At 49.7% G+C, this 978545-nt stretch overlaps 336 protein-coding genes and 16 non-coding genes across 352 annotated transcripts in view; 174 read left to right on the top strand and 178 right to left on the bottom strand.

Annotated features, from left to right (window-relative positions):
* Positions 1-4513: 4513 nt before the first annotated feature.
* AFUA_8G07400 (putative telomere-associated RecQ helicase) lies at positions 4514-6092 on the top strand (the record flags this gene model as incomplete). Its single annotated transcript, XM_742448.1, has 6 exons — positions 4514-4687; positions 4877-5343; positions 5434-5670; positions 5710-5824; positions 5940-5964; positions 6028-6092. 6 exons carry the CDS (start codon positions 4514-4516, stop codon positions 6090-6092), a joined length of 1083 nt encoding a protein of 360 aa, XP_747541.1.
* Positions 6093-14483: 8391 nt separating this feature from the next.
* Positions 14484-14636, bottom strand: AFUA_8G07390 (uncharacterized protein; the record flags this gene model as incomplete). The annotated part of the gene is made up of 1 exon (XM_742447.1): positions 14484-14636. The coding sequence occupies one exon, from the start codon at positions 14634-14636 to the stop codon at positions 14484-14486; it is 153 nt and encodes a 50-aa protein (XP_747540.1).
* Positions 14637-17443: 2807 nt separating this feature from the next.
* Positions 17444-19115, bottom strand: AFUA_8G07380 (uncharacterized protein). Its single transcript, XM_742446.2, has 3 exons — positions 18749-19115; positions 18378-18667; positions 17444-18251 (listed from the first exon to the last, which is right to left on the bottom strand). The coding sequence occupies exons 1-3, from the start codon at positions 18861-18863 to the stop codon at positions 17646-17648; spliced, it is 1011 nt and encodes a 336-aa protein (XP_747539.1). The 5' UTR covers positions 18864-19115; the 3' UTR covers positions 17444-17645.
* Positions 19116-21916: 2801 nt separating this feature from the next.
* On the bottom strand, positions 21917-23652 carry AFUA_8G07370 (putative MFS transporter; the record flags this gene model as incomplete). The annotated part of the gene is made up of 5 exons (XM_742445.2): positions 21917-22502; positions 22562-23027; positions 23173-23425; positions 23483-23557; positions 23626-23652. The coding sequence occupies 5 exons, from the start codon at positions 23650-23652 to the stop codon at positions 21917-21919; spliced, it is 1407 nt and encodes a 468-aa protein (XP_747538.2).
* Positions 23653-25091: 1439 nt separating this feature from the next.
* Positions 25092-27886, bottom strand: AFUA_8G07360 (Zn(II)2Cys6 transcription factor). Its single transcript, XM_742444.3, has 10 exons — positions 27622-27886; positions 27503-27566; positions 26640-27444; positions 26553-26586; positions 26387-26501; positions 26310-26330; positions 25925-26259; positions 25700-25874; positions 25332-25620; positions 25092-25267 (listed from the first exon to the last, which is right to left on the bottom strand). The coding sequence occupies exons 1-10, from the start codon at positions 27860-27862 to the stop codon at positions 25172-25174; spliced, it is 2175 nt and encodes a 724-aa protein (XP_747537.2). The 5' UTR covers positions 27863-27886; the 3' UTR covers positions 25092-25171.
* Positions 27887-28091: 205 nt separating this feature from the next.
* AFUA_8G07350 (cupin domain-containing protein) lies at positions 28092-29335 on the bottom strand (the record flags this gene model as incomplete). The annotated part of the gene is made up of 2 exons (XM_742443.2): positions 28891-29335; positions 28092-28832 (listed from the first exon to the last, which is right to left on the bottom strand). The coding sequence occupies exons 1-2, from the start codon at positions 29191-29193 to the stop codon at positions 28092-28094; spliced, it is 1044 nt and encodes a 347-aa protein (XP_747536.1). The 5' UTR covers positions 29194-29335.
* A 157-nt stretch (positions 29336-29492) lies between these two features.
* On the bottom strand, positions 29493-32713 carry AFUA_8G07340 (HET domain protein). Its single transcript, XM_742442.2, has 3 exons — positions 32371-32713; positions 29792-32198; positions 29493-29711 (listed from the first exon to the last, which is right to left on the bottom strand). Exon 2 carries the CDS (start codon positions 32184-32186, stop codon positions 29916-29918), a length of 2271 nt encoding a protein of 756 aa, XP_747535.1. The 5' UTR covers positions 32187-32198; positions 32371-32713; the 3' UTR covers positions 29493-29711; positions 29792-29915.
* Positions 32714-34954: 2241 nt separating this feature from the next.
* Positions 34955-36066, bottom strand: AFUA_8G07330 (aromatic alcohol reductase). Its single transcript, XM_742441.2, has 2 exons — positions 35943-36066; positions 34955-35889 (listed from the first exon to the last, which is right to left on the bottom strand). Exons 1-2 carry the CDS (start codon positions 36009-36011, stop codon positions 35026-35028), a joined length of 933 nt encoding a protein of 310 aa, XP_747534.1. The 5' UTR covers positions 36012-36066; the 3' UTR covers positions 34955-35025.
* A 290-nt stretch (positions 36067-36356) lies between these two features.
* On the top strand, positions 36357-37319 carry AFUA_8G07320 (putative nucleoside-diphosphate-sugar epimerase). The gene is made up of 2 exons (XM_742440.2): positions 36357-36881; positions 36937-37319. The coding sequence occupies exons 1-2, from the start codon at positions 36423-36425 to the stop codon at positions 37189-37191; spliced, it is 714 nt and encodes a 237-aa protein (XP_747533.1). The 5' UTR covers positions 36357-36422; the 3' UTR covers positions 37192-37319.
* A 1609-nt stretch (positions 37320-38928) lies between these two features.
* Positions 38929-39850, top strand: AFUA_8G07310 (uncharacterized protein; the record flags this gene model as incomplete). The annotated part of the gene is made up of 4 exons (XM_742439.1): positions 38929-38936; positions 38999-39591; positions 39617-39721; positions 39837-39850. The coding sequence occupies 4 exons, from the start codon at positions 38929-38931 to the stop codon at positions 39848-39850; spliced, it is 720 nt and encodes a 239-aa protein (XP_747532.1).
* Positions 39851-40359: 509 nt separating this feature from the next.
* AFUA_8G07300 (putative alpha/beta hydrolase) lies at positions 40360-41784 on the top strand. The gene is made up of 6 exons (XM_742438.2): positions 40360-40643; positions 40706-40745; positions 40800-40924; positions 40982-41177; positions 41238-41538; positions 41603-41784. The coding sequence occupies exons 1-6, from the start codon at positions 40435-40437 to the stop codon at positions 41632-41634; spliced, it is 903 nt and encodes a 300-aa protein (XP_747531.1). The 5' UTR covers positions 40360-40434; the 3' UTR covers positions 41635-41784.
* A 238-nt stretch (positions 41785-42022) lies between these two features.
* On the bottom strand, positions 42023-42390 carry AFUA_8G07290 (uncharacterized protein; the record flags this gene model as incomplete). The annotated part of the gene is given in 4 exon segments (XM_742437.1): positions 42023-42142; positions 42201-42266; positions 42282-42312; positions 42344-42390. 4 exon segments carry the CDS (start codon positions 42388-42390, stop codon positions 42023-42025), a joined length of 264 nt encoding a protein of 87 aa, XP_747530.1.
* A 331-nt stretch (positions 42391-42721) lies between these two features.
* Positions 42722-45091, top strand: AFUA_8G07280 (putative C6 transcription factor; the record flags this gene model as incomplete). The annotated part of the gene is made up of 5 exons (XM_742436.2): positions 42722-42910; positions 42980-43102; positions 43157-43717; positions 43784-44379; positions 44467-45091. 5 exons carry the CDS (start codon positions 42722-42724, stop codon positions 44798-44800), a joined length of 1803 nt encoding a protein of 600 aa, XP_747529.1. The 3' UTR covers positions 44801-45091.
* A 53-nt stretch (positions 45092-45144) lies between these two features.
* Positions 45145-47253, bottom strand: AFUA_8G07270 (uncharacterized protein; the record flags this gene model as incomplete). Its single annotated transcript, XM_742435.1, has 1 exon — positions 45145-47253. The coding sequence occupies one exon, from the start codon at positions 47251-47253 to the stop codon at positions 45145-45147; it is 2109 nt and encodes a 702-aa protein (XP_747528.1).
* A 340-nt stretch (positions 47254-47593) lies between these two features.
* Positions 47594-48693, top strand: AFUA_8G07265 (uncharacterized protein; the record flags this gene model as incomplete). The annotated part of the gene is made up of 7 exons (XM_077805348.1): positions 47594-47741; positions 47847-47911; positions 47954-48001; positions 48059-48175; positions 48349-48399; positions 48446-48550; positions 48607-48693. 7 exons carry the CDS (start codon positions 47594-47596, stop codon positions 48691-48693), a joined length of 621 nt encoding a protein of 206 aa, XP_077661474.1.
* A 906-nt stretch (positions 48694-49599) lies between these two features.
* Positions 49600-51587, top strand: AFUA_8G07260 (glycosyltransferase family 31 protein). Its single transcript, XM_742433.2, has 2 exons — positions 49600-50903; positions 50964-51587. Exons 1-2 carry the CDS (start codon positions 49740-49742, stop codon positions 51321-51323), a joined length of 1524 nt encoding a protein of 507 aa, XP_747526.2. The 5' UTR covers positions 49600-49739; the 3' UTR covers positions 51324-51587.
* A 475-nt stretch (positions 51588-52062) lies between these two features.
* AFUA_8G07250 (pectin methylesterase family protein) lies at positions 52063-53336 on the top strand (the record flags this gene model as incomplete). The annotated part of the gene is made up of 2 exons (XM_742432.1): positions 52063-52716; positions 52764-53336. The coding sequence occupies 2 exons, from the start codon at positions 52063-52065 to the stop codon at positions 53334-53336; spliced, it is 1227 nt and encodes a 408-aa protein (XP_747525.1).
* Positions 53337-53390: 54 nt separating this feature from the next.
* AFUA_8G07240 (putative MFS maltose permease) lies at positions 53391-55517 on the top strand. The gene has a single exon (XM_742431.2). It carries the CDS (start codon positions 53908-53910, stop codon positions 55504-55506), a length of 1599 nt encoding a protein of 532 aa, XP_747524.1. The 5' UTR covers positions 53391-53907; the 3' UTR covers positions 55507-55517.
* A 160-nt stretch (positions 55518-55677) lies between these two features.
* Positions 55678-56274, top strand: AFUA_8G07235 (putative integral membrane protein; the record flags this gene model as incomplete). Its single annotated transcript, XM_742430.1, has 1 exon — positions 55678-56274. The coding sequence occupies one exon, from the start codon at positions 55678-55680 to the stop codon at positions 56272-56274; it is 597 nt and encodes a 198-aa protein (XP_747523.1).
* A 189-nt stretch (positions 56275-56463) lies between these two features.
* AFUA_8G07230 (Zn(II)2Cys6 transcription factor) lies at positions 56464-58304 on the top strand (the record flags this gene model as incomplete). Its single annotated transcript, XM_742429.1, has 3 exons — positions 56464-57341; positions 57390-57840; positions 57891-58304. 3 exons carry the CDS (start codon positions 56464-56466, stop codon positions 58302-58304), a joined length of 1743 nt encoding a protein of 580 aa, XP_747522.1.
* A 1011-nt stretch (positions 58305-59315) lies between these two features.
* On the top strand, positions 59316-60328 carry AFUA_8G07225 (uncharacterized protein). The gene is made up of 2 exons (XM_742428.2): positions 59316-59840; positions 59892-60328. The coding sequence occupies exons 1-2, from the start codon at positions 59445-59447 to the stop codon at positions 59958-59960; spliced, it is 465 nt and encodes a 154-aa protein (XP_747521.2). The 5' UTR covers positions 59316-59444; the 3' UTR covers positions 59961-60328.
* A 771-nt stretch (positions 60329-61099) lies between these two features.
* Positions 61100-62604, bottom strand: AFUA_8G07220 (uncharacterized protein; the record flags this gene model as incomplete). Its single annotated transcript, XM_742427.1, has 3 exons — positions 61100-61672; positions 61727-61836; positions 61911-62604. The coding sequence occupies 3 exons, from the start codon at positions 62602-62604 to the stop codon at positions 61100-61102; spliced, it is 1377 nt and encodes a 458-aa protein (XP_747520.1).
* A 489-nt stretch (positions 62605-63093) lies between these two features.
* Positions 63094-65969, top strand: erg13A (putative hydroxymethylglutaryl-CoA synthase). Its single transcript, XM_742426.3, has 4 exons — positions 63094-64041; positions 64103-64205; positions 64258-65321; positions 65374-65969. Exons 1-4 carry the CDS (start codon positions 63982-63984, stop codon positions 65548-65550), a joined length of 1404 nt encoding a protein of 467 aa, XP_747519.2. The 5' UTR covers positions 63094-63981; the 3' UTR covers positions 65551-65969.
* Positions 65970-66088: 119 nt separating this feature from the next.
* AFUA_8G07200 (putative amino acid transporter) lies at positions 66089-68373 on the bottom strand. Its single transcript, XM_742425.3, has 3 exons — positions 68355-68373; positions 66572-68301; positions 66089-66517 (listed from the first exon to the last, which is right to left on the bottom strand). Exons 2-3 carry the CDS (start codon positions 67934-67936, stop codon positions 66461-66463), a joined length of 1422 nt encoding a protein of 473 aa, XP_747518.2. The 5' UTR covers positions 67937-68301; positions 68355-68373; the 3' UTR covers positions 66089-66460.
* A 2266-nt stretch (positions 68374-70639) lies between these two features.
* On the top strand, positions 70640-72598 carry AFUA_8G07190 (uncharacterized protein; the record flags this gene model as incomplete). Its single annotated transcript, XM_077805347.1, has 3 exons — positions 70640-72217; positions 72274-72378; positions 72438-72598. Exons 1-3 carry the CDS (start codon positions 71941-71943, stop codon positions 72596-72598), a joined length of 543 nt encoding a protein of 180 aa, XP_077661473.1. The 5' UTR covers positions 70640-71940.
* Positions 72599-73215: 617 nt separating this feature from the next.
* On the bottom strand, positions 73216-74931 carry AFUA_8G07180 (putative C6 transcription factor; the record flags this gene model as incomplete). Its single annotated transcript, XM_742423.2, has 1 exon — positions 73216-74931. The coding sequence occupies one exon, from the start codon at positions 74929-74931 to the stop codon at positions 73216-73218; it is 1716 nt and encodes a 571-aa protein (XP_747516.2).
* Positions 74932-76546: 1615 nt separating this feature from the next.
* tM(CAU)8 lies at positions 76547-76659 on the bottom strand. Its single transcript has 2 exons — positions 76622-76659; positions 76547-76582 (listed from the first exon to the last, which is right to left on the bottom strand). It is a non-coding gene (tRNA).
* A 262-nt stretch (positions 76660-76921) lies between these two features.
* AFUA_8G07170 (uncharacterized protein) lies at positions 76922-78672 on the bottom strand. Its single transcript, XM_742422.2, has 2 exons — positions 78228-78672; positions 76922-78173 (listed from the first exon to the last, which is right to left on the bottom strand). The coding sequence occupies exon 2, from the start codon at positions 77843-77845 to the stop codon at positions 77027-77029; it is 819 nt and encodes a 272-aa protein (XP_747515.1). The 5' UTR covers positions 77846-78173; positions 78228-78672; the 3' UTR covers positions 76922-77026.
* Positions 78673-79158: 486 nt separating this feature from the next.
* On the top strand, positions 79159-80256 carry AFUA_8G07160 (uncharacterized protein). The gene is made up of 2 exons (XM_742421.2): positions 79159-79498; positions 79575-80256. The coding sequence occupies exons 1-2, from the start codon at positions 79276-79278 to the stop codon at positions 79919-79921; spliced, it is 570 nt and encodes a 189-aa protein (XP_747514.1). The 5' UTR covers positions 79159-79275; the 3' UTR covers positions 79922-80256.
* Positions 80257-80261: 5 nt separating this feature from the next.
* Positions 80262-81432, bottom strand: arsH (uncharacterized protein; the record flags this gene model as incomplete). Its single annotated transcript, XM_077805346.1, has 3 exons — positions 80262-80844; positions 80898-81096; positions 81158-81432. 3 exons carry the CDS (start codon positions 81430-81432, stop codon positions 80437-80439), a joined length of 882 nt encoding a protein of 293 aa, XP_077661472.1. The 3' UTR covers positions 80262-80436.
* Positions 81433-81921: 489 nt separating this feature from the next.
* On the bottom strand, positions 81922-84994 carry acoC (uncharacterized protein; the record flags this gene model as incomplete). The annotated part of the gene is made up of 8 exons (XM_077805345.1): positions 84617-84994; positions 84149-84558; positions 83915-84097; positions 83506-83865; positions 82919-83459; positions 82557-82858; positions 82317-82494; positions 81922-82271 (listed from the first exon to the last, which is right to left on the bottom strand). Exons 1-8 carry the CDS (start codon positions 84699-84701, stop codon positions 81922-81924), a joined length of 2409 nt encoding a protein of 802 aa, XP_077661471.1. The 5' UTR covers positions 84702-84994.
* Positions 84995-85111: 117 nt separating this feature from the next.
* AFUA_8G07130 (peroxiredoxin) lies at positions 85112-86294 on the bottom strand. The gene is made up of 3 exons (XM_742418.2): positions 85924-86294; positions 85679-85860; positions 85112-85625 (listed from the first exon to the last, which is right to left on the bottom strand). The coding sequence occupies exons 1-3, from the start codon at positions 86105-86107 to the stop codon at positions 85188-85190; spliced, it is 804 nt and encodes a 267-aa protein (XP_747511.1). The 5' UTR covers positions 86108-86294; the 3' UTR covers positions 85112-85187.
* A 332-nt stretch (positions 86295-86626) lies between these two features.
* Positions 86627-88886, top strand: neg1 (glycoside hydrolase family 30 protein). The gene is made up of 2 exons (XM_742417.2): positions 86627-88132; positions 88187-88886. Exons 1-2 carry the CDS (start codon positions 87271-87273, stop codon positions 88789-88791), a joined length of 1467 nt encoding a protein of 488 aa, XP_747510.1. The 5' UTR covers positions 86627-87270; the 3' UTR covers positions 88792-88886.
* A 1088-nt stretch (positions 88887-89974) lies between these two features.
* On the top strand, positions 89975-91671 carry AFUA_8G07110 (putative alanine--tRNA ligase). The gene is made up of 2 exons (XM_742416.2): positions 89975-90163; positions 90232-91671. The coding sequence occupies exon 2, from the start codon at positions 90820-90822 to the stop codon at positions 91639-91641; it is 822 nt and encodes a 273-aa protein (XP_747509.1). The 5' UTR covers positions 89975-90163; positions 90232-90819; the 3' UTR covers positions 91642-91671.
* Positions 91672-91709: 38 nt separating this feature from the next.
* On the bottom strand, positions 91710-92610 carry AFUA_8G07100 (SH3 domain-containing protein; the record flags this gene model as incomplete). The annotated part of the gene is made up of 2 exons (XM_742415.2): positions 91710-92120; positions 92179-92610. 2 exons carry the CDS (start codon positions 92608-92610, stop codon positions 91812-91814), a joined length of 741 nt encoding a protein of 246 aa, XP_747508.1. The 3' UTR covers positions 91710-91811.
* A 974-nt stretch (positions 92611-93584) lies between these two features.
* On the bottom strand, positions 93585-94879 carry AFUA_8G07090 (GPI anchored serine-threonine rich family protein). The gene has a single exon (XM_742414.2). It carries the CDS (start codon positions 94578-94580, stop codon positions 93834-93836), a length of 747 nt encoding a protein of 248 aa, XP_747507.1. The 5' UTR covers positions 94581-94879; the 3' UTR covers positions 93585-93833.
* A 206-nt stretch (positions 94880-95085) lies between these two features.
* Positions 95086-97931, bottom strand: mep (extracellular metalloproteinase). The gene is made up of 5 exons (XM_742413.2): positions 97091-97931; positions 96646-97040; positions 96044-96594; positions 95577-95991; positions 95086-95523 (listed from the first exon to the last, which is right to left on the bottom strand). The coding sequence occupies exons 1-5, from the start codon at positions 97445-97447 to the stop codon at positions 95337-95339; spliced, it is 1905 nt and encodes a 634-aa protein (XP_747506.1). The 5' UTR covers positions 97448-97931; the 3' UTR covers positions 95086-95336.
* A 3257-nt stretch (positions 97932-101188) lies between these two features.
* AFUA_8G07070 (glycoside hydrolase family 13 protein) lies at positions 101189-103115 on the top strand. The gene is made up of 2 exons (XM_742412.2): positions 101189-101333; positions 101387-103115. The coding sequence occupies exons 1-2, from the start codon at positions 101262-101264 to the stop codon at positions 103064-103066; spliced, it is 1752 nt and encodes a 583-aa protein (XP_747505.1). The 5' UTR covers positions 101189-101261; the 3' UTR covers positions 103067-103115.
* A 53-nt stretch (positions 103116-103168) lies between these two features.
* On the bottom strand, positions 103169-103737 carry rodC (hydrophobin family protein; the record flags this gene model as incomplete). The annotated part of the gene is made up of 3 exons (XM_742411.1): positions 103169-103225; positions 103275-103363; positions 103416-103737. The coding sequence occupies 3 exons, from the start codon at positions 103735-103737 to the stop codon at positions 103169-103171; spliced, it is 468 nt and encodes a 155-aa protein (XP_747504.1).
* A 1303-nt stretch (positions 103738-105040) lies between these two features.
* Positions 105041-106261, bottom strand: AFUA_8G07050 (uncharacterized protein). The gene has a single exon (XM_742410.2). It carries the CDS (start codon positions 105985-105987, stop codon positions 105196-105198), a length of 792 nt encoding a protein of 263 aa, XP_747503.1. The 5' UTR covers positions 105988-106261; the 3' UTR covers positions 105041-105195.
* Positions 106262-106739: 478 nt separating this feature from the next.
* On the bottom strand, positions 106740-107129 carry AFUA_8G07040 (putative FAD-binding monooxygenase; the record flags this gene model as incomplete). Its single annotated transcript, XM_742409.1, has 2 exons — positions 106740-106803; positions 106864-107129. The coding sequence occupies 2 exons, from the start codon at positions 107127-107129 to the stop codon at positions 106740-106742; spliced, it is 330 nt and encodes a 109-aa protein (XP_747502.1).
* Positions 107130-107592: 463 nt separating this feature from the next.
* On the top strand, positions 107593-110115 carry manF (putative endo-1,4-beta-mannosidase). Its single transcript, XM_742408.2, has 4 exons — positions 107593-108529; positions 108586-109317; positions 109379-109507; positions 109564-110115. Exons 1-4 carry the CDS (start codon positions 108280-108282, stop codon positions 109851-109853), a joined length of 1401 nt encoding a protein of 466 aa, XP_747501.1. The 5' UTR covers positions 107593-108279; the 3' UTR covers positions 109854-110115.
* A 1557-nt stretch (positions 110116-111672) lies between these two features.
* AFUA_8G07020 (FAD-dependent oxidoreductase) lies at positions 111673-113000 on the top strand (the record flags this gene model as incomplete). The annotated part of the gene is made up of 2 exons (XM_742407.1): positions 111673-112159; positions 112216-113000. The coding sequence occupies 2 exons, from the start codon at positions 111673-111675 to the stop codon at positions 112998-113000; spliced, it is 1272 nt and encodes a 423-aa protein (XP_747500.1).
* Positions 113001-113113: 113 nt separating this feature from the next.
* Positions 113114-113390, bottom strand: AFUA_8G07010 (uncharacterized protein; the record flags this gene model as incomplete). The annotated part of the gene is made up of 2 exons (XM_742406.2): positions 113267-113390; positions 113114-113201 (listed from the first exon to the last, which is right to left on the bottom strand). Exons 1-2 carry the CDS (start codon positions 113353-113355, stop codon positions 113114-113116), a joined length of 177 nt encoding a protein of 58 aa, XP_747499.1. The 5' UTR covers positions 113356-113390.
* Positions 113391-113602: 212 nt separating this feature from the next.
* AFUA_8G07000 (putative C6 transcription factor) lies at positions 113603-116082 on the top strand. Its single transcript, XM_742405.2, has 2 exons — positions 113603-114140; positions 114199-116082. Exons 1-2 carry the CDS (start codon positions 113664-113666, stop codon positions 115987-115989), a joined length of 2268 nt encoding a protein of 755 aa, XP_747498.1. The 5' UTR covers positions 113603-113663; the 3' UTR covers positions 115990-116082.
* A 2622-nt stretch (positions 116083-118704) lies between these two features.
* On the bottom strand, positions 118705-120911 carry AFUA_8G06990 (ankyrin repeat domain-containing protein; the record flags this gene model as incomplete). The annotated part of the gene is made up of 3 exons (XM_742404.1): positions 118705-119151; positions 119212-120671; positions 120755-120911. 3 exons carry the CDS (start codon positions 120909-120911, stop codon positions 118705-118707), a joined length of 2064 nt encoding a protein of 687 aa, XP_747497.1.
* Positions 120912-123199: 2288 nt separating this feature from the next.
* Positions 123200-124783, top strand: gh25 (lysozyme). Its single transcript, XM_001481365.2, has 2 exons — positions 123200-123829; positions 123881-124783. The coding sequence occupies exons 1-2, from the start codon at positions 123659-123661 to the stop codon at positions 124415-124417; spliced, it is 708 nt and encodes a 235-aa protein (XP_001481415.1). The 5' UTR covers positions 123200-123658; the 3' UTR covers positions 124418-124783.
* A 116-nt stretch (positions 124784-124899) lies between these two features.
* AFUA_8G06974 (uncharacterized protein) lies at positions 124900-125136 on the top strand (the record flags this gene model as incomplete). Its single annotated transcript, XM_001481364.1, has 1 exon — positions 124900-125136. One exon carries the CDS (start codon positions 124900-124902, stop codon positions 125134-125136), a length of 237 nt encoding a protein of 78 aa, XP_001481414.1.
* A 1783-nt stretch (positions 125137-126919) lies between these two features.
* AFUA_8G06970 (glycoside hydrolase family 1 protein) lies at positions 126920-128671 on the top strand (the record flags this gene model as incomplete). The annotated part of the gene is made up of 1 exon (XM_742402.1): positions 126920-128671. One exon carries the CDS (start codon positions 126920-126922, stop codon positions 128669-128671), a length of 1752 nt encoding a protein of 583 aa, XP_747495.1.
* Positions 128672-129373: 702 nt separating this feature from the next.
* On the top strand, positions 129374-131418 carry AFUA_8G06960 (uncharacterized protein; the record flags this gene model as incomplete). The annotated part of the gene is made up of 2 exons (XM_742401.1): positions 129374-130548; positions 130593-131418. 2 exons carry the CDS (start codon positions 129374-129376, stop codon positions 131416-131418), a joined length of 2001 nt encoding a protein of 666 aa, XP_747494.1.
* Positions 131419-132460: 1042 nt separating this feature from the next.
* Positions 132461-135062, top strand: AFUA_8G06930 (uncharacterized protein; the record flags this gene model as incomplete). Its single annotated transcript, XM_077805344.1, has 6 exons — positions 132461-132850; positions 132900-133011; positions 133103-133621; positions 133665-133747; positions 133800-134500; positions 134740-135062. Exons 1-6 carry the CDS (start codon positions 132546-132548, stop codon positions 135060-135062), a joined length of 2043 nt encoding a protein of 680 aa, XP_077661470.1. The 5' UTR covers positions 132461-132545.
* A 491-nt stretch (positions 135063-135553) lies between these two features.
* Positions 135554-139042, top strand: AFUA_8G06920 (Kha1p). The gene is made up of 4 exons (XM_742398.2): positions 135554-135825; positions 135881-136297; positions 136348-137010; positions 137061-139042. Exons 1-4 carry the CDS (start codon positions 135703-135705, stop codon positions 138552-138554), a joined length of 2697 nt encoding a protein of 898 aa, XP_747491.1. The 5' UTR covers positions 135554-135702; the 3' UTR covers positions 138555-139042.
* A 1-nt stretch (position 139043) lies between these two features.
* Positions 139044-139679, bottom strand: AFUA_8G06910 (uncharacterized protein; the record flags this gene model as incomplete). Its single annotated transcript, XM_077805343.1, has 1 exon — positions 139044-139679. The coding sequence occupies one exon, from the start codon at positions 139677-139679 to the stop codon at positions 139044-139046; it is 636 nt and encodes a 211-aa protein (XP_077661469.1).
* Positions 139680-140595: 916 nt separating this feature from the next.
* On the bottom strand, positions 140596-142163 carry AFUA_8G06890 (putative extracellular exo-polygalacturonase; the record flags this gene model as incomplete). Its single annotated transcript, XM_742395.2, has 2 exons — positions 140596-141692; positions 141742-142163. 2 exons carry the CDS (start codon positions 142161-142163, stop codon positions 140885-140887), a joined length of 1230 nt encoding a protein of 409 aa, XP_747488.1. The 3' UTR covers positions 140596-140884.
* A 908-nt stretch (positions 142164-143071) lies between these two features.
* On the top strand, positions 143072-145625 carry pmeA (putative pectin methylesterase). The gene is made up of 3 exons (XM_742394.2): positions 143072-143607; positions 143660-143772; positions 143833-145625. Exons 1-3 carry the CDS (start codon positions 143174-143176, stop codon positions 144258-144260), a joined length of 975 nt encoding a protein of 324 aa, XP_747487.1. The 5' UTR covers positions 143072-143173; the 3' UTR covers positions 144261-145625.
* Positions 145626-146615: 990 nt separating this feature from the next.
* On the top strand, positions 146616-149073 carry AFUA_8G06870 (sugar porter family MFS transporter). Its single transcript, XM_077805342.1, has 4 exons — positions 146616-147205; positions 147268-148082; positions 148141-148678; positions 148734-149073. Exons 1-4 carry the CDS (start codon positions 146818-146820, stop codon positions 148898-148900), a joined length of 1908 nt encoding a protein of 635 aa, XP_077661468.1. The 5' UTR covers positions 146616-146817; the 3' UTR covers positions 148901-149073.
* A 4068-nt stretch (positions 149074-153141) lies between these two features.
* On the top strand, positions 153142-153996 carry AFUA_8G06860 (uncharacterized protein; the record flags this gene model as incomplete). Its single annotated transcript, XM_742392.1, has 3 exons — positions 153142-153321; positions 153383-153794; positions 153842-153996. 3 exons carry the CDS (start codon positions 153142-153144, stop codon positions 153994-153996), a joined length of 747 nt encoding a protein of 248 aa, XP_747485.1.
* Positions 153997-154361: 365 nt separating this feature from the next.
* On the bottom strand, positions 154362-155867 carry AFUA_8G06850 (URC4/urg3 family protein). Its single transcript, XM_742391.2, has 4 exons — positions 155677-155867; positions 155305-155632; positions 155078-155254; positions 154362-155025 (listed from the first exon to the last, which is right to left on the bottom strand). The coding sequence occupies exons 1-4, from the start codon at positions 155830-155832 to the stop codon at positions 154385-154387; spliced, it is 1302 nt and encodes a 433-aa protein (XP_747484.1). The 5' UTR covers positions 155833-155867; the 3' UTR covers positions 154362-154384.
* A 150-nt stretch (positions 155868-156017) lies between these two features.
* AFUA_8G06840 (oxidoreductase, short chain dehydrogenase/reductase family) lies at positions 156018-157733 on the bottom strand. Its single transcript, XM_742390.2, has 2 exons — positions 157189-157733; positions 156018-157072 (listed from the first exon to the last, which is right to left on the bottom strand). Exons 1-2 carry the CDS (start codon positions 157521-157523, stop codon positions 156310-156312), a joined length of 1098 nt encoding a protein of 365 aa, XP_747483.1. The 5' UTR covers positions 157524-157733; the 3' UTR covers positions 156018-156309.
* A 394-nt stretch (positions 157734-158127) lies between these two features.
* On the bottom strand, positions 158128-158199 carry tM(CAU)7. The gene has a single exon. It is a non-coding gene (tRNA).
* Positions 158200-159460: 1261 nt separating this feature from the next.
* Positions 159461-160895, top strand: eglD (putative endoglucanase). Its single transcript, XM_742389.2, has one exon. It carries the CDS (start codon positions 159636-159638, stop codon positions 160683-160685), a length of 1050 nt encoding a protein of 349 aa, XP_747482.1. The 5' UTR covers positions 159461-159635; the 3' UTR covers positions 160686-160895.
* Positions 160896-162367: 1472 nt separating this feature from the next.
* Positions 162368-163315, top strand: AFUA_8G06820 (dihydrofolate reductase family protein). Its single transcript, XM_742388.2, has one exon. The coding sequence runs from the start codon at positions 162530-162532 to the stop codon at positions 163112-163114; it is 585 nt and encodes a 194-aa protein (XP_747481.1). The 5' UTR covers positions 162368-162529; the 3' UTR covers positions 163115-163315.
* A 3616-nt stretch (positions 163316-166931) lies between these two features.
* Positions 166932-169504, bottom strand: AFUA_8G06810 (uncharacterized protein). Its single transcript, XM_742387.2, has 4 exons — positions 168719-169504; positions 168325-168642; positions 167739-168273; positions 166932-167680 (listed from the first exon to the last, which is right to left on the bottom strand). The coding sequence occupies exons 1-4, from the start codon at positions 169114-169116 to the stop codon at positions 167060-167062; spliced, it is 1872 nt and encodes a 623-aa protein (XP_747480.1). The 5' UTR covers positions 169117-169504; the 3' UTR covers positions 166932-167059.
* A 1650-nt stretch (positions 169505-171154) lies between these two features.
* On the top strand, positions 171155-172042 carry AFUA_8G06800 (uncharacterized protein; the record flags this gene model as incomplete). Its single annotated transcript, XM_742386.1, has 1 exon — positions 171155-172042. One exon carries the CDS (start codon positions 171155-171157, stop codon positions 172040-172042), a length of 888 nt encoding a protein of 295 aa, XP_747479.1.
* A 4803-nt stretch (positions 172043-176845) lies between these two features.
* Positions 176846-178011, bottom strand: AFUA_8G06790 (uncharacterized protein). The gene is made up of 3 exons (XM_742385.2): positions 177663-178011; positions 177107-177548; positions 176846-177082 (listed from the first exon to the last, which is right to left on the bottom strand). Exons 1-3 carry the CDS (start codon positions 177794-177796, stop codon positions 176888-176890), a joined length of 771 nt encoding a protein of 256 aa, XP_747478.1. The 5' UTR covers positions 177797-178011; the 3' UTR covers positions 176846-176887.
* Positions 178012-179168: 1157 nt separating this feature from the next.
* Positions 179169-180171, top strand: AFUA_8G06785 (uncharacterized protein; the record flags this gene model as incomplete). The annotated part of the gene is made up of 3 exons (XM_742384.2): positions 179169-179402; positions 179478-179805; positions 179866-180171. The coding sequence occupies 3 exons, from the start codon at positions 179169-179171 to the stop codon at positions 180045-180047; spliced, it is 744 nt and encodes a 247-aa protein (XP_747477.2). The 3' UTR covers positions 180048-180171.
* A 215-nt stretch (positions 180172-180386) lies between these two features.
* aclF (extracellular proline rich protein) lies at positions 180387-181677 on the top strand (the record flags this gene model as incomplete). Its single annotated transcript, XM_742383.2, has 1 exon — positions 180387-181677. The coding sequence occupies exon 1, from the start codon at positions 180598-180600 to the stop codon at positions 181675-181677; it is 1080 nt and encodes a 359-aa protein (XP_747476.1). The 5' UTR covers positions 180387-180597.
* Positions 181678-183379: 1702 nt separating this feature from the next.
* On the top strand, positions 183380-184721 carry AFUA_8G06770 (uncharacterized protein). Its single transcript, XM_742382.2, has 2 exons — positions 183380-183646; positions 183694-184721. Exons 1-2 carry the CDS (start codon positions 183485-183487, stop codon positions 184510-184512), a joined length of 981 nt encoding a protein of 326 aa, XP_747475.1. The 5' UTR covers positions 183380-183484; the 3' UTR covers positions 184513-184721.
* Positions 184722-185063: 342 nt separating this feature from the next.
* AFUA_8G06760 (putative MFS transporter) lies at positions 185064-187389 on the top strand. The gene is made up of 3 exons (XM_742381.2): positions 185064-185921; positions 185968-186201; positions 186252-187389. Exons 1-3 carry the CDS (start codon positions 185155-185157, stop codon positions 186790-186792), a joined length of 1542 nt encoding a protein of 513 aa, XP_747474.1. The 5' UTR covers positions 185064-185154; the 3' UTR covers positions 186793-187389.
* Positions 187390-188892: 1503 nt separating this feature from the next.
* AFUA_8G06750 (putative UDP-glucose,sterol transferase) lies at positions 188893-192210 on the top strand. Its single transcript, XM_742380.3, has 5 exons — positions 188893-189180; positions 189233-190100; positions 190148-191702; positions 191764-191902; positions 191952-192210. Exons 1-5 carry the CDS (start codon positions 189045-189047, stop codon positions 192185-192187), a joined length of 2934 nt encoding a protein of 977 aa, XP_747473.2. The 5' UTR covers positions 188893-189044; the 3' UTR covers positions 192188-192210.
* A 2112-nt stretch (positions 192211-194322) lies between these two features.
* AFUA_8G06710 (uncharacterized protein) lies at positions 194323-194955 on the bottom strand (the record flags this gene model as incomplete). The annotated part of the gene is made up of 1 exon (XM_742378.1): positions 194323-194955. One exon carries the CDS (start codon positions 194953-194955, stop codon positions 194323-194325), a length of 633 nt encoding a protein of 210 aa, XP_747471.1.
* Positions 194956-196111: 1156 nt separating this feature from the next.
* Positions 196112-198022, top strand: anxc3.1 (annexin). Its single transcript, XM_742377.2, has one exon. It carries the CDS (start codon positions 196282-196284, stop codon positions 197674-197676), a length of 1395 nt encoding a protein of 464 aa, XP_747470.1. The 5' UTR covers positions 196112-196281; the 3' UTR covers positions 197677-198022.
* A 4274-nt stretch (positions 198023-202296) lies between these two features.
* On the bottom strand, positions 202297-204130 carry AFUA_8G06690 (cytochrome P450; the record flags this gene model as incomplete). The annotated part of the gene is made up of 2 exons (XM_742376.2): positions 202297-203257; positions 203325-204130. The coding sequence occupies 2 exons, from the start codon at positions 204128-204130 to the stop codon at positions 202321-202323; spliced, it is 1743 nt and encodes a 580-aa protein (XP_747469.1). The 3' UTR covers positions 202297-202320.
* A 925-nt stretch (positions 204131-205055) lies between these two features.
* On the bottom strand, positions 205056-206406 carry AFUA_8G06680 (acyl-CoA thioesterase). The gene is made up of 4 exons (XM_742375.3): positions 206320-206406; positions 205800-206238; positions 205368-205720; positions 205056-205280 (listed from the first exon to the last, which is right to left on the bottom strand). The coding sequence occupies exons 1-4, from the start codon at positions 206380-206382 to the stop codon at positions 205236-205238; spliced, it is 900 nt and encodes a 299-aa protein (XP_747468.2). The 5' UTR covers positions 206383-206406; the 3' UTR covers positions 205056-205235.
* Positions 206407-206619: 213 nt separating this feature from the next.
* AFUA_8G06670 (putative short-chain dehydrogenase/reductase family protein) lies at positions 206620-207675 on the top strand (the record flags this gene model as incomplete). Its single annotated transcript, XM_742374.2, has 3 exons — positions 206620-206629; positions 206707-207577; positions 207657-207675. 3 exons carry the CDS (start codon positions 206620-206622, stop codon positions 207673-207675), a joined length of 900 nt encoding a protein of 299 aa, XP_747467.2.
* A 6609-nt stretch (positions 207676-214284) lies between these two features.
* tH(GUG)4 lies at positions 214285-214355 on the top strand. Its single transcript has one exon. It is a non-coding gene (tRNA).
* A 6156-nt stretch (positions 214356-220511) lies between these two features.
* On the bottom strand, positions 220512-221882 carry AFUA_8G06640 (putative ubiE/COQ5 methyltransferase; the record flags this gene model as incomplete). The annotated part of the gene is made up of 4 exons (XM_742372.1): positions 220512-220838; positions 220929-221465; positions 221518-221622; positions 221685-221882. 4 exons carry the CDS (start codon positions 221880-221882, stop codon positions 220512-220514), a joined length of 1167 nt encoding a protein of 388 aa, XP_747465.1.
* Positions 221883-222323: 441 nt separating this feature from the next.
* On the bottom strand, positions 222324-223538 carry AFUA_8G06630 (bZIP transcription factor). Its single transcript, XM_077805341.1, has 3 exons — positions 223303-223538; positions 222896-223240; positions 222324-222814 (listed from the first exon to the last, which is right to left on the bottom strand). Exons 1-3 carry the CDS (start codon positions 223507-223509, stop codon positions 222377-222379), a joined length of 990 nt encoding a protein of 329 aa, XP_077661467.1. The 5' UTR covers positions 223510-223538; the 3' UTR covers positions 222324-222376.
* Positions 223539-227563: 4025 nt separating this feature from the next.
* On the bottom strand, positions 227564-228822 carry AFUA_8G06620 (MBL fold metallo-hydrolase). Its single transcript, XM_742370.2, has one exon. The coding sequence runs from the start codon at positions 228654-228656 to the stop codon at positions 227811-227813; it is 846 nt and encodes a 281-aa protein (XP_747463.1). The 5' UTR covers positions 228657-228822; the 3' UTR covers positions 227564-227810.
* Positions 228823-228911: 89 nt separating this feature from the next.
* Positions 228912-230734, top strand: AFUA_8G06610 (uncharacterized protein). The gene is made up of 4 exons (XM_077805340.1): positions 228912-229224; positions 229278-230156; positions 230211-230304; positions 230355-230734. Exons 1-4 carry the CDS (start codon positions 229138-229140, stop codon positions 230606-230608), a joined length of 1314 nt encoding a protein of 437 aa, XP_077661466.1. The 5' UTR covers positions 228912-229137; the 3' UTR covers positions 230609-230734.
* A 1094-nt stretch (positions 230735-231828) lies between these two features.
* Positions 231829-232746, top strand: AFUA_8G06600 (SDR family oxidoreductase; the record flags this gene model as incomplete). Its single annotated transcript, XM_742368.1, has 1 exon — positions 231829-232746. The coding sequence occupies one exon, from the start codon at positions 231829-231831 to the stop codon at positions 232744-232746; it is 918 nt and encodes a 305-aa protein (XP_747461.1).
* A 1792-nt stretch (positions 232747-234538) lies between these two features.
* Positions 234539-235932, bottom strand: AFUA_8G06590 (uncharacterized protein; the record flags this gene model as incomplete). The annotated part of the gene is made up of 5 exons (XM_742367.1): positions 234539-234851; positions 235110-235252; positions 235308-235529; positions 235585-235689; positions 235753-235932. The coding sequence occupies 5 exons, from the start codon at positions 235930-235932 to the stop codon at positions 234539-234541; spliced, it is 963 nt and encodes a 320-aa protein (XP_747460.1).
* Positions 235933-236818: 886 nt separating this feature from the next.
* On the top strand, positions 236819-238642 carry AFUA_8G06580 (putative amino acid permease; the record flags this gene model as incomplete). The annotated part of the gene is given in 5 exon segments (XM_742366.1): positions 236819-236989; positions 237041-237144; positions 237164-237360; positions 237409-237786; positions 237831-238642. The coding sequence occupies 5 exon segments, from the start codon at positions 236819-236821 to the stop codon at positions 238640-238642; spliced, it is 1662 nt and encodes a 553-aa protein (XP_747459.1).
* Positions 238643-238689: 47 nt separating this feature from the next.
* On the bottom strand, positions 238690-240184 carry axeA (putative acetyl xylan esterase; the record flags this gene model as incomplete). Its single annotated transcript, XM_742365.2, has 3 exons — positions 239706-240184; positions 239396-239652; positions 238690-239340 (listed from the first exon to the last, which is right to left on the bottom strand). Exons 1-3 carry the CDS (start codon positions 239911-239913, stop codon positions 238690-238692), a joined length of 1116 nt encoding a protein of 371 aa, XP_747458.1. The 5' UTR covers positions 239914-240184.
* Positions 240185-243153: 2969 nt separating this feature from the next.
* On the top strand, positions 243154-244824 carry AFUA_8G06560 (DUF895 domain membrane protein; the record flags this gene model as incomplete). Its single annotated transcript, XM_742364.1, has 4 exons — positions 243154-243393; positions 243447-243761; positions 243832-244463; positions 244530-244824. 4 exons carry the CDS (start codon positions 243154-243156, stop codon positions 244822-244824), a joined length of 1482 nt encoding a protein of 493 aa, XP_747457.1.
* Positions 244825-247839: 3015 nt separating this feature from the next.
* AFUA_8G06554 (putative carbonate dehydratase) lies at positions 247840-248670 on the top strand (the record flags this gene model as incomplete). The annotated part of the gene is made up of 3 exons (XM_001481363.2): positions 247840-248274; positions 248319-248404; positions 248451-248670. Exons 1-3 carry the CDS (start codon positions 247945-247947, stop codon positions 248668-248670), a joined length of 636 nt encoding a protein of 211 aa, XP_001481413.2. The 5' UTR covers positions 247840-247944.
* A 288-nt stretch (positions 248671-248958) lies between these two features.
* On the top strand, positions 248959-249692 carry cafB (carbonic anhydrase; the record flags this gene model as incomplete). Its single annotated transcript, XM_001481362.1, has 2 exons — positions 248959-249116; positions 249164-249692. 2 exons carry the CDS (start codon positions 248959-248961, stop codon positions 249690-249692), a joined length of 687 nt encoding a protein of 228 aa, XP_001481412.1.
* A 509-nt stretch (positions 249693-250201) lies between these two features.
* AFUA_8G06540 (type III PLP-dependent enzyme) lies at positions 250202-251902 on the bottom strand (the record flags this gene model as incomplete). Its single annotated transcript, XM_742362.2, has 4 exons — positions 250202-250553; positions 250615-251166; positions 251220-251615; positions 251689-251902. 4 exons carry the CDS (start codon positions 251900-251902, stop codon positions 250414-250416), a joined length of 1302 nt encoding a protein of 433 aa, XP_747455.1. The 3' UTR covers positions 250202-250413.
* A 1517-nt stretch (positions 251903-253419) lies between these two features.
* Positions 253420-254781, top strand: AFUA_8G06530 (MFS transporter; the record flags this gene model as incomplete). Its single annotated transcript, XM_742361.1, has 3 exons — positions 253420-254064; positions 254121-254223; positions 254288-254781. The coding sequence occupies 3 exons, from the start codon at positions 253420-253422 to the stop codon at positions 254779-254781; spliced, it is 1242 nt and encodes a 413-aa protein (XP_747454.1).
* A 485-nt stretch (positions 254782-255266) lies between these two features.
* AFUA_8G06520 (agmatine deiminase family protein) lies at positions 255267-256737 on the top strand. The gene has a single exon (XM_742360.2). It carries the CDS (start codon positions 255446-255448, stop codon positions 256580-256582), a length of 1137 nt encoding a protein of 378 aa, XP_747453.1. The 5' UTR covers positions 255267-255445; the 3' UTR covers positions 256583-256737.
* Positions 256738-258322: 1585 nt separating this feature from the next.
* AFUA_8G06510 (sulfotransferase family protein) lies at positions 258323-260553 on the top strand. The gene is made up of 4 exons (XM_077805339.1): positions 258323-259240; positions 259298-259493; positions 259542-259843; positions 259896-260553. Exons 1-4 carry the CDS (start codon positions 259164-259166, stop codon positions 260170-260172), a joined length of 852 nt encoding a protein of 283 aa, XP_077661465.1. The 5' UTR covers positions 258323-259163; the 3' UTR covers positions 260173-260553.
* Positions 260554-260694: 141 nt separating this feature from the next.
* On the top strand, positions 260695-261177 carry AFUA_8G06500 (uncharacterized protein; the record flags this gene model as incomplete). The annotated part of the gene is made up of 1 exon (XM_742358.1): positions 260695-261177. One exon carries the CDS (start codon positions 260695-260697, stop codon positions 261175-261177), a length of 483 nt encoding a protein of 160 aa, XP_747451.1.
* A 2095-nt stretch (positions 261178-263272) lies between these two features.
* AFUA_8G06490 (DUF3405 domain-containing protein) lies at positions 263273-265344 on the bottom strand (the record flags this gene model as incomplete). The annotated part of the gene is made up of 4 exons (XM_742357.1): positions 263273-264149; positions 264202-264757; positions 264811-265042; positions 265243-265344. 4 exons carry the CDS (start codon positions 265342-265344, stop codon positions 263273-263275), a joined length of 1767 nt encoding a protein of 588 aa, XP_747450.1.
* Positions 265345-268725: 3381 nt separating this feature from the next.
* Positions 268726-269866, bottom strand: AFUA_8G06480 (rhamnogalacturonan acetylesterase superfamily protein; the record flags this gene model as incomplete). The annotated part of the gene is made up of 5 exons (XM_742356.1): positions 268726-268972; positions 269053-269122; positions 269171-269312; positions 269368-269788; positions 269835-269866. The coding sequence occupies 5 exons, from the start codon at positions 269864-269866 to the stop codon at positions 268726-268728; spliced, it is 912 nt and encodes a 303-aa protein (XP_747449.1).
* A 789-nt stretch (positions 269867-270655) lies between these two features.
* Positions 270656-273199, bottom strand: AFUA_8G06470 (GcvT family protein; the record flags this gene model as incomplete). Its single annotated transcript, XM_742355.1, has 1 exon — positions 270656-273199. One exon carries the CDS (start codon positions 273197-273199, stop codon positions 270656-270658), a length of 2544 nt encoding a protein of 847 aa, XP_747448.1.
* Positions 273200-273881: 682 nt separating this feature from the next.
* On the bottom strand, positions 273882-276545 carry AFUA_8G06460 (putative C6 transcription factor; the record flags this gene model as incomplete). The annotated part of the gene is made up of 5 exons (XM_742354.1): positions 273882-274065; positions 274248-275679; positions 275730-276222; positions 276319-276433; positions 276484-276545. 5 exons carry the CDS (start codon positions 276543-276545, stop codon positions 273882-273884), a joined length of 2286 nt encoding a protein of 761 aa, XP_747447.1.
* Positions 276546-277438: 893 nt separating this feature from the next.
* On the bottom strand, positions 277439-279201 carry AFUA_8G06450 (aromatic ring-hydroxylating oxygenase subunit alpha). Its single transcript, XM_742353.2, has 2 exons — positions 278116-279201; positions 277439-278061 (listed from the first exon to the last, which is right to left on the bottom strand). The coding sequence occupies exons 1-2, from the start codon at positions 278928-278930 to the stop codon at positions 277632-277634; spliced, it is 1245 nt and encodes a 414-aa protein (XP_747446.1). The 5' UTR covers positions 278931-279201; the 3' UTR covers positions 277439-277631.
* Positions 279202-280043: 842 nt separating this feature from the next.
* On the top strand, positions 280044-281602 carry AFUA_8G06440 (NAD(P)/FAD-dependent oxidoreductase). The gene is made up of 2 exons (XM_742352.2): positions 280044-281250; positions 281299-281602. Exons 1-2 carry the CDS (start codon positions 280145-280147, stop codon positions 281558-281560), a joined length of 1368 nt encoding a protein of 455 aa, XP_747445.1. The 5' UTR covers positions 280044-280144; the 3' UTR covers positions 281561-281602.
* A 170-nt stretch (positions 281603-281772) lies between these two features.
* Positions 281773-282226, bottom strand: AFUA_8G06430 (uncharacterized protein; the record flags this gene model as incomplete). Its single annotated transcript, XM_742351.2, has 1 exon — positions 281773-282226. The coding sequence occupies one exon, from the start codon at positions 282224-282226 to the stop codon at positions 281966-281968; it is 261 nt and encodes an 86-aa protein (XP_747444.1). The 3' UTR covers positions 281773-281965.
* A 924-nt stretch (positions 282227-283150) lies between these two features.
* On the top strand, positions 283151-284217 carry AFUA_8G06420 (oxidase ustYa family protein; the record flags this gene model as incomplete). Its single annotated transcript, XM_742350.2, has 3 exons — positions 283151-283418; positions 283468-283736; positions 283789-284217. 3 exons carry the CDS (start codon positions 283151-283153, stop codon positions 284215-284217), a joined length of 966 nt encoding a protein of 321 aa, XP_747443.2.
* A 343-nt stretch (positions 284218-284560) lies between these two features.
* On the top strand, positions 284561-286194 carry AFUA_8G06410 (MFS transporter; the record flags this gene model as incomplete). The annotated part of the gene is made up of 2 exons (XM_742349.1): positions 284561-284966; positions 285023-286194. 2 exons carry the CDS (start codon positions 284561-284563, stop codon positions 286192-286194), a joined length of 1578 nt encoding a protein of 525 aa, XP_747442.1.
* An 84-nt stretch (positions 286195-286278) lies between these two features.
* AFUA_8G06405 (isoflavone reductase family protein) lies at positions 286279-287224 on the bottom strand (the record flags this gene model as incomplete). The annotated part of the gene is made up of 4 exons (XM_001481361.1): positions 286279-286726; positions 286777-286844; positions 287109-287196; positions 287223-287224. Coding segments are annotated over 4 exons (606 nt in total).
* A 2704-nt stretch (positions 287225-289928) lies between these two features.
* On the bottom strand, positions 289929-293566 carry AFUA_8G06400 (Pfs, NB-ARC and Ankyrin domain protein; the record flags this gene model as incomplete). Its single annotated transcript, XM_742348.2, has 3 exons — positions 289929-289950; positions 290015-292999; positions 293129-293566. The coding sequence occupies 2 exons, from the start codon at positions 293564-293566 to the stop codon at positions 290252-290254; spliced, it is 3186 nt and encodes a 1061-aa protein (XP_747441.1). The 3' UTR covers positions 289929-289950; positions 290015-290251.
* A 3350-nt stretch (positions 293567-296916) lies between these two features.
* AFUA_8G06390 (uncharacterized protein) lies at positions 296917-297843 on the bottom strand (the record flags this gene model as incomplete). The annotated part of the gene is made up of 2 exons (XM_742347.1): positions 296917-297524; positions 297573-297843. 2 exons carry the CDS (start codon positions 297841-297843, stop codon positions 296917-296919), a joined length of 879 nt encoding a protein of 292 aa, XP_747440.1.
* Positions 297844-298522: 679 nt separating this feature from the next.
* AFUA_8G06380 (ankyrin repeat domain-containing protein) lies at positions 298523-299291 on the bottom strand (the record flags this gene model as incomplete). The annotated part of the gene is made up of 2 exons (XM_742346.1): positions 298523-298965; positions 299102-299291. 2 exons carry the CDS (start codon positions 299289-299291, stop codon positions 298523-298525), a joined length of 633 nt encoding a protein of 210 aa, XP_747439.1.
* Positions 299292-299497: 206 nt separating this feature from the next.
* On the bottom strand, positions 299498-301183 carry AFUA_8G06370 (FAD-dependent oxidoreductase). Its single transcript, XM_742345.2, has 3 exons — positions 300854-301183; positions 300169-300800; positions 299498-300115 (listed from the first exon to the last, which is right to left on the bottom strand). The coding sequence occupies exons 1-3, from the start codon at positions 301141-301143 to the stop codon at positions 299997-299999; spliced, it is 1041 nt and encodes a 346-aa protein (XP_747438.2). The 5' UTR covers positions 301144-301183; the 3' UTR covers positions 299498-299996.
* Positions 301184-306049: 4866 nt separating this feature from the next.
* Positions 306050-308263, top strand: AFUA_8G06360 (putative alpha-1,3-glucanase; the record flags this gene model as incomplete). Its single annotated transcript, XM_742344.1, has 1 exon — positions 306050-308263. The coding sequence occupies one exon, from the start codon at positions 306050-306052 to the stop codon at positions 308261-308263; it is 2214 nt and encodes a 737-aa protein (XP_747437.1).
* A 406-nt stretch (positions 308264-308669) lies between these two features.
* AFUA_8G06350 (SGNH/GDSL hydrolase family protein) lies at positions 308670-309857 on the top strand (the record flags this gene model as incomplete). The annotated part of the gene is made up of 1 exon (XM_742343.1): positions 308670-309857. The coding sequence occupies one exon, from the start codon at positions 308670-308672 to the stop codon at positions 309855-309857; it is 1188 nt and encodes a 395-aa protein (XP_747436.1).
* A 570-nt stretch (positions 309858-310427) lies between these two features.
* On the top strand, positions 310428-313738 carry AFUA_8G06340 (uncharacterized protein). Its single transcript, XM_077805338.1, has 2 exons — positions 310428-310515; positions 310571-313738. The coding sequence occupies exons 1-2, from the start codon at positions 310466-310468 to the stop codon at positions 311742-311744; spliced, it is 1224 nt and encodes a 407-aa protein (XP_077661464.1). The 5' UTR covers positions 310428-310465; the 3' UTR covers positions 311745-313738.
* Positions 313739-316043: 2305 nt separating this feature from the next.
* Positions 316044-318194, top strand: AFUA_8G06335 (uncharacterized protein). Its single transcript, XM_077805337.1, has 4 exons — positions 316044-316842; positions 316897-317325; positions 317376-317429; positions 317478-318194. Exons 1-4 carry the CDS (start codon positions 316551-316553, stop codon positions 317630-317632), a joined length of 930 nt encoding a protein of 309 aa, XP_077661463.1. The 5' UTR covers positions 316044-316550; the 3' UTR covers positions 317633-318194.
* A 724-nt stretch (positions 318195-318918) lies between these two features.
* On the bottom strand, positions 318919-319220 carry AFUA_8G06320 (uncharacterized protein; the record flags this gene model as incomplete). The annotated part of the gene is made up of 2 exons (XM_742340.1): positions 318919-318940; positions 318991-319220. 2 exons carry the CDS (start codon positions 319218-319220, stop codon positions 318919-318921), a joined length of 252 nt encoding a protein of 83 aa, XP_747433.1.
* Positions 319221-319699: 479 nt separating this feature from the next.
* AFUA_8G06310 (patatin-like phospholipase family protein) lies at positions 319700-321963 on the bottom strand (the record flags this gene model as incomplete). The annotated part of the gene is made up of 4 exons (XM_742339.1): positions 319700-320594; positions 320647-320673; positions 320739-320972; positions 321071-321963. 4 exons carry the CDS (start codon positions 321961-321963, stop codon positions 319700-319702), a joined length of 2049 nt encoding a protein of 682 aa, XP_747432.1.
* A 3253-nt stretch (positions 321964-325216) lies between these two features.
* AFUA_8G06300 (uncharacterized protein) lies at positions 325217-327569 on the bottom strand (the record flags this gene model as incomplete). The annotated part of the gene is made up of 2 exons (XM_742338.2): positions 325952-327569; positions 325217-325681 (listed from the first exon to the last, which is right to left on the bottom strand). Exons 1-2 carry the CDS (start codon positions 326201-326203, stop codon positions 325217-325219), a joined length of 717 nt encoding a protein of 238 aa, XP_747431.1. The 5' UTR covers positions 326204-327569.
* Positions 327570-328148: 579 nt separating this feature from the next.
* AFUA_8G06290 (uncharacterized protein) lies at positions 328149-333460 on the top strand (the record flags this gene model as incomplete). The annotated part of the gene is made up of 2 exons (XM_077805336.1): positions 328149-329618; positions 329645-333460. 2 exons carry the CDS (start codon positions 328149-328151, stop codon positions 333458-333460), a joined length of 5286 nt encoding a protein of 1761 aa, XP_077661462.1.
* Positions 333461-338179: 4719 nt separating this feature from the next.
* AFUA_8G06280 (casein kinase family protein) lies at positions 338180-339504 on the bottom strand (the record flags this gene model as incomplete). Its single annotated transcript, XM_742336.1, has 2 exons — positions 338180-339297; positions 339363-339504. The coding sequence occupies 2 exons, from the start codon at positions 339502-339504 to the stop codon at positions 338180-338182; spliced, it is 1260 nt and encodes a 419-aa protein (XP_747429.1).
* Positions 339505-339822: 318 nt separating this feature from the next.
* AFUA_8G06270 (uncharacterized protein) lies at positions 339823-340800 on the bottom strand. The gene is made up of 2 exons (XM_742335.2): positions 340271-340800; positions 339823-340216 (listed from the first exon to the last, which is right to left on the bottom strand). Exons 1-2 carry the CDS (start codon positions 340607-340609, stop codon positions 340016-340018), a joined length of 540 nt encoding a protein of 179 aa, XP_747428.2. The 5' UTR covers positions 340610-340800; the 3' UTR covers positions 339823-340015.
* Positions 340801-340992: 192 nt separating this feature from the next.
* Positions 340993-342459, bottom strand: AFUA_8G06260 (uncharacterized protein; the record flags this gene model as incomplete). Its single annotated transcript, XM_742334.1, is given in 5 exon segments — positions 340993-341437; positions 341456-341492; positions 341543-341641; positions 341741-342235; positions 342351-342459. 5 exon segments carry the CDS (start codon positions 342457-342459, stop codon positions 340993-340995), a joined length of 1185 nt encoding a protein of 394 aa, XP_747427.1.
* A 356-nt stretch (positions 342460-342815) lies between these two features.
* AFUA_8G06250 (putative glutamine rich protein) lies at positions 342816-343661 on the bottom strand (the record flags this gene model as incomplete). The annotated part of the gene is made up of 1 exon (XM_742333.1): positions 342816-343661. One exon carries the CDS (start codon positions 343659-343661, stop codon positions 342816-342818), a length of 846 nt encoding a protein of 281 aa, XP_747426.1.
* A 17-nt stretch (positions 343662-343678) lies between these two features.
* Positions 343679-344093, bottom strand: AFUA_8G06240 (uncharacterized protein; the record flags this gene model as incomplete). Its single annotated transcript, XM_742332.1, is given in 2 exon segments — positions 343679-343880; positions 343897-344093. 2 exon segments carry the CDS (start codon positions 344091-344093, stop codon positions 343679-343681), a joined length of 399 nt encoding a protein of 132 aa, XP_747425.1.
* Positions 344094-344179: 86 nt separating this feature from the next.
* On the bottom strand, positions 344180-345199 carry AFUA_8G06230 (uncharacterized protein; the record flags this gene model as incomplete). Its single annotated transcript, XM_742331.1, has 1 exon — positions 344180-345199. The coding sequence occupies one exon, from the start codon at positions 345197-345199 to the stop codon at positions 344180-344182; it is 1020 nt and encodes a 339-aa protein (XP_747424.1).
* A 668-nt stretch (positions 345200-345867) lies between these two features.
* On the bottom strand, positions 345868-349110 carry AFUA_8G06220 (uncharacterized protein; the record flags this gene model as incomplete). The annotated part of the gene is made up of 4 exons (XM_742330.1): positions 345868-346587; positions 346789-348291; positions 348346-348535; positions 348716-349110. 4 exons carry the CDS (start codon positions 349108-349110, stop codon positions 345868-345870), a joined length of 2808 nt encoding a protein of 935 aa, XP_747423.1.
* Positions 349111-350827: 1717 nt separating this feature from the next.
* Positions 350828-352861, bottom strand: AFUA_8G06210 (ferric reductase family protein). Its single transcript, XM_742329.3, has 5 exons — positions 352264-352861; positions 351456-352218; positions 351332-351408; positions 351091-351283; positions 350828-351043 (listed from the first exon to the last, which is right to left on the bottom strand). The coding sequence occupies exons 1-5, from the start codon at positions 352750-352752 to the stop codon at positions 350943-350945; spliced, it is 1623 nt and encodes a 540-aa protein (XP_747422.2). The 5' UTR covers positions 352753-352861; the 3' UTR covers positions 350828-350942.
* Positions 352862-353232: 371 nt separating this feature from the next.
* AFUA_8G06200 (uncharacterized protein) lies at positions 353233-353970 on the bottom strand (the record flags this gene model as incomplete). Its single annotated transcript, XM_742328.3, has 1 exon — positions 353233-353970. The coding sequence occupies one exon, from the start codon at positions 353968-353970 to the stop codon at positions 353467-353469; it is 504 nt and encodes a 167-aa protein (XP_747421.2). The 3' UTR covers positions 353233-353466.
* Positions 353971-354072: 102 nt separating this feature from the next.
* On the bottom strand, positions 354073-355019 carry AFUA_8G06190 (uncharacterized protein; the record flags this gene model as incomplete). The annotated part of the gene is given in 5 exon segments (XM_077805335.1): positions 354073-354191; positions 354351-354468; positions 354486-354523; positions 354579-354732; positions 354915-355019. The coding sequence occupies 5 exon segments, from the start codon at positions 355017-355019 to the stop codon at positions 354073-354075; spliced, it is 534 nt and encodes a 177-aa protein (XP_077661461.1).
* A 104-nt stretch (positions 355020-355123) lies between these two features.
* On the bottom strand, positions 355124-358604 carry AFUA_8G06180 (type II toxin-antitoxin system death-on-curing family toxin). The gene is made up of 2 exons (XM_077805334.1): positions 358366-358604; positions 355124-358302 (listed from the first exon to the last, which is right to left on the bottom strand). The coding sequence occupies exon 2, from the start codon at positions 357914-357916 to the stop codon at positions 357458-357460; it is 459 nt and encodes a 152-aa protein (XP_077659889.1). The 5' UTR covers positions 357917-358302; positions 358366-358604; the 3' UTR covers positions 355124-357457.
* A 292-nt stretch (positions 358605-358896) lies between these two features.
* AFUA_8G06170 (uncharacterized protein) lies at positions 358897-360107 on the bottom strand. Its single transcript, XM_742325.2, has 2 exons — positions 359509-360107; positions 358897-359457 (listed from the first exon to the last, which is right to left on the bottom strand). The coding sequence occupies exons 1-2, from the start codon at positions 360101-360103 to the stop codon at positions 359240-359242; spliced, it is 813 nt and encodes a 270-aa protein (XP_747418.2). The 5' UTR covers positions 360104-360107; the 3' UTR covers positions 358897-359239.
* A 2616-nt stretch (positions 360108-362723) lies between these two features.
* AFUA_8G06165 (uncharacterized protein) lies at positions 362724-364159 on the top strand. Its single transcript, XM_077805333.1, has 2 exons — positions 362724-363077; positions 363127-364159. Exons 1-2 carry the CDS (start codon positions 362981-362983, stop codon positions 363699-363701), a joined length of 672 nt encoding a protein of 223 aa, XP_077661460.1. The 5' UTR covers positions 362724-362980; the 3' UTR covers positions 363702-364159.
* An 850-nt stretch (positions 364160-365009) lies between these two features.
* AFUA_8G06160 (heat shock factor family protein) lies at positions 365010-367520 on the bottom strand. Its single transcript, XM_742324.2, has 3 exons — positions 366902-367520; positions 366495-366849; positions 365010-366433 (listed from the first exon to the last, which is right to left on the bottom strand). The coding sequence occupies exons 1-3, from the start codon at positions 367428-367430 to the stop codon at positions 366103-366105; spliced, it is 1215 nt and encodes a 404-aa protein (XP_747417.2). The 5' UTR covers positions 367431-367520; the 3' UTR covers positions 365010-366102.
* A 125-nt stretch (positions 367521-367645) lies between these two features.
* On the top strand, positions 367646-369570 carry AFUA_8G06150 (cupredoxin domain-containing protein). The gene is made up of 2 exons (XM_742323.3): positions 367646-367938; positions 367988-369570. The coding sequence occupies exons 1-2, from the start codon at positions 367877-367879 to the stop codon at positions 369033-369035; spliced, it is 1110 nt and encodes a 369-aa protein (XP_747416.3). The 5' UTR covers positions 367646-367876; the 3' UTR covers positions 369036-369570.
* A 124-nt stretch (positions 369571-369694) lies between these two features.
* Positions 369695-374346, top strand: AFUA_8G06140 (putative sensor histidine kinase/response regulator). The gene is made up of 8 exons (XM_742322.3): positions 369695-370209; positions 370279-370499; positions 370631-371686; positions 371735-371786; positions 371853-372282; positions 372384-373590; positions 373638-374037; positions 374086-374346. The coding sequence occupies exons 1-7, from the start codon at positions 369836-369838 to the stop codon at positions 373901-373903; spliced, it is 3606 nt and encodes a 1201-aa protein (XP_747415.2). The 5' UTR covers positions 369695-369835; the 3' UTR covers positions 373904-374037; positions 374086-374346.
* Positions 374347-374705: 359 nt separating this feature from the next.
* Positions 374706-377120, bottom strand: AFUA_8G06132 (DUF3435 domain-containing protein). The gene is made up of 5 exons (XM_077805332.1): positions 376989-377120; positions 376726-376936; positions 376323-376681; positions 375908-376275; positions 374706-375855 (listed from the first exon to the last, which is right to left on the bottom strand). The coding sequence occupies exons 2-5, from the start codon at positions 376768-376770 to the stop codon at positions 374927-374929; spliced, it is 1701 nt and encodes a 566-aa protein (XP_077661459.1). The 5' UTR covers positions 376771-376936; positions 376989-377120; the 3' UTR covers positions 374706-374926.
* A 628-nt stretch (positions 377121-377748) lies between these two features.
* AFUA_8G06100 (uncharacterized protein) lies at positions 377749-379106 on the bottom strand (the record flags this gene model as incomplete). Its single annotated transcript, XM_742319.1, has 5 exons — positions 377749-378031; positions 378285-378427; positions 378482-378703; positions 378768-378872; positions 378921-379106. 5 exons carry the CDS (start codon positions 379104-379106, stop codon positions 377749-377751), a joined length of 939 nt encoding a protein of 312 aa, XP_747412.1.
* Positions 379107-379831: 725 nt separating this feature from the next.
* AFUA_8G06090 (putative amino acid permease) lies at positions 379832-381671 on the top strand (the record flags this gene model as incomplete). Its single annotated transcript, XM_742318.1, has 6 exons — positions 379832-379995; positions 380042-380121; positions 380167-380177; positions 380224-380593; positions 380646-381426; positions 381533-381671. The coding sequence occupies 6 exons, from the start codon at positions 379832-379834 to the stop codon at positions 381669-381671; spliced, it is 1545 nt and encodes a 514-aa protein (XP_747411.1).
* Positions 381672-383730: 2059 nt separating this feature from the next.
* Positions 383731-385372, top strand: AFUA_8G06080 (NO-inducible flavohemoprotein). The gene has a single exon (XM_742317.2). The coding sequence runs from the start codon at positions 383779-383781 to the stop codon at positions 385078-385080; it is 1302 nt and encodes a 433-aa protein (XP_747410.1). The 5' UTR covers positions 383731-383778; the 3' UTR covers positions 385081-385372.
* Positions 385373-387412: 2040 nt separating this feature from the next.
* AFUA_8G06075 lies at positions 387413-387528 on the bottom strand. The gene has a single exon (XR_013344539.1). It is a non-coding gene; the product is annotated as a ribosomal RNA (ribosomal RNA).
* Positions 387529-387813: 285 nt separating this feature from the next.
* On the bottom strand, positions 387814-389411 carry AFUA_8G06070 (uncharacterized protein; the record flags this gene model as incomplete). The annotated part of the gene is made up of 3 exons (XM_742316.1): positions 387814-388119; positions 388736-389016; positions 389048-389411. 3 exons carry the CDS (start codon positions 389409-389411, stop codon positions 387814-387816), a joined length of 951 nt encoding a protein of 316 aa, XP_747409.1.
* Positions 389412-393984: 4573 nt separating this feature from the next.
* AFUA_8G06060 (uncharacterized protein) lies at positions 393985-394938 on the top strand (the record flags this gene model as incomplete). The annotated part of the gene is made up of 1 exon (XM_742315.1): positions 393985-394938. One exon carries the CDS (start codon positions 393985-393987, stop codon positions 394936-394938), a length of 954 nt encoding a protein of 317 aa, XP_747408.1.
* A 515-nt stretch (positions 394939-395453) lies between these two features.
* Positions 395454-397383, bottom strand: AFUA_8G06050 (FAD-dependent oxidoreductase; the record flags this gene model as incomplete). Its single annotated transcript, XM_077805331.1, has 2 exons — positions 396764-397383; positions 395454-396698 (listed from the first exon to the last, which is right to left on the bottom strand). The coding sequence occupies exons 1-2, from the start codon at positions 396779-396781 to the stop codon at positions 395454-395456; spliced, it is 1263 nt and encodes a 420-aa protein (XP_077661458.1). The 5' UTR covers positions 396782-397383.
* Positions 397384-398348: 965 nt separating this feature from the next.
* tI(AAU)6 lies at positions 398349-398422 on the top strand. Its single transcript has one exon. It is a non-coding gene (tRNA).
* Positions 398423-398802: 380 nt separating this feature from the next.
* Positions 398803-399306, bottom strand: AFUA_8G06040 (uncharacterized protein; the record flags this gene model as incomplete). The annotated part of the gene is made up of 1 exon (XM_742313.1): positions 398803-399306. One exon carries the CDS (start codon positions 399304-399306, stop codon positions 398803-398805), a length of 504 nt encoding a protein of 167 aa, XP_747406.1.
* Positions 399307-400039: 733 nt separating this feature from the next.
* On the bottom strand, positions 400040-401510 carry AFUA_8G06030 (glycoside hydrolase family 71 protein; the record flags this gene model as incomplete). Its single annotated transcript, XM_742312.1, has 2 exons — positions 400040-401386; positions 401433-401510. 2 exons carry the CDS (start codon positions 401508-401510, stop codon positions 400040-400042), a joined length of 1425 nt encoding a protein of 474 aa, XP_747405.1.
* Positions 401511-402240: 730 nt separating this feature from the next.
* On the bottom strand, positions 402241-404804 carry AFUA_8G06020 (glutamate decarboxylase). The gene is made up of 5 exons (XM_742311.2): positions 404114-404804; positions 404043-404070; positions 403350-403982; positions 402767-403305; positions 402241-402715 (listed from the first exon to the last, which is right to left on the bottom strand). The coding sequence occupies exons 1-5, from the start codon at positions 404311-404313 to the stop codon at positions 402610-402612; spliced, it is 1506 nt and encodes a 501-aa protein (XP_747404.1). The 5' UTR covers positions 404314-404804; the 3' UTR covers positions 402241-402609.
* Positions 404757-404828, bottom strand: tQ(CUG)1. Its single transcript has one exon. It is a non-coding gene (tRNA).
* Positions 404829-404952: 124 nt separating this feature from the next.
* Positions 404953-407533, top strand: AFUA_8G06010 (putative C6 transcription factor). The gene is made up of 4 exons (XM_742310.3): positions 404953-406224; positions 406280-406697; positions 406751-407030; positions 407078-407533. Exons 1-4 carry the CDS (start codon positions 405315-405317, stop codon positions 407435-407437), a joined length of 1968 nt encoding a protein of 655 aa, XP_747403.2. The 5' UTR covers positions 404953-405314; the 3' UTR covers positions 407438-407533.
* Positions 407534-407575: 42 nt separating this feature from the next.
* AFUA_8G06000 (putative FMN dependent dehydrogenase) lies at positions 407576-408783 on the bottom strand (the record flags this gene model as incomplete). The annotated part of the gene is made up of 2 exons (XM_742309.1): positions 407576-407769; positions 407805-408783. The coding sequence occupies 2 exons, from the start codon at positions 408781-408783 to the stop codon at positions 407576-407578; spliced, it is 1173 nt and encodes a 390-aa protein (XP_747402.1).
* A 350-nt stretch (positions 408784-409133) lies between these two features.
* AFUA_8G05985 (uncharacterized protein) lies at positions 409134-411541 on the bottom strand. Its single transcript, XM_742308.3, has 4 exons — positions 411153-411541; positions 411032-411102; positions 410896-410982; positions 409134-410843 (listed from the first exon to the last, which is right to left on the bottom strand). Exons 1-4 carry the CDS (start codon positions 411228-411230, stop codon positions 410750-410752), a joined length of 330 nt encoding a protein of 109 aa, XP_747401.3. The 5' UTR covers positions 411231-411541; the 3' UTR covers positions 409134-410749.
* On the bottom strand, positions 410172-410256 carry tA(CGC)2. Its single transcript is given in 2 exon segments — positions 410172-410207; positions 410221-410256. It is a non-coding gene (tRNA).
* A 992-nt stretch (positions 411542-412533) lies between the features above and the next one.
* AFUA_8G05980 (putative protein kinase) lies at positions 412534-414186 on the bottom strand (the record flags this gene model as incomplete). The annotated part of the gene is made up of 5 exons (XM_742307.2): positions 412534-412941; positions 412996-413297; positions 413358-413692; positions 413753-413887; positions 413948-414186. The coding sequence occupies 5 exons, from the start codon at positions 414184-414186 to the stop codon at positions 412534-412536; spliced, it is 1419 nt and encodes a 472-aa protein (XP_747400.2).
* Positions 414187-415187: 1001 nt separating this feature from the next.
* Positions 415188-417500, top strand: AFUA_8G05975 (phosphotransferase enzyme family protein; the record flags this gene model as incomplete). The annotated part of the gene is made up of 3 exons (XM_001481359.2): positions 415188-415266; positions 415502-415978; positions 416038-417500. The coding sequence occupies 3 exons, from the start codon at positions 415188-415190 to the stop codon at positions 416820-416822; spliced, it is 1341 nt and encodes a 446-aa protein (XP_001481409.1). The 3' UTR covers positions 416823-417500.
* A 373-nt stretch (positions 417501-417873) lies between these two features.
* Positions 417874-419534, top strand: AFUA_8G05970 (wax synthase family protein). The gene is made up of 3 exons (XM_742306.2): positions 417874-418810; positions 418863-419250; positions 419358-419534. Exons 1-3 carry the CDS (start codon positions 418020-418022, stop codon positions 419406-419408), a joined length of 1230 nt encoding a protein of 409 aa, XP_747399.1. The 5' UTR covers positions 417874-418019; the 3' UTR covers positions 419409-419534.
* Positions 419535-420000: 466 nt separating this feature from the next.
* Positions 420001-421242, top strand: AFUA_8G05960 (MARVEL domain-containing protein; the record flags this gene model as incomplete). Its single annotated transcript, XM_077805330.1, has 2 exons — positions 420001-421019; positions 421107-421242. The coding sequence occupies exons 1-2, from the start codon at positions 420577-420579 to the stop codon at positions 421240-421242; spliced, it is 579 nt and encodes a 192-aa protein (XP_077661457.1). The 5' UTR covers positions 420001-420576.
* Positions 421243-421983: 741 nt separating this feature from the next.
* Positions 421984-423571, bottom strand: AFUA_8G05950 (DUF202 domain-containing protein). Its single transcript, XM_742304.2, has 3 exons — positions 423159-423571; positions 422526-423055; positions 421984-422398 (listed from the first exon to the last, which is right to left on the bottom strand). Exons 2-3 carry the CDS (start codon positions 422881-422883, stop codon positions 422088-422090), a joined length of 669 nt encoding a protein of 222 aa, XP_747397.1. The 5' UTR covers positions 422884-423055; positions 423159-423571; the 3' UTR covers positions 421984-422087.
* tD(GUC)9 lies at positions 423567-423654 on the bottom strand. The gene is given in 2 exon segments: positions 423567-423601; positions 423618-423654. It is a non-coding gene (tRNA).
* A 1162-nt stretch (positions 423655-424816) lies between these two features.
* Positions 424817-426362, bottom strand: AFUA_8G05940 (uncharacterized protein). Its single transcript, XM_742303.2, has one exon. It carries the CDS (start codon positions 426125-426127, stop codon positions 425057-425059), a length of 1071 nt encoding a protein of 356 aa, XP_747396.1. The 5' UTR covers positions 426128-426362; the 3' UTR covers positions 424817-425056.
* Positions 426363-427069: 707 nt separating this feature from the next.
* On the bottom strand, positions 427070-428229 carry AFUA_8G05930 (uncharacterized protein). Its single transcript, XM_742302.2, has one exon. It carries the CDS (start codon positions 428143-428145, stop codon positions 427483-427485), a length of 663 nt encoding a protein of 220 aa, XP_747395.1. The 5' UTR covers positions 428146-428229; the 3' UTR covers positions 427070-427482.
* Positions 428230-429031: 802 nt separating this feature from the next.
* On the bottom strand, positions 429032-429948 carry AFUA_8G05920 (uncharacterized protein; the record flags this gene model as incomplete). The annotated part of the gene is made up of 2 exons (XM_742301.2): positions 429516-429948; positions 429032-429236 (listed from the first exon to the last, which is right to left on the bottom strand). The coding sequence occupies exons 1-2, from the start codon at positions 429623-429625 to the stop codon at positions 429032-429034; spliced, it is 315 nt and encodes a 104-aa protein (XP_747394.1). The 5' UTR covers positions 429626-429948.
* A 2650-nt stretch (positions 429949-432598) lies between these two features.
* plyE (pectate lyase) lies at positions 432599-433586 on the top strand. The gene is made up of 2 exons (XM_742300.2): positions 432599-432968; positions 433035-433586. The coding sequence occupies exons 1-2, from the start codon at positions 432608-432610 to the stop codon at positions 433436-433438; spliced, it is 765 nt and encodes a 254-aa protein (XP_747393.1). The 5' UTR covers positions 432599-432607; the 3' UTR covers positions 433439-433586.
* Positions 433587-433684: 98 nt separating this feature from the next.
* AFUA_8G05900 (uncharacterized protein) lies at positions 433685-434700 on the bottom strand (the record flags this gene model as incomplete). Its single annotated transcript, XM_742299.1, has 2 exons — positions 433685-433811; positions 434621-434700. The coding sequence occupies 2 exons, from the start codon at positions 434698-434700 to the stop codon at positions 433685-433687; spliced, it is 207 nt and encodes a 68-aa protein (XP_747392.1).
* A 294-nt stretch (positions 434701-434994) lies between these two features.
* Positions 434995-435767, top strand: rodE (hydrophobin family protein; the record flags this gene model as incomplete). The annotated part of the gene is made up of 2 exons (XM_742298.2): positions 434995-435390; positions 435442-435767. 2 exons carry the CDS (start codon positions 434995-434997, stop codon positions 435481-435483), a joined length of 438 nt encoding a protein of 145 aa, XP_747391.1. The 3' UTR covers positions 435484-435767.
* A 5-nt stretch (positions 435768-435772) lies between these two features.
* Positions 435773-436512, top strand: AFUA_8G05880 (putative chaperonin (GroES/Cpn10); the record flags this gene model as incomplete). The annotated part of the gene is made up of 3 exons (XM_742297.2): positions 435773-436006; positions 436116-436432; positions 436491-436512. Exons 1-3 carry the CDS (start codon positions 435980-435982, stop codon positions 436510-436512), a joined length of 366 nt encoding a protein of 121 aa, XP_747390.2. The 5' UTR covers positions 435773-435979.
* Positions 436513-436708: 196 nt separating this feature from the next.
* On the bottom strand, positions 436709-437584 carry AFUA_8G05870 (putative 2-haloalkanoic acid dehalogenase; the record flags this gene model as incomplete). Its single annotated transcript, XM_742296.2, has 1 exon — positions 436709-437584. Exon 1 carries the CDS (start codon positions 437435-437437, stop codon positions 436709-436711), a length of 729 nt encoding a protein of 242 aa, XP_747389.1. The 5' UTR covers positions 437438-437584.
* Positions 437585-437742: 158 nt separating this feature from the next.
* On the bottom strand, positions 437743-439832 carry AFUA_8G05860 (aromatic amino acid and leucine permease). The gene has a single exon (XM_742295.2). The coding sequence runs from the start codon at positions 439137-439139 to the stop codon at positions 437793-437795; it is 1347 nt and encodes a 448-aa protein (XP_747388.1). The 5' UTR covers positions 439140-439832; the 3' UTR covers positions 437743-437792.
* Positions 439833-440008: 176 nt separating this feature from the next.
* On the top strand, positions 440009-441441 carry AFUA_8G05850 (NAD(P)/FAD-dependent oxidoreductase; the record flags this gene model as incomplete). The annotated part of the gene is made up of 2 exons (XM_742294.1): positions 440009-440530; positions 440590-441441. The coding sequence occupies 2 exons, from the start codon at positions 440009-440011 to the stop codon at positions 441439-441441; spliced, it is 1374 nt and encodes a 457-aa protein (XP_747387.1).
* Positions 441442-441696: 255 nt separating this feature from the next.
* AFUA_8G05840 (transcription factor domain-containing protein) lies at positions 441697-444229 on the top strand (the record flags this gene model as incomplete). Its single annotated transcript, XM_742293.1, has 5 exons — positions 441697-441815; positions 441919-442250; positions 442301-442398; positions 442442-443052; positions 443305-444229. 5 exons carry the CDS (start codon positions 441697-441699, stop codon positions 444227-444229), a joined length of 2085 nt encoding a protein of 694 aa, XP_747386.1.
* Positions 444230-444270: 41 nt separating this feature from the next.
* Positions 444271-445864, bottom strand: pfa4 (putative palmitoyltransferase with autoacylation activity Pfa4; the record flags this gene model as incomplete). Its single annotated transcript, XM_742292.3, has 5 exons — positions 445429-445864; positions 445211-445382; positions 444861-445160; positions 444734-444812; positions 444271-444671 (listed from the first exon to the last, which is right to left on the bottom strand). The coding sequence occupies exons 1-5, from the start codon at positions 445761-445763 to the stop codon at positions 444271-444273; spliced, it is 1287 nt and encodes a 428-aa protein (XP_747385.2). The 5' UTR covers positions 445764-445864.
* A 126-nt stretch (positions 445865-445990) lies between these two features.
* On the top strand, positions 445991-449011 carry AFUA_8G05820 (putative DNA mismatch repair protein). The gene is made up of 3 exons (XM_742291.2): positions 445991-446524; positions 446575-446963; positions 447010-449011. The coding sequence occupies exons 1-3, from the start codon at positions 446118-446120 to the stop codon at positions 448860-448862; spliced, it is 2649 nt and encodes an 882-aa protein (XP_747384.1). The 5' UTR covers positions 445991-446117; the 3' UTR covers positions 448863-449011.
* Positions 449012-449108: 97 nt separating this feature from the next.
* On the top strand, positions 449109-450419 carry AFUA_8G05810 (DUF1295 domain protein). The gene is made up of 2 exons (XM_742290.3): positions 449109-449899; positions 449972-450419. The coding sequence occupies exons 1-2, from the start codon at positions 449205-449207 to the stop codon at positions 450297-450299; spliced, it is 1023 nt and encodes a 340-aa protein (XP_747383.2). The 5' UTR covers positions 449109-449204; the 3' UTR covers positions 450300-450419.
* A 396-nt stretch (positions 450420-450815) lies between these two features.
* Positions 450816-452091, bottom strand: AFUA_8G05805 (cytochrome and DOMON domain-containing protein; the record flags this gene model as incomplete). Its single annotated transcript, XM_742289.1, has 2 exons — positions 450816-452026; positions 452058-452091. The coding sequence occupies 2 exons, from the start codon at positions 452089-452091 to the stop codon at positions 450816-450818; spliced, it is 1245 nt and encodes a 414-aa protein (XP_747382.1).
* A 1143-nt stretch (positions 452092-453234) lies between these two features.
* Positions 453235-454780, bottom strand: finA (Zn(II)2Cys6 transcription factor domain-containing protein; the record flags this gene model as incomplete). Its single annotated transcript, XM_077805329.1, has 2 exons — positions 453235-453832; positions 454368-454780. 2 exons carry the CDS (start codon positions 454778-454780, stop codon positions 453235-453237), a joined length of 1011 nt encoding a protein of 336 aa, XP_077661456.1.
* Positions 454781-454843: 63 nt separating this feature from the next.
* AFUA_8G05790 (uncharacterized protein) lies at positions 454844-455584 on the bottom strand (the record flags this gene model as incomplete). The annotated part of the gene is made up of 1 exon (XM_742287.1): positions 454844-455584. One exon carries the CDS (start codon positions 455582-455584, stop codon positions 454844-454846), a length of 741 nt encoding a protein of 246 aa, XP_747380.1.
* A 1404-nt stretch (positions 455585-456988) lies between these two features.
* On the bottom strand, positions 456989-459920 carry AFUA_8G05780 (ankyrin repeat domain-containing protein; the record flags this gene model as incomplete). The annotated part of the gene is made up of 4 exons (XM_742286.2): positions 459525-459920; positions 458007-459450; positions 457196-457886; positions 456989-457078 (listed from the first exon to the last, which is right to left on the bottom strand). Exons 1-4 carry the CDS (start codon positions 459646-459648, stop codon positions 456989-456991), a joined length of 2349 nt encoding a protein of 782 aa, XP_747379.1. The 5' UTR covers positions 459649-459920.
* Positions 459921-459995: 75 nt separating this feature from the next.
* AFUA_8G05770 (uncharacterized protein) lies at positions 459996-461124 on the top strand (the record flags this gene model as incomplete). The annotated part of the gene is made up of 2 exons (XM_742285.2): positions 459996-460569; positions 460635-461124. Exons 1-2 carry the CDS (start codon positions 460148-460150, stop codon positions 461122-461124), a joined length of 912 nt encoding a protein of 303 aa, XP_747378.1. The 5' UTR covers positions 459996-460147.
* Positions 461125-461858: 734 nt separating this feature from the next.
* On the bottom strand, positions 461859-463300 carry AFUA_8G05760 (D-isomer specific 2-hydroxyacid dehydrogenase family protein; the record flags this gene model as incomplete). Its single annotated transcript, XM_742284.2, has 5 exons — positions 461859-462442; positions 462490-462773; positions 462838-462904; positions 462954-463134; positions 463217-463300. The coding sequence occupies 5 exons, from the start codon at positions 463298-463300 to the stop codon at positions 461859-461861; spliced, it is 1200 nt and encodes a 399-aa protein (XP_747377.2).
* A 117-nt stretch (positions 463301-463417) lies between these two features.
* AFUA_8G05750 (Zn(II)2Cys6 transcription factor domain-containing protein) lies at positions 463418-465505 on the bottom strand. The gene is made up of 2 exons (XM_077805328.1): positions 465348-465505; positions 463418-465286 (listed from the first exon to the last, which is right to left on the bottom strand). The coding sequence occupies exons 1-2, from the start codon at positions 465417-465419 to the stop codon at positions 464153-464155; spliced, it is 1206 nt and encodes a 401-aa protein (XP_077661455.1). The 5' UTR covers positions 465420-465505; the 3' UTR covers positions 463418-464152.
* Positions 465506-465604: 99 nt separating this feature from the next.
* On the bottom strand, positions 465605-467018 carry AFUA_8G05740 (RTA1 domain-containing protein). The gene is made up of 2 exons (XM_077805327.1): positions 466453-467018; positions 465605-466373 (listed from the first exon to the last, which is right to left on the bottom strand). The coding sequence occupies exons 1-2, from the start codon at positions 466748-466750 to the stop codon at positions 465724-465726; spliced, it is 948 nt and encodes a 315-aa protein (XP_077661454.1). The 5' UTR covers positions 466751-467018; the 3' UTR covers positions 465605-465723.
* A 93-nt stretch (positions 467019-467111) lies between these two features.
* AFUA_8G05730 (putative beta-glucosidase) lies at positions 467112-468013 on the bottom strand. Its single transcript, XM_742281.2, has one exon. It carries the CDS (start codon positions 467926-467928, stop codon positions 467560-467562), a length of 369 nt encoding a protein of 122 aa, XP_747374.1. The 5' UTR covers positions 467929-468013; the 3' UTR covers positions 467112-467559.
* A 937-nt stretch (positions 468014-468950) lies between these two features.
* AFUA_8G05720 (LURP-one-related/scramblase family protein) lies at positions 468951-470686 on the bottom strand. The gene is made up of 2 exons (XM_742280.2): positions 470246-470686; positions 468951-470193 (listed from the first exon to the last, which is right to left on the bottom strand). Exons 1-2 carry the CDS (start codon positions 470565-470567, stop codon positions 469922-469924), a joined length of 594 nt encoding a protein of 197 aa, XP_747373.1. The 5' UTR covers positions 470568-470686; the 3' UTR covers positions 468951-469921.
* Positions 470687-474629: 3943 nt separating this feature from the next.
* On the top strand, positions 474630-476677 carry mfsA (glucose-inactivated glycerol proton symporter STL1). The gene has a single exon (XM_742279.2). It carries the CDS (start codon positions 474717-474719, stop codon positions 476343-476345), a length of 1629 nt encoding a protein of 542 aa, XP_747372.1. The 5' UTR covers positions 474630-474716; the 3' UTR covers positions 476346-476677.
* Positions 476678-478121: 1444 nt separating this feature from the next.
* On the top strand, positions 478122-479103 carry AFUA_8G05700 (uncharacterized protein; the record flags this gene model as incomplete). Its single annotated transcript, XM_742278.2, has 1 exon — positions 478122-479103. The coding sequence occupies one exon, from the start codon at positions 478122-478124 to the stop codon at positions 478986-478988; it is 867 nt and encodes a 288-aa protein (XP_747371.1). The 3' UTR covers positions 478989-479103.
* AFUA_8G05690 (GNAT family N-acetyltransferase) lies at positions 479103-480207 on the top strand (the record flags this gene model as incomplete). The annotated part of the gene is made up of 2 exons (XM_742277.2): positions 479103-479700; positions 479768-480207. 2 exons carry the CDS (start codon positions 479103-479105, stop codon positions 479998-480000), a joined length of 831 nt encoding a protein of 276 aa, XP_747370.1. The 3' UTR covers positions 480001-480207.
* A 997-nt stretch (positions 480208-481204) lies between these two features.
* Positions 481205-486128, bottom strand: AFUA_8G05680 (CDC5/polo family serine/threonine-protein kinase). Its single transcript, XM_742276.2, has 5 exons — positions 485926-486128; positions 485324-485827; positions 484809-485251; positions 482698-484750; positions 481205-482642 (listed from the first exon to the last, which is right to left on the bottom strand). The coding sequence occupies exons 2-5, from the start codon at positions 485630-485632 to the stop codon at positions 482088-482090; spliced, it is 3360 nt and encodes a 1119-aa protein (XP_747369.1). The 5' UTR covers positions 485633-485827; positions 485926-486128; the 3' UTR covers positions 481205-482087.
* A 104-nt stretch (positions 486129-486232) lies between these two features.
* Positions 486233-488893, top strand: AFUA_8G05670 (OPA3 family protein). Its single transcript, XM_077805326.1, has 4 exons — positions 486233-486413; positions 486475-487711; positions 487768-488011; positions 488094-488893. The coding sequence occupies exons 1-2, from the start codon at positions 486354-486356 to the stop codon at positions 487270-487272; spliced, it is 858 nt and encodes a 285-aa protein (XP_077661453.1). The 5' UTR covers positions 486233-486353; the 3' UTR covers positions 487273-487711; positions 487768-488011; positions 488094-488893.
* A 505-nt stretch (positions 488894-489398) lies between these two features.
* AFUA_8G05660 (class I myosin myoA) lies at positions 489399-493633 on the top strand (the record flags this gene model as incomplete). Its single annotated transcript, XM_742274.1, has 9 exons — positions 489399-489455; positions 489485-489724; positions 489811-489856; positions 489920-490402; positions 490455-492152; positions 492205-492296; positions 492346-492596; positions 492647-493167; positions 493218-493633. 9 exons carry the CDS (start codon positions 489399-489401, stop codon positions 493631-493633), a joined length of 3804 nt encoding a protein of 1267 aa, XP_747367.1.
* Positions 493634-494039: 406 nt separating this feature from the next.
* On the bottom strand, positions 494040-494686 carry AFUA_8G05650 (uncharacterized protein; the record flags this gene model as incomplete). The annotated part of the gene is made up of 2 exons (XM_742273.1): positions 494040-494174; positions 494252-494686. 2 exons carry the CDS (start codon positions 494684-494686, stop codon positions 494040-494042), a joined length of 570 nt encoding a protein of 189 aa, XP_747366.1.
* A 471-nt stretch (positions 494687-495157) lies between these two features.
* On the bottom strand, positions 495158-497694 carry AFUA_8G05640 (WD40 repeat domain-containing protein; the record flags this gene model as incomplete). Its single annotated transcript, XM_742272.1, has 2 exons — positions 495158-496596; positions 496659-497694. The coding sequence occupies 2 exons, from the start codon at positions 497692-497694 to the stop codon at positions 495158-495160; spliced, it is 2475 nt and encodes an 824-aa protein (XP_747365.1).
* A 1126-nt stretch (positions 497695-498820) lies between these two features.
* Positions 498821-503629, bottom strand: chsF (chitin synthase CHS3). The gene is made up of 4 exons (XM_742271.2): positions 503009-503629; positions 500253-502944; positions 499366-500171; positions 498821-499311 (listed from the first exon to the last, which is right to left on the bottom strand). Exons 2-4 carry the CDS (start codon positions 502904-502906, stop codon positions 499223-499225), a joined length of 3549 nt encoding a protein of 1182 aa, XP_747364.1. The 5' UTR covers positions 502907-502944; positions 503009-503629; the 3' UTR covers positions 498821-499222.
* Positions 503630-507741: 4112 nt separating this feature from the next.
* On the top strand, positions 507742-509957 carry chs3 (putative chitin synthase activator (Chs3); the record flags this gene model as incomplete). The annotated part of the gene is made up of 2 exons (XM_742270.1): positions 507742-509599; positions 509650-509957. The coding sequence occupies 2 exons, from the start codon at positions 507742-507744 to the stop codon at positions 509955-509957; spliced, it is 2166 nt and encodes a 721-aa protein (XP_747363.1).
* A 2053-nt stretch (positions 509958-512010) lies between these two features.
* On the bottom strand, positions 512011-515009 carry btgE (putative cell wall glucanase (Scw11)). Its single transcript, XM_742269.2, has 3 exons — positions 514965-515009; positions 514534-514851; positions 512011-514413 (listed from the first exon to the last, which is right to left on the bottom strand). The coding sequence occupies exons 1-3, from the start codon at positions 514975-514977 to the stop codon at positions 512894-512896; spliced, it is 1851 nt and encodes a 616-aa protein (XP_747362.1). The 5' UTR covers positions 514978-515009; the 3' UTR covers positions 512011-512893.
* Positions 515010-517789: 2780 nt separating this feature from the next.
* On the top strand, positions 517790-517863 carry tV(AAC)7. The gene has a single exon. It is a non-coding gene (tRNA).
* Positions 517864-520635: 2772 nt separating this feature from the next.
* On the top strand, positions 520636-520999 carry AFUA_8G05600 (uncharacterized protein; the record flags this gene model as incomplete). Its single annotated transcript, XM_742268.1, has 3 exons — positions 520636-520722; positions 520783-520907; positions 520960-520999. The coding sequence occupies 3 exons, from the start codon at positions 520636-520638 to the stop codon at positions 520997-520999; spliced, it is 252 nt and encodes an 83-aa protein (XP_747361.1).
* Positions 521000-521173: 174 nt separating this feature from the next.
* Positions 521174-522037, bottom strand: AFUA_8G05590 (oxidoreductase, short chain dehydrogenase/reductase family; the record flags this gene model as incomplete). Its single annotated transcript, XM_742267.1, has 1 exon — positions 521174-522037. The coding sequence occupies one exon, from the start codon at positions 522035-522037 to the stop codon at positions 521174-521176; it is 864 nt and encodes a 287-aa protein (XP_747360.1).
* A 478-nt stretch (positions 522038-522515) lies between these two features.
* Positions 522516-524251, bottom strand: coaT (acetyl-CoA hydrolase ACH1; the record flags this gene model as incomplete). The annotated part of the gene is made up of 4 exons (XM_742266.1): positions 522516-522743; positions 522791-523756; positions 523806-524046; positions 524109-524251. The coding sequence occupies 4 exons, from the start codon at positions 524249-524251 to the stop codon at positions 522516-522518; spliced, it is 1578 nt and encodes a 525-aa protein (XP_747359.1).
* A 1428-nt stretch (positions 524252-525679) lies between these two features.
* AFUA_8G05570 (transcriptional regulator SIN3) lies at positions 525680-530824 on the bottom strand (the record flags this gene model as incomplete). The annotated part of the gene is made up of 7 exons (XM_742265.1): positions 525680-526309; positions 526368-527606; positions 527663-528523; positions 528724-529209; positions 529277-529976; positions 530023-530099; positions 530324-530824. The coding sequence occupies 7 exons, from the start codon at positions 530822-530824 to the stop codon at positions 525680-525682; spliced, it is 4494 nt and encodes a 1497-aa protein (XP_747358.1).
* Positions 530825-532348: 1524 nt separating this feature from the next.
* On the bottom strand, positions 532349-535364 carry AFUA_8G05560 (protein phosphatase 2A regulatory subunit CDC55). The gene is made up of 6 exons (XM_077805325.1): positions 534589-535364; positions 534343-534383; positions 534139-534236; positions 533431-534079; positions 532808-533367; positions 532349-532729 (listed from the first exon to the last, which is right to left on the bottom strand). Exons 1-6 carry the CDS (start codon positions 534630-534632, stop codon positions 532706-532708), a joined length of 1416 nt encoding a protein of 471 aa, XP_077661452.1. The 5' UTR covers positions 534633-535364; the 3' UTR covers positions 532349-532705.
* A 689-nt stretch (positions 535365-536053) lies between these two features.
* Positions 536054-537157, top strand: AFUA_8G05540 (uncharacterized protein; the record flags this gene model as incomplete). The annotated part of the gene is made up of 1 exon (XM_742263.1): positions 536054-537157. The coding sequence occupies one exon, from the start codon at positions 536054-536056 to the stop codon at positions 537155-537157; it is 1104 nt and encodes a 367-aa protein (XP_747356.1).
* A 406-nt stretch (positions 537158-537563) lies between these two features.
* osm1 (putative fumarate reductase Osm1) lies at positions 537564-539820 on the bottom strand (the record flags this gene model as incomplete). The annotated part of the gene is made up of 5 exons (XM_742262.2): positions 539670-539820; positions 539529-539597; positions 539224-539461; positions 537714-539161; positions 537564-537661 (listed from the first exon to the last, which is right to left on the bottom strand). The coding sequence occupies exons 1-5, from the start codon at positions 539707-539709 to the stop codon at positions 537564-537566; spliced, it is 1893 nt and encodes a 630-aa protein (XP_747355.1). The 5' UTR covers positions 539710-539820.
* A 1646-nt stretch (positions 539821-541466) lies between these two features.
* On the bottom strand, positions 541467-543383 carry AFUA_8G05520 (aldehyde dehydrogenase). The gene is made up of 4 exons (XM_742261.2): positions 542748-543383; positions 542269-542662; positions 541765-542210; positions 541467-541712 (listed from the first exon to the last, which is right to left on the bottom strand). The coding sequence occupies exons 1-4, from the start codon at positions 543224-543226 to the stop codon at positions 541568-541570; spliced, it is 1464 nt and encodes a 487-aa protein (XP_747354.1). The 5' UTR covers positions 543227-543383; the 3' UTR covers positions 541467-541567.
* A 1985-nt stretch (positions 543384-545368) lies between these two features.
* On the top strand, positions 545369-547117 carry AFUA_8G05510 (uncharacterized protein). Its single transcript, XM_742260.2, has 3 exons — positions 545369-546022; positions 546076-546146; positions 546209-547117. The coding sequence occupies exons 1-3, from the start codon at positions 545836-545838 to the stop codon at positions 546995-546997; spliced, it is 1047 nt and encodes a 348-aa protein (XP_747353.1). The 5' UTR covers positions 545369-545835; the 3' UTR covers positions 546998-547117.
* A 302-nt stretch (positions 547118-547419) lies between these two features.
* csnD (PCI domain-containing protein) lies at positions 547420-549068 on the bottom strand. The gene is made up of 2 exons (XM_742259.2): positions 547725-549068; positions 547420-547675 (listed from the first exon to the last, which is right to left on the bottom strand). The coding sequence occupies exons 1-2, from the start codon at positions 548952-548954 to the stop codon at positions 547646-547648; spliced, it is 1260 nt and encodes a 419-aa protein (XP_747352.2). The 5' UTR covers positions 548955-549068; the 3' UTR covers positions 547420-547645.
* A 1000-nt stretch (positions 549069-550068) lies between these two features.
* AFUA_8G05490 (transcription factor IIF subunit TFG2) lies at positions 550069-551750 on the top strand. The gene is made up of 4 exons (XM_742258.2): positions 550069-550513; positions 550592-550859; positions 550910-551106; positions 551165-551750. The coding sequence occupies exons 1-4, from the start codon at positions 550250-550252 to the stop codon at positions 551558-551560; spliced, it is 1125 nt and encodes a 374-aa protein (XP_747351.1). The 5' UTR covers positions 550069-550249; the 3' UTR covers positions 551561-551750.
* Positions 551751-551865: 115 nt separating this feature from the next.
* On the top strand, positions 551866-553991 carry AFUA_8G05480 (CCCH zinc finger protein). Its single transcript, XM_742257.3, has 5 exons — positions 551866-552031; positions 552088-552663; positions 552718-552829; positions 552883-552938; positions 553080-553991. Exons 1-5 carry the CDS (start codon positions 551986-551988, stop codon positions 553646-553648), a joined length of 1359 nt encoding a protein of 452 aa, XP_747350.2. The 5' UTR covers positions 551866-551985; the 3' UTR covers positions 553649-553991.
* Positions 553992-559548: 5557 nt separating this feature from the next.
* AFUA_8G05470 (uncharacterized protein) lies at positions 559549-559866 on the top strand (the record flags this gene model as incomplete). Its single annotated transcript, XM_742256.1, has 2 exons — positions 559549-559558; positions 559667-559866. The coding sequence occupies 2 exons, from the start codon at positions 559549-559551 to the stop codon at positions 559864-559866; spliced, it is 210 nt and encodes a 69-aa protein (XP_747349.1).
* A 330-nt stretch (positions 559867-560196) lies between these two features.
* On the top strand, positions 560197-563575 carry AFUA_8G05460 (putative bZIP transcription factor; the record flags this gene model as incomplete). Its single annotated transcript, XM_742255.1, has 3 exons — positions 560197-561002; positions 561087-562207; positions 563391-563575. 3 exons carry the CDS (start codon positions 560197-560199, stop codon positions 563573-563575), a joined length of 2112 nt encoding a protein of 703 aa, XP_747348.1.
* A 109-nt stretch (positions 563576-563684) lies between these two features.
* AFUA_8G05450 (tetratricopeptide repeat protein) lies at positions 563685-566195 on the bottom strand. Its single transcript, XM_077805324.1, has 6 exons — positions 565349-566195; positions 565245-565284; positions 565095-565188; positions 564658-564964; positions 564406-564470; positions 563685-564045 (listed from the first exon to the last, which is right to left on the bottom strand). Exons 1-6 carry the CDS (start codon positions 565949-565951, stop codon positions 564015-564017), a joined length of 1140 nt encoding a protein of 379 aa, XP_077661451.1. The 5' UTR covers positions 565952-566195; the 3' UTR covers positions 563685-564014.
* Positions 566196-566362: 167 nt separating this feature from the next.
* On the bottom strand, positions 566363-567859 carry atp4 (F1F0 ATP synthase subunit 4). The gene is made up of 4 exons (XM_742253.2): positions 567714-567859; positions 567203-567648; positions 566918-567140; positions 566363-566860 (listed from the first exon to the last, which is right to left on the bottom strand). The coding sequence occupies exons 1-4, from the start codon at positions 567841-567843 to the stop codon at positions 566835-566837; spliced, it is 825 nt and encodes a 274-aa protein (XP_747346.1). The 5' UTR covers positions 567844-567859; the 3' UTR covers positions 566363-566834.
* Positions 567860-567978: 119 nt separating this feature from the next.
* noc4 (ribosome biosynthesis protein NOC4) lies at positions 567979-569746 on the top strand (the record flags this gene model as incomplete). Its single annotated transcript, XM_077805323.1, has 3 exons — positions 567979-568386; positions 568441-568652; positions 568711-569746. 3 exons carry the CDS (start codon positions 567979-567981, stop codon positions 569744-569746), a joined length of 1656 nt encoding a protein of 551 aa, XP_077661450.1.
* Positions 569747-570009: 263 nt separating this feature from the next.
* AFUA_8G05420 (uncharacterized protein) lies at positions 570010-570501 on the bottom strand (the record flags this gene model as incomplete). Its single annotated transcript, XM_742251.1, has 1 exon — positions 570010-570501. One exon carries the CDS (start codon positions 570499-570501, stop codon positions 570010-570012), a length of 492 nt encoding a protein of 163 aa, XP_747344.1.
* A 2416-nt stretch (positions 570502-572917) lies between these two features.
* AFUA_8G05410 (GPI anchored serine-threonine rich family protein) lies at positions 572918-573652 on the top strand (the record flags this gene model as incomplete). The annotated part of the gene is made up of 2 exons (XM_742250.1): positions 572918-573061; positions 573131-573652. 2 exons carry the CDS (start codon positions 572918-572920, stop codon positions 573650-573652), a joined length of 666 nt encoding a protein of 221 aa, XP_747343.1.
* A 434-nt stretch (positions 573653-574086) lies between these two features.
* Positions 574087-576411, top strand: AFUA_8G05400 (uncharacterized protein). Its single transcript, XM_742249.3, has 3 exons — positions 574087-574259; positions 574379-574900; positions 574996-576411. Exons 2-3 carry the CDS (start codon positions 574681-574683, stop codon positions 575820-575822), a joined length of 1047 nt encoding a protein of 348 aa, XP_747342.2. The 5' UTR covers positions 574087-574259; positions 574379-574680; the 3' UTR covers positions 575823-576411.
* Positions 576412-577242: 831 nt separating this feature from the next.
* Positions 577243-581498, top strand: AFUA_8G05380 (uncharacterized protein; the record flags this gene model as incomplete). Its single annotated transcript, XM_742247.3, has 4 exons — positions 577243-577299; positions 577544-577642; positions 577726-578073; positions 578133-581498. 4 exons carry the CDS (start codon positions 577243-577245, stop codon positions 581286-581288), a joined length of 3660 nt encoding a protein of 1219 aa, XP_747340.2. The 3' UTR covers positions 581289-581498.
* Positions 581499-581509: 11 nt separating this feature from the next.
* On the bottom strand, positions 581510-585293 carry AFUA_8G05370 (MET18/MMS19 family protein). Its single transcript, XM_742246.2, has 6 exons — positions 585145-585293; positions 584813-585086; positions 584615-584712; positions 584420-584559; positions 584181-584369; positions 581510-584120 (listed from the first exon to the last, which is right to left on the bottom strand). Exons 1-6 carry the CDS (start codon positions 585224-585226, stop codon positions 581712-581714), a joined length of 3192 nt encoding a protein of 1063 aa, XP_747339.1. The 5' UTR covers positions 585227-585293; the 3' UTR covers positions 581510-581711.
* Positions 585294-585505: 212 nt separating this feature from the next.
* On the top strand, positions 585506-586265 carry AFUA_8G05360 (uncharacterized protein; the record flags this gene model as incomplete). Its single annotated transcript, XM_742245.1, has 2 exons — positions 585506-586117; positions 586173-586265. The coding sequence occupies 2 exons, from the start codon at positions 585506-585508 to the stop codon at positions 586263-586265; spliced, it is 705 nt and encodes a 234-aa protein (XP_747338.1).
* Positions 586266-586608: 343 nt separating this feature from the next.
* AFUA_8G05350 (ER membrane complex subunit EMC3) lies at positions 586609-587685 on the bottom strand (the record flags this gene model as incomplete). Its single annotated transcript, XM_742244.1, has 5 exons — positions 586609-586802; positions 586895-587056; positions 587117-587483; positions 587544-587577; positions 587636-587685. The coding sequence occupies 5 exons, from the start codon at positions 587683-587685 to the stop codon at positions 586609-586611; spliced, it is 807 nt and encodes a 268-aa protein (XP_747337.1).
* Positions 587686-588001: 316 nt separating this feature from the next.
* Positions 588002-588781, top strand: AFUA_8G05340 (signal peptidase complex subunit 2; the record flags this gene model as incomplete). The annotated part of the gene is made up of 3 exons (XM_742243.1): positions 588002-588044; positions 588151-588449; positions 588509-588781. The coding sequence occupies 3 exons, from the start codon at positions 588002-588004 to the stop codon at positions 588779-588781; spliced, it is 615 nt and encodes a 204-aa protein (XP_747336.1).
* Positions 588782-589341: 560 nt separating this feature from the next.
* On the bottom strand, positions 589342-590483 carry AFUA_8G05330 (methylenetetrahydrofolate dehydrogenase (NAD(+)); the record flags this gene model as incomplete). Its single annotated transcript, XM_742242.1, has 3 exons — positions 589342-589446; positions 589508-590138; positions 590323-590483. The coding sequence occupies 3 exons, from the start codon at positions 590481-590483 to the stop codon at positions 589342-589344; spliced, it is 897 nt and encodes a 298-aa protein (XP_747335.1).
* Positions 590484-590979: 496 nt separating this feature from the next.
* Positions 590980-593692, bottom strand: AFUA_8G05320 (F1F0 ATP synthase subunit alpha). The gene is made up of 6 exons (XM_742241.2): positions 593409-593692; positions 593061-593230; positions 592875-592931; positions 592697-592817; positions 591384-592634; positions 590980-591317 (listed from the first exon to the last, which is right to left on the bottom strand). Exons 1-5 carry the CDS (start codon positions 593478-593480, stop codon positions 591384-591386), a joined length of 1671 nt encoding a protein of 556 aa, XP_747334.1. The 5' UTR covers positions 593481-593692; the 3' UTR covers positions 590980-591317.
* Positions 593693-593952: 260 nt separating this feature from the next.
* Positions 593953-595248, bottom strand: AFUA_8G05310 (2-hydroxy-palmitic acid dioxygenase MPO1). Its single transcript, XM_742240.2, has 4 exons — positions 595037-595248; positions 594958-594981; positions 594840-594899; positions 593953-594783 (listed from the first exon to the last, which is right to left on the bottom strand). The coding sequence occupies exons 1-4, from the start codon at positions 595067-595069 to the stop codon at positions 594331-594333; spliced, it is 570 nt and encodes a 189-aa protein (XP_747333.1). The 5' UTR covers positions 595070-595248; the 3' UTR covers positions 593953-594330.
* A 206-nt stretch (positions 595249-595454) lies between these two features.
* AFUA_8G05300 (DNA-directed RNA polymerase II subunit RPB7) lies at positions 595455-597279 on the top strand. The gene is made up of 4 exons (XM_077805322.1): positions 595455-596183; positions 596241-596321; positions 596378-596547; positions 596617-597279. Exons 1-4 carry the CDS (start codon positions 595935-595937, stop codon positions 596624-596626), a joined length of 510 nt encoding a protein of 169 aa, XP_077661449.1. The 5' UTR covers positions 595455-595934; the 3' UTR covers positions 596627-597279.
* A 103-nt stretch (positions 597280-597382) lies between these two features.
* Positions 597383-599681, top strand: AFUA_8G05290 (uncharacterized protein; the record flags this gene model as incomplete). Its single annotated transcript, XM_077805321.1, has 3 exons — positions 597383-597845; positions 597927-598407; positions 598476-599681. The coding sequence occupies exons 2-3, from the start codon at positions 598099-598101 to the stop codon at positions 599679-599681; spliced, it is 1515 nt and encodes a 504-aa protein (XP_077661448.1). The 5' UTR covers positions 597383-597845; positions 597927-598098.
* A 538-nt stretch (positions 599682-600219) lies between these two features.
* Positions 600220-603710, bottom strand: AFUA_8G05280 (putative RNA interference and gene silencing protein (Qde2); the record flags this gene model as incomplete). Its single annotated transcript, XM_742237.2, has 4 exons — positions 603256-603710; positions 602062-603188; positions 601756-602000; positions 600220-601701 (listed from the first exon to the last, which is right to left on the bottom strand). Exons 1-4 carry the CDS (start codon positions 603543-603545, stop codon positions 600220-600222), a joined length of 3144 nt encoding a protein of 1047 aa, XP_747330.1. The 5' UTR covers positions 603546-603710.
* Positions 603711-604766: 1056 nt separating this feature from the next.
* On the top strand, positions 604767-608909 carry AFUA_8G05270 (uncharacterized protein). Its single transcript, XM_077805320.1, has 8 exons — positions 604767-605068; positions 605209-605827; positions 605893-606307; positions 606363-606585; positions 606647-606678; positions 606732-607505; positions 607561-608265; positions 608328-608909. Exons 2-8 carry the CDS (start codon positions 605706-605708, stop codon positions 608643-608645), a joined length of 2589 nt encoding a protein of 862 aa, XP_077661447.1. The 5' UTR covers positions 604767-605068; positions 605209-605705; the 3' UTR covers positions 608646-608909.
* A 76-nt stretch (positions 608910-608985) lies between these two features.
* AFUA_8G05260 (nucleic acid-binding protein) lies at positions 608986-610319 on the top strand (the record flags this gene model as incomplete). Its single annotated transcript, XM_742235.2, has 3 exons — positions 608986-609113; positions 609203-609628; positions 609700-610319. 3 exons carry the CDS (start codon positions 608986-608988, stop codon positions 610118-610120), a joined length of 975 nt encoding a protein of 324 aa, XP_747328.1. The 3' UTR covers positions 610121-610319.
* Positions 610320-610589: 270 nt separating this feature from the next.
* On the top strand, positions 610590-612641 carry pex5 (tetratricopeptide repeat protein; the record flags this gene model as incomplete). Its single annotated transcript, XM_742234.1, has 5 exons — positions 610590-610760; positions 610833-611160; positions 611194-611471; positions 611610-612416; positions 612516-612641. The coding sequence occupies 5 exons, from the start codon at positions 610590-610592 to the stop codon at positions 612639-612641; spliced, it is 1710 nt and encodes a 569-aa protein (XP_747327.1).
* A 229-nt stretch (positions 612642-612870) lies between these two features.
* Positions 612871-615021, top strand: AFUA_8G05230 (indolepyruvate decarboxylase family protein; the record flags this gene model as incomplete). The annotated part of the gene is made up of 3 exons (XM_742233.1): positions 612871-613019; positions 613133-613391; positions 613462-615021. 3 exons carry the CDS (start codon positions 612871-612873, stop codon positions 615019-615021), a joined length of 1968 nt encoding a protein of 655 aa, XP_747326.1.
* Positions 615022-615134: 113 nt separating this feature from the next.
* AFUA_8G05220 (uncharacterized protein) lies at positions 615135-617090 on the bottom strand (the record flags this gene model as incomplete). The annotated part of the gene is made up of 8 exons (XM_077805319.1): positions 615135-615250; positions 615303-615407; positions 615489-615585; positions 615689-615819; positions 615871-616145; positions 616204-616427; positions 616474-616586; positions 616643-617090. The coding sequence occupies 8 exons, from the start codon at positions 617088-617090 to the stop codon at positions 615135-615137; spliced, it is 1509 nt and encodes a 502-aa protein (XP_077661446.1).
* Positions 617091-617559: 469 nt separating this feature from the next.
* Positions 617560-619020, bottom strand: AFUA_8G05210 (class I SAM-dependent methyltransferase; the record flags this gene model as incomplete). Its single annotated transcript, XM_742231.1, has 3 exons — positions 617560-617769; positions 617824-618794; positions 618879-619020. 3 exons carry the CDS (start codon positions 619018-619020, stop codon positions 617560-617562), a joined length of 1323 nt encoding a protein of 440 aa, XP_747324.1.
* A 439-nt stretch (positions 619021-619459) lies between these two features.
* AFUA_8G05200 (putative cysteine synthase) lies at positions 619460-620939 on the top strand (the record flags this gene model as incomplete). The annotated part of the gene is made up of 5 exons (XM_742230.1): positions 619460-619744; positions 619804-619929; positions 619978-620035; positions 620147-620710; positions 620767-620939. 5 exons carry the CDS (start codon positions 619460-619462, stop codon positions 620937-620939), a joined length of 1206 nt encoding a protein of 401 aa, XP_747323.1.
* A 211-nt stretch (positions 620940-621150) lies between these two features.
* On the bottom strand, positions 621151-622776 carry AFUA_8G05190 (Myb-like DNA-binding domain protein; the record flags this gene model as incomplete). The annotated part of the gene is made up of 1 exon (XM_742229.1): positions 621151-622776. The coding sequence occupies one exon, from the start codon at positions 622774-622776 to the stop codon at positions 621151-621153; it is 1626 nt and encodes a 541-aa protein (XP_747322.1).
* A 966-nt stretch (positions 622777-623742) lies between these two features.
* On the top strand, positions 623743-625083 carry AFUA_8G05170 (beclin 1; the record flags this gene model as incomplete). The annotated part of the gene is made up of 1 exon (XM_742228.1): positions 623743-625083. One exon carries the CDS (start codon positions 623743-623745, stop codon positions 625081-625083), a length of 1341 nt encoding a protein of 446 aa, XP_747321.1.
* A 4074-nt stretch (positions 625084-629157) lies between these two features.
* AFUA_8G05165 (Clr5 domain-containing protein) lies at positions 629158-632237 on the top strand. Its single transcript, XM_077805318.1, has 4 exons — positions 629158-630108; positions 630400-630635; positions 630693-630782; positions 630904-632237. Exons 1-4 carry the CDS (start codon positions 629912-629914, stop codon positions 631134-631136), a joined length of 756 nt encoding a protein of 251 aa, XP_077661445.1. The 5' UTR covers positions 629158-629911; the 3' UTR covers positions 631137-632237.
* Positions 632238-633775: 1538 nt separating this feature from the next.
* Positions 633776-635274, bottom strand: pex13 (peroxin PEX13; the record flags this gene model as incomplete). The annotated part of the gene is made up of 3 exons (XM_742227.1): positions 633776-634539; positions 634615-635130; positions 635220-635274. The coding sequence occupies 3 exons, from the start codon at positions 635272-635274 to the stop codon at positions 633776-633778; spliced, it is 1335 nt and encodes a 444-aa protein (XP_747320.1).
* A 675-nt stretch (positions 635275-635949) lies between these two features.
* Positions 635950-637806, bottom strand: AFUA_8G05140 (ER oxidoreductin; the record flags this gene model as incomplete). Its single annotated transcript, XM_742226.1, has 2 exons — positions 635950-636076; positions 636137-637806. The coding sequence occupies 2 exons, from the start codon at positions 637804-637806 to the stop codon at positions 635950-635952; spliced, it is 1797 nt and encodes a 598-aa protein (XP_747319.1).
* A 949-nt stretch (positions 637807-638755) lies between these two features.
* AFUA_8G05130 (uncharacterized protein) lies at positions 638756-639390 on the bottom strand (the record flags this gene model as incomplete). Its single annotated transcript, XM_742225.1, has 2 exons — positions 638756-639072; positions 639153-639390. The coding sequence occupies 2 exons, from the start codon at positions 639388-639390 to the stop codon at positions 638756-638758; spliced, it is 555 nt and encodes a 184-aa protein (XP_747318.1).
* A 405-nt stretch (positions 639391-639795) lies between these two features.
* On the bottom strand, positions 639796-641558 carry AFUA_8G05120 (uncharacterized protein). Its single transcript, XM_742224.2, has 2 exons — positions 640515-641558; positions 639796-640457 (listed from the first exon to the last, which is right to left on the bottom strand). The coding sequence occupies exons 1-2, from the start codon at positions 641181-641183 to the stop codon at positions 640332-640334; spliced, it is 795 nt and encodes a 264-aa protein (XP_747317.1). The 5' UTR covers positions 641184-641558; the 3' UTR covers positions 639796-640331.
* Positions 641559-642233: 675 nt separating this feature from the next.
* AFUA_8G05110 (HVSL domain-containing protein) lies at positions 642234-644330 on the top strand. The gene is made up of 3 exons (XM_742223.2): positions 642234-642991; positions 643039-643264; positions 643319-644330. Exons 1-3 carry the CDS (start codon positions 642655-642657, stop codon positions 643746-643748), a joined length of 993 nt encoding a protein of 330 aa, XP_747316.2. The 5' UTR covers positions 642234-642654; the 3' UTR covers positions 643749-644330.
* Positions 644331-644482: 152 nt separating this feature from the next.
* AFUA_8G05100 (DUF3807 domain-containing protein) lies at positions 644483-646441 on the top strand. Its single transcript, XM_742222.2, has 3 exons — positions 644483-644845; positions 644906-645562; positions 645764-646441. The coding sequence occupies exons 1-2, from the start codon at positions 644813-644815 to the stop codon at positions 645428-645430; spliced, it is 558 nt and encodes a 185-aa protein (XP_747315.1). The 5' UTR covers positions 644483-644812; the 3' UTR covers positions 645431-645562; positions 645764-646441.
* A 329-nt stretch (positions 646442-646770) lies between these two features.
* Positions 646771-648284, bottom strand: AFUA_8G05090 (uncharacterized protein; the record flags this gene model as incomplete). The annotated part of the gene is made up of 4 exons (XM_077805317.1): positions 646771-647102; positions 647168-647404; positions 647464-648075; positions 648134-648284. The coding sequence occupies 4 exons, from the start codon at positions 648282-648284 to the stop codon at positions 646771-646773; spliced, it is 1332 nt and encodes a 443-aa protein (XP_077661444.1).
* A 1369-nt stretch (positions 648285-649653) lies between these two features.
* AFUA_8G05080 (uncharacterized protein) lies at positions 649654-651141 on the bottom strand (the record flags this gene model as incomplete). Its single annotated transcript, XM_742220.1, has 2 exons — positions 649654-649748; positions 650952-651141. 2 exons carry the CDS (start codon positions 651139-651141, stop codon positions 649654-649656), a joined length of 285 nt encoding a protein of 94 aa, XP_747313.1.
* Positions 651142-651523: 382 nt separating this feature from the next.
* On the top strand, positions 651524-653257 carry AFUA_8G05070 (neutral amino acid permease; the record flags this gene model as incomplete). The annotated part of the gene is made up of 7 exons (XM_742219.1): positions 651524-651708; positions 651779-651865; positions 651926-652257; positions 652310-652450; positions 652506-652720; positions 652773-652973; positions 653030-653257. 7 exons carry the CDS (start codon positions 651524-651526, stop codon positions 653255-653257), a joined length of 1389 nt encoding a protein of 462 aa, XP_747312.1.
* A 435-nt stretch (positions 653258-653692) lies between these two features.
* AFUA_8G05060 (acetyltransferase SAS4-like domain-containing protein) lies at positions 653693-655639 on the bottom strand (the record flags this gene model as incomplete). Its single annotated transcript, XM_742218.1, has 1 exon — positions 653693-655639. The coding sequence occupies one exon, from the start codon at positions 655637-655639 to the stop codon at positions 653693-653695; it is 1947 nt and encodes a 648-aa protein (XP_747311.1).
* Positions 655640-656430: 791 nt separating this feature from the next.
* Positions 656431-657131, bottom strand: AFUA_8G05050 (uncharacterized protein; the record flags this gene model as incomplete). The annotated part of the gene is made up of 3 exons (XM_742217.1): positions 656431-656567; positions 656655-656739; positions 656832-657131. 3 exons carry the CDS (start codon positions 657129-657131, stop codon positions 656431-656433), a joined length of 522 nt encoding a protein of 173 aa, XP_747310.1.
* A 178-nt stretch (positions 657132-657309) lies between these two features.
* AFUA_8G05040 (dihydrodipicolinate synthase family protein) lies at positions 657310-658473 on the top strand. Its single transcript, XM_742216.2, has one exon. The coding sequence runs from the start codon at positions 657339-657341 to the stop codon at positions 658287-658289; it is 951 nt and encodes a 316-aa protein (XP_747309.1). The 5' UTR covers positions 657310-657338; the 3' UTR covers positions 658290-658473.
* A 235-nt stretch (positions 658474-658708) lies between these two features.
* On the top strand, positions 658709-659392 carry AFUA_8G05030 (DUF4396 domain-containing protein; the record flags this gene model as incomplete). The annotated part of the gene is made up of 2 exons (XM_742215.1): positions 658709-659042; positions 659100-659392. The coding sequence occupies 2 exons, from the start codon at positions 658709-658711 to the stop codon at positions 659390-659392; spliced, it is 627 nt and encodes a 208-aa protein (XP_747308.1).
* A 1303-nt stretch (positions 659393-660695) lies between these two features.
* AFUA_8G05020 (beta-N-acetylhexosaminidase) lies at positions 660696-662498 on the top strand (the record flags this gene model as incomplete). The annotated part of the gene is made up of 1 exon (XM_742214.1): positions 660696-662498. The coding sequence occupies one exon, from the start codon at positions 660696-660698 to the stop codon at positions 662496-662498; it is 1803 nt and encodes a 600-aa protein (XP_747307.1).
* Positions 662499-673589: 11091 nt separating this feature from the next.
* On the top strand, positions 673590-676735 carry zfpA (uncharacterized protein). Its single transcript, XM_077805316.1, has 3 exons — positions 673590-674100; positions 674206-674865; positions 674974-676735. Exons 2-3 carry the CDS (start codon positions 674301-674303, stop codon positions 676410-676412), a joined length of 2004 nt encoding a protein of 667 aa, XP_077661443.1. The 5' UTR covers positions 673590-674100; positions 674206-674300; the 3' UTR covers positions 676413-676735.
* Positions 676736-676838: 103 nt separating this feature from the next.
* Positions 676839-678238, top strand: AFUA_8G05000 (uncharacterized protein; the record flags this gene model as incomplete). Its single annotated transcript, XM_077805315.1, has 2 exons — positions 676839-677238; positions 677321-678238. Exons 1-2 carry the CDS (start codon positions 676900-676902, stop codon positions 678236-678238), a joined length of 1257 nt encoding a protein of 418 aa, XP_077661442.1. The 5' UTR covers positions 676839-676899.
* Positions 678239-678751: 513 nt separating this feature from the next.
* AFUA_8G04990 (uncharacterized protein) lies at positions 678752-680380 on the bottom strand (the record flags this gene model as incomplete). The annotated part of the gene is made up of 1 exon (XM_742211.1): positions 678752-680380. One exon carries the CDS (start codon positions 680378-680380, stop codon positions 678752-678754), a length of 1629 nt encoding a protein of 542 aa, XP_747304.1.
* Positions 680381-682432: 2052 nt separating this feature from the next.
* On the bottom strand, positions 682433-684514 carry AFUA_8G04980 (uncharacterized protein). Its single transcript, XM_077805314.1, has 3 exons — positions 684343-684514; positions 683995-684276; positions 682433-683936 (listed from the first exon to the last, which is right to left on the bottom strand). The coding sequence occupies exons 1-3, from the start codon at positions 684412-684414 to the stop codon at positions 683118-683120; spliced, it is 1173 nt and encodes a 390-aa protein (XP_077661441.1). The 5' UTR covers positions 684415-684514; the 3' UTR covers positions 682433-683117.
* A 702-nt stretch (positions 684515-685216) lies between these two features.
* Positions 685217-686377, bottom strand: AFUA_8G04970 (uncharacterized protein; the record flags this gene model as incomplete). The annotated part of the gene is made up of 1 exon (XM_742209.1): positions 685217-686377. One exon carries the CDS (start codon positions 686375-686377, stop codon positions 685217-685219), a length of 1161 nt encoding a protein of 386 aa, XP_747302.1.
* A 284-nt stretch (positions 686378-686661) lies between these two features.
* Positions 686662-687207, top strand: AFUA_8G04960 (putative small nuclear ribonucleoprotein SmG; the record flags this gene model as incomplete). The annotated part of the gene is made up of 4 exons (XM_742208.2): positions 686662-686767; positions 686838-686909; positions 687017-687091; positions 687148-687207. Exons 1-4 carry the CDS (start codon positions 686738-686740, stop codon positions 687205-687207), a joined length of 237 nt encoding a protein of 78 aa, XP_747301.1. The 5' UTR covers positions 686662-686737.
* Positions 687208-687505: 298 nt separating this feature from the next.
* AFUA_8G04950 (transcription initiation factor TFIID subunit TAF2) lies at positions 687506-691967 on the bottom strand (the record flags this gene model as incomplete). The annotated part of the gene is made up of 3 exons (XM_742207.2): positions 689381-691967; positions 688948-689316; positions 687506-688897 (listed from the first exon to the last, which is right to left on the bottom strand). Exons 1-3 carry the CDS (start codon positions 691694-691696, stop codon positions 687506-687508), a joined length of 4077 nt encoding a protein of 1358 aa, XP_747300.1. The 5' UTR covers positions 691697-691967.
* A 52-nt stretch (positions 691968-692019) lies between these two features.
* Positions 692020-694420, top strand: AFUA_8G04940 (uncharacterized protein). Its single transcript, XM_077805313.1, has 6 exons — positions 692020-692421; positions 692492-692595; positions 692663-692788; positions 692847-692890; positions 692944-693021; positions 693073-694420. The coding sequence occupies exons 1-6, from the start codon at positions 692394-692396 to the stop codon at positions 693980-693982; spliced, it is 1290 nt and encodes a 429-aa protein (XP_077661440.1). The 5' UTR covers positions 692020-692393; the 3' UTR covers positions 693983-694420.
* A 116-nt stretch (positions 694421-694536) lies between these two features.
* On the bottom strand, positions 694537-698306 carry AFUA_8G04920 (LEA domain protein; the record flags this gene model as incomplete). Its single annotated transcript, XM_742205.1, has 2 exons — positions 694537-695067; positions 695127-698306. 2 exons carry the CDS (start codon positions 698304-698306, stop codon positions 694537-694539), a joined length of 3711 nt encoding a protein of 1236 aa, XP_747298.1.
* Positions 698307-701046: 2740 nt separating this feature from the next.
* Positions 701047-703339, top strand: AFUA_8G04910 (uncharacterized protein; the record flags this gene model as incomplete). Its single annotated transcript, XM_077805312.1, has 10 exons — positions 701047-701152; positions 701203-701625; positions 701676-701864; positions 701921-702108; positions 702158-702181; positions 702237-702531; positions 702605-702662; positions 702724-702855; positions 702927-703111; positions 703173-703339. Exons 2-10 carry the CDS (start codon positions 701541-701543, stop codon positions 703337-703339), a joined length of 1323 nt encoding a protein of 440 aa, XP_077661439.1. The 5' UTR covers positions 701047-701152; positions 701203-701540.
* A 253-nt stretch (positions 703340-703592) lies between these two features.
* AFUA_8G04900 (PX domain-containing protein YPT35) lies at positions 703593-704977 on the bottom strand (the record flags this gene model as incomplete). Its single annotated transcript, XM_077805311.1, has 6 exons — positions 704678-704977; positions 704076-704597; positions 703999-704024; positions 703832-703926; positions 703722-703779; positions 703593-703665 (listed from the first exon to the last, which is right to left on the bottom strand). The coding sequence occupies exons 2-6, from the start codon at positions 704499-704501 to the stop codon at positions 703593-703595; spliced, it is 678 nt and encodes a 225-aa protein (XP_077661438.1). The 5' UTR covers positions 704502-704597; positions 704678-704977.
* A 1448-nt stretch (positions 704978-706425) lies between these two features.
* AFUA_8G04890 (uncharacterized protein) lies at positions 706426-707109 on the top strand (the record flags this gene model as incomplete). Its single annotated transcript, XM_742202.1, has 3 exons — positions 706426-706495; positions 706559-706650; positions 706741-707109. 3 exons carry the CDS (start codon positions 706426-706428, stop codon positions 707107-707109), a joined length of 531 nt encoding a protein of 176 aa, XP_747295.1.
* A 2515-nt stretch (positions 707110-709624) lies between these two features.
* Positions 709625-711298, top strand: AFUA_8G04880 (COP9 signalosome complex subunit 1; the record flags this gene model as incomplete). The annotated part of the gene is made up of 4 exons (XM_742201.1): positions 709625-709763; positions 709836-709880; positions 709981-710228; positions 710282-711298. 4 exons carry the CDS (start codon positions 709625-709627, stop codon positions 711296-711298), a joined length of 1449 nt encoding a protein of 482 aa, XP_747294.1.
* A 388-nt stretch (positions 711299-711686) lies between these two features.
* On the top strand, positions 711687-713059 carry AFUA_8G04870 (Gfo/Idh/MocA family protein; the record flags this gene model as incomplete). The annotated part of the gene is made up of 4 exons (XM_742200.1): positions 711687-711819; positions 711876-712189; positions 712250-712397; positions 712440-713059. 4 exons carry the CDS (start codon positions 711687-711689, stop codon positions 713057-713059), a joined length of 1215 nt encoding a protein of 404 aa, XP_747293.1.
* A 95-nt stretch (positions 713060-713154) lies between these two features.
* Positions 713155-713937, bottom strand: AFUA_8G04860 (putative GPI anchored glycoprotein; the record flags this gene model as incomplete). The annotated part of the gene is given in 3 exon segments (XM_742199.1): positions 713155-713554; positions 713611-713792; positions 713806-713937. The coding sequence occupies 3 exon segments, from the start codon at positions 713935-713937 to the stop codon at positions 713155-713157; spliced, it is 714 nt and encodes a 237-aa protein (XP_747292.1).
* A 615-nt stretch (positions 713938-714552) lies between these two features.
* On the bottom strand, positions 714553-717087 carry AFUA_8G04850 (putative MFS transporter). Its single transcript, XM_742198.2, has 2 exons — positions 716310-717087; positions 714553-716240 (listed from the first exon to the last, which is right to left on the bottom strand). The coding sequence occupies exons 1-2, from the start codon at positions 716562-716564 to the stop codon at positions 714852-714854; spliced, it is 1644 nt and encodes a 547-aa protein (XP_747291.1). The 5' UTR covers positions 716565-717087; the 3' UTR covers positions 714553-714851.
* A 113-nt stretch (positions 717088-717200) lies between these two features.
* hrdA (E3 ubiquitin-protein ligase HRD1) lies at positions 717201-720472 on the top strand. Its single transcript, XM_742197.2, has 3 exons — positions 717201-717387; positions 717454-717558; positions 717627-720472. Exons 1-3 carry the CDS (start codon positions 717364-717366, stop codon positions 719811-719813), a joined length of 2316 nt encoding a protein of 771 aa, XP_747290.1. The 5' UTR covers positions 717201-717363; the 3' UTR covers positions 719814-720472.
* Positions 720473-721246: 774 nt separating this feature from the next.
* Positions 721247-722488, top strand: AFUA_8G04830 (DUF3431 domain-containing protein; the record flags this gene model as incomplete). Its single annotated transcript, XM_001481358.1, has 1 exon — positions 721247-722488. The coding sequence occupies one exon, from the start codon at positions 721247-721249 to the stop codon at positions 722486-722488; it is 1242 nt and encodes a 413-aa protein (XP_001481408.1).
* An 888-nt stretch (positions 722489-723376) lies between these two features.
* Positions 723377-725945, top strand: AFUA_8G04826 (uncharacterized protein; the record flags this gene model as incomplete). Its single annotated transcript, XM_001481357.2, has 2 exons — positions 723377-724917; positions 724982-725945. The coding sequence occupies 2 exons, from the start codon at positions 723377-723379 to the stop codon at positions 725505-725507; spliced, it is 2067 nt and encodes a 688-aa protein (XP_001481407.1). The 3' UTR covers positions 725508-725945.
* A 286-nt stretch (positions 725946-726231) lies between these two features.
* tQ(UUG)2 lies at positions 726232-726317 on the top strand. The gene is given in 2 exon segments: positions 726232-726268; positions 726283-726317. It is a non-coding gene (tRNA).
* A 148-nt stretch (positions 726318-726465) lies between these two features.
* On the bottom strand, positions 726466-728527 carry pop2 (ribonuclease P subunit p30 family protein). The gene is made up of 2 exons (XM_742195.2): positions 728323-728527; positions 726466-728237 (listed from the first exon to the last, which is right to left on the bottom strand). The coding sequence occupies exons 1-2, from the start codon at positions 728396-728398 to the stop codon at positions 727357-727359; spliced, it is 957 nt and encodes a 318-aa protein (XP_747288.1). The 5' UTR covers positions 728399-728527; the 3' UTR covers positions 726466-727356.
* A 349-nt stretch (positions 728528-728876) lies between these two features.
* On the top strand, positions 728877-730110 carry AFUA_8G04810 (casein kinase II subunit alpha/alpha'; the record flags this gene model as incomplete). The annotated part of the gene is made up of 4 exons (XM_742194.1): positions 728877-728991; positions 729101-729474; positions 729530-729949; positions 730009-730110. 4 exons carry the CDS (start codon positions 728877-728879, stop codon positions 730108-730110), a joined length of 1011 nt encoding a protein of 336 aa, XP_747287.1.
* Positions 730111-731243: 1133 nt separating this feature from the next.
* AFUA_8G04800 (valine--tRNA ligase) lies at positions 731244-734700 on the top strand (the record flags this gene model as incomplete). Its single annotated transcript, XM_742193.1, has 5 exons — positions 731244-731274; positions 731364-731489; positions 731569-733268; positions 733321-733630; positions 733694-734700. 5 exons carry the CDS (start codon positions 731244-731246, stop codon positions 734698-734700), a joined length of 3174 nt encoding a protein of 1057 aa, XP_747286.1.
* Positions 734701-734914: 214 nt separating this feature from the next.
* AFUA_8G04790 (rRNA-binding ribosome biosynthesis protein RPF2) lies at positions 734915-736393 on the top strand. The gene is made up of 2 exons (XM_742192.2): positions 734915-735050; positions 735125-736393. The coding sequence occupies exons 1-2, from the start codon at positions 735037-735039 to the stop codon at positions 736101-736103; spliced, it is 993 nt and encodes a 330-aa protein (XP_747285.1). The 5' UTR covers positions 734915-735036; the 3' UTR covers positions 736104-736393.
* Positions 736394-736563: 170 nt separating this feature from the next.
* Positions 736564-738157, top strand: AFUA_8G04780 (Tim17/Tim22/Tim23/Pmp24 family protein). The gene is made up of 6 exons (XM_077805310.1): positions 736564-736816; positions 736885-737000; positions 737081-737107; positions 737165-737378; positions 737435-737658; positions 737710-738157. The coding sequence occupies exons 1-6, from the start codon at positions 736802-736804 to the stop codon at positions 737765-737767; spliced, it is 654 nt and encodes a 217-aa protein (XP_077661437.1). The 5' UTR covers positions 736564-736801; the 3' UTR covers positions 737768-738157.
* Positions 738158-739609: 1452 nt separating this feature from the next.
* AFUA_8G04770 (acetoacetyl-CoA synthase) lies at positions 739610-743065 on the bottom strand. The gene is made up of 4 exons (XM_742190.2): positions 742418-743065; positions 740871-742359; positions 740467-740807; positions 739610-740410 (listed from the first exon to the last, which is right to left on the bottom strand). The coding sequence occupies exons 1-4, from the start codon at positions 742529-742531 to the stop codon at positions 740252-740254; spliced, it is 2103 nt and encodes a 700-aa protein (XP_747283.1). The 5' UTR covers positions 742532-743065; the 3' UTR covers positions 739610-740251.
* A 227-nt stretch (positions 743066-743292) lies between these two features.
* On the top strand, positions 743293-744042 carry AFUA_8G04760 (ureidoglycolate hydrolase; the record flags this gene model as incomplete). The annotated part of the gene is made up of 1 exon (XM_742189.1): positions 743293-744042. The coding sequence occupies one exon, from the start codon at positions 743293-743295 to the stop codon at positions 744040-744042; it is 750 nt and encodes a 249-aa protein (XP_747282.1).
* Positions 744043-744222: 180 nt separating this feature from the next.
* On the bottom strand, positions 744223-747553 carry AFUA_8G04750 (mismatch repair ATPase MSH1; the record flags this gene model as incomplete). The annotated part of the gene is made up of 3 exons (XM_742188.2): positions 747056-747553; positions 746045-746966; positions 744223-745982 (listed from the first exon to the last, which is right to left on the bottom strand). Exons 1-3 carry the CDS (start codon positions 747428-747430, stop codon positions 744223-744225), a joined length of 3057 nt encoding a protein of 1018 aa, XP_747281.1. The 5' UTR covers positions 747431-747553.
* Positions 747554-747757: 204 nt separating this feature from the next.
* Positions 747758-754601, top strand: AFUA_8G04740 (ATP-dependent RNA helicase BRR2). The gene has a single exon (XM_742187.2). The coding sequence runs from the start codon at positions 747862-747864 to the stop codon at positions 754489-754491; it is 6630 nt and encodes a 2209-aa protein (XP_747280.1). The 5' UTR covers positions 747758-747861; the 3' UTR covers positions 754492-754601.
* Positions 754602-754910: 309 nt separating this feature from the next.
* AFUA_8G04730 (oligopeptidase family protein) lies at positions 754911-757191 on the top strand (the record flags this gene model as incomplete). The annotated part of the gene is made up of 2 exons (XM_742186.2): positions 754911-754942; positions 755037-757191. The coding sequence occupies 2 exons, from the start codon at positions 754911-754913 to the stop codon at positions 757189-757191; spliced, it is 2187 nt and encodes a 728-aa protein (XP_747279.2).
* Positions 757192-757707: 516 nt separating this feature from the next.
* On the top strand, positions 757708-758346 carry AFUA_8G04720 (uncharacterized protein; the record flags this gene model as incomplete). The annotated part of the gene is made up of 1 exon (XM_742185.1): positions 757708-758346. The coding sequence occupies one exon, from the start codon at positions 757708-757710 to the stop codon at positions 758344-758346; it is 639 nt and encodes a 212-aa protein (XP_747278.1).
* Positions 758347-758798: 452 nt separating this feature from the next.
* Positions 758799-759782, top strand: AFUA_8G04710 (glycoside hydrolase family 43 protein; the record flags this gene model as incomplete). Its single annotated transcript, XM_742184.1, has 1 exon — positions 758799-759782. One exon carries the CDS (start codon positions 758799-758801, stop codon positions 759780-759782), a length of 984 nt encoding a protein of 327 aa, XP_747277.1.
* Positions 759783-759909: 127 nt separating this feature from the next.
* On the bottom strand, positions 759910-761999 carry AFUA_8G04702 (putative MFS transporter; the record flags this gene model as incomplete). The annotated part of the gene is made up of 9 exons (XM_001481356.1): positions 759910-760093; positions 760151-760480; positions 760541-760594; positions 760645-760731; positions 760787-761235; positions 761284-761386; positions 761446-761462; positions 761526-761733; positions 761806-761999. 9 exons carry the CDS (start codon positions 761997-761999, stop codon positions 759910-759912), a joined length of 1626 nt encoding a protein of 541 aa, XP_001481406.1.
* Positions 762000-763065: 1066 nt separating this feature from the next.
* AFUA_8G04680 (putative oxidoreductase, short-chain dehydrogenase/reductase family) lies at positions 763066-764345 on the bottom strand (the record flags this gene model as incomplete). Its single annotated transcript, XM_742181.2, has 6 exons — positions 763066-763181; positions 763277-763391; positions 763471-763511; positions 763567-763693; positions 763762-764194; positions 764278-764345. The coding sequence occupies 6 exons, from the start codon at positions 764343-764345 to the stop codon at positions 763066-763068; spliced, it is 900 nt and encodes a 299-aa protein (XP_747274.2).
* Positions 764346-764899: 554 nt separating this feature from the next.
* Positions 764900-766304, bottom strand: AFUA_8G04670 (putative serine/threonine protein kinase ENV7; the record flags this gene model as incomplete). Its single annotated transcript, XM_742180.1, has 3 exons — positions 764900-765444; positions 765496-766111; positions 766185-766304. 3 exons carry the CDS (start codon positions 766302-766304, stop codon positions 764900-764902), a joined length of 1281 nt encoding a protein of 426 aa, XP_747273.1.
* A 1162-nt stretch (positions 766305-767466) lies between these two features.
* On the top strand, positions 767467-769506 carry AFUA_8G04660 (CAP-Gly domain containing linker protein BIK1; the record flags this gene model as incomplete). Its single annotated transcript, XM_742179.1, has 1 exon — positions 767467-769506. The coding sequence occupies one exon, from the start codon at positions 767467-767469 to the stop codon at positions 769504-769506; it is 2040 nt and encodes a 679-aa protein (XP_747272.1).
* Positions 769507-770218: 712 nt separating this feature from the next.
* Positions 770219-770949, bottom strand: bna1 (3-hydroxyanthranilate 3,4-dioxygenase; the record flags this gene model as incomplete). The annotated part of the gene is made up of 2 exons (XM_742178.2): positions 770882-770949; positions 770219-770765 (listed from the first exon to the last, which is right to left on the bottom strand). The coding sequence occupies exons 1-2, from the start codon at positions 770911-770913 to the stop codon at positions 770219-770221; spliced, it is 579 nt and encodes a 192-aa protein (XP_747271.1). The 5' UTR covers positions 770914-770949.
* A 269-nt stretch (positions 770950-771218) lies between these two features.
* AFUA_8G04640 (RNA 3'-terminal phosphate cyclase-like protein) lies at positions 771219-772430 on the top strand (the record flags this gene model as incomplete). Its single annotated transcript, XM_742177.1, has 1 exon — positions 771219-772430. One exon carries the CDS (start codon positions 771219-771221, stop codon positions 772428-772430), a length of 1212 nt encoding a protein of 403 aa, XP_747270.1.
* A 1772-nt stretch (positions 772431-774202) lies between these two features.
* Positions 774203-777971, bottom strand: AFUA_8G04630 (tellurite-resistance/dicarboxylate transporter family protein). The gene is made up of 2 exons (XM_077805309.1): positions 777469-777971; positions 774203-777408 (listed from the first exon to the last, which is right to left on the bottom strand). Exon 2 carries the CDS (start codon positions 775854-775856, stop codon positions 774675-774677), a length of 1182 nt encoding a protein of 393 aa, XP_077659888.1. The 5' UTR covers positions 775857-777408; positions 777469-777971; the 3' UTR covers positions 774203-774674.
* Positions 777972-778727: 756 nt separating this feature from the next.
* Positions 778728-781529, bottom strand: AFUA_8G04620 (uncharacterized protein). The gene is made up of 2 exons (XM_742175.2): positions 780906-781529; positions 778728-780721 (listed from the first exon to the last, which is right to left on the bottom strand). Exons 1-2 carry the CDS (start codon positions 780929-780931, stop codon positions 779035-779037), a joined length of 1713 nt encoding a protein of 570 aa, XP_747268.2. The 5' UTR covers positions 780932-781529; the 3' UTR covers positions 778728-779034.
* A 625-nt stretch (positions 781530-782154) lies between these two features.
* AFUA_8G04610 (J-type chaperone JAC1) lies at positions 782155-782967 on the bottom strand (the record flags this gene model as incomplete). Its single annotated transcript, XM_742174.1, has 1 exon — positions 782155-782967. The coding sequence occupies one exon, from the start codon at positions 782965-782967 to the stop codon at positions 782155-782157; it is 813 nt and encodes a 270-aa protein (XP_747267.1).
* A 537-nt stretch (positions 782968-783504) lies between these two features.
* AFUA_8G04590 (putative pre-mRNA splicing factor) lies at positions 783505-785335 on the bottom strand (the record flags this gene model as incomplete). Its single annotated transcript, XM_742173.2, has 3 exons — positions 783505-785042; positions 785120-785153; positions 785297-785335. 3 exons carry the CDS (start codon positions 785333-785335, stop codon positions 783505-783507), a joined length of 1611 nt encoding a protein of 536 aa, XP_747266.2.
* Positions 785336-785486: 151 nt separating this feature from the next.
* On the top strand, positions 785487-787897 carry ppmA (type 2C protein phosphatase PTC7). The gene has a single exon (XM_742172.2). It carries the CDS (start codon positions 786317-786319, stop codon positions 787676-787678), a length of 1362 nt encoding a protein of 453 aa, XP_747265.1. The 5' UTR covers positions 785487-786316; the 3' UTR covers positions 787679-787897.
* Positions 787898-788465: 568 nt separating this feature from the next.
* Positions 788466-791750, bottom strand: AFUA_8G04570 (uncharacterized protein; the record flags this gene model as incomplete). Its single annotated transcript, XM_077805308.1, has 5 exons — positions 790482-791750; positions 789867-790335; positions 789435-789807; positions 789124-789358; positions 788466-789067 (listed from the first exon to the last, which is right to left on the bottom strand). The coding sequence occupies exons 1-5, from the start codon at positions 790642-790644 to the stop codon at positions 788466-788468; spliced, it is 1842 nt and encodes a 613-aa protein (XP_077661436.1). The 5' UTR covers positions 790645-791750.
* A 265-nt stretch (positions 791751-792015) lies between these two features.
* On the bottom strand, positions 792016-794429 carry AFUA_8G04560 (phosphatase PAP2 family protein). The gene is made up of 3 exons (XM_742170.2): positions 793524-794429; positions 792904-793438; positions 792016-792831 (listed from the first exon to the last, which is right to left on the bottom strand). Exons 1-3 carry the CDS (start codon positions 793908-793910, stop codon positions 792416-792418), a joined length of 1338 nt encoding a protein of 445 aa, XP_747263.1. The 5' UTR covers positions 793911-794429; the 3' UTR covers positions 792016-792415.
* Positions 794430-796677: 2248 nt separating this feature from the next.
* Positions 796678-798753, top strand: AFUA_8G04550 (phosphosulfolactate synthase). Its single transcript, XM_742169.2, has 6 exons — positions 796678-797328; positions 797416-797453; positions 797513-797550; positions 797604-797683; positions 797746-797828; positions 797898-798753. The coding sequence occupies exons 1-6, from the start codon at positions 797083-797085 to the stop codon at positions 798391-798393; spliced, it is 981 nt and encodes a 326-aa protein (XP_747262.2). The 5' UTR covers positions 796678-797082; the 3' UTR covers positions 798394-798753.
* Positions 798754-799047: 294 nt separating this feature from the next.
* On the top strand, positions 799048-801843 carry AFUA_8G04540 (putative C6 transcription factor; the record flags this gene model as incomplete). Its single annotated transcript, XM_742168.1, is given in 4 exon segments — positions 799048-801195; positions 801292-801383; positions 801401-801723; positions 801779-801843. The coding sequence occupies 4 exon segments, from the start codon at positions 799048-799050 to the stop codon at positions 801841-801843; spliced, it is 2628 nt and encodes an 875-aa protein (XP_747261.1).
* A 270-nt stretch (positions 801844-802113) lies between these two features.
* On the top strand, positions 802114-803760 carry yos9 (PRKCSH domain-containing protein; the record flags this gene model as incomplete). Its single annotated transcript, XM_742167.1, has 2 exons — positions 802114-802230; positions 802315-803760. 2 exons carry the CDS (start codon positions 802114-802116, stop codon positions 803758-803760), a joined length of 1563 nt encoding a protein of 520 aa, XP_747260.1.
* Positions 803761-804136: 376 nt separating this feature from the next.
* Positions 804137-809465, top strand: AFUA_8G04520 (cytoskeletal protein-binding protein SLA1). The gene is made up of 5 exons (XM_077805307.1): positions 804137-805023; positions 805201-806520; positions 806596-806632; positions 806701-808527; positions 808603-809465. The coding sequence occupies exons 1-5, from the start codon at positions 804826-804828 to the stop codon at positions 808626-808628; spliced, it is 3408 nt and encodes a 1135-aa protein (XP_077661435.1). The 5' UTR covers positions 804137-804825; the 3' UTR covers positions 808629-809465.
* On the bottom strand, positions 809379-809467 carry tD(GUC)8. Its single transcript is given in 2 exon segments — positions 809379-809413; positions 809431-809467. It is a non-coding gene (tRNA).
* A 727-nt stretch (positions 809468-810194) lies between these two features.
* On the top strand, positions 810195-811103 carry AFUA_8G04510 (pirin family protein; the record flags this gene model as incomplete). The annotated part of the gene is made up of 1 exon (XM_742165.1): positions 810195-811103. One exon carries the CDS (start codon positions 810195-810197, stop codon positions 811101-811103), a length of 909 nt encoding a protein of 302 aa, XP_747258.1.
* Positions 811104-811582: 479 nt separating this feature from the next.
* On the bottom strand, positions 811583-814360 carry pmt4 (dolichyl-phosphate-mannose-protein mannosyltransferase; the record flags this gene model as incomplete). The annotated part of the gene is made up of 4 exons (XM_742164.2): positions 814206-814360; positions 813804-814116; positions 812094-813738; positions 811583-812034 (listed from the first exon to the last, which is right to left on the bottom strand). The coding sequence occupies exons 2-4, from the start codon at positions 814047-814049 to the stop codon at positions 811583-811585; spliced, it is 2343 nt and encodes a 780-aa protein (XP_747257.1). The 5' UTR covers positions 814050-814116; positions 814206-814360.
* A 94-nt stretch (positions 814361-814454) lies between these two features.
* On the bottom strand, positions 814455-816411 carry AFUA_8G04490 (uncharacterized protein). The gene is made up of 2 exons (XM_742163.2): positions 816163-816411; positions 814455-815912 (listed from the first exon to the last, which is right to left on the bottom strand). Exons 1-2 carry the CDS (start codon positions 816181-816183, stop codon positions 814734-814736), a joined length of 1200 nt encoding a protein of 399 aa, XP_747256.2. The 5' UTR covers positions 816184-816411; the 3' UTR covers positions 814455-814733.
* Positions 816412-816612: 201 nt separating this feature from the next.
* On the bottom strand, positions 816613-816686 carry tV(AAC)6. Its single transcript has one exon. It is a non-coding gene (tRNA).
* Positions 816687-816704: 18 nt separating this feature from the next.
* AFUA_8G04480 (sugar porter family MFS transporter) lies at positions 816705-821243 on the bottom strand. The gene is made up of 6 exons (XM_077805306.1): positions 819153-821243; positions 818895-819100; positions 818678-818844; positions 817840-818628; positions 817316-817791; positions 816705-817241 (listed from the first exon to the last, which is right to left on the bottom strand). Exons 1-5 carry the CDS (start codon positions 819267-819269, stop codon positions 817544-817546), a joined length of 1527 nt encoding a protein of 508 aa, XP_077661434.1. The 5' UTR covers positions 819270-821243; the 3' UTR covers positions 816705-817241; positions 817316-817543.
* Positions 821244-821316: 73 nt separating this feature from the next.
* Positions 821317-821390, bottom strand: tV(AAC)5. Its single transcript has one exon. It is a non-coding gene (tRNA).
* Positions 821391-822886: 1496 nt separating this feature from the next.
* Positions 822887-822960, bottom strand: tV(AAC)4. The gene has a single exon. It is a non-coding gene (tRNA).
* Positions 822961-823245: 285 nt separating this feature from the next.
* tV(AAC)3 lies at positions 823246-823319 on the bottom strand. The gene has a single exon. It is a non-coding gene (tRNA).
* Positions 823320-824321: 1002 nt separating this feature from the next.
* AFUA_8G04470 (putative MFS transporter) lies at positions 824322-826260 on the top strand (the record flags this gene model as incomplete). The annotated part of the gene is made up of 4 exons (XM_742161.2): positions 824322-825599; positions 825653-826017; positions 826082-826181; positions 826237-826260. The coding sequence occupies exons 1-4, from the start codon at positions 824592-824594 to the stop codon at positions 826258-826260; spliced, it is 1497 nt and encodes a 498-aa protein (XP_747254.2). The 5' UTR covers positions 824322-824591.
* A 320-nt stretch (positions 826261-826580) lies between these two features.
* On the bottom strand, positions 826581-829269 carry AFUA_8G04460 (uncharacterized protein; the record flags this gene model as incomplete). Its single annotated transcript, XM_077805305.1, has 3 exons — positions 828637-829269; positions 827764-828573; positions 826581-827708 (listed from the first exon to the last, which is right to left on the bottom strand). Exons 1-3 carry the CDS (start codon positions 828769-828771, stop codon positions 826581-826583), a joined length of 2073 nt encoding a protein of 690 aa, XP_077661433.1. The 5' UTR covers positions 828772-829269.
* A 574-nt stretch (positions 829270-829843) lies between these two features.
* Positions 829844-829996, top strand: AFUA_8G04450 (uncharacterized protein; the record flags this gene model as incomplete). Its single annotated transcript, XM_742159.1, has 1 exon — positions 829844-829996. One exon carries the CDS (start codon positions 829844-829846, stop codon positions 829994-829996), a length of 153 nt encoding a protein of 50 aa, XP_747252.1.
* Positions 829997-830078: 82 nt separating this feature from the next.
* AFUA_8G04440 (CSN8/PSMD8/EIF3K family protein) lies at positions 830079-830850 on the bottom strand (the record flags this gene model as incomplete). The annotated part of the gene is made up of 3 exons (XM_742158.1): positions 830079-830350; positions 830410-830591; positions 830654-830850. The coding sequence occupies 3 exons, from the start codon at positions 830848-830850 to the stop codon at positions 830079-830081; spliced, it is 651 nt and encodes a 216-aa protein (XP_747251.1).
* A 262-nt stretch (positions 830851-831112) lies between these two features.
* AFUA_8G04430 (dolichyl-diphosphooligosaccharide--protein glycosyltransferase subunit STT3) lies at positions 831113-834497 on the top strand. Its single transcript, XM_742157.2, has 6 exons — positions 831113-831389; positions 831467-831490; positions 831578-831658; positions 831747-832340; positions 832396-833527; positions 833592-834497. Exons 1-6 carry the CDS (start codon positions 831260-831262, stop codon positions 833860-833862), a joined length of 2232 nt encoding a protein of 743 aa, XP_747250.1. The 5' UTR covers positions 831113-831259; the 3' UTR covers positions 833863-834497.
* A 435-nt stretch (positions 834498-834932) lies between these two features.
* Positions 834933-838694, top strand: AFUA_8G04420 (RNA-processing protein PTA1). Its single transcript, XM_077805304.1, has 8 exons — positions 834933-835971; positions 836111-836276; positions 836339-836469; positions 836534-836737; positions 836793-837141; positions 837200-838029; positions 838086-838156; positions 838217-838694. The coding sequence occupies exons 1-8, from the start codon at positions 835631-835633 to the stop codon at positions 838444-838446; spliced, it is 2322 nt and encodes a 773-aa protein (XP_077661432.1). The 5' UTR covers positions 834933-835630; the 3' UTR covers positions 838447-838694.
* A 510-nt stretch (positions 838695-839204) lies between these two features.
* On the bottom strand, positions 839205-842591 carry AFUA_8G04410 (uncharacterized protein; the record flags this gene model as incomplete). The annotated part of the gene is made up of 5 exons (XM_077805303.1): positions 842000-842591; positions 840658-841690; positions 840518-840587; positions 839970-840456; positions 839205-839909 (listed from the first exon to the last, which is right to left on the bottom strand). Exons 2-5 carry the CDS (start codon positions 841529-841531, stop codon positions 839205-839207), a joined length of 2136 nt encoding a protein of 711 aa, XP_077661431.1. The 5' UTR covers positions 841532-841690; positions 842000-842591.
* Positions 842592-843269: 678 nt separating this feature from the next.
* Positions 843270-844943, top strand: nop12 (rRNA-processing protein NOP12; the record flags this gene model as incomplete). Its single annotated transcript, XM_742154.1, has 2 exons — positions 843270-843395; positions 843453-844943. The coding sequence occupies 2 exons, from the start codon at positions 843270-843272 to the stop codon at positions 844941-844943; spliced, it is 1617 nt and encodes a 538-aa protein (XP_747247.1).
* A 769-nt stretch (positions 844944-845712) lies between these two features.
* Positions 845713-846694, top strand: AFUA_8G04390 (uncharacterized protein; the record flags this gene model as incomplete). The annotated part of the gene is made up of 2 exons (XM_742153.1): positions 845713-846042; positions 846149-846694. 2 exons carry the CDS (start codon positions 845713-845715, stop codon positions 846692-846694), a joined length of 876 nt encoding a protein of 291 aa, XP_747246.1.
* Positions 846695-846765: 71 nt separating this feature from the next.
* On the top strand, positions 846766-849539 carry AFUA_8G04380 (uncharacterized protein). The gene is made up of 3 exons (XM_077805302.1): positions 846766-848132; positions 848228-848465; positions 848562-849539. Exons 1-3 carry the CDS (start codon positions 847969-847971, stop codon positions 849336-849338), a joined length of 1179 nt encoding a protein of 392 aa, XP_077661430.1. The 5' UTR covers positions 846766-847968; the 3' UTR covers positions 849339-849539.
* A 586-nt stretch (positions 849540-850125) lies between these two features.
* AFUA_8G04370 (GPI anchored serine-threonine rich family protein) lies at positions 850126-852675 on the bottom strand. The gene is made up of 2 exons (XM_742151.2): positions 851368-852675; positions 850126-851308 (listed from the first exon to the last, which is right to left on the bottom strand). Exons 1-2 carry the CDS (start codon positions 851579-851581, stop codon positions 850857-850859), a joined length of 666 nt encoding a protein of 221 aa, XP_747244.1. The 5' UTR covers positions 851582-852675; the 3' UTR covers positions 850126-850856.
* A 96-nt stretch (positions 852676-852771) lies between these two features.
* On the bottom strand, positions 852772-855342 carry AFUA_8G04360 (CCCH zinc finger protein). Its single transcript, XM_742150.2, has 2 exons — positions 853302-855342; positions 852772-853223 (listed from the first exon to the last, which is right to left on the bottom strand). Exons 1-2 carry the CDS (start codon positions 855186-855188, stop codon positions 853038-853040), a joined length of 2073 nt encoding a protein of 690 aa, XP_747243.1. The 5' UTR covers positions 855189-855342; the 3' UTR covers positions 852772-853037.
* An 84-nt stretch (positions 855343-855426) lies between these two features.
* On the top strand, positions 855427-856860 carry AFUA_8G04350 (DNA-directed RNA polymerase III subunit RPC25). Its single transcript, XM_077805301.1, has 6 exons — positions 855427-855703; positions 855778-855876; positions 855940-856036; positions 856092-856178; positions 856233-856296; positions 856355-856860. The coding sequence occupies exons 1-6, from the start codon at positions 855692-855694 to the stop codon at positions 856569-856571; spliced, it is 576 nt and encodes a 191-aa protein (XP_077661429.1). The 5' UTR covers positions 855427-855691; the 3' UTR covers positions 856572-856860.
* Positions 856861-857278: 418 nt separating this feature from the next.
* On the top strand, positions 857279-859269 carry AFUA_8G04340 (cystathionine gamma-lyase CYS3). The gene is made up of 4 exons (XM_742148.2): positions 857279-857742; positions 857814-857899; positions 857966-858413; positions 858466-859269. Exons 1-4 carry the CDS (start codon positions 857620-857622, stop codon positions 859045-859047), a joined length of 1239 nt encoding a protein of 412 aa, XP_747241.1. The 5' UTR covers positions 857279-857619; the 3' UTR covers positions 859048-859269.
* A 129-nt stretch (positions 859270-859398) lies between these two features.
* AFUA_8G04330 (protein-histidine N-methyltransferase) lies at positions 859399-860953 on the top strand (the record flags this gene model as incomplete). The annotated part of the gene is made up of 3 exons (XM_742147.2): positions 859399-859784; positions 859934-860230; positions 860303-860953. The coding sequence occupies exons 1-3, from the start codon at positions 859623-859625 to the stop codon at positions 860951-860953; spliced, it is 1110 nt and encodes a 369-aa protein (XP_747240.1). The 5' UTR covers positions 859399-859622.
* Positions 860954-861185: 232 nt separating this feature from the next.
* On the bottom strand, positions 861186-861935 carry AFUA_8G04320 (putative NADH-ubiquinone oxidoreductase 178 kDa subunit; the record flags this gene model as incomplete). Its single annotated transcript, XM_742146.1, has 3 exons — positions 861186-861342; positions 861413-861657; positions 861723-861935. 3 exons carry the CDS (start codon positions 861933-861935, stop codon positions 861186-861188), a joined length of 615 nt encoding a protein of 204 aa, XP_747239.1.
* A 631-nt stretch (positions 861936-862566) lies between these two features.
* tI(AAU)7 lies at positions 862567-862640 on the top strand. Its single transcript has one exon. It is a non-coding gene (tRNA).
* A 264-nt stretch (positions 862641-862904) lies between these two features.
* On the top strand, positions 862905-868684 carry AFUA_8G04310 (uncharacterized protein). Its single transcript, XM_077805300.1, has 2 exons — positions 862905-867072; positions 867385-868684. Exons 1-2 carry the CDS (start codon positions 864542-864544, stop codon positions 868265-868267), a joined length of 3414 nt encoding a protein of 1137 aa, XP_077661428.1. The 5' UTR covers positions 862905-864541; the 3' UTR covers positions 868268-868684.
* A 1861-nt stretch (positions 868685-870545) lies between these two features.
* AFUA_8G04300 (putative C2H2 finger domain protein) lies at positions 870546-875525 on the top strand. Its single transcript, XM_742144.2, has 2 exons — positions 870546-871023; positions 871096-875525. Exon 2 carries the CDS (start codon positions 871196-871198, stop codon positions 874757-874759), a length of 3564 nt encoding a protein of 1187 aa, XP_747237.1. The 5' UTR covers positions 870546-871023; positions 871096-871195; the 3' UTR covers positions 874760-875525.
* Positions 875526-876321: 796 nt separating this feature from the next.
* On the top strand, positions 876322-879833 carry AFUA_8G04290 (putative C2H2 finger domain protein). The gene is made up of 6 exons (XM_742143.2): positions 876322-876575; positions 876668-877016; positions 877135-877892; positions 877948-878211; positions 878274-878969; positions 879022-879833. The coding sequence occupies exons 2-6, from the start codon at positions 877011-877013 to the stop codon at positions 879815-879817; spliced, it is 2520 nt and encodes an 839-aa protein (XP_747236.2). The 5' UTR covers positions 876322-876575; positions 876668-877010; the 3' UTR covers positions 879818-879833.
* A 292-nt stretch (positions 879834-880125) lies between these two features.
* Positions 880126-881590, bottom strand: AFUA_8G04280 (uncharacterized protein; the record flags this gene model as incomplete). The annotated part of the gene is made up of 3 exons (XM_742142.1): positions 880126-880181; positions 880239-880365; positions 881504-881590. 3 exons carry the CDS (start codon positions 881588-881590, stop codon positions 880126-880128), a joined length of 270 nt encoding a protein of 89 aa, XP_747235.1.
* Positions 881591-881884: 294 nt separating this feature from the next.
* On the top strand, positions 881885-887335 carry AFUA_8G04270 (chromatin segregase YTA7). The gene is made up of 2 exons (XM_742141.2): positions 881885-883974; positions 884032-887335. The coding sequence occupies exons 1-2, from the start codon at positions 881916-881918 to the stop codon at positions 886935-886937; spliced, it is 4965 nt and encodes a 1654-aa protein (XP_747234.1). The 5' UTR covers positions 881885-881915; the 3' UTR covers positions 886938-887335.
* A 33-nt stretch (positions 887336-887368) lies between these two features.
* AFUA_8G04260 (Sec63 complex subunit SEC66) lies at positions 887369-888680 on the top strand (the record flags this gene model as incomplete). The annotated part of the gene is made up of 3 exons (XM_742140.2): positions 887369-887839; positions 887901-888214; positions 888294-888680. The coding sequence occupies exons 1-3, from the start codon at positions 887740-887742 to the stop codon at positions 888678-888680; spliced, it is 801 nt and encodes a 266-aa protein (XP_747233.1). The 5' UTR covers positions 887369-887739.
* A 478-nt stretch (positions 888681-889158) lies between these two features.
* On the bottom strand, positions 889159-891747 carry AFUA_8G04250 (pentatricopeptide repeat protein; the record flags this gene model as incomplete). Its single annotated transcript, XM_742139.1, has 1 exon — positions 889159-891747. The coding sequence occupies one exon, from the start codon at positions 891745-891747 to the stop codon at positions 889159-889161; it is 2589 nt and encodes an 862-aa protein (XP_747232.1).
* A 208-nt stretch (positions 891748-891955) lies between these two features.
* On the top strand, positions 891956-894459 carry AFUA_8G04240 (uncharacterized protein; the record flags this gene model as incomplete). Its single annotated transcript, XM_077805299.1, has 8 exons — positions 891956-892040; positions 892096-892305; positions 892361-892434; positions 892489-892723; positions 892782-892921; positions 892975-893248; positions 893308-893429; positions 893481-894459. Exons 1-8 carry the CDS (start codon positions 891978-891980, stop codon positions 894457-894459), a joined length of 2097 nt encoding a protein of 698 aa, XP_077661427.1. The 5' UTR covers positions 891956-891977.
* Positions 894460-894528: 69 nt separating this feature from the next.
* On the bottom strand, positions 894529-895899 carry AFUA_8G04230 (uncharacterized protein; the record flags this gene model as incomplete). Its single annotated transcript, XM_742137.2, has 5 exons — positions 894529-895278; positions 895341-895477; positions 895535-895595; positions 895650-895769; positions 895824-895899. The coding sequence occupies 5 exons, from the start codon at positions 895897-895899 to the stop codon at positions 894650-894652; spliced, it is 1023 nt and encodes a 340-aa protein (XP_747230.1). The 3' UTR covers positions 894529-894649.
* Positions 895900-896041: 142 nt separating this feature from the next.
* Positions 896042-898881, top strand: AFUA_8G04220 (snoRNA-binding rRNA-processing protein NOP14; the record flags this gene model as incomplete). Its single annotated transcript, XM_742136.2, has 2 exons — positions 896042-896360; positions 896428-898881. Exons 1-2 carry the CDS (start codon positions 896073-896075, stop codon positions 898879-898881), a joined length of 2742 nt encoding a protein of 913 aa, XP_747229.1. The 5' UTR covers positions 896042-896072.
* A 216-nt stretch (positions 898882-899097) lies between these two features.
* Positions 899098-900820, bottom strand: AFUA_8G04210 (uncharacterized protein; the record flags this gene model as incomplete). Its single annotated transcript, XM_077805298.1, has 3 exons — positions 899098-900135; positions 900192-900530; positions 900596-900820. 3 exons carry the CDS (start codon positions 900818-900820, stop codon positions 899098-899100), a joined length of 1602 nt encoding a protein of 533 aa, XP_077661426.1.
* Positions 900821-901750: 930 nt separating this feature from the next.
* On the top strand, positions 901751-902951 carry AFUA_8G04200 (putative G-patch domain protein; the record flags this gene model as incomplete). The annotated part of the gene is made up of 2 exons (XM_742134.1): positions 901751-901864; positions 901941-902951. The coding sequence occupies 2 exons, from the start codon at positions 901751-901753 to the stop codon at positions 902949-902951; spliced, it is 1125 nt and encodes a 374-aa protein (XP_747227.1).
* Positions 902952-903262: 311 nt separating this feature from the next.
* Positions 903263-904075, bottom strand: AFUA_8G04190 (uncharacterized protein; the record flags this gene model as incomplete). Its single annotated transcript, XM_742133.1, has 1 exon — positions 903263-904075. One exon carries the CDS (start codon positions 904073-904075, stop codon positions 903263-903265), a length of 813 nt encoding a protein of 270 aa, XP_747226.1.
* Positions 904076-905505: 1430 nt separating this feature from the next.
* sip5 (Sip5p) lies at positions 905506-908980 on the bottom strand. Its single transcript, XM_742132.2, has 2 exons — positions 908030-908980; positions 905506-907975 (listed from the first exon to the last, which is right to left on the bottom strand). Exons 1-2 carry the CDS (start codon positions 908414-908416, stop codon positions 905924-905926), a joined length of 2439 nt encoding a protein of 812 aa, XP_747225.1. The 5' UTR covers positions 908417-908980; the 3' UTR covers positions 905506-905923.
* Positions 908981-909591: 611 nt separating this feature from the next.
* On the top strand, positions 909592-912241 carry AFUA_8G04170 (uncharacterized protein). The gene is made up of 3 exons (XM_742131.2): positions 909592-911722; positions 911792-912043; positions 912135-912241. The coding sequence occupies exon 1, from the start codon at positions 909750-909752 to the stop codon at positions 911355-911357; it is 1608 nt and encodes a 535-aa protein (XP_747224.1). The 5' UTR covers positions 909592-909749; the 3' UTR covers positions 911358-911722; positions 911792-912043; positions 912135-912241.
* Positions 912242-913042: 801 nt separating this feature from the next.
* AFUA_8G04160 (uncharacterized protein) lies at positions 913043-917661 on the bottom strand. The gene is made up of 3 exons (XM_077805297.1): positions 914394-917661; positions 914180-914344; positions 913043-914129 (listed from the first exon to the last, which is right to left on the bottom strand). The coding sequence occupies exons 1-3, from the start codon at positions 914409-914411 to the stop codon at positions 913227-913229; spliced, it is 1086 nt and encodes a 361-aa protein (XP_077661425.1). The 5' UTR covers positions 914412-917661; the 3' UTR covers positions 913043-913226.
* A 56-nt stretch (positions 917662-917717) lies between these two features.
* AFUA_8G04150 (MFS transporter) lies at positions 917718-920706 on the top strand. Its single transcript, XM_742129.2, has 3 exons — positions 917718-918814; positions 918871-919236; positions 919304-920706. The coding sequence occupies exons 1-3, from the start codon at positions 918742-918744 to the stop codon at positions 920530-920532; spliced, it is 1668 nt and encodes a 555-aa protein (XP_747222.1). The 5' UTR covers positions 917718-918741; the 3' UTR covers positions 920533-920706.
* Positions 920707-920863: 157 nt separating this feature from the next.
* On the top strand, positions 920864-923826 carry AFUA_8G04140 (uncharacterized protein). Its single transcript, XM_742128.2, has one exon. It carries the CDS (start codon positions 921039-921041, stop codon positions 923355-923357), a length of 2319 nt encoding a protein of 772 aa, XP_747221.1. The 5' UTR covers positions 920864-921038; the 3' UTR covers positions 923358-923826.
* Positions 923827-928834: 5008 nt separating this feature from the next.
* Positions 928835-931625, top strand: farB1 (putative C6 transcription factor (Ctf1B); the record flags this gene model as incomplete). Its single annotated transcript, XM_742127.2, has 3 exons — positions 928835-929085; positions 929150-929340; positions 929410-931625. 3 exons carry the CDS (start codon positions 928835-928837, stop codon positions 931623-931625), a joined length of 2658 nt encoding a protein of 885 aa, XP_747220.2.
* Positions 931626-933048: 1423 nt separating this feature from the next.
* On the top strand, positions 933049-935301 carry s1 (S10 family peptidase; the record flags this gene model as incomplete). Its single annotated transcript, XM_742126.2, has 10 exons — positions 933049-933397; positions 933456-933554; positions 933626-933742; positions 933812-933935; positions 934004-934019; positions 934067-934183; positions 934240-934290; positions 934353-934506; positions 934573-934631; positions 934732-935301. The coding sequence occupies 10 exons, from the start codon at positions 933049-933051 to the stop codon at positions 935299-935301; spliced, it is 1656 nt and encodes a 551-aa protein (XP_747219.2).
* Positions 935302-935481: 180 nt separating this feature from the next.
* AFUA_8G04110 (unc-93 family MFS transporter) lies at positions 935482-939617 on the bottom strand. The gene is made up of 7 exons (XM_742125.2): positions 939298-939617; positions 939043-939247; positions 938619-938976; positions 937023-938448; positions 936355-936962; positions 936182-936277; positions 935482-936116 (listed from the first exon to the last, which is right to left on the bottom strand). The coding sequence occupies exons 4-7, from the start codon at positions 937611-937613 to the stop codon at positions 935879-935881; spliced, it is 1533 nt and encodes a 510-aa protein (XP_747218.1). The 5' UTR covers positions 937614-938448; positions 938619-938976; positions 939043-939247; positions 939298-939617; the 3' UTR covers positions 935482-935878.
* A 471-nt stretch (positions 939618-940088) lies between these two features.
* AFUA_8G04100 (N-acetylglucosamine-6-phosphate deacetylase) lies at positions 940089-942309 on the top strand. Its single transcript, XM_742124.2, has 2 exons — positions 940089-941012; positions 941070-942309. The coding sequence occupies exons 1-2, from the start codon at positions 940641-940643 to the stop codon at positions 941988-941990; spliced, it is 1293 nt and encodes a 430-aa protein (XP_747217.1). The 5' UTR covers positions 940089-940640; the 3' UTR covers positions 941991-942309.
* On the bottom strand, positions 942310-944707 carry codA (GMC family oxidoreductase). The gene is made up of 2 exons (XM_742123.2): positions 944248-944707; positions 942310-944153 (listed from the first exon to the last, which is right to left on the bottom strand). The coding sequence occupies exons 1-2, from the start codon at positions 944492-944494 to the stop codon at positions 942772-942774; spliced, it is 1629 nt and encodes a 542-aa protein (XP_747216.1). The 5' UTR covers positions 944495-944707; the 3' UTR covers positions 942310-942771.
* Positions 944708-944846: 139 nt separating this feature from the next.
* badA (betaine aldehyde dehydrogenase) lies at positions 944847-947871 on the top strand. The gene is made up of 3 exons (XM_742122.2): positions 944847-945373; positions 945453-946629; positions 946735-947871. Exons 2-3 carry the CDS (start codon positions 946145-946147, stop codon positions 947747-947749), a joined length of 1500 nt encoding a protein of 499 aa, XP_747215.1. The 5' UTR covers positions 944847-945373; positions 945453-946144; the 3' UTR covers positions 947750-947871.
* A 95-nt stretch (positions 947872-947966) lies between these two features.
* On the bottom strand, positions 947967-950622 carry AFUA_8G04070 (uncharacterized protein). Its single transcript, XM_077805296.1, has 5 exons — positions 949946-950622; positions 949636-949888; positions 949453-949514; positions 949230-949378; positions 947967-949166 (listed from the first exon to the last, which is right to left on the bottom strand). Coding segments are annotated over exons 2-5 (1077 nt in total). The 5' UTR covers positions 949638-949888; positions 949946-950622; the 3' UTR covers positions 947967-948302.
* Positions 950623-950738: 116 nt separating this feature from the next.
* On the top strand, positions 950739-957075 carry AFUA_8G04060 (putative beta-N-acetylglucosaminidase). The gene is made up of 6 exons (XM_742120.3): positions 950739-950948; positions 951046-951470; positions 951666-951784; positions 951891-954403; positions 954514-956441; positions 956498-957075. The coding sequence occupies exons 2-5, from the start codon at positions 951421-951423 to the stop codon at positions 954625-954627; spliced, it is 2796 nt and encodes a 931-aa protein (XP_747213.2). The 5' UTR covers positions 950739-950948; positions 951046-951420; the 3' UTR covers positions 954628-956441; positions 956498-957075.
* Positions 957076-959840: 2765 nt separating this feature from the next.
* Positions 959841-962972, top strand: AFUA_8G04050 (NDT80/PhoG-like DNA-binding family protein). Its single transcript, XM_742119.3, has 2 exons — positions 959841-960701; positions 960763-962972. Exons 1-2 carry the CDS (start codon positions 960556-960558, stop codon positions 962366-962368), a joined length of 1752 nt encoding a protein of 583 aa, XP_747212.2. The 5' UTR covers positions 959841-960555; the 3' UTR covers positions 962369-962972.
* A 320-nt stretch (positions 962973-963292) lies between these two features.
* AFUA_8G04040 (cleavage/polyadenylation factor CFT1) lies at positions 963293-968257 on the bottom strand. Its single transcript, XM_077805295.1, has 9 exons — positions 966067-968257; positions 965699-966012; positions 965465-965632; positions 965024-965386; positions 964774-964972; positions 964653-964728; positions 964127-964580; positions 963921-964068; positions 963293-963863 (listed from the first exon to the last, which is right to left on the bottom strand). The coding sequence occupies exons 1-9, from the start codon at positions 968060-968062 to the stop codon at positions 963382-963384; spliced, it is 4200 nt and encodes a 1399-aa protein (XP_077661423.1). The 5' UTR covers positions 968063-968257; the 3' UTR covers positions 963293-963381.
* An 84-nt stretch (positions 968258-968341) lies between these two features.
* AFUA_8G04030 (uncharacterized protein) lies at positions 968342-971419 on the top strand. The gene is made up of 3 exons (XM_077805294.1): positions 968342-969114; positions 969176-970180; positions 970256-971419. The coding sequence occupies exons 1-3, from the start codon at positions 968565-968567 to the stop codon at positions 970390-970392; spliced, it is 1692 nt and encodes a 563-aa protein (XP_077661422.1). The 5' UTR covers positions 968342-968564; the 3' UTR covers positions 970393-971419.
* Positions 971420-971556: 137 nt separating this feature from the next.
* AFUA_8G04020 (Atg14 domain-containing protein) lies at positions 971557-973433 on the top strand. The gene has a single exon (XM_742116.2). The coding sequence runs from the start codon at positions 971728-971730 to the stop codon at positions 973357-973359; it is 1632 nt and encodes a 543-aa protein (XP_747209.1). The 5' UTR covers positions 971557-971727; the 3' UTR covers positions 973360-973433.
* A 228-nt stretch (positions 973434-973661) lies between these two features.
* On the top strand, positions 973662-975500 carry AFUA_8G04010 (putative ZIP family zinc transporter; the record flags this gene model as incomplete). Its single annotated transcript, XM_742115.3, has 4 exons — positions 973662-973707; positions 973787-973966; positions 974101-974289; positions 974347-975500. The coding sequence occupies exons 2-4, from the start codon at positions 973921-973923 to the stop codon at positions 975498-975500; spliced, it is 1389 nt and encodes a 462-aa protein (XP_747208.3). The 5' UTR covers positions 973662-973707; positions 973787-973920.
* A 568-nt stretch (positions 975501-976068) lies between these two features.
* erg10B (acetyl-CoA C-acetyltransferase) lies at positions 976069-977862 on the bottom strand (the record flags this gene model as incomplete). The annotated part of the gene is made up of 5 exons (XM_742114.2): positions 977463-977862; positions 977346-977395; positions 977195-977270; positions 976642-977131; positions 976069-976584 (listed from the first exon to the last, which is right to left on the bottom strand). Exons 1-5 carry the CDS (start codon positions 977534-977536, stop codon positions 976069-976071), a joined length of 1206 nt encoding a protein of 401 aa, XP_747207.2. The 5' UTR covers positions 977537-977862.
* Positions 977863-977866: 4 nt separating this feature from the next.
* The window catches only part of AFUA_8G03990 (U5 snRNP component Snu114, putative), a gene marked incomplete at its 3' end in the record, with an annotated part of 3317 nt that continues 2638 nt past the window's right edge, over positions 977867-978545 (top strand). Inside the window, exons 1-3 of the mRNA XM_742113.3 lie at positions 977867-977968; positions 978024-978169; positions 978227-978545. The exon at positions 978227-978545 is cut by the window's right edge and continues 1910 nt beyond it. Of these exons, the coding sequence (XP_747206.2) occupies positions 977949-977968; positions 978024-978169; positions 978227-978545 (485 nt within the window). The 5' untranslated portion in view covers positions 977867-977948. The remainder of the gene's footprint in view (positions 977969-978023; positions 978170-978226) is intronic.

Below are 978545 nucleotides of genomic sequence, written 5' to 3'. Positions count from 1 at the left end.
CCTAACCCTAACCCTAACCCTAACCCTAACCCTAACCCTAACCCTAACCCTAACCCTAACCCTAACCCTAACCCTAACCCTAACCCTAACCCTAACCCTACATATCCGACACCCGAGAGCGGTTGCGCTTCGCGCCCTGTCTCCCTCCCGCCCTCGATCCTATATACCTATTGGCGGTCATGCTTTGCCCCGACTCTCCTTCTCTCCTCCCCCCTATCGATTATTCTACCTCTCTCCTACCCCTCCCCCTGCCGGGACATATCTCCCATAGAGGTTAGGGCGTTTACCTTCTCCTACCCCCCTCTCCTAGCCTATGGATACCTGGTTTCTCAGATCTCTACCTACTAATAGTATCTAAAACCCTGCTTAGCACCGAGAATACTAGGTAAAAAGGGAACAAGATATTCACGTAAGGGAACAAGATATTCATGTAAGGGAACAAGATATTCACTTACCAGTGCCGAGGCAATAGCCTACCACCATCCCCCACTACTAGCCACTAGCTCAGCCCTAGCCTAGATCTGATATCGAGCACTACCCCGGCTCCAACCGAGTCTACCCCTACAGTATCATCTATTAGTAGAATGACGCATTTCATACCGAAAACCTTAGTATCAAGCCACCCTGTCAGCTAGATCACCTAGTCCAATATTACTAATATAAATAGAATACAAGAATAAGATATTCACTTACTAGTTCTAGGCCTTAATAGCCCTAAAACCTGACCCTCTTGACCTGACCTAGAATGTCACCTCAACACCAGGAAAACATCCTGAGGAGTGATGCCTATCGAGATGCCTTACTACCAAGCTATCTAATTAGAATAGAGAGTTAGTAAGTCAATCTAGACCTGAATGAATAAAGAATCACTATAATACTCACCAAGATCTAATCAACTAGATCTAATAGACTAGATCCACTAGTTTAGAGAGATAGGTGAATGAATAAAGAAGAAGAAGAATATATATATATTAGGGAGAGGTAGATAACATGGAAAGTGAATATATATAAGTCAATATATATATATAAAGAGACAAAAGAGATGATGACAGGTGAATATATATATATATATATTTAATGTGAGAGTAAAAGATAAGATGAAAGTGAATATTTTCGTAGATATACAGAAGGGAACTAGAAGGGATATATATTATTAGATTTAGGTCACCATTTAGTTCTGCCTCGGGCCTAATTCTAGATCTAATCTATCGACCTGCCTCATCTGCCTGATCTGGATGCCTTACCTGCCTCCCATCTTCTCTCTAGCCAATCAAATCACTACATCTAGGTAGGTGAATGATTGATTTGGAATCAGAATCATTAAATGCCTCATATCAATATGATTAGGCATGTGATTAGGCATGTGAATCATTGATTTGAATCCAAAATCATTAAAATGCCTCAAGTGGTGTTACCCTGCCACCCTGCCACCTAGCTGGCATGCTTCCCAGCCACCTAGCTACCTAACCACCTATTTCTGCCTTACCCCTCACCTTTAGCCAATCAGATCACTAGATCGAGCCTGGTGATTGCCTGATTGTGAATTAATCTAATCTTATGACTCACGACCATGGTATTAGGCTGCCCAAACCTAATCTATAGCCAATTAGGGTAGTAATATTCATTATGATGTTATCTAGCTACTAATCTAGACATGTGAATGATCTATTTTGAATTCTAGACCATTCTATTAGATATCACTGCTGGCTGCTGAGGTAACTTAGTGAAGATATAGATATCTCTATCATTCCCTCTCTTTCATCTCATCTCTACTACTCAACAACCCTTCTTCTCTATTAAATCATATCCATTGAATCATCGTATCTATTAAATCTATCTATTGAATCATATCAATTAAATCATCTTATCTATTTTTGCTGCCTACCGGCCTGAATATTCCTTGATTCTCTACTATATCTAGTCATTCTGCCTAAATATATATATTTCATATCTACTATTCACTATGGCTGCCCTCCTACCTCCATTCTTCACCTATTATAGTGAATATTTCTTACTTACCTGTTCGGCCTGCCTGACTGCCATTCACCCGACTAAAATATCTGACCACCTGAATGCTGAGCACCCTGGAACTCATGTGACCCAGCAGGCCCTAGATTCTATTAGGGTTGCTGCCCTGACTACTAGTCATAATCAGATTATGACTGAGCTGCCTATTCACCCGATTCCAACCCTGGCTAGCCCTAGGGAGGGGTTTCAATGCAAACTATGCAAACTAGTTCGGCTTAGTCACTGAACCATGCGCAATCATATCCATGATATTCACCAGATTAATGGATATGGCCCTCAGGATGCTGAGATGGCATCATGCCTCATCCAGGCCCTAGAAGGGACTAGCTATCTCTTTAGGGTAAACCCTCCAGCCACGATGCCTAATCAGGCATCCACTAGCACCCTAGCTAGCTGAAAACGAACTAGGGAACCCTCCCTGATTGGTTCAACCCCTGGACCTTCTATCCAGCGGTCTAGGGTCCATTCACCAGATCAGCCTGGGACATCAACCATTCACCAATCATACCTGGCCTCGTTCCAGGCTCACCGCCAGAATCTTAAGGCATCTAGGGTTATCCAGGTGCTAGATGCCGCCCATGAGGCTAGCAGCTTTTTTAGCGAAAGTGGCTACCCCACCTTCCTTAGTGGGAAAGATGCCGGTGATCTGGAGAGATTATTCACTCTAGAAGATCTAGACCAGGCAGCCGATCTATTTGCCATCATTCACCGCCTACTATCTCTGGGTCAGAATCAGATGAAACACACCACTACCCAATCACTAGCAGCTATCAACTCATTTAGTCAAGATCCAACTAATCAGATGTCACTACGGCCTCTTAGGGCTCTCCAGAACCCTACTAGTATAAGGGGTTATGCCCTAATCTTTCAGGCTTACCTAGCCTTTCTCCTCAATTCTTTCAGGCATCTAGCTGGGGGTGGCCCTAGCAGTTACCTAGGGCTCTATACCCTAAATGATCAGGAGAGGTATGATCTAGAAGCCTTAGAAGCCTTCCTTCTTCGGGCTTCTAAGCCTGAGGCATCTATTTCATCTGATTCTGACTCCCCTGATTCAGATGATTCTGCTCATGCTAGCCCTTCTCAGCAGATGCCTGAGGCTGATCCAGATGATGATCTAGATTATGATCTAGATTCAGATGAGGAAGATGAGGCCCTGCCACAGGCCCCCCAGCTGCCCAATGAATCCCTAGATGAACAGCTAGTCCAGAAAGGGGTTAGTCTAATCATGAATCTCACCCTCCAATTGGCTAGGCGCCAGGTCATTCACCAGAGAGAGGTCCCACTATATGCCTTTTTAGCCTGCTTTAGCCGAAATTATTCACATGACTGTTTCAAAACCCTGTCTTTGATTGGTTATTCATATTCAGCTATTATCAAATCACACCAATTCATTCTGCTTCATTGGCTGCACACTGAACCATTCACCATACCAGAGAGGCAGCCAGAATCTATGGCTGTTTTCATCCGAAATTGGATGACCAATCACTTCACTGGCCAATCAGAATCACCTCTACGTCATGTGTTAGTTCTGCGAATGCTAGCACTATACCTGATTCGGACTAGTGCCTCACTAGGCAGAATTCACCCTGTGGCCCCACACACATTGAAATATGGTCAGGTGACTATCTCTCAGGGCCACCTGAGGCACTTCCTAGCCCAGAGGGTCCAGCAGCTAGCCCTAGCCCTATCTAATGATCTATTTTTGGAATTCAGCTATTTTCGTGAGATTCAGCACACACTAGATCTTGATAGGGCTGCCCAGCATGAAGATATTAGTCAGCAGGCTAATAGCTGGTCATTTCTGCAGGCCTACCTAGATCAGGGAGCACATGACTATCTACTCCAGAAGGTTCTCCCTGATTCTGATTGGTTCATTCAGGTGGACGGCCCTAGTGGACCCACTCTGACGCTAGTTAGGGCTAGGGCTAAGGCCTTTCTAGATTCTTCTAGTGCCTGGCTGAAGCAGCTACTAGCTCTCTGTCATATGACTAGTGGTGCACCTGCTAGGGGTACTGAGATCAATCAGGTGATCTGGCAGAATACCCCTATCAACCCTAGGAATCTGTTTCTGGATCCAGTGAGCAAGCTATTCCTAATTAGGCTAGCTGATTCTAAAACATTCAGGCATACTGGCCAAGAGAAAGAGGCAGTGAGGGCTTTGCCCCAGTCCCTTTCCTATTTAGTACTAGCCTATCTTGCCTATATCCGACCATTTGAAGAGGCCCTGCTTATTAAGCTGAATCAGAAGCTACCGGAGGCCCATTTTCTTCTATTCTATGATCACCGGACCTGCAAACCCCTATCTTCTAAGGTTCTATCTAGAACCCTGAAGAATATGACATCAGAGAGCCTAGCTCAACCAATCAGCTTATCTCCCTGGCGCCATCTCATGCAGGGTTCCATTCGCCATGGTCTAGGCCTTCATGATCCACTAGCCGAATTAGGAAATGATGACCTAGATGATGAGGCCCTAGGGGCTGACCAGATGCACCATTCTAGGGAGACTGGCCTGAGAATCTATGGCAGAGTGATTGCGAGCTTCCAGGGGGTTAGGGCTGACATCCAGATAGCCCTAGTTACCTTTAGTCAGCGATGGCATGCCTATCTAGGCCTAGCTCCTGACCAGTTAATCATTCACTCTCTATTCTATAATAGGGAGGTCTGGCAGCCTCCGGCAGATTATTCACCTAATTCACCTCAGCCTCAGCCTACTAGGGGTATGGAATTTCCTCTAGATCAGCCAATCATTCAATTCTATTACCCTCAGAAGCCTAAGGCATCACCTCCAGCTAGAAAGGTTTCTATTGGCCAGTTCAATGAATTTATCAGCCTTTATGGATTGCCTCAGGCTAGTGATCAAGCCCTCAGGCAGCAAGATCTATATCTAGATCTAGATCGAGATCAGGGTCAGCTAGCTAGGCAGCTAGATCCATCAAGATCAAATCTAGCATCTCACCAGCAGCTAGATGAGGGTCTGCTAGATCACATGCTCAAAGAGTTTATGCAAGATGATCAGGTGACCTTTAGAAGCCCTAAGCAGCGCCAGGCTTTTCATCTTATTATAAAACAGGTGCCCTATCTATTTTTAGTGCTTCCTACTGCTGCTGGCAAAACCACACTATTCCTTTTTAGGGCTAGTCTAGCCACTAGTCAGGTTACTATAGTAATAGTGCCATTGATTTCCCTAAAGCTAGACCTCTCTAGGAAAGCTGCTGCCTTAGGCCTTCAGCCTACTATCTGGGAACCTGGTCAGGTCATGCCACTAGCCAGTTCTAGGGTGATCTTAGTGCAAATTGAACATCTAGATCACCCTAGGTTCAATGAGCTAGCAGATGAGCTGATTACCCAAAAGAGACTAGCATGAATTATTTGGGATGAATGTCACCTGATTCCACTAGCTAAAAGCTATCGGCCAATTATGTTGCGTGCCTGGCATGCCCTAGCCCTACCTGTGCCTATGGTATTCAGCTCAGCTACCTTGCCTCACCACCTCCAGGCTGAGCTAGTTGATATGATGAAGCTAGGGTCCCTGCCTGAGGTTCCAATAGTTAGGGCTGACCTAACCCTACTAAATATGGCATATATGGTTGAGAAGGTCCCTGACCGCCTGCCTGAATCAGAATATGCCTCCTATCTCCGGCAGTTCATCAAGACCTTTGAGATGAAACATGGCCTATTTAGGTCTAGTACTACTGCTCAGGCTAGTGCTCAGGCTAGTGCTCAGGCTAGTGCTCAGGCTAGTGCTAGTGCTAGGACTAGGGCTAATGTGATCATCTTCTGCCGAACAAAGCGGCTAGTGGATGCCTTATCTGATTAAATGGATCCTGAGGCAGCCAAATTCCATTCTAATCTATCTGACCAGGCTAAGCTAGATTAGCTAGATCGATTTTAATCTAGCAGATATATCTTAGTGGCTACTAGGGCCATTGGGGCAGGGTTTGATTTCCATGATATTGACTTAGTCATCCATTTTCTGCCTGGTGAATATGAGATAACTAGTTTTATGCAAGAATCTGGTCGCGCAGGCAGGTCACCTGACCAGCCTGGATAGTTATATTGCCTAGTAAGGGCATACCAGCTGCAGGCTAGGCCTAATCAGAAAGGGAAAGCCCTAGAGGTCTCCACCTTCCTAGATTATCTAGGTGAGCAGGTCTGCCGGCGGCGTACTATATCTAGGGTATTTAATTCTAGGGCTATTGAGTTATGTGACCCTGGCTGGGCCCTCTGTAATCTATATAATCATAGGCAATCTAGGCTAGGCCTAGTTAAGCAGGCGGTTAGGCAGGAATAAGGGCAGAATCTCATTCAGATGAATATCTTTGCCTAGGCAGTGAGGTTTTGGCATAAGAGATACTGCCTAATCTGCTTTATCTCAGGTAAGCTATCTATCTTATCTATTAAATCTATTAATCTATTAATCTATTAAATCTATTGATCTATTGATTCTATTAATCTATTGATTCTATACTAACTAATGATCTAGAAGATGAACACCTCACTGATAAGGCAGCAAGAATGAGGTCATGTGCCCATGGCACTAGTGAATGCTCGCAGAGGGAAGAATATCAGGATCAGGCAGGCAGGCTACGGCATCGATATGGGCAGCCTCAGGCAGATACCTGCTGCTGGAGGTGTCTTCTCCCTACTAGGGTTTGCAAGGGAGCCCTAGCTCAGGCAGATATCACTAGGTGTTTTGACCCTAGTCTGATTATTGTGTTCTGGCTAGTAGTTAGGGACTATAGGGGGGACCTTATGGATGACCTGGATGCCTGCCTAGACCCTGCTTTACTGCCTCGGGCAGAGAAAGAAGAGAATATTCTCTTAAAGAGATGGGAGCTAGATACAGAGATGGTGCTAGGGGCCCTATTATTCTATAGATTTGCTATTTCTCATTCTGCTAGATATAGTTATAAAGCCTAGATAGATCTAGAAGGTTCTAGACTAACTAGGCTAGTATAAGTTGAATATATTTTATCATGATTCTATATATATATTTTTAAATATAGAAGGCTACCCCTAAATCTAGATCATATCAATATATATATTCACTAGGCCTAGACATACTAGATTAACTAGCCTAGTCAGCCTATATCACTGAGCCTAGACCCCCTGCGCAGGCATGTCTCACAGCCAAACCACCTAGTGTAGTCTAGCCAAATCACCAAGACTAGACCCCCTGCGCAGGCACCTCTGGCAGCTAAATCACCAAGCCTAGCCATATCAAATCACCCAACCTAGCTATATCAAATCACCTAGCCTAGCCATGCTGAATCAGCTAGCCTAGTCAGGGACCTCTTACAGCTGAATCACTAAGCCTCGTCAGCCTGCTTGGGGACCTCTCTCAGCTGAATTACCTAGCCTAGCCATATTGAATCAACTAGTCTAGGCAGGCTGAATGACCTAGCCTAGACAGCCTGCTCTGCCTACTAGATCACTATGCCTAGGCCTACTCTATAGATTTCTTTTACCTCTCTCTGACTTTCTAAATATATATATTTCTCTTATACCTTACCTCTACCTAGTAGACTAATATATATATATATCTACTATCCCTACTAGGTCTATTATAGTAACTAGATCTAATTACTATCTACCTAACTAATCCCTCTAGTCTGACCCCTCCCTACTATATATCTCTATGAAATCCACGAAACATTTACTTCTATGAATTTTTAAAAATTCTAGGCTGAATATTACTACGCATGCTATATATCATTAGACTAGTAGAAATTAGGTCTATTTACTAAAAATAATTATAATTAGTCAGCAGGTAATAAATTTCAAGGTGTCTTCTAAGAATTTTTAAAAAATCAGGAATCATGCTTACCTAATCAGACTATTATCATTCTATAGCTAAAGGTATCTACTATTCACTAAAATAATTAGAATCAGTTATCTAGTACTAGGCCCCTGGTGAATACTAAGAATTAATTTTTCTTATAGTTTCTGCCTGAATTCTAAGGCCCTAGTAGTCTATAGGATGCCTTAGGCACTAATCTATACTGGATGGTGGCCTAAAAGGGTATAGGCTTCCCGCAGATAGTGGTCTTGGCAGACCCCAACAAAAAATTTCAACCTTTCCCCTACCCCCCTAGTTCAACCACCTTCCTAGTAATTAATCTAGAATTTAATATTAGAATCTAATAGGGTAGCTAGTTAGAATCATAAATCATTTTAAATCATCAAAAAATATGAAGAATTGATAAAGATAAGGGGGGGTGATGGCTTACCCTGATCACCCCCCCCCCCGGCCAACCCTAGGATTTGTATGATCACCCCCCCCCTGATGGGCCATTATAGTGTTAGGCATCCATGGGGTCTTCCTCTAGGGCCACCACGCAGGCCAGCAGGTCATGGGCCTGGATGCCCTGCAGATAGTTAGCCTACTAAGTCATGCACAGCCAGGGGTTCACATCAGTTAACTAGCTAGCCTAGATGGCCTAGTCAGCCTAGGCCTAGGCCTGGGCCTGCTCCCAGGCCTGCACTACCTCATCCACCACAGCCTACACACCCTGGGTTAATAGGGGTGGCTGCCCATCTGGATAGCAAATATAGATATAGTAGGACCCTTTTCAGGAGGGGAACACCTGCTGCTAGGAGATATATCTAAATAACTAAGATAGCTCTGCCTCCCCCTTAGCCTTTTCTTTCTAGCTTACCCACCCATGATAGGTCTGCTGCGACCACTGATGGGTAGATCACCAGTGATTTCACATAGATTCTAGCAAGGCTGCTAGATACTGACAGTAGGATAGATCTCACTAGCAGAGCAAGCCATTTAATTAACATAGTATTATAGGTAATAGCTTATCTAGGGTATGTAGTAGGGAGATAGCACTGTCCCAGGTGATATCCTCCCATTAAGAAATAGCCTGGGCCACCTGGGTAGCAATGCCATGCTTTATGCCATGCTTTTTCTTAAGGTGCTGTTTAACTTTAATAAGTCGCACCCCATACTTGCAGTGACAGCAAATAAGAATGCCTAAGGTAGATACCTTATAAAATAAATCATATTCCATAATGCAAATCTTCTGGATGATAGAAATAATAGTTATGCCATGATGATTACTGAAAATAAAGAGGTGGGATTATAATATTACCCCTGAATTATTAACATACAGGAATAGAAGGGTACTAATTTAGATACCCTACTAAATATGATAGTGTTATACTAGTAGATTTTATATTCACACCACACCACTATAATAGGGAATTGGAAGGGTTCCTTAGGAAATATAATAGATAAGTAGTGTCTCTATAATCTACTAAATTTTTAGCCCATCAAGGCCATGGGATCTAATACCATTAGACCCTTGAATTTAATCCTATTAGACCCCGACCATCGTCCAAACCAACTAATTAGTATTTAACCCTAGCTACACCCTAGGCCCATCAGAATAGTGATAGTCCATGGCTTGTGGGATAGAAAGCCCACTACCTATACCTCCTACAGTGGATCCTAGATGCAACCCAGTATCTATCCCCACATCCATCCCTGCCTAGTTTAATATTAATAGTATAGGAGGCTTTGCCTTAAGTATTACAGTAGCTTAAGATAGTTTTTATTAAAAAGCTGTCTAATTACTCACTAGTAACCTGCAGAGCTCCCTTCACCTAGATCTACTCCCCATCCACTGGGATAATCCTAAGATAAGGAAGGTATATACAGGCCATTAGCTAGTTTATTAGATTCCCTATCTTCTATTTAGGCAGCTGACTGGCTTCCCAGAGATAGAGGTCTATCTTTTCTTTCCTTATCTCTTTAGCCCTACCCACAGGCATTAGGTTATAATAGCTAAGGAATACACTCTCTAGACAGACTAAATCCTACTGCCTACTATGTAGTGAGTCTTCCTAGCTACTATCCTTCACTACCTACCATCTAGCACAGCATATATCTAGCTGAATGTAACTATAGCCTAGGTAAAGGGGGTGCATTAAACCTAGTATAAGTAACTATATCTCTAAGAGTTCTACTTTCCCCTCTAGGTAGGCTATCTCTATAGCCTTTAAGGTAAAGTACTGTACTATATTAAGTAAAATAATCTTTATTAGTTCTAAGGCCTCTAACTACTTCTTACTATAAAAAACCTAAAGCTCATTACTTAGCACCCTACCTAATTAGAAATATAGGATGCCTTCTTTAAGTAATAGAACTAGGTAATAGATGCTACCTATTTATAGTAGGATTTCTATAATATAGCTAAAGAGGTTATTACACTATTATATCTAGAGTTCCCTAACTTACTAATATTCCTCTAGTAATACTACTATCTAACTTTATTCTACTAGTAGCTTTAAAGCTATAATAATATAGCTAGCTACCCTAGAGGCCTAGAGCTTAAAAAGCAGCTATTAAGCTTATCTTTAAATATAGAGTCTTTACTACCCAGACAGCTGCTATCTACTAAATCTAGCTATTAGAAAACTACTTACTATCCTCTTTTAGTTAAAGATAAATTAGGAGCTAACACCAGCTCTAAAAGCAGTTATTAGGAGGAAGATAAAAGTAAGAGTAATAGTAAAAGTAAAAGTAAGAATAGGACTAAGAGTAGGACTAAGGCTACTATAGAGAGAGCTTCTATAGCTAGCCCTAACTTAATATCTGCTTCCTACCCTCCTTAGTACTAAGAATTCTACCTAGTCTCCTTCCTTTAGGATGCTATTACTATTACTATAGAGCTATATTATTAGTCTGCACTATAGAAGTAGGGCCTCTAGTATACTTAGCTATATAATATATATAAAGATATCCTCATTACTAGGAAGTAAGGCCTATTTTAGAATAAGAATCTAGATATACTAGTACTAGACCCTAGGCTACTCTAGACCTAGTAGTATATTAGTTCTACTATTAGCCACTCCCTACTTATACTTCTCTAAGTATATTTCTATATAAAATAGTAATACTATATCACCCTAGATACTAGTAGCTAGCAGGCCTATAGGGTTTAGGAAGAGTATTAAGTTATAGGTGCACTGCTTATTATACTTAACTAAATAATATATAAGTATAGGTAGGCTATAGCACTGCTAGAGATCCTATTAACTACTCTATTCTTCTTCTACTACTAGATTAATTACTTCCTAGGTTAGCTATAGTAGAATATTAATAAAATATATATAGGGTTTAAAATAATATATAGCCTATAGCTATAGTAGATTATCTACTAGAAGTATACTTAAGTAATAATAATATTCCTATAGTATCTATATTAAGGGTATAGTAGATAAGGAAACCACCTATAATAAAGTAATAGACTTTAGCTAGACTAGTAGGTTAGGTAGCTACTAGATAGCTTAGATATAGTATAGATCTAAGAAGGAGTAGGTATAAGTATAGTACTAGAGCAGTATAGCTATACCTAGATTAAAGATAGAAAGATTAATTAAGATTTAATAACATTTCATCCACAGTACTAGGCTTATATTATCTTTAATACTCTTAGGCTATAGTCTATATACATCTCCTAGTACTAGGCTATTATTTATACTAAAATAGACTTCCTATAGTTCTATAATATTTTTAGCTAGATAAAGGACCTCTACTAAGACCTTTTATACTTATTATAGCTCCTGCAGCTCCTTATCTACCTTTACCTAGAGGTATTCTATAAGAATATCTTTTAAACTCTAGCTAACCTATATCTCTAGTAGCCTCTATATCTAGGCAGCCTAGCAGCTAGCTGCTAGGGTAAGATACTATTAACCCTCCTAGGTTTTACCTAGGTATTCTATAATAGCTTTCTAAAATCTAATCTATACTTTATAACTAGAATAAGGATAAAGGTTACCAGCCTTAACATGCTTTTTACCTAGCTTTAGGGCTAGGATAGTAATAGTAATAATAATAACTAGCCCTAGAAGCACTAGGAGTTTAAGATATACTAGATACTCTATTAGTAATATTTTACTATTATTATATAGGTCTATAGACTCTACTAAGTATATATATAGCAGATAATTCTTAGGCAGGCCTTCCTCTGCACCTATTTCATCCTATTATACCTAAGTATCTATATATTCTAGTTATATAGTGTGGGTAATAAGCTCTAAACCTAGGCCAGCATATACCTAGATCTTATAGAGTACTACTATAGATAGCTGCTATAGGATAGATAGGTTATCTAGATAACTAAGGTTAAGCAGCTCCCCCTTTAGGGCTAAGAGTAGGTAATATATCCTTATAGCCTAGATATTAAGCTCCTACCTATTCCTCTAGACCTAGATACCTAGCTAGCAGAGATAGTAGAGCTATCTATTCCCTATAGCCTAGATCTCCCCTTACTAGTTATTAGGGTGTGTCCTAGCCCTATTTAGAAGTATCTATTAGTAGTAGAACTACATTACTATTATCTCTAATTATTCTTATGTATATAGAATTTATTACTTTTCTAGGTTTATACTAATCTAAAATAGCTAGTAGAATATCTTACTCTTTATATATAGACACTTATAGTAGCTTAGTAGTAGTATATCTAATAGTTAAATATCCTATAGTCTATATAGTTATAGCAGTCATATTCCTAGCCTAAGATCTTTAATATACTAGTAATATTAAATATAGGCCTATCCACTATAGACTTTAAGGCTAACTTAGATCTAGATAATATCTAGGTTAAGTAAGAGTAGCTTACATAGTAACTAAGGTAGATATAATAATAAGTATAAGTTATATAATATAAGACTACACAGCTCCTCTAATATAAGTAATTTATATACTAGTTCTACTAGCATGCTTAACAGGCCCAGCTATAAATAATAATATTTACTAAATAGGAAGCTAGGATAATATATTTCTATAAGATATAATAGCAGTAGTAAAAAGCATAGTAATAACTAGAGTATATCTCTTAGTAAATAATATAGGATATTAGTTAGCTCTAATAAGAATTAGGTCTAGTAGAATAAGTTAAATAAGTTAAATATATTAAATAAGTTAAATAAGTTAAATATATTAAGCAAGCTAAATATGTTAATCTAGTTTATCTAGTCTACTTATAAAGCTTCATAGTTTGTCTAGTTTGTCTAGTTTATCTAGTTTATCCCATTCATCTAGTTCATCTAGTTCATCCAGTTTGTCCCATTCATCCTATTCATCCTGTTTATCTAGTTTATCTAGTTTATCCAGCTGCAATACTTTATTAAGTTTATTCTACTTATTTAGTCTATTTTTAACTTTTAAGATGATATATTAGTTAGGGATATAAAGACTTTAAGGTTAGATATCTCTCTAGTCTATAGTAAGAATTATATATAAAGGAGCTATTCTATAGCAAAGTAACTAGGGAAATAAAATAATATAATTAGTTACCTAATATATAGGCCTATAGCTATAGTAGCTATAATCTTTATCTACTATAGCAGAGTTAAATATAACCTATTAAAATACACCCACCCTAATACTGCCTATATATATATAATATAGTTATTTAAAGGATCTGGCACCTCTCTAGTAGATTTTTAATAGTTTTATAGATCAGGTTCCTGTTAAGGGGACCTAGTTTAAAGCTTAACCTAATAATATATATTAAGATTAAGAATTACTTTATTATAGCAGGTAGTGTACTTCCTAGTTTATAAACTATTCCTTAACCAAGACAGCCTACTATAGATTACTCTACTACCTCTAATCTAAATAGGATAAGAGATATACCATTCTAATTAGTAGATTTTTCTTAATTTTTAGATATATTAATTATCCTTAGATTATAATGCAATGATGCTTAAATAGGATTATAATAGAAATTTAAAAGTAATTAGCGCGCTTTAGGATGCTAACTACTTTTGAATTTCTATTATATATCTTTGCCTATAAATATCTCCACCACTCCTAGATATTTTTTAATAATAATACTATTATTTAATTCCTCTCTTTAAGCTCTATTAAATGGTGTATGTTTTATTAAGATTAGTTATGGTTGTGTTGTTGACCCAAACCCAGAACTCCCTATATAGAATATCATAGTCAATTTTGAACCTCTTGGTCGATTACTACCTTTTTAATAATTATAGGCTGTTCTATTATAAACACTCCTTAAGGGAACAGCCAGGTCCAAGCATCCAAAGGGCAAGGCGTCCACTAATTCGACTAATTAGCTGGGCAAAGCCAACTTTCACCACTCATGGTACATTGACAAAGCATGCCTGGCTCTTGCTAGCCTCTAACAACTCCTGTCAATGACCATAGCAGCTTACATAAACCCATTCCGTCATATCATTATCCTCTGTACTGAACCTATATCCGCCCCGCACCTACATGGCTTCTTGCCTGGTCAGAAAATTGCATATTCGACAGAAGACATGAGGTACTTTGCCAGGCTATGTCCCATGAAGAGGTTCTAGGCAGCTACTATCTACAATGCCAAAAGGTCACAGGGTTGAATCCCTTTGGAATCATCGGCCCAGAACCTGCTTATATACCACTTAACCCCTAGGCCGCATATCATGATAGGCTACATGCCAGGATACACATACTGCATTAAAATAAACTTCGAGATAAATATGGAGTACGATGCTACATGAAGAGAAGTTGCCATCATGGCACTGCTTCTGTAATATCCTCGTCGAGAAGTCGATCCATCTCGGAGCCACGTTGGGGGTGCCATGTGGGATCAATCCAGCGTCTCTGTATCTCAAACTCAAAAGGACCCCTTTAGTGTCAGGTGACGCATACTCGCTGTTAAAATATGGTAGATGGGCTGATTAGATGATAAACTCTCTTGTGGAAGAACTGCGGTTCAGGTTGAGATTGGCTGGTTACACTCCACTTTTTCGGTTCCTCTTAGCCTGATGGTCTAGCCACAACAGTGAGTCCTTGACAATTAAATGTAGACGTCATTATGACATATTGAAATTCCATGAACAGGTGATTACACAGCAGATGTGGGGTCTGCCAACGGTATATATTAGGAAAAAAAACTTATGAGTAACTATGGTTGCAAGGTTTAGAGTTGCTTTGATCTTCACAGTTGCTTCTAAGCTGCTCTATATCCCTTCTGATAAGCTTTATTGATCTAAAGTCCGCTTCTATTATCCATCAGACGAATGTCAATTCTACAAAATCAATATCTTCTCCCACTCCAGAACCATAAAACAGCTACCCACCTGCGATAAGAGCTACAAAACACCAAAGAGTGACAAGAAGAACCTATTGTTCCTTATTTCGCCGTCTCTTCCGCAAACCTACATCGCCTAAGCAACTAGTCATACCAATCTAAGAAGGGAAAAATGGAAAATAAACTGTGTTCTCAATTAGCCGGCCGGGAATCTCCAGCCCCTGAAAGCCAGTCCGCTGAACAGCAGATCCCTTTTTGCTGGGGTAGAATACCTCGCAGCTCGCAGCAACAGACGGAGATTCAAATCCAGCAAACTTCCGACAATATCAAGCCTTTCCAGTTGGAAAGTAACCCTATTCATCCTCTTGAGGGCCCTGAGATGGCCAAATATGCAGGTGACAAAGTTAGGCGTCTGTCTTATTGATATTGTTAGTATAGCTGCTTTTTTAGTGCAAGTCATCATCTTTGCAGAAGTAGGCTCCCTGATGGCAATTTCTCATCATTCTACAGTAAGGTGGTGTTCCGCAGGAATAGGAAGGATTGAAAATCATTCTAAACCTTTTATTTTCCCTCCTTAAATAATCATGAGATTCCACCATTCCTTCCATAGTGGGATTCATCAGCTCAAACAGAAGACACTGCTGACTGAGAGCTGTGGTTATGAAGTGCATGTAAGAGTAAAAGACATCTGGGAAAGGGGTACTATTCCTCTAAGGCTAACAGGATATTCAGCTCATCATCTCAAACCAGACCAAAACCCCCAACCCCGCCCCCAGCAGAACGGAAAAGTAAAGGACTTTGTGATTCTACATATTCAATCCAGATTGAAATGTATCTGCCAGGTATATATTCTCTTACCATGAAGTTTTTTGAAACCACCAAAGTGCAAAAGTGATTGTGGTACTCTCATCTGCATTAGAGCCATTAAAGGAGTATCACAATGTTTTACACTATTACCAGTGCCTCAGCTTTGCTTCATTCCGTATTCAGGGGCCAATAGAGACAGCTGCTCTAGGATTATTTATGGAAAAAATGGCAGCAAAGATGAGAACCATGTGTTGACTATAGTTAGGTACAACATGAGTGAGTCAACAGAAGGGCCAAATGCTGAGACTCTTTGATTCCTAAAGTCTTTGTATACTTCAGAGTGTTAGGTGTAAATTCTGATGATCTGGCCCAGGCATAACACAAAGATGCTCCTATTCATTTCTAATAAGTAGCAGGCTCCTTCTCAGCAGGAACCAGTGGGTAAGCCCCTCCTAGTCCTGTGCATTACTAATGTTAATGACCTGACTAGCCTACTAGCTGTAGGATATCCAAAGCTTAAGCAAATTTGACTAAAAAGGTGTCCAGACGTTAGTCCTATCAGTCATTCAGTCTAGGGTCATATTTTTTAACAGCAGACAACCTGGAACCTGTTCACTGCCAAATATGATACTACGCTCCCCCACACACAGGGTTTCAGAGTGCTAGGGGATAGAAAGGGTAAGCATTAGGGATATTTGCAGACTGGAGAAGAATTAGAGGAGACAAAGACAGCTGGGAAAATGTCTGGTCAATGGAGAAGGCGATACCTGTCACACCCTGGGATCCGTCTCTGCTGTTCTCTGCTAGTCACTACTTTAGGAACAGGGTGATATGGTCCCTGGACTATACCCTATACTTAGTTCTTACCTAAAGACGTACCACCTAGTAGCCTTAATGATAGATCTAGGTATAAGACAATATAATAGTATAATAATCTAATCTAGGATTAAGGTTAGCCTATAGATAATATAAGCATAATAATAGTAGAGATAGAAGCAAGGCCCATTAAGTATATATACTTAATAGTAGAAAATTATTTAACTAATAAATTAGACTAGTGAACTTATACTTAAGATTATAGTATTGATTATAAGGAACTAAAGTCAAGTCCTAGATGCATAGTAATAATTATCGTACATAGTATAATAGTATGGTGGTAGATTATGATATTGATACCTTCCTATCATTAATCCTATAACAGTATAACCCCTCTATCACATTATATCATTTATATGATCATACTCTGGTAGGGACTAGGGAATATGTCTAGTGGTTTTGCAAATAAAGCATAGGCACACTAGAGCCAGAGGAGGTTCCTAACATACTATCATCTATTTTTGAGATGTTCCACATTCACTTTCTTAATTAAATGCCTGGCATGGAGATACAAAAATAGCCTTTATGGGCCTTGTGCAATAAGTGGCACTAAGTAAAGGGAGAATACACCCCCACCACCATAGGGTGTCAGCATTTCCGGAGTTTTGGACTCGGATAGGCTGTGTGTTCACAGTCCCCAAGGATGATTAGCTTTAAGAAAAGTTCATGATAGGTTTCAACGCCCACTTCTGTAGTATTATTAATATCAAGAATAGACAGTTGACTTGATAACGTGAATAAAGATAGTGAGGTGGTTCAATGGGAAGATGAGAGGATGGGAAGAGAAGGAGAAAACACAAGGACTCTGTGTGATTGTCCCGGTCGAAAATGGAAGGACCTGGATATGGGATAACACTCCCTCAGTACATATGTAAATTATTCATTCCCCATGTATTTCGGCCCCTTCCCGATAATCGCCTCGATGAAATCAAACCCTTCCCTCTGCAACCACCAAGTCTGTGAGCCAACCTTCATCGTCGCCGCAAATGTATGTTCCTCCCCAGGAACCTCGGTCATCCCACACTTCACACCTGCCTCTTTCAGCCTCTTAAGATAATTGCGGCTCAAATCAATAGGCACCAATGTATCTGCTGTGCCGTGCACAATATATGTTGGTGGATAATTAGCCGAAACATTCTGTGCCGGGTCAACCAGCTTGTACTCCGGATCAATGCTTTGACCCTCTGGGTAGATTGCGGAAAGTACAGTTCCGGCCGCGATATGAGAAAATGCGAATGCATCGCGTGGTTGCGAGAAACTGGGACCCTTGGATGCGCCGGACTCGATCTGACCCTCTAGCGAAACGGAGCTATCTGTCGGGACGGGTCTTTCAGCGTAGACTTTATTGATGAAATCAGTTGACAGGTTGGGGGGCAACTTGGCTCCGACGTGGGGGAGTGGTTTGGACCAGAGCGGATCATTAAAATTGACTGCGCCATAGAGAGAGAGGAGTGCTTTTGGTGGTTTTGGGGTGTTAAAGCCCTGTTTAGGTTAGCCTGTTTCCCTTCTTTCTGATCCAATAGACCTTTAGAATCCGATGAACCCATCGATGCACAGAATATCCAGGAACAGATACTTTGTGTATCACGGAAAGTAAAAGGAACATACCAAGCTCAACGCCAGATGTCCTCCAGACGATGTCCCAAACGCAGCAACGTTCTCTAAGTCCGAACGGTACGGCCCATACTGTGCCAAAACGGTGTCTAGGTGCCCGGCATGTATCCACGCCAGCAAATCCCGGATATCCTGCATTGGACCCTCCAACAGGTTTACACCCGGACACAATCGATGATTCGGAACGACCACAATCCAGCCCCGGCCGAGGCAGTCGTTGACCTGGGGGGTGGAGACCATACGTGAATGGCCGAGCATGAAGGCGCCCCCATGAATGTTGATTACTTTATCAATCAGCATTTCTTCCAGTATAGTTTACGACTGTTGTATGACCCTATACTCAATTGGTGCTGAATGGTACTCACCGACAGGATATTTCTGTGGGGTTGCCGAACCTGATGGGGGAAGGAAGATGTCCGTTGTGATCTTGCTGCCTTGGACATCTTTGTATAATGTCGTTAAAGGTTTATGGATAGCCATGGTGGATGCTGTATGCTTCGACTCATGACCTATAGGTATCGCGAACAGGGCCAACGGATAACAATTGAGGAGGGCAGTTTTATAGCTGTCAACAAGCTCCACACTGGGGAATTCGGGAATTCCGGGTGGGGCAGTCGGAGATGGGAGGATTGCGGGAGGGCTAGAGAAATTGGGAACAAAGTTCTCAAAGAGTAGGAGGAGGGGCACAGATTAGGTTTAACATCTGCTTTGATGTACATCATAGTGCCAGAAACCACTTAAGTAGGTTGTTCCAGAGGTTGGTTACCATTCAGGAGCAAGTTTGGTAACTAATATAATGATAAATAGTTATTAACAAAGTAAATATAGATGTCTTAAAGGGCTAGACCACAAGAGAGGTGATTCTGTTCTTAGATGGTGCTTTGAGGAGTACACATACTGTCCTTAAGCTTAAAGTGCATTGTAGCTTTAAAGTTTTTTTTTTTCCCCTTCTTGCACTTATTGAAATTCATCCTTTGAAAGTCTACTTCATCAAGGCCATAAGTTATCTTTATCCGGAACGCAATAATCCATACTTGCTGTAGTGGTTTAGACTAATATTTAATACACGTTGCATCCTTTTAGCTTTCTCAGTTGTCTTTGCGGCCAAATCAGCATCTTAACTCTGAGACTTGGTTCATGAAGTCTGTACACCAGATCTTGCCTCAGAGTTGGAGCTGGAGGTCCTGTCAGTACAGCGATTTATTCATGCCATTTCTTGTACTTGTCCTATGCTTAGGCGTCACACATATGAGTGATACTGTCCAGGTTGCTAGTATCTCTCCGCAAGTTTCAGCAAGCCTGTGCCCATTGGTGTGTCATTCGACTAAATCATGTTCTGTGCTTCTAATACCTCAAATGTAGATGAGGTATACTAAAGGTTATTACTGATTAATATTAATTAAGAATCTAGTTATCTTTAAAAACACTCACAGCAGTTCTCACTCTCACTTTAAGAAAGTCTGGAGTCGATTGTCCCAGACTGGCGGCATGGTAGTGATCTGCATCATTAAAAATTCTATGTACTTGGAGATTTGCTGAAGCAGGCCATTCATCCAGTTACTATGCTGCTTGACTTGACTATTAGAATTCTTTAAGGCTCATATGTATCAACTATTTCAGAGTATCAGTCATGCATCTCGTGTACTTGAGGGGGGCGCGTCACAGAAGAATAGCAATGTCAGCAAGTTTGTAGTCGAATACAAAATATATCCAGTAAAGTAACGGTCAGCTCTCGCAAGCCAAGTATGCTGGTCATAATATAACCCAGTGGTTTCAAATACTTTCTGCTGTTGGGCATCAAACAGTATGTCTTCTTTGGCTGCTCTAGCGGTCATTCGCTGCGTCAATATCAATGTCCATCAAGGTGCCAAGTATCGAACGCGATGATTGGTTGTCATCCAAACGGATGTTCCTAGATTAGATTTGAGGATATAGAAAGATTGTTGATCTGAGATGTTGAGGTAAAATACATCGCATAAGTTGTTTATATAAGGCGATGAGGTACATAGGTGAATATTGTCCCTAGATTCCCTCCAATGGCTCCTCAGTTCTATTCATGCACTAGGATATTTATAAAGCTTTAGCACTCTCCCTCTATACTAATATGATTTAAACATAAGACATACGCAGCGCATCAGGAGTTGAGAATGGGTCAGGGGGTAGGGAGTAACTATTAATAGGTGAATAAAACCTGCAACAGTGACTCCTAGTACTAGTCCTCACCTACAAATGGCATAGCAAATTACTTTAAATTTATGAAGGAGTATAGAGGAATAGCAAAATTCACAATTAAGTGACTCTCTCCTTTTTTTGAGCCCGGAACATACCATAGAACCAGGATCAGACGAAGGATGCCCAGTAAATCGAATACAGTGTTAATTGAGAACGCGCTCCCTTCTGTCGTATTGTCATTGTAACCCAACTTATGTGGCTCATTAAACATAAGAGACGATGTCATGGCGGCAATATTCTAGGATCTTCTCGCCTTTGCAAAGAATTTGCGTTGAATGCCCAACCAAAGTGCTCTGATATACATTACCAAGGGGGCAGCAGGAGTCGAGGTTTAGTAATTTATATAGTGGTAAATAGGGAAGTTTTAAAATGCGCTCCGATCTTCATGAAAGCCTCCCTACCTCGTCCTCCGCCCAAATCTCCACCCATGGCTCCAGGGGATGAGCTTGAGTTGGGCATATTCCCTCCAGCTAAGGAATTATTGGCCTATTGAATCACCTTTTCTAGTATGCAACTGAAGCTTTACAGGCCGGATTTCAGTAACAAAAAATAATAATTGTGTTATACTTATGAATTACAATTAGAGAGAGCATTTTGCACTGCCCTTGTGAAGTTTCCTGGTTCTATCATGAATGGTAAAAGCTGAGTATTGCTGACAGATGTAGTCATCCGCTGTTGGAACTACATTGCCAGCCAAGGAACATGCGGACGCCGAATGGGGCCAAGTACAAGCACACCTCACAGGCCATTGATTTCCACCGCGGACGCGATTAATGGCGAGGAGATTGGACGGGAGAAATCAGCGTTGTAATTCTTTTTCTGGGATGACTGTGTTATACTCCTTATTGTTCTTGTCTACAGTAGAATAGCCTACGCGTGTTCAGCGCCATGTTAGGGTTTAATAGTTGCAATAAAAATACATGTATATTCTAAGGAGCAGAGCAAGTTGATTACTTGATGGAAATCATGTCAAGCAAGATTTCTAGTGAATATTATACTGGTTTGCAACTCAAACATTTACAGTTGTAATTTCTCTGTCCACATAGCCCGACCCGAGATCCTCCACATGGACCCAGAAAGTGACTGAATCCTCGAGAAACTTGTTCCGCTAGAATTCTGGGATGCCATATTCCCTCCACTTTCAGTGGTACTTCACTATGTGGAGACGCGGCAGAGTTCTCTCAGCATAACTTTAGTATTGTAGGACGATTCTATCAACCGGGGAACGTAGGTTAAAGTATGAACTTCCTCACACTGTGCAAAAGATGACATATCGGAGATATACCTTCACAGCTAACCTATTACACAAAGTTCGTTGTTTTGGCCCGAATCCAAGGACCGGCATAGTACAAGGGAAGCGCCAATGCAATCACTGCCCACTGGATACCCGCAAACTCGTAAAACATCTTGTCAACACCCACGAGCGCCATCCACGAGTACGATCCCTTGGCCAGCCCAAAGGCAACCACGTTTTTGGACGCGTTGACCAGAACCAGCGCCTCTCCGCTCGTGCGCGGGTACGAGTCCACGACATATGAGAGCATGACCGAGGGGACGAGAGTGAGAGACGCGGCGGACAGAGCTGCACCTGCGGCGGGGCCGATATAGTGTCGCTGGTGGGCGAAGGAGTAGCCGAATATGATTAGGCCGGGGGGGCAGAGGAGAAAGGGGACGAGGAGGGCTGGGAAGCGGTGCTCCGGTTTGTGGATGTTATTGTTGCGGCGACGTAGCCATTGCGAGACGTAGTCGGTGAGAGGGCCAGCGATGGGGAAGGCAATGATGATGCCGATAAAGCTGCTAAGGGTGAATAGACCGAGGTCGGCCGATGTGAAGAGGTAGGGAGGTGGCGAGAGAAGCGATGGGCAGAGAGTGGAGATGGAGACAACCCTAAAATAGTCGGTACAAGATGCTTCCAAACTTCTTGGTATGGAAACTGAATGGCTTACCCTCCGAGAACGACACCATACATGACTGAGGCGAGCAAGACTCCAGGTATCACGATCAGCGGTAGCGGCAGGGCAAAGGTGTAGCCCAAGAATTTCAAGACTCCCTCTTCGCGGGCCGCCTGTGAGATACCAACCTTAAAAAGCCCCTTCCAGTAGGCCGCATAACCAAATGAATCACTGGTCGACCGCGAAGGTACTGTTGCAATGTGTCGTTGAGAGACCTTCTCCAAATCCCCCTGAGGTTCGTCCTCAGTCGCAGTCTCGGCCTCATAAAGGGTTTCTGGCAACAGGAAAAAGGTTGTCACGAAGTTGACTGCAGCAAAGATCAAGCACAAATAGAAGAACCATCTCCAGCCGTTTGATGCAACCAGGTAGCCGGCAATGACGGGTCCGATCTGCGACCCGCCCGAGAGAAATAAAGCGTAGGTAGCCATCGCACTGGCATAGTTGCGTTCGTAGAATAGATCTGTTAGGGCATGTTAGATGATGCTTGATCTAGAATCATACTTAGGCAAACGTGCCTGCGAGAATACTGGGCCCCAAGGACTCGATCGAACCATATCCTGATACAATCAGCGGATGCGTGATTATCAAGACCCGAAAAGACATACCGAAACTGGCAAAAACACGAGCTCCCATGAGGCTATTGTAGTTTTTGGCGACACAAGTCCAGATAATTCCGGTCACGAACATCGCCATAGAGATGAGGACAACGGGACGCTTGCCAAAACACAGCGCCAGAGGCATCCAGAAAATGTTTGCCAAGCCCATAGCCAGCACAGAGTAGCTAATCAAGTCCGACAGTTTTTCAAAGGGAAGTTGAAGGTCCTCTGCCAAGCTCCCGAAGCCAGTAGCTATCCCAGACTGTATAAATATTGTTAGTCCTTGATTGTCGGGAAGACTCGAGTCGTCTGTACGTACTGAGTACATATTGCCCATAAATACAAACACGTTGACAGTGAGCAGGGCGGAATATCTCACCCACCGAGGGAAGATCTGTTGAATTAAGTCATCATCAGGGCCCTCAAAGGATAGGCAAATGGCGGCTAGAAGTGATCGCATACCCTGGGATCAATCTTTGATTCTGCCATGGTGTTGTTTACTGGGCAGCCGGAAATCTTACAAGGATGTATGTTGTGAAGTTAGTGAGAAGACGTAGTCCTGCAGCAGCCAGGACATCATAGACTGAAAATGTGGCCCAAGGGAGAGAACAAACATATATAACGTCCTCTCGGCAACAGCCTGTTTCTTGGCTATACTGTTCCTAATCACGTCAGGTTTCAATAACGCTCCCAACATGTCTCTGGCAATATGTTCCCCCGTGGGGTATTGGTCATCCGGGGATGACGCAGTGGAGCTAGATGCGCTACCTCACCTTCCACCTCGAAAAGGGCATCTCTTAACAAGCCATTCATATCCGTTGCTTGCTGAAAGAACCGGATATGCCGTGGGCGCAAGAGTTTGTCGGGACCATTTCGGGTCCACATTCGGGCTTTGGGATTCGTTGACTTGATAAGTGGTGCCTTTCGGGTCCACATTCGGATTTTTTTGATTCGTTGACTCGATAAATGTTCCTGTTTTCAAACCATGACAGGCACCCAGCCAAAACCCGATGTAGACCTGGGATAGAAGACTTGGCGCAGTTGTAGTTGTTGTAAGCGATTGGCTTGAGTGATGTTTTGTCGAGCACAAGAATCCCACTTGATTGACGCGTTTAGACTCTTGAACCGCACAACTAATTTACAATTTCCAGAAGTCCTTACCCTGCAGTTCTACCGATGTCCAGATGACAAATTCTCGGTATTTCCGAGCAGCACGCACCGCTGTGTGATCATCTACTGCCATACAGAATTCTCAGCAACCAGTTGATGGGCTGCTGAAGATCGTTAGTGGGCTGTTTGATGGAACTGTACCTCATTTAAGTAATACGAGGCCTGCTTCTTTCTTAGGTCACTTCCCCTCGGTAGTTGTTTTCTCTCTTTCACCACTTCAGCAATATCTTTTGAACTCAGGCAAATGGTTAGGCTCTTTTAGGAAGGTTATCTCTGCTGTATCATTCCCATACTAGCCTCAGTGATCTTTACCTACATCAGAGCATGCAGAAATCCCACAGGAAAGCAATTATTAAGGATTCTTCTAAGCAGCTTAGTCTCTAAACTTATTTCTACCACTATAACAGCATTGCTATTCCTTTTAGAGACGTAGATCCACGAGCCAGATGGCAAAGAGCTGGAAAAGAGGGTGATATTTTGTCTTAACCTAGAAGATCAATCATACCGTTCCTAGTAGATTGTAAGTATATAACTTTCTTTTACTACGTCTGGCGGGACTACCAGCTGCCTACACCTACAAAATATTCCCATAGGTCCAGTCCTGATTTTATGGCTACGATGTAATCAAAGACATGGAATGCAGTTAAGCAGCAACCGAAACTGTTCTCCAAGACGTCTGCAAATATGTAGTCCCTGTTATTTCTGGCAGAGCTAGATATTTATATGAGTGACTCGCATTAGACTATGATTTTCATGAAGTCCCTTGCCAGTGCATATATGCATTATGAACAACAGTTAATTATATCCAAGCATCCTCGTCCAGCAACCGCGCACAGTATCAGCTATCCAACATTGGAAGCCCACCCAAATCATCAAACAACCTTGTAATCCCTTCAAACGAGTAGTCCGGTAATCCAAAACCGTAGGCCCACTCCTAAGTGACAATTAGTATTTAACAAAAAACAAGCCTATCAAGTTTCTCCCGGGTCCCAACATACCGGAATATCAAAGCCAGGTGGCTGCTCCTGTTGATGCATTGCATGAGCGTGCATACTGACATCGCCATCGTAACTGGGCCGAGGTTCTGAGCTGCGCAAGTCCTTCAGATAGTGCTTGATGATCTCGACGGACTTTTTTGCGACGACAGACTCGTCCATAGCTTCTAAAATCTCGACCGCCATGTCGACAGAACGTAATAGCGGGACTGTCTCAGGGCGCATTCCCAGTTCGGACATGGGAAGGAGAAGGGTCAATGTCGCGTACATGACGTATGTTGTGTTGTACCACCTGTTACAATTTGCTCGTTAGATCTCCCTATTTTGCCGGGGTGGGTTCTGGTGCGGGGTGGTGGAGGGATGGAGGGTACCAGCAGCGGAAGAACGTGTGGACGCGGAAGATATTGTATATGACCTCGATTGTCTTCATGGCTGCGTCCAGGCACTTTGCGATAGTTTCGTCTGGCTCCGTGGGTGTGTGTCGCATTTTGCGAGTGAAGTAGCTCAGAAACGGGCGAAACAACAACATTTTCACGTTATAGTATCCTTTGCAAACTCAGTGTCTCTATCGGTTGACTATAGATCTTGGCACTTACGAATCTGCAAAACCAAACGCTGTCTGCGCGCCCATTTGGGGTCTTTCAGTGCACCGCTCGATGGCTGGTGCCCCAGGACATCTGGTCTGATTCGGTCCGGCAGTCGGGCCATCCATTTGTCAAGATCTGCCTCGATATCGAAAGCAGCCTGCAGCTTTTCCTGCAGAGTGATGCGCGAGTGGTAGATTTGCACAGATACGCGCCTAATGATCTGAGCGAAGTCCACCATCCAGGGTATAATGGCGTATTCGGAATCATCGCGTTCTGGGAGGCCGCGATTATGGTATTCGTCCATACCTAGGGTGTCGGGACGTCCGATAGAGAAACTGACTTCACTGCAGTATCATCAACAATTGGTCTGGTCTAAGACCTATAGTAGACTTACATTTCGAGAGAGAAGATGCCCCTACGACAAAAAGCGACTAAGTACCACTATTGTGAAGTATGCTTGCTTGTACTCACCACCAAGTCTTCGAAATCCAGCCAGACCGTTCTTCGTCCTTGGGATTGCGTACATGTCGGTTAAAACCAACGGCCAAGCAAGTACGTACAGCGAGGCCCAAGTACATGTAAGCCACTCGTGATTTTAATCAGTAGTTATTCACCTTACACGCTGGATGGCACTTACAGTTAGGATTTAGTTCGTTTTGGCATATTTTTGCCTTGGAATAAGTTAGCCCGGGGTATATCCTTGTCGTTTGCAGGCTGCACTTACCATTAAGTATAAACACTGGACTGTGTCCAGGTTATTAGAAAAGTGCAGGTGATTCAGATACATCCGCGCTTCACTGAACAACTTTCGACTCCATTCAAACCGCGTTAGCCCCCCCAGCTTCTCCTCATCCCAAACACGGACCAAAGATCCAAATGAGAGTACACTGAGGTATAGAGCCACGAAACTCGGCTCTGGCTGCCGGGTCTTATTGAACCATAGATCACGCGCCCGGGCATAGAAGTCCTCCTTATCAATCAACGGATGAATGAAATGGATATTCTCAAAGTACCCATTAATGAACGCGTGCGCATGCTCAAAGTAATAGTTATGATCCTGTAGTGGCGCCAGCTGCGCAGAACCAACTGTGCACGAAGGTGAGAAACTGGAGTTATGCAACGTCGAGATCAGCGAAAACCCCGCCTCTGGGGCGCGAGAATCCAATCGTTCTCCCGCGCGGTCTTTCTCTCTAGTCGTCTGAAGGTGCCCTATCAGTGCTGCTGATGAGGAACTGCCGTGAAACTCAATCCCGTTAGTGTGATGATTCAGCTCGCTGATTTCATGTTCGACAGTGTCGTATGCTTCCTCTTGCGCGTCATAGGGCGACGGTAGGGTCTCCCTTGGAGTAGTTCCGTTCGGCGGCATAGACAATGGTGTAGCATGGATGCTAGCCTGGGGAGCTGATCCGGGTCTCGAGCGCGTCACAACTTTGGGGGTTGGATGAGCATGGTTGGAGATGAGCTTCGACTCGGCCAGGCGCAACTTTGCGGTTAGATCTTCGACTTTCGCCTCTAATTCGATTACATAGCTAATACAGTCAACAGAGCCATTATCTAACTGGAACGAGCAGACTACTGGGAAAATACCTGGCTGACCGGTCGCTTTCGCGCTGCCGGTAATTCCTCTGATAGATGCATTCGAGCTTGTTTTCTGCCCATGATCAATCCTCTTATCATATTGAAACCAGTATATGTGACAAACTTACTCCTGCAGTGAGTGCAAGGATACAATTCGTCGCATTTGTATTTCTTCAGGCGACACCTGTCGCATGCCTGCGTAGCACGTTGTCGCTTTGGACGCTGTGGGGGGGTCGGAGAGGATGGCTGAAGCTGGTGCTGCATCATCCACGCATATTTGTATCGCTCGTTGAGATTGATATATTTCGAACTCCCTGTCAAGCGTGGCTGTAGATGACTGACGTTCATGGACGTTCGATGAGAGGCCATGATCTCTCCGCTCGGCAAGAAAATGTCCCGGATATTCCGAGGACAGCTACAGAGCCGGGATGAATTGCCGTGGGAATTCCCCGATTCCCCGCTTCTCCACCTTTTTAGCAGTTACGTTTGGAGCAAATGAGGGGCCCCAGTTATTTCCTGATGGATCCAGTCGACAGGACTATACTTGCGGGGGTTTGTTTGCCGTCTGTATAGTCCTGCCTATTTACATAATTATGATTCACAGTTCAATTTCCACATTGAGCTCTGTAGCAACAGGTTGTACTTGAGTGTGCTCCCATTCGGGCTCCTTATCAGGCAGCACGGATCCCTCGAACGGCTTTCCAAGCCGGCGCACCAGCGACTCAATGCCATCACCATCAGTGAATGAATACACCCGCACATACTTGCTCTCAAATCGCAGAGCAAATGCCTGACCAGCGGGAACCACCACCGTCTCTCCCTCACGGAAAACGGTGTCAGTAGAACCCTTGAGACGTACGGTCAATGTACCTTCCAGCACACAGAAACAGTGATCGACAGACTTGAAGGTCATGTACTTAGATAGCAGACCCTCACTGTACACCTTGGACGACTCGATGCTCGAGATCGCGCAGACGCCATTGCTTTGTTTCGTGGTGATGAAGGGTCTGGACATCACACCACCCAGCATCCATTTCGGGCCTGTGTTAGAGCGCAGATAGTATGGTTCGTGGCCATCTGGAATTTTCTCGTCATCCTTAGTGAATTCACCCACCTCGGGAGGTTGGTAGTTGGGTTGGAAGACCACGTCAAATTTCTCTTTTGCGGCCATGACTTTGGGGATGAGGATGGACTTTAGGTCACGGCTGTCGTCCTCGGGAACCAGGATCCCCTTGTATGGTTCCGAGACATAGCGGAAGAAATCTACCCAGTCACCAGGAGTGATCAGACCGTAGATCTCGGTATGAGGCCCAAGCATCTCGGGATTATGAATGACTTTCTGTAAAGAGGGTTGTCAGTAAAGCACTAGCAAAACGGAAAACATGATTTCTACTCACAGGAGGCACATATGCGAAATCGCCCGGTCCCATAATCCGACACTTATCCCCGTTCCACAGTTTCAAATATCCCTTCGTTACAAGAAAGACGTCGTGCGCCTGGTTATGAAAGTGGAATCCGGGGGCATCAGATAACACAGCACCACTTTGGAAAACTGCCATCAATCCATTTGTCTGCTTAGACGATGCAAGAATGCGAAAGGTTCCCTTGCTACCGGGGATAGTAATGCGTTCACCTTCCAATTGAGGGATGGCGTAGGGGACCCTCTCCTCGGGCGGTTGATTCGTGAAGGCGAGAGACATTGTGGGAGATGAGTCGAACACGATATTCCTCCGTAATTGCGTGCAGGAAAGATGAAGATAAATTGGTGTAAATACATATGCTAACCGGATGGAAAAGAGCTTTTATCCTGAAGCTCAAAGCAATGATCACTTTAGCGGACCCGATGTGGAGACAGGACAAGCTTCGCGGGGGTTATAGAACATTTCGGTGGTTGTTCTGCCGACCCCAGATAACCCGCATCTGGAGAGTCCGGAATATCCGAAATGGTGGGGACGAAAAACCAACACAAGTCACTAATTTCATGCCAAGTAGGGCCATCGGCCATGTAACCCGGCAGTAGGCTTTCAGAGCATCTAGCTACCAGAGTTGCATTCAGTCTGAACTCAGGTAAGTCACTAATTAGGACCTTGTAGGTGCTATTCCCTGTTGTCCTTATATATCACCTGCACTATGACAGGTTTCCCCTCCCTCATTATCAGTCCTTGTCTTCTTCACTGTCTGTTTAAATCAAATTCTAGCTACTACTACATTACGCATCCTAGCAGAGTAGTCAGTGAACTCTGAAAATAAACACCAGAAAGACTGCGAATTGCATCTAGATCTGGGAGATAGGCATACTGGTGAAAAATCATGCGTTTTTGTCTCCTCTTCCATCTAAGCCAGAGAAGTATAGGCTCTCCTCTCAGAATCATAAAGAAATACTCTTCTGGTGCAGAATATCTGCTTCCTTACATTCTTAGCATCATCCAACCTCTACTGGCTGGCTGTCCTGCAGCCACTCTTCTCCTGACCTTCTAAGCCAGACTATATATCCTTTCTTCCTGTGAAACGACCCGTCCGCTAGCTTTTTACCAGAAACCAGGACGGTCTGTGTGCACCCAGGCATTGGCTGCACTAAAAGGAAATCAGACTTGATCAGGTCTTTCGGTGTCCAAGTTTTCTGCCGCGTGGAGAGAGCGAATTGAATCCAAGGTCGGTCGCTCCCTTCAGACTGTTGGATCGGATCCTGAGTCTTCACGAGTGCGATGCGTAGCCAAACGGACACGTCAGCAAAGCCAAAAATCTTCCCCTTCACAGACACCTTGCCCCCTCGCCAAACCAGTTGCTGCTGTTTCTCACTCGCACTTGCCACCCGCAAAGGATGCTGCGGTCCTGATCCTGTTAGATCCGGCATCCAGCACCTATCTGCCACCGTCGAGGGATCATTGCCGGCTAGCAGATCAGCAGTGACAATACCCGCTTCCACACAGTCCTGGATGACAGCCAGCAGAGACCGTCCGCGCTCGACTGTTACTCGGTCTCCGCCCTCGATAGAAGACAGCAGAGCGTATACTCTGTCTTCTTCATTCACTGTGTTTCTTCCCTGTGAGGCTTCCCAGGCCTGGACAAGCGTGAGCCGCGGCGGTTCGTATACGCGTCGTCCACTTTGTAATATCCACCGGTCTATCGATCCTACCACAGTCTGACGGTTGCTGAGTACTCCCTCCCAGACGACTGTGTTAGGGTTTGCAACCACCGGGTTTGCTATTGACTTGCTGGTGATGCACATCACTCTGGGTCTGTTGACAGCTTCGTACTTGAGCAAGCCAAGTAAGGCATCCATCACCGTGCCGTCAAGCATCTGCTCTTTGGTACACAGCACGCATTGTCTAGCCACCCATGCTTCTTGAAAGGTCCAGACTCTCTTCAGCCACTCGCAAGATACGAACTGCTTCAATACATCCCTAGACGCGTTGATGGCTGCATCCACATGTATCAGCTGGTCGGTTGATGCCACATCAAATCTTGCCAAGCTCGTCACGTCAGGGACAAGCACCAGAACCTGTGCCGCGTTCTTGTAGTAATCTCTCATGCGCTTGATCTCCTTGTTCTTCTCCTGCTTGTTCTTCTGATCAATGCAATATTGGTCGATCCATATGTACTCGTACCCCAGCTGCATCGCTCGTGACGTTGCCCATTCCAGCAACTCCTCTTTACTGAACTGGCTCCAGGTGTACGAAATGACCGCGTAGCGTTTTGTCTCGATTCCCTCTGTTTTCAGTACATCCCGTGTCTGGACGTGTACCAGCCTCAGGGGGTTGCTTGCGTCGCTGTCTGATTTCCCTGCTTGGGCGAATCTCTTGACAGAAGTGTGGACCGGAGGAGCCTCCGTCCAGACCAGGACTTTGGCCCTATTTCTAGACTCCCTAAGGTTCTTGTGGTTTCGCCACAGGTCCTGAAAGCCGCCCCAATTTGCTGGTTTGGACTCTTTCCGTTGTGGCACCTCTTCGGTGACTTCCTCTGTCCACCACATTATATTATCTGACAGAAGGAGCTTCCTGTTTTCGCCCGAAGCTACACATGTGTCTGCGATCCGTACGGTCTCGCTTTCAGCAAGGGTGATCATAAGATCCGTCAGGGCTGCCTGGTTCAGTGGTGCCCGGTCAACCCATAGATGCTGATTATCTGTGTAGCTAATAACGGCCGGACATGTTTCCTTCTGGCATTCCAGATCTCTCCCCAACTGGCTGCTAGCCATGCTGTCATGGGTGTAAATAAGGCCACCAACTTCGCAGAAGGGAGCTGCACAGGTTTGACAACCAATCCCGTCAGCGTTCAGCTGCAGGTTGGCAGGTATTGTCAACTCGCTATTACAGGATTTACCCACTGCGATGAAGAGTTCAGCCAGTTGAGTCTGTTGCGCTGGAACGATCAAGCGCTCGCCTACTACTGCCATCCTTGTGCTCCATTCAGAGCCGTCTTCGGAACATAAGACAATGGTGAGTATGTTGTTTGCCAGTCCGAATTTTACACTGGCAATTGCTATGTAGGCTGCTCCCTGCTTAGTGTGCTTCACAGCTCTCAGTGGACCCGACGAATGCAAGTGATGAGACGTGGGATTGCGAGTCCCCTGGGCACCGCCATTCTCATTGGAAAACACGATCTCGAATTGCGTGCATGCTCCATTTCCCACACCAGGCAGCACACTCCAGCCTATTACTCTGGCACTCTTTTTGTTTGTTTCTCGCTTCATAGTCGTTCTGAACTATTACCTGTCAGCTGCCAGAAGCCCAAAATGCCGTCAAGTACTTCCGTCAGGCCGCTGTAGAACCCGCCTCGTTCATGCATGCGCCGCTGACACTGCAGCGGCGTGAATGGCTACGGCAACTTGACTGGCTCGGAAGTTCATTCATATATGAGGAAAAGTTGCAACCCACCAGATCTGCCAAATGTTGAATGTCCGAAGTCTCACCAACGGACTTGGGTGGTGGCTCCCCAGTCTCAGGGTTAAGTAGCGTGTGTGAGCGTTATAGAACTTTTCTGTTCTGGTCCAATATCAGTCTGCTGCCCCGATTGAGACTTCCAAAGACAAGTCATATGAAGAAGAGGGTGAAAGGGTGGTCTGTCTGACGGCGCTTATCAAAGGCGGGGCTGGCGGGGAAAGAGTGATCAATCTCACTGCCAAGAATATTAGGCATAGTAATCCATTGGGGCAAGACTGAAATAATTATATGTAGATTGCTAGTAATTCCGCTATGTAAGATTCTGTTCATCTCTCCCTATAGATCTCCTTTATTGTCTTAGTAATCCTTTTAAGTGCAACTAGAGTTACATAACAGAACTGTGAAAATCATCTCAGTTATGGTCATGGATTAGTATAAAAGTAGTGGTACTCCGTACCTATTTATAGATAGATAAATCGATTCATCTTCGATAATCACTATATGGTAGGAATAATTTTAATCACCATCCTTGAACCCTATATGTACCATATCAATATGCTAGATACAAATATGCTATTAACCACCTCAGCCCCTGCGCCTATGTTAAGCGAAAGTAGCAAACAAAGAAGACTGATGGGCTCCAGTTTTGAATGTAGTCTATGTAGAGTGGCTGACCCAACCCATAAACCCAATCCCAACCCACCCAACCCGGAATGTGGGTGGGTTTGGATTGGCCCTGACCCAACCCTCATAGGGATGGGTTGATAGCATCAAATCCACATAGGTATGGTAACCCCAACGGGTGGCAGAACTGCTATACCGCCTACAAAAATAATACAGACCATACTTATGTACATAAAATATGCATGTTAATGTAATATACGTAAAGTAGGCACCCATTACCCAACCCACATGGGTTTTAGGGCAGGTTTCCCCTGCCGTGGGTTGACCCAAAACCCATTAGGTTGGATTGGAACCTTGTGTGGGTTAACGCAAGCCCAACCCATAACTACTCTAATTGAATGTAGGGAAGTAATTTGAACAAGTCAAAGTTTCTTATGCAGTGGCATGGTCCATTAAGTATATAGTTAAATCTTGTCGCGCAGTACTCTATAGGAAAGGTAAAGGTGAAGTTAATAAAGTTAACCTAGCTGTTTGTCTTCCTGGTGGCTGTGACGCGCGAAATTCTCCTGTAATATGTATATATGTACATGCACAGAAAGAGATAATACTAATATCTGCAATTACCACTGGTTATCTGATAGATGACATAGGATGAATAGCTATGTAATTGACCTTGGCAGCTATATACTTTGAGCCTTCATTGCAGGAGTAGAAGGACTTAGCGCAGGAAGCTATTAAATCAATACTTTATATATCTTTGTATTACTTGCCAATGCAGGCAATGCACAGCTCTTACTTAGCATGTTAAAATAGTATTAAGTTATTAGCACATGCATTGCACTAGGAATACATCTCCCTGGATCTATGTATCACTGCTAGGGTGGGTGCCCATAGACCCTGAGTAGTGTATCCATGCATAGGCAATAATAATAAAACTGCATATCCTCATGCCCAGAATATTGGTAGTGAAGCCATGATGCTGGGGTAGTGAAATTATCTGCTATGGACAGATAATAATTGACAGTCATATTAGATGCCTGAGTACACCAGTTTATGTCTAAGTGTAGGGTATCATGTGTGGTGGGAAGGTCGCTGATAAGGGACACCCATCTATCCCAATGATCTTCAGACTGGCATATGCAGGGCTTATAGATGTTCTAAACTTAGGAAAGATACTGCTCAGGGTAGATGAACACAACCCCCCTCCCTTCCAAGTGTATGCGCATATTTCCTGGTGACGATTATGTATAAAACCCTCCCCCCGCGCTCTGTCAGGAGAAGTATTGATTCATTTGATAGTACCTCGCCCTTCCCCTGCCATTGCCTATTCATTCTCCCATAACCGTGAAAAATGCGGTCTGCTGTAGCCGCTTTACTCCTCGCAGCTGCTACAGTCTTTGCTTGCAGAACAGAGCAAGCCTCGAACTTCCCAGTCTCTCAGGAAGTTGCCGCTCAATACGGTTGCGGAAAGACCTGTCAAGAATCCTTGAATCAAACAAACCCCGAGGACCTAGAAGACTTTGATACGCCTTTTGACTTTCTATGCAACAGCCAATAATCTCCAACTCCAAGACTGGAGACCTTCTGAGACTCCATCCAGTTGAACCCGATCTCCTGGACCTCCTCGGAGGTATCTCTACATACAAGATCGAGTACACGTCGGTCGACCCGGACGACTCTACCGTCCCTGCCACCGCATTTGTTGCCTTTCCATTCGTCCAGCGAGGTAGCCCATTCAATATTGTCGCTTTTGCACATGGAACGTCCAGCATATTTCGAAGTTGCGCTCCATCAACCTCCTCGAGCCTCCATGATTATGATACCGTGATTCCTTTGCTATCTTCAGGATATGTTGTTGTCGGGACTGATTACGCTTGCCTTGGAAACAACTACACGAGCCTAGAATATACATCCGCTAGGGCTAATGGTATTAAGTGTAAAATCTGTAGATGTTGTTTCTATGACGCCATACGCTCAGGACGGCGCTGAAGTTCCTGGACCATATCGATGCCAACTTGGGTAGACTCATCCAGGCTCTCCTCCGGCAAACCAAGGCTTGGCTGAGAACTCGCCCCGATCATCCGGGTAAAACGCCCTGGCGTATAGCAGGTTACTAAAACCTGCCATGTTACCACGCTTGACTAACGCCAGGCCATCTTCATATCGCTTCTTGGTGTCCTCATGAGTTATCGTCCAGTCAGCGTCACTGGTGCCAGTGACGCGCTTAACGCTCTCAAACATGTCAATTTGGCTGACGACAAAGCTCTCAAGGTACAGGCCCTTGTTGAGAAATGTCAACAGAGTAAGACTCTTGTTATTTTCGTCCTCAGGCAGCTCGTTCAGGCTCAGCACCTTTGCCAGAGCGCGCCCAACCTGCGATAACGTTGAAGTAGAGATCTTGGTGTTGCCATCGTCGTAAATTGTCAGGGAACGCTTGCCAAAGTTGAACCCGAAGCGCGACTCTCCGCCCGCCAAGCTGTAATCGTACCAAAACCCACAGCACACCGTGATCCACTGCATGCCGAGCCCCTCAATCTCATCCCGATTAGCCTTGGCCACGGGCCCCAGCAGCGTGTCCTCGCCAAGTTTGATGTGGTCAATGTCGCCAGCGTACCCATTGGGCATGATATAGGGAACACCAGCCTTAGCAGCTGCCTGGACGAGCTTGCTGTGGGTGTCCCGGGGCGCAGTATGGGCTATGGTTATGATGAGAAATTGCTGGCCCTTGAGCGCGTCAACAATGGTGGCCTCGTGATCATAATCAACTCGGGCGACTAAGACGCCCTCAGGGAGTCTGTTGCTGCTGTTTTTGCGGGTGAGGGCTGTGACCGTGTGCTTCCCTGTTTTAAGGAGAGCGGCGACGATGTGGGATCCAACAGTTCCTCCAGCCTAAGGGCGCTGTCAGCTGTTGTGTCTCTGATACTGAGGAGGGATATACTTACACCGACAATGGCGACTCTCTCAATGGCGTTTTTGAAGCCGGCCGGTTGGTTCTTGGCGTACTCGGGCATTTTGGATTCTCTAAAAGGATGTGGAATTGATGAGTAATGTATACTAGCGTTGTAGTCGTGTTTGTATAGCTCTTGTTGCCGTTTGAGCCTGTGGGTATCTGGATATTACCGTCAATTTATATCTTTTAGATGCCAGTGATCCACTCTTCCATGCCATTCTCGCATCGCTAGTGACACCCGTATTTGGATGTCAGCACTAAAGCTGCATGGATCTTCCCCACTTACAGCTAAATATCCAATGATATCTAGCAGGTAATAAAGGAGGAGGCACAGTCAAGACAAAGTCTTTATTAGCCATCGCCTACACAGTCACACTATTTGAGCACTGCCTTCCCCATCCAATGAGTACATGTTGCCCAATGCTGTACGCTTTTCCTGTCTCTTAATGTCCACGAGGGTCATCCAAAAAGCATGACGAAGGTCATTATTGCTGGCGTGACTGGGTTTGTGGGACAGGAGGTCCTTTCACAGTGCCTGGCCCATCCCTCTATCACTTCTATTGTTGCCCTATGCCGCCGTGAACTGCCCACCACACATCCCAAACTCCATGTCCACGGCACTCAAGAAGGAGATTTCCTCTCGTATTCAGATCCCCAACTCACTGCCTCTCTCCGAGGAGCAGGCTCTTGTATTTGGACACTAGGCATTACTCCCTCGCGTGCTTCTGATGAACAGACCCTCCGCCGGGTGACGCTGGAGTATACCAGCCAAGCTGCCAAGGCCTTCAACAATGCCTTTACTGCTTCAAATGAGGCAAAGCAAGGAGGCTCTGCCGGTTCGAAATTTCGTTTTGTGTATGTTAGCGGTGGTTTGGCTGAGCGAGACCAGTCAAAACCTCTGTGGTTCTCTGCGGGCTTTCGTCGTGTGAGGGTATGAACCCACTCCCACATCCTTATCTTCTATAGGTAGAGACTGATTGCCCTAGGGCCAAGCTGAGAATATCCTATTGGAGCACGAAGCTGCTCACTCCACCACATTTGAGTCATACATTCTGCGCCCGGGCCTTGTGCTGACTCGCCAGGGGACATTTACCGACCGCATCCGTGGTCTGGTACCCTCAGTGCGGGTGGATGTGTTGGCGCGGAGGGCGATTGATATCGTTGTTGAGGGACATTCGAAGAGAATCTGGGAGAACGCCCAAATTAATGAGTGGAAGGGTGTTCATGGTCGACATACTTGATTGTATACTGGATCGATCACTGGCTAAGACTAGAGAGATACATATGTCATATCCAATGTCCTGCTTTATAAGTATTCGGCATCCTTAGTACTTAATAATTCAATATCGAATACTCTACTATCCATATCCCTAGACTCCCTACCTGGTGATAATTTTGTATTGGTACTAGAGAATGAATATCGATACGTCAGTAGTCAATATCCTTAGATATGAGTGTCCTGCTCTTTGCGGAGGTAGTGGCAATTAGTACGGAGCAATTTTGCATCAGACTGAAGATAATCCGATGATTCCACATCGTAGCTCCAGCCCTCGTACTAGTGACAGGCAGCCAGCCAGAGCATTTATGGTCCAAAAATCAAATGCGAGAAACTTGAGATATCATTACCATACACAAGCGCACAGCCGCGTGGCCTACTAGAGGTGTTCTTTATCGGATTGCGCCTTGAGTTAAAGGGATTGAGTATTTACTTCTGTTGCAGCAAGAAGCCTCAAGCCTTCAGAAAATCTAATAGGTCTAGAGGCTGGAAGCCTCGAGTCTCTGAAATCATTCAAAAGGGGCACTGCGCATTGTCCCTGAAGGGCTGTCAAAATGCGAGAAGACTCTGGGTACATTCGCAACTCAAGGCTGGCTAATGGCTGAGACTTTCCAGTTAGAAAGCTGTACCAATTCAGCAACTTTCTTCTGCATCACAGAGTGAGATGGCCTGATGACATACTGGCCATAGATACAAGCGCCATTTTTCACGTGCACAGCAGGTACATTCCTAAGCCCAGATCAGGTGAGCTGCACTTATCTAGTAGTTGTCAAACTTATGCTGTGTAGTAAACAGCTACTTCTACCACAGCTACAGGCATAACCTCCAACATCAAGGCAGATGAATCTATAGAGGGCTGCCATGGGTAAACTCTAGTGAACCAACCTACACTTCTTATATTAGGCATGTTGATCAGTATTCCCTCTTGATCATAAGCTTAGAAGAAACTACTCAGAACTGATTGATAGTAGCCATTGCCTGGCGTAAGGGAATGCTCTATACCCCAGTATTGCAGGGTGTGATTGAAGTGTACAGCCCATCTGCGGGTTACGGCGCAGCCTACACGCACCGTCCCTTCGACGCTTCGCCTCAAAGGACTTGGCATAGAAGCCTTTTACACTGGCGTACATATTTCCATTGATGTAATTGGTGATATCTACATGGTGGTTGTGACACCTTGCTGCCTAAGCGCAAGGCTGTGAGGTGTAGCCATGGGAATTGGCTAAATCCAGCATCTCGCATTAAGAGGTAGTTGTGGCAGGTGCGGGTGTGAGGAGAGCAAAAAATGCTTTCCAATCAAAGAAGCCCTATGGGTTTTCGGGTCAGACTGTGATATGAGGCTATGAATTCTATGCAGCATGTGTACTATTAGTTCTACATTAATTGGAGCCTTTAAGGTGACCTATAGTAACGCCTCCACTTTTACATATATACAATCACTAATAGGCCTAAATCTACATCTGTGACACCTTCCAGCATTGTGCAGGCACAAATAATAGTGTAAGCTAAGGTATCACAATGTTAAGCTTGTGGTGAGGGGGAGGCTGAAATAGAGAAGGCTGGACTCCTGGCACCTTGAGCATAAGTAGGAGCTGGTGTTCCTTGCTTCGGATGAGATATTAGGCAACTCACACTTTCTCTTCAAAACTCCTTGTGCACCCTACTAAGTTTGGTGATTGTAATCCTCGCTGCAAATATCACCATGGAGGCGTAAGCATTCCGCCCTTTCCGTTGCTCTCCCATCCCCGACTCAGTACTTACATCCCAGGTAGACAAACGTACGATCCAGATGCATATGATTCCCTCCCCACACTCTCTGTCGGCGCACAGAGCTTCCAGGACAAGGGTGCAAGGAACGTCCTTCGCAGTGACATCCGAGACCTCTTCCTCCGTCGAGGGGTTCACAAACGCTACGGAATTGCTCTCTTGCACCGGCATTTCCCCATCGCGACTACCCAGCGCCTGGTCGACTACCGAAACGTCTCAGCGCCCTGGGAGGCAGACGGAAATGCTGATCGCATTGTACCGAAATACCAGGGCGCAATAGTGCCGCGCTCCTATCGTCTCTTCCGAGACAGCTTCATGCCATACGAGTTCGACTTTGCCGAGGTTGAGGAATCCTCACACCCGGCCCTTCAGGGCACTAGGGACGCAGAATTTCTGACGGAACTCTCGGCCTTGCTGGAGCAGCATGGGTTGGAGGATGTTCTCGGGCTTAGAATCCTTGACGGTCGCGATTCCGAGCTCTCCGTAGAGGTCACTGAGGGTAGGGCAAACATCATGCTGCCACGCAGGGCATTCGAGCCTGAAAGTCTCATCGAAGCATTGTGGGTGTTTGGCCCCGAACTTGTTGATGCTTGCCATTGTAAGTCATACTGTGTGGTTGGCAGGTGGTCGCATACGGGTGATTCGGGGCATGGCTGCAGTTAAATTGAAGTACCAGGGTGTCTACCCCATTGCAGAAAGGTGTATGAGAGGCATCTTGGCTCAGCAACGTTAGTACATACTGCGGCTTTACTGCCTATTCGAGAATGATGAATGCGACGCTTCGCGGCTTTGGAAAAGCAATGAAATATTGCGATTGGGACACTACATGTGAACCTTGTCCAGTAATGTTTTCCTAGTCGATTCTCTCTCTTACTGGAAGATGGCCGTCATCCAACGCCGGTTCGCTCGAATATTCCTTGTTTGAACTCTTTCCTTTAGGCTAGCTCGACCAGATACTATCAGCCTAGCTTCTTATGGGCGATAATAATGGCTCCCTAATCTACAGAGTAGAAGGCTGGAGGCGATGATGATGATTTCGTTTACCCTGACCTTGGTGAGTTAAGACCCTGGGCTGACATGTAGGTCTTATATTTGTAAACTCTGTTAAACAAATGACCCTAGAGTGCTGGAACAGGGCATATCACCAGAGCAGGGGTTGAGTAATAAGACTGTTGTATTAATTCAGATTTAGTGAGGTTCAGGTAAACAGTGTGAAGAGGAAGGTGAGATCAAGCAGCAACAGGGCGGAACCTAATAAATTATAAAATAAGGGCCAGAATTCACTCACTAGCTACTAGTTGACTAGTGTGGTTTAGAGCAGCTCAAAAGGCTAGATGAGTCATGTCAGCTGTTCTCCGCTAGGGATGGATATGATCCCAAAGTCACCACCAAGGGACACAATATACGGAGTTCCAGTGTTAAAACCTGATTGTTCATTCCCATGTCTGCTACCCTAAAGACTTTGGGTCAAAGCCTCACGCGCATAAAATCACTTACTTCGCCACCTGCAACTTCAAGGGTCGCTCTTGCTTATGAGCTCCATAGCCACACGCCTGCAGGTTGCGAGAATTTGAGGGCCAAAAAACATGTCCCGTTGATTTTCCTGCATGGATTTCTTGGGTCGAAGCGAGAAAACCGACGGATAAGCAAGTAAGCTACCTACTATGAGGTCCTGTCACACCGTTACTTTCCGAGCTCATTCTTTGCTTGAGGTTATTGGCTAGAGATCTATCGAGACCGGTCTTCGCTGTAGTAAGCATCGCATCAAAATCAAAACGTGGTGACTTTCAAGCTGACAGAACAAAGGATCTTCGTAATCATGGGGAGTCGGGCCATTGCTTGAAACATGATTACATGGAAATGGCGCTGGATGTTGCATCTTTCATGCAGAGCCACGGCATGCAGGAAGCAACTCTTATCGGTCATTCGATGTGAAACCCCCTTTGGCGGGTACCTTGGATTTTTCGTCATTGCTAATCTACTGCCAGGGGTGCCAAGACTGCTTTCACACTCGCTCTTCAGCGACCAGAGCTTGTCTCCGATGTTGTAGCCATTGACAACTGCCCAATCCATTTACCACTGATGGATGACTTTCCAAGGTACCTAGAAGGAATGGCAAAAGTTGGGGAGGCCAAGGTGAAAACCCATTACGAGGCGGAGAAGATCCTGAGAGAATATGAAGATGTACATGCCACTATTCTATATCCACCCTCATAAGATGGACGCTGACAGTGATTGAGCCAGTCGTTACCCATACGGGTATTTTTGCTGAGTAATTTTGTCAAAGATAGCGACTCGCCGTACCTGAAATGCCGCGTTCCATTGGATATACTCAAGACAGCATTGACTCCCTTGGGCGATTTCCCGCACAAGAACGAGGCGGTCCAATTTCACAATCCTACCCTTTTCATTCGGGCACTGCGAAGTCATTACATCCCGGAGGCTTCGATTCCACTCATTTCTTCCTTCTTTCCTCAGTCGCGGATCGTCAATATAGACTGTGGACACTGGGTGGTTCAGGAGCGGCCTGAGGAGCTGAGATCAGGTGATGTGTCCATTGCTTATTTCTTGATCCTCAAGTATGTCTGCTAACAGACGTCTTGTTATAGCAGTGGTAGATTTCCTGGAGACTAAGGCTTAGAGGTCTTTGACAGCTCTATGCCTGGGGAAACCTTTCTAAGGGCGCTAGTCTAATGCACCATGGTGTCGAGGGTTTATATTAATGTTAGAACATGAGTAAATACCATTATAGGGGCAAAATATAAAAAACATAATATAATGCGCATCCACCTCCATATGGCATTCGTACTGTGCATCATTAGCAGCATTAATAGCCTGAAGAAGTAGCTATGCTGCATAACATCTCACTCTCTATGCAGACTTCCGTGTCTCATGCATTAGCTTCCTCCAAGCACCACCAGCACCGACAATAAGCCTGCACCCAGTCACTAAGCTGCCGTTGGTAAGGTCATTAGTGTAGCCATTATCCTTGCTTCCAGATCGGTTGCTCTCCTTTCTCGCAGCAGAGCTCACTTCATAGTTCCATCAGATCTTGCATCCATCGAGTCAAGTGGCAGTTGACGCAGCTGCAGGCGATCAATCTCGGGTACGTCGCGCTCCTCGCCAAAGTGTGCAACAGCTCCTAGAAACTGGTTGACTTAGAGTTGATTGTATCAAATAGTCCCGCTTTTTTGAGTGTCGCTTGACTCGATAGTCCATGGAGGTCGAGAGAGCCACCCTGCTGCCATGGCCTGGAGCAGGCATGCGTCGTGCCTTTCAATTACTTACTACTGGTCCCCGTCTTGTCTGAGGATGATGACTATGAGGAAAAGTTCCGACACAATACACACCTGGCACTCAGAGACACCAGCCTTTTTTTGTGCCGCCAGTAACTCATATGCCTGCTCTGGCATTGCTAGCGATTTGGTGAGGACTTTGCTACACCAAATATCTCTTGGACGCTATTGGGCCATGTCCAGAATACGTGAAAGTTGACTTCTACTGACTGCACTGGCCAGGTATTACTAAAAACCATGAATTCTCCACTCTAAATGGCATTTCTGTTGCAGTATATCTCCCTGATGGAGCACTTCGGAGTCGCATAAGTTATCCGAGGCCGAACCGCCGAACGGCTGACTCTCCGACTCTACCTCCACTTCCCTTCCCTTATTATGATTAAACCAGTAGTGGCACATCGGTTGCTCCTTAGCATATATGTATCTGCCAGCATGAATGAAGCATTCACCCTGAGACGCTATTCCCGGCGCCGCAGCTGCCTGCTCTGTCGCGCACGGAAGGTCAAATGTGATCGACAACAACCATGGGGAGGTTGCTTTCGAGCTGCCACAACCTGCATTTATCCCACGGGGACGGGGCGCGCCCCTAAGCGGCCACTGCAACCCACAAACAATTCGGCGGTGCTGGATAGACTTGAGCGGCTGGAGAGTATCATTAGGCAGCTGGAAAGCCAACAACTCTAGCAACAGCCCCTAGACCCATCCACAGCCTCTCTGCCACCCCAAGGGAACCAGCGGACTGGTCGTCTTGCCATTGACAGCACCTCCAGTGTCTATGTGAGCAACGTGCTCTGGGCTAGTCTAGACGACGAGGTCTTTCTCTACCCCCAAGTTTCAATTTCGATAAGACCTGTCCAGGAGCTATAGATTGAATACCTGCGAGATTTGCTGCACGAATTCTCATCGAACAACAATGACGATGACGAGGAAGGGGTTTGGCACGAAGAAACAGATGAGAAAGAGGGACCGGTCAGCGCAATCGGGCTGAATGCCGCCATTATGGGCTTCAGGTCGCTCGCTCACTCCCTGCGAGACTACCATCCGTCCATCTCTCAATCAGTCGCCCTGTTTGAGATCTTCCAGACCAATGTCGCTCCCGTGGTGAAGATCTTCCATATGCCAACCCTGACGACGCTTTTTTGGAACGCAGTCGCCTCGCTTGACACCCTCGATTGCAACACCGAGGCCCTCCTGTTTGCCATATACTACGCTGCGATCACCAGTACTATCGACCAGACCCAGTGTCCTCTCGGTCTAACGCGACCGCAGGCCCTTTGTACCTGTCGTTCTGCCGTCGAGCAGGCCCTCGCCTGTGCTGATCTGCTGAATACCCAGAACATGGTTTTGCTGCAGGCAGCTGCTTTGTTTCTCTGTGCCTTGCGCAATGAAGACGACTCCCGAACTCTCTGCTCACTGACAGCCTTGATTGTACATATTGCACAGGCGATGGGTCTCTATCGTGACGGCGTGGCCTTTGGCTTATGACCCCTCGAGATTGAACTGCGACGGCGACTGTGGTGGTTTATCGTCGGACTCAACCAGCGCTCGTCCGAATACCACGGACACGAACCCATTATATCCAAGGCGCCATTTGACACCCGGTTACCGTTGAATGTCAATGATTCCGACCTGACCGCGGACATGGTCCAGCCGCCAGCGGAGCGAGACGGCGCCACCGAGATGACACTGAGCCTGATCGGGTTCGAATCGATTTCCATTGTTCGCAAGGTCAGCTTCATTCCCCCTCGTCACCGTCAGGTTAGGACAACCAGCAGTGCATCTGTCACCGAGCTGTCGTTGCCCAAACGAGAGGCACTAGCTGAGCAGCTCCAGAGCCGCCTTGAGACCCGCTACCTGGCGTATTGCGATCCTGCCGACCCCTTCCTCTTTGTCTCAGCTACCGTGGCGCGGCTGATCATCGCCCGCGTATGGCTGATGGTCCACTATCCCTGTAAGCGGGCGGATAGTAAAGGCGTATCAGCAGCATTGCTGCAGGCGAGTCTACAGGATAAGATCTTTCACCTCGCCATTGAGATCTTGGAGCGGTCCTGCTCCGTCCTGTGCAATCTGAGTATCGCTCATTGGGCCTGGTGATCTGATACCTACCCCCAGTGGCACGCAGTTGCCCTCGTTCTGTCTGAGATCTGTACGCGGCCCCCTTGTCAGGATTGCGACAGGGCGTGGGCTGTAGTAGAGATTCTCTATGACCGCTGGCGCATGAAGGAGCATGCGCGCAAGGGTACGTTGTGGAAGCCGATCGAGCGGTTAATGGCCAAAGCGCGTTATGTCCGTGAGATGCAGTCCGTGGCAGCCGCTGTCGGGGGTTCATCGTCGGTGGTGGAAGCGAGCCCACACCTCCCCCAAGTTGCCCGTCACAACAACGTCACGGCGACGTTGGATCCCCTGGATGATATCTTCTCTCTGGCACCCTTTATGGAGGTGCGTTCTGATTTAGATGACCTCTTTCTTGTGGACGATAACTTTGTCCAGGTAGACATGCGCCCAGGTTGATTTGGTGCATTGTTTCTACGTCGGTTTCTAGCAGGTCTATGGATACAATCTCAGTCTTGTGTTAATGTTACATTCTAGTGCAATATCTTCTCGTCGACGATATCCACTAGGTACACCCTTCCAGGTCAAAAAGCTTGCTGGTCATTGTTGCAGAGCAGTTGAGTGGTCTTGCAGAGCCAAGGCGCGGGATCTCTGGATGCCGGTCTACACTGTGTTAGCTCTTCAATTCATTCGGCTGATATCAATTATTTCCTGCATTAACATATAGAATCCGCGAACTTCATATTCGTGGACTCTAGCCCACAACATAGCTAACGTGACTGTTCTTCTAAGTATTTGTCTCATCAAAGACCCGGAGTAAAACCCTCTGTCTTTGCATTCCAATCAGAGGGGAAATGCGGACCCTCGTCACCATCCCATCCCCCTGCCATCATTGCAACTGCAAGAAGCAAGGAAGATGAGGCGGGGAAGTATGGAGTAGGCACGCGCGTACCGCCAACGGGATTACCAACATCGTCAAATTGAAAGACAGGGTCGAGTAGATAGTTCACGGCCTGCTGCGAGTCCCCCAGACGGGTAGCCGTCAGAGCCAGCATGGGAAAATCCCAGCCGTATGAGTTAGTCAGGTTCCAAACCTGATTGATCTTCATCATCGTCGCGTTGACGACCCCGACGTCCACACCTGCAGTGGGAGGGAGAAGGCCGTAGACGGCAATCTGGCTGGGATGGTCGGAAATGTACTCGTAGGTGGTCCACATATCTGGAAGATCCGCGCAAATGGCGTACGCTCCGTCTGTGATGGGCAAAGGAGCCAGATTCTCTTGAACACGCACCCATCCAGATGGAACAGGTTGGCCTTGTCGACGCTTCCACGCCGAGGCAATTTGCAAACCGAAGCGCCAGTACGCCAATTCAAAGGTGGGATTGTATGTGGAATTCGGGTTCGTGTTCTCCGACGATGGGTACATTGGCGGACCTAGATCGTACACCTGCGTCGAGCTATTCCACCATGCATAGGAGGCCATGAACTCGGCGAGCTCCGTCAAAACGGTGTCCCATTTTTCGAGCGTCCGAGGCGTGGGAAACGCGCGATACTCCAGCTCGGCGAAATACATTGCGTGCGGTTGCTGCCAGATCAACAGGGCGTTGATCTCGCCCGGGGCCGATCGACCGGATGGATCGCTCATCTTACCCAGTCGAGCGCCTCTGTAGCCTTGTTTCTGGGCGCGCTCGAGGGACGAGGGAAGAAAGCGAGTGTACACTCCGAGACTGCGGTCGAGGAGCTCCCACTTCCCCCATCGGGCCCAGTGACCCAGATGCCAAAAGACCATCTCCAGATGGAACTTTCCGTACCATCCGTTGTTTTGCAGGCCTGCTTCTTGGGGAGGGTCTCTCCCCGCGCAATTGACCGCAAGGAGATACTGCGAGAGAATGATGCGCCGCTGCAGTTCTTCGGCGTCCGAGCTTCGGGTGGCCGTGAGGTCGACGAACGATCCTGATTCCCAGTACTTGGCCCACCAGGTCGCTGATTCTGCTTTTACTTTGTCAAAAGCTCTGACCTTGGCGTTGTTCTCCGGGGTATAGGCGGAAGTGAAGGAAAACGTGGTCTTTCCAGATGGGTTGAGGTCATATCGATGGGTTCTGTTGATCGGGCCGCTGATGTTCCCTTTGGGTAGCCACGAAATGCTGTTGTAGTAAGTTGTTCCTCCCAGAGTATGCTGAATTACAGCTTTCTGGTGGCCGTTGACGAACAGCTCCGTCGTATGGTTCGACACAGCATTCCAATCACCGACAAATGGCGCTTGGAATGATGCCGCGCCGGTCGTCAGGGGATAGTCGAAAAAGACACTCAGCGAGCCATTCTGTAGCAGTTGCGAATCTATGCGCACCGCAACCTCGTCCGAGCTCGGGCTTCCAGCAGTCTGCACAACCACCTGCTTCCCTCCGAGAACGAATTCTGACGTCAAAAGTCCGGTATAGAGATCCAGGGTCTGCGACATGTTGGACAAGTCCGCCAGCGAGATATTCTTGCCATTATACAGAAGACCAATCCTTCCTAGGTTGACACGATGCGGGTTCGCCCTGAGCCAAGTTGAGATGGCTGCTTCGGCCGTGTTGGGCATATCGTAGTTTACCAATCTGCCATGAGTCCACCAGTCCAGTCCGGTGAAGTCGGAGGGATCATCCTGGCCTGGCTCGGTAGGCAGGGAGTCATTGGCCCAACACCAGGAGGACAGAATGTTGTACGGCAGAATGGTCTGCAGCCCGGTAATATCAGCTCCAAAGGCGAAGTTGCCATTTCCCACTTGAATGGGAGTCGTCGAGGACAAGTTGGTACGCACGGGATTGAAGCGACGGACGACCTGCCGCCGGTTTATCCTCGAGCCATTTCCACCCACCGCGAGGGTCAGGAATATGAGTATGATAGTCATCAATAGGCTGGATAACACCATGATGGCTCGCTGGTCTTGGCGCCTTGACAATGGATGGTCTACATAGAAGCGGACAGTCTATCGCTTCTACGATCTGGAACCCCCAGATGCAATGTTAGAAGTAGCCATTATTAGTATTCCGGGGTGAAGTCGCAGAGGATCTGCACCTTCCCTCACTTCCGAGGATATCTCGGTCTAATGTAGACCGACCAGTAACGGTCAGACCTGCAGATCTCCTTCTACATCATTTCATTGGTGTAAAAACCAATCCTCCTAGAGGCATAACAAGTTATCCAATTCGGGCCTTGTGGGATGCTGAATGGACAACAAGACCATCTAGCGTCCTATCCTGGTCCCGTACATGGACCTCTATGGCGGGTCTGTGTCCAACATCACCCTCCACAACTCGCCAAACTGGTTGCAATTGGTGTATAACTCAAGCAATATCGCCTTTGACAGCATGTATCTCAATGCTCCATCAAGCAATAGCAGTCCTACAGCTAATTCAGGTGAGTGGGTTACCTCTTCCGTTACACTTCAGAGCTAACTTTGCTAAAAGATGGGATATTTGAGTTTGCATGAACCAGTCTGAATTGGCCTTTATCAACACAGGGATACATGGCATACCTATCGGTCTGATAACATCGTGTTTCAAAACTCTCGCATTCCCATTCCGATGGTTGGTCGCTGGATCCTCCAACGATGAAGATCTACTGACAAGATTGGACTGTTATCATTCTTGCTTAACAGTGCGAATATCCTCGTGCAGGTATGTATTATCTCACAAGCGTACGTTACCAACTAGGACCGACTCAACCCTGGCAAGAATCTGTACTGCAATGATTCTCATGGCATCTCCGTCGGTTCTCTAGGCCAGCACATCGGCCAGGTTGACATCGTGGAGAATATTTTAGTCTGTAACACTTCCCTGAAGCTTCGGTACGTGATCTGTCACCACGTTCCCCGAACGGGCGGAAGAAGCTGGCTTGTCAGGCTTGAATCAAAATCTGGCCTGGAGCAATTAGCAACTCCACCAGCACGGGCGGTAGCAGTGGTTGGGACAGGAACGTAACCTATGAAGGCATGCACAACTATAACAACGACTGGGCGATTAAGATGACCCAGTTCTACGTTGCGCCTAATCAGACGGCTTGCAATGAGCATCCGGTATGGTTCGCTAGCTGGACATACAGACTCGGCTGGTCGGTTCTAGGCTTCGTTCATTGTCGAGTATATTATGTTCATGAATTTTGACGGCACTACCAGTAAGACGAGGGCGCCGTATATTGCTTCACTTTCTACTCCAACCCAGATGTATGTTCCCTCTGAAGGTTCCTCATAGTCCTCTTTGCTTGACAAAAACAGGTACGCAAGAAGATCCGTGCGGAGAATATCAACGTCGTCAGTCCTTCTGGCACCGACGAGGCCATTGGCACTAATGTAGGTCTTCATGTTACCTGATGTGGACTTACTGACAACCTGACAGATGGATTGATCCCTTCTCGACCTCTACTGTACCAAGGGTTGAGCATTAGTATGCAATCCCAGGTGCATCAGTCATTCCTGTCCTAGCCACTATCACGCAATGCAATTAGTTATCAGGAGTCATGGCAGACAATGATCCGATAGGGCGTCCAGCTCCAGGCTCCAGCGCATCATCCCCAGTCAGCAGACGAATAAAGAATTGCAAACACGGACCCAGAGGCCCATTGAGGCTGGGGCTTATGTCGGTCAGACTCGGACTGAACCCCACATGCGCCGTTTGTTTCCCAACACCAGTTTCCCACTGTCGAAGACTGAGCCAATGGCTTTTTTACCTCTATCACCGCAACCAGCCAGTACCAGGGTTTTCGCCACGTATTCCTACTGCTTCCTTTAAGTTGATCCATATTGTCGAACTGCTGTGCGCGCTGTTGTCTCCGTGTCAGCCTGTCACAATGTAACGTAGGGCATGAATTATCCGCACTAACTTTGGTTGACCCACCACCTGTCAGGCCGCACAGCATCCATTCGAGATGCACGATGACAGCTCGCTGCTAGTATGTGCTAGTTTAACCTGAGAACTGGGATTCGTAAGTCGGTGGACAGGCGATTTTATCGAGGTCCTACGCTGTTAGACAGACTGATCATCTGAGGACAGATCTGTCCCAGGCCAAAGGGAACACAACAAAACCTTCAGAATTGACAGAAATTTCATCTAATGACATATCAGCCACGTCATTTTGACATGATCAATTCCACCTGTATCTCTACACAGTAGGATCAGCGCCCAGTCACCGGCCTAGTAGTGTTGGTTCTTTTCTACACTACCTAGACTTTTTCCTTTATACCTTTTCTCATTCCAAACCCATCGTTATTATCACAGACCTGGGCACACTTGCCTGCTAAGCAACCAACTCGAAGGGCACTAATGCAGGACCGAGAGATCTAACACGCGTCTTATATAGAAGGGACTGGTCCCTGACGTCTGTCGGTGTAGATCCGACACTTTCCTGTTTCCCTTCTGAATGAGTGTGCCTTTTACATGTCCTCCCATGTACCTCAATAATGCAGCCCGCGTCCTGACTGCGGCTTTTCGCGGGGCAACCTCGTTTGTGGATCGCATCGCTGAGCACTGGAAATCATGGCCCAAGAAGAGACAAAAGCATACTTCTGTGGTCATCCTGACAGTGTTTATCTTTTGCCTCGGTCTAAAGCTAGGATCGGGCCTGTTCTATGCCCATTACTGGGGCCGGGCGACGATATCCAGCTTCCCGGTTACGCCCTACGTTGATTACTGGGAGTGGGAGACAACGTCACGCTTCTCGAATGCGCACAGCGCCAACGAGACCCAAGAGAACAGTGATGGCGATGACTTTTGTGACTCCTTCCCTTCCTACCACCTCTCGCATGTTCAAGTCGTTCTTAAAATCGGCAGTACAGAGCCTCGTAGTCGTGTTGATACTCATCTGGCCACTGTTACCCGCTGCATAACTAATCCCATCATTGTTTCTGACCATGAGTCAGAAATCAACGGTCACCATGTTCACAACATTCTGGCAACCCTGCCAGGGAGCTTCTGGGGGGATAGCCGCGACTTTCAGGCGTATAGTGCGCTCCAGCGCGGCGAACTTGAAACTGTCGCTGGTTCCCAGGGCTGGACGCTTGACAAATACAAGTTCCTGCCCATGGTCGAACGCGCGTATGAGATGAATCCGACTGCTCAGTGGTTTGTTTTCATCGAGTCTGATACATACATGGTGTGGGACAATATGTTTCGTCTTCTCGACCAGTTCGATCCCTCCGTTCCTTTATACTTTGGCTCCCCGACTCCGGGAAAGAGGCCCTCGTTCTTTGCCTATGGGGGTGCTGGGTTTGTGTTGTCTACTGCCGCGGTCCATAGGCTGGTGACTCATAAGGCTGGGGCCAACGGCGTGTACAGCCAGCCTTCATTGAGTCATCGTTATAAGGAGCTGGTCCATCAGGATTGTTGCGGGGATTCAATACTTGGATGGGCACTCTACGAAAGTGGGGTGAAGCTGTCTGGAATATGGCCAATGTTCAATCCGCATCCTGTACATGGGGTTCCATTTAATGAAGGGCATTGGTGTCAGCCAGTGATTAGCATGCATAAATTATCGCTGGAAGATATGGCGGGGCTGGCAAGGTGGGAGAATCAACGGGGCCGAAAGGTTAGTCGTTCCTCATGGCCCTCGCTGGTATGCCACCAACACCTAACACTGACATTCCAGCTTCCATTGTTATATGCCGACCTATTCGAGTACACAAGACTAAGCACCCTCGACTATAAAACAGACTGGGACAATGGTGACTGGGGTGGATGGCAAGAACCGGCCCAATCGCCCGGCCATAGGTCTGTTGAAGCCTGTGCGACAGCATGCCATGAGCATCCTCACTGTTTCTCGTATACCTATGTCCATTCTGGTCACTGTGTTTTCGTTCCATCCATGCGCCTAGGCGCGCAAAAACCTGCTACAGAAGACACGACTCTATCCGCTGGATGGGACATGGAGAAAATCAGGCAGTTCCAGAATAGCCACAAATGTCAGCGGCCTCAATGGGTGAAGCCAAGTACGGAACGCATCTTTTGACGAGTATATGACTACCTTTTCCCATGTCGACTGTCTCATCATATTTCCCTAGCAGTGGAAACCTTGAACTATACATGCGGTGTCGGCTTTGATAACAGCGTTATCTGGCAATGCTCACGATCGTTATGTATATTAGAACGAGCTGATGTATTCCATGACACAGTGCTTGCTTAAATCTAGCTCTGAATGTGCAAAAAAGTTATAAATAGAGTATCGCAGCCGACACCGCACACATTGATCCCAGTATCCCTTGCTGATTGCCCATCTCGCCTATATAAATGTTTGTGAATGTCCGAGTTGTTGGCGTGCCTTGGATGCCTTGATCTCGATGATTGCAGATCATCTTCCTTCCAGTAGTTCATAACTTACAGACTAGTTACATCGTGATCTATCTGAGTACTCACGTTGCCTGAGATCATTTGTGACTATCATCAATCAACAGAACGTACCACAGTAGAGGCTTTGTCTCTTTAGACAACCGGCTGTTTGTGCGGGGACTCCACTGTGCATACAAGCTCATTGGAGGAATAATCCCAAGACCCTTCGCAGTAAATTATCCGCGGATGAAGCCTTAGAAAGCTTGAGGGACCCTAGGAGGATCTGTAGGTTGTCCTTCGGCTCCACAACGGATAAAGCTTCATTTCGACTTTATCCGCACTTTTCCTGGACTCTTTATGAAGGGGCAGTTTCCCACCGAGATGACTGGGCAATTGTTTCATTGTCGAAGATAATAGACAAAATGAGGCCATCTTCCGCGCTTCTTGCGCTGGGCCTCCTCCCTGAAGCGCTCTGCAAGAGTGTCCATCCCGCAGAAACATACAAATCCTGCCAAAGGATCACCCCTGATCCTCTTCAAGGCTGTCCCCATGGCACTCTATTTGTCAGCCAGACCGACCATCGGGCTCATTTCAAGTCCATCCAGGCGGCCATCCACTCGCTGCCCAATGATACCTCGTCTCATGTCATCCTTATCGGCGCTGGAACTTATGTGGAGCAGCTCAACGTGACACGCTCCGGCCCGTTGACGCTCCTGGGCCAGTCGAATCGCCCCTGGCAGCGGGAGAGCTATGGCGATATCAACCCCAACACTACCGTCCAGAACGATGTGCAAATCTACTGGAATGCAGCTAACCACAATGCCGCATTCCCGGACAATGTCTACACCGGCGTTCTGACTGTCGGTCCCACTTATAACGCGACCATCACCGGCGCAGGCCCAACCGGATATCCAGTGCCTGCCGACACCCCTTTTGGATGCTCCGACTTCCGCGCGTACAACATTGACTTTCGCAACGAGTATGTTCCATATTCAGATGGACCCGCCCACGCCGTTGGCTTGGGTTATGCGAACGCGGGGTTCTACTCTTGCGGCCTCTACAGTTACCAGGATACTGTATGTAGTGAAAGAAACCTTGAGAGACCGCCCGCTGACGAATCCAGCTGTACGTTGGCAAACTTGCCAATGCTTATTTCTACGACACCGTGATTGCGGGCGAGACCGACTTTCTCTATGGCTTTGGCACGGCATTCATCGAAAAGACGACTCTCTCCCTTCGCGGCTGCGGTGGCGGCATTACAGCCTGGAAGGGCACCAACACGACTTTCGAGAACAAGTACGGTGTGTACATTGCCGATTCCCAGGTCCTCGCAGCCAATGCATCCATTGAAAATGACATCAAGGAACGGTGCTCGCTGGGACGCCCCTGGAATAACCTCCACAGATCGATCTTCATTGATACATACTTTGATTCCAGCATTCTCCCTGCGGGATACACAGTGTGGAAGGGAGCCCCCAACAACAACTTCAACAATGAGACCTTGATGGCTGTTTATGGTGTCTACGGGCCTGGATACAATCCGGCCGCGGAGAAGAATGGCAATGTCACCCGGATATTGCACAGAAAGGAAGTGATGCCGTATGCTCGTCCCGTGGATGTGTTCATGACGCCGGACGGCCATCAGCCCAACATTGCCTGGTTGGATCCGATCGCGGCGAGCTCTGGGCGGCCTTAGAGCCGTGCTGGACGGTACAATGGTAATCAACAACATATCATGTCATTCATATTCCGTAGAACAGTTTTCTAGGCTGGATTAAGTAGATTAACTGAAGCGCAAAGTTCGCTTTGCCATGCGTCCATAGCTCACTGTCTCTCAAAGTACGTTATTCTTACGGGTTGAGCAAATCTATAGTTCGATGTGATCATATATGAGTCGAACAATTGTCCGTTTCGCCCTTGATGACTCCCGCCGCTCCGACTTGCATCCGCCTTGTCTCCGAGTAGAGGCCGACTTGCATAACCATAGCCAATGAGGCAGAAGGAAAGCTCGTTTCCCCCCACATGGAAATGTGTGGGGTACAACTGTAAAACAAAATTCCCCGGATCATGCTGCAAGGGTCCGGGCTAGTCTGGACTCTGGCGCATCTCGACCAAGAAGCGACCTGATGATATGCAGATACACTGAATATAAATAGAGCCATATGTCCAGGATTTCATGCGTGCCTTCCCATCTACAGCCCGGCTTGTTCTAGCACTCGGGTGCTTTGCTGGCAGTCTTTGCTAAGAATCTAGTCGCTACCTGAACCATGGCCAACAATCCAGACACTATGGATGGAGAAAAGCCCCGGCCGCTCGCGAAGGGCAAGAAGGCCGCCCGCAAAGAGCAGTCCATGACTCTCTGGCAAGCGGTTCGCTTGTATCCCAAGGCCGTGGGCTGGTCTGTCCTCCTCTCGTCGACACTGATCATGGAAGGATACGATTTGGCCCTGCTCGGCTCCATGTACGCGTCTCCGGCGTTCAATCAGAAGTACGGGGTGCAGTCTGCGTCCGGCAAATGGACGGTCCCGGCGTCGTGGCAATCGGCACTCTCCAACGGGGCCCGAGTGGGCGAAGTCATCGGCTTGCTCATCAATGGTCTTATTTCGGAACGGCTGGGTTACCGCTGGACCATGGTCTCCGCGCTGGCGGCAATGAACGCCGTGATCTTTCTCTTCTTCTTCGCGGTTGACATCAAAATGCTGCTCGCGGCGGAGATCCTGGCCGGGATTCCCTGGGGCATCTTCCAGACTCTGCCCGCCGCATATGCCTCGGAAGTGTGCCCCGTCGTTCTTCGCCCGTACTTGACGACGTTTATCAACATGTGTTGGGTCATCGGGCAATTCGTCGCGGTAGGTGTGAATCGCGGATCCATCCAACGCCCCGACCAGTGGGCGTACCGGATCCCCTTCGCAGTCCAGTGGGCATGGCCACTCCCGATCCTCATTGGCATCCTCTTCGCGCCCGAATCCCCCTGGTGGCATGTCCGACGCGGTAATCTCCAGGGCGCCAAACGGGCCCTGCAGCGGCTGACTTCGTCCAAGGATCCGAACTTCGACCCGGATGAGACCATCGCCATGATCCAGCATACGAACGAGCTGGAAAAGGCGCTTGCGAGCGGCACCAAATACCGCGATTGTTTCAAGGGGACGAACCTGCGCCGAACCGAGGTGGTCTGTGTAGTTTGGCTGGTCCAGACCTTGTGCGGGCAGAACCTCATGGGCTACTTTGCGTACTTTTGCGTCCAGGCGGGTCTGCCGACGGTGCATTCCTTCGATCTCTCGCTGGCGCAGTATGCCCTCGGCTTCATTGGGACGGCGGGATCGTGGTTCCTGATGACTTACACCGGTCGCCGCACACTGCACGTCTGCGGTCTGGCATGCCTCTTCACCCTGCTCGTCATCACAGGCAGTCTCTCCTTCGCGCCGGGGGACAATAGCGCAGCCAAGTGGGCGATCGGTGCGATGTTGATCATCTTCACCTTCTGCTACGACTTTACGATCGGCCCCGTGACGTACTCGCTGGTGTCGGAACTGTCGTCCACGCGACTCAAGGCCAAGACGATCGTGCTGGCGCGAGTAGGATACAACGTCAGTAACATTGTGGTCAATGTGCTCACCAACTATCAGCTCAACTCGACGGCTTGGAACTGGGGCGCCCGCAGCGCATATTTCTGGGCGGGATCATGCCTTGTCTGCTTGGTCTGGTCATACTTCCGCCTGCCGGAGCCCAAGGGAAGGACGTATGAGGAACTTGACCTGCTGTTCGAGCAAGGAGTGTCGGCGCGCAAGTTCAGAGAGACGGTGGTTGATCCATACGCGGGCGAGGAGGAACACGTGGAGGTGCGAGAGGAGCATCACAAGGACTAATCAGATTTTACCAAAGATGTCATAGTCTATTTAACTAGTTATCTTTTAAGTCAAAGTAATCAATGCCGTCGAACACTTTTGTGTGGCGTGAGGGATTCCTGCATCGCGTTGCATTAGGTCTTATGCTGGCCCCACGGGTCCCTCCTGGCCGTGTTTATTTTAAATCAATCGATGCCGCTCATCGTCAAATTTCCCAAATTCCATCCTCTTTCTATCTACACACTGATCATCATCATCATCATCATCATCGTCATCATCACCATCATCATCATCATGGCCTCCGGACTCATCTTCGATCCCCTCCAGCTCCTCCGCGTCGCGCCATTAGCCACCAGCACCGGCAGTCTCGTGCATGCCCTGGTCGAGCTGTTCTCCAACTCGGCCTTTCTCCAACCGTCAATCCGAAAACCCTCCGACGCGGTCCTGCCGAAATGGTACTCATACGTCTTCAATCGCCAGATTGTCTCTGTCCTTGCGCTTAACCTAACCACCATCTCCACCGGTATATCGAACATTCTACTGAGTCGGTCGCGCAGTGCCCTGCCCCTGTCGCGCACAACGTTCTACTGGGCCGGCGTCGCGGGTGCGGTGGCGCATCTCTTCTTCGTGCCGTTTGTCGCGCCTCGGATCCAACGTATAGTGGAGGACAGCAATGCGAATGGGCCAACAGTGGACATGGAGGATTGGCTGGGATTTCATCGCATTCGGATGTTAGTGGCAGATCTACCCGCGTGGCTGGCATTTGCAGGAGCGGTCATGGTGGTATAATCATCTATCCAATGGAATCTGTACAGTTGTTTTCATCCCCAGATGTTGGTCAAGGCCTCCTAGTCCGGCAGGATATCCACCGGGCCCAGCAGTAACTTGATGGCAAGTCCAATCAGGTAAATCTCACACCAACGTTAGGAACTTCGGCCCCCGCTTCATTGCCTCGATACGGGTTATTCTTGGCGTGGGATGACGCGGAAAACCTCCACATTTTCTCCGTTTTTCGATCCTCCCCACAATTTCTCTCAAATCATTGCAACTAGCAATCAGACTTGCAAGATGCCCCGCGACACGCAGATGGTGAAGCAGGCCTGCGATGCCTGTCGACGTCGTAAAGTCAAATGTAATGCTCAAAGACCCTGCAGCCAGTGTCGATCGGCCGGGCTAAGCTGCCGAACCTCGCTGGTCCGACAGAAGAAAGGGCGACAGGGCCGGTCCGCCAACGTTCTCTCTGAATTGCGTACACAGAATGCTCAAGGGAATGAGCCACCTGACCCGACGATAGCAAGTCTAACAGTGGCGGCTTCGATTGTGAGTCCCCCTGGCGGACGATGTCGATTTGCGCGCAAGGAAAATGTCCTTCCTCGGGAGCTGATCCGGGATTGCTCCGAGTACTTCTTCGCGCGCATGCAAGGTACGGTTCCTATTCTACAGGCGGAAACTTTCCAGAGACATGTAGAGCAGATGGATCATTGCATTCATGCATATTGCTTGGTGGTTGCCTTTTGTGCTTTTGTCATGATGCAGACGGGGTATTCGTCCGCCCAAGCGGCAGGCTCAAGATGGACCCGGAGTATGGACGCCGGGCGCGAATTGCTCGAGGAAGCGACAGAAGCGCGAAAGCATCTGGATCCGCTCACTGTCCCTGTCCGGCAGAGCATCACCATCGCGTTTCTTCTGTACGGCTGTCATATCGCGCTAGGGAATCAGCGCCACGCGTACTATTTCCTCCGGGAAGCGACCACCTTGTACACGGCGGGCATGTTGGATACTCAATCAGACGCAGAAGAGGGCGAAGAGAAGCTCTCTTCTGGCAAGCTCTTTTGGCTGCTTCTGATTTCGGAACGGTATTTTGACTGGATGGCTCAGGTAGAAATCGTTCTAATTCGAAACAGAGCCCATGCCATTCGAAGACATCGGCCCGTCACCCTACAGGTTACCGCCAACAGTCCGACTCTGGAAGATCCTTCCCCTGACGACACATCCTGTATTGGATTCCGCTGTCTGGCCGATCTCTACCGCCCGTTCGACGAGTCGTTCCTCGGGCTGTGGAACGGTACGCATGCCACATGCTCCCGCGAGTCGCTCATTCTGCTCGACAAACATATCTGTGATGCAGTTCCCCCCGACCTCGAGCTTCCCGACATCCCGATGGCGGATCTCCGTGTCTCACAACAGTGGCTACGGACCATGATCTGGCAATTGTCCACCACCGCGGGCTTTCTGTCCAGCAAAGCCAGCCATCCGTGCATGGAATTCCGGTATCCGCTGCAGATTGCCCGAGACCTATCCCTGGCGACATGGAAGCTGTCAACACAGAGTATGGAAACGCATGGGATTGGACTGGTTGGTGAACCTTCCCCTCTGTACACCAAAATGCTGATCAACTGTGACAGATTGAGAAAATCTTCGAGGTAGCCTGCACGCTCACCGATGTCATGGCTTGTCTATCGACGGCGGGACTGCGCTCGTCCGGGTTCAACCTGGGCCCGCAGGATTACTTGAAGCATTTCTTCTCGCTTGTAAACACTCTCCCAGGTGGTCGACAACGGTTTCTACCATTGCTATTGACAAAGGTGGGACAGACCTTGCCGTCCATGCTGCAACCCGTAACACAGCACTTGAATCTCCCAGCAGCGACCGTGGAAACTCTTGTGCCCCCCGAAAAGGCCGAGCCGGAGGCCTTTGGCGACACGTGGCCGGATGACCAATCGTACAGCGACTTCAACTACGCCGAGATGAGTCGGATTGGTGACAAAACGCCGGAAATCGATGAAGCGTTTATGCAGTATCTGCAATCGAGTCCTTGATATTCTATACGGATATCTCTCGTAAATCAAGCAGCCAAGTTCCAAGCAAGCTATAGAGAAGCTAACACCGGAAAGACAACCACGCCGGCAAAAAAAGCAACTTCACACCCATCTGGACGTTGATTGCTGTACTGCCATGGTTACCCCCTCGCTCCGTCGTCAACGGCACTGCAGTCGGCATTTCACCGCCGTTGGAGCTGGCGACGGCATCGGAGTCGCATCAGGCACCGCATCTTTGCCTGTCCCGATTTCGAGTGAGCGCTTTGGGTAGATGGGTCACGCTTGCTCCTGAGTCGATGGTGACAAGGTGGGGAAACTCGGTATCTAGATATTTGGTTGTATTTGACCCGCGCTGTTGCACAGCTAGCCCGGTCACTATGACACGGAAGAATGTGTACACGCCGCCCGTGGGCTGGAGGGTTATTGTCTGGAGCTGTCCCAGATACTTTGCCGGTCCACGCCTTCGAAGAGAATTGTCTCCCTGTGGAAGGTTACATCCTCCATCCAGAGGCTATATGTAACCGACTTGACATGGCTAGCTGCACCAGGGCTTGACCAGCGAACACCTTTCCAAGGAAGCGAAGAGATCGTGGTGATTTACGTCTGCCTTTCACATGCAGTACCCTTACCAGGCTTGTACAATATGGTACATATTTCCTATAAACATGATGACCTGGTGGTTTTGTTGCTTCCCCTTAAGAGTAGTCATGCAGAGGTCGTATATCCACATCTGTGTGCCGAAAGCTCTTCCACGGCTACCAACCATCCCTGCCGATCAGAGGGGTCTCTCTACGCTGTCTATATCAGATTACTTCATAGCACATCTTAGACAGCCACGCAGCGCGATGGGGTTGATGGCCACCAGCCACAATGACGTCATTCCAGCCCTATCTATATCGAGGCACCATGAACAAAAGGCGTCCACTGAGCCATTGATCCTTGCATACCTAGAAATTTAGAATCCTATTTAAGTCCTGATAGACTAGTGTAGCTGCGGGACCGACGTAGTGATGATCCCGCATGACGTGCGGGCGTTGGTTCAAGGGTTATCAAGGGCTGTCATATTACCTGCTCGAAGATGTAGATCCCTTGGCATTCGTTGTGTGTCACCCACCATGATGTCTCAAAAGAGGATGGAAGATGTTATATAAACTACATCAACCTAGGGATAAAGATTACCATTGGTATCATCCATCTAAAACTGTGCCATCTGATCCAAATACTTGCACAACCATTCTATCGAAGATCTACCAGACGCACCAATCAGCCACTATCACAATGTTCCGTCGTCATCGTCCCACCACGACCACCACTCGTACCTCCAAGCCCAGTCTGTTGACTCGCCTTCGTGGTCCTAATGCCCGTACTCGGACAGTCAAGACAAAAACGCCCACGACGCGCCATAACGGAGCGTACGGTCGTACCAGGGCCACTGCTCCCGTACATCACCACCGTCGAAAGGTCACACTGGGAGACAAGGTGTCCGGAGCGATGCTTAGACTAAAAGGCGCTTTAACACATCGACCAGCGGTAAAGGTATGATTTTGCTGCCAATTGTGTAAAAGGAAAAGCTGACGGGTGTTATAGGCTGCTGGCACTCGCCGCATGCATGGCACTGATGGACGTGGAACCCGTCACCGTCGTGCTTATTATTAAGGACTTTGCATATGACTTATGATGAATGAGATACCTGATTATGATGTCTGTCTGTACTATAGTGTCTTTGTATCAATATATGTTGTTCAGTTACGATTTCAGGACATTTCGGTAGATGCACTTCCTCCCACTGTATGTCAACACTGAGCTGAACGACTTTGGAGATGCGAACATGACACTGGCGGATAGGGAGGATTTTATGGGGAACACGATGTTGGTAATGCAGGCTGGAGAAGAGGAGAGAAATTGTATACAAACCTCGGAAATTTAGCAAGGGATAAGAGCAGAGAGTTTAGTATCAAGGGTTAGCTGAGAAAGGGAGGGAGGAATGTCTAGGCAGAGACACCTATATATGAGCGAACCCCGTCTTAAGCATTCGGTCAGATCATTTAAAAAATACTCTCTATCAAGTCAGCTATCATCATTAAACTATCAAATATCAGTGTCTACTCCGTCCGTAGCCTGAGGGATTATCGCGTTGTTTAACCCGATTTGGAAATTCTGGCACTGGATATCAAACTCCACCCTAGCGGAAATTACAGCCTGGCCACATTATAAGAACACAACGTCAATTCCAGCAAGGTTCTGAGTCAGTCGACATTCAATCGCATCAAAGACCGAAATGTCATGTAACGACTGTCATTCCTGCGAGAAACCCTCACAGTCCGACCCCGCGAACCAGGGTGACGCTACCCATGCCCTTCAATGGATGTCGGCGCTTGTCCCTGAAGGATCAGCGCTGCTGTCCTGTTCGTGCTGCTGGTTACCAGTTTGTGCCAATCAACTAATCTTTCATGTGCACTACTAACTGCTATACAGACAGTTCTAGACTTTGTCTTTGCGGGCTCAGTGACCGCAGCAGGCATTCAGAAATTTCGTCCTCTGTTCCTGGCTGTCTCCTTCTTGACCCTGGCGTGGAGCATCAGTCGTCAAGGCCTCAGCAAGAGCAACCTACGACGAGCAATTATTTGTGCTTGTCTACTAGCTTGGTCGCAGTACAACCAACGGGTACAATCTACAACGGGACATCACGGCTGTCATTGATTTCAGGAGCACCAACAATCTGCTTAACACATCACTTGTGACTTCAGAATACAAAGTTCAGAATCCATTGGCAACGCCTGTAGTAATCAATGCAGCTACTGCAACAATCTCCTCCGGGTCTCTGGTGATTTCTCCCCGTGAATCCATCTTATTTCTTCCGCATTTTCCCCGTCCCACCATCCACGCGCCCCATGCTCGTACATCTTTCGCCGTTTTTCGATCAACGGCCACATAGCCATCCAGCGTCTGCCTGCCCGAGCATCGTCTTCTTGCTGTGGTACCTGGAAAGGACCTCCCAGATCTCTCCACTGTTCGAGTCGCTGGCTGTCCCACATGACATACCCAAAGCGTCGGAGCTCACGATGCTCCTTGTCGCAGATATATTGATAGCACCGAGCGTCGTTGCGGGCCCATTGCCATGCCTGTCGAGGACCACAGTCGCTGTCATGTGCAAATGGCTTTCTCACGACCTCGTCAACTTGCTCCGCTGTGAGGTCTCTGTAGAACATACCCCCAAGGGGCCCCACAGCGAATCTCTGCAAGAATTCCAGTTCGTTCACAAGGAGCCAGTTTGAGCAGCGGGAGTTCCGAACTGAAACAAGCTCGATGCGGCTCTGGTGGTTGGCTCTTATGACAAATTGATGGAGAGTCGTCAATCCTCTCAGCAGCTGGGTCCAAAAAGTTAGCAATATGTCAGAATATGGGATTGAGGGCTTACTTACAAAGCCCCTCTTGTGCTGGCTCCCCATGAAAGCTTCCCATGTCTCCCTGTCGGAGAAGTAGACGGTATGGTAACCCAACTCGACGTCGTGTGCCGCGATGGTGTTAAAGGCTAGATGTCACGCTGAGAGTCAGCCTGGAGATGGTCCTAAACAAACACAGAAATGTAGCAGGGGATAGACATACCTGGTGAGATTCTCCAGTACAAGTACTCATTAACCGCACCGACTTGCTCCATCTCCCAGGGCGCGTGCTTGCCGAAGAATATATCAAACTTCTCCCGATGATGGAATTCGGACGGGCATGGACGTGCATATCTGATGCCGCCAGTGATCCAGCGCTCTCCTCCGTTTCGAAAGCAGAAGAAATGGCCGATCGTCTCCTGTAGGTAGAATGCCCGGGCGACCCGGCACCATTCAGTCTCGGAGGGTGCGTGGATTGGAAAGTTCAAGGGTGCCACGAGGCCCAGTGCGTTGTCGATGTAGTCATTTGCGAAAAAGGTCACGCTTTCGTGGAATTTCACCAGATCCAGAGCTGCTCGAATAGTCCATTGGAATGACTCAACCAGGCGGCGGTTGAAGTACAGGTCCAGTATATCTAGAACCTTTGTCCTCGTCCATGGTTCGATGTTGCGTGCATGGGAACACAGGACAGCATATGCGAGTAGGTCTGCAGGAATCTGACGTTGAATGACTTGCAATATGATCGGCGACTGGTAATTATAAAAGGCCGCGTACAACGCAGAATGGCTTAGTATGGCGGATTTGAGCGATTGAATGTCTGGAAGGTCGCATAGAATCTGTTGTCGGCACTCTAATGGAAGCGCATGGAATGAGGATGGAGATGAGATCATGGCAGCCGCGCCTGTCCAGGAAGACATTTTGCTGTATGTCTCAGTAAGATAGAGGGAAGAGAAGAGAAGGAAGCAGGTCGATGAAGATGATTATATAGTTCTATACTCATGTCACGTGGATGTACAGCAGCAAGTGAATTGATTCTTTTGTGTGAGGATTATATGGGACTTACCGAAATAAAAGGTAATAAGCATGAACTATGAGATCTCCGGTTCTCAACGATGAGCAGTAGAGTGATTGGCATTCTCCGATATAAAATAAGACCATGGACAACAACAATCGTCAATATGCCTAAGACATTCAGACATTCACAGTCAACAGGGACAACCCGAAGAGTGCTGACATTGAGCTCCCCTCGAGTCAGCTTGGCCGACCTGCCTCCACACGAGATACGACGGACAGAACCAGACTGTCAACGATGCAGGTATGCTGCCAGTTTTGGAAAAGCAATCTACAGCCCATCCCAAAAGGTACCATTACTTGAGCCGGCCGTTTCGCCTGCCAAGGACGACGTTCGGGGGGTCATGGTGCCCTGCGATTCAATTCTGATATGACGGGCGTCGACATATCATTGGATTCAGTCTGATTTCTACAGGGCCCTGAAGTTTATCATGAAGGCGGACCGGTCATATAGCGCAAATCCTTTCAACTCTGCCTGTTTGTGAGTAACCCGATCCTTTCCAGTGTGGCCAGACACTGGCAAAGAAGGCAGACATGAATCTACTGTTATTACTCCAGCGAATGGAATACACCTTTTTAGAGCAAGATATCTAGAGTCCCTTAGATTCATATGGTCATCATGTCATGGGAACCTGAAGAAGAAAACTGCAACGATGTTTCCTGGACGATCCACGTCACTATCTTTCAGCCGCGACAAGTATTCCACGGGTGGATATCTAGGGAAATCTGCATCCAAATAACAATTACAGTTGCATTTGGTGAGATAGCTATCATTGTGAGTCCTCTCTTTTGTCTGGAGGGAAGTATAATTTCGATGTGGTCGGGCGGTTGGTACAGGACAACGACAGCATTCTGCATCCAACAGGCGTGAGATGCCATCACCACAACAGGCCCCGACCCCAGATCGAACTGTCATCCAATGTCCAATAAAATTAACTTATCCATTGACTTGTAACGCAACATTTCAGCCCAAGAGGTAAGGGGAGGCCTAGCCTCGGTTGAAAGGAATAGCAGCAGGTGCAGATGATGCTCCAATGTACACTGTAGGAACCATCACAGCTGCCTGCAGTTGACCCCTCAGCTCCCTCGTTCCAGATGTCATGAAATGTCATAAATAAGCAGTCTGCGACCTCAAGCTGCTGTCCGTTACCTGATAATCGAGTTCCTGCGCCAACTTTCATCAGTCAAATATTGAGTCCAGAGTGGCATTCTTTCGACCAACCATGCCCTCCTCTGCTCAGAACGTGGGCATCAAAGCCCTGGAGATCTATTTCCCTAGTCGAGTAGGTTCGCCAGTGCTTCTCCTGTGGCAGTGACCAAGAACCTTGGCTAAGAGAACTGCAGTATGTCCCACAGACCGAGCTCGAGACATTTCTTGGAGCCAGTGCCGGAAAATACACCATTGGCCTCGGTCAACAGAACATGAGCTTTTGCGATGACCGTGAAGGTGAGCAACCCATCCATCCGATGGAAGAAGGATCCAACAACTGACAGCCTAGACCTCTACTCTCTTGCTCTGACCGCTGTATCCTCCCTTCTGCGCAAGTACGCAATCGACCCCAACACCATCGGCCGTCTCGAAGTCGGAACCGAGACTCTGCTGGACAAAGCCAAGTCCTGCAAGACGGTGCTGATGCAGCTCTTCGGCGACAACACTGACATCGAGGGTGTCGACACATATAACGCCTGTTACGGCGGGACCAACGCGCTGTTCAACGCAGTCAACTGGATCGAGTCGTCATCGTGGGACGGACGCGACGCCATCGTCGTAGCGGGTGATATTGCCCTGTATGAAACGCCAGCGGCGCGTCCCACCGGTGGTGCAGGATGCGTGGCCATGCTCATCGGTCCGGATGCCCCGCTGGTGCTGGAGCCGGTCCGGGGTTCTTGCATGAAGCACGTCTATGACTTCTACAAGGCGTATTTCAAATCCGAGTACCCGCTGGTCGACGGGCAGTTTTCCAACACCTGCTACCTGGGGGCCCTGGATGCATGCTACCAGCGCTACCAGGCCAAGCAGCGCGCGCGGCAAGCGGCCAAGACGAATGGGACGGCCATCAGCAATGGTCACCAGGGGAGTTTCCTGGACACGTTTGACTATTTCGCTTTCCATGCGCCCAACTGCAAGCTGGTGGCCAAGGGGTATGGCCGGTTGCTGTTCAACGACTTCAAATTAGAGTCCGGATCGTTTGACGAGGTGCCGGCACAAGTCCGCGAGGCCGACTTCGCCGCGTCGCTGACGGACAAAGCCCTGGAGAAGCTGTGTGTCAGCCTCACCAAGGAGAGATTCGTCCAGCGCGTCGAGCCGTCCTTGACCGCCCCGACGAACTGCGGCAACATGTACACCGCCAGCGTGTATGCGGGCCTCATCAGCCTGATCAGCAATGTCCCCAGCGACCGACTGCAGGACAAGCGCATCGGGATGTTCAGCTACGGCAGCGGTCTGGCTAGCACATTGTTCAGCTTCCGGGTCAAGGGCGACACGACCGAAATGGCTCGGAAGATTGGCTTGCAGGATCGGCTGAGTGCTCGAACGGCAGTGTCGCCTGAATTCTATGATCAGGTGAGTCGTTTGATATGGATGTTCTGATCCCGGCTGACTTGGGTATGGGTAGATGTGTAAGCTCCGCGAAAAGGCATATCAGCAGAGGAACTACACTCCCGAGGGAAGTGTCGAGAGCCTTGCCCCAGGGACCTATTTCCTGGTGCATGTGGATGATGCATATCGACGCAAGTATGACATGAAGCCATACCTCTCTATGTGTGAGGATCGGCATGAACAGGCGGTTTGAGCGGGAGTAGGGCAATGCGATCATTTTACTTGGAGAATACTGTCATCCAACATGACTGGCCAATCAGGCACTTCACGGCGAAAGACAAGAATGGGAATATTAAGGGACGACTAGAGGACCACTGTGCAGGGCAAGTGGAACAGTGGATCCTTCCATAAACCTTGATCATCAGCAAAGACGGCAGATATTCAATGCGAAGTCACTGTGCGACATATCGTAAGATTTGGAGCAGGATTGATCAACAACACTGCAATCCAGAATGTACGTCCTTACTGCTTGTAATCATCTGAAGTGAACGATAATAGTAGACCAAGAATATGAGAACACCCTGAATTGGACTCCGGTGAAGCAATACTGAGCAGATCCTCAGCAGGGAGACAAGACATTCGCCCGGGAATTCCCGAGAGTCTCAGGCCGATTGCCCGCTGACAAATTTGAAGCCATTTCAGCGGTTCGGACTTGGGCAGTTTGATCCATGAGCTAAAAGTACTTGGCACCATTCAGCGATGGTGTGTAAAGTTTTTCTGGAATATTCAGGACCGAAGCTTAACCGTGGTTCCTTGCAACGTATTTTTTTTTTTAAGGTTGGTGACAAAAATCAGGAAGAAGATTGGTCTAGGCGCTGCCGAAATTTTATACCACTTGCCAGACATTGGATTGCCTATCGGTTATAGACACTCATGTGGGAGATACTGAAAGGTCAGAGGAGAATAAATTCATAATTCGCTTGCTCAGATATCGAAATAAACACAGTATGTATATGCACATCATCTATGCTGAGCCAGCCGGTGGCTCGTCTAATCATAAACTGGAAGAGAATTGTGGTATATCGGCAGCAACAAGTCTTGAGCCATTCATGTATGATACAACCAGCACAGGTTCAGCCCCGTAGCTGCTGGTGATTCAAGGGTTAGACCATGTGGCAGGTGAAAACACCTCTCACCTTGCCCTCCCTGTAGTTGATGATCTAGTGTCGATGTTAGTAAGTGCTGGAGAATGGCAGATGGGGAAGGAGGCCTACAATGTCATCGATACTGGAGTAGGTACCGCCGACCAGGGTGACGAGACCAATAATCAAGACGAGGGCGTTCAAGGCACCGAGGGCCAAGTTTTTCGGCTCACTCCACTTACCCTCGCGGATGAGGAGGAACCACATCAGCGCAGGGAAGTAGAAGGTGAAGCCTGAGATGAAGAGGGCCGAGGAGATGGAGAGCAGGTCGGAGAAGAATGGAATCACCTCAGCGATGATGAATGCGACGACGGTGATGGTGGTGATCAGACCGAGCCAGGTGGCCCAGCCAGCGGGGGTGTTGATGAAGCGGATGTGGGAGTTCCGGAAGATGCGCCCGTGGATCAGACGGCCGCAGACGACGGTGTTGATGGAGCCGCTGATGAAGATGACAGGCAGGGCGATACCGAAAGCCACCCGGCTGAGAGTGTGCCCGGCAGACAGCAGCGCCGGGCTCTGCACGTCCATGCCAACAAAAGCATAGATCAGCGCACCAGTGAGCGTGTAGATGAAGATTTCCACCAGACCCAGCGCCCAGATCGACTTGACAAAGTCCTTGGGGGTGTGCATCTCGTCCATGAACGAGAACTGGCACATGGCGAAACTGTAGGCGAAGACGATGTTGGTGATGGCGATGAAAGCATCGGTGAAGGTGATGCCTTCCTTGGGCCAGGCGGACCACTCCACTCCGGACAGACCCCCCGGTGCATTGCCGCTCTTGATGCCAGTGCCAATGATGGTGATGCCGATGGCGGCAATAATCGACGCGAAGTCGACGTAGCCCAGAATCGCCATTTCGGCGAAGCTCGGAGGGACGGCGACCAGCAGCAGGATGATGGCAGACACAACACCAAACACGACGGAGCAGATGGAACTCTCGGTGATGTTGGTGAACGCAATCGTGCCGGTCAGACAGTGCGAGCCGGTCAGGAAGGTGAGTTGGAGGATGAGCATGACATTGATCAGTTCATAGCCGAAGCGGCCGAACATGAGCCGTCCTGCATCGGGATAGTGGGAGACTTGAGGGAACTTGAGCTTGACCTGACCGACGACGTAACTGGTATAGATGGCGACAAATCCCAGACCAACACAGCAGATGACACCAGCCACCATACCCAGGGTCGCGAAGGAGGAGGGGATCGACAGACTACCAAGCGCAATGGCCTCCACGATGAGCACAACGGTCAAACGCTTCCATCCGAGACGGCTGAATTTCTTTATACCGTGCTCATAGATGTGTCTCTCGGCCTCGCTCATCTCCCCAATCATGTCTCCATCGTACTGGGGAGGAGCAGAGAATTTCTCGCCCTTCTCATTGCCAGCTCCCACGGCTTTGCCGGTATCAGAGTAGTCGGAAATGTCGGCTGAGGACCCCATGTTGAAGGTGAGAGGTGAGGTAGCAGACGAGTGGGAGAGAAAGAGTGGAAAAGATGGACTGGGCCCCAAGATCGAACCGTCCTCCTCAAGTAGTGAGAGCGAAGAGCAGGCGGGAGCAAAAAGTGAACAAAGCCAGCTGTGTGCTTTATAAGCTGGCCAAAGGGGCGGGAATGGGTGTGGAGCGGAAAAGTGAGGCAGAGACGAGAGGGAGGGGGTGGGAGAAGGAGGGAAAAGAGGCCGATTAGAATAAATACAGTGGCATGATTGAGACTACTCTGGGATTCCAGAGAGCGCACTGCGTACGGGCTGCATAAGCCAGACCTGGAGACCAGTTGCTCCAGAGCACGAGTGATAGCAAGGAATTTCTTTTAATAATTAGATTCTGTGGCGCTGGTGTGCGACGATCCACTATGCGTACCTGGTTACTGCATTTGGCATCATCCATCAAATGACCGGCAGACGACGGGTGGACACCTTGCCACAAACAGGTTAGACCACTGGCAATCGATGACACTCTGTGAAACGACACGGCTGCGTGGACCCATTGCGACGTGGAGTCGAGATAGCACCAAAGTGATTGCATTTGGTAATAGATATCACCAAAGGGAAATAGTCCTGTCGATGAGCCCATATCCCCCGCGAAAAGTCCCCGGAAATCGTCAACGGCCATTGCGGGGGGGCCCTTGGAACAGTTCTGGAGAAGCGACACGTGTAGGATGAACGCAAGGGACACAGATGATGATAGACGAAGCCTTTGATACCTTGACTGGCATGGATAAAACTCTGCGGACGATCGACGGTGGCGCCGCCCAGAATCCGATCTTAAGGGCATCTAGCACCCCGGCAAGCAACAGGACACCAGCAATTGGCAGGAATTTCCGCCACCTTCAGCGCAGCCAGGGCCGAATTGGGTCTAGTGTGGTCAGCTGAGATAAGATAAGCACTGGAAAAGGCGAACGGGGCGACCGGGCTGCGTCGGATTTCGGCGAATCGGACATGTTGGACATGTTCGACAGGTTCGACGACTTCAGGAACCGGAAAAAAGTCAATTCCGCCAAGAGTCTAGACGATTTCGGGTTAGTGTCGGGTTGCCGTGTCCCCTGGCTGCCGAAATCATTCCGGAGTACGGAGATTCCGTATTTCCTCCCTTCTCAGGCCTACCTAGGACGTACTCCATACATAGGTACTGTGTACCACTGTCAGCGAGGTATCTACGGAGGATAGGAGTTCATCTGGACACGCCTGCATCTGACATAGACTCATTCTTCTCTGAGACATCATCTGTATCCTCTCCTTGATGCGTATGGGAGTCGTTGGCTGAGGTTTTGGCGGACTGCAGAAAATGCTTGCGTCATGAAAATGTCTCAGACTAGTCCCGATCCGGCAACCGCAGGGCCAGGATTGGTTTCCCACGATCATGTTGAGGATCTCGCGGCTGCATCTCATCTCGAACAAGGGGATCCTACACGAGTTGCCTCTTTTTTTTGGGATTCCATTAATAATACAGTTCATTCTGTGGGTATCGCGCTCTCTTTTCTGCTCCGTATTGTTGGGGAAGCCCCAGAGATCTCCATGCGGAGAGGTGGACATTAGACCCCGCGTTGACGACTTCCGTTATGAGCCATTTTAGAAACAATATCGGGTCGAAAGGTGAAGTCGCGATGCGCCAGAGACGACCTTGGAGACGTGAGCGCAAAGGCATATTCATTGCGCGAGTTGTCCTGGGACAGTTGTGCTGATCGCTCTGAACGGAAGTTATCCGAAGCTACCTAGAGGTGGCTGCTCGGCATCCAGAACAAGCTTAGTTGGGGATTGTGCTGAAGTAGACACCTGGGGTCAACTGCTGTCTCACTGCCGTCTGGTCCTTAGAGCAACCTTGGCTATCGCTCCGATATTGCTAGATTGCAGAATTGCTAAGCAAATGGTTAACTACCTCCGTTGGGGATTTCGGCTGAGCAACTGGCTGTATTCCATGGCGCTGAAACAAGAAAAAAATCCCGCATCATGCTTAGCAGAGGTGCATATAGTCCACAGACCACTCTGGAAGCAGCAAAGACCGATTCTCGGAAAGAGGCGGGTTCAACTCTGCTGCTCTGAATGCACTTCCACTGGTTCAGCAACAATGATGAACTGCCAGCCTCCGATGATAGCCATTTGACCAGGTCCGACAGTGGTCAGACATACCTATGTAAAGTATGAGAACCACTCACTACAGGACTATTCACGGCGCATAAACTTCGTCGATGAAGCAAGACCCCAGGCCAGTTGCGGCAAACGCACAACAGATTGTTCCGAGAGCCTTGAAGATGCGTGTACCAGTTGTTTCAGCGTAGGTATAGGAACCCTATCCAGAGAGAGCCATGTAAACTTTTCTAGAAATCCCACAAAAATCTCACATACGTCCACGTGTCCTTCCCTTGCGAAACTCATGGAAGTTTTTTCTCTTTATGCTCCTTGCTTTTTGGAAGACTGTCGAACGTGACCCTTACCTTGAGCTGTAGTCAACCCGTACGCCTGTTGTGGACGGTCTTGCTGAGGAAACAGCTGGCATGCAGTTCATCCTGCCTTCTGCGACCTTCCATGCCAATCGCCAGGGAGTCAGCCTCGACCCCTGAAACTTCGGGTCACCCTTGACCTCGACAAATTGCCGCTGCATGTCGAACCAGTCACACACGAAGGCGAGGGGATGGCGTGATGGCAACTGATCTTGTCTACTAACTTGTCATCAGGCCACGAGGTATGTCGAAGCTCAACCCTTGCTGTACACTGCCAGACGTGCTCCGGTAAAGCTTAAGAATCTCATGGTCTGTCTGCCGATCTATCACGCCTGATTAGATCACAACTAGATGCCACGATCTGCTGGTGCCCAGTTCGCCAGGCGCTCTAACCGCCATGGGAACCTGTCAAATCGAACACACGATTCTGCAAGGGATATCACGATTGCCACCGACCAGCTCGTCTGTCAGATTTCAGCGCTCAAGAGTGGAAGAGCTGACATGAGGTGATTGAGATCTGCCCACCATCCCTTGCATATTACGAGAAAGCGGTCTGTTCGATACAACAGGATTTCACCAAGATTTGTGGCGGTGGCATATCTGAAACAAGTGTCAGTCTATGGTTGAATTGATATACATAGATGCATATCATGACGCTGATGATGAGGAGACTGGAATGTTTGTCGGGATTCTCAAGAACGCTGGATGACGGGTTCAGGTCAGTTTCCAGGACCAGCATGCTCTCAAGATACATTTCTCCAGCTACTCCGTCTCGGGATGCCCACCCTCAGACAGCAGTAAAGACGTCTTTGCGACGCAGTGAGCCTTAGCAGTGCTGCAAACGCTCATTAGATATTTCTGCAAGCCCTGACCGCATCTGATCTCAGTATAAGGGCCGTGATCCCCTGCCCATTCAGCTTACCTTGTCGCCGATGCCTTATAGTACCAGAATCACTTCCTTGCTGGCTGCACCGCAGTGATGTCTCCATCTTCGTGTCAGCGGTAGGCTACAAGTCGAGTCATCATGGCGAGCATACTCTACCACATTGGGCAGTGTCCACAATCGACGACACCAGGGTTATCGGACAATTCTATAGAAGAGTTTACCTCTTGCATTGCAATCGTCAAGAGCTTTGGAGGATGCGGTGACAAGTACTCATTACTATCATACGCTGAAACGAAATGCTACATATATTGTTGCTATCTACCCTCACTCCTAGCACGAAACTTCAAGCTCTATAATCCATGCTTGAGACCATTACCTCCTGCTGGTAGATCATTGGTCAAACTATATAATGATTATTTCAAGACTATTAACCACTAAAGACTGGGGCACAATGTTAAAATGATGATGCTATAATTCGCATTCTCCGCTGACGTCATTACTCGCAACCAGCTTCAATTGTCAAGTCCCATAAACCTTGATATTTAATCAACCTGCATCTCTCGGGCAGCTTCTCCTATCAGATATTACCATCAACACCATTCTACTACTCTCGGTCCATCACCATGCCTGAATCCTCCTTCTCCATCCGCAGTCGTCGCGGCAACGAGCTCACGCAACTGGCGGAGCACCACATGCAACATGACCTGCAACCCGAAGATCGCGACGTGCTGAGAAGCGCCGCCTCCAGAGTGTCTCGCTGGACGACCCTCGGCTCGGCAGTTGGGATTGGCCTGGGCCTCTACGTTGCGTTCCGATTGCGAAGCACGCGCAAGGCGTTTTTCGAGGCATTCCGCGCAGCGGAGAAACCCACCCAGGTGGTGTTTGCGGATGGTCGAACTGGTGCGACAGGCCTCGTTCGACGCAATCTAGAGATTTCATTACTGACAGCGAAATAGAGGCAATCCCTGATATTACCCCGTTATTGAAGCCGACAACATGGGGAGACTTTGCGACATATTTCTTTGCTTCTGCGGGTGGTCTCTTCTTGGGCGGGGAGCTGGGTATGCCTGGTGCAAAACTTGAACGATGCAATGGTCGCTAACCTTTTTTTTCTCTACAGGGTTCTTTGCCGGAGCAGCCAGTGGAAGTCGCAGTATCACAAAGGACCCTGAGCGAAGAAAACGCATCGAAAACGCATTCCGGAAGTTCAGAGCAGATGTGCTGCGCAAGGAAGCGGACGCATTGGACCATGATCAGGATGTCTTTGACAAAATGTTTTAGGAAATGTTTCTCGGATTTGATGAGCTGTACGATAGTCTGCCATACGTTCGATAATTGACATGGAGTGCATGCTCAACACAGCTTCCCATCTAGGGGCAATAGCCCCCCAATACTGTAATCCCTGAGGCATCATCAGGCAGCTCCATTTATTAGCGACGGTATATGTGCTCCGAAGCGAGCTTCTAGTTCAGTAATTTTGATACTCATCGGCCTTTGCGTAGTATGTCATATGAATATACCAACAGCATATGTGGCAGTGAGCCCCTCTCCTTAACTTGCTGAAGTGCATCTACGCATACTGGCCAATCTGCGTGGATTGGCGGATATCGTCCCCTCCGATAGAGATCGATCAACCACGCAAGTATCGGCAAGCGCACTATTAGCGCTAGACATTTTAGAACTTCTGGCGCCGGCCTTCTCGCGTCAGAAGATGCAGGGAGAACGTAGGGCCTGGATTCCGGTGGCTGCGGCTTTCGCAGCTCTGTAGGAACCGTCGTTCTATCGACGTCCAACGGACCAGCAGAGGATTCTCCGCGTCATTCTCATCGTGAAACAGTATGTCTACGGCGGCTGAATCAACTGCAGAGTCAAATGGTAGCCTTTGAAGACGGCATGTCTCAGAGCAGCAAGTCCATACCAAGAAGAAAGTCCATATCAATCGACGGCGTTTGTGCAAAGGAATCCAGCAATGAATCTGAAGGGAGCCACTGTCCTCCCAAGCGATCAGGGTCAGTCGGTGCAGAAATTCCCGACACCCGCTCGAGGATCGAGATGCCCTTTCGCTTCTTGTCCAATGATGCGTTGATGAGATAACGGGCTGTGTGAAGCGCTTCATTTGCCAAATGTGTGTTCAATCGTTGTGCGATCATTTCCAGGGTCTCCACGGCTTCCGGGATCTTTTCGAGACTCTCGGTTGTATCGATGGCGACAAGAATGCAGATGAACTGAAAGACAGTACAAACGACATTCCACCACGGATGATTCTGTGCCACCAGTCGCCGGGCAGAAGGCAATGTGGAAAAACCGATCTCAATAACCCGGTCAAGCTGTGCTGGGGGGGTTACAGACTCTAACAGTCGAAGTCGGCGGTAGATACAAAAAGCCAGGTCGGCCTTGACTAATATCAGGAAGTCATGCTCAACCGATACCTTGGCCAGATTTTCGAGGCCCATGGCCAACTCATCCCGCCTGGCAGCCGGATCAGCATTGTTGTCGAGGGGGACAGCCCCGACTAGACTGAACAACTGAGGTGTCAGGTCGTTAGATGGCGCATCGCTCTTCGAGTCTCTCTTCCACGTCAATCCAAGGTCTATCACGGACCGCCCATAGTCGTAGGCTATGATTATATTCAAACACTGAGCAACCTGGGCAATGCGGTCCCGTGTCTCGGTGATATCCTCCAACGCCTTTCTGCCACTACTTCCGGTTGTCAGAATGACCGCGTCTAATGGCTGGTGGAGGCCCGCAGCTTCAACAAGATGCATCAGGGTGCAGCTACACATCCAAGCCGAGTGTGGCCGACTGGTCGCTCGCACATAGATGGTACGCAAGATCCACCCGGCGATCTTGTCAATGGAGGGTTTCCGGCTAACTGAGGCATCTTCCAGGATCTCCTTCGCATGCAGCATGACTCTCGTCTCTTCTTCTTCGCTGAGAAACCCGGAGAAGAGAGAGCTGAGAGCAATGACTCCGCTGATGAGCGCCTCCAGGCCCAGGCCTTGTGCTTTCCCGTGCCAATGCTCCTCGCATCGGTGGTACAGCCGCTCCATGTCCAGCAGTCCAAACACGGGATGGACGGTGGAGGAGTACACATCCATCAAACTTCGGACTTTGTCCCAGGAGATAAAGGCAGTCAAGTTAAAAGAGACGCCACAGCTGGGCTCGGTGCGAACTCCAGGGTTATACGCAAAAGAGTGCAGGCGCGGGGGTTTTGCAGCCTGCAACTCGAGGCCGACCGTCATGGGAAACGCAACCGATGCGTGTCGACCCATATACCTGAGCTTTGAAGGATCAAGGATGCCATGAGAGGAAGAAGAAATTACGGAGCTGCCTCCCAGGCTTTTTGCTGTCACCTCTGACAAACGAGCAGCCTTCGTCGAGGGCAATGGCAACGACGAGACTGCGTCTGCGTTTCTTTTGACAGACTTCACAGAGTCGTCCAGAAACTGGCAGTCATATCCATAGCCTGTACAGGCCGAGCACGGGAATTTCCCATCGCACTTTCTTTTGCGTTGGCGGCATGGCGCGCATGCCTGTCGCGACCGCTGGCGCATGTTTCCCGAGGGCAGTGCACTCGACACGGGCGCATTTACAGCTTGCGCCTGGTGCGTCATGGCAAAATGGGATATGTCTTCTCTAAGTCATAGTTGGAATGTATATACTTGTGGTCTGACTTTTGTACGCTTTCGGACTGTGATGGCCTTGGCTGCCTGAGGCGATTGGTTGAGGGGAAACACATGACTCATTTATCACGTGATAATATTTGTTGCCTGAAATTTCAGGTTCAAGATCCCCTGTTGCCTTAAAGTATCATTTGTCAGTTTAAGACTATCCGAAGCCTCATATCATGCTTTGTACTCCATAGGAACTGTTCGATACTCCAGTCTCCTTGGGGTCCCTTGTTGTCAAACAGTGCTCTAATTGGAAGGGTTCTGTTTCCATCATAACTAATACCTCGTATGCCAACATCCGCCTCGATAATCGCCTTTGCCCGGTTATTCCTTGCCTTTGCAGCTCATTTTGGTTGTGTATATCCTAGGGAAGTAATGGATAGTTTTCTGCCAGCAGCATAGTAGGGGGTAAGGCAGAGGTGATCGAAAACTTTCTGCACCCCACTGTACTGAGTATTCTACCTGAGCTTCATCATTCCATGATCAATAGACCTGAAGTCGCTCTTTCGCACGAAAAGGAAGGCGATGCAATATTTGCGTGAGCTTTGTGGACCGCGCGACGCACAAGTACCAGCACGTAACGCTAGTGGAACCAAGCGCTGCCGATAACTTCAAGTGGGTCCGATCCATGCGGGTGGCATTGCTTTGCCCTGTACGTGGTCGATACCGACCATGGCCTACGGGTGTTCGACATGGACAACATATGGAAGGTCGAGAGTGGCGATGAATCGGTAAGACGGCTGGAGGCGGCTACTCGGCAGCCGATTACACCTATGTTCTTCCTCAGACGAGGTGAGTTTCTACATTGTGTATACTCCCCATGTGGATGATGCTAATAACGGCGATAAGGTCTACAATTGGACTGAGCTCCGGCCAGACTCCAAGATCCGGCATACCTGGATCGCTTTTGATTGCCTTGACTCGCCCAACACTCTGCTGATCGGCGAGTTCCAGGAGGGTGACGCTTCAACTCTCATCCTCCTGGTCAAATATCCCCTGGACTATACACACGCCGGCTGCGCAAGACCGGCTTGATAGTAGCAACCGCATCCTGGGCATACTACGTCGATATTCTTCGCATGCAGGGCGGATTCTCCCGGAATGACACTTTCTTCCTGAGGAGAAGCAATGGTGAAGACAATGGAAGTGATCTATTCAGATGGACCCCTGGAGAGGCAGCCACCAGATCAAGAGGAAATGTGTTACAACGAGGCGAGGAACGAGTGGCACACAGTGACAGAATGGCCGAGTCTGAGATTCATCTTGGCCTGTAAGAAAAAGTTTCATGATCAGCTTGCGCTTGTGACCTGTGACAGATCAAGTAGTGTCTGTGAAGAGTGGAATAGAGACCAACTGTCTGGTCATGATTTCAGCCCGGGTTGGTTGTTTGTCTGCGTGAGTTGTTGATGTCACTAGCATCTAATACTGTCTACAGACAGTCACTAATTCATGCCGATATTTTTATATATACATGTTGTTAAAATACTGAGAAAAACTGATGAAGATGACTGCACAGCGAGGAGGCGGGCGATGAGAGCAAAAAAAAAAAAAGAAGAACTGCCTCCATCCAGGATCGAACTGGAGACCTCAGGATTTCAGGAACATCCCCTCTGTTGACAGAAGAGTCATGTGATATGAGACCTGCGTGATAACCAACTACACCATAGAGGCAATTGTTATGATAAGCCTATTTGTTGAAATTTATGTACCGGGCTCTCATCGAGGTATGGTTGCTAGCTCTCAAATAAACCGGTACAAATGCAGAGTGAGCTGTAAAAACATAACATATTGATTTATTCGATCAAGCAGTAGATTACACGACCATGTTTGCATCAGCGAAATTAAAGATACAGAGTTTCATCAGCATTAAAAAAGTATCGCCCACTCGAACAGTTAAACCGTCGATATATATTTCTAACCGCCGAACTGTGTATGTGACAAAATTCAACTTATGATTTTGATGTATTCGAAGGTAGACCCTAGTAATGATGCACCTTGAAAATTTCTCTTATATACATGATTAAAGACAAAATGCAACCTATGGCTTTATCCAAAGACCAGCATAGCGATCCTCCTTTCCAGAGTTGTACCCACTGAAAGCGCGAAGAACATAACCCTCCTCCTTATATTTGTCAAATGCCGCCTGGAAGCTTGGTGAATCCAATCCATGTCTGGCAACCCAGGCACCAGAAGCCAACTTGTCCCAGATGGCCGCATAGTAAACATGGTCGTTTACCTGATATCCATCGACATCGATCAGGCGATATCCATCCTTGACATATTTGTCAAAGCGCGACTGGTATTCGGCAGAGGTCATGTTCGCATAGGAGAGCCAGGCGACCTTATCGTTCTGCTTCTCCCAGATGGCAGCAAAGCGCTCCTCGCCCCTGAGCTCGTAGCCACTGATATGAGTGAGCTTGTAGCCCTGTTTCAGGTACTCGTCGAAGTATTTCTGCATCGACTCGACCGTCATTCCATGACGGGTGACCCAGCCGGCCGAGGGGGACTTGTCCCAAATCGCAGCGTAGTACACTTTGTCGCCGACCGTGTAGCCATTGACCTGGACGACACGGTATCCCTGGCTGAGATATTCGTCGAATTTCTTCTGGTAAGCGGCAGAAGTCATGCCATGGTGAGATCTCCAGGCCGTAGAAGGCCGCTTCTCGAAAATAACGGCGAAGTTAGGCTGGCCGTTGCGTTCGTAACCGCTGACGGAGTTCAAGCGGTAGCCTTGGCCCACAAGGTCGTTGAACTTGGCTTGATATGCATCGGAGGTGAGCCGGTAGTAGGCGTGCCATTCATTTGCCTGAACGCACACAGCCGAGAGAATGGCAACAGCCCAAGGAAGGAATCTCATTATGAGTAAGGTCTGAATGAAACAAGTGGTAGGGAAGATGAGAGGAGTGATGTTCTGCTCCTTTCATGATGGGTTTCGGAGGAAGCTTATATACAACGATCATTGCTCTCCCAATACGGAGTAAAGAACATTGGAAGTATCGAAGCTTTGGGCATCACGATAGAGCCGCAGAATGTAGCTTAAAGAGGAAATAACACTGTCTTGGCAGACATATCCGTAATCTCCGCCGTTCGTATTCCGGGGTATTTATATCTCGAGATGATGCATCTCGCAAAGCGATTGGTGTAAAGGCAGCACGATCTATCAGCCTCGTAAAAGCGGAGCAGCCCTGTATAATTTAGCAAAGAGTGGTCAATGAGAGGCTGAGCTAGAGGCACCATACACGAGGCTCATAAAATAGACTCAGTACTCCTGGCAAGGCTGAATTAGCGAGGCTTTCCATATCCATCCCCAGTTGATACTCTCTGAAGCTGGTCAGATCCTAAGCCTGTCCTTTCTGGAATAGTCCGTTTAGAAAAGCTAGAAATTTTCTGAAATAGCCTCATTGTGTAGCAGATGTCCAGTCAGTAAGTTCCCCCACCCTAGCGCGCACAGGCTAAATGCTGGCTCGTTTAAAGGGTCATAATCATTACCAAGATAGCAAGGGCTGTAACGTAATATAAATCTTCCTTGCCGGCGCGCTTCATTCATGCCAATGAGAACGCTGCTGGAAGAAATGCTCTGGGAAGAGACCCAGGGACCTTCCTGATAGTATGCAAACGGTTTCTTGAGACAGGTCTGATGGAGAAAGCAATCAAATCAAGTCACCTATTGATCGGTCTTGGAGTCTGTGATTTTGATTAACGAAAGGAAGTCCTGGTCAACATACAAGTGAACTTTACCAACAGCCCAAAGGGCTAGCCATCTGACCCTTGCGCTTGCATCTACATTATTCGACTCCAATAATGCTACAACACTGCCAAGCACGACTTGACATCAATATAAAACATTGTAATATAAACCGATCTAATTTCAATGCAAATCAGCCCTGGTGTATATGGATATCGTGCCATCGAATATTGTCATTTCAAGAGATTCACCAGACACAGCGCAAATGACGTCAGGGGCGGCGTGGACTATCACGTCGAATGGCCATCCAGAAGGGAGTCAACTCTAGAAATCCAACAAGATGTCATCCTTGATGCTAAGTAATAGCTTTGACTTTGCTAGTACGCATCCAGCAAGGATCGAGTAATGATTGATCTAAAGAAATTCACACACGTCATGGTGCTGGCCCACCATGTGGCGGACAGCCATACCCAAACCAGCATTATATAGAAGGCTATCGCGACCTTAGTCTCATGAGAATATCTGTTTAATAGCAAACTTCCTCTTAGCGTCAAGCTTATCACTAACACAAAAGTCATATTTCCGTCGAATACAGCAACAACATGGTCAATCCCAACCAAAAGACCGGTGCTGAAACTCATACGGATGAGCAAAAGCGACACTTTTATGACAGCCTCACTGAAGACCAGAAGAAGAAGCAGACCTTTGGCGAATGGGTGAAAGAGGCATACAATGACCAATATGAAAAGTGGATGCCGTGGCTCGAGGAGCAGTATCTGAAATGGTTCGGCAAGGGCGATAATAAGGCTTCATATGTCGCCAAAGGTAAGAAATCTCCCTTTCTCATCTATATAAGATAAATGACCTTGAGCATCTCATAGACTAACATGAGCCCGGCTAGATACCCTCTCCAAGTCCAAAGTCACCGGCATTAAACAGATTGACCAGGTGCAAGACGATGTCAACAATCTGGCCGGCAACCAGCTCGGCGAAAACGGATTCCTTGCCCCTGTCGGCAACATGATCTCCAAAGAAGGAATCAATCGCGCCGAGAGAAACGGTAAAGACGAGGATGGCTCATATAACGGTCCGCTCGGCGGCGTCACAGACCCTGTGGCGGACTGGGCCAAGGGTGCTGGTCAGAGTGTCAGTTCTGGGGCACAGACTGTGGGAAATTCCATTTCCGGAGGATTTCAGAGTGCGGGAAACTGGTTTACAGGCTCGTCCAGCAAAGAACAGCGGTCGTGATGCAGGAATATGGGAGCGATGTTTGACGACTGATGATGTTGATTTGCCTATGCATGGTTTGCAAGAGATACCAGCACTTCTGTACCAGCACTTTTGATCTCATTAATTGATCATGTATCAATTTAACCTGTATATCCATGTTCTGTTGTTTCCATAGGGCAGTGTCCAACGAGTATAAGGTCCGAGGTACAGGATGAAGGCGACGGTGCCTGCGGTGGCATTGTAAACAGACGTCTCCATCCTGATGGTCTTGCTCTCTGTGACGCTCTCCTTGCTCATGGTCTCATAACCTTCCTGATTACGGAGTATGCTATGGCAGCCATCTTGATGAATAATTGTGGAGAGCCTTTGCGACAGACAGCGTGTTGCTACTTTCGTTGTCGGGGCTGCTGGCTTGGATTTCCTTAGACTACCTTCGTTTGGCTGCCGCTCGGGTATAACACTGCGTACTGAGGACATTGGTCCAAGATCTATGTCTATATACATGTTCAGCGCGGCCGTAGCTTTATCTTCTTCTAAACGTCCGGTCCGGCTTTAGCCGCCAGCGCGGCTTGTTTCAGTCGCCTTTCTTCGCGTTCACTATACCGGTCCGCAAAGAGATCAAGGTGAGGCCGCATCAAGATTGTGTACTTTACAAACTCTTCCATGCAATCAACCAAGCGATCCCGGTTACCGCTTGGCATGAGATGATAGTCTCCCGGTTGACCGGCATCCGGGAAGTGCGTGTATGCCTTTGGTATTGAGCTTTGATTCGGGATCACAAACATGCGCATCCACCGCCCCAGGATCCGGAGCGAGTTGACGGCATTGAACGATTGGGATCCTCCACATACTTGAGCGATGGCTAGGGTACGACCTTGAGTGGGTCGAATGCTGCCGGTCGACAGGGGAATCCAGTCGATCTGGTTTTTAAAGACAGCAGTCTGGGGAGGATCAGTAGTGCTCTCTGGAAGACTTTGGATGGCGAAGAACTGACCAGGTTGCCGTGTTGCTCGGGGGTCACCCACAGATGACCGTCGCTCCATGTGCTCAATTCGCGCAGCTCTTGGACCTTGGGGTGCGTATGTTGGACGTCGTCCTTGACCGGTAGACCCTCTGGATTAAAAACTCGGACATCACAACCGAGTCGGAAGAGGATTCGACTGGCCTCAAACGCTACGAGCTTCGAGTACGATCTATCAACAATGTTAGCCTCGGATGCATGGCAGGAATACTGCGTGTTGAAGGGGTCCACACCTCTTCCGCAACGAACCATACAAAACTAAAACCTTGATACGTTTCTGAGTCGTCCTGAGATCCTTTTCCGCCATGTCCAGCACGGCGTCGAGTTCCAAGCGATTGGCCCAGTCCTCAGCTGCTTGCTGTGGATTCAGGAGGAAGGGGCGATATTTCTCGCGGATTTTCGGGTCATCTTCATTTTTGGGAATGGCTAGCGTCCTGAAAGAGGGTTGCGGTGTCTGTATATGTTCATGTTTGACCTCATGTAGGGTCACTGTGGCGGAATGTGTCATTCTGCTGCTAATGAAAGAGAATGGGACAAGGGTCGGAGTGGATATTCTGATGACTCTCGGGGTCAAGCAATTCATTGAGCGCATATGGATTAAGTCTGATACGAGGAAAAAGATCTTGACAACTGCAACTTGACCCGAACCAGGAACTTCTGTCAATTAATGCCAACGTTATGTCCGGCAAATCCTTATCAGATGCATTTGTCTATTGAGCATGTCATCGCCGACTGCTGATTGGCTGACCGATTCAATACCCGAGAGCAACTCAGAAACATCTCACTTTGGATGGTCCACAAAAGTGTGGAGGACAATACTGAAACCTAGCAAGAGAGGCCCATGTCCAGTGCATTGACTGGCTCCTTTAAAGCTATCTGCCGATAATAGAAGAGGAAAGGAATGCATCATTCCAGGTGCCAATGCCACTATCTTTAGCTGCCTTAGGGCATGGATTTGTCGAATGAATGAGATATTTCATGACCATGGATGTTATCATTACCATTGTAGCGCGCTAGGTGCATGACACTTCTCTTCCATGTGACTTGTCCCTATATTCTTCGCCGCTGTGAGCTCCTCGAAGAGTCTGTTCCCGAATTTTCGAAAGGCAGAAGTAATGCCACCGTGGCGGTACAGTCCTTGTTCCATTTGACTTAATTGGAATACAAACCTGAGCCCCTCAATGTGGATGACTTGCGCAAGGAGGTCAATTGATACCTCCGAGCCATCCTTCGCGGCGGCGTAGAACGACTCGTTAGGCATGGTAATGCCCAACAGGCCGAGATTGGGCATGTTCCGTTGAAAGATGAAGGCGAAGGATTTCGCGATCACACATTTGATCCCGCAGCCTGGAGATGCTGTTAGCAAGGACGCGTGAGAGTGGCATCACGTACCAAGCAATGCCATGACGGCCTGTTCACGCGACGATCCACAACCAAAGGCTTGACCAGCCACAACGATGTTGAAACCTTCTAGGGTCCGTTGACGGAATAACGGATGGGTGTGCTGTAGGCAATGCAGACCACTTTGCTCATTAGTTTTCATGTCCATCAAGAATTCAGCTGGTGCTAGCTGTGCATATTATCAGCAGGATGAAGCCTTGCAGAAGAATATGTGTAGGTAATTGAGCATACTGCATCTGTGTCGATGAAATCACCTAGAAGCTGTATCTTGCCACGCAGAGGTCCAGAAAACGGAGGTTCTTGCGTGGATCTGGAGAAGATACTTGATTCAGGTCTCTCCTGGGAAAAAGCTGGAGAGTTGTTTGGCTCAACATAGGTCAGATGAGATGCCGCGCTCATTCTCGCTGTCAGTCCAAAAGGCCCGCGCAACGACATCCATCGTGCCCAGTCGATCCCACAAAGCAAGTCATTAGGATCGGTCAATTTCATCTCGAATGAGGATGCAGCGACAGTTGCGCTAGAGACTAGATGGCCTATTGACCCTGCGGTGCATCTTCAGCTAAACAATCTGGATAGGCGGCACGCATGCAAACCTTTACCCATGCGATTCTCAAAATTCCGGTTCTGGGATGACAGCCAGACTTCTCCTGAAACTGCCTGATCTGCCGACATGCCAACACAATAGCTGCAGCCTGGGACCCCAATCTCAAAACCCGCCGCTTCGAAGACGCCGGTGAGGCATAATTCGCGTAGTCTATGCAGGATTGGCAATGATCCGGGTACCATCTTCCTCTTCCCATGGTTAACTGGCCGATAGCCTTTCTTCAGTCCTTGCTCTAGCACAAGAGCTGCAAGGATGAGGTCCTCCTCGGTTGTGGTGCAAGCTCCAATGAAGCAACCATCCAACTGCATTCCTGCGTAATCCGAGACAGGAACCACATCATCTGGTCTCGGGTATCGAGCAAAAAAGGATTGCACATTTGCAAGATCAATGTCGAGTTCTGCGGCGTACTGCGCATCGTTATCGGGTCGGAAGTACGTGATGAGATTCTTGTGTCGTTGTAAGCGCCTGTTGGCCACGAAGGCTCGCGTGATTTGATCAGGCACAAATATCCCGGTGATGCCACAGAGTTCCTTCATCAATCAGCAATGCATAAAGGCTTCAACTGCATCGACGTACCGCTGTCATGTTGCAAATAGCAAATCGAGCATCAGCCGACAAATACTGCACGCCGGCACCAGAGAACTCGACGATCCTATCGGAAGCGACAGTATTCCTCTTCAACTGCTGCAAGATGTATAGGATAACGTCTTTTCCACCGATCCCAGGCTTAGGTACACCCACAAGTCGGATGCTGATGGACTCGGGAACCTTGACCCACGTCTCCCCTGTCACCAAGGGCAAAGTCACATCTGCTGCCCCGAGCCCAATTGCCAGACATCCCAAGGCGCCAGAGGAGCACGTATGTGAGTCGGAGCCAATGATCAACATGCCAGGTTGCGCTCGTTCCCGGTAGAACTCGGTGTGGAGGATCGTATACTCAATCGTGTCAGCATCTCCTTGGAGGTCAGAGTGATCATTGACCAACGTTCATTCCCTGGTATTCGGTCAATTTGAATACTCGCTTTGCCCTCTCGCTTGCATCGATCAGCGCGCGAACTTTGGGAATTTGTCTGATCCGAGGATCTACGACATGATCACCGGCGAGCCAGAAGCGATCATTCCGATGGATCCCAGGCTTTCCTAGGTCGCTGTACGTCGTCTCCATGCCCTATTGAATTGGCTTAGTGGCGGAGAAGAAATCATTGAGGTGAATCCTCACGGCCCATGATGCCTCGGAGGCAATCACCCAATCGACATCGACCCGAATCAAATCTCCTGGCGCCACCCAGCCTCTATAAGCAACTTCGTGCCACGCAAAGATTTTCTCGCTTAGAGTCATCCCCCGCCGACCTGGGGGTCTTGATGCTACTGGAGCAGGCATTGACCTGGCCCTGTCCTCCGAATTAAGCGCTTCCAGCCAGGCAGATACCAGGAACAAAACCTCTGATTCTTGCTGCGCTGCCAAGTCGCTCGCATCGTCCAGACCCAGCCCTCCAAGGTCGTGCGGTTGGATGCACACGCGAAGCACATCGGCTAGAGCAGAGGATTCGCGGACGTGGCGCAGGTTTTGCAAAATCTCGGTCAGGTCTCTGAGGTGAGAAAGTAGTCCGATGGCAGACGCAATCTTTGCTTTGGAATACTTAGCTTTGCTCTCACCTACGGGGGATAGAAGCTAGAGTCGTCTTACTTGATGTATCGTCGAGTCGTATGTGCCTGGTTTGCTCAAGAATCCGGTATATCTGGACCGAACTGTTGTTATACGTTCCAGACATCTTGAATCCTCACATAAAGCTACTACTGAGAGCGCGTAGGCCGCTGCTGAGAGTTGTCGCTTGCAACGGAATCAGCCCCATAACCTAACCTTTTATTTCCTTGCGCTGACAACTGCTGTGCGACTGTCAGCCCGCTTGCGGCCCGGAAACGGGTCGTCCGAAACTCTGCAAGGGTAGAATTTGGGGATGACATGGCCAGCCATTAGCGATTAGTGACACAAGCATACTAATTGTGGAACGCCAATGGTGCGAGGAATTGGTAACATCGGTCGAATCTACAGTTTTGAGCTGTTGCTACTCGATGGAGCCGAAAAGGGACCTATCGTCAGTACCAGTAAACCGAGCACATTGCTGTGCCAGTATGGCAGAGCTGAGGCAGTGCCAATGCAAGGCTACTTTGACATATCAGCTGCATATAACGGAAATCTTATTGTTGTTACAGATATACTGGATCCCATGTATCGACCGGCATCGGTCGGAGCCCATCTAGAACTTGGTGTAGCGCAGGTAGGGCTTGACCTCTCGCACATTGCCAAACTTCTTCTTAGCGTCCTCGGTCGAGACGGAGGGCGGAACAATGACATCCTCGCCAACGGTCCAGTCGATGGGGGTAGCAATGCCCTTCTTGTCTGCTGCCTGCAGAGCGTCAATCACACGCAGGACCTCGGCGGAGTTACGACCAGTGGAAGCAGGGTAGAGCATTGTCAGACGGATCTTCTTCGCGGGATCGATGATGAAAACCGCACGGATGGTGAAAGGAATGCCCTTCTCGGCGATGTTGTCCAGGTCGCGTTGATCGATCATGTCGTAGAGGAAGGCGACCTTGCGCTCGGGATCGGCAATGATGGGGAACTGAACGGTGGTCGATGCGACCTCGTTGATATCCTTGACCCAGTCGCCGTGAGAGCTGAGATCGTCCGCGCTCTATACATCATCAATGAGTATGGTACCATGATTCAACTGAGAGGACTACCCACCAGACCGATCATCTTCACACCCCTCTTGTCAAATTCACCCTTCAGCTTGGCAAAGGCACCGAGTTCGGTCGTGCATACTGGGGTGAAGTCGGCGGGATGAGAGAAGAGAATGGTCCAGCTGTCTCCGATGAACTCGTGGAAATCAATCTCGCCGTGGGTGGTCTGAGCCTTGAAGTTCGGAGCTACAATACGTACGATATGTTAGCAGAATGTTTACAACCAAAGGAAAGAAGAGAATAAGATACCGGTTGAACCAAGACGCAGGCGAGGCTGTTCCTGGGGAACGGTCGCAAGAAATCTGCGACCGAAGGGCTGCACGAGGGGCTGGGCGCGCGGAAGCTGGCGAGAGAAAGCCACTCTTGAGACAGGGCCGGCTCTGGGGAGCGCAGAAAGAGCTCTCAAGCCGGTACGGGGTAGAATGGATGCCATTGTGCAGATCGACGAGAAACACTGGCTTCTGGGCAGTCAATTGAGGGCGGAAACGAGAGTGTACCTTCGATGGCTTTTGTCGGTGCTCGACTGACGCAACAACATCGGAGGGGCACGGCAGTACCAGGTGCTAACCATATTGGGAAACCCACTCGGAATGCCGTGCATGCCTGAGGCAGAACATTTCTTCCATCTACCTATGTCCTTGGTTGACCATGGATGTATGTATGTATGTATGTATGTATGTATGTATGGAAGCAAGGTGCTAAATCATCGTCGAAATTCACATTACGAATTGGATGGGTTGGATGGAGTGACTCTGCATTGCCCTTTCTGGAAAATGGTCTCTCTGCTGAGAAACACACGGTGAAGATGCGGGGGCCTGGGGCGCTAGCTCTATGGTGCAGAAAGAAATGGTAAGAGGCTTATGACTGGCTTCAACGGTCAACTTCAACGTTCGAGGCAGTCATGAGAGTTATGATGCTCTCTCTCATAGAGCAATGATGTACAGAGCCTGTTCCGGGCAAATCCAAGTCCATACTCCATACTGAACGGCCTCGTCAAGCATGCCCATGGTCGCACTGCATGATCCTTCATTCTTACATAAGACAATTACAGTAAAGAAAAGTGGGTTTGGGGGATATGATGCTCCGCTTTGATGTAGATTGACTACCGACGGGAGAGGTAAAATGCTTGTTTTCAGGGGCAGGCGTTGCCTTGTTGGTCGAGAGTCCGTCTGAGGTATCAGAGCTAAACTCCCGCCATGGTGAAGTTCGGCATCTGAAGACGTCGGCATCGATTTAGTGGCGACGATCAATACCACGTTGATCACCGAGCTGATTTCTAGGAGGTTTGAGGCTTGCATTAGTCCATGATACTGTGGTATCCTCATGTGCGTAGTATTCTTTCCGCTCCGTACTCCGCCGCGGTAATGCTTGTGGTGGTTCTAAAGATGCACCTTGACTGTTCGGGCCAATAATGCACTTGAAGAGGAGTCATGGCTTAATCCTTGCCATATCAAGTCCCGAGTTGGTATCAGCCTATGGGCTGACTGTGGGTATAAAGTCTTGAATACGCCCGTCTGTTCGAGACCTCTCATTCAGTGCCTCTGGCGACACCAGAAAGCAACCAAGAGCACGACACGGACTTATTTCTCTTTGACAATGCGTATATCTGTCGGTGCTCTGCTTGGCTTGACAGCCCTGAGTCATGCCACAACAGAGAAACGAGCCGCCTCTGCTTCGGCTTACTGTTCCAACTCGGCCGGCAACTACAAGCTGTCCTCCATCGCAGCTCCGGTTCAAGGGGCCGGAAACCCCGGCTCGGAATCGACCTGGCAATTGACCGTTGACGACACTTCGTCCGGTCACAAACAGACGATAGTTGGGTTCGGTGCTGCTGTCACTGATGCCACGGTCACCTCGTTCAACACTTTGTCCGCCTCCGTGCTGCAAGACTTGCTCAATAAACTGATGACACCTGCCGGGGCGAACTTTGCTTTGATGCGACATACTATTGGGGCTTCGGATCTGTCCGGTGACCCAGCCTACACGTACGATGACAATGGTGGGAAAGCGGATCCGTCACTGTCGGGATTCAACCTGGGGGACCGCGGAACGGCTATGGCCAAGATGTTGGCAACAATGAAGTCTCTGCAGCCCAACCTCAAGATCCTCGGCTCTCCCTGGAGTGCACCAGGATGGATGAAGCTGAACGGGGTCCTTGATGGCAATACGAACAACAACAACTTGAACGATGGATACCTAACCAGTGGGGGAACCGGTAGTACGGGGTATGCCAGTCAATTCGCGCAGTACTTTGTCAAGTACATTCAGGCCTATAAGAATCTCGGTGCTCACGTCGACGCGATTACCATCCAGAACGAGCCGCTGTTCAGCTCAGCGGGCTATCCCACCATGTATGTCTACGATTATGAGTCGGCACAGCTGATCCAGAACTACATCGGCCCCGCTCTTGCCAGCGCGGGGCTAGATACGGAAATCTGGGCTTATGACCACAACACAGGTCTGTGGTTATCGTTGAATTGATCTTCTAACAAAAGAAGCTGACAAGTTACAGATGTCCCGTCGTACCCCCAGACTGTCCTTAACCAGGCCGGTCAGTACGTCAAGTCGGTGGCCTGGCACTGCTACGCTCCCAACGTCGACTGGACCGTGCTCAGCCAGTTCCACAACACAAACCCTGGAGTGAAGCAATATATGACCGAGTGCTGGACTCCAGCATCTGGCGCATGGCATCAGGCGGCGGACTTCACCATGGGTCCCCTGCAGAACTGGGCCTCGGGAGTGGCAGCATGGACTCTGGGAACCAACGCTCAGGATGGTCCGCATCTGTCCACTGGCGGCTGCGCGACATGTCAAGGCTTGGTGACCATCAACAACGGAGGATACACGCTCAACACCGCATACTACATGATGGCGCAATTCAGCAAGTTCATGCCGCCTGGTGCGATTGTGCTCAATGGCAGTGGCAGCTACACGTACTCTGGCGGAGGCGGTATCCAGTCCGTGGCTTCCTTGAATCCCGATGGAACCCGCACTGTGGTTATTGAAAACACTTTTGGCAATGATGTCTATGTGACTGTCACTATGAAGAGCGGGCAGAAGTGGAGTGGGAACGCCCCTAGCCAATCCGTGACTACCTGGGTTCTTCCATCTGCTTGAAAAGAGTGTAGTTTCAGATGGTTAGATATGTATTGAAGAGTAGCGCTTGGAGACATCAATAGCCTTTTTCTAATTACATGTCGTGCAGCTTCCAATGCCTGCAGCTTCCAGTTGCGAGACAGCTTCTAATAATCTAGGAAGCCATTCATAGGGATAATAAAGGGGCCGATTCACGACTGTGAGGATATAGGGTTTTTGTTCTGGAGGTTGAAGACTTTGGAAACTCCCGCAGCAATCATTACCTCCTCTGACAATTCCGCCATGTTGATATGCGGGAATGAAGTGAATCCGTAACACGAGGGAAAGATAACCCTTGAAGGGTCTTCGCGCGTCGTGTATCTCCATGTTCTGGCCAGCCTTGCAAAAGGACGGCTGCTGAGTCCTTCAGCTTCTCGTAGCGTCAGGTGGCATAACGAGGTTCTGGGAGATCTTCCAAACGCAGCTCAGTCACAGTGTCATCCAGAAGCGGCAACGAGGAACAATCCACGGCCTTGACGAAATTTTGGAACTCTCTGCGACGCTCGCGTTAGGGGTTCTTTGCTCCAGTCCTTGGCAGATCTTACCCTTGGACGTTACTTTCACCCACCACGGGGAGTTGCCTCAATGGTAAATCAACATTTGGGAGAATATGTTAAGTTCAGGCTTTCCTTCTGTGAGATAGGCATCATTTTCACTATACGACTCGAGCTCGATTGATGATGGCGTCTGGTCCAGAGAAGATAACGCGTGTTCGAAGGAACGATGGCGGAAATGGCGGAGGATGGCCATATTCTATGTATGTACGGAGAATAATATACTACCCCTTGCATTCTGACTCTGGACGGCCATTTGATATCATCCTACAAGCCACCTTGGTTGGTCGCCATCCCATCACTGTCGCTCACAAGTGATGAACAGGATAGTGCTCTACCATCATACTGCTCGTCTGTATACCTGAATGCCCTAGCTTAACCCTATCGAAGCCAACCGCATAGACCAATGAAGATCGTAAAAACAATTGGATAGTCGACGGACCAGTGACCATTGATTTCTGACAGCATGCGTACCCTGGTAGGATGGTGGGTTCATTCCTGTTCTCGAATCCGGGGAAAGTCATGATGAATTCGCCACTCAACGAATGCGGGTCTGATGACAGCTTGATCATTCAGTCGCCCCCCGCAATTCTTTATTATCGAGACGTTGGCCTCCATCTCGCTGCTTTTGATGCTTGTAATGTCATAATGTCCACTGATTGACGAACTATATCCGTTCCCCGTCACAAAGCTATCAATTCATCTCCATCACCGGTTCAAGTCTACAGACATGTACCAAGCAATTGTCGGTCGTTCGAGGCCTCTCTTCAGTACTCTAAAGCAGAGGCTTCAAACTCCAGGTGCGCAACCTCTTGATGGCGAACCTCAACAAGAACCGAGTTAACCACAGGACGCCACCCTGTCTCAGACTCGAATCAAAGACGCAAGCACGTCGTTCGCTCGGATACCTACAAACAGCCAGGCCCTATTAGCGTCTCCTCCTTGCGTCTGCAGGGCCCTGCCTGGGTCTCAGCCGGCGGAGGCATCTATGCCACCTTGTTTGGGGTGTACCGGATGCTGCGCTCTATGCGACAACTAAGATATATCTAGCTTTGCTATCGCTTGACGCACGTTCGTCTCTTTTTAATTTGAAGTCTTTCGCTCTTTCACCACTTGCTCGACATGGCGTGTTGTTGATGGTCGGCATTGATCCGGGTATTTGTGGCTATATCCTGGAATTTCTGTGAAAGGCGTCGCTTACTTTACTGCTGGATTAAGTGTATAATAATACACATCGACCTCAAATGTCTTGACCGTCCTAATAATCATTGTGTGGCATGGAAAATACTCTATACTCCGTATATGTTGACGCTATTCCCCGTTGGGCGATTATGTTACTAATGAGAAAGATAAAGCAACTTGTCTCTTCCGATTGAACAGTGTTTACTCCCAGAGTAACTCCCATTCCATCAGGTTAGATCCACCTGCTTAGATCCATCTGCCAATCCTCAAGATCATGCCGCCGAGCGATCGCACATTTCTCGCCTTCCAACACAATGCCAAGCTCCACAATCTCCAAACCATCGTGAGGGGAATCTACCCTTTCGCAACCCTGGAAGAATCCAACCGCCAGCTCTTCAAGCAAGGCACCGATGAAGACTATGCGATCATCACAGAGCAGACCATTTTCCATCCCCAGGGAGGCGGACAGCCGTCCGACGAGGGCACCATGACCAGTGCCTCGGGTGGAGCGTTCACGGTCGCAGCCGTGCGCATGGACGCCGTCCGCGAGGGCCAAGTCCTCCACTTCGGTCGGTTTAATCAATCCTCCGTCGTCTTCTCCGAGGGAGACACGGTCGAACAGACGATAGACGCCGAGAAGCGTCTGCTGTACTCGCGGCTGCACACGGCTGGCCACGTCCTCGGCGCGGCGGTGCGGCATCTCCTGGAAAAGGAGGTGGAAGGGTTCGACGAGCTCAAGGCGTCGCATTTCCCTGACGCGGCGGCGTGTGAGTTCCAGGGCGCGATCGATGGGAAATGGAAAGATCCGATCCAGGCGAAAGTGAACGAGTTTATCGAGGCCAAGTTGCCCGTCGAGGTGGACTGGTGGGATGAGGAGGAGTTTCGCAGACGGGGCCTGGAGCGATTGCTGCCGGACCGCGGTGCAGTCGCTGTTGCTCCCGGCGAGAAGTTTCGCGTTGTCAACATCGTCGGAGCTGAGGTGTATCCCTGTGGAGGTACGCATGTCGAGACGACGGACCTGTGTGGATCAACTACGGTGAGGAAGATTACGAGGAAGGCTGGCAGGTCCAAGGTCAGCTATACCGTAGCCGATTGAATCAATCAATTGCGGTCATAAAGTAAAAAAAAAAAAAAGATAGAATACAGAAGAGTCAATATATATGATCTAACAAAAGGTGCAATCCAGAATGGTAAAAAGAGAAGACTCGAGCGTCTAATGACCTCTATGCGCGGTTGCTCACACAGAGGGACGAACGGAGAAAGCAGTTACAGTCCGCCAGCAGCGCAGATCTTCTTCGCCTCGGGCACACGCTTAGCATAGCGATCGGGATAAGCCGAGACTTGCACCTTCTGGCAAAGCTTGCCGACGTCCATCGTCTTCCAGCCGCTGATCTTCTTCATCTTGGCGAAGAACTGAGCGGCGGAGCGGGCAGGGTCCATGTCAGCGGCGATGTTGGGGTAGTAGATAGCACGTTGCTGGAAGATGCCGACGCTGTCGTAGTCGTGGCCGACGGCGTCATGGGGGTACTTCAGGGACTCGGGGACCTTGCTGTTGGCATAGATCAAGAGGTTGGACTGTCATCTCTTCTTAGTACGAGTATCAACAACACGGAGTCAGAGGATTGAAACTCACCTCGACCAAGCCGGTCGCAATAGCAGCCAGGCAACCCTGCCGACCAAGGCCTTCCTTCTTGGCCTCCCCGATGATCTTGCGGGCGTGAGAGGACTGTTTCGCAGAGAGACCGGGAAGGTTGCCGCTGCCACCATCGCTGCCGCCATCGCTGCCGCCATCGCAGTGCTTGGTGACATAGCCGGTGGTGCCGGTCTTCACGTAGTAATCGGCGACATAGCAGCCGTCGGAGGTCTTGTCCCAGAGCTTGTCGCCCTTGATGTCGGTGCCGGGCGCTTGGCAGACAATGGAGACCTCATGGCCCTTGGGGTAAGACTTGACCACGGGGTAGTTGGTGCCAGGGCCCGAGCGGCAGTTGACTCCATTGCCAGTGATGGGGTATGCGCTCACCAGGGTGGTGGCAAAGGAAAGGGCAACGAGAGGAAGGTACAACATGATGTCGGTTGATGTCAAGAGAGTCCTTGATGAGATTGTGCGAGACTACCGATGTTGATGCTGATGCTGATGAGAAGAACCAACTTCGAGGGTGTCAATGGTCCTTTATATAGCTGATCTGGACCATCATGTTCCTATTCATGATCCTTTCGGGATGTAAACCGCGAGTCGCAAGAGCCAGTAATGTCTCATACCCGAGCAGGGACATGGGGATTATCCATATCCTCGTATAGAGCAAGGGGAAGGGCAAATGAGAGTTGCCCTGGCCTGCCTGGGAAAGTACTTCAAACAGCCGTGTCCGTATACTACAAGGAATGCTCGCAGGATAAGGGCCCTGGGGAAAATTTTGGCCCCACCTGTAGGACTGATCAGGGTCCATCTCGTATGCATCTCGTGAAATATATCAACAACAATCCTAGCTTGGCCTGTTTTGGGTGGTCAGGATGGGCTGACTGATCTCGGATGCAACCATAATACGAAGCTTAGCGGTTCGTGTTCCTGCACAGGGACTGTCAGGGCACACTTTCGTATCCCAATTGCCAAAAATAGAGTCGTCTCGTGTCGATCAGTAGACATAGCCATTTTTAGACGCAGCACCTGCGACAATGATGGCTGGTCTGCACTCCGCAGAAATATGAGTGAGTGAGTATCTTGGCTGAGCCTTGATTTGCCTTGTTCCCTTGATATTCACAAGTTTTTACCAAGAGTCTCCGTCGGTGTAGAGAATGTCCAAGAATGTTTGGTGACTGCCCCCAGTCATTTCTCCGATTTCTAGCAAGCATGGCAACCTTGCTGTTTTTAAGAAGCAATCTATATTACCTCGTGAAACAAGAATGCAAGCCTCTAATCCCCTCACAATATATGGCGGAAATTAAACGGATCTGATATCACGGCAGATTCTCGACCTTTATGACTCGTGCTAAGCCTATCCACTGACTGGCACTGAACGACATCTCGAGTCAAGGAGTGGGCTAAATCAATCCAAACGCTTCCTGACTGTCTTCCACAAGGCTTAAGTGTAAGAGATTGGACCAAAACGAACAGCCGAAGCATACGATGCTACGCAGATTAGAACTGACGAGAGTGGGCGTAGCCTCCACTATTGTTACATCATAGTCGGACAATATTTACTAATAAATGTACCTAATACTTGACAAAGATATTGTGGCATGAAGAAATTCAATCTGAACGGCACCATTCAACGGATCTCACCAGAGACTTCCTCACATCGCATCGATCGGACAAGCCTCGACACTCACTGTCGTAGTGATGGTCTTGACACGAGGACCACGACCACCGCTGCCCTCACCAGGGGCGGGGGTCATAATCGGGGCCGGAGTCGGGGTGGGAACCTTGTCCAAGGTCACAGGGTGGGCGTAGTCTGAACACCAACCAATAGTCTTAGGCACGATTCCGGGCTTCACATATTTGGAGGTTGCAGAGGAGGTGGTGGTGGTGGTGGTGCTGGGCAAAGGAGAAGAGGAGACGTGGGAGGAAGATGGATGGAAAAGACGGGAGCTGGAACCGGTAGGGCTCACCGTGACATAAACGGTAGACGCCGCAGCGCTGGGGCAGGTGGACGGCGTGGGCACCGGGGCAGGGTCGACGCAGGGCTCGACAGGCTCGGAGACGGTGAACTTGTCGCCCTGCGCGAAGATGATGTAGACGTTGGTGCCGTTGATGCCGCTGATCTGGTAGCCCCATTCGGGGTTGGTGTCGCAGGGGATCTGAACGGAGTAGGACAGATCGGCCGTGGGGATGTCCAGGGCCAGCGGCACATAAGTCGGAGGCCAGGAGACAAAGTTCCAAAGGTAGAGGCTGAAGTTGGTGGGATCGGTGTCGACGCTGGTCCACCGGACGGTCACAGTGGACCCCGCTGCGTAGGTGATGTTGGCTGCAGGACTGGTGATGTTGATGGCCGCAGCCAGCGAGCCAAGCGAAACAACCAGGGGGATCACGGAGCGCATCATGTTGATCCTCGTGTTCTTATTGGTTTGATCTTGGTGGGTATGGGTTTCAGGATCTACTGGGGGAAGAAATGGTCGATAGAACAAAAAACACGTCTAAAAACGAATGGACTTGAAAAGGAGTGACTGTTATGCAAAGCAAAGAATGACTAGTAGTTGGAATCGACTGAGGCTTTGACAGTTGGAAGAGGGGGAAAGGGGACTACGAGGGTTAAGTATGGAGTACGGAGGACGGGACTGCTCTAAGCTTCTACTATCATCCCCGGAAATGAACCACAGTCGTGGCAGCGCCGACAAACCCATGATCACAAAGAGAGAGCGACACTGGATCGACTGTCATCTCAAGGCCCTGGAACTGTGTCCTCCCGTAACCTCTTTGGGACAGTCCATTTCTCCTAGTATGGACAGTGATTGGCCGTGTTCGAGACTGTTCCTGGGCCTGAACTCGGCTAATTTCTTGGCTAGCAATTCAGGGGGCGCAATTGGTTCAGAATCTCGTGCTCATTTCCAGAAAGGAATTGGATTACTATTAGTAGAAATTAAGGTGGGATCGTCTACAAATCACCCTCACACTTACGGAGTAGATAGGTTCCAGAAGTCCAGGATTGGTTACTTGTGGCTCTCAGGAGCGCTGTGGAATTCACCCTATTTCTCCCCCGCTTATTACAAGATCTTTGCGGGAGACAAGGTAACCGTGCCGAGGATTGTCATTATTCTCATTCCACTCCCGGTCCTGCTGGTTGCTCGGTCATGGTGCACTCAACAGACACCACTGGGGACCTCAGTACTTCCCACCCGGTTCCTTGAGCTATACTTCGCCCCAGCACCCAATCCCCGCTTGGCAAATGCCGTCCAAATCTCACACTGGTTCTCGCCACCAGTCAGAGCAGTATCAGCATCGAGGATGGCGTCACGGGCCTGGACAAAGTTGGGGTTGCATGGTTGCCTGTTTGTCATTAGCGGTGTCAACATAACCGGTGAAGGATTCTCCGCACGTACAATGCCATCCCATCCATGACTAGTTTCATGGCAAGGTACTTGCCGTCCGTCGGCACCCCATCGCGCAGGGTAGGCTTCGGCGCATCATTCTTGCCGTGCTTATCGATCAAATTCCACAACACCTCGTACAGCATGGATGCCCAGACCGTGCCAATGGCGTGCACCGCGTTCAGCGAGTTGACGCTGGTGTACGTTAGAGGGTTGGTGCTCAGCGAGGTCGAGTACGGGTACTGGCGGATTCCGCCTGCCCGGTTGGAAGCCCATTCGCCCATGGTGTAGTCGGTCGAGCGCTTGTCGCCGGGCTTCAGACGGATGGCCGTCGCCATGAAATCACTCCAGCCTTCGCCCATGCCGCCTGACTCGAGGGCGTTCAGGCAGTTGGAGTTGGCAGGGCCGCCAGTGAGTCGGTTGGAAACTGAAAAAAGGGGTGAGTCGTGTGTCAATAAAACCAGCAAGGTAATACGTACGACCGTGAGTATACTCGTGGATCACGATTCCAGCCTCAAAGGAGCCGTCGCGGTACGGCGTCGACTCGGTCCAGACGTACATGCGCATGCGGCCGGGCTGGCCATCAGGAGGAGTGGCAAAGTTGGCGTTGTTGGTGCCAGAGCCGTCCTGGGCGTTCAGGATGACATAGTCATTTCCCAGGCCGCCTTGCCCGTTAGTGTTGTACTCGAAGTTACCGGCCTTTTCGGTGAAGCCCAGGGTGTAAAGCAGATCATGGTAGATATTGGCCGTGTAGAAGAGCTGGATGATCGATGCGTCGATGTAGGATGATGGCGGCGACGAGCTCACACTATAGGGATACTTGAATGACAGGCTCGAGCTGCTAGGGCGGTAGTTGTTCAGGTAGCTCGACCCACCGCTGGGATTGGATTGCGCGATGCCGTTGTTGCCGCGCGAAGTGGTATAATTTGTGCTGCCATCACTGATCCAGGTGAATTCCGACGCGACCGAGTCCCAAGGATCCTTGATCACCGTCCGCTCGCCCTCTGTTGGGTCATTAATGCCCCATGCGCTGCACCATGTCAGTCAGGCTCTTCTGCTGGAGGGTTGGTCCCATACTCACTATACTTGGTAGTCGGCTTCAGCAACATAGTCCACCACACCGTGGATCTCCTCGCCGCTCTTGGCATCGATGTAGGTCAACAGCCAGTTGCTATCAATGTCGGTCTCAACTCTCCATGCCAAGGCGAGGGTTCCATCGTCTTTGACAAAGTATACCAGTTTGGCTTTGGGATCAGAGACAGTGCCAGAGACCCCTTTGAAAACATACGACTCCTTCTCCTCTGTGCTCTCGGACGACGCGCTATCCACAGTGATGGGCAGCTGTAGTGTATTTGTAGTTCCCTTGAGAGCAGTCACAGGGTCGGAGAAGTCACGCTTGGTCAATGCAGCCGAGCTGGGGATCTGTCCGGTATAGAAAGAGTTGCCATACGAAAAGACCTTTCCATCTTTTCCGACCTTGCACCCCTGTCAGCAAGAGAGATACACGGCACTGAATCATAACGTACGTTGACATTGAAGTCAGCATTGTCGATATCGAGACCGTTGGCCGTCTGGCGGAAATGGACATGGGCAACGCCGTTGTCACCAACATAGTGATCGTCGACCACGCGGAAAGTCGCATCAGGGGCAATCATCTTGACATGTTGCGTCGCCACCTCCACATAGCTTTGCGGCTTGAAAGGGGCAAAGGAGGACGGGGCCTCAATGACGGTCTCTGTGGCATTGACGTACTTGGCCAGGGACTTCAAGCGGAAAGCATTCAGATCAACAGTACGACGATTGAGTCCGTAAGACTGGTGAGCGGGATGGGCAAAGACAGAAGCAGGTAGGGCAAGAGCCCCAGCCAGAAGAAGGCCGCGCATGTTGAGGATGTGATCTGGCGAAGAACGATGCCGGATTCAAAAGCGGATGCTTCTAGCGACTCTCTGAGCTTCAGCCGAGTATTTGTACTCGAGCATCTGGCGTTTTTGGTTCTGCATCCCCTATCTACTCCATGCCATTCTCATTGTGATCCAGCGTAGAACCGTCCGTTCTTGGCCCGACCCAGTCCGGAGCTATTCACATCATGGGATATTGCAAGTCGATATCTTCCGGTTCCCCGCCTCGCACTCCGAGACAGTTGCATTAGCAGAGACACTGCATAGTGTTCACCTATAAGCATTGCGGACTGTATGCACAATCGAGTGCACGCCGCGTGAGAATTGGTGGAGATAACGATCTGCATGGTTGATTGGAAGTGGGCGAGGGACGCAATCTTCATGAAGATTTCAGGGACCTGTCCGTCGGATGTCCGCGCTGCTTTGCTGCTGAATTCACTGCACCAAGACTTTTATATTGCAGCCGGTACATGCCGGTGTTGGAGCGTACAATAGGGGAAGTAAACGCCGCGACTTGGCTCGCTGCGTCCAATTGGAACGCATGCATTCTCCGTCGGTCTGACTGGAGAAAATGCTTGGCAATTTCTTGGGTTACATAGATGATTCTTAGCAGCGCTATGCTGCTGCAGGTCATAATATAGTGAGGGCGTTTCGCCGGGACCTCGTGATAGGAATTTCACCTGATGCGAGGAACGAGAGCTGCAGTCATGCGAGCTGAAGAGTCCCTTAGGTGTTTATTCTCTTGGCAGCTTGATTCTTGGCTCATGGAAATCCGACCGGAAACCGGAAGCCCTGACTCAAATAGTCATTGAAACAATATCTTACTTATTAAATGATCGTGCATATGAGCCCTTGAAGACGGCATTCTGACCCCGGGTAAGGCAATTCATCTTACCCCACCGTGGTATATGTCTACAGCCACCGACAACGCACTTCTGTGTTCCTATGAGGTTGCAAAATAGCATGTGCGATTGTGCTCCTAATGGCCATGATTACTGTTCTTTTTGACTTGATAACAATAAAGAATCCATACCGCCTGTGGAGTCTGTGGAGTAGGCTATGTTGAACATGGGACTGCCACATAGAGTGTGCGCCCGTTATCGACGAGCAGTTCTTCGACCTCAGCTCCTGTGATCCCATCCCAGGTCGCTACTGAAATGTCTGGAACAGCAAGCAACTCTGATTTGCTCTCGAGTATGCCTATCTTGGTGACTCTATTGAAAATGGCTGTCTAGCCTGAATCACTCTGGGAGTCGACGTTTCGGTCAACCACGACTCGGTGGTTTTGTATGCTGTTACCCTTACATCTGATGGTGGTATTGCAAACGACAATCGCGATTGGGGTGACCAGGTTGCTCCTGCACTGCCGATGTATGCGTCAGATGGCAGTGGCGAGCTTATGTTTAATGATCCTGGTTTTGAGGCAGGTCCTTGCAGCTCATGGAAATGGAAATATAAATGAAGCTCCTGCAGCCTACTCCTGGATCAGTCCTTGTAAACAGCTGGAGATGGCCTTATTGTGCCGTTCCCTGTTTTCCAAATATCTCAATTATTGTATACTGTAACTCTCAGAGGCTTTCCTCCAATACACTTACTGATTCCTCCCTGTTCCTTCCGTATTCCAGTGCAACATTCCAGGGACAATCCCATTTTACCTTTCTTCAGACTGTCTATCAATAACTAGCCCATGAGCGGGGCCTAAGGGTGGCGCCACGCTGTTCCGTACACAGCCTGCCTGGCCATCGGATATATCACGCCGAATCAAATCGCCCCTCACCCAAAAGGGTCTAATTTCGCCCTTAGGAGTAAGAATATGGACTAGTTAGTAGGATACGATGACCACTTTACCTAATACCTACAAATAGTAAGGGATTACTTACTACACTTACCAAGATAGCATGGTAAGCTTTACGACAAGCATAAGCTCTGTTAAGCACACTTATCCAGGGCTTATTGGGCGTTGTAGATAAAGTTTCGCTTGGCCCAGTCCATACAAGAGGTAGACCTATGAGCATGAGGATGAGCAATTGCAAGCCCCAATGCATTGATATCTAAATGTAATTATACGCGCACAACCTTTGTGCATAAGGAGTTGATATTAATAGGACCATGTCAGCTATATCTCACTACATGCTATCGAATCCGGCATTTATCGGAAAATTAATATCTAACCAAATTCTGGCTGGGCCATGCATTGGACCCATCAATCAAAGAAATTTTACAGAGTTTTCGCTTCGTCGGTTATAGATAGTTGGATATCGAGGTTGCCAGGAATCAGACCTTCTTTCATGCTGAATTATACTGTATAGTAGCGATTACCATAGATTCGCTATTAGCAGGGGTTGATCAACTGTTATCACATATGGCACCTCTCAAGCAAAAAAACGCACACCCTCCTAAGGTCAAGATACCATTTTGGAAAAGGGCGGGCCATTCGCAAGGGGTATCTCAGAGCCCGAGCGAGCCGATATGTCTTACTATTGGGACACCACCGAGCGCATGTTCACTCCGAGGGTCCCAGTCGTTCCGGATCTGCCAGACGATTGGTGGGACTGGATCGCATGCATCCAAATGCTCGCAAAGCTGACGGGGGTCTGGAGATACATTGATCCAGACGAGTCAATATCTAGTATTAAAGTAAATATGTACACCATGACACCTGCAGACGGTGCAAGGACGGGATGATACCCTAGAGGATTCTTGGGTTCTGGAGCAGACATCTGGTTTGCGAGTCGGCAGTTTCGCAGTTGCTGAATCGCTCATGGAGAGGATAACGGCAACATTGATCATTACAGGCATGAGACTGCTGGATAGTCGTGACGCAGCTCTCGTGGGCCATGGGAGACTTCTGATATAGAATACGAGGCATGATTCACCATCTGAAGCAGAGTCAATCATCACTAACATCGAGAGCACGGCATCATGGCACTCTTCAATCGTGGCCAACAGGCAACCTTGAGATTACGAACAATAGCGTCGATGTGATGCCTCAGAGCATGCAATTGACGGCTTCCGGGCCGAACACCGATGCCAAAGGATTACAAGGCCAACATACTTTAAGTTAGTTCCGTACTATGCTCTGTTAGTAAACAATTGAAGGTGCTCTAACAATCCAAGTATTAGCGGCCCGCATCGGGAGACTTGGCTTGGTTCGGTGGCGTATATTTTGATATTTCACCAATTCAACGTCTCCTAAACTACTCCCTTCAAATTATGACATTCAATGCATGACTATCTTCTTGTACCGGAGGCGCCCCCTAGAAGCCTCCTGAGCAGTTCACGAATTTGTAGCAGTAGGCAAACATGAACCGATTCTACACGTAGGCATGAGTGCTGACCTCCTCACATTTACACCCCATTGTGAACGGTCTGAGAATGAAGGACAGTGTATATCCATACAAGTGGCCAAGCCGAGCTGAATTTGGAGAAACCAAGATAGGGTGAGGATGAACTTGTCAATGATTCATAGGATTGATTCGAGTGCCATTGTTGTCGCCAGAAAGAAACAAACTTTCGCGGATGTTGTCCGTGCGATTCGAACAATCGTATATCAAATGAGCTGCTGAAATGCTAAAGGATGAAAATCTCAGCTGTCTCGTTATCATTCGTAGGTTGTTTCGTGAAATATCGTTATCATCCCCCACGTCCTGAATTGCGGGGCGGGCTCTATTCGGAGTTGATGCGGATGCAAGTCGGAAGGACCAAGAAACCCATTCAATCCCCGCACATAAATATCCAAATGAACGCCACATAATCGAGAAAGAGCAATGAGTTTCTCGCGTCTTAGTTGGAGTCAAGTATGTCACCGCATGCGATAACAACCGTTCCCACAGGGGCCAACAACTGGTGGAAAGAGGCCACTGTCTACCAGGTACTCGGCCTTGACAACTATCCCACGCTGCCACGCACAGCTGACATGCCCAGGTATACCCCGCATCATTCAAAGATTCCAACGGCGACGGATGGGGCGATATCCCCGGTCTGATCTCCAAGGTCCCATACCTTCATTCGCTGGGCGTCGACGTAGTATGGCTCTCACCGCACTACGACTCGCCAATGCACGACATGGGCTACGACATTTCCGACTATGAAAAAGTGCTTCCGGCATACGGGACTGTCGCGGACGTCAAGAAGCTAATTGACGAGTGCCATGCGCGCGGTATGAAGCTTATCCTTGATTTAGTTGTGAACCACACCAGTGACGAGCACGCCTGGTTCAAGGAAAGCCGCAGCAGCAGAGACAACGAAAAACGCGACTGGTATTTCTGGCGGCCGGCACGGTACGACGAGCACGGCAATCGGCTTCCACCGACAAATTACCGGGGCTATTTTGCAGGGAGTACGTGGACGTGGGACGAGCAGACGCAAGAGTATTACCTACATCTGTACGCGAAGGAGCAGCCTGACTTGAACTGGGATAACCGAGCCACGCGGGAAGCCATCTATAACAGCGCGATTCGGTTCTGGCTTGATAGAGGGGTGGATGGCTTCCGCGTTGACACCGTCAACAAATATAGCAAGCGGACGGATTTCCCTGATGCGCCTGTCACCGACCCCAAGAGCTATATTCAGCCCGCGGTGGAGATGTGGTGCAATGGTCCGCGCATCCATGAGTTCCTGCGCGAAATGTACGACGAAGCGTTGGCGCCGTACGGAGACGTAATGACCGTTGGTGAGTTGGCGAATACGCCCGACCCGAACGATGTGCTCAAGTATGTTGGTGCGTCTGCGAAGCAGTTGAGCATGGTCTTCCACTTGGATATTGGTCATATCGGCATGGGCAGCAGCTTGGAAGACAAGTACATCTTCCAGCCATGGAAGCTCACTGAGCTGAAGGCCATCGTGGGCAAGTGGCAGTCTTTTGTCGAGGGGACGGACGGGTGGACGACGGCATTCTGTGAGAACCACGACAACGGCCGGTCGGTGTCACGATTTGGATCCGATGACCCTGAGTTTCGAGAGCGCTCCGCGAAGATGCTGGCGTTGATGATGGTGGCCATGACCGGAACATTGTTCTTATATCAGGGGCAGGAAATCGGAATGATCAATGCGCCGCGGGATTGGTCAATTGGGGAGTACAAGGACATTGAAGGGCTGGGATACTATCGAGAGGCCGAGCGTCAGGCTGCGAACGGGACTGATCCAAGCAGACCTGAACGTATCATGGAAGGACTGCGAATTCTGGCGCGAGATCATGCCCGACTGCCGATGCAGTGGGATGATTCTCCCAACGCCGGATTTACAACAGGAACACCATGGATGCGCACTCACGACCTGTACAGAGACATCAACGTGAAGAAGCAGGAGTCAGATCCTCAAAGTATACTTTCGTTCTGGAAGAAGGTACTGCGGCTGCGCAAGGAATACCGCGAGTTATTCATCCATGGTGCGTTTGAGGTGGTGGACTTTGAGAATCTCGAGACCTTTTGCTTTGTGAAGTCCAGGGAGGAGAAGCGGGCATTGGTTGCCTTGAACTTCACCTCTTCACCTCAGCCACTTACACAGGCTAGTATGGCAGGGGAGATGAAGCTCTTGGTCAGCAACTATCCTTCCTCGAAACTGGGTACATTACAGCCGTACGAGGGGAGGATCTACATATCGTGAATTTCAGTCCTGGCTGCATAAATACCACAAGTTTGAATGTAATAAAATGAGAGATGATTATAGATAGATGACAACCAGCTTCGTTCATATGCCATCATAACCTTACGCAACGGATCCCAAAGCAATGCACGGCAGACTGACACCGACACCAGATGAAGACTAAATCCGTCAGCACGAGTCAGGGCCTCCAATCATGTCAGATACATACCGCATCGCCGGGGTTCTTCTGACAACAAGCCACGTTTTGCTTGCAGTGCTGGTTCAGCAGATCCTGGATAGGTAAAAGGACCACAGGGACTGCGACTGTTAGTCATTTCACGAGCGGAAGAGATGAGATTAGGATGCTCACCTTGCGCATCCAACCTGGAGCATTGATCAAAAGCCAGAATGCTGCTTATTCCGGAACCACCCCCAGCGAGGTTGCTCAGAAGTCCAGCGCCGATCCCCTCGTCGACTGAGGTATAATCCCCAGCTTTGACGACCCGATTACAGCACGAAAGCTGCGCTTTATCCCCACATTTGCGCGCAGCTTCCTTGATGGTCATTGACGGATCGAGCAGCGGCAACTGTGGCTCGCCTCGCGGAATGACCTGGAGGGAGGGAAGGCCAGTCGCGTAGGTGACGAGAGTGAAGACTGCGATACTCCGGGATAGCCTCATGGTGACCAGCATGTGTTAGGTCTGCGTAGGAAGAAAAGAGTGATAGGATTGCCGGGTAGTGCGAATATGACCAGTAATTATATTCTATGCCAGTCAGTGTCGACAAGGTTTGTTAAAAGACAGGGATCACAACATTTCAAGCGATGATGGAATGCTACATACCTGTGTCGCCAAGGTTCTTACATTCCTGACGTTCCCCACTGGATTCCCGAAGACATTCGGAACATGTGCCTTATACCGACTTCAATGGGTAAAACCTCAAGTGCATGAACGTGTTACTCCCTTAGACGTTGTAGAGATTCTCTAGACTCCCTATTACAAAAAGAAGTCTATTACTACGTACGATCTGGCTGGATCACTCCTACATAGTGATATGGCAGAAGGTCCACGACATGCAGGAGACAGAGAGCCCCTTGTAACTGTTGGAATGCACTACTCGACTTAAATTGAAGTTATGTGGAATGAGGGTAAGTATTATACTCTTAATCCCTTCAGGAGCCTTATAGGAAACCCTAAGCTGCTTTTATACAGGGCCATATTAGTGCTTGTTCTACGGAGTAGATTTCTGTACTTGAAATACATACTTCACACACGGCGGCCCTCGGAATGACGAAAAAGTGAAGAAGAGGTTGTGCAAGGGTCAGTGAGTCAAAGATTGAAGTAGTTGTGAGTAGTAATAGTAATAAAATAAATATAACAGGCGAACTGATAAAATAACCAGAAGTAAAACATTAAAGGTCAATTCACCATACTAATATTATCTGTAATTTAGCAAAATTAGAACCTTCTGAATCCTCCCACCTAACGTTTGAGATGCAATGCTTCTTTTATTTTGTTAAGTAAGCATTCTTTATCCTGCCACAGTGGGGTCTCATATGAATCTGTTGGACTAGTATCTGGATAGCTGGTTTGGTTCAGCGAGGGTGCTGTCCAACTAGCATTAGAATGTGGTGCATTGTTACTTTCATGCATCTATAGACTGGCTCACAGTCAGAGTGTGGCTTTTCCTCTCTTCCTCTAGTTCAGCTTGGTGAATGAGGTCATGGCCTTCTATGGCTGCCTCGTCAGTTATTCCGCTCAGGCTGTGGCATTGAGGTCCTAGGTTAATAGAGCGAAGCAGAGGGCAGATTGCAAAGAGTAGATACATCCTTACAGTCCAGAGAATAGTAGCCTAGTTGTTTCTGCCACTGTGATTATTTAGTAGGCAAGCATACTAATCTAATAGGTCAGATGAGCTGCCTCCTGGGACCTGAAATGTAATTTCATCCTGGCTCCGTGATGAGGTACGCCGTACACCGTCCTATTTCATGTCATGAGGCACGCTCTGAGATGTCCCTTCTATATTCCTAGTTCTCATCAGGAGATCATACATTCCTAACTAATTAGAGTTCGTAAAATAACATGCGGAACAAACGGAGTATCACCAAGAGCACAGTTCAAAGTTCAAAACAAGAGCATAAAGAATCCTCATTAATAAGTCAAAGTCACAATCTTTCCCACCCAGTCCACCTTGGACTTGGTGACAACTTCCTCGAAAATCCATTGGCCGACACGAGCACGATGCACTGTATACCCAATAGGCGGATTCTCCTCTGTTCCCACCCGCAGCTTCTTTGCGCCAATGCTGGCGATTTGGTGGTCTCCGACCAGCAACGACGGACGAACAATTACTGCTCCACCAAACACCCTCGACGATGCGTCCTTCAGCTCATCGGACTTGACCAGCTCCTCCAGTTTTTTCTTATCTTCATGTGGCACTGCAAGCAGAACGGAATACAGTGACTTGAAACCAAACGGCACATCATCCGGACCGTCCACGCCCGTTGTTGAGATGACGGTGATGACAGGTTTGCACAGTCGCTCGTCGGGATATTCGGCATATATCTCCCCTAGTGCTTTGATGATGGTTGTGATGGCTTGCTCGCAGATATGCGGATTATCCATTTTGACGGGAGTAGTCACGGAAAGCTGGAACGACGGCCGCGCACCAACGCCAGAGACAATCTTATCCACGAGTTTTCTTTCGTCTCCGGACATCAAGGTCTTCTTGACGGCTGCGACGTCGGTGATATCGCCTTGGATGATAATCAGGTTTGCGCTGATGGTTTCCTCACTGATTCCTTGGGACAGCAGCATATCGTGCAACTTCTTGGGCGTCCGCGCCAGTGCGACGGCTTTGAGGCCTTGTCGGAGAGACAAGGCCAGACATGCGTTTGTGCATCCGCCTGTGGCGCCAAAATATGCAATTCTCTGGGAGTTCATTTTAAGAGGCACAGAAAGTAGTTTAGATGATGATGGTGTCCATAATCAGAAACTTGGAAGGAGGAGTCCATGATTAATATAGTCATGAGTCTTATGACTGGAGTCCTGTCCATTCTCCAGCTAATGGTAAGGCTGAATATGTACCGCCGTAGGGCTCGGAGCAACAAGTGGGTGGTTCATGGGCGCGGGAACTAACATTTAGCTCATAATAACGGAGGATCTGTCTGCCCGGTCCATTCACACATTCACCTTATGTAAACGATGCTAGTCTCGGTCGGGCTAATTCAGAACCCCCAATAATGTATTCTTCCGACTCCGATACTTACTTACTCTGTAGATCACCACATGTTGTGCCTCTTCAGTAGATGATGGAAGACGGTATCTTTCTGTGCATTCATATATCCGTCATTACATTCTAGCCCATGGTAGAATATTGGTATGATGTCGATTATGGATAACAGCTGGCAACAAGTTGTTGTTAACCGTGGAGGTCGGGATTAGTACTGAATATATATTTCCACGCCAGTTATATCCCTCCACCTACCTCATCGAATCCTATCAACTCAGGAATCACTGAACATTTGACATCAATATGAATATACGTATGTACTTTCCATTGTTTTACGATCAACATAAACAAAGGCCCAATTACATATGTCATAGTTACAACATATCGTGGTTCGGGAGTGCCCATCCCTGTCCATTCTTGTGGAGGACAAATGTGGACAGGACATCCAAACTGACGAATTACGCTATAGCGAAGGCAAAATGGAGAACAGCAACACCAAAGATGTCGATGGAAGTCGGTCCGAGAAACTATAACCATCCAATAAGCCCCTTTGGACCTGGTCAAGGAAAGGCCGAAAGATTCCGTACGCTTTGAATGCGCGAGACAGAGCATCCTTTGTCGTACTTCCATCGATATCACCCCCAAAACTTCTCTTGCATTGTTTACCTATCTCGCCAACCAAAATATAAACACCGACAAGGATTCTGGTAGTGCCCATGCCAGTGGTTGCCGACGGGCAGAACGCTGCATCTCCCAGCACCCTGCCGCGGGACCAACAGTCCATCTTGACTACCCCCAGTCGCTCGCAATAAAAGTCATCAGCAGACTCGAGGGCTTCCAGGATATCGTCCATTTGCCACCCTGCGCCGCTTAATATCTCCGCAAAACCATGCTTTTCTTCCACGATGTCACCCTTGCAAGCATTGCTCAGTCGGTCCGAAATGGGCTTGCAGGCGAGGTACACCTGAGAATCTCACTTGGATCATGCGATCATGCTGGCGCACGGCCACAAACCGCTTTCGAGGAGCGGTGTACACAGAAGCAAGGTATTCATCCCATCTAACGGGCCGAGGAACCGTGGGAATACGCTATATCGACTCTGAGGGCATAGAAAGGGTCCGCATCTTCAGCGTCGAGGGCCTACCTTCGAGTGTGTGGTGTGATCCCTGGCCGTTTGCACCCACGATGACATCAATTTTTTTTTTTTCTGCTACCTGAAAAGACTGCTTCACAGATCATGGCTACTACTTCCTGGCCAGGCTCTACCTCCCCGCTTTCGTGTCAGAATGTCTTTGAAGCCCACCTTTTTTTTTTTTTTTTTTTTTTTCTCTCCCGAGAGTATCATGTCTTAGCATGGATGCTACGCCGACCTGCAAACGTCCATAAACCCATGGGATTATCTACATGGGAAACGGCCCGTGTCGAGAGGCGGAATGATGCCGCTTATTCGCAGATACAGAGTAGTGACAATATAGGTATTGAGCCAATGTTATCACGTGCGCACGAGAGGGATATTCCGCCTTTCCTCAAAAATTAAGGATGATGTTCCCGGAACGGTACCAGGGAACCCTCAAATCCTATCAAATTATCATGTATCAGGGGCTGGAGAAACGCAAGGGAGAATCGTGGGTCACCATGTCACAGGGAGACAAGCTGCTGTGGAGGTAGACCCTAGATATGCAATGTACGAGATTTAGGGGACCAATGTTGGTCAAGGCTGTTTTGAAATGTTCAAGGGGATCGCTCTATAGAGATAGTCTCAGAGTGAAACCGCCTTTGCCCAATCCGCCACGGAGGTACAAGGTGGAGACGGGGGGTTCACGCCAGTGGATTCAATGAGGCAGCAAAGACCCTAGCCATTGCCAGCCCATCGGCGTGCGCTAGTGAGGGTCCACACCACCGACATGCAGAGCGACAGCCGATTCCGTCGGCTCTTCCAGGTTGATTTCATGGGATATTCCGGCAGGAGATGATATCACAAAGAAGTATAAATAGAGGTTCTTATGCCATCGAAGAAACCGTTATCCAACTCAACAGCCTTCAGTCTTTCAAAAAATTCCCAGATCACTTTCTCTGTCCTTGGAATTATGCACCCATTGCCGTCTGTCGCCCTCCTATCCGCGATAGGAGCTGTCGCGGCGCAGGTTGGTCCTTGGGGCCAGTGTGGTGGTCGCTCGTATACGGGTGAAACTTCCTGTGTATCTGGCTGGTCGTGCGTGTTATTCAATGAATGGTACAGCCAGTGCCAGCCTGGTGAGCAATACACTGCTTCTCTGTGCGGCCGAGATGATAGTCCTAACATATTCAAGCTACCACGACGTCGACATCATCAGTCTCCGCGACTGCTGCTCCTAGTAGCACGTCTTCCTCGAAGGAATCTGTGCCATCCGCCACTACATCAAAGAAGCCTGTCCCAACTGGCAGCAGCTCCTTTGTTAAGGCAGATGGGCTCAAATTCAACATTGACGGCGAGACCAAATACTTTGCCGGCACGAATGCCTACTGGTTGCCGTTCCTCACCAACGATGCAGATGTTGACTCTGTCATGGATAACCTGCAGAAAGCCGGCTTGAAGATCCTGCGAACTTGGGGTTTTAATGATGTGAATTCCAAACCGAGCTCTGGCACCGTCTATTTCCAGCTTCATGATCCATCAACTGGCACCACGACCATCAACACTGGCGCAGACGGTCTCCAACGGCTTGACTACGTGGTATCTGCGGCGGAGAAGCGCGGAATCAAGTTACTTATTCCATTGGTCAATAACTGGGACGACTACGGCGGCATGAATGCGTACGTCAAGGCGTATGGCGGCAGCAAGACAGAATGGTATACCAACTCCAAGATCCAGAGCGTGTATCAGGCATATATTAAGGCGGTAGTTTCGCGCTACCGGGACTCTCCTGCTATCATGGCTTGGGAGTTGTCAAATGAAGCTCGTTGCCAAGGGTGCAGTACTGATGTTATTTACAACTGGACCGCCAAAACCAGCGCATACATCAAGTCTCTTGATCCAAATCACATGGTTGCCACAGGCGATGGTACGCTAAGCACTCCCCTCTCACATACCTGATGTCACGCAGGTGACTAACTCCAGTATAGAGGGCATGGGGGTGACCGTCGACTCGGATGGTTCCTACCCCTACTCCACCTACGAGGGTAGCGACTTTGCCAAGAACCTTGCCGCTCCTGACATCGATTTCGGAGTATTCCACCTGTATACCGAGGACTGTGAGTATTGTTCCACCCTCGTCGTCACTGGACTGTCAATTGACGCATCGTACCAGGGGGCATCAAAGACAACAGCTGGGGCAACGGCTGGGTGACATCCCACGCTAAGGTTTGTAAGGCTGCCGGAAAGCCATGCCTGTTCGAGGAGTATGGCCTTAAGGATGACCATTGCTCGGCCTCGCTCACCTGGCAAAAGACCTCTGTGTCTTCTGGAATGGCTGCCGATTTGTTCTGGCAGTACGGACAGACGCTGTCGACCGGCCCATCACCCAATGATCACTTCACCATTTACTACGGCACCAGTGACTGGCAATGTGGTGTAGCTGATCATCTCAGCACACTTTAGCTGACAGAAGCTCAGAGGACGCGTTCAATCTCGTCCTGTCACCAAAGCTGTGCGGAAAGACGGGGCCGGCCCCATCTGGTTCTCATCTCGCCTTGAACTGTTGCTTCCCTTCTTTCTAGGTATACAAGTCTTTCATGAGCCTGGCTCCACCGGGCTTATGTAGATAAAGTAGATAGTTTTCTCTTCTACCACCCTTTTTAGAAGGATTTCAATATTGATACTTTGGATAACTTGCATATTGTATTCCTCGCCAATTACAACTCCATATACCATACCAGAGCTTCTGGTCCTTAGCTCTGATTTCTGCTGCACTCTTTGCAGCTCTTTCAGCTCAAATCATCGTATCGTAACCTTCCTTGACAGCGTGTGTGGGCATTGGGTGTTCATAATATTGATCAGCTCCGCAGGTAGACTAGGGTCCCCGCGTTGCGGGAGTTCTCAAGCACACTAGACATGTGATAGTTGGGAGCCTTATATATGCACTATCAGGCTTAATCGTTACAAGTACGGCAGGGACTTCTCCTTAATAGTACTACTGGGACATAAGATGAGGGAGTGTACTGTGGAAGGCAGTATAAGCTATTAGCCTGCCAGGCTTTCCGGAACAACATATACCTACCTCAATGGATCAGGCTTTTCCAAGCTGACACTGGCATTTTTCACTTTATCAGTATGTATTGAAGCTGTTGCTGTAAGATTTAAAGCTAATATATTGCGTACTACATGTAAGGAACCTGTATTTATGCAGGAATCCTAGATACTCTCAGCGTTTCATTCACAGCCAGAAAGAAAAAGCTCTGTCACCCCTTGTTAACCACAGACAAGATCTACTCCCGTGCTACCCATTAACTAGTGGGTATATTGCGTACAACACCCCTTAGTGAAATGGAGCAGGAGGCATCCTGTCAATGGCCAGAGAGATTCGTACTCTTTCTGAGCGAGTGGAAAATCGCTTGAAGCAACCGTAAACTGGATACACATATGTAATCTGCTCATGAAACACTAATAAGTTCCTAATTCAGGACTGTAATATAATATACAGAATCGCCTTATAGCAGCTTCTCACCGGAGATACAACATAATTGCTCTCATTCATCCACAGCGAAATCCAAAAGCGGTTGTCCTATTCTCAATTTTTGCCCCGCAAGATCTCAGAGGGCTAAATCAATGCTCAATGCCTCGTTGTCGATCGATTCCGAGACCAAGTGTTCCCAATATGCCGAAGGCTTCATGATACGCAGTGGAATCAGCTCAGGGCGGGCTCGCGAACCCAGAACATGTATAGGTCTACCGGCTATTCATTGAGGACTTGGCTAATTGCTACAGCCCCATTGATGCAGTCATCTTAGAAAAGTAAAGATGGGTCTGATATTCACAGTCTGCACCGTATCCAATCTCATCTTCCTGTCAAGGTTTGGTAGAAATACAACGCAGCTCCGATATCACCGAGCAGAGCCCCGAGGTTTCGGATAGAACGCATCAACGAAAGGCTCCACTTTTCAAGGAAGGCTGACCTCACTGAGACATAGTAGTGCTCACTGGTGATACGCGAACTGTTGTTTTCCTACGTTCCACGACAGCGGCAGGGTTATCCTAACGTCGAAAATCCCGAGTCGGCATTTTCGGGAATACTGTGAGAAGCTGATGGACGGAAGAAGCTTACCACAACGTTCTCTCTACTCGCACGGCTGATGTCGACTACAAGAAGGCCTTGCAACTTCCTCAAGACAGGTGAATCGAACTTCGGAACGCATATCTCGCTCACCATTTAGTCGCTATTTACTACCACCATCGACAAAAGAGGCAACCACTCGGGAACATGACTGCCGAAAAACTTCGCATTATCATCGTTGGATCTGGCCTGGCAGGTCTAGCTGCGGCCAGGATCCTTCGTGAGCATCACGATGTTACTGTCTACGAGCGCGGTGGTCCGGATACGGCCACCGGTGGACAGGGTATCTGTCTGTTCTCTAACGGAGTCAAGATCCTTCAAACCATGGGATTTGATCGGTATCGTGCCGGTGGCGTTCCATGTTACGGTTACCGGCTGTTTGACAAAGACGGCAATCAATTGCAGGACTTCCCAGTTGACTTCAAGAAGCGGTATGGAACCGATACCCTCAGTATGAAGCGGTCTGATTTCCGTGACGAGCTCCTTCGACTCGCTACTGCTCCATCGGATGAACTCGGTATTCAAGGCAGTCCGGCGCAGATGGTGTTCAATATCAGTGTGATTGACATCGACCCCGAGAAGGCTACTGTGACGTTGGCAGACGGATCGGTTGTGGAAGCAGATGTAGTCATTGGTTAGTGTTGTCTAGCGGTCATCACGGGCGCGGAAGTGTCTGACACTGAAATATAGTTGCTGATGGCGTGCATTCACGTCTCCGTCGCCGGATTGTTGGCACTGACAGTTGCCAGGCCAAGAAGAATGGATTGACTTGCTACCGAATTGCCGCTTCTGCTGAGGCGGTTAAAGAAGCTCTCGGCTATCTCCCAGTGTGGTGGGAGCCGAGTACCGCCGAAGGGCGTATCTCTTGCCTACAGACAGGGGATGGGAGTAATCGCATGATTGCAGCATACGCCATCCGGAATAATGAGTATATGAACATCTCGTGCCTCTTTCCGACACGGGAGCAGAAAGGAGGTGTCTTGGAGTCCTGGTTTGCAGATGGTGACCGACGGGAAATGATCGAGATATTCAGCGATTACTACGAACCGATACGCAAGATTCTCAGGTACACACCTTGTGTCTTTTACGGGCTTTCGAAACTGACGATTTTCAGTATCGCCACGGAGGTGAAGGTGTGGGAGCTCCAAGATATGGACCCCCTTCCCAACTGGAATCGAGGACGCGCAATCGTTATCGGGGATGCGGCCCATGCGATGACCCCATTGCAAGGTCAAGGGGCGAACATGGCAGTCGAAGATGCTGACAGTCTCCGCTTGTTGCGTCCAGGTCTTTCCCATGCGGAAATCGAAGCGGTGCTTAAGCAAGTGGACAATGTTCGCCGGCCACGTGCTTCAAAGGTCCTGGAGGACACCCGTGTCATGGCAAAAGATATTAGCATGGAGCAACGACTGGCCAACTTAGACTTTAACTGTGGTTACAATGGAGTATTCGAAGCTCTAAAGGAGATTCAGTGAACGTTGGGCAATACCGAGGGAATTTAGGTCACTGTTGCTCAATCCTAAGTGCTTTTCCGTTGAGGTGCGTACGAGATGTTACCGACAGTCTGTTTGACTTCCTTCTTCCTTAGCTATAGGGATAGAAAAGCGAAGTAGAGGATTAGATGTGGTTTGATACCGTAGATTTCACTCTTCGTGCCACTCAAGGAGGCCTTCAAGCTAGAAATAGTACACGTTCTTCAGCATATATCCCACCTTAGTTATACCAAGTCTGGCTTACTGACCTTTCTAGGCTAAAGTCCTGTTTGCTGTTGGCTTCCTTGATTCTACTTCTTATACCGCCAGAAGCCGGAACTTCTTTGAGGAAATCCATTAATGTTAACCGTAGAATCGTCTACCTAGATTTCATAAACGCCGACCTGGAAATTGTAAATGACAGGTCAGCTTGCAGAATATAATGAGAAATCCCGGACTTGAGTCACGACAGGGGGTTGTCACTGAGTGCCAGTTTCGGAGATATCGGCATCTTACGACGACCGATACTCTTCCGGAGATAACATTTAACCCTCCTTCGCCCATGAACGACGGAGCAGAGTCAGCCTTTGGCTACCTTGTCCGAGCTAATCTATCCCCGACCTGACGAAACGAACGGATCTCTGCCTTTGCTCGGCAACCGCATCAATGGCTGGGCCGACTGAACCCATCAGAAAACGCCGACGCCCAGCCTTGTCCTGTGTAGAGTGTCGGCGACGCAAGGTCAAATGCGATCGAAACAGCCCTTGTGGGCAATGCAGGGCGCATAAGTCGACCGCTTGCACATATGCGGTGGCCTGGGCCACAGGTCCCGTTAGACATGAATCACAACGGACCCAGGAACCGTTGCTGCCCGAACCGGCCGACCAAGGCGCAAGCGAACCGCAACAGCCTGCCTCCAGTTCACCCAATCCAACAATTGGCGAGAGCACTGGGCCAGGAATATCTCTTGTACTAGGGGGGCCTGTGCGATGCACCCCCCCAGACCTGGACAGCACCCACACTCTTCCGCAGAAAGTGAGCGTCAGCTCGTCCACCATCCAAGCTCCTCCTGGCCCATTCCACGGCATCTTGTCCAAAACGAGGGTCTTTGGCCATGGCCATTGGATGAGCTCTGTACCTCTGGTACGCCGCCCAGCTACGTAGAAGATTTTAGCTCCTGATCGATACTAACATCACCAAGGTGGGCAGCCTACCATTCAGCAAAGACACGCCTGCTGAGCGCTCTGCCGAACAGATCTCAGAGGCCATTGCCGTATGCAAACAATTGGCTCGTGATATCAAGAAACAATTGCCCAGTCGCAGCCCACTTCCTACCAATATCCAACATCTTCTTCCCAGACGTCCGGTACTCGACGGGCTTGTGCAACTGTATCTCGACACTTTTGAAACATGCTACCGGATTCTCCACACTACAATGTTCAGAGCGGAGTATGAGAGATACTGGAGTAAGCCACAGACAGCAGCCACCCCATTCAAGGTGAAGCTTCTCCTGGTCATGGCCATCGCAGCACCGTTGTACGGCGATGTCCAAACATATAACGATCTAGCTGCCAAAGCTAGAGCATCAGTCCATGTCGCTCAGGAATGGCTCTCTGCGCCTTTTGAGAAGGATCGCTTGACGCTGGATGGCATTCAGATTCATTGCTTGCTTCTACTTGCGCGTCAGGTCAACCGGGTAGGAGCAGATCTGGCTTGGGTTTCCGCCGGTTCGTTTATCCGGATGGCCATGCAGATGGGCTTCCATCAGGATCCCAGCAACCTAGGCGAGACGAGTGCGCTTCAAAGGGAGTTACGAAGACGACTGTGGTATACAATCTTGGAGCTGAATGTCCAGGCTGCGTTGGATTCGGGCATGGCTCCTATGATTACTGCTGCGGAGTATAATACCCAGCCGCCATCCAACCTAGACGATGACGATTTGCTCGAGGCATATGGGGAGACCCTTCCGGCCAAAGCAAGTTCGATACCGACCCAAACTTCCGTCCTGCGTCTGCTGGCCGATTCTCTACCGTTGAGACTGGAAGCTACGAGAATTATCAACAACTTGCAGGACAAGCCGCCCTATGACCAAGTTCTTCGTCTTGGGAGTGAGCTGGCGTCAGTTTGCCGCAGTGCAAGAACCTTTGTGGATCAGCTCAAACCCACCGAGCACGATCTGTCGACGCATGAAGCACGTCAGTTCAGATATATTTTCTGCGAGCATTTTCTGTCTCGCTTCCTCCTAAGTCTTCACTATCCTTACGCAATCCAAAGCAAACGCAGTCCATTGTACATCTACTCCCAGAAAGTGTCTCTCGAGTCTGCGCTTGACTTGGTTTCACTCCTCGAGGACAAACTGTACCATCGCTTGCTACTCTCCGGGGGTGGCATGTTTCGAGATATTGTCACTCGTGGCGCAGTGGTGATATTCCTGGAACTTATAACACAATTGGAAGCAAACACCTCCATATTTTCAGCGCAGCGAAACCGCGTTCGTAGAGAGCCACTGCTGGAAGACGCGCGCAAGGTGGTCCAATATACACACGATCGACTGTGGTATGGTGAAACAAATGTGAGAGGCTACCTCTTTGCCCGTATGGCAATGGCCCGCGTAGAAGCACTACTTGATGGGCTGCCTGTCCAAGAAGCCGTAATCCACGCGACCAGCCAGAGCTTGGCAGTATGCCGCCATATTTTGGAATCCCTGGCAGCCAGTTCCCTCGCAACCAGTGCCAGTCCTCCAGATATTGCATCCTGGACACCCGGGGATATGCTGGCTATGCCCACTTTGGCTGATACCGACTTTGATTGTTTCAGCAGCGAGAACATCGATTTCGATCTTTCGGACCCCCGTTTTGTTCAACAATGGACAGACCAGTGTTGGTCCCATCATTTGTTTAACCCGGAAGAGGAAGAGGAACCGAGACAAGAGCCATCACTCGGCGAAGTGAATCCTGGCGTAAGAGCAGAAGATGAATACGCGATCTCATAATAATTGGAAGCCAGCTATCAAGGGTAAATGCATGGCATTAGTTCGTAAAGTAATTGGTAATGAGGACCAATCTCAAGCTCTTTGTTGACATTACTAGTTGATATTGGGATACTGGGGGCGAGCATATGATCAACTCTTACCGCTGTCAGATTCTCGTTTATGTCCGAACGCGGAGAAGAACTTCACTGTGCCGAGCACTGCCAACGCCCTGGCCTGATTTCTAAGACCAACACATGAGACCCGTAACGGAGATAAAGCTGCGCTATGGCTGTGGACATGTTGCGGAGTGCCCGGAGTGCTCGGTGATACTGTCCCACCCGAGGCAGACGGCGTATTCTGCCGAAAAGAGCATGGTAAGCCTGGAGATATTATCCCGTCAAACGGCAATAGATGACCGTAGACAAAGTATATGTCGGCCCTAATAACATCCCCAGTTCCTTGAGGCGAACTTGTAGCATTACACTCTCGGTTCCAGATACATATCTAACTTTCCAGCACCGAGATAGCCATGGCACAGTTGAAGGCCCTCATCAGCGGTGCAGAACTGGGTCATGTCCTGTGTTTGTGCGCTCCTGGCGGTCCCCAGAGATAGACAGAGGCCCAGTGGAACAACGGAGTTTTGCTCAAGTAACATGTCTCACTATGTATGGTCACTACTGGCCATCCTGACCAATTCTGAGAAGCTCTAATATGTACGCCGACGTTGCCTTGCTGGGACTGATAGGACTACTAGGGCTACGACAAGTCGTTTGCAGGGCATCGCAGCGGTGGCTCTGGTCAGGCCAACCGTACCCACTGACATTGAGAGTAAGTGGATATCCTTAGTTGCCCTGCTTGCCTCTCTGCCATCCTTGTTCTTCATTTTCGCTAGCGCGAGAATCTTCCATTGTTTTGTAGGCTACAAATCGGTGGTGCAATGGATCCAGCAACTCATTTTAAACCTGACGATGCCTGACCTAGCCTTGCTCCAGGAACTAGTTTCTGGGATACTTCGCCTCGAAAATGGCGTCTGTAGCTGTTCAAACAACTAGAAATGAGGAATATGGTTAGTTACCCTGACACCCAGACAAATGCCAAAATCATCACACTGCCAATGCGAATAATGTCCATGGACTTTGTGGAACCAACCGCCTTGTTGACATACTACAAGGTATAGACTCTTTGATAGCTACGGGCTGCCCGAGTGATTTTGCTGCTTCAGTCTATTCGTAGGAAACAGCGGGCTATCCTCAGCTCAAGGATCATACCCATAGGAGATCGATGTTTGGACCCTGCTGCCGCGGTATAAACGGTATGCTCGATAATTGGAATCAATCCTGTGGATTTGATCTTCACATGGGTATTACAATTGAACAATTTCGATGCACTGCTATAGATGTATTTTTTATTCATACAATAGCTGCTACCCAGTATCGCTTTCAAACCCTCCCTATCAGCCACAGAACCCTTTCACCCCTGCATACGTGCTGACTGACTGCGGCCAACTTGAGAGCACGACGCACATTCTGATCCGATATTGGACACGAGATGGTGTTGACAAACGTCAGCGTCCTGACGTATTACCTCCGTAATGGGCGTGGTGGCGGAGCTGGTTCCACGGGGTGCGTACAGCTAATGTTTGGTCGCACTGAACCGATGTCTTGGAGTTCAACAGTGGGGTATATTTAGCTCTATGGACTGTGGCTCAAAAATCCTACAACGATACAGCTTTCAACTATAGCTTCAACATGGACGAAGTTCACGATAAACACGGACAGATCATTTCTCCCGGGGACCACGTCTTCACCAAAATTCGTGGAGGCCGGCATGAGGGCGAGGTACCCACCTCCAGCATATCCAAGGCGATACAGCATCCCAGATGCGCTAACGGCATAATAAAAAGGTTGAAAAGATCGTCAGGACAGAGGAGGAAGCTGAACAGGAGGGAGTGAAACACCCTCCCAAGGTTGGTTCTTTTCTCTTTTGTCCAGAATTGGGCTGATAATGGGAAAAGGTCGTGTTCCATGATCGGCGAGGGAGAAATGTTGCGCATAACCCAGGCACCTTGGAAAAGGTCGAGGATTGATATAGACTGGCAACGGCTTTGTTTTCATCAGTGTCTTGATTTGAATAGTGGAGGATTATCTCATTGCGGAATCCTCATGACAGTCTGCGGATCGTAATCGTAACTAAGTTCGGACATTCTCTGTATAAATATCCAAAGCTTTCAGTCAAGTGAGACAACTTCTGCCGAGATTGTGTCAGGTACGGTGCCTAGCTAGGTGGCTACGACTGCTTGTAAGGATGATATAGGTGGCCGAGGAGGATAACTTTTAATCTCTTTAACTACCATTCCCTAGTTCAAGCTTGAGGGACATGGGCAGTAGGCATTCGACAGAAACCAGTCTGGCGCGGCCAACGCTTCACTATCAGCATTATTACAAGTACAAAATGGACGCGGTGTGAACGCCAAGATATTCCATGTCTTCATTCATGCCTTTCCCTGTCGTCTTATCACGGGCTGCTCCTCGAGAGGTTGTACGCGGTTTAAGCCGTGACCAGGCTGGCCCAATAGCATTAAAATCACAATTTTCCAATATGAGCTTGTCTTGGCTCATAGGCATCAATGACGCCTCGGCAATGATCGGCCATGTACATGCAAACCCCGGTTAATGAGCCTTGATTAGTACGCTAATTAAACGGCAATAACCCATACTCTACGTAGAATCCAATGCACTAATTCCCACGCTCCAAATAATCACAGAATAATAATAATATATCACGCACCTCGTTCAAACGCCGCGAATATGTGTCCCTCAGCAACCTTTCTTTGACTGAAATCCCCTCACCCCGGCTCTGCAAAGTCTCCAACCCAAGCTGAAACTTCGCCCTTGCACTACTCGCAGAGCTCAAAGCCTTCCACACTGCATCCCCGGGGACCTGCTGCCTCGAGTCCAGCAAAAATTTCACGATATCAAGGTGTCCTCTTTCAGCCGCAAGCGCCAGCGGGGTCTTATCGTATATGCTGGTGTGCCATGCGTTAGTCCCGGGGCTATCGAGGATTATTCTCACGATATTCCGATGTCCATTCTCAGCGGCGTAGTGCAGTGGCGTCATTCCCCAACCGTCAATGGGGGATACATCTACACCCGGCTGCGCAACAAGGATGTTGACCATCTGCGTCTGGCCAGTGACAGCAGCGTACGCAAGCGGCGTCCGTTGGTGCAAATCTCACGCATTCACGTCGATCTCGGGGTGCGCGACCAGCACAGCTACGATACCTGCATCCAGCGGGTCCTGCTGTGCTGCAATATGGAGTGGCGATAGTTGGGTTCTATCTGGTGCCGTGATGAGGCTCATGTTTAAATCTGGATGTTCAAGAATGGCGTTGACATGGCCGACACTGTTGGAGAGAATGGCGGCGTCGAGGAGTGTCATGCCCGACGTCGCTTCAGAGCTGTCACGGTAGTTTATGTCGACTTCGCCAAAGGAGAGTAGGTATCGGAGAACTTCTTCGGTTCCCAGCTCGGCGGCGAGGAGGAGCGCATTACCATCCAGAAAATGCTTTTTCAGCTCCGTGCCCATCGTCAAGGCGATCATTGCTTTGAGGATATTGACGTTACCGCCTGTGATGACTCGTCTGAAGATTGTAGGCACCCAGATGTGAACTCTAGGATGTGCAAGTAGAGACCTGAAGATATTCTCATGCCCCATCGCAGCAGCCAGAACCAACGGCGTTATTGGGTTGGCATCTCCGTCTCCATCTGCAATATTCACATCCACTCGCTCACAAGATAAAAACGCCTCCACCACATCCTCATACCCCCTCTCGACCGCCCAAATCAGAGGCGCTCTCCCCAGCCGATCCTGAGGATTAGCCCTCACCCCTTCCTCGGCAAGAAGAACCCGCACAACATCCGCATATCCCGCCCCGGCAGCGCGCAGAAGTGGCGTATCCCCCCTGTTATTCACAACGTCCCCATCCACTCCCTTCCTTAACAACCAGTCGACGACCCCGGCATGCCCGCCCAAAGCCGCAAAATGCACCGCATTATCCCCGTCAGCAACAGTCAGTTTGTGCAGATCCGCGCCCTGCGTGACCAGGAATTCAAGCACGTCCACCTGTCCAGCCAACGCCGCCGCCATGACGGGCGGATGGAGCCACCCATCCCCCGGGTCTGGCTTCACGGCTACCCCGAGTGCCAGGATTTTCTTTATATCTTCAATCCGGCCCAAGTACGCAGCTGCCATGAGAGCAGCAACGCGCCACCCTTGTTCCTCATCATGACGGTTGGCATCTGCATCGTTCCCGTTTCCATTCCCGTGGCTGTTTTCTAGAAGCCTAATCACCAAATCTGGGCCGAGAGTCGCAACAACGATGGAGATCATCGCCTCTGTGTGCATCTCCCGTAGGTCTTCCACGCCTACTGTACCAGAACCACCCCCGCCGTTAGACGAATGATCCTCCTTCGAGAGGAAATTCACACTCAACTCAACACCTCGCATAGTTGATCGAACAATCGGGTACGTACTCCCAACTCCATCCCCATTCTTACAAGAACGAATCAAACTCTTGAACAACCTCCCGACAAACTCCCTCATTGACCGAGTCCCTGGCCCGCGCCGAATCGGTAAGTCCTGATCAAACTTCCCGCTACGGATCGCAGCCAAGACATGATTGATCACGCACTCATCAAAGATCCCTGCTGTCTCGTTAGCATACATTGATTGACTGATCATTACTACGCCTCTTTAGAAGAAAGCAAGGATATAAAGACCGACGCACGGCAAACGCCCCTAATCCTCAGAAACCAGCGGACGTCGTTCTCCGCCGTGATCCGTTCACAGTTATTTTTCCACATGGCACGGCGGCGCCAGTGCCAGAGGGGGGTGACATGACTGAGGATATTCGAGACGACCTCGGGGGGAAGAGTAGGGGACATTGTGTGAATTAGGGGGGAATATCTATTTGTGGTTTTAAGCTTGGGGAGTTTGGGACTTTTGAAGGAAGAGGCTCTAGCGAAACAGTGTGCCAAGAGGACCCGTATTCGCTTGGTGGGGGATCAACACCAACCAGTACATTTCTGGCTGAGGCTGGGGCTTGTGGATACTTCCACTGGGTAGGAGTCATAGTACAGAAGAAAGATCCATTAGGAGGTGAGGTAGAAATGGCAGGTTCTGGCCTGGCAGTAATGTCTGTCGCCCAGACGGATGTTCAGAAAATTGATCCTACAGACTGCCGGATTGTAGCCTAGCCTCAATACATGGGCGTTATAAGTTTATCGGAATTTAGAATACAATAGCTGATTACGACGACAGCTGAGATAACCTTGCTTTGCTTCCATCAGCTACATTCCTTTTGTAGTGGTAAATCATACCAATAGGAATTCATAATAAATGATAACGCCCCGAATAGCATATCCCTATCAATGACATCTACTTCGGGAGAGTTGGTTCCTCAGACACTACCCAGCTGCTCTCAAGAACCTCATGGCTACTCCTTACAGTCGCAAGGCGTCGCGTCATCCCTGCCATAAACCAGACTACTCTGCCAGGCGAAGTCAGTCACGGTCAGAGCCTTGCCATCATCATACAGTACTCTCCATTCTTTTCACTACTGTCGTGCCTTCTGATCCCCCTTATGATTCAAGTCGTTTAGTGAAAACCTGATGCCCCACGCTGAAGCGCTACGCCACCGGTGTGGTCTCTTGGCCATCTGCAACATTGAAGATCGCCTCCTGCATCTCACCAGTATGGGGGTCAGCCAAAGTGAAACCTTGTAAAAGAATATGATGTCAAAACATCGCAGGTAAGCGCCTCGTTGGCCTGAGGACCGTCCTATGTGCCAACCAATGACTTTCAAAGCCGAAAACGCAGACTGGTGCTGGTACTCCCCTGCAAATGCAAAATCAAAAACAACCATCGCAAATCTGCCAGAAATGGATGATTGCCGTGACCAATCTGAGCTCATGACATAACCAGAACTTGGGAGCATAGCTCCTCATCATACCTACCCAGTTGTCAAGCTTGACAGGAAAGCAGATTAAATGGATGCTCGGGCTGATAGCACAGTAGCCATATTGCCGTTGCTTTTTCGGTTAAGATAGCCCTTGAATGTCAGGATGGTCGTTTATCCGCCGGTGCTCGCAAGAAGTCACTCTTGCCGTTGGCAGGATCCAATTGAAAAAAGCGTTACAAACTCAGGACACGCCATTTGAAAACATTTGTCAAATGCGTGGAGTAAGGCGGGATCTTAGACACTATAATAATATTCCCAACAATGTGCGTGAACAGGTATATGCAGAAGGTGTCAGCAACTCTCAAAGCTGATAAACCTCCTAACAACCTCACAGCCAGATCCACCATTCTTCCACTAAAAAACATCGATGTCCTTTTATTGACACCAGTCTGGCAGGAGGAGACAGCGAATGGTTCTGCTTAATCAATACTAAGGCACTAGATACTATATTAAGATTTCACCTGCATCGAATTTAGGACAGCTGACTTGAAATATTGAGACTGCATGTTGGGCATGTAGCCTTGATAATTCATAGCCATTAAGCTAACGCAGTGTAATGAGCATGGTGGAAGGTATTTATGAGAGCAGACACCTCCACCTGTGATGATCACTGAATACCACTAACAAATGACTACATCTGTTTCTATAACTACTCTATCTATCAGTATCACAGTAGCCTTTTTAGGGTCGATATCATCACATTAGTATTAAACATGTTGCAGACTACTTATCAAGCAGACTTCATCTAATTATAGCCTATAGACGTGGGTGATGTAGGCATTTAATACAGTTGACCTGACATGCTGCTGCTTTTCAGCCATCCTAGTCAGTATTGAAATGTGTATACTAGAGGGAAATAGATGATTTTTACCATTAGGACACTAGAGGCATGCTGATTATCTACATTTCTGCTTTCAGAAGCCTCTATCCAAATCTCATACCCTAATAATACTCTGCATAAAGTGGAGTGCATTCTCTAAACCATGCTGGTGGTCTTTACATGTAGGTGAAGGGTGCGCTCCTAAAACAGTTGATGACAACATCTTTATTCAACCTCAACCGAGGACAGAGGGTAGTATGAAGGTCAAACATTAAATCTTCCTGTATACAAAACTATTTTTAGCACGTCTCCACATGAACACAACCGACGGGAGTGGCGTGAATTAATGAACCCCGTATTTGACCCCATGCAATGTCCACGACGGAAATGATCATCGCATTTAGCCCCAGAATTGGCCATGCTCGGAAAGAACACGGGCTAGTCAGGGACCTTGAATGATCAGGGCGTTGCCCTTAAGCCTATTAGAGCGATCTCCGGCCTCGCAAAATGATACCTATCTAGCTAGATAGTGTGTTTTAGCGTGTTAGAGATGACGATCCTCTCGTATACTCAGCCCACAGACGGGATGTGACAGCTTTACTCGAGTCCTCACACAAGTTTTCCAAATCTATTCATATGATTGAATATTCTGTGGTCCAAAATCCGACGACGGTCGACTCGGCAGCTCGTATCAGTTTGGGTCTATTTTGAGGTGCGCACATCGCAATCAAAATTCCCCATCGTGTTGGCAAAGAGCCCGTGTGGACCGAGTATATATACCAGCATCATTCTGCTTATGTCGAGAGAGACCACATCAACGCACTAAAAGTACCATCGTCTCCCCCTGCAAGATGAAGTTCTCTATCGTTGCCATTGCCACTATTGCCGGCCTGGCTTCGGCCCTCCCCAGTCAACCCGAAGCCCGCGCAACCACTGTCCAGGGCTTCGACATCTCCAACCACCAGAAGAGCGTCAACTTTGAAGCTGCCAAGAAGGATGGCGCGCAGTTCGTGATGATCAAGGTGGGTCGATACACGGCAATCCATAGTTCACTCAGCTAACATGCTTTACAGGCTACTGAAGGCACGACCTACAAAGACACCGTCTTCAACTCGCACTACACTGGCGCCACCAAGGCCGGCCTTCTCCGTGGCGGATACCATTTTGCCCGCCCTGACAAGTCCACGGGCAGCACGCAAGCCAAATTCTTCCTGAAGAACGGCGGCGGATGGAGCGACGATAACCGCACACTGCCCGGGATGCTGGATATCGAGTACAACCCCTACGGAGCGACATGTTATGGCCTGAGCCATTCCCAGATGGTCGCTTGGATCCACGATTTTGTCAACGAGTACCATCATGCGACGAGTCGGTGGCCCATGATCTACACCACTGCAGACTGGTGGAATCGCTGCACGGGCAATGCTAAGGGCTTCGGCGACAAGTGTCCCCTGGTGCTGGCGGCGTATAGCAGCTCTCCTCCCAAGACGATTCCAGGTGACTGGAAGACATGGACAATCTGGCAGAATTCGGACAAGTATAAGCATGGAGGAGACTCGGACAAATTCAATGGCCCGATGACCCAGTTGAGGAAGTTAGCCAGTGGTTAAGCCAAGGCTAGAATTCTCCATTGTTGTGCTATATCCTGTATTATCTATCGTCCTGGTCTGCTTGGCTTTATAGATATTTCATCGTGCACCTATTGTTGCATTGCACACTCAGATTGTATGGTATTAGCACATGGCCCATCAATCTAGTTCCTCGTGACAAGATTGGATATAACCCTTTCGTTGACATAAGTGTGACAGGAATGTGCCATCTGCAGTACCTTGTCACCGTGACTGATACATTGTGGTGTTTATTGGCATTCCACAGACCCCCTTGGTTGCCACGAGAGATATAAGTTTATGATTTGACACAGCAGGCTGTGTCCCTGGTTACTGAGAATAGCACGTCATGGTAGGATCATTCCGCGGCTCAGCATATAAGAGCAACATTGAAGTAAACCGCCTAGCTAGACTTTGAGACCACTCTCTACAGCACTGGCATATCAGGCGGTAGACTGTACTTATTTCAGACTCTTGTTGACAGAATGCCTTCTAAACCACTCGCCGACCATCCGATCCAACCTAAGAAGGTGCACGGCGTGACCCGCGATGACGCGCCGATTGACGACTATGAGAACGCCATCCGATCGAAGCAGCAAGAAGAAGAGCCCTCAGACAGGGGTGAAGACGCTCCGTCACATTTTGGGACGTCTACGAGGCACAAGGGCGTACGCACTCGATCCCATGGCTCGGAGAATCGATCGACCACAGGGCGAGTCTGAAACCTGGATGATGCAAAATTGAGAATACAATCAGCTATTTGCTTGAATGTGACGGTGTTATCTGAGGGCTCCTGGAAAGTTTTTGCATATTATGTTACGGTCTCGATTACTAGTAGAATACGTAGACCTGTGAAGTTGACACCAAAATGGCGATTACTACTACTCCTACTCTAAAGCCACTGCTTAGCACTTAATTACATGCTACACATCACTCTTCTGCACCTGCTAAGTATGATATAGTCACTATCCTAAGGTCAGAAACTTTAGCAAGTATTCGCACTAATTCCCCTTTTTGCCAAATCTTAAAACATCTTGAGCGGATCAACTTTGATTGGTGAGAATTGTTCTGCTGCTTACCTATTCCAGGTGGTATCAGGTATATTAATCCATAGTTTATTGAGTGCTAAAGATTTGTGGAAACCAGTTGGTTTGCTACTTAAAAGCTTTCCTCCTAGTTAGTTCTACTAGGCCTCACTTTATAGAGGACCAAAAAGGCTTAATTACTTCAAGGCTTTCCATCAGTCCACCTAACTCTGAAATTATTCATCACAACAATGGTATGTTAGCTGCTGTATTAAGAAGAGTGGGTAGTCTGGAACTACTCTTATTATCACTTGCTCATCGAGGAATGCATTCAAGTGCCTCGCAGAGTCGAAATTTTCCAAAGTCATCGCAGAACGGTCAACTTCAATACTGAGACCCACTTACTCGTGAGTTTCTTAGGACACCCAGACCACTTAGTTCAACTTGGCCGCGCCTCGTGCCTGAGGGTGCGTGGCTAGGGTCCACCAAGACTGGTGTTTATGCTACAGACACTGTCGCCGCCAGGGCCCGAAGACTTTGGCACAACTCCAGAATGTGCAAGTGATATCAAGCCAGCTGGAGGGATTACTGACGGCTCATTGTGCTCAACTTCACCATCACCGTTTCACTATTTGAAGCCATCAACCCGCAGATAAACACGGGATGCTCGCCTTACCCCTGGGCTCTATTACTTCCAACAGCAGGCTGGAACCAGACTATGACAGTGACCATGTCAAGCTATGACACCGTACCGTCACCAACGCCCAGTGGGACGACCGCAAATTGCTACGAGGTAAGGGTGAAAACATGGAAATCCTTAGACTCGGACTGACTAACCTGGCTCTAGTGAAGTGGTACAATCGGGCGAAACCTCGAGCCGGGAATGGCATCGGCGCTTTCCCTTGCTCAAAATACTATGACTAACAGCGCGTTTGGACGGCCCATACCTTGTGCCTTTTGAAATAGGAAAAAAAACACCAAGACGGACTAGTCGATGATTAATCTCTGACTCCCGTGGAATATATTTTCCGGCTGTTGCTTCCATTACCCCCACATGAAGTCATCAGCTATGTCGGGAAAACTTCGGGCGTGGGGGGGGGGTTTGGAGAAATCCGGAGATTGCGGTATTGCGGGGTGACAAACCACCTCTGTCCATACAGACGATACAATCCAGTTCTATCCGTCGATCATTGCCAGGTTGTCTGTGTCAAAGCGGGTTCGGACTGAATCGCGACTGGACTATACCTGCCGCTCCTGAAAATGGTATAAAAGGGGTGCCTCTAGCTGTTAGCTATGCGTGACTTCACTTCCTACTACTTGAACAGAATGAAGACTGTATTTACATGGACTGTTATACTGCTCGGCGTTGCTGAGGCGCAGCAGCTGTATATCACGACGACTGGATATCTTGATCGCCCACAATGCACAGAGCCAACTGTCTCCCCGGAGTACTACTTTCACCCGTTCTCCTATACTCTGAATGAGACAGTGCGGTGAGTTGGCAGTAGGCAAGAGTGGATCAGAGGAGACCTATGCTAATGACTACAGCTTTGCCACTTCTGTACCGAGGCCCACGTCCACCCATACGTATGGGCCTCCTTATGCGCATGCCGTGAAACATCTCAGCCCCGTTCCCGCGACGACAACATGGGGCAATTGGCTTCCTTATCAGACCGTCATCACGGCCACTGATACCACTGACCCCTATGGGCAAGCCGCCTGGTCGATGCTGTGGCAGCAGGCCGGCATCGAGAACTACACGACGACCGGTTTGTACTCGACGACTGTCAGTCCGACGGCGGTGCCGAGCAGTTCACTGGTACTGCCGCCCGCTGACTACTTTGGCCCAACGGACTGCTATAGCTTCCCCGCCGACTTCGTCTTCGGAGTGGCAGGTAGTGCGGCACAGGTCGAGGGAGCAGTCGGCTTGGAGGGCCGCAGTCCGACGATCCTGGAGAAACTAGCCAACGCGACTCAGCCAAAGGACTACGTCACGAATGAGAACTACTACTTGTACAAGCAGGACATCCAACGTCTGGCAGCCATTGGAGTCAAGTACTACAGCTTCTCCATTCCGTGGACGCGCATCCTTCCCTTTGTACTACCCGGGACCCCAGTAAACGAGCAGGGCATCAAGCACTATGATGATCTGATTCAGACGGTCCTTGACGCTGGCATGCTGCCCATCGTAACACTTCTCCATTTCGACAGCCCCTGGATGTTCGTGGCCGGCGGCAATTTCACGGCCAAGCCGGATATTGGCTACAACAACGGAGGCTACCACAACGAGACATTCGTGGATGCCTTTGTCAACTACGCCAAAATCGTCCTCACACACTTTGCCGACCGAGTGCCGATCTGGGTCACCTTCAACGAACCCCTTCTCTACTCGTTCAATTTCAAGGGCGCCGACAACGTCGTTCGCGCGCACGCACAGGTGTACCACTTCTACCACGACGTCCTAAACGCGACCGGCAGAATGGGCATCAAGTTCAACGACAATTTTGGCGTGCCTCGCAACCCCCGCAATGCCAGCGACGTCCACGCTGCAAACCGCTTCCAGGAGATGCAGCTGGGGCTGTTCGCGAACCCAATCTTCCTCGGGCAGCAGTACCCGGATTCCATCCTGAACACCCTCCCCGGCGCCGAACCGCTCAGCAAGAAGGACCTGGCGTATATCGCGAACACGTCTGATTTCTTCGGCATCGACCCTTTCACGGCGACAGTGGTCTCTCCGGCCGCAGAGGGGATAGACGCGTGCGCAGCCAACACCTCGAGCGAACTCTTCCCGTACTGCGTGGTCCAGGAAACGAAGAATAGATATGGCTGGAATCTCGGCTACCGCTCGCAGAGCTACGTCTACATTACACCCACCTACCTCCGGGAGTATCTGAACTATCTGTGGAATACATTCCGCAGCCCGGTCTTTGTATCGGAGTTTGGGTTCCCGGTTTTCGGAGAGGCTGAGAAGACAGACCTGTCGGATCAGCTGTTTGATACTCCGCGGAGTATCTACTATCTTTCGTTCATGTCGGAGATCCTGAAGGCGATCCACGAAGACGGGGTGCGCGTCATGGGGGCGTTGGCGTGGTCCTGGGCGGATAATTGGGAGTTTGGGGACTATGAACAGCAGTTTGGGTTGCAGGTGGTCAATCGGACGACGCAGGAGCGGTATTACAGGAAGAGCCTCTTTGATTTGGTGGATTTTGTGTCATCGAGGATGTCCAAGTAGTCTCATCTCTGGGTGCCTGTGAGCAAGCATGTCCCCTTTGCCGTCGACGGCAGGGGCCTGATTGGCATTTGCAGATAGTCAGACTATTTAGTCTCAGTCGATGTATGACCTATATCCGCAGACAAATAGACCTTGATTCTCTCCATTCTGTTTATTACCACTGGCTGGCTAGGCAAGCAGGCAGATCTTGCGCCAGGCAACGGTGGAGACTGGGTAGACTAAGACTAATTCTCTCCATCAACAAGCTAGCCCGACTTTCCCGATCAGGGATTCGTCCACGGCCATCACACCCAGAACCCTACTGGAACTAAGTCGCTTGGAAATCAACCGCACGAGACGCCTGGTGCCTGGACCCTCTGGCCCCTCAAAAAAACTCCATTGCCCCTTTCTGTGGCATCCCCCGTAGGTCGAATCGCAGTTCGCAACAAAGGGACAAAATGGTGAGCGGACCCCGGCCATATTCCCACATGAACATCAACAATGTGTCAATGAACAGTGTGGCCACCAAAGTACACATCGATAATCAAGAGCTGGAGATCGGTAGGTCCCTGTGATCATGATGCCCCCGGATTGCCGGAATGAGCCTCATGCTAAGATCCACCTCCAGTCGATCGCCTCATTGAGCCGCAGGCCATCGTACATTTCTTGGAGTTTGCGGTGGGCGCTCCCCTTCCCAATGGCAAGGAATGCGATCTTGTGCGTATGACACCGGATGAGATCCCGTTGACGCAGACGAGTCCGGATCCGGACGCCGATCCGACAGTCATCATTGACCGGGTCATGAATCGAATCGGGTCCATGCAGGATGCGGACCGGTTGTGCTGTGTCGGGAAGAATCTCCATTCCCTGAAGAACCGGTTGTGGGAGGGGATCGTCCCGCTCTGTGAGCAGCGGTGGAAAGAAAAGGGCCTCAACAAGATGGATAATTTTGACGTGGCGTGTCAGCATCTCTCGGCCGTTTGTGCAGCATTCGAGTACTTGAATCAACCCACAGTGATGCAGTATATGCGCGACACGTTCAACCTGATCTGGGAGCATTGGAGGGAGCTCGAAGTCATGCTGAATCGACGACGCGCGGAGAAGCAGCAGCCACCGGTCAGCGTGACCGGCTTGTGGACGGCATACATGACAGCCCATTTTGAGGTCATGACGGAGCGAGCACACCGCTGGGTGACGGTCAAGGTCCGCGACCTTCGCGGCCCGTTGCTCACTACGCTGCGTTTACATCGTCCGGTGGATCTGGACACGTTGGACCGTGTTCAGTGGCGGACAACCGACGCGCTGCACGAGCTGGCCGAGATCAACTGCGTCGCCGACTATGGCATTCTGATTCCGATGGACGGATACAAGGGCTACACTGCACCAGCCCTCCCGTCGAATATCCCTCGTGCTCTTCGTTCGACAGTCTGGTCGGAGCGTGGAGAAGCATGCGCATGGAGGCTCAAACGGCTCACACGCACAGCAAGACACGAGAGCATGATGCAGGCGCGCGCCAGGGGTGAGACGCACCACCTTGCCGATCCGGGGGCACTGCACCAGGCGTGCCTGGACCAGGTCAATGGTCAGCATCAGCTGCGGCGAGAAGTGCGCGGCAATCCGGTGGAACCGGTACCCCGGGAGCCATGGATCACGAGGCTGTTGTATCGGATTCAGAGCCCGAACGATCGATGTCAGAACTTCGGACTGGCCATTTACCGGTTGACCTATAAGCAAAGCGATGCTGAATGGAATGCGTGCAGACAGAAAATTGAGCAACACATTACAGACTGGGGTCGCGGACAGACCGGCTCGAGTGCGATCAAGCCGCATCTCAAGCTGCACTGGAAGGATGGGAAGGATCTAGGAATTCCAGAAGGGGACGTCGAGGCTGCAAGACAGTAAGTTCTGTCCGAGATTGATTATTGTAGATTCTGACGGACAGACACTTCCATGGTCTCGGTCCCTCGCCACTCGATGCTCCCGACCAGATAAATGATCGAGTCTTCCTCGTAGTCGACGAGCCCAGTGTTGCTTCGTATACGAGTTCAAGCTACTCCTCTGCCCTGCTGACGGCGCGCAACGGAGACTTTGCGGGTTTCGTGCTAGCCGTCGACGCCGAGTGGGATCCAGTCGAAGGCCCCGATCGTCCGGATGAATCTCCGGGGTACCACGGACAGATGCGAATCCTGGGCAGCCTAGTCTGGGGGGATCTGTTCGCCATGTATGCGTCACAATCCGCCTTACTAGAAGATCTATGGCCTCTTGCACTTGACCATCCGAACACAGTCTACGTCGGGCCTGTCGTGCCAGACGAGATCAAAGACTGGCGGCTCCAGAACGGCTTACGCAACGTGTGTCTACAGGCCGTAGCCGATCACGCACACAAGAAGATCGACGGGACGCCGTTTCCCGTTGCTCCCGTGCAGACCAATCCAACACGCGCTGCCCGTTCAGGAACCGGGGATGCAGGCCCGTCCAGCTCGCCAAGTCATGCTCCTCCGGGAACAGCGCAGGGTCAAGAAGACAATCCGTTGCGGTCGTACCTGCTGCGCGCGTTTCATCGGCATCTGCAAAGGAACAATCATTACCGAGAAGCGGCGCTGGTCGGAGAGATGCTGGCTACGCCTGCAAATCAGACGGTGGATATGGAGCGGGTGCGACAACGCATGGAGCAGGGGCGGGCTAATCCTGCGCCGTCTATGAGTCGAGAGGAGGAAGACGAACTAGAGAGGCAGGAGTTTGAGACCGAGTTTTGTCCGCCGCAATAGCTGATTGCTGGTCTAGGGTTCTCGTTTTTGTGCGCATCAGGTGGGATATTATGTGGATGATGTTGTTTGGCGACTATAGCGCTCTTTTTTGTTCCCTATATAAAATTGACTTCTACTCGGTTTAAAGGCAGTGAGGTGACTAATAATGGAAGACTCAGGGTGTATAATACTGGAGTGCATGACTGAATGCGTGCTCCCTATATTGCACACCCGACAGTCTTGGCTGATCTACTGTAGAGCTTGTCCCCTGATAAGATTCATGAACGTGGAGAACTATTCCAGTTATTCTAAATTAAGGTTCCATGTTAGAAGCTCCCGAATGCCTCATTCTATTCCTGACTTGGCATCCACCGGTGATACAGTGCGACTATTCTTGGCCGACTCCCCGTGGCGCTGGATAGATCTACAGAGTAATCCATTGCCATGGAACCAAAATAATTCATTCAAAATAGCGGCAAAACTTTGGCCCTTTTTATGTCAGTCTCACTAATCTTTTCATGCCCTATGAACGGTATGGTCATAAACATTTCACCTAGCGGTATGGATCTAACTAAGCATACTTCTCCCAGTGACTTACTCGTATGCAGATGAACACTGCCTATCCCTTGCGTCATAGTCCTTCGACACAGGGATAAGGCCGGACCCGACTCGGAGCCGTGAGAACGCGGATCTCACAAACACTGACCTGACCTTATTGGCCGCAGGGTGAGTCTTGGGCTGACAGATCAGACAGGTACAGGGACAGCACAGGTTCATCACCTCTATTCATGAGTTCTCCGAATGATGGCGGTTCAAGATCGACAGTCGGTGCATCAAGAGCCGTCACTTTGGCTATGCATAAAGAACCGCCGCGTACATCATGATGACACGGTGTGTTGTGCCAGAGCAAAGCAGCACAAATCAATCAAAGATATGCAGACCCACTCCCTCCTGGAGATGTCTTAGTGTGACCGCAGTTTCATTCCGGCCAATTGCGGCTTTGACGGGTCCAGAATTAGTGCGAGGATGGATGTCCCCAGTGCTGACCTAATATGGCGCCAGCAACAAAACAACTAAACAGTCATCTTTGACAGTCTGACCTCCAGCTCAACAGCATCAGTCTTGAACAATTTGTTGCTGATTATGTTATGGAGTCTGAAAATGTACAAAGGCTCGAGCAGTCGCAATTTTCTGAACAACCGGAGACTGTGCTAAACTCATTGTGCAGCAATGGATCAACAGAAGACCTACAATCCGAGAAAGTGCCCTCGGTGAAAGTTGCGATCCCACGACTCGCTCGTCCGAGGACCACCAGCAACCGGCGCATCAGGACGGCATGTGCGGCGTGCAGAGAACAAAAGGCCAAGTGCAGTGAACATCGACCATGCCTTCGCTGCATCAGTTTCGGCATCACTTGCACGACGCTCGAAAGTAAGCACGAAAGTAGGCAAAGGTGAGTAGGAGATCCGGACAAGCTCGAACATTTGACTGATCTTACATAGGCAAATTGAAGAACTTGAGCAGCAGGTTGCTCTCTACGAAGAGCTACTGCAGCACCTCCGGTTCAGAGTCGATACCCAAGATGCAGAGCTGATTGCGAGGACATTGCATCGAGTAATCATGACCGTCCATTTCCATTCGCCTTCTTGATTTGACAATTTTCAATAGCGGAGCTCGATCACCGGGCCTCCATCCCCGGATCCAGTCAGCGCGACACATCCGACCCCGACTCAGCCTTCGGTGGCCGTGGACTATGTGGAGGAGGACTACCATCGGAATCAGCAACTCCCACGCATTCGGCTATCTAGGGTCGCATTCCGAAACCTCCTGGATACGTGATCTAAGGAAGGAAATAGACAGGGCCACTCCTTTCACGGAGGCGAAGGCAGCTTCACCCGGCAACGGTTCCAAGGCTTTGACCTCGGTCAGCTATTTTCTGGATGATCAGAATCTCTTAGTCGATCAGAGTATTGCCCCCTATGATCGTCCTTCTCGTACCACTGGCGATAGGCTTATCCATCTCTATTTTGACGCGGTTCATCCCTCTTTTCCCATCGTCGGTAGGATTCCATTTATCCAGCAGTATGCATTATATTATTCCCGGCCGCTTATGCGACCGCCAGCCCGATGGCTTGCGATTCTGAACCTAATCTTTGCTCTGGGGGCCAAACTCCGACTTTTGCTTTCGGAGCCGTTGATGGACGGTTACCGATGGGCCCGTGGAGTATTTTTCCCGGGCTCAGATGCTCAACTTTACGACCGGCCAGATCTTTGACCATCCCAACCTGCAGCAGGTGCAAGCCGAGGGCCTGAGCGCATTTTGGCTCATGTCAATGGGTCACGTTAATAGGTAAATCTTCAGTCTCATCACCCCGGAATGGTGCCTCTAACCCAATCGGCAGGGCATGGAGAGCCTGTGGGGTCTCCATGAGGTCCGCCATCGCTCTGGGGATCAATCTCCGCAGCGAGAGCAAGGACACGCCGAATTTCTCTCGAGAGCTCCAATATCGGGTTTGGTGGTCCATATACACGCTGGAGAATACACTCTCCATCATGACTGGCCGTCCCACGAGTGCGGCAGACACATTCTGCACCACACCTCTCCCTATTCCTTACGAAGAGGACCAGTTTCATGGACCGATCGCGTCCCAACTTCTCTCGGACTACAGTGTCCGATATGGCTACATGCAAGCCTTCTCCTCGAGAAGGCACAAACCCCCCGCGTCCCAAGTCTCAACAAAACCTGCCCCGTCGGTCGGACACTACCTGGCTTCCACCATCAACGCGGCCGCGCCGAGTAATTCCCTCTACTTTCTGTATTTTATTGACATCACGATGATCATGCGGCGCGCAATCGACGAGCTGTATGCACCTCGCGGGTCGAGAGAACCTTGGCCGAATGTCGGCGCAGCAATAGTGGACCTGGTAAGAGACACAGACGCGTGGATCAGCAGCCTTCCCGAAGTATTCCAGTTTCGGCCGATGCAGGGGTCGAAGTTATTTGAACGGCAGCGATGGAGCCTTGCCTTTCGCTTCTACAGCAGCAAGATCACTCTTTCTCGCCCTTCGCTTTTGCCGCGCCGATCGGCCGCGCCCCGGCCAGGTCCAGAGTTCCCCGCTGGATCCAACCACGAATGCAAAGATCTGTGTTGACTCCGCCTGCGATATCCTGGACCTATTACCGGACACGCCGGATGTGCTCTGGCTGGTCCAGTTGTCGCCGTGGTGGAGTATCATCCATTATCTGATGCAGTCCGCGACCATCCTCCTCATTGAACTTGATTTTTGCGTCAAGTTCGACATCGACGAGGTCGCCAAAATCACGCTGATGGTGCAAAAAAGCTATGGAGTGGCTTCTTGCAATGGCTGTCGACAACCTAGCGGCTCAACGAGCCTGGGAGGTCTGCCATAGCCTCTACTGCTGTATTTCCCCAACGCCGGTCGACAGCCTGAAGATAACGCCTTCCCTCTCGACTTCCCCGGACGTACCGCGGAGCAATATCCTACGAGCGATGCAAGATGGGCTGCAACTTACACCGTTGAATGTGTCTCTGTCCCAGAATACAGTTGTTCATCCCACGCTGCAGACGACGTATGATCAATTTGTGCCTCGTGAATCTAGTGGAGATACGTCCGATAATCCTGGCAATACCTATTACCAGTAGTCACCAGAAGCGCTGTGTGTATCTGATCATGCGTGTTTTGATATCCATAGACCATAGTATGGAGTATGCTGTGTATAACCACATCAGCCAATAGAAGCATGGATGATGGATAGATAGATGGATGGCTAACGTCACAGGGAGGATTAGGTCACATATGATCGTGTGGGTTCCAAGACATGAGTGAGAGTGTGGCTCAGATCCGATCCCCAAATGACCATGAATTCTACAACGACCCAGAAGATGAAGCAAAAGTCATTGAGTGGGGGAAGAAATCAATATAAACTCATAAATTCTGAGATGCGACCTGTACTCCGTATGCACAGACTACACAATTGGCCTCGAGAGGGTGAATTGGTTCAAATGATGTGTTCCCGCGCCAAGGCCCACAGCTGCCTCAGGTTAACCACGTGGGTCAGCTGCCAAGAGATCGGCGCTTCTAGAGTCCAGGCATCTTCTAGGCATCCCCAGGCATCCCCAGGCATCCCCATCAAGTGACATGAGTATGTTTCTCTCATCTCAACCCCCGTTCCCTTTCATCATTCCTCTCTATTCTGTCGTCCATCCTTATTCCATCAAATTCCAGCCGGTTTGTGAGTAAATTTCTGAAATCCAGGCACTCCCAGTGCCAACTCCCAAGGTCATGGCCACTACTACCTCGTCGGTCGCCAGCTCCCCGACCGTCCCGCCGCAGGGGGGGATCCTCGAAGGTGGAAATCCGTCCCACTATGACCCCAAGAATCCCATTGTAACTTTCATCATTCAGGTCAGTATGTCAGTATTCCATTATGGTAAGCAGAGCTTAAAACTAATTGGACCAGGCTTCGATCATCATTATTCTTTGTCGCCTGATTCACTGGCCGCTTTCCAAGCTCCGACAGCCGCGCGTGATTGCAGAGGTCATTGCCGGTATCGTCTTGGGGCCATCGGTAATGGGGCGGATTCCCGGGTTCACAGAGGCAATCTTCCCTGCTGCATCTATTCCCAACCTGACTCTTGTCGCCAACTTGGGTCTCGTGCTGTTCCTGTTCCTCGTCGGCCTCGAGACCGATCTGCGTTTCCTCATCAGTAACTGGCGCGTGGCGGCGAGTGTCTCAGCGGCGGGGATGATTCTGCCATTCGGACTCGGCTCCGCGATCTCGTATGGTCTGTATCACACGTTCCGAACAGAGCCTGGAATGGCTCATATCGATTTCGGAACGTATCTGCTCTTTATTGGCATTGCCATGGCGATCACGGTGGGTGTTATGACATCCCAACGATTGATGACAACTACTCATTCAGGCAGGCTTTCCCGGTCTTGTGCCGTATCTTGACCGAATTAAAACTCCTTGGAACCAATGTCGGTGTCATTGTACTGTCTGCCGGTGTCGGCAACGACGTTGTTGGCTGGGTCTTACTCGCCCTTTGCGTCGCTCTCGTCAACGCAGGAAGCGGCATCACGGCCCTCTGGGTGCTGCTAGTCGCTGCCGGCTACATCGTCTTCCTGGCTCTCGTATTCCGCCCGTTGTTCATGCGCTTCCTGAACAAGACCGGAAGCTTGCAAAAAGGACCCAGTCAATCGGTTGTGACAATCACCATCCTCATAGCACTGGCCTCGGCATTTTTCACGCAAATCATTGGAATTCACGCTATCTTTGGAGGATTCATCATTGGCTTGTTATGCCCCCACGAAGGTGGTTTCGCGATCAAGTTAACCGAGAAGATTGAAGACCTGGTTGCGGTCCTGTTCCTTCCGTTATATTTCACTCTTTCGGGCCTCTCCACCAATCTCGGTCTGCTCGATTCCGGCACGGTCTGGGGATATGTCGTCGGCGTTATTGCCATTGCCTTCCTCGCCAAGGTGGCGGGCGGTGCTCTAGCCTCGAGACTCTGTGGCCTGCTCTGGCGGGAAAGTCTCTCCATTGGCGTTTTGATGAGCTGCAAGGGCCTGGTTGAGCTGATTGTCTTGGTAAGTACTTTTTTGCCATCGTCCCCCCAATCGACCACTGACCGTGATAGAACATTGGTCTTCAAGCGCGCATCCTTAGCACCCGCACATTCACGATTTTCGTTGTCATGGCGCTTGTGACAACCTTTGCAACCACCCCGTTGACCAGCCTCTTGTATCCGAAATGGTATCAGGTCAAGGTGGAGCGCTGGCGCCGTGGGGAGATCGACTGGAATGGGCATCTGATTCATCCCGATGGACGTCGGGACAGTGTTGCTGCTGCGAAGGAGCAGCTCGAGACTGCCGCCGTCCGCAAGATGCTCGTCTATCTGCGCCTGGACGGGCTCTCTAGCATCTGTACGTTAGCCGCTCTGTTAGGCCCCAACCGACCCGCCACGCCGGAATCCCCAAAGCTGCATCCGACCAAGGTCAAGGAGGCTCTGTCATCTCCAGAACCAGCAGTGGAAGAGTTCGCCGAGACGGAAGTTCAGCCGGAGCCGGCACTGCAAGTCCATGGTGTCAGGCTGATGGAACTCACCGATCGAGACTCTAGTGTCATGAGGGTCTCCGAGATCGACGAGTACACCCTGTGGGATCCAGTCATCAACACCTTCCGGGCTTTCGGCCAATGGCGCGATATTGCGATCGTGGCTGGCGTATCCGTCGTTCCCGAGCATTCCTATGCGGACACTATCGTGGGGATGGCTCGCGAAGAATCCGCAGATCTTCTGCTGATCCCCTGGAGTGAAACGGGTGGCATGAGCGAGGTCCAAACCGGTCTTGGTATTGACGAAGCCAGCCGATTCGTGAACGGGCCCTACACCGACTTTGTTTCGAACGTGCTGTCCAATGCGACGAGAAATGTGGGTGTTCTCGTCGAGAGGAACATATACAGCCGCAGCTCTGGCAAGCAGCGGCCACAACTCACCCGAACAGCCAGCGCACTCAGCGTTCGCAGTTCTACCTGGGGTGGTGCGACGGCCGCCGCGCGATCGCACCATATCGTGCTACCATTCTTTGGCGGCGATGATGACCGCTTTGCTTTGAAATTTCTTCTTCAACTCGCTCAAAACGACCAGGTCACGGCGACGGTGCTCCACATTGATGTTCTTCCCGGCCCTTCAGGGAAACCTGTCGCCAACGCCAATGATTCCCAAGCGGAGAGCTCGACCGGCCCTTCGACAGTCGCAGCAACATCGCCTGAAAGCGACGGCACCTTCTTCGCCTTGATGCGAGACTCACTCCCGGATGAGTTCAAGTCTCGCGTCATCTTCACGTGTCTCACGCCAAAGGCGGATGAGGATGTAATTGAGTTTACCATCAACGCCGTGAAAGAGGAGATGTCGCAAGCAACACCCAAAGCTGGAAACATCGTCGTGGTGGGAAGACGGCATAACGGGCTGGACCAGGCTCTGACGCTAGCAGCCGGTTCATCCCCGGACGAGGTCGGACCCGACGCCCGGCAGGCCCTTGGTGCGGTTGGGCAGGTCCTGGTCCGGACTGAAAATAAAATCGTGGGGAACGTACTTGTTCTTCAGGCAGGGACAAGCAGTGTGCGACGGTAAATAATGATCTTTGGGATATAAGAGCTTTGGATATTACTTTGGTTTGTTGATATACAAAGTTGCCGTCAACTTAGCATGTCGATTGGAAGTACATACGGAGTTATCCATTTGGAATCAATCTACTTTCGACGTTGTCAATCACAATGATCTGGTAAGAAGTTACAAATCAATCGCCTCATGCTTCCGGGGCGGTCATGCCAGCCGCCGCCGCCAACTTTGACCTGGCCCTTAGCGTTGGCCCATACCAGCAAACACCAACGGATTAAACGTCAACAACGTCGCCACAACCGCCAACAACCCCGAATACCGACTGCCCATATTATTGAAAAAAACTGCGATGCAAAGAGCGGGGATAGCGCGCCGAGCGTATTCCGCATGAAGCCCTGGCCCGCAATGGCCGAGCTGGAATTCTCCCTGTAGCAATCCGACGTAAAACTGTAGCAGCTCTCAAGATAAAGAAAATGCCCACGGTACTGAGGACCCAGGCAATCACCGGCGAAATCCAATGTAGCTCCTTGAACTACGTGAAGCTGTAGATAAAACAGTCCGATAGGCTGCCAGATAGAGCCGAGCAGTGCGCCGTAGAGGCGTGCCTCGGGTGTTGGTTCGCGGGCGGAGTCTGTGACGATGAAGCGGTATTTGCTGATCTGGGGGAAGTTGAGCGCGAAGCCGAAGGTTGTGCCTCTGCAGAGGGCGATATAGGGTACTACCGACCGGCAACGCCCTCGCTCCAGGCGTTTTTTTCCTGGAAGGTGATGGGGATGACGGAGAGGAAGAGGAGGTGAGGAACCAGGCGAGACTAAACCACAGACCAAAGCCGAGGAGGGCGGGTTTGGTGGCGAGTATGTGGATTGCCTTGGACGGAGGAATTGTGGAGCATTTCCTCGAGATCCAGCGCCAACCGAGGGTTTCGTCGATGAAGCTGGCGTATATGGGGGCGCCTACGGTGCCGAGGATGGCGATGTAGGAGAAGGTGGCCATGGGGACGGCGCGCTGGTTGGGCGTGTACATGTCGTCGAAGGTGCCGCCGACGAGGATAGTGCCGACGCAGCCGAAGAGGCCGAGCAGGGCGCGGCATACGATGATGGTAACGATGTTCTGGCCGAGTGCGAGGCCACTGAACATGATGGCGAAGAGGAGGTAGGCGCCGACAGAGACGACGCACCGGCCGGTGAGTTCGCCTTCGCAGAAGGGAGCCTGGAAGAGCGGAGCTAGGCACTTCAGTTGAAGGGGTTCTCCTTGTCTCCCTCCGCAAAGTCCAACACGAGGTATTGATTCCCGTTGTGGTATATCGTCTCAGTCAGGGTGAGGGGCATATCAACATCGACCTTTTGAATTGGGCCGTCGCTGGGAGTAAAGGTGTGGTCGTCGTAGAGACCCTGCAGGTACTTTCCACCAGCAACACGACCACACTGGCGCTGCTGGGTTTGAGAGTGCGAATGGGCACTTTCGGCATGGGACGCCTGGCTAGGATGGGAGTTGTCGGTCTTGTCTATGGTGGGAGTATGGGGAGGTGTGGATTGTTTTAGTGACTGTGGTACATCTGGTGCAGCTGGCTTAAATACGGAAGGCAGTGTGCTTCGTCGTCAGCTGCATAATTCATGCGATGAGTTGCTTTCAGAGTGATACAGCTAGTCAACGCATGATCTGTGCTCCATAGTGCAGCATCTTCCAGTGAATGGTACTCCGTACTACAACTGCTGTGGGTCACTGAAGCTTTTTCATCATAGACCTCGGTGAATGACAGAAGCGAGCAGCGATGGAGTGATGCTGAAGAGCAGTCTGAGGAGTCGTGGGTGTAAATCGTTGCTTTTCCCATGACTCTGTTTCTTCTTTTGTAATGTTGCGGAGATGGGAGCATGTACTGAAGACCGAGCGGTTGTAGACCGCCATGAATGCAGATATTATCATGCTGAGAATGCTTTTGAAATCTCGGACTGGGTGCATATTCTCTATTTTGGTCCTATGCTGGGCCAGTATACTGGCTTGGCATGAACGAGTGCCCTTGGCGCGGCAGCAGTAACCTCGTTATACTGACCGAGTCTTTGTTCGGGACAACGCTCATAAAGCTGCACAAAACTTATATTGAAAAACATGGTGCTGGAAAAGACAATTATTGGCCTGGGTAAACTTTATCCCTGAACAGTCATATAGGGAAGGAGGATTAATCGCAGCAGATGGTCTACAAAAGCCAATATATAACACATTCGACAAATATAATGGAGTGATGGGTCAGCCTGCGGCTATTCACGCCAAAGCAGGTCAATCATAGAAGCTCAACAAGCCAGAGTCTCCGTCAAGATGAGTTATAGAACCAACCACCTGCGAAATTAACCCGAAGCACCCGAGGTGCAGGACACACCCAGGCTTGAAGGCGTGTTATCACACAGAACGGTTGCCTTTCCAGATGGCGCCTTGACACTAAAAGCACTCATACTCACGTCGCAAGTGCCACGGGCGCCACAATTCAGGTTTGCAACGACCGGGTCATACTTGCCACTCGTGGTTCCCGAGAACCCCTTGACGACGATACCCTGCAGAATGGCATTGCCCGGGTTGCTCTCGCAGTAGGATTCACTTTCCCCGTAGCAGCTCTCGATCTGGAAGGCGTAGTCGCACCCGCGCACGTTGAAGTCGGAGAAAGTCACGTTCTTCACTGTCGACAAGCCATGGCCGTTCCCGCTAGGATAGGTCTTGATCCCGGCGGCCTTGGTCGACTCGATCATGGTGATGCGATGCGCGAGAATATTTTGCACCACATCGGGGCCGCTTTTGCCCAGCGAGCCGACGGAGATACCATGCGACCCGGTGCAGGTGACGTCCTCGACTGTCACGTAGTTGGAGCCGGGTTTGAAAGCCACACAGTCGTCATCGTTTGTCACACTGACGGACGAGATGGTGACATGCGTGCTGGCGCCGATGTCGAATCCGTCAGTATTCTTCGGAGGATTTTGGGAGTTGGAGGTTGCGTCCATGCGGAGGTTCTTGAAGGTAACGTGCTGCGTGTCGCCTTTGACCGAGTTGAACACGTTGGGGGGGTTTTTCTGGCGGAGGCCGGAGACTTCGATGTTGCTACCGCCAGTGATGTAAAGCAGCGTGGGACGTTTATAGTTCTTATCGGAGGCAAAACGATCGTATCTGTATCGAGTCAGCTCCGGCATCAACCTCACAGATAGATGCACCTTACGCATTCTGTCCATTGCCATCGATGACACCAGACCCCGTCAACGATCGGAGCCTCAAGCCATTGATCATATCGATATTGAGCATAGCGGTCTTGCCACCCCAGTACTCGGTAGAGCCACTGAACTTGAGAACCCCTTCGACTTGAATATCGCAGTTCGAACACCCAGCAAGATCCAGCACACTGTTCAGATAGTAGGTCGACCCAGCGGGGAACACTATCGTGCCTCCATTGCCGCACGAGGCAATGGCCTTCCTGATGGCTGGTACATCGTCGATCGAAGGACTTCCACCAGCCGTGGGCGTGCAGACGGCGCGAGGCTTGAGCACTGCATCGGGAGAGCGCTCAACCTGCGAGGGAGCAGCACTGCTGAGGCTTAAAAGAGAGAAAAGAGCGAGATTGCGAGGATACAGCATCTTGTGCATTCACTTCTGCAATGAGGGATGTTCGACATGATGGCGAGAATGCGCATGCATATATATATATATATATATATACTACTCGGAGTACATTGTACGAGACGGATGAACTGATCAAACCGAGAACTGGAGACAGAGACATTACGGACTGGCTGAATTGCAGACGTCTCGGGATCTACGGAGCAATATGTAACTAAATGGAATCCTCCGGTTTCATTCGGGGAGACAAGCAAGGTCAGACTGTTTCAACGCAGCTCCATCCTAAATCTGCAAAGCTCAAATTATCCCGCCACTGTCGCAGCCTGAACAGGGGAAGTGCCAGCCCGTTAGAAAAAGACGGGGATTGTGGAGAACCCGGTTAAACAGATCAAGGAACCGGTTGTGCTCCTTGGGTGGGGTGGTCTACGGATAAATGCCAAACTTGGCTTCCTTGGAGTATGGACTGTCCTCGGGGGGACTCGGCCAATCCTACGGATCCTCCGGATTCTGGAAGGATTGAGATAGGGCCAATTGGCTACATCCATTCATGGAAAATTCGAAACAGCGAGGATCTGGCGACGGAGAAATTCTCCAGGGATGCGTCATATGATATTCTGGTGAAATCAGACTGTATCAGTTGGCCGACGACTGGTAAAATTTCCAAGGCCAATGGACAATCAATGAGTGTCTCATCCTTCGAAGCGAATGACTATCTCGCTGCTATTGATGCCTTTGATTGAGGGGGTCGGATTTTAGCTCGTTAAATGAGTGAACATTGCTGAGTAGTACTGAATGTTTGCCAAGAGTGGCAGTGCCGAATGAAACCATACCACTGCCAAATCGGGCAAGCCGGGTATATAATTCAATATATTCCAGGTCACCTTATATCAGTTACTGCAACATTTCATTTATAAGACGACTATCCCCCCCCCCCCCCCCCCCCCCTTCCCGGTCTCTTGGAGGATGAACAGTCATTTGTCAGGACATCCAGAAGACCGGAACAGCCACACTGTCGACTCCTGACTTCAGGCACCAGAATGTATCTTCCCTCTCTCGTCCTCGGCCTTCTTGGCTTTGGCCTCACGGCTTCTACAAGCCCCATCGAAGAACGGTCGAATCGCAGTAAAGCCCCAGCCGGATGCCTTACAGTCGGCTCATCGGGTACGTACGCGACCATTGGCGCTGCGTTGAGCGCTCTCGGCAGCTCCACGTCCGACGCCTGCATCTTCATTGGTGCTGGAACGTACCAGGAGCAGATCACCATCGACTACAAGGGCAAACTCACCATGTACGGCGAGACGACCGACACGAGTTCATACAAGCAGAACCTGGTCACTATCACCCATAGCATTTCCTCTCCTGAGGCGGGATCGCTTGACAAGAGCGCCACGGTCAATGTCCGGTCGGACGGGTTCAAGATGTATAACATCAATGTTATCAACGGTTACGGCAAGGGCGCACAGGCTGTTACGTATGTTGTCCTCTGACCCCTCCGTCGGAGGTAGCTGACAGGGATATGTTAGGCTCGTCGCCAATGCCGACAAACTTGGCTTCTACGGATGCAGTTTTGTCGGCTACCAAGACACTCTCTACGCCAAGGCCGGTCGTCAATACTACTCTAACTGCTACATCGAGGGTCGGTTCTTTTCCACCTCCATCCATCCACGCCTCACCCGCATATGCTAATGTCCTCCAGGAGCCGTTGACTACATCTTCGGTGACGCCTCGGCCTGGTTCGGCGAATGCGACCTCGTGTCCGTCGGCCCCGGCTACATTACCGCCATGTCGCGCACGACGGCGGACGAGACCACCTGGTACGCGATCGACCACTGCAACATCTACGGGAAGCCCGGCGTCGATCTTACCAGCGCGGTGTACCTTGGTCGGCCTTGGCGTGTGCTTGCCCGTGTCATCTTCCAAAATTCCCAGTTGTCGAACATCATCAACCCCAAGGGCTGGAGCCCCATGGCAACGGGGGCCACACCGCTCTACTATGAGTACAATAACAAGGGTGCTGGAGCGGATACCTCGAAGAGAGAGTACGAGTCTCCCATCTCTGGTGCTGTTAGCATCGCCACGGTTCTTGGCGGCGGTTGGAACAGCTGGGTTGATACCACGTATTAAGAGTCGTTGGTGGGCGGGACGCTTTGCACATGGTTGTTGAGGAGTACCTATTCACTTCATAGTTCCATTTCTTCCCATCGTTGTTTCAACAGCGGATGCGCCAATTTATTAGTGGTCTCGCTTTCACTTGGCCCCATATGCTCATGAAAGCCGTCATACGCAAGTTCGACTCACCTTTGCCAAGGCCAGCCAGGTTCGGATTCGCACTTGCAGCCAGTGAAAGCCGTACTCCGTACTATAGGATCATTGTAACCTAACACGACGTTCAGAAGTGGCGGGTCTTGAACAACATCAGATCTACCGTGTTTGTTGCCAAGATGTCTTTGACGACCAAATCATGCTGGTTATGGATGCCATCCAAAGGGGCGCCTCTCCGCAGGCACTTTGTGTATGTGGCGGCAACCCTTGACGAAGGGTCGGTACAGCCCGACAGTTGCCCTCAAGGGCGCCAATATACAACTCACAAATTGATGGCGGCTCACTTGTTGGCATTTCAAACCCCCTTCCCGAGAGTGACAGAATCATCCCATCCCCACTTGCCGCAATAGTGGGCAAAAAACTCTGGGTGCGACAAGCGCGCACCGAGTCGAACTTTTCCCCTTGCCAATATCCCTGCCCTGTTTGATGATCAGATCGACCAGAAGTCAGGCAAATCCGTTTTCGCTGCGAGGTGCACTGCCTTCTTGTTGATGAGCGAGACGCCGCGGCAGAGAGTGAGCAAATTTGTTAAGAACCTCATATCATTGCTCCAAATGAGTACTTGGGCAATGTCTTCGGCGACATCGACTCGTATCCAATCAACGAGAGCCTGGTGCAGAGGCTACGTAGATTGCTGCGGCGTGGGTCCTCTCATGTGTGCAGGTGCCTTCAATCCCTGGTAGCAGAGCTGCTGTCATGCCTGATGCACGAAGCCCTCTGCAGTGTAACTGGTATGCAGGATACAGCATGCTCAGATGGAAACAGATGATTGTGCGACAATGTGGGCGGATACGTCTCTTTGCGTGTCACGTGGCTCTACTGTCAGTCAATACTACTTTTCAGAGCCTTCCATGACTTGAATTCTGTTCTCAGTATATGCTCTATTCTCTGTTTTGCTCCATGTGCTTCACACCTCGATGTCCATAATCACTGCCATACAGGGCATGACGACTCAACAGCCGCCGCGGATTCCTGTCCCTCCTTGGGCGTCTTTGTATTAGGAAGAACACAGAGTAAAATACAGCAATCTTTTTCGTGGATCAGAGGAACCTCTATTTCGTTGCAGACAGATATTACCCGTCTATTTCTGTTCTTTCCTACCTGCTGCTCATTGAGTATAAAGGCTAAGAGGGCTACTTGTGATTAAATATCCCGCCCGCTTACACCACCTGCGACCGGGCGGCACCAGCTATGGTCCAAATCAAACAGGTTGTCATATTCAAGAAGATAATAGAGACACCACTACATTTAATTAAAACTCTTGATCAAGCGATTGAGATGTGTGGCAGCCTCACTCGTTGACAGCCTCAATGCAGACCACCAATTCAGCGATGGATATAATGGACGAGGTTAGACATTATTGATGATCCTTGTCCATGCTTCCATGTATGCAGTCAGCACATGTATCACCTTCACCGATGGCATCATCACTTCTTGGCACAGTCATATGGCTTGTGATGGGCAATCAGCGCTGCCAGTCAATCAGCATAATTTCTGACTCAGATCAGTATACCAGAGTGTTCTACATATCAACATGTCATCGACACCTGGTAATGCCAATGCTTGACTCGGGGGTCAAGACTGCATGAGGGAGCTTGGTGACGCTTGGGGCGGATTGGCGCACGGGAGGAGGCGTTGTGGCCGCCATAGGATCCACCAAGTACCTTCACAGTAGTGGCCAGGAGCCACTGAGAGTACGCCCCCAGGGCTAATGACGGGTGGCTTCACCCCGCCGGGGCGCAAAAACCTCCCCACACAACTTGATCAAGTGCAATTATTGGCAGAGTCCGGTGTCAAGTGATAACCTAGCGGATGTCCCTCCAGCCACTGATCTCATCCCATCCCGCGACGATGCCGGCTACTCGGCTATGCTTCATCCGTGGACTTCTGAATCCAGCGCAAACGGTCTCATAGGGCAGAGATCCCGGGACGCTGATGACAGCATACCCCCGGTTTCTGTGGGCCAGGACAGCCCAGTCAGAGACACTGGTCGACTATAATTCCGGGATCATCTAGAGTCTTCGAATGGTGTGCCAATAGGCTGTCAAGTATCGCCGACAGCGTTGGAACTGTTAGTCGAAGATGCCCGCATCAGTGACTGACCATCCAATGGGAGTCCCCGTCAGCGAGTCAATCAGTCGGCATGGAGGTAACCCCCCCCCCCCCCCCATGTTTGAAACAATGCCCCAGAGCATATAAGACTGGAACAATCCCCACAACTGATCCGGAGGAGGCATGGTGCCCGATTACCCCAGGTTATATACCTTGACCGAAGCCGACGCGGAGAAGAGAGAGAAGACCCTGTAGACTTTGTTTATCCCTCGACTAGTTTGTGATTTTGACAACTACCACCACCGCCATGAAAGAAGGTGACTTGCCTTCGCCTGTCGCGGATGAGACGGTTGGGCCCCAAGGAGAAAAGCCCACGGCCTTCCAACATGACGAGAATGCCACTCCGCGAAAGGACCTTTTCGACCTCGAAGGCCGACCGCCCGATAAGCTGAATGCGGTGTTTGAGAATCCTCTCGCCCACGTCCCCCGAGATACACTGCTGGAGAATGTGGAAGACTTCTGCCAGAAATTCGGGTTGATGGACCACATCGACGCATTTCGCAAAGGGGCCCTCATCTCGCAGAACCCCGCTGGTGCTTTGGAATTGCCGGAGCTGCAGGAGGATGAGAAGGCCATCCTTCGCCGGGAGTCGACTCACAAATGGTCCCAGCCATGGCAGCTGTACTTTATGGCTTGTAAGTACTCCCAACGGATGATAACAGGGGCTACTACGCAAGGCAGAGCTGACCTCGCTCAGCCATGTGCTCGCTGGCTGCCGCAGTCCAAGGCATGGATGAAACGGTCAATAATGGCGCCCAAGCCATCTACCTGAAGCAGTTCAACATCACCAACCCCGATCACCCTGAAGACTCGAGATTTTCGCAATCCATGCAGAGATACCTGACCGGCCTCATCGTCGGCGCGCCGTACCTGGCCTGCGCCATTCTGGGGTGCTGGCTCACCGAACCTCTGAACCGCTATTTCGCCCGGCGTGGAACCATCTTCCTGTCGTGCTTCATCGCCGCCGTCGCCTCGGTCTGGGAGGGCGTCGCCAACTCCTGGGTCAACCTCTTCATCGCTCGCTTCGTGCTGGGTCTCGGGATCGGTTCCAAGTCATCGACTGTGCCCGTCTACGCGGCAGAATGCTCACCGGCCCCGATCCGAGGCGCCCTGGTGATGATGTGGCAGATGTGGACGGCGTTCGGGATCATGCTGGGGAACATCATGGGGGTCGCATTCATGGGCTTGTCCGACGACCTCTCCTGGCGTCTCATGCTGGGTTCCACCGTGGTCCTGCCGCTGATTGTCTGCGTCCAAGTCTACTTCTGTCCCGAGTCGCCTCGGTGGCTGATCGAGCACAACAAGATCGACAAGGCGTTTGCCGCGTTCCGGACCCTCCGGCCGAGCGACCTGCAGGCGGCCCGGGACCTGTACTACGCCTATGTCGGAGTGGAGCTGGAGAGGAAGGTGAACAAGGGCAAGAACTTTTTCACCATGTTTCTGGAATTGTTTACGATTCCTCGCAACCGTCGGGCTACTCTGGCTAGTTGGATCGTCATGTTCATGCAACAGGTACGAGTGTTTGATTCCATTTGACTTTGAAACGGCACTGGGCTAAATAATTCGACAGTTCTGCGGCGTCAACGTAATCGCCTACTATTCCACCACCATCTTCGTCGAATCCGGCTACAGCATCCAAGAAGCCCTCCTCGCATCCATGGGCACCGGCATCCTCAACTGGGTCTTCGCTCTCCCCGCCTTCTTCACCATCGACACCTGGGGCCGCCGCAACCTCCTGCTCTTCACCTTCCCCCTCCTGGCCATCTGCCTCTTCTGGTCCGGCTTCTCCTTCTGGATCGAACCCGACGACCCCTTGAGCAAGAAGCGTGTCGCCATGGTCACGACAGGCATGTATCTGTTCGAGGTCTTCTACTCGCCCGGCGAGGGTCCCGTGCCGTTCACGTACTCGGCGGAGGCATTCCCGCTGCACGTGCGGGAAGTGGGGATGTCGTGGGCCACGGCGACCACCTGGTGTTTCAACTTCATTCTCTCGTTTACGTGGCCGATGCTGCTGGACACGTTCAAGCCGCAGGGTGCGTTTGGGTGGTATGCGGCGTGGTGTCTGGTCGGTTGGGTGCTGATCTTGCTTTTTGTCCCGGAGACCAAGGGTGAGTCTGTTTCCCCCTGTCACTCGTCTGGACGCTGATGTGCTTATGATTGCAGCTCTTACGTTGGAGGAACTGGACCGGGTGTTTTCTGTGTCGACGAGGAGGCATGCCGCGTATCAGATTCGGAACGCCGTCTGGCATTTTCGGGTTTGGGTCCTTCGGCAGAAGCTTCAGCCGTTGCCGAAGTTCTATGAGTGGGAAGAGGGTCGGAAGGAGTCGTAAGCCCTCTTCTTTTTGGCCGTGCGAAGAGCCATGTGGGTTTGGTTGCAGGGTGTAGATGGCTGAGTATGTTGCACTCTGTGCAAGTGGATAGTCTCAGACGCTTCGCTCAAGTCGTTGATACCTTACTTGAATTAGTTCCATCATTAATTGATTCCAGCTTTTCTCACCAGTAATTTGGATAACTGTATCCGGTATTGTCCGAATGCAAGCCGAGGCTGTAGACTGCTGCGATCGTCCGTGATACTTTTCTCCCACGACAATCTATAGTCGCAGACTGTCTCGCACCCTCGGCAGGCATCATCAAATCATTCCCGACTCGAGACAGCCAGAAAGTCGGAAAAGTCAAACGACCACCTATAGAATCCGTTGCTGAGATCGACCGGTCGCTGATGGCGATTGAGTCCTCCTGGGCTGGCGTGCTGTTCTCGCCCTCGTGCCATGCCTGTGTTGAGAGGGATATATTCCGGTAGAGCCAAGGGGCGGGGGATATTTCCTGCGGCATTCTGGTGCGAGGGACGCGATTCTTCCCCCTCTTGAGCGGATGACCAGGCTCGAGACTGCCGCGGCAACCTGGTTGTCCCAATCGCTCCGCCCGCGATATTGCTTCCACGAAGACTCCCTAGAGACGGCCCGGCATCCGCTGCACTTCCACTTATTGGGGGTGCATGCTCTTTGATCGGCTCGTTGAAGATGCCAAGTTTATCGAGTAGTTCGTGCACAATCGGTCGGTTATTGCCATCGCGATCGACCTCGGGGAGTCGGGTATTCTGCTGAACGCATTCGTATAACTTCCTCAGCCCAATCATCAGATACGCCTGGTGCTCTTCCAACATATCCACATATCTTCACTTGTCAGATTCATCTCTCACACATTGACACAGACGACTTACCCAGCGGGGTACTTCCGCCGCAGCGGCTTCTTCTCCTGATAGACGCAAGGGATGTGGTCCCCGCAGCGAATGCACGGTTTTCCTCCATCACACTGAGACAGTCAGCGTTGTCGCACGTTATCCACAAGAACGGATGCGTACTCTGGCCTTTTGCGCACGGCACCGGTCGCAGGCCCTGCCGATCCGTCTCCGGGCCCCGTGGGTCGCTTGGTAGGGATCGTCGGCGTCCGAGGGGCGTTTTCGCGCGCTTCCTGACCTCATATTGGGGGAAGAAGCGTATCTTTAGATCAAATCAAGCGATCCACGCGATGGGCTGGGTGAAAGCAAGCACCTGTCCTAATGAATGATTTCCCCTGACCCTCGCTCTGAATCGTCGATTTGGGTATCAACGCAAAATCAAACGATTAGAGGATTATGACGTCCAATACCCACTTACAGCCTTGCAGCCCTGAAATCCTGAAATCCCGAACAATCTGGCCATTCTCGATGCTCTATTAGTGGCCTATCATAGCCCGGCACTAGTCTGGCCCACTGTCGACGGTGGTTGCATTCAGTCAAAGGCACATGTGAGCATGAGTGCCTCTGTCGCTAAGGAGGCTGCTGGCTACAAGGTTCAGAGGGGGAAAGTCAAATTCATCCCTTCTCAGACGAAAAGCTTAGTCGATTCGAAATGTGTAATCGACAGGCGAGAAGCAATGAACCATTGCACAGACTGACTCAGGGAATCACCGTAAATCATTCTATTCGCTAGCCCTAACATCGTGATGCCCACCAATACCTCAATCTAGGGATCTTGCTGACAATCCATGATTCATGAATTGAAATCCTGGAAATCCCCAGAAACCAGATCACCATTACCAAGGGGAATGGGATCTGGGAATGGACGGGGAGTGGAAGTGGGAAGATGCTTCCGTGGGCATCCGCAGTGGAGACTGGAATGGAACATGGCCAACGATTGCTCTCGATGCGCCAATCAATAATACCACCAAATGTCCCGCAAGGTTCGGTGGTTACATTCTTTTATTCATGATGTGCAAGTGTTTGCATCATAGATTGATAAAGCACCAGTACAGTGTCCAAATTTGATATCTCGACGGTGGATACGTCTAGGTTTAAAATTGGCTCGGGATACAGATCATTCACTCCACGTAGCTTTTCTGACTGGATATTTCCTGGGGGTTACGAAGTACTTGTGTTTTCCCTGTGCAGAAGTAGTTGTAAGTAAACAAAGCACACCCTGTCCTCAGCGACTGGGCACTATAATGTAAGGCCTCATCTCAACGCATGAAGATTACAACGAGGCGCCGAGCTAGCACCAACAATGTATACCGTGGGATCTCTCACTACCCTCAAAACCGGAACGCAGCCGCCTCGAGTGGCCTCATCAGCCCCTCTACCTCCCATTCCAACCCATACAGCGGCCGTGGAATAACGACCAGGGTTTCGCGTCCACCCAGCCGTTTCAGCACACCAGAGACTGCTCTCCATTTATCCAAGCGGTCGGCCGGGGTATTCTCACCATACCGCACCGATTCGACATACAGCTCCGGAATGACCTGAGTCGCGCCGGGGTTAAAGACGAGGGGAGTTCCAGCAGGGTGCGCGGAATTTCAAGAGAGTTTGCAGAAAAAGGTACAGAATTCGCGGATTCTGGTGGTTCCCTCGTAGGCGAGGTAGATGGTTATGGAGAAGATGAGAATTTCCCGATAGGTGATGTCGCGGATTTCGCGAGGGAGACGGAGGAATACAGACTCATGTTGATTGCACGTTCGCAGTCCATCCTTGGCATAAATGGAATGCTGTTCTCAAGGGGAAGAATTTGACGTGCGAAAGGATCCAGACCAAAATATACAACGATCTCGTCTTCTGGATGGCGGGTAACATATATAAGCGTGCAGGATGCGGGATCAGGAAAACGAAAGCAGGCCATTTCTGTATGAATCTCATTGCTGGCGTTTTTAGTCATTAACTGGAACTCGTATGGTGCAGACGGTGCCCTGGAGTCTAGGGGATTGAATCTCTCCTGGCTCTCAAGGACGACATCAATGCCATTCAGTACTATGTCAAATCAGGACGGTCGTTAAAAGTACTGTGTGAGATGGCCAATACGTTCTTCATGAAGATGATCAGGATTCTACGGCCACGCCACAAATCATCTCCTTGGTCTGGTAGCTGGCTGTTTTGATCCACCCCGCTGGACAGTGGCAGGCGTACAGGACACGCTGCCATTCTCTCAGAAGCTTAGAGCCATTGATCATTGTGCTCGCGTATTGGTCGTGGAGGATGTCATTTATCGAGGCGACCTAAGTCCAGCCAAGTCCAGCTCAGAAGAAGATCTACAAAGTGCACTGGATCAGGTCTCCATCAGTTGGATCGATCAAGACGCTGAGCGCCCTGCAGTCGACCCTCGCCAGACCTTACTCGATCGTGTCTCGTACAAACTGGAGGCCCTATACCGAATTGGCACCAATCTTTGCAGAATGGTTGACGGGCCAAAGTAAAGGTCCTATGTCAACGGCCATACTGCTCCTTCCCGAAGGTAGCAACCCCTGGCGTTTTAAAAGGTGTACAAAGTCAAGAGGCAGGTTGAAGAGGATTCTTCTCTCGATCCCATGATGGCGATTTGTTGCCCACATGAGGTGGACACGCAGACCAAAATCGAGGAAGCGAACAAGGAGGCTCGGGAGTGCATCTGTAATGAGTTAGGACCGAAGAAAGCATCCCTCAATTGGGAAGTATGTGACAAAAGCCGCATAATCCGCATTCGAGCCGTCTACCGAGATGAGGCTAATGATGCAAGGGTAGTTGTGTGAGTTGAGGAAGCGTACACCCTGGCCGCAGACATGTACATATCCGGGAGGCTAGCAGGGAGCACATTTCTGAAATAGAGTGACCATCCCCATTGATGGTATATTTCGTTTCCCCTGCGAGTCATGTCACTACCAGTCATGTGCCTGTTAGAGCCAGAGGCTGTTTTTAATAGATTGGCGGACGCTTGGCATGTCTGTTCCGCTGTTTGGGGATTGTTTCGTCCATGAATGGTCGAGCGCCATAGGAGTCTGTCCTCCAGGCCCAACGCTTGGCCCTCCCTTTTCACATACAAAGAGAGCATCTCATTGGCGGAGATGACCCTGAAGAATGGCAATGGAGAAAACAATCTCCAGGGAATGTCTTACCGTCCGACCAGAACTACAGACCCCCGATTCTTGGCGTTTTGCTCCACCGTAAGGGGGCATATATAGATCTTCAGGAACCGTGTTGAACGCCCTCACTATCCATTCCATAGCTATTCACTAGCCACTACTCTCTTTAATCAGCATCTACTTATCTTTATTGCAACAATTGTATATAATGAAGACTACTTTCTATCTCGCCGCAATCCATCTGCTGGCCAGCTCCGTTTGCGGTCTCCCGCTGCAGGACAGCCAGATCCCAGGGTACCTCGACGCTCCTGCTGGCAGAGCATGGGTTGAGAAGCGCCAGAGTAGCTCCTGGAATCCCCCAGCTAATCTCGTCAAGCCTCTCAACGAGGTACATATCCCATCTCACCTCTAGCCTAAAATCCCCCAATCTAACATCTGCCCACATCCAGGTCTGGGAGCACCAAATGGCCACCTACAGCGACCCGATGGGATTCAAGAACTACGGCTTCGACCAGGTAATTGCCGGCCGTGGTCAAATAAATTACTGCGTGCGATGGGACTCAAACCAGAAGGTAACCGCCGCACAACGCGAGCAGATCGCCGCTGCGGTGACGCGCTCCTTCAACAAGTGGATCGCTGGGCTCGCCGGGTTCGACGGCTTTCCGTATAACACGGTCGAGGTGAACGTCGTCGGCTACGCCGTGCGCGATAGGTCCCTTCTGGAAGGCGACACCTCGGGACTGGACATCTACACCACCACGGACGAAGGCGGGATTCCCCAGTGCGATCCGCGGTGTGGACGGTTCTTCCACCAGGACGGGGATTACAGTCAGTGTCCGGGCGGTGCGAGCCGTCACTACGGTATTGTGCTCTTCCCTGCGGTAAATTACTGTGACTAACGATCGTAGACGAGAGCTTGTGGCTCACAGATGGTTTCCAGGGCGGCGCAGGCGGCGACTGGGGCCAGCGCATGGGCCAGGAGTATTTTATGCAGAATGTTGACTCGGAGAATATCCATATCTACCTGCATGAGCTTGGACATACCTTTGGCTTGGATGGTTAGTCTGTTCCTTGTTTTCCTTGGATGAGTCTGCGCTGACACTGCATCTAAGATTTCTATGACTGGACTCCCACCGGCCAGACGAACTTCATCATGCTGGCAGGCAGTGCGACACAGATTACCGAGTTTGATATCTGGATGCTCCGTGACTGGTGGCGTCATCTGAAGAGCCGATACAATCTCTAGATCAAGTAAAGGTAGTCCCACCATTCTCAGTGGAAGTGCCTGTTGTCTGTATATATTCTTCTTTTGACATCCATGTGCCGCCACTGTACGATTGCGGTTCACCTTGGATTATCTTGAGCGCTACTGGCAGAATTAGGGGTTTATGTAAGACAATATATGCATTCTAAAATACCCCAACATCCCAGCTGATGTAAAAATCATTCCGTTAAAACAGTGTCCCATCACCCAGTATCAAAATCGGGCTTGATCTAGTCTCCGGCCTCTTCTCAGCCGCCAATTCCCGTCCAGCCTTCCAGCTCCCAGCTTCTAGAACCTGGGCAAGGCGCAGCCTAACCCCGGAAAACACCTCACTGTTCATAATTTGCTCATGCAACTTGTCCAATAGTGCAACCGTCATCGCGCGCCACTCCACAATCTCATCCGACGTCGCCTCAAATGCCGGAAGTGTCGATCCAGAATTGTGTCGACCATGTTCTTCCGCAGCAGGCTTCAGTGTTAGAACACCAAGGTCAACAAACAGGCCTCCATTGCGGTACTCTGGGAGACCAGTGCCGAGATCCATATTCGTCCATTTCACGCCCAGCAGGCGTTCGAAGGGAACCGTCAGGGAGTACGCCAACCACTGTGTGAGTTTATGGAAGGGCTGGATGTGCGCGCATTTGGAGTTTTGGTGTGTTCCCTGAGCATCATCTGCGAGGACTTGGAGGGGCCAGGCGTCGCCGAGGGGGCGGCCGTCGATGTGGGTGCGGGATGAGGGCCACACGGGCAGGAGGACAGTTTGCAGTGTGGTCCAGAGGGTTTCGTAGTTGATTTCTTTTGTGGTTGATGACTGAGAAAGTAGGTAGTCTGCTATTGTTAGACAGTGGGTGTTACAAGATACGAGGAGTATATTACGAACCAACTAGGTTTCCTGGTCGACCGGCCGGGCCGAATATCTCTGGAAGGTTCAGGAGTGACTGGCCCAAGGCCCGTAGTAGTTCCACGCGAGAAGACGCTCCGACGAGGGGATTCGTCTTCTCGTCTATCTGGAAACCGCGTTGCAGAGTTGCAGCGTCAAAGTCCTTGAGGGCTTGCCCTGTTGATATTTAGTCCTGCTCTTGTCACTAGGAAGGGTATGGGACGAACCCATCACAACATCCCTTCTCTCACTATCAACAGTCGAAAAGTCGCCATTTACAAACATATTGTACGAGGCTAATGCGGTCCCCTCGCTACGGCCAACAACGATATCCGTGTCTGGTTCAGTGAACCGCCATCTGTCACCTGCTCCCGCGTCAAGTAGCACCGAGACGAAGAATAAGTCTAACAATCCACGTGTCTGCTCAAGTGGATTCGCGCCGTCACTCTTCCACTGCTTCAGTAGACTCTCAGGGCGACTGACGCCGCCGACTTCAAAGTGTTGCCAGCGGCCATGTGGCGGGATGAGGTGGTACTTGTCTGGGCCAAAGTCGCGCTAAAGCCGTTACTTTGGTCCCATGGCTACTTCGATAAACGCACCTTGATAATATTGATCACGTATTGTACCGCATCCTGGAGGCGATCGGGATGGTACTCAAAGTGATTCAGCCGACCTTCCTCTGCGAGTTGCAGGACTCTATGGGCTCGTTCACGGACAGCTTTTAGCCCAAGGACGTACTGTATTTCTCGATCCATTTCCTGCTGCCGTCAAGAAAAATTCTTTGATGTTGCTGTATATCGGAACTAGGTCAGGAGTAAGTCAAGATAAACCGGAGCGAGGACACTGTGATGCGGGGCTGTTTGTTTTCCTGCAGGTCATTAGGTCAGCACCATCAGGGTTGCATCTATTAACTAATAGAATCATGCACGCTGATGGCATATTTAAGAGGGTTTCCATAGTATGCTCGATGCCCGTCACGTTACCAGATTATCCTATAGGGGCATGCTGGTTCTTATCTCCACTAATAGAGAGTCACTGGCTATTCACATGTTATGTGCCCTATCAAGAAGATACTAATATTCTAGGACCTGAATTGATTAATATTCATGTGAAGAAACATGATACATCGCCCTTTGGTACATTAAACTGGACAACTCCTCTCATTAAGAGGTCATAAATGTGGGAAGAAGTTGTACAACCCTCTATGCATACCACTGCAGGATACTAAACAATCAGACTAACAAAGATCCCGCATTCGTGCTCACACAGCTCCCCGTTGCATTCGTATCCTTCATCAGATAAACATACGCCTCCGCCGCCTCCTCTACACTCCCCACCTTCCCCAGCGTGGTCCTCTTCGCGAACATCTCCGCCAACTCATCCGTAAACAGTCCCGTCTTCACCGGACCAGGACTAACGAAATTCACCCGCAGAGGCTTCATATCCAAAGCTAGACCGCGCACCATCCCGTACAACCCAGCCGCATACCCCGCAACAACAGCCCAATCCGGCTGCGGCCGATCCCCTACCGCGCCACCGGTCAGGATCAGCGATGAGGTATACCCTGGCTTCAGGACCCGCAGGGCAAGTTTCGCAACGAGCAGCGGGACATCGAAGCGGATGTGTCCTGCCTTCTGGATGAACTGCAGATCGAGGTCCTTAAGCGGTCTGACGGCTAGCGCGTCCCCAGCGGTGTAGACGATGTGGTCACAGGAGCCGATTTCCTCGAATAGCTTGACGAGGCCTTGCTCCACGTCCGGAAGGGAGAGGTCGCAAGTGTGGCCGGTTACTTGCCCCTCAGGATACTTCTCCTTCAGAGAAGAGACGGCCTGAGTGATGCGGGTGGGGTTGGAGGAGGAGATGTGCACGACGGCGCCTTCAGAGAGACATTTGTCGGCGACACCGTAGCCGATGCCGGAGCTACCGCCAAAGATGACAATTGTGGAGTTCTTGATGGAGGGCATTTCGTCGTTATTAGTACTAAGAACAAGGTATCTGATTGTTAATGATGTCGCGGTGGGAGTCTGAAGATTTATATACCAGTAGATCATTCAGCCGGATTTAATGCGGAGATAAAAGGGGCGGATATCTAATGACCTTGGTGTACGTACTTTTTTAAAACCGAGTCCGAAGTCCGTAAATCCCCCCAAATACCGTTCAGCCGAGACCAATGACACTGCCAGAGGCAATCAGATATACATGTTTGTCCCCCCGTAGCCTGCTTATATGGTCCTGACTCGGCTTTGCATAACAAAATATCCCAATCAGGCAATAACCGGCCAATCACCCCAGGTCCGAAACTCTCCAGTTTGCCCCACAGCCTGCGACGGACTTTCATGTCCGGTTCCCCAAGGACTATCTCGACGGCAATGGCCCGAACTCGATTGGATTCGAGTACGCCCTCTGTCATGAGAGGACATATGGATTTAGATCCTCCAGTAGACATACCTCGGGTCCCTACTAAATGCAAATGGGCGACTCCTTCACCGTACCAGCTCAGATTTGTTAGGGCAGGATTGTGCGACACATACTCCAAGAAGTTTCCAGTCCGTCGGAAAGCATCTGCTCAGTGAAGTATCGAATGGCCCAGATGTCTGCATCAAATAGAGAGATTGACCTTATACTATAATGCCCTTCTCCAGCGTTATGATTCGGGTGCGTCGTATCAGTCATGGTTTCAATGACCGATGCTTTGTAAAGGATGTATGTAATGGCGTCTGGATGCTGTGCTGTTTGGGCAGCTGACTGCGACCGGCACGATACATGGGACTGATTGACTAGGCCATCGCTATTGTCATCACGAATCAGAACCAGGTTGAATACCTCCCTGAAGAGTTGGTTTCTTCTTTCATTATCTGAGATAAATGCTTCCTCTGTGCCGTCCAAAGTCCTGTCATATTGGGATAGATCCCTCCTGTTTGCAGGACTTGGCACGTTAAGGAACGAATCAATTTGCCAGTAGCCCAGAGACGAGAAAAAAAAATAAATAAATAATAATAACAGTTGTACCGAAATCAACCAAAAACAAAGCTGTGAAAAAAGAAATCAAATAGCATGTCCTGGTTTCGATCCAGGGACCTCCGGGTTATGAGCCCGGCGCTCTTCCCCTGAGCTAACATGCTGTTGTTGTATTAGACATATTCTTTTAGCCCTATCAAGCCGCACAATACAGTTAGTGGTATGCTACAGGCAATCACCATGATTTATCAGGAAAAATGAACTAACAATTATTTGGGAGGGAAGAAAGAAATCGCGAAATATTCTATATTGTAGTAAATTATGAGCAAATCTACTATGTAGAGGTAAGTATATCCAGCTATATAATTGTCCATGACTTATATACTATCTAGAAGGACGATTCCACTACGACTCAGAGAGCACTCGATCCTGACTCGTGCTCCCATGAGGTCGACGCTTGCTCACATTCAGGCAAAATAAATATTAATCTACTATAGCAACTTTGTGACCCATATACAGAGTAGACAGTCAAATGATAAATAGCCGAGGCAAGTTGGGCTATCGATATTAAAGAGACCCATAGGCCATATTCATGGAAAATGAGGATTCAGGAGCCATATTAGGGTTTCTGAAATATGTGCCGCCGAGTGGGCGCATGTTATGCCTATCGGACGGGCTCGCCTGTGCTTTAGTGAACTCGTATAGAGAAGAGAGCTTTACGAATTACTGGAAAGGGCTTTCCGGAAGCTTCTTACGGAGAATTGCTGTCTAGACGCTTATGTAGGGCTTGTTTCATCATTCATTGCGCATTCCTCGTTCCGGTTCTAGGCCACGGGTAGGGGGTTAGGTTAAGCTGCAGTGACGCAGTATCGATCGAATGGAAGAGCCCGAAATTAGTAGAAAAAGGTCCCTTGATTCCTAGAACCAGGGGAACAAGTGAGACAGTGTAGCCAGAAGCTCGCGATTCCGTATTAGCATCGGAGGACATTCCGGAAACGCAAAGTGACGATACCACAGTGAGACAGCAGTATTAAGTTAATATATTTTGATATTACCAGGAGGAGGTGCTGGACTTGTGATTCTGCCCACTCCTCAGGTCGGACAGGGTAATGCTGGGAGAATGGCCGCTTATTGGACGGCAAAGATGGGGCTCGTTCTTTACAGTCGATGAGAGTAGGGCTATCGGTACATGAGTAAGACCCCCAATTGCCCGTTCGGGGTCCATTTAGCCGAAATGACGCCGCGCTGTTCAATGGCAAACAGGATAGTTTGAAAATGCTAGTCAGATAGTGAAACACATAGATGAAACCCCTTCTTGGCACCGTTGGCGACAGGGTAGCCAAGAGGCCCCTAAGCCTTGGCAGGGACCCGTTCATCTCCTGTGGCCCCATCGCTCCAACTGGACTATTGATGCTATCTTCAATACTCCGTACTTCGTCCTCTAACCACCGTTGCTATATAAGCCTTCTTCCCCCGTTCATCATGTTCTCTTCACGCCTGGACTGCTCAGCATTCATTTCTCCATCTGCATTCATTCCTTCTCCTCTCTCTTTTTCTCTTTCATTTCAGTCATTCCTTACAATTCAAACCGTCTTTCAAAATGAAGTCGACCTTCGGATTGCTCGCTCTGGCAGCAGCAGCTAAGCTCGTCAGCGCCCACGCGACTGTCCACGCCGTCTGGATCAACGACGTGGACCAGGGTGCGGGAAACTCCGCTGACGGATACATTCGTTCTCCCCCCAACAACAGCCCCATCACCGATGTCACCTCGACCGACATGACTTGCAACGTCAACGGCAAGAACCCCGTTGCTAAGACCCTCTCCGTCAAGGCCGGCGACAAGGTTACCTTCGAGTGGCACCACGACACTCGCTCTGACTCCGACGACATCATCGCTTCCTCCCACATGGGTCCCGTGATGGTCTACATGGCTCCCACCGAGAAGGGAACAGCTGGCAACGGCTGGGTCAAGATCGCTGAGGAGGGCTACTCGAACGGCAAATGGGCGGTTGCAAACCTGATCGCCAACAGGGGCAAGCACTCGATCACCGTTCCCGATGTCCCTGCCGGCGAGTACCTGCTCCGTCCTGAGATCATCGCCCTGCACGAGGGTAACCGCCAGGGTGGCGCCCAATTCTACATGGAGTGTGTCCAGGTCAAGGTCACCTCTGCCGGCACCAAGACCCTCCCTGCCGGTGTTTCCATTCCCGGTGCCTACAAGGCCACCGACCCAGGTGTTCTCTTCGACATGTACAACTCCTTCACCAGCTACCCCATCCCTGGCCCTGCTGTCTGGGATGGCTCTTCCTCTGGCTCTTCCGGCTCCTCCGGCTCTAGCCCTGCTACTACGACTGCCCCCGCTGTGTCCGTGACCGCGGCTCCCACCAAGGAGGCCCCTGTCGACACATCGGCCACTCCCACCACCTTCGTTACCGCCACCAAGCCCGCCACCACTGCTGCTCCCGCTGCTCCTTCCGCCAGCTCTGGCTCTAACTCCGGCTCTGACTCTTGCAACTCCGGAAGCGCCAGCGGCTCTGTCAAGATTTACGGGCAGTGCGGTGGCCAGAACTACTCTGGTCCTACAAGCTGCGAGGCCGGTCTCATCTGCAAGGAGTGGAACCCTTACTACCACCAGTGCGTCAGTGCTTAAGCATGCCGTGTCAAGTTACGTTGGGCCTGAACGTCTACCATTCATACCTTGTATTTAATAAGCGCCCGACAATTGACAGAGTCATGAGCTATTCTAACTAGGTATGGTGCATCGGCGCTAGTATAAATGCGAGTTATCATTATCTTTTCAAAAGTGTCAGTCGCACAACCTAAAGCCCCTCTAGCAGTCTAGTGTAAAATCTCGTCTGTCCATATTTTCGTGATAACATGTAGTGCAACTGCCCCGTAGCCGCCGCCGGCGTTTCAGAACGGTTTTATCCACCACTACAGCAAGCCATTGGGACATAACCGAAACAACTCAATTGGAATGTTAGAGTATACGAGACCGCCAGTAATTCCGCCTAACTAGAATTACAAGCCTGTATGTACCATTTGACATTTGTGGCAGGAGAAGGTGCAAGTGGGGCAAATGATGATGACTCTTTCGCTTCATGAGTTATGATTTCCTTTTCTGTTTCCGTTCTCCATCTGTATCTGTCATGGGGCTGTGGCCTAGGGTGTAGGTGGTATATAAGCAGGTTCTGGGCTAATGAGTTAAGGGGAATCATCATTGTGACCTCTTTGGCATTGTGAATAGTAGCTGCCTAGAACCCTACCTTCTGACAGTATCTAACAACAACCAATAGAATCATCAAGTTCTACCGTTATATCATAAGGTAATTTCTTCACCGTCTGTCGCAGTATTCTACTATATAGGGATATCAAATAGTTCAAACCATCAAATGGTTTGAATCGCTAAATGGTTTGAACTACCATATATTAAGGATTTGAAATAGTTTCAATTACTATATAGTAGTAAAATTAAACCCTTATAAACTAAGGTCATACATATAGGGATAATATATATTTAGAGAAGTTATAGAGGAACCCATCTACTAGTACCATATATGTAAGATATATACCTAAGAGTAGTAATCTTTGAATTGTCCCTTCTATAAAGTGATTCGAACCTTTCATGATTTAAACCATTTAAAACTCTTAGTATATAGTATTTAAACCCTTTAAAATTCTTCAAATATGGTGATTTACACCTGATGATTCGAACCATTCAAAGATTACTTACGACAATCAAGGCCTCCCTAGGTTTTGGATGGACAATAGTATGTATTTTCTGTGTGAATATACACCTACCCTATTTTTTTGCAGTTATGGACCAGATATTATGTATGAGTTCTCGATATCCCTCTCTATCTAGGGAAAAGCTATTGTGGCTATTGTGGTAAAGTTGGATGTTTTTGATGATAAAGGGCCGTTTCTATTAAGACACATTGAGTTTGCAAACCATCTCTCCTGAAAAAGCCTGACTGTGCAATATAGAGGACCCCTCAATACTACTCGCACCAGATGAGACAAATGGCAAATACTCGGAAAGGTATTATGATCAGAGAACTACAATTTGCGTGCTTCTAACTCAATGTGGATGACATACAAGACGACACAGTTTCTTTACCAGCATGTGAATTTGATGGAACTATATTACAACGCCCTTCTGACTGAGAGATACTGGAGATGGAGTCAAGAGTACCTTGCTAGCTAAGGACGAGACGAGGCATCTTGTATTCATTACAGGTTCTCTGGGCAAGTTGCGTAATTCACAAATATTTCTTCGGGCCCTCCCGCAAACTAACTTGGTAAGGTAAAATGTCATGTAATTTTGGGTCTGGGAAGGTCGACACCAGAGTCCTGTCATATTCTCCTTGGCGGTCAAAGAGCTTCCGTTAAACCCTTTATAACGTGTGGTTTGTTGCTCCTAAACCGCCCTCACCTTTCATCAACCTTACTTTTCAATACCATCACTTTTCACCCTTAACCACGACCCCTAAAATGCCCCCCAGGACATTTAAAACACGCGTCTTCATAGCTACAAGTCTAGACGGCTACATTGCGCGCGAAAACCACGACATCACATGGCTCACATCACCACCCAAAAACACCCATCACCTTCCTCCTACATCACCCAGAAGAGTGGACACAATTGAGCAACACATGTCTCGCGTAGACTGTATGATAATGGGTCGCAGAACTTACGACTTTTGCATTTCTCTGCCTGAGTGGCCATACGCCAAGAAACGAACTTTCGTTCTTAGTAGGAGTATGGCACCGGGAGCTTATAAGGCTAAAGATATTGAAGTGGAGGTTGTAGGGTCGTTGGATGAGGCAAAAGATGTGTTTGAGAGGGAAAGGCTAGGTTGTGTGTATGTTGATGGGGGGGAGGTTGTCACTGAGTTTTTGAGAAGGGGTTGGGTTGATGAGATGGTTGTGACAACTGCGCCTGTGCTTTTAGGCAATGGTATTCGCTTATTTGGGGGATTGGAGGAGGATGTTAGGTTCACACTTGTGGGGGTGGACGTTATTGAGGAGGGGATGGTTTCGGTTCATTATACTGCTGTAAATGCTAAGGATAGATAGGTACAGCTGTGCTTTTGGCGGGTGGGTCGAAGCTGTGAAAAGTTCGTACATTTTTGTAACATTTTGCAAGCGCCTGTCAGTGACATTAAGGATTATTCCTCAGCGAGCCATCCCCCTGAGCCACCATGCATTGATTAAGCCACTCCTAATTATTTGCCTATATACCATTTGAATTTTACATAAACAGCTTCTCAATCCCGGCGTCGAAGAATAAACGCTGTCTCTGGACCTCCAGAGTGACCATATTCCTCAGAAGATAACTAAACCGTCTTTTGCTCTCCTGGAGCCAGATCATAAACTCTGGTTGGCCTTGCTTAGGACGGGTTTTTATCCACATTTTCAAGTTTTAGAGCTAAGTGGAAGCAAACGCCTGCTTTCAAGAAGGACGACTTCTCAGACTCAAATCCTCCGTCTACTTCAAGAACGGGCTCCAAGCGTACATGAAGATTAAGCCATTCACAGATAGTGGTGGTGGTCGACTCAAATTTTATGAGTCTCTCAAAAGCACCCGAGTTATCTTTAGAAGGCAACGACACTGATTCGCACGATACCTTTTTGGTCCAATGTGGCAGCTTAAAAGCAGAAGTCTAGCGATATGCATGTGAATCTTCTACTACGTCAGTCTAATCATGCGAAAAACCGAGTTCTTTAGCAGTGCCCTCATACTGTCTGTTTCTGGAACGGAGGGACATCTGGCAAATGAAGTTCTCATGCGTAGAGTTTCTCGTCAGTGAAGATGGTGTGGTCATGGAAGGAGATGGTATGGTAAAATGTGGAGATTAACAGAACTCTGTAGAGGGAAGTTTCGTGCTATATCATTCCGTAAAGCTGCACTGAGAGCATCGAGGACGCATTTATCCACCCCGACAAGGGCCTTGCGGAAAGAGCTCAGTGTGACATCGCTATAACCTGAGGAATTGGGTACTGTGATGCGCTTTGGATATGAAAAAGCATCGTGGGCTTGGATGAATGAATGGCACAAAAAGCATGCCTCTTCGAAACCCCAATATACCAGGGCCAGGGAGGGGATGAAGAGGTCTCATGGTACACAACCATCTGGACTTCCGCATGCACAAATTTTTGCATTCCGTAATTAGTGGAAAGTGCGTAAGCCTCCAGTGTCTTCAATTGAAGCTTCATAAATGATGTGCGATATTTGCTGCAAGCAAGACGCGAGAAGCTGGAGCAAGTACGCCAGTAGTTTGCAACTTTATTGATCTCACAAATATCCCTTCTGTCAAGCTTTGATGCCGGGAATCCTGCTGCTGCCAACTTGTCCAATAGGAAATATCCATCCACTGTTAATGTGAAAAGGCTCCTGATGATGGATTTGAGAGCACACTCAATTGGTTCCGCAGTTGAGTCTTCAAGTCGGAAGAAATGCCTGTCTAGGGCATAGATTTGACGCCTGAAGCCTTCTTTTCTTTCAGACGACCTTGACGAACATTTTAGCCATGTGATGTGTTGCTTTAGACGCACAGTAAGCAAAGGCCGGCTGGGCCCACGCTCATAAGCTGGGCGTTTGAAAGATGGCTTGCTAAACGCCGATGTATCCTGCTTCTATTGAGGTTAACGGCAACATCAAAAATCTCATCCGCACAAGATTCACAGGACAGACCCGCTAGAAAATATCAAATTGATGGTTTGGCAGTGGATTAGAAGGGTAATAAGAACAAAACTGAGAAACAATATTCTTACTTTTTTTTGCACATCTTCCAAAATTTGTATCACCTGGCTAATTGTGTATTATGAACAAGAGCTTACATATTACTCCTGATGCAGGATGTAAGAATATCATACTGTGCTGAATCTATTTCTGATTGATGGACTGGTGGAAGGGCTTTCCAAGTAGTTAAACCATTTTGGTCCTGAATAAAATGGGCCAATTGAATTGACCTATTTCATGCTTGGCGGGCGACTTAATCGCTCGAGATAGATATAGAAAAGCATATATGATTGTGAGGAGAGTGAACCATACCTTTACTGCCTGTCAGATATCAGCCTAACTATGGGTAAAGGTAATAACTATTTTATACTCTTAACTTGTCACTGATGCGTGCCTATTACTGCTTTACACAAAGGAGCAGCTCCTACTTAGTCTTGAATGCCCACAGAATAGCGCCTATGGTTCCTTGAATGACATGGAGCACCTGCCAGACTAGTTTGTGATGCAAGAAAAGTGTATACTAACAGGAAGCAAGTGACAGGGTGTAGCATCTTCCACTCTCAACCCTTGTATATCATTGTAGACTTAGAGCAAGTTTAGTTATCAATACATGCAACAGCTGTTGAGCGTTTCCCACAGTCACTGAGAAGGGAGTTAGATATTCCTGGGCAAAGTCAACGCGAAGTACCAATCATCGTGGGAAGTATCAACCTGGATATTTTTGCCCTATACTGCGATATGCCTATACTGGGAACTACTCAGTCTTAGAGACGCGCCTTGTTTCGCACAGTAGGTCTCAGACACCACCGAGATTGAAAGACAGATGCTCAAGGTTCTGATGGACCATTTGCAGTTGTGGTGCTGAAGCACATAAGCAGGAGCTGCATGCTCCTGAATACCCTCTTCATCCATATTTGCGTCTATATTCATGCAGCTAAATATGAATAGGAATCCTTGGAGTTGCTTGCCTTCCACAAATTTCAGAACACTCTGGAAACTTCCCCTTGGATTGCCACCTTTTATTGATGAGCTGGCGCTGATGTTTTATTTCTCAACAAGAGCCAGAGGCCGCAAATAGCTTGGCACTGTACATAACGGATTATTTGATGGTTAACATGGGCCCATTGCAGGGAAACTCCAGTTTTTTGGATTTCGCAGATTGGACACAGTTCAAGGGGCGATTTTCTACATCTTAATGAGATCTCTTTTCCTCTGATACTGGTCTATCGATTACGTGTATGAGGGAGGGCTTATTAATAAATGAATACTCTACCACAGTGCAACGTTCGGGTTCAAAACCATCACGCTGCATCTAAGACCCACAATATGGGCGAATTTCTTCTTCGACCAGTCCAGTATCATATCAGGGTTCCCCCCCTTTCCGCACGAGCGGTGGCACCGCTCCAGGTGCTGTCTTTCCATCAGGTAGCTGGTTTCCCCCCGTAGCTGGTGGTTTTCTCGCCCCAAGTGCTTAATAATTACAGTGAATGAATCATAGTCAGTAGAAACTGATGACAACTGAGCCGGCCTCCTTACATTAGCTCATCTATTAGTGACAACCTATATCAGAGTCAAGAACTGCACCCGCCACTCGAGATGGGTGCATGGCCGTGATTGACCACCTGATCTCCTTGCATATTATGTCATAAAGGTCCACAGTCCCACTGCTAAGGCTAGTCTTCATCAGATTTACCTTGGAGTCTGTGACAGACAAAGAATAACAAGCTTCTGGAGCCGGCTGCAACCGAACCGCCTGGAGTTGAATCCTTTGCCAGCCACGTCCTACTGACTTCAGGTGAACATTCAAGCCCCTAATATCCTAAGAAGCCGCAATATGACAAAGGCGCACAATGGCACCCATGAATGAGACATTGAACACATATCTCCGACTATAGATAGCATGTCCGTTGTATCTACCTTCAATTTGTATCCGGAGAACTTGCCAACTCATAAGTAGAATGCTGAGGAGGGAACATATCACAATTTGTAGAAGTACCACTGTATTAGGAAAATCCAGAAAGCGTGACGCATATCTTACAGTCCTTATTTACTGAGCCCTTGGAACAATACTATGCCTTCTAGCACCACTCCTTTACGCCCAGACTGGACCACACCTTGCCATCTTTGCATGGACATCAAACCTGCTACCTCCTCCTGTGTCATTGCTGTAATTAATAAACTACCTATTGGTTAATTTTTATAATATATTCTTACTCAATTCATAAGGATTTGTCCTGCATTGGACTAATATCTATGCATCCATAGTCACATGGCAGACATCACCGCCGTTTCGTGCATGGCCCAGGTTCTCTGCTCCCTGATATCTTTCTTTTTCTTACCTGTAGTGGATCGATATTGTTATCAATTGCTTCTGTTTCGCCGCAAAGACGCTTGAGGTCAGCTATTGCTTCATCGTCTTTCCCATGGATCTCGCGGTAGTGCTCTAGCATCTCTTCCTCGGACAGAATGGGATATCCTGGAGTTCCCGGCGGACCACAGTCTTCGAAAAGGCATCTAATAACACAAGGCCATTGATCACTCAGAGCCGAACGGTCTCTTTGGTAGGCATCGTAGAAGTGGAACGAAACTCTTTCCAGTAACTTGCCCCGAATTTCCTCGGAGAGACGGTTGGCCCAGTCTGGAAGTTGTAGGCAAGCCGCGGGTATGCAAATATACTCTTTACCATCTCGCATGACTTTGGGTGTTCTGACCTTTGAAACCACAAACTCAACATCATTGGCATAAGCTCTCCTGCTGAATTCATGCCATGGTTTCAGATATTGGATGATGGAATTTCGGAAATCGGTTGCTCCCCAGAGGTGTATTTGGTCAACTAGCGATAGGAGTTCCCAGGCTTTCCGTATAGTCACCACACGACCGCTCCAGATTCTCTGGAAAATCTGTGTTTCCAAGGTCAGGCAAAACTCGCCACTAAAGCTGATTCTTGGACAGACTCACATAAACGGACTCACTGAATCCCTCATGTCCGGCATATTCCCTTTCCTGCCGTGGTCGTTTGTAGCCAACCAAGATATGCCAGTGAGCACCAAATGAGGTAAAGACGAAGACTTGGTTGTTGCTGCGGCCCCTTGTCAGTTGATATACTCTATTCTTTTCTCCAACCTTCCCCGGCTGCCGCGCAAGGCTATCTAGCATATCGAGATACACAGCTCCTGCTGAACATCCCTGCCGACGTGCTTCTCGGGCATTGCCACCCCATCCCTTAGCCTCATACACTGCGAAAGGGAATGCAAGATCTGCGTAGCCCCAGCGTGGATCAGAAATAAGGCCGCAATGTCGATGAAGTAGAAGTGCTTCAAGGCGGTCATGGTCCAAATCCCATTCTGCTAAAATGTTTTGGTAGTCTTTCGGTTTGAAGGTTGCAAGCCCGAATGTTGCATCTGGAATTCTCTTGACGAACTTGGGCTCACCCACTAATAAACATGACACGGGGTCTCGCTTCAGCTTAACGGTGTTGTATTCATGCTTATCTCTAGTCTCGTTAGATCAGATGCTGAGGCTGCAGCAATGGGGAGAAACTGACACGGCAAGAACTGGGTCATTCTTCATCTGACCGAAAACATCTGACCAGGCGTCGGCTTCCCATGCATATTCGCTCTTCTTCCATCGTTCATTGTTGAGAACATGCTTGAGGAAAGCTTCTGCTCTCGAGAGGCGACTGGACTCACTGAAATGATTCCAATCGATGCCATCAAGTGACGGTAGCCAGAGCTCGTGATCGGACGTAACCCACCCTGGAGAATAAAAATGGCGGTAGTAAATACCTCGGGCGTTCAATCCCCAATCGGCACCAAACTGCTCAATCATCCTGGGGTCCGCGATATTGTTGGGCGTGAGGTAGCTTTGTGGAGTTAGCGTCGCAATAATACCAAGGTTCGACTACACGATAGCAACGTGGATAGGTGGGAGCTACATACTGCTGAGCACCAGTATAGTATTTTTCTAAGGCCGATTCGATCTCGTCGTCTGTCCAGCCTTCCGTCCTCATCATATCAACTGATCGCCACATTGTAGCGAAAAATATGACTTTCATCTCGCCGAGCCTCTTCTCTGCTTTGAGTTTCTTAAGGTGTCTGAGTGCCGATTCTCGTTCCACTTTGGAAAAAGCTCGGAATTCGTCCATGGTGACCCCTACTACAGGTCTTTTGTCGGATGACTTGACCCTTAACTCATTTTTCAGACCGCTTGGGTCTCGCATCCACGGCCCATCCCTCGGATGGGGCGAGATCCTGGGCGTGTTCAGCTCGGTTGGAGTTTTGTCTCTTAAACGAAGAATAGGAGTAGTCTGTTGTCGGGTGTCGTCTTTGTTTGACATGATCAATCAATCTTAAAAGGGGTGGCACGACAGAGAAGGATTGGGGAGTGGCGCTAATTAGCTCTTGGTGAGCTGGTGTTGTGTGGATGGAATAGGTTTTGACTTTTGAGGAAAACTGCTAAATTATTATATGTAGAGCTTAGGCTACTTATATGGTACAATGGTAGTGGTAGTGAGCAGTGAGCACCTGTGCTACAGCGTTGTAGCCTAGCAGTTTCATCTCTCACCCCTGGTGTTGGTGTATGACCGGCGGAATCAGCCTTGCAAAGTTGAGAGACTAGTAATGCAGCTAGAAGAATATAGCAACCAGATTTACCCAAGTAGAATAGGACTGCCCTCCACGGTTCCACCCTAATGTTAATAGTTGTCGTCAGCACTGTCTAGGGTAGCACTAGATTGTACGGAGTTGGATTTAAGTTTTCTCTTTCAAATGCTCAATGCATTTGATGGCCACTGGCAAGCTATATAAGTTGGCTCCTTTTGTGCATCTGCTTGCTAAGTAGAGGTTTGATTATGGCTCAGATTGCGCGTTGACATTAGTTGCTATTTTTAGAAGACACTAACCCAGCGTTAAGCCTTTAACACTCCCAGCGTTTGTGGCTTGTGCTCTGAAATCCCTTGTGGATCTCCTCTTGTGCTTTAACCGAACGCCATATAGCCAGTCTTCACAGCCACCCATACTAATAGATGTGCATAAGTTCACTTTGTAGGGATAATATTCCAGACAGAGTCTGTACCATATATTCCACTGTAAGGGGTATTTTTATCCTTGAGTAGTAATATAGGCAGAGCTAATGATTGGATACTACTCAGGGTCCAAAGATTTCAGGCCCACTTTAACAGAGTGAAAAACAAGGCGGAAGGCACAGAATCAGTGAAGCAAACTGGAGGAAAGAAAACAAAAAGGATGTAAAACTGCGGTTCACTAGTATGTTATCTTGCAAATGTGAACCTTTCTAACTTCCAAATGGACTAAAGAACATTATACCAAGTAGCCTGAAATCTGTGGTTTTGAGTTGTATGTCGCTTAACATACACTTGTGTTATCGAGAGCATTTGCTCATCTCCAGAGCTGCGGCCCTATTGCTCTTGATAAAACAGGCTTAGAAAAGAGAACCCTCTTACAGACTCTTAGAATATTTCTATACTGGACTGAGATGTGCCACAGTTATATTTTTCTTATATCAACGTACTCGGGCTAAGATGTTGAAGAACTAGGAGAACTCTGTAGAGCGCGTCCTACCGACGATTCTCCTGCAGAAACTGAAAAAACCTGTCCCTATCATTGATTGTTAACTTTGCTCATTTATTGTTAAATCAGAGCTGGAGCTTAGGCAGATTAGTCCTCACTCAACACCAGTATGCTACAAGCAAACAAAGGTCGCTTGATTGGAACAGATGTTGCAGTTGAGAGAGGTGGTGCAACTCAGAGAGGATTTCATACTATGTCCAGCCCCTTTGCTGACGGTATTTTGTTCAATATTTATGGTAAAGCTTGTTCAATGCGGTCGACGCCTTGAGATATCAGCCCAGTACAAGCAAAACACCATGGAGTTGGCTGGAGACTGCTCAATCGACAATCCAATATTTCAATGAGGAAAGTAGGCAAATTCCAGATCTAGCAGGTTTTATTATATACCACTGGGGTTGGGATTTTTTCTGAATCTGGCATTTATAAAAGGCAAAGTATGATCATAATAGGCGAAATATGTCAGCATTTGATTACTGTGACCTTGCGTGAGAGCGTTTCTAACTCACCATTCACTTAATACTGATGAGTGGGCAAATGAGTAAGTATAGATCATAATCTATCGGGATGTTTCAAAAGATGAGCTCACATTCACAACCTTATCTCTGGTATTATCTGATGGCGACCCGTGGTTCTCAACAACTCGCTACCTTTACAAGTATAAAGGTGATGAAGATGCACCTTCTACTTCCTCAAACCATAAACATTCTGTTTATCAAGAATTGACCAGACATTGTTGTTGTCCGTTTCTGAAGCTACTCTTCAAGCCACTGTTCTTGTTGGAGCCATATGGCTACATCAACCATGGCACTCCAAGCCTCGACTCGCGATATACAGATGATCGACTCCATCGGCGCTCTGGAGAAAGTCCTCGACGAGCTCGATTGCCACTCGCATAAACACGCTGCTTTGTTCTTCAATGTCCAAGCCATCAATCCAGGAGAAGACGGCTCAATCTCAATTATCTCCCTCTTTGTTCGACCAATTCAAAAGCTCTTCCTGATCGACGTGCTCACCGTAGGCGTCGATGCATTTACGACGACCAGTCTCGCTGATAACTCGCTCAAGCTCCTGCTTGCAACTTCCGCTGCGTCAAAGATCTTATTCGACGTTGGAAACGCCTCTGCCGCGCTGTTCAAGCATCACGGGATTTGCCTGAATGGAATCAAAGACCTCCAGGTTATGCAACTCGCAACACATTATCCACGCGCCCAGAAAGCTCAGGCTGCAAGTTTGGAGACGTGCGTCGAGAAAGACGCACGCATTCCTCCACGGTCCCTCGCGGTGTGGAAGCAGGTGCACAGTGCTGTGAAACAACTACGTGATCCGGCCAAGGGAGGACGCGACGCTGTATTCAAAGAGCGGCCTCTCAGGAGGTCAATCCTCGATTATCATGTGCAGAACGTTTTGATCCTACAGTGGCTGTGGGTTGCTTACTGCGAAACGCTCTGCAAGCCGAACAATGCCTTCTGGCGGAGCATGGTCTTTCACACAGTCGGGGATAGGATTAGAGAATCGATGAACCCCGCTCGCACCGGTGGAGCGGATGTCAAACATTGGGGTTGGAGTAGGGAGTTCATCGAGACTAGCAAGCGTGGGTGGAACGAGGATATACTTCTTGAGCTCGAGGGAATCCCCATGGTGGGCCGTTGCTGGCTTGATCCCAACTTTTTCTGAATGTCATCGGTAGTTTGATCCTTGGATATTGGGATATTTGCTGTGTTGTCTTGCTTGGTAATATGGATGGCTAAGTGCTAATACCCAGATGAGTCAGTTAGATGTCTAGCAATTTGCCATATTTGGGAAGAAATGAATGAATACTTTCAAACATAATGACTCAGGCCAAGAATAACGAGGAACCCGGCCAAAAGACTCCAGCCTGCAAATCCGGATAGGAAATTATAAGCCCAGTGCATATCATACAATTCCAGAAGCATTTCAACATACGCTTTCTGAACCTTGAGACTGGTCTCGCTACGAACGATTCTAGCTCTATCTGGCGAGACGACCCGTCTCCATGAGGATGAATGTCAAGGGGTCCATCACTTTGGCGTCAGTAGGTTGGAAAGAGAATTATGTGCAGATGAGACGATCTGGCCAGGCTACAATGAATGTATATGTTCTGCAGCCTACTGTCTATGTTTCATACGACATCTAACTATGGAAATATGTCATTGTCCTATCTATTACAGGCATAGTATGCAAGCAAGGCCCTCGGTCAAGATAAAGGCTGTTCTTCATTCCTTGTACTTATATATATTAATCCCCATATCGCATATCATATAAACTGTTAAGATGACTTCAGACTAGAGCTATACTCTATCTTATATTTTATGGCTTCTCTCTATTCACTGTATATAGATGTACCTATTAATACTATATACTATAACACTAATTTATATATAAAGGTCTATGCGCATGCTTTACACTGTATTAGCCTTTTAGGAGACTTAAATCCTACCTTGACTCAAAAAAAGTCACCAGTAATAATAGAGATGTATGACCAGGCAGATCAAGAATCCTTGCTTTACTCTGACTGATGATATAGTGCTCTCTCTATCCTACCTGCTGCTGTCTTGGCTGTTTGTGTGTACCATTGACGTTCCGGCATCGTGCCTTGCGTGAGAATTATGAGATTGAAGAATATACGTGTAATGATTGCTTGGCATCTTGCTTTTGTCGCACAAAAGCATCTCTGTTAATATAAATATTATAGAGATCGTGGCGGAGGACGGTTCCCACTGCTCAAACGTGTTGATGGAACTTTCTCAATCAGAATATCCCTGTAGCCGTGGGGTACCGGTGAGAACATGGATAAGGCCGTCCTTATTGCTCAGTTCAGAACGAATCAGGGAATCGATACGTTTCGGATTATCTGGGGGATCCGTCTCTTTTTTTTACTTGAGCCAAGAGTCAAGCCTAAGCTTGTTCTTTCAATTATTGATTCTCACCAAGTACTGGTGGCTAAGTCCCGAAGCTGATAGGATAGGATAAATGATACTCAAAGTCTTTAAGACTGTGAAATTACATCCTTTTTTCTAGTACAGTAGCCTCAGCCCAGCGTTCTCGGGAATACAGTTTACTTTGTTAAGCTGAATCCATAAAGTTCCATCGTGTCAAATCCAATGTATTAGATGATGGCATAGAAATAAAGCACCCTTCAGCTTCAAGAAACCCTACCTAATATATCAATAGTGACAGTAGAAATGAACCTCAAAGTGTGGGAGAGACTTCGCCTTTGTTTACAGATATTTACAACATTAAGAAACTGTAAGCGTTTGCACCTACTGACTCCAACTATATCATCTGTAACCATAACTAGACAGACAATGGACTTGAAATGAACCCCGAGTGAATTATAAAATTCGGAAGAATCTCGGCAGCATTGAGGCATCTCAGTCCAGAAGCACTTCAACTAGGTAGCTGTGATCTGGGACAGAGGTGGGCTCATAGCCGGATCAAGTTGGTACATCGCTCCGCAGTAAGCTGCTTTATGAGATATTTCTATGCCAACAGAGACTTGTGACCCAGCATGGAGTAGACGCGCGATAGCTGGTGAGAAACTCTCATCTGATGCTCATTACATGTCTCCAGGTAATGATATTTTTCAACAGCATAGTAACTGACAAGCGGCTCGGGAATGCTATCGTGGCCTCGTTCCTGCGACATAATCCAACGCGCTCTGTAGACTGGCTGTGCAAAATATATCCGCCCTTACTGGTTGCCCCCCTCGACTTTACTAATTCTACAAGAGACTCAAATCCTGTTGATGGAGCCTTTGCTTCGCACATTACTACGGTTCTAAACGTGGGAAGCAAAACAAGGACCCCATATAAGAACGTGGCTTCTTCAACTTCTCATATATTCTGTTTTTATCATCATGAAACCGCCCCAATTCGATGGGCAACCCAGTAGTCTGGATCGTAGCCCTTTTTGTCCTGCGCCAGATCGGCCCCGCTTCTGCCCATTCCACATTTCCCTGATAATGAGGCACTGGGTGCGACAACCTCACATGTTGGATCATATGAGCACAGTGAGAGACATTCAAAAATATTCTCCATAGCCCCTGTTGTCCTGTAAGGGTTTTTAAGACCGTTCTTGTACTTCGTGCAAGTGATATTAAACCGCACCCTACCAACTGTTTGGATAGAGTTGCCAATGCCTGGACATTGCCCGTAGTTTGGAGTCTCGTTGATCTTAGCACCGCCAGAGGATCGCCCATCTATTGCAACTGCTATCACCCCAGGTGGCTGGCGTATTGTACGAGTCGTGCCTTGGCAGAGCAAATAAACCGAGACAGAGAACGGAATTGCCAGGCCTGTCCTGCTGTTAACCTCATGTATGTGAACCTGTAAGTATTTATTACGAAACCGAATCTTTGAATTTTCCCCCGTAAGCTCTCCATCATCTCACCACTTGAGGAACCGCAAACGACCATCTTGATATCGTCAACCCAGCTGACCTACGCTGTCAATGTAACCCGGCCTAAGTTTCTTTAGGGAGTTCAGACTGACTGCACAAACGAACTGGCTCATAGAAGAAAGCTTAAATTCTGGCTCGGTTTGAGCCAGAGGTCGAGATAAGCCTGTTCATATGCGGCTGGCCTATGGGCACTATCCTATGTTATCAACCTTACATCCATGACACTGAGATTACCCAATACCAGGGTGTTTCTAATAGTTGCTATTCTTCCATCTTAATGACCCTTTGTGCTTGTATCATACGTAGCGTCATCATCCGCTGAAGCTTTCTAAGGTATCAGACATTTGAACATAACCGAATGATCACCTCGCGCTAAAAACCAGTTCCAAACTACCTACATACTTCCTTTCTGAAACACCATCCTAAACCTTTCCATTTACCCCGCCATGCCCCGACTGTTCTCAATTACTTGTGGCCTTGTGCTCGCTCGCTCTATCTTCTCTTCAGGCTATCCAGGGGGTCCCTCTGGCCGAAAAGCTTTCCGTGGTAGAGCCAGTCCCCCTCTCATCCAACAAGCATGTTATCCCAGATCTCTTCCCTTCTGACCCCGTCGAGTAGAATCCCACCGATGACGTGAATGTAACTGATAACGAGATCGGACTTGAGTACGGAAAATGCTACCGCATACAAAATGTATGCGGGGAAAGACTAGGCTATCAACAACGCGCCTCCTATCAATATGGAAACCCAGATCATCAGGTCTTTCAAGTCTGCCTTACTGCAACCGGGAACTGCCTCCGCGAAGGTAAGGCCGACCAGAAAGTAAAGTCGAGGAACTTGTTTTATCTCTATGACACTCGCGGCTCCTCGTGGTCCAAGGGACCCACGAACATTGGATTCTACGGGTTGTATTTATACCCAAACATATACCCGAATCGGCCCGACCTGATGGCTCGTTTTCAAGCCTGGAAGGATTGTGATGAGGTGGATGAGGGAGAACCGTGTCCTCTTGCAGTCAACTTGAAAGGAGCCTACAATAATTGGAACGGTCTAGCAAATACTCCGGCATATGGCTATGTTATGCAAGTCGCCAATGCGTACGAAACTGTTCACTGGGTTTTCAAGGAGGTCAAAAATTGCAAAGGAGGTAGACACGGAGGTGAAGATGTCACCAGTGTCGATGCCTTTGCTGATGACAAATCTGGTTATGATTTTCTATGAGCTTCTCAGCCAAGAATGTTGTAAAGTAGGAGAATTGATCTTATCCTAAGGGGGAAAACTGCAAGGCCTTATCCTTAGCTCTTCCGGATATAGTTGTCAAAGAATTCATCATCACCACCGTTTATGACAGTCCCGAATAATGAATACCAAAGAGCCTCTGTGTACCAAATGCTGAAAGGAGGTCAGAGTACAAGGATGACTGCCCGTGTGGACCTGGGAGTATGTCCATGCTACTACTATCGCTAGGATCCCGCTTGTTCTCTGCGTGGCAGTATGTCATCGGCTTAGAGCTCGCTTACCTACTGCTTCGATTCCTGTCTGGAACATGGATATGACGTGAGCCCACATGCTACAAGACGATAGGAAGGTCTGCACTACTTTGGCTTGCCGGGATCATCAGGCAAATTCTGTAGTTATTGCTATCCGCCGGTGGCCTGTGTTTGCTCAATCCGGAAGAATTGCCACAGATCGTCGATCCTCCCAATCGGCGAATATAATGTAACGTACATGCCACAACGTCGGACCCCCTTGCCAGGACATACTCACGATTTAAGAAGGGCGGTCAGCATTCCCTGACCGAACAAATACCCAGTCACTGGCCAAACACTTGATCAGCCTATTCCAGCAACATTTTTCAACCGTCCGAGGAGATATCACGCTTCACTGGCGGTGCGCTGGAATGCACACCAGCACCATCGAGCCATCCTCATCTCTCCTTGCGTTTATCCGCCAAAGTGGTCGTCCGAAGGGTCCCTCAAGTGCCATGAAGCTGGTCGAAGTCATCCTCCTGGCGCTCTCGAGCGACATCCACGCACAGTTATTCGCCTGTGGGCTGGAGTACGGGGCTGAATACTGCGGCCAACAGCCATGCGGGCAGCCCTATCCTGGCGTCGGAGTTGGCTTGCCCCCGCCATCCCCCCCCCATGCCTGAGCCAGTACCCCATGCAATGCGTTCCGGTGCCCCAGCAATACGGAGCTCTCAACTGTATCTGCTCGGGCAACAGTGGCATATATCAGGGAGGGGATTATCTCTACCCTCCACCGCTGCCACCACCACCGCCGCCAATTCCCCATCTACGGTGGAGGCGGCATATCGACCACCACCACCGCCGCGCCCCGCGCGACGACCAAAGTGTCGCCTGGAGTGCGTGGACGAAGATTACTACTACTACCCCCCGATGAACTTGGATATCGGTTGGCCCGAATACATCGACTATTACCGCCGGCACGGGCACTGCCGTCCAGTGTGTTATCCACAATCCAGAGACAGAGGTAGGTACCCTTGGCCCTGTTGACCGTGTGCGACGTGGGCAATCGGCTAAGATGAGTTGCTAGATGCATCCCGCCTCCGACACCCGGGATATGGCGACCCCGGGGAGGGACCGTGAGGACGGGGACTACGGGGACGGGCAGTACGCGCAGCCTGGCCATTACCAGGGCGACATGGATGACGACTGGTCCATCCGTCCATGTCACCAACCACGCCCGGGCTGGCGCTCTAGACCTGGAAAGACTAGGCACGGGCCGGGCGGCTCGAGCCCTGGAGAGAGGCGTTCAGACCCGCGGCACAATGGGCACTGCGGGGGCTGCTATTGCACCCGACACGACCATCAGGGCAACTGCCTGACTCGGGGACGACAGCCACCGCTAGGACCAGACTCGGTCGAAGAGGGCAGACACACTCGTCCAGGTGGCCATGACTGGACGAGTCCAGCAGGGTCCGTGGGACGCTGTGGTGAATGGAGAGAGAGAGGTCCCAAAGGCGAGCAAGAAGAGCCCGGCGCCCATGAAAGGAGCTGTGCTGTGGATCCGACGGAGCTAATATCTTAGAGGAACCTGCAGACTGTGGAAATGGCTGAAAGCAGCAAGGATGCAGAGACACCGTCTTATAAGTGAGTTGGAAGGCGATGCAACTGTGCGGCAAGGAACCGCTTACATAGCAAGACGTGACTATTGGCAGGCCGAAATCACAGTTACATATAGAGTTAAGCTTACTGAGGCCCAGACGGGGCTAGCTGCCTACAGGGAGCTTCGAGGAACAGATGTAGAAGGACTGCCAGAAGATGAGCATGTCTGCAGCCGGCGTATGGAAGGTAGCCTAAGCGTGGGATTCGATGAGATAGTCCTTACGACAGGTGGGGTTACTGATGATCCAACAACATTAAGACGGGACCGAGCACATATTATAGACTGCATCGCGCTGTGCGCTGCCGATCCAGGGTGTCAAGTGGGGGTGGGACGAAAGCAGTGGACGGTCATGAACAGTGATGTACGATGCTTACAGGACCAATTGTTGACCTCAAACCATGAGGGTTGATCATAAAATACGAGAACAGAACAGGGTAGCATCTCAAGAAGATATGGATCTTCAATTTGCCAATGAGACAACAGAACTACGTAGGTGTAGACATACGGAACCCAGCGTTATATCGTATCCCTAGCCGGCATACCTGGGTCTCGGTCAATCCAAGTAATTGGCTCTGGTTCAACTGCCTCATAGCCCAGGAGACTACTTGACATGAAAGTTAGCACGCACTTGTTTTGACCAAGGTGCTTGCAGGCCAACTTGGGTGATCAATTCCTGAATGAGGGTACAACATTCCTCCCTTTGCATGGCTGCCTGAGACAGTTATGCAGCAGCTGAGACAGCGCAATCCTGCCCGACACTCGCAGCCACCAGTCAGTCCGTCATTTAAGAATCCCAGCGCTGGGGATGTGGCTCACAACAGGTATGGGGAAGAGATGTCGCGGGCCAATTGGATGGTTGGGCTCTGTGCTTTGCTTTAACCGCATCCAAACATTCGGATTTGGTTTGGATAGTGGCACTTCATTGATGCCATATCCCGTAACTGGACGAGGTGACCTCGATTCCCACGGGTCAAGAGGTCGCTTGAGTCTAGTTTCTCTTGTCGATGCAGTATGCGAGTCACCATGTCCCCCATCCTTTCTTGGCCACCCTCCGTCGTAAGATAATCATGCACCGGCCGTCGTAGTCTATGACGAGATTCCTATGTGCTGCGACAACATCCTCTACTCTCCAGCGATACTAATGCATCCCTCGTCACGGCGTCGTAGAAATCAGTAGCGGAATTTCACCAGCTCCAGGGAAACTAACCCCGATTCTCGGCACAACGGAACTCCCGTATCGAGGTCTCCTATCATGAAATTTGACAGCGCTCTACCAGTCTTAGCCGTATCACTAGCTCCCGTGGCAGCCTTAGGGCAGCTTCCTTACGTGGGTGGTGGTGGCGGCGGTCTCCCGGATGTAGGGGGCGCCGCAGATTTGGCGAAACCCGGCCAGGTGACAGGGCAGTTAAACGGACTCCTGGAAGGCCTAGGGCTGAACGGTCTGGACCTGAGCCAGGTTTTGACAATTGACTGGGACAACGACAAGGTACGGATCCGTCCCGCGGATTTTTTTTCGCCTTCTGCCCCCAACTCCAACTGACATAGCCACCGTTGAGTACAGGAGCTCCTCAATCTCCTCGGCACCGAAGGCCAGGGAAAGATCAACGTGCTGGCGAGCAAGGACAAGAGTCGCAATGCCACTGATGAAGAAAAGGCCAATTACATCCGGGATTCGGACAGTGCGAAGGAGATCAAGCAAGCGCGAGACGACTACAAGAAGGGCAAGCTGAACTTCTTCTACGCTTACGGCATGCAAGCCGTTAAGGATGTTGTTCAGCCCAAGTGGGTGTTGGTGTTTGACAATGCCTTTACCGCCACCGGCTACTTTGGTCTGGTTCAGGACACGTACAAGGACTATTATGACCGAAACCGGAACAAGTGCTCGCCGCGTACGTATTCTTGAGGCCGTAGATTGATAGAGAAGTGACTGACCCTTGACGGCTATACAGGTCCCTCCCCGCAGGTGTTTATATACCCCCATGGAGTTGGACCAGCTGAGCTGGAAGGAACGAAAAAGTTCGACAAATTCACGGGGAAGGTGTTCTTCCAACCGATTGCAAGTGCAGTCCAGCTACCAGTAATTCCTCAGCAGGATGTGTACGGCTATTTGTCTGCTCGGAAGACGTCTTGACCGAGTGAGTTACAGACGGGATGGGTACCTTGTGTCAAGCGCAAAGAGGATGTAGTAACAGGAGCAGTGATTTAATGTAGTTATAACTATATCTTAGTGAGTACATAATCGACTTGGCAAGCAAAATCCCGTTCTAAACGTACAGACTCGATCCGGAAGCAGGTCTGCCTGGCGAATGGTTCTCGCGAGCTGATATGCCGGGGAACTTGAATACCCAGCGGCCCAGCACCACCGAGGGCGCAAGCAGCAAGTCTGAAGATACCTTATCCGGCCACCCTACCGACTTGATGGGTCGAAACCCATAGCCAATGGACAAAGAACCGTAGCATTAGGCCCTATCGAACACGCAGGGTTTCACCCCACTCTGCCCTGCCTGTTTCTAGACCATAGCTCCCATATCTTCCTGGTATCAGGCGCGCTGGGATAAGCTACTGGGATAGACCAAAGCCTTATTCTCAGTTGACTGTGGAAGTCCTACTGCACTCACTTTCTGTGATGAACTGAATTTCTCCCCGATGCTGTTACTGTCTCTCCAATCGACCTTACAGTGATGCTCCTCCTACCACTCCTTGCCCTCGTGGAGTACTGCTTCGGTCAGGGGATGTACTTCTGCACCGGCAGCATCTTTTGTGCTCCTGTTGGTGGCCAAATGCCCTTGCCAGCGCCACCGCCGCAGCCGCCCATTGGATTCCCAAACCCCGTCTTTCAACCGATGCCAATGCCCATGCCCGTGCCGGGGCCCGTACCAGGGTCTGTACCGTATCCTCAGCCACTACAACCCAGCTACTACTACCCGCATAACACGATCCCCTCGGGCTGGGGCGCCAACGGGGGCATGCCTTTCCCCTGGCCACCGAACTATAACACCTACAGTCCCAGCCCACACATGCCCCCTGTCCACCCCGCACCGATGCCAGGAAGCTGCCCATGCAGCTACGGCCAGGCAGCGCTCTGCGGCATCCACCAACCCATCAGTGGCTACCCGGTCCACGGGATGACTGGCAGCATCGGCAACCTGCACTACCAAGGATGTGTAAACTGTCCGCGGGGGCCACAGGGCCCGGTCGGAGCACAAGGCCCAGTGGGACCGCAGGGTACGTCCGGGGCGCAAGGCCCACCTGGACCGCAGGGCTCGCCTGGAGTGGGCGCTGACGGACCCCAGGGGCCGGCCGGCAAGCAAGGCGTTCCTGGCCCGGTGGGCCCCGTGGGTGCGACTGGCCCGGCGGGACCGCAGGGCACTGCTGGGCCTCCAGGTCCGAAGGGTGAATGCGGTTGCAATCATGGGTGCAATAAACCGGGCGACAAACCGGGCGACAAACCAGATGAAAAGAAACCGCCTGAACCGTCAGGCCAGGGTGTGGGTAGGGAAAGCAGTGATGGTCCGAAGTACACCGACGAACCGGCTGTCCCAGCAAACCAAGGAGCTGGAGTGGATAACGTCAGCAAAGGGCCCGTGTATAACGACGAGGTCTCTGCTGCAGGCCAGGGTATCGGAGCGGAGTCTGCGGGAGGGCCATCCTATACTGGTGACCCCCAGACGAGTTCTCATGGGATCGGAAGGGAAACCAGCGGGGGCCCTGCATATATTGAAGCAAAGAATCCCTCGGGGCAGGGGATTGGGGTTGCTTGAGAGAGATGCGCATTCAATTAATGATATTTCATCATACTTGACTGGGGAAAGTCGAGTGTTCTACGAGATCAGTATGTTCATAAAATTTCTATTCCCTGTATTTATATGTATTGATTCTGGGCACTCCATAAATTACACATCATATAAACTGTTAAGATGACTTTAGGCTAGAGCTATTCTCTCTATTCATTTTATATAGATACACCTACTAATATTATATATTATAATACTATTTGTATACACAGGTCTCTGTGTATGCTTTATGCTATATTAGCCTTTTAGGAGACTTGGACATTAAGTCACTAGTAATGATAAAGATATATAACCAGCTAGATCAGGAAATTTTACTTCGCTCAGACTGATGATATAGTGCTGTCTACAAGACCACCGGCTTATTATCCTCAAGACCAAGAGATCGATACCGAGCAGAGAATCATGCGCTCCCAGCAGAAAAAGAACCTCCAGGGCGAGCCCGTAACCCAACATGGTGGCCTCCAACGACTCCACTACAGACAGCGAGGACCTAGTAACCTTCCACTTGACTAAGAAACTTGTCAAATTAAAAAGAAATCAGACAATGAGATGATTTGCACAAGGAAGGGCTCCAGAGAGCTAAGGCAGGGTTAGTCAAACTCCATCAATAGCTGCGTCGTCCGCGGCAGCCATTTAGGTTTGAGCCTGCTTTGTTGGCATTGTTTGCGAGTTTTGCATCAATCTGATAGACCTAAGCAGCTTGCCATAGGTCATCATACATTACTCAGAGAGTTGTGTGCTGATGCAGGTGGTATGGGTTTGCAAGAGCACAGCTTGGCGATCATTAAATGGTACCCACTCCTGCATACTGCTTGTGATGTACTGTCAACCAGAATATGCCTTATCATTTCTCCTATATTAGAAATGGAGGTCTAGACGTCTTTTTAGCTTAGCGGTTTGATGGCTGATATATACTCTCTATGTGGAAACCACTCCGCCGCCGCCTGTCTAATTAGGCTCAGCGCACTATACACATACGTTCATTTCTCTCTGCTCTGGCTGGGAAGTCTTTCTCTCTCTCTTCCTCATAGATCAGGAAGACCAAAAGAATAGATTAGTTCGACTTAATATATTCTATTCTCTCACTTAGAGGTTATGAGCTCTTGTGCTTGGCAGCTTGAAGAGGTCCATTCTCTATATTCCCTATCTCTATTTTTGAATCTAGATTCTAGAGGGATTATCTACCTAAAGAAGATTGGCTATTTTTTCTAAATAAGCTGGCCTAGGGGGCACTCCTCGTAGTTCCTGGTTAATATCTATTCCACTAATGATTCTTCCTGTAGGAGTTAGCCAGTGATTGTTAGACTGGCTAACCCACATGGGTTTTAGGGCGGGCGGGTTTTCTATGCCATGGGTTGACCCAAACCCAACCCAGGACCACTCTAGTGATTATAGCTATATTTCTTGGTTTAATATTAGGATCTATTTAATAACTATGGAGGGTAGATTTTAGCATATTAAATGTCTTTGCAGCGCAATAGATTCTTAGTATTTGCCCTTTCTCTAGCAAATATTGCTAATGAGATCCTTTCCTCTTATTCTACTAGTTTCCATAGGTTTAATGTGATCTTGGTGGCATGGGAGGTGTTTGAATAGTTTTGCATGTTTGCACGCGTCGAAATAGAGTGGGGGTGTTGAAATACATAGAGACCCTAGACTGAGAGGAAGCGTCCGGACTTCCTTTTTAGTCTAGTGGTATTGCGTTACACCTCACATATAACCGAGTGACACTCCCAGATGTCAGAAGGATCATCAGACTCCTCTATCATCCAAAATGGGCTCAATCGGAACTCATGAAAAACTGTCTGGCTTCGACCTGATCCAGACGCACTATAAACAGATCAGGGACCACGCCATCCGTGCCGACTTTATCATCCCCAAGTCTACATTCACTGGCAAGCGCCCGGTAATCGTCCGCTTTCATGGAGGAGGCCTGGTAGGATCTACATCACGTCCATTCATGGACTCGCACTAACCAACCAGATAACCGGCGACTCCCTCCTAATGGAATGGTTCCCGATCTGGCTACTCCAGCTCGCCAAAAAGCACAACGCGGTCATCGTAAGCCCAAACTACCGGCTCCTCCCCGAATCAACCAGCCCAGAGATCTTCTCCGACATTGAAGATTTCTGGGCCTGGCTGCATTCGTCGGCCGTCACGGAGCTGCTGGAAACATGTTCCACGCCTACCCAGCTCGATCTGCGCCGCATCTTAACGGCCGGAGACTCCGCAGGCGGATTACTGAGTATCTGCGTTGGATTGGCACACGCAGACGAGATCCGCGCCACGACAGCTACATATCCCTGCGTCGACATGGCATCGGAGTACTTCCGCACACCTACGAGCTCGGAGCCCTTCCCGGACGTGCCTGCGTCCACGGTGGATGATTACCTAGCTCAGATGGACAGACGTGCAATCCGCTCGTCGGCCCTCCTACCAGATCGGTTCGATCTGATGCTAGCGGCTATCTACTACGGCGGTCTGGGACAGTTCTATGATTATGGGGCGGAAGACTCGCCGCGCGAGGCGCGATATCCGCTCGAGTGGCTTGATCGGCCTGATGTGAAGATCCCCCGGGGAGGTATTGCGATCTTGCATGGGATGCAGGATGCGATTGTGCCGGTGAAGCAGAGTCAGAAGTTTGTTGCCAAGGCGCGGGAGGTCATGAAGGGGAAGCCGGGGGGGGATAAGATTGTTTTGACGCTGCGAGAGGGAGATCATGGGTTTGATGGTGAGGTGCCGCTTGAGGAGGAGTGGTTGTCAAGTCATCTCAAGCAGGCTGTGGAGGCATGGCTAGAATAGGTGGCAAGAGAGGATTGTCAAGTAAACTGGCATATAATTGTACAGCTGCATGTTGAGTCTGGCTTTCGCCGGACACAACAACTCGAACATGGAACACCACCATTGGTAGTGTACAGAGGTGGCCATAAGCAACATACTCTCACCCTTGCATACCTTCTGAATCGAATGTATCAAGTCACTTTTCTCTTGAACGATGAGCCCAGTGATGCAATTTTCTTGGAGGCCATGCCTTTTCTTATTGCTGTCGCCTTTGCAAAGCCCAGTTCACTATGGAACAAGAATTCATGGCTGGTAGTCAGTCCATGGTCCGTTGAGTGGGTCTAGCTCGGCTATCAGAAAGAAGGAGGAAAAAAAATTCGAGCTCGGGATCACGAACGATGATGCCAGAGTGGGTGACATCGGAGGAATACATTTCTATTGCATAATATCTCTATTTTTGACTTTAGCGTGCCCTAGCGTCGCGGGGTAAGTGTCTTTGTCCCACTCTCGCTTCCCCGAGAGTTAGAAAAAATGTACTTCCCAGGGCGTGGTGTAATCCTCTGAGTCATATATGATCTAGGCGCTCTGTATATTAACTAGCGTCCATCTCAATAACATACCGCGAATCTGCTGAACTGCAGCAGTACTTCAGCAGTCGGCAACATGTCTACCACTACGACTGCGACGATCACACCCATCAACTCTCTCGTATTGGAAGCGACAAATCCTCGGTCCGCAGAAAATGCCCGGCCAAGGTCGCCAGAATCGCAATTGCGAAAGGTCGTTGTACTCAGTCAGCTTTTTGCGGTGACTCTAACAGCCAGCGTTATCAATGGGCTCGTCATTGTCGGTCTGCCCACGATCACCAAGGATCTCCAACTTCCCCCTTCTCTATCCTTCTGGCCCTCATCGGTGAATAGCCTCGCGACCGCCTCCACCCTGCTCTTGGCGGGCTCCCTGGCGGACACTGTCGGTCCGCGATGGGTTGAACTCGTCGGCTCCTTTGCCAGTGGCGCATTGATGATCGGGCAAGGCGTGGCCCGGACCGGACAGGAGTTGGTGGTTTTGAGGGCGCTGCAAGGCGTCGGTCTCGCAATGCATTTGGCCTCTTCGGTTTCCATTGTGACACAGCTTCTGCCTCCAGGAAGGAGTCGGAATGTCGCTTTCTCGTGCTTGGGGGTTAGCCAGCCCCTTGGATTTTCTCTAGGCCTGGTCGTCGGGGGTGTCCTGGTTGATACTATTGGTTGGAGATCGGGATGGTTTCTTTCTGGTGGTATCACGCTCGTATTCTCGGTTGGTGGTCTTTGGGCTTTGCCTCGGAGTAAGAGCATGCAGTACTCAGATCTCCTCCACAACGTCAGAACTAAGATTGACTGGGTTGGTGCCGGACTGGCCTCCGCATTCATGGCATTGCTCTGTTATCTCCTGGCGTAGGTCATCCTGCTCTCACATCGGTCGAAGGCTAACCGGTAATAGTATTCTAAGCGCCGACCCCTCACGGATCAAGTCTGCCGATAGCATCGTCATTCTATGCCTGGCTGCCCTTGCTCTTCCGTCGTTTATCGGCTGGGTCCACTACCAAGTCAAAAGGAACAAGCCAGCTCTCATTCCCAATGCACTGTGGAAGAACATAGCCTTTTCCAGCATCTGTGCTACCCTCGCTATCTCAACAACAGTCGTCAATTCAATGGAGCTCTTCGCCAGCTTATTGTAAGCCTTCCCTCCGCTCCGCTGGTGGCCCTCCCATTAACCCTGCCAAGTTTCCAAGAAGTCCAAGGCCTATCGGCGCTGGAGGCATCCATCCGCATCCTCCCCAGTCTCGTCGTCGGCGTCCTTCTGAACCTGGTAATCGGCGTGTTCGTGCACAAAGTCCCCGCATTCTGGATCGCCACGGTCACCTCCCTCCTCTGCGCCGGATCGCCCTTACTCATGGCCGTTATCCAGCCGTCCTGGCCTTACTGGGGCAATGCCTTCGTCGCGCAGCTCTTGCAGGCGGTCAGCTTCAATGCGCTCTACACTATCGGCCTAATCATTATTACGAATAGTTTCCCGGATGACACGCAGGCCCTGGCCGGGGCCGTCTTCAACACAGCTGCGCAGTTCGGGAGTGCCCTGGGACTGGCAATTCTGCAGGTTATCTCGACGGTTGTGACGGAGGAGTCGGCCGCTGATGGGACTGGTGCGCTGATGGCAGGATACCGCGCCAGTTTCTGGACAATGTTTGGGTTTATGATTCTTTGTACCCTTCTCGGGTACTTTGGGCTGCGGAAGGCGGGTAAGGTTGGGTTGAAACGGGATTGAGAGATCTGCCTTGTGAGCCTGGGTGGTCCAGCTCACTGCTGGCTGGCTGTGATGTACCAGGATATACTGCAGTACGTCGCTATCGGAGCTAACGATAATGCCTACATTTGGTTGTGGGGGCCACAGTGATATTGTGAGGAATATGCCGTGGCTGGGCCATGCACGTCTTCCGCTACAAATCAATGTTGGACGTCCTTGAGATAGGACATATAGATGGTGGGTATATAAAACTCCACATAGAATGAGCCATGGATTAGCTATCTCGTTCCAGGGATCAACTAGCTTACTGAGTGTATTACTACGAGTCTTTGATGTGATGTGCTTATCAGCTGTTTTGTGCCTTTTTTTTATGCCGTATGGATCAAGCCTCCCCCTGATATGGACAGGGAAAACTCCGGAGGATCATTTGGGCTTTAGCTTGCTACAGGCGAAGGTACCCTTGATGGTCTGAGCCTGTCGATGCAGGTTCTACCATCATTCAAAGCATCCACAATTCGAGAGAACATCAGCTAATTAGCATTATTGATAGCTATGGGCCATGAGATGCTCAGGTCATCGGCAGCAATAATGGCCACAACGCAGACTTGCACTGTTAAACGCACTGTAACATAACATGAAGAAACCCTCTCATAGCCCCAGCACGAACTCGCGCAGGCTGACAGAAACTCACATGGGATTCTAATGGAGCACGCATTAAGGCAATGGACTAAAGTAGCCCCTGTAAGCAATGGAACGCGACCACTTAGGGACTGCCTGAAGCCATTGTCACCACTCAAGCGGCGACGTGAAGGTGCTCAGCGACCAAACTTGCTAAGGACCGGAATGTAGTGCTAGGGTTTGACAGAAACTGAACGCCGATTTGCACACCAAACTCCTTATACATCCAGGTTTGTAATTCGACACTGATCATGGAGTCCACACCATGTCGTGCAACGGACACGCCATCAAGTCGGGAACTTCTCGGGCTGCATGCCCAGTATTCATGCAGTTCTACCCGCAATGTGTGTTGTGAGGATATCTAAGACTTCAGTCCTGGCCTTTCCTACTAAGGAGGCCGATGGGGTGGCCCACTGGGCACCACCATCGCGACCCCCTTGTGCACTTCGCCCTCTAGCGACACTGTCCGTTTCACTGGCGAGACTGGCCAAGTTAGCGCGCAGAGACTCCAGGCGACTGTCTTGGACCCAGAAGGCATCGGACATGTCTGTTGTCGATGCTTCCATGACTGCCATGATAGCTACTGGCTCAAGTCCGAGTATTAGTCGGGCATCATCTGTCGGCGATAGGTGAGGTGTAATGCTTTTACTGCAGCTTTGCTTCCCCGGATGATGAGAAAGACTTGTACTGTTGCAAGCCCTAAAATAATGATCCCAAAACCCTTCACTATCATTAAAACAAGTTATAGTAATATATCCAGGGCTACTTATCTCTGTCGTTGCAGCGCAACACATCACATTAATCTCATTACTGGTTGCCCTTCAGGGGCGGGGCAAAGGATACATTTCAATATCCCAGGATATCAAAACGGATACTTCGCCCTTATACCTTGGATGGCAAATGCCAGTGAGAGCAACACATAAGCAAGCTGCCAGCAGGCTAAGCTTCGTACTGGATCTTCTAATGTATTATAAATGAAGTTTAGACAAAAGCAAAAGTTTATAGTAATAAAGTGAACCCAAGCATGAACACTTAGATTAGAAAGTCAACGGCGGTAAGTATATAAAGGAGATACTAAAAGAGGACTCTCATGGGGGAAGGAGAGGAATAGTGTAATATCCCCTAATATTAGCGAATAACTATAACTTTAGAAACACCTTAACTAGTCAGAAATCAATATGTAACACATCGAATATCACATGCGGTGAAGCAACTCTCTGAGGAGTACTGATAGACATCGTTGATTGAAATGATCGACACGACGGGATTGGTGACGTCGGCCAAATGTGGGCACACCGAGGCCGAACCGGTTATGGCAGAAGAACAGGATCACCATGGCATAGCTTATCTGGATAATCTAGCGCCTTGAATGATGGTATTCAAACCAATAATGAGGAAGGACACTGAAGAATGTCGCGATGCCGAGGTGTAGTCAAAGTTTAACGGGACATGACATCATCAGGTGAGGCCACCGCGTCGGGAGACCCCAGAAGTGATGTCTCAAGAGTCAAGATACTAGTTGCGCTCTGCTCTCTCATGAAGTTCCCCAGTGTATTAGTCTTTACACCTGGGATCTTGATTCCCCCAAGGACGCGATGCCTCCGCAACAACCTACTGGTGGAATCACGACGGCGGACTGGCCGCAACAGGCCCTGAGCGACCTAGTTGCCGCAGACCGTCATCACAACCCCCTGCTGGACCATGGGATGAACACAGGGGTGCGGATAACAGGTATGATGGCGGTATCAGCAGAAAAGCAGCAAAGCTGATGTGATTGCTCCAGAGGACGGACGGCTCGACATCAAGTTCCGCGGCCAAAAATCAAGCCTCACAACCCTCCTCAAACACCTGGAAAAGCCACAGAAACCAACCGCGGAAGACATACGACAAGGATACGTTCCCCCGACCTCTATTGAGAAACCGGAGCGCTTCCCGCTCCGCCTCAACATCGTCATCCAAGTGGTCGGATCGCGCGGCGACGTACAACCCTTCATCGCACTCGGCATGGCCCTCAAAGAACGGGGCCACCGCGTCCGACTCGCAACACACCTGGCGTTCCGCGACTTCGTCCAGGACCACGGTCTCGAATTCTTCAGTATTGGCGGCGATCCCGCCGAGCTCATGGCGTTCATGGTGAAGAACCCCGGTCTGCTGCCGGGGATGAAAACACTGCGCAGCGGGGCGATCCGGCGCCGGCGGAGGGAAATGGCGGCGATATTCTCCGGCTGTTGGCGATCGTGTTTCGAGACCGGCGATGGGACGGGACTGCACCATGTGCCCGAGGATCTGTGGAGCGAGACGGTGGACTACCGGGAGCAGCCGTTCGTGGCGGACGCGATCATCGCCAACCCGCCGAGTTTTGCACACATCAGCTGCGCGGAGAAATTGGGCGTACCGCTGACGCTCATGTTCACGATGCCTTGGACGCCTACACAGGCCTTTCCGCATCCGCTGGCCAACGTGCGTCCGACGCGTACGAAGCGCTCTGTCGCGAATTTCGCCTCGTATGCGATTGTCGAGATGATGCTTTATGAGGGATTGGGAGATCTGCTGAATAAATTCCGCAAGCGAGAGTTGGGGCTGGATCCATTGGATGCCTTTCGTGGCCCGGGGATTGTTCAGAAACTTCGCATTCCGTTCACTTATCTCTGGTGGGCTATGCCTCCATTACTTGCACTTGGGATACTGACGATACCAGGTCACCAGCTCTACTCCCCAAACCAGTCGACTGGCTAACCAATATCGACGTCTGTGGCTTCAGCATGCTGCCCGCTGCAAGCAGCTATACGCCGCCGGACGACCTGGTCAAGTTCCTGCAAAACGGGCCCCCACCCATCTATGTCGGGTTTGGGTCCATCGTCGTCGATAACCCAACGAAACTCACCAGGATTGTCTTTGAGGCGATTGTCAAAACCGGCCAGCGCGCCCTCGTCAACAAAGGCTGGGGCAACATCGGCGCGGGGGAAGCCGAAATCCCCCAGAACGTGTTTATGGTCGGCAGCTGTCCGCACGACTGGCTGTTCCAGTACGTCTCATGCGTGGTCCATCACGGCGGAGCAGGAACGACAGCAGCTGGGCTCGCGCTAGGCCGACCGACTATCATCATTCCCTTCTTCGGCGACCAGCCCTTCTGGGGCTCGATAGTGTACCGAGCCGGTGCAGGCCCCGCACCCATCCCATATAAACAGCTGAACGCGGAAAAGCTCGCCGACGCGATCGACAAGGCTCTCGGGCCGGAGATGCAAGAGAAGGCAGGCGAGATCGGCGCGAAGATGCGACAGGAGAATGGAGTCAAATGCGCCGTGGCTAGTTTCCACAGCCACCTGGACCTGGAGGCGCTGCGATGCTGGATCTGTCCGCAGCGTCCGGCTGTCTGGTGGGTGCGCCACTCGCACATCAAACTGAGCTCGTTTGCGGCCGCTATACTCGTCGAGGCGGGCTTTCTCAAGCCGCAGAATGTTGTCTTGTACCGCTCGAAAGAATACGATACGAACCGCGACCCCCGGGGTCCGCTCTCTGCGGGTGCAGAGGTCCTCTACGGCATCATGTCGGATTTTGTGACGGCGCTCGCAACGGCACCAGTGGACATCGCCGAGGCGATCTCGCGCCATCACCACCACCATAAGAAACATGGGTGGCGTCACAGTCACGACGAGGAGGTTACCTGCGGCTGTGAGGCACGGATAGGGAGGAGTGTAAAATCAAAGGACGGGATCCCCCCGGAAGACCAGGTGCGGTCACAGCTGGGCGCGGTGGCGAGTATCCGCCGATCGTCGTCCGATTCCCCGACATCGAGTCCATCCGGTTCTGCAGACGAGGAAGAGGACGACGATGAGGGCGAGCAAGTTGGTAGTGAAAGTACGAGCTTTGTCTCTGCTCCCGATCGGATATCCAGGAATAGCGGGCCGGCGCCGAGAAGTCGGATATCAGATCAGTCCACAATGCAATCGGATTCCACAGAAACGCATGTCGAGAGCGACGAGGACAGTGGTGAACTCGACCTGGAGAAGACCATCAGCCGCCGGGCGACAAGGGAGGCGCGGGGAGGCGTACATGTAGTGCTAACCGAGACCGGCTATCATGGCAAACGGTTCGGCAAGCGACTGCTGAACTGGTTGATTACGATTCCTACCGATGTAACGCTGAGTCTGTCCAAGGGTTTCCACAATGCACCAAAGCTGTACCACGACAGGACGGTGGCCGAAACCCCGACAGTGATGGGCGTACGGAGTGGCTTCCGAGCCGCTGGAAAGGTTGGCATTCCCACGCTATTCCCTCTCGTCCCAGATGGGTTGCAACTAACAGTGCATATAGGAATTCACCCAGGAGTTCTACCAAGGCATAACGGGCCTCGTCACGCAGCCCGCACTAGGTCTGGAGAGGTCCGGTCTAATCGGCCTGGTGAAAGGCATCGGCAAAGGTCTCGGGGGAGTCGTCCTCAAGCCGACAGCAGGTTTGACCATCCTTTCCCCTCTGGCACTGCTTCGTACTGACGATACTAGGATTCTGGGGCTTAGCAGGGTATCCCCTCGACGGGCTGCACAAGAGCCTGCGCAACTCTCTGTCAAAAAGCAAAATAAAGGACATTCTGACCTCACGAATACAGCAGGGGATTGATGAGATGTGCGAGTCTTCGGCTGATGAACGCGCTCTGGTGGTGCGGCGGTGGAAAGAGTTGCAGGAGATGCACGGGTTGGGAACGAATGGAAATGAGAATGGGAATGATCATGCTGAGTGATACCCAGTCCCCCTTGTGGGGTTGTATAGTAAGTTCTTCACGATTGATATGATTGATATAAGATATAAGCAAGGCGATTATTTGATTTCCATCAAAGCGTACTTCAAATTGATTCAAATCTAGAGCAACGCAAAAATCACAATCCGAGGCTACCCATAAGCACTGTATCTATACGTTAATTTATTTGTCCCCTACAACAGATATATTGTCCTTGAGCACGCTTTAGGGTACAATGGACTCTATCAGTTCCTTGAATAGGGTCTTCAGCAGTGTTGGCTGTCGAAGTTGGTGCATAAAACTCGGAAAGTCCGGATAATAGCAGAACCTCGGACTCAGGCATGCGAGGCCCTATCAACTGGCGGATACTGATGAAACATCTCCGAAGTTCCAATATTGATGCTATCCCGTAATGAGTTGTGAATACTTTGGCTGGTGGAGTCGGAATTGCCGAGAGCGCCAATAACATGTACGACTCGCGCATCGAGAACCTCAGCATCCAGAACTGGACTGTCCACTGCTTCGACATAGAGCACACCGAGAACATGATCATCTCCGGCATCACACTGGACAACTCCACCGGCGACGCACCTCGCAGCGCCAGTGGCAGCAAACCGGCCGCCCAACCGACGGCTTCGATCTCACCTCTAGCACCAACTTCACCTGTAGAACAGCTGGGTACACAGCCAGGACGACTGCGTCGCGGTCTCAAGCGGCAGCCACGTCGTCGTAGACTACATCTACGGCGGCCATGGGCTAAGCATCGGCTCCATCGGCAGCAAGAGCGACAACACCGTCGACGGGGTGACCTCCAACTCGCAGGCCATCGATAGCTCAAACGGATGAAGGATCAAATTAAACTCCAGAACCACCGGTGAGGTCTCCAACACCCGCTACGAGAACGTCACCGTCTGCGGCATCACCGACTATGGTATGGACACCCAGCAGGATTACCTGAACGGGGGTCCTACCGACAAGCCTACCAATGGCGTAAAGATCGAGAACATCACCTTTGTCGATGTCACTGGTACTATGAGAGATGGTAAGGATTACTACATTCTCTGTGGTGATGGCAGTTGCTCTAGCTTGTCTTTGAAAATGGCAGCATCACCGGTGGTAGTGGCGACAGCTGTAACTATCCTACCGGTACTTGTCTTGAGGCTTGATTGTACCAAATAATTGGTGTTCCTAGATAAATGCCACCATCCGCAGTCTCCTATGTACATATTGGGCCGGAAACACATTGTGAGAGCTTCAGTGGAAACCACTTTGCGACTCGGAGACGTAAGCTGAGATTGAACCTCAAACACAGCCTTTCTCGCCTTATTGCGATTGCAGGACACAGACGCCTGAAGCTTACAGTAGAATGTTTCCAAAATTCAAATTCTAAATGCTTGATCGACATGCATATACCCCCACAATCAAGTGCCCAGCTTCTAAACGATTTATCCTGGCAAGGTGTGGTAAATCAAAATCAGGCAACAAGCGCTGAACTCTCACTTACTGGCTTTCACCCCGCTTCAGAAGGTGTTCCGATTGCGCCGCATATTTTCTACGTATCTTGCAGTTCCTGCGTTTTTGAAGAGCATCTTCATGCTGCCACAGAGGAGTTCTATTATGGGAATGATATGTATCGTACAAGCTATTCCCTCCTGCAAGCCATCAGAATGTCGCAAAGAAATCAACCTAACGGCCTATGGACATAGTATAGTAGCCCCATGCCTCCACAGTATCAGTGTACATATCCAGAATCATTGGCAAGTACGTCGTGGTCCATTCCTCTGTCATCCATGCAGTGTATTGCGCTTTGCGGGCTTCCCAATAAGCAGGAAACCAGCCCGACTGTTCCCAGTCGAAAATAGCCAGAATACGATACGGCCGACAGGACCTGATAACGATATTACTGCGATGGAGGTCACCATGGGTGAACTTGATGGCACAGTCGTCTGGCAACTCATAGCGATACGGCTCAATCCGTACTGAATAAGGATCTGGCATCCATCTTCTGCAGAGAAATGTGAACCAATCATGGAACTCTTTCACTGTCGTGAATGGTCCCTCTGCTGATATGCAGTCCAAACCCAGAGCTCTGTCATAAAATGGAGCTCGTGCGATATTCCCTGTCGGAATGAATCAGGTCAAGCGAAACATACCGTAGGGTGCTGAAGCATACCCACGAACGGATCTGAAGGGTCCTGCTCAAAGCGACGCAGATTGGCCCATATTGTGCGAAGCTCGCGTGAGATCGAAACTTTATCATCAGGTTCCAAGTCATCCCATGCTTGCTCCAGGGTCTGCCCTCTGATGTACTCCATGTAGATGTATTTTAGATCTCCATCTGTACGCCACCCGTACAGCTCGGGAACAGGAACAAGATCGTACAAAACTCGGCGGAGCGCAAATATGGTCTGGGCCTCGGAAATACGCTCCGTGCGTCCCCAGTTAACAAGGAGGCCCATGTCTGCAAAGACCGCGGGTTGTGGTTTTACAAAAGAGGGCACAGCGCTTTGGTAGTCTCTTCTAGGGTTGGGGTTGAATCCCACAAGACGTTGGGCTTCGGCCTGGGCCTGGACATCCTTTGGGGAAGGCAGCTCATCCCACTTGCGAAAGAATGATGAATCTCTGTCGTCGAAATTGAGATACTTAGGGATCATTGACGGCGTCAGCCGGATGCACCCTTTGTTGTTACTCATCCTTGAAAAGTTGGGAAATAGTGCGCGAAGATGTTTGTTTATGTGTACTTGAAAGGGACATGGCTGAGCACCAAACATACAAAAGGCACCTAATCAATTGCTGAGTCATTCCTAAAACGTCCATGTTTTACCTGTCAGCATGGAAACGCATTATCCCTGATCGCGTGGTAGTATTTCTCATCGCGCTTCTCACTGTGGCCTCGTTATTCCGCCTTCCATCCCGACTGCCGAGGAAATTTTCTCCGGTTGGCTGTCTGTGTGGTTAATTCAAATGCTTGAAACAGAGGAAATAATATCCAGTGTTATCTCCGCAGAGTGGCTTCATTTCCTCTGAAGTACATGTGACTGAATCTATTCGATTCACCGTTGCAAGCCGTACGTTTGAATTGTTACACAACATGACTAACCCCCAAGTTACAAATGCTACAGTCGAATGGATAGCACGTGGTGCGGGGAACAAGTTCCTTGTCTTACTCGATGTACGATTCGCGACCAAGGCCCACACGCTGTTAGGGCAACCGGAGGTGGGAATGGACCTAATGCCAGGCGGCGGAGGTGGTCAATATTTGCCTCGCTTGATTGGACGCGGTCGTGCATGGAATAATATTGAGCTCGACAGACATTACTACGGAGGATGCGGAGGAAATGGGTTTGATTAACAGAGCTTTCGATACATCAACTGAGATGTATGCGCATATCGACAACCTGGCATCGTGCCCGGTCTTATTCCCACTTAGATCTCTCGGAGTAGCCAAGCGATCTATCAATCAGGCGACAAGACCCCCTCTGCAGGGTACCGCAACCAGTAACCAGTCTGATAGCTACGGAGAACAGTTTCTTGGGGGACTTGCTTGGAAGAGCCATAACAACTCAGAAAAGTCTCATGGTGGGAATCTCGTCAGTTTGTCAAGTATTACCTAATAATATGTTATACAGGGTCACATAATCCTGTTCCTGGAATACAGAGTAAAAGAGAAAAAAATACCGAGACAACCATTAACAAGGGTTCCCATGTTTCATGCATGTGCCAAAGGGTCGGTGGGCTGATCGGGAAATTTGGCTTGGCATACGGCCGTGCACTGTGGCTTGATAGGTTCCTCATTGGATGAAGCGAGTAAGGACCCTCTTCACTATTGGTCTAAGTCAATTTGTGTGTCTCTAGTGGCTGTGCATTTCGTAATTCAGCTGGAGATGATGCCAATCAGTGGGACAAATATTTAGCCAAATAGAGGGGGTTAAACTCAACCGATTGCGGCTGTGTTGACAAGGGCTAAAATACGAGTTGAGCACAGGCTAGATAACTTTAAAATATTATCTGGTGAGGGTGAGGGGGATATAAGGCTGGCGTGTGCTCCCTTTGTTAAGTCTCGATTGTTGTTACCTTTCCCCTGTCACATTTCTGTCATGTCGCACCCCCAGTATACCTACGGCGGACCCCCGCAACCCCCTTATAACAGCGCTGGGTATGCTCAGCCGGGCGCCCATCAACAGCAGCCGGCCCCGTTTTATCCACCACAACAGCCTGGTGGATATCCGCCCCAAGGGGCTCCCCCGCAGCAATTTCCCCCCTCTGGTCAGTACCAACAGCCATATGGTGCGCCGCCGCCGCAACAACAATGGCCGGGCCAACCACCGCAACAATATCCTCAGGGAGGCCATCCACCACCGCAGCAGTATCCGCCTCAGGGAGCGTATCCTCAGAATCAATACCCTCCACAGGGCCAATATCCTCCCCATGGTCAGTATCCTCCGCAGGGAGGTTACCCGCCGCAAGGCCAACCCGGCTATCCACCCCCTCAGGCGCCTCAACCAATGCCCACTCCGCCATCCCTAGGCTATGACCCCAACCAACGCGCCCCCGGCGACGCAACCCGCGAAGCCGAAGCCCTCCGCAAAGCAATGAAAGGCTTCGGCACAGACGAAAAAGCCCTGATCAATATCCTGACCAAGCCCGACCCCCTGCAAATGGCACTCATCAGACACACCTACACCGATCGCATCGGACGCAATCTCGAAAAAGACCTCAAGTCCGAGCTCTCGGGGGACCTGGAAGACGTCCTCCTTTCTTTAGCCAGAGGCCCACTTGAGCAGGACGTCGCTACCCTGCGCGGTGCCATGTCAGGCCTAGGAACGAACGAAAACCTCCTCACGGATGTGCTGGTCGGCCGGTCGAATGCCGACCTGCGCGCAATCAAGTACGCGTATGTCAGCAAGTACCAGAAGTCGCTGGTGGAGGATATCAAGAGCGATTTGTCCGGCAAGACCGAGCAGTTCTTTGTCATGTTGCTGAACGCTACGCGGCCGGAGCCGGGGACGTATTTCGATGCGCAGTCGGTTGATGCTGATGTTCGCGAGATCCACCAGGCGACGCAGGCGCGCAAGGGGACAGATGAGATTGGTGTCTTTGCCGTACTTTTGGGTGCCTCGGATGCGAAGCTCGTCGCAATCGCGCAGGCTTTTGAGGCAAAGTATCATATTAGCCTCGAGAAGGTGATCAAGGATGAGTTCTCGGGCCACCTGGAAGATGCGCTACTGTCGATGCTGTCTAAGGCGAAGGATCCTGTTGGTCATGATGTGGAGAAGCTCCTAAAGTGTTTGCCTCCTGTTGAGAACGGGAAAGCAGATGTGAAGCGGTTGATCTACTGGGTTGTTCATCTGCATTGGAACCCACCCCATTTTGCAGCGGTCAAGGCGCGGCTGAAGCAGAAGCTGGGCCATGATGTTGGCAACCACTTCAGAGAAGCCATTGCCCCAGGAGACTTCCTTACTGCTATGCGCCAGGTGTGGAATTCGGCCTAGACGATTATTATGAATAGGGTTTGGACAAGTCCGGTATTGCTATTCTTAATGTTTATTCTTCTTCTGCAGACCCTCGAGATTGTGGACGTGGGATTCAGTTTATCGATACTATGGGAGGAATTGTATTTTCAGAAACCAGTTTTGCATTACTGACAGTAGCTTTATACGCGCTACTCCTTGGATGATTTTTAGGACTTGGATTTTGTAGGAAGAAAGTACATTACTGTCTCTATTATTCCATGACAGCGCTTGAATTGATCTTTGACTTAACTCTTATCTGAATCATGGCAGTTATTTTATGAGCTCAGGTCACCTCACCTTTTGTGTAACTACGGGTTCAGTCAACCTTTACTAATGTGGGTCAGCCAATCTTTATAAAAATGGACATATTCTGTAACACCTTTGAGTTTTACAGGCCTTTCACCATCTAAAAGATAGAAAGATAACTGAACTCCTAAAGATAGTGACAGTTATAAACACATTTGAAGTAATTAAAACCCTTTGGCCCTTAGATAGTATTAAAGATCGTAAGGTATCGTATTAGCTTGGCCGACATTATGAAAATTCCATAGCCATGTTAGATTTAGACGCAAAAGGTCGCATGAGCTTTTGAATTTAAACTGTGGGGGTTGGCCTGACCCACTTTGGTTAGCCGAACTCCTTAGTAAAGGTCGACTGACCTATAGTACGTCGTGCGGTAAGTTGTCTGAAGTTTTCCAAAGGGTCGACTGACCTTTTTCTTAACTGACCTTTTGGTAGGGTTCAGGTAATGATAGCTGAGATAAAGTGGGTCCAAGACTACATGGCACAACTGGCATCGCATCCTTATGTCTCGACTCTAATAACACAGACTTACGGAGTACTCCTATCGTCTTCATGAAACACAGCATAATGATGCTACCAACCTCAATTAGCCTAATCAAGGTATTCCTTTCCCCTCAAATTGCGTGTACTCTTGTTCCTGCTACACAGATTATCTTTACCTTTTTGTTAGAATGGCTTTGTGGGTGAACAGCCATTCCGGAACAAGGTAAACGGCTTTAAAATACAGGTTGTATATCGATTAAAGCATTATGTTAATTATACCTACTAAAAAGGATATAGAACAAAGCTATGTACATAGATTATGCATATTAATGTAATACAGGTAGCGTGGGTATCCATAAGCCAACCCGCATGGGTTTTAGGGCGGAGTTTATACCTATGCTATGGGCTGACCTCAAACCAACCCATGACAGTCTAAAAGTGCTAATCGGAGCTCGAATAGAGGAGGACTCTTCAGTCTCTGATGCAGACCCTGCCACATCCGCAAGACCTAAGCGAGGGTTCTTCCATCATCATCATGCCAAAATCAGTCGCTGGATCAGCACCCAAAAGCAATATGACAATTTCGCGCACGTACAGCTTACTTTTGCACACAATGGTGCCTTCTTAGTCTACAACAACGGGCCCATTGGACACTTGCTGTCTTAATGTTGAAATCCTCCATTCTCGTAACGACTAATACACAATCAATGTGGACGACCTGGTGCAGATTGCTAAGGTGCAGCTTGACGACGACCTGGATTGAGATTGCACTTCTACTGTTCCTGGATCCTATAATACTTGTGGATGTTGCGAGATATAGTAAATATCCACTTCACACAACACCCCTTTCCAGAGGCATAATGTTCGTTGATAACTGTATGACAGCTGGAAGTGGGCGGACTTATATAGAATTAAAAGCTTAGTAGCTGGCAGGCGGGGAATGAGGCAGAAAGAGACGAAGCTCCAGGGGTTGTCATGTTAAGCAGTAGATTCAAGGCCCAAGCATTATTACAACCTTGGAGGTTGAGTCTGGATCTGATTGGGAGAGCATAATAAAGGTGTAAAACTGAATCCAACTACAATCCAAACTAACACTACCTTAGAGATGCCAGCATAATTGTCAAGCTCACAAAAATAATATCCAAAACAGACATCTAAACAAGGCAAAGTTAAATTTACTCTCTGAACCTGGGGCCATTTTATGAATTTACACCTGAAGAGATCTTCAGAGGTAGATTCTCGATTTGACTACAGGCCGAGGGTGAGTGTTAGCAACGGCCGTCGCACTATGTTGATTTCCCATTTCTATGCGCTCCCTCTGCAGAGCCTCGGGATCATGGCATCGGACGATCCCGTTCTGGATGAGGGCTTGGAGTATGGTTATCAGCCATACGCGGCAAGTTACCCCAGTGATTGAGGTCTTTGAAATGCAATGGCTCCAGTAGGACCAGGTAGAAAGACGGTAAATGTCTGTCAAAAAAGGAAGAAAAGTGAGCAAACCTGGCAGGACTGCTTCCAGCTCTCAAGAGTGAACAGATCTCCTCCCATTCCACTGCTTACAGTGAGGACATACTCTCAACTTGGACTGATAATCCCCAAGCTCTCTCTAGTTTGCCCGAAGGGACTCTTTCCGCAGCTTATCAGCATAATTCGATGGATCGCCAATCTGCGGACCGCATCTCTTAATCGACTATTATATCACTCACTGGGAGGTATGCCATCTCTACGTCTGTTCGATATTTGGATGAGGTGCAGCTGACTGAGCAACGCCCAGGCTCTTGGCAAGTGTGCTGTGACAAGAATTCATTATTGGAACAGCAGCTCAGCCTGATAACGACACCATATTCGCCCCAGGGTTAAAGCGATTTTGCAAATCGGCGACCTCATGCCAGACATAGTTCAGCTGAACCTGCCTTCGGGTGCCCTTTTAAAAATTCTGCATGTAGTACATAGTACGAATAACATTTTATTCTCTATCACAATACCAATATAAGTCAGTACCTTGCTGGCGACTGCTCCTGAATGAATCCCTAACGCCAAGTATCCTCATTGCCTTATATCTGGGAAGTGACTCGCAACACGGTGTCCCATACGACCGCAAGCCAAGCTGGTCAGAGGCGATCTTGGCCTTAAGAGGGAGCTTCTTGTTTTACACGACGTTCCTGTTTGCTCCACTGCGCGAGTTGTCTACCTCTTTGTCTTCTCTGTTCAACTTAGTGCACCACAGTAGGTTCACAATGCTTTGAAGTGTAAAATATTATTGTATAGCTACATGGCAATGTAGGAATCAACCGTCAGCAAGTTCAAGGCAACGTCAGAAGCTAATTCCTCAAGACATTGGTCTCCTCCCATCCATAAAGCTGCCTGATACCACCAACTCCCTTTTCCAAACCGCATTGCTGTTGTAAATTCCCAGTATTCTGGATACCAACCTGCAGACTCCCAGTCAAGAAACCCAGATAGATGCCCTTCTCCATCGACAAGAATATTATGGAACTTGAAATCTCCGTGGGTAAATGTTATCCGATGGGAATGCTGTTGGATTTTCTTCGCACGTAATAGTGCTTCTTCATATTTTGCAGTTGATTCAAAGCCATGACAAGAGTCTGGGCTGAAGAGAAACTGATAGAAGTCCCTCTCATTTGTAAAAGGACCCATTGAATGGCCAGGAAGCCGTGTGCTTCGTATATGCGTGCCAATTGGCGAGCAGATGGAGTCCTGATAAGGGGAACACCATAGGCGCATAGATTGTAAACGTTTTCAGTTCATGCAGCCATGGCTCCTTATCAACTTCTAGATGGTCAAACGAGTTTCTCAATGGCACACCTGGCAATCTTGTCATCAAGATTGAAAATGTTCGATTAAAGGGGTCATCTGGATGCTCCCCACAGCTTAGGAATTTTGGGACAGGTATTCCAGCAGCTGCAGCTATTTGCATGGCAACAGCTTCCTCAATGCTTGTCCAATCCGTCCATTTCATCACAAGCCCAAACGGTAGTTGCACAATTTGGGCGTCAAATGGGATTTCGAACCATGAGCAGTACTATTGCGAAAAAAATAGTATAATGCATTGTGAAGGATTTGCCGAAAGCTAATCGTACTGTTCTGCCTGGTGGATGAGGCACTGGAGGAGTTGTTTCAGAAATGGCAGGTCGCGGCGTTCGCGGCCAGGTGAAGTCCGGTCGCAAGATACGTGGAGCAAGTGAAATGAACAATTTTCTCATCTGAAAACAAAAGTCTACTGTAATAGACGGATGATCACACTTGAAATTCGAGGAACAGTGGAGTGAAAGCTGATGATATGAGCATGGGCTTGAATTGAGGAAAGTATCTCAGCCATATCTGGCCCCTCGAATCCGGATTCCTCGTTTAGCTAAATTCTGGATGAGCCAATCAGAATGCTCTAATCTACCATGGATTAACATGCTGAATTAAAGAGACTTTACAGAGTTTTTAATTCTTGATTATAAATAGTTAGTTAGCTAGATTACTAGAAAACAGACCTTCTATTAATCCCAAATCATACCCATGACGATCTAACTGAAGTGTCTTCTGTGTGATGAAAAACCGCGTAAGCTGAATGATCTCAGACCTAATTGGCAGATAGTTATTCGGAGTACGCTGCCTGTACTACCTAGGCCCAGCACCGCCATTACACACACCAGCACACACTTATACTTGTGTTAACACTGCTACTAATTCAGCAGTTCTATGCAGATTTCTAGGTACTCCTGGTTATAGCTTGTTAGAAATAACAGTCATAGCTCCTCTTGATTATTCATCTACACCTGTAATGTAGGTGTGAGATGACAGTGATCATGGTGCATTTAGTAAAAATCATGATCTCAACCTGTATAAAATCAACATCACTGCACCAGACGTGGATAAACTCTGGATGAAGACTACATTGACTTCCTGAGCAGGGGTCAGCACAATATTGGCCCGCATCAACCCACCATCCTCTGCTCGCATTCTGCGTTCCAAGCACTTATACTTCTGAAAAATCCTCACTAGGGTGTACCCCATTTCGGCCAAAGCAAACTGCTGACCAAGGCAAATGCGCGGACCGCCGTTGAATGGGATATATGTCCACGGTTTAGGAATCCAAGGTCCCTCGTTTATTTTCTCACTGTCCGCAGTTTTCGATCCAGGGTACATCCAACGGTGGGGATGATACTCCCGGGGATCGGAAAAAGGGGTTCCATCGGCGTAGGCATCCGGATACAGGTCCGAACGGTGCATGTAGAGAGGCGAATAAGCGACTATAGTGTCCTTCTTCACATGGACCGGTTGAGTGCCGGATGGACCCCCGCCACTGGGAAGCGTGGTGTCCGATAGCGCAACCCGCATGTTGAATGGGATGGCGGGGTACAGACGCAGTGTCTCTTTGTGAATTGCCTGAAGGTAGCGCATGTTCTTCAGATCGGCGTACGTCGGGGCGGATGCGGTGCCGACCTGCGCGAGAATTTCCTCGCGTAAGCGTTGGACTACATCCGGGTGCCCGGACAGCTCGTATAGGGTCCGGGCAAGAGTGGCCGCCGTGGTATCCCGAGCAGCTAGAAGGACGGAAATCAACTGGTCTCGAATCACCTTCGGATCTTGCGTGAATGTAGCCAGGCCTTCGAGGAAATTGTATTCTTCCTCGGAGCCTTCCATTTCCTCGAAGCTGCGCCGGCCCAAGGCTAGGGTTCGCGTGATGAATGGATCAACGAAGGAGTTAATCGTTTTGAGACCTTCATAGTATTTGGCCTTGGGCAGGAAGACTTGCAATGGTCTAAAGATTGAGATGGTGAGCAACGATATTTTTTGGGGAGAAGATATGGATCCGGTCTGAAACCTACCCCGCCATGGTAATCCAGCTTTGTATTCGCTGCACGTCGGCAAATGCTGCAGAGAATCTATGAGTCGGGTTTGACAGGCTGTCGACACTCTGTCCGAGCAAGAAGTCCGTGGCAATGTCCATGGTGAGTCGAAGGCAGAGATCCAGAACATTGACTGGCTGCCGCTCATGACGGGGAGATTCCAAAATCCTTAGAAGCTTTTGAACATGTCTCTCAAACGTCGACAGGTTGGAAACTCTGTCAGGAGTAAACATAGGTCGGATCAAAGCCCGACTAGCGTGCCATTTGTCTCCGTCGGTGGTGAAAATGGCATCGCCCAAGAACTCTCTCCACTCGGTATGGAATCTTTCTCCTTTGCCGAAATCCCCGAACTGGGTGGTTAATAATGCCTTGACTACTTGCGGATCCCGGGACACGATGACGGTCTGAGGCCCCAGTCGAACCTCGAGAGTCTGGAAGGGATGGTACTTTCGGAACAGTTCCTCCCAGAACACCAGGCTTTTGTTTTGCGCACTGTAGATGATTCCCCGTGTAATGTAATCAATCCCCAATGGTAGAAAGGTTCTAATTTGGGGCAATTTAGAATCTCTTGGTGTGTGGGAGGAGAAGAGTATGTTCCATATAGGTCTGGCAACGATGGTCAAGAATAAACAGCCGATTATCTTCAGAGCCCACAGTGACGTGAAGCCTTCTTTCAGACTTGATAAATTGCCTAGTATGGTTTTTAAGAGATATGAAGAAAGCGAAAGAAGAAGTAGGTAGTCTAGAATAGTGGTAGTGGTAGTGGTCATTTGATTTCCCTGCATGGGTAGGGGGAGAAAGAAGGCAGGCGGAGCATTGAACTGATGAGTGGGAGAACGATAGGTATTGATGCCAATCCCATCTATCTATAGACTAGTCTGCATACATCCATTCGAGAGAAAATGATAAGTCCATCACTGTTACCTGCTACTCCCTCGCCTCTGCTGTAGTCCCTCCTCCTATAGAGGCACGCTAGCTCAGACGGGGACTGCTCCGTAGTGTTACGGTGACACTGTTCGGGGAAGAAAGTAAGCGAAGATGTGGCATCATATGTTTGCCTCTACTACCTCTGTCTCTAGGTTTGCCTCTTCCATTTGTGGGTCCTGCCCAGCTGCACAGGCATCACATCTATCAGAGCAAGCTAGAACTGGTATAACTGAAGTACTGGTAACGAGTAAGTGCCTCTAGGTACCAGGGTAGGTATTTCCGGTATGTAAAATACAGTCCCGAAGTAACCAGGTAGGTATCTAGGTACATCTGTATTGTAAGTGGGGTAATTTTCACAACCAAATATTACTAGGGCCAACATGGAGGCATAGGTCAATGTTGGCCATCTGAACTGGGCAGTGATAGCAAGAAGTTGGGCAAAAATACCGAACCATGTCCTTTGGGCCCCACAATGCATATGAATAGTCACTGTTGGGGAAGCTGGGCACTATGTTTGTTCTATCGCCATGAGTCAGTCGCTTCAATCCGCTTGGTGGACTAAGTCTACTTCGTGGTTTTCACAGTACTTTTTCTTAGGGATAAGGTAGAAACAGAGAAAGTAATCTTTGTTGCTTGTCACCTTCCACCCCCAGGGCTACATGAATCCATTGTTTTGACCTTCATTACATATCTAAAGGCCATGATGTTTCTAGCAAGAAGCCTTTCCAATTCTGTTCCCATGACTATCAGATAGGATTGCCTTAACTAATTTACTACACTACAATATAACATTTCCATTGTATTCTTCGTCACTGAATCATTCGTCTCACTCCTAGAGGCTATCAAGCAAGGAAGGAAAGGGTGATATAGGTAGCAAAGGCGAGTCATGGTTCTCCGGAAAGACGCAACGACTTCCTTGGGCTAGCATTGAGGATGTCGCCTACCCTCGGTCAGACAAGATCCTCACAGTTTTACCTTTTCGAAGGGCGCCTGAACACGAAGAACTCCCTGCGCACAAAGTAGTCAGTATTCTAAACATATCCAACACACGCAAACACCGGCAGTTGGGAGGGGGTGGATAGAAGTCATAAGTACCTCTTGAACACACGAGGCCACCAAGAGACCTTCAAGGGACCAAATCCGCTGAATCACCAGCGCGCGATCGTTGCCGGCCCACGGGCTCTCTCGCTCGGAGCACATCCACTCATCCGCCCGCACCGCGTCAGGGTGGTGGAAGTAAATTGCATGATTCAAACTAGCTGCCATGGCCATTTTGGTCCCGAACGTCTGACCGGGCACATCATATACCTGTACTGCAGCACCAATGAAATAGGCGTCGGACATGTATGACAGCGCCGCAAGTTGGACCTGAGGATCCGTCTGTTGCATGGGTTCCTTAGCTCGCATCCAGTATCGGATCCGAGTGTGGACCAGGTCGTCGGACCTTTCTGTTTATCCATCTTAGATCTAAGCAAGTCCAAAGAGCGAGCAAGCCCCAAGCACGGCTAGAGCCAGGGAACGACCCACGGTTCAGAACTTCCCCCCAGCGCATCTCAAATGGCCCATCGATCCCCTTCCCATCCATCTCGGCTTCATCGGGTACTGTCAACCCCTCGGGCCTTTTTGGCCCGTGTTCGAGCCTTCCTGCCCTGTCAGTGTCGCTGCTCTTACTGTATGTTCCCGCCCGTACAAAGTTGACGATTGCTGCTGAGATCACCTTGGCCTTCTGGGTGGCGTGGACGGTCCTCGTGAGGAAGCTTTTCCCATCGCGTGTTCGTTCAACACGATACTCAATCCGTTGCTTTGGATTGGCGGGGGGCACGAAGCTACAGTAGAGGGAATGGGCAACATAATCACTGGGGATGGTCTTTTGGGCGGCCACAAGACAGTGGGCGACAGTCGATCCGCCGTAGACTCCATATCCGCCCACAAAGCTCCACAGTGCTTGAGCGTTGGTGAAGGTGTCCTGAGGACGAAGTTCAGTATATTGGATAGGGAATGACCGAGTACCAGAGCAAGGGAAAACAACTGGAGAGAAGAGGCGTACCAGTTGCGAAGACACAGGCGTCAGGTCGACAGCCTTTTCTAGGGGAATGGTGTAGTTTTCCATGGGTGATGATGCGACGAATGTGCGAAAGCGGAGGGTGCCGAGTCAGGCTGCGGGGGATGAACGGGCAGTCTTTATAATAATACCCCGGAACACCGTCAGCAAGCCAGGGTGGACGATTGTGCTTACGCTTCTAGGGAGTCCCGTGATTGGTGGTCGATGGCCCCTTCCCTGGCAAGATATTGGGCTCGAGCGAATTATGAACTATTTAGGTACCTATCAAAGTGGTGGTTGTAATACATGTCGATATGTCAGATACAATAATACAACCCTGAAAAGTACCTAGGCAGGTAGGCAGGCAGTTAAATAGCGCACTTCCCGACTCAGTCTCTCTGGATCCCTCCTTTGGCCATTATCAGTTCATCTCTGAAAGATCCACAAACCTGACAAAATGCGATTCTTCCAACCCCCCCGTGACGCCAACCCCATTGCATTTCAAACTCACCGGTCAGACTGTTATCGTCACCGGACCAACAGCAGGGCTCGGCCTCGAAACATGCCGCCAGCTCATGGGCCTTGGATGCCATACCATTATTCTCGCCTGCCGTGATGTCGCCAAGGGCTTTCGAACCCGGTCAACCCTCCTCTCGGAGTATGTGACCCGGGCAGCCATGCATGGTAGCCCGTCCGTGAAGGTACTGAAGCTTGACCTGGGCAGTTTCGACAGTGTTTTATTATTTGCATCCCAGGTGAAGAGCGAGATCCCAGTTGTGGATATCTTGATATTAAACGCGGGGGTTGGATTTCTGAAGGACTTCCGCTCTACCCCGGACGGCCACGAATTGACTCTGCAGACTAATTATCTCTCCAATGTGCTGCTCCTCCTGGAACTCCTCCCCTATCTGCAGCAGTCCGCACGGGGCCGCCAGCCCGCCAGGGTCACCTGGCTCGGGAGTCGATCTGCGTACGACTCCAACCTCGTTCGCATGGTCGCTCCGCACTCGGACCTTTTCGGGTATCTGGACGATGTTGTCAATTACAGCACCAAAGATCGATACGCAGATACAAAGTTACTTTGTCAGGCATTTCTATATACTTTTACGGCGCATCTAGACCCCCGGGCGCCCTCCTCTGCGGATGGGGTTGACGATAATGATCATGATGCGGCAGCTGCGAGCGGGGACCTGAATGACAGGGCAGCGGTCGCTGGGGACCCAGCCAGTGTAAACCCTAAACCCTCACATGACATGGTATACAGGTATGCGACACAAACCATATACTAGTTGAGAATCTATCTACCAGTATACCAATATACCATCTACCACGACTACTCACAGAGGAACTCTGGATATATAAGGACGCTTATTCACATTGTATCTAGCAATCTTAGTTTTAGTTCCTCACGTTCAATATTAATTATAAACCAGTCACTTGAGTACAAGTTCACTAATCCGATTCGTCAGTTACTCTCCACTATTGAGTATACGTACTCAATAGGCATTGCTTCTATCTCTACTGTTATTATTCTTGTGTTACCATTGATTGTCCTTAATCCAGTTCAGATCATTGTATCTTGCATTGAACATATACCCAGTCGGTATATCATTAGGCTACCTGGTCGGTAGGCCTTAGGCAATTATAGGATATAGTCCAGGGACTATATCACCCCTTCCCAAAGTAGTTGACTAGCAGAGAACAGCAGAGACAGATCCCAGGGTGTGACAGTTACAAGCTAGGTCACTCACCCTGATTCCCCCATAAGGTCGATACTCGATAGTTTGAGAATGGGGAAGCCATGTGGCCCCACTGGTCATTATGGTCAATCTAGGTCACTAATATTCTGCATCTATTGGACAATACAAAATCATGTAGACTCTATAGCAAAGTAAATAGGCAGGGGTTCTATCCCCTATGTAGGCGATTAAACCTTTCTATGACTTGATTGGATGACTGGATATTTTATATGACTTGATTAGATGCACCCCTGCATAGGCGCATGCCAAGATTATAGATTTGCGAAACATTGCTAAACAAAGTAGTTCAAGACTTTTAAGCCCTACCCTGGAGATGCATTTGTCTATGTAATTTATAGGAATTAGAATAAGAATAGCTAATATAAATACCCACTTATAGACTGTCTATCTCTTATTACTAAACTCTAAAGGATAATATTTTCAGCGTCTCCACTTAGAGCCCAGAGCCCCAGTTTATGTCATTATCAGTAACACCAGGGTAGTCACTGTGCTGAAAAGGCCATGCTTGGTATTGTTATGAGACAGTATAACAGGCTGGGCTATACATGTGGCTAGGTACTAGTGCTTACTAACTTAAAGTTGGTTTTCTGCGCAGAAAACCTATTCAGAAAAAGGTTTAGACTAGGATAGTCCTGAACTCTACTAGGTATTAGTGCTTACTGGATTTGAAAGTTGGTTTTCTGTGTAGAAAACCTATTCTAAAAAAGGTTGACAGGTCAGTCCTGAACTTGATTTAACATCCAATTTAGCACGCAACTGATTCAAACTGGAGGGGAGTTAGTAAAGGACATGCTTACTCCGGACCAAGTAAAGAATGCTACAGTAATCACCAGGAAGCGGATTCTGGATAGTGTTCATCAATATAATGAGGAGGCGAAGTTCTGGGCCGTTAATTGATCTCTTATCTAAAAAATGTACAATGAGGAGAGAAAGGAGACAGGCACTCATCCAGAAGCCTCCCCACAACATATTGATGACTGTCACTGCGTATCTCTGGCTATAAAACCAAAGAATCTAGTAATGAATTATCGAAGCTGAATGATTATACCAAGATATAGATATACTATAGATATACCTAAATTAGTTTTGACAGAATACAAGCCTGGCATAGTGATAATGATAGAGCATAGCACAAGTGGCCACTTCTGGCTCATCATGGGTAGAGATGTTATGTCCTCTAGAAGAAACAATGTGAGGTTTATAAAAGTGTTATCAATGGCCATGTCTATCTTATTGTCAGATCATGAAAAATTAAATAAAGTACATGTGCAGTATCAAGGCTCAGATACAGCTGTTTCTCCCCACCCCCTAAAAGCCTTAACCATTGACATCCTCTACATTAAACATATGTTGCCAGCTAGAAATAATGTGTGTAACTGTACAGTTCTTAATACACACCTGAATATTAACCAGTCTTCCAGCCATGCAACTTAACTGGTCAGCATGCTACAAACCTTAGAGGTGATCTCACCCTTACAAAGGATTTGAGTTCTAGCGAGTAGGCCAGCCTAACCCCACAAATATAAATATTGAGTGCAGGGCATAATATAACTTGCACGAAATTGCTAAATTGTACGTAATGAATTTGATCTCATCAAAGCTCCGATTCGAGTTCCAGATAGTAAGAGACTACTGCCCACTGATGGAGCTACTTCTGGGTAGTTGAAGAACAAGGATGGAAACCTGCTTTGGGGTCTTAAGGTGAATTAGGAATTTAATTACTGAAGGACCGAAAATAACCCTCTGCATTAAGTGCAAAGGGAGATCACGGCACTTACAAGTGACGAATAAAATCCTTTAATGGACTAGAATATTGATGCGCGCGGTGGTTGGTTCGGAGGAATTGGATCCTAACTGCATGCGTCCTTCAATCTTGGTTACCTGAAGGATCATCAGTGACCATGCCTAGTCCTTGCAAACACTGTTGACGGGTTTTAATACGTCTCCCCAACGATGGCACAGTAGAGGGGGTCGACCAATGGAAGGCGAAGCCAAATGTTGGTAGCTCAAGGGCATACATGGATATCCCAGCAGAAACCTGGAGTATGAACTCCCGATGATGGGAAACAAGCGGTGAAGGCTGGGAGTTAAATCCTTGTAAGGCATTATCTCTGTAGTATATTTATTCCAATTCTTCATGTGATATTCTTGCCATGGGCAGAGGTGGGCGCTTAACAGAGACTCTCCCTACCCCTTTTTTTTCCCTTCTCCTTTTCTTGCCTTATTTTTTTCGGTACTTTTGTTCACACGAGGACCTTGCGAGCGATCAACATTGCTTTTGATCTGAGTTTCACTCTTAGCCTTAGCAAGGGAGTTAAGCTCATATATAAAATCCCCTCCACTTAATATGATTTGCAGCTATGGAACGAGAACCCGTGTCTGTAAAGTACAAGAACAGCGATAAGAGCCTAGGATAATTTCCGATCAAAGGTACTGCCTCACCGACGCATTGAATTAAGGCGTAAGAAGTCGCCGGGCGTGACGTAGCAGCCTATTAAGCAAAACGACGGTATTTTTGTTCTAGTGTCAGAAGCCAATAGCTCAGAGTCTATTCTTTACTCGACTTAAATCTTCGACTATTTCATTTGCACTCGGTAGATAGAGTCAAGGAAGCCCCAGTATACGGAACAAGACCATGTTCAAGACAATAATGATCCCCCATATCACTCAAGACCAAGCACCAGAAGGAGTACAGCGATCAAACTGAAACTAAGTGGTGTGGATCATAGAAATACCCACAGTAGACATGCTAAAGTAGTAGAGTAGACAGTTTGAAGATACGCCCGAACCTAATGTAAATCATATTTATTTGACCTTTGCCCATTTGTCGATTTGTCCATTTCACCACTTCGCCATTTCACCGCTTCGCCATTTCACCACTTCGCCATTTCACCACTTTACCACTTTCCTAATTCTTCACTTATTCATTTCTTCATTTGATCATTTTCCATGTTTCTATTGGAGACCATTCCTATCAAGTCCCACCAAGGCCCACTAAGTCTCAATCATCTATGGCGATCTGCATTGACTAAACCACCTGCCCGCATCATTCCGAGGCTTTGGTAGGCTCCATTTACAGAATGGTATCTGGGTACGGAGTAGATTACGCGGATATTCGGAAGTCATCTGCTGCGTTCATTGCTAAGATTCGGGGCGACGTCGCCTAGCCGAGCCGAAATGAAAGTCTAAACATCAGCCAATCATAAATTTGTCCAACTGGTTGCAGTCTGGAGAAGGAATCCACATTGCGAAAAGTCTATCTTGACATGGTGGATAAAGTTCATAAAGAGTTTCGTTACTGATTGACTGAAAGTAGCTCTCTGCATTAAACATTACGCTCGAGGAAAACTGCTGCCCTTAATGCACACTAGCACCAAAAGGAGCGTACCATGGAGCAGCAGACTCAGCAAATTCTACTCAGCCTTCACTAGTTCATCCGATCAATGGGAGCTCAGCAGCCATAAAATCCAGTCGAGATTGACGCTATCCAGCAGGGGTCATTATTCCAGAAAAACTGAAGTTAGAGAAATAGGGGAAGCTTGAGATGGAATCCTATAGAAACGAGCAAAATCACTGGTATGCTTCGCAAGGAGCCAAGACTGTCAAGTCGCTGGCTGTTTCCACAACACTAGCCTAAAAAGGAGCGAAAACGGGAGCAACCCAAAGGGCTGTTCCTGATATGGCTATGCTGACACAGAGTCCTTGCTTGGAACCAGCCTCGCAGGAGGTCATTGCACAATTTCGGCTTCCTCGTAGCAGATTCAGTACTCCTCGTTCCTTGCAACCGTCATGGACGTATCAGCAATATTTTGGTGGCTTTATGCTTTGTTGAGCGCCACTATACACCATGTTTCCGCCCAGACAGAAGTGTAACTAGCTCGATTACAACTGCAAATCCCTTAAGCGAATAATGGTGTGGTAAGTATGAAGCCTGCAGCACGTTTAGGTGTAGAACAATAAGATTCTACTGTAAAGAAAGATGCTGTCATGGAAGAGTATGCTGCCTCGTCCAGTGTCTCTACAGCGCCTCGACGTATAAAATGCACCAACTTCTCGCAGGAAAATATTTTCACACCCAGCTGCTATTGACAAAAAAATATCAGACTCATCCCCATCTCCTTAGCCACCATCATGGCAGATCAATCCATCACCGCCACAGTCGCCGTGGGCGTGGTAGCGGGCATCCTGGCTATTCCTCCTTTCCTGATAGGATGCAAAGCTCTATTGCAGCGCTCTAGAAGATGGAGAGGTCGTATGTCTCACCAAGACCTACATTACATAGTAACATCCATCTTTGCCTCTAACATAGTGTTTTTACCTTTTCAGGCACAGCCGATGGACCTATTTTGCCAACATTCTCTCCCAGGGTGGACAATTCCGATGCGCATTACGAAGCACAACAGCTCCACTACAACTATGTGTCTGGTGAGTCTTGGCTTTACGAGCGTCTGTACAAGAATGAGCACAGCTAACATGCGCGTTTTGCCTTAGAATCGATTGTATTAACTACCGTTGCGAATCTTGATCAAGCTATTACAACTCATTGATTTGGTTCTTCGGTCCGGGAAAAGACACTGTGAGGATGAGACGATACTGTGTACAACACTGGAGGGGTTAAGACACTTTCAAAGTTATTACAATGAATGGGATACAAAATTCTCAACTGTACTATATTCATTTTGCTAGTCACTCGAATGCTGGTGACCTGGATAATGGTCTCCTGTTCACGCGATGACGACCGTTCAAGTTTACAAAGCCGGTAGCATCCGGGGCATCATCACCTCTAGGAACAGTATTAGTCCGACCCTAGTTAGCATTACGGGCCTACCCTTTGACGCATCAAGCGGTACTTCTGTAGCAGCCTCCTATATGCAAATAGCAAGATGGCATCAATGCTACCCCAGCAACCGAACCAACCGCAACACCGACGCAGACATGAGCTACTCCTGTGGAAAATTTGTGGTCATTGAGTTGGTAGTAGCTTCTTCGGAAGTGGTTGTTGTAACTGTGAAAGCTCATTGTAACTACATGGATGCAAGACACCTGGTAGGTAAATCTGCTATGTAGAACATGAACATTTTCAACAAAAGCACAGCATGTCTCACTTTGTTTTAATGCCTCCGTCCTTATTTAATGTAAACTCAATCTGGAGTTTGACCCTGCTTCCCTGCTTCACCATCATTAGACACATTACCTACTGGTGACGAATGGCACAGTTTCATAATCTGTATAGACACTACCTAAACCCTGTTGCGTTGCTTACAATATTAGCGCGGGATAATTAACCTGTCGTCAAGGCAAATACTGTCACAATCACTATCCATTTGTGTGCCAAAGCCACTACCCTAAGAGTGGCTTGTAGAGTGGCTGGTGATGAAAGCACTACCTTATGAGGAAGGCAAACAACAGGGCTCGGATCAGATAAGATAAACGATGAGATAAGGTATGATAGTTAGTGGGGCAAGCCGATCTTGACGATCCAATCATCGTCTTCTACGGCCACGATGGCAAGTTACTAGTCCAACACAAGGTATGAACGATTGATTTATCATTTCCCTTTCATTGGGTGAAAACAAAGACTGTTCGGCAATGTGAGGCATGACTGGTGGTCCTGCATTGGGACGATTTTAAAGGTTTGCCGAAACTCGGACCACTTCCAGCATCATCATGGCCTGTGCAAAGCTGGAGAGCCATGGTGGACCTACGGAGGTTCTAAATTATATATTACAGACATCGCAGTCTACTGACCAACCCGTAATCGAGCCTTGCCATCAGTGATACTAGAGAAACATAGTAAACAACACATCTTGTCGTCATTGAAACGACTTTCTCCATTGCGATCAGTGCCGGGACGATCCCAGACCCCGAGTCTGTCCCCTTGCACCGGCTCTAGGAGCAGACAGTCCGGGATATGACGGCCACGCCAAATGTGGTTCGTGACTATACACCGGTATCGTGTCCTTCGCTGAGAAGAATCAATAGAGCGTGCTTCCTTGAGCCCAGACTCAACTCAGATACTACCATTCGAAATCGGCGCGTTGTCGTGTTCTGATAGCTGGCAGAGCTGAATGCCATTGCTGGTGTTCTCGTAGCCGTCATGTTCCGGTAGTCCAATACAAGGAAAACAGTTAAGGTGGTAGCAAATAGATGGTCAGTGCCACTAGCTTAGATTAGCTCCTATAGCGTCAGAATGAGAAGGAGTCAACAATCAGGTGCTGTGGTCTAGTGGTAGGACGTCACGTTGTGGCCGTGCCAGCCCCGGTTCGATTCCGGGCAGCACCACAAATTCCAGGCTCTTTCCTTTTTGTAGTTTGTTCACCACATTAATTATCAAATGTTGGAACTATATGGATACCTCAAGAATCTCTCGCTCTCAATATACGGAGTATGTTTTTACTTATCGGACCTAAAGCAGAGGAATATCCCATACTTCACGTCACCAAACAATGAATGCTCAAGCCAGCGCATAAATAATCGGGCTGGCAACAAGTTCGCTTTTCGCCTTATCTATCTGGTCTCACACGCCCCAAACCAATTCTCGAAGAAAGTTAATGTCATTTGCCAAACTCATCTCCCCTTGGGCCTCCACAGAACGTGACGGGTATCTGATAAGCAATACGGATTCTGACCCGCGTCCGAGCCTTCCAATTGTCATTTCAGCCTCTAACATCCGCTTCGAGTCGTGCATATTAGATACATGTGCTCATCATTGGCTTTACTTACGCCAACGTTAGCCAATCTCCTGTGAAGGTTCAACCGGCATGTAGTCACCAGCACCCTGTCAACTACCTACTAATCTTAGCCAAAAGGCGACCAATCAAAGACAAAACCCCTGTATTTCTTGTCGCATCCCAGTAGCCCACCTTAAAGGTTTGAAAAGTAAACTGCCAGGTTCTTAAGCACTAGGCCAGAAAGTCCCCCTCCACATGTGTTCCGTATTCCAACAGGGACCTATGAGGTGAAGAAAATCTAGGCAGTAATCTGTTCTCTGTGACGCGTTCTTGACCGCTTGTTTCGTACCTTTGAATGTCAGCATCCTTCGAAACAGCCGCACAGATTATTGAGAGAAGCTTCAAATTGCTGGTGTCCATCTTGACAGCAATTACTGACACAGTCGTAATGACTCCAGAGCCAACATATGTTTTATTTGCTGTATCTACAGTCTCTGCCACTATATTTCTGTTGATTCTCCCTGTCAGGCTCTGGGAACTTCATAACTTAAGCATCAGCCGCACTTTAACATGGAAAGGACTCTTCAAGGCTATTAGTATTCCTGCTCTCCAAGATTCGCGTTCTATATCTTATAAAAATATTGACTGTAGGCTCTTGGGGTACTACTATTAGCTATATTAGGATTATATTATATAAAGCTCTTAAGCTTGGATGTGCAGCACAAGACCTCATTTATAGCCTCCCTATTTGCTTCTATACTTGCTGCCTTAGGCCTGAGTGCTCTTTAGCTGCAGGAGCAATAGTAGTTTTATATATCCTCAGATCTCACTATACTATATCTTCTTGCATCTATACTATGCGATGCTGCCCACGTAGCCATACCTTCAGAGATTACTAGATATGTAGATACCTCATATCCAGTACTTCTTCATTGCTGTATATACTTAGCGCTTCTTATACTTGAATATTGCACTAGGGGAGACCTAGTATTTAGTAATGTTAACAAGCACTAGCCTCCTGAAGAACTTTACAGTATTTTAAGCAGGCTGTTATTTATATTTATTAATCTAATTCTTCTTTAAGGCTACAAGAGTATCCTCATCAGCTGGGATTTGCTAACTCTTAGTCAAGGAATAAAACTAGAGTTTACAAGAAAGGCAATACTGCAAGCATGGTCTTAGTAAGGTTAGTAAGGAATATTAAAACACTTATTATCTTACTTCTCATAATACTAGCCAAACCTGAAACCAAGAAGAGTTTGCCTGTCACCTTAATGGAATACTTATAGAGGCTATTCCTTAATGCTGGCTTCTCCTGACTATTCTTGATTATTTATCACTATTCTCAGCCTATCTTAATCAAAGAGTGTATTAGATATGCTGCGGCATACCCTGCTAGTGCAGAAAGTAATTATAGGTTCTGGCTTATTCTGGCAGCTGTATTTATTTATGTTTCCCTTACTGTAAGCTCCAAACTCTGCTCTATCTAGCTTAGTGCTGACATTCAACCTTAGCTGTTAACAGCTATGTATCAACACCGTCTAAATAAATTAAAGCTTATAACTAGGAGCGCCCTTATAGGGCTTATTCATGACAAGATTATGAATTCACCTAGCGGTACTTCTGACAACAGTGAAGCAACAATACTTATGAGTACTAATATCAAGAGTCTTGATAGAATTACCAGAATAATCCACAAAACATGGTCGCAAGTCATCAAGGTGTTGATTAGTATTAAACTCCTAGCTAGCCAAGTTGGCTGGATCTAGCCGCTTCCGCTCTTTCTGATATATTATAAGTATATTCCTCAGCGTTTTAATTTAATGCTAATGTGTGTAGTATATTCATACACTAGCTGATTTATTGCAAAGCATTTTCAACCTTGCTAGAAGATATATAGTAATATAACTCAGAGCTGCGTAGCAGCTACAAGCTCCATGCTAAGCAGAATGAAAACTATCAAAATACTTGGACTGCAACATAATTTTAGCCATTATATTTAAGAGCTTTAAGAGGCTGAGCTCCAGGCAGCATCAAAACTTGGGTGGATAATAGTCTTCTATAATGCTTCTGGTAGGCCAGAGGTTTGAATGAAGTCAACAGTTAGTATTAGCTGATGGAAATATAGCCAACGCCCTTGGAATATTCTCCCCAGCTATCACGCTGGTCACCTATACTGTGATATTAGTTGCTCGCAGTGGCAATATAGATACAGAAACTGCATTCACTACCATAGCAATCTTAGGCATGGTAACTCATCCTGCAAATATGGTCATGACTATTGTGCCGCGCGTGGTCGCAGCATTTTCTGGGTTACGAAGAATCCAATCATTTTTGCTCCACGAATCTTTACAAGCTCATCGCGGAACGTTACTGAAACGTTCTCCTGCTATTCGAATACGACAACTGAGGATTGGCTATAAACCGCTTATCTTGGAGGATATCGACATCGAAGTAGCTGTAGGATCTTTTGTCCTAATATCAGGCCCGACTGGCAGCAGTAAATCAACTCTGTTGCATGCTATTCTTGGAGAAGTAGTCCCTGCTCATGGGTTGATTAGTCTGTTAACACAACAGATAGTATATTATGCTCAGAAGCCGTGGCTGCCCAATGGTACTATTAGAGAGGTTATTCACGGCGCTACAGAGATTTACAGCGCTAGTGACCTGAATAATGAAAGGTGGTACAATGAGGTAATAGCTATGTGTTGTCTTACGCATGATTTCAAATCCCTTCCCCAGGGAGATCTAACGCGGATTGGTAGCGGAGGGCTCAATATGTCTGGAGGACAGAGGTAGTGGGTTGTATGTGTCTTAGATGCGCTACATATGGACTGAGCTAATAATTGCAGGCACTCGCGCGTGCTCTATTTGCTAGATGCGACATACTGCTCTTAGATGACAGCTTTAGTGAACTAGATGGCGAAACAGAGAAAACTATCTTCAAAAATCTATTAGGGGCCACAGGTCTAACCCAGAGATTGAGGACCATGGTAGTCCTTATTTCTAATTTGTGTATACTTGTCCTTGCTCAGTCATAGATTTTACTGACTTACTTTGTGATAGCTCAGTACTTTCATACTATGAATCACATTATGATTCTAGGAGACTATTGAATTATAGAGCAAGGGAACTCACAGGACATCAAGACCAAAGCTCTATCTATAGTGAAATTCTCTTCTAGCCACCACACTAAGGACAACGCCGTCTTGTCAGCCAACTATAATGAACTCTGGGCTAAATATCAAGTAAAAGATGAAACTAAAATAGACCTGGCCCGGCAGGCTAGAGATCCCACTCTCTATAGTAATTTCTCCTCTCATATGTATGGATTCGACTAATATAAGCTTAGGCTACTATTTTAGATCTATTAATATTATGACCATTTTCTTCCTTACCACCAGCACTATGTTATATGCTTTTTTTATTAGTATTCCCTAGTATTAGCTCTAGTTATAGACAGAGTTGGGTAGTAGAAACACCCCATTCTATATTTACAGGTTTCTCTTTCTATCAACCTTGTCGTGGTTCTCAACTAGCGCTCAGATATAGTAAGTTCCTAAGAGATGCTAGTTACACCCTATTATTAAAAGTCTAACAGGTCTATTCTTATCCGACTTGCTCCGCAGTCTGGGTTGTGGTTATACTGCTGTCTATTGCACATTATAATAAGGTTTCTATGCCCTATATAAATCACCCAGACAGGCTAATCTAAGAGATGCTAACCATGCATAGCGCGCCTCTAGCATATTTCTCTAAAACAGACAACAGCTTAATCCTAAACAGGTAAGAGTGTATATTCGCATGGTTGTATCTATATTAATGATTCTAGATTTAGTTAAGACATCTAGCTTATTGATAAGCAGTTGCCATCAGCGCTCCAAACTGTTCTAACTCGTAGGTGAGCCTTCCCTCATTGAATGATTATTAATTAATAAAATTCTAGAGATCTTCAAGCTGCTCATGCAGATCATACTTCTTTGCGTGGCCCAAAAATAGCTTGTATTATCTTTACTAGCCTGCATGCTCTTGGTCTATGTTATTCAAAAGGTTTATTTGCAGACGTCACGACAGCTCCAATTCTTGGAGCTAGAGTCTCATGTAGGCGTATTATTGAGCTTTTTGGAATGCGTAGGTACTTTACTCAATTAAGGTTACCCAGCTGATCTTAGTTCCCAGATCGAGGGTCTCAAAACCATATAGTTATTTAGTTAGTCTACGGCTGTAATACAGGATAATATCCAAAGTATCAACAACTCTCAGCATCCAGAATTTCTCTGTTTGTGTCTTTAGAGATGGCTTAACCTAGTCCTAGATCTATTAGGTGCTGTTATTGCTATAAGTGTTATTGTAATCATAGTAGTATTTTGAGGGCTTATTAGTGGTGGACAAGTTGGAATCACACTTAACGTTATGCTCATAGCAAACTCAACGCTGCTAAAACTTATGGAGAATTAGACTACACTAGAGACGTCCCTTGGTGCCATTTCTTGATTGAAAACACTTGAAGAAACGACTGAGGCTGAGGGTGAAGGAGACTGGAACTTGGAGGGACTGGAAGACTGGCCTTCTAGAGGATATATATAGTTTAAGAATGTTACTGCATCCTACAAGTATGTATCCAGGCAAAAACTATTCTTCTAATAGCTGATAGTTGCACAATGAAGGTCGGGCTCAGTTGCTTTATAAGATCTGAGCCTGAATGTTACTGCAGGTCAGAAGCTCATTGTTTGCAGGTACACTGGCAGGTGAGTCACTGCATGGAGTAAAAACAATCTTTCTGAAGGTTCACTGTGCATTCCAGCGGTAAAAGCATGCAACTCTTTTTGCTCCTACGGCTTCTCGAAGTGCAGTCCAGCCAGATTGAGCTTGATGGCATTGATATCAAGCAAGTAAGGTTGGACTTGCTACAATAATGGTGCTTTATAGTGGTGTCTCAAGACCCTTTGTTGCTGCCTGACGAGACCTTATGCTTTAACCTAGACCCAGATATGTCATTGTCAAATAATGTCCTCCTTACTATATTGAACAAAGCCAGATTATTTTTGCATTTCCTCGAGGGCTATACTTACTCTGGGGGAGAGCCAGATACTATAGCTGACATCTTAGATACTGGTGCACATCCGATCCTTAACTAGAAGGTGTCACTATTGCTGAAGCTCTCCGTAGGATAGTGTTAACTATTTACGCTCTGTCGAGCACTTGCTAAAGCTAGCTTGCTATGATATTCAGGTGTGAAGCCTGTAGTTCTCTTAGATAAAGTCATATCCTCCCTTAACCCTGGTATGGAATCTACTATTTATTATATTATTGACAATGAATTTACTAAACAGGGCTACACTGTCATTATTATGGCCCATAAACTCAGCACTTTGGAGAAGCATATGAAAGCTAGAAGGGATGCCGTGGCAATGATGGCAGATGGTCGATTAGATGAAGTAATTAACTACTTAGGACCAGAGACCTTCCAGTATTCCATGCAGATGGGACATCGGCTCACTGGAACTTCCTAAAGGTCTCAGATGAGCCATACTCTTCGCGATGTATGGTGATGCTTTCTATCAGATTTAACGGATATTTATGGCCTGAAACTTCTTCTCTATCCACAGTAAGTTGAAGCGTTTATTCATCAAGTTTGTGATTAGGTACAGATAGTTGAGTAGCGGGTAGCAATGTTTTGGAGTAGTCCTGCATGACCTTCTTAATATATATGTTTCAGCTATAAGTTAGCGATGACGCAGAGTTTTACGGGAACTAGCAATAACTTTCAGCTGGTTATTGCTGTTGCTATTACAATATTTAGAGCAGACAGCAGCCAGGCTATTGCGTCTACAGTGGGGCCATTAGATGAGATGCCAGTATTGTTGGGGTTTGTCTCTGCTGTGAAAGCTGTGCCAAACCGACTAAGTTGGAAGGGTTCGATTTGCTGATGATAGATATTGCTTGCTCCAGCTAGAAGAATACTCATAATAAGTCTGAGATCCACACGGCAAATGGCAAAATTATTACTCAATAAGCTTGAATTGTTGCACATCGAATGCGCCGTGATCAGTTGCAGACTCCAGCAGTTTGAGACCTGTCCTACACGAGGCTGCTGTCTTTGACAGCATAAATCTGGTATGAGGCTGTATAGATGATTAACATCTCATATAAGCCGTCTTAAATGAGAAGGGAACTTACCAACCCATTCGTTGAAATCCATCTCAGCATATTCAGCTGGTAACGCTTTGCAAGAACCTGCTGGGCCACAACAACTACTTTGACCTAGATAGGAGGACTGTTTATACAGATTGAGGTCTGATTTAGTGTCGACAATCAGAATATCTGCAGTCATATTAGTAACGAAGAGCAATATCTGCGTGGAATTGAAGTACGTACTCTTAAATCCCGCGCGTTTGAGATATTCTTCATACTCTGCGACCTGACTGGCCCCCGCAATGCACCCAACATAGAGAGCCATATCGTTGACGATCTTCGCTGGGAGCTCCTTCCTGGCGAGGATGTCACTGATAGCAACCCTTCCACCCGGCTTCAGCAAGCGAGCGATTTCCTGGAATACAGTCGGTTTATCCTTTGATGGTACCAGATTGATAACGCAGTTGCTGATAATGCAGTCGACACTGGCATCCGGAAGCGGGATAGAGGTGATGGTCGCCTCAATAAAACGAGTATTGGACAGACCAGCCGCTTCGGCGTTTTTCTTCGCGAGATTGATCATGTCCTGGTTGAGTTATTAGTCGATATCTCCTCAAGGGACAGGATCGCTAGCCAACTTTCGTCATGTCAATTCCAATGGCGGTTCCTTCTGGTCCCACCTTGCGAGCGGCTAGAAGGACATCGATGCCGCCTCCACTTCCGAGATCGACAATTGTCTCCCCCTAATGCAATTGTTAAGAGTTAGCCTCTGGGAGTCTACAACCGCATACAATGTACCAGGTACCTCCTTGATATTGGCATGTGCCACAGGATTGCCGCAACTCAATCCTAGATTTGCTTTATCTGGAAGAGCATGTAGGTCCTGCGCACTGTACCCAAAGGCTAATGCAATGTCGTCTTCCTTGTCATGGATGGTGGTGCCTGTGCGTTTAGCGATGTCTCCATAGCGGGACCGCACGTGTTGATAGGTGTTCTCAGCCATTGTAAAAGACTTTAGTACTGACGATTGTTATCTGGCAACTTCAAAGTTCCTAGACGGAGTGGCTTTGATGTAGATTGAGTGAAGACCACGAGAGGAGAGCGCAGGTAGGTTGGAGAGAGTCAGTCTGTATTTATATCCTGAGGCCAGAGTATACGGCTGTTACAGTTGGAAGCCCCATACATCCGAAGCTCAAGTAACACGGGCTCAAGCGGCGAAGTGTTGGGCAGCCGTATAACTGGTATGTCGCCACTATTCCCTACCCATCCTAAAGCGTCAACCAGCAACGATGACAGATATGTCACCGATATCATATCCACTCCTATTATTTCCACAGTATCGTTCAGTTGGTTTAGTATGATTGGCTATTTTCCGTCGATGATACTTGAAGGAAATATGAACGACAGACAAGTCTATTGAGATTAATAATCAAGGTGAGTCACTCAACAGTGGTCATAGTGTCCTGGCAATTTGATCTTGGGTAAAGAAAAAATGACCTATTGTACAATCTCGGCAAGGACAGACAGTAAAACCCAGTTAGTGACCCTACAACCTTCCAGAGGCGACCTAGCATTTCTATACCCATGACGGAGCTTAGCGTCCAGCTCCACCATGCTTAGATTCTTCTTATTACAGTGACGGACAATCTGAATGGCAACAGCGCACAATGTTGTGTCTTGTAGAATAGGATCAACCAATCCTATGGGCATATTAAGACCGATTGTACTTTGGTTAGTTGGAGGCAGGAGCTCAAGCGGACTGGTTCGCGATTCTCCCTCCGGCACCGTCAGTTCATGGAGGCCCGGACCCGGAAAGTCCAGACAAGTGCTAAGATCTGTGGATTGCGAGGGCGTAAAATCTACGCTCGAAGGCGCCACAAGTCCAGTATCCGCAACTTCACGAATCGTAGTCGGGGATCCAAAGCTAGAAGTAACCTGTCATATGTTTGGTCAGTCTCGGCTTCTGCAAGATCACCACACACCTCGTGCCCGCGGTGGATAGTCAGGTAGTCATACGTTCGGCAACTCCAGGGCCAATGAATCAGCGTGCAGTTCAAGGGTGGTCGGCAGAGTATTTGACGTGAAGCTAAGGTTCATTTGAATATCGTCCAAGATGGCTTCCTGCTGCTTCTGCGCGGTATTAAGGTTCGGGACGTTGTGACCAAAGCCACTGGAGGCCAACAAGGTCCGAAGTGCCTCGTTCTCTCTACAAAGATTCTCTTCCACGGCCTGTCGCCTTCTATCAGCCTCGGCTGCAGCCTCCGCATAAGCTGCGATTTTGCTTTCTAGTTCGGCGATGTAGTCACGCTTTCGTTGCCGACATTTGCGCTGGTTTTCACGGACCCGCTTAAGGTCCTCATCCTATGGTGACGGTTAGATTTTAAACCGTGGGGAACGGCCTAAGAGTGTTCTTGGCTTCTTGCCTTCGTCTTTCGTTTTACACGAGGCATAATAGATAATGCAGATTTGATAAAGTAGGATCTGTTTGGAGATTTCGATAAAAATGAATGGCTGACAAGCTCCGGTTGATGCTTGCAATGGTGGTTGTGTGGAAATTTGACGTGTCTGGTCTTATGAGATGAAGATAGCCCCTGGTACCAGACCGAAACGCGGGGATAAAACCACTCCATATTCTTCAGAGAATACTATCCAATAGAAGCAATGTGGTGACATACCAGTTATTGTTTGCTAACCCTTTTTGTACCCCATGACCCATGCCGAGTCTCCTTGTCTCTGAGCAATCGGGTTATCGAGATAAATGGATGAAGGCTTCTTAGTAATTTATCTAGAGACTGAAAGCGTATCAGGAAATAGGGGATACAAGTCAGGTAAAGGATTGCGCCCGACACCGGGTATAACACCCCTAAACTGCGACCGGGAGCTCGGTAGTCGATCCCCGACAGACAGCCGCTGCGGGCTCCCAAGCCAGGAAGTGGACATGGTGTCTGACATGGAGAGTGCATACTACCGATTTTCCATTAAAGAGGAAGTATATTCATGCTCTTCTTACTTCTTTACTCTTTGGTTCATATGGACAAACAAACCAAGACTCTTATACAAGGGGTTCACAGCAACTACTGGTCAGACAAGATGCAGATGCGTCTGATGTAAGTCACCTACATGGATCGCGTACGATTTCCAGATTCGGCATCAGCAGGTGTTGCATGATATCCGTTCTAGCCATCTATGACAGAATTCTCCGCATATATGTGAGAGTACTTGATAAAGAACCATTCCTCCCTGCGTAAACATCCTTCAATACCATACAAAATCTGCTTCATCATGAAAATCTCACTCGCTCTCTCTGCCCTTGCCTTACTTGCTTGCCCTGCCACTGCGGTCGACCTTGACCTAACAAAAGACTGTGGTGCGCCCTTTAGTGCCTGGTGGAACAAGTGCACCCAAGCTGCCTCCAACTGCTGCTACTATGCAGCTGAAAAGGCCAATACAACCTGTCCGATGACTCGTGCAAGACATTATGTCTTGCTAGGACGGTGCAGGTCGCTTTTTGAGGGCAGCGCAAAGCCCTACAAGAAAACCGACTGTATCACCGCTACTCTCTCCGGCATAGCCTTGCTTATGGGGGATCGTGGCCTTAGCTTTCCTGTCAGTTGTACTATTGATGACATCAAGGACATGCCCTAGGGATTCCAGCATTTTCCTGTGGGAGGCTTCGTGGAGAATCGTCCAAGAAAAGTCAAGATGGGTGTATTGGCAATGTTCGTGTACAATTTCAGCGCTCTGAGGGAGGAAAGGTCCAGACAGCAAGTCGGCAGAATCTCCCTTGGAGAGGCTTGACTGGCCAACGGAAACTGTCTGTCAATACCTTAGATTAATACGGGGTCTGACCAAGCCTCTTCTGCACCCTGGATGATAGGATATCAGTAAAGTCATACTCTGATAAGAGAATATGAATATTGATAGGTTACTGAACCTATCCTTAGAGTAGAACCATATATGTATGATATATCGCGTTTACATGATGGCTACATACATCAGACTCTCTGAAGTATAGAGGATTTGTGAGGATAACATCCGTAAAATTCATAAGAGATATGATACATCCTCGCATTGTCGTCGGCAAAATTATATGACCATCGGAAATCTGACGAATAATGATAATCCACGGATTACACTGGACTAGGATTGACTCGCCGACCTGTTGACGTACGTCGTCGGGTGAGAAGCTAAAACAGACGTATCTGAGTTCAATGCCCTCCTTGGACAGCGCTTGAGCTCCTGGCTTCGTCGTGCCACGGATGATACCCTTTGGATTCCTGGGAGAGCTTTGCAACCTGCAAGATTATGCGAATGACAGAACCACCCTGTGTCCCTGTCGCGCCTAAGAATGAGGATTTTGGACATTTCAGTGGATTGATAGATATGAGAGTCAACGAAAGTGAAGTTGTTGGAAATTGCAGATGTCGTTGATGGACATGTTTTCTCCGAGGATAATTTCCTCCTATTATCCTCACTCTTGAAGATATACATACATCAGTCGGGCATGATTAACAGTTGTCACGACTCGGGCTTGGCACTGGGTGGATTATTGAGACCGAGTCCATCAGGACTGTGGTTCTCGTCAGCTCGTCAGCTCGGCGCTCGAATCAACCAACCATCCAGCATTTTATTAATCACAAAAGCTTGGTGTGGCTCTGTGGTACAACAGCTTATTGCTACAATGTGGACTTTGGGTATTTTACAGTGATTATATGCTACCACCCCTGCAGCCCCTAAAAGTTGTATATACTATACTATTCCTCGTATAGTTGTCTTAGAATATTCTCTAAAGTCATCCTATTATTAGAAGCACCCAGTAAGACTTGAAGATATATGTAGGGGAGCTGGGCATGATTGACCATAGGGGTAAATCATAGTAGGTCTTAATCAAGTATTCTATAAGTACTATGGAGCTCCATTACAGCAGTTATTTAGCCTCTTATTTTATTAGACCTCTATTTACCGTGATAGTTTACAGAGGACTGGCGGAGCTCCACTAGCCACCGCTCATACACTGGCTCAAGAAGTGGCATTGCCAGGGCCGTCCCTCATATATCAAACTTATTGGCCCATAGCAGAGGCCTGGGATTGAAGTTGCGAATGTTCAAGTAACTGTCCTGGACAGCTTGGTTATTGTCCCACAGTATTCAAAAGCACCACGAAATGAAAATCAGCATTTCTCCCACCGGATCCACCGGATCCCACCGGCTAGTTAATTAATTAAGCAGTTTTAACCAGTTACGCTGCTGACATACCCACAAAACATGCTTACACACCACCCTCTAGACTTTCTTATTTATTGGTATTTTTCATTATCTGACAAATCCTCCGATATACCTGGTGTTGTGTGGAGCCGGTGGGATGAATCGAATCATAACAACAAGGACCTCCGGCCTGTCACGGCGGGTGGGTGTCGTACTTTGAGGGAAAACCATGACTTCAAGCAGCAATTTAGGGAAGAGCTATACATGCCACTTTCCTGGCTGCAAATTGACTTACCGGCGAAGAGAGCATCTAACCCGGCATGAAGCCCAACATAACGGCGACCTAGCCTGCTCTTGCGTGCTCTGCGGCCGTACGTTTTCCCGAAGGTGAGATGTGTCTGATCTGAAGGCCAGCATGATTCCTAACTCCTTGGCTGTTTGAACATAGCGACTCGCTTCGACGCCATATCCACAACGAACATGATGGCCTTCCTAAACCACACCATGGTCGGGTGTCCCAGGCATGTAGACGCTGCCGTCTCGGCAAGGTACGGTGCCGGGGAGGGTCCCCCTGCATTCAATGTCGCTCCAAGGGTCACCGGTGTATCTTTGATAGTCCCACATCTGCAGAGACCAACTATCAGTTAGTAAGGCTGTGCCCCAGTTTGGAAGCGGACGAAACGGCCCAAGTCAAGCAATACGTCCACCTCTACTTTGCTCGGTTCCATCCACACTGGCCCATTCTTCATCGAGCCACATTTAGCATTCCAAACGAGCCCCCGCTGCTGCTTCAGACGGTCTTGATGATCGGTCTATGGGTTAGCGGCAAGACATCTGCGCGGAATGCCGCCGTGGATCTGCACTCCAAGCTAGGCCTGTCAATCCACGAACAAAGGGTGCGTTACCGACCTTGATCATATTATCTAACCTAGCTGACAGTAGAAGGAAAAATGGGAGAATATATCACGAGAAAGGGTGGAGGAAGAGAACAGTCCAGTCTCGCGATGTCCCGTCGCAACGTATCAGGCTATCCTGATATACATAATCTTCTCGCTAATCGTGCAAGACACCACACCTCGCCGCATGGATTTCAGTGCCGTTCTTTCCCCTTCGGATTTTCAACTTCTATCCGCTCTTGTTGGAACTTGTCTCCGGAATGATATATTCTATTATCCTCGTATGCTGGATCGGTACCATGACATAAGCTCCGTTACCTGTATCTGGGTCGGAGTGGAAGAAATCAAACGGTTGGGACTGGCATTGTACAAAGTTTCTAGACTCTGTAGCAATGGGAATTGCCAGGAATCTAACACAAGAGGTGACAATCGATTGTTGCGTCTGTCTGATTTGCGATTTCCCCTGCCAGCCAGTCGACGGCTCTGGGACGCGGAATCGGATCGTGAATTGTCTCGGTTACTTCAGCTGGAGAGGGATAGAGGCGCTGGATTGGATAGCCGTGACGAGCGGAACTGGATCTCAGCTAGTGGGAGGTTACTGGACAGTAGCTGTGAAATGTGGTGGATGTGATGCTCTGACAAAGGGGCATGGAGATTCTTGCCAATGGCAGTTGTAGTTCTGGGGCAGGGTTTGATCTGATGCGATTAATCTCAAAACATTCTAAACTTTCGTGTTGGACTCAACCAAAGACATTGTCTATTTCTAACTGCTCACTTTCTGTCCATGTCCTACTTTTCTACACCTGCACATGACAAGATGATATCGTTCCATCAAATAACTCTCTTCTCCACACCAGGCACCAGCCAGCAAACATTTTCTGCAATGCCCTCCTTATCGAAAACTTTCTGCAAATCCTCCCGATGCTCGGTAAAGTGCTCCCAGGATTCGAAATGGATCGGCACCATGATATCAGCACCTGTCGCTCGCATAAAGTGTGCCGCCTGCTTGCCGTCAAAGGTAATCTGCAGCATACCCCTGGGATACTCGAAGAGGGCATTGCCCAGATTCAAAACCGCCACAGATACATGCCACTTGTTCTTGATTTCCACCAGCTCATCGATCCACACCGTGTCGCCGGAGAAATAGACGACGTTGGGAAGGCCGGTCTCATCGACGCCGAAGGACTCACATTCCACAATGAAGCCTGTGACCTCGCCGCCGGGGAAGTGCTTGCAGGGCGTACCAGTAATCCGGAAGTCCTTGCCACCGATCTGGGCTGAGACAGTCTGCCAGGGCTTGAGGCCGACGACACCAGGGCGTGGCTGGAGATTGTGCGCACCATCGGGGGTGGTGTAGACACGGCGACCATCGAGGAGCTGGCGACCAAAGGGGTCGAGATTGTCAACATGGTCTTCGTGGCTGAGAAGGATGGCATCGATCGGGGGGATGTCGTGCAGCTGGAGGGCAGGACCATCGAAGCTGCGCAGGACAGAGGTCGGTGGACGGTTTTGGAAGCCCCATTCCTTCCAGTTGGCCTTGGCCCAACCATCGTAGACATATTCCGAGCCAGCAGGACAGAAAACGGGGTCTGTGAGGAACCGCACCCCATCAATGTTGATGATCGCCGTGGCGGTGGTGATGTAAGTCACGGAGACAGAACCTTGGAAGGGAGCCATGACAGCTAATTTTTGAAGAGAGCCCGAGACGCAGAAAGGTTGAGGAGTGATTGAGGAAAGAGATATTCATGTAGCCTTTTGTACGTTCCTTGCCATGCTGTTGTCGGTCCGGCTGGAATCACCACACGGAACTCCAGATTTGTCATGATACGTAGTTCGAATCATCCCACCCGGTGGGAGCTGGTTGAGTAGTAATATCCTCCTATTACTTGACCGGCTCACTCATCCATTTGCAGTATGTTGTTCCTGGTTTCTGGAAGATGCCATCCGTTGGATCTGAATTTGTCAGGCATCAAGAATCAGTCTAACTATTCTAAATCTCATAAAGAGCAGCCATTGTTTGTGGAGAACAAAGGCGCTTTGTCATCATGGGGAGAGCTTTAGGGTAGAAAAGGGCGCTTTTACCTTCATAGACATCGCCTTCTGTTCATTTTTAACTAAGCCTTATGTGAGCCGAATCCCCTGCAACACCACCGTGCAAATGGCCTCGCAAGTGGATGGAAAGTACGCCTGGATCGTTGTCGCAGCTGTCTTCTGGAATAATGCTCACCACTGGGGGATACTTTCTGTCAGTCGCTCCCTGCATACGGCCCCCCATGGTGGGAGGACTAATAGTGGCAGAGTTATGGAGTCTTCCTCGCCTATTTCATCTCGCACTCCACATTTTCCGGCAGCAGAACCCTCGACTATGCCTTCATTGGAGGTCTTTCTGCATCCCAGGCACTGATCATCTCACCCCTGGTCACCATCCTTCATCGCCGGTTTGGCCTCAGGGCCACAATGGCTATTGGCATCCTGCTAGAAACCGCAGCCTTCCTGGGAGCGTCTTGGAGCAACAAGATTTGGCAACTCTATCTGAGCCAAGGCGTCTGCTTCGGCTGGGGTCTGGGGCTACAGTATCTCTCGACCACATATCTGATCCCCCAATGGTTTAGCCGAAAACGCAGTCTAGCGGCTGGTATTGCGACTGGTGGCAGTGGAACTGGGGGGCTGATATACTCCCTGGCCACGCATGCCATGCTGGCGCGGTTCAGCATCGGGTGGTCCTATCGCATTCTCGCTATTTGCCAGCTGGTCGTCAACTCATTCTGCCTACTGGTTATCCGTGACCGAAGTGCTCAGGACCACTCCAGCTCGCGGACATTGAAGATCAACTTCAGCCTGTGCGCCCGATACGAGATGTGGCTGTATATCGGCTGGAGCTTCCTCAGTGTTATGGGATTTATGGTGATCTGGTTCTCCCTGGCAACATATGGGCGAAGTGTGGGTCTTACCTCCACGCAAGGTGCTGTCGTCACCGCCGTTATGAACATTGGGCAGATGTTCGGCAGGCCTGCGGTAGGACTCCTCTCTGACGCTGTCGGACGCATCAACGTCGCTGCATTTGCTACCTTTGTCAGTGGGTTGCTCTGCCTCTTACTTTGGACCTTTGCCCGCACCTATTCTGCTCTTATATGCTTCGCCCTATTCGCGGGTGCTTTCTTTGGGACTTTCTGGACGGTAAGCAGAGTTCATTCCGCCTGAGTTTCGGGTTCCAACAACGAACCATTTTAGGTTGTCGGTCCTCTCGCAGCAGAGGTGGTTGGTCTCGCAGATCTGCAGTCGTGTCTGACGATCATGTGGTTTATTTGCGCTATCCCGGCAACGTGTAGGTCTCCCCACATTCTGGAGTGTGTCTGCTATCTGCTAACGGAGCAGTCGGGGAAACAATCGGCCTTGGACTTCGGTCTTCCGGACCTCATGAGTTCCTCCGAACGCAACTTTTCACTGGATTTATGTATATCGGAGCTTCTTTATGTTTAGTCCTTCTTCGCAGCTGGAGGATCGCCCAATCTGACGATCTGGAGGGTTGTGCCCTGTCTTCGTCAACAGGGACGGGTATGACAGGACAAGCCTCCTCACCTACTCGAGCCCGGAAGCATAGATGCCTAATTGCTATTAAGAAGGTTTAAGGGTGAAAACATATATTTGTATCATAGCACAGGACGGTAATGAACGGCGTTTGTGGTAGGGGCCGGCGAGAAGCAACGGATATCGCTAGTGAAACATACAAGAATAGAATTTGGAATAGCAAGTACATGATTGTATCCTACGTCTGTTGCTATCTAATCTCAAAACAACTCTCAAGGATAGAGTACAGAGTTGCTTGAAAAGAGGACATCTAGACCTAACGTACCATCCTTGCCGACCACACAAGCTTTTTACCAAATGACTGAATCTCCGGGAAATCAAAATGAGCCATGTGAAATCGTTTCTTTGTCAAACAGTCGCAGACAATCCCGCTGCCTTCTTTTCTGTGTCGTCCAATAAAGAGTCCTGGTATTGCGCGTTCCTGGTAACGTCTGAAAACTAGAGTGTCACAACGGCCAATACACACTACTGAAGACATCATGAACCCAGTCTTGAAAATTTGGAGAAGGCGATGTCCTGCATCATATGTTGCCTTCTTTCTTCTGCAGTGTCAGTAGGTACGTGGTTGAAGGACAGCAGGCAAAGAGCAGTGATGAGCTACGCAAAGATCCCTAGACATAATCTGCGGTAATTTAGTCATGAGGAGTGCCTTCCATTGGGCTTTGCTGTATATGCAAACCGGCGGCATGTCCTTGAGTACAGAACTACCCTACTGTCTATTCAGTAGTATAGATTAGAGTCATTGTGTAGCCAAACAATAAGGGTTAGTCTCTTTATCTGCAATGATCGTGCGACTCGGCGGACATTCAGTTTTCGTTGCCTTTACGGCAGCGTTGCGCTTAGAGTCATTCTTCTTCAGCTACGAGACGCAAATTCATAACGTGTCGTCAACGGCCGTCGCACGGTTTTTAGGGCTACACTATCTCCGACCCTTCTCGTCCGGTATCTCCGCCTGTCTATTTTAAGCTAATCTGGACGTCTTGCCTCTGCTCGGAAGTGGGCTCTGATGATTGGCTACCTTAGGATACATTTCTGCCCAGTCAGAGCACCATGGACCAATCAGAGCGGGTCAGCTTATATGCAGTCACAGGTGAATACAGTGATATCCATAACTACTAGAGACTGTGGACAAGCGATAGACATATAAATCGCCAGGAGAATCCCAGGGCCGACGCAAGTACACCTTCTACGACTCGCCGAGATCCCCTCACAATAGAAACCTTCCTGTCACATTCAAATTCCTAGTCTATTTCACTTCATCATGCGCGTCTTTGTCACTGGGTCCACCGGCTTCGTCGGCTCAGCCGTCGTCAAAGAACTCCTCTCTGCGGGACATAAAGTCCTCGGCCTGACTCGCAGTGAGAGTGGAGTCGAACAGCTTGAAAACCAAGGCGCCGAGGCCCTACGCGGTACCATTGAACAGCTGGATATCCTCAAGAAAGCCGCCTCCGAATGCGACGCCGTCATCCACCTCGCCTTCAACCACGACTTCACCGACTACGCCGGCTCCTGCGCCACAGACCGCGCCGCCATTAGCGCCATGGGGTCCTCCCTTGCCGCTGCAGGCGGAGACCGCGCCCTGGTCATCACCTCCGGCACGATGCTGCTCCCACGCGGCAAGCTAGGCGACGAGGACGATGCGCCGGACATGACCCACCCGATGGCTGCGGCCCGCGGCGCCTCGGAAAAAGTGTGTCTTGACTTTGCGAAGCAGGGTGTGCGAGCTAGTGTTGTGCGACTTCCACCTACAACGCACGGCCGTGGGTTCTCAGGATTCACGGGCTCGTTTGTGAGCGTTGCGCTGCAGAAGGGCGTCGCAGCATATCTTGGCGATGGGCAGAACCGCTGGTGTGCCGGCCACCGGGACGACGCGGCGAGGCTGTTCCGACTGGCGGCGGAGAAGGCCACACCTGGGTCGGTTTTCCATGCGGTGGGTGAGGAGAGTGTGCCGACCAAGGAGATTGCGATTGCAGTTGGGAAAAAGCTGGAGATTCCTGTTGTTAGCATTCCGCCGGAGAAGGCAGAAGAGCATTTCGGTTGGTTCTGGTTTGGTGTCGCGGCTGATAACGTTGCCTCGAGCGCGAAGACGAGAGAGCGGTTGGGTTGGACTCCCGAGGGGGCAACGTTGATGGAAGATATCCCGGCTATTGTTGACTTTATAAAGTCTCAAGCAGTGTAATTTGGTGGGCCAAATGTTTGTAGCTCAATACATTTCGATGTTGACTATCAGTTAATCTACAGTCGAAAAAAGGAAACTGTCCCCTGTAGAGACCTTGCCGGCCTACTCTCATTCTTGAAATAATACAGCACATCCCTCTATATGTCTTGTGGACCTCAAAATGGGTATTTTTAGAAATCATACCCGAAATCCCCAGCTAAGGGCTTCAAGCTCTTCGAGTCGACTTTCTTTACTTGATAGCGCATACGGACAAATGCAGATCTATGAAAACCCAACTTTATATCATCAAGATCCAATACATTTGCCTCTATCCTGACCCCCTTTCTCCACTTTAGTCGTCGTCATCAAAGAGAGGAAGTACCCCCAGGTTTATGCATGAGTGCAACCGATTGAATTGTGGCGTCAAAAGAGTAACTAATACAAGCAGGGTTCTAACTATACGAAAGCAGGACTTACCTGCTGATCTCCGTAGCACCTATCATGCTCTCATTTGTACTGACATAATCCTGAGACTCTTCATCAATTGAGGGAGATTCAGTCACTATATAAAAATTGTCAGCCATGGTGACATGACATTGAAAGGTCACCGTAGTAGAACTTACGACGCTTGCTGTCAAGAGTGCTTTAACAGGTTGTCTCTTTACCTGGGTAGGCATGAGATTGCAACACCAGCCTGGGGAGTACAGAGTCAACATATGAAAGGATGCTTTATTTATTCAAAGGGTGCGTTGCACCACTTTCAGACTAGGTTGCAGTGGAGTCTTTCGACCAGAGGCCATTGTTGTCTTTGCTTGTCGTTTCCGCACGATTTGTGATTCTAGACTGTTGATCTCTGTGTCCTCTGGAACATAGTGATCGAGCTTGTCGGACTTGAGCGGACTGAATAGACTCATAAACACGCTGACGACTGATAGGGTTTCTGAGGTTTTGCGAAAGCTACCGCGAAGTCGTTATAGTCAAGGTCATTACCCTCCGCTATATACCGAACGTTAGCAGTAGTGCCATGCAAGCAAGGGACAACCTTATAGAGAACTTACAGGGCTCAAAGCAGCCTGCAGCTCGACAATTATCCCAGCAACACATACGTTTAGGATAGTTGAACTGTCCAGTACAGAGAGCCCTGCCGTCATTATCACACTTCGTATAGACGGGCATGCTAAAGAACAGTAGGTACGTGGAGAGCAAAAGCATGTTGCAGGTTAGGAAGCAAATCGTGATGTAAGCGAGCATTTTCGGCTGGATGAAAACCGAATATGGTATGACTTTATTCTAAAGGAGCAGCAGATTATATAACAGGCTTCCACAACTGCAACAATGGTCTGCGGGATAGTCATCAAGCATCTGCTCTGTAGTAGATAACAAGCAATGTATTTTGAAACATGACTTTGAGGAAGAAAACTCCACTTTTGCCTAATTTGGGTGTAGCCTGCTGTTAGGTCGAATAGATTAGAGGATTTTGCAGATCAGACCTGCATTGAAATGAGCTATATGGCATAACGGGCCCATTAACCTGTATTCGGTGCGATCTGCGAAGTTTATATTAGCCCAGAAGATGGATCCACGGCTAATGTATGCTTGGTATTCCACATTTGTTCACTAACTAGCCGTAAGGGACGTTCGAAAGCCTAGAACACTCCGGAAAATATGTCTTCTACTGGAATCGATGGTCGCATAAGAGAAAGCCCGTGTACCAGCAGAAAGGCTGGCTGGCCACTGCCGCTGCAGGTGCTAATAAGCGTCTCTGATAGAAGCACACTCATCATTATGATATTAGGGTACATAAACCTATGTCTCAATTGACCTCAAAATACACTGTTTTTGTAATCCTATTTGCCCCCGCTGCATCACCAACTAGACCTTCGGTGCTTTCGGTATCACCGTTCTGCGCTTGACGTTGCCCATGGACTGATGAATGAGTTCCCAGTCCCTCATTGATAGTATGGTCACGTACAAAGTGGCCGGAAAGCGACGAAATGGCATATTTGTCACCTGAGAAGCCATGACGCTCCGTGATGGCGAATGCGTTGTGACTTGGTTGGAGTTCGATCATGAGGCGGCCAAGAGATGGGATGGCTGTGGTGATGATGCTGAGGTTCATCATTACTCTGCTCCGGTTAGGTTGCGGTCTCGCCACGGTGTGGAGTTTTGTTACTTACTGGGCCCATATAGTTGCGTTGATGTTCGCCCCTATCCATGATCAATATGTGTCAGGGATAAGGATACAGCGGATGGATATACTCACATGTCCGGTCAGGCGAACTATTCGCAATATTCACGTAGTGCATTTGGATCCCGGTTGCCACACATACACTGGATACTCTCAGCGTCCGCAACTGAGCCGAGTTAGAGACTGTGTTGCGTACACCAACCGAGTGGCAAGCATGGCCATGATCCGTAGCCGTTTCAACCCCCTGATCTGGACTTTGTGGAGAACGACACACGGGAGGAAAACCAGTGCTGCGTCGGAGAGTATATTCATACTCCAGATGTAATTTGCGAGCGCTTCCTGAGTTGGTTCTCAATATCCAGTCGAGCGGTCACGCTGCATGGTTCCTACTCACTCGATTAACGCATCGGCCTGTCATGTCCCACGGATGAGGCAGAGCGCATTGGAATGCCAGAGCCAGGATCGAGGAAGATGTCCATAATCCAATGACCACCATCAAGCCCTGGCTAAGCCGTAGGGCGTTGCCCTGGGCTGTCAAACTGCGAAAAAGTAGCGCCACGGAGCATTTACTGCAGGCGACAGTTGCAAGCAGGAGAATCTGCGCTCCGTACATGTACTGGGGAGCTATCAGTCGGCTTCACGAACAACTCTGCGATTGGATGGATCGCCACCTTATCGAACGATGTCAAGTCGCTGGTAGAAACCATGCGTATCTTCTTGCCGAGACCATGATCAATGGATATCTGAACAAACGCGCTCTGTAGTATTCCTAGTCCCTGTTATACGAGATCAAAAGTTAGACCCTTCAGAAATAGGCCATGGCACGTGGACGATGATACCGTGGCGCCTGTGAGCAAGACATCATCCGAGTAGACATCCCTTGCGATATACCATCTTGTGAAAAGTCGCACAAAAACAGTGGTCACAGTCAAACTTAGCAAAGTATAGACAGTGACAGCGACATACCCGCTGTGGTCCTCATCGGAGATGGGGAACAATGGTGGTAATGTGCCTGCCATGTCGGTTTATGAAGCACATATGCAAGCCGATCATCAGCGGGAGAAATATATGCGAAACCGGACGAACACCACAGGCGCACAGACAGCACCAGAGAAACAGTTAGGAGTCCGTCGCATATTGTCTGACTGGTCAGGGGAGGCTCGATAACAATAGGGAGAGCCCAGAAAGCACGGCCCAATCAGATATGTAGCGTATGTCGGACTTGGCTCCAAACTAGCCCCTTTCTATACGTTTGACGGATTCTTCGCCAATGCTTATCCTTGACGCTTTGATCCACATTTAGTGGCACATTTTGCTGTCTGGGATTGGTCTGGAGTCCGTCGGACCTCGGCCGTAGCCACAAACCAGGCAATGGCACTATGCAGTCGACGTTACATCGTGACTGTGCACATGGCTTGCATTGGACACGAGCCAATCCGACGGTCTGGATACGCTATTTCAAGCGGTATCTGTAAGCGTGCTCACTGCTCACGTCCCCTTGTAGCCCTGCAAATGTGGGCTAAGCATGTTTGAGAGGCTTACGAAAAAGTCAATTAAAATTATAGGGCTTGACAGAGCCACATTTGCCTCTTATTCGTTAGATAGACCAACTGCATATCACACTGGACATTCCAGAGCTCTAGAATCTCAGTACCAAAGCTAGACAGACATGGGTGTCTTTGGAGGGACTCAAGGAGCCTTCAGAAACTAGTTAATGGCGTTCTCCCCCTGAACCAACGAGATAACAGTAGACATCGCTTGAAATTACTTTGGTGTGTTTTGCTGGCCAGATTCACGTGGAGTGCGTTTCCCCTGGGTATCCTCTCATCCTTATCTGCAATGTACATATGCATTGCTCCTGCTTCGCGTTGATTACCTCGAATGTCCGATGAAAGTCCAGTCATCATGCCTGAAGATACAATCGAGCTGTCGTCCTTTAGGACAAAAGTCGCCCCTGAATATGCACTGGAGCTGGGAAACCAACCTGAAACGGGCGACAGGAAGGCCTTCCCCAACAGCGTCAGTGGCGGGGGATACACCTCGTCGAACAATACCAATGGAAAGCAACGGATGGAGGTACGTTGAAGCATCCCACGCTGGAAGTGATCGTTGCTGATATAGTTCTAGAGGAAATTCGGCTCGCTCTCCATCCTGGCCCTGTCCGTCACATTGTTAGCATCATGGGAGTCCATCGCCAGGTACGTTGGCAGTCACCAATGCCTGAGCTGCCGGTAATTTGTCTTTGCCTAGCGGATTTGCTCCCGGTTTGATGAATGGAGGTCCTGCGGCTTTGGTTTGGGGGATGGTGCTATCAATAACAGGGACGATGGCGCTGGCCTTGTCGCTGGGCGAAATGGCCTCCATCTGCCCACTTGCGGGAGCACAGTACCACTGGACCGCGCTGCTGGCGCCGCCACGGATCCGGGCGTTCAGCACTTGGATGCAAGGTACGAGCTACGGAAAAGCAGTCTGATCATCACTGACTTATGATGCAGGCTGGATCACAGTATTTGGATGGCAGGCCGCCGTCACCAGTATCAGCTTCCTCGTGGCCACGCAAATCCAAGGCCTGATCATCCTGAATCGCCCAGAGTATGAACCGCAACGATGGCATGGAACCTTGCTCATGTGGGCGGTGATGCTCTTCTCGTTGAGCATCAATGTCTTTGCCGTTCGAATCTTGCCCTTCCTTCAGCTGTTGGGCGGCCTTATGCACGTCGTATTCTTCATCGTTCTGATCGTTCCTCTGGTGCTATTGTCGCCACGCAGTACGCCTGAATTTGTTTTTACGGAGCTGCTGAACCAGGGCGGATGGAGTAGCGATGGAGTGTCCTGGTGTCTGGGAATGTTGACGGTCACCTATTGCTTTACCGGTAAGACATTCATGACTCATATGAACTTCCACTGACGCAGGCAGGATTCGACGGGGCCATCCACATGAGCGAAGAAGTCCACAACCCGACCACCGTGGTCCCTCGCATCCTCATCCAAACCATTCTTATCAACGGCACTCTGGCATTCGGGTTCATTCTGGTCATGCTGTTCTGCATCGGAGACATTCACTCCATCTTACACTCTCCCACCGGCTTCCCCATCATCGCCATGTTCTACCAGGCCACCGGCTCCGTCCACGCAACAACAGCAATGCAATCGGTCATCACCCTGATCGGCTCCGTCTCCAACATCGCCGTCGTTGCGTCCGTCTCCCGCCTCACATGGGCTTTTGCCCGAGACGGAGGCCTGCCCTATTCCAAGTTCTTTGCTCACGTGGATGGCAAATACCACACCCCCCTCCGCGCCATCTGCCTCGTCTGCTTCACTGTCGTCCTGCTCTCCCTCGTCAACATCGCCTCCACCACCGCCCTCAGCGCTATCCTGGCCCTCACCACCAGCTCGCTTTTCATCTCATACATCATCCCCGTCGTCATGATGGCCCGGAAGCGTATCCGGAAGGAGCCGATTGCGTTCGGCCCATTTGCGCTTGGCCGATGGGGTCTGGCGATCAACATCTATGCTATCGTCTTTGGCGTCTTTATTTGTACTTTCGTGTCATTTCCGACCGAGATTCCTGTGACGGCAACCAATATGAATTACAGCGGGCCGGTGTTTCTCGGAGTGAGCGTCCTGTTGATTTGTGATTGGGCGGTCAGAGGGAGAAGGAGGTTTACAGGGCCGTTGAAGGAGTTGTTAACGCAGGGTGCTCGCGAGATGTATGTTTCCTCGAGCTGACTCGTTCAAGATGGCACAGGCTATCAGGCTTAATATGTAGTAAATGACTACAAACACTGGGAATACCACTCATTTATCACGGTGCAGGTATACCCGCTCGCACACGCCGTCGGCCCCGTCCACCCATTACCGCCACATTGACCCCAGTGCTCTGCAACACCAGTGCTGGTCGACGACCCCCCCGACGATGTCGTCGTGCTCGTCGTCGGAGGCGTTGTAGCAGTAGTCGTCGTCGACGACGAACCCCCGGTAAACCCAAACCACTCCATGTCCTGCTCCCCATGAATAGGAACCGTATGTCCGACGCCCGTTGCAAAGATGCCCTGCAGATTCGGGCCCCAGATGGTAGTCTGGTAGTTCGCCTGCGGGGTGTTGCTCTGGGTCGACTGCGGCGAGTTATAGTTGTACCCGAAGACACCCGCCCACTGCTTGCAGGTTTCGTAGTAATTCTGCGGGTAGAGAGTGGTATCCACGCTGCCGTGGTAGATCTGCATGCGGGGCCGTGGCCCGGTATACCCCGGGTACATTGCTTTGGCGATACCGCCCCAGACCTCTGGGGTGCTGATGACGTTGCCCTGGGCGCAGCTGCTGTTCCAGCCGTTGACTTGGTTGGAGGAGGAGTAGAAACAGCCGGCGGGGACGCCGGAGTAGACTGTCGCGGCGGCGAAAAGTTCGGGGTATGTGGCGGCCATGACGTTCTGTCGTTCGGGTTAGTATGTATGTGGTCTGCTTTGATTCTCGCGTGATGCTCACCGTCATCATAGCTCCGGAGCTGGACCCTGTGACGAACACCTTGCTGGTGTCGGCGTTGTATTGGCTGATGGTCCAGGTAACCATGTTGGCGATGGAATTGCTGTCGCCGCCGCCATTGTGGGTCAGGGCGGATTGGGAGCTGACGTCCCAGCAGGTACCGCTATAGGGACTCTGGGGGTAGATGACGATGAAGCCATACTTCTCGGCCAGCTGTGCATAGGGGGATCCTGTGTAGTATGCTTGTGCGGTTCCGGTGCCTGAGAGTGTCAGCGACTTTCGCACCTGGTTGCATGACTCGTGCTGCACCTACAGTAATGAATAGCAACGACAATTCCAGGCTTAGTGGCTAGGTTGTTAGGGACATATATGTACATGAGCGTGCCCGAGGGGTTAGATCCGAAGTTGGTCACTTGCTGAAGCGATCCGCTGGTGACTCGCTTGGCCACATCTTGCCCTGGAGAGGCGGATGATAGTGCCAGGAAAGAGAAGAGTGCAACGAAAACAGAGAGAGCTCGCATGGCGTCGTTCAGAGGAGCAGGTAATTCCGTTCGAGTAGTGGGAAAGAAACACAGTACATTCAGGCCGATGGGCTGGGTTTTATCCTCGCCGACCTGATTACCCGGGTTTTCAAATTAGCAGGGCAAGCAATTCTGGCTAAATTCTGTCCTCGAGCAATCGGGCAAAAGGAGGCCTGACAGGTGAAACCTCCTCAAACACTGGTATTGCTTAGCACGGGGATAGCCCCTTTCCCCGCATTCCACGCAGCAATCGTTCTGCAGATTGGCCGTGAAGAAGCTTATTTATCCAAACAGCCTGCGTGGGTTCTGCAGCGGAATTCGGTCTTCGGGCCGGAGTTCCTGACTCGTCAGTGCAATAAGGTTAATGTGCGAGAAGGAGCACGCCAGTGGGGAGATGCCTACCTCCTGGGTAATGCACTGTATACCTTGCAGATCCATCCGATTGGGCAAGTCAAGACGCCAAGGAAAACACGCCGTAGAGCTCGTGAAGAACTGCCCTTGCTGATGCATATCCCACTTAGTGCCGGTACTCGGCATACTCATTTCACCTCGTTGGGCATGACTCTATCGCGACTTTACATGGAATACCCTGTGGTTTGCAGGGGGGGGCCAGGATTGGACCTCAGGAATTGCATGGAGGTTGTTCTATGCTTTAGTCTCATGCCAGATGCAGAAATGTTCGCTCCGTTAAGGCTGACGTTCACCCATTCCCTTCTAGTTTGTCCAGGGTTACTCACAACTGCATCATCGTCGCGCAGTCTCCAGTTGTAATCTTCCGAATTAGCCAAGCGGCCTGTTACGATATGTTATTGCATAACCCGAATATGCCACAGCCGTCAAGCTTTCTTGTCACGGGGCGATCGCCATAGCCCAGATAGAAAGTTAATCTTCTTAGGACTGTGAATCTAGATTGGTCTGGCTTACTTACAGCAGGTGGTCCACCCATTCTCCCTCAACATGCAGCTCTACGTTCATACGGCGTCCACGACTAGGGTGGTCGACGCCTTTGATCAATCAACGTTGACTAATACACAATTGACCGTCTGTCTGGTTTTATAGACACAAGATTTTGACTGTAGAAGCATGCAGCGCAAGTCCCAAGACCTGGATTTCGACCGTCGTGAGTTTTTTTCGAGAGGTAGTAACTTTGCCAGGCAGCGTAGACTACAGATACCACAGCGAAACTTTTATCGGACCTATTTGGACAGTTTGGCCCCAACGCTTGTGCCGAGTATCATTCAAGAGCTGGACCTATTGCTGACAACTACGGCATTACGGATTAACGTGGTGTACTAGTCCCTGCAAACAAATAGGACATACCCTGCATTCTAGTGACTATCGTGAGCATCGCCAGCAACAGCAATAGAATCTTGTGATCCGGATCCCGGATCGTCATGTCGCTTGTTAGCTTCTTGGGCTTGTCTTTCTAGATACGATACACGTGTCCTAACGGGGATGTTCTCGTCTCGGTAAGCCGGGTCAGAGTCAAGGCGCTATGCGCGGACGTAAGTCCAAACGGAGCGGCGCAAGGTCTCGACTGAGATTTTGGTTGGATTCTCGATAAAACATATTTTTCTTCCACACCTCAGCGTTGATCGGATATCGAACGGAGAATGGAACGTTTGCGTCAAAGCCAGCGGCATACTGATCGAAGACCACGTCGCGCCAGGGTTTATTGAGATTTCTGGTAGTCAATAGCAAGAACCAGGCTGCAGTCTTGCCCCTAGCTGATTTTTATTATTTTTCCTTTTAGGTCCTCTGTCGAAGAAGGCAAAGGATGGAGACGGGAGACTCGTGTTGCGACCACGTCTAGGGGCTGATGCTTGGCGCGGGGGTCGTATCGAACTGTCAACTTCAGGTAACAGGCCAAGGCTTAAACACTACAGTCTGCTCCTCTACATGACTCTTCGATAAGATGCTGCATGTGTATCGAGATTGACATGATAGTCCGTATCCTGCAGATACCTAGATAGATCTATATTCAAGTGAGGAGAATCGGGACTGGACAGTTTCCTGGGTTATGAATGGGGTATTGCGGAAAATATCCCGTAATTCGCTTTGACCCTTTAACCAGGTTGTGAGCTATTTATATCGCACTGCTTCGTAAGTGACATTATTTGTCCAGTCGAGAGATCTCCACAGTACTCTGAGTCAGCGCCATCCTGTCAAGTCATTGATTGTCTCTGAGATCCAGATGATTATGATCAGTGGCTTACTCTGTAGTGACAGACTGATTGGTTGCTTATACGGAGTAGTACCTAGGAAAGATACAGTCCAATCTACAGGCTGGCCAGCCTCCATCCTTCAACAGCCCTCAAGTGGATCACCATTTCTTATCAGTGCTTGCAACGGTGGCTTCCAGTAGTTTTCTCACTCCCACTTTGATCAATAAAGTCAGGCCAATGGTGCTCTATTACTACTCAGATAACGCTATGGTTCTTCTATGGTTCTTCTATGGTTACATCCCTGTAAACTCCAGTATCCTGTATATCTCGTTGTAGATAATAACGCCGACCAGAATAATCCAACATCAACTTGACGGTGTCTAGATTAGTTCCTCGACTAAGAGCCAAGACAGCGCATGAGCTCTTATCTCCAGCACATGTCGGATTGCTACATGTTCGGTAAGGTTACATTTCGCGAGAGTCGCCGATCTAGTAGTACTTTATCTTGCCTAGCGTCTCTGGCGGTCTGGCCTAGCTGGCTTCCACCAGCCCTTCAGCAAGCCAAGCTCAGCCAACCAATGTTACGGTGTTTTTGTGGTCATCCTTAAGACTTCCCATCCAAGTCACTTGACTTGGCCTGAAGCCATGGATTCGTGACCCTCAGCTCGGAGGTTGCGGGGGTGGAACCAGTGGAGGCCTGGACAATGCTTAGTTAGTCCTTAGTCCTTCCATGCGGGGTCAGGGGTTCAGGGGGGTCGAGGAGCAAGGCTGACGCTGCTATGCTACCCGACTCCCTTCCTATCAGTCACACACGACTCGGAGCCCGTAAATCCGGGCTGCATTATTGGACAGAATCTGGGGACTGTCAGCATCGAGACGCTCGAGTCACGACAGAATACTACCTTGATGGGCTGGAGTGTAGTATCGGTTTCACGTGGCTATACAGGGAAGCTATTCCTTTCTGTGCTTATCAACACGCAGAACAAAAATAAATTAAGATGCTGTCCCGTCGTCGAGAGCCTTCTTTTTGAGAGTTTCCCTTCTCTGCTTCACAACTACCTGTGCCCACGCCACTATGTCTGAGGAACCCACTCCCCATGACCACGGTGAGAGCATTGCCGCTCCTCCAGACCTACCACCAGGATGGAAATACAGACAGCGCCGCATTTTTGGCTTCAACATCCCCTGGTATGCCTCGCCTAGCGTGCAGTTGTTGTTGGTGGCATTTGTCTGTTTCATGTGTCCCGGAATGTTCAACGCCCTGGGCGGCTTGGGCGGTGGTGGGAAGACGGACGCGACTTTGGCAGACAACATGGTGCGCCAGACGGGACTCGATTGTATCAAGAATGACATTGACAATTTGGACAGAATACGGCTCTGTACAGTGCTTTTGCAGTCTTTGGCTTCTTCGGTGGTACTTTTATCAACAAGCTCGGTGTCCGATGGACGCTCGCATTTGGAGGGATTGGATACTGCATCTACGCCATCAGCTTGCTGGTCTCCGTTCACGCCAGCGTTGCCGGCTTCAATATCTTCGCTGGGACATGGCTCGGTATTTGTGCCGGTCTTCTGTGGACCGCTCAAGGGACCATCATGATCTCCTACCCGACTGAGGAACAAAAGGGAAGGTATTTTGCGTGGTTCTGGGGTATCTTCAATATGGGTGCAGTGATTGGCAGCTTGGTACGTCTCCGACTCGATATCTTCCTCTTCGGGCATCCCACTCTCAGTGACGCAGATTAACCTGGATTAGATTCCCCTCGGTGAAAACATCCATGTCAAGGCCAACATTACCGTCTCCGACGGTACGTACATTGGCTTCATCATCTTGATGTTCATCGGTGCCCTGCTTGCTCTCTGCCTCTGCAACGCTAGCGACATTATCCGACCCGACGGCAGCCGCGTCATCTTGATGAAGCATCCTAGCTGGCAATCGGAGCTGCTGGGCCTTTGGGAAACCCTTCGATTTGAGCCATTCGTGGTTCTGCTTTTCCCCATGTTCTTCTCCTCGAACTGGTTCTACGTCTACCAGCAGAACTCCGTTAATGGTGCTCACTTCGGTACCCGCACCAAGGCTCTTAACAGTCTTCTGTACTTCCTCGCTCAGATCCTTGCGGCTGTCATCTGGGGATACCTGCTCGATATCAAGAGGGTTCGCCGTTCCGTCCGAGCGAAGATTACCTGGGTCGTTCTCTTCGTCCTCACCTTTGCCATCTGGGGCGGTGGATACGCCTATGAGAAGACCTACACCCGCGAAAGCGTCAATCCCAAGCTCAACCCAGATTTTGTCCCAACTGACTGGGAGACCCCCGGCTATGTGGGCCCAATGTTTCTGTACCTCTTCTACGGCTTCTACGATGCTGCCTGGCAAGCTAGCGTCTACTGGTATGTTTTGCTCGAGTCACACTTCTCGGGGTCCATGACCGATGACAACTAATCAAAAATGAATAGGTTCATGGGCGCTCTCTCCAACTCTGGCCGTCGCTCTGCCAACTACGTCGGCTTTTACAAGGGCATCCAGTCCTGCGGCGCCGCTATTGTGAACAACCTTGATGCTCGCAAGCTGTCTTACGAGAAGGAATTCATCAGTAACTGGGTGCTCCTCTCTGTCTCCCTCGTTGTGGCTGCCCCCGTCATCTTCTTCAAGATCCGTGATCACATCGATGTTCAGGATGATCTGGCGGGCACCGACGAGACTATAGCGGATGTTCTGCCCGCTAACCACCCCGAGAAGGCCGTGGCCTAGGAATTGCATATTTACTTTGTATAATTGCAAGCTTGGGGGTATCCGTTCTGCTCACTTCAGTAGTCACGGATTTGTGGAATATAGCCTACGATCTCGTATATAATACCAGTGATCAAATTGTGCACGCCCGGAGTTATGTGCTGTACGAACTTATGTTATCATCGCCAAGCACCCACAGTAGCTTCGGATATACATTATGCAAAGGCCATCAGCGGATCCTTGCGCGGCCATGCGTAAATCGACGCCTTTGTGCTACGATTGTTAATTATAAGTGTAGATTGATTGTGGATCGGATATGGTTGGCCCCCTCACATCCATGCGGGTTGACTGCGGATAATGGATGTACGAACCAAAACACCTGTTTCCTTGTCGACTGAATACCTCTATCCCATATACTGATGGGTACTCCCATGCCCCATTCATATCAATGAAGGATGTTTACTGATCGGCCTCGATATACAGTATGCGAAGACAAGCTTGTCTCTTCTAACGCGTCCTAGGTCATCCGCACAGAATGGGTTTATTCATATTCATAAAAATGGGTCGGCCACATTCACCCATTTTGCGGATGCCATCTAGCATGATGCTCGCCGGGATACTGCCATCGCGAATTTCCCGCTTTGGACAACAAATGCCATCACGTTATTTGACGTCGCACATGTCCCCGTTAAGCAAGCAGCCACTGACCCCAGGCACGATGCTCAAAAGTGACTCGCGGCAAATGTATAGGATTGAAGAAGTCCTTGCGGAGCGAAGTAATCCTTTTTGCTGTGTATATCGCGCGACGTACAATGATCAGGAACCGCTTGAAGCCCTGACGCCTCTTGCTAAATCCGTGGTAGTGCCGATGGAAGGCATTTCACACCCAAAAACATGATCCCAGGCGAGTTTGACTATCAGCTGAATCTCCAGAAATCGCTGGCGACTTGCCCGAACGTGCGAGGGGTGGTGGATACCGTCAAAGATCTGGAGATGTTCATCTACCCGTACTTGTCTGGAGATCTGCTTCGTTTAAGTCAGAGAAAATTATCGGAAGATACGAGGAGGTATATTCTCCAATGTGCTTTGCAAGGCCTCGTCGATCTGCATGATAGGGATATTCTCCATAACGGGAAGTATTTACGGTCTGAAAAGCACATGATCATGCGACTGACCGACTGCAGACATCAAGCCCAATAATATTCTGGTAGATTATGTGGAAAGTGCTGAGGGCGAAATCGTCGTCAACAACGTGCAAATCTCAGACCTTGAGGATACAGTCATTGTACCTAGAGGGAAGTGGCTGGCTGGTCCACTCTGCGGCAATGCACTCTGGAGGAGTCCGGAGAGCTGGTGCCGATCACGCCAGAACCAAGCATCAGATGTTTTTTCTTTCGGCATCGTAGTATGGCTCTCATTGCTACCAATCTTGTGGTTATTCATTGCTAACTCCCGTTAGATGATCTATGTGATGGTCATTGAGATGGTCTTTCGTGTCAACGACGACGAACTCAACTCTGCGGACTCGTGGCGTCATATCCTTCGCCGGCATATATCTCACTTTGCGGACGAGGATGGCCTCAATGGGTTTCTCGAACATATCGGAGAAGAAAATCCATTTTTCGACCGTTTGATAGATCTAGCCAGCATCTTTGGGCCCGAGAATCCTAGGCAGCCTTTCGAGCGTTGGGGCTATGTAGAGCCCGACCTTAGAGACCTTATTTGGCAAGACGACGAATTTAGACCCAACGAAGAGGATAACTGCGAGCGAGGCGCTCCAGCACCGCTGGTTTAGTAAAACTGGTTGATAGCTGCGTGTTGCCTTCAGATCAAAGCGGTTTGGCGCTTGGCACTTTTTCTAACCGTGAAGTCCACTTTCTTTAACATTTCTTCTTCCCTATCATAGTCTTCAAGCCGGTCTGCGTAGTCCGACAAAAGGCGCAACAGCGTCTGCAAAGATGGTCGGGTCTACCCATCTCTAGAACGATGCGGGTTACGGATCCTAGAAGAATGTCTACGCAGCTTCTCTTCCGGCTGAATACGATAGGGAAAATCAACCTCGGGTCCTTCCGAATATTTATAGCGGTGTTAGTTTGCCGCTGGCCTGAGGATTACTGCATGCAAGCCCTTTGCGCTGTTGCTTCAATCAAACCTGCCTCTCAGCATCATCTACCATGTCCATCGTGTTGTGCCATGGTTGAGGTTGACACTTTTTGTAAAGAGGCGCATCCCTAGTCATGTCTTTGTTATCAAGGTACAGCCTTAAAGACTGGTGAGCTGTGAACTCTTCATCCGGAGTCTCCTCTTTTGGGAAAATCCAAGCTCAAGAAAGGCAATATTCCATGTTTGCACAGCCACATCGAACCGCCACGATGCTCGGGGGATTGAAAACCAGAGGCACGTGACATTTCAGCCTGCAGGTAACCAGTCATATCAGAGTTGGGAGCTTGTGGAATTTATTGTATCTGCAGAATTTTTAAGGCATAATTACCGAGCATCACAGCCTGGGTGGGATCAGCAGTTGACCGAGTGCGAATAAATACGGCGGTGCAGCCTCGGTCCATATCATCCCACACAGCTCACCACACGGAAGGGAAAATGTTCGGTCGGGACTTTGTTGATCCACACCTGTAGAGTACGGAGTATGGAGGAATTAAGTTTACGTACTGTAAGGAGCTCAGTCGACCTTTATAGTAGACATGTTATGTGATCAGGGGTTCACATCAAAGTAAGTAGTATTGTATTGTATAAATATTTCCTAAGGTGAGATCCACTTTTTAGGTTACCCGAGGTCCTTCAAAGGGTGGTGTCACCTGTAACCTGCATATTCACAGTTTTACCTCAGTTACATGATACATCCACCCGAACTCTTGCAAAAGGTGGTGTCACCTGCAGTCAAAAGGTATTCTGAGCTCTGAAGATCATCCGGGTCACGTGGTGTACTTATCTCGGGCGAGACTATCCAAAACCGAGAGATCGCCGCTTCGGCCGAAAGCAAGTAGGACCCGGAAATCGGCCTAGCCCCTTGTTCAGTTTCTTGACGAAGCCTATATTATGGAAATTTCAGGTCATAAACACATATTAAGTCGAGTCTGCACCAGCAATATGCGGTGCCATTGAGCGCTTCTAGCACACACATCTATGTCTCGTTCCCGAGTCTTCAGTTTCCCCAGTCTTACTCGTGCCAGATTCAACCCAACCTCAAACCGCTTTGCTTCTTCATATTGCAAGATGGGTATACAGCTTCTGGACAAATATCAACTGCAACCATTGAGTTTAGACTCGGTACCGTGGCGTCGACAGCCGGGGCAGCAGGTATTATGGATTGGCTGCTCGGACAGCGGGTGCGACGAACTGGAGAGCTCGGGATTGCCTGCAGATGAGATCTTCGAGTACAGAAGCTTAGGAAACATGATGGTAGATGATCTATCGTGCAAGGCGACCTTGGGTTATGCTTTGGACTCGTTAAAGGTGCGTTCGTGGACCCTAGGCGAGGGCGTGACTAACCCAGCCAGATCCGGAATATCGTGATATGTGGACATTACGGGTGTCACATTGCAAGTGGCGAAGTGAACGCTGGCTTGCAGAAACCTTGGAGCAGGTAATTCGACTGATCGATAGCACTGGGGTTATGCTGACGGATTCAGTGTACTTGACACTCTACGTTCGACTCACCGTCGCACTCTCGACAGTCTGACAGGAACCGAACGCGACCGTGCGTTGGTGGAGTTGAATGTCCTTGAGCAGGTGCACTCGTTACGGCAGTCGGCCGAGGCTGCCGAGGCTTTGCAAAAGCAGCAGCTCAATATCTGGGGCATGGTCTACGACAAAGCGACGAAAAGAGGTTATCAATTAATAGAAGCATGACGGTCATCAGCTAATTGACCGTCTTCTAAAAATTGAAACATAGGAGGCAATCCAGAACGCATAGAGAGTAGATAAGTGTTGAAGAGGGAGCTCGGCTGCCGACGCCCGCGAGTAATGCCATTGGCTGCGAGCTTTTCAGCCAGGAAAAGCAGCTGCATGCCTCAGGCAGACATATCGGGCCCCACGAAAGAATGTCACACAGCCCATTTCTCTCCCGACCCGAAAATACTCGTGGCGGGATTTCTCCAAGATCATCCGGAGAATCATTTCATCTCATCCCCGTCCATAATGGAGCCCTCCGACCAAAAAGTGGACACTGTTCCACAGTATCTCAAACAGTCTCATGAGCGTATCTTTGAGAACAATCGCGCCTGGGTCGCGACGAAAATGAAAGATGACCCCGCTTTTTTCGAAAAGCTCTCTGCGGGGCAGACCCCCGAATATCTGTAAGAAACACAACCGCGCGTCCATCTTCACATGCTCAAAAGACCAGGTACATCGGCTGCAGCGACAGTCGCGTCCCCGCCAACGAGATCATGGGTCTCGAAGCCGGGGAGGTCTTCGTCCACCGGAACATTGCGAACCTGGTCCCCAACACAGACCTCAACGTGATGTCGGTCATTAATTACGCAGTCCGCCACCTGCAGGTCAAGCACATTGTCGTCTGCGGCCACTACCACTGCGGCGGTGTCAAAGCGGCGCTGACCCCTTCGGACCTGGGGCTCCTCAATCCCTGGCTCCGGAATGTGCGCGATGTGTACCGTCTGCATGAGCAGGAGCTGGATGGGATTCAAGATGCAACTGCGAGATATAGACGCCTCGTGGAGCTGAATGTTATCGAGTCTTGCCGAAATGTAATCAAGACGGCGGCGGTGCAGCAGAGCTTTCATGAGCGGCAGTTCCCCGTTGTGCATGGCTGGATATTCGATGTGGAGACCGGTCTGCTTAGGGACCTGGAGATTGATTTTGAGGAGACTCTGCGGGATATCAAGAAGATATACAATCTGGCGCCGGGCTCTTAGCACACTCCCTTTGCAGCGTGCACAAACTACATACTATTTCAGTATGTTCAGACTATGCTAGTAACAGATAGCTGCCTTGTAAAACGCTAGAGACCAAGCGGGCTTAATATAGTTGAAGACTCAAGTTATAGTGCTGACGTCAGATGCTAATTTAGTTACCGTAGCCGATTTATGCAACAAGCTGTACAACATCGCTTCGATCAGTACAGGGGTAGGGTATCGAAGCGCTCTGGTGGTCTACTACTGCTACTGTAACATGAATTAAGGTCTATAGAAGCTTATTCTTTTGCTGCAGAGCCAGAAGCAATCTAATGCTTTGAAAGCCAAGATCCAGGACTGAAACAAGAGTTCCCCTCTCCTTGTGCTCCTACTGCTCTAGGAGATTGAAGAGTATTTTGTGAAGGCCTTCTGAGAACGTTCGGCCCAAGTTGGTTGGGCCCTAATTATCGTTTTGTCAAGAATGTAGCAGAGAAGAATCGTTGTTCGTTACTAGTGTCATCCTTTGGAGCTTGAGGCCTACAACCAGTTTATTCAGTAACGGCACCCAGTATTCTCGTCACAGGGACAGATCCACTATATCCACGTACGAGTAGGAGATAATGACAACATATTATAGGGCTAGGGCAAGGAACAACCTGATGAAGAAGACTCAAAAGAAGCTTTTCCCACACCGACATGATGGCCTAAGCTAGAATGACGAAATCAAAGTGGGATGGCAAAATTACATTAATGATCCAGGTATAGATTTGCTAACGCTTTTCCTATGCGTCACTTGATGGTCCATGGACTCTGTATTAATGTAGATCACGTCATACTGGTTCGAAAACCCATTGAACTGAGTCGCCGTTGCTATAGTGTAGGCTTCTCAGGATAGTCAGAGTCTTCAGTTCTATACCGGACAGTCTGGCATGGAAGTACTCACCACCCATATTCTTGTACTTGAGCCAATCGCCTATGCGGATCTCGGAGGTCATGGGCACATCCTTGGCAACACAATCCATGCTGTCGCAAGTGGGGCCCCAGATCGTGTATCGATGCTCCTCGAGTTTCCGCCGAGTATTATTGCCGCGGCTGTGGAATGGCCAAGTGTACGCGACCAAGGATGGCCGCACTGTTTCTTTCTCAATCAGTACGTTCATGAAATTCCCATATACCCCGTCGTTCTGGTAGAGCATGTCGGGCCTGTCGTGATGATCTGTACCACTGTGACGCCGTCTGGACAGAACCTTGCACGCAAGGGTGTAGGCACTGCGAACATAGTAACGACCCGGCTCCGCAAGCAAGCGGACCCCAGGAAACTCTTCTTTGAGTATAGGTCTCAGAACACATGCAATATCCTCCAAGTTAGAGTCCTGGAATCCTCCACCAATGTCCAGAAGGTTCATGTCAAACCCTAAGCTCTTGCCATATCCGAAGACAATCTTGGCATCCCGGATGGCGGTCACATAGGCAGATGCATTGGAGGCCCCCGTCCCTGATAGGAGCTCGTGAATACGTTGGGAAATAATGGCGCTGGAAGCAACGTACCAACATGGAAACTCACCCCACACACATCTAACCCTAGCTCACGTGCTCGTTGCAACAGAGGCAACGAGGCCTCAACTGTGGCACCGAACTTCTCCCCCAGGTTTATCAGAGCGTCACTGTCGCTGGCATAAAGTCGCAGGACCAGTTCTGCATTGGGCAGAAAGGTTCGGATGTTATCTAGCTCATCAAGGTTGTCAAAGGTTGTTCGCGTCACACCGGTTCGAGCCGCGAAGACCAATGACGAGACAGATTTGCAGGGGTTGGCGAAGATGATGCGACATGGATCGACCCCTAGACTGAGAACTGTGCGTAGCTCCTCTATCGACGCGCAATCAAAGCCAGTGCCCAGATTTGCTAGAAGTCTGAGTAGATTAGGATCGGGGTTGCATTTCACCGCTGCAGCCGCCGACAATTAGCGTCAAGACGAGGGATGCCAGAACCTGGGATGGAGGGGGGATGGGGGCACTACCATAAAAAGGGAGCACATCTGGCAGGTTTACCCTCCATCGGCGATGCTGGCGGATAACCTGACCCAGATCCGCAACAAAAAAGGGCTCATCAGCAATGGCCCAACCGTCACAATTGCTCAAACTAAACAGGCGAGTTTGAATCGCCAAATCAATGAGCCGCTCGGTCGAGTCCATTCCTCCGGAATGAGGTCTGGCGCAAAACTGGTGTACCATGGTGGGTAGCGATGGCCACCTTTCTTATGGCAGTACATTGCTGACCCACCGTTCATGCACAGACCATAATGTTGCTGGTTTCCATTACGACATGTACGAGCGAAATGAGGTACAGAACTGTTCAGCACTTGCAACCCAGGCTGATCGGCTTACGGGGCAACCAGCGTGAACGGACGAAATCACACCTACGAGGGTTCAGCCAGCCACTGTCTCCCAATCGTGTTTTGGCCGATTCACGCAAAAAGGTGGCTTCTCCTTCATCGTTCCCTGATCCCGAGCTGTAGGAGTGGCTAAAATTGCAATCCAAATCACAAAAAGCAAGCACAGCTGAATGAATATTGACGTTGTATCCTTGCAGATCGTCACCGAATCGTCACTTGCACATTAGCCACCTGCGCTTCAACCTTACCAATAGCTGCGTTACGGATCCTCGGGTTCCCCATGCGTTCTCTTGTTGCAGCAAAGGAGGCAAACAAAAACCCACTCAGGGATCTGCAGCATGTCTCCATTGCCTGGCACAACCCTGGAGAGATTGGCTGGACATCTTGCGACCTAGCTGTCATCTGCTGCTCAACCCAAAAAGCAATCTTGCACCGAATTCAGGGGGTCTCACATGTGCCCTGATGAGCAGTTTTAATTGAAGCGTCTGGTCGCACTTGGCTGATGAGTGACGACTAGGGAAATTCTGGCCAAATAGCCGCAGGAACATTCCTGTCAATCACCTCTTGGCAATTCCACATTAGCATCAGGAAGTTGTCCAGGCTCCTCTGTCGTCGAGAGACACCCAGCTGGGAACAGGTTCAATGTTTCCAGTCAAGACCAATCAAACGGCGGGAATCGTACAGTGGCCCCTGAGGCATTTATGCGTGCTGCAGATGTTGCAGTGACGCCGAATTGACAACTATTTGCGGGGAACTCCTATAGCTGTCTCCTGCATGGCTGGTTTTGGGGGTTGTGACACCTCACACAGGCTGGATATATGTGTTTGCTTCGAAGCAAGCTTGTCGCCAAACTGGTCTTCCACTATTTTGCCTGGCTGTGATTTACTAACCGACAGTCACAACTACTCCAACTCCGACCATCAGATCTGCAGCTCAGGTTAACCAGAATATTCTAGCTGAGCATTAAGACCAGGTAGAGACATGTTGTCGAACGCAGACTCGAGGAGGTTGGCGCCATCGTGGCGCTCTTCTCGATGGTTTGTCGTCACCGTCGTGTCAGTCTCTTACATGACGGTATGTCGGGCCATGGACACCCCCGTTTGGCCGGTTCACTACTGACACTCGGACTATAGACGCTCTTTCTCTATGGAATGGTACGCGGTGATTAGGCTTATGCGGTATGCTCCTTTGCTCAACAACTTTCAGATCGTCCCCATCATGCCATCCGTCCTGGTGGCTCGCGGTGGGGTGCTACCGCAGGATAGTATGTCTTCGCCCTGCTTCAAATGGTGTCAATGATTGGGAAGACGAGATTACTGACACTTCCAACGGCAAGAGGTCTACTGGACTAGTATCATGCTCGTTGCGGAAACAGCGGCGGCCTTTTTCACCTGCCCCGTCTTTGGTTACTGCGTTGACCGAACGGGGCGGCGCAAAGCTCCGTTCCTGGGGGGTCTCGTTCTACTCGCTGCGTCGATGTGCCTTTTCACGGTGGCACGATCTGTCGCGATGTACATCATTGCACGACTCTTGCAAGGTGCATCCGCCGCCATGGTTGAGGTCGCCGGTCTTGCCCTTCTGAAGGATGTGGCCGGAAAACAAGGTCTCGGGGAGGCCTTGGGATATATGGGAACAGGAAGCATGGTCGGCCTTATAGCGGGCCCACCCCTGGGGGGTCTTCTAAATAAGGTTGGCGGATACTATGCCGTTTGCGCCCTGGGGTTTGCTATTGTCGCCTTGGACGCGGCTCTACGTTTGGCTGTACTAGAGCCGGGTGAGGTAGAGTGCGGCGATAATCCTGCGCGGTACCGTGCTATTCCGTCAACAGACCCAGAAGACCACGACGTGGCTTCGGAGGGAGATACTACCAATGCACCGTCAGGCTCGAATGTGCAACGCGACGACGCTTTTGCCTCGCTGAAATTGCTGAAGCAGCCGCGAGTCGCAATCACGCTTTGGGCACTCGCGGTTGATGGAATTATTATCGGTGCTTTTGATGCGGTAGGTGCTCACAGTGCCTCAAGCAAACGTGGTAGATTTCTAACCTAGAATATCAGACCGTGCCCAGCTTTGTGGAAAAGCTGTTCGGATGGGACTCGTTTGCAGCCGGTCTGGTCTTTCTCGTCATGGCGGCACCGTCGCTTTTGGAACCACTGTTTGGTGAGTCGACAACTGAGGCCAGTCCTGTTGCCCACCAAAGGACAAAATGCTAATAGCTCTGTAGGCAGGCTGTGCGACCGCTTTGGGGTCCGTCTCATGGCAGTCATTGGGTATTCCTTGCTGACACCTTCATTGGTTTGTCTGCAGTTTGTGAGCCATGACTCCGTCTCCCAGAAGATTCTGTTCGGCGTGTTGGTTGCTTTCTGCGGCATCTCTCCCGATCTGGGCCAGCCGGGATTGTACGTCGAGTCACAGATGGTGATCGAAGAGATGGAACAGCAGTCACCCGGAATTTTCGGTGCGAAAGGGGCGGTTGCTCAGGCCTTTGGTCTGCAAACCATGGCTAACTACGCTGGCCTGGCCATCGGGCCCATCCTGGGTGATGCTCTGTTTGATAACTATGGGTGGAAAGCTGTAGCTTGGGCCTTGGGGGCACTGTCTGCAGCCACGGTTATACCTTCTTTTTGGTTGAGTAGTCGGACCTATAGTCATGAGACTGAGGAGACGGAAGAGGAGGACCTGACAGTAGCAGCAGGGGTTCCCTATGGGACCATTTGAAGTGATCAGCATCGTAGGTATCCACAACAGGACCAGAGTAACTTATGAGCCCCTCATCAACGGCGCAACCATTTCCTCAACATGCTTCGTATCACGATTGGCAAATCATTCTGTCATTGTACCAGGCCTCCGCATGCAGCTGTTGTTTGCTGGGCCAATTTCAGCTCGCCACTGCCGTGGACACCCTACCCCTGTCAGCCCGGTTGATTCTGTGGCTCAATTAGGCTTTTCATTCAGCTCTGTCTCATTGTTTTCAAACTGCAGATCCTGGAAGCATCAGCTCTCGCCCTCAGCTGCAGCTCCTAATTGGCCTCGGACACTCGGGGTTGCGTGTGATCTATCCATATGCCCATGTCTATCCCGCCAATTACAGACTTCTCTCATGGCGAAGACCGCATAAATTCCATTTTATGTGACTTGGAAGCGCCCTGGGGGTTCAGCTGGACCGCATATCATGGAAAGCGTTTAATGTCCTGCTGACTGGAGGCTGATCGTGCGTGTAGTTCCTGCCAGTACCCCGGGTGGGGGGCAGCCGGCATACCTACCGCACACGGTCCTTTCATGTCTATAAGAAGCTCTTTTCTTCATTTCTGTAAATCGTCCCACTGCGGGTTGCACATTAAAGTACATTAAATCTATCCTGCAAAAAGGATATTCCCGCGTCATGTTGCCTCCTCTGGAAACGGGTCGTTTCTTTTTTCCGCCCGAGTGGCATCCCCATATTGCTACCATACTTGGTTTCCCGTCCCAAGCTGCGACATGTGGCGAGCTCTACCTTCAGAACTGCCGTGAAATAGTCGATCTTGCCGCTGCAATCGCAGAGTTTGAACCCGTTCGGCTGTACGCGCGGCCAGAAGACGTACCTGGTGTCCAGCAACTAGTCCACAGAACAGTAGACGACCCCTCCCGAGTGACCGTCATCCCCACGTCCATCAACCACTGCTGGGTACGCGACACCGGCCCGGTGTATGTTCACGACGCATCGGGCGAGTTGGATCCAAAGCAGAGACTCGCGATCAGCTTCGAATTCAACGAATGGGGCAATAAAAACGGGTGGGAGGGTATCGATGGGGATTACCGATATGCCAACCCTTCCATGTCGCCGGAAGCTTTGCAAGAAAACACCGACTTTGCTCGCAATGTCATCGAGAGCGACACCGCCCCATCGCCCGTGCAGGTGGTCAAGTCACGCATCCGCACCGAGGGCGGCGGTCTCGTCGTCGACGGCGAGGGCACCTTGATTGTTGCCGAGAGCTATATGGTCTGCGACCAGCGCAACCCGGGCATGAGTCGGGATGAGATCGAGGCGGAACTGCGCCGGCTCCTGGGCGTGGAGAAAGTCATCTGGGTCCCGGGACGGAAGGGACTCGACATCACCGACTGCCATGTGGATGCGGAGGTGCGATTCATCCGCCCGGGGGTCCTCGTCTGGTCACGCCATCACCCCAGTGTTCCACAGGTGTGGCTGGACATGTCCCAGGAGATCCGGAACATACTGGAAGACGAAACAGACGCGAAGGGTCGGAAGTTCGAACTGCATGCCATTGATGAGCCTGGTCCGGAGGACCTCGGCATTCAAGAGCACGACGAGTTCGTTTCGGGGTACGCCAATTTCTATTTCTGCAACGGAGGAGTGATTGTTCCTGGGTTCGGCGTCGAGGAGTACGACCGCAAGGCGAGGGAAACCCTGCAGGCGCTGATGCCGGAGCGCAAGGTGCGACAGGTGCAACTCAACGCCATTCCCTTGAGTGGTGGAGTGATCCACTGTGTAACTCAGCAGATTCCAATGCCGGCAGCGTAGATATTTGCTGCCTGTCATCGTGTTCCAATGCCTTTGAACTCGATACATATTTCTGATGTGCGCAACCTCGACCGATCAAGCTCTCATGCGAAGGATCCTTTCTGGTTAATATAGCCTAAATAGTTCAAATGATACCTGCTATATCGTGCTATGGATTCTACAGTAGTAGAGGTGCAGCAAAGTGGGATTTATTGATGGGATGCACAGACATACAAGTCGCTCGTCAGATTGAATGAAGAATCATGCTATGCAGTTCCCAGTCCTTGTCTGGTAACATGTCAGGACAGTCAGGACCTCCGTGTGGATCTTTTCTCAATGTGAGCGTGCGCAACCGGTCCATAAGCTCCGCTGATTGAGTGATTCAGGTGCTTAAAAAAGGACATCTCACTGAATGGAGAAAAGAGCAATCTTGAGGGTAGGTTTGTTCAGGGCATCCACAGTATGGGAGAACCAGGTTTACAAATTCTCCTTATTTCAATTTAGAGCCAGTGTGTCAGATGCAGTAAATCCGGTCTAAAAGGGCTATTTCTGTATATTTGCGCTAGAATATAAGCTCTTGGCCTGTACTCCATAGAGACTTGCATCTGCATGGTATGAACTCTCTTTTACTTTATCCCTCTTTATAGGCTATGCAATAACTACGAGATATCTTTCAAAGTCAGGCTTTCTTATGTTTATGCCGTCTGATATCAGACTCTTCGGTCTATAACAGCCAGTCTTCTTGTGTCAATGCAAGGAATTCCCAGCTTATAACTGTAGCAAGTCAGAGGACAGAGCAGGGAATAACTAATCTGGTGAATCCGGGATACTCGAAGATTGAAAGTGGATGAAGCCTTGAGTTTTTCTTTATACTACAGAGTACATCAGAGAGCTCATATTTGGGCAAACTCTTCGGCGGCAAGACGATGAGCTCAACATAGAAAAGTGGAGCTGTCGCTTGAATCGGTTGGGCAAGGCGAGAAATGCTTCTGTAGTATTCCCACGGCCACATGGAATCCTGTTTTATCAGTTCAAAAAGGGATAGAGACAGTAAGCGCCTTGTTGGGCAGCTAAAGGAGATCTTTCTACATGCGTCTGCCTATATTGCTATCAAGCCAATGCCAATCTTCTTAAGCGCTTTGTAAGAAGCAAATCGACCGGATTAGGACCAAAAAGTCAAGCCAATCGGATGCATCACACCCTTGTATTCTTGATATCTCAAGGCCAGTTCAAGCCTTACCTTACCTACTCCGTACTAGATACGACATGCCGGTGACCTGCTGTTAAGCTTCAACAATGGAGGTGGCAAACTTTCTAATCCTGCAGATCTACAAGACAATAGTTCAATGCAAAAGGGATGAACAAAGCAGTTATCATACTATATAATTGTCATACGATAGAGCATGACTGGAGCATCTCATCCCTGATGTCATCCACAAACTCAAACAGTCCGCATGTGCCACCACCCAAACCCATATTACTAGCCAGCGTCCTTTCAATCAAATATGGGTTGAACGCACCTAACTGTACACTAACTAGAAATTGATTTTTTTCTGTGTATCTACCAAAATGACAAAGGACCTGGTGAGCCTCACGACGAAGTGTATTCACCCGAGGCATTGTTCCGTTCTGACTGGCTCCAGACCTTCGATATCCATTTCGACAACGAGCTCGCGCACGATTACTACGGTGACGGCAAGAAGTTGGCCGAGAAGTATGAAACCTAAAAGTCTGCAATGCAGTCGCTAATCGGGACTGCAGTCTTCGCGAGATCTACCACGATCGCAACCTCAAGTTCCCGGACGTTTTTGATTCCACATTGACCACTCCGCCTGTGCATTTCATCTCGTATGATTCCATTCTTATATGAATCGGGAGCAAGACAGGGCTGATAGTTATCTCCTGCAGCGTCGAAGCACCGGATGATGTAAAGATCGAGGAACTGCAGAAGGTGGAAGTGCCGCCTGGACTGCATGTTGATACTATTGACTTTCAGATGGAATAGCTAGTCGTTGGGTTGGACCCGTACAATAAACGTTTCTAGTTGAGCTGCTGGATATATCCGGAGGAATCACCTTCGCTGGCTAAGTATTGTTAGTATATATGAAACTCACTGCCTAAAGGATCCTCTTGGCTGAACCTCCCGTTTCCATTTCAGGGATATTGCTAAATTACTCAATATGTACAAGCGAAGCCACCGCCAGCGTAAAGTCTAAAAACTGACTTGGGAAGGTGAGCTAAGCATGGCTAGCAAATCAATCAGCGAGACAACTGAGCCGTTTTCAATCATCCAGCCTCAACGGCGGAGTCGCAGATTGACCAGCAGTCAGCACTAGTCCGATTGACCTTAGCCCGAAAGCCATGTGGCATTTGATTCGAGGCTCATTCTCTGTTGGATGTTATGTCAGGCTTCCAGGCTGAACCCAACGCGGAGCTGAACTTAGTGCTTACTGCCATTTGTGGTTGCATGTACATGAGACGGCTGGGCCCTGTTTAAAAGGCGAGCAGAGCTCGATAACATGACACATTCTCTATAAAAAGTCGGGGCCTCGTTTTGGTGACTGAAACTCAACCACCGTAGCAGAACAGTAACAACAGCATCATGTCTCGAGCGATTGACAGGCTGGCTGAGCCAGCGGAGAAGAAAAAGAAGAAGGTCATTGTCGCCAGCTCCAGCCGGTAAGCAATGTCTTTACCACTCGAATGCACAATACCACGTGGCTGAGCAACGCGCAGAACTGGGACGCTTGGTCTCTACTTTGCCATGAAGATACTTGGCTACACGCCCTACCACATGTACGAAGTGGCACTAGTGCAGGGCACACCAGGGATGGCAGCCCTTCTGGAGGCCGTAATCGCGGAACACAATCGGCTATCAGGCATCAAACGGTTCGACAAGGGTGATTTGGACAAGTTGACAGCCGACTATGATGTACGTGTCCACGTACCGATTGCGTTCTGGATACTCACCATGCTACAGTGCCTTATTGAGATCCCGAGTTTCCTTGGCCCAGCCCTCCTCGACGAGTACGCACAGGACCCCGAGGTCAAGATTATCCTGACGGAGCGGGACCCCGATCGATGGGCCAAGTCGGTCAACGGCACGGCAGGCTTTGTCGTCAAGGCGGCCGCTTCGTTTCCGTTGAACGTGCTCAAGCATTTCGACGAGGAATTAGGGATCTTTCTGGCCCTCAACACCACTGTGTACGCCGTCGTTGCTGACAGTACAAAGCCGGGCCAGCCGGGTAATGAGGCGGCTCTCAGGAGGAATTACGTTGAGTAGTAAGCGCCCCGAGATACGGGTAGATGGCGGAGTGCTGACATGCAACTGCAGTATCAAGGCAGTGAAAAATACGGTTCCTAAAGACCGTCTTCTAGTGATCAAGCTTGAAGATGGGCTCGGATGGGAGCAGATTTGCCCGTTCTTGGGTGTGCCCATTCCCGAAGAGAAATATCCGCGCGGCAACGACGCCGATAATTTCAAGGGGCTTGTGGAGAATTACTTTAGGGAGAGAACCAGGGCCGCTATGGTCAGGTTGGGGGTGCTACTGGTGCCTGCATTGGGTGTAACCGGTTACCTTGGGTGGAAATATTTCGGAAAATTGGCATAATCCTTGGAAACCTGTTGTTCCTGGTAGCATGAAGCTTTTGGCGCTATTCGGTCCATGATAGTCTTTCCATGGTTCGAGACTGACAGCATGACCCATGTCGGCATCATTTAATCCGTATCAGAGGCCCCATTCTCATTATTCCTTCTCTTAACAGAATTGCTCTCGAGTTCGAGCTGTGCAAAATGGCCACAGGCCATGACTCTTTGATCCTTCGGTATTCCGGCTTGGAATTACCTGACGAACAGTCTTTCTACAAGCACTTAGTGTCGAAGATCTTCGAGGTAAGAGCAACAAAAGATGTCTTCTACGCCGAGCTTGTTTACGACAACATCGCTCCTGCCTGGATGGAGAATGTCCGAGAGACACTTGAGCGGACAAGAGCTGGCTTCTGGTAAGCAAGTATCGTCAATGCAGCAGCATACAAGAATGATAAAGCGAATAACCTCTTCCTTTTCATTGGCAAGAGTTATAACACTCTCACTCTGATCCTTCGAGTTGTAGCAATGGCGTCACTTCTGCACAATGTGGACCAGGTTTGGTGCCACCAATGCGAGATCCAGTGGCTTGTCTCCGGGCAGCTCACTCAAAGTGAGTCCGACATGCTGCATACCACGGCAAATACCAGTAAGCGATGCACCTCTGTTGATTCTGTTTCATGCAGTTCTAACGCCAGAAGTTTATGAATTCCCCGATGGGCAATTTGCTGGCCTCCAGAAGGCACCCAATGTAGCAATCAACGTGCCAAACGCCATCATGCCCATCATTGTCGTTGAAAGTGGGTGGAGCGGATCCCTCGACAGACTACGCGAAGATGCAGACGAATGGCTCGTAGGAGGGAATGGCGCTGTCCAGGCTGCCGTCATTATAAACTGGACCGCCAACCGCACAACCCGTCGTATCCGGGGTGTCGTGGAGCTCTACACATTAGACAAAAGTGGCATGCCACGGCTCCAGCAACGCGAGGTGCGGGATATGGTCTTGTTATCATCATTGTGTTCAAGATAGCTAACGACGAAAGAAGCAAATCTTCCCGGTTCCCCCGGGCATCCAGCCAGGTAATCAGACAATAACCCTGACTCGACGGATGATTTTTGGTCAGTCGGCCAGACCTGGAGCAGATCCAGGGGATATTCTGCCTCTGGGCATTGATAGGCTCCGCACCATAGCACAGATTGGCATGGAGAAGATGGGGTACAGCCCTGCGTGACTGAAAACTAGGCAAACAAGAATAGTATACCTGGAATAGTAGCTGTATACAAAAGCTGGCTGTTAAGGAAAAACAAAGCAGCGAGTCACTCTGGATGCGATGAACAAGGGCTCCTAGCAATTCGCTAGCTTGTTTGATTGCAAAACTAGGTTATCATAGGGGAAGACGGGGCTCAAGCTTGCCGTGGTGGCTCTGATCACAATATATCAAGTGTCAATGACAATTGGGTAGGCCATTTTCATCACTTAACAAGCCAAAGGCAGGCTTTTCGTTTGAATGATCAAATCTGGGTCTTCTGCCGAGAATACAACCTTGTCACATGTATCCCCCTTTGTAAGCTCAACTCTTGTCCGTGCCCTATAATACTGGCCCTGATATGGTGGATCTCGTTAATCTGCCCAGGGAGGTTGCAATGTCCACAACCCAGAATTGCATTGCCCAGTGGTAGGGTCATGATTTCAGTTGAGCAAGCTCTTTTTCTGGATTGTTCGTTTCGAGCCTCCAGTCTCTTGTTAGGAAAGGCATGCAGGAACTGATCCAAGTAAGATCGCAGTTCCCAGCGCCCATGACAGTGCATTATTCTCGGCAGAGAACTATTACACAACCAATTACCGGAGAATTTTTTTTGGTCGCTGTGTTCCTTAGTAGTTCGATCGCAAGTCCAGTCTATGGTCCACGACAGGAAGTTTCGAGAATGTTTTAACTGAGATAGGGTCGTCATTTCATCAAACGCATAGATCCACACATTTTCAGTGCCAAGGAACTTGAAGGACTCCTTTAAGTAAACTTTTGCGATGCATATCAACTGGTGCTGCTGTATTGGAAGTTACATGTTACCTGGAAGAGGGAACAAGGGTTCGGGAGTGTAGCATACTAGGTGCCAGCATCCATATCTTAGCTTCCATTTCTATGCAACACATCTTAGTGCTTACTGACTAGCTCCTTGCTATTTTTTGTTTATGTTGGTTTAAGGCCACCTCGACGTGCAAGGACATGTTTCGACTTAATTCTCCACCTAGCAGCTGAAGTGGAATTCGCTATGCTAGCAAATGAACCCGAGAAGGCTATGTTCTATAGCATTTGGTAATTCACGTAATGCTTAAAGTGACCATGGCATCTTTTTGAATGCCAAAAGGCTGCATGTTTTGTTCAAGATAGTATTGACACTGCCCGACCTTATCTTGACCGCACTGGCCGGCCGCTAAGGATCGTTCCGCTAGTGGTCAAGGCACTATGTGACCAACTACTACTAAAAGCGCTCAGTGATTCTGCACAGGGTGACTTGGCTTAAAAGCATAAGAAACAGCTTAATTGACATACACTTCTACATAGCCTCAGTTGAGTTCGACCTTAATTATTCGTCAACCATGAAGTCTTCATGCTTGGACATCAGTGGCATGACTGTGACTGAGATGGGTCTGGGATTTCTCCAACCAGGTTAGGTGATTAGAGATAGAGAGGCCTATTTACAGTCATTCCACCCCGCCAAAGACTTTTGGTCTAGATCTTGAATTGGCACATTACGCAGCTAAAACGGAATTTGTTATAACTCTACTTGCGCTTGCCATAGCACTCACTATCATGTTCAGCATGCCACTCCATCAGCACTACTGAGACCTAGTAAAAAAGTTTACTTCTCCTGGTCTTCGGCGATAGCCACACCAAACAAAAAAAGAATATGGAAGCGGGGTATATATACAGGAAAACCAAGAACTTGGAAATGAGTTGGAAGCTAGTCAATAGGGACAAATCCCAGTTCAGAGTCGAATTTATAATTCATACTGTCGGCATCTGGGCGAACATCTTTGACTGGGTGAAAAAGGATGGACGGAAGACAGACGCGCCCGTGGCGGTGCTCATACTAAAGAAAGATGCTGATTAGCCTGGTGGGTCTCATGATAGCATTTGGGTACGGTTAATGAACATGCGTACCTCCTTTCCTCCAGTGCCTCCCTTTTCCCATCCAAGGAAATTCCAGTAGAGCCGTCCAGGAAGATTCGCGCGGTAATACCATGACGTATCACGGAATGGAATCTCCCGGCCCCAGGAGAATGGGCTAAATTTCGTGCTTCCCGTTCTGCCATTGACGCCCGAATTGAATATGAAACCGACATCCTGTGGGGGAAAGGGCCGCTCAGAAAAGATTGGATGAGGAGCGCTTACGGCCTTCATGCCATGGTATAGGGCTGTTGTTACTGGGAATAGTTCCGAGCCCATGTGCCGACCTGCAAGGTTCTCTTCATCGAGGGCTGTGAGCAAGCGACGGGAAATCCTCGAGTGTGTGATCAAACAAGCCCGTCGTGGCAGCTCTCGTCCCTGCTCGTAGCCGTACACTTCATTCCGAATCACCCATCGCGTACCAATGGGATGAAATATGGGGAGGAAGCAGATAAAATCAGCGTCTTCGCCAATTCCCCATTCGAAGTTATCGTCTCTCGGGAATAGAGTCGGTGCCGTGGGTCCATAAACTTGGATCTTGAGATCAGGACCAGCCACTGCCGCTGGGCCCCATACTCCTTCGGGTTCACTTCGATTCACGTAGTCTCGGTACTCGGTCTCATAATCACCGTGGATTTGGGGGATGTAGAACCTAGCATTGCGATCCCATAATCCGCGGCGTGGTTGCCTGCGAGCAAAGGCTGCAATCTTGTCCACATACTCGTAGTGGTGACCCGTAAAACGTGTATCGATTTCCCAGTTCCAGAAATGTTCGAATTCAGGATGTTCCCGCATGAACCACTGAACGGGGAGCCACTGTGCATGGTGAACACTGGACAGCGTTAGTATAAGTGAACTGGAAGCTGAGCAAGGCCGCGGCATACTCGATGACAGAAGTGTTAAGATCTTTGTATCGTTCGGCCACCAGAGGGGTGTTCCACAGGACAGTCATATCCCAGAACTCCTGGGGAATATTCTCTTTGAGGATTCTCCGATACACCTCTTCCTGTTTGATATCCAGACTCTCATCTTTCACATGCAGTAGCAAAACAACTTCAAACTCGCCGCCAGTCTGAAGAGCAAGTTCCATGACCATGGAGCGAATAACATGCAAGTCGTTTTCAGAATATTCTTTCCCGAGATATGTGCGAATGAGGACAGCGCTGCGCTCCTCAGCTGGAAGGTCCGGGTGCGGGATCTCGGAGCCTGTGTCAGTAGAAGCTTCTTTCATAAATCTTTTCGCGTTTCGTTCGACACATTGCTTCTGCAGTTGGCCCCATCTGATCTGATTCCAGTTTACCTTGGATGGTTTTGTCCAATATGGCACAGACTCTTCATCCTCTCCGAACCCATAGGCACCGTACCGCGTATATCGGTCGAAGGAAATCTGTCCATCAAGTCCAACAGCATCGTAGGAGCCAAACATGGGGAGTGGAAACCCTGATGAATAAGTTAAATCGTATCAAGATAACTGGAGTGGAAGATGGCTATACCTTGAGGGGTGCCAACGTAGACACCAACCTGGTCATCCAAACTCTCGTTCAGTAGCTTGTTTCTCGGTCCAAGGCAAGCAACAAAGGGCACACGGTGTTTGCTTTGCCATTTCAAGCTATCATAATCCGGATAAGGGCGATATATCTTCGGAGTATTCTTTCCTGTCGATCCTTCAAATCGAGGATCATCGACGACTTTCGGATTCTTGTAATTCTTCGGGGATCGGATCCGCTGCACAGTAGAAACAAAGTTTTCAAATACGCTGGGACCGCCAACGTCATCACAATCAGACCTGCATAGCCTTTCGGATCGATCCGTAGAGTGCCTACCTTGGTTGCTTTTCCATTCGCGCAAGGATGTCTTCCATCTGCGCGGCTCAGTTTAGCGCAACTATTCTCTGATATATTGCGGCATAGGGTCAGGAGACTCACATTCCCCAAGCTATACTCAGGCTTTAAAGAAGACACCGTCATGAACAAAATGAAGAAAAGAGTGAGGAAGGATGTCCTTTCGAGAGCCCGTCGAATAGCCATCCTGATGAGCTGTTTTCCCAATAGAAGCATTCGATCGGAACGAAGGGGCTAAGTGAACACTGAGTCGCTATGTTCAAAATGTAGTATACTTAACAATAACTTTCTGTCGATGCAAGTTTATACCTCGAGAGCGGAAAAGTGCCTTGGCGTAAGGATCGACCAGTGAACCCGCGACCAGCTAAGCTCGCGGGTGAGACCGAGCCAAAAGGATGGAAAAAGCTCATCCGCTGGTCGTTACCAGTAAGCTTAGAGTCTCTGGCCAATCTTTTTCCGTAGCTTGATGATTTAAGATTTGGGCGGTAACAAAGAGAGTCAATAAAATTTCATGATGAAAAGGCAGCCGTGGGGGGAGGTCTGAGGAGAAGTTGGGCGACGTTGGGTCACAAGCAAGAGACGGAACCTCAGACCTGGCGTCGGCGAGGCTAAGTATAGGCCCAGCTTGCCACTTGTGAAGGAATCGCTCGATATTATGGAGCAGACTAGCCAGGGGTTGGATAAGTACATCGGATCTAATTCGAATATATAGGACGGGTCCAAATGCCTCGGCGCTAGTGGACATTCGTAAGTATTGACCAAAGGCCCACAATATCCTGGCTTATTTGCATCATTCATCGACGGCCAGGGTTTTGTGTGAGAATCCAATCTCGGCGTGTCGCCGTCGTCATGTACCAAGGGGAGATAGGCTTTTTTTTATCTTCAAAAACAAGGAGGGCTGCAAACTTCTCTAAGCGCCTGCCTAGTTTAGGTACTGGGAGGGCGGCAATTAAAGTGATATTACTCGACGACCGGGGTCTACAAAACGTGAGCCCTGAAGGTGATAATGCACGTGAGTAAAAATAGGAATACCAACTGCACCGGCAATTCCTTGCGTTTGATTGTCGCTAGACAGGTGCAGCCACCCAATAAGCAGCTAAACTTTTTAGGGTAAGGTTACCTTGGTATTCGACCTATAAGCTACGAAGTTGCAGATCCGTCTCTAAACGATGAGTTCTATTTGCCAACTTCACCTGCCACAATCTTGCTGAAAAAGAAGGGGTCCTGCTAAAAAAAGGGGCGTACGCGCCTCGACTCTGTCACACTCCAATTGATGCAAATAACACCAACGGCTTGAACCAAATCAGAACCCAGCCACTGTTACAAGTACATCATATCTGGCAAACGAAAACACAAAAGTTGTTAGCAATTACTAATTTTCACTCCGCAAATTCTCCGTACATCGACTTCTCAAATCCGAGGTTGCATTGCTAGCATTTAGCCATGTCGTGTCGTTCCTGCACATACTTGGCCAGCTTCCGGTAGGCGCAGCAGGAAAAAAAAAGAAAAAAAAATCAAGCATTGCTACCAACTTAAGTATTTATTATCTAAATTGAGACATTGTAAAACAAGATTCTCTGGATCGCTACAGAGTTATGAATGGAGAATGTTATCAGAGAACACCAGATATCTTGCAATGCGTAACCCACTCTTGATCCACGACAGCTTACACGGCCCGAGGCTCCATAATCCGTAATTTGACCATCTGACCAATTACATTGTTTGGGCTATGAACTATGGTTCAAAACATTGTGATCTATGAATTTATAGCACAGTCAACATACTTCTTTAGTGTATGCATGCCGCCCTCTCTGTCGAGGCGCATGGCTGGGTTTCCATCAACAAGGATTAAAGACAACGGCGGTTTCAGCCAGCTAAATCAGAGATGTTAAATATTCGAGTAATGAAACCATGACCAAACTTGTAATGGTATTGCTGGATTGTCAGAGAGCCCATCTTTGATATCTGCATTTAGGAACCCTTGCCTCTTCTTAATAAGTTCCCGGCACCAGCTCGCTCTTTTTGTTCCTCGCACCTTTCCACTCCTCTATGTATGTTTGAACGTACAACAATTTCAGCACTTTTTCCAATGTCTTGGCAACCTTTTTTGTATATCTTTTTACTCGTGGACCTCTGTCGAGCCCAGAGCTGTTATTTTCCCGATGAAAGCTTTGCCGATGGGTATGTCCCTTGCTTTTCTGGAAGCAGTGGGTCACCATGTTGTAGAAATGACTCTGTCTGTCTGACAAATGGCTACTGTATGGGAGCATCTCAACCATACACGCTTTACCGTGGGGCCTGCACCGACTCTAAATGGTCTCCCTCAGCAGGATGTAAGGATGTCTGTTCTGGAGGTGCGTACAAGGAGAGTCATGTTCAACCAGCACCATAATATGCCTAACATCTCAACTGTATAGTACCAAATACTCGAAACTCTGGATGTTCTATTGTTCTTTACAGTAATGTTGGAGGCAATGTCCTGTACTGCCCAAACTCCATTGTCCCCAATTCATCAAACAGCATTGGCTGCGCGAACAGTCAGGAACCGTTTCAGGTTCCCCTTGGCAGTATAATTCCCAACAAGGCTGTCCTAGCGAATACGTCCTGCTCTGCTGAACCCACCAGGGCGACGAGCATAGACACCGCTTCCAGCAGCACCGCTTCCGGCACTGGCACATCTTCCGCTTCTCCTTCTAGCTGTCCAACAACCAGTGCTAGCGGCGCCCAGACAAACATATCGGATAACGGAAGTGTTGACTCGAAAACGCTCGCCGTTGGTGTAGGCGTCGGTGTTTCCCTGGGAGTTGTATCTCTCATCTCGCTGATATGGGGCACCTATGAGCGGAGAAAGCGACAACAGCTTTTAAATTCAATGCCCTCCACGATGCCGATGAATTCAGAGCCATATCCGCCATTGACAGTGGCAAAGAATCGTTTCAGTGAGCCTCAGGAGCTGGCGCCATAGCTCTCTGAGCATTATCCATGACCGTTGCAAGGAAAAGAGAGTTTTATCTCTAAAATTATATCAATGATGATACGAGATAGACTTGCCATAACACTGCGAGGGGTCTCCTTTTTATTCCGTCCTTTTTGCACTACCTCATATATTATCCGCTTAAATTCGTTTCTTCTCGATTACCTGTCGCCAAAGCTCCATTGGACATCTTGTTGTTACTTTAATCGTTAGCAGATACTGAATGCAGAAGTTTCTGTATGATATGCAGACCATTACTTTACGTTAGGGCTACATGTGTTCTGTGCATGCCTTCGGAAATGCGCCCATTAATTTCTACTTGTCTTAGTTTCCTTCCTATTTACTTGACAGACGCGCTACTCAGTCAGGAGAGGGAAAGAATGGCATATAGATTTCGTATCATTGCATTGGCTTGTTTGACTGCCAGGATGTTTGAATGAATGTACGAACTCCTTTCACAGTTGTGCTTTTCCTGTTACCTACAAAATATTATATTGTTGAAGGATACAATACCCTAAAAAGCCGCTGGTATGAAAGCAGCTAAGACAAGCCCGGGTTTCCAGAAAACAAGAATCTGCTCAGGTAATCTCCTGTCAAATGAGCGCCTCCCATAGTCCTGTGAAGATTTCACGCAGTAGCGATATCCGAAAGGCAAGAGAATGACATACAACGCTGTGGTTGAAGGGCAAAACTCGCTCCAGTAGAAAATCTTCTTGCTTTCTCTCATTTATCGATCTATTTCTAGGAACATTTTGAATTCGTGAGCACACGGGGGAGTATCCAAACCTGCATCGTGGCATGATCGATCGGTCCAAAGAATAGGCTCGTCCTGGAGTGTGCCTGTAGAAGTTTGTCATACCACTTTCACTGGATGTAATCAACAAGGATAGTCAATCCTGCTTGCGTTGCGATTCAGATACGAGGCCAATTGCGACTTCCACCGGTGGAAATTGCCACACTTGACAGCAGTCACAAGAGCTTCCGCATTAACTATCCCAGGGTCAGTGTGTTCCTGTTCGTTTCAATGACACGACTTACATTCAGCTCCCGACCAGCTTGTATGCGTATAGTCATTCAGGGGGTAATACGGCATGGTAGCATTGAGCGACCCGAAAGCCTGCCAGCGGTTCACCGCATATTTCGTATGATCGATATACTCGACCCCTTCTTCCTCGGCCACCTGACTCACTTAGTTATATATTCCCCTGCAAGCTCCCGATATTGGCTTCACATACCTCACGGGCATAATCCGCAAAAGCCCACTCCCGCCGAAGCACATCCTCCGTCCACGACATAACTGGAACCATCCCACTCAGCACCGGAACACCCCCAGCCTGTCTGACGTCCCGGATCATCCTCCGGAGGTAGTGGCCAAACGTGTATACTCTTTCCGTTGTCCCTCCGGTAGCATTACTAGCCACCACGACGCTCTCGGGGCCGATCCCAGGAAGTGTCGCTCGATTCTTCACGTCCGTCTTCGGATCACCGTTATCGTTGTGGCCCATCTCGATGAAGACAAACGTGCCTTCTCCGGGAACGATGCGGTCGAGCAGAGAAGCCCAGAGTCCTTCGTTGATGAAGGAGCGGGTGCTGCGTCCTCCGCGCGCGAGGTTCGTGATGTTCAGGTCGAAGAAGTTGTGCATGTAGTAGCCCCATCTAAAGAGTCAGTCGGGATTGGCGTGGCTATCGGGAGGTGAGATACCCTTGGATCAGACTGGTCGTGCCATATGGCATCGTTGTACTATCTGAACAGAGGAGGATTTGGCGCTGGGGGCGGGTAGTTGGTGCCGCGGTGCTCATGGACGCTAGGCCAGCTACTATAGTCGAGGCGCAGAAGAAGGAGTTGAGGCTCTTCATCTTCATCACTTTTGTCAGATTTAGCTAACAATATATATCGGCAAAAGTGCCCAGGTCGATGTCGGAATCACAGCCAAAGTCGGAGGATATATATCATGTCCTATCTGGGCGATGACCACCCCTCACACGATCTGCGGATTTCCATTGATCCCGCAGGAGTTCCCTTGGCCCGGTGGACTGAATCTATCGCGAAGGTGTCTGCCCGAAGGATTCTTGGTTTCCGTCTACTGGTGTCGCTCAGCGCGGGGTGCCATGCAGCGCCGTAAGGTAGCTCCTACAGCAGAGTCCGGGGGATCTCAATCTGGAATACTCCCCCGCAGGATGATCGCGGCATTATTATTATCGGGCCTCGCTAATGGATCTTCAGGCTATAATGCGGAGAATCCGGGGTTACGCAAATCCCACCAATCTCGAGACGATGGTCGATCTGGGCTCGGTACAAAAGAGACCGAGGAGATCGTTTGGTTCTATAGTTCTATAATGACATTGTCTATGGATGGCAGCTTACGTGAGGTCAATATCATTCGAACGAGGCTAATATGACTGGATGTGGGTAAATTGCGTTGATTGCGCCCTCTTCACCATTCAAGAATTAGCCAGCTTGATAAAACAGATGAATCATAATCTCGTCCAGTAAACTCCAGAGCATATGTAACGGGTATACGCCTATAGACGATGCCTCAACGGCCTCAAATCAGGCCCAGCCACCGTCGCTCCAGTCAGCGCCTGGTCGTCAGGATCATAGACCGGCTCCTTTGTCACCGTAGCCCTGATCTTCCGCCCGAAATATTCCACGTCCACCGTTTCACTGTCTCGGATCGATGAAGGAAGCCAAGCATACGCGATAGGTTTCCGAATCGTATACCCAAACGCTGCAGTGGTAACATACCCTACGGCCTTGTTCTTCCAAAAGACAGGCTCCTTACCCATCACCATCGACCGTCCGTCGTCGATGGTCAAACACCGTAACCGACGCGTAGGCTGCACCCTTGCGAGTCGCTGCACTGCAGCCTTACCCACGTAGTCTTCTTGTTTGTCCAGCTGCACCGCGGAACCCACTCCCGCTTCGAAGGGATCGTGCTCGCTGGTCATATCCACCCCCCAGGTCCTGTATCCCTTCTCCAGTCGTAACGCGTTGAGGGCTGCTCGTCCGGCGGCAATAAGACCGTGCGGCTGGCCCGCGGCCCATATGATATCCCACAGGCGAAGTCCGTACTCGGCGCTCGTCTGGATCTCCCACCCGCTTTCACCGACGTAGGACTTGCGGAGGACTGTGACGGGGAGGCCCCCGAGGGTGGTGCGCTTAGCATGCATATATGGCAGCCCGGTATTGGAGAGGTCGTCAGTCGTTAACGTGCGAACGACGTCGTGGGCGCGAGGGCCCCAAAGGCCAAGACAGCAGGTATGACCCGTCACCTCGCGCACCTGAACCCACTGCCTTGGGGACTTCTGGCCCTGTCGCCGAGCTTCGCAGGAGAGATACGCAAAGTCAGTCGCGGTGTTGGCTCCAATCTGAAACATCTCCGCGCCGAGCCTCGTCACAAAGAGATCGCTGCGGACGCCGCCCCGCTCGTTCAACAGCAGCGTATAAGCGATCTGTCCTACGTCCGGTACACGGCCTGTCATCAACCGACACAGCAGCGCGCTCGCCCCCGGCCCCGACACCTCAAACCGGTGGAAGGAAGTCATATCGTACATCGCGACCGCATTGCGTGTCTTCCACGCCTCAACCGCGACAACAGGCGAGTAGTATCTGCCCGACCAGGCATCCCGCTCCACCGGGCGCCATTCCGCCGGCAGAAAGCGTACGAGCTTCTCGTTCTCGGCATACCAGAACGGCCTCTCCCACCCGCCCAACTCCAGGAAGAACGCGCCGAGGTCTTTCTCCCGCGCGTAGAACGGACTCACGCGCAGCTGCCGGGGCGACTCACGCGGCTGCAACGGATGTAGGATATCGTAGATCTCGATGAAGTTGCGGGAGGAGGTTTCAGCCACGTAGTCCCGGCTGAGCTGCACCTCCTCGAAGCGCGAGAGCTCGCATTCGGCGAGGTCGGTGCGGGACGAGCCCTCGACCAGCAGCTCGGCCAGTGCGCGCGCAACGCCAGCCGAGTGCGTCACCCAGACTGCTTCGGCGACGTAGAAGTTGTCGAGCGTGGGGGCGGGGCCGACCAGCGGGCCGCCGTCGGGCGTGAAGGAGAAGATGCCATTGAAGCCGTCGGCGAGTTGGCATGTTCGCAGCGCGGGGAGGAGTCGCTTTGTTTCGGCCCAGGCGGGGGCGAAGTCGTCGGCGGTGAACCTCAGCCTGGACGGCATGGTCTTCTCGTCGACGTGGCTCGGGGTGCGGCCGAGGGAGGCCGCCTCGACGGGCATCGGGCTGTGGCCATAGTAGCCAATGCCGTAGGCGTCGCCGTGCTCGCGGTAGTAGAGGTCGTGGTCCTGGTGGCGGAGGATGGGGAACGTGGCGTTGAGGCCATTGGGGCGGTGGTTGATCTCGCGGCCCGCCAGCGCTGGGACGGGGGTGGTTTTGGCGTACTGGTGCGCGAGGGGCAGGAGGGGGATGGACACGCCGGCCATGGCGCCTACCTCCACGCCCCAGAACCCGGCGCAGGAGACTACGATATCCGCGCCGATGACGCCGGCGGAGGTGACGACGCCGGTGACGCGATTTGCGGTCTTTTGGATCCCGGTGACCGGCGTCATCTCTAAGTAGCGCACGCCTGCGTGTCGTGTGCGTTCGATGAGCAGCTGCGTGGCTCGGGCTGCGAGCGCCAGCCCGTCGCTGGGGATATGCAACCCCCCGAGCACGATTTCCTCGTTCAGGAGCGGATACATCTTCACGCATTCGGCTGGACTCACGAGCCGCGCCTCGATGCCCCACGCAGACGCATACCCATGCTTCCGCTTCAGCTCCTCAAGTCGCTCCGGCGTGGTGGCGATCTCCAAGCCACCGACCTGGTTGAAGCAGTTCTGCCCGTCTTTCTCGAGAGAACGCAATTTCTCCACGGTGTACTGTGCGAAACGCGTCATTGTCTTGGACGGGTTGGTTTGAAAGACTAAGCCTGGAGCATGCGATGTCGAGCCCCCGGGCATCTGCAGCGGGCCCTGTTCGACGACGGTAATATTGCTCCATCCTCGGGAGACCAGCTCATCGGCGAGGTTGGCGCCGACAATACCAGCGCCGATGATTACGATGTGTGGTGAGGGTGCCATGTTTGCACTGAGGACTAGACTAGCTCTTGACTCGCGCGGTCATGGTTGTATATACATCATGTAGTTAGCATATCCTATATCCATCTTTGACTACCCCGCAACTCGACAGACAACCAACTCGGTGCAGAGTGATGGTCATGCCGGACGAACCGTGGGATGCGGCACCGGCAACCGTACCAACCGACCAGATGATCGGCCATGGAACGGCAGCCGGGGTCCAGGCGAGATGGGTAAAAATAGTGTCTTGCGCGTCCTATCTATTCTGTTCATGTGGGGTTGTGAGGGGAAAAGTTTGCCGCTTCGGGAATGGCATTCCTCTGCGTATATCTTGCGTTTTTACCGGTTCATCTACGTTATTTTTGTCCACCATGCATAGTCGGGCACTGCGGTCCTTCAGGTCCTGTGGAATATGTACGACCGAGTAAATGGCTGGAGTGGTTATACAAACGATGTGTGTTATCTGCCACACGCCTAGCATTATCGCTTTTCAACGTTATGGTGAACAATGCATAATTTGTCATTCTCGAAATGGTGTTGCTTTCGGCTTCGGATTATGAGTCGCAGATCGGGACAATGTGGTGATTTGAGAATGACAACCGGCGATGTACAACGGCACGTGCTTGATCCTATATCGAACCTTAGCTATACAATCTGCGTTGGGGCTCATTGTAACAATGGGGACTCATGAATTGCTTTGGCTGTCAGTACGGGCGGGCAGTCGCTTTGGGATATCGTCCGGTTGCTGCGTTCGTGGTCTTCGCTGGTAGGAGTTGGGGGGTTGCTCTGAGCTGTGATCTTGCTGGAGGGTGATGTCGCACGGGCGGGACTCGCTGGGTTCAGGTGGTGCATTCGTGGCTGATGCCAGGCTGGAAGGCGCGTGTCGGCAGGCTCATTAGTCCTAGTCCTAGAATATAAGCAGTGCACAATCTGTGGAGAATCATGGAGTGATCAATCACAACTTCATAACGCCGGGCGCTTGTATGCAGGCTATAAATTTCCCAGATTCCACCACGCCGAACCTTCAATGTCACCTATCGCCGGAGCGGACGTGCTATAATCCAGATCATCCACGTCTCCAAATGGCGCCGGATCAGCCCATAGCCACGGCGTGTTGAGCATAAGGCTGTCGATCGGAGCTACCACTGCATCTGGCGGAGGCATAGACTGTGGAGCGGTAGCTGGGCTGGTATTGCTGTCCTTGGACGAATTCGGGGCCCGATACAGAGGCATTGGGACGCCCTGGCCGCCGTCTGCGGTGTTGACGGTTACTTCAGGTGAAGTCGTCACGATGATTTCGAGTGTAGAGCTTTCCTCGGCGTCGTTTCGGGTGGCAGACGCGCTGAGCGAGGAATGCAAGAGGCTTCCAGACGGGACAGCCGGATAGGAATCGTCGCTGCAGGTGAACTGGAGGATATTCCACATCAAGGGGATGTTCAGATGGATCTTCGACGGAACCCAGCTGTCGTAATCTACGTTCTCGGTGCCGGCTGCAATTCGCGTCATACGGTCAAGAGATCGGTTCTGATCGGTCAGCGGCGAACTTTGCCAGCCGGGACGGGAGGAACATACCAATGATGCACAGGCCCTGGAAAACGGTACAAACGACCTCAGGAACACCCTGCAGCGGGCTAGATCCGCACGGGACTTGTACTTGAGTCGTGGGTCTCCGGCGCAGCAGTAATACAGCTGTACCGTGGCTGCTATTGCTGCCACGTGCGCGAAGAAGGGGTCTGTAAGTCGTACGTCCTTGTCTGATAGCATATCAATCATACGCACGATCCACGTCGCATGTAGAAGGACCAGTTCCGACGAGCGGCGCCAGAAACTATTCGGAATGGCCAGGTTGGGGTTATGCCGCGAGGCCATGATATACAGGAAGGGATGGTTGAGGACGATGAGGATGGCATGGTACATGAACTGCAGTTTGAGCCAGGGGATCCAGTACGCGCGGTTGACGATCAGTTCGTCCGGCTGTCGATCGTAGAATCGTACATGGTCGTATCGATGGCAGAGTGGTGTTTGGTTCTCGATTTCGGTCAGGTCGGAAAGCACCATCGAATACATTGACTCGTGACGCCAGGGCTCGCGTAGTCGATTGTTTGCGCAGTCGGACACATAAGTGCGTACTTTGCTCCAGACCCAGCCAAAGTGGACTGTCATGCTCCAGATGCCAGTATCGTCCGGTGCAGCGCAGCCGATTGTGTCCCGCGGCAATGGGGGAGGCTTCTCGGCGTCTCTTTGTGGTTCTTTGCTGTTGCCTGAGAAATAGTCCGCGGGACGCCAGGTCTCCAGCGGAATGCTCAGCAGCCCGGTCTGACGGCCATACGACTGTTCCAATAGCTGTAGACTCCAAAATAACCTCTTTTTGCGCTCTGTGTTGGGGTCTCCAGGAGTATAAGCGGACTCTGTATCGAGCAGAGCAGACCGACAGAGCTGAAATGCAAGTCCGAGGTGAAATCGACCAAGGTGCATATCGCCATCTACCTCGATCAGTACCTCGCATGCAGCGGAAGCGCATCTGGACACCTACCAATAAACGACGAATACGCCAGCAGGCACAGAGCCTCGATCGTACTCAATTCCACCGTTCCATTCGCAATCCGCAGCATAATTAAGCTCTTCGCTGTATCCGCATGGTGCTGCCCATGTTCCCCTTCGTGCGAGAACCGCGCCGTCAGCGCAATGATACTACAGAGGAGCTCTTCTGGTATGGATTCCAGATCCCCATGTTCTTCGAAATTAAAGCACCAGACGGGCTGTCGGTGGCAATACTTCATGTACGAATCGACTGCTCGGGCCACGGCCAGCGACGAAGGCTGGGGGCTGGCATCATCAAAAGCGAGATTAGGGGGCGAAGGGTCGCTATAGCTCGAATCGCGACGATCGCGAGGCTGGCTACCTTGTGTGAATCTTGTCTCTGCGAGATCTTTTGCATCTTCGAGGACTGATTCCCTCCCTCGGGTTGGTCTGCACCCTCGTGAGCAATTGGTCGAAGCCAAGTGGGGGGGATGCATACATGTTCCCTTTTAGCAGGAGGTTTACTTTCTCTTCAAGCTCGGCGAGTCGGTCCTTCTGGATCCCATTAGTGCGCGGTTCATGTGAAACCAGAGCATGCGTACAGATTGGCCACCTATTGATCCAGGCTTGGACACGGGTGGGTAGAAACACGACTGGTTAAGCCGTACACAGCACGAGCAAGCAGGCTTCTCTCCAGGGCATCGAGATTTCTTTCTCCTTTTCACACATTCAGCTTTGATCGTAGAGACGATTAGCGAGGTGCGAACCTGCAATTCAGACACGCGTGGTTGGAACGAAGTCTTCGCCGAGTGCCTTCCGGCGGGGTCATTATTTATTAATCAACACGATGATTATACCGAATCAGCTTGAATATGTCAAGACGAGCTCGTAAACTATATGCACCAAAGAGCAATAGAAGAATATGACGATGATGATGACGTTCAAATCTCGCTGAGGAGCGAGATCAACCATCCAAGTAGGGGACGACGATCCCGCGGGGAAGGTGAGCATTGGCCCCTGCAGGACACCCTGATTGATTGGCCTCGTGATATCGCCCTGATTAGACAACTGTCACTAGAGTCATCCTGGAAACTCTTCTCTGCCAGTGCTTTGAAACGGGAAAGTTTGTCCACGTCCGGCTAGAGCTTCCACAAAGCGCCCGAGCAGTGGCAAGATACGACGGAGCAATGGCCTATTGGACGGCGGATCAACCAGAAGAACGCTATCAACGGGACACACCAATCAGGAGGAAACAGAATCACTATCTCTGCAGTTAAGAGAAGCCGGCCCCGCATTCCCCTCTCTTAGCCTGTTTGCTAGTATCCCTGGTGTTACTAATGCCACTATCTCCACAGCTCACTGTCTAACAGCCAGTATGTCACAGTAGGCATGCTCATATAGGATTGACATCAAATACTTACAAGTAGGATAGTGTATAATTTAGATGTGTACATTCAATATGTAGTACCGCTGGTATGGTACCCTCTACGAATAGGTCTTGGTGGCTATCTGATTCCCTACTTATGGCTGTGGCGATATAGGTATATGTACCTGCACGCCGAAAGTATGTATTCCGGTGGAGAACATATTTACCTTTCAACCACCCAGTCTACACGGCTAGAATACGAGTAAAGAGTGCATTAATAAGACAATGACCGGGCATCTGAATAGCCTAAAGTTCCTACCAAATGCTTAGTATCCTGCCCCTGAGCATTGATGACAGCCTTCACTCCGCGACACCTCTCACACTCCAACAAGATCACATTTGAGCGTGGGATATATTAACACCCTCGGATAGTAGAGAAACGATAGATATATTCAAAAGTAAAACTTCATTACTCATACGGTCATATCTAAACAGGCTCAATACCAGAACAAACAGTAACACGCCAAAGGCATGGAAGAAGAAAAGAAATCACCACGCAATAGTCGCAGGCGGCTGCACACACTCCGTTGTCTGGCAGCTCAAACTAGAGCAGAACGAAATATCCTTCTCGCTGACGGTCGCAGTCTTCGGCAGGTTCTGCCTCGCGGGCCAGATCTCCTGCTTGGCCTTTTGCTCGCGTTCGTAGTGCTCCACCACGAGATCCCGGACCGTCTTCTGGAAGTACAGCGGTCCCTTTTCCATCTCCGGGTGCAGCTCGCCGTTGACGAAGACGCCGGCATTCAGATTCTTCTGCGTCAGGTCGCAGAGGTACTTGTCCTCGGACATAATGCGCTTGTAGATCTGGTTGATTTTCTCAAAGTCTTCATCCGAGGACTTCGTGTTGCGGTAGACTTCGTACTTCATAATGGATCGAGTGGGCGAGAGAGGGACGAAGCGCTGCATGAAGAAGAAGTGGGGGCTTTATTGGGGTTAGTTCCGGTATATGCTGGATCCGGGAGTGGATAGGACTTACGAGACGGTCAGGGAGGCATTGGGGAAGAAGAATGTGCTGGCGGGATTCAATCCGGCGGCAACCTGTTCCGGCTTGCTGCGCCCATCGTGGATAATGCCGCCGTCCCTGACTTCGACGGAGTAGGCGCTCAGATCAGCAATGGACGGAATGTCAGGGTGTGTTGTCGGGCAGTGATAGCACTCGTTGTAGTTGTCCGCCAGAATCTTCCAGTTATACTCGCCCTCCTGCTCCCAAGTGTGGTCAAAGGCGAAGTCGTCCCACTTGACGTGTTCATAGCGGGGCAGCCGGTCCATTCCCTTGAAGTCATCCTCCCAGGCGACCTCGGGTTTCTCGCCTGCGTCCAGATTGACCCAGATGAAGCCGTTGGCGTCGATGTGCACGTGGATTGGCAAAAGACCGTTCTTGCTCTTGTCGAAACCATCGAGCTCCTGATAGCCCGGCGCCTTGGCCAGCTTGCCGTTTAGTCCATACGACCATCCGTGGTACTTGCAGGCGAAGATGCGGGAGGTTCCCTTTTCTTCAGTGACAACGGGGAATGCACGGTGGCGGCAGACATTGTGGAAGGCGTTGATGTTTCCGTCGCGGTCCTTGACAAGAACAAATTGAAAGCCGGAGACTTCGTAGCGGAGCCAGTCCCCAGGGTTGGGAAGACGTAGTTTGTGGGTGGTCAGCAGCCACTTGCGGGAGAAGATCGCGCGCCGCTCTAGCTCGTACATCTCCTGGGAGGTGTACCATGAGGACGGCAAAGCGCGTATGGCATTCTTCTCGTCATTGGCGGTGGAGCCAAGGCCAAGATAGTTCCACAAGGAGCCCATTTTTGGTATATGGATCGAGTAGGCGTTTTCTTCTCCTTCGATTGTATGACAAAGACGAGCTTGGTTACTGTGGAGGACTTCTTAATCGAAGATGAACAGACTTATATATAGCAGTCGCACCCACGGAACGCTACCCATGTGCTCCATTATCTCGTCCCCAGACACTCGATAAGCGGGACCGGTTGGAGAACCGCAGGATCGGAAGAGATGACAGCGCCAGGGGACCGAGACGGAGGTTCCAGCCATCTGCCGGAGTCTTGTGATACCATTGTGATGCTGTCACATAGTTGCCACTTGTTCAACCAGCCCGGAAAATTATGGCCGTACGCTTGTCGAGACTGGACGATGTGAACTGGTGGCGCCGGACACGGTTGAGCTCCACCGAAGCCGGTTGACGGCCGGTACAGCAGTTGCTATGCTGATCATTGAGGTAGAAATTCTTGGGGCGTAATCGCTGCCTGATAGTCCGGTCTCGAACGGGCGTAAAGATTGTTGACTGACCTTACCAAGAAAAGGCATGCTATCCTTTATGATGACTGGCCTGACGGCAATAGAACAGCGGACGGCAGTAATCATGCCAACCAGGACGACAATTTTGTAAACACTCTTCACGGACTACCTATTTGCTTCTTTTCCTTCGACTTGGTAATCATGTTGCCCAACTTAATATGTCGTAACCGTGTATCGACCTCTTGTAGGGTTCGAACCATGCCATGTCTGCTCTGCTCCGATACCATAGTAGATAGGAGGTAAACAACTATACTTCTGAATATTATCCCGTTGTCTCAGGGAACATGTTAGACATTCGAGAAGCTTATCGTGCCTATCCTTGTCTCCTGATCCCCCGAGGCCGCGAGTTTCTAGCTAACATCCTGACAAGAAAAGACACTCGGAGGTCCTCTCGAACGAATAGGGTCAAATGATCCAGAAACGGAGTATGCCAACTCACTGCGCAGCGATACCCTACGAGCACCCACACTATCCAGATAAGCATAACCCGAAGCCCCATACAAGGTGTCCAACCCCTCGCGGCTCCAGCTGACCAGGTGTATAGCTAGAGCTCCTGTGGGCCCGGCTCACGAGCCGTGCCAAGCCGGTTCGGCTTTGTGCCCGATCCGGCTCTCGAGCTCCCCACCTCCAATGAGGAGACCACAAGGTCATAATGCTATCATTTTCCCACTCAGAAGTCCGTCCTTGTGATTGACACTCACACCATGGACAAGAATCAACGCGTTGTCATCATCGGCGCAGGCGTCTTCGGCCTCTCCACCGCCCTCAATCTCACCCAGGATGGCTTCACCGCGATCACAGTGCTGGATAGACACATGCCGCCCGTCCCCGACGGGTCCAGCAACGATATTTCCCGCGTGATCAGATTCGACTACGGGGATCCTGTCTACGCACAGCTAGGCAAGGAAGCGTACGAGCTGTGGAACACCAGCCCTGAGTATGCGGATTCGTTCCACCCCACGCCGTGCGTCTGGACGGCGCAGCGGACTGGTCCGGCTGGTCTTGTTCAAGCCGGGGGCTCGGACTTTATCCGGAAGACGAAGGAGATCCTGACAAGGATGGGGGCCGAGTGGCATGGCTTGGCGGATGCGGCGGAGTTGAACGCGCGCTTCCCCGCTGTCAGTGGGACGCCGATTGGGGAGGGATTCGAAGGATTCTATAACAATGCGGCGGGATGGGCGGATGCAGGTGTTGCGATGGCGGGCCTACGCGATCGGTGTATTGCTGCTGGAGTATCGTTTGTGACGGGTCCTCATGGCCAGGTGACGGAGCTGGAGAAGAGCTCGGACGGGAGGATCACAGCAGTCAAGACGGCTGATGGGGGACGGATCACAGCAGACAAGTTTATCCTGGCGACGGGTGCTTGGACGGCTAGCCTGATCCCCTCATGGAATTCAATGGTGGCGACAGCGCAGATTGTGGGCTTTGTGCGGCTTACGCCGCAGGAGGTCAGGGCGCTGAAGGACCTGCCTATCATCTTCAATCTCTCGACGGGATTCTTTAGCTTCCCTCCGCACGAAAAGACGGGATACCTCAAGGTCGCCTGCCACAGTTTTGGGTACACACTGTCGTCAAGCCAGCAAATATCCTCACCACCCAGTCAGGCTATCTCCGCGCGCGCAAACTTCATCCCCGAGGAAGGTAGGCAGAGACTGCTTGCAGGTCTCAAGGAGATCTTGCCGCAGCTGGTAGAAAGAGGGTTCGAGAAGACATGCCTGTGCTGGTATAATGAGACGCCGACGGGCGACTTTATCTTCGATTATCATCCTGACCATCCCAATCTGTTCATCGCTACCGGCGGGACTGGACAGTATGTACCCCACCGAATCCTTACCCTGAGAAACTAACATCCGTGCAGTGCATTCAAGTTCCTCCCTAACATTGGAAAATACATTGCCAAGTCGTTTCAGAGACAACTGTCGCCAGAGTTGACGGAGAAATGGAGGTTCCATACCGAGTACAAAGACAGTCCGCGGGAGGACATCTTCACTGGAGAGAAGAGCCGGAAGGGAGGAGATGGCAGCCGTGGAGGTCCTAACAGACGGGAATTTACCCCTGAGGAACGAGACCGTCTTTTGTCTTTGACGAATGCATTGGCTGTACGGCAGGCCAAGATGTAGATATAGATCAGCTTATCAACCCAGCACGATTTACGATTGCTCAGGTCAGATGTTTGGAGCGTCCAGCTCATCCAGATGAGAGGGAGCGAATTACGCATTGAACACTAGTTTTATGGATAGGACACATGGGAGCGGTCCTGTGGTATGGAAAACCACAGTGGAATCTATTCTTTATAACTGCCTGAAGAATCCATTCATATTGCAATCAATACTATCAAAGCCGATTACAAACAAAAGAAAGCCACAGGTACTGCATTTGTCGTAACCAACCAGCGATCATCATGCCCTTGTTCCATTTAGTGCACAACAGTTGGAGCCTGAGCCAGAGGCATATGTTCCACAAGGGCTCAAATTGCGCTTGACCTCCCGAAGTACTCATAGCTGAGCGCAGTTCACGGTGAGCCCTCACTCATCACGCTTCTCAAGGTCGTAATTAGTGTAGAAGAACCGCTTGTCGAGCTCTTCGTCACGCTTTTCAAGGTCATAATTGGTGTAGAAGAACCGCTTGTCGAGCTCTTCGTCACGCTTTTCAAGGTCGTAATTGGTGTAGAAGAAGCGTTCTTCAAGATCGCCGGAGGTTGACTCGACTTGATTATTGTTTGCGACAGGGGCGGCCCAGGCAATCCTTGAAGCTCCAAGGAGGGCCAGAAGGCAAGAGAGCTGCATATTGGCAATGAGATCAGGCGGTGCTGAGGTTTTGATGAAATTGAAGAGAGAAACTAAGAGAGAAACTGGATGATGGAGAAGGTTTGACGAGTAGACGACAGGTTGTGCTTTATATGGAGTGAGCAGCTGGTATGCCCATCACATTTGCTTGCGCTTGGAGTATCACAGCTTCCGATGGGATAGCATAGCAAAAGGCTGTAGCTGCATTCTGCAGGTGGCAGGCACTCGGTCTCTGAGGGATTCAATCGTCATCATGCTGCGTTCCCATCCATGTGGCAGTGTGCCTTCAGCTGAAGTAGCCTATACTTCAGCTCCACTCGTTGCTCAAAAAGATGCGGCCTATCAGGGTTTGGAAGAAGAGAGGGGATGCGAACAGATCGGCACCATATCAGCCAGCCTCCGAGCTCTCCTCTGAATTGATCGCCATAGATCAACTGTTGTCTAGCGTGTTTCTGTGGGTGCGAAGATGGATGAACTACTGCGGATGGAAGAATAATGTGATCTATCTATCGCAGCCTAGCTTTTGCTTTCTCCACGTAACTCATCCACAGACTCTTGACAGAGTAGATATCGAATAAGCGAGTACTAACTGGGGGGTATGTTGATTTCTCAAATCTAGTCACATCAGTCTAAACTAGTTCAAATCCAAATCCGTGTAATCTGACTGTAGATCAATCTCGATTATGCCGATTCACGAACACGATCTGCGTTGCTGATCATCCGCCATTCGAGGTAGTGATATACGTCGGCAGGGATCGCTCTTCGGCTATTTTGTCTTTCCTGCTTTCTTTGCGGTGCAGAGGCTCCTGTAGTTATAGACGACCATTATGTAGTCCGTAGAAAATCCCCACGTACAAGATTTAAAGTCCGAAGGACAATTACTCTGCTTCTCCTTTTCAATTGAGACTTTTGTGCGTCATCGCCATGATCTTTTCAAAAATCTTAAAATCGTTCGTTGGGAATTACAGATTTCAAAGCCTTAATTCAGAGGCTGACGGTGATACTGACATCGAGTCAGAGAACCTCCTGCGGATCACACATGGCGCAAGAAAAGAAGACATCTCAAAGGCCTGGATCTACTTTACTGTTGCAAATGTAACCATCCTTATCATAACGGCTTCCTTGATCCTCAGTACAGGCACCTTTTGGACAAGTGAGAAAAATGCGGTCCTCAGGCCGATAGCATGGTGGTGTAAGTCTGGCTCTGGTTTATTCACCTGGTCGTGGTTAACCCGTCGAAGCGCCCATCCTCGACGAGATAGAAATCCCCAGATTCGAGACAAAGTTAAACGGCACACTCTTCGCTAAGCCCGAGGTCTCAGTAGCCCGAGAAGAGCCCGGCGCGGAGAATGATGCAGCCTGGGGGCAGTATGAGAAGATCTTGACTCATGTTGTCACCCGCGACCAAATCCTCAAACTGGGGAAAGACCCGGAGACCGTGGCTCGCTTCGACAATGATTACTGGGGAATGGGCGATGATGCCTACATGGTACAGATGGATGTGATGCATGTAAGTATCTGTCTCAGGTTCCAAGGGGATTCGTGATAGTGATCGAGGGCAGCAAATCCACTGCCTTAACCTGCTCCGCAAAGCAGCGTTTGCCGATTACCCCGGCTACGAGCCGGAGTTAGACGAGAAGGACAAAATGTGGTGGATCCACCTCGGTCACTGCACCGACATTCTGCTGCAAAACATCCAATGCAATGCCAATACAGAATTCCTGACTCTGAACTGGGTGGAAGACCGCCAGGCTCCGTGGCCGGACTTTAGTGTGAATCGCAAATGTCGCGATTTCAATGCGCTGCTCGACTGGCAACACAGCAATGCTGTTGATCCGGACAAATTTGACCGAATGCCCGTTCCAAAAGACGCTTTTGTATGGCCTGCGCCGTGGAAAAAGCAAGAGACGGAGTTGGGTGAGAAGCTGGGTCAGCATCATATGCAGGAAGGTCTGGGCGATATGCATGCGCATCACGGCGCAGGGCATTAGTTAGATGTGATGACTATTGCACAGACATTGGCATAGTAGTGTTGCTTGGTCAAGACTAGACTCGCTGCTTTTGAACCTTAAAGCTATCCGTATGCCCCATAAAGTAAGTCAAATGTGGATGTATCACAATTGGCTAAGAAACATGACCTTATCGCCTTCACGCCACCTACGCAGATCCCGAAATGTTGTGAGGCAGCATCAAATTATGTGATACATCATATCCTCCTTTGCCCGCTCGATCTGCGGAACTATTGAAGATACAGATTTGTCGTTCACGGAAGGCTCTATACTTGTATGAAAGACCATCGTGTTCCAAAATATTACAGCTCTTTTTCACACTGTTATGCTATTCAACATGGTAGGCCATGTTGTTCCACCAGACGATGGACACCGGCTCAGTGACGAAGATGCTCCATTCCTCTTAGAAGATTTCAGAAGCCAGCCGGAGCCTGGGGACGAATCTTCCGGCGATTCCAGCCCAGACACTACTCCACCAGAACAAAGCCGTTGTTGGCCGGTGATCGCCCTGGTTGCGATAATGCTCACCTTTGAGATCGGGGGTCAGATGATCCCCGGCCCCATGGTGCGCATTATTGAAATCATCGTGTGTGAGGGCTACTGGCGTGCACACGACCCGAGCCGGCTCCCGGCTTCGGGCCATGTAGCAGACCACCTGTGTAAGATAGAAGAGGTGCAGGCAGAAGTCACAACTATCAAGGGGTATTTGGACTTCCTCGAGGGTCTACTCTGTTCGTGTCAATGATCTTGTCTGTTAACACAATCTCGTTGTCTGACTATGGTGCAGGCGTCCTCTGCGCTATCCCATACGGTTTCTTGGCAGATCGATACGGACGCAGACAAGCCATTCGTCTTACCATTCCTGGATTTCTCCTGGATGCAATCATCACTAATTCTGTACTGTGGTTCTCTGATATCTTCCCTCCCCGGGCTATCTGGCTTGCAGCGCTGAGCTGGACAATTGGGGGAGGACCAATTGTCGCAATGGCACTGCTATGGACAATGTTGGCCGATTATACGACAGATTCAACCCGTCCGATACTATTCTTTCGGATTGGAGTCGTTAGTGAGATTGCTACTTTCCTTGCCGGAGCGATAAGCGCGCAAATAATGGCTTTGAACCCTTGGATCCCGACGCTGATGGGCTGTGGAATTGTTGCTGTCGGCCTCACCTGTGCTTTCTTTCTACCTGAGACTCTGAACCATTGCGCGAAGAAGAAGGCTACAATCCACAGAGATGAGCCAGTCTCCTGCATGGGCGGGCTGATTGTCGGTGAGGAATCGTTCTACTGCAGCCCAAAGGTTCTCTTGAAGTCGTCCAGACATTGTCTTATCTTGGGCAAGATCCGACGCTTCCTCAACCATGATATCTTCATCTTTGACCACCGGCTCATGTTGCTACTCTTCGCTTTTGCCGTCTATGGGCTCGCTCAGGGTTCCTCTGGCTTCCTGGCTCAGTATATGTCCACGCGCTTCAACTGGACCCTAGCCCAGGCCAATCTCCTCAAATCCTTCCACACAGCTGCCACTCTCCCCGTGTTCCTGTTTCTCCTTCCTTATCTATCAACGCACGTCCTGAATTACCTATCGCTGCGCGGAAGGGATCTCTACCTGGCGCGGATGAGTATTACTTGTCTAGCGGTCGGATCCCTTAGCGTTGGTCTTGCGCCAAATATTGTCTTTCTGGTCCCAAGTCTCTGCCTCCATGCGGCTGGGGGAGGATTCCCGCTGGTCGCAAGGTCTCTGGCTACAGCCTTGGTAGAGAGTGACAAAACAGCAAGGCTCAACTCGACAATCGAGGTCTTACATTCGATGGGAAGTGTGTTGGGGAGTCTTTGCTTTACGAAGGTTTTTACATTTGGGTTGAAACTGTGCGGGGTATGGATTGGGCTGGTGTGGATAATGAGCAGTCTACTCTTTGCATTGGTGGGGATCCCACTTACGGTGCTTCGAGTGTAATGCTGTTCAATTTCGAGTCTCCTACAGACATAGAATGATCTGTCCCTTTCGCGACTGCTAGAACAGAATATGACCTTGATAGTCTCATTCATGCCTAGTTAATCCGGCCAGCACCGCATGGAGGCTTTCTGCAGGCAACGACAGCAGCTTGTTCGCACTCTCCTCGCTGTCCATATAGTTCCCCCCATACCCCTTGGCACAGGTTATATATCGCATAAGCGCGGGGATTCCACTATAGTTCCCCTTAGCCAGCTTTTCCAAGGCGAGCCGCTTTTCCTCTTCCGCATCATGGTAGGTTACATCCCACCTTGTTCCGGTCACATCTTCCAACGCAGCGAGAACGTCCCTCTGCGAGACATTGAATGACTCGATAAACAAGTACTGGTTGGACACACTTTCTGGACCCAGCATTGCATTCTTGGCTGCAAGACCAACAGTGCTGCGAGTCGTCGCCGACCAACGATTCGTGCCGTGGTCCAGCATCGTGGCGTGTCTTCTTTCCATGTCGAATCCGAGGAAATTGCCAACGGCTCTACTCGGGTCAGAGTTCTTTCCGTAAGATTAGTGCGGCCGTCGACTTACAGCTCGAAGAACGGTCCAGTCACAAATGCCGTCCAACGAAGCCCGTCCCCCTCCTTGCTCTTCAAGTACTCCCATTATTAGTGGTCTATCGGGGACATGCACTATCTTGTCTTCTAGGCATGGAGGGGTAGTTATGACGATCGATTCGTCACATTGCTCTACCTGCAGTAAACAGCTCTTAGTCTCTCGTGTAGATCAGAAGATGTAGATCTATTAAAGATCGGCCGGGGAACACAGCAGGATCTACGGTAGATCTCGATCTGCAGTGTATGCTGAGTCTCATGTTACACATCACATTCTATCTATATTGTTGATCAAAACCAGTAGCGTACTTTGACGGCTTCATCTCTAATGCAGACCCATGTCCATGTCTTCCTTCGCGAGTACGTGAGACGATAAGCTAGCTCACTGGGGCACCACCTGTAGAAGGACGATTCAGATACGACATAATCGCTCAAAGTGCTTTCTATATATCCATTGTCCTGTTGTATTGAGGCAGAAACAACTCCTATTATAGGACCTCTTCAGCAGATGATTGCTCTTCTACTTAGAATGTCAGTCAGATTCCCCGCATTAAAGCTAGAATAGGAGCCATTTATACCAATGACACCACATAGCCTTCTTGCCCGGTCAATGAACTGAAAATGTCAGCAATCGGCGCTTCCAACCTAGATTCTACAGGGAAGTTACCCAAAAAGGTTCGGCATGCCGCTCCGAATCATAGTGCCCTTGGAAGTTCTTGTTCGTCCCTCACTCTGAGCCACGATACCGCCCAAGCCCATTCATATTCCGCATCTAAGGGGTAATCCCCAATTTAATTTCTCTGGATCCCGAGTAAGGGCATTCTGCGCGGTCAGCACATACATGCTCATTGATTAAGTCAGCTAATATTAGTAGGAAAAGAACGCACTTGGCTACATGACAGTTAAGCCTAGATCATTGTAGTTGGTATACCAACAATGTTAATCAAGTGTTTATATTTCCTGACATCGTCATTGCAGTGAACGTAGACCGGCGTAAACATCCATCTTATTTCCACTATAGCAAGGCTTCTACACATCTTGTAGACTGGACAAGATGGTATGGCAAGAGAAGTGGGAAAACAAACTATACGTCCAGCGAGAGACACCTCTGAGATAGGACGTCTAGGCTGCAAGTCCCAGCAGGGCCTGCATACGACCACTGGGTTTCATGCTACCCGTGAATGATTACAGAGTATATTAGCTGTTTCCACTTGATGAAGATAATTGTTACGACTGAGCTCGGCATTTTCCTTGCTGTTATGTTACGGCACGCCATAGGGGCGGTATTACAGAAATTAAGACCTCTGCGGATGCTCAGAAGCCCAGAGCTAGTAACAACCAGGTCTGCGTGAAACCGGATGGTATCTGCGGAATACGGTGTCCTTTTGCTCAATACCTAATTGGTCTTTGAACAAGCCCCTGTTGTTATTACAGCAGCTGATACGATATGCATGCAACATACTCTTTTCGGCTACCGGGGCATTAGATGGCTTTACAATATGCAGGCGCTAGCCCCCTTAGTTAGGGGTAGGCGGGCCGCGGGCACTAGAGTCTTGTGTTGAAGAATAAATAGAGACCCTGGACTGATAGGAATCGTCCGGACACCTTTTCAGTCTACTCCGTAGTCTGCGGTGACGGCGAATTACTAGAAGCGGTATAGCGTTCCTATTTGGGGAAAGCGCGTGGTTGAGGCTTGGCATCTCGGTGCGTGGTCTATAAGATGGCCTGCTCGTCCGTCTCCAGATGATGGGCAACTCTCGTCGCTGCTTTCCCACCCTTTTGACGCCTTGTTGACTCGAGCCAACTTGAGGCATTTTTGCCATTGGGCCGGCCTCTCCGTGCACTGCACTTCGCCACCCCCTTTTACTGCTGTGAGTCATGATTATTTCTTATCGCTCCATGGACCGTCGTCTAATTGATCTTTTTTTATCTGAACAGGGGAAAGCGACAAAATCAGCGCGATCGCGAAACTTCATGGGGGCCTTACTCTAAAGATTTACACCACAATCGTCCAGAGCGACGTTTACGGCACAATATCAGAAAACGCCGGATGTATGAGGCGGAATACATGGGGCTTGGCTGGTGACACGGGAAGGCTGATAGGCCGAGCGTGTGATATCGCCTTGGTTGTGACATGTCACGTTTGATGGCCAGACCTTGCTTTGTTCACATTGTCGGTTGGGGTCCTCCGAGTTTACGCTTCCTTAACGATAAATGTGGACCCAGGGGCGCCATGACGTATAAAGCGCGATTAGCAGAGCCACGCCACGTTTTCTAGGCGTCCTAAGAGCTGCCAGCGAAGACCCGACGTGTTCATGTACGAGTCATTTACGGTGATTAGAAATCCTCTAGCCGAGCTCCCTGCTGCGCCCGGTCATGGGCCTGCCCATGATGCTCTTCAGGGCCGACTCCATGTCACGCGACAGCCATTGATGTTCGTCGACTCGCCGTCAAGATATCCGCGCCCGTATCCTACAGCCCGACCGCGTCCGTCATCGGGATCATGGACTTTGCGGCTCAGGACGGCTTCCACTGGGCGAACACGTTGGTGGGGCGTGACCCAGAGTCCGCGCAACTTCTTGACTGAGAACAACAAGCGTGCGCAGGCGAATTAGCTGTCGGACACGACACCGATGGACACTTCGCGATCGGAATCACTCTACGAACATGGGTGTCGTTACGAACGTGGACAAGCCGTCCTTGCGGCTGAGTTTGGAGCGCATGGATGGGGACGACGGCTGCATTTGCAGTCAAGAGAATGTTAGCTCGCATAGTGTCCTGCTTTAGTGCAGCTATCTGGATCCATTCCCATCCTATCGCTGGCCAGTTAACATGGTAGGCTGAGAGAAGTATGTGCAGTGTTGGGGCATTGCAGAGATTGAGAGCCAGTCATTTTGCACTGTCTTGCGCCTCCACACGAACTAGGGAATAGACAATTTTAGAATATTCAGGGTGTCTGTGTCTGTCTACTGGCTCCGTTCAAGAACTAAGCGTAATTTTCATCATTCACTTATAGATTCTCGCCAATTTCTGGTGGTAGAACGGGGCCAACACCTGGCTTAGACATAGTAGGACATAAAAAGGCGCGCATACCTGAGTTATGATCTCCAGGATTATATTATCTGCCGACCCGTGCCATCGTGCATATTTCCTTAATGTTGTTACGAGGATGTCAGCGCCAACAACGGAGGAATCTCCTGAGCTTGCGAACGAACCATGGTTGACAACAGACTGACAGGTTGCTTCGCCAAACACCCGGATCATGCTCCTAACAGCAATGACCGTCCCTACCAGCCTAGCCATGAAAAGAATCCTGCGGAATCATGCCATTTTGTGCAGGATCATACAGAAGAAGTGATAACCTCTAATGTCAGAACCAGGTGAAGTTCGTTCAGAGATAGGATCAGAGGGTGTCAGAGAGGGATAGGAAACGTAATTTAACCATAACCATTTCATAAAACCGTAGGAGGTTTTAGCAGCTTGATTATTGCCTCACTTCTCTTTGCTGCATCTTTGTCCTTAGACCCTGGATCAACATGGCAGGTTGGTGGTGATAGCTTAAATACCACCTTATCTCCATGCACTACTGCCCATGACAGCGGTGTCCACCCATCTTTATCCTTCGAGTCTGGATCAACTTGGCCTGTTGCTAGTAATAGCTTGACTATTGTCTCATTTCCCTGTCCTGCTGCCCATGACAGTGGTGTCCGCCCATCTTTGTCCTTGGAGTCTGGATCAACCTGGTTTGTTGCTAGTAGAAGTTTGACTATTGTCTCATTTCCCTTTGCTGCGGCCCATGACAGCGGTGTCCGCCCATCTTTGTCCTTGGAGTCCGGCGTAAATTTCCCTGTTTCAAGGAGAAATTCAAATATTACCTCATCACCAAGCTCTGCTATACATGAAAGGATGGTCCGCCGGTCTGAGAATCTGAAATCACGTCTCAGGCTAGGGTTCCGGCTTCCGTTCTGGCAATACTTGTCGCACAACGCACGCAGTCGACTTTCCGGGGGCATGTTCGCCGCATAAGCTTGCATAAACGTTCGGACCGCTTTCCCGCTCCCAGTAGCAAGGGACGCGAAAAATGGAAACTTGTAGCGCTCTCCTTCCATATCAAGGCAGGATAGGACAGAGGGGTGGACTCTGATGAGGTTCGACAGATTGCCCTCTGCTAAAATATAAAGTAGTCTCACATTTTGTGTATGCCGGCGTACTTCGTGCTTTTCGAATAGATTGTCGAGCTGAACCCAATAGGGAAACTGGAAGTCCTGGATAAAATCTCCTTGAGCAATACCACTACCTTCGGCAGCATTAGTGTGGTACAGCACATTGCGTACAGCATACTCCAGGAATGGAAACATTTTAGCAATGGACTCGCGGAGGTTTGCAGCTTCCGTAGAGGATGCTTTTGCTAGTGGCTCACTGAGATCAACATGTTTAGAGACATCGACGTTCATATAAGTAAGGCAGCACTGCTTAAGTTGGTCATGGCTTTGTCCTTGCAAGTTGCCTCCAAGGTCAGGCCAAATCCTGCAGAGCCCGTTCTCCTTGAGAAGAAAGTCTCTAACTGACTCGTGAATGAACTGGACTGCCGGAGCCTTGGACTGTGTGATTTCAGCAAGTCCTTTAGATGAACTCAGAATGAATCTCCTGATGACATTAATTGTGTCCACGTCGGTGTCCCACTCTGTTAAAGCTCCTGGCTCAATGCCGGAAAGAATGGCAAAGTACAATTCCTCTGATTTCAAAGGCTGTTTTGCAAAGAGTAGCCATTGAATGCACAACAGTAGCTCGTGTCTATTGTGACTGTCTCGTGTTAAAATATCGCGAAACAACTCATGCAGGTCGCCAGGAATACTGCGAAGTAATTGGCGAAGAGCACGGACGCGGCCTCCATCATATGCCTTGTTGAGTATCCCCATAACCAGAACAACCCACATAAAAACTCCAGAGGCTTTCTCTTCAAGTTCACCCCTGATCTGCATGGCGAGGTTGCTGTTCCCAATTTTCAGCTCACTATTCACGTAATTAGTAATGTCTTGGATGTGGCCTTCTTGGCCCTCTAGGACCAACTCCAGTCCTCTCTTTATAGAGATATATGGGTAGTGTCTGCTGGAAAATATGACTCGGAAGTGAATTCCAGCACCCACGGTGAGTTCGCCGACATGTTCAAAAAATGATATCATGTCACGCACTTGATTTTCCGCACATTCATCCAAGGCGTTAATGAAACACACTAGAGAAGAATGTTCAAGACGTAGTATTGCTTGTTTAAATAAATCTTTTAGCAACTCAATACCCCACTGGTGATGCTCACTGCTGTTGCATGTTCTTAACTTAAGGGTGTCGAAGACGCACTGGAGTTCTGGGACTCGTTCAAGGATTTCTGACAATAAGGCTCGATACATCCCAACTGTAGACGTTTCCAAGCCCCCTCCTCGTGCGTTGAAGAAGAAAGAAATAATTATCTTGTCCTTCATTGTCTTCCGCGCATTTATAAGGGCAAATTTCATTATTGTTGACTTGCCAGTCCCAGGCTTCCCCTTCATCCATAAGAAGCCATGATGTTCGCTGAGCTTGGTGTTATCAAGCCAATCAAGGTACTCCGGCTTATACAGAAGCCACTTGCACGTCTTTGTGTGTGCTTTTTTGATGGTCATCTGGCGAGCATCGATCTGGTCGAATTTCAACGAGTCTAGAAGCATTCGTTTTTGCTCTTCACTGAGGGATGGGATTCCACTACTCAGATGCTGGCCTAAGATTGTGCTTCGTTGTGCAGGGGAACCCTTGCGAGGTGTAGATATGTTCGCACTTCCAGGCAGTCCACGGCTAAGGTTGAATCCGCCAGGCAACGGTTGCTGAAGGGTTAATTTTGGCTGGACTTGGCGATCCTCTGGGTTGAGATATGAGAGGAGCTCCTTCGCGCACCCTGCTGCCGCCGCTGCTGCATAGTTCTGCCATATATCACTCTTGTGAGAGTCTGCATAATCAGAGATGCCGTGAATGGCAATGCATGGAAACTCCGTCATGATGCCAGCTGCTTCCATTTCAAAGCAGAGGATATCGCCAATTTCTCGGCCAGTCTTGCTCCGCTTCATAGCGCTCCTTATTACTCTGTCACCGGACGCAATCAATCCATAATAAATCTTAGGATTATCAGATCCACGTGCAGGTCGATCAACAATTTGAGCGCTTTCACATCTCTAACATGTGACCTGATCAGGTACATGAGGGTAATCTGGTTGGAAGAGAACATCCGAGTCTGCTGATGGCTGTTGGTAATCTGCAAGGCCAGGCTATTTTTGCAGAATTTCTGACAGGAAGATGTTAACTTTGTTTGATTTAGTCAGGTGATCAGATCGCATCACCTCCACTGCACTCCTCAAGATGGGAGGGGGTGGCAGGAGGAATCCTTTAAGCGTGAAGCCATCCTCTACATCCTTTCCTAGGTCATATTGAACTACTCCACCAAATGGACCCTCGGGCATACTCACAACAATATCACCGAGGCGGATGTCGTGTGTCCGGCTCGGCACACCACCTCCGATGCCCACCAGAAGTCGCCATTTGATTGATGCGAACGTACGTTGCATATTGTTAGCGACGATTGCGGCGGCCCCTTTCCCTTGGGTACCTGGAAGCCAGGCGATCACGACATTGTGACCACTGAGTTCGCCGAGGATATATAGGTTTGAATTGCCTTGCTTGGTGGGCAAATGAGGATGTTCGTCGTCGAGCATGTAGCGGACAGCGCTCATCTCAAAACCCATGGCGCACACCACACCGACGGTGTAATCATTGTAGGTCCATCAGTCCGCACTGCACTCGTTCATAGACGGGATAGGAGATCCATCGCATCCACGGCGCTTCTTTCGAGTTCTATTTGTCACTGAAAGAAAGCATTCTTCGTTGTACCGGCGTCCCTGAGTTGTCGTTTCCATAGCAATTCTTTCGTGGCCCCTTTTCAGCAAGGATCTTCTTCGCTATACCAAGGCGGTAAACGCAGGTTGCAGGAGGACCGCCTCTGAGAATAGGACTAAAACTGAGGTCTCAGAGTAGCACCATCTCGTCACGAGGTTGTCAAGCAGCATGGCCTCATTATGAGGTATAAGGGAGGAGGGGTTCTCTCCATCGTTCCGCGTGTTGCAGCCTTGTGCGACTTGACAGCGCGTAAATCACGTGCGTACCTCGTAGGTATAACAAGAAAAGACGAGGCTGTTACGGAGACACAGGTAATAACGTAATTCCCAACCAAGCCGCCAACCCAGGCGGCCACCAGCTTCTGTATTTTACAAGGGTTTGATATCTCAACACTCAAGCATCTACAGGGACCAAATTTGGGCATGAGATATAGTATATATATTCTAAATATCTTACTTAGAAAATAGGATATATGACCATGGTTGAGATATGTAAGCCCTGAAGAGTGCCATTATATAAGGAATACAGAAGCTGGCGGCTTGGTTGGGAATTACTGGGCAACTGATTACGTTTACGGTCACACCAACGAGGAAGTAAATGACCGCTCGTTGGAACCAATTGTACGACTTCAGTTGGAGCTCGAGCGGTGAGACTAACCTGTCCCGATACAGTTAGTACCATAATGCCAAGGTGGTACTCTTGCCGGAAAGGCGGGTGGGTACCTAGAACAGCCTGTCAACAACTGCCCGCTTGATGAAGCGTTCCTAAACAACTTGTATGTTACACCTAGTTAATTGACCCTCTCCATGTCTTCAGATGCTTCACCCAGCAAAGAGGAGCTTTTAGCGCTCTTGCAGCAAGAACGGGAACGAGCGCAGCAAGAACGGGAACGAGCAGATTACGAGCGGAAGCGTGCAGAGGACGCAAAGCAACGTGCAGAGCAAGCAGAAGAGCGTAATCAGAACACAACATTTGCAGAATATCTGAGAGCTTGTCATCGCTGCATAACGAAACCCCTTACTATTCAGACTAACCGCTCGCTGACGACAAAAGGCTCTATCACAAGTCCAGTCGGCCGTGTGTGCCCCACGTTCCTTCGTCCTTGGGATTTCCGCGCTGCGCAACAGGCCCTTTTTGACGAGATATACCAGCTTTTCCATCTGAACTCCGAGGAACCTCTGCGAGTATTTCCACCTCTTTTAGTTATCGAGGACCGAGGACAGCAAGCATGCATTCGCCCATTGGCGAGTGAGTCAGACCTAGCGAGACACCAGGAGGCAGAAGTGGAGAATCCGGTCAAAGAAGTGATTGATAGGTTGGCTGGCTTACCTGCGGCACCATGCAGGTTGCCGCTCGGTGAAGGCATAATCTTTGAAAATCATACGAACACCGTTACGGGGGAAGCGGGACAGGTACAACCTGTTGACAAACGGACACTTCGCGCCGACCAGAACTGTGTGTACATGCGCAACGGCAGTGAAAGGAGCCTTCTATACGTTATTGAATACAAAGCGGCCCATAAGCTTCCTGATGCTTATCTCCGAGCGGGCCTTCGGCCAATGAATATGATTCAGGAAGTTGTCTAGCAAATCACCTTACCTACAGATGTCAATGAGAAGCTGCTTTACGACGCGAAATTACTGTCTTGCGCAGCTGTCACACAACCCTTTGAATATATGATCACGAAAGGCCTTCCGTACAGTGTACTGACGAATGGTCATATAAAAGTGATTCTTCATGTCACTGAAGAAGATCTGACAACCTTGTACTATTGCGTCCTTGAGCCTAGCAAGGACGTTGAGGTGAAATTGGATGATGGCTATGGTTTCCGGTACCCATATACAGCCATTGGCTCCCATTTAGTGCTGACAATAATGGCGCTGCAAACATCGCAACGCAGCCAGCTTTGGCGCAATGAGGCTATGAGGCGACTACATAGGTGGGAAGTGGATTTTGAAGAGGCCGTTAGATCTATACCAGAATCAGAAAGGAGAAAGAGTCCACCAGATTCAGATTGGCGAGCACCCCGCTATCCCATCGACCCTCGGTCACCATACCTCCTACGACGACGAAAGGTTCCCGAATTCGATCCCCCCCTAACTGGCAACCGAGACACACCGGAGTCTTCAAGCGAATCCGATACGGCCCTGCCTCGAATTCTATCTTCTCCCGTTCCTGTGCAGAGGAGAAAACGACAACGAACGTTGAATCCTTAAAGCGGTCCCAAGGATTCCGGTCAGAGTCGCCCTCTAAACAAAGACTATTGTACACAAGCATGTCTTCAAGGTCTCGCTCATAAACGTGAATTTGATCCTGAGTGTCCGAATCTGTCCTTCCACCAGAAACATTCGTCGAACGGTCGACATCCACTTTCGCGATCAGACTTGGTCAAGCTTGTAAGCGAACAACTGAACTGTGATCCTGATCACTGTTGCCGTCCTATGGGAAAAGAAGGATTACATGGCTCTCTGTTTACCATTACCCTAGATGCTTATGGCTATACATTTGTTGGCAAAGGAACTGAGTATACCTCCAATTACGAAGCCGGAATTTACCGAGCTCTCGAAGCTCTGCAAGGGTACGCTGTCCCTGTTTATCTCGGAGATATCTACCTATGGCAGAACATATATTATCTGCCGACCCGTGCCATCGTGCATATTTCCTTGATGTCGTGGGGTGGAAAGGCCTTGAAAGAAGCCCAGTGCTCCTTCTTCAAGGACGAGATTGACCGAACAAGATCCGAAATCAGCGGTGCTGGCATTGAACATCTTGACGAGCGCGCACCGAACATGTTGTGGAACGAGGAGGTGCAACGTGTAATGTTCATTGACTTCGGTCGTGCACAGGTCACTCGGAAACGGAAATCCTCGGTACGAAAGCTGCATTCATCAAAGTCTAAGAGGCAGAGGATGGCTGTGCGTTATGAGGTCGTTGTCTAGGTTGCTTGAGTCGCGTCATGTGCGTGAGATGGCTACAGTAGCGATAACGATGATCTCCAGCAGTGCGGATCGTACACTCCCCCACAGGTTTACTTTTCTGCTCAAAACTCAAACTGAGATATAATTGATACGCCTGCAATGTCTACCAATGCTACACTGAAGCCTGGAGCATGTCAACTGTCCATAGCCTTTCCTCGTCCCGTTCTGCCCTACTAAGTATTGAAGGACGTATGCCTGATTAGGGACCGTAGCAATAGTGTTTACAGGCTGATGTGACCGTCAATAGGGCTTTGTGTATGATGCTTCGAAGGATACGAACCTGTTCTGATGAAAGTAATCAACTGAGACTCATCCAAGCGACCAGGCTCCACAGAATCCCAGAATCCCTTCCAGTAGTAGTCATCGTCAAACTTGTAGCACATGAGGTCAGAGATGGGAAGATCTTTCCAACCAATGGGATATTGCTCAAGCATCCGCACAATACTAATATTCGAATCGGTAAAGTTTTTTTGCTCGGTCTTGTTGTGCAGCGAATCAGCACGCCGCAGCTTCCAATAATGATTAAGGGTGATCAGGTCGATGACACCTTCCTCTGGACGCCGGCCCCTCTCAATATTTGTCTGCTCAATAATCTCGTTAATAATGCCGATGTTCGATTTGGCATTTTGGACACGGTCAGGGACTTTGCCGAATATGTCTAAGTCATTCAACACGCATGCTGAGAGAAGCTTTAGCGGCTCGCAAGCAGCTCGATGTGAAGCGTAGTGTACATCTTCCAGGTATTCCTGGATCCTTGGCCCGTCTTTTAGAGATATTGGGAATCTGTTTTCCGGAGGCTGCTGTAAGGCAAGCACCTGAAGCTTAATCACTAAATATGTTAGCTAAAGCAAAGGATTGGGATAGTGAATGTATATACTTGCGACGGAACTTCTCGCTCGTTCCATATCTGGTGTACCAATGAAAGCATTTGGATCCACCAAGCTTAGAACCACCTTGTACACGTGAAATATTTCTGATTTGAGGCAGCCGAAGCACGAAAGTAGGCGTTCCAGAGCATCAGGGGATGAGTCTGAGATGAATTTAAGAATGGATAGACGGTGTGAATGAGAAATCACAATCCAGCTAGATCCTCTTTTATCATCTTCAACTGCATTGCTTATGTTGGTGTTAGCCACTATATCATCCATCACGGTAGCGGGATGAGTCAAAGTCCTCAGGGAGTAACAGAAACAGATTCAGTGCCGATAGGAATAGTGGGTCTATTCAAGTAGTTTGCGGAGGGCAACAGTTCGGCACATGCCACGAAATTCTCCTTTGACGCCACAGTTCCCCATGGCCATGGAAATGAGTATGGTTCGATAACCCGCGGTGCTTGAGCAAGAAGACAAAATTCATAGCCTACGGAATGGCGCAGGATATTCCCAAGCCTCGAGAGATGCAATGCCCAATAACATCTACTCCTTGTATATGGAAGTAATGAGTAGAGTGAAAAATTAAATGGAGACAGGGCCAGTGTGTGTGTAGATGAAGAGAGGCCACTTAGCGGGCCCCAGCTTGACTTTGGAGTCACTGATTTACCTTACGGACGAAACTCTGGACGGTACTTGGTTAAGGAAAAGACAGCTGATTCTGATAAGATCAGATTATGTGGTAGACCTATATGGAAACAAGACGATTGGTTGGCCTGTGGCGCACTTGGAACCGTTTTCCAATCCAGTCCTGCACTCCACGACTGCCAACGGACGCCGATAACCGGAGGTGTAAGGTTCGTCGGACGATCTGAAAATGACTGCGCGCTTGAAATCTGTCCCTGGGAGTCCGTCAAAGCATTCTGATCTTCCGCAGGATCCAACATCGCTTGGCACCTTACTCTTGCGCACCGCTCTGCCTCAGATAGGCTTCCGTGGCGGCCAATTGTGGCGTAGGAACACCCGCGTGTACCAGCCACGACAAAGGCGTTGAAAACATATCGTCCATGGAGTTGATCTCGGCTCCATCTTCCAGGAGGATTTTTACTGATTTTAAGGCACCATGTTCTGCAGCCCAGGAAAGAGGCGTTCGGCTATTCAGGTCACGGTCATCTCTTGCAGCACCAGTTGCTAGGAGGAAGTGAAGAAGCTCAGAGCAATCTCCCATTGCTGCGTAATGGATGAGAGATCTCTTGAACCTGGGTTCTCGAGGGTTCAATGCGCCCTTTGAAGTAAAAGATGAATGCGCATCTTCCAAGAAATCTTGTATATCAGCGTTTAGCTTAACCTCATTGAATTCCTTCAGCCGTAAAAATTCGCCATCGATAATAGCCATGGACTCTGGTGAAATTCTTATTTTGATTGTTGCCGAGTTGAACCTTTTATACGCCCAATGCTCGTTTAAGCTCCCCACTAGTTTTCTGGCTGTCGAATCTTCTGTCAGCATTAGCTGCATACTGACAAATATGTCACTCACTTATATTTGGAAAGCTACTGATTGCCCGAAACAGAGCGTATCTTATACACTCTGCCAAAGACTGCATGTTGAGGAATAAGTAAGTAGCAAGGCCGGCACCCATGATAATAATCCGAATCTTAATCAGGACGAATGTGGTGCTGATGGGATGTGCCTGAGTATTCTGAGAATACTGAGCTATAAGCATCATAACTTCTGAACATGCCACGCTTCTGGACCTGGCTGCATAAACCATGGCTTCTTCTAATAACCACTATCTCCCCTGGCGATCGAGCCAGAATTTACAAAATATAGGGCGGCTAGAGTAATAAGAGAGCTGACTGAAGCAGGGTAGCCGCGGGCTAGTACACGTCTCTTCTATCTGCGAGACATGCTTGCTTCGCCTCACGCTGTGTACCCAATCCAAATGGTAAAAATGTCACATTGTCAATCCTTTTCAATTTCAGCATTCCATTCTGGAATAATCTCTCAAATGGTCCACGATCCAGAGATGTACTTGAACATGATGAATGGCTTCAATATTCAATTTCATTTTCAAAGAATATACAGAGTTGTAAAACAGTGTTGCTATTTGCATACAGGGCTGTATTAAATTGCAGAACGTCGACCTGATACCTTGCGCTTGCCGGAGTCATCTCGACCAAGTGAAAGGTAACTTTGGCCATATCGCGCTGAAAGTGTCTCTTCACATTCCCTGCTAATGTAACAGAAACTCAGTAGATTTGACGGCTTGTTTTTCCAGGTATACCCAGGGATTCATTGCAAGCCACATAGATTCAAAAGCTAAGAAGGATTCCCTCGTCGCAAACTTCTCATTGAATTCTTTCAGCATTGAAAATTCGCCATCGACACTAGCCTTGGACTCGGGTGAGATTTTATTTCGATTGTTCCAGGGTCAAAACTTTCGCTGCTTGTAAGCTTCATACGCCCAATCCTTGTTCATCACGGACTCTACACCCTCTTTCACGTCCCAGCCATAGAGTCGCTCATTTAGGCTGCCCACTAGTTTCCTGGCTGTTGAATCTTCTGTCAGCATCAGCTGCACAGTGACGAATATGATCACTCACTTATATTTGGGAAGCTATTGATTGCCTGAAACAGAGCGTATCTGATATACTCTGCTAAAGGCTGCGTTTTGAGCATGCGTTTGTCAAGAGCGCTACCCACAGCAGCAATTCTCTCAACTCGTCTGTGACGCATATCATAGTATGTTGCCAAAGTTCGCTCAATGGTAGTTGACAATGAATCGCTATTCGCTTCATCAGCATGAAATTTCCGAACCATATTCATTAGAAGCAAGGCGAGGGTTTGCGCGTCTTCCAGACTCTGCGACGCCCCTTGCCCCGTGATAGGTGACATGGCATGGGCTGAGTCCCCAACCAAAACAATTCTGTTTGCCCCCCACATCGGTAGCTTTGGGAGAGTTTTGATGCCAAATACATGTCTTGGCTCCGCTTCAGCGATGATTTTCCCAATCAGGGGATCCTCCCAGTTTCTCTGGCGAGCAAGCTGGGTTTTAGGACTACCGTGGAAGGGTTGCCTTCTGGGGAAAATAGACAACCAAGGCAACAGGTGCCGGCTGCCTGTAGAGTAACAGAAAAGGCTGCCCTTGCCGATCGTGAAGACCATGGCATCCTTCCTTTCGTCTTGTCCTGAAAATGATTCAAGATCCATGCACCCGCCAGCCCATGCGTAGCCGCTGGGCAACGTCAGTCTAGGGGATACCTCCGTCTTCCTTTATGCTATGCTCACCTGTACTGCGGACAGAAATTTTCGATTCCGAGCAGGTGCCTCCTCACGACACTGTTTATGCCATCCGCTCCGATGACGAGGTCCGCCTCGTCTTCGCCAAAGTCACCTAATTGCACAACGGCTTTCCCGGTCTCCAGGTTATGTTTGATGATTGTGACCTCGCGATACGTGATGACATCCCCTGCTTCCGCCATTAAGGCTTTCCATAGAGCATCTCGGCTAATAGAAATGCAGAACTCGTCATCGCGCCGTCCGGTTCGTATTCTTCCTAAGTGGCACTCCATTTGCATTTTGAAATAGGAAATATTTGCATATGGAACCCTCGCGTAGGACTCTGTCCGTCAACTTGGGCCCTAAGTCTCTAAGCACACGCAAGCCGTTCGCAGAGACTCCCAAGACTGCCCCCTGTCCGCTCGATGTCGTATGAGAATGTTCGTAACGGAGTGTTTGAGGCTTCTCATAGACCCGTACTTCGTTTGCAAAATGAAAATATTTCTTCAGAAATAAGTAAGTAGCAAGCCCGGAGATGCCGGCACCCACGATAATGATCTTCATTTCGACCAGTATGAAAATGGCGCTGATGCGCTGTGCCTGAATATCCTGAGGATACTCCATTATAAGCATCATAACTTCTGAAGATGCCACGCTTCTGAACCATGCCGCATAAACCGTGGCTTCGTTCCACCCACTATTATTTTCCCTAGCGATTGAGCCAGAATTTGAGAAAGATAGGGCGGCTGGAGTGGTGATTGAGCTAATTGGTGCAGCGAGAGGAGCTCGTTCGCTCTGTGCACGCAATGGTGCCTTCTTGAAAACTCATGATGCTGCCGCCCGCGGTCTGGTCAATGTATGCCAGTGGCCAGCAGAGGGACCTCAGTCCGCGGAAGATACTCGATATCACCGTCATTATACTGGTTTCGTTGTAATCTTGCAGAATGAATATAATTTCCCGCAACATTCTAGCACCAGTTCTGTTGACATTACTATTCAGAAAAGCCAGTAAATGATGAGGAACGAAGACGCTTGACATAGATGCACGGCAGCTTGCACAATGAAAGCGGAGGAAACTTCATCCGAACACCCTGCACCATGTAACCCCTGGCAAAACAGAGCCTCGGGCAAGACCGAGGCATCCAACAAAAAAGTAAAAGCCGCCGAGTTCAAATCCGTCCTCCCGACTCTCATAACAGCCTCGACCTTTGTGTCGGGGGTCTGTTAACCCCGGTATACATCTTCTTGCTCCCTTCGCTGCATCCGCAGCCCGTGGGAACGCCTGTTATCGAACGGCTGAGGCGGATGGATCTACTGGGCTCGCTCACCCTCATGGGTGCCTTTGCGGTGGGAGTTATCGGCGTCAACTTCGCGGGCGCTATGTATCCATAGGACGCACCAGGCTGTCATTCGAGCCAGAGAAGCACTTACTGCGCAGGACATCCTGAAATGTGAGTGAGTAGAGAAGCGGGCGCTGCTGGTGCTGCGAGAGATCTCGCTCTGAGGAGTATGGAGGTTGTGAAAAGTTTCATAATTTTCATTCATCCGAGATGCGCTGTATGTTGAGTACATGAAGCAACAGTGGCGATGACGATGTTGAAACTATCCAATTCTACCAAACTAGGAAGTGGAAAGCCCTTTTCACTGGTTGTATAGATGTGGTTCGCGCAGCTCACTTGAGGTGGGGCAAAATCTACCAGGTATAGCTCCGTAGGCTACGTCAGGCATCCTGATTGGATAAATGCCCGGATTGTTCGACCCTATCAGGCTTGGGCTGATCTTCGGCGCCAGAGCTATCTTACATGTCTTCTCTGTATAACATAGCCTTGGAGACAGCAGACTCTCCTGGTGTTGATTTGCATGGAGAAGGCTCTCTGGAGAGAACTGTACACTGCTGCCCGATACCCTCAAAGTTGCCATTGTAGTTATTGTCGCTGTGACTCTTCCAGCCTCTGATGTCGTCCTTTCCAAATTTAAGACTGATCTTGACGGCCATTGAACGGACACTCGCCAAAGTTGATTCTCAAACATATCCGAGAACAAGATATCGATGGGCAGGTGGCCATGTCGGACCCAGCGGACCATTATTCCGAGGGAGTTCGAACGTTGCCAGGTCACTACGAGTTAACTACTGCCCTAGTGCACGCACCCCTGGTGATCTATATGGTTAGGGGCGGAGTATTCGGAGGTATTCCACGGTAGCACCAGGTCTAGATTTAATCTAAGATTACACTAATATTGTTACATCTAAGGTATTCTTGCCCCTACACCAGTCATGGTTTGAGTTGCATATCATGACTACGGGAAATGTCTCAAGTCGCTTGCATTCGACCGAGCTCATCTGGAAGTACATCTGGGAGCGCAAGGGAATCTGCCAGCTTGATACAGCCCACAAGTTTCTTCTGCCTGCATGGGACAACTATTCGGCCGAGCATGCCAAGGTCACTCAAGCAAAATCTCCAAGCCACTCACAATGCGATATCATTGGCTAACCCCGACACTACGTACCTACCTAGGTTTCAGTAAGCATTTCTCTTAGGAGGCTTAAATCTGCTCCTTCACATGGCTACTTTTACAAAGACTAGACTGATAGGGCACGAGGCCAATGCACACAAGGCACGCGATACATGGGCCCTGATTTGGGTGCTAAAACAACGTACATAGGATTACAATTTCCTCCGCCACTATTCTCAGCTAAGTCTGAGGACTATTTTCACATACCGAATCGTCTGGTAAAGCGGACAAAAATCGCTATTGCTCTTGATGAAATTGTTCTAAATCCGCTACGAGGGGAACAATCGGAGTAACCGACCCCGTCGACTAACGAAGGGGTCGGTTACCTAGACAAGTTTGATGAGCTAAGGACTACTGGCGTCGGAGGACTAGTGGACCCCTTGACTGTATCCCAAATACTCCCGCCTCGTGCCCAGTCTAGAGGAAAAGGGGGAACTATTGGAGAGTACGCTACCTAAGAGGGCAGCCTTGCATCTGGTTTCTAACCGAGATTGTCCCTTTGCTAATATCATTCGAAGTATTTTATTAGGCGTTCTACTATTTACTATACCAAAATGTCAATACAAAATCGTGCTATTTTCTGCGTGAAATAACTGCTAGACTAATAATGCTTTGTACGCTAAATTCTTAATCTATACCATCGTTTAGTTCTATAAGAGGAAAGAATTCATGATGATGGACAGGTACTAAATTACCTTCTGTCAAAGTGTGGTATAAGACTAACAGATATTAAAAGCACCAAATTCAACAGGCAAGATAATTATTTGTGCTATGACTCAGGTGGAAAAAACTGAATATCCAGGGGAAGCAAGTAGAGAGTAGTGGAAAAGAACAACCAAATAATAAGATAATTGATCAATTATCATTATGTCAAATATATTGTAGACCTCTATAAGCCCTAACCTCATAATCTCACTATGATAATAGGGCCTACAGGGTATCCTAATCCAAGCGGTATTCTCTGCTAATAGAAGAGATTTACTACGATGCGCCCACCGGGGCACATGGCCTATGAAATAATTCCCTCATATAGTAGATGGTGAGTTCTTAGATTAATACTTCAACTAACCTAGGCGTTTCCTACATGGCAAGTTAAATGTTTCCACTCAGGATTCCCGGGTATTTACCGCTAGCCTGACTAGGGTTCTGGATAGCTCCTCGATGACTGAGTGGTAGTCGTAATAGTCCCAAGACTGATACCAGGATGTTTTTATGAATCCTAGAAGGATTCCGTCTAATACTGTGATCCCATCTGCCGTGATAATTCTTTGCAATGCGCTGTGATGTTGTTACCTTCAGGCCAGCGTGAGGACTAAATTTCCATGGAACTAAATATTTGGTGAGGCGACTCTGACTCTGGTGGACTTGGGGGAAGTCTTGGAATTCTGATTTGACCAAGGAGACCGCGAGAAATATGCTTTCTTAGGTAGGTTCCGATTTCGCTTTCCTGTCTATAAATCCTAGTTGGAGTTAATCGATTAGGAGAAACAAACGTTCGTTCCTTGGCATTCCGTGTATATGCATTACCACACAAAGTCTGCTAGCTTGGAATTGGTTGCCACACTGCATAGAAGAGCCATGACAATAATGGATAGATACAGTTTCACTAACGCGATCCCTCAATATCACTAAGATTGTTAGGAAGCTCGTGCCAAGAGTTCACGAGCAGGCCCCACCAATGGTGCTGATCTGCTATGGGACGGATCCTTTTAGTGCCAGTGACACCTGAGTCGTAGCCCTAGCCTCTACCTCTACTGGGTGATAGGGTGATATTTCGCACTTTTTGCTAAGCTTCTGGTCCCGAATCCATGGAGCACAAGTCACCTAGGCACGCTCGTACTTAAATCCATTCGAAGTCATCAGGATCAGTCCATGGTGCGCCAATGGGTCCTGGGGGAAACACCTCAAAGCAGGAGGGATCCTAATAATTTGAATGACTTGCGCCGGTGATGGCTCATTCAGATTACTGCTGCATCAACTTTCCATTCCATGTGGGGTCCGGTGCGCCCCGAGACCCTTGAAAATCCGCGGGAAAAATGCAATTCATTGCTCATTGCGCTATTTCAACAATCTTACACAAGCTAGGGTCTAGGGTGCTTCCGGTTGCTTTCTTGGGTCCGGTGAAAGGACAGTGTTAGGCTCACTGGATCAGAACAGAACGACAGTGGGGAGCACAATCTATCACGAGCTAAACAAACTAACGAGCAACATAGCGAGTTGCCCCCCAGCGAATGTGCTGTTTTAGTTGGAGGACGGGGAGCGCTGGTGGGGGAGAAAGGACTGATATAGTATGTTCGGTCAGTTCTGTATGCACCTCAGCAAGGATGTGACGGACATATTGCACTCTATGGGCTCCCCTTGAAGCTAACGGCCGTACTCTGCTTCCGTCTTTCTTTCTTCCACGGCGGCGCGTAGGATGGGACCTAGCAGCTACCGCGCACATGGGCAGTTTAGGGTTATGAAGCAATTGAGTCCAATATTTAAGGGACATGTTCCCTCCAGATTGTTGTTCGGCCTCTGTACTCTCAGCCAAATCCATCCCTAAGTCCTTAGACAATGAACTTTCCCGCATGGCTCACCCTCGTGGTGGCCAGCCTGGTCCTCCGCCTGGCAGATGCAAAGGCTGTATTTGCACATTTCATGGTATGATCATGCTGACTTTGCTCGAACTTAATGACCAAAGTGCTAAGAATGCATTTACAGGTCACCAACTCCCAGAACTACACGCTCTCTGATTGGGAGTTGGACATGAAATTGGCCAAAGATGCTCATATTGATGCCTTTGCCATGAACATGGCGTGGGAGGACAGCACCAACGACCATTCCCTTGAGATGGCCTTCAATGTCGCGAATTCCGTCGGCTTTAAGCTCTTCTTTTCATTTGACTACGCTGGGAATGGGCCATGGAGCCAGGATACTGTCATCCGCATGATACAGCAGTATGGCTCCAACGGTGCTTATTTCCAGTATAATGGAAAGCCTTTTGTCTCTACCTTTGAAGGTCCTAGCAACGCAGAGGACTGGGTGACTATCAAGGCACAGACAGGCTGCTTCTTCATCCCAGACTGGTCATCTGTTGGTGCTAAGCCAGCCGTAGCTTTAGCTAACGGGGTGGCTGATGGACTATTCAGCTGGTCTGCTTGGCCATGGGGCAACCAGACAATGGATACCTACACTGATGCGTCCTATATTCAATTTTTGGGGGGAAAACCCTATATGATGGCCATTTCTCCTTGGTTCTATACCAATCTTCCTGGCTATAACAAGAACTGGCTTTGGAAGGGTGACAGCTTATGGTTTGATCGATGGCAAGAACTCTTTGGTCTTGATCCCATGCCTGAATTTGTCGAGATCATTTCCTGGAACGACTACGGTGAATCACATTATATCGGACCGATCTATGAGAAATCCATGGCTGCGTTTGACATTGGCAAATCACTCTATAACTACGCGCGGGATTATCCTCATGATGGTTGGCGTGAGGTTCTACCTTTCCTGATTGATCTTTACAAGAATGGCAAGGCCAGTGTTGACCATGATACTGTGGTCTTTTGGTATCGGCCCCACCCAGTATCTTCTTGTTTTACTGGGGGTACAACAGTGAACACAGCCTCCCAGCTGCAGATTGAGTTTGAGCCAGCATTTGCTCTTGAAGATCGTTTATATGTCATGGCACTGTTATCTGATGGCAATCACGCTGTGAGGGTCTACGCGGGGGGCGACCAGGGATATGTTAAATGGAACTCACGGCCAGATGAGGAGATTGTAACGGGGATCTTCTTTGGCAGCGTGCCATTTCACCCGGGTAAGGTCAGTATCGATCTTGATAGAGGTGATGGAGAGGCTGGTTACGCTGTTGGCCTTGAGATATCTGATCAATGTGAACAAGGATTTAACAACTATAATGCTTGGGTAGGGAGTTTCACCGCATCAGCCATCCCTATTACGAAAGGGACTACTAAGGTTGCGCTCAAAGATCAAGCATGTATCAGAGGCAAAGGAGCATATGATTTCAATGATTTGTGCAGCTTTACATGCTCTTACGGCTACTGCCCAGTTGGAGCCTGTACCTGTGAGCAAATGGGAGTCCCACGCACGAAACCTAATGCAACAGGGGTCATTGGATACCCTGCAGAAGGGAAGGATGCAAACTACCTGGGTTTATGCAGCTTTGCCTGCAATTATGGCCACTGTCCATCTAAGACGTGTGACACCCAGGAACATCCCATGCCGATCCCAACAGTGTCAGACTTCCTGCCCCCGGCATGTACCGAAGGCACCGGTAATGGCAACGCCCTTGGTTTGTGCTCCTACGCCTGTGGTTTTGGCTATTGCCCTATCAATATGTGCAAGTGCACCAAAACAGGGGCCCTCGTTGAGCCCCCTCCCCAGACCAAGGGAGCTGGCATGGCAGCCCCCGGCCAGTCAAGTGTGCTGGATAATCTCTGCGACTTCACCTGCAGCCGAGGGTACTGCCCACCGGAGACATGCACGTACAAGGATGAACTGGCAGTGGCGCATATCAATCCGACCTTAAGGTGGGGTGGCGAGGGCGCATCTGCCTGCGACGCGACTAAAAGGTCGATAATTCTGCTGGAATTCAGATTTGCAATTCTGATGGCGCAAACAGCACAAGAAAACTTGCAGTCATGGGGGTACTACGAGACATTTTTCTCGCAAGGCGTGCGAAATCGGAAGGATTTTGCCCAACACGCCTCTCTGGTGTACAAGAGAGTTGTGTCGATGTTGGATGGCTCTGAATTCGACCTCCAGATCACTTGTGACAATACTACACCTCAATGTCAAAAGGAAAATCCTGACATCGCCTACATGAACGCGTTCAGAAGAACAGTGAATATCTGTGATGCTTTTCTTTTCGAATACGAAAATCTCCGCCACACCTGATAAATATGCTCACAATCCGACAAGCATTGTAGATGCACACCATACAAGAGCAGCCGTTCTTGTTCATGAAATGACACATACCAAGTTCGCAATGCTCCCGACGGGAGAATTGCAAGCCAAAGATTACGCGTACGGATGGGAAAGTTGCAAAGCGCTTGCCGAGGGTACTTTCAATCGAGGATGTCAGGAATACGCTGGTCTCAAAGGGTTCCTCTGCGAAGATAAAAACAACCCTGGAAAGGATGGGGTGTGTGATCCTGACTTTTCGGTAGTCAATGCAGATACGTGGGCCGTTGTCGCGGCTGGCATTTTTTTCAGTCAAGAGTTGGGGAAACAAATTCCACTCTACCCGCCTACTGCTGTGTCTTCTGGAGCTGGCTCTGGTTGTGTATAGTACAAAGACATTATGTTTGATCACGGAAGCGGATTTGAGATCAGCGGCTTGGTTTCATTTGGCGATTCTTTTGCCGCGGGCATGGGTACTGCCAAAACGACGACGGACAGATGCCGTGTGGGTGGAAACAATTATGGTGATCTGATTCATCAACACCTTGGAGACGATAGAATCTCCATTGAGAAGAGGGTCTGCTCTGGTGACACGACAACTGGCCTCCGACGTCAGATCGATGAATGGACGGGTGCGTCTCCTGCAAACATGGCCACATTGACTATGGGAGGGAATGATCTTGGCTTCTCTAACATCGTTTGGTACTGCGTTATCACTCCGTTTAGCTCGCCATTTGGGGCAAGCAACCCCGAAAAATGCGCGGCTGCAAAGGACAAAGCCCGCGCTTTGATGAATGATCTGGGAGAAAGTGGCCTGCGCTACAAGCTAAAAACTCTCTACAAGAGTATTCTGGTCAAGGCAAAAGAATATGACTTTTTTCTCTTTGTCACTGGTTACTCTGGTTTCTTCAATCATGACACCACTGATTGTGACAAGAGCACCTTCCATTACCAATGGGCTGCTTACAATCCTCCTAGTGATTGGCCTTTGAATCGGATTGTGTACCTTACCACGTCTCTACGTACAGAACTCAATGGCCTTGTGGGGCAGCTCAACAGCCTAATTGAGTCCGCCGTTCAAGATGCCAATTCCGAGCTAGGATCAACCAAGATTCATTATGTTGACGTCCAACCGAAGTTTGACAGGCACCGCTGGTGTGAGCAAGGGATTCATGAGCCCGATGCCAGCGCTCCAAACACCTATTTCTTTTTGAGCGGCTGGTCCGATCTTCCTCTCGACAACAATGCTGTGACATCGTCCGATGTCGCCGATATTGCCTTTCTTATGCAGACTGGGATCAACCTTCCAGAGGCGTCAACTTGCCAGCAAACAATAAGCTCGGATCCAGATCCGTACGAGGAATTCCTGTGTCTGGCTTCTGTTGCGATCAAGGAAGAGCCGAATGGGCCAGTGGCTTGGTCATACGGGAATGCGACCCAAGCCGTCAGAGATGGGAATGTGAACTCGCAGCATATGAAAGACTGGTATCCTACTCGACAAATCAAGACTTTCCACCCACGGAGCCCTGGAATGGGACTTTACCGCGATGCTATCTTGGAAAAGATCGATGCTATATTAGAATTTTAAGCAAATCAGATCACCATTGTCCAGGCGTACCCCTCTCTCTTCCTTTTCCCATACATATACTTGATTTGCCTGCCTCCTCAACTCGGTAGCTATTCGATTCTTTTGGTTTCCTCCTCTTCTTCTCTCTCTTACATGTTGTCAAATATCCTACACTTCCTCTCTCCAGCTTGACCGGATTTCTCTTGTCCAAATAGTTCGCCCCTCGTGTAATGGTACCTCATGATAGGTGGAAGCATGCAAGCAGGTTTACTTTCTCTTCCACGCTCTAACTAGACTACAACTATCAGTTAACGTAATAAGTATCAGTACCAGCGATCCAATAAGCTTCTCTCCCAAGGTTTGATGTTTTCAATCAACCACACCCCCCTATCTATATTGAGCAATCTCTGACTTCACAGTCAGCTCACCCATGTCCTACTAGATTACTACTAGTTACTGTGCAACCCATGAGGGTGGTTGGGCAGGTGACTACCTATCATGTGACAGGGACTATCTTAGCGCACACCATGATTCGTATAAATACCTGCCTTGAATGCCCCAGTGGCCCAGCCCACCCAACCACCGCCCACCCACGCGCACACCACTTACTTCATTTGACTCCGGCACAAATGGGTCAGCTCTCATCTTTCCTGAGAAGATCTCCTGCCACGGACACGTCGTATGTCGTATGATGCTACCTAACGACCTATGCAGAAAGAAGCTAAGCCAGACAGATTAGGAACTCCCCGTCTTACTCTTAGCTTCAAAGCAAAAGAACATCTGTTTCTTGACCTTGCAGAATCATACTGCATCAACTTCACAATCACGCGGGATGAAGATGACCCCCAAATACAACCATGTATCATCCACTGGGACCCTATAGAGGATGCATTTGGCCAGCCGGGTATAATGCTAGTTCGTTCCAATTTTGACTTCACAGAGGACCTGGAACCTGCTCAAGTCAACTGTGACCAGCTGCAGGCAAAGTCCCTCCACCCAAGGGTAGTATCTATGTCGGACCCATGTTTCAGACAACTGGACCCAGGCTCCAGCATTTCCTACAAGGTGGCCTTACCGTCTGTTTACTTTGATTCCTTCCTACCAGGACAATGTTACAAAATCCTCTGGGTCGGCGGGCAAATCTTTCTGTGGGACTGGGGCACACTAGCAGAGCATTATGGCCGCACTCTCGGCCCTAATTCGACTGCAGTGGTCCTGCCGGGCGGGCCGCGGCATTTCCTGAGCATTGCCCCTGAGGAAAGCGATATAGACGATGTAGGCCCATTGCCGCCTTCGCCCCAGCCCATTTTGGCATCTGCCAGGATGAGTGGCGCCCCGGTCTTCAGCCTCACCATCGCTGGACCTGCTACGCTATCGATGAGAGATCGCAATCCAGCAGGTAGACTACGCTATTCTGTCACAATGACACTCTCATATGATGCAGCACCGAATGGCTTAGACGGAATGCCTGTCACATTCCATACGTTTATATTCAAAGACATCGACCGCCGTCAGGAGGGTTTCAGGCTCTACCTTAGACAAAAGGATGACTGGAGCCCGCATGAGATTGCAGGCTCATTCACACACCACGAATACAGATTTTCTGAGCGTGTCCCAGTAAATGTTGGCCACGACAACCAGGACAAATTTGGGGCTCTGGTGCCTGGTGAGTCGTGGTCATTCAAGCGAGAAGTGACTGATTTCCCAACGAATGTGTCGCCCGGTGATAAACTCCGGTATGGGTTTAAAGGAGCTCAACTTGACTGGTGGGATTGGGGACACTTTCGGGATCATGAAAATACTGTGGTGTGGATTAATGGCAAGGTCCGCGATCCCAAAGACAATGGGGGCCGACCTGGGCTTGTGGTGCCGGCTAGTAACTGGGTCGAGTTTACAGTGATTGAATGAGCTCTTTGCTTAAGGCATCGAAATTGAATGCTATAATGATATCTGGACATTCACATCTCTGCGGGATGTCCCAAAAGCGGCTCTGTCTCGGTTCCCCGTTGTATACTCGCTTTGCTCGAAGATGAGCGATGCAAGGCCAGTAATAGAAGCACTGCCTGGCCGAGGGCGAAGGCGAAGCTGTCAATAATGATGAAACCAACAGCCCCGTACCACACAGTAAAGGTATTCCAGTTGTAATGACCCTCTAATTTCTCATACGGGAATGGAAGACTCGGTATCCATGTCACTGAGACGAGAGTGAAGATGAGAGCTTGCATAGCCAGACCCTGCACACTCAGCGCATTTAAAAGCGGTGTAACCAAGATCTCACGAGCTTGACAGAAGATCCCCAGAACACCCAGCGCCGTGAGAATTGGGTAAATGCAGATGGAGTGCACGCCGTAAAAAATTGCCGACCAAAGACTTTGAGGTCCATGGTCGGGGATGGAATTAATAATCATCAGAGGAACGATCGAGGTAAGGAGGTAGATGGTGTAAGTGGCAACCAAGAGTAACTTCCGGTTGCTATAGATGAGAATTTGTATGAATCTGCGGGGACAAATATGAGCATTACCCAAATTGCTTCTGGACATTAGGGTGAGGTCTCACAATGCCACAAAAAGGATTGTGACCACAGCACAGTGCCACAAACTAAACCTGTCCCCTGCGCTTGTGGGGTAATGTAGAAAGAAAGAAGGGTGGCCATCTTGTTCATTACCAACAAATAGTAAGAATATATAGATTGAGAGATGCTCAGTGGCGATAATCAAGTTCGACAAGATGGTCATCGAAGAGACCCCATTAATGGTTTGTTTCCTCTGGATGAGTAATATCTGAGGAAGAAATGAACCGACGGCGAGGACCAGCAAGATACTAAAGATGTTAGTAAAGAGTTTTTGGACGACAATTTTCTGCAGTATGCGTACACACGCCACCATATAGGTGGCTCTGGAAGTAAGAGACGCCACCAATCGAACTCAGGTGATTCTGGAGGTGGCTTTGGAGGTGACATCTTGTGTAGGGGAGTTGAGAATCTATATATAGAAAGTGGACGCCAATAGCATCAACTGCCAGTCAGCTAATAGGACGTATAAGCTTAGTCAAAGTATTTGTAGAGTGGTTGGCGTCAACTCAGAGTCGGCAGAGCATAGAAGGGAAAATAAAAACGGAACTGAAAACAAGAAAGCGCATAACCCTTATATAAAGCCCAAGGTGCAGCGATGCCAAGATCGGGTGGCCCTAGAATCTGACTTAAAAGAACACCTAGAGGGGTAATAGTCAATACAGACTAAATAAGCTAGCCATAGTACACTCGCTATACAACGACATCGTTAGCGCTGAAAAACTCCGCAGCCCTTGTTGTACCGCCACTCTTTCGCCGACCACCGCCGAGGGCTATGCTACTGCCCCCTGGCCCCTGTGGTCCGACATATCCATGTCACCTATATAGGCCCAACTCCTCTCCTTCAAACGACCACGTACTGTTCGCGCTGCTCAGGGACGCTACGGACTTACGAGACGTCCGAATCACTGGTCATTCTTAATAGGGCACTAGGAGACGCACCGTTCATGTAGTTTGAGGGGTCGAGGTTGCCGCAATCATTATGGGGGTCATCTTGTATAAAAGCTAGCATTCTCACTATGTACCATGTCCGATGTGACACTCAGATAGAGCTCCCGGTGAAGTCCTGACGATCTCGCTTCGGTTCCATAGGCGATATTCTCATTTTGTTAGGCATGCACGCCTGGACATCAGAAATAGTATCTAAACTCCGTCAAACGCTCCCTCTATGTGATCGCAGCGAGTAAATGAAGCTCGTCTGTAGCGATCTTCACGTTCCGTATACAGTAAGTATACCGAACTCCTCAAGATACGCGAAATCTTATATTTCAATCTAGGAAGCACTTGTCTAGAGAGCCCAGAGTACATGTAGAGCATAATAGTTGAATGTAACTAATATAACACGCTTATGGCTGATTGCTCTGGTTTTAGCTAGCTTCCTGCATCATACCGGGTGACAAACATTGGCGCTGTTCGTCTCACTCTTCTAACCCAGCTATTTCTTACCATCGTCCATTTCGAAAAGACTTTGGAGCCCATTTACTTCTAAATGACCATGGATGATACTGCTATACTTCGGAAACACTTACCTCCTTGGCCTGTACCGACGCCGTGGGTCGTAATTAAGAGCCGATGCAAATATTTAAGACGGCGATCGAGAGAAATGCAGGGGCCGATTTGATTTCACTCATCCCTGACTCCTTTTCCCAGGAGTAATCGAATATTACAATTCCAACGACTGAAAACAGATACAGCAAAGCTCAACCGAAGGACCTCGAATAAGCTCCAGTCCTGGGTCAGCGACGATCCGGATATCGACTTAAGTGTCGCTTTTCCCTCCGAAGGAGCACAAAATGGCAAATGGGAGGAGCGCCAAACAAATAGGACAACGTGGAAGCAACATAGGACTGACTCCTCAGATCCCTACATTCCTAGCCTGAGTCATATCAATGACATACTTATGAAAGCGTTCGCTGAAACAAGTAAAGCAGCAACTATGGCCACAACCTAACACTAACTCGACGGTGTCAGGTGTCAATGCCGCAAAGAACGCAGAGGTACGTCTTGATAACTCGACTTTCTGCAGTCTGTTAGCACCTAGTATCCAAGGGATGAGGTTGCTTATTACCGTGCTCCTGAGGGCGTGCACTGCAACGGTGCGATGCGTCCTGAACAACGTCATTGGTTGCGATGCCAGTCTCCGTCATACTTGCTGTTAAGCTATTAATACTTTCACTGTGGTTCGGAAAACTGATCATACCCCGGGTAGTCTTTGAGTGATTTCCTTCAGAGCGCTGCTTCTCTGTCTTACGATCATCGGGACAACAGCCTTGATGGTCATACGCCTCTGCTGGCTGTTCTGGCCACAGGTAAATAACGACCTCGCCGAAGAGATTGATGGTGAAAGACATGGTCAACGATGAAGATCCGCTGGAGTAATTCCATGGAAAGAAGCAAACAAGCTGTCTGAGACAAGGAGAGAAGGATAACCACCGACGGCGTCTCTGCTTATATAGGGGAGTAGGAGGTCATCAAGTCAGAGTCAGACGGGCACATGCGGCAATGGCTCCGTTTGGTACGTGATGCTAATATTTGACCAGAAAATCATCCAGGGGAATGTGAGCCGCCAATGCGTCCCACCAGACGATGATGGCCAGTGGTTGACTATGTCCCCATTCCGTTCGAAGCACAGCTGCCTTGGGAACAGTCATACCACTGTCACAGCCACTGCATGTTGTACAGCGGTCCTACCTCATCACCGGCTTCACCGAGAGCCAACCATTCAAGTTATAAGAGAGGAATTAATATGCTTTCAGTACAGCCTGACCAGGCTGCAAATCTATGAAGCAGTGAGAGCTAACCAACGCTCTTATTCCCCAAGCATGTTAGAGATTGCCCAGTGTCAAGGCTAACCTGGATCTGTCACAGACGATCAGTGTTCCGCTTCAATGCCACTAAAGGGGTAATCCTCTCAAACTTGGGAGACTGGTAAGTGATACCCTAGAGCATGTCTCTGATGTCGCAAGGGCCATCTATCTGAGTCATTTATCTATCTACAACGAGGGGCAACGAGAAATTCCGGCTTGCAATGCGAGATCCAATGGATTCAATAGTACTCCTGCTGTATCCATAACAATCTAGTGAACTCCCACAGCTTATCGTTTATGGTTTTCTGCCTCCTGTCTGACCTTGTGCGGAAGAGAGTCTTAACAGATTCCTCGAAAACATCTAGCTCATCGAAATCATTGATGCGGACCGGTTCGACTCTTCCATGTCGCTCAATAGTATACTCCCGTTCCTTAGGGCATGCATAAACAGGATATCTGCTCCCTTTTCCAAGTGGATCTTCATACCAGTAACCGAATAATACGCCCCGTTCACAAAATAGAGGAGTCCGGGATCGCCTGGGAGTGAGATTCTCTGTACTGTTCTTGCAAGACTGAGTGGTGCTAGGAAACTCATTTGACGATTCGATTGATGGAATAGGGGCGTCAGGATCGTGCGGCATACTGATGACGGCTGGTAGCTTCCCTCGCTTTCTTCTTGGATTTGGCTTTCTCTTTTCACGTCTGGGATCTATTACGTTCGGTTAGCATTACTGACTTAGAGGACTGAGACAACATACCCTTAGCGTTTTTCTGTGGCTTCATTTCAGCTATCTCTCATGGTGGAGTCCCCTGAGGAGAGGGACAGCGTCTACCTTTATGCATCCGACAGCCCGACTAGTCGCTGTGGATATCTTCCAACTTCGCTGCACTCACTGGTTATTCTCAGCAACGCCACAGTTACGATTCGACCTTGATTATCAAGCTGAACCAGTCCTTCTCTTGCTCAGCACTCGCAGGTTGCGTCACATTCACTGATGGCTGGAATGTCTTCTGACCATTGGCTGGTGTGGCGATGGTTGGGGGTCACCGGGAACAAGGCATGCTCTACTTAATGTACCATGAGTGATGAAAGCCGTCTTTGTCCAGCTAGTTCGTCAAATCAATGGGCGCCTTGCCCTTGGATACTTGGAACCTGGCCCGTCTCTGACAAGACAAACAGCAGCGGCATCCTACCATTGCGGCCACTGAGAACCAACCGTTTGAGTTGTCTATGAACCTGAAGTATGATTCAGCCGGGGTATCTGCCTTGGGCATGGGCCGTCTGACGTGCCAGGACCTCTAGAAGCATTGAGGGCCAACCAAGAACTTATCTCGAGCATGCATGCACTTGTTGTTATGTCGCAGTCCCCTGTATGTGCGCTGTTTATACTAATTATAACACGCGACTTCACGGGCATTTTGCTCTCAGGTGTGGACCTGCCACTGCAATTGGTAAGGGGCTCAGCTAGACCGGGCATGAGAGAGCAGTTAAAAGGGCCTCTTGCTCCCCCTCAACCCGTCTATACTCTTCCTTTCATTGCCTACTCTTTTCGCAAACCTCCTAGAACTTCGCCTGCTTACACAAGAATGACAAATCCTTCGCCGTCGGACTTGCCGTATGCCACCCAAGGTAACGCATATTCATGATTCAATATGATTACACCGCCACTAACATTTCTCCTAGGTTTGGAAGTGGGTGACTCGGTGAATAACCCAATCTTAATTGACGACGACGACATAAACACTGTTGAGCAAACTCCCCACGGCTCCCCACTCGACCCCTTTGATGACGGGGCGTTCCAAGAGGCTCTTGACAGATTCGGAGGCAAGCTTGGCGCTGTTGTAGAATCTCTATACGGCGGCCCGTCCCAAGAGGCCCTTGAGAGATACAGAAGCGAGATGGGCGCTATTGTAGAATCTCTATACGGCACACCATCATTGAATCGAATTGTTACTCCCGAGAATGACGTGGACCACTCCAATTCACAAGGGAACCATAGCTTGGTTATAGAGAGTCAGTCTCCGAGTGAGAGCACTGCCAGGACTGGATCCCCCGCATCTCCCTGTCCCGAGGGCATCGCCCATGGCCTGCAAGAACTATCTCCGGTTGATGGTATTGTATAGTACTCTTCCTGCTTGCGGCTCTTTACTAATAGATTAAAGTGGGCGTGCAAACAGCTACCCCTATACGTGATGAGAGACCAACATATGTGGATGGTATGTGTTATATTTAACTTTAGTTGGCGCCTGGCTGATTGATCGTAGCAAGCACACAGACAACTCCCCTCAAGGCTTCGGATGAGAATGAAGTTGGTATACCAGAGGGGCTGAATTCCCGGAAGAGGAAACGTGAACCCTTCGCTCCATCCTCCATGCCCGTACGAAGGTCCTTAAGACTGTGCAAAAGTCGGAAGACATGATATCGACGGCTTCGGTTTTGTATTTCGTATAATCTTCTATTAGTTTCCTATTTGCTTTCTTTTGTACGAAGCTGCTCTTGCTCTTTGGGAAAGAAAAAAACAGGGGTTCTAGAGACCTGGTTGTAACTCGCTCCTAGACGTAGTTAGCAACGGTTCCATTTCTAATCTGTGAGCCATACTAACTCTACCAGCTAGAGGATCTGCTGAACCCAGAGATTCACTGATTCTGTCCAGTGGAGCTTGCTTGTCTGCTAGCCACGACCAAATCAATGATTGAAGTTGGTAATACTGGAAGGAAACCATTAAGCTCCCGATCTCCAAGGCAAAGTCTCGGCTTCTACCAGCCAGAACGCCTTCCTTTAGTGGGGCTCCCATGTCCCCTGCTTCCTCTGGGGCGATTCGCAAACTCGCAAGGCACTGTAGAGAGTGAGATGCATAATGGCGGTCAAAGAGAAGTACTTAGGAAGTTTGCCATTACTTCCTAGAATGTGCGGGGCCTAAACGTGTGCTTGGGATGTGAATGGTGGCCTAGGGATCAGCCAGCTATAAACTTGTGTGTCTGGGATATATGGACGCCTGAGCAGTGCCGAGATACAGCCATACTGATCCGAGCGTTCTCCGGACCTAGGCCCGCGCGCCCACGTCCTGTCAACGCCCGGGGCATGGGCGTCAAACGTCACTAACTGAGCGCTGTCTCCTAACGAATTTGACCTAGTATGGGAGCTTTAGCCGTTACGGCTTGCGTCATCGCACTTAGTATGTAGGCTTGAGGTCCACCACAGCCACATAGCCCAGATTCGTGTGTTTATAGCTGGCTGATCCCCAGGCCACTTTTCGCACCTCAAGAATATTCCAGGATCCGCACATTTCAGGAAGGGATTGCGGCTCTACCCAAAGCTTCCATTTGACTTATTCGACATTACGGATTTGCAAGTGAATCAAATAAAGCCGTGGACAGTTCACCGAAGGAAAATAGTCAGGTTGGCAGAAGCCCAGAGTCTGTCTTGAGGGTGCGTAGAACTTAACTTATACGCAAAACATGAAAGCCTGCTGCTTTCGCTGATTCTAGAACAATAATAAGTCTCCACGAAAGTACAGGATATTAATCAGACATCCTCTGCATTGAACCCATGTTCTGTAGCCGGTTCCGGCGCCTCTCCAAGTCTCTGTCGTAGCACAGTTGTAACTTGCTCCATCCAGGTTTGTACATCCTTCATATGTGATCTCATTCTTTGTAACAAGCTAGCAGTGGTCAGCATTAAAGAACTTTTAACGGTGGTTGTTGCCTACATCAAGACCGACTCATTCCTATAAACAGGTCAGAGGATGGTGGCGCAGGTAAAAGGGGGAATCAGTACTGTTTCTCCAACTGCTCAATTCTCTTCCGCATAGCTTCTCTCTCGCCATCTGCTTTTGGAATATCTGGAGAATAGCCATCATAACAGGGGAAGCTGATAAAGTCCGTCAATGCGGTGGTCTCATAAGAACTAAAGGGATGGATGTCGTCCACGGGCAAGTTATCTGGAGGAATTTTATCAAGGTCCTGAAGCAGCTGCTGAAGTTCCTCGTCTGTCAATTGTGCCTCCATATTTGCAAAAGATAGGGAGCTCTGAAGGTAAAGGGTCAGGGAGGAGGGTGAGAAGCTTTAAATAGTCAGAGGGCGACGATTACCTGGGCACCAAACCGTGGTGGTTTGCAATCGTGGTCCCCACGGCATGAATCACTATCATGGCCCTCAGCGGTACCATCATGACTTTGGCGGGGCTGTCAGCTCCGACTTGGGCGGGCTAAGGATTCTGGGCACTACCTGTTAATTGCTGGTTCCTCTAGATTTTACTGGACATCTCTATCAAACTGAGAATCTCGGAGCATATGACCTTGATAGATTCCTGACGGCAAGACTAAGTAAATGTAGCTTGTAACTTAACTGTCAGAATATCTGACGAACTATAACTGGAGGCACCAAATCTGCCCCTTCAGCAAATGTTGTAAAAGTGCATTCAGAAACTGGACGTATTGCTAAAGGCGGTCTCAGAGTAAGCGAGAATCAATGACAGTCTAAGGTGGTCAAAGCTCTGTGTACTTCCTTTTTCTCCTCTGAGTTCTCGTCGGTGCTCGGCATGTCGGACATTGTACTTGTAATGGAATACTGTGGTTGGGGACCCCAAATGGAGAATCCAGTTTCTGTTCCTCAATGAACTGTTGCATGCTTTTCGGGAACGCACTGAGTCGACGCTTTGTAGCTCCTAGCCGTAGAGACAGAGTGACCTTTTCATCCAGATTTCGGACGTAGAAGTACACAGAGAGCGAGTATCGATGGCAGGCAGCGCAAATATCATTGGCAGATAAGTGGAGGCCAAGATTGAGACCGTCCTTGAAAAATTCCTGGCAACTAGGCTCTAGCTGTGCAAGTTTTCGAATTAACGGCTCAGGCGGAGCACGACATCGAATCATGCCCATGCAGCGGAAGAGACCGCATCGGTACTCAGGCTTTGCGTCTAATTCGAAAAAAAGACTGGAAGTCAACAAGGTCAATGCCGCCTCGCCGCTGTCTTGCCAACTCGACTGAATCCGTGCCTGGTTTGATAGGTAGTCCATGCAGTCTGTGTTGTCCATCGGTGGCAGCCCACCGAAGAGGGAATCAAATCGGAAGTGGTGCTCCTTGGACGTGTCATCCAATCGAGCATACTGGTCTAGCCATGTGACTCGACCGTCAAATGTTCGTTGCATCGCGCGATATACCCTGGGAATCCATCCATCAACGAGCACATTCCGGAAAGCAGAAGGTTTTGCACAGCGAGTTTCCGATCCAGTTCCCAGTGTAATGAATATGTCGGGATCTGGTCCCTCGGGCCACAGATGTTTGGCTTCCAATTCCGCGACATGCGCCGGATTGTTATATCGCGGCAATCCTCCGTCCTGGAAGGAGCCCAGGCCCGGTAAATGAACGGTGGAGAAGAACCTGCAGTAAAATCAGCCACGTGGCTAGGCTAGATGGGAGCAAAGAGCAATACAGAGGGGCAGATGCCGTTGCACGGGCGCTGGGAATACATAGTCAGTGAATCAGCTGAGGATCAGGTGGAACCCCAACTTACGCCTGCCAGACAAATGGCTCATCCTCGATATCTGGGCGAAGTCGTTCATATGCTGCGACATGTCAGCGCTATCCTTACGGCCCATCAGTAGTCCGAACCTGGCTTTGTCCTGCGCGGCGCAGTACCGTTGTAGTTGGTAAAGATGAAAGGATCGCCGTCGAGGGACGTTGTTGTCACCGCTACCTTTCCCGCGGACACGAGAGACGTTGGAGTGCCATAAAGCCGCTGAGTGGGGGTGTAATGCTCTTTTAAGACGTCGTCTAGAACGGTACTGTCATATCTTTCGTCCGATAGCCAAGAACTGAGCCATCTCCGGCGGACAGAAAAGGCCTTCTTCGCCAACAACCGAAAAAGGCTCTTACATTGCGTGATATCCAGACCGCGCATGGTCATACTCAGCACAATGAGGCCCCCCGAACTGCTGCCCACCTTGAGATCAAAGAAATCACTAATTGGCAGATCGGGCCCAATGATCTCCTGTAGGATCTCCAGATTCTCTAAGGGAATCACACCACGAGGGCCTCCTCCATCAATACTCAACACTCGTGGTGCCGCGGTGGGTGGTTTTAATCTCACTGTGAGGCTGCCCTGCACACCGCATACCACACACTGACGGATTATGTACTCATTATCCGCATGCGGGCAGGGCTCGCCGAAGACCTCAGTGCAGGTATCGCAGATCGAGTGCCCGCACACCGGTGTGTGCTCCGGATAACGTCTGAGACATACCAGACACGTTTTGTTCGACAATGCATGGGTCCAGAATTTCCCCTGGCTCTCCAGATTGCGCCGGTGGATCTCCCACGATGGTGTGGAATCCACAACCATCTCCTCAAATAGCCCAATCAAACGATCTTCGATTTTCCTGCATTGTATAGACACGACGACATCAGCACTGTAGCAATGCTGGAGGGCCAGATAACAAGCGTCACGATATAGAGTTCTGAACACTGTTGATGGCTGGAAACGATGCATGCCGGGTGGGTAGGCATCCATCAGGATGGCCGATGCGATATACGCGGCAGTCTCATCGTAGGGGGCCCGCTTACCTACCTCTAGGAAGTGAATCAAGTGGGAGGTAAAAGCCCGATCTAGGGGATTTTGCTGCCTCGTAGCGCGGACAAAGTTAAAGGGTGCGAATGGGTCAGCGGAGATATGCCTCAAAGACAGATCAAACAGGGCGTCCAGGTGCGTCGCGGAGAAGAGAACGCGATGATGCTCCCGGATCTGCCTCATGTTCCGGAGCTGTTGGGAGATCTCACTGCCCAGTCCTAGAAAACGAGACTCGGCGGAGAGCTCTTCTGATGGAAGCCGCGACACTTGCACATCTCCAAAGGCTGCAAAAAAAGGAAGATCGCCCACATGGAGCAGATGATACAGAAAGTCATCCTCTTCCAATAAGTTATGTGTCACGCTCTGTGTCTTGTCGCTGACAATTACGATGACTCTGGGCCTTACCACGTGGGGAAGACTAGAAGCTGACCCAAGCCGTGCCTAAGTGGATAGCCGTTCGCGGACCCCTTCCAGTCCTCCCAAGTCGTCCGCAAAGATGCAGAGCACATCCACAAACAGAAAGAGCAGCCGCGCCAAGACCAGATCGTACAAGGAGTGCTCGGTTGGTGAAATGTCTAGAGGGAACGTCTGATCAGGATGGCACACGTGCAGAACCTCCGGGGCTGGAGGCTGCGACCGCCTTGTGGGGTCACAGTCAGCGAAAAATCGAGGCTGCAGGGAGCGCAACGTCCGGTTATCCGAGCGAAGGTTGACACATCGCTGATGGCGATGTTGATCTCGGTAGTTACCGCCGCATAGCTCCCTTAAAGCCCGGTCTTTCAAGCGGCGTCCCATGAAAAAGACGACTTGGGGCAGCTGGGCCGAAGGGTCTGGTAGCTCAGAAACAAGCCGACTCACCCTGGACCCATATACGAGCTGCGGTGCACCACCCCCCTCTGACAATTCAATCCAAGAAATATGCTCGCACTTCGCCATGTCTAGTCTTGGTATTCTAGGATGTTTATGCTCTTCAACCACATATATATATATACTCAAGACTGGCCACGCTTTTTTGATCGGCCATAGTCCCCATTTCCACGGTGTTGAAAATCGTGGTGTGACCTGGGAGCTCAACTCGACGCCCGTCACGGATTTGTGGCATTATTGCGGAGCTCGCATTAGCCTTTCCTAACGCTTACTTTGAGGAGAAGAAGTTTCACACATGTACTTGAAAGGAGGACCCAAAATCGTAAACGGGATCAAACAGAAAAGACCAAGGAAAATGGAGGGCAAGCTCCTGACCAAAGAGTCACGAAGCAGATCAGCTTTTCCTCGCAAGCTTGCACCTGGTTCAGCGAGCTAACGTTCTTGGGAATGGATGGACCGGAAGAACGTTGCATTAGAGCGCGCCTTGAGTATTTGAGAATTTGGGGGTTCGAATAGTACGGATTACCGCCAGGATCATAACGTCTTTGGATAACAAAGAGCTGTTAGCCTGGAATGATTTGTAATTTTATTGCCAAATAAGACTGGAAGGTATCCCACCGCGGACGGTAACACTACCGAATAGAATATCTCGGCTAGAGAGTAGCCACGTAGGAACCACCCAGAGCTGTAAGGTTGTTCACTGCAATCTTAGACCCAGAAATGGTCAGTCATCGACTTGTTCCTTGTCTCCGTCTCCAACAACCTTGGATGGAAACAGTCATCCTATAATAGGAAACAGGCACTTTTAGGGCTGATACCTGAGCCAATATGGTTCAAGTGAAGTAACATTACAAGCGGACAAGGCTTGGAACAATTGGCGTGATGCTCGGTGGCGCAGGACTCTTTGATGTCCTTGGCTCTAGACCTTGCGGGGTCTGACCAATCGCACATCCGACAAGCCCTACTAGCTGGAGCCGGCGCCACGAGCCAAACCAGGGAAAGGATCACTGATTCCGAAACAGGGGTTAGCGTTGGCATATTGTATCCTCGACAGTACTTGCATTACCTCAATGGCTGCTGGTATGAAGTAACTTTTTCTCTGTATAATGGGAGATGATGAGACTAGAGACCAACATTCCGTGAATAAGCTTGACTACCTTATCCAATCAAGTTGAGAAATAAAGTGCTGCTCAACTCCTGGCGGAAGATTAGAGAAGAACCCAGCAGCTATAGCGGTACGTTCTCAAATAGCGCCCAGGTCCGGGCATCCATGAGCGGCTTGATACTAACTCTTGCCGTTACCTTTACAGAATAAACGCGAGATGATGCTTCCTCTTCAGTATAGTCAGTACACCTAGTCCGGTGAGAGAGAAGCAGACAACGGAACGCAGACAACGATGTTGCTGCCTAACCACTTTCCCTCTCCCCCAAAAAGGGGTCTAGGTGTTACAGATACCCGATGGGCAACGATACGACTCATGGTCAATTCAACGTCACATTCCACTACCTGTGAATAAATCTCGGTTGCCAGGAAGCTTGAGGCCAAGGAAACCCTTGTTAAGGGTATCAGTGACCCTTATAGCCGCCAATTGAGATTGAGAGACGCAAGATCGACCAAAAAGTCCAGCGTAGGAACCAGGCAAATCAAGGTTGAACTCGTCTATGCCTTCATATACAGATGCGAAATACATAAGGTAGGAGAGATAGTAGTTTGTTCGCAACTAAAGTTGACCCTCATAAGGACAGGAATGCTTGGTGCCCACTAGAACCTTCCGCTCCAGCCGACCTTCCCCGATAAACACTCCAATCTATTATGTCCTCCAAAAGCGACTCTACCGGATCATGCTGGGTGTCGACTGCCCCTTCGCAGTTACCCAAGGGCCGGCCCTGCGATTTTCGGTTCGCCATCCGAGCTTTCCACGACAGGTATTCTTCCCAGACATCGATATTCCGATGAACCTGACTGCTTTTAGTGAAAAGTTCAAATACCATGACAGGCAAACATACTCCGCTGATGATTCCTTGATCATCTGGTGTAGGCCGTATCACGACCTCGATTTGGTTTTCCTCCAGCCGCTTCGCAAGCAGTTCATCGACTTTGTTTTTCGTTAACCGTTTTAGCTTGATATTATTGGCTTCCCTTCTCTGAATTTCCGCGATTTTGTTCTGGACAGCGGTGAGGGTGCGGGAGAACTGTCGTTGAGCTAGTAGTCTTGGGATTAACCGGTGCGGCACTCCCAAGGATGCAAAGTATAATGCGAGTGCCTCTTCTTCTTCGGTCCAAGCGTATCCGGTCATCTTGTTCGTAGATGGCATACGAAAAGGAGAACGGAATGAAGCATTAGTCCGACTTGGCTTTGTTATATTTCTATGGAGAAGGTTGGAACAACTCAGGATGCAACTAAACAGTTTCCATGGATCCTGCCGTTCTATAGTGGCTTCTCCTTGATTATCTCGCCACCATTTTCCAGGCCAATCATCCTTTCCTTTCTGGTTTGGGCAACCATCCCGGGCCAAGTAATGTTTCCCATCGGCCGCGCTCGGGTCTCAACTAGTCGTTCGACGCCGGCTAATTCGCATCAAGGAAGAGATAATCGGCTCTCTGGGTCTGCCATGATCGATCAGCTGCAATATTTCGAGTTGCGCTCAACGGACCTACCTGGTTGATCGTCTCAATATCGTCGTCTGTCAAGACCAGCAGCTTGTCAAGCAGGACCTGATCAATCTGGGAGTCGTGAAGGTACCGGGATACCGCTTCCCAATCCCATTTGCCTTCTTGCTCTATCCAGAGCTCTGGTCTCTCGTCGCGTATCCTCCGCAACTTTTTCCCAACTGCGGCCTCAGTCCTTTCATACAGAGGTCCTGCGCCGTGCTGAATACCTCGTACATTGGCGCTTTTAAGGGTCAGCAACCTAGCGATGGTCTTGTAGCTCACTCCCCACATGTTCAGTACCACAGCAATAGCGGCCTCTTCTGTAGTCCAACTTACTGCCGCCATCTTCTCCAGCGCGGGCAATTGTGACTCCAAGTGTAGCTGAGATGCATTGCTTTATATGATATATACCGCTCTACAAGTTCGAAGTTGCGGCGCGGCACCAAGATAAAGGAGCTTTCAGCTCACCTGTCTTTTACGCCGTATATACTCTTGTACGTACAATGATGGGTTAAGGTTCATTAATGATAGTATTCGAGCCTCATGCGTTTAGTACGTAGTCCGAAAGTACCTTATGTTAGCCGCTAGCGCAACATTCTTAGCTGCGCCGCAGATCAATCGGCCACGCCGCTCAATTAAAGTTCAACTTACTCTAAACGGCAACGGCAAGAGCTTGGGACCCACAAGTACCCTACTTTTCCTTTTTGGTCCAGGACTACATTGAATTATATTTAATGGATCTCTTTCAGGCACCCGGTCCTGGCGGTAAGTTCGCCAGTAGAGAAAGCCGGATATATTTGTAACCTCTGACGTGATGACCCAATCAGCAGCATTGGTTATTAGCAGGATGTCTTCCCAATGGCTGTCCGAGCAGGGCCTGCTACTAATAGCTGCGGTGTACATGGAAGGAACTCTCGTAGATGCTCACATCCTCTGTTAATTTCGAGAAGAGCAGTCCAGTTCAGCAGACTACCCTGAGTCACACTCCGTGGGCGTTTGCATCCCTTTTGGTGGAAGGCACCCAGTATAGCTCCCTACGCCGCCCAAGTCGCGAAGATTCAAGTGACACACTTATCGTACGTGTACTCATCGTTCTGACCTCAGTTTTCCCATTTCTTGCTTCGCATTATTGTACTTGAGCATCCACAATGGCCCAAAACATCTCCGGCGTCGATGAAACATCCCAGAACGACCGCTTCGTGTGTGAGGTAAGCTCTCAGTCAGGATCGATCATTCTGCCCTCCCCACTTGATATCTGCTAATTAATCCTGCAAAGACTTTCCAGCAAAGACACGTCGCGTATCTACAACACATCCTTCGACTGTCCGCTTTCAACAACGGACGGGCCTATCCGTGCATCTTGGCCGAAATCGAGCGCCAGAGCACGTTGATAAATGAGCTCTCAAGTGCGATCTCCTCTCACAGTCAAGAACTGCAACGGGAACGGATTGCGCATGCACAAACCAGCCAAGCACTTCAGATTGAGAGGAACTTGCGGGCGAAGGACCTGATGACTATTGACCGCCAAAGCCAGCAGCTCCTCGACTGTCAAGAAGCAAAATCCGCAACCGAGAGAGATTTACACCTTGAGAGAGAACGACTAGAAGATACTGCTGCGGAATTGGATCGTACGCAGAGGAAATTCCAACTAGTGGATAGTCTGGTGGATGCTATGCTTCTGGAGGAGGACAGCTATCTTGAGTTACCAGATCGCGCCAGGCAGATCACAGATGTAATCCTCGATCTGGAAAAGCAGCTGGAAGCGAAGTACCGCGCCATGTTGGATGAAAAAGATGAGCTGATTGCAAAACTAAATCAGCATGTTTCTAAAGCCGATCTAAGGGAGGCAGGGAGAAGAAGGGCCCAGAGTGAAACAACCTTCCTACCATAGTCTCTACCTGTACCTTATTTGCAAGAATCGTCGAGCTTGATATTGATGAGGATCCAAACGCCATCTAGGTTCCGACTAGTGAGTCTTAAAGACCAGATTTGGTACGTAAGAGCAATACGTAGCAGCTTCTCATTCCTTGTTCGACGAAGGATCGAGCGGGCATTGTAGGATTTGCGAAGAATCAGGGCTACGCGGAAAGCAGCGGGTTAACGTTGCTGTGACACAAGTACCGCAGGACCTGGACTTGGGACAAGAGGATAAACTTCGATAGCTGAACAAATTGTTCCGACCATTCGTCGACTATCAAAGTAAGGCCGGAGCGACCGCGGCTGCAGCACGGCTGCATCAAGGCATACGCAAGCACTTCGACCTGGCAACTGTGCCATGGTGCTACCTTAGGTGAGTGAGCCTTTGGTGGCCAGCAATTTCCCTCATCGGTTTTCATGCCCTCATATCCGTGCCGTCTCCTTTCTCCCCTCCCTGAATAGTCTCAAGACTCGCAACTGGTACGGCAATGAGGCCAACAAGAGGCATAGATTTGGTTGCTCACTGACATAGGGCAGCCCTGGCTCGTCCTCATCACTTCCTGACCGTCCACTATTTTTAGGTTGGAGTTCTGAATCCTGAACGCAGTCGGATATAGTGCCCCGTCCTAGACATGAGTGGACTACACTTGAACAAAGACAGAATCAGTGGGTCCGGATGTGGGACCGTCACATTTTAGCGCGTCAACGTGATCATTTCAATATGCGGCACAGTTGAGCGGCTGGATACTATTACCACATTGACTCATGACAACGGACGCACAGCCTTCTCACCCAGGAAGGCCATACTCTATTGAATTCTCAGATCAGGCTCTCAATCCAGGCGCCCTGCCTAGGATAAGGGACAGCTCCCCCTCCGCTCACTGCCTGACACCCGCCCAGCAACCACCACGCGTCTCGACGCGTCAATAACATGGCACGACATAACAACCAACCTGGTGGCCCTCTACAGGCTGCACTACAGGAAACAACCACCTCAGCCACTGCTAGAGCTCTCGAGGGACAGAAAATCTTTAGTCCCATAGCAGCCTTCCTTGATGATCACCGACGCCAGAATGCTGGCCTCACGCCCCGCCAGCTAGGAGCGCTCACGGCCCTTAGCAATGACCTGGCTAATATAGCCCAACAACACTTCAATGCCTACATCAGCGGCGTGCCCTTGACCAATGCCCCCCTCCCCCTCACCCCTGCCCCTGCCCCTGCCCATGGCCCTGCTTCCTTCCCCCCCTCACCTCCCCCTTCTCGTCCCCCCTCCGGTCTTGCCCAGTCCACATACGCGACTGTCACCAGAAGTCCCCCAGCTAGGAACAATGCTGCCACAAAGAAAACATACAGTAATACTAAGACTGATAGGTTAGCTACAAAGCTGCCACCTCCTGACAACCGACTCTTTGTGCGCCTTCCGGAGAACCATCTTGCCAAGAGCATGGATGCATTTGCTATACATACTAGCCTGCGATCCCATCTGGGCACTAATGGAAAGCTTCTCAAGGGCGTCCAATCTATCAAAACTGGACTCGCTCTTCTGCCAGTCTCTACTGAAGCCCTCCCAGCCCTAGAGGCCCAAAAGGAAGCCATAGCCGCCTTCTTTAAAGACTGCCAGATCGAACGGAGTTCCCGCTGGATCTCTTATCGAGTGACCAATGTACCCAGGAAGGTTGGCCGACTTACTGGCAGCCAATACTCCATGATCCCCGTTAACCCTGAAATCTTGTCTTCAGAGATCACTGAAGCTATAGGCCTTAACCCAGTCTCTATTACTGAGACTGCTACAAGTGCCGCTAACCCCAACACTATCTCGTCCAGCTGGTTTATCAACTTCCCGGAGGACAGCAAGGCCAACCTTCCAGTACGACTCTCCTTGTTTGGCATGATCACCAATGCTCAGCTGCTAGTAAGAAAGACAAAGATTGTACAGTGCAACCGCTGCTGGAAGTGGCATAACGCTAGATCCTGCGCTCGCCAGCCCCGGTGTCGACTTTGCGGCTCTACCCAGCATACTGAGGAGGGCCATAGCAATAGATGCAGTACCCAACCTCCCCACACCTGCCCTCCAAGGTGCCTACACTGCCATGGCCCCCACCCGGCTGACTATGAGCAATGCCTCCTGCGACCTAGCAAGGCAGGCACTCGATGCACAAAGGCCCAGCAAGCCGAGATTCGCAAGACTAGCTCCCTAGAGCTTGCCAAGGCACGCCTAGAGAGACAGTGCTGCATGCAAGTCCCAGAGCCTTCCCAGGACCAAATCATGGCTATGAACAGCCGCCCTTCACCCTTCCCCTTCCGCACGGCTACCCCCCCGCCACAGGAGCCTTTAGACTCTCCCCCGGTCACAGCCAGAGCAGTCCGCTTCGTATCTCCTAAGCCACAAAACAGCTTTGAAGTTCTGATGAACGAACAAATATGAAGTACCAAAATCACCCAAGGAAGGAGTCTATCGCTATACTCCAGCTGAACGTTGGCCGTATACCAGAAGCCCATGAAATTGCCCTCTCCCAGGCATACTCCAACCACATCGACATTATCCTTATACAGGAGCCCTACATTTACAGAGACCTGACTCGAAAGATCACAAAAAGGCACCCATCTTACGAGTGCTTCTCCCCAACTGATTCTTGGGAGATAAGTGGCATCCCTCGAGTTCTTACCTACATTCGTCGGAAAAATGGCATCCGAGCCTCCCAACTCCGCCCTGACTCAATAAGCCAAGAGACCCTCTCAGACCTTCTTCTACTCCAGATCTCCTCGTGCTCAGGACAATCTGCCTTGATATTTAATATATATAATGCTCCTGCTGGCGCAAAACGGGCGGGTGAAGCAGCGAGAACTCTTACTTCCTTGCTGGAGTCCTACTTCTCTCTGCCTACCCTGCTTGCTGGTGACTTCAACCTACACCACCACAGATGGCAGCCCTCACTCCAGCACGCACCCACTACCTTCGCAGAATCATTCACAGAATGGCTTGACAGGCTTGGACTACTGCTTACCTCTGAGATTGATATCCCTACACATGACAAAGGCAACGTCCTGGACCTTGCCTTTGTCTCTAGCTCCCCAACCCTCATAGGAGCCAGTACCAGGGTTGCACATCATCTAGACGCCACCTCGGATCATCGCCCACTTCTTACGAACCTGCCGTGGGAACAGGGACCTGTGGAAACTCCGCAAAGACTAAGATTTGACACACTAGACCACACCCGCTTCCTCACACTTCTCGCCTCTAATATAGCCAACGTCAGGAGCTCAGCAGAGAATGAAGATGAACTAGACTATCTTGCAAATGGAATTACTGCAGCCATCCACAGCTCATACACAGCCTCTGCAAACAAGTCAATACCCCAAGGGGGAGGCCAACGATGGTGGAATACCACGTGCAAGGAGGCATTACAAGACTACCGGGCAGGACTCTGCACACAGAAAGACTTCCGGCGGGTAACGCGGCGAGCCCGAGAACAGTATTGGAGAGACAAGATCAGCGCGGTAACCGAGAGCAAGGAGGTGTTTGATATATCAAGATGGCATAAGTCAACAGGCTCCTACCGCAGCCCCCCACTTAAGGACCCTTTGAGACCGGACAGCCCCCCAGCGGTAGCCTTACAAGAGAAGCGGGATATCATATCCCGGAACCTTCTTCAAAATACCGCTGAAGCAGGAGACATCCCGCTGGATACGCCAGCAGTCCCATCTAGCTCACTGCCATTCCCTGATGTAACCATGGCCCAAGTCGAGAAGTCAGTCCTACAAGCAGGGAATACAACCCCTGGGGCTGACGAGCTACCCACTGGTATAATCAAGGTGGCATGGCCCCTGATCAAAGACAGAGTCCTTGCACTCTATCAGGGTTGCCTTCGAACTGGCTATCATCCAAAGTGCTTTCGACACGCAGTTCTAGCAATAATCCAAAAACCAAATAAGTCTAACTGGTCTAGCCCTAGGTCATATAGGCCTATTGCCCTCCTGTCAGTACTGGGCAAAGGCCTCGAGAGACTAATTGCCCGGAACATGGCATGGATTGCTATCCAGTACAGAGTCCTGGCTAGTCAACAGTTTGGGGCCCTGCCTCTCCGCTCAGCAACTGATCTGACTACATCCTTGCTCCATGATGCAGAACAGGCCCTTAACCAAAGGCTAACAGCCTCACTCCTCACCTTTGATGTAAAGGGAGCCTTTGATGGAGTCCTTCCTGGGAGACTTATCCATCGACTGCGCTCACAGGGCTGGCCTGATAACCTAGCTCGCTGGGTAGCCTCCTTTGTCACAGGGCGAGTGGTACAAATCCGCATTGACGGTGAAATAGGACCAGCAACAGAAATACTCTGCGGCCTGCCACAAGGTTCACCAGTATCCCCTATTCTATTTATGCTCTATCTAGCCCCCTTATTCTGGCTTGGAGTTCCAAAGTCCAGGTTTGGATACGCGGACGATGGAGCTATCCTGGCAATCTCACCGTCTATTGAGGCGAACTGCCAAAGCCTATCCAACTCCCTACAAGAAGCCCTTGACTGGGCCGCTACGGAGGGGATCACCTTCGCGCCAGATAAATATGAACTGATCCATTTCTCGCGCCGCAAGGCTGACCAGGATCCAAGCCACACACCAAGCATCGTAGCAGGCCCGGTCACAGTCTCCGAGAATACAACTCGCCCTTACCTGCGTTGGCTGGGGGTCCTCTTTGACAAGAAGCTCAGCTTCAAGTACCATGTCAGGGAGACAACCTCAAAGGCTCTGACAGTTGCAAATGCCCTCCGTGGCCTCGGGAACACAGTCCGGGGAATCAAGCCCTATCTCATGCGACAGGCGGTGATAGCCTGTGTGCTCCGGAAAGCCTACTTTGGCGCAGAAACCTGGTGGCCAGGTCGCTCGCGCCCCTGCCCCCGTGCAGGCTCTATCTCAAACCAGGTCCAGGGGCAACTTGATAAGATAGCTAAGGTTATACAGACAGGTGCTAGAGCAATTCTCCCTATCTACCGCACAACTCCCTTGCCTGCTTTATACCGGGAATCAGGGCTCCTACCAGCAGAAATTGAGCTTGATCATATAGCTACATCGGCCGCGATCCGTGTTCGTCGCCTAGACCCTTACCATCCCCTGCGCAGGAGGGCAGCAAAAATTGCACAGACTGGCTGGGCAACTAGCCGTTTTGCACGCCGAGTACTAGCCCTACCAGAATCAGAGCAGATAAACCCGCTGCAATATCCCCCTTGGCTCCCAAGGGAGGCACGGGCGGATGCTCAACTGCGAATAAAGGCACCTAACGGACTATCCAAGGAGCAGGCAGCTACCAACTTCCAAGACTTTTACTCCTCTCTCCCAAACACTGATATGAAAGTCTTTACAGACGGGTCTAAATTGCCTAACGGAATGGCAGGTGCTGGCTTTGCTCTATACCAGACAGGAAGACTATGTCTCCAATCATCGTTTTCTCTCGGGCTAAATAAAGAGCTTTTTGATGCCGAAGCAGAAGCAGCTCTCGCTGGTATAAAAGCAGCCATGCAGTATCATACTGCACGCTTTGCTACTAACCTCTGGGTCTGCCTAGATAACCTGGAAGTGGCCACTCGCCTGCTCTCGCCCTTTGCAGGCTCATCCCAAGAAATTTTCGAGACCGTCCGAACCCTGGCCTCGACCTGGCTTGAGCGGGAGAGGTTCCCCTACACTGACGGGGGCTCCGTACGTATCTGCTGGGTCCCTGGGCATGCGAAAGTCCCTGGGAATGAAGCAGCTGATCAAGCCGCGAAAGAGGGAGCTGCCTTAGAACCCCCTATCTCCCAAAAACATTCTTTTGCCTCGCTTAAGCGTCAAACAAAGGCTGCCATGATCTCTGGCCTACAGAAGCACTGGCAAGCCGTGGCCCCGCAGCCCTACCAAGATCTTTGCATCACCTCCTCCCCCAGGTGCCCTGATGAGCTACGCCTCCCGCGCCACCTTCTCGGGCGGATCCTAGCAGCTCGTACAGGGCATGGTGATTTTGCAGACTATCATGAGCGGTTCAACCATGAAGACGCCCATCTTCATTGCCGGTGCGGAGCCAGGAAGTCTCCAGTGCACTTCTTCTTCTGCCGAATAGTTAAGAGACGCCTACCCCAACCCCTAGGGCCCCCCTCCGAGATGATTCCCTTCCTTCTGGGAACTGCAAAAGGTGCAGCAAAGCTGGCTGCCTGGCTATCACAGACTCGGTTCTTTGATGATATCTGTCCAAGACGGCCCCTGCCTGAGCACGCCTGAGACAATACAATCCTTCTTTAAAAAAAAAAAAAAAAAAAAAAAAAAAAAAAAAAAAAAGAGGAGGGGGGAAAGCAGAGACGCGGAGAATTGGCGGATCATAGTGCGGAGATGGATCCATGCAGCTGGCATCGCAATTTAACCTACTATAGCAGACCTTCCCCATGACTGAGGCAGCTATGCGAACGCGCCAAAGTCTCTTGTTTGTACATAGAACTAGCAATAGTTAGAGACACCCAGGGCTCACCCCCTGGCGGCCTTTGCCCCGATTGGGGATAGTGGAAAACGTGCAAGTCACGAGCCACGGCCGTAAAATACATACACACACACACACACACACACATTGACTCATGACCCCTGGTTGTGGCGGCGCATGGGTTGCACTCCCTGTCCTCCAAGATAAACCGCATTGTGACAGATAAGGCTGGAAAAGCCTGTCCATTAATCAAACCCACACCACGAGCGCTGAGGATCATATGTCATCGCGATCACCATCCCGCCCAGTACGAAGCATTGATTTAGGTCGCAATCACTTACTCCCTGCTAGCTTGAACTTAGTTTCACTCACTCTCTTTGTTCCTCAACCGAACCAGCATCAAATAATTAGGTCTTGAAAAACAGGTCTCAGCTTTGGTCAAACAAAGAAAACAAAGAAATCTTAGGCATGGCTTGCCCAGTTTGTCATCTAGCTCGTTCTGCCTGCTTTCAACAACGGATAAATGCTCTCACAATCATTTCCTTGTTGGAGGCATGCGCTTCGCATCAGGTTCCATATGCAAAAAGCAGAGGGCATGTTGCTTCGTTGAGATCAAAATCAGAAACCGATTTTTTCCTTCGGTTCTTTTACCCATCCCGTTATTCAAGGTAGTCCAGCTGGTAGCCCATGCTTTCTGGCTTCCAAAGCAGGAGCAGCATACATCATAATCAGAACATCGCGCGTCACCGTGAATCCCGGTCGACTCCTAATATCCATTCTGCATTGGTTTTTCCAGCATCTGAATGCATTTTTTTAGTGCCGTATTGTATTCTGCCAGGATCGATTTGAGTTGCTGATTTTGTTTTCGCAATTCTTCAATCAGAGTTTCGTTCTCTATTTGCTGCTGCCGCAGTTCGCGCAGCTCTGGGAGGAGGCCTGGTAGTTCTTGTCTGTCATCCATTGTATTCCGTGGCTGTAGCTGGCAGTGAAGGCTTCCGTGACCTTGCTGTCTAATTTTTAGAACCTCCCACATTGATGAGGGTTCTCTGATATTTCGTACCTTGAACAAAGTAAACGTCAATGCCCGATGTAACTCTGCGGCAGCCTGGTGGACTTCCGTAGTACAAAGCATAGGCCTTATCAGAATATTTAAAGGAAATACGACTCGATTCGACCCGACTATGAGCGCAGTCTTGTCACATTTCGACTTAGGATGGTAGCGCCCTCATGGCCACGACTTTTGCGGAGGGCCACACTTTTCGTGTGCCACTTCGACCTGACCGAGGGACGAAGCGGAGGTACAGATCCATGCGAAGCCAGAGCGCTCCAATCAACCGCCAATCAACCAATAGCACTCTGCGTCTGATAAGCAATTTGCCCGAAATTCCCCTCTTTCTTATTTTCCAGCGCCCTAAGGTGATTGGAGGGTCTCTGGACTTTCGCACCTGTGGGAGGATCATGTCAAAGGACTGGTCCGGGGAGCGTCAACCAAATGGATCTACGATTGCATGGATGGTAGCTCAGCCCAGTTAAGATATCAGTCCAAGTAAAATTTCCTTACATTGCTACCGCTAGAACGTCACCACAGGTGTTATAGCTCAGTGTTGTAAAACAGGCACAGATTGTGCACCTTGCAAGCTAACCCCATTCTTTCATGTTTCTAACCAACGTCCTGGCAAACGGCCAGTGGACTACTGTCGCGAAGCAAGATGGTCAAAGGTAGCGCCATTCATGAGAATTTATTGGAGGAGGGACGAGTCGGCTCGCTGAATACCAAGTTTTCCTTATCAATGGCGAATAGATCAACTCGTACTTCATACTTCATGCCGCCCACAGTCTGACCATGAGAGAATCACTTGGGATACATCAGTATTAATAATAGGTTTTCAAAATTGCTTTGATAGGTATAAAGTAATGCCTTGATCCGTTTCTACTTTCGCGTGGAAAGCGGGTAGCTGACATGCCTCGTTACCTTCCTGCGCCAACCTTACGATTTCACGGGAGTCAATCTTCACAGAATTGCGTCCCTATAAATGAAGTGAGAGTTTATTCAAATAACCCAAAAAGCTCTTCAGATTATACACACCGTATAGCAGAGATATATATATGCTGCAACATTGGAGCAACCGCCATGTATCTCTTGGATCGAAGGGCCTCTGCCTAGGAACTCGATCGAGGACTCGATATCAAACTTGAGAGCATTGTACCTGTTTAGCTGGCACTGTATATTCGACTTCATGTGATCAGTTTATTGGACTGCATTTGGTGGTTATTATTCCTTACAATGAACAAGTCACCTTGTAGGAAGATTCCAGGGGAATGGAGCATAAGAAAAGCTCCCAGTATTTTCTGTCGCATCATCTTCTCCGTTTGTTTGTTTAGTTATCAATTCCAGGTAGGAGTTACGTGTTTATATAGTCCTTCCGTCCGGCGGGCCACACGTGATAATAGGCCATATTTTCATGCAAGTGCTATAAGTATGGCGTTTCATCGATAAGCCTAGGCGGCCCCATTCTGAATCTTGGAATAAGCACGGTGGTTGCTCGCTCTACGGCCGATTATTGCTCCCTTTTAACTTCCTTGTGCGGCCAGTTTTTGTCGCGGCCAGCTTTTCGCCTACAAGCACTTCTGAAGTCAGTGAGCCTGGTAAAGTTCATGGGTATCTTACATTTTATATTGCTAAGATTACTTCAATGGCGGCGAACGCTCAAGCGGAACCTTGCCCGGTTGTATGGCGGTGGCCTATTTTTGATTCTAAATTCCGCCAACGGTATGATCGTCTCCATATAGCCAATGAGCTGATCGAACCTTAGCTGCGACTCCGCAAAATTTCGATCATTTCCCTGCATCTATCTTGGGCGGGCAGCCATATGGTCACTCTATGGTGTGCTTCCTGTCTGGGCTTGGAGGATGTCCAGGATCTGTCGCATGACGGCTTGATGCTATCCTACTTCATCACCTCTTCATTTCAACTCTCAATTATATACTTCATGCCTCCTGCTGCCCTTCATGCCGTACAATGGATATCAAAAGCCAATGTATGAGAGACTTGCCCTCTCACGCAGATACACATGTGCCAGAGCCCAGGCCGTACAAATCTCAAGGGCCTAAATACAAAGAAGTATTCTCCACGAAATGAAATCTCAGAGTAGGCCCAAGCCAACAAGCGTTCATTGAGCGAAATGCTCGCGGACAGTTCTAGAGGCCTGTTACGGGTCCCGACCACAACAGGCAACAAGAACCATTCACCAGCACGCACATACCTCGGTGGCGGTATTACAAGTTCAACACGAAGATCGTTCAAGAAGTATTTCACTCCCCAGTTCACAGTCTCATACCTGGATTGATGTCAATGTTGTAGCTGGGCAACATCAATAACTGACTCACTGGCACATCATTATCTGAAGTTTGTGTAGGAGAGACCGGCAAGCAGAACATGACACGCTGGGCCGGTAGCCGTAAAGAGCATCACGACGGGAATCTATCGTCCCTTCTCCACGATTCAAAGAAAGACAGAGACAACTGGCTCTATTTGAAGGCCTTTGCATTTTGTCAAAGTAGACTATTATGGCATCGTCCTCCGGGAGGAAAGGGACCCTGTATTTCTTCGTGCCAGGGTGCACATGACATGGCCCGTAGCTTAAACCTAAGAACAGTTCAGCGATGTCCTTATATTTTTGTTGAAATCCGTCGGTATGGTTCTGGAAGGTTGACCAGGCGCCTGTTCGACCTTCCTTAGCGGGCTTGGGTGAAATTAGAGGAAATGGCCCAGTTTGACAAAAAGAGGTTGCAGCAGGGCAATTTGGACCGGCATCTTGAGGGGCGGGATTCAGTAGGAGATTTATGTCCATCCTGAAACAGATATGAGCTGTATGGTCGATGGGATGGACAGAGGGGTAGCTTACCAAGTAGCTGGTGGTATCACACACTTTATATCTCATTTCCCGACCCACACCGACAATGCCCGTAAGTAGTAACCAACCCATAACATCCTTGCGTGGTCCAAAGTACCTCACAGGGAGCTTTTTGCTATTGCACCACGGCCTCGCAAGAGCGGTGCCACAAATTCAATAGTTGGACAGGCTATTATCTACTGTGATAGGCTACAGCCGGCCCCACCGTATCTCTGATCATGGCAATTTGCGTACATAGTCCCTAAACCACTCAAATCCCTGTGTAGGATCTATGCTAGACTCAATTTGAACGATATTGACCAGACATTCAAACTCTTGGTTTTTGAAGGATTTCGGACGCAGATTAACCCAGCTCATACTGCCCATCCTAAACATCACGCTCCGCCGCCATATATAACCGTCTCCTATACTATGTGCTCCTAGGCGACGACCACAGTGATGACATAAACGGCCGACTCGATTAAATTGCTCCCTTTTGGTCTTTCCAGATTGCTCAAGCTGGAAAAGTCTCACATGGCCTTGTTGGAATTTTTAGAAAGGCCTAGTGGATTTATTCCTTCGCCCTGCCGCCCTCCAAGAGAGGCCTTTGAAGTGACATCTGATTCGACATCTTCACCGCAGATTAGGGACGTTACTTTCGGCCTTGAGCATATTGCAGGCTTCTTGCCAGAAGAAGACCGTCTGAGTCCAAGCGGGCCTTCCGCAAGCGGGCTCCAGGTCTTTCCTTGCGCGGGCCAGAAACAGAAGATATTCGGCCCAGTATAACCTATATGATGGGACGACTTCGTACAGTACTGCCAAATAGTGGTAAAGTTTAGCAGTCACTGAAAGTTGGAAAGATCTGGGCAGGTTGGCGGTCACTTTGAGGAACCAACGTAGGTCTCTCCAGAGCCGATTTGGCAAATGATATGCACCCATTGCATGCATTCTCTTCTCTGCTGATGGTCGATCCCTAGTAATTAGGGTCATGTAAATCTGCAGCACCTCCTCAAGGACATCCAGTAATTCTGACCACGCTCGGAAAGGCAAGGCCAATGTAAAGTTTCCACTCAATTGCCCAATATGCGAGAGAGCAGAGTCGAGGCTTTCGAAGAGATCTGTGGTCTCCTTCCCAGCAAGCGCGCCCATTCTCGGCACCTTACTGTCCCCTATAAATCGGGGGCCTCTCAGATTCATTACAATTTCAAGATGCAGGACTATGTCATGATATGCGTCGTAGAAGATATCTCGAAGCATGCCGTAATCAATAGTCTCGCGCGAAGCAACCGCGGCAGAGAACCTCGTCAAGACAGGTGCGGTGGTCTCTAGACCTTGTCGCTGTTGATACTGCTCCCAGGACTCTGCCCCACTATAAAAATATGATAGAATGCGGCTGATTGCCTGAAGATCATTGCGAACCGTGGGAGCTGGAACGACCTCAGTCCCGAGATCAACCAGGATGACCTGCTGCTTCTGCCATTCTGCACGACCGAACGCAAATGATAGGGGGCTGAGATTGCCGTGGATGATATTCCTAGAGTGGATGAACTCCACCCGGGACAACAATTGGTCTGCCAAAATAAGAAGGCTCTGCAGGCTGAAATAACGGCCGGATCGACAGAAAACCTCATCCAGCGTCGGCCCGTACGTGTCTGTAACCATGACATCCTTCCCATCAATGGTTTCAAACCAGTGCAGCAATGGCACACCAATTCCTCCGGCTGCAGCTTGCAGCGTGTGAGCTTCTCTTGCTAATGGAAAGAGCCATTCAGTTTTAAGAAAGGCTTCTTCAAGAGTAACTTGATGTTGCGCTGACCTGTGTCAGTTCTCTTCCTCAATGTCATGGCGTTAAGCTTACCACGGCCCAGTTCCCCTGGCACTTCCGGCCACTTTAACACCCGAAAAGGGCCAATGGACATGCTCCTGAAGCCCATCGTAGTCTGAGGCTTACTCTCCATAATCTTTTGTAAGAATTGGGTCTTATGTTTATCCACGCAAAAGCTCTCTACATTTGCTTAAGTAACACTTGGGCGCCACGAATTTGATCGAGGTATCTGTGGCCCTTCTGAGACATACGCGAGGGAGGCGCCAGTACCTTGAATCGCCCACAGCAGCTCATGGAGGAACCGTGGCCCTGGGTTCGCATGGCCTTTCAGTCCATACTTTCAATAAGGGCACTCAATTCACTGTCTAACACCCACTGCGGTTTCACTCCCGTAGAGACGTTTGACTCAGGCTACTATTGAACTTCAAAACGTCTACCTCGGAGATTATAATTCTCAGAATCCATAACTTCGGTAGTTGTAGTCAAAAGGCTCATGCGAATGGACGGTCAACTTGCATTGTGAATCAACTCAAAAGTAGTTAAAGTCCAAATGTACAGTATCAAACTTTACAGCGTGCACATCGTTTTGCCCTTTAACCCGATACATTCTATTGCACTCTTCTGCTATATTCACCGCAACAAGGTCATTTAGGCAGAACGCTTAGCTGAGAAGAGAAGTAAGCCAGAATGGGCGTCAAAGGGAGTTGCAGTGAAGGCGGCGCCGGAATGGTGAGTTGATGCTGAGCTACTGTGGGCTCTTGGCTGTTCCGGATGTTCTGCCGTTTCCCTTGTTTCTTCTCGAAATCCGTCGGCTTCCACTGATCAGTCTGTGGCCAGTGCTCAGCCTATGTTTTGATGTTAGAATCGGTCTAGTTCTTTAAGCGCGCCATTTGACTCACCACTTCGTCGAACGGCGGAACCCAGTCCTCGTCAGGGTGGGTGTTGTATGTCGTATAATGAGTAGAGCCGTCCCTGCTTTTGGTCTTACTAGAAACCACAACATATATGCGACGTTCTCGACCGACGTCCAGTCCATCTAGGTAGAGGTCGTTTAGTCGCTTAAGACATGCCCACTTGCCGCGGCGGAATCTCTCCCGGTCGGCCTTGGCCTGCTTCTTGGGGTCCAAGAAGCGACCTTGTACCTGACGCTTTTCTCTCCAGGATGTTGAGTGGCGGTGTGGCGACATGTTGCTGGGATAGAGCAGGTAAATGGTCTTTTTCTCCAGAAGGGAATACATTGACCAGGCAAGGGTTCTTATAGAGATTCAGCAATGCTGAAGGCCAGAGGCCACGGTTTCACGGCGCCTCTTTTTATCTTGACGTTCTATTTTTACCATGGCGTAACGATCATGACTTTCGGAAGAGGCGTTTACCACTCCGTTTCAAGTGTCTAGCGCCAGCTCGTGGCCTGTTTCACATATAATCACGTGAAGAGCAGATGAGCGATCGAAGATCATGCTCTTCATTATGGTCATTAGTCATTATCTCTTGGAATCAGTGAGTGAAATAACTTTCACCTCCGCGCTACAAGATACATTGAGGAAGAAATAGGTAGTCTGGCACAGTCCTAAGAAACAATTACAGATGAAATAAAAAAGCAAAATATAGAAGGGCAGTAACATCATGCAGCTCCCATATTGTTTCCTACCAACACAACAGCGGGCATCCATGTCTTACTCACGTCGTAGTATTCTGCGTCCTCATTCCCAAAAGCCAAAACAGCTGGTTGTATGGAAGCAAGAACCATTTTTCCATCAAGTCTGTGGTCATCATCGTCGAGACGATGCAGTCGGTGCGCACTCATCATTGGGCTATCGACATCGAACACCTGTAAATCCTGCTGGCCATAACACCTAATATGCACTCTTTGTGCCCATAGAAGTAGCGCGATCTCCCCGGCCCGATAATATAGATCTCTCAATTTCATGTTTCTCTGTATCAGGTCGGTATCTGTACCCGGCCGAAGAAGAGCCCGGGCAGGACTGGTTATAAAATTGTCCACGAAGCTGTTGCTGAGCTCCTGTAATCTCTGAGAGAAAGAGAATCCAGTACTCGAATTCGTTCCTCTGTGTAGAAATCGTAACGTATCAGATCGCCATATATGCGCTTCTGCCTCGTCAACTAAGTTCTGTTAACCTTGCTTCTTCCAGGATCGACTGTCTAAGGCTTACTCTGCATCAGAGTCTCATATATACTCGCCATGTTAGGACTGCCTGGTCCAGTCATGTTATTGTTCCTTGTGTCAATGAAGAAGAAGGGATCGGTGAAAACTCCCTGAAAGATCGTTTTCGCTAGTGCTGCCTGGACAAGGACACTGGGTAGTTTCGTTTCATGTAGTGGAATTTGCTGAATCAGTGAATACTAATCACTTTGAACATAGTATCCCTCCAGCTGCTTGATGACCATGTTCTTCTCTGCAGCCGGAACCTTCTCTATTTCGGTCTCATCAGCCAGACTGTATTCTCTCGACCATGAGCGCATTGTAGTCTGCAGCTTGGTGAGCTCAAATTGTATCGTGCGGTCTTCTTTTGGGAACCACTTTGGACGTAAAGAGCCAAGGACTCCTTCGCGTTGCTGGAGAACGACGGACTGAAGCCTTTTACACTCACTTTCTAACTTGCTGCAGTGACGTTCCAGTTCGGACTTCTCGCGTTCCATTTGCTTGATGTACTCATGCAGTTGCTTAGTTTTCTCAACGCGTGCAGGTCCCAGAGGCTGCTGCTTGAGGATGGCCTCAGAAGCGTAGAATAATTTTGAGAATGGCCCCAGATTGTTGCCAGACGGTGTTTTAATACCAGACGACTTGCCGAACGTGGTAACGCGCTGGTCGAAAGCAGACGTGCTTTCTGGGTGAATTATTCGCTCTATATCCGTGCAGCTTTTTACTTTCCAATGAGTGGTCTAGCAGCGAGAAGGTACAAACGATCGAGCTGAATCAGTGAACATCAGGTCGGGAGCGAGCATAAAATAGAAGACTACGGCCACGGTTCTGTGACGGCCACTTCAATGGGCACACCACGGTTTTGCAGTTGCTCGCATGGGTCCATTGGATATGCTTCTGTTGTATAGAACTACGATCCTGCACCATTAGATACGTTGAATGAACCATCCAGTGGGAGCCTTCATTGGCAAAAAGTATTTAATGGCACTTACGGTCGAATTTAGCATAACACAACTGCAGTAAATGAGCAGATAAAGAACGAAGATTTGGATTGCTATCTTATCCCTCGGTACAAAAGAAGAAGTCCATGCTCCTCGATATCGGCTGTTACGGTCGAAACGGAAATGTCTAAGCGACTAGGTCCGCCGTGTGAAGGCCGCAATTAGGGTAGCAAAGAGAAGCCAGATGAATCCATACAGGAAAAGACAGGACCAAGAAACGCAAATTCAATAACTGTCAAGGGCGTGATAAAGAACTAGAAAGTACGACTATGAATGAGTGTCTTAAAGCTCCTCGCCATCACTGTTGTACGAGTGAAGATGCGGTTGAACCATGGGTGAGATTCTGAGTGATACTTGAGCTGGGGGGTGCTGCTGGTAATACTGTTGCTGTTGAGGAATCACAGGAGCCTGCTGCGGGAGGGCCTGCTGGCTGATTATATGGGGATGAGGAAAATAAGGTTGCTGCTGGACAGGCAGCAAGTTCGTTGCATGCTGCTGAACATAGGGAACTAGCTGCTGGGGAAAGTAATTCTGCTGCAGATCTGGGGGCGGATTGAATAGCGACTGTGGAAACAAGAGATAAGGCTGCTGCATCTGCCCCACCCCATGAAGGTGCGGAGATTGGCTTTGCCACGGGTCCACAGTAAGCTGACTGCTCAAAGCCTCCCGCAGGGACATGCTCTGGTGGCCCACTATTCCTTCCACAACTAGTCGTTCAGCCTCCCTTGGTGACAGAATTTTGCCCAGATTAGACTTAGAAATGGCATATTCGGCTGCTTGCACGTGCTCGTTTTCGGAATAGTAAAATCCCACGACTATAAAGGGAAGCCGCTTCTGGGTCGGATCCCATTCACCGACTGCCACAAAAGTTAGACCGTAAATGCCGCCGCTTCGTACACGACTGCGGAACGCTAGGATGTCTGTTTCCTTTCTGGTTGTCTCCGGCACTCCTGCTCGCCTTGCACCTTCAATAGCGACAAAACCTCCAGCATCCGAACTTTCAACAAGGCGCCTAGTGTGGTCAGAGGATTCCACCACAAACCGGGCGCGGTTCTCGCCAAGCTTCTGAACGAAACAGATCTTTTCCCCAGTAGATGTTTTACCCGGTTCGATGGCGCGTCTGATCATTCATGGAGCCAATGCTATCACTTTTCGTGCTCCTGTCGCTTTCTGAGGTTGCCCGTTGGCTGTGACAGACTGCGATGGAAAAGACTGCGGTGGAACAGACTGCGATGGAAAAGACTGCGGTGGAACAGACTGTGGTGGAAAAGACTGCGGTGGAACAGACTGTGGTGGAACAGACTGCGGTGGAACGGACTGCGGTGGAACGGACTGCGGTTGAACAGGCTGTGGTGGAACGGACTCCTTATGCTTCGGAGGGAACACCCTCCACGCACGCGGGTAACCGCGAAGATCGCATAAGCTCTTCAGACTTCTCTTGCTGGCTTGTTTTGCTTCTGGACTATTCGCACTGTTTATGGCGTGCCAAAGCGACCCTATCGACGTCAGGTCGATAGTCCCAGTGTGGGTATCAAGCCCGCTTTGCTGGTTTAACTGCATTATTTTTGCATTGATTTCCTTAAGAGCAGCCTCTGCCTGCCTCATTATGTCCCCCCGTTCCGGGTTCTTTATTATAACATGCGCAATCATGTGCAGATATCGAGTTGCTTCCTTATATGCTTCCTTATGGAACGGATGCGGCTTTGGGACTGGGGGTGCTGATACATTTGATCCGCCATGGTGGTGCTCCCAGTTAGGGTTCTTCCCAGCACTAATGGCTTTCTGTATATCTGCTCGGTGTTAGCGCTTGCCTTCCTTATAGGTGAGGAGAGCGTACTGTTTTGTGCTGAAAGTGCTTCTTTCTGATGTTCAGGCCCCCATCTACTTGGCAGCAAGATCTCCTGAAGTTGCTGGAGAGACATCCGTTTGCCCTCTGGCAGTAGGGCTTCCAATTTCGCAACCAACGTATCTGGATCGCTGCATTCTGCTATGCCTTTCAGTAGATTTTTTTGATTTTCCTCAGAAAGTTTCAATTTGTCATCGTCGCCGACTTCCTTCATAATTTGGTCCCCTTCGGGGTCATCGTCAGAGTCAACCCCGGAGTCGTCAGCGTATTCGACTGCACCATTGGGCCGTCGGAATTGGCCCTCATTGTTGAAAGGAATGTCATTTGTGACATAAGCAGTTTGCAGGTTTAGGGGACCGACAGTAGTTGCTCCAGAAGTTGTACCGCCAGGAATACGCGAAGGCGTAGCAACTACAGGAGCCGTGGCAGGGACAGGAGGGCCACCAAAAGGTGTAGCTCCAACAGTCATGCCACCAGGGACACTGGGAGGTACACCAGGCTGTGCGGCTCTAGAGTTATTACTGGCAGAAACACCAGGAGGAACACCAGAAGGTGTAGCTCCAACAGTCATGCCACCAGGGACACTGGGAGGTACACCAGGCTGTGCGGCTCCAGAGTTATTACTGACAGACACTCCTGGTGGGACGCCAGAGGCGGTAGTCCCGGTAGTCACATCACCAGTGAATCCATGGGCGACGACTGGTGGCATGGTTGCCGAAGTGGTTGAGATCGAGACTGCAGGATGGGGGCCAGAAGGCGCAACTCCTGAAGCTGTATCAGCAGGGGCAACTTGTGGCGCGATATTGTCTTTGGAAGCCATTTTTATAAGCTGTGATCTGACAAGTAGAAATTGTTTTCCTGAAACAAATAGTTTGAGGCTAGGGATTAAAGACTGAACCTGCAGTCAAAAGAAACTTGGAACAGAGATGAGCTACCATGAAGGAGGGAAGGCATCTCGGACTCTTAAATGAATGTTTACGCGATGCTGCGAGCTATATTATTATGGCTTGCAGTGGAAAGTCCATGGTTTACGGCAAATATGGCCCCTAACTGTGGCGTCATTGAACCGTGGTCGTTCTTGTCTGCAACCTAAGCGGCGGCGAGAAACTACACTCCAAGCGCCCAGTGCTTCACCCGCGGTAAGACACTAACTCCAAAAATCTATGAGAGCATACTGGGTTCTAAACCTCGGAGGCAGGGTTTGAGCGGAAGAATAAAGTACGCCGAGGTCCAATGTTCATTCATTGCACGGGCATATGAAGCCTGTGTGGTACAGCAAATTTGTTGACGAAAATGGTATGCAAAGTCCGTTGGGCGGGAAACACCTTTAGAGAGAAACTTGCCAGATAGGTTGCGTATTAGAACACGGTGTTACACGTCCAAGTAGCGGCAGGAGATAGGCTCTGGTTCTTAAGCTTCATTATATAAACTTCACACTGCAAGTTTCATTCGATATCATTGAATTATATAATGATGAAAGACAGGTCCTCAAGTCGCCTTCTTTTGACGGGCTTTTTTCTTCTCTGGCCTGTCTGCCTCGGTCTCCACAGCTTCAATGCTTGCTGTTGAAGGACCCTCCCTTCTTTCATTAGGTGTTACCCTGCTCTGTCCTATGTCCGGAGGTAGCTCTTCTGCCTCCGGATTCCGACGAGTAATACCCAGTATTTGCCTTACAGCTGTGTGCTGTTCATTAGCGTTGGACAGATCCTCCATGCTTATGAGAACTGTGTAGTCCTCAGTTGCTGCTGCCAGGCACACGCCTATGGGCATGCTTCTGAAGTCTATGTTATAAAATTGCAATTCCCGAGAGGGGGAGTCTCGAATGTATTTGTTCTTCTGTTGGTATAAAAACCGCTGTAAGTCACCCAGGTCCGACATAGAAAGCTTTATGGTCCTCAGTCTTTTCCAAGAACTCTCTTCAAACAACATCAGCGTGATCGTGACTGGTTTGCCAGGCCCAGGGTCCTTATTGAGTAGAACCGATGATGGTATCAGTCCGTCATATACATAGTCGGAAGCCTTCTCCACGACTACTCGAAGTTGTTTGTTCTCGGTTTCATATTCTGTAACAGCTTGCTGTAGTCGCTTACACTCAGCGGCATGCTGCTCGCGCAATATCTGGATCTCTGCAGACAGTTCCGTGCGTATCATGTCTGCTTCTTGTATTCGTGCATGCTCAGCGGATCTTCCTTCAGCCTCTGACCGGAGCTGTTAGAGTTCAAAGTTCAGTGCCGCGCGACTCTGCTCAGCCTGAACTTTGATTTGCCCATTTTCCAAGGTTTTATTAGCTAGTTCTCTGCCTAGTTGGTCTAGCTTAGCTGCTTGCTCTTGCTAGGAAAGCGCATGAGCAGTCTTTTCGCCCTCCAGTTGATCCTTCAAATTTTTGATTTCTAAATCCCTCTTGCTCACTCCTGCTTTAGCTTGCTGCCACAGATTGTGCTGCTCTGTAGCCCGTATAGTTTCTTCCTGCAGTTGTCTTTCCATTTCCTGTATCCGTTTCTGGCCAGCGGTTGCAGCTGACTGTGAATCCTCCTGCTGTTGTTCCTGTCTCTCTGTAATATCCTTTAGGCGTTCATAAGCGACAGCTTGCTCCTTAAGTTGTGCCTGCAGCTGTTCAATGGTAGCAGCCTGCTTTTTCGACATTGACTCCGCTTCCTCCCGAAGGCGCTCTCTTTCGACAGCCCCCATCCGTGTGGCCTCCTGCGCAAATTCAAGCTCTCGTGCCAGGCGCTGTTGCTCTGTTGCCGTAATTTCTGCATTTTTATGGAGTTGTTCGATCTCAGCTGCGCGGTCAATAGCGTCCCTTTGCAGTTGTCCAAGCTCGGCGGCCTCTGGCCCTTGCTCATCAATGTGGCTGTCTATTGCATTGAACAACGGCGAAGCAGCCTCGGGTATGAATTCCTGGCTCTGGCCAAGCCTGCCAGGGGATGCTCCGAAAAAGGCCAGGTAGACACACCGCCGCACAAAAAGTGATGAGATTTGCTCTCCTCCCCATCCTGCATTTACATCCAATCGATCAAGGAAGAGGAATGGAAGATCCTGTTGGTGGACTCGTCGTTGAGGAAGCCCACACTGGGAGCTGCTCAGCAGCACAGGGTCGGCGATTAGTTCGGGGGCTGGTGCCATTTCGCCGGCAATTGCCTCAGAGAAACATGCGCTGATACGGTCAATAAGGCGCTCCAGGCGTTCCGGGTCATACCGATAGCGCTCCGGTTTGCGTGCCTTTAACAGGGCAGCATGGGCTATCTGGCGATCTGGGGACCGGCTGAGGAGTCCACTAATCTGTGTGGACCGAAAACCGAGCTTTCTGGCCAGTGCGGCCATCTCGTAAATAACGGCCTCGTCGGCCTTCTCGCTAGGAGCTTTTGCCAGCAGGCCATCCCGCCGAGTATCCTTGGCCATCTGAGGATAATGACGCATTGCAAACAGCCACAATACTCGATAGCTGAGATCCAGACGCTCGTCCCAAGTGCCAGTCACTCTTCGGAAACGTGATTCGGACACTTGAACCAAGCATTGATCACCGTCCAAGTCGGTAGACTGAAACATGTGTCCCATGGTGGTATAGACGGTTGGGTGATTTTTGTTAGTCACCAACAGACGCTGAATGCACTCGGCGCAGGCTGTGAAATACTTCAGGTCCTCGAAAAATGTGTAAAGGGAAGGAACCAAGCGGTCGAATGACCGCAGTTTCCCCCAGATCGCCTCTCGTTCCGGAGCACTGAATCCAGAAAATATTTGGCCGCTGAGCACGAGCCCTTGGACAGTTCTAGAGTCCTCTTGCGAGACCCCTGGTGCGTGCAGTTGCAGTTTTTCGACCGTCCGCTGATTGATCCGCATTAGGGCCGCAGGGACGCCGTCCACAATAGAAAACCAGAATTCGCGGATGAAGTTCAGGTAGCTCACGATTTCCTACCAGCATGAGCTGGATGAGCTAGCCAGCCTGAGGGCTGTTGGCAGGCTTACCTCGTCATACTTGGCCGCTATGAGCTTGCCCAGTGACCCAATCCGGAGGCCCCCCCAGAGCCCAGGGACAGCCAGTAACTCGTCAAAAGCGTCCCGAAATTCATCGTGGGCCAGGAGGGCTTTCAGCCGCTTCTCTTTATTTGCCGATAGTCGGGACAACCACCTCTTACGAAAGCGAGCGTTGTGTTCACTGTCATACTGTCAAATCTTCTGGTAGACTTCCCCATCACTGGGAGGCTTCTCGTTGGAATACTCTTCCAAAAGTGAGGTGCGGAGCTCATCACTGATATCTGCGTACGGCAACGGTTAGCGCCAGTCGACAACCACAACTAAAGGCGGCATCTCACCCTCAAGATAGATATCGACTGACCACCAACGATCCCCAGGCGGCAGTAGCTCTCTGCCTATCCTGATACGATGTTGACCGTGGAGGCATTGAAGTTGGCCCACGCCAAAACGAAGGGTCGGAAAAGAGGATGGTGGATTGGTCAGCAATGCGGATGCGCTCACGTGAGCGTCACCAAGTGTCTTGTCAAGATGCGTCTTCGACACCACCGCAGTGGCATGGTTACGGACATCCAAACGGCGACAACCTTCTTTACGGAAGATGCGGCGTAGTCGGTCCAGCTTTGCCTCGTCAACCTTCGTGGTTGAGGTAGGGTGGAAGGTGATTTCATCCAAGCCGACCTTGGCTGTACCTTGGTACTTCAAATGTCTTTCACTGGCTAGTCGGGTCTCGACCTGAGTAAACTGTAGATGCGGCATGACTTGGACTGAGTCGTAGGATTTGCTTTGACGTATTCAGTTGCATACGTCCTCCTTATGGCTCTGAGCGTTTTCCTGGTCTCTTGAGTACAGAGGCCACAATTCCCAGAGGCCACAGTTCTCGCTGCGGTGTTGACCTTATACAGCCAACATTTTCTACCTAGGTTGGTTCCCAGTCCTGTTCTACTATTATTTTGAAAATTTCCCGCGCTTGCTGGGTAAAGCATATCATGTCATCCCAGAGGGATAAACACCTGACCCGCTTTGATTTGGCGTCACAACTGCCAAGTCAGAAAAGCGTCACTCCAGAAATAGCAGCATCACACTCATCGCCAACTGGGAAAGGTGGAGGTCGTCTGCAGAAGTCACAAAATCTTCCAACCTCCCAAGGGCGGGCCCGAAAGATCCTGGAGGGGAAGACCAAAGAACTCGTCCTCCCAAGTGTTGCCAAAGTTGACATTAGAGCCGCTGGATCTCGGGGTGTCTCAAATGAGTCGCCCTGGAACACGTATAAGAAGGTATATAACGATAACCTAGCAGGACCTGCAACTATTGTTGTCGAGTGCAGTCGTCCTTCTGAGCTCCGTGTCATTCGAACACATAAAGCCGAAGAGCAAGAAAAGATGCTGCAAGGCTTTCGGGGGCCGGCTCATAGAAACATTGTTTCCATTGAACGATGCTTCAAACATGATGATACTATATATGTCCTTCATGAGCATCTGCCGCTCTCTCTAGAGAGTCTGGTTGGCTGCCCGGCCTTTCCAAACGAGATCCAGCTCGCTTCTATTCTGGGACAGGTTTACTGCCTTTGACTCCTCTGGCTCGAGACGCATCTGACAATTCTAGATCATTGAGGGCCTATTGCATATCGAATCGAGCGGCTTCCATCTTGATACCTTTGGTTGTTCGGATATTCTACTGGGCATGGGTGGTGAAGTCAAGATTTGTAGGGATAATTTGCTTTTATGTGCCGACCCACTGCTCACAAGTTCTCGCAGGGAAACCTAATTACAACCGTACCGTCGACTTCAATCCCTCTCACCATGTGCGGCCGCTGGGGATCATTGCAATGGAGCTTATGGAGGGAGAAAGCGATGAAGAAAGAGTAGTCGGCATAAAGAATCTCCGCCGTTGGCCGTCAGATTCGGACGCTGTTGACTTTCTCTCTACTACGACTTCCGCAGGGTCTCTCCGTGAACTGCAAAAGGTAAAGGTCTCAGTGCCGATCTTCGAAGATTATGCTTACCCTTCTCAGCATCAGTTGCTTTTAGAGCAGCGCTGGAACCGAGGCGAACTGGTTTGGTTGTTCTTATATACCCTTAAGAAATCCTGGAATAATTGTAGCCTGGGTAACTGAACTGTGGTCATATTCTGCTTTCTTGTGGCTATTCGTGGCTATTTATGTCTTAGTTCTCTACTATGCTTCGAGTACTCTAAATTGAGCAAAAAGTGGCGGCGGCTGGTGAGCCACATTTATAGCCAATAGAGAACACTTGACCATGAAAATACGATTTAACGCACAGGTAACCGGTTGATTTATACCATGTTCTTATATAAAAAGCCCGTCCCGGTGTCCCTGCTCATAGTGTGATGTAGGCGACCAGGTTTCCTCAATCGATAGAACTATACCGCAGTAACTTGGATCGCTAAGAAACGAACGTGCCATTCAGAAACTGTGAAGCAATGGATGCTTGCTTATTGGTTGGTACCCGGACAGGACGAGAAATCTATCTAATTGATAACTAAGCGAGGGACCTAAGTCACATGGGTCACGTTCCAACTTCCAACAGAATGAATCACCACAAGTCACGGCTTAGTTTGCCCATCCTCTTCTATAGCGGCTGGTACTCAAGTTCCGTCAACCTCATTCTGTCTGCCAAGTGATCTCGAACAATGAAACGTATCTCATCACGTAACTTATCCGTGGCAGAAACTAGAGCAGTCAGCATGACAATTCCGCGCATGATCGCAGCAACTCACCCATTACAAGGGATTCGCCCCGCGCTTCTTCACTGTTGGAGAGACTAGTTATGTGCTGTCCTGACGCTTCAGCCTCGATTATTTCGCGATAGTTTGGTTCTTCGCAGTGTATAAAGGCGCGCTTATGATCACCCAGAAATAGCATGTTCTCCGCGGAAGAACCAGACTTCACGAATAGAGAAATGGTAAGGATCTAACTTATTAGCTGTCTTCCTGTTATCTGAGGAGAATGTAAACTAACGGAGCGCTTGTGTAGGGTATCATCCTCATCATGCTCCAGCAGACTATTAAGCAATGACTGCCCTGCGATTGCAATGTCTAAAAATGTTAGCTTTGTGATCATATTCAATGGCCCTCATCCATACCTCGTGTTTGCACCTGCCAAACAAAATGTAACCGACGAGCGCGTGCTACAGATTTATTGCGATTATCGATCAACTTTCTAAAGTATGGAATCACGGCAGCAACGCCAAAGTCAGTGGCGATCGCTAAGACACTTTCATACTGATCGACCGGCTCGCTGATGCCATGAGGGCCAGTGATATATGCTGGAAATGAGACGGGGCCGCCCTCAGCAGCTCGAAGCAGGTCTGCGGAGAATCCACGCCGTGGCTGTATAAATAGCTCCAACGTATCCTGCTCTTGATTGGACCAGGATATAACTGTAAACGGATGGCTCTGTAGCCATGACCAGAATGTTAAGGAGGGTAAGGACAGATAGATATATTGTCCGGCATCCAGCTTCATGGGCCGTGAGAGGTTGACAAGAACGCTCACGGGTCTAGTAGCCTTTTGCTTCTTTGCTTGGTTGGCCTTTTTCTCATCACCTTTTTCTTTCTTATCCTCATTAGAGAGACGAGCGACCAGGGCCCGTGGACGGCCACGTGATGAGAATATACCGTTTCGATAGAGGAGATGAAGCACCTGGAGTACAAGCATCAGCAGAAACACACCAAAAATAATAATAAGAAAGAGGCGGGATGTGGAATGATGAGAAGATAAGTGTCGCCAGGTAGCATAGAGAAGCAAGCCCGCAAGTCCTTGATGACCTCTTAGGAAGACTTCGTATGCATGGCAGCGAAGAAAGGGGAGAGAGCAGAATAGAATCGCTCCTAGAACTCCAGCACCCTAATGACATGTCAGACTGGTCCAGACGGCAGATGAGAAACATACAATGATTGCAAAGATGTTGTCGATCTTCTGGATATTAAAATCTCCCCAACCCATTATCACCATAATAGTAACATGGCAGGCTAACAACATCCCGGACATCCAGGCCGTGGCTCGGTGTATGCGTCGGGAAGCACGCAGGGATACCCCTATTATATCCGCAAGGTACACAAGAGGTGAGCCAGCAAATAGGACAGCCATATTGATCAACGATAATCTTCCAGCCCGGTGGCCTATATTGGCGATCGTGGAAGGTTGGAAACAGAGCACGAAGACGTTTGCGGCAACATAGATCAGATGTCCAATGACACTGACTCGCGTCCAAGGGCCGACTAGCCTATGACGGCCAAGCAAATATGGGTAGATGAGGTGAATTGCAATCCACACAGACACGACACTGGTGTATCTTAACAGAAGGGAAATAAGTCTGACGGACACAAGGACAATGAAGATGCCGCCAGCGGCGATCCCATACACGCTTGTAGCCTCCATGATGCTCGTATGCGACCAGAAAAACTGTCTACTTGGAGGAGTAACGTCTTAAAACAACTTAATACGACAGTGAGGCTACATTTTTAGCAAACTGCTGCCATGGGTTGTCACCACCATTGTGGTGGGCCACAGTATCCAGACCGCCCAAGAAACTGTGGCATCCATCACAGACTGACAAATCACCCGTTCCACAGGAGCTTTTCTATCGTGGGAAAATCTTCTAACAAGAGCTGGTCATCCAGGATCTGCCTTCTGCAGATGCGATTAAGCCTCTGGAGGCTCTGTAGTATTGAATAGAATCATGCAGACTCGTAGAAAACATCGTAATATCCCTCTTGGGACTATTATGACTGCTAGTCTTCGAGAATCCATTGGTATTCCTAATCAGGCTAGTAGTAAATACACTGGATTCAAAGATTTGACTTGCCGCAGCAGTTCATTTCCTATAAGAGAAAGAGGTGAAGTCAAGGAGTATTTGATTTCGTCGATCGCACTGCTGCGAAAAGAATTTGATTCCCATACTAAATAGCTACATAGAAAATAGCTTGAAAACAAACTCAGGAACGTCTGGATTTTCCCCTTTTAATCTTGGAAGCCAAGTACGAAGACAAACAGCAGGAGAGGATCGCAACGTAAAGCCTTCAGAAGACCGGGCAAGTTACGGAAGAGTAAGTCAACAAAAGGTGCGCAGGCACGGCACTGCATTGGATGCTTCTAGGCAGTGAGAGCCCAGTTATTGTTTTCAGCGACCAACATGCCGAGATACCAGAGTCCTAACAGCACGGAAGGTTGTCCGATACTGCCGCTGGTCCATGGAATTGGGTTGGCAACAGCCAGCCGGCCATTGCTGTTGAGTCGCTTGACAGCGACAAACTCGGTGTTTGTCAGGATATATCCATATCGGGCACCGTGTTGCTTCATGTAAAAGTTCACTTGAGACAGAACCTGCTTGTACTTGTTCTGATCTGCCTCGACTCGCGAGAATCGCAGTGAGCTTTTCCATTTCCAGGACACTTTCAAGTCTCCAGGGCCTCGGTTTGTACTATTAGCGTAGTTACCTCCGACCACTACGTACGCCGTATCTGGTTTGAATTGATCGAGGAGGGCTGCCGCGCTTCCCCCGTCAAAGGTGATTTGTGAGAGCTGCCGAGCAGGAAGTTGTGGCGCAAGTTGCTCGAAGCCTGCACGCAGGGCGCGCCTAACACGTGGTAAGACCATTTCCGCAAAGCGAAGGTGGAACTGTGGTTCATCTCTGATTGCTGCAGGTGGAGACGGGAAAGGGTCGGGCCGAATTTGTTTGGCGTTCAATATTGCACCATATTATTGGAGAATATTTGCATAATTGAATTCCTGCCAGGTGACAACTTCGGTGATGTCGTCAGGGCCGTAGCGAGGATTCGTTGTGTTACGCGAAGGCGCAGCTCCTTGGATAGGAATTGCTGGAAGAGCAATGGAAAGATAGTGAAGAAGGGACTGAGTTGCCATTGGGGTAAATATATCTTTACTTTTGAGCAATATATGTCAATTTTAGTTTATGGGAATCTATATTCTAGAATCCTATCCTCCGAGGGCTTTTATATTGTGGCCTCAGATAGCACATCGCAGTCTATGTATTTCATGATCGATATGGGCCCAACCAGGATGAATACTACCAAGTCCATAAACTGGCTGAGAAGTGAGACACGCAGAACGCCTCACCAAAAAAGGACTCAGAATCTATGCAAAACGCGTACAAAAGCGATGCAAAATGCGTACAAAAGCGATGCAAAACCTAAGGAAGCCAAGGAAATAGAGAAAATAGAGGAAATAAAGGAGGGAATCTATACAAAATTCATGCAAAGGCAATGCAAATGCGTACAAAAGCAATGCAAAACCTAAGGAAGCTAAGGAAACAGAGAATCTATACAAATTCATGTAAAGGCGATGCAAAATGCGTACAAAAGCGATGCAAAACCTAAAGAAGCTAAGGAAATAGAGAATCTATACAAATTCATGCAAAGGCGATGCAAAATGCATACAAAAGCAATGCAAAACCTAAGGAAGCCAAGGAAATAGAGAAAATAGAGGAAAGAGGAAATAAACGAGATAGAGGAAATAAAGGAGAGAATCTACGCTAAATGTATACAAAGGTGATGCAAAATATGTACAAAGGCGATGCAAACCTGGAGGAAGCTAAGGAAATAGAGAAAAATAAGAGGAAATAGGAATAGGAGGGGGAAATGCTGGCAGTGGCAGTGCGCTATATGTGTCGGCACTCGCAAATTCATTGGTGAAACCCAGATACCTTGCATCCGCCAGCTTATTGGATGTCAGCTTATTTATTTCTTGGCATTCTGTTTAAATACAGGTCATTTCTGTAACCGCTGCCATTCCAACAATATCATCACGTTCACAATATTGCTACCATGTCCGGAACATTTGCTGACGCTCTCGACCTTGAAAATGTGCCATTGTCCATAGTCAAAGAACTCAAAAGCTCGGAGTCTTCCTCAATATTCGTGGTCGAGCTTCAAGGTAAGCTCTATGTGATGAAACTTGTAAGTGCCCGCAAAGTTTCAATGGAATAATGCTTAACATCACAGTTTCATGACAACGGTGACCCAGGTTTTACAGAAAAGGGCCGTGACTTGAATCGTTTCCGCTGCGAGTTAAATGCTTACAGAAACCTCCATTCATTTGGTGTATGTGAGCGCGGGTTTGTTCCTTACTATTATGGTTATATCGATCGCCTTGACCCAACCAAATTCTGTCCACATCTAACCCATTTTGCGAATGACCTGTACAATCCGAGAGGTATCCTGCTTGAGTACCTGCAAGATCCAGAGGAGCTTAACTGTGTGAACTACTCGGATTCCCGCTTTCAAATCGCCATCGATGGACTCCGGGAAATTCACGGCGCACTGATTCAGCACCGTGATGTCTATCCAAAAAATATCCTCATTGCGAGGGAAAGAGTCGTTTGGATAGACTTCGATGTTGCCGTGACTTTCCCAGATAAAGAATTAATGAACTTGCAGGCGGAGGAATATTGCCAGTACGAAATGAAGTTGTTTAAGAGCTTTGGGGAGCTTTTGGTCTGTATCCCCTATCCCGGCTTACAGCATGGTCTGACGGAACGAACAGCAAGAGGATCAAAGACAGGGTCTTCCTCCAAATACAAAGTATTACTAGCGGCGTGCTGTTATGCACTTGTCCTGGCCAAGTCTCAATTTTGCGCTCCTTATGATGCGCTCCTCGTGATGACCCCTTGTCCAACGTTTGAGACTATTGCCCGTCAGACTCCTCTGAATACCATTGTCTCCGTTACAGTCGTCAACAGCTGATTTCTCGCTCCTCTGTAGGCAATGTCTAGGACAGTGAGAATCTCTTCTGTTCGTTTCCTAAAGTCAGAAATATTTAGATTCTTTAGGTCATGGTAGAGATTGTACTGGCATTCTTTGACGTAGGTGTGATTATAAGTCATGTGAGCCCAGAGATATGTTGGAACGTTGACTCCGTCCCCTGTGGCTTAGCTCCCTCTTAGTCATCATTAGATCGATCCTTGTCCTCGTCCTGGGGTACCATCCAATGGATACTTCCATCCAATAGACAAGTGTCCATTGCTTCACAAGATACAGGACGTGTCACGTGATCTAGACTCGTTTGGTGTCCAAGTTGCACTAGGTTTGGCCAACACCCGCTGAGCTCTTTCCGACACCAGCTGAGCAATGCCCCTCCTTGGCTTTGTCGCGCTCAATAATGCGTTCAGTACTTTATTTCAAGGAACATTCTTCTTATTTAATTATCTTGACTGTTTGATGATAGCAAGTTGGCGACTGTTTCCTACTTAGGACGCCAAGCCAAAGCCAGCTTGCGGTGACTTGCGCTTCACCCCTTTTCAGCAAGGGAGAGTATTATGCTGACTGTCACCGCCCGTGAACGAAGTCATTTAAAGTGAATCCATCTTCCACCCTCTTCAGATCCACACCATACGAGCCTTACCAAATACTTTTATGAAAGATGTACCTAAGAATGCGACCCTTTGCTAATAAATTTACTGGTTTACGGAAACAAATAGGCATAGGAAGCAGTCGGCACTACTACCAGGCCACCGCTGAGTTTATCTGCTGGGGGCCAAATGGGAAGCTTGAGAAGCGCAAAGTTCCAATCAAGATTGGCGACCCGCAAAATACATATGTTATGATTCCTCCTGATATTGGCCATGCTCTTCAGGCTAGCACCCTCCTTGGCCATACCACTCCAGCGCAGGTCAAGGATCGTTCAAAGCTGATTTTCTACCATGAGACTCAACATTTTGCACACGGTAACGACCCTTTCCCACTCACGAGGAGCCAGTAACTAAGTTGCTCTTCTTTAGAAGCGTTACCTGACTCTCCTCGTCTGCATATTCCCATTAATCTTCCTTGCCAGTCAGACGTAAACACCAGCCCGGCGACCCTTTATCTCTATGGAAAGCTACACACAATAGCTCTGGACGGCACAGCGGATGGTATTTTACCAAAAAGTGGCCGGCTATTTCGTATGCTAATATAGGATTCAGCACACTTTGCCGAATTAGCGAGCACTTCTGGTCCAGATCTCAACCACTCCCTCAACCACCTGAAGGACATGTAACCACTTCGATCGCCTGGCTATAATCAAAAATTTGTTGCAGTCGAGTCCCTTGGCAGTCAGTTCTAGGCTTTTTTCGGATGAACACAGACAACTAATACTCAATAGCGGCCTTTCTGAATTCCTCAATATCTGGTGTGAACTGTTCCAATGGCTTCGCCACTGACCGGTAGAAATTTCCCAGCTGGTCGACAGTCCATTGATTGGTAACGACGGCGACATGGGCGTCAGCCAGGTCTTTATTAATCGGATCGTCCGCGGACGGCACTTTCTGAAGTCTATACCCGTTGATTTTAAGGAACATATCAGCGGCCAGAAGTGCAGTCCGCTTGTTGCCATCCTGATAGGCGTGGTTCTTCATGATTTTCTCAGAAAGGTTGGCAGCGAGCTGGAAGACATCGCCTTGGTTCCCATAGTGCTTGAGATTCATCGGAGAGTTGATGGCAGATTCCAACAGAGGGAGCTGCACCGGCTGGGCAGTTGGGCTGATCCAGAGCCCATGTAAACGTTGGACTTGATTCACACTCAGAAAGCGGATGCTCTGCGCGGCCATGGCCTGATCAGAATACAATGACTGGGCGCCGTCAGTGGCTTTTTCTTTGCTTGCATGTGGGCATTTACCTAGTCCTGTTCGCAACCCATTAGTTTAAAGTTGGTGAGAGGGATGGATGATGATGAAGCGAGAAACAGCGGCGGAAGGATAAGCTGGACAAGAATATTGTGTTAGAAATAGGGGTTTGATCTAAAATCCTAGGCGGAGCTTCAGACCTTCAATCATCGATAATGTTTGCTGGAAGAGAGATGATTGTCAACGAAGAGCTCTACTCAACGGCTGTGGACTCGGGCGGAATTATATAGCTTTCTGGATTAACGGAAGGCTGGCCTTATTCCCTCGTATTAAGGTCACCTTCTCATGGCACTGAGGACAGGATCGAGCGTCTACGAGTTACATCCTCAGCCACTCAGGGAGGTTACATATGCAGCTTGGGGCGTCATACATACACTGGAGGTCGAAGGGATGACCCCATAACGAAGCAGAGGGTCCTGCAGCTCCATATCTCGGAAACGGCGCCAGTGAATGGGCTATAGAGCTCCCACAGAGTGAACTGTAAAATAGCCTAGTTCAACATTTTGTTGTATCTTTGCCGTACTATGCCTACCAACAAATTCTCAAGTTCCACTCCGCAATAGCGGTCATGTGACCCAGTGTGGGGTCCACCAACCTTTCATCACTGCCCCTCCTGCTCGTCGCCCAACGCGCGCGGATGCCTTAGCATTTGTTCGGTCTGAAGAGTTATGGCCTCACGAGCTGGAAATAGCGAGCACACTATAGCTCTTGATAAAAAAGGTATACTGCGGGCTTCTGCTTGAATTCTGTTATCGTGTTGTCTACGATAGCAAGCCGGAGGATAGCCGGTGGGATTCTACTTTGTCTTAGGTGATAGCCGGACGCTCATATTGCTATTAGGAAATATTCCGATGGCTGGGAACTTCAATAGAGTACAGGCAATGGCATCTTCGGATGATGAGCTGCTTCAGGAGTGCAAAGAACTGGTATTCCACTCTGATCTAACGAAAAAGGACAAGCTAACATTTGCAAGGCTCAATGTACCAGATGTGACTCGATAACGTGGTCTGAGCCTGGGAAAGGCAACCGTATAGACCCGCCCCCTAACACCATGGCAGTCGTGGTAGACCTCACAAGCGGGAGAGGAGCGATGCGTATATATGATAAGACCGGCCCGTACGTAAACGGGATTGGGATGGAGGATGAGGGGAAGCGCATGATTGTTCCCTGGTATGATGGCTGGTGGTTCTATGTGTCGGGAAATCTCAAAGTAGGACTTGTGTTCGGCGCTCGGGACTGAGTTGCGAGTTACATCACTTTTGGACGTTGTATGATAAATTGAGTTTTGAGCTCATCGGAGATTGGAATGGTTATGAACGAAGCGGTATTGACAGAGTATGGATCTGTCAACCATATTTTCCCTCCAATTTGATCCGAGTTCGCTATCATCCTCGCATCGTCTTTTGTGAGCTCATAGACGTCACCGGTCAGCGTTCCTAAATCCCGAGTTTGTGCGTGTTTGCGCTCTGCGATATGTTAGCAGATGATGAGAAATAATGGACATGCCGTGTGCTCACTCTGCTTAATAGCTTGAACTGCCTTATTCACTGCTTCGCAATGAAGGTTTGCTTGATTTTCCTTCACTTTGAGGGCGAGCTCGACTCGAAGCCGGTACTTCATCCTTCCGATCGCAGTGCGACCAAAAGCAGCTGCACATAAACCGACCATCTCGCTACCACAATCTTTTTCGACGCTCTTCAAAAACTGCCAGTAATTCCCCACCATTGTAGGGGAAGGACGGTTTGACTCTTGAAGTATGCCAAAGCCATCCTTAATGCGACTTTCCTCAGTCGGCGTGAGCCCTCCACGATGCTGGATAAATTGAGGGGCTTCGACGAGTTGCTGCCACGCTTGATCAAGTGTGCGGGGCGACTGAGGCTTCGAGCTTTTTCGCTTTTTTGTTGGCATGAGGAGCGAACGAGTTGGGTGTGGACTGAAAAGGGATACAAAATGGATGCAAAGTGAATACAAAAGCGATGCAAAACGAGTACGAAAACGATGCAAAATGCGTACAAGGGCGATGCAAAATGCATACAAAGGCAATGCAAAATGCGTACAAAGGCGATGCAAAATGTGGGGTGACAGATGATTTAAATAGCTTGAATGAACCATGCCCCACTCACTTTGGGGCTCCGTGCGCCCAATCATCTCAGCTTTGGTCGTCAGCGCCGTATCAGGTGGTGCTTGCTTCCCAGTTTATATTAGCCTTCAAAGTTTGGCCCTGATCAACACAGCTTTTTTGTCCACAGGCTAGGACATGGCCGAACTGGCGAAACGCCAGTTTCGCACCAATTTCGCTCAAACAGTGTGGACCAATCAAGATTAAGTTCCACTTGGCGTTTCTTAGCCAAGTGAAGGTGATCAGAATGTGACTTGTTCAAAGGATCCCACGCATGCTCTGCACTTCAGCTTCACAGCTAAACTCACTAATTCAAAGCTCATCAGCATGGCCTCAACGAGTACAGCTCCGTCTATAAGATGTCAGCCTTGTCTCAAACGCTCACCGCAATTTGGCACAGGCCAATCCATCCTTTCAACGTACTTTCTACTTGAGTACCTTTGCCCGAGCAGACATGTTCTACGCAAGCTGTCTGACTTTCAAAGCCTATGTTTCCCCAACTAAGCTTGTCGAATCGTGCAAAGCGTACCTTCTCTCAACAGGGTTTCTCGACTGGACTGCGTGCCTTTACCAATCAGATCACGATCAAAGCGCCCCGGAAACGGAGACCTACTCAAGAAATGAAGAGAATCTCGTACTGGAATATCGGCCACAGGATGGGATGCACCCTCCAACACCAGATGCCCTTCCCGATCCAGTAGAGTCGATCTATTTTCGGACGGAATTATATGCGCCCTTAGCAACATTGAAAATAATGGCATTTAAAGAATATGGAGGGGTGAACACGGGATTGGGGCACCGTGTGATAGGCATTGCATTTTGGGCAGACTTCGGAAAAAGAGTTGGAATGGGTCGTGTCGTCTTGCCACCAAAATTGTCTACAAAATCCATCCCCCCAGAAGCCTGGTCCCTTGTTCAGCGTCATCTGGATACTGCTCGGTCCCTTATACCTGCTGGCGAGCGGCAGTATTTGAAGAAAAAATACGGCTTTGATGTGGAAAACTCCCTGGTTCTTTCTTTGGATAGGATTTGAATTATTTGATGTATATATCAGCTCTTGCTTGTTGCTTTACTGGGAAGGTGCTCAAATCCTGCCCCACAATTGGTTCGCGCCCCTAATCTTACGCAAGATGATCAGGAGTTACTTCAAGTCAAAGTCGACGCTGCGCTGGCCCCGTATATCACGAGGGGTGTAGGACAATCTCGAGGCTAGAACTTTATCAGAGGCCGGTGGCTTATTGTTTCTGATGCGAGGGAACGTTTTGAGTCTTAGCTGGAGCGTATTCAGAATGCTTTAGGACATGTCTGGTAAAAAGTTATTGGACATGACTAGAAGGGCTATTTCCTTTAGCTAAAAGTTTTGTTCTTCTACTTTCTCGTATTCTGCCTACCAAGAGACTAGCAGTGATAAGTAGAATTCTGGTGTGCAGGCCATCCCCTATGCTACAAACAGTGGAAGTATATATTTAGGCCCACAGTAGCTGGTTATCCAACACAAAGCCAGCTGACAATGTGGTTCGAAATAGTTCTTCGCATCAGCTGTGTTCTCTATCTAGTGTGGTTTCCATTTGTCTTTATTGTTTTATGCTCCTACTACTTTCTAGCACCGGCTAAGAGTTCAAGAAAGGAAGACAAGTCTGAATAGAGGCCCTATCCAAGCTAAAATGGGTAGGCATATGCACTTTCATTTCCGCTCTACGTATTTAAAGCTTAAACATCAATACAGAAAAGCCCACATTGAACCCTCTGTCCGAGACACAGTCGTCGCCCACACAAGTTGACTCACTAGATGTACACCAAACTGTAAGGAAACGGAAAAGCGGCGAAGATATCCATGGCCTCATAATAAAACGTCCTAAACCCACGGAGCAGGATGGGGGCACATTCGATGGCGAAAGCATAATTGAACCAGATTTAGACCCTCAGGATCCAAGCACTGGTGAGGGACAAACAACCAAAAAACTTCTTGAAATCATTCGAAAGCCTCGGAATGGCAAACAAGGGTGGAAAAAATGGAAAACAAGGGGACACTGTTGTAAATGTGACCAACAGTGTGAGTTCTACAACGCGGAGTGTTTTAATTGTGGACATAAATCTTGTGGTACCTGTATGCTAGTTGATGAGCAGGGGTGATTCAAGTAAATAGGTAAGTTGACCAGCAATATTTATTTTATTCTATTAAGCCTACCTTTACGGACGTAGCCTCGTGCCATAGAGCCATAGAGCTAAATTTTTCTTTGGGAAAAGTAATGAGACGATCTCTGTCAGTTTCCAAGGCTGCATACCATGCAGGTTATACATTGAATGAATACCAACCATTGCATCACACTATGGGACCCCGGTAGGATAAAGAACCGTCCTAGTCAATCCAATCAGCTACACTTCTCCACAAAGCTCTTGAAGTAGCTATACCTAGTCAGGACAGTGTTTCCTTGTTCAGAACATGCCTGGACGTAGCGTATGCTTTCTCCTCTGTAACCTTGTCATGAAAGCTAACTGAGGGTGTAGTAGCAACTGAGGGATTTAATTTCGCCTACTAAGCCCCCAGATAGCGTCCTTAGCCTGATGCAGTAATCATGTTGGCAGAAGCGCCACAGCCATCCAGTCATGCATCAAAAAAAGTTTCTACGAGAGGAAGGGCTACCCCAGGTGTCGGCAAAGGAGCGAGGCGAAGCAAAGGGAAGGAAATAGAAACCAGCGACTATCCTTGTAGGGAGTCAAATACACGATGGCGTTTATTTAACTTTGATCAACGCCCACTTCATTTTCCTTAAGGACGAACAGAACGTGAGCAGTGTTTATCCGCAACAACACACAGCTTCTGAAGACAAGGCAGAATAAAACTCCTTCGAGCTTGAACAGTATTCCCAATGGCGACTCCTTCTATTGCGAATGTGGACCGGGATGATATTGAGTCTCAACTTTCTGACGCTGGATTTATTTTCCTTGCGGACCACTACCCAGCCAGTAAGTAAGCAAGACTGTGTACATAGCACACTGGCTGACCAGAGACTAGACGCATTGTTTATCCGCAAGTCTTTTAAAGGAATTGAAGGCTACTGCTTGTCTCCACAACGCCCAGCCGTCCGCTACCAATGCCGTCGTCTTTTTCCAGATTGTTGGGAGAATCTCTCTTACGGTCAATGCTATATTGTGTTGATGAGCATGTCTCGCACAGAGACGTTGGAAGGAGAGCTTGGCAAGGGAATCCGACAAATAATTGAACAACTTCTTGCAGATGAGCAATTTGAGGGGACCCTAGAGGGTCAACTCACACGCATTGCCGTACATTTACAGAAACCCGTGTGTGTCTGGAACTCCGGAAATATCAAGTCGGGAATACTTGAAACTTTCATCCCGCCGATCAATGACAAATTCATCAGGGAAGGGACGATCACAGTGTCTCTACCTGGCTTTCAAGGGTCCTTGACCTTTACAGGTTCAATCGCTGAGCTTTTCGAGAACTTGGCAAAGGCTGGGACTTTCGAACAGTCCCGGGACCCTCTCGAAAAGTTTGACGAACAGTCCCAGGGCTCTCTCGGAGAGTTTGACGAACAGTCCCAGGGCTCTCTCGGAGACGTTGCCGAATAATGATGTCGCTACTCTAAATGCCAAAGCAGACACAGTCCTGTTTCTACCGTACCAACTTAGTTGAGATCATTGCCTTCTTTTCCCTGTAGAGGTTCCCTCCGTCCATATCGATTTATCATAAACACCTCATATTCCCTCGCTTTGACCTTTCTTTGTCATCAATGAGACAACTACACAGAGCAAAAATTGAGCGACAGGAATCAATCTAATAATGAGAACCGAATAAACACACGGGGCCTGAAGGTATAGGAACAGAATCCCAAGTCAGAACTATTCAGTTAGGATGTTCGGCTGGCCGGCAACACCCAGAATTACCAAGACCGTTCACTGTAAGTAACATCTAGAACCGCGCTAGATCTTTTATATATCATGCACTATAATCACATCCCTTCTCGAGAATCCACCCCACAAGAGTAACATGGATTCTGTATGTCCCTTCTGGTCACTCTTACGGCCCCCAGCTACTAATATATTGCATGGAAACTAGGGAGCAGCAAAATTCAGCGGCAGGAAGGGAAGGACTCATTCCAAGAAAGAAGGATAAAGAAGACCACAAGTGGGTAAGGAGTAGCAATCCTCGTTGGCATCCACCAGTTCATGGGTTACAGCAAGAAACTGATGTTCATGCACCCTAAGGCAACGACCCTGCTGCCAAGGGGCGCCATTAATTTCAAGAGAGCCGCCAAAACATGATTTGGACAAGAGTTACTGAGTTTGCGCTTTAGACGGTCCTGCTGTAGCTGCAGGAAGGAATTACCAGTAGGCTTAGTCTACTATATTTATTTCCATGATTCTCATCCTGAGTGCTTATACATGCAAGAGTGAGATTACAGATGGTGATTAGATACACGGGCCTCTATACAAGGGGTTATTACCACTAGAACAATACCTAACCTTAATGGTGGCATTTGCTACTTTGTTATAGCTGAAGGGAGAGGGTAGTTTACCTTTAAGTGCTTCAGAAGGAGCCTCCTCTAACTACTATAGCCGGAGGGAATATACTCTATTCTTAGCTAAGGGCTGCAGGAATTCGCGTTCATGCAAGCATACCATCCATAGCATGCAATCTATGTTGCATTAGATACAGGAAGTAGGATGCACTAGCAGGGCAGAGAGAGATATAATAGCCCAACGGAGCCCGAGCCCCTGCATGACTTCCCTGTCAGTAGCTTGCCGTGGGTGTATCATTCTTGTGCGCCACAAAATCATGGGCAATGGTAGCCCAGCACACTCTTTGCCTCCGACCTGTCCCAAAAAATGTGATTGTACGGCAGCATAGCCGCTCTCTTTCGTCCCAAACAAGGAAATAATATGAGGTGCAGGAAGCGGATCTGCTAAAATTGCACAGGCTACTTGGTTGGGTCAGGTTTTTCTATTTCATTCGATCTTCTGGTAGATGGCATTCGTGGATTAATACTATGGGCTCCAAAATCAAAAGCGAGTGCCTCGTTATCATAAATCATGGGAAGGATCTATTTTCGGATCTCGTGGGCGGCTCTATCACGATTTCCGGGCTCCGTCTCGCAGTCCAAGTACATTTACTGGTGCTGAGTCCGCTAGGAGTAGTATCTCAGAGATTTTTCTGAAGCGCCTACAACGCTAGGATCATTTTCCATTTTTAGGTATTCGTGGGCGTCAGCGTGACAAGTAAGTAACATATAAAGTGAGGTTTCGCTCCCACTGCCCTTCTCTCTTCAGCTCATCTTCGCTTTCTCGTTAGTCTAGAACATTTCACAGGAGTACTCTCCATTATGGAACCTCAAACGTCGATGTCATCTGAAGGTCGGCGACGCCGAACAGTTTTCCGCAAACTTCGCCAACTGTGCCAGGAGTTTAATATGGAAGCGGTGGTGGTCCTGACTGACAGTATGAACCGCCAATGGATTTACAAGTCACATGATTACGTACCTGCTATGAGACAGGCAAGAATCCTCGAGATGACGATGAAAATCACTCGAACTAACGATGAGACAGGCGTTCTCGCATCCGCGGACGAGAACCAACGACGACTTTTTCATTCTGAGGTCGAGCTGCGAGCCCAGATCGTCTCGTCGTCCGCAATCCTCGGTTTAAAAAGAGTGGGGTTCATACTCAGGCACTGCAAGTGTTTTGGAAACAGCCAGTCTATGCTCTTGCATTTCTTGTCTTGACATGTCCATTCTTGAAGAAACGCAAGTACGGGGGGACAATGGACCATTAACCTTGGAACGGTATCTCAAGGCTGGTGACTTCTCATAGCCATCCAAGTATCTTGAACCATTTACGCGAGTCGATTCACTCGATCATTATCCTGGGATTCTTCCAATTGTTAAGTGGCATCATTGAAATTTGAGTCCTTGTTCCTTATAGAATACACAGTTTGAACTAATCTATAGCAAAGGTAAGCTGGCTTCAGAAAAGACTAAACATTAGCCTTCTCTCGCTGTCGACGTCTTCTGATATATTTGACACGTGGCCGACATGCGCTGTTGGCCGAGGGCAGATAATCATGACTCTTCGCCCGGCCGGGGCGTATGGGGCAAGGCTGTCCTCGTATGAAGCGCTCATGATAGTATGATCCCCGGGATTTGTGGAACCCGTAGTAGTACAGTCGTCGGATGAGAGAGGAATAAGAGACGACGGATAGGCGAGAAAGCAAATGATCGGGAAATTCGCTCTCTTCTGCGAGGGAAAATGAACGGCCATCCCTTGACCAATGCATCGCAGCATTACTGCTCGGCTCGTTGAGAATACTGTCCCGATATTGTGAGAAGACGTCGAGGTAGATCTTTTGACAATTGGCAATTGACTTACTCGTGTAGGTTCAAGATGAAGTCTAACTGCGGGCCTCCTGCTTGCACACTCTCCGGTGTCATAGCTGCACCTGGAATACGTGGACTGTCCAGGCCTACGAAGCTTTGGCTTCCGGCCTCACCTGGGCCCGAGATATTGCTTACAGTACCTGTCGAGTTAGCTTGGGGAACTTCATTGACGGTGGTGACCGCGAATGCTTCGTGAGAAGAACAATCAGACGAAGCTTTACTATGGACTGTTGCACTGCCAGCACCAGCTGTGATAGGCGTAGGACGCTGATCTCCTGAACGAAGTTGGTCTATTAGCCGCTGGCGACTCCTCAATCCGTTCTCAAGGGACGCGGTTTTCTCGAGAACTAGACCAAAGCAGCTTAGTATGTAATATCATGTAGAGATTTACGTTCCCACCTTGGCGCATTAGCAGCTTGGTGTCAAGTAGTTCACGTAAAGCTGTTTCAGTTGATCTCAGTTCTGCTTCGCAATCCTCTCTGTCTGGCCAAGGGGACAGGAACCGCCAAGGCCGGCCAGAGCAAATAAGCTCCAGGTCGTCGCCCACTACCTCGACGAGGCTTTCCCCTACTTTGAATTGCGATGCTCCATCGAAGCATGGTCCAGCAGAAAGAACGAGCGCTGTCCAGGTGATCGCTGGACCTTGTATCACCTTCGGTGCTTCTGTCGAGAAAAGACCTGAGAAACTTCTGTCCAAGCGGACGCTAGCCAAGCTTTCCCCGCGGCCAAGGGCAATACTGCCCCCCTGCTGCAGTATAGTTCGATAATTATCCAGTGCAATCAGGATTTCAGGCACAGATATATCAGCACTTTTGAGGGAGCCCAAGCTAAGCTCTGGGCGGCGAGTGATGAAGTCAACACATCTGGCCCGCTCAGAGGTAAGTAGCTCTTGCTGAGCACCTGTGTTGGAAGGAGTCAAGATAGCCATTGGCCAGTGCAACGTAGGTCAGTGCACCAGCTGAGGCGGAGTGAACGAAGTCCTTGCGGCTTTCTACTGTTGCTGTTCCGCTTTGACTCATGCGCAAGTCAGCCAGTCGGCGTGGAGGGTGGTAGGCTGGAAGGCGGTAAACCGTGGCAGACAGGTTAGTCATCAATCTATCTCAACTAAGTTTGGATTACTAATCCAAACGATTCAACTACCACCATACGCCACTGAAAGCGCGAGCCACAGTTTCGACGCGCCATCGCAAATTAAGGACAAGCGTGTTCATCAACTACTTCTGGTGCCTAGGACTAAGCGGCTCTATCGTGGCATGGGGAAAATATGGCCTCTATATTGCTGGTTATAAAACGTGGATCGACAAGACGATTTCAATCCCAGATGTTTGATACTCCCAATTTCGGTATTATAGAAAACAACAGCATCACAGCACAATGCTGGTATACACCTTTGTCTCTGCACTATTTGCCCTACGGGCACTATCAATGAGCGTTGAGTTCGTCTCCCATCGCAAGCCGAGACTCCTTTCTCACATATATGTTTAGCTTTGACAACAAGGTCACGGTCGAGCTTGGCGAAGCAGAAAATCAAGTGGTGCACCATGTTTCAGTCGGATCTAATGATGCACCGATGTTTTTACCGAACAGGCTAAATGCGAACATCGGCGATCAAGTCAAGTTCAGATTCCACAACGTGAATCATACCTTGACCCAGTCGAGCCTCGCGGAGCCATGTTCTTCCATTGGAGAATTTGATACTGGATTCAACCAATTCAATCCTGAGGACAAGAACAACCTTGTCATAACTCTGACAGTCAACTCTCTCAATCCTCAATGGTTCTTTTGCAAACAGAGCCAGCCATCACCTCACTGTCATGCTGGCATGGTCTTTGCGCTCAACCCAGGTGACAGAATGGATGCTTTCCTCCAAAATGCGCGGAGGAGCACCAGTGACCCAATTTCCAGCCCAGTGTCTAGTCTAGTTCCAGGGCGTGTTGCAGGATCCTCGAGCCCATTCCTTGCTGCTTCTAGTTCTCTCAATCCTTCTTCTGGGGCTTTCTTCCCTACTTCTACTACTGCTTCTACATCTGTTACTGCGTCTGCTTCTACAACTGCTTCTACTACTGCTTCTACTACTGCTTCTACTACTGCTTCTACTACTGCTTCTACTACTGCTTCTACTACTGCTTCTACTACTGCTTCTACTACTGCTTCTACTACTGCTTCTACTACTGCTTCTACTACTGCTTCTACTACTGCTTCTACTACTGCTTCTACTGCTGCTTCTACTACTGCTTCTACTACTGCTTCTGCTACTGTCTCGACTTCTTCTGCTGCTTCTGTTTCTTCTTCGGTTCCCCACCCTCGTTCTGAGGATATCTTTGCCTCGAGTTCTACTCACCTTCCTCTAATTGTCAGTCCAGTGAGGGTGATAACTGTAACTGAAACGGTCAGTTGCACTGGGACGGCCGACCCATCGTCTATTAGGCGTTCGATCTCAACGTCCGATTCCACTTCAGAAGGAAATTGGTCAATAACGGCTCCCCTTGGTGCAAGCTTATTCACTGTCTTTGCTATGATGGTGTTATTGTAGATCACTACCAAACTTCCCCGCTCCTTACTCCGTTACTTTCGCTCTTATTATTTCGTTTTGGCAGACCTGTCTGCATAATGGACCTTCGTTTCCTTGGTTAACAATGTTTGTATCTTCTACCGCAACGTACCACAACATTGTTACCTTCTGGGAACGTATTTTTTGACAGATGCGCGGGTCATTTCTTTGTGACTACTACTTTCCTCCATCGTAGAGCCTCGCCATGGACTATTAACAATCTTCATAGAAGTCTCGACAGCTGTGCACGTCTGCTGTGCAGCGGAAAATGTGCAGCGTAGAAGCATCCGACGAAGGGAAGCTTTGCCTTCCTGATAACGAGATCGATCGACTCCACTTAAAACTTCAGTAGTGTTCGTATTCAGACTGCAAGTCTAACTTGCATGCCCGTCTCGGGCCGAAGAAAAAGAGCAGAGGGCGATTCCATGTAGTCCCTGGATTACCAGAAGAAGGCTGGCTCATGCCAAGAAAGAGGGAATCAAGATGGGATGTATTATATAACTCCAGTTACTCCTATAATGATGTTGATGATGAATGATGACGATAATGATTAGTCATAATCCCACCACAGTTCCTCTTTGAGTGATCACCGCCCGGTCCGACAAACTGCACGTGCACGCCTTGGTTGCCACACCCTATTCCGACCCCGACAGACGCCCCTTTCACTCTCTCATTGGGCCAAGAATGGATCTCGATTTCTGAACCGAAGTCTTATCGGCTAATTATTCTTTGTCTCCTCCGTCTCTATCGCGGTCATCGATTGTAACACCACTACCTGAGTTATGACCTTGACGTCTCGAAGTTGCCGAGATGATCATAGCGCTGGTCGCAGAGCCCGCGAGCTCTATCGCTACTTTCAACCTGAACGCCTTCCTCAGCTAGACTCGCTCAGTGTGGATAGTTCTCCGATCGCCGATGATTTTCTCCCACCAGCCACTGCACAAGCCATCGATGCCTCGATTCACACGCCCTCTGCATCCTCACTCTTACCGCCGGGCCCAACGAACTTGTCACCACCATTGGCAAGCACCAGGGAAGCTTCTCTGTTATCACCGGTGGTCCCTGAAACTCTGGTTTTAGGCCAGCACAATGCTATACTAACATCATTTGCTCAACTTGCAGCGCTGCGTCTAAATGTGGAGCGTGTGATCATCAGGTATGGCACTTTCCTACTACCTACAAGGGAAGATCGATTATAGCTGATGAAATTGTCTTTGCCTTACAGTGTATCTGATAGAGTTTCGCAGTTCATTCTCGCCCAAGCGGGTCAGTCACCCGTCGGTTGTGATATCCGTGCTTATGAGGCTGAGGGAGATGGAATTTGGGATGGCTGCTGCACCTTACCGTCCTGTGCTTGGGGGATGTGCGAGGTAGGTTTTTTTTCCCCCCTGCTAAATTATAGTCGCGCGCATCGCGCTGACTGTATCCTGTCTGCTATAGGCTACGGTAGCACTCCCCCCGTCTTCAAGAGATTCTAAAGAATATAGTTTTCTTGTGGTCAACGACCTGCAGGAGAGCGAGGCTTACAAGAACGTCCCATTTGTCACTGGCGGACCTCGCTTTTCGCTTTTACGCAGGAACACCTCTAACGACAGATACAAAGATCAACATTGGGTGTTTCTTTGCGCTGGATACCAAGCCTCGTAATAGCTTTTCTGATCTTGAGAAGGAGGCCTTTGGCTCCTTAGGCACACTTATCATGGACTATTTGCAGGTGAGCCGACAGGCCTCCGAAGGAAGACGTGCAGTTCGATTGTCTCGGGGTCTGAGTTATTTCGTAGAGGGAAGTTCTAGCTTTGTCGACCATCATCCCTCCTATTCAGGCAGTTCTGTCCCTGCGCTTAGCACTCCCGCGTCATCTGGGGTGAGAACCAGCCATCTCTCGGCCGAGTCCTCTCAGAGTTTCGAAACCCCCTCCAAACGGTCTCACAGCATTGATGCGCGCTCTGTCAGCTCGGTATCAGACTCGAAAGCCGACAATAGCGACCAAAACAATTCTTCCGGGCCGGACATGCCGCTCCCGGATTGGTGGGCGGGAAGCAGAAAGAAGGGGCTGACGTTAGATGAATCACATAGCAGCTCTTGGGCGTTTCGAAGAGCGGCCAATCTTCTCCGTGAAAGTCTCGAGTTGGATGCTGACGGCGGAGTCATCTTCTTGGAGGTTAATAACAGCCACATGCTTGACATCAAGACGGGGATTGATTGCGCAGGAGAGACCGGTCCTGCAGCTCCTGTATTGGCCGTCTCCACCAGAGACGAACCGTTTGCCCCAGGGCCGGGCTCGACAATGCTATACCCTGCTGCAAATGTCGACAGCGGGTTCCTGCACCAGCTGCTGCGGCGATACACTAAGGGCAAGCTTTGGTCCTTTCATCGAGATGGCATTCTTTCTAGCTCTGATGACGAAAAGCCAAACGAAAATCGCTTAAAGTGCATAAAAGCCACCGAACCGCCCCGTGGCCATAGCAAGAAGTGGAAACAATCGGAAAATGCCATGTTGAACCAGTTCTTTCCAAACGCAGCGCAGGTCATGTTCGTTCCTCTCTGGGACCCTGCCAAGTCCCAGTGGTTTGCATGTTGCTTTTGCTGGAATACATTGGAGACGCGTGTCTTCAGCCCTTCTGTCGAGCTGAGTTCGGTTCTGGGCTTCGGATCATCCATCATGGTGGAGTGCAACTGAGTGCAGTCCCTGATCTCCGATCGTCAGAAGGGCGATTTTATCGGAAGTATCTCGTAAGTATTAGAGACGGAGAATGCGAACATGGTTCGTCGACCGGCCATTGACATAATCTCGTCCAGGCATGAACTACGCAGTCCTCTCCACGGCATTTTGGCGGCTACAGAGTTTTTGCACAGCACGGACCTCGATGAATTCCAACTATCTCTGCTAGAAACGATCAATGCGTGCGGTCGGACACTGTTGGATACTACGAATCAAGTCCTAGATTTCAGCAAGATCGTTTCTCTCGAGAGGACCTGGCGTCAGCTCAAGAAGAACAAGACTTCGCCTGCGGAATTGACGAGCATGGACAGGACCTCTGCGCATCTGGACACATTTGTCTCGACAAATCTGGCTATTCTGGCTGAGGAAGTGGTGGAGGGCGTGTATTTAGGACATACATACGGAAAGAAGTCGATCGCTTCATCAGACCAAACTGTCCTTTTGCCGAACTCGGCTGCCACGCTCTCGCTTTCGCCGCGAAAAACAAAGCTGGATACTTCGACGGAGGTAGAAGTATTGATAGATATCGCGCAGAATAACTGGGTGTATCGGACTCAGCCGGGTGCGTTGCGGCGCATTATCATGAACGTCTTGGCAATGCCATGAAGTACACCGAGTCTGGCAGGGTCTCGGTGCACTTGGACGTCACTGAGGCGTCCGAGAGCAGCCGATGTTGCCGACATGGTAGGGAGGAACTTGTGACCCTAACCATTTCAGATACGGGCAAAGGCATCTCGGAAGCATTCTTACGGGGACGTTTGTTCACACCGTTTGCTCAAGAGGATACTTTGGCGGTAGGAACTGGGCTGGGGCTATCGATCGTCCGGAGTCTTGTCAAGGCGCTAAATGGGACTATCAATGTCCACAGCCGGCCTGGCAAAGGCACGACGGTCAAGGTATCTCTTCCTTTGACGCGCCCGGCTCCCGAGGACAGTCTCGAGGATAGCCAGACTGCACCGTCGGTTCCTTCGACACAGGATGACACTATGAACGACCCCAGTTCGCTCCGCGACAGCCATGGCGGTAGGCATGTTGCTATTCTGGGTATCGAGCCTGCTGATGTTCTGGAACGTCCCTTCTGGGCTATCATTGTGCGCTACTTGACGGACTGGTACGGCCTGGACTTGGTTTCCTCGGCGTCACAAGAGCCTATCGATGTGCTCTTGGCAGAGGAGGAGCAATTGGTGGGCACCTCAATGGAAACTGTCACTGGCATTCTTCCTTCGCTCTTAATTCTCTGCAATCAGTCGGTTGATTACAACGCTATCCGGGCCAAGTGGTCACCGATTGCCGCTTTTGTGGACATCATCCGTCGCCCATGCGGTCCGCACAGGCTTGCCCATCGCATTAGGAAATGTCTCGATAATGGACAGCGCCGGGGCGTCGCATTGCCGCTCTGCAGTGAACTTCCTGAACGAGCCCAGATGAGTAGTGGCAGCGCTTTGCCATGCCTGGACTTGACTGATCCAGATCCGCTTGCTGCGACCTGTGATCTCACTCCCGCCACTTCTATGAGACCCGGGAGCCTTTCCTCTGAGGACTCGGGCAATGTACAAAATTCGTTCGACATTGCCGACGTACCTCATGGCAGCGATACCTCCATGTCGCCGCTGCCCACACCGTCGGAGACGGCGTACAAGCGCGTAGAGCGCAAAGCACGTGTCCTTGTAGTAGACGATAATTTGATCAATCTAAACTTGATGTTGACCTTTATGAAGAAAAGGGATCTGGAGGTTCTGGATTCTGCTGAAAACGGAAAACTGGCCCTGGACGCGGTGGAAAGGTTGCAGCAGGGTTACGACCTTATTTTCATGGGTAGGCCAATCAACCTAGATTAAACTGCCTTGCTAACGAAAGGAAAGATATGTCTATGCTGGTTATGAACGGCTTCGAAGCCACGCGCGCCATCCGTGCGCTGGAGAAAGAGCGTGATGGGTGTGGACCTGCAACGATCATTGCATTGACGGGACTGAGCAGTTCGAGTGACGAGTCGGAGGCCTTCACGTCCGGGGTGGACTTGTTTTTGACGAAGCCGGTGTCATTCAAGGAAGTCTCCAGACTGTTGGATGAATGGGCGGAACGGGGCCTGCGGGATAAAAAGTACCCTTCTCTGTCTCCCTCTGTGTGACAGCGGTTTATGACATGTACGAGTTTCTCGCGGTCTTTGATTTCGGTTTCCTTTCTATTCTTTCTATTTTCCTCCTCTCAGATGGGAGTATCCCTCTGTATACGGTTAGAGGTCGATAAACGCGATACCCCTCTGTATGTTTGTCATCTTTCATGCAACAGACTATTATATTAATTGAAAAGTATTCGACTCCGTGGCAAATTCTCAGCATATGGCAAGCCAATTGCTCTCTTACGTCCATTAGCTAGGCTGCCTATACCAATTCCACCCAGTCTAGGTAGAGTATATGATGGAAATTCTGATCTTGTGAAGAGGACATAATTAATGCCGCTCTACCAGCCACTTCCTCCGCTCGTAGCGCCCCATAGCAGCCAGGTTCTTGGCCTCGGCCCGCTTGACAATCACGTAGTTGCGTACCAGGAACGCACCGAGCAGTTCCTGAAGTGCATGATCAGAGTCGAGCGCATCCAGACCCTGCGCGAGAGTTTCAGGCAACCGAGTCGCGATAGCAGGTCCCGTCGTTGCGCGTCAGAAGTGTACTGCGTCGCCTTGCTATCGGCAGCATCACATCACGTAAGATGTCAGGTCAATTATGTAGTTGTTTTGTTCCAATTCGTGCGACAGTGTATTCCAGTGTAAAGCTGCGGTCACAGTTAGTTGAAATCCTGGTCGTCGCAACGTGGATGATTTCGTAGAGGTCATTGCTGTCCTTGAGCATATACTGGACCATGCAATGTGCCTGATGAATGATTAAAGACATTCACTTCGCTGCCTGATGCTGCATACTTTGTTCTGTGCTTGACCCAGTTCTAGAACAAACAATTAACACGCCTGTCGTTGCTTTCATGCAGTTACACCTACTCGAGTGGGTGGGTTGTGATTCTAAAGTGCAAGCAAACCATCAAATTCCAGCTGCTGATAGAGAGAATAGAATGGAATTCCTCAAAGAGGTCAAGTCAAAATTCTGCCTGTTGACGAGTGACTATATATCACAAGTTTCTCTGACAGAAGTCCATATACATGTCACAAAATAATATTGTGCGCTTTAGCCTGGTGGAGTTTATACTTGGGAAGACTGTATAAAATCATGTCACAACTAGGATAGTCGCATTTTCGGCCATCCGGAAATTTTTGCCGCAGCTTGTGGGTCGCAAAGTGCCTCTGCAGTGTATCTTTGCGAGCATATGTGTACTTTTTGGCCCTAGGATGGATGTCGGCGCGACCAAGGCATACAGGGCATTCAAGTCCAGTCTCACTCTTTGGCGAAGCAGGAAACTCAGCGATCACGTCAACTGAAGGTCCGTCGAAACGGACCCTTCTCTGCAGTGCTCTTGGTACGTCGAGATTATGGAGAGCCAGGCGCAACTCCAGGGAACGGATCCGGTCCTCCACCAGTTCTGCGTCGTTGATCTTGTCCACATCTCTGTTCTTAAACTCAAGGTCCGCAAGAGCCTTTCTCTCCGGCACAACATGGGAGACGTCTGGCTCAAAACTTATCGGGTTACCCTGGTAATTTTGCTCGATAATGTGATTTCCGACGTTCTCAAAAAACTCTGTGTGCTCCTGGTTCTTGGCGGCCCTGTACAGTTTCTTTCTTTCCGATCTGACTTTGTTGCTAGCTCTTTGAAACTCCCTGTATAGATCTGTGCCGCGACCGTTGCGCAACTGGTGGTGTAGTGCGATCAACTCAGCCCGAAGCATGTCGCGCTTGCCCTTCAGACTGATGAGCGCCGGGTCCTTCTCAAGCTCTTGCTTTCGCTGATCACTGAGATCTTGCGGCGCGGACGCATCGCGAGTCAAACTTGAATGGGTAGCGAGCTTAATTAAAGCATCCCGTGCGGGAGTCTCCATAAAGGCCGATTGGGTGTCATCCTGGACCTGTACGTAGTAGGCGAAGGTACCACTTCTCTTATGACCCATAATGACATTACGGGAGTGTTCGTCGAGATGTCCTGCAGACCTGTCAACTCGTGAAACCAATAGCAGGTAAGGGGCATGCGTTACTCAATTTACTCGCAGCTCCTTTCCGATATTTGTAAAGAGACCCGGGATTCTTGAAACCTGCCGACCTGCTGGTGGCAATCTCATATTCCTGCGCTCGATCGTACTGCAACGCTAGCGTGGGATGAGTGATCCAGTGTCCCTCGGAATCCTTCACAGCACGGCGGAATATCGGAATTTCCTTCACACTCTCTTTGAAGTGGATGGGGGTGCTGAGTCGATGGTCGGGAACATGGGTATAGAGCCAGATATCTCGAGGCCTTTTGATACGCTGACTAGCAAAAGCATCGTCAAGAATAGCATATTCCAGTATGTCCTGGATAACGCAAAGGCCAAGGTTATCATTCCGCTCGGTGTACGTGAAGACAGGTCTTTGAAAGGTTAGCGAGTTTTAAGCAGGATAAGAACTGAAACTTACGCGACACCCTTATTTCTCTTGCCCTTATTTAACCTATGCCTGACTCGCATGAGAAGCATCTGACAATTTGGATCTTCCGGGTGCTTCACCATATAGAGTTCGATATCTTTCCACTTCAGCGCGTCGGGGCTTCTCATGTACCCGGAAGACAAGACGAGCGTTCCAGGACGAGCAGATGTCGAAGTCATCATCTTTCGCAGTGTGCTAAGCTGTTGTCGACATCGTACTGTGGCAAATCGCACTTTGCAGAAAGCCACGAGATGATAAGTACTGTAGAGGAGATCCTCGATGTTCACTGGCGGCTGAGTCTTTGCTCCCAAATCAAGCTCGTACTCATCGGTGAGTGTAGTGCATACAAGCTACCAATATCAGCTCGATCCTTGTCTCTTGAATGTTCACTTACCATGGTCATCTTACGCCTCAACATGTAAGGAAAGAGACTATCCATTTCTTGGCACCAAAAGACTCTCCAATATCGCGCAAAAACCAAAAATCCTGACTGATACTCAACATTGTGATTATCGAGATACCAGCGAAGAAATCCTTCAATCACTCTCAAGGTGATATTCTTCAGCCAGTAAACATAGTCTGGCGGTTGAAGTTTTGATGTAAATCTAGGAATCTAAGTTAGTAAGAGCTATATCTTCATTCGCGGCAATATATTACTTCTGAAAATTTTGCTTCAAAAGATAGATATGGTTCTTAGTAGTTTCGGCGAGATCATCCTCAACCTTTGGCTCGGATTGCTGAACGAAGCTGTTCCAGTCAATATCGGCCTTCTTTGTTTTGCTTCGAGCCATTGGAACTGAATTAGTCTGCGGGCAGTCTGATCAAGATTGAGCAACAAGAAATTGGAGTCTCCGAGCATGTTGAGGAACGACATCTCAAGAATGAAGAGAAAAGCCTCTTATATTTTTTCCCCTTGTCCTTAATGGTCTGCTTCTGCTTGTTGAAATCATGGTGTATGCGCCAGGCTCATCTCACAAGGAATATATGTGAACTGCGCTAGGACAAAATAAGGAATGGTCGACCAGGTCTCATAAAGCGGCGATTCACAGCGTGGAAAGGCCACAGTTTCTGGCGCAAAAGCCACGCACAATCGTGTCCTTTCCGTCGTCACCCAGACTTACTCCGTAGTGGTATTCTATTTCAATATCTTGTTATCAGCCTAGGAGCTAGTGGTGGTAACCAATGTATCAATACAATCTAGCCCCTAGAAGATGAGTGAGATTAAATGTCCTACACAATAGGTAAGTGGAAGGATGACCAGATATTACTAGACTATGATCGGATTGAGCATTAGTAGCTTCGTTCACAAAATGTGCCATCTTCTGTAGTAGCTACATGATATATAGCCAACCAGTTACGTCATTAGTAGTCAGGAAGAAGCTAACGTCCCTCTATGGTTATTTCCTACACCTCAAACCTACCTCACCATCCGTTTAGTGCTTTCAGTGCTCTCATCTCTGCGTGCGGTGCGCGTGGCTGTGCTTATGCTGGATATCAAGCTACTCTCTCGGCCGCGACTCGGCCTGGACGATCTGCAGGATTTGGGCGTTGAATGCGAGTTGCGTTTCGTGGAGTTTGCCGTGGAGCTCAGCTCGGTGCCCTCGGGCATATGGACGGTGTTCATTCCTAGGGCTAGACTGGTGATCACGCGGTAGAGACTCGGGATACAAGCGGTGATGACGCTGATGTTCATCATTGCCCTAGATGTCAGTTGTTAGATTTGATATAGTCCCACCGCACAGGGAAAGGAAACAGACTGGTTGCAAGCAGTCACGCTGACGATCGTCCCTGTATGCACACTGGTAAGCGTCGACGCAAACACTGGAGAGGACCGCCATACAGGTGGAATCGGTTGAATTGAGGTATTGCTTCAAATATGTCATCTGGACAATATTCACGACAATGACCCTTGGCTTGTTAGCAATGTCCCCAAGTAGCCGAGTTTAAACCCACAATGAACGAGACGCAAATGCTGACGAAACCTTGAGGCGCTGGACGAGAGGCATTTGCACATTCCACAGCATTACTATTGGAAGGACGACAAGAGCTGCGTCGAGTGCCATGTTGAGGACCATGATCGGGTATACGACGGCACCCTAGAAATCTGAGCAACGTTCAATGATGCTTTTGGTAGGGGCATACGGGCCAACCTTTCCTATGCAGCGGCTTGGCGAATATTCCCAATATGGAGCACGACATTGAAAGGCAGTCCCGAAGAGCGCGAGCAGCGTCCAGACACCGAGTCCGATCTGTACCATGAAACCCCATCGAAGAATCGATTTGCTGGGGCTGATCGAGCGGATGAGATTGCCGGTTGACACTTTTGACAGTGCGAGTACGAGGAGCAAGAGAAGTTCGGCCGTGTAGTTGAGCTGAAGATATGTTGTCACTGTTAGCATGTGAACTTCCTGGCACCACCGAATGCGATTGATATACCTTGTTATATGCATCCAAGGAGTCACTCGGAACCTCACTGCGATGTTTTCCCATGCCACGATTGACGGCTATCTGGATTAGAATGCTCTGATCAAATGCAACAATCTGCGCGTGTTAGGGTCGTAAGCTGGCTCTCGAGACAGTTCTTCATACCAGGCAGATCCAAATTGGGATGTCTACCGAAGGGACGGAACGCTTCAGATAGAGCATCGACGCGATCTTCGCCAGCACCACAATTAGCGTACAGGATAGAAATATAAAGGTGGACAGTGACACGATCGGGCCATGGTCATTTGGCGTAAGCTGCCCCAGCGGCGGCAAGAGAGTGGGCTCCGCCATGGTAGCCGCAAGATGGGCAATAGCAGCAATAACACAGTCCAAAACTGAGCCACTTCGATGAAGTACAGTAAGAAGACGTTTGGCATCAATAGAAAAGCATTTTGGTCATCTCTTGAGCCGGAGAGGGAGAATCTGAAGCAGTCAGACCACACCCTGGCCCCTGTGCGCTTGCGACTCCATGCATCCCAGTCCGGGCCCAACCTCAAAAGGTCCTTTTTTTCCGATGAATGGAAGGAATTTTCAATCGCAATAACTCTGGCCGATTCGCAATTTCAAACTGACCGGGATAGATATTAGTCTGCATATAGAGACCAGGGTGCGCGCAACGGCGTCCATGCTAAGCCAGCATAAGCAGCCAGGGTTCGTCACACTAACTCATGGGTGTGCTCCCCCCTCCTTTGCCTCCTGGCTGGGATTTTTCCATTTTACCGCCCCTTGCCACCTTTTGAGGCTTTTTCTTTTTCTTCTCCCATCAAACTTCCCTGAGCCGATTGTGTCACGGCTTTTCGCGGACACTCTCCATCAAGCATGGATAAAAACGGGGTTGAATTGGCGTACGGCCATGGAAAGGGGAATGGCTTCAAGTCACCCCAGGACAATATCGTTGAATCAAAATATTCTCACGAGAATGGATACCAGTCAAAACCACGCCTGGAGGTATGCACAGAAGGAAGCCGGTTAGCCTGTGATCTGACCGCAAGCAGAGATATCTTAGTTTCCTGCCCATGTTGGCATTCGCAGCAACCCTCCAAGCGTCCTGGGAGGCTATCGGCGCGAGTATGTTTGCTGGTTTGGAGAACGGGGGGCCGGTTGTTCTCATTTATGGGCTCATCCTAGCGATTGTGGGTTCTCTGGGCATTGCCCTGTCTCTGGCGGAACTCGCATCAATGTGAGTCATCTGTCGGATAACAGATGACTGTCTGCTGATCTAGTAGTACTCCTGTGGCCGGAGCCCAGTACCACTGGACATATGATCTCGCACCGTTTGCGCCTCGGTTTCTGAGCTTTATCCAAGGTGTGTCTCATAGCGAAATACACGAGCCTGGCTGACCAAGTATAGGATGGATTACGGTACGAAAGCGTCCGCACAAAAGGTCAAACGATACTAACAAGGTAGATGTTCTCCTGGTGGGCAAACGTGGCCACCTCCCCCTACCTGATCGGCACCCAGATCCAGGCTCTGGTCATTCAAAACCACCCGGAGTATGTTCCCCAGCCCTGGCACGCGACTCTCATTGTTTGGGCGGTCCTTCTCATTCCTGTGGCTGTGAATATCTATGCCCGTCGCCTTCTGTCGCCGGTTGAGGTAATTGGCGGTATCATCCATATTCTGTTCTTCCCAGCCGTCCTGATTACGCTGGTCGTCTTGGGATCTCGCAATTCGTCGGAATTCGTCTGGACACATTTCGAGAACTCCATGAGCGGCTGGAAGAATGACGGGGTCATCTGGTCTGTGGGTCTTTTGACTGCAGTCTACACTCTGGGCGGTACAGATTTGTCTTCCCACAGCACTCTGTGTTTGCGCTGACATTCAGTTAGGATTTGACGGAGTCGTACACATGGCGGAGGAAGTCCGAGACGCCCCTCGAGCAGTCCCCCGATCAATGGTCTTCAGCGTACTGATCAACGGCTGCGTCGCCCTCGGATTCACCATCGGACTCATGTACACAATGGGCAGCCTGAGCGACGCCCTCGAGACTCCCACCGGCTACCCAATCCTCGAGATCTTCTACGCAGCGACCAAATCCCACGCCGCCGCCTCGGTCCTCATGATGACGCTCGTCCTGCCCGGCTTCATCGCACTCTTCAACGGCCTCGCCTCAGTCACCCGACTCACCTGGGCCTTTGCCCGCGACGAGGGCCTTCCCTTCTCCAGCTTCTTCGCGTACATCTCCCCCCGCTATAAGATCCCGCTGCGCGCGCTGTTCCTCGTCGCTATGATCACCGTCCTCCTGGCGCTGATCAACATCGGCTCCACCACCGCGTTTAACGCGCTCCTGTCCCTCACCACTCTGGGGCAGTACATCTCATACCTGATTCCAGTGATCTTCCTGCTCATCAAGCGTCTGCGTGCCCCGCAGGAGATCCGGTGGGGTTCGTTCCGTCTGGGTCATTGGGGAGTCCCCATTAATGTCTTTGCGATTGTGTATGGAGTGTATATTGCTATATTTCTTCCCTTTCCGCCGAATTACCCTGTTACGGCCCAGAATATGAATTACGCGGCCCCGGTGTTTTTGGCTGCGTTGGTCTTTGCAACTGGGGACTGGATTGTCCGAGGACGGACACGCTGGCAGGGGCCAATGGTTAAGGTGCGAGCGGAGTAGATGATGCTTGTTTAGTGTTTTAGTAATGTAACTTCGTTTCGATTGTCACGCTTTCTGTTATCCAACTGTGTTTATTATGTATAGATGACTTTGCTCCTACAGTCTGTCCACCACTCCACTGGTCCAGAGAAGAGTAGTACGGAGTGCAGAAACTCAAGCTTACATGTTGCCAACCAAATCAGCCACTAATCAATCAAGCCTGCTAAGAGTCCGGTTTCCGTCCCTTGGCCTTGATATGTAGGTAGCTTAGTTCTTGTGATCCCTGCTTAGTATGTGCTGTAGTGTTGGTGATCCTCGACGGCACGGGCTCGTAGCGAGAACCAGTCCACCAATTGAGCTTGCTATCAGCATACGTACGACAGCATTGTTTATCACGAAGTCTACGCTTGCTGCAATTGGCTGTATCAAGGGCTAGGATGTACTCCGTGTTGATAAAGGCCAGTTTGGATTGTCTTGTCGAGTTTCATCGCAATATTGAGGGAAATGCATTTTGTCCAGACCTGGTTTGCTATTACTCTTGATTATCAAAGCTCATGCATCGTCTAGTACTCACACATGCTGTTATACATCCTTGCTCTGAGGAACTTGCATGTCCACAGTACTGCATCATAAAGTCGAGAGCAGACTCAACCTGTAATCAAGCAACTCCCGCTGTTTGTCGATTCACTCAAAGACATACGCCGTATCTCTACATGCTGTTGCCGCTGCAGCATCTCGCAGTAACGGTGCAATGTGGGCTTCGTGCTGCTTCATCCACTCCCATATGTTGACCATCTCATCTAATGAGCGCAACTTTCATAGTCCACTCCTCTGGCGAGTACTTCGGCCTCCAAGCTGGTTGTCCTGGAGACCAAATTCCGAGACACAGTCTTCAATCATCAGTTAACCATGGAGCTCTAGAGGGTATACTTTCCTATTTAACCGAAGTTTGGCTTGCTACTCTTAATGGGATAATCTACCTGCAAGGTCTGTGTACGTCTATTAATGTTATGGACAGCAGCTGTCCCTCTAATAATACAGCTTTTTATAAAAATTACAGATAACCTTGAGGATGACACCTTGTTTCAAGAGGGCTGCATAATATCTATATAAGTGATAAGCTATCACAGCCATCACAAGAAGGGCATCAAAATAGTCCCTAGTCTTATACAGTGAGAGGTTTTCACTACTCCCTACATCAGCGTTTGGGTTACCTGATATCTGCTTTTTATCAATGCGGTGAAATGCATCAAGTCCATAAATACTTCAGTAGACTGACTGACAGCAGGCACCAATGCTAACTGCTCATTATATTTTCCATCTTTATAGCTATAAACACCCAGTACCTTCTAGATTGCAAAGAAAAGAAAAAAAAAAGAATTCATTTCACAAGCGGCTCATCATGGATCAAGATGTGGATGTGGATGTATACTTGCCTAGTAAGCCAGCCATATTATTTAGCCTTGTGTTCTTCAGTACTCTAATAGTAGTATACATCTAGAAGCACTACTAGATAACTATGTTTACACTTATCCCATGGGAGAGGCCATCAGCTTGGGAGGTCGATTTCAGGCTCATATCGACGTACGTATGAATTCTGAATCAATGTCACAACTCCTAATAGTTATAAGCCAGCCAGCTGGATGGCAATCATGAGCCAGATTAGCAATCTCAATATCAGCGCTGTCGTCTTGCCTGCCGCAGACTATATCCTCCTCTGCAATTTGTCAGTGTGGGTTGACGGAAGGCTTCAGAAGAAGGTTCTGACAAGAGAAACATCGAGAAGACTACCCCCACCTCTTCTTAATTCATTCACATTCTTTTGGACGGTTCATCATGCGATATCATCTCCTTGCTATCCAGGCCGTCGGAGGAATCAAGGTATCAAGCGCTCAGAACTACGACCAACTCACCGCGGGGGACGTGATGCGCTTGGGAATCATCTTCCAGTTCAGCAACACCATTGTCCTTGCCCTACTGATCGTAGGAGCAAGACTCCGAGTGCGACAGAAGAAAGGAGTCCTAGATAGAATAGTGTATCCTTAGGATACTTGCGATTCCTAGGTATATCAATAAGTAATATGTCTGCTAGTATTCTGGGGATTTTCAATCTTAATGACCATAAGGGCCTTACGATCATCTGCAGAGAATGATTTACCTAATACCCTAGGAGAGGGATCGTTATTTGTCTCATACTCAGAACATTAATCCCTTCGAGATATGGTAATTCCGCGGAGATGCTATGGAAGAAAGGGCGGATGACCGGGGATGATGTAAGACCCTTTTGCCCGATGTTTACGGAGTGACGAGAATTTTTTCCAGCTCAAATCACTCTCCCACAAATCGATCGAGTTTGCAGCGTCAATAACATGTCCATGAAGGTCTTCTTTCGTCGAGGAGCGCTTTCAACGCTCGCGCGACGCGCCCCTGTAACCCTACGGTCCCTCCCGCGGAGGGGGCTCACTACACAGCAAAAGGAGATCGTCAAGTCAACAATTCCCGCACTACAGGAGCATGGGGTCACTATCACCACCCTCTTCTACAAGCGGCTGCTTGAGGCGCATCCCGAGCTTAAAAACATTTTCAACACCGCCCATCAGGCAACTGGCGAGCAGCCGGCAGCCCTGGCGCATGCTGTGTGGGCGTACGCATCCAACATCGACCAGCCCGAGGCCTTGAGTACGGCGGTTTCTCGCATTGGCCATAAACATGCCAGTTTGGGTGTTCTGCCTGAGCATTATCCGATTGTCGGCCAGCATCTTCTCGTCTCAATCAAGGATGTCCTCGGACCCGCCGCCAACGAGCAAGTACTCAATGCGTGGGCGGCGGCCTACCAGGAGCTGGCCGACATGTTTATCAACTTCGAGGATGAACTCTACAAACAGAATCGCAAGACACCTGGGGGCTGGAACGGATGGCGGAAGTTCTTTGTCTCTCAGAAGACCGCCGAGAGCGAAGAAATCGTTTCCTTCTATCTGACCCCTGTCAATAAGGGCGCTCTGCCCAAATACCATCCCGGCCAGTTTGTGAGCGTACGATGCTATGTTCCCGAGCTAGGCTCCTATCAACCTCGCCAATATAGTTTGTCTGACATTCCGAACGGCGAACACTTCCGGATTTCAGTCAAGCGAGAGAGTGCGAGGGATTCGAGGCCAGCCGGTCGGATCTCGAATGTCCTCCACGAGTCACTGCCTGTTGGCGCGGAGCTGGACGTGAGCATGCCATTCGGTGACTTCGTGCTCGATCTGAACGCCACCACTCCAGCCGTGCTAATCAGCGGCGGCGTGGGCTTGACGCCCATGATGTCGATGTTAAAAAGCATCGTGAGCCAACAAGGCCAATCTCGGCGTGTTGTGTTTATCCATGCAGCCCGAAATGGTCGCGTCCACGCCATGAAAACCGATCTGAACCGGATCGTGGCTGAAAATCCGACCGTTAGCCGCATCGTCTTCTATGAAAATGCCACCGAAGATGATACCCAGGGTGTGGACTACGATTATACGGGGCGTGTGGATTTGACTCAGATCAAAGACAAGGCTGTTCTGCCGGATGCAGACTACTACATCTGCGGGCCGCAGCCTTTCATGAAGGCCCAGAGCCAGAGCTTGGAAGCTCTGGGCGTGGCTCCGGACCGCATCCACATGGAGGTTTTTGGCGCTCCGCGTGATTGAACGACATATAACATGCTCTTGTCTTAGAGATTCAGGTGCCCATGTCATGCCTTCCCACAGTCTTCTGAAATTCGCAAAGAATACTTTTGTCACCGGCAGCAATTGCCTCGGAGATACGAGCCATGTTCCTATTCATCGGACTCTGTTCGGCAAAGTCCCTTTCTGAAGTTTGATTTTCTCCACTCTATTGGTATTGAAGTCATGAAATTCAAAGCTAGTTGTACCGGAGACCTCAATAGAGAAGTTGGGACCCGATATTCTGATTTCACCCTTTTTGCCGTAGATACTCCACTCAAGTCTGGGTGATCCTATGAATGGTGCTCCCGCCCCAAATGGAGGCTGAAAACACAGCTCCGAATCCAGCGTACCTTGGATTATAACATGATCCGGGTTTGTTTTCTCCGTATAATACAGCTTCGACAACGGAACCGTCGGGTTTTACAATGTTGACGACAGGACGTTAGTTCGAAAGGAGTGATTGAAACTTGACAACTCGCCAAGAGCTGCAAAGATCAGTAGATGCCGAGGAGGGGCAAATGCTCAGAGGCTTGAAGGTTACTGAAAACCAACCTTCACAAACAGTATCAATCAAATGTAAGTAGGGAATTGGACGTAACGATCCACCACTATTTCGGTCCAGGAGATACGTTCGAGACTCAAGCTCCGTTTATCTACCCCTTAGCGCCCATTGGCCGATGCAATCGAAGAATGTACTTCTCATAGTTTGTACGAACACAGCAGTCGCCAGTTTTGTCAATGGATCGCTTCTATCGCCAGAGCTGTCGTGGATACAGTCACGCTACCAGAAGAGAGGTGGCTGGACCAATCTATCACCTTTGGCGAGATCTAGCGATCTGTCTCTTCATGCACCTGGGAGCCTTTGACCCGATTCTCGCAGAGGGCAGCATCTCTTATGAAAAGCTTGCTGGTCATCTGAACGCTGATCTGTTGCTTGTTGGTAAGTCGGGCAAACAGGGAAGCCCTGTTCCTTTCCCTTGATTCTCCGCTATACTCTACTTTCATAGTTGTCTTGCTCATGTTGAATTAAGACCACATAGCTTGGGTGTTGGTTGCTACTGGAGTTCTGGATCAAGTCTGCCAGGAGAGCGTTGTGCACACAGGTCGTTCACGGATTGGCCTCAAACATAGCCCCTATGGGTGGTTATTCATGATCATTTGGGAAACAATAGCTTTCAAAGGTTCCATACAAGAGTGCCAGTCGATGCAAAAGCTAACTTCACTTTTGCCAGGGTCGACAATAGCCTCATTCCTTCCGCTACCCTGACGAAGTATTTTGACATATATGGCCGCAAAGAGCCAGTAACAACCAATCATACTCCGCTTTGTTTTGGCATGGGAGATTTGGATACAACAGCTTGGGATTTATTCTCCAAGGACCCCGAGAGATTACGGGTTTTCCTAACAGGTATGAAACTTTTGGCGAACTTCATGCCCGTTACGGATGCGTACGGTTTTACCTGGGTCGTTGAAAGGTCGAGGGAGTGCCATGAAGAACGCATCTTGCTAGTGGATATTGGGGCAGTCAAGCTCACGCTACTGCTGCCATTTGCAATGAAGATCCTGGTGTTCTGAAACACCGCTATATTTTACAGGACTTGCCCGAAGTCCTGGACGAGGTCTGTATCAAGGACCCAGAGGAAATACGTGGCAACCAGCTGATGCCAGTTGACTTCCACCAAAAGCAGCCTGTGAAAGGCTAGTGAATTTAAAGGGTGGATGCAGGCTCCACGGACTGAAAGCTAGGTGCTCCGGTTTACTACATCCGCCACTGTCTTCATGACTTTAGCGACGAAAAATGTGCTAGTATTCTCAAGCGAATTGCCGATGCGGCGCCAGACAGTAGACCGCTCATCGTGGCGAATGTCCTCGACGATCTGCCGAGCTCCGAATCCGTCTAGCTACGATCATTGACCAGATACTCAGGAGTATCCTGGAGCCTGTTCTGACCTAGAAGAAAAGATCTGCAATGTTCTCCACGCAGAGTTCTATGTAGATCAGGATGAGGCTAAGGGGAGGAAATGTTGTAGAAGCGATGATTACACTAGCTCAGATGGACCAGGCTCTATGGCTATCCACAGCCAGTCTGCATCAAGATGTTTTGTTCTCAACAGTAGTATCTCCATTGCAAGACATCTCCAACGAAGAGACTGATGCGGAGACACGATTCAGCTTCTTGAGTTACACTTGGCGAAGTGCTAGCCCATCCACAACCACAACCTCCACAAGGGAGGCATCTTCACATCCAAAAATACAAATTCACCACCATGACAGGACCAGTCAGCTTGATTGAAGCTGGAATAAAACAGAAAAAAACATACAACAGCCGGGATTCGCTGGTGGTCACCCACCCAACTACTAACCGGCCGGCGTGTGGCTTAAGTACGGCTGAGCGGACGGGAAGCCCTGTTTTCCACACCCTATGGTCGTATGTGCTGGTTCTGAAAGAGATCCAGCTTGTGTTTGAGCTTTTCCCAGGCCTGGGAGATGATGCTTCATCTCCTGAACAGATGGTAGATCATTTATTAGTCCCGCAAACATCCACTAAACCCTCGAACATATCCAAGGGGAAGGGCTCTGGGCAGGCTACCAAGGTACTTGGCGGGGCCTTTAAGATTGATGGGGACCAGTAGAAGGACATAATCACTGTTGTGGGAAAATACACAGAAACAAGGGCGAGACAGGCAGATAGAAGTCAACAGAATTGTGCCATCCTCACTCTCTAAATCTCACTGGACGACTTTCCGGTCCTGGATGAGGCAGTTGCTCCAAATCGGTCACATTTCTGCCATCCACACCGTCAAATTTCTTCTTAGTCTTCTGAAAGATCTCTGAGTCCATATATTTTTCATGGAACTCCAGCACCTTTGTAATATCCGCTGGACTTAATTGCTTATAATCTACTACCTGGCCACTCGAGCTAAAACTGCGGTACACTCCGTCGGTAGCAAGGTGGTTGAGGCCTTTGAGCGATGGCGACTGTTTCAAGGATGGGATGGCCTTCGATGCCTCTTCGTCTTTCTATAGCAGCGTCAGCATCGTGGATGCAAGCTGAGAAATATTCTTACTACGCAAGACATGATTTAAGTGGTCTGTTTGTGTGATAGGATGGATTTCTTGTTTGTGCTTTATAATTAGAGAGCGTAGTCGAAAGATGAAGACTTCTCTGAGAGGTGTGGCTCGTCTGAGGGGAACTGATTCTTAGAACTAACATGGTGATGAGACGACTAGTGGTCACATTCCCTAAACAGAGGTAATAAGAGAGCCTTTAATCCACTCGTTGACAAGGTAGTTCCCTGAGTACACACAGGCAAATGTCTCACACGTCTGTACTATACCTCCCCACCAGCTCCATTGGACATCCACGTCTTAAAACACTCATCGTGCCACAAAACCTAACTTACTTTTTGTTTAGAATGATCACCTGCAAATCCATAGCATTCTGATACAATTCTGTCCATCGTTTTTCAGTGAATTACACAGTCATGACACTCGGTCAAGTACAATAAATGGAATTGGTAGGCAAACCAACTAGAAAACAATAGCTGATTAGTTGAAATGCACACTCACTGAGAGTGAGCAAACAATGTCTGCCTCAGGCTCTCAGGTGTGTCAACTCCTGGAACAATCATTGCACATCGAACCTCATTCTGATCCCAACAACAAGATGCCCCGAACCCTTCACGCCCCAGAGATCCAGCGTACACATTCTGATTATCTGTAAGAAGCACCAGATTCGTTTAGAATGGTGGCGAATTGCGAGGGCAACAGAAAGTATGCTTCCACTAAACGCAGACACCCGTTCCCCCTGGAACGATAGCATCCAGCCGCGCACAATGTGAGCAGCCCATAAATCGGCAAGCTGGGTCTCTAGTGCAGGGTTGGCCTCTGCAATACCAGTCGGCCTGTTGGAGAGGGCTGGGATCGCGCTTAGACTGGAGTGGCTCACGAGGCATGGGGTTTCGAAGCTCGGCAGGAGGGTCAAGCAACTGTTTCTCATCCATAACATCCCGTCCATCAACGCCATTGAAAACAGCGTGCAAATGATCCTCTTCCTTCTTCCATGGTTCTGGGAGGTTCCTGAGCAGCTGCTTAAGCTGGTCGTTGGTCAAGGGGATATAGTCGATAACAGATTCGTTCTCGTCGTAAGCTCGTGCCACTCCGTCGTCAGCGATATGGACATATACATGATCTCCTGATTTCAAGTTGCCTATGGCCTCGAAAGCACTGATGCCCTCCCGAGCGGCTTGCCCAGGAGCCGCGAGTGATGATGTGGCCATCAGGCCCAGCACTGCAAGTAGGAATGAACGCATAATTGACAGATAGGATTTTTGTTTGGGTTTGACTTTGTTTATATAAGAAGATTCTCAGATTGAGCTTGTGAATTCAGTGTTTGTTTCTAGCTCTGGAGAGTCAACCACGTCTCCAAGATGTCAAAGTATTTATACCCATGTTGCTCATAAGATACGCCTGGACTCGCGCAGATGACTGAGTCTCTCGGAGCATGAATCCCAGGCACGGAGACTAGAGATCACCTTTTTTGGGAGACATCTGATTCCCATGCTAATTTACTCAAAGTCCAAGCTGTCAAGGCATTGGAGCGGAAGGTCCGGAAGTACAGATGAGGGGTATGACAGTATGATTCTTTGTGCACTGGCGCAATGCAATACAGAGCCAGCCGTCTCTAACTACATAAGAGCTACGCATTAGTCTGTTTAGAGAACCCTGGGCAGGCACCTTTCAACCTCATAGGTAGGAGTCAATCGGACATGGCTCAGAAAATGAGGCGCGTCGAATGCCAAAGCATGTAAGAAACCAACAGCCAACAAACCGACAAAATAAGTCCTGTCTGGATAGGGTTGAATGATGACTAGATTAATCAGAGACATACCAAGATGCAAAGGCCAACTCAGGCATCAGAATGGCCTGACATTTCTTTTCTCAGATCCCTTTCTGCTTTCATGCATTTCATCTGTTATTAACAGGGATTCGTGAGCTTCTTTTCTCCCGGCCCGTCTTCTCTTCTTCTCGGCATATAAGGGAAGAGAAGAGAGTTAGGATTAGTTAATGCTCCCAGATAATTCCTAATATTAGCTGGCAAATTAAAGCCTTAGAATATGTATGCGGTTCGCAAGATATTCGTTAAGTATAGTAAGGGACTTTGTATTCTCAATCAGAATAAGAAACACTATCTCTTGTCCTTGGGTACCTAAGACCAACCAAATGAAACTATTATAATACAGGGAAGATTCTTGCCATTCTGTGTGCTACCACCTATCAGCCAATAATAGATCTTTGCCATTGTTGGTGGTGGCAGTGGAGGGTAATGGTCTCTCATGTTTGGAATAAAGCAGTAAGCGGCGTTTGGCCTTTTGAAAATAAGTAATAGTTCGGCATGATTGACATCAAACTCTCACAATGTTACCTAGTGCGTTGGGGCCAAAAAGCGGAACCTTGAGAAGTGTTGAGCACTATACTAGTCTAGATAATTCTTGCCCAATAATAAACTAGATAGGAGGTACATGCTATTCCCAGGGTCCTAGGACATACGTCAGGGCAGGAGGAGAAGCAATGTTTCTTACCAAAAATAGTATAGTGAGGGCATTGTATGCAATATTAATCATTCTACAGCTTTACTCAGAGTACTTCACTACATACTCCTCCACGATTTTTACCAGGGTTATAGCATGGGTAGTTAGATGAGGCATTTTCATTTCCCTCTTCTTTCTCTCAGTGACTCAGCTATTTTATGGTTGCATTCTATATTAGAGATATTATTCTTTCAACAAATACAATTGTGTCACTCTGTTGTCACTGATGTGAAGATATCTATAGGAGTTCATTAGCTCTGCCACTGAGAAAGTACCTTAAGAACCATGAGTGACGGGTTTTAAGCTTAATTTTGTGTATAAAGTTTCTTAGGTTATGAGTCCCATGTTATAGGCTCTAGATGATAAGATAACCACACCTCGCCTGTCAATCAAAGTATTCATACATATGCTGCCCATACCAACCAGCGCGCAGATAATGCTGATATATTCTCTATAAACGATTGAATTATGTATTAGACTCCGTAGAACCAGCCTACTGTCTTATTCTCTGATTTTTCAATCCTTTGACTGTTGCCTGACAACTTGGCAGGGGTGTAAGCTTCGAATAAGCACTACGGAGAAGTACCATTTGTCTCTTAGCCCAAGATAAGATATCGCGGCCCCATCCCCAAAATGCTTCAAGTCACCTTATCACAGCGTGAGAGGCGGGAAAGAGGGAAGTTGCTGAGAAAGTACCATCTCTTGCGAGTTAGCGGCCCACTCCAAGGAGACTGCTACAGTCCGGAACGCAATAGTCTGCACGAGGGTGCGATAACTAAACAATAGCATGTTGCATAACAGATAATCTTCCGACTCTTACATGTTACATCCGACACTGGGAAGCAGAACCCAGAAGAGTCTCAAGCACTATCCCAACTAGGCGCCTCGTTGCCCCAATCACAACCAGTCTCGGGGTATAATACTGGCCCCATGGCTTCAGAGCGCGAGTCAAAGTGAGTGTAGAAGTGTTGGTGATTCTTGGAATGCGTTACAGAGAATGTAATAGATATGCCTGAAAACCGTACTGTAGTCTGAACTAGTAGATGCTCCTCTACAGCTCGAACTAGGGTTGTAAGATGTTGGTCAGATGAGGCTTTTTTTCCCCTTCTCCTTCTTCTTTCTCCTTCTACTCTGCTTTAGGATAGAGGAGGATCATGGACTAGATTACTAGTTCTGCTGTGTTTAGTGATAATAAAAAAGATGAATAAACGTTGGTTCATATCTATCCTACGGCATAACCACTCTCCTACTGTCAAAGATGAGGCAGACAACATATAAAAAGGCCAAAGAATCCTCGGTTCTAAGTATTATTTCCAAGCTCTTCATCCATCACTCTTGAACATTATTTGAAAGTTCATCAGAAAGCCTCTCCAAGATGCATCTCAGTACCGCCCTCTTTTCTGCTATCGCGCTCATTGCTGCCAGCCAGGTTATTGGAGCGTCTGTCGAGGTTCCGCGCGATGTAGCCGCTATCCAAATTGCTACGTCCCCTTGTTAGTCCCCCATCATGTAGTACAAAGACATAATACTGATGTCTCATGCAGACTACGCTTGCAACTGTCCCAATAACTGCAAGCACAAGAAGGGCTCTAGTTGCAAGTACCATAGCGGTCCTAGCGACAAATCAAAGGTTATCTCTGGCAGTAAGTATCTTGTTCATACCATTTTCACCTTGTAGAAGTTACTCACTGTGATTACACAGAATGCGAGTGGCAGGGCGGCCAGTTGAACTGCATTGCTACTTAGATTGCTTCTGTCACATGGAGATCGTTGCATTTGCTAAGGAAACAGTGTGGTTGAAGAGCTAGTTGATCAAGTTTTGTAGTGGTGCTGCAGCATCCCAACTATTGTCACTCATTGAACAATGTTGAATTTTTAAGCAGTCTTTGAATATGAATACTTGTTCCGGAACATGAGCATTAAAACACCTCACATACCTAATATTTAGGCAAGTGAGGAATAGGCCTGATCTCCAGGGCGGCACGTATTCCTTAGGATATTATTCAACTAGGCTGGTTATTTGACTACCTATACACACGGGAAGTCGAATGCACTACGCTGTAAAATTCCGGATTGGATTGCTTAGCTCTTCGGGCTCTGCTATGAAACACCAACACTTTAGGGCTGTATTGGCTGCTGTGACTACTCCTACTGGAAGTATTCTACCCGAAAGTGTTCTACCCAACGTGGGAAACGCTGGAGCTGCGTCAAATGGATCGAGATGAAAATCTTGGGTTGGATAGAAGATCTCTCTGCCAAGCTATTAGATTCGTTTGATAAATAATAATTGGCCGGCTAATCCTAATTTAATATGCGTCCAGGCAGACTAAGAAGTGAGTCCCAAGTATTATTGGTAGCACTAAGCAGGGGTCAAGATTCAGGGTGATGGTGATTGATCCCAGGCTACAATACATGGATTACTGCGTCAGGAGGAGCGCCTCTTACCCTGTACGAGCCATATTTGCTGCAATCCAGGGAGCTAGGCAGCTGTGTAAGATACCGAATCCACCCTCTTCGGTCCTCGCCAGAGCCAATACGCAAAGTGTCCGATGTTTATGACTAGTTTACTTCGCTGTATAGATCTGATGAATCTACATTTAAGTGACATTTTACAGTCAAAGGCGAGACTAAATGACATGGTATTGCCCAGTATCTATGATTGGCAGGCTATCCTTCAACAGACAGCGTAGCACGCGGTGTTCCAAGGTAGAGGTAGACAGATACAGACAGGAATAGATTCATAGCGCAATAACATAACCTTAAGTTGGAGGGAAGACAGTACTAGTCCCCTAAGATCGAAATATTACGCGAAAATAAGAAGCGCCTGACGAGGAAGCGATGGACCATGCAGTACCTCTACCAGTTATACCGCATTCCCGTGCTAGATCACAGATTGTGCAGGGAATCTACGTAGACAGCTGGTTGTAAACATAAAACCATCAGTATTCCTGCGTATGTAGCCAGCTAAGCAGTAACTCTGAGTAATACAACACTGACCCCTCTGCTCTTCCAGTTTGTATCTAGCCTTGAAGCAGGCGTGAGGATACCCAGTCATTTATGGCACCACCCAGTCGAATAAGAAGAGGGCTACTTTCAGTTGAGTCTCTTTGCTGTCTCTCCCGCGGCCGAGAGCTTGTGCCCACAGGTCGAAGAAGGACAATCTACAGGCATGTGTCTTGCTGCCTTCTCCCGGTCACGCTTTGTGGGGGCTTGGTTGTACTGTATTCATCCACTTCACTTTCCAATATTCCATCTACTGATTTGATCGCTACTTAGTGCATGGTTCCTCCGGGGCATGGTCCTTGTCGACAGGCTCATCCCTCCCGTGCATGCAAATGGGCTGCAGCGGATACGAGACAGCTGGAAGATGCCATCCGATTCCATTACAGCGCTCTTCCCCTGGCCCAAGGACTTTAGCCAGGGCATCACACCTGTTCAGTGCCATTCACACAACGACTACTGGCGCAATGTCCCACTGTTTGATGCGCTCGCCGCTGGTTGTGTGGGTGTAGAGGCAGATGTATGGCTAGATAAAACGTCCAATAACCTACTGGTAGGCCACCGAGCCTCGTCCTTGTCGGCCGACCGCACTCTACAGTCTGCCTACATCGAGCCCCTGACCACAATCCTTACCCAGATAAACCAGGGTGTCAATGCTACCGTCCCCAGATCCGGAGTTTTCGAGACCTTTCCCAATGCCAGCCTGACACTCCTGATTGATGTCAAGACCGACGGACATACTTCCTGGCCCGTGGTGATGAATCAACTAGCCCCGCTGCGTGCCAGTGGCTGGTTATCCCATTGGAATAGCACCGGCGATGGGCTGGCCTGGCGGTCGATCATAGTAGTAGGAACCGGGAAGACTCCATTTGAGCTAATCAACGCCGACGCCGAATACCGGGATGTGTTCTTTGATGCCCCATTGGATCAACTTGCAGATGACGCCAGCTTCACTGCCAACAACTCATACTATGCAAGCGCATCGTTAAAAGAAGTTGTCGGGACCATCTGGCCCTGGGGACCAAGCAGACATCAGAAAGACATCATGAAGAGGATGATCGATACGGCCGCAGCAAGGGGATTGGTGCCGCGATTCTGGAATATACCCGGGTGGCCGGTGCGTCTGCAGATGAAGCTCTGGCGATTCCTGATGGAGAGTGGGATTGGAATACTGAATGTGGATGAGTTGTTTGAGGCGACGCAATGGATTCGGGATTGGTGCACCGGTGAAGGGAAGATGCAATGCTAAGTGATCTGACAAGTTGGGTTGCAGCGCTTGTTGTTTTTCCTTGTATTGCACTCAGCACTGTCTTACTGTATAGTTGGGAATCGAGGCTCTCGAAGGCACACTACAGAGCTCCGTATGACAATCCCCTATATTAGCTATTAGACGTAGATATCATCTAAGGATCTTGAATACTCACTTCTAGTTTCACATACTGTAAGAAATGACTCTTTTCCTCTAGCTAGATACCAGCTCTTGAGCTCAAATCAGATGTTCAAAAACCTTAAGGATGACGATGACCTTCAAAGAAGAGTATGGCTCGAGGCCTTGTCCCGGGGGAAGGGCGAAGTGGTTGGCTAGCATCTTGTGCTCCCTGCTCTAATTCCGCCTTTCTATACTGACCTCTCTCACGTAGGCCAACACTGGGAATCACCGACGCACCGATATAAGCGTACTGTCTACTTAACATCGGAAATTTAACATCAAAATCTTAAACGCCTGGTGAATGTGATAATTGTTAACCTGCTGCAACTTGTTGTCTAGCACATATCTTCCTCAACATCGTAGGCCAATGGCTTCTGGCCTAGTCCTAACCTGCCAAGGCCGAAGAAGCTGTACACCAACAAAATCCCGGAAGTTGCAAGTTCCTTGAGCCACAGCTGCCACGGACCGATCTTCTTCCTGACGCCGCCATTGCGTTCGGCCAACCTGTGCATCTCGTTCACACGAGGCCGCCGCTTCTGCTCATACAATCTGAAGACCTCATCCAAGATATTTGGGCAAGCAACAAGGGCATTCGATAACACGAATATATCTTCCAGCGCCATGGAAACACCCTGGCTGGCATGTGGTTGCATTGCGTGCGCTGCATCCCCAATAAGTAGACACCGCCCTCTCCACCATTTGCCATCCGTGGGGAGGCGGTAGACTGGAAAGAACTGGAGCGTCTCAGTATGCTTAATCATTTCCTTCATGGTGCTGCCCCATGATCCTTCTGTTTCTTTAATCAGATCGAGCACGGTGGATTTGATGCTTTCCACTTGCTCTTTCCCACGTTCCTCCCAACCATCGCGTGTGTCACCACTAGCTGGCATGGCCAGCTCGCGTGAAAAGAACCAGTAGATCAACTCACCGCCTGGGGTGCAAGGCAAGACGGCCAGAAGCCCATCCGTGGTGAGAGTCGCGTTCAGACCACTAATTGACCCAGCCGCGATGGCTAGATCAGAAGTGGGAACCAGGGAATATGCATTTGATATGCCCGAGTATTCAGGCGCCATGCTGGGGTCGACATAGATGCTGCGCACTGTCGAATGAATCCCATCACTCCCTAGGAGAAGGTCTGCGTGGTCACTGGAGCCATCGGAAAAGGCAACGGTAACGGTTTGGTCATCCTCCACAATGTGCGTCAGGCGCTTGCCGAAGTGGATGGGGATGTCTGCTCGACGAGCCGCCTCATACAGGACGTCCATCAGGTCCGTCCTGCGGATCCGTAAATAGCCGAATCCGGTCTTCTGTCGACTCCATGAAGTCATGTCCATCTGGCCGATGACTTGCCCCTTGATTCCATGCAAGGACAGAGTAGAAGTTTCGGCCCCTCGGCCTTGCACGGCATCCCAGAGACCCAGCCGATGCAACAATCTCAGCCCATTTGAAGGAATGCCGATTGCACCTCCAAGGGTACTGGGCTCCGAGCGGATTTCATAGATCGTAGGGGAGATGTGGTTGTGCTCATGTAGGCGTAGCGCAGCCAGAATCCCCGCGGGACCTGCCCCTATAATGATAGCCTGCACGACTTTCGCATCAGATACATCATAAACTCCGCCAAGGGAGTGTACTTTGGGATGGTTACCTTTCGTGGTGGGCTCATCCTTCAAGGTTATGTCCGAAGGTCCTGAGAAGATGGAGATGCGCGAGTGAAACAAACAAAAGAGGAAAGCGAGACACATCTGCGAGTTGCCATGAAAACAGGGTAACCGTAGTCAATTTATGTGAAAAGATACATGCTCCTGATCTGATCAGATCGGTTCAGAAACCCCGAGACCTCGGTATCCGACCCCGAGAATTCGGCCAATTCAGCATGGTTCCCTCGATATCCGAAGTTCCGATACCACTGTGATATGATGATATCCGGGTAATGGCGTGGAAGCTCGATGGTTTGTGTTCTCGTACAATACTATGCGAAATATCTTGTCTGGTAGGCAATGCAATTGACCATTACATCGATCTCTTCGTCAAAAACGCCAATCTGGAAGGATCGAAGGTTCGGGAAATAGTAGTGAATAGGTTGATCGAATCAATGGCATGATTCCAAATACTAGCTCATCGCCAAACAATCCATGGCTAGCGGACTGCCTATGTATTCCACTCACAGGGTCGAAGGGCTTTACCTACGACATGTTCTAGACGCTAGAAGTATCCAACGCAACCCCTAGAGGAGGAAGGTTACGTTTAGCTTGTGGATTGGCTGGTATGGATGATACAATCAAAGATTAGAATCACGGCTGCCGCTCCAGGGAACCAGGCCCAAGGTGGAGTACTTTACAAACTTTCCCTTGTCATGAGCTGCACCTTACGAAGACTTTCCGCGGACATCTGGCTGCGGCTGCGCTGCAGTTTTGGGGGGCATGTGATGGGGTGATGTTCGGCAGGGGGCTTTCGATAGAGATTTGTGGATGTATTGAATTCGTTCTTCCGCCGGGTTAGTCTCCCAGCCCTACGAATGCAATAGATAGAATACTTTGCAAATCACCGTTATTGGCGCGCAATATATGCTGAGCAACCTGTGCAAGATGAAGCTGGGCTCTAGCACTGTAGCGTGTATTCAAATGTACGACAGAGCATTTGCGGTGGTCAGGCAATTAATCCTGAGGACCAAATCTTATATTGTCAGCTAAAGCGCTGTGGTCAACCTCTCTGTCGGTACTCGTCTCTATTGCGAAGACCGAAATGGGTCGTCTTCATTGCCAAGGACAAGCAGAGACCCTAACCGGCCGTTTGGCAACGGGAGCAACGGCCACCAAAGTGAATGCTCAGCTAGTAAATAGCAATGTGGCCTGTCTTAGTATTAGCAAGCTTTCGCTGAGAATGAGCTAGTTAAACCAATCATAATTGAATATCGCAAAGTGATTACATCTTCCGTTCCTGATGTCCCGACAGATCCAAACGGGTGGGAATGGGACACCACCGTAGATATATATCCACGGGTAGACTCCCACGCCAGCATAGGCGACTCATCAGCCGATCAGCATATTTTGGAACATATGGTCTCGCCAAGTGCATAACTATGTTGACATGCTTCAAAATTTTCTCACGACGACGATAACAGCGATGGTGGTATATTCATCTAATGGTACGGAGCACTGTGGCCATTACGTCCTACCGAGAGAATGGATTTCTACTGATAATCTATAAAAGATCACACTTAACCAAGAACTGGTCGCTTAGCTCAGTCGGTTAGAGCGTGGTGCTAATAACGCCAAGGTCGCGAGTTCGACCCTCGTAGTGACCATTTTTTTTGCATTTGTTGTTACTTTTGCCTATCTGCGTTAGTCGACCTGGGATATGAATATATTTCAAACTACTGGCTACAAATGCATTCAAGAACAAATGTGTCTGTACCATTTGTCAAATTGTGCATATGCTCCTGTACAGCAGGTGTATCGCCAATGCAAAGGATCGTACAGCGTGTCTTCGTAAGTCGTCGAAACTGTAAAGCACCATGAGTAAGGAGGGAATTATTGAAAAGGAGAGAGATTATCAGGTAGGCAGGATATGACCAGTACTGGTATAAAGACAGTCCCGTAAATGTTGATGCGCTGGGGTGACAGAATCAAATGATATCAAGCGGTGATGTCATCAACCGGCCAACGTCGGGCATATGTTGTATATCTATCCCGCAGGACGGTGGACTCTGAGACTGGGAGCGCAGTAGCGACGGAAGTTAACCAGCGGTTTCTTTTCGTCGGGTTCCTGAGACGAGGAAGCCGTCCAGAGAAGACCCTCTGACCGTTGTCGACACGTCATAGCTTTCACAGCGGCGTTGATCGTGCTCCGGATGATGGACGATTGGCTTTCGCTGGGGATTTGAGGAATCATGACTGGACCGTCAACCTCGTCATGCTCGAGGGAAAGCGAAGACAGGCGTTTGCGGATATTGTGGTGTGCTTCCTCCATGGACCTCCGGAGGAGACTGTTGTGTGCGGCGCATCGGCGTAGATCGGGGTTTTTGGCCAATGATTCTTTTCTGAGTTTGTTGCGAGAGATGATGGCTATGCGACAGGGGAGTATGGACATATTCTGTCGGGCTATGGGAGGAATCCGAGGGTTTAATGCAGGAGTGGCATTGCGGAGTAGGTTGGTGGCACTTGGCAGAGCCTCGAGGGACCCGGACATGTTGACCGGTTGGCAGTCAGTATAATGCCTCCAAATGTGAATGGCTGATGCTGTTATCCCTTGATCCCAGGAACAAGAGGATACTTTATACTCCAGCCTCAGGGCCCACGGCAGAGTTCGAAGCTATCGAGCCTGCACACGTGTATGCGATGGAGATATTGATCCCTCCGCCTGGATCTTCGGTCGAAGGGGAAAAGGATACCGACGGGTATAGCCTAAAAGGACCCGAGGCCAATGCTTGGTTAGCAAACTCTATCTATATTCTGCAGCATCGGATCTCTTTGGTGGCGTGTAGATGGTGTCATAGACTGGAGATGCGCTTCTCCTTCGGGAAGGCCGTCGGCAGTCCGTTTACTTGGCAATCTCTGCAGCTGATCATTTGCTATTTCTGTCCGGAATTCTGCAATCACCAACGTAGCTGTGTGGGTTGCGCAGTTCTTCACGGATCGCCGATAGACCCACAGTGCAATCGATTGCCGAGAGCTGTCATTTGAAGATGTCACTCGATTCTCGAACAGTCCGATTGTGTATTGCATGGGTCTGTTCGGCCGGTGCCTCAGTCTCCTTCTTCTACCTCAGTGCCTGCCCAGAATGGAGGATCTTGCGGTGCATTTGAAAGAGTCGTGTCGATCTAATATTGTCCAGGTTATTACTATCATTCTAGAATGAGCATAACGGTGACTATGTACTGGTCAGTATCATGCCTTAGATATCGCTGACATCTGGCACATGTTCACGCCACCGCCAACAAGACCAAGCCCAGCAACAATGCCATCACCGGTCTAGACCTCTGCGAGCCATTTTCCTTGTCATTAGATGAAGTCTTTTCAGCTGTCATGGTTTCGCCCATTGCACTCCCCACCCACGCATTCCAGTTGTTATATCCATGATTCTTCCGGCAGTCGGTAGTGATGACCTCGCCCTTCATCTGGGCAATCTGCTGACCAGACCGCGATAGCGTCACCTGGACCTCCCCCGTCATCCCGTCAATGGGTACACTTCCATGATACAGCCCTTTCTGGCCGCTGGGCGTATCCGACCAGCTGCCGGTCTTGCTAGCCCCGCCAATACTGACCGTCACGTCGGCCGCCGACTCCAGCAACGCCGAGTAGAAGATCCTATCCTGCATGATGGTCCTCGGGCTGGTCGTGTTTGTCCCTTGGACACTCAGCTGCCCCGGCGTGGTCTTCCCGCTCAGACACGCAGAGCCCGGATTGAGCCGGAACCACGAGACCACCCCCTCCTGGTCGAAACTCGCATTCCGCCCCCCGCTCTTGTACAAATCAATCACATACGGCAGAAACTCCCGCCAGCCATCATGCGGCATCCCCTCGGCATAGTTGAAGGGCGCATCCCCCACCGCAAAAATCCCCAGGTCGTCCTCGTGCATGGGGCCGATGTAGTGCGACTCGCCGTAGTCGTTCCAGGTGATGATCTCCACATACTCGGGCGCCAGTTCGAGCACCTGCTGCCAGCGGTCGAACCAGAGGTCGTCCCCGCGCCAGGCCCAGTTCTTGTGGAACACCGGCAGGTTCGTGTAGAACCACGGCGAGACGGGCATGATGTACGGCCGCCCGTCCAGCGCAGCGATGTACTCCTCGTCCAGCGTGGTGTTCATGTCGTGTGCGCCGGCGGGCCAAGCATGCCAGCTCATCAGGCCGTCGACGACGGGGCTGCTGGATGCGGCCTCGATCCCGAGCGAGGACCAGTCGGGGATGAAGAAGAAGTCCGACTGCGCATTATGCCTGACGTCCTTCCAGACGTCGGCGTTCTGGCCGCCCTCGAAGGTCGAGACGAGCGGCTTGTCGTCGTGATGCTTGAAGTATGCGCCGCCGGTGGCGTAGTTGTCGATGAGGTGGACGATCTCGTCGACGGGCCATTGGGGGCCCTGGCCCATGTCGAAGGAGAGGAACATCTTGAAGTTGTGCCGGTGGGCGACGGTGAAGGCGTCATTGAGGATGAGGTCGTAGTTGTGCAGGCCGTAGCCGAGGTTCAGGGCGAAGGCGTCGATGTGCGCGGCCTGCGCGGCGGCGATGTCGTTGGCCCATGTTTCTTGCGTGAAGTTGATCGCGTTCGCTACCTAGTCGATATTAGTTCTATCTAGAAAGAACTGACGTTGATGTTACCATGAAATGGGCGAATACGGCTTTCGCCTGCACATGGCGGATGGCCGCCAACAGCCCGAGTAGTGTCCACAGCTCCATGATGTTGACATATGCTTCGCCTCCTGCCTACTGACTACTATACAGGGCAATGGACAATCGGAAGTTTAAGAAGAAAGAAAATGGGCTTGCTGATCATCCTGGTCAAGATATGGGAGGAAATCTCTGTTATGATCTGCACAGATCCTCGATCAATTGATTGCCTAGCGCCAATTGAATGCCAACATGGCATTTCATCTTGATATCATTTATCTCACATAGCGGTCAGACATTCCAGGAAGCTCAAGACTGAAAGTTAAGGTCCTTCCATAGAGGCGCCCCATAACCTACTGCATATATTATTTAGAAGCAGAACAGACGGTCAAGCTTGCCCTACATAAGCTTGGCGTGTTCTGTCCCATTCGTCAAAAGCGAGTCGTCAGCAGCATATTCAGTTTGGTAGTGGCAGATCCGGCAGATACTTGCATAGGTTGGGCCTTGTTGTTGTCGAAGCCATATCCATCTATCATATGCAATATTCTGCCTCCCTTGCGTCTACCATTAGATCCATGCACCACGGCAAGGATAGTAGCTAGAAACGAAGAGTTTGTAAGCAAGCCAATTTCCTTTAGATAATGAATTAAACCTCACTTGCAAAGAAATTCAACAGGTGCAGATACTATGCACTGAATGACATCATGATATACTTTCATTTCGCACCGTCTCCAGTCTCTTAAGCCGAACCACGGCCCGGGAGAACCTGTCAAACGCCCTACCGCAAGTGGAGACAAATCTTTGGTTCATTTTAACCGAAAATTGCTGCCGCTACGTCTATTCAAAGATCTAGACTATATCCTTTGACGAAAGTGGGTCTTGGCTTATATTCTCAACCAACTGTTCTGGACTGCTCTGTACAGATTTGTTGCCGACAGTTCGCCATGGTGGCCAAGACCTCTTGTACTGGAAGCGGTCTTGGGTTTCGGACATACGGCCAGTAGCAAACGCATAGGCTATGGAACCTTACAGGAGAGAGATATTTTAAGTTTGAAGAGTATCACGCAAGGGTTTTGAGTGTTCACATGCAGTGCAAAAAAGATATCGAGCGTAGCCTTCATTTCATTTCACTTGGAGAGTTGCAATGGCCAATAACGCGCGCTGCTAATCAACACACCGCATGAGTCTTTCCGGTCTTCCCTTGAAGCGAATGTGTCTCGCCCGGGTAAACCGGATGATCGGGCTTCCCAGATAGCGACTGGCGAGCAGAGTGTCTAACCGTGTCCGTTAGCTTGCAGAGTCAGTCAGTGAGCAGCAGGCCATACCGAATATACTGCTCGATCATCGCCCGATCCATCTCCTCCAGCGACTTCATTGCCATCTTCATATCCTCAATTAACACATCACACCGATCCATACTAAAGTCCTCCCGGAGCACGATCCGCATCATCTTGAGCCGGTTGCTATGCGGTGCCATCGTGTACGCGGGTATCACCCACCCGCGCTGGCGGAGGACATGCGCCAGCGCATATTCATCCCAGAGTCTATTCTCGTCGGGTGGGAGCCGGTAGGCGACGAGTGGGAGGCCGCTGCCTGCCCCATCGCTCATGATGGTGAAGTTGAGTTTCTGCAGCTCCGTGGCGAGATGGTCTGCGGTGCGGGTGAGGTTCTGCATGATGGAGCGGTAGCCGTGTCGGCCGAGCCGGATGAGCTGGTAGTACTGGCCGATGATGTTGGAGGCGCCCTTGGAGAAGTTGAGCGTAAACGTTGCTTGCTCGGTGCCGAGGTAGTTGACGTTGAAGATGAGTTCTTTAGGGAGGTACTCGGCTGAGCGCCAGAATACCCAGCCGACGCCGGGGTAGACCTAGGTCTGTTAGGGACGTCTGGCGACTCGGGAGTTGTACCTACCAGGCCGTACTTGTGGCCGGATACATTGATCGACACCACTTTGGGCAGCTGAAAATCCCATTTTAGGTCAGGGTTCACGAACGGCGCGACGAACCCGCCGCTCGCGGCGTCTACATGGATCGGACAATCGATCTTCTTGTGGATCAACAGGTCGTTGATGGCTTTGACGTCCTCGTACTGGCCCGTGTACGTGGTCCCCAAGATCGCACAAATGCCAATGGTATTCTCGTCCACCAGGTCGACCGCTTCTTCCGGATCAATCACATACCGCGTCTCCGTGCAGTAGACATATTTCTCCTCGACATCGAAATACCGCGCTGCTTTCTCCCAGCACACCTGCACCGCGCTATTCATCACGATGTTCGGGTGCGTGCTGTCCTTGCCCTCGGCCCTGCGGCGGTTCTGCCACCTCTTCTTCATCGCCAGCATGGCTAACATAATCCCCTCCGAGGATCCGACGGTGGATGTTCCAATGGCGTCTTGGACGCCCGCCCCGTCAGCAGTCGGAGCGTGAAAGAGGTCCGCGATCATGTTGATGCAGCGGTTCTGGATGTTGGCTGTTTGCGGGTATTGTTCGTAATCGATGAAGTTCTTGCTCATCGAATCGGCCATGAGGGTTTGGGCTTCGTCTTCCTATGGGAAGGATGTTGTCAGCAACCCACACCCTTTATTCTGGAGGGTTAAGGTGATTACCATGTAGGTGGTGACGAAGCTCGCTAGACTAGACTGCGTCAGCATGCCCAACCATCGCATGGAGGACCTACTTCAGTAATGGATTCCCGTCAAGACTTAATTCATCCTTGATCAACCGGTACGCAACGGCAGCTGGCATTTCGCGCTCTGCCATTTCATGGTGCGGCAGGTCTTGCGCTGCGAAGTGGGTGCCATAAACATAGTCGGTCACTTCGGCTTTTCTGGCACGGTGACCTTTGGGGCGCTTTTGCACTCGACTGATGTGCACCATTTTGTTCAATTAGTTGGATTTACAACGGAGTAATTGACATGGGTACTACATGGTGCTGGATTCGAGTGCTCGTGAGGTTTGGTGCCTTATGATGTAGATTGGTGCCGGGGGTGCGATGACCTCACCACTATGGTCATCGGTCATACCATAGGTGCTGCTTATGCATTGGTCATTCAATGTATGCAGCTCACAGTATACAGGAGATTCTTGCAAGGGTCTCGAACTCTGCTGCTTCATCTCCAAGTCGAGGAATGGCGGGCGTATTTAACGCCTGATTATTCCATCCACTCCAATCATAATGTATCCACGGTCCCTCCTGGGGTTGACTGATAAAGGTATACTGGATTAAAAAGGTAGTGAATATGATAAAGAGACAGAGCACAAAAAATTCAGGAGGAGAATTAACTGAGATGACACAAGACGTGTGTAAAAAGAAATCGGTGAGGTCGTGCTCGGAATCGAACCAAGATTGCCAGAATCAGAATCTGGAGTGATAACCATTACACTACACAACCCGCTCGTTGGAAAACGAGGCAAATTATTTGCTTTATCTGGCAAAGCGAAATTATCTCCAAAATCCCCACTTTGATCTTCTGGACAGTAACCGGAATTCCAGGCTGGTATTGTGACTCAGTTCCAGTCAAATAGTAGATATCTATCATTTACAGTGATCTGTTCTCATCTCGTTGGTCAATCGAACTGAACCGCTATCCATAAGGATCTTTCTATTTTTATCATGCATTTGTTGTACACGTATCTTCAGTGGCCTGGAAATAGTACTACCTGACGAGCTCAACAACTAGTAACCTGTCAAAGCGGGGTTCAGTTCATCTTGGAGGATACCCTTGTCTCAGGCAATGTGGTTCCCGTTCAACGCTTCATGTGATATTAACATCTAGGCTGCTCCTTGACACGTATAGAGGGCATCATGCAGTCCCGAGTCCACTTAAACACAGCCATCCCACACCTTTCAGCCCACCAACTCAATCGTCACACCAGTCATGTCTTCTCCTCGTCAAAATGGCGTACAGACGTCTTGCGAGCCTTGCCGCAGGTCAAAATTACGCTGTGACTACTCTACTCCGACATGCCAGCGGTGTCTTCGCCGTGGAAAGTCAGACGTCTGTGTTTATCATCCCTCGCCTATGACTCGGAGCTGGTATTCTGATCCAGTCTCCTCGCCACATACGCCTGCAAGTTCAGACAACAATTGGGACAAGAAAATTCAATCGGTCCCACCACCTGGGTCCTCGAGACTGACGAGCTACTCTGGCGTGTCCAGCGAGATCGACGAGCATCTGAACGAGATCTTCGCGCCGCTGGCAACCTTGGAGCACGGTGGGACCGGCTCGAGTCCAAAGCAGGTTCAGCTGGGTGCACGGCTACTGCTGACCCTGTTTGGGAATCTGTCGTTCTACGAGACTATCACGGAAAATCGTTCAGACAATTCACCAGAAGGTTGTGTTGTCGGCCAACAGCTCGTTCGTATGATTTTCAGGGCCTTGAAAGATAACCACAAACTCCTGGCAAATGGCCAGGATGCAGAAGATCGGTACTATGAGAACCTGCTAGGGTGGTCCCAAAAATTATTTGCCGAGACCTCGCAGTCGATTGAAGTCGGTCCGTCGACAACACCGGAGGAATATCTTCGCTGTGTCTCCAATCGATGGGAAGGCATCGCGCTGGTTTTCTCCGTCGCGGGTCAAGGTGCCCTGCTGGAGAGAGAGTGGAAGTCTGTATCTCAGTCAGTAGCGGCTGCACCAGCCGATCAAAGATCACTGGGGGTATTTGCGGCCACTGCCAGCGATGCTTGTCTGCAACTTTGCGATGGCTCAGGTGTAATCCATGATCCGCTGGGTTGGCTGCTGTATCAGCATACCCATTTGCTAACTTTGATCTATGGTAACAATGGTATGATCTGGTGTCTCATCTTGGAAAACTGGTTCGCTATGCTGACAAGGCACAGATTATCGGGCGTGGCGAGCACTGTCCCAATTGTCCACTGTGGTATTCTCTCTCGGGCTCAACCAGGCCAAAGTCAATGCGCGCATGCCCTTCTTTCTGGTGGAGCTCCGTAAACGCCTGATGGCTGGCGCCTATATCATGGATAAGCAGCTGGCTACTTGCCTGGGACGACCACCTCAGATCATCTGGAGGTACTGCGATGTGCAGCTTCCTCTGGATCTGCGTTACGACGAGATCCTTGCGGACCCTGCCACTCGAGATGCCGCCACCAACAGACTGGACGCGACCGGTTGGAACAGCCAAGGCATCATCCAAACGGCCCAGTGGATGCGAGTTTCTCTTCTAGTCAGCTCAATCAGAGAGCAAATCCTCGAATTGTCGCTGAGCCGCTGTGTTGATGACCTTGCCCGGAAGACTAAGTGAGTTCGCGACTCAAATCTACAATCGTCTAGCCCCTATTGACAATGTCTAGGCAAGTGTCTGATAACTCGCGCAAAACTTGGGATGAACTCCCCGGATTCCTTCGCTGGCGTCCTGGCAGTGCCAGCTCCGGCGACAGTGGCAGTCTTCTCATTCCTCTCTATCTGGACTTCCTTTACAATGATTTTCTTCTCGCCCGGCTACTGGTCAAGCGCTTGCAGACCGAAGCGGACTCCTTGATCAATGTCTCACAGGCTATCTTGGGCACGGTTCTTGAGCTCATCGGGAGGGAGCTCGCATCGGGAACGGGCACATGCAGCATAGGATGGAACGTACGTCCACATCTCCAACCATAAACCGCAGCTTCTCACCAACGCAGGCGTCTTCATTTGGCATCCCCGCTGCGGGCGTTCTCGCCATCGAGCTGCTGCGCCAAAGGGACGGGTCATCACGGCCTACTCCATCGACGCTCCGACGGCCTGAAGCCATCCAGAACCTGAGCGTCTTTGCATCCTACCTTCAATTCGTCGTTTTCCCACATGAAGGAAATTACGAAATCTGCCAGCGTGCACGCCGCATCCTTGGCCGCATCCTCAACCAAATCTTATCACCCAATCCGCCCCCGTTTCCCTCTAGGTTACCTGCTGATGCGGTAGTGGCAGATTGGTTGAATGGGGAGTCGATCTTGCTGGACGATGGGACGAATCTCCTGGAGTGGATCGAGAGTCGACTTGAGTAGCCGAATAGCTTTCGCCGTGTGCATTAGAAGCATCTACCTCTACCTTGTCTATAAGAGCCATATAATGAACCCAACTGTACTTGGCACTGACACTTCGTGAGCCCCGTCAAAAGCAACTGCACAGGATCATGGCGATTCCTACCTCACTCGGCGCAGGACTGATCTATTGAGATGTTCAGGAGACACCGACTTGATCCCCCCAAGGTGCAGAGTGAGATCCAGATCCGCAAGGATACTTCGCAGGACATGCGAGACACCCGCCTCGCCCGCAATAGGCAGTCCATACGCATACGGCCGCCCGATCAGCACCATCTTCGCCCCGAGCGCCAGCGCTTTGGCGACATCCGCACCCGCCCCCACCCCGGACCCCCCGAATCAAACAGCACCTCCAACCGGTCTCCCACCGCATCCACAATCTCCGGCAGCACATCAAGCGACCTGATGGCCCCATCCTGCTGCCGGCCCCCATGATTCGACACCACAATCCCCTGAACCCCGACCTCCACCGCCCGCCGCGCATCCGCCACGCTCTGGATCCCCTTCAACACTATCGGCCCGTCCCAATGCGCCTGCAAGAACCCAATCTCCTCCAACGCGTGGCTCCGCCCAGGGAAGATCATCTGCGCCCACTCCGCCGCTGCGACAACCATATCCTCCTCGACCTCCACCCCATGCCTCTCCCGAAACCGCCTTCGGAACACCGGATCCGAAAACCCTAGCTCGACGCCGATCTTGTCTGCCCGCAGAAACGGGTTATATCCGTTATTCAGATCCGACGGCCGCCAGCCCAGGATGTACGTGTCGAGCGTGACGACTAACACTCTATACCCCGCGCACTTGGCCCTCTGAAGCAAACTCACCGTAATCTCATCGTGCTCGCGCGGCGGCCAGTAGAGCTGGTACCAGCGCGCCCCGTCGCCGCTCGCCGCCGCGACATCCTCGATGCTCGTCGACGAGGCCGTGCTCAGAATATACGGGACTCGCTGCGCGCTTGCAGCCTGCGCGGCCGCGACCTCCCCGTCGCGGTGGAAAATGCGCTGGACGCCGATGGGCGCGACGGCGATGGGGTAGTCGTATTCATGGCCGAGCACGGTGGTTTTCAGGGAGGGGAAGTCGGCGCAGACGAGGCGTGACGGGATGAGGGCCCATTTGCGGAAGGCATCGCGGTTGTCGGTGTCGGTTTTGCGGAGGCCGGCGGAGCCCCAGATGTAGTTGTAGCTGTCGGCGGAGAGGAGGTCTCGGGCCTGGGTTTCCCAGTCGGGCGGGTTGAAGCTGATGGCCGGTTTGATGTTCTGGAGGCCGTTGGCGTAGACTTCGTTGCCGTAGGTGTGCGGGACGTTTGCCATGTCTCTATCTTGGTTTTTTGGCTGTAGTATTGTAGGGTTGATGTTTATATATTGTGTTGAGCCACGTCATTGCTCTAGATAAGTTCGCGCGGAATGACTGGGACTGACGATGTCAGCCAGATCCGCACAAGTTTCTTGCTTGAGATAATCAAGAATTGACAGATTGCTTGAGATGACAATTGGCTGATGTCTATAGCTGTATGGATAACAATTGCCTGTTTGTTGCAGCCGACGAAGCCGGACGGATCGGGTTGACCCATGCATGATGCAATGATGAATTCGTCCTTTACCAAGCGCTGACTTGATGGAAATTGATCCCGTGGATATCAGTAGCATGAATCACTCTCATGTTTGTTGTTTAAAAATCGTCTATTCGTTTATTGGAGCTTTCAAACTGTATACTATTATATATACTTATGTCAATAGACACTGCCAGTCCAGCCTATTACATTGAAGTGAGGAATGTAAGGCTACGGACTAGAGATGAGTATCAGCAGGTAGATGCTTTGAAGAATAATTACATTATCCTAGACATGAGACAAGGACGTGCTGCAGCAGTCAGGGCTTCAGCCAGGATACATTCTTATGTGAACGCAAGGTGAGAAAGTCCAGGAATCCTGGTCATCCTGCATCTAGCTGCGCAGACACCAAGTATCCTGTGCACTACCACCATTCCTTCAAGTGAAGTCTTATTTAGGCTGACAAACCTAGCAAGAATCAGCCATGCTCAACTCACAGATGACACTGTACTCACCCCTAGATCCGGGCCGACATATACACACTTAAGCCCAGGGCAGCACACCCCAATCGGGCCGGCAATGGTAGCACAGGTCTCTGCTTCTGGATGGCACGCATACCCATCCAGGGGACTCGGCGCAGCCAGAGCCATAGCAGTGAGGGATGCAAGCAGGGTAAACAACTTCATTCTGCGTGTTGTCAGTATCCACTCAATCATGAAGAGAGCATGACCTACTGGAGAGTGTGGAGAGTATGACTGATAGTGAAGGATACTGATCAGGATCAGAGAGTCGGATGGGAGGGCTGGATTTTATACCCGTTGACTGTAGCTAAGCATGCATCCCAGCGTTACCTCACCTGCTGGGGGCGAGACATATTTGTCCGCAAGACTGCATGTGGTTACGTATTGCATTCCAGAGCAAAGGCAGGAGCCATGAATACGAGGATATTTGTCAGTGCTTGCATGGCCTGACCGTTATTGATGGCATGCATCTATGATCAGTGGTCGGCGGTTGATATCCAGGAATCCAGGCCAAATGCATCATTCTGTCGGCCCATATAATGGGCTAAACCATATTAGGCTGAATGCCTTCCATTCTAGCCTTCGAATTAGTAACTGGTATACAAAAAAATGCAGGTCGAAAAAAAAGTGGACTCGCCGGGAATCGAACCCGGGACCTCTCCAAGACCCATTGCATATGCGAATGGAGCGTTATACCCCTAAACCACAAGCCCGTCTTATTGGTATTTGCTTTACTTCAATAAATTATGTGACATTCTATCTTACAAAAGTACCAGTGTCTGGGAGACGTCTTGGTTCCTCCAACTCGGGATGTTCAGCCATATGAGACTGGAGTGCTACGGCTACTGCTGTCTATTGCTGACACTGTCTCAGGAAGCCCATGGGAATTGGAATCAAGACCTGCAAGATTGGAAGCAAGGAGTTACCTACTGATTACATAGACGCTGTCAACGTAACATTGTTAGATGAAGCGGTCGTCTATGTATATTGAGTATGGCCTGATATACTATTCTTTTACCTAATCAGTGTAACCTGGGTTATTACAACCCTGGTTGTTCGATCATATCGATTCAATGGCTGAGACATGCATATGCCATACACATAAAATTTGAACATGTTGATTTGAATAATTTCCTGATATACATCATATCTCGTAATGACCAAACAAAAACTTCAATTTGGGGTGGTGAGGAAAGAAGAGCACCACTACTGCGGCAGCTCCTCAATCCTCACCATCAATCCAGGCGGAACCTCTACCTCGTATAGTTCCTCGACAGTCATATCGTCGGGTGCTTCAACACTGAACCAACTTAGTATGGTTGTTCTGCCAAAGGGATTTTGGGGAGGCCTACGTCAAGTACTGCACTGGGGGAGAGGTGTCGCTGTGTTCAAAGGTATCGGGAAAGACGAGGTCTTCGCCTTCGTAGATTTCGCGGAGGCTGTGTAACTGTCAGCATGAAGCTAGAAGGTGACGGCAAGCTAACGCACTGCTCTACAAGGGTTTTGCCATCGCCGAAGCTGGCGTGGGCTTGTTCATTGGAGAAGTAGACGTCGAAGCTCTAGAGACGGGTCAGCGAGGGTCCACAATCGACTGCTGGGTCTGACTGACAAGGTCCTTGGTCATTGTGGTGGTTGGTGAATGCAGCAGAAAAAGGAATCGATTGTTCTCGGGCTGATCGAGAGACATGCGACCGTAGGAATCCCTTTTATAACTGTCATTCAACCCCGCAAAAGATGACTGATGACAAACACGCAATGGTTCTTGTGTCTGGAGATGAACCCGATAAATGGTTTGATGGCACGCAATCAGATGGTTGAGCGATATTCAGTATATGGAGTTGATTGGATGTGACCCTTGGTGGTGAGATCATGGATATTACATGATGGCTTGTATTGGTCCATGGACGGTGATTTGCTTGCGGGAAAGACCGAGTTGGTGATGATCCATGGGTGGCCTGACTGACGATTCTGAGTGGTGAGATAATGGGCCGATCTGGGGTATTCAGTTGATATATCAAGATATCTTCATCAATTGACTTTCATCTTATCCGAGAGTGTGGTACATGAGGTTAATAGTACTCCGTAATTGGTTATACATGATCAGCCATATTATGCTAAGCACTCCCCGTGGTATAGTCACACTACGTAAATATGTTGTTAGACTACCTCATCATTGTATGCTGTCTTTTTATCCTACTCTAGCTTAATCATGTTTATTTATGCTATCAGTGGAATAACTACACTACAACCTGCTGTATTTTAGCATGGGATAAGCACTCAGCATGACCATGTCAGTCTGACTCTACCCATTAAGTTTCAATTATTCACATCTTTTCTAAAGACGGCTTGATATGAGGATGCATAAGTTCTTATTGGCTATTATATTCTGTGTCTGACCTGTCTAGTAATACATATATTCCACCTGAGATTATCTTTAATTCTTCTTGTCCTTAGTCCTCATTTTTCCTCTTAGGCTTGATTTTGCAGACTGTGCTTTGACTAGGTTGAACGTAAGGAAGTGCTTTCTTCTGTAAGCTAGATTCTATAGCTTTGGATCTGCAATAGATGTAATAAGCTCCCACACGTCCATATAGCTTGTGATACTTGGCTGGGACTGCATTAGATAGCAGTGGTATGTTCCTCATTATATCAGCCTTGGGTCCAGTCCAACTTATACGTCTCAGAGTCTGTTAGTGATTCACACGCAATCTTATCATGCATTATGCTGATACCTGCAACTTTTTGCGCAATTATCTCAGCAGAGGGATTAATAAATACCTTTTGCCATTATTTGCTGTCTGAACCCTGAAGACGACAACAAGCGTGCTGTATGCTGGGTCATGAAGAGACGTTTTCCATGAAACAGAGCAGTTTAAGCTCCAATTGAGATTCCAGGTGCCTAGGTAGTCGATCACATTGCCCCTTCACTCAATTGTTATGGTAGGTTTGCCAACTATACTATACTGCTTGATGCAGTGAATTCTCAATGCCTACTCTAAAGTCTTACAAATCCACTCATCCTCTTGCAGTTCCCTAGCAGAGCTACGGTTGGCTGGGTCCCACTGTAACATCTTCAGCATTAGGCGCAAAAAATCCGCCTTGTCTTGTCCTTGGAGCGTTGTTTCCCTCTTCTCAAGCGGAATCCGACCTTCTGACAGAACTTTGGCACACAAGTCATCTATAACGTTGGACAGAGTGAGCGGATATTGGAAGGACAGGGGCATTGGCTTACCTTCGTCAGAAAAGAACTTATGGCTTAGCTTCCCTCGGGCAAGAAGACTGGGCGAGGGAGGCCCAAGCAGCTTGATGATCTCAGCGAGATGGGCTCGACTTCGATAAGTGTGAGATTCTGGATCATAGCCAGTAAATAAGGACTCGCCCTCGAAAATGTTCCAAATCTGTGAGGCCATCTTTCAGAAATTTGCAACCAGGGTTATCACTCTTTGCCATACCATGCATCCCACATTCCAAATATCAACGCTATACGTCCATGGGACCTCCAGAATCACCTCTGGGGCTCGATAAATATTAGGCTGAATATCTTCTGTGTGCTCTGTGCCACCAGGGACGGCCGAGCCAAAGTCACATAGGACCGGAGCACCCCAATTCCTGGGCATTCTCAGTTCCCGGGACACGTAGATTGTTCTTCCATCTAACTCTTTCCTTGGGCAAGGAAACTGAAGCTCATTTTCCTCAAATTCACTAAAAACTGAATCATCGGCGATGCCGAACATGATGTTGTCGGCCTTGATGTCTGATGGGACACGCTAGTAAGTAAAGAATGGAGAAAGGAGTACAGTGTCAGAATATATACCGGCATGTATAATCTGGCATTCTGTATGCAAGTAGTCCAGCGCCAGAAACAGGCGCTTAAGCACAAATGCCAGGACCGGAGCAGGTAGCCTCTGCTCCGGGTTGCGGTGCAGAAAGGTCAACACACTGTCCCATAATGGAGGATGCACGAGGCACCGATGTTTGTCCTCGGGCCCGTCGACATCAAAGGAGTCCAGTAACGACCTAACAGCACTGCGACCCGGATGGTTCTTTGAGCCCCTCTCCATGCGTTTATACATCTGGAGCTCATCATCCAATTGCTGTCCCATGGATGCAGACTTGATAAAGATCTTGAGGGTAACATAACAACGGCAGCTGTGATTCTAATATATGGGCAAGTCAATTCAGGATGGTTATTTCCCATGGGATCCTCACTTCATGTCCCTTGCAAGCCACACGGTAGAGCTGGCTCCAAATCCCAGTTTTCCTACAATCTGATAGCGATCTTTGAATATTTCTCCTATTCGAGCCGGATAATACCGGGAAGCAACATAATCTGGCATTGTTTGACTTTATTTTAGTAGTACTATGTGAGGATCTTTTTAAATCTGAGCGCCACATTTTTCATACAATATCGCCTTATTTGGCTCCCAGGGATTATTATGACTATGATCAGTCATTTTTATGGTCTGTACTGGGCCTTGAAATATCTGACAGACAGTGAGTATGAGACAGAGTTTGGCGCTGTTTGATGGAGCGGCTTGCAGACCTATGCTCCTATGAGTCTCTGGGTGTGAGCCCCATTGTAAATGCTGCCTGGGCCTTTTCCTCGCCTCATTATGCTTGTTTACGCAGACCATTTGAGCCATTGGGGCTCTCCTCGACGTCTCCGTCCATCAGGTGTCCCCCGGGCCAAGTGCCTGGCTATTCTTCCAGTTATATGTCCCCTGTTCCAAGTCCTCCAGTCCCCACTCATCGTCTCGTCCTGCTTACTTGGCCAAGGCCAGGTGGTGGTGTTGGAACAGGGTCACCGTCGTTGTTGACAGAAATCTAGCTTACTCCAGTGCTTGGTAGTGCCACCATGTCCAGCCCTCAAGGGAAAGATGATGCGCGGACTCAGTCAGCGCATCGCCTCTCTCACACACTGGGTTTTCCCGCTGCGTGAGTTTGGTGGAGGTGAGCCCTGATCGCTGCATGGCCACTCCTTAAGTGGAAGAAGCGGGAGTCCAGTTGTTTTGGGCATGCGATGCCGCTGGGTCCAGTGTCCAGCCCCGATGTGGTTCGTAGGTTTGCTGTCTGGAGCGGGACCGGCTTATGGGCTGGGTTTGGGTCCTAGAAAATTACAACCTAAACCTGGTGGGTTAGGTGCCAAATATAGGGGAACCCAACCCAACCTATTACGGAGTAATAATAATAACCCTCCATAGAATACCTAGATCTTGGATAGTTAATAGTGAGAAGTTTTAAGGGTAACTAGCTAACTATAGTTAAGCTGAAGATAGCTACAGCTATAACACACCTTAAGGGAGGATTAAGCTAACTCACTAGGTAAGGACAGAGCAGCAAACCATCATTTGATTAAACCACTCTTCAAGAGTATTAATACCTTCCTTCAGAAACATACCTTAGTCTTGGCTGTCAGTTGACCCAGGCCAGTAATGAGATTCAAAATGTTCGGCTGAACATTTCGGAGCAAGGGGCAGTGGCTGGTGCCCGTTTGTAAGCAGCGGTGTGGCTGGGTTAAATTGAGTCTCAGCAATCCATCAGTTGCAGGGAACAATTGAGACAGTCATCACCTAATCAACAATATAACCTCATTATAGATTATTCAAGTTGTTATCATGGCGTTTCTGAAACTCCGAGAAGAGTGATGAGAGCGACACTACCCCGATTTCATCGCATGCTCTTTTCCGCTTCCCCCACAAGAACCTCCAAACCTCCCCATCACGGTAAGTTCGACAAGATAGATTTGCTTAATTTTACTGAATTTGCCTTTCCAAGGTATGGTCAACTCAGATCAACATGCCGACACTCTCATTTCTTATACCTCTGGGCGCTGGCTATGGGACGAGGCAGCCCAGCTTCGTAAACGGTACCAGCCCTTCAATGTCGAGGAACACAAACAGACAGCGGCCAGATCCGTTAATGCAGAATCCTGCGTCAAAATAACGAAATGACCCGAAGGCTCATACAACAAGGCCTTCCTATTGACAATGGATGATGACGTCCGGGTCATCGCGAAAATCCCTAATCCTTACATTCCGCAGAAATTCGTTACCGCCAGTGAAGTTGCCACGCTTGACTTTCTTCGTAACGAGCCAGGTATACCTGTCCCGCGAGTCTTTGCTTGGAGCAGCAAGAAAGACCAGCCTGTGGGAGTCGAGTACATTATCATGGAAAAAGCTGCTGGCAATGAGTTGAGCACAAGTTGGCCCACTATGGATATATCGGATAAGGTGGATATCGTGTCTCGGTTGGCCGATATTCAAGCCAAAATAGCCGCTGTCGACTTTGGTTGTTATGGAAGCTTGTTCTATAGAGGAGATATCGAGGGTGGCTTTAATGTCCCTGGAATAGCCGATCAGTTTTGCATCGGTCCCAGCTGTGATATACGATTTTGGGAAGAGGAGCGGAGATTCATGAACGCTTTTAGGGGCCCTTGTAAGCCAAAACCTAACCATACTTTATGGATCCAACTAATGAAGACCGAGCCAATATAGGGTCGTCGTCTGAGGCGTATGCAACAGATATCGCCAGGCGAGAGAAACAATGGATCACCCGGTTTGCTAAACCTCGTCATCCGGCAGACCCATTGAGACAGTCAGATAGCCAAGGGTCTCCTGATTGTCACATTAAACTCCTCGACAAATATCTGGAAGTTGTGCCTCATTTGATACCACATCCAGGTCAAAATCGGTCTGTGCTTTGGCACTCTGATTTACACCTTGGGAATATATTTGTAAAGAAAAATCAGATTGTCAGCATTATTGATTGGCAGGGCTGCTCAAGTCTTCCCGTTTTTCACGCTTGCAGGTTACCAAAATTCCTGAATATTCATGGGCCCTTGCTTTTCGACCTTCCGTCCGCCACGGGCCTCACGCCACAAGAAAAAGAGGAAAGTTTACAGAGATACCAGCTTACACAACTGCAGAGGCTCTATATTTCCAAATTCTGCCAAATAGACAATGACGTCGTCTCTGCTCTGTCGTTTCCTCAAGCTTTATCGCGACAGCAGCTCATCGATTTTTCAGGGTACACTTGGGAGGACGATGGATTGTTTTTGTTTCGAGAGATGATGATTCGAACATGGCGCGAATGGATGGAATTCACTGGCCAGCCACAGTCCTCTTGTCCTGTGACATTCGGCGCGGATGAGCTTGCGTCTCATGTTGCCGAAGGGACGAGCTGGGAAGATCGCAGGGAGCTCTTCAGTGCCCTTGGAATCCCCATTGGCGGCTGGGTACATCTTGAACATTTCGAGGCAAAAGTGGAAAACAATGCGTAATCTGGTGAGTTCGATCCTAGACGCCACGGATGACACGGATGGCGTCAAAGACGCACTAAGAGCTTGGAAACTGTCGCACTCGGGGCCTGCCAGCCTATCGGGTAATCTGATGGATATCTAGAGGGCGTTTCGCGAAGTGCATCCCTATAGAATATTGTCCTCTTCATGCTATACACCAGCTATGTGAGTTCCCCCGCACAATACCCTGCTTCTATCACGTGATGTAGGCAATCTTCAGTCAGATTTACTATAAAGGTGCCTCCGGTGGCAAGCTAGAACTGTTACAGCCGGGCCATGTTGCTATCTGATTGTCGAACCCCAAACAAGTAGGAGAGTCTCTAAGAAAGTTAAGAAAGCTGAAAGGGTCTACTAGAGCTCTAGCAACCATACCCTAAAGTAAAGATGAAAGACAGGGGCTTGCTGATGGGTAAAAAGAGGGAAAGCAAAATCATTCCTGAAAGCTGCACACCATGGGTTCAGTGGTGAATTGTGTACGGAGTAAGACTGGCAGACTGAGCCCACCCAATAAGCCTGCTGGCCTGTCGGCGACTCGGTCCAGGTCCAGGCCGTGGGAAATAAAAAGGAGGACGCCAGGCAGGGCGCCTTACCCAATGTAGGCAATTGTCGGATGACGTGGCATGTAAGAAAAGGGAAGTAACGGGGCAGTGCGCCAGCTGGAAAACTGAGAAGAGAAAGTGCGTGTCTGGTCGAGGGCGAAGGGTCGGGGTTATATAGATGGTGTTGGGGCAGCGAGCGCATGGGTAAAAGCGGCATGACAGGAGCGAACAGAGAGCTAGGCTGAATGAGGCAAGCGCTATGCCGTTCTGGGTAGTGGAATGGCTGTGAGCGGCAAGCGGTCAGCGGCGGCACGGCGCCGAGCAATGGGGGCCGTTTTCGGCGCCCCGCTTGCCGTCTGTCAGAATATTAGGTACAGAGCACAGTAGGTACGGAGTACTCCTAGACAATCTATCCACTATCTCTGTCTAGCGTCAGCTGAGTTACAATCAAATAGTCAGTGGGTCTTGGTCCAATTGCCGGGCAACAAATTGGCCCCCAAGAATCATCCCGAGAAAAAGCAACGATATGATTAGTAAACATCAAACACTTTAATATGCGGCTGAACAGGCACGACTGTATGTTCAGTTTTGATCATCAGATGTCCCATTGCTCCCTTACTGCATCTCATAAAAGTCATCAATGGACCTCAACTCGCCATCAGCATGGAGCATCCTGCTCACACAATGGCTTCTCGTCCAGCTCCTTACAGGATTAACAATCGCCTTCTCGCAGCCATACTCCAAAGTTAGACCGGCTGTCACTGTACTTGTCATCGCACTCGCCTACTCCTTTCAGACTCAAGTCCACCAGACCCTCGCCGAGACTCGCGCGCGAGGACCCCTAGCCGCCATGTGCTGGGTCAACGTGCTCAACGCGATCGACCTGTTAATGTCGAGCCGGGTCTCGTTCGACGAGCAGATCGCGTGGATGACGAAATGCGGTCAAAGCAAGACTGCAGACAGTAGCTACTGGAGAAGACTCGTCTGGTCCATCGAAATGGCCTTCAACTACCGTCGCATCAACACCCCGTGGCAGATCCGCGCTGTCCCCGCGTTCGACAGGCACGACCCGGGCTTTGTCCCGGACAAGGTGAAGTTCCTGCGTCAGTGTGCGCTCAGAGTATGCGGGTCGCTGTTTGTGGTGCATTTCTGCACCCTCGATCTGAGGGATGCTCACCTGGCGGGAATTCTGTCTGAGATCTCCGACTCCAAGAAGGTGTTACTCCCTACGTGGGGGGAATGGACTGCGCGCCGCGCGATCCTCCAGATGCTATTCACCATTTCTTTTGGGCTCCTCACGCGAGCGGCTATACTGGGAACGTATAGCCTCCTCGCGATGTTCTTCGTCGCGGTGGGCGCGTACGAGCCCGTCGACTGGCCGCCGGTTTTCGGCAACGTGAGCGATATGTACTCGTTGACGCGGGTTTGGGGGTGAGTTTTACTGATTAATTTTCCTTGCTGTGAACGAGACTGACGGAAGTAGAATCGCCTGGCATCAGATCCTACGTAAACTGGTCACATCCAATGCGGATATCTTATTGTACGACTTCCTGAGACTCCCGCACGGGATTGTTGCCAGGAGCCTCCGGCTGATCATGGCGTTTGCCACGTCGGGGTTAGTCCATTTTTTCACAGATCAGGGCTTCGGGCTATCTCTTAACCAGAGCGGAGCGTTGTGGTTCTTCTGTCTGCAGGTCCCGGGCATCGCGTTGGAGAATCTGGTGTGGTGGACTTGCCGTGGGATGATCAATAGGATGGGTTTCCGTTGGAGAAGGGCTATCGGATATGTCTGGGTCAGCCTTTTCTTTCTGTGGGTGACTCCCGTCTGGATGAACCCCATTATCCTGCGATTGTACCAAGACGGTCAGAAGGTACCGTTTTTGATGTTCGGATGTCTATTCTCCTGACGCGTCTGCCTCGACATTGCAAATTGTTGGTTCTATAGACATCGCTTCGGATAGTGTCAATAGCATTATAGATACACGAGGTTCCGCGATCGACAGAACAAGACGGCATCATATACTGCTAGTTGTTCGAGGGACGAAAATGTCTACTCTACTGGTTCAATCAGACGAGGCTCAATAGATTCTAGCTTTGGTTAGAGGGCACAAGTCGACAAGCTCGCCTGACTTAATTTGTGCGCTTTGAACCGGACGGATGTATCCTGAAGTAACCCTTACTCGACTAGTGACCAGCTTCTATGCTATTTAAAGAGGCAGATACAGCAGATGTATGTGTAATTGTCAGGGAGGGCATATAAGCAGGATGCAATCCCACAGGCAGATTGTCGAGCTGGAATATGCACGCGTGCAAGAGCCTCATTGACAGCAACTCCAAGATTGAAGGAGCCAGAGTTCGAACCGAGTGAAAAACTTTAATCGAGATCAGTCTAGAATAGCCCTCAGGGCCGAGTCTGAAAAGGAATGAACTGATGCTGATCAGCTCCACTACTTCGATGGACGCAAGTTTTAGCGCCAGGTTTGTCAACAAGCAAATGCTGTGGGAATTAACCAGTACATTTGTATTCCGTGCGTCAAATGACCGCTCCCAGACCTTACCTTATTGATACCATACTGAAGGTATTAATATCATCACGCGCAGCCTCAGCCTCATGCTCCAGGCGTCAATGGACAGAAACGGCGCAAAGCTGCACAAGGCTCAATGAAGGAACCATAAATTCGGAAATGGATACGACAAGCGAGACACTAATTTAGGATCTGTCCAGAGCTGACAGGAAAATTCTCCCTGAAGAGGAAACCAAGGAAGAAGGTTGAGGCTATTCAGTCACTAGCCCCATTTGTTCCAAAGGGTCATCGACACCCATACGAACTCATCTCCACTCATCTCCATTATCACGATGTTTACCTTTCTACAGCGACTGTAGGGCAGAAATCACACAAATCAGACACCGCTAGGCCCCCATTCCTGTCAGTTCCGATCTGTCGATCTGCGAAATACGAGAAGTCATTTCCCGTGGCGCTTTCTTTGACCAGTCAACAACACCAAGGCACTTTTCTTCCAGCCTGATTGGAAGAGGCTCAGTCAAGAGGAAACATGCCGTGACTCGAATTTTAGCCCAAGTGACAGTCATGAGGCTCATATAAGGCTATTAAATACAGCTGGTGCAGCCACTCTGCGCGCCTCACCTCTCCGTCAACATCTCAAAGAAACAGAGCACCTTGTTGCAAATAACAAAAATGCGCCTCCCGGCCATCATCCCCTCCGCCCTCCTAGGCGTCGCCTTCGTCTTCGCCGTCATCGAGCTCGGCCTCGGCGGCCATATCGCCTCCATCTCTACCGGCTCCCGTAAAATCCCCTTCTACGACCCCTCCAGCTCGTGGGGCTACTCCTACAAGACTATCAAGTACTCCGTCCCAGGTATCGTCGCTTTCCAGATCTTCACCTCTGTGTGGACCATGCTCGTCTCTGTCGCCGCGTTTCTTCTCCCCTGGTTCTTGCGCGTCAAGGCCGCCCCCGGAACACGGCTCAATACGATCATCACAGGTGCGCTAGGCGGCGCGTACTTCGTGACAATGGTGTTCTGGCTCGCGTGCTTTGCGGACATCGCGACCAAGCTGGATGAGTTGGGCGCTACGTCCGATTACTATAATGCGGTAATTGCATTTGCGGTGCTCTCGTGGTTAGTTTATTTTCTTCACACCCATCTAATTTACCCTCCCCCCCCCCCCCGGCCGGCGAGGTCGACGTGGCTAATGCGAGTGAGCAGGCTGCTCTTTGTCGCGCTCTTCGTCATCGTTGTTCTTGCCATACTTGGGATTCTGGAGTGTGACGCCCCTGGGTACGCCGGCATGAGGAAGAGGGCTGCGACGCAGGCAACCCCGATGCAAACAGTCGACGCATAGATATGATGTCGAAGTTTCTAGCGAGCGGCGGTGGATTCAGTTCATGATAATCCAGCTAGCCTGTGACCGGGAGATGAAAGAAAAGTGTACGCGGCGGAGAGGCTGTTGACGGATGATACCACCATATACCCATACTTAATTTAATAATTCTGATATCCAGTCCATTATTTCTCACTCCTGTGCATCTGCACGTTGTCGCATCTCATCCTATGCTTCCGCTCAAAATAATGCTTCTTTGATGTACCACATATTGCGTTTTTCCAACCAGGCACGGATCGGTTCGGTCTCGCGGAAACTGGGGGTAACGAATATCATCCAGTCGAATAATGAGGATAGTGTCGGTCTGTCGTGGAATGCAATGGATTTCCGCCCGTGATGGAAATGCTGGTGGCTCATTAGAACTCGGAAAAGACCTCCGCTGTGGGTATCCCGCCTCCAGGGACGAGATGCGGAATCGGTATCCTTCTCGCAGTAATTCTAGGAGAGTGCGCCTGCTGTGACAAGGAGGATTGCGACCAGTACAAGTCTTTTCTGTTCATTTCCAGGAACACAGCTGATACAGACGATGTTGTACAGCAGGATGTTCCACAATTGAGCCGCCTTCTGGTTTCGGTGTGGTGTATTGATGCGTGCCTCTTGCCCTCGTAAATCGAATTTCTATTGATTAAATGAGGACGCGAGGATCAGTCCTTAGTGTCAACGTATCGGTTATTGTGTTGAACCAGACGCAGTAAATCGTACAAGACGACAAACATAGACCTTATCTCTTGTTGTTCGATATTCCAACCGCAATAACAATCGAGAGTATAAAAATCACCAGATTCAGCTGTATGGTTAGCCAACTCTCACTTGAAAGAAGGAAGCATACCTACCAGACCAATAAAGGCCCCTATCCAGTTTAGCTCCCAGCCCCCTGCATAGACCTTCCCATGTGCGACAGCGCTCTGCTGTCTCCAGAACCGATGCGCTCCCATAAAAGCGACTAGGATGGCAACCACATGACAGGTGACCGCAAGAGGTATCCCAAGTCTATAGTAACCCAGGCGAGCATGGTCAGCGGTCTTGCTCTGCAGACAGAACAGCTGAGCGATGAACACACCCTGCATGGCAACGGCGATCGAGGTACGGATATACGCCAAGAATGTTCGTTCCAGCGCTAGATGCTGTCAGCCTTCAAATTGCTTTTGCTTGATACCATTCTCCGGTGGGACTCCACACACGGAAAATGGACCTTGAAAATAAATTCTATCCAATGCGATCAATCGAAAATAAGCATATCATACCAAAATGGTCACGGTTGCTCTTTTGTGGCACCGTCAAACAGACGTTATTTGCCCAGAACCGTTGAATGTTGCCCACAACCCCCTTGCGTGGCTGCCGACTGGAGCAGCTACTCCGGGATACCGTGCGACGAGTAGTGACTCGGTATTCCGCCGAAGATATCGATCCCGATGACAGATCATCCAGCTGGTCATCCTGAGTCGGAATCTGTTGGAGTTCGAACAAATCTTCCCTCTCTATGCCAGGGCCAAACGGTCGCGATGTCTCACTTTCGGTCGGCGACTGCAATCTGGATTGGTGAGTGTCGGAAAGGGAGAAGGGCTCAGCGGGAGGCGCATGCTCGGCAGAAGGGTTTGCCATTATTGTCAGGGACGATGAAGAGACTTATGCGATGTTGTCATTGCGGGCTTGGATGATGCGATGGGGAAGGAGAATGAGTGGTGGATTGCGTCTGGGGTAGAGAGCGAGCTAAGTACAAGACCCATCTCTGTTTGGGTCGGCGAATCTGGCCGGTTCAGGCAATAAGGCACGGCTGTTAATCGCCGACCCATTTAGTCCCAGTTTCCACAATTTGTGATATCAAGTGTCTCTCTGGTCATATCGGGGTTTGTACAAGATGCGGTGTAGACACCTACCGTCATGTCCACGAGTTTGTTAATTGTAGGAATGTATTCCCGAGTGTTGCGCCGACTTTTGACAGGTCAAGCCACAACCACCCTCCTTGCAGACACACATCGAAGTCCCCTGAAACAGGGAATAGGCCTGCATGAGGTCATGAACAAATTGCTTGAACCTGACCTGATCCGTACTCTTTAACTACTCCAGGAAATGCCATTATTATGGTCATGTTGCAGTGGCGGAATACATTCCGTCTCCGGAAACGGAAAGTTCTTGAGGTTTGCTTGTTGAGTTGCAAGTGTAGATAGAGGAGACAGCAAATGAAAGATAAGCACGACGATGGAATGATAGTGAGACTCGGCGCAAATATAGATCAGAGCAAATATAGATGGGTCAAAAAGAGCGGAGGGGAAGAAAAAGGAAATCTCCCCGACAGGGAGTCGAACCCTGGTCTCCCGCGCTCGTTCTCATTCGAGTGACAAGCGGAAATCATGACCGTTAGACCATCGAGGATTTCTTAGTGGCATTCGGCAGTTCTGGGCTTATAGAGGAAGATTACAAGAACGGGTGGTCCAGAGACAGGGTGACGATTATTTTGAGACCCCTTGGTCACAGAAAGCCAGAACCTTTCTTTAACCCATCTCATAAACATTTTTAGATCTGTGCTATCCAGTCATACCGAAAAGAGCCAAGAATCAATCGTTGGCATGCCTGCCTTGTCCCTAACCACTACTTGACCAACTTCCCATTCCAATATATATTTCCCCTTACAGTGTTCTAGGGTTGGCTTTCCGCCATGGTCGTGAATCGTCAATTATACATGTCTCTGCTCATTAAACGCACCCTGCCAGGTGAAATGTCATCAAACAGCGTCTCCAGAGAATATCTTTCCGGGAAATTTTGTCGTCCAGGTCATAACTGGACTGACTAGTCAGTACATCAGTAAATTGGTTTGCGATGTACATGCCTTCCAGAACTAGACCGGAAGTGCCTGATTACATGATCACCCTGAACTCGAATTACAAAGTTGGTGCTTTCGATAAAAAGATCCAGGCGTCAATTTCTTCCCGAATAGGTAGATGGTATCATATTCCTATTAATTCGTCACAGTCACAGTGGGGACAGCCACCTGGGTCTCTCTGATCCCTGCCTTCCCCAGCAAGAGCATTGATGAATTATGCCATGCAGGGAGTCCTTTGTTTCTAGCGTCATCACTGGCCCCTCCTCCGTCAACATAACCCACCTGCCCGCACACAGACTCACAACAGAATCTGTCGATCCAACACCTATCGCCTCAGCGATACAACCTTCCACAGCTTGGTCTTCTTCCTCCAGAATGAATGGCAATTCTCGCTGGCGGGATACTACAAGCTCGCGCGGTTCACTGCAGAGCCCCCTGGCGTCGATCATCTACGAGGCTTAATATGGGCCCATGAGGATCAGCTCTACGCTCGTTTTGTAACTGGGATGCCTCGTGAGCGCCAGATGAGGACTTTCAGGCTAGGGGGTGTGAAGCTGGGGAGGTGGTATGTGGTGTCTATTCTGATCAAGTTGGGTGTTGATGGGAATGGAAATCTCCAGTTTTGGGTTGATGGGGAGAAGGTGCTGGAGGAGTTGGGAGTAGATACGATTATGGATGATGGGGGGCTGTTTCGGTTTGAGAGTTGTGGGGTGGGGAGGTGTTGGGGGGTGTGGATTACGTTGACAGAGAAGCGTCTGACTATTGGAGGTATATTAATTTCAGTTGAGATGGCAATTCTGGATCATAAATAGTTATTTGTTTCAGGGAATCTTTGATGAGGGTACATACTCTCGTTTTCAGCTAAGCACTGCATTGTGGAAACCATAAAGCTTTTGTTGACATACGACACATATCTAGAAAAAGAAACGGCAGCGAGGCCTAAACCTTACTATCTTAATATTGCGCAAGGCTATTCCTTGCCGTCGCATTGAGAACATAGAATGGTAAGACAGGCTGCGCTGTTTCAGACAATAGCTGCGGATCGACGTTTTCCCTCTGGCATGGCACGGACACGGACACCTGGTTGGGCCCTTCCAACGGAGCAATAATTGCAGTGGACATATTTGGCATTGGAGAAAGATGTGGCGTGCTAGGCCTGAAGAGCGGGCGGATGTTCTTCTCATTATCCTCGATGAGGGGTTTGCGAGTGGTCGGAGTGGGAGTCGGCGAGATGCCTTCCGCCATTTCCCCGTTGGATTCAGGACACCGAATGACGGTGTCGATGGATGGAGTCGATTGGAGGGACTTTTCTCTGCGGCGGGGCTGCAGGAAGAGCGGCTCGGGGTCTTTGCAGGTGCAGTAGTTTGGGAGTGGTGAGCGGAGGATGCTTGTTCTGACACTCATCTCGCTCTGAGGGGATGGTAAGGGGTCGAGGAATGAGGGGACGGGTGATAGGAGGGGATTTCTCCATTGTGGACTTTGTGGTGAGATGAGGTTCGTCGTCGAGAAGACCGACTCAGCCGTGCGGCCGATATTAATGGGTGGATTGGACGCTCGACCGGATTCATTGTTGAGGATATCGGGGAGGACGAACGAGAGGGCACAGAGGAATCCTTGACAGTATGCTGAGATCGTCCATACGACGGCATGGGCTATGTTCAGAGAGAGCCACACGCTGCTGGACGAACTCTTTGGCTTGCTGACGTAGAGGTGTTGCAGCCTCTCACCGGTAATGATGCCGATATTAAGAAAGATGATGAGACAGAAGAGAGCACGAGCTTTGAATTTGCGCAGGATCCATTCCGTCGCTTGAGGTTCGCTCTCAGAGTATAATAGGTAGGACAGAAGACTAACAAGTAGGAAATTGACGGCTGAGAGAGATAATAGGCTGCTGCATTTGGTAGGGTTGGGTCCGTTTGATGCGCTCTCTCGAAGCCTGTAGAAAGTAATGGAGATAGCAAGATCAGTGAGAACGGAAAAGGCTGTGATACTGCCTACGAGGCAGACAAGCATGGTCCTTCCCATGCTGACTGCAAGGTGTACAATAGGATACCGCGATAAGCAATGTAAACAATGGAAGGATGGATAGACATCTAAGGTGAACTCCAGATTAAAATCACTGAAACAGAATGCTGGAATCAATGAGAAGGCGTGGGCATTATCATAAAGCTTTTCAACTCGATATTAATATTAAGGAATCGAGTCAAGTTTGCAAGTTAGCGAGAGAGTCAATGACGACTACATCGCATGAAGATCTAATCGGTGACAGAGAAGGCTGTCTGGATTGCAACTAGAGGTAGTAGTCTATATAGACTACGATGGACAAAACCTCCTCTCTTCGTCTTTTGAGTTGTCCATCTTCATTGGAGCTGCATGCCATGCTGGTCTAGACTCGAGCTCCACTTGAAATCGGACCTGCTGATTTTGACAGAGACCATGCGGTTCGGTTGCAGATTCCCTGATTGAATATCAACGGTGTGGTGGACATCGGCCAGTGAGAATTGGCAACTGGCATCCTCGCTCATGAATCAGGGCAAAAATTGGATCCTTTGAGACCGAGTCCAATCGGGTCTGCTGCCTATTCCTTGGCGTCTCTTTTAGTCTCTCATTAGCTTTGCTTTGTGGAGTCAACAGGACAGAAGCTCGCCAAATGCCCGCTTTTACCGTTGGGCATGCATTGCATTGCATTGTACGAAGTATTAGGCTGTCGCTGGAAGCTTGGGCAGTGAACTTTGAAGTCTTTCAGGAACCGAGCATGTTTTCTTTTTCTCCGCAGATCGATCTAGACTGCCTCATGAGGGCTCTGTCGATGTCGGAGATCAATCATCTTCTCCTAGAACAACTGCTTTCAAAGACTAGTGCGCTCAACATGACCGAAAATGATGTAATAATTATGCGGAAATGCAGCCATAATAAGGTTATCCCCCTCGTCCTTTCAAGTCAGGCCAAATGTGCCTATCTAAGAATCGGCCATCGTATCATGTTGATACACCAATAAGTAACGAACAGATGATGAAGTTTACTCAAATCATCAGCATGGGAGTGGCAATCGTACTTTGCAAGTCCAGGGAAATACAAGCCTTTCAATGCTACTTTTCACTCTCCATGGATCTGGCCTAGCGGATTCACGGCAGGTCGAAATCATTTCCGACTTTTACCTCCAGGGAGGTTGAATCATCTACTCTGCATGTATTAGATACATGCCTCCTAAATCTAATATACATACTCAACACTAATCTACTTCTTCCGCGTATCATCAACATCTATGAAACATGCAAGCAAAATTGGAACAGAAGCATATCGCTAGGTACAAGAAGAGAAGATAAACTAACCGTACAGACAGCGAAAAGGGGGGATTCATCCATAGAATTAGTCTACCGTCAATTCTTCAAATTCATCAAATACTTGACCCCAGAATCTAGCATCCACCACGCCGTCAACTCATGCATCCACTTGCCCACCGCAGTCTCCAAGGGCATCACCCCGTTCTCCCCCTTCGGCTTCCACATCAACGTCTCATTCATGATGACTATCCGGTCGTCCTTCTCCGTGATCGTAGTCACCAAACGACCCCGAACAGCCCCCATCGGCTTCAGTTCAAACTCCACTTTCCCCGGCGTCCGCAGAATCACCCGGTAAGTGCCGCAGACGAGATCCCCCTCCTTGAAATCGAGGCGCTCGATGTTCGCAGCCTTGAAACTGGGCTTTTCGGCCTCTGTGCTCATCGTTCGCAGGATATACGCCTGCGGCAATCTCGTGAAGCTACTCATATTCCGCCGCATCAAGCGGGTGAGCAGTTCCTCAGTCGGCAGAGCGGGGAGTTTTCCGCGTGGCACCGATATAGAGGCCGAGTCGAAGACGGCTACTGTTTGCTCGGTGAAGACCTCATCGGGGGCGGTGGTGATATTGGAGGATATTGAGCGCGGAAGATGGCCGTGTTGCGCGTTTATTGAGATGCGGGATTTGAGGTTCTGGCGGAAGAGGTAGACGCCCACGGCGGTGGTGCCGAGGACGGCGGACGTTATGGGGACGAGAGCTTTCATGTTGGGATGCGACTCGGCTGATGCGGAAAAATGGGATGTTTGCGAAAGTAGACGAGCTCGGATGGGTTAAATAGAAAGGGTTACGGAAATGCTAACGTCACGAGTCCGAATACGAGATCTGGACGCTGGTATGACCCACTCGCCTTCTTGACTTTATTGTTATGCTGCGAATTGATTGGTCATTTTCAGGCCAAGATAAAGTGAGGGACTGATTTATGTCCATAAAATATCATAACTGACACATAACTGTATGAACATGCATATGACAACTTATACTCCTTCCTATAAGAGTGGATGAACAGGTGATGAGACTAAAGAACTTCATGGCAGAAGGGAGAAGATTGATATTGAGGAAATGTCACAAGATACAGATGGACAGTCCATGAACTAGCCTCTTGCCAATAATGAAGAGAACAAAACCGTCTGTACTACTTGAAACCATAATGAGAACATATCTGAAAACCCAGTACCATGCCTGGAGAGCGAGGAATAGCACACATCAAACTCTGAATGGCCTCATTTAGAATTCACACTACAGACATACCCTCTAATCTTCTCTCTGTCTTTCGCTATGATCAAAAAGCCAAGCGAAATTCAAGACGAGCTTATTGAAGGGCTTATGGTGAGTATTTCTTACTTATGTGCCCATGAAGGACAAACAGTGAGATGCCATCCAGCTTGTAGTCTCATCTCATTTCAAGGTGAACATGAGAATTCAAGACATATCCATTCAACTTCTATCATAAACCTTCTCTGATCCTCATCTTTCTTCTCACTTTTCACACTTGTGGTTCTCTGGTCCTCCTTGCTCAATAAAACCGCGACAGAGTTGTAACCTACCCATACATGTGATATGGCCGCCCCCTCTAGAGCACACGCCGCGAAGTTACTCCATCTGCCAGCTGAGGTCATCCAGCTTATTGTGGATCACCTGTGGCCCGAAGAAACGACGTCGCTTCTCATTGCAGTCCCAAAGCTCGCCTATCTTGTGACTGTTGAGCAACTGTGGTATCAGGATGGATGGGGCTATACCATATTGCACTGCGCCGTTGATAAGAACGATGAAGCCATTGCCAATCTCATTGCCAGACCTTGTGCTCAGGACCAGGTGGCTACTTGCCAGGGCTATACGCCTTTATGTCTTACTATTTCTGAAGATGACAACAAAACTGCGAAAATGCTTATCAACGCTAATTTTGACTTGTTGGCCCAGGATCGACTAGGAAGGACTCCACTTCACGCGGCTTGTTCTGAAAGCTGCAGGGACAACAATCCTACCGAAAACGTCCAGCTCAGCTCGCTAAAGGGCTGACCCTTCGGTTGTCGTGGATTTCAAGGAAACACTTCTGCACGCCATTCTTGAGGCTGACCTAAACCCCAATCTCGCAGTAGTCCAGATGGTAATCAACGCTGGGGTAGGCGTCAACGCTTGGACATTGATGGGGTTTCGCCTCTCTGGTGGTCTGTTACCAATGATCATGAAGGTGCCTTGAAGTTCGTCTCACTCATGGAGCGGACCTGCACATACAGGCCTATCTCGGAACAATTGCACACGAGGCGGTCGCATATAAACGAGAGAAGTTGGTGGAACGCGCCGTGGAGCCTGGGGGTGATCTATCTGTGCGGAACGGCGAAGCAAACGAGGCTGCATTGATGCTGGCTACTCGTCGTGGATTGACAACTTATCTAGGTGCTCAGGAATGCAGGCCCTGAGACCTGAATACCGCATTGAACTTTGTTTCATACGCTCTCTTCCCGGGGTAATCCCAGCGAGAGTTGACATGGCTACATCTTCTGCATGTTTTTGCTACCCTTGCGATGACCTCCGGGTGACTGCACATTTATGCGACAGCCACTCATTAAACACAAGAGTCGGGGTGTCCCTGAAATTCATAATCCTGCTAGCTTCAGCTGGCTCAGGCTGACAGTTTTGATAAGTGGTAACGACAGGCCAAATATGAATCCAATTTGCTCGGAATATGATCTATCACGAGTCTACTCCCTGAAACCACGAACCCGATTCATTTTCGATAACTTTAATAAAGTCAAGGCGGATTTCCCAGAGCTAAAATGTAGACCTCTATCTTGGGCAGAGATGTGCGTTTCTGTCATAGCCCTCAGGTGAGATACTCATTCTTCGCATTGACAGCAAATGAGTAGTGATTGTCTTGTTGCCAACCACTCGACGACAGGGGCACTCCAATTCATGGCCCCCTTTACAGAAACAGTGGCAACAAGGCTCGTGGAGGATTGATGGAATATTGCCGAACTGTGTTGCCCCCTGGCCTCACTATTTTGCTTTCAGGGAGTGAGCAACTAAATGATCGATATTCTTACAAACCCAGCGAGTGCCAAGGGAAGACCCAAGCAGAGCCATTTCTTCTAGCACTGGTCATGACTGGGTTAAAATGATATTCGGTCTCTGATTCATGGGAAGTTGAGTATCAGAATGGTGCCCTTCTGCATGTTTTGTATATTTTTCTCCATCGGTCTACTCCAGAAGGAATCCTTGCCACACAGTACCCTTGACTCTAGTTGGATTTGGTTTCATCAGAATGTCTTGGCCAAGACTACATACACCGACTGCTAGCCATGGTTCTCGAGCAGCTGCGTCCAGGTAAGTGCACAGGAGACCTGTCTTCTGTCGATCACTCTTCTCGAGGCAATATCTTCTGTACCTGAGGATGCCGTCACGAGATCAGGTGCAGGTTCGAATCCTGTAGGTCTTATATCCGAGCACTGTAGCCATCAGATATACCAATCAATTCGGCCCGCGTGAGTCACGCTGTAGGTGGTTATATTAAGGCGGCAGTAGGATGCTATCCCGAACTCAGTCGAGTAAGGAGGGAGTCCACCTCACTGGATGGGCTCATCTCATGATGCTGTCTACACCCGCTATGGGTTAATAGCTCCGTGACGAAGGCAAGCAAGACCCCTGCTTAGAAATCACTCGTTCGATGGGTCGATACCTCCAAATGTCGGTGTATTCGTCCCACTGACTACTCATATGAAACGAAAGTACACACAGTACTCCGTACAAGAGTAGATGAATAGATGTATCCACGTCTCCGAATCCAGATACTTTGACTAGCAGAAGGTGTCCAGGATTACCATTTCTAGCTGTAGAAATGGGAGAGTGCAGTATATGCCAAACAATGTGGCAGAGAATTGACAGCCATAACCAATAGGATGCACCCGGCTCTTTTTCTATTTCATGGCTCGGTTGAATCAATACCGAGTGCTCCCTGAGTACTTTATCTGTCAGTTATTCAGCCGATTGATCCTTCCTCGAGTCAAAGAACGGACTTCGCCCGGGCGAGGTGTGCTAGTATCTCTGTTCTGGGGCAAATGAAACACAAGAGTCTCTTGGCTGGCGTTGAAGGGCTTGGCACGGAGACATTGCTCCATTGGTATGCTTCATGACTGATTGAGCGGATCATGTAGGTAATGCCAAGAACCTGCTTGATTGTCTCGTCTGCCGTGTCAGTTGCAATCTAGTAGAACAATCTCTTTGGCACCGGACTGTGCGGCTGGTGTACCAGATAATAAGGACTATAGCTGTGTCGAAGATCCATGGTTTGTAGATCTGCTGCTAATGAGTACTCTGTATCTTAAAGAAACCAAGCTCGATGGGACAATCGCGGTATCATCGTAGTATCACATCCCATTCGGGCAGGGTCTGGTTCTCCACAGCCCCCGCGCTAGAACTGCCTAGAGTTCTCCGTATGGGCCACTGAAACAATGGAGATTATAAGGGCACCAAGCATATTATGCGCCAATGTTGGCGTTCTGGGTTTGACGGAGCGAAATCCCGTTGTTGTCGCTGCTGTCGACTTGGAAATGCCGCTGCTCCTTGCCCTGCATAGGTGCTTCACGTCTCTTGCATACTTCCCCGACTTCCCAAGACTTGGGGAGTGTGCGGCAGTATATTCCTGGAAAAAGTTGCATAGCAGTCTCCAGTGATCGTCTTCAAACCCTGGGCAATGGGAGCAAAATGCTCCGCCAATGAGCGGCTTTCGGGCAATTGAGTCCTCCATCCGGGTGAGACTAATATACATTAACGTTTGGTTATATGGGTCCCTGATTCATTAACCTCAGGCAATATGGGTCCCCGAGTCCCCTGACCCAGGTGACAGTTCCCAACAGCTTTCCGCTGGCAAACGCAATGAGTGCTTGGCGTCATGGATCAGGGCTTCGGAATGCTGGTGTCAATGGCGGAAATGGGGTCTATCACCGCTGTTTCGTGTTTGAATATATGCCTCATTAAGTGTAGAGCACAGGTATCGCAGTGAGACAGACCAAGAAATACCATATTGCATTGCTTTTGGGGATATCCTTATTCCTGACCGTATAAATTCAGCTCGTTCGCCGCCCATTGTCCTCCCCATCACCACGCTCATAATCATACCAACACTCATTTCCAGACAAGCAACTCTTCCGACTCGATCAATCAATCATCACAATGTATCAACCTCTTCTTCTCCTCCCTCTCCTCCTCACCTCGGCCTTTGCCACCCCCCATGATCCCACCACGCACCAGGCTCTCGAGAAGCGCGCCTCCTTCCCCATCCCCTCCTCCAAGGGCAGCGTGACCTACTCCTCCCCCAAGACCATCAGCGGCACCTTCGACGGCGGTCTGAAGACCTACGGCCGTGGCGTCAAGTGCACCGGCCAGAAGGAAGGCGGCGAGAAGGACGCCGTCTTCGTCCTCGAGGACGGCGCCACCCTCAAGAACGCCATTATCGGCGCCGACCAGATCGAGGGTGTCTACTGCAAGGGCTCCTGCACCATCCAGAACGTCTGGTGGACTGACGTCTGCGAGGGTAAAGACCTCCCGCTCCCCTTTCCACTTTCTCCAATGGCAGTCCTCCGGCTAATGTGAATCCTAGATGCCCTCTCCCTCAAAGGCACCGGCAGCGGCACGCACCGCATCATCGGCGGCGGCGCCCGCAACGCCGACGACAAGGTCATCCAGCACAACTCCGGCGGCAAGGTGATCATCCAGGACTTCACCGTGCAGAACTTCGGCAAGCTGTACCGCGCCTGCGGCAACTGCAGCAAGCAGTTCAAGCGCACCGTCGAGATCAGCGGCGTCAAGGCTTCCAGCGGCAAGGCCCTCGTCGGCATCAACTCCAACTACGGCGATACTGCGACTATCTCTGGCTGTGCCAGCAGCGTCAAGGAGATCTGTGTGGAGTATGAGGGTACCGACAACAACAAGAAGGAGCCTGCGAAGAAGAGCTCCGGTCCGAGCAACGCTTGCAAGTACAAGGAGCCTCTCGCTTCGTGCTAAGCGATTGTGTTGAGGGAGGGATGAGTGGAATGAGTTGAAGTGGCATTGCTTGTGTATACTTGTGCAGTAATCAGATAGATAATAGTATCTAGCTTAATTTCGGGGTGTTGACACGAGGGATCTGATAAAGGAATGCATAGCGCTTGAGATGCACCATTTCAGTTGACTGTCTCCATCTTTATGTTTGGGTTGCCACCAGAATCTCCTGACGTATATGCCCTCGAAGATGTTTCGCTCTTGCAAGAGTCAAGACTGCCGATCCGTCTTAGCGTCCGAAGACGAAGTGCCCCATGCTGGGCCCTGTGGCGCAGCTGTGGTCCGCTTGTATCTTCGACCGCTGGGACGGACGCACACTTGATGTTCGGGCAGTTCCCTGGAAATGGGATTCTGATCGGTGCTGATGATCGGTGCTGAGAACAGGAACTGACCGCAGAGCTGAAGATCTTGTTGCATAGGCCGCTCTTAAGGGGTTTTATTGCCCGATTCCAATTTAAGGTTTGCAGGAAATGGAGGGACTTTAGCCCTATGTAGGTGAATGGACAAGAGGCTCAGAGTACCAGAGACCCGAGGATGCCACAATACTCAATGTCGGGCCAAACACTGAGCAGCGACAGTCTGCTGGATAATTTGGGGTCAGATCTCTCTACTGACACAGTGACCTGGACTAAGACATCCGCGTAGCCCTGGTCAGTGACACCTGGGCCTCACGGTGAGACACTGATCTCGCTGACGGCGCTCTGGAGTCAGTTGAGTTGCATATTGCATTCCAGGGGCGCGGAGGATATGTACGTTTGCCACACTTTGAAGCCACATTGATCCATTCCCTGTACACGACAGGCTTGTAGCCAAAGCTTTGCAGTGCTGCGCCTGCAGCTGGATCACTTGACCGCTACACAACTGATAGCATGAGGGATTAGACTGGCTTGAGGTAGTATCTAGTATTTGTCATTTGCCATACCTGAGCCAGTCCTACAGACGTGCATTGGCTTCTTGACATTTCGGGTGATGAGGCTGGTTGCATTGCTGAAGCCGCTCCACGCGACTGGGTCACAACGAGATACTTCGACGATGACAGCAGGAGAACTTACAATGTCATTGGACAATGGAACGTGTCATGGCTGAATAGTATTTCAGATACGAGGATCTGTCAGAGGGTTGAGGTCATAATTATGGTAAGCTTACCCGCCCCCTTGCTGACCCATTCCCCGTTCAATATATCCAATCGCTTGGGCCAGGAGCCGGCGACCATCCCCTTGCTTCATCTCGTGTCCGAAAAGCCATGTCTTAAAGCCTTTTGATGCTTCCTAGGATCGATCGGTGCTACCCCGCATACTTCAACAGCCGATGAATGTGCCACTGCCCCAGGTCTCCGACAATCAGAACACGGGGTGCGTTTATGGCTTCATGGCATTTCTCACCTGAGAATGACACCCTCTTTACTCCCAAGAACAGAGCAAGACGTGGCTTGCATGAGAATGGCGAGACTCGTTTCAAGTCCATCACGAGGATGGGCAGGTGTCCATGATATCACGCTTCGACCCTGGTATAAAGAGAGGATGCATCCACGACCAGAACATCTTTCTCCAACACTCAATCACAATCACAGACTCAAACTCAAGCAACCAGCTACTACCAGCAGAATGCTCGCCCGCACCATCCTCGCCACCCTCGTCAGCGCCGCCTGCTTCGCGACCGTCAACGCGCAGACCTGCAGCGCTACCAACGCGGTATGCTGCCAGCAGCTCCAGGACCCGGATAACCTTAATGCCGATGCCTTGAACCTGCTCCGACTGTTGAACATAAACCCTAATACCTTGACTGGCGCTGTTGGTTTGACCTGTAAACGTCTGACTGAAGCCTGTTTTGCGTGTCTTTTGCTAACGCGCCCAGGCACCAGTCTTGTCAGCGGTAGCTGCAATGCGAATGCTGCGTGCTGCACGGGCAATAACTACGTAAGTAGACACCGCAGACTTTCGTCGAGTGGGATACTTACTCGATATTAGAACGGACTCATTGTTCTGGGCTGCACCCAGATCCAGGTGTAGGCGGCGTCTGCGGGAAGGTCCTGGTATCTGCATTGACGGGGTTTATACTCCCTAGCCTCCGGATCAGTTATAGCTAGCAGTTAGGAGATAAGTAGTAAATCAAGAAAGGGTGCCCAGTTTTCTGGGCCAATGAGAAGGGTCTTTTGTAGGAATTCCGAGAGAATCTATCCAGTGACATATCTACCCACGATCGATTCATCTTTGGGCACCTGTACCCCTGGTCCAAATCTTAAACATAACCAGACCGTAGAACGAATTGGCGTGGCCAGAACCGTCGAGCGGAGTCAGACTGCCAGACTGACAGCTTTCTCTGATTGGGTTCGAGGAGATGCAAGCGTCATAACGAGATATGCCTCCCCGAGGGGACAAAATCAGCTGATGCTCCGGCACCACCTGGGGGCAGACTTCATATTTTCTCCGTATAACCGTTCTGACAAGACCAACAACTAATTCTCACCTATCGTCTTGTGCGTTTTCTATTGTGTAGATTGGCAACATGGGAAAAGCGGACGCAGTTCACTCGGTACGCAGTAACGGTCCTTAGAGTTTCCGGATTCGCCACACCTCACCCTCACCCTCACCATCATCCTCCACACCCAGGGTGACGAACTGACAATTAACGAAGGCCTTAGTACCTCTGTCCACAGGAAAACACCGTGATCATCCAGCCTGAAGATGAGATCACACATGCCGGGACGGCAAGCACGGGGACGAAGACGATGAAGCCGGCCCGGGGGATTGTGCTGGCAGTTGGCACGCCCAAGGCGCTGGGGAAGGGGGGAAGGCATGCGATGGATGTGAAGCTTGGAGATTTGGTTATCTATACCAAGGTGGGTCCACTCTGTGCAGCTTTCCGAAGAGGTTCCAAAGATGATGCTGATGACGTGCAGGGCAAGGGGAAGGAGGTGAAGGTGGATAACGATGAGTACTTGCTTCTGGATCGGGATGAGTGAGTTGTCCTCGTCCTCGGTTGGGTCTGATCTAGTCTGACTCTCTGACGGGAGCAGGATTCTGGCTGTTGCCGACTGATATGATTTGATATGATTTGATATGATTTGATACGATCCGATATGATATGATATGATATGATACGATATGAGTGTATGGTCGATCTCTTGATGCTATGATAGCCTGTACATCAGAGGACACCTTACCTATAGTCCTATACTCTATCCAAAACAGTCATCCGCAGCGCATCGAATGCAAGATAGATTTAGAGAAAGCACTAACCAGACAGTTGAATAACGCCCTCCACCATCTCCACCAACCCCTCTGCAACAACCTCCAAGCTCTCCCTCTCAAACACCTCCCAGCATCCCTCCCCCTCAAGCACACCGCAGTATGCCCCCCGAAACCCCGCCCTCACCGCAGCAGACACATCCCACAGATGCGCCGCCGCAAACCACTTCTCATCCTCCCCCCCAGACCCAATCGTCTCAATCGCAGCCCGATAAGCCCCCGGCGCCGGCTTCGCAACCCGCAACCCATCACAACTCAACACCCTTTCAACCGGCATCTCAACCCCCGCCCTGGTAAAATACCCCCGGACACGCTCCACATCCCCAGTCGTAAGACACCACACCTCAAACCCTGCGCTGCGCAACTTCTCCAACGCAGGGACCAGCTCCGGACGCAGCTGCAGCGACGCATAGCCGGCGAGACAAGCATCCCGCTCCTCCTCTGTAAAGACCCTGCGAGGCTGCGCCACCCCAGCCATGAAAAGACTGCGGTAGAAGAGCGCGCGCATGACGTCTTTGTAGGGCCGGTAGGACTCGGAAATAGACAAGAAGGTGAATTCGAGTTCCGCGGCGGTCATCCAGGTGTAGCCAAAGTGTGTGGGAGTGATCCCATGCGAAGAGAGTTTTGGGCCGATGGTGGCGGCGATGGAGGCGAAGTAGGCGTCGAAGGAGACGCAGGTGCCGACCACGTCGAAGATGATGTGTTTTGTTGGCATTTTCGTGGTAACTGTGCTGTGGACTGTAGATTATTCAATGCAATTTGTTTCAATTGATTTGGGAAAGGGGATGAGTGAGGGGAGGGGAGGGGTTGTTTTATGTGGAGATGTAGAGTGGAGTGACGGGGCCATGGTCTTGGACCGGATCACACCCGGCGGATCATGGATGAGAGATGAACATGGATCTATCTGGCAATCTGGCAATCTGGTTATGATCTGGGTATAGAGTACTGATCAGATGGTCCGATCCACATCGGAGTAGTATCGGAGCTTACTCCCGTATCTCTAGCAAGTCTTATCATGGAGTGCAATCTTGCAGTATCAGTCGTGATAAACATGCATTACATGAATGTAGCTATGACCATAGAATATTCAACCGCCTCCACCATGTCCTCCTCGTTGGCTCTGGCCTAGGCTCGTCCCGGTACACCTGGAGAAACGGCCGGATGGGAATATCCTCCAGTCGCACAATCGCCGTCTTCCCCCACAGTTTATACCCAAAATACAACCCCAGAATGATTGGGATATTCAAATACGACGAGACAAACGTCTCTGTATCCCAGTGGCCCCGCATAAACGTGCTATACCCCCCCGTGAACAACAGCAATGTAAACAATATGAGCGCAAACCACGTCAGGTACGGCTGCAGCGGCGCCGCCCACGGTAGTTCCTTGTGCCGGTCGATTCCCTGCTTGCGGCACCCGTACTGGAACCGCAGGTAAATAATGCAGATACACATCCAGTTCACGAGGGTTGAAATGGAGACGATGTCCTGCAGCCAGGTGAACACGATGCTGGCCGAGTCCGACAGCGTCATGTAGCCCAGCCCCATAAAGACGCCGATCAGGGCGACAGCCACATACGGCGCCCCGAACCGGTTGACCCTAGTGAAAAGTTTAGGGGCGTGTCCGTGCATGGCCAGCCCGAAGAGAATGCGTGAGCCTCCCAGCATGTTGGAATTCCCCGCGGACCAGGCCGACGTCAACACCGCCGCGTTGATAATAGATGGGACGGCCTGAATGCCTGCGCGCCGCGCGGCAATGACAAAAGGCGACTGCGACGCATTGCCGGTAGACCGAAGCAGGGTGGGGTCATTCGAGGGGACCACCATGCCAACCATGAAGATGGACAGGATATAAAACAGAAACACACGGGCAAAGATCCGTCGCGCCGCTTTGGGGATCGACTGCCGCGGATACCGGGTCTCCGCCGCCGCGACAGTGATGTTCTCCATCCCCGAATACGCATACAGCGCGTTATTGAGCGTCGTCCAGAACCCCAGGAACTGGCCCCACGAGCCCGGGACGTCCAGGTACTGCACGAACGGGCCGGGATCCCGCCAGTATCTGAATCCGATGCGCTGCCCGTCCGGCCCGCCTCCGCAGGTGATCACCAGCGCCATGATATTGATGCCGATGACGAGCATGATCTTGATCAATGAGAACCCGAACTCGAGCTCCCCGTACACGCGTACAAACAGCAGTGCGGTCGCCAGCATCAGCACCCCGAACACCGTAATCCAGATCGCATTGTTGACCGTCACCCAGAACTCGACGATGACGGCCGTCGCGGAGAGCTCCGCGGGGATCGAGACTAGGTACGAATAGACCTGGTTCCAGCCGTTTGCAAAGGCCAGCGCCGGGTCGACGAAGAGCATGGCGTAGCGGACCACGCCTCCATTCAGCGGAACCAGAGCCCCCATCTCGCCGACGGCAAACACAACGGTTGAGCCGGCCAGGCCGACGATGGTGTACCCGAGGAGGGCCCCAAGGGGTCCCGAGCGCGCAATGGCACGCCCCGAGCCAAGGAAGAGTCCGGTGCCAAATGGTCCCGGCCAGCGCAATCATCTGGATATGTCGCTGATGGAGACCCTGTTTGACCAGACGGATCTCGCCGAGATGATCGGTGGCGGAGTCATTGTCGGGGAGCTGTTTTTCGGTGTCCTGGAGGGGGTCTTTTCCAGGATCTGACATGATCATTGGGATGGCTCTTTCAGGTGGCAGTCTCAATTCGGAAGTAAGATGAGGACCTTGGGATTGATGTGATCCGGTGGCCAGGCCAGTTGGCGATATTTAACCAACGTCTTATCTCCCTGCTCCAGCTCACCCGGTGATGGTTTAGCTTTGAGATTGGGGAGAGGTAGATAGCTTGCCATATTCTTCCAATGAAGACGATGCATTTGCAATTCCTGTCGCTAGGTTCCATCTTCCCCTCTTTTCGTGTAGCCACTGCAACCAAAGCCCTTGCTTCTGGGGATAGTGACATCAAGACCAACCGGAACTGGACCGGATGATGCACGGTCACATGATGATATGCCGGACTTGACCGGATCATTGCAGATCGCATAGTAAAAGATAAGAAAGGACCAGGGATTATACAGATTATCAGTGGAGAAAGAGAGAAGTGGAGAAGGTACGGTACGGAGTAAACCTGTCGACCATCGGGGCTTGACCGGAGGATCTTTCGCAGTAGTCCACTCCTGGTCAGACCACGTCGCCGCCAGAATAAGTATATAGGAGACCTCTACAGTGTCAAACTGACCGTAGTGATTAAGAACATAGAAAACAAGCAATGTCGACCCTTCCTCCAAACCCACTGGCCTGCTTCTGGCAGAACAATCCCCACAAACTACACGACCATCGCTCCACCGAAGATCTCCCGACGCACAGCGATGTCGTGATCATCGGCGCTGGGTACGCGGGTGTGAGCACGGCCTGGCATTTACTGCACAAGCACCCCAATATCAACTCAATCACGATTCTAGAGGCAAGAGGTGCGTGTTCTGGCGCCACCGGTCGCAATGGAGGCCATCTGCGCCCAGACCTGTACGGACATATCCCCACGTACATTGACCGCGCTGGGCCCGAAGCAGCAGCGGAGATTGCCGAGTTTGAGATTGCGCATATCCAAGCAATCAAGAAACTTGTGGAGAGCGAGCAAATCGACTGTGATTTCAGACTTACACGGACGATCGATGTGTGGTGTAATGAGCAAGCGGCGGAGGGAGCGAAGAAGGTGTACGAGCGGATGAAGGGGCATGGGTTTGCATACATGGACGATGTTGACTTCCACATAGGAAAGAATGTAGAGGGAGTACGTCTGAATCCCCCGGTTGATACCAGAACCATCTTACCCCATACTTACGCGATCAGATCTGCGGCGTCAAAGGCGCCCTGGCCTGTGCCTCCTACACGGCGGCCACCATCTGGCCCTACAAACTCATCATGCACCTCCTCGTCAGCCTCCTAGCTTCAGGAAAGGTCAACCTCCAAACCCACACGCCGGCCACCGCAGTCACACCATCTGCAGATGGTAAATTCACAATCGACACCCCTCGCGGCTCCCTCCACGCCAACAAGGTCATCCACACCTCCAACGCCTACGTCTCCTCCCTCCTCCCGCAGTACAAACACAACATCATCCCCTGCAAAGGCATTTGCTGCCGCATCACCGTCCCAGAAGGGCAAACCGCCCCACTTCTCACCAACTCCTACATCGACCGCACCAAGGACAACGTCCTATCGTATCTTATCCCCCGCGCAGACGGGAGCATCATCGTCGGCGGCGCGTCGGCGCTCTTCAGACCTCATCGCGAACAGTGGTACAATAATACCGACGATAGCGTGCTCATCGACGCGGCCAAGGACTTCTACAACGGGTACATGCAGCGAACGTTCCGCGGGTGGGAGGAGTCTGGGGCGAGGGTGGACCAGATCTGGACGGGGGTCATGGGTTACTCATATGACTCGAACCCGCATGTTGGGGCAGTGCCTGACTGCGAGGGGCAGTTTATCCTGGCGGGGTTGAATGGGCATGGGATGCCGGTGGTGTGGCTGGCGGCGGAGGGATTGGCGAGGATGGTGGGCGAGGGAGTTGGGTTTGAGGAGACGGGGATGCCAAGGCTGTTCAACACGACAAAGGCGAGGATCGAGAGGGCGCAGACGGGAAAAGAAGAGGCGGGAGATATCCTTGGGACGGGGTCGTTTCCTGCTACCAAGCAGTAGATCGTACAGTTAACCAGTTGGCAGTTGGTGCATATCAGATATAATTCCTCTTTCAGCACCCGAGATTAGCGTTAGTGTTTATCAGTGGATCAGTTCCCCATGTTTACGATTTATCCCGCCTCTGTTATCTTTCCCCACCAGAGATAAGCCCGCTTCAAGCTGCAGCCACACGCCGATCCCAAATGACTATCTCCCACGGCGTCCTTTGGAGACACAACTCATAACTATTTCCTTCAATAGATATCAAGACAGAAAATGAGCGCATACCAGTCACCTGTACCTCCCGGCTCCAGACCGCAGTCAAGCACCGAAGCACCCGCACCCCGACTCCAACGCCGCAAAGTAACGGACGAGAGAAAGCGCACAGCCAGAGCGTAGGCCGAACGTCAGAACGAACCACCAAGAAGCACGCTGACCATACAGCTGCGATCAATGCCGCCGATGGAAAGAAAAATGCGAGGGAGGAATCCCATGCAGGAAATGTTCGCATCTGGGCCGTCCGTGTCGCGTGCGCGGTATGCCTGTGTCGCAGGATATCGGGTACGTCGTTAAAGTCACTCATCAGTACTTTGTTCAGGCTGACGCTGCTAGCACTCGTGATGCATTTCTCGAGCTGCAGGAGCGGGGCATGTACATGGAGCGAATCCTGAAACATGCGTTCAAGGGGATCGCGCTGGATACGAAGAGTCTCGGCCAGATGGCGTTGTCGATTGAAGAGACGGAGAAGGGGCCGCAGACAGAGACTGACGAGGCTGAATTGGCTGTGGAGGAGGAGTGCACGATCGATCCGGTCGAGGATACCGTTACTCGTGAGCTTTTTCTATTCCACAGTGTACATGGCGGCGCTGACTGTCGACAGACTTCTCCGGGGAATTCTCCTACTGGAACTTTTCCATGCGCGTCAAGCGCCAGATAGAGGATAGGATGGCCGCTTCCACTTCCGCTCCCCTGAGCCAGGTATGTCTCTGCCAGAGCTCACCGAACTGACTAACTTCTCCAGACCCCTCCAAACCAAATATCAAACTACCCCCGAGCAAAACAGCTCCGATCCAGCTCGCGAACTCTCGCAGCAGCCATCTCCTGCATCCCCCCTCGCCACATCGCCGAGTTTCTCGTCAACATCTTCTTCAAACACGCCGTAACTCACTACTTCTACGTCGATAGATCATGGCTCCGCACCAGACTAGCCGCTCTCTACACCAACCCGGGATCCCTCACCAGCAAAGAGGCCCCAGTCCTCGGCATTATCCTGACTATCTTTGCCATCGGCACGCAATATGCCTACCTCGAAGCAAAGCCCGCTCCTGCCTCGTCCGGCCAAACCCAGGACTTCTCCGAGGACGAGCTGGGAACCATGTTCTACCAGGAAGCAATCCGTCTCCTACCGGAGATTATCGAGCTGTCCTCGTTGGAGAGCGTGCAGGCTTGTTTGCTCTTGGCGGCGTATGCGTTGCCGATTGATGCGGCGGGGTTGGGGTACGTGTATATCAATCTGACGATTCGGCTGGCGATGCAGAACGGCATGCATCGGCGATGCGTGGGGAAAACCTTTAGTGCGGCGATGATGGAGACGAGGAATAGGGTGTGGTGGACGGCGTATGCGATGGAGAGGTATCCTTTCTCTTTCGCATTTTGCGCAGTGTCGCTGACGAAGTAGGAAAATATCTATTTTCCATGGACGACCCCTGGGAATGCTGAGATCCGACGTCGACACGCATCTGCCAGTCGATGCGGGTGATCAGGACTCGACAGCCGTATATATGCTTGCTTCGATTCATCTCACACATCACCTGGAGGATTTCTATAAAGAAATGTGCGTTTCGTCTTACTCTTCCATGAAACCCCAGACAACTAACAGCCCAGATCCCTCCTCCGCACCACCCCCAAACAGGACTTCCCACTCTTGCTCTCACGGCTCGCCGACAGAAAAACCGACCTGGAAAAATGGTGGTCGTCGCTTCAATTAACCATCCCAAAGAACGACGCCCAGACCCCAGTCGATCGATCAACAGCCCACATCAAACTCGAACACTGCCTCCTCCGTATGTTCATCGGCCGCCCGTTTCTCTTCTCGCGAGGCTCGCCCTCAAACCCAACCTCGCCAGCTACTCCCCCCTCAGGCACCGGGCAACAGCTCACGCCCCGCCAGGAACTGGTGACATGCTGCATCACAGCCGCCGCCGACGCAATCTCCATCTGCAGCACCCTCCGCGACAGTGATAGTGGTCCTGGCCTGGCGCGCGCCTCGTATATAGAATATAGCTCGTGCCGGGCGGCGCTGCTAGTGCTAATTGCGTACTCGATCCAGGATCGTTCTGACCACTTTCGCAAGGCGCTGCGGGTCGGGTTAGACATGATTCGGGAGATGGCGGCGACTGGGGAGTCCGCAAGATCGGAGGTGGAGCTGATTGAGGTGTTGGAGAGGGCGCTTGTGAGACTAAGGTCGTTTGATGAGGTGGGCAAGGTAGCCTCGGACTACGAGGAGTTTAAACAGTGGGAGTCTATGTGGAAGCGGCAGAATGATGGGAATTGCAATTCCTTCGAAACGGTTGCGGGATCGATTCACGAGCAAGGTTGGCCGACAGGCGAGATGGATCCCTCCGGTATGGCAGAGAGCAATGAGAATCTGGGCTCTTTGAGGTTATTCGATGGCGCGGCTGAATGGGCTTTGTTCGGTGGGGGAAGTGCATTGCCACGGGAGCTGCAGCATCCGGAAACGCAGATGTTGGGGGATTTTCTGTCTCTCCATGATCCGAGATTCGACGCTGATTTGAGTCAGTCGTTGTGAATTCAAAGACTCTATCATACAGCATATCACCAGCCACCCAGCTATTGTTGTCGACGTCTTTGCATCAATATGCCAAGAGGAATGTCTTCCTCGTCATAGAACTCGGCTTCCTCGTCAACTCCAAAATCACGAAGGCGGTCTCCTTCAGAGTTCTTCCAGCCTTCTTCACCATCCTGTACTTCCTCATCATCGGAAAAGTCACTCTCACTTTCGGAGAGCCTTTCTTTCGCTTTATTTTCATTAAACCGGTCATGGAAGCGTTTCCGACGCTGTATGGGATGTCCTCCTGAATGGCTGGCATCGTTGGAACGCTGGATATTCCGCGCCTGTAAAGCCCTGTGATACGAAGCATCGGCAGCCGCAATGGCGGCGCTCATATCCTCCCGCTTGGCAGGGAGTGGAATGCGATCCGGGTCTGGCGGCGGCCATGATAGGTTGGGGTCTATCCAGCATTAGATGAACAGTTTCTATATACCACCTCCATGTACATTGCAGTGCACTCACCCTCAAAGCCATTGACTTCAAATTCTAGACCGGTCGACCGGTCAGGAGTAGCTGCAAAAGGCCAGAACCAACTCAATACCTGGATATCATCAGCGTTGCATCTCAGAAATCTTCCGGCTGAACTAACGTTCGCGCTGCCGCCCATTCCGGCTCTAATATTCGACCATATGCCAATATCATATGGAAATTCCTGCTTCTTAATCCGAATCTGGATCCCCCCCGGTCCAGACAGATATCCCCCAAAATGCCGAGCTCGTCTTAGTAAAGTCTCATGCCGTTCAATCTCCCACGACTCAATAGTGGTGGTATTAAGAGCTAGGGACCAGATGCTTCGGAGGAGAAGAATAAATAATGCAAGCCATGTCAAACTGTTCACCACCAATAAAATGAAGAGATGGACCAGTTGTCCCAAGCCAGGGCCGAGATACTAAGATGGAATTAGCTTGCACCAGAAACAAGCTAACACTCTGTTCATACACTAGGGAGATGGCGCGATGCCCAGACTATCGAAGCCCTCTCGAAGAGAAGAGTCTCAAGATAACCCATGCCTACTACAGCATAGAACAGAAACCTCATGAAATGAGGATAGGTAAAGTGCGAAACGCAATTCGATGTCCACGGACAGTGGTGGTCCATCTTTGGAATGCACCTGCAAATCGTCAGTCGGGAACCGCTTTCGAGCCACAGAATCTCACCTCTGACAGGTCTTGCAATGGTGCGCTCGCGGTGGCTTGAACGCCTCGCATCGTCGACACCAGCGCTGCCTACCCCCAGCGCAATCCTTTTCCAATTGCTTCAGGTTGGGCGGCGTCCAATCCTTGGGTATCCGGCCAGGATCTACAGTGCATGCGCGGTAATAGCACACCCAAATACACACAGCAAAGATGTTCAGCCGCCAGAACTCTTCCGATCTTAGGGGCGCCTCCTCAAAATAGTAGAAAAATAACTGGGACGTGTACGCAAGAAAACTGATTAACACGGAGACGAACGGAATCGCCAACTGCGAAATGTTGAACGAGCGACAGAGCATTTTGCTGAAGACACATTCATCTATACAGACTTATTCATTATAGGGACTTGATTGGACTTGATTGATGCAAAAGATAACCGACCATGGCTTCAAGATGATTCTTCAGAATCAGAAGGATTGTTGATGCTGACCACGTGTGCGGGTGGCCTTGACTAAGCGTCGAGCACGTGACTCGAATCTTACAAGAAACGTGCGTGGAAATATCGACGGCCATTCATCCCTGCCGTCTTCAAGCATACTTCGCTGAAATATATTCATCGAGTGCATCAGTATTCAAGTGGCTCTTATCAATAAAAATGAAAGGGATCAATACATCTAGAGGATGATCCGAGAATCCCGTCATCGCCGTTGAGGATGCCGATCAAGGCCCTTCCCCAGACCACTGTTCGAGCAATTGGCTCAACTTCAGTCATTTCAGACCCCTGCTCCATTGTCAAGGAGTTGCTGGACAATTCACTTGATGCACACGCCACTGCAATTTCTGTAGAAATCTCCCAGAACACAGTCGATGTGATCCAAGTGAAGGACAATGGACATGGGATTCCAGCCGAAGATCATCCTTTCGTCTGTAGACGTGCCTTTACTAGCAAGATCGCGACTGTCGAGGATCTGAGGAAACTCGGCGGAAAATCGCTAGGCTTTAGAGGTGAAGCGTTAGCAAGTGCTGCCGAAGTTTGCGGAGGAGTGACAGTTACCACCAGAGTTGAAGCGGACCCTGTTGGCTTCTGCATCAAATATGGGCGAAATGGGGAGCTCATCAGGTACGTTACCCGGTGGGAGGCTTCAGAACTCCGTATGCTGACGATTGGAGTACTCAACGTGCCTCGCACCCAGTCGGTACAACGGTGCGAGTTACGGATCTCTTCAAGAGCATACCAGTCCGCAGGCAAACAGTATTGAAAAGCACCGCAAAGACAGTAGCCAAGATTAAAAAGATCGTACAGTCATATGCTATCGCTCAGCCCACTATTAGGCTCTCCCTGAAGGTTCTTAAAGCTGCTAACGAAAAGGCCAACTGGGTCTTCGCCCCTGGAAAAAATGCCTCGCTTACGGACGCAGCACTCAAAGTTGCCGGCACTGAGGTCGCTTCTGCTTGCGTAACCAAGCCGTGGCCGTGCGCAAACGAGTCCGGTGAGGAATCTAGAGTTGTCAATGGCTCTTCTTTTCAGCTGATGGCCCTACTTGCGGATCCTGGATCAGGTATTTACTCTGTCCATTGAACCGAGAACTTGGCTGATGAGCGCAGATTTCTCCAAAGTGAACAATGCAGGACAGTTTTTCAGTGTGGACGGCAGACCTCTCTCAGCATCCCGAGGCATTGGACAGGAGATCTCAAAACTGTACAAGACCTATCTGCGAGCCGCTGCTTCCCGTAGCGGCGGGTTCCCATACATATCAGATCCATTCCTTTGCTTGCAGATCCGCTGCCCAGAAGCCAGCTACGATGTGAATGTTGAACCGGCCAAGGACGATGTTTTATTCGAGAATCAGCAAGACCTTCTCTCGCTTGCAGAAGAACTCTTCAAGGACGTTTACGGTGAAACCCTGGACAGGCACGAGAAGCACAAAAGCTCCTCCAAAGGGAAAGAAAGGATGGTAAATAGTGATGCCTTCGAACTACTTTTAGCTCGTAAAGACAGCACTGAATGTTCTGCCGAGACTGTGAGTGAGGGCAACAAGCCACCAAGCTTCGTCACGGCTAGTTCGCTTTTCCACATGAGGAGCAGTCCGAAGCATGGCCGACACGAACAGCGATTATTCTCCGATGGAAGTCCAGGAGCGTCCGGATACACGCGAACCAGAGATCTAGAGGGTCTCAACCCATGGTCAGTGACGCGACTGTATGCTCCTTCTGGAGCTCTATCTCATAAAACTCCGGCGAGGGTTCTAACAGGCTCCGCACGGCTGCCTCCTGCCGCGCAGGAACAAGAATCCAGGTCTATGACCGAGTCATCTCCGTTGCGCTTAGCAAGTTCCGCTTCGCCGAGTACATCCACGCCTGGTTCGAATCGACTGTCACACTCTCCAGCCGAGTCTCACTCTTCTGCTTCGGTCTCCGACCTGGCACAAACTTCTCCAATCACGCCATTACACGGCCCCTCTGTACGATCAAGAGCCCTAAGGCAACGCGACAGGGAGCGTTACGGTAATGGTGCTCTTGATACATGGTTTATGAAGACCACACAAGCATCATCCCGTCAAGAGCCGGTTGAGCAGTGTCCGGAAAACGAACATGATGAGCCTCCGTTGTCGCAGCTGGCGGAGGACCGATTCGCACAACGTGAACGTCCGCCGGCCACTTCAGACACAGCGACCCCTCGGGGTTCCGCTGTGGCAGCAGGAAGCCTAGAACCATCTGAGGACGAGACGTCAGTCGTCAGCCGGAGTCGTGCCTCAGAGCCTGCATCGAGACGGCTGGACCAATGGTCTGCAAAACTGCACAGACTTGCGAGTGCTGACCATAACCTCGAGTTGGAAAGAGCACTTGACTTTGAGAAGCGCAAGAGAGAAGTGATCACAAGGCTCCGCGAGCAGAGAAAGGATGCGTCCGCTGCAAATTCACCTCATGTGAGCAGATATCTTGCTGCCAAAGCCGCTTTGCAGCCCGATGTCAATAACAACAATGCGGGGCCAGCGCCACCGATCTCTGAAACTGACAACCCAAGTCCTCGTCTAAACCCGCATGATCCGAGGTCTTATCTCATGCGCAATAAACCCTCCCATGACAAAAGGAGGCTTGCCTCAGACCCAGCCAAAATCCGACGAATTCAAACAAACAAGTTGCCTTTCGAGAAGATACCCGACGGGTGCGAATTGCATGATTTATGCCTGGTGCAGTCTGCAGACATCTCCCTGATTTCCGAGACCTTTTGCAATCTCTATGAACATGATCTATATATACGAGAGGGCGATAATTTTGCAGGGTTTACTGACGCGGATCTGCAGTCCCTGAGCTTGTGGGAGAGCCAATTGTCCTCGTTAATCAAGCAACAATTCCGAACTACAGACGGTTCAGACATGCCTACCATTCAGATAAACTTCGATCTACATCAGCATCTGAGTGATTTTGACATGGAGAGCTCATCTGCATCTGCATGAAATCGTTTTGTTCTTGCAACGTAGTATACTTCTGACATGTATAGATATAGATACACCTCAATATTAATCAACACCACAAGCAATGTTTCCTAGATAGAGGCAATGCATTTCCATTGAAGAGCACCTCTCTATAATCCACATAAGTCATGTATATCATATAAGTCATGTATAACAATGATATCATCAAGTAGGGAATACTTGTTTGGCAGGAGTCCGCAGCGAACCGTTACATAATCCTGACATCAATACTGAATTGACCTACAAAACCCCAGGACACCACCATCAACACCAAGATGAAATCTACTCAATCGAAATAGCGGTTTTTTCACCGGTATCTTCACAATGCAGTTCGGAGCAAAGCCGTTGGTCGACGTCGACCGATGGCCATACGAACGCTCCCACCTCGGACTCAACACTAGCGATGTCGGCATCTTCAAATCAACCATCCTCCCCTCATTCGCGCTGCACTCCAGCTTCTCCGTAGCAGCCTACGCCCTCTCCAGAGCAACCGACCGCGGCGAAATCAAAGACTACGTCTGGCCCCTCAGCCAAGTCGCCAACGCCTGGTGGAGCGCCGTCGGCGAACCAATGTACCTCAATAACCTCACCTTCTCCAGCGCCCTCAACGCCATCCCCTGGACCGAAAAGGTTCTGCTATCCTGCGTCACAGCCTGGGGCAGTCGACTCTTCTACCGCATCGTGTCGCGCTCGCTCGCCCGCGGCAGAGACGACCCGCGCTACGAGGAGCTCAAGGCCAAGGACCCCGGATTCTGGAACTCGGCGCTCCTCAAATCGTATCTCCCCGAAGCGGCCTTCCTGACTCTCATCACGCTGCCCTTCACGCTTCCCTTCCGGATGAGCTGGTCGAGCGTGTCGTTCGACGCAGAGACGTCCGGCATGCTTCGCGCCCTCGGTGTCGGGCTCTTCACCGCGGGCTTCGCGATGGAGGCTCTGGCCGATGCGCAGCTGGAGCTGCACCGCAAGGAGCGCGATGATCTCTGCCGCCATGGCGTGTGGAGCATCGTCCGTCATCCAAAGTATGTAACAATCCGTATTCACCTTTCCTCCGCCGACTGGAAAGACGAAAAGAGCTAATGGCCATGTAACAGCTACCTGGGCGACGCTCTCGTGCACCTCTCGTTCGTTGTGCTCAACGCGGCAAACACATTCAATCCGCTTGTCCTGCTTGGTCCGGTTGCGAACTACGTCTTCTTACGGTTTGTAGGCGGCGATGCACAGAATGAGGCGAGCCAGGAGGAGAGGTACAGAATGCAGGACCCCCACAAGTATGCGCAGCTGCTGGCGTGGCGACGAGAGAAGAACAGCTTCTGGCCTGGGTTGTCCGAGCTGGCGAATCCGTGGACGTGGGCTGTTGTTGCTAGTGGGCTCGTGGGCGTTGTTGTTGAGGAGATGGTGCGCTCCTCGTTGGGTCAGTAGTTTTAGATGTGTAATGTGTATATATGAAGGAATTAATATGGTCCGTTGTCTATGTATTCTAGATGGGGTGTCTATTGGGGTTGACATTTTTTCTAACTCTATTGGATAACCATGATGGTCAAGAACACCTCATCTTTGGGATGTAGTATTATGCGACAACGGTGAGAAATGCTGATTACTAGCTCGCTGTTGTGACTCGGTCGCGGAAAGGCGCTGGAAACCGCGTGTTTAATGGAGGCACATTGGTATGCAGGTAGAAACTTTCAATGGCAGCCCTGGGAGACCCGGCGAATTCATTGGCATCAGGTATTTGACTACGTGTATAGCCATGAGGACATTAGTTAGTCCGCAGACCCGCTAATATTACATCAAGTATAGTGCCATTCCATTCAGCTTCAACTCATCTTTAACTCTCCATGTCCAACAGTTGACCTCCATCTAGTACTGGCCAAATGCTTAATCAAACCCCAAGCATCGAGACAGGCATACAGAAATCCATGGATATCTCATACCTCGTCAATCACTGGCACCGTTCCTCTCCTGCATAGCAATTCCCTCACCGGACCCATTCAACGATGTCACCTTCTGCGGCGCAGCACTCTTCTTCGACCTGAACGGAAGCACAATCACAAAAGTAATATACGCCAGGCCAACCACGCCGGCAACAACCGAGTAGGCGATGACCGCGCCCTTGGGGGCAGCGTTGCCCGCATTCTTGGTAAGCAGGAACCCTAACCCGCCGTTGATGATGCCAAGGGCAATCAGGGTCCGGCCTAGCCAGCGGTGCACGTACGCGAAGAGGCTCTTCCCGCCCGTGCGACGGAAATGCATATGCTGGAGGAAGCCCATCAGGGGCTGGAAGAGCAGCAGCATGCCGACAACGACCAGCCCAATGATTGGGTGGTACTTGTCCATTTGGTTTGTATCGACGCCGAGGTAGACTCCCAGTCCGAGGCCAGCGAGGGCCATAGCCAGGGTGAGCAGTTGCAGTGGAGCGTGGATGCGCGAGACGACCGTGGAGTTGGGGATGATGCGAATTGAGATAGCAAAGGACGGGAAGAACACGACAAAGGCGACGCTCATGAGGACGGCATGGGCTATTAATATCGAGTCTGATTCGGAGGCTGTGGTCCCTCCTGTTGTAACTGTCTCTGGGGTTGAGGCCGCGTTCTGCCCCGCGAACGGGTTCGATGCATCCACGTTGGCCGCGCGGGCCTGTGACATGTTGATGGTGTGCACGCCGCGGGAATCATGCCGCGTGATAGCGTACCTGGGATCGTTGGAGTCGATCGCGGGACCCTGCTTCTCTGCCCAGATCCAGCTACTTGAGCTGCTGGACGGATCCAGAGAGCCACCGGTCCATTGAAGGCAGTTATCGCAGCGCACATTGGCAGTCATGTACCCGTTGCTGATCCCAGTACCGTCTAGGAGCTCGATCTGCGCACCGGGGTTGTAGCTTGGCAGGAAGCGGCCGCTGCCAGACCGAGGAGAGAGGGTGACGTTGTTGGAAGAGGCGGCGTACATGACGAACATGTTAGAGCCCGCCATTTGCGAGCCTTGGCCAAGAGTCACCCATTGGTACGAAGTGGGCGCACGGATTTGGAAGTAGATTGGCCCGGAGTTGGACGAAGCTGTGCTTTCCGGTACTACCACCCTATAGACGATATCGCTTGCGGGAGAGAAAGAGTAGATTTGGGCGGCGGCAAGGGGCGCTATCACGTCAGCACCTATCCGGAGACACAGGTAGGAGATACGTACCAAGTGCCAGATGCAGGAGTCTGTTCCAATGCATTGTGAAGGTCGATCCCTAATTATTACTGTGGTGGCAAGCAGAACTTGAGTAAGAGAACTATATATAAGTCCTCGGGTTTCACCCGAAGAGTTACCTCTAGGTATACCACCTATGATGATTTAATAGGCAATATAAGTCACCAGAGCCAATCCCACTGTAATTAAGACCCTGAATCAGTAACTGATCACCGTTAGCATAGCCACGCTGATGAGTGCCACGATCCTTCGTCATATGGACGCTTCGCCAAGATGTTGGGTATTGAGCACTAACCTTGCTCACGTTGAAGTAAATAGGATCAGGCCGATCAGTTCCTCTTGTTATCGCGGGTTCATCTCGAATATCTCACCGGCTGCCGTGGTTGTCTGCACCATATTGATAAACTGATAGTACGGAGTAGCAAGGTCACCCCAATCCCCGGAGCAGGACGATCAATCATAGTGGGAATCGAGCTCTCCTCTGCAGTTGAAATCAAAGCTGCCGAAATCCGAAGAACACCCCTAAACAGACCCAGGCCTAGACGTTCAGGGTCTTGCTAAGCCGCTAAGGACTGGATACGAATCCTTACGAATCCTCCAAGCATTCTCCGCGCAAGGAAGGGCCAGTGTCTAGAAGCGACGTTGGCTTGCCGAATTTGCTTCCTCAGCCAAGGCTCTTGTTTTCGTCGTTCTCGACCAGACGATGGTCGAATAGAGCCGGGTTGATTGGCCAGGCTTGGTAACGGTCTCGGCGTCAAAGCATTATTGTCTCAGCTTCGCCACATCGGGAAGAGGTATATAATGCTGTAGCCTGGAGGGTAGCTCTAAAAGTGATAGTTGACAAGGGAACCTTATTCAACTTGCACAGCCTCAGCCACCTTTTTGATCCTGACCTACCATAGCGTCCGCAAGCCTTCCGTGAAGAAAAACCGTAATTGTTAGTATGGACGGAAGAGAAATTAGAGCTCAGCTCCACTTACTTGGCCAATCGTTTAGCAACCGTCCTCAACTTTATTCCCAAGTCTGCAGGAAACTAAAATCCTACTCTGCCTATGCCATCTCGCCTAAGCACGAGACCAAGATGAATGCCGTCCATGATGATAATCTGTTCCTCTGATGGCCGATCTATCCGATTATATCCGTACAGCATCACAGCCTATACAACAAATCAGTATGGTCGGTCAAAGCAAGCATCCCAGGTTCTGCTCTTACTCTCCCAGAATCTCCTGGAAACAACTGCCGCCAGCAGAGGTAAGGGAGTCCCGATGTCCGTTCCCAAAGTGGAGAGCTGTCGATTGACAAACTGTTGCATGTCCAGGTTGCCCTGAGCGCACACTGCGGTCACAACGAGCGGCCAGAGCATGCACTTCCCAGGTGCCCCGCACGCCTGATTTAGATACGAGGAGAGCTCTTTTGCATGTGTTACCGTCATTGATCTAAGCTGTGCCGTCTGTGGTAGGATGCAGAGACTCTGGAGAGACAACGTGCAGTACAGGATCACTGCAGAGCGGTAAACATGACCAAAAATTATTCCCTTTTCGGGGGAAACGCAAGAAATGGCCCGCTGCTCTGGCGAAACGGCCGTGATCCTGCCTAGCAAGGCCAGAGCTTTTCCTTCCGACTCGGTGGATGAATGCGAGAAGGCCTGCACTCGGAGATGATTGATCCGGATAATATCTGCCAAAACTGCAGGTGGAGAGAGGAGAACAGGGAAGAAGCTGTCCCCGTACATCTGCGAGATCACGTCGATCGACCGACATCCGAGCCTAGAGGGATGTGGTCGGGGAGTGGACTGGTTGTGTTACTGATGATTCTGATGCTAGACCTGGTTAGCGTATGTTCCACTATACACGGAGAGATCTACATCATGAAATACAGCAACAAAGCTTTGAAGTGCGGAGCTGAGAGAAGGACCTTCCCACTCCTCCCCGGAGGGTGATCATCTCCAGAGCTGCAGTGAAGTGATGAAACCAATCGGGAGAAGTAAATTGCCTGGACTTAAATGCTCGTCAGCGTCTGTTCAACGTACACAGATATTGGTACTCACATCACTGAATAGCAGAAAGGCAGTAATGAACGGGTTTTCGGCTAGCTGGAGCAGGCAAGTATACTCCGGTAGAACGCAGGTATTGTCTATATATTAGAGCATTGGTGGGTCAAATCGACAAGCGAACTCACAATAGTATGCAGCCTCCACGATGGCTCCAGGCTCAGTGTTCAGTCGATCGCGGGAGACGCTCAAACTCCAAGCCTCGTACTAGCTGTTACTTCTATCTCCGGACACAGACTGCTTGGCAGTACTCTGCTGAACAGTCTTCTTCCGAGGCCGGGATGTCAACCTCACACGTTGTAACCCACTTGAGCGGCTTCTTCTCGTCGTAGCCAGGACACTCGACCCCAGCAGTATAGCATTTGCGGCACCCGGGGAGTGAGAAGTCGCAGACTAGTCGGCGGCGACGGCATTCCCAGCATTGCCGGCGTCTGTTTAGGGATGAAGCAATTGGTTTTCCATCTCGGCTAGACAAACAACTTCGATAAATCGACAACAAAAGGAGAAGAATGAACAAGACCTGCATAAACGGCGTCTCTTGCAATTCAATGTTGTGAAGCAGACCAGGCTGTGATGACGCTGACGCCAAGGCACAGTCAGCTGTCGGCTGAATTGCTTGGCCATGCTTTTTTTCCTTTTTTGGAGCGATCCCCGATAGCAGCATCAGCAGACGACTCCCTGTTTACATTATTACATAGTTGCATGGTCGTAAATACATACATGAACGTCAAACCAGGTTGTCCTTGTCGGATACCATCTCCTCCCTCATATTCTCCAGAAACCGATGCATGACCGTCCTCAATTCCCCATAGGCAGCCAGAAACTCCTGACTCTGTATTCCGTAACTCTGCTCCTTGACCTCCCAATTAACGACCTCCACGCTCCTCACGTTCTGCCTGACCGGATCCAAGTTCCACCGGAGCAATTCCAATAGCTCCGCTGGTGTCTTACTCAAGCTCAACAGCAGCGGCACATCGACCTCAATCTCAACCAGGAGCGTCCTTAACCTCCGGCCAACCGGATCCCCGATGCCCTTTGCCAGCGTCACAAGCCGATCCTGGAAGCCCAGAAGGTGTTCCAGCGGTGCCGTGGCCTCGGGTCGGAGGAGATGTAAGGGAGTGCGCTGCAGCGCGATGCAGAGGTGCATGGTTGTGACGTAGCGGATTGTAGACGGGAGCGGGACATAGGGGGCTAGGATTTTGCCGCAGAAGAGGATATACTTTGCATCGACGATGACCTCGTAGGCCGCGGCGCTGTACCATTCGCGGATGGCTTCGGTGTGGATTGCATGGTTGGCGCGGAGAAGGGCGGGGCAGCAGGGTTGCCCGTCTCGTCTGAGGGGCGGTCTTTTGTTGCGGATCAGGGAGAAGTTGCGAACGGGAATGTTGGGGATCAAATAATGGTAGACTTGGAGGCGGACTTCGGGGGGGAGGGAGAGAAAGGGGAAAGGAGACATTGACTGTCGCATACACGATTGGATAGGACGAGTGTTGGGACCTGCAATTAATCTGGGGACTGAGATCGATGGAATGAATGATGAGCTGATCCTGGATTCCTGAGGTTCCAGGCTTTCCAGCCAGATGATAAGCGCCGGCGATAAGCTTGTCACCGCGGTATGCGGGGCTGCCTTGATTTACAGCAAGCCATTGGGGCAAAACCAAAATAACATCTGCTTATCTGTGGCTAGCCCACCCACAGTGTAATCACTGATTTTTGATATTTTGTAGATATTCTCCCCACATTAGCTGACCATTTAAAAATATATATATATCATTATCCTCATCTTCTGCCTCTGCTGATTCATTCATACTAGACTCTCCTATATAGGTACTAGTAGTAGGGGTTTGCTATATACCTTCTCCTTTACGGTTTACAGTTATTTAGGATGACTAAGGCTAACTAGGAGGCCGTAAGCTAGTTCTGGAGGGGTCTACATAGTAGTCATTTATATGGTGATCTCTGGTAGATGTCTCTGTCCTTTGGACTAAAGTAGAATTCTTTAAGGTCTCCAAGGAATTCCAATGCTATATTCCTATACATAGACTTTGCAGTGGATTCAGGAACAATTCATATAATAAAGGGCTACAGCTAGCACGCTCCATGGCCCTTCTTGTCATCTTGCCTCCCTACAGGCCCAGATGCTAATGGACTCTAATTGATCGTCATTGGTTGCCTCTCCTTCTCTATCTATCTACTATTTAGCCAGACAACAGTCCAAACGGCTATACTGGGGCCCATGGAAATTACCTAACTTATGCCAGCCCGCAATGTAGCGAGAATGGGAGTTTGTCATCAATATCATATCCGGTTGCCATTGGCGCAGGCTACACAGATGTGGCAGTGCTGCTGCTTGCCTGCAGGAAAAATTTGATTTTATGTCGACGTGCAGACCTACAAGAATCTACAGTGTCTCGGTCGCCAGCTAAGGGCACCTACAGGTCGTCGACACCATCCTGCAAGACCACCGGACCGGCCGCAACGACGTTGATGACGACCAAGGACCCAGTTAGAACCTCTCAGCGATCTCTTACCATCCAATCCTAGGACATAGGTCTAACAGCTTCTGGCTGGTGACAATCTACCATCTACCATAGCCATAAAGATGTGTTGGGTCAAGTAGCTATGCATGATATAATAAGCCCGTAGATCTACGTATGTGTATTTCTGTATACCATCAAGGTCATACCAGCAATATACACGTACTAATATCAAATTATTCCTTGCCTAGAGGGAGTTCCATCCAGAAAGTTCTTAGCACCTATAAGAAATCCGGAGACAAAGCTTTAGTGTATAATGATATTACGCGCTGCCTTTTTGAAGGCTCAGCGTGAACACCAGCAACTTGCTAAGACGACGGCTTTTATTCCGTTCATCAGACTCTTCCGACTTTGCTGAACGTCGAGTGGCAGCATAACAATACTGTTGAAAATTCTGTACACGCATACTCGAAGCCATATCCAGTCTGCAATAATGGAGATTTCGAGTTCAAGCATGAGCAGGCCTACCTCGATGAGGGGCAGAACTTTTGGTGAAACTTGAAAGAGACTCCAAACTTCTGTGGAAATCTGAGCAGCCGTACAACCTCCTCATGCCCTTTGAATGCCGCTACATCCAGTGCCGTCCACTCGCCACTGTCCTTTGCATTGATGTCTGCTCCATGGTCAAGTAGCAAGGACACTACCCCTTCATGACCTCTGGAAGCTGCCTGGGATAGCGGTGTCATCCCGCGAAAGTAGTCCGCCACGTTGACATTTGCTTTGCGGTTGACCAGCAACTGCACCACAGCCTCATCACCATTGGAAGACGCCCGGAACAGTGCTGTCTGCCCATCATTATCTCTTGCATTGATATCAGCTCCATGGCCAACTAGCAGCCCTGCCACTGCCTCATGTCCTCTGGATGCTGCCTGATACAGCGGCGTCCGCCCATTCTCATCTTTCATGTTGACGTCTGCCCCGCAGTCAAGCAGCAGCTGCACCACAGCTTTATGGCCATTAGAAGCTGCTTCAAAGAGTGCTGTCCACCCTTTAGACGCGCTCCTTGCATTGACATCTGCCCCATGCTCAAGTAGCAGCTTCACTACTGCCTCATGTCCACTTGAAGATGCCTGGTACAGCGCTGTCAGACCCAGTTTGTCCTTCACTCTGACGTTCGCTCCCCGTTCAATCAACAGCCGTACTACCGCTTCGTGCCCCTTGGAAGATGCCCAGTATAGTGCCGTCCGCCCCCGTGCATCCTTCTTGTCCACGGATTTGTTGAAACTGGGCATCCTCGAGCTCTTATCAATTATCGGTATAACCCACGGAACAATCCCCAAATAGCAAGCCATATGTAATAATGGCAGAGTACACAGGCTCTGCCATGGCTCCCCTCTTCTAAAGGTTGCCCACCAATTCTTCCGCAGATCAGAATCCTCATGGAAAAACGTCTTCGAGAAGCCCAAGAGTTGTACTGCGAGCACAGACGAGCGCTGTGCGTGCACAGGCCAGTGAAACGCTGCGTAATTCAAGAGAGGAGACTCCTGCGAATAGGACTCATTATTTAGATCTAGGGGTTCGTACTGCAGACTGCTGTGTGCAAGACAATCAAGGCAGGCCTGAGCTAGCATTAGATGTGCTTCCTCTGACTTGATCCGAAAATATTCCAACACGATATCACTGTCCGGCTCCTTTCGCAAGAGATAATCGCGAGCCGACTGATGGACAAGGACAACTTCTTGCCCCTGTATCTTAAGGAAAAGCCCGCAGAGAGTGATTCGATCACGGATAGCTTGCTGTGCAGTAATCAGATTAGAGGATCGAATACCCACCACAGCTGCCAGTTCCTGTAATGTTAGAGGGCGAGCAGCCATTGTAACCCATCGCAAGATTACAGAACTGATAGCTCGATGTTTGCTTTCAATCTGCAATAGCATGCGGCTGTATAACGCGGGAAGGCCGCTGGGAAGACTTCCAAGAGTTTCAAGCACTTCCGTGCATGTTCGTTTTCGAGATAGCTCTTTCATAATGAAACCGACCCATAAAAAGGTTCCCTCGGAGCGTTCAAGAAGACTTGTCTGTACAGTTGTAACAAACTCATCATTAAATCCTTCCATTCTTGATAGCTCTGCGACTCGAGAGGCGATAAATAGTTTAATGTCGCTGGCGACTCGCTCGTCATTATCAGGATCGAGCTTTACTTGGAGAGAGCCTCGTAAACCAGGTATATCACGGCTGATAACCACCATTTTGAATAGTCTGGTAGCCGGTTGTGATGATTCCAGGGAAAAAATGTCGGCCAGCTTTGGCACTAGTACACTTAAGGCAGCTTCGTCGCACTCATCAAGTCCGTCAATCACGCAGAATGTTGTACCGATGTCGATATCTTGGACCAGTCTTCTGAAAATCACCCAAAGGGCATCCAGAGAGGATAGGGTTTGGCGAGCCTTTTCAGGGGTTTCAAAGGACGGTAATACATGCTTGATCAGCTTTGGACGGTGTGTGACAATCTGATACACCAGCCCCCGGATAATGGCGACGGCAGTATTGTGCTTCTCATCCTTATGGGTACAGAAAGAGAATATCAGATTTGCATCTTCCACATTCTGCACAACTCTCTCTAGTTCTTCAGTAAGGAAGATGGAAAGCATAGTTTTCCCCCTGCCAGGGCCCCCAGATATCCAGAGAAAGGGCGTGTCGCCATACAGCCAGGCCCGGTAGCTCTCATGTTGTGTGATCCATTCACAGGTGCCAGCGACTCTCGTTCCTTTCTCACTTATAAGGCACTCTCGATCAACATATGGGTCTGAGAGGAAGAGGGCATTTCGACAGCGGCTGGCTTTCTCTTCAGAAACGGCTGTGATTGCCTTGTTAGCAACATTCACTCACAACAGAAAGTGGGAGAGAGTCTGGAGAATTCATACGACTCACTTGCGCAACTCTCAGTGCCTGCAAAAGAAACAGAACCAAAATTGACTCCCGCAAAGGTCTGCCCGCCATCAGTTGCGGACGTGTTGTTGATACTGACTTGGTGAGGAAGCAATCTGTTTAACATTGTTTTCAGGATTTCTTAGTCCGAGCCTGTTCATCAGCCCCATGCGAAGTGGTCCACCCGGGTGTGACATCAACATCACCAGTGACAGGGAGTCGTGGGATTGCTCAGTGCATCAGGTACCTGCACCTCCATTAAGAGCACCGATGGCAATCACCATTATAAGTAGATGTTTTTTAAGGGAGGAAGAACGGCGATATGCTTCTTATAATCCACCCATAGGACAGTATCTTTTGTATCCGTCCTGTCATAGCTACAGAAAAGTTCTTGTGAATATTACTGCGCAGACCGTAATCATATACAAATCCGTACAAGCGAGTTTTAAGTCTTGAGGTAATTGTTGTGCCACAGTGGCGAGTTGGCCATGTCATGGCGAATATTTGAGCCTAAATAAAGCCTCCCAACACCACCACTACACCACAGCTGCAATAAACTTATCCGTCTCCAGTCAGGGTATTTCTTTATGACGGGTTAAACAAAGCAAACATACCTCATTCTTGCTATGGATGGTCTTAGCATAGGCGCCTCAGTGATAGGCATCGCCACCGCCGCGATCCAAAGTGTTCAGGTTCTTGCTAGGACTATCGACAACATCAAGAATGTCCCGGATACCATCGCGACCATCAAGGTAGAACTGCAGGCAGTGGAGCCTCTCCTCCGTCGCCTAAATGTGGAGTTGCAGAGGGATGACTCGCAAATTATCCTTAGCAATGAGATCAGGTTCGCTGTGCTCAACTGTGACAGAGCGTGCAAAGCTTTTCGTACGCTGTTAGATCACTGGATGAGTAAGTCGACGGACGAGAAGACATTCTGGATGGATAGGTGGAGAGTAGGTTTGTTTGGGAAAGAAAGAATCATGACTTTGAAGGGACAGCTCAACGACTGTAAGGGTACGTTGAATGTAGCGCTGTTAACAGCCACAACGTATGTGTCATTGGCGGGTATAGAATGCGAGTTAGCTGTTGCAGCTGGCTGACACTGACTCCCAGTATCGCAACGACTCGTCAAGAGAATATGATGAATGAACTGAGAGATGCAATACTGAGGCAGAATGAAGCTTTCCTTCAGCAAGAAATCTCCAGAGCAGATGGCCAGTGCGCGGAGATTCAACTGTCCCTACAGCAAGTCGAGGCCAGCGACAACGGCCAGCAAAATGGTGATTTAGAGCAGAGCAGAAATGAACTTTTGCAGGAGATCCGGCAGCAGCAGGCCTCCCATGATGCGTTTCGAATCACCTGTGAGGGAGAGTTGTCGAGGACAGTCTATGAGCGCACCGGGCAGAAGATTAAGGGGGTCAAGGCAACTAATCACAGTTCTTCATTGGCAGGATTCATTAACACCTCAGGAGATGAGTTAACGATTGATCAGGATATCTCGGATGTTACTGCTGACAACTGGAGTGTTGCAGCTGCTGGAGTCATTAAGAATTTGAACTTCAAGGATTTGCGTTCGACTGCCACTTCTCGTCAGACGCCTTAACAGGCCTAACTGTCATTAAAGCGGACGAATCAGCAGCGCCATTGCTGGGCGCTGGCAGTGTCTGATCAAACCCAGCGAAAAGTGAAATTAAAAGCTCCTTATTGTTGGACCTGAATGGAAATCTTCCTTATTTCCGATGGTATCCGGAATGGTTGTAATGGGCACAGTCTACAAGACGGCGTGGAACTGGGTACATTAACGAGTGAAACATCAAGCAGCACAAGCACATATGGGAAACCTACAAGAGGACTCCTTCAGTCCTGGTTGGCGTCTCCTCTAAACAACCCCCAATTGCCAACAGCATCTGCCAACTATCACCCCCCTATACATGTATTAGGGCCACAGGGGTATTGCCTAATTCCCCTTACTGAGGACTATCTAATGGTGCCCATTATAGTGTCTTAATTAGACTGGCCGTGGGTTGGTTTGGGTCAACCCATAGCATAAAAAACCCACCCCTACTGCTCAACCCATGCTGCCATGCAGTTTGGGTCACAGCAGTTCTGCCACTCATTAGGTTATCTATAACCATGTAGGTTTGATGCTAATAACCCATACCTATATAGGTTGGTTCAGGGTCGGTCCCAACCCACTTGCTGTCTGGATTGGTCTGTGCGGGGTTATGTCTGTCTACCAAACTCAGTGTGTACTGAATCCCCAAGTTGGAAGTATCTAAATGAGGCCGGGGCCGAGGTCAATTCTGAAAAAGGTGCTTCCAGTCAAAAGTAACCCCATTAGTATCCCCTCGTCCGTTTGTACTCATTGACCAGTGGCTCTCCCCTCTCCAATCGCCACATATTCTCCCTGGCAATATCCAAGGACCGGGGGAAATATTCCTTGCCCAGGGAACTGATATGAGGACTGATCCGCACGTTTGGCAGATCCCATAGCGGATGATCTGCGGGGAGCGGTTCTGGATCGGTGACATCTAGCGCTGCCCCGCTCAACTCACCCGAGCGGAGAGACGCGATCAGTGCCTCTTGGTCGATGACCTTGCCGCGTGCAATGTTGGTCAGATATGGCTTGGGATGTCCGGCGGGTATGTGTGAGGATAAGACGGCGAATTCTTCGGCTCCGAGGAGATGATGTGTTTGCGCCGTTAATGGCACACAGACTACCAGATGGTCCAATCCGAGCCTGAGGAATGAGTGGATAGATGCCTTGTCGGTGCCGTGATGCCAGGACACCGGTATTGAGCCGTCCTTGTCGCCGGTGCCAGGGATAATGTAGCCAGTATCGCGACGGGACTCGGGAGTGGGGCGAGGAGAAGCCGTATATGCGTGGACTGTCATTCCTAGAGCGACAGCGACACGGGCGACTGGACCACCGTCAGCAGACGTTTCATTGAAGCGGTCAATAGCATACTCTGTCGTCCGATACTCCCGTATCCCAGAATGCCCACCTTCTTCCCAACCTGGTCATGCAGCCCATACATGTATTCATCCACGTTCCCCCAGACATGCTGCTTTTGATTCTCGTACGTCCGAACAAACCCTTTCGATGCTGCGAGCCAGTTCAATACCGTCCATTCGGCAATCGGAGGTCCATGAATCCCCGAGCTGGTGCTGATGGGTATCTTGCTGTCTTTGAGGATAGGATGGGTCAAGAGATGGTCGACTCCGGCCGAGAGGGTATGGATCAGCTTGATACTGACACGGTCAATCCGCGTTGGTAAGGACCACCCCGGTAGGAATGGCTGTCATGTATACTTACTTGGCAGAGTCCTCAATATTCGGCAAGTTGGTAAAAGTCACAATAATGGTAGCTTTCCGCGCATATTCTAAGCGAAGAGTCAGCGTTTCTATTGTTAATTGAAGTGCATGACGAACCACTCGGGATCGGAGCCATTCTCTCCAGGTGAATGATGGTAATCTCGGCGGTGGGAAATTTGGCACGGATATCTTCAATTATGGTTGCAGGTAGGTCATGCATGAAAGCTATGAGCAACTGCTCCTTGACTAAAGCTGCATCACCCATTTTTCCCGTTGTCAACACTCGACACCCCAAACGCTGAAAGAGATTAGAAAGAGGACAGTCGACCACCCAGAAACGACCAGGTATGAGAGGGGATTTTGGACGCAGTAATACCGACCCAGATTGCCTGGCTCAGAATGTCCAGATGAGCAATTGTCGCCAATAATTGCAAATATCGCGAAGGAGATGATAGAATCGCCATGGACCATTATGGGGAATTTCCTTATCGGGCCTTATCCAGAAATCCCCACTCTTGAATTACTAATTGGACGCCGCTAACCGAGGTTATCCTCATATGACAGTGATGGAGATTTCAGGATTACAGTCAACTGGATTCGCCCGGCAATCCAGAGTCATCACCTCTTCACACATACTCAGTTTTCTGAGAGGACATATCAAAGGAGATTTCTCGCTGCCCCAGATGATGTCACTTCATTGACGGTGGTTCAATAGGTTAGAAGAGCCCTCAGTGTTATCTGAGGTCTTCCTAATGCTGTACATGTTTTGACCCCAGTCCTTGAGAGCGAAAAGGTATCCTAGACTAAGGCAGGGGTATCTCGAGAATGCCAGTAATACCTTTTATCTTTGATTTCCGCGGCAGTGAAGAAGTACAACGACTTAGAGACTACTGCAAGCATATCGCAGCCGAGGCGTATACCAACCTGAATGTTTATATTCGGTAATCGGTGCACAGCCGTCTACATGGAATTGAGAGATGAATAGGGGATCTAGAATTATGCTCATTAGAGCTGATCAAAGGGAAACCCCAGGCTTATCCAGGGCCCTTGTGGCGTTAGAAACGGCGACTTGAATCGCGGAGCTCAAAGCTGAGAAGGCGCGAATGCAGGAGTCTGAACATTGCGCGGGACGAAGCTTTGCCGCACTTGCAATGATAATACTCATGGTTCCAAGAGTGGTCTGAAAGAGTACGAAGGTATCCGCTAACACCAGAGGAGATTGGAGAGGGTGAGTCCCTTTACCCGCGATGGTTAGGCATACACGGGGGAGATCTTCATTCAGAACTTTCGTAATGGTACCGGTATAACTGTAGCTGTCATTTGTGGGTCGGATATCCATCGATTTCAGACATTATTGAGGGCTCATCCATCACCTGGTTCGGCCAACGCAACCAATCCGCCCAGGAAGGTCCCAGGTAGCCCTTGACGGATGATATAATATACAGACCTCCGTCACCGAATGTCCACATATCACGGTGCAAGTGCAAAAGAGCACCGAAGTAGGAGAGGATGACGAGTGCTTGGGGGCGGCGCTCTGATAGAAAATCTATGTACTGATCAGGGATTATGACCGGCCAGGACAGGATGGGGCCAATTGTAGATAGTTTCGAGGGGTGCGTGTGGCTTGCATTGATTGCCTTCTGCAGGTACTCAATTGCTTGTCGGTATATGTCCTTGATATTTGAATCAAGGGGGCTGCTTTCAATCCGAGACATGAGCTCGAGGCACTCGTGCTCGGACACTCCTTGGTCCAGGGCATGCGCTTCGACTTCGAGTACGGACTTAAGAGGTGATTCCCGAAGCAGATGCCAGGACTGATTGGTGACAGCACGGACGCCGCGATACAGCCGCAGGGACTGGATGAAGTCATCGAGAAAGTCTTCAAAGGCGTCTTTGCAGTATACCAGCTTCTCGCTGAGCATGTGCAGTGCGAGGATGGAGGAAAAGAGAAACATGGGGAGGCATGTGTCGGGAGTGAGATCCATGTTTGCACCGTTAAATTCAGATAACGCATGAGTTTGTAGCTGGGCTGCGTGGTCTCTGTAGAATTTCCGCTGGAGTGGTCGGATAATGCTGAGATGCAATGCAGCGAAGGCGAGGATCTGGTTCATCAGGAATGGGGCGGTCAATATAATTTTGATCATCTTGACAGTAGAGCATCCATCAGAAAGCCTTTCGAAGCCAACGACTGTCAGGATCTCGGAGATAAAGTGGTGGAATAACTCTAGGTGCAGCTTGTTGACTGGCAGGCTATCGTTGGCTGTCCCAGCATCAATGGAGCTGCGTGATGGTGATTTGAGAGTCGTTTTATCGGCGCCCTTGGGACCACGCGAAGTCGGTAACTTCGAGGGCGACTTCACCAAAGTATATGCTTTCGACACTAGATCTTCATACGAGCAGTGACGGTTCGAAATATTGCAATTCGCACATACTGGACGGCTCTCATCGCACTGGCGCGCAGTGTCAGCCTCGGTCAACCCCTGCGGATCTAAGCTTGTGCTGCGACGATACCTTGATATGACGGCGCTTGCATTCGATGCAACCATTCCTTGACTTCCTATGGGGTCTCCTGGGATGGACCATACTTCTGGTGTTCAAAACTATGATTGAAGTGCTCTGGCATTTGAAAGGGCTGAACTCGAAGCTAGCTTGTAAATTAGTTTATGGCCAAACTGTGGATGGAGCAACTTAAAGGAGCTAGTACCATAAGTAGTGTGGTGTACTCCGTAGTGCCTGGTTTCTAGCCCTCAGAGGTCTCAGCCTTTCTCTTTCCAAAGTCAATCCTACATTTTCTTTTTGGATTTCTCAACTCTGCTGATTCAGCAGGAGGGCTACGAGATTGAAGACTAGATACCGTATACTATCTGCTTTTGCTCTAACACCATGGTTACATCTCCTGTAAGCTCACATGCTGGTCATCGGGGAAGCTCTTCGCAACTAGGATCTTCCCAGGATGATAAAAGTGGAAGATCGCCTGCACAAAGAACATCGGAATCATGTCGAAGAGGTACATAAAAGCCTCGTGCGAATATAGATACCCGCCTGTTCCTTCCACATACTCAATGATGCGAAACACGCAGCGCGCAATAATCAGCGCAGAGACGAGGAATAAAATTTGAAGCAGTCTCCGCCATAACCCCCCGATCAAGTCAAATCCTGAGCGGCGCAGTCGAATCTGGAAACTGACCGAGACGTACAAAAAGAAGCCGAAAAATATCAGCTGGACAAATAATCCGACAACAAGAACCTTCTGTCCAATGTTTCGCATACTGTCTATGGTCTGCATGCCACCGCCCCCTAACTGCAGGAGGAAGGCGCTTACGTCGCCGAGTACGAAGAGTTTGGTCACCTTTCGAGGTGATATGATGGACAAATGAGGCTTGCCAACGTAGACGACAATGCGGCCGTAAGTCATGTAAATTGTCGCTGCGTAGAGGGACGGAGGTAGGATAATGAACATCGACTGGCCTATGTAGGGTACTAGGCTGTCAGGACTCCGGGCGGAAATCAAGCGGAATATGTAGCCTAGAGTCATCACTGGAGTAATACTCGGTCAGCGCCAAAGCTTCAGGATGCTGTGTGTCCTCCAATATCAATCAGTCTGAGGTCCACGTACTAAAAGCACCTATGAGGAAGGCAGTGAAGAACCATGTTCTTGCCTTTAGTATCTGCCAGAGGTGAACAAATGCACTGGACCCAAACAGCAACATCGCAACAGTTGCGCCCGCTTTGCTTGGCTCGTAGGGGTAATAGCCTGAGTTAGCCATTATGGAAGATTTCCTAATGAATAACGCTCCGAGGAGTGTTCCAATCTGTAACAGAAGAAGAAGAAACAAGTGTGTGGATGTGGTGATGGCTGCTGAACGTGGGAAGAGAGTCCATATATGTAGTATCGTGGTCCATGACCGATACATGAGATGCACCAAGCAGCCTAGCGGGCACCTTTGAACGATATTTTTGGAATCAGTTCTAAGATGCCATTTTGATCATCCTGACCATCACCATTGCTTATCCGGCTCTGCTGTAGGAGGGAAGGCGTTTCAGCTGGGCCCACAGCAACGTGGACCTGCAGACATTAACTAGCATATTGAACGATGGATCTTGAAAAAGCTTTACTGCGTTTCTGTCTTGAAACAAGGAATTGGACCAATTCCCATGCTCTAACTTCCAGCTTCCAACGACATGCCATGCGATCAGATCCGCGTATTTTGGATACGCGGAACGGGAGAGATGCTATTGGCTAAATGCATCCGGAGAATTAGCGACTTCCGATTGGCTGGTTTTTATAGAAGCCTAAGGTAATTAAGGCTGGGTTGTCGGTGATGGAATTTCTAGACTCTTGCCGAGAGTAATGCGCTGCGAGAATAGCAGTGACGTTCTCATTATCTGCCAGGACATTATATTTACACCATCCGAGTGTGTGATAATGACAGTTCTGCGACAGATAGAGGCAACATTATTGACGACGAGAATCAAATTCCAGTCTGCTTCCAGACTCTGCCAGCAATTCCATCCTGGGCTCGGGTCTTGAGGAAAAACCAAGCAAATATCAGGCCGAGGATAGATGCTGTTAAAGTTTCCCTCCACAATGAGTTTTTTATCTGTGAGATAAAACCAGGCGAGAGCCCTCATCCCTTGCGCGTGCTTTTATGGCCTCGAGAGGCGAAACAATGTAAGCGGAACGGCACTGCCTGACCCTCCACTGACGACGAGGGTCCCAATCTTAGGCCCGTAGTTGTTGTTCGGGAAGAAGACCTCCATTGATGTCTGGGGCATCGTTACCGAAGACTCCAATGACCCAGGCTGGCCGAATTGGAAGTGTTTTGTCCTTATTTTTCAATAACACAGTACCTGCCGAGCCTATTTTGCGGATCAACAAAGAGTGGTTACCCCGAACATCTCGACCCGCTGGTGTGACCTCACCAGCAGGAAGGATACCGTAGGTTGCTGCGGTCACCGCGTAAGAGGATGGGTCTATTGTAGGGTACTCATGGTCCTGGCTGGAATAGTAGTATGGCGTAAGGATTTGACGGATCATCTCATTCAACCGCCATTCAGGAATAGTTCCATTACAAATACCAGGAAACCACATTGGAAGTATGAATGGTTGAAAGCAGCCTCCGATAGATAGCCGGGCATATTTAGGTCTAGACCGGCGTTGATGGCGAACAGTCCAGAATGCGTCGCAAAAAAGTCTGACATAACGTACCCTTGGAAGTCCAGCTCATCTCTCATATTTTTCTTAAGGAGGGAGAATTTTCGCAGGAATACGTCAGCTTGACTCTGTTGTAACTACACATCATTGATGCAATACCAGCCTTGACAGCATATGCAAACAGCCAGAGATAGAGCTCATGCAGAGTTCTGTCATTGATATTGGCTCAGACACCGGCGACGTCTATCCCATTGATTTCAGGATTCGTACGATGGGTTTATTGTTCGTTGCCAAATATAGTGTTTGGCACAGGCCTGCATACCAACAGCCTGCGCGCTGCGAATAGACTCCTGCATGGCAACGCCTGAGAGAAGGATCAGGGAAGAATCCTTCCCAGTTACCCTTCCCCCCCCAAAACCAATGGGCTGCGCCCAAGGGAACCGGCTGAGGGACTAGATAGAGCCTCTGTTAGCTCCACGTCCTATCTTCCATGAATAAGTCGACTCATCCAAGCATAACATGGGCACCTTTGCCACGAAACTCGGCTCCCATCGCTCACCATCGCCGTCCAAGTAGCATCTATCCCATGGGGCTGCTGCAGCCAACTCCGAGGGAAAGACGCTGCGCAGATCTGCGAAGTGCAGACCCTGCGGCCCATCATACAGGCAGAGCTCTCCAAAACCGACAGTGCCGGTGACGATCGACGCCTTCTCGGTTAAGCTTGTTTGTGCAATGAGATCATTTACTTTGGCAAGGGCGGCATCCCATTGAGTTGCATTGATTGCATCGCCGGCTGTAAGGAGAAGTACTGTTAGATTAGTGCTCCGGCCTCATTGTTGGTAGGAGTGAACGAAGCAAGCATCTTACCGGATTCAACTGGATTATTGTGATGATTAGTCCGTGCTCCCAATACAGTTGCTATAAACAGTGCTTTTGGTATCAGATACATTGTAGGTAATTCTTACTTCAGAAGTGTTTTATGCGGAGATATGATGCTCTTTCTCCTGGGATGTCGGGCCTGGCAATCACTGTGTTCTGTGTGACTGTTGCTAACTATAATCTGCGAAGAGCCCACCTGAACCAAGAATGTCAAGATGTCGCAAAAGACGAAAGCCCCCCTCCCAATGTATCCTAGTAACAGACTGTCTCTCTAAAGCCCCTTTCTAGATAGGCTGTGAAATATCCTTATAACCAGTTCCAGACTTCAGCTCTTGACTCCCTGCTTCCCCACCAGTGCAATAAGAGGTGCACACTGTCGGGTCTGCTCTGTGAAGCTCTTTTGTTCATCAAAGAAACCTGAGCATAAGTTGAGACGCCTGCTTTGTCATTGCGCAGCACACTGAAAGCCTGTATCATCCATGAAAGAGCAACTACCAAGTTATGCGGTCCTTGAAGCCTCTAGATGCGCAGGTGTCAGAGGTAGCATCTCAATTACTCGCCCCGATCGTTTGCTGCCAATTCGTTAACAGAGGTAGATGATGGCCGTATTGAGGTCGACTTTGACTCTAAATTTTGCAGAACCCTTTCCAGGCTGGTTCCTGATTGCGTGAGTAACGTGCCCTTCCGCCACAGCCCCACCATATTAGAAGTACCACCTGCGACCTTCAACTCCTATTGCCATTCAAGCGGTCGGCAGCCGTGGTGATGTCCATCCCTTCATTGTGCTAGGGAACGAGCTTCAGCTTCGTGGTCACCGTGTCCAACTGGCCACACATGGCGTAATTAGAAAGAATCTTAGCGATCGAAGCCAATTTTGATACAGAAAAATGATATTAGCAAGCTTAATAAAAACGACTGACTGCAATGTGGAGTTGAAGATATGGCTATGTATCATTTTTGTTTGCCTTTTCACGGTCAGTTACGGCTGATAATAGAGAGGGAGACACGAATCATTTCGCCAGAAGGATGATCCTCAATGGCTCCGTTCAATCTATTTCTCATTATTCTTCTCATCAAAGCAGACACAGAGGGCAGCAATCAATGCCAGGTCAACCCCCCGTGCTACTGAAACAGCATAGGTCTGCTGGTCGAAGAATACCTCACGCCCTTGCCACAGCTTGCGGTTGATCTGGGCCACTACCGCACCCGTGGCTTCATCAACAATGTCAACCTTAGTATCCAACCAGTTACCCTTCATTTTCAATGTTTCTATGCTGCCAGTTTTGGACGACGTAAATGTCGCAATTGTCTTGGAGCCCACCACTGTACACATACCAGTTAGCAATGACACTAAAGAGACCAAAGTCTCACATACAAGAAAAGCTGCTCTTGACTTCGAGTAGTTTCTTCCCATGGGGATCCACGGCCGCGAAAGTAGTATGGATATGCAGATGTTCCTTAACAATATCAAACAGATGATTACCCGCCATGTCAAAGACAGACTTGCGACCAGAGAGGCTCATATGCTTGGCTTTAATCTGGAATATGGGCTGGCCATTTGCAAGTTTCACATCGAAACTATCCCCAGAGATGGATAAGACTTTCTCCTTTAGAGCCATCGTCTCAGTTTGTTGAGCAATGAATCGGTCAAAGAGAGCAAGTGGCTTAGGGACGGGAGAGAGCTGCTGCGAAGCCATCCTGATTTCAGACTCTTATTATGATTATGGAAATAATTTGAGCTCTAGAATAACAGGCAATCATTGACTAGTGAGTCTGGGGCCCGATCGTCCTTATATTTCCCGCGAACAGAGACAGGAATGAGTTTGGACTAAAGCACTGCCACATTAGCAGTGGCTGTGTTAACCGCATTTGATTTCGCGCGATGACGCCTAGACACGGATACGAGTCATATGCCAAGGCCTGTGCCCAGGGGCCCTGATTGTTTAATCTCTCTCAAATCTCACTTCCGTGATTTTAATGGTCTATAGGAACTAAAGCTAAATAACATTTAGATAACCTTACTATCACATCCGCTGACAATTCCTCATTAGAGGGAAAGTTCTTGCCCGCTGAGAGATCCATTCCCATCAGTTCCAAGGCCACACCCTTAGGACTGAGGATTCCTTGAGACTGGTGACTCGGTGAGTCAAGAATACACTAACTTATCTGATTTACCTTTATCACAAGTAACATGGTCTTGGACTAGCTATCTATTCTTATTGAACTCTTAGTCATTACATACTATATCCTCATCCTTCTTAAGTAATCCTGCGGCTGTGTTGGTGTCTCCATGTTGGGTTATTTACCTTCAGTGCCCTCGGGTTGAGCACCGGCTGGGGTCATGGACTCATGGCTGCAATGCGTATCAATCGTACTCTCTTCAAGATCACAATGCAGCAACCGTTCTCCCTCGATCTCTGGCACTATAACAGGGAGTAAGGTTGCCGTCGATAATGCCTTGAACCCAGCCTGGAGGGATTCAGTCGTGCACCTAATCGACTTCCAGAGATGGAATGAATCTCTCCCATCAGCCCTGCGTGAACAGGCTGTACATAACATGACGTATGGAAAAGGGTATGCCTTCGACAGCTGGCTCCTGACACGGGTTGCTACGTCAATGAGGTAAAGCAGTGGACCTTTGTCTTTCTGTCATTCGGACAACGGTCTTCATTATTTGTTTCCATGATTGCTAACGGCGCTCTGATCTGGGCCAATCCATACGAACAAGACTGGCAATGGCCGCTTTTTGGGTCGCACTACATGCAATCAAGAGCAGCTATGATCCCGAGGGTCTGCTTTGGTGTCGTCACTGTGTTGGTAGTGAGGCGTGGGTCGAGAGAGACGGAAGACTGTGTCCTGCACCTCTGCAACACTTTAAACAAAAGCCATCCCTCCTATGGGATTGGCAACCTACTTTAGCGGGCTCAGCAGCTTCCCTGGCTTCGGGACATTTCCTTATTTGTTAGAAGCCGATTTTCCGGGCAAACTTGCGTACAATCAATCAACCTAAAAAGACCCACTGAAGAGCCGCAAAGAATAGTATTCACTCCATCTCAAGGAAGAAGCAAGATTTAGTCTGTCTAACCGCAAGCCGTGCGAATTTTCTGAGCTTAACTACAGAGCCTAGCCTCATTAAGATCAGAGCTGTGTAGTCGACTTGCGTAAAATGCCCTACTTTCCGCGCGGGAAAGCGCCCAGGAACAGACAAGCAGCTCGTGGCAAATGAAGCGTCGTCAATCACTTGCAGGGGGGCAATACTTCCTTTGTGTCCTCAACTTTCTCTGGACGAAAGATTCCACCACTACCTGAGCGTTTTCGCGATTGAAAGCGTAACCTGACCACGGGATTCGAAGAGCAGGTTCAAAAGGTGTGGGATGAGCTTGTTGAGGTCCTGAAAGAACGCACTGAAGAAGTCGCTACTAAGCGAGGGGCAGTACGGTATGTTCATCGCATACTTTCAGCTGGAAACAACACCATATTCTAAAAGGAGTAGAACATTTCTGAATTCTCTGGCATTCAGCAGGAACTGTCTTTCCGGCAGGTGTTGCCGTCATCAGAGACATTGTGGACAAAGATGTCGCTAAAGGGCTTCTCTCTGAAGCACGACAATACCTGGCTCCCCGGCCATTCAGATGCTTCGGTCTGATTTGGACAAGAGGGCAATTATTGGATTTAATACTCGATATGAAGCTCACATTGAGGTTGCCAAAGAATCATGTTGGAGTCCTTCTCAAGTGAAGCGAGATCACGCCTCCTGCCTATCTTCTCAGCTTGGCTTCCAGCCTTTTGCATATCTCTGCCTGCCTCTGGGGTTCGTCTGTCTATTTTCTTTCCTCCTCTGCCTTAAAGGAAAGCATTTGCAGTCCGGGAGATGCTTGCACTCACTGTTTTCGTGAGAGGCGACCGGGGGCCAATGGCGGTGTTGCCGGATTCATTGTTATTGTCGGAACATACGGACGTTCCCTTCCGCCGAAGTTCGCCTTCACTTAGTCATTATTTAATAAGCTAGAGATCTTTCTCTGAGTTGTCAACAGAGCAAGGAGTTCGGTAAAATGTAATCTGTCCGTTTAATGTAGATTGGCTGCTGCCCGCCCTGACCGACCCATTAGTTACAAATAGGTCCGCTTGCGCATCCCGTGTTGTCTGCCGAGGTATCACACCCTCCCCACATTCAAATTCTGATCTCACGGTCCGAATCACCAGCTACTCCGTACAGATACCGGAGTGCCCAAGGCACCAGTTAGAGCAATCATCTATCTATTCGCTTTCGGTATTCATTTTGAACACGGGATTCTGTACAACTACTTTTGTCACAAGATATCTTGCAAATTCTATGCACCCACAGTCCCCCAAAAAATTGCAAAATTTGACCGATACCCCATTGTGTTCTCAAGCCGGGAGAAGTTCTCAAGCCCCGTCAGATAGGCTGACACAACACGGCGAATAAGCTTACAGTGAGACCCAGGGCAAAAACGTAATGTGGTCCCATGAGGACAATTAAGTAATAGAAGTGACTAAGGCCCCATAGGACGCAACCACAAATTACTCGAGTCACACCAATATGGACGAGAAGATTGTAGAGCACGAAGGGTGGTCGCCTTGGAAAGGGGGGGCAAGAGCCACGCCTCTTTTGCAATGTCAATTGTTTTCGTTCCAGTCGACCACTCGATGAGCCTGGGAGCACACCAAGAAAGGTCAAGGGCATGGCTGTGATCTAACTTCTGGCGGGTGTTACCCCGAGAAATCTAGATAAGGAAGGATAACCCAAATCCCCCGAAGTGATCGGCGCCGTTTAGGTAAGCCAAGATGACCGGGGGGTCCTGGTCCACTGGTGCAATGCAACATGCTAATGGTCAGCCCCAGATGCAAAAAGCCCCACTGTGACCTTTGTGGCGCGCGGTAACCTGTTACCGTGGCGGGTGGCTTTCCTCCCACAAACAGAAAATCAGGCGAAATTACCCCTGGCGGTGCGCCATGTGATTTGCCACCAATTCAAGAATATCATTGGCCTGAAAATTTGTAAAATAGTGGAACACACACATTTTGCTAGCGCGGAACCCGAAATTTGGCAAGGTTTTTTGACGTCATACTGGGGCAACCAGGACCTTGGCGGCTCCAAGGTTGCATAATATGTGTATACTATGTCGCAAAGGGAAGAGTACGCGATGCTCAAGGTGGCAGCACAGGAAACTGAGAACGAGAAAAGTAGGATGGATGAAAGCTAGCATGCGCTCCAGGGGGCAAAACCCAAGGGACTTCTAACTCCTAAAGCCCAAAGGGGGATGGGTCCTCATGAATCCATCAGTACAAAGAGGGTAGAATGTTAAGTACGGAGTACGGAGTAGCTACGGAGTAAATCTAAAGTGGACACTGGAAATCAGGCCTTACGGCCTCAAGAGTAGTCATCCACGCCCTGACCAGTCGATGAAGAGCACAAAGACCGGAGGCATGCACCGAAATGGTATCGCGCTGGTCAATGTACCGTCACGTGACTCAAAGCCAATAGACTCCTGCGCTCAAAATCTTGGATACGAATGATTGGGTGAGCATCACGTGCTAATGTCCACTTAGCGTGGAACTGTGGTGTGCACCTCCACACTAAATGGATCCACAGCATGCCAAGGGAGTGGGGCTCCTTGGCTTGTTCCCCACCCACGGCAACTTCGCTGGACCTTCCTGTTTGGGGTCCGACGAAAGGTTGCAGTAGAAGTCCGCATTGGTATATAAGACCCCGAGTTTTCTGCTCCCACGTACACATTCCCTCCTTACTTCCTTTTTCCCCAGCTTTCTTCTAACCCCACTCCACCCCGCAAACTGACGGCTCATACTGCGTTCCTACCGTCAACATGTGGACGACTACCAGCGGCTTGAGTGGTCGGTCGCTCCGGTTGAGCATCACCTTTGCCGCTGTCGTTGGATTCTCGCTCTTTGGCTACAATCAGGGCATGATGGCCGGTCTCCTCAACGGCGACGAGTTTGTTAACTCCTTCCCAATCCTCAAGATGCCCGACAATCCGACCGCAGGGGAGAAACACTACATCGACGTCATCCGTGGTGCTGTTACATCCTGCTATGAGCTTGGCTGTTTCTTCGGCGCGTTGTTCTCCATGTTCTGCGGCAATAGACTCGGCCGCACCCGCCTGATCTTCATGGGTGCCAGTATCCTGATCGTTGGCGCCTTGCTTACAACGGTCTGCTACACTGGTAAATGGGAGGTTGGTCAGTTTGTTATTGGCCGTGTTGTATCGGGCATTGGAAATGGTATGAACACGGCCACGATCCCGGTCTGGCAATCAGAATGCTCCGGCGCTCACAATCGCGGCTTCCTTGTCTGTTTCGAGGGCGCAATGATCGCTGGTGGCACGTTCATTGCCTACTGGGTGGTCTTCGGTATCTCGCACGCCGCGGACTCCGTCCAGTGGCGATTCCCTGTTGCGCTCCAGATCTTTTTCGCTCTGGTTGTGGCCACGGGTGCCTTGATGCTCCCGGATTCCCCGTCGTGGTTTGTATCGAGAGGACTTGATAACGAGGCTTGTGAAGTTCTTGGTAAGATCAAGGGCACCTCTCCCGATTCCGATCAAGTCCTTCACGACTTCAACCTTATCAAAACGGACATGGAATCCACCAAGAGCGAACAGTCAAACTGGAAGACGGTTTTCACTTTTGGCAAAACCCAGGAATTCCAGCGCCTGCTTATCGGTTGCTCGGGTCAGTTCTTCCAGCAGTTTACTGGCTGTAACGCTGCTATCTACTACTCGACATTGCTCTTCCAAGAGAATCTCCATATGGAAAAGTATCTGTCGCTGATTATGGGCGGTGTATTTGCGTCTGTTTACGCCCTTGCGACTATCCCGTCCTTCTTTATGATTGAAAGAGTCGGCCGTCGCAAGCTATACTTGATCGGCTTTCTAGGCCAGGGGCTTAGCTTCGTTATTACGTTCGCTTGCCTAATCAAGGAAACTGAGGAGAATTCCAAGGGTGCTGCTGTTGGTATCTTCCTCTTCATCACTTTCTTTGCGTTCACTCTCTTGCCACTGCCCTGGATCTACCCGCCAGAGATTAACCCCCTCCGTACCCGCACTGTGGGTGCATCGGCGTCAACCTGTACCAACTGGATGTGTAACTTTGCCGTGGTCATGTTCACCCCGCTTTTCGCCGGCCAGAGCCCATGGGGTGTTTATCTCTTCTTCGCACTGTTTAACTTCGTCGGGTTGATCTTCGGCTACTTCTTCTATGTCGAGACAGCCGGCCGTGAGCTCGAGGAAGTCGACATCATCTACGCCAAAGCCCATGTCGAAGGGAAGATGCCGTTCAGGGTCGCCCACGACCTGCCGAAGCTCAGCTTTGAAGAGATCGTCCAACAGTCTCGCGAGCTGGGCTTGGATACTAATGATCATGTTATGCTTGAGAAGAAGGAGCTTGGCCTGAGCAGTGACAGCGCCCAGGAGACCGAGGAGGTCTATGAGAAGCAGTAACGCTCTTTTGGTGGACGTGCTATAGCTGTGGTGGAAGGGCGTGAACAGTCTTTTTCGAAATGGAACCCAGGGCTGAGCCCTGATCGCAGTTGATTACCTCCCTTGGATCAGTTGCCGCTTATGTGCTGGCTGGTTCACATAAGTACGTGCTTCTGAAGGGGAGATGCTCTTTAAGACGATGTTAGATATAAGATTACGAGACTCATTATGAGCATGTCATTATAGAGGAACACATTACCGCACGGTAAGGTCATTTAGAATAGAATCTTGCTGTTAAAAATAGTGTTATTTACCATGGAGATAGACAAACATGTTGAGTTATTTCTCACGCATCATGGTTTTTATCCTTTCAAAAAAAACATTACCATGCAAAGCAGGACTAGTCCCCTGTGTTTGGAAAAGCTATTAGACGGTGGTTCTTGATAACCCTTCCTGGATTTGCCAACAGGGACGTTCTAAACGTGATCAGGACCTTCTTCTGGTTCAGTGCCATCAAGAGCTTCCTTTCATGGATATTGGATATAGAACAAAAGGGAAGAGGTGCACCGAGTGATATAACTAGAGGTCTGAGTTAAGCGACTGTCCAGCGTCCTCCGTGACGCTGCGAAAGGCCATGTGCATCCAGGAGATAATCAGTCCACTCTGTTCCAGTTGCATGCAGAGATGGCTGAATCATTTGATTTGTTTGGTTATTACGCCAAGTCTCTCTGATCTGTCATGGCTCGCGACTACTCCTTATTTCAAGTAATCAGCTTCATGCTGTGTGGGACACGACCTGAGCATGAAGACCTATTGATGGTCAACCGACTCAACCCACTGATACTAGGCTTTCCTTGGGATTATTTTCTTGAAAGCATTGACTTGACGAACAACCTCTACAGAGTACTAATGGTAAGCTATTGGCGGCGTGGTTTTCCGACTGCACGAATGACACTTTTCACAGAGTCTGGACTTGACCCATCACCATCTTCAGCAACAACAATGTCCATCACATCTTCAGTCGTGATCTTCAGTTCGTCAAGCACTCTTTACCTTCCCGTGCTTCCATCGCCAAGACACGCTAAAAGAAGAGTTCTGTCAACCAGAATATGCCTCATAATTCCTACTATACTAGAAACGGAGGTCTAGACGCCTTTTTAGCTTAGTGGTTTTATGGCTGATAAGTTCGCATTCCCACTTCTGTTTCGACATCAGCATGCCAAATCGTCTGCTATCCCTCACCACCATACCATACGGATCATACTCATGGGTTATTTGACAGAGCAAGCAGGACGAGTAAGGAGACCCCGGGTCGAGCCCCCAGAGTAGATACTTCCTGCTGAGATTGTCTGGTTTTGGTTCTTCAGAGGGCCGCTCCCGAGGGATCGGCCGGGCTCACTGCCCAAAACATGCGGATCTGCAAGGAGGTCATCCAGTTTAGGAATTGGCGGAAATGAATGGCTTCTTTATTGGCCAAGTTTTCCCATCTCATTTCACTTCACTGGCGCTATCTTTGATATGATTCGGCGCTCATATCTTTGGCAGCAGCCGCCAGGCCCTAGGCTAGCTGAGCCAGGATCACGCTTGGACGAAGAAACAAGAGGGACAAAAGAAGTAAAGACAGAAATTGGAATCCACTTTTCAGCGGCTCACGGTGCTTGACAGATCCTTAAATACGATGGGGTTGTTCCGCACAGTCGACAATCTCGACATACGCGGACTCCGTATGGAGTGCAGCGTGTCGCGTCACCCGTTCTAAAGCAGAGTCAAAGAGCCAAAGCTCCCGAAAAATCAACCATGGCCGAACGACCCCGGCCGACAGTCCTCCGGCGTGTCCTGACGGCAATCATCGACCCCGTTGATCGCGAGGAACAGGGCTACCATCAATACCCTACAATGCGCGGACTCCACGACCCAGAAAACGAGGGTCTATATATGGGCTCCGCGAATAATCCCCAACTCGCCCGGCGCCTGACGGTAGCAACCACCCACGCCAGCACCTTGATCCCCCCGTCAGACAAACTGCTCGTTTTCCGCGCTCTCACTGGCATCGATACCGTCCCGGCCCTAGCAATCCCGCACCATCATCCACGTAGCGCGCCCAACGTCGGCATCTACACGCGCGTCGTGCGCGCCGAGCAAGCCGCCGCACAGCAATTCCGCTTTTTCAGCATCCTCATGAACACCTGCCTGGGCATCCAGATCGTGGTTGCGGCCGCGCTGACGGCCCTCGGCGCCGCGCGCGGGCCCCACAACGCCGTCACAGCCTTTGGCGCCATCAACACTATCATGGCGGGTATACTGACCTACCTCAAGGGGTCTGGGCTGCCCGATCGTTTGAAGCACTACCAGAATGAATGGCGGAACATCCGGGAGTATGTTGAGCAACGAGAGCGCGAGTTCTGCCTGGACGGCTGCCAGCTGGATGTCCAGGCGGAGGTTGTTTTCATCGAGAGCATGTACGAGGGTGTCAAGCGAGAGATCGAGGCGACCAAGAGCGGGGAGAATCGCTCGTCGGCTGGACCGGGGCAGATGCGTCGGTCGTTTCTGCCGCAGGCGCGCGCACCTGAATTGCAGAAGCAGCCTGGGAAGCCTGTTGCGGGCAGCCCGGTGTCTGTTCCTGAGCCGGTATTGGAGAAGAACCAGCCCTATGAACGGGTGTGAAACTGTTCAACTTGAAGCGTATGAATTCAGCTAATATCTAATCTAATGAACCTCATGAATATGTCCTTCCGTGTAGCATCACCACAACAAAGCGTACAAGTATAATGAGTACAGATGAGATGCAAGTCATGCAACATACGCGGGGCAATCTGCTCCACTCCGGCCCACAGCAGCAACGTCTTGGCACATCGTATCTCAATTTCATCTCGAGTCTCTCTCGCCGCGTTTCCATCTTATCAAACCAATAATAATATACAGATAGAATATACAGCAAAAGAAAAAAGAGAAAAGGAAATGCCCTTCGAACTCCTCCCCGCAGACCCCACAGACTCCCCCGCCCTAACCACCGTCTTCCTCTCCGCCTTCAGTAGCCCCTTCAACCAGCGCCTGTTTCCACGCACCCCCGATGTAATTACCTACTGGACCGCCCAGTTCACCTCCTTCATCAACAATCCACACAAAGCCGTCCTCAAGATAACCAACTCAGAAGACGGGTCCATCGTCGCGTTTGCCGTGTGGCAGCTCCCGGTCCCATCCTCCCCCGAGGATGTCCACTTGAAACACTCGCATTCTCCTCCACATTCGCATGCACATGCACAGGCGGGCGATGAGCATCCCTACCCCGCCAGTTCCGACAGGGAGCTCTGCGAGGTATTCTTCGGTGGAATGGAGGAGATGAAGAAGAGGATTATGGGTTCTAGGCCTCATTACTGTATTTCCTTTTTCCCTTTGATTCTTCCTTCGGGCTGTGTTTTAATGGTGCACGCTGACCGTCTTAGATCTGGAGATGCTGGGGACCCGGCCGGAGTACGCTGGACAGGGTCTTGCATCGAAACTGCTCCGGTGGGGATTGGAGAGGGCTGATGAGGTGGGACTGGAAACGTATCTCTCGGCGTCGCCGGCGGGGAGGCCGTTGTATGAGAAGTTTGGGTTTCGGGTGGTGGAGGAGAGGGAGGTGGTGGCTGGGTATGTGCAGGGGTATATGCTGAGGGCTGGGAGGGTAGCTAATTGACGTCGTGAACTGGTTGCTTTGCATATTTAGAAAGTACAGTACAGAGCATTACATAGGTGAAGGTCAGTATTGTCTTGCAAAGACTAAGTCAAAGACACAGTCACGATGATGCCTGGTAGGACGTTAGTTGGAGAGGATCACAACAAGCTTCAGGTAGAAACCCTGGGAATATGTAGACTCCCTAAAGATAATACAGATCATGCGTTTGTAGAACTATATGTAAATAGAGGTACAGCGATACCTGCAGATATAATGACATGCATATCGGGCTAGGATGATGATAGAAGAATGTGGGCCTGGCAACTTCTACCAGTTATCAGTAACCTTAAACCCTGTCTAGTCGCTACTGGAAAAGATCCTTCCAAGTATGGCACATGATCATCTTGCACATCCTTGTGAATTGGTAACTGTCTTTGTTCAGGACCAAGAATTAAAGATCGTCGATGCTACTATCTAACACCATGCCCACCGCCCTAACAATCAAGGGGAAAAAAAGTTGGTGAAAATGAATGAGAATGTTTTCCTTTTCATCATTTACTTAATGGGTAGGAGATTCTTCCAACCATGAAGACCAGAGTTTAAATACTGACTATTCAATCTAGGCGCCATCGGAATCATTCTTGCCATTGCTTAGCTCTACTATCCCTACCACACATGACTCTGTTCACTCCTATACAGCATTTCATATATCCTGGACGCCTTAGATAGAGTCGCTGCCCGACGCCTCGGACAGGCAACACGCTTCGGCGCCGTCCTGTACAAGATCGCCAGATGCATGACAACCTGTCTACTGGTCTTTCTCGCATCTTCGTCTCCCAGGTGGAGTATCTCCTTTTCCAAGCCTCGATTAGTCTGGACTATCAAGCTACCATATCCATATGTATGTCACCCTGGCAATGAGTGGGCAGATGCAGAGCCTCAAGAATATCGATCAGAGTCGACCTTGGGTTATGAGAACGTATTACTCTAGTCAGGTCTGCATCACTACTTGAATACAGTCAATATGAAACTGATATAGCCCAGAAAGTTCTGCTTACTGTATGCACAATGTTTCATCGCGCTGTATCGATTGCGTTTTCTTCGCCATTGATGATGCCTCAAGAGAAGGACGAAAAAGCGTCCCAGATCTGGGGGTCGCCTTGGAGCGCCAGAGCTATGAGAATGGCTCGGTAAGCATAGCCCTGGCGAGGCCAGGACTGGTCCTGAGCGATCTAGTGCCGATAAAATCGACATTTCCATGCCGTGGTTGTGAATCACCATTTCGTCACCCTTCATTCTCTTCAAGCAGTTATGAATGTTGTGCAACTGGTTGAAGCGAGTAGATGGCTAGCACGGTGCGATTTTGAGATGAGAATGGATGCACGCTTACTTCGAGCAAAAATTGAATGACTTGGTTGATATACATTCTTGGGACTGATGATCAAACAGAACATGTCACAAATATGCTTTGCAGTTAAACACTACGGCAATAGAGAACAGTGAATGCCGCCAGAGCCTTGCTGCTCTTACAATATTAAATCTGAGTGCGCAAACTTTCACAGATCTCTGCCTCACTGGACACCTTAATCAACGTCTTGATAGCCTCTCCCCGTCTCGTCGTCTCTCAGGCCTCCGTCACCCTCTCAAATTGCAATGCCTTCGTAACTGCTTAACAGGAATCCTTTCCTTGATAGCAAACCGCAGTCCCATCCGAAAGTCCATGATGGTGGGGATTGAATGCCACTCTCACTGTCCAAGCGGATGGTTCAGGACCTGGCAGCTGGGCTCAACTAGCACGGTTTTGATGTAATACAAGAACGACAAGAGCCGCGGTCTTAGAATGAGACAAAAGAGTGGTCTATCTTCGAGATGGGAGAACGTGTGCGCAATGGGTATCAGTACAGTGGAGTCACTCTATCTCAAGAAAGAGTAGCAGCAAATTGTGTTCAATGCTAATAAACAGAACGAAGCTATAAGCTTTATGCAAACACTCAGCGCTTTGTTGGATATCACAAAAGAAATTTCATTGATCGCAGGTTTGAGAGCGAAGGAAAACACACATCGCAAAGTCGTGACATCGTAAGTTGTAGCTGAAGAGGTTGCCGAATTCACGGCTTGGTAGCTAATATTCGCAATCGCTCCCGTAAAGACTCCATTTCCGGATCATTCTCTCTTCCTTCTGATTCTCTCTCTTTCAGAGAAATGGATCGATACTCGCCATCCCCTCCAGGTGCCCCAACGGTCACCCAAACAAACTTGCCTCCTCCAAGTTGCGCCCGCTCCTGAGTGCCCTCCCAAAGCATCATGGGAGCGTCAGCTGAAGTCTGATCTTGCGAAGGCCCACCTCCTAAGCGCCCATGCTTAACCCAGCTCTTCATGACTTCCCTGATAAAGCTGATCTTCTCCAGGAAAAAGTTGGATTCCAGAACGTCGCGAATGCGCTCATCCACAGAGCTCATCGCGCTACCATGTGCAATGCTCAGGAATGCTGTGGCCTCGTCTGAAGCAACGGCTCGAGTGTCAAATCCGGATGGGTGCATCTTTCCTTTGGCGCTCAGATACCGGGCCGCAGAAGGGGAGAGATGATAGAAGTCAATCCAGGGCGAAGAGGCTCTTGTACGACCAGGGGATATGACAAGTTTTGTGTGGTCGGGAAAATTGAACTATTCCGGAGCATAATTAGAGCGTGTATCAAGCTGCAAAGATGGGCTAACAAACCTGGAAAGCACCGTCGCCAAACCCCCAGACACCGACATTGCCCAATCGCTGGTAGAACTTGATAAACTGGCCAGGGCCGTCTGTTGGTTTATCGTCTTCCGAAATGTCATCGTCGTCATGTCTGCCCAGGGATCCAATCATATACTTGCCGAACTGATCAACCAGCTTCACGCGTTTGATCTTCTCGGCATCGGCACGCGCGCGTTCGAGACCGGAGTTTGTGCGAACCTTGATTCCAGCACCAGAGGAGCCATCGGAAGACGGCTTCACCTCGAAAACAGAAGGAGGAATGAGCGCACGCCGGATTCCCGTCAGACCATCTGACGATGTGATTTCGCAGTTCTCATAGAATTCCACCGGCTTGCCGTTACGAGGCACGAGTTGATCAGCCTCAGAGTAGGTAGAGGCTCCATCTTTTTGTTTGCTTAGGCTACGGGCTTTCCGACGGATATGCCTTTCACCATTCCGTAGCAGAACCCCACTGGCCGGCTGGCCATTCTCCGCTTTGAACACGCATCCCACACTACCGTCATCTAGAACATACCCAATGCCATAACGATTAGTGTAGTCTACCCATTTGATGACGTATGCATGGGGCGTCCTTCTCGAGCTTACGCGCCGGCGGCCAGATACCGGAGGCACCAGGTTAGAAAGCATCAGTCGGAGATCCGTGTTGACGTCCTCGAGAGACGTCCTTGGCATCATCTCACAGTGATCGTCTGGATGAAGGAGTGGATACAGACCTAATGTCGAGCGCTTACTGCTTGACGTGGAAGCTGTTTTGTTACTGGAACGGCTTACGGCGGCTTCTGTTCGCAGACGGCCATCTCCGCTTGGCACTTCCCTCGCCTTGACTTCTTCTTCTGCTTCTAGCTCGTGCCGCTTGGAATATTGGAGAGCTTCTTCCCTCGCGACTGAACGTGCAGAGCTTTGGCGTAACTTGGTAGGTAGATTGTCCAACGCTGAGGAAACAGATCGCTCTTTGATGACGGCAGGAGCGGAACGTGCCTCGTTGCTTTCCGCTCCAAGTCGTCGAGACTGCGACCGTGTTTTACCCACTGTCAGCATCCCAGGGTCACTGGTAGATGGCACAATCCTTCTGTCTAAGTCACGCGTTGAACCTGAGTACGAGACTGCCACTCCGCGTCGTGCACGTATGGGTCTTTCCGCCAGTCCCCCGGTTGGCATGACAGGAGCAGCAGAATCTGGTTCTACTACTGCTGGTGGATCGCAGATAGCTGCAATCTTCCTGACCGAGCTTCGAGCACCCATTGCCTGTTGGCGAAGCGTTGCAGCATGGCTCTGCGGTTCTTTCCGTCGTTGCTGGGCTGCGGCAAGAGCAGCTTGGGTTCTGGAAAGAGACGTAGGATTACTGCGCATGGATACAGTGCGCTTACCAGAGGACCTTATACCGTCCAGTGACGAGTCATCCTTGCTAAGTGCAAGACCAGGACTGGGCATGCTCCAGTCCCCATCTGGGTCACTAGGGTATCTGTAGACCATGTCTTCGGGCAGCGGCATGACTGGCTGTATCCCCTTTTCCTCCTCAGATACACACTCCGCAAATGCAGATTTCGAACAGTTCTTGCCAACACACTTGCGAGCTGTCCCATCTGGTTTACGTCCGACTCCGCAGAGACTGTAGAAAGCCGTCCGGCAGATGAGGTATCGCTGTGTCGGATCATCAACTTGCTCTATGTAGCCTGCCAGCTTCTCGTCGTACTCCAGGCTATGACCGAGCATCATGCGATCACCACGAGGCTCATCCGACCTGAGCCAGATCGGCGTCGAAACAGTGCAAGTCGGGTCCAGTCGACGAGGGATACATCCATCATACATATTGAAGAATGGATGTTCGACAATGTCGTCTGGGTCAGGCCGCTCGTTCTCTGAGAGATTGAGACAAGAGCTGACCAGCGATTTGGCCTCGTCTGGAATGTGATTCGCGCACTGAGTGCCGCTGGGCCACACATAACTCAAATTCCTGACTTTCTTGTATATTTCCTCCTGTGTTTTAGATTGAAAAGGCGGATAGCCGGTAAGCATCGCAAAGCTTCGAAAGTATTCGTTAGTGGGAGCCCTTTGCGTGTCATGGCTTTAGTCCTACTTACCATATTATACCCAATGACCAGATATCTACCTTCTGGGTATGACCACCCTTACTCTTATCAAGGACCTCTGGAGCAATATAGTTCGGTGTTCCACAGAGTGTTTTCCTCCGCTTCTCGTCCTTTTCAGAAATAATCATCGCTGCCAGTCCAAAATCTCCCACTTTGATGTCCATATTACGATCCAAGAACAAGTTTCCCATTTTCAGGTCACGATGCGCAACGCTCCTCTTGTGGAGATACTTGACGGCACCGCAAAGCTGTATCATGAATCGTCGCACTTCCGGCAAGCTCAGGCATTTCCTTTTCCTCACCATGTCCATTACTGAACCGTTTGGACACAGCTCCAGGACCACATAGATACATTTGTCAAATGCAAAGGCGCGATGGAATTCAACGATGTGGGGATGACGCATTTTCGAATGTATTTGAAGTTCGGTTCGAAACTACAGTGTGTTTTGGTTAGAACCGGGCTGATAAAAGCACGCCAATGTGGGCAGATGCGACTCGAGACATACCTTCTCTTGCATTTTTTTCTGCCCCATCTCAGACCTCACGACTTTCATTGCAAAGACTCGTCCATTCCGCAATAGCGTTCCTTCGTAGCAGATTGCGAAACCTCCTTTTCCAAGGAAAGCGCCAGTAGAATAGCGCTCACCTCCTTCCGCAGGCTCTATAACCAGTGATGGTGGAGGAGGCGCATGGATTTTCGACGAAGCGGCTTTTTGCGCTGCTGCGGCGGCGGCATTCTTATCCAGGACTTTTCGCTCCATGCTGATTTTAGGCCTGATCAAGTGATTCGTCGATCGCGGCGACAATGCTTCCATCTTCGATTCCAGTCCTTCAATCGGTTTCCTTACAGTGTGTGGGCATCAATTGTCGCATTGGAGATCAATCGTGTGACCAGGCAAGGTGAGACGAAATATTTGTCGTAGTCATAAAAGTAACAATACAATATAGACAATCAACGCAGGACGGAGCGAAAAGGGGTATACTGGATGAGCTGCTTTTGGTATCTATGGCTTGAAACGGTCAGTACTGGAACCGGGTCATCCAATGTCTCGGTGTTCCGTCGTGGAAACAAAGAACTCGGTCGAAATCGGGGTGAATGGTTTCTTACCAGGAAAAAAGTGCAAGTAGAAAAATATGATCAACTATAACTCTCTGAAACAATGATATGCATGTAAACGCCACAACAATCAAAGTGACAGCCCTGATGAGAAGGGGGGGGAGTGAAAGCAGGGAGTGATGATGATTGTCTTGAGGCTGCCAACTGTGATGGTGAAGGAGGAATCGACTGTTCAAAACGGATTGCTTAATCGGGTAATCGATAAACATTCATCCGACTGCCGCAACAACGTGCATTGCTGACATAAGCATGTATATCATTCGTAATGCGGTTGAAATGACGCAGAGAGTCAGGGACCATTCCGGATACGGCCATAGCGCGAGAGCAGAAGTGCCTTTGGCTATCAGTCATCATCAACTGCAGCAGTAGCCTGGACGTTTACTCAATTCAACCGCTGAAGTGTATTGAGAGCTGTCAAGATGTCTCTGACTTTGAAGCTCTCTTCTCTTGTGATTCGCACTCTATCAAAGCCGATCGCAGTATGCTTCAACCCCTCAACCCCTCCATTTCTTAAAGCTCTGGAAGACTTACACCTTTAAGAATCAAATCAAAGCCCAGGCTCGTGAACATGAGCGCTTCCGACGAGTCTGCGTCTCCATAGCGCAAAGCCTACATCGCATCGACATGCGTCTCCGCCTAGGAAACCTACGGGATAATGCTGCGGCTCAAAAGCGTGCAGCCGCCGAAGCCGAAGTCCGAAAACACAAACCCACAGTGCCGACGGTGAAGACGGAAGCAGAAACCAAAGCCGAAGAGGAGGCCATAGCGAAAGCAAAGGCTGCGGCTTCAGAGGCAGCGAAACCGGCTCCTACTCCTCATATTCGACCGCTTTCGGAATCTAAAGCCATAGAATCGGGTGCAACTTTCATCAGCGAGACCTTCTTATTTCTCGTTGCGGGTGGACTGATCGTGTTTGAATCATGGCGGTCGAGGAGAAAAGAAACAACACGGAGAGAAGATGTTGAGGCCAGGTTAGTCGAACTGGAGCAGTCTGAGAAGGCCGCTCGGAAGGCCCTGGTCGCCTTGGAAAAGGAAGTCATACATCTCAAGGCCAAGGCCGGGGAGTCAGTCAAACCGCCAATCAGAATACTCCCGCGTGAAGTGTGGGAAGTTGAACAGGAAGAAGAGGCTGATGAGTTGACGGAGCTGGACTGGTGGTCGCGGATCACTTCGATCTTCACTTTTAGACAGACCACTGAACAGAAACCGGGCGACGAACCCAAGCCCGTCGTAAAGTCAACCCAAAGCTCGTCCTCCAACTCAGCAGCCCGTATTCAATTCGATCAATCACCAGCGAAATCGGTCGCTCAGGAGTCGCCCTCAGTAAAGAATCCTTAAGTGATTTGACTGGTGTGGCTTTGCACATATAACTTTTCCATAATCTTTGGCTCATAATTCTTGTTATGCAGTTTCCCGTTTCGGAGTTGTTGGATATCAGCATTAGCATGTCTTCTCTTCAGGATACCCTCAGTTATGGTAATAGATGATGGGTTGATAGTTTATCTGGTTCTGGCGGAAGGAGGAAAGTTGGATGAGAGTCCAGATATTGCATAACTTGACCACTCTCCTCTCTACTCTCACAAACGCCTGTTCCTCATTCCTGTGTAAATACTCTCCAATCACGGCTGTCAGTTCACACTATAGACTTATTTGCTTCTTGCGATGCCAGAGCCTACCGTGTCATCTCTTCGAGGGACACTTTCCTCTTCTCTAGGGAATCGTCCTGTCTGGAAAGTAATGGGCCCGGTGATTGCAGCGTCTGTGCCAATGCTCAGAGGTTTGCATCCGAACCCCAGTTTAGATTTGAGTCACGTCTGAATATTATTCGACTAGAGTGCGATATGCGAGAGGCGGATTTCGATTTTGATCTCGGCAATTCACAGCATTTGCTGGTCTTACTTCTCTCTCAATCTTTCGTTCAAGACAACAGGCAAGAGACAATCGCTCAACTGAAAAGGTTCTCGGGCATGGCCACAGGCTCTCACAGAAAAGCCATTGCTTTCCTCCTTACGGAAGAGCCCTTCAGCAGTGCAAGTGGCAGGTATAGCCTCGACGGACTCCTGGCTCTGCAAGTACTGTATGCGCGCTCGTCTCTATTTATCTTATTTAGGACTCTGGACTGGAGTGAACTTCAGCTGATTCGTCCTTTATCCAACTAGCATGGCTGAGTCTCTGCCAGACCATCTGCCCACAATCCCAATTCCTGATTCATCTTGCTTCGCGACCTGCATTCAGGAATATATAGGCAGTCTTGCGAATCTACCGCCTTTCTCTCGGCCATTGACGGACACCGTGGCTTTACTACATCGCATGAGAGCACCATCCTTTGCTCCTCTTTTGGAACAGGATGCAAATGTCCTGAGTGATCTATTTCCTTCCATGAAATCATTGAGCCAGGCCATCCGCACGCAGGAAGGGAGGTTTGCGCTAGATGAATATCTGGGGAGCCAACTGGCGATGGACATTACTCAGTTCTGGAAGGAAGATCACGTCTATGAGTAATTCTCAAGCTCTGCTCTCTACCTGCATGTTATCCGATTCAATGACCGTATGAGTCGGCATGACGTACCTAAAGGGTTGGCCGTTGCAAAAGCGTATTTACTTGAATGTTCGAGTCGGAAGGATATATATAACTTATTTGACCAGCATAGGAAATTAATACCTTAACACAATAGCCCGACCAAACTGCAATATTTCCTTTCTTTCCCTGAAAAAATATCAAGGAACCATTGAAATGCACATTAGAATGCCAGTGGGCCCCATTTTACAATTTCTCGAAATTGAAGGCAGAAGCTTTGACTAAATGTAGCAGTGACGTAGGAGAGGGATGATCACAAAGTTTCTCCCATTTGACAGCCTGAGGCCAAGAAATAATATCGCTAGGCATCGTAATACCTGGGTTGTGCTCAGAATCCTAATTTGGACACAATGGCACTTTTTAGCGCCAGGGACCACGAATGATAGCCCCCTAAATGCCCGAGCGGCGAAGGAATCGAACAAAGTTCGAAAAAGTTAGCCTGAGATGAGTCGGATATGCGGCTGGGTTGACTAAGAGAACTCCGGAGCCTGAGCGGGATTGCGCGTTTTCGACCTGACAAAGGGAACCCAACGGGGCCACATGTGTCCAGTGTGGCGTAGTCCCCGTTATTATCCAGGAGAGCGTCCTTAGTCCTATCAAGGCCCAGTAACGACTGAGAGTCCAGTCCAGTCCTCCACCAGACACCATCGTCATTCTAAGTTCCTACTATCGTTCATCCCCTCCTCTTTCCCCCTCCTTTCCTTATATCGACATCCACCATTCTTTCTACCGACTCTGCGCACTGCTTGGATTGAGCGTCCTGTCTCTTGCGTACATTTATCTTATCTCCTCCACGCTCACTTGCCCCTGCAGTTTGAAACTGATAGGTCAGATATCTTGACGCCTGGGCGCCGTATCCGGGGAAGTCGGCAGCAACAATCATGGTATGTCTACAGTTAACCCTCACAATCAGCTTCAGATGAAATTGTTCTTGACTCAGAAAGTGTGTTCTAACTCGGCGCTTTTTTTTAGGGACACTCACGACGTCCTGCTGGCGGAGAGAAGAAGAGTCGAGGCTTCGGTCGGTCCAAAGCTGTGGCTGATGTGGGTGATGGGCGACAAACGGGGGGCAAGCCTCAGGTGAAGAAGGCCACTTTCGAGAGCACAAAGAAGAAGGAAATCGGGGTTTCAGATCTTACGTTGTTGAGCAAAATCTCGAACGAGGCCATCAATGACAACCTGAAGCTGCGCTTTGAACATGACGAGATCTATGTAAGCATTCATTTCCCCTGACTAGCGGACCTCGAGATTTTTGCGCTACTGAGGGCGTGCGCTGATATAGATTCTTCGGATGATAGACATATATCGGCCACGTGTTGGTGTCCGTCAACCCTTTCCGAGACCGTGAGTTTATACCGAGCCATGGGGTGTCGTCAAAGGCGCGTCGCTGACATCGTTGCTTCGCAGTGGGTATCTACACCGACAATGTTCTCCAGTCTTATCGAGGCAAAAATCGACTCGAAGTGCCCCCCCACGTCTTCGCGGTCGCAGAATCAGCCTACTACAACATGAAATCTTACAAGGATAACCAGTGCGTGATTATCTCAGGAGAGTCGGGTGCAGGAAAGACCGAAGCTGCGAAGCGGATTATGCAATACATCGCCAGTGTATCTGGAGGCACTGATTCGTCCATCCAGCATACCAAGGATATGGTGCTAGCTACCAACCCGTTGCTCGAGTCGTTCGGCAATGCGAAGACCCTGCGCAATAACAACTCCTCCCGCTTTGGAAAGTATCTCGAACTGGAGTTCAATACAAACGGTGAACCAGTGGGTGCCAATATCACCAACTACTTGCTGGAGAAATCCAGAGTAGTAGGACAAATCACAAACGAGCGAAACTTCCACATTTTCTACCAATTCACCAAAGCGGCGCCGCAGAAATACAGAGGTGAGTTGAGCTTTCCGATCTCACCAGTGTTTCTTCCACTAACAATAGATAGATTTGTTCGGCATCCAGCAACCGCAATCATACCTCTACACCAGCCGATCGAAATGTTTTGACGTCCCTGGTGTTGATGATTCTGCTGAGTTCCGCGATACTTTGAATGCCATGAACGTGATTGGCATGACGGAGGGTGAGCAGGATGAAGTCTTCCGTATGCTGGCTGCGATCTTGTGGATCGGCAATGTTCAATTTGCAGAAGACGATTCTGGGAACGCCGTTATTACGGATCAGTCAGTTGTTGACTATGTTGCGTACCTCCTGGAGGTGGACGCTGCTCAGGTGAACAAAGCCTTTACCATTCGGGTGATGGAAACTGCTCGTGGAGGTCGCAGAGGGTCGGTCTATGAGGTTCCACTCAATACGGTCCAAGCTCTTGCTGTCCGTGACGCGTTGGCCAAGGCAATCTACTTCAACCTGTTTGATTGGATTGTGCAGCGTGTCAACGCCTCCCTAACTGCCAGAGGGGAAGTTGCGAACTCGATTGGTATTCTGGATATTTATGGCTTCGAGATCTTCGAAAAAAACTCCTTCGAGCAACTCTGTATCAACTATGTCAACGAGAAGTTGCAGCAAATCTTCATTCAATTGACTCTCAAGGCTGAGCAGGATGAATACGCTCGCGAGCAGATCCAGTGGACTCCCATCAAATACTTTGACAACAAGGTTGTGTGCTCGTTGATCGAAGACAAGCGTCCACCTGGTGTATTTGCTGCTTTAAACGATGCCTGCGCAACAGCGCACGCTGATTCTAGCGCTGCAGATAACACCTTCGTCGGACGACTCAACTTCCTGTCTCAAAATCCCAACTTTGAGAACCGCCAGGGTCAATTCATTATCAAGCATTACGCTGGTGATGTCAGCTACGCCGTGGCTGGAATGACAGACAAGAACAAGGACCAGTTGCTGAAAGATCTTCTGAATCTTGTCGGAACAAGTGGGAATCAATTCGTCCATACGCTCTTCCCCGAGCAAGTCAACCAGGATGACAAGAGACGTCCTCCCACCGCCAGTGACAAGATCAAGGCCTCAGCCAACGACCTGGTGGCAACCTTGATGAAGGCCCAGCCCTCGTATATTCGGACAATCAAGCCGAACGATAACAAGGCGCCTAGAGAGTACAACGTCGGAAACGTCCTGCATCAGATAAAATACCTTGGATTGCAGGAGAACGTTAGGATCAGACGTGCTGGTTTTGCCTACCGTCAAACATTCGACAAGTTCGTGGAGCGTTTCTATCTTTTGTCGCCTAAAACGTCCTATGCAGGTGATTACACTTGGACAGGGGACGCCGAATCCGGCGCTCGTCAGATACTGAAGGATACCAGCATACCCGCCGAAGAGTATCAGATGGGAATTACAAAGGTGTTTGTCAAGACCCCAGAGACGTTGTTTGCTTTGGAAGCCATGCGTGACCGTTACTGGCACAATATGGCCATCCGAATTCAGCGTGCCTGGCGAAACTATCTTCGCTATCGGACTGAATGTGCTATTCGCATTCAGCGCTTCTGGCGTCGCACCACTGGCGGTCTTGAGTTCATTAAGCTGCGCGATCAGGGACATCAGCTGCTCAACGGGCGTAAGGAGCGTCGCCGGATGAGTCTGCTTGGTTCTCGCAGATTTCTTGGTGATTATATCGGGGTGGGTAATAAAGGTGGACCCGGCGAGATGGTCCGTAACGGTGCAGGCATCAGCGGTTAGTACTTGGAAGCCGAAATACAGCTCGATGGCTGACTTTGTTTCTTCAGGATCAGAGGAAATTCTCTTTTCATGCCGCGGCGAGGTTTTGGTTTCGAAATTTGGTCGGTCCAGCAAGCCTGCTCCTCGTATACTGGCCTTGGTACGCTGATTGTCCCATTTGGTCTTGAACTTGGTGCTAACTCTAGCAGACCAACCGCCACGTATACATCATAGCGCAAAACCTGGTCAACAATCAGCTGGTCATCTCGTCCGAAAGGACGATTCCAATCGGCGCCATCAAGGCTGTCGGTGCCTCGAACTTGAAAGATGACTGGTTTTCAATTGTGGTTGGCAGTCCACAAGAACCTGACCCTCTTGTCAACTGCGTGTTCAAGACGGAGTTTTTCACCCACCTGAACAACGCGCTGCGCGGACAATTGAACTTGAAGATTGCCGACCAGTAAGTGTCAATGTTGGAGTATTGGTCCTGCACTTGCTAACTAGGTTCAGCATTGAGTACAACAAGAAGCCGGGCAAATTGGCCACCGTCAAGGTCGTCAAGGATCCTGCTGTTGCCCGAGATGACAGCTACAAGAGTGGTACTATTCACACCGGTCCTGGGGAGCCTGCCAACTCGGTGTCCAAGCCAACCCCGAGGCCCAAGCAAGTCAGTGCGCGTCCAGTCACCAAAGGGAAGCTACTCCGTCCTGGTGGTCCAGGAGGAGGACCTTCCAAGCTGGCAGCCAGACCCACTCCTGCAGCTCAACCCCTACCCCGTGCCACGCCACAGCCTGCTGAACCTCAGCCAGCTGCGAGGGCTGTTCCTCAACCTGTTGCTGCCGTTGCTGCTTCTCACACTCGCACCGGCTCAACAGCTTCAGTGAGGGCGCCGCCTCCACCCCCACCAGCCGCTGCACCTGCTCCGAAGAAACCGACCGCAAAGGTTTTGTATGACTTCAATAGCCAGCAATCCAACGAGCTGTCAATCAAGGCTGGTGAGATTGTGCAGATTGTTTCCAAGGAAGGAAATGGTAAGCCTGGAAGTTCCATTTCGTCTCAACAGTCTACTAACGAGTGATAGGTTGGTGGCTGTGTATGAACATGACGACTTCGGCGCAGGGTTGGACCCCAGAAGCATATCTCGAAGAGCAAGTTGCTCCGACACCGAAACCTGCCCCTCCGCCGCCGCCAGCAGCCCCGAGGTCGACCCCTGCACCAGCGACCAACGGTGCCGCCGCGGCAGCCAAGGCCAAGCCTGCACCTCCCGCGCCTCCAGCGAAACGACCGAATATGGCAGCACGCAAGGCAGTGCCCACGCCACCACCGGCTCCTCGCGACAGTGCTGTCAGCATGAACTCTCACGACTCTTCTGGGGGTAGCGGTCGTGGGACACCCAACAGTATGTCCAACGCAAGCTTAGCTGGTGGTCTCGCCGAGGCACTGAGGGCGCGGCAACATGCAATGCAAGGAAAGCAGGATGATGATGACGACTGGTGATTCATTTTTGGCTTCCCTGCCCTTTCTATTGCGCACTTTGACTTTTGCGACCCATATATTCTTTCTTCCTTCAGTTTACATTCATTCTATTTCGCCTCGGCGGCCTTCATTAGATTGTTCCATTGTCGCATGTTGATTTCCGCAAGTTGATTCTTTTCGGGTCTGGCTTTTTGATACCAAAAGAGCGAGCCTAGATTGTTTGGCGCTTGCATACTCTGATATTGACTGATGCGGGAGGCATGGATTGAATGTAGGTATTTCCTACGAACCAACATAGAGCGTCGTATATAGCAATTGAAATAGTTGAGTGTCCTGTCCACATATGGTCAAATTCGTAGACATGTCATGGGTATCGCGACCATCAAGGCCACGAGCATCATATCAACCGCTTAAATCACAGAATTCTTTACAAAAACTTGCTAGCCAGCTGCAACAGACCACCAGGGCCACCAGTGCCAGTCATACCACCACCCCCGCTCTTCAAGTACATCTTAAGCGCCATTTCCGCCGCTGCATTGATAGCAGACTGCTTATCACCATTCTACAATGGTCAGTACCCTCATTCCCAATCACAAAAACCAAAACCCAAAGCCAAGGCAAAGCGAAAGATCAACTTACCACCTCCCCCTTCGCCTCCTTCTCCTCAAACATCTTCTTCGCCTGCGCCATCGCCAGCCCTATGAACGCATTCTTATCCATCCCGCTCTTCTCCCCCTCAGACGAACTCGTGAACATCTTGAGCGCTTGCATCGCCGCCCCCGCGCCGACGGAGGACGAGTCGTGGCGCCGCTCGCTATCGCGGCCGTCGTAGAGCGACTGGTGCGCGTGGATCATTTCCTGCTCGTTGATGTCGTTGTCATTGGAGAGGCGGTGCTTGTTCTCGTTTAGGAAAGAGAGGGCGGAGGTGAAGAGGGAGGAGTCGGAGGTGTTGGCGTGGGATTCGGCGTAGCGTACGGCGGGGTTGAACTCGTCGTAGTTATTGTCGTGTCTGCTGTTGTTGTTGCTGTGGCTGTGGCCCGAGAGGGCGTCTTGGATTATGTTTGAGAAGGACATTTTGGTTGGTTGGTTGATGTCTGAGGTGTATGGAATAAGGGATGGTTGAATGTGGTAGATGTGAGACGGATGTGGGTGAGTTCTTAATATACTACCGACGGGGCCTCTTGTGTACTCTGTTTGCTGGTGAGGGGTCAGGTCAGCTACGTATGAGGATGGAACAGATCTGGCGGGGCAGTGGGACAGACTCAGCCACAGACTAAGGAAATACTGTGGAGTATTACCGAGAACGCCCGTATTGGATTATTATTTCTCTCAGCTCTCCTCAGAAGATATTCGACTATTGAACTCTATAACAGACAGGAAATAGATAAATGAAATATTGTGGTATCATAGTCGCTGTAGAAAATTAAAAGCAGATTAGCCACCCAAGTCCCACCAGGCTCAGCCACAGTCCAGCGCAGCAAAGCCACTAAAACGAAGAAATGATGAAGATTCCCTAACGCCACAGCACCAGCCACATGCAAACCCCTACAACAGCAATGCTTCGTGCTCTTCATCGCTCAGATTCCACCAGAACCTCATCTGCCGCTCCCGCTCGCTGAGCACACATCGCTCGTCCTCGTCGAGGTCTGCCTCACGTATCCACTCATTGGGAAGCCCCCGTGGTCCGTACGGCTGGCCCCATTGTCGGCGGTCAAACTCCATGAACCCACCGAAATGCTCGTCTGTGTTCGCCACCCAGATCGTGCTGCCCTCCGGCGAAAAGTCCGCTCCGCCAATCTCTCCAAAGAAATCATGGACCTGTCGAGTCTGGTACGTCTGCGCGTTGACGATGGCGATCCGGTCCGCCGGTTCGGCCAGTAGCAGCGTTCGTGGGCCTCCACCGACCGGGGAGAATCGTACAGAGCGATACCCCGCTACGTCTGACTCGATCGTTTGTAAGATTCGCCAAGTGCGCGCGTCCCAAATGATCACAGTCTTGTCTTGGTTGCTGGTAGCGATGTGTCGCATGTCTGGCGACCATGCGCACGCAAATCCGAAATCGCGATGACCACGAAGCGGCTGCACTGGTCGTCCTGTGTCTGCTTCTACTACCCAAGCATCTGGGGAATCCCCAATGACCACACGCAACCGCCCATCCGGGGACGTGGCGGTGCAATTGATTGCTCGCGAGAGCTCGTGATCCGCAATAAAAGTGTTAGTCTCGCAATCCAGCACGCGAAGGTGCTGGTCATTCGACGCAAATATCCCCATCGGGGTATGACTTGTCCGGCTCGGGACGATATCAATGTGGTTGGTGATGCCATTTGCATTGGTTGTCACATACCCCTCCACCTTTGCGCCCTCCTTGCCCGCCGGTCGCAAAGCATATTCCCCGGTAAACCCACCGGCGATGCAGATATTGTGCGCAGATTTCATGGTCGATATTTTGACAGGGCCGCGGAATCCAGAATTAATTGGCGGTTTGGACAGGTCAATCAAGCAACTCAGGTCGTCATGCGCCGGAACCCATGAATAGACCTTCGACTCGTGCGAGAAATGGACCGTGTTGTATGCGGGGACAGACATCAGGTTCCGCAGCTGGAAGTGTTCGATAGAGGCACGATGCTTAGTGTGCATCGATTTCTCTCGAAAATAGAACTCTTCTTGCGGAAGTTTGCCGTCCAACTGAGGGTGCGGATAGTCAACGTTGTGATATGATGTATACCAGAGGTCTCGCAGTTCACGCGCATCCGACCGCTTTACACGAAGGGCTTCCCACCATGGGATCTGTTGAATATCGTAGAAATCTCTGTTGTAGTTGTTCGGCCGGATGATCTTCTCCGGCGGTGTCCATCCGAGAATCCTGGATATGGGGTACGGCGGTAGCAACCTGGATGTCAACGGGAGAGTAGGCGGTGAGTGCCTGGTAGATTCCAGGAGCCACTGGCTGATAAACTGATCGATAGTAAAATTCCGTTCGTGAGCTACGTAGACCAAAAAAAAATTAGTACCCTGTCTTATTGTGGATAGATTGATGAACACTCACTCGTGCCGTGGAGCACAGATGCAGGAAGGTGGGCAAGGTCTACCCCTGGAAGCCCTTCCGTCGCCTCGCCTTCTGGAAGATTGTTGTGATCGCCGTGGTTACCGGTAGGGGCTGCTTCCATCACCAGAAACGGATCATAGTCGAACGCCCGGTAGAAATCGTTGAAGTCGACATCCGTGAGCTGTGCGGTAGCTTCGCGCGTTCGTGGACGATCGATGTGCTCTTCGTAATAGTCATCGTCATGATCCACATAAAACTTTTGCGTATCGTCGGGGTCCTCTTCATGGTCGGAGACGCTAAACCCGTCTCGCGTCATCGGTGACTCGTAGTCCATGATCAAATCGCCCACATCGTCCTCGTCGCTTTCTTCGGGAATGGTAGAAAAGTGGTGTTCGAGGGTTGGATCGTCGGCCAGGATATTATCCATGGTCATTCCGCCATCGGCCATGTATGGTCCGATGGGCACTCCACCTTGATGACCCAGAACATCAGTTGTTTCTGAATCAGACATATACAGATCCGCTGGCGGAGACGACGAGCGGCCGACTGACGCTGCTCGAACGTGCCTTCCCTCTCCTCGGAGATACTCTTCCCGTCCGATGACGGCGTTAACGACTTCTGTGACGGCGAAAGCATTCGAGTCATTGTCGAAAGCGTTCGGGTATTGAGATACAGCGGTGAAGGCGGAAATACCCGCGTCGCTCGATCCCAGGTCATTTGTTGGAGTCAAGCCGACCTGGTGAGATTCTGATATTGTTGCTACTATTGGAAACTCGTCAATATCCGTGCGCAAAGCAGCATGCTCATCCCCTTCCCTAGACATCTCGTCGGAGTCCTGGTCATCATAAAAGGAGGCCTGTCCGAACGACATATCCACAGGTCGCAGTCGTGATGGCCCAGGCGCATCACATGACGAGGCGTGAGATGTCCGATTACGATAACGGGGATGCGTAGGATGTTCGGAAGGCGACGTGAAAAAATAAGACGGCGATGACGATGCTGACGTTGTAAATGCAAAGTCACTTGGACCGGGCATCCCTTGGTTGTACACAGATTGCTTCTTCCCGAGACGCAGGCTGGCGCAAGCCACCGAGGGATAATCGAGCCAGGTCGCAGCCGATAAAGCCAAGAGATCGCAGAGAGTATTATTCCAAGTTGAGATTGATAGGCACCAAACCGCACCAAGCGTTGTACAAACGGAGAGATAACCGACCACGTTGTTCCTTGTTGGGGATCAGGGATTATGGCGCCTCTGCTCTGTAATCGCCAGTCACCCCGCAGATAGTCTCCCTCCACCCCCACAATGCGGCGAGAAGAAGGCTGTCTAATATTGGGCTAGGGGGAAGGAAATTGAGATTCCGACCGAGTCAAAACCAAGTGCTCAACGGTATGTGGCTTGCTCGTTGTGCGGAAGCGTCGAGTCGCGATGATAAATCAACTCGCATAGCACTAGTAACGAGGGAGATGATTGATCTCAAAATGGTGAGGGGCGGTGTCGCAGTTTGTATGTGGGTATGTACGTAAAAAGGCAATAGTTTCGCTCAGCCCGTAAGCACGAGCAATGTCATAAGACACGGAAGCCGAAGGCAACCGGTGGATAAATAATGAGACAACGGCTGTTATGCCTCGTTCTGGTTAGTGGCGTCTTGATGAGAGAGGATAATGTTGATAGTGCTTGCAGACAAGAAATCAGCACCAAGGTTCAAATGTAGGTAGGAATGGCGCACTTCAGCATGGTCAGCGTGTTGGGCACAAGAACGTGCATGACCCGGATGTATCTAAGATATAGTGGTCGATCGGAGCGTCAGAAGGCGGGTGACGATCAAGACACTAAGTACAACACAGAACGGACATTGAAACTGGCAAGGAGAGGACAGGAAGAGATTGATGAACAAAGGATGAATAAGGGGGTTCCGGTTGAGGCTGTTCAAATCATAAAAGAGGACGTTAGTTGAGCGACGACGAGGCTAAATGAAGAGAGGAGAAGGTGGATGACAAAGGAGAATCTTAGTCAGAGTGCCAAAGCTAACTAAACTTTGGTTGACAAAACAATTCTCCAGACTTGAAAGTTGTGCCTGGATAGTTTTAAGAAACTGCTTCTGACTCAGTGAGTATCAACCGCCTCGTTGATTGACATCCATCGGTTAATTATGTCAGCGAAGAAAAAGGGAAGAAAATCACTTGTAGTTGAGAATATGGCAAGCCCATCTAAGAGGTCTCATGGTACTTCCGAGCCCCATCACAATAGGCATTGGCATCGGCAATAGGTACAGCGTCAAATCCAGCTCTATAAGATCATGACGATAGAATGTCTTGGTGAAGAAAATTAAATTACATGCAGTATGGCCATAGTGAAGAGTTACATGAACAAGCAAGCTCGAAGCGCCATATGGCAGTAGGTTCAAATAAGCTGGTGAAGAAATACATACACTTCAAAGATCGGTCAAAAATCGATCAAGCGCCTGACAGATATTGGATGACACGTTCGAGACGCCGCTCCAAAATAAAGTAACATATTACACAAATCTTTTGTCATGATAATTATCCAATATATCGCAACGAAATTAATAGTCTGAGTACGGCTCATACTGTGCCGGATACCCTCCGCCAACCGCAGGTTGTGCCCATCCACTCTGCATTTTCAGTCGGCGATCTAGTGAGAAGGTTAGCCGGTGTCATCGTTCATAGGGAGTCGAAAGCATCATACCTCTTTCAAAGTCTCGCCAACGCTTCATCGTGATTTTGCTGCTATCGAACTCTCCCTCCCCGGCTTCATGGCCCTTGTCCTGTTCTCCCGCCGTCTTACGAGTATCTCCCCAGCTGAAGTCGTCAAACTTCCAGTAGGCATACGTTGGAAGGACAAAGTTCCAGATGGGTAGTGAAAGGAGATAGATAAACATCCACAACACGTAAACCAGGCGATGCGCAGTCACGACGATGAGCACACCCGGCAGACCCAGGATGAGCGCGAGTAGTACCAGAGGGATAATTTGAACCGGTTTCTTGATGATGGAAATGATGACGACATAGAATGTAAATGCGATGGCCGCTGGAAGGACGAGGGTGCCGACCAACTCGATGAAGACGACGAACTGCATACTGAAGCAAAATGTACCGCAAAGATCCCGGACGAGCACGAGTTCCATGAGGTTGTGGACAGTACTGTTAATCCAGCGACGCCGTTGAGAGAGAAGCACCATGAACTTGTCTGGCACCACAGTCTTACACACAGCCTGGGGCACAAAAATCTGCTTCCGCTTGGGGAAAGTCCGTAGCATCAAAGTTGACAGGTAACGATCTTCACCCAGAAGAAGCAGGTTCTTTTTGTGCAAAGTGTCCACAACGTTTTCAGAGTAGTGTTCCACCACATCGGGATTGGCAAGAATGGGAACCCAATAATTCTGGCCTCCCTTGGGCGCCTTGATGCGGTACATACAGAAACAGCCAGGCAGACAGGTCACACCACCAAAAACCGACTCGAAAGCCTTGGACTGATGATGCGAAATGAAGTATCTGCAAGTTTTATTAGAGAGGGAAATAAAAGAAAGGGATAAACCAAAGGACGACAAATGTAACAAGAAGGGAAACACATACTCGAAGACCTGAATCATCGTCACCCAGCTGTCTGTCTTGTTGGCGATCTTGGTCTCACCGCACAAGCCCATGACATCTGGATCCTTCACCATGGCAGAAATCATATGAGTCAAACTGTCGGGGAAAACTTTAGTGTCTGCGTCAACCATGAGGACGACTTCATAGAAGTCTGGCGGTATCCCGGTCACATTCCAGAGCCCGTTGAACATTTCATACTCCAATTCTGTCATTCTCTCGTCGAACATGACTTTTTGCAGGAAAGACATGAGAATGATTTGACTGTCTCTCTTGCCCCTATTTCCAGGCTTTGCCTGAGTTGCCTCAGCTGGTGTACCGCACTTCACGACGATCATCATGGGTACACGCTGCTGCTTCTCCGGGGGAATGACGGAGGTCTCGCCGTAGTCGTAGAACCCAGAATACACTTTCGCCATGTTGTGACGCTTGGAACCGGTGGCAACAGCCACATAGGAGAATGCCTCAACCTCATCCGTGGGAATGACGGGATCTCGCATCATGCGAAGGACAATGTCCGGCGTGGAGTATTCTTCACCCTTGCCCTTGATAATACCATCACAAATAACGATGATAGTCTTGTGACTGTTGGGGTAATCGGTCATGGCAATAGAGTCCAGCGTGGTGCGGATACCCTCTTCGCCTTCAGAGTAGCAAGTGACCAAGCACAGGGCATGAGCAAGAGGAAATCCGTACGGCTGCCATTCAGGGGGAGGTTGCGGGACAACCGCTTCGTGAATGTAAGCAGATGACCCAAGGACATCGGACTCCGCCCCGACGGCGAGGCTGGTACCACTCGCAGCGGGGTTCAGACGCGATGGCTCGAGATGCAATGAGCCACCACTACTGTTGTGGCTCTGTTTGTACATGGAACCGGCAGTGCTTGGGAGTAGCCGGGAGGTTGAGTTCTGACTGGCCATTGTAATATACTGAGGCTTTTGCTTGCCTCCGTTGCTCACAGTATAGGGACTGGAGAATCGTGATGTGGTTGGTAAGAAACTGGCTCGCTTATTAGGACGGTCAGGCAAGTGTTGGTCAGCAAGGCGAGGGCCAGGCCGATAGATGTCATTAGACCAGTCCTCAATTTCCTGCTTGCGGGTTTTCGAATCGGCTCCCATGCTGGTCTTCGAAGCCGCATACCGCGGGGAGAGGAACCACTGGAAGAACAAGGCAAAAACGAATTTGACGATGACAATCGATAGGATAAATATCAACGACACGTAGAGAACAACTTTTGACGCGATACAACCAACTGTGTCCGTATCAATAGTACCGACCTTGATGATCTGTGACAAGCACTTTCCAATCCTCTTATCTTCTCCCGCTTGGAGGTAGTAAGTCAAATCAACGCCGCGCACATCCGGGTTCGTGCGAAGTTCAGTAAATTTAGCCGGGATGTTGAGCTGAGATTCATCAAGCCAGTTCAGAAGGTCAAAGTCCAGGACGTTCCCTGAGTAAACCGCAAGATTTCGACTCTTATTCCGTGTATCAGCCCATGTGAAGTACACATCACCTGAGCTCCGCAGGCCGTAGAATGCCTTCCGTGCGGCCCCCGAAGTATGGCAGCCCCAGCCATTATAGTACGGTGAGGTGAAGTTCGGCTTCGAGGAGCCGTCTTGATTGAAAGCCGTACAGGGGAAGTACCAGGCGAGATCTCCGTCTGAATTCGATGGGATATCTGATCCAGGTTTCAAGGTGATGAGATCTTTGCAGGCGCCGTTGACCTGCTGGAAGAAGAAGCTTCCGTCCTGGCCCCCATACTTGTGAGGTAAGTCATAGAGAACGTTAGAGTCAGCCGGAATACCCGCAGCCGCTGGATGCTTCGACTTAGACAGATCGTAAGCCTCCCCATGAAAGATCATATACCCACGGTCGACCTGGTTGATCTTCAACCGTAATGGAGGCGCCGAACAGACAGTGGCAGTGAAACCAAAGGTGAGAAAACCGACAAATGCGGCGATAAGTAGAATGAGACTGATAAGACCAATCTTCTCTCGCCAGGCTTCTCGCTGAGCCTTCTGCGGCATCCCAAAACATTTCAGGATGAAGTTGGGTGCCCAAAAAGTGATGATTGCACAATAAGCACTCCAGGGGCTGGGCGGACGAACTTGCTCCATGGCCTTCTGCCGTCGCTTTTCCTCTGTAGCTGCTCTTCTTGAGAGTTTTCGGGACTTCTTCCTCTTCGACCGATGACGGCTTGGCGCTCGTTCCATGGGCTTGTTGATATTTCCGTGCGTAGCAAAATCACCCTCCCTGCCTCTGTGCTCTGTACTCTGCGAACTGTCTCTGTTGAGCTCATCGCCTTCAATCAGCGGTTCATTTCCGGTTGTTGACGGGTATACTGGCATATTTTGAGACTTTTGACGATAGTGGTAGTTAGGATGGTTCTCGTCAATGCGACTGCGTTCCGGCCGCACTTGGCTCTTCCTGTGCCCACCTGGTTCGAGTCTCTCTTCGTCCATATCCCTAGTTTTTCTGGAGCTTTGTGAATGGCGGCGGTGGTGATGTCGATGTGGGCTGGACAGTGTCTCGTTGTCGCCCGACTCGATATCCCGACGTCGTCTGCGCGAAGTGTCTCGGAACGCCTGTGTTTCCTCTCGCCGCGGGGAGACCTTTCCCGGCCTCTGGGGCAAAGACATGACGCTTCTATGGATTCAGAAAGACATTGTCAGTGACCCTGGCCGGTATCCATCAACATCTGACAGAACCGAGTTGGATAATGCTGTGTCAGAGGCACTCACATTTAGGGACTGCCGAGCATGAATGCACTTGGAATTTTCAAATATATCGCAGTAGCTGAGTGTATTTCAGGAGTCTGAAGCTATAAGATGTGGGAGACTGCCGGAATCGTGGTATATCTGTCGCGCGCTGATTCGCAATGTCCTTCTTTGTATTGAATCCTATAAGCGACTACCAGAGATCGTACAATAACTCAAAGCAAACAATTCAACAAAGAAGTCGAACGTTGCCAACGGTGTTTGTCGTGTGAGCGAGGGCTGAGGATAATCAGCGCTGACAGAAAGCGGGAGAATGGGCCCAGTCAAAAGTCCTCCGTATTATTCAAGCGAGTGGCTGAAGCTGGTCAAGACAGCATATTGAGGGCTGCAGTCAAAAGCGAAGATGGAATATGTAGCGTAAAGAATGAAGCGGAATTTTGGGAAGAAAGCGCCCCGTGCTGAAAGAGATTACTGGAAAGGTTTGGGCGGTTGGGCTATGGAAGGACAGCGATGGCGGGTGATCGAAGATGGTGTGGTGCGGAGCAGGCTGGCCAGACCAAGAAGGGGTAAAGAAAAATACGGCCGACCACGACGACGGAGAGACTTACACCATGGTACACTAACACAAGGGAAAATAGGAGTGTCCGCAGTTCGTGAAGGTACGCTGGAAACTGGAGCAACCTTAATTCTTTATACAAGGTGAAGCGCTCCTGCTTACTCAATGGGCATCAAGGAATTGAGATTGCGAACTGTGTTATAATATTATTCAATACCCAACCAAAACAAGCGTCTTCCATCCGCAGTCAATCAGAAGATTTAGCAAAATGAACAGTCATAAAATGATCAAAAAAGTCATGCCGGAGTTTTCTACCTGCTACTTCTGTATCAAGGACACCAGAACAGGGGAACTAGAGTCAGTAGTGCTGCGACCTTAGTAGGCTTCTCCAATTATTGTACACAAATAAGAGCCATGTGCTCGTCGCTAGGGGCAATCCGTTATTAATAAGCCTCCTTTAGGTTTAGTCAGTCTAAAGGTCCGCTCAGGGTCAACTTACCATACAGAGTAGTGCTTATTGGTTCTCATTGGAGGTAATATAATCTAGCCATATATAGGATAGCGTAAAGGTATCAAACCAATCATACAAAGGCCGGTCACTTTGAGTTTCCCTGGTCCTTGCTCCTCAAATGATCCAAAATTGAAATTTCCAAGGGTCACCACTCCCCAGTGCACTGAAGCATTGTCGAGGACGAAGTTGATCCTGGACTTTGCTGGAGACGTCTTTTACCTCTGTAGTTCATTGCTCAAACATCCTCCACCACGCGCAGAAAGTATTGGAAGGAGACAGACCATCAATGCTCCATGCGTCCTGACACGTTGTCTGAGACATTGACCTAATGCATGTAAAACTGTACTGAACTCCTACTGGTGCACCTAAGGACACCTCAACGAGAGTATTCTATTTTGGGATACACCACGGAGTTAGAACAGCCCACCGTGAGCTTGTCAGCTCATCTATACTTAAGAACCATTGCCACTAATAACGATCTTGTCCAAGCCAGCGGATATTTTCTTTTTTTTTTTGAACGCAAAACCAAGTAGAAAATCACTCTAAATGCCCGCGCAGTAAATAAGAGATAGAACAGACTCCCTACCATAAGAAGTACATGCAGTTGCGTAGGTACCCCAGTCACGTAGAACGTCTCGGCCGCATTTCTGGAATATCCGCCTGAACTGATGGCTCGGCCTGGCTTCCGAACCTTGTCCATATTCGCTAGAGTATTTGCCAGATCTCAATCCCATCACATCATCGAAAACCTGACTTGGTTGATTGTTACACGTTACATACTATCAACGTATTGCCATTAATGTATGATTATCGCAAAATTTAATCTGCGATGTGTCTAATAGTATCCGAGTGATAGATAAAGCCTAGACACTGTTCAACCTCTGCGGAGTGTCTTCGTAGAAAACCATTTGTCTACCTTACATATTCCTATTATTTACGCCTAACTCAGGGGCCTTGTGGCGGTGCTACAGCTGGGTATTTACTCCGTATAAAGGACGGATTTGTTTCCACATACAGAACATTTCAATGGTCTGTATTTTTCTCAAGTCTACCTACTCCATATAACTGCCTATCTCCTAGGAGTCTTTTGAATAATCCTTAGAACTCATGACATTACCAAACAGTCAGGGTTCTCATGAATCTATGGATCATATCAGAATATGATCTACGGAGAAAGTTCTATAAAGAGCTCATATGCAGCGTATCGATCCTGCAGTCGTTAGTACTGAGTAGCGCCATGAGATCGATTGGCTTGACTCTCTACTCACCAATAGTAGTATGGCTCTCGGAAACTTGGACCTTGACACTTGTATTTCGGATCCTACGGCTGCCCGATCTCTTATTACTTTAATGTCTTCAAGATATCATCGTGGAGAACTCGGGTCCGTGGTCCAGCACTAAGAACCCGACACAATGCGGTGAGTCCGATGTCATGTATATGATACTGATCATATAATCCGCGTTACCATGCTGCACACTTACACTGTACAAGTACTCCGAGTAGACGGCAATGAATTGATATGTAGCAGTAAATTGACTATTATGTAAATTTAGGTCTCTCTCATCTCTACCCGAACGCATCGCACGTAAGCGGTACTTACTAGAACCAGGAGTGCTGTTATCGTATTCTTTGAATTAAGTCCCTTAACTTTCCAGAGACACATCACTGGAGTCACACTTTGGGCACTTTTAAGCGATGCTAAGACCAATGTCCTTTTTGTCAAGAATGTCTGGAGGGCCACTTACGCCAAAGTGTAGGAGATGACAAGGCTGAGGCTGGAATACGGGCGGCTGAGAATACGGTGAGGATGTCTATTTCCACCTCACCCTCGCAGTATTTTAGCAACTTCTGGAGAGGAAGGCAGGTGTGGAGAAAAATGTCTCGCTGTGGGAGAGTATTCCTGAACTGTATATATGGGCGGGATCAAGACCAAGATCACTAAACCTTCGATTTGCTCTGTGAATATGGGGAAGGACTTGGCAATGATTCGAGCATCGTCATTATGAAAGCTCCACGTCGTGGACTGTCTGTATGTTAATTTGAGTCTGGACTAATGAGCCGCATTCTAATGAGTTGACTAGGTTCGCTTAGGCTGGAATCCAATATCTCCCTTGTTTTTTATGCTTGTCCTTTTCTCCAGATAGATCTCCAGCTGTGCTTATGTGAAATGGCTTGATTAATGCGATCGCCAAGATCAACTTTGCACACTGGACCCCATCATTCCTTGCTATTCTAAGTGCCTAGTAAGTTGTAATCTGCATTTAAACAAGATCAAAAATATGGTCTACTCTCAAGTGCGCAGGTCTGTACAACCTTTTGATGCTGCTGTTCATCATACCCTGATTGCCTTTGACCCAACAAATGAAGCCATGGAAGACCCCTTAGTTGTCCAGCCGGGCGGATGTCAAGAAGGTTCAACACTATTGGCTGGTCTGTGATAATCATTGACTTTGTAGGATTACCTCCAATCGGCACGGCATACTCCGTACTTCGTACGGAGCCACTGCTACCAGAGAGGCAGCTGTCTTGTCAGGTGGTATACAGCATTTCACTTGAGGTACTGATTTAATGATTAATACCATGATATAATACAGGTTATTCAACCGAAACTATTGTAGCCTAAAACCTTCGGCTGCAGGCTTATGTTCTCCGTAACCGATGGGGAAATATTTACATTTCATTTTTAGTCTGATCCTATTCGCGCTCTGTATTGCGTAACGACATTTAATAATACTGCTATCCTTTTCAAACGATATTCTCAGGGCCTTAATCCAAAAAAAACGTAGCATTAAGGTGTTCCTGGGATATTTAACGGGTCCAGTGATTTACACCACCTTCGATCTGGTTCCAGCCAAAGCAAGATGAGAAAGAAGACGATGGAAGGAGAAAGACAAGCCCAAGCTTACACATTAAGAGAGGGAGAAAATATCACGATCCCACATGACCATTTCCACTGTACCCTCAGGTGGGGGTTTCATAACCCTTTTTTTTCCACATAATACTTCTGTCTGCCTAAGATTGGTACCGTCCACAGGTAAATGTAATACCCAGAACAATACAAGGCGGAAACTGGTCCAAAGCCGCAACTAATGATCAGACTAGAGCCATTTATGGAGTTGGACTCTTCATATTCGCCCACTTGGTGCATCACTCTGAGAGTCTCCCCTTCTCCAAAAAAAAGAGAGAAGAGAGTCCCTCGCTCAGTCAGGCAATTGAGATTCTCACTTGGCTTTCAGGCTTCAAGTTTAGACTACTCTTGGATTTGCAACGTCAGCTCATCCGCGCTGTATCCTGAGACAAATATAAGCAAATCCAACCATCCAGCCTCTCCCAGCTGTTGACAGGTTCGGAGTACTTACTACTACTGCGAGGCAGTGGACCCAACCCGGAGTCCCCTCCAGTTGACCCTTTACTTATCCACGATCCTGGTTTCATCCCCAGGGCACAGTACAGATCTTCAGTCGGTCGCTAGCACTGCAATTTGCAGCATATTGTACGCAATCATTAGTCCGACCATCTTTTACGATTACTGCATATTCACTGGACCAAGTCTCGATGCCGTCAGATCTCTAAGGCCTCTCCATCTTCAATCACCCTCGCTCCAGATCAATTTGACAGTCTTTTGAACAGACGGCAATACAGGAATCCTGTCTCCTGTCGTTGCCGCCACTTAATCCGTGTCAGAGAAAATGACAAGCTCGGTAGCAAGCGATTACCCTCAACCAATATCGTCCCCTCCCCCGGTCTATCTTCGATCATCTCCCCCGCTTTCGCCGTCTCAGAGTCAATCAACCCCCAGATCGATACCCCAACAGCGCGCCACACAACACATTGCACGGAAGGCTTTGCCTGGCTCTCAATCTGAAAATGGATATCCTCCAGTTCCGCCAGTCTATATTCACACAGACATGAATTTGTCGCAATCGTCCAACATGACACACGAAGATACTCGAAACGGTCATGTCGCGAATTCTATGCCCACCACTGCTTTAGCCAATATGTCGCTTGAGGATCAATCGCAGAATCCCCAGAACAGCAATGGGCCGTTTCCACCACGCCGAGACTCTTACGCCCCTCCACCAGCCCCAGCATCGAGGAAAGCCGGACATACGCCGGCTAGCAGCGGTTCCTGGTCTGTCATAGACGACCAGCTCAAAGACGAGGCGAATGGTCCTGTCCAGCCTTCTTCAGACCCTGCAGCTCCTAGTGATAGCCAGAACAACTCCTCCCGGGGCAGCTTGGACAGTGAGGCTCGGACCGAGAACTTCGAGCCCTTGCACTATCATCACCAGCCTTATCGTAATTCTAAGGTCGCACTCAAGTCGCCATCTGGTGCCGCTTCGGCCGAGAATCTGTCCGGCTCCAACGGACATCTTTCAGCTAGACGACATGGTATACCACGGCCAAACTCAACATACTCGTTCGTCTCGGACATGGGAGGCGATGGTCGGAACTTGTCGCCCGGTGCTTCCCCTTACCTTCATGCACGCACCTCACCAAGGAACTCCTCGTCCCCCGATGTCCGTCCACTTTCTTTTGTCGATCTCCTCAACACCCCCTATCCTCAGCCAGGACCGACCCCCGGGCAACTGGACAACTCCCATCTAAAATCCTGGGTGGGCAACAATGCCTCCTTACTCAGCCACAAACAGACCTTTGATATGTATCTCGCCAATGTGAAGAAAACGGACGACCCCGCAGTACAGTACGAGTTCGCCGTGTTCATGGTCAACGCGATGTTGGAAATGCCGCCGGACGATCATGAAGCACGCAAGGACGCAGTGTATGGCGGAAAAGCGGCGGGGATCACTCGTCATAGTCTCCTCAAGGAAGCCAAGTCGATCTTTCAACGTCTGGCTGACCGTAGCTATCCGTTTGCGCAGTACTACTTGGCAGACGGATATGCATCCGGACTCTTCAGCAAGGGCAAGGAAGATTATGACCGAGCATTCCCCCTGTTTCTAGCCGCGAGCAAGCATGGTCACGTCGAGGCATGCTATCGTACCGCCCTCTGTTATGAATTCGGTTGGGGAACCAGGGTAGAAGCGGCTAGAGCACAACAGTTCTACCGCCAAGCTGCCTCGAAGAATCATCCTGGGGCCATGCTCCGCATGGCCAAGGCCTGTCTGGCGGGTGACATGGGCCTAGGCAAACGGTATCGGGAAGGCATCAAATGGTTGAAGCGAGCGGCGGAATCCTCCGACGCCCAGTACAACTCTGCGCCTTACGAACTTGGTCTCCTTCACGAAACGGGCTTCGGCGATGATGTCTTTCCTGATCCGGCCTACGCAGCTCAGCTATTCACCAAGTCGGCGGATCTGGGCCATGTCGAAGCGAGCTATCGTCTTGGAGATGCGTATGAGCATGGCAAATTGGCCTGTCCTCGAGACCCTGCATTGAGCATCCACTTCTATACCAATGCCGCACAAAGCGGGCATGTCTTGGCGATGATGGCCTTGTGCGCTTGGTACCTGGTAGGCGCGGAGCCCGTTCTGGAGAAGGACGAAGGCGAGGCCTACGAGTGGGCCAAGCGAGCTGCAGAACTCGGTATGTGCACACACGGACTCAACTGGTTAATATGCTAACTCTCTACATAGGACTGGCGAAAGCGCAATATGCTGTCGGATACTTTACCGAGATGGGCATTGGCTGCCGTCGTGATCCATTAGAGGCCAACGTCTGGTACGTGAGAGCGGCGGATCAGGGCGACGAACGCGCAAAGCAGCGGATTGCCACGATTCGAGCTGCCGCCGAGGGCAGGAGCCCTGCGCAGAATGGAAAAGAAGGGCAAAAAGAGAAACAGAAGTCTCTAGGTGCGTTCAACGACCCTTCGTGTTATCTCAAGCTAATCCATGGAACAGATGCCGGAAAGTCTGGCAAATCCAAACGTTTCACTATTTTCTAAAAGAAGCCATGACGATCAGTATCTACGACAAGCCTTACCGATCAGTCTATTCTCAAATGTCTATATGCTCCATATCACTTGGGATTAATACATAATGCGGATTCTACATACACATTTCTTCCACCCTGACCGCCGCCTGAGGTTCTGTCAAGGGTTACAGCGTTTAGCGCGCATCGATACAGCTATGTTGTGGGATTTCCTCCTTTTCTGCTCTGGCAGCCGAACACTTTGAACCACGCACTTATGGAACTCGAACAAACATTGCATCCTATCGGTCATTGGTTATTCATGTACCGCGAAGCATCCTTGAGACTTCCAGTAGCGGATGAGCTCTACCGTCATTCCATATCTCTTGCAAGCATTTTGTCGCCATCGATCTATACTTTCCTTCATTCATCGCTGGTGCTTCATTTTCGGCGCATGGAAATGCTGTACAATTCATTAGCGGGCTTCATTGGGCGTTTGAACATTTCGCATGATGCTTGATCATTCTGTTGAAGCATTCGACAAGTCATAGACCCGGAGGTCTTTGAGATGTTTGTTTGGCAGGTCTTAGGGATGTGCAATGCTATTTGGGAATTGTCAGTACACTAGTTTGATGGAGAGCTATACTTAGTGTAGGTGACGAGCTACGTATTGAGTGCAATGAACCACCTGGTCAGTGCCAGTACTCGATATGATGTCATTATGGACATGCTGGGACTTATGATCGTGGCGTTTCTCTTGGATGAAGATGCACCATTCATTCAGCTAAAACAGATGTACAAAGAGTCAGGCATTCGCAATGCGGCATTTTCAGGACTACCTATGATCTTGTAGATACGAGTCAGATTCTCCTTTGTACATCGAGCTACTATCCCCGCCGTCATTGTGCCTGCAATCTGCATCAGAGCAAGGATGCTGTGGGTAATGGCCAACTAGTCTAAGGCAACAGAGCGGATCCACGAGGAGTATTCGTCCGTCCTCAGAATCATGCTCGAGCATATGCTGTGGCCTATTGCCATCCAGTTATGAACAGTGTATTCTACTTGATCCCTCCGAGCAAGGTAGGGCATACCACCAGCCATGCAATACTAACAACCCAACCTTCAGGCTACATGATTCATTCCCTTGGATATAGACTACTCCTCCCATTCGTCCTTATTATGGAGAACCCAGTATACCTCTCATGTCATCGACAGCTAACAAGTCGCACACAATACCCACAGCCAGTGCCCCGACGTCCAATAGCAAGGTGTAAGCACGCCGTCCTGCAGATCCCTGATCACTGATCAACAGGGCGTAACAGCCGATCCCGCAGATTGTGTTTCAGGTTGCTGCTTCGCTTCCAAAAATACCGAGCACAGGGTGAAAGACCGGCATAGAGACAGCTCAGGCTTGCCCTCCCTATGGAGTAAGGAAAGTACCGTATTGCAGGCTCATTGTCGGACCAGCCCGACCTCCTGATTTTTTCTCTCTCGGCTCTTGATCAAGGTGTGACAGGGGAGGTACATAACCTGTTGCTTCTGCTCAGCCTCCCACGTTCTTCTGTTTTGAGTTCTCCTTCCGGACAGTTGACTGCTGTAGAGTGTTTTGAAGACTCGTGCGTCGATCGAATATCATTCAAAAGGTAAGTACGTTGACCCTGGCATACTCTCCCTTTCCTCCTGGCAGCAGCCACAGCCAGCCTGCTAGTTAGCATTTAGTTCACAAGGGGTGCAGAAGACAATCACCTTAATCCCAACCATCGTTGGGAGAAGCTACCTATCAAGGGATACCTTTCAATCTGACAAGTCACGCAACACAGATTCCACAACCACCACCACCACAACCACCACGATCATCGATCATCGATCACCCACTTTACCGGGGACCTACGTACCGTACCTATCATCGACTTCCCTTCAGTATAGCGTCGAAGCTGCTCAGCATCCAGAATGCGTCTCCTCTCGCTTACCCTCCTCCTCTCCGCCGCCGTGGCGCTGCCTTCTGCTGAGAAGTCCTGCTCCGGCGTAAGTCTACCTCCCTAGCATATGTCCCTCCCATTCTCACTCTCATTCTCAATCTTCATCCTCTCGTTCCGAAACTTGAACTACCTTTGCACACGCCAGGCTAACTATTGACCCCAACAAAAAAGGTCGGATTCCCCTGCGGCAACGCGACCGTAAACGCCTACGACTGCTGTGTCCCTCTCGTCTGTGCCCCGGGCGCGGTAAGTCAAGTCCAGTCCTGTTCCACCTACTCTCTGCCACATCACCAGATGAAAGATGAAGCTGACGGACCGGAACCGAGTTAGCAACCTGTTTGCCAGCAGCCTCGTACTCTTCCGCTTCCGTATCGCAGAAACAAGAACTGAAAAAGGATAACTGCCGCGATGTGGGTTCCAACTCGTCAGTGCAGTCGCTATTAGAGGGTGGATACTCGATACCATGCGAGGCAGTTGAGATCAATCGATAATGGTCCCCGTCGGTGGACGTGGACTTTTACTTCTTGTACTTGTAGATTAAGTTTGTTGGTAATGCAGTGTGATCCAGCTGATGCGTTTGTTTACAATTGCGTAGGGTGGGGTCCTGGCGGATGATAAGACAAGAGAGGAATGGGCACTTAGGCAGTAACTCCCGCTTCGAAGGGTCACTGACCCAGGGAGTAGTTAATGCGGATGGCACTGACTAATCGCGGCTACAGTTACGTGAAGTCGGGCAGGAGAGTCAAATCAGTATGGATTGCATATACAGGACAATACACAAGGAAACCGTCGGTTGGCCCAGGGGATGGACATGAAATAAAAAATTTATATCTACTACGGGAACTTGGAGGTACATTGAGAATGGTATAAGGTGGAAATTGTCGTCCAATACACAAAAAAAAAATGAAAGGATATATCCTGGGCCGACAGAAAGTTGCGAATAACTCCAAACCTCCCTAGATTCTCTCAGAACGCAAGCTCAACCCGCGCTTTAGTTGAAGGTGTCGAAGCAACCCCAGTAGCGCTCGACACCGAACTGACCGGGCTCCTTCCAGAGGTCATCAAAGTAGGAGAAGAAGACAGACTTGGAGCCGACTTCGTCGGCAATGGACTTGATGGCGATAGCCTGCTCGGAGGTACCGGGAACAGCCTTGCCGTTGGCGTTACCAGCGTGAGGCCAGCCGGTCTCCAGGTTGAGAACATCCTTGCCAGGGCAGATGCTCTCAAGGACCTTGATCTCCTGAGCAACGAACTTGCCGGCCTGGTCGGCGGAGACATCGGCGTTGAAGAAGGGGTGGATGTTGGCACCGACGATGTCGCAAACACCGCACAGAGTGGAGCCGTGAGCCTGCCAGACGTTGATGGGCTCGGTGGTGGTGACCTTGCCAGTGTAGCCGGCCGCCTGGAAGGCGGACTTGGCAGAGGAGATGAAGCCGGCAAGGGTGGAAGCATCGCAGTAGCCGTTCTGGATAGCCTCATTACCGACGACGATCAGGCTGACGAGGTCCCACTGGGCCCACTTGGAGATAGCGGTAACCTGGTCCTGGGCACCAGAGACACCAGTGCTGCTGATGAAGACACCAATGATCATCTGGAGACCAGAAGTCCGGGCGGCCTCACCAATGTACTCCAAGCTGTTGCAGTCGGTCGAGTAGACACGGACGTGGGTGAAACCCTTGGACTTGAGGGCAGCGACCTCGGAGAGGACGGAGGATTTGTCCTTGCAGTCACCACCCTTGGTGTAAGGCGTGTAGGTCATACCCATCTGGCCGCTGACGGCACCGGTGGAAGCAGGGGCTGTGCTGGAGCTGGAGGGCGCAGCAGAGCTGGTGGAAGGCACGGCGGTGGTGGTGTCAGGAGCGGCGGTGGTGGTCTCGGGAGCGGCGGTGGTGGTGGCAGGGACGGCAGTGGTGCTAGGGGCAGCCGGAGCAGAGGTGGGCTCGTCCTGGCCGGTGAAGGGGCAGACATAGGTGTAGTCGGTGCGGGTGACGGTCACAGTCTGCTCAGGCTGAGTGTAGGTACCAGGAGTGATGACGGCGGGAGTGGGGTAGACAATGACGGTGCTGGTAGGGACGGTGGTGGTGGTGGGAGCGATGGTGTAGGTGCCAGCAGAGGGGCAGACATAGGTGGTGGTCTTGATCACGCTGGTCACGGTGGTGCCAGAGGGCTCGACGGTGGCGTAGGGGCAGACAACAGTGGTCGCGGTCTCAACCACAGTGGTGACACCACCGTAGGTGTGAGTACCAGCAGGCAGCTCGGTAGTGGTGGCTCCGCACACGGTGGTTGTGTCGAAGACGGTCACAGTGGTGGCGGGAATGGTGTAGACACCAGTCGAGGGGAAGTTGGTGATGGCAGGAGTGGGCAGAGGGACCTTATCGGTAGCCGGGCTCGGGCTGGCCGCGGGAGTGGAGGCACTGGCAATAACAGTCACGGTGGTGGTGCTGGTCGAGTGCAAAGTGGTGACAGCCTCGGAAGTGACGGTGCTGGGAGTGGGAGACGCAACGGGGATCACTAATTGACGTTAGTAGCAGCTCTTTTGTAGGCGCTGTATCTTTTGATATGATCGACCACGCATTGAGTCATATCAAACACCAGCTCGATCTGATTCGGTCGCAACTGCAGGAGACTTACGAGTAGGGGGACCCCAGACAGTGACGACCTCGGTGGTGCAGCCGCAGGTAGCATCAGCTTCGGCGAGAGGAGAACGACGCTGGTGGAAAGAATCATGGCCGTGACGACGCATGTGTGCGACATCGGCCATGGCGGTGCCCGCAAGAGCGGCCGCGGTGGCCAGAATAGCACCCCTCATGGTGGATAAGAATGTAAAGATATTGCAGAGTCCAAGGAATGCCCGCTGAACGAGTGAAGCGGTAGTGGATAAAGCGCTTTTAAAGGAGGGGGCGCGGTGGCCTCTTTTGATTTCTTGAGATGGAAGAGACTTAGGAGGAACTTCGGGATAGAAAGGAGAGGAGAGAAGAAGAGAAGAGGGAAAAAGGGAAAAGGACAGGAAGAAAAGAGGCGAGTAGGGGTGGCCAACGGGTGATAGAAAAGCCAAAGCCCACTTGATGTGATCATGGCCGGGGGGGGAAAACCCCCTGGAGACTGACTGGCTGACTGACTGACTGACTGAGAGATAGAGAGAAAGCTACTACGTTTGTTCGTTTGTTCTGGACCCAAGACCAGCACCCCAAAAGAGGCAAGTCGAAGGAAATTAGCGTACCTTAGCGCATCCTCCAGCAGCAGCGGTGTAAAGCACTTCCTCTGATCTGTTGAACTGGATTGAGCATAGTCAGGCACCGCATCATGCTGATTGGTAACAACAAGAGGGGGCGTTGCTGGGTGTTCCAGAGGGAGTCGACCAGTGGTAAACCGCACGGCTCGGATAGTTTGTCAGGGGCAAGGAAATTAAACTCGACGCGGCGAGTCATCCTTGGTCCTTGGTCTCGTTGTCAAGTTTCGGCTTAGACCAGGCTGATCCTTACGATAATCAGAGTATAGGTTGGAAAGAGGGACTTTCGCCGTGTCATTCTACACTCGAACAAGATCCAAACTATTCTGGTGTCTCCATCTACTATGCTCTGTTCCATTGAAGATCCTTTCATCTAGAACATCTCTCCAGTGTTCGAGGGTGGTCTTTGGACTGGGAGGCAATAAAGAGAGATCTCAGTGGCTGGCCTGTTTATGAGACTCGTGCTTGGTGTACTACGGAGTAGAGTTGTGATCATTGTTTCAGCCCCCGTCCACCGCGTCTAGTCACTGTAATCCGGACACAGTATTATTGTCGAGTGGTTGGCAGTATCGTGCACTTGGCAATCTGACCGTTATTGCATTCTTTAGGCCCACCAGCTCAGACTACCTAACTATCCAACTGTCTGGTGACTTCATCTGGTCACATCTGGCTGAACTTTTGAACTCCTAGGAGACAGGAACCAAGAGTTGTTCATCTTCAGGCAGCCTAGTTCCAGCGGCAAAAACACAACAGCAAGGCGCTCATCTCCGCTAATGGCGCCATGTGGAGATTTCACTCGTTACCATGCAGAACTACGCCCAGATAGGCATAATCGATCATCGGTGATCCTGCATCCTTGGTCCTTATTGGCAGTTACTTGAGCTTTAATTTCCGGATGTTCCACCTCCAATTTAAGTTCGGTTTGCTCATTTTTGTGTGGGTTATTTTTGCGGTGATGAATACTAAGTATGTACGGAGTACGGAGTACTGTGTACAGAGAAAGCTCCCTCAGCCACCGGTTTACCAACCTCTGTTGTTATTATCAAATGCACCATGAATAGATGAAACTCTGTACGACGGAGTACATCTACTCAGTCCGGCGTAGTTCAGCGGACTATCCTTAGAAGTTTGGATTAGGATATATGCCTCACAAACAGGATTTGCGGCTAATTGCAATGAGGCTATCTTTGGAAACTATCACAACAGCTTCCTCAGGCTAATGGCTTCTTGGCCAGCGATGCCCAGTTCCCCCATAAACCTTCAATTCATCGGTTCGAGACCGTTACCTGAGTATCGGTCACTCCGGATATGCAGTGTCGATTTGGCAAGACGAACTCCTGCATTCATCAACCAAATGGCTCCACGTTGAGTCTTCAACGTGGTCGCCGTTTGAGCGTCCAGTCAATCTCCATCTTATCAGCCAGTTGTCTTTTTGAGTTGTCTTAACTGTCTCTAATGATCGACATTGGAAGATATACACTATCCTCATAGTCGCCGAGTACTTTTTCTGCTTTTAACAAGACGTTTGAGCTGACTATGTCCAGACTTGGGTCAGGACCTGATAGTCTTCATATTCAGGGAGTAGTGTCCGTAGCACAAATCTCAGATTGTGTGTGATGGACTGCTGGTGTGTCAGGTCCAAAGTTGACTCGGGCTGAAGCCGACAACCGAGACGTGGATTGCCATCTCACAAGTCCAATGCTCTCGTTCGCTGGACGCCCAATTGCGGAATATACGTAACTATGAATTTTATCTGGGTTGTGACGCGCACGCTGCCCTTTGAATAGACGGGATATCACGATCGTGGGCACGTGAGCCCTCTTCTCCAATACAACCCCTGACTCGAAATTCAGCCTTCCAAGCTGCACTGACTCGGCAGCGGCACCAACTGAATACCGGTGCTACAACTTTTTCTGCCTCTTGGCCTATCATAATCCATAAGGTAACAGAACGGTCCTAAAGACTGCGGGGTGACATCCCCAGAAATCTGACGCCCAGCATTTCCTTACGGTTACCCCTGAAGGCTCGACCAACCGGCCATGCTCAAGCGCTTACTGCTCAGGGGGTGATTGCGCTTGTCACTATCGGTTGACTGTGCATTTGAACAGTGGCTCGCTAGAAGCTAACACGTTGCTCTTCGGAACTGCTACTTAATTTATCTTCCAAGTACGAATCAGCTTCTCTGCATATGAGACAACAGTCACGATTATCCGTCCACTAGTCGACTTAGGGCTGTTGTCTAAGACAAGGTTTCAATAGAGCCTTTACAAGTCAAAAGGCCAGTCCCAAATAGGCATTGCCCTACGTCGTAAAGTCAGAGGTGGTCTCAAACTGTCAATATTCTGTTGATGGCTCCTGAGCTTCGGCAATTGTGAAGAGAAACTTGCAGTGGTAATCAACCATCGACCGACCGCAAACAACATATCCATAGAAAGGAATGATATCCTACACCTTTATGACGATAGGACTATACGCCCTGTATATCACAAACCTTCGTTGCAGAATGATGCGAAGAAATGTGTCCGCCTTAAATACCGATAGGAGGTTGTGTAAAGGCAAGAGTGGCAACCTACCATCAGGGGTTAATTACAGACGCCGTTACCTGGCTCAATGCTAGCTTGGACTATGTAGCAAAAAGCGGAACTGTTCTTTAACAATGGCCGGTTGGTGTAGTTGGTTATCACGTATCGTTAACACCGATAAGGTCGCCGGATCGAGCCCGGCACTGGTCATTCTTTCTTTTTTTCTTTCCTTTTTTTTTTTTTTGCTTCTTCTTCCACCTCGAAGTCAATGGTTTTGCTCAATTGATGACATGATATCAGATTCCATAGGGTGAAATCATCAAATTCAGCTACTTTGTGCGCGTTTGAGTGATAAGTACATTTCCACGTACTCAGTTACAATGACGCTAATACAATGGCTCGTAGACTGATATGTCACGGTTTACCTGCATTTGTAAGTGTCAATAGGCCCTTCACATACACAGGCAGTTTTCAGATAGAAAGTGTACAGAAAAATGCAGAGCAACGAGCATGGTGGTTATAAACAACTTCGACTATCGACTATATCAGAAAGTCTGGATGGAGCTCAGTCGTCAGGGCACTTGGGCTGGATGTTGATAGTTGGAAGACGTTGACGCATACTATGCAAGGCCGACAAAACAGAGAGCTAAAAGAATGATATGGCCTTGAGCAGCTAGCTGGACGCTATCTAGGGAGGAAGAAGCAGACTACTATCTCACCTACGCCGCTAGAATAGGTGTAGCGGGCCACCATCTCTGTAGATATCTCTCTCAATAGATACTTTGAATACCATGCTTTCGTCTTCTTCCAGTCTCTCTCACGATCATGGCTCCTCGTACAGAATTACTGTGCGTCTTTCTAGACTGTTGGCAATTTTCTGTGCCACCTTGCAGAGGACCCGAAGCAGATAGCGTTCATGAGAATCAACCAACAGATTCCTATCACAGGAACGAACGACACTGATGACGACACAACTGGCTAGACAGGCCGTTCTTCTTGGCGTGTGTGGTGAGCTGGAGTGCTTCGAACTATTACAGAGTGGAGGCTGTAGCGCTGCTCCTCGCTTCCTCGGCCATGCAGAAAGAATACAAGGAGAGCACAAACGCCTTCCCGACGGCTACATTAGATACCTTGTGCGGGAAGAGGTCCCTGGTGAGCCAATGACAGCGGGTTTCTTCTCAGCTTGGATGACGCCAGACGTAATGACAATCGTTCCAGTTCCGTGCTGCATATAAGTAAGTCTATGCAAATGCTAGGTATGCACACAGCTAGATAGGATACTGACATAATGAAAAGGCAGCTACTTAGTTGCGGCGCAGAACTAGGAGAGGCCAGAATGTCGATGCTCGTCTTTAAACAGTCCACAGGCAATCTGTAAGTCGGGCATGGCACTATGCAGTGTGTTAGAAATATATATTAACGGATTACAGTCACATTTCCGGTTTCGGAGGAGAATGGCCAATTTTCGGTCAACCTGAATGGTCAAAGGCTCATTACGTCGAGTTTGGACTCGCAAAGCCAAACAAAGAAATAGACTGACACCATCACCCGGAAGAGTGGAAGTGGTGAAGTATCTTGCTGGCACGCAACAGGAAGAGACGCTGCTGTTGTTGAGTATGCAGATTGAGCAGCGAAGATGCAACTTGAACGAGAACTGCCGGATTTGGCTTCAATTTAAGAGGTCTCCTAGCTCTCCTCTTGATTGTATGACATTAAAAGTAAATGACACGGGTTTGGAGGGCTAACTTCGAGTCTCTCTATGGGTATCGAGGTACCAGCTGGGAAAACCCCTCAATAAATCGCAAGCTAAACCTGCCAGAAAGCTAGAAACTTGCAACTGGGAGGACCAAGGAGCGACGCCTATCTGGAAACCCAGTCGCTGTTCCGGTCAAAAAAGTTCAAGCAGCTGTCTGTACCTTTTGAACCTGTTCCCCATAGAAGTCACTTGCCGCCAGGTCGAGGTTTTCTTATCTTGGGCTCTGGGTCCAGTTCGTGGAAGACTTTGGCCTGAAGTCCAAGTTTACCGACGTCTACTGGGCGGCCAGCCATACTAAGCTTCATATGCCTCACTCCCTTGGACTCATGAACGAGCTGCTGGAATGCAGCTACTGCAGCTCTTAGGCTGACTTTAGGGCTATTGTCGAGCAAGGCCCTGGGGCAGGGGCGCCGACCGCCTGCGATGGAAACAACACGAATTCATTGCAAGAAGGCCACGGTCCAATATCTCATTGAAACGGAGCTGGACTTTGCTACAGTGCTTTTGTTTCTAGCAAGCGACTAGAAGGAAGGGCTATCCCGTAAATCCCCGACAGTTTCTCACTCGAATCGTATCTACCTGCTCCATCCATTACCCAACGCCAACAACATCAGTTCTCCCGTCGCATGACAGCAGAATATATTTCACAAACCAACCAGAATCCTAACTAATGACATTACCAAATCAATTATGAAAACCCAGAAATTATACAAAGGCGGAACCTGACTTTCCACAGGCAAGCTCTTCAGAGTACGAGCAAGACCTGGAAGATGGAACTTCCCTGGTCCAAGATCATGCCACCGCCGATACGGCGACCACACCACCTCATTCTGCCGCGCCACGATCCTGGACCACGCCATCCTATCATGCCGTCGTCAATTGAATCCGAATGATTTCTGTAATTCAATTGGATGATGCCTTTCAGCCTCCGTATTCACCCTACAGAAGCATCACGAACATGTGGGTATCGTCCATGTCTCAATCTCGGCGTCAGGTAAGGTGATTCGGAAGTGCGATTGCCTTTGGCATGGCTCAATCGCTTTCTTTGGGGCCTCTATAGCCTTGAGGATATAAAGAGGGTGGTGGGTGGGTCAAGCTGGATAGATATCATCAGCATCACGAGCAATCCAGCGAACGCGAAAACGCATCGAAACTACAGCTGCAAGCAGCAAACAGCGCATACAGCATTACATATCAACCAAGTCAGAAGCAGTCGTCGTGACAAAATGACGCAATCCTCCTCCTCCTCCTCCTCTCGTCTCCAAAATGACTTCGGAGCTGATCTATGGGTTCGATCTGGCACGGAACGTCGCGTATGTATTTCCTCTCAACAAATGTTCTCGTTGGCATGAGACTAACAGATGACTGCGCAGCACCCAACGGCTGGACGAGGGCTCTTTGCCGGCCTTCAAGACGTAAAACACTATAATGTCGACCATGGCTGGGCCAAGCGCAGCCAGGATCAACCACAGGGGCTGTTTAGTTTCCTGTGGAGTCGGTATGTCCTTCGTTCTTGTTTTTTTTCTTTATGCACTGGCTGACTTGGTCAGGTTTACGGGAGGAGCATATCGGCCCCCGACGGATTCATAGCATTGCACGGTTGTCTTTGTTATGGGTATGGTTATGGTCATTTCATGTTATGATATCGGTTTAGCGTTAGTAGAGCATCGGCATTAGCATCAGCATCAAGATTATTCGTTTCCTTTCCCATCTTCCTTACTTCCATCCTCAGTCAACAAAGCATTATGGTTTTTCAAATGAAGCTCAAGTCTTGATGCTCATCCCCCCATCGGACTGTACGACCGTCCCCGTCACAAACCCATCCTTCATAACCCCCAAATACCCCTCGGCCACATCCTCTGGCCTCCCCAGTTCCCCCGTCAACGTCCTCCCCTTCAACCTCTCAATCACCTCCTCAGGCAACCCATCGAACATCTCCGTCCGCACCGCCCCCGGCGCAACAACATTCACCCTCACCGGCGCAAGATCGACCGCTAACCCCCGCCCCAGCCCATTGATCGCATTCCCCAGCATAGCTCCCACACTGTACCCCGGTGGCGGCCGCATCGCCACCGCCCCGCTCGTCAACGTCAGCGAAGACCGCGCCGATTGCACCATGTACGTCGGGACGTGCTTCGCAAGTATCAGGCCGCCCAGGAGCCGCACGGTGGTGAGGGCGCGGATGTACGCGGGGTCGAGGGCTGGGTCAGTCGGCGGGCGGATTTGGAGGGCGTCGCCGGCGGTGAAGACGATATGGTCTAGGAGGACCTTTTCGCTTTTGCCGGGTGTGTCTGCGTTGTTGGGCGAGAGGTTAGTCGGGAAGAGATCGGGTTGTGTTGCTTTGTCTAGCAAGGTCAAGATGTTCGACTCCAAGGTGGACTCATCCCCCAGGTCGACGGTGGTGCCGGCTATTCTGGTCGTGAATTGCTCATCGGGGTAGAGAGTGCGGAGGCGGGAGACGGCGGACTGGACTTTTTCGGGCCGGGAGCTGGCGACAAGGACGCTGGCGCCGTGTTCGAGGGCGGCGCGGGCGACCGCGAACCCGAGGCCGGAGGTACCGCCGATGACGAGAACGCGGGTGCCGGTGAGCTTGTTGATAGAGACAAGGTGTGGAGTTTGGGTTGTCATGGTGGAGATTCCCTTGTAGGTACTAGGACTGTTGATGTAGGAGGAAATCGGGCTATCTTGGACTGAGAGTGAATCGGAGAGATCTGTTTGATACTACACACGGTCATGTTGATGATGATGGCTTTATGTTCCCCGTACTCTACAACATGACAAATATACCCTTTCTGATTACCAATCATGATGTGAAAAACAGCACGAATGCTCAATTTCCGTAGGGCTGATTGTTATGTCCGCTCACCCTCCTTATCTCCAACTGACTCCACAGAGAATCGAATTTAAGAATAAAAAAGGCCAGAGAGAACGTATTCATGTAGAAGAAAATTGATTGGTGGTCACTACAGAACAGTTAACCGCTTGACAACAAATTGATACAAGACTCCATAACCCAAAATGACCCAGTTCCGCCAATGATATCAGCGACGCCATATCTAATGATGATGGTATATATTTTTATAGTAGATTAGTTTTGGCAAATGCATCAGTCCCAGCCGGTGATCTTCATGGTTCCCTTCTCCTGCAGGTTCTGGTGCATCTTGAAGGCCTGGAAGAGCAGATGGGGCTCGTGACCCATGCCCTTCTTCAGGCACTCGTATTCAGCGCGGTCCAGGTAGTCTGTAAGGATGGGCTGGTAGTCGGGGTGGGCGCACTGCTTGATGATGACACGAGCACGCTCACGGGGAGACAGACCACGTACGTCGGCGAGACCCTGGATAATGTCAGTAAAGTCCAATAGATGGGTTGAGAATAGCTTACCTGTTCAGTCACAACCACATCCAGATCGTGCTCAGTCTGATCAATGTGAGTGCAGAAAGGCACAATGCAGCTGACACCGGTAGGATCAACCTTGCTGGGGCGGGTACTGGGGGTGTGCATGATACTGTACTTGGAATTGCGGAGGAAGTCGGCAGATCCTCCCAGACCATTGAGCATCCGAGAGCCCATGACACAGGTGCTGTTGGCATGGGCATAGATATCCACCTCGACGGGAGTGTTCATGCCGATACATCCGATACGGCGGATGATCTCAGGCGAGTTGGAAACCTGCTGAGAACGCAGCAGAAGCTTGCCGGCATAGTGCTCCCAGTTATCGTAGAACCGCTTGAATCCGTCGGGGGAGAACCGGATGGAGGTGGCCGTGGCAAAGTCCAAGTTTCCAGAGTCAAAAAGATCCAGGAAGGAATCTTGCAGCACCTCAGTCCACACCTTGAGGTTGGTAAAGTCGGCACCGCCCTTGCTCAGGCCACCAATGACCGCGTTGGCGATGTTTCCAATACCGGACTGGATGGGGAGCAGGTTCTGGGGCAGACGGCCATGCCTGACCTCGTGCTTCAGAAACTCAATAAGGTTGCTGGCAATGGCCTGCGAGGTTGCATCCTCGGGAGCGTTGGGCTGCGTCTGATCCGGGTAGTCCGACTCGACAATGGCGACGACCTTCTCCGGGTCGACGGGGATATGTGGAGTTCCAATGCGGTCCTCGGGCTGCATGATCAGGTAAGGCTTCCGGCGAGGAGGAACCTCCGACATGGTGATGTCGTGCAGACCCTCAAACGACGGACTGGCCGTGTTGACCTCAATGACGATTTTGTCGGCCATCTGAATCAGTTCCGGGGACGCACCGACGGAAGCACCGGGAATGATGCCTCCATCCTCAGTGATGGCCGATGCCTCGATCACAGCAACATCGAGCCTGTTTTTGGGCTTGTTCAGCGTGTACCAACCCTGTCCCAATTAGCACCACTTCGTTGTATCCGGTCTTGGGATATCTCACATAGACAAGGTCCGAAGGAAACATGCTCAGATGCTTATCAAAGAACTTGATCTGACCATTATTGATCCCCTTGGCAATCTCCTTGCCAACTTGATGAGGACTCCGACGCTCAATCATGTTCAGTCGCGCCCAGCGGTTCTCTGTCTCGGCACCAGACGAGGCACCAACGAACAAGGTGTACTGTAGCTTTCCCTGCAGGTTGTTTTTCTCGACATGATCAGCGAGAGCGGTAGGCACTTTCCTGAGCAGAGCAATCGGGCGTCAGCTGCGATACTTGCTGTCTATGCCAAAAAGTCAACTTACTTGGGGTAGCCAACACCCGTGAATCCGGACCAGCCGATGTATGATCCATGGGGGAAGAGATCGATGAGATCTTCAGCCTTGGCCAGTTTCTGGAGATAAGAAGGCCGTCTCACACGGCTTTTCAGAAGTGCGGACGCAGCCATTGTGTGGTGGGGAGATTTAAATTGAGCGCAAAGAGTGGAGAGGAATTGTCAGAGGGGGAAGAGAAAGGGGAAAGGAAAGAAGGAAGAGGGCGGATGGGGTGACGAGAGAGGAGGAAACGGAAGAATAGAAATAGTTACGCCACGGAAAAGAACTCCCCACGGGCAGCGTGATTGATTGCCCAAGGTGGAGAAATCCTCCTGTCCGGGTTACGGGGGAGGAAAGTAGAGGTAAGTCTATGCAATAAGAGTAGTAGGAATAGCAATAGTCATGTCCCTTCTAAACTGTCTAGAGGGTAACGGGTGAGTGGATTCCTCTACTGGAAAACTACAGAGTACTCCGTCCAAGCAATGATCAACAGCATGGATCTCATCATCCTCCTCAGAGAACAAGGTTAAAAGAGCATGGATGGGATTCTCTCGGCCTTCTCAACCCCAGATTCTGTTTTTCTTTTCTCAATTCCCCTTCCCGATCCCCTCCAATGTCTCCAATATTCTTCTTGGCTCTTTCCGTGTGCATCTTTCATAATGACGTCACGCGGCGAACTCTCGGCCTTTTCCCGATTTTTGTTGTTTCCTCCCCTTTTCTTCCACGCAACATCTGATTATCTTTGCTGATGGCTGCTACGCTGAGATATTTTGATCAATCGTTACATATCATTACATATCAACAGTTTTTTAATCGAATAAAAGGTGGCCCTCCCAACAGACCATGCTTGAGCTTATGGGACTGTCTTGCGTTGATCCCGAAAGGCCAACTCCGAGCCTTGTCCGGGTTTCACCCATCGGCCAAGTCTCGGGCTGTATCGGCTATGGAGGTTCGGCCACACGGAGCTTTCGACGCTTTTTTTTCAGTGAAAGGGTTCTCCTGAAGGCAGTGGTCGGTTATTCCACTCGCAGATGAAAGATCAGAGATTTTCAGGTACCCCACCAGAATCTAAAGTTGTCTCAACTCCAGACTCACTCCGGATTTCCGTGTCCGGACTGTGGGCGGAGACCTGACCAGGCGTCCATCCTTACATTATTCCCCGCAAGCACAACAAAACGCAAATGCGTCAAGATCAATCATTGTTCAATCATAAAGCTAGGCAGCTATGCCGATTCCCTAAAGTACAAATATAAATAGATAGACCAATCATATTTCATCCATCCCAGGACCCTCTACACCAATCCCAGTCAGTGTCTCGCAACTGAGCTTGGTGAGCCTTGCCAGACAAGACCTGACGATAAACAGAAAACCCCACCCCCATTTGTGCAGCCGTTCAGTCTGTTCGCTAGCCATACAGTTTCGAGAAACGGAACTGCTGTGATCATGGAATGAGAATATGTAACAACAATAACTGAAGCATTTGAGCAGAAAGCATCAAATTAAAGTCATAGATGGAGTCAGGACAATTGGCCAGTTTGGATCCGCCTTCCGCCCTCATTGGATCATTGCTCCTTGGACTCGGGCGCTGTGGGGTCCGCGTCAGGCATCTCGGCATCTTCATTGTCAGCCTTCTTCTCGAAGCCGGCCTCTTCCGTTGCGCCCACCGAGGCCTTCTCCTTCTCCTTTTCAGATTCAGGGCCCCTGATCCAGGAGCGGAATCGTTGGTTAGACTCGTCGACTTGGTCCTTGCTGAGCCCCTGCGCCCAGCTAGGGTTGTTAACAAACTTTTCCATGAACCGATCGCGTCGTCTTTCCTTGACAGCGGCCTCCTCCTTGGCGATGTCTTCCGGTGACTCCTCTGAGAGAGCCTTGGGGCGCCACCACCAATCGCAGCTCCCGGGTTCGTACAGAATATGATAGCTGTTGGCACAGATCCGGATGATGAGACCATCTTGGTGGACCAGAGGCCGATAGTAGCGATTGTACTCCTCTTCTTGCTCAAGCTTGGGCGGCAGGTTCCGCTTCAGGAAGGGCATGCGCATCTGCGAAAATGGAACACCTTCCGTAGGATCACGCATTGTGTAGGCAGAGACGTAGTACGACCAGCGCGCTTCCTGGTTTAGCTCTTCGTTCTCCAAGGTTGCGTCCTCTGGGGTGAGCAGTTGCACGGTGGTCTTCTTAGTTTGAGGGTTCTAAAGTGTTCAGTCAGCTTTGGACTTGCAATGATGGACCAACAGAGGGAGCACTTACATAAGTAATACGATAGATATCGCCGTCCTTAACTAGCCTCTCAACCTGCTTCCGGTACTGGATCTCCTGGTTATGTGTCGTCTCCTCCCGGTCCCGCTCCTTAAAGAAGAGATTGATGATGTCGGCACTGCGATCCTTGGAGTCGCCATTGAAGATGGAGCCAGCAAACTTGGCGATTCCCGCAAACATCTTTTCCAGATTGTATAGCTGGTACCCGCTACGCAAGTAGTAACGGCGGAGTGTCTCCTCCAAGTGCGAGGCATCCATGTCGCCCTTGATGACCTCCTCGCACATGCGGACAATCTGTTGGTATAGATTGGCCTTCGGGTCGCAGTCGTAGAAGAAGTCGGTTGGAAGCTTGTCGATGAGACCGAGGTCACGGGCCGGTTTGGGGATCAGCGCCCGGCGCACATGCTCGTGAGCGTCCTTCTCGTGCATCTTGATCCGCAAGAGTCGCGAATAAAGAATCTCGAAAGTGCGGAAGAAGCAGTAGATGTTCAGATTGGCATACAAATGATGGACTTTCTTCACGTAGGATTCATTCAACGCGTATTCCCGCTGCAAATTGAAGTTCCCTTGCCCAGGATGTTCCATCCACTTCAGCTCTGCAACGTCAAACGCCTCAGCAGGCTCAGGGACAGGCGTCGATGGGACCAGAACAGCATCCGGGGTGCCATCACGGCTAGCGGGAGTATTGCGGTCCTTGTCCGACCTATTGGCCTTTTCACTGCGCCGCTCGAGGACATCGCGAAGGAGATCCATCTTCTTTGCGTTCACGCCTCTCCGATTGCGCCAGGTCGAGGCGTCTTCAGCGGCCAAGCTCTCGTCATCACCATCTTCCCCAGATGGAGCATCACTCGAGATCTCGTTCATGTACATGTGGAAAGTATCACGATCCATGCCATAGAAGATCGGCACAAAGTCTTTGATGAACGCCATGACCTTTGAGGGATCGGCTCCGAATCCAGCAGAGTTCCGGTCAATGAAGAGTAATAGCAACTGAGTGGCGTCGATAATGACAGCCGGATCATCGAAGGTAAATTCGAACTGATGTCTGGGAACCTTGAATCCGCTCTTGCGTAACCCCCTGGCGTCCTCAAATTTGCTCTGAATTTCATTCTGGATATGCTTTGCCACGAATAGCTTCTTGTCGGTCGCTTTGCTGGCAATCGCTTGATGATCCAGACTGCGCCAGTACGCCTTTTGCGTTTGCTCCCGCCATACTTTATCCCACTCACGCTGCGCCAATATGTTAGTGGGCGATTTCTCAACGTAGGTTATCCGACATAACTTACCTGACTGGCTTTCCACTCTTCGCATTTCTGCTTCAAGCGGAAGAGCACAATCGGAAGGACGTGGCATGGTCTCTCGAACATTTCACGGATGATTCGCGCTCCGCGTTGTCGGTCGTATACTTTCTTGATCACACGCTGGTAGATAGCTTCACTCTGTCCGCCAAGACCTGGTGGGAGTTTGAAGGCTGCTCGTTCCGCCTCGCTCATGACCAGGAACTGTTGAACAATCGGTTCAATGAGCTGAATTGTGCGAGTACAAGCCTCGATATGGTGGTCGTAATCATGCCGGTCCTCTTCAATACGGTGCAGGGCATCTTCAAACTGATTCTTGCGGTGAGCCACGAAGCCAGAGTCTTCAGACTCCCAAGTGGGATGGGACGCCCATTCGTCATTGAGAACACTGTAGCACAGTTGGTCGCGACCACTGCAGGGCTTCTGGCGCTCACGCTTCGGAAGGAGACGGTAACTGGGTCCAAGGGAACGGCAGTGCGACAGGTTCACAACACCAGACTCCTGTTTGGGCTTTGTCTCAATGACCTTGTCTTCGGGTTCATCAATGTGCATGAAACGCTTAAACCAGGCCATTAGCTCCGGATTCGAGCCAATATACCCAGCGGCTTTCTTGATCAGGACATTCCTGTCAATGAGGTCGGTAGAGTACAAGTTACACAGTTTGAGGAACTCGTTGAACATTGACTTGTTCCCAATGTACTTTTTGACTCGATCAAAAAAGGCAAACTCTTCTTGGCTGGGCGTCATCGTCTGGGTGGGCTGTATGGGCTCAGGAAGAGCGGGTATGAGCGTCGGAGAAACAGCAGGAACGTCTGTTTGGGATGGTTTGGTATGGTGCACTTTCGCTCTCTGCATGTTTCGTGAGTTGTCACGTTCAGGTGCATGGAATATGTAACAGAGGGAAAGCCGAGAGGAGGGGTGATACAACGTGCAAAGGAAATTTGAAGGAGCGACGATGCAAAAGTAAAGGGCCAGAGGGAGTCAGGTACGGGGTGTGAATGCAGAAGCAATCAAGCATGTGAATGGCGCGGAACTAGATTTTCGCTCACCTTGTTGGCGTTGCTGGTCTGAAGGGCTGAAGGACGACCAGCCTGGGCATCTGCCACCCTAGCGGCCTCAGCGCCCGCGGAGGGGCCAGAAATCGAAGAGGTCATCGTCGAAGGAGCGCCAGGACCACCCCTGCGTTTCTTTCCGTCCTTGGCAGAGTCCTTGACATTGAACTGACCCAAGGGCGGCATTTTCATATCCCGACCGGGCGTCTGTGACGGTAGGCCGCCCGCGCTTGGATAGCCGGGTTCTCCTCGCACATTGCTGATAGGAATCGATTCTTCAGCTTGACGAGCAGCGGCTTGCTGCTTGGCGTGTGCAGCAGATTCGGGAAGGAACTGTTTGAAGTCTTCCAGCAAATCTGGCGCGGTATTGAACAACTGGGTTACCTGAGCGTAGACATCCTGAATCGGTTTCGATTCGCGTTGATATGTCTGCAAGATTTCAAGAAACTGCTTGTAGATCTCAGGTGCACTGGCGAAGCGATTCTGCCAAAGAGATTGCTTTAGTGGGATTTCTGTTGCCATTTGACGCCACTTGAAAGGAACAACCAACCTTGATCTTGTTCACATAGCTGATTGCATGGTTGAACTCCACTGGCCCGCGCTTGTTCAAGTCCGCCTGGCTGCCCTGCAACATACCTGAACCAATGCCAGCCAGACTGTTCATGGGCTGGTTCATACCGGAGGCTTGCGCAGAAGCAGGAGACACCTGCATCATTCCAGCTCGGCCCATCGCAGCGGACGCGGCTGCGGCGCCCTGAAGTTGTGAGACACCACGTTGGTCTTGCTGGTGAGCCATTGCTGCGGCACCCGCTGCAGCTTGCTGCTCTTGTTGGGTTGGGTAGTCAAAGTGATGATCTTGAGGTTGACCTTGTGCGCCTTGTCCGAACATGCCAGGGCCCATCATTCGAGACCCTGGGGAGTACGAGGCTGGAAGATTTCCTTGTTGTTGCTGACCCTGCGGCTGCTGTTGCCAACCAGGTCGTGCTTGCTCGTAGTAGTCAGTACGTCCATGTGAGCCCATGCCACCAGCGGGTCCCATGTCTCCCGCCGGGTCCATTGAAGGGCGGGGGCGGGGCATATTCAAAGTATTCGTGCCTGAAGGGGTGGTCACCCGGATCGCATCTGGATTGTCTTCTGTTCCACACTCTATGCGGTAGCCTGGCGGCAAAAACGTGTTGAATCCTTGGATCAAAGCGGGATGCCCATTAAAAAGGGTGGAGACGCGCTGAATGACTCCCGGAGTATCAATCCTGCCTTGGGTCAGCGAAGAACATTAAAATGGAACAGAGCCCTTACGCTTGGCTCTTGAAATCTTTCATTATATCAAGAAAGCGATTGTAGACGTCAGGTTGGTCCACAAAACGAACCTTGACCTGGTCCAAATAACTAAGCGCATCCTGATGAGGCTGTTAGTATAAGGAGCTTCTGAACAAGATGCCATTTAAGGTTGAAAAAAATGAAAAAATAAAAAAAAAGGGGGAGGGGAGAAGAGAAGGTGCTTGCAGTGCTAACTGCATATGCTGAGGCTCCGTCGGCCAACCAGACGTGAAAGGCAAATAAGTCCAAAGAATGCAGAGAAAAAAAAAAGCGTACACACATTTAGGATGGGTTGCTGTCCTTGCGCGAGAGCTGCAACGTTTCCAGGAATTGGGCCACCCGAGCCGTTGAACATCATGGGTTGTCCAGGTGGGCCAGCTGGGTGCTGCATATAGGTCCGGGGAGTGCCCTCTCCATGCTGCATCTGAGAGCCATAGAGACCACCAGGGGCCCCAGACGGTTGCATAGCGCCTTGGGGGCCGTTTGGTGGATTTGACCCTAGATTAGACAAAAGCCCATTGGGCCCGTGAATGGAATTTGGCACTTTCGACGCCACTGGTTGATGTAGGGGAATCGAACCAGTATGACTCTGTACAGGATGATGCTGCTGCTCACGTTGACGCTCGAGTTGCTGGCGTTCCAACTGCTCGCGTTCACGCTCACGCTGTTCACGTTCTCTATGGACCATTTCCTCCTGTTGTCGCTGTCTTTCGATCAACTCGCGTTCTCTTGAATCTCGCTCGCGCTCTCGGTTGAGGGACTGGGGAGAAGGGTGTTGCATTGTCTGACCGATACCCGGTAACGAGTGTCCTGTAGCGTGCGACGGAGCTCCAGGGTGTTGGCCATATGCGGGTTGATGAGGGCCACCGTGACCCTGACTCAACTCCGCTAGCCCGGGAAGGGAATGACCGGGGTTCTGGTTCGCGGGGTGATACGGACCTGGAGCAGTAAATGTTCAGCTAACGATCAAAAATCTCGAACCAAGCACAAGATAGCATTGAAGGCATGTTCTAACCAGCTGGAGGAGGAAGGACTGGACCGGTGGGTTGTGACGATGGGCCCTGCTGAGGCGGGGGGTTCTGGCTGCAAGTTCAAAAAAAGAGTCAGTGACAGGGTCTCTGTGAATCATAAATGCTTGATAGAGTAAGATACCTAAAAGAACCCAAAGGACGAGGTTGTTGGCTCATCTGATCCATCCCAGGGTGCGAGGGAGGGCCACCGGCAGGGTGCCAGTTATCACCGCCAGAAGAGTTCATGATCTCTGCATGAACAAAATGCAAACAACAGAGGCCTGCTCCGTATTACAGGAGGAGTATGAGGGCTGAAGTGGGAAAAGGACAAGAAAAGTGGTAGAGAGACACTTTTGCCAAAGCTCAAGATCGGTTCTTCCTTTTTGCACTCTCAAGTGATCTTGCTCCTGGTCATTTCACAAAGCCATCACTGTGCTGCAGAGTTGGATTACCACAGATAAGGTTAACACAGAGGTAAAAAGACACAGATTGGAAGAGAAGCAGATATATGAGCAAAGAAGCAAGGGCAACGAGTTAGAAGGGTAAAAAAACAGCCTCAGCCAACACAAGCAGTAGATCATTTGGGGATGATGGCTTGCGCGCGACGTACCACTGCTGGTCTCCAAGAGACAAGGCGGAGGCTTTCAGGACGCTAACCCCTTTCGTTCCTAGTCAATGGCCCGGGACGAAGCTTTTCCGAGCTTTGCGATCACCGTCTGATTGGCTGATTGGTGGATTATTCTGCCCTTTACCCTTTCCACTTCTTTGTGTTTGACTGTTTGACAAACTTCCATCTTTCTCTGTGGGCTTTTTCTGCCCCCTTGGCGCTAAAAGTGTCACTCAGGGCTTTCGACGTCATTGACAGGCAGGATTCGGGGAACACTCTAAAGACACCCTACAATCTAGACAGACTACTCCTCCATAGAGTGCTACAGTTGTTGAAGTAAGGGTACTGCCTCATTGACTCTATTACCATTGGTTTCCGGAATTGGGATAACTATGCTTGATATATAAGCTTTAATTTACAAAGGAAAAGGTTGGCTGCCCATATATATGGGTACCTAGATTGTAATCGTAAATTGTGATCCCTGAAAGATCAATCAACAGTAATACAAAACAAAGAGCTTCCGGCACAAGATTTCATCAAGAAAGACCAACACATCTCCATTATCATCTATTACACAAGACAGAAGTGTGTACTCACATTTCCGACTGTATAGTGATATTTGGCACGCGTGACGCAGCCAGCATATCTGAGCTGCGGATCAGCGATGCATCAAGTGTAAGGCATATATGCCTCCTCGCCCAAGAAAATACGCAAAGGGCGGAAACGACGTCATGCAGAGGTTGTGTTATGGGGAGAAAAGGGAAACGGGTCATCACCAACTGTTTCTCGTCTTCTTTCTCTATTAAACCTCGCACCAAAACGCCCGCAAGCATCAATCATCCAAAGAGAGAGACCACATACCACTCCAACGTAAAGCTAGGAAAAAGATTCTGAATTTGGAACTGGCAACTTGGAATTTGGAACTGCGGATGCTGCTAGTAACCTCTTTTCTTCTGCACTATACTTTGCTCATAAGGATTGCCTCAAAGTCTCATTTTCTGACCCGACCATCCAATTGTGATGTAACCATATACGGTCAATAGTCTTACAAGGCGGAGAAGACAAACAGCTGTTCCGACTGTATTAGCACCTTTGCAAAATCACAAGAATGATAACAGGAGGGGAAATGTAGAGCAAGGATACTCACGTTATTTGTAGCAGCGATGGCAATGCTGTCCTCATAAGGATGCCAGCTCATGTGCAGAATCTTCTTGTTGAAATCGATCTGATCCGCATCGGTCTCTTTCTTCATCCGACTGCCAGGACCAGCAGGGCTACCGGCCCTGGACCCGTTCTTCTTGCCATTCTTATTCATAGGTGTCGGCACACCGACCTTCTTGGCCTTGAAGGCGGACTTGTCTGCTTGCAGTACGATCTCCGTTTCCTTGCTAGGGTCCGTGGGATAGATCATAAAGTTATTGTTATAACTACCAGTCATAACGTTCTCCGCATCACCCGAGAAGACAACCTCAAACTTATCGAAGATGCTGTCGTTCTCGTACGTGTCACACAATCGTGGCCGTAGATGCTCGTGGATCGGAATGGTCTTCACCGGTTGCCTCTCCATGTTGACATCCCAGATCTTGACTGTGAGGTAGTCTCTTGACACAATGTATCGGCCGTCGTGCGAGAAACGGACGTCCGAGATAGATGAGATGATTTCAGAGAAAAAGGAGCGAGACGAGGCATCTTCCTCTTGTTCGAAAACTAGGGGAAAGTAGGTCAGCCAAGGGGGTTTCACGGAATTCATATCGAGCATGCACGACATACGTTTTGAATGCTCATCGCACAACGCGCGCTGCCGCATGTCGGCGAGCTTGATTGTGCCTTTCGAGCTGGCGTACATAAACCAATTGCAGCTAATGGGATGGAATTCAGCAGCGGTGATGACCTCTGTCAGCTCTTCCATGTTTGCAGGTTTGATATCGACAATGTTGAAGCTCTGGTCTTGGATGTTAAGGTTCCACAGGTTGATCCGAAGATCGTCGCTGCTGATGAAAGTCTCCCCATCACTGTTCACAGAGATACTGTTGATGTGATATGCGTGTGCATTTGCATATGTCCTCCGAGGGACAGCTGCAACGACCGTATCATGATGTGTCATCCGTGGAAGCTTCAAAGCTGATGCGTCCTTAAAGGACAAACGGGGGGCGCGCGGCGCCCCTCCACCACCAACAGCACCCGCGGGTGTAAGCTCGTTCGATAAGTTGTTCTCCGCTACCACCTTCAGCGACTTGTCAAACACCTTCCACAGTTTTATCGTTTTGTCATTCGTTGAAAGGAGGAAATGGGAAGCGTTTTGTCGTCTACACCACTTTATCTTGTTGATCTTCTCTTCGATCTCTAGTGATTTTAGGTAGTCGAATTCCGGCTCGTGCGACTGAAACTCGGTGTGAAACTTATACTCGCAGGTTTTTTTCTGGTTGACTCATTAGAACCCTGTGCATTGCTGCTGTGGAAAGAAAAGGTTGTCGCTACCGTCTCATTCCTCTCAAACAGCACTACTCTCCCGCCCTTGTCTCCCGTAGCCAGATAGTTACCGGTGTGGTCGAACTCGACGGTCGAGATGATATCCGCTGTGACATTGTCAGGATTCGATTGTTCATTCCATTGCACTCCAAAATTTAGTCGTGATCGAGTACCTGTGGTAATCGAGCGCACGACATAAGACGCTTATCATACCTTCTGTGATATCTTCCACATCGCCTTTGTCACCAAAGCATCTATGTCAGAATAGTCAGTGACTTGCTCTGCGAAAGAACGCATGAGCCTAGGTGGAACGCGAGGACATCGGCAGAGCTCATCCTTTCAGTCCAAATACCCATTCTTGAGCACCATTGGACATAAAGGAGACAATCGTTGGATGGTTGACGCGGCTGAGGCCACGGAACCCACTCTGACGGGAATGTCTATGCGCAGGGAACTCACTGTGTAAACTTCCAGGTAGGTGTACCTGGCTCCCGGTCTACCATTTTCCTTCAGATACCACCCTTGACTAGGGTAGTTGAGCGGATCCGAGATAAAAGAAATCTATAATCCTGGGCTCAGGAACTTGATAACGGTTCTCGATGGGAACGTGACAGATGGGATCCGACGTTGGGGTTCAGGAAAGGATGGTGATATTATTTTTTTTTCTGGGTTCTATTTTGCTTCTGTTGTTTCTGCTTGGAATGATAGCGGCTATGACGACCAGGTCCGATGGAGAAGCGAGCCTCGAGTGGGGAATTTCAATGAAGAGTGCGACAGGTTTAGACTGGTTCTATCAGTAGATATAGAAGAGTGAGGGGAGGAAAGTGCGGGAGGATTGCGACGTCAGACAGGATTTCGTAAGGCAGAGAGACCCTTGTTCGTATGTAGGTGACTTTTTGCAGGCTGAAGACGACAAATGATTGACAGCCTGGGCTGATTGAGGTCCGGAAGAGGGGTGAGTGGAGTAAAAATTTCGGTGTAGTAGATACAGTCAGCCCTTTTCTTGCCTCGTTTGAATTGATTATCTGAGGAAGAGATGAATGAGGAGAAGATATCGAAAATAGCAAGCAACAACAGACGAGGGAGTCTGTTGGAGAAGCTTAGGAAGCAAGAAAGCCGGTGAGTGGGAGGGGAAGAGTTAGGTTAGGTTAGGTAGAACGATTAGGTCAGTTCCGACAGAGAGACACGACTGTAGGAGTAGTACCTTAGTCAAGGTGTTGAGGTGAGGCGGTGGTGGAGACGCGGGCAAACTGCTAGTCTCCAGCAACGCAGAGACGCCCAATTACGCTGACATCAACCACTTGGTCGTTGCAACTCTGTATCCTGTTCTTACTATGTTTTGTCTGGACCATGACTGGATTCGAGACTCATAGTCGCAGACATACAACCTAGCCTCATTTCTAATTGTGTCTTCAGGAACAGATCTCATTGCTGAAGCGCTGAAAAGAGCTTGTCTGTTTCTTCCTAATGTCATAAAACCCTTCGTGGTCCAGCTCACATGGCAATTCAATAATCTCTCATGGGCGATTTTGAATCTCAGCCTATTGAGACCATTCAAGGACGACTGTCATTGCCAAAGGCCATACTATCACGAACTCTAACTTATACAAATTGCATTGTAGTATATTCATTACTCACTTCGGGACTGCTAACCGTCCAGTCTTCATGAAATGATGGCCTGAGGCTCGTCACATGTCTTCCTGTCCATTCCGACTCCATTAAGCCGAATAATGACAGACCGCGTGCCGATGGCTTGCAACATAGACGATCGATCGTCACCGTTACTCCTCCGCTTGACAATCATCTGTTGATATTCTCTGCTCGACTGATTTCACTTTAACTAGGATTTTATTTCCGTCGTGCGTCCGCCAGCAACCCCTTGAATGTGCACGGAGTGTCGTACAGATAATCCCCGCTATTGACCATGTCCGACAACAGCGCGAAGCGGGGCACTGGCGAGAAATCCCCCAACGACCCCAGAAAACAGGCCGACTCTCGCAAGAGTGACCCAGAGAGTCAAAACTCTCCGTCTCTTGCTAATCGCATTCAAAATTCCGCAGCGGGTCTGGCATGGAGTGCTTTTAATGCAGCTGGTTCATCCGCAGACGCAGCGCAGGTGTTGGGAAGCGGCAGCAAAGCCGGACCATCGTCCTCGGCATCGTCCTCCGCCCTAGCAGCAGCAGAACAGTACAGAGAGACCGCGACCCCTACTTCCTCGAATCGAGTTTTGGCCAATCACCCTGCAGCATCATTTCGCTCATCGTCGGCAGGTCAACAGGGTGCATTCGAGCTCCCACCCCTCACTGAGGATGAATTCCAGTGCACATACGATGAAAGCCAAGTACACGACAGAATCGACTTTCCTCCTTCAACAGAAACGGAAACAGACACAGAGAAAGGCAAAGGCAAAGCAAGCGAAGCACTATCTGCCTTCTCAAATATCGAGCCCTCGTCCTCATCCTCGGGTCTGAACACCACCTGGCAAAACACCCTCCCCACGACCGCTACCCCTCTCCCCTCCGACGGCGAAGCAGTCGTCTCCCTCCTCTCAGATGCGTCCTTCGACCCCGAGTTTCCCTCCACCGCCGAGGAGCCCTTTGAACCTGTCGAGACGGAGCTCCTCCCCCCACAACTTACCCCGTCGGAGATCCAAATGATCGAGTCCTTCCGCCGCCACGCCGCGCTCGAGACCTCGACGCCGACGCCGGCTACAGAACCGTTGTCACTGACACATAGACTCACGTCCCTCAGTCTCGTCCCGGACATCCAGTCGGTCCTCGACAGCGTGCCAGCTGCGCAGGCTACGGACGCCACGGCGCTGCGGGATGCCGTTCTGAAGGGTCTGCCGGGTGTAGCGGAGTGGATCGCTGTCGAGGAGCGATACCATGATGAAGTCTGGGGGTACCTGCGCCCGACACTCGAGGCGGCGGCGAAGGAAATGGAGGAGCGTAAGGAGCAGGGCGCTCCCGTGGAGGACGGGCCTGCTGTTAGACGATTGAAGATGATTTTGAGGCATATGCAGACCTGATATATGTCAGAGGTCAGAGTCTCACCTTGTTCACTGGGGACGCTTGCCTTGCTATTAGGCTTGGATTTTCACTGTACAATATTTACCGACACTGATGTGTCAATACTCGCACTATATTGGGGGGAGTAATGCTCACGAAGCGTAAAGAACGCACTTAGAGATGTACAATTGGAAATGAACCTTGAAGATATTTGAATTGTATCTTACAGACCAATAAGCTAATCATATAAGTATCAGGTGACATCATCCCTGCATCTCATCACAAAAAAAATAGTACGAAGTAACAGGACGTCAAATAAAATCAAAAGGGGTATGTATCAGAAGTTCAGAACGGTCGCGTCATGGGTTTTTGGCTCTCCCTGTACTCAAATAATACGTCTCATGTCCACCTCTATATCTCACGCACTTAGAATTCCAGGCTGGGGGTTTGGCCCTTGACCCGGCCGATGACGATCTGGGACGCGTACTTGGGGATGACTTCATCGTCATGGAGCATAGCGAATTCTGGAGAGTTGTTAGCAGGGGCGTCTGGTGGTTCGAGGATGAGATGACATACCTTCCGTAGCATCACGACCCATGAAGTTGAACAGGGCGTTGGCACCACCGGGGTGCTCGTCAAGCCAGTTGGTAACGTCCAGGACAACACCCTTGACAACGATCCAGAGGTCATCCTTCTTGTTGTGCTTGGCAACCTCCTCCATGGTGTACTCCTTCTCGGGAATCTTGAAGTTCGAAATGTCATTGGGCTTCGAGGCCGCGGCAGCGGGGGCAGGGGCGCCCTGACCGCCAGTCTGGACAGCCTCAGGGGCAGCAGTCACCTGAGCACCGCCAGCGCCGCTGGCAGCGGCACCGTTCCACTCGACGGAGATCTTGCCGGGAGTGGAAGGATCGATGTGCAGGGAGATTTGGCCTAGACGCTGTTGGGCGGTGGTGGAGCCGGACGTCAGCTTCTTGAACAGGTACTGGCTGGCACTATCACCAGCAACACGACCGTAGACAACGCAGCCCAGGAGAGAAGAACCACCAAGACGATTGGCACCGTGGACACCACCCGCAAGTTCACCACAAGCGTAGAGACCATTGAAAGGCTTCTTCTCGGAGTTGAGGACCTGAGCGTGCTCGTTGATCTCGATACCACCCATGGTGAAGTGCAACACGGGCTCCATGAGGGAGACATGGAATTCATCGTTGATGTCAAAGGGCATGTTGTGGAAGAAGCGCTTGCCCCAGGGGTCCTTCTTCTTGCCCTCGGCGATGAGGTTGTATTCATCGAAAGTCTTCTTGAGAGCAGCCTCACCACAGCCGATCTCCTTGGCCAACTCCTTGCCGGTCATCTTCTTCATCAGACCACGGCCGGAGTAGTGACGGGTGTGGAAGTCCAGAACATTAGAGGCCTTGCTGTTGAGGACCAGGCGGATGGGCCACTTGCCCTTCTCCTTCTCCTTCCACATCTGGCCGGAGACGTAATCACGGTGGCCGAGCTCGTCAGAGAAGCGCTGTCCGTCTGAGTTGAGCAGGATACCACCCTCACCACGAAGAGCTTCAGCAGCGAGGAACTTGAACTTAGCGGTGGGATCCTTAGGGTCGACCAGACCGGTAGGGTGCACCTGAACCTTGTCCATGTCAATACCGTTCGCGCCGATAGCCATCAGCATCTTCTGACCATCACCGGTAGCGTGAGTGCCGTTGGTGCTGGACAGGCCGAAGGTGTCGGGGCGGTGCTGTTTCAGGAGAGAGCCGTCGCCAAAGTCAGCAGCGTAACCACCAGTAGCGAGGATGACAACCCCGTCTGCGGTCTTGGTCTCGCCGTTCAGCTCGTAAGTGACACCGGTGATTGTGTCTCCCGACTTGTTGACCTTGGTGACACGAGCCTTCTTGATGATTTGTACGCGTTCAGGCTCCTTCTCGCTGAGCTCTTCTAACCGCTGCATGAGAGCGTACGTGATGGCCATACCGGGGAACTTGGCATCGTGACCACGGTGTGTGCGGGGCTGGGAGTGACCACTTCACGGAATTAGCACATGAACAGTACAGAAATTGCAATGCATGACAATCATTTTACTTACCCAAGACGAGAAACAAGAGTGAGGTCGAGGTTGAAAACATCCTGCAGCCATTCGACCGCAGCAGCTGACTTGTATGTAAGGACCTTGATCAGCTCTGGACGAGCCTTGTCTCTGGCGGATTTAAGGGTATCTTCGTAGAAAGTTTTGACGCTGTCCTGAATGCCCAGTTCGACCTGCGTGCGGGTGAGGGCACCGTTGATACCGGAAGTAGCCTTGGTGGAGTTGCCACCGAAGAAAGCTGGTTCAAATTAGCCCTCTTGTAACGGAATTTGCGAGGTTGAACACGAGTTGGAAGAAATACTCACCCTGCTTGTCAAGAACGAGGACATTGCCTCCGTTCAGGTAGACGGTGTGGGCGGCACTCAGACCGGACACTGAGAGACGAGACAATGGTCAGCAAGAACGCCCGGGCCAAATCCAGTAATGCGGGGAAAGCTATCACTCACATCCACCACCGACGACGATGACTCTGGGAGGAGTTGCCATCTTTATGTATACAAGAAAATGTAGGGAATAAAAAAACAAGAAGGAGAAGGTTAAGGATGGGGAAAGGGAAATCAGAAGATGGGGAAAGAGGACTTAAAGTATGAAGGGCAGAAAGGCGCTGGAAGGAAGTGGGTAGGATCCGGGGGAGAGACGATTCAGAAGCCGACAGCATATTGGCTGTTATTCGGCCGAGGCACAGACTTATGGTAACTGCGGATACAGTGGGCCAGCTCTCTGGAAATCCGACCGAGGACGCTTGGTAGTTTTGGTCGAGATGGATATGAGAATGGGTCTCTTCAAGAGTAATGTTCAATTCATTGATTCTGGTTTGTCCAATATTTTGGCAGTAGTGGATATCGATTGAATTGACATTGACATTGACATCTCTATCATGAACAGCTGGGGAAATCTAGATACATCTCGAAAACATAGGTACAGAAGAACTGGCTTGAATACTCATCAGTTAGTCCTCCTCATCCCTGTCAATGTCCATCACATGCGAGAGAAACCCATTATTCTACAAAGTGATCTATGCCTCATTTATTGGCATTGTGTTAGGGGAAAATGCCATGTAATCATCACCCACAGTCACCAGGCCAGCAGGTGCTGTTCCTCCGCATCAGCCTACCCCAGGGGATTTTCACATGCTCTTTAAGAACCCAAGTCAGCTGTCGTCCCGTCTTTGGTTTCTCCATTCATGCACGGAGAAGACACGTCTATAGTACTTGCTGAGAGTTCTAGCCTGATGGAGCGCTTAATAATTCAAGCTATGTAAATGGTCAGGTGCGACAACTTGACTCCTGCTACCAACGGATACCTTAGTGGAACGTGAAGAACCATATCTGAGCTGAGGAGTGTCCAGGATAAAAGTGTAACACTCTGCTTTTCACTAGTCTCATTCTACTGTGGTGCGCTCATCATGCCATATCATGAAGATTGTCCCACTAGTATGTTCGCTACTTAAACCACGCAAGAGGCAGCATCAGCCAAATGATGGTAGAGCAAAGCTCAGTTTGTACCTCGGACCGAGAATGTACCTCTCCATTATGGTATGATATCAGCTCATCAACCCAAGCTCTGGCCCATTCAATTCATATACATTCCATCTGTTCACTACTATCCCATCAACGTTATCTTGAAAAGTACACAATAATCCTTTCCCCATGATATCGAGCTTGTACAGATTCCCCCATCCGGGATACTGATAGGTACACGTCGGTAATTGATCACGTGGAATCGTTGGCAATTAACTTTCCATTTACAGCAGTCAATGATCTCATCCTGGCAACCATCAATAGCCGGCAAGAAAATCTGACATAATCAGGTCGCCTATTGAAGTTACTGTCTTGGGTATCCAATAGCCGATCCTCTGCATCTGAGATTTGAGAGAAGACGACTAGTACTGGGCACTAGATGCTTTAGCAGCTTATTTCTATGTCTAATTATATCGCCTATTTATCATGATGAGCGTAAGTATTGATGCGATTTTTGCGATATATGGCAACTAGTCGAAAACGCTACTTGTCGATATGCTCTCGGTGGTACTTCTCCCGAGGCACTAAGTCAGGATTGTCCTCGGGAAACCTTGACCGGGCTTCGACATTTGCGACAGCTTGTTCGGATATCAAACAAGAGCATTTCTGGTTGCAACAATCGGGGCTTTACTCGGCCGATAAACCCGAAGTGGATATTCAAGGCAGAGCTGTACTTGTAGATCCCGGTTGCCATTCGGTGATGTATGATTTACAGCAGTAGATTACCGAGAAGTACATTTGACAATAGCTCAAGCGTCAGGACGCAACCTAGATTCTAGACCTAGATGGTATTCTCATACAAAGCAGGCGTGCGCATCACATCGTCAATCCATCCATGTCACGCTCTTGGTGACAAGGAACTCTTCTAGTCCCTGAGCAGCGTTGAATCGGCCCCATCCACTGTTCTTCACACCGCCATGGGGTAAGACAGGTTCGTCATGAATAGTCATACTGTTGATGTGTACAGCGCTGCAACCTGTTAGTGTTGTAAAGAGACTAATATGATACCCAAAATACTGACCCAGATTGTATCTTCTTGGCAATCGCCAACCCCTTCCTCAAATCCTCGGTGAAAACGGCCGCGGACAATCCGTAGCCACTGCTGTTGGCGATGCGGATGGCTTCCTCGTCGCTGTTGACCACCATGCATGCTGCCAGCGAGGCAAAGGCTTCCTCTTGCCATACCTCCATGTCTTCTCTCACGCCACCAAGAAGTACCGGGGCCATGCGCACACCTGATTTTCCCACTGTCTTGTCGAGTGACCCGTGGATGAGGTGAGCGCCTGATTCGAGAGCCCTGTCAATCATGCCCTCCACCCGCGCCTTAGAGGCAACGTTGACCAATGTGGGAGGCGGCGCAGAAGGGTCGAGATTCGATCCGAGGGCTTTCTTCAACGCATCCATGAACGCCGGCGCAATGGACGAGTGAATGAGAATTCTGTCAGTAGACATGCAAATTTGGCCAGACTAAGGCAGAGTTAGCTTATGAGTGCAAAGCATATAAAGTAACCGTGAGGGTTTATACGTTTAAGAAAGCCCCCGCCAGAACCGCCTTGACAGCGGTTTCGATGTTGGCATCTTCGCAGACAATAGCGCTATTCTTTCCTCCCAGTTCCATCAGACAGGGTTTCAGGTTCTGGCCACATGCGCGAGCAATCTTGCGCCCCACGGCCGTGCTACCAGTGAAATTGATTTTCCGCACGGCCGGGTGTTCAATCATAGCATTGACAACGTCAGGGGCGTCTTGTGGACGGCATGATATGAGGTTGAAGCAGCCCGCAGGCAGGCCAGCATCTGCAAACGCACGCGCGATTGCCCAGTATGAACACGGCGAGAGTTCCGAGGATTTCAGAACGGTGGTGTTACCGGCTGCGAGCGCGCAAGCCGCGGATCGAATGCCGAATACATACGGCGCGTTCCTTTGTCGCGGAAGACAGTTAGCACCGTCTCGAAATATAACCATCGCAGACCATCAGCGCCTCGTGGTACTGTATGCTAACCTACCACGGAACAATTCCCAGAATCACGCCCATTGGCTCCTTATAAATGATTGCACTCTGGCCCTCCTCCTCAACAACCGGCACGCTTCCGCAAATAGAAGTGATGCGCCCAGCAATTTCCCTCAGCATGCGAATACCCAGCGGGACGATGAAGAACTGCGATGCGCCGACGTCGGCTCCCATCTCAGTGCGCATATACTCGGCGTTCTGGACCAGGCGACTCTCCAGTATATCCGCGGCCTTGAGCAGGATGTCTCTGCGAACGGTCGGTTTGGTCTGCGACCATGCTGGGAATGCGTCCTCGGCGGCTTCGACCGCGCGGACTGCATCTTGGGGGGTGGCACTGGCTGTAGTCCAGCAGGGTTTGTTGGTGTAGGGGCTGATCACGTCAAATGTTGTAGGGGTGACTTCCTCCTTGCCGTTGATAATCAAAGGAATCACGGAGGGAGGGACAGGTGCGCTGCTTGCACTGTTGGAGGCCATTTTCTGGGATAGTGAGATGGTCAGGTCTTAGCGAAGAGAACTGTTCCTGGGTCGATAGAGCGATTTGACGACGATGAACATAACTTCTCGACTCGGGATACAATTGAATGAGTGCGAGGCAAGCCGAGTGAGGGGAAGGCAACTGAATATCGAAGAAAGTAGTACAGAAGTAAACTAATAATATTATCAAACTATGACATTCTATTTTACGCTAACAGCTACTCCAACTCGGTTATTAGTTATGACTCTTGAATATCTTCCTCTTTTGTTCACAAATAATGTGTAGATCTCAATACTCCACTTCCAATGCCACTAGATATCCTTACCTTATTATTCAAAAAGAAGCCACTTTCTACTGTACTCTATAGACACTTGTAGATAAAATGGCAAAGAAGAATGGTCTTCACTAATCATATCTGTGCGTGCATATTATTTATATCATTCCATAAGAAAAACCATGTTGCAAACACCTGCTGGAGCTTGAGCACGATCAACTCTCCCCGTCTCCCACATGGACGTTTTTAACAGTAGCCCGAAAAAGCCGGAACTGTTGGTGTCTCACACATGGCAAGGGATTATGCTTTAATAATAATGGCCGATGAATAGATCTTCCAGACTATTAAATCTTGAGGGATATGTTCTAGAGACTCAGAGTAAATCCATCAACCAAGCATCAGCCCCAGCCGGGCTTCTCTTTCCCTGACTCGATCAGCTCACAATTAACCTTCTAGAGTATTGTGGGCGTCGATCTTGCAGGACAACCCATGGTCGTGAGCAAATGACGGGCCCCTAAACCTGAGTAGTTTCGACCCCATTACTCAACCAAATTTGGGAATGGCGTCCGTTGTTCGCCGACTGCCAGGGAGGGAGCGATCAGTTTTTTACTCAAACATGAGCTGCATGGTCCCAATGCGAATGAGATCCGTGAACAGTGCAAAATTCAAGAGATGTCCCGCTTTAGTGGAGCCGAGCACTTGAGGCATTCAAAGAAGAGTCGAAGCCTCCCGCTCTTGTGGATCGTGATGAGAGCTGAGAATGGAAACAATTTAACAACATGAGAATATCGACCAATCATGAGCATGAGATCATTTAGTGATTGGGACCAGAGAGGACAATGGATGTCAGCGGTCGTTGACTCCCGGAGTTGAAGTCGAAAGCGCTTTTTCCAAATGAAGAGATGATTGTCTTATCGACAGGCGACATGAGATCAGACGGACTGACTGCGACCTCGGTATTTTGCTAAGTCCTTGAACGGTTCGGTGGATAACATCATAAGAGACTATTGATTTTCTTTCTTTCTTCCCTCCCGGATTGCAAATTTATCAGCTTCATGTGTGGATCAATTTGCTCATGGCCAAACCCATCTGCGTTTATTCCCTAGACAGGATCAAGTGGAACTGTATTAGGAAGGACGACGCCTTCCTCCCAAAGCAGCAGCATCTTATCATCCTGTGTGCTAAAAATCACACAGCGGGGTGTGATGTCGGAATTCAATGATCCGACTGACCTGGCCAAAAGCATCCATGAGATGACTGTACAATCTCCAGCTGTCCTGGTCCAGCATCATCCTGATGTCGACATGGCAATTCTGTGGGAAAGAGTAGAGTTTGACATGCATGCCAATCTTATAGATCGGACGTGATAAACATCGCTCTTTCGGCATTTCATTCCCACCGTTCGACAACAGGGTCCATCATTGCCCTTCAGGATACATTATTCGAGAATATGAAGCATATCTATGAATTGATAGGGTTACACTCAGACTGCTGGATGGGTGTTCCGATTCCTGGATGGATTTTCTACTCACTTAGGTTGTTGATCTTCCTACCCCATGCAGCTGTGGAGCCAGTATTTTCCACTGCCACGAGGGTACCTGGTTTCCGACTTAGCCTTGATGAGAGGGACGATATAACCGGCCTTCCAAATCAATAGTTCACCAATTCCCAGGAAATGTGACTCTATCAGTGGCCACACCTTGCTCATCCCCACTGCTGAGCTTCTGTGTAGCCCAGTCACAGCTGTGCATGAACCACTCGTGTTAAGATATGCTCAGATCAGGTGTTTTGATTGCCTTAGACTGACGCATCAACTTGATTTGACAAGATATTGGACCGCATCTGCTGTGTGTGCTCGTCTATGGCTAGTGGATCGTCGTTGCAAATCACTAACAGCCACACAGATCAGGAAAGAGTTGTTTGTTGCTGCAGTATCTTGTTGGTTCCTGAAGATCCATCTGCACACCTCTGCTCCGTTCACTTAACCAGTAATACTGCGAGTGCCAATATGAAATAACCTACATAAAAACATGGTGCTTTGTCTCCTCCCCGGTTACTTTTGTTCCTTTTCCTTCCTAAGATTCCATCTTCCTCCAGTCTGCAACGGTGATACACGATTGCTGTCTGTCCTGGAGTTATATACCGTCTCACTGAACTCCTCCATTTTCGTCACTCCTTTTATATAGTGTACCTTGCTTGATAGACTTTCATGTTTGCATAGCGCAATTTGGATATCAGCCCTGACTACAGTCGTCCATTCCTTGAAATCACAAACCCAACATCCTTCTTGACCCCACTGAAATTATCATTCCTTACCTGTTACCGCAAATCAAAATGGCGATAACTTCTAGAGGGAAGAGTATGATTGCTATTGTGTCGGTACTGGTCGGCCTTTCGGTGCTCGCCGTCATCCTCCGTGTCTTTGCGAGGATCAAGCGAAGAGTCAAACTTGGAGTAGATGACTACTTATGCTTCTTGTCAATTGTCATGTTGATTGCCATGGAGATTGAATTGGTTCTCTGTAAGTCCCATCGCGTCCAGCGCTTCGAACCAGTTGCTGACCACATGTGATAGGGGTTGCCATTGGAGGCAATGGCCAGCATCAAGCAGACTTGGACATGGAAACGATGATGAACTTTGGCAAGGTCAGTAACACGATTTACCTTGTCACCTTCTTCTTGCTGTCTTGCTGAGTCTTGCCGGTTAGATCTTCTTGTCGAATCAGTTCACCTACTTCATACTATGTCCTGCTATCAAGATCTCCATCATATGCTTCTATCGTCGGCTGTTCAACACAAAAAGTTTCCAATTAGTGACATTCGCTCTCAATATCCTCATCGCCAGCTGGGGAGCAGGTATTTTCCTTGCTTGTGCCGTACAGTGCCGTCCTCTCAGAGCGTACTGGGACAAAAGCATTGACGGTCACTGTTTTGACGGGAACAAGTTCTTCATCGTCAACCAGGCCTTCAACGTCATTATGGATTTCGTCATATTGGCCTTGCCTATTCCCATGATTTGGGGGCTACAAAGAGCATGGCAGGACAAGCTCGCTTTGAATGGCGTATTCGCCCTAGGTGCTTTTGTCTGTTTCGCTAGTATCTACCGGATCGTCGTGCTCTTCTGGATCAAAACATCCGATACGACCTTTACTGTCTACCAGGCCACGCTTTGGACGCATATCGAGCCGTCCATCGGGCTTATCTGCTCTTGTCTCCCCATCATCCGCGGGCTCTTTCCGACACTCAAGCTGTCTGGCAGCCGCAAGACTACGGCTCCTTACTACATCAGAACCGACTACACTGGCTCCCACCTCGCCACTTTGTCAAGCCCAAAGTCTCCTGCATCCGCCTACTTTAAGATGGAGGAAGGTCTCATGTCCCGAGCCACTACCGATACCGAGGTCCCGCCAGACGATTACCTCAGTCCTAAGGACATTGCAGTTCGAACGGACATCAAGATCAGTCAGGACGCTGCATCCCTCAGATCACAGACTTGATCACTTACATGATGTCCTACACCAATATATACGCAGCAAAGGGGAGTAATTTGCTCCTTCTGAAAGACATTCGCGGACCAAGTTCTCCCGTCCTGTCCAATGTCGACAAACTAGGAGAGCTTTCTCCAGTGTTTTGCCAGACTGTTACACACAGAACTAGTAAGTCCACTTCTCCAGATGGCGAGAAACCAAAAAGCCTCGCCCCTATTCATTCTAGCCCCTGGCCCGGGCCTCGATTCGAGCAGTTTGTTGGCCCTAACGACCCGGATGGAACCAATTATGCCCTGACGCTGGAGGTTCATCTCCAGCTAGTATGATTCTTATACCCAAATGCGAATACTCCTTCGCTTGACGGTAATCTAAAAGTAGATATACCCATCTGTCTTTCACTCATTATATCATCAACGTCGGTTATTATAACGTCTCCCTACTGTCCTTCATTGTCATGTATCCTGGTATCAGCAAGTCCCTCGACCTGAGTGGACCGGTATCCTTCGTTTACCCTATTGTGATGCAAAGCAATCCTATACGTGTCTAATACATGATATATTAAGCCTAATGAATCTGAGTCACTGAATATCTTTCAATAGAAGAGAAAATAATACTGCCTGGGTTCATTGGCCGTCAAGTCGTTCCAGATATAGCGCTCTATTGCACCATCTGTCCCACAGCAAACTCCTAAACACCATTAGCCACAGGTCGGCTACCAGACTGAATGAGCACATACCGGAAATGCATCTCTAATACTAGCTGCAACCCGTTCCACATCTTCCGCGAGACCCTGCACCCCCGCATCCCACTGCCGGATATGTCGTCCCGTTGCAGTGGCCGACCCGCCCTCGCTCGAGTCAAAGTAAATCACACCAGCAATTTGGTCAATGCTACCGTTCAGTCGACCCTGCTCGACCATCCGCGCCGCGTAGGCCTCCGCCTTTTCGCCCGCCGTCATATCTCCGCTCTCTTTGAGACCCAGGATCGCACCCAGTGCGTCCGTCGTAATGTTCTCGTAAAGCTTACTGGCGGCAACGAGGTTATGCTCGACCACAGCCTTGTCAAGCACTGTGGTGCCGTCTGCTGTTCGAGCCAACTGGTGCGGAGCTAGTCGTTCAGAAAAGGCAGCAATCTCAGCTGGATCTAGGAGTCTATCCAAGAACATCTTTTCAAGAATTCCGAACTCCTCAACGGAAGTCGCACGGTCGTCCTTGTACAGCGTAGCGAGGATGCGAGAGCGCTGCGGTCCCGCCGGGGCAAGGACCGCACACCGGATCGCAGCAGCAAGCGCTTGTAGCCGATCGCTCTCGTCCACGCCACCGGCCAAACTGACATTGAAGTATTCCTGGCTCGCATCCAGGAACCGCCGTCGCGCATCGAGGATCCGGGCCTGCGATAGCTTGAAATGGAGCTTCAGTTCGTGGTCCTCGATCTTGCTGGGTAGGTTCTTGATTTTGTTCAGGAACCCCTCTGCACTGGTCGTATCGTCCTCCTCCAGGTATAGTCGTACAATTCGTATCCATAGCCGCACCTTGGCGGCGTCCGAGACGAGTCTCTGCGAGCTGTCGATGTGAATGCCCTGTAGTGCACGTGCGGCGGCCGCGTACTCCTCCTGGGACTCGTATGCGTCCGCGAGAATCTCGCGAATCTGGGAGTCTTGCTCCTCGACGGATGAAGACCGAGACTGGAGCAGTGTCACTGCATGCTGGCCGACTTTGATCTGCGTTTCGGGTGTGAGTTTCCGAAGGACGGCGATGAAGGAGTCGAGAAGCGGTCGCGCCGCTACGATGCTAATTTCTTCGCTGAGTACCGAGTCAAGATAGTAGATGAGGTCTTGGCCAAGCTCATGTTCGGATGATGTGGACGTGATCTCGGAGAGAAGGTTGTTGTACTGCTGGAGCTTGGTCTGTGGGTTGGTGGACGACTCAATCTCCGCGAGTGCGGAGGCGATCCTCTGAGATGCCATAAGGGAGGTTCTCTTGAGCAGAGTGCAAGCCTAGTCAATTAGTTGATTCAATAGTAGTACAATTAGCGAGCAGATGCGAGAAGAAGAGCGCTTGATGGGTTGAAAGTGACGCTTGGCAAAGAGCGGAGGAGTTGGAGCTCCGTTTATCGATAAGGCTGGTCGTGCTGGGGACATGAAACAATACAACATGCAGAGAGAACAAGGGAATTAGAACCATGCGTAAAACGTAGAAGACTCCAACTCTGTGGACATACTGACTCTATCCGAGGCAATTCTTCAGATCAAGTTCTACTCTGCAATTCCACATCCTGTCCATGTGGCAAGCCTTTTGTCTATTTCTGCTCTACGGAGTAGCTTGTGTTCTTCTGGTGTTCTACAAAATACTGTTGAGTATGTTCTGTTTGAAGGCTCCAAATCGCTGAACTCAAGTCAGACTGAATTAGTCGTCTTAATTGAAACCAGGCTCCGGTACCCTAGTATTTTGTGAGCCGATTTCTTCCCGCTGTGACTCAGTGCGAGACGAAATTTGTTGACTCCATGATCAGCGAGGTGACACTTCAGAGCTCAAAAACAATCATCGTTCGCAGTATACACCAAAGCGAATCATACAAACAAGGAAACGCCAATAATCCTTTGGTATCGACTTGTGTTTCAAGTTGAAGTGAACTCAGAACTGGAATCATCTAGCTTTGTGACAGAATAGCAACGAGGTCTTTAGAGCTGACGTGACGGACCGCGGGGCCTCAATCCCACTCGAGATTAATGTTTCATCAAGAGACGCTGAGGTAGAAAGAAAAAGATTGCGGCACCTGAATAATGTATCAGAGGAAAGTAGACAGGCGCAGTTCATTCTTCCTGCTCGCATGACCTTGGTCGGTAATAACACTGTTCATTCCTGGAAAGCTCATCCACTGTGCTGAACGAGTTTGCATCAGCTAGCCATGATTAGCAAGCACTGTAAAATATGCAGTCATACTACTGCAAAGGACATTCAACTGAAGCTGGATCGGGTGCTTGAATGTTGAACTGTTCATAGAGGGGTCTATTTTGTGTCTTTGTGGTCACTGGTCATAATAGCGCCACCGCCTTCGCGGACCCGCTCTTCGGCAGCTTCCTTTGGACGCAGCGGCTGCAGAGCGACAAGCTTCAACATCACGTCACTTGAGACCTCGATCCCATGTAGAGGCCTTGATACTTCCACACAGTCATCACGATACATACGGTCGCATGATTTGATATTGCTCGCTGGAGGATTTTGAGAGTCCCACGCCTTTGCTCGAGGAGGATTCGGCATAATGTTTGCCCAGGTCAAGCCGGACCCAGACGCCCCGACGCCTTACATCAAACCTGATCCTGACAATAAAGACACTGTTCTTGCTGATATCGACGAGGATATTTACGATGATGACGGGGACCTGGACTTTTCAAACGCTGGGCAGAACGTGTGGCTTTCGCGCATCCCGCGATCGCTCTGGGAGCATTGGGCGAGTCTCGATGACGACGAAGAGATACAGATTGGAACGATGAGAATAGAGGGCCCACCGAATGATATCAAACGGGTAAGCCCTGGTGTTTTTGAATTTTCTCAGTATTTTCTTTTTGTTTGCTGGCCCAGTCGTAACAAGTACTCTCTGTAGGTCAGTATTCGTCTCAACGAACGAGAAGACAACCGCGATATTCCCAAGGACTACATACTGCAGCGCCAGACCATCAACCCGGGGAACCTAACATCACATGCGACACAAAACACCTATCTATTCACCGAGAAAGACATACCTGGTCATGAAAATCGCATGGTGGTTTTCGGAGAAGCCCGATCGGCGTTATACGAAGCCATGAAGCGCGATGCAAGGAAGAAGGAACGCAGGAAGAAATGGGAGCCATACGTGCGGCGAACAGTGCCTAGTACGTTTATATGGTTGGGGGCGATAAATACCCTACTGACACTGCAGCAGAACAAACCGCCCTCGTCGGAGGTGTCAGCGAAGAGTTTAATTGCCTTCCAGTCGAGAACGAGGAATTCCGACGATTGTCGGAAAAGAGAGCTCTCGAAGCACTAAAGCCCAAACGCGAAACTGTGTTTATTGACAAGGTTCCAGGCAAGCTTCTCCAAGCGAGAAATGTGTTGCCTGGAGAGAAGGGTGCCTTTGTGGTATGTTTTGACTGGATTCAAATGACTTCCCCGGCCACTATACTAATGCGGAATGCAGCAAGCTACGAAGCCAGTCAAGGCAAAAGCCCAAGAGAACAAGACCACACGTATGCCGCAGAACGAACTACTGGATCTTATTTACCAGTGCTTCCGCGAATACAAATACTGGCCTTTTAAGACGCTCAAGGCGAGACTCCGACAGCCAGAGGCATATCTCAAGCAGACCCTGGAGATGGTTGCGCATCTGGTCAAGTCCGGCGATTTTGCCATGACCTGGGAACTCAAACCTGAGGCCATGGAAAGCAACTACGCAAATGCACTATCCTACGGCAATGCAAAGGAGGAACTTCCTCCTGGGACCGACTACAACTTTGACGACGGCTCAGAAGAGGAGGCCAATGCATCTGGCATGGTTACTGATAACGATGAGATGAAATTTGAGGACGTTGTCTAAGAAGTGAAGCTCTGTAGCATAAGCAGGTCATGGCGTTCTTCTGGGGTTTCTGGGCATATGTAATGGATGTTTGGAGTCATCTACACCGGTATCACATAGCTAATTTCCACCATCAGACTGGGTGGTGCAAGTGTGAATAAAATACGTCAATATCATTTGGCATAAAGCAAATATGCATACAGTACCACGATCCATAGTCAATATATCAAGGAAAGGTGAAACATTCATGAACCGAACTAGAGTTGCTCACGTGACCGAAACACCGCCACAAACTGACCATATCATGGACCTTCCCTTGAATGAAACCAGAACACTACCACTTTAACTGTCCTTACAACCTCCCCTCGATTAGTAAAACAATAGAGCCTTGAGCATATGTGCACAACTGACTGGCTTTCCTGCCTTTCTGACACAGATAGGCCAACATGACAGAAGACCAAGAGTTGATGGCTAAGATCAGCCAGCTAGCTGGTGAGCATCCTCACTTCTATCAGCTCATTTCTCTACCGCCAGCTGATACATTCTAGGCCAGATCAACAGGCACAAAAACCAAACGCCCCAGGCACAAGCACCAACATATCAAGGTAGCGAGCTTCATGCTGGTCCGTACGTGTCACGCCACACCCGTGCGCGCGGGGGATGGGCGCCGTATCGCGGACGACCATACGGACGCGGACGTTCTGCAGCTCCCCATCGTCACCGTACTCTCGTCCTCAATAATGTCAACTCAGGGAATTCTACCAGTTCTACCCCTGTACCAACGAATGAGAATGCTGGCGAGTCGCGATCGGCGACGCCGAACGGCTGGGTTGCGAAACGCGACCGTCATATGCAGCTGATCAACTCAGCTATTTACGATAAGGAAGCACAGGCGAGAGCGAAGGCAATGGAGCAGACTCGCAAGGCCAAGGCCGAGAAAAAGGCTCGGATAGAGCAGGCCAAAGTTCTCCGTTACGCACAGGGTTTTGGCAGACCCCATCTTGCTACTACTGCTGCCTCTCAGGTTTCTGCCACCACCCAACCTCACGGTGAATATCAGGTTTATCTGAATGATATTCCTTTCAAAATTGCAAAAGGCGGCAGTAAACTGGTTCGCGTATCTGGTGGGAACCCTTTCTGTGCTGCCGCGGGCAGAAGAACTGGCTTACCTTTAGTAGATGACCCGAATACTGCCAACATTACACCAAAGAAAGTAACGGTTGCTGGTGTGACTTTTGTCAGGAGCAAAAACGGCAACCTCCACAGACTCGGAGCGGTGACCTCGAAAAGGTAATGTTTGCGATATCTTTCAAAGAGCGTTCTGAAACTCACAGTGATCACAGAAAACCGACGGCAGTGAAGAAGAGAAACGAGCTCTGTAAACGATTTACTTCGACGGGTACCAGCACTTCCCCAGCCAGGCTCCGCCCCTTCTTTTTTTTTTTTAAACTATTTTCCGCAATCTTGCCTTCTCTCACTTGTTCACGGTCTATTTACTACTATTTGAGCTGCCAGAGCTGATCTGATCTTTCCGCTTTAGGTGCTTGTTACAAAGGACCATCATGTCTCTTCATTCACGATCCGAACAAAGTCGCCATTTGCAAGGAATTTCTGCAGACTGGTAACTGCAGCGCTGGTCAAAATTGCGACTTATCTCATGAACCATCGCCCCACAGGTCCCCTGTTTGTGTGCATTTTCTGAGAAATCGGTGCTCGAATCCAGATTGTCGATACTCTCATGTGCGAGTGACACCTGGCGCACCCGTATGCAGAGATTTTGCAAACCTAGGATATTGTGATAAGGGCGCTGAATGTGAGCAACGACATGTTCACGAATGCCCAGATTATGCTGCCAGCGGCGTCTGCAACAAGAAGCGCTGTCGTCTGCCCCATGTCGACCGGGCTGGACAAATTCGAAAGAATGCTGCGAGTAAAGCAGATGCTGCGGACGAGGAAGAGTCTGACGAGTCAAGCGAGGACGAAGAGTACGACGCCATCGACTCGGATGACGTTGACTCTGACGACCTCGATGATGAGCCTGAATACGTTGAAGGAGCTGACAATGGCGAGCAGGAGCTCTTCCAGCAACACGACTTCATCCGCTTCTAATCTGTACATGCTAACACCCTTGCATATGCGCAAGATTCGTAAATGATGACTCGTTGATTCGCACTGAGCGACTCACGATGGGAGTCAGTGATCCCATCTTATCGATCAACGTAATTTGTTGGACATCAGTGTTTCTCTCATCATGGCTCATGAAGGGTCTGTTCAGCTGGCGGAAGATGATACCCCTTAGTATAGCTTCATGGTTTTTCACGATTCAGGACGACGTTGACCGGTGGCCTGTCGTTTGAGATTACTTGTTAGTTCGGGCGGGAGGATAGGTATTTGTGGTTTGATACATCGTTACGATAGGTAGCCAACAATGGAATGGTTGCTTCTTATTGGCTTTATGTTATGCTTCCAATATCTTCTCTTAAACAAGTGTTGTAAGAACATAGCAAGAACGAATGCCATCCCCTTTGTGCGATCGTCTGAAGGGATCTCCTGCCGTCCCATCTGGATTCTGGGGGAAACGCCTACTATCCGTCCTGCGTCCCCAGACATCTGGGGACGTGTGAGTCATAGACTGATAGCAACAGGACCGTAGTCAGATACCCAACTCACACAAGTGGGTAAAACCATATCATAGGAACAGAACTGCAGGCATGGAACAAATGGGAAACACAAGCACAAGTAATTACTGTATAGGGCCCCACAGCCAATACAGATCCGCAATGCATAGACCTACATTTGTGCCTGAAGTTCCAGCAGTCAAACCAGCCAACCCCGTCCCTGAAGCTGAAAACTGACAGGCTCTCAAGAAGGCCCACTGAAGATATGGGGTTGTGAGGACGCCATGATTTGACAAATCAACGCCGTATGACTATTATAAATTTAGCTCGCGCAGACTGGCAGTGGTTGGTCACTTGGTCAGTGCTGGCGCGGCCCCCAGGATTGAGGATTCTATATGCTGTACGGAGTACAGAGTACCTGGCCATGCCATGCCATGCCATGATATCCCGTGACTACACGGGGTTCGTTATGGGTCTTTCTGTACCTGAGTACGCAAGATTATTGAATCCGGTTTGTATTCTTCTGAAGTGCTGTACAAAATAGTCTATAGCTTGTGATTGTGGTTACTTGGGGAGTCTGGCGTCTGTCCTGCTACACCAATTTTTCGGTGGGGGCTGCGAGATGAGGAGCAGTTTGATTCATCTCATAGTTGCGTTGATTGTCAAAGATGGAGATTGGAAGTTGACGTCCTCTATGTAAAATGACCGAGGGTCGATCGTGGTTCTGATCCTGGTCAGTGGTGAGAAGCTGACCGTGGAGCTCACAATGGAGGAGCTACAGGCCTTGGGATTGGAACTTGCGTGAGACTACAAAACAACTAAGGCGCAGATGATAACAGAAGGATCGGAATTGCATGGATAAGCTAATGTTGGCTCTTCTGAGGCTGAGAGAATTACTCGCCGGGGAAGCGATGTCCATTCGTATATTGGATCACGCCGTCGCGACAGCAGCACAGGCAAATTGTGAACACCACTGTGAAAGGCGTTCCTGAAGGATACGATGGCCACAATACTTATGATTCCAAGCTAGTTTCAGGGCAATTGACCCTCGATATACCACAGTTGGGATGCTATGATATCTTCGGCTAAGCCAAGACATGAGCAGTCTTGATACGGCGATGAGGATCCGAAAGGAGTCAGTAGTCCTCAAGTTGAAAGTCGGATGGCGGGCTTGATATGCGTCTCATTGTATCCACGTTTAGGATGGGTATGGATTTTCCTCTGTGGTAAGCAATGCTGAAAACGGCACTTCGTTGAGCCCGAGGGTAGAACGAAAGGTCAATGAGAGATGCGTCATTTCTTGCCCCATTTTCGCCATTGTAAAGGCGTGAGGGAGGAACTGACACCGTGATCATTGACAGGAGTAATCTGGTCCTGTCTATGATGCCATGACGTTCACAGTATGTGTGAATGGGATCACAAAGCACAAACAGGATTACGTCGTCAGTACCTGGCATATTCGGACGCACTTACAATGTACGGTACCACTTTCAGCTACCAGTCTGGAAGAGATAACCGCGCACTCCATGTAAAGTCAACTCACTTGCTACGTGGTTCATAGCAAATTCGGACTCTCCACCAAATGTTCTTCTTGCTCTATAATTGGGCCGATCTTGCACGTACACCGCCAGAAGGGCGACATCCGCACTCGTCGTTGCCGAGAGGCCGCAAGAAGGTCATATTCAATATTATCTCAATTTCTTGTATGGGAAAGGAAGACAATGGCCTGTGAAGAAGAGATTAAGATCTACACAAGAATTGTCAGGTGCTGTAGGGTTTCATGTGTTAGTGGATCATCCGTTGAATTGATTTCACCCACGTTTCTCAAGCTCCCTGAGCAGTTGATAAAGTCATCATTGCAGGGTAGGATTTTGGACCTGATTGCTTGATTGCATTTGGAGAGGGTGGAGCTCCCCGCAGTTTCAACGTCGCTGTTTCAACTTCATATGACTGGAGTCTGCATGATAGCATTTCTCTCTCCTTTGTAGCACGCAAGAGGTACTTTCAGCCCTATTTCGGGCCCAATATTCCCAAACAGCAAGTATCGATGGCCTCTAGTAGCGTCCTGTCAGGGTGTCATTTCGCGGATTCAAGGCCAACGACAGGAAAAGCGTGGCACTGACGAAGAATAGTAGACTTGCGCATCTATCTACTCCACGCTGTTGATAATTGCATCACCTGGTCTTCATATAGCTTCGAGCATCATGTATGATACCTGAAACAGCAGTTAGCCGTGGCGCCTCCGTTTTTGGAAATAGAGGAGAAGACGGTGCTTCGAGAAGAGTGAGTCATACTTGCCCTTTTGGGCTGTGGAGTCCCTTGTTCTGTTCCATCTCATCGATAGGGAGACGCACGCTGCCGTGCTATACGCCCATAGGCTGATAGAATAGGGTTGCTGGCAGAAAGTGGGCCTCGACACCGCTACCCGTGGGCAATTCCCGGGTCCCAGTGCTGAAGTGGATGTAGGTTGGTTCATGTTCCTCTGAAGTGGTCCCAAAGAGGCGAGAGGTTAGATCGACTGATTTCAGGGCGTTTTGGCCAAGCCCCTCCCATATCAGTCTCGTTGTGACATACCAAATCCGATTAGATGTTCTATTACAGTGCTAGTCGACAGCTTATGAATGTATGCACAGGACTTGTGTCCTTGAGAAGCCAAAGTGCCATTAGGGAGCTCATGAAAAGGACTAGATAGTGTCACGAGCCACGACGTATTGCAGGTCCTGAGTTTCGATCATCAGTTGCAGGCGGGATCTGCAGGACATACAGCAAGGGCATATTTGTGATCCATAAAGGAGTAGAAACTGTCCTTATCAAAGAGTTTTGCGACATATTACTACGGTTGACATGAAACAAGCAGATGATTAGCTTTTCGGTCCCTCGTCTACTCAGGTCAGCCAAGTGGTTCGAGAGAACGGACGAGGAATACACTTCGACCCAAAACTCGCCTTATTTCTGCATGAGAACCAGACTGATGGAACTTGTGATAGTTCAGAGAAACCCCTCCTTATGGCATTGTGACGTGAATTTCCCGAATTCCGCGCAAGCAAAGCAACGGTGCCTTATTCACGTTAGATTTCGGCCGGACAAAGTATGTTCAACGTTCCCCCCCCCCCCCCCCCCTCCCTTTCCCTTTTTTTGTAACTAATCCTCATCCATGCTAACGTGGACGTGGACAAACTCAGGAAAGGAGTCAACTGCTACGAGGAAAGTAAACTCTGAGAGGCCGTTCGTGTAGACCATTGGCGGCCAGGCAGACTGATAAGATACGAGGCAAGAAGAGTAGCCATAGAGAATCACATAACTATTATGAGCTTGCTTATGCAAGATGCACAAGAGCAGTGCCTAGGGTTAAGCATGATATAACGAGGTAGGTAATAGTATTGACAAAGTCTGTGCTGCCAATAGAGAGAGCATGGAATCCGATCTGTCTGTGCTTTTCTGCATCCACTCTACATCCGCGGGTGGCCATCTTTCAGTGGAAGAAGCACGGGCAGGTTGCAATGATACACAGACAGACAAGGTCAATCATCTTGGACTAACCAGAAAGGAACAAAGAGCCTTTGGGTGGATCGTGGAAAGAGATTGGGATCAATGGAACCTTCCTGCGGGCCGGGCCTACTGACTGTTCCAGAATTGGGAAGGTCACCGTCGGTGTAACTACCATAGCATCAGTTATGGCCTTCAAGAGTGTAAGGCGTGTAAATGGCCCCATTTCAATAATAACTCAACCCCGAATTGATTCCCGAAATGAAGTTGGTGAAGCGAGCAATGAGCTCAACGGATCAGACAGCTGAAGGAGGGTCAGTCGAGGAACAGCTCAAGGAGTACTTTTGGCACAGAGCTGACATTCTACCCAATTCCTTGGGAAACAGGAACCGAGGGAGCTGTGAACAGGGCTCTATCAATGATGTTCATTTCCTCAAGGTCTGGGAGAACGTCACACTACTTGTCAAACGATTGGCTCTGCCGTTTTGAAATGAGGAAATCATGATACTGTCTTGTATGACATTTTGTTCATCTGATCAGTGCCTTGTCCCAGGATTCCTTTCCTACCTTGGCATAGATCAGAGTCTAGAACGGTACGGTAATGTATAATTACTGGACCGGATTTATCGTGATTTCTTGCCCCGGAGTACGATAGGTAAATACTTACTGCTCCGTAGGTATCCACATACTCTGATGCTTCCAGAGTAGCCGATCATGGTAGCGGTGGACAATCCAAACAACTGCCAGTTAGTGAACGGTGAGCGCACAGACAATTAACTGTCTTTGGGCATCATCCAAGATTCAGGGCCCAAGACGGCAGTATTCTCTGCATCCGCTTGGTGACTCGCGACGTGCCAATAGTACTCTTCTTCAACTTGTGTCAAGAGAAGACCATTTTGGTTGTTGGGATGGGACTTAATGAAAAGGTCACCACCATGAGCGGACAGTCAGTCCCTGAATTGTTTGAGTGACGGAGATGAGAGTGGGGTTGGAGATCATCAGCTGTTTTCGCTAGACGCGATAATGTAATGTTGATAGGCTATCGATAAGCAAGAACTAAAAAGCATTGACCCCACTCAAGTAGTAAGCAGATTCACATACGGTGTAGTTAGTAACCTAGTGACAAGTTCAGATGAGATACACACAGACTGTACATGGGACCCGGGTATATGTTAAGAGTTCATGGTTTCTGGGATCTAGACAAGACAATTTTCATTATGCCTTGTATTTCTGCTGCAATGAGTACGTAGGTTGTCGGTCAAATTGTTGAGATACATTACATTACCCATGGAGTTTTGGTGGGGTGATCATCAGTATTGATACCTACGATTTTCCACTCAACCATGGTCCTCATAGTAAGGTACTACATATCTACCTAGGTACTAACCGAACGACGATCCATAGGCCACCCTCAATATATGATTACCACAACAGAGAATAAGTATCGTTACCCATTTTGTATGTTATCTGATAAACAGTGGTGAGTAAGAAAAGCAAAAGCACGTTCTCAGAGACTAGAACAAATTGGGATACCTCTTTCTCAAGCTGGAATAGTCCCAAGGATCTGATTATTCATCCCAAGCGATGCCGGATTTTCCCCTGCCCACCTGCACGTCTGCCCAAATGCGCACGAAGCATCCAATGGCCGAAGCTCGTTAAACTCGGGAACGGTCAGAATTCGTTTTGCTTGTCTTAGACTTTTCCCGCTGACCGCCGGATTTCGCTGGTGCTTGGTTCCTATGGATTGGGAGCATTTTGTAGGAGTGTTTGGTTTCAATCTGGTGCAAGTAGTGTTGAGCTCTGTAGTTAGGTAGGAGTGGGATCTATTCAGTAGTGGTTGATGCCCCCATCACTCACATTATTATTCAAATATTGGTTTAATGATTGTTTTACTTGCCTTTGCTTATGCCTGGATGTATTATTTTTTTCCCTTTTTTTATGATACTATACTATTCTAGTAATTATTTGGGTTTATTCATGATACCATCACCGTCGGCCATCACAAGGTTACTCATCGTATCAGCTCAACGAGGATATATGGACTTCTCCCCTCCCTCGTCACTTGCCCTTGTCCCATCATACAACATCAATCAGCTTCAAAGTCTCATCTCGAAAGAGGATCTTCTTGTGATCACAAGAGTCCTCTTATTCTCATCATTCTTCTTCTTCGTCGTCTTCTTCTTCCTCATCTTTATCTGCTTCTCCTTCTATATCTCCAAGTGATTATCCTTCTGCTTCCTTCCTACACATATATACATATTTTCAGACCATTACGTCTCCCTTCGACTGTCCTCCTTGCGTTCGACGACTTTACTTTCTTCTCGCTGTTGTCATCGGTTACACTTGACTCTCTTGTCGACCCTTTGTCTCTTTCTCGTCGTCCTCTCATCTACCAGCAAATCCCCGCACCTTGACTTGCTTTATTTTCCGTGCATCCAGTTTACACACCGCCTCTTGATTGCCCTCAAATCTACGGACTGCTATCACTGCTCTGACGACCATTTGCATATACTTTCTTGCAGAATTTGAGCATACATACAGTTATCTGCAGTCATGGCGAGATATTCTCAACCACCTTTCGACTTTTACCACCAGTCCCCATCAACTATGGGGACAAAACCCTCATATCCGGAAGAGGACGAGATGAGTGTATTAGATGACAAGATCCTGGATTCCACTTCCCCCGAACTGTCTACCATTCCCGACCACCGACGGTCTTCATATGATCATGCGCCAGATGCGTTTTCGCATCGGGATTCAGTCTGGTCGGACTTTTCGCAATCAGTCTCCAGCACCCAGTCGCGTCACAATTCTCAAGTCGGCCATGGTCTTTATGATGCCAACCCCAATCCTTTCATGCGGGTCGATGGTGCTCACCCTGCCTCAGCATATGGCCAGCAGACATCCTGGTCCTTGTCCAGGGATTCTGGCTCATGTACGCCGACTGCCATGTACGACCACTTCCACCCGGACCTGGAGAACAATTCCTCTGCCCCCTTCTCCGGCGGCGCCGTGGGGCCAGTGAGCACAATCAATATTGCGTCCATGTCCTACCGACCAGGCATGGGCTTTGCGCCACCCGGCGCTATTGCGATGTCGCCACAGTCCAGTCAGGGCTGGATACCTGCATCGACGGATATGCCCGATGCGATCTCGCGCCCCACAAAGAGCCCGACGTATCGCAACAGCTCGCCGTTGAGCGTTCGGCGGGATGGCATTCGGAAGAAGAACGCCCGCTTCGAGATCCCTGCTGAGCGAACATTGAGCAATATCGACCAGCTGATCAGTCAATCGACGAACGAGGAAGAGATCAAGGAGCTGAAGCAGCAGAAGCGTCTGCTCCGAAACCGTCAAGCCGCGTAAGTACTCCAATTGTCTCATTGGACATCCCCCCATCCCTGTTTCGTTTCGTATGGTTCGGCTAACACCGCACCGTATTCTAGATTGGACTCACGGCAACGGAAAAAGCTCCACACTGAGAAACTCGAGGAGGAAAAGAAACACTTCACTCAGGTTATCAGTGAGCTTGAAGAAGCGTTGCAAAACATGAAGTTGCGTGAGGCTGAGCTCCTCCGTGAAAAGAGCGAGTGGATGGCAGCCCAGCAGCAGATTAACCAGTACATCGAAGGCCTGCACATGGATAAGGACGAGATGCTTCGCGTGCACACCCTGGAAACGGCTGAGCTTCGAAAGAAGAACAATATTCTCAAAGAGACAGTGGAGAAGCTCGAGAGACAGATGGGATCATCGGCTACCAATAATCTCAACACGGACTTCTCTGACTTTGAGAATTTTACCATGGACAATGCGCCTTGGGAAGACTTCACCATATCCAACAGTCTTCCTCTTGAGGCGGAGTCGACTCCTGCTACCTCCACGATGCAGTCATCAGCAATGGTGATGTCAGCGAGCGATAGGGTCACCGAGAAGAGTACAAACACAGCCTGTGACTACCCTTTCAGCTGGAATGCCTTCTACATGTGTCTGCTCTTTGGCGCGTTCCTGGCTTCGAACGGCCCATCGCTCTCCTCACGTTCTATTCCGCAATTGTCGGAGGAGTACCGTGCCGAGTCTGCCAACGTTTTGAAGGCAGTTCTCGCCGCCTCTCCACCAGAGCTCGCACAGGCGAACACTCAGCAAGCGGTGGCATCCTCCTCCTCCGCTGCTCCAATGCCAACGACCATCAGCGGAGCGGAGATGGCTCAAATGACTACGGGTACTGCACAATCTTCCAACCTTGACGAGCTTCACAACAACCTCGCGATGCCTACCAAGGAGCAGGAGCGAGAGCAGGTCTTCTCCCTCAATGCTGACCAATACAATGCCCTGACCACCTTTGACGAGTCTCATGTCGACTACAAGTCTCAGCCTTCTAATCTGCAGCAGGCTTTGGCCGCGATGCGGAACAATGCTGCTTTCAATAAACTGCCGAACAAGGCTACATCCGACGTGTACACCAGATCTTTGATGTGGGATCGCGTTCCTGAGAAGGTGATTCGCGATTTTCAACGCATGGTTCAGGAATTTGGCGCTTCACCTATCAAAGAGGAGCAGTCCGGCTTCAGTCAGGCCTGAATAGTATAGCGGACATTTGTTCCTCACAGCGTACTTTAGTCATCTCGTCTCGTTTTCCAGCGGCATTTCCAGTCAGAGTCACCTTAAACTTGCCTGCCCTTCACGAAAGCACTTTGCACAAACGTTACGTTCTGCCGCTTCTTTTCTCGCCTTCATCAACGATTTTCTTTTCAGCCAAACATCTCTAGCGCTTCTAGCGCTTTACGCTATCGAGCTACGCGACTCTCTTTTGGCCACATTTAGCCAGACTTAGCTGTATCGATGCTTAGACAGCACCATTAACTCTTTTTTCTACTGAATCTACTCTACAAGATAGCCACTGTTCGACATTGTCTGACGAATTAACGATGTTTCTTTTCGGTTGCGTGGGCGTACATCTGGTCCTCCTTTGTCATGCACCGGGCCTGGGAATGGCTTTCTATGAGCATTCAAGACACTTGCATCTGTACTTTTCTTCTCTTTTTCTTTTTCCCTTTTTTTTTTTTTTCTTTTGGTTGTTCTCTGTCTTTCTTCCTCAGGGTTTGGCATGTTAACTTTGGGTGGGCCTCATGGTTTTGAAAACAGACACAGGGATAACAGGACAGAGTGTGTTTATCGAGCGATCGACAGGAACCTTCCATTCTTATTTGTATTCGGGCTTGCGTTTCTACGTTTTTCATCTTGCGTGGGATTCTATTGCATTCGATTGTGGACGTGACTTAGCGAGGGCGGCCATCCTGTGACGACTATTATGATACGATGTATATGACTCTTTGTTATCATCTTGATGTTTCTGTTTGCCTGGTTTTGATCTGGACAGCCGGGCTGCCATTGCTGGTGGTCATTTGAGCGTTTTCTCTGCCTTTCTGCTGCAGACACCTTTCCCACTGGACGTGGCCTGATTCTCTTCTTTCATATATTCTCAATGAACCGGCCATCATTCCACCTGGTCCTGATATTGTACATGGAAGATTGCATGACTGACGTTGATGTACTTTCTTTTCTTGGGCTCGTCGAACGTGCCTGGCCACTCTTTTCTGACGAATTTACTTTGTTGGACATGAAATTTACACAATGTCATGGTACTGTATATATTAATGCTACGGGCGGACACCCGCGAATCTCTATCATGAAACGACTTGATAATATGAATGGTTTTACGCGGTCCTCAATGTAGACATCAAATCCCTCAGTACGTCGTATAACCAGAACGCAGTTGTATACTTGCCAGCTCGAGACATGGGCAGCAGCAGCCGATCCTAGGCTACTGCTCACCCTCAGATTAAAAATAGCGAATGTAGCAGGCTACCGCATAAAAAAGGTACAATATGAAAGGCCCGACATCAACCTTTCCACCAGTAGTTGCCTAGCTACCTAGGTACTAGTGTTCAGAAAACCACTCTCCGTGGCTTCCAATCAAAGCCACCAGGACACAGCCGATGTGAATACTACGGAAGGACTACGGTCGTGAAAACAAAGTACATGTGCAGCGATCGGGCTGCAGTGCAAAGACGAGGCTGCATTGGGCCATCCATGCATCATCCACTGAAGGATCATAGATCGTGCTTTGTTTGTATCACCAAGTATACATCAATAAATGCAGTTATGCGGGTTATGCGTCCCGATAGGTAGCCCTATACATGGATACCAAAATGACACTGACGCAAATAATTTCCAAGGAGACGCTGACGAGAAGGTGAGGGGCGTCTGGGGATCTCTGCCGGCCAGAGCCTGCCAAAGAGGGGGGGGAGGGATCATTCGGCGGTGTTGGGTTTGTACGTGCCAGGTGCGTGCTGCCTGTGCTGTGCGGGTCTCGTTCATTTGGGGTTGTATTTCTCCTTCCAGATCCTGTCATGAGAAGCATGTGGGTGTCAGCTGTCGGCCTGATGATCGATGGGGTCTAGATGGTTGATTGCAGTTGGTGTGGGCGATGCTGTGGTTGGCTGCGACTGTGACGGTGGCTCGCATGGCGCAGCTTGCCAAAGACACCACAAGAGCCCACAGCTCCAACCAATCCCCGACCACTCGGCCATCATGACCCTGAGTGGTAGTGTGAAGTGGCGGGTTTGGGGTTATAGATAGTTGACTTCGTCACACTCGGTAGAGGCGATTCAATAGAATGGCAAGAAACGGGAGGGAGGCGAGAGGTGCCTGATGCGAGAAAGGGTTTCTGAAAGATAATTGGCAACAACATGCAATATCACATACCAGGAATTTCCTACTATTTTGTTCCCTTTTTCTTCAGCCAGTCGATAATATTTGGCAGCCTTGAACTAAGCGTTGAGAAATCGCGAGTCAGCAGAGTCTTAACAAGACCAAAGGTACATGAGCCCGGGTACGAATTTCCAAGCCCCAAAAGAAGGCATGAATGCCCAAGGAGAAAAAAAAATGAGCAAGGCTTCAAGGCTGAAATCACCGAGCTCTCCCGGACGGGCAGTTGGGAGTCAAGTAATAGCGTACCTTGTCCTTTTTGCCCCCAAAGCCTTCAAGATAGCACCATGCGACTTCGTTCATCGCATCTGTATCGCCTAGGTTGGCCGCTGTCTCAAAGTACTGTCGGGCAGCTACCGGGTCTTTTTTGACGCCCCAGCCATTCCGATAGCAATTTCCCAGTTCGAAAATGGCTAGTACAAGCTCTCCTTTGGCAGCGCCTCCCTTTTTCATACCTGCCTGGAGTGCTTGAGACTCTATTGATGCGGAATTCGCCGCTGCGTACGAGAGATATGTCACGGCCTTGTCGGGATCTTGAGGGCAGCCCCAACCATGTCTAGGAGAGCGATTCAAAGTCAGACACTTCAAAAACAGAGAAAACAAGTAGACCTTTGTAAACCCTCCATACTAAGGAAGGCATTGCAAAAAGCCACATGGACATAAGGAATAGGGTAGTCGGGCTGTACCTCAGCGCAAGTCCATAGAGCACTTGACTGAGAGCATTGTTCAAACCGTCCGGATCTGCCAGTTGACGGAACATTTCCGTCGACCTTTCAAGCTCTGTATGACGCGATCGTTAGTATGAGCTTAAACTATGTGCTAGAACAGGAACTCACCGCCAGCCTCATGTAGACGAATCGCCTCTTGAATATTGACCTAGGCCCGCCATTAGACGCTGGAGAATGCACTAAATGGCTTTCAACCAAGCACAGAGACTTACGTCGCCTTCTGGATCATTGATCTGACTATGACTGGAACTCCTTGACCGCGCTCCTCCGGCACTATTCGTCTCAAGCCTATTCGGCGAAGAACGAAGCGATGCTGCCGGCGATCCAAAAAGCGGGCTTTGTTGCGCCAGAATCGTCGCGCGCTTCTCCCATTGTGCTTCCCTTTCTTGCTCGTCGACTTTATCGTCCGAGATCTGTGGAAGATCGGACGGGATATTGACTGAGCTCGAGCTAGCACTCCGTGAGCCCCGATCGCGATGCAGCAATTGCGATAGCCGGTGTTCCCCGCGCGGTCGACTCGGCGAAGCTGGTTCTGAAGACTCAGACGGGGACCTCGAGCGACTGAATATGTTCAATGATCTTCGATGTGTCGAGGAAGATGGTCGCGACGGTTCTAGGAGATCTGATTGACCATGATCGCCTTTGTGCTCACTGACGTCACCGCCAAAGCTCGATGGGTCAATAACCTCATGCGAAATTGTATCGGACCGAATGAATTTAATCTCGGGAACAGCATTTGAGGGTCCATCCGGCGGATACTGACTGCCTGAGTCGTTGATCTTGTCCTTCTTGTGAAGGATATTGCGCAGCGGCATCTTGCGGCGGGCTTGTCGCCGAGAGGTGGTTTGCGGGGTCAATAACCGGCAACCTACCGAGGGGTCCTTTGTGTGTCTGTCGGACGAAGAAAAGAATTGGTTGTATAAAATAGTCTAATTCGGACTCATCGAGCTTTCAGATCCTCAAAGTAAATTGTATTCCTCCCTGTGTTCTATAAGTGGCACGAGGCTGAGGATGTGGCTGTGTTGTGCTTTGTTTTTTAAATATCATCACAGATCGCTTGGGATAACTCCAATGGTGTCCCTGAGTCGTTCCGTGGTTAGTAGTCCATAATGCCAGTTGTCTTGGCTTCTGAACCACTTCAGACCATCTTATAAATACGTTTTATATTCATTGCATTCGGATTGTTTTTAAGTCCCTGCCATTTGAATTTATGACGGACTGATTGTATCGTTTAATAGTGATTGTCCGTTGGTTTTGACCTTATAATAAGTGTCTTATAAGAAGCGTACGCTGAATCCGAACAAGGGGACGAGACGTATATACCAGTAATTTGAAAGTGTCTTACAGAGGAAGTGCATGATTATGACAGTAAGCGACAAAAAGTCCAAAATATTACAGTTTGCAGATGATCAATCGGGCCACTGGAAGATAGTACGACTCGGTACAGAGATGAGACACAGAGCAGTTATCCGGAGACCTAGGGATTTGGGTAGAATGACTACACATTATGGGGTCCAGTATCTGAGCAGATGCACCGAATGATCAGTGATCAAACGGAAATGGAACGCGTTTAGACAGGCGGGGCCGCGCGTGGATAGGGCAAAAACTGGTATTGATATGTCTAATCGAGCACAAAAGTAGAATGGTAAATGATTTTATACATGATGCTAATAACGAGGCTATTCATGTAGAATCCATTTACTGGGCCTTGGCGGACATGACGCCTAATTTATAGGGTAAGCTTGCGATGGACCAGAAGGTTCAGGGCGACTGGAACTTACGCTCAACATCAGCAACGCTCTGCTGAAGGATCTGCTGGAGGACCTTGGGGTTCTCAAGCTCCTTCTGAATCTTGGCAATGACGGACTCGGCGAGCTCACGCTGCTGGCGCTGCTTGACCTGGCTTTCGTAGCGAACCCACGAGTCAAGGACGGACTTGGCCTCGGCGGCCAGAGCGGTGCGTTGTTCGAGCTCATAAGCCTGAGCCTCAAGTTGGGCGGTTTCCTTCAACAACGTATCAGCGAAAACCACTCTGGCTAGATATCGATTCATAGGACCGAATTTACCCGGGAAACAGCGAAGAGCTGCTTGGTAATATCAACAACGTTGGACAGCTCCTTGACGTTGTCCATGCGGGCCTTGACAGCGTTGGTGTGGTCGGCACGGGCAGCATTCAGGATGTCCTTGTGCTTCTGAACCTGACCCTGAGCCCACTCACTGTAGACAGGACCACCGTACTTGGCAACGGCAGTGAAGACACTCAGAAGGCAGAAGGCGGCAACGGTTTCCTCGTTCATAACATAAAGCTCGTTGCTGATGGCGGCGACGGAAAGACCGGCGGCAGCGGACAGGATAGCGGTCTTAGATACAAGGGAACTGCCGGGAAGAGAATCGATGATCGACTGAGCCTTCTTCTTGGGGTCTTCGGCAGGGACATTGGAGGCCGAACGAGAGGCAGTCAGGTTGGCAGCGACACTGCGCACGGGAAGAGTCGGCCGGAGCCGGGTAGCACCTAGCTGGGGTTAGCGACTGTGATGTGGTGATTTATGGCCTTGCAAAAAATCGTATGCGGCATACCAATGGCGCTCTTAGCCAGACGCGAAGCCATTGTGACGATGAGAAGTCCTTGAAGATTGTGATGGATGAACGGAACTGACGAGAATGAGGTCGGAATGGGGCTTTGGACGGTGCGATAGACGCTAGCCATATTGGGCTTGGTGCGGCCGACGGAAAAACTGGTAGCCGAGGAATTATCAAAAAATTAATGGTACCAGGAAGAAGGGCCTTGATTGCAGAAGTACGATTCGAGCTCAAATACTAATATTCAAATTTTGCAAACAAAATGCCGCTGCCTACTGACGCGGCTACAGGCTCCAAGAAGCGAAAGAACGCCAAAGAAGGAGGAGTTCCTTCGTCCAAGCGCCGTGCAGTCGCTGAGACTCGGAGTGATGGAGATATGGTCAAGATCCAAGAGCTGGAAGACCAGATTTCTGAATCGCGAAAGTATTATAACAACATTGTGACACTCATTTCGATGCTCAATGCGGATGGGAATGAGGGACGGCCTAATTTGGCCGTGGCGGTGTCGCTTTGTAGAGTCTTTAGCAGATTAATGGCCCTCGGGAATCTGACCGAGACCAGTCGCGCAGCAGAGAACGAGAAGATCATCGTTGCTTGGCTAAAGGAGCGTTGTCGGGAATATCAAAAGGCACTGGTATCAATCCTTCGCAAAGCAGATCCTTCATCTCAGGTTTGTCATGCAGGCTTCCCCACATTCAGTTGGCATTTTCTGATAGCGTGGCAGGTTACTGCCTTGACTCTATGCATGCGCATTATCAACGAACGTGCGACACATCTACCGGGCGATGATACCCAAGTCTGGCTTTCTGGTCTCTTCAAGAACGTATTTGAGGCTGTCGTCGAAGCAAAGGACGGGCAGGTGTTGAGGTCGGAATTTTTGGATCAATTCGCGAAGGTATACGAGGATGTGAGATACTACACCTTCGTGCAAGTCTCGTACGTCCCCGATTCCTCTTTCTGAGAAACCCGGTTGTACGCTGACTTTGGATACCAGTGACTATGCAGAGACAAAAAGAAGCTCCGAAGTTCTCGACGTCCTCATATCAATGCTATCGGAATGCGACAATGTCCCTGGTGCTGAACACAAGTTTGAAAACTTCCACACCAAAACGAGCAAACAAAACAAGAAGCTCCTCTCAGTGAACTCGCACAAGAAACAGGCACAGAATGCCTGGCTGGCTATACTTCAAAACGACCTCTCTCACACTCAGCGCAAAACGCTACTGCGCAACATGGTCTACACCATAGAGCCGTGGTTCAACCGTCCCGAACTGCTCATGGACTTCCTGACAGATTCATACAACGTCGGCGGCGCGACATCCCTCCTCGCCCTCTCTGGACTCTTCTATTTGATCCGGGAGAAGAACCTGGACTATCCCCAATTCTACCACAAACTATACTCCCTCCTCGATGCCGATCTCCTGCATTCAAAACACCGCTCTCGCTTCTTCCGGCTGATGAACACCTTCCTCTCCTCCACCCACCTTCCCGCTACGCTTATTGCCAGCTTTATCAAGCGTCTCTCTCGTCTCGCGCTTAATGCACCTCCCACTGCTATCGTGGTCATCGTTCCCTTTATCTACAATCTACTCAAGAATCATCCGACGTGCACCTTCATGCTCCACCGCGTCGTCCGCGACGAGCAAACAAAGGCTACTCTCGAAGCCGAGGGCATGGATGACCCGTTCGATGTGAACGAGGGTGACCCAACTCGCACGATGGCCATTGAAAGCAGCCTATGGGAGATCGAGACGCTACAGTCCCATTACCACCCCAATGTCGCTGCGATTGCCCGGATTATCTCGGAACAGTTTACAAAACAGGCGTACAATCTTGAAGATTTCCTGGACTATACCTACCAAGGCATGCTGCAGGCAGAGCTCGGAACAGAAGACAAGCCGTTCAAGAGAATCCCTGTCGTGGAATACCATATCCCCAAGCGAATATTCACCGACCGATTACTCGAGGAAGACGGAGGTCAGGACACAGCACCTGGTAACTTCATGAGAGGCTTATGGAATTTCGCATGACGGGTCGAAACATTGTCTTACCTGCATGAGTATGCAGGTAACTTACTACTAGCGTATATTGTATGGTGTTATAAAATCCGTTTGGTTGTCTATAAACTTCTAAGCTAAAGGCTTTTTCTAAAAGCAGTCCATACTATCTAATGATTGTCATTACTCCTTGCCTTGACTTGGCTGGAGGTCGTACCAAAATCCCGCGTTATACTTCAACTATACCAAATCATCAGTCAAGAGTGTGACCTCCTTCCAACAAGACCATGCCAATCTCACCAACTGTCTGTGGAAAAACCTTCTGTTGCAGTCCAACCTGAAAAGCTGTCGTCCTGATTCATCAATCTCTCGACGTAATGATAGTACGTATTACCAGGGTGGGTCGCCAAAGGCATGAAGGCATCGAGGGTTGCAGACTGTTGCGACTCTTGCATTCGCCGGTAGTCATATGGACCAATCGTTCCCAACGATGGATGCGGAGGGTATTCGAGATTGTTTTCGCACAACATCTCATTTGCCTCCGCAACAGGGTCTCCAGGATGATAATCACAAAAGACGTCCAGGGCAAACACTCCACGCTTTAGATCGTCTAAAAGCGTGTCTGTGACACTGACAGGTATCGCTTCTATCCTGGCACGCATCTTCTCCGTGATGCTTTGGGCTTTTCGACGCCTCCGTCGTTGACGCGCACTCACTTCCTCCTCCATTCGTTCGAGTAGATACAGAATCTCCTTCTCGGAGGAAGCCACGGCGACCGCGTGTTCCATTCGCGACGTAAGGTGGTGAAGCTCTTGAGAGACAGCGCGAAAGAGCGTATCGACCTTATTTAACGCTTTTGCAACGTGAGAACAAAGACTTCTAGCGAGCGGTCTCTGATATACCCGCGCCCAAAATGACATCCAATAGGAAAATCCAGTCCGGGACTTGCGCAGGCGTGTCAACTCGAGGGTTATGATGACATTGCGACACAAAGCGAGCGTATGCAAAGCCCCATCGCGTGTCTCTTCCAATGTGACCAGGCGTTCCGAGTGGGCCGATTGGGGCCTCTCAAAGCCGACCTCCTGGCTTTCATTTTGTCTGTCCACAGCGCGGTAGAACCGCTGTGACTCATCGATACTCTGTGATGCTGCAGCAAAGGTTACCGGCTCGGATTCTTGGCAAGTCTGCTGATGTTGATCTCTATGTCCGAGCCCGACGATTAAATCGCTTTGCAGATCACTTTGCGACATTCCAGTGCCGGAAGATCTGACATGCCCCGAACGGTTTCGAGGCTAGAAGGAGATGGAATATAACCCAACCTAAGGATGATAAGAGAGGGGCAAAACGAAGAACAGTTCAACGAGGGTGTCTCTAAACGAATGACTGTGACCAGCTATGCCAGGGAAAAAGATGAAAGGTACGATATTGGACAAAAGATCTCTGAACGAGCGTATATGGGCAAACGAGCGTAGTTGAAAGCAAAGTTCCGTCCTGAGGAACGAACATCTAAGGTACCTGTGACATCCTGGCTACCTGGGATGGAGTATGTAACTCAAGTGTGGAAGGAACATGGAAGGGTTTCTGCTGATAGAGGTGGCAGTCAAGCAATTGTAACTGATATAGAGCACAGACCGATGCATCCGGGCGTTCTTGCATTACAATAAGCGATAAAGTTTGAATATTTACCAATCCAGTCAGGCGGGTTTCCCCGTCGGGTTGAATACATCTCCTTACTATTGCCGTGTCTTATCCAACATTGATATTGTTTCCGGTTTCGGTGGCCATCATGCATGTCACCGTTACCATTGTCATAGTTCCTAAGTGGTCCCACAAGGCAATATGGATCGATCATAGACCAAGAAATAAGACAAGGGATTTCGAGAGCATGAGTGAACTCCGTCCAGAAGAATACATCACAAGCAATTGACTTTGCTGTGGCAATTGAGACTAAGTAGTGGGAGAACAGGGGGCGAGAGAAGCACAAGCTACTATAGCCATTTCATCTTTCGCAAGGATGACCATGACCAGATCAGGTGGAACAAGCAGTGACTGGCAGGTAGGTTCAAGCTTCGTTAGTGGCATGTTATTACATGCGATTAGGTTGATCTCCCCTGAGCTCCGGCCTCTCAGCCTCCAATGCAGGCTCGTCGACCCCTTGCAGGAAAACACATCTGACTCGAGAATGTCAACCAGCAAGAGGGTCGAGAAAATATTTGTTCAAAGAATTGTTTCTTCGTCATGACATGCACAATTGATCACAGGAGCCGGAAGCTGGCAGTTGGGCTCTTTTTCAAGCTGCATAGTTGCGGGCAGCGGTTTACAGCGAGGGTGCTCTTCTACTATGTAGCTTGAGACTAGAGATAATCGAGCTGGACATATCGGTTGATGGAAATCCTTCCCCGTTGTTAATGCACATGCCGCAGGCAAGATTATCTTTCCAAGGATGTGTCATGGGTTCTTAAGGCATCCAACTCTGAAAGGTCAAAGAGGTTGTGATAGGGACGTCTGGGCAAGACGTACGGAGTCTACCTTGAGGCACTGTACAGTCGGCCAGACCCCTCAAAGCATTGCCCAAGGGCTCAGCATGTTGATCACTGTCACAAATAAATGCACATTCTGGTCTCATTCCGCAAGTTTAGTTGAGTTAGCACTGTCGAAGCACATTCCTCAGAGTACGACCTATGTTATATGTTATCCACACCATTTTGTTGATTGGAATGCGTTCAGAGTGTACGACGCGTGCCGACAAATACCTTTTGTTGTTTCTCATAAATGAAGGGATTCCTCAGCTCGCAATGATCGCGCGATCATCACTTCGAAGTTCGATCCTTCAGTCGTTCTTTCCGTGGGCTCCATAGTCGCCACGTCCTTGCTACCTCGTTCATCAGTGAGGTCTCATCGTCAGTGTAAGGAAGGAGTCCTTAGACTTGAAGTCTGGCTTGACGACTCGAAAGTGATCCAGTCAATCGTGCCTGCCGCTGGTCTTTTAGCTGGTGCCCTTAGACCATCTACAACCCGCCACGCTGCTGTTCTCGAATACTCGGCCCATCTGCAAAGATCAGCGATCGGGTACACTGCATCTTTGAGTGCATTAGACTCCATTCAACTATTAAGCTGTGCTGTTGCTCTTGCTTTGATGTTGGTGCCTCTCCTGCCCGAGCGATTGATCGCTGGCGGCTAATTCTGATAGCGTTCCAAATCACGATGTTTTGTTTGAGCACCATTCTGGCAACATGGGTCTGCTTGGCTCAGCTGGGCGCCGCTCAAATGTTGGCCTTTACAACGTGGCCAACCCACATCGACCATGGCCAACCGGCCACGGTGACTTGGCTGGGAGCTCCTGATGTTGTGCGTAAACGCGAATGCCCTTCTCTTTCCGTCAGATGATCATCCCTTACTCACAATAGCCATGCTTAGCCTGTCACCATTTATCTGCGTAAAGGAGATGCAACCAACCTCGACCACGTCCAGGTCCTGACTACCGATGCGAAAGGCGGATCTTTCACTTTTGTTCCCGATGACTCCTTGCCCGATGGTTCAGACTATGCCCTGCAAATCCAACAAGGCGCCGAGGAGAACTATTCAGGACTGATAACACTTGGAGACCCTGGCAGCAAGCCACCAAGTCCTTCGAAGCCCCCAAAGCCCACAGAAAATGTCAAGCCGCAGAACATCTCCACACCCGCCGCTCAGGATGACGCCTCACCCCATAACAGCACCGACACCTCATCTGACGATGAGTGGGAGACAGAGGTCGCCAAGGGTAACAATGCCCAATTCACCAATGTTGAAGATATGTCCAAGGGATCTACCTCAAACTTCACTCACGGCAAAAGCGCAATGGCGGCTAAGTTAGAAACCAGCGGTGCTACTATTGAAAAAGTGTACCTGGGCTGGATCTTGGCCACAGCAGGCCTGCTGTTCTATGTCGCCGAATAGAGTGGAATTTATATGACCAAATGTCGGGACCAGGCATCCTATCATCATTTGCTAACGCTTGGACACATTGGCATCGGAATGCTTCTGCGTTAGTTCGTTGTATATAGTCCCCATTGTATTCCAAAAGGCCTGTGACGTCTGGTGGCATCCTCAAGAGGTCAAGCCGTGTTTGTTGTTGAATTTTGCTGTACCTTTCAGGGCAGCTCAAGCATCGACCTGTATGCTCGATCCTGCAAGCCTCATCCAGATTATATTCATAACCATCACTGCTACTGAAGAGATGGATGATTTGATTATGAGCACAAAATACTTCAGTGTCATGCACGTCTCTCAGTCAATGTGGGCTGTTGGACAGAAAGCAGTTAGTGTCCGTTGTTAGTGGCTGGCTCTCTATGGATGTTCCCGCTGCTCATTCGTACCTGACCGGATAATTATAAAACCTCATCACTCATCAATTTCTTGATGATAATGGTCGCTGTTGCTGTTTCTGGACAGTAGTGCCTTCGGTCCTATATCTCTTCGGAACCTGTATACCCTTCGTTTATACTCATTAAGCTATATCCAATTTCGCTCTCTGATTACTCTCTACTGTGCGCAGTTTGGAACAGTAAGTGATCCACCTTCAGCTGCTAGTTTGGACTATTCCAGCCCGATCTCTATCTATCGCACTGCAGCTATGTTACGCGTCTCGGCGATGACAAAGCATAGAACTCATCATGTCAATAGTTCAGCTGGCGCTCTTCGCATCCCATCCTTGATCGCCACAAGGGTATGTCTGGTTACTTCATTCCCGGTATCTCCATCGTCAATTCCCATGCATTCCAGAGCTTCGAGATCCCCGACTTGCACCTCCTTCGCTTCATACCTTCCTTGGGCATTAGGGATAGCACCGGTGTTGCAGGGGATTGTCATCGACATCGCCTGTCTGTTCACTTGCTGCTACTGCCTAAGGTCCGATCGCTACACCTTCGAGGCAGCCATTCCTTAATAACACTTAGCCTGCATTCCAACCCCCCTGGGCCCCTATAATGGCCAGGCTGGTGCGATCGAAGAAAAATGCTGCAAGGGCAGAAAGTGACAATGCTGACCCGGAGACGCTTGCGTCACCTACGTTAGATTCTCCGAGACCGCCTCGTGTCAGTCTACCTCATGTGGAAACCCGTTTGAATATGCATCAGTACAATGGTTTATTCGATGTCAACTCCCCTGAATGCCAAAAGGCAACTATAGCCGTAGAAACTTCTCCGGGTAGGCCTTTCCATCTCATATCAACGTGGCGATACTTGAAACTGGCTTCTCTCTTCAAATTCTGAATGCTGATCTGTCTTTGCGCATCTTCTTAGATTCCACATCCGTATCCGCGCGTACTACTTCCAATCCTCCGAATGGCGATGCCGCTACCGCCGAATGGTCCTCAGCCGTTGGCCATGCGACCACAGGCAAATCTGGCCGCGTCATACATAACCTTCAAGAGGAAATCGCACGTTTGACACGCGAATGCAGTGTATATCGCTCACGCGCGGAAGAGACCCAGCGGATGAACGATGCTTTTAAGATGCAGGTACAGAACATGACCGAGCGCCTTCGAAACCTTGAGCACGCCAACGAAACGAATCTACAATCGATCCGACGCAAGGACAAGAAAATCGAGGAGTTACGGGCCGAAGTACAGAGCGAGAAAGAAAGACGACGTCGAGCAGAGGGAGAGACTGATAAATTCCAGCAATTGATGAACGAGGCCCGGGACGAATTCAATCGAAAATGCGCGGAGCTGCAGGAGATTGCCAATCACTCTCGGACACAGTACGACGTGCTTGCGAAAGCCGGACAACGTGAACGCGCAGATCAGCAGAGGAAACTGAAAGCGATACGGGATGATTTCCTCGCCTTGAAAGCAGAACATGAAAAAAGAGACGTACACCTAGAACGCCTGGACACGGTCATTTCGCAGAAGAATCGTGAAATCGAGATAGGTAGAGAGAGATTCGATCAGCTCTTCGAGGACTACGAAGCATACAAAAAGGCTCACGATGAGGAGGTGCGGGCCTTGATCGAGAGGAACTATCAGGGCGCAGCCAACATTGACAGTGCTCTCGCCTCTCTCAAGGAGACTGAAGAAAAAATGAAATGGGCTATCCAAGTCAAAAACGAGATTAAGGACGCCCAATGAGCGAGCGATACATTTTACGTATAATCAATCCTGCAGAAGAAGCACCAAACAAGCAAGATATTCGCCTTCTAGGGACGCAGTCCGTGGACAAAAGTCTTCGTGGATCCTGGACTCAGCGAACTAAGATCGATCCTCTAGATTACTTCGTGCTGTGCCATTCTCCTACCCATATCCCGGCCGACGATCCACGGTCCAAGCAGACTCATTCAACCGCAATGCACTCGTCCAACGTTATGACGGTATGTTGGAATTTGTTCTATATACTGCTCGCAGTGAGCTCTTAGCTCACTCATCTGACTTGGTGTCTCAGTTGCTTAATACTTCTCGGAGTTTGGGAGCTCTTGATACCCTTGGACATACGCTTTTTCCCTCTGTTTGACGGGCTTTGATTAGAGTTCCGTTTTGTTTGCAAATAGACCCTAATGAACACGGATACCAGTTAAAATTTATAGAGGGATAACAGAATACCAATGTCGTCTCGCCAGGTAGGGAAGATTCAACTCCCTGCTATGTCTTCTCTTTAGCTATTTACTGCTATTGTCGGTTTGTCGTTGAATGATTGATAGGGTTTTCTTATGATCTATGTTCCCTTAGGTGAACTGGTGTCAACCTTGGACATGATAACCTGTTATCTGGCTCTCTCCCTACAGCCTGGCTTAAGTGTGAAGTATCCCTCATACGTTATAGTTTCTTTAATTAATTCAATCATCGGCTCAGTCCCATTCTGAACCTGACAAAGCGAAAGCAACTGAAACAGAATCAGATCAGATGCCCACATCAGAGAAATACCCTCGGCAAATGTCCTTTGGAGAATGCGGTTCATGGGGGACTTCTCTTTTCCTGGATAGAGCCCAAGGAGGTACCTATACATAATTCACTGTGTTCACGGGGAATCAGTCTCGAATTCTACCATATCATAGCAAGCCTTTCACTTCCACCTTGTTCTTGATGATGTGCCAATGGGAGAATGAATAGGTTCTCCCTTGGAAGACTGTCCATGCCTTGACTCTTTTCTGCATCTATCCGCCTACTGATGAGCTATACATTCACTCAGTGGCTGCATCTACCCTCCTGATAAACTGATTGGTTGTATTAAACAAATCAATCACCATACGGAATACCCGTTGTCATTCACCTCTTTTTCTTTTTTTTTTATTCCATTGTGATTCTGGTGACTTAAAAGGAAGCTGTTTCTCATTCGGTTTTCATACAGCGTTGCGTTCGTCTGCCTTCTTCTTTGGGGAAACCAGGAGCACCGCATCATCCTCTTGGGGGTGTCGCAATAACTCTCAATTGAGCATCACTCTTCATTTCTCAATCCTTTCGTTATTACCATCAGCTTAATCTTGCTTTCCCGATCTTCCCTTTCTGAACCGACCTTAGCTAGTGGGGGCACTGCTGTTCCTTATGTCTTGACGCAATGGCGACGAAGCAAAGACTGACTCTCGCCTCCATGTGGGCTTTCGAAGCTATCGGGGTGAGATGATGACTATAATGAACAGGATGCCGATGAGGCCTCTGCTTACCAAAGTATAACAGGTTAAGGAGATTGAGGTAGAGATCAAGTGTGTATCGTCCATAGCACGCACGCTAGTTATTCAACTGACGCAACAAAACCAGGAACACAATCCCTCAACTTGATTCGCTCGAATATTTCCAGACAGACGATGTTGGTCCCCATGTCCTTTCACATCATTGTGCCTAACCGAGATTTTCAATAGGTACTTGTGACCAAAGGCAATGTTGAAAGCTTTGTCGTAAAGGTTGCATCTGCATTTTCCGGCTTCATAGAAGAGCAGAAAGACAAAGATCTCCTAGACGTAAGCCATCCCTTTTCTTTCTTTGTTAATAAGACTGTGCAAAGGTCAAGTAGCTGTTTATACTAATGATCGTTTTGATTCAGACGCCACGAGTGCGTCAACTGGATGTTCCTGCAGTGCTTTCTGACGAGGGTCTCCCCGCTATGAGCTCACCTGAAAAGCATCAAGGGCCGAATCTGTTAGCTCTAGAGGATGATTCAGACGAAGATATCGTTCCTTACTCGAGAAATCATGCCACCAAGTTCTGGAAATCTCCTAACGGGGGTTTGGGTTGCTTTTCCAGCAACTTCCGTGATGTCCTGACAGGTGTCGCCATTGCCACGGGCACCGAAATCGCAATATTGGATGAATCACAAGGTATTCGGGTTTTCGGAACCACCGAGGATGTGGACGATGCTCTGATGAAGCTGACGCAAATCGAGAAGCCTTTGGTTAGTAGGCGTGCGGCTCAAAACCCGTTCTATCATTGACATCTGACGAGTTCGTCTAGTCCTTCTCTCTCGCTCCTAACGTCACAAACATCATGATTACCCCACACAAGGACGATAGCCGCTTCCGAATCCAGAACTACAGCAGTGTGAATCCTGATGCTCTCCGTCGTGTTCGGGAGGATCCAAAAATGTGTTCTGCCATTGACTTTGGTCGAATGTGCGTCACCGTGGGTCTGTCCTTCAACAAGGAATCTCAAGTGTGGACTATACCGGATAATCGGCTTAATCCACTACCTATCAGCGAGGAAGCCGGGCCGTCTCGCATCTGGAATGACTTTACTTTCCAGGAAATCGGGAAGGCGGACGAGTTTGTTGACATCGAAGCGATAATCGAGAATGACCCCTCAAAACCCCAGACCTTGATCTCTGGCATTGCACCTCCCCATCCCTTCCTCACTGCAGACAAGGTCAAGCAAGTCAACCAGTGGGTTGTGGAAAGGGCTGAGATGCAGCCAACTGAGCATGAACCCGAGCCCGAGCCCGAGCCTGAGCTTGAGTCTGATTTTGAGCCCCAGCCCGAATATGAGGGCCGCGACATTCACCAGCTTAAACTCAAGCGCGAAACAGCAATTATCCCTCAAAGCAAAAGACCACCTGGTATGAAGACGCGAAAGGCCGCAATAACGGCCAAAGTTGCGCCGCCATCCGAGCAATCTCTGGCAACTGAGACCAAACCTGTGGCCATCGGTCTCAAGGAGACGACTGCCAACCCCCGTAAGCGTTGGACTATGCTGTACAGTTCCGGAGCCGAGGATGCAAGTCCGGATGACAGTGACGCGCTTAACTCTGGAATTTCTAATTTGAATGATACCCTCGAGCTTCCTGGCGACTTTCTGGAATTCGCAAAGCCCCAAACTTCCGAAAACAAAGTACGTCTTCCCGGCAACTTCGACGCTGGCAAATATGGTCTCAACCAGTCTTCACGCCAAACTTCTAAAGAGGGAAAGCATAGTCCAAGCTTCAAGAAAATTGTGCAAGTCAAGTCAAAGAAGAATTCAAGCGACCCTAACGAGCTGATCGACGTCTTTGAGCCCGGAAATAATACTGTCGTTGGCACTCTCTCTCGAATCCCGTTCAATCAGCCTCCATTAATTCCCGACAGCCTGGTCAATGAATCTACCTCGAACACCCGAAAGATGTGTTTGCAGGAGACGTCTGATTCAAATTCCAAGAACACCAAGAATGGTCTCTTAAGCTGCGGGATGGGCGATCATAGCACTCCTTCTGGCTCTGGCAGCACCGAATCTATGTTTGGGCGTGCAGCAGCAGGTGACGAAAATCACCAGGAGCAGGAAAACAGATTATCATTTCTGAAAAATTTCCTTCAAGAGCGGACAGACAATATTTCCTATCATGGCGGTTATGGTCAAACACACACCTCCAGGTATGAGTTCAACAAGCTGCTGGTGAAGGAAAGCCTGGCAAAGCTTGAAACGGTTCATCGAGACCAAGATAGACAAGGGTCTGATGAAACAAGCACCAGAGAGTTCTATCGTACCATGGGTCACAAGACGGCAAAGCCGACAAATAAAGCTAAGAGCAAATCTGAAATTAAATCGAAAAGACAGGCCACGCTTGAGGATGCTTGGGGATTCTTCAAAAAGCCAGTGAAGAAACCCTCAGCAGTTGCGCAGACTCTGAAAACAACGCGGCAAAGCATCCAGGAGAGCGAAAGAGAGACAGTTCATATGGCGAGCAGAAAGAACGAGTTGGCTGCAGAGCCAGCAGAAAATAGCATGGCTCGAGATGTCGAGAACTTATTCGAAGCATTGAAGCAAACATTGGAAGCTGCTGAATACTTTCAAGGATCCCTGAACTTGGAAGTCCATCTCGGACTGATACTGATACCACTTCTGCCAAAGACTTGTAGTGAAGGCTCGACCATCTATTTGACCGAATGGACGAAGATCTTCCAGTCACAAACTGGTATTCCCTCTCCGACAACCAGATTTATTAGCCGACTTACGACCTCTGGCATTGATATTGATTATCTGGTTGATCTGAAGACAGCTACACCTGAAGGGAAAAGGCGCATTTTTGAGCAGGACTTCAGAGAATACAGCGTGTTCTACGAGTTCCACTGTCACACTCGAACCGGTCAGGTGCTCGTCCTATCTGTGGATGAGCAAGGGAAATTCAACATTAAAAATCCCAACTTTGGGCTTGGTGCTGTCAATTTGCACTTTCCACACCAAGTCTGGGATGCAAGTATCGTCCTTAGTGGTACCCCAAACGATGCTGCCGTTGACCAAGAGTTTGAGGAGGCGGCGAAGTACATCATTGAGCACCTGTGGGTTCGACCAGATACCTCGCTGGTGCAGATCTTCACACGACTACCTCCAGGCGACAAGATAACGATTGAGAAAGTATACATGAAACGTTGGACGCGCCATCGCTTCATCCATCCTCCGAAGAGCATCATTGCCGCCAACGGCGCCAGTCATATCAGGAGCAATAGTGCTAGAATAGTGGAGACTGACTTGAATAGCAACTCCGCTGACAGGCGCCAGACTTCCGCGGAAAACGAAGCAGAGACTATGGAGAATCAAGATATCTTTCTTCAAGTCATGGAGGTGCAAGATCTTTGTATTGGATCCAGTCCGTCCGACGTTCGGGCGGTGACAGCCTGCTGTGTTTCGCTACCTGAAATGATGGGAAGCGGCCGCCAATGGTATGAAGCGTCCCTTGTGAGCTCGGCTATCGAAGCCATTCTGAGAACGAATGCGAACCTTGAAATTGGAGAACGAACTGACGAATGGCGGAGTTCTGACCTGCTGGGAAGAGATGCCGTCCTCCTTGATGGGAATGCGGCAAAGCCCGACGGCCCGAATACGCCACTCAGCCCTGTAGCCAAGGCCATTGGCATCGCTGGCCTCGGAGATCTTCTGCGGTTGACAAAAACTGTTGTTGAGGAAATGGACGGTGTCGGATTCTGGGGCCACGGTTTGGACCATGATTCAGTCCAGGCGCCATCGATCACCGGCTCCGTGGGCACTCTAGATCAGATGGTTCGACTTGAGCCAAGAAGCTTGGATTTCGATGATTTCGAAAGCATCAAAAAATTCGGAAGCGTCATGGCCACTACATTGACTAAGAAGTCTTCTGGTGGGTCTTCCGCGAAAGACAAGGAGCAACTTGAAATCGACTACTGGTAATTGCTGGTGCTCAGATCATCGTTGTCCTGGGTCATCCTACAAGAGACCGACGATTGAAAGAATGAGGCCGCTGGGAAGCAGGAGGCTATTGACAAGAGACCTAGAGAAGGGACAACTGACTCTAACCAGGAGACGGAGAAACAGGATGAGAGAAGGAGGATGTGGAAATGAACCGCAGACAGGCGCTTAGCAATATCCTTTCTTTACAGCAAAACGTGATGCATTTCCTTCCAGCGTCATCCTTCTGATCAAGGTCTAGAGTCCTTTCGACAGTGCCGGTGTAACTGATATAGAATGCTTGATTTTGGAGATTCCAACGGTCTATATTTTTACGAGATGAATCTACTACCAAGTACCATGCATATCATATTGAAACAGTACTGCCATGCTGAGGGCAGACATCAGAACAAACATCACAATCCTTCAGTCCTCTTCGTCAGGAGCATCATCGACGTTTCGAAGCCAGGCGCCCCGAGCGTCAACTGCAGCTTTCCGCACATCCCGTTTTGGATCATCTAGAATCATACGCAGAGAACGCACCACTTGACTCTTCACCGGTAGAAGCGGGGACAGTTTACCGGCTTTCGCAACAGCTGGGGCGTCTGTCTTAGGGGTCTGAGCCAACAAGTTCAGGCATCTGAGTGCTTCAACCCGTAGTCGCGGTCCATTTACAGGGCCGGCACCGGCAGCCTGCTGGTCCGACCCAGAAGGTGTGGGATTGTATGCAGCTGTCTTCAGAAGCCGGGTAACTAAGCTTTGAACATGGCCACATTCCTCAATAATGCCGACGCCATTTTCACGGATAATTACGGCGAGAGTCTCTAGTGTTGCAGCACGGACGCCCTGTGAGTCTGCGTTTTGCAGATCCAAGCTTTGCAGGAGAAGAGGAAGCAGTGTCGGGAGCTCCGGCATGACCAATGAAGGCGAAATTGTTGAAAGTATACCTGATAAGGCAGTGAGATGTGCTGGTTTTATGTGTGCGGGCGTAGACGAGTCATCGCCTGCGACATTGACCTCGCGAATGCGGTTCGAGATTAGGGGTGTCAATGTCGTGAAGACACGCTGTTTTGCCAGAAGTCTGATGTTTGCACCATTGTCAGCTGAAAGGACGTCGTCGTCCTTAAGGAGAATAGCGAAGCCGCGAGCAGCAGTGGTACTTGTCAACTCATCATGCGACGAAAGTAGTGACAAAAGAGAGGTCAGTATTTCCGTGGTCGTTGGAGCAAGACGTATGATGAGAGCCTTCGAGAGCCAAAATATCGTCTTAATTGTTCCCGAAGGTACCTTTTTCTCCTCAGCACCAGCAGAGAACAGCTTGTTCAATATGTTCGTAGCGACGCTAAGTTCGGGTCTTGGAAGAAATTTGTTCACGAGCAAGGCAGAATGACGAAGAAACGCAAGATGGGTTGGTGGCTCGCACTCCGTCAATGATCGAGTCACAAGGTCTGAAAGGAGAGGTGCCAAGTCGCGGCCGCTATACGGGAGGTGTGCGCAGTCTGCCGGAAGCCCTGCAAGAAGATATGTTGAGATAATCATTGTACGCTGTTGATCCTCATTTGCTGCTTGCGAGAACGGCACCGGCGTAAATGTACTCGAGCTAGCAAACAGAGTGTAGACGTTCTGTGCAACTTCATCTTGTTTTTGCTTCGACAGACACCGAACAATGACATTGCAGAGCCTTCCAAGAATATCAATGACAACTGCGTCATTCAAGATCCGATTCGTAGACTTTCCTGTGGCCGCGTCTGCAACACCACGGCAGAGGCCTCTTACAATCTTGTCATAGTAGAGTTCCAGGTTTGGATCTTTATCCAGATTCCTCTGTTTCATCACATACAGAATGGTCATGAGAATCGCGCGAGGGTATGCTATAGATCCAGCGCGTTCCTTTTGAAGCAATATGGTCAGCTTGCTGAGTAGACGTCGGACTAATGTCTCGAAAATATCTCTTTCGACACTGATCTGTGCAAGGTTCTCAAGTGTCGTTATATAGTCGGTGTTTGGCCCTTCGTCAGAGTCGGGCAGAGTAGCAACGAAGGCAGGGAATGTTATATCCATGATCAATCGTGGCTTGTGCTTCGATATTTCAGCCAAAGCTGCGATGGCTTTCTTCTTCAAGTCACCCCGGCCCGCACATTCTTCTTTTAATAGGATTTCATCCAAGTATTGCACAAACAAGCCGATTTCGTTATCTTGGAAGTAATCTCTCAGGATGGACAGACGTAGAAACCCTTCAAGAGCAGTCACTCGGAAGGAGACTTCTTCCTTTGCTGCTCCCATCAATGCTTGACCAAAGACGTCCGAGAACTGATCTTTAAATTCGACCAAAGCGTTTTCAGCGGCGGGTTCAAGCTCAGGGGAGTCCCATTTCCCAAAAACTTCGATGGCTGAATCAAAGAGACCCCCAAGGGTTTCCAGTATCGCTCTCTGTTTGGCAAGCCCATCGGCCTCCTGATAAACCGTCAACAGCGGAGCGACAACAGCCTGCACAATCACTGTGAACGAGGCTGTAGAAGCAGATGATGTTGAGTTCAGGATCTGTTGTGCAGGCTTGGCCTGCTTTTGCTGGGGTTCTCGTAATTGCTCATTGCATTCTTTCGTGATTGGCCTTAGAAACTGTGCGAGTGGTGACTGTTCGGATATTGCTGCAATGCCCTCGGATAACCGTTTAGCAATGCTATTTAGAGCCTGAAGGGAGAGCTCTGAGAGAAATTCCTCTTGTGCATTAAGGATCTCAAATTTCAATACGTCCCATATTTGGATCGAATATTTAGACACAGTATCTGGGTCGTACGATCTGATGCACGCAGTTAATGCGTTAAGAGCATCTTTCTAGGGGCTTCTTAGTCCGATCCTAGCCAAAGGGCTCATATAGGTTGTGAAAAAGCATACCTTGACGTTTGGTGAAGTGGAATCCATTTTATCCAGAAGGGCAGGAACAGCGTAGGGAGCGAAAAGGCTAGTAGAGGAAATACAGTCCTGTAGGCGGTCCTTCAGGTCTTGCGCCGTAATCCCGTATGGATCATTTGGGGGAGGTCTGAAGGTAATCGGGAAGTAATTATAGACGGCTTCAAAAAGAGTCTTCAGACGTTAGCTGTTGAACTGAAAATTTGCAGAGACGAACAGCATACCTCGGCGTGGTTTGAGATATCCCATTCAATCATGACCACCTTCAAGATGGAGAAGACAAGCATAAGATTCCGGGGATCTTTCTCTCCAGTCATGAGATCAACGATTCCGACGAGAGATGTATCTCCCATCTTGTGAAGAGCTAGTATAACTCAGTATGGGCAATACCACTTAAGTTCAAGTGCTGTAATGCGTACCGGCCCGATGATTCGACATCAACTCATTCAACAATTGGTATACCTGGAACCTTTGCGATTGTGACCGAGACTGTAAGTCCTGCAGGCGCTCGAAGATACTAAAGAATAGTCAGTTTCATCTGCGACTTAACCACTGCATTGGGAATATAAAGGCCGGGCGATGTATGGTCTTGAGGTCAAGATCCATGAAGCACTTACGCCTGTGCTACTTCCTCGGCTAGTGTATCGTTAAAGCGATCCAATTTCTGTAGTGTATCCAGTCCAGTAACGGCCCCTCCATCTTCAATGCGGTCACAGAAGAACGTTGTGAGCACTTGGATCTGTTGTCTTGATAGATACTTCGGAGGAAGTGCTCTGATCACAGCAGTGAGGTACGAGACAGCTTTGCCTCGCAATATGGGATCCTCATCGTTGATATACTCTCCAAGTGACTGTACAACCTCAATAAGTGTCGTCCTTTTGTACTCCACATCTAAGATCAATCCATTAGTATCCAAGTATATTGATCTGGGGCCGCAAGGAAACAATACCCTGAGCAACCCGCTCAGCAATCTGCTTAGCCTCTACTTTATCGTGGTCTACAACCAACATAAACGTCTGCAGGGCCGACATTGTGTCAATCGATTGGCACCAGAAACCAGATGAGGGGCAGACAGATTCCCCTCCTCCGCAATCGGGACATGACGCTTTTTGTGGTTGACACCAAACCACTGCCCTTATCGATAGACATCACGTGCGTTAAGCTCCACATCACGTGTTAGTTCCTTCCAAAAAAGGAAGTTGTGACAGTGGCATTGGTTGCGTCATGGGCCACTGACTTGTAGTCGCAGGCATGCTATGTCATTTTATCTGTCGTGCTATATCTAAACCGAGACACCATTTCTCGTCAAGATGCGGCGAACACTCTTCGTGTTATTTGTTGTTGCATTTTGCTTCATCGGCTCAGTAATTGCCAATTTGAGTCTGCCTCCGGGGTTCAGTCTGCGCAAGCGTCTTCCACGTTCACTTGTAGACATCCTTCACTTACGGCACGAACAAGGCCTGCGGGACGATACTGAACTAAGAAATTGGCTTTCCAAACAACAGCCGGCAATGAACAAAATGTTCTCTTCCTCGTCGAGAGAGAACGGCAGTGAGAAGCCTGTTGTTTCTGATGTTCTTCCAAAGAACCGTGCCATCAATATATTTGCTTCTCTCACCCGACAGTTTGAGCCCATCGAATCGCGTCTTAACGATTCATCCAAAAATATTACTGTTTTAGCTCCTCGGAATAGTGCAATTCAAAGCTTGCCTCGCAAGCCTTGGGAGAATCCAGAAGACTACGAGAAGTTTGGTGGAGTGAGCGCATATGAAGGACAGGAAGGTGAAGATAGAGCGAAGCAGAATCTACAACGTTTTGTGGAAGCTCATATAATTCCAGCAAGTCCATGGAGGGAGGGTGAAGAGATGGAAACACTTGGAGGGGAAAAACTGAAGTGGATCAAGAAGGGCGATAAGATATATGTGTGTATTTCTTCACCCTCATCACTTATTGTGCATCTCTACTGACGCTCCTTAGATACAGCCGGGTAATGTTGAGGTTGACAATATTGCTGAGACAGTGATAAACGGCGAGCTGTGGATTTTGAACAGTGTCCTCAACTACCGTTAAAATTCTTTGTCTACGAAATAACAAATAACTGCATCATTCGAGCAATTACCACACAAAACCCTCGATGTTTATCTGGAGGGAAGGATGAAATATGCATTGAACGACTTTTTCATATACCATAATCCACGTTTACGTCTCTGTACACAAAAGGCTTGCCATGTCCAATTGTCCCCTGAAGTATTCATTTTCTCATTTGCCTGTTATGAAGAATAGCCGGGAAATGTAGATAACCAACACCATGATATTTGATTGTCTGGAGAATCAAAGGACACTCTGTTTGGATCTCCTCTATATGAATATAAAACAGTATAACAGAGAGCTCTTTCCGCGCACCCAACACCCATCAGCGAATTTCCTTTGAGGCATAGTTATGTAGGACTCTCTCCTCAATCCCGTCTAGAATGCTAAAGAACTCCGTGACTTCCAAGTTCTCCGCTTCACTCTGGTACAGTTTGTCTGGATCCTGGCCAGGTTGGAGCGGATTGACTCCTGCGCCAGGGTTCATACTAGCCATTTGCTGAGCCATGTGATTGGCAGCTGCACCCCCAGAAGAATCAGTATGTGTCCACTTGAGGGAAAGTAACAGGAAGTATAGTAAATATACAAGGTGTGATGGGGACATCTCTCACCGTTATCGCTGCCGAGGATGAAGCCAAAGACTGATTGAAGCCCGAACAAATTCAAGAAGTACCACGAAAGGCTAGATACCCATCGGACATCCAGGTCACGGGTCATGACACCGGATTGGAGCATTGATTTGAATCGGATTGTGAGCGGGAAGGGCAGTTTCACTGTGCCGACTCCGTTAGCGCACAAACGAGGTCAACTCCGTTGCAAAGAAGTAACCATACGAATAACAAATCCCGAAAAGAATGCATTAATCCAGCTCATGATCAAGGTCTGTGGGATCATCATCATCATATTTCCTTTCATCATTCCCATCATGGCCTCCATGCCAGCAGGATCGGTCATTGGATTCGCAGGTGGCTGACCGCGGCTGGAAGGGTCTTTAAGGAAGGCACCGCTTTTGTATGAAGAGATCAGGTAGTTCTTTCGCATCTCGAAGCCTTCCCGCGATAGCACCGCGGGAGCATTGTTACGCAGGTTGACTCCTCGCATAAGCGAAAGACGCTCTTTAGATTCGGCGAGCGTCGCCGGAGGTTTCGGGGGGGTGGTCATCAAAACCGTTGCATAATGGCGAAGAATACCTGTCAATATCTTCACAGAGCATCAGTATCAGCCAGCATCACAAGACTATATATAGTTCACAAGACATACCATGACAATGGTGATGGGGAACAGGATCCAATAGCTTTTGACAATGTACGTCAGTCCTTCGTCCACAACAGGTCAAAGAGGATACTACTCACAACAGAGCCGGATCCCGTAGGATGGTCTGTTCAACCCCTTGTAAAGCCATTGTGAGCCCAGAGACCTCTTGAGCAGACGTTTGTCCACCCGTTTAATGAGAATTGAGGTTGTGAAGGATGTCGCCAGTGATAATGTGGCAGCCCCCGCGAGCTCAGACAAAGCGGGTTTAACTAGCGTTGGATGGCCTTCCGCTTTAGCTCAGCTCTCCACGAAATGGCCAGCTCGCCGCAACTCCTCGCTGCCAGATAAACACCACTGCTTGATTTCTCACACTTGAAATTATATAGCATCTGAATTACCCTGTGGCTTCTAGAGCTGCTCTAGCATATCCCCGAAATTGATTTCAATCGAGATCAAAGCTCATAATGGCAACCTCAGAGCCCAAGGTGCCGGTTTACTCCATCAACGGTTAGTCCTCTATACTCCAAACAGCTACATTGAGCTTTACTTTGGTTCCTCATACAGGACACGGTATGCGAATCCCTTGATAACAGTCGCTAACAACCATATTTAGATCTGAAATCAACCACAGATGATGCCCTTGTCCCGTATTTGTGTACCCTTCCTCAACCGTATACCTTTAAACAAGACCACTCTAAATCCAATGTCCGATTCCTCCTTGGCTACAGCGCAGTCGCCATCGCTGCATTCACTTTCTACGCTGATCGCAAACTTGGATGGGAAGCAACTACCTCCCCGTGGGTTATAGCAGCAGTGTGTTCATACTTTATCCTGAACACCGGCCTCACATTCTGGATATGGGCTGTTGAAGCTGGCGAGGTTTTTCGTGGCAAGCGAGAGTCGGGTGAAACGGTATAGTCTACAGCGTCCTTTTCTGTATTTACAACCAAGCTCACTGCTTCCCCAACTAGATTTCAATTCGGTCATCTGTGAAGAAACATTCCCCTCTCTACAAGCTCCGCGTTCAGTACACGTCGCCCTCCAACAAGATTCTCCAAGAAAAGGAGATCGATGCCCCATTTATGAACTGGTTTTCCGCGGACGGAACCTTCCACCCTGAACCACTGCGACGCTGGCTTTCCACCGAGATTGAGGTGCTACGGCTTGCGGCTAAGGAAACAGAGAGGAAAACTGGCGGAGTTGGAAGTGTTGTAGGAGTGCAGGATACCAAGAACAAGAAGTAAATGACATGGCTTTCTTTCCCGAGAATGTGACTCGGACTCAATGAATTTGAACTGTTTCTAGCTGGGATTGCCGACAAGATTACATGCCATCCGGCTTGAACTGAATAACTGCCTTGCACACGAAAGATTCTATGACGTCTATTTGGACACTATCCTAGTCCATACTCTCGAGTACTTTCTATGCAGCAAGACCCTCGGACAAGGAGACACTTTTGTGAGAGCAAGTCACCTCGATATGTTTAAGAGGCTTGACATGAAGGCCTTTTCATAAATCAGGCTCATATCACCGGTCATATACACAAGAGAACAACCATTGTTGAGTCTCTTTGAGGAACAGATTTGAAATAGAACACAAGAAAGGAAATCTATGGTTGTCTCATGGTTTTGTTAATTATCGTCTCCCGTTGCATGTCGCATTTTGTTGAACAATGTAATTACGAAGCGGCCTCCAGAGTTCCAGGACGCTCAGTGGCTTCAGCCGGTTTAACGTCATCCAATCTCCGGTTTTGAATCAATCTCTGTGACGCACTGTCAGCCCAATTATTCATCAATACGCTTGGCTAGATGTCACTCACCAAGAGGTTCCGGAGCAGCACCACAATAGTCACCTTGCCGATTGAAGGAACGAAGATGGATGCCTTCTCTTTTACTTCTGGGCCGAAGTTCTGTGCGGTACATTAACTCGCCTGAATCCCAGATGGCATTTAGACAATATCGAAAGCATACCTTCTCGCTAGAAAAGTTGACACAGACGGCGCCTTCTCTAAGGAGGCTTGTGTCGAACTTGTACGATTCGCTGGGAACACCCGTGATGACAACATCGCACAGAGGGGCTACATCCTTGATTGTCTTTCCTTCCAGATCCACGACTTCGTGCCTACGCTTTTTGAGACCCTCACGAGTAAATTTCTGGACACCAGTTATGTCCACGCTGTAGACACAAGCTCCGTCATTCGCCAACAGAGCCGCGAGTGGCCGGCCAACAACCTCTGAGCGATTCACCACGCAGATTGTGTGTCCAAACAGCCGGTTTCCGTACGGTAGGATCGTATTGTAGATGTTGAGGTACTCGAGGATCTTGATGATGGCCAGGGGGGTGCAAGGAAGAATGCACTTCTGCCGCTTGGTTTCAGGGTCAAGGAAACGGATATTCTGGTACATATTGAAGATGTAACGATGGCTGAGACCTTCTACATCTTTGGATACGTCGACGATCTGCTGAAGATACTGGTCTTGGCGATTATTGAAGATGGGGTAGTATACGATGATGCCGTCAACGTCTGAGTCGGCATTGGCAGCCAGAATAGCATCTTCGATATCGTCGCGGGACACTTGGCGCAAAGAATAACGGAATCCACTGTATCAATGAACTTCTACGTTAGCTACGCTAAGGTGACTCAGAACGATGCTATGCCATGCTCCGAGATCGCAATCGAAGGAGTGGGAAAGATAAGAGACAGGACGGCGCAATTGACGTAAAAAATGAAATATGGAAGGACGCTCACTTTTCTTGACATGTCTTATCAGTCCACTGGGCATACATCAATGCCGCAGGATCATCGTTGGCCAGGAATCCGACAAGATGAGGTGGCTTCTCCAAGGTCTTGACACCTTCCTGGACTTCCGCAACGAGGCTATTTGCGACGTTCTTAGATAGCACGACCTTGCAAGCTGGATGCACTGAGTCTGCGTGAGTAGCCATCTGTGCGGTTACTGTGATATAATCTGGAGATAGGTGAGAAGTAGTCGGTATTCTGCGGAGATCAAACTACAGAGGGGCATTGACAAATTTTGGGGACGGAAAAGATTGCTCGCTTATCGATAAAGCAGACGCCGCATTCGGCCCACGGTAAGAGGGAACAGGAGACCAGGTCAAATTGAGTGATATAGCTGTAGGCCAAAAGAATATATCCCTCGCATTGCTGAGGTTCAAAGTAAGAAACAGTTAGCATTAACATTGGTTCGTCTAAGTGGCTTACCTCGCCTTTGTGAATCAGCAACTTGTGCTCCAAAAATCATTCATAGTTCCATTCAGCAGCGTCGAGGATAATTCGACAAATTGCTAATTCGAGACCCGATATATCTATTTCAATAGATATCTATGATAATTATGTGCTCTTACGGTTGCTTGGAGTTGGTCGATGTGCATATGGCTCAGATGTAGCTTGCCCGATTCGTGCAGACAGCAGAATCTAGTTAGAAACAAAGGAAATCATATTTCTGGCTGCATGATGGTAACGAAGAAGCTGCACTATGGGGTTAATTGGACGGTACCTTCTTTTCTGAAGGATAAGCTGACAATCCAATCATTCCCTCTTGTCCCACTCCCTTGTCGCCCAAAAGATCTAAACGTACAGGATATTAATCGTATCTTTTTGATTTTTGCCTCCACACCGTCATCCTAGAGTTTCATCGCTACAGAAAAGGCCAGAGTGCAATGACCGAGCCGCGATTACACTTGCTCTGGGGCGATCCCGTTTCGGAAGCTTGAAAACAAGAGAAAAACAGTGGAATCAAATTGTACAAGCTATCTTGTCTATACACATAGCGTCAGGAAAAAACAGTACACGGTGGTTCAATCACCCAATTGCCTTTTGCTCACCTATGCGTTGAAAGACTTGTTGAAGTTCACAATGACTTCACGGAGCTGAGCCTCGAGTTCCTTGCTGACCTGGCCCTCCTTGTCGATGGTCTCAAGGATCTCGGGCTGGTTGCTCTTGACACTGGCAAGGAAGTCAGACTCCCAAGTGAGGATCTTGTTGACGGGGATACCGTCGAGGTAACCGTTGACACCGGCAAAGATGAGAGGAACCATCTCAGACACAGCCATGGGAGAGTACTGCTTCTGCTTGAGGAGCTCGGTCAGACGCTCACCACGAGCGAGGGTCTGCTTGGTGGAGGCATCGAGATCGGAACCGAACTGAGCGAAAGCAGCAACTTCACGGTACTGAGCCAAGAACAGCTTCAGGGAACCAGCGACCTGCTTCATGGCCTTGACCTGGGCAGCGGAACCGACACGGGACACAGAAAGACCGACGTTAATGGCGGGACGGATACCCTTGTAGAAGAGTTCGGATTCCAGGAAAATCTGGCCGTCGGTGATGGAAATAACATTGGTTGGAATGTAGGCGGAGACATCGCCACCCTGGGTCTCGATAACGGGCAGAGCAGTAAGGGAACCACCACCGTGCTTGTCGTTCATCTTGGCAGCACGCTCGAGGAGACGGGAGTGCAGGTAGAAAACGTCACCGGGGTAGGCCTCACGACCAGGGGGACGACGGAGCAGCAGAGACATTTGACGGTAAGCGACGGCCTGCTTGGAAAGATCGTCGTAGACGATGACAGCATGGCGGCCGTTGTCACGGAACCACTCACCCATGGCACAGCCAGTGAAGGGAGCGAGGTACTGCAGAGGAGCGGCCTCAGAAGCAGTGGCAGCAACGACAATGGAGTACTTCATGGCGTCATTCTCCTCAAGGGTCTTGACGAGCTGAGCGACAGTGGAACGTTTCTGGCCAACGGCAACGTAGATACAGTAGAGCTTCTTGCTCTCGTCGGAAGAGTTGTTCCATCTCTTCTGGTTAAGCATAGCATCGAGAGCAACAGCGGTCTTACCAGTCTGACGGTCACCAATGATCAACTCACGCTGACCACGGCCGATGGGGACCATGGAGTCGACACACTTCAAACCAGTCTGGACAGGCTGGTTGACGGAACGACGGGGCAGGATACCAGGGGCCTTGAGCTGAGCACGGCTCTTGGCCTTGGTGTTGATGGGGCCCTTGCCATCAATGGGGTTACCAAGGGCGTCAACGACACGCCCAAGGAGTTCGGGACCGACAGGAACGTCGACCTGTGTACGTTGTAAGTATATCGTAAGGGTAAAAAGCCACGATATCAGGAAACTTAACGTACAATCTCTCCAGTACGCTTGACAGTCTCACCCTCCTTGACGAGACGGTCGGAACCGAAAAGCACAACACCGACCTGGCCGGCTTCCAAGTTCATGCACATACCCTTGACACCAGAGGCGAACCTGATCATTTGTCAGTTTTCTGAGGTACGCAACGCTTCATCAAAGGCAGATACATACTCGACCAGCTCCTCAGCCTGGACATTGGTCATACCATGGACACGAGCGATACCGTCACTATAAGGCAAAAACATATCAGTCTACTGACACAACTGAACAGACAGCGGAATGTCTGTCGTATTTGATGATTTCAATGAAAATGCGGCGGTGTGCGAAATTTTCAACCAGCATTGATCTAGCACATACCCGACGGAAAGGACACGTCCAGTCTCAGCAAGGCCAGCCTCTTCGTGAACACCACGAATTCTCTGCTCAAGAATGGAGGAAACCTCTGTGGGCGAAGCCTTGGCCTCAGCAGCGTAGGAACGGACCTGCTTGGAGGCACCGGCGAGGGGGCCGGGAACAGCCGCGCGAACCTGTCGAGACGCAAAATTTGTCAATGCCAGCACAATCCAACCACAATGCGTGAAACTAAATCAAAAAAAATATGTCGACGTATGGTGGGGCGATTCGAGCACCGATTGAGATGTTTTTTCGAGATGGAAACAACCATATTGATGCGATGAGGTCGACCTGAGTAGGGATGAGACTCACCGAGGCGATTCTGCCAGTGGCAGTGGCAGCCGCAACGGTGCGGCTAGACTGCCGCAAAGCGTTCCTGAACATTGTGATGGGGGTTCAGAGGTGTGGGAGAGTGGTTTCTCTGAAGGAGAGATATAATTGGGGAGAAGGTGGCAGAGGAGAAAGGATTGTGGATGGATAGAAGGAGAGCTTTGTCGTCCGGGTTGGGAGGATTCTCACGACTGCCACTAAGCCTAGTTTGCCGAGCCTCACCAACGGGCTCCGAAGCCGCCCTAGTGCGTTCACGGGACACCAACCCCCAGAGAAATTCAGGTCAATGATGTCGTTTTCCCACAGCACTCTCGATCCATAAAATATTCTATCATAAAGTCTTCCTTATTCTAATGTGTCTATATTGTACTTTAAAAAAATTCCTATCTTATAAAGCTTCGTATTGTCGATGAAATTGGCAATCCCTCTAGGCTTGGCCATCGGGACAGCTGGCAATTCTGTTTTTCGTTTTCTCGGATCTGCGGAAATTATGGGCTTAGTCATCCACATCTTTTCGTCACAGCAAGCAAACTCAAGGACACTACCAATGGTAACATCTAATCTACGAAGTAACTATGATGAAAACAAGCTTGTTGTGCTTTTTCCAAGAGTACTCTTGTATGATACTCTCCAGGCGGCCCATGCACAAGGTCAAACTGCTTCCATAGGGTAAACACATGTATCATTCGCTACCATAACGGATACATCATGAGCTGTACATAGTCGGGTCGAGTCTAATATGCAGTCGCAAATGCTTCCGAACGGTCTTACATTGTGACGTACCCGAGCTCTGATACAAAGAAGGATAAGACAACAGCTACGGCCATAAGCCACTTACCATGTCCACGCTGATACAGTCAAGCCATGCACACCAGTCGGGTCAAAAGCGAGCTATACCAGTAGACTATTTCGCGGCGCCACCCTTCTTGCTCCGGAAGGCAGCAATTTCCTTCTTCACGCTCTCCTCGTATCTAGCTCTCAGCTCAGGACGATATCCGAGGAAGAACAGAATCTCCAACCAGACGAAGAGAGGAGCAAGGAGCAAGGCTTGGACAAGGTTGTCAAGTAGTGCTGGAGCTCTACCTTCGAAGACGCCATGGCCGACGAACTGCAGTAACCACGAGACAACGTGAATTCCTGCGGCCCAGTAATTGACAGTTGTGCCGTAGGTGCTCAGCAGATAGTTAGCATAAGCTGCGCTAGCGATCAGGAGCGGAGCGATCAGTCCCCCGGCCACAGGTTCTAGGAGTATGTAAAAGGTGGCATATATAAAGGCTGCGATCGTGCCGAGATTGGCTGGAAGGTATTCAAAGCTTATAGCTTCAGGAAGGTTGAACAGGGCCGACGAATTCGAAGCCTGAGGTTCTAGGAGTCAGTGCTGTCGAGGTCAGCGTTCGGAACCAATGAACGTACCAAAGCTATACCTGTGAATAAGAGTATTGGTACACAGGTGATGTGAATGGCCAAATTCACCTGAGAACGAATAAGCTTAAACATCGATTACCGGAGATGGAGAGTGTGGCAAGCCTACCGGGTTATTGTGATAGGCACCATACTGTAGGTAGGTATAAGCACTAGTTCATCAAATCACTGAAGCTGAAGAGACTCACAAAAAGGAGTTGCTTCTCGAGGTTCAACGCCATTTTACGTTGGGTTGTGTTTTTCTCTGAGCCCGTCCAACCACTTTATTGAATCAAAGGAATAGCATGGAGAGACTTGTTTACCAGCTTCAAAGCGACGGGGTTGCTACGATCAGGCCAGCTACGTGGTGGAGAAATAAGACATTTTAAGTAGTGTTCTAAGTATGCTGTCTCAGGCAATTTATGGTGGGACGTCAGGTGCGAGGGGTCAGGCCGAGGATGCAACCAAGGTAATTAAGTTGTATCCAATTTGTCTAATAGTTACAGAAATTATGAGAGTAACTCGGTGCAATAATTTTACCGTACTGTAATGGGTGGGGTTCTTCTTGTTACCTTATTCTCAGGTATCGTACAGATCATACAGGTCAGGTGACTTCGTCCTTGGTATTGACCAGGCAGTCACTTCGAAAGATTACTTTTCGACGAATCTTCATAGCCCAGAGCTTCTGTGTCTGGCGTTCCCATCAGGAAGTTGACGATACTTGGAAATACCAGTCTGTTCTTGATGTCTCGGTTCTATACCCTCCATTAGCGTTTTTCAAGGCCCTCCTGCCAAACCAAAATTGCATATCACTGCCTCTTACCATGAGCGACTGATCTCACTATCGTTAACTGCCGCTTCCCAAGACATTCACGCCCCTCAATCTTGATCAACCGCAGTCGCTACGGCTCCTTGAATTCTCCTCGCGCCCGATCATACCGCTGCCTGCTCAACATCGCCAGTAACAAGCCCCCGGGACGTTAGTCGAAGCGCGGACGTGCATACCACTACATAAACGCTCAATTGGAGACTTGTATCGTATAGTACTGAGAAGGACTGTTGTCGTTGGAATAGTTACCTTGTGCGGCTTGAAAAGAGACTTGCGCCATGTTTTTCTTAAAGGAAGAGACCAAGGTGATATCACTGCACCCGTCGTACTTCGGGCCGAACATGCGGGAGTATTTAATCAATAGGCTTAACGAGGAAGAGGAAGGCCGGTGTACTGGTGATCATTTCGTCATTTGTGTCATGGACATGGTAGATATTGGGGAGGGGCGAGTCCTTCCAGGAAGCGGGCAAGCCGAATACACAATCAAATATCGTGCGATCATCTGGAAGCCTTTCAGGGGGGAGACGGTATGCTTGCACGAATATATATGCAATTGTCCTCTTAACTCTGACTTTGGTTTTCAGGTCGATGCAATCGTTACTTCCGTTAAGCCTACTGGCATTTTCACCTTGGCAGGGCCGCTATCCGTTTTCATTGCGCGAAAAGTATGTCGCCTATTCTTGATTTCAGGACGAAATGTTGATGCTAACCGGTTGGCAAGAACATTCCTTCAGATATTAAGTGGGAGCCAAATACAGTACCTCCTCAGTACACGGATCATGCCGACCAGGTCATCGAAAAGGGGACCAGTTTACGGCTCAAAATCCTCGGTGTCAAGCCTGACGTAGCTGCTATCAATGCTATTGGAACCATCAAAGAAGATTATCTTGGGTGAGTGATTATCTGTGTGGCCTAATTATAGGAGTATCGTCACTAATCATTGTTTCACTTTCTCTTTAGACCATTATAATGGCACCTCAAGGAGCCCAAAACTCGTCTTTCCCATTTGACAAACACTCGCGATAATATCAACACCCATATCACAATATTCCCATGAGGCATACTAGGATTTCGAGTACATGGACGATTGGATTTAGGGATCAGTCGTGTCAGGAAACATGCTCGTGAAGTGGACAATAAGATGCCTCAACCATCACCGCAGCCTGGGTACTCTTCGCCATTCAGGAAGTGGTTGCGTTCAGCTTATCCTTTTGAAGAAAGGCTCCGAAAAGCCATCGGTATGGTCTTCGCTTCGAAGACTGCACGATAGCGTATGACGAGAACATTGGAGTCTTTGGACTATTGAGTACACATCGAAGATCTGCTTCCAGAATGAGAGCCTCGAAGTATATCTCAAATCTTGTACTCAGTTGGGTAATCACCAAGCGGGAATAAAGATCATGGCTCCTATCATGGTAAACACTCTTTGTCCATTGACCAATGAGCGTTAGAGCCAAATATACAACCCTCGAGAGTCCCAATTCTATCCAGACTTAGGTGCAGGGCTTCCAATGCTCTTCATAACTGCGAGCACAACTGAGTAATTTGGCCATAAACACCAGCCAGGAGAGACGGAAGGCCCCGTAATTGCCGGAGAGACGATGCTTCAGTAGTGTGGCTTTGTAGCCGAAGTGGTGAAACACTGGTGCGGTCCTTCTTGGAAGTTGCAGCCGTGCGCGAGAAGTCTCCAACCCTCTGCTTGGCCGGGAAACACACTGTTTGATTGTCCAGATGCCGATGGAACCCTGATCTTGTCAGATTCATCTGTCCAGACTTCCAAGTCCACCGTACCTAGGCTATCCAGAGGTACTCCATAATAACAACAGAGCACTGGAGAGTATGACCCATCCCGTTATTTTTATTGCGATTGTCTTGTGACGATGCCACCCGGGCCATGATTTCCCTGCACAGTTTCACTCCTCTTAAGTTTTATTATTCACTTCTCAGACCGATAGCTAATAATAAAGCGGCTTCCTACGGACGCGTCGCATTTCCAGTGAATCAAATACTACTTGACTGCCAATAATTTTTGTCTCTATTGTAATTGTTGTCCTTTTACTCTCTAGTCTTCATACTTCTTGAGAGACACTGTTTCCCTTGTTCATTGGTGTTTGACTGACATATTCCGTTGGCGGTTCTCTGCCACATTCTCAAATACCAGAGTTCATTCCCTTCTACATAGCTCCAAGGTAACGACTTCTCCGTCTCCCGGGTTTCTATTATTGTTGTTGAATGCGCAAGTGAACCATTGATTGACAGAATCTGGGAAGGCTCAGGCCAAACTGTGGTTCGTGTCCTCCATCATAAACAGTTCCGCGTCCTGCCCACTGTTGCGAACGACTGCGATCCAATCATCTCTGGACGACCTCTTCTATACTTTTTATTCATCAATTCGTTTCCATCCTCCACACTCGTTTGAATCTCTAAATCTTATCTGGAATCATGTCTCTCAGGGACCTGTACCAAAGGTTCCTTGCCAATCCAAAGTCGGTTCCCTTGGCCGCCAATGCGTCCCTGATCTATATCACCACGGCCACCCAGTTCGACGGTGCCGATGCGATCGTCAGCCATCTGACGAAGCAAGAGACCGTCGTGAAGAAGAAAGCCGCAGATATAATTGACGCAATCGAGGGTTCAAATTCTCTATGCTTGGATGTAGAGGTTACGTTGGAGTTTGTGTCTGGAGGCGGGGCCTATCTCCCCTCTCTAGACGATAACTTCCTGGCCGACCGAGTCGCAGCTTTCCCCACGGTATGTTCTCAATTCCCGACGCTCCTTGCATTGTCCACTCAGCTAAACCTCCTGGTGTGCTTCAATAGGTCCACATCGTGCGCTTCGATTCGTGTAACCAAATTCAGAATATTAGAATATACTGGGACCAAGCTTCACTTTTGAAACAGGTCGACGTTATAGGCGCTCGCGGACGGGGCTGGCCCATTCGTGATGGAAAGGACCAGACACGTTTGATCAAAGCTGCCGTCGCTTCTACCCCCGCAAGTGAGGGTCCTGCAGAGCCTCAGCCCCCTCAAAAGGAAAACAGTGAAGATTTCCGCTCAAAGTCCGCCTCTCCTTCGAAGAGACATATCAAGGATCCCTACGCGGCAGAGTCTCTGGAAGAACTCTTGTCGCCTGGAAAGGACCGCGCTCAGCCGGTGCGTGCTCCTCGTGCTCCTGCATCCGCAAAGCCCCCTCCACGTGATTACAGCGAACTCTTTGTCGGCGACGACGAAAACGATGCACCGGAGCCTACGCCGTCTAAGTCCCGGGCCATTGCTCCCAAAGCGGGCGCAGGAAAGAACTATCACGCTTCTCGTATCTTTGAGGATGATGAAGCAGGGGCTAAGCAGCAAATCGCCTACAAGACAAACCCGAAACGCTTTGATCATTTTGAGCTCGGCGCCGATAACAGCGAACGCGAAGTGAAGTCGAAACCCGGTCGCCCCATGTCACGCCACGTCCCTCATTGGGATTTCGAGGATTTTGTAACACCAGAGAAGCCTAAACGCCAGCCCCGTCCCCAGGAAGCACGGCACTTTGGATGGAGCGATGACGAGGTTCAGCCAACTCCTCCCGTGAAACCTTTCGTAGTGCAGCCCAGACGCGATGCGGAAACGCATTTCGACCTCACGGATAATGACGACGAGCAGCACAAGTCCCGCATCATCAGCTCTTTCCAGAACAAGGGTCTTAATCTCTACAAGACTCACATGTACAATGAAGAAGAGTCTCCTGGAAAGAACGCGGCGGAAAAGGCGCCACTTGGCGTCGTCCCAAACGGCGGCAATCGGAAGAAGGACTTTGAGACTCACTGGAGCATAACCGGGTCCTCGCCCGCGGATGGCAAGGTCAGTCACGAGAACCAGAAGCCGATGGGGACAGATCGCTTGAAGGCCGTCAAGATGATGGAGCCTTCCTGGGAAGCGTACGATGAGTCTCCGCAGCCCAGCAAAACTGCACCTCCACCCCAGCGTCGTCCACTACGCCACGTTAATGAAAAGCACTGGGACTTCGGGGACGAGGAATAAACCACTCATACGATTCGGGAAGCCGGACTTCTCAGCGCGGCTTGTTCACCGGCTCGAACTCAAGCCCACGTGCGACAAATTGTCAAAGTCCAGTAACAGAAGTGATACCATGTCTCCATGAGTGAGCAATATGAGTTCGCAACATCGATTAACGGCTGATGCCTGAACGGATCCATGATTCTATTCCATTCTCAAGCTGTTCGTTCCGTTTCTCCGCCTGTGTACTCTACTTCCATTCTTCTCGGGCATTTTCTACTGTCCTTTTTTCCATTATTTTCTTTGCAGATTCTTGAATGTATTAAGCTAGTGCAGGTACGAGGACTGTGTATGAATTGCTTCACTGAATATAAAAAGTACCAAAAAGTGAACCCAAACGTCTAAAACTAGCAGATAAACCAAGGCTCTCAATCTGATTCGCTTCGGAATAACTAACTGGAAGACAATTAGGCGTGTAGCGAACAACAGAATGCAGTTGGAAAGTCCATTCGCTCCTTGAAACCTTACAATAGAGCAGACTACAGATAACTGCATCAACGCATCAGATGTAGAACATCGTATCGCGCACGTTCTCATGGATTTGAACATCGCTACCCTTCACAAGCCCACCACGTCCGATCCCCCCAATCTCACTCACAGACGGGGTAGCCGCCGGTGTTGGATCAAAGACACTGCTCAGGTAGCAGCGGGCTCGAGTGCAGACCAGGTCCGCGTAATAGGCAGGCGGACAGATACTCACAGCCCTGGTGGCACGGCCGAACAGATAGCACAGTCTGTGGGTGAGATCCTCGAGGATATCCGCCGCGTTCTGGAAGGGGGCGACGGGTTTCTGGTGGGCGAAGATCTCGTCCCAGACGGTAAAGTAGTGGGCAGGACGGGCGGTGCCCTTGATGGCGGTGTGAGCCTGGAGGTAGAAGTCCCAGTTGCGGGCCTCTGTGACGCCGCGGTCGACGACGGTGCCGTTCTTGGGGTTGGCGGAGCGGTCGGCGTCCTCGTCGCGGGTGGGGTAGAAGCGGGTGTGATGGCGTTTGCCGACGATGACGATGGAGATGCGCGGGAGGTTCTTCTTGGTGCTTGCGGCGGGGTAGGTCTCTACGCAGGCCTTCTTGAGCAGGGGCAGTTCCTGCTCGATGACGACGTCGTATTGGCCTTCGGAGACACCGTCGCGGTAGACGATGATGTTCTCTGGGAGGGCGTTCTTGTTGGCGCGCGCCCAGCGCTGCAGCCGGGCCTTGAGCATCTCGTCCAGGTTTGACACCATTTCCTGCCGGGAGGTCTGGATGCGGATGTCGGCGGGCCATTGGCTCAGCGATGAGTCGATTGAAGCGACCATGCCGGCGACGCTGGGGGCTTCGGCGGAGGAGCCGGGGGACGGGTGCGTGACGTCGATGCCAACGAGCATTGTTTTGCCCTCGGCGACGATGCCAAGTTCGCTCGCTTTGAGGATCTGATTGGCTCCGCCAAGCTTCAGGTTGAACTTGAGGCCGACGTTGGCGTAGTACTGGTCATTGGCGCCTCTCAGTTTCTCAGCGAGGACATTGACATTGCGCACGCCGCGACGTACGTCACAGATCTTCTTGATGCAGTTGTAGGCCTCTACGTCACTGCTGTAGAGAATGGTGAGGATGAGGGTGGGAGTATGACGACCCATTAGCTCGCCCACTGCTCTGTCAATCTCTCCCTCGTGGTCATTTCCAGTCAACCTGATCATCATTCCGGGCTTCGGGGCGGCAGCAGCGACACCAATCTCGTTCAGCTTGGCCGTGAAGGCCTGAAGAGAAGTGTTCAGTTGACCTGGGTTCTCAAAGCGAGGTATGCCCCTTTCGCTGTTAATATAGAGCCAAGTCCAAGAAGGCAGCTTTGTGGATGTGGAGAACTTGATTGACTTCATGTTCCAGCTGCCTCCCATGGTATCGATATGTCTTTGGTTCGACTTGGCGTCTTTGTAGTATACTCGCGGCGCAGGGAGAACGCGACCTGGAACAGTTACGAGCTGGAGATCTGGTTGGATGCCAAAACTCGCCTATTATGATCAATCAGTCAATGGTTAACGTGACACTGATTAAAGAACACATACAAGAGTAGGGTTAAGGGGATTCTTGAGGCCGAGGACAGCAGTGCCCTTGGAGACAATCGAATATGCGTTTGAAGCAGGACCTCGGACGGCGAAGCTCAGCATATTGCGCGTTTGCATCGGGGTAAGCTTGGATTTTGCTGGCTGTCCGGGTTCTACCAGACAAACTTCAACAGGCAAGTAGGATGGGTTCTCCCTGGTGCCAACGTTGACCACCGGCATGTTGGAATCCAGAGACTTGTTGTACTCTGCCAGTCTGATCAGTGCCGTTCCTCTTCAATAGCTGTTTCTCAGTCTAGGGGAACTTACCTTGCAAGAAAAAATCCGAGACGGTGATGTACCGGCCGGCTGGCGCTGGGCCAGCTTTCGCAGGCTTCTTGCCTTTCTTGCCCTTGGAGTTTCCAGGCTCGCTCTTCTGCCCAGGCGCATCGAGGAAGAACTGAACGTCATTTGGGCCAGCCCCATGTCTTGCGACTTTGGGGGGATGAGGAAGCGACGCACCATCAGCCCGAGTTGCGAGCCCGGCAATGGTCTTGATTCTTGGTACTACTTGTCCCTTTTTATTCTTCCTGACGATATGGGTTGCCTGAATGCGCAGCTTCTTTAGGAAAGCCTCCAGTTTGTAAATATCGCGACTGTTACTACGTTGGTACTCGTTGATCACATTTGCCAACGGGCCTTCCTGGTAACAGGCGGCGTATTTAATCTGGACATTGATCAAGATACGAGCCGTTGCAGCCCGAACGCTCACAAAAAAGCCCCGTAAGACCTCAAGGCCTGCACCGAGATCGTATCTCTCTGCTGCATTTGGATGGATTGCAAAGTGCTTATTTGCACCAACGGATACAACGGACCTGTCCGCCTTCGGATGATGGCCCATGACGATGTTCATCGCCTGCATGACCTCTGCCTTGGACTCGAACATGGCGGAGGCATTTGCCGAGGTCAAATAGTCAAGGAGATCGCCGGGGTTCAGTCTACCGGTGAACTGGCAGTTGACACGGTAAACCTTAGGCTGCTCGGGGTAGTCATCTTCGTGCTCGTCACGGTAACGGACGTCGTACTGCCCTTGACTGGGAAGCTCAACCCTAGAGACAAGGGTGGATTTGTAGTCCGTGGCAATACTGTTCTGGTATTGCAAGAGATGCTCGTCCAGTAAGAGCCGGATGATTTGTCGGGCTTTCCTTCCAGTAGGCTTGGCTCTAGCTGAGTCGGCGACGATATCGACATTGTAGCGGAACAATTCCTTTCCCACAGACTTCAACTCGAAGTAATTGGCGTAGAGCGTCACCGGAGAGCCCTGAGTTCCATAACCTGGACGCTCTGGGTAACGAGCCTGGCTGACATTTTTCTGTCGCTTTGTTATCAGAGTTTTGGCTATGGCGGCCTCAGTCTGCTCGACTCTAGGGCTAGGAGCAACAACCAGGTCACCTTGACTATCAAGGACAATCAATCAACCAATACGCCGTTAAAAACACAAAGAAAGGATTGATAGCCACATACGAGAATATCCTGGGCCCTTGGTCGCCGCGGCCACCTCTGAAGCCCCCGCCTCTACCCCCTCTACCTCCGGAGTCCCCTCTGCCGCTGCCTCTGAATTCGCCCCCTCCACGACCTCTTGAGTCTTCTCTATAAGACCCGCCTCTTGGCACGCTTGGACGGAATGGAAGCTCCATAGTGCCTCCTCGGCCGCCTCCACGTCCACTAGCGCCGCGGTCTCCACCGCGTGCCCATCCACGGTCGCCTCCTCTACCGCGTCGAGGTTGGGAATCCCCAGCACCTCTTGATGACATGGTAGAATTGAGTCTAATGAGGAAGTTCACCAGGTTCACAGAGTATGTAAGAGAATGAAAGTATGAGAAAGAATGGTCTAAGGAAGATTGGGTTAAGCGCTGGGGGGATTTTCGAGCTATCTCCAGCTCCCCCCACTTGACTACACTTTATATAGTGAATGACAGGCGGTTACTACAGCATTATGCAACCAGCGAGAAAGAGACTGAGTTGGCAAAGGGATTGCACATCCCCCATGGCAATTTAGCCCAATCGAAACCCGGAGGATGTGCCACAAAATCTAGGAAGGTGGTAATGGCAGAGGTATCATTGTTGGCTGGACCATTACCTTGCCTTGTACCTAGCTTGGGAGATGATCGACAGTACACAAAAGAGAGTGAGAGATTGTCTTGCTTCATGTCGGTACAATGTCTGAAGATTACTCCAGTGGTTGCGCAATAGAATAGAATTCATCTACTGAACAGGTGGAAAGAATGGATAGAATGATGTCTGTTTCTCAGTTATTCTGGTCCCCCTTGAACATAGCATCATGGTATTGCTCTTTGATGCATCTGTCTGTGCCTTATGAGGATATGTAAGGAGTAGGTACACAGTAGATCCTCCCGTTGACTTTTTTTGATGGAAAGAGACATGAATCCCTCAGTACATCTGCTAAAATTCTAAAATGCACTACTATCTACTCCATAATTACGGATTAGGGATTGCAAAACTGCAGAGGATCTTCCTGTTGTCAAGCATCGATGCAGAGCACACTGAGACCATCACCAACTTAACAAGCCTTTTTTGGGCAGACACTCTCCTACTTCACCAGTTGATCGGTAGCTTAGCGCTGACTAAATCACTAACACAGCAAGTGGAAATGGCAGAATACAGTGCTAGTTAACTTGGTGGCTGTTCGATGACTCAATCCAATTTGGAGCTAGGAGGTACCTTGGGATATATCCACCTAGTGTTGGCCGACCGACAAATCAAATTCCTTACTTCTACGAAACAAGCAGTAGAGGATAGCCATGCTACTTAGTCTAGTCTAGATTCTGGATGGTCTCTCCCATACTCCATACACTTTGCTGAAAAGTCTTGTCTTGGGTCCGCGTAACCAAGTAGCTGCCTGGAGCCCTGTCTCTTGTCTGACTGCTCGTATTCCACTTGGAAAACGACCCTTATCAATATTCGGTTAAGCTCACTGGACATAGTACCATTTCTGACAGTTGTATGACCTTCTTCCTTGTGAAGTTAGGCGATAATAAGGATCATTCATTACTATTATCAGGTATGAAGAACTTTGTAGAAGCCTCCCATAGTAGGAACCTCGTCTTAGGCCTCAGGCAGCAAAACGTGGTGATAACGGAGATAATATGTGGGAAATCTTGAATCTCATCATTTACGTTCTACCATAGTTGATCGTCCTTTCATTATTCACTTCTCAACCGTGTCCTTAATTCTCGTTCTCCAGAACTGGCGCATCCTATTGAGCGAACGTCCTTCTCTTCCGCGGGTCGCCATATCGCAGAAGAATGAAGGATAGGTCCGTCGCCCCCCCCCCCTCCCCTGTTTCGACATCACTCGATAGCCCTCGACCGCTTGCGCCCGTCCGTTCATCCATCCACACTATCGTTTCCCTTCCTTCGGTCGCCTTCTACGATTCTTATTATTAACACACACTAGCTCAAGCACTCCATATCTGTGATGTTTGCGCATGCTGTCAACAGCAGAAAAGCACCGTCGCATAAATCACCATCGAGCTCGACTTGAGGGAACGCCGCCGCAACTTATCAACCCCACTAAAGCTTAAGCAATTCAGGCTCATTATTCGCTGCTGAATCGTCCGCGGAAACGCAATCAGAAACTAAGCATTATTGAACTTGCGCTTTCTTCTCAGTATCTCAAGGATAAAATCTGCCCACGGCGAAGAAATCGCGTCGTTCACACCTCTGGTCAGGTACCTGTTAAATCGACCGCGCAGACACCGACGAACAATTTCCACCTGGATTGGAATAACCCGGTCTCAGATAAGCACTTGGTGGCACGTTTCGCTCGCTCGGGACCTCGCTGTTGCGCCGTGCTCATTTGGATTCCCGATCGTGAAGTGAAGCTGGTTAGCCTACGTGCGAATACGTATCCACAAATCTAGCACAACCGTTCACCAAGGTCTCATCTCCGAAATGTCGCCCACTCCACCATCCACCTCCTCGAGCATTGGTGCCGTTTCGCCGGATGGGCAATTTAGGGTCATTCGAAAGCGAAACAGGGTGCCACTTTCTTGCGGCCCCTGCCGGCACAGAAAGTGAGTATTCGCCCTTTCCCTTTATCTGAAGAAGAGCATACTTCTAACACCAGATCATATATCAGACTGAAATGTAACCGCGCCCACCCATGCGAGAACTGCGTAAAGCGAGGCGACGCATCTTCCTGTACCTATGCTCAAGCAAGTGTACGAAGAAAGAATGCAACACAGAACTCGGCGTCAAGTTCCCCCGACGATATGCAGAACAGAATAGACAGACTCGAGAGCTTGGTACTGTCCCTGATGACCAACGGATCACAGTCCGCAGGTCCAGCAGCGGCAATGGCAGCAATTTCCGGAACGAGCAGTAGTGGCGGCTCCCTCAATCAAACCCACGACATCGACCTGGACGAGGAGACTTCAAATGCTCCGGAGGAGAGCGATACGGAGCAAGTTACAAAGTCATTTGGTATCATGAAAGTCGACAACAATAAATCATATTATATCAGCGATGCGCACTGGGCTTCCCTGCTCAACGATGTGAGTCAGCACTTGACCATGCGCTTAATGAGTTATCTTTATTTACACTTCACAGATCGCCGAAGTCCGTAATTACTTCCAAACGTGCAAGAAGCAGTACGAGGAGCAAGCCGAAAAATTTAATACATCCAAGCTGCCGAGCGATGTCCCGGGCTCCACGCTGCTCCTTGGGGCCATGAAGCCTGCGAGCCGCGCAGAGATTATGTCTTCCTTTCCCTCGAGATATACATCAGATATGCTTATTGCTCGCTATTTCAATAGCTATGATCCAGCGACTCGTGAGTACCGACAGAACTAGAGAACGTGCATGCAAATGCATCGATGACTAACTATGAACAGATATTCTTCATGGTCCGACGTTTCAAGCTCAGGTAAGCATAATTTTTCTCCTACAGATTGTTAATCCTTCTAACCTTCTCCGCAGTATAACAAACATTGGGAAGATCCTTCGCAATCCTGCATTGTCTGGGTGGGTATGCTGTTCGCCATGATGCGACTTGCTATGCTGTCATATAACCATGAAGGAGATGAGCCACCCGAGTTTCGAGGGAAATCCCTGGATATGGCTGGAAGTTTTCGAAATCTGGTCGCTCAATGTCTGACTCTGGCCGATTATACCAAACCTTATCCCTACTTAATCGAGACATTCATCTTCCATCTTCATGGCGACTTTCGCCAAACGAAGGAAGCAGATATTTCGGTGTGGGTGCTCGTCGGTGTCGTCGCAAGGCTAGCGATGAGAATGGGATACCACCGGGACTCGAAAGTTTTCCCCAACATTACCCCCTTTCAAGGGGAGATGCGCCGACGCGTATGGACTTTCGTGCGGCAGTCGGACTTGCTCTTTTCATTTCAGGTTGGGCTTCCCAGCATGATTCGCACTGTGGATAGTGATACGGAGCTCCCGCGGAATCTATATGATGATGATTTCGACGAAAACTGCAAGGAACTTCCTCCCTCACGACCGGCGAATGAACCGACCCCTATCTCTTACCTCATTGCCAAAGCACGTCTGGCGTACGTATTTGGTCGCGTTACCGAGCTCACCTCGAGTGTGCAAAGTGAATCGTACGACAAGGTGATGGAGTTGGATGCTGAGCTTCGCCGAGCCCGGGACCTGATTCCGGAGCATCTTGTCATTCGTCCTTTTGAGGAGTGTCAGTTGGACCCGTCCAATCTGATTATGTCGCGCTTTGGTGTACGTCAATCACTTGCCAGTCATAAGCGCGAGTTGTAGTACTGATCGTTGGCAGATCATGAGTGTCTATCATAAAGCACAGTGTGTTCTCCACCGGCCTTATATAGTTCTAGCACGTGGAAATCCCCGGTTCGCCTACTCACGCAAGACTTGCATCGATTCAGCCATGGAGCTGTTGCGGTTTCAGTCAATGCTACACACAGAGACAAGGCCAACGGGACGTCTGCGTACAAAACAGAACCGCATAAATTCCCTCAGCTCTACCGATTACTTGCTGGCTGCATCTATTGTCTGCTTCGACCTGTATCATGGGCTCAAAATCCAAGCTGGTGGAAGAGAGTCCAGCGACACCTTTGCGTGGGGCAGGGAGCGACGACAGGAAATGATCATTGCATTACAGCGCTCTCGAGAGATCTGGGAGGAACTGCGTGAGGAGTCGCTTGAAGCTTGGAAAGCCGCTGGCATCCTCGGCGTGATGCTTGCCAAACTAAATTTAGGGTTTCCAGACAGCAATGCCACAGCACCGGCCTTCGAACCTCAGGACGAGAAGCAAAGTGCCGCGATGACCTTGGGATTATTGAGCAGTGGAATCAACGCTGCAAACTCAGGATCCCCAGCATTCAATGAAACTGGTTTCAAAGTGTCAGAAACGCCATCTGCCCCGGGCGCATTTGGGTCCACGGCAGAGGTACCCGGAGCTCTGTCCCCGTTCAGCACGATGTTCGGACAAATGCCTGATATGCAGCTGAACTTGGATTGGGTACGCTTGCCCCTTTTTTCATCCCTTTGACACCACTGGGCATTACTAACACCGGCGAACAGGATTCTTGGGACACTTATATTCAGAGTTCGAATCTCGACATACCTAACCAATGGTGGCCAACGTTCGATGGACAGCAGCAGCAACCATCACCACAACCATCGCTTCACCCATCGTTACAAGCTCAGGGGTCCTTGTCATCTACGCAATTATCTTCCATGCAGCAAGGCAACACTGTAGATAATATGCGGTCGTTGCCTCGATTTTCTAATGTCTTCTCTTCAGACCCGGTGAAGTACGAGGGCCTGGGTATTAACGGGCCTTACGACAACAACTCTCCTCAAAAAAGCAGTAACGCTTCAGGCGAGGGTACCTTATAAGTACTCATGTCGATAGCAAAAGCGCATTGTTTGAACGTTCACTTGTCCAGTTATTCACCTCTTTCCAGCAATATTACCTTTTCCAACCTGGTGTATGGGCTTGGAGGTGTGGCGTTTCCTCAAGGACTCAATTGACCCACTTGTTAGGGATGTCTGGGAATTGTACAAATCCGGAAGACTGTATATACCCTGTTTCTCCACTCGATTCCCACAACTGAATGTGCAATACTGCCGCAGTAAATGACACTAGCTTGGTTTCATTTTACTTATTTGCGCGAGACACAAGCTGTTGGAATGCGCCATTTGTACGGAGTAGAATCCATCAGTTTCATCATTGGGAATGATCTGTTCCAGTCACGTGACCTTATCGTATTCGATTAGGCGAACTTTTCTGTTGAACAGCATTCTGTACTTCTGGCTTTGCTCTTGGTCATACACCACTAACTCATTCACGAGGACACGGAAAATGTAAGGAAAATAACCTATCTGTTGAATAAGGATGCTGTGATAAACTTTTCTCTACCAGGGCCACCGTGACTGATTGCATCTCTCTACAGGCATTGCTTTCGGCGAGCAGCCAGTCGCCTCTTGTCTTTGCCGGTCACCGCGCCGACATGGTCTGCCAGGGCCCTTGCACCTCGCGTCCCACTACCCGTATTATCCCCTCTGCAATCTCAATTAGCTTTACATACGAGATGGTTCAGCGACAACACCGCCAGCCAGGAGCCGACGAGCTCACCAGAGCATGAGCATCATGGCCATTCCGAGACGGTTTTGGCGGAGCCCGATACTCGCGATGCGCGGCCACAGAAACCCAAGATGCGGCTCCGGGTCCTGGAAGAGAATCTCCGGCCAAGACAGACTGTCTACGTTGGTAATCTGTTCTACGATGTGACGGCGGAAGATTTGAAGAACCACATGCAGCAGTTTGGCGTTGTGGAGAGAGTTGATCTCATTACTGATAACCGAGGATTGAGCAGAGGGTGAGCCCAGTTCCTACTGTTCTCTGCGGGAAAACGAGATATCTGACAATCTGTCTGTGTTTTGTGAATAGGTTTGCATACGTGCACTTTGACTCTATTGAGGCCGCCAAAAGTTGCGTCGAGGCTATGCATTTGCAAATCTTTGAGGGCCGCCGTATAACCGCGCAATATGCGAGCAGCGGCGGTACCAGGCCCTTGCGGCCCGCTTCGAGGACGCTGTACCTCGGCAACCTGTCGTTCGAGATGACAGATCGGGATCTGAACGAGCTCTTCAGAGATATCAATAATGTTATTGATGTTCGCGTATCGGTTGATCGACGGACAGGGCAACCTCGCGGCTTCGCTCATGCAGAATTCCTCGATGTCGAGAGCGCTCAGAAGGCTTTCGAGATTCTCAGCGGGAAGGCACCTTACGGTCGACGGATTCGCGTGGACTACAGTAGTACCAACAGAAGGGGTGATCGTATCGAGGGGGTTCCGGATGAAGAGTAGTCAGTGGCATTATTAAATTGGGTTAATCTCTGTCTCTTTTTGTGCGCTTGGTTGGGTTGCAAGAATTCGACGAATGATGTACCATCCTGCAGACGATGTATACTATAGCCGGCATTCACGAGTGTAATCTATACAACACAGAGTTTTGGTATCTGAATCTAACAACATATGAATCACCGCCTACGCCTGATGAAACGACTTGGAGCATAATACTAGAAGGAGAAGAGAAGGGGAAAATGGGCAGGAGTTTCCTGATATCAAAGCACGTGACCTACGGCGGACCTCGGCATCAGCAGGTCTCCGATCGGTTTCAAACCCCACGTTTTGGCGGAGATACCGTTGTCATCTACCTCTCCATCCTCCTCCTCCTTTTGTCTAGACTCTATTGAAACTGATCGTTGACCGTTCAGATCCTTTCTTGACTGTTGATGCCACTTTTTTCAGACAGGTTTCTAGTGAATTCGTCAACATGTCGTTCCTTGGTGGCGCCGAGTGCTCTACCGCGGGAAACCCGCTCTCACAGTTCACCAAGCATGTGCAGGACGACAAGTCACTCCAACGGGACCGCCTTGTCGGTAGGGGTCCCGGGGGCGTGCAAGAGAGCATGCGGTCAAGGAGTATGATGGGGGGGCAAGATCAGGTACGAAATCTCACTCTCTTTGAAGCCCGCTGCTACTTACTGTAGCTAACAATGGATTGGTAATCTAAGTAGATGATGGACGAGTTTGCCGCACAACAACCAGGCCAGATTCCCGGGACAGCACCACAACCATTTGCGATGGAACAACTAAGGCGCGAGCTAGATCACTTCCAGACCACTCCGCCGAGAACGGGGTCTCCCGGGTGGGCGGCTGAATTTGATACTGGCGAGCATGCCCGGATGGAGGCTGCGTTTGCCGGCCCTACAGGACCGCTAATGAACAACGGGTCCGCATTCACACCTGCAGAGTTTGCTCGCTTCCAACAACAGAGTCGGGTCGGCATGCCACAAACGTCAAGCCCAGCCACGTCCGTGTCGCCGGTGATGGCCGGTTATCAGCGTCCTATGGGCATGGGGTACATGGGTATGGGAGGAATGGGTATGATGCGCCCATCCTATACACCCATGGGCATGCAACAACAGCCCGCGGAGGCCGCTACTCAGGACAAGGGCAAGGGTCGCATGGTCGAGCTCGATGATGAGAACTGGGAGGCACAATTTGCCGAGATGGAGACGGCGGGTAACCAGACGCTGGACGATGAGGCCAACGCGGCGATAGAGGCGGAGCTGAATGATCTCGATAGGTCAGTCCCCACTACTGATACCGGTAATGCTCAAGATTACGATGCTTTTGAGAGCGTATGGCAAAGAGTCCAAGCTGAAACGGCGACAAGTAGAAAACTGGCAGATGAAGATGCTTCTTTCGAAATCAACGACAACCTGCACATGGGAGACCTTGGCGAGTGGGACGGCTTTGACAATCTCCAAACGCGTTTCCGAGATCCTCAGCTGGGCGATTACATGTTCGAAGAGGAAAACGTGTTCCGGAATGTGGCCAATCCCTTTGAAGAAGGTGTCAAGATCATGCGCGAAGGTGGCAATCTTTCCTTGGCCGCGTTGGCTTTCGAGGCCGCTGTTCAAAAGGATCCTCAGCACGTTCAAGCCTGGACAATGCTGGGATCCGCACAGGCGCAAAATGAGAAGGAGCTTCCTGCTATTCGTGCCCTGGAACAGGCGCTGAAGATCGATCCCAACAATTTGGACGCCCTCATGGGGCTGGCTGTTTCGTATACAAACGAAGGTTATGACTCGACGGCTTACCGTACCCTCGAGCGTTGGCTGTCTGTCAAGTATCCTCAGATCATCGATCCTAAGGATCTGTCGTCTGACGCAGACTTGGGCTTCACAGATCGCCAGATTTTACATGAACGGGTCACCGATCTGTTCATCAAGGCGGCACAGCTGTCGCCTTCTGGCGAGCATATGGATCCAGATGTCCAAGTCGGGTTGGGTGTTCTCTTCTACTGTGCAGAGGAATACGACAAGGCTGTCGACTGCTTCTCCGCCGCACTGGCATCTACCGAGTCGGGCACGGTGAATCAGAAGGAGCAGCTTCACCTTCTCTGGAACCGTCTCGGAGCTACACTTGCCAACTCCGGTCGCTCAGAGGAGGCTATTCAGGCATACGAGCAAGCTCTTACCATCAACCCCAACTTTGTCCGTGCCCGGTACAACCTTGGCGTGTCCTGCATCAACATCGGTTGCTACCCTGAGGCTGCACAGCACCTCCTAGGCGCTTTATCTATGCACCGTGTCGTCGAACAGGAAGGCCGGGAGCGAGCTCGCGAGATCGTTGGCGGTGGTGAGGGCGGTATTGATGACGAACAACTTGAGCGGATGCTCCATATCAGCCAGAACCAGAGCACGAACCTGTACGATACGCTGCGGCGTGTGTTCAGCCAGATGGGCCGTCGGGATCTGGCTGATATGGTAGTGGCAGGGATGGATGTGAATGTGTTCAGGAAAGAGTTCGATTTCTAGGGATGGTATCTCGTGCGCTTTCTGTCTTCTAGAGGGAACGGGCAAGAATTTGGCATGATCGGACATAATTATGTCGTATCTCAGTTGATGTGTTGGATACCAGATGTCTTTATTTCGTACCTGGAGGTCAACATATAGCGATTTTGATTGATACCTTTGAGAGATCGCTATCGGCAAATAGATTTTAGTGCTCTATACTCTCTGATAAGCCATCTAGTATTAAATCCCCATGATTAAAGCCAAACAAAGATACAGATTTCTAGATGTCGCTGTTCATAACGAACGCCTTGACTTCTCGGGAATCATTCCGGGCTTTGCGTCATTTGGAACCTCGGAAGTGTCCCAGAGCATCTCCTCATCGATAACCATCCCCAGGTTGTTCCATGCTCCAAAAATGGCCTTCCATCACTCATCTAAAACCTAACACACCGGTTTTATATTGCTAGGATTGGCTAATCTGCTTAATATTTGGATTGATTCACTTTCCCTAGCACCAGGATGGCTGTCGTTACTGGTGCTCAACTGATCGCCCGGACGCTGCGGGACCTCGGCGTCACTGTGATCTTCGGGATAGTGGGTATACCAGTAATCGAAATAGCAGAGAGTGCTATCGACTTGGGTATTCGCTTCATTGCGTTTCGCAACGAGCAGGCATGCAGCTATGCAGCGAGTGTGTACGGGTACCTCACAGGACAACCTGGTGTTTGTCTAGTCGTCGGAGGACCGGGAGTCCTCCATGCCTTAGCTGGGGTGAGCGAGCGCATTGCGGTCCAAATCAAACCATTAAGCTGTGACTGACAGTTGCTCCTGCAATGCACAGATTGGCAATGCTTCCGCGAATAACTTCCCGCTGCTGGTACTCGCCGGATCGGCGGAGACCTCAGGCGTCACCAAGGGCGCCTTCCAGGAGATGGATGCCATCTCTTTCCTCACGCCACACACCAAGTTCGCAGTGCGACCGCCGTCTCTCGCGTTCGTCGCCGGCGCCGTCAAAAACGCATACCGGACATGCTGGTACGGACGTCCTGGTCCGACCTTCGTCGACCTCCCTGCCGATCTAATCCAGGGCAAATCAGCACCTGGCTTCCACTTACCGCAGCCAGAGGAAATCCTCGTCCCGCCGCCTCCCAAGGCAAGCGGGGACCCCGCAATGATTTTGAAGGCGGCGCAATTGCTCAAGGCAGCTCGTGCGCCGTTACTGATTATCGGCAAGGGGGCCGCGTATGCAAGGGCCGAGGGCGGGATCCGCAAGCTAGTCGAGCAGACTCAGATTCCGTTCCTCCCGACCCCGATGGGGAAAGGGGTAGTACCCGACTCACATCCTCTCAATGTGTCGAGCGCGCGGAGCGCGGCGTTGAAGCACGCGGACGTGGTGCTGGTGCTTGGGGCGCGGCTGAACTGGATCCTGCATTTTGGCGAGCCGCCCAAGTGGTCTTCCCGGGCGAAGATCATCCAGGTTGATATCTGCGCCGAGGAGATCGGTCGCAATGCGGGCACGGCGGAGCTGGGGATCGTCGGGGATATCGATCTGGTAGTCCAGCAGCTCCTGGTTTCGCTTTCGAACTGGCGGTATGCCTCGTCGGCTGCTCCAAGCCAGTTCCTGGCATTGTTGGCCGATTCGGCGAAGAAGAATGAGGCCAAGGCGCAAAAGGCGGCGTTTACACCTACGCCGAAGAACTCGCCCTTGACGTACCAGCGGGCCTTTCAGATTATCAAGACGACGCTGAATTCGCTGGCGCCGTTTGAAGATGGGAACGTTGTGTATGTATCAGAAGGCGCGAACACCATGGACATCTCCCGTTCGGTCTTCCCGCTGAATCATCCCCGTCAGCGTCTGGACGCTGGCACATATGCTACGATGGGCGTGGGAATGGGGTATATCATCGCCGCTCACGAGGCGTACAACGCCTTTCCGGCATCCACGGCCAAACCGAAGAAGATCGTGGCGCTTGAAGGCGACAGTGCGTTTGGCTTCAGCGCGATGGAAATCGAGACCATGGCCCGCTACAGAATCCCGGCACTTATCTTCGTGGTGAACAACTCGGGCATATACCACGGCGACAGTGCTTCCGAGAGTTCCTGGAAAGAGCTACAGGCTCAGACGGCGGCCAACGACACCAAATCTGACGGTCGGGATGATGGTAAGAAGGGCCTGCGGTCGACTAGTCTTCTTTACGAGACTCGCTACGAGCAATTTGGACCTATGTGCGGTGGGAAGGGGTATTTTGTCCGCTCTGAAGAGGAGCTGGAGACTGCTACGAGGGAAGGATTTCTAAGTGATACGGTCACCGTTGTCAATGTCATTGTGGAACCGGGCATTGGGAAGAAGGTAGGGTTTGCCTGGCAGGGAAATGCCCATGAAGGACAAGCAAAATTGTGATGATGATGACCCCGTCTTGATTCGATATTGGGATATTCATAGTCTACCAGCAGTAATGTAGTTGGCAAAAACAAGTTGTTGGCCCGGAATAACATTGCTCATGCCACCTCCCGTCACGAATGTATAAGCCCATCAACCACTTTTGCGACAGCAACAGCCTTTTCCTCTCCGAACCGTCCCCCTACAATCTGTATGCAGATGGGCATATTCTTGACCAAATCGATATCATCTATCACGACTATTAGCATAGCAAGTCTCGCATGTACACCCGAATAACTTACACTGGCCATGATTAAACTCATCAGACTGATTTCGTGGGGTATAAGCCAACCATTCTTGATCAGGCTGATCCAAAGCAGGATCTGCGTGCGCCACAGGCACCGTTACTGCTGCATAGTTTAGGAGATTCAAGAGGGCTGTATAACCCAGCCATTGATAGCTCGTCACCCATGTTTTCGGTCGGTAACCGACCCACGGCGTTACGGGCATGAGGAGCGCATCGATCCCGCTGTCTTTCCACTGCTTGAGATAATGTTCTTGGAAGAGCCACTTTTCTTCCTCGACCTGTAAAGCGTCAGCTGGTGGACTTTGAGGGCCCCTGAATTAGTGGTCAATGAGCTACCTTTTCCCGTTCCAAAATAGAAAGTTCATCCGCTGGGGTCCCGACTAGCATCCCTTCGATCAGTGGCTCTTCGACAATGTCACAGAGTTGTTTGCAGTGCGAGCCACCGTCTGCTAGGATAGCTTTCTTCCAAAGATTTGTCCCTCTGATGTGGAGGGAAGTGTTCCATTCTATGACTGTTACGAGAATTTAGCCCCAATCTTCCTTTGAGCCACCTCAGAGAATACCTTCATGGCCAGCTGCTGCAAGTTTTCTTGTTACTTCGCGTAGAGCACGAGTTATAGGCGGCTGTGGCTTGACCACTCCGTCGTCGAAGATGACCCCCAACTTGAGTTTACGGTCAGGCATGGCCGCTAACTCCTTCCTCCACGGAATGGGTATGCAACCGGGGTCGATGTCCCAGGGGTTCGAATCGAGAAGTGACTGCATAAAGTACTCAATTGTCGTGATGCTTCGAGCCATGGGCCCTGCGACTGGGGGAACAAGGTAGTGCTGATGCATACTGTAATGCGCGTCAGTCCAGCCGTTCTTCCGGGACGCATGGTTTTGATGAATCTCACAAAGAACAGTCCCACGGGACACGGCCTGTTGTCGGACAGATAGAGTAAAGACCCTGCAAGGCAGCTGGGATGCGGATCGAGCCCCCGATATCCGTCCCGATACCTAGAATGCTCCCTCGCGCACCGAGCAGAGCACCTTCGCCTCCAGAGCTGCCGCCGGAGATGAGCTCGTGGTTGAACGCGTTGATAGATTGGCCGAAGATGTGATTGTATGAGTCAGACATCTGAGTCTTGTCAGCAGAAGTAGACAGACTGAGGCAGCACGCATACCATCAGAGACTGTGGTATGTTGGTCTTGACGTAGAGCACTGCGCCCATGGACTCCAGCAATCTGGCAATGGAACTGGACCTCTGCGCTGGCTTGCCGATCAAGCCAACCCAACCTGTTCACTACAGTCAATTCTAAGAGCCAAGTCCCACACAAGTTGCGACAACATACCAACCGTCGTATCCATCCCCTCCACATCAAAACGATCCTTGATGGAGACCGGCAATCCATGCAGAGGTCCTGTCAGAATACCAGTCTTCTCATACTGATCATCCAGCTCCTTCGCTCGCGCTAGCGCCCGGTCGAAGAAGATCTCCGTCAGGCACTTGGTCATCTGCTGCGCGATTGCCGCCCGCTTGCAGAACGCTGTAGTCAACTGTACGGAACTCACCTCCCGGGAAGCCAGGCGGGAAAGGAGATTGGTCACATCGTTAGTCTCGGTCCATTCAAGCTCCTCCGCAGAAAGCAGACCGCATGATCGGATAGTTTCGAGGGTATTGGGTAGGGGAGGTGTGAGGATTGTGGAAGGGAGACGCCAGGAGGGGGGGATGGCGTTGAGTTGGGCTGCGCGTTTTTGCTGCACCGCTGATTTCCAATGTGGTATTGGTGAGGGTGTCATGATGTTTATCAGTTTGCGTGGTCAGAGGTCATGGATCAAGGCGCTGCGGATATGGGAAGTTGACAGGACTGCTGTATATAGATGCCCTTGATTGCTGACAATGGGGTAGCTGCATGATGATTTGATCCTAATCGATGACAGATACGAGGTGTGTAACCTTGTTTCCTGCACCGAGGATATTCTGTCCAATCCAGATGGTGAGCTGTATCACAGCTCTAGGCGATATCCGAGAGCTGTTTGCGGGGGACAAAGAGGGGCAGGAGGATGGATTGCCGAATACCCAGAGCAGGCTGGATGAGAATGCGTATCCCAGGACTAAGTTGGTGCAAGCTCATCCAATCAACTCACAAAGAACTGTGGTGATACGAGATCGACGTTGTTCATCCCTGAATCAAAAGGACTGATACAGGAGCAATGATTTCAAGATGGGATTATGATTCAATATCATTTACAGTACTGATACATTTGTCTAGACCGTCATCAGCATGCTGGCATTTTTGTACCAGGTCAGCAGCGGATTCTCGCCGCTCCTCGTCTCGGTGTCTTCTATATACGCCCAACGGCGGACGAAATCCTCGTGACTCATCACTTGTGTCAGTTTCCCAGTAATGGCGCGGTAGAGATCCTCAATGACGTTGAAGTCGGTGGGGAAGAATATATCGAAGTAGCCTTGATGAACCTGTATTGCACAATTAGAATGCGTCCGAAGCGTCAGAAAAAAGAAAGTACTTACAAAGGGGGTAGACACTGGGACTGTTCGTCTCTTGTAACGTGTCTGCACTACTGGCGCATTGATACCCGGAACAGCATCTGGGAGACTATTAAAGTCACTCGCGACCAGCCGATGTGCAGGAAAGTAGCTATCCAAGATATCAAAGAACTGCATGAGCCGAGTAGGAATGTACTCAGGAAGGGTATAAGGGCTCTGGAACGGCAAGGCACCGCGCAATTGGCGCATAGCTTTGGGGCCCAGAGGGCTCGGAAACGGCCGACGCGCCGCAGCCTGTCTGACGCGCAAGAACCGAGAAGCCACAGGGTCAAGTTGCGCATTGTAGTATTCATGAAATTCGCCGTCCGCATCAATCAGCACGCCGCCTTGTTGGGGAAGTTCCGTCTTGCAGTCATATCGAATCGCATCGTGAGAGAAATTATCAAACACCTCCAACGCGAGAAAGAAGCAGGGCGAATGTACATAGGTATCCCAGTCAAATATGGATCGGTTGATGATTTCAACATGGTCCATATGCCCAGCTGCATTCACCGAATCGGTCAGATTCTTCATCTGCAGGCTCGCGAGTGCGGGGGAGATTTCAATGATCTTGAACTTGGTCCGCTGGTATACTTCGTAATCTGTATCCCGGATGAAATCCAAAATATTGATCATCATTGTACCGTTGCCGGCTCCCATCTCGTATATGATCAGGTCATGATACGGATACAATGTCAATTTATAGTTTGACACCAAGTATCGTGCGACTGTCTCCCCATAATAAGGGCGGAACAGTTCTGTGGGAGTATGCCACAATTGACGGGCCACGTCCGGCTGTGTTTCATCCAATTTATTTTCGAATTCTGTATACCGCTCTCCGAGCATGCGATGGAATGCCGGCCCGTCTTCGATGTTATTGAAATCAAACGGCTCGCCGGGGCTGAAGATGGTCGCGTGTTTCGAGAAATAGCCGTAATGAGGATTATATAGACTATCTACAAAAACAGCAAAACTGATCAGCATACCATGTACATTTGCCATTGACAGATGTGTCTGCAGAGCAAGCAAAAGTCACGTACCGTCAATGAATTCTCTCGTCAACATCTTCACTTGCCGCGGGCGCTCGCGACGGTTCCGCAGATCTTTCGCAGTGACAAGTGGATATGTCTTTAATTCCTCCTCAATATCCCTGGGATAATCCCCCCGTTTGAGCCAATGCATTCCATCATCGGTACTCCTGCGCTTGGTCGGCGACCGTCGCGTGAGAAAAGGACGACATTGTTGACGACCTGGCGCTTGCAGCCGGACGCAATTTGCTCTGCGGGTTATCGGTGACGACGCTCTAACTGATTGACAAGCAGGATGTCGGAACAGCTGTCGAAACAGCTGACTGAGGATCTGGCTGTCCATAGGACGATGGAACAGCGGGTATTCCAGAAAATATAATTCAACCGTAGTAGACAGCTGACAGAAATGCCCGATAATGACGATAATGAAGGATGATGGATGGGGGCTGGCGGAGGAGTTCCTCAAGTGGCCCGAGCTTTCTCTCCGACTTTCTACACTAACCTCTCTCGCTTGGATGCGATCTAGATAGTTGCTCTTTTGATTTCGGGCGCGCTTTTATGTTTTGACCGACCACGGAGCATTACTTCTCAGAATGTCTGATCATTCTAGAGTCTCTATAGGAACCGCCTTTGTGGCTGGAATCCTCCTCGCGGTGGGGTTTTCTGAGCTTCTGTATCCGGAGTTGAAGAATCGCATCCGAGGGACTCGTTCTCAGCCGACAAAGGTCCTGCAGGATGGCTCCGCAGACTCTTTGACGGTCAGGTCAGGGCCTCCTGCAATTGTTGACGGCATTGAAGGCTGCATCGGAAATACTCCTCTGTTACGCATCAAATCATTATCCGATGCGACTGGATGCGAGATTCTTGGGAAAGCAGAGGTATGGTGATTTTGTCTATTCGTCTACATTGAAAAAATCCATCTCTAATGGTGTTGTAGTTTCTGAACGGAGCAGGTCAGAGCTCCAAGGACCGAGTAGCTTTAAGCATGATTGAAATTGTATGTGATATGTGGCCCCGGTCCCTTCTCATGCCAAAAATTAACCTGCAAAGGCCGAGCAAAAAGGTATCTTGAAACCTCACTCCGGGGATACCATATACGAGGGCACGTCAGGTTCGACCGGAATTTCACTGGCTAGTCTTGCCAGAGCAAAGGGCTACCTCGCTCACATGTGAGTATCGACTCGTACGCTTGCATGAAGTGTTCATACCGCAACTGACGCTTATTAGTTGCATGCCATCTGACCAAGCTATCGAAAAGTCCAACCTGCTCCTGAAATTAGGCGCAATAGTAGATCGTGTACCTCCCGCACCGATTGTTGAAAAGGACAACTTTGTCAATCGCGCGCGTGCCCTCGCTCAAGCTCAGACACTGTCTCCCTCGGGTGGCAGAGGCTTCTTCGCAGACCAGTTTGAAAACGAAGCTAATTGGAGAGCTCATTACAACGGTACAGGGCCGGAAATTTATGCGCAGTGCAATGGTAAACTTGACGCGTTCGTCGCTGGCGCTGGTACTGGGGGTACAATCTCTGGCGTCGCCCTCTTCCTGAAGCCTCGGATTCCAAATTTGAGTGTAGTGCTGGCCGATCCTCAGGGAAGTGGACTCTACAATCGAGTACGCTTCGGCGTTATGTTTGATATTAAGGAGAGAGAAGGCACGAGGAGGCGAAGGCAGGTTGACACGATCGTTGAAGGAATTGGGATTAATCGCGTCACTGCCAACTTCGAAGCAGGAAAGGAGCTCGTCGACGATGCTGTGCGAGTGACGGATGCGCAGGCGTTGGCCATGGCTAGATGGTTAGTCGAAAAGGATGGTATCTTCGTTGGAAGTAGCAGTGCTGTCAATTGTGGGTATATTCTTGTTGGTACCTAGTTTGCTACCTTGCTAATCACTATGATACAGGTTTTGCGGCAGTCAAAACAGCGATGAAGCTCGGTCCTGGCCATAGGATCGTCACAATCCTGTCTGACTCTGGCTCAAGGCACCTTTCTCGATTCTGGGCCAAGGCTGGAGATGTCGGCGGTGCGGTAGATACCAAACTCGAGGACGTTCTGAACGCCAAAGATGACGAATAGCTGTTTGGTACAAACTACGACATTTTATGGATTCTCGTTTGAAAGGTGCAGGGCTTTGCGGTCAGAGCTGAACTCCTGGGAGCACGTCTCACACACTCTCCTTCTCCTTCTCGCGGTCGGCCTGTTCCCGTGGCTTTGTGGGCTTGGCCAGAGAAGTTGAGAGTCGACTGCTCTGGGACGTGGGCTCCGTTGCCTATCGGCTTCGCTTCGCTCACGAGCCTTGGACATCCGTACTTTGTCCCAGCTCAGCCCACAGTCTCAATAGTGCAAACTCTATTTCCGCGTGTGAACGGCCGGGAAGGGCGGCACGAATATGGGACCAAGTTAAACCTTGCTGGTCCTTGAAAGCCTGCAATTTGTCTACCTCCTCCTTTGACCAAGGCTTGGAGATTCGAGGCGGTTTGTCATGTCGTTCAGTCCAATGCGTCTGGTTCCACTGGATGAGTGAAATTAGTTTTCGCTGGGGAAAATGCTCGTGGACTTCCTTCCATTTCTTTCCTTCAATCTGCCTCATGCGGATGATCAGCTTCGCCTCGTCTGGCGTCATCAGTGTCCTTTTGGCTCTAGTAGGAGTGGACGCCTGCGCTATGGCCGGGTCGGCGTGTTGTTTTGCTGCAGAGATATGCGTATCTACGGAAAGACACTGATCTGCACGTTTTTCAATGGTCTCAGGCTCTAACTGTGAAGCTGCGCTGTTGGCGATTCTGGGCTCTGTTGCCCCATGAAGAGCATTGATGGTGGGTTGGGAACCAGGATTCAGCTGAGGGGGAAGCCGTCTGCGCTCATCCTTTGTGCGACTCGGAGTGTTTTCCAAATGAGATTTGGCCCTGATATGAATGGGGGTTTTCGGTGTTGGCGATGGTTGATAGTCTTCCTGCAGAGGATCGTCTGATTCATTTCCGTCAGGGGTTTTTGCAAAGGACCAGTCGTGCAAGACGGGGCTTGATTGGAGCTTGTATTTTCGTTGGTCAACTCCAGGTTTCTTTCTGCGTTTTCCTTTTCTGCCGTCTGTGTTGCACCTCGACTGTCCAGGAAGTGCCCACAGAGACCCCGCTTTTGGAGGAGATACAGACCGGACAGCAGTCAAAGGAAGCTTGGGGCGTGATCGGTAAAAAACTGGCGTCGAGAACCCGCCTTTAATCTCAGGCACGCGCCAGATAGACTCTACTGGCTCGTTCGCTTGGACTCCACGTGTCTGTTGGGATTGGACGGGCGGTTTAGCCGTAGTAATTGCTTTTGTGGGAAAAGCCTCACTTTCAAGCGGCAGGGCTTGACTATCAGGTTTATCTGAGTCATTGGGGACGATCAATGCACAGTCCAACAAGGAGTCCACACTCCTGGAATCGTCATCCAAATCCGCCTCGCCTGTCTCGGGAGGCCGCTTTTCATCATATGCCCGGTCTAACCGCAGCGCTGGGAGCGGCTGCGGCGACGTAAGCGTGCGCTGTAGCTGCACTCCGTCTGTCGTATCGTCATGGCCAGTTTCTGTTGCTACCTCCAAGTCATGTACAGATCCTGGCAGCGTAGCTTTAGAGATCTGAACCGTAGACGTGGGCAGATCTTCCTTGAAGAACCATCCTGCCTCGTCCTTTTCCCCAGTATCACCTTCGGAGGACATTCTCTGCAAGTGACCATTATTGACCACAATTTTCCCTGTCTGTAAATCGATTTCATCCCCAATATCCGTGAAATCTTTCCCGTATTTTTCGAAGATGCGTTCAAAGATCGATTTGAGGCGGAGGTCATTTTGGGCTCTGGCTTCCTGCAGGTCGATATCGTCTGGGTCTTCGCCATGAACACCCAAGGATAAACGGGGTCTTTTCCGAGGCCTTTCCATGATGATTGAGGTTCAAGTGAGCTGTAGAATTCGTAGGCGTAGGCAGACACCGAAGGAGCAAGAACTCTATTCGAGCTTTCAGAAATACAGTTGGGGTTGGGGGAATTGACGGACTTCCTGGTTCGAGGGATGTTGGAACGGTCGCGAGAGTCATTGAAGGCTATGTGCTGGGAGTCTGCATAAAAGGTAGAGGTCGCAAAGTTGTGCTGCAGTAATGTAGGCAGACATGTGTTATTCCCAACTGTATGGCTGCAAACGAAGGTCGGATACGATTCACATAATATGGACGACTGAGAGGACAAAGTAAACGGCAAACCCATTCATGAGCTAGGCCCTATTGTTATAGCCGTTATTTCTCTATTGAGTGAACTGTCGTTCAGTAAGGGTGCAAATTCGAGCCATTGAATCTGCTCCCTCCATGGCTCAGACAGCGGACCAAAACACGCGACGCCGTGGCACAGGTTGCTGCATGACGTCTCCCTGCGGAACACCGTGCATTATCTCCCCCATTTGCTTCTCCCTCTAGTCAGAACAACCACCCATCTTATCTGTACCAGACGGGTTCTTCTCTTGCGCATAATGCATGGAACGACATCTCCAACACCCTACAAACATGTATTGCCAGAAATGTCGGACACCACTGAAGCTGGATGGCTCCCTTGAGGCGCTCAATCCGGCGGCCTTTGACTTACTCGTCGGTAAAGCTCCAGCTGAATTCCCTATGGAAGAATCGTATACGTTCGCTAACTTTTCCATCGATAAATAGGTTCAACAGGCAGAACTTTTCCGGAAAACAACACCACATCCTCTACGCTACCTTCCTATCCCCCCGAAAGACGAGATCTCTACGACCGAGTCTCCAACCATGCTACGACGCCTCTATACAGAAGATCGATCCCAGCACCCCGGCCTACGGGCAGCGGCCGAAGAAACCCTCCCAGGCTGGGCCGGAGAGACAGCGGCAATATGTCGTTCGTCATGCTCACGGAGTCACAGGTCGGCCCACCCCACACCAGCTCGAACAACAACGGAGAAGGTCAGTCGTGGGCGAACAAAAGGCCGTCTGGCGTCCCGAACAGTGAACGGGAACCAGAAGAAGGTTCTTTCTCGGATCAAGTAGAGAGATCAAATCGGCTATTTGAAATCATATCAGCTCGCTCCGATATAGACCATCCGATTTGTGTCGAGTGCACGGAAATGCTTGTGGATGGGCTACAAAAACGGCTTGTGTCTGCCACCAAGGAGCGGGACGCTTACATATCATTCCTAAGGGATTTGAACTCTTCAGCACCCACAGCGGAGGAGATCGAGGCGGCTGAACAGTCGCTCAAGGAGACCCTCGCGGCGGAAGAGGCGGCATTTGAGGAGCTTGTCGCATTGGAGAAGGAAAAGGCCGCCCTGGACGAGGAAATCGCAGCTCTGGAGGAAGAGTCGCGACAGCTGGACCTCGAAGAGGAGAAGTTCTGGCGAGACCGGAACGCATTTGCGTTGACGCTGTCTGAATTTCAAAACGAACGCGATGCCCTGAATATGCGGTACGATCATGATTCACGCCAGCTGGAACGGCTACAACGTACCAATGTTTACAATGATGCCTTTTGTATTGGGCACGATGGCTACTTCGGGACTATCAACGGGCTGCGACTGGGTCGTCTGACCAATCCGTCGGTGGAGTGGCCAGAAATCAACGCAGCTTGGGGTCAGACGACACTATTGTTGGCTACTATCGCTGAGAAGTTGGGATTCCAGTTTCAGGGGTATCGACTGAAGCCAATGGGATCCATGTCACGGATTGAGAAGATTGAATATCCACGAACGTCACCAGCTCAGTCCGCGCTCGGTGGGGGGAACGCAGAGACCTCTCCGGCGGCAAAAATCACTACTCTCGATCTTTTCTCTTCTGGAGATCTCCCGCTCAATCTTCCTTGGCTTCACCGCCGGTTTGATGCAGGTATGGTTGCTTTCTTGGAATGTTTACGTCAGCTGGGAGAATTCGTGGAGAAGACTCCAGCACCTGCCTCGTCGACTCGTCGGGGTCACGGTAATGCTCCCGTAGCAGGGTTAAAACTCCCGTACGAGATCAAGCGGGATAAAATCGGCGATGCGAGCATCAAACTTGGTTTCAACCAAAACGACGAGACCTGGACGCGCGCGTGCAAGTACACGCTGACCTGTTGCAAATTCTTGCTAGCTCATGCAAGCAATGTTGCCAGTGCTGGATCCAGTAATTCCGCAGCTGTGGCCGCTGCAGCTGTCGCAGCGGGCGAACAGGCCCGACTCGCAACGGCCAGTCCGACTCGAAAGTAGGACCAACGTCATACGGGGCAACATGGGTGTACTGCATGCTGTGTAGCCTCAAGCAGCTCTTCCTACCTGATTCGCCTTCACACAAGCCAGTATCAAGCTGATGTCAAGGATCTCACTAGTAGATCCACCACGCAGCGCCGTCTACGGCCAATTACATGGGAGTTGCACTTGTGGCATTCCCTTCCAGCGCTCTGGCGCCAATCGGGAAGAACAAAAGTGTATCCGGACACAACCTGGTTGATTACGATTTGCGATGCAAGTAGTCTCATGGTTGCCTCGGTCCACCCCCTTAGGATCTGAATTCCGGCTGAGGCCTCGACTGGCTGGACTTGACGTTTGTCTCGCTCTGCGAGAGATGCGGATGGCAGTCTGTCACCCTTGCGTTGTGCCTCGTAGCACGACCATTGTGGTCTTTGTCTCATAGAAAAGGCATCGATCGACAGTACTTCGCAGTTTAATGACATTCCAGGCGGTGTCTATGCGGTCAAGAGGACAACGTCTTTGGCTTTTCCTCTTCTTGCTCGGCCATCAAGTGGTTCTGGTGCAGAAAGATGGTCCTCGGAAATACCTTCCTATGAACCGTGGGAAAGTAGATGACGACTCTAGATCTGCCAAAGCGGTAGCCGAGCATTTGCTGACAGGACGGTTTGCACGGTCCACAACGGCGTGTTGGAAGTTGATCCTTGTTGTATCATGGCAACCAGACCCCGTCGTATCGACTCGTGGTTAGTCGTTACGACTTACAAGCGAATGCCATATAAAGGGAACGGGAGATCGTCCATTAGCCCGGCGGCTGTGATGTTGACATGTTCCGTAACAACCTGGGAAGTGGAGGAGGCGCGACGCAATCTTATTCCGACCATTATAGGTGACAGGTGTCATGGAGTCTTGCATCGCCCTAGTAACAATATTACTGTACGCACTACGAAACCGCTTTTCGATTAGTCTAGCCAGACGACGGTCAAATCCCAGCGCATTGTTTCTTCTTTTCCTTGTCCCTCTTTGCGTCTCTTTGTCTCCAATCACATCCAATGTAACCCACCAAACGCCGGTGGGCCAATCGACGACGGTCGAAGTAGCAACTTCAAGATCAAAGAAACCAGACGGTCCGAAAGACCCTCATTCATTCTACTGATCCATGCTGCTGGGACTGTCAACCTTTTACTTATTATTGATGATTGATCATTAATGACCATACGCGTCAGCAAGGAATGGGTTGTTTCGGGCCGCTCCCGACACACGAGGTTATTTTTCTCTTTCTTTGTCAACCATCAGAAGTCGACTGTGTATCCACCTTGCATATTGGAATTTGCAAGGCCAATCTAGGCAGAGTATCATTCTCTGGCGAAACGGCGGGCGCTTGGAACCGAACTTTTGGCATGCAGTTCACCATAGTCTATCGCATTTGCCACCAGTTCGTTTTTTCAACCCATTTATGACGAAAGGGTGGATGATTCCGCCACGAATCAGCGTACGGGTTAGATATACTGAAAACGACAAGGTAGTATATGTCGATGAAAAGGGTCCTTTCTCCTTTTCAGCTTGGCCGCTGTTGACGTTGTGGCTGAGTACTGCTCGAGTCCAGGAGGGATATGTCATCTCAAGATTAAGCCGTCAAAGTAAGGGAGTGCTTCCCACCCATTTTTGGAGTAGTGCCGAGCTTGATGGATGCGAAATATGGTTTATGAGTGAACTCCGTACCTAGTCTCCTGTACTCGGTGACCGTTTTCTGTCTTCTGGCCAGTGTTGGTAGCGCCCCTTTGGATATCTGGAACTCACCACGGAGCAGTCCGTGCCTTGACCGGATACCCGTTCCACCTGGGAGTGTGCTGGAAGATGGAGAAGTGGGCAGCTTTGCCAACAATATTCTCTAGATCTAACCAATGAAAGCACGTCAGTAACCGTTCGTTTAAAGGTGATAATCTCCGGGTTTTGTGCGACGATGGTCCCATGGATGGTCCCATGGATGGTCCCATGGATGGTCCCATGGATGGACGGATGTATCAGTGTCGAAATATTGTGAGTAGCGCAAAGTACGAGTAGATATCGCTTCATAGTAGGAAGTACCTTATGGTAGGTTGATGGGACCGGACGGACACATCCGATCTGGTCCACCAGCATAACGCACCGCCGATTCTTTCCTAAAGAGGGGATAATCCACCCGAGCAAGGGTGCCTTACAGTCTTCAGGGCTTACTTCTTCAGGATAAATAACAAGACTCGACTATGAGATAGCTGTAAAGTATTACTTTCAGCTGAGAGCAGAGGAGAGGCGTAGCGACGTTAACTTGGTATTGCACCATCATCTTAGACAAATAATCAGCTGATAATCAGAGCACTGGAGTCATAGCTGGAGAGAGTTGTTGACTTAATACGGAGTCGCCAGGATTGAACTGGAGCTTAGACCTCTTCGCCATCATGTCATCAATCATGACTCGAGACAACTAGGCCGTGCCACCCCGATTTCAAATAAAACCTTGGAAGCTGAACAGACAATGCGAGAGTTCTCCTGTTCTTAATGAGCGCTTATTGTCCACTATCCTGTTATTCTCGCTGCTTTGCCCCATACCGGACTTTTGTGGCCTACCATTCCCAGGTACCTACATAGTACATACCTAATTAGCTGTGTCCTCATACATATGCTGGGGGTCATGGTACCCTCCATCCCAAGACTTTGCCAACAGGTGATGGGGCCCCAGGTTTCAGAGGCAAAAGTTAGGTCGCCAATTTGAAGTATTGACAGAATTTGTTCAGTCCGTTTCCCCGTCGATGACTTAATTCTTCCCAGTCATTTAATGAAGTCAAGTCGATCCTTGATCATACCCTACACGCACTGGAGTCACGTTAGTCCTGATGAAGTAGTAGCTGCATCGGATGGCATGTAAGCAATGGTACACCTGCAGGATTAGCGCAGGCGAACACAAAGTACGTAAAGAAGGCACGTAACTCATTCTTTACGGACGACAGAGGTACGGAGGATGAAGCATGAAGCACGAAGCGCGGTCAGGCGATCAGAATGACACTTTTAATCCCTGACCCGTACCTATATTGACAGTTGATCAATATGTACCTAGTTAGCATGGCAGTATGAATACCGAGAATATGGTACATTGTGCTTTTGTGAAAGAGGTCAAGCCCCTGGGACTTGACTTCACTTGACAAAGAACTTTGCAAGTTACCTGTTATTGAAAAGTTATGCTTGAAGAGGGCTAGATTATTTAGTGCTCTGTAGCTACGTGTGAACTAGAGAAGAGTGGGTATTGTCCGTTTATCCCCGTGTTCATCGTTATGAGCTGGTTTTGACTGACTCCATGGTACAACGAACTTGTCTCCCCACGCACACATTAGTTTTGTAAGGGAGGGAAATCCATGGAATAATTGGAAGTACTCCGTACGAAGTTACGATGTAATAAATGCGTACCTCTGTCAACAGCACCGGGGGATCACATCAAAAGTACACGGACCATCAGTACTATTAGCTACTGGCCGACCAATTGGCCCACTGGAGCAAGGATCGGGATATCCGCGGTCGTTCCAGCAGCAAGTGGCCGCAAAGGGCAAGCAGAGGTCCTTGCTAGTCGGCCTCATCGTCATTTCTCCCCTTGAGCAAAAAAGCCCATGAGCATTTCATCACTTATATATTATATATGAGATGTTGGCCTCAGGTTTGATTATGAAATTTTTTTTTTTCTTTTTGATTCCGGACCCTGCCTAATTAATCTATTTTCTGGACTACTCCGACATTTTTGCCCTTTGCTGTCCATCATCTGTTTGCTGTTCTGGTCTCTCGTTCAAGCCAAAGTACGGAGCACGACGACCAGCTAGGAAGTGCTAGCCCCGTACTTAGGCCGCCGGGTGGACACCCTTAGCCTCCTTTTGGCCCCGGGTTGTATCCTTCGTTTCGAACCTTTTTTCCCCTGTAGCCTCGTTGTATTCTCTATTATCTATTTTTCTTTTATTTACCTCCTTTTTTTTTATACCTGATCTACGGAGAACTGTGTACAATCACTGTCAGACAGTTGTTTTCTTTTTCCTCTTGGTTCAGTAGTAAGAAAACCTTTATCTAATTTGATATGTTCTATCTAGCATTAATAAGTATTCGAATGTTTATTATTATGTCGGTTATTATCCCAGATAGCTCAATTCCTCGAATTTTATAGAAGGATTTGCTGGCAGTTTTCTGTTGGAAGGGAAGCAGGAACAACGATGGCCCATAAAGAAACTGCTCGAAAATTGATTACTTTTATCATTATTGGATGCTAGCGAGGCTGCTAGCTACCACGTACTTACAGACAGACACAGACCACATGCTTTTACTTGCCTTTTACCCTGACTGCTGTCGTTTCTCGTGCAGTCGTCCTGAAGCAATTGCCCTCAGTTCTACTACCGACTGACTGGCCACTCGTTGCTGTCTGAGTAATAGACCGTTCCTTTGTCACTACGATATCTGCTGGGTCTCCTTGGGCTACTTTCACCCAACTGCGACTAGTGACTTCTGCATCTGAACCAGATTCAACTGACAACTACCTACAACTCCATACGGTTGTCTGGGACTACCTCACAGCCGCTTGTGCTGTAACAGGCAACTGAGAAATCGTCGATATTGTCGACTTTACAAGATACACTCCTCTACTACATAAGAAGTCTTTTTGTAATTCTATTGTGCCTCATTGCCCTTCTCTTCTCTATTTGGACCGCCATTTCCCCAACGTTTGTTTTCTTTTCACCCTTCTACAACTCATCGCCGTCTGCGCCGATCATCATCACCGGCTATCTCGCCCTCGTGAGCTCTAGAGTATGCCTACCAGAGTAGTTCTGGTGATTCGTTAATGATGGATGGTTCCATCGCCTCGTCATCCAACTTCTCTGCTTCCTCATCGTCTTCGTCCTCAGCAGTCTTTCGTCCCCGCAGGTCTGACGACTGGAATGAGTACCGTACGGTGATTGAGCGTCTTTATCGCGACCATCAGCTGAAACTAAGAGATGTGAAACGGATCATGGAACATGATTATAACTTCGTTGCATCGTACTGTCTTCCTTTCCCTCGTGTTCTTTCCCTTTTTTTTCTCTTCTCCCCTTGGTTTCCATTCCTGGTTGACCTGTGTTCACATCACATGAGCATCTCATGGAGTTGATCATGCCCTGTTTTTTCCCCCTCAAGATGAAGCGGCTTTTCTTGATCCCGTTCAACGAAAGCAAGAACAGGGAAATTATCTCTCCCCTTCTCGCATTTGCCTCGCTTGTACTTCTGTTTCTGGATTACCTATGGTGAACTGCATCCGATGGTTGAACTTCTTGCCTAACTTGGACTTCCCAGAGAAAAGCAATTCAAGGATCGTTTGGCGGCATGGCATGTCCGAAAGAACATCAAGGCCAAAGAAGTCCATGTGATGATCCGAAAGCAGCAAAAGCGAGCTGCTCGAGGCAAGCAAACCGCCTTTCGAGTCGGTGGTCAGGAAGTCGACTCCAAGCGCATCGCTCGCTTTGTCCGTAGGTACAGTGCTTCCTGGGACAACACTCGCAACGACACGCATCAGACAAGTCCTGAACCAGGTGCGTCCTCTTACGAATGTGGTTGGACAGACCCCACGTTGCTAATTCTGCTAGTAGATACCCCATCCGACATGAGTTGTTACACTCCCGAACCGGACGATCGATCTGCGGCCTTGTCCCCTCTACCAGAATCTCAATCGATGCACCGTGAGCAGCCCTCGTTTTGTTTGATCTGTTATTTGCTACCTCCGATTTCTCCTCGCAATTGATGCCAGAATTCTGATATAGCACATGTACCATCTTGAACCAAGTTGACAATATGCAACAGGTGAAAACAAAATTGATCCTCTTCAAAGTCCCGAAGTGGATGACAATCAATCTTTGTCGGTGGCTACTCTCAGTCCTACCTCGACACACCCTACACCAAAGCCAGTGGAAGACCTGACGACGACCGAAGACGTATGGGAGGCATTGGATTCATTTCAAGATCGTCTCTTAGCTCTCGACAAGAAGCTTGAGGAGAGCATGTCGAACTTTATTACACCCGGAGAAGAATGCTGAGAAAGCTACTAGCAGTCGCCTCGAGCTCGGAAGCCCGCAAGGACTTGATGATAGAATATAGGTCTCACAGGATTTCCCGCGGGGTTTGACACCAAGTGATCATGATGATCACCTTTTTTTTTCTCTCTCTCTTTTGACTATTAAGCACCCTATAGCATGTTACCCATCACTGCGTTTGCCCTTTCCGTGTAACACTCAATTCTGTCTCGTCCACTGTCATTTCTCCAGTATGGTTTCATAGACAACTATGGTTTGACTTGAGTGGGAGATGGTGCAGAGTAGGAGAGAAGTGAACCATTAAAGCTAGCGGCAACAGGAGCGGCTGGGTAGCTCAACGACCATTTATCTGCTGTCTCTTGCCTCGTCATGGCATCCAGTTGGAAGCCAACTTTACAGGACCCATCCCCTAAAGCGCGCTCTGGGTCCGTCGAAATCCATGGTCCATTTATCGCTCCACCCTGCTGCATATCAGGCGTGCTACATTCGAGAAGACGTCCCCAAAGTTGTTTGTTCCGCAAACAGCAGGTCCAGACAACTCCGACGGGAACCACTTGTATGGTGTCTCGCTTCCATGGATATTGTCAAATCCTGATCGTTCGGGGGTCTGTCATCTCATCAGGACCGTTCTTACTACAACCATTGGAGGTCTGAGAACGACAGAGACTCAGGGTGAAAGCCGACCCTGCCTGCGCCGATATACGAGTGTTTGAACGATACGTCGAGGTCACCAAAGATGATTATGGATGCATTCTGCAGAGACACTGCGGCTTGCCAGGATGATCCGCCCTGCGGCCAAAGGATATAATTGCGGGAACTGCAGGAACCCATGATGCTGCTGCTCCACATAAGACAGGTATTACACGAGGTACGCGGCAACCCTGAGCCCCTGTACGACAAACCTGGCGTGTGTCATGGGTGAAGCTGAGGCGGAGTAACCAATATTGAGACTGCTTAGGAAATCCATGTGCAACCACTATAGTGTAGAGAGTACTAGAAATGATCATCTCATCTAGCGTCAGTCACAATATCATTGGTAGACAAATACCTCTCTACCTTATCGTACAGACTGTTCCTAATCACAACACAGAAGTAAAAGCACTGGACAACAAATGCACCTGCATTTTCATCCATCATGGTGACCAAATTCGCAGATCCCAATCACAACAAAGGAACCAGTCTTCCAAACACACTCAGACAGTAACACTACACCAAACACAAGTACACCATACCACTAGCTCCATCCCAGCGCAAAGAGAAAGGAAACACCACCAACCAAACATCACGCTCGGAAAAAGATTCCGTGTTTAGTCCGTCCTAACCATACACCCACGCACTGCATAGCATACTACGGACAAAGACCCTCGTCGCCCCCGGACAACTTACCAGGATGGGCGACTATCACTTAACGTCCGCCAAGACCACAGGGCCGACGGGGATTGTTGGGTTAACTTAGACGGAGCTACAGCCTACAGCCTATGGAAGCTACCACGAAATCTACATTGTAGCCTCCAAGCCCCAAGTTTTGAGTTGACTGTCTCAAGCTGATGCAAAGTCTAAATGGATATAAAGTACGGGGCTATCCAGATCCCGTCCTGGATTCGGGGGCCTGGCGCATGACGTTCATATCAGACATGACGAGAGAGACAAGGCGCGAGGCTGGCTCTCAGATACTTTGCGTAGGATCCTTCGACTATCAAGATATCTAAGTACTGCCTACTTCTTACGGAGTAAGAATAGATTACCAGGTTCATGTCGAGCCTTCCTGTAGATAGAAGGATATATACTCCGGTGGGCTAGATAGGCCCGGGTTCAGGGTTCCGGGTCGTCGCTGATGGGGTCTTCTTCGTCTTCCTTCCGAGTGCAGACGGCGGATGGGATGGTGCGTAACGTTAACGACGATTCCCGTTGTTAGTGTGTGGATACACGACACGCGACACTCTCCTAGGCTCCTACAAGGGATGCGTGATGTAGTGGATAAGTGTGTTTCTTTGATGGATTTAGTTGGTCTGGAGTTTGGAGCCTGGATGGACTGCCTGTACGGAGAACCGGCCAACTGAAACCTAGGTCTGGAGGAGATGGGCCACGGTTTTCATTCACACACGCTGATCCATAATCATGATCATTGGGGGGTGTATCAGTTGGATCTGTTACGTCGGTGTCCCGGATTCATATCACTGCCAGACCTGGCCATACAGATATGGATGACGGATGGACGACTTGATTAACAAAGATACCTTCCTTTATAAACTGCGCATGGAGTACTTTTGCCACACCTAGTGTGTGATGAGACAGTCGAACTGCATGTCGGCGTATTGAGTAGATGTCATTGGATAAAGTATACACGGAATAAGAAGTAGATGGTATAGATAGGAACCCCTTCGCTCAAACGTAGGAACAGATAAAACGCAGAAAAAGAAAACATCCATGTCCAAGTGTACCCAAAAACAACAGTATCCTGTCGTCGTCGTTCAATTCTCCCAGAACTCATAAACCGTCACAAACATCGATGCATCGAGAATGACTGAGAGAAAGAGTGGGATACGTAAGCCAGAACAGGATATGCCGTCATATCTCTTGTTCATGGTTTGTCGTGATAATAATAAAGCTGATAAGGTGACGAGGAGATGTAATGGCACAGCTTATGAGTAGAATGCACTCTTCTGAAAGCTCTCCGGCGAGATGTCACCCATTTTCCCCTTCAGGACTGGCTTCTTCTCATCGCCGACCTGGCCCTTTTCAATGACCGATGCCATAGTATTGGTGCGGCTGCCCGCTTCGCTGCCGGAGGTGATAGCCTGCTGCGCAGGTCTTCGTTGGATGGTTTCGAGGTAAGGTCCTGGGAGGTAGCCAACACGGCCGTCCCGAGCGCGGCAGCGCCACCACTCAGATGCGTTGCCCATGGGGTCCGTCTTGCTGAGAACAGCGACAATGTCACCCTTCTTAACGGCCAGATCGATGCCAGCACTTTCCTGAGACTCGGGAGTGTAATCATACAAGACTCGGCAGAAATCAAGCTTCGATGGATCCAATGGCGCTTGCATGGGTTCCCCGTTTGGTCCTAGCATCATCTGCTTCCGTTGTTCCTCCTGTGAGCGCGCGAGGGCTTTAATGAGCTTGCCCATCAAGTAGGGGAGACCGAAGACGGCGATAAGGAACATGAAAAATGGCTTCTTCGAAGGCTTCGGAGGAGCAGGAGAGCCGTCTGGGAGCGTAGCAGGCGCCGAACGCCCATGCATAAAGGCCGCAAAGGCAGACGGGGTAAGAGAGGCAGCATCAGCTGGCGGAGGACGCCCCGTGATCTTCGCAATCAAAGTTCGAAACCATCTGATTATTGTGAAAATCCCCAAAGCGGACCCAAGCGTATTACGCAGATTGCCAAACTGCTCGGCAACAGAGACCATGGCTTTGAAGAAGTTAGCAATATTCCCCAAAAAAAAAAAAAAAAAAAAAAAAAAGGGCAATGATGACAGGAACATACCAAAAAAGGAGCTATGAGTCGCCATATATGTGCTCTCAAGCATCTGAGCAAACCCACCGAATGCACCCACAATACTTTCAATCATCTGAAAGGTAGCCTGCGTGCTCTGGCTGAACGAATTCGTCAAGCTGTTGGGGTCATTGGGGTCGCCAGGCATGCCGCCACCGTACATGCCTCCCATGCCGCCATACATACCCCCGTAGCCACCATAGCCTCCGTACATAGAGCCCATCGTACCGAAGCGGGGGTATGGCGACGAATATGCGCCATAGCCACCATAGCCGGTTCCATACGGCGTGGTACCGAACCGTGATGCGCCATAGGGGGAGTAGTTTGACGCTGTCCGGTTTACAACAGCGTTTAATGTGTCAGGGCGAGAAGGTAAGGAGGGAGCTGTAGAGGATGATGTTGTTGAGGTGGTTGCGGATACGGACGAGGTAGCGGTCGGCGGTGCCGCAGCGACGGCTGTTGGAGTCATGGTCGAACTACCGGCGGGGGACGCTGATAACACAGTGCCTGATGAAGCGAAGCAACAACGTTAGCGATCAAGCTCTCGATGATAGAGACAGCACAGAAAAAGTATACAACATCAGCGAGTCACCTACCACCGCCAGCAGTGCCTGCTCTCTCCCACGGTTTGGGTGGCGAAACCGACGCCATGGAGTTGCGGAGGGGAGAATTATTACCAGCCTCGCATTTGAGCCCAGCCAATAATTAGGTAACGAGTTTGACCTAGATGGCAAGTCTCTATATCGATATGAGGATGATGGTGGAAACGTGGATGCGCAGAAGAGAGGGGACGCAGGAGATGGTCAAGAGGAGATGGAGATGGGGGTGGACCCGTTTGGCTTGGAGGACAAATTTGCAGAGCCCATGTGGCCCGCAGATGCCGAGGCTGTCTGCTTTTGCCGACAAGAAACTCTTTCTAAGCCGGAGAACGCCGTGCCTATTCCATCATGATGAGGTTGGTTATAGATCGACACATATGATTTCTATCATCGCTTGCACAATAAATGTTACCATATATCATCACTTTCTTCCAGTGACTTGATTTTGATGTATGACCCCTGTTCTTGAGCCTCAAGCACAGCTGTTCCCTTATACCGAATACACTCCTACATTATATCGCCACAAAACCCAGCTGACCATTTGAAAGTAATTGAGATTTTTCCTCGTCGATTTGAGTAGATTTACCCATATGATACATGCGCTCCCGAACTCCCAAGATGCAACGCCGACTCTAGACGCCGCGAAACAAAATCAAACCCCCATTGTCTATACAGTTCGGCAGGCGCCGATGGTCATGATATGCATGGTCTGGTACGCTGGAATCGATTATAACTCGTCATGGCTGCGAATCTGGGGTCGTTGAGGAAGTCGAATTCTCCATGACCGCGGCGGCACAGGGAGACCCAGCCAGTAACTCCAGGCCCGGTTGGCTTCCAGGACGAAGATTTCCCATCTGCAAGACAGAATCAGCGGTCAGTCACTGTGGAGACGGACAGAAATCAGGAAAGCTTACAAAGTTTTCGGCAAATTCCACCAACTCTTCAGGACGTAGACGAATGTGTTCCACACCACCTCGAATTCAGCTGTAAAACTGTCCCAAGCAGTATCCGATTCCTTATACGGTCTCCTCTCCCATGGTAATCTTTCCGTCGCATATTTGAAATCGTCTTCGTCGTCTTCGTAATAGAACGTCGACCCTCCATCCTTGTAGAGGACCTTCGCTTTCCGACCGCCAGGATGTTGCTTCAACATGGGCGTTCCCGCCATGATAGCGAAAGTCTGGCCCTGTCCAAGATCCATGGCACGATGGAAGCTTCGTACAGCAGCCAAACTATGGGAAATGCGGCCCAGAGTGTTGATCAACGCGACCAGCTCAGTTCGCCGTAGTGGTGGATTTTCGCCATTCTTGGTCTCGTCGTAGTCGAACAGCACCTTCAGAGCCGTTCCATATCCGTTCACCTGGAGCTTGCCCCACAGTCGGCACTTATCACAGCCAACACAGTCCATCAATCTGCTCACGTTTCTAAAGCGATTGCGGAACTCTTCCTTCAAGCCGGGTGCGCTCGGGTCCTGGAACATGATATTTTCATCAAAGATTTGCGGCCGATCGGCGAGGATCGCAGTCAGCTGCGACACCTTCTCCTTGGTTTCCCTGTCCTGAAGGGGATCGCTTATGCAAAAGGTGTAATTTTGAAGGTGCTTCCGCAGCTTCGCCACCGCCCGCGAGACAAGCGCATAGTTGAAGTACAAGTTAGAAATGCGCTCTGGGTGGTCATGCAGACGCTCTTTGAAGCATTGCAAATTAGGGTGCCATTGTCCTGTGGTTTTGTTGAGATAATCCCAGCAGAGATGGGCCGTGATGGAGGCATGCATGCCGCTAATAACGCGATGAAAGACCCGCTTCTCAAGGCACTCATTGTCGAACGGCAACTGTTCGGACCGTTTCATCTCCTTTTGCAATACATTTCGGAAGTCGTTGACGGCCTGCAAGCCACCTAGAGAAGGGTGCGGGGAAAGTGCCATCTCCGGAGGCGACTTCAGGAAACAGTTCTCCCGATAAATGGTATCCCAGACCATATGGGCTCCTGGACCTGCGTAGCCCGTGAATCGTTCCGGATTGTCTACCAGACTGACGTAGTCACCTTTACCACTGGCCCCTTCGTCTTCCGGTACACAGTAATCGCGCTCATCGCACTCGTCGTCGTATTCGACCACACAGCTTTCCCCGACGTTTGCGCCGAGTTCGCCTTGAAGCGGTTTGTCACTGGGCCGTTCCTTTTGAAGTTTGCGGCCGGGATGGCCGGCTTTAGGACCTTCCAATTTGCTCAGTTCCTCCGCGCGCCACGTCAACGGGATATCCTCCTCTGACTCTATTGTATTGACGGAACAGGCGATATTGCCACACATGCTGTTGGCATCGTCCCAGAACGGGCATTGCTTGTTGAATAAATTTAGGCGATAGTATGAAAAAAAATCCGTCTCTTGCGTGATCGATTGGAGAAGGCTGTAAATCTGATCGTTGAGAGAATCAATGGTGACGTAGGAAACACAGGCATCGGAGACGGTGGCGGAGGGATCAATCTGGACAAAGACGTAGTCAGAAACAGTCCTAGAAGTATTCTTGGTAATAGAAGCCACCAACCGCGCAAACAGAGTGGTCATATCGCTGTTCGTCCTGCGCATTTGCAAACCTCAAAAAGGCGAACACTGCCAGGTAGAAGACCCTGGCTGCGGAGCGCATTTTGCGATCAAGTTCTCAGAAATGCATATACTAGTAATGTGTTTATTAGATCAAGAGGAGTGATGAAGTCAATAGTCGGCTTGTTGTCCTTCACATGAAAACAGACAAGTGGGCCTGTCGAGGATTATCAATCAAAGCAAAGACGGAGCCAAGGAGACTGGAAGACCATGCAATAGCAAAGGGACAAGAGGATATTGGTGCAATGTAAAGAGTTTGGAAGAGGAGTAAAAGAGAAATGCAATCTATATTGTGGGGTCTATTTATACAGCGTGGTATGTTTGAAGTCCTCAATAAGACTATTCAGAAGGACAAGGTGGCCTTCATCGTAGTAGTAATCGGATGATGATCGCCAAGACGGCTATGGAATGCGCGCCGCATTTCAGGTGGTTTCATTTGAACACTACCGATATCTCCATTGGTCGAGTCATTTTTTGTCATTTTTTAATTACATGGTAAGGCGTCAAGATCATGCCATTCCGGAACATCGCTATTTATCAAACGTCAAACGAACAAAGAGGACAGCTGTGTAAATTGACCTATATGTCTTATCCTATGGACAGACACTACTACATGCCTGCACTCAGAGGAAACGACGACGAACACATCATCTACTGCAACCTCTCGTCCCCCTCGAGGTCGTGTCCTTCGACCATCTCTCTAATCCTCTCATCCCGACTCTCAATCAGATCCTCTCCCGCCTGATCCGACGACTGATCCAGCAGCTTCTCAAAGCCAAGAGTCTTAGCAGCAAACTCAAAGATCATCTTTTCCACTTCAGTGGAATGTCTCGTGAGTCCATGGTCGTTCCCGGGAAGCAGTCTAATCTCGCGGGGCCCTGTATTTCCGTACTCCCTATACAGGGTCTCCGAGCACGCCGGCGAAAGCACCTTGTCATCGGTCCCATGCAGCAAGAGCACCGGTCGTGGACTCAAATCTCTTGATCCCCACTGTATTCGCAGTCTGAGAGGCAACGGTAGCCACGCCGCGGACGCGGTCATCCTGAGCTGCGACAGTGAAGCAGGGACTTCCGCCGAAGGACCAGCCGATGAGGACGAAGGTCGTTGAATTGAAGTGCTCGCGCAGGTAGGTGAAAGAGGCTACGATGTCGGCGGAACAATACTCCGTCCTCGCAGGTCTTCTGTAGTCAAGTCTGATAGACGGGATACCGAGTAGAAGGGCCAGCTTGTCTGCGATCGACGGGTAAATACCTAGTTACACAGTACACTGCAGTTAATTGCCGATCTCCCGCAGATTGAAGGATCAAACAGCGTTGGCAAAGATAAGATACTCCCAGGGCCGCTAACTCCACCGCCTGCACCACTGACCAATACAACGGCTGATCCCTTGGATTCGTTGAAGTTGTAGCTGCGAGGTTCGTGTAGAATGGCCGGTGCGTCATGATCGAGCGGATCGTTGACGCGGATGTTGACATGTCTCGCGATTGAAGGTTTGGTGGCCCTCTTCTCAACTTTGGGCGGGTGCACAGGTCTCAGGGTAAGCGGAGAGTGGGCTCGAACTTCAGCCATGGCTTCGTCAGAAAACCCTAGGTGTCGCTGTAGATGTGGTAGTGAAGAATGCGACCGATATTGAAGGTTGGATCTCATGCAGCAAAACATACTCATATCTTCTCTGCCTGGAGGCAAACAAACACCGTATCATTTATGTAACAGTCGCCATGCTGCTAGGATTTGGGGCAATTTGATATCAGGATGAATAGAACATGACGCAACAGCTATATAAGCTGCTCACCAGGAGGCAACAGACACTGGTGGCAAGTATAGGCTTATAGAGCGCTGTGACCGCGCATTACCAATTTGGAAAGTCAATATTTGACCAAATCTACATGCCTAGGCTAAGCACATGGCTGTCAATTGAATTCTAGAAAGAGTGGGAGGGGTGAAAGAGGGACTTCAATCCAATGTTTGATTGATGGAAGATGATTGAGCGTGCCTTGCATTCTAGTAGTGCAGGCGTAATATTACCCAAAACTATATCCCACAGAGCCTTTAAGTCCTGTTGTGACCGACTCCAATACTGCCACCACATATAGCAAGAGTTACATACATGAAGGGAAAAAAGCTCATGCAGGCATAAAAAAACCCTTGTTACATGATTCCAAATTGCGCCCAAAAGTCCGGGTATCTCTTCCAAATTCCTGAGTTCCCGCTCCTAAAAGCCCTCGTCTCATGAAGTGCACCAATCTATAGGGTATATAGTCGTAATAGCGTAGGTGTCGTGTCGTATATATTTCGAGTCGTGATCTCATAAAGCAGGTCGAGAAGTCATTCAGACATATTCTTGATTGGCGGCACCAAGCATATAGCTCCGCATTTGCAATGGGGAAGACTGAGCCTGTTAGGTGACAAAATTGTACACCGCTGGCAGGATCTTGATTGTTGCGGTGGTGAAGAGTTGTGCGTTCAATGATAGTGGTAGCAATCTGCGGGAAAGCTGTATTGTTCAACGCTCAGGTGGTCTTATTGCGCTTCCAACCGCGGCAATGACGATTGAATGCTCTGCGGATAATTTCGAATGGCTTTGGAAGCGGACTGTTGTAGAAAGGGTCATTTCTGAAGTCTTCTTCAGTGAATCTCTAATAGATCGATCAGTCTCCGGAATTTCATTACGAATGAACATTGGAATGACTTACCAAGCCTGGGAAACGAACGAAATTGCCATAGTCATTCATCATGTTGGTTCCTTCCTCATACTCGTAGGTTCGACCTTCCCTGTCTGTAGTTCCAGGAGGATAGAATGCGACTCCATCTAACGGGCGATGGCTGTTGAGACAATCGGCAATCTTGTCCTCTGGGGTAGCCTTGAGAGCCTCCTTGTTGGAGTCTTCGAGAGCTGCAATCGGGCTAGTTTTGGCGTCATGATTTCTTTCCGCATAGACGGCGTCATATGGGCTCTCATGGTGGTAATGGAAGACACCTGCATTGTCCAGGCGATCAATGACATCTGGAGTAACGAGAAACGAACCTCGTCGGTATCTGCTGCGATGGCGGTTGCCTTGAGTGCTCTGCTGAGCGTACGTAGGGTGATATGTGTTCCGTCTTCTCCTTGGCTCTACTGGCTGGTGCTCAAGTTCGCCAGACCAGTAGATAGAAGGCACAGAAGGCGAGCGTTCTAAAGTGACAGTGTTAAGAGTCGGAGTAGATGAAGAGAGAGAAGGTGTAGGAGAAGGAGAGATATAGCGAAGGAAGGGATTGTCGCTCCCCGACTCCATGGCCATATCGACGTTCACAGGATAATGACTAGGTTGATTCCAACGAGAAGGATACGAAGCCATATACATAGAGTCGCCGGAGGACATCATGACTGTTCGACCTTGAATGGATGATCGAGAAGTGCTCAGGGAAAAGAGACTCCTCTGGCTAATAATCTCTGGAATCCCCTCCCTTGGACAAAGACGCAGTTGTCAAATAGTAGCTCTGCGCTATCGACTGCAAGCTTACAGATCTTACCGAATACTTTCTGATGAAGTGGGGCTGACTGTCCGATTTGGGGTCTGAAAATGCGATCAAGCAAAATGGCGATGTTTCTGAGCAAAGAAAAGATGATTGTCGACATTTATAAGCTCAAAAGAAAAGGTACCAGAAGCACGTTCGAGAGAGGAATTAGAAGAAGGAGGAAGATCACTCAGAAACAGTAGAGAAAAGACTGTCTACAAAATGTACGACCAAAGAGTGACGTGACTGACTTGCGTATACATAGGATATACCCAAGGGTCCTGGGGGCTTATCGATAAGTGGTCCACCCCTCCCTCTTGGGCTTAGTGATTGCCGTTCATACCTTATTGGCTTAGTGCATGGGTCTTGCCGAATGACTAGACCCATTCGGTTACATCGGCCACGGGACTCGATGATGACACTAATGGGTCAAGCCCAAGAACCTGTGGAAAACTCGCCTCAGAAGGCTTCCGGCCGCCCCGTCGATCCATGGATTATGATGGACATTACGTTCGAGTGCCTGAATATGACTCAATGATCTCCTGTCAGTGAACATGCCCTGTAACGTTGTTTGGTCAGCATAAGACAGCCACAAGGTTCTGTTCTGTATGTCCTTCGTATTCAGCTGAAACAAAGTATCTACTCCGTAAGCAATCCATTGCTGAGGGGCTAATATGCTTCCTTTAGATTTATATTACAAAGATTAAGCTCATCATTAGGTTGGAAGACTTCGGAGCGCACTACTAACTACCAAGGCCCATTTGTAGTCTAGGCAAAGTGCAAAACTAAGTCGAAGCATAGAAACAGAGCACCCTTCCATCACTGTTACAATCAGTAGATAAAAGTTGTCGTCGGACCTGCTTACAAGATCGGTCTAGCCTTCAGAGAGTCGCGGCCATAAGAGCGTCATGGATTGTGGAAAAATCTGCAATGCTTCGATGTCAGTGCTACCTTTATGGCATTTACCCCACACTCTATGACACGGCCTCCCTCGTTCTAGAACAAGTCACTTAAATATGAACCCTGATCAAGAAGCTTTATAGCCGATGGGGACAACGGCACATCTACTTTCAATAGTGCATTCACTTGCACCAAATGCAATTCTTCTTTATTCCCTACTGATTAGGCTCATTTTGTTCCACACTTCGACCACCAAAAGCTTCGCCTAATACACCTTGATAACAGTCTACTCCGTAACTTAAGAAATAAGCATAGAGATGATTGTGATTACAATCGAGCCTTTCGATGGGAGCAATAAAGCTACTAGCTTAAAAGTAACTTGGTTAGTGACGGCGGGTTATAGGTAAAGGTAGGTTACTGGTAAGAAACAGTAATTCCATGACAGTAAGTTTACACTTTCTCCTCTTCAACGCTCTTCTTGGCTCAATTTCTACCTTACCCATTGCCATGATGGCTTTGGTGCAATACTCTGGTACTGAGTCAGATACAGAAGAGAGTGAGGAGAAACCACCCAGACCAGCAAAGAAGTCCCGTCACAACAGTTCATCCGTCGATGATCGAGTGTCATCTCTACCCCCACTACCGACTGCATTTCGTGATCTGTATGCCTCCAGCACTCGCGTGAGTGTACGAGACGACCCGAGCCTTCATGGAGGCCGTAAGCGTGTCATTCCCCATGTTGAAGGGAACTGGCCCACCCATATATACCTAGAGTGTGAGTTTTCTTGCCCAAAATTCACCGATAGGGACTGAATTCGATAGGGTATCCGTCGAAAGCAGAACTCACTGTCTTGGATGGTATATTATCACAAGTCGAAGTCAAGCTGGGGGGAGATGCAGGAGAGATCCATAGCTTATTAAGAAGCGATCTGGGTGTACAACTTCCGCTTCATATCAGTCTCTCCAGACCAGTAGTTCTTCGCACTGAACAGAGACAGCCTTTCATGGATATGTTTCAAACGGCTCTTCAAGAATCTGTAGTTCCAGCGTGAGTATTGAGCGCTTCTCCCATCGAAAGTCGGATTGCTAACGGATTGTCCAGATTCTCTGTCAGCCCTTGCAGTCTTGACTGGGTCTCTAATTACGAAAGGACGCGGTGGTTCCTTGTCCTACGGGTGACAAAGCCCACAAACGATAACTTGAACCGTCTCCTCAGCCTGTCAAACCGCTCCTTAGCTCACTTTGGTCAACCATCGCTGTATGCGGGTAACCCGGCTAGCCCAGTTCACAGACTTGGACGACATGAAAATATCAAACCGCATACACAGCCCGAAGAGCTTTCTCACTGTTTCCATGTCTCCCTCGCTTGGAGCTTGATAGAACCAACAACTGAGCAGAAGGAGAGGATTGATGCTGTAGATATTCGCCGCTTACGAATTCTGAGCATTCACTTTGACTGTGTGAAGGTCAAAATTGGGAACAACATCTCAAGCATACCCCTTTCGACTGTACAAAGTTTTTCTGTGATATAGCAGAACCGTTAATTGGTGAAATCGAATGACATATACTTAGCCCCCTTTAAGAGGAAAAATGATTACAGCTCCTTAATTTATTTCATTGGTCTGTCAAGGTTATTGTACTTGGCGAGCCCTGAGCTGCATAAAGTGGCTCTAAATGTACCTACCGAGCAAGAGAACTTCGGGCGCCATGACTGCTGCCTTTCTCGTTGTTAGTAGGTAGCAGTGCTGCGCTGAGGCTGCGCGACCTTTGTCCAAGGTGATCGATCGCCTTCACCACCTCCTTTCCCGTATGTCGCAGAGACCATGACGCTAGCCCCTGCCTGCAGAAGCTTCGAGAGGGAAACCCAGACTTAAAACTAGTTCAGCACATTATATCCTCATCATCGTGCACGTCCAGCTCGCGGGTATTCAATTTCTTCTCGAATTCTATAGCCAAGCGATAACAGACTTCAGAGGTTAATGATGCTTTGAAGGCTACTAAAGTCGCCAGCCAGCTTGGGATCTGCTGTCCTAACATATAAAAGATAATCAAAAGTATGCTAATACTATTAGTCTATTATAGATCAGGTCAAGGGAACTACATCGGATGTCGCCTAGAAGGAACTAGGCTAGTCTTTAATATTCAAGCCTAGTCTGCAGCTTCGCAGCTCTATAGAGATTCTTTAGTCACCTCAGTGCCAGATTACTTAAAACAGGTGAAGAAAAGTCTTTCTAGCTAGAAGATCACTGCAGTCTTCTAGTAAATTCTAGCCTGGCTAAAATTACCTATTTCTTCTGATTTCGAGTGAACTTCATACCTACCTATGCAGTGAACAATGCAAGATTTGAAATTCTGGAAAGAGGTAGTCCCCTCAAGATACTGAACTTCAACGCAGTTTATTTTCGTTCTTAGTGTTCTAAGTTCAGGTATCTATGTAACGCACCAGGCGGTGTACTTTGCAATACGATACCGTACCATAGTAAGACTGGGCCGAGCTGCGCTCACGCTAACTCACCATCCTCCCTCATCCTCCTTTTAAGCTCAAGCACTCCTGAAAATCAAGAGGTTTCCTTGCGGCGCATGCCCCCGGGCCACAATGCCGAGTCTACAGATACCATCCGTCACAATAGTGAGTTTTTCTTAGGTGATGACGTGCATACGACAAAGCTCATGATCACCATAAATCCAGGAAGATTTGCAAACCTTTCAAGCGAAACATTTTCCCAGTAGCCAGCAAGTCACATCGCTTGACTACATCTATGGCGAGACTGTAGATGATGACATTGACGATGATGATGATGGCCTTGGCTATTACCCAGATGGCGTGAAGCGTACTCTCACGGACGAGCAGATCCGCATCTTCAGACATAGTGAAATCCACTCGTTACTTCGCCAGAAACAACTGCGAGAAGAGGAGCTAGCTGAGGTGGCCCGTGAATCAACGCCTGTGAGACAAGCTGCTGGGGGTATTGCTGAAGGGCAAGAGGACAGGCCCTCTAGTATTCCGGGCAGTCAGCAGGAGAAGATACCCAATGCGAAAGAGGGCAGTGGCTTGGAATCGCATGAGGCAAAGGATTCGTCGATAACGAAGCGGGCAGATGAGGCAGGCTCACAAGAAAGACTTGATTATGATGACGATGCTACCGTGCAGCGGGAAGCCCATGCTCGTGGTCCAAACTTTGCTGGACGCAGAATCATATCCTATGAGGATTGAGGATTTTCTGCGTCGACGATCAGTCATATGACATTCTGCAGCGGCTGCCCTTCCGCCTTGACCTTTCTCATGCCGGATTTCTTGTTGGTCATCTTTCTGGCAATAAATTGGAGACTGCTTAGCCCAAAACGCGTGAGTGCTCCCTTTTGCGCATACTCGCTTTCTTTTCCGTGATGAAATTTATGTATCAGTCATCCTTAGTCGGACTGTCATACCATCTTCGGTTGTGTAAGACTCTGACGACTTTAATCTTCTCTCTGACATTAGTATTTGGCGCCAGTTCTGCATGTTATCGTTGTTAAAGCCATCACACTAATTGTCCGAATCATTTAGAACTTGACCGATCGTTTGGAGAGCAAAAGCGGAATATTGGCAAGCAATCTCTTGCCCGAGTCTACTCGATGAGCGGGATCGCTTTGGGGGGCTACAAGGAGCTTGCAATGATCCTGACCGTTCAGCTGTCAGGCAGCAATACAGTTCTGCCTGGGCAACCACTGAGTTGGCGGTCAACACCGTTAACGAGTAGGCGTCGCAAGCAACGCCGCGGCGGCTGCAAGACGTGATATTCGGGCTAGACTAGAACATAGCAGCCTTTTTCAGTCTGGTTGTGGTTGGACCTGACGCCACACAGGCACTCCGTCTGAGGTTTTGTTGGGCCACTACGGTTTGATACAGATATTTGACACATCCCGAGGAACTGTACAATCAGATGAATGGGGGTGTTCTGACCTGTGAGTCTTCGACCTCTTGCGGATCGTGGGCTGCATACATTGGAAGGTCGGAGAGGTCGCGATCTATGTAACAGTCCGAAAATCTGCTGAATTTGCCGCGATCTCAACTCTGCGCAGATACCACCTACAGACTAATCCAGTGGTGATCGAGTCGGTGAGCATATATAGGCGAGAAATCCATAAAGACAATGTCAACCGGATCATTCCATTTGTTTAGCTTTTGCACTTGCTCTCAGTGTATTTTGACATCCGGTAGTAGATGCTAGCACGTATCTCACCATTACTGTTTCATTCCGGAGAGGGATGCGCTAGGATAGATTGTGCTGTGTATATCAATGCAAAACGCTGCTGGTGTTACATCGGTATTATGTAGACTGCATGCAGCGTGCGAGCTGGATGGGGCATTGCTCTGTGGAACTGTTTCTTTTTGGTAACTATTGCTAAGGCCAACTTTTTTTTCTGTTGACCCGGAGCCAGTCGACAGATCATCAGCCATGACTAGTGACTGCATTGCATCATGGACGCGTTCCCTTATCCCAACAATGAAACGTGATCGTAGGTTCTCCTGGTCGACTCCATTCTCACTTCCTCGTGAGCTGCGTGGTTAAACTATCCGGCGGACCTGGTTGAGAGCTGTCTGGGGAGCAGAGCCCAGAATATCCCAATCCCGACCAACAAGCCAACCATAATCGGCTGCATAACCTGTACTCCTGTCTTTGAAGCGATTGCTCCAGTCATGAAGGGGAACGCAGCCGATCCAGCTTGTCCCAAGCTCGCTGTGAAGCCTATTGGCGCGAAAATCAGCACAAGGATCAAATGCAAAGAGGAGAGAGTTTCGGCAGAATTAAACGGCCCACCTAAAGCGCCAATGTGAAGTTCCTGTGGGATGACTTTCGTCAGGACATATAGTCCGACAGGATAGAATGGACCGATGAAAAAGCCTATCAACCATGTCAGCCACCGTCTCAAGGGATGACTAGAAGGTCGGCTCGAAAGAGCTACCCACCCAGAAGACAAACGGTGACTGCGTTCGCGATAATGTTCGGTATCAGCCAGAACATGACCTGCAGCGCTATGGAGAGAGCAATATAGAAAAACACCATCCGACGCTCACCGAGCTTGTGCGTGATGTCTGCGAGGAGGACCCGCCCGAGTGTGAACCCCGACCAGAACCCAGAGGCCACATAGCCTACTTTCTTGGGATCTCCGTGTCGGACGGAGACGAGGAATTGGACCAGCCAGCCTGGGGGGCTCAAATATTAGCTCTTGCATGCAGAGGGTGATGGCAAGTCAGCTCCATACCTCCGGACGCTACTTCAGCACCGACATATAGGAAGAAGAAGCCGTTGAAGATCCAGACCACTTTATTGGTCAGTGTGGCCTTCAATTCGGCATTGGCATCTTTGGCATTAGAGACGTTTGGCTTGAATAGACCCCTCCGGAACGTCCAAGCCAGGAGGACAACGTTGATCACCCCCAGAATAAACATCGCGAGGTAGTAATAGTGCCAGTACGGTGTTCGAGAGGCGATAGTATTTGCGATTAGCGGCGCGATGATCGTGCCGACTCCATAAACAGCATGGAGAATGCCGAGCCATCGATGCGCGTTCCTGACCGTGACCGTGAAAACATTCGCTTGTGCGTCTTGGAAAGCAACGCCCATGCCGGTGAAAAAGAAGGCAGTCATGAAAAGAGGATATGGAGGTTTCCAGAACATGAGCACGTACCCAAAGCACTGGATCGTGGCTCCGACAACCAGTGTCCCGCCGCTTCCCAGCCTCGAGCAGACGTGAATGTTGGCGAAAGATGCCACTAGCCATCCGGCGAAATTGATCAAATAGACCATGGACACTTTCAGCAAGCCAATATCATATGCAGGCTGAAGGTATGGAATGAGCACACCGGTGGCAGCGTCTGAATATATCGATCAGTCCGGATCTTTCCCACACACCAGCTGTGAGCAACAACTTACCGTTCAAACCGGCCATCATCACCGCGTAATTGGTGCTAATCAGTCTGCCGACAACCTGGCTAGCATCTTTCTGAGTAAAGAAAGACGACTCCTTCGAGGTCGAGTTTTCCACGTCCTCTACGCTGCCGTCATTCTGGTTCTCCCTGTCCATGGCCTACTGAAGGTTCTAGCCTGCAATGGCTCCACGAGAGAGTTCCCAGCCATTGCTGGCAGTGCTGGCAATTAAATATGCATGGTCAGTCGGTATCGCTCCTCGTGCCCCTCTCACCTGAGTCATTGTGGTCACCATTACTGTTAGTTAGGCTATCGCGGCTACATCGCGTAAGCCAGTTAAACAGGTCGGACATGTGGCCGGCGCTCCGTGTACCGATTTTTTGAATGCAATGCAGATTGTCTGAACTCTGCCATAAAAGTTATGCCCCATACTGATAGTGCTTTTCTCAATTGCTTTTCAAATTGCTGCGTGAACATGCTCTCTATTAACTGAAAATAACTGCCGTTGCCTGTCACAGGGTTGTATGGAGGCAAAGTGCTAACCCCGCAATTTGATGTGTGGGGGTCACGGACTCATGCACCATCCAACGATGCATGGTCGATGCATCAGATCTGACATTCACTCCGCAAAAGCAAGTAGCATGGGAGTCACTGCTCACTTTTGTGGAGACGTAAGCACTCGAAAGCACTCAAAAGCAGCTGGATAATTCTTGATTTTCATCTTTGTTAATTGACATCCTTCCTGCGTCTGTCGACGGAAACATAGGCAAGTTTTGGTACAGTCTGTTCGCAGCTGTTTTGGGTTGGTCTCTCATTGACAAGGTGTGTTCAGAGTATGACGGCTCTAGACGGCGCTCCGTGAGCAGTAAAAGCTGATACCAGACTACTCCATATTGGCATCGCAGGTCCAAGGACGTCTCCAAATAAGAAGCAATTCTCATATGGGATATAGGTCTGTTATTGTCCTCGGTTGTGGTGGTGGCTCAACGTGCAAATGCTCTAGAGTCGGTGATCCAGAGCAGAAGATGACCAAGATCAAGATTCTGAGTTGCTGTGAGGCCATTCTGGCATAGGATACTGTCGACTGCATCCCTCCGAGGGACATGTGTGGGTGCTTCGTCTGCCACCAGTTTCCACAAGAGATTGTCGACTGAATTCGTCAACGATCAGCCTTATGAATGAAGAGGAGGTAAAATCTTGCTTCGTTAGTCTCGAATCTGACGGATCAAAGATCGAATTCTTTCACAAGTATCTAGTCATGTCGATATTCCCATGTATCTGGCACAGCAGCAGGTGTGCTACTCCCAACCTGATCGAGATAGTCCAGCAGAACGCCGATGATCATCGTCAAAACGTAAAGAGCCGTGGTCAACCGATCCCGAGCTATCCAGCTTCTCGCCCGAGGCTTGTCTTGCCCGACCTCCTCTGCGAAATATTTTTCGTTCGCCGAATGGATGGCACTCTACGAACTACTTCGTCGGGGATAGACAAGCAAAACACCTATCTTCCCCGCTCGAGAAACTGAGTCAATATGCCGTAACTGATGGAGCATCTCCACACTGGTGCTTCGAGATGCTGACGGCAATGATTTTACACGATTCGGCCAGGCGGGAGTTGGTATCTATTGAGTAACAACTATTACTGTGTCCACTCGGACGCACTTGCGTGGCCACCAGAGAGTGGATTTGGTTCCATTCTCTTCAGGTCACCTCTTCGTACTATCGGAAGTAGTGGGACCGTCGAAGTCGGGGAATGATGCCTGGACCCTGGAGACCGGACAAAACATGGGTTCTGTGCGGGGTCCGGGGTAATATCCACGGGGGAAAGCATGTCGCTTCAAAACCAAAATATCCGGCTGTAGCCGTGATTTTGATCAAAGCATTACATGGTTAAGCGGTAGCTCGTAGCCGAAATGCTGCGGAACCGTGCCTTGGACCTCGTAGAAAGCCCCAGTTTCTTCGGATCGGATATGACGATTGTCGACTTGGCCAGATATAACGGAGTACAAGTGTAAAGCTTCTCATTTGATAACAGAGTAGACAGCGGATTTTTCCGACACAGAAAATACCTTAAACCAAAACCTCACTGGAATTTTAGGCAGAGGTTAGATTAAAGCGTCCATTCAAACAGTCTGTTGTTAGGTTGGATGAATTACGAGATCATTCCTCTGGACTCAGACTGGTGTAGCTACGTAGTGGTAAGCCCAACAAAGTGATCTGGACGGAGTAGATGGACGAGCGATGATGGATGACTTAAGGCATCCCTCACGTAGTTAACTAACGAACTAGTCAACTGACCTAGCTACTTAAACTAGCTACTGAGCAGTTAACTAGTTGCTCCGTAGTCAACTATAACCAATCTGCTAGCGCTACGGCAGATCTGCATTGAGTGGCATAAATCCAAGGGACCTTTAATTCATTCGGTCTGTAGGCAGGACAATCCTGTTCTGTCCGATCCCAACTCATTATTGACGCTGATTGATTTGATCTTGAGCATTATAACCAATACAGAGGCAGACTTTAGTAATGATGAATCTACCTCAGAAAAATATTCCGAATGTACTGTGTACTGTAGTAGGAGTAAGGTGGTGGTGGTGGTGACAGAAAGCGTCACCAGGAAAGGCTTAAGTAATCTAGATCCCTGGGACTATCTAGTCCCTTGGCAGCGAGACAAGTCAAGATGCGGCCAGTTTATTCGACTGCTCTATCTTTCAGTAGCTCATGTCTGACAGTCATCATTCTTCTTCCCTGATTTCCCAGTGCGCGTATCTCTCGCAAATCCCAAATCTCTAACTCTTAAAGCTGGCTTTTTGCAAACGTCCAACCGCAGACAGACATCGGATAGCCTCGTGTTTTGCTTTTCTTCTTCCCCAGGTCCCACAGCGGATAATTTTTTTGCGGATTTTCGGGATGGACACCGCCGTTGCGAACAGTTTTTGTTACGTTCGAAATGGATGATTCGTTCTGTTGGCCGAAGTGGGATTTCTCACGGCCCACTGCAACCACGCGATCCATCGCTGGTGGCGGGCAAGGCTCAAAGCATGATGGAATGGGACATAGAAATCTGCGGTTCCACTCCCATCGAATGGCCCCGAGTCAGAGTCAAGAGTCAGAATCTCAGTCAGTCTGGCCGACAGGGGCAAGATGAAGGGAAGGAATATAACATCCGAGGAGAGTCGAGATCTACATCGTGTTTCTGCCTCTTTATCTTCCTAGCTCCTCCGTGCTTTTCCTGGTTGAAATTTCCTCTCAACAGGGCTGTTGCTCTACCATCGCTTTTTCAGCTTGAATCATTGGAGCATTGCAGCATTTCTATTCTTTTGTATTATACACCAAGCTTGGTATTTTGCTGTTTGGGTTTACGAAGAAGTTGCTAGACCAGGGGAAAACGCCCATCATGATTCAGAGTGTCAATGATCCTCCTCTATCCAACCCCGAGAATTTACAAGAGAAGGGCATTGCTAGCCGGGATGCATCTTTGGCCGAAGACGAGAAGAAGTATGCCGCTACGCTTGCTTACAGGCAAGATGCTTTTGGCGATGAGTCGAATGCGGAGGTCAAATATAAAGTCATGAAGTGGTGGTAGGTATTTCATATTCAGTGCCCATGACTGTTAGGACAACCACCATCTGACAATATCCTCCCGTCATAGGCAATGTGGTCTGCTGATGGTTGCCGAGACTGTCTCGCTGGGTGTTCTGTCGCTGCCTGCTGCTGTCGCTGGCCTGGGCCTGGTCCCGTATGTTGACCACTTTTGAGCCCCCCGTTCGATCGGCTGCTGAATCTTCTTTTGCTTTAGTTCTGTCATTCTTTTGGTCAGTCTCGGTATCATCGCAACGTACACGGGATATGTTCTTGGGCAATTCAAGCTACAGTACCCGTGGGTACATAACATGGGTCTGGCCGGTGAGGTGGTCTTTGGCAGCTGGGGCCGCGAGATTCTTGGAGCAGCCCAGATGCTATTGCTCGTCTTCATTATGGCTAGTCATATTCTCACCTTTGTTATTGCCATGAACACGCTCACGGATCACGGGACCTGTTCAATTGTGTTTGGTGTTGCGGGCTTGATTGTTTCCTTCATATTGTCCTTGCCGCGGACTCTGGCGAAGATGTCCTGGCTCTCTCTAGTTTGTAAGATGACCTGCTGTTTGACGCCGGATCTGGCAGCTAACTTCCACCCTAGCTTTTATCAGCATTATCTCCGCGGTGATTATTTGTATGATCGGCGTAATTATAAAGCATCCGGGTGGAAAGGTCATGGCAACTGTCGACACGGACTTGGTCCATGGGTTCTCTGCCGTCACTAACATCGTCTTTGCTTTCTGTGAGTTCCTGTCTTTTGTAGAACTCGAACTCCAACCCGACTAACTGGCACGCAGCCGGGCACGCAGCCTATTTCGGTCTCATGGCTGAATTGAAAGATCCTCGCGACTTCCCCAAGGCCTTGATGCTGCTGCAGAGCGTCGATGTCTGCCTTTACATCATCGCCGCCATCGTCATCTACGTCTACGGAGGTGACGAGATTGCTTCACCAGCACTAGGGTCCGCGGATCCGCTAATCTCCAAGGTTGCCTACGGCATCGCCTTGCCTACTGTAGGTCCACACCGGCATTTGAAAACATGTCTCCAGTACTAATGCTGCTCAGATCATCATCGCCGGCGTCATTAACGGCCACGTTGCTATTAAATACGTCTACCTCCGCATCTTCGCCAACAAAAAAGAGCGGATCCACAAAAGGGACTGGGTGGCCGTGAGCTCCTGGGTCGCCATCGCGCTCTCCCTCTGGACCGTCGCCTGGATCATCGCCGAAGCCATTCCAGTCTTCAGCAACCTGTTGAGCTTGATCGTAAGTCTCTTCCCGTCCTTTTTCTTCACCTTAATCTCTGACTCGTTCATCTTCAGACTGCCCTCTTCGCTTCCTGGTTCACGTACGGGCTCAGCGGTATTTTCTGGCTCTACCTCAACCGGGGCCAGTACTTGTCCTCCCCGCGCAAGATGTTTCTGACGATCGTCAATCTCTTCTGCCTGGTCTTTGGCGCCGTGCTTTGTGGTCTGGGCTTGTACGTCTCCGGAAAGGCGATCCATGATAACCCCAGCAGTATGAGCTTCTCGTGCGCTAATAATGCTTAATATTGTTTCATCTTTGCGACACTTTTTGCATTGCACGACATATTGGCTTTGGGTGTTGTATATATGGGGCAATGAACAGTGGCATCGGCTGCCTTGTATATATCGATTCGTCAAATGTCTTTGACATGAAGTACCTTTTTGTTCGTCTTGAATTCGTCTGTTTCCTTTATTTTCCATTTGGTCAGTAAGAGATGATGTAATTGTACACATGTATGCGGAGAACAGACAGATCAAAGAAAATGTAACATCCGAGAGATCAATATGCTTGCAGCGCTCAAGTAAAAATGCTATGCATGCTAGGTATGCGCCCTATTGCCCTTTGCCAGATTGGATATCCCGTAAACACCATCCCAACCTAAAACACCACCGGTACCTGAAATACTGAAAACAATAATCGAAGAAGAAGCGACGACCAGTGTAAAGGATATGGACATGTCAGCCGCGACTTTCCCTTCTCATCCGTCTCCGCTTCCTGCGGCAGGAGTCAATTGCCTCGGGCGTCAGGATATCCGCAGGCGGCTGGAATTCGCGCACCTCCATCTTGGGGATGGGGTGGCCGAACGCCAGGCGGACGCGGCCCTTGCGGTGTGGCGAGAGCGCAGCCTCGCGCAGATGAGGCTTTGCGTAGAATGAGGTGAAGGGTTTATCGGGAGGGGGAGGGGTTGCTGGTTTTGCGACAGCGGGCGGTGCGGTGGAGGATTTGTTGGCGGAGGATTTGCGACGTCGTGGGGCCTCGGTCGATGACTTGGGCCGTTTGCCGGCTGTTGCGGAGCGGGCTTCCTGCTGGAGTTGATGCGCGGCCCAGGCGTCCACGTCGCTTGGGTCTGGGGGTTCGCCGTCGCTTTCGCCGTCGGCGGTGGCGGCGCCGTTGTGGGTTGGGCGTTCGGCGGTAGTATCTGGGGTGCGATCACTACGTTTCCGCTTCTGGGAGGTAGTGTGGTCTCTGTTCGTGGGAGCGGTGGACGGTGATATCTCGGCGCGGCGCGAGGGCTTGTCCTTATCGAGCTTCCGGCGTTTCTCTTCTTCTTTCCAGATTTGGAATTTCTCGATCAGGCTTGCGATTTCTTTCATGAAATAGTCGCGTTTGGGTTCGTAGAGCTTCTTCTCGTGCTCGTGCACGCCAGTAATACCCATGACACGGAGCCAGTCGTGACCTTTGAGCTCGTCTAATAGACGCTCCAGCTGCATCTTCTCATGCTGGGCGCGTTCGCGCTCGATGTTTCGGAGCTGTTTCTCCTGGCGCTCCATTCTCCGGTGGGCGCGGAAATAGTATCCGTCATTGAGAGGGTCTTCCTCTTTGACATCTCCGGGCGCGGCGTCTGATCTCGGCTCTGGCTCTGGTTCCGGCAGAGATATCTTTTCGCAGTCATGGAGCTGCAGCAGAGGGTTCCCAAACGGGGACTCGGAGTCAGGAGTAGAAGATTGTATGGTCAGAGGCTCGGTCAGGTCGTCAATCAACTTGATCGTGGTGTTCTCGGTCAGTAGTTCCACGGTTTTCGGAGGATCCAGACTCAGAATCTGTTCATAGTTCCAGAAATACGACGCCAGTTCGCTCCGCAGCCGGGAATTACTATCCTTGGACCGGAGCGACCGGCGCTGTTCTGGTGCGGCTGAACTGGGATTCGCGGGTTCCTCCTTGGGCTGCGATTGCGGTTCGGTATTTGGATTGGCCGATTTGGGTTTCCTCCTACTGCTCGTCTGTTCAGAGGGCTTCTGCGCATCCACGTCCGATGCGATAGATTGCCGCGGGCGAGACCGGCGCGTCGAACGGGTGGTAGATGTCGGAGTGGACGTAGTGGGTGTTTTGCGGGGCTGCGAATTGGCCTTTGTAGGGGCAGGAGAGATGATATCTAAAGGATCCGGCGACTCGCGACCACTACCACCATGCATATACAGCGCGGCAGAAGCCGAAAGCGGAGTATGACGGTGCTCATGAGATCGTCCCGCAGTGTGCGGGGTGCCGGGGAGCGGAACACAGGCGGAGTTGGACGACGAGGACGAGGACGAGAAAGAGACGCTGTCGCCGGCAGTGGAGGGAGCAGGTGGCCGGCGCGTAGATAAGTGCGGCGGCGGAGGGACGGGCGAATGAGCGGTCGGTCGCACGACCTGAGGGGGTTTGGATGACGGGGGAGCACGATGACTGGAGTTTTCAATAGTTGTGTCAAGTAAGTCGGGAGAGCTCTTGCGACGGCGGGATGAAGGTGGCTGACGACGTTGCTGTTGCTGTTGCTGTTGCTGCTGAAGCCGAGGCCTCTTTGCAGGGGGAGGAGAAGACAGCAAAGTGTTGTCGTGGTTGTCCTGGTGGTCGTCGTCATCATGACCAGAGGCATTGTCATCCCGTCGCACTGAGAAGCGCAGGGATGGCCTCGATCGGACGGCCATGATGATCTGATTGCAGCAGCGGTAGACGACTCGTCATTCGATGAGACGGACTCGTCATGCAATAAGATGATGCTGGTGGTGGACAAGGATGGATATGGGATGAATCTGAAGAGGAGGGTATATATAGGAACATGCTGTAAGACAGGTATATGATGGTGCCTCAATTCATCTTGTGTTGCTCAATTAATTGACTCTATTGCCATTGCACCTGGAATGGAAGGTGAATCAGACCTATTCTTCTGCTTCGTCGCCCTGTCGTCGTCGTCGTCGCGTTCTTTTTTCTTGTTTTTTTCCGCGGTCGCCATTAATTACAGGGATGTGGTATGGCCCAATACAGGATTTGCGGAATAGGAGCTCACATGGAAACGGGAAAATATGTATTATTGTGTCAGCAGAATACAGCATTGTCCTCATCCGCAATCACTATTGTCAGACCCAATGACTCTACGGATTAGAGAACAATAAGGCATTGGAAACTCGAAACGGGATTTTCAGATGAATGAATGAGAATGCGGATTATTAGATGCCATTGTCAGTATGCAATACTCCACAGAGAAAATTGTAGCGTAGTTGATAGCAATGCAATCAAGACCACCTCTCAACGTGGTCATATGCAAATGCGGGGATGCAGTCAGTAGTCATGGAATTTTGAGCTTGACTGGAAACAACACTTTTAGAAACCAACCATACCTCAGCTGCTGAAAGGCATATGATAGAGGATTCGAGGTCAGTCTATATCAGATGATCATCGACAGCGACAGAGACACTTCTTGCCTGCTGGCAGTTGCAAGTTACAACAATATCCCCCACCCCCACACAACGAGGGGAAGATGAGCGACAAGTCGAGAGAGGGATTCCTCAACCTCAAAGATGACTCCCCTGCTGCATTCATCGGAGTTCTTGCCGATCAGAAAGATCATTCTTTCTCCTAGAATGAGAGATATCCATCTACCGGGATACACTGCCCTCCTGCTGCTGTTGCCCCTACTTCTGTTGGAGAATGGAGAGTCCCCACCTTCATAGGCCACCATGATCGAGGAGTCCGTGGGGGTCACAGCCTCATTCCATAGCAGTAGTTCGAATGATCTTTCAATTCCATACTACATTCATGGAAAGGATGATCCAAAAAGGTATCCTATTCCGTAGCAAATAGTAGTACTACATCTTCTCCAAGTCCTCGTGGGTTACATACAGAGTAGAATCGAGCTGCCGCATCAGTTCCGACGCATGCTCCAATGTCATCAGATGCAACTCCACCACCAATAATATCAATAAGAGTTACAATTGCTCTCTGATCTACGGAGTACTCCAAAGTCTCGCCCACGCAATCTGGATTCCGACTCCTAACAGGCCTCCATTCTGTGGGGTCCAGACGTGGGGGTTTCCCAGTGTCCACTCTGTTTCCACTCGCCGCAATGTTTGTAGAACGGCCGTTGAACTTAATGCGATCAATCTTCATCATCGCATCAAATGGGGTCGGCACTGGAACCATATTTCCATTTCTTAATCATGGCAGGCGTCCCACCATCTCTGTTCTCTTTAACAAACCCTTTCCTCCCTTTTTCTGCTCTTCTCTATCCCGATAAATCCTCCAAATTGAGCTCCTCTACCTGGTAACTCTTGTTCCATGCAGGCCTACACTTGAAATCATCTTCTCACGACCACCACAGAAAACAACTGGTATACAGCAACAGATAAAATGACCACAAACGGAACAACAACAAGAAGACGACCCCTCGTCCCCGGCATATACGTGCCAACCGTCGCCTTCTTCAAGGACGACGAGGAAGTCGATCTCCCCACCGTCGAGAAACACGCCGCCTACCTTGCCGACGCCGGGGTCACTGGCATCGTCGTCCAAGGCAGCAACGGCGAAGCCGTGCATCTCGACCGTGAGGAACGCAAACTCATCACATCGGCGACCCGCCGCGCCCTCGATGCCGCCGGAGCCACCTCCATGCCCCTCATCGTCGGCTGCGGCGCATCTTCCACCCGCGAAACCATCCAGTTCTGCAAGGACGCCGCCGACGCCGGAGGAGACTACGTCCTTGTCCTGCCACCCTGCTACTACAAGTCTCTCGTGAACAACGCCGCCCTCCTCGACTACTTCCGCGACGTCGCCTCCGCCTCTCCGATCCCCGTCCTCATCTACAACTTCCCCGGCGCCTCCTCCGGCCTTGACCTCACCTCCGACGACATCCTGACCCTGGCCAAACACCCCAACATCGTCGGCGTCAAGCTCACCTGCGGCAACACGGGAAAACTCGCCCGCATCGCCGCCCAGGCCAAGCCCGACTTCCTCACCTTCGGCGGCTCCGCCGACTTCACCCTCCAGACCCTCATCGCCGGCGGCGCGGGCATCATCGGCGGCGTGGCGAATCTGATTCCGCGCTCGTGCGTGCGCCTCATGGAGCTCTACCGGAGTGGGAAGATCGCGGAGGCGCAGACGCTGCAGGCGGTCGTCGCGCGCGCGGACTGGTTGGCTATCAAGGGTGGGTTTGTCGCGGTCAAGAGCGCCCTGCAGTCGTATCGCGGATACGGCGCGCTGCCGCGGCGGCCGTGTGTGCCACCTTCAGCAGAGGAGGCATCTGCACTGAAGAACGCGTTCCAGGAGGGGATGGAGATGGAGCGGAGTTTCGAGGTCGCGTAATCTGCATGAATTTATGATAGTGACAATTTTTTGACTATTCTGTGTTGTGAATGAAAACATGGCCGATGTTTGCGCTTGCCGTGCCGTGGCGTGTCGAACTATCTACCCAACGTCAATTCCTCGAACTTTTGTCGTCGAGGACTGATGACTCAATAGTCTATAATCGAATCATTGTCAAGATTTCTCTGTATAGAGCGTGGTTAATTCCGAACAAAGTACTTCGCCGACTGGCCAATCGTACTTCTCCACTTCCATCATCTGCGCGGTTTTCGCGTTTTCTAGGCTGCGGCATTTGCCTCCCAAGGACTATCTACATTAGACAATAACCTGCCTCTTCCCCATTCATTATCTGAACTATACATCAATGTTTTCTTCGAACTGTCTCATAAGAGATCAAATTACCTTAGATTAAAAACATCATGCTTCGTATACCCTCACCGTTCACTTCCCGCCTGAGTACGCGCCGGCTACTTTTCTCAAGCAGATCCGTAACCCATTTCCAGCGACTTTACACTTCTCAACCGCAACCTCAGCATCAGGTTACAAAATGCTGCTCGAAGAAGGAGAAGGAGAAGGAGACGGAAGAATCGGTCCTCACATTATCTTTCTGGTCATCTAAACAAGGCTGGAAGCGCGCAGCTGTCAACACCCTCCGCTGTCTGGCGGGATGCACACTAGGTGATTTCTCGGCGCTGTGGGTGCTTCAAAGTTTCTATGGACATTGGGGTATGAGTGCTATTATGGGCGTTTCTAGTATGTGAATCTCTAATCGTTGACCTCAGGTCGACCAGATGACTGATGTTGTGGCAGTGGCGAGTGGAATCACCACATCAATTCTTCTAGAGACTGTCCTGCTCCGACGTGGAGTGGACAAGCTTCCCTGGGGACTGGCGTTTCGGACTGCGACGGGTATGAGTCTCGTCTCCATGCTGGCCATGGAGACGGTGCAGAATCTGGTGGATTACCATCTCACTGGGGGTGTGGTGCTGCTGGATGATCCGCGATTCTGGGCGGCTGCACTGGTGTCGATGGGCGCTGGATTTTTGGCCCCGATGCCGTATAATTATTGGCGTTTGGTCAAGCATGGGAAGAGTTGTCATTGATTCTTTCCGAGTATAAAGTGGTTGCTGTATGTAAGATAGAGTAGATTGTATTAGTGATTTAGTATCGAACTAGATATACTCGGCTTCCTGCTATCCCTTATGAGACCTCTGCGAAAGTTAGTCAAATCTGCTAGAAGCAGACTTGAGCTTGACAGCAGACGAAAGTTGTCCCAAATGAGATACACTGAGACATGGAATTTTGCCCATGGGTGCGGGAACCGTGGTATCTGCTTACCAACCGGAAGACCCCGTCGTTCCATATTTGACAGGAGTCCACAACATGACGTCGCTTGTGGAGATATATGCGTGTAATTCGAATTTCTGATGCCGAAAATTGAGTCCTTCCCATGAGGTTAACAACAAATAGACAAGTCAATGCGAAAGTTGCAAAAGCGCAACTCTATCCTTGAAGTCGGTTGCTTCATGACAAGACAATCCACTAGACCACAAAATGTCATCTTCGTTTTGTCCATTTAAGCGATGTCACTGTGACAGCTTAGCAGATGCAATCTCCGAAGCAAATTGGTGGCATTGTTATCGGTAGTTAGTTCCCTCCAACTGATGAACTTGTGCCACTTGATCATTCAGTTTGTGCGGGGAGATGGCCGTTTATCTGTAGACACGAGCTATTGGCAAGGTATCATCACAGGGACGAAGACGACAAATCTGCACTGACCATATCGCGTGGTATCCGCCGATCAGAACCAACCTCGAAGATCAGAGACCTTCGATGATGAAGGACCATCCAGGTTGCAGCGCGGGATCAGAGGCGGATGTAACCCTCAGAACCAGCGATGAAACCAAAGCATTCTTGGATCGCGGTCGAGTCATAAACAACTTGAGGCGCAGTGTTGACCTTTTTGGTTAATAATTATGATCACTGTCACACGAGCAAATGAGAGGAAGTGAGTGGGCCGTAATTGGCGTCCAGCCCCCAGATTCTGAAGCATGGACTCACCATCGACAGAGAACGTGTATGCTCTGGACAAATTAGCGTTGATGATGCCTTCCAGAGATTGGCAGATGGACGGACCTTGAGTTGTAGCTTCCCATTCTGATTGCTCAATCGACGCGTGTTGGCAGAATGAAGGCAGTGAAGATGGATTGTAGAAGCTGGAATGCAGGAGATTATCGGTGTCGATCAGCGCGCTCGAAGGATTGACCCTGCAAGGCTAATTAATATTTAAATAGATTTCTCCTCCTCTGGTTTCTGATGTTGTTTTCACTCAAACCCCCTTTCCTACACATATCTCTCAAACGAAACCTCTTCGATGCCTGTGTTGTTGGATTGATTATTGTGATCATGCTCATCTCCAGCATCTGCGCCGTAGTCCTTACGGTCGCCTCGTCGGTCGCCGCTGTCAGCGTCAATCCTCTGCCGGCTCCTCGCAATATCACTTGGGCGTCATCGGGGCCCAAACGCCTTGCGGGTCATCTCACTCTGCGTACAGACCGCGGCTCCAACAGCCAGATCATTTGGCAAGGATGGGATCGCGCCTGGAAGACGATCGTCTCGCTTCAATGGGTTCCCGCTGCGACTGAGGCGCCGATCTCCTCCTTCGAGCCGTTCCCCACCGCTACGCCTTCTTCCTCGAAGAGCAAACGTGCCCCGTCCTCGCTACAATTCGTCAATGTGAAGGTTGAAGATCCCAAAGCCGATCTCCAGCACGGTGTGGACGAATCTTACACCTTGGATGTGAAGGAAGGCTCCGATACCATCCAAATCACTGCAAAGACCGTTTGGGGTGCTCTGCATGCGTTCACCACCCTTCAGCAGATCATCATCTCGGATGGGAAAGGTGGACTAATCATCGAGCAACCTGTCAGTATCCAGGATGCGCCTCTCTATCCTTATCGTGGCATCATGATCGATACTGGTCGCAATTTCATCTCCGTGAAAAAGATCCTGGAGCAGTTGGATGCCATGTCATTGTCCAAGCTGAATGTCCTGCACTGGCACTTGGATGACACGCAATCGTGGCCTGTACAGATCAACGCACATCCGGAGATGGTTAAAGATGCATACTCGGTCCGAGAGACTTACTCGCACGCTGACATCCGCCAAATTATTGCCTATGCCCGTGCCCGAGGTATCCGTGTCATCCCCGAAGTCGATATGCCCAGTCACTCGTCGTCTGGTTGGAAGCAGGCAGACCCGAAAATGGTGACTTGCGCCGATTCCTGGTGGTCCAACGACGTCTGGCAATATCATACTGCCGTTCAACCCAACCCGGGCCAGCTGGACATCATCTACGACAAGACGTACGACATCGTTCGGGATGTCTACAATGAGCTGTCGGGGGTCTTTACCGACAATTGGTTCCATGTGGGAGCTGATGAGATTCAACCCAATTGCTTCAATTTCAGTACCTATGTCCAGTCATGGTTCGCAGAAGATCCGTCGCGCACCTACAACGATCTGTCTCAGTACTGGGTGGATCATGCAGTTCCCATCTTCCGCAACGTCAGCGAGAAGCGCCGTCTGATCATGTGGGAGGATATCGTTCTCTCTCCAGAGCACGCTCACGACGTACCCAAGGACATTGTCATGCAGACCTGGAACAACGGGGTGGAATACATCCAGAATCTGACGGCCCGGGGCTACGATGTTATTGTATCGTCCGCCGACTTTTTCTATCTTGACTGTGGCTCTGGCGGATACGTCACAAACGACCCCAGGTACAACGTCCTGAGCAATCCGGATCCCAGCACACCAAACTTCAACTATGGCGGCAATGGAGGATCATGGTGCGCTCCTTACAAAACATGGCAGCGGATCTACGACTACGACTTCACGACAAATCTGACGGATGCTCAAGCCAAGCATATCATCGGTGCGACCGCGCCTCTCTGGAGCGAGCAGGTGGATGATGTAACTGTGTCGAGCAAGTTCTGGCCCCGCGCCGCAGCCCTGGCCGAGCTGGTCTGGTCTGGCAACCGCGATGCCAATGGAAAGAAGCGGACTACGCTCATGACGCAGCGTATCCTCAACTTCCGAGAGTACTTGCTCGCGAACGGCATCCAGGCCGGCAACCTGGTGCCGAAGTACTGTCTTCAGCACCCGCACGCGTGCGATCTATACTATGACCAAAGTGCCGTCGCGTAGTCCGTTGAACAACTGAGAGCGATAGCTGCTGTTAACCCATGTACATACCAACAGCCGCGCTGTCGACTGCTCTAGTCCTGCATGATCAGGATACTGAGCCTAATTGAATGAAGTCTAGCTGAATAATATCCTACTGATAAATACAGCTTCAACGGATACCCCTTGGTCATAAATAGCGTACGTGGCATATGTATGGCATCCTTGCGCAATACGCGACTGAAGTCAAGGACTTGTACCATTTCCTAAGAACATATCCGTAGGTTGTGAAGCCGCAGCCCTACTGTTTTATTAATTTACCATTGTGTCCAGTTTGATGATGCACTCTCCCTCCCCTGGGGTAGTTCACGCAGTTCGCGCATGTATGGCGTCTTTGCCAGTTGATCAGTTCTTTCCACGCAACACAGACACAACCTGCTCAAATACAGACATCAGCAATCAGTTTTCATCAATCCAAGGCTCAACAAAGGAAGATGAATGCATCTTACCATGATATCGCAGCATATGCGCCTTTATACTTCAGCTCGAATTAAGCGTTAATAATACACTGTCAATCTGACAAGCGGAGTCAACTGGATTCTATGATTTGGAAGGATGAATCTAGTTAAGTTGTGGATGCTAATATGCGGGGCATAGACAGGCTCTTGCTCAAGTCTTCCAGGCTATGTAAACAGGTTGGTGCTGGAGCTACACTGTCTACTCTAAAACTACCTAAAATCATTATCAAGATGCTCAAAACCTGCTTAGAGAATAGTATGGAAGCCCAACAAGATCTTCGTGAGAGCTGTTAGTTAATCTCTACTTTCTGATTAGGTTGAACAGTTAGTCATCCAATGGCTTTCTCCTCTTCTCTCTACAGTACTCTATGTCTTGTTGATTAAAACATCACCAACGCCCCTGAACCACAGTCCACTACCAACTACCTAAGTTGGTATAGTCAACCTCCTCAACACGATTGGTGCATATCATTTTCGCCCTACTTTGGTGGGTTCCAAGTTGGTCAACAGGGGCCTGAGATTGGGGTGCTCATTGGTGGTTAGCTTGCTGCACTGTCTGCTCCTTGCATGACAAGGTTTTCTTCCTCACATGGTTTTGTTGGTGATTGAGTTTGTCATTGTCTGGTAATCATATTAACATGAATTAAACCTGATACGCAGGACAGTGCTGGTGGGTATACTTAGGCTGTTTGTTGACCGTCATTTGAACCATTCAGAACCACCGCGTTGAGGCTCTCGCTCATTGCAATAGACGGTCTGCTCCTAGTGTGCCTTTCCGGAGTCTCCGATGGACCTGGTTCGTGTTCATTAAAATTTTTTCTGAGTGAGTGTGGATGGCCCACCAATAAAGGCGAATACTCCGTCCGGGGTCCTCGTAGGGCTGACAGGCTTGTACCTTGGTGGAAAACGCTAGTAACCGACTCGTCTGACATGACGATATGACATTTCTTGATCGCATACGAATGTATGTACATCTAATGAGGTATTAATATTCCGCGGCCAGGGCGATTATTTTCTCCTGGGTCAGAGTGTCCACTGGCTATGGTCTATCTACCCTGCACAGGATTTCGGTCATGACTTGCAATCTCGCGTCAACTGTTACACTGCATGAGCCACATCCTGCAAACTAGCAAGAAGAGTCACGAGGCTGAAAAGACCAACACTACGGAGTAGGGGGCTTTTCATCACTGATTTTAGAAGGGGCAGGGTGTCCAGGGTACCTGAGGCCAATGCGCATCTACCACACCCTGAAATTTATCTCCATACTTCACGGAGGTGCCAAATCCGTCAGGTTTCCGCAGTATCAATCAGCCTATGTACTCGCAGAATGGATGAGATGGCCTTCTCGCGCGGATCATGTCTTCTTTCGTTTCATCGTGGCCGCGCTGACACCACTCGTTGATCAGTACCCCGGAACAAGTGTCGCTGACCGATTCTTACCATGGAGATGGTTAAAAGTCTGGGGTTAAAGCACGGTGAAGAGCGTGCTCTTACCTATTTGTATTTGATGCCCAAGTCTTGATCTTGATGCAACCCATGACTGAGATGCACCAGGCTGTGCACCAAAATGGACTGCTAACTTCATCCCGTCCAGGATATCGACTCAGGAAACGTACTCAAGACTTGTAATGATTGGCTGATATCCCCCGGCCCGCAGCGTGGAGATTTCCTCTTTTCGACCTTTCTGTCTCGTTACAAATATCCGAGTCCCCGAGAAGAGCCCGTGGTTGGACTGTCCGCAGACTGCCAATCCTGACCAGAACCATGGATTTTGGCATGGACGCATATCAGTCTCGGCGTCGACAACTTGTAGTTAGAAAACGGCTGTTAAAACTGTATTCCTAGAGGCACATGTTCCCAGACTCAACTATGCGATGACTTCCACCAGATGTGTAGGTCCTTGACTGACTTGGGACCTTGGGCATACGCGATGATGGGTTAGCATTATTCCACACACTGGACTTGGGACCACCCAGGGCAACCCATCTACAATGTCGCACATTATAGAAACTTCAAACACAGTACCTAGCTAATCAGTAAGCAAAACTTCCCAGTCTCAGAGACCATTGGCGGCAACATCCTGATTCTGAAGAATGCTGGGCGTAAATTCTAGCTGTTCATTAGCCAAAATAGTGCGGAGCTTTATAGAGAGAGAAGGGGTGGATGGAGGGTACATCTAGGAGATTTGGGTGATACATAAAAGGTTAGTGGAAATTAATAGATCCCTATTAACGTTCTTCAGATTTCCCAAAGGTGTTGGGCCTGAGTGCTAGCTGTCCAGCAGCCCTATATAGCCATAGAGGGCTGCATCTAATCATGGCGTCAATCTTTCAGGATTAGGATTCCTCCATCGAACATTTCCTAATGCTAAGAAGAACCATCTTATATCAATCATAGGCTCACCTTCTAACATATATAACATTCCATGGCAGATAGCCTGGGCTGACGATCTCTCAGATTTGCAACCATTGCAATTCATCAACCCACACTTCTCAAGGACAAGATATTCATTTTTCGTATCATTCTTTGCCATCTGAAGTACAGCTTCGCACTTTTTATTGTTGCTATCTATAACACTCACCAAAGAAGTTCCCCAACTATCATATTTCTGCAACGTTGCGGGCTGGCACCCACCAAAAGACCCTGAATTATTGACGAACAATGCACTGCTGGGTGGACAAAGATGAAATACTACTATGTCTCTAGCTAAACTGCCCATTTTTATTTCACAGCTTAATATAACAATGCTTCTGTTTGGTTTAGTGTACTAAGGCTTATTATATTGGTAATAACCTTTCTCGCCAGGAAAGGGACTGACTTCTTTGCTGATAGAAGTGCTAGCTCACCATGCTTAAATGGAGGGATACGATAATGCTTATCGTCATTGTCAACATTAAAGTTTATATTGACCACAGAGCTCTAGTTTGTTTCTTGTGTAAGAGACTCTAGGGAAGAGTTGGTAGGTTTGCATAGCTAACCAGTAACAGTGCACCGGATAAGCCTACTGTTGGCTGCAACATAGAGGTAGATTGTTTTCTCTGGACATGGTATATGCGGTGGTTCTGAAGAGACATATTTTGGGACCAGGCCTGCTCGATATTTACACCAACTCAGGCATTCTACTCTGTAGACTTAAGGAGTACACATAGGGTGGTGCGTGTCGCAATAGAGGCAATGCAGCTACTGAATTGTCATCATTATATCCTGCCAGACGGGGTACGGCACAACTCGACAGCAGGATTTGTAATTATCAACAGCCAAGCTGACATTCCCAAAGTACTGAGATTAATAATTATCTCCCTGATGGTTATCATGAATTCAGTCCTTTCGAAAAGACTTTCTCAGCGGTTGTTGACAAAATGGGCAGACTATTCTAAAGTGGGTTACTTAGACGACTTTGTCAATGAGTCCGTCGGTCGGGGTTGCCGAAACTTCTTTGATCCTGCCCAGCAAGACGCACAGGACCATATCCTGCAGACCGCCAACTCCGGAGTAGTCAGGATGTCTAATCATGCAACTATGTAAGTCTGTGTCACCTGCGCACCGCCTCATTTACATCATCATCATACCCATAGTGCCTGAGTACACTCCTGGTAAGGCAGGTTGTGGAGGCTAGCGGAGTCTAGCGGAGTCAAGCAAGCAAACAAACAAAGCACGGAATTTAGCGAATACCCAAAATCTTGTCATGTGGCTCATGGCTATGAAAATCCATAGCGCACAGCGGAGACATTCCGTCAGTAGGGAGTCTGCACAGCCACTTTGTTCCTAAGGCCCACATCCAAGCCACTCTTTGGTTTGTGATCGAATGTACGGAGTACAGAAAGTTGGTACATACCGTACGGAGTGCAACCCGATGGTATCATTGTAAGGAACGGAGTAACCAATACCAACCATGATACCATACCAAAAAGCCCAGTGCTAAGGTACGGTACCAGACTATGACCCCTTTCAAGATGGCGCTTGCTCCATGGGGATAGAATCATCAATGATCGACATGGACCATCCCTCGGCCTTGCAGATGGGATTTCAGTCTCAGTTTACAACTCCCAAGCAAGAATGGAGCACGATGACGACTCCATCTTCCAGTGTGGTCTCGGTCCACGTTCACGGAAATACTGAGACAGCAGATGAATTTGATAGAAATACTCCGTGCACTACGGGGCATTGACAGTAGATACATCACAAAACTCCACTCATTGAGAATAGACCAAAGGATTGATCCGCTGGGACGGATGCAGCCCAGATACCGGTGAAATGGGAGAGCCGAGCCACTTACTCGTAAGGTATGTTGTAGTCTCAGTATCCGCAGATCACATACTGGAAAAGTGTTCCATTGCGGAAATGTTGGGTTTATTGGAGTGATTCTTAGTACATGATGAGGACATGATACTCGATCTACACTTCAGATTAGCCTGGAGCATCGGGCACGGAGTATCCTCCTGGCCAATAGAGGATAGAAACACTGAATGATAGTATTCTACTCCCTACACAGTACCAAGTAGGTAGCTTTGCAGATTTGACAGGTCAACGTACATGATTCAACCAAGACTTGAACTAGCTCAGAGCGTCATGCGCTATGGGCCAACACATTCAGGAGTCCAGGAGGTGATAAGACCTTCAGCACCCATTATCAATATGTAATAATTTTACGGTAGATCCAGCGACCACAGTAAATCAGTTTCAAGCGCATGAGCCTGATTCTCAGATGTCACATGGAACCCTTTCATGGTACAGCAGATGTCGCCCCAGGAACACTCGTATGCATGATATGATGATAGTAGTACCCCTAGGTGCTTACCATAGTAAACTTGCGGGGTCTACTGGGGACTACAGAGTAAACTATTGATTTCATGCAAGTTGATCACAAGTCACTGGGACTATTGCATTTCGATCACAGAGTTACCCGTTAGAGTGATTAAATTGATCTGAAGCTTTTAAGATCGCCAGATGTTGAATGTTAATCCGTGGTCTTTCCAACTCTGTCGACATCATGGTCGGCGCAGTCACATTTGGGATTTTCTGATGAATCCGCGGAGATAAGGTGTAATGGTCGTATCCTCCGGAGTTAGAAGATATGGTATGTATTTACGTGACTACTCATGTTTCTGGTAGGAAATGGATGGCAACCCAAGTAGCGGCCCCTTTTTGCCCGCGCTGATGACAAAGTTCTTTCCTGACCCAAAGCTTAATCGAGAGCCCAGTAACTTTGACATTTGTGGGTGATCGTGAGTCTATCTCTTGTTTACTCTCTGGATAATCATGTCCGATTCTGTAAGCCATCGAAACTGTACAAACTGATATCTTTTTCTGATATTTGGTACGCTCTTGATTAACAATGTACGTTCCCCCATATTCCGTACTCCACTGTGCATAGCTCCAAAAGTGCAAGTCCAGACCTGGACACATGACGCTTCTGGCCCCATTCCAATCTTTGCTTTGGTCCCTGCGGGACCAGAATCGAGTCGGGCACTAACGCGCTAGTTCCTTCGGTTCTGTGTGGTTTTGACAGCCACAAAAGGGGTCTCATTAAGGGGAAGTATCGAATCCAGAGCAATCTAGATTGCCGTATATGATACTTATCTTTCTTTTTGAGGGTTAGACACTGATTATGGTAAAAAAAATGTATGCCTCCAATACTCCGTAAGTTGGTAGGGATACTGGAAAAGAGACAATTTCCCCCTGAGGTCTCGTGACCTTCGTCCATCATCGTTTTACTCCACAATAGAAATAATCTATCTGAAGTATATTAGACTGCCCTACAAGCCAGTATCAACAGTGCTATGTAGCTAAGGTGGGAGCATCCGAGCTATATTTATCACATGCGACAATTGGCAGGTATCTGTCTAGAATTGAGGCTCAGCGTACATTCACCCATGGTCAATTCGGTTGCAAGGATCAACCCGATGTCAGAAACAGACTCTCGGTTTTCATCCATTCTATACAGATGGTGAGACCAAGGGATAAAATCCTACCAACTTCTCTGTACACCATATTGAAACTCCTTCCAGATTTACATCCAACAGGCATGCAACGCCCTTAAAAAAACGCTCAAGATAACAACGCATTGCACCGCATGGCAAGAATAGCTTCAATGACTGCAGATTCACCAGCAGCGTGTTCCAGACTAGAACGCTCGCTGCAGTCTCTGTTCTCGAATCTTTCCTCTGACTTGTGAGTGGCTACCAGAGGTTTTCTTCTGACAATGCAAGATGCACGCAAGAATTTGACCAGGACGAAGGCCAGGAGGCGTCGTACGAGCTACTTGTTTAATGGCATTGCAGTCGTATGACGCCCTGCTACCTGTCTATCTATAGACTGCGTTGGTAATGCGCTCTTCGTGCCCGGTAAGCACAGATTTCTGCCACGAGGAAGCAGGGGAACGTTTCAGAAAGCGACTGCTGCTTGGTTACACTGCAGGTATTCTGTAGTGCCTGCCCAAATAGGACTAGAATTCTTGGCGTATAGTTGGGGGCCGAAAGATCGATCCTACTCTCGAGTCTCGAATGGTATTATTGTTGGTTTGTTGAGATTAAAGTGACACCTGTGCACCCAATTTAAGACAAGACTGGTAACAAGCCACCTGGAAAACGGATTCCAAGATGCTCAGGGTGGGGGGCTCTAGAGAATTGGGAACTTACAAGCGATCGGCAACCTTAGCGAAGCCACATGTTTAGCTTTTCACTGCTGTACATGAAATTAGCATAGAAAAAAGCATCACATTGAGATTAGTTGACGACCAACAATCGAGTTGGAGTTCAGTTATTGAGGCTTGCAGAGGCTTGAGTCTAGATGCTGCGATTCTCAACGCCAAGATGTCATTTTTGAAATTGATGTTCTTTACTGTCAGCAGCCCATTCGGTTAATACAAGGCCATGGTACCCACTACTGGAGTAGCCATATGATCTCTTCCACTGTTAGGGATTTGAGTTTGTAAATAATGTTACAGCTGTTCTTATCTGGCACATGAAGACAGGGATGATTTGTTGGGATTTTTAGACTGCATGTTCAGCTTCTTCATTTGCTGATGCTCAAACTCTATGGTATAGGGCTGAGACAATCCTTGGCCAAGACTTCAAACTTGTCTGCAGTTTAGCTTTTGTTTGAGTTTTGCTTTGGGGAACAACAGTGAACAAGTAGACACCATCATTATTGGGACATTCAAGCATTGGCTTTTCTGCAGCATGGGAAAATCAGCATTGAACTAAATGCTAGAATACCAGTATTCGAAGCTTCGAGCTTTATTAGGTATGGCCGTTACTGCCCGTTGTAACAAACTATTTCTTGTGTACTTATAAATTAGCCCTGTCAGCAGCAGGGATATTTCCTATTCCATCATGATCAGACTGGCGACATGCATCCCCCACGTGCAAATGCCGGGGTTCGGCGATGCCGCCCTCCAATATGTATGTATCGTATCCTTTCTCTCAGACGTCAGACGCATCCCTTTGTCTGGTTGGTAATCATCAATGATTTGTTATTGATTGATTATCAATCACTGTGGGATAACTATCAGCAAACACGAAGCAAAATGTAATCGTATTTTATCCTTGTAGACTTCTGTCTTTGCGCGTGAAATAATTGGTCAACCTGCTCGCTTCAACGGCTGCTACCTAACCCTTTTGCCAGTAAAGTTGAGCGTTGCCTGTAGGGCATGTCTTAGGTAGCAGAGCCTCAAAAAATCCTTAAGTATGTTGAACATTCGTTGGGAGCTTTTCTTGGCTCATCGGAGATTACCGCATTCCTTCGTGAATTTTCGGCCGGAGACGCAAGGACTAAAAGCGAGTCAGAACGAGCAACGACGTTAACGGCCCGACAGTCGATGCCAGAAAGCGCCACAGCATACTTCACAAGGCAGGCGCCTATTTCAGAAAGTTTGGTGCCCCGAATTTTCTTCGTTCTCACCGTGATGTTTCGGTCAGGAGAAAGTGCCTTTTCCATGACAACAAGCAGGCGAACAATATAATCGCTTTAGAATAATAGTAGAAGCATTGGTTAATTCTAGGAGACTACGGAGTACTCAACCAGAATCACGGAGTCATGATTATGCTGGCATGCCATGCAGTACTGTGGATATCCCGCCTCATCCATCGTGCATGATACCATCATTGTGCATCAGAGATCAGCAGTCGGGACAGACGGAAACGGGGAAAACAAAACAGACTTTTCAGAGGGAGTATGTTGCGGTGTAAAAACAGGTTGCTGCGCCTCAATTCGCTTATAAAACCATGGATCTGCCAATGGAAATCCCGGTAGATCTGTTTCCTGAAGTATCATTGGACCATCTAGTGTGGCTCGACCAAGGTGTGGCGCTCAGGCTATTTTGGAGTGCTTTCCTCACCGATCTCAAATGTTTCGTCATGTCACGTTCCGGAGAAGAGCGTCCATGTAACATTCACATTCCTTCTGGGATCTGGGATTGACTTGACCAATGCCCCGTTTGAGGTTTCGTGCATCTTTATACTTCTCTACCACAATCACAGTAAACGACACAAGTTGGGGTACTCCATACTGCATCATCATGACCAAATTTCCACCAGACACACAAACTACCTACCAGATACGGTACCCACCCCCTTGCCTGTAAATGCGATATTTAGTTGGTGAGAGATCAGATATTTTGCCCAATGTAGTCAGTGATAGTTCTACGCAATCAGCTGCAAGCCCTCGACTGGACTGGCTCTTGGCAATACCTACCCGACTCGAAGCACACATGGCGTACAGGTATAGCACCAACCTGGTCGTTCATAAGTTGATTGACTCGCAAGTCTACTCCGTAGTGTACGGAAATTTGAATACGAAGTATTATTGAAACAGGCCGGCGCTAAGGCTCAGCCTTGTAGGTACCTTGGGCACACTAAAGTCGACACCATTCCAAAGTTTACCAACGCCAACGCCGGGCACACAAACTTTGAATTTCTTTCCAAATGACTAGTACGCTCATCCATGTCGACACAAAATCTTCGAGGCAACACTCGCAGTGACATTATTAGCTTCAAGCAGAAAGATTCGTCCACGTCAAAACGAAGCACAGGGCGGCGGGTTCTTCCCGTCCGTGCCAGTTCAGGCTTCTGATTGGACTGTCCTCCTTGAACATAATTTGCCTGTCATAAATATGAGCCAATCGATTAGGCGAAACTCATATGCACGTTCCTCGAAATGGCTGGGGTCGTGGGGCTGGGCTATCTAAGATCGTCAACAAAGCCCCAGAACCAAAAAAAGGAGCTAACTGGTGTTCGGAAACTTGCGGCCATGGTTCAAGATCTAGAGTTTACTACTTCCCGTGTCTCCTCAGGAATGAAGATGATCTGTACCGGACTGACGGGACAGTTGGATGAGGCTTTGCCAGACTGTCAATTTGCCAAGCAGATATGCCAATCAATGATGGTATTTCTGAAAGTCTTCATTAATCGTCCGGTTGCCATTAAATATCGATATTACTTGTAATCCACGAGTTCATATACCCACCCCGTACATTGGATTGTGAGTATTTATGAGTAAGGTACTGTGTGGAACAGCAGAACCACTTTATCTTAAATGACTTATCCTTACTAGAATTTACCCCATTGTCCGTCCCCATAGGTCTTCATGATACCCCTCGTTTTGCAACTTCCTGGGAGAGAATTTTGCCCACCATCTCGTCTCCAAATCACGATCATACAGAAAGATAAGGAAATATAATGAGAAGACTGAGCGGAAGCATAATAAACAAAGTTTTCTGGAGAGTTAGACGAGAGATTGCTTGATTACTGTACTTCGTAGTCTGTATTCGTACGAGGTACGATGTAAGTACAATCCCCGTCCGTCTGACAGTGCCAAGTCAATTGTACACGGACTTGCCGATGACATCTGTATCCACAAATGTCAAGCATGCATGCCTAGTGCGAATGGACACGGGGTTCCCGATACACAAGAATGATGGACATTGACCAGGGAAATTGTACCATTAATCCTTTAAGGTAAGTACATACATATCTTCCGATAATTATTAATAAGTTCAATTCCTACAAGTCTAAAGATAACCCGCGTAAGAAAGCACCTACCATGGTGACCTAAGCTGTAACAAGGAACCATATCAACAGTCCTGAGAATCTCAGTCACAGCGCATAAAACCATCGCCTACAGGCCCATGAAGCTGGAGATAAAACAATGTAAATCTAAAATAAAAAATGGTACCAAGACCCTGCTTGACCATGATCTCCACTTCCCCTGTTCCCCCTAGCTCTCTCTGTCTTAATAGTAAGGTATCTGACAAGATGAACAAATAATACATTTATAGTTTTTGAATTTTAATTTTATTATTTTGCCCGACTCTTGGTTTTGTAGAATTACAATTAATACACTACGGGCGGTATTATCGTCATCTACCACCCCGGTCAGTCTCAATGCACACCAGATGATCCCCTGTCTCCTGCTGCGCATTTCACCTCCAGTAGTCTGGATGGGCTTGACTTAGTGCTGTTAGTTTCCTTAGTCTTAGTTCATCCAGTTCATAGTAGTTTAGTTCACTTAATCTGTCTAGTCAGAATCCACTCTAGTGATTTAGTCCGGTCCCACTGCAAGCCCAGAATGAGGTACACTTTCTCTCGTAGGGCCAGCAATCATATAACATTTAACACTTGCTCTCCCTCCCTCCCCTCTGTTAAATTCTTCATCCTACATAAGACTCATCCTACCTCGAGGAACATTAGATCCTGACAAGTAGTGATAAAAGAAGCGCTCATACAAGACAGCACCTTGTCCTCCTCCTTCCCTTGATTTCACCTGTCTCCTGCCACATACTTCACACTCCTCACGGACTTGACCGTGTAGGTCCACTGACTTGCACCTAATTGCCTTACTTGTGACTGTTATTCTCTTATATACACTTTTTTCATCCAAAATTGAGGAGCGAAGTAATTCAAAATCGAATTCTGCCTCGATTGTCCTGCATGTCGCGAGCTTCTTGTTCTCTGAACAGTACCCAGTCCCTCTGCGACTCGATCAAAGACCTCGAAATACTTGTCGCCTAAATTGAAAGATCGTCCTGTGCACTTCCCCTTACATCGCGCAGGTGACTATCAGCTCGTTGACCGAGGTTCACGTTCTCTGTTGAGCGACCTTTTCTTCAGGTATGCTCGCATTTCCCATCAGCATCGATTTCCTTTAGCGATCTACCAAGCTTGCTGCAACATCACAATGAAGGAATATGATGATTGATAACCAACCTCTTTCAGATTCTCCGCCTCGATCTCCTTATTGGAACGCAGACCTTGTCTTTTACCGAATGGTGGGGACTAGCACAGTCGACTATCGAGCTTAGGACGTCTGCATGCAGAGCCCAGGAGAACATTCCGACTTCGTTCTATACCCTACATTAGCGCACAAAGAAGCCATCATGTTGGCATTGGACTCGTCACGTCAACAACAAACATCATACTTTCAGGACGTTCATATGGACCCAGCATTGGTCGATCCGTTCGGATTCCAGATGGATAACCTCGGCGGGTTTGGGCAGACTTCTGGTCCAACTAGCGCACCAACATCTTATTACGGAACATCACCTGTTTATGCTGACTCTCAGCTTGAGCCAAAAACTTCCGCTTTCCCGCCCATGCCTCCTACTCCCCCATCCCTTCCCGTACCCTATTCCACAGAGCCTTATATGTCGGGCCTCTCTAGTGCATCCGGACCCTCCATCGCAAGCGCATCATCATCAGCGATCGGTTCGCCATACTCCTGTACAGCACACACCTTCCCGGAGAGCTGGGTCGATACCAACCACGGTATCGGCCTTCCTGCAGCCGTTATGGATGAGTTCTTTCCCAATGAGTTTATGGGAAGCTCGTTAGAAGCGGACCATACGTATCAAAGAAAAGGCCCAGACGACTTTGTTGGTGAGTACCATGAGCTTGCATCCCGCTTTGTTATTAAAGCAGATTCCTATGCTGCCTTTCGACCGTCAAATTGCCGAGCCCTTTGAAATGCTGACTAGTGGCCAACAGATCCTTCCTTGATACAGCCAGTACACCAGTATCCAAACTACTCAACTCCTATTATCTCATTTCCAGAACACTCGAACTTCTCAGCCAATTGTGGATTTTTTCTTCAGTCTCCCGACCAATCTCACCTCCCCGTTGCCGAGAACTACTCTGCAGATCACCTTTCACAAACAGGACTGGCAGTCTCTTCCCCTATGCCGAACTCTGGCCCCCACTCGCGCTCTGTTTCGATCTATGACCGGAGGTCATCCATTTCATCCACCAATTCCCGTCGATCTCAACTAAGTCCAGCTGCGAGCGTCGCAGACTTTGATGAAGAGAGCAAGGAGAAAGGACGCTGTCCTCATCCCGATTGTGGAAGAGTCTTCAAGGACCTGAAAGCTCATATGCTCACGCATCAATCAGAACGACCCGAGAAGTGCCCCATCGTTACGTGCGAATACCACGTCAAGGGATTCGCTCGTAAATATGACAAGAACAGACACACGCTCACCCATTACAAGGGAACCATGGTGTGTGGATTCTGTCCAGGTTCTGGATCACCTGCAGAGAAAAGCTTCAACAGAGCGGATGTCTTTAAGCGTCATTTGACCTCCGTGCATGGCGTTGAGCAAACACCACCCAACTGTCGCAAGAGGAGTCCTGGTGCATCTTCTGTCAAGAAGGTTTCGGATTATTGCCAGGATGCCACTGGCAAATGCTCAACTTGCTCTGCCACCTTCAGCAACGCACAGGACTTTTACGAGCATCTTGATGATTGTGTTCTCCGGGTTGTGCAACAAGTAGAACCTAGCGAGGTTATTAACCAGCAACGGCTGGCAGAAGTGGACTGCGATGAGGAGGTCAAGAAGACCATGGAGAAGCACAAGCTTCTCGATGCCGCCGGTGACGTCGACGATGAACCTGAGGAAGATGACGACGATTATAACGAACTCAATCTTCAGCTGCGATCAAGCAAAGGTGCATTCAAGTCAAACAAAGCGAATTCGAGCTTAGGATCTCGTCCCATCATGGGTAACCACAACGCTGTTACCAAGAATGGCAAGGCCCGCGCAACTATTTCGAAGAGGCGCAACAACCGCGATCGCTACCCTCCTTCCTGGGGCTGCCCCAGTAGCAGCATGAAGACGAAAAAGCGCGTCTTGTGCGTCTTCGACGGCCAGCGCCGTCTGTGGAAAGATGAAATGATGCTCGACAATGAGTTCGAAGTACGGCTGAAGCTACCCGGAGGAGCTGGTGATGGTACGAACCGGGAAGCATATATAACTGACCTGGATGTCGAGACTTTAAAACGTGCTGAAGGCGTGTTGAGCGCCAACGAGGATGAAAAGGGTCCCTGGTTAGAGGGACCGGCAACCCATTTCATGGGACAGCCAGCAAAGATGTTGCCTGCACTTTCTCATACTCACGAAGATGTTGATATCGATGACTTGATGTCATGAATGCGGCCGCCTTCCCTCGATCGTGCCTTGTTTTCTCTCTTCGCCCTTGCGTTTTTGTTGGATACCTCTGTGTTTTGCATATGCTGCATCATGAATGGCGAAATCTGTGTGCTATATACCGGATATGATACCACTTCCTATTCTATCTGCTTTGATGTATGACTTCTACGTTTCATTTGTCAGCCTGTGTGCTTCTTGGCTAAGTCATGGTGTCATGGGAAACGGGAAACATTCTGGTACCAGACAAAAAGCTCCATCTTCTACTTTCCATATATAGTATCTGCTCTGCTAGACAGAGATGAATTCGACGCGTTCTTTCCGCATTATTTCATATGAAAATGGTAGGGTAATTTCTTGACTACCTAGCCTTCGGCTCAGTGCGGCTGCAGCTGAAAAGTATCAAGAGTATTAAAATGCGATAATCTTGGCCTTATCCGCACGTACAGCTGGTAGCCGTACAAGACTTATACATAGATTGTCTTCTAAGATGCTGTTGCCGGTTGTCAAGGGTGAATGGGTGATGAGTGCATTTGATGTCATTGTGTTGGTTCATGTTGATTCGGATTCCCCGCAGATGCCAGGCCAGGTTCTGCTCCGCAATCTCCGAAGCCATAGAGCCAACAACCATTTCATTCTCTTTCTTTCGGTCCCTTCAGGAACCGAGTCAATTGCAAAGAGATCAACCCAGACGTCCACCAACATGCAATTGGGCTTAAGGGAGAGTCTCCCTGCTCTGGTAGCCAAGCGTTTCACTGCAGCCAAGGAAAATGGCCACCTGATATTCTCACATACTCATCTCTCCATAATCAACTCTGGAGGAATCGCGGTAGGCTGTGTGCTCTTTCAATTCCCTCCAAGGTGATATAGCTATCTTTGAACTTACAGTGCTAACCGCGGCGTTTTTTAAGTATCAACTTCGTTACTGCCCAGCTCTCGCAAACAAACCCTCAGGCGCTCCTAAATCCGACAAGGACTGGCCAGGTCCTAAGCCCGATCCTTTCGAGAATCCCTCGACAGACCTTTTGATCGCTCAGATTCCTCAGGAAAACCCAAAATATACGCTTGTCTTGAACAAATTTCCCGTCATACCTAATCACTTCATCCTCGCGACCAAGACCTGGAAGTCTCAAACCGATATTCTCGAGAAGGAGGACCTGGACGCTGCTTATGCCTGCATCAAAGCTTGGAGGGATAACCAGACTGAACAGGGAGACTCGGGGTCAAACAGACTATTTGCTTTCTTCAATTCCGGGGACGAGAGTGGCGCGAGTCAGCCCCATAGGCATTTGCAGTTCTTGCCAGTGGAAGACATGTCTCAGGGTGACTCGGGAAACTGGCAGCCTCTCATTGACACGATTTCATCCCAGTGGGTAGGCCCCGACTCGGAGTACCGACGCTTGAGCCAAATACCCTTCGCCCATTTTGCACTACCGCTGCCACCGAACCCAACGGCAGATACCCTGCATGCGATCTATTTATCTTTGTACAGAGTAGCGCTCTGGACTGCGAAGGGAAGCCTGGAGGACCATTCGCGAGTGACAGATGGCCCTGCGGCAATCAGCTACAACTTAGCTATGACCGAGTCGATGATGATGATTTGCCCTAGAAGATGTGAAGCTGCTCGTATACCTGTCGACCCAAGTGCTTTACCAAATGTCCAGGAACCTGGCGTCGTGGCCCTGAACGGCACGATCCTAGCCGGAACGCTTATGGTCAAAGCTGAGGCCGAGTGGAATGAGCTTCGGCGCAATCCGGATACGTTGGCGGGCATACTCGCGTCTGTCGGCTATCCCCAGCCAGACTCTTGTGGACTCGCTTTGTTATGACGATCATTGGCGTGGTCTCCTCAGTCCTGATAGAGAGGATGTATATAGCATTGTCGCTTCAAGACGCTATGTCTTTTGCATTGTATGGGAGTTGACGACACAGTACATATGACACAGCATTCAGAAATCTCTCTACTCTTTTGAAGCCCAAGACAAGCGACTAAGTTCGCTAAACAGTGTCCCGCCAAGGACAAAGGAGAAGCACAAGGAATATCAAGACGGGAGCAATGGGAAAATAACGCTGACAAACTCTAAGACTTGGTGTCCAGAACGCCACCTAGATCATATCTTAACATTGTGCACTTCACACCACTTCTTCTTGCAGGTCGCATTCCCGAAATGATACGAACCTCCACGAGTCCATATATACTGAGCGACCTTCTTCCAAGACACTCTGGGCGGCAAGCCGACACCTCTCGGTCGACACGACGGTGCAAATGCATTAGAGGTCTGCTTCCCAGGTCCCGAACAGGCGTTGACTGCTTTGCAGAGCAGTTCGATCTGCGCTGGGCATCAGCTGAGAACGAAAGGGACACTTGGCTTTCTGTCACTCACATCTTTGTCTTTCCACTGGGGTTTCCTCACCCTCTGCTCCTTAGACTTTGTGAGGGTCCGGAATCTGCCACGGAGGGTTGATTCGGCTTCTTCAAATCCTCCGAGCCTCTTGATATCCTTGTATGACAATCCGCGGCGTTTGCATTCTATCAAGAATGCATTTCGGACTTCATTGTGGCATGAGATTGACCTAGTGCTTTTTCGTCCTTGATGGGTTAGGGCGCCGTCGCTCGCAGATTCCAAGTGCACAGATTGCATGATTTCATGGCGGTGCTGAGGGTACGTGAGGTTGGCGTTGGTATATGTCAATTGGCAATGCCCATCGTCGACTGCACTCCGGTCATTGGCGCTTGTTGAGTTGTATTCATGAGGTGTGAAGGGGTAGAGCACAGATGGTGGTTGCTGAGAGTAGTGCTGGCTGCAGTCTACAGAAGGTAGACCATGGCAGGCGTCCAGTGTGGGGTTACGAGGAATCTCTGCAACCCGGCCGCCGTGATGACGCAGTTGAGAAAAGCAGTTGTTCTGGAGCTCAAATCCCAGAGTCTGCATCTCCCATGGCACCATCTGTCCGTCCCTGGACCAGTGGATAGGGGTGCTGCCACTGCATGTGTTGGCCATAGGATTATAAGGATAGTTGGTTGTAGCCACAGAGCTACCTGGCGAGCTTTGGTCGTGGAATATCATAGCGCCTTCGATGTGACCGTAAGGACGGTGCACTTTGCGGAGACCGCCCTTGAACGAGTCCGGTAGACTCTCTCGCGAGACAGAAGGTGGAATTGTATGTGATGTGGCGTTCGTCTCTGAGGACGAACCGAAGGGGTCCGCCGCCATGTACAGACTCGGCCTAGGAATGGAGTGCATTAGGCCGCAATGATAATTGTCGGACTTGGCCACTTCATCACGGAAATCACTGTCCTGTATGGCAACATCGAGCTTGAGTTCGTCATGCTGTTCACTATTTTCAGGGCCAGTGATGCCTTTCTCAGGCTGTGTAGGTCGATGCAAAGTTTGGATATTGGCGGGGCAAGTACAGTACTCTGGAGCAAGTCCGTGCCCGGATTCAAAAGAAGTGAGCATATCTGACCATGAGCAAACGTTTGGTTCCATCGTTTGTTCGTCAGCCATTGGCAATTTGTTTGAGGTGTCAACTGTAGCTTCGGACAGTCCTTCAGTGACCCCGGTGCAGTGGTTTGTCCAGGCCTGATCATAGTTGATCATTTTTCTAGCGCACAGCTCAGACTGCTGATCGCAAAGCTTTGTCTGGGACAGATATTCACGGTTCCCAGAAAGGTAACTGGCAGGTTCGGTATCAATAGAATCGGGGTTCTTCTTGAAGATCAAACATGTTTTGGAGTGATCCGGACTGACAAGCATGCGGAGCATCGCTTTAAGAGAGGCCATATTGCCCTTCCTATTACCTAGTTCACCGCTCCTGTCGTCTATGGCCGTTGTAGATGGCGGGTGAAGCACGTGCATGGGAAGTTTTACTGGCGGACTATGCGCGTTGTTGGGGTTGACGGGACACCTGCAGGGCACATGTGGACACTGAGCATGACAAGATCCATATGGAGAGGTTTCACCTGCCATAGGGCATGAGTGACGTACCGACGATCTCCGACTGGGCACCACACGCGCTGTATGTGCGTCCGCTTCTTTTCAAGTGCAAATGTCTTAGCTGTTGGTGGCGCTCTGCTCTGAGCACCAAGAAAGGAAAGAGAAGGAAGGCGAGAGAATGAAAGAATGCAGCAGATGCTGTTGAAGGAAGATATGCCGGTGTGAGGACAACTCTCGCTACGAGGGTTGATAGAAGCAGAGCCGATTGTTCATGGGAGAGATGCACAAGTTCGAGCAGACGATATGACGTCTCAGGTTCTCTTCTCTTCCACAGAAATCGTTACTATTCAAAGATGTCGGGACCTCCAAGCTCACAGGGGGACTGTCTCAACAGGCTGTGTGTGATGTAACGGCTGATCTGAGCCAAGAAGGAATAGACTGGTCGAGCTCTAAACGAGAGAGTCGGAAAGAATAAAGGACAGGGAAACAAAGAGACAGCTTCAGGCTGGTTGGCAACCAAAGACGGACACCCCTCCAAGCTGCTCTTGACATTGAACCACCAAGTGAGACCGGCCTTTAATAAGGTCCCAGACCTTGGATCCCCTAGAAACATTACCGTCTCCATGGAACCTCGAACCTTCACACGAGTAATGGTCAAGCCGAATGCCATTGCCTATTTGCCTTTTCCTCTAAACCTAGACAATGGTTTGGAAAACTATCGACTCTCGTCTCAATAGAACATGGATAATACCAGGAGAGATATCGCCTCCCATACACAACCTGTGCAAACCTGCTTCTCCTGCCCTCTACTAGACACTTCCATCCCGATGATCAATTGACCAGTCTCAAGGCCTTCCCCGCAGGTCTCCTAATACAGTAGTCCAGAGAGTTTGACGGACCCTTTCCAGACGACCCGAACGAAGTACCGGACACCCGGTGCAAATACCGCAGAGCGATGTAGGAAATACCCCAGGAAGAAGCCAGTACAATGCACGAATGAGAAACGAGCAGACGACAGACGCACCGACGGATCCAACCTGACTGGCGTACGGTGTCGAAATGCTGGGCCGGATAGCCACATGCAGGACCTTTTTTTTTTGTTTTCTCTCGCACTTCCGTGGTGATCTTCGTTCTTCGGAGGCTGTAGGACGGCTGCAGTTGAACCTATCTCCCCTTTCTCTTTTTGCTTTATTTTCTATTTACCTAGAAGGGTTGGAGAAAATAAATCGAGGAGAAATAAGAGTCGGAGGATTTTTTTCTAGCCTTTGGTGATCATACCTGACTATTGAACGGGACGTTTGATCGGGGTTGATCGGAGGATGCAAACTGATCCAAAAGGACATTTTAGAGCGTCCCCGTTGCGTCATCAGAGCTGATAATGAGTGGAATATCCATAGATAGAGCTGACAGGGTGGGTGGCTTCTGGTTGTTCAAACCGACTGCATATGCAGATGTAGGACCCTTCACCATCAATCACAGACATATCTTGACTTGACCAATGAACACAGTGTTCCCCGGTTCTCACTTGAGGGTAGATAGAGCTACAGGACGCAATTTTAGGGTTCATCCCGCACTCTTAATTCTAATTCGACACACGAGTCTATTCAGGATTGACAAAGGATCTACTCTAAGCTTCCTACCTTAGTCTAATAAAGCTAACTAAGTCACTTTGTCTATTATTATCCTTGCCGCAAACAACCCGCCTAGGGCGAAATGGACGATTGCCTAGTGCAGGTCTTGCTAAGGTTCCAACCTGACCATACTCAAATCGATACATCCATCCTGGCAATCATGTTTGACCTTTAAACGGACTATCCCATTATTGGAGCCAGACCGATCCTCTGCCATCCCCATTACTAGGATACAATCGGTGATCATCGCATTAATGCAGCATCCCTGAAACCAACACAGTATACCGCTCTGAATGATGGTCTTATGAACTTGCTCCACCAGTCCCAAGGATGTGGTAACGTGACGATCCACATATACGAGCCACCCAAGGGAGTATTGAAACCATCGGATTCCTTGAACTCAAGGACTGGAGTCCTCCATCGAACGAAGGTCTGAAAACCATCCTTCACCTCTGCGGATGAACAAGTACAATGCCGAATTCTGACTTTGGTACAACCCGTCTTTGATGTGCGTTCCCGCTGCCGTCCATCCGGTTTGCCATCGCCGTTGTCTTGCTTCGGCTGGCAAGAAGGCAACCGTTGGAATCTTCTCCAGAAAGAATTCGGGATCCAGACGATTGCAAATCATAGGTACTTTTCAATATTCTGCTGATCAGCACACTCCGGTCGACCCATTTGATTGGCATGATTGCATTGATTTGAGTTAATTCCTGTAGCCTGGTCTCAAATCCATTCGATATCAATCCTTCTGATACCCTCCAACTCAAATAGATACATACATGTCTTGAGCTCGGACCCCAGCTTATCCATTTCGCACCTGCGAAACCCCTTGGGGCCGCCGGAAAGGAGCAGACCAACCACGATCTGCCTGGATCTATTGGCGAAAAGTACGGATACTTGTCATAGACACAGATCGGAACTTTCTGTCGACGATAGGATTTTGCTTTGCCTCTTCCGGTTCCCCATCGCACCATTTCATGTCAAACACTCTTACCTGATGGCAACCCGATATGAGGATGATTCCAGAGCCACCACCCTTGGGCCTGATGGCATGAGTTGAGCATCACTTTCCCGCGTGGACCGATCTTTGGCCTGGCTGCGTCCCTCAAAGTGGTCCAAAAGTCGGTCAACCAACAAAACTACATTCGAGACAGGACATCAGAGCTAGCTCCATGGTGCAGAGATGGCCACGAGGACTCACTTGTTAGCAGTATGACCGTAAATGCGTATAATATGGCCGGAGACGTCATGAAGGAGTACGCCAACGCAAAGTGCTGGACGAAGGAAACCATGCCGAGCACTAATGCTGCAAGTACCAGGCGAACAGCAACGCCAATCCCGACGTAGAGCTTGCGCTGGTGGCGATGTGCCAACAGCGTAAAAGCCGCAAAAAGAAACATCGCGACTGACGCCACAACGAAAAAGTACACGTAGACGAATCCCAGAACTTCCACGTACATCATGAGCAACTGACTATTGTTCAGTTGGCTGATGTCTCGGCCCTCTGACGGCGTAATTCCCATGCTGGAGAATAAAGCGGCTGTTACGTTTCCCACCAAATCGTCCATGCGGTCATGGGTTAGAAAGTAGCCATTACTCGTCACATTGGTCGGGCACAGCGGAAGGGTTAGTAGCTCTTCCAATATGTCCGAGATGATAGCCTTTTCTTTCATCGCTCCCCGGCCGTAGTCGATTTCCATATCAGCAATTGTACTTCGCAGTAGCCTGATGGCAACCTCCGCCTCAGGCCGCGGCTCTTCGCATGCGAACTGGATTGTTTCAGTCAGATACGTCAATTTTAAAGTGACATCCAAGGTGAGAGCAAGGATTTGCGATCCTTCAAGAAGTAGGATGAGGGCCACGTGAAACGGAAAATGCAGCTGAGCCCATGCTTGTTGAGAGATTTTGCCAAGTGGGACTCGGGGGGAGACATCGAAATAGGCTTGCCACAGAAAGTACTAAGTACAGTAGGACGTTAGTAGACGAAAGCAAGGTTTGATCGCTAACATGCCTTACCACATTTGTGGTCACTCCCAATATGTGGACAAATGACCACTTGGTCCAGCCACCGGGGCGTACTGTTTTATTGGCAATCCGAGTCACTGCTATGACACCTTCACCGATGATAATCAATGTAAGGAGGCCCATTCGGACGGCCAAATGAGTGTCTTCGAAACCGATATCTGGAGTGATGAAAGATACCCCCATCACCATCCACATTTCAAAGCAGAACAACATAAACCAAACGGTCCAAATGTACGAGTGAATTCCATGATCCTCTTGAAAGGCAAAATACATCTTTCACCCAAGTTAGACTGAGAACGTGGTTGTTATACAGTGTTCCTCATCAAAGATAATGCTTACCCCGAAATAGACCAAACTGGAAGCGAGTAGTGCTGCGACAATGATGGACAATCCCCTTGCAGCGGGTCTCATCCGTTCATGGATCAAGCATATATTGACCGCGTACTGCACGGCAAGTAGTACCCGACTTCCACCAAGTAGAAGACTCAAGGACTGGAAGGCCCAAACGTTCTCACCGCGGATCTGAGTCGTGAATCGTGTTCCCGCAGACGCGAAGCCTACCATGGCAGCCAGCTGAGCAGCTTTGCAAATTCGTTCAAAAACCGAGTCTCGAGCGAATCGTATATCAAATAATGTAATTTGAAGCCATGTGAACCAGATGACCCCCAGGAAGCCTATATATGCTCCAAGACCTGGATTTTAGTGTTAGATACACCCGACCAGCCATGATCTAAACCCAACATACCTTCAACATTGTTGATCTCGTGCGTCGCCGTAAATGAAGATAGGTTTGCAACGAAAAACAAATCGAAGAAGAGTTCTATGGGGGTGGCATCGGAATGGCGGCAAAAATGGGGAGACTCGCCATCCCTTTCGTCTATAGGCGTCGCAATAAGACTTAAGCCTCTGTGCTGTCTTCAAGTTGATATAAGAATAACTCCAAGTAGATAGTATGTCTGACAAGTTCACTCACAGCACGTCTTGCTTGATAGGCTTGGACTTACGCAGCGGTTGACGAGAGAAGGAGAAAAATGGTGGCCGGGTCATTATATGGAAATGTCGACTGAAAGATTCGTGGGTATCATAAGTCTGAGCAGATCTGATCTAAGAAAATACTATACACGAGCTTCTGACAGGAGCTTGAGTCATTTGCAGCTTCATCGGGTTGTTGGCTGGAAAGAGCGAAAGGGTAACGCTTCAGTAGGAAAGAACGTCAAGTCGATGACGGCGACTGGCTCCCAGAGTCGCCTGCCGAGCCAGCTATGGAAGCGCCGAAGCTTTCGAGCCCGCGAGCGTTCTTGATATCGGTAGCAATTGACAGATCCTCCTCGGAACCAGGTGTGAGGCCGGCTTCTTGTCTCAGTCTCTCATAGTTATCACCGGCTTCTTTAATGAGAGCTTGGATTTCAACCTCTCGAACAGCTATATCGGCCTTCTCCTTCCTCAGGTCTTCCATTCGGTTGATCATCTGCGTCCTTGACTTCTCCAAGACGGCCAACATCGTGCGCAATCGTTCTAGACTTGTCGAAAGACGAGGTAGTGAAGTTATCTTAGGCGGAGTCCTTGGTCTGTTAATATGGTCTCTGCCGCCGCTACCGATTGCAGCCCTTGTCTGTGCGGCTTCATATGCAGCCTTCTCTTCTAGGTCTGAATCATCCTCATCAGAAATGGCTTCAGCCTCCTCAATGAGTTCCCGCATCTGTTCCCGCTGCTTCATCTTCTGCTCGCGCTCAGCCTTCTTTCCTAATGAGATTCGACCGTCCTCCACATATTCGTCGAATCCCTCGGCGAAATCTTCGTCGTCGCGAATAAGCCTGGTATCGCGCATGTCTTCTTTTTCGGTCTTTTTTAGACCCCATTCCTCGTCGCTCATGTTTTCCTCCAGAGAGATGAAATCCTGCTCTTCAGTTCCGGAGGCCAGTTCCTTGGCTAAGCGGGCTCTGCGCGCTTTCTTTTCCCTGATTTCCGCTTCGCTCGGGATGGCCGAAGGCGCAGATACTTTCATTACTTCACCAAATTTCGCAGCGACATCGACGGTCTTGTCCTTCTCGTCATCCGTAGCTGCCTTAGGCGTCGACGGTGTGGAATTTCGGAGCTCTTTTAGATAATCCTCGCTGTAACTGGGCCGTTCTTGTTCTGGTACTCTAATCGGAAGCTGATCTCCTAGTCCAGGTGGTTTCCCTGCCCTTTGAAGCGCACTCTTTTCCAACGCTCGCCTCCCTAGCCCATGCCGTTTTGGCAGGACGACTTCGCTTTCCTGCCCGCCATCATCTGTCATGGATGTCTCACCAGGTCCGAAGGATAAGCGAAGTTTTGACTTTTGTTTTGACTTCAGAGGATTCGGCCTCTTCACTACAGGCCCGTTGTCTGGCATATGTCAGTCCATGCCTTAGGCCTAGATCGAAAGCTATCTATGAAGGTGAGTAGATACAAACCTTGTTCGCCGCTGTCATTTTCCTCATCATCGCCGCCGACCTTGCGAGGCTTTCTCCGATTTGTGAATGCGGAGCTCATGTTAAATACGCCTAGGAGCTTTCCAATCAAAGGAAAGTAAGGTAATGGAAGAGAGAGTTGGCGATCCTGGCCTTTGCGTCACAGGAACTCGGGCATCTTTTTGGAGCATGCGGGAACATCATTTCTCCGGAAGCTCATCCCGCTGCCAGGTCCAAAGTCCGCAACGCGCCAGAAATTGAAATACCACATCAGGACAGTGATTCAGAACGAGCTAGCCAAGATGCCCCAAGCTCAGCCCGAATTGAAGAAGGTATGCCTTGCTCCACCTCTGTTATTCTGCCTTGACAATTTTTCCGCTGCTAACATTCATGGTTTGCTAGTATATGGAAAAGCGGGTGTTCTGCCAATTGAACGGCAACCGCAAAGTCATCGGCGTCCTGCGAGGCTACGATGTAGGTTATGAATTACCCACATTGGCTTGCTTAAGAGATCACTATTACGACGGCGGTTTTGGATTATGAAAGGCATTTTTGTGGCTAACAAGGTGTTTTCATTGCAGGTATTCATGAACATCGTCCTCGACGAGGCTTTCGAGGAGAAGCAGGGGGGAGAGAAAGTCGCTATCGGCATGGTGGTACGTTGCGCAAATTGGAGGACTGCAGTGAGCGAAGGCTAATTTGGTGTGACTAGGTCATTCGCGGCAACTCGGTCGTTATGCTTGAGGCTCTTGAACGGATATCCGAGAAATAGAGACTGCGCCTCCTTGAAGTCTGGATGATGCGCACGGATTGAATTTACATCGACATTGTGGGATTGATTTATTGCAATTAGGAGTTCATGGGTTGGTTGCTCGTACGAAACGATCGAAAGCATTTTGGATTCTTTACATGTTCGCTCTACGGGGAATAGATCACCTAATCTCTACGACGACTGGGCTTGATTCTTACCGGATGAGTTCTACACTGAAGTCGCGCTGGGACTACGGACCTGACTGTTGTCAAGATATCGTCATTCATGAGGCACTGAGAATAAGGCCGAGGAAATCGCATCACACAAAGAACCCGATGAACCCCAATGCAAGTGAGCACGCAGCTCCGTCGTAGAAGATAATAAAAGTCAACATGTATAAATCGTTTGAAACAGGTCTGCCAGCCATGCGCCGTGATGCTTGTTCAACCATTCCCCTCCAGGTTTCGAATAAATGCGATGTAAAAAGTACAGAGGTGAAGAAGTTTCGATAGAATACCATGGCGGGTAGGCAACTTATTTCGGCTTCTGCCCGAATTTGAGTTTCAGTTTGAGCCCGCCGCCGCCACCACTTGGTGTCGACGGCGTCGACGGAGCAGCCGGCGTCTTCGGTGGCTGAGGTGCCGGCGAAGCGGAGAGGTTTGGGATGTGCAGCTTCGGAATGGGTTGCGAGGTTGGATGAGGACTTGCTGAGGGGGTGTTTGAACCCAGCTTCGATTGCTTGAATGTGATACGGGGCCCAGGTGGAGGCATCCCGTTCTCTTCGCGTTTGCGCTTCCCACTTGTGGAGGAATCTTTTGAGGGTGCGAGGGTAGTCCTGATTCGGTTGGACCGTGAGAAATGCATGCGGCCCTGAGGCTATTAGTATCAGATTTGAAATCCAAGATTGGAACGGGATTACCTTGCCAAGATGCTTGACTTGCCAATACCGCGGGTACTTCAACTTTACCATCACCGACGTGACCGAGTCATACAGGACTTTGCACAGATCTGTGAATACAGAAAGTTCAAGAATTCCAATGCCGGGAGAGTTGCATGCAGCCCAGAGACATTCTTTGAAATTTTGATCTCCAGATATTTCCCCTTTGAGCGCCTCAATGGCTCCAGTGACGGTTTGCTTCCTCGCGAGATCCGCCTGACGAACCTTGGTTGAAGATTCTTGCTCGATTATCAAGCTGTCGGCAGTAGCGGAGGGCTCATTTTCCGGTTCACGACCAAAGGCAACTGGCGCCAAGGCCTTGCCGAACAAATCATGAAGCCGTCGTCTGAGCCAAAGGGAAGAGTCACTTGACATGGTGAACATGAACCATTTCACAAGCTCAGGACTTTTGAATATATCGAGCTCGACGAGACATTCAAAGGCATCGGCGCGTAGAAGATCGTAAGTTCCGGCCCGGGTGTATGGTAGAAATTGCATTATGTCCACGTCCAATATCTTGGCACGCATGAGTTGCATTTGACAGCGCAGTGCTGCACGAGAGTAGACGTTCTGAAACGAACTAGACCATTCGTCCATTCTCCTGTACCGATCAAATTCCGCAATAGCGTCCTTTTCCAACTGCTCTTCAGCTTGGATCTCAAGCATGCGTTCCATGTCGAAATCATCGATGTCGACATCACGGGATTCGACTTTGCCAAGCATGGCATGGCATAGCGACTGCATCAAAGTGGCGACGTAGAAATGATCGGAATACTATTTAAGTGTAAGCGGATCGTAAGCGTCTTGTAGAACGACTTGCTCACCTCATTGTTAGAGTTGTCATTGAATTTCAGCTTATCATATAAAAAGCGCTTGACTCTCAACGGTGTCTTTCCGTCATTATCGCGCACTTTAGATATAGCTTCTGGAATCGCAAGCTGGAGCGCGTATGCCGCCCGGTCGGAGAAATCGTTCGAGCGAGTCATGGGTGACCCAGGGAGGCAGAACAGCTCTTGGAAAGCCCTTTCAAGGTGAAAGAGTCCTAACCAGTTGGTTTCTTCTTTTGCATGTTTTACTAAAGCTCTCGCTGCGGCTTCACGGATACCATAAAAGTATCTCCGATCCATCAATGTCCGAACAAAGATGGTTGAGATAAGGGGGTGCTCTCGCTGAGCTGCCATGTATTGTAGAGACTACCACTGTCAGCATAAGGAAAAAAAAAGGGGGGGGGGGGGGGGGGGGAAGTTATGCGCTCACCTCCAATTGCGCGACGACATCGCGATCTTGTTGAAGCTGCGAGAGGTACATATAACCCGGCATCACTAGCGACAGCTTGCATATCCATTCGAAGTCCGCGTCCATGCGGATCCACTCGTACGACTCTTGACCCATTCGATCCTCATCCTCTTTACTCCAGTCTGCGAGTCTCCACTCCTGCATTTCCTCTTCAGTCTGAAGTACGTCACCAAGACAATACAATAGCACATCCTCTTGCGTTTCCGCATTTGGGTCCCCACCGGATACCGCAGCTGCACGCTCTTTTTGCCGTTTGTTCCGCTTGAGCCTCTTGTACTTGGTATTGTAAGGTATGTCGAACTTGGTGACACCTTCTTTGATCTCAACGATGTGCTCATAAGGAGTACCATCAGCTTCATGAATCCTTATCGTCATGGAACCCGAGAACACCGGCTGAATGTTTCCGGCATAGACTCCTCGAATTTCCTCTTTGACATCGCGCATGAATGTGTTTTTGTCGAGATCACGGGTACTTGGCTGATCAGCTTGAACTTGCTTGATCATCATCTCCACCACCAGTTTCTTTTTATTGAATCTTTGCGTGGCTTGAAATCGAGGACATCCAGCACCGTAAACCCATTGTTGGAAGAAGGTATCCAACTTCGCGTGGCCAAGTCGTTCGCATATCTTTTGGAATTGGGAAGAGGTGATCGCTCCATTGGGTATGTCCCCCATTCGGGCATTCAGGAACATGCGTGAAATAATTCGAGACATTGTGGCTTTCCCACTAGCTTTTGTAAGACGTCGATCCAGAATGAAAAGGACGAGCGGCGCTTTGAGCGCAATGAACTCAATTTCAGAAGGATCAAGGTTCAAGATATTTCCCATATCATAGATCGAGGGGCGTTCATAATCCAAATCGCACACTCGATCGGACATTAGTTTCAGGCGAAAACGGTATTCGTTATTGCCACAAAGCTTCCTCAGAAACGTATCGGTAATATACCAGGCGACCCCAACCGTGACCCAGGTGTCTGCAGGTTCCTTGGGAACGATATTGACACCGATCCACTGGCATGATAAGGCATGAACAAGAGCTCGCGTTGAGTCATACATTGGATCGATAATATCCTCAGGAAAGAGGAGGTGGTTGCTGCAGATTGACAAGCACGCCGTTGGCAGCGTGTTTTCGGGAGCGTCGTCCACAAAGCATATTTTGTAACTTGCGAATGGATACGAGCCATAAGTCAGCGAAAGAAAGTCAATAGCTTTCGCCATGGGGAAACATGTGTTTCTGACTTCATCTCCCCTTCCTGGGAGACAGAACGCGTGCAAAGGAATAGCGTTCTGGCCAAGCTGCTCATCCTGATCGCTCTCACGGAAGTCGGAGAGGTTTATATATTCAAAGGGACCGACGGCGAAGCCAATCTGCTTGGCAGAAAGCGGCGACATACATGCGAAGGAAACCGTTTTCTTGCTAGGATCCCGGGGGTCGACGATCTCATCTGTCATATCCCCAGAGCAAACAACCGACAAGTCAAGAGTCTCGTCGTCTGGAGAGATGAATCGACTACCCCCAGGCGTCTGCTTTGAACGATGAGCGCCAGACGGATCCCGAGTTTTGCGGTCGAAGACATCGCCTAAAGAGCACGGACATTTGACGGAGATTTCCCAAGTACAACGAGACAGAGGGTCGTCAACACAAGGGAACAGGGGGCTTGCGGCACCGTAACCAAGCGAGTTTGTTGTGTAAGCATGCGGATAGCGCCTGTCGCCGCTATCCACCCCGACAAATTGTAGCCCATCCCGAATATTCTCAATCGTAAACTCGATGTAGACCGTGAGCGCTGAAAACCGAGGTAATGAAGTTTCTGCCAGTTTAGAACCCAAAGGCCCATCCGTGTCTTCTCCTGCACCACTAGCACGCAAAGTCATTTGATCCTGGGCCTCCTGCGAGAAAGGATCGAGCTCCTCAATCCGAACACTTTTCGGGATCGTCACAAGCAGGTCCGGCTCGGGGGTAGTCGTGAGCAAACTATCGATCTTGGTCGATAGACGCTGATGATAATGAGGGCCGTACAGCTGGAGGGATTCATATGGATCCGCATATTTGATTGTAGGCGCCTTTCCATTGACATTTAAGCGTTTCAGCTCGCCCTGTCGGAAGTTCAATCGAATGATTCGAAGTTCCTTGTAATGCGGATGGATCGTTATTTCTGTCTTTCCCTTGAGGCTTTTGGTCGCAAAATCTATCTCCAGTTCAACTTTCTGGTGTGCGACAGTGAATCCCAATCCAGGCCACAGAGGCCCGCCGGGCGTATCGACGACGCCTGGCATCGCGCAAGATACTCAATCGTGCACTGCGCCGCGAGCGCCACGCTGACCATCCACCGTCATGTCCAGCTCAATGAGCAACCATTCCTCTCGTAATACTTCCCTATGATACGTCCAAAAAATAAGGTTGGGAAAATTGTCAATGAATAAAGGTTCGTCAACGGCGGGGAAAAGTCGAGGTGAGCAGGAGCGAAGTTGGCAAAATAGGAAGACGCAATCGAAATAGACTCGTAGAAGTTTTGCCTTTCAGTCTCAAGCTATATTTATAGATGAGCAAGTGAAAGAAAAGGCTAGGTTAAAGTGGAACAGCCAAGAAGTGTTCCTTCGAGCCGATCTACTTCACCTCACTTTCTTGTCATGTCGCGTCAAAAGATGCGGAGCTTCCACTGGCGACACGTGATCTTAACTGCTTTTACCTCCGAGAATCCGAATCCGATCATTCCTCTACAAAGAAATCTGCCGCTCTAACCTCGTTCTTTGCTTTATCTGCCTCTTGGAGGTTGGACGGGTTTCCGGATCATACGCTCACATTGAATTGGAGAGTCTCCAAAATCTGCGAGGTCCTGTGAAGTAATTGGCCAGTCTTGGTTTGTTCCCCCGACTCACATACGACGCTATGAAACTAGGCGCAACAAATTGAGACGACGTTATTTTTTTTTTTCTTTTGGGACGAAATCCACAGCGTACAACCTAGATCAAGATGAACGCAATCTTCAGGAGGATCAAAGGTCCGTTCAAATATTTAATCATCACATAGGCTATTCTATAAACTAATCGATCCATTTTCTCATCATACAGCGACTCAAGACACGCTTACCGATGAGATTTTGATGCCCCTGAAGAGTTACAAGTACCAGAGCGTGGATAAGTCTTACATCTCGAATCACATCCTAAAGCATTACGTATTATGTCCATTGTTCCTCCCACATACCATACGCTCTCGCTCTGACGGAAAGATTGTCACGCTAGTGGAATGCATTTGTCGAAGTTCTCCCGCTATGGATTGCTCCAAACATGGTCACACTATTGGGCTTCCTTTTCATAGTAGGAAATGTGATGCTCATAGAGGTGCTTATGCCAGATCTTATCGGACCGGTACGCATCGCTCAAACACAAAGAAATCTACCCATGGGTTACTGACACTCTGTCCAAGGGTCCTTCCTGGCTGTACTATAGTTTCGCTCTTGGCATGTGGATGTAAGTCAATGAGACGCATGGTGTACTATTCGAGAATTTTTCTGATTGAGCAGGTATTCTACCTTGGATAACGTCGATGGTAAGCAAGCGCGGAGGACCGGGACGTCGAGTGGACTGGGTGAGCTTTTTGAGTAGGTGACCGCTCTTAGAGGCTAGACGGACTGTGACTAAACCGTCTCCAGCCATGGGATTGACTCTCTCAACTGCACTCTGGCTAGTCTGCTGGAGACAGCAGCAATGGGCTTTGGCTCTTCCCAGTTAGGAGCCTACACGGCTCTTGTTCCCTGTCTCGCAATGTACTTTTCGACCTGGGAGACTTACCACACACATACTCTCTACCTGGGATACATCAATGGGCCTACCGAAGGCTTGCTCGTTGCAATCGGAATCATGATCGCTTCAGGATACTATGGTCCTCAGATATGGAGTCGGCCGATCGTTGAATTCCTGAATTTTCCCCAGATATTTGGGAATTATTCGGTTAAAGATGTCTGGGTTCCATTCCTGCTTCTATCGTTCTTTGTCGGTCATCTGCCGGGATGCGTCTTCAATGTCATCGAAGCTCGCAAAAAGCAAGGTCTGCCAGTGTCAACCATCTTCAAGGAATGGGTTCCAATGATTGTCTTCACCATTTGCAACATTGCTTGGCTCTTCTCTCCCTACTCGACTCTGCTGGCTCAAAATCGACTAGTCTTGTATTGTTGGACAATCTCGTTTGTCTTCGGACGGATGACCACCAAGATCATCCTCGCTCATCTGCTCAGGCAACCATTTCCGTACTGGACTGTCCAGCTCACGCCGCTTATCGGCGGTGCAATTCTTGCGAATCTGCCCCACTTGGGTCTTCCTGCAGTGAGTGCATGGGTAGAGCTTCTGTACCTGAGGGCCTATCTGTTGTTTGCCTTCGTCGCCTACATGCATTGGGCGTTCTTGGTGATCAATCGGATTACGACTTTCCTGGGTATTAACTGCCTGACCATCAAAAAGGATCGCTCGATGGCTAGGGAACAGGCCTATCGCAATTTCGGAGAGAGCCTTCTAGAGGTCCCCGATGCTACGGACCCCCTCAAAGGCGGGCTCAAACACCATTGATCCCGCTTTCGTATCATTCTCTGGTCGATGATAAGCGATCTTATTACTTCCATCCTATGGAGCGCCAAGCAGGCACTCCGCATGATTGATCGGCTTCGAATTCAGGCCCTTGCTTATGATACTAAGGGCTTGTATATGAGCGTTGGATTTCCATTACGGTCTGTTGTAATTACACTTTGTTTCGCCACCTGGGGATATATCCTCAGCTCCATGATGAGTGACTTTACGAGTTTGGTTATGGTTTATGCGACGCCCATAAACTGATGTATCATGAGGCTGGGAGCCGGTAGTGTGGATACATTTCACTCATGTGTTTATACATAAATGCATAATGGTAATATAGATAGAAATATTCACTTGATTATCGTACATTCATAGCTCGCAGAATGACAGCAGATTCATAAGGCAATCAAACTATATTGTGCAGAAGCAGAACAATTGAAGCCGTCGAGAAGGACATGGACCTTGTACCTCAATCAACTTCGATTGCAGAAATCAGTAAAGTGCTCAAATTCAACCTCCATCTCATCAATAGCAAATCAATTCAATCTTCCTTAGTCCTTCTTGCTTCCAGTTATCCCCAAAGAATCCGTCAGAGACGACAGTCCCAATCCACCAAGGAGCTTATCGAGACCGAGTCCACCCAGCAGACCATTCAGAAGAGGACCCAATCCAAGGGTGTCGAGGAGACGACCGACAAGGCCCAACACACCGCTAAGAAGCAGACCAACAGCCGCGATGATCTGGAAGAGAGGATCGCTGAGCAGGGCCCACAGAGGGTTGATTTTCTTCTTGGCATGAGGCATGTCTGCGATCCTCTTGCGGCCGTTCTCAATCGTGGTCATCACCAGCTCACTCAGCTCCTTGATCTTCTCAGCGAGAGCGTACTCCTCAGGAGATGCTTCGTGGGATGCAGCGCGAGCCTTGGCAGTCGAAGCAATTGAGCCATCGGGATCCAAAGCACGGATGGCTCCGTTGCATTCCTGGAGGACCTGCCCGCCCTCTTCGATCAGGGGTCGGACTTCCTTGACGAGCTTCTCTTCGTCCAATTCGTCGCGTGGTGTGCGATCGGCTTTCTCGAGCAGCTGTGACAGACCAGTTAGCAAGTTATCTCGGATAACATACGGGTGGAGCGTCAACTTACCTCGGCAATCCTCTTGCAGGTAGGCTGAAGACGATCGAGAGTCTGTCTGATGATACCGGCCATCTTCTTCGCCAGGTCTCTATCTTGCTCGGCCTTCTTCTGGGCCTCCGACTCCTCTTGGGTGAGACCTGGTTCCGGTTCCTCTTCCTCTGGCAGGTTCTCGAGCAGAGTACACTCGCCCAGCTTGTTTCCGTCGTTGTCGACAACATAACCGTTGTCATCGATTGACTTGCCGACAAGCGTTGGCAGATTGCCCGATGTCAATTTGCCAATGAGATTACCGTCAGCATCACGGATCTCGCCCTCTTTGTTGACCTTTCGGCCAGACATGGGGTTGACATCACGCTTCTTCTCCTCTGGCTCCAAGCGTTCAGCCTTGCCGATGATGTTGCCATTCTTGTCGAGAATGTCTCCGTCTTCGTCGACCTTACGACCAAGGAGTCGTTTGGCATCGCCTTCGATGACACGGCCGATGATACGGCCGCCGGCCATGACAAAGCCATCTTTGCCAACTTCCACATTGTCGAATCCGTAGAACTGTCCTTCGGGCTTCTCCTGCTCTGCACCCGGGACGATCTCTGCTCTGCCAATGACTTTTCCATTGTCACCCCAGATTTGACCCTGGCCGTCCACCTTTCTGCCAGCGAGGCGCTTACCATCTCCGGAAACGATACGTCCGTAGATGTTGCCCTGGGCGTCAACGACGTTGCCAGCCTTGTTGACGATCTTTCCCTCCAAGACGGAAAGATCCGGCTTCTCTTCCTCCTCCTCTTCTGGCTCGTAAGGCTCGGCATGCCCTTTAACGTTGCCGTACTTGTCGATGATGTCTCCATCTTCATCGACGGCGCGGCCCCTGAGCTTCTTGGGGTCGCCCTCGGTCACTTTGCCGACAATATTGCCTTCGTCATCCTCGACGAAGCCTTCCTTATTGACGACAAGGTTGTCAAGACCGGCAAACACGCCTTCGGGCTTCTTGTCGCGCTCCTCTTCCGGGATGAGCTCCACACGTCCAATGGGTTTGCGGCCGTCCCAGATCTGGCCATCATCAATCTCTTTGCCAGCCAGTTCTTTTGGATTCCCCTCTATCACGCGGGCAATGGGCACGCCGTCTGGACCAATAACAAATCCCAGCTTGTTAGGCTTCAAGCCGTTCAGCTGAGAAAGGTCAGGCTTCTCCGGCTCTGGCTCGTCGGGTGATTCGTAGTATTCAGCCTGTGCGATGACATTGCCGTTCTTATCAGTGATATCGCCGTCTTCGTCGACCGCACGTCCAAGCAGCTTCTTCGGGTCTCCTTGAACGATCTTGCCGACTCGCTTGCCATTCTCGTCTTCTACCCATCCGTCCTCAACGACGTGGAGGCCTTCCAGGCCAGCGAAGGGTGGCTCGCCCTCGTAATCCTCAACAGGAAGGGATTTTGCCTTGCCGATAACGTTACCACGGTTGTCCCAGAACTGGCCCTTGTCGTCCAATTGAGCACCCATGCGGGAGATCTTCTTTGCATCGCCTTCGACAAGCTCACCGATGGGCTTGCCAGTGTCCGGATCGACGATCTTGCCTGATTTAGTGCACTTCATGCCTTCAAGCGAGGAAAGTGGTGGCAGCTGTTCCTCGGCCTCTTCCTTGGTGTCGTCAGCTGCGGACTCGGCCTTCTCTGCTGTGTCATCCACGTCTTGCTGCTGGACGCTCTCAACTGCTTGCTTTGCGACGTCCTCTTGGGTGCTCTGATCTTCAGGGGCCAACTTCTCGGTGTCGTCGAACCCATCTGTTACGTCCTTGGCTTGTTGGGAGACGATTTCCGCGCGGCCGATCGGATCGCCATCCTCATCCAGGACCTCGCCTTCATTGTTCAGAGTGTAGCCAACGAGGTCCTCCGCATCACCCTCGGCAATCTTCGCGACGACTTGGCCGGACTTGTCTTTGATGACTCCGCCTTCAGACACAGGAAGGCCGTCGAGGTCGGCAAGATCAGTCACAGTTTTCTTTGCCTGTTCCGTCGTCTCTTCGGCCTTGTCCTTGGCTTGTTCTACAGCGTCGTCGGCCTGCTCGGGAATCTCCCTAGCCTTATCAGTAACATCCTGGGCTTCTTGTGGTAAGAGCTCCACCCGGCCGATTAGGTCGCCGTCTTCGTCGACAATTTCTCCCTTGTCGTTCACAGTATAGCCAACAAGATCTTCCGGGTCTCCCTCAGCGACTTTGCCGATGGCTTGGCCGTCCTTGTTTTTGATGAGCCCTTCTTCCGAGACGGGAAGACCATCGAGGTTGGCAAGCTCAGTCACGGTATTCTTGGCCTGCTCAGTCGTTTCTTCCGCCTTGTCGTCCGCCTGGTCAACAGTCTCTTCGACCTTATCCTTGGCTTGATTGGCAGTCTCGTCTGCGGTGCCCTTGGCTTGCGAGGCAACATTCTCAGCCTGTTCTGGAACATCCTTCGCCTTGTCGGCGAGATTCTGCGCAGCGTCAGGCAGAAGTTCCACGCGACCAATGAGATCACCATCTTCGTCAAGAATCTCTCCATCGTCACCCACTTCCTGGCCAACAAGATCCTCAGGCTCGCCTTCCACGACTCGTCCCAAAGGGTTTCCGTCCTTGCCGACGACCTGACCACCTTCACCAATCTCAAGGCCCTTCAAGGCGGACAGGTCAAGAGGGGTAGAGGGAACGTCCTCCTTGACTTCCTCTCTGGTGTCCTGCGCAGTATCCTTCACCTTACCACCAAGGGCCTTGGCTGTGCCTGTCAAGTCCGTGGCCTTATCGCCTCGGCTTGCAGAGCCGGATGCTTGCGGCTGGACATCACCCGGGAGGGGGGACGAAATGCCCCGCTGCTCAGCCTCGGGCTTGGACCTCTTCTTCTTCGGCCTGGCAGGGAGTGCCGTCTTGTCCTCCTCTTGCTGCTCTGGCTCGTCCCGGTTGCCTTCCGGTGCAAGCGATACCTCAGGCTGCACGGACTCGGGCTGAAACTTCTTCTTCGTCGGTTGAGGAGATGGAGTTGGAGGCTTCTCGTCGTCAACGTCTTCCTCGACGGGTTGGGGCGTTCTGGTCTGCAGCTTGCGGGGAGTCTTCTTGTTCTTGGGGGTAGTGATCTCCGGCCTTGAGGACGCAGCGCTGGAACCCGAACCCTTGCGAGACTTGTGGGTGGTACCAGGGTTTCTCTGGACGGGATTACGAACGCTTGGCGAGGACATTTCGATGGCCTTTGGGTGAGAATCGATATGCTCGGGAGACTGGGAGGTATAAAAGGGATAGTTGAAGCTATGTTTCAACGAAGTCAATTGGGAACCAATGCTGAACGAATATCGGATCACGTCGAAGTTATGGCTCTGCAAGGTCAATTCGTAAATCAATGAGTCGTGTCGTCAATCGTAACGTATGTGCAAAATGGGATAGCAGTAAAAAGGCAGTGCAACTGATTGCCTCGGTAAATATCAGATGAGCTTTTACGTAGATCAAAGTAGGATTGTATTATACAAGCGTCAATTAGCATCGAGTACCTATAGGTCTTTCTGTGCGAATATCTATTCATCTCAGCGCAGCATTCCCTTCAACTCATTTAAATGCACACAAGCAACAATCACTTGCGCCTATTATCATCCTACGTCATGGACTATTGACATCATCATGCACCAAGCCAGGCCACCGCTAGCAGTATCAAGCTGTAGCTTCCATTGGGCCCTTGTCCCGCCATTCGCTTCCTTCCTATCAAGCAAGAAAATCACCGGAGGGCACATATGTAATGAGGGCAACGCAAAAAGGCAGCCACAGTCGATTGGGACCGGACGGTGGCTTGAGCCCAAGGGTCAATCCGTGGATGGCCAGGCTAGTATGGAAAACTGGACATCGAATCAGGTGGGAGAAGAGCCAGGCAACAGGCTTAAAGAAATTAACTATGACTGTATATCCGGTCGAAAAGGACCCGCTTAAGGTATCCACGGGAGTTCCAATACCACGGTGCAGGACGAGGGTTAATACTTGATCTGTGTTTTTCTTTCCTCGGTTTTGGCTTTGACCGACTGATGAGGAGTCATAGTTGCGTCAGAGTACAGGGGCAACATTGTTTATTATATTGTTATTTTGTGTGTGTGTGTGTGTGTGTGTGTGTGTGTGTGTGTGTGTGAGAGAGAGAGAGAGAGAGAGTGAGAGAGTGAGAAGCTGTCAATTGATTGCGCCCATTATTGTACCTTTGGATGAAGTAGAAGACATCCACCATGGTGAGATTGCATCACAGTACGACAAACTCCTCCTGTATGACAGACTCCTGCATTTAAGCAGGACAGATATCACTCTCCTCTAACCATCCTGGATGACTGAAAGGTATCTATCTGTATGCAAGACAGCCCTGTTCTGAGTCTAATGACACGCTAACAGCGCCTAGGATGAGATCATCAACAAGTCTTACGTTGGTCCCTCTCCCAGGTTTCCAATCGGAGAATTTACCTCGATCGTCTGCGCACCCCCACCCAGCACATTGATATCACCTTTTTCCAGATGATTGTGAATGATTGGATCGATCCAGCTTTGGCCCTTGAGATTAGGGTGCCACTGCGGCATGACAGGTTGATTGGGCTGGTTCCGATGACGTGCGGTGGAGATCGTCAGCCCGCGTGTTTCTCCACTCACCTGTCACCGGTTTAGGGAGAATATTAGTAGGGGTCCGTCCCATGGATAGGATAGGACGCGGTAGTTGTGTAGGTGTTAATACATGTGCGAGGAGTAAAGGTATTGGTACTGATATCTGTACAGTGTACCTCTTGTATACATATGTGGTGGCTCGATGATGGCGATGCTCGGAGTAGCAGGGCGCTTGCTAGAGCTTGAGACGTTCTCCGGTGTCTCTGGTGAAGGTCATATAATGCAATGGTCAACTGGAACAGGAGTACAAGAGTACAACAGTGCCAGATTGGAGGTTCCCGAAAGAGTAAATTGGTCAATGGCTGCGGTGTTGCTGTTTTGTTGTTCCTACTGAGTAGTAGCCCTCGTGACGTAATGCGACCAGGGCAGCCATCACAACCTGAGTCAGCCACCGAAGGACGTACGCTGATAGGCGGATCATCTGAATGCACAAAGTCAGCAGAATTACTAATCAATGTTCTATGTTGGGGATACGAATTATGTATTTCTGCCTGAGGCCACTAATCTTGAAGACAGTGAGCGCCAACAATAACGGTCTTCCTGCTTGGACCTACTTAGTCCGGTATCATTTTTACCTCTCATAATCCATTGCTTGGTTCCGAGAATTGTCCTATTCATTTCTCCTGTGATGATGATGAACTCTTGCCGACTATCGTGTGTCCAAATTCCACAATTGACAGACCCCAGCATGACGAATATTACTGACCCCTGTCAAGTCCACCTTTAGTCTGCTTCGCTTCTTGACCCCATCCTCCTACGTGAATTAACACCTTTTTGAATGATCACAAAACCCAGTCATTCAAGCATAAAGAATAAAGAGCTATTCCACTGCTACTTAGTCGATGTTACAGTTACAATGATCATCAATGCATTCTGACCCCGCAAAGATACCTACTCATCCGATGGAGGACGGAGAACGGAGGATGGAGTAGCAGTGTCAAAAGTTACTCTGCTTCGGTTCCACAGTGCATTGTTCAGGAGGGAGTGAGCGTCGATCGACAACCACCATACTTCTCTTGGTTTGGAGCTATCCCGCTAGCCCGTCATCTGCAGTTTCTCATTCGCTCTTTTCAGCACCCCTTCCCCGGACATATTGTCGGCACACCGGCGATCCAGGAAGATGTCCGATGCTAAGGCGACGCTGTCTCCGATAAGCACCATATGGTCTCGATGATTGACGGTCACACGAGGCGACAATAGCCAGACCAGAATGTTAGCTTTAATTTATCACTCTAGGTCAAAACCAAGCACATTTTCGGTGGTGTCTGTTGAGTTCCCTCACGCACATCAACCACAATGGGTGACTCCAAAATGGCATCTCCTGTGGCCGACGTTGTCGATGATCATGGCGCCAATATCATCCGGGTTCAAAATGCAGATGAGCTGCGTTTGGCGCAGATGGGTGTGTTATTACATGGATTCGTCAATCGGCTGTTGTTGACCATGATCCAGGCCATAAACAGGAGCTAAAGAGACATTTTTCGGTCTGGAGTCTGATCGGTCTGGCTGCGAATTGCACCATATCATGGACTGGTGAGTCTCCCTTGATCAAAGTTAGAGCTTTCTTTTGGCTGTTGGGTTGACATTTCTATTGCAGGATTGGGACTGGGTTTGATCACCTCGATCAACGCCGGTGGACCTGGCGCTTGTAGGACGCTCCCTGATAATCCTGCGCGACATCATGGTTGACGGCTTCAGTAATCTACGGGTTCATCCTCGTCTTCATCCTGCAATGCTTTCTGGCTACCTCCCTGGCTGAATTTGTGTCTGCATACCCGGTCGAAGGTGGCATGTACCATTGGATTGCTGCAATTGCCCCGAAACGATACAACAGCATTCTGAGCTTCGCGACGGGTTGGAGCACAGTGTTCGGATGTGAGCTTGGCTGGGATCATTGATCGGGAAAGAATTCTGACGGGGGACAGGGATATTCACAACCGCATCGACCAATTTGATCTACGCGACCAACTTCATGGCCTTGATTGCGCTGTACAAGACGGACCTCGTGATCCAGCCATGGATGACCTTCGTTGCGTACCAGGGTTTCAACATTTTGACAGGGGGAACAGTCATGTTCGGGAATCGTTTTATTCCACTTATCAACAAGTTTTCCTGTGGGCTGAGATTTTCACTTTCATATGTAACCCTGGCATACTGACAGTTGCGCAAGTATGCTATCTCCAACTGGCCTGGTTCGTCATCATGGTCACCGTTGCTGCCGCAGCTCCCAAGCATAACGACAGCGAGTTCGTTTTCAGAACGTGGATGAATAACACCGGCTGGGAGAACAATGTGATTTGCTTCATCACAGGACTGGTGAACCCGCTATATTCTCTTGGTGGACTGGATGGCATAACGGTTTGTCCTTTCCCTGAAGATGTCTAGGCCCTTCTGACCAAATTTGCAGCACATCACGGAGGAAATGCCAAACGTAAGTAGTATCCCCCTAGTAGTCGCATCCTGCCAAATGACCTATTTTGCCACAGCCTGGACGAAACGCTCCTTTGGCCCTCGGTGAGCTCTTTCCCTCGTTGCAACCCCTGACCTTACAACTAATGAGTCGAATAGCCTGCACGCTTGGCATCGCCTTCGTGACCGGGCTTACCTACCTGCTCAGCCTCATGTACTCCGTCCAAGACTACTCCAGTCTCGCATCAACCCAGACAGGCCTCCCACTGGCAGAGATCTTCCGCCAGGCGACTCAAACTCGCGGTGGTGCCTTTGCCTTGACCTTCATGCTGTGGGTCGCTCTGGGCCCATGCATGCTCGGCTCTCAGCTAAGTATGCTCATGCTCCCCCCCCCCCCCCCCCAACCCATCTTACTCTGCAGTCAATCTAACATCTCACGCTCTAGGTACCGGTCGAGTTTTCTGGGCTTTCGCTCGAGACGGCGGCCTCCCTTTTTCGAGAATGTAAGCAGCTTTCCAACGCTAGTCATTTCGTACTACGAAACCCACCTAACATGCAGTCTAGCTGGGCAAAAGTCAACCCCCACTTCGAAACCCCATTTAACGCCCAGCTATGCGTGGGCATTATCACTGCCCTGCTGGGCTGTATCTATCTCGGTTCTAGCACCGCCTTCAACGCCATGATGAGCTCCGCAGTGTAAGCGCAGGCCTTCTTCCTTGTGCGAGGTACAACCGTGTAAACTCGTTGTGCTGATTCTTAGCATGCAGGACGATCAACAACCTAGCCTACCTCGTTCCCATCCTCACCAACGTCCTTGTGGGGCGCCGGACAATGCACCACGGTCCGTTTTACCTGGGTCATGCGCCCGGTATGGCTGTGAACATCATTACCGTTGCATGGCTGGTGTTCGCCATTGTGTTTTTCTCCTTTCCGTATTATATGCCAGTCACTGGTGAGTGCAAACTTGTGGATAAGAAGCTGGTGGCGTCGGCGAAGGCTGACAGGCTGGACAGCGGCGAATATGAATTACACTTGTGTCTGTGTTGGTGGATTCCTGCTCATCGCGTTGCTCTGGTGGGTTGTTGCGGGGGACAAGTACTCGAAGAATATGCAGAAGGCGCGCGAGGAGGAGCAGAATGCTGCTCGTGCTATGATGGTTACTCACGAGGGAAAGGAGTAGGATGAGAACCTTGACCGACGACAGATAGTGACATGTAGGGACTTTTATTGAATATCATGCTTAACTGTGTATCGGTAGCCGAACCCAGTGCAGTTTTAGAATGACGCCGTATCTTCATGCAGTCATTGCTTATTTATTCCAAGCCGGAGGGCTTTTACCATAAATACCTTTAGATCCAATGCAATAGTGAGTTGAGCGATAGACAAGCGCTAATGACTTCGACATAAGACAATCGATCGATCGAAAAACGGTCCTAGCATATCCGACCAAAGAGAAACTCCTTGACGATGGGCGAACCTGAGAATTCGGGATTGAGTAGGATGCAGCTAGGTATCTAGGGTTAACTCCGTATGGGAAACTGTTGATGGGACGGCAAACTTACTTCAAGAAGTATTCCAGACCGATTCGTCGGGATTCCAGAAATGCAGGGCGAAATTTATCTAGGGATGGTCGTTAACTGAGAGTCTGTTTTGTCCACTCAGACACACATACAGAGCACACTTTTAGGAGGCAGTGCTGGTAAAGCGTTCTTCGCATGTGGGAACGAGACTTGCAATTGCCGTCGTAGGTCATCAAATTCGGAGTATCTGTGCGTTTGTGAGCAAGATGGCTGTCGTCCAGCTGTTCGGGTCAGGTAGGATGATCAGATCGGGACGTACCTCATGCGAACAGTGATGGGACCACCCTACGGCTACATTAGTACCAGTTCAAGATTGTCATGAACGAGCCTACATACATCAAGGGTTTGTATTCTGCAATTCCAAACCACATATGCTCCTACTCCAGTCTTCCCTTGGACAACCGCGTAGTCATCAACGGTGACACTTTTAGCCCAGAGACCCCGGCTGGTTTCAGAGTTGGGATCCTCAGTGTGATCCTCTAATGTGATGGCGGGCTGATCCAAAGAGATCTGAGATGTGCGGGATATATTCCGGTGGTGGCTCCAGTACGGCGGAATCACACCGGAGACGGGTCGATCAGTGGACGAGACATAACGGGCTTGCGGGAGGACAGAATCGTTGCTCACGCTGACCCCGTCGGATAATGCAGCAGCGACAATGGTATCTCTGTCGACAGCCGGGGGGGATGTGGATAATTGGGGAGGGGAGGATGACGGCTGCGGCGGAGGCACCGAACCGGTCTCCTCATTCGCTGGCTCCATCCATTTAACTACTCAGAGGGGTGGGAAGTGCTGGCACAGACGGCAACCAGACAGGAGAATGACAATCAAATTCTGGTAGTACTCTGGAACATTCGACTAAAACAAGTAAGTAAAACGAATGAAATGCTACCTAAAATGAGGGGAGCAACGGTGGAAGCAAGGGTACGGGAACACACCGATATTGAACGCTAATGGGACTCCCTAGCGAAGCTTGCCGGGTGGTTGGTCTGTGTCCTGCTCAGTGGATGTAATAGATATGAATCGAAGGTCTGAGTGGCGTTGAGAGGGAAGTAAAAATAGAAAAGAAATCGGATCAGGCGCAAGGCTAGTTCAAAGAATGCTGTCCATGAGATTGATGACGAGTCTGAGACATAACCAATGCATCTGATCATCGGTGTCCTTACATTTCTTGTCTTGATGTTCTTCAGCCAAATAACCGCCAGGTCACGGGACTTCCAAGAATATCGCTGGAGAGGAGAAAGAAGCAAGTCTGAGTCAGCGCCCGGGTTTCCTGTGCTCTGTAGTTAACTAACCTAACCTAGTTAGTTAGTTATCTGTGCTAGTGACTTCCATTCTTTTTGGTTCTTCATCGCCTTTGGCATTCTTCAGCAGCTGTCCTCAAGCATTGTAATGATCATGATTTATCATGAGAAACGAGCAACATCTTCATTCCTTTGTTCCAACTTATGCCTGATTATCTGTTGGAAGAGCATCCCTCCTTCGAGAATTTCGGGCAGCATTAGCCGTTATTCCGAAATATCCTTCGTGCTCGTTCTGTCAGCGACTCGTACCATCCCTCTAGTGTAAACACTAGAAGAAGCCAAGAGTGGTTTCGCCCAAGCAAATTCCTTGTTTGGGAAAAGTCAATGTCTACAGGTGAGACATCTGGACACCCATCCAAGTAGTTATCTGTCAATAATATTGATCGGCTCTCTTTGGTCCCAAAACATCCCAACACCATGCTTTGGCTCCAGCGTCAGATGCGGAGAAACGCAGTGATAAGGATTTGGATCATTGAAGTACGAGTGCGTAGTTGTATGAAGACTTGAGACACCCCACGTTCGATGGGAAGCATGTGGATTCCCAGCATTGATAGGGGTTCTAAGCTCGGCAAACCCTTGTTTGTCCCATTGAGGATTCCCCGGATCGACATTTTTCTTTTTTTTTCTTTTTTGCAAGGGAAAACAGTAGCCCCTTAACAGACTCCCTTTATTTCTGACCACCAGCCAGCCGATCTGATCCGTATTCTATATTGTTTTCCTAACCTTAAAGATGAAAGTATTTCATGCTAACCACCCGACTTGTCTCTTTCGAAATTGCCGCAAAAACCCAAGGCTGCATGATCCGATACAACATTTGGCAGGTGACTACCTACGGAGCATCGTACTACACTAGTACTACGTACTTGGATAAGCTCGCCACCAGTTTCCAGTGACAGATAGTGAGTAGAGTATCTAGTCAAATGTTTGTGGCGCTAGTCCTTTACTAGTCCACTCCAGTAGCACCACGGACTACGAACCAACCTGTTTAAAAGCTCCTGCGTCGGCAATATTCAGTAGTTTCATCCGGAGCTTCTCCTCCTCGTCGACTTGTTTGCTTCTCCACTTGCACACTTGGTTCGGTGATTCTCAGGCCAATTCCAAGAGCCCATATTCTTCTTCCACTTTCCATTCAGAACTTCCATTATCAGTAGTCGACTGCGTCACAAGGGCAAAGGGCATTGCCATTTACCTTCTGGTTCTTCCGGAAAGCTCTCGTCCCTCTCTCTCCTTCGAAACCTTGACTCAAGCTGTTCTTAAAATCGCCACAAATACAGCTTAGAAAGCTTCAAAAACCTGCGATTGCCACGTCCTACTCGTTCAGTCGTCGACATAGTATCATAGACAATATGATCTTTTCTCGTACTCTGATTGTCGCCGCCTCGATGGTCGGGCTGGTCAGCAGCCAAACCTGGACTGCTGTGAACATCAGTGCCATTGATCAATCCACACGAAGTAGGTCCCAAGTACATTAGATCCTTACACTCGAGCTCTGTCTGACTACTTCGATCCTGCCAGGCAAATGGTGTCTCGATCAGACCTCGTCCTGTCCCCTCCTCTGTCTCCAAATCAATGCCACTGGCGATCCAAGACAGAACGAGTGCGACTCTGTAAGTCCAATTCGGCATCGCGGGCCACCTACTAGAATAGTTTGCTGACAGGCTTCCTTTCTCTTCTGCTAGGATTCTCTCTCTTACCAGTGCGTTTGCTCCAACGGCATCTCTCCAAACACCTCCGAATACTCTCAAACCATTCCCTACTACCTATGCACCGAGGCCAACAACGAGTGTGTGAGCCGATGCTCCGAAGCCGACTCGGCCTGTCAGTCTGCTTGCCGCTCTGAGCACCCTTGTGGAGCTCAAAATCCCACGCGGTACAATGTCACTACAACAAGTGCGACATCGAACCCTACCAACAATCCTGCTACGACCACGACTCTGGCCGCATTCACAGGAGAGGCCACGAACAAGAACGCAGCAGTCAGGATCTCGCCTGTTGACATCGGCCATGTGTATGGTCTGTGTGTTGTGGTGGGTTGCTTCATTGCTGGTTTCGCAGTGCTGCTGTAAACTGCTCGCGTGAACCCCCATTAGATTGTGACCTGTACATTGATACAACTCGGGACAGTTTTCTGGATTGTAATTCCTTGTCGATTTTTTTCTAAGATTCTGTCAGCGTCATTCTATGTCTTTGTTTCTGTTTTCCTTGCATACAGCATGGAGTCCCCGCTATCGTCATTCCGAGCTTATTCTTTTCAAGACTTTGTGGCCTCATCTTGTTCTGTGACATGTTGATCAACTTTCACGACCCTCGCCTGTCTGAATAATCATAATAACGGTACTTCCTCTGGAATTGTTGCAAATACATCTTTAATGACTAGGAGTAGGTATGACTGCTTGGAATGGCATTAGCTATCCAACACAGTGACGCATGTGGGAGATAAGCATTTACTCCAGCTGATGTGGAAGGTTACAACACCTCAAGCCGGATAGAACGTCATGCATATCAGTGAAGAAACGACCAGCTAACGGACAGAATTTGAACATCTGAGAGATCTACGGCACCTAGATAGGGGTGCTAATAGTCACTGTTGGGACTGGCTGTTGATCTCAGATTTGGCTACTACCCTCTTTCAAGACGCCCCTCATTGATGAGTCTTTCCTGCTCCGTCTTGACTTTCTACCCCGTTCCTTCGCCGGAGAGACTCCTTCCTATCCCGTCTTGCTGCCCGTCACGTTCATCTCTCAGCGGTAATCCAGAGATCGCGCGGTTCAGTTCATTTCTTTCTGGGAGAGCGTGTGTACCCACGTTCAAACTATCTCAGTCACCTGGCCTTTTCTTCTCTCAAATCCAGATTATTCTCCCTTTGAACTGTCATCGCAACACACCCAGACGAGGTTGTACTCACAGGGTGCCTAGGGTAAGGATGAGCCAGCACCTCTCGACTGGCATTTGGATATGCCCACATGTGAGATGATCGATTGCTGATAGCAGCAACAGGGTCCATTCTGTCAACTCTGCTTGCAGAGAGGTCATTGCCTGAGCAGGTGCCCTCTGAGAGAGGGACTCATGTTTCTCGTATGTGCCATGGCACTTCAGCTCATTATCATCATACCGGAGACTGATTTTTGATGCAGGGCCATGTGTCTATGATGCTGCAACTTCCCAACGAACCAGAGGAACCAGGGAGAATCTCGAGGCCATCCGATTATACACACAATAGGCCAAATTGGCGCCGTCGGAGAAGATGGTTGAACGCCAGCCGTCGCGTGAGAGAGCGAATTGCTAGAAGGAGAGGCAGTATGGTAGGTCCCGACGTGCAACTATATTACCAAAGTAGGACTGACATACACGCCAGTACAATCATGCCAGCCGCGGCAACCATGCAGCTGTTCAATCGGTGCCACCTCCGCCTCTCCAACCGAATACACGGTAAGCACCTCATTTCTCACGTCTACAGAGCTATAATAACAAACCAAGAAGTGCAATCAGTATGGCAGGGAACGCACCCGTAATATCTAGCTCTTTCTCATCTTCAATCCTTTATTCTACCTAGTGAGTGAAGACTTGGGTCGGATAGCATTAAGGCTGACTTTCTCGCAGCTCTTCCACAAGCGAGTCGACCATTGCAGACGAGAACCAGTGAGTGTATATCAAGTTCCTGTTGAATCGTGTAAGCTCAGCTAAAGCTCACTGCATAATAGCACCAACCAAGATCGGCTTGACGCTTGTTCCTATGTTTATTGCATGAATTAATCTGGAAGTTCATTAGCAGCGATCACTCCTTCAGGACTGAGCCGGCTGAGAGCTCTCAGGCGGCGTCAGATCGTCTTCCCCTAAGACTCAGGAACGAAACTAGGTTTCCCAGAAGCTCAAATGACGAAGGGCTAGTCAACGAAAACAACTTCGCCGAAATTGGCTACCTGGAGCACCCAGAGAGAGAATATGTCTCACACTGGGATCCGACAGCACAGGTTGATACCGTGATGACAAGAGCCGTAGGAGATGTAGTCGGGGACCATGGTGACGGGATCTTTGACAGTATCTGATGAACTGATGACTTGCTTTCTCATACTTGCGCTAGAGATGGTCTGAATGCCGTACAAGAACCACCAAATTACTGTTTTGTTGTGGAGAAGAAAGGAGGCGGTGAATTCGGCGGTCAATCCTCGACGACGGTGCCTTGGGGCTTAGAATGCCAAATAGTTTTATGCCAGTGATGATGACTTCGATACTCCATCCTTAGTGCCTCTAGAGTTGCAATCTCATATCTATTACGCGTTGAGAGCCATCGTCTATAGAATGGAATTGTTGGTTTAAGACTACTTGTCAAAAATTCAGTCATACTGATCACTTCAGTCACTTCACTGCCGTCACTAGCTCTCCGCCCTTTGTCCTGTGCTCTGTTCTCCGCATCGCCCTATCAGAATAGCTGAGATCAGCTTTGGATACACTGTGCTTCTTTTCTGCATATCAGAACTCCACTTGAAGACCCTCGCTATCTCACTGTTCCCAAAATAAATCAGATCCAAAATACCTACCGTGCCGTCGACGCAGGCGTTGCACGTGCACGACCACGGCACTATGGACTCAACACTCCCTGATGCTTTTGATGCATCTCAAACTGGTTTATACGCGGGGCAGGCTTCTAGCACAGGGGTGCTTGATCCAGAGGGTACAAATGGAAACATGATAGCATCAGCGCCTTTCGTAAAGGTTGATGGTGAGTTGACCCCAGCTAGAGGAGCGGGGAGATGAACTGTCAATGAGGGGAAGTAGCTGATGTGCATTGAAGATCCACCTAAATTTGAACTCGAGTCTTACATAGCGAACTACACCGGTTAGTAGGAAACATGGCATACGCACAAAACTCCGACGGCCGCAACTAATTGATACTCGCACAACAGGACGGACGAGATTCAATCGCTTGTATCTCATAGGCACTTGTTCCACGTATCTCTCTACGGAAGCACTCAAGGCTGCGGTTGTTGAAGCAAAGGCGGGAAAAGATGTCGTCAGGTATCAACAGGCTGTGCGAGCGTTGGCCGAAGTCTCCCCAAATGAGCCTGAAGCCATCGAGGACACGAAATGGGTGGACCATATGCAGAGAGTTGTGAAGTCTGAAACGGATCGGTTAGAGCATGAGCTGAGGGGCTACAAGAACAATTTGATCAAGGAGAGCATACGGGTAAGTGGTATATTGCTGAAAATAGCAGCGATGCTAACTTTGCATGTTCACAGATGGGCAACGAGGATCTCGGACTTCACTACCATCAAATCGGCAACTTGGTTGCCGCTTCCAAGGCCTACTCGCGCATGAGGGACTACTGCACGACACCCAGCCATATCGCGTCTATGTTGTTCAAGATTATCAATGTGGCAATCGAACGGGGAGACTGGTTGAGCGTACAATCCAACGTGCACCGGCTGCGCAACCTCCAATCGAAACCGGAAGAGCAGGCGAAGAATCAACCTAAGATATCAGCCGCCTTGGGCTTGTCCCAGCTGCACTCCGGGTCATACTTAGATGCTGCCAACAGTTTCTTGACCACTGATCCATCACTTGGGGATTCCTACAACGAAGTCGTCACATCGAACGACGTGGCGGTCTATGGTGGGCTCTGTGCTCTTGCGTCGATGGATCGTAACGAGCTCCAGCGACGCGTACTTGACAACAACTCGTTCCGCAATTTCCTCGAACTCGAACCGCATATTCGCCGGGCAATCTCGTTTTTCTGCAATTCGAAGTTCCGACCTTGTTTGGAGATTCTTGAGTCCTACAAAGCCGACTATCTACTTGACATCCACCTTCAGCGTCATGTCAGCACCCTTTTCACCCGCATCCGCACGAAGGCTATCCAGCAGTATCTCGTTCCTTTCAGCCGCGTGACGCTCGATTCCATGTTGAAGATCTTTGCTCCAGGGGTCGCTGCCGGCCAGGCGCACCCGACCGACTTCAACTCCCCCTTCGTGCAAGAGTTAATCACCTTGATCCAGGATGGAACGCTGGATGCTCGAATTGACTTGGAAAAGGGGGTTCTCGTATCTAAGCAGACTGATCTACGGACAGACGTGCAGCGAGCAGCGCTGGAAAGCCTTGTCAACTTCAGGAAAGAGGCACATCTCCGGCTGTTGCGGACTAACATCCTTCGTGCCGGGCTAGAGGTGCGGGCGCCGGGGGACGACAGAAAGCTGAGACCAGAGGACCGAGGCGTTGGAAAGGGGTTGGCTGGGCTAGGGGGCAAGTACTCTCGGTGATGACCTTCTACGGGACATTCCTATCAGTTTGGAGTCGGAGAAAGAGACCGTATTTCAAGGCTATGAATAACATTACACCTCCTTCCCTCCTCAACCCATGCTTAAGATTATGATAGAATAATCAATCTACCATAGCTTAGAGGCCCAACTATTCGAATATATGCGAGAGGTATCCGCTTGTCAGTTGTCGATTCAAGTGCGAGGGTAGCTGATGAAGTTATAACGTCATGGCTCCGTTGCATCATTGACAGGACCTCAGACCACCAGGTGCAATGCAATACCATTATAAATGGGCTCAATCTTACCTACAGTAACCAGAGGATTCGGCCAATTCTCAACTTCAAACAATCGTCATTGTATTTGTTGTGTCATTGTATTTGTTGTGATCATGGCGCTCGTCGACCAAGCCGCTACATTCCTACACCAATACGTCTACTCGTGGCTCCATAGCATCCCCAGTAAAACCCCCGACGCATTGAAACTCGGCGTCATCTCAACCGCCCAGATCAACCCTGCAGCCAGTAAAGCTTACTTTGTTTCGTTATGATGCCGCGTTGATCCTAACCAAACTCTCTAGTAATCCACCCCGCCGAATCCCACCCGTTAGTTATCCTCCATGCCATCGCCTCGCGCAATCTCTCAACAGCCCAGAAGCACCAGCGGAACTACCGTTTTACCAAAGCCTACGGCTCGTATCAGGATCTCCTGGACGATCCGGACGTCGATATCGTGTACATTTCCACGCCGAACAGCCTGCACTACGAGTGGGCGGCGAAGGCGCTCCAGGCCGGGAAGCATGTGCTCTGCGAGAAACCGTTCACGGCGAATGCGGACGAGGCGAAGAAGTTGGTGGAGCTGGCGAGGGAGAAGGGGTTGATTGTTGAGGAGGCTGTAAGTCTCTTTTCTTTTTCTGTTTGCGCGGCAGGTGCAGCGGGGTGGTGACAGATGTAGTTCCATTGGCAGTTCCATCCGGCCGCGCATGCATGGCGCCAGATCCTGGATTCGAGAGAATACGGGAAGATAATCTGTACGAAGGCCGCTATGACGGCTAGTCCTGGTATCCCCAGGGGTGATATCCGGTGGAAGTTTGACCTGGCAGGTGAGTGAGTTTTGGTATTTTTGTGTGCTAATGCAAGTGCAGTGGTTGACAAGGGGATAGGCGGCTCGGCAATGGACATGACCTATGCTTTGTCGTTTACTCGCTATGCACTGCATGCGCAGCTCCCGCAGGAGATCATCTCCGTCAGCGTGCGGCCGTCCAAGGATGACCCGCGCGTTGACGAAGCCATGTACGCGCATATCGACTTCCAAGGCCCGGACGGCAACCCCGTGCACAGCCGCGTGTATACGGACATGGCGCGCGAGAAAGTCGCGGGCGTGATCCCGCGGGTCTGGGAGTTACCGTCCATCGAGGTCGAGACGGAGAAGGCGATCATCTACTACTATAACGCGATGATGCCGCATCTGTACCACTACATCTCCATCCAGGATAAGACGGCGGGCAAGGTGAGCTATAAGAAGCAGTACTCTGGTGGTCCCTTGTGGGGCAATGTTGTGACCAGCACGGGGGAGAAGGGCGGAAATCCGCACTGGAGTACATATCGGTGGCAGCTGGAGGCGTTTGTGGATGCGGTTAAGGGCAAAACGCCGGCGTATTGGGTCAGCGGGGAGGAGAGTATCTGGCAGATGGAGTCGATTGATTCCCTGTACAAGGCGGCCAATTTACCAGTGCGGCCGTCCCAAGGGACCAAGCTGGGGTAGACAGGTTTACTACCCAGCGTTCAGTTTATGTAATATTATGTTTGATAGTCTGTACAGCAGAACCCCGTTTCCCAGCAAATGATATGGCAGAGCTATTAAGCCAGGGCCAGGGCCATAGCCATAGCGGCACCTCCAATAGCCCAGTTGGCATTCCCAGTAATCTGGGGGATGGCAGCGTTTCCGCTGGAGCTGTGGGACGGCGTGGCCGAGGCCGAAGCCGAAGAGCCAGTGGCCTGGGGGCCGCTTGTCACAGACGGGCCCGACGTAGCCAGGGTAGTCTGTCCAGTCGCCGACGGCGTGGCCCCTGTGACGGATGCTCCAGTGGTGGCGTGAGCACCGGCGGTAGCAGTGCCGGTGACCACAACGGGCAGAAAGAAAGAGCCGATGTCTGTGATCATGGCGGTGGCAGTCACATGGGTTGTGGTGCTGTCCGTCTGCGAAACCAGACAGGAGATAGAGGTGGTGCCGCCGAGATTGCAGCCGAATGCGACATTGCTGTTGAGTATGTCAGCGGCATGTTCCATTTGCTTTTTGCAACAGAGACGACATACTAGTCATCGTATGTATAGGCCTGCTGCACCGTCGAGGCGCCCTGGATAACTGTGAAACCGCTTGAGGGTATACCGCAGTCGTCACCGGCAGAGACGCAGTTGACGCGGTAGGTGGTTGCAGAGGCGCTCTGGGTTCTCACGTCAGATGGATGATCTTGAAGAGCAATGAGCAATGATGATTTCTGACAAACGTACACTGCCGAGGACTTCCGCCACGAGACTTTGGGTATCAACATAGGGCAAAAAGAGCGACACGGTGCTCTCAGCAGCGGCGGTGGCCACAGTGGCCGTCAGGAGCGTAAGAGAGCGGATGGCGTTGGAACGCATTTCGCAGAATCTCAATGAGAGTGATTATACTGAGACAAGACTCGAGTTGAATAGATCGAGGGCGTCGGAAAGAGAACAACGTTAAAAGTAAATTTCAGAAATATAAAGATTATGTTCGTACAGGCGTAAACGAGTGACTGGCAGCAAAACAGACCATTCGAAGAAAGTTCGAATGATGGGGGCCAAAGATGGCGAAGCGAAGGGAGGCGAGGATAATCGCCTCTGGGGTGTCATGCCCCTGATAAATGGCTCGCATCTTACGAGTCAGCAATTAGTGGATGGGAGGCTGCTGAGGCTGAAAGCCTAATGTAATGGTTTCGTTGGCTCGCTAATGTATGCTGAGAAGCCTCTAGCCAGATTTTATCGTAGACCTAGACTTTCATAGACTGCTGGTTCGAGATGTGCCCAACCCGACTGCCCGTAGATAGACCCGTCGTGGTTTTTGTTCAGCTGCACAAGGGCAACACTTGGTGGTTATTCCAGACCTGGATAGCCTCAGGATTGCCTAATAAGGCTTTGAAGACTGCTGATTGGATGATTGTCTACTGACTCCATTGACGGGAAACGCCGATGCGGCAGCTAGACTTTTCCAGGACTAGCGTAATAATTACTAATGCCGATTGGGAATATTAACTTACCTCCTTGGGTAAAGCGTCTGTGGGTGAAGAATACTACTGTACAGAGGCCATCAGAGATACCTCCAAGGAATGATTCCTCTACTCTCTCCGCAACAATGAGAGCGTAGCTCTGGTCGCTGCGTTCATGTTATGCAAAGTCCATTGCTTTATGTAACAAACACACACTGTTTGGGAAATACCATCAATCGAATCGCAAGAATTCTTCGTCCTGCACTTTCCAAGATCAAGTCACTGCCTACTCGTGTCGACAGTTGATCCGCCGTGATTGACACACAGCTAAGCCTCAGCACGGGTAACAGATTCTTTCGCACAGCTCATTGCGCCAGTTACGATCCCTGCGAGAAGCAGTACAGCATTGAAGCCGGCCATTATATAGAATGGACTCTTTGGAGACAAATCATCGAACAGTAGACCTCCAAGCTTGGTCAGAAACAATATCCCTGCCCCTCCATACAGGGAATAAACACCAGCAATTGATCCCTTCAGGTGGGACAGCTGGTGCCCTCTGTGACGCGGAGATCCTTGTAGCAAGGGCTGATGCTCGTCGACGTCTTGGTTTACCTGGTTCGTTGAAGTACTCCCGGGGTCCTCTGGCGTGTGGAAAATCTCCGAACCGTCGGAATCAAGGCTGATTCTGAGGATACCATTGCTCAGCACCGCCAGGCTGCAGACAATGGCCCCGATCTGGCTAATACCGATCAAGCCCATTAGAACCAAGACACCTGCACTGCCGTCTGGCCCACTAATTTGAGGACTAGGCAACAGCGCAAATACAGTATAGCCAAGAATACCAGCCAGAGATGCGAACAGAAGTGGTGCATGGTACCGGCGCGATCTCTCCGATAGATATCCAAACACCGGTGCCGCGATCAGAGCAACTAGCTGAGAGACGCCGGTCAGGATAGAAGCCAAGATGTAGGCTTTGCGGCATGTTTGTTTGATATCTCTCGGTATCGATTCTGGCACCTCGCCCTGCTCATGACCGCACAGGCCAGATCGTCGATAGTAGTGGTTGACGAAAAGGGGAATGAACAATGAAATGCCGACTGATGAGGCGCGTGCAACAAAGCCTCCCAGGTAACCGAGGAATATATCCCGGTTTTGTAGCCCTAAGTAAAGTGCTGTACCAAGTTGACCGAGGTATGGTAATTGTATCGCTCCTTTGTTCAAGTCTAGCGGGTCGGTCTCGGACGCAGATGCCTTTGGAGAGGCCCACAATAAGTGCCATCCCTTTCCTTGTTCGCTTGCAAGACCCCTAAGACCCATGAAGCAGCAGAAACTGACCAAAATTGCCACAGAAGCAACCAAGTAGTAACTGTTCTGGATGGCTTCCGAGGGTGAGTAACCCCAGCTCTGAAAACGAGCTAGAAGAGGAAGGAAAATGGCCAAAGATATGAGGGCACCGCTGCCAGCGCACATGCCCACAAATCCAGCCAGCCGAGAGGAAGGAGACTTCGCCTCAGCCCTGGATTCTCGCCCGGGCCGCAGTTGCTCGCTTGGAGTCTCTCCAGCCACGGCAGGTAAGACAGCTGTCACCATGGTTGAGACTGCAGAGCCTCCAAGGCTGAAGAATAGCCTTCCCAGTAGCAGCTGAGGGTAGACATTTCTTGCCTGCACGAATACGACCAGCGAAACAGCTATGATGCCGTAGCCGATGACGCAAACCTTAGTTGAGGGCATGTCAGTGATTAGTGATTTGAAACCATATTGGTAGATAAAACCAACGGAACGTACATTGCGGACGCCTATACGATCAGAGAGCACTCCCCATAATGGGCACGCGGCCAGCGCGAGCAGTTCATCAGCAAACCCCAAGGTGCCAACAGCGTCTCCTTCACCATCGTGTAGTCCAATCAAATCAGTGACCACAAATGAGACAGATGAATTGACGAAGACCAAAAACGCAATGGAGAAGGGACACACGGCAAGCAGATATGTGAACGTCTGAGTGCGGGTAGCTGTAAATAGAAGTTGTTGTGACGCCATCATACCAGGAAAATCATAGTCTGGCCGATGTGCTTGGTGAGTCCGCGGAGACCTTTCGACTTCTTTTTGTATGGGACTATGCTAGAGCGTTTCCGCATCAAGATCCAAGCGAGATGATGAGAATGATTCAATGTGGATATCATTGATCAGGATGATTACGGCTGATGCGTAGCCATCGCCTGTCTGACATCCAGGTCACATGATCTAATATCCATTCCCAGATCGTCGACTCGCAGATCGTATTCATGCTGTGAATCTAGGAGCTTCAAGCAGATCAATGATAGACGAGAGGAGAATATACACTACGGAATCTTCGGAGTGACACAGCAGTTGGATCAGCTTCTGCCTGTTAGTTTATATTCCGCAGTATTTCCGTTAAGTGTTGCATTGCAATCGATAACCACACGAAGCAATTAGAATTCACTCAAAACCAGCATCCAACTCTAATTCGCCCTCCAACCCTCTGACAGTCTCTCAATCACAAAAACAAATATACTCGGGAAAGCCGAGTCTTGACTCCTGAGTCTTGGCTGATTAGTGTCGCTGACGTAAGGCAAGGAACTTGGGCGGTGGGCCGGATGGGTTCCCCACGAGTTGTAGTGTTGAGTGTAACAGGTATAGCTGGCCAAAACCTCCGTACACGCGATCCATCTCCGGCCACATTTCTAATCTCTCACTTGCTACGGACGCTGTGCATCGACAGACTTTCTAATGCCTTATTGCACTTGACTTTGGCTGCATTTCCTTTTGTGTTTATGTCAATGACATCGGGCTTCCAACTCGCCTCGTTAAGTTTCTGGCCATGAGACTAGCCGCTTATGCTGGGGTAAGCTGCTCGCCCAAGGCGGAGGAAGCTTGGACTCGACAACAGGCTGACCAACATTCTCGATAGGCCTCGGCGGCTCTGGCTACGGCCATTGTCCTGAAAGCGCTTCATCAGAGAGCTAATTTCTACGCCGCTTGCGTATACCTTTCTCAGAGCAGCGCGAATCTCATGGTGAGTCTCCCCGGTGGCCATTCTAGAATCAGGCCGGCGAAATAACACAGAATACTGACTTGCCGCAGATACTTACAAACTTGTGTCTTCTCGTCGTGGGGTTTTTCTTGTTCTGGCTCCAACGTCTCCTGTACGGACCCTTGCGGCCGATTGAAACCGAACAGCTTTACGAAAAGGCATGGTTTGCGGTCACAGAAACATGCCTGGCGATGACAATATTCCGGGGGGAACTTGGCGGGTGGTTCTTGGTCATGTTTGTCTGTCTACTGGTTGGAAAGGTCTGGGGCTGGATTGGTGAAGGCCGCGTCGAGTTCCTGGAGCAACAACCCCCGGCCAATCCGCGCTTGTTTCACACCCGGCTGGCAATTTCCCTCGTATTGGCGGTTCTGTATGATTCATTCATGCTGAAATACTGCATAACGACCGTTCTTGAACAAGCGCGACCGGATATGATGGTTATGTTCGGGTTTGAATTTGCCATCCTTACCATCCTTTCCAGCTCGACCGCCGCCAGGTACACCATCTCACTAGTTGAGCTATACATCACACGGCAGCAGATAAAGGCCAAGGTTGAAGAGCGCCGCCGGGAGATTCGTGCGGCCAGAGAAGAGGCCCTACGCCAAAATGCCCAAACCGGAGAGACGCCTCCAGCTGCCGATCTTCCGGACGAGAATGATATCGACCAGATGGAGATTGATGTTCCAGGCTGGGAGGAGAAGGGTCGTTGGATCTTCTACCTCGATTTACTTACCGATTTCTTCAAGTTGACGGTCTACTTGAGTTTCTTCGCCATCCTTTTCATGTTTTACGGCCTGCCTATCCATATCCTTCGCGACGTCGTCGTCACTATCCGTTCTTTCGTCCGACGGATCACGGATTTCGTCCGCTACCGCAATGCGACCCGGGACATGAACGAGCGCTACCCAGATGCCACGCCTGAGGAGGTAGCAAGAGAAGATGTATGTATCATTTGTCGTGAAGAGATGGCTCATTGGCAGGAGCCTGCGGGCGTTGGTGAGGGTGGGGCAGCACCTGCTCAGCCAAGGCCTCGGATTCCCGAAAGATTACGTCCAAAGAAACTTCCCTGTGGTCACATCTTACATTTTTCTTGCCTTCGGAGTTGGTTAGAAAGGCAGCAGAATTGTCCCACCTGCCGACGTCCCGTCATGGCGCCTACGCGTGGCCGCGATCACCCTCCCGCAAATATCAATCTTGTTCAAGGCAACGGTGGCGCCGGTCCGCAACCAAACGTGCCGGCTGGCAATCAGCCTTTTGGTCAGAATGGACCGGCTGATAACCTACCGAGAGCCCGTATATTCCAATTTGGACCATTCCGGATTGGTTTTGGAGCTGGTCGGGGTGATCTCTTCCGCAATTTCCACCAACAAATTCATCAAGGCAATGCCCCGGCGCAACAAGCGAATAATGGAATCCCGCCCGGTGCAAGGCAAATTGGATTCGGGCTCGGTTTTGGACGGCCAACCCCCGCGCCAGTACCCCAAGCTCTCCCGACAAATACGCCATCGAACTTTGTGCAGATGCAAAATCAGCTTCACCAGATGGAATTGCAGATAATGCAGGAAATCAACAACCTCCGTGTTACTGCCGAACAGTTGCATTATGTGCGACTGCTTCAAGCAGAGCTACAAAGACTTCGCAATCCGCCTGCAGCTTCCAGCGACCCGAACACCACCATAACCCCAGCATCTACTTTCCAACCTTCTTCATCTTTGTCAGCTACATTACGTCGGCAATTCACTTCGGACCCTCAAGCATCGGCCATTCCATCCGGCGATTCTCGACTCCCAGAGGGCCTTAGCCTCCCAGAAGGCTGGTCTCTCATTCCCCTCCAATCGGCTGGACAGGGGCCAAGCGGTATCTCGAGTCCAGTTCCTACAACTGCTCCAGAACCTATCCCCACGGTGCAAGTGCGTGAGGGTCCCTCTGTCACCGAGAACTCGGCGCCGGCAGCGGGCATGAATGGGGAAAGCTCGAGTACAGTTGATGCAGCCAGATCTCCTACTTCCTCGCTGCCTGACTGGGGCTCTGAAACTCCCACAGCAGCAGCGCATTCGTATATTGAATCATCACCTCAAAATTTGGACAAAGAGCTCTTTGGGAAGCCGTCAGAAACAAAGGAATCGTCCGCATGGGATGATGAAGCCACGAATACGGACAAATCACCAGAATCCTCCTCCTCGAAGGGCAAGGCCCGGGTGGTGACAGTTGAGGATGCTGCGGACGAGGAGACTTGAAAGCCTGGCTGCCTGCCCCACTAACTGTCTTGATATCTCTTCATGGTGCATGTATATTTCTCTGTAATGTTGCTTTATGGCGTTCTTGAGCGATTCTGAATCATACCCGGGTTTGTTGTGAGTATATACCATCATATCGCCGCGCTTCTCATGTACCAAGAACATGGTACTTCTCTCTCCACTTCATTGTCTGATGATCTTAAATTCGGTTTTTGAGTCTTACCATGGAACGCTGCAGAACCATGAATGTCTCATCCTGTCTTTTGTACATAACCTTACCTTCTACGTGCTGAAGTACTGGTCTGCTCGTCCCAAGTGTTTCCACTCTTGTGTATATGGAAGTGTGACCCCCCTGGAGATGGAAGCCTATCCGCTACGTGAGATTATCTCAAAAGCATTGCAATGCTCGAAATAGAACCGATGATTGATTCAGGCTTATCAATCTTGGTTCAACCCCTGTTGAGACAGAGTAATAGGGTACTGAACATCTAGAATAGATGTTCTGGGGATACCCTGCCTTCAGAATGGCATCCACCATTCCATTCCTGCAGATCAGGGACAGATCGTTTTTACAGCTCCAATGAGACTGTCAAGCTAAATTAACCTCGCCAACACAGCCCGCGATTCAGGGCCTTGGCCTGTGTTTCACTTTTGGCCACTTTGGGGCCGTGAAAAGGAACTTGGAGATCGGATGCTAGGAGTAAATCTTTTTCATAGAGAGTATCCAAGGTATGGTCTGTTCTAACACTGATGCTGGCGAGAACAATAATCTTCTATCTATCTACCTATTGCAATTTGGGAGTTGGACTTTATTTTTTCCTACGGAGTGATCGGCCTCCTCGACCCTGCGTCGTCACCACTGATGACACGGGCTCCACCTCCGCCCGAGTTGGGGGAATAATGCGTCAGTCTTTTGTAGATCGGTCTGTGTGAACACCTATGAAGACTAAATTTTCGATTTGTATTCAACTCTGTATTATTCTTTTTGCGTTCAAGTCAATTTTTCTCGATCGAATTTCTCCCTAGTCGCTGCTTTGAGGCGTTCTGTATGCCGGCTTGCAGCTACTGGCTACAGGCTACTGGAGTCTTATCTACCTATTTGCGCCGCTTAGGTCGCAGCCCTCTGCTTTTCGCTTCTGGTACCGGATTATTCTCCTCTATAGCTGGTTCTTAGAGCCTTGCGAGTGAGCCCATGATCTGCTCACTGTCTTGAACTGGCCGGTGAGTTGTCAATTACCTCTATGGCACCCCTTATATGTCTTCAGGGGCATCTGCAGGGGTTCTCTTGAGCTTTTGCTGTTCCCGACCTTCATCGCGAGTATATTCTAGAAACTGAGGCTAATTAATATACATGAGATGACTCTGATAGCCTACTCCATTCTTCTTTTCTCCCCCTTGTATATTATTTCGTATATTATTGCATATTCTCTTCGATGGTTTCCTCACGGCGGGCGGTTCCCCTCCTTGGTCTTGCCTTTTTCGTCATCTTTCTCTACACAGTCAATAGTCTCTCGAAACAATGGCGGCGGACGCCAGAGGGCGTGGGGTCGGGCAAATTGGTCGCTTCACCTAGCCCGATACCATCCGGGTTTTCGAACATAAGTTTGGTGGAGAACCGTCCGTCCCGGACACCATACGCTCCCCGGCCGCAATATGTGCCTGGTGTCCCCAAGCCGGACGGAGCTGAGTATACGAAGATGCTCGTTGTCCCGAAAACGCAGAACGAAGATACGAATTGGATCGCGGCCGAGCTTCCCGACTGGCAGTCGGCAATCTATGTTGTCGATGACCCGTCGTCACCCCTACATCCGCCGAAGAATAAGGGACATGAAGTGATGGTTTATTTGAGCTTTATTATTGAGCATTATGACAAGCTGCCGGATATTGTGGCGTTCATGCATTCACATCAGTTCGCCTGGCACAACGAGGAGATATTTGGTGGCGATGCGGCGGAGATGTTGCGTCGCTTGAATGTTGCGCGGGTGGTCCGGGAGGGCTATATGAATCTGCGGTGTATATGGGAGCCCGGCTGTCCTGACTGGATGCATCCCAGCAACCCAGAGGATAACGAACAGAAGCAAGAGGAGACGATGCTGGCGCGGTCCTGGGGGGAGATCTTCCCGGACGACCCTATTCCACAGGTCCTGGCGCAACCTTGCTGTGCTCAGTTTGCCGTCTCTCGGGAGCGAATCCTGGCAATTCCCAAAGCGCGTTTTGTCTTCTACCGAGATTGGATCCTCCGGACAGAACTAAGCGACTACATATCAGGCCGTATTTGGGAGTACCTCTGGCATGTGATATTTACCGGTGAACACATCATCTGCCCCGAAGTTCATATTTGCTTCTGTGATGGCTACGGGCTCTGCTTCGGAGGTAAAGAAGAGTATGAGGCCTACCGGAGACTGGGCCATGAGAAACAGGAATTGGAAGATGAGCTCAAGCGATGGAAATCCCAAGCCCAGACTGTCGAAATTGCTAGAATGCGTGGTACCCTGGGAGAAACGAGCCACCTCGACATCCCCGAGCCAGGGAAAGACTCATCTCTTCAGCAGAAAATTTATGAGAAAGAACAGAAGATCAACGAGGTACTCTACAATGCCGCCGAGCGTGGTATGGACCCCAAAGCTCGAGCCTTGGAAGCAGGTAGAAAATGGACCGAGGGTGACGGCTATTAAAAGTGAGATATCTTCATTTGTTCGTAACAGACTCCAGAGCCTCCTCGCACTTCTGCAGGCAGAAGAGAGGTTGTTACAGGGGATATGCTCCAGCATTTGCGCTATTTACACTCACTCTCGCATATGATTGTCGATGTGGGTCGGATCTTGAGTTGTCGAATAGACAATTTACTTTATTTAAGATAGTCAGTTTTTGCAAAATGCTGTTTGGTGTCTGCTCTTTCGATCTTGTCAATACTTTACTCACCTCATCTCATGATCGAATGGCATGGTCATGTGACCGGTTCGGATTATCTATTCCTCCGAGTAGCCCCTTGGGCTCCTGCAGAGTTTGCATTGTCTGTCCTCTCTTCAAACCGCGCAAACAGCGTCATCTAAGCTACAGTCTGATTGATGCAATCATCGCGATTCGCGCGATATACATAGAGTGGGAAGCGTTAACTCACTGATATCCATCCACATTTGATCCTGCTGCTTCCTAGCTTCCTTGTCGCCTCGTCAGCAGGCGGCGACACTTGCTGGAGCGAGCTCACGCATCGCAAGGGGACGAAGGCTTTACAATTCGCACGAAACGGACATAGTTGCCTAGCTATGGGCCGATCTTTTTGAAGGAGACTTGCGCTTAAGAATCTATTTTAATACGCGACCTCTTTGTCTTCCCGGCGTACTTGGAAAAGTACTCGTTCCCTCGGTCCAGGAAGACTGGAATTCAGGTTGCAAAGCAGATTATCAATCGCGGCATTCCTTCTACGATCCTCCGCACTGGTCCGTTGTCTTATACCCCCGCGCCGACCAGTCGCCGCATTTCAAGACACTCCCACATCAGCTCCATCCTCATCGAGCAGGGCGACTCGTGACCCGGCGATCAACCTCATACTCTAAATCGTAATGACGTCCACATCGACACCCAACCACCAGCATCCTCCCGCGACTTCGGGCCCGGAATTCTCTAATCAGACACCTCATACCTCTCATGTTGATTCGCATGCACATCTAGCGACCAGCGGATATGCCCCAAATGATAATCAGTTAGCTGGCTTGGTAGAAGCCGCAACAGCAGCGGCCGGTCAGGACGTCTCGGAATGGGCCGCAGCGGCGGCGGTGGCTGCAGCGGCCGGAGCTGCCGGTCATCAACATCACTTGGATAGTTATGGGCCGGAGATACACATTGAAGATGACGGCTTCGGAGATGGAAGTTTTGGGGCAGGAATGAGCGCAGGTAGACAGCTACGCGGATCAGGGTCGGCTTCAGTCAACGACCAGGGCCAGTCCTCAGGATTGTCAAGATCGGTCTCCAAGAAACGGAAAAGAGGAGAGGATGCACTTGATCCGGCGTTGACTGCCGCCGGTGGAGTAGGCCTTCCTGGTGGTCCGCAGCAATCACAGCAACAGCAACAACACCATCTTCAGCCGCCTTCTCACCATTATGACGGAGACAACCTGGATATTAGAGCTGTTCCACCTCAGTCTCTGTCTGACGCTCGCGCCGCCGGCGTTCATTCCGCGGCTGCACTTTTCCGCCAACCTTCCAGTAACAAGAAACACACCCGTCCGCCAATGTCGAAACTCTTCGCCTCTCTAGAATTGTCGCCGGAAAACTTCTTGCATTTGCAAGCAGCCGCGAAAGCATATATGCTCGATCCTAAACATCCTGAGAGACGGGAATGCGTCGGCCAGCGAGGCAAAGGTGATACCGAAATGGTTAAGTTAAGGCTATGGAATTGCGTGCGACACTTCCTGGAGGTCGAAGGGAATGGAGAACGGTTCTTCAGTGAGAATGTCGTCAACGAAGGCATGGGTCCGAGGTCATACATCTGGCCGCGCGACCAGCAGAAAATTATTTCTTTGGTGATTCCGCTTCTCCGGAGAATGGTCACTAATGAACGCCAGCGACAATATGCTGTTGAAACGCGGAAAGGAGGCGGCGCTGATGAGCGAAGGAGACGGAAGACGAATGAAAGCTTCCAGACCTTTACCACCAGCGCAAGTCCGCCGAGATTTTCCTCTGACGGGCAGCTTCAGATGCACCCTCATCACCATATGCCAGAAGAGTATTCATCATCTCAGGTCCCCATGCCACCACCTCCACCCCAAATGGACTCGGCATCACAAAACATGGAGCTCGGCCTGACAGATCTTCTACTCGACGGATATACGCATGACTGGAACGCAATTCACAAGACATATGATATGTATAATCACGACTTTGAACTCGATAATCTATGGTATCTGTCGGGTCTTCAGCAGCCGGACTGGCGAGGTTTGGTTGCCGCAGTCGATAGTCACTACCAGGTCGTTCATGAGGGTGGCTATGATTGCCCTGCTCCTTGTGAGGATGAGAATATACACCGCATCATAAATGCAGATGTCACATCAGATCTGCGCTGGCGAATTGGCGGAAGCCACAACACAACCGCCAGAAACGAATTGTATGTATACTTGCTCCTCGTTAAACATATTTTGCGAGTGATACGGTGACTGACACCCTTACAGTGCAAGCAGCATCACCCGTGATATTTCGCGCATTATTCGCGACAACTTGGCCGCTAAGCAAGGTGTTCACGCTTCTAATCATGACCATGATTCGATGCCGCAACCTCAGCTCTTCCCGCCACAGCAGTTTTCCTCCATGCCAGGAAACGCAAATAGCAATGCGCATAACTCCATATCTGCACCTCCAAATTCCGTCTATCTTCGTATAAATATCATGCAGCAAGGAAAGCGTATCCTTCCTCGCCTTGATGTGCCCGCTGTGCAGTGCCCCGACCTGGAGACGCTAAAGCAGCTCATCTCTCGTCGATTCGCAGGCCAATTGCCGGGCCTATCCTCCGATTCTGCCATGGGTGCATCAGGAGGCTCATGGGGCTCTTCGCTCAGTTGGAAGTTCAGGGCTTGGCTTCCCGATGGGCTGACCGCAGTACAAAATGACGGCGACTGGACGATGTCTCTTCTTTCGGCTGGCAACGTGGACTGGATGGATGGCGACTTGAAGGTCCTTGCGGACCTGGAGAGCACATAAGAAGATTCGTAACGACGATTTCCTTTCTATTGCTTTCTGTTCCTTTTCATACGTTCAAGTCGGCAGTGTGATCCCTGCCTGATAATCATTTCCAGGATCTGACGTTTTTCTCTCCGAGGGAATCTAGTACATTGTCTTGATGCTCTGGGAATTATTTGCATGGCTTTCAGGTGGCTTTCATACCCTTGTGTTTTCAACCATGACTGATGACTTTGGCTTGCCGTTCCATTGCCAAGAATACTTTTTCTTTTATCCACGATACCTTGTTCATGTACAAGTACTCCTACCTTTCGATTTCGGAATGATACCTCTTCGTACTTGATCATCATCGTCACTATCTGAGTTTATTTCATTAAACGAAACATATTTCAACAGACCTCTGCTTCCCAGGCTACCAGCCCTAGTTTTTCATTACATCGCCTCTAGGCAGTCTCACACCTAAAGCTACCTCTGCGGAGAATACAGCTCCAAGGTAGGCAAAAGGTTCATGTTTCGGCAAAGTCTTCCATAAGTTGCTGTTGCGCCCGGCAGAGGCTTTATTAGACTCACCAAACTGCCAGTCCCTCTGCTCTGTAGCCAAGATAGAGAGCCTCCTCGTAACTGTCCATTTTCAGTTGTGACGTGAAATTACTGTTTGATTTTTGCCCTGGTTGATGAGCCATGGGTTCTTACAATTTACTTGTTTTCTGATAATATTTACTACTTAGCGTTACTAACAGAAATCGCTTCTATGGTCTAGTGGTTATGACTCCGGATTTTGAGCATTCGCTGAGTCTTCCGGCAACCCCGGTTCGAATCCGGGTAGGAGCTTCCTTTTTCGCTCGTCTTTTTTCTTTAGTATATTTCCATTTTTTAAGGATTTGTACAGATTTCCCCTTTTTTTTTTTTTTTTTTTTTTTCCCCTTCTTTTCCCCTTCGGAGTTTTTTTCGGACTTGTTATCTGCTAGAAACTGGCGGTGGGTTTTCTTGTCGTGGTGATGGCAGTGATGGGTTATATATATCTCTGTCTTGGACGGGCCTGGTCGCGCTGATCGGTAGCTCGCCAAGGTACGCGCGCGATGTTCAGCTGGCAAATTTGCTAAAAAGATGATATCATTAGATTTAGTGGTCTGCAGATGGTTGGTTGTACGGTAAGACTACAGCATTCATCCTGTTAAGTGAGTAAAGACAATGTTCAACTTAAATTTCATATCATCTACCGAGTTCCAGATCATGGTAAGGAATGTGCATGCTGTGATTCAAGCACAGTGGCTATTGCACAATGGTACTGCCCAATGTATGCACCCGCCTAACCATTTCTCGTCCATTACCAAGGCCATGAGCCTCCTGGCGCTTCGAATCAAGATGAGCTAAAATTCAGATCCACAGGCGCGGGCAGTACCCACAGCATCGAGCTGTCCGAATACCGACTGAGCCCAATTGAAGTGGCTGCTACGGGTCCCTAACTGGAAAGGCTGCTGCATCTGGCAGCTATACGTCGGTAGATCCAGCTCGTTGCAATGATGTAGGCCTGCTTGTCTCGAATGCCCGATATGCGACAGCAGCGTGGTTCCTTCACACGGGAGTGCACAAGCGGGCACCTTCGGGATGCACTGCAGAGTGAAACAGACTATACTCAGCATGGTTGAATATCGGTTTGGGACACAACCGCGAAAGCAACGTGCACGTCTCCGACCAACTCGCCGAGGCAGTGCGCGAAACTCAGACATCAATCCGAACTATCCGTGATGGAACACCACGAGGCATTGCATGGATGCTCAATGATGCTTCCGGAGCCCGTCCGAAGGGTCGGGCCATGAGAGAAGTGGTGTTGCGGCAAAGATCAAGTGGTTCGCTCGCCGAGCCATAATCAGCCAGAGGCTACAGTCGCACCAGGGCCTGCTGCGTTGCCACCGCACTCTCCTGCCTCCAACCGCGCTTTTTTAGCCCTTCGTTTCATCTCACGCTTGGACAGCGGTTTTTCGATCTCAACGGCTGCCTCTGAGCCGAGGGACGCCTTCCTCTTCAGGTTGTCTCCAGTCACCTGAGCCTGCGAGAAATTCTTCTTAGACATGCCTTTCTGCCCCATTCCAGACTCCATAACTTGTGACTTTGACATCTGTCCCCCGTCAACGATGTCAATGACCCCACGCCAGCTTGTGCGTTTCAGTTTGGCTAGTGCGGTGACCTTTCTTGCTTCTTCACTGATTGCCTCCTTACCGAGTTCCTGTGACAAACCCCATACACATGTCAGGTTGATGACATCCCATGGAGCCCTCACGCCCAGGGCCCTTTTTGCCTCACTTGACACAACGATCCCCCTTCCGCGTGTCGCGCGGATCAAGGACATAGCATTGCCGATGAGATTCCGACGGGCTTCAAGTCCGCTCCCTGTAACCCCAGGCCCGTAGCAAATTTCCAGCCGAACCCCTCGTTCGATGGCGGCGGAGAGCATTTTGAATTTGAAGTAAAACGGAAGTCTCACGGAGAGATCGAGAGAAATCAGGTCGCATTCGAGATTCGTGCATGCATTCAAGAGGGCTTTTTCATTGGTAGGGCGAAGTGCAACCAAGTCATACACCTGAGCTAAGCTTGCGAGGCGCTGATTCTGTGCGGGGTCGGACAACATCAAGTTCACGCGAGAAAGCAATTTCAAATTCTTGGGAGCATTCGTGGGTGCAGGTGGCGGGGCAAGGTTTGAGGGGAGCTTTCCACTGATAGTCTGCGAGAGAGCGACGGTTGTGTAACCAACTGGCAGTCAGGTCAGTTCCTCAGGTGCTCATTTTCAGCGTCGCGGAACGCCGCTCAGGTCTTGTGCTCGGTAAGAGTGACATACGCTCTGCAAGAAAGCTCAATGTATCAGAGATCTCGGGATCATCCGAAGAGTAAGGAACGTTCAGATCATAAAACATTTTGGAAGATTAAAAAGCCAAGTATGAGCCCGCTCTCCTCCAACCAATCTTCTTCTCACAAAGCTTGCTTGCTTGTTCATTAAGCTATCGAAGCTGTCGAAACTTGTCTACAAAAGGAAATCAAGAAACTATTCCGCATCAACTGTTGCTCCGTCCCGAGAAGGGCGCTAGTATTGATTCGGACTGCTCCCCCAAAGTCTCATCACGTGCTTTGGAAGGCGGAGTAAACGGCCCTCTCCATTCTCATCACCACCCAATATACAATCCCAGCCATCTTTAATTTGGACGATAGCACGGCTGCACTGTTTAGACAGGCCTGTATGCTCCTAGTCTTGCAGTAGCTGTTGTCTGTCCTCCATCTCAATTCCTGGTTGCGACAGTTTGTTTCTGTGTCGGGCTGCTCCTGTACCCCGCCGCCGCATTTTATCTCCCGTCCATTGTGGGCACACTCGGAAGCTGCGAATCAGCCGCCATCACCATGGCGCGCGTCTATGCCGATGTTAACGAGCATATGCCTCGGTCCTATTGGGACTACGATAGTGTGAACATATCTTGGGGGGTTTTGGAGAACTATGAAGTGGTCCGCAAGATTGGTAAGTGAGCAGATCCAGTCTCTTCACCTAACGGGAGCTTTACCATTATCATGGATGACCTGTGCCACACTGAATAGTTGCATTTCAAAGCTGACGATTGTCAATACAGGCCGGGGAAAGTACTCCGAAGTGTTCGAGGGCATCAATGTTGTCAACTACCAGAAGTGTGTCATCAAGGTCCTCAAACCGGTCAAGAAGAAGAAGATCAAGCGTGAGATCAAAATCCTCCAGAATCTGGCGGGTGGTCCGAACGTGGTAGCCCTGTTGGATGTGGTTCGTGACAGTCAGAGCAAGACACCGAGTTTGATTTTCGAATACGTCAACAACACTGACTTCCGGACCCTGTACCCTCGGTTCACCGACTACGATGTGCGCTTTTATGTGTATGAGCTTCTGAAGGCTCTGGATTTCTGCCACAGCAAAGGCATCATGCACCGGGATGTCAAGCCCCACAACGTCATGATTGATCATGAGAAGCGCAAGGTGAGTTCTATTGTGGATGTCCCATCATAGTTCATTCGCTGACAAGGCACGTTAGCTGCGGCTCATCGATTGGGGTCTTGCCGAGTTCTACCACAAAGGCACTGAATATAACGTCCGAGTCGCCTCACGCTACTTCAAGGGCCCTGAGCTGCTTGTTGATTTCCAGGAATACGATTACTCCCTGGACATGTGGTCACTGGGTGCGATGTTTGCCTCCATGATCTTCCGCAAGGAGCCTTTTTTCCACGGACAGAGTAACTCAGATCAACTTGTGAAGATCGCCAAGGTACTGGGAACCGAGGAGCTTTTTGAGTACTTGGATAAGTACGACATCGAGCTCGACCCTCAGTATGATGAAATACTTTCTCGCTACCCGAGAAAGCCCTGGCACTCTTTTATTAATGCCGACAACCAACGCTTCATCAGCGACGAAGCGATCGATTTCCTTGACAAACTCCTTCGATATGATCATGCTGTAAGTCTCGCTCGTCTCCTTTAACTTTTTATCAGTGTTGACCTTCCTGCGCTTTCTAGGAACGACTTACAGCCCAGGAGGCCATGGCTCATCCCTACTTCGCCCCGGTTCGCGCAGCGGAGTCGCAGGCCGCTCGGAACAATGCGACGTCCCAATCGTGAAGCCAGGCGTTGCTGATCTGACTATAACTTCATACATTCAGGGATCTACCGAACCTAACTCAGCACCTGCTGTGATTCAATTGCGTTCTTGAACACCGCCGGCTTGGTTCGAAGTTTTGAGTCAATATCTGGGTTCAAAGAGAGTGGTGACAATCAATCAACACAGGTGCAAACGGGATCCCACGGCGGCTCGCTGCCTCTTACTGGTATCACTTTACGCACCGTTTGTGCCATGTGCGATGGGATGCAGAACGAAACGATGATGACAGATGACGTACACCTAATATGTTGCCTGGGTATAGAGCCCGTGCTTTCAGCGCACTCCAATGTATCTGATGACCTGCTCGGACTGATTGATATCTATATTTCACTTTCCATGCTCCTCACGTCTTTTCTACATCTCCCTTGTCTGTTCAATCTCGTAAACGGCCTCGATGGTGTTGTGGGATTTCGCCTTCTCCATTGCCAATTTCAATTTATCTTATGCCACCACCCCCCCGTGTCTACCGCGCATCTGTGTCTTTATTGTATTTCCGTTCTGGTCATGGAAAGGAGTGAGGGGGTTTTATTGGGTGCTTAATTGATTCTCTAAGCCGCCTCTTTTTGAAGTGGCGAAAGCATGCATTTCCAGATTTTGGGTATTGTTTGCCTTAATATGCAACTTCGATAGATCTAACCAATGTCATACTCGATCGACCAGAAATGCTGCCCGTGCTCAAGCCGAAGCATATCACGTGATGTGACTCAAGTCCTCGCGTCTTCCCCTATCGATTAGCCGATTGAATCAGTACCTTGAGGCAGAAGACCAGAGAATGCGGGCTGACTCCTTTGCTCTCCGAATAATATATATTAGATCGATCATTCATGCAATTTGGTCATCAAATCGATCCCATACTTTTTACTCATTCGTTCTCCACCGCCGGAGTCTTTTCTGGGCCCCGCAGTAACATCCTCTGATTCGTTCCGTTCTCTGCTCTGTGCCAGCGAAATTTAATGCCCGCATTTCGCACAACCACCAGCCCCTCCCCCTCTTTGTTTTTATCCCAGTATTCAAGATACTTATCCGGCAATTTGTGGCGCGGTCGGCGCCTTGGAGATTGTTAACTCCTCCGATTTATAAAACATACTCAAGGATGTCTCAGCCAACTCCCTCTCCGAACCCGGGTGAGTAGTCCGTGCATTGCGCCATGACTCATCGTCAATCAAACCGCGGGAAGAGATGCAAATGGCTAATCATTTTTCAATGGCTTCAGTGGGTGAGCCGAAAGCCCCTATGACCGACCCCGCGCCTCAGGCCGATGATCAGACCAGAAACCAGGTTGCCGACCCTACTGCGAAGGATGCGCCGGGTGCTCCTAAGGTCAAGAGTGAGAAAGAGTGTATGTCTCTCGACTGTCGATTGTGGATGGTATAGCATGTCTATCGGTTGCTAATGGTGGGGTTGTTGCCATTGATTAGTAGAGCGCGAACGACGAAAGGCCGAGAAGGCGAAGAAGTTCGCCGAGAAGCAGGCAAAGGCTGCTGCGGCCAAACCTGCGCCTGTCAAATCTGAAAAGAAGGCCAACAAGATCGAGAAAGAGAAGACAACCGATGCATACGATCCCAAGGCCATTGAATCCGGCCGGTACGAATGGTGGGAGGAGCGTGATCTTTTCAAGCCCGAGTTCGGCCCCGATGGCAAAGTCAAGCCCGAGGGTTACTTCGTCATCCCAATTCCGCCACCGAACGTCACAGGTTCCCTACACATGGGCCACGCTCTTACCAATGCCCTTCAGGATACTATGATTCGTTGGGAGCGGATGAAGGGAAAGACCACTCTCTGGCTCCCTGGTATGGATCACGCCGGTATCTCCACTCAGAGTGTTGTCGAGAAGATGCTCTGGAAGAAGGAAAAGAAGACCCGCCACGATCTTGGACGTGAGGAGTTCACGAAGAGAGTGTGGGCTTGGAAGGACGAGTACCATGCGAACATCAAGAATGCTTTGCGGAGAGTCGGTGGTTCTTTCGATTGGTCGCGTGAGGCTTTCACCATGGATCCCAACCTGTCGGCTGCCGTCACCGAGACTTTCGTACGGCTCCACGAAGAAGGCATCATCTACCGCGCCAACCGCCTTGTCAACTGGTGTGTGGCCCTGAATACCTCTTTGTCCAATCTCGAGGTCGAGAACAAGGAGGTTGAAGGACGTACATTGCTTGACGTACCTGGTTACGACAAGAAGATCGAATTTGGTGTCTTGACCCACTTCTGTTATGAGATTGATGGCACCAAGGAGAGAATCGAGATCGCTACGACCCGTCCAGAAACCATGATCGGTGACACAGGTATTGCCGTGCACCCTGATGACAAGCGCTACCAGCACCTTATTGGCAAGTTCGCCCGTCATCCCTTCGTCGACCGCTTGATGCCCATCGTTGCCGATACGGATGTCGATCCTGAATTCGGTACTGGTGCGGTGAAGATCACCCCTGCCCACGATTTCAACGATTTCAACCGTGGAAAGGCCCACAACCTCGAGTTCATATCCGTTCTGAACGATGATGGTACCTTTAACAAGAATGGTGGCCCATTCGTTGGCATGAAGCGTTTCGATGCCCGTTACAAGGTCATTGAGATGCTGAAGGAGAAGGGATTGTACGTGAAATGGGAGAATAACCCCATGAAGATTCCTCGCTGTGCCAAGTCGAATGATGTTATTGAGCCTATTCTGAAGCCCCAGTGGTGGATGAAGATGCAAGATCTCGCTGAGCCTGCCATCAAGGCTGTTGAGAATGGTGAGATCGTCATCAAACCCGAATCCGCTGAGAAGAACTACTTCCGGTGGATGAGAAGTATCAATGACTGGTGTCTTTCAAGACAGCTCTGGTGGGGTCACCAGGCTCCTGCTTACTTCGTTAAGATCGAGGGCGAAGACGGGGATGACAGTGACGGTAACCTGTGGGTTACCGGGCGTACCGAAGAAGAAGCCCGCAAGAAGGCCGAGGCCAAATTTCCTGGCAAGACATTCTCCTTGGTCCGGGACCCAGATGTACTCGATACCTGGTTCTCATCCGGTCTGTGGCCCTTCTCAACATTGGGATGGCCCCGCCAGACTCATGATCTGGAGAACTTGTATCCTACATCTGTGCTCGAGACTGGTTGGGATATTTTGTTCTTCTGGGTATGATTTCCGCTCCGTTGTGTTCGCCGTAGATGTGCTAATCAACTTACAGGTCGCTCGTATGATCATGCTTGGTATCAAGCTGACCGGCAAAGTGCCATTCAAGGAAGTGTATTGTCATTCCTTGATCAGAGATTCCGAGGGTCGCAAGATGTCCAAGTCTCTTGGTAATGTCATCGACCCCTTGGATGTCATGGAGGGTATCGAGCTTCAGGCTCTCCATGCCAAGCTACTTACTGGTAACCTTGCCGAGAAGGAGGTTGCAACTGCTACCAAGTATCAGAAGAAGGCATTCCCGAAGGGTATTCCTGAATGTGGTGCCGATGCGCTGCGTTTCGCCCTTGTGTCTTATACTACTGGTGGTAAGTTCGGATATTGCCTGGCCTAAGATTGCCGAATCAAAGAACTGACTGACTCTGGCCTAGGTGGTGATATCGCATTCGACATCCAGGTTATTCACGGCTACCGCCGTTTCTGCAACAAGATTTATCAGGCTACCAAGTTCGTCTTGGGCAGACTGGGTGATGACTTCAAGCCCTTGCCCGCCCCTTCAAAGACTGGCCGGGAATCTCTCTCTGAGCGCTGGATTTTACATAAATTCAACACCGCTGCCAAGGAGGTCAATGAGGCGCTGGCGCAGCGTGAGTTCTCTGTCGCCGCTTCTACGACTTATCAGTACTGGTACGGCCAGCTTTGCGACATCTTCATCGAAAACTCGAAGTATCTCTTGGCTCCTGAAGTGCCGGCCGAAGTACAGGAATCGGCCAAGCAGACTTTGTACACTGCTCTCGAGGGCGCTCTGACTCTTATTCACCCTATCATGCCTTTCGTTACGGAGCACCTGTGGCAGCGCTTGCCTCGCAGACCTGGTGACAAGACCATCTCGATCATGAAGGCTCGTTATCCCCAGTACAACCCAGAGTTCAACGACCCCGAAGCCGAGACAGCTTATGAGCTCATCTTGAATACCTCCAAGGCTATCCGGTCGATCCTTGCCCAGTATGAGATCAAAACTAAGGGCGATATTATTATCCAGACCTATGACCCCGTCAGCTACAAAACCATCTCGGACGAAGTGACTAGCATCAAGTCCCTGGGTGGCAAGTTTTTGGGGGAGCTCACCGTTGCTGACCTCGAGAACACCAACCCTCCTTCAGGCTGTGTCGTTGCCCCCGTCGGTGCCCAGGCCGCTGTGTACCTCCGTGTCTCGAAAGAGGTAGCTCTGGAGCAGGAGGAGAAGGCCAAGGCCAGCTTGGAGAAGGCACGCGAGACTGTTCGCCGCCAACAGACTCTCGTCAATGCCGCTGGATGGAAGGAGAAGGTTAAGCCAGAGGTTCGTGAGCAGGAAGAGAGAAAGCTTCGGGATGCCGAGAGTGAGGCTGCTCGGTTGGAAGAGCAGATTCGCGAATTTGAGAAGCTTCGCTTGGAATAGATAGATGACCTGGAGATATAAACAATAAAATCGCCGTTCTACTGTTCAGTGAATATTTTTGTTGCTGATTAATAGGACAATCGCTAGTCTATTCTGTGAACCTGTTTGCTTTCCTACTGTATCTATAGGTATAGTCCATCAAATATTTCACCAACATGGGGAGACGTATTTGTACTCCGTACTCCGTACTCTGTAGAGTTCCAGTTAAGCTTATCGATAAGCGGTGCCAAGACATTTCCGCCAAAACTTTTCGCTCCGCTTTTTTCTTCTTCGACCAGGCAAGTCGGTGATCGGCGAAACATCCAAGTTTTCGTCGTCAAAAGCAGAAATATCAAAATGCTCAGAGAAGTGTAAGTCTTGTTCTGGAATCAGTATTATCTGTCTATTCGGAGAGAGCAGTTTCTAACTAAGTCTTTCTTAATAGCAAACCCAAGAATCCGCGCACAGCGCGCATTCTCAAGGCCCGTGAGCCCCAGCTCATCGAACCCCCCAAGAGAACCCTGTTCATGCATGGCTCAAAATGTCCCACCGCACTTAACACAGTTCTGAAGACATTCCACTCGCTGACGGTCCCGCACTCCGTCCTCTTCCACAAGAAGAACGAGAACATTCACCCGTTTGAGAGTGCCGAGAGCCTCGAGTTCCTTGCCAACAAGAATGAGTGCGGTATCGTCGTTTTCGGAAGCAGCAGCAAGAAGAGACCAAACTGCCTGACCGTGGCGCGGATATTTGACTCCAAGCTTCTGGACATGTGCGAATTGATGCTGCTCCCTAACCCGGACGGAGATTCGATCCCCCCGATCAACAACCTCAAGATGCAGATCGGAATTGGTTTACGGCCTATGCTGCTGTTCGCGGGTACTGCGTGGGATGACTCTACCTCTACTGCTCATGTTATGCTGAAGAGCATGTTCATTGATATGTTCAAGGGCGAGGAGTCGGATAAGATCGATGTCGAGGGATTGCAGTATGTGTTGATGATTGCCGCTGAGGAACCTACCGACGGCCTGGCTCCTGTCATTCATCTCAGATGGTACAAGCTTCGAACAAAGCGCAGTGGACACAAACTCCCCCGTGTTGAGCTGGATGAGATCGGCCCCAAGTTCGACTTCAAGATCGGTCGTCTGCACGAGGCACCCGAGAGTGCTCTAAAGGAGGCCATGAAGCAGGGCAAGAGACCTAATGAGAACATGAAGACGAAGAAGAACATCGGTATGGATATCATGGGTGACAAGATCGGTCGTGTGCACTTGGGCAAGCAGGATCTCTCTGGCCTTCAAACGAGGAAGATGAAGGGTCTGAAGCGACGTGCTGGTGTGGAGTCAGATGAGGAGGATGCGGAGATGATGGACGTGGACGAAGTCTCGGATGATGAGGGACGGAAAAAGGCGAGAACGGAATAGATGGCTGTCTCCGTTTGTCTGGCGATGTTTTTTGACGCATGATACTCTGTCTGTCTATACCGCATAAGGCGTTCAGGTGGTTTGGTTTCTCTGTCGAGCCCGTCGAGCAGATCGATCATGTCATTCATGGTCGCTATAGTTTAAAAGTATCCCGCATATATTAAAATTATCTTATTCTTCTATCAACTGACGGTAGTACTTGCACTATTTCAGGCGTCTCTGTATGTATTACCCTCGAAGTATGCAGTCAACTGATCAGTTCATTCTCGTCCTCCTGCCTCCCATTTAAGACATTTGAAACATTTGAGTTCATAATTGCTTAGATATAAATAATGGCGAGCTCCTCTACAATACGGTCCCTTCAATACATCATTCGAAAAGCAACTCTCTCCTCTAAATTCGGACAACTGGAGAATATAACCACGTGACATGACGTCTGTGCTCTTGGTGGCCTCACATGCCGAGGATCATTGCAGTTGCGCGGGTCAAGTGTCGTCCATTAAATACCGTCCCCCCGCCATCCTCCTGATGATGGGGTCACATCCATCCATATTTGTACTTTATCATTTGCCCTGGTAATTTCCTAAAATCCATTCCTTTTTACATCCCGATCCCCCAGACACCTGGTGTTCTCCGTCGGTAGGCATCAATTACATTCGTCGCTGGTCCGATCAACCTAAAGAGGTCCCACAGACACCATGGACGCGCTTCTGGTATGCTTGACGCTCCGCTAGATTGTGTCAATCCGGCTATAGCGCACGCTTTTCTGATCGCTGTATAGTCTCGCTTAGATTCCTTTGTCCTCGATCCCCATCTCGCGCCTCTTCTGTCGCTCGTCAAGGGTGCCCGCAATGGCATCGTATACGGGTCGAAAGTGCGGTTCCCGCACGCTTTGGTGTATGTCCCAATCCGCTGACGGAAACACTCTATCTTGACATTGAGAATTCAGCTAAATGAAACATGTCTTTGTCTCACAGAATGATCTTTCTATTCCGCTCTGGACCGTAAGGCGATCCTACCGACCTGCCGAGTATGACCGAAATACTGATTTTCTGATTCAGATTCCGAGAAAAGGTCAAGCTCGTCCTGAAAGCCACTCGCCAGCATGCTCGGAACTTGGCAACTTTTGCTCTTATATATAAAGGCTCGATGATTGTTCTACGCAACGTCAATCCTACTGGTGTCGGGAAAGAAGGCCGCTATGACAGCTTCTTTGCGGGTCTACTGGGAGGGTACGCAGTGTTCGGTCGACACAAAACAAGCATTACCCAGCAGGTGAGACCAATCGAAGCTTTGAGCAGGAGAGATTTGAAACTAACGTGTCTGTCTAGATCGTCATATACGTCTTTGCTCGTGTAGTACTAGCTCTTGCCAAGCTCTCTGTTCAGCCGAATATGCACCCTCTCTCCTCTTTGATCACTCCCGAGTCGCGCGCAAGGATCGAGGCCAACGCTTGGCCAGTATTTGCGAGTCTCAGCTGGGCACTCGTTATGTACATCTTCCGTTGGCATCCAGAGACGCTTATGTCGAGTTTGAGAAGCAGCATGGTATACATGTATGTCTTAACCCCAACCGCACAATACGTTCAGGTACTAATGGTCTTCAGCTACTCCGACTCGGATCACTGGGATTCATTCCGCAACTTCTTGATATACAACAAGTAGACGGGCCCTCTGGATTGTCTTTTCTGTTCAGTGTTCGACTCCTCCCACGGCTGGTTAGGAGGTCTGCATACTTTCCACGGAGTATACCTGGCGCATAGAATGGGTACATTGTCCGGTTTCCCTTGTTCATTTTTACCGTGTATTATGTTTTAGCTCATGAGAAGGGCTTGGGCTGCCTCCATATGATTCAGGACACAGTGAATGTGTCTCGTCAGCTTGAATTGAAGAGTTAGCTGGGATCCCTTCCGCAGGCGGATCGGGGAGATGGTGGTTCATGACAATCAGTATAGAGGACTTTGTGTGAACTGACTTTACATTGTCCAAAGGATACAACAGCTGAAGTAGGAGGTCTTCTCTTAATTCTGTTATTTTATGTTTGTCATAGGCGGGAATGTTTCCTTATAGGAAGCCTAATCCGAACATTCCTGTCGCCTAGTCCTTAAGTATAAAGCCAGCGTATGTCTTCGACGCACACAGTACTCAAAGCATCAGTGACGCCGCAGAGAATATATGCTGTCATTATCAAAGCGGACCTTGTGAAGCCGACCATGAGATGTTTGCCCTGGTCCTATACTCATGAAGTCAGGGTGGCAATAGACTGAACACAGTTATGTTTATAGGCAAGCCTCAGGTTGTACTATAACATACCCTGGGTTGATAGTGTCTAATACTTTCATTAACTACTCAGTCAATATATAGCCAGGGTGAAACACTCAGGCCCAAGGCATCGGTCAAATTCACTTCTGTGTATAATACCCATAATTCACTAATCAGCAACAATATTGACTAATCAGCAACAACTCACGAGACCTCTTGTATATCCTCAAATTCATCTGCAGTCGAAAATAAACTATACATTTTCGACAATCTTTTCAAAGGACGACAAATTACAAATGAATCCAGAACTGAATAGAGCTAGTGACCCTGTTCCAAACGGGGATGTTATCCTCGTAGTATCCCCACCAAACCAGCCTCGCGCATACTCACCTTCCAGAGTTTACCCAGATGGAGAACGCTGCACTCGTCAGATACAGAGCTTCCTCCAAACACTTGAGCTTGGCTTCGCAATACTTCGAAAAGAGGCTGAAGAAGAATGGGGCGAGGGCGAAGAACTGCAGAAGAAAGGCAGCGTTGGGATGCTTCTCCCTTATACTGACCCTGAGGTGTTTTCATCCTGCTTGATCTGATGCACTGCCGCACGCAGGAAGTTCCTACCGCGGTGACTTTTGATGAGTTGGCTGAGCTGGCTGTCCCAGTCACATACTTCAAATGCCACGGAGCTTTGGGGCTGTATCCCGTGAGATGGGTCGAACATTTAAAGGCGAAACGTCCCAACGCCTACGGTGATGAGATTGTCAAGTGGATTCTCGCTGTTGCCATGAACATAATACACAATAAAGGCCAGCAGATCCCTAAGGAGGTGGATTCGGCGATGCTTTAGAAAGTCGCTGCTGTGGTCCACTATTTCGATTGTCTAGAGGCATGTACCTTTTTCTTGGGAGTCTGGCTACAGCGGTTGGTCGATGAGGATAAAATAGTCTGCGACACATGGGATAACAGCTTGAAATGGGGCTATATCAACTGAGCTTCCAATCACCCGTCCTTGTTCACGGCCTCTACAAGTGCCGCCATGTCTCGGAAATGCCCGTCGCCTACATATCCTGCCGACCTCAATCTTCCAGATTGTATCAAAGGTATTGTTGCTAATCATCTTCCTATATCCTTTATTGGCCTGCAGAGTCTCCACCCGATGAATTCAAAGGTCATAGTTCTGACGTACAAATTCTTTCTAGATGATATCACGAAAGGCTGGATGACTGGATCTCAAAAGGCGAAGGGTGTCCTCGCCGTTGCGACTACACGCCTTAAGGGCGAGACGGTTTACTGCAATTTTTGCTGCGACTCTCTCCATCTGGGGGCTATCATAAAGGCGACAAGCCAAATGGATAGTTCCTCGCTATGCCCGGTGCATGAAAGCCTCCAATCGAAAACGACCCATTGCACAGCTGGCAGGTCACGCTGTGAAAACGCTGCATCTCTGCTCATCTTGAAATCTGCACTCGCGAAAGCATGCACGGGTGAAGGGCTCATCTTACAAAACTACTTGTTGAATGACTGATTGTTATGGTCGAAAGGGTAATTGATGCTGGGCAGGGCCTCGTGTCTTATCCTTGATTATCCCTTCTTGTCAATAAGATGGTTGTGCTGCTTTTGCGTTCCCTGGACATGTTTCTCTCCTGCAGTATGATACCCTTGCTTCTATCAACCTCTCATCGGATTTTGTGACCTTGCGGATTTGCTGCGTCCCTGGTATAGTCTTTATGTGTCTGATGTTATAGATTGTCTCAGTTATTGGAAGCTGTGTGCTTAGAAGAATGGTGGCCAGAATACTCCTAGTCAACAAGCATGCAAGTCTGCCAGGATAGTCTACCATTGAAAGCATGTGGACGAGTTTAAAATTTCATGACTCATGTAAAGCACGCTCTACAACTTGCTCCTGGGATTGACCAGTTTTTCAACCTCCGCAAACTGGTAATAGTAATCTAAGCTCTGCGGATTGAGCAGAGTACCCGACGGTTTGATTTTCTTGCCTGATACGATCTGCTTCACCGGTAATTCCACCTTCTTCAGATTAACCGTTGTCTGTACGACGTTAGTCATGGTCAAGTCCCATTAAAGACATGAAGAGGAGCACGTACCGGAATCTCAGGCGTCTGGAAGACATACTTCGGCACATGTCGGGCACTCAATGCCTTCCTAATTGCCTCTTTCACCCTGGTGACAAGCTGCGGCGTGAATTGATATCCCGGCCGCATTAAGAGGAAGAGGATGACGGATTCGTCGACGTCGGTTGGCCGTCGCTGGCCGACGCAGATTGAATCTGCGATCTCGGTCGAGAATTGCGTGTCGATTACGTTGTAGATCTCAGCGGACCCGAAGCGGACGCCTGAGGGGTTGAGGACACCGTCTGATCTGCCTAGGAAGAGGATTTGCTTTGTGATGGGGTGGACGCAGATAAAGTCACCGTGGGTCCAGACATCTACATATCATAGGTTAGTAGATGGTAGATGCATTGGGAGGGTGGGGAGAGTAGGAGACTTACTGTCAAACCGGGCAAAGTATGAGTCAAAGTACTTTTGCGGGCCGTCGTCGCCCAAGAATTTGACTGGCATGGTTGGAAATGCTGCGGTGGCTACCAACTCTCCTGGCACACCATCTGGCACGGCAGTGCCTTTGACGGCGGTAGCACCCTCATCCGCTTGATCGAATACTGCGATAGGAATACCCAGAGCTGGACCTTGGCACCCGCCCACATATAGAGGAGTAAGCGGATTCTCCAAGCCAAAGCAGGCGGCGAGATCGGTGCCGCCGGAGATATTCGCCAATTGGGTCTGAGATGGGAAACCCTCGTCGTAGAACCATTCAAACAAGGATTCCGAAAGGACCATGCCGGTGCTCGTGACGATGCGAAGTGCCCTGAGATCTGCAATGTCTTTCGGTCTTATGTTGTTCTTCCGGAGCTCATGGAGATAGCGCGGCGATGTGCCGAAATGGGTAACTTTATACTTGCTCAGTAGCTCGATGAGGAACTTGGCGTCTGGTAGGAAGGGACTTCCATCATACAAGATGGCTTTGCCGCCAAACATCAGGCCCGATATGGCAGAAAGGTACATGATCCACCCTGTGGTCGTGTATTGCAAGACGGTCGAATCTGGTCCATGATCACGGTGCAAGCGACCCTCTTTGTAGGTATTGAGTATGACTCCGCCCACTCCGTGAACGATGGGTTTGGGTTTTCCAGTTGTCCCGGATGAGTACACGACCAGGAAGGGATCCCGGAACCCGACCCTGACAAACTCAAGCTTGTGCAAGGGTGCCCTTGCAAGAAAGGCTTCAACAGGTTGGGTTTTGGGCACGTGGGTCACATCAACTGGCTGGCCTGGGAACCGTGGCAACGCAATGATGCCTTCAAATTCGGAAACTTCCCGGAGGCCATCGGCGATGTCCTGAATTTTTGGTCGAAGGTCAATCCGCTTCCCATTGTAGATTGCAAAATCGTCAACAAAGACGTACTTCGGCTTCAACTGGAGCAGACGATCGAGGATCCCTTTGACGCCCGTGTCAGTGGACGTTGACGAGAACCACGCTCCGAGAGCCGTTGTTGCCAGGAGGACGACCAGTGTATCGACGCTGTTACTTGCTACAGCGGCGACTCGATCTCCCTTGACGACCCCGGCTGCTTTGAGGGCTTGCACCATTCGCCCTGTCTTGCGTCTCAACTCGGCCCATGTAATGTGGCGAGGTGCTTCCGCCCCACCCTCCCTGATTTCTGTCAGAGCAATTTTATTGTCCTCCTTGCCTTTCGTTGTAATCTGGATATGCCCCGAGCTTGATCTCTCCGCCGAAAACAACATATTCTCGGCAAAGTTGAGTCGCACACCCTCAAACCAGGTGGGGACACTGTCAATGCGTGCTGATTCATCGACCACAGTTCTGTAAGTACCTTCTGAGATGATGGGAAAGTACCTCCAGCAAAAGTCCCAAAAAGATGCACGATTGTCCGTCGACCACCGATAGAGCGAGTGGTAGTCCTTAGCAATTGTGTTAGACGACAAAGGAGAGTGAGATACCAGTCTCAAGGGTACGTACTGGAAGCTGAAGTCCTCTTTCTTTCTCTAACTCGGTTTTGAAAGCCCACATCTGAGTAGACTGCGGGTTAGGATGCTCCCAGAGCTTCCTCGGCAGGTCGGACGGTGAGGCCATTGGATCTTTAGTAGAGAGCAACAATGGTGAAGTTGAATGGATTCAAGTCAATCTCTTGAAGACCTTCTACCAGTAATCCTCGGTATACTTAAAGCAGGAAAAAAAGGGTATTGTCGCCGAAAGAAGTCCGCTTATTATTTCCTATCAGTGACAAACTGGCCTCGGTAAATGGCTGATGCCAGTCGGTTTTTGCGGAGTTGCGGGAATGCGGGGAAGAACAGGAGAATCCACATTAGAGGCGTCTTGCTCCGGGCCTGTCAGTCCTTCTGCTGCATTCTGATATAGACCAGTGCTAGCCTAGTCCTTGAAACTGAGCCGAAGAGTGAGCCATTGTATGGGTGTGTTGATGGGCGACCCAGAAAGCCCGCCAACTGGTTAGAGGAGGACTAGGAACCAGTTGACGCTAACAATCAACAAACCGAATCTTTTTCTGAAGCAAAGGAATAAAAATGTATCATCAATCTATTGATCAGCATAGGATGCATATTGAGACTTATTTCAGGCTGCGAAATGCGCCTCTAAATGGGGTTGATAGGTGAAGTGTTGATGATAAGTCGGTCTCTCCCGAAGTCGGTTTTAGCGGCTGTTACCCACGGCGAGTGCCGACACTTGATGAAGTATTATCGACTGCTCTTCTAGTTTATTAACCCAACATTGCTCTCAGCTCATCTTCTGCAAGGCTGGTCCTTGCCATTGAGTTCAAAGGACCTTTTCCCACTACACAATTAGCTAAAGCCTCAACCCCTTCGAACCCAAGCATCATGGCGCCCATCCTCACCTCCAGCCCGACTCTCCGTATCACCCCCGAACCCTTCACCAAAGAGGCCTTCGCGCCCTTCGGCACCGCCATCAGCTGTCCTCTTCCGCGCGATCTCTCCTCCGCGCCTCCTCTCTCCTCGCTCCCTCCTCATGATCCCGCTCCAGTCATTGCCAACCAATCCTCCGCCCTCAAGTACAGCCCCATCTCCCCGCTGCTCGACCACTACGCGCAATGTCCCAGAACTCAGCCCTCTTCCGCCCGCATGAGCATGTTCTCGTGCTTTCCACGCAAACTGCGCACCGCCAAAGCAACAGGAGGGGAGACTAATGTCTTCGACGTCCGCATCCTGGAGCGACACCCCTTCACCACGCAGACATTCACACCGCTCGACCTATCCAACCAACCCCGCGCAGGCGATGCAGAGGAACCATTCTACCTGGTCATCGTGGCGCCCACGTTGAAGGGCCAGACGGCAACGGCGACTACGCCTTCGGGAGATACTGTGGCGATCAGGGATCCGCCCGACTTGAACAATATGCGGGCATTTGTGGCGCGGGGCGGGCAGGCGGTGACGTATGGGGTTGGGACGTGGCATGCGCCGATGGTGGTGCTGGGTCCTAGGCGGGTGGATTTTGTGGTTGTGCAGTTCGTCAATGGAGTGGATGATGAGGATGTGCAGGAGGCTGCGTTTGGGGAGGGGATTGTGGTTGATTTGGGGAGGAGTCGGACGTCGGGGGCTTCCAAGCTCTGAAACCCGTAAGTGTGGGATTCTTGCCTACGTCTGGAATGGAGGCCTTTGTCCATAGAGGATCTCTATTATTGTATCACGAATGTACGTTAAGCATGACTAGATTGGTATCTCTCGAGCAGAAAAATGCAACCCACAAGAATATATGGTACATGTACAATAGAGGGTAAGGAGTAACTGGCACTACACGGTAGCTGACACGATAGGATGGCTATCGCTGCCGCCTGATGACCATGGAGCGCGGTTACCCAACGACTCTCGCACTCGACTGGCCATCTCTAGGGTCTCCTTCGGCAGGCCTGCGAGCTGGGCGACTTTCAGCGCATGGGAGTTACGGTTCACTCCCTTGCGCAGTCGATGGACAAATGAGAACGACCCCGATGCGCTCTCTTTCACATCGGTACAGTATCGCCCCAGTGCCTCAAAGTCATCCGTCATGTCCGCTAAAGCATGGAAATGGGTTGCGAACAACGTCCGGCACTTGTTGCGGTAGTGCAGATGGTGCAGACAGGCAAAACTGACGGCTGTTCCGTCTTCTGGCGTTGTCCCGCGGCCAACCTCATCCATGATAACAAAGGAGCGCGCTGTCGCCTGCTTCAATATGGTGGCCGTCTCCAGCATCTCCACCATGAAAGTGGACTGGTCTCGAAATAAATCGTCGGCCGCCCCAATCCGACTAAATATCTGATCTACAATGCCGATCTCCGCATACTCCGCGGGCACAAATGATCCAACCTGCGCCAGAATGGTGATGAGCGCATTTTGGCGCAAGAACGTGCTTTTACCAGCCATGTTCGGACCAGTGATGAGCCAGATCCTCTCCGAATCGCCCAGGAAGCAGTCGTTACTGACAAACTGTCGCCCTTGCTCCTCAAGCCCAAGCTTGACTGTTGGGTGCCTTCCCCCAACGATTTTGTGCGTTACTCCACTGGTGAGGATCGGACGCACTAAACGTTGCTCTTCAGCCAAGGTGGCGAAAGAACACGCGACATCAAGCTCGTCCATTACGGCAGCGTTGCGTCTGATCTTCACTAGGTTAAGAATCACTTCGCGGCGCAGTGTCTCAAAGATCGCCTGTTCCTCCTGTCGGATTTGGACTTTCACCTGGTCCATTCGGTCACCCAACGCTGTCCAGGCGGGAAGGTAAAAGGACCGTGTCGATTTGGTTGAAGACACATTCCGCGTTACCCCTAGCTCCTCTAGAGACTGCTGGGAAATTTTGGCTCCTTTGACGTGGCAAATATATCCCAGGCCAGAAGTCCATCTCAACGAGAGGGCAGAAGACCCGACGGCTTCGCGAAGACGTTGAGTAAGACGGGCCTTTTCATCCTGCAGACGGTCCAAGGACTCATGTAGCTCAAGAAGAGCTGCGCTGGCATTGCGCCTCATGATCCAAGTGTCCGGCGCGGTTATTTCTTCCGTCGAGGTCTTGGATTGATCGCTGTTCTTAGCTCTCACTTTTTTCGGAAGCGTCTCCACTTCTCCAGGCAGTCCCTCGCTCATGGCTACTTCCTGCGCCAGAATCGCCGCTTCAGCGGCCGTATCATCCGCAAGACGCTGCTTCTGTAGTAACCCTTCTTCGTCAATGGCAGCTGAGATCCGATCCGCCAGGGCGGTCGGTCCATCCAGACACAGTCGACCGGTCATAGCTGAGAGACTACGCTTGGCATGGTTCGACTGTATATGAGGCAAAGCTTCAAGTGGGCCGTTATCTTGGCTTGATAGAACCATTTTGATCTCTCTCGAAGCCTGGATAGCCCTGGCAAGGCAGATCAGGTCGTCCGCGTCTCCTCTCCCCAAGGTGAATTTCTGGACCAAGCGTTGAGCATCATAGCTTCGCTTCAGCAGTTGGATTACACTGTCGCGTAAATCACTATTCTCGAGGAAGACCGAGACCAGGTCGAGTCGTTCGTTGATTACCAGCAATGATGTGGAAGGGGATGCTACGAATATATCAGTCGATGCCGCTGCAACCTGCAAAAATATTGAACGGAGTGAGACATACTCAGGCGATCTCTCAGCAGACGTGCTCCACTTTTGGTAGACGTCCGGCGCACCGCATGTAGTAAACTCCCTTTCCCAAAGCCATCCCGCGCCGTTTCGAGAATTTCCAGGCCTTTCAGACTGTTCCGGTCAATGTTCATAGACTCATTCAGATGTCGACGACGAGGCGGCTGAAGCTTCAGGTTCAAGCCCTGCAGCTGAACTCTGATATACTCCAGCAAGCTATAACCGGCTGCGACCTCTTCCGGCGTAAAAGCATCGGAATCTTGGTCAGCTACTTGCGCCTCAAGCACAGAGCTCCACTGTGCTATAGGCAGAATCTTGCTGGGATAAGCGAAAAAGGTCATCAAGCGATGGTCATGCCCAACCAGAAGTTGCAACTCCTGCCCGATCAGGTCCTGAAGTTTCTGGTCCACGAGTATCTCCCGCGCTCCGATCCGAGCAATCGCCGACGGAAGCATCTGAGTGGTAGTCGATTGTGTGAAGAAATCTCCTGTGGATAAGTCGAGCCAGGACAAGCCAACGTGCTGGGATGCGGAAGACAATATGTGCTGCTGCGCAGACAGGTTGCCCTCCTGTTGTTCTAATTGCGCTTTCAAGGCTGCCACGTCGATATAAACCGCCAGCAAGAAATTGTTCTCCGAAGGGTCCATGAACTTCTCATCGATTAGCGTACCTGGCGTGATAATTCTGGCTACCCTGCGATCGAAGAGCAGACCGCCCCGGGCTTTATCCTCAGCGGCATTGGCAAACTCTTCGCTGATAGCCACGTACTTATTCAAGTCTTGGACGAGTATCTTCAAGAACCGATCTAGCTGAAAAAAGGGAAATCCTGCCATGGGAACAGGTCCTGCGCTGGTCCTCTTAACGGCGAGCTTCAAGTTCAGTAACGGAGCTAGCTCTTCAGCCTGCTCAAAGTAGAGCTGGGGAATCTGTTAGGGATCTATGCTGCCTTCGGAAGAGGGAATACGACTGTCTAGCTCTACTTGGACCGCCAGTCCAAAGTCCGTACCTCGTAGAAGCCTCCTACTCGAGTCAAGATAACACAATTTCTGAACTTCCGCATGTTATTCCGATGTCCCTGTACGACCGTGGGATATTGAGGTGCATCGTCCGTAGCGCCGGTAGCGCCGTCGTCATACGGCTTGAGTTTCACTGTTCCCTGTGGTAGATCCTTGACTTTGACCGTAGTCCTTGTCCTTGCCCCTCTTCTGAGCTCGAAATTTGGCGTTGGTAACGAAGCTTCGACGCGGGCGTGTGGACGGCGCGCATGGTGACAGATCGTTCGGTGCACAAGGCACCGATGCGCGGCAGAAGTATCGAATTTGTGAACATGATGGAATTGCGATGTCACTAAACGGGCGAATCGACATCCATTGATGCGCATGGTCCCGAGCTGAGCAAGTCACCAGAGTGGTGTTGGTGTTGCTGTGGACCAGATGAGGGTGATGATAACTAAAGCGGGAACCTCAAACCCCAGGTGTCACTCGCCAAACCTTCCCGCTTCGCCACTGAAATCTGCTGCAGAACTTCCCGACAACTTTCAGATGCCATCTCCCTTCAACCATCCAAATCACTACAGGCAGCTTGCAACCCTGCAACAACGAGTAAGCGTGCCTGCTGCAAGAGGATGATCCAGGTTTGTGAAACCTTCACGGACACTTAATTATTTCCACCATTCATTTCTTGACGCAGGTGTGTCGACGCGCCGGCTGAATCTGAGCTCCACCGAGCCCAGGCGACTGAAAGAAGTCGTCGCATTATCTTTCTTTCTTTGTCGGAAATTTTTCTTTGATTTACAGCTGAAAAACCATCGAGATGGCGGATCAAAATATCTCCCAGTACAAGTACTCGGCGATGTCCAACCTGGTTCTCCAGGCGGACCGTCGTTTCATCTCTCGCATCAACGATGAACCTACCGGAGACCCAGAATCCCTTGCCGGGCGCATCAGCATTCGGGAGATGGGCTCAAGAGTCGCGCGTGATGATGCCCCAAAGACCAAGAAAAAACCCGTCGGACCTACAGATATCGAGCGAGGTGCGATCCGAGAAGGCGAGGATGTGCTCGCTAGAGAACAGAGAAAACGTCGCGGGCAACAGCAATTACGCGGCCAGGGTATTCTCTCTGCTGCCGATGCTCTCATCGAAGGGTTGAAATACCGCCCTCGAACGCCCGCCACCCGCGCGACGTACGATCTTATCCTTACAATGACTGCAAGCCATCTGGGTGATGTCCCTCACGAAGTCGTTAGGAGTGCTGCCGATGCTGTGTTGGAGTTATTGAAGGATGAAGATATGAAAGATTTTGACAAGAAAAAGGAGATTGACGACTTGCTCGGCAGCTCCATGAGCCCAAAAGAGTTCAATGAACTTGTAAATTTGGGAAAGAAGATTACGGACTACGATGCGCAGGACGAGGACGAAGAGATGGAGGGCGGAATGGATGGCCAAGAAGAGGCAGAGCTCGACGAACGTCAGGGTGTTGCCGTCGTCTTCGACGAGGAAGACGAGGATGATGAGCGCATGGGCACTGTCACTGAAGTCCGAGACGAGGATGACCTGACCGACGATGAAGAGACAGATGAACAAGAAGCTCCCGATGTTGAGGCTGCGGCGACCGAGAAAGCGGATATCGAAGGTCTCGAGGCTGAGGAACAGATGGTCATCGACGGTGGACTAGATCGCGATGACCAACGGCGGAACAAGAACTTGATAGTTCCTGCCCGGCAAATCGACGCTTACTGGCTACAACGCCAAGTTGGTTCTGTGTATACCGATGCTCACATACAACAGGAGAAGGCCACACAGGCTTTGGAAATACTTGGTGGCAAAGCCGAGGATGGCACAGAGAAATCGCTGCGAGATGTGGAAAACGACCTGATGGAACTCTTCGATTATGAGCACCCAGACCTTGTCGCCAAATTCGTTATGAACCGTGATAAGATTGTGTGGGTAACGCGTTGGCGCAGGGTTGCTGAAGATGCCGACGCTCGCCATCTCGTCGAAAGTGAGATGGTTGAGGCTGGCCACCGAGCTATTTTGGATGAAATTCGAGGCAAGACGGTTCGCGATGAAGCGGCAGGTCGTCCCGAGAAGAAGATCAAGCTCGATCTGATGGATGTCGATGTCCCTAGCGCGCCGGCTCCCGAAGAGAAGCCTACAGAGGGTGGCTTGGTCGGCGGTCTGCAGCCCAAGAGGCTGATTAACCTGGAGAACCTTGTCTTCCACCAAGGCAACCATCTGATGACCAACCCGAATGTCAAGCTGCCTCAAGGTTCTACCAAGCGAACATTTAAAGGATATGAGGAGATTCATGTACCACCGCCCAAACCCAAGCGAGATCCTGGGGAGAAGAACATCCCCGCCACTGAACTGCCTGAATGGGCCCGTATCGGCTTTGGCAGTGCCAAGGAGCTCAACCGAGTTCAGACCAAATGCTACCCAGCTGCCTTCCACGATGATGGCAATATGCTTGTCTGTGCTCCTACGGGATCTGGAAAGACAAACGTTGCCATGCTTACCATTCTTCGCGAGATCGGCAAGAATCGCAACCCGGAGACGGGGGAGATTATGCTTGATGATTTCAAAATCATTTATATTTCTCCCTTAAAAGCTCTCGTCCAGGAGCAAGTCGGCAACCTCGGCAAACGGCTCGAGCCCTACGGCATTCGAGTTTCCGAGCTAACTGGTGATCGCCAGCTCACAAAACAACAGATTGCCGAAACGCAGCTGATTGTCACGACTCCCGAAAAATTTGACGTCATTACCAGAAAGGCGTCTGAGACGAGTTACATCAAGCTCGTGCGTCTGATCATTATTGATGAAATCCATTTGCTTCATGACGAGCGAGGACCCGTTATCGAAAGTATCGTTAGTCGGACAATTCGCAAGGTAGAGCAGACCGGAGAACCTGTCCGCATCGTTGGTCTTAGTGCAACTTTGCCAAACTACCGTGATGTAGCCAGCTTCTTACGAGTCGACCCCAATAAAGGCCTGTTCCACTTTGACGGCTCTTATCGACCATGCCCGTTGAAGCAGGAATTCATTGGTGTCACCGACAAGAAAGCTATCAAGCAGCTGAAGATGATGAACGATATTTGCTATAACAAGGTTCTCGAGCAAGTCGGGCAGCGAAGAAACCAGATGCTCATCTTCGTTCACTCTCGAAAGGAAACGGCGAAGACGGCCAAGTATATCAGGGATAAAGCATTGGAGATGGAGACTATTGGCCAGATTTTGCGTAGCGATGCTGCAAGCAGGGCTATTCTAGCGGAAGAAGCCGAGTCCGTCGATGATGCATCGCTGAAAGACCTGCTGCCATATGGGTTCGGTATCCATCACGCTGGACTAAGTCTTGCAGATCGTGATTCAGTCCAAGCGCTGTTCGCTGATGGCAGCATTCAAGTCCTCGTATGCACGGCAACTCTTGCCTGGGGTGTCAACCTGCCCGCGCACACCGTTATCATCAAAGGAACCCAGGTATATTCACCGGAGAAGGGTAGCTGGGTTGAGCTTAGCCCTCAGGATGTCCTCCAGATGCTGGGAAGAGCTGGTCGACCTCAATACGACACGTTTGGTGAAGGTATCATCATCACATCCCAGACTGAAATTCAGTACTACCTCTCCCTCATGAACCAGCAATTGCCGATTGAGAGTCAGCTCATGAGCAAACTTGCTGATAACATGAATGCGGAGATCGTTCTTGGAAACATTCGCAACCGCGACGAGGGAGTGGAGTGGCTGGGCTACACTTATCTTTTTGTCCGTATGCTCCGCTCTCCTGGCCTGTACAGCGTGGGCGCCGATTATGAGAACGACGACGCGTTGGAGCAGAAGCGAGTTGATCTTGTTCACTCCGCAGCCGTCATCTTGGAACGGGCCGGACTTGTCAAGTATGAGAAGAAGACTGGACGCCTGCAATCCACCGAATTGGGACGAATTGCTTCACATTACTACATTGGCCATAATTCCATGTTGACCTATTCTCAGCACATTCAACCATCCATCTCGACTATTGAGCTCTTCCGCATTTTCGCCCTCAGCGACGAATTTAAGTACATCCCTGTTCGCCAAGATGAGAAGTTGGAGTTGGCGAAACTCCTCGGTCGTGTTCCTGTTCCTGTCAAGGAGAGCATTGATGAACCTCATTCGAAGATCAACGTCTTGCTGCAGGCCTACATTTCCAGACTGAAGCTAGAAGGACTTGCTTTGATGGCAGACATGGTATATGTCACTCAGTCCGCGGGTCGTATTCTGCGGGCCCTTTTTGAGATTTCCTTGAAGAAAGGCTGGTCATCTGTCGCGAAGACTGCTCTCGACCTCTGCAAGATGGCGGAACGGCGGATGTGGCCAACTATGACACCACTCCGTCAATTCCCTCACTGTCCCCGGGACATCCTGCAAAAAGCGGAGAGAATCGACGTGCCTTGGGCCAGCTATTTCGACCTCGATCCTCCTCGCATGGGCGAACTTCTTGGTATGCCCAAGGCTGGACGGACCGTGTGTGATCTCGTATCCAAGTTCCCTCGTTTGGAAGTCCAGGCGCAAGTTCAACCTGTGACCCGGTCATTGCTTCGAGTGGAGCTTACCATCACTCCGAATTTCGTGTGGGATGATGCTTTGCATGGAACAGCGCAAGACTTTTGGATCCTCGTCGAGGACTGTGACGGCGAGGAAATCTTGTTCCACGATCAATTCATTCTCCGGAAGGACTATGCGCAGGCCGAGATGAACGAGCACCTAGTCGAATTTACTGTTCCCATTACCGAGCCTATGCCCCCTAACTACTTCATCTCTCTCGTTTCCGATCGGTGGATGCACTCAGAGACCAAGATTGCGGTATCTTTCCAGAAGCTGATTCTTCCGGAGCGATTCCCACCCCATACTCCTTTGCTGGACATGCAACGGGCACCCGTCAAGGCACTGAAGCGTGAGGATTACCAGCAACTCTATCCTGAGTGGCAACTTTTCAACAAGATCCAGTCTCAAACCTTCAAGTCGTTGTATGATACGGATGACAATGTCTTCCTCGGTGCTCCCACGGGCAGCGGCAAAACTGTTTGTGCTGAGCTTGCATTGCTACGGCATTGGGCAACCGGAAAGGGCGGCAGAGCCGTCTATATTGCTCCTTTCCAAGAATTGATTGATCACCGACATGCGGACTGGGAGAAGCGGTTAGGCAACCTCGGTGGCGGCAAGAATATCGTCAAGCTGACCGGGGAGACCACTGCGGATTTGAAATTGCTGGATCAGGCAGATCTGGTTCTCGCCACGCCGACGCAGTGGGATGTTCTGTCCCGGCAATGGCAAAGGCGCAAGAACGTGCAATCTGTACAGCTGTTTATCGCAGACGAACTGCATATGCTTGGAGGCTATGGAGGATATGTGTACGAAGTAGTGGTGTCTCGCATGCATTCTATTGCCCTTCAGCTAGAGAACGGTATGCGCATCGTTGGGCTGAGCGTGCCTCTTGCTAACGCCCGTGACATCGGCGAGTGGATTGGTGCGAACAAGCATACAATTTATAATTTCAGCCCTCACGCCCGCCCTGTGCCTCTCGAGCTCCATATTCAGTCCTTCAGCATTCCCCACTTCCCCTCACTCATGCTGGCCATGGCTAAACCGGCATATCACTCGATTTTACAGTTGGCTCCGGACAAACCTGCGCTTGTGTTTGTTCCCAATCGCAAGCAGACAAGGTCAACAGCTATTGATCTCTTGGCTGCTTGCGCTGCTGATGATAACGAAGACCGATTCCTTCACGCTGATGTGAATGAACTTGCGCCACTACTGAATCGGATTCAGGAACGGACGCTGGCAGAATCGCTCTCCCACGGCATTGGATATTATCACGAAGCTCTTAGCGCTACTGACAAGCGCATTGTCTCGCATCTCTTCACCATTGGTGCGATCCAGGTCCTACTAGCTTCACGCGATGTCTGCTGGGACCTGAATCTCACGGCACATCTTGTAATCATCATGGGCACACAGTTCTTTGAAGGCCGCGAGCACCGTTACATTGATTATCCTATCAGCGAAGTCCTGCAGATGTTCGGCAAAGCTACTCGTCCTAAGGAGGACAAGATTGGCCGAGGTGTTCTGATGGTACCTTCAGTCAAGCGCGAGTATTACAAGAAGTTCCTTAACGAAGCTTTGCCCGTCGAGAGTCATTTGCAATTGTACTTACATGACGCATTCGTGACCGAGATCAGCACAAGGACCATCACTTCGACCCAGGACGCCGTGGATTGGATGACTTACACGTATTTTTACCGTCGTCTCCTTGCCAACCCCAGCTTCTACGGTTTGAGTGATATTAGCCACGAAGGTCTCAGCACTTTCTTGTCCGAGCTGGTGGAGAACACATTGAGGGAGCTGTCGGAGGCTAAGATTATTGATCTGGATGAGGAGGATGACAGCGTCTCGCCCCTCAATGCGGCCATGATTGGTGCTTACTACAACATCTCCTTCATCACCATGCAGACCTTCCTCCTGTCGCTCAGCGCTCGCACGAAGCTCAAGGGTATTCTGGAGATCATCACCTCAGCCACGGAGTTCGAATCAATTCAGATGCGGAGACACGAAGACCACATTTTGCGACGAGTGTACGATCGTGTGCCCGTCAAGATGTCGCAACCCGCCTACGACTCACCTCACTTCAAGGCCTTTGTTCTCCTGCAAGCTCACTTCTCCCGCATGCAGCTGCCCATTGATCTGGCCAAGGACCAGGAGGTTATTGTCAGCAAGGTTCTCAACCTTCTCAGTGCATGTGTCGATGTTCTTTCATCCGAAGGTCACCTGAACGCAATGAATGCCATGGAGATGTCACAGATGGTGGTCCAAGCCATGTGGGACCGGGACAGCCCTCTTAAGCAGATTCCTCACTTTGGCCCTGAAGCCATTAAGGTGGCCAACGAGTACAACATCAACGACATCTTCGAATTCATGGAAGCGATGGACCCATCCGAGAACAAGGACTACCCCACGTTGGTCAAGCGACTTGGTCTCGATAACTCACAGTTGGCCCAAGCTGCCGCGTTCACGAACGAGAAGTATCCCAACCTCGACCTTGACTTCAAAGTGGAAGATCCCGAGAACATTACATCCGGCGAGCCGGCGTATCTCAAGATCAAGATTGAACGGGAAGTCGAGGAGGACGAGGAACCTGACACCACTGTACACGCGCCGTTCTACCCTGGCAAGAAGATGGAGAATTGGTGGTTGGTTGTGGGAGACGAGAAGACGAAGAACTTGCTTGCCATCAAGCGAGTTACCATCGGACGCAAATTGGAATTGCGCCTGGAGTACATTGTGCCCACGCCTGGTGAGCATGAGTTGACACTCTACCTAATGTGCGACAGCTATGTGGGCGTAGACCAAGCCCCCACATTTACTGTGACCGCAGCTGAAGGCATGGAAGAGGATGAGAGCGAGGAAGAAGAGGAGTAAAGGGTTTATTGAAATCTGTTAGCACTAGATTTGTCTGTTAATTCTCTTTGTTGTATTTATACGGTCAATTTACGTGGAAGAACAATGATAATAAGAATGTTCAATCCAGTACTTCCGATCAGTTGGTAGACTCAGCAACTGATTACAGGATGGTCTTCTCCTCATACGATATGGCAGCTCTCTCCACATCTCCAACCTCCTCTTCGCTTCCCCCTTCCGTCTCCTCCACAGCCCCTCCTGATCTGACTCCGTATCATCCATCACTGTTTGGGATCGCAGTTTGCAATATATACGTGCAGTATAATAATTTATTATCTACAAGCTACACAGTTCCGTCTGTTCAACCCAATCGCATTGTCTACCCCTCAACGCTTGGCGCTGAGCTTATCAAGACAGCTCTTATCACGGTGGAAACGGACATGACCATTCGATCGATGAAGTTCACTCCAGAGTAAGTGAATTGGTCTCGTCTCTTCCTACAGCCGCGGAAGATCTTGAGTCACAAAGGCATATTCTACCCCAATTCGGATCGCTGACTTGACCAGGGTCCTCCTGGGAGCTCCCCGCCGCTCTGGACCCATCCCCAACTCTTCCGGGACGCTTGCCGTCTACACGCAGACATCCTACTCCTTCGACTCTCATTCGAAGACCAATGAGATCCGTGTATTAGACATCGCTACCGGCCGATCCGCCCTCATCACGAACGATCCGGGAGCCAGCAGTCCACAATGGCTGGAGAACAGCGACCAGCTGGTGTGGCTGAAGACCAAAGCAAATGGAAACACCAGCTTCATTGTCGGAGATGCGCGGGAGGTCGACAAGACCTACACTGCGGGCACTGTGCCAGGACCTGTGTCCGACCTCAAGGTGACTGTTGTCGAACCGGGCAAAATTGGGTTTGCAGTGGTGGGGAAGGCCAACCCGGATGGGTCATTGTACAACCCACATGACGCCAAAAAGCCTCTCAGTTCAGGTAGGCTGTACACGTCCCTGTTTGTCCGACACTGGGACTCGTGGATTGAGCCACAGCGCAACGCCATTTGGTATGGGTTGCTGCAGCGCGCACCCCTGTCTCCCGCCACTCGACAGGCAGGCAGATATTCCGTCTCTGGGCTGACGAACCTGATCTCGGTCTGCGGGCTGACGGGAGTTGAGTCGCCTATCCCACCTTTTGGCGGCTCAGGCGATTTTGACATCAGCCCGTCAGCAATTGTGTTTGTTGCAAAGGATCCCAACCTCAATCCTGCGACACACACGTCCTGTTCGTGCTACTACTGTCCGATGTTCTCGTGGACCGGTGTAGGCGCACTGGAAGCCAAGGTATGCACAGTCAAGGGTCTTGAGGGTGCTATGTCATCTCCTGTTCTCTCGTCCGATGGCAGCTCGATTGCTCTGCTCGGGATGCGTGAAGATGGCTATGAGTCGGACAAAAACAGAATCCTCTACGTTCCAAATCCTTGGAATGGTGAGATGATTGAGATTTTCGCCTCTGCTGATGGCAAGGGACAGTGGGATCTCAGCCCGTCGGGATTGACGTTTGCCAAGGATGATCAGTCATTATTCGTTCAGGTCGAGGAGCAGGGTCGTGGCGTGTTGTATCAGCTTCCTCTCGACAATGTCCGCCATAGTACACCCGATGTGTTGAAGAAGCTCACGCATTCTGGTTATGTTACGGATGTATTCCCTTTGGTGGCGAAATCATCGAATCTGTTGATTGCCAGCAACAGTCTGGTAGACAACAGCTTGTGGACCATCATTGACACCCAGGATACATCCAAGGTCAGGGTTATCTCATCTATTGGCCGTGGAGGCGCCGCCTTTGGTCTTTCACCCACACAGGTGGATGAGATTTGGTTCAAAGGCGCGGAAGATCACCCCGTCCATGCGTGGGTGGTTAAACCGTCCAATTTCCAGCCTGGCAACAAGTATCCGCTCGCTTATCTGATTCATGGGGGCCCTCAGGGCGCATGGAATGACCAATGGAGCACTCGATGGAATCCCGCCGTGTTTGCTGAGCAGGGTTACGTCGTCATTACGCCCAATCCCCGAGGTAGCACCGGGTACGGGCAACCATTCACGGACGCAATCCGTGGTTCTTGGGGAGGCCTACCTTATATCGATATCGAAAAAGGATTGGACTACATCGAGGAGAATTTGGACTACGTTGACACCACGAGAGCCGTCGCACTTGGAGCGTCTTATGGCGGTTATATGATGAACTGGATCCAGGGCCACCCTCTCGGCCGTCGATTCAAGGCGCTTGTCACCCACGATGGTGTTTTCAGCATGACTTCTCAGCTTGCCAGTGAGGAACAGTACTTCCCACTCCATGATCTGGGTGGCCCGATCTGGAAGGTCCCAGAGAACTGGGAGAAGTGGGATCCGTCTCGTTTTACGGAGCATTGGCAGACACCCCATCTCATCATCCACAATGAGCTCGACTACCGTCTGACCATAGCGGAGGGACTTGCAGCGTTCAACGTCCTGCAGATGAAGGGGATCGAGAGCGCCTTCCTGACCTTCCCAGACGAAAACCACTGGGTACTGAATCCGGAGAACTCTCTCGTATGGCACCAGACTGTTTTTAACTGGATCAACAAGTATGTCGGCTTGCCTCCGGTGACCGATGAGAAACGCGACGCTTTTAGCTCGAAGAAGACACCCTTGGAGAAGCGTGTAGCTGGTCTATCCCTTTCATAGTGTGAAGTTCGTAACTCTGCGTTTGTGTCTTGGATGTGCACCATGACAATGACAGTCTGATATAGCCTCGTCGGTATCCTTTGAATTCGAGTTTCTGTTTCATGATCTTTTATTGGATGTCCTCAATGGATATTTCATTGCATTGTTGGACGATCTATTGTCTGATTTGTTGTTGCTTGGATGAAACGGAAAAGCCTTCGAGACAAAGGGAGAGTACAATGTGGCCGAGTGCTGGTCTGTTGGCACCAACAAAGAGTGCCTATTCTTGTCTGGCTTCGTGGCTTTTCTTCACCGTAGCCTTTGTTACATACCAGCTGTTTCATGGTTCAGGACGGAGTATATAAGCGATGGTAACCACCTCGGATTTCCATGATCTCTCTGCTACAATCCAAGTGCTTCAAATTGAGCAATCTACTCCCACGCAGCAACCAAGGAACAAACTTCCAGAGTCAGCCAGAGTCAGCCAGAGTCTATATCTCACTTTGACTTGAACTAATTCTTCCCATACAAAAAGAAATGCAAGGCAGCAACAATCCCTCCCTTCCCGGTATCGTGATAGACCCGTCGTCACCTCAATCCCCCACTGTCTCCTGTGCATTCTCACCATCAACACCCACGAGCTCCATGTCGAGCAGATCAACACCACAGTCATCACAGCCAGCATCACAAGCGGAATCAAAACCAGCAAAACGACCCCGGAAGGTCCACCCATCCTTCCAGCCCGTCCTCCGCCATCTACGCAGTCCTCTCTGCCCCCTCGTCTCCAGCACCACGGGGCAGCAACATCCCGACTTCCCCAAGACCCTCCTCGCCTACCACCTACTCACCTCTCGGCAACTGGACGATCTAGCCCGTCACTTCCACCAAGTGTGGCCGCCAGTGGAGGCCACAAGGGCATATCCCGTCTCGATCCCCCCGTGGATCGGCACACAGGGTGAGAAGAGCGTTGATCTACAGACGAAGCGGCGACGGTTCGGTCGCTTTATTGGGCTGAGGGGGTGTGAGTCGCCTACTGTTGGTACGGCAGGATCTACGAGTGAGGACGACACCGAGGAGCTTTTGGAAAGGATGGAGTGGGAGTGGGAGCAGGGACTTCGACAGGCGCAGCGGGATGATCCTGATGCTATTTTGAGGTGGAAGGCATGGGGGCGTTGAATTCCCTTGGGAGTCTTGAGGTGTGTCGCACTTGTTGTCTTTGTTCGTCTCCGTCTTTGTTGGTTATGTGGGGTGTGGAGTTTCTGGAGGGCAATGCCACATGCTGCATGCATATTCAGCCTTGATAGACATGGATCACAGTTTAGCAAACGCATACTAGAATATCATTGGATAGATATTACATTTGACATCACACCAATATACTCTTGGGATATCTGATAAGGACACCCACTCTAATCCCCCCGTTTAGCCTGATGGGAGTGGTGGGGTAATTTCTTGGGGTCTAACTGTTTAGCCTGAGTCGGATAAAACCGAGGCGCTCAAGATGTATAAGAGGAACGTTACGTTCAATATCAGGATGCTCATGCGGCCACTTCAGCACTTCAGTCCCTTCTCGCTCGACTAGACTAGACTAGGCTGTCAGATACGAAGAGGAAAAAAAGAAAAAAAAAATGAGCGAACCACTCGTCAAACACATCTACACCGCGGACCCCTCCGCCCATGTCTTCAACAACAAACTATACATCTACCCCTCGCACGACCGCGAGACAGACATCCAGTTCAACGACAATGGCGACCAATACGACATGAACGACTACCACGTCTTCTCGCTGGAGACCGTCGGCGGCCCCGTCACCGACCACGGCGTCGTCCTCAAGGACTCCGACATCCCCTGGGTCTCCAAGCAGCTCTGGGCCCCCGACGCCGCAACCAAGAACGGCAAGTACTACCTGTACTTCCCTGCGCGCGACCGCGAGGGCATCTTCCGCATTGGCGTCGCGGTGAGCGATAAGCCCGAGGGCCCGTTTGCGCCACAGCCCAATCCCATCCGCGGCAGCTACAGCATTGACCCGGCGGCGTTTGTCGACGACGACGGGCAGGCGTATCTGTACTTTGGCGGGATCTGGGGCGGGCAGTTGCAGTGCTGGTCCCGCTCGGCGGCGACAGGGGAGTGGGAATTTGATGCGTCGAAGACGGGCCCGCAGGAGCCCCGCGGGGAGGGGGTCAAGGCGCTGTATCCGCGGGTCGCGCGGCTGACGGAGGATATGCTTGAGTTTGAGGGGGAGATTCAAGAGCTGCAGATTGTGGATGAGGAGCGGAGGCCGCTGGCGGCGGATGACCATGAGCGGCGGTTCTTCGAGGCGGCGTGGATGCACAAGTATAACGGCAAATATTACTTCTCGTGGTCGACGGGCGATACGCATTACCTGGTGTATGCGACGGGGGATAGTCCGCTGGGGCCGTTTACGTACCGCGGCCGGATCCTGGAGCCGGTGCTCGGCTGGACGACGCATCATTCTATTGCGGAGTTCCAGGGGAAGTGGTATCTTTTCTATCATGACTGTTCGCTGTCCGGAGGGGTGGATCATCTGCGGAGTGTGAAGATGCGGGAGATTGTGTATGATGCGGAGGGGAATATCAAGCTGGCTGAATGAGCGGCGCATGTTGCAGATGTTATAGCTATTTGCATGGTCTGAGAGATGGATGTATCATGGAAATTTCTCAATTACATCGTCCTGTCTCGTTCACCATAACCGCCTTCTTCGTACTACTTCAGAGCCATCAATGTCCCATTCCCCTGGCTTGATTCTCCCTCACAATGCTCCAATACTTGTCGCGACTGCGAGCCCGGAATGTCTTTCCCCATTTGATCATCACCAGGAACACGGCAGATATGGCCATTCCAATGAACGCTGCTGACACAAAGCAGTTCTGGTATCCCAGGTCTTCAAACCAGGGTGTAATACTATGTTCGTTAAGTCGTCAACACTCTCGCAGTCAAGTCCATTCCGGCCTAACTTACCCGTAGCCCATGGCAAACGACATTGTGTTGCGAACCAAGATCACACTAGCCATCGCATCGCCACTCAGCTCCCTGTAGCTGTCGACGAGATAGTTGACGCTCAGGGTTACTCCACAGGTGCTGGCGAGCGCAAGAAGGCACATCGCGACTAGAAGTCCGAACCAGTGGACCTCGTGGGCTGCACCCACACCCCAGAGTAGCAGCGATCCAGGGACAATAATCACACACGCAAGGAAGGGCCAGAGACGCTGCTCGGCTTCCATCACTCCGCCGTTCCGTCGAGCGAGTTTGATAGTAAGCCAATCACTGAATCTTCCGGTGAAAAGGGATCTGGACCGAGTTAGTAGGGTCTGTATGTGAATTGCTCGCTAGTCTTCAAGACGGACTCACCCGCAAATGACACCCAGACAGCATGCGAGATAGCTCAGACCGACCATCGACGAACTGTCATAGTTAGTCGGAAAGCCTTCTGGGATGTTCTCGGAGCATCCTACCGGAAATTATATGGTGCCGACCCCAGAATAAGAGATGCAGTGGCATTTAACACATTGAACCAAATCAGATACGAGCCATACGAAAACCTGCCATAGTCAGTATCTGATGTTTCCGATGAATATGAGAGACCGCTTGACATACCCAGCATAGAAGATAACCGGCCAGCTCAGGTAGTACAACGTTTGGTAGAACCGCCTAAACATGTTGTTCCTGGGTTGCCGAGGTCCAATGATTGACAGCTTCTGAATGTAGGTTTTCTTGCTGTACATAACTCCGCACTCTGTTTGATCCGGTTGTCCCGTCGCAGGTAGAGGCTTTTCCTGGTCACCTTGCTTGGAGGGGGTCGTTGACGATTCTAGGATGCCCTCGACCGTGGTTGTCTCGGCACATTTCCGCGCGTAGTTCGTTTCCTCCATGAAGAAAAAGAGGAAAGCGATAGTAACAGCGCAGAATACGGCAGGCCAGTAAAAAACCCATTGCCATCCCTGATATTGGGCGATGAAGCCGCATATCACTGGTGCAAAGTAGTTGCTCCCGGCCAAGAAAAAGGCGTACAGACCCATATACGTCCCTCGCTCATGGGTAAAGTACTAGACTTATCAATAAGTGGCGTGAACGTTTGATCCACAAGCACTTACCACATCGGTGACGGTCACTTCTGGAAGAGCTTCGATCGGAGCAACGAAGAAGCCTGAAAGAATGCTGCGGCCAATCCACTCGCCGTTTGAACGGACATAAGGACTATTGGCAGTCTCATCATTAGCAATTGAAGTTTGCGACGGAGCGTCATGACAACGTACCCCCATACCAGTGTAGCCTATGGCAAGGCCCTCTGTCAGAATCTTGACCTAGCAACTGTTCAATAGCTTTGAAGACTCACCAATATTCCAACTAATGAGAGAATGTACGTCAATCGTTTACCATACTGCAACGCAAATGGTTGCCAGAAGAGAAGGCCCCAGCCTGCGAGCAAGAACATATATCCGGTTCCCTGGTTGAGAGTGTCCACCGCAACACCGGTCTCTTCAGAGAGCTGAACAAGCACAGAATAAACGACTGAAGTTGAGATGCCTGCAAACAAGGTGTACCTGGACATTAGGGAGCAGATTAGCTGTTTGGTCGAGAACTCTAGATCAAAACAGCCTCTTCCGTCGACTCACACGCTCACACAGATCGTAGACAGTAGCTTGCGCCGTGGTGACCAATTTAGGGGATCATCTGGGTCATTGGAGGGTTCAGGCACAAGGACAATATCTCTGTCTCCTCTATCAAGGTGACGAGTGGCCAATACACCATCCACGTCCACCAGGGTGAACGTGCCTGGGATGCTGTCACCGTCTCCACGAGGCGCCATGACGAGACAAAAGCAACTGCAGAAGGTCAAATGCTGTCTGTGAGCTGCAATATGCTGTTTCTATGTCCTTTGATCTTCCGAACGATGTTTCCAATGTATATACGCCGCTGCTCAACCCAAATGGGTGCTCAGTTGCACCGCTGATCGGAGTCGAGGTGGCGAGCTCAAGATATAAGGCACGCTGCTGCTACGAGCTTTGGTCTCGAACACGACCTGAGCGTCGAAGTTAGCCGGTAAGCACGAGTACTCGTTATCTGCCCCTCTCGAGGATCCACAGAAGCGATATGGCGGAGATGCACATTCCTGATAGATGCCAGGTGCAAGCACAGCGTCACATATGTCGCACATCGCACAATAGCCGATAAGCAGGGGGCGGACGCATTCCGCTATCATGGGACTGGATGTTGATGCATGGATGCATCGAGTTCAGATATCAACTGAGGCCCACTTGACTGCTTATCGGGGCTCTCTCCACGAGGAGATGACGATCCATCGAAGTCAAGATGAGGGAAGCAGGTCCCTGGGTCAGGGACTCCACCGATACAAAGACGGCCCAATGCTCTGGAAGCGGACCTTTCTCCTCTCGTGACGATACTCTGTCGGGAGAAAAAGGAACAAGGTGATGGGCTGCTGGTGAGCTCCATTGGACACTCTCAATGGCCGTCGAGCTAAGCAAGGGAGCTAGCCAGCGCCACTGGGGTAGTTGCTTATCACCGTCGCTTGACAGTAGTCGATGAATTCCTTTCTTGTCTTCCGCGTCATTGGACGGGCTCGCCGACAGACAAGGGAAGAGATAGACTGATGTCTTTGAGTGGTCGATAAGTTCGTAACCAAGTTGGAGACAGCTGGGTTCCCCCGCACATCAGATATCTCTCAGCAACCATTCTCATTGGACGCCTCCACGGAGACAATATCTACTCATTTTCCAAGGACAGGATACACATTGCATTGGTTCTATGATCAGGTCGTTAGATATGGGTTTACCTACACGCCGCTGGATTATACTCATCTAGGAACAATCATATCTACTTTCCTACAGACAAGTACGCAGACAACCTGGTCGACACTACAGCCGCTTAAACTCCTGCCCTACCAGCTGCTCACTCTGCGTCCATAACGCTCGACCGTTTTCCTCACCGGCAGGGAAGTCAATCTTCGGCAGAGCGAGGATCTGGCAATTATCTAGATATGCGCCGGAGCGTTCTATTGCCAATGCAAATCTATCAGCACGATAGCCTCCGGTTGACACATTGCAACCATAGGAGAACCCCACTCACCACTGATGTCCGGGTCGAGAAGAGCTCTGAGAATCGTGGCAATCCCCTGGGACGCCGACTTTGGCGCTTGTTGAAGAAGCAGCGGTAGGTCTTCTCCCACTTGAAACCGGGCTGACTGTCAGAAAATCATCAAATGCAAGGAGTCATCTGGTTCGGTACGCACACTCTTTTTTCCTTTGGAGCCATGAAGCTACCTGCTCTGGCGAAGCAACGGTCTGAAGGCTTGGTTTGGTGTCTGAAGGATGTTCAGCTCGAGTTGAAGATGGAAAATGGCGGGGTTGCAAACTCACTTCCAGTATTGACCGAAAATGTGGCCATTGACCGTCCACAGCCAGTGATAGCCAGGCACTTGACCATCTGAACGTTGGCAAATATCGATAGAGCATATGCGTCCAGTGGATGATATTTCTTCCCATCCTGCAGAATGGGCAGATACCCTTGTGAGTACCTTCCTATCCTAACTCAAACCAGAGCAAACCACTTACTGCGAAATTGGGGTCATCCCAGGCCGGCGGCGGCGCTTCAGGCCGGATACTAGAGCAAACGATGACCACCCTTGAACCTGCCGGCATCAAGTGAACCACCAAATTGATCAGGAGGAAATTGCTGAGATAGTTGCACTGGAAGTGAGACTCGATTCCGTCCTCCGTCTTCATCCACGGTCCAGCCATTACCGTGGGAAACCCCACAAACCCATCGATGGGAACCTCAAGCTTCCTAATCGCTTCCGCCGCCTCGCGCACAGAGGCCAACCGGCCGAAATCCACCGATATGAATATCAGCTTCGCCTTGGGATGTTTGTGGTTGATATCGTCAATCATCGCTTGCGCTTCGGCCTGCGACTTGCCCATCAGGATAATGGCGGCTGCATCGCCGCTTGCCAGGGCCTCGGCGGTTGCTGCTGACAGTCCTGTCCCACTGACTCCGGTCAAGAGGACTTTTTATGGAACATGATTTAGCTTAAGATTGCAGTCTTTGAAATGGCAGACGTCTTGGCCTACATGTTCGTTTCTTGATGCTCAGGGGAAAGGCATTGACCACATCGGCACCTTTGGTCTCTGATCCCCATTCGATGGCCATGTTTGCAACTGTTGATCAAGAGCTTATTGGGTTTGTACAGCTTGGCAGCATTAAGAAGCTCCTGTCGCAGGGCCGTTTGATAGAACGAGCTTTTTGTTTGCGTCATTGTGAGTTGGCCCACATTACGTATGAAAGACGTCCTGAGCATTGGAGACATCTATTCCGTCTGGTGGGCTGTTACTCAGGTCAAGAAGTCTGGCGGACCAATCACCAGTGTATCAGGAAGCAGAGTCGCTATCGCGGCAGAATGAAGAAGGGAAGTCTTAGTCGAAGGTGTGTCATCGACCGAATTCCCGTGTAGTCACAGATAGAGAACGGTACAATCGAGATACAAATGAAAAGAGATGGTGGACTTCAAGGAGATATCCTGGGAATATGTTGAGCACTCGGCTCATACTTTACAAATCTGATTCAAAGGCCGCACAGCCCGCACATAATGGCCCCATTAAGACAAGGCGTTGGACGCAAGGACGCGAAAAGGAAGACAGGTGGCGGTCACTCAAATAGGAAAAGGAAATTTCACTCCTGATAGAATAACCCCGTTTAGGCTGACCCTGAAGCGATGACATCGTCATCGGAAAGGTCCTTGATCACATCCTTTATGATCTGAATGAGCTCATCGATGTCGGGACGGTCAGCAGGCTCAACCTGTAGACACTTCCGGACAACCTCTTTCACTGGCTCGCTAATGGTTGCAGTGTTGTCTTTACCCGCATCCTCAGCTCCAGCTCGGCCTTTACCCTTGGTGGCCCCGGGCTTCTCGTCCGGAAACCGCCAGTCCCCCCCCAATACACACATACTGAGGCTACCGCCGGTCTCCTCGCTTCGGGCCTCAAAGGGGCTTTTCCCTACAAGGCAGGCGTACAATGTGCATCCCAAGGACCAGATATCGACCTTGGTATCAATGATTGACCCGGTCTTGACGTCAAATAGCTCAGGCGCCCGGTACGGCATGGTACTGTGCTCTGCAGCAGTATCTTGGACGGCCAGAGCTAGTGAACGGGAGGTGATAGCAATGGGACTGGGCGCTAGGGAGCCGAGATCCATGAGGATCGGAGTCTGACCGTCATCGTCGATCATGATATTACCTGTCACAAGTCAGTCTCCCAGCGCATAAAATTGCAGACGCACCAGCTCACCAGGTTTGATGTCCCTATGCGCATAAGGGCGAAGGTCTCCCTCCTGAACTCCCTCCTGGCTTATAGTAACCTCGTCATCCATCAACGGCTCGTTTTCTGAATCTTCTTCGTCTACTCTCTGGCTTGCTCGACGCTTCGGCTTGCCCATTTGCATTGACAATTGTGCATCTGCCGCCTCGCCCTCGCGTCTGACCGCTTTGGCTCTGCGCGTAGACCCAGCGCCACTCTTTACCCGATACTGGTGCATGGCTTTTAGCGCGTTGGCGACACCGAGCATAAGCACCATTAGCCTCTTTTCGGGAAACCGAGTATGATTCACGAGATTTGCATTGATTGCATCTTGAAGATTCCCGCGTTGGTAGTAGGGGAGCAGGATGTAGACGGTTTTCGATCCTGGTTCGCCGCCATCGGAACGAAACTTTGAGCCCGAGTCCGTAGATACGCAATGGTCTATCGAATGGATGATGTTCGGTTGTGATGTGAATAGGCTGTAGGCTTCGACCTCTTTCAAAGCTTGTGATACAGATTCTTGGCCGAATGGACACCGGATTTTCTTCAAGGCGAAGAGCTCCGATGTCGCCTTATCTTGGACAAGGTAAACGTAGGAAAATCCACCCTAGTAGAGTCAGCAATGTCAGTTGAGGAGGAATAACAAAGAATAACATGGTCTGGAGACCCGACTGACTTACTTCACCAAGAAGCCGTAATAATTTGAAGCTACGATTGTTGATTTTCAACTGCGGCGTGCTCGGAAAGCAGCACATGCAATCTGTAAAGTTGTAGAGCAGATCAAAGAAATACTGAGCCATCTTGCGCGCCGAACCAGGGAAGCTGTCGCGACCGACTCTATATCATATGAAATTATGATCTTTCCGTGATCCCCCCCCAACTCATCAATCTTCAGTTGTCGCACAAGTGCCTCCTACGGAATCGTCGACGTGCGTGGTTCCACTGTCTCACTGTGCAGCAATCACGTACTTCGTGCCAGTGAATGGAAGTCGGGAAGCGAGATTGGATAATGATCAAAGACAAGTGGCCTCGAGGCTGGAAACGGAGCAAGGATAAGGAACGCGAGGAGAGAATCGTGGGAGATGAAGGTGCCAGGTGGACGAACCGGAGAGGTGTTTATCAGGAGAACTGCAAGGTAGTTAATTGTTAGCGTCGGGGATGGTCACTGCTGTCAGAGTAGTGTCTCCGATGTCTTAGTTGAGCATGTGTCGCAGTAAGGTTGGAATGGAGAGGTGGTGAAATGTCTTATGGACAATAGGATATCTTCAGAGACTAAAGGGCAACATTTTGCCTTACAGCCGTGGAGTTAGTTGGATTGATTACGCATGGGCACTGTGGAGCAGCACATAGTAAGAATACTACGAGTTCGGAGTACCCAGTAGATAAACCCATGGTTCGTGTCTTCGTTGTTTGTTATCATCATTATTGGACATCATAACGGCTATTTTAGTATTCCGTAGAAGTTGTTGATACATAACAAGGGAAGCATCATGATCAGATTATCAGTGCAGTTGTCAGTGATCGATGTCTCGACATCAATCCTCTCCTAACTATCTCTAAAACACCATTCGTCATTCCCTTTTTGCCAATTAGCTCCCGTTCTTTTCATTCTTCTTCTTCGGGCTTCTTCTCTGCCCAACTGGGAAAATAATAAGGAACTCCTCCGTCAGGCCCCTTAAAACTGTTAACAGTCCATTGTTGGCTGACAGGAGAGCCATGAAAACTTATCTGCTCCTATCAAATTTCAATCAATGATCAGTCAATGATCTAAAGTGCAGGAGCTCCACTCGTGTCTGTTCTGCCCTTGCACCGCATCATCCCTTTAATGCCGCTCTTTTCCTTTTCCCCTCCTGACTTGTGTTCCTTCTGGATTTCTGGACCCCTTCAGTTTTCCGCTCTGGTCGCGTTCGTCAATTCGAGCACTTTGAGGCCGCTCTCTCTCAAATCTCGAACTCCATCGCCATGGCGCCTCTCGACGATATCCAGGTTGGCGACGTTGTGAACGTTCCCGGGGGCATGTATGGGACGGTCCGCTACCTGGGCAGCGTTGCCGGAAAACAAGGCAGGTTCGCTGGGATCGAACTGGCTCCGGAGCACGCCAAGAGAGGCAAGAACAATGGAGATGTGGAAGGAAGAAAGTATTTCAAGACCACTGTCCCTGGTTCCGGCATCTTTGTTCCCATGAACAACAATCGCTATGTCACGAAGCGATCCTCCACATCCGCCCCTACTGTGACCACCGCCCCTCCGACGCCTTCGCGACCGATCAATTTCAGCAAATCTGTCGGTCCCAGTCCTGCAGTACCTCGTCCACGAGTAAGACGACCCTCTTTACCTCGCCCTGAGTCGCCGCGTGGTCCGCCTCCCTCCAAGCTTAGCCTTGCCGGTCTTCGTACTCCATCCACCGCTTCTCGAGCAGGGCCGAGTCCCAATGGCTATCCTCGAAGTCCGGTTAAAGCTCCGTCTCGCGCATCCGATAGGACTCCCTCCCGCATGAGCATGGACGATGACTTGTCCTCAGTCAGGACTTCCGACTTCCATCGCAGCTCGATGGCGTCGGAGGTGCAGGAATTGAAAGATCAGATCAAGAGCCTGGAAAAGCAACTACTGGATCGCGATAAGCAACTAGAGGAACAGGCAAATACACTTGCAGAATTCCAAAGGACAATTGAGGACCTAGAAGGCTCGGATGCTCTGTCCATCAGGGCCCAGCTGCGGGAGAAGAATGAGAGGATTGCTCAGTTGACAGCAGAATTCGATCTACATCGAGCCGACTTCAGAAGCACCCTTGATACGCTAGAGATAGCCGCGTCCGAGACCGAGCGGGTCTACGAGCAGCGCCTGGACGAACTCATGCAGCAGAATAAAGAGCTACAAGACCGAGGGGAGGATGTCGAGGCCGTTGCCAGGCAGCTGAAGCAGTTGGAAGAGCTGGTTTCGGAGCTAGAAGAGGGCCTGGAAGACGCAAGACGTGGCGAGGCGGAAGCGCGGGCTGAGGTCGAGTTTCTACGAGGAGAGGTGGAAAGAACAAAGCTTGAGCTGAAAAAAGAGCGCGAACATTCCAGCGCCATGTTGAGGGAAGCCCATTCAGGCGGAGACGGAGGCCGGCAGTACTCGAAGGAACTAGACCAGAAAGACGACGAGATCCGCGGCCTCAAAGCCATCATCCATTCATTGAGCAGGGGCGACCCGAACTTCCCTGGCCTTCAGAATGGGCTTGCAAGTTCTCGACAGGACCATGATTCCGAACACATCGCTCGTCTGGAACAGCGTATTCAGGAATTTGAGCATGCAACCGAGAGCAAGAACTATCGCATTGAGGAGCTTGAGCGCGAGTTACAGCAGTTGCGGCTTAGCAACGAAAGCCGTACTCGCAGCTCCACGATCAGCGCTCCAGCGCCTCCCCATAAACCATCGAACTCTGCTGGATATGTCGGGACCGCGAACACTATCAACCATGCTCATCGACTGTCTGACCGCACAGTGGTCCCTAATGACTGGCAAGAGCAACCTCATGGTGAAAATCAGTATCAGCCGTTTGGCTCGCACCACCGAGGAGCTTCGAACTCCTCGCGCCACCGTTTGGAGACCATGCATGAGTCCGATGGCCGCTCTGATGATGGCAATTCCTTGTGGTGTGAGATTTGCGAAACCGGCGGTCACGATATTCTGAGCTGCACGAACATCCTTGGTGCCGAAACCAAGAACGAGCATGTACGCCCCGTTGAGCAGTCACACCACGAGGCTTCTGTGGACAGCAAGTCGACCCCCGGGACTTCCATCGCCGGAGAATCCTCTCCGTTAAAGGACGAGGTTAGCGCCACCCCTCAAAAGACAGGACGAGACGCCGTCCTGGAGGGGCTGAAGGGTATCAGTGGAGGTCTCACCGCTTCTATGGCTCCTGTTGCAGGGAAGGCTAGTGGAGTGATTGATGAAACGAAGTGGTGTGCCCTCTGTGAGAGGGACGGTCATGAAAGCATTGATTGCCCTTTTGATGAGTGAGCAGCGGCCGTTGCGTCGGGATGCTGCCGATGGTGGCTCATGTTGGACGATCACCTATCTCTCCTGTCCTTGATGTCTGAGCGGGTTTCTCCTTTCGGCGCATTGCCAAAACCTATTAATACTTCTGCATACTTTCTATTCTGGCAACGCCATGTGCCTGTTGCCCTAGACTGCGGTTTTCGCACTTTTTATAATCTCCTTTTTGGGGGCTCGCTGTCATGACCCTGTGAAGCCCAGCCTTGCCATTAAAGATTCAGCCTCAAGACGAGACCTTATTCAACGCTTGTGTTAGTACCTTCATGGCTCTTTGAGCCCTCACTCTTTCTGACTCGCCTGTTGCCAGCTCTTTCCTCTCATTTCACCCTCTTTTGTATTCTTACTGTACTTCCTTTCGGGCTCAATAGACCCTGTTCTTACAAACACTTCTCGCAGGATCGCAGAAACTCGGCCCATCTTTTATTCCCGCTATGCTTCAGCCAGTATTACATGATGCGCCCAAGCGAGTTGCAGTTTCCAGCTACTCCTCTACTCACAGCGCATTTGGGCCAACGACCTGTGTCTACCTCATCTACCTCATCAAATCAATGTACAAATTGGAGATTGTCAGAATACAACACTTGAACAACCACATATAGTACATTACTTACTCATTATTCGGTTGCCCCGGGGTCTTGTCTTCGTCCCGCTTACATGTTAGAAAGTAGAAGCCCAATCACTCCAGAAACCTAGGCGGCTGTACAACCTCGCCTTCCTGATATCTCGTTTCAGCAATGGTCCCACATGCCTTGCAAGTCCGCTTCTCCTGATCAGCAGCAAATTCCTCCACCACCTCCTTCACCTGTGTCCCCAAATCCGTACACACAAACCGCTTCTCCCAGACAACCTCCCCGCACTTCTTGCAGAACCACAGCATCGTATCAACCGCATCTTTGGGCCGAGGCTGTTCCATCACCACACCAACAGTGTCCTTGAACCGGACAGGGCAGTGCGGGGTGTTGGCGGGCAGGAGGAAGATCGATCCTTCATGGATGGGGATATCCTGGAAGACAGGAGGAGAGACTGACGTATCAACTGTCTTTAGAAGCATAGAGCCTCGATACTGATAGAAGAATTCTGGGGTCGTGTTGATATGATAGTCCGTGCGGGCATTTGGTCCCCCAACGATCATGACCGTGTATCCGGCTGTCGCGGGGGAGGAGGGGTGATAGACGCAGTAATTATTCACCGGTGGCTGAAGGAGATGCGAGTTTTCTTCGAGCCTGTAGCCTGGTCATTATCTGGATTGTAAGTGCTCTCATGGTTTCGTATCGGGAGATGGCCCTTCGGAAGTGGGGGAGGGGTAGGCGGTTTGGAAGGGACTTGTGGTAGGAAATACCATTTCGGGATATTCAGAGCTGGGGGCAGCATTGTCGCGAGCTTTTTTTTCTTCCTTCAGAGGCCTTTCTGATGCCAGTCAGACTTTTAATCGACAACCTGTGAGATCTGATTCTTACAGTCATATACCTGATTGAATATCAAGCAACTACCGAAGTCAATGCATCATCCGATCAGGCGGAGATAGCCGGAGATAGATAAGCAGCGCACCCGGAAAGGAAGATCGTCTCCCCGAGAGATTTTCACTTTTTATCAAAATTATCCACACTTCTTGGGACTGAGAGAATCAGCTTCTGATATCGACGACAGGATATCGGAAGATCTCCAATCCAGCAATCATGGCGACAACATCTCAGCCTCCCCTTCGGTTTACCGGCCACAAGAATTTCGTAAACCGATTGGTCTTTTCAACCTTGACCGGTCGCGCAGTCCATATCTCCCAAATCCGTCCTTCGTCTCCCACGAATCCCGGTCTTGCTCCCCACGAAATCTCGTTTCTGCGTCTCTTGGAAGCTGTCACAAATGGCTCTCAGATAGAAATTTCATACACGGGAACCATCGTTGTTTACAAGCCTGGTCTGATCACTGGAGGCATTGCAGGCAACGGGGTCACCACCGGAGGTGTTATTCGGCATGAGCTCCCGGCAGGATGCACTCGAGGCGTCAGCTACTTCTTAATACCTCTTTGTCTCCTCGCGCCATTCTCTAAGGCGCCGATCAAGGTCCTCTTCACTGGTCCTGGCGTTATTACATCCGCCACACCCACTGGGGACATGTCCGTGGACAGCGTCCGCACTGCAATCCTTCCGCTTTACAACCAGTTCGGTATCTTCAACAACATCGAACTTCGTGTTCTCCGCCGGTCTAACCCCGGACCGAACGGCAGGGGAGGCGGTGGAGAGGTTCAGTTAGTTTTCGGTCACCAAGTACGCCTTCCGAAAACACTGCACTTGATGAACCCGGGCAGAGTCAAGAAGGTTCGTGGCGTGGCGTACTCGGTGGGTGTTTCAGCCTCCAACAATGCCAGGATGATTGATGTAGCTCGTGGCATTCTCAATCCTCTCGTTCCCGACACCTACATTTTCTCCGATGTGTCGTCTGCGCCGCTGGTCCCTGACAGGAACAACCCATCCGCAAAGAAGAAGATCGGTCTTGGATTCGGTTTGTCCCTGGTCGCGGAGTCTTCGACTGGCTGCTTGTACTCCGCTGACGTCGCCTCGCCACCTGCGGGTGGGCAGGCACCGGAGGATATTGGAAAGCAATGTGCCTACCAGCTTCTGGAAACTATCTCAAAAGGCGGATGCGTTGCCCCGGCTGCAGCTTCCACCATGCTGGGCTTGATGACTATGGGGTCGGAGGACGTTGGTCGACTTCAATTTGGACGGGAAGTGATTGCCGATGAGAGCATCATCCAGCTGGCTAGAGATTTGGCCAAGTTTGGTGCCCCCGGTTGGGGTCTACGAGATGCCACTGGTGAGAACGAGCAAGGGGACGTTATCGTGAGCGTGGTTGGACGAGGTATCGGTAACGTTGGTCGGAAGGTTGCTTGATCACGGCAACAACATGACTTGGTGGCATATGACTATCTGCTGCATATGCTCGGTCATGCAGTTATCAACACGGGGCTCACCCACCATTTGGAGGCTTCTCTGCACCTCCGAACCAGTATACCAGTTCCGCGCACACATGATACTTTTGTTCCAATCATTCCCCGGTAACAAGCCACCGGATCTGCTTGGGAGATGCTCTACCCAGGTGTGCATCAAAGTTGAGTGAACTGCCCCGAGTGTAACGAAAACGTCATCGCTCGCCTGGTTCTGTCATGTGTGGTTGGCATACAGTACGAGGTTAGTTGTACTTCGGACAACTAAGGTCTTTAGCAGGACGATCAATATTTTGAGGTGTTTGGCGAGGGTAACAAAAGTTTTGAAGGGTTGTTCAACTTTTGCGTCGCACTATACCCATGTTTCGGCTACCCAAGTTGTTCCTGGACACTTGGCCAGGGCAAATTGAGATGGAATTCAACGAAGAGGCGTTTCTGGTGTTCCGGGAAACCGTGATAATAGCGCACTTATGCTTGTATATAGATCCATAGAACTATCATGCATGCAGATCCTGCACATCTTACCATTCGATATCACCGACCAAAGCCTTATCACGTTTGTATCTGAATTCTCCATTTTACTGTTCCTCGCTTCTGTTAGAATACGTATGGCGATGCGGAAGCGTCTCCTGCTCCAGAGACGCAAGCAATACTCTCACTACTGGACGTCGGCCTGAACGAAGCTCGAGATTCTTGAAGCTGGAGGGGTATGGAAGAACTCACTATGTCCTGGGCCTCTCTGTCAAAGCAGGACCGGATGATCAACGACTCATGATGACCGTGTTCTGCGCACCTTGTCGCTCTGACATGTCTTTTTTCGTCACAATCTTAGGCAACAATACCTATGCTGGACCAGTTCCCAGCGCAGTGATCTTTCAGGCTGGGCAACATGATGCTACCTAATCAGTACCGCAGTTGGATCGTGCCTTCCTTATCTGCAGCGGTTCCCTGAGGGTCATAGTCCGCCACCAGTGCAGCACAAAAAGGCAGCTGCTTCCCTTTCCTCCTCTCTCCTTTCTTTCCTCCCCTTCCACTTGCCCCTGCCCGTGACAGCCTACCTTCTTCTTTTCCTCTCCTGCGCTGTTCTTCCCATTCATGTTTCTCAGCATGAACCACGCTTTCTCTGCCCTCTCGAGATGCTCATCTTCGCCGGCTTCACATCCTTCCTCCTACCTATCTCCCATGTCTCTCTATAGTGGCCCCTGTAAGTTACCTTGCTGCAGGTTTCCAACTTCCTCGTTTCAACCAGAAGCTGGTCATTTCAAACTGCGCGTCATGAAGGCTTGACAGCGCAGGCCGTATATCTCCCTCCCTCCCCGTCCCCTTTCCTCTGAGCAGTGTCCCTGGCACCGTGGGCTGATCCAGTAACTGACAGAGCTTGTATGTAAATTTGCATGTCTCTGCTGTTTCTTTGAACTATAAATTTCACAGGCTGGCTAGAAGTATCTTCGCTTCACTGCATCATTTAATATGTGGGCCAGCCTTATTGTTCGTGGGGTGTGTTTGCTAATTGTCTCAGAGGTTCCTGGCACACCCTCAGCTTTTTGAGATTGCAAGTGTAAGCCCAAAGCTGAAAGATTGCCTTGGGAATGTGCTCGTACTGACTAGAGGCTGTGAGAATTAATGGAAAGTTTGGAGTGGTTCCAATGCAACGTGCTGAGCCTACAGGACTCTTAAGGCCTAGAAGGCATCATTACCAGCAAGCCGCCGTGGGGATGTATTTGGACTGTGGATGTACGGTAAGGGGCTTTTGCCAGCATTGTGTATATATGAACAAATTAGCTTGTGATATGATTGCACTGATATATACATCTAGGCATCTTCAAGTAGTAGCAGGCTCTAGCGAGAAACCGAATAACATGAATTCATGCATATATACTCTAAAAAGGGCTTGCGTACACTAAACATGAATGTGCTGGCATTTGCGCTGAACAGAAAATGGACTCTGAGAGAATGAGACTGACTCGTGGACCCCAACGCCTTTTGGAATGCAGTATACGCCGATCAAAGCGTTGAAGGCAAAATTCACCGAACATGAAGAAAGAAAAAGAAAGGCAGAGGCGAGGTAAATGGAGGAGTTCCTTTCGAACAGGACGGTAGACACAACGCGAAAAAGTATGTCAAAGAAAGAAATTTTGAGAGACGGCAGCAGTTGAAGGTCATTGACAGAGTGATTGTGTGAGGGTGGCATTTAATCTAGCACATCCTCGTCTTTGCCCGGGTACATGATGTCTTGCCTGATGACAGCACGAATGTGGTAGACGAAAACGAAGACCCACATGCAGACAACACCGACCGACATGGCCGAGCCGACGCCCAAGACGCCAGGGCTCCCCAATGCCCTCCCCAGGGTAATAGTGGCCAGCGTGAACCCAGTGTTGGGGAAGACCATGGCCCACCAGCTAAGGTGGAACGCAGTGGGCCGGCACCGGACGACAGCAACAAAGGCAATGAAGAAGAACCAGAGACTCAGGGCCCACAGGAACACGCCGACGATAATAGCCATCAGCTCGAGGATCCGGGCGTCCTCGACGTGTGCGTCTTTGATTATCTTGAATTCGTCGGGCAGGCCCTTGGCCATCCCTACTAGCGCCAACGCGGTGAAAGACGGAGGCCCCACGCAAATGAACATGGCTGGTCTGTGTTCGCGGCAGGGAAGCCCTGACTGCATGAGTCGGCCGATGTAGTGGGCGTACATTATGAAGCTGATTGAGAAGCCGAGGCCCTGGAAGGTAACGCCGGCAGTGATGATGGGGATCGCGGATCGCGCGGGCTGGGATTCGCTGATGACCGAGGCGATGGTTCCGCTGAGCATGATGGGGAAGGCTGGTAGGATCCATGATGGCATCATTGTCTGCAGGCCGTAGGAGTGGGCGGCAAAGAGGAATGAGTACTGGATCACAGCTGTGGCGAGGGTGCAACTACAGTAGACCCAGAAGAGGACTTCGAGTGCGATGAGGTACGACTCTAGGTCGTCGGAGCCGAAGTAACGATGCAAGCCAGTGATGATCGTTGCAATGGATAGCCAGAAGGTAGGGAAGAAGAGACCCTCGCGAGGGTGGCGCAAGCTGTCAAGGAAACCGCCATGCAAAACGAATCTCAGCACCATCAAAGAACAGACAAGAGCGAATAACAGAAGATTGAGGATATAAACGACCATCCCGATGCCCTTCATGCCATTGAAGGTATACGGCTGACTAGCAATCAGAAGAGCCAGTCCACCGGTACTCATCGTCAAGGTATACCACGCCCAGGTGAAGTGCCGTAGGCGCTCACGAAGGCTTAGTCGAGGAGATTTCTTCATTTCTTGTTCAAAAAAGCCAGAATCCGACTGTGATGATGTTGGTGGAACATGATCATGATCGTTGAACATCGTGGCTGCGAGGTGCTCGGCCCTGGTACGGGTATGGAAAGAGTATGAAATGCAAACAAGGAAATCTATGTCAAGCTTAGTGAATATGTGGTAGGACAAGAAACACAAGACAGGATCCTATCCGGATGAGAGAGTGTGTATAGATGATCTGTCAATGCTCTGACTCCATTACAGAAAACCCACAGACACCCCAAAGATGAATCTAGTGAAGAGCTCGAAGCAGAGATGGTAAAGATCAGCCTAAATGTACCTGAAAGAATGGATGCACAATGCAGGGCCTGCAAAAAGGAAACAAGAGAGAAAGATTTGGATCAGAGAATAAAATTGTCCGACTGAAACAACGAGATATCGCTGGAGCCATAGATACTTTATATCAGACGGCAGAGCCGCCATACACATGTGAAGGACCACCATAAAACATTCAGGGCTTCAGGCTGACAATCATTACCCTTCCATTTGATGTGGAAGGCTATCTGGGCCAAGAGTCCAAGAAAATAAGTATGCAGGGTGCATCAACAGTGGTTGGCTTAGCAGATATCGCGGAAGACATCCTATAAACGCATTGCTCTAGCTTGGATCAGTAGTACCCACCAGGAATCGGGGGGGTTAGGAAGGAAACTCAATCAGGAGCATATTTAGATAGGGCCATAGGGGACGTATCTGCAACTCACCTTCTTGCAAAGGAGAGAAGGTTCACAGTGGAGAGCCTAGACAAGGGGAGGGGGCAGGTAAAGCCTGATGCCTAGGGGGATGAGCCATGATCTTCACAAACAGTGGCGACTTACCGAGACTTCGCTCAGAGAATGTCTAATATGTGTGCCTGAAGGAAGAGGAGCAAGTAAGTTACACTCTATGCAGACCACAGATGCAAACGTTCTCGCCATGCAGATCCATATGACGCGTTTTTGGCGATAGCACAGGTGTCAGAGTGAAGACAATAGTGGCTTGTCACATCGACCAGAAAAGGAAAGATAAGGCATATTTCCTAGTTTGTCAGCATTCTGGCTTCTTTTGCTTCTTACGGTATCGGGTTCTCTTCTTTGGCCGGCTTCCCTGCTTTGTCTTCGAAAATGGTTTCCAAACTTGTCATGATCCGAATCTTGAGACTTTTCCAGTCTCGAGGCCTCGATCTCAAATTCGAAGCCAGGAATGAACCACGGGATGGAGAAAGCACCTCATCGGGTCGCCCGATTGCAGGCTTTCGGGCCGAAGCAGTTGAAATTTTACAAGTGGAAAGGGGCCGCTAAGTCCAGGAGAACTGTAGATCATGGATAGGGAAGGCAACAGCTTTGAAGCCGATTGAACGGCTCTGGGTTTTTGTGAATCCTGTGGAGCCTGATGGCCAGGGTCCGAGTAAACCATAGCGAAGGAAGGTTTGGGCAACATTCGAAGTACAACAGATTACTCCGTAAGTACAGAACTCAGCACCGAGAGAATCTCAACGTGCGCCAACGCCTTCAATTTGGTTTGCCGAGCAGCCCGGCCAAGAGGAGCAACAGAGGGATCGACGCCGCATCATCGACGGGAGACCCGCTGCCAAGCTCAGTGGTGGCTGTGGGAATGAAAGCAAGTTAGCGAGTGAGGCATAAGGAAAAGGGATGGAGACTGAAACCATTTATTTGAAGGGACTAGGTTTGCGTGTTGTATTGGCTTTTTCGACCTGCGACATCATGAGTGGATGATGGCATTTCCACACCACAATCCGATATCCATTTCTTGACCATGAAGAGATCATGGGTCCAAAAGAATGCAATCATCTGTGAACCCAGTGAAATCGAGAGATATGGATTTGGAAGAGGAGTCAATGGAGTCAATGGAGAATTTGGGCGAGAGCAGAGTCCAGTCTAGATTTCTCGTTGCTGGGAAGACCGCATCAATGCTTCTCTTGGCATTGGGAGAATCAACATCAGGGAGGTTACTGTGTACAACGTCAACAACCATTTCTAAGAATAACAACCACCACTGAAGTTCAGGAAGCTAGCTTTCTCTGTGAGATAGCGATGCCTGGCTTAACCAAGTTATTGTCCGGCCTTTCTCATTGCAAACACAGAGCCAAGAATGGCTGTGATGGCAGATCTAAATCATGATATGAAACCCAGCGCTGCAGTGCATGGCCAAATTCAAATCCTTAGGTGGGTCTCTGGTGAGTACAGAGTACGAATATCCCCCCTAGGAGTTATACAATTCTAATGCACAGTATCCATGATCTACAAAGTTGTTGACCCACTGCTTGGGTCTCTATTCCACCGTAACATCAGCATGATACATGGCAACTGCTACTACAGCGATTAAACAGATCAAAAGACTCACTGTTGCCAACCCAACTCCCTCAATATCCAGTCCATGCCAGAGATTCTATCCGAACATCAACTGCGACAAGAGAGAATATCCACATATCAGTCCGAAATATGAATCAAGGCCAAGAAACGGGAAGATGGTCCGTCTCCACACACCTTCCGAGTCTCTACGAAGCGAATCCACTCCGATGCCCAGAAGGCAGATCAGTCAAACTTGTCTGTTATCTAGTAGATAGGCCCGACGGCGGTGTACCCAAGGTGAGACCGAGTTGTCGATTGCAGCAGCAGAGGTTTGGCATGTTGCTCTAGTCGTGCACCGTACAGACGCGGTGGCTCTATCTGTAGGACGTAGTTGTACAGTGCCCACGGAGATCACTTGCTATGTCCATATAAAATGCTACATTTGTTCTGGTTGCGCATTGAAAACAATATACATCGGTGGATGAGTTAGGAGTGGGCGGCTTCATCACACTGATCATTGTCCAGTCTACGTCCTTATTCCATTCTTCAGTCATGACAAGGCATACAAGGCGTTCAAGAGCAATTGACAGTAAGCAAGGTCGTAAAACAGTATGCACCAGCAATACTAGGGGAATGGTCATCATTGATTTAGTTTTCAATTTGGACGAAATAATTTCCCCATGTTGAGACCAGGATTAGACAAAAAAAAAGTATGCTTGAATAACAGAAGTCTTATTCCATTGATCGTCATTCCATACTCCCGTTCCATGCATAGATACGTACTTCAAACAAGAATACAAGCAGATATACTGGCCTGATGTAAAGGCGAAGGCCGAATTGAACTAGCCCCAACACGGGACACAAACAAGACGCCTGATAGGATAGACAGAAGGCAAATGAAGCGCAAGTGACACTCGAATTCACATCATGCGGAAGACCAAGTCCGAGGCAAGTTCGGTTGTCGAATCCAAGAGCGCGCGGAAACCACGGCTGGAAGGTCGATTCGCCCTTCGTGGCTGTTTGTCCACTGGTGAAGGGAATGGCGAGCTTACTATACTTTCCATGGGACCGCAGTACTCTGCAAGCTCTCTCACCTTGCAGGCTGCGTAGTGTACGACAAGTTTGCGAAGCTCATTGTCACGAAGCTGAGTGGCCGAGGTTGGGGAAATTGGCTCCAAACGGGTCGTTTTGGTGTAGGTGAAGTGGAGAAGGTCAAGGACCATTCTGCCCTTGGTTGCAGTCCAAGCAGCTCGCTCTTCCTTCCTTTCGTCGTCTTTCGGACCAGGAAAATCCAGACGCAGCAGATCCGCGTGAAGCTTTCGGAGACACAACTGCGCCAGACCGGGAATCAAGTATCGTACAGCGAAAACGTACAGCTTGGCGTGGAAGAGAAGATACGGGAGATCTGACTTGGTTGTATCCGAGTGTGTCGCGGTTGGGGTGAGAGGCCTTGTCCCATAGGTCGAGGGATGATCAAAATAGTCCAAGTTCACGAACTCATCCCAGAGACCAACTCCAGTTGGGCGGCGCGAAAGATATAGCTGCTTGGCGAAAGAGGTGTCAATGAACGCTTTCATCTGGCTTCGGGGAGACGCAACCTCTTCCTTGACTCTGTCCTGCTTTTGACTGTCGGGATCAAGCTCCACTTTCTGATTGAGGGTATCCTTGACATTGGGAGGCACAGAGGTTGCTCGATCCCAACTCTCAGTATCCGATAGTGCGGCAGCATCAGGGGACTGGTCCGCTCCAGTGGGCTCAGGAACTTCCACAGCCTCCGCTACCTCGTCTACTTTAGTAGGTTCAATTACTGGGATCGGGTCATCCAGCATTGTCGTAGCCTCAACCGTGAGCGGGTTATCGATCTGGTCGTCAACATTTCCAGGAGGAGGGGTGGTTGGAGGAGTCAGGTTAGACATTGGTTCCTCTGCCGTCGCACCACCTTGCTGTTTCTTCTTGCCCTTCTTTGACTTTTTCGCTTTCTTGCCCTTCGAGGGCATGGCGTTCTCCTCGAGACCCCAGGAAGACCCCTCTTCGGCAGTGGAGGTCGCCAGAGGCTGCTCACTTGGCTCATCACAGTTTGATGCCAGATCCTGTGGCGGATCATCGGGTGCTGCAACATCCTCTCTCACATCGTCGGTGGCATCCTTCACGCCCTCGCCCTCGCCCTCCTTCAGCGGCTGCGCCGACTCCTCAGTTGCCTCGGCAGTCTTCGCGTCCCCACTATCTGGCACGTCCAGGTTCCTGTCCGAAAACTTGGCAGACGGGGGAGGAGATGGTGCTGGGGGAGGAACGGCCGAGGCGAAGGGATTGGGATTCGAGAACATCTGATTGAATGTCGGGTTGTTGCTGGACTCGACCCTGTCATCCTCGCGAGACCCCGGTGTAGGCACGCTGTAATCGCCCGTGTAGGCATACTCGCAAAAGGCCACAAAGGTCTCGGCATCCTCTTCCTCTAAAACCGCAATATGATGCTTGGACTCCCTGGTGAGGCCACTGTTCATGAGATGATCGAGCGGTTGGGAGACATGGCGGGCAAGCCCCGATTGTATTGTCAACTTGTCATGATTAGGCCCAACAAGGAACGTGAATGGTGGTGAATGGATGATGCTGTACCCAGGAGAGTGATTCGAAGAGTCAGTGGCAACGCTATCATGGTTGGCGTGAAGACTTGAATTGCTCGTGGCTTGGATATGTGGAATGAGTGAAAGCAAAGCTAAGACGCAGCACAAACAGGATGTTGAAAACAGAGATATCTCCTCCGAGTTTTGATCGAAGAAGATGCTGGACTCACCTACTCCAATCTGGTGACGACTCCATTGAGGATACTCTCCTGGAAACCTCCGCTTTTTCTTCCAACAAATGGACAATGCGATCTCACCAAGACAAATGTGCGAGTAAGAGCAGAGCAAACGTAATCTATTCACAGTTCCCCTCGCTCTGAATGAACAGCAATAAATACTAACAGCCCGAAACGGTCATCGTTGACTCTTCAAATCCAAAGCAGAGTCCACGCGAACTGAAGTTTCCGACCCTGCGCCCTCCTATCCTTGCCCTCTGCAGCCTCGTTTTTTCCCCTCTATCTAAACTAAAAAGAGAGGCTACAAGCGCGGAAACTGACCCAGATGGGTCAAGTTAGCCTGCTACGTGTGCATTCACGACGGGATTTAGGGTGGTTTGACCGCCAAGTTCTCTTCTCCAACGGTGCCAACAGCAACAACTTCCTCAGAAACCATTCCTTCTTATCATGCCAGACACCATGAACCACCCTGTCTTGGAGCCATACCTTGCCATTGATAACATTGACATGGCGAAATTCGCGGGGATAGCTCAGCATCCGCGACCCGTTTGGGACACTGTGCAGGTAGGCTAGCTGTTCGTCTCACTCATTCTCAAGCAGGAGCTATTAGTGCTCCTGGACAACGCAGCGGTACCATGGCAAACTGCTGATGGAGACTGTAACACGCGGAAGTCACGCGGGTAATAGGTGGTTGCAGGCTTGCAGCGCTTTCGACCTTTTGATACTTGGAGGGCGGTGGAAGTGACCCAGCAAGCTCGTCTGAGAGTGCTTTGAATGGCATTAGTCTGGTCGGTTAGCGTGGACTCCTGCATCACCCTTGTAACCGGGTTGCTAATGCCAATCTCCTCCAACGGGTTAGGTTGTTGCCCGACGAGCACTGTAACTGCTGTTCGTCCCAGCCTCTTGATGACCCAATTGCGGGTCGTTTCGTGGACAAAGTTAGTTTGATTTTTCCAAAGAATGATGAATTAGAGAAGCATATTATTCACGGTTATGGTACGGAGAACGGAGTAGTGTATGCTAGAAGTGCTGTGAGGTCCCCAAACTGGCTGGATGCGTTTCCCATCTGGCGGTGAAAACCCAAGCTGCAATGAGGACGGAGTGACTGGCAGAGTATGCCTTGCAATTGAGGGGCATGTCTCAGTCATGCTACCTATCTAATATAGCTAATTCTTCGTATGGAGTCTTAAGGTTCGGTTCTTATCAAAGCGACACAGGCATAATGAACTTCCAGAATCTGTAATCAATGGATCAGGCGGATCTCCGTCCTGCCTGGTTCCCACTCTCGCAAGCCTTCACCCACACTGTACCAGAATCGCAACCGCACACACTCCTGACGCGCAGCCTCGATATCCCCCCGTTCAAAGGCTTGCGCCAAGCTCTTCACACACGCCGCCACCCGCGCATCATTCTCCTTTTTCAGCGCAGCAATGGTTCCCTCAGCCTCCGGCCCTGCACCGACCTCCTCAATCCTCTCCTGAACCTCCATAACCTCCATCAGGGTCTCCGGGTCGAGCGCATGTTGAGTCGATCCGTCCTCCGCTGTCACATCGATGCCATGTATCTCGCGCAGGAGATACTGCGCCCGCTGCAGAGGGTCCGATAGCGTCCGGTACGCTTCGTTGATCCGCGCGGACAGCGCCTCCGCTCGTTGCTTCTCAGGTCCCGGCGGGAACTTGTCCGGATGTATCACATTCTGTAGTCGGAGGAACTCGCGTCTCAGATCGCTCAGAGGGATATCGAATGCCGAAGCCGGGGGTGGCCCTGCCGGTAAGGTCTCGCGGAAGATGGTATAGTGGTTGGTAAGGTCTGGGAGGTTGCTATCCTGATTGCTCGTCTCGGGGGCTGTTGTAGATGAGGTCGAGGCAAGTCGACGGGTAGGCAAAGTCAGACAGGGGCGCCGCGCAGGCTGAGCAGCCCAAGCTCTTGGTCTTAGCTGGCAGAAAATACAGGCGCCTGTTAGGAATAGCGAGTGTGTGGCCTCCGTCCGTGCCAGGGGAACTGTGGAGAGCAGCGATCGCTGTGCTAGCCGCTGCATTTGAAATGATGCTGCCATCTTTGCTTAGGATGTATGTCTTTTGGCGCAGTCGAGCGGTTGACTCAGAACTGGTAGAGCACCACTTCCTCCATCTGGTATTGTTCCGATGGCTTTCTCATCAGTCAGCACTAAACAATGAGAATAAACTAGCCAACCACGTGCCGCTTAGTCAAAAAGATTGATTGCCGGTTACGTCATTATACCAAAAATGCATTGTTCGGCTTCATAAGTCCGTAATCGATGCACCTTCTCTACCGAGTAGTATCCAATCCGATTCATACTTTCTGAGGAGGTACGTACAGTGGGAAGCTACCTAGAGGCCATTGACACCTAGTGTGGAACAACTAGATGTCCAAGTCCCGTAGAAAAACGGTACTACTCTATTCTTCGAGTGACCAGCGTCTCAGCGATGGAGAATTGGCTTCGTATTGTGAAACCAGGTCCGACACAGATCCTGGGCCTAGTAGTAAGGGTTTTTTGCAGGTATATGATTCTGCACGCGTGAAATATGACCACATTGTCAATAGTACCATTTAGTCTCCATAGATGCTATATTCACTCTATGCCCCAGAGCTTCACAGTCCGATCGTGCCCGCAACTGGCAATCCACTGCGCATCATCACTGATGTCTGTACTGAGCACATTGCCTGCATGGCCACTCAAGGACTTGACTAGAGACCAGTCATCCGCGCTGAAGATATTGACGTTCTTGTCGAACCCACTGCTGACAAAGAATGTGCCTGACTTCTTTGGTTGAATTGGGGTTGCTGGTGTTGACTGTTCGCTCGTTGTGAGTGTCGGGTTGCTGTCAACGTCCATTCGTCCATTGCTTTCAGTGGACGGCAGATAAGATGCAGCCGACTCAGTGCCCTTGTACCACCGTACATCCGACACGACACTTTTATGTGCGCCGATCCCACCAATATTGCGTACTTGGCGGAGGTCCCAACACTTGATCCAGCCATCCCCCGAACCTGACAAGACACGGTATCCATCTACACCCCAGTCGAGACCGTAGATTTCTCGGACATGTCCCTCAAGGATCATGACCGTGCGGCCCGTCCGTAGATCCCAGATTCGACCAATGCTGTCCAGACCGCCGCTAGCCAGCAGAGAACCATCATTGTTAAATGCCACCGTATAAACCTCTCGTGAATGACCCTCCTGAAGAAGGAGTTCGACTGTTGTCTCGACGTCCCACAAGCGCCATGTCGTGTCGAACGAAGCAGATGCGATGTACCGCCCTGAAGGATGGAATTCTGTCCGGCATACACGGCCACTGTGGCCTGACAGTGTCGCTAGTGGTGTATCTTTATCCAATGACCACAGCGCCACGTTGCCCTCGCCGCCCCCGGAGACAAGGTTGACACTCGACTCGGACACATTCGAGGAAGGAAGCGTTGCACCGGGGAACCACGCCAATCCACCGACACGATCCGTATGTCCATTGAGGTTTGACTTCTCCTCCAGATTCGGCACCGTGAGCAGCCGGATACCACCACCCCAATTGCCCGCAGCGATCGTCTTTCCGTCTGGCGCAAAGCGACAAATGCTCACAGGGCGGTCGCCCGCAATCTGCGACCCGTAAAGGTCAAACCCTTGCAACTTCTCTTTGATCGCTTTGCGGTGTTTGATATGTGTTCTCAATGGGATTGTAGATTCCTCTCGTAAGCGTTCTACTCGTGCTTTCGCTCGGGGTAGGGAATAGCGGGCAATTGCTTTTCGGGCGTTGAGTAGCTCCTGGGAACCCTCTGTGTAGAATTCTTCCTGTTGTTCTGCTTCCTCTTCTGCCGCTTCAGTTTCCTCTGTGGTACCTCGCATGGAGACATCACCTTCCGCAGCTGCTGCTTCCTGCCTCTCGGCCAGATCCGTCAGAAGCTCACGCAGTCTGTCTCTCCGGTCCACGGGACCTTCTCCGAAAAGAGTGATCGGTTCACCAAGCTCTCGCAGTCGTGCGCGCACACGGTTATCATCCGTCGGAACCGCCATGGCAGCTGCCCGTCGCTTGCGCTCGAATTGTGATAGAATGGCAGATGCTCGTTCCGCGGGTATGCCCGCTGCAGCAGAGGGAATATCATAGTCGCGGTCGACGGCTGCGATTGGCATGAAACAGTCAGCCAGATGACTTGGGTCGCGATCCAAATTCAGGTCGAGCGAAGCTATTACTTACGGACGTTTGCCAGGTCAATGCCCATTTCCGTATCCTAAAACCAAACATCATTGGACGTCAGTGGAAGGATTCCTGAAGAGAGCCTTTGACTTTATAATGTGAACAAAGGTAGATCAAACTGTGTAAGACATAATATGGATCGAGAAGACGAGGACCAGAGGGGAGAAAGCATCGTACCTCGGACTCCTCCACGTACGCCTGTCTTGAAGGGTGCATCATCTTGGGCACTAGAGCTTGAGACAAAACTCGAATCAGAAGGATGGCTTGGTTATTAGGTCGTCGCTTCGCCTGGCATATAATCGCCGGGAGCAGCAAAAGATTTTCCGATGAATATTTATCAGTCTGAGAAGGCTCCGGTTGCCTTGGTGGTGACACTGCAGTACTAGTGGAGGCCAGGAAGAAAACGCGGAGACGACGTTATCCAGGATATTTTCCATAGTCCGTACAAAGGCGGGTTGACTGATTTTGTCACCACGACAGGTCGTTTTTCCTGGAGAATCTTTCTACAAGACTCAGCTTCATTTGTGTAGCCTCATATCGCATCATTATTCTGCAAAGATCGTCTCCTACGCTGAACCATTGCATAGAGAATGCGCCACATCCTGGCCGCTACGTGTATGTAAATTTCTCCTGCACCAACCATCCAATTCTACTCTTCTCTTACAGGCTCCGGAACACGCATCATATATCGGTTGCTGTAAATAAAAGCTACGTCTTGCAGGTGTCCTTACCGAAGGCATTTCACCAAAAGGCCATCTTGGCGTCAAAATTTCTTATCTTTTCTCCATGAGGCGGTCGATGACGCCAGGCGGTCGGCGATCCCGTCTTATTGTTTCTATCAGTCATGGAAGGGAAATTTCAGCAAGAATGATTATCCACGATCTTCTCATAATCTCTGGCTGATCCAGTGATCAGCCCAGTGGCGTTTCTATCCAGCGAGAAGTCTCCAATTGCATGGACAAAGCGTAGAGGACTTCATTATTGCCCCGTCAGTTACCTCCTACCGTTTACTGCGATCAATCCGGATCAGAGCGGTTGATCCGTGAGGGTTGGCAGCTTGTTTGGTATCATCGCCAAGCGCTTTTCAACGTTCTTCAAATGGTCCAGCAGACAATATCGTTGTACAGAAGTATTCTGCTGGAGGGTCTTGGTATTCTGAGGGACAGGGCCCTCCGGTGACGATCCTGCTCTTTGCCGATGATCCTGCTGGCCTCCTCCCGTAGAGCCTGCAGTTTAGCCTGCAGTAGCCTACAACCTGTCGCAAGAGACAGATCGCTCTCTTTTGCAACATCTACCGCAACATGGTCTCGACACTTACCGGACTCTCTCTTCTCCCTTAGCAGCCAGCGATTATCTTCATCCTACCTCCCACGATTTTCGCGAAGGACTTTTCATGCAACGTCATTGTTCAGTCTCGATGCTCCACGCATCTCCTACCGTGTGGCCGCCTCGTCGTCTCCCAAGAATCGCCGTTTCCACCCGCCCACCAATTTCCACAATTTCCAGCCCGAGCTTCACGATGCTATCGGCGTGGTCACAGAAGAAATTGACGCCGCCACCAGACGCAAGAGGAGGCCAGATAGTGGGGAAGATGCCTTCTTTGTGAGCAGAGTTGGAAGTCAGGACTCCGGCGCCATCGCCTTCGCAGTCGCGGACGGAGTTGGAGGCTGGGTGGAGTCCAAGGTCGACCCAGCAAACTTCTCTCACGCTCTGTGCCTTTATATGGCGCTCGAGGCGCTATCTTGGGACTCGTCGACAGACAAATTGCGGGCCAAGAACCTGCTTCAGTCAGGATACGACCAGCTCGTGGCGGACAAGTCGATTCGGGCTGGTGGGAGTACCGCATCGGTCGGGGTGGGCTTGGAGGATGGTCAGGTCGAGTTGGCCAATCTAGGCGACTCGGGGTCGATGCTCCTCCGTCTTGCGGCTGTGCATCATTACTCGGTCCCACAGACTCACGGCTTCAACACACCATATCAGCTGAGCATCATCCCCCCGAGAATGCGCGCTCAGGCTTCCATATTCGGCGGCTCTTTCTTGGAGGACTCGCCGCGCGACGCGGTTGTCACAAACCTCCATATGCAGCACGGCGACGTGCTCATGCTAGCGACCGATGGCGTCTACGATAACCTGAACAATCAAGACATCCTGAAGCTCATCACAAGCCGGATGATTCTGACCGGGGCATGGACCGCCACCACCGATTTGGGAATCAAAGTATCGGATAATCTCGGAGCGCTGACGGGCCCTGACGGCCTCGCTTCTCTACTTCCCTGGCCATCTCCTCCTTCCAAGCCGTCGGCGGCCGACCCTTCCACATCAGGCAATGTTGCGCCATCCAGCAGAATTAATCAGCACCATACGCTCCAGTCTCTGCTTGCTTCCACAGTCGCCGGCGAAGCCAAACGGGCCAGCATGGATTCTCGACGGGACGGCCCATTCGCCAAAGAAGCCCAGCGCTATTATCCCGGCGATTGGTACCGAGGCGGAAAGGTGGACGACATCTGCGTTTTGATCATTGTGGCCGTTGAAGAGGGTCGAGGTCATGAATCTTGCTAGACGTCTTGAGTTAAATATGCGTTTTGGCGCTGTACTTATGTATAGAACGTACTGGGTCTACCAGAGAGGGAAAATGGGTGTTCCTTGTGCAGATAGTTCCAAAGGCGCTGTGTCATATGATGTTTTCTGGCCATACAGCATTAGGTATAATAGAATAGGATGGATACCATATTTTATCACGTTATCAATCTGGACACAATGGTTTACGCAGATTTCACATGAATAGCTTGTATTGTGCAAGGACTAAAATCTCAACCCAAGAAGCTCGCGAAACTAAATTAACATTCTGAGAGACGTAATCAAAGGAAAGAGACCCGAGAAACCCCGTTCACATCGAAAGGATTGCAGAGCACTCCAAGACACAGAGAAGCTGCGAGGCCTGCTTATTCTCTTCCTCATCTTGTTTGAATGCACTCGATGCCCTTTCACAGTTCTGTCACCTTGCCACACAGCATTGCTTTCAATCCATAGTATCCAGTCCCATTTGCAGACTTGCCAGTGTCATTGATCTGTGAAATATGAAAGATAGACATGCGATAGACAGAGACAATAATAAGAGACAAGACACCCTTCGTAAGAAAAGGGGTTCGAAGGCTTTTTGAGTATTCCAGTCTCCACTCATCGATCGGCGGCGGAAAAGGCACATAGGAGATATCAGTAGGAATTCCAGCCAGACGGAAAGTGAGCAAGAATGCCAAAACTTAAGTAACAGGCGCATTATTGTAAGCGTAAGAGGTACAAAGAGAGAAATCAGTGAAGGCATACGGACAACCATATGTGCCTATGTTCACGCTGCTGCTTCGACAGCTTTCTCTTCTGCCTTCTCTTCCGCCGGTTTCTCCTCGGTCGTCTTCTCCTCGGTCACATTGGCACCGGTGGCCTCTTCAATTTTGTGGGCTTCTTTTTCGGAAGCTTCCTTGGCTGATTCAGGAGCTTCTGCCTTCTCCAAAGCAGCGTCAGCGTCAACCATTGACTCATCCTGTGGTTCCGCTGAATCTTGCTTGGCTGCCTTGATCTCTTCTTCCTCTTTCTCTCCTTCGGTTTCAGTCTTTGCTGGTGTTTCAACGCTGTCCTCTTTATGAGCTCCGTTAGCCTTTGGTTCGGCCGGTGTTGTCGTGGTATCGGCATCGAGCACATTCTTCCACTTGGACAAGATGTTGATAGCACGGCGACGGAACTGAAACTCCTCATCTCGGGGAATAGAATTAAGCTTCACGATCATTTTGAGGACCTTGTTGATTTTGGTCGCACGGATGATCGAGACCTCGAGATCATCAGCAACCCTCTCAAGTCTCGTAAAGTAGTTAGACATGGTAGTCATCTCCTCCTCCTTGGGAGGCTGATCACGCGAAATGAAGCCCTTCTGAAGTCTATGGCGAACAAACAGAACTAATCGTTTAAGTTAGTCTGGGGTCATGACGGGTTTTCGGATAGGTCGACCCTACCTTCTTTCTGTTTTCTTTCCTTGGCTTCCCCCTGGTCGACTTGCTTTTCTGGCTCCTTCGGCGCCGCGCCAGTGTCCTCCTCGCCCTCGTCACTGACACCACCTTTGCCAGCCTTCTTGCTGCTCGCTGTCTGTTTAGACTTGCTTGCGCCAGTGGCCTTCTTCTCAGTCTCGCTTGTCGGAGTCTTGGGGGTTGTCAACTTCAACTTGGTGGCAGTCTTGGGTGTTTTAGCAGGCTAGAGCACAAGGAAAGGCATGTTAGTCCGACGACAGTGTAAAAGTGACAACGAGTATTGGAGAGTCATAATTTACCTTTTCGGCTTCGCCATCGGTTTCTGCGTCCTTCTTACGCTTCTTCGAGCTCTTCGGCTTCTTGGGCTCGCCCGCATCTTCCATGTCAATATCCTCCAAGTCGTCCACAATGTCCATGCTCTTCCGCTTGTTCTTCTTGGCTTCCCTTTCAGCCTTGGCCGCTTCCTTGGCGGCCTGTTGGGCCTCCTGCTCTTCCAACTCCTGCTGCAATGCGCGCTGATGATCAGCCAGCAGCTCCTTAAAGTATTGCAAGTCATGACCTTCCGCGGCTACGGCATAAGCAGCAAGAAGTTGTTTTGATTTGCCCTTCTCTGGTACGTCTCTGCACGAGGCGGGATCGAGCGGAGTCAGGTCTGTGTTGGGAATCCAAGCGCTGTGTTTCGCATTAGCCGCCCACTCCATGGATATAGACAAGCCCGACATGATACTTACAACTCGTTTGTTTCCAGGAACATCACAGGGAAAGTTCTCTCATGAGCTCTCTTTCCTCCGTCTGCATAGTCCTCTCTGTAGGTGCCATCGGCCCGCATAGCGGTCACCGGACGCGTGCTCAGTAGAGTTTGAGGAAGAATTTCTTCGTCACAGATGATAGACGGCCAGGGAGGGAAGCTCCGCAGTCGCGCGAGATAGTACTCGCCAGGTTTCGCGTGCAAATTTGTCATACGAGCTTGCGACTTCTTCCGGCTCAGCTTGGACTTATGTTCCGGGACACCGCTAGCGGATTTGCGCCTCGAGCCTCCAGACTTCTTGGAAGATGGAGGAGCTTCTTGAGCCTCGGACTCTGCCGGCGCCGCGGCGGTCGCTTCCGGTTCCTTCGCGTCAGCAGCCTCTGCAGGTGCCTTGGACTTTTCGGCCGAAGTATCAGTCGATTCCTTTTTCTCTTCAGAGACACTAGCCTCGCCTGATGGACAGTGAAGCCATAATTAGCGATTCAAGTCTCAGATGAAAAGCGAAACTGAGCGACACCCTGCCCCTTCCCAAAAAAAGAAAAAAAGAAAAACGGGGAAGAGTGCAGGTCACACAACAATGGTACTGAAAAATTCTTACCTGATGGCTTTTCCTGGGTGCCATTGACCTTCTCTGTCTCTTGCTCCTTGGACGTCTCCGGAGCTGATTCCACGGGCGCAGTTTTGGCCACAGCAGAAGGAGCGCGCTCGACAGGCGCCTCGCCAACTTCGGTCCTGGAGTCAGCAGGGGTGTCCTCGGCCATAGTGTGCGACAGAGCTCAATTAAATTCAGAGCAACAATGAACTGAAATGCGGTTGAAGGAAGCCGAGACTTTCAATGAAGGAGATGGTGGGAGGATGAAGGTGGTTTGAGCCGGGAGATGTGGTGGAGAAGGTCGCGACGCCGGGAGGCGGGAAGTTCGAACAACGCGTGCGCTTGGGGGAAAAGGGAGTCTGCCAATCCACAAATGACGCAACGGATGAGCTCAACACAACAACGGTCAAGGTCAAACGATCGAGTATTACAACAGCCTCCAGATAAATTCAGGTCTGCTGTTCGTCTTGTAGTATGTTAGAAAGTCGTATATTAGCCCCCAAGACGAATTCTGACCAGACAGGCCACCAGGTTGACAAGCCCGACCGGGAGATACGAAATCAGCGTGGTGCGAATCCTCCAGTGGTCGGATGATTCGGGGACCTTCTCAGATCAATAGACAGAGGTAGTTGATGGATGATCAAGGCGCAAGCAAGAAACGACGCGGCTTGGACAACACTTCTGACTGTTGATGATCGCCTAGCGTTTTATCTCCGAAACGCGGAGAAGCGTAGTAACTGATAGACCGCAGCAGAAGAACCACAAGAGCCTTCTGTCCAAACTGCGATGACTCTCTCTCTGCGCGTAGTCTCAATTGTCGCAAAGAAATGGGCAATAGCCGCAAATGCCTTAAGGAAGATAAAACGCTCCTCTCGTCGAAGTCAGCTGTGACTAGCTGAAGGCAAGACACGACGCGACCAAACGTATGATAGCGATTGTTTCAGTGCAGCTACGGTCGCCCGGACGGTCGATATTGTTAGCGAGGGCAACAACTGCGCAGAAGAACATGATGACTGACCTTGTTGACAATATAGACCCGGATTCGCTCAAGGTGCCAATACCCAAGTATACGGGGTTTGCGTGTGAAGCACGAAAACTTAAAGAGTACAGGGACGCTTGATTATTCACAGACCAAATACACTTCTATGATTCAAAGATCTCCTAAGTTCGCGAGTAGCAACAAGGAAGTCAGTGAAGGGTAGTGCTGGGAGGAAGGAATATCGACGATGGGGCACCTGGAGAGAGGCGGGTCGATGGAAAACGACGGCACCCCGCGAATCTTCACGCTGTTTCAAGTAACACTGGAAATGGAATCAATCTCAGTTACTCCGTAGTTTCTGATCTCTTCAGGCTCCCGAATTATGGCTCTACAGGCTTGCATAGAGATAATAAGGTTTAATAGCCTATTCATTTGGTCTTGTCATTTGCCTTGCTTGAACGCTGGCTCAACATCCAGAATTATGAATGAGCTGCATAGCTCGCTGGTAGCCATTTATAGGTATACAATATCCAGCGATGCAATATCATGCTGTTAGTTTTTCCGGGATTCCGTTACCTTCCACTGGCATACAAGCAGTGTTTCAGCTACTGTGCTGGATGGTTCGTATCGAGAACTGACGATCATGATATTATCAGTATGAGATGCCGCTGTGCTGGGGCAGGAGCAAGGTATTCATAGGATGAGAAGTCCTAGTTTGTCTTCTATATGTACACATTTCAAGTGATTTAATGATATCGTGGAGAATGGTATAGTCGTTATTAGTCCTTTCCCAAGTGTCTTAAGTCGCGTTGTGAACATAGGTGAAAGGGCAGGTCGTGGAACAATAAACCAAAACGAGGCCTGTACAATCCCACAGCAATGATAGATGAAGAATAGAGAAGGATATCTTAATGTTCGGTTCCAAGTGGAGGTCCGCCATGACGCGCCAGAGAGCAGATCATCAGTAAAGAGCAGGAAAATCTGGTACTTCGTCATCGTCCCAGTAGTCGACATTGTCCATCGCTGTGGGCTCTGGTTTATGGATGCGAACTAGCCAGAGGAAATAGTCCTCTAACGGCAGAAGATTCAGTAAGATGCTATTAAACCGCCATCCTAGGACACAGACGACTGTCCCTGCAACAGCGTCGAGAATGAAGTGGTTGGCCGTGGCGATGATTGCGACCAATATAACAAATGGATAAAGAAATCCGACCAACAAGCAGGCTAAACGGGACCATGACGGGAGCCGAAAGCCCAGCGCGCGACCCAACAAGCGCGAGCGAACAGCAGGCCGGCGTCGATGTGACGGCAATGGGATAGTCATGATTGTAAGCCCAATCATTAGGGAATATCCGAAGTGCAACGAGGGCATGGCAGCTGACGACAATACTCCAGTTAGCACCCGAAGACAAGAACTTGAAAGCACAGTGCGGAATTACTAATGCTTACCATACTGATTACAGAATCGATTCTCAGTCCAGACGCTACCAGCACCATTGACGCCATGCACAGTATCGACAAAGCCGTAGCTACGTCCTAGCTCTCCGTCGGGGCCTTTCACATTCTCGTCACTGAGGAGGCGAGGAGGCATACAAGGCCAGAGAGTGAAGACCACGAAAGCAAGGAGATTGCAAACAGCGAGGGTACGGCGCCGGGCTTGATAAAGCAACGGGCCAGCAGTGGATCCTTTCGCAGCACCCAAGGGCTTTCCAATCTGCGATTCATCAACTCGGTTTCGCGTAGTGGTGTAGTAGTAGAGCCCAACGAGGAAGGCAATAGTGCCTGGAATGTGTATGAAGGAGTACACCCAGTTGATCACGGACATCAGCTGACTGTGACGAAGGAAAACCCGTTGTATTGAGACCTCCCAGAAGATACGCAAGCTTTTCTCTATTTGGATGATCTGAAGAGCATGTTTCCTTGCTACATCAACGGTCCCTTCTTGCAGGGTGACCGCGGTGAATGCACGGCCCAGTTGGTATGTCTAGAGTTTGACGTGTAAGCATATTGTATTTCTTTTCATCCTTTCTCAAGCAGAAACGAGACCTGTTAGCAATATAAGGACATACCCAGTAAACTAAGGCCCAATACCAGCACTCAACCAGAAACGGGAACTTCCGGAGCAAGCGACTGAGAAGACGGTCTTGAAAGACAGCAGTATCTGGTGATTTGACCTCAAAAGTGTATGAGAGGATCCGGATCTGGCGTTTGCGCCATCGAGCGTCGTTGAGTTGTACCAGTGTCGGTGACGGGGTGCGCGAATTCAACAGAGCATCCTTTGCCGTTGGCGACGATAACCCAGACTCCAGTGAGTCTGGAGAATTAGCACGTGTAGACGTGCTGGATCTACGAACTCTGCGCACAGCCGAGAAAGTTGCGGTAGACCGATTTATCCAAGTCCCTCCGAAGAGCAGGACGATTACAACCAGGGGCTCTAGGATAGCCCCAGCTCCCATGGTGACGAGGAGCCTTCGAGACGAGAGAGGAAATAGCCAAGGAAAAAGAATGAGGGAACTCACGGAAGGGAAGAAGGATGTCGATACCAAGAAATGGAGTCACTAAAGATACAGAGTATGTACTGAGTAGGTAGGTAGGTAGGTCACACGCAGAAGAGTCCAGGCACTGGGACACTAAATGCCACGAATTATAGGAAATTTAAGGCTACTGTAGGACGGAGCTTTGCGCTGGAAACTTGGAAACTTGGAAAGGAACAACAACATCGCTCACATAGGAAGAGCTAGACGGGTAGAAGCGCACGCGAGCAATAGCTAGGCACATAGGCCAAGCAAGCGTGTTGAATACCCGGTTCCCCTGGGGTTAACAAAGAAGACTAGTGAAACAAATGAGTGAATAAGTACTCCATAGTGAGACCTGAGAAACAGAGATAACTGGTCTCATCTTCTAGATTCTGACTTGGGAGGGGGGGATTTCCAAGCATCATAATTCAATGGATGGACTTGAAAGCATGACAAAACAACAACCTTCGTATTGGTAGCTCGGTCAATCAAGTTGAGGAAGGCCCGGATGAGCCGACCATACCATTTGCCCCTCTTAGTTATTCACACGCGGGCACCTTCCGTAAGCTCCATGTTCTTTCAGCCCAAGGCAGAAGATCGTAGATCATTTTTAATTCTACTAAGGTGCATGCATGGTACAGAGTGTAATACAGAATATATCATAGCAATCCAGAGTAATTGAGAGTACTTATTTTTAATATACCAGTTTTTCTTCCTCTCTGAGCCTTTAGGCCTTTTTAGGAGCCATTGTGCACAGGAGAGCTACCCTAGGAAGTATGGGAGATCCCGTGCACCAAGCAAGGAGTGGCAATGTACATCCGGAAAACCAAGTATAGGGACCCATGCATTATCAGGGGAGCATTCCAGGGAACATTCATAACATTTGTGCACTAAGGGCCTTCTCAGTATGCAATGATGACTTCGTATCTACCTCCGTAGTGTATACCAGGTCAACTAGGAGCTCCATGCTGTCTAGATTATCAGTCATTATAATCTACTCCTTTGTGCTTTGCCATCATATATATCTACTGCCCTATCCACTTTAAAAATTCAATGTTTGTCACAATGTCAGTTGTTGTTCACTGTCAAACACGAAAAATGCCAAGAGAGGATGGGAGGGCCAAGCGAGAATCGCGGAAAGCCCAAGAACAGCCCTATCAGAATCTGGGCATCGGAGTCCGGAAACCTTACACATAGAGTCATGGTCCCATCATGTTGTGGGTTCTGTAGAAATTTTGAAGATTCTCGAAAATGAGTACCTCTCTAATACAGTGAATTTTGCGCTTCGCCTGAAAAACCTTTCTTTCCATCTGTGGCCCTTACTACCAATCAGCTGTGGTAATCCGTACGGTCAAACAAGTTCTATTCCTACCTACCTCGCTTTGTCTGCGTAGATACGGCACTTGTGCCACGTCACATGAACCTGGGTTACAATGGGTAGCTACCTTATTAGTGATACAGTACTCCATAAACTTGGCCTGTGCGGCGAGGCTTCAACCAATGATGGGGTGTACATGATAATTATCCCTTCAGCTGGTTCATTATTAATGGAATACTATTACTATAGGTAGAGATTTATGCACAACCACATGACTGAAGGTCAACCATGATCATCACCATGTGTATTCCAAGCCTGCCATCCAGGAGAGGAAACTTCAGTAAAGGTCGTATGTGCGAGAAGAGTTTTGATATGCCTCTCTATCAGGATCAGTGACACCCCGCCTCTAAAATAAGAGAGACCTGATCAAGAGACGGTATCAGCGCTTGAACTCGTCATACCGATATTTCGTCACTACAAAAATTACTTACTGACGGCACCGGAAAGCGAACTTCACCGAGCCGGCGCATCAGGTATCCGACTTCCGAAAATACGTACCTTGGCTGGATGGAGCCTGTGGTTTTTGAATCATGAGTCTGTAGTTGAAAGGCACCCCTGTTGAAACCATGATTACCTGGAAGATGGCACATCTACAGATAACCAGAAGACCAACACCGTGGGCTGCAGGGCTTCGATTTGTACATGAGGTTTCTAAGCTACATAATATGTAGTCAAACTGATATTGAACCTTTCTAATTCGACAGCCAATGTTGCTCTGATTTAGCTCAGTCCGGTTAGAATGTCAGGCTTGTGAGTTCAGCTCAGTTATGCTAGAGATCTGAAACTTACTAGCGGGTCCTTCTGCCTTCTTTTTTCTTCCTCTTGAATGTTATCCCCTTTTTGGGTATCGCATACACGTATACAACTCCCATTCAGGAGAATAAAGGACGAGTAGTAGTAAAGGTGATAACTGACATACAACATTATATCTGTGTTGCGTCATACTGAAGATAATTCGGAGAGTTCCAAGCGGGGTTGGTATCAATTTATATCTCGAACCATGGAGTATCAATGGAAGAGGGACTGAAGTGTTCCCCTCTCAGATGGCACAGGTCCTTCGAAATGTAGCATATGTGGGAAAACGATAGTCTTCTACTTTTCAATGCCTACGCAGATAAGAATGTAAAATGTCATGGGTACTTCTTTGAATGGGTACCGATGTCGACCATTCAATTCCATGCTAGCTTCAGCATATCAGATTAGATAACTCACATAACCCCAGGCTCATCTTGCTTCATACGGCAAGGGACAGTAGAGGATGCACGCTATTATGGCAAAGAAGCCAAGAATATGGGACCTCAATCGTGCGTTGATCGGTCCATAGGGAGACGAGCATGGGACCCCTTAGTCAAATACATCTATTGGACACTCCTATTTCACTGATAATTGGAATCTCACACTTAGCATGGATGTCGTAACCTCTAGACAAGGTCCTCAGGGAATAAATAACGTCACAGCCCTCATGACTGTTCGCCATCCTGACCTCATGATGTTATGCGAGGTGACTGAGAAGGACCTACTATTCATTGTTTAGATATTCCGCGTCAGAGTTACATCTGCTTGACGTCAAACAATAACGGGAACTGCATTTATGGCCATATTACCCTTGATTATCGCAGCTAGATCTCGATTTATACGCCATGCGAGTGCCGAAACCAAAGGAAGATTCGAGCTGCCCAATCATAAGGTAAAATCTCAGCATAATCGCATCAATTTGTACGCACAAAATTGGAGATGATGCTGGCATCCACCTCTCGCGTCGGTACGATCCCGAAATATATTGCCGGGCCTGTCCCTCGACAGAGATTCAGACTCGTCAAAACTGGGTTATCAAGACAATTTGCGACATCATATCAGGCGCAAAAGCAACTGACATTGCTCCAAGACAAACACCATGGATTTGGATTTGCACGATCAAACCCTAGGCCTCCTAAGCCTAGAGGCAAAGGAGTCACAGAAATCAGAGGTCCATACTATACGGTATGCGCTTTCCGGAAGGAAGACAAGCCGGAGTGAGCATAGTGCAGAGCAAGAATTGCAGAGCTGATACATGCGGTGCCAATCCAGGTGATGGGAAAGCGATACTTAGCCGACGTTTTAGAAACGTAAGCATCGGAAGAGCCGCAAAGGGATTCCCAAGGATAGGTATTGACGCTCCTCTCAGAATGGGCACCCATGTAGACGGTCTAAAATTTGCAGGAGGTACGTATCACTGAAATGTACCCACCTGTTTAGCTCGGCTGATTGAGATCCAGGCTCTTTCTCTCTCTTCCAGGAGAAGCCCTTGAGAGAACTGATAGACCTCGCCCACGACTACGGTGTTTATGTTTCAACCGTAGGTTCTGCCCAATCGCAGAAACTAGGAATTAGCACCTAACCGGGGTCCACTGATCACAGGGGGGATGGGCCGAGCATCTTCTCACACATCCCGACGCCAATACTGTCTTTGATAAGTATCTCAAGAAATGCAAGGATCTCGGGTTAGTTTACGCTCGTCAAGACTCTGTATCTCGTACCATTTGCCAGGTTTGAGGCTAACACATTGAAAGATTCGATGTCATTGAACTGTCGTCTGGCTTCTTATCGTTCCCAGAAGATGACTGGCTCGGCCTGGTTGACAAAGTCCACGCATACAAGTTGAAGGCAAAACCAGAGCTCGGCATTCAGTTTGGTGCTGGAGGTGATACACCTGCTTCTGGCCTTGAGGCTATTGGGACTTCTGATCCTGGGAAGCTCGTTAACATGGGGCGTAAATTCTTGGACGTGGGTGTCGAACGGTTAATGATCGAATCTGAGGGTATAACAGAAAACGTGCAGTCATGGCGGACTGACGTTGTGTCCACAATAATGAAGGAATTGCCGTCCGAGCGGGTCATGTTCGAGGCCGCAGATCCCAAGGTATTCAACTGGTATATAAGGGAGTTCGGCATCGATGTGAACTTGTTCGTCGACCATAGTCAAATTGTTCAACTGTCGTGCCTGCGACAGGGCATTTGGGGCACAGCTGACACTTGGGGCAAAGTGGTATCATTTCGGTCAGAATAAAAGGGCGGGGATCGTATGGAATATCAATAATAATTAATAAACTACGCCCATGGATATTTTTCGTCTTCGCACGAAGCTTCTGAAAATATGACGAGAGACCCTGGAGGATCGTGTTCCATATGGCAGCTAGCGTCTGTATTGCTGTAGTTCTTCGATGAAGGTCCAAGAATGTGCGATAGAACGACATACAAGCGAAATGAGTGTGTTTTTCAAACCTACATTAGAGTCCGGATCCTTTCATTCATCCCGATTGAAAGGTCCTGCAAAGATGTCCCGAAGCACTTGATGATAAAGCTCTCTAGCTGCTTTGTGATTTTCACTTTTAAGGGAAAGGCTCGTGCAAGGGACAGTTAAGTAAGCAACTATCTCCGCAACGCCAATCCCCGGGGATCGGATCGTCATATACAACTGCCGCTTCATTTTTTTTTTCTTTCCCACGCTAGCATTCTGACTGTTGCACTAATTATGGGTTTGCCCACCGAAAAATGATTCTCTGAGCACTCGATAGCCAGTTTGGGTCCTGGCACTCTTTCAGCTTTGCAATCCAACTTCTCAACGTGACTGACCCCGCGTCTTGGCACCGACCGACCTTCCGTGCATCCATGAGTATCCCGTGGCCCGATCACTTGCGCAAAGACGCTACAGTTTTAGGCCATGCCGAGGGCTAGTACAGCTCCTGGCGCGCGGCTCCGATGCAGGAGAGCTTGCGACAGCTGTAAACGGAGAAAGCAGAAATGTAACGGAGAACAGCCGTGTACGATCTGCATACAGCGTCGCAAGGAAGCGGAATGCAACTTCTCAGACAAACCGGCCCGTTTACTAAAGGCTAATGCTCCTAAGGAGACTATGCTTCTTAGTGAGCACATGGTGCCGACTCCGCAGAGGCAAACGGCCATGGATCGCCTACTGAACGCCCTCGAGGATCATAGCGCAGACTTGGAGCAACAGACAACGGATGACAAGGACGGGACGGCGCCTGTGCCTAAGGTCGCTAGGCTGCTTCGTGATGGGCAAGGAAAATTCATGTATATTGGCGACTCTGCGAGCTTGTCGTTTCTGCAAAGTGTACGTCGTATCGTCTCTTTGTCAATAGGGCGGTGTGAGTTTACAGAGGATACGTCACGGCACTCCATGCTTGAGGCATTTCAGGGTAGTTCTGCTACCCAAACAGGACCATTATCTGCGCCACCGAGTAATGACGAGGCGCAACGACTCGCTCGACAATATGTCCTTGCTACCAGTCCTCTACTAGATCTATTCGATCTCGAGGAGTTCTATCAGCGGCTCGCCAACTGGGTCGGGAATCCGACTGTCGATGAAGATACTGTCAGCTCAATCTTCTATCTTGTTCTCGCCATCGGAGTTCAGGTTTCGGAGGTTAATCAGGATCTCGCCGAACAGTACTTCGTCAGCGGCCGCCAGCTCGCATTCTCTGCTTTCACCGAAACCCCCAGCATATACACGATCCAATCTTACGTCTTGATCTCAATGTATATGCTTGGTGCGTGTCGTCGCAATGGTGCGTTCATGAACCTGGGAATCGCTTTACGGGCCGCATATGCCGTTGGCATTCATCGAAGGGATGCGAATGCTCTTTTCTGCACTCGGGAGCGTCGGGCCCGGGAGCGGGTTTGGAAAAGCTTACGGATGATAGATCTGTTCCTGAGCGCTTCCTTAGGACGTCCCCCGGCGACCTCGGATTTTGATCATGATGTACGCGATCCGGCGACACTTGCAGGGGAGCAACAGCTACCCCGACCTGAAGCGCAGTTATCCCAATGCGTGGTTGCATTATGCCGTATCTTTGACCGCATCCTAACTGAAGTCTACATGAAGCAAGTTGTCTCGATCAATGTTGCGGAAACGATCTCAAATCAGCACCGCGCTTGGGTCCGGTACCTGCCAACCTTTCTCAGTGGCCAGACGGAGCGGTTGAGCTCAAAGAATCTTGAGAGTATGCTGGCTGCGGCTCACGTATTCGGCGCATATTACTGGTCAATCATCCTGTTAACTCGACCTTTTTTTATATTTCGTGTGTCTCAATACGTCAAGAGTAAAAGTGATCCGGGTATCAGCTCCAACGATCCGAGAGCCAGCGCCTCTCGCATCGCTCTCTTCTCTGACGCTTGTGTTTACTCTGCTTTACGCTGTCTCAATATTGTGGACGATCTGTCTCGATTCGAAGCTCTGCCTCGGAGACTACCTTTTCTAATTAATTCAGTTTTCAACTCGGCCGTCGTGCTGGGAGCCGCGTTCTTTGCTGAGTATGACAATCTTCTCCCACTTGAGGAAGGTATGGACAAGTCCGAAAAGTTTCTGGGGCTATTTGTGCCACATGATCCGCACGCCTGTCGATTTTACCAGATCATCAAATACCTGCGAGGTGCGGTGGCCGAATATGTTCGTCGTCGAAACCGTCAGTGGATGGAACGCCGCAGCAAACAGGTCGACCAGCTGTTTGGCCAAGTTGGGCTTAGAAGCGAACCATCAGCGTCCAGCGACGACGTGGTTATAAGCCGCAATGGCGAGCCGTTAGCTCCTTCTCCCTCATCTCCCGAAAAGCTCGCTACAGGCTCGCTTTCAGCTCAAGGTGCCCAACCCACAGCCTCCACAGGTGAATCAGAGAATGACATTTGGAACACCCTTTGTGGTACTCAAGGAGCGACTGCACTGCCGTACGATAGTACTATATCCACACTGACAACAACGGGGATACCCATTGGTTGTTCACCGGGAGGAACCCTCACGACCGCTCAACCGGGAATGGAAACAGATGCTGGAGGGCAGACGCCCTTGTCCGATGTACTATTTTCGGAGAACGGTCTCCTCTACATGGCAGAAGATCTTTCCGTTTTTGGCCTCTGGGGGGACACTTGTTGATACGCTGCCCTTGGCCAGTTAATGCGGAAGGCATCCAGCCCCCGTCCGTCGGAGTTAACTGCTATATGTTTTCCTGCCACGCCGATGCCTGGTCCATTTCTCATGACTCTGTATGATACGAACATAGTTTGCGCATCCTTCACTTACCTCTTTGTCCACGTGTTTCTTTCTCTTATTTTGCCATGTCTGGGAGAATATCGATCTACTCTGAGAAATACCCTGGTTGCTTTTTGGCGTCTGAATGGAGTTTAGTCGGCTATGTCTTCAATCATCATCTAAGTATTCTTTACATAAGCATCTCTACGCTTTCGAGTCCATTTATTGGATACTGTCAGATGGTACTGGATCGTACGATTGTAAGATGTAGCAAGTATTTGGAGAACGATATCATTTCAAGATGGTCAAATGATTTTTTTCGCCCTAATGGAAATCAGATATTGATTCCATTGTGTTCGTTCCTTTAAATTGGTGCCCATCCTTGAATCGGCTTGTAAATTATCATCAGTGGATGATGACCTAAGAGTCCTTATCCACGTGTCGATAAGCCAGAATGCGGATCTCCGCCGATGATAGCAGATCAATGATGTTGTTTACAGCTGTCATATTCTGAAGCTACAACTTCTAATGACATACCTCTGCATTCTGAGATCTGAATTCTATATGCTGCTGTAATCATGAGAACGAACTGCTGCCCTTCACTTCATTGACCCGGGCACCCCACACTGAAGCTAGTAACCTTACGAGCGGCCCCCCAGGAACTTTTAGCAGTGAGGGAACTCCTTGTCTGTCATCACGATCCATTGGTATCCAATTACTGCTGTCGGTCTAAAACACGAAGACATGATTCGACGTATACGGACTCTTACCCCATTGCTGGTGCTGGCTTGTGCTGGTTCCGGCGCATGGGCCAGCAAGAAGGCGTTCAACATACAAGATGATCTACTTGCATATCCTCAAGTATGTCACACGTGTTTCGCTTTTTTTTTTTTTTGTTTCTGCATAAAATGAACGGTCAATTGTGCTAATGGTTTCTGCTTGTAGTTTCAAGTCTTCTTCCCTGATGAATACATTCTTGATGCGCGAGCAAGGGAGTTATTACAGAATCAACAAGAGAGCTCTTCGGCTTCCGCTGATAAGACATTCTCCGAAGGCAATGATGCGCAAGTATATCTGGGAAGCCGAAAAGATCAATCTGAAGACGTCAATAAAGAGACGATAGAAGGATCTGGGTTCACATACGAGGAGATGCTCCTTGAGGGACAGAGATATCTCTGTTCCATTCCGCAAGTCGACAACGGAAACAGGGACCAGACGAACGGAGCGGAAAGCACCAGTAAAGAGGATGAACAGCGAGAAATTGCACGCGCGACGGACCGTGGCCTGGAACTTCTGCGCGAGATGGAAGGCAAATGCATGTACTACATATCCGGATGGTGGTCATACTCATTCTGCTACAAGAAGCAAATCAAGCAGTTTCATGCACTACCGTCCGGTCCAGGCGTGCCCAACTACCCGCCGATAGAAGACTCTACGACCCATTCTTTCGTGCTGGGCAGGTTTCCCAACAGCGGCGACGACGAGGATTTGGAGGGGGATGCGGAGCACAAAAAGACAACTACAGATGTCGCCGAGCTCCAGACTAAAGGCGGGTCGCGGTACTTAGTGCAGCGGCTGGGGGGCGGAACCAAGTGCGACTTGACAGGCAAAGACCGGAAGATCGAAGTGCAGTTCCACTGCCATCCGCAATCTACAGATCGGATCGGTTGGATCAAGGAACTTACTACTTGCTCATATCTCATGGTGATCTACACTCCGCGCTTGTGCAATGATGTCGCATTTCTGCCGCCTCAGCAGGACGAGGCTCACGCGATCGAATGCCGCGAGATTCTCTCCGAGGAAGAGGTTTCCGACTGGGAAGCAAACCGGGAATATCATTTGGCTCAGCAGCTCGTCGAATCAGCGATTACACCCGAGTTTCCTGTTGTCGGGGATATCGAGGTCGGGGCGCACAAGTGGGTGGGATCGGAAGGCAAGCAGATCGAGAAGGGTCGAGTGGCATCCATTGGAGAAGAGAAGATCGAGGTAGTTGCCAAGCGCCAAAATGGAGAGATCACAAGGTTGTCCAAGGAGGAGTTGAAGAAATACGGTCTTGATCCTGAGAAGATTGAGACGCTGAAAAGCCGCCTCGAGGAGCTTGCCAAGGGTAAGGACTGGACACTGGAGATTGTCGAGTCTAACGGCGAGCGTGGCTTAGTCGGAACTGTCGACTCCAACGACGATGAGAAAGAGGATCACGCCGCACAGGGCTCTATATCGCAGCCGGCACAGGGAACTACAGCTGACAAGGGGGAATCCAATGCAGAGACAGGAGAGGAAAAGAAGAAGGCAGACGAGAAGATAGACCATTACGAGCCAGAAAAATCAGGGCCGACCACTGATGATGCCGACGACGGCAGCGAGGAAATCTTCTTCAAGGATGAGCTCTAGCGGGGTTGATCGATATAAAATTCTGTCTTGAACTTGTACATTCCATTAGTATTATCAAACCTCAGCTACAATTTGAGATACCGTTTCCCATCACGTTCCGAAATATTTTGCTAGATTCAGTTGAGGATTAGGGGTCTGCGTAAAATTGGAGCGGCAACTAGCTAGAGACACTCCGATAGTTGTAGAGAAAGTTAAGAGACGACGTAGGGTCCTCCCTATCCCCAAAGAAATATGGAGTAAGTACGAGAAGATTCATGCGTTTTGACCTAGTGATCGCTTGTGGTTGACGCCAGGAACGGCTGCCCAAAGCCCCAGCGGGAAAGCGTCTAGCACAGTAGACTAGTACACTCGAGATATGGTACCATTTCCTCCAGATGGAGATGAGCTGAGGTGAGGTGACAGGTCATAATACAGGTATATTTTAGGTACCTGGATTCTTTCTGGCTGTTGCAATAATTCAGGGACTTGAACTTAGCATCAAATCGCAGAGTCGACTGTGACGGTAGAGATGCGCAGTTCCAAGCACTTGGGGCCACAAGCCAGGCACTAACTAAGTATCCGTACTCCGTCCGGAGAACTGCTAACTACGTACCCTCACCCACTCTACTCACTCCTACTAGCTTCTGGCTGACAACCTCATCCTCTCTCTTCCTGAGCCTCACCCTTCTCCGTCTCTACCCCTGTCATCTCTATTTTCCTTACTCTTCTCCTCGATAACTTTCATTAATTGCCTAATTGCGACGGTTTCCTTCCCTCGGAATCGTCTTCATCGCATAAATAGCCCCTTTTAACCCTGATCTGGCCAGAACTCGGGAGAGGGGATACCCAATTGCCAAGGCTGCCGGTTCCCCCCCCCCCCCAATCAACCAACCATCAGCCGGCCTTAGACTATCTAGATTACTCTTTCGGACTTGACAACCCCCTACGGACGGCTGGCTCGCCCTGACTGTTGATATACAAACTCGGCGTCACTTCCAGCCCGCGCCAAACCGTCGGAACCGCTTGAACATAGCCATTCTGTCGTCCTCGAGTTAGACGGCGCTCGCCCGGGGGCTTGAATCTAAAATGGGGTTCCTCGGGGTGTACAAAGCGGTCTACGACTACCAGCCTCAAGGCGAAGGTGAACTGGAGCTTCGCGAGGGTGATTTGCTCTACATTCTTGAGAAAAGCGTCGAAGACGATTGGTGGAAAGCGAAGAAGAAGGCCGAACGAGATGACGAGGATGAACCGGAGGGTCTTGTACCGAATAACTATGTCGAGGAGGTAAGCTATACTGTCATAGGACGCTTCATAGCCTAAGGATCTGGGGCATAGCGTCTGTCTGAGACTCTCGGGGCGTGCTTGGGGTGTTTCGTCATGCCGATCGTGGCTACCGCGGACACTTCTTTCTTCACAATGAGATGATGGATGTGCTAATGGACACTCATTCAAATTGTATAGGCTCCTGCGATCAGCCATGCAAAGGCACTGTACGACTATACACGCCAGACCGACGAAGAAGTCTCATTCTCCGAGGACGCGGAACTGGTGGTGTACGATACTTCCGATCCAGATTGGACATTAGTTGGTGTCAATGGCGATTTTGGTTTCGCCCCTGCAAACTACATCGAGGTTCAGGAGGGTGATACTTCCACCGCCCGGCCTTCTCTCCCTTCTCCTGCTGCTGTCGAGCCGTCCGCTCCGGCCCTTCCGCAACGCCCGGTCGAGGTACCGACACAGGAACCGGTCGCGCCCGCATCTACTCGCTCTCCGATTGACACGATACAGAACCCAGCGGCAGCAGCAATAGCGGATATCATTCATAAACAGCACGCATCACCCGTAGAATCCGAACCCTCCAGGGATATCCCGCCGCCACAAACCCAACGACCGTCTCAGCGACCAGAAGACAGCTATCAGAGGGAGCCCTCGCCGCCGCCTCCAACGTTACCGCAGCGACCTCCGTCGCAACAGATCTCTCCTCCAGTGGACCGGTACTCTCCGCCAGAACCCTCTCCTCCTCTACGCCCTCAGCATGCCACGGTGAGGGAGCAGGATGGCCAGGGCCATGTGCGGGAGTCTCCGCCATATAATCGAATCGGACAGTCGACACCTCGTTCCCCTTCCGGCTATCATCTGTACAATATCAATGAAATGGTTGAAGTTATGGGCAAGAGGAAGAAGATGCCAACGACATTGGGCATCAACATCGCGACTGGAACGATCTTTATCTCACCAGAAGGGGACGGCGACATGCAAGAATGGACTGCAGATAGACTCACCCATTACTCTATTGAAGGCAAGCATGTCTTCCTCGATCTGGTTCGGCCCAGCAAAAGCATTGATTTTCATGCTGGAGCCAAGGACACCGCTCGAGAGATTGTTTCCGCGCTGGGTGAAATTTCTGGGGCCTACCGTGCCGAGGGCCTGAAGGAAGTCATTGCAGCCGGCGCAGGAGGCGGCGGCAAGAAGAAGGGTCAAATTTTGTATGATTTCATGGCGCAGGGAGATGACGAGGTTACTGTGGCTGCCGGCGATGAGGTTGTCATTCTGGACGACACCAAATCCGAGGAATGGTGGATGGTGCGACGCATGAAGAATGGCAGAGAGGGTGTGGTACCAAGCAGCTACATCGAGATCACGGGCTTTGTTTCCAGTCAACCCACTGGCGTCGAGTCGGGCCTATCCACGGTAGAAAGGAATCGACTTGAAGAGACACGCCTGGCCAAGGAGGCGATGCGGAAATCGAGGACTGACTCGATAGATTCGCGGACCTCTGAGGTAAGCTGTACCGTTAAGCTGCCCTATCAAACGACAGTGACCCTGGTAAGAGAGAATACTGACAATCTCGAGCAGCACAAAAAACGTGACAGCAAGAGCGCCAGTAGGCCGAGTATGTCCTTTCCCCCGCTTTGCCTAACCCCATAATACTTTGAAATCCGCATCTAAACGAGATTACAGAACCGGATCCTACCAAGACAAGGCTGTGGACGGATCGTACCAAGTCTTTCACGGTCGAAGCGCAATTTATCGGCTTGCAAGATGGGAAGATCCACCTCCATAAGACCAACGGAGTCAAGATTGCTGTCCCCATTCCCAAGATGTCTATTGAGGACCTCGAATATGTGGAAAAGCTTACTGGCGTTTCTTTGGACGAAGACAAGCCTCTGTCTGATATTCGCCGCCGAGCCCAGAAATCGGAGCCGAAATCCGAGGCCAATCGCGCCGGTGCATCAGTTGGGCCCGAGTACGATTGGTTTGATTTCTTCCTAAAAGCCGGAGTTGGACCACATCAATGCGAGCGGTATGCCCAGAACTTTATCAAGGACTCCATGGATGAAGCGATTCTACCGGACATTACCTCTGAGAACCTGCGTACCCTTGGATTGAAGGAGGGTGACATTCTACGGGTTATGCGGCATCTGGACAATATGTTCGGCAGAACTGGGTCCAAGTCCAAGCTGCGCAATGTCAGCTTCGGTGGAGAAGAGGTCATCAGCAATGGGGAAGCTGGCTCTCCTGGCGGTCTTTTCTCCGGCCCTGGAGGGGTTCTACGCAACAACACCCGCAAGGGCAGGCCGGCACCCGCAGTCCAGACCGGTGATGTCGTTGATCCGAAGGCCTTCGAACAGAAGGAGGATGCACCCAACCCGCAGGAACGCACGGGAACTCCACCCGCTTCTGCTGCAGTTGAGAAACCGGTACAACGTGGCTTCGATGACGATGCTTGGGAGGTGAAGCAACCTAAACAGCCCGCGTCTTCGGCGCCGCCCTCTTCATCGCCACCACCGGCCACAGCACCCCCTGCTACAACCCAAGCTCCAGTGCAAAAACAACTTACTGGGGCAATGGCTGACCTATCCCTACTGCAAGCACCTCTGCAGCCAACTCCCGCACAACCGGCGCCCGCACCTACATCTCAGGCCTCTCAAGCTGCGTCATCCCCCGCTGCTATCCAGCCACAGCCGACTGCAGTGCCTGCTCCCCAGATGCAGCCCCAACAGACAGGTGCCACTCCTGGCTTTTTCACACAAGTGGCACAAATAGCACAGCAGCCCATGCAAACGGGGCCCCAGACATTCAGCCCCCAACAGACAGGCTTTCAGCAGGCATCGAGGCAGCGCCCACAACCCCCTCAGAATATGGCTCAGAGCTCGCTCCTCCCGCCGCCTCCACAGAGGCCGCTTTCTGCGCCACAGAACTTCCCCCAGCAACCAAGCACTTTTGGTCCACCTCCACTGCAACCACAACTGACCGGTCTTCCTCAACCTGGCCCACAGATCGCCCCGCCTGGCCAGAGTCTGGCGGAATTGAACCAGCAACGCTTCAATCCATCGCTCCAGCCGCAGCCAACCGGTTTCATGCCGCAAGGTCAGTTTGCAGGTGGCTTGGTGGCACAGCCCACTGGGTTCCAGCCACAGTCACAATTTGGCATTCAGCAACTTCAGCAACAGCAGACTGGCTTCCAGGGCCTTGCACCACAACCGACAGGCTTTGGAGGCTACCAACCGCAACTCCAGCCACAGCAGCCAATGCCGACAGGCATTAACTCGATACTTCCTCCGGCTCTTCAACCCCAACCTACCGGCATGAACGGTGCGAGCAGTATGCCTTATACTGTAACCTCCCCACCACCGGTCCCCCCTATTCCCCAACAGCCCACAGCCGCACCTTTGCAGCCACAGAAGACTGGACCACCTCCTCCCGTACGATTTGGGGTCAAGCATGATGCTCCCAAGAAGCTGACTCCCCAGCCAACCGGTTTGCGGGCTAACCTTGCACAAGCTAGTGAGTTCTCTCCATTGCCAAGACGTGCCATTCTCCCACCATTTGGTCAAGGCCACTGACTGTCTCTCCTTCTAGCTCCCACAAATCCGTTTGGCTTCTAAAAACTCGCGGTGTATATAATCTGATTTGTCCTGCGGCACATGACCATTGCTCTGCTATACATTATTTCCTGCTATTTCTTGCCAGCGGGATTGAATGCACCTTACGGATGATGTCTCTTGTTTCTGCTGAGCGTGATGCTGAGACGCGTACGGCCACTGGTTCATGGCATGTTACTCGATTCGACTCATCGAGCTCTGAAGCTCTGCTTCGGTATACCTATTACAGCCTCAGCGAGCTAGACTGTTTCGTTTTCTCATTTTCTCGTTTCCTTTCGTCTCACCCACCATCCAAGCCGCTTAGGTCCCTGCGTAATCTTGGAAGAGTAATATCCTTCCGTCTTCTTCTTGTTACCATTTCCATCCACAGACACAGCTCTTCTCCTGCACAGCTCGTCGTTGCGGCTGTTGGGTTCAATCTTGATACTGCTTGACACATACTTTGGTTAGGATTGTGCCTCTTGAGTTGTCTTGAACCTTAATCCCATCTGTGCTGATCCTCTTTTTGTGACTTACCCTTCCACGGTCTCATGTGATCTCCTTTGTCGTTTTGCCAATTTAATATGTACGGTACATAGCCTTGGTCTGAGAAATGAGATGTTCCCAAGTGTAAGCTCTAGCAGGGTATATGCAGCACCAGTACCTTATAGGTGGTTTTCTGATAGTACACTACAATGTGAACTAGAGAAAGCAAAAATAATTATAGGTTCATGTCAGAAGGTGGTTTCTCTGAGAGACGAGAAAAAAGAAATCCTCCCCGACAGGGAGTCGAACCCTGGTCTCCCGCGCTCGTTCTCATTGAGAGTGACAAGCGGAAATCATGACCGTTAGACCATCGAGGATCTGTTGGAAGAACCGGCAGATTCTTGGTTATATAACAAGAAGCTGTTCATGAATAAGTGAATTCCCAAAACTTCTAGAATGCTGACAGAGTGCTGACAGAGTGTTGGTAGAATGCTGGTAGAGGCGCGGTGCCTGACAACTCAGGCTCTGCGGCCGATAGTGGGGGTCAGCCGCCCAGAATAGCTTAGCGCGTGCTGACAGGAATCTTGGTCATCATCTAATAATTAAACATCAAATGCACGTCCCATTTGAATTGGTTGATTATCCATCACCTCTTGGCAAGTCAACCAGAATGAAACCCCACAGACCCATATGGAATTGCTCTGATCGAGCGGATTGACTTTTTCGCCTATACGTTATCCAAGCTACAGGGGTAATGAACTAATGACTGACTAACGCTGACAGCACTGTAGTATTTCTCAGTTAAAAAGCTTCCATCCTCGCTCCAGGGTGTTCTACAGCTTTCCTAACATTGTGCCCGTCAAGTATAAGTAGCTGGGGCTGTGATCGATGAAACTTCTTTTATCACTTTTGATTTGCATCGCAGCAGTCTTCCTCTCATACCAGTTCGCCTCTAATTCAGCTCACCTCGAAAGTCTAAGCGCTTCGCTCAGAGAACAACTCCCAATCGCCTTATCGCAGTACCTGCGAAGGAACAACATCATCGCCACCTCCTCCGTCCCTCCCCTCACACATACCGAGCCGATCATCCTCCCCCTCACCGATATGGCCGTCCCCCGCGCAATCCGTCAGGTCTTCCTGGCCATCGAAAAAGCCGAAGGCGCCGGCGCGCGCGTCCGCCGGTCCATCGGCACCCCCAAACTGCGCAACTTCAGCCCCTTCCTCATGCTGGATCACTTCACCATCGGCCGCGGCGCAGGTTTCCCTGACCACCCCCACCGCGGCCAGGAAACAATCACCTACCTGCTCTCAGGTGGCGTCGACCACGAAGATTTTGCCGGGAACAAAGGCACCATTGGCCCAGGCGACCTGCAATTCATGACCGCCGGCCGCGGCATCATGCACGCCGAGATGCCCCGCGAGAACCCCGACGGCAGCCCCAACGTCGGCTTGCAGCTGTGGGTTGACCTGCCCAAGGAGCTGAAGATGTGCGAGCCGCGGTACCGCGACCTCCGCGCGAGCGAGATCCCTGTCGTGGAGGTCGACGACGGCCGCGTCACGGTCAAGGTCATCTCGGGCCAGTCGCATGGAGTCGACTCTGTGCGCGACCTGGCGTACACTCCTGTCTGGTTGTTGGACATGACAATCCGGCCGGGCGGTCGCATCTCCCAGCCGCTGCCGGAGGGCTGGAATGCCTTTGCGTATACGCTCGCCGGGACGACCATCTTCGGCTCGAATGACGCCACGCGGGTCGTCAAGGAATTCCATAATGTCGTCTTTGACCAGGCGGGTGGTTATGTCGAGGCGTCGGTCCCGGATAACGCCGAGTCAGAGTCCCGCTTCATCCTCGTGGCCGGCCAGCCTCTGGATCAGAAAGTCGTGCAGTACGGGCCTTTTGTTCTCACCAGCCAGGAGGAGGTCTACCAGGCCATGCTCGACTACCAGACCGCATCGAATGGATTCGAACGAGTCCGTGGGTGGGAGAGCGAGATCGGCAAAAGAATGACCTACTAAGGTGAAATACAGCCTACCTATAGACTTGTGATGTATTTTGGTGTTTTATAGTTTGTATATATGATACTCCACGGATGGCGTTGAAGTTTTGTATGTTCTGAAATATGAATTCTGGCTCCTGGTTTTGGTTGCTAGCCGCATGCTACAGTAATGGTAGACAGAAAAATGAAGCTTACTGCTAACAGATAACAAAATACATATATAGAAAGATGTAGACAGTGTAGACTGGACTGACAGAAAAGAGAAAAAATTCCACGCTTGCACATGGCTCGACCGCCAAGGTTTTTGTGACGAACGAGGAAAGAGCATCACTAGCATCATCATCCACCATTCACTTGTGACAGAAGCTCCAGGAAATTGCTTTAAAGAGTATCAATCAGCGTTGGAGAAGAGGCACCTCAGGATGCACAAAATCCCATCATACCCAACTGGACATTCTGACCAACTGCCAGGCAATACGCCGTCTTCAGGAGAGCTAATTATTTGGCGAAATGCAGGTCATAGCCCAGCCATTTCCGTGCATTGACGCCTGCAACATCCAAACCAGGGGTACCGTATGTCAGGGGCGCAAAGAAGCAGAATCCCCAGATCGTCAAACTCAGAATGACCAGGGTCGCAACCCATCCAGCAATGAGCGACTGGCGACCCATTCGTTCCTTCGCCGTGACAAAATGACCGGCGCTACCATGGGCCTTGGACTTGCCAGTCGGATCATCTTCCTTTACAGCTCTAGCCACGGAGATCGGCTGCAAATTGAAAATGAATTCGATCAGGGCTCCTGCGACCATACAAGACGCGACGTGAGCCGGAAGGTAATGGTGGAGGAAACGCTGGCGACCCATCAGCCAGAAGGGGAAGTAGTGGGCAGCCCAGCAAAGGAACAAGAAGGCAGTGCTGTTGTACAGACGAGAACGAGCGCCACGGCCCCAAACTAGAAGGCAAGGTTAGATCGCAAGTCATTGTATGGACTGGAGCTTTCTTAATGCTTACTTTCTTCAAGAGCGTCGACTCCGCGGCGAAGGGACAGCTGATCAGCGCCGATGACCCCGACAAAGACAGCCAACAGACTGCTGGCAATCCACCACCCGATAGGATTACCCAGGAAATAAATCTGCTCTCTGGTGTCATTTTTGGTCCAGAAGCTGACACCTCGGAGTAGGAAGGGCCACTGGAAGGGCTCGCTGGCGTACGGATGGCTGCTGGTCAGAGCATTGTTATGGAAGAACATAGCCCGTTGCAGCTCAAGGTACTTGCGCCAGAAGGGGAGATGTTTGACCTGGCGCTCTTTCTTTATAGCACGGGGGCTGTTTTCTTCCAACGACTCGATTGTGTCCACGAACCAAAGATTGCTCGTCTGAAGGATATTTTTGTTGCCGTTGATCTCGGCTTGCTTAAAGGCCCACTCAGGAAGGGGGGTTGTATGGGTCCACATCGCGACGCGAGTGGGCACATGGATCAGCTTGAAATGGCTTGAGAGAGAGCGGAATTCCTGTTGAGGCTTGCCGTTCTCGATCTTGATCTCGAACAGCGTATCGTTGTGTCGCTCACCATTGGCCAATTCATGAGAAACGGTGGTGAACTCCTGGTTGGTAGGATAATAAGGCGACGCAACATCGTGCGTCAGCAGGATGGTGTCAGTACCGACGTGACGGAGCTGGACGATGTCGCCGTTCTTGACACTGTGGCCTTGCCTGTCGGTTTCAGGATAGGGAACAGAAGGCAGAATCTGCCAGTGATTGTTCGTGTCGTTGAATGGGTATCCTGTGACCTGCTGGCCCTGGCTGGAAATACGGCCGTCATCATAGCGGAGGGGATACTTCTCCCAGTGGCTGTGAAGAAACACCTTGGTGTCCTTGTGCCTGATAGTGATTGTGTCATAGTACTGAATGCCGATCGACTGCGCCGACATGAGGTTGTCACTGAGGGTTTCCTGGAACTCCGGGGTCATGAAATCATCGCCTGGCCCGGAGCGGGTGAGAATGGCGAAATGGACCTGGAACCAGAACAGGTAAAAGAAGAAAGGCACAATGATGAGGGCAAATGCGCGGGCAGCAAAGTGCTTAGTCCAATGGGCCATGCTGAGAGCTCCCGATGGGCGGTTGATATCCAACAAGTTCCACAGGTCAACCAAAACCGCAGCACCAATGGTGACAAATGTGAAAACACCGACATACTTCGTAGAGATAACGCAGCTGAGACTAACGCCCGTCAAGAGCAGCCACTTCCACCATTTACGGCCAAAGGGTTCATGACGCAGCTTGTAGAAGCGAACGTAGCACAGGATGCTTAGTGCCATGGATAGTACCAAGGAGGCATCCAGCAGAATCAGTCTGTCCTCTCCGACGTGGGCATTGTCAAACAGTACGAGACCGGCAGCCAACACGCAGGCCGGCAACGAATATCCGGATTCCCACATGATGAGGAAGACCACAGGGATGGTCAGAGCCCCCAGAGTGGCCGGCATTGCGCGGAGAGCGACATAAGGAACTTTGTTATCGATATAGGAGTCGCCGATGTTGTCGAACAAAAAGTGGCCATCGTAGCCAATCAGCCACCCCATGAAAGCGAAGAGCAATTTGCCAAATGGAGGGTGCACATCGAAGAAATAAGTTCTTTGTAAGTAGTACGAAGCGAACTGAGAGAATGAAGGCCCATGTCAGATTGTACAATTGCTGAATATGGAGGGACAGCTTCACTTACCTTGCCAAAATGCACCTCGTCAAATACCACTTCATTAGGGTAGGATATCTTATAGAACCGGGTGATGAAAGCCAGGATGGTGAGAACGACTAAGGCCAGCCTATAGTCCCATCCCGACTGGTTCGTGGAAGCCACGCTCGGCTTGGATGAAGACAAAGGAGAGGAGGCATCGTCCGAAGGCAATGGAGAGTAGGCCTCCTTTCTCCCGCCTCTCTTGCGAAGAGAGGACGAAGGAGATGAAGACATGACCAGAGGGAAAGTATACAACAAAAAAAAGGAGCTAAGAGAACGACAGTCAATCACCTAGATAAAGCTGGAATTGACAGATAAGATCAGCGAACCAAACTAGGACAGTGAAGATAAGCTCCAGGATCAGAGGATCGCCATTGAGCAATAACTTACAACGATGATCACGGAAAGCACATGGTAGTACGGAGTACAAGACAGTAGAACAGATGGTAGCGAGGCTTGGAAGAAGAGTGGGGGGGGTTGAAAATATGCTGTCGGCTACCTATATTAACGGGGGTCGGTTGTCCGTAAGCGGATTGCGTGTCATTATTCGGAGGACGCGCGGAACGGGACAAGACGTTGGTCCGAGCGTCAAATCTATGTATGGGTTGGATTATTTACAGAGTACCTTAGAGGTATTATGAGGCCGACAACATTGCTACCCTAGCAAACATGATGGATGATTTATCTTTATCATTGATGGGGTTTGTGCTAATTCCGATTAGCTATTGATCCCATTGTTGTGCTCGATCGCACGCAATCTGTTGTCCTAAACAAATGGATATCCTGCGAGACAGTGATGCAAGTCCCAACGCTCAAAAAAGGCCAGCAAATTGGATGGTATAATGTACAAAACCAGAAATATCAATAAGAAGAGAATCACTTGTCGTAAACAGTTGCCAGTCAGCGGTTTCACCAAATTTATTCCTCATCAGACAAATTCAGCAACTCCAACTCCGTCTTGACTAGAGATTGGAATTCTGCACGCGAGATGCCCGTGATTTTCGCAAGCCGAAATAGGCTTTTGATATTAGAGCTGATATGTTGTTTCACGCCGACTTCACATGCGGACTGATGCTCTGCTTCTTGTTCCAACTTTGCGACTGCCGCTTCGGACGCAGTCGACGACGTGGAAGACGGCCGAGGATGATCTAGCGACATTGCGGCGGTCTCGTCGGCAATTGTTCCATTGGCGTAGCCGTTCACCGATTCTTCCAAGCTTGAGTTATTCAACTGCTGCCGCAGCAAACTCGCCAGCATGTCTCCGTTCAACGAAGTTGGACCAACCTCCGATTGCTCCTCTGATGGGTCGTGGTTATCCATTGCCGGTTGCACATCAGCGTAGCGTGAAAAATACGACGCTTCGGACGTATCCTGGCGGTGGAGAGACGACAGTTGGTTAGGGGCAGGGGTCTTGACGGAAGGCGTTCGGCCAGGTGTAGCATCGTACCGAGCCCAATAACCATCGTCATCGTCCTCCTCATCGTTCTTCTCCTGGGTGTGTGGGGCGACCTTTTGATCCCGCTCTGCCTCTCTAAGAGCATCCTCCAACATTTGTTCCTTTGCCTGAGCGTTCGCCTCCCCGATTGAGAATGACCAGACCCCGTCGTTTTCGGCGCCGCCTTCATGGGGCATCAATTCAGCCACACGCCATCCGGGTCCACCTCCGTCCTGATCACTGCGACACCAGAGATATATAGCCTTCAAGCCGTATTCCGGTAACAGAATTCGCGAGTGCAATGTCTCCTCATCCACCCGTTTGTATGCAACATGAACTTCTTCTGGGAGTTCTATCTCCCCCGACACTGGGTGAGACTCGAAATCCGCGCCATCCACCAGCGCTTGAAGACGCTCTGCCTTTTCGGAATCCCAACATAGTAACCGCAACCATGACTCGGTCGGAGATGTAGAGACTGAACTGAGGATCTGAACACGCTGTCGGAGAATAGGTGATAAGAGGGGTAGAAGCACTGGCGGAGGGCGGGTCGAGACAAACGCTGTGGGAAGGCAAGCTAGGAGAGGAGGGAGCAAAGTATGAGGATCGGGGGGAGAGATAAGCTCAACCATGGTGCCCTTTGTAGGAATACCAACGTTATCCAACTAGAGATTCAGGATGGTTATTCTTGTTATGGTATAGGGCAACAAATTTTCAATAGTAATAGCAGACTCTTGGTTGGCGGTGAAGACTACAATAGCGGGGGGGGGGGGGGGGGGCATCAAACAAACGAAGCTGCGGAGAGGCATTCGAAGCGGAGAGAAGCTACATATATGTACAATCTTTCGGAGAAAGCTGGACAGCCAGAATCTGGGGAGTAGAGCCATTCCTCATAAGCCATAGATGAATACTTACTAAGATTAAGCTCCATATCATGAGACAGCTCCGCAGCTCCCTTCGCCCGAGCTGCAGCAAACGTGGGTCCTTTCTACGGGGAAGCTGCGGGGCCAAGGTCGGAGAAATGATAATGGCATATCAGATAGCCGAGTGACGGAGGAACTCAATTTGTCATTACAATTCCTCTTTGTTGGAATGTTAAGAAAAGAGGAATTGGCCACCGAGACACTCGGCATCCCTAGCGGAGGACCGGAGGATTCTTCATACAGTTTGACCGAATAGAGGGGACAGTGGGGTTCAGATTGATTGAAATGGTAGATATGAACGAAAGAAGTGTTAATCTAAGCGTAATTTAATAAAAGTCAGTAGTAAATGATTGAGCTTTCAGAGAGAAGGGGGAAAAATAATGATTAGGACGGGCATTGACAGGATATTCGAATATCAGAAATATACAAAAAAAAAAGACAATGACCAGTGCCGGGCTCGATCCGGCGACCTTATCGGTGTTAACGATACGTGATAACCAACTACACCAACCGGCCAATTGATAAATTAAGTGAGTCTCTTTGGTTCTAAGAGCAAGAAACAAGTTGAGGTCCAACTGGACAAAAACTACTACGAAACTTGCCTTATTATTACCACCGACTAGAGTTACCCGCATGCTCAAAACTTTGTCTGTTAGTCTGCCTAAAAACTAACTTGGGTGTATCGTTTCTTTCATCACGGACCTGATGAATCTCTCCGATTTCACTTCAGCATGATTTTTACCGCATACAGGCCCAAGGGGACGGAAGTAGTCTGCACAACCTTCCTATGTCGAAAGGTGCCTAAGACTTCAGCCTTCTCTCAGTAGCTCATGCTTCCACATTACCCAAAAGCGCCTCTCTCTCTCTTTTGCAACTCCATGCGCTTTGTAAGGTGCGAATTATGTGACCATATCATCTCTTGCCTGCGAGGACGATCGATTGGGCCGATACCAGCTTGCTTGAGATACATTTCTTGGTCAGTGAAGCGTCTGACATCTTCTCCAGCTCCTTGTGTGACAGGTGCCTGTTGACCGGGGGTGGGGCACGATCAGGGCTTGTTTGGCACTCCAGCTGTGCAATTCGGTTAGTGTTCGAATCTCGCTTGTTGTTGTTGTCTGGTTGGACTAGGCCGGAAGGAAAGATACCATGGTGGTTGTATTTAGTTCTCCACGAACGAACAACCCTGTTCCATTCGATCCATAAGATAACTCACCTTGTCCCGTATCAATATGAGTATACCAGGAAAGGGGTGTGGAAATCCGAAGTGATGTAGTGAGTTAAAAATAGGCCACCTGGTGCATACTCAGGCACAACGCCATCTACCCAAACTGACAATACAACAATATGTATACCCAAGATCCTACTCCGTCAGATCAGGAGACCTCCTCGATATGTAGCGTATTCTTCAACTCCCGCGCCTTCTCTGTGCCTGCAACGCCACCCACGATCGCATTCTCCCCGTCAAAGTACTTCGCAATCTCCTCCAACGGCGTGTTGCGCGTCTCGATGTAGAAAAACCAAACTACCGTCAACTCCACGCCCAGCCACACGCAGTAGAAGATATAGTACTTCCACCCGAGGTTCTCCAGCGCAATGGGGTTAATGTATTGGTTGAAGAACACTGCAGACCGTCAGTACAGAACTCATACACGACGTCGGAACCACTTACAAGCAAGATCAATGCAGAGCCACATCACCGTCATTCCCTTAGCCCGGATACTGTAAGGAAGAATCTCCACCGTGTACCCTACCAGAAGACCCGACCATGCGATATTATAGAACACATAGTACAGGTAAATCATCGCAATCACGGCATTGGCCGCATTGTGATTCCCTGCGATGGCATACCGCGCCGAGCAGATCGTCCAGACTACGAACGCCACCAACATGCCCGCCGTCGAGACCAGGAAAAGCTTGCGCCGTCCGATCTTGTCCACAAAGAAACACATCGTCAGCGCCACAATCATATTCAAGATCTGGAGACAGCCATTGATCAGGTTCTGCTGCACGGAGCTGGTATATCCGATCGAGGTCAAGATTTTGGCAATATAATAAGACACCAGACCGTTGCCAGACCACTGCGAGAAGAATCCTGCAGTAATGCAGATGATAAGACGGTGCCGGTTGCCCTTGGTGCGGACCAGCTCCATCCAGCTGCTGCTCTCAAATTCCTTCTCAAGGCGAATAGTCTCCTTGATCTCTTGCATTTCCAGTTGAACAACCTCGTCCTGTTGATTTCCATTTGCGTGACAGTCGGCCAGCACCTTCAGTGCCTGCTCATCCTTACCCTTGTAGATCAGGAAGCGGGGTGACTCGGGCACGAACCAGACGAAGACGATCTGGAGGATCGACGGGGCAGCCTGGACAACAGTCGGTGCTCTCCAGGACCAGTTACTATCGATGTTGTTGGTGCCGAAAGTCAGCCAGGCGGCGACGATCGCGCCAAGGTACCATGTAGCTATCGCAGGTTAGCGGTCAGCTGGCAAATCACGGCAACCTGTCCTTACTGTTGTAGATGGTAGTAAAGATGGCGCGATGCTGGGTGTGCACCAGTTCCGTAATCAGCAAAGGAGAAGCTCCATGAGCGATGGCTACTCCGAATCCGATCAAAAACCGCGCAGCCAGGAACATGCCATAGTTGGCACTAATACTCTGGAGAACGACACCCAGGATCCTAATACGGTCAGGACGATGTACCCCAAGACAACTACTTCGATCGCGTACATGATGAGGCAACCGATCAAGATTCCCATTCTCCGCCCTAGGATATCAGCTGTATAGGGCACAGCGGGCAACGCCGCAAGCGAACCAAGAGACATGATTGCATTGAGAATGCCCAACATTGAGCCTTCGGGATGTTTGAAATACTCTTGCCAGTGAGGAAGAGTCTGCAATCCATTCATCATCGACCCGTCGTAGCCATTGGTTGCCTACCGGAGGATATCAGTGCTGTCCATGAAATGAATTGCAAGGAAAACATACGGCAGTCAGGACAACAAACATCAGACAGATATAGGTTTTTCTCATCCCAGGATCCTTGTACCAGGTCACTCTGGGGAACTGCCGTCCGGCAAGCTCAAAGGTAGAGGACGAAGGCATGGTGAATGAAGATTTCTGTGATCTTCCCTCTGTCAGTGATATCCCCTCTGTTTGTAGGCAATCTCCCACTTCGTATCAACTCTGAGCTCTCACGAAATCGAACGATCATCGTCGGTGGGACGGGCGATCTTAAGAGCAGCCGTCTACGAAGGGAATCTTCTATGATAGCAACCGTCTATGAGGGCTTTCTACCGGTAATTTTCCCATCGATTAAGCCTGTTCAACCAAAACACCCCTGTTCGGTCCAAATGCTCCAGGCATCGCTGTCTGTTGTGGATAAACCAACGCCGACATGGGAAATATCGCTGTGGAGAAGTGACTATGAAGCTGCGGCCGACTCATACCGTTTTAGTTCCCAGATGATATCAGGATAAATCCATGCCCAAGACGCCAAAGGCGAACCACCGGGCCATACATTCAACCGCCAATTCCGCAGTTGACTCCACAATACGATGGATTTACCCAAACGGATGCCAGGGGACACTTCATTAACCAGGGAAGAAGATGGTGACTTCAGGCTAATTGAATGAAGGGGTAATATAAGAGAAAGGTGGGTGGCCAAGTCGCAGGATCAGTGCCGGGGGAATCAACCAATATGACGACGGCAGGGAGGATAGTCCGGGGTGCCAGAACCGCAAGCCAGTACCCGTCTAGTCCCCATGCGGAGGAGGCCAAGACCCTAAAACCGCCACCTGTGCTCTGGACTTCTAGCACCACTAGGCCAACCTTGCCAAGGGACGTCGAAAGCAAATGTTCGGCTTAGATTGGGATCATTCGACCATAACAGTGTTCAGGCATCCTGTAGGTCCCGGGGGGTAAATTTCTTCGTCAGATTGTGGGATCACTATTGGACGGTTATCGCGCCACTGCCATACAAGGGGATTGGATGCAGTTTAAGAAAGTTGCTTGATGGGAGATAAGCAGCAGCCTTCACCGGGTTAAGAAAGAGGCTTCGGTGGCTGCACGCCTTAATCTTGCGAAAGCGTTCATGTCTACTGCTGTATCCATATCCGTGGGTATCGCCTTGGCTGCTAAATGAGGCTTCTTCGATCGCTTCTTTTTCTTGTTGATCATGCTGTCTCAGTCATCCCCGGAGCTGGCAAGGATGCTATTCCGCTCTGCCATCTCCTCCAGCAGGATCCCTATGACGATCGAGGCCGCCTCATCCATGCTCTAATAGCCATCCTAACCCCGGTCCCACGTCGCATTATCGTAGGAACCTGTCGAGTAGGCGTGGATTGCTTCCATAATATCGAAGCTAGGGAGAGAATGGTCGGATGTAAGAACCTTATAGGCGAAGTAAAAAAGTCGTTTTTTCGTAGCGAATTGGAGCGTTCTGTCATCGCGGAAATGACTTCTTCTGGACATGCAGGAACAAGGTTCAAAGACTCCATATCTCGGTATTTGGAAGCATACGACGCCGACAATAAGATTCCAGAACTTCACCCACCTCAGTTCGGTGCGGGAGAACACACGGATCTTTAACATTCGCCTGTCATTTCTGTCTTCGGAGAGATGTATCATCGACTAGGAGCTGGTCCTTCGCCTCGTTGTTTGGGGACCTAATTAAAAATATTCTGCCTCAATGAGAGAGATGTGCCGTGGGACATGGTGAGTTCGAACCGTCACGAGACAGTCCCCTGAAAGCATCAATGCGAGATTCGATCATGTAAATGGCGTTCTGCAGTATGGAGTTGCATTCATTTGATCTCCAAAATCAGGATATCAATCCTGGTTTGATTACAACCCTTTTCGAATACGGGGTAAGCTGCCTCTCTGATATCTTGCTTGTGTTCGTACCCGGTCACCGCTTTTCCAATACAGACAGTTACCATAGGCGAGATATTCCAGATTTTTACTAAAGATGAGCTTCTATCGATTTCAAAATGCATGTTTCTCTTTTTCTGTGTATGAAATGCTTCCCTTCGCTTAGTAATTATGTCACTGCGAGGTACATTATAAGGAGAGTGCAATGGGCATATCATATAATCAATTCTTAAGCAAAGCCATTGAGGTGAAAAAAACGCAAGAAGAAAAAAAAAAATTATGACCAGTGCCGGGCTCGATCCGGCGACCTTATCGGTGTTAACGATACGTGATAACCAACTACACCAACCAGCCAATTGTTGGAAAAATCTTCGAATCTCTAACCATACAGTCGGAGCCTAATCCAGATCGGTTGCCTTGTTAGATAACGATATTATCCCCGCAACTCCGTGCAATGATGTGTATAAATTGATTCAGTGGTTTATCGTTAGAACATGATTTTACTCCTCGCTATGAGAATGCTCCCACTGAACGGTTACTTGGCTGTTCAGAGACTAATACCTCAGGTTTTGTAATAAGCCAGCTAGCCGTTTGTACTCTGATATCACTACAAGTCCATGTATCTGGAGCCTTCACATATGAATGACAGGATCACTTATAACAGTTACCGTCGCCATTTATCGTCATTTGTCTGGTATGACATCGTCTACTGGCGCCTTGCGGAGGACGCGAGTGACTTTGAAGGTAGAGTCCTCAAGCACATTAATATGCCATTTTGACGGCAGCAGCACTAGAAGAAAGCTTTTCAATTCAATTTTTCGATCAGTGTGGTTCACTGTGCAGAAAAAAAGGGGGAAGAACCCTTCACATGACAAATGTTGATGACTTGTTTAAGGCATGCCTTGCTAGAATAGAAACCCTGACCTCGGGGTTACCCATACACTGGTGCATGAACTACAGTAATATGAAGAGATAACAAAGACAAATAATCTAGCAGAGTGGGGGGGAGTTTTTGTTATTTAATGTGTGTCGTGTGCATAAGGAAAATCAGGTATTTGTTCATATCTAACATATCGAACATGGGCGTGGCTCCTGATGCGTATATCTTCCCTGATACGCCCTGAAAGCGCATTTTATCATTATATATTATCCATGCTAACCCCACCTATCGGCGCATACGTACAGAAGCACAAGTGCTTGACACGAATGGAGTTGCAGTAAAATAGGAGTAAGACCATTCAAATTACAGTGACTTACTAGTAAAGCATCTATGTGGTTATTCAAAGGTATCTGAATTCTGCTTCAGTTGCAATAGGTTCTATCATGCAAGGCACACCAACCTTCATGCATGTACTTTCCGTATTTTCATTCAAACACTGGCACTCTCCCAACAGCACATTCCCCCAATTCTATTAAGCACATTATAAGGCTGGAGTATATAGTACAGTCTCTGGGGGTGCTGCTGTCATGTAGTAAAACCTCCCACGCCCAAGTCAGTTGCAGGCATAAGTCACCAACACCCCAGCTGTGGCGCTGTCATAGATAATAGGGCAAGCGTCAATATGAAATTCAGCCCAATTAAAGACCCGAATCATCTCTTCATTGCGCCGATTACCAGATAGAAGGTACAACAACCCAATCTATGCTCGACCAACTCGCATCGCCTCTTACACCGTAGTAGACAGCGTCGGACTATATTCCGTCTCTCTACCCGACGAAGTCGCTCATAGTATAAAACAGCCGCACAAGGATCTCACTCCTCACAATATCTATGTGGCAGGTTTCAAATGAAATATAATAACACAAAAAACGAATCGACTTCACTTACGGAAGTGAGAAGAGAAAAAAGATGACCAGTGCCGGGTTCGATCCGGCGACCTTATCGGTGTTAACGATACGTGATAACCAACTACACCAACCGGCCAACTGTTAAGAAAGATCAAAAATTTTGTTTCCATGTACCAGAGCAAAGATTACCCGCTTTCGGAATTCGAGAAAATGACGCAAGGTGGAGAGGCAATTTAGTCCACATGCTTTATATGCCATCACGAAGTTAACCATCCAGCTCCAGTCCCAACTCACTCTCACGGTCCAGCACAGTACCCTCCAAGTTTTCAAGAAGCAATGATTCTAAGCATTCTAACTAAGGCATTAAGGCATCGAAGGGTATATATGCAAGTGGGGGCTGAAAAAAAAAGAGAACAACAAGTGACCAGTGCCGGGCTCGATCCGGCGACCTTATCGGTGTTAACGATACGTGATAACCAACTACACCAACCGGCCAACTGTTGAAGAAACTTATCCTTTATTTGGATACAAAAATTCTAATACGCATCGCGAGACACTGCGAGAGTACATCGAGCACATGATCACTTCATTACTTCCCCGGAGCTGCTTCATGTCCAAGGTCAGCCGTGGGGACACCAAAATATTCCCAAAGCCGAGAAGCCTTTGGTAGCCTACCATCCCTCGTCATACATGCTTACTCCAATGTAAACTTGTCTATCCAGAGTCAACGTACATTGCCATGAGCATCTACAAAAGCTCACGTGAGATACGTCAGACAACCTCGCCTTACACACGCTCAGAATCATTGGTATACGATACGACGTATGCTACCTGCGGAAACCAGTGACGCAAACCAGAATCCAATATGTAGTAGCTAGACACAGGTCCCAATCCTAACAGCGTGAGAATCATGTAGGTCACATGACCCTATCTTAATCCTAGGTAATGAGGTACAATGTTGCACCACGGATAAGGTAATGCTTTACGGAGTTGGCATGGGTTCGATCCAGTTGTTTGACATAGAGTGAAAATGCATAGATGGACAGTCCGACAGCGATGAGTATCAACGGAGACGCAAGTATCCCCGTCGAGTCAACGACAACACTCATTGATCAACATTGATATAGGAGCATTCTGTTGAAGAGGCGAGTACAAAGGTCAAGGGTTCTCTTTCTTGGGTTTTACTCGGTACATCTGCCTGTAAGCACGAATTACCAGCATGTTCGCCGACAGATAGAACCGAATGGAATTTTAATACATGCTAGGATTTTACTCCTAAGCAAAACGTAAGCTCTCCATAGTTAAAATCAACTCCTATGTTTAAAAGCCAAGGCCAGCGGAGTCGAGGCTTTAACGTAGCGATGGAGAACTCTCTTCGATGATCTTCGAAAAGCGGGGAGTAACACCTACCTAGAGCTTAATAATGCTTGAATCAATGGCGAGAGCACTTCCAGCAGCATTCTAGTAATGCACTCGCCTTTGATGTTTTCGGGCGATACATGACTCACGAGTACTACTGTCCAATCCTGCAACGTTACATGGTAGTACAAAATATTGATAAGCACCGAGGTCTAGAGTTCTCAGATGCCAGGAAGAAAAAAAAAAAAAAGAAAATAAAATAAATTTATATTCCATCCAATAGTCGAGGAGTGCATCCCGCCTTTCTATCCCCATTGTACTCTTCCTATACCCGCTGCACCATGAGGGTCTTTTGAGTAACTCAGCAGTTCCATTCAGAAAGCAATAGCCAATGTGCATGTGCACACAATGACAGAACGATGTCATCCAGTCGATGACTCCAGTGCGGAGAAGATGACATCCGCCCCCGATACGGTAAAAGAGGCGGCCCTTCTCGTTGTCACAGAAGGACAGCCCAATATACAGAATGTCTCCGAGGAAGAATATACAGCAATGGAAAGACGCATTCGACTCAAAGTAGACATGCGTCTTTGTACTATCGCCGGGATCCTATGCAGTCTTAACCTACTTGACTCGGGCATTCTGTCATCCGCATCGGTCACAAGCATGTTCGAGGATCTTGACTTGCGAGGGTCGCGGTATTCGGTCTCTATCTTCATCTTTACGATTGCAAGTGTCGTCGCTCAGCTGCCTTGCACCGTTGCCGTGCGCTTGGTTGGCCCTCGCGTCTGGTTTGCCCTGATCACCTTCTGCTTCGGACTGATCACACTCTGCACCGCATTCATCCAGAATTGGAAGCAGATGATTGCATTGCGTGTACTTCTGGGATTTGCCATGTCCGGTATATACCCAGGGTTGACATATTTGATCAGTACCTGGTACACACGCACAGAGCAGCAACTGCGCTTTGCATTTCTGCAGTCCGGAGAGGTCCTTGCACTAGCCACGGGCACTATCGTCAACTACGCTCTGAACCGGTTGGACGGCAAAGCAGGGTTACGAGGTTGGAGATGGATGTTCCTTGTCCAAGGGCTCATCACCTGTGTCCTTGGCATTATCACCTACTGGTGGATGGTAGATTTTCCGGAGCAGTCGCACAGAAGCTTCTGCTTCCTGTCGAAGACGGAGGCCAAGGTGGCAGCGCAACGTATCCAGACGGATCGTGACGATGTCGTGCCCGAACCATTTTCCTGGCGCAAAATCCTCGTCAATTTCCTTGACCCCAAACTATACGGATTCGCTTGCTTGTTCTTCCTGCTCAACCTCGTCTCAACTTCTCTCAATTACTTTCTCCCCATCATTCTCCAGTCAGGGATGGGGTTTTCAAGCAGCCAGTCGATTCTGCTCTCGACGCCGGTAAGTTTGGCCTGTCACGAAGTCCACGACTATCCCACCTAACCCGCTTCTAGCCATACTACTGGTCTGTCATCCCAGTCCTCATCACCTCTTTCATCAGCGACAACTATCGTGTCCGCGGGCCGCTCATCACATTCAACGCGCTGTGCGTGGTAGTTGGGTTCCTGATGTTCGGTCTCCCATCCTCTACCGAGGTTGCCGTCCGGTACATCGGCACGTTCCTAGCAACAGGCGCATACGTCTCCAACTGGGCCGCCCTGAGCGCCTTCATGGCCAACAATGTCGTCGGGCAGTGGAAAAGGGCCACCACTGCGGCTGCAGTGGCCGCCTGCAATGGGCTGGGCGGGGTGGCGGGGAGTTATATCGTCCGGCAGCAGGAGGCGCCACAGTATACCACAGCCGTCTGGGTGTCTATCGGGTAGGATATCTTGTTAGCTTAGCTGAAAAAAAAGCATTTGCTAATCTGTGTTGTTGTTGTATAGGTCTCATATCCTCATGATCGTCATCGTGTGTGTGTTCGCGATCTGCTTCTATCGATGCAACAAGCAAGCAGCTCGGGGGCGGAGAGTCATTCAAAATAAGGTATGCGATGCTCTCATAGACTGGCTTGGTCTTTCGCCGCTAACTAATCCGTCAGGTTGGATTCCGATATACCTATTGATCATCTCCATCTCGTCAATAGTGCTATAGATGATAGACTGTCAGCCATCACATTTTACTTGAAATAGACCTCGAACAACTGCAGATTCTGTCTTTCTCAAAGCAAGATCGCTCCAATAATAGTTCTCCACACTATCCTCTGAATATCCTGGCTTGAATACATGCATGCATACATCAACATGGTGCCCGTGGGGTATATGGTAAGTAAGCAAGGGCACCGTGCAAAGAAACCTGGTCCATATTAAATATCGCGTAGAAGTCAAAAAAAGTTAACCAGCCAAGTGAATTTCGGACCAAGGGGAGAAACGGGATGTAGCTCATTCAGTTCACACGATCTCTCTGCTCCAATTTCCCAACCAGCCGTTTCATTGCCGTCCATTCGTCCGAGGGCACCTCCTCAGGAGTACCACTCAGGCCCTTTCCTACCTCAAAGACCGTGATTACACCATCCAATCCACCTGTTGCTAGCCGTTTGCCCTCGCGTTCTTCCCATGCCACCTTGTTAAGGCTTCGCGTCAAGATACCGCCACGGCCTCGAGTTGGCGTGGTCCGCACGACTGGGACTTCGGTGTCCGAGCAGAGATCCCAGACCTCCAGATTGCCAGCTCCATCGACGAGAGAGAAGACTCCGGGGCGGTGAGGCGACCACCGGGCGTCGTAGACAACATCCTCCCGGTTCAGATCGAGGATAGGTGAGACGACTTGCGTGGTTGCAATGGCAGCCGAGGTTGCGGGGGCGGTGGTAGCAGGTGGCCGCACACGCCACAACTTGACGCTCCAGTCGAGACTAGAGCTTAACATCAGATCGCCTAGATCAACCGGGCCCTTCGCGGGATGGAAGGCAGTCGACATGACCGGCGCGGCATGGCCACGGTACGCGAGACGTTGGTCAGTGCCAGCCTTGGCCCCGGCTCGATCGTAGCGATGACAAGGATAAATGCCTCCTTCTTCGGTGCCGACGATGAAAAAGGTTGGGTCCGATTGGGGGAACGACATGGTTGTGGGCGCCAGGTCCTCTGTTTTGGACGGTGGAGGTGTGGAGAGCTCGAGGTATTCTTGGGGTTGGGAAAGCATGTCAACAGTCCATCCGCAGACAACGCCGTCTGTGGACGCGGTCAAGATATTGTGCGCGTTTTGGGTGCCTATGATTGAGATGCTGTACACGGGGTGCGTATGCCCTGAGCCAGTCAGGGGTGTCTTTTGCACAGGGGCACCACCACCGGCCCGGGACGATCGCGTATCCCAAAGCAAAACCTGCCCAGAGTACGATCCTCCGACAATGAGGTTGGGATGGAACGGGGAGAATTTGGCCGTCAAGATATCCGAAGTTGAATGGAACACATACTCAGGGCGAGAGTGCAAGTGTTGGTTCCAAACCTGGACTAGGCCATCCGGTTCATGAGGAGCAGAGGGGTTCTTTGTGTACGCTGCCAGAACTAGTTCGGGAAACTGGAAAGTAAGTCAGTCCTGTAAAAATATCTTCATTGGTAAAGGGGCGACCGACCTTCGGAGAGAAACTCAAATCACTGATCATGCGTTTCTTGCTCCATCGCTCGTCGAAGAACTGGCAAACCTCCCTAATGCTCTTGCGCTTTCGTCCATGTTCGTCATCTTCTTCCAGATCGCCATCAACCCCGCCAAGCTCGTAGTCCGCGAGCACGTCGTACTCTTCATCTAGAGCACGCTCAATTACTTTCGCAGAACGCTCAACGAAGTCGAGGAAGTCCTCCGAAGAAGTGACGGCCTTCAGTTCGTCCTCGTCGAGAGTACGTAAAGGATAACGTAGGTTAGCCTGGGCACTAGGCCCACCAGCAGCCTGCTGTTGGGTGGCCTGCAATTCCTCTTCAATTTCCCTGCGAAGCTTCCTTCGAATTTCCTCATCGTGTTCCCGGTCGCTCTTGCTTAGGCGTTTGCTTGGTCCAGTACCATCGTCAAACTCTCCAGTTTCTGACTCCGAGTCCAGCGAGTCTGTTTGGCGTTGCTTTGAATCATCCGTTTGCACTCCTTTGCTGTATGTAACGACTTCTCGTTTAGGTTCAGGGGCAGGCGCAGGTTCAGTAGAGGCAACAAAGGGGTCAGTCGCGTCAGTCTGAACGGCGATTGACTGTGAAAGCGGTCTCGTAGCAGAATTGAAAGCTTCAGCGTTATCTCCGCTCAACTGGCTAGCACTCAGTACTGAGTTCGGCCTGCTGCCTTTTCGTGAGGGGCCGTCTGCATGGCTGACAGAGGCCGATCCTGGGCGATCAACAAGGCGAGCGATCAGGTCATCGAGCTCAGCTCTGCTATCTGAGCGACTCGGCACAGGCGACACGACCTTCGCGGACGGTACGTCAGTATCTGGCTTATGTATTTCATGCTCGTGGCTAGGATAGCATACCTCTGAAGCATCTCCTCCGGTGCTGGCCCGACTCTGGGAGAATTCCTTCTGTCGTAGCTCTCTTTGGCGCCTCAGCTCCGCCAGCTTAGCCCTTTTGGCTAGAATTTCAGCTTTACGTTGTTGCACGGATGACATGACGAATTGATTGAGTGCAGAGGTCGAATTGGGGGAGTTCCATCCAGGCCCTCTACGAATTGATTATCATTATTTACATGCGGCTTCGCGTTCCGCAGATACTCCGTATCCCGTACACCGTCCCCCACGCAGAAGGAAGGCCGGGTTGGCGGATGACATAAGCGTAGAAAGGGCCGACGGTCCGGAAAAACTCGCGAACAAGGTCTTCGCCTTGACAAGCCTCTTGTATAGGTATCTCCGTCCGTTTGCCTGCCATTGACAGTCGATACCCTTTGAAACGGTTGCTCGGTATTCGGCCCGCTGTTCAATCTTTCATTTGAATCCTTCTGGTCGCCGCTTCGGGAGACAGGATCTTCTTAAAATGGCCTCACAGGGTGTTAACGTGAGTGTCCGCCAGCACCCATTGTCGATTCCTCGCCCATCGATACTGACATGAGTCCGTTGTACTACAGGTTCTGCGCTACTCGGCTCTCGTTGCCGGTCTCATTTATGGCGTCTACCACCAGAACTCTATCACAGCTCAAGCCAAGCAAGCAGAGGCCGATCGTGAATATGCTCGACAGGAACGCTTGATCCAGCAGGCCAAGGCAGAGTGGAAGAAGAAGACGGCGCCCAAGGACACCAAGGCAGAGAGTGGGGGTAGGTTCTGAGAATCAGTCGCTCAAAGACCCATCACGGTTATCTGGTCTTTGACTGGCAGCATCATGTGCGATGTCACGCTAACTGGGTTGCTACAGTCATTACGGATCCCGAGGACAGCCGGTTCGACCTGGAGGCCTTCCTGAAGATGAAAGCTGGGGAGCTATAGATTCGATCCTTGAGGATACTGAAATATAGAATGATTGGCGATTTTTCCTCCTTGCGAAGACTGTACCTCCTTTGGTACAAAGAAAGATGGCTCGGGTCCGCCCCGAATATGTATTATTGTTTGGTCTAATTCCCACTTTCGTGTTGCGAGCGAAAGGAATGATTTTCTGTTGTTCTTCTAACCTATAGACCTTCCTCCGAGACTTGTACATACCCTGGGGTGGCTGTGTATCTGTACACTATAGTTGGACCAGAAGAGCAAGAAATGTGTGGTCTCTCCGGCTTTGCCGCTCATCTCCTATCTCCGGGCACTATCAACTACTTCGTGCAGGTTGTATGCGACGTCGCATCCCACAGGGCATGTGTAGGAGCAGGAAGCCATCGAAATGGCGCTGTCAGGGTTGCCGGTGGCCACTAACTACCGTCTTTATTCTTTTTCACGTTTTCGGTACCATGGCTTCAAGCAAGAGCTGTAAAGCTTGTTGGCCACATTAACTTTTTCAGCCGGAATGAGATCCCATCAGCGCCATGACCTCGCTCAACCCGTTGGAGGAGTGTCCAATCTTTTCCCTAGCAGTGATAATGGGTTGGGGATAGAGGAGCCCGTTTTGCTCATCCCATCTCCACCCACAGGCTGTAAATTTGCTTATGATAGCTGGATCGCCCTGCTTGGCAGCGGTTACATCAAGGCCGAGGTAGTTTGCAGCCGCATCAGGCCGAATCGCTTCGTAAGCTCGGCTGACTTCCTTTAAGGTCTTTTCCTGAAAATGAACTAACCGCAGGAATAAGGATTTAGTCACTCGTCGACATAGTGCAGGATGGGGCACTGACGCTCGTAATTTCGTACTGTTGGCTTGAGCATCTCAGGCCATGGTAGGTCTCTCAGAACCTTGTATACGTACTCATACTTCCGTTGCCAGACAGCGCGCAATAATCTTAAACAATTTTGAAGGGTAGCATCATTTTGCGCTAGGTCCTGTGGCATACGCTTCGTCATGGCGCGGGCCTCGTAGCTATGCAATAATGTTCGTAGTTAGTAGGCTGCGTGCCAGCAACTAGAATTCGTGAGACTCACATGTCATCAAGGAGAAGGTGAGAGAAGAAGAAACTCGAATAAAACAAGCTCAAAAGTTCTGCTTCTTCGCTATTCGATGTTGAAAGAAAACAGGCATGACCCTCATATTGTGACAATGTCTCGTAGAGGGCAGAAGACGAACTAGCAGTTGCGAGTACCGTAGACAGCTGCTCCCGAGAGAGGGGAGGTAGGTCCATTATTGAAATAATCTCCTTAGTGCTGTCTGTCGGACTATGATGGAGATGGTGGTCCTTTGTCGCTTGTGTAGTTGTAACTACCTCTCTGGACGAAATATTGCGTAGGTCAAAAGCAGCAAGGCTGATGCGGGGACAACTCGGAGGTCCCCAAGCTTCTCCGATGTTAATCGATTTAGTAAGATGCGGATACGGACACAAACTAGGCTATGTTACGTAGACTGACTGCGTACTGTACCTGATGCCAAGCCTCCAGAAGAGACCACCTTGCGAAGCTCTCCCCCCAAATCAGTATACTGGCGAGACTAAACGTCCAACTACCTCTCTCTTTTCGGCTACAAAGCACGTCGAGAGAGACATACTCTCCTTTGTTTTTTCCAATTGATATTCCTTTTTCATTATTCTGGCCATTATGGCCGAAACACCTGTTGATGTTCTCCTAAAGGGCAAGACTGGCAGAAACACACGCGGACTTCTGCGGATTATTATCCTGTGTACCATTGCAGCAGCAGCAGTTGCCAGTCGACTCTTCAGCGTTATCCGTAAGTCATCGAGGGAATCAAAGTTGCTAAATTTGTTAATCTATCATCAAATTGACTGATCACTTTCTTTCTACCAGGCTTCGAGAGTATCATCCACGAATGTAAGTATAGGTCAATTGTATACCTACGGCCTTCGGCCTTTAACGGACCTCGCTTGGACGAATTGATACTGATGCTCCGTGATATAGTTGACCCGTGGTTCAACTTCCGAGCAACAAAATACTTAGTACAGAATGGTTTCTATAGCTTTTGGGATTGGTTTGATGACCGTATGTGGTTCCCCACCGCACAAGAGTGCATGAAGCAACAGGTCACCTGTCCTGGAGTGCTTCTAGGCTAATCGGCGTCCCAACATAGGAACATGGCATCCTCTGGGACGTGTCACCGGTGGCACGTTATATCCCGGTCTCATGGTGACGAGCGGCGTGATCTACCATATCTTGCGATTCCTTACTATCCCCGTCGATATTCGCAACATCTGCGTCCTACTGGCGCCAGGATTCTCCGGCCTGACTGCATTGGCAATGTACTTGCTGACATCCGAGATGTCTCCTTCGCCATCTGCAGGTCTTCTTGCAGCAGCTTTCATGGGAATCGCCCCTGGTTACATCTCCCGATCAGTTGCTGGAAGCTACGATAACGAAGCGATTGCCATCTTTCTGCTTGTGTTCACATTCTTTCTATGGATCAAGGCTGTCAAAAATGGGTCTATCATGTGGGGAGCGCTGACCGCACTATTCTACGGCTACATGGTGTCGGCATGGGGTGGGTATGTCTTCATTACGAACCTGATCCCCCTGCACGTTTTTGTCCTTCTGTGCATGGGTAGATACAGCACTCGCATCTACATTAGCTATACCACATGGTATGCGCTGGGGACTTTGGCTAGCATGCAGATTCCCTTCGTCGGATTTTTGCCTATCCGAAACAGCGACCACATGTCCGCCTTGGGTAGGTCCTTGCTTTCGCAAGTTCAAATGGCCGTTCAGGGGCTGACATTTTGCAGGTGTCTTCGGCCTGCTTCAGCTTGTGGCCTTCGCCGAGTTTGTCCGCAGCTTCGTTCCAAGCAAGCAGTTCCAGAGACTTCTGACCGCCATGATCTTCATCACCTTCGGTCTCGGTTTGCTTGGGCTAGTTGTTCTGACTGTGACGGGAGTGATCGCTCCTTGGAGCGGCCGATTCTACTCCTTGTGGGACACTGGCTATGCCAAAATCCACATTCCCATCATTGCCTCAGTCTCGGAACACCAGCCCACCGCTTGGCCAGCGTTCTTCTTCGATCTGAACTTCCTGATCTGGCTTTTCCCGGCAGGTGTCTACATGTGCTTCCGTGACCTCAAGGACGAGCATGTCTTCGTCATTATCTACTCGGTCCTTGCGAGCTACTTCGCCGGTGTTATGGTCCGACTAATGCTGACCTTGACCCCTATTGTGTGTGTTGCCGCTGCTCTGGCGCTGTCGTCCATTCTCAACACCTATATGGCGACTACCCTCCCGACACCAGCGTCTGAAGCGAAAACGAATGAAGACTCGTCTTCACAACCTCTTCGCTCAGTTCGGAAGCCCAATGTTGGAATCACCTCCCATGTTTCTAAGATTATAGTGACGGCGTCTGTTGTCGTCTACCTGCTCCTGTTTGTTGCGCACTGCACCTGGGTTACATCGAATGCATACTCTTCTCCTTCCGTTGTCTTGGCTAGTCGGATGCCTGACGGAAGCCAATACATCATTGACGATTATCGTGAGGCTTACTACTGGCTTCGTCAGAATACTCCTCAGAACGCCAAAATCATGTCATGGTGGGATTATGGGTATCAAATCGGTGGCATGGCGGACCGCCCAACCTTGGTTGACAACAACACCTGGAACAACACCCATATTGCTACGGTTGGTAAGGCGATGAGCTCACGCGAGGAAGTCAGCTACCCCATCCTCCGCCAGCATGATGTCGATTACGTGCTGGTGGTGTTCGGTGGTCTGCTAGGTTATTCTGGCGATGACATTAACAAATTCTTATGGATGGTCCGTATCGCCGAAGGTATCTGGCCCGATGAGGTTAAAGAGCGGGACTTCTTTACTGCACGCGGTGAATATCGTGTCGACGATGGAGCGACCCCAACTATGCGCAACAGCTTGATGTATGGATTCCCTCTTCCTCCCTCTTATCTACTGCGCTGCATCACGCTAATTCACAAAATCTAGGTATAAAATGTCTTATTACAATTTCAACTCTCTCTTCCCGTCGGGCCAAGCTGTCGACCGCGTCCGTGGGTCAAAACTTCCCACAGAAGGCCCTCAGCTCTCTACACTCGAAGAAGCTTTCACGAGCGAGAACTGGATCATTCGTATCTACAAGGTCAAGGATCTTGACAACCTTGGCCGAGACCACAACCAGGCTGTTGCCTTCGACAAAGGTCTCAAGAAAAAGCGGAGTACAAAGAGGAAGGGACCTCGGGTTCTCAGGACCGAATAGAGGCAGGATCCAAGCTTTTCTTTTTGACTGACATATAGCACGACACGAGTAGAATTATACCAATGACTGTCGAGCAATTTTTCTCATTTCGGTGTATAGTCCATAGTCCTATCCCACTGGTATGTCCAGTGGAGACGAAGGCTGGTCTAGATTGGAAGATACCGGCTTAGCCTGGAGATAAACGATTCCGTAGATGGCAAGACGCTTCAGAAGCAATCCGCAAGTGTGAGCAAGCGGAGAGCCCGATTCAAATAAAAAAAAAAGGCGAGATCTTCTGATGAAAATCTAGTAGAAAAATGAGATGAGAAGAGATCGAAACAAATCCAATATAAGAACAGCGTAGAAGATATACAGCGAAGATAATCAGTTTGTCACCTGTACTCCGTACCCCAGTACACCATGGTTGATACAATGATCGAAAAATTGGCCACAAGTGCCTTTGAAAAGTTTCCCAACTCGTAGTGAGCTAGGTAGAGGTAGACGGGAACGCTCATTGCTTCTGCTGCTGAGGTTTCGCGGGAGTATCGGGGACCTTCACGTCCGAGAATTCATCCTGACCAACTGCGCGGATGGTGTATGCATCTGGGGAGTTCCTTCAGTATGAGCGAACCATGCTTCTCGCCGTGCTTTCATCTCTGAAACATGAAGAAGGAGGGGTCCCTGTGGAGCACATACAGACACTGATTGTGAAAGCGACGAGACCGAGTCCAGTAAGAGCATTCTTGAAAAGATACGGACGACGAGCGCGAAGGAGAGCCGCACCGGCGCGGTAGTCCTTGCCGTAGTACGTAGAATTGAAACTAGACAGAGATGTTGGTCAGCGACTCATCCGAAAGAGTATGGTGCGATTGGAATTGAGCCAGCTGCACGTAGTTGCTGTAGATCGTAGTGCGGTGGATGGAGTGGACGTACATTCCTGCAGGCATTGTGTGCAATTATAGTTTATGTGTTTGAATGACCGAAAGGCAAGAATGACAGAAGCGGGAGTGAATTCTTGCCAATATGTATGATGACCGGGAAAGTTGACGATTGGAACTAGGCGAGAGTGCAGTTCTCGGCGTTTGTGATGTGCTTTTTCTGCCGGCAGAACAAACGCGGACAGCAGCTGCTAAGCTAGCTGTACTATGTAAAGTGCTCTCTTGTTGCCAGCTTTGGTCCTGACAACTTCTCTCGTTTGGTCTCCTTCGGCAAATAGCCATCTTTACAGACTAACTGATTAAAAACTTTAGATTCTGCTTTTCCATAAACTAGCAGTGGGAGAGGTTCCTCGCAGCACCCATACAAAGAGCTCTCGGGTCGGCCAAACTCGGCATCCGCTGACGGACATCCAAGAAAAGCGCCAATCCTCGTCATCTCTGTTATCTACTACTACTTCTATTCTATTAGCGTCATCACCATCGTCTTCGTCTTCTTCAAGACATCATATCCGATTCAATTAAACGCCAAATAGTAGATCCGGATCTATACGCTGCTTGAAACATATTCACCCATTTCACGGAGCATTTTGCTTTGTGGAAGGCTCGGGTCGCCAACTACCGCTCCCCTATTGCGTATTCGGCTATTCTTCACGCGTTCATGGGGCGCGTCTCGTGAAGGTCGTGCTCTTCATCGGTCATATGTCTTAGGCCGGTCATCTTATTCACAGTATTTGTTTGCCTTGAATTCATGCAGCGTAGACACTAGCAAGGTGGCCAATATCTCGACCATACCAGACCTCGAAATACTCCCCCATCCAGGCCCTTTCATATAGCTGTTGAGCACAGTTATTATGTCCGAGACTGCGGCAAACCACCTTGCCGACCAGGTCGCACAGCTCAATGCTGCTCGAAATCTCGTTCTCGGCGATGCCGCCTTCTATCCGCAGATCGTGAACGGAATCATTCCTATCATCGGTGCGCATGCGCGATTGGAACTGCGACGATGGGGAGCGGAGTTTCTGGCAGAAACATTCGCCAGTCCCGCTTTGGCAACAGCACAAAAGGAACAATTGGCGGGCAGGGTATTACAGACGATACGAGAGATCATAGAGTTGCCTGAGGGAGACACTCCGGTCTTGAAGCATATAGTGCAGATTGCGGCCAGCTTGTATCCGTTGGCTTTTAGACACATGTATGTGATCAATTCTTTTTGCTCGTCGCGCTGGAGACCTGTGGAGGATCATGCCCTCGTAGATGCTCGCAGCGAGGAGGGAATATGGTCTAAAACCTGCTTAGAGTCTGTGTTTACTGACGCTTGTACCCTTTCACAGAATCAATCATCCAGAAGACAGCGCTTTGTGGGAAAATATGATGGCTGTCAAGCAGGATATCCTGCGCAAATGGGACTCATCTCCTTATCCAGTCAAAGTGTGCTGTATCAAGTTTGTTCAGCGGGTTGTTCAGGTGCAGACACATGGCCCCATTGCAGACCCTAGAGTATGTGTACAGCCCTCTGACTATAGTGTTAATAAGACTTGGTTGTTGTTGACAATCTCCAGCGGCCCGAGCATAATGAAACGTCCTTGGCCATCGTTCCCAAAAATCACTCCATTTTGGCTCTACCCCATCTCGAGGCGGAAGCCTCTGGCCTGCTCGACAGGCTGCTGTCGGTTTTCCAAGAAGACGCCAGGTACCATCAATAACTTTCGAAGCCACACCGCTCAATGTGCCTCCTCGCTAATTCTTTCCTGTAGCGATCCTCTCCTCGTCAATGCTACGCTAAACTGCCTGGCGGTGCTGATCCGAAATCGACAGTCCGTTGGCAACAAGATCATCAATGCTGTTCTGAACTTCTACCCTGCGAAACAGGTGCGCTCTCCACTGACACCTGCTATCCGTATTGGCGTCAAGTCGATGGAACGAACGGCTAGAGCGTTGTTTGTAAATATCCTGAAGAAGTGAGTAATCGCGATGACCTGCGGATGCGGACACAGAAAACTAACGGGTCGATAGAAATCCGAGCCATCCCCTTGCGGGCAAGATGCAGCACCACATGGAACGTTTGATGCAGTCCCGCTTAGAAACCATAGATGATGCATCCAAGAAGCGAGGACTGCCATTTGAGCCGACCGATGGGCTTGATAATGCTAAACGTGCCAGACTCGATGCAGAAACGCCCCCATTGATCAAGATTCCTCCTCTTCCACCAGGTCCTGTCAGTTACGCTCAGCTGTATACCTTAACAGAAGACTCGGGTCTTTCCTCCTTTGACGTGAAGCAATTACCACCCGATCTCCTAGTCAAGATCGCAGTCCCCGTGCTAGCCCGGGTCGATCCGTCTGCGTTGATGCAGGCTGTTGAAGTATGTTAAATGTTCGGGAGCTCTCCGCATGGATTAAGTGCTGACAATACTACTACAGGGTGTCCGAGCCAGATACCAAACTCTTACTCGACAACAGGCCGCAAAACCTCAGGTGGTCGTCCCCGAGGATGAGGATGATGACTATGAACCTGAATACCAGCCTACGGATGTTGCCGTAGCAGCTGCTCCGCAAGCAGATGTCGTATCCGCTGATATGGCAGAGTTGCAGCCAGATCTAGTCTCTCTTGGTCCATTCGTCTTGCCGCAACCACCGCCGTTGACGGAAGAAGAGGCCGCGGACATTGGTCGCAGCGCCGTAGGAAGAGTCTTTGAGATGCTCACATCAGCTGCGATGGCCCCGAACCCTACCAAAGGAAAAGCCCAGCAGCACCTGGGCTTTTCTCGATTAGCGGGCAGCACATTCGACCGTGATGCTTGGGTTACCTTACTTACCAGACTTGCCACGAGAGCGCCCGCAACTCTAGAAGTTGATGACAAAAAGACCGAATCCGACCCACGCGCCAGGAAGACCCCAGCAATCTCGAATTTCATCCGCGAGTCATTATACCGATACATTCTTGAAGACTTCAGAGCGCGGGTCAACGTCGGGATCATGTGGTTGAATGAAGAATGGTACAATGACCGAATTCAGATGAAGTTCGCTGCTACTCAGCGAACCGAGGAAGATGAGGCATCTATACCCCTACATTACGATCAATGGGTCCTGCGACTATTGGATGGCTTTTTGCCCTATCTGGATTCCCGGGATACCAAGATTTTCATCCGATTTCTCAGCGAAATACCGGAGGTCACTATACCCATCACAAAGCGAGTCTCCAGTCTTGCGAAAGATCCTGAAAGAATCAACTTATGTGTTCAGTCACTATTGTACGCGTCTTTTCCTTTCTTGAATGACTGTTCATGACCATTAACGCGCTAACTAGGTATCTCGTAATGTTCCGCCCTCCTGCTCGAGAAATGTGTCTGAACGCTTTGGAAGACGTCTACAATACCTGTAAGTTGCACTCCTTGCTCGATTCCTTGATATCGTCAAACTGATCAATCTATCCCCAAGACGAGGAATCGAGACTGATCGCAGGAAAAATCCTGGCCAAGTGGCGACCGCACGTCGTAGAACAGCAGCAGCAGCAACAGCAACAAGAACAGTCCGAACAACAGGAGCAGATCTCCCTGGCCAGCCGCTCAGTACCAGCGGAAAGCACTGCACCACCCGCAGATGACGGGAGTGCGCCAGCGCCAGCGGACTCCAGCATTCAGCCGCAAGTATCTGCCAGCGAAACTTGACGACGATCAACTTGATTCTAAGTATAAGAAGATGTTAAAATCACTTGGTGTGAACATTTCATTCATCTCATGGGCGTGATACCCTTCAGCGTCTGTAGGAAGTTTTGTAGCTTGAACTAGCTTCTACACCAAAGAATGAGATCCGCCATGACTTTCCTGCCACGACTTCACCTGTACTCCTTGATAATCCAATCCTCAGACATAGAGCCTGATGAAATCAATTCGTGTCCATAATCTCGCCTAAGTATGTACGTATTTCCCCAGTAACTATGCATCTCGTAAAGCCTTCTTCTTTCTCTCATGCAAAGCAGTCCCTAACTTCGTTAATTAGAACAACAAACTGGTCCCTTCCATGCCGTTTGGCAGCCAACAGTGCATCCATGTGATGGAATGACTGGTAGGGAATATACATCAAGGACCCATGCAATAAAGTAGCAAAACACCGTGCCTAGATATTCGATCAGACATGACACAGTAAACTATGTATCGTGAGGTAAATTCTTTGAACATAAAAGCCCCCAATGCAGCCGTTCGCCAATTATTCACACTGCTCAAAGAACGAATGCAATAAGATAGACATTGTGCGAGAGAGAGGTTGAAAGAGCAGCGAGATTCGTCCTTGTGTCCCCAAGTGTACAAGCTAAGCCAATCATACATGGAAAATATCCTACAACACCTTGGTGAACCCTATACAAGGCCCAGACGCCGGAAGGTCATGAATGTTAGATGAAGGTGAACGCAAAGGATTTTGGTCGAACCTATCGAGCTGTCATGTGACTAGAGCCCGAGCCAGTCAGTATCCCAGTGGATGGGTGCATGGAATTGACTTGTTTCGAAGAGAGAGGAGGCGAAGAATCGTGTTTTGAAGCATTCGATTGGAAAAGCCCCACGCGGGCGGGTTGTGGTGAGAAGGGGGGATTTCGAGACGATGTGGCTTGGGAAGCACGATGGTCGAGGGTAGCATACGCCGGGTGCGGCTTTCGCACATCGAGCGGGGAAGAGCTTAGTGATCGATATCCAGACTTGCGGTCCGCATCATAGTCGGGAACACCAAAATGGGCAAGACCATGGCGCTGATGGTCCTGTTCTGCTCCATATGGTGTGTTATTCGCTGAGGAATTTGCAGCCGACAGATTCTCCGCTATCGTGGAGGCCGAGCCGTTGGGAGCGTTAATATCGACCACTCGTTTCTGTGCGGCTGGAGTGGTGAATGACGAGGCGTGTGGATTTTCAAATACTCGACTGTGCGGACCCGGCTGGATTTGATGATGATGATGATGATGTTGTTGGTGGTGGTGATGGTGGTGATGGTGAATGGGGTGCTGAGGATTGGCCCAAGGAGTCTGCTCAAGGAAAGCTTCCTCCGCAGCTGTACGAAAGGCATTTGAGGACATGGATGGCATGGCTCCACGTGGTAGGTTCGTCGAAGGCTGTGAAGTAGGTGCCCTGGTCTCGAAGGAAATCTGTCCAGACATATAAGTTAGCTCAAGGTAAGCAAAGCAGGTTCTAAGAATTAAGCTCACCCCCATCTTCTCCATATCTTCTTCGAGTTCAGACGGTCGCGCAGGTGCCAATGAAGGTGCCGCTGGGAAACCCACGTATTTGGCGACGCCAGCCATGATAGACACTTCTTGGTTGTAAGCTGTTTGGTGGGCGATTTGTTGTGAACGCCGGGTGGGAAAAGGTATGTAGTGCTGCGCACTCAGCTCTTCTGACTTGAATCGATCGTGCTGAATAGCGTAAAAGTGCTTGCTGACAGCACTTGAGTGTTTCTCCCGAATGTCCCGAATTCGCTGGAAGTACGTGCTATGCGTTTGAGCACGCTCTGCCAGACTCTTGTTCATGAGAGCTTGGATTCGGTACTGAAACAAGGTGTGTTCGTATTTTATCTTTGCATCACGGTGTCGTTTAACACACTCGAGCTGACGCAGGTATTCGGGGTGAGTCGGGTTCGGGCCAGTAAGCATTTCCAATTCTCGATTCAATTTGGATATCCTTTCGTCATATATCCTGAAGGGGGATCATCAGCAACCAGAAGGATGTAAGCTAGTCTGTCGATAATTCGACTCACTTGTCACGTAGGGCTGCGAACTCCTTTTCAAGGATCGCTAAAGATTCCATCGCGGACATTCTCTTAGCTGCTTCAGAAGCTATTAGTAAGTCAAACAAGAAATGGCAGTATGATCCAAAACTGCACGATGGGCGACTTACATTCTTCCTCGAGCTTGGCGGCTGCTTCCCCATCGTCGGCGTCCTCTCCACGTTCAATATTTTCGTCATCGCCATCATCCACAGGACCCTCCGCACCCGTCTCGAGGGCACCACTATCCATGTCATCATCAGCCGTATCGCGTGTTTTTCGCCCTTTTCGCTTTCCCTTCTTGCCTTTTCTGTTTTTGGCGGGCGCCGTGGGTAGGTCCGACTCGGGAAGGTCATCGGCCGGGTTATCTTCCTCGTTCGCTTTAATTACTTCTTCAATGGGCTCCGGAGACAGCGCACTGTCATCTGCCGGAGGATCGCTCAATTCACTCTTCACCGACCCGCGGCGTTTCTGAGGCGGTTCGCCTTCGTCACCCGTCTCGCCTTCCACATCCGCGCCAGACTCGGGTCGTTTGCGCTTCTTTCCCGTACCTTCGGATAATGTAGAGTCTTCCAAACCGAGTATGTCTTCGGCGGATTCAAGGATTCCGTTGGGCTTAGAGCGAGGTTTGCTCGGTGAATCCTCAATTTGGTCGTCCCCGTCCACGGCATCATCGTACGTCGTCGATTGGGCCAATTTGCTGGGGCTAGGGCCATAACTGCTCACGACAATGTTGGTTCTGCGAAAATGATTCGGGGAATCTTCGATGCGCTCCGTCTCAGCTTCAGAGTCATTCTCTGCTGCTAACTTCTCGGGCTTGGGCGACTCTTCGTAGTCCGAGGGTTCATTATCCAAGACATCGTCGATGTCGCTCAGACTACTTGAACGTCCATCGTCCATGAGCGAATCATCCAGTAGAAGATCTTGGTCGCCATTGGTGATTGTGGCATCAGGCCCTGTAGGCGGACCAACAGGAGCTGAGTCTCGACTTGCGGCCACCTCCATAGGCAATGGCGCGACACGAGCACAGCAATCTAGGAGAAAAAAAAATATAGAGATTGGCTGAAAGGGCGTCTCTGAAAGGTCTGGGGAAGTCGAATACAAAGGTTGGCTAACGGGAGTGTGGTTTCGTGCAGCCAGTGGGAAGCAAAACTGGTTTCGAGACTGGAAAATTGAGTACAAATGTCAGCCAAAACCCCAAAAAGATGAATTGACACATAGATGCAGAGGACAATAAATGGGGTCCGTCAATGAAACAGTTTGTTTGGACTGTTCCTTGTCTGCAGACGAAGGCGGTGCCAGATTTGATTGTTCTGCTACCCGGGACACACCCCGAGATCACCAGTAGTCTCTGGCAACTGCGCCGCCTCAACAGAGTAAGAGGGAAACGTTCTCGCAGGGACCAAAGCCGTAGCCTCGTTGAACAGAGCAGAACCTATCGTCCCATACGCCCTAAGCCACAAATGAACGTACCAATCAACAATGCGCCAACTGTGAAAGAAGCACTGAGCACAGCTGCCGCGACCGAGCAGCGATTCACTTAGCCACTGCGTTCACGGGGGAGAGCCGCAAGAACACAGAACCAAAATAAATCAGACTGGCGATCGCTTGTGTAGTCTAACAGAAGGAATATAACCTCAGGCCTACACAAGAGGCACTGTGCGTGGTAAGATGGAGGACGAGGAGAAGGAGGAGAAGGTGGAGGTGGTGCACTTCAAGAAGCGGGCGATACGACACTACAGCGCGAGAGAAAAGGCGACATGGACGAGCGGAAATTGGTTTGAAAGCGCGGTCGAAGGATATCGAGAGGGTTGATGGAGAACTCAATGAGCTGGAAATGATTGAACAGACAGAGATAGAAATTCACTGGTGCTCCAGAACCCACCGATCTGCTTGGGAGCCGACAGTGGAGAGAAAGGTGAAGGAGGGAGTCCCCAAGAGCCACAGCAATAATCTACCTCTTTTGCTCTGTTGAGACTCGTCGCGGTATTCCAAGCGTAATGGTATTCTGCCGTATTTTATGCCGACGCCGACTAGGTAGAATCTGAAGAGGTGGTGTGGAAGCTGTGGTTACTGACCGCCCTGGTATCGACAATTACAAATCATGTGACCAACATATTCTTAGTTTACTGCTCGGTTTGAGAGATCTCACTGATAAAGACATCGCTTCTTAAGAAACTGCGTTTTCGGAATATCGGGAAATAAATCACTCTTAGAAATGTGTACTTCTGTCTTCTACTCCTACATCCAGTCGCAATGTATTTGGTAGCAGCTTGCCATGAAGAGATTCCGGTGCCGGTGATATCATTGCCGCTAATTGCGGATAATATCCGTCCATGCCCTGTCTGTTGATCCCTACTTCTCTTCAGGGCAACCAGAGAGCTGGATTTGAAGGAGCCCTTGACCTTTTGTCCCAGTGTCAGGGTAAATAGTCCTGATATGCGCGCGTAAGAGTCTCTAATGAAAATAATAGAACAGATAGTCAAGCTCTATGACGTCTCCGTACTGTGGTCGCTGCGACTCTCGACATTGCCGATACGATAAAGCACGTGATCTTATCCTGCTTCCGTCGCCAAAATATTTTTTTCTTTCTGAGGCAGAAAAACTTAGTAAACGCAACGAAGAAAGCAAGTTAAAAGCGTAATTGCCTTGATAGCGTGAAATTCAGCGCACTGGCTTGACCTTCCTCATTGTCTGACGACAGTTTCAATCGAACGACAGAAATCCCCCATTCTGACTGAAGATGGGCAAGAAAAGTAAGGCTCAGTCGGACAATGTCTCGCAACCAGGCAAAACAGACGTTACTCTGCCTTTTTTGGGCGGAAAGGCCGCCATTGACCCAACAGTGGCCTCACTGTTCGAAAAAAGTGTATGTACTTTACCCATCACTAATAGAAGGCTCTTCTAACGCTCTCAAATCATTCAGGCCGGTCCAGTGAAAGCGCCATCGGTGCAGCCCATCATCACACAGAGAAAGGAGAACGGGCCAGAAGATGATGTAGAAAAGGAAGAAGACGATGAAGAAATTTCTGAGCTTGAGGAGGACCTGCAAAGCGAAGATGAAGATATGCAGGACGTCTCAGAAGTCGCCGGTGACGCTGAGAGGACGCTGGCCGTGGATACCCAGGCCCCTTCGAGCAAGAAACGGAAAAGGGCCCCTGCAGAAGATCTCGAAGAGACTTATATGCGGCGTATAGCGAAGGAGGAACAGAAGGAACAAGAAAAGCGTCGCGCCGAGAAGGCAAAGAGGCAGAAAGTTGAGGAGGGAGGAAAGGATTCTGATCCTGTGTCGGACAAGTCTAAAGACGGGAGGGACGAAAGTTCAGAGGAAGAGGACGAAATTACAGTCCCCAGGCACGAGACTCAGAGCGGTGATCCGGAGTCCAAGGAACTCGAAAAGAGTAACCGTACCGTGTTCCTCGGCAATGTCTCGAGCCAGGCCATCAAGTCCAAATCGGCGAAGAAGACCCTATTGAAGCATCTGGCATCCTTTCTTTCCACTCTTCCGGAATCTACAGGGCCTCACAAAGTCGAATCGATTCGGTTTCGGTCCGTGGCCTTCGCTAGCGGCGGAAAGGTCCCCAAGCGAGCTGCCTTTGCTAGACGTGAGATATTGGATGACACTACACCAAGCACCAACGCATATGTTGTTTACAGTACGGTGCAGGCAGCGCGGAAAGCACCTGCGGCCTTGAACGGCACCGTTGTTTTAGATCGACATCTTCGTGTCGACAGCGTTGCGCATCCCTCCCAGATCGACCACAAACGATGTGTCTTTGTTGGCAACCTTGACTTCGTCGACAACGAGACCGACCCGGAAGAAGACGATAAGAAGAAAAAAAAGAAGAAGTCGGGGCCCGCGGACGTTGAGGAAGGTCTATGGCGCACATTCAATGCTCACACCAAGGGATCTAAAGAACGGGCCTCGACCAGAGGCAATGTCGAGTCTGTCCGGGTAGTCCGTGACCGTACTACCCGCGTGGGCAAAGGCTTTGCTTATGTGCAATTTTATGACCAGGTCTGCGTGGAGGAAGCACTCTTGCTGGACGGGAAGAAGTTTCCTCCCATGCTGCCGCGGAAACTCCGGGTGACACGGGCCAAGAAGCTCCCCAAGAAGCGTGATGGCCCAGAAACTGGGTCTCACGGCAAAGCGCTGGGCGAGGGATTCTCGACGCTTCAAGGTCGTGCAGGTAAGCTCTTTGGCAGAGCCGGCGCGGCTAAGATGAAGGCCGAAGGGAGAAAGTCTATATCCGGGAACTCGGTGGTGTTTGAAGGTAATCGTGCCTCAGAGGGATCATCGCGCATCAAAATTAAGACTAAGAGTCGTGGCTCCAAGGGCAAGCCGAAGAACCGGAGCGCCAAGCGAGCTGCAGCGTACCAGGCTGCTGGAGGCAGGAAAGGAAAGATGGCAAAATAGGTGTCTCTACATGTATCATTTTCTTCCATATGCCCAGTGGGCCGTTCCTGGCACTGCTTACAACGAAGCGTAATTATGTCCTTACCGCATTGAGAAGGCCATTCTCCCGAATCCGAAACGGCATTATTTCGAAGTCATCACGGCGTTGCTTTTCAGTCAATATGGATATTAGAGGGCCGCCCACTAAGGAGTACGTGGATGGAGTAGTAAAAGAACCCATGGACAACATTGACGTCATCAGATATGCTATCTACTTCTTATCAACTGAACACAGAGGGATATCCCATTCAGATTGCCGAGTCTCCTCCTTGAATCCTCCGTAATATTCTTAAACATCGTCTCACTATTATAGTTCTAGTCCGTGGTCATTTGTGCTTCTACGCTACTGGTCAGGCAGATCGGATCAGGTACTGATACTTAAAGCATCAGAGGTTTGAGTTACCCGCAGTCTCCTGAACTCCCCGCCCTGGCGTGGGGAAACGGCAACTATTCTGGCTTCGCCTTTGGGGCACAATAAAGGCAAAACCGCCGTGGGGAGACATCTATGAGACTTGTCTATCTTCGTCCAAATCTATAGCCACCGGGTTTCCAACCAACGTTATCGTTGAGCCGTGTTATTCAACTGGACACAGGATAACTCCTTTATTATTGATGCCTGGGCTTGGCCGGCACATTTCTTCCAAAAGATATCGAATTACCGTCTACGTAGCCTTTTTTTCAAAATCTCTAAAGATACCCTTGCACTTTACGACATCAATTCCAGTTTCATATGATGTTTCCGTCCATTATGCGCCGCTTCCGTTCCCCTCGTCAACCGCCTTTTAATGACTCGGATGATACAAGCCCTTCTTCGAGCGAGCCAGCGCAAGACACAGCCTTGGATATTTTCTATCCCGGTGTATTTGATGTGTTCAAGGTTCGCTATATTTTGAGATGGAAGATCACCTCGGAAGGGTTGCCAATGGAGATTGTCGACATGATTATGGAGGCTGCCGAATACTGGCCCTCAATCGAGGCTCGGATGGACACAAGGACGATTATCAGACAGGACCATGACCGAGAGCTGCTACGAACGGCACCTTTATGTTATGATGAGGTGGTACGTTGCAGATCTTGCCTTGACTGCAGCCGGCGAGCATCTAAGCTCCACTTCCTCATTTTCTTCTATCTGTAATGGACACTGATATCTTATGACCTATCGTTAGACACTGGGAAGCGCATCCCCCGGAGTACTTCCTCATCAGACCGTACATCCCTGTCGCAAGATTGTTTTCAGAATCTTGTCCCATGACCAGGGCTGGGGTGGTGGTCCTAGAGGTGAAAGTCCGTACGATGGGTCATATACCTGGTTCGATGTCGAGGTCATACACGCAACCCCCCAAAAAGGCAGCGACCAAACGAATTCGCAAGCGTCCACCCAGTCCACTGGCCAAGGGGAGCGTCAGGAACCGATCGGTCCCCAACATTCACATTTCTTGCCAGGTCCTGGCAGAGTTCAGATGAACAAGACCGCAGTATCACAGACACAAGAATATACAATCACTTGGCACTACCTTGATAAAATCCAAGCCGAATCTACTGACGCCGAAGAAATTGAGCGTTCGCAAGGTCGTGGTCGGGCGACGCTGGATGGGAGTGTAGTCCGGACTTTGGGCGTGGGAGACTCCATTGCTGTCTGGGGGCGAGCACGATTTCCAGGATGGTCAAACCATGTTGAATTTATATCTGTCCGGGTATTCTGGGCCATGTAATCATGAAATGGCGAATGTACAGTCCTTTATTTTCAGTGTCCAAATGATGAGACCTTGTCACAAGCTTTCCGTGCATTACAATAATCGTAGCCCGAGCAGCTTCCAATAAAACAACACAGCAATGCAACAACACATGTCATATTGAGTATCGGTGGAACGATATAAAACCCCGGATACTTGATCAAACCCTAATGTAGCTAGCCGATGGATAGAAGTGGCTTCTACCCCTTGCTGGTATTATAGAGTAGACCCTTTAACTTGAACACCGCATCCTTCTACAGACGCCTGAGATAGCAGCAACCTTCCCAATTAGGCAAACAGTAATAACCTCATTCTGGTCAAAATCACGCAATCGTGCCAAGACTGTCCGTGCATGGTTCTCGCGTGCTTGAATATAAGGACTCTCCATCCTCCATCACTACCAGCACCTTTGGGAGCTGTTCCTTTTCCCATCATGAAGGAGATTAATGTCCGTCTAACCTGCGACGGTCATAATCCGTACAGTCATGAACCGCATAGGATCCCCTCGTTGGCCTCTTGATGACGGGCGTCGACGAGCACATCCCCCATGACAATTCTCTCTCTCGCTTGCTGAGCCGACGGGAAGCGTGTCGGTCGGCGATTCACTCGCAAGGCCCAAGTGGGGCCTGCTGCATCAGCTGCGAAACCCTCAAAGTTCAACCACTCAGCAGTCCGTTTCAGTCGCCGATTGCTCATCTACGCCCGGGCTTTCGACATCTTGAGTCTATGAGACCAGGAGTTGGGAATGGAGTATCCTAGTACCTTTGGGATTGTCATTACCGCATGATCCGTCGCTTCCCTTGCTCTCTATGGTCGGTTGATTACGTCCGCACCATGTGTTCTATCGTCCGAGATGCCTGATTCGCGTTTTCAAGCCGTTTCTGTTCCTCGTCCCCATATCAATGGACTGGACAAGCGGTAAACAGTGAATCCTGCCAAGCGTCTGCGATGCGGGTTCATTGTTCGCTGTTGTTATCTTGCGTCCCTTTGCTCGCCGTTTCCCAAATGTATATGATCACCGGGCTCCCCTCTTTCCTTAGGAGAAGGTCACGACGCTTGATAGCTGTTTTCACCGAGAAAAACGCCGAGCTCTGAATCAAACCATCTGGCAGAATCCCTCCTAATTCGCACCCTCCCTATGATTCCTCAGTACCTCCCTTGAGATATCTATGTGCGGTAATTCCAGAGTTGTCCTATAAAATCTGATTTACAAAGCCTTTTCTGCATCTATATCTCCAAATCGTTCAACAATCATGAATCCGCCTCAAAAGTGTGCTGCGGTTGTCGTGGGAGCTGGTCCTGCCGGTCTGGCCGTGGTTGGAAATCTGCTGGAGAGGCAGCTTGGTGGGAAAATTGCCTGGGTTGATCCCTATTTTCAGGCCGGACGTGTGGGCAGGAAATACCGCGAGGTTCCTAGGTGAGCACGACTATTCCCCAACTCTGTACACGCTTGGGCAACCGAGCAAGCTTGGGAGGAAGAAGTCTACGGCTGACTGTTCGAGTTCTTTCCAGCAACACCAAAGTCTCTTTCTTCCAAGCGTATGCCACAGGTGTCCAGCCATTCCGTGCAGTCATCAGTAGTACGCGCATGCCCAATGCTTTCACGACTCTAGCGAAACTTGACCAAGATCAAACATGTCTGTTGCAGCATGGTGCAGACATGGTTCAGGCCTTAACAGAGGGCATTGTGAAATCGGACCGGGTTGTACAATGTAAGGGTTACGTCGTTGCTGCAAATCTGGCGGAGAAGGTTAGTTTGATACCCCCGCATTTGGAGTACCAAAGGAGCGCAACATCAGAGAGGAATTGGATGGTTTGCTAATGCTTTCGTTTCCCGGTTCCATAGACTTCTTCCTGGACAGTACGGATCAAAAGTCAAGGGTCGTCCGACGAGTTTGAAGTTGAGACACCCAAACTCATCCTGTGTACGGGGTCGTCACCGACAACTGCTCCAATCCCTGTTCCTGCGCATAACATTCAGAGGCTGGACCTCGATATAGTTTTGAAGCCCAGTGAACTCGCCTCGTACCTTCCGCGAGACACGCCCTTGACCATCGCCGTTGTAGGAGCTTCTCATAGTGCCGTTCTGGCTCTGCTCAACCTGGTAGACTTGGCCCGCAGTTCTCATCCCCAGCTCCGCCTCAAGTGGTTTACCCGGCATTCTCTCCGGTATGCCGAGTACATGGACGGTTGGATCCTTCGAGATAACACCGGTCTCAAGGGTCTCGCTGCGGACTTTGCTCGCCAGCAGCTCGAAGATGAAGTTTTACCGACCTCCGAGGCAGGCCGTTTCATCACCAAGGTGGACTGCAGCAGTGGTAAAGAAATGGCACAGTTCAAGCTGCAGTTACCCTTCTGCACTCACATTGTTCAGGCCATTGGCTTCACTCGGGATCCGCTGCCAGAGCTTTCTGTAAATGGTTCGCCATTGCAACCGGACTTTGATCATGAGACTGGCGGATTCTACGATCAACGTGGACGACTCGTTAAGGGCTTATATGGTGCTGGTATAGCCTTTCCAGAGCGAACAGTTGATCCTCACGGTAATGTTGAGTATGCCGTCGGGTTCTTCAAGTTCATGAAGTTCATCAAGCGCGTGTGTCCCCAATGGGTTGCCGCATAGGACTGCCTTTTCTTTTTCTCTTCGGTCTGCATGACAGATGATGCCATGCTCCTTTCGGGCCCGCTTTCTCCAATCGTTAGTCTTCCTGTTTCAGACGCTCCATGAATCACCCTGGGAGCTGTGCTCCTACGGTGTTGTGAGTAGCACCATTAGCATTCTTAATGTTAATCAGAATTAATAAACAATAAGCTCAAAGTCCCTACCCGCTGAAGTGTAAGAACGAAGCACGGCATGTCGCACGACAGAAGGGTTCTGTCGGCTCCACGTGCTATTTCGTAGCAGCCTTCAGCCTCACAGGACGTCTGTGGGTAACGCGTAGGCTAGTTTACCAGGTATCCAATCACAAGCACAAGAAATCACAAGCACTGATCTATTCCTCTTCGGCCCTTCCGGCTTCTCCCATCATCCAAACTGGCAGTCCTCAGTCATCGATGGCTCAAGAGAAGTATTGAGGTATCTTACGTATCATACTTTCAGTATAACCGGTACGGTAAGATACAGTTCAAATAATAAAATTAGGTAGGTACATCAGTTGATACGAAACCACTGAAGATTGGAAGCTGCACGTACTTTAGGTTTTACTGGCATAAAACACAAGTCTCACATGCATAATGTAGACACGTTCACGGGAAATATGTGGGCTTGCCAAAATACTTCAATCCGCCAGAATACCGACTACTCATGGTTTCAGCGGATATTGATGTTTCAGCCCGTATAGCCCGTCGACGTGTGACTACTCCGTCGTGGGTAGGTAATCACCTGGCAGAAGATCAGCTCATAAGTTTAGCAGAGGCTGGCCGTAGGAGATAAGTGCATGAAATTGCCGAGCCATATTACATGTTCCACTCATGCCAATGGTTCATTTCGGCTAGAGACCCACAACCATCCAATGTGGTATTGCTGTGACAGAAATAGATGAAAATCGGACTTCAAAAACATCAGTTCGATTCCAAAATGTTTTGAACTTATCAAGGTAACAGACTATCGACCGTTTCCCTGCGTCATCTTCAACTCTTACTACTACTAGTGGTTCCTGAAGATCGTCGGCTACAGCAGAGCCTCATTGTCTCTTGAACGGGCGAAAAGGTTTAGATCCATAGAATATGCAAATGAGATTTACAAAACCTTATGTTTACTCGCCATGTCCTGTAAGCCGAAGCAAATCATTCATTACAATGGAAACGTATCTACATACCATACAAAAGTGTGCCCGAATAGACGCGAGTCCCTGGTCCATACAACGAATAATGACCATTAGGTTACGCAATCATGTAAATCCCCAAGCATCGCCGAAAAGGAATAGAGAGAATCGGACACGGAAAAAACGATGTTACACCTTTTCCATCCACAGGCCAGGAACAAACTGTAGATACCCAAGCCGGTCATCCAACCATATTCGAGCCTAAGCAAGTGCAAAGGAAAAGGAAATGGGCACGCCAAAAAAGCTATATATTTGAATGTGTCGAGCGTGATCGCAGTAATGTGACTCGCCGCCAGGATGCTCGCAACTTATGCTGCTTACATGAATGCAATCACACCCATGACGAGCGCCATCATACCACCGGAGATCCGGTTGATGGCACCGCCATTGGGGTCGGGGACCGAAGTAGGCGATGTAGTGGCGGTCGTGCGAGAAGCCTGAGTGGTAGTAGTCGAAGATTCAGTGGTAGACGAGCTGCTGGTGGTCGAAGAGCTGCTGGAGGAAGAAGCAGTGGTCGAAGTCACAGTGGTCATGGTAGGAGTTCCGCTAGTAGTAGTCGAGTTAGACGTGGTAGAGGCGGTCTTGGAGGTAGTGGCAGTTGCCGTAGCCGTGCTCGACGCGACACCAGTAGCTCCCGCAATCATGAAACGGTTCAAGTAGTTGGTTTCGGAGGTGTCATCATCAGAAATGATCTCAATGGTGTAATCAGGCCGAGAAGCAATGCTAGAAGGAACATTCCAGGTGTAGCTTCCTGAATTGGGAATGCTCGCTAGTGTACGTTAGTATATGCGCAGCGCTCCAGACTCGTTTCAACTTTTAGACACTTACAGACAATGGTTGATCCAGAATCAGGAGTGAAAACGTCGCCCCATTGAAGCTTGAGAGTGACAGTTCCACTGGTGGTAGGCTCCCAGCTCAATGTAGTGGGCTCACCAGCAGTGAACTGGTAACCGTTGGCAGGGATGTTAAAAGGATTCTCCTTGGAAGCAGCAGCTGCGATGGCCGCAAGAGCGCTGAGAGACAGGAAGATGATGGAACGCATGTTGACTAGAGTATATATAGGCTTTCACTGATGTATTATGTATAAATTCCCAAAAAAGAGGTAGCAAAGCGGGGGCGAAGATAAAGTATGCCGGAAGGTTGTAACGAAGGGATTTTGAATTAGAATATACGTATTCAACGAAAAGAATGGATTCTGACTGGTATAAAAGACAGACAGAAAGATGAGCAAATGCAAAGATCGACTACAGAGAGAGTAAGGAGAGAAAGGGAAGAAAGAGGAGAAAGGGAGATAAGACCGAGTAATAATAACCGGAAGAGCTAGGCTAGTAGAACCTACCTAACCTTCCGCAACACCCAAGGAACCTGGTCAACTCATCTCGTTTGGGGGGATCTGGGTAAACTAATGGACAGATTGAGATTTCACACCAGTAGTTAGACGGTGAGGAAGCCACGAGCCAGTCATCCTCGAGGAAGAGCCAATAGGACGGTCTCATCAACAAAAAGATCACAGCCCCCCGAATGAAAGAGGCAAGATCAGAATAAATGAGTATAACGCCATTGAGAAGGCTAATCCTAGCCAGACTTAGTCTCTCCTTCTCTAGCGAAAGGCATCTGTTCAGCTAGACCGAGTCAGTCATAGTTACTCACTTAGTCAAATATATAGGCCGCGAAGGATCCAGTAATTTCAACGGAAGCCCGGTCGGGGCCCAGCTAGTGGCCGCTAAGGTCGTAAAGGACTACTTGAAGGAGAACTAAATGATGCCTACCTATCAGTCTTGGTGTGTGGTGGCACGGGATTGGTCTATCCCAAGGGTCTTTGGAAAGCAGATGAACTGAGGACTTTAATATGCGTTGCTAAGAATAATCACACCTTACCTCCGATTCACAAAGTATAAGCGAATTTATGATCGTTTATTTCTGGTTACCCGAGCAGGAGATACCTAGCACCTGAAAACCAAAACTTTGTCGAGAGTATTCCTTAATTCTTGTGGTGGCTTTAAAATTGTAATACCAAATCACAAAATATTTCGCAGCATCCAGATACATGCCGGTCACTTGTAGTCAACCTAGGATGGCCAAGGAAGGTGTTCAACCAATATGATCATCCCGATACAGGTTGTAATATCTATGGAGTAACCGACCCCGTACTAGACTCATGTTGAAGGGGGTCGGTTAAGATAAAAGTACCAGGTTAAGTAACTTACGGTACCGGTATGAGGCTTTCCGTATTATGACTTTCAATACGACTTCCAACCAGGGACATTCGCGATATGGTAACCTAGACGTCCTTCTAAGAGGGAAATTTTCTCCTGGGGGCCATGAAATAGTCGGTGGTAGACTTCAATTCGATCAACTTTCAGGTCTATCGTCCTCTGCTCCGACCGTCTCATTGCCCAGGCGGAAAGGCTCGAGGCTCTATTTGGTTTTGAAGCTAATTCGGATATAGAGTTTATGTACAAGACGCTGATGTTATATAGAACGTGACTTTGCAGCACCTAGACAGCAGCAACTGTGTCTTTCGTCTCCTGAGAGTCCCGGCTCTCATCTTTGTTCCCATCGCTATGAGAGTGTCCAGACGCCCTTTCCTCGGCCTCTGGGGCTTCCAGAAATCCGTTTTCTCCCAGCCATACAATCACTTCCATGGCTCTCCGATCTTCGTCCTCTTTTTGGCGCTCGAGCAGCTAGAAAGTTGCGTGTTAACCTTTGAATAGCCAAAAGAATGCCGTCTTCCTTCTTTGCTAAAGACCAAGAATACTTACAGCTTGGAAGAGTCCCCTCCGTCCTTTTTTCTCCACCGACTTTGTTTTGGGGCCTCTTTCCGGCAACTCGTGTAGAAAATGGCACTTCTCCCCGTGTAAGCAGCGCCTATTGCGCGCGAAATGGCGACACACTTTCTTCTTATTGACTCGAGGCGGTGGTGCTACCCGCTCTGGCCCCTCACGGCGCGAAGACACTTCCTCAGGGGCCGAATCATCGTCGCTCTCGTCGGAATCCGAAGAGATGTCAGATCCACTTGATGACGTCCAGTCACTGCTGTCCGAATCGTCGAAAGATGATGCGGCGGATTCCTCGTTTCGACTCTCTACCGAGTCACCGGGTTCAATCTTTGTTACCACTGTCCCATGGGCCATGGATGCGATAGAACTCTCGGTAGGGACAGCCACAGCCTCCGAGTTGTTGTCCTTGGAGCCGACCATCTCCACTTTCTGACCAGATTCTGGGTCCGGCTTTTCTGCAGCGACGGAAGGTTGAATTTCAGTTTTCTGCGTTGCAGACTCTGACCCTCTTCTCGCCTCCATGGCCACCTTCTGCAGCCTTTCAACTTCGAGCCGAGCCCGCTCGGCATCCGCCTCCGCTTTGGCTACCCGTTCCTGCTCCTTTAGCAACTTGCGTTGAAGCTTATCAGCCTTTCGTTTCGCCTTTGCGGCCGCATCCGCCGGATCAATGACGCTCTCTGGTCTATCATTGGCGACCTTCTGGGCTCGTCTTTGCTCCTGTCTCTCAATCCTTTTCTTGTTCAAAGCTTCTTCACGGGCCTTCTTGGCCTCCTGCATAGCCTTCCTCTTCTCTTCAGCCTTTGCTTGCGTCGGAAATCGTTTCTTCCGTTCCTCAATCCATGCGGCAATGTCTGTGGGTGACTGAAGTGTGGACGTCCGTCCTTTATAGGTGAATCGCAACGGCACTATAGCACTGGCAGCCGCAGGCGCCAACCTGGATTCTTCATCCACGTCGTCCTCCTCACTCGATTCATGATCCTCGGTTTTGGGTGTAAGCCCTAACTGGTTGTGTTTTCTTTTCTTTTTTCTTGGATTTGCAGCATCAACTGCCGGAGGAGGTTTCACAGGCAGAGGGTTGCCGAAGCTTGGGACCGGAGGCGGTGCAGGAACGGAAGGTGCAACCGTTGGCGGTTTTCCTCCAAATGCCGATGCATGATCCCGTTTTCCGCCGTGTTTCATTGAGTTTCCATTAGAGGAAGATTGATTCTGGTGTGTGCTAGATTGCCGCGGCGTCCATTGATTGCTACGCCGAGGACTAGCAAAGGTTCCTGTAGGTGGTGACGCTTCAAAACCCCAACGCATTGGAGGACTCATCATCGGCGCTTGTACAGGTTGAGGAGTATGTTGACTCGAGTGCATGACAGGAGGGTACGGAAGACTTGACTGTGCATTTGAGGGGGCGTAAGCTGTATCATAGCTAGGTTGGGGCTGATATGGAGATCCGAGAACGACTGGCGGCTGCGAAAAGCGTTGAGGGGATGCGTACGAAGATGTATTGGACTGGTGTTGGAAACTTGGCGACCCTAAAGACGCTATATGTGGTGATGGATTATTGCAAGAGCCAGTAGGCTGAGATTGAGGCGTAAAGCCGGTATAATTTATCGACCCGTAACCGAAAGATGACGGCGTAGAGGAATAGGTCGGGGTATGGTTGGCATGGTGGGTAACAAAGGAGCCTCCCTGACCCCCTCTATTCCCAAACCCTCTGCCACGACCTCTGTTGTGCCCTCCGGCGCCTCGTCCACCTCGCTGACCATAAGAACCGTACCCGTACTGTGGAGGCCCAGACGGAATAGTTGACTGAGGTGGCTGCTGTTGCTGAGGAGGGGGAGGAGGAGGGGGAGGAAATGAGAATCCCTGGGAGCTCATTGTGGGAAGATCTCTGCAAGCCCTCGAATGAGTGACAGCATCGATGCCATCCTCTCACACCATCCCAGAGACCTGAGAAAACCTCCGATTACTTCTGATCTCTTCTTTAGGACCAAAGCTCTAAAGTTGTTGTTCCGTTCCGAGACCCGAACTGTCATTGCCCTTACTGTAAAGTGGAGAAGTCACGTGCTAACTTCTGGCTATCAAGTGGAGGAGGAAAAAAATTAAGAGCAACCAGGCCGGATCCGCAACATGCGATTGGTCCAGGCATTTCGCGATTGACTTTTGAACTTCTCTTGCTACATATTCAAATACACTTCTATGATGTTATGAGTCTGTGATTACTGGAAACATAATTTAGAAGGGGCGGTCTCAGCGTCCTGCATTGTTAGAATGCAAGTTTTGTCTTGCCGCTAATCCTCTCTGCGACTGTGTGGAAATAGAAACTACATATCGTGATCGGTGCTCATGCGATACCTCGTTCCCCTGTAACATATTCGAAAATGTTCATTCTTGTCAGTTGAGAGACGTCCTTGATCAAATACAGTTCAACTTGTCCTGGATACACAAGCTGACTGCAGCGAGGCAGACAACCATCTCAGATCTTATCCAGATCTCTCCAGAAGACTTCTCCAAGTACAGCGCTGTCGCAATCGAGGACAATATCAACGAAAAGTATGCAAATAAAGTACGGTGAAGTCATCCTGATCGATGTGGCAGTCGCTTTGACTGACATGGTTCGCGTGTGCAGGTCATTCAAAAAATTGGCCTTTGCATTGGATTCTATGACTTGTTAGAATCGTCGGATGGATTAATAGGCCATGGCACAGGTTTGGTCAACGTAAACGGTATGTCTGGAATAATTTTTCAGCTGAAGATAATTGCTTTACTGATTCTCTGTAGTGAAATTCCGGCTCATCGTCTTCCGGCCGTTCAAAGGAGAAATCCTACTCGGCAAGATCTCTAGTGCTACTCAACAGGGGATTAAGAGTATGCAACTGCTTCAAGCTCGCGGTCACCATGCTCATGCTAATACAAAAGCAGTTGGTGTAGAATTTTTCAATGATATTCTCATTCCCCCGGATCTTCTGTTGGATGGCGCTCGATTGTAAGCAACCGTCTTTCTCCAGACTGTCGCAGGTGCATACTGGCTCACCAAGAAACAGTGACATTGCCGATCAGGTGTGGGTTTGGGAAAATGAAGATGGCTCAACCTTCTACTTCGACATAGGAGAAATTGTCCGTTTCAGAGTTGAGATGGAGGAATGGCATGATCAGATTCCTAATGCCCCAGATCTAGGAGACGGCACAACCATTGAACGAAAGCCCCCCTACTCCATCATAGTATGTGGCCATGCGTTTCGATTTCAGACGGAACGTTAATTTGGCTAATTGTGAGATTCAGGGTTCGATGCAAATGGCAGGTTTGGGACCCGTGTCCTGGTGGTGATGGGAGAGTTGATTAGTAAGGGTACTCCCATATCTTTCTATGTTGTATTTTTGTACACGCCGGATGATACAATGGGTTGGAAACGGAGTCGACAAATGATTCCTATCATTGGCGTTGCTAGAATAGAGGACAGGACAACACTGAATGTATTGTATGAGATAATAGTCAGAAAATGACTACAAAAGTCCAGAAATGACGTGATTCTGATCCGAATGAAATTGTACTACTCTGTATGCACTTAGTGTCAGGTAAAGTTGTACTCCGCAGTACAAATAGAATGTATCACGTAGGCTTACCATATTCGGGTCTGTTTGTCATCAACCGGGTTTATGCTAGTTTACCTATCAGCTTACTATTTGTGGATTGTGATCATTATTCAGACTGAAGGATGGAGATACCTAGTATCTGTAGGCATGAAACATCACTGCATGGATCTGCCTGTCAGCAAGCAACAAACCTACCCAATAATCTATCAAACCTGGGTGATATCTGCAAGATCCACGTTGTGCTGGATCTGATTATCAATTGAATCCGAATACTCGGTTAGTGCCGGGAACGTCTGGTTCAGATGGAGACAAGATCCGCCCTGTAGCCTTGAAGTGCAACGTAAAAGAAATCCCGAGAGAGTTTAAAGGGAAAGCAAAAATCGGAGTCCGAAGGGCAGGGAAAATAATTCAACTTGTAGTAATCAATAATAATGTGTCTGTGTTCCTCCGTCGCACATTCCAGTTCAATATTTATCTGTTATTATTAATTGCAAATCGCTGACTCCTATAAACACGAGGACGCTGGACCGACACCCTATTGGATTTCTTCTCTTAAAGTGATCTCATATAACGTCTCCTCTGACTGATAACTAGATCGAATAAATCGGTTATTGTTAAAATTTCACCCTCCTATATTCTTTCTCTCTCCCACTTTCCTTTCTCTCCCTGATTGTACCAACCCTCAAATCGTCTTCAACGTCGTCGACCGTTCACAATGACTGCATCTTCCAACGGTCACGCTCAGAATGGCGAAGGCGCACAGGACCGCCGCTTTGGCACATTAGCTGTCCACGCTGGATCGCCTCATGATCCCACCACTGGCGCCGTCATTGCTCCTGTGAGTTCAAATGGATTGCGCTGCATCCTTCGATACTTATGTAGAAGGATAAGAACTAATCACCAACGTAGATTTCACTCTCCACAACGTTTGCGCAAACCAGCGTTGGTAACCCCGTCGGTCTCTATGAGTACACCAGAAGCGCAAACCCAAATCGGTAGGTGGCTGCCCCGAGACACAGTTAAGGCGATCGTACGAACGAATAGATGCTAATGTTTCGTAGTGATAACTTTGAGCAAGCTGTTGCGGCCCTCGAACACGCAAAATATGCACTGGCCTTCTCATCCGGATCGGCAACTACAGCTACTATCCTCCAGTCCCTAGCTGCAGGCTCTCACGTCGTCTCGGTATCCGATGTCTATGGAGGAACCCACAGATACTTTACAAAGGTTGCCTCGGCCCACGGTGTTCATGTAACATTCTCGCCTTGCATTGAAGTTGATGTGGAGGCATTGATCCGCCCCGGCGAGACCAAACTGGTCTGGATTGAGACTCCATCCAACCCCACACTTGGCTTGGTCGACATTCGCAACGTAGCTGCTGTTGCGCACCGGCATGGCATCATCGTTGTGGTTGACAACACCTTCATGAGCCCCTATGTCCAGAATCCCTTAGATCACGGAGCCGATATCGTCGTGCACTCGGTCACAAAGTATATCAACGGTCATTCAGTAAGTTGTGACGCATCGTTTACGGGCAAGACGGTTTACTAACCAGATATAGGACGTTCTCATGGGCGTCGCAGCCTTCAACTCTGACGCTCTGAAGGATCGTCTAACATTTCTGCAGAATGCCATTGGGGCCGTTCCATCTCCTTTCGATTGCTGGCTCGCTCACCGTGGCCTCAAGACCCTTCATCTGCGCGCCCGTGAAGCGACGGCTAACGCTACAGTCGTCGCCAAGGCTCTCGAGGCGTCGCCTCACGTTATCTCTGTCAACTACCCGGGGCTTGACTCACACCCCCATCGCGCCATTGCTATTAAGCAGCACCGCCAGGGAATGGGTGGTGGTATGCTGAGCTTCCGTATTAAGGGAGGCCAGAAGGCCGCTCACCTTTTCTGTCAATACACCAAGGTCTTTACTCTTGCTGAGAGCTTGGGTGGCGTGGAGAGTCTCTGCGAAGTGCCTTCAAGCATGACACACGCCGGAATTCCTAAGGATCAGCGCGAGGCTGCTGGTGTCTTTGATGACCTCGTCCGCATGAGTTGCGGTGTTGAGGATGCCGAGGATCTCAAGGCCGATACGCTCCAGGCTCTTGAGAAAGCTGTTCTCGCTAGCCAGCAGTTGGAGAACGGATCTTCTTAATTTTTCTTTCCATTATTGCTATTGAATTCAGACATAGACGACACTATAACGCTGAAATGATAGATTCTGCCCAACATACGAAGGCAACCATCACGTTAATGGTAATGGAATTTCGATCTGAGCGCTGGCCCTAGACTATCCAGCTTCCACCGAGAATTTAGCACAGATATTTCTTTCGAATAGAGAAACCTTAATAGATTACCTTACTTCATGTTTGCTTTACGGTTTACGATTGCGATAAATTGCCATTGTATCGTTAGTAGTTGGTTAACTATTTATTGAGTTATGTTAGGTATGCTTAGTCATCAAAATATTCCTTAAGTTCGACTTAGCGAATTCTTGGATCATATCAAGAACTAGATGCCGGAGCTGTCACTTCAATTTTTGTTAATCGAAGGCAATTCGTCAATATTTCCATAAATGTCTGCTGAATACAAGTACATTTGGTATATTCAGAATTCATAGAGGTGTTGTCATATTGTGATCAGCTTCTCCCAGACAATAGTCGGATAAGTTGTTCAAGGTTGATCGAATTCCTTGCTTAAGCAGCAAAGGAATAAATCTACAAGCGCGCAATGACATCAGCGTTCAGCTTTGGTTTCTCTGGGGATGACATTGACATTGACGAGGACGATCTAAGTGGAATTGATGAGAGAGATATGAATGCTGTGGAGGATGCCAGCAAGCAGCTCACTGGAAGATTAATGGAACCCCAAAGACATGATATGGGAGAATGGGTAAGTTATAAGTCACTCTTGGGAAGTTGGGTAGCTACCGACGGGTCGCGCTCGAAGACAACGGATGAGATGAATAGGGAGAGAGGAATAGCAGACGACGAAGGATAATTCATGTTCGACCACATATGCTCAATCTAACCATGTTCTAGATCTCTACATTGCCATCGCAAATATCATACAACAAGCTCGTAATAAATGCATATCATGGAGAAGAGAGAACATTTACGCTTGCACGCCGAGAAGTCTTCGACATCCGGACTCAGCTTATGGCCGAGGACAGTGCAGACCATGAGAATGAGGAGCTTATCTCTGGGCTCGAGGAAGGGGATATTAAGCCCAATTTCTACGAAGGTGGCTTCAAGACATGGGAGTGTGCGGTGGATCTTGCCAAATTGGTTGCTAGTGAAGATTTGTCCCATCAGGATAAGGACCAGCACATTATTGAGGTCCGTAGTTTGTCCAACTAACCTACTTCGATTTGCAATCATTGCTCGAATGGAAGCTGATGGAAAAAGTAGCTCGGTGCTGGCACTTCGGTACCGTCACTGACTCTCTTCGCGCAAGCACTGCGTCGACCGGACTCAGCGACGAACAAAATCCATTTCACATTTGCAGATTACAATTCTGCCGTCCTCCGCCTAGTCACGCTTCCAAATCTGCTTTTGACTTGGAACTACATAGTCATGCATCGGGATCCGCCTTCGGCTGAGGACACTTCGCCCAGAGACCAGCCTGATGAAGAAGAATTAGACATCACGCCTGAGCTCCTGGAGAGCTTTCAGAAAGATCTCGCAAACAAGAAGATCACCTTCGAGTTCATCTCTGGTGCCTGGTCCTCCGCCTTTGTTGACCTGGTGTTCTCCAGTTACGGACAGGGCAAAGGGAAAACATTGATTTTAGCGAGTGAGACGATATACTCTCCAGCATCTCTGGAGCCCTTCTCCGAGACGTTGATTGCCTTGCTTCGCCGGTCTGAAACCGAACAAGAGCGGAGCAAAGCCCTCATAGCGGCGAAGAAGGTCTATTTTGGCGTGGGAGGTGGAGTAGACGAGTTCCTGATGGTGTTGAAAAATGTCAATGGTTATGACCTCGATGTGGAGGAACAGGTGAACATCAACTCGGAAGGTGTCGGTCGAGTGATATTGAAGATTACGCTCAGGAGTACATAATCACTGCATTGGGATGGGGCATATATAAAGGCATAAAATCAAGAACTACCAGGCAATATCGACTGGCTTTTCATCGTAAACTGCGGTAAAGCGAGACTGGTTAATGAAACGGCAAAATGAACCGTTAACGGGGTTACCATAGATGAATAAGTAATATGTACAACACGCCCCCTTGTCATGCCCGCTACCCAGAATTGCTCTAAGAAGATCTTGAAGAAAGAGTCAATTTTGTCTAGTCATATAGAGACACAACTTTGCCGTCCTTCATCCGAGCGACGCGGGCCTCTTCCATCTGCTTGTTCTGCTGCTCGTAATGAGCAACAACAGCACTCAGGTCCACGGATGAACCAGCAGGGACATTGTAAGGAGGAGAGGTATTGAAGTTGACTCTAGAAAACGCAGAAAACCATACGTTAGCTCGTACATTGGGCGGGGCATAGGGAACTCATATGAACATACTCGGGCTGCTTTAATTCGAAAGTGGCTCGAGGGCCCTGAGACTGAAGCAGGTGGCGATCCTGAGCGGCCTTCTCCATAAGTGCTGTGTGAATAGCGTTCCTCTCCTCAAACAGCTTCTCCGAAGGAGTCCACTTTTGGATGAGGTTGGAGATCCACGACTGTGAGCCCGATTCCTCAGCGGACTTGCTCAGGCGGTAAAGAACGTAAGCGGAGGCAAATGCACCGATGGTAACATAGAAGCTGCGCTGTAGAGATGAAAGAGTTGTAGTCAGTGACGAGGATGAATTCTGTCGTGGGAGGTCGAACATACGCCGAAGCTCTCGTTCACAGGCTCGGCATGAGCGGCATGAGACGCAAAGCGACGAGGCTGCTGATTGCGCAGCAGCTGCCGCGCCGAAGCGACTGACTGTCTGGCGAAAGACATGTTGTGCGGAAATACAATTGGCAATACCAATTTATGATGGTGATGCTGTCGCCAGATGATTTGAGGTTGAAAGCCGCCCGAGGGCGGCTCGCCGGACATCACATGACTCTACCTTCTAAGCTTAGCGCAACCTACGAAGTCTCCTGTACCTACGGAGTAGTACTCCGTATAGCTCGCTGATTCAAACTAGACGATCAATGTCTACTAGAATACTGGTGAGACAGGAGTATGCGAATAATACTCCTTCGCTGTGAGAGGTTTCAAGTAGATTAACTTAGCAATCTTTCACTCAATGACTGGTATTACCATGTTAATTTCGATACCTTCTCTGTGCCAACGACGGTCCGAGGAGGATCCCTCCCGCGGAGCTGTTGGCCCTATATTCCCTCGAAAGAATATAATACTAGGCAATCTGTTAGAGTGGGGTCGAAATAGCCTACAGTGTCACTATCATTGAAGAAAATGGTCGCAAGGATGTCCTTCCATCTCCGTCAGTATCTGGATGGACGTACACTGGGATCCGTCAAGTTCACCCATCGCACGAATTTGAGGCAAGCAGAAGTAATTAGGAGAAGGCCCATACCTCAGGACATATCCAAGTCGCCTCAGACTCGCAGCAACTCGGTCAGATCGGCCGCTCCTCTGCCAAGGCCATTCTAACATTTCCTTTCTCCCCTCCTCTTGAAGAGCTAACATAGTATTTAAGAATAATACCTTGGTACATCAACCTGGTCCTTTAGCTCAGTCGGTTAGAGCGTGGTGCTAATAACGCCAAGGTCGCGAGTTCGACCCTCGTAGGGACCAAATTTTTTTTATTTCTTGGGACATGTTCTCTATGTAGTCAACTGCGATGCAAGCGGAAATGCATTGGCATATTCTCAGTCAAATCGCATAGCCAGAATTAACCAGGAAGTTTGCCCTCGTCACTTAATACCGCTATTGGCCTCCAGCCTCCTGTTGTTGGCCCTCTGATGTCCTATTCTTGGACCCTAAAGCTAAACCTATCTGGCATGGAATGGATGTAATGATACTGTAGCCTAGATAGTTGTCATCACCACACTCCCCAAAGTATTTGGGCATGAATAATCAGAGGATACTATGTAGTAAAGGATAACTTCTCATACCCAACTACTGATGAACCAAGGCTCAAATCGTATTTCTGTCTTCTTTTGTCGTTCCAATCAACGGTCATATAAACCCAGCCACCTCGACCGCCTGAATATGCTCTCAGCTGTCCAAGCGACCAAAAAAGAAAAAAAAGGCAGATTGCTATTTCAAACGCATCAACACATGCCGAAGTGAAATTAGTTTATTGGGGCTATGCTTCGGATTGTTCTAGCTCCATGTTATCGAACCTGAATCCTGCTCCATACACATAAAAAGGCGGGTCTCTGCGTTGTCACACTCACAATGGTTGCTCTGCAATACACACCGCACTACAGGTGGTACTGGTAAACTAGACTGCTGGATTGTCACTACTTTGCTTTGAAATGCTAAACGAGTAACTAACTGCCTCACATTCGACTGGCGCTCCCCACTGCTCCCCACTGGCACATTGTTATTGGGCTCTTCCCTGTTACCAATAAGAGAGGCTTCAAACGTCTGGATATCAAAGGGGACATGTCATCGAACTCCATCCTCCAGTTGTCTCTAGCATGGAAACCCCACATCCTTTTCCCTGCCTCTTGATCTCTCGAGTACAGGCAGCTACTTGCAGGGCACGCATGCCTGCAGTTTCACCCTGGGAAAAATGAAGCACCCAAGGACAGAATCCAACTTGATCGTGTGTTGCGTGTGAACTTTGACAACTTATTTCCCCCCCGCCACTTTCAATCGGTTCGAGTTGCAGCCTTCCGAGTTGCCATTCTAGCTCATGATTGATCCTCCCACCCAGGAAGATGCAGTCTCATTTTGATGCCCAACCCACTTCACTTCACCAAGATCGTTCAGCCATGCAGGTCGGGAACCGACGGCTTCGGACCCATCCTTACGATTACCGCTTTAGCACCCAAGACCGGGGCGTTGAGATCGCCTAACTACCAGTACTCTGGTGTGACTCGAACGACCCATGGATACTGATTGGTATTGGACTAAGGTTCGGTCCGCTTTCTGCCTCGTCCAGCCTCAGAGAGGCTGGTGGAGATCCTTCTGGTGTGTAAGAGCGCTGTTTTGGGCTTGATTCCAGACAGGGTTATTAGCTGGCTTGTTCTGCTCTTTGGATTCTCCTTCATTAATATCTTGTCCCACGCATTTCAGTTGCTCCCAACACAGCGCAGTGGGCGTCAGGCTCAGTTTCCAAAATAGTCTGCTTGCTTGCAGAGCAGGCTCCTGACACCGTGTGATACGGTCTTAGTGTGGCCCAACTATTTGTTCTCACATCGCGCCTTTACTGCGCCTAGGAATTCATCACTCTGTTCCCCGAATGCATGCTTATTTTTACATCACTTCCATCATCGCTTGATCTGATCACTCGCCTTCCTCCGTCTGATTGATCAACTCTGACCTATAGCATTCTGTATCCATATCAAGTCAGTGTATATTTTGAGACCCCGCCGAAGCGCGCTTGCAAATGTACAGTTCTGAAGCAGCAGCAAACCCAATCCAGTATCTGCTGACACAGTTATCGTTCCTACATCAGAAATCAGCCTACTGGGGACACGTCTTCTCCTACAATTAGCACTCGGCCAACGCCTCACTCCACCACAATGGCAGGGTCGGGCAAGAAGAGCAAAGGCAAACCTGGGGCCAAGCAGAAGAATAAGAAGGGGAAGAACCAAGAAACGTCTGAGAACCCATCTGAAACCCCTTTTGCCGAGAAGCAAGACCAACAGACACATCCGGAGATCGACAGTGAAACTCCTTTGGATCAAGAGGGCCAACCATTACAAGCAGAGGTTGAAGCCGAACCTCAACCTGCTGAAAGTCAAGGATTTGAATCAAACGTTCCTCTACAGTCTCTCCCGGAACCTGGCCCCAACCACGGACAGGCCCCGGAACAAGTACCAGAACTGGAGCACCCTCAGCCTGTTGCAGCAACAGCCTCGGCTGTGACTGAAAATTGGGAAGACCCTCAGCCATCGACGAACCTGGACCAAGAGGGCATCTCGAGTCAGCCGCAGACTTTGAACGATGTGCAGAACATTCTTGAAGCGACTCACGAGTCCATCCTGGAGGAATTAGCGGCATCGGGCCCTCCGACAGAAACAGCGGCCGTTGAGACGAATCCAGAGCCTAACCATGGTCTGAGTGGCCAAAGTGACGCTGCCGAGCCCCCAGAACCGACCCCAGTCACAGCACCTCAGACTCCCATGTTTCAAGAAGCAGCAGCTGCTTGTCCGTTACCATCGCCATCCCTGACAGAAACTGAATACATAGCGGCGTCTTCTCACTCGAATGCTGCTTCCCCAGCGCCCAATCCTTCCCCAGAAGCCGAAGCCGAAGTCAATCTCCCAAATCCTCAACAAGAGCCTACTCCACCTGCGGACCAAGCTGTTTCGCCAGCACCGGACCCTGCTTCGTCCTCGCGGCCGCTATCTCCTGCACCTGTAGCAGCATCTTCCGAACCACCGGCGTCTTCGTCTGTTCTCCAGACTGCCTCTCCTGCCCTAGAGGCGGATGCGTTTCATAGTGCATCTCCTGTAAATCATCCTGCCTCTCCTGCATTTCATACAGCATCACCTGCATCAAAGCCCTCCTCGCCTATCCCACAGTCTGCATCTTCTCACTATAGAGGTGCTTCGCCCGCCATGGCGAACCCAGCGTCTCCCGTGCAGAGATATTCCTCGAAGCCCGCCTCTCCCCTTGCAAAGGCCAGCAGTCCGCTTACTCGTCCTTACGTGTCTCCAGCGGTCTCGCCTCACGCTACGCCATTCGGACCTCCGCCGCCAGCTCCCAGCGTGCCTCCCTCAATCGCTCCTGGCTATGCCACTGCTTATCAATCGCCTGCGATGAGTTCTGCTGGTTACATGCCTCATTATGCTCCTTACTATCACCATCCTTCTCCAAATTTGCGTCCTACTCCTCGCGGCTCAATAGATCCTCATTATGTGTCGGCCTACCAAGCCATCCGGGATATGGGGTTGCCAAATGGGCACGGTGTGAATGACAGGGGAACAATTTCACCCCCTCAAGAGCAGCATGACGAGCCTCTTGAACTCCTGCAAAGAATCCAAGAGGCTATCCCGGACATCAACCGCTTGCTTGATGGGTACAAGAACACAAAAAGCAAGCTTGCAGCTCGGGAGGCTGAGTTTAAGCAGATGGAAACTCAGCATGAACAGGCATTGATGCACAAGGATTTCTACATCGAAGCACTGCAGAATCAGATGAGAAAAGCAGCGAACGAGAGTGCGGAGGAAGCAACAAAATTGAAGAACACCATAAACGAACTCAGAATGGAACTAGGCAACCTCGAGGAGAAGAGGAAGGACATTGAAGAGAGCCTGGCGGAGGCGGAAAAGTTCAACCAGGAGCTCTTGCAAACGAAGTCTGAACTGGAAGGGCAGGTCGCTACTCTGAAGACGAACATCAAAGAAGCGCAGGAGGCGCACGAGCAAGAATTGGAACGTCAGAAGGAGGAGAGGGCGGAAGCTCTTGCAAATCAGAAGCAAGAGTTGACTGAGCTATTTGAGGAAATCAAAGCCGAAGATGAGAAAGCGGCAGCTGAAGCTTTGGCAGCTCGGGAGAAGGAATTACTCGACCAGCAAACGACGATGAAGACAGAATACGAGAAGGAGAAACAACAACTACACGAAAAGCATGACGCCCTGCAGTCTGAATTCGACTCTAAAGTTACTGAACTAGAATCGAAGGAAGCCGAACTGGCCTCCACAAAGGAGGAGCTTGACTCCAAAGTCGCGGCGTTGGAGTCGACCAAGACCGAGCTTGATGCCAAGGTTGCGGAGTTGGAGTCGACTCAGGCCGAGTTAATCTCCACAAAGGATGCACTCGATGCAAAGCAGAAGGAGCTGGATCAGAAGGAACAACGGTGGACTGATGAACGTACTGAGTTGGAGGCTCGGATTTCCGCCAAGTGTGAAGAGCTGGCCAACTGCGAGCGCGAGAACAAGAAACTGGAGGAAGATAACCTGCTCAAGGAGCAGCAGCTAGAACATGCAGTTGAGGGGATGCGCGCCACAATCGACAATTTGGGCAAGGATTGTGACAGGCTGAGGAAGACACTCCACAGCCTTGGAGAAGCAACTGACCTCAAGAGCACCAAGGGAGACTCATTCTTGTAAGTGACCTAGTGCATTGAGATACCATCTCATCAGCGCCAGCCTGCCTTTTTGTTTATTGATTTCTCCTTTCTGTCTATATTCTCTCTTTTTTGTCTTCATTTCTACCACTCTTTCTTCGTTTCTTTCAACCAGACTGAAGCTCTACGCTCTTTTATGTCTCTTCTTTCCTTTGTCGATGTTCTTTCAGCGCATATACATGTCTCATGACACTTCCTTTGTCTCTTATTGTTCTCGTCTATAGAATGATCACGATGAGATGTTGGTAACGCTATAAATGTACCTGTTCTGATAAGAATCTCAAAATCTAGTTTGGATTGTTTCGACCAGCTCTCTCGTCTTATCGTTTCCTTGTCCAAGGAGCATTTCACGTACCTCCCGATTGATCCTCCCAAGGACATCTTGTCTAAGATTCCTCCGGAGCTACCGTCGTTCCTTGATAATACGCCAGCATCGCGGGAGCTGCGTTCGGCATATGTACAGCATGTCATCTCGAAAACTTTGACCTACCGGATCTTCCAGCCGTTCTTGTTCACTCTGGGCAGGCGATATGACAAAGCGGACACTTTCTTCCAGATGCTTTCGATGGACATTCGCCGCAAGTCCGTCAGACGGGAAGCATTCTGGCGACAACAGACATTAAAGGCGGCGTATACCACGTCGGATGCGAAACAGTCGATCAACGTCGTGGCTGCGGTGATTGTCGATGAAATCATCGATCTTATCAAACACTTCGCCGACCCACGACATCTCGATTCCCTGCTCATCGGCGTGCGCAAGATCGTCAAACTCGCGGCCGAGACCTGGAGGCTCGCTCGTGTCGAACGAGAACTGATAATAGCTAGCCTTCCGGCTCCAGATGCCGAAGCTGTATCTAATGACAGCTGGGATGAGTACGGGGCCCCAAAAGAGCGCAACGTCAGTTTGGGGAATGACCCCAGCCGACATGTCATCTTGCGGACTTTCCCCCAGATTACCCGAGAGGCTGCACACGAGGATTTCGCCGAGGATGAGGAAAAGGCCAGTCCTTGCACGTACTCGAGGGGAATTGTCTTGTACTCTGACTCCCCTGTTGTGATGGCTCGTCTTCAGGAGCTTGCTAAGAAGTCAACTGAAACACTGGCCAGCGGAGAGGATTCGCCACGTCGCGGCTCAAGAGGATCGCTCCGCTCAGTGGAAGTCACTGCTCACTGATAACTGCTCATCTCGAGATATTTGAGCTGATGCTACGGATAGAGAAATCTTTTTACGTGTCTGATAATCTGTTCTTGGGGCGATCCTACATTTTTTTCTTCTATTTCTGTCTTTATTCTTCACTTGACCATTATCTCTATGGTCCTCTGGAGCTTAATTCTCCTCGACCTTCCTTCCTTTTAATTCCCTTTATCCTGACTATCATTTTGTTCCAAATTTTTCCGACTTTCCTTGCCTCTTGGTTTATGGAGAGTCTTATGCATTTCTATCTCTTCTTTATTTCTGTATTTTGTTTGTTTACCTTCACTTCTAACCTATTTCGGGTATATCCGCCCTCATGTCTTAGCTCAACTTTGTAACTACGCTGTTTCTGTGGATTCAGATATGCCTGACTGTCTTTGGAGCAGCAGGCCCCTTATTTTTTTCCCTTTTTTTTATTATGAGTTCTATGAGCTTGGTTATTCTTATTCAGGGAGATGTATACATGGCTTTTAACGGGGAATGTTTATTTATACTATTTTCAGAAAAGCTGCCTTGTCTGTCACGCTGTATTAGGTTTCATGATGCATCCAGATTTGTAAATTCAAATCACTGCCTCTTCCTCCTGGTCAAGTTCCAGGGCTACTCTAATCGTTTCAGTTGAGAGAATCATAGTATCGCCCTGTATACAGTAGGAAGTGGTCGTCGTTTCAGAGCTCAGCACCGCCACCCCTCGTGATGTCAGAGGCTCAAAGCCGATTAATGGTGGGACATCTAGACAAGATGGGCCTGGCTACTTGTCTCAGGGCATAAAAAGCTTGTTTTGACTTCACTGCTTGTGTGTGGCTTCAGTTGTCTATGCGTAGGTTGATCAAGGGCCTGACAATGGGAGCATTGGCTCGATCGACTGGAAGGGTTCCTGGATGACCACTGATGTAATGAAATGCGAGATTGGGGCTTGGTCAGTGTCTATTGCATGATGAGAAACATTCTTCTTCTTTGAAGCTGGTGAAACGAGGCTTGGAGGGGAGGACGATGGCGATGGCGAAATATGGAGACACATTTATTGCACAGCCTCCGGCAGGGCTGACTGGCGACATTTTATACCTTCGGCCTGTCTAGGTAATCGGCTGGTCTTGCCAACGATTTGTATTGAATTGGTGTTGAATTGGTGGTTAGATAACTGTGGCTGGGAAAACTGACCGACTAGCTCTTCCTTTGTACTAGTACATACCTTGAGGTTATAGATAGGACGGTAGATACTCCGTACACTTTTAGGTAGAGGATCGAGTCATTGAGAGGTACTCCGTAGCTTTTGCAGTAGCACTAGCAGTTTCGGGGAGCGGCAATATGGTGGTCAGTTTCATGTTTATCTCTCTGTCTCCTGCTGCAGGTTATTCCTTGTTGGGATGTCTGGCCGTCTCGGTAGAGCATCAGCGGCGGAAATAAGGATGTTGCTAACCCATGGGTAAGTGCGATACTCCGAACACCCAGGAGTTTTCCCGCTTGAGCCTTGATCGCAACCGAGAACTGTTCCATGGATTTAGTCTAGTCTATATATTATATACGATACTAAATACGCTTAATGAAATATTGATCAGCAAGATGCAGTTCAAGCGGTCGAGCCTAAGATCACTGGCCACCTTCCTGTTCGTACCTTCGGGACTGTGCACATTATTTTGAGAAAAAAATAGTTCGTATCGAGATGGTAGCCCTCCACCGTACATATACATACCCTTGCAAGTACCTGCAAATTTGCATATTATGGGCGTCGTGCAAATGATACAACGCAGGACAATGATTAATCCAATCCTTCCATGATTCTCAAAATTGCGCCTGATATTAATATTCCTTCTCTTCTCCTACACCAACACAGTATCAGGAGACCAAACCCAAGATATTCACTTATCTCTTAGCTGATAATCTAACCCCGCTTTCCTCTGACTGGCTGACGATGCGCCGAACGCCCAACGCCGGCGCCATCTGTCTTCTCGCAATGGAGTAAACAGGTACAAAGACCGGCAGCATTAATATAATTTTGGCTCCCAGGTCGTATTATATCGAGTCGCTATCCACATGATATGATGCAGGTGCTAATTATAAATCTCTTGAAGAGGTTTTGCACCTGTCTACTCCGGAATTTGCCGCAGATATCGTGTGCCAGCCCAGCTGTGGCTCAGTTGTCGAGCAATTCCCCCCTTCTCAGCCGCAACTTGCGAGGCTTTCTTCCTCACCAGGGAAGTTTGGCTACAACAACGAGTAATAATATTACGAACCAGGGTAGTACCCAAGGTAGGTAGTTAACTAGTTATAATCATGATTATGTTAGTCCTCTAGCCTCTGAGTCGCGCTCTTCTTTCTTTCTTGCCTTATTATTATTCCCCTGTTTTGTAATCCTCCTAATCTACTCCCCGTCGGACTGCCCCCTCCACCACCCCTCTGTTTTAACCCCCGGCTGTGGCAGCTGAGCTGAGCAGAGCCTCTTTCAGGCACAGAGTGTGACTTGACTCTCTCTGCCCCCTCTAGCTTCATTCTTCTTCCCTCTCACGACTCCACTCACATCTTCTTCTTTGCTCGACTTTTATCCATTCTTTGCTTTCCCTCATTGTTGTCTTGACTGATAGTCCTGTCCTGCTTTAGCTGACCTCAGCACACTCGCAACTTAGTTATCTGACCTACAGCACTACAATTTCATCGATTGAAGTGACTGTTTTTGTAACTCTGCTGCTGCTAAATAAAGAGCAACTCCTGATCCTGCTCATTTCTTGTTGTATAAGGTACTCTTGACTCTGTTACTGCCAGCGTCGCCCGTGGAATAACCATTTGAAGTTGACTTGCAATAAACACAGAAATATGCTTTCCGGAGAGCGTCGTCTCTGATTTCGTTGGCTTTATGATCAGCCTGGAAGCGAGCAAGGTCTCTGCAAAGTACATTTTAGCACCGCAATCATGTCGACGCTATCTCCCCAGCTGGTCCGCAGCGAATCCCCGACCGACATGGGGTTTCCAAACGCAAACTTCTCAGATCCCTATCTTTCTGCTCCGCTGGACCCCGAGCAAGATGTTTTCAAATCCTCAGGTATCAGATGGACCCCAGAACCTGGTCAGCACGACCTGCGTGAGGCCTCGACCTCTCCTTACAATCACAATGTGAACAGCGATACTGCCCAAGGCGCTGAAACGGCTGGGTACCCGACCTCTTATTCTGATTTCTTGAGTCCCATTGATGACTTTTCGAGTGACCTGAGTGCCCAAGCTTCCCCAAACGGCGATCAACCGCCGGGAAGCATAAATATGGAATTGCACTCATATCTCGATGCATGGCCACATGAAGGGAGTTCATCCAACATGGCTGTGGCTGATGAGCCACGATCCGTGGACTCAGAATCGGCAGCCCTCTCTCAGCCAGCCCTGGTCACCTCACAGCTTCTAACTCCGGAGCGGACTAATCATCCGAGTCCTGCGCCCGACTTGACCAATCGACGAAACAATGAATCCCAATCGCATTCGGAGCAGATACTCACTATAGTCACGGCTCCCTTAGACAACAACCTCAATGTCCATCCTCCGTCAGATGCTGCCAGAGCAAGAAGTCCAATTGTTACGGTCGAAAGCTACTCGCGCGGAGATTCTCCGGTCAGGAACACGATTTCCGTCCGACGGCAGCCGAGCCAGTCTACCACCCACCTTTCGCCTGGCAGAGAATCAGAGGATGGGGACCACAATACCTCATGGCAGACATCTGAACAAGCGATCGCACGTGCGCCCGATGGTTCCTGGCTTCCCGATGGCACCACTGGCCAAGCCGGTGTCGCCCCTACATCACGTGATGACACGTATATCCTCAGTCCCAATGAAGTAGAGTCACGGCGACGGCTTGAGGAGAAGAACGCGGATATTCGGTCATGGTCCGCCACAGTAAGCGTCGCCGGCAGTGAAGATGGAGACGACGGCCTTCATACCCGCGGCCGCAAAGTGCCAGCGGGCACACGACGCAGGGCGAGGAGTGCCGGGGACCCTGCGCTTCAGCAGGACTACTTCAATCTGCAATTTGGAGCCTACGGGCCGGTCCTCCCTGGACCCGGTGCGTTAATACACGAGAGTAGCGACGAGGAGCTCAGTGTCAATGACTCCGAGGTCGAAGCAAGCGATCCGGGATCGCCCGCAGTCAGCGTCAATGAAGCGAGGTGGGCTCGAGATGGCCTTGCAGATTCGCCCGTGCAGGATCAACCCAACTCCGCGGACGAAGAGCCGGCACCGCATCAATTTCTGGCAACCCACCCATGGAAGGACGCGGATCACGACTCTACTCCCAGATCAGTTCGGATGCAGCCGTCAACCGCCAGCGCCGCTATGATGGAATACCAACGACGCGCTCGAGAAATTGATGCTGTATCCCGTTATGCAACTTGGGGTACGCGACCTATGAGTGAAATCGAAGTGAATAGTATTATCGGTGCGGGAGGTTCATTTGCCAATCTGTCTATCAGCCAGGACTCGAGCAAGAAACACACAAGGCGGAGTAGCCTGATGAAGTTCTTCCCACGGAAACCATCGATCAGTGTTTTAAAGAGGCCGCTGTCAGACCTGTCCCTGGTTGAAAATCAAACTACCAACAATGAGATCAAAAGTCCGCCCTCGAGAAAGGACAGTTTCCCTCACCGGAAGCTCAGCCTTGCGCGAAGCCCAAAGTCTCCCAGCCTTAGTACAGGTGGCGCAGTCATTGCAATTGCCGGCCAAATGGCAGCTATTGGAGGTAGAGACTCCCTGAGTACCGTCTCACCACACTCGACGTCTAATCCCTGGAACAAGTTTGGGCGGACGCGCAGTCGGAGTGAGATACCGCGGTCCTCCGCACCGGGTCTATTGGACTTGATGACCAGTCACGGAGGCCCGCCCGTTCCTACCATTGGCCACTCACAAGCTCTGACGACTGACAATCATGGTCTCCAGCAGGTGGCGTCAAGTCGGCCTGTTGAGACTGGAGATGATGAAGAGGAGGACGATGATACAGGCGAAAAGGGGCAGGTGATGGATTTTCCGGTTCCCACCCGTCTGCCTGTGCCTACTACGGAAGGGTTCAAGGCTCAGATCACACAGCTGAATCCTCGTCTGGAACCTGCACTGATCGACCGTCTCGCGAACGAGCAGGTTCGCAGATACAAGAAGTTGGTTGAGCAGAAAATGAACCATACTCATGCCGTCAGTAAGAAATCTTGCTCGGCGGGTAAATTCTGCTTCGCACAGGGTGGTGAAGCCGTGATTCTGGCCGCGCGCGCTGAACCTCATGACTCCGAAGCTACACATACCCAGTTCGAGATCACCGGGCACAGTGGAGTGGATGATGAACCTCTCGCTCTTGGAGAGAATGCTGTAACAGCCGCGCAGTTTCCCCCAGGCGTCCCATTGCCGCCTGTGAAGCGCCTTCCGGCCGAATTCGAGTGCCCCATATGTTTCAAGGTGAAAACGTTCCAGAAGCCATCCGATTGGACCAAGCATGTCCACGAAGACGTGCAGCCGTTTACTTGCACTTTTCCGCACTGCAACGAGCCCAAGTCGTTCAAGCGAAAGGCGGACTGGGTTAGGCATGAGAGTGAACGCCACAGAAAACTTGAATGGTGGACTTGCACCGTTCATGATTGCCATCACACATGCTACCGCAAGGACAATTTCGTACAACATCTCGTCCGAGAGCATAAGATGCCCGAGCCCAAGATCAAGAAGACGAAGACGAAAGGAGTAGGGCCCGCAGCTGAAACACAGGAAGAAAGCAGTCGTGAGCGAGAAGCTGAGCAGCTGTGGGAGCTCGTGGACCAGTGCCATCATGATACCTCCAAGGGCCCGCGGGAGGAACCCTGCCGCTTCTGCGGTAACGTCTGCAGCAGCTGGAAGAAGCTTACCGTTCATCTGGCCAAGCACATGGAGCAGATTGCCATGCCTGTCCTGGCACTAGTGCAAGAACGACATCTGTTTCCAAACATAGATGCTGATGTTGCCCCGAAAGCAGTCAGTTACCCTGGCTCGATCGCACAGGAAGTAACCAGCTTTTCACCTCAACTGAATGGCATCAAAGCCGAGCCGGAGGCGCCAATGAACTTCGAAGCCGGTCAATCCGAGCCCCCTACTGGATTTTTGAATCCGACGTACCCACCGACCTCCACAACCCTACATCAAGGGTTTCTATCCGCTGGACCAGACGTGTACACTGCATACGGATCGCAGGCGGGCTTTGCGGGGCAGCAATTCGTGTCTCTTCATCAGAACTCTGTCACCTACCCGCCACTGCTGAACACTGGGTCGCGACCCAGAATAACGACCCAAGAGCTGAGCGTGTTGCAGAATCCGTACCAGCTTTGCAGCTCACCTACAGATATGCGCGCGACGTATGATCCTCAGGGCACACTGCATATGTCACCCCCTCCGGTAGAGAACGGCCAGGCCTATCACGACCAGATCACGCAAGCCACATCGTATTCATACGACGGCTCCGTGGGTTATTCCCGCCAATTTTAAGTCAACATCCGCTGTGCTGGATTTGTCATTTCGCACTACAATCCTTGACTTTCAGCCTGTGGTTCCTTCTTCTTAGTCTTTTCTTTTCTCACGCCCACTTTTTCTTTTTCTTTTTTCTTTTTTTTCTTCCTCCTGATACCCCGACCGTACCATTGTTAGCATTCGACCATCCTTGGGAAAGACGTCTCATCAATGTTAGTGGGACTGCGTTCTCTATTGGCTTTCGATTGCTGATGAGAGTCACAACAATTGATAGAGACGGCCTCGGAACTGTACGGTCACTGTCTTCTCTTAAATGATCTGAACGGATTTTGTATTGGTGAGGTTTTGGCGTTTGCAATCAGCTTGAGACATATTCACGTGATCGATGTATATATACCACCAGCTTCTTTCCTTAATAACCTTTCTAGTATCTCTTCATTATTTTGTGGGATGCAGTGGAGAGGATCCGGAAGTTCCCACACCTCTTTGCTACATCAGATTGTGGGCCGGTTGAAGCCTGTTACAATTAGGGATGAATGCGAGTCGAGAGATGAGATATGATGAGTCAAAAGAGTGCCCGGAAAATCTGAGGCTGCATGAGGCACACTAGACAACCCACGCCCTGATAGTCTACCATCTGCGGGGGATGTTGTGAAATGTGCCCGGAATTGCAAGGGAAAAGGACGAAACAGATGGGTAGATAGTATCCAAATGTTCCCACATCAGTATGAGTCAAGCAGAAGCATATCATTTTTGTTATTATTACTACTACTACTACTACTACTACATACTGATTTCCTTTATCTAGGTCTATCTACTGGACAACCTCTATTTGCCCTCTGCATAAATAATGACGACGATCCATGCGAACAGTAGAAAGTCTATGCAAGCCCTTACAGGCACTGCCACTATTTGACCAACTGGTCGGTCGACTTTTCAAATCATGTGTAGCTTTTCTTTTCCTCTCTTTTCTTTTTGTCTCTTAGTATTACTTACTAGGTGCTCTTCAATTTCTGTTGTAGGGAGCACTGGCCATTGACATGTTAATATTCTTCAACCTCTGAACATGTTGGGAATAGGCGTTGCTGATCTCTCGTTCCAACCCCGAGCCTTACATAGCTGGGGGGCGCGCGTTCTCTCTCTGCTGTAAGCTGCAGTCGACAACAACGTACTCTGCTCTGAGGAGTCCTGAACCCCGACGAAAAGAATGCAGATGACGAAGTAGTCTATTGTGGTAGTTCTGATCCTGGAATGTCTTTTTATTCGAAGTGAATTGAATCTCAGTGCATTTATTGTTTCTGCGAGAAAAGGCCCAAACATTCCATCATTCCTGGCACAACGTCGTGCCTCTCTTGTAGCTAAATAATATCTCGACCATGTGGGAGATGACAAGGAAGAGGCTAACCATCTCGATTCATCTTCCTTGAATCCCGACTGATCTTCTCTTTGTTCTGCAGATCGGCCGTAGTCAATTTTTCCTGGGAACTCTGGCCTATACAGCAGTCGCATCGCTGCAGGGTTACAGCATTATTTGGTGCGCTTGCTGCTCCTGCTGCTGTTCTCTAACTTTTCAAACACATCTTGAACACTGAAGCTTGACAGTCTTCTTTCAAGAATTTATGGTCTTCCATCTGGTTTTCCTCTGATCTTTTCTTTCTATCACTCACAATCTCGTGCCTTGTTAGTCTAATCGCGTGGGGTCCTCTTTCCCTCTCTCCTTGCCTCCCAATCCGTGTTGCTCGGTGACATTCGCCTGCATCAACTATCACATTTCTTTTTCCTGGGCCGCATCAATCAACTCAGCCCAAGACTGATCACCTATTCTCATCTTCCTGTTAGTTTCTGACTTGTTGCAGTCGTTGATTCTCCCTCTTTTCCCCTTCGTGCTTGTTCTTGCTAAGTAGCTTGACTTTCACCCTTTAGCAGATACTACTTGTATATCCATCCTGACCCACACCGACAACGAGACCTGACTACATTAACCAGGCACTTCTATTTCCTTTTCGTCTATTTCACTAGTCCATGCCAGTTCTCCCCAGTCGTTAGTTCAGAAAATCGTTTCAAGAAGGGCAGGAAAATAACACAGTCTGGTCAAACCCCCTGCAGCTCTCGGTATCCCTATGCTCCACTTCCTACGACCTATATGAATTCTCGTTAAGTCCCAGCGTGACGCGCTTCTCCAGACTGTCAGCTCGAGTGGGTCGACTTTTTGAACCTCGTCGCTCGGCCCATATTGCCGATAAGGCGATTTTGTCCGTCGTTCACAGCTATGAGTGTATGTAATCATTCATACCCTCTTCATGAACCAGCCATTTGACTTCTCAATGCGACGAGAACATATAACGAAAAGAAAATGAACAGGACAAGCTGACTGTATTTCAAATGAGGACCAGGATTCACATTCTGGCAATTTCAAATGGGACAATTCCAATGATGTCCTTCAGGGCATCATGGGGACTCGAGTAATGTCGAATGCCTCGCCTGACCATCACCCGACAGACGGCTCGACCTCTTCCTCTCACGTCGCGTTAGGTGACCCGGCCTCTTTTCTTGGTATTCAATTTGGCTCCGACCCGGCTGTTCTCCCTCATGATCATTCATCCATCCTCCACCCTTGGCTTCCATGTGGCAGCAATCACCCGTCGCCCTCGTCGTTGTCCCCGGCTCCGAACTACTTGGAGTACTACCAGTATCATACGCCTCAGTCATTCAATCACCAGGATGCTTGGAATCCGCTCCAGGTGACTGGAGTCCCTCTCAACACATCGGCTTTCAATCTGCAGCCCATGGGAAAGCCCTATCAGATCAACGACTACATTGACCGCCGGCGCTCCACCGGACAATACAGCACCCCCTCAGAAAATGATAGCCAGTACAACGGTCTCGCGTCGGGTGATTCAGGATACGGGAGTCGAAGCTGTACCACACGCTCCATAGCTGCATCTTCCTTCGCGGTAGACTCAGCTTGCAGTCCGCACTTGGGTCCACATGAGTATGAACTGGACGATAGAACGACAACGTTCGATCTGGGACCATCCGCCTGTGGCGAGGCCGTAGAGAAGACCGAACAACACAATGCGCCCTGTGAATATGAGATTAAATGTGATTATCCCGAGTGCAACTGGAAAGGAAAATGTCCATCCGACAAAAGGTTTGTCTTCGACAGCCACGCGCCGTGCAGACCATACTAAGACTGACGGACATAGGAAACACGAGGCAAGACATCAGAAGCTGTACAAATGCGATCAACCCAACTGCAGTCGCAAGCAGGGCTTCGGAACCATCAATGATCTAGCGCGACACAAGAAATGTGTCCACAAACAGGAACCGGAACGTGGACCTAAGATCCTATACTTGTGTTTCGGGCGCAATTGTCCCCGGAGACAGAAGAGATGGCCTCGACTGGATAACTTCCGTCAGCACCTCTTGAGAATGCATGGGGATGAAGACGCCGATGAGCTTCTGAAAAGGTAAGATAGCTCTCTCCAGTTAGCTGTCTAACTCGGCGATATGAGTATTAAGGCAAATCTAGGTCGCACGAATGGTACAATAGTATCAAGCAAGCGAGTGAATTGACGTTTGCTGCTGTTGACCCCGTGTTTAAGAAAACCCAATCTCCAGAAATGCAACTGCCAACTGAACAGGACTGCGTGATGGAAGATCTGGACCAGACTCCGTGTATTCCAGCCGTCGCATTCGAGTCGCTCATCGGAGCAAGATCGCCAGAGAACGAATATCGCATCCTGAACCCGATCAAAGACACCACTGAACAGGAACGAGATCAAGAGCTAGCTGACGCCACACTCATGGCTCCCTCAAATACAGTTCAACTGCCGGGCTACGGCACGCCCAACTTGGATTCAGCACTGGACCAAACGCCGCCAATCGCGCACCAAGACAGCAAGAAGAACGACTACGTGGAAGAATTCATAGTGGACGCTGCGACTAACATGATCAATGCACTGACGAGAATAATGAACTCCAACCACCGACGGCATTCACAGCCGGCAAAGGACATAGACGACCCGACCAGTCCTAGTACCGAGCTGTGCAGTCCAAAGAAGAAAATTCTCCAGCGGATATTGACTGCAGCGTTGGACTGTCTATCTGAAAAGCCCCAGCGATCTGGCGACAGAACGCCCAAAGTGCCTGAGAGAGACCCGGACAAGAAAGACTGGATCCAATGCGGAGTCTGCGCGAAACGAACACGTTTGCGGTGCGAAATGAAGTTGGTATTGACCTTCCTGTCTGCCCTATCTTATTCTAACATGGTGGCCTAGGAAACACCAGAAACGTCACGATCGACCCTACGGTTGCACATTCCCTAAGTGCAGCAAGACATTTGGCAGCAAGGCGGACTGGAAGCGGCACGAAAACTCGCAGCACTATCACATCCAAAGCTGGTACTGTACCTTGTGCGATCCGACCAAGGGGAAACGATACGCGAGATGGTATTATCGTCAAGAGGTCTTCGTGCAGCATCTGAAAACACATCATCACGTCGATAATGAAGGAGCGAGAGTTGCGGTCGCGAATAACCTTGTGGGAGAGAATGGACAGTCTCGATTTTGGTGCGGCTTCTGTAGGGAGATTATTCCTCTTCATAGCCAGGGTCGAGAAGCGTGGAATGAGCGCTTCGACCATATCGATTTTGAGCACTTTCGTAGAGGGCAGCGGATCGAAGACTGGGTGCACTGTTGCCATTCGAGCGATGATCAAGAATGCGAGGAATCAAAGGGACGAAACATGGCCAGTGGAAGCGATGAGAGCCCGTTTGCCACAGATGGCCATTCTGAGAATGAAAATGACAGCTGTAGTGATTGTTCATCGGACACTGTCCTTGAGGATGATGGGGTAACTCTCGACCTGGAGACCTCGCGGCAGATGGTTTCTTGTGAGAGAGCTTCTCCTTCGAAGAAGGCCTTGAAACTGGAGAATTCTTCCGAGACTGGGGAATCACGAAAAAGAAAACTTGACACGTTTGGATTGATGGTAGATCCATATCAGACCCACGCGGACGACGGATCCAAACCAAAGAGGAGAATCGGCGCTGCTATACCGCTACCAGGGCAGTGAGCTCGCCAGTGGCGCGTCGTGTCAAGTTCGATAACTGACTGGACTTTCGCGACCAAATGGCAGCCTTTTGGTTGCAGCGTCAAGGACAGACCCTTCCTGTGATGTTCATTGTATACATGAAGCACAAGGTATAATGATTTCACGTTATATTATGGCATGATCCAAAGCAGAGATGAGCGAAATATCATTAGTGCAAACATCCAACTGAGCATCAAAGATGTTTCTATGGGACATGTGAGGTATATAGTACAGTAAACAAACAATCGGCCTGAACTAGAGCCTCAGGAAAGACGGACGGAGAGATATCATCACTTTTGCACGTTCGTTAATTCCCTAGCCTTCTTCTCGAGGGCCGCGACCTCTTCTACTAGTCGTTAGAGGAGTACCATAGCAGATGACGAAGCAAGCGAGCGCAACTTACGATTCTTCTCAAGCTTGGATTCGTCCATCTCCAGCTTCAACCAAGTCCAGTAAATAACCTGGTAGGTGAAAATAGCCCCTAAGAATACCTTGGCGAAGGGACTCGCAAAGGTCTTGTATTGAGCGAGCTAGATCTCAGTTAGCTTGCCAGCCGCGCAATGTATTTATGTCAAGGATTTGCCCATTCTAAATGATTGACGTAGAACCATGCAGACAGAGAGCCTGACACCTAGATAAAGCACATATGAAGGGAAACACTGACCCCTTCTCTGTAAGCACTGGATCCTTTGGAAGCATCGAACCTGGGCCGTGTTGAAGTCAAGGTTCTCCGACTGGATGGGGTAGGTCTGAAGAGAAGAGATGAGGGCGCCGAGGAGCGCTGAGCTACCGAGCGAAAGAGCATTCTGATGTTTTACCTGAATTTAATTCTGCTTAGCTGAATTATATAGGAGAGTATGCAGTACATGCTAACAGCTGAACAGGCATATCATTTGCCAATGAGGACGAGAAACATCACTGACTCAGCAGTCACATGATTTCAAGCGCTGGGTGGTCCCGGAGCGGCTCTGTGCCAAATGACGCATGGCATTAAGCGATAAGCGATGAGGAACATGCGGGGAGGAAAATCCATAGACGATTAGCTTCCATGACATGAGGTTTATCATTGATTGTTCCTGACATCCCTGTGTTGCTTCATTTGACCGGCTTCCTCCTGGCAGCCAACTCATCGCAGGAGATAGGCTAAGAGCAAGTGAAAGTGAACTCAGGCATCCTCTTGACCTTAACAGCATTTATGATGCGATCTACGGACAATTTGCACGGTGTTTTGGGGGTCTGACAAGGACAGGAGGATGAGAGCACAAACAAACATCCAAAAAGCGACTTGTTTCCTTACCGCAAAGTGAGCGTGTGTGGTGCCGTGGAGCATTCAAGGCCCAGAACGGCACGTGCGTTACCAAAATGGGCTGGTCACCAGTATGCCGCTAGTCTACAAATAGGACTAGTTGTGGCGCATGAGCGCGGCTGTCTGTGTCCTGGTTATGTGTGGCTGGTGCCGGCAAGCAAAAAGGTGTCGCGAGTCTTTCCGCCCTTTCGGTGTATTGCTTATTCCTCAGGGTCTGATATTGGAGTGGACATGCTGGCTGAGAGCATCGTTGCTGCTATTCCCAGGTGCTCCATTCATCTGTCAGCAAGACTTTATCGACGTCTGCTTCATCTCTCTGTGAAGAAGTGTTGCAAGTGACGCGTCTGCAGTTGGAGATTTACCTCACTCGACCTGACCCGCGCGCATTGGCGCTTCGCCGTCGACCCCGTGCGAGAACTACCTTGCAACCCGTCGGCCAGGCCTAACATATCCGAGATTGATGTTTCAATGTCTGATTAATATTTAGACAATTACAGCTGTTTATGATATTGTCTCTTAGACATTAGTTTGAGGGGAAGGGGGCTTGTTTGGGCTGCATTACCTTTCTATCCTCTCACTGCTTCGTTAAGCACACTGTTTCTTGGTAAGTCGCCGTTCACATCTTCGTCGGATTTGTCTCAGGCATAGTTAAAATCAAATAATCGTTCCTTTTTTCGGGGTCACTATCTACTAGCCCACGTACTGTGTTGAGTTTGCTGACATGGTGAGGCCGTGAGAAGAAGTCATCCTTTACGACGCCCATCGCGACACATCATGCCCCGACCAAAGCGCACTATTGAGGAATTGGCGAACAAGTCGGACTCGGATGACGAGAATTACAGCGATCGTCCGGTGCGCTCATCTCGCCAGTCCGCTCGATCGAAGTCGAGGAAGAAGCCGAAGCCAACGAAAAAGAGAGCGCGCCGCCATTCGAACGACGACATCACATCCGATGACGATGATATTCTAGATGATGTGGACGAGCTCGACTTCGATGATGAGGATGAAGAAGACCCGAACGCCCCGAAGAATGCAAGAGGCCTTACCGCTCGGAAGGCTGCCACTAATCGGCCGGTATATAACGAGGGCGATTCTAGCAGCGTCGACGATGATTTCGAAGAGGAGGATGACTCCGAGCCCACCCGTTCGCCGAAGAAACGCAAAAGCACCGTCGTGACATTGAAAGTGAATGCTCTCAAACGCCAGCCTCTCCCTGAAAGCGGCAGGCGGATGACTCGCCGTACTCGCGACCCCTCAGAGGATATCGTCGCTCTCACGAACTCCGGTCGCCATATGGAGCTCGTGGAGCGAGGTACACACAGTCCGGAGATGGAAGCGCGGAGAAGCCGGCGTGGGTCTCGCGCCTCGAAACGTCTCAATTTTGGGCCTGAAAAAGTTGAAATCGATGAGAAACCGGAGGTGTTCGAGCCCATAGAGGAGACTTCGATGGAGGTCAAGGCTTCGCAGCCAGAAATCATGGAAAGCGATCACCAAGGAGATTTTGAGGAAGGTGTTCCATCGGGGCAGGACAGTGGCGAAGGTGCAGCAGAAGCCGACGAAGTTGGAGTTGTGCCCGAATCTGAGAACGGCGATGTGAAGCATCAGGAGGAGGATGATGAAGACGACGAAGGTCCAACAACGCGGAGGAGGAGGGGCAAGCCCAGTCGAAGTCAGCCCACTGAAGAGGCGCAGCCGGACGAAGAGGAGGACGCACACCCACGTCGTTCCGGCCGCAAGAAACCCAGAAGCTCTCAGCGAAAGCGACAAGACGATGAGAGCGATTTTGAACCTGAGGAAGACGAGTCGAATGACGACGATGATGAGGAGCGCTCTCTGTCCGGAAAATCACATGGATCACCGCGCAAAGCCAGTCAAGCTCGAGATGACGAGGAACAGGATAGCACCGCCGGTCGGCGCCCTGGTCTACGCAAGAGAGCTTCTCGCTCCCGTGGACAGTCCGAAGTACGAGGGGATATTGCTGAGGAGCTTGCAGAGGAGTTGGAAGATCTCAGAGGAGATCGACCCCGCAGAAGGCTTCAGACAGATATCGTTTACGAGAAACCAAGGCGCAGCCGGAAGGACGTCGACTACCGGATCATTCGTCCAGACCTCATCCTGCCAATCGAGGAAGCCGAGAATGAGGTCAACGAGTCGCCTTCACGGCGAGGTCGGGGAGGCGGAGGCAGCAGTTGGCAGCGCACACTTTTCCCAACCTATGGACCTTTTGGAGGAGGCGGGCCACCAGCGATCCTGGCTCCTCCTGGCGCACCTGCTGCAACAGGGGGTGTTGACAGCGATAGTAGCGATGATGAAGTAATGCAACACCCCAAAACTGGCGGCTCCGTGTCTGGACCCCCAGGTGCAGGTCTTCTGCCTTCAGCACAAACCCACGGAGCCGATCCTCTACAAGGGCCATCCGGAACACCTGCTAATTTAGGAAAAATCAAGGATAAGCAGGCGCTTGCTGACGCCGATCCCTTGGGTGTTGACGTTAATGTCAATTTCGACAGTGTTGGTGGCCTACAGGGGCATATCGACCAGTTGAAAGAGATGGTTTCCCTTCCACTCCTTTACCCCGAGATTTTCCAACGTTTTCACATCGTGCCGCCAAGGGGTGTCCTCTTCCACGGACCCCCTGGGACAGGTAAAACGCTGTTGGCAAGGGCCTTGGCCAACAGTGTTAGCTCCGAGGGCCGCAAAGTTACATTCTACATGAGAAAGGGTGCAGATGCACTGAGTAAATGGGTCGGTGAGGCTGAAAGGCAGCTCCGGCTGTTGTTTGAAGAGGCTCGAAAAACTCAACCCAGCATCATCTTTTTTGACGAAATAGATGGTAAGTGCTCGCGCCGACTTTGACGCTGTTATGTTGCTAACGTTCATCTACTCACAGGACTGGCCCCCGTGAGATCAAGCAAGCAGGAACAGATTCATGCCTCCATCGTGTCGACCCTGTTGGCTTTAATGGATGGGATGGATGGCCGTGGCCAAGTGATTGTCATTGGAGCTACAAATCGACCGGACTCTATTGACCCTGCTTTGCGTCGCCCTGGCCGCTTCGATCGCGAGTTTTACTTCCCTTTGCCCAATACAGAAGGCCGGCGTGCAATCTTGGATATCCATACCAAAGGTTGGGATCCACCGCTCCCTGATCACATCAAGGACGAACTGGCGGAGATCACAAAGGGCTACGGCGGAGCCGATCTTCGTGCTCTTTGTACAGAGGCTGCTCTCAACGCGGTTCAGAGAAGATATCCCCAGATTTACAAGTCAGATCAGAAGCTTCTCATCGATCCTAAGAAGATTGATGTCACTCCGAAGGACTTCATGCTGGCTATAAAGAAGATTGTCCCTTCATCTGAGAGATCTGCCTCCTCTGGTGCTACTCCTCTACCCAAGACCGTGGAGCCTTTGCTTCGTCGACCGTTCTCCGATATCAAAACCATTTTGTCCGAAATACTCCCACAAAGAAAGAGGCTCACAGCTCTCGAGGAAGCTCAATTTGAGGAACCCGAAGGGCCAAAAGGCTTTCGACGTGAGCAGATGCAGCAAGAGTTTGATATTTCCAGAGTGTACCGACCCAGGATGTTGGTGCGTGGGCCTTTCGGCATGGGCCAGCAACATCTTGCAGGCGCCATCCTCCACCATTTCGAGGGTCTGCACGTTCAAGCTTTCGACCTTCCGACCCTGCTCAGTGACTCAACCAGGTCTCCCGAAGCAGCCGTCATACAACTCTTCCAAGAGGTCAAGAGGCACAAGCCCAGCGTAATATACATTCCAAACCTTCAGTCTTGGCTTAATACCGTTGGGCCGACTGTCATATCTACTCTCTTGGGCCTTTTACGGTCTGTTCCCCCTTCAGATCCTGTTCTCCTGTTCGGAGTCTTGGAATCGACTGGTGAAGAGGTGGATAATGGGCTGCTGAGCAACATGTTTGGGTTCTCGAAGAAGAACTTTTACGACCTAAAGGCCCCGGATTATGACGCTCGATATGAGTTTTTCGGTAGGGTGATCGACTACGTCAAGACCCCGCCGTCCGATTTTCCGGATCCCGAAAATCGTAAAAGGAGAGAACTCGAGACACTGGAGGTTGCACCTCCTCCTCCACCGAAGCCCGCACCGCCCCCGACCAAGGAGCAACTCAAGGCCCAGAAGAAGAAAGATCACCAGACCCTGAATTTGCTAAAGATCAGGATCCAGCCCATCATGGACCAGATCAAGAAATACAAGAGGTTCAGGACAGGTGTAATTGACGAGTCACAGATCCGGTACCTGTGGGAAGAGGATGATCCGAACATAGTTACTAGCGACTTGCCCATTGAGCAGCGAACAACGTTCAGGCCCTTTGAAAAGGCTTTCGATAAGCATGGGGTCCCGGGTCTCCGGGAAACTGTTTCGGGAAAGTTTTTCTACAATATGGAAATTGTCACTATCGAAAAGAGACTTTCCAATGGTTACTATAAGCGGCCTAAGGATTTCCTGGCTGATATCAAGCGCTTGGCAAAGGACGCGCGGCAGCTAGGCGACCAAGAGAGGTTGTTGCGAGCCAACGAACTTCTCTCTAACGTCGAGGTCGACATTGCCACAATCGAGCAGGCGGAGCCCGCCTTAGTCGCGGAATGTGAGAATGTTTATCTGCGGGAGCTGGAGAGGGAGAAGCTCGCAGCAGAACAGGCGAAGAAAGCCGCGGGTGAAGGAGGCTATTCCCGTCTCTCAGCGACCGGCAATGTTCCCCACGGCAATACAGACTCCGGCCCTTCAAGCGGACCTGTGGTGCTTGGTGAATCTTTCCCGGATGGGCAAGCTCGTCCGCAGACACCGACGCGGCGCTCGGCCGTGAGCTTTCTCACCAACGGTTATCATGAAGGTGGTGGCTCGGATCTGAATGATCTTAGTAACCATGCCACGATCAGTAATGGGTCCCACGAGTCTCGCGGCGATGGAGATGGAGACGGAGATGTTTATATGACTAATTCGGAAGATCATTCTGGGGAGAGAGAGACGCAGGGTAGTTCTTTCGGACCCTCCGCCCAACCCCGGCCGCCGTACTCGCACACGGCGCCTTCGCAGCAAGTGAGACGTGAATCGGGATTCTCAAGTCTGTCTCAAAAAGGACCAATGACTCCAATGGCCCCGGGATCACAGCCGAATGACTATACAAACGAGGCATCTACCACGCAGACTACCTCGGACAAGAAGTCCTCCGTACAGTCCTCCGTGCCGCAAAATCTCACCCAGAGCCCTATGGCTGCGCATGGGCTGCGGCACGACTTCCCTGATCTCACTCAATACCCCGACCGTGTGTCGCAGGAGGAACATCTCCCGGATACGCAGCAGCCGGAAAGTAGCCAGCCCTCTCCGCATCCCCGCGAGTCCTTGCCAGGACACGCAGACTTTGCTGCCGGGGAGAGCCAATCCCAGCCCAAGCATCAACCCCCTGTGCCCTTGTTTGAGGCGCCTGTCAAGCAGCCCTCTCATGTCCCCACGGCTCTCCAGTCATTGCTCAACAACGAAGATCTTTCTCCAAAAGTGTCACTTGAGCACGAACTTATCGACAACTTACACAACCAACTAACGCAACGAACCAGTGGGTGCTCGGTCGAGCAGCTGGAGCAGATCAATAGCAACTTGATGGACTATATCTGGCGGATGCGAGGGGAGTGGAACCGCAACAAGGTTGCGGCTGGTATCAGGGATACCTTCAATGAAGTTCTGGAGGACATGCAGGCGATGCAGGAGATCGGCCCTATCAGTCAAAGAACAAAGGAGCAGTTGGGGGCTGATATCTTCCACGCTTAGACATGGTGCCTAGATTTTGTTTTTTTTCTCTTCGCTTTCCGCGTCTTTAAAAATGTGTGTGCCTTGGTTCTTTGGGTAGGGACAACTAAGGTCGCTTTTTTCTGATGATTCTTTCTCCTTTCACTCTTGACATTTCTCATACCTTTGCCTGTTTGTGAAGTCTCCAGCATCATTTGCGAGTACCCTTTTTATGTGCATTCTACGAACATTCTCACTGACTGGATACTTTCCGGTGTTTTCTGCGATTACTTATGGCCAAGAGGGTTTGACGCGGGAATGCATGCGTGTACTGTTTTTCGGCATTTCCTCAAACTATTTTTTGCATTCATTGCCTGAAAGATACTACATTGTAGATAAGATGATACAAAGAAGTCATTTTTCTTTTCAAAACTGGCAGGATTTGGCTCATGGTCCGTCGTAGTATGTACTCCGTGGATCGTTGATGCAAGTAGACAATGAAAAGTGGAGGCCATGTGATCAGCCTAAAACACCAGGCTGGCCTTATCCTTCCTCCACAAGAATCACCATACTTGGATTCCAGTCACGCTGCCTTTCGGTTGTCATTCTTTTTCGCCATTTTATGGACTCACAGACACTTCACCAGTGAATATTATATAACTAAGAGGTTATCTAGCGCAGGGCCTTCAACCTTCAGGCGCAGAAAACACAGCCGGTCCTCCACAACCATTGTTGACGATACTATGACCCAAGTCTAATCTGTACTACTCTGATCACACAACTCCCTTCACCTGATTCCTTACCTTTTCCTATAATCTTTGAAAACATCCGCAACAGTCACAACATGGTGGATTGGCTCAGTCTCGCCGTGCCACTCGCCTACCTCGGCGTTCTGCTCGGCTCCCTAGCAACTTTCTCGTCACTATATCGCAAGCGCAAGGCTAGTGAGTTGACTTTCTTCCCCAATGGAGACCTGATTGCTGATTCAATTGTCACAATTTGCAGGAAAGGCAACTTCATTAGAACCATGGTTCCCCCCTCACCTCCAGCGAGACATCTACTTCTCCCTTCTCCATCTTGACCCTCCGGCCTCAACCTCGTCGAAAGAGAAAAAGGCCCCAGCGGTGCCGGAGACGGTACTAAAGGCCGCGCTTCTCCGGCGCGCAACAGAGGATATCAAACGCGTTATGGCGCTCCGAAACCAGAAGCAGGCGCTGGCTATGCTTCTGCAACGGGGCAGTGTCGGGGACGATCTGTGGCAGCGTTTCCAGCGGGCGGAGAAGGAGATGGAGGATGAAGTCCGGGATGTGGTTGCTGAGGTTTGTTTTTGAACCTTGTTTCATTCTGTCCCTGCGTGGGTGGGAAGGAGCTTTGCTGATGTCTGTGCTTTTTCTCCAGGCCAATGCGTACGTGCCGAACTGGGGCCAAACGATCTTTCAATCCGCGAACGAGATGCTCAACAATGCGCTGTTCCGTGAGCGGCTGCAGAGTTACCAGAACAAGTTGGCTGAGGAGCGGGAGTGGTGGGATAAGAAGAAGGCGAGCATTCAAGAAGGGTTTATGAAGGAGCTGGATGCAGAGAGTTCCGCTGCCACAAAATCCGAGCAAGCTGTATCTACCACGACGACTACCAGCTCGACACCCGGAACCAAGACTCCTGAGTCATCCGCTGCGCCATCCACTGCAGCCCCAAGTGATGACGAGGCTGTATTGGTTGAGGCTGCCGACACTGTCGCGGGTGGATCGAGCGGTGCCGGTAAGAAGAAAAAGAAGGGGAAGAAATGAAGATCGGTCCTTTTAAAAGGGATTCTGTTCTTTCGCATGAGACAATTTGACCTGTGAAACCATCATTACCACCGAAAACAGTCTCGTACTCGGAACAGCCACTCTTGACCTTTAACCAAGAGAACGAACTCTAGGTGGGCTGGTCCAACTGCTTCTCTCACCATTCATGACTGTAATTGTAGCTACCTCTCTATGCATGGGATACAATGGGATTAGAACATTATGGCAATCCTGCATCCTTGAGACATTCTGAGATACTGTTCTTAAAAATATATATATATATATATATATGGTCAATGAAACTGTAGGAGATGAATGGTATATATGGTCAAACTAATGTACAACAAAGCTAAGTCAACCTTCCGAAGTGAGCCAAAACGCCGTTCTATATGCCTGTGATGACCGTCCGCCGCCATAATGTACCAATCTCACGACAATATGGTGATAGTACCAGAGTAGCTAAATACCCTCACCAAGTCTAAAGGAGCAAACTATCGTCATCTAATGAAGACCCGAGATCAACGTCAGAGACACCCATCTCGACAGCAACCTTCGCTATCTGATCCTCAATCTGGCCAGGTGCGGTAGCCGTTCGCGCTATGACGACGCGTAGCAGATCACTCATGATCTCCAGTTGGTACTGTTGCTTCTCCTGTGGTTCTAGCTGATCGGGACTCAGGCCTCGCGCTTGCAGACCCGCCGCTTTACGCTCGCTCAGGATCTCGACGAGCCGGTTAACCTGCGCAATGTTCTCTTTGCTCCTTGGAGTGGTGGACAAACGTCGTAGACGACGCTTAGGCGTGTCCGCTGGAACACCGGCCATGCGCGCAACTTGCAGGATTATCAGACGGGCAGTCACCTCGTCGGGAAAATAACCAAAGGCTGCTTGGAGTGAATACAGCGCAACCAGGGTGCCAGGTAGATCCTTGGAGAGACAGAAACAGCGAATGATCTGGTCGTAGAGCTCTTTAGAGAATTCCTCCTGTGCAGTCGACTTGCCGCGTGGAGAGAGTTGAGAATACCACTTCATCATCTCTGCAAACAAACAGCGCGCAGATGGAAACCCTGCGTCGAAGGCTGCGCGGCCCCGGTCATACTGAAGCTTGCCACAGTCCCATAAGCAGGCATATGTCTCTAGATCTGGTTTGATCGACAAAGACATGGCTTTGAACTTGTCCCAAACAGACCGAATGTCTTGTTTTCTGAGCTCAGCATATAGGAGGTGGTTCATGAAATATGAATTCGGCCGGATTTGAGCATCACCAAGGCATTTAACAAGATACTTGACCATGTCATCATCGCCCCTCCGGGTATAATGGAGTAGAAGAATTGAAAAGGTCTCAATGTTTGCTGAGGGCATTTGTCTCTGCATGAACTTTGGAATGCGAGCGCCATCTGTCTCCTGGCGTACATGGAGCCGAGGAGACTTTTCTGGCGACGCTATCCGTGCCCATACCAAGTCAATGCGCTGCTGGATCATGGCCCACCCCAGTTGCTCAGCCTTGGCTCGAGCAATGGCATTGCCTTCACGGAGCCATGCAGCGAGTAATCCATTCAAGTGCTTAGAGTCTGGCTTGACACCCCGTTCATACATCAGCTCAATCACCATCGCAGCGGAGTCGACCTCGCCCATTCCGATAAGCTTCTTTATCCAGCTTGCGTAAAAAAATCTGTTTTGAAACCGCCGAGGTAAAACAGTCAGAGTCGAAAGCGATATCTTGTTGACGTCCTGTTCCCGAATGCTGGACATCTGCAGATTACCTACTAGACCCAGAGCAGCCTTATAAAGAGCAGCAGAGTCGTTTGCTGGATCTTGAGCGGTTACCATCATGTCCTTGAAAACGGCAATGGCAAGGTCGAGTTTGCCCGCCTTGAGTAGTCCAATGCTAACGAAGTCATAGTCTTCCATCTTCATTTTGGACTCTAGCAATGCCTTGAGCTGCAAGTATAAAGCCCATGCCTTGACTTCGGCTTCTCTCCCGGGTTGTCTTCCCCAGGCTGTGATGACCGGAAGAAGGATGCGAGGCTCGCGTGATTTATCATTGGCCAGGAACGCTAAGGCAATATCTTGAGCTCGCTGCGGGTCATCCGCGGCCGCGAAGAGCCGTACACCAAGTTTCCAGTATGCTTCAAGGTCTTCCTTACTCTGGGAAAGGGATGTCTGACACGCCTCCCATTGGTCAAGTGCCAAGTTTGTTTTGCCACTTTCCTGAAGCGACTGTATGTATACAAGGGTACGGGACGTAGCAAGAGATCTTCCAGCGGAAATGGCGTCTTCAGCCAGAGCTTGTAATCGAGTCGCGCGGGAAGCCCGTGTCAAATCTCCATTCGCCTGAGACTCCCACATCATGGTCAATGCCTCTTCAGGAATCGATTGGAGGAAGTTGGGAATAACTTGTCGACAGCGGCGATACCACTTCCACAGGTATTGTTTAGCGCGTTCATCAGAAGGGTCACTATTCAATCGTCTGAGACACTCATTTAGCTTGTCGACGTAAGGATGAGATTCTGCGTCGTTCAAGGTCACTTCGTAGGGCTGTCTCGGCACTGGTGCTTCTGTAGAGCCTTCCTCCTCCACTTCTGACAGCCAATTTTCTTCCTCCATTGCCATGCCTTCAAACTCTTCCCTGAGCATATTGTCCAGCTCTTCATCGAAGACCTTATCGAGACCCAAGTCGTCATCCGCTTCGCCTGTCTCCTCTGCATGTTTCCGAAGGGCCTCAAGCGCAATCTTCCTTTCATGTTCCGGCAACTCTTTTATGAAGGCGCTATTCGGACCATAAGGGCCTTCTCTCAAGTCTTCTAATTCCTTGTCGAGCTGGGAAAGCTCACTCTCCACCTCTTCCTTCGCTGCACGATCTTCAGCTTCAGGATCGATTTCCCTCCTGGTCTTACTCCCTCGCGTATCCTGCTCGTAGAAGCGAATCTTATCATCTTTTCCACCATAATGTAGAAGCTGTGGCGCTAGAACGGAGAAGGCGCGCAGTCGGGGCGGGGATGTAGTCAACGGGCTTTTGTGGGCCACATATTGATACCACCGAGCTCCTCGAGCAGCTTGGCGGAGCATGAAGTATTGATTTTAGATCATCGGACGAAACTGTCGAGATGCTAAAGAGCAGCGACGTCAAGAAAGAAAATGGATAGATGGGGAGGATCTTGAAGCTCCGCGGCGAAAAGAGCCACTATTACCTGATTTGGATTAGTGGCACACGCGAAGGTCCACCGCGGCATTTGAGTTTCAACATTATTGTTTCTCAAGAACTATCTAGCCTACTGTTCGCACGGAGGCTTCGCGCGATGGAACCTGATCATATAGATATGGATGCGCTGGGTCCATTCAAAGATGGATCAAGTAGTCAGGTACGTGGAACATTGACACTCAAGGCCGTACTGAACTAATGCTGTACGCAACTAGGGCGTCTATATCTATAAACCTTCTATTCAAAACAGAAGTCTTGGAGAAAGACCCTCGAAACGGCGAAAAGTACAATCGGAGCAAAAAGCCGAAATAGACTCTGCCTATTCCTTTGAGCCCTTATTGAACGGTGACGAGCCCGAACACGCTGTCAAATTAAGATACGAAACCTACCAACAGCTATGGTCCGAGCAGGAAGCAAAGATCCAAGTTAGTGCTATAGACAGTCCTTGCCATGGCTTGACGTCTTCTAACTTCAAGTCAGGAAATTCTGGTAGATATCGACTCCGATGTTTATGAGAGAATCTCGACTTTTGTCAGATCGACCTCATTCGAGACGTACGGATATCCCATCAACGGCACTGATGAGTTACGGAATCTAATTGGAAACAGATATAAAGGGTGCATACCGGCGGCATTAGTTACTGTTGGGTCGAATGTTTCCTCCCTTGGTCGGCTACTTTCGCGTTTAAATGACCAATTGAGCTCGACAGGAGAGGGTGGTGTTGTTGTGCTTGAATCCGGGGATGCACCCAACCTGAAAACGACGCTGAAAAACATCATACGTGCCGCGGTGACGAATACAGAAGGAAATGATGGATACCAGAAGTTATTGACCGACAGAGAGGTTAGACTGCCATCCTCTAATCCCAGCGTGACGGATTCGATGGCTTAGCGTGGTACAGGGACCAAGACTTCTAGCATATGACCTTGACTTGCTGAGCGACTATGTGAACAGAAAGGGTGTCAAGAAGCTGGTACTCGCATTTCGAGACAGCGAGGCCTTCGATCCCACCATCTTGACAGACCTATTGTTGTTACTGAAGTGAGCCCAGCGTCCTTTGGTTCGACTATCCAGTATCTGACATACTACTGCAGCTCGTGGCTCGACAGGATACCTTTTACTCTATTATTTGGTATTTCAACGTCTGTTGAGCTTTTCGAAGGGAGACTTCCACGATCAACTGTCGCCTTACTCAGAGGCAAATATTTTGAAATTCATGATGCGAGCAACTGTGTCGATCGCATATATGAGCGACTGCAGGCGGATCCGAATGGCCGCTTCTGGCTCGGTCGCAACATTACTGCCGTTCTTTTTGAGAGATCGAACGATTACTTTCAGACGCCGGAGGCGTTCAGTCGAGTGATCAAGGTATATTCCAGCACCTCCTAGTGGTTCAAAGTTCCCTCATCTCACAAACGACTTGGCAGTATTCCTATATGACCCACTTTTTTGCGAATCCTTTGTCTGTACTTCTTGCAAACGACTTGCCTGGAACCCTTCGAAGCGGTCCCTTGTGTGAAGCAATCAGAAACCTTCCATCCTTTCGAGGGTAAGCGTCTTATTCTGCCACGGTTACGTGCTTACACTAAATGGTATAAAGCTACTGTGAGCATCTTCTTGATGTGGGGTCATTCGATCAAGCGCGCAGGTTGCTGGAAGATGACGAATTTTTCTTCCAAGAAATGTTGCGGCATCTTCGATCCGGACAGCAGAAGATGCGTGATATCTTTCAGACTGTCAGATGGATTCAATCATGCCGAAGAACTTTGAATCTCACCAAGAGAACTGATATTTCGGAGCTTTCCATCCGTGCCATGTCAGGAGAGCTGCTGAGCTCCTCCTCTGTGGGGGACATGATGAAGATCTTGAGAAGTCTGGATTCCAAAAGACTGGGGGACATTCTCTCCAGTCTTCCGGATGGCTTGACGAATGTCCAGGAATTCCGACAAATTAAGAGAGACTTAGATGCTCTATTGCAAGACTATCAAGGTGCTGAACCCCTTCGAAGTGAGTATGACAGCCGACAGTCCGTGGTGGCAACGACTGTTGTTCAACAGCGAGTCAAACTCAGTAAGGGGAAAAGCAAAGTGTCCAAACATATCGTTGACTACACGAGGATCATTGATCACTTTTATCATTTGTTAGAGTCATATCTTACGGAAACCCTGCTTAGGCCGCAAGACTTGTGCTTGCATGAGGTATTCTTCCTGGATATGAGGAGCCCTCTGAAAGAGACATTCACGCCGCGGCCACGTTTCGCCATTGAACGGGCCTTGTCCAATCCATTCGATTATTTGATATCGACGCCAGAGCCTTGTGAAACGAAGCTCTCTACTAAACAGCCCGCCACAGCGATTTTGTTTCAGCTATACCTCGAGTCTGGCTCTCTGGTTAACGTTTACGATATCTGGCAGGCATTTTATGCGGTCTTCGAAAGCGAACAAGGTGACAGCTGCGACGAACGAATGATCTTGGCTATGTTCTATAGGAGTTTGTCTGAGCTTAAAGCATTTGGTTTCGTTAAGAGCAGTCGGAAGAAGATTGACCATGTGACGAAGTCGGCCTGGATGGGCTTATGAGCGTAGCACACGGGACTTCTCGCAATTGTACGGATTTGTAATACATAGTGCTATGGACAATCAAGGGTATCATGAATGCATGAGAAAATGAACGAGCAAACCAAAATACGCAGAAAGCTATCATGCAGAATACCTCACAGAATCTCCAGAGGATGCCTTCGCCTTCGAAGATCATGCGAGCCGTACACAGTCATTCCGTGATAGGTATCTGAAAAATATCGTCATTGTTCAAAGGATGAACTCCGTCGCTCAACACCATGGCTTCCCTCCTGCGCCTCCTAACGGCTTGTTCTGCTGCGGTTCCCCCCCGAAGCCTTCTCCCTGAAAGGTGACTCGACCCGGCTGTATCTTCGCCATCAATCATCCATACATCGCTATCTTCATCATCATCATCATGGTCATTCTCCTCCATCATGCTGCCCATTAGACCATACTTTCTTAATTGTTTTGTACCATCGGGGTGAGATGATAGCGTACTGAATATTTCACTCATGATCGTGTCATCAGACCACCAAGTCTTCATAAGTATCACCACGTCTTGCCTCCGCGACGGCTCTGTCAAAGCACACGGGAATGGGTATTTAGAAAGCCAACGACTGATAACACCAGCTTCCAACGCAGCAGGAATATTTTCTCGCAGGATCAGATTGAGAATATTGAGCGCTTTTTTCTCGCCCAACGGTCTCGTTTTTGGTAGAATAGGCGAATCGGTGGTAGAGGTTTCTTCAACGTGCTCCTCAAGGAAATTGCACAAACAATCGACGAGAGCATTGTAGGTAGAGAGGTCTTTCAGGCGAGAACAGACAGAGGTTCGTGAAACTACACGGTGCCACTCAGTCAGTATGCGAGCAGTCCAAAGAATATATCAATCGAGGTCGTACGCGCTCTATTAGACAGCAGGAAGTATAGCGCAGTTAGCGCTCTGCCTCGTCGCTCTTTATTCTTGCTTGCCAGGTCTTTTAGAAGCAAATCTCGCGTCGGGCCTTTCGTAGATCGTTCCGCAATAATTCGTAGTGCCCTAGATGGACCATTAGCCGATGGCAACGCTTCATAATGGAAAGCTGGAGCAGCGTACGCGGCACGAAGGTCGTAACTTGTGCTATCGGACAGCTTCAATAGTGTATCTAGTTTGAGAGCTGCGATGGAAGTCAGTCCCCTGAAAATGTCTCTTTTAAAATCGTTCAGCGTACCATCCTCTGTGCCCTCACTGATTATCTTGTCTTCCTTTTCGACATGCTTGATCTCCGTCAAATCACTTACTCGGCGGAGATCCGCAGCAATTCCGCGGATGGCAAAGAAGAGAGACACGCCTTATTAGTTAGCTTTTGATACAAAAATCGCAAAGCTGTATACGTAGAACATACCCAAACATAACCAGAGAAACCTATCACTCAAATGAGAAGCCATATTGCTATGGCAATGCAGGTTCTCAAAGGACATATGCGTGTGAGGAGAAAGCGGAGTAGTTCGGTCATCTCAAAAGCGGTGCGGCAGAATTTCCCCCCGGCGAGAGCGGTGAGCCTACTTTTTTGCGGACAATCATTGAAAAATGCATCGTCTTAAAAATTTCGGTGGAGCACTGGACGACTTTACTTCAACACCAACACATCACCATGCCGCCTTCGCAGTTAAAACAGCTGAAGGCGTCGCTTCGCGAGAGTGGTGTTTTAGCGCCGCAGCAGTCCAAGAAGCAAAAACGCCAGAATGCGAAGGCTGGCGTCAGCGCTCAAAATCGTGCGCAACGGAATGCTGCTCTGCAAGCAATTCGAGATCGATTTAATCCGTTCGAGATCAAAGTGACGTCCCGGAACAAGTTCGATGTGACTACTAGAGATGGGGGCTCTAAGCCGGCCGCCGGTCTCTCAAGGCCCGGAGTGACGAAGTCACTTGGAGAAGAAAAGGTTGGTTGGATGTCGTTCAAAAGGTAGATTGCCCGGCAACTAAAATTTTTCTTTTTCTATATGACAGAGACGCCAAACACTTCTTCGGGAAATGGAGAGGAAGAACAAGATCGGTGGTATCGTTGATCGCCGTTTCGGTGAAGACGATCCGACCATGACACCCGAGGAAAGAGCCGCCGCACGGTTTGCCAGAGAAAGTCAGAAGAAACTGCGCAAGGAGTCGATGTTCAATCTGGAAGACGACGATGAAGACGATTTCCAACTCACGCATAAAGGCCAGACGTTAACCCTCGGCGATGATGTCCCTCAAGACGATTTTGAAGAGGATCTGCGTGGATTGGAGGAGGATCAATCAGACTCAGAAGTGCCGCGGAAAAGGAAGAGAATTCTTGATAATGACGAGCTGGAAGATTTTGTCTTTGATGATGAGGATGGAGAGGATCAACCGGAGAGGAAAAAATCGAAACACGAAGTCATGAAGGAAGTCATTGCCAAGTCGAAGTTCTACAAGCTAGAACGGCAAAAGGCGAAAGAGGAAGATGACGAGCTTCGCGAGGAGCTCGATAAAGGCCTCCCCGACCTCTTCGACATGTTGCGCGGTGTGAAGCCGCCACCAAAACCGGAGCCTGCAAAGGACGATCTGGAGTCGATGAACCCAGACCGTGCAGCGTTGCTGAAAGGGACTGCGGATAATGACCCCAATAAAGAGTATGATCAACGGTTGAAACAATTGACGTTCGACAAGCGTTCTCAGCCAACAGACCGTACCAAGACGGCTGAAGAGAAAGCCGAAGAGGAAGCGCAACGACTCAAGACCCTTGAGGAAGAGCGTCTTAGAAGAATGCGTGGTGAACAGGAGAGCGACGAAGAGGAGGATGATGAAGAAGGAGAAAGCGAAACGGGAGGCGAGGACTCTAACGATGAGTCCATCCCAGACGATGCGGAGGCATTTGGTCTGAAGCAGCCTTCTCCTCAGACAAATAAAGGCCCCGAGATGGGCGTTGAAGACGAGGACGACTTTATCATTGACGACGATCTTGTTGAAACGAGGTCAAATGTGAGTCTCTCATTCGACGAAAGCGACGGCGAAGAGGGATCGTCTGAAGAAAAATCGGAGGAGGAAGACGAGGAAGAAGATGAACTTATCAATGGGCTTACACTTCCTACCAGCAAATCTGGGGAGTCCACAGCAGCAGCTGATGGTGCCGGAAAGAGAAGTGAAGGGTTGGCCTACACCTACCCATGTCCCGAAGATCATGAATCATTCCTTGAAGTTATCAAGGATGTTCCCATGAACGACCTGCCTACTGTTATCCAGCGTATTCGAGCCCTGCACCACCCACGACTGCACGCCGACAACAAGACGAAGTTAGGGCGCTTCGCTGCCGTCCTTGTCCGTCATGTTGCCTATATGGCTGAGCAACCCGAACATCCTCCTTTCAACGTTCTCGAGGCGATCCTACGTCACATTCACTCTCTGGCCAAGTCCCACCCGGAAAGCGTATGTATGGCTTACAGAAATTATCTCCGTGAGATTGCGACGGACCATCCCCTCAGCCTGCGCGCTGGAGATCTTGTCATTTTGACAGGCATTGCAACCACCTTTCCAACTTCGGATCATTTCCACGCAATTGCTACTCCTGCCTATTTATGTCTCGCTCGGTATCTGGGTCAAGGAGCTATCAATTCGCTCGGAGACTACGCCACAGGTGCCTATGCCGCCAGCCTCTGTCTCCAGTACCAGACCATTTCGAAGCGGTACATGCCCGAGTTCATCAACTACGTGCTCAATGCCCTCTGCAATCTCTGTCCGACAGAACCAACCAGCAGCCTTGGGTTCTTCCCGGCAAGGGGATCTCAAGAATCGCTGCGACTGATCCCCTCTAAACAGCTCAACCCTCGAAAGCTCCGATTCTGGGATATCGCCACCGCGCAGTCCGATCAGAGGGCCCAGGACGAGCTTAAACTTTCTCTTATCCACACCTTTGTCACCCTTCTCAATTCTGCGTCCGACCTGTGGGCTGGGAAGTCGGCATTCTTCGAGATCTTCGAGCAGGTGCAGCGAGTGCTCCGCCACGTGAGCAAATCCGCAAAAGGAAAGCTCTCGTCTACCGTCCAGGACACCCTGCAATCGACACTGGACAAACTTGACACACATCTCTCCCGCGCGCGTGCCACCCGCCGGCCGTTGCTGCTGCATAACCACCGCCCGCTGGCGATCAAGACCGCCATCCCCAAGTTCGAGGAGACCTTCAACCCGGACAAGCACTACGACCCCAACCGCGAGCGGGCGGAACTCAACCGCCTCAAGGCGGAGTTCAAGCGCGAGCGCAAGGGTGCCATGCGCGAGCTGCGCAAGGATGCCAACTTCATTGCGCGCGAGAAGCTGCGCGAGAAGAAGGAGCGCGACGCCGAATACGAGAAGAAGTACAAGCGGCTCGTGGCGGAGATCCAGAACGAGGAGGGCCGAGAGGCGAATGCGTACGAAAGGGAGAAGAGGAAGCGCCAGGGGAAGTGGTAGTTCCTTTCACTCCTCTCATGACATCTTTGATACTCGGGCCGTCCGTGGCTACGGGATTCTTGGTTTCTCCAGCATCATTATTGTCAAAGGCGTACCAGGCTTCAAGGCTTCATTATTGTATATACACTTGTCAAACAACACAAAAGAAAATTGTTCCCTTTTCCTCATCATTCTACCTCGAAACAGAGGTCCCGAAGTAGTGTACCCTATCTGGGTCTACTGGCCCAGCGCCGTCCCAATGTTGGTCAGGTATCCACACCTTTGCTTTTGATCTATCGGGACACTTTCCATTTTCGTTTCGTTCGTCTTGATGAAATTACGGTTGTATCCTCCTCCGTCACCCCAAGTCTTCCATTCGGGGCTGCCCGGATAGCGATGAGTATTCGGGTTGAACGTCTTAATGAAGCTCGTCCAGTAACCCTGCATGACCGGGACGATCGGAGCGTTTGTGGTAGTATAAGAGGGAGGTGCACCCCCGTTTGTGTACTTTGGGCCCCAGATGGCGTTGACCTCGACTGTATGGGACACACCAGTACCCGAAGCTTGGGCGGCTTCATCTTCCACGGCGTAGTGATAGTTCCAACTCTTGACCCCAGCATTCTCGTAGACGGCTGACATGTTGATGCCGGGACAGATGTAGCGCATCTCTCCGTAAGCGTTGCTTGCAGGTCTCCACCAAACACTAGCATCTGGGAAAGACTGAGTCTGATTTTCCTGTAGATACAGCTCATTAATCTTAGCTAGGTGATGAAGTTCGATTTTTGGGAATTGGTTTTGAAGGAACTTGTCGACTTCCGAGAAGCTGGAAACATCTTTCGGGACGAAGATGGTACCTTCATTCGTGTCGTCGCCGAAGATGACGGGCACCCTAATGAACTTGCCCTGATGGAAAAGGCGATACGTATAGTCGGGCACAAGGTCTCCGTCGATAGTCGGCCCGTACATGTACAGCGGCGCCAGTTGCGCTCCAGGAAACGGCGTGTTAAAGTTCTGGCGCTGAAGGCTTGCTGTATCAAGATTGCGCAAACACGCGAGTGTGGCGTTTTCACTCGCACAGCCGGTGCGGATGACCAGGTTGTTGTAAGCAAACTGACTCTCATTCAATGTGAGCATAGTGGCAAAGCTTTGCGACTCTGCAGCTGCAGCGTGGAATAGGCCATCGTTTCTCCCCCCATGGGCTGAGAGCAACAGGGTGATGGAAGCAGCCCCTGCGCTAGCACCGCCGAGGACAACATGATTGGGGTTGCCGCCAAACTTTGACGAAGAGTTAACCACCGGCTGAGAAATAGATAGAGCAGGAGACGCCTCACCTTGCTGATATGTTTCTGGACCCACTTGAGAGCCTTGATCTGGTCTTTGAGGCCGTTATTCAAACTTCCGCCATTCTGGACCTCCGTGGCAGCCAAGAACCCATAAGGTCCAACTCGGTAGTTGAAGGTAACCACGACGATTTGCGAGCCAGACGCTTCGATCAACCCAGTTCCATTGTAGTTGGCATTCGAATTGGAGTTGAACCCACCACCTTGTATCCAGAAGAACACAGGGAGGTTGGACGCATTCCTTGGGGCATACACATCGATGAACAGGCAATCTTCGGATTTAGTAGAGCCCACAGGGTATTCCCCAGTTGGGATACAGATGGGTCCGTGCTAAGCCCCAGATCGCTCGTCAGCTTGGGAAACTTACGACATCTAGGTTGTGACTGTATTGCTACCTTATTTGCTTCTTGAACACCCTTTATTGGCAGCGGATCCTGTGGGGCAGCAAATCGCAACTGTCCGACAGGAGGGGCAGCATAACGCATGCCCAGCCACTGTACAATGCCGTTGGAGAGCTCATGGCCTTGATACTGTGTATAGCCAAGGTCTACAACAGACTTCCGGGCGGATGCAGCAGGAAGTAGTAGCAGAACCAAGGCGTAAAGATTGTTCAGGTGCATTTTCTGCCGGCGCGCCCGATCAGCATGAATAAGACAGCAGACAATGGCTCGGAAGGATACTCCAAGAGTAGGTGATCAAACACTATTTAAGTGATACCCTACACCGAGGACAACTGTCGCGAGCACGAGACTCCGGGCTCAGGTTCAGGGACCTCCTCCAACAGGAGTCCAACAGACGATCCGGAACCAACATCTTTCCCAGTAATGTCAGGGAGTAATCTCAAGTTGGTAAGCTAAGCCACATAATAGCCATTCTCGGCGTTATAGCCGAAGTACAAACACGGCAGGGAGTAACATCCCGCTTGGGAGAGAAGCGGATCGGCATGTGTCAACCTATCATCTCTTCGGATATTCCGTCCTGGAGAGCTCAGAAGAAATTACGGCGAACAAAAGTGGATTCCATTTCCAATCGTTGGAACATGCTTAGCCGTTTATCTGATGCTCATCCCATGTCAGCACCGAGTGCTGGAGGAAGTGAGGTATGCAACAGTTGATACTGAGAGGCTGTCTATCCCATGCTGACGTCGTAACAACCACCTGATTTGGGATTTCCAACCAAAGAAGGGATGAGAAGGGCAGTTAAGACTTCCTGTATCCCCTCATCAACTCTTCTCAGGCGTAGGGAAATGTCTCGGGGTGTGTCCTGCAGAAGTGTGAGAAGGGATGGAATAGTAGAGGAGTTTATCACGCGGGAAACTGTGGAGAGAGAGAGAAGTTGCTTCATTTCTGGTCGGCATTTTCCTTCCCCGCAATCAAGGAGCCCCAGTCTCAGCAATTGGCAAATCAATTTCACCACTATCATTTGCAACTATTTCCTTGGCATACGAATCCCCATCTAGCCTTCGATCCTATCCAGTTATCGCTTAAATTCCGGTTGCTCCTCGGCTCTACTTCTGATCTCCGACAGTCGGCAAGGGCGCAATCATCACAATGTCCCCCGCGAACGGAGGAGAGGAAGAGGAGGATGACTACATGTCAATGGTGATCGAGGAGCCACAGCAAAAGGAAACATTTGCCCAGAAAAAGCTCCGCAAGCAGCGAGAGGTCCGTTTCTCCTGGTTTCCCGCTCGATAACAACTCGCAGCGCTCGGCCCCAAAGCTAACTGCACATGCGTCCTAGGCAGAAGCTCGCGCCAAAGTCCCCTCGAAAGCCGAACTTGCTGCTCGAGAAGCCGCCCGTCGAGATGAAGCCCTGTCCAAGAGCACATTGGACCCGTCCAACAAGGGGTTCCAGATGATGGCCAAACTCGGCTTCAAACCCGGTCAGACTCTAGGAAAGCCGCAGAGAGCACCCGGAGATAGTAAGCCCTCGGATGGAGATAGCCCACCCTTGCATGGCGATAAAGAGGAACGGCTACGATCCGAGCCGCTGAATCTAGTGTTCAAAGAGGGCCGCGGAGGCATTGGGTTGGACAGCGAGAAGAAGCGCAAACTCCGGGAGGAGGCGGAAGAAGCTGTGAAGAAGGTTAAGCAAGAAGAAGGAGATTACAGAGACCGTGTTCGGCAGGAGCGCGAGACACGACGGACCGAAGCGCAAGTGTATGCCGCGCAAAAGGTAGCGGAACGATTAGATGCTGAGGCTGAGGGTGAGACTGCGGATGGGGTCGTGGAAACTGCAGAAGCGGGTCAGATGGAGAAGGACGATAAATCCCTGGATAGGGAACAGTCCCGCGATGAGGGCTCAGTGGAAGGTTCGACCGGTGGATCGCGCGCCGCACGCGGCAAGGTGAGGGTCAAGCCCACGTCCCAGATCAATGTCTTGTACAGAGGCTTGGTGCGCGAGCGTGAGGAGAAGGAGCGAGCTCTACAAATGCGCCACACTCTTCAGACATCACTCCCGTCATCATTTTTCCCCAACCCCCGGTTACCGGGGTACGATGACCCTACACTGGAGCCTGACGACAAAGAAGCACTCGGATCTGGGAAAGATACGTCTACAATACTGGAACAAGAATTGGAGGAGGAAGACCCAGAACTTGATGAGTTCAACGCGCTGGCTCCGAGCGAACGGCTGGCCCGGTTAGTTGTATATCTACGTGAACGACATCGATACTGTTTTTGGTGCAAGTATCGCTACGAAACGGATGAGATGAAGGGGTGTCCTGGTATCACTGAAGAAGATCATGATTGACATGTGTTCATAGAATGGCGACTCTCCAGAGGCGCAGAATTCAGATTCTCAGAGACCCACGCAACTTAAGACAATTGTACATCATACCCTCAAGGAATATCATCGCGAAGAACAGAAACCATCATCCACTCTAGCTCGAACCAAAAAGATATATAAACAGACTCAAAAACTCCCATCATAACACATCCAGAGTACAGCACCACATTAGGCAAGTCAATGACCAAAAGAAACATTGAATTTATATATTTCCGAAACTGTTAATCATACCGCTGTCGACGATTGCAGTGCGAGTCATTAACTAACTTGTTGCGTTAAAAATTTGCAGGCATGGTCTCCATCAATCGAGCCAGCGAGCGATTTGGCACCTTCTGCAAGCTCTGATAGCAGTCCGCGCAGATGCGCAAGCAACAGAAGACACACCTGTAGCGCATCTCCCGGTCAAATTTCTGGCAGGTCATGCACGGCAGCGAGTACCAGACATTGTTAGCTGGCATCATGCTCCGATGCTCCTGGAAACAAGCATAATGTAGTCGGTTCAGTGGCACCGTGACCGGTTCGATCTCAGGGGGCGTGAAAGGGCCATTATGCTCGTCACTTGACACAGAGTCGAGGCGTCCACTGGCGGCGTCCAGTTCCGGCTCGTGCTCAGGCTCGGGCTCGGGATCCGGGATGAAGTCTTCTAATGGGTCGCCTGCATCTGGCGGTACTGAGCTCTCGCTGGAAGAGGTCTGTTGAGTCGGGATCTGGACTGGTGGTTCGTCGCGGGCTCTGGTAGGAGGTGCATAGTTGTGGTTCCGCGCAGCTGACGGTTCATTTCTGAAGGCTGGGTGGATATCCTCCGGCCCTAGGGATGCCGATGTGGGAGGAAAAGCCGGCAGTGGATTCGGAGGTAGCTCCTTGTCATTCTGTGGTCGTGCAGGTCGAATGGGGGCAGAGTCGGTTCGGACGGGGTACTGAGGAGGAGCGACGGGAGCTGGAGGCGCAGGAGCAGCAGCCGAAGGAGCAGTAGAAACAGGAGTGGCAGCGGGAGCTGGCTCGTGATCAATAGCTTTCTTGGACTTGAAGGCGGAAAGCGACGGAACTCGCAGTCCACGAGGCCGATTCTCCTTCTGCAGAATGGCCATGGCGTATAAGATTGATTTCACCCAGAAATATTAGAATCGATATATTTTTTGATACTGAAGACGTCTGTGGACGATTTGAAGCAATAGAGCAGCACGGAGAAAAAAGGAAAGAAAAACTCTCGGTTAATGCAAGCAGACCGATCCTGGAGGGAACAGACACTTCAGCAGTGCAAAGGCTGTGGAGAGGTCAATTTTCTCTTAAGAGACCAGAAAGAAGCAAAAAAGACGCCAATAAACAAAGAGTACGGAGTATCATTCGTGATCATCGGAGTTGGACTACATAGGTTCTTGGTATTTTGCAATCATTCTTATGGTCCAACCAAGCAGGATTCGGTCGTGGGAAATCCGGGTATCTCGTCTGAGAACCATGGGCTGGACGTATCCACTCTTAGGGTCATTAGTTAGTGGCAGGGAATAGTTCTATAACCAGGGCGAGTTGTGACACGCCGGACGGAGATTAGGATGAGCTGAAATCTAAAAGTGTTCCAATTCTGAGAGTCCATTGGGTGTGCTCAGCCTGCCGTTTTCGTTATCTCTCGATTAGTTTCGGAGTGGGAGAGACAGAACAAAAAGACATCCGGCCGCTTTCAGAGAAAATGAAGATCCAAGGTAGCCGTGTCTTCTGAGGTACAGACATCAAAGGTGATAGATCGATCATATCTTTTTGATCCTCCCTCCAGAGTGGACGGCCTGCTTCTCTGGCGGGACTATTCAATAGGTAGGTTGACTAGTTCATGATGATGCAGCGCTAAGGTAGAATCCTTCAAGACAATCAAGGCAACCGAATAAACGAGGCAGATCAGAAGACCGGCCTTGCAAGTCGACGAACTGCTGGAATTCTGCGTGTGATTAAGGATGAATCATATCACTCTTCAAATAGTTGATGTACTCCTCATAATGAGACTAACAATGACTTAAACAAACGTGAATCTCTATTTCGTGTTTTAGGCCCAAGGGTAGCTGTGGGGGCTGTGGATCTCACTGAGATAATAACAGGGCGCTAACAGTAGGCAAGAGGAATGCAGGTACGGATACCCTTCCATGTATCCTGCTATCCACATTACTGTGATTGATTCTAATCTCAGGCCGTGTTCTAATAACAATCCATAAGAACAAGAAAGCTTCAGAAATCACCACTTGTGTCTTTCTTTGATTATGCAGACTAATACCTACATTAACAACATTGAGTGAAACAACATCTGAAACACTCGATCCATGAAACGATCAAGCCTCCCGATCTATTGAAATTAACTAGGACTCACCCAATAAGTACGTACGATACGCTTGTTGGCAAAAGTTTCTTTATGATTGATCCAAGAGACTGAGCCTCGCTTTGACTCGGGCCAAACGGCAAACAGTTCCCGCCCTAATAGAGAGCTGTCCTCCACTCCCCGTATGGAAAATCTGTCAAACTACTGAGTCGGATAGAATTCTTAACAATCGTGCTTTCATGGTCTATCCAAAGACAGTAAAATATCTGATTTTGCCCTGTCGGAAGGACTCGTTCCAAACCACATTGAAGCCCATTTAGCCTCTCGGGGCCCGTCTAAACAGAAACAGCCACGGCCATAAAAACTAGATGCAGTCTCGCTGCCCATCTGCGCTAGTACAGAAACACAATCACATAAAAGGGAAAAGACAGATCTACTGCACTGTATACGTATATAAGAGAGGTCAGCCCGCCGAGAGAATATAATGAAATACGAAGAGAGTGATGAGGTAAAGAAGACAGAAAGTCACGGAGTAAGTTGGTGATTTCTCCAACCCTAAGTGCTTTCGGGCATGGCTTGCAACTAGTCAGGTCTCTCATCGCCATATATGAGACAATGTCAACCTTTTTAGCATTTCTCAAGTTGTTGCCTCGGCATTCCGCGTGGCACTGGTGATTTCCACCGACTGAGTCTCGAGTTCCTTGGGCATCAAGCAGTCCCGGTCCTCTGCGACGGTTTTCACAGCTATCGGGTCAGCAGGTGTAGTGGATTGGCCAGGCATCTCATCGGCCACAGGCGCCGTGCTGGAAGCTGACCCCTCGGCGCTCGGTTTTGATGATGTATCTTCCACATGCTCTGCAGTTCCATCGCCTTTGTCTTCATCTCCGATAACAGCAGCTAAGCTGCGGAAGTTGAATAGTGGCTCGGTGGACGAAGCATTGCCATCGTAAGCCCCACTGTGATCTTCTCCCGTTGACTCAACAAGTGATGAGAATGATGAGGATGCACTGGACACCTGACGCAGATGCGATGGTTTTGGCAGCTCCCGTGGCGAGAGCTGAGCCATCGAAGATTGCGCGCTTGGTCCCTGTTCTACCACGTTTGGATGCGGGTTGATGGTCATAGATTCAGAGGCGATTTCAGTACTTGACTGCGAGGAAGCAGCAGTAGCAGCTGGCGATGTGCGATCCACTTCCTTACCCTTGCTTGGAGATGCATCTTCGCCAGTTATCGAGGAGGAGGTGCTCGCGACCCTTCCAAGTCGGGCATCCGAAGGAACGTCCAAAGCGGAACTGCTAGCATTGTTGCTGTAGAACCCATGCTTGCGTGCAGCCTTCTCTGCCTTTTTGTTTTCCTTCTCTCGCCGCTTTGCTTCTTTCCTGGCCTCTTTCTCGGCCTTTTTGCGCCTCTCTTCCTCGCTAGCCAAGCTCAGTCTGATCGCTTCCATCATCATCATCTCTTCAAGATCATCAATACGGTTCCGTCTCGAGCTGTTACGAGGCGGTGCTAGGTTCCCTGTTCCTTCTTCTGCGGAGTCTGTGTCATGTCCGGGTGTACGTCTGTCAGTCAGAAATGCAAGGGCCTGTAGAGCTGGGGAGCCTGAGCGGCTCGAGGCGCTCGGAGTCTCCGATTGGCCCGTTCTCCGCATTACGCCTCTGCGTCCAAGACTGAAATTTCTGCTTTCATTCCCTGATGCGGTAGAATTCATCAGATATGCAGCGGTATGCAGAGCCGTGGCCGCAGCTGATCTTCGCGCAGCATGAGCCCGGGCATTCGCTAGTTTTTGGGCCCAATCAGGACGAACTCTGTCTGTCGTGATGACCGCAGGGTCGTTGGCAGACAGCGAGGTAGCGCGCCGACGGCCCGTCCCTGGAGACGCATTGGCCGATGCTAAAGACGACGTTGAGGACACTGGAGAAGTAAAGTTGGGGCGAAGCGTAGGATCTGTTGCGTAAACGAGCCCTCTGCGGAAGGGCGGAGGAGTGTATGTGACTCCAAATTCGGGTTGTACACAAAATGGACATGCAGCAGGCTCAGATACTAGCTGGCAGTCTTGATTGTCCTGACGGTCGCCCTCCGCCGCGGCGGCATTGGGCTCCGCTTCTCCATGTTCTGGCGGATGTGGATCGGGACGCTTAATTTGAACGAAGCATTCCGAACAGATAGGCTGGTCGCAACATCTCGTGCGGTTAAGGTAAGGGGGATAGTATAAGAAGCATATCGGACATTCGGTTGCATCTTTATAGAGATAGGCTTCTATTGGCTGCCCATTGACAAATGGGTCTTCAGGCAGATGTATCTCCTTAGGCGTCGAATCGCTCTGAGAACCGAGCTTGGATGTGGTGAGTGAAGCCAAGGTTTTCGCCCGACTTCGAAACAACGGTGAGGTCGAAGTACCGGAAGCTATGGGAGAAACGGGTGCTGGCAGAGAATGTGCTGGGGTTGATGACTGCGAGGCTTCGGAGCCGTAAGATTGCGACCTTGACGTGATTGGCACCATCAGGTGCTGAATGCTGGGCTCCTTCCCATCTCCACTCAATTTCGGAGGGTTCTTATATTCCAGCTCCGGGGGAATTTCATCTGGTGGTGGTATTGGCAGGCCACGCGCTGCTGCCATCAATTGATGCTCAGTCCACGACTCCGAGAAATCATTCAGTCCTCTCCAAAACGGCGCGAGTCTCCGCTCAATCTGAGCCACGAGATCAGTCTATGTCAGGAATGGACTGTAGGGGGTGGTAGTTACCATCAGTTGCCGAGTCACCGCTTTATTGAAATCCTCAGTACCCACGTAAACACCTTGCGTAACCAAATAACCGCCATCGACATGCTCTTCCCGCATGCTACGCTCTCGTTCTTTGACCCGAGCTGCCCGCTCCTTTTCTAGCCGACGAGCTTCTCGCTCCTGTTTTGTCTCTCTCCGATGCTCAAGAGTGGCCACATCTCTCTCGGAGCTCCCGCCGATTCCAAGGATAGACAGGTCTGGTCTACTACCTCGAGATCTGGAACTTTCCGCATGATGCCGGTCGCTGTATGGCGATCTCCCGTGACTGCTAGAGGAACCCCATTGATGACTTCGGCGATTGGAAGAACTGAGAGGAGGGCGGAATTCTTTTGTTTGCGAGTTACCCATCCTTGCTTAAATGAGAAGGTGGGTTGTGGTCCAGAACGAGCTTGTCAGATGGTTCAGAATGAACTGCGACCAACTCGTACTTGGAAGGCGGTTTGACTTCGACGACGCCACGCCAATTGTATGCGAGCAGGAAATTTATCAAATGTATCGATGAGTAGTCCTAGCAAGATGAAGTACAGAAGAAGGGAGGTTTCAGTTCTTAGAGCGGGGATGCAAATGATTTGGTGATAATAAACCCAATGTGGCCATGTGAGCGACAGATGTGGCTACTTAGTGCGGCGATGAGATCAGAATGCGGGCTTTGACTTAGCCGCGGGAATATGGAATACGCCGGATCAGGGACAGAGGTCAGAGATCTGGTATCAAACTTAGAGACTCAGGAAAATGTCGAAAACAAAATAAGAGAAACACTCGATGATACTGATAGCGTGAGCTTTCAAGGAGCAGGAAGGGACTGAGAAACAGACAAGATTCGGAGCGGGCGGATTGGGTTCCCAAGATAGTTGAAGGTTACTAAGGTGAGATCGATGACTTTTTGAGTTCAATAATGACAAGGTAATAGCCCATACATACATGTATACTTACCAACAATACTAGCGCAAAAGGTGCATTCGGCCTGTAAACTTGGTATTATGACAGGTAACATGTAGTCATCGACCATTTCCGTTCCATCAGGAGGCTGTGGCTACTCCATACACTGGCTAGACCCTTGAAAAACGCCTTCATTCTGTAGATCGGTGACAGTGGAGTTGCGATCAATGATGTGGACACATGTACTGCTCCGTACGGACAGCCCGTACCTCTATACGGAAATACTCCGTGCCGCTCATAGACAGCGCTTTTGGATATGGAGCAGGAAGCAAGGTACAAAGGTTTAAAACTGCAGTACACTCTGTTGAGGCTAGAGGAGTACGTACTAGTCCGTGTAACTTTCTCTCTTGCCTTACGATTATGATGACAACACCAATATGGATCCGACCGATGTCATGCATTCTTGTGTACTGAGTATGGAATTACTTCTCTACCTGGCCTTGGCAGCACATAACATATGTGAACATATGTGGCTAGTGAGGTGGATTACTGCGCCACACCTGCGCCTGGATCTGGCCGTCGAAAATGCCAATGCCAAGAACGTTATTTTTCTGTCTGCTCAGCTACTTTGCGGCTTGCATTTGCACTCAATGATTTTAGGAGAGCCTGTTCAATGCTATTGATCTTGTCTCTATTGTGTTGATTCCAGAGACCCTCGCTTGCACAATCCAACCAAATGCAGCTCTCTTAAAAATCTCAGTATTTCTTCCAGCTCATCGGTCACTGCAAAGATACACAGCAAATGACTACCACAGCATCAGAGACCACGCGCCTACACATCACTCCTTTCACTCCGGATCTCTTGCCCTCTGTACTACCATCTTCGATCCGAGCGTCCGCAACAGATATTTCTTTTCATAGCATTGCAACATTTCCCGAGAACAATTACGGCTACGTGACGCTGCCGGCAATGGAAGCAGATAAGATCAAAAAGAAATTGAATGGTTCCATTCTGAAAGGACGAAAGTTTAAAGTCGAGACTGCGCGGCCACCGAAACGACAAGAAGTGGATGTTGAAACCGACACTGTTATGTCCATCAGAAAGACTACTTCCGACAAAGTATCCAAAAAGCGCAAGGCCAATGACAACGTTCTCGATGGATACGAGCTTCCGTCCGGCCGTCAAGTGAAAAGAGGGTGGACAGAGTCGGCAGATGCCAAGAAAGGGAGACGTAAGGATGAAAAGCTGAAGAAGGGAAAAGATGGCAAAAAGGCGAAGACCCAAGTAAAATCGAAGTATACTGAGAAGTCAGAATGCCTCTTCCGAACCAAGATACCCAAGAACCGATCTGCGTCTCCCGATGAGAAGCAGGAAAAGCAGATCAAGAAGAAAAAGAAATCTCCACAGGAATCCGTTGTCCATGAGTTCGCCACGACCATCACCCATCCGAGCTTCTTACGGTCGGAAGTAGATGGAGCAGCACCTACATCTGCATTTGAGGAAGGCAAAGGTTGGATAGATTCTGCAGGAAACCTCAAAGAGACGGTTAGTGACCGGCTGAGAAAAGACCAATATCGCCCGGGGCAAGTCGCCGGGGCTAAGGAGAAGCGAAAGTCGGCGAAAGCTCATCCGACAGCGCAGGAGACGCACCTTGAGAAAACAGAGGATGACGGAATTGACTCGGCAGATGAGTCGGAGGACTGGACGTCTTCTAGTGGGACAACGTCATCTGATGACAGCAGCACAGACTCAGAAATCGACGACGGCATGTCGTCTGCATCTTCTGAATCAAGCGCGTCTTTCAACCGAGGCGAACAGCAACAATCACATTCATTGACGACGAAGGAAAACGTATCTTCGCCTCGGAAGACTGATGAGTCTGAGCTATTACCTGATAGTGCTACGCCCTCTGCGCAAACGACTCACAGAACAGATTCTAAGGGTGTGCACCCCTTAGAAGCCCTTTTCAAGCGGCCTGCTGTCGGATCTTCAGATAGCAAGCCCGCGCCAGAAACAAACGCCCAATTTAGCTTCTTCGGACAGGATGACGTCGAATCTGAAGAAGAGGAAGAGGAGTATAGGGAGCCGCAGACACCCTTCACAAAAAAAGATTTACTAAGTCGGGGATTACGAAGTGCTGCTCCAACACCAGACACAGCCTTGATCAACCGAAAAATCGACTGGAACAACGATGATTCTGATGCCATGGAAGTGACTGAGGAATATGCAGACACTCCCATTACTAGGGCTGAAAGTAAGGCAGAGTCGAAAGAGGACTCCGAATTTACCAAATGGTTTTGGGAAAATAGGGGAGATAATAACCGTGCCTGGAAGAAGCGCCGGCGTGATGCTGCCAAAGAACAAAGACAGCGGGAGAACCGCAGAACGGGAATGAAGGGGAAATCCTGATCAGATGGTTCAAGGTTCTGTCGATGTCAGATCCTATTGTTGCGTATAGAATTAAAGAGACCTCTACCTCTTGTGAGAGATTCCAAACCAAATAAAGTAGCTTGCAACAAAGTACGGCAATCACATGACTTACTTAAAGACTCCCGGGACAGCTATCTTATCATCGCTTTGTACATTGAATCCTACAGTATAAATACTATATAAAAAATGAGTACTACACAGAAATACCGCTGGTGAATTCAATATTACATTCATCTTTCTTCCTAAAGTCCATATCTACGTCATGTCACTCCGGAGAAGCAGTCTTTATCTTCTTTTCATGGTTGTTGCGCTTCTGTCCTGTACATCCTTCACATTAGCTTCCAGTGAGTTGACTGTCCCATTGCTATCTGACACTTGTGACTGTCAACTGACAATCTCTATCTGATGACTAGCACCAGCATCATTCTGCAAATGTACATGCTTTACAAATAGCACGATTATACCCTTGGACTCTCCAAATCCCGAGTCGACGCCACCTCTTAATTCCTTTGACCTTCGCGATGACAATGCTACGTTTCACGAGAAAAGAGTCAACAAATATCGCGCTCTGAGCTGCAATGATTGCAATCGCAAGTTCTGCCTGGATTATAATCTACCGATGTGTAAAGGCGCAAAGGAAGATGATGTCTTCACAACCTGTTTCCGTATGGCAGTCTCCATTGCCTGGTCAAGTAATCTTGACACAGGCTATTCCATATACAGTGGGGCTATATCGGCTGACGTTGTGGCAATCAGAGCGAGATTCTAGGAAAGACGAGGCTATAGTCTTCATCTTCATCATCGCCACCAGCGGTCTCCTGACCTGGGCAGCTTGCAAGCCATGGGTAGAAAAGTGGCTTGAGGTATGGGGTGGTCAGAGACGAGCTTCTTCAGAACAGCAGACTAACTCGACGTGTTCAGGCAGCGCGAGAAAGACGATCGTATATTCCAGTTTCTGAAAACGCTGAACGTTAGCGATCAATACCAGGATGATTGCCGGTTGATCGATACATCAGTCTACTTCTTTATTACTTGGCTTGATTTCGCGATACCCTCTATGAAAAATGCATTCTGCCTCGCTGTTTCGGCATCCTGTTTCACAACTTGTGCAAAGCGCTTCAATTTACAGAGGCTTAGGGTTGCTCATGTGCTCCCTGACGGAATATAAGACCTACAGGACCTATTATTATTGATTTGGATCCGCTGACAATAAGAACAAACCATTAGTTGTACAGGTTGATGATTATTACTCATTGACTTCCCGAGGCAGACGACACTGATTCCGCTCGCAGCAGGTTGATTGGCTTAAAAGCTCACTCCTGCAGTCCAAATCGACTTATCGAGAAAACACTAGTACATTAACACCTACCTTAATGTGGCGACGGCCTCAGAAATCTGAGTGCTCCGCCAACCATGTATAAGCTCCCCGTTACAAGTGCTTGCATTCCATCTTCATGGGCTCTCATTGTTCTGGCAAGCCTCACTGCTTCCTCAATGGTTGGTGCACTTGTAACCGTAGCCTGGGGATCAAGTTCCTTCCACACCGAGCAGTATAAAGCGCATAAGTCATGGATTCGAGCCTCAGAGACTTCGGTGACTCGGTCTGACCACACAAGGTTAGCTCATCAGTCATGATTCGCCAGAACTTCGACTATTCTACGTACCAATGGAGTCATCCTCTCTCTCTTGATACGTAGTGAAAATGACGTGGTCAGGTTTCACTTTGTTCTTGAAAAGTGCATGCGCGAGAGATCGTACAAGCGTCACCCCATCTCTCGCTTCTGATAAATGACTGAAAATAAGGGAGCGGTACCTATGTATCTTAGCTGATAGCCATTTGAAAGTGAATTAGTCGACGTACTTTTGCTCGTTACTAGCGTTCCTAGCGAACCATTCTGCAGCTTCTCCTAAGCTCAAAACGTTGTGTGCCCCATCCACAAACCATTGTACCTGCCCTTCATTTATGATTTCGAACCTGCCAGTCAACGAGAAACTTTCAACACCATGACAGATGTCTTCGTCACTAATTGTATGGCCAGGCGCCTTAGCATGAACGAATGCTCTACTGAGCTCAAGTGCCAAGGAACAATTCAATCGTTGCACCGGGACGCTGAGGACTGTACCATCAGTAGGAAGGCACTCATTAGTTGAGACGAATGTTAACGTAGTGCCTTTGTCAAGAGCACGCTTGCGCATAACGTCTGCGGGGCCGGGTTTTTGGTTTACAGAAAAAGCAGGTGCACCAGGTTTGAATATTCCCGCTTTATGCCAAGCGATTGCCTCGATAGTAGGTCCAAGCTGTGCAACATGATCCACTCCAAGGGATGTGATTCCGGTCGCAACGGGACTCTGGATCACGTTTGTAGCATCGTACTCTCCGCCATGGTGGACCTCGAAGATTGCCGCCTGTACTCCTTCTCTAATGAAAGTGTGGAAGGCCAAGAGGGCCAGGAACTGGAGGTATCGAGGCTGCCTAGCAACTCCTGAATCCTGCTGTATATCCTCAGGCATAACGCAATCCCACACTTCGAAGAAGTATTTGGTAAACAAATCTTCGGGGACTGGATGGTCGTCGAGTTGTATTCTTTCACGAATGCATTGCAGATGTGGACTAGTGTAGAGCCCAATGCGCTTGGGAAATCCTGTCCTCATACCATGAGCTCGAAGGATGGCGCGCGTAAAAGCGCAGGTGCTACCTTTCCCCTTCGTGCCGCTGACATGAATTACATTCAAGCTGTTGACCGCATTATCCTAGAACAAGTCAGGTCGCTGGTGTATCGCAGCGCATGGATCACTCGTACCGAGTGTCCCAAAAGCTGCAGCCATTCCTTCATCCCAACCACGCTGGGTAGACCTTTCAGAGAATTTCCTTTCGTTATCGTTGTATCTTGGACTGTGGAAACCGAAGTTGTCAGGCTCGTTGGTCGGGCCTTACGCCTTCTAGTTTCGAGGAGTTTGAGCGCATTCTTCCCGTTTTTGTTAGTCCTGGTATCACAGCGTTGTAGAGGGAAATACCTCGTAAGTGCGTTTCATTATGCCTTCTGTGATGGTTTGGTTCGGATGTGACAATCCCACCACTACTTTTTGAGGTTCCACTCTTTCTTTGTCTGTCAGGTAATCTTTGGCTGGAATATGGTAGGTACTAGGTATACTCCGTGCTAAGGTATTTGTGACTGCAAATTTAATACGCCGTCTGTAATCACCGCCTGCTGGATCCTCGGATTATAGGAGCGATGTCTCTGTCTCCTAACGTCTATCTCACTGATTCTCCCTTTCTGTGTTCTGCACTCACTGTCGATTTATCATTCTCGTTTCAAGAAACTTGATTCTTAAGGTGAGGAAAGCTTTGGATTTCACCAGTGGTAGAATTAATGCAACGTAATACTGGATCCCATCAGGAAGGCAAGCGACATAACAATCTTGGGCACTCTCTGAGCGCCTCTTAGCATCCATACACGAATATATATTTGCTCCCGGACGTACGCCCCCTGAACTTTTTGCCGTCAAGTACTCAGCTCATGATGTTCACCAAAAGTCTTTCGATGTTTGTTTTGCGCTGGTGAACCCTTCGCTGCGAATCCACGCGGGGTCGCCTGGAGATGAGTTCGTTCAATACTCACCCTATGACCACCGTACTCTAACCAGACCCAATTAAAAGCCGGTCGGGCGTCTGCTAGTGCTTCAAGAAGAAGGGCGTCTAATTGCTCTCCACCCTGATTACCACCAGCCCTGGCTCCGTAAGCCAAGAGCAACTCAATAGTACTCACTGACTTGCTTACTATGCAAGCGTACCTTAACGGAGTGCCTAGTGGCAGAGCATTATCATGCCATATACAACAGCTGAGGCGAGCAGAGGCGCTTTGGGAAAAACCATAATAAGGCGCACCATAACTTGAAGCCAACGCCAGTAAAAAGCTGGTACTCTACAATAGGTGCGTGGCCTGCTGTGACAATGAGCCATATGTCACACGGGGGAATATCCATTAGTCCATATTTGAGCTCAGGCCAGATGATGACAAGAAACTCAACAACTGCAAGGTGGCCACCTAGGAGCGCCGCATGAAGAACGTTTCAAGGTCTAGATTGCGCAAGCGCCCATTCCAGAATTGGATGCTGACCTGCCACTCGTTCCGAGCAATGAAAGATTCGCCCGGCCAAACACGTCTCTAACAAGTCTCGAAAGCAGTCTGTTGGTTCCATATATGATAGGTTGCGAAGCCAAAAGCCATATTTGCACAACCAGTGTGCACTTTCACTGCTCGCTGCATGAGCGACCTTCACGAGATCCTCGACCCGCGCCAGGTTTCCAGCTAGGGCAGTAAAGAAAAGGAGTCCTGAGCAGGTGTCTTCCAGGGAGCCTAAGGGGATGTTGAGATAACTGCGCATAATCTGGTACACAATATCTTTCAAGAGAAGCTGTTCCTCGGGGAGGAACCTCTCGGTAAACCGTTGATATTTTGCTTCAGAGGCGGCGCCTATAGGGAGGCAATCAAGCCCAGGACTCCCTCCTGGCTTGGGGCCAATCCAGTCTGTCGAATCTTTTGAAACATTATCCAGTCGAAAAGAGTTTCAAAAGACCAGGGATTATTACAATATAAGCCATTCGTGTTCGCGCCACGCGGTATCATCAACTGTGTGACCTCCGAGTCAGGGCCGAGATTATTGACTGCCAGACGCAAAGGATCGAGTAGGTTGACATCCGCTGCGAGAAGCAGCTTCAGGGTTGCCTCCTGCCAATGTATAGGTGGCAACCTCCCCGGGGACCAGTCGGAGGATGACATCGTCAACATCCTCTGGATATGAGTCGGAGTTCACAGAGAATTTGCATCCTAAAAGGCAAGCTTTCAGGGAAGACACCCCCATTTGGACCGAGGCTTACCACATGCATTGACGTCTAAATCCTTGGCTAATAGCACCTCTTGTTTCCCGATGTCCACTGTATGCAACCAGGACTAGACACTGTCCCAGTACTTCTCTATCTGTGGCGGTGATCTCTCCGGCAGGGCGGACTTCTTCCAATATAACCACTAGCAAAGACACCACTGCACTTCTTCCATTTCTTAGCGCGATCAGTATTAACGCAGTACTAGCGACACGAGGATCCTTAGAAACGAGCAATCAATGGACACCACAATGTCCATCAGTAACGGTGGTAGTTGCGTACTGGTGGAAGTTGCTTAAGTCGGACGATGTTGGCCCTTATATTGAGACTTATAAGCTACGAGCAGGAGTCCGCAATCTCACTGAATGTGAATGATGGGCCAATATTCTGCCTAGAATAGCCATGCTCATAGCCACCAGCAACTTTATCCTCCATGCCTTTCAGCCTTCTTCCTGTTGATATCCTCACTAACTAGGCACACATACAGGTGGGATAATGTACCCTGTCATATTCTCTTAACTCCAGCCCAGGCCTGGCTTCCGAAGGGCAACTCAAGTTCTTGGCTTCGTGACTCTGGGTGAAATATTTCTAGTGATAGTAATAATATTACCTAAGACCAAGAGCAAAACACCCTACAGAATATAATATCTACTCCCTTCTGAATCCTACCACATTTCACAACCGTGCTTATGGCCTTCTGCATAGCTCTAAGTATTACCTCATATGGCTCACCTACTAGGACCCCTTCTTTTTACTTCCCATCTTTACCTAATTCAGAGCTAGCACAAGCTCAAATCAAGCCTTTTATGTTCTAGTCATCCGTAATGCATCAACCATTCCTGGTTAGTACGTGGTGGTACCACTTCCAAACTGATTGGTGCCTTTGCTAGCAATCCAATGTCCTCCTCTTTAGCTGAAGTAGTGTTAAATCAGTAGGTTCCACTAATATCTGGGTGGAGCTCATTACTTTATTCATGGGGCCACTAACAGTTCTATACATGGTAATAATGCCTTATCTTTCGCCAGAAAAGACCTCATTACTCACTAGTACAAGGATTAGTGTATCATCAGCCGCGACGGTGCTGGGAACTTTAGCTGGCTTTCCAGTCACATCTGCTTTGAACAATTCTGAGGTGGAGGTGTTCTGGAAGAGCTAGTGTCTAGATGATTATTGCATATTTTGGCAGGGCTGTTCTCACTCATGATATATATCTATTGTAAGATGCCCAGGACTTGACTGTTATGGCACACCTGTCTTTCAGCACAGTCTTGCACATATATTCTCATTTCTCAGAGACTAGCCATGTAAGAGTTCAGCCATAGCGCATGATTGATTAGTTCACATAGAAATCCCTAGCCTCTTAGGAGATCTTCCGTCTCTGCTTATGATGAAGGTGGTAAGTGAAGTACAATGTACATATATCGTAGTTATAATAAAGTACCAAGGTACCATGGAGTGAGCATTCTCACAGTTCAGCTTGATTGGCTGTTGAAGGAGAAACCTCTAGAAAAGCAGCGGCTAATAATATGCCGGTCTGTTGTAAACCGTGAACTAATGCACAGTGGTACTAGTGTAACATTAGTGCTGGCAAGGGACATTGGCACCGACGAACTAGAGAGGCAGAGTCTCACAAGATTTCATCCGAGTAAGGTCAGATTGCCCTATGATCTTCGCTTTCGCCACTATATGCCGATTCCATATTATGTGGGTTAAAAATCTGCTGTCTGCCGATTGCCACCTCCATAACCATGGTATACTTTATACGTCAGAAGTCAAGTTAAAGAAGTCATCATTTTGTGGCAGGTCAATCTGATTCTTATGAGGCAGATGTCCTTGACTGGCTAGCATAATGGAAAAGTACTTTTAGCTGAACAAGAAAGATGTACCATCATATTTCTATGAAGGGGTGATGTGATGGCGATGTCCTACAAGCCAGTGCACACGTTCTAGATAGCTCATGGTGAAATAGAACCTGTAAGCCTTGTCATTGTAAGGCTGTATTATTGGTTGAAGAGCTTTTCTATCTGTGGAATAAATGCTTCGAAGTAGGAATAATAGAAACCACCCACGAAGGGCAAAAAACCTGATTGTGGTTCGAACGCAGTTTCCTCCGACCGGGGGTTTTCCCCCTTCATATCAGAAGGTGGCTGTCATCCCCCGCTTTCAACCTTTTTCTCTTCCTCTTCCTCTCCCGACAATCCTCATAATCCCAAGTTCAATAAAAAGGATTTTCATTTCACATAGTTCACTTATCTCTGGATCTTGACACCTTACTAGATTCGGCTTTACAAGAAAAATAATAAAAATCGAAAACGAGGGAAATTAACCCGATCACAACTTGCAAAGCCGTAGGGCATCCCATAATTCCTGCGGCTGGGGTCTTTGGATTGATTACGACTTTAAAAAGGAGCAAGATCACCTGGGAGACTCGCCATAGTGTTTGGGGGCTTGCCGTAAGAATTTAAGAATTTTCTGGAGATATGGTATTAACACGCCAGACAAGGCAAACCACCTCCGACGATGCATTTCCTACTACTCAGCTATTCCTGCTCGGTATGTGATTCATCTGTCATCTATCGCACAAGATACTCACGTTCTTGGGGCAACAGCAATATGCCGTGTCGCAGAGCCCATCGCTCTGACCTCCATATTCCCATACTCATGGGTTATGGTTAAGGATTTTCGAGTAGCAGATCGCACAGATGCGTCTTTCTATGCCGGAATCCTCGTGTCCGCTTTTTCTCTTGCTGAAGCCCTCACCGGTATGTTCTGGGGAGGTCTTTCAGACCGCATCGGTCGTAAGCCGGTCCTTCTGTCCGGTTGCTTCGGTACCATCCTGTCCCTTCTCCTTGTGGGATTCGCGCCAAACTTCTGGGTAGCACTCTTAGGTCGCGCACTAGGTGGTCTGCTGAACGGGAATATCGGAGTCATTCAGACAATGGTTGGAGAATTAGTCAAGCGACCAGAACATGAACGTAAGTGAAATATTCCAAGATGCCCTACAATTGGAGCGGGAGCATTAGCTCATCGTGACTGTTATAGCTCGAGCCTATGCCGTGATGCCGTTTGTCTGGTCAATAGGAACTATTATCGGCCCCGCGATTGGAGGTTTGCTTGCGAAGCCTGCAGACAGCTATCCATCTCTGTTCTCCGCCAACGGTCTCTTCGGCAAATTTCCCTACCTGTTACCGAATCTGGTCTGCTCCTTCTTACTCCTTCTCAGCATAGCTGGAAGCTGGTTGTTCTTGCAAGAGACCCATCCTGGTCTGCAGCATCAGAATGCTGCCGGAAACCTTGATCATACATCTGCTGAAAGTCCACTCCTGGCCACCGCAGGAGCGACAGCCAATGCAGGTGTAGATCTACGTGCGGAATCATATGGTACCTTCAACCAAGTTCGCTTGCAGGCAGATGAAGACTGGTTTGTGAATGCCGACGGTTCGAAATACAAGACGCAAAAACAACCTGTTTTCACCTACCGAGTTGTCTCGCTCATCATTGCGTTATCCATCTTTACCTATCACTCCATGACGTACGATCATCTCTTGCCTATTTTCTTGCAGGATAAGAATGGCAGGAATACTTCGGGCTTCAGTAACGCGCCATTTAGCTTCCCTGGCGGACTCGGCCTTTCTACACGGACAGTCGGCCTTATTATGTCTTCGGATGGCATCATTGCGCTCGTTATTCAGAGTTGCATTTTCCCCATTCTGGCCCAGTTACTGGGGGTCTGGAGACTATTCGTGGTGGTGACTGTGTTGCATCCTCTCGCCTACTTCATCGTTCCATTCCTCATTTTTCTACCCCAAAGCTCCGTCATCTTCGGCATTTACATATGCCTCATCGTTCGCAACATACTTTCGATAATCGATTACCCTGTGCTGCTGATTCTCATCAAGCAAGCATGCCCTTCGGAATCGGTCATGGGCAAGATCAATGGACTAGCTGCTTCTGCCGGTGCCGTCGCTAGGACTATTGCTCCTCCTATTGCTGGTTTCCTGTACAGTACCGGTGCCGATATGAATTTCACTGCTATTGCATGGTGGGGAAGCTCTTTGATTGCTGTTATTGGTGCTGTGCAGCTGTGCTTCATGAAGCACAAGAAACATACCTCCGCTACAATTCGGCCGGCTATGCCTTGCCATTATCAATACGTTCCAGACGAGTCCCGACCTCAGAAGGAGACCATCCATATCATAGTGACGGACACCGATGCTAATGCAGACGGTGCTGGTACGTCGCAATCCCGCCGTTATTCGTTTTTGACATAGAGTGAAGATACCATGTATGAGTGATACCAGTGCTAGAGGGCTTTCGCCTCTTCATGATGAACAACAAAATGGCGTTTTGGTGTACAGTGTCAGTCCATGCATCACTAGATTTTAGATGCCAGTTTTCACAGATAGCAATAAATATCAGAGTAAAAATTGCACATTCGAGAGAGGTACCACAGTTCCCATTCGCCATCATCGACTACAAGAGGCGGTAAGAGCAGGTCACAGAATTGCCACGTTCCACCGCCTAGCCACCGTGGACACTAAATCCCATCGGGAATAGCTTTGTTTACAGCATCATCCTGGCAACGAGCCGAAAATAATAAACCACATCACTAACTGTCCCTGCACTGCTCGAGTCAGACGTTATCTGTTGCTGTGCATACCATCATCACTGACCTTAGGTTTGATGTTCCTAGAGCCTACAAACATTGTTTGAACTCATACTTATTCATATGTCAATTCCATTGCCCTTCACTTAAGGAGAACCCATTCACATTGTCATGTCCAAACCTCTGTCTCCGTTGCCGACCTCGCGCCAAAATTCGCGGGCCTTTTCGTCGGGCTTGAATGGATTGGAAATTGAATCCTTGGTGAACGAGAGCGGATCCGAGAATGTCTTTGCGAGTCCGAACAAAACGACTGACGGCGGCGCCGATACAACTACCCCCCAAAGTGGGCACTATCCAGCTACGTATCACACGCAGGAATCCATCCTGGATGTCGGAGATCTCGAGTCTGTCGATGAACAGCCCAGCTCGCCATTTCAGTACGACGCTCGAGACCCTACAGTTGACTTTCGGGTCCTCGGTAACCAACAAATCTCGAGTGGGCTGAGAGAGTGCTCTATGACTCCCAGAAAGCGCTCCTACAGTCATTGTCCAGAAGATGGGGATGCGACGGACAGGTCAAGCGAGAGAAGCAAGAAGGGAATGAGCCGACGTGACATGCCAGACATTCAAGTCTACGCCGATGACGAGCCCCAAATGCATGAAAGAGAGATGACAGGACGCACTGGGCACGAAATTGCCACTAGCATGGTCGAGAAAAAACGCAACGAGGGAATGAGCACTGTCCTTGACGTACATAATAACTACGATGATTCGTTCTCCGAAAAAGAGAACCTGGATATGAAGGCTGCAGACGATGTTATGAATGACGACTCTCATGATCCCATGGATGACACATGTTTCAGTACTTTCTCTGCCGTTCCTAACGCGGACATGACGTCGTTCGCGAACCTGCGAGGGGATTCACCATTCAAGACAGGCCGACAATTACCCAGCAGCCCGGGAAGAATGGATGAAAATCAATCCAGAAGCCCCGCACCAGCTACCCCTGATACTTCGAGGAGGTCACAAAGGCAATCCGCACTCATCGATATCGGCACGCCCATCGCTTCTACTCCCAGGGGGCGAGAACGCAGGGATATGGAAAATGCAAGCGAAACGCCAAACTTGCTTGACCTGACAGATCAGCCCAACTTCTTTCCACGACAACGCTATAGTATCCAGAAGGAGAGATATTCACCCTCGCGACGTTCGCCGCTGAGGACTCTGCGGGAATCAATTCGGTCCCCTGCAAAGGTCTCGCTGCTCGACTTTGACATTCCTGCGATTCCGACGCCTAGGTCTATACCGACCGTCACACCCCGGGAGCTGGAATCTTTGAAATCCGGGTTCCTCTCTGAAATATCGTCACTCAAAGCAACGCTGAGCGGGAAAGAGGCGGAAGTCTCCAGCCTGAAGAATGCTGTTGCAGATGCTGAACGGCGCGTTGGCGAAGCTCTTGAGGAAGTCCGTAATGAAGCTGCGCGGAAAGAGGCTCTCGAAATTGAGCAAGCCGAATGGCAGCGGCGGGGTCAAGAGATGGAAGACGTCTTGCGAACTGTTAGGGCAGATATTGTTGAAGGTGAACGGGAGAAGGAGCGGCTTATTAGAAAGCTTGAGGAGGCGGAGAGAAGCCGGGAACATCTGGAAAGGCGCATGGTGGAGTTGGAGAGCCAGCTCTCGGCTGCGCGTAAGTCAGCTCCCAATGAGACTGGCGACGACGGAAGTGCGCAGCGCACGACCGCTGCCGAGGAGACCGCAAGGGAAGTACAAGATGCCGTCGAAAAGGTTGCACGTGAGCTCCACACTTTGTACAAGAGCAAACATGAAACCAAGGTTGCTGCTTTGAAGAAGAGCTACGAAGCTCGGTGGGAAAAGCGCGTGCGAGAAGCCGAGAGCAAATTCAAAGCCGTCAGTGAGGAGAATGAACGGTTGAGAAACGAGCGCGATGCTGCATTGTCGGAGGCTTCCCGTCCTGATGCTAGCATCATGGCCCACCAGAATGATGAGCACGAGGCAGAGAAACACGTTCTGGCGGCCCAAATCAAGGGTCTGCAGCAAGAAATGGAGACACTCAAGCAGGACAACGAACGCTTGCATGCCGAGTTGAAGGTAGAGAGAGCAGAAAAGGGAGAGCTCGTCGCCGCCGTGGATGAATGGCTGGCAATGCAGCAGAACGTGCCCCAGCCGTCCGCCCCCCCCGAGTCTCCCGTTGTGAGTGTTGAGTATGAAACACCCGAGCCGGAGCCTGCCCCGGCACAGTCAACGGAAGAGTCCAGGAGAAGTATTGGCCGCAGTGACTCCAGTGGTATCCGGCCTGCTAGCACAGGATCTGGCAGCGGAGAGAAGAGGATTCCTAAGATTGGCGCACCAACGGGCCGGCATATCAGAGGCAACAGCGGAGGCAAGTCCGGCATTGCCGTTTTTACTCCAGGCCGCGGTCCAGGAGGTATTATGGGTTCCATAGAACGCATGGGACGTGGTGGTGTCTAGAAGTTGTGTTTTCTGCCTTCTTATTAGTTTTATTTTCTCCTCTTTCCTTGATAGTGCTGTTGCCCTTTCTTGTTTGTTCTCTGATATTCCCCATGAGCACAGAACGGTCCCAATGCTTTCCTTTCCTTTCTTCAAGTTATGAAAGTTGCCTTTCAGGGATATCCTGTTTGGACGTTGTATGGGTCTGAGTTTGACTCGCGTTATGAATGAATGATTACTATGATACCTCTATCGTTTCCAAGTCTGTGTGAGTTCTAGGCTTGCTGTAATTCAGTGACTACTCCGAGGCAGAGTAGACGCTAAAAACAGATCATATTCGTGGCAGGTATAGCGGAGTGGTGCAATTGTGTCATTGATTATTTCAAGGGAACTAGGTAGGAATTCGCCGTATCGCATCTGTGCTGCCGGCGCGTATCATCAATGGAGACTTAATTACGGAGTAGGATTGGTTTGGAGGCATTGTCGCGCCATATGATGATATAGTATGTAATATGGGTACACATAGTCCAAATTGGACGGTGTTATATTCTCCTTTGGTCTGATTTGCGACTATGCTGATTTCCTACCATGTATTCAAGGTTTTCGTAAGAAATCCGCTGTCTGTTATCATAAAACACTCCTCCAGGAAGATACGTTAGGTCGCCTTACTTCCGCATCGCACCCAAGCATCAAGTGTTCCAAGCGTGGGGTAGCATATTGATAGTGCACGGTTTAGTCATTGTCATCAGTTACAAATTGCCATCCTTGATATCGCTGGCACAGATGCTCTATATGTCGATCAAGGACTCCTCCACCTAAGTTGACCTGACAGCTGGGCATCGCGTTTCCGCCGATGTCAATACAAGAAAACGTGGGGTAGACCGAAGCCATGGAAGTGTTTACTTGAAGTGATTATTGCTGACAGCTCGTGGACTGATACGACATCGGAGTGCCGCGTCTGAGTTCGGCGAGATGTCCGATGGTGCTATGGCGGGGGGAATGTTATCAGATGGAGCAGGTACACTACCTGGAAGAGATGGTAGGCGAGGCCAAAGCTCGGATAGCTGGTACAGATCGTTACCTTCCCGTGTGGGGAAGCGAGAGCTGCGTGAGATAGCCTATGTCGTCTCGGTGAAAAACGATACGAGCACCAATGGCTATCCTCTGACATCTCGACCGAGAGACTACGAGTCAAATACCTGTGCGTCACAGATGTAATTGACTTGACTAGGGGGGTCAATGCACAAGAGTGGAGGCAGTATTCCGGTCTATGTACACAGTACAGCTACACAGAGCAAGTGATCAGGAAAGTTTGAGAGGAATGAAAGATTAATCGCCGTCTACCCCAGACCGTCGGCGGACAGGACGCTGTGGATTCGATGTCAGTACACCAAGTTGACCATGCAGACCATCTCTGGTAGTGGTGCGTGGTCTCCCCGGATTGCCATGCCCCAGTCACGAAGGTTCTGTACATTGATGGGGACCGAAAAGTGTCTGCGGGATTGATTCCTATTCAACTCGACCCGCCGGACCGCCTTTTGCCGCCTTTCCCGTGCAGCGGTTGGGGGGCAAAGGAGCGAATTTCGGCAGTGGGAAACGGTCCCAGGGAATAATAGTACTGCACCTAATGATGGGCTCGAGATGGAATCCTATTCACCTCTTTGCGGAATACATACCGATCATTTTCATTGGACATAACTTTGCTCGAGATCCAAAAAAGACCCATGGCCCAGGGAGACTGACTATTCAGCACGTGAGCACTCTGCATACCTGGAGTATCCTTCGGGGACAGTTTGAAACCGAATGCGCCAATCTAAAGGCTTCAGAGAATATGCGTCTAGTAGAGAAGGATTTACCACACCGCCACTGATCGTGACCCAAATGACCTTACTTGCCGTGACCTTGATCGATGGAGTTTTGTTGTTTGAACTTACTCTCATAGGTACTCTGTATGTTGGGAACTGTGCCTTAGAGTCATGTTTGATTGGTTCACAGGTTTTACACTAGTCCCACTCAAGTATCCGCCAGCTCAGTTCTGATTGGATTCCATTTCTTGCCCTCGTGAGACTGACAGCCACTAAGGTACATTACGGAGGAAGGGACCTACTATTACCTAGAGAGGCTAGTGAGAGATTGTCCAAGGGTGGGGCCCCTCCAGCCCATGCCTCAAATGTCGGTGTTTTCCGTTTGCCTCTGGTTCCCTCCCCGAGTCGTCAGAGGACTCTGGCTCGTGATTGTTGTTGTTGTTGTTGCATACCGTTTTTTCGGCCTAGCGTTGGGTTTCCTTGGTTCCAAGATCTTCTATTCACTGACTGTTGAATCCTGATACAAATGTGACTGCTCTCTACGGAGTACTCCATAGTGTTTCAAAGTTCCCTAAGCTTCTTTTTCTTCTTCTTTCTTCCTGTTCAGTTTTCATATTACTCTGTAGAGTCTAGATCTTAGCGGAAAGAAAATATTGACGAGAAGAAATGCGTACTACCTGTGAGGATATCCCCTAGGCCTGTTAGTTTACCATTGAGGCATTTACAGCCTTCTCTCTCTCGAAGCGTCTGTCAATCATTAATATTTCACTGTTGCTCTTCAGAGTTCAACGACAGGGATCGTCAGGAATGACGACACCAAACACAAGCTACCCCAGCCCACTAAGAATCAAACCTCCGAATCTCGGCAGTTATTACTAACGCTAGAGGGTCAACAATTGCACAGTATGGACTGTAGCATGAAGAGAACAACGAGTCAGGTCTTTGCTGTTTGAATTGAGCAGGACGATCTTCATCACAGGATATTATCCCCCCACAAAACTCCCGATCCATTTTGCCCTTCGGATTCTATATATCGAGTTCTACAACTAACATCAAAGCTCCGTTTATCGGATCCCGAGTTTGATGTCTCAGGGCCTACTCCGTACTTAGAGTCTCGACTCTGGCCCTATGCACCCCCCTGCTGCATTGGCGCTTCATATTCATCGTCCAATGTCCAAAGGTTCCAGAATGCATGCCACAAATATTCTCTTCTTAGAGTTTCTGTAATCGCAAAAATGAACAAGTTCCACAACATTGACGTATTAACTTCCTATCTAATATTCTATTGCATATTGAGGACATGGACAAATATCGTCAATAGTTCAAAAATAGGGCGGAGATTGTTTCTTGATACAATGGGTAAGAGGAGAATCCTCGTATCACTTGGAACATCAAGAAAATGTCAGTTTCATCCACGAGTAATCACCTTTTTGCATGCTCGAAGCAATCGAAGTAGATTCACAGCTCGCTAAGCTGGAATGGAGATTTGCTCGTGATGCACTTGGCGGGGACCCGGGGACGGGGGCTCTAGTCCTCGTGGGGTTGATCATTTTCGTCTTAACTCTTAACCAAATTGCTCATTATTAGGTCGGTTACAATTCGCCATCGGGTTCATGATCGGCTTAGGTCCCAATTTGGGCAAGGGGTGGATGATGCCCCATGGGCCGGGAGTCTGGAGACGGTGAGACGGAGACAGGTTCCGGCCTTCAAGTCCTCAGATATGCCCTGACTAGTCGAACGGCTTCTGAAGAGCACACTGAGCTAGAAGAGTACGAAGTATCTCGAGCGATTTATCGAAGCGCGCCTTGATAAGGTATTGAGTGTCATGGATTTAAACCTGATTGCGTTCTAGACCCTGCAATTGAGTTGACATGCAATGTTGACGAAGCAACTCTCAATATGAGTGCTACCGTGCTATAGAATTTTACTCGGAATCCCTCATAAGCTTAGGTAGTTCCACCTCCTCGTAACGCGATTAAGGTCACGATATTCAGGCTCCTTGCAATAGGCATTTATGAAAGCCAGTTGTGTGTGGATTTGAGGTATAAGGTGACTACTAGGATCGTCTGGATCGTCATCCTAAGGCAGAAATGTATACCTACCTCGGCACGGACGTCGGGTACGGAGCTCTCTCCTGCGTTCTTATGTATGAGCTTTGGACATACCCATGAGTAATAATGATAACTAGTAACATTTATACATCCTTGCCGCTGTTGACTTGTGTTAGACTTTAGAGTAATTAGTCGAAGTCTTTAACGCTGTCTCAAACAATGTCCAGAACTTCTCTCAAAACGGCATGATCTCCAAAGCAGTAAGATGGTCCGCAATGGATAGAGGTAAAGCTGGTCATTGGTCAAAGAATCAATGTGTTACTCAGGTAAAGGGAAAAAAGGGAAGGCGAGAAAGTTTAAACGGAAAAAATTCCGAGAGAGTGACGCAGCTGCCCACCCCGCTGTGGTGGGAGCCACTCCGACAGTCAGGCCTTACCCAAACTGGCCTCCTAATGACCAATGGCAACTACATTGATTCGCTCAGATCTCCCTCTGCCTCTCAAAATCCCCGTGACTGTCTGTGGCGGCCAGCCAAGTAACGTGACCGGGCCGAGGACACGACTCCGATGTGGGAAACAGCAATGCTGGTTGGATGTTACAGTGTGGCTCAGGAAAACACGGAAGTGGAGTAGGAAGAAACCGGGTATGGAGACGGCTTCTTACTTCTCCATTCTTCCCCTGGTTGCTTCCCCATGACCACAAGGAATTGGGAGGTCTTCATTCTCAATTTCGATTCCTGACTCCAGATAATTAGTGAATGGGATACTGTACGACACTCACCCTGAGTGGATGTCATCTGAAGTCCTCCATAGTCGGTATACTTCGCATCTGCCATCGTAGCAATGCAGCAATGACTTGCTCGATATCCGATCCCATGCACACAGTCTCTGTGGTGTGCCCCGGTCCGCTTGAACCCCCCCGAACTTGGCCCATGCTAATCCCGTTTGGTACTGAGAAATTCTTTCTAACTCCAGTTTCAAAGTCTACCCTTGATCCTTAGCGCAGCTGAGTTATGGTTCAGCTAATCCAATTGCAAAGCCGTAGGTGCTCGTACGTAGTTAGTCCCAATTAGATAATAATTAAAAATATTCTTCTGGATTGATATGCGGTTCTTGTCTGGGGGAGGCAACTCTGACGGCGAGTGGATCTGGGGGTTCATCATCCCAACACTCATGGGGCCTCCTGACTCTACACATTATTAAGATTTTATTATTTGGGGTATTTTAATAGTATGGTTTATTGGATATCCACAGATCGATCACTTGTTGTCACCTTGCTATTTAAACAATCTCTTCCCCCGGGCCCCAACCATACTTGAAATTTCGTCCTTTGGACGAAAAGATGGATTATGATAATGTTCCTCTTTTGCGAGTATAAAATTCAATAAATAATCTGAAAAAAAAAAAAACACTCTCCACTCTCCACTCTTCTTTATTAACCATCTACTTTGTTCTTCCATTTTCTCGTCCCCTGGTTGGACGACAGTTTCCATCTGTACCTCCATCATTTCGACCATTTATCTTCCCTCTACAGCAAATTAGAGAGAGAAACACTCTTTATGGTTAATACCGCCACCACTAGTTGATATCCTATCATCTCGGGTCGCACACTTCATCGGTTCGCCTGTTTTTTACTTTTCGCTATGACTGATCTCGCTGTATCCTCGACGCCTGCATCCGCAAATACCATGGAGTCTGAATCCCAGAGTAAACGTAAAGCCTCGGCGGCTGGCCTCTCTGCTAATTCTCGCCCGGTTAAGCGGCGGGCTTCGAAAGCATGCTGTTGCTGCCGGGCAAGGAAAGTCCGCTGTGATGTGGTGGAGAACGGTTCGCCATGTACGAATTGCCGCTTGGATCAGGTAGAATGTGTTGTCACAGAGAGCAAAAGGAGAAAGTTCGTTCTACATATGTCGACACGCTGCAGTATTTGTGGCTAACATCGAGTGTCGTCACTCCAGGAAATCACGGATCGAGGTTGAAAATGGCACCCGCCAGCCTTCTCAGTCGCCCGCAGATGGCCTCGATGATGCAGGAAGCTTTCTCAGAAGACTCAGCGAGTCTCACGGGCTAAATGCGGACATTGCTCCTGAATCACCATCTCAGCAGTCCGTCGACCTGGATCAAGGGCATCATATGCCGCACCTTCTGTGTTCGTATTTTCGCCCGTCGTTTTTGTGCAGTCAGTAATTCTTGTACTGATACTCTGCATTGCCCACAGACCAGAGTCAGGCCAACAGAATTGGGGGAGGGAACCACTTTCGCAGGCGAATGGCCCCTAATCCTGCAGTTCCGGCCACTCTTCCTCTTCACCATGTCACGTCACAGATCCAGCAGCTGTTGGATCCTTCATTCTCCAACGCGCGATCCGGTGGTGTACTTCTGCCGGACTACATCAGAGGCTTACCATCCCGATTGCAGAGAGAAGATATTGAATACCTGTCCATGAAGGGAGCACTAACAGTACCCGACGTTGGATTGAGGAACGAACTGCTCAAGGCTTACATCCACTATGTGCACACTTACATGCCTTTATTGGATTTAGAGGAGTTCTTGCAGACTATTGTGCAAAATGACGGTATTCATCGGATGAGCCTTCTGCTGTTCCAGGCTGTGATGTTTGCTGGCACGGCTTTCATCGACCTCAAGCACCTTCATGCTGCCGGTTACCCCTCGAGAAAGGCGGCCCGCAAGGTCTTCTTTCAACGAGCCCGACTTCTATATGACTTCGATTATGAAGTCGATCGAATTTCTCTCGTCCAATCCCTGCTGCTGATGACTTACTGGTATGAGACCCCTGACGACCAGAAAGACACCTGGCATTGGATGGGCGTCAGCTTGTCCTTGGCTCATACAATTGGCCTGCATCGGGACCCCGGCAATTCTCGGATGGACGCCAGGCGCCAGCGAATGTGGAAACGTATCTGGTGGAGCACATATACTCGCGATCGCTTGATTGCCCTAGGCATGAGGCGCCCTATGCGTGTCAAAGACGACGATTGTGATGTTCCAATGTTGACGCTCGACGACTTCGAATTCCATCCATTTTCGCCGGAAATCGTGAGGATGGTGGGGAACTCTGAAATTCTACAAAATGTTGAACACCAGAAAAAGCTGGCCCTTATGTTCATCGAGAAGGCGAAACTTTGCCTGTGCGTCAGTCATGTTCTATCGGCTCAGTATTCCGTCCTCAGCCACAAGTTCGGCGGGACGATGGAAACGACAATGATGTTGGTTCCCAAGAAATCAGCGGCAGAGACGTTTGAGGTTCGACGTTGCGATCAGGAATTGGAAGATTGGCTGGCCAATCTTCCTGCGGAAATTCAGTACACTCCGGCGGCATCTGCAAAGTTAACAGAAGCCCAGGAAGTCTTGCACTCTCATCGCGCGCTCCTCAAAATGGTTTATCTGACTACATCAAGCGCGCTGCACCGTCCTCAGGTCCTTCCTGCGAACCCCTTTCCGTCAATGGACGCAGAGCTGCAGGAGATCTCGAGGAATAAGGTCCGATTCGCCGCGGTTGAAATCACGAATATTGCGCAGGACTTGCACAGCTTGGATTTGACGAGATATTTCCCTACCACCGGCGTCACTGTGCTTCTGCCCGCCGTCATCATCCACCTACTCGATATCAAATCGAGCGACCCCAGCGTGCGGATGACCAGCCTCCAGCGATTCTACCAGTGCATGCGCATTCTACAACGTTTGCGAGAGATTTATGCATCAGCTGACTTCGCGACATCCTTCTTGGAAGCTGCAATCCGAAAGGCTGGTATTCAGCTCACAGTGGCTCCCCAGGACGTGCAAGCTCGTCCCGGCAGCTCTTTCGATGCTGGCGCACGTGTCGATACACTGACACCTCCTCCGGATTCTCTTGCCCAGAAGATCCCTGATCTGACTTACCCGAAGCCGGCGGTGGTTGGAACTGCTCGCCAACCCGTCGAAGAAGGCGACACATTGTTCGCCTCTACCCCTCCCCCCTCGGATGGCAGTGAAAACGGCAGTACCGCCAACATTAACCCGAACTATCACCGAGATGCCTTCAGCATTCCAAATTTGGACTCGGAACTGAGTATTAGCGAGTTGATGGACTTGGCTAATGACGCCGAGGTGACTCAGAATGATTTTGACGCGCTGATCAATTTTGATGATGCTGGTGCCGACTTCTTCACGGCCGACGATCATTTGAATCTCAACGGATCTGGCCCCAACAGCAAGGGATTTGGATTCTCCATGGATCCGATCAATGGCATGTCTGACTTAATGGGCTTAGACGCCGGAAACAAACCTGACATCGCCAGCCTGGGTGACAGGCAGCTTCACAGCGACCACATGGCCACGACAACGGGACACAGTAACACCGGGACAGCGGCCTCCGAGTCTAACGGTCTTACAGCTAATGTCGACGCCGACCTTGGCATCTGCCTAAGTGGTTGATGAACGCTCTACAACTGAGAGCAGTATGACAATTTTTCTTTTACTTTCTGCATGCCTCGAGAGATGATTTTCCGTCATGGAATATATGTATAATGGGTCTTTGGGACATGATCATTTTTGGATGACTATATTGCGTCGTAGTGCGCATTGCGACTGTTTGACTACATAGAGGGTTATTAAAAGCCGGGCGAGGAAAAGAGCAATGAACACCGTCTTATGGCGCAATCTATATGTCTCTAACACGATAAATTTACTGGTCGAATAGCGTCATTTACTTAATGCCTCACAGCATCAAACAGCAGAGACTCTGTCTCGGGTTCCGGCCATCCTGGTGCTTTAGAGCGCAGGAAAATTGACGATTACAGTACTTGATAACCCTCGACGTGTCTTCTTAGATTCCGAAGTAGATCATCATCTAGACCATGGCCAAGCAGCGGTGAGGCGATGACAAGACAGGCCAAGACTCTACGCCGTAGTGCTTTGTTGTGGTTGGGATTGCTTGTCTTTGTTCGCCCTGCTAACCTCCCTCGCGTTCACGCCGCATGAATCGATATCTGAGCGTTATAATGAGCTGACTAGGTCAAAGCCGGAGCGAACCACAGACTCATATAGCACTGCGGGCCAGGCATTTATTTGACCGCTTCAATTGAGTTACATACATCAATCAATCAATCAATCAACAAAAGGCTATCAATATTGATCCGTCGGAGCAGCGACTTGTCCTTCTACGCCATTCCTCTTCTGGCAGGTCGTGTGGCAGTCCACTGTCGGTCCTCCACTTGCTGGAGCCTAACACATCTGTCTACTCCGTAGTTGCTACACTTCCTTATCTCCAAGAGTCTGCCATCGTCTCTCGTGGAGTCGCTCATCAAGAACCCAGAATATTACCTCGTTCACTTGAGCTGCTTCCCGTCTGGTTTCTCTCGAGCTCCCAAGTCCCAAGCTGGAATTGTGCTCCATGGTTTTCATAGCCATGAGTCTTATCACACTCGTTGACAGCTGTCGATCTTCATTAATAATACGTCCAAAGGATGAGACCTGTTGACTGATCGACATTACCATTGGTGGAGACGCTCAAATCGCGCCATAACCGATGCTCAGCTTGTGGTCTTGGAGGTGCTTCGTTCCCATCTAGACCTATCAGCACCTAGAATACGAGACATTGCCGATAAGACGCTTACTCTGTCTATTTGCTTTGTCGCTGGTTGGATCTTCCAGAAGTTCCAACCTTCCAGTACCGTCGATGCAACCTCCTTATCGAACTAGTTTACAGGATCGCAGACTTCCCCGCAATGCAGATACTTTCCCCTCACGGTTTGAGCTGTAAGCTAATTCGCAAGCTCGAGCTCTCTCTTATTAAAGCCAGCGAGTACCCTGGTCTTACCATGGTCTCCATGAGCTATACTGCAAGTGCAAGCCGAAAATGCGTGGGTACGGCTTGATTTCCTTGTTGCCAGTGGCTGCAGCCATTTGGGCACCAGCGATACATCAACCGGTGACTGTTGATAAACGACAGTTGCCCAAAGACCCTACCGGAGTGAAGACTATCCATACCGCCAACAATGTTACGATTCGCTACAAGGAACCTGGAAAGGAGGGCGTTTGCGAGACCACGCCTGGGGTCAAATCATACTCTGGCTACGTTGACATTTCGCCAGAGTCTCATACCTTCTTCTGGTTTTTCGAAGCACGTCATGACCCCAAAAATGCCCCCATTACTCTCTGGCTGAACGGTGGTCCTGGAAGTGATTCTTTAATTGGGTTGTTTGAAGGTTTGTGCAACCATCTTTGACTCGATAATGGCTTGATATCTGATTACCGATGAAATAGAATTGGGGCCTTGCAGGATCAATTCAACATTGGACTCCACTATCAATCCCCACTCGTGGACTGAAGTTTCGAATGTGCTGTTCCTGTCTCAGCCTCTGGGTGTCGGTATGCATCAGACCACGGGCGCTCTTCAATTTTCCAGACTCTCGACTCACAATACTGCAATGCAGGATTTTCCTACAGCGAGGCAGAACCCGGCTCGCTGAATCCTTTCACTGGTGTTTTTGAAAATGCATCTTCGGCCGGCATTCAAGGCCGATATCCCGTCATTGACGCTACCCTAATTGGTAATTCCTCACCTCGGACCCCGTTTCACATACTACTCAGCCAGACCTCTTAACAATATGTTCTCACAGACACTACCGATCTTGCTGCTCACGCCGCTTGGGAGATTCTTCAAGGCTTCATGGGTGGTCTACCGCAGTTGGATCACAGAATCAAGTCGAAAGATTTCAGTCTGTGGACCGAAAGTTATGGAGGGTAGGCCATGTCTTTCAACAGTCACTATGCAAGGGATTTTTTCTGACTTAGGGACACCCGTCGCAAAGCCACTATGGCCCAGCGGTGAGTTTCCTTCTCCTCTTCTTGAGCACATGGCCTAATGTTTGCAGTTCTTCAATTACTTCCATGAGCAAAATGAGAAAATCGCCAATGGTACCGTGGAAGGAATTCACCTCAACTTTAACTCCCTCGGTATTATCAACGGTATCATCGACGAGGGCATTCAGGTATGCTTGCATTTTCGGTAGGAAAGGGAGGGGGAAGTCGCTAATGTCGTTTTCAGGCAAGCTACTACCCGGAGTTTGCAGTGAACAATACCTACGGTATCAAACTCGTGAGTTGACCCTACGAGGCAGTGTCACGAAGCAAGCCTACTTACATCGTTTGATATCATAGGTCAATGATACCGTGTACAACTACATGAAATTCGCAAACCAGATGCCAAATGGCTGTCAAGACCAAATCGGATATTGCAAGCAGACAAACCGTACATCTTTGGCAGATTACGCGATCTGCAGCGAGGCCACGAACATGTGCCGAGACAATGTCGGTATGTTTTTCAATCGTCCTGGGGTTCATATTGAGAAGGTAAACTACTTACTGACGGTAAAATTAGAGGGGCCATACTATGCATTTGGTAACCGTGGCGTATATGACATCCGGCACCCGTCCAAGGTAAGTGGGGGCAGAGCGCGCTCTATGGATGGAGATGGCCTCGGAATCAGTCATCTGAGGAGCATGAAAGCCCTGACTAAAGTAATGATTCACTGCACAGGATCCTACCCCGGAATCGTACTACGTCGACTACCTCAAGAAAGACTGGGTCATGAACGCCATCGGAGTGAACATCAATTACACCCAGTCAAACAATGATGTTTACTACGCCTTCCAGCAGACGGGCGACTTCGTCTGGCCCAATTTCCTCGAAGACCTGGAGGAGATCCTCAAGCTGCCCGTGCGCGTGTCGCTCATCTACGGTGACGCCGACTACATCTGCAACTGGTTCGGTGGCGAGGCCGTCTCCCTCGCCGTGAACTACACCCATACTGAGCAGTTCCGCGCCGCCGGGTACACCCCGATGGTGGTTGATGGGGTCGAGTATGGCGAAACTCGCGAGTACGGCAACTTCTCGTTCACCCGCGTGTACCAGGCCGGCCACGAGGTCCCCTACTACCAGCCTGTCGCGTCGCTGCAGCTCTTCAACCGCACTCTCTTCGGCTGGGACATTGCCAAGGGCACTACCAAGATTGGTCCCGATTACAGCACCAGCGGCAAGGCCAAGGCGACGCATACGGAGTCTTCCGTGCCCTTGCCTACCGCGACACCTAGCACCAGTGTCCACTGATCGTGTGCGTGTGTATATGTCTTTGTAGATCAGTGCATATTAGGATTAAGGCGACCCCGGGATCTGGTGTGCACATACATGAAACAATACATTCGTACCGGCGCCCACCGCCGTCGCATGCAACGGGTCTGCTATGCGGGCTCTAGATCATAATCCTCACGCGTAGAATTAACATCTCAACGTGTAACGGTATTGATTAATCAGTAGATATATATGCATGTGCAGTTATAAACCTGATGCACATCTGACGAGGCATCACAAGCTCGAGACACCAGCGCCCAATGCCTTCAACCGAAGAGAGACGGCAAGACAAGGCGACAGGTGAATCGACTAGGGCCTGCCTCGTCGGCCAATTAGAGAGAACATTAGTGATCGTCCATCATAGATACATGCGCAGGAGCCTTATTCAAACATCCAACCCCTCCGAAGGAGTCGGAACATGACCAAAAACGCAGTGATGCAATAATAAAAGTCCTGACCAATACAAATATGAAGAAGGATCATGTTGTCATACTGTGCGCCAACACAACACGTCAATATGTTCGGTTGAAGGGAATCGAAGTTCTCAAGGGGCGACTTAGGACGCGGACACATGCTTTGTGACTGACTCTCCCTTAGTTGAGTCCCTGCGGTCTTCGATGGCAATACCAGTCACATCTTCGGTGGTTTCGTCGGAAAACTTGAGGTCCTCCTCGACATCCACGTGATCCTTGATCTTGAAGAAGATGATGGGAGAAGCAATCAATAGACTGCCAACAAGCAATCCCCAGCAGGAGGCGAACTGGGTCATAAAGGGGGTCTTTTCTGCATCCATGCTGCAAATATCGGACATGTCAACGAGGATGCCCTTGCAAGTTCATATACGGGAATTGAGACTTACCGCCACATTCCTGCAGCACCAGCCGATTGGATTCCCTTGTAGAAACCGGCAAAGTTCGCTAGTTTACGACCGTTGTTGGTGAGGGATCCCATAAACCTAAAAGTTGTCAGAGTTTCCGACACAAACTCGGTGGAGGTAACAAAGATCCCCAAGAGACCATTGTGGAGACTCACCAGTATGCGCACGTCTGGAAAGCTGCGTCGTAGAAGCCATAGAACATGTAGAGGAACATGGGACCAACATAGCCATGGGACGTAAAGTCGACGTCTTGCTTGGCGGTCTCAAGGGTATACTGCTTCTGAAAAGCATAACCACCACCCCAGACACCCATGGTGATGACAAGGAGAATGAGCCAGTTGAGCTTGGCTCGCATGGACCGAGAAAGAAATTGCAGATCCAGAAGCTTACCAAAGACAAAAGCACCAACCATCTGCATGAGCCAATAGAGTAAACTGTTGAGAGACCGGGTACGAATGTTGAAGTAGGCGCCATTGACACTGTTGAAGTGGTATCCGTAGAACCAGTTACTCGCCAAAAACAAGGGGAAAAACAGGACGATATAGTAGTCGGTGCGAAGAGTCTCATAGAGGCCGAGGAGCTCCGATTTCCAGGTAGGGTTCTTCATCGAAATGACGCGGGAACCATCCTTGCGCACGACGTACTTGGAGTCCGAAAGGAACCAGGCGAGGACGAATCCCAGAGCCATGAGAACCATGAAGGCGATGTAAGTCCCGTCATTGACCGTTCCGGCACTCGAGTGCAAATTCTGTCCCAAGGGAATCTGTGTGCTAGGAATCAGTAAACTGCGTCCCTGAAGACGAAGCTATTGACGATCACTTACCAAACTTCCAATCACTCCACCAAGATTGAAGATGACCCAGAAGATTGCGATGAATTTTCCTTTCTCGTTCTCACGCGGATAGCTCATCATGACTGCCCCCTGCGCGCACCACAATAGACCGGCACAAACACCCAGCAAGGCACCAGCGAAAATAAGGAAGCCGGCATTTTTGTTGTGGTTGTAGGAGAGAAGTGATGCCACATAGAGGAAATAGCCAAAGCCACCAAAAGAGAGGGTCAGCTGAAGACCGATTCGGTTCGCGATGGAACCTGCGAAGAAGCCGACAACAGCGAAAGTACTGTACAGGGCCGTGTTGGCATTGCTAGTGTCCGTTCGATCGACCTGTCCACCACCTCCGAGACCATTGACGGCATTGAACATACCGGGGCATAGGAAGCAAACAAACGAGACCAGAACCAACTGAACCTCAGGCGAAGCAAACCATGGCAGAGTCAAGGGGCCAATTTTCAACGGCTTGTACATCCACGGCTTACCGGTGATGGCGCCATGACGGCCCGGCTCGGGGTCTGCGGTGATGGCGGGACCTTCCTTCTCGGGCTGGTGACCGTCTTCTGGCTTTTCGGATGCCATGCTGATAAACTGTATGTCAAGAAGAACGAAGAGAAGTGATGGTGTCGGTAGTCAATGGCCCCGCAAGAGACAGCAGGTGAATCAGACCCGTTGAGCAGCAATGGAAATTTTTGTTGATCACAAACGTGCCCTAGTACAACAGGATAGGTATAATCAAGGACTGCAAGCAAACAAGGGGAGGGTGAAAAAGGTAAGAGGTGTATATGGGTGTAGGTAGCTAGGTATATACGGATATGCAGAGTATGTTTATGGAAACCAAACACAAGCCCCTACTAGGCAGATAGATGTATACAAAGTGAGGCAGGATAAACAGTAAGGGAACAAGATCGACGACGACCCTTTGCGCCGGAAACAGAAGAAGGGAGGGGAAGAATGCGAGATGACTGGGGGTTGGTATGTGTGTAAAAAAGGGACAGGGAACGATATATAGTAGAGTATGAGGGCCAACAACACAAATGAATATGTACGACTTGGATTACTCCCAAAGAGGGAAAAGCCGATGTTTGTTTGTGTCAGACGAATCCGGGGTAAAGAGAAAGGGAGAAAAGAAGAATAACACGCGAGGGAGAGCAGCCAAACAAATAGTCGATTTGCGATGAGGATGCGAGGAGCGATGAGCTGGATCCCCAACCACCAAAACATTCGAGTTCAATGAATCCGATTGTTTCAAAAAAGAGAAAATAAAATAATACTCTGAAACTGTGTCTGGAAGAGTTATTGTCAAATAAGAAAAAGGATCAGAGAGAAGGAGACGGTAAAGAGAAGTTAATAAGGGAAAAAAGGGTAAAAAAAAAAGTTTCAAATGGCACTAAGAGGTAACACCATGTACCTTAGTCTAATGATAGTCAGATCAAGATGGATTATCAGATAGATAAGTCTTCGATAAGCGAAGTAACACTCGAGGGACAAGCTGAGAAGAGGCCGGCAATGGCAGATAGATTGTATAGTAACACTCATGTAGTGGATACAACAGAAGAGAAAGCGCGAGAGAGAACGGAGGCATACCTTCCTTGTTCTTGGGATAGAGTGCAAGGGTTGCGTCGAGAGAAGGGTGGTCAGAGCTCCTCATCAATCATATGATACCAAGGACTGTGTCTGGTGTCTCGTTGTTCTTTGACACGAGTTGATAGTCGGATACCCGGTAGTCGTTGATATGGCAGTGGTACTTGCAAGGTTGAGGAGATAGCGTGCAGATTAGGGGAGAACTGAGAATCCCTGAATCTTGGGTCTTGGGAGTGCAACGGACTCCACAGCAACTCCAGGATTATGGGGAATGCGGAGAGAGCCACACAAATCACACGGGCAACTTGGTAATGAAAAACAAATAAGGTGGCCAAGATTGTGATGATGGTGATGAGGATGTCTTAGGTCGTAACTGTCAGTAACTGAGATCAGTGTACGGGACAGGAGCGGTTTCCAGCATCAATACCTTCTGATCGATCATATGCCATGAACAGCAACAGATCGCTAGACAAAAGTTTCAAAAGACCAGGTCAAGGTGACAGCCACGCGACAGACAGATAATTGAAACAGTGACAGGTGAGATGGAGTCGCCTGCTTAGTGCAGAAGATGTCTCCAGTAGTTGTATCCAATTAAGTCTCGTTTAGACTGATGCTTAACGACAATATTGGCACTACTTGATATTAATTACTACTAGGTTGTATGGTGGCTTGCTTGACTAACCTGCCACCATCAAAGAGTTTAATGTTAGCTACTCTTAAGAACATGCGAGCGAAATTGAGGCAAACCACAGTACAGGACATGGGTCTCAAGGAAACGATAGGCTGACCAGACCGACCGAGCAAGACCGTGGGTACCTATCTGCGCATCTCTGTTGTGTGGATAACTGCCTATCGCATGAGTAGTGGAACCTGTGAAGCTCTGGAAATTTGCTCCTAATGGTTGGATTTTCAATATCTCCAGACTAGACCCAGAAGAATCGACGAAAATCGAAGGTGACGGTAACATCGGCCGTTTGCATCTGTGCAACTGTACAAATGCAGAAGGCCAGTCGGAGTTCTTTTGTTGGCTCAAGTCCAGCATTTAAGGTAGTACCCGGTACCGGTCACGGGCTTGGGTGCTCCTCGGGTCGAAGTAGTATCGGTCAGCTAATCAATTCCAACTACTCCCGACCGAGGAAGTGGGGAAATAATACCAAATCTACTGATGAATATCGGATGACTTGGAATTCATAGATGCCCCATATGATAGAATTTAAATATTGAGATTGAGATCATCAGCCAGTCAGAGGAGTATCTTATTTCATAATTTCTCTGCTTCAAACTATGCTCACTGACAGTCTTGGAGAACAAGGTAGGTAAAGTAAGTATGGTAGTATATTACAAAGGTTCGGTCATCGCTCGTAATGTGTATGTTTTACCAGCGTATTCATACCAGGTCTGTATGTAATCAAGTGAAATCAGTTTCGACGGGACAATCCTCCTGGCTTACATAACCTACCTGATATCAAATCCAGGATGATCATCACCTCAGACAAATGAGGCAAGCCTGTTATCATCCATGGATCAGCACCTCCAAAATCAAACCTGTTAACGTCTGAGTTTGCCTGATAAGTCCCTCTTTATCAGCAAAAGGTAGCCATGCCTCGAATGACCATGTACGTCGCATCCACGTGGAGAGTGAATTGGCTTAGTATAGGTCGTACAAAGGATTTCACATCCACTACCTTTTTCGACGTCACATCCCATAGCGGTATACTTTGATTCTTCTACCCCTCCGTCGTGGAGCAACAGCGTATGTTTCTTTGATGTCACCATCATGTAGCCTGGCATTGTCATTGTTGTCCCTTGCTTCGCTTGTTGCCTCCAGACTCTGTCCATATACATCCGTGTGGATTTCATCTTGATTTTTATTTCCATCCGCAGGTATCAAACTATATCCATACACACTCTCGATTTTTTTACTGGCGAATAACTTCATACTCACTATTGCGCTTCTTATATTATAAGCGGAATACCGCCCGGTGGTACATTATAGGTGTAGGAAACGAAAGAGTCAGAGCCATCATGCCAGGCAAAACAACGACTACTCCGCGTATCACCAAATTCACTAACTGTCGCATCGTCAAGGGTTCCGAGCTTGTTGAGCAGGATGTCTGGATCGATTCTCTGTCGGGCAAGATCCTCAAAGATCAGGAAGCTTTCTATGGGTTACATCTTTCGCCAGATGAGGTCGTCGACCTCGGCGGGCGTATTCTCGCTCCGGGATTGATCGATGTCCAGCTAAATGGCGCTCAAGGTTTTGACTTCTCTGTGCCTCAAGCGTCCAAGGAGGAATATAATGAGGGTTTGCGCTTGGTGAACAAAGGCCTTGCCAGGACCGGGGTGACTTCATACTTGCCTACTGTTGTCAGCTCAACCCCAGAGGTTTACTGGAAGGTATGACGGCCCCTGCGCCTCCGAGAATCAGCAGATCTGACGCAAATGTCATTCCAGGTATTGCCATCTTTGGGCCCTTCGGGCAGCAACCATCGTCCTGAGGATGGCGCGGAATCATTAGGAGCCCATGTCGAAGGGCCTTTCATCAACCCAAATCGCAATGGCATTCACAAGACCGAGGTGCTTCGTGCTGCGCAAAATTTCGAGGATCTAGAGGAGTGTTATGGCAAAGAGAATCTCACCGGAAGCTCCAAGTCAGTCAAAATGATCACAGTCGCCCCCGAGGTGGGAAACATGGTATCGACCATCCCCTCATTGACCTCGGCCGGCATCGTCTGCTCCATCGGTCACTCGGATGCGACATTCGAACAAGCGCTCTCAGCGACCACTGCGGGCGCTACAATGGTCACGCATATGTTCAATGCGATGCGGCCCTTCTACCACCGAAACCCGGGCATTTTCGGACTGCTGGGCCAGAGCGAACATTGCAGGCCCTTCTACGGCATCATCGCCGACGGTATCCATCTGCACCCGACCTCGATCAAAATCGCATACAACGCCCATCCGGACGGGCTCGTCCTCGTGACCGACGCAATGAAGCTCTGCGGCCTTCCCGACGGTGTCTATGACTGGACGAACGGCGAGCGCATCGTCAAGACGGGAGCCCGCTTGACCCTGGAGGGATCCGACAAGATCGCAGGTAGTTCGGCCACCCTGATCGAGTGCATCAACAACTTCCGGCGCTGGTCTGGCGCCTCTATAGCTGATGCCATTAACGCTGCCACGGCGACTCCGGCGCGCTTATTGGGGTTACAAGGCGTCAAGGGTTCCCTGGATAGCGGCGCCGACGCGGACCTTGTCGTGCTGAGCGAGGAAGACGACCCTGAGTCGCCCACGCTAACTGTCTGCCAGGTGTGGAAACGGGGAGTCAAGATCCATGACTCTGATAAAGAAATAGCGTCTACAACTACAGTATGAAGCAGACACCCTGGCATATCCGTTCCTCTTTTTTATTTTTCTCGCCTCTGGTAATTGCTCCGAGCATTGCACACATTTTCTTCCAACCCCGACTAGCATACTTTGGCTCTACTGTGGATTTGACTGTTCCTCAGTCTTTAGCTTTATGTTTTCCGGCGTTGTGCCCTGTATCCGATCCAGAGATTCCTATGATAATCTTGCGCTACAGGCCCTTCCGCGCAAAAGGCCCTCTGTCCTTTCTAGCCACGTGCAACAAGTACTATAGATATGAGGAGAAAAGATATTGCTCAGACTATGAACTAGATCTAAAAGACAAAGACATCATTAGACTTGTCCATTGGTTCCTCTAAATGTATCAGTGCTCGTATTTCGTGATATTTCTTGACTTTCGTCACCTTCTTTCGGTATATACAGCATATCATTTCACACGTGTGAATTGCTGTCTGGGGACAATATCCAAAAATAAGCCAGCATCTGTACACAAGAAGCCATCATGCAATCCAAGCCAACACCATGCAAAAAAGCATCATAGTTGAACTTCCTTCATTTTGCGCGCGTTCTTACCCCAGTGATTCATATACCAGCACGCCACCCAACTTTGCACCACTCATGATCCCGCATGAAGTCAGTCGCTTTATGGATTATTTATCATGGGCGAAGACGGGCATCTCAACGGAAAATAAGAGAGTGCCCTGCCAATTAGGCGCTATTTTACAAGGCCCCGCGCACCCCGTGTACCAGCAATGCACAAGCAAACCCCAACCTTGGAAAACAAGGCCGTCTACAGCTTGGGCTGTTCCCGAGTCCAACCAGCCTCTTCAGCGATCAGCTCAGCAGCGCGTTCTCCGATAGCCAACACCGTCAGCATCGGGTTGATGGTGGTCATCTCAGGGAAAACACCAGCGTCCGCAATACGGACATTCTTCAGGCCACGGACTTTGAGCTGGTGGTCGACAACAGCCATGGGATCGCGAGAGATATCTCCCATCTTGGTGGTACCAGCAGGGTGGTAGACCGTGTGAGCCACACGGCGACCGTACTCTGACAACTCCTCATCAGTCTGGACCTTAGGTCCCGGCGCCACCTCACGCTTAATCCAATCCTTGAACGGAGCCTGCTGGGCAATCCGGCGCGCCGCCTTGAGACCGGCCACGATGGTTGCGGCGTCATAGCCCTCGGGGTCAGTGAAGTAGCGGAAATCCAATGCCGGCTTCACCGAGGGGTCTGCGGAGGTCAGGTAGAGACGACCACGAGAGCGGGGGCGAGGAATGTTGGGTGTCATGCAAAAGGCATCAACTGGGGTTTCATAGCCCAGACGGGCCGTGTTGAGGCAGAAGGGAATCTGATAGCAATGCATCATGATATCGGCGGCACGGCCATCAGAGCCAGCCGCATTGGGAGCTTCGCGCCGCAGGAAGATGCCCGCATCCGAATCCATGGTAGTCTGATTGGGGGGAACAGGACGGTTGAGCTCCCAGATAATAATAGTCTCTGGGTGATCGAGGAGGTTTTCACCAACACCAGGCAAATCCTTGATGACCGGAATCCCCAGAGAACTCAGCTGCTCACGGGGTCCCAGCCCTGAGAGGAGCATCAATCTCGGCGTATCAATAGCACCGGCACAAAGAATAGTTTCCTTCTTGGCTCGCAAGGTGTGTTTGACACCGGATTGCAGAGTCACGTCAACACCGGTGACGGTGTCTCCTTCGACATTCACGCGAGACACCCACGCGTTGGTAAGAATAGTCAAGTTGGGGCGCTTTTCCTCACCGCGCAAGATAGGGTGGATGTATGCCACACTAGCACTGCTGCGACGGCCATCATCTGGATTGTACGAGACCGAGAAGAAACCAACACCCTCCGTCAGTTCACCCTTGGAACGGATTTCCTTGTTGAAATCGTGGATGATGGGAATGTTCATGGCAGTCGAGCAAGCCTGCACCCAGTCCTTGCACAGCTGGTTTCTGTGACGACTGTGAACGGGCTGCACAGTGTTCCGCAGGTTGTCGAGGACGCGAGTAAAGGTCTCAAAGGACCAGCCCTTGCAACCCTGCTCTTCCCATCTCCTGCAGTCATACTCGAAGGGGCGGAAGGAAATGAGAGTGTTGTGGCTGGAACAACCACCCAAGACCTTGGCGCGAGAGTGACGGATATGGCTGTTGCCTGGAGAATGAAGAGACGGTCAGCAAGTGACAGGATTGCTAAATAACCCGCAAGGACGTGCGGATAAAACAAAGAATGTGCGAAGAATACACACCCATGGGCTGCTCTGTGGTGGGATAGTCATAGTCTAGCTCGCCTCCCAGGAGATTGAGCCATTCCCGCAGATTAAGGACTCTGTCATCCATGAAGTCGCTGGGACCACCCTCGATGACTAGGATACGCTTATTGGGCAAGTACTGAGCCAGTCGACTAGCAATGACACAGCCAGCCGTGCCGCCGCCGACAATAACATAGTCATAGCTATTGACGTCGGATGAAGGGAAATCGTTTGTGGTGGCCATGTCGAATGATAGTGATAGAATGGAATGTTATGATGATTGAAGGGCGCTTCTACTGGTGCGGAGAACAAACCCGGAATGGATTGGTGAGGATACAAGAGGATTCCAGCACCTCTGAAGATTGGTAAGTGAGGAGAGACTAGGTAAAGAGGGCTCAAGATGTAATGAGACGGCCTAGGAAGATAAAAGTACAAAAAGTGTGGAATCATAACGGACTTCTGATAGATTTTAAATTGAGGGACGGAATCAACTTAGAGAATTGGGCCTCAGGTGTCGAGGCGGCCATGCAGCCGTTCGCCACCAATCGTTTTCCTCTTCTCTCTCTCCCCTAACTATTCCCCACCACACGAAAAGGTGCTGAACGGAGGATCAGCCAATCGAAGACAAAAAGTTTTCTTATCCCCAGAAGACGCAGGCCGTATTAGATAATGGAAACATGGTTATAAAATGGCCTGATGCTGGGTTCGGATTGGACGAAAATTGTCATCTTCCGCTTCGATGGCTAATCCACCGCACCTAAGAGGTAATGTAATTACCCTACCGAATCGATCTGCATACTGGGTGAAGACTACCTTATGCAGGTACTAAGAAGGGTTCCCTCCGTACTGGAGTAAACACCTCATCATCATCGGCCGCGTTCGTTTTCATAAATCGAGTACCAGTGTACCTGCGGGCTGTGATCTCTGGTCGGAGGAAAAGATCACTCGACGTCATTGAACGACTCCGCGGCCCACACGACTCACGAGGGCTTTGAGACTAAAGACGACGCCACGATCCACGAATCCACACTATGCAGTCGCACTAATTCATTAACGGTTTGAACTTCCTTCAAAGACTCGTCCCTGTGCTAGATCCTGGATTCTATTACCCGCTTGGTACATGGTAAGACAACACAGTGCGGCATGAGTCTTTTTTCTCTAAAAGATTATTATTGACTGGAGACTCTGCTAATCATGTCCAGATGGGGTAGTAAAATGCAAGAAAATTCACCTCACCAGACGACGCTATTTGGATATCGGCCTTGTCCCGTGTTTCCTATTGGAGGCCATTCCTTAATTTCCCCATCCATCCCAGCCTCTTTTTAGCTTTTGACGCTGTTTGACCATCGCGTGGCTAGTCCCCGACCATCAAAACTTGGTTTCATTGTGAGCAGTAACTATGGAGGAAGTCGTACTCAGGAGTAGCTGTGGATCTTCTCCTCAAAAGATTACATTGCGGCGCAGCATCTCGCGGGCAGTAGACTGCTTTTAATGTTGGCTATTGATTCTGCTACTAGTATGGAGGAGTACTGGGACAACAGGACCTTTTCGGATGCTCGGAAGGAAAAACCAACCACGATCTCACAGGCCTTCTGTTGGCCAATGGGTCTGTTGTGGAGTTGGTTTTGATGGTCGTAGCCACAGCGGAGCCTGTCCTCGTTGAAATGAAGAGGGGGCGGAATTCTGAGGCGGTGTGATTCAGGTATGAATACATCACCAGCCAATAATTACCTGCACCTATCTGCGGAGTACTATTGATACCTCTCTAGTACTCTGACCGACCTGCCCGTTACACAAAGGGCAAAACATCTATCCTTCATATATCCTATTTTGATATCTACGTCGTGATCGCCTTGTACAATTTTCCAGCGGGGCCCCTTCAAGCTGAAAGAGAATGGCGGACCTACCTTTCGCTCCTCGTCACCCATACTACGACGGCAAAGTCCAGTTGGCGTCTTCCGGTCGGACTTTTCGCACAATAAACCCTGCCGACAATACTCCACTAGCGGAAATCCATGTTGCTTCAAATTCTGATACAGATGCCGCCATTGCAGCTGCTGACCGCGCGTTCCCTTTATGGTCGCAAACCCCTCATATCGCTCGTGCGCGCATCCTACAAAAGGCCGCGGCGTTGCTGCGCGAGAGAAATGACGAACTCGCCCGTCTCGAAACTTTAGATTCCGGCAAGGCCTATTCAGAGACAAGCACAGTCGACATCGTGACTGGTGCAGATGTACTGGAATACTATGCCAACCTGGTAGGAGGCGGTGGTCTTAACGGCGAGACGACGCAGTTAAGAGAAGATGCATGGGTCTTTACCAAGAAGGCTCCGCTGGGAGTCTGCGTTGGCATCGGCGCATGGAACTATCCTCTCCAGATGTAAGTACTTCGGGTTACATGGGCGGACGGAGCGCGCAAAACATATTGCATCTGCTCGCCTCTCTTTTCCTCAACCGGGCTCAGCGATTGACGAATGTGACACAGTGCTCTCTGGAAATCGGCACCATGTCTTGCGGCTGGAAATACCATGGTCTACAAGCCTAGTGAATATACGCCTCTGCATGCGCAGATGCTGGCTGAAATCTACCGGGAAGCTGGACTTCCCCCTGGCGTATTTAATGTTGTCTATGGCGCTGGGGATGTGGGTGCTTATTTGACTGCTCACCCCCTGGTCGCCAAGGTCAGCTTCACAGGACAGGTGTCCACAGGAATGAAGGTGGCCGGCTCCGCCGCGGGACAAATGAAGTACGTCACGATGGAGCTAGGAGGCAAGAGCCCATTGCTCATCCTCCCTGATGCGGACCTTGAAAATGCAGTAAATGGGGCCATGATGGCCAATTTTTTTAGTACAGGCCAGGTGTGTACTAATGGGACTCGAGTGTTCGTCCCGAGAGGCATGAAGTCTGCCTTTGAAAAGGCTCTTCTGGACAAGATGCAATATATCCGTCCCGGGCCGTTGTTTGACAACGCAACGAACTTCGGACCCTTGAGTTCTGCTCTTCACCTCGAAAAGGTAACCTCGTACATTCGTCATGGCATTGAGACGGACAAGGCAACGCTCCTCTATGGCGGGCTGGGAAAGCCCTCCCTTCCAAAGGATTTGGAGAATGGGTTCTGGGTAAGGCCGACTGTCTTCACGGACTGCACCGACTCCATGCGGATTGTCCAGGAAGAGATTTTTGGCCCGGTCATGTCAATCCTGTACTACGATACAGTCGAGGAAGCTGTCAGACGCGCAAATAACACTGAGCTTGGCCTTGCGGCTGGCGTCTTTACGCGAGACCTGAATATGGCACATCGTATCATCGACCAGCTCCAAGCGGGCATTACATGGATCAATTCCTGGGGTGAAAGCCCGGCCGAGATGGCTGTGGGTGGCTGGAAGAAGAGTGGTGTTGGCGTGGAGAACGGCCGCAGAGGTATCGAAGCCTGGGTAAGGAACAAGAGTACGCTGGTGGATATGAATGGACGGGTTGCTACTGTCTTTGCAAAATTGTAGTAAATGAATGTGTACAACTTATCCGCCAAAGGAGCGATTGTATCAAGTATCTTAGTCCAGAAGAGCTGTGTCGTTCTCACTGCAGACAATGAAAAAGATTTTGGAACAAAATTCGAACCGAATTTACTTCAAATCCCAGCTCCTCGGTGTTTGTCGTTTTACCTTCTGTGTATAAGATGTATCGTTACAGGTAACTCATCTTCTACTGGAAACTAACCATTGCAACAGTAATGAATTAGCGGGATATGTAAAAGCTCACAGACAGCAAGAACGCCAATTGATATGATCTTCAGGAGCCAACTCTATACGCAATAACTAGTTGCTATGCAAAGCGAGCAAATATATCTATGAAGGAAGCAAGATCGGCCTATACAACACAACACATTCATAAATATGACAAACAGTCGTCAACAACGGCGCACGAACAAGTCTGCTGCATGTTCACCCGAAGTCCTTGAACCTTCAGACAAATAGTAAATACTCCAGCGGAGTTGTCCAGCATTTTGTTGCCAATAAATTGTAGCAACCTCAGTCACGAAACTTGCGACTCTCTTCAATGGGATACGACTCTCGCGCCCATCCGATCGAACATAATGTCGGCTTTGAGCGTCGTATCCAACCCGCCAATAGCGGAGTCCACCAATCGAGAAGACATGCTATCAGGTGTCAATTCATCCTCTTCTATAGAGTTTTGGAACTCTGTGTTGATTCTCAGGTCCTTCGGAACTTTAGAAGGTGTTGACGCGGGGGTGAGCTGGTGCGGCAATTTGCCCGCCCCTAACGGAGCAGGCACATAGGTCCTTGGTCGATAGACAAGTGGCGGGCCTTGCGTACGAGCATCTGTTCCAGACTGCTCGATTGACTCGAAATAGCGGACTGTCTTGACCTTCAACTCCAAGGTAGCATCGCGGTCGCAGACAACTAGCGGGTGTTGATGCAACTGCAGTGCTGACAGTGTCCACATGTGGTTAACACCACCCTCGAGACCCTTCTTCAACGCAAGGGCTTTGTGAGCGCCCGTTGCCACGATGACCACTTCCCTGGCCTCCATAATGGTCTGAATGCCAACTGTCAAAGCCATGCGGGGAACTTTGTCAACATCATTGTCGAAAAACCGCGAGTTCGCAAGAATTGTATCGTACGCCAACGTCTTCACCCGGGTTCGACTACTCAACGAGGATCCTGGCTCATTGAAGGCAATATGGCCATCAGCTCCAACGCCGCCCAGGAAAAGCTCGATGCCACCATAACCGGCAATGCGGGCTTCGTAGGAAGCACATTCAGCAGCCAGATCTGGGGCGTTGCCATCTAAGATGTTGATATTCTGCGGTGGAATGTCGACGTGCGAGAAAAAGTGCTTGTACATGAAGCTGTGATAGGATTCTGGGTGGTCACGAGGTAAACCCACATACTCATCCTGAGTCGATCAGCAAATGGCGGCATACAAAGAGTCATGATAATGCCAACGAGGGGGAGATACCATGTTGAACGTCACGACATTTTGAAAAGATATTTCACCTGTCCGATGGCGCTGCACAAGTGTTCTGTATATAATCTCGGGGCTGCTGCCAGTGGGAAGACCCAGTACGAAAGGACGATCTTGAGTAGGTTTGAAAGCCTTGATACGACCTATTGAGGATCGAAGAAGAAAAATGTGTCAGAAAAGTAACCAAGTAAGCCTCATCGACAACATAACAGCGTACTGATGATATAGTCCGCGATATATTCCGACGCCTGCTGAGCGTTCTCCCTGATGATAACTCTCCTACAGACATGTCAGAAAGCAGCGAAAAGAATCCTTTTTCTTTTATCTCCCCTCTTGAAAACACCTCTTGACATTTCTTTACGTCTGAATGAAAGTGGCAACAGATAGAAGGCATACTTACATGGTGAGTTTATCTGTAGTTGTACGTCACTGGACCAAAAAGGATTAGCCGGTGAGGGCTGATAAGATCGCAGGGCTGAGACCCGTAATATCTGAGCTGGTTATGGCACGAAAGGCTTCGTTCACGGTCAGGGAAGTAGAATGGATCTATCGCGCCGTGTGTGAGAGAATTAGATATAAAGGTGTGTCCAACTTGGACAAAGGAGGGTGCTGATAAAGTAGCCGTCTGCTACGAAGGATTTCAGTCTATGGATCTGTTGCAACTCAGCCTGTCAATCTGGATCGGCTTGTGGAGTATGACAGGATGATACCTCTCACACCAAAAGAATTCGATATATTGTATTGCATGGATGATTACTACTAGGTACTTCCTCTTCTTCCGCGCAACTCGCAATACTACAACGTATGATTGTTTCTTTTTCCTCGCCCTGAATTCATAATACTTGCCCGCTAAACATGGCCATGGTAGCAAAGCTTCCATTATTGCTGAGCTTCCATTTAAATATTCAGCGCCCGTTTGCTCTGTACTGTACAAGAAAGAGTCCATGGTTCAACTGCTGCAGATGACGCACCACCATCCATCGAGGTGATGTCAAGGCGCGACCAATCGGGGAGGCGAATGGAGAAATGTGAATACTGTTAGTTATCAATAAGAAGCAACTTAAAGGTGAAGTAGGTTGGACAAAAAGGTTCCATCTGGCTGGCAATCGACCTGACGTTACAAAAAGAGGTGGCAGACGGAACAGTTGACCTTGATGGGCATCATAGTAAACTTGATCCGAAAGGGATATTCTGATAGGAAAGTGGCAGAAAACTAGCCATATTAAGTTCCTACTGATAAGTATTAGGCGTTCTTCACTTTTAACGAATGACTCCGCTGTTGCATTCGGCATCGGACAGAAACCCGGGGAAGAGTGCAACCCTAGTATGCAGTCTGGCTGTGGCGTTGCATACAGTTTCATTCACAAAAGTCGGGCTTGGCTGTAACAGGCTAAAATTACAAATACATTTGTTCTGTTATGTACTGTAAAGAATAGGTAATGTATATTACAACATGAAATTACTGTTTCTGATGACTGTACAATTTTGTACAAGTACAGTGTGCGGAGGCGGCAGAAGGTAGGTCGAGCTTCAGTTGTCACGTGATAGTCATCCTTAGTCATAGAGCCTCCCTGACACGAGTGATCGAGGGAAAACAATGGGCCATCAATGGTTTCTCTCCTTCCCCCGACACTTTTCTACAGTAGGAGACCGAAGACAGTTCTTTGCCAATGCCACTGTCAGGCAATGCTGTACTAATAGTGCAGTTCACTGGTAACATTAGAGACATTCACGTCGAGTGCCCCATCCCCATCCCCCATCCCGGTCGTCTTCTCTGCTAGGCCATCTCCATTTTCTGACTTGCATTAAGCCGACGGAGTACCGAGCGCGCTGATCATAATCAATAATTGTTTACCTTATCGACCGTCCTAGCTACCTAGGTGAGGTAGCTAAAGTGCTTCGAAGCTGGGAATGTGAGCTACTACCAAGATAGCTTACCTGACATTACTTAGTACTCACTCACACGAGTACCTTTGGGACCAGCCAGTTAGATTTCAGCATCAGGAGCTTAATTCAATTGCCGTATCTGGTTACTCCCAGTTCGGCTTACGTCGACGTTTGCGGTTATCGTGCCACAACACCACGCTCATTTCCATCATCCACAACACTCTGAAATCCTTTGACAGGTCCCCTTACTCTCCACTCCCTTCAGTTTTGCACTTGCATTCCTCAGTCCAGGGCCCTGATGGCCCCAAAAGAGGATACGCTGCCCCCTGGCTGGGAGGATCTAGACAGGTAGGAATTTAACGTCTTAGCCACTTGTGTATTGTTTTTCGTCTTCACTGTATTCCATGGTCTGCATTCGGTCCATCAAGCATAATCTATTACGTTTTTTCCGGGTCTTCGGCTTTACTTCTCTGTCCGTACAGTTCGCTTGACGACTGAATAATGGCTGACTCTTTGGTCTTCCCCTTCGCGTCCTGTTTCCAGACAGATGGGGCAGCTCTTCATGATGGGCTTCGATGGGACGTCAGTCAATCCCCAAATTCGCTCTCTTATCGAGAATTACCATCTGGGCTCAGTTCTGTTGACAGCCAAGAACTTAAAATGTATTGTCACATCGATCATTCTCCTCTTCCCTTCAAGCACCTCTTTATTAACCAATTATCAAAGACATTCAACCTTCCCTTTGCTAACAAAACGAATCGCGAGCAGCTGCAGAAGAGGCAACGCGACTGGTGCTTGAGTTACAAACAATCGCCCGAGATGCTGGCCATCCTGTGCCTTTACTTATTGCCTTGGACCAGGAAAATGGCGGTGTGAATAGCCTGTACGATGAAATCTACATTCGACAGTTCCCCAGCGCAATGGGAATCGCAGCAACTGGCTCAAAGTCACTGGCTCATGATGTCGCATATGCTACAGCCCAAGAGCTGAAAGCCGTAGGGGTCAACTGGATCCTTGGCCCTGTACTAGACGTTTTGACTAACGTACGAACCCAGCCGCTGGGGGTTCGCACTACCGGCGATGATCCCCAGGAGGTGTCGCAATATGGCGTTGAGTTTATGAAAGGCTACAAAAAAGCAGGATTGGTGACATGTGGCAAACACTTTCCGTCCTATGGTAACCTCGAATTTCTTGGGTCTCAAACAGACGTTCCCATCATCACCGAGTCGCTGGAGCAGCTCAGCTTAACAGCGCTGGTCCCATTCCGCAATGCCATAGTCCACGGTTTAGATTCGATGATGGTGGGAGGTGTCTCAATGTCGTCTGCCGGTGTGAACGTCATGCATGCTTGTTTGAGTGAGCAGGTTGTTGATGACTTGCTGCGGAAAGATTTGAAATTCAATGGTGTGGTGGTTTCTGAGTGCTTGGAGATGGAGGCTCTCACTCATAATATCGGTGTCGGCGGCGGAACAGTGATGGCGAAGAATGCGGGCTGTGATATAATCCTCTTGTGTAGATCCTTTCCGGTGCAACAGGAGGCGATCAATGGTTTGAAGCTCGGGGTGGAGAACGGCATCATTGGTCGGGCTCGCATAGAGCAATCTTTGCGCCGGGTTTTGAAAATGAAGGCGAAATGCACCTCTTGGGACCAAGCCCTGAACCCTCCGGGGCTGCCATCTCTAATGCAGATGCAACCATCTCATACCAGCCTCTCCAAAAGGGCATACAACAACTCTATTTCAGTTGTACGTGATAAGCAGAATTTGCTTCCGCTGTCCAACATCATTGAGCCTAATGAGGAATTGCTACTTTTGACTCCGCTTGTCAAGCCACTGCCCGCATCTGCAGTCTCTCGTTCGGTGACGGAGCACATGAATCTTTCTATCGACCCGATTGCTTCAGATAGAACCGCCTCTGTGCTGAGCGGTGAGAGTGTTTTCAAGGAACTGGGTCGTTCTCTCTCACGTCAAAGAAGTGGTCGTGTTCTACATACATCTTACACGGCCAATGGCGTCCGACCAATCCACGAGAATTTAATAGATCGGGCTAGTGCCGTCATTGTCGTCACTGCCGATGCAAACAGGAACTTGTACCAGCATGGCTTCACGAAACATGTCTCTCTAATCTGTAGGTCTCAGTTTTCTCCATCGGGCGAGCCGCGAGAGAAGCCTATGATCGTCATCGCCGCTAGTTCCCCATATGATTTTGCCATGGATACGTCCATTGGTACCTATGTCTGCACTTACGATTTCACAGAGACCGCTTTGGAGGCGTTGGTCAAAGTTCTCTACGGAGAATTGACACCAAAAGGCTCATTGCCGGGTTCTATCAGCCGCAGCCAGAAGCTCCATCAAGCGCGGCAGCACTGGCTTGTAGAAAACTGGAATGAAGAGAGAGATGCCCAGTCCTTGGATACTTTACTGGATGCAGTCAGAGCGGATTGCGCGCAGGGTCAGCGTTCTGAGCTGCTAGGTGTGACATCCAGCAGCTTTTTATTACGAAGCGAAGAGATTGATGAGGCGCACTTTGTTGTACGAAACAGCAGTACGCAGGCTTTGTACGGATTCTGCTCGACTTATTTCTTTAGGTCGACGGGCACAGGCGTTATTGGATCTTTGATTGTTGATCCTGCAAGACGGAAATTATCTATCGGGAACTCACTGCACAACCGCGCAATCCGAACACTTCTTCAGCGAAAGGGAATGAGGAGGTTTCAGCTAGGTTCTCGACTCCCAGGCATATACTTAGGCATTCCGTCTTCGAATCCAGTGGAGCGTAAGAGGTTACGCCAGTGGTTTGCCAACCTTGGCTGGAACACTGCCCTTTCGCGGCCGGTTTGCAGTGTGGTGCTGCGGAATCTTCCAACATGGACGCCGCCTGATGGCCTCATACAGGGGTTGAAAAATGCCGACGTCTCCTACGATCTTGTTCATGGGTGGGATTACGCGGAGCCTATCCTTGATCACATCAAGACGAATTCTCGACAAGGACTTATTGATATATACAAGATCGCTTTGGGAGGAGCACCAAACTGTGGCATAATACGGGCCACGCGGCCGAGCGATGGAGCAATTCTGGGTACCGTGGTGATATACAACGGACGGTCGTCATTGGCAGAGCACATGCCTGTGCTGAAAGCCACACAACCGTCGAGCGGAGGCATATCGTCTCCAGTAATTTCTCCGTCTGTTGGCGAGTATGCTACGGTGATGCAGGGGCTCGTATTACTGGGCATCAAACAAATTCGGAGACAAGGCGCAGAGGCTGTTGTCATTGACTGCGTAAGTTCAAATCCCCTTTATCCAGCGTTCCAATCATTCCGTTCACTCCCCCGGCTCACGGGTTAGGTTTGCATCTCGATCTGCAGTATGTTAACTCATTATCTTTCCAGGTTGATGGCGACAGCAATTTCGATTGCCTGTCTGGAATGGGCTTCAGCATGCTGCATAGCTTCGAGGAAGTGAACTGCGATGCAGCAACCTGGACCATGATGCCAACGACGTGAACGAAGTCTTTTCTTTTCGCCTCGCTCGACTACCATAATTCTCTTTGCTATGACTTTGATGATATCCCTGTACTTCATCTTTCTCCTCCTTTCGCTATTGAACGTGTTCTTGTCTGAGTGACCTCAATTGCACAGTCTATCCGCGTCGGAAGTTATTCTCTTTCTGCAAGACCTTAAGGCGGCCGTCTGGCTGATCTCGTACACGACTCGCGGGGACTCTTTTCGTCTTCTTCCATGTCTATATGTATATATTTTCACTTCTTCTGTCGCTTCCCACTATGTTTGCCATTTTATCGCATGTTCCATGGTCCGACAGATTGACCTTGACTTGATGCCAAGGTATTTGATCAGCAGTTGGGGAGCGTGGGTGTATATATCAGCGAAGAGGTTACGGAAGCAACTTCTGAGGAGAGATAGGGAAATGTGTAAGACGCGTCTTCTAGAGGGTCAAAAGAAAAGCCACTGCAGAGCACTAATACGTTTCTTACGCCTTGGAAGGTTCAACGTGAAGTGACTGAAAATGGACGAATTTTCTACACGTTCTAGGATTAGAATGATAATGGTGCTAAGGTCAAAGCCATAAAGTCAGCTCTCGAAGCCACTTTTGTGGGAAGGAGGAGGTGAACACCGTGATTTGGAACATTTCAGTTCCAAATAGATGGTAGAAGGTTGATTCAGAGAGTGTCCCTGTTGAAGGCTGTATGCTCTTCTCGCTGCCTCGTTTAAGACACCCAGAAAAGCTCCTCCTGAACCAAGTCTAGCAAAGGACCTTGCGATTAGGTTGTGATTACGAGATAGGATGATTTATTGTTTGAGCATCGAGGAATCAAATTCACAACCCAAGGGCCGACTTAATTCACTACTTCTTTTCGTCCGTTCAATGGTTTGGAAAGAGACAATCTGTTGTCCTCGAACCCGAGTTGATGAACGAAAATCAAGGCTTTCATGAAGTCGAAGTCCGGTAGACCGAAGTCCCAGCTAAATCCGGCATTCGCTCTCGACGGTTTTGAGACATCCCGTCTGAGAGCCGGCATCCCAAGCGGGACTTTCTCTTCGCTAGATTAAGGACGGGAAACAATCAGGGTCTGTAGACGTTTCGGGTATTGCCAATGATAAATGGGATGAGTAGAACGATCATTAAATCATAAGGAATTGGAAAAGGCTGTTTGCGAAGAATCGGGCTCGGACATGATTTTGAGAGTGTACCGGCTGCTTGCGGCCATGCTGTAACGACTTGTTTGACGTTTGCGGGGCCCTTGGGATCATTGACAGCAGTCCGCTGTCACACAGGGGCAATGAGAAGTAGGCAGTGAGTCTTGACCGAGATCATAGCATGCCTGGACTGGACCTTTGAAACACAGGGAAGAGGAGAGCACATGAGTGATTTTGACAGACCAGCAGCAGCTCAGTGGGCCATTCCTTCGACTGCCGCCGTTGTTGACAGGAGATGGCAACCGAGCCGCGTTGAGTTCCTTAGCATGAGACTAAAGAAAATCATGCAGATCCTCGGAAAGTTTCACGGTTTCACCTCAGTTCCACTGAGCTAAGAAATCGGCTAAGTAGTACAATAGGCCAGATGGGCATCATGAGACTAGTACCTCGTACCGAGCCTCGTGTAGGCGAAATACCCGCTGTACGGAGTACCGTGACTTTCCATCTCCCTCAGTCAATCAATCGTGTACTCCGTACGAAGGTTTGTTAGAAAGATAGGAGACATATCTCGACCCAGCCCGAGACTGCCTGATTTTAGATTAATTGGATTACATGTATGATTGGTTCAATAAGCAAGTTGTGCAACCATCCTCTGGCACGAGGTTAGCCCGAATTTGGATAATGCAGACAGTGATGGCTGCAGCTAATGTTATGAAAGGGGGCAATAGGTCAAAGTTTAAATGCCCCTCTTCAGCGAAGGTTCCTAGGCTCGCTGAACTTACTGAACAATTTTGCTTGTGATAGTACCGTTCGGTCACAGGCCACAATCCACTATACGGAGTACTCGGAGACTTGGGACTCGAGACGTTTAACTAGCAGCGAATGGATGACACATTTCAGGCAGGCTTATTCTACGAAGCGACTTGGTTTCCCTTGGAAGACCACCACAATTGTTACGTAAACTACCTGATATCGAATCATAGGGATCAGTGTACAATGAGGTAGATAAGAAGAAAGTGAATTGCAGCCGAGCAGCAACTTAGTAGACTACAGGTTGCAGAAAGCCTGTGTGAGGAGGGGTAGGAAGATGAGCAGGCATATATTCTAGAAATTTACTGCAACAGGCAATAATCAACTGGTAATCGGGCTTCCATGGCGGTGTCAATTTGCTTTCTATGTCCACACTGCTGAGGAGTAGTCCATTCAAAATGTCGTGGATCCATGTAAGCTCAGTACTGTGCTCCGTCATGTTGTGATTATGACCATAATTGACCAACGACCGCCTTCGCATCTTACCAACCCCTTTTTTTAAATTTCTTAAAAACTTTGAGGACGGGAATGACCGACAGAGTTGAATGAAGGGGCCCTTGGGTTGTGGGCTTGTGGCTAATCCGGCAACGCCGCTTTGTCTGATCTGAGACATACAGCTGAACCTAGCCAATCGAAATGGTAACTGGCTAAAGTCTGATTTTGGCCCCCATGGATCATTCGACCTTAATATGTCGAATAATACCTGGAAAATTTAATGCACTGCACTTCTCATCAACGTACGAGTTGATAATAAATAATGGTACAAAATGTGGGATCTCTAGAAAAGAGAGTTATCGTGAAGTACTCCTTGAAGAATCCGTAAGGGGTTTTTAAAAAAAAAAAAAAAAAAAAAAGGGGCCTCAGATACTAAAGCTTTCTTGAACCCAAGTGTTAACTGCATTCGTCCTAGATGAATATGGACCCTGGAGGACTGGAAGAGAGCTATAAAGTAGTCCTGGACAGGTGCTCTAGCGAGGCAGGCTGCAATCCTGACTTAAGTGACTAATTCCTGATTTGTGAATTCATAGTGTTAAGCTATCTGTTATGGAGAACTATCTTATCATATGCACTGGCCACTCAGATCTCTGAAGGCAACATTATGGATCCTTATTGATAACAAATAAGCACAGCGGACCTCAGGCACCACAATTAGGCTTAGTCGTAATAATCAAGCTCGGGCAACAAGTCGAGAAATGGTCTGAGTAGTCTCCCAGACACCTTGAATACAGTGCCTCGCTAGGCGAAAAATTGGAACAACATCCGGTCAGCCTTTGCGTCGTACTGACTCGCCCTTGTTTCCCCGGGTTTGAGAACAGGCCCATTCCTGTTTAGATATAGCGTAATTAGACTCAAGGCCATGTCTCCAAAAGTGGCAGGTCCTTAAAATGCCAAGCTGGGGTAAACTTGCACTAAATTCAATGATTACAGCCATGTTACGAAGCGAGATTTTGGCTGTCAATACATGTCATGCATACGTTAGGTGGTTAAGGTTGGTATTCAACGACATGATGCAGCTAAAGGAAGGTAAGGACTGAGTAATCATGTCTGTTTGCAGCGGGATAATCATGGCTGAAGCTTCAGATCCGTTATTCGGGTTTCTCTCTTCATGTGTTAATTGCCTTTCCGATACGGGATAGGACCTTATAATATCGTCATCATTCTTATGTCCAAGTCGGTGTCATATTATTTTCCGACATCTACTCCATAACTTCCGCTACTCCAAGGTAATATGGTACGAAATGTATGGTAATGTACGGAGTAGAACCTTTTCCTATGAGGAACGCTGCTATCTTACTGGTGTCCATCTAACATTGCACCAAAATATCTACTGATCAGTTGCACCTAGTTAACTGGCCAGGCACCTTGCAATGGAGTGTGTGTGTGGACTTTGGAACTACCTCACCAATGTTTGATGACTTGGGGGCTGGGGCCCATTTTTGGGGGGGTTTGAGGGGGACTGCTAACAGGTAGAACTTTGGAACGGATCGGTTGCGGACGCTAAGGAAGCCTGGAAGGAGCTAAGGACGATTATTGCCTCATGATCTGGTATCTAAATTTCCTCCATGCAGCGCCCCCTGTTCTAGAAGAAGGTGCTAAGAGTAAGGTTTCTACTCGCTCTCAGCCCATGGCGTAGATAAGATGATAGACATCAGTAATCTGACGCAGAAAGCAAGGTAATGAAAGAAGAGGTGAGAGAAAGAATCTACGCGAAAATTATCTATGATAAGAATCCCTCCCTCTATTCTTCTAATGATTTCAAACAGCGAAAGCAAGAATGGCCGTCTGTACCTACTTCATCCCCAAGAGCCCAGCCAACCAGATGACCTAGATAGAATCCTTGATTAATACCCATCCTCTAATACAGTCAATAATCGAATCACAAAGTGCAGTAGTCTACTCCGTACCTTTCCCAAACGCTCTTCTTCGAGTCTCCACAGTTAAATCCGAATTCAGCCAAGTCAATAATATACCGTCTCCGGTTGTGTCAGGGGTCCTGCTCGTCCGTATTGACTAAGGTAGTTACTACTGTGTACACTAGGGTGGCTGCTGGCTAGATGCATTAGGACGTAGCCGGTTTAGTACGGAGTACTTTGTATACTCTGTACAAGTAATACTGGCTACTCTTCTGGCTACTTCTGCAAAGGATCCAATCTCCATCATATCAACTTCTACACCACAAAATAATTATAGTCATATACGTCCTGTGGGCATTCCGATTCCATTGTAGCAATTGGGAGCTATACCTTGATACGAACTAGGTTTGCAGTACCTTACCTATGTAGGTACCTCAGCTGGCTCAGTAACCTTTGGTATTACGGTAAGTATGAGCCGAGGACAGACGAGGGCCCTGAGGTATCTGGGTCAGATCCACTCATGCTGAATCCGGCAACTGGACCAATGCTTTGTTTTCCAGAGTCCATCATGCACTCTGATGATGAATAAACCTTTGTCAACTTGCGAGCTTGTGGTACAGCCTACAGACTGTCTTTCTCCGTCCAGACTATAGTAATCTCTACTACTCTGTAGAAGAAGTATCTGTCAGGTAGTGTAGCCCGACTTGGGTGAATCGGAAGAGGGAATTGTATCCAAACCACTCCATACTGTCTACTGGTTCGGGAGAAGGATTGGGTTTCCGCTCCTCGTTCCCCACGCCAGTTTGGTTGGTTTTTCTTGTTTTTCTTGCCATGCTGCATATCATCCCATTTATTTTTCTGGTCCTTTTCTTGTTCGGGCTGCTTTCAACCAGTCCCGTTCAATTCAGATCTTTTAAGGCCTTTTTCGACCTACTCTCTATTGCTCTCTTGCGCTTCCGGATCGTTCTTCTCGTTGTCTTTTGTGGACTTTCCGTTTTAAGTCTTCGATCGCCTCCACTACCCAAGGCACTAACTACACCACTACTACTATTACCACTGACTGCATCTATCTACTACATATCTACAACTATTTGCAGTAATCTTGCATACTTTACATTGTTATTAACATCATCACCATCATCATCATTATCATTATTATCGTTATTACTCGTTACTCGTATCAGTTTTCCTACTGTCGTGTTCTCTACTATAACAAAAAATCATCTTGGAGCTGGAATTCAAAATACCTCACCTAGTTTAGTCCGGACCTGTGCCATCTTCTTACTCCTACTTTCCTCTCTCATTGCTCACCTCTCCCGCTCTCTTTCCTACCCATCCAGGTGTCTACTTCTGGTCTTACGGACTGCTCGATCCACTGCACTATTCCTTTTTTCATCATCTTCGTCCTCTCCATGTTCGTTTCGCATTAGGTCTTTCTTACGTCCTCCGGGCTGGTCACGATCGCCTTTCCTCCCTCTTCTTCTATCCTCTTTCGTTTCTACTTCTTTCCTCTTCACGCAACTGCCTTGACCTTTCTGCCTTTGCCTTGCGTCCTCGAATTCGTTGTCTCTTTCGTCGGCGCTGTTCTATCCACTCATACATCTCCATCACCATGGAGGGTTTCGATACTATGGCCATGCCGTATCTGGCCAGTCCGTTGTCACTGGGCAATATGCAGGGCGCCGACTACCTTAATGCCATGCCTGGTATTGATCTACCCGACCAACGCTCGAATTTCGACTCCGACACGTTCGTTAGGTAAGTCCATCCTCGCTTTGCGCTCACAAATGATCATTCTGACCAAAGCGCACTGGAACAGCGGCGAGGATATCCCTCCCTTCACTCAGCACAGTTTGCCGAACACGTTGAAACGTTTCTCTTCGGGGTACGACGATCCCTTCACGGAAATGGTGACCCCATTCGACCCCGCACCCTCCGAACAACCTCCAGACTCGTCTATTGACCACAATAACAAGTTGCTGAGTTTCTCAATGCCCGCCTATAATTTCACTCTCCTTGATTATTCGTTGCGGCGGACGTCGTTATCGCTATCGGCCCAGTTACATGGCATGTTCTTTCTCGCCGAATCGCCTTGGACCACATCCCCGACGGAAAACGCACCGCCCCAACAAGGGGCGGAGTTGACATGCTACCGGCGCAACCTGTTCCAGATCACAGGCTCCGTGACCCTGCCTCGGAGTCTACGGTACATCATGACCGAGCAGGGCGACCGTATACCTATCCTTGCGCAAGAACTCTGCGTTTCCGCCACTGAGTCTGTGGAGGGCAATTCGGTCAAGATCATTTCAGTGCCCTGGAAAACGCCCGCTGCGAACGGCAATCAACCGACTGATGACAATGGTGCTAGTAACAGCAATGCGAAGGTTGAGAAAGAACCCCCACCAATTCCATTGGACATCATGGCGGGCCAAGACCTGGACACCGATTATGCGACGTTCCCGATTGCTTGGAAGCGGTTACAATTCCGTGTTGCGACGGCCAACAACGGGCGGAGAAAAGAGCTGCAACAACATTTCGTCGTCCGACTAAAGGTTGTTGCGACTCTGTCCACTGGCGCGAAAATTCCGATCTGCGAGGTTCACTCAGGGCCTGTGATTGTACGAGGTCGTAGTCCGCGCAATTTCCAGTCGCGTAAGGACTTACCTCTAAGCGGCAGCGCTGCGGCATCAAGAAAGAGCGCCCAGGCTGCCACCCTCAACCGCACCCCTACCAGCGATACCGACCATCGGCCCAGTCTGACGCCAGGCAAGGCGAAGTCCACAGCTAAAAGCACCTCGCCAGACACTTCGCTTCCTCAGTCGACCATTGCAGCGCAGCGACAGTCATCCCCTGACTGGACTCACATACCTCACTCCTCTGGAGGCGCGCTTTCTTCTACACCCCTCCCTCAACCGTCATTATATCCTCAGTCCACTCCTGAATTTTCTCGCATGACAGATAGCCAAAGACGATCGAGCGTCATGGCGGCACCGATCAACCTTTCCCTACTAGATGACGATACTACTGGCGAAGGTGTCAACCTGGTCGATTCAGCCAGGCCTGGCTCCTCGTATGCCAACGACGTCTCACACAAGAGTCACGATATGGGCAGCTCGGCGCCGCCCACCAAAATGCGCAAGCTGTCCCACAGCGTGTCGCAGGCACCGTCACGAAGCACATCAACGTCGCTACCCTTGCTAAACACCGCTGGTTTGCAGCAACCCTTCGCATCGTCTCTTCCGTTTCCGAATGAAAGTGCTGATCTACTGTACGAGTATTTCCCTCTGGGCCTGGACGATTGGCAAGCTCCTGTGGATGCTGTCTACCGTCCACATGTGGTACATCACACCAATATGCCAGAAATGAAATTTGTTGCTGGAAGAGGGAGAAGCAAGCGGTATTTTGCTGCAGAAGATGTCTTTTAAGAACTCCCTTGTATGGGAATTCGGCAGGGTCTCATTCCACTATTCCGCAGAGATTCTTTGCAAAAATAGCATCCATGACTCCTATCTCGATCAACCAGCTATCCACTATCCTGAAAGACTCTGCATCAGACCACCCCGCCCTTCCCCATACCCCTGATCCCTTGTCCTTTCTAACACCTCACATTCCACTTTCTCCATGGCTTTCTCTCATTTCTGGCGTTATCTATACTGGCACATCTTTCGGACAGAATACGCACTAACAGAATGCGCGTTGACTAGTCTCATGTATGGGTATGGGCTACACTGCAATCGAAGGAGCAATTCCGGCGTGAGGGAGTTTACGATGACGGCGGAGTCCTTGTTTTTGTCTGCTGTCCCTTTGACCTTTTCTTTCCCCTTCTTGATTTCCGTACTTAGGCTCTTAAGAGTTCATGTGGTTTGGTATGCACATATCTCACTGTGTCATGATGTCTTGCTACGACTCTGTCAGCATACGGCAGAATTGTTGGGATCATATACATGCTCTAAGGAGACTCTGAAATCCAGCTGATGCCTGGTCCCGAAAATTAGTCCTGGAAAGATGACGAAATGCAAGTAATGACTCGTGGCAGCTAATAAACAGCGTCCACCTCGTGTCCAAGGAATTCTTCTATGGTGTTCTTCGCACTCAATTCATGGCCGTACTACTTGCCAGCGGTTCCTTAGCTTCTAGTGGCACATCAGATCCGCAAATGGGTAATGAATGCTATGTCTTTCAATGGCTATCGGCTCTCTTTTGTTTCTTGGTCAGTGCTATGGACCTTGTATGACTATCTAAAGGTGATATGAACTCTTAGCACTTCAGAGTGTGATGCCTTCGAATACTACGAGACTCATGGGCGCACCTCTACACAACAGACACACACACATATATAGATATATATAGACAGATAATAGAGATGCCTTGTTGTACGACTATCTTCAAGCGAGCCCTGATTGACTCGCGCAAACAGAGCTTTTCAAATAAAGTATTATTACAAATATCCCAGTCCCTCTGCACCAATAGCTTCGAGGTCAGCCTTGATCTCCCACTCATGTGCCCCAACCCGGGCAGCAATTTCCATCTTGCGGTGTTGTCCCATATCCAGCCATTGATACAGCAGATTTCCATCAAGCATGCCTCTCCCTGCCGTTCCGTCACTTTCAACGGCTCGGTAAGCTCGAGGGTTCAGGCCGCAAGGATGCTCCAGCGAATTCGCTAATTGGGACTGCAAGGCTGAAAGCCGGCGATATGACTCTTCAGGAACAGACGTCACAATGCCAACTGAGCCGCTCTGAGAGGTAATGAGGACTTGCTGGGATATGGTTTGGGAATCTATTTCCATTGAATCTGGGTTGGCCATTGCTTTCTCTGAGGAGACCATGGTACGTGGCAACAGAGTCATTGTTGTGGCAAAGTGACCCATGTGAAATTTGCTGCGGGCCAGCAATCTATCACCGTTAGATGATTTTGGATCTATTTGAAATCAGCGTTTGCCTTCCTCCGTAGTCTATCGATGTTACAAGATCTCACCTTCCGGGTCATACTGCAAGACATGGAGGTTGCAATCACTGTCAGCAACCAGAATGAACAGCTTATCACCATCAGGAAGAAACTCGGCAGCAACCACTTCAAGGTACCCTTGGTCTTTGCCAAAGAGGCTCATCTTGTATGGTTCCTCCTAAACCACCCGTTAGCTTGACTGATCCACCTGTATGTGTGGATGTAGGGGATCATACCGAGTAGCCCGCGAACCAAAGCCCTTTGACAGCATCCCCCATTATACACATTCCAGTACCCTTGAGCTCTTTCAGCACGTTGACATAACACTGCATATCCATGAAAGCAACGGGGAGCAGACTGCCATCCTCTTTCAGCCCCCTAACCATGCATTTCTGCCCTTGCGCAGCAATTAGGAATCCTTGACCGCCAATCTGTGATAGCGCAGTCACGGCACCTTTGACCAGCTCCTTGCCTATTAGTTTCAGTTTGCGGTCCGTCTCTGGTTTCTCCGGGTCCGGAACCACTTTGATCACTTCGAACACGTAAATACAGCCGCGAGAGGGGATGTCCTCGCCCCGAGCAAATGCCGTTCCGACAACAATCATATTCCTGCGCTCGTGGGTGTTTTCGGAAACTTCAAGGTCCATATTCTTTACCGCCATTACATATTCATCGGGACCTAGTGAGTAGCTTCACGAAGAAGAAGAAGAAGAAAAGTGTAAGTATTGGAAAACTAATTTGCAAGTTGGTTTAGGTGCATACCTATCGATAACCGTCCATGTTCTCGGACTCACGACTTTGAGCGAGCATTGGCGAAGCTCGGGGAGGAATGAAATTACTAGACCTGTTAACATGCGCATATATGTGATGACAAAAGTCATACCTTCGTTTCGCCAGTCCGGGTGCAATTCATCATCGTCAGGCAACTTGAAATCTGCGCTATGACTGGTACCCAGAACGTACGTTTCAGAGGAAGTAGCATAGGCCAAATGATCCACTTGCTCCCCGATACTGATTTTTCTCAAGGCCCATGTATAATCGAATAGGGTCTCTGATGGGAACCGACAGATGCGAAGCACGTCCTAGGAAATGATTCAGTATGTGCCGCATGAAGGTGGTGAAGTGGGAAAAACCTTCGAGTCCACATATATGAAGCCTGTATCAAGCGAAGGGCTGGCTAAGTCGAAAATGCTCAGGCTCCGCACGAATTCCCCTCTCAAACGAAAAACGTGGGGGCAGCTTTTGGCCGTTTTGAGAATGAAGCTTGCAGGCCGTCCAGGCATGAAAACGGCACTAAAATTTGATATATTGGGCAAAATCCGCAGTGACCTGGGCCTCGATAGCTTCTCGTTGGACTGCATTTCCTTCTCTGAAGTAGTGACCCTAGGCAATGTGTGATTAGATTCTTTAACGAAGCTTAGGCGAGTATGACTTTCGCCCTTGATATACGACGCAAATGCCTTATATATCACAAGGTCATCGCTTTCAGTGCGTAACTGCCTAGAATATTAGTACACGGTCCTACCTCGGGGGCCAAGGAAGGTGAAGTGGAAGGAAAAGACCCGGCGACGTACAATCAGATGAGGTGAAGGGTTCCAGGATTCGCCAAGATCTGCAATGACAGCCTCGGATAAGACCTCCCGCGTAGTAGAGCGCTTAGGGAGCTCAGTTGATAGTATCGGTGGTAAGCAGTCAATACCCTCGATAACTGATATCAGTTGCTGATCAGGCAATCGATAAACCTGACGATTGTTAGCATTGGCAAACTTGAGAAAGATGCTGGTGTGACTGGAGTCACAATGACTTACGTAAAGTCTGCAATCTATGCTAAGTAGGAAGAGAAACAATTCGCAACGAGTCCCCTGCTTCAAAGCAGGCCCCGTAGACGAGAAAAACTCAGCTTTGTCCCAATATAAGCAACAAGAGCGCCATTTGCCCGCCCTCGCAGCCTCGTTCAATTCCACCTCATCAAGGTCTCCACTATCATCTGCTTGAAGAATCATCAACGTTGAATCATCCCGAAGGATTGCTATGTATGGATCAGCCAAACTGGCGCTAACAGCCATGCGCTCATCGCTGGTGTCTTCGTCCCAGACCGGATAGATCTGGGCCAGGCCCAAGTCTGTCATTATTAGTTTGCTTATATGGTCCTTGATCTTCAGGGTTAGAGGCTCACCAATATCGTAGCTACGGACCTCGTTCCTCAGGACCTGAACAACTCGTTTTTTGCACGACAGCGTCCCAATCTCTATGGTCACATCGTTGTTTGGATTAAACTCAGGAGCTCTGAAGGGTTTCAAGTCTTGTGTGTCCGCAATGAAAACTTCTGACGTTTCCTTGTCTGGAGTTTCTGGCTTCGACAGTATAACATATTGGCGGTATTCTTGATTGATTTGCTGCTCATCAAGAACCAATGGTGCACCGCTGCCAAGAGCTACAACTGCTGTCCAAACCTCTTGTACAGATTGAGCGTCAAAAGAAGCCGTAACATCCGGTTCGATTTCGCGCTTCATCAGTACCAACCCACCATTTCTGCCAGAGCCTTGAGCAGCCACTAACTCAAGCTCGGAGCAGGCATTCTTAATCAGACGACCTGTGTTTTCAACAGTCGAAGCAGGCTTTCCTAGGGTTATATCTCTCAGGGGGCCAATATTTGGCAGTCTGTCGAGTGTCTGAAATATATACGCCCCGACTCCGGTCGTTTCAGCAGATGGACGGCGACCAAGGGCTGGTGTTTCAGGCTCCGCAGTATAAAGATCGTCTTCATAAGCGTCTTCTTCACTCTGACTATCGTCTGAGGCTTCTTCACGATCTTCTGCCACATTACTCATTCTTGGTCGAGATTTTTTTGGATTTGGCATTGAGGACCAGCTGAGAAGCACAGAATCTGCATCCTCGCTACCAAAAAAAACTCTGCCGCTTCCAAGAAAAGCTGAGGATGATGCAGCAGATTTCATGATAGTACCCCCAGCCTGTGTAGGTAGAGGGCGGAGTGAGATGCCTGACACTGACCTTCCGTCCAATTGGAAATGGACAAGCACCATATTGCCCGACGAAAGAACAAGAAGGAGATCCCCGGTGCTATCAGAAATATGCTCCACAACGCATCCTTCTAGCCGGAGTGCGAGGTCTGACTGATCAACCATGGAGAATGCCGAGACTTGTCTGGCGAACTCATTGACTCCAACCGCATTGGTTTTGCCTGCCTGATCGACGTGCACTAATTCGTTGGACCCGATAAGTAACGCGCCTCCAACTGGAGGTGGAAGGGCAACCACTTTGAACAAGTCGCTAGGCAATTTTGGTACCGAAAGTAAAGTCGTGGAAGCTCGCTGTTCCAAATCTAGTGTAAACACAGTATAAAAAATAGAATCTTTTCTTTCAGAGAGCAAAGCATGTGAGGTTGCAATCTGCGAGTACAGGATGCCGAATGTCGGCTCCCTATATTCATAAAGGAATGCAAGACTGACAGGGTGAAGTATAGAGGGATCCAACGCAGTTAAGGGAAGCACGAAGGACGAGGCATATGGGGTCTGATACACGGTGGAGTCTTTGCTCTTCAACCCATTGCCAACGTGATCCGATACTTGGTTGAGATCGTCTTGATGAAGATGAAATTCGTAATCGTCCATGGCTAGGTCATCTCCTGGTTGATGAAAGGGTAAAATTGCAAGATTCCGAATCCCGAAGTTGAAGACTGCGCATCTACTGCTCGGATCCACACTCAGGATACTGCCACAACTGCTCAGATCGGGTACCCATGGACTACGGGTTAGATCGTCCCGCTCATAGTAATGGATTGAAATGGTTGAGATCCCATGACGCTCTGGGTCCCATTCCACCAAGCTAAGTTTGGCATTGCGGAAAGCAAGTAAAAGAGCTTCACCACCGCTCTTAGAATTCAGGATTTTGACCCGACAGATGTCGACTACTGTTCCAGAAAGCGGATATTCTCGCTCCAGGACGAGCTTCGTTGTCTCTACCTGGTCTGGCCGCGCAGACTTAGTCTCAATGGTTTCACCTCTCGAGTGATGTTGAACCTTAAGCAAAGAGAAGATCTGGAGAACAGAGGTCTTCACGACGACCAGATTTTCCGCCGATGCTGAGAGAAATGGGATTGCCAGGGCATGAGTGACCCCGGAAGGGGATAACAATTCTGTATAGCACTGCATTTTTTGGGCGGCTGATTGCTATGGTTTTTCCTGCTAGAAACCTTTATCAACCTAATACAGTCCAAAACAATCAAGAAGGCAATACATTGCAATGTCAAGGGCAAGACTTGGGATTTAAAGGATGAATGAAGGGTGGCCATAGGCTGATGATCTATACAACTAAGTCTGCTGTGTTTTGAGTATTTTGCCATTCCTGTGTGATAGGTCACGTGATACAGTCTGCTTATTATGTTGATGATGTAATTGATAACAATCAGCTAAACTATCCATTACCCAGAGTGGTAACTCATGCACCCGACACACCATGATCGCTCATCGTTCTCACTGTTGTTACCACCTTTATCACAAGGGCTGATCAGAGAACCCCTGAACTATAGTAGTTTGCTCTGCTCCGCAAAGCCTGTGGGACTATTCATTTCGTTAAAGCTAACATATATGATAGCCTCGTCACCCTTGAGTTTTGCTTAGTTGGACTCCTTGAAGGCTTCGCAAATATGCCACCATGCCTCTTCCATGGATCTCCGTGATTTGGTTTGCGTATCTAATAGTGATATTTGTTCTGATTGTTGTTGCCTCAGTCTTTATACATGTATATCAGACGCCTCGGGATCGATCCTCATTCGTGACCTTCATCTGCGTCTTTTCCATTGCCGCTCTCCTTGCGACTGTAATGTTACTACCAGTTGATGTCGCTTTGGTTTCCTCAACGATATCATCCGCTCTGGGTCAGCGAGAAGAGTGGGCCACCCAAGAAGAGGTCGATAAAATTACCTACTCCTTAACAATTATCTATTACTCGCTATATTTCTTGGATGCTCTGCTCTGCTTTGTTGGAATCCCCTTTGCCTACTTCTGGCACGAGGAATATGATGAAGTAGCCTTCGAGGCGGGGGATCAGACAGCCTGCAAGCGGTTTTGGGCTGCTACCAAATACACTCTGACTTTCATTGCAGTAGTCATTGCGTTGGTTCTTGTTGGCTTCTTCGCTCCTATGATGGAGAGTCAACCTGGCCACGATCTGGGGTATTGGCGGGGATATTTGATCGAGAACCGTGAGTTTGACGCCTTTTCGGATGGCGACTTTCTTATCAGAACGCTCATGATGTCCTACAGAAGGTGAACATGCTTTCACATTTCTCCTCGGGTTCGTAACAATCATTGGCTCTTGTCTATATGCGTTCTATACACCTTCAGGGCTAGCAATGCTTCCAGCGCTTTTCCTCAGAAAATCAAGTTCTTTCGCAACCCAAACATTGGGAGGTTCTACAGCCATGGAACTGAATTTCAATCGTGAACGGCAGCGCCAATTGGAAGGTCGCTGCGGGGGTAATTCGGCGCTTCTATCTGCAAAAGACCGAAGAGAATTGGACACTTTGGTGCGAGAAGAGAGGACTCTCATCCGCCGGCAGCGTTTGATTGAAGGACGCCAAGAAGAAGACCAAAGCTGGCCAGTCACCGTTTACTCCAAACTGAAGACTATCCTCCGTCCATTTAGGCTTCTGGGCGGCTTCTGTCTATTCCTCGTTGGGCTTTCGACCTGGATCTCATTGCTCATGACCGTTGTTGATAAATTGATTAATTCGCCTTGCAAGCACCACTGTGGTTATGTACTCAGCCGTACCAACTTCAACCCTATCAGTTGGATTTTTATTCAATCTTCCAGGGCTTTTCCAACTGACTATATCATTTTTGCGCTTATTGTCTTCTTTTTCTTTTGGGGCTCGGTAGTCGGCGTTGTCGCAGTGGGCATTCGGTTTCTTTGGATACGAATTTTCCAAATTAGGAAAGGTCACACGTCACCCCAAGCCATGTTGCTGGCGACAGCCGTGCTGACGTTGATAACCCTGGGCTTGAATTACTCGATTGTCATGATGCTTGTACCCGGGTATGCAACATTTGGACCGCAAACTTTCTGCGATTTAGCCCCGACGTCTTCAGAAGAGCAGTCAGATTGCTCAAACCACAGGCATTTGGTCAAGCCATGTTCAGAGAAGGCCGATAGCACAGCTGCAGATAAGACCTGCACACCCAGCGTCGCAAGCACCATTTTAAATCGGGTGGCGCTGAATTTTCCACTTTTCGGTGCCTTGCTGCTTTGGGCACACTTTCTTTTCCTTGGTATATGGCAGACCTGTCCCAAGGCACTTTGTTTCTTATGTTGCAAACTTGAGGCTAACAATTGTGCAAAACTAGGTACCTACTTGATCGTCCTTGTGGCATCTCTCGTCCGCTCGCCGAGACTCGACGAACGCCAGCTGGAGGAGGACGTCGAAGAGGCCGAGGAAGAGAGTCTGTTAGCAAGCACCAGAAGAAGCGGCAATCCTACATGAGGGGATGTCCTATCGCTTCCAGAGAGCCCGCTACTTCGAATTATGAACGATTATTTAAAGAAGGTTTTTTTATATTCAAGAGGCGATAATAAGGAAGAGACAGCGGATATGGTGATTTTCGCCGAAGGATTATAACCTTGTGTCACGTGATTTGCATTAGTACCTCTAGGGTCGCAGTTTGCGAGATGCCGTCGTCGAGTCTCACGGTAACTTTCAAGCGGGCTGGTCTGAACTTCAAGGGAGCCTCTCTGGCAGTGTCCTTCAACTTGTTATACCTAAGACTTTGGGGCATTGTTCAGGAGAGCGAGAGCACTTTCGAAAGCCTTAACAACGTCGGCATCTGCATGGATATGTCAGCACGGCTTGGATGGCGGCAATTGTTGTACTCTCGCACAATGTTTTCTCCTGCTCTCTAAATCCTCTTCGGAGGTCTGCACATGCTGGGACTGGGTTTTGAACCTAGACATAAGTCAGCTGTACTGTCGGCTAGCTGTAAGGGTACAGGCCGAGACCTTTTCAGCGCTCTACTTTCATCACGAAGAACAGCAGACTGTGACCAGGCCGTAAATATCTAGACCAGCAATGTCAGAGATATGAGTCATGGCTTAGAAATGTACAAGGTACCTCGAGAAGCCTCAAAGATCGAGCCCGCAACTCTTCCTCGGCATTCCCATGTTGTTTCATAATATCTGAGTATAGTTGTTGAAGTCTTGTCCAGTGGCATTGTGACAAGTCGTCTGCCAACTGCCGTCTGACTTGGGGAACATTACGATGCTCATCCAAACCTTTCTGCTGATCCGGTCCGGATCCATGATCGCCGTAGTCAGTAGAAGCTTTGACGTCAGTTCCATCCAGTGAATCCATCTTTACATGCAGTGCCTTATCACGGCACTACTTCTCAAACGTTGTATAATTAGAGCGAAAGACAGAAGTTCTGAAATCGAATGGATGATTGTTTGCTCGCAGGATCTAAATTTTAAACAGCTTGTTTTACCATGCTGTCACTCCCTCCTCGCTAATAACGTGCTTCAGCATTGAACAGTTCATGGGAGTCTCCAGTTCTGCCAGATACCAGACTGCGTAGTTGCCTGAGGCATCCAGTGTGAGATCATGTGACGTCAACGTTCAAGCACATACCGCACCTCCAACTTGGCCTGTTACAAGGAAAAATTTAACTGCTGGGGGGTCCTGACCCATCATTCTTCGAATTTATACACTTCTTGATGTTTTATGAGTTGCCTAGCAGACAGACCGAGATTCATAGACTAATAGGAGGGCGCAAGAATGTGAGGTATCTGCTGAAGGCACGATAACACAATAGACAGTACGTTTGAGATGAATTGTCCTATTTGCTCTCGAGTCTCAAGCTCGCGCCTACGCTTTTACTGCCCCACCTGTGCCTGTAATCAAATCTACACACTACGTATCGATAATGCCAGGGCTCTCCTGGAGAAGGAAACCCTAGGACGGCAGGTCGAGAAAGCACTTCTGCATCAGACATCTCCTACTCTCTCTTATCATCGCTTCGAAGAATGCTCGACGCAGTCGCCAGATAAGGTGCCCAGTCCTCAGGATGTTCTGCAAATTATAACCGCAAAGGCCGAGTCTTCCATTAGGAGGAAAGAGCTTGCGCTTCAGATCCAGCAACTGAAATCAGAGATCAAAGACAGACAACTTGGCATTTCTCAGCGGAGGCTGACATTAGCCCGACGACGTTCAGATGCTGAGTCGTCAAAGTTTCAGCTGGAAAGTCGTGAGGTAGCTCTGATATGTGGTGTCCAGAATACCATCAAAAGGACGGAGCGTCTCTGGCATTCCTTGCACAGCAAGACAGTTGAGGCTCGGATCTTTCTTTGCCGGGAGGTTGCGAATCTTTACAGCCTAAGACAGTGGATGAAGCAGGATGGCAGTGAAATGAAGGAGACATACGTAATTGGTGGTGTCCCTATCGTTGATCTCCGAGACCTCAACGGGAAGTCCCAAAACTGCCCCCTCCTCCTGGATATGCCAGCACCCAGTATTAATGCCCAAATAGGTGCCACTGCGGTTCAAATATCAACATCATTCTCTAATATTGCTCATCTTCTAGTCCTCGTTTCACATTACTTATCTTTGAGGCTTCCAGCGGAGATTACCCTTCCTCATAAAGACCATCCCGTTCCCACGATTCATGCACCTATTGCGTCGTATATCTCACGGGAGTCGATCTTGACAGCCACCTCAACGCAGCCGCATAACCTTGCTTCATCTACTACGCACCCATTGGGCTTTCAGTCTAATCATTACCAACCTCGGCCTCTCACTATCGATAGAAGTTTACCAAAGCTCGCGAGGGAAGACCCAGAGTCATACGTCCTTTTCCTAGAAGGAGTTACATTGTTGGCTTGGAACGTGTCCTGGTTATGTCGTACGCAAGGACTCAATATCGCGTCGGACTCTTGGGAAGAGATCTGCAATATTGGGAAGAACATGTGGCAGCTACTTGTTGCTCCTCCGTTGGAGGAGGCAACTCTGATGAGGGCATTTGCTGTTCGAGAAACGAAACCTATGAAGCCCTTAAGAGACCTTCCTAAAACTTCTCTTCAAAAGACCATATCGTTCCCCATGATGGGGCATTACTCACATGGCACTGTGCATTCATTCCTCGGTGCTTCGGAAGGTACGGAGTTCGTTAGGACGTGGAGACTGCCGATACCGCTCAAGGTTGTTGACAAATTGAAATCAACACTCCTGGGAGAGATGGCGAGCGCGGAATGGGAAGTTCTCGAGGAGAAAGAGTGGAATGATAGTGAACAGAGTTCGACGAGAGTGCTTGCCCAAGGATCAAGGTCGCAGCCTGAAGACGACGTAATGCCGGACAAGAATCATGTCAGCCATATGGCATCAGCTAGTGGTGTTCGTAATGATTTAGATAGCACTAGCCGCCCACGGGGAAGTAGTGGCTGGACTAAATTGAGAAGTCGATAACGGGAAATCGTTACTGTACTTGTGATCCTAACCATCACCCATTTAACGAATAGCCTTTCATGAGAGACTTGGATAGAAAAAAAGCTGGCTACTATTGGTGTTGAGGCACGATATACAGCTTGCAATATTGTTTAGCAATGTAGATGGTCTTCTCAGCCCAAAAGAGAAGATTTAGAAAAAAAAAATTAACCTAGAACGCTGAATGATATGTGTGCTTTCAGTAGACTGGAAGATCTCATGATTGATAAGATAACAAGCATCTACACCCGGATTATCCTTTCACCTCTGACTACTCCGTCCTCCTCCAATCCGCATAATTGCTACCTACTCTACTCCATACAAAGACAGGTAAGATTTCGTCCTTCCATTCTGGCTCGCAACTCCTGCCTTATTTATTGTTTTGACGATGGTTCCTGTTCCCAAGCAGACTCTCCTGCTCTATAGTGTTAACACTCAATCTCGGCAGTCAATACAGAGAGGCCTGCTGTCCAAATAGCGTGTCAACCTCACTCTGTTCGGGTCATGGCATTGATCAAATCTTAAAGAAAGGCTCAGTTCAAGATGGGCCAGCTCACGCAATGGCTACAGCCAAACATGGCAGCTTCTGGTAAGTATTTTCTAATTCACGAATTTCATACTTATATCACCTAAAGAGCTCATTTGCATTGATAACGATTCTCTGGTCGCTACAACTTCGGTGTGGTAATGATTATATCGACTAATACTCCATCTTTGTTGCAGCCCTCAATCGAGGTATGCCTCTAGTCTCAGACTTCCCTGATTCCATTCTCCGGGCAGAGCTTAGTCGGAGGAATGAAATTCGGGGATCGACCAGCGATCGAGTAGCTTGTGGTTCGAAGGAGAAAGGTGCCTACAACACCCAAATACATGTGCTGGCATTGTTCCTTATTCTGGTTTTGAGCACATTAGGTAATGTTTACTATTGGAAACGCATGAAATTGTCTCGAATATACTGATCATGTATAGCATGTTCATTTCCAGTTCTTGCACGACGATTTCCTCGGCTACCGATACCGCGCCACTTTCTTTTCATCTCCAGGCATTTTGGAACGGGGGTCTTGATTGCCACAGCTTTCGTTCACTTGCTACCCACGGCATTCGTTTCTCTTACGGATCCTTGCCTCCCTCGTTTTTGGTCGGAGACCTATCGTGCAATGGCTGGATTTGTAGCCATGATATCGGTTTTTCTGGTTGTTGTTGTAGAAATGTTTTTCGCTACGAAAGGTGCTGGTCATGTTCATGGGAGCGAGTACGATCATTTAATTGGCAGTGTTGGGCGGGGTTCTAGCGAATCTGTTCGTGATGACGCAAATTATCTGAGGCTTGGCCGTCATCACTCGACGGAAAACCTGCGCCTTAATCTCATTCAAGCAAATATTTACGCGGATGGGGCGCAGGAGCAATCCAGTTCATTGTCCCGGATGTCAACAGATGGTGTTGAACAATCGCGGTCTAAGAAAATGGAGCCTTACGGTGAAACTGGCGACGCTGAATTTGGAGGTATCGATTCTCTGGACAATCACAGTCATTCTCCGGTCTCTGACTCGCATCCTCGCTACCTGCCATCCCAGCAGCGTGATTTGCATCCAAAATCGAGTCCTGTGTTACCAATGCAAAGCCCGCAGCGTCAGTTGCTGCAATGTCTTCTCCTCGAGGCTGGTATCCTCTTCCACAGTATCTTTATCGGTATGGCCCTCAGCGTCGCCACTGGTACGTCATTTGTTGTTCTTCTTGTGGCTATCTGCTTCCACCAAACTTTCGAAGGGTTCGCCCTTGGATCGCGTATTGCATCCTTGATACCAGACCTTTTTTCACCGTCGTCGCCGAAGCCCTGGCTTATGTCGCTTGCCTACGGAACTACAACACCTGTTGGACAAGCTATCGGCTTAGTTTTGCACAATCTCTATGACCCTGCAAGCACCACGGGCCTGCTCATGGTTGGCATCACCAATGCAGTCAGCAGCGGGTTATTACTTTTTGCTGGACTTGTGGAACTCTTAGCGGAGGACTTTCTAAGTGAGTCTAGCTACGCGACACTCAGGGGTCGGCGGCGTATTGAGGCCTGTATAGCCGTCGCGAGCGGGGCTCTGCTGATGGCATTTGTTGGCGCCTTTGCCTAAACTTTAGTCGGAATTTGTCTTGTATCTTTTTGTAGATATTGATTTATATAGACTGCTTACAGCTGCTCTCCGCCATGTACGATACATTGCGCAAACTTGGTTCTACGTATTCGTATAACTGTCTCATAGTTTTACGTAAATGTCCAATGCTCGAGTCAAACGCTCTCTTAAGATAAATGCCGGCGTCAGAACCGAGGGCTTCGTGTGAATAGTTGAAAATCTCCATCATGCTGCTTTCCTTTCCATCAAAAGGGCGCATATTGGCCAAGTATGCATGCCTTGACGCTATCGATTAACTTCAGAGATCACACTCCACACAAAGATAGAGTGAATTACAACACTCTAAGCTCACATATTGCCAGCACAAATAGTTTAGTAGACGTTTCTAGTCAATTCCTGAACAAGCCTGGCATATGTATATTCCAGCACGGAGCGTAATGACCAAAGTTGATCCTTCATGAGCTAGGAAATATGAACACGTTCACGCAAACAGTCCTAGGACCACAGAACATGTGCACGCTATGATATATTTAGTCGACACATATAGTGGAAAAGGCCAAAGGTCCATCTAAAGTAGCTCAACCACCAGAGCACTAGCTCCGCCGCCGCCGTTACAGATGCCAGCACAGCCAAGTTTTCCTTTCTTGGCCTTCAAAACACCGAGCAAGGTGGTCAAAATACGCGCACCACTAGCACCGATAGGGTGACCGATAGCAACAGCTCCACCATGAAGGTTAACCTTTTCCTCAGGAATGCCAAGTAACTTCATATTGGCAAGAGCAACAACGCTGAAAGCCTCGTTGATCTCAAAAGCATCAATGGCATCCTGGCCTACACCAGCATGTTTGAGCGCTTTCGGAATTGCAAGAGCTGGAGCAGTCGTGAATTTGCTGGGTTGCTGAGCAGCGTCTCCCCATCCAAGGATCTTCGCAACCGGCTTCAAATTGAGCTCCTTTAACTTAGCCTCTGAGACAAGGACAACAGCAGCAGCGCCGTCGTTGAGAGGAGAAGAGTTAGGCGCCGTCACGGTCCCAGAACCAGGTATAAACGCAGGCTTGATGGCTCGAAGTTTCTCCGGGTTGAGCTAAAAACTCAATGATCAGTCTGACATGAACATAGTGCGTCTGATGGAGGTGCTCACATTCTTCGGTTCTTCATCTTGCGTCACGGTCACATCTGGTTTTCCCCTAAATCCAGGAAGCTGGATAGGGGCAATCTCTTCGTCGAAAAGCCCAGCCTTCTGAGCCGCCTGAGCTTTTTCATAGGTGCGGATAGCATATTCATCCTGTTGTTCCCTGCTAAAACCATGATCTTGGGCGCACTCCTCCGCTTGTAATCCCATGAGTTCCTGCTTGCCTGCGTCAGTCAAGCCATCCTTCATGATGCCATCCACCAGACTTTGATGGCCGTATTTAGCACCTGTACGCAGGTTTGGGAGATAGTGTGGTGCGTTTGACATCGATTCCGTGCCGCCAGCCACAACGACGTCAGCATTTCCGGTCATGATAGTCTGGGCACCGAGTATGATCGCCTTCAACCCGGACGCGCAAACCTTGTTGACGGTGGTACAAATGGTCGACTCTTCAAGCCCAGCACCAAGCGCACATTGTCTAGCAGGATTCTGTCCGACACTACAAGATGCCATCAGTACCTGCCTTTGATAGGTTCAGAACACTCAAACAAGGCCAGCTCACTTTGCAGAAATGACATTACCGAAGAAAACCTCCTGCACGTCCGAAGGCTTAAGCCCGTCAACTTTGGCAAGAGCAGCTGTATACTACCATTAGAAAGATCGAACCCATTAGGAGAACCTTTTAGAAAACGCGCCATGAAATTACAACATACCCTTGATGGCATGGGCGCCAAGCTGCGGGGCAGTCAAGCTTGAGAGCGAACTATGCAGATGAGAAAAGGTCAACCTCATTCTTCAAGTGAAATAAACCACGAATTACGAAATCCTACCCCAAGAAAGATCCCACCGGTGTTCGGGCCGAAGAAACAATATAGACAGCTGGAAGCGAAGACATAGTAGTCATTTGTTGTGTTCAGACTTTCTAAGTAACAAAGAGTTTGATCCAAGCCTTGAAGAGGGCAGGCACCGCGACAATAACAATTCGCTAAGCGTCAACCTCGAGCTCTTTTGTCTGAGATCTAGACTGATTTAAGAGAGAATGTCTCCAAACGATGCCAGATGAAGAATCAGACGGATCCAGGGTGGGGGTTTGTAGGAAAATATAAGCACAGAGGTCAACCTCCCTTTTAGAGCAAAGCGGGGGGACCGACTTTTGCGTGTGGTAACTCTCAGTGGTTGGCCAAGCCGCCGGCCACTCGGCGAGTACCTAACTCGGACCTTCCGAAGTTCAGACAGCTTTTTTTGGTTTGAGCAAAGGAGGCATACGCTCCAACGTCTGGAGCCAGGTCTGTCCAGATTTAGAATTCATTCGCGCAATGGAGGATCTTTATGATGAGTATGCCATATGAAAATAAACTTATACAAGTAAAGCTTAACTGATCTGGCTCTAGGTTCGGCAATTACATTGGAGAGCCTGTGGACTCTGAGGAGGAAAACCAAGATGAAGAGCTCAAACCGCAGACATTTGCTTTTGACGAAGCATTTGGAGAGGAAGAAGATGAAAACCAAAATGCAGATCAATTGATGGAGGTTGACGGTATTTCATATTTATCCAAGCATTACTACCTCACACCCGTTCTGACCTCGTATGCAGAAGGCCCTTCAAATGCCGTCGTCCTACATGAAGACAAACAATATTATCCTAGTGCAAAGCAAGTCTACGGTGACGAGGTTGAGACCCTGGTTCAAGAGGAGGACTCGCAGCCACTTTCGCAACCCATTATCGCTCCCGTCCAGCAGAAGAAGTTTTCGATCGAGGAGGCCGATCTGCCACCCGTTCATTTCTCGCGAGAGTTTATGACAGACTTGCTCAGTTTTCCTAGTCAAATAAGGAACATCGCGCTTGTTGGCCATCTTCATCATGGGAAAACAGCGTTTATGGACATGCTTGTGACGGAGACGCATGATTTGAC

This window comes from Aspergillus fumigatus, chromosome 8 (genome assembly GCF_000002655.1).
Source record: "Aspergillus fumigatus Af293 chromosome 8, whole genome shotgun sequence".
Lineage (NCBI taxonomy): Eukaryota > Fungi > Ascomycota > Eurotiomycetes > Eurotiales > Aspergillaceae > Aspergillus > Aspergillus fumigatus.
Note: the sequence above shows the minus strand (reverse complement) of the source record. Positions and strands in the feature narration are given on the sequence as shown.

What these genes read in the sequence shown, in the direction of transcription:
- AFUA_8G07380 (XM_742446.2), bottom strand. Translation starts at nt 18,863, where the DNA reads ATGGCTATCCATAAACCTTTAACGACATTATACAAAGATGTCCAAGGC. An exon ending in CCCACAGAAATATCCTGTCG is followed by an intron (nt 18,668 to 18,748) that starts GTGAGTACCATT and finishes TGATTGATAAAG; the next exon opens with TAATCAACATTCATGGGGGC. An exon ending in GACATCTGGCGTTGAGCTTG is followed by an intron (nt 18,252 to 18,377) that starts GTATGTTCCTTT and finishes TAACCTAAACAG; the next exon opens with GGCTTTAACACCCCAAAACC.
- AFUA_8G07360 (XM_742444.3), bottom strand. Translation starts at nt 27,862, where the DNA reads ATGGCCTCTCATCGAACGTCCATGAACGTCAGTCATCTACAGCCACGC. An exon ending in TCCAGTGTTTATACTTAATG is followed by an intron (nt 26,587 to 26,639) that starts GTAAGTGCAGCC and finishes ACTTATTCCAAG; the next exon opens with GCAAAAATATGCCAAAACGA. An exon ending in GGCATCTTCTCTCTCGAAAT is followed by an intron (nt 26,260 to 26,309) that starts GTAAGTCTACTA and finishes ATGATACTGCAG; the next exon opens with TGAAGTCAGTTTCTCTATCG.
- AFUA_8G07340 (XM_742442.2), bottom strand. Translation starts at nt 32,186, where the DNA reads ATGAAGCGAGAAACAAACAAAAAGAGTGCCAGAGTAATAGGCTGGAGT.
- AFUA_8G07330 (XM_742441.2), bottom strand. Translation starts at nt 36,011, where the DNA reads ATGCCCGAGTACGCCAAGAACCAACCGGCCGGCTTCAAAAACGCCATT. An exon ending in AGAGAGTCGCCATTGTCGGT is followed by an intron (nt 35,890 to 35,942) that starts GTAAGTATATCC and finishes CAGCGCCCTTAG; the next exon opens with GCTGGAGGAACTGTTGGATC.
- AFUA_8G07320 (XM_742440.2), top strand. Translation starts at nt 36,423, where the DNA reads ATGACGAAGGTCATTATTGCTGGCGTGACTGGGTTTGTGGGACAGGAG. An exon ending in CGGGCTTTCGTCGTGTGAGG is followed by an intron (nt 36,882 to 36,936) that starts GTATGAACCCAC and finishes TGATTGCCCTAG; the next exon opens with GGCCAAGCTGAGAATATCCT.
- AFUA_8G07300 (XM_742438.2), top strand. Translation starts at nt 40,435, where the DNA reads ATGTCTGCTACCCTAAAGACTTTGGGTCAAAGCCTCACGCGCATAAAA. An exon ending in ACTCTTATCGGTCATTCGAT is followed by an intron (nt 40,925 to 40,981) that starts GTGAAACCCCCT and finishes ATCTACTGCCAG; the next exon opens with GGGTGCCAAGACTGCTTTCA. An exon ending in GCCTGAGGAGCTGAGATCAG is followed by an intron (nt 41,539 to 41,602) that starts GTGATGTGTCCA and finishes GTCTTGTTATAG; the next exon opens with CAGTGGTAGATTTCCTGGAG.
- AFUA_8G07260 (XM_742433.2), top strand. Translation starts at nt 49,740, where the DNA reads ATGAGTGTGCCTTTTACATGTCCTCCCATGTACCTCAATAATGCAGCC. An exon ending in AGAATCAACGGGGCCGAAAG is followed by an intron (nt 50,904 to 50,963) that starts GTTAGTCGTTCC and finishes CTGACATTCCAG; the next exon opens with CTTCCATTGTTATATGCCGA.
- AFUA_8G07240 (XM_742431.2), top strand. Translation starts at nt 53,908, where the DNA reads ATGGCCAACAATCCAGACACTATGGATGGAGAAAAGCCCCGGCCGCTC.
- AFUA_8G07225 (XM_742428.2), top strand. Translation starts at nt 59,445, where the DNA reads ATGTTATATAAACTACATCAACCTAGGGATAAAGATTACCATTGGTAT. An exon ending in CACATCGACCAGCGGTAAAG is followed by an intron (nt 59,841 to 59,891) that starts GTATGATTTTGC and finishes CGGGTGTTATAG; the next exon opens with GCTGCTGGCACTCGCCGCAT.
- erg13A (XM_742426.3), top strand. Translation starts at nt 63,982, where the DNA reads ATGCCCTCCTCTGCTCAGAACGTGGGCATCAAAGCCCTGGAGATCTAT. An exon ending in AGATCTATTTCCCTAGTCGA is followed by an intron (nt 64,042 to 64,102) that starts GTAGGTTCGCCA and finishes AGAGAACTGCAG; the next exon opens with TATGTCCCACAGACCGAGCT. An exon ending in CGCCTGAATTCTATGATCAG is followed by an intron (nt 65,322 to 65,373) that starts GTGAGTCGTTTG and finishes GGGTATGGGTAG; the next exon opens with ATGTGTAAGCTCCGCGAAAA.
- AFUA_8G07200 (XM_742425.3), bottom strand. Translation starts at nt 67,936, where the DNA reads ATGGGGTCCTCAGCCGACATTTCCGACTACTCTGATACCGGCAAAGCC. An exon ending in ACTCCAGTATCGATGACATT is followed by an intron (nt 66,518 to 66,571) that starts GTAGGCCTCCTT and finishes CATCGACACTAG; the next exon opens with ATCATCAACTACAGGGAGGG.
- AFUA_8G07170 (XM_742422.2), bottom strand. Translation starts at nt 77,845, where the DNA reads ATGAGATTCCTTCCTTGGGCTGTTGCCATTCTCTCGGCTGTGTGCGTT.
- AFUA_8G07160 (XM_742421.2), top strand. Translation starts at nt 79,276, where the DNA reads ATGGTCAATCCCAACCAAAAGACCGGTGCTGAAACTCATACGGATGAG. An exon ending in GGCTTCATATGTCGCCAAAG is followed by an intron (nt 79,499 to 79,574) that starts GTAAGAAATCTC and finishes GAGCCCGGCTAG; the next exon opens with ATACCCTCTCCAAGTCCAAA.
- AFUA_8G07130 (XM_742418.2), bottom strand. Translation starts at nt 86,107, where the DNA reads ATGGCATCCATTCTACCCCGTACCGGCTTGAGAGCTCTTTCTGCGCTC. An exon ending in CCTGCGTCTTGGTTCAACCG is followed by an intron (nt 85,861 to 85,923) that starts GTATCTTATTCT and finishes TACGTATTGTAG; the next exon opens with CTCCGAACTTCAAGGCTCAG. An exon ending in GTGTGAAGATGATCGGTCTG is followed by an intron (nt 85,626 to 85,678) that starts GTGGGTAGTCCT and finishes GATGATGTATAG; the next exon opens with AGCGCGGACGATCTCAGCTC.
- neg1 (XM_742417.2), top strand. Translation starts at nt 87,271, where the DNA reads ATGCGTATATCTGTCGGTGCTCTGCTTGGCTTGACAGCCCTGAGTCAT. An exon ending in GGCTTATGACCACAACACAG is followed by an intron (nt 88,133 to 88,186) that starts GTCTGTGGTTAT and finishes GACAAGTTACAG; the next exon opens with ATGTCCCGTCGTACCCCCAG.
- AFUA_8G07110 (XM_742416.2), top strand. Translation starts at nt 90,820, where the DNA reads ATGCCGCCGAGCGATCGCACATTTCTCGCCTTCCAACACAATGCCAAG.
- AFUA_8G07090 (XM_742414.2), bottom strand. Translation starts at nt 94,580, where the DNA reads ATGATGCGCTCCGTGATCCCCCTGGTTGTTTCGCTTGGCTCGCTGGCT.
- mep (XM_742413.2), bottom strand. Translation starts at nt 97,447, where the DNA reads ATGCGCGGCCTTCTTCTGGCTGGGGCTCTTGCCCTACCTGCTTCTGTC. An exon ending in GAAGCCGACTACCAAGTATA is followed by an intron (nt 96,595 to 96,645) that starts GTGAGTATGGGA and finishes GACATGGTGCAG; the next exon opens with CGCATGGGGCATTAATGACC. An exon ending in GTCATGGATGGGATGGCATT is followed by an intron (nt 95,524 to 95,576) that starts GTACGTGCGGAG and finishes AATGACAAACAG; the next exon opens with GCAACCATGCAACCCCAACT.
- AFUA_8G07070 (XM_742412.2), top strand. Translation starts at nt 101,262, where the DNA reads ATGTCACCGCATGCGATAACAACCGTTCCCACAGGGGCCAACAACTGG. An exon ending in AAGAGGCCACTGTCTACCAG is followed by an intron (nt 101,334 to 101,386) that starts GTACTCGGCCTT and finishes TGACATGCCCAG; the next exon opens with GTATACCCCGCATCATTCAA.
- AFUA_8G07050 (XM_742410.2), bottom strand. Translation starts at nt 105,987, where the DNA reads ATGAACTCCCAGAGAATTGCATATTTTGGCGCCACAGGCGGATGCACA.
- manF (XM_742408.2), top strand. Translation starts at nt 108,280, where the DNA reads ATGCCATCGAAGAAACCGTTATCCAACTCAACAGCCTTCAGTCTTTCA. An exon ending in CATGGTTGCCACAGGCGATG is followed by an intron (nt 109,318 to 109,378) that starts GTACGCTAAGCA and finishes ACTCCAGTATAG; the next exon opens with AGGGCATGGGGGTGACCGTC. An exon ending in CCACCTGTATACCGAGGACT is followed by an intron (nt 109,508 to 109,563) that starts GTGAGTATTGTT and finishes GCATCGTACCAG; the next exon opens with GGGGCATCAAAGACAACAGC.
- AFUA_8G07000 (XM_742405.2), top strand. Translation starts at nt 113,664, where the DNA reads ATGGCTGGGCCGACTGAACCCATCAGAAAACGCCGACGCCCAGCCTTG. An exon ending in GGATGAGCTCTGTACCTCTG is followed by an intron (nt 114,141 to 114,198) that starts GTACGCCGCCCA and finishes AACATCACCAAG; the next exon opens with GTGGGCAGCCTACCATTCAG.
- gh25 (XM_001481365.2), top strand. Translation starts at nt 123,659, where the DNA reads ATGAAGTTCTCTATCGTTGCCATTGCCACTATTGCCGGCCTGGCTTCG. An exon ending in CGCAGTTCGTGATGATCAAG is followed by an intron (nt 123,830 to 123,880) that starts GTGGGTCGATAC and finishes CATGCTTTACAG; the next exon opens with GCTACTGAAGGCACGACCTA.
- AFUA_8G06920 (XM_742398.2), top strand. Translation starts at nt 135,703, where the DNA reads ATGGCCACTACTACCTCGTCGGTCGCCAGCTCCCCGACCGTCCCGCCG. An exon ending in TTGTAACTTTCATCATTCAG is followed by an intron (nt 135,826 to 135,880) that starts GTCAGTATGTCA and finishes TAATTGGACCAG; the next exon opens with GCTTCGATCATCATTATTCT. An exon ending in GCATTGCCATGGCGATCACG is followed by an intron (nt 136,298 to 136,347) that starts GTGGGTGTTATG and finishes TCATTCAGGCAG; the next exon opens with GCTTTCCCGGTCTTGTGCCG.
- pmeA (XM_742394.2), top strand. Translation starts at nt 143,174, where the DNA reads ATGTATCTTCCCTCTCTCGTCCTCGGCCTTCTTGGCTTTGGCCTCACG. An exon ending in AAGGGCGCACAGGCTGTTAC is followed by an intron (nt 143,608 to 143,659) that starts GTATGTTGTCCT and finishes GGGATATGTTAG; the next exon opens with GCTCGTCGCCAATGCCGACA. An exon ending in CTCTAACTGCTACATCGAGG is followed by an intron (nt 143,773 to 143,832) that starts GTCGGTTCTTTT and finishes AATGTCCTCCAG; the next exon opens with GAGCCGTTGACTACATCTTC.
- AFUA_8G06870 (XM_077805342.1), top strand. Translation starts at nt 146,818, where the DNA reads ATGAAAGAAGGTGACTTGCCTTCGCCTGTCGCGGATGAGACGGTTGGG. An exon ending in GCAGCTGTACTTTATGGCTT is followed by an intron (nt 147,206 to 147,267) that starts GTAAGTACTCCC and finishes GACCTCGCTCAG; the next exon opens with CCATGTGCTCGCTGGCTGCC. An exon ending in TTTTGTCCCGGAGACCAAGG is followed by an intron (nt 148,679 to 148,733) that starts GTGAGTCTGTTT and finishes TTATGATTGCAG; the next exon opens with CTCTTACGTTGGAGGAACTG.
- AFUA_8G06850 (XM_742391.2), bottom strand. Translation starts at nt 155,832, where the DNA reads ATGGATCGAGAAATACAGTACGTCCTTGGGCTAAAAGCTGTCCGTGAA. An exon ending in GAGAAGGGATGTTGTGATGG is followed by an intron (nt 155,255 to 155,304) that starts GTTCGTCCCATA and finishes AAATATCAACAG; the next exon opens with GGCAAGCCCTCAAGGACTTT. An exon ending in TCGACCAGGAAACCTAGTTG is followed by an intron (nt 155,026 to 155,077) that starts GTTCGTAATATA and finishes TAACAATAGCAG; the next exon opens with ACTACCTACTTTCTCAGTCA.
- AFUA_8G06840 (XM_742390.2), bottom strand. Translation starts at nt 157,523, where the DNA reads ATGTCTACTGGAGGATCTAAATCCATATGTCCTCTCATGACAGAGGGC. An exon ending in TCGGACTCGGTTTTAAAAAA is followed by an intron (nt 157,073 to 157,188) that starts GTACGTACACCA and finishes ATTAACAATCAG; the next exon opens with ATACCTTGTTCTTAGTACTA.
- eglD (XM_742389.2), top strand. Translation starts at nt 159,636, where the DNA reads ATGAAGTCGACCTTCGGATTGCTCGCTCTGGCAGCAGCAGCTAAGCTC.
- AFUA_8G06820 (XM_742388.2), top strand. Translation starts at nt 162,530, where the DNA reads ATGCCCCCCAGGACATTTAAAACACGCGTCTTCATAGCTACAAGTCTA.
- AFUA_8G06810 (XM_742387.2), bottom strand. Translation starts at nt 169,116, where the DNA reads ATGTCAAACAAAGACGACACCCGACAACAGACTACTCCTATTCTTCGT. An exon ending in AATGACCCAGTTCTTGCCGT is followed by an intron (nt 168,274 to 168,324) that starts GTCAGTTTCTCC and finishes TAACGAGACTAG; the next exon opens with AGATAAGCATGAATACAACA. An exon ending in GATTCAGTGAGTCCGTTTAT is followed by an intron (nt 167,681 to 167,738) that starts GTGAGTCTGTCC and finishes TTGGAAACACAG; the next exon opens with ATTTTCCAGAGAATCTGGAG.
- AFUA_8G06790 (XM_742385.2), bottom strand. Translation starts at nt 177,796, where the DNA reads ATGGGCGCCGGGCTCTTCTTGCTCGCCTTTGGGACCTCTCTCTCTCCA. An exon ending in GCCCTCTTCGACCGAGTCTG is followed by an intron (nt 177,549 to 177,662) that starts GTCCTAGCGGTG and finishes GCCTCTCTCCAG; the next exon opens with GGCTCGAGCCGCCCGGCCCG. An exon ending in GGGGCGCGGCGGTGGTGGTG is followed by an intron (nt 177,083 to 177,106) that starts GTCGATATGCCG and finishes CCTCCACCGTAG; the next exon opens with ATGGGGAATTGGCGGCGGTG.
- AFUA_8G06770 (XM_742382.2), top strand. Translation starts at nt 183,485, where the DNA reads ATGGGCTCAATCGGAACTCATGAAAAACTGTCTGGCTTCGACCTGATC. An exon ending in GCTTTCATGGAGGAGGCCTG is followed by an intron (nt 183,647 to 183,693) that starts GTAGGATCTACA and finishes CTAACCAACCAG; the next exon opens with ATAACCGGCGACTCCCTCCT.
- AFUA_8G06760 (XM_742381.2), top strand. Translation starts at nt 185,155, where the DNA reads ATGTCTACCACTACGACTGCGACGATCACACCCATCAACTCTCTCGTA. An exon ending in TTGCTCTGTTATCTCCTGGC is followed by an intron (nt 185,922 to 185,967) that starts GTAGGTCATCCT and finishes AACCGGTAATAG; the next exon opens with TATTCTAAGCGCCGACCCCT. An exon ending in GAGCTCTTCGCCAGCTTATT is followed by an intron (nt 186,202 to 186,251) that starts GTAAGCCTTCCC and finishes AACCCTGCCAAG; the next exon opens with TTTCCAAGAAGTCCAAGGCC.
- AFUA_8G06750 (XM_742380.3), top strand. Translation starts at nt 189,045, where the DNA reads ATGCCTCCGCAACAACCTACTGGTGGAATCACGACGGCGGACTGGCCG. An exon ending in CACAGGGGTGCGGATAACAG is followed by an intron (nt 189,181 to 189,232) that starts GTATGATGGCGG and finishes TGATTGCTCCAG; the next exon opens with AGGACGGACGGCTCGACATC. An exon ending in ATTCCGTTCACTTATCTCTG is followed by an intron (nt 190,101 to 190,147) that starts GTGGGCTATGCC and finishes TGACGATACCAG; the next exon opens with GTCACCAGCTCTACTCCCCA.
- anxc3.1 (XM_742377.2), top strand. Translation starts at nt 196,282, where the DNA reads ATGTCGCACCCCCAGTATACCTACGGCGGACCCCCGCAACCCCCTTAT.
- AFUA_8G06680 (XM_742375.3), bottom strand. Translation starts at nt 206,382, where the DNA reads ATGGAAAACTACACCATTCCCCTAGAAAAGGCTGTCGACCTGACGCCT. An exon ending in CGCCTGTGTCTTCGCAACTG is followed by an intron (nt 206,239 to 206,319) that starts GTACGCCTCTTC and finishes CTTCGTCCTCAG; the next exon opens with GACACCTTCACCAACGCTCA. An exon ending in TGGCCTCGTGTGTTCAAGAG is followed by an intron (nt 205,281 to 205,367) that starts GTACTTATGACT and finishes CTTTGTGCGCAG; the next exon opens with GGAGTTCTTCGTGTTCAGGC.
- AFUA_8G06630 (XM_077805341.1), bottom strand. Translation starts at nt 223,509, where the DNA reads ATGGAGTGGTTTTATCCCCGCGTTTCGGTCTGGTACCAGGGGCTATCT. An exon ending in GTGTAAAACGAAAGACGAAG is followed by an intron (nt 223,241 to 223,302) that starts GCAAGAAGCCAA and finishes CCGTCACCATAG; the next exon opens with GATGAGGACCTTAAGCGGGT. An exon ending in TGGCCCTGGAGTTGCCGAAC is followed by an intron (nt 222,815 to 222,895) that starts GTATGACTACCT and finishes AACATATGACAG; the next exon opens with GTTACTTCTAGCTTTGGATC.
- AFUA_8G06620 (XM_742370.2), bottom strand. Translation starts at nt 228,656, where the DNA reads ATGGCTCCCTTCCAAGGTTCTGTCTCCGTGACTTACATCACCACCGCC.
- AFUA_8G06610 (XM_077805340.1), top strand. Translation starts at nt 229,138, where the DNA reads ATGGCCTCGCAAGTGGATGGAAAGTACGCCTGGATCGTTGTCGCAGCT. An exon ending in ACCACTGGGGGATACTTTCT is followed by an intron (nt 229,225 to 229,277) that starts GTCAGTCGCTCC and finishes TAATAGTGGCAG; the next exon opens with AGTTATGGAGTCTTCCTCGC. An exon ending in TCTTTGGGACTTTCTGGACG is followed by an intron (nt 230,157 to 230,210) that starts GTAAGCAGAGTT and finishes GAACCATTTTAG; the next exon opens with GTTGTCGGTCCTCTCGCAGC.
- AFUA_8G06520 (XM_742360.2), top strand. Translation starts at nt 255,446, where the DNA reads ATGTTGCCTCCTCTGGAAACGGGTCGTTTCTTTTTTCCGCCCGAGTGG.
- AFUA_8G06510 (XM_077805339.1), top strand. Translation starts at nt 259,164, where the DNA reads ATGTCTCGAGCGATTGACAGGCTGGCTGAGCCAGCGGAGAAGAAAAAG. An exon ending in AGTTGACAGCCGACTATGAT is followed by an intron (nt 259,494 to 259,541) that starts GTACGTGTCCAC and finishes ACCATGCTACAG; the next exon opens with TGCCTTATTGAGATCCCGAG. An exon ending in AGGAGGAATTACGTTGAGTA is followed by an intron (nt 259,844 to 259,895) that starts GTAAGCGCCCCG and finishes ATGCAACTGCAG; the next exon opens with TATCAAGGCAGTGAAAAATA.
- AFUA_8G06450 (XM_742353.2), bottom strand. Translation starts at nt 278,930, where the DNA reads ATGGGCTCCTTGTGGAACTATCTTGGCCTTGGCTCCACCGCCAATGAC. An exon ending in AATGCCTCCCTGACCGTCTC is followed by an intron (nt 278,062 to 278,115) that starts GTAAGTCCTATC and finishes ACCCCAATAAAG; the next exon opens with CCCCCACTTCTTCTTCATGC.
- AFUA_8G06440 (XM_742352.2), top strand. Translation starts at nt 280,145, where the DNA reads ATGGACAAGAATCAACGCGTTGTCATCATCGGCGCAGGCGTCTTCGGC. An exon ending in GCTACCGGCGGGACTGGACA is followed by an intron (nt 281,251 to 281,298) that starts GTATGTACCCCA and finishes ACATCCGTGCAG; the next exon opens with TGCATTCAAGTTCCTCCCTA.
- AFUA_8G06370 (XM_742345.2), bottom strand. Translation starts at nt 301,143, where the DNA reads ATGCAAATGGAGTGCCACTTAGGAAGAATACGAACCGGACGGCGCGAT. An exon ending in AATTTCTGTCCGCAGTACAG is followed by an intron (nt 300,801 to 300,853) that starts GTGAGCATAGCA and finishes GACGTTGCCCAG; the next exon opens with CGGCTACGCATGGGCTGGCG. An exon ending in CAATAGCTTCCCAAATATAA is followed by an intron (nt 300,116 to 300,168) that starts GTGAGTGATCAT and finishes AAGATTCAACAG; the next exon opens with CCAGGAAACTAGTGGGCAGC.
- AFUA_8G06340 (XM_077805338.1), top strand. Translation starts at nt 310,466, where the DNA reads ATGGGTCAGCTCTCATCTTTCCTGAGAAGATCTCCTGCCACGGACACG. An exon ending in TCTCCTGCCACGGACACGTC is followed by an intron (nt 310,516 to 310,570) that starts GTATGTCGTATG and finishes TAAGCCAGACAG; the next exon opens with ATTAGGAACTCCCCGTCTTA.
- AFUA_8G06335 (XM_077805337.1), top strand. Translation starts at nt 316,551, where the DNA reads ATGCATGCACTTGTTGTTATGTCGCAGTCCCCTGTATGTGCGCTGTTT. An exon ending in CTTGCCGTATGCCACCCAAG is followed by an intron (nt 316,843 to 316,896) that starts GTAACGCATATT and finishes CATTTCTCCTAG; the next exon opens with GTTTGGAAGTGGGTGACTCG. An exon ending in GAGACCAACATATGTGGATG is followed by an intron (nt 317,430 to 317,477) that starts GTATGTGTTATA and finishes GATTGATCGTAG; the next exon opens with CAAGCACACAGACAACTCCC.
- AFUA_8G06270 (XM_742335.2), bottom strand. Translation starts at nt 340,609, where the DNA reads ATGTATTCCCTTCTGGAGAAAAAGACCATTTACCTGCTCTATCCCAGC. An exon ending in TTCCGCCGTTCGACGAAGTG is followed by an intron (nt 340,217 to 340,270) that starts GTGAGTCAAATG and finishes ATCAAAACATAG; the next exon opens with GCTGAGCACTGGCCACAGAC.
- AFUA_8G06210 (XM_742329.3), bottom strand. Translation starts at nt 352,752, where the DNA reads ATGGAGGCTACAAGCGTGTATGGGATCGCCGCTGGCGGCATCTTCATT. An exon ending in ACAACATCTTTGCAATCATT is followed by an intron (nt 352,219 to 352,263) that starts GTATGTTTCTCA and finishes ACATGTCATTAG; the next exon opens with GGTGCTGGAGTTCTAGGAGC. An exon ending in ATACCCTACACAAGCGCTCC is followed by an intron (nt 351,284 to 351,331) that starts GTTAGTTTACAT and finishes CTAATAAGTTAG; the next exon opens with ATCCTTACCATTTCTCTATT.
- AFUA_8G06180 (XM_077805334.1), bottom strand. Translation starts at nt 357,916, where the DNA reads ATGGCCGCGCAGAGCATCCGCTTTCTGAGTGTGAATCAAGTCCAACGT.
- AFUA_8G06170 (XM_742325.2), bottom strand. Translation starts at nt 360,103, where the DNA reads ATGGTTCATTCAAGCTATTTAAATCATCTGTCACCCCACATTTTGCAT. An exon ending in AGTTCAAGCTATTAAGCAGA is followed by an intron (nt 359,458 to 359,508) that starts GTGAGCACACGG and finishes AACATATCGCAG; the next exon opens with AGCGCAAACACGCACAAACT.
- AFUA_8G06165 (XM_077805333.1), top strand. Translation starts at nt 362,981, where the DNA reads ATGGCGACTCCTTCTATTGCGAATGTGGACCGGGATGATATTGAGTCT. An exon ending in TGCGGACCACTACCCAGCCA is followed by an intron (nt 363,078 to 363,126) that starts GTAAGTAAGCAA and finishes ACCAGAGACTAG; the next exon opens with ACGCATTGTTTATCCGCAAG.
- AFUA_8G06160 (XM_742324.2), bottom strand. Translation starts at nt 367,430, where the DNA reads ATGGCTATCTTGACTCCTTCCAACACAGGTGCTCAGCAAGAGCTACTT. An exon ending in CAAGCTGCTAATGCGCCAAG is followed by an intron (nt 366,850 to 366,901) that starts GTGGGAACGTAA and finishes GCTTTGGTCTAG; the next exon opens with TTCTCGAGAAAACCGCGTCC. An exon ending in TTCATCTTGAACCTACACGA is followed by an intron (nt 366,434 to 366,494) that starts GTAAGTCAATTG and finishes ATATCGGGACAG; the next exon opens with TATTCTCAACGAGCCGAGCA.
- AFUA_8G06150 (XM_742323.3), top strand. Translation starts at nt 367,877, where the DNA reads ATGCTGGTATACACCTTTGTCTCTGCACTATTTGCCCTACGGGCACTA. An exon ending in GCACTATCAATGAGCGTTGA is followed by an intron (nt 367,939 to 367,987) that starts GTTCGTCTCCCA and finishes ATATATGTTTAG; the next exon opens with CTTTGACAACAAGGTCACGG.
- AFUA_8G06140 (XM_742322.3), top strand. Translation starts at nt 369,836, where the DNA reads ATGACCTTGACGTCTCGAAGTTGCCGAGATGATCATAGCGCTGGTCGC. An exon ending in GATTTTATCGGAAGTATCTC is followed by an intron (nt 371,787 to 371,852) that starts GTAAGTATTAGA and finishes AATCTCGTCCAG; the next exon opens with GCATGAACTACGCAGTCCTC. An exon ending in TTACGACCTTATTTTCATGG is followed by an intron (nt 373,591 to 373,637) that starts GTAGGCCAATCA and finishes ACGAAAGGAAAG; the next exon opens with ATATGTCTATGCTGGTTATG.
- AFUA_8G06132 (XM_077805332.1), bottom strand. Translation starts at nt 376,770, where the DNA reads ATGGATAGTCTCTTTCCTTACATGTTGAGGCGTAAGATGACCATG. An exon ending in AAGAGAAATAAGGGTGTCGC is followed by an intron (nt 376,276 to 376,322) that starts GTAAGTTTCAGT and finishes AACCTTTCAAAG; the next exon opens with ACCTGTCTTCACGTACACCG. An exon ending in AGGAGCTGCGAGTAAATTGA is followed by an intron (nt 375,856 to 375,907) that starts GTAACGCATGCC and finishes ACAGGTCTGCAG; the next exon opens with GACATCTCGACGAACACTCC.
- AFUA_8G06080 (XM_742317.2), top strand. Translation starts at nt 383,779, where the DNA reads ATGTCCATGAAGGTCTTCTTTCGTCGAGGAGCGCTTTCAACGCTCGCG.
- AFUA_8G06020 (XM_742311.2), bottom strand. Translation starts at nt 404,313, where the DNA reads ATGGTGCACATCAGTCGAGTGCAAAAGCGCCCCAAAGGTCACCGTGCC. An exon ending in GACGGGAATCCATTACTGAA is followed by an intron (nt 404,071 to 404,113) that starts GTAGGTCCTCCA and finishes GACGCAGTCTAG; the next exon opens with TCTAGCGAGCTTCGTCACCA. An exon ending in ATGATCGAGCAGTATATTCG is followed by an intron (nt 402,716 to 402,766) that starts GTATGGCCTGCT and finishes GGACACGGTTAG; the next exon opens with ACACTCTGCTCGCCAGTCGC.
- AFUA_8G06010 (XM_742310.3), top strand. Translation starts at nt 405,315, where the DNA reads ATGTCTTCTCCTCGTCAAAATGGCGTACAGACGTCTTGCGAGCCTTGC. An exon ending in GACCTTGCCCGGAAGACTAA is followed by an intron (nt 406,698 to 406,750) that starts GTGAGTTCGCGA and finishes GACAATGTCTAG; the next exon opens with GCAAGTGTCTGATAACTCGC. An exon ending in CATGCAGCATAGGATGGAAC is followed by an intron (nt 407,031 to 407,077) that starts GTACGTCCACAT and finishes TCACCAACGCAG; the next exon opens with GCGTCTTCATTTGGCATCCC.
- AFUA_8G05985 (XM_742308.3), bottom strand. Translation starts at nt 411,230, where the DNA reads ATGTCTCTCGATCAGCCCGAGAACAATCGATTCCTTTTTCTGCTGCAT. An exon ending in CCACAATGACCAAGGACCTT is followed by an intron (nt 411,103 to 411,152) that starts GTCAGTCAGACC and finishes ACCCGTCTCTAG; the next exon opens with AGCTTCGACGTCTACTTCTC. An exon ending in GGCAAAACCCTTGTAGAGCA is followed by an intron (nt 410,983 to 411,031) that starts GTGCGTTAGCTT and finishes ACAGTTACACAG; the next exon opens with CCTCCGCGAAATCTACGAAG.
- AFUA_8G05970 (XM_742306.2), top strand. Translation starts at nt 418,020, where the DNA reads ATGGACCTCAACTCGCCATCAGCATGGAGCATCCTGCTCACACAATGG. An exon ending in TCGTTGACGCGGGTTTGGGG is followed by an intron (nt 418,811 to 418,862) that starts GTGAGTTTTACT and finishes TGACGGAAGTAG; the next exon opens with AATCGCCTGGCATCAGATCC. An exon ending in TGTACCAAGACGGTCAGAAG is followed by an intron (nt 419,251 to 419,357) that starts GTACCGTTTTTG and finishes ATAGCATTATAG; the next exon opens with ATACACGAGGTTCCGCGATC.
- AFUA_8G05950 (XM_742304.2), bottom strand. Translation starts at nt 422,883, where the DNA reads ATGGCAAACCCTTCTGCCGAGCATGCGCCTCCCGCTGAGCCCTTCTCC. An exon ending in GAGCAACCGTGACCATTTTG is followed by an intron (nt 422,399 to 422,525) that starts GTATGATATGCT and finishes GACAGCATCTAG; the next exon opens with CGCTGGAACGAACATTCTTG.
- AFUA_8G05940 (XM_742303.2), bottom strand. Translation starts at nt 426,127, where the DNA reads ATGGGAAGGACCATGCTTGTCTGCCTCGTAGGCAGTATCACAGCCTTT.
- AFUA_8G05930 (XM_742302.2), bottom strand. Translation starts at nt 428,145, where the DNA reads ATGAAAGCTCTCGTCCCCATAACGTCCGCCGTCCTCGGCACCACCGCC.
- plyE (XM_742300.2), top strand. Translation starts at nt 432,608, where the DNA reads ATGTATCAACCTCTTCTTCTCCTCCCTCTCCTCCTCACCTCGGCCTTT. An exon ending in GTGGACTGACGTCTGCGAGG is followed by an intron (nt 432,969 to 433,034) that starts GTAAAGACCTCC and finishes TGTGAATCCTAG; the next exon opens with ATGCCCTCTCCCTCAAAGGC.
- AFUA_8G05860 (XM_742295.2), bottom strand. Translation starts at nt 439,139, where the DNA reads ATGGGGGCTCTGGTTCCGCTGAATGGAGGCGTGGTCCGCTACGCCATG.
- AFUA_8G05820 (XM_742291.2), top strand. Translation starts at nt 446,118, where the DNA reads ATGCCGATCAAGGCCCTTCCCCAGACCACTGTTCGAGCAATTGGCTCA. An exon ending in CGAAATGGGGAGCTCATCAG is followed by an intron (nt 446,525 to 446,574) that starts GTACGTTACCCG and finishes TGACGATTGGAG; the next exon opens with TACTCAACGTGCCTCGCACC. An exon ending in ACTTGCGGATCCTGGATCAG is followed by an intron (nt 446,964 to 447,009) that starts GTATTTACTCTG and finishes TGATGAGCGCAG; the next exon opens with ATTTCTCCAAAGTGAACAAT.
- AFUA_8G05810 (XM_742290.3), top strand. Translation starts at nt 449,205, where the DNA reads ATGCAGTTCGGAGCAAAGCCGTTGGTCGACGTCGACCGATGGCCATAC. An exon ending in AGCATCGTCCGTCATCCAAA is followed by an intron (nt 449,900 to 449,971) that starts GTATGTAACAAT and finishes GCCATGTAACAG; the next exon opens with CTACCTGGGCGACGCTCTCG.
- AFUA_8G05750 (XM_077805328.1), bottom strand. Translation starts at nt 465,419, where the DNA reads ATGGTCCATCCCAGGAGACCCCATAGGAAGTCAAGGAATGGTTGCATC. An exon ending in GCAAGCGCCGTCATATCAAG is followed by an intron (nt 465,287 to 465,347) that starts GTATCGTCGCAG and finishes ACTGCGCGCCAG; the next exon opens with TGCGATGAGAGCCGTCCAGT.
- AFUA_8G05740 (XM_077805327.1), bottom strand. Translation starts at nt 466,750, where the DNA reads ATGTATCGGTCATGGACCACGATACTACATATATGGACTCTCTTCCCA. An exon ending in CTTCCTCATAGGTGCTTTTA is followed by an intron (nt 466,374 to 466,452) that starts GTACGTGGACCT and finishes GTATTACTCCAG; the next exon opens with TGATGACTCTAGGCTACATA.
- AFUA_8G05730 (XM_742281.2), bottom strand. Translation starts at nt 467,928, where the DNA reads ATGTGGTTTCCTGGTATTTGTAATGGAACTATTCCTGAATGGCGGTTG.
- AFUA_8G05720 (XM_742280.2), bottom strand. Translation starts at nt 470,567, where the DNA reads ATGGCTTCGCAGCAGCTCTCTCCCGTCCCTAAGCCACTTGCTCTCTTT. An exon ending in AGTCAAGAGCAGCTTTTCTT is followed by an intron (nt 470,194 to 470,245) that starts GTATGTGAGACT and finishes GTATGTGTACAG; the next exon opens with TGGTGGGCTCCAAGACAATT.
- mfsA (XM_742279.2), top strand. Translation starts at nt 474,717, where the DNA reads ATGTGGACGACTACCAGCGGCTTGAGTGGTCGGTCGCTCCGGTTGAGC.
- AFUA_8G05680 (XM_742276.2), bottom strand. Translation starts at nt 485,632, where the DNA reads ATGGAAGCATTGTCGCCGCGATCGACGAATCACTTGATCAGGCCTAAA. An exon ending in AGAAAAAAATGCAAGAGAAG is followed by an intron (nt 485,252 to 485,323) that starts GTATGTCTCGAG and finishes AACACACTGTAG; the next exon opens with TTTCGAACCGAACTTCAAAT. An exon ending in TGGTCATTGGGTATAATATG is followed by an intron (nt 484,751 to 484,808) that starts GTAAGTAGGACT and finishes ATACTTTCGAAG; the next exon opens with CTTTGCGATGCTTACCGGCT.
- AFUA_8G05670 (XM_077805326.1), top strand. Translation starts at nt 486,354, where the DNA reads ATGTCTCTGACTTTGAAGCTCTCTTCTCTTGTGATTCGCACTCTATCA. An exon ending in CTCTATCAAAGCCGATCGCA is followed by an intron (nt 486,414 to 486,474) that starts GTATGCTTCAAC and finishes TACACCTTTAAG; the next exon opens with AATCAAATCAAAGCCCAGGC.
- chsF (XM_742271.2), bottom strand. Translation starts at nt 502,906, where the DNA reads ATGTCTTTGCCCCAGAGGCCGGGAAAGGTCTCCCCGCGGCGAGAGGAA. An exon ending in ACGATGATTCAGGTCTTCGA is followed by an intron (nt 500,172 to 500,252) that starts GTATGTGTTTCC and finishes TAAAACTTGCAG; the next exon opens with ATACTTCATTTCGCATCATC. An exon ending in TTGGCGAGACTTTGAAAGAG is followed by an intron (nt 499,312 to 499,365) that starts GTATGATGCTTT and finishes CCTTCTCACTAG; the next exon opens with ATCGCCGACTGAAAATGCAG.
- btgE (XM_742269.2), bottom strand. An exon ending in TGTCTGGGGTCCCCCTACTC is followed by an intron (nt 514,414 to 514,533) that starts GTAAGTCTCCTG and finishes AACGTCAATTAG; the next exon opens with TGATCCCCGTTGCGTCTCCC.
- AFUA_8G05560 (XM_077805325.1), bottom strand. Translation starts at nt 534,632, where the DNA reads ATGGTAGACCGGGAGCCAGGTACACCTACCTGGAAGTTTACACA. An exon ending in TGTTTGAGAGGAATGAGACG is followed by an intron (nt 534,080 to 534,138) that starts GTAGCGACAACC and finishes TGAGTCAACCAG; the next exon opens with AAAAAAACCTGCGAGTATAA. An exon ending in GTGCGATGAGCATTCAAAAC is followed by an intron (nt 533,368 to 533,430) that starts GTATGTCGTGCA and finishes ACTTTCCCCTAG; the next exon opens with TTTTCGAACAAGAGGAAGAT.
- AFUA_8G05520 (XM_742261.2), bottom strand. Translation starts at nt 543,226, where the DNA reads ATGGCCTCCAACAGTGCAAGCAGCGCACCTGTCCCTCCCTCCGTGATT. An exon ending in TGGCGGGGGCTTTCTTAAAC is followed by an intron (nt 542,211 to 542,268) that starts GTATAAACCCTC and finishes ACTCTGCCTTAG; the next exon opens with TCTGGCCAAATTTGCATGTC. An exon ending in GCCAAGAAGATACAATCTGG is followed by an intron (nt 541,713 to 541,764) that starts GTCAGTATTTTG and finishes AACAGGTTGCAG; the next exon opens with CGCTGTACACATCAACAGTA.
- AFUA_8G05510 (XM_742260.2), top strand. Translation starts at nt 545,836, where the DNA reads ATGGCGATAACTTCTAGAGGGAAGAGTATGATTGCTATTGTGTCGGTA. An exon ending in GGAGATTGAATTGGTTCTCT is followed by an intron (nt 546,023 to 546,075) that starts GTAAGTCCCATC and finishes CACATGTGATAG; the next exon opens with GGGTTGCCATTGGAGGCAAT. An exon ending in CGATGATGAACTTTGGCAAG is followed by an intron (nt 546,147 to 546,208) that starts GTCAGTAACACG and finishes CTTGCCGGTTAG; the next exon opens with ATCTTCTTGTCGAATCAGTT.
- csnD (XM_742259.2), bottom strand. Translation starts at nt 548,954, where the DNA reads ATGGCATCTCAGAGGATCGCCTCCGCACTCGCGGAGATTGAGTCGTCC. An exon ending in GTATTAGAGATGCATTTCCG is followed by an intron (nt 547,676 to 547,724) that starts GTATGTGCTCAT and finishes AATGGTGTTTAG; the next exon opens with GAGTTTGCTGTGGGACAGAT.
- AFUA_8G05490 (XM_742258.2), top strand. Translation starts at nt 550,250, where the DNA reads ATGTTTGCCCAGGTCAAGCCGGACCCAGACGCCCCGACGCCTTACATC. An exon ending in CGTGCGGCGAACAGTGCCTA is followed by an intron (nt 550,860 to 550,909) that starts GTACGTTTATAT and finishes ACACTGCAGCAG; the next exon opens with AACAAACCGCCCTCGTCGGA. An exon ending in GAGAGAAGGGTGCCTTTGTG is followed by an intron (nt 551,107 to 551,164) that starts GTATGTTTTGAC and finishes TGCGGAATGCAG; the next exon opens with CAAGCTACGAAGCCAGTCAA.
- AFUA_8G05480 (XM_742257.3), top strand. Translation starts at nt 551,986, where the DNA reads ATGACAGAAGACCAAGAGTTGATGGCTAAGATCAGCCAGCTAGCTG. An exon ending in TAAGATCAGCCAGCTAGCTG is followed by an intron (nt 552,032 to 552,087) that starts GTGAGCATCCTC and finishes GATACATTCTAG; the next exon opens with GCCAGATCAACAGGCACAAA. An exon ending in TAAACTGGTTCGCGTATCTG is followed by an intron (nt 552,664 to 552,717) that starts GTGGGAACCCTT and finishes TACCTTTAGTAG; the next exon opens with ATGACCCGAATACTGCCAAC.
- AFUA_8G05450 (XM_077805324.1), bottom strand. Translation starts at nt 565,951, where the DNA reads ATGCCGCTGCGCAATATCCTTCACAAGAAGGACAAGATCAACGACTCA. An exon ending in TCAATGATCCAGAAGGCGAC is followed by an intron (nt 565,285 to 565,348) that starts GTAAGTCTCTGT and finishes TGGCGGGCCTAG; the next exon opens with GTCAATATTCAAGAGGCGAT. An exon ending in TCGTCTACATGAGGCTGGCG is followed by an intron (nt 565,189 to 565,244) that starts GTGAGTTCCTGT and finishes CGCGTCATACAG; the next exon opens with AGCTTGAAAGGTCGACGGAA.
- atp4 (XM_742253.2), bottom strand. Translation starts at nt 567,843, where the DNA reads ATGGCTAGCGTCTATCGCACCGTCCAAAGCCCCATTCCGACCTCATTC. An exon ending in TCTGGCTAAGAGCGCCATTG is followed by an intron (nt 567,649 to 567,713) that starts GTATGCCGCATA and finishes AACCCCAGCTAG; the next exon opens with GTGCTACCCGGCTCCGGCCG. An exon ending in GAGCGTTGCTGATGTTGAGC is followed by an intron (nt 566,861 to 566,917) that starts GTAAGTTCCAGT and finishes CCTATAAATTAG; the next exon opens with GCGTCATGTCCGCCAAGGCC.
- AFUA_8G05400 (XM_742249.3), top strand. Translation starts at nt 574,681, where the DNA reads ATGGCCAGGCTGGTGCGATCGAAGAAAAATGCTGCAAGGGCAGAAAGT. An exon ending in AGCCGTAGAAACTTCTCCGG is followed by an intron (nt 574,901 to 574,995) that starts GTAGGCCTTTCC and finishes GCATCTTCTTAG; the next exon opens with ATTCCACATCCGTATCCGCG.
- AFUA_8G05370 (XM_742246.2), bottom strand. Translation starts at nt 585,226, where the DNA reads ATGTCGGCCCTGCAGACGTTTATGTTGGTTGTAGACCACGATAAAGTA. An exon ending in GCCGAGGAAGTAGCACAGGC is followed by an intron (nt 584,713 to 584,812) that starts GTAAGTGCTTCA and finishes ACTATTCTTTAG; the next exon opens with TATCTTCGAGCGCCTGCAGG. An exon ending in GATGTCGAATCATCGGGCCG is followed by an intron (nt 584,560 to 584,614) that starts GTACGCATTACA and finishes GAGTTATACTAG; the next exon opens with CTCTTCACAAGATGGGAGAT.
- AFUA_8G05320 (XM_742241.2), bottom strand. Translation starts at nt 593,480, where the DNA reads ATGTTCAGGAACGCTTTGCGGCAGTCTAGCCGCACCGTTGCGGCTGCC. An exon ending in GGACGTGTCCTTTCCGTCGG is followed by an intron (nt 592,932 to 593,060) that starts GTATGTGCTAGA and finishes TTTGCCTTATAG; the next exon opens with TGACGGTATCGCTCGTGTCC. An exon ending in TCAAGCGTACTGGAGAGATT is followed by an intron (nt 592,635 to 592,696) that starts GTACGTTAAGTT and finishes CAACGTACACAG; the next exon opens with GTCGACGTTCCTGTCGGTCC.
- AFUA_8G05310 (XM_742240.2), bottom strand. Translation starts at nt 595,069, where the DNA reads ATGGCGTTGAACCTCGAGAAGCAACTCCTTTTT. An exon ending in TCGAGAAGCAACTCCTTTTT is followed by an intron (nt 594,982 to 595,036) that starts GTGAGTCTCTTC and finishes ACCTACCTACAG; the next exon opens with TATGGTGCCTATCACAATAA. An exon ending in TATTCACAGGTATAGCTTTG is followed by an intron (nt 594,784 to 594,839) that starts GTACGTTCATTG and finishes CTAGAACCTCAG; the next exon opens with GCTTCGAATTCGTCGGCCCT.
- AFUA_8G05300 (XM_077805322.1), top strand. Translation starts at nt 595,935, where the DNA reads ATGTTTTTCTTAAAGGAAGAGACCAAGGTGATATCACTGCACCCGTCG. An exon ending in AGCCTTTCAGGGGGGAGACG is followed by an intron (nt 596,184 to 596,240) that starts GTATGCTTGCAC and finishes TTTGGTTTTCAG; the next exon opens with GTCGATGCAATCGTTACTTC. An exon ending in CCGTTTTCATTGCGCGAAAA is followed by an intron (nt 596,322 to 596,377) that starts GTATGTCGCCTA and finishes CCGGTTGGCAAG; the next exon opens with AACATTCCTTCAGATATTAA.
- AFUA_8G05270 (XM_077805320.1), top strand. Translation starts at nt 605,706, where the DNA reads ATGTCGCCCACTCCACCATCCACCTCCTCGAGCATTGGTGCCGTTTCG. An exon ending in GGCCCCTGCCGGCACAGAAA is followed by an intron (nt 605,828 to 605,892) that starts GTGAGTATTCGC and finishes ATCATATATCAG; the next exon opens with ACTGAAATGTAACCGCGCCC. An exon ending in TGCAGCTGAACTTGGATTGG is followed by an intron (nt 608,266 to 608,327) that starts GTACGCTTGCCC and finishes ACCGGCGAACAG; the next exon opens with GATTCTTGGGACACTTATAT.
- AFUA_8G05165 (XM_077805318.1), top strand. Translation starts at nt 629,912, where the DNA reads ATGATGGATGGTTCCATCGCCTCGTCATCCAACTTCTCTGCTTCCTCA. An exon ending in GATTATAACTTCGTTGCATC is followed by an intron (nt 630,109 to 630,399) that starts GTACTGTCTTCC and finishes TGGACTTCCCAG; the next exon opens with AGAAAAGCAATTCAAGGATC. An exon ending in AGAATCTCAATCGATGCACC is followed by an intron (nt 630,783 to 630,903) that starts GTGAGCAGCCCT and finishes AATATGCAACAG; the next exon opens with GTGAAAACAAAATTGATCCT.
- AFUA_8G05120 (XM_742224.2), bottom strand. Translation starts at nt 641,183, where the DNA reads ATGATGTCCTCCGGCGACTCTATGTATATGGCTTCGTATCCTTCTCGT. An exon ending in TCGTTCGTTTCCCAGGCTTG is followed by an intron (nt 640,458 to 640,514) that starts GTAAGTCATTCC and finishes TCGATCTATTAG; the next exon opens with AGATTCACTGAAGAAGACTT.
- AFUA_8G05110 (XM_742223.2), top strand. Translation starts at nt 642,655, where the DNA reads ATGACAGTAAGTTTACACTTTCTCCTCTTCAACGCTCTTCTTGGCTCA. An exon ending in CACCCATATATACCTAGAGT is followed by an intron (nt 642,992 to 643,038) that starts GTGAGTTTTCTT and finishes TGAATTCGATAG; the next exon opens with GGTATCCGTCGAAAGCAGAA. An exon ending in CAAGAATCTGTAGTTCCAGC is followed by an intron (nt 643,265 to 643,318) that starts GTGAGTATTGAG and finishes CGGATTGTCCAG; the next exon opens with ATTCTCTGTCAGCCCTTGCA.
- AFUA_8G05100 (XM_742222.2), top strand. Translation starts at nt 644,813, where the DNA reads ATGCCGAGTCTACAGATACCATCCGTCACAATA. An exon ending in AGATACCATCCGTCACAATA is followed by an intron (nt 644,846 to 644,905) that starts GTGAGTTTTTCT and finishes CCATAAATCCAG; the next exon opens with GAAGATTTGCAAACCTTTCA.
- AFUA_8G05040 (XM_742216.2), top strand. Translation starts at nt 657,339, where the DNA reads ATGACCACAAACGGAACAACAACAAGAAGACGACCCCTCGTCCCCGGC.
- zfpA (XM_077805316.1), top strand. Translation starts at nt 674,301, where the DNA reads ATGCAGAGCCCAGGAGAACATTCCGACTTCGTTCTATACCCTACATTA. An exon ending in AGGCCCAGACGACTTTGTTG is followed by an intron (nt 674,866 to 674,973) that starts GTGAGTACCATG and finishes AGTGGCCAACAG; the next exon opens with ATCCTTCCTTGATACAGCCA.
- AFUA_8G04980 (XM_077805314.1), bottom strand. Translation starts at nt 684,414, where the DNA reads ATGAGACCCGCTGCAAGGGGATTGTCCATCATTGTCGCAGCACTACTC. An exon ending in CCAGTTTGGTCTATTTCGGG is followed by an intron (nt 684,277 to 684,342) that starts GTAAGCATTATC and finishes CTTGGGTGAAAG; the next exon opens with ATGTATTTTGCCTTTCAAGA. An exon ending in TGGGAGTGACCACAAATGTG is followed by an intron (nt 683,937 to 683,994) that starts GTAAGGCATGTT and finishes TACTGTACTTAG; the next exon opens with TACTTTCTGTGGCAAGCCTA.
- AFUA_8G04940 (XM_077805313.1), top strand. Translation starts at nt 692,394, where the DNA reads ATGAACGCAATCTTCAGGAGGATCAAAG. An exon ending in TGCCAGATCTTATCGGACCG is followed by an intron (nt 692,789 to 692,846) that starts GTACGCATCGCT and finishes ACTCTGTCCAAG; the next exon opens with GGTCCTTCCTGGCTGTACTA. An exon ending in TTCGCTCTTGGCATGTGGAT is followed by an intron (nt 692,891 to 692,943) that starts GTAAGTCAATGA and finishes CTGATTGAGCAG; the next exon opens with GTATTCTACCTTGGATAACG.
- AFUA_8G04850 (XM_742198.2), bottom strand. Translation starts at nt 716,564, where the DNA reads ATGATGGCGTCACAACAACTTCTATTTACAGCTACCCGCACTCAGACG. An exon ending in ATCGTATAGGCGTCCGCAAT is followed by an intron (nt 716,241 to 716,309) that starts GTACGTTCCGTT and finishes CCCTCAACTAAG; the next exon opens with GTTTGCGTCATCGGCTACGG.
- hrdA (XM_742197.2), top strand. Translation starts at nt 717,364, where the DNA reads ATGAGACTAGCCGCTTATGCTGGG. An exon ending in GACTAGCCGCTTATGCTGGG is followed by an intron (nt 717,388 to 717,453) that starts GTAAGCTGCTCG and finishes CATTCTCGATAG; the next exon opens with GCCTCGGCGGCTCTGGCTAC. An exon ending in AGAGCAGCGCGAATCTCATG is followed by an intron (nt 717,559 to 717,626) that starts GTGAGTCTCCCC and finishes GACTTGCCGCAG; the next exon opens with ATACTTACAAACTTGTGTCT.
- pop2 (XM_742195.2), bottom strand. Translation starts at nt 728,398, where the DNA reads ATGTTTTATGATCTGAACGTTCCTTACTCTTCGGATGATCCCGAGATC. An exon ending in ATTGAGCTTTCTTGCAGAGC is followed by an intron (nt 728,238 to 728,322) that starts GTATGTCACTCT and finishes CCTGACTGCCAG; the next exon opens with TTGGTTACACAACCGTCGCT.
- AFUA_8G04780 (XM_077805310.1), top strand. An exon ending in TTTCTATTCCGCTCTGGACC is followed by an intron (nt 737,108 to 737,164) that starts GTAAGGCGATCC and finishes TTTCTGATTCAG; the next exon opens with ATTCCGAGAAAAGGTCAAGC. An exon ending in AAACAAGCATTACCCAGCAG is followed by an intron (nt 737,379 to 737,434) that starts GTGAGACCAATC and finishes GTGTCTGTCTAG; the next exon opens with ATCGTCATATACGTCTTTGC.
- AFUA_8G04770 (XM_742190.2), bottom strand. Translation starts at nt 742,531, where the DNA reads ATGGCCTCACCGTCCGACCTGCCGAGGAAGCTCTGGGAGCATCCTAAC. An exon ending in AAAGAGGACTTCAGCTTCCA is followed by an intron (nt 742,360 to 742,417) that starts GTACGTACCCTT and finishes ACAATTGCTAAG; the next exon opens with GACTACCACTCGCTCTATCG. An exon ending in TCCAGACGCCTGAGATTCCG is followed by an intron (nt 740,411 to 740,466) that starts GTACGTGCTCCT and finishes AACGTCGTACAG; the next exon opens with ACAACGGTTAATCTGAAGAA.
- AFUA_8G04740 (XM_742187.2), top strand. Translation starts at nt 747,862, where the DNA reads ATGGCGGATCAAAATATCTCCCAGTACAAGTACTCGGCGATGTCCAAC.
- AFUA_8G04630 (XM_077805309.1), bottom strand. Translation starts at nt 775,856, where the DNA reads ATGTTCAACGATCATGATCATGTTCCACCAACATCATCACAGTCGGAT.
- AFUA_8G04620 (XM_742175.2), bottom strand. Translation starts at nt 780,931, where the DNA reads ATGGAGTCGTCACCAGATTGGAGTAG. An exon ending in TCGTCACCAGATTGGAGTAG is followed by an intron (nt 780,722 to 780,905) that starts GTGAGTCCAGCA and finishes TCCTGGGTACAG; the next exon opens with CATCATCCATTCACCACCAT.
- ppmA (XM_742172.2), top strand. Translation starts at nt 786,317, where the DNA reads ATGATCCTGCTGGCCTCCTCCCGTAGAGCCTGCAGTTTAGCCTGCAGT.
- AFUA_8G04560 (XM_742170.2), bottom strand. Translation starts at nt 793,910, where the DNA reads ATGGGAGCTGGGGCTATCCTAGAGCCCCTGGTTGTAATCGTCCTGCTC. An exon ending in ATTGGGCCTTAGTTTACTGG is followed by an intron (nt 793,439 to 793,523) that starts GTATGTCCTTAT and finishes GTCAAACTCTAG; the next exon opens with ACATACCAACTGGGCCGTGC. An exon ending in TCGATTCTGTAATCAGTATG is followed by an intron (nt 792,832 to 792,903) that starts GTAAGCATTAGT and finishes TATTGTCGTCAG; the next exon opens with CTGCCATGCCCTCGTTGCAC.
- AFUA_8G04550 (XM_742169.2), top strand. Translation starts at nt 797,083, where the DNA reads ATGATGCTGGCATCCACCTCTCGCGTCGGTACGATCCCGAAATATATT. An exon ending in TCAGAGGTCCATACTATACG is followed by an intron (nt 797,329 to 797,415) that starts GTATGCGCTTTC and finishes GTGCCAATCCAG; the next exon opens with GTGATGGGAAAGCGATACTT. An exon ending in CGGTCTAAAATTTGCAGGAG is followed by an intron (nt 797,551 to 797,603) that starts GTACGTATCACT and finishes ATTGAGATCCAG; the next exon opens with GCTCTTTCTCTCTCTTCCAG.
- AFUA_8G04520 (XM_077805307.1), top strand. Translation starts at nt 804,826, where the DNA reads ATGGGGTTCCTCGGGGTGTACAAAGCGGTCTACGACTACCAGCCTCAA. An exon ending in CAAGAGCGCCAGTAGGCCGA is followed by an intron (nt 806,633 to 806,700) that starts GTATGTCCTTTC and finishes ACGAGATTACAG; the next exon opens with AACCGGATCCTACCAAGACA. An exon ending in GGCTAACCTTGCACAAGCTA is followed by an intron (nt 808,528 to 808,602) that starts GTGAGTTCTCTC and finishes CTCTCCTTCTAG; the next exon opens with CTCCCACAAATCCGTTTGGC.
- AFUA_8G04490 (XM_742163.2), bottom strand. Translation starts at nt 816,183, where the DNA reads ATGATATGGAGCTTAATCTTA. An exon ending in TGATATGGAGCTTAATCTTA is followed by an intron (nt 815,913 to 816,162) that starts GTAAGTATTCAT and finishes CTGAATCTCTAG; the next exon opens with TTGGATAACGTTGGTATTCC.
- AFUA_8G04480 (XM_077805306.1), bottom strand. Translation starts at nt 819,269, where the DNA reads ATGCCTTCGTCCTCTACCTTTGAGCTTGCCGGACGGCAGTTCCCCAGA. An exon ending in TTGATCGGTTGCCTCATCAT is followed by an intron (nt 818,845 to 818,894) that starts GTACGCGATCGA and finishes TGACCGTATTAG; the next exon opens with GATCCTGGGTGTCGTTCTCC. An exon ending in GCTCTGCATTGATCTTGCTT is followed by an intron (nt 817,792 to 817,839) that starts GTAAGTGGTTCC and finishes GACGGTCTGCAG; the next exon opens with TGTTCTTCAACCAATACATT.
- AFUA_8G04430 (XM_742157.2), top strand. Translation starts at nt 831,260, where the DNA reads ATGGCCGAAACACCTGTTGATGTTCTCCTAAAGGGCAAGACTGGCAGA. An exon ending in CGAGAGTATCATCCACGAAT is followed by an intron (nt 831,491 to 831,577) that starts GTAAGTATAGGT and finishes TCCGTGATATAG; the next exon opens with TTGACCCGTGGTTCAACTTC. An exon ending in TTGGGATTGGTTTGATGACC is followed by an intron (nt 831,659 to 831,746) that starts GTATGTGGTTCC and finishes GTCCCAACATAG; the next exon opens with GAACATGGCATCCTCTGGGA.
- AFUA_8G04420 (XM_077805304.1), top strand. Translation starts at nt 835,631, where the DNA reads ATGTCCGAGACTGCGGCAAACCACCTTGCCGACCAGGTCGCACAGCTC. An exon ending in CCGTTGGCTTTTAGACACAT is followed by an intron (nt 835,972 to 836,110) that starts GTATGTGATCAA and finishes ACCCTTTCACAG; the next exon opens with AATCAATCATCCAGAAGACA. An exon ending in GTTTTCCAAGAAGACGCCAG is followed by an intron (nt 836,470 to 836,533) that starts GTACCATCAATA and finishes TCTTTCCTGTAG; the next exon opens with CGATCCTCTCCTCGTCAATG.
- AFUA_8G04380 (XM_077805302.1), top strand. Translation starts at nt 847,969, where the DNA reads ATGAATCCGCCTCAAAAGTGTGCTGCGGTTGTCGTGGGAGCTGGTCCT. An exon ending in AAATACCGCGAGGTTCCTAG is followed by an intron (nt 848,133 to 848,227) that starts GTGAGCACGACT and finishes AGTTCTTTCCAG; the next exon opens with CAACACCAAAGTCTCTTTCT. An exon ending in CTGCAAATCTGGCGGAGAAG is followed by an intron (nt 848,466 to 848,561) that starts GTTAGTTTGATA and finishes CCGGTTCCATAG; the next exon opens with ACTTCTTCCTGGACAGTACG.
- AFUA_8G04370 (XM_742151.2), bottom strand. Translation starts at nt 851,581, where the DNA reads ATGCGTTCCATCATCTTCCTGTCTCTCAGCGCTCTTGCGGCCATCGCA. An exon ending in TTCTGGATCAACCATTGTCT is followed by an intron (nt 851,309 to 851,367) that starts GTAAGTGTCTAA and finishes AACGTACACTAG; the next exon opens with CGAGCATTCCCAATTCAGGA.
- AFUA_8G04360 (XM_742150.2), bottom strand. Translation starts at nt 855,188, where the DNA reads ATGAGCTCCCAGGGATTCTCATTTCCTCCCCCTCCTCCTCCCCCTCCT. An exon ending in GGAGGGGACTCTTCCAAGCT is followed by an intron (nt 853,224 to 853,301) that starts GTAAGTATTCTT and finishes GCAACTTTCTAG; the next exon opens with CTGCTCGAGCGCCAAAAAGA.
- AFUA_8G04350 (XM_077805301.1), top strand. An exon ending in ACGAAAAGTATGCAAATAAA is followed by an intron (nt 855,877 to 855,939) that starts GTACGGTGAAGT and finishes TCGCGTGTGCAG; the next exon opens with GTCATTCAAAAAATTGGCCT. An exon ending in CTGTTGGATGGCGCTCGATT is followed by an intron (nt 856,297 to 856,354) that starts GTAAGCAACCGT and finishes ACCAAGAAACAG; the next exon opens with TGACATTGCCGATCAGGTGT.
- AFUA_8G04340 (XM_742148.2), top strand. Translation starts at nt 857,620, where the DNA reads ATGACTGCATCTTCCAACGGTCACGCTCAGAATGGCGAAGGCGCACAG. An exon ending in CTGGCGCCGTCATTGCTCCT is followed by an intron (nt 857,743 to 857,813) that starts GTGAGTTCAAAT and finishes TCACCAACGTAG; the next exon opens with ATTTCACTCTCCACAACGTT. An exon ending in AGTATATCAACGGTCATTCA is followed by an intron (nt 858,414 to 858,465) that starts GTAAGTTGTGAC and finishes AACCAGATATAG; the next exon opens with GACGTTCTCATGGGCGTCGC.
- AFUA_8G04310 (XM_077805300.1), top strand. Translation starts at nt 864,542, where the DNA reads ATGGCAGGGTCGGGCAAGAAGAGCAAAGGCAAACCTGGGGCCAAGCAG. An exon ending in ACCAAGGGAGACTCATTCTT is followed by an intron (nt 867,073 to 867,384) that starts GTAAGTGACCTA and finishes CTCAAAATCTAG; the next exon opens with TTTGGATTGTTTCGACCAGC.
- AFUA_8G04300 (XM_742144.2), top strand. Translation starts at nt 871,196, where the DNA reads ATGTCGACGCTATCTCCCCAGCTGGTCCGCAGCGAATCCCCGACCGAC.
- AFUA_8G04290 (XM_742143.2), top strand. An exon ending in GCCGATGAGCTTCTGAAAAG is followed by an intron (nt 878,212 to 878,273) that starts GTAAGATAGCTC and finishes AGGCAAATCTAG; the next exon opens with GTCGCACGAATGGTACAATA. An exon ending in CGTTTGCGGTGCGAAATGAA is followed by an intron (nt 878,970 to 879,021) that starts GTTGGTATTGAC and finishes ATGGTGGCCTAG; the next exon opens with GAAACACCAGAAACGTCACG.
- AFUA_8G04270 (XM_742141.2), top strand. Translation starts at nt 881,916, where the DNA reads ATGCCCCGACCAAAGCGCACTATTGAGGAATTGGCGAACAAGTCGGAC. An exon ending in CTTTTTTGACGAAATAGATG is followed by an intron (nt 883,975 to 884,031) that starts GTAAGTGCTCGC and finishes ATCTACTCACAG; the next exon opens with GACTGGCCCCCGTGAGATCA.
- sip5 (XM_742132.2), bottom strand. Translation starts at nt 908,416, where the DNA reads ATGGGTAACTCGCAAACAAAAGAATTCCGCCCTCCTCTCAGTTCTTCC. An exon ending in CGGTGACTCGGCAACTGATG is followed by an intron (nt 907,976 to 908,029) that starts GTAACTACCACC and finishes CTCGTGGCTCAG; the next exon opens with ATTGAGCGGAGACTCGCGCC.
- AFUA_8G04170 (XM_742131.2), top strand. Translation starts at nt 909,750, where the DNA reads ATGACTACCACAGCATCAGAGACCACGCGCCTACACATCACTCCTTTC.
- AFUA_8G04160 (XM_077805297.1), bottom strand. An exon ending in TGCAGCTTTTGGGACACTCG is followed by an intron (nt 914,130 to 914,179) that starts GTACGAGTGATC and finishes GACTTGTTCTAG; the next exon opens with GATAATGCGGTCAACAGCTT.
- AFUA_8G04150 (XM_742129.2), top strand. Translation starts at nt 918,742, where the DNA reads ATGGTATTAACACGCCAGACAAGGCAAACCACCTCCGACGATGCATTT. An exon ending in TACTCAGCTATTCCTGCTCG is followed by an intron (nt 918,815 to 918,870) that starts GTATGTGATTCA and finishes TTGGGGCAACAG; the next exon opens with CAATATGCCGTGTCGCAGAG. An exon ending in CAAGCGACCAGAACATGAAC is followed by an intron (nt 919,237 to 919,303) that starts GTAAGTGAAATA and finishes TGACTGTTATAG; the next exon opens with CTCGAGCCTATGCCGTGATG.
- AFUA_8G04140 (XM_742128.2), top strand. Translation starts at nt 921,039, where the DNA reads ATGTCCAAACCTCTGTCTCCGTTGCCGACCTCGCGCCAAAATTCGCGG.
- AFUA_8G04110 (XM_742125.2), bottom strand. Translation starts at nt 937,613, where the DNA reads ATGGCATCCGAAAAGCCAGAAGACGGTCACCAGCCCGAGAAGGAAGGT. An exon ending in GTGGAGTGATTGGAAGTTTG is followed by an intron (nt 936,963 to 937,022) that starts GTAAGTGATCGT and finishes CCTAGCACACAG; the next exon opens with ATTCCCTTGGGACAGAATTT. An exon ending in GGTGCTGCAGGAATGTGGCG is followed by an intron (nt 936,117 to 936,181) that starts GTAAGTCTCAAT and finishes CGATATTTGCAG; the next exon opens with CATGGATGCAGAAAAGACCC.
- AFUA_8G04100 (XM_742124.2), top strand. Translation starts at nt 940,641, where the DNA reads ATGCCAGGCAAAACAACGACTACTCCGCGTATCACCAAATTCACTAAC. An exon ending in CCCCAGAGGTTTACTGGAAG is followed by an intron (nt 941,013 to 941,069) that starts GTATGACGGCCC and finishes ATGTCATTCCAG; the next exon opens with GTATTGCCATCTTTGGGCCC.
- codA (XM_742123.2), bottom strand. Translation starts at nt 944,494, where the DNA reads ATGGCCACCACAAACGATTTCCCTTCATCCGACGTCAATAGCTATGAC. An exon ending in CACCACAGAGCAGCCCATGG is followed by an intron (nt 944,154 to 944,247) that starts GTGTGTATTCTT and finishes TTCATTCTCCAG; the next exon opens with GCAACAGCCATATCCGTCAC.
- badA (XM_742122.2), top strand. Translation starts at nt 946,145, where the DNA reads ATGGCGGACCTACCTTTCGCTCCTCGTCACCCATACTACGACGGCAAA. An exon ending in TGGAACTATCCTCTCCAGAT is followed by an intron (nt 946,630 to 946,734) that starts GTAAGTACTTCG and finishes AATGTGACACAG; the next exon opens with TGCTCTCTGGAAATCGGCAC.
- AFUA_8G04070 (XM_077805296.1), bottom strand. An exon ending in TATCGCGGACTATATCATCA is followed by an intron (nt 949,379 to 949,452) that starts GTACGCTGTTAT and finishes GATCCTCAATAG; the next exon opens with GTCGTATCAAGGCTTTCAAA. An exon ending in ATGTCGTGACGTTCAACATG is followed by an intron (nt 949,167 to 949,229) that starts GTATCTCCCCCT and finishes TGATCGACTCAG; the next exon opens with GATGAGTATGTGGGTTTACC.
- AFUA_8G04060 (XM_742120.3), top strand. Translation starts at nt 951,421, where the DNA reads ATGGCCCCAAAAGAGGATACGCTGCCCCCTGGCTGGGAGGATCTAGAC. An exon ending in GACAGCCAAGAACTTAAAAT is followed by an intron (nt 951,785 to 951,890) that starts GTATTGTCACAT and finishes AATCGCGAGCAG; the next exon opens with CTGCAGAAGAGGCAACGCGA. An exon ending in AGGCTGTTGTCATTGACTGC is followed by an intron (nt 954,404 to 954,513) that starts GTAAGTTCAAAT and finishes TTATCTTTCCAG; the next exon opens with GTTGATGGCGACAGCAATTT.
- AFUA_8G04050 (XM_742119.3), top strand. Translation starts at nt 960,556, where the DNA reads ATGGAGGGTTTCGATACTATGGCCATGCCGTATCTGGCCAGTCCGTTG. An exon ending in GACTCCGACACGTTCGTTAG is followed by an intron (nt 960,702 to 960,762) that starts GTAAGTCCATCC and finishes GCACTGGAACAG; the next exon opens with CGGCGAGGATATCCCTCCCT.
- AFUA_8G04040 (XM_077805295.1), bottom strand. Translation starts at nt 968,062, where the DNA reads ATGCAGTGCTATACAGAATTGTTATCCCCTTCCGGGGTCACTCATGCC. An exon ending in GGTCCGTAGCTACGATATTG is followed by an intron (nt 966,013 to 966,066) that starts GTGAGCCTCTAA and finishes TAATAATGACAG; the next exon opens with ACTTGGGCCTGGCCCAGATC. An exon ending in CTTGCAGTATGACCCGGAAG is followed by an intron (nt 963,864 to 963,920) that starts GTGAGATCTTGT and finishes GATTTCAAATAG; the next exon opens with ATCCAAAATCATCTAACGGT.
- AFUA_8G04030 (XM_077805294.1), top strand. Translation starts at nt 968,565, where the DNA reads ATGCCTCTTCCATGGATCTCCGTGATTTGGTTTGCGTATCTAATAGTG. An exon ending in GGGATATTTGATCGAGAACC is followed by an intron (nt 969,115 to 969,175) that starts GTGAGTTTGACG and finishes GATGTCCTACAG; the next exon opens with AAGGTGAACATGCTTTCACA. An exon ending in GGCACACTTTCTTTTCCTTG is followed by an intron (nt 970,181 to 970,255) that starts GTATATGGCAGA and finishes GTGCAAAACTAG; the next exon opens with GTACCTACTTGATCGTCCTT.
- AFUA_8G04020 (XM_742116.2), top strand. Translation starts at nt 971,728, where the DNA reads ATGAATTGTCCTATTTGCTCTCGAGTCTCAAGCTCGCGCCTACGCTTT.